The following is a 1118531-nucleotide window of genomic DNA, read 5'->3' on the forward strand; positions in this document are numbered from 1 at the left end:
CGCTGGTGCCCAAACCCACAGTGGCACAGTGCGTGAGAAGACTTCCAGAAGCACCCAAGGAGCGCGACACGCACAGGTAGCACCGCCGGCGCGGCGGCTACCTCACAGCTTCCCGCCTCCCGCCGCGCTCTTTTTAAAGCCTTCGGTGACGTCATGGCCGAAACGGGCGCCCATTAGACGCTCCGTTGCTCCGCCCCCGGCGGGTCTCTGGATGGGGGTTCGGGGGTGGCGCCGGCAGATGCAGGCCAGGCAGGGAGCGGCGCGGGGGGGTGGTAGTGCGCAGGCGCACAGTGGAGCGTGGTCGGGCCGCGGGCGGGAGGCAGGCAGCCGGCGGGGTGTGCGGCCGGCACTCCCATGAGCAGGCGCTGCCCGGCGGCCGCGGCCTCGCTGCTGCGGGGGCTTGTCGGCCCCGCTGTTCTCTGCCTGGGCAGGAGCATGAGCCTCTGCGGGGCGCCGGCCGCCTGCGCCGCGGGGCCTGCGGGTGCTGGCGGCGGCGGCGGCGCAGGGTTCTCCTCAGCGGTGCTGAGCCCGCCGTGGCTGCGGTTGCCTGAGGTGCCGGGCGCGGAGCCGCACCGGGCTAACGAGTTGCTGCTGCTGCTGCCGCCGGCCCCGCGCGGCCCGGCCCCGCCGCGGCAGCATCACGTCGTGTACTTCCCGGGAGACGTGCAGGTACGGCAGGGAGGGCTGCGGGCCGGAGCGGAGAAGCGGCACTGCTGGGGATCCCGCGGCGGGTGGTCAGAGCGGTGCCCTAGGGAAGGAAGCATCTCTGGGCGCTCGCTGCTCGTTACCGTTCCGTAAATGTAGCGGAAATGAGCCGTTCTTGAAGCCTGAAATGCATCAGCAATGGGAGGGGAGTTGTCTTCTGTAGCACTGCTTGAGACGGAGATTTCTGGCCGTGATGGCAATATCTGAAAAGGTGTCAAAGAGCATCAGAGGAAAGAAAGACAATGAAATCCTAAGATGACAAGTTCTCATCAGGTTTAGCACGGCGTCTTTGTGCAGGTGTGCAGATCATCCCAGGCACCATACTGCGGTATTTCATGGGCGCTGATGCTTCCTCAGTGTGTCCTGAAGGCACGTGTTGTCTCTGAGTTGACAAGCAAGAGACTCTGAAGTGCTCTCACTAAGCATGTGGTTGACCTCTGTAACATATGTACTCTGGAGAGTCAGCTCATCTCAACAAGTCATTACTGCTCAAAAGCAGGGGTTAGTGCCTTTTTGTTCTAGAGAAAAACCTTTCCTTTTCTATAAGGTAAATGTGCAAAACTTGGTAGATTTTCATTTTAAGGCTTGGGATGGCCTAAGAAAACCTTCTGATTTTCATTCCTGGGTATGGCTTTATCCATTAAGAAAAGAAATGAATTGGTATTCTCTGCCATTATGAATTCAGAAGTGAGGATCATTCATGGTCTGGGAGTTAATTTCTTTCCATTTATGCCCCATATGGATGTGAACAGTAAAAATTTCCTATAGATGAGTAAGAGGGATTTTTTTTTTTTCAATCTGTGTAAAAGAAAACATTACGAAGTCTTAAGTCTATTGTTTGTTATAATAAGATAATCGGTGTTCAGGTGGAGCTAATACAGCAAAATTATGTATTCTATGCCACAACAAGTTGAATAATACTTTAATCTCCTCTTGAAGCCATCAAAAATAATGAATACTTCCATGTGCTCATTTTTATTGTATCAATATCAGGGGTATTAAAAATGCATGGTAATAAATATTAAAGTAGAATAAGTAAATCTAAGTATGCCAGTTTCTTGGTCTGGAAGCCTAACAAGCGAGTGCCTCTCTAATGCACGTTTCTCTGTTAGTTGCAGTCCTTTCTTATGCATGTAAGTACACTGGACAGAGCTGAAGTATTTTCACAGTGTAGTAACATGTCTTGTATTCACTTTTTCAGAACTATCATGAAGTCATGTCTTGCCACCCAGAAAACTTTCAGTGGGAGCACTGGAGTTTTGAAAACGTTGCAACCATACTTGCTCGTCGGTTTCCTAATAGCTTCATTTGGGTTGTAAAATGTTCACGAATGCACCTGCACAAATTCAGTTGTTACGACAACTTCGTGGTGAGCAACATGTTTGGAGCACCAGAGCACAGTACTGACTTTGGAGCTTTCAAGCATCTCCATGCATTGCTAGTTAATGCATTCAGACTCTCTCAGAATATTCTGCTGTCCCAGAAAAGCATGCATGGTGTCAGCAAGGATGCAAAAATAGCTGCTTGTAAATCACAGCCGCAGTCTGTTCCTACAACAAATGGTGGCTCATCCACAGAAAGAGAGAGAGATTGTGAATGCTCTAATAATTCTGCTATGAACTTCATTGTACCATCTGCTGTAGGTGCAGCGTCATTTACTTTGATTGGCTTCAGTAAAGGTTGTGTGGTTTTGAACCAGCTACTTTATGAGCTGAAGGGAGCTAAAAAAGACAAGAATACAGATGCCTTCTTAAAAAACATAAAAGCAATTTACTGGTTGGATGGTGGTCACTCGGGAGGAAGCAATACTTGGGTTACTTACCCTGAAGTGCTGAAAGAACTTGCGGAGACAGGAGTTGAAATTCATGCTCATGTTACGCCATACCAAGTGTTTGACACAATGAGGTCATGGATTGGGAGAGAGCACGAGAAATTTGTACAGATACTTGAAGGATTTGGTGTAGAAGTAAATGATCAACTACATTTTGCTGATGATGCTCCCTCCTTAGATAACCATTTCAGAGTTCATGAAGTATTTTGAAACTTTATGTATCTGAATAGTATATTCATTGTAAAAGCACTTTTAACATTGTAAATGTTTTCACCTAGATTTGCAACTTTGTGCAGATGCTTTCTGAAGAGAATATTAGATCAGTCCTGTGTTGCTGATAGATACTATATAGAAATTTCAGTAGTTTAAAAGAGATGTTGGGACCCCATATCTACAACAGATGTTGTCATTTATTCCTAGAAAAAATGTTATAAAGAACTATCCTGTACATGGTTGGGGTTTTTTTTTTGTTAAATGTGAACATTTATTCTGAAGCTATTGGCAAAATTTTTAGTCTTGGATATCTAATGTCATATACTGCCTTTAATGGGAGTTTGCCGTACTCAAGACATTCAAATGTCAGGATACTTCAGTTTAGAGTATTAGTAGGGTTAAAAGCTTTGGTCTTTGTCAATAACAAATGTGAGGTTAGGTTTCTGGCTTAAGGAAAATTATAATTGTTAGAGCTTGTTAGAATCTTATATACTTTGGTGAAAACTTATAATTAGTTAATTAAATCTTCCAGTTTTGTAACATTTCTCCTAATTGAAAAAAGGTCATAAATATTTATCTTTGGAATAATAGTGCCAATCCATTTTAATTCCTTGTGTGTGCCTTCCCTTTTCTGTTGCTATAAAGCTCCATTAATTCATTGTATTTATGTTCTAGTGATAGCCAGGTCACCTGGAGGCTTGAAAATTTTGACATAGCTATGTTAAGTGACCAAGAATGCTGATGAGTGTGTAGCTTATTGCTGTTTCAACATACCTTGCTATTGCTTTGACTAACTTCTCAAAGGACCAGCAGTAATATCAGTATGTTCATGTGAAGAGGTGTCCTTATCCCTGCGTTGGACTGGTGAGGTTTTCCTTGCTAACTGTTGCACTGACGTTGATCTAAATCGAGCTGTAAGAACTTCACATATTGCAAGGTGCATAAAAAAATTTAGACTATGTTGACTGTAGCTGTTTCACAATGCCTTGGGTTTTTAAACTATTATCTCCTTTAAATGTACTGCATTAGTTGCTTCTAGAGCCATACAAAAATCTATTTTCACAGCCTAATTTTCACACAGGGAAAAAAACAAACCTCTAATTAAACACAAATCTGGACTAATCAGATACAAAAGATGCAGTCTAGTTCAGGCCCCAAACCTGCATGTTCTTTAGAAAGAATTACTGAAAGATGAACAAATAAACTAGTAGAACCTTTCTACTGTTTTTAAGTAACTTTCCATTTATCTACAAATAAATTTTATAATAACTCTTAAGGACAGCTGCAGCTATTAACAGTGAACAGCTTAAAATAGTTTTGGATATGCTGAAAGTATAGGAATACAAAACACTGTGAAGATTACACAAACTATTGTGGTTCGGTTACACAAAAAGGCATTTTATTCACTTTGCTCCTATGTTTGATGGCTTAGCAACCTCTTCCCCTGCTTCTTGCTTCCTGTGACTCTTACACTGTGGGAGGAAAGTCCCGGGTCATTTTTCTTCTATTGGCATCATTAAAACTTACAAGGTTCACTGGAGACAGTGTTTTCACAACTCTTGCAGAGGTTGAACACCTCTTTGTTCTGTATAGGAAATATGGGTCACCTCACAAAGTGTTTTAATAGGAAGCTTACCAATAGCTTGAAATATCTTTAATTATCCACTCATAAAATAAACTTAAAAAAAAATAATCCCCAGAACACACCCCTGATCTAGCTCCCCTCTCAAACTGGCCAGAATAACTTGGGTATGCTAAAACTTGCCCTGTCCAATAACAGTGCAGATCATAGACCAGTTTCTAAACAATTCTGTGCCAGCCAAAACAGCAGGAGTAGATTGATGCAAGCTTTTGGAATCAGCTATTAAAATATTGACATTTGTCTTCAGAAGTTTCTGGATGTCTGCCCTATGAGAATATTAACCTGTTTGATGGAGGCTGCTTACAATAACTGTTAAATAAGCTCAAGTGGTGTTGTATTAATTTGAAGAATAAGCACTTTGTTGTAGAACCTAATCTTGTTGTGAGATCTCATGTTGTGGAGGGAAAACTGACTGGTTGTTTTTCATTCTCTAAACAGTGGTAGTACTCTGTTGGAATGTGCCTCTGTCATTCACTACAAAGCATACTAATAATAACTTTTGCAGACAATGTAGAAAATAAACTACTTCTGATGGGTGAAACCACTTTGATGTGAATGCAAAGCCATTAAGGAATGTGCAGTTAAATTTCATGGATTAAGCTTTATCAGGTGTTATACAGACCTAGATTAAAAAAAAAAAAACGGATTTGTTAGCTTTTCTTCAAGGAAGAAAAGTGTTTGTGTGGCCAGCATCTGTAACTCTGCAACAACTTACTGGCATCTCATGTACATGGGAAAGCTGGCATGAAGTATCCATGTGTGTGAGCATTTCTATGTTAGGATGAAATGGTTCATTGTATATCCCTGTTTCTGAATGCTAACTGTAAAGGCAGTTTTTAGTAAGCTTAGATGTAAATACCTGAAGTTCAGTGAGTCTCATGCAGTGAGTCAACATACAGAGGTTTCGTTCAAGACATTTCTGGTTCTGAACAGAATGAGTGACATTACACAGTCCTTCATACAACCTAGTTTGTAATAGCTGGTATTCTTCATGCTACATACTTATTTCTTGTACAACAGACAAGACATTCTTAGATTTTGAGAAAAGCTAAAATGTTTTAAGCTGTGCCTGTTAAATTTCTTTAAAACAAGGCTTGATTCTGTGAAATTGTTCAGATTTCTATATGACTTAATTGATTTTATTTTGCGTGCATCTTAAATACTAGAAATTTTGGTAACAGTCATATCTAGGATTAATTTAATAGCATCTGTGTAAATGCTGCCACATAAATCAGTATTTGCCTCTTAATTCTGAAAGGTGATGAAGGGTCCAAGTCTTAACATATTGCTGAAAGGACCCATCTTTCCTGTCCTCATATTGGTAACATTCTGCTTCCTGCCTTATGTTAGCACAAGCACTTTATGGTGAGCTTACCATGTTCTAGCTTACTAAATTATTCTTGCTGATGGATATAACTAGCAGGAGTGGTGTGTAAACAGACATAAAAATTATTTTAAATAAGACTGCTAAGTCAATTTGGGAGTGAAAATGTTACAACTGTGGATATTCACAGCTAAAAGTGCTTGTTCATGATCATGCACTCAGATTTTCCCAACAGGTTCTTTTTGAGCTATTTGCAGAAAGAGAACGCCTGGTTTTTCTTCCCTCTTAGGTGCTTCTTTTGATGGTGTCTTTCCTAAGCTAACAATTCTTTCATCTCTGCAGATAAGTAATATTCGTTGTCTCGTACAGACTGAAAGTTGAAGCACCGAGGTTAAAGTATACCCATCCATTTACCTTGAATGCACATTTTAAATTACATGGGGTCTTACCAGTTAATACAAGAGAGAAGTTAAAGAACAGTAAAGATTCTGAGGTGTGTGCTGTGTTGTGAGCCACATTTTTAGGTACATCACTGGTCAGCAAAGTTCACAAACACAAGCTGTGCCTTGTGTCCCTGTGCAGTACAAGAGCCCATGTCTCAGACTTGCAATCCAGACAAGAGAGTGCTTCAAATCACCTTTGCAGTTACTTCTTCACAGTGTTTTTGATCTTACATTGAAATACAATTCATTTTTGTGTGGATGGTAGATTAAAAAGAAAAGTTTGCTTCTGGTGCTCACAACCTGATGAAAATTTAGACACATTTAAATACTGCTGATGGAGACCCTAAGACCAAAGCTGGCTTTCTGTTGGTCTTCTTGATCTCTTAATTCTGTTCAGATGAAAGGTGGCTGTTTTTAACTCAAATAAAATAACATGAAGTCGTTAAGCCAGTAACGCAAAATCATATAACACCTATGTGGCAGACAGGCACAGCTTCTCCCAGTGCCAGGCATACAGTTCCTAACTAAATTAATTCTATCAGTATTATCAGCATAATTCACTCTTCCCGCTGACAAAAAACACTTGCACAGGATTAGCTGTTCCACATCACTTCAGAAACCGTGGAAAACTGATTCAGGCAGTCATTCTGCATGTAATGTAGTGTGGGTTATAAAGTAGTTATGGCCTTGTTGTTGTTTCCTGCCATTAGGGCTTCATTATATGTTTCTAAGTGACTCAAGGAATGCCAAATTCTACTTAACCAAATGACCAGAAAAGCATCTGGCAAAACAAAAGGGAAAAATAAATCATCTGGTTTTTACTTCATGTGTATAAACATCACACATACTTGAAAAGGGGCAGAATGCCATCACTCTAAGATTCAGAATAAATATTCCTTCTTTCATCAAGTTTTCAGAGAGCACTTTCAGTCACAACTGTTAGTTTGCTTTGTTAAACTTGGCAATTCAGAGCTGAGTTGTTTCTAAAGAAAGCTCTGCTGCAAGACACAGAAAACAGTCAAGGGTCATAACAGTGCTGAAGTGCAAAACAAGGCTCTTTGTCTCTCCCACACCAGTTTACACTCTGAGCAATACTCCTAAGCTTTATCAGATAAATCTGTTGCATACCTTACATGCTGTCTGCATAGCCCTTCTTTCTGGTTCCCCATCATGAGAAATGCATTGATTTTGTGTGATTGAAGTTTTAAGAGATTCATGCACTGCTTGACAGCTGAAATATGTTTTCACAGCAAAAATTGTCCGTAACTATGATCTGTGTTATTATTGCAAGCAATAGCTTCTGAGCTTTTTTGTATGAACATAGCATCCCACATGGCGTTGCATGTTTTACATGGTTGAGCAGTTCTTTTAATGTTTTCAATCTGCTGTTAAAAATGTTGACTAGGAACAGATCTGGATCTGAGCAATTGGAAAGGAAGTAATCCACGCTTGTTTCTCTTGGGAATTGTCGCTTAAAAGAAATCATTACTCTCAGGAATTACCACACAGAGAGCTCAGAATCTGTCCCCACTCCTAGTGCCTGACCCAAAGGAAAACAAGAAATCTTAACATACAAGTGTACCACAAACTTAGATAACTGTCAGAACTGATCTAGTATTTCATCTGTCCTTCTAGAGCACTGGAATCTTTGGTTATTGAGTGACAGTAACAGAGACTCTCTTGTAAAAGTTACTGTCTCAGAATATCTATCTTCAACACCTGTGTTGTCTGCATGGAGACATCTAAGTCTCTGGCTTGGAAAGATAAGATACATTTTGGTCAGAGGAAAAAAGAATCATGAGCCAGGACAACTTCAGCTGAGGCCTCACTGCCCATAACAGGGAGTTGGAACTAGATGATCTTAAGGTCCTTTCCAACCCAAAGCATTATGTGATTCTATTATTCTCTCAAGGTTAGACATAAGCGGATTGCTCATACACTGACTGCTGTTCCATCAACTTTCCTTATTTATACATGAATGTTGAGGGGTGCTGAGAACACCAAGCTAGGACCTCTGTTTTGAGAATGGAGCATTAAGAAATGGCAGAATGAGGGATCAGTACAGTACTTCCCTGTACCAGCATTTTGAGAAACTGCCGGTGGTTAGAGATTAAAGGGACAGCTAGTTAGGCACAGTGCTGGAACACAGCTTTGTCTAGCCCTGGAGGCTCTCTGAGTCTCTCCATTCAGTCCTAACACACAAAGGATATGCTCTATACACCTCTGCAATTCAGATGGGGCCCTCAATATTACCAGTACAACAAAGCCAAGAGGCTTCCCCAGCCTAATAGGTTTTGTCGCAGCAGTATGCACAAACAGTCCTTGATTGGTTTAGAACAAAAATTTTGGGAGACCTATTTGTGATCCCAAATTTAAATTCTACCCTCAGAACATACAATGATGCCCATCTGAATCGCTTGGCTGGTTCCATTCAAGCCTATTCATTAAGATGGCCGGGTGCCCATTCACATGGTAGCAGACTATTTTCACTGTGTTGAACTGCCAAGAAGAGCAGGTTTAGAAGAATAATCTGCACAGTGTTGCAGTCTCCAGCTCTTCTGCAGAAAGATATTTTCCCCATCACTTTATTAACATACCGATTTAGTCTAAGAGCTGACAAGTTACAGTTCTCAAAAAACACTGCTAGAAATAACCAACTGACCTAAGTCAGATAACTGCTGCATGCCCCAAACAGCACAAGTTACATCAGAGGGATTTCAAAGGGATAATGGCTATCTTTTCTGTGATATGCCCATCTTTATTTCATAAGGCTTTTGTAAGCACCACAATCTGCTGAAAAGTAACCATCTACAATGCCTGTATAAAAGGCTCCATCTCTAAAGGTGTGATGCAACCCCTTCTCATATGATAACATAATGCATCTCAAATACTGCCCCAAGAGATTCTACATCTACTCCATAACTAGGAACTTAATTTCATATTTTAGCACTGTAGCTGTATGGATTTGTGGGCACATAAGATCCAAGTGTTTCACAGCTGCAGAAACAGCAATACTGCCCGACTGCAATGGGACAGTGACAGACAAGGTTTCCTGCATAATACGTTATTCAGCTAGGAAAGGAGTAAATCATTTTACCTTGAGGTCAAGCTGCTGCACAATTCCAAGTTTAGCCTTGCATGACTAGCTTCGCTTTTTTCCCCATGATCTCGCAGTTTCACCACAAGGGGGAGCAGAAACTCCCCGTTACTACGAGGTTATTACTCAAAGAAACCCTGACTTTCAAACAAACCACCACCAATTGGCTTTCTCAGACCTCCACAGAAACCACTCTGGCTTTCCTGAACTTTAGTAAGTGAGATAGCATTCAGGAAGACGTGCAGTTACTTCTAAGCATACATACTGTCAGCCCAGCCCAGATACCAAAACTGTCCTTAAGAAAAATGTAAGCAGAACGCTCTCTAGAGTTGTACGTTCAGCCACTGAAATACATGCCTACTTGTAGAAGACAGACCAACTCTAGGCCAAGCAGACTGTGCACGCACTGCACATGAGGCAAAATGAATTAAAAAGTCTACCAGATAAACTTTGTTATAGATGAATGTTTATCAACACAGTTTTTATTGGTCTTGCACAAAGCTTATGTATGTACATATGGACAATTTCCATATTAACATACGATTTTCTACTTTCCCAGGAGCTTGCTGAATTAAAATGTGTTTTATCCATAATCATTCCTGTAGGCTTTTTCTTGGATGCGTAACACCATTCTCCGAGCATAAAAATCCCTATATTCCTCAGGTAGTTCTTCAAGTGTTTTCAAAGCCCTGTCCAAGATCTGTATAGCTCTAGAGGCTGCAGTGGGATCTTTATTCCCGTAAGTGTCATTCTTATCATAACAATCAGCAGGAAGGTGCTTCCAAAAGACATTCAGGGCCACTCCAAATTCCTCAGAAATTACATTGTGGAACCACAAAGCTGTAGGAAGAAGAATGTCTAAAGTTAAAATAACTATCTGAAACTTCCAAGTGACTTGTAACAAGTGTCAGAATCACCCAAACTAGATCTTGCTGAGGAAAGCCTCAAATGCTGCATTTCTCGTTTATTTGTAAATAGTCATCCCTGAGTATATTGCATCATACCAAATTTAAGAAGTTCTTCAAGATATTCACATCAATCCATAACTTCACACAAAAGTAACAAGTGCTGAAGTATAAAGAAATACTCAAATATAAGCAAACCATAAGCATGTGTAGGATGAAAATAAGACATTTTCCCTGTACACTCATCTCTACTTTAAATGCAGATATCTTTTCATAGATTTAGTCCTTAACTTTGCACACATTGTCCAAGCAGTAACACAAACCACAAGTGTCAGACACATTACCCTATGAAACTATTTTTACTATGAGAAGATTAGCAACTTTCTACTATGGAAAGATTGGCAATTTGAATTCTGCTAATCTTTTCACAGTAAAGTCATGAGGCTTCTCAATTGAATCATCATGGCTGTGGTAAGGAAGCAAAGACAATTTTGCCTCATCAAGTACATTTTAAAAAGAAATATAATATGGTATATTTACCCTATTTCAATTTTAAGTTAAGAGACTGAATGCCGTGCTTATTGCAGTTTAGTTGATTGTATATGCTGAAGACCTAGAAAAGCTCATTCTGATAAATGAACACAAAGCTTCTCTCAGGTTCGGAAGAGGGGCTGCTTCTACGTTCTCCATAATAATCACATACATTTCTCAAAAAGCATCTTTTTTCAGTGATATACATTCCAGAATGCTGACAAAGCAAGCACCATTCTCTGGACTCAAAAATTCCTACTCTCCCCAGCCATTCTTAAGAGTGCTGCATGTGTTTTAAGTTTGAACCAGCACATTTACTAGCAAAACCAAACTCATATCTGCACTGCATAGAACAAAGCAGAACTGATGTACACTGACATAAGCAACACTGACATACCTTTTGCTAACTGTAATCCAAAGTTTCTTTAGAAACAATCGTAAATGGTAAGTTCAAAATTAAGTAACAAGTCTAAGACGAAGAATATACCTTAAAACTTCCAAAAGAGCTACTGCATTCTTGTTTACCATCCTGTTTATGTTGCCCAGATAACATGAAAAGCAACAGAATAAGTATCTGCCACAATCTCATAATGAGTCTAAATAAAAAATTAACAAGTAGGTGTAGTTCAATAAGAGTAATTGAGATGCCTTTTCCTGACCACCAGAATTTCATCATCTTAGCCCAGGAAGCAGCTTTGCATTTTCTGCTTGTCCAGAAAAATGATTAGGACTTGTCTATCCATCCACCAAAGGTGATCATAAATTCCTAGAAGGTCCAATAACTCTACCATCTGTAATCCTCATCAAATCATATGCCTCACTGTTCTGAAGTGCTACGGCTTTAGAAGAGCAGAAATGACACTTCACTCATTCTGCCATTAGAAAACTCAGGTCACTGAAATAATTTCAGACTTCACAAGTTGATTTTATAGTGCTACTCTATTAAGACACACATTCAGAAGCATACAGTGTAATCTTGAAGGAAGGTAAGCTTGTAGGTAGATAAAATAATACCTTTTATTAGGCTAATTAGTGCAGTTAGAAGAAGTCGACATGTTTTGCCAATGTCTTTAGATGCCCCTACCTATAACACCGACATGCTTTAGTAGTGTCTTACCATCCCTTGAAATGGGAAATTGCAAACAAAACTGTTTCAAAAAACACACTGCAGTCAGGATCTCTTTGTTACTTACCTGGAATAAATAACACATCTCCTGCTTCCAGGAAACATTGATAGCGCTTGGCTTTCACAAAAAGGGGATATTTCTCTAAGTCTGGGTTATCCACGTCTAGCACCTCCGACTTAGTGCCTAGGAAAGTTTTTACAAGCAATGAATAAACATTCCTACTCTTCCAACAGCAACAAAGCATTATCACATTGTTGGAAACGGCAGTTCCTGAATCAAATTTAATACTGGTTTATTTTTCTAACTCCTTTAAAAACCAGGGAAACCTGATGGCATTCCTCATTTACCAAAGAGACATGTTCTCCTGTTGTCTATATTTCCCCTGTAACACTAAAAGACACTTTCTCTGACATTTAAGATACCATTTTGAATCCAGACAGTACACTGTACTCCTCCAGAGTTAGGTACTGAAAACAGAACCAGGCAAAGCTGCTGTGCTCCTTTACAGTTTTTCTAACCACTATAATGGTTAGCTTTGACTAATGCAAAGAGGATCAGAGTTAGGGGACCCAATGACTTCTTTTACATCACGATGTCTGTTAGCGACTTCTTTTTTCTATAGTGCAACACTTGTGAGCTGGAAAGGCAACTTTGATCACCAGACTGTGAGCTAGATAGATATGACATGCATACCTGATAAATATAAATATGGTGCATCTCGAGGGCTATACAAAGCAACTCGTTTTTTCCCTGTTACTTGGATTAAGAAGTTATCCATGACCTGGAATAATCACAGTAAGAGAGATGTCAGCCAACAGTTGAAAATGAATACTTACGCTGCCACTAATCTAAAATACCAGCTTAGATGAGGGAATTATAAAAACTTTCACATGTTAGGAACTAGCTAAAAGAGCTTCCACACATAGTTGATCTAAAAACCTCAAGAATGTAAATTACTTTATCCCTCAGCTGCACATTCTTGACAATTAGTATATCTGGAAACACAATACTGCTTCCAACAACTTTGGGTTTTCCCTTAATTAGGAATTGAGATCTTTCATCTTAAAACACAAAGACATAGCATACTTTAGACATATAAACCTGCAAAATATCATACAAAGTATATCTGAGATTCCTTTCCTTTTCCAGTATTACCCCTATCTCATTTTGCTGACGTTCTATTGATAAAGGATTCTTTTTCATGATTATTTCAGATTTTCAACTGACCCAAAACAGTAAAAAAGAAGGGGAGGAGGAACAAAATCAAACATAATTTACAAGTATGGAATTAGACAAAAACCAGTAAGATATATGCCCACACAATACATCTATTTAAATTCACTGTACCACTGCATTGATTCATTTCTCTATTTAAAAATACGCGAGGCCTGTCATTAGCTGAATTTTGTTAGAGATTTGCACTTTGATATCTCAATCCATAATGCCATCGGTAACATTTAATGTTAAACACATGCTTTACCTACATCATAATGTGTCCATAGCTGTAACCCAGCTGAGCTGATGCGGAAGACACTAGAGAAAAACTGTTCCTTCTCAAAATACTCTGGAATCTGAACATCTTCTGCCAAAGCAGGAAACTGCTTTCTGATATCTGCAATATCCTGAAATAAAAAGGATACAACTCTTATAGAACCATATATGCACATTAAAATAAGGGAGCACTTCACTATCATTTCTCATTATATGAAACACGGGGCTACATCTTCAGCATTGGTGAATAGCTGAAAAGAGCAATGCTCTTTGGTGGTCACCCTTCCAGCCTTCACTTGGTCAACAATATTAGTAAGAACAGCCAGAGAGCTGCTTTGAGCCATGGCTGCTAGAAGTCACACTGAAGAAGCAAGAGATCATCAGAAATCCTTTTATATTAGTTTACAAGAAAAGCTAAAGAATGGGAGGTGAAGAATGTACTCTTCAGTCATCAGCCAAGCTCTTGTGTAACAGCAGCTATTTTAGACACTTAGGTTTAAATATTCTGACCTAAATCCAGTCAGAATCACAGGTGACCATAACCAAGTTGTATTTCTATACCACACAGCCAGAGGGTGACAGCGGGATTTTAAAAATACTCAAACTGTGACTTTACAGTACTAGAACTTTAATTTCAAATAACTCACCTTCCTAACATCTTCACCCACTGATCGCAAATAGTACTTTTCATCCTGAAGAGAACACAAAAAGAAAATTGGTTTGGTTTTAGAATAAGAATTAAAAACACATTAGAAAACTCTGTATTTTCTCATTAATGCAGGGCTTCATTAAATAAATAAATAAATAAATGGCATTTATAAATTCAGGTACTTTGTTGTACTGCCTTTACTCTACTGATCCCTGCTGTTCATTTCGAGAAATGGGAAAAATATGTTAACTGAGAGTAGAAGAGTAAAGTGGGGGGAGACTTGTCAACTGCTTCAGCATTGCTGTTACTGAACAGACTCAAAGCAAATGAAGACTGTAATTCAAGTTCTTCACAATACTGATGCAGGAAGCTATTTCAATTGGTTTCAAAACTTACAGCATACTACTTAGCATAAAAGGTAAAAAGCATATCTGCATTCAAAACTTGTTTGCTTCCTAATCACAGTTCTCTGAAAATCCCTCTATCCCTCTGATACATGAAGATAACCACAAAACCACTACTCACAAATTACATTACAATTAATCAGTATTTGTATTTTGATACCAAATGTAATCACATGCTAAAATATCTTCACAACATTTTCTTGCAAATGATACAGTTGTTATTCTAAAACAAGGTTTGATTTCTAACTTTTATGCTGGAATGTTTGCTCATGTAAGCAGTTTTTGTTAACAGAAACAGGATGTCTGAAGTTAACCATACTGTACACATACAAAACAACTTCTTATAAAAATACTTTTCCCCATACTTCTCTTGGCTCCAAGCCACACAAAACACTTAAATCTAAGATCAAGTGCTTTACTGGGGTAAGACTTTAATTTACAATTCATCATTTTCTCTTCCATATACTGGCAAAATAACCAACAGAAGAAACTGTGACACTAAGGAAATTACCTCAGAAAGAAAGTACTCCTTGTGGTTGACTTCAGCTGCTCTTCGTACAAATGTATCAAAAGGCAAAGTTCTGAAATACAAATATTTACATTTATACAATGAATCAATGAAACAACACATGGCCTATACATGTCAGGTTTAAAATCATAAGCTGAAGATTCAATATGCTGCTTTTTTTTTTTTTCCAATTTATTTAACAGGGTGACCATGGCAGAGGGGCTGGAACTAGATGATCTTAAGGTCCTTTCCAACCCTAACTACTCTATGATTCTGTGACTAATCAATGTTTGCAGTGGATGTTCAAAGAGTTCTACTGAGACAGAAATCTTACATTTACAAACCACTGCTTTAGTAAACTGTTCCCATGTATCCCAACAGAATTACCAATTTGCTGAGGCTGGAAAGCACCTCTGGAGACCCTCCAGGCCAACTGCATGAATTTATTAAACATAACTTCAGAAGATTCAAAAAGAAGCACTGGGCATTAGAGCCTGTCCCTCTGAAATCAATAGAAACATTACATATTTATTTAAATAATGTGAGCTTTCCAAATGATTACAGACTTTGGCATCAGTTGATAGCTGAATGGCAAACCAAGCACAAGCAGTAACAGGACATGTATTCATTGCTATGAATTCAATGTCAGGTTCATTTAAGTCACCATCTCACATTGTCACTGGATAATGAACAGACTGCACTTTAACATCGCATTTCAAGCAACCACCAAGTACTCAGGATTAAGAAGAAACTACACTTAAGCAAAATCTTTTGTGATTGTTTTGTGACCTGCAACTGACAGTACTTCGGACACTTCTTTACACACTTTAGACCTGTCTATAAAAGTCACATACATCAACTAAAGTTAGTGGAAAAACAAACAAAACCAAACCTCTGACTTCAGTTGAACTGTTACATCATGCCATTTACATTTGCTACTGAAGAAAGTGAGAACACAGCTCTACAACAGCTTAAATTGATGCATGCTGGTGCTGCCAGCCCTTGCTGTTTACCCTAATCATCCAATATTCTCCCTTATGCTAGCACTGGCACTTACCTGACCTGATGGTGAACCTGCTTGCAAAGCTAAACCAGCAGAAAACCATTCAGATTTCTGCAGCACATCACAACCTGACTAAATGAGCTCCAGAACCAACACAAAGACAGGGGTAGAAGCATACAACTTACTGCAGTACTACTCATGTGCATCAGTTTAAACTCATGGAACTACAGGTTAAGTCTTTAGTTTTTACTCTTTTATTTCTACTTATTCTCCCTTCATATTAGAATGAGGGGCTTGCTGTGGAAAGGGTCAAAGCTTCCTGATTTCAAGTGAAGTAGCCAAAACTTTATAACGAAGTACCATCACAGCACCTCTATACAACTGTCTACAAACCTGCTAAAATTAGTATGCCAGAGCAACTGTATGTGAATTCACAGTAAGAGGTATTATGAAAAGAAACAAAATAGAGCAGGGAAATAAAAATATGGTGATAAGGCAAAATCATTCAAGTATGAGCTAATCTAAAAGTCTCAAAACTTCTTTATGCAGTGAGCAGAATATAGCATAAGGTGGGTTTTTTGTCTCTGAAAAACAGGCTCCACCCATAGAGACTTGTAGCTTGTTTACACTTACAGCATATGCTTCTGCCTGCTTAATAGCTGACTGAACACATCTTGCTCCCACTTAAGGAAAACAAATGAGAAGCAACATAAAGGCATTTTCCCTTGAAGAACAACACAGTGACTGAGATTGGATGAACACTGAAAAAATGTTTTGGCAGCTACATGAGAGGAACTTCAGAGGAGATCAAGAGTTTATGTGACCCACAGCAAGATTAAAGAGCTGGAGAAACGTGTGGCATCCAGTAGTTCGAACACTCTGAGAACTGCACATGCTAACTTTGAAAGCAGCTTTGTTTTAATCAGTAACATCCCTCCTAGAGTGGAATAGCACACCTGCCATATGCCAGCATTCAAAGAGGTTCAGCCACATGATGAATCAGAAACTAGCACTACTCAGTAACATTGAAAACACACCGTATAACCAGAACAAAATAGCAGATCAGGGTACTCATAGAATCAATAGTAGCAAGGGGGGTTGGTTTGCTTTTCTTACCAATGCCGGATTATGCCAGGCTCAAATTTCCTACTAGAGTGCTCTGTCAAGATATCTTTATAACACTTCTTTGTGCCATTACTTTTAAGGCTCTGTTTGGCCCCTTCTTTCACCATTGTAGTATTTATCCAGGGTGTTGAGATGTTTGTGAAATGAAGAGGGGAAAGTCAAGCACAGCACTTTGATACATAATTTAAAGTTTTCACAAAGTATCTTCATGCTCTCACCCTCAGCTTCAAACAGACGCACTGTATGTCTGAAAGTCATAAGCATATGACTTTAAAATACAAGAGGCCTTGGAACAAAGTACCTATACACAAAGTTCTTACTGAGGAAATCCATCTGTGGCACTGCAGAAACATGAATCTTCACTTCTTTAGATCCTACGGCTTGGCTCAAGTAATCTACTGTCCATTTGGTTGTGCAAGCTCCCAGTTCCATCTCTTTCAGCACTACCGGCTTTCTCTAATGAACAAAAAACAAACAAAAAAACCCCAAAACAATGGTGAAATGATTGCAGCATCCATTGAAAACAAAAATCCAAAAAAAAAAAAAAAAATCAAAAAAACCCACAAACCAACAAAACCCACCCAGAATTAGTTTTTCAAACCAATTCACACAAACAACCCAGTTGAACACTGGGGCGCACTACAAAAAGTCCTAACTGATGTGCTCACACACAACCAGTGTGAATCAGAATGCTACATACTGAAACAAAAAGCAGCATATATAGTGGTGGTTTTTTTCCCCTCTATTTACTATATCCTCTTTCCTAGCACAAAAAGCAAGGAGAGGCAAGGACAATTTTAACACACACTTTGTGCTGAGGCCACTGAGGAATCTAGCTGGACTAAGGAATAGCTTTAGTCAGTCTAGCCCAAGCTTAGCAGAAAACAAACACAAGGGACCATACAGTTAAAAGCATAAAACCAGCTAGGTTGGAAAAGACGTTTAAGACCATCAAGTCCAATCTTTATCCTAGGACTGCCAAGACCACCACTAAACCACATCACTGAGGGCCTCATCTACACAGTTTCTGAACACTTCCAGGGATGGCGATTCCACCACTTCCCTGGGCAGCCTCTTCCAATGCCTGACCACCCTCTCTGTGAAGAATCCTTTTTTAACATCCAATCTAAAGCTGCCCTGGCACACCTTGAGGCCATCACCTCTTGTCCTATCACTTATTACCTGGGAGAGGAGACCGACCCCCACCTCACTATAACCTCCTTTCAGACAGTTGTAGGGAGTGATAAGGTCCCAATGAGCCTTCTCTTCTCCAGACTAAACACTCCCAGTTCCCTCAGCCACTCCTCACAAGACTTGTGCTCTAAGGTGTACAGCTATGGTAGTGTTCTACGCTCTTATTGAAAGAAGTTCTTTCCACCAAGGTTCCTTGACACTGACAACCACAAGCAAGTTTGAGGCAGCGCACACAGTAAGAATCGGGAAAAGACACCTCTGCTTTGAATTGGGATCTTGGAGAAGAAACAGGAAGCATGGGTAACAAAGCAACAAAACCGGCAATCACACCTTTTTCTAACTGCTGCTTAAGCCCACGGAGCGATCAGCTGTCGGCAGCTCAGAAGCGACCAGCCAGGCCGCTAAACTCACATTCAACCTAATGGCTCCTCAGGAAAACACGTAAACGCGAAGCCTGCGGTTTGCTGCACGAACTCCGCCCGGTGAAGGGCTGCCACAGGCAACGCCCCGTCCTTCCTCCCCTCCCTCCCGCACAGTCCGGGCCCGAGCCGCTCCCGCAGGCCCACAAGCCGCAGTCCGGGCCCGGGCAGTACCCGGGGGTAGATGTCGCTGAGGAACCGCTCCCGCGTCACGCCGCTCAGCCGCTCCACCGGCACCACCGCCTGCGCGGCCGCCTCCATGGCTGCTCCCGCGTCCGCCATCCGCGGCTCCCGCCCGGGAAGAAGAGCTCGCGCAGAAACGTTCCTAGTCTCCCTCCCCACATGTACCACTAGGCAAGGGCAGCAGAGCCGGCGGGTCCCGCCGTGACTCCATGTTCCTCTAGGCCAGCACGCTCGGAACCGCCGATCACCTCCAGAGGAAGCCCCACTGTGAGGGAACCGGCGGCGGCGGCGGCTCTTGTTTCCCGTGGAGCGGGAGTTCCGACCGGACGGGGGGGGGGGGGGGGAGGACACGGGACGGCAGCGGCCATCATGGCGCTGCGCGCGGCTACGGGCGGCTGCCGGTGGCTCGCGCGCGCGCTCGCGGCGCCGGCTCTGGCCCGCGTGCCGCCGCTGCCGCCGCCGCCGCCACCACCACCGCCTGCCGCCGCCGCCTCGGGCCTGCTCCTGGCCCGCGCCCGGTTCGCCAGCACCGCCGGACAGGGCCCGGCGGGCGAGGGTCCGCAGCGGCGGGTGGTGGTGGTGAGGATCACCAGCCCCTTCGCCTGGCTCCGCACTCGCTTCTATTACCTCCTCATCAGGCTCTACTTCGATCAGGAGTTCAGCATCGAGGAGTTCACGCGGGGGGCCAAGCAGGTGAGCGGCGGCTGGGCGCGGGGGAGCAGGAGGGCCTGCCCGCCTGCCTGAGGGGAAGAGGGCCCGATGGTCGTCGGAGGTGGCCGTGCCTCTGACTTTTCCTGTTTCCTTTCCCAGATTTCAGCGTTAAAATGGGCTGGTTGAGCCGTTCCCCGAAGTAGTACGAAGGAACGCGTTGTGCGGTGTTCAGAGAGTTTAAGGGGAAACATGGCTCCTTTTAGCTGGCTTCCCAAAATGACAACGCTTAGGCAGGTGTAGACTTGGTGCCACATGAGGAAAGGCTGAGAGAACTGGGGTTGTTCAGCCTTGAGAGAAGGAGGCTCCACGGAGAGCTTATCACCATGTTCCGGTATTTAAAGGGTAGCTACAAAGATGGAGATTCTCTTTTTATAAGGAGTCATATGGAAAAGATGAGGGGTAATGGGCATAAGTTACTCTTGGGGAGATTCCAAGTGGGCACATGAGGAAAAATTGTCACAATGCAAACAATGACCCATTGGAATCTCCCCAGGGAAGTGGTGGACTCCCTAGCGTTGGACACTTTTAAGATGCAGCTGCACACAGGGTGCTGGGACATCTACTCTAGGTCATGATTTGCATGGAAGGGTTGGACCAGATGATCCTTGAGGTCCCTTCCAACCTGGTACTCTATGAGTCTATGATAGATTTGTTTCTCAAAATTTACGAGCTCAGTAAGCATTGTCAACAGCGTGTGTCAAAGCGTAAGTAATCTCAAAGCTAATAACGTAAAACGTACAGTGTAACCTCTGTCAAGCTTCAATTATTGCATTTAGTGTTAAAGAACAAACAGAAAATGTTAGCTTGAAACAACACACCAGGGGGTAGGGCACAGAACATTAAAATGCTTGGGAACAATTCAAGAGAGACAAAAAACCCTACACCAAATTAGGTGCTATGCATGTAGAGTCACCTGGTTTACCTTGCCCTGGGTTGGTTTGTACTTGCTGTAGAGTCCTAAACACTGTGTCTGCATTTCAAATGTAGCCTTTTTAAATATATGGAGGCATTATTGTGTGTAAATGCTTGCGAAGTCAAGGAGGAAATGGGAATTTAGTTTCCTGAAGTTTAACGACTAAGCCAGGTTTATGAAGAAATTTTATAAAACTACAGGGTCTGTTTTGACTGAAACCAGGAGAAGAGGTGGGAAAAGGGGCAGGGGAAGAAAATGGTTACAGGGAAAGATATAGACTCTTTGAATTACCAAAAAGGATAAAACCAGCTTACATAGATTACTGTGTGTAATGCTTTTTTTTTTAAAGTTATGCATTCAGTTGCCTGTTATTAAAAGTTTTAATGCTTTAAATGAGGGACTGAAAAGAAATCTCATGTTATTTATCAGTTCACAGAATCACTCTTTTAATGCTACAGGGCTTCCATTTCAGTGGTGATGTACTCTGCAAACACTGAAATCTTAAGTCTTGGAATATTTGGGTAGCTTGTCATTTAATGATAGATCTGCCTGAAAAATAAGCCAACTTAATATTGTTTGTTCATCTCATTTTCTCTCTTCCTTCCTTTTTTCTTTTTGGTAGGCCTTTTCTGTTGTTTCAAAGCTGCTGTCTCAGCGTAAACTTGAGCTGCTGGATGAACTTGTATCAGCAGAGGTAAATGCTTTCTATCTCTCACTCTAGCAGTTGATTTTTCCATTATGAAGTAACATACATTTAGCCTGTCATTATCTACAAATACCGCCAGTTTGGTTTTATTAGGGAAAAACTGCATAATGCTGAACTAAGCAATTGTTTGTCCTGTAGCTTTTTTAATGTTTAATTTCAAGGCATCAAACTTAGGTTAAAGTTACTATATTAAAAAAAAATTAAAAATTCTTGCCATGGAGGGTAAGGACCTATTGCCAGAAAGATTGCTGGTGTACGAGAAAGGGTTGTAAGGCAGTGGATTCTGGATGGCTGATGGAATTACATACCTCTGTTGGTGCAGGCAGAGAGCTGACACTTTGCTCATCCATGCTGCACTAATCCATTCCTACCCCCAGGCAGATCATACAGCCATTTACTGGTTTCAACTGGAAGGCATCTGTCTTGTGTCATGGTCTCAGGGGTGTGGCTGGCCTGGCTAGTTAGACATCAGGGTTCTTTGTTCTGTGTTTTTATGAGTTTTTAATGGCTGAAGTTGTCTGGGCCTTCCCAGGGGATGGAGGTAGCAGATACATCATAGCTAGGAGAGAAGATACTTCAGACCTATGTCTGCCTTATTACTGGGTGTCAGCTTGGCCTGCCCTATTGCCACCCATGCCTTTGCAGCAAAATAATTTGGTGCTGTTGTACTGCATCCCCACTGGACAATCATACCTTCTCTCTCTGAGCAGATATAAAATGTGAGTTTGTTTACTACAGCTGGCTTGGAAAAGCATCTCCTCTTCTTCTGCTCATCCTAAATTCTTCCGGTGATCATGTTAACATCCATCTAGAGACCTAATGTAACCAGAGCATGTAATGGGTGAGGCTGTGATACCACACTTCTTTGTCGTTGCTTTGGCCAGTGAATTTTATACCTGCACAATGTACTAGAAATCAATGTCTTCTAGTGAAGATTGTCTCTTGCTTCCATGTGACCTGTGGATTTGTTTGTTATTCAGAAATAGCAATTCTGCTTAGGCTAAAAACTGAGTATGTGTTAAAAAGAAGTGCTGCGCAGTTTCATCCTTCCTTGTCACGTGTCCTTTTCAAAGTGTTTGAGGTGACGCCTGTATTCAGTTTGTGCACCACAGTCGTCTTCTACTTAACACAGCTGTGTAGGTCTTAGGATGCCCACATACTATGTCTGGGAATGTGGTATGGAACTTAAGTCCCAGAGCCATGATTTTCAGTCTTTCCTGATTTGCAAATGTCTAAAGTTTTTCTAATTGGAGTGTGGATCACAAAATGGCAAAGATGAACTTAGTGGTAATGGAACTGATTTGTGAAAGGTAATTAAGAAATTAATCGAAAGCTAAAGAATAAACACATAGTGAGAAATCAGCAGTGAGAAGGCAGAGTGTAAGCATGATTGTAGAACTGGTGTTTTCTGGGCGTACAGGCCTTGCAACTTCTGTTTTGACAGTACCTTTTCTAGACATTTTTAAAAAATACTTAGTTTTCATTGGTGTGAGCAGTAAAAGGATCTTCTTTAACATCACCAAATTAGGGTTTAGGAGTGCCCAAACTTCCCAGTGTTTTTTCACTTTTGTTGTTGTATATGTTACATGATGCAGCTCATTTTATTAACTGCAGTTGAAAGGATTGTTACTTCAATTTCCTAATGAAAAACTAAGTGACAGTTTTTCTGAATTTAGGTACTTCAGGTGCTGAAGGAAAAGATTTCTTTGCTCCCTGACAGCCACAGGGATGCTTTAGCAGCTGACATTGATTCAATCATGTACACAACAGAAGGAGATGTTCGCATTTACTATGATGATGATGGTATGTTTAGAATTCTAAACCATTTCAGCAATGGGCAGTCTTATTTACTGATTTTGCTACTAGTCAGGTATTCTTCTTACAGATGTGGTTTTGAGTACTGTTTCTCGTTCCTTGTGTTTCTGTTCGTAGTTCATCTATTTGCCCCATCCCTGGCAGTGTTCAAGGACAGACTGGATGGGGCTTTGAGCAGTCTGGTCAACTGGAAGTTGTCCTGTCCATGGCGTGGGGGTTGGAACTAGGTGATCTTTAAGGTCCCTTTCAACCCAAACCATTCTATGATTTTATATACAGCTCCTTGATTTCCTTTTAAATCAGAAACTGAGAGATTATTGCTAGTAAATCGTGGTACCATTTCGACTTCTGTTTAGGTTTTGCGTATTCCTCTTTTGTAATTTCAGATTTTTTATATTAGTCCTTAGCAATCTCAAACCACTTAAAACCAATTATTCTACTGTATGCAGAAAGCTGTTTGCTCCAGCAATGAAAATACATCTGCCAAGAAGAATAGTGAAGACTGAATAATGAAATAAATTTTGCTGCCCTCACTTCTGGTTTCATAGAATAGACTTTATTCTAGGACTTTTGAAGCTAGTGATGAGCTCAAATAATTTTTTCTTTGGGTTGAACTCCAGCATTAAGAACTCAGGTCACTATCAGAGACAGTAGAGTTAGTTTGTAAGTCTAACCATGGGTCTTCCAACGAGCATTTAAAATTGTTAGACCAGTGAAATTGTTTCCTTTTTTGGGACATAAGGTTTGGTTTTTTTTGTTTTTTTTTTTTTTTTTTTTTATTTCTCCTAGATTGCTCCCGAGTTTCAACTACTCTCATACTTCCGTAGTATCAGTAGTTGGTTTTGGACTTTGGTAACTAGCTTTTTTCACACGGTTTGATTATGTACAGTATCACATGATACTCATGATAAAATACATACCTTTCTACAGAGTACATTTTTATTGTTGTTAAACAGCATGTATATGGTTTTAATTAGCTTTATAATTTATTATTCTGTCATGCATTCTTTATGGCTGAAGTCAGCTGCCCTTCCAGGGTCTCACTACAATATATGCTAGGTAACAAATGGGAGTATTTGACCAATGAGAAACATAAGATCTTACCTTATGCTTTGATTTATTTCCAACAGGAAGAAAGTTTGTTAGCATCTTGATGTGTTTCTGGTATCTGAATGGTGCTAACCTACCTGACGAAGTACCAGGTGAAACCAAAGTTTTCCAGGTTGTGTTTGGAGATGAAAGTTCAAAAGAAAAAAAACATCTTTTAACAGCAAACTATGAGTAAGTTTACTTGTCCCTTTTTTTCTTCATGTGCATGGGCTAGCTGCATGGAAAGCAGTTCAGGAACTGAAAGCATTCACACTGTGCCAGTGTATAACTTGTTATGTTTTAATTTATCTTGATTCTAATCTAAGTTCTCATCCAGCTTTCCACTGCACCAATTTTTTTAAGTACCCCTTAAAGTCATTATGTTGTTACCTTGCTTCTGAGTTGACATTAGTGGGAACTCTATCAGGAAGAGCAGTAGTTGGAGCAGTGAATGAGGTTTCTGATCCTTTCCTATATCACTCCTACAGCTGTCAGGAAATAGGCCAGTATCAGTCCTTGTTTTCCATCTCTTAGAACACAGCTAAGAGCAATGCAATCAAGCCAAGCAGACGGGTGTGGTGCTGTTGACTTGTCATTTTCCACACGAAAGTCGGAACTGCAGTTAGTTGAAAAAGTAGCTCATGAAGAGAAATTTATTTAGCTAAATGCTTTCTGCAGAAAGTTAGCACAAGGCAACATCACCTGGTGTTCAGATAGTTCATACCACTCTGATCCAAGTACTCAAAGAACACATTACGTAGAGGAATTTTCATACGACTGCTTGTAAATAGTGTCTATGTTAGTGTACTGATGTTGGAGCAGTGCAGAAATACCTGCACAGCTGGCAAAAGGTACTGAAAATAACATTATTCAAAGTTGGGAGAAGTGAGGATTTTTGTGTGAGAAATGCAATATAATCAATGACTTTTACACCTATGTTTGAAATGGCGAGACGATGGGTCTAGTTGATGAGGAGCTCTGAAACAAAGGAAACATTCTGAGGACACCAGTGCTTTTTGCTTGGATGGATTTTTGTGGATCCATACCTTAGCTGAATTCAGAATCTTCCTTACATCTGGAGGCTTCTGAGGTTCTGTTAACTTCAAGAGTCTACTTAAAGCCCTAAATGTCTTCCTAATCCCTAGCAGAAATATCTTTGCAAATGTGTGTTTCTTCTGCTATTAACAGTGCCAACCTAAATTCAAATTAGCAAAGATCCTGCAGGCCTTGGAAACCTACTGTTAAGTATTTGGGTGTCTGGAGAAGACAGTTTCCAGTAGTGGATTTGCATGTAATTGCAAAGCACTGAGGTTATACTGCTTGTGTCGACAATGTGCAGGTTACTTGGAGCATGAGTATTCAGCTTGAAGTTCAGACCTATCTTTAGATGGCCAGCAATCAAAACTGACATGCTCAGGGACGGAGACATTATGACTACAAAAGGAAGAAGACTGTGTGAAAAGAGGGTTTCATTTTCCTAGTAACAACTGTGAGCTTCACTGCTACTGCTAGCTTGATCTTTGATGTATTTCTGAAGATAATTTACTTTTAAAGCATGGTTCAGTAAAAATGAAAATTTTCAGGTAGAATGCATAGCATGGGATTTCCCTTTACAATATAGTTGCCGTCCCATTAAATGAAAACCATTATTTAGAGATGAAGATCTGACACAAAGCCATATTCATAGTTCCTGCTATGAAAACTGAGTGCTTTTTTGATATCAGGGTCCTTACTATTGCTGCTTGGTGCTGCCTGTGGGATCTGAACCAAAATACTCTGAAGTCAGTGCGCTCTGTTTCTTACTGTAGAATTAATTTTGATACTCCGTTTTGGGGCATAAGTGTCAGAGTCTAAGGAGCTCTTACAGGAATAACTTTGAAGTAAAGTATTTCTTCACAATTTCTAGTTGGTATTAGTAGCTATTTAAGGATCAAGTAAATTTTAACAACTCTCCAGTTACTGTCTTTCCTTTTGCAGGTTCCAAAGGGAATTTACAGAAGGAGCAAAACCAGACTGGACAATTACACGGATTGAACATCCAAGGCTATTAGAATAAATGCCTTCTACAGTATTTTTGTGTACCACTGTAGATGTTCGGTCTCTCTTCCCCCCACCCTCCCTTCCCCTCGAAAAGAGGGATGAATTTTGTATGTTTCATTTCCCAAAATTGTTCCTGAAACTTACTCTATGCTACGGCATTACAATAAAGCCTTTTCCCTGGAGCACGCTAGTACAAGTTTAATTGGTACTGATGCTCATCCAAGGCATTTACACAGCAGAGTTTCACACAGGCCAGTATTACGGGTATGTTGACTTCTTACATTCTGAGAAGAAATGGTTCTACTTGAAGATAAACGACACTTTCCTGGCTGGTGGCCCCTCTGAGTTATTTTCCTATGTTTCTTTTTTCCCTAGGGACTGTACAATATGTAACTGAATAATATGCCAGATGAAATAGAGGTAGATGGACTTCTTAGATTGTCCAGCCTCAGCAGTTCATTTTGAGGTAATCTTGCTTTTGAATACATTTGAGATTAAAAAAGTTAGTGCCATTATCAGTATTTGGTATAGGACTGGAGTAAGAGAAAACTTCCAGCATTTCACCAGGAAGATGAATCAATCTGATACATATATTTTGAAAAATAAAAACAACATTCCTTTCAATTCAATAGCATACAGGCAAGCTTAGAGATTTAAGAAAGAAAAAGCAGTCAAAAACATGAATTTAAAAGAGCTACCTGATTGTGAAGCTAGGTAAAGTCCCCTGAAATGCTTGTTAAAGAAATGAGCAAATCATTAAATGTTGCAACTGAACTATTTCCCGATTCTCAGATTATCTCTGTTACTGGCACATTACAGATGAGGGTAACCTTAGTAGTTTTTACATGCAGGTCAACAGGAGATCATCATGACAGTTTCTTTTCTTCACTGTCTCAGCTTTGAAGATACAGCTAACTTCCTACCCAGGCATATTATAGAGATCTGTGCAGTGTTTGGAAAGCGTGAAGTATAGTTGCTGTGATTCACAGTAGTGATTGAAAGGTATAAATAAAATTTACATGGTTCAGCTCTTTTGATGCAGTGATTTGATGAGAAGAATGTTTTAACACTTATCAAAAAGGTTTTTTATGTCTAATCTTGGCAAAATAATTACGGTATTTTGTTCTGCCTTAGCAGCAGCCTGGCCTTATAATGGAGAGTTTGTGGTCTGTGCTCTGCACAAAGTTCAGTGATGACGGAGGTCCTCATCTTCAGGGGAGAAACAAAATGCTGTATTTAAAATTATATATAGCCATTTTGTAGGCAGTCAATCTGGAAAAGTTTGAGGCAAAGTGAAAGATATATATTATTCTGTGGGCCATTTGCTGGAGTGATGCTAGCAAGCCTGTCCAGTGTGGCCACTGAATGATGTGCTGCAAGAAGCTGCAATTGGATGTATTTATTTGACAACAGGAGAAACAAGCAGAACACTAGTGAAGTGTGTAGATGCACTTCTAGAAGAAGTCATTATTATGGAGCAAAAGAAGATAAAAGCCAGCAAAGCCATCTTTGTACTCAGGAGTGTCTGCTTTCACATTTAAGTAGTGGAAGTCTATCTAGAAATGCTGCTAAATTGTCATTTTTAATTTCGGTTACTTTAGTAGTACCTTTTCTGTTTGATAGATCTATCAAAGTGGGAGTCCGTCATGAGTGAGAAGGGATTACCCTTTTACTAGCTAGTGCTCCGTTTTTGGAAGCAAAGGCGGAGTAGACCCTTCTGTATAACTAATAATGAAAAATGTTTGTTTTGTTCACTGTAAAATTGTGGCTTGCTATGAACATGCTCCAAACCCACCCTGGAAGGAAGGGACAAATATGCATCTTAAAGAATCGAAGTCTACAGGAAGCTTTGACTCTATTTTACCTGCCATCTCTACATAAATTCTCTTTCATAAATCTGATCATCATAGCAATTAATGAGACCAAAGCGAAAGTCAGTGAAGGGCCTTTGTCATCTTATGGTATCCATGTTTTCTCTTGTGGAAATACTTGTCTTCCATGTTACTTGGTCAGGCAAAACAGGATTTTACAGTTTCTGTGTTGCTACTTCAAAGTATCTCCCCAAACTTCTTGTTATTTAAGATAAGAAATGTATTTAGTGTCTTCAAGCTAGTTTCTAGTGAGTACATTTCTATATCAAGTTTGTCCCAAATTCTCATGGAAAAAATGATGAATAAAGGGTTAAGTTTGCTTCATCTCGATCTAAGAAAAATATGGAGGAGAGCATAGTCTTGTAATTTGGGGATGGCCAGTGCTGCCATTCAAACACCTTATTCTGAAAACCATAATACTAACTTAAGTGTTACAGAATTTTTAAAGAACTAAAGGAAGTGTTCTATTAGAAACATCTTCACAATTTGGGAATAATAATGCTGAACAGGGAACAGTAGAACAATGTGGGGATCTCTGTCACAGCATGCTAGTGCTCCTGCTTTCTGTAGCTGATTTGTCTCAGACATCACCTTAGAAATCACAGTGTGTAAGGATTTGGGTGTGATTTATTTCCTTTTTGTCTCCTTGCCTGGCTTCCACTTCTGCTGCTTTAAGTCAAGGGGACAAGTACAGTTGTAATCATGGTGTAGTGGCTCTAAATCTGCATACATACCCATCTAAAATATTTGCAGTTTTAGCCCAATAATACTTAGTGTTACCAGGTTTGGTAGTGATTTTCAGGGTAGAATTCATCTCTATTAGGAACACTGACATTTCTAATTCATTTTACACAGAACGGTGAGGTCACCAAGTGTCTGGACTATGCTTAAAATGGAGATGGAGATTGAAAGTACCACATTCTTCTCCCTGGGGTGAAATTACATTTCTTTAGGTTCATGTGGAGTTTGGGAAGCCTTGATTTTATTTGTTCATCCAAAAGTATGGTCATGTTTACTAATTACTGACAGCTGCTTAGCACAATTTCAGTGCATGTGTCTGAATCTTGACAAGTACGGATTAAATCTGGCCAACAAAAACCTCCATGAATTTGCAAACCCCACTCACCAGTAGATGGCCCTGGTCACAAAGTTATTGTAGCTGGGAAGTGACTGGCATTGAGAGTGTAGAAGGAATAAAGAATGAAATGGTAGAGGCATTGATTCTTATTTAAGTGCTGTTTAGATCATTTAGCCTTGTCTTATTAAAAAGTCTTGATATTCTTAACTGACTCTCATCCTGAGTCAATGATAGTGTCTCATGTACTCACTGCAGTGCCTGCCCATTTTGAAGTGGCAGTTTAATAGCTGTCCTAATATGGGAAAGATGAGTTGTGCATGTGGGTTCACACAGGCATTGCTTCTTTTCTCTCCTGTCCCAGCCTTGTCTGATTAATTTAGGAGCCACATTCAACTTTCTCCAGGTTTTAAAGCATGTTCAAGCTTGACCTTACCTTCAGTTCAGGTTGTATTTAGTTAAATATTTTCAGGTCTTGTGACTGGAAAGCTGCTTAGTAGTGAAAGTCTTATTGTTTGTTCCAGTAGCGATCATATTCCTTCAAAACTCAACAAGTCCTGTGCTTCTCTTCCTAATTGCATGGTTAAACTCATTTCCTGCCCCATGTGCTTTATTGGCTGCAGGGGGGGCCTTTGAGATTCCTTATGTGCTGTAGTAACATGATGACTCCCAGCTTATGTGAGATGGGATACAAGTGTGTGTAGTAGGAAGTGTTTCTAGGTTCATTTCTTTCTTATAGACGGGTGTAACAGTTGATGAGGAAGTATTGGATGATGTGTGGGTACAAGAAGAGGTACTTAGCTGTTAAAGCAAGCGTTGCCTACACAGCTGTGGTTTTATTCTAAGGGAAAGGCAGCTGAGCTAAATGGAGCTGTACAGTGAGTACTGACTACAATAAGTCATAGGGGGTGTTTTTTTCATTGTCTTCTACTCCCCCCCCCCCCGGTTTTCCTTTCTCCCCATTGCTGATGTGCTTTTCTTTTGGGTTTTTACAGTCCTGCAAAATAGGGTGAATGTTGAGCAGGTCACTGTGTAAGCCTGCAGCATTGTTGAAAACACCCCCTTGTCAGAACTCTCTTACATTTATTTTGTTTGAATTCAGTGATGTATGCTTTTCCTAATATGAGGTTCTCCTATTGGAGTTGATGATGAAACTGGAAAATATCATGCATTTTAATGGGAGCAGACTGCAACTTTTTTGCTGCCTTTGAAGTTACTCCATCAGAAATAGAAGCAAGCTAAAATTAGACATGCTGTAGTTTCTCTTTTCTGCCATTTCCTCCCTCCTGTGCTGTCACAGAACAAGGCTTTTGGTAGTGAACTTGGTACTGTAGTGTTCATGATCTGTGAGGGAAAGGAGCAAGACAAGCAAAGCAAAGTGCATATGTAAGCAAGATCAGATCACAGTAGCATCAGGCTGTCAGGACAAGGTTGTCCATGTGGACAGATCTCTCTTTTTGACATTGGAAATCTTCTATCCCCAGTTTGCTACTGGTGCACGTGGCAGAGGAGATGGCATTTCATCAAGGATGCAGCCATTTGTCTTAAGGGCATGAAAGATTTGACACATATAGGGAAACAAGTGGTGATATGAATGTTCCTCTAAATTATCTTTTGCGGTTGACAGTAACCTCTTACATAACAAGCTATACTTCTCCTCTGATTTGTGTATGAGGGAACACTCAGAGTTTCCAAGATTCAAGCTGAAGTCCAACCTTAAATTCTGCAGAGATTTCGTAGTCTGACTGGGGAGGCATCAGAGAGGCTGCCCAGATAAAGCTGAGGTAAATCAGAGCAGCTACAAGTTGTCTCTGCCTTACACTAATTAGCAGCTGGCACATCCCTAGCAATCAGGAATGAAACAGGGGAGGGAGGGAAATGGCTTGAAAATCCCGCCCTTCTGAACTTTCTGGAACGGCTTGGCAAGTGCAGCAATTGTGACGTAAGTACCAGCTGCCAAGCGTGGAAACAAGTTTCAGTGGTACACAGATTAAGTGGCTAGTGGCCTTGCTAAAGCCCATGGGTCTGTTAGAACAGCCGTTTCTGAGCTTGCTGAAGTGTTACACTGCTTGAAGACCTTCATGCTTCTTATCTGCAGTACAGCCAGACAAGGTCATTACTTGTGATGTTATTTTTTGGTAATGTGTATCATTTTGTAAACTGAGAACTAATGAATGTAAATAATGGTTTGGGGGACTTCTTAATGTGCTTTCAGAGGGAACAGGGTTGAGGGACTGAAATACAAAGTGAAGAGCAAACTAATGAAAATGAATTTGTGTAATCCATAATGTGTCATGCAAGGCATTGACCATTAAACAGGTGAACTTGCTGGCTTGATAGGGGTGGAAATTAAGTCATGAAGAGGTCTACCTTGGATTGACAGCTTCCTGATGTCTCTCATTTTTTTTATGTTCAAAGTGTATGTATTAAAGTCTGTAATGAGCTTAGTCAGGCACTTTGTCCTTTTTAATTACCAGTGGGGTGACTGTCCATTAGGTCTACCTCAGGCTCAGCACCCTATAGCAGAACCTGCTGAGCTGTTAGCCTGTTCCCTAAATTTTTGTAATTAGTGTCATTAAGTCACCTTTTTTTCCTCTAAGAGGTATTTCTCATAAGGCAGAATAGTAGAGAAATCACTGATCTTGTGGATGCAGTTTGCACTGCCTGTTGGTATAGGTTAGGGTTCCTATTATTGATACGCAGACTTCTGTATGGACTTCTGCTGCAAAGTGGTTTTAGAAGGTGTCATTCCTGCTGTGGTAGTTCAATCTGTGCCTGTGAAAGTGTGGTGAAACCCAGTGGGGAGAGAATTAAACTGTGCAGTTTCACTCCTTCCGTAAGGTTCTAGGAGTATAGCAAAATTAGTACAAAAAAAGTGCATGTAAAGATGGTAGGTTTATTGTTGCTTGGATTATAAACTTGATTGTGTATCTACTTTAAAATTTCAGAAGCAAATTGACAAATCATATTTTGAGTCTGAATTATATCAGCCTTCAGATGCATTACAATTATAATAAAATCTTAGGTAGCCTGATTTCTACTATGAGTAAGGGAGGGCTTTTCCATTATTATTCACACTGCTCTAGTGGGTTTTGTTTGTATTTTGCTTTTGTACTTTCTCCTAAACGCCAGCAGTTAGTCAGGGCTGAAAATAAGTTTTCCATTGCTGAGAAATAGTATAGACATCTAAGAGAAAATAGAATTTTTTTATCTGGTCAGTCATTCTTCGTGCTGCATATTCTACTTCCAGATTCTGGCTTGGAAAGAAGTCTTTTTGAATGCCAGACTTGTGGCTCACTATCTTTCTCTGCAGTGGAGGCTGTTGTTTCTTTATGGAATCATCTGCATGTATTTTGCCCAGTTTTCTGCTAGTACAGTGTCCCCGGGTACAGCTTGTGCTTCAAGGTCTCCTGCAGTGTGCAATTTAATCTCTTGCTTTCATTTCACTGAAGTATACAATTTAATCTCTTGCTTTCATTTCGCTGAAGTATGTAGGTTTCAGCGAGGATAGCTGGGTGAAAGTTAGTGCCTGCATTATACTGGAGATCTGCTTAAGTGATCTAATGGCTCCTTCTGGTAAAATCTGTGAAATTATAAGAGCAGAAGTAGAGAGAGGAAGGGAATCAAAGCTGAATGGTAACGCAAGGTTCATATAAAGAGGAAGTGGTATGTATTCTGATGGCAGAGCAGGAGCTGTATCAGCCCTGAAATGGAAGTAAGTTTAGAAAAACTGAACAAAATAAAAACATTGTCAAGGCACCACCCCAGAACTCTTCAAGAAGCTCTCCCTTCCACTAGCCTATTGTCAACCTAAATAGGCAATAGAATTTGTCTTGATGATATGATAAAAGTAGACTAACATCTGTGTTATCAGGAGAAAACTAAGTCTAGAGGATGTACAGTGAGTTGTATCAGTTATGAGGGAAGTCTTCAGAAAACTTAAAATGTGAAGACTCCTCACATTCATTTGCAAGACCCCAGGTTGCTTCTCTTTAGCAGCAGTGACAGCCTATGAGAGTGATACATTCAGCCTGCAGTCAAATGGCCCTCTTGCTTATCTACTTATTTACTTTAACACAACCCTCTTCTTTCCTAACCTCCTTGCAGATCTAGCATTTGTACAGTAGCTAATTCAGAAGGTTAGCTGGTGATAATCATTCACAGATGCATTAATCTCATTGGAGTCTCAGAATCATTTGATTGTCTTCCTCAAAAACCTCAGTGTCTCCAATAGCTTAACCAGAGCAGAGCACACTGCTGCATGTGAGCCTGCTGTATTTATCTGGCATTGGAATAATTTCCTCTAATTTTGTATTTCTGTTTCTGTATTCTCAAGTTTGATTTGCAGGATCTTATTTCTCCTGTTAAACACAGTAGCAAAGAGTACTTGTAATTTCTCCCTAGCATTATTTCTGATACTGTGGGTGACCAGTAAGGATTTCTTTACTTGTTTTGCTCTTTTGTTGACACCTCACCACTATAGTCTCTTCTCACTTTGTTTTTAACCCTGTGCATTCCTAGTCTTTCTACTATATTCAGTATGCTCTTCCTTTCTTGCTCTGTTTGCTTTCTTTATGGTGCGTTAAGTTATGATTTCTTTCATCCTGTGCCCAGAAAAGAAGATAAAGTCTGCTTCAAAGACTATGCCCAAAGCTACCTAAAAAAAAAAGGGGGGGGGGGGGGGGGAGGAGGAGAGGAAGTTTGCTGATTCAAGCATTCAGAAAATGCCAGAGGAAGGCCAGCATTAGTTTCCTGTTCTCAGATTTTCGTGGGCTCTTATCTTGCTGCTGTCTGTCTGCTGCGACAGGCATAGCTGTGTCACTTGAAGTCAAGGCCTGCCTGGTTGCAAGCGATTCTGAAAACTGACCATAGCATGATGTCACAGTACGTGCTCCTTCCTGCACAGGTCTCTAGTAATATTCTTCTTATGTAAATCGATATCCTAACTCCCAATACTGTTTATTTGATATGTAAAATGTCTGTGTCCATTCAAGCACTAATCCAGCCGATTGAGCACAAAAGACGTAATTGTTTGCTTTAGCTTCTGTGCTGCTTTACTAAGAGAGTGCCTCTGTAACTTACGTTTATACAATCTGTCCTTATTACTAAAGTTTTTCTTGGGTTTTCACTAGACATCTTGAAGAACCCTCCCTGTACCATTCGGGTGTAGAATGAGCTATAAAGCGTGGAGGATTGTACAAGGATTGAATTAAATATGAAGTGTTGCTTGCTTCCTTCTTAGCTGGTTTGCTGGGCTTTGTGGTTTGTAGGAGCTGTTGTGGGGGAGGTTTGAATCGGTTTCTCATCTCCTTTAATTTCTTGTTTGCATTCACAACAGGCTGCCTGTTTTAGTAGTCTTCTATATTTCTCCCCAGTGGACTATATTTCCTGTTTTCTTCATGAACAGCACCGTATGTAATTGTTTTACCATTTTTGCTTTCTTCCTGAATGATCTGGGAGCTATTTTGGAGCTTTTATCCAGATATACATCTCTCTTGAAAGTGTGTCAGCTCTCCACATTCCCAAGCTGAAGAAGACTGTTTTGAAATCCACATATGCACTTTCACATGTTTCCTTTTTCCTTGCCCTCATTTCTGTGGCATTTCTTTATGAAGTCTTGATATTGTGCCTTTACTGACTCCACAGCAATTTGGAACACACAGGTATCTGAGGGAGGTGGCTTGAAGAGCTAACATCAGGTGTTATTAAACTGGTAGTCCTGATTATTGGTGAAGACCACATCTAGATACGTGGTCTTTGTGTGGGGTTTTATTGGGTTCTTGGTTTTTTGTTTGGGGTTTGGGGGTTTTGGGGGTCTTTTTGTTGTTGTTGGTTTGGAGTTATCTGTTTCCTTGTTTCTCAAGTGCTGCATCCAACATACTGTTTTGTAAAATAAATCAGTGAATACATTTGTAACTACTGTCGTCAGTGCCCTAAATACTTGAGGTGCTTTGTGCTTCATATTCACAGGGCTGACATTGCACATAATTAAAATCCTGACATTTCGGCATTAAATATTTTATTGAATCATATTTTATTCACATGCCTTTTCTCATTCAAGGTTCTCTGGTATGTATCAAATGCACGTTAGGCCTACAGTCTGCTGTAGCAGCTTAAGTATAGATTAATTTCTTATGCTCCTTAGTTTGTAAAACTGCTCGGGTTTTGAGTTTTGGCTTCCATGTTTTATACACTCTCTCTTCTGGTTTTTTTTTTTTCACCCAAGAAATTGTCCAGAAAGATTGTATTTTTGGTGGATATTTGGATGTCTGTCCCTAAATGCAGAGCAGATCAAAGATCCTAAATAGGAAACACTGCATATGTTCAGGGGATTTAAATGTAGCATGGTTATGGCTTGCTTAAACAGCTTTTTATAATTTCCATTCCATTATTCTCAATGCTTTATTCCATCCTAGTATTCTTAATTGTGATTTCCCCTAATGGAAACAAGAGCAACACCAAGTAAATGTGGACGGTAAGTCACTTAGGGAATACCGCAGTATTGTCCTGAGAAGATAGTACTGAGGAGAGATACAAATTTGTAATTCTTCCCATTTTGTTTCATCTTCCTGGACGAGAGCAAACTGTGCAGCATGAAATTTCTTCAGACAGTGTGTAAGCTACTGCACAAGTAATATTAGACTGGGATGAGCCTGCCAAAATTCTCAAGCCATGCACTGGAGAGCTGTGTGTGGGCATCCTTAGGCAGATTTTAAATAAAAGGCACCAGAGGAAGTACCCATGTGTCACAAGGTGTGAACACTTCAGAGGGTCAGAGACATATGTAAATGTATGTCATGCTGGCAAAATAATCCTGGTGTTTGAGGAGTTGTTTCCATTTTGCTCACCTTCCTAATGCGTAGTTCTCATGTGTAATGAGATTCCTAAAGAGCAACTGTCCTTTATGGTTGATACAGTGCTTCATATTTTCCAGAGTACATGGCTTTTTAACAAGCTCACAAACAGTGGTTCAACAGTGCAAACCCCTCAGTGTATTTGTAGTTAGGATAAGGTACAGAAGTCTAAGCTATATAAGCATTCCTAATAAGGTCCTGTGTACATACAGAAATGTTAATGTGTGTGTCCCCTATAAGCCAACCACTGTAACCAGTCTTTCTAAATCATCAAGACATGAAAAACCTGTTTTACACACAGCTTTCAGAGCATTTTATTTAATATATTGATTTACAGATGGCAGTGGGGGTGGATGCATGGAGGAGGTCTTGAATACCCAGGTTCATGTGCAGAGCTGTTGAGAGAATACAATTCTCCAGTCTCTTCCTAGTGCAGTCTCTGTCAGGTCACAATCTGCCTCCAGTATTTGTGCTTTTAAAGCATGAGTTTTGATTGTTTGAGGCATGATGGTTCTGTTTTACCAAGGCCTGAGTACCAAGCATTTTTCAGTGACTTAGTGAATGGTATTAAGCAGTTGTACTGCTGAAGTCAGCTCACAGAAGATGTGAGTCAAAATATATTCAGTCTTATAAATTACTCCCTTTGATTTCAGCATGCTTCAGAATAGGCTGTGATTCTGTAGGAAGCCTGGGCATTCAACAATATAAGGTGCTGCTGAGTGTACTAGCCCCAGTGCTACCAAATACTCCATACAAGTACCATTGTTTGCATAGTTTTACTGTAGCTTTTTAGATTTTGTGGATTTCTAGGAATTTTGGTTTTCTGGTTGGTTGGGGTTTTTCTGGTTTGGGGTGTTTTGGGTTTTTTTTTGTTCAGAATTACAACCAGAGTGCCTGTCACATTGCAGACTTTATAATTCCAGGTTTAGATTCCTTTTATAAATCCAAGCCTCTCTTTCCCAGTTTCAGTTTTCTTAAGAACTACTCGGAATGTGTTCTCGAGACTTACTGTGCACGTTGCTTTGTCACAGAATGGAAGCTATGACTTTCCTCTCCTCCTGAGTGCAGTTCAAAGACCAGCTTTGTGTGAAACCAGACCTGTTCTACCCTTGCATGGTCTTGAAGCAGTAAAATATGGTGTTATGTGGGAGACAGCCTGGGTACCCAGAGCAGCTGTATGCTGCTTTCCTCCAAGCAGCAGAGCTCTCTCCATGAATCAAATTACCCAGTGTTTGTGCTTCAGATACTTCCCTGACCTATATAACCGTCTAAAGCTTCCTGTTCTAATATTGATTTAAGACTTGAGTATCAGTGGCTTATTTTTCTACATTATAATTCTCTTTCCTATTTAACGTGGACCTCTGGGATATGCAGAGGGCCAAAGTCAGACCTTCCTGGCAGTCAGGATGGGGGTTAGAGGGGAGGCGTGTGCAGGCCATTGAAAAGAGGCAGAGCTTGAATTGCTGTGCAACACTTCTTTTTGGTGCAGCAATCAAACTGCGTGTTGTACTTCTTGCCAAAACAGAAGAAACACAGCTATCATTCTCTTGCAAGTTCCTTCCTGTGTTTGTTAGGTTACCTTAAAGCTTCATCTTATTTATAAGCCCTAACCCATCCTTCTCATGAACTGTTTCTGAATCACTAGAAAAAGAAAAGTAGAAGATAGATACTTCTTGCTTTGTGCAGCTCTGGTTAACAGCTGTACCTCTTAGGGAAAATAGACAGTAGTCATAAAATCTCACAATGCTCACTCTCATGAGTAAAGAGTACTACTGCAGCATACGCTGCTTCTCCCCAGGACCTCTTATGTGGCAGCAGTCAGCATAATGCCAAACAATTTAATTGTGGGCAAAGAAAGGTTTATTCCTATCCTTCCCCCCTCTTGGCTATCTATTCCAGCTCTTCTTTGCTGGTTTTAATTTAGAAAATGTTCTGGGCTCCCAAATGACTCAAAAGTCACTGGCTTCTTTGCTCATTTATCAGCCTAGTCCAGCAGCCATGAGCTTTTTGGAAGTGTAAGAAATCATTTATGTTCCGTTTCTGCATGTGATTGGCCCTGCAGTACTGGGTTGCAAGGTTGTGCCTTCTTTCAGCAGCAGTTCTCCCCTGTGAAGCCTTGTCTCTGCAGTTGAACCAGTGCTTGGGTGGCCCACTGTCCCCAGATGAAGCTTGTTATGTCAAATCATCTGTGTAGTTGTTGATGTCCTGGTATTACATACTAATCTTCCCCCTTAGATGGTGGTTGTTCTGATCCACCATTGCTGACCACAAGCAGTCAAAACTGAGGGTAGTGGCTTAATATTTGTAAAACTTTTTTGTAAACCAAACTGAACTCTGGTATCTGTTTGTTTTTGGTTTATTCTGGCTTTCTGAGGCTGTATGCTCATTAAAGGCATGCATTTTAAAGCTTTTCTCTGTGATGCTGAATAATAGGAGTGTGTATCGTCCAGTGTCACTGAGACTGTCACATGCTTGTAGGAAATAGCCGTTTAGGATCCATGTGAAGCACAGTAAGAAATCACAGGAGTTGATCACAGCACTTACCCACGCTTGCAGGTGGAAGCATACACAAGCATAAGCTAGTTGACCAGCCCTGCCCATGAAAACAAGAAAGGGTTTTATAGCTCTTTCTCATCTGTGTATTTGCATTTGAGATTCTCTTTTCATAAGTGGCATATACCTCACTTAAAGGAGGTGGTGGTGTTCTTGTCCAAACTGTACCTTGTAAGTCAAAGCCATTGCAATTCTACTAGCTATTGTCTCCTGAGGCTTAAAGCTTTCCTGGTAAATGTTTCCTGGTTAAGGGAGATTTTTAAAATACTATGAGATTACCCTGCATGTGTTCTTCAGTCCTTTTTAGGAAGGAAAAGCATGTCAAATCCTCCCAACACAGGAGAATTTGAATGCAGTAGGAACACTGACCACCTCTCAATATTCCCCTTCAATATATATATATATATTTAATGCATATAACTATTAGCAAACTCCCCACTACTTACTAAAACTGCATCTTCCATAAGGCCAAAGCTCATAATTGTCCCATGGGTATAAACAAGATCAGCACCTGACCATTACTTTTTCTGATAAGAAGCTCAGAGTGCAGGAGGATGTTCTTGTGAACTGCTCCTTAAAATGTTTGATATATGTGCCAGTGAATAAAAAGAATGCCTTCATATTTAAACTACCCAGTTTGTATTCCCCTATCTAGAACATTACAGACAATGTTTAGGAAATTTATTCTCACTAGCCAAAGAAGTAGGCTACACAAGGAAACTGGATCACTTTTTCCAATGAACAGAAAATCCTCTTGACCAGTTTAGTTCCTGCCCTAGATTAAAATCCTTATGGTTCACCTCTGCTCCTGTGTGTATAGACACTTAAGCACATCTGTGGAAGGCTGGAGGAATTAACAGGGATTCTGAAGCAACAAAGGGAATTTTTAAGAATAAATTCCTAACCCTCAGCCTGCCTGTTACCTGGAATTTGCTACCGCTTGTAGAGATTTGCTACCACTGAAAGAAGCAGGTCACAAGTTGAAAAATTGTTTATTTGGGATAGCTTAAGGTAACTGGATCAGCTTGTTAAGAGTGTTGTTATTGGTTAACACGACTGTTAGAAGATCTGGAAGGAGGTTATCTCGATGACTGGAAAGTTATCCTCTTGGCTGCCAGAGTAAGTTAATGTCCATATGTGGAGGTCATTGTGCCACTGTTTTAGTTAAAATTGTACTTTGAGTTGGTAAATCTGTTTGACTCCTCTCTTCAAAAGCCATCTTAATGTCTTCATTCCTTAAAAAAAGATCAAATAAAAAAAAACCCAAGCAAACAAACAAACAAAAACAAAAAAACCCACAACCAAACCCCAAACATAAAACCAAATCCACAACTCCTTTTTTTCTACGAGACGGTCACAGATTTTTTCTGGACTTTAATTTTAGCATTATTCATTTAAGATGCTTATGAGAATAATGTTGCAGTGAAACAGTGGATGAAAGGGTTGCTTTGAAGCCATCAGCCAGTTACAGTCCTAGGTTTTGTGATGCAAAGTTTCAAGCTATGTGTGGCCCAGACTCTCCTCTGACCTCTACCACCCAGGCCACCAGCTTGTCTAGTTTGTAATTGATAAACGGTGTCAGAACGGACGTAGTGTATCTCTCCTCCCTGAAGTGATTGTATTTCACATGGTGAGGCAGCAGGGCAAGGAATGGAGCAATGGTGTTTCAGAGAAACTGGCTTGAGTTAGGGGACCTTTCTTGGAAAAATAAATGAAGCATAGGGTATAATAAGCATAGCTCATTGAAAAGAAAGCTGCTTCCAAATGCTGCAAGGAGCAATGCAGCGTTAGTTGAGGCAGACATTTTTGCATGATTCTCCAAAATGACTACCTGTGATTAGACTGCATTGGCTCAGGCTGAAGAAGAAAGAGAATCTTGAAAGACAGTTAGAAAGTTTTTATTGTTTCTGTATGGGAAGCGTATGTTTTCCCTTAGCATCACAGTTGTATTCTGCGAGTCTGCATACATTAACTTGAATTGATGGTTTGGTAAGAATATGAAATGCTCCCTGGTGTTAGGATTTATCCACTCCCTGTCTTCTTCCAGGGAAATAAATTGCCTTTCTGGTAAACATTGTTCCTGGAGCTGGAAGCATCAGGGAAAAGAAGCTTGTGGGTGGGCCCTGAATCTGCAAAATACCTTTGTGCCACAAGTCTTAAAGATTCTACTTGCATTCTTGCTCAGAAGGGAAAAGGGACAAGGAAGAGCTCCCATAAGGATGAGGAAAATATCGCAGTGTAAAATATCTCTAAAATGACAAGACCTGGCAGTGAGACACTGAGCTATTTGCCCTTCATAATGTCACAATTAATTGCACAGAACTGTGATGTAAAGCTTAAGTCAATCCTTCTGCCAAGTTTTTTGCCTAAACTAGTGCTTTTGATGTTCCTGGTACAAGCTGTTGCTATGAATGCTGTACAAACAGTCACCCATCACTTAAGACCGAGGAGCACAATTGTCTCTAGTTACAGATGTGAACAATGATGCTGACATTATGGACTGTCCAATGCTAAGTTGTTTTGTTAATTTGCTTGCTTACTTGTATTACAAGTTCAGGGAAGTTAACTTCCTTGATAAATCCTTTCTTTGAATCAAGCAGAAGGCACCAGTACTGTCTTTGACTTGAAATTTAAAAAGTACTGAGCTCTGGATGAATGGATGTACCCATGACGTTTTCATTATTTTACATTAAAATGCAGGTGGTTTTCATTTAGACCAAAATAATCTTTGCTGTACCTTAGCGATAACTTTGGCCTTATGTATTTATGGAATGAGCCTGTAGTTAATTCATGCTGATGCTAGGAGAAAGTATGCAAGTACTGAAGGAGTTTAACTAAAAATAGGTAACGTAATTTGCTGGTTTTATAACCACCATCTTTTTCCAACACAGTGAAGAATCATCTTATGAACCTCTGATGTTTGATGATCACCATGTCAAATGCCTTGTCGGGTGAGTAAAGCAGAAGACTGAACTTTTTTGTACTACTTTCTTACTTTCTGCATATATTTCTATAGACGGAAAGTGTAACTTGGATGATATTTAAAGTTTAACTCTTTTTATGCATATCTGCTGATCAGTATGTGAAAATTAAGAGCAAAGCCTGGTTTATGGTTAAAGGACAATAAGTTGTTTCATTGTTCCCTTCCCACACCAGCCACTTTATGTTGCTTCCTTTATGCAAAGTTGTAGACACCCAGGAAACAGAAACACTATCATGTGCTTTATCAAGTGAGACACTGGAATCGGTTGCCCAGGGAGGTTGTGAGTGCTCCATCTCTGGCGGTGTTCAAGGCCAGGTTGGATGAAGCCTTGTGTGGGATGGTTTAGTGAGAGGTGTCCCTGCCCATGGCAGGGGGGTTGGAACTAGATGATCTTGAGGTCCTTTCCAACCCTAACTATTCTATGATTCTAAGTAACCTGTCACAGATGAAGGATAATTGTTAGTGATCTTGTTGCCATGAACAAATGGTTTTGTACTTGAACAGTGTTGATAATGCATTTATAGAAAACATATTTAATTCAGAAAGAATTCATAAGAAAAAAAATAACACTTTCTGCGTATTTTTGTTTTATTCCAAGTCATAGCTGTGGACATTTACAAAAGTTTTTATAAATTGCTGCAAACTAAAGCTTTTATTTTTTTTTTACAGAATTTGATGAGCATAATCTTAATTTGATCTTTGAAATATTTGGAATCACTAAACTTGATAGGGATTATTTCACCCTTATGTGAATAATATTAAATAATTTCCTAAGGCAATGCAACTGTTTAGGAAAGGAAGTGGTGTCTAATCCTAAAAATCGTGGGCAGAATTTAAGTTGGCAGACAGCTCTCAGTGCAGGTTGAAATGTTGCAAGGTCACAGTGTCCTTCCTGTGTAGCATTTGCTGAAAGAATAGTTCCTGGAATCCTTGATTATGGTGAGAAACATGAACTTCTTATCTGAAAGGCAGCATATGTGATGCCTTTAACATTATGTTTTGGAATTAGATCTTGATGAAAAGTCAGAAAGACCTGAAGACTCACCTTAAAAAAAGGTTTCATATACTTTCTTTTCCCTGATATTTGGTCAAATACATTTCAAAATGTCTCTAACTACAGCTCATATTTCCTTGTGAGTATGTGTTACAAATAAATTGGAAAGCTCAGCAACTAGGGAGAAGAGTAGGCTTAAATGATGACCAGGTACTTTTTCCCTTTCTCTGGGTTTATGTGGAAGAAATGTTATCTATTGCTCTGGACTTGTATACCTGACAGTGGCGTATAAGTGTTTCCTAGGAATCCTCTTCAGAGCTGCATGTTACACACCAGCCCTGCCGTATTCCCAAAACTTCACAAGCATCGAAATAACCTGTACTTCCACCGCTCTTTGAATATTAGTGAGGATTATAGTGGGCTAGTGCTTTTCCATCACAAGCCAGGGAGCAGTTCCAGAGGCAGGCTTTGAGAGGAGGCTCAGTGTATTGCCAGCAAGTTTGGAGCACATGGTGCCTCTTTAAAATCCCTTCTCGGAGAAGAACGATACTTAAAATAGACTCCTTTTCTGTAACACCATATGTAAGCTATTATCAATCAAAAGTTCTCCAAACTCATTGTTCTGCATTCTATAAAGGAAACCTTCTCAAGCAGCAGGGAGCCACCACCTCATGAAATGCAGAGGAAATGTGCTCAAAACAAGGAAGGAGTCCTACATTTTAAAACCCAGAGAAGGGTTTAGAGGCACAACTAAACAAGTGTCTTATGATTGTGTTTGTGTGTTTTATATCTCTATCAGTGTGGCTTTTAAAAATATAAAATCATACTATCTTATTCTGAAGAAGAAGGCTATCTTGTTCTGGGGGTTGTATTTTGCTGTGTCTTATAAGAAGCTAGACAGTGGCTTATTGAAGTCATAGTTAACCCTAGTAACTTAATAATATCTAAACTTTGCTGTTTGAGAGTAAAGCAAGCTTTTCTTTTTCAATATGAAAGCATACAGTTTATGATGCTCTTACTCTCCTTGTCTTCCACAGCTTGTCTGCATAGCGTAAGCAGCACAGAGAAGCTAGGCTGTTTGTTGGCAGTACCTCTTAGCCACCATCATTCAGAGTCTGGAGAGCAGTTCTGGTTTAACAAGTAGTGCTGGGCATGGGAGAGAGCTGATAATAGCAGCTGTGCTGCCAGCTGTATCTTGGGGAGTTTGGGAGCTTCAGAGGGTTCTTCAAGCCTCTATAACTATTGTTGCTGGAGGTTTTTTTCTTCATGGTTGTGTTTATTTCTGTCTTGGAGGTTGGCTGCAGAGGAAGCAATGTCAAAGGCGTCAGGTAGATTAGAACAGTCTTTCTATTGCAAAACCATCACTTATCTCTTGACAAAACTTGCAGTGTAAACAATTCTACTCAGGGAAATGGTAGCTGAATTGCAGGTCTAGACTTCAGGGGGAAAAAAGCAAGTGTTTCAGACCAGCATCCCTTCTTTCTGCTTTCAGTCCTGGCTTTTTTTTTTTTTGGAGGTAGGTAAATCCCTGATACATTAGTGTCCATTAGAGCTGTGTTGCTACAAGCGCATACCACATCCTTATGTGGCCTGTGGGCCCACAAGCGGGTAGAGCTTACACAAGGTAAGCATTTTGAAGTTACCAGGAGCAGTCTTTTCGGCAATACTGTTTCCTGAAAGGGTGCTCTGATGACCTCTTTGAGGTTTCTAGGACTAGGTTTCTAGGACAAGTACTAGTATTTGGGTGTATGTTGCATTTCATTTAATGGATGAATGATATTTTCTGCTAGGAGCACTAGGGCTTTTAGGAACCTTATCTCAACAGTGTGGGTTGCCTGGCCCATATTTATTCATTGGTATGATCTCTCTCTGTGTTGTGTACTGTGAAAATCAATAAAGAACAACAGAGAGGGTTTCTCTGCACCAAATAGTATGTCCTCAGACCCTCAGACTCTACACAGGTAGACCACACTGGGCAATACCTTCTTAAGACAGAAACGTGTACAAATACTCAGTTAAGCTTTTAGCTGTGAGACCTGAAATTGGACCTTACACAGTACGTGGTCACTGAATGAAGCTGATATTTACTTAGTATTTTTTTCAGATGTGCTCAAGCAGGGAAGTTACCTAAAGTCCAATTTTGTTCACCTGATTTTAAGTACCAAACCTGGCAAGGTGCTCTCAGAAAACTCAGTAGATATCTAAACAGCTTTCTGTGTCCAGGCCCCTGATCTGTGGGTGCAGCCCAGAATACGGTTGGCTTTCTGAGCTGCGAGCACACACTGAAGCCGGCTCATGTTCATTTTCTCATCGACCAGCACCCCCAAGTCCTTCTCTGCAGGGCCGCTCTGAATCTCTTCTCTGCCCAACCTGTAGCTGTGCCTGGGATTGCTCCGACCCAGGTGTAGGACCTTGCACTTGGCTTGGTTGAACTTCATGAGATTGGCATTGGCCTCCTCTCAAGTGTGTCGAGGTCCCTCTGGATGGCATCCCTTCCCTCCAGGGTATCAACCGGACCACACAGCTTGGTGTCATCGGCAAACTTGCTGAGGGCGCACTCAATCCCACTGTCCATGTCACCGACAAAGATGTTGAATAGGACTGGGCCCAACACCAATCCCCGAGGGACACCACTTGTTACTGGTTTCCAATTGGACACTGAGCTGTTGACCACAACTCTCTGTGTGCAGCCATCTAGCCAATACTTTATCCATCGGTGGTCCGTCCATCACATTCATGTCTCTTTCAGTTCTTAATAGATGACAACTGAGATTAGGTATATGTGAGTAATAGTAATCCAGGAAATATGCCTAATCCAAGAAGAGGGAGAGAGAGGTGTGAGGCGCTCTGTCTGAAGTAGTGTACAAAGAAGTTTCTGGCTGAACTCTGCCATACTTCCAATTCTATGTGCTGTAATGCAGCTGGGAATGGCATTTTAAAACTAAAATTCTGAGGTTTTTCAGGTTCACATCAGTGAGTGATTGATTTAATCGTGAGTCCGTAATAGTGAACTGAGAACTGAACAGAGTTCCACACTCTTCTTGCAGAATTTGATCAGTTAGTTGCAAATGAAAAACTAAATTCACTGTTGTGATGAATCGTGCTTTAAAGCCTTCGCTCTACCCCTTAAACCAACAACATTTCATTAGCTTTAGAAATGGTGAATAATCAAAATAACAAATTTGGTCAGTGGAGAGAGTCCACCATGAGAAAGCTAAAATGGGAAAATAATTTGAATCAAGGAAGTTCTTTAATACATTACTTTGGAAAGCAGCCCTGTTAAAAACATTGGATCAGATTCACAAATCAGAATGTTGCCTTTTTCAACAGAGCTGGATCTCTGCAAAGAAGAGCAGTGACAGCTTGGGAGTACCTGTTTTCTCTCAAACCCTATTAGTCTTTCAAACTCCACGGCATGCTTCACTTTATTGCAGACTTTCTTGAGTCCCTGCAGGATTTCACTAAATTAGTAATCCTCCCTACGGGGGATTTTCCTTTCTGATGTCTGTTATGAGCAGTTAAACAAAACAGGGGTTTGTAATGGGGGCTCAAGTCTGACAGTAGAGCACATTATATAGATGGGCTAGAATGAGGAAAGTACAAGCGTTCTGGATATGGTTCTGTCAATCCTGTTTGTAGTAACCGTACTGTAAACATTGGTGCATGTTAGCCGCACTGGCTGGTGTGGTTGTGGTAACTGCAGGAACCCGTGCTGCAGGCCTTGGGCAATGCTCTGTGGGCATACCCGGTGCTGGTGCCAAAACTTCGTGCAAAGAGCAGCCATGGTACAACCTGTATTTGGCAAATGTGCTCCCAGAACTAATCATCTTGATCCCAGAAACATCCAGGATACTGAGGAGAAGGCTTAGAATACTAGGCTGGAGCTGGAAGTTGTCCTATAAAGTTAGGAGATGTAGCTTTAGGCAATGCCAGGGACTGCATATGGTTGTTCAGGTGACAGCTTCCTCATTGGAGTTGCCAGACAAAAGCACGTACTTAGCTGAATCTGAAGCGACTACACAGCACATAAAAATAGAGATGGTAGCTATAGTAGAAGTCATAGGTTCAAACTGACTATCCCATTTTGGACAAAGCCAATATCCTGACTTTGTAATGTCTTATGTGGGTGATTTCCCCCTCCAAAGGCATAGTTTTCTATACTGGACAAAATTGTTTTATATATGTTGCTGGAAGCTTTTTGAATGCTTATCCTTAGTGTATATATTTTGGAGATATTTATTTGTTTGTTTTTTCCCCAACTGAAGCCTGAATTTGATGCAATACTCTCTATGCCAGGAATAGCTGATAATAGTTTTGCCATTTCTGTACCTTTCTCTTAGCCAAGACATTTAAGATTCCTACCAAACTTGCAATTACGGGGAAGAGGAGTGAGCAGAATAAGTGGTATTTCTAGAGAGATGCTGGATTTTAGCAGAAGTCCTACAAAGATTAAAGTTAACACATGTTTTTTGGATGTGTTCACTTACATGTAAACCTTTTGTTTGTTTAGTTCATTCAGAGTGTCTAGGTTTAGAATTGACTCATCCCTGTATTCAGTCACATGGCCACATACCCAGAACTTTGTTGTTTTGCTGAATACGTGGCTTGCCAGTATTGTTCCAACATTGTGTGGGCTTGTCTGCCCACATGTGCCTACAAAGCCAGCTGTTTGCAAACTTCGTGTCACACATCATGTTTAAGAAGTGTCCCATTTGGCACACCATGTCCACTCATGGCCATCTCTTTTTCCAGATGGATTGTAGCTCCTTCCAGTGGTGATCTCAGCTGCTATTTCTGTAGAGGAATAGTTAAAAGTGTTTGATGTGGCTTTAAGCTGTCTTTAGTACAATTTGTCCTACTTGAAGAAATTCCACATTTCCTTTTTTCTTTTTTTACTTCTCCTTTCAAGAGTGTTTCCAGGCAATTTGCGCCTCTTTCTATGCCTATTTATCCTGTAGAAATCACTGGTAGCACTGAGGAAAGCAATGAAGTTACACGATAAGAAGCTAGGAAGGATGAGAGTAAGGTCTTTACTGCGATGCATCCTCTTCTTGCCAAAACAACCTGTATAGGCATTGATTTTTCCCTGTGCCTTTCACTCTGATCCTACGAAGTGCTTTTGCTGCACTGGTAGTAAGTAAAATTCTTTGTGGATTGAGGTTGTGCATGGCCCCTGCATATCAGAAATATAAGCTAAACCAGTGCATGCTTAGTCCATCACAAACGTGAAGTAAAACGGCTTAGGTAAATCCACCATGAAGGCACTTGAGCAGAAAGTGATAATACCCAATTTATAGGCTGTAATTCTTTTACCACCATGGAAACATACTTTTAGTTTGCACAGAAACTGAAAATACTTCAGTCTTCAAAATATGAAGCATGGGAATGACATGGCTTGAGTTACGTAGCTGATGTTTGCTGTTTGTTACTGATTGTTTTTTTAATATGTGGAATTACGAGTAAGACATTAACTCAGACCCCTTATCCTTGCTCATCTGTGCAGGTTCAACCTTTTTTATTGCTGTTGATTTTGCTATTTTGTTGTTTGGTGGGTTTTTTTCTTTTTCTCTCAGGTATTATTTTTTCCCCAGGAGCATTTCAGCAAACTGTGCCCAGATAGATTTAGATCTTCTCTAAGGAGTGAGAAAAATGTCTAAAGCTGGCTGTACATACATACTCACTGTGACATTCAATTCATAGTAAAATGTGGACATTAATGATTTGAGAGAGTGGACAAAACAAAAAGGATGCCTCCTCTTTTCCAGTCCCTTCTTAAAAGCAGTACGATCCATCCATCATGGCTGTCCTGGGACTTCATAGCCAGGCATCCAGGCTGTAATTGCTGAAGATTTTGTGGCAAGAAGTCACAGCTATTTTTGTCACATAATCCTCAAGCCAGTCAGAATTTATTACTAGCTTTCCCTCATCCCTACTTCTCCACTCTAAATTAGAGCAGGTTTAAGGCTGGTTTCAAAGTACATTTGCTGCCCACCTATGGGCTGCATGTCTGGTTATGGTTGACTGGAACACTTCTGGACTTGACAGGAAATGCTTTGAGCTGAAGAGCATGGACTGTAAAGCCAGATCTAAAAGTATGTTGATAACTTTTGACTAAGGAGAAACTGTATGGAGGTTACCTGACTCTCCTGACAAGAGGTATCACTAACAAGGTCCCTATTGAGGTGAAAGCTAGAAATACCAATATAACTTGTAGCCTGCCAAATTAAGATTTCCTTGCCAAGTATACACATTTTTATGCATTTCAAAGGGGGCTGTGACTGGCTTTTTATATACACTGAAAATTCAAAGCAATTTTTTGGTTCATAAAAAATAATAAATAAAATGAAGCTGACAGCAATAGCCAAGAAGTGCATAATGCAGACTGGTTATCCAAACACACTCCTCCTAACTTACACCATATCCTTTTAGTCCTTTCCCAGAGCTTGTATGAATGGTTAAAGCAGGTTGTTAGAGGTCACTGGCACCCTAAGCTTTTTCGAAAAGACTAAAGTTGCAATTCTGTCATCAATTCTGTCATCAGGACTATTCATTGGAGTTGGCCATAGTAAGAGTGTCACTGCAGAACCAGCTTTGGACAGGCTTTCTTGATTCTTAGAGGAGATCCAAAGTAAGAGTGAGAGATTCTTAACTTTAAAGCAAAACAGACAAAAAGGACTCCTTTGGGTAAACCGAAATAATACCTGCTCTGAAGTGATTGATTCGGAATTGCTAGTAAGGCTAATTCTTGTGATTAAAATCAAAATCTGAGGAGTCCTGTCCAGTGTGTGAAAGGGAATAAACCCTTAAACTCAGGCTTGAGTCAGAAGTTAGGTTGTGAGCAGACAAGGTCTATGCTGGGATGTATCTGTCCCCAAAATGAGCTTTTGCTTGGGGAGTTACAATGAAGACAGTGACGGCAGCTGTGTGATCAGCAAACTCATTTTCGCTTCCCATCTGTTTGAATGTATTTCCATGGACAGGCAGTTATGCCTGTACAGTATAAATGAAATGTATCACCAGTAAGCACATGGCTGGAGTAATGTTCTGTACAATAAGGACAGTGAAAATAAATTCTGCTCAAGTCCTTGAAAGTATTATTAGATTTCTTCATCTTCTCTTCATCCCCACCCTTCCCAAATGCAGTCTGAGCAATTTCATGATGGTTTCCTTCATAAATAGTCTTATTCCTTTTTTTAATGCTTTCTGTTCATTAAGGTGATTCTATGACGTTCAGACGTAACCCTCACATTGTCAGAGAGCTGTATGGATCATTGTGGCAAGAATGTAAATGACTTGCAGATGCTTTACCGGACTGTAACCAAGCTTGGCCGTGTCAGTTTTAACATACACATGACAAAACCACATTGGCTCTGAACAGGACTCAGCATAATAAACTCTCTAGATTCTCCTTCTACATAAACATTTTTATGTGCTTGCTAATTAGAAACAGGAGCCTGTTTCTTTCAAAGTTCATGTGATAGCAATCAGGCCAAAGAATGAGGCACATGCAGTATCTGAATGGTTTTATGAGAATACTGTAAAGGATCTGAACTTTATTTTGGGGAAATATATATGTGCGAGTATGTATATGTGTGTGTATGCATACGCAAAACACATATGCAAAAGCTAAGAGAAGCATAACCAGTAAAGCTTCCTGGAATATTTCATGTGGTAGATTTACAGTTAATTCATTTCAGTATGTATTTCATGTGGCATATCATTGACCTTAAACTTAAGTGAATGTTTTCTTGCCCTTATGTCTTAATGTCTTTCAGCATGAGCAGATCTTGAAGCTGCTTTATGAATTGGCAACAGCACTGTGGTTTACTGAAATAAAAATACAAGAGCAATCTGTTATTAATTATATAAATCTCCACACAAACTCCTTCAGGTTGACTGTATTTAGGAGTATATATCGGTAACTTTTATCATAGAATCATAGAACCTTTTATAGCACTACTTCGTAATATGGCAATATTTGAATGTGAGTACTTAAATAGCTGTGGCTGATTTAACTCTGGACAAATGGCAAATAATTTCATTATTGATAATTTATTGACAGATAAACTGGCACAAGTAACTGCAACAGTCCAATTATCTAAGAATATTACTGAGAAAAATTACTCATCTGCTGTGCCAATCAATAAACAAATAAGATTCAAGTTTTCCTTTGATTATAAATCACCACAAACTGTAACTTTCTGTGCACTGATGCCATATGAACTGCAGACTGGTAGGTGGTACAGAAGCCAGGAAGAGGATGGACAGAAGGCAGATGGTAATAAAGAAAGCCTTCTCTTATGTCAGAGGGTGTGTTTACAAGTTGTAGTGACGACGGGGGCGATGAACAAGCAGAGATTTCATCTCCTTAGTAAGCCCATCTATTTGGGCTGTAATGTTACTGGAGAATAGTGGGAAATTCAGAGAAATGTTGACAATTGCCTAAGGTGGTTGAAGAAGCCAGAAATGTTGATGAATTACGCGCTAGTTGATGTGGACTGCTTCATGAAGAAGCAGCTTGGCTTAGTACATGTAGTTGAATCTGGTTCCCTCCAGTAACTCATCAGCATCTGCTTCAATCCCTATTGCTTTACATCTCCAATTTATACCACTTTAAGCTCTCCCAAAAGACCAGATTAATATTTTCTAGTCCAAGTTTCCCTTGCCACCTGAATCCCACTCCAGTAGAAACAAATCCTACTGCTTTTGTCCTGCTTTGTGTGAGTGCAGCAGCAATGTTAATCCCAGGTTTACTTTTCCATTTAACTTTTTTAATTCCTTTGTACCTGAAAGGATTGTGTGATTTTTCTTCACATCTGTACAATTCAAGCTCTTTTGTTTTTCAGGATATTACTCCTTGTACTTTGTAAGTCACCTCTGTGCTTCATCTAGATGATGTTAAAATAGCTGTTTGAAGTAGCTGCTTCAGTACACCCATGGGAGCTTCTTTCAGAATCTTGGTTTTCTGCACTGCACCCACCACTGATGTGGAAGGGATGACTGTCAGTTATGTGCCTTTCTCTTGACTATACTCATATATATGAAAAAACTGTGTATAAAGACAGCAGGCTCTTACCATGTTGCTGTTATTTGCAGACTGTCTTCCCCATATTGTTATTTCTCTTTAGAAAGAAAGTACTTCAAGTACCTTTTTCAAGTAATCTCCATGTTACTCAAACTTCCTGTGCAGTAGATTTGAACAATGGACACTGGACACCCTGACAGTTAAAATTACAAAAACTGGGTGATTCGTACAGGTGAAACCAGGACTACTTTTCTTTCTCTTTTTACACTGTGTAATTAAGAAATGCTGGCTGTGTTATCACAACTCAACTTAAGGTCTGGATTGTAGCATGTTTGTAGTATAAAGGCTTCAAAGTGACCTAGTTGTAAAGTTGAAGCTCTGGATCAGAAGATTCCAAGTTCAGTTTCTGCTCCTTCTGAAATTTTATGTGATCTTGGATAAAATGGTTTCCCTCCCTCCAGACAATAAGGACTGATCTGCTTTTCATCCAGTACTTTGTATGTGTGTGCACATGTGCTTAATTTCAAGCAACAACAGAGCACTTAAATGTGAACATGGCTTTATTGATACTGAACTGCTAAGATATCTATGTGTTTGTACAGTACCCTGCAGATGAAAAGCAGAGCATCATTTGGGACATCTAAATGCTGTGATGATACAAATAATGATGGTACAGTTTGCCATATGACAGAGGGAGCATCTGTACTCTGGCAGTGAAATCTGTTTTAGATAATTATCTGCATAGCAGATTGGGAAGAATTTCAATTAGCTACAACCCATAAATGAAAAAGCATGACACTTTGACAAGGAAACATTAATTTAGGAGGTTAATCTGCAGGGTGTATGTTGATTGTAATTTCAGAAGGAAACAAAAAGCTCAATACTTATACTGGAGTTTGTATGGTGTTAAGGTAATTAGGTTGAGGTATCTTTATTTTTAAAAGTCATTTAACAGCAAAAAAAAGTTAGCTCTACAAAAACTGCCTTACACTAAGGCTGCAATATCATTATTAGTCGTGTCAGTTCAGAAACTAATGCTGGATAGAAATCATTGGCCAGGAATCATAGAATAGTTAGGGTTGGAAAGGACCTTAAGATCATCCAGGTCCAACCCACCTGCTTTATATATTGTACTGGTGTTGAGACGCTGAACTATTACTGCTGTAGAGTTTGTAATTTTTTTTCTATCTTTAAAAAACATCAAGCTTTCTTTCCCTGTCAGTTTCTAGCTGTTGTTCCGCTGTTTTAAACAACATCCGTTCTGTGCAAACTATGAGATAAAGCATTTCCTGAAGTCTCTAGTTAAAGCTGCATTTTTTTTCTTGGATTGATTCTATTTGCTCTTTGTCCCTGGCCCTAGTGGGGAACTGGAGACACAGGTTCATATGTCTAATGTTAATGAACAAAGTAAAGCCTGTGTATCATGAGGGATTTTTTCTTATTCTACCTTCATAGTTGGAGCCAAAGAAATTGGATTGCACAAATACATGACCCTAGAATAGCGTGTATCCTTTTCTGCCTGTAGTGGTTTTTCTGAATCAAAATACTTACTTTTTTGTTAGTGTCTGTCTCTTGAGGAATAGAAAATGAACCTAGATTTTCTGAAATTAAATAGTGTTGTTTGCCCTTCCTTGGCTTTTACAGTGATTTACAGTATTGTCATTGCCTCAGGGTTGAAGCTGGAACACAGTTAAGGTTCAGACACGCAACTGAGTCACTGTACTAGTTTAGCCACAGCAGATGAAACAGAGCACAGACATCAGGTAAAAATCATGGGCCTAAAAATCAGTAGAAGTAATTTTAAATGTTTTTCTTCTTTGTTCTTGTTGATATGCTCATGACTTCTACTGCTCTTCAGCATGTGCATGGTTGTATCAGCTGTGGCAGTTACAGGATTGCACTCGGCCGCTTTTTCAGCATGTCTGTTTTCCATGCTGGATTGTTGTTGTCCAGGGCTGGTGTTTCTCTGCAATGCTGACCCTTGGTATGCCAGAATAGATGTTCTGCTACAGAGGGCACTAATGCAGCATTGGTAGGTTGCTTGCTCTTGACCTAATGGTGCACTTTGTTAGTGTCAGATGTTCATGAACCTCCTTTGAACTCTCTCACCAGAGAGAGCTCTCACATATGGGCTTCAGTCGTGGTTTGATTGCTACTTGCTGTAAGGCTTTCAAGGATCCATTCACCTTTCCTTCCCCTTTTTTTTTGTCTAGTCAGACTGAAAGTCATCACTTAGGCTCTGTCTCTCATTTGTACAGGCAGCAGTTGGGTTTACAGTGCAACTACATGGTGCCATGGTGACACTACTCTTTCAGGTCCCATTGGTGTATTCAGAAGCATGAGTGGTTTTGGATAGGCTCACCAAATGGTACTCACAGATATACACCCAGCTTGTGAACTATTCTCCCTAGGTCACTGTAGCTTGGATTCTCATTTGGCCCACAAACATGCTTCTCTTCCCTGATGCTAGACACCAGTCACGTTAAGGTAATATAAATGCTTTTCAGTGCAAGGTAGTCATTTATATCATTTGGTGTTAATTTTGGTATCCGCAGCAGAAATCCCTGTAGCCTAAAATTTACTTTCCACATTAAGAGTGCAGATAGGCAAAAGGAAATTAACATTTTGGTTGAACAACAGAGGACGTTAAATAGTTTTAGTCTGAGCCGAGCGAGTGCGTGAATACCTGCCTATGTGTGCTCAGTTCTTTCTTCATCTGCATCAAAGCACAGTCTCTTTCCGCAAAGCATCTGATTCACCAGACAGCCTTACAGGAGCTTAATTAGCAAAGGGGTGTGCAATGTGTGGCCATATTGGATTCATAAGGTGTTGGAAAAGGATTCAAATCTGTCCAGTGGAAAAACACATTGTAGCTCCCATCATTTCTCAGGTGAGACCTGGGTGAAAAAAGCCTTTCTGCTTTCTTTAGTGACCTGCATCACTGTGTGTCCAGTTTCTTCTTGTTAAATATAGAACACAGATTCTGCAAAGGCAATGTCTTTGTACTCAATCAGGATCCACCAAGACAGGCATGCTTTCCCCAGAAGAAATTCTCCAGGGTGACTTTGCAGGCCCAGAGGTGTGTGTGACTGGCATCTCCTGACATAGAGGAGAGGGGAGATGTGTGAGTACCAGGAGAAAGCATATTTTTGCTTTTCAGCATCATCTGTAAGATTTACCCTGACACTAAAAGAATGATAGTAAAGTGTGCATCAAATCCATAAACTCTAGCTTGAGACCTGAAAGCCTTTCCCCAAGATCCTTTTATAACCCTGAAATTAAATTAAAAATATTATATAAGTAAGACTGTAGAAGGACAACCTCCTTTGTGCTTCAAGGACCGGGTTGCTTGTTCCACCACAACTCCCTGAGCACCTCAGTCAGGCAGAAAGCCAGCAGGGTTCTGATGTGTTTTCAGCCAAGACTGAGGTGCATAATTCCAGTTTGAAGGGTACCTCACACTTTCAGCACTGAAAACACACAGTAGCAGGTGAAAATAAGCAAAATGACCTTTTCCCAGCCCTTCATGAAATGCCTCTGTGTTTCTCTTGCTTGTAGAACTGTGTATTTCATAAAATACAATTCCCTCTGTTAGATGTGTTAATGTGTTAGCAGGATCAAACTTTTATGGAATGTGATTCTGCTTATGCCAGCTGTCATACTGGCAGCAAGCTCTTCTGATACTGACATACCTACATCTCTGAGCAAGCAAAGCCAATGTGTTTTGTTACCACAGATAGCAAAGAAAACATTTTATCCTTTATTAATTCAATGAAATTCCATGAAGGTGAAGGGCAAGGTTAAAGTAAAAACTGAGTTGAAAGAAGAATTCAAGGGAGAAAGGAGGCTGGTGCCAAGAATGCTTAAATAATGTTTATCTGCCCCACTGTTTGTACCAAAATAACCTCTTCTTAAGCCAAGGGCTGTATTTGTTGCTTACCATTCAATTACTTACTCAGGGAAGCATTTAGTCCCACGTTTTATGTGTGCTGTGGCACAGTAATAGGGTTTGTGTACTACTGATAAATCAATGTGGAAATAGTATCCCGTCAAGAAAAGCTTTGAACTTCTCTCTTCCTTTGGGGAAAAAATGAGCAACTGAAGTAACAAATCTGGTTTCTATAGATTTCTACTTCATGATTTATGCAAACTTTGACTTTTTTACAGTTGCAAAATATCAGTAGACTTTCAACTGTGCTCTCTGATGTTGTAACAAAAGCTGTTCCCTCAGCCAGATGCTGAAGATACTGTCCTCTAGCTGCCTATTTTCTCTCACTTGTGAATTGCCCATTCCTCTGTCAACTTTGAAACCTGATAGTAAACTTGTAAGTTACACAGGAGGTGAGCCAACACACACAAAAAATTACTCCTACATTGGAACTATTACAGACCCACTTCCTTTGGGAACCAGCTGATTAACCCAAACCAGAGAGAACTCCTTGAGCTGCCAGGAGGTGCTTGGTAGCCGAAGGCTAAACTTTGTCACACGGCTTGGCAAATTGGTGTGCTCTCATACCAATTCAGTGACTGAGTCAGGTCAATCTTCTTGTTTGTCTGAAGGCCGGGCTGTGAGATGCGTGGTGGTGTATAGAAAAGACCTCTGTGTGTGTTGTCGAAATAGGGCCATGTCCTGTAATACAAATTCATCGGTAAAAAGGGCTATAAGAGAGCTTTGGACTGTGACAGGCCATTCTTCCAACCTTGTGGTGGGTGGACACATACTTCTATCATGGTTTGTAGTCATTTGCCTTTCTTATTCTCAAGAAGCTCCATTATCTCTCCAAGCATGATTTTTCAGAACTTCCCTACTGTTACTAGAAGATTTTGCTAATAATTAATAGACTTCTGAAAGCTGCACACTTCACTATTAGTTATATCCAAGTGAAAATCTGTTAGTCTCAGTGTCATAGAAGAATAAAGTATTAACTTATAAACTGTGTTTAATCCACTAAAACACACCATCCTAGCAGGGCACATACAGATTTTTCCCCTGTAGTGAGACCTGTGAAGTATCATCCAACTTTTGCTTCGCACTGCTGGTTCAGTGCCTCTGGGAGGGACTCTGGACCCAGGCTTTTCTGCCCACTTCTCTGTCAAGGTGAATCCTCTTATATGTCCTTCTTGCTGAATCCTGTTTCCCACTATATACTCATCCCTTTTTCTCTTGGCCCTACCAGCGCTTTCTGTCCTAGAGCTGTAACAAAACAAGTGTGCTAGTGATCGAGGTCTGACTGCACACTGTTTTAAAGACACTTGCAATGAGCACAGACAATCAGTTGTGAAAATGGCACAATAAAGGTCTTGCTGGTTTCTCTCATAGACAAGGTTATTCTGCTTGCTTTACCAAAACACGTCAGCTATGACTTCAGACAGGAAAGCTGAAAGAGTAACAAAATCTGTTATAAATATCTACTACAAACTCCACACAAATGTCTAAACCTGCAGGGCTGTTCCCTGTGCTAGAGATGTAGTACATAGGGATGCCAGTTCTCTGAATTTCCAGACCTGTTTCATATGTGAATAACCTGATTCACTATGGCAGAAATACATAAGAGAAATTTCCCTGCTAGCCCTGACAGGAACATGCATTCTGCTGGTGGAGGGGCATTGTTTTCAGTGGTCAGTGATAACTTCTCCTCAAAGTTGGTGGCTTGTACTCTTCCCTAAAGCTCAGATCAGGCTATTCTGTAAAGCCGAGAGAGTTTTTTGCTGCCTGCTGATGCATGTGTGAGTGCAGAAACACATACAGTTGAAGACCTTTACAAGTTGCCTGACGTTCTCTAGATGTTGTTCATCAACCTGGATATTATTCAATAATCTCTTATTCCCACATCTCTTTATGTATGGCAGTAGTCAGCATTCTTGTACTCAAGGTTGTCAGGGTTCTTGTACTCAAGCTGCTGCTCTTGTGATCTGCTGTGTCTCTGCACTGCTCTAGCGACCATCCTGTATTTGGGCCCTGCTTTGCTAAGAGCTACTTGTTAAGAAAGGGACTGTTGCGTAACAGGAAGTTGCTAGTATTTCCTGTCTTCTATTATCAATCATAGTAATTTAGTTGTTGCTATTTCGCATGTTGCTTAAATGTTACCTGGGAATGCCCTTTTTAAACACTAGCCTTTGGAAAATCTTGACATCCCTACCTATCTGTAAGTGTAAAACATACGGTTCTGGAGAAAAGCATGAATTAACATGGTAGAACAGGAACTGGAAGCCACAATGCCTAGGTGCTGTTACAAACTGCAATGGACTTGCCATGGATAGATCATTTTGCTTCTCAGGTGCTCTGTTTCCCTTTACTTTTTGTCTGTTTAGATCACTGTTTCTATGAGGAATGTGGTCCTATATCACATATGTTAGCTGACTTCTGCCTCTGCCAGAATGCAATTAAATAATACGTTTTAGTGTCTGCAAATAAGCCAGAGTTTCTGGGTGTTTAATGACACTCTTTCAGTGATAAATCTATAGATGTCAGAGAAAAGTAAACTTCAGTTAAGAGACTAGCCAGCAGTATCATTGCCCACTTGTCAGTCCATCATTCTTGCCTACATAGCTGCAAATGATACGAAGTGTTCTTACCACCGCCGCATCATTCAGAGTGAGTAAACACATGCCCTGGAAGAATAATTCTGGCCACTTGTTGTAATTGGAGGCCAGCTCACTGTAAGGTCATTTATTCAAAAGAGAGAGTTCTGGTACAGGTCTGTCCTACCTTGGCAGCTCAAAAAGTGGGACAAGTGAGTTCAGTGGCTTCTGAGCCAAATGTAGGACTACTAGAAATGAGTGCAATTCTGTTGAGACAAGTAGAGCCATAGACTTGTTACCATCTTTAATTAAACAGGCAGAGTTCATTATTACAGTGCAGTGGGGAGAAATCTGGACATTAAATAGGCTCAAGTTATTAACGGGTTAATGGCTTTTAAAAATGAAATTGCCATGTCATTAATTTGTATGTTACCTCAAGGTTACTGGGGTTTGAGGCAGGTGTTCTGTTCTGAGCAATAACCTACTTACGCCACTTTACACTGAAAATAAGACAACAGTGGTATCTGATATATGAACAATATGCTGGAGAGCAAGTGTATAGAAAGTGAATACAAAGTGTGAAAATGTAAATCAGGTGCCTGCCAAGCCAGGACATATGTGAAACAAATGTTAACGCAGTGGTGCTGACAGGTGTTAGCAGCAGCCGGAATGGGGGGTTTCTGCTAGTGCTTTCCATTTACATCTTTCTAGTAAGTGAATCCTGGCTTCTGTCCTTTTGTTTTTCTGTATAACAACAGGTAGGTAATGTGGTGGTGTGACTGGTTCTGGACTAGTGCAGGCTCCTCAAAGGGGTGGAAGGTCTTGCTTTCCTGCCTGCTTCTGGCTCCGTGTGTAGACTGTTCTCTGTGTGTCCTCAGTGGGTGCATCTCATTGTCTGATCATGCGGGCCTGAGGTACCCAACCCAGGCTGTGACTGAGGAGAGGTAGTCCTTTAGGGTCTTCCTCAGGAGCGTTTGCTGACAACTTCAATTCCCTGTCATTCCAAGAGGACTTTTCAGTGGGTTCAGTGTGATTTTCATCTCTCGGATCTTGTTCTGTGAAATGCAGGTTGTACAGCTATGTAACTTACAGCCAGTGGCAGACAGTGTCTTCTATTGTTTGTTGGGTTGTTACTTATCAGGCTGTTCTCTACCTTTCTGCTTGTTGCCCTCCAGTTCACCTGTTCAACTGAGCAAAAGCATTCCCTCATTTCAGTAGCTGGGTATAGCTCTAATAGACAGTTCATGTATTCAAAACCATAGTGCTGCCCTTTTTCTCATTTTAATTATTTACTGTAGCAGGCTGCAACCTTGTTTTATTTCCCTGAATTGCCAAAACCAAAATCAAAGCTGATTGACTCTTGGTATCCTTGTAACTCATCTTAAATGGCATTAATGTTCCATAGAGAGAGTTGACAGCATAAAGGAACACCTCATGAGCTCTTCGGGTGAAGAGTTGTGCCAGGTTTTGCCATGTGAGGATCTAACCCATTGTATGGCAATCTGTGTAGATGTATAGATGTACCATAAGGCCTGGTTCCTGTAAATGTATACACATGCATACTTGCTTTTTGGTGCCAACGCTCTGTGATTGTCTGTCCTCTTATTCAAAAGAATAACATTACAGAAAGTATTGCTGAATAAAGAGCTGTAAAAATCTGTGTTGAAAGGGGCAGCCAAGCTCTGTTTCCCCCAAAATTATAGGACCCAGCCAAGTCATCTAGAAATGCCCATGGCTGTTGTTAAATCTGTTGGTGATCCGATGGATAAGCACACACAGAGAGCTATGTATTCCATGCTTTTTATTATTCGCACTTTCCCACAACTTTTGTCCATGGGCATCAAACATCATGGTCTCAAGAGGCAGTTTAAATTGAGAGCAATGAGAAAAGGTTACTGTTAGTGCTGAAACAGAGTTGATTATGTTGTAGCGTGAACCAGATATTTCTTCTTGTGGCAAGACCCTTCCAGCTTCAGATTTAAAACCAGGCACTGATCCAGTCTTTCCAAAGCTTTTACTGACAGCTGGAATAGGCCTTCGGTGCTCACTGGCCCACTACCTGCTAAGTCCTTGGCTCCTCTGTTTTCTGGCATCTTCTACAGTAGATTAGAGGATATGAAAAAAAAAAAGCGCCTTGGCTTCTAGTTGCAATTTCACATATGGTAAAGTGAGCTCAGCACTTAGTTATGTGTTTTTTTCCTTCATCCTCCCTCCTGTTGACAATTCCAAGAGCATATATGGAAAATGGAAGCGGAAAATAGGAAAAATCGAAACAAGTAGTGGAGGTCTGACAGTATGGAGGTCTTGATACACGCATGATATGTCACACAGAAAAACCTCTTCAAACCAGCTCTGCAAAACTCGCAGAAGAAAATATGATGCATGGGGTTTTGAGTAAAAGGTGAAGAATCTGGAATGTTAATGCTCTGAGCTAAGTTGGAGGTATTTCTGCTGGCCTGATACAGAGGCAAAAGCATGAATGAGAAGGATTAAAACCTGTTAGTTAGCCAGCACTTGTTGAAAACAGACATTGAGTGAAGCACCAATAGAGCCAACAGAACAGGAAACATCTGTTATATTGGCATGGTCAGCATTGTAACCAAAAAGGACCCTACCTTGCAGACTTTACCAGGGCAGGCTGAAGGATTAATGTTGAACTATATAGTTAACATCTTAGCTGATTCCAACTTTTTGCATCAATGACAATCGTGTATTATTTTAAGCTTACCTTTGATGAACTAAAATGTATGTATTTGGTCCTGGATATTTGGCGGGATTTTTTAAGCTGTCCTCCTGATAGAGCACTGCTAAATGTCTTCCTCACTCATACATGCATTTGCAGTTCAGCTACTGAATTAAAATTCTAATTCTGTAGTCATGACCATTATGTTGAAACATTTATCTCCTCTTAAATGCAGTTTTCCTAAAGTCAGTAAATGTTTTCTTTTTAACTTAGAGAAAAAGCAGAATTGCTGCTAAAAGTCAGACACTAAATTTATAGAGATACATCAAAGTACAGTAACCACAGTGAATCCAAGTCCATCATCAGTTCCACTCTGTGGGATAATAATAGAAAGGAACTTGCTTGTTAAGACCATGTGCAGGTAGGATCAACAGATCACTTTACACAGGCTTACTGAGCAATTATCTCAGCTCAATATGTAATTACCACTCAACTCACAGCATCTGTCAGGACATGCATGGTTTTGACATAGCTTGTAGCAGACATCTGCCTTTGAGCCCACTCTCAATTTCCCTTCTTTCCATAACCACTGCTGATGCTTTAAACTACAAGATCATATTGCTGGAGCTAAATGTAACAAAATTATCATCAAGATGTGATTGGGAAGTATAAAATAACTTTTCAGGTGACAAACATTAAATGCTTCTTAACAAACATCTTTACTATGAATCTCTGTTTACGTGTTTAACTGTTAAATGATTAACCAGCAGTCTGTTTCAAAAACGTCTTTCAGTTTGGCTTGCTCCTACTGGTTTTCTAGTAATTGAGGGAAGTGCTCCTAGCCATTCTGTGAGGCTGACAGAAGAACAGACCCATGAGCTTTCAGAGATACAAGCAAGTTCCTGATAGCTGTAAATAAGAAATGTATTATAATGTTTTCACGTTAGGTTGTATTTAGAGTTCTAAATATATGCTGCTGTGGGCTCTGTGGGAGATGTGCTGCTGCTGTGCATCTCCCCAGGGATGCCAGCTATTCCAAGGTCATGCAGTGCTCTCAGTCCTGCTCTGCAGTGAGTTTTCCTCCCTGACAGACAGCGTCAGCACTCTGTCCACAGCAGGGCTCTGCATACACACTGGAGGGAGAGGTTTTATTTCTGCACTGTGCCATGTGGAGTTGTATGCTTTAATGCACCCTGGCATGTTGGCATTCAACAGACTTGTCTCAGACCATTATGGCTGATGCCTTACTCTTGAATGCAAAGATCAAACAGCCACGATTATCAGCTGGGCATTTTGAACAAGAGGGTGCTCAGCTCCTGATGGAACTTGAGACAGGTGATTTTGGATACACAAAAACACTCTCTTCAAGGAGGAAGGGAATTGGGTATCTGTGTAGCTGTGGTGGGGCTACTACTGCAGGGGTCTATCCAGCAGACGGCTTCCTCCTACACTGGTTGTTGTGGATGCAGGCACAGAACAACTGTGTATTGTCACTTTAGCATGTCCACCAAATGTCCTAGGAGTATGTGCCCCATATGACAGGAGCTGAGAGGGAAGGGACAGCCTTCTCAAAGCTTTTCTGGTAAGTCTGCTCCAGATATGGGACACTGGCTAGATACTGTGGCTGTAGTGGATTTGTGGTTGGGTCGAAATTAACCTTTAACCTCTACAAAAGAGTAGGGTAAAGGAAGCGAAAGCTTCTTGAACCGTAACTCACTTAATCTGAAATCAATACCTACATTTCCTGGAACTCCTTGGCAATGACGATGGGGTTTGGGTTTCTTGAAACTGAGTTCTCATCAGCCTCAATCCTTGCTTTTGCTGGAACAGTATTATGTAGGTGCATCCTGGGACCATGGCATCTTCCTAATGCAAAAATTAAATCACATTGATGCATTTTGAACCAACATTTTTGTTTGCGTGTTCCCAGTTGTTAGTATAGCATGGGAGTATGTGATGTGATTTTTATTGATTGTCAAGAGGAGGATGGGCTGAAGTCCAGTGATTTGTGAGAGTTCAGCATGACTTTTGTATACAAATGTCTTAAAATACAGGAATTGTTGTTCTTGAAGCTTTTGATAGCTGGAACTGCCTGAGATTGCCTTAATACTAAGTTTTGCCCACTTCTGCAGCAGAACAATGAACTCTTGTCTCTATTACCTAGCAAATGTCAGCTGTTTAAAACAACCAACATTAGCATCTAAGAATTGTGGAAGTTTTAGTAATTATTGTAGTTTCAGGTGGAAAAGCAAAATTTTGCTCTTGTCAATTGTTCTTTGAAATGAATGATATAATGGCTAATCGCTGGTGCTTCACTGAGTAGTTAAAAGAAGTGCTGGTACTGATAACACTAGAGGTGCATGACTTTTATTCTGGCCAAAGTGATTCAGTACCAAGTGCTATTTATTTTCCTGTTTTGAGAACTGTTGGTATGTTTGATGCATCAGATACCACATTGAAACCAGCAGGGAATTGTTAGGAATTTAATGGGTCACCCAGTAAGTTGCTGTTTCTGGAGGGACTTAATGATGCGTACAGGGTACGTACATACATACACACATAACAGGATAACATTTTTTGTTGCATAGGCATACAAAAGGTACCTGAGTTTTTGCAGTGTAAGTGGTACAACTTGGTGAAATGAGCCACTAGTGAAATGAGTTCTGAGAATCTATATAATTAAACTGCTGAAATATATAATTAAACTGCTGTAAAACCACGATGTTAAAGTAGTACGTACTTATTGTAATGGAGGATCTGTGAAGTTTCTGGGATAGAATCTAGCTACAAATTGCTGGTATTTTTTTAAACTCTTATACATAGTGGTTTTGTATTTGGAAATTTTCTTAGTTTGGGATTGATTGCAGCTTCCTTTAAAAAACTACAGTCTATTCTCTTGCTACAAGGCTACAAGGCTGTAGCCTTTTCACATTATCCAGTGGAAATTAAAATTAGTAAGCAAGATGATGATCTGAGACTGTTTTTCTTGCTATTAATGTACAGTAAGTTTTTGATATAACTAAACAATAAAGTGTTGGTTTATAATGTATCACAAAGTGCTTAAAGCTTTGTCATGAACTGCTTTATATGTGACCTGTGACTGATCTTCCATGGTGCAGGTCTCTGACATGGAAAAAGGTGTGGGGGAAAGAGATAGATCTTTCCTGGTCTGTGAGTGTGGATCTGTAGGAAAAGGCTGTGAAGACTACTGAAACCTTGAGTACTCAACTGCTCAACAAGTAGGGGAGAGGAGGATTCCTCATTCCAATACCCTGATACAAACTCATACAAAGCTTATTCAGGTTCATACACAGGGGAAAGAAACTGAATCATCAGTACACATACAGCAACATTTTATTGCCTTTAGGAACTGGATTTTGCCGCCTTTATCTGCCACCTAACCATAATAAATCCCAGGTTTCTGGTAGGTCAGTTCATGGACTAGGACACAGTCAAAGATATATGTGTACTCTAAATCTGGCCGCTAAATGTTTAACAGAGGTTTTAGATAAAAGGTAACGTATATGTAGTGAGGCTGCCTTGTTGAGTCACAGAACTGGAATAACAGGACCTTTTTGTCACTGTTCACTGAGCTGTTCATTTGCATGTGGAATTCATTTGCATGCTATTGACATTTGGGGAGAGTGCTGGGAAGCGTCTGGGAGGATCTACACTCGATGCAGAACAGATCTCTGGCTGCAGTTGGATGGGAACAAAATTAGCTTGTCCTGTGGGAAAAAAATGACAAACTTGGCTTCATAAAAATGTCTCTCAAATGTACACTTTTGTTTGGAAAGACGCAGCAATGCCGTGTAGCTAAGGCATAAGCCTTAGGTATTGGTAGGAATTGGTAGAAGAGTTTTACTGCAAATCGCTTTCTGGGCTGCATAGGTAACTTCCATCTTTGGGAAGTTCTTGGAGATTCACTTTTTCCATCTTCAAAACACTTTCCTGCTTTATTGAAGGGCTCTGTAGATCCTAAAGTTCTGTTCCTTACGGTGCTGACCTGGTTGATCTTGTATGAAACAGACTTTTTCAAAGGTAGCCTGTAAATGTTTTCTGAGGTTCCGAAATATGCCAGCTGCACAGTTGTCAGCAAAATGTTCCTTTGGATTAGTAAGTACAGGAGCCAGGAAAAGTTGCGTTGTGTTTACCAGGACCAAACAGCCTGGTGGAATGAGTATTCAAGGTAGTGAACCATGGCTGGAGTGATGCAAATGTGTGTGGACACTCAAAGCTGCTCTTCTGCTTGGAGTGAATGTTAATGACACTTCCGTGTCTCACAGTGGATTCATTCAGACATTAAGTCACTGGAAAAAATACTCTCTGAAAAACATGCACATGTTGCTGCTGACTCAAAACCTTGCAATAGCAGCATGGTTACAAAAAAAACCTAATTATTTTGTGATCTTAACAATCAACTGTTGCCAGAAAATACCCTGGACTCTGACTGACCTGGTCGTTTCAGTTTGTCCAGGATATTTAGCTTCCCTGTGGTTCAGTTAAAGACTAGCATCTGGGATGCCTATTGCATATAACAGAAGATGGCTTGGGGCAGTTGGTGAAGTTGGACTGAAGAGAGGATATTTATGTTAAATTACTGTATGGTGTAAATCATTCTTTTACAAAAATACTTTTCAAAGATGATAACGAGGTGATGGGAGTAATTTAATTTATTATTTCAGTAATAGCTTTAATTTCTAGCCTGGCACTGAAGCTGTGTACAACCTTAATTAGTGGAAGACTACTGTCTGAGCAAACAGAGCAGCACCTTTGGGGCTGCACCTGAGGTGATGTATTAGGACATTTTCAACGCAGTCAATTTACAGCAATTACAGTAAAAGTAATTGCTCAGCTTCTGCAGTTGTGGTGTGAGTGTTCTTGGCAGGGAATAGCCAGTTCTGGATTTCACGAGTCTTCCTATGTGATTTTGGTCAACTTTGATTTGATCTTTCTGTGCCTTGGGTACATCTGTTTGAGGCTGATCATTCTTCTAAATTTGTTGGTTAGGTTTTCTTTAAGGCTCTTATGTTCTTCTGGGCAAAGCTGTCTTCTTCCCACTCGCTGTGTGTATAGCAGCTGGCGCAGTATGTCCTCATAGGTGCTATTGTAATACAGAGCTGACTACTATTAATAATCGCGAAGAATTCCCATTCATGTGAGCAGGAGCTGAGCCTCAGTAAAGCCAGGGAAAAGGCTTGATAGGGTAAGGTGGAGGGTGCATTGGCCTCTTGGTGGTATCACCCAGAAAAGCATGAAGTGTCTGCTGCTTAAAGCAGAGTTGGCCACTCCAGTGTGTTTTTTCATGGGAGAAAGTTTCAGATTCATGATGAGCTTTAAGCTCTATATTTAGCACAGGCACCTGCTTCATTCACAGTGCATGTAGTAACTGTACAATGAGAGTTTAAGGGAGTTCAGTTTAGGGTAGGAGTGGGAGAGGAAGAAATGCATCTACTAAAAAATTCCTCTCTGCTTCTACAAAGATGCTGGCCACGTGACCAGGGGCTGGCATCTCCTGAATGGGGAGTACCTGCGTATGCCATAAAATGGTTTGGGTTGGAAGGGACCTTAAATCTCATCTAGTTCCAACCCCCCTGCCACAGGCAGGAACACCTTCCACTAGACCAGGTTGCCTAAAGCCTTGAACACTGCCAGGTATGGGGCAGCCACAACTCCTCTTGGGCAAACCTGTTCTAGTGCCTTGCCACCCATATATATATGACCTACCCTCCTACTAAGATGCTTCCTGCTAAGAAATTCATAGCAATACGCTTAAGCAAGGAACCGATAAAACTGTCACAAAACAGCGACTGCCATTTTCTCCTTGCAGGTTTTGTTGGTTTTAACATGTATGCATGCTCCTTATAGGCTTATTTTAAGCATGGGGACAATGCCCACCAGCTTACAAATCAGTTCAAACTTAAGCACTTATCAAGCTTGAAGATTGATTTGCAGCATAAACTGCTGCTATCTGAACACTGAAAGGAACATCAGTTTCCAGTTCTTCCAGTACTTCAGTGAGTACTGATAGGAACATGGATCCCTCAAGCCTGAGATAAGATAAAACTGTTATTAGGATGTGGATTACAAATTTTGTCTTTTGGGTTCTATTCTGTTAGATTTAAGCATATAAAGCCAGACCTTGGAAATGTCTGATTGGTGCTGATTTACGTCAGCTAAGGATCTGGTTCAGGGCACATGTTGGCATCCTAACTTGGACAAATTCAACTACAAAGCAGTTACTGTCAGTTCCGCGACAGCAGTTAGCGACTAACTTTGATTTTCACAGCACACTGTAACTGAAATATAGTTCACAGTTAACCCAAAGTCACTTCTGAAAAACTGTTTCAAAAGGGAGTTTACTTAAGTTTGGAAGATATTCAGGCACTTAGAAATGACAGGCAAATCCCTCATTGCTTTTGAAAATCCCATTTGGTGCTTACTCCTTATAGACTTCCACGGAAATTGAGCATGTTTGTGTTGTTTAAAAACCCCATGTGTACTTATATGCATCTTTACTTAGAATTCTGACTCTTGTCATTTTGGAAAGTGCCATCTGATTGCTAGCGTAACTGGAGAGTTGATTTGTGTTCCTGTCCTGGATTTCAGACACAGTCCTGTCTACAGGGTGTAGCTTACTCTTTCATTTAGCATGAATTTTGCCTTCTGGCAAATGCCAGTTGACTGATTTGTTATTAATTTTGCATATGCAATAATTATTCTTCTGTGTTTTAAGGTGTGCCAGCTGCATGGGACAGAAGGGATTTCTGTGCTTGGAACTAAAAGCATACAATGTGTTTACATACATACATGTTTTACAGATGCAGTTCCTATTGCATTGAGCAGATTTTCACAACACCAGTCTGACCTTTAGAGTGGGCAGCAATGTATTTAATGTGCTTATAATTTATCTGAAGGCTTCACTGATTTTTATTTTACCTTTTAATAGCAGACACATTTCCATTAAAAGGGATTCTGCCAAGAGCAATCCAAATCGCAGTTGAAAAGGAAAAGATGCAGAGACAAACACCTCATCCCCCTTCACTGTTCATAGGAAATCTGTATGAACTGTAATATCAGGTATCTGCCTATGCTGGCAGGTGATTTTTAGGATGAGAACCAGCCAGCTTGCACGTGTGAAAAGTGTTTCTCTTCTGAAGTGCAAATAAATACCTAGAAATGCATGGTAAATTTAACCTTATGAAGTGTTGGAAGTGAAGAAACTGACAGATTGTGCAAATCATCCAGCAAAACTAAGTTGGATTTGAGTAATTCAAGAAAGGTGCAGAGTAATTTGTTCATTGAGTGCTGGCAAGAAGCAGTAGGCATGGCTGTTTGTATTGCTGCAATGATACTCTGCGAAAATATGCAGCCAAGACGGGACAGACAACTGCAGCTGACACTGGCTGCTCAGTGGAAGAGCTCAGACGGGTTTTAGCCCTGTGGGTTTTTAGCTTCCTTACTGCAGTTCCAGACCTAGAGCTGCTTTGAGATAAGCAAAACTTCAATAGCTAATAGTCGCAAACACTGCAAATAGGAAGATATCGCTGATCTCCTTGCTAGCCTTTCTAACAGGGGAGGTCCAAAGGCCTTGGAGCAAAACATGAGTTACTGTGTCTGTGCCTGGGTCCCAGCAAATATTCATCCAGCTTATTATTCTTCTTAGCCTTCTGGCTAGGATTGCAATGTCTGTTCTTGCCTGTTCAATAGCTTATAGGTCTTTGCTGTGAGGACTTGCTATTAAATAGATCTGCGGAGCTCAGCTATGGCCTGTGGCCTTGCTTTGTCTTCCCTGTTCACTGAAACCCTTCAGTGACCCATCACAGTAGAGTACAGTAGGGGAGAACAAGGTGAACAAGGCAGGGAAAACACTGCTTTCCTGTATGTTCTCACGTCTTCTGTCATTTGCAGCTCTGGGATTTCCTAAACCAATGGTGTTACCCTTGTGGTAAGCTCTTGATGGAATCAGATAGTCATCCTAACAGTCTTCATGCCTTCGGGAAGCTGGGGATACGTGTAGTGATTAAGAACAGTATCTTTCACTAGCGTTCTCTCTGGACCTCAGTACACAGGTACACGTGGGGTTTAGAGGCTGACAGGAGCAAGCTTGAAGGTGAATTGTGTGAAGTGTCTGTGCGAGACTGCTGAGGACCAGAACTGTCTGTGGGAGCTGCCTCTGAAACAAAGGCTGATCTGCCGAGTGGTGCTGTGAGGACTGCAGTCATAACAGTTGTTGGCAGCAGAGTTTATAAACCTACACGTGGCACTGGGCAAGAAGCGGGCCGTGGTACATGAGACAGGAGGAGCCTGGGCAGACTTACGCTGTAGGCAAGCCAGAAGGCAGAAACCAGATGCTAGAGGGCCTGTTACCTGGATAGAAGACTTAAAAATGTGGCAGAGCCAATGGGCCCCATATCATGCAGCACTGCTGACTGAAATGAGTTATTTGGCTTCAGAGATGAGTAAGACTGTACAAATACAGAAAAATAGTGCTGGAAAAGAAATTCCTGCCAAATTCAAAATTAGCAACCGTGAGTGGCAATTGTTAGCAGATGTCAGGATTCTATTTGTTTGCTTGTTTTCTGGGATGTTTATAGGTTTCATTTTAATCTTTCTTTGTATGTCACTCTTTAAATTTTCTCATGTGAGATGCAGAGAATTTGTATACCAGCTCTTGGCAATGTTGAGACACCTGGGTGAGATCCTACATGACAAGGAAAACTCTGTACGTGTTTATTGCAGCTGTAGATCTTGTTTATTTACTGAGTGAAATGTTATCAAACAACTCGGGTGATAGGCGGAATAACCAGTCTACCCTCTCTGGGCTAGTTTTGACCATCATTGCCCACCTGGCTTCTTTGCAGAGCCTGCAGAGAAAATTAACATCCCTTCAAAACCTATGTAGCTGTCAGACAAGAAGCCTGGGCACTAGCAATGCAATGGCAAAACCATTCCCTCCCCTGAAAGAGAAGAGCAGGGACTTGCAACTTAAGGATGCCACTGAGCCTGAGTGGCTCAGTGCTCTGGAGCCATCCCATGAACTGGTGTCTGCAGTGCAATTGCCAGGCCTCTGGGTCTCTCCACATTTGCAAGGAAAGCATGAAGGGAAGAGGAAGACTGTAAAATTTTGCTTCCAACATGGTCCTTTCACTTGTGGCTGTTGACACTGTTCTTGGTCCAATGAACACGGCAGAAATCCATGCTAGCAGCTGTTTTCCCTATCAAAGCATTTTCTTTGGATGCGAGTGTCAGCTGGCTGAAAACTGTCTCCAACCGTTTGACTTTCCATGGTGGGGGTGTCACTTTTATCACCAATAAAATATGAGAACCTTTGGATGTGTTATTACCTGGCTTACTTACACATCCTGGTAAGATTCCCAACAGCTTCTCCTTTTTTGTGACTGTCAGCTTAATTTAAGTCTCCTATTTTTTTTTTGTGCAGGGAAATGAGCAATGCAAGCTGAAGGGTATATTTTCAATATGCTTCTTCCCCAAAAGGGCATACACTTTGTGTGCTGAGTGGGGGGAGATGAAATGGGATGGGACAAGATGGGACACAAACTTGCTTCTCTGCAGTTTCAAAGGAAACATGAAAACTTGTTCTCAGTTTATGTGCAACTTCCTTGTGTAGGCAGCTAGACCCTTGGCAAGGACTTAGTGTCCCTCACTTCAGGAGGCTTGAGAGTTTTCCTTGTTGACTCTGGTTTCATTCCATTTTAGAAACATATGGAAGAGGGGGGTAAAAAGAGTTCAACAGCCTGCTTCAAGAAAACAGCGAGGTGGACTGGAGAGGACAGTATGCTGAGAGGGCAGGGACATAGGTCCTGTCCCCATATCTGTCATTTGATGCCGAGATGAAGGCAAATCACTTTAGGTCTCCCTTCCATTTTATTCTCATGCTTTTTTTTTCTCCTTGCCTATTGAGCCTTTGAATGTACAGCACCTAACACAACAGGAACTAGAGATCTGGTTGGGGCTGCCATTACTGGTAGTCATTGCGACAGTGTCTCTGCAATGTGTCAGCTGAGAAACATCTGCTGTTCTTTACCCATTCCTATTTGGCAGTGGCAGCTTGTTTTTCTTACATATATTGTCTGATGAAAAAAAGTAAATTTTGATGATCTGGAAAGTTCTACAGTAGTGAACAGTTTGGCCAGCATCTGGATTCAAACAACTCTATTTAGCTTTCCTATGCTGGTTAAACTGTCCTTAGGTTTAACCTGTCACTCGTGCTTTTTGGCATCTTTGTTCTCTCCTGAATAAAAGGTGTTAGAAAAATCTCCTAGGTACAAAGGTGTTACCGAATATATACCCAGAAACACTCTCTGTTACAAGTACTGCCGTGTGTTTGACATTGCTGTGGAGTGTACGGAGAATGAGTGGTTATAGTAGAAGATATATAATCTTTCTAAAGCCTTTGCATGGAAAAACAATGCTGCTGCTTTTGGTGGGCATTGATGCAAAATGTTGGCATTAACATTTGAGAAATATCATCTTTTGTCTTAATAGGTGAAATTGAAACTCCAGGCAAGACAGCAGCAGATCTGTCAAAGACGTAACAAAGAGCTCACCTTCTGCTTTAAATCTTGTTGCAAAAAAGAAAATTGGATTTGAGGCTGCAGGCCACTGTCTGCAGCTATTGCTTATTCTGCCTATTTGGTGCTCTGATATCTTGCAGAGACTGGAAAGGAGTTACATATGTTTCAGTACACAGGTACTCAAAAGCCTGTCTTCCTTGCAGTGTGGCGTTCTCCCAGCCATAGGCAGAGGTGCCATTGCCTAGCCCTATTTGCACCTGCCTACAGAACAGCATCTTGCCTCTGTGCTGTCAGACTGCTCTGCTTAGTTGGCTCTGACGGTGTCTCCAGGGACTTTGTCCAAGGATTCAGCCTTAATTTGAATTTACCTCCACTCCCAGAAGCTAGGCTATGAGATTATTTTAGGAGTGTATACGTATGTGTGATAATTCTCATCTGTCTGCCTCAGCAGGGTCTGATAGACTGCTGTGCTCTTTGACATCATGAATTACAGCCACAATTGCATAAAGCCATCTACTAATTTTTTCCAGTGGTGACTTTTTTGTTCCAAAAGGTCATGGACTGCGCTGCTGCTCACTGTTTACTTAAAGAGAAAGAATGTAGTCACATATGTTCACATATATAAGCCATAACTGGTCTGATACTGTACTGTGTACATTGCTTTCCTTTAAATAACTGAAAACAGACTAGCATATGTAGCTTCAAAAGTTGAAGAAGAATGAAAAAGGAGGAAAACAATTGAGTGCATTTTGGAGGTTTTTTGGTTTGGTTGTTTTTTGTTTGTTTGGTTGGTTTTTTTTTGGGTGGTTTGGGGTGTTGTTTTTGGGGGGTTTTTTTGGATTTGTTTAGTTGGGGCTCTTTTAATCTTTTACCAAGTACTGTGGGTACTGTAAAGCAAATACATGTGTAACTTGTTTGAAGTTTCTGCCCAGCCAGGACATGGCTAACTGATAAAAGTGAAACCCTTTTGTAAATGTTTGGAAAGACAGTTACAGTAATGTGAGAACCCCTGGTACAGTATAACTGAAGCATTTCTGAACAGGGCAGGAATGGCTTTGTAAAATCCTGCTTTGGTGGTGATTTTTGAAGAAAATAGGTCAGGACTCTAGATTGTAGTCTTGTTGAGAAGCCTTTAGTGTGCCTTAAGATAACTTCAATACTTAGCTGAATGGCCTTTGTATCTTCCTGCCAAAGGAGGCATGGCTTTCAAATTAGAGTGAATCACACTAGTAGGTGATTTCTGAGGTCCGGTTATGACAGCTGAGTTCCAAAGGCTGAGAAGCACATTACGTTTCCAGCTATCCAACTCTCTCTCCAGGACTGTCAAGTAATTTGACTAGTACAGTTCCAGAGACCTGGCAGAAGCTTCTTTTCTGTAAAAACTTGCTAGAGTGATTGCTATAGCTTTTAGTTTAAATTGCAGAACATGAAAGGGATTGTGCAGAAAACATCAGGGTGTAGATAAGACACTGAGCTGAGATGTGGAGGAAAATAAGCCACAAAACACTGTAAAGGAGTACCATGGACTAAACACGGGAAGTAATATGGGAAGAAGATAGCCTGGTGTTGGTTTATCAGAGTCTGACCTGCATCCCAACCGTGGTTTAGTCCATGCATTATGTAACACTCGGGGGACTCAAATCATGCATCCCCAGGATCCATGTGGTTCTCGTTGAAGCTTCTGAAATGTCTGGTTCCTCTCCTGGTAATTCACAAGTGGTCTGCACATGCAGACCTTGCTGCTTACATCATGGTATTGTCATGTGAACTCTTTTTGTTTTGCTGTCAAAAGTACATGATTTCATCCTTAAAAATGAGGGTTACAGGAGCAAATAGGAGACCTAGTACAGGTCAGTAATTAATTTTCTATTTTTGTTTTTCCAAGGCTTGTAACTGTGCATTAAGATGTGCTAAGCATATGGATGTTGTTTTAAGTGTTTATACAGCATATCCATGACCATAGAAGTGTGCAAAAAAATTATGCACTTCACTAGGACATGTAGCCTGGCAGTGTAATGTACATTCCCTGCTAAATGTTTATCGCATCGTATCTGTGTTTGTTTAGATGCCTTCATGTGTGTTTTGAAGCTGTTGGGCTCCATTTGTGATTGTTTCCCTGATCAAATATTATGTGGTAGACAGGCAAACCAGCCCATTGGTGAAAGGCACTAAATAGAAATCAACACATTGATGTCCTCTGAGTACTCACCTTCTTCTAGATTGAAGGGTTGTGCTGTTGATAGTGAAATGATGGATAAGGACAGAGGATGATCAGTTAGAATTCAGTTGGAGTAACTGGTATGGCTTAAGAATGCTGTCTTTATAACTGACATTGTCATTTAATGATAAGCATAGAGTGTTGTCCATTGTTGGACTGGAAACTATGCAAAGAAGATTGCTATGGGATGTGCAGTGTCTTTCCTCTGTGGAGTAGCTGTGAACAGACTGAACTAAGACTATCATTGCTTCTTCTGAAGACCTGAGAACAGGATGTCTAACTAGCATGGTTAAAGCATACTTAAAAATAGCTGAGAAGAATGTGTCCTTCGGATAACTCTCAAAACTTGCTGAAGGACAGAGCGTTCTTTTACATACCAAGGCCCAAAGTAGTGAATTCCAAGGAGAATAATCTCTACCATAGCTGCTGCCACAGGTCTGTGCTGCCGGACTCTATCAGATACTTATTTTGTCCTTCTGATTTATGCACTGTGCTTTCCTCCTCCTGATTTTTGCACTGTGGTTTCCTCTGGTGTGTTTATTTTAAGTTGTCCATCACACTGAATGCCTTGTGACTAAGGAAAATAGGCTGAGGCTCCTTCAGAGCTCTTGGCTATGTCTCTAGTCATAAGGGAACTAATTGAAAAATTAGGCCCATTAAGCCTGAACTATTCTTTCTCTGACCCCAAGACTTTTCTTCTCCTCTGGATGCTGTGCTTGGGAGAAGTGTTCCTTTGCTGCTTTTTAAGGGATTTCAAGGAGGATTTCAAACCAAATACTTTAAAAATGAAACAAAAACTAAACCCCACACACGCAAAAGTTTCTCGCTCTCCTGTGAGTATTATGACAGTGAGTGTAGCAAGAAAAATATGTGTCCTTTTAGGGAAGTAAAAAAAGGAAGGCAAGAATCCATCTGAGCTTATAAGAGTATAGAAGGAATTTCTGCTTTGAAACAGGAGTAATTGTGCTGACAGAGGGAGGCTGACTTTATACCCAGCTAGCTATCATGTGATTGCATTACTCTACAAGATCTCCTTCACAACTGTATGCAATATGATGCTGCAAAATCAATCTGTTGGTTTCTGTATGTAGTGTACTTAATGGCATTAAAAAATGCAGATAATTTTGTGTGAAATAGGGAATAGTTTTAAGTTGGTAGAAAACTGAATGAAGCTTATGGTGTCATCCAAAGTCCACTGCATGCAATAGCATGATTTGTATCAGGCCTAAAGTAACTAACTTGAATTTACAAATGATCAATATGTTAATTTTCTTACTGACTTTCTAATGGAGTAGTAGATTTTTCCAATAATGCTGAAAAAGACTTCATTGTTTTACTCACAAGGGGGAAGGAAGAACCGTGGGTTACACATTGATTTTAGTATGCATAATGCTACATATTCATTTGACGTTACTAAACATTTTCCGTAGGAAAAGTGCGATTCACGTGCTTAGAAAGTAAGGCAATCTTGAAGATCATTTATCTGCTGCCAAATTTAAAGAAGAAATCCACAAACGTTGTTAGTGAAAAATGGTGGATGAAGAACATTTCAGAAGCATAACACTCCTATTCCACATCATGAGCTATAGTTGGAAAAGGCTGTTAAAACTAATCTGATTTCTGTGAATGTAAACCAGCCATCTCATGACAGATTTTCAATTGCAGTTTGTAATCTAGTTTTAGGCCCAGTTAAAAGACTGATTTAGTAGTAATGTAACCAAGGTTGCACCATATGTGTGTATGTAGTCACTAGATTCATAATAATCTGTGCTACATAATACAATATGGATTACTGTGAGTTTAGCAACTGTGAGGAATCTAGCTTAAAATAGAAGTACAAGCATTTCGATACTGTTTTGGACATGTGTATCTGTGACCTTTGCAACAGTTTTGCTGGAAGACAGTCAATTGTTCAGCTGCTGTAAATCTACCACATTCCAAAACCATCAGGGCATCTGCATTCTTTTGCACAAGCTGACACTCTCTCAGAGGATATTGTATTCTCTTATACTAATACTAATAGCAGAAGCATGTAAATAAATTTATTAAGGGGAGTAGACTCAGGAAAAAACTGTTGGATCCCAACCTGTAAAATTCACTTCAACTTAACTGGAAAAGAATAGATCATTGTTTTCTAAAATGGGTACTTAGCAATAGATTATGATATTCATATTTGGGCAACTCTGTGAAGGAAGGTGCTGAGAATGGAATTCTCCTACTCATGTTGGCAGTATTCCTACATATTCAGCATACTAATCTGCTAGGTTGAATAGAAAAATGAGTGCTTAACTTTCAAGAAGGCAAGAGCTGGGCGCTTTTAGTCAGTGTAACTCCTTAATTTAGTTTAGTTCATTCTTCTGACATCATAGGAACAACTGCTTACCATTTCCATTTGCTCAGACTTGAGGCTTGTAGAAAAGAGATGCTGGGAAGAAAGAATCTGCATAGGATTCAGTCCATGGAAACAGAAGCTAATTGTCCAGACGGTGCTGGGAGTGTTGGTGGTTATCAGCAGTCCACCCCTGCACTGGCCTCCATTTGTAAGCTGCAGGTCAGCACTGCATTTCCTTGTATCTCCCTTGGCTTGGTAGGGTTTCTGCATTACTCCTGTGTTCACACTATTGAGAAGTCATATGCTTTTCTCTGTGCTGTTCCATACTAACTAAATCCATTGATGCAGTGTAGGATCTGGCCAGTAGCATCAGAGCCACAGTTTGGTGATGTTTTACATAGTCATTTGGTCTGCGGTGTGACAGAAACTTTTATTCATTTGAAGAATAATAAGTACATTCTTCTACTTGAAGAGACCCTGCTTTTCCCTTCTGTATTCTTCCATCACCCCCTCCTTCTCAGCAGTTTTAGTGCCCTGGCATTACGATGTGAATAGCTTCAATCAGGGCTGTGGGAATCATGGAGCAGCAAGTCATTCAGGTATTGTGCTTTCTTTTTCTACTAGCATTAGTCGCAGTATAAAGTCATTTCACATTCACATGAAATAACATGTAATTCTACAAAAAATACCACATACCTTACACTACTCTAAATTGCAGCCTGTGAATCTGAGTCTTAATACCTGAAGCAAGAGTGGGGTTGGAATTTGAGAAGTGGTCAGCAGCGGATAGTTTGTTTGGCAGTGAAAGAAAAGTATTCCTGATTCTGTCATCAAAGGAAGAAGTTTTGTCTGTATAAGCAGCCCCTGAAGCCTTTTCAGTGGGATTCTGCGCTCTTTCGCTGTAGTAGAAGGCAGCAATATTTGGCCTTCCAATAGCAGACCTCAGCCAGGTGAAGAGCCCTATGACTTCTTCCAAAGCTGACTCCTTTACTAAAAACATTTGCCATGACCCTGTTTTCTGTTACAAAATCTCATTACCCAATAGGACTTTCAGAAAAGATCCCACTGAGCTACGGTTAGCCCACCCGTTGTGTCCTGGCCTGAGAGCACTGGTGGTTCAGTGAGCAGAGCAGCCAACTAAGAAATGCAAGACTTTCTGGTTTGAGTTTGATCTGTGTTGACATGCAGGATGTGCATGCCATAAAGCAACTCGCTAGTAAGCAGTTCTGCCAAAATATTCACGAACATCATGGTGTTCTCCCATCAGCCAGGTATGTAGTGAGTCCATCACTAGGAGCTGCAGCACATGGGAGAAAGGGAGAGGGACCCTTTGTGACAAAGTTGCTGTACGAGAAAATTGAAAGGTAAACTGGTTATGAAATTACGTGAGTTGTCTAGATATAAGATTAGCATAGTCTTTCAAACAGTATCATCTTTTCCATCTATAAGAGATTGCAATTATGAAATATGCTCATTTTGAATTATATATATATATTTATATATAAAATTAATTTTGTTCACATCATAAGTACCTCTCCAAGCTTATCTGCATATTCCATTATAATTCATAGTTTTCTACTAAGATAGCCCCAAACTAATCAGTGCTTTACAAGCTAATCAGCTCATACCATCACAAGAGGCATAATGCAAGTAATTATGCTTTAATTCAACTTCCAAACAAGGAGAAAAAATCAGATTGAACAAAAAGAGGCTTATCGTGAACTCATGAATTGATAATCATGATTAATGGAGGATCTCTAGGAGATGGGGTTCAGTCTCTTACCTGTGACCCTTGCATTGGGTTTCCTGTATGTCACATATGCATTCAAGTGAAAGGACAGACTGTTTCTCTAAAATGCTTAATTAGGATAGTGGATTCCCAGGTCCTGTTCTTTACTGTGTCCTCGACTCTGTAAATGTATGGACAGCCAGCCTCTCTGCCCAATATTTATATAGCAATCTGCAAGAAAAGATGAATAAAAGCATGAAATAGTTTTGCCAGAGAAGTTAACTTTTAGTAGGATTTTTTTTTTGTTTTGGTTTTTTTAGGAAAATGCTTTGAAAGTAAAGAGAAGTGGTAAAAGTTACTTAATTGTGTAAAAAATGGGCAGTATGGTGCTTACTCTATATCAGAAATCACAAACCAAATAAACCATTTTTCCCTGGAAAAAATGTATCAGTATCAAGGCAGAAGCTCCATTTTATTTAGCACAGGTATGATTTTTCTCTAACTTGCACACACTGGGCTACTTAGAAGGCATTCATTAGAACTTCTGTTGCATTAAAACTGGTGTTTGAGGAATAGGTGGATTAGACTTCACTTGTATATTTGCTTTGCCACTCTGCAGCAATAATGAATGGCTTAAAAAGGGTAAATCAGGATAAGACCTGGGCGCAAACAGTCTGTCAGCTCTGCAGTTTAACTTTCTTGGGAATGAAATTGAGATCTGGTATGCCAGAAGAGAGCACGGAACTGACAGTGCAAACAATGTTCTATTTCTCTGGACAGCGTGCAGTGTAATATTCGGGATTTTTTCCTGTGCCAAGAAATTCCGCATGATATTGGATTTTTAAATCTTATTATTTTTAGAATTTACTTATTCTCTAAACTGAAAGAAGAGAATTATAGTTATCCGATGAGACAGAAATACAGATGTTTTAAACCAGTTAAAATAAATATGTTCTTGTATAATATATAGTGTCTTTTGGCAGTGAGTTCCATCAGTTTAAGTCCCAGAGATTAACAGGATTTAAAAATCATTAAAGTGTAGATGTTGAAATTAACTGTTACATAAACTTTTAAAGATTAGCTTATATACTCCTGAACCTTGCAGCTGGAGGATATGAGAAGAAATCTCACTTTCATCAGGTCTCCAGTGAAACCAACAGCTCAGCTAACCAGACTAGAACCAGGAGAGCTTGGTTTCCAAGCTATGCTGTAAATGTCATTGTTGAAATTGGGTCACGGTAAAGAACTTCAGTGCTTGCATTTCAAGGACATGAGCTTAGTCAATGAGATATTTTAAAAGTCTTTCTGTATTTGTAATATTTTTCTTGCTTTTCTGGAGAATGACAAAATAACCAGAGAGTAATTTGGTTTCTTCGTTTATGTCTTAAGGTCTTATAATAGGCATATATGTAGGTAAAGTGTTCCTGAAACTGCGATATTGGATCTTGAAGGATTCTTGAACTGGCTGAAGATCCAGGCAGGTTCTGTTCTGCTTGTAGCAGTCTGGGCAGTTTAAGTGAATGCAAACATAGCAGTTACATCATTTTTCTTCAGAGAGTTTTTCTTTGCTTTGCGGGGGCTTTGTTTGTTTTTTGTTTTTTCAATACCAGGTAAGCTCTGGTTAAAGCACAGAATTAAAGTGCCTCATTCTCTAAGCAGCATCTGATCATAGCCAGCAGCTAAGTACCCACACAGCTGCTCCATCACTCACCTCACAGTGGGGAGAAAACAGGAAGAACAAAATCAAGAAAAATCTGGAGTTTTGATAAAAAAAGCTAAATAGGTGAAGAAAACGGGGGGGAATGACACGACACCGACATAAAAGTGAAGATCACATGCCACCTCCCACAGGCAGACCAATACCCAGGCAGTCTCTAAACAGCCACTTTGGAAGCAAACCCCCATCTTTTCCTTCCTCTACCCCAGTTTTTATTCTGAGGATGCATGGTATGGAATGTCCCTTTGGCCAGTCTGGGCCAGCTGTCCCAGCCGTGTCTCCTGCCAGCCTCTTGCCCACCCCTTAACCTCCTGGCTGTGGAGGGGTAGTGGGAAACAGAGAAGGCCTTGACAGTGCGAGCACAGCTCAGCAACAGCCACAACACTGCTGTGTTATCAGCGCTGTTGTAGCCACAGAACCAAAGCACAGCACCGCGTGGGCTGCTATGAAGAAAGTTAACTCCATCCCAGCCAGACCCAGCAGAGCCCCAAATCATGCTCCTTTTTAGTTTATATATCCTACTTTACAAATTCCAATTTCCCATTTTCTTTGGGATCATTTTCTTGCTGTAGGGACATCGAATACACTGTTTTCCTCGGGTGATTATCACATGTCATTGCTGCTGCAACTCCTTGGCCTGTTCACTTGTGTTACTATTTCTATACTGTTTCCCACTAGCACACTGGGGCCCATATTTTCTTACATTACTAGCAAAATCTGTCTTGCTTAGCCTGGCTTTCTTCTTGGTACATGTAATAGCTCTTCACAGGTTCTTCAAAACTCTTTATTTAGGGCCGGTAGAAAAAGCTAGTAGCACTCTTTGTTTTATTCTGTCAATCTCTCTCTCTATTAAATATCTCCAAGTGATCTCTGTTAAGACAGACATCTACCCCTGTCTTGGCAGATTGTGGGCTTGCAGGCACAGAGAACATGCTCACTCTATGCCAGTTGTCAAAGTCATCATGACAAGATTCTGGGGCAATGCTCCATCCCCATTACAGTTTATTACCAGGCAAGGTGTGTCTGGTTTTTAACCAAATTGCTGTGCATAATGCCTAGCTCTAGACTTCTGTATCACTGCATGTTTGCATATACTCTGTATATGCATTTGTGAGCAACTTAATTTTGCCTTCATTAGTTTATTTCTCCATGACTGGAACCCACTTAATTTCTTCAGGTTCTAAGGTTTAATAAATGTCTTTATTAAATCAACAGCCCACATCCATCGTTATCTTTGCGCAGTGATTCTTTCAGGATACCGGTTTGAGCAGCTGGATGCCAATTTCACTCCTTAATACACAGTGCTAAGAAGTCTTTATTTGCCTGTGGGAACAACCCCAACCTTGCATTGACCCTCTCATACCTATTACTCTGGCAAGGTCTTCTTGCCCATCTTCAGATATTCCTAGAACAGATGGCTGATTCCTTCTTTTCAGGTCAGTTATAATCTCCCCTACACTTTCTCTGCCTATCTTTTCGTATCTTTACATTAAAAACATTTATTATGTTTGGTTTTCACATGGAGTGAAATTAATCATACAATTTGCCCTGTTCACCTGCATTAGCTGAAAGATATTGCAAATTCTTGGATGTGCAGAAAGGAAGGCTTTTGATCTCTTTCCCTTTGCTTGGCATCTGTGGCTCAAGACTTTTGAGCTACTCCCTAGAGTTCTCTCTGAGAATAAAACATTTATGTTTGTTGCGAATTTCATTACCCTTGTAAGAAAATGAAACATTCCAGTACCTTTAAAATGTTTAAAATTCAAAACTGCTAGTGATATTATGCATGAGCTTTGTCGTGTCTGAAATGTGGGAGCTGCATTACAGAACAAACATCGATAAAGTTCCTATACCAAATCTAAGTGGAAAAATAATGTATGACAAGACAAAGATTGTTATGGAGGGATCATGACTCTTTGTCAGTGACGAGACTCTTGACTGGCAAATTAATGTAACTATATTAAATGGTAATGTATTCTTTTCTGATGGACTCAATGTAGCAGTGCTGTTCATACATGTACTTTTTGGGGCATACGTAAAATAGGTCACCAGTTTTTGTGAGAACTGCACAAAGAACTTGAGCCTGGGGAAACTGGGATAATAATGAAAGTGAAGAAAACGAGGTTTATGAGATAAAGCGAGGGAAAGGGACTTTTTAGTCTAAAAAAGAAAAAGCTGAGTGAAGATAAAAATGAGAATGGAAGAATTGTTCTAAGAGGAACAGTGATAAGTTGTCCTTCCACTGGACATGGGGAATTTCGTTTAATTTACAGAAAGGAAAACAGGAGTTTGATGTGAGGAAAGATTTTCTGACTATACAGGCTTTGAAATCCTGGAGTATTCAAAGAGGCTGAGAAACTTCCCTCAGCAGTGTTGGGACAGACACCTGCCAGGATAGGATGGGTCTGTTCTTATACTTGTGGCTATACCTGGAATACAGTGCTGAGTCTGTCTAGACTGTGTTAAGTCAGTTTAATGTATTTTCCCAGTGTTTCATATAAGAGAACTGACTGCCATGCACATGATTTCTGACTTCAGTTCCTATGCAGCAAACAGGAAATGTCTCTGCTTTGTGCAAATGGCAGAAGTGCCAGCTTTTGTTAAAATGAAACTGTCAGGACAGGGGTTTTGTGAAGTTCTCAGTTATACTGCTGTAAGTTGCTTTCATTGAAATCTCTGGGTAAAAGTGAGCTTGCTGAAAGCAGCTCTGTATTTGATTTACATCATTTGGCTTTTAAAATGATACATTTTTTGTATGCATTGCAAATGATTATGAAATATTTCTGCTCTGCATATGAGGAAAAGCCTAACCTGATACATTTGGCTCTTTCCCTGGAATTTGAGCATGTAATAATCATAATTTCCTTTTTTCCTTTAATTCTGTGTGTATATAATTTAGATTAATATAGAAAAGTATTTCTCCCCTTCATTTATCTTATACTCGGGACAATATTTTTCTGATTCATTTTACTGAGGGCTTTAAAAACATGCATTTTCCTATTTGCAGGAAGCTCTGAACCCCAGACTTCTTTTGGTGTTTCAAACCTGCATTCCAAGAAACAGTGCAAGAGATAAATATTCAATAATCATTATATATTTAGTGTTCAGGAATTTGGGATAAAATTCTCCCTTACTGAAGTCAGTTTTTTTTAAAGGGGTTAGATTTGATCCTTTCCTAGGATTGAACAGAAAGTAAGTTTTCCTTTTAAGCTTCATTTAACTTAGGCTGAAATATTATAATGCTTGCATAAAATCTTGTTAAAGTTCTTTTGAAGTTTGCAGAAATAGAATGAGTGAAGTTTCCGGCATCTGGCCTGCTCTTTTTCCAGTGTGTACCTTTGAGTAAAGACGGCTTTTGGAAACACCAAAAACCTAACACAGTTTAGGCTTACCTTCTTTCAAGCTCTGGCAGCCTCAGAGCAAAATCAGACAAGACCAAGAAAATGTCCTTCTCCTCCCACTGTCTCTCAAGCTTTAATCTTTCAGTTCTGCAAGGGGCTTAGGAGCCTGGCCTTGGTCACTATGGAGACTTTGGGATTTGTCACCCATATAAAGTGACACACTCCAGTGCTGTTTGGCATTTATCTTTTTCAAACCCTGAAAGATTAAAATCCTGATAATTTCCACCATGCCAGAAGAAATGTGCCCAAGATGCACTTTTCTGGAAGCTGGGAAAGTTCAGTGGAGAAGCCACACTCCATGCTTTCTCTCGTTACACTCCTTTTTTAACCATCAGTTACTGACTGCGATTCTGAGAGATGAGACACTGAGGTCAGACATGTGACCTGACTCTCTACCACTGATGGTACAAAGTTCAAGTGCTCTTTTCTGGCTGAAATGTCATTTTCGCAGCTGACAGGAGGTGAGTCTCTTCATCTTTAAATTCTAGAGATGAGCCTGCTTTACAAGGTACATAATATCTGAAAACCATGAGACTGACAAATACGCCTTTAGACCTGGTGGTGCAGATTGCCAGGTTGCCAGGTTACAGGTGGTGAAATCCAGGGGCACTAATGGCATTGGGCCCATTAGGTTTTCTCTCTTATATGTCTGATAGGAAAAGACTTCAATGTCTTAAAAAAAGTTCCCAGTTTTTGCACAGTTAATATTCCTAAGATATATGTTTTTCCAGACCTCATTTCTATAGTTATCCTTCTAATTATTGTTAAATGCAAACAGTCAGACACTGGCAGTAAATATAACTGTACTGAAAGTTTGTTTCAAGAACCCTCATAGAAACTTCTTGGTTCATTCAACAATCACATGAGCAGGTTGACTAGCAATAAATCACACTTTTTAAGTGACAGTTGAGTATCTTTTATTTGGAACGATATCTCATCAGGCAAGAGTAAAAGTTATCACAGCATTACATTTAAATGATACACAGAATGATTAATAATGGCTGAAATTTGTAGGTCCTTACTGGCTTTTTGATTCTGTGCTCTACTTTAATGGAAGTTTGCCTGAATAAACATCAAGTAACAACTGATTCTGAACCTCACAATGTGACCCAGTAATACTTACCACTTACGTTGTGCTCTAAACTGTCAGAGTTCTTCTGTGGGTCAAATCTTGAACACAAAGGGGCTATTGAAGTGAGCATGATTTGGTCAATTAACCTGTTAAATCTTTGTGTGCAAGGCAGTCGGAGGTCCGCTGTGGTTTTGGAGAGGGGTTACTCGGATCCAGCAATTTACAAGATGTTGAGAATCCCATAGAAGTTGTATCCAAGTAAGGGGCTAGCTGGACTCCTGCTCCTCATGGAATAAGAAATCATATGGTACTTTTTCAATTGGAAAAACATATTAACGTATCTGCTGCTCCAGCTGGAGAGAACAGTCATACTGATGTATGATAAATTGCATATATTACTTCTATCCATACCATTTGTGAAATATTGTTTTCCCCTCCAGTTGAAACCACAATGACACGTAGAAAGGGTTCTTTATAATGCACCATCCCTGCAGACTGGAGGAATATTAAGGACTAATTAAAAGCATAAGTCACCAAAGTTGATTACAATACAAACTAGGCCTGATTTCATGCAGGATTTATTAAAGGCAGCCAAGGTTGTAGTAGAGAGACAAAAAGGCTGAAGAGCTGCTATATTTAGATAAAAAACCCCCGTACACTTAAGCCAAGAATCCCACAGAGAAGAGATGAAGGGTCAAAGTGACAAAGGCAATAGGAAGCACAAACCAAGATGGGGGAATACTGTTGCTGCATTTCAATCACATTGAAGGCTTCTCTGAGGTGACTTACTGGAGCAAGCTAAGCAGGATTTGGTTAGAGTCAGTTATCTTGAATTGGCCAGCATGATGATTCTTTCTCCTGATGCTCCCACTCCGAATATAGCCTGTATTTATAGCTGCTGGAGGCTAGTTACTGTGAAAGCACTAGAGGTAGGGCAGCAGTGGGGAAATCATGCACATTGCTCAATACGGACCGGGACTGATGTTGACTGGGAAGAGAACTAAACTTTTCTGCCCAAATCAGGTGAAGAGATGTGCGGACACATCTTTTGTTTAAATTACAGCAGCAGACCTATTTTTCCCCTTCAAAAATTCAGCATGACATGATAGGGTTTGTTTTTAATAACCCTTTTGATATCCTTGCTGTGTTGTGGTTCTGAGCAATTACCATGCTGCTTTTCCCTTCATCCAAAGCTTTCTAGAGGCTGATAGCAGCTTCACATATTAATTCCTAGCACCATCCCTGCAGCCAGCTGTGTCATCACAATTGCTCAGCCATTCGACTCACTGTGGTTACTGGTTTGATGAATTACAATCAGGATTTTGATCTCAGAGCAGCTTTGCAATAGCAATGAATGCTGAGCATGACAAATGATATCTTCCTGAACCCACATTTGGCTAACCGTAAGAATTTCATCTTACTCAACCACTATGTAGCTTTCTATCTTGTTAATCACAACTCTTTGATGAGAGGATTGTAGCCAATTGTTGATGTCCCTGGAACAAGTACCAGAACTGCATTTTACTGTACTTTTAAGTCCGACCTTAGATTTTATTCTAAATCTGGTGTTTTCTCCCTTCATAGAGCCATTTTAGAAGAAATATGTATAGGCTTGTGTCTGTGTTGTGTTTTGTTGTTTTGGGCTTTGCTTTTGGAAATGCAGCTGTTGCTTTACATAATTTAGTTAAAATTAACAACTGATTCCTAGCCTGTTTCATTACAACTCACTGCTTCTGGGACTTGAGGTTTGACATTGCACGTAGTCAAGTTTGCAATCCTTAATTTACAGCTGTTACTTACAAAACACAACAGGTAGTTGGTAAGGTCCTCTTCATTATTCATTGACCTATACAATAGATGCAGATCTTTAATTTTTCATGGGGAAGATAGAACTTTGGGAATTCTGACACAATTTGAGAGCTATCAAATCTACAAAGTCTGGAGATCTCATAGGTGGCAAGGGTGAACCCTTTAAATACTGAAGCAAGATCTGTGCAGTAGAAAGTAACAATGAAGTTCTCCTGTTGTTCTCTGTGGACATTACCCATTGGTTTGAGAGCTCTCTTAGGCATGCCTCCTCTTCTTCAACTTTGTGCTTTCCTAACAAAAGAGCAGATTATGTGGATTACATTGGCAAAGCTACCATATTTCTTCAGGTAAGTACAAACTTACTCTGTTTAGAAAGTTATTAGCATTTCTGCTTGATATTTTTAGTCTGATTTTACGCGGTGTAGAAGACAGAAGGGAATGCTTTGAAACCCAGCTCAACAACTACAGCATTTATTTGGTCACATGGTATATTCTCTTCCGTGGCTCTTGAAGATTTTTTTCAACACGTGATGGTCACAAAGATGATCCATTATTTTTTGCTGTAGTTTATTCAGGCGTTTCAATTGTGCAGCTATACCATACAGCTTGTGGATTGTAGGGATCAAGGTGAAGTTTCTGAACTGTGCCTGCAAAACAATGTCAGCTGTTACTGTGACACTTACTACTGCCACAGCTAATAAGTGTTGGATGCGGCACGGGAGCTGTGGGAATGGCGGGGTCTGCATGTAAATTTTCCACTGTTGTTTCCAACACTGAATATCCAGTTTAGAGTTCAAGCGGAGTGATTTCTGCAACTATAAACAATGATGCATACCGAAAAGCTGTGCCTTTTTTTTCCGCATAAAAAACCTGTTCTACTTCAAAGGGTTTATTTAAAGCTGGGAATCAAATGGCATAGCTGTTGCAGCCTGCAGCTTAGCTCTGTCTCGCTTTCTTTCTGTGTCTTTCTCTGCCTCTGTTCCTGTGAGGAAATTAACTCTTACTTTGCTGTAGACAAAACACAGCTTATATAGTGTTTGTGACATAATGGGGGACCAGCTAAGTACTTTATTATTTTGTGGTCAGCTCAGCAGATGATGATAGGAGAGGTTTTACATGACAGCACAGGTTGTGCAGGCAACTATGTCTTCTGAGACCTGCATGAGCAAACGACATTGTTGGGTGGAGAAGACCATCTGGATCTTTCATGATGTTCACACACACACTGAATCTCTTCTCCAGGAGACTAAGACCTGCTGAATTCTGCTTCCCCTGCATCCTGTCTTCTCATCCTTCCATTCAGGTTGTTTTCCAGCCTGTTTGTGCCAGAGTTCAGTTTCACCAAGCCTTGCTCACCTGACTTCTCTATCTCCTCCTAATTGTTTCTACCCAGGAATGAATGATGGGAGAATTTGTATCAGTAGTTTTACTTGTGCAGCTTTAGTGAATGGGATTGGTGGAAGAATTTTTTTAATGTGAGAGAGAATCTTTAAATGTTTGACCTGTGTAGAGCTGGATAAAGAGCCTGACCCAGCTAGGAGGTGGTCGTTACTTGCTATTCGTCTGCAGCATTCTCTCCCTCTGCTCTTTATTCTTTAGAGGTGGACTGTGTGAAGTGTGTCGAGTAAATCAGGAAATGCAGTTCTGATGCCCCAGCAGCTGCCTCCTACACCAGTTGTCATGTTAATATTTCTAATCTATTGGGTATGCAGATCAGAAGTATAATCATGGCTGGCATGTTACATGGTCTTCACTACTCATTGCTGGTTTATACACTTTCCTGATGTACCTACTGTCATTTCATTGTACCATGCATGCTCTTTCTTCTCAAACATACATGTCCTGCAGGCAGCAGCAACATCCTGATCCATGCACTTGTTTGTGGGCAATAAAAGATGATGCAGGTAGTTTTGGGCACATTTTATCCCAGCAAATGCTTGTTCTGAGTTTTGTTTGCTGCTTCTTATCCATGTTGTACTGTAAACAGCACAATCAGCCTCTTAATGTTCAGTTAGCCTTATGAAAGGACAGCCTTTTGTTCCACCTTGCCTTTTCATTAAATTTCATATCAGATTGAGCTTTTAGGACACAATGCAAAATCTGGCCTCTAATTTCTGTTAAGATTCTGAATTTGGAAGTCAACTGGCAGTTCTGCTGAGGGACAATGGGGCAGAACAAAATGGTCTTTGCCTTGCTGTCATGGTAATGGCAGTGAAGTGCTGATAAGCAGCAATATGCGTCTATGTGAGTTAACTCCTTACATGTCCTTCTGGCATAGCGTTCTGGCATAGGATAATATTTTTCTTCTAAAATTCTGAAGCCAGCCTAAGGATTTTAATTAATAAAGAATTATATTTTCATATAATACAATGGGTTGCAAATGCAAAATGTTCATTACATTCTAGAAGATTTGGGAACCATGGCTACAGAAGTATTGCCTGAATTCTGTTACACACAGTAGGGCACTTGTACAAAGGATGACCCCAAAGTCGTGTTGGGGTTTTTAATTATGTGTGTGTATATATATACATATACATATATATGTTGCTTTTTCAGTTTTGTCTTCTGTTCTTGTAGTGTCAGCTCTGTTTTCTCTCAGCCCATGAGCTGTTCTTTCTGGTCTTTGACAGTAGTAAGCTGTATTTGTGCATTAAATCAAGAAATTGCCCATAGACAAGTTTTGTTCTTGTTTTAGCCAGAGTGCTGTTTTAAGTAGATTTAATTTAGGGTAACTTTCAACAGGTGTTATAAGGTGGAGTCCTGCTGGAGGGCTGCCTTCAGTCCTTGGTTCTCATAAAGCCTTCCTGTGCTGCCATGGGTGAGGCACTCGCTGAGCTGGGACTCCCTCCTTGTTAGACAGTGGTGCTGCTTTTCTAGTGCACAGAGGCATGGGGACACTTTCCTTTCGCTTCTGAGGAATTTGGATTCTACCATGTTGAGCTTCACTTGAGTCTTTTCATAGACAAATGAACCTGTGCTTTGCATCATTCTGAATTAAACCTTGTTACCTTGGTAATTTCTGAACCATGCTGCTGGTGTATTTTCTGTTATGATCATTATTCTCCTAAAGCACACTGATGATTGATCAAACCTTGTTACCCCTTGTTTTTTTGATATCTTTTAGTTTCATCTGTCATTATTATCTACTTTTTACTACTTTAATTCCCTGCATGCTGTGTAATAACACTGAAGCTGTAATCCTTGCATTTACTGTTTTTTTTCCAACTTGATTATATGTTTCTGCCTGTTGGCCAACCCTCTTTTCAAATACTGTCAGCCATGTCACTGTATCAACAACAATATCCTCTACTGCCAAACCTCCTGACTGCAGTAGTTAAAGTATGATTCAGATTTGCTGCTTCCATTATTTACAGTACTTCCCAGGCAAGTTTCATATTGAATTCCAGATTTTGAAACCATGCTCCAAAGCACTGAACATTTTTGCTCTTCTCTGTTTCCTCCTGGCGAGGATTATCTTATGCAGATGACTTTTTTTGAGTACCGTCCATATGCAAAGCCAGCCCTCGAGAGAAGTCCCTACTTTGCATCCTTCCGTTACACACATGCTTTCATTACACCAATGTAAGTGTCAGTTAAACTCCCACATATCTCCAGCAGTGGAATACTTGCTATCAACTTCAGTGCTTAAGGGAAATTGTCTTGATTTGTGTGATTAGTAAATGACATGGTGATCTTTACCTCAAGACTGTTGTTTGAATTAAGCCTGGCTTATTAGTAGCAGAAAGTAAATTACCATCTATAAACTCACCCAGCCCCTATGGAAATCTGTTGTAAATTACTCTTATTAGCAGAAAGAAGGAGAAGGGATGAAATACCATTTTGTACACTGCCTAGGACAGAACTCATATGTAGAAATTGGAATTGCCACGCTTGTTGTGGAATACAGGGTTTTTTTGTTCAGTGGTGTAGGAGAAAGGATTGTAAATAGTTTCTACTACGCTTCACACTGCAAAATTTGGAAGCAGATCTATATCTTTGTGTGTCAAGTTTCTTCATCTGCATCTGTTCTTAGCTCCCACATGAGATTGATCAGGCACTAGGATTGAATCCACTTTAGGGAAGTGGGACAAGGTTTAGTAAATAAATAAATAAATTAATAAAAAAGTCATGGTGTACAAATTAAACATTCTCACGGAGTTGCAGTGTTTGTATACCACATCTTCAAAGCTGGGGTAATTTGCTCACTGGACTATGACGCAGTATTGAGTTTACATGTGTTAGAGTTGCAGTGATGCAAAAGAGAAGGACTTTTTCACTAAATTTTGTTCTGTCAGTGTGTTTGCTTTACCATCAACACTGAGACGTGACCTTGGTGTCAAAAGAGCCAGCTCTCACAGCACCTCACTTATTTGTGCCTGGGAAGACTGAGCTATTGGTTATAAAATAGAGAGTGCAATGTTCAAAAGCTCTCATTTTGCTTATGAATCTGCAGATGTTCTGCTCACAGTATCAAGTCCAGAGAGGGCAGCAATCTGCTAGCGTGCTACCAGCTAATGGACATTCCCTGTTCTTTTATTGCTGGAGTTTTGGAGTGGACCAAGCCCTTTTGGAACATAAAGCAGTAAGGTGCTGGAGGCAGACTGTGCAGAAGGTTTTTGGGTCAGTTTTCCTTACAGGCAAGCAATGCAAGTAGCACTGTAGCTGTTTAGGTCATCCCTGCACTGAGGTTTTTCGCAGTCTAGCGTCAGGCACCTGACTGGTGATTATGTGGCTGAAGGCTCCTGTAGAGTCAGTGGGACGCCTATAGCTTCCCTGACAACACAGGCACTGAGGCTGCTGGCTTAGGCACTCGAGTTGGATGCCTTAAGCTAAATAGTGAGACTAGCCTCTCTAGCCCAGTGTCTAGTCCAACCACAGAACAGAAGTTTACCGTGGCTGTGAACTAAAGGATGTATCTCTTCAGCTGTTTCCTAGTGCTGAACGCATACCAGCATCCTGAATGCATGGTGGAACTGATCAAAAGGTAAGTATTAATACAGCTTCAGTGTCCAGGAACATTAAGTGTCCAGCTTCAACATCCTGGAACTGTAAGCTTCTATCAGAAACTCCTCCAGCCAACCACATCCTTTCTGGGGGGTTGGCTGGTGTCACTGAGAGCCATCTCTGTGTCTTTCCCCTCCTTTCTGGATGCCCCACAGGAGGAGGAAGGCCGTGGTCTCAAACAATCCTGTGTATTAAGTATAGAATATTTTTTCTTCCTATGCCTTTCCACAATTGATGACTCAAGAGCTTGTGCAAAAAAGGAACACTGAGGTGGGAGAACTAAAGATATGAAGCCTCATACGTTCATACGCTGCTACAGCCCAGACTCTGCTGCTGTGCAGTGTCCCTCTCTGCAGTCCTGGGAAACGCAGTGAGGAAGAGTATGAGGTTGCTCACCCTGTATGTTGCTTGAGCAAGAATGGGGACTGAAGTCAGAGTCAGAATCCCAGGACCTGATACATCATGGTGTATTGTTAGCTGTGTTTGTTTTGGGGGGGTGTTGATAATTTTTCTTCTAGGTTTTTGTCTCTCTATTTAATTATCCTTTTCATTACTGATTTCCTGACTTAATCTGAATGTGCATAAATCTCCACCATAGATTTATCATCTCTATAGAAAGCGCTTTCAGAGTGGTTGTGCAGCTTCCCAGAAAAGGGACACTGTTGGCAAATGAAGCTTTCAGATTCAACAATAAGCCTACTATTATGCTGATTTTTGCCAAGCTTTCCCTCACTTCTTTCCCATTTACTTACAAGAGTGAGCTCAAGGCTTCTTTTGGTTTGTTTTCGAGCTTTAGCCATTCTTAAGTGTTTACCACCCTGCTCAAGTCCCCTCACTCTGAAACATTAGGCCCCACAAGATACTGCTGCATTGCTTTTGGAATCAGAAAACACTCAGGTTCCTTTTTCCAACTGCATGTTTCATTGAAGGTTCTAAACAGCCTGTTTGCCAGTCTTTAAAAATAAGAATCTTTCTTGGAATATTGTACTTTGACTGTCACAGTCATTTGAGGACATTTTGTTTTTTAACCAAACGCAAGATCTCAGAGCAGCAGTTGAAATTATCTTCAACATAAATAATCTCATTGCAAAACAGAGTTTTGTTTATATAGTATGTAGTTTGCATGCCCATAACCATTCAATCAAATTCAGGCCTTGTCTGAGCAAACATAATGGCCATTAACTTACGTGCGAGTTGTGAATTATCCTTTCTGAATTTGACTTGTAGCTTTCAGAGCCAAAAAAAGCTGTCTTCCTTGACTCCTTTGCTTGGGATCACACATGTAAATGCAAGGGCTTTTTTGAGTATATTTCTGAACGTTGAATACAGCTTTCTGCCTATAACATGTGGCAAGACAGCCGCTTGAGGTTTTTGTTCTATCGTGACTGACTGTCAGAATCTCTACAGTTATTGTGAATCTTCTTTTCCTTCTTTCCGTGTTGATATTCTGTATAATGCTCTCTATGACTCCACACAAGTCCCCTGAAAGGACCTTCTGTCTTTGCTTGGCAGCTTTCTCCTAAGCCAAGCATGTAAACATCTATCTCCTGAAGACATACCCCTGTTAATCACTTATGGGGCTTCTCTTCGAACTTTTTCTGTTGACGTTGCAGTTTTTAACTGCAGTTAACAAAAGCCAGGATAAAATGTTATTATCAGTCCTTCTCCTGGCTTAAAAGAGCCATGTTACGTTTATGCCCCAGATTAGCAGCTGCTCTACAACATGAGCTATGTAATTTGCTGTTTTCCATATCTTCGCCCTCAGATCTGTTGCCAGACCACTGCGACTGTACCAGTTTATTTCCAAATTCCTGTGTTGAATCAATTTCCCCCGCTGGCAAGCCAGAAACAATTTCGTGCCAGGGGAATTTCAACTGATTTAATTTGTTGCCAATTAACAAACTTTTAATCACTGATTCTGGTACTGAAACCAACAAACAAATGCATGCTTAGAGCAACACACCTCAGCTCTCCTCCAGATGCCTCTCCTCCCTGCTCTGTGGGCTCCAGTCCTGTCACTACACGTGGCACCCAGTCCCTTTGGGGAGCCAATGGGCCTCACCAAATAGGTGAGGTGAGGCTTTGTAGCTAGTGCACTGGGCAGGACTTAGAAGACCTGTATTATTTCTGCAGCTGCGAAGTTCTCTGCACCATTTCTTTCTGTGCTGCTGTCTCTTATCTGTAGGGCATGAAAAAAAAGCAGTGACCTGCCTTGGGCAGTACTGTGAAACTGACTGCTGAGAAGCAGTCCAAGAGGACATGGTGTTACTGATGTAACTGAAGCCTGGGAGTCTGGCAGTCTTGTGGGAACAGTAGGTGTTTGAAAAAAGCAAGGAGATTAGAACAATTGCATAGGGCTGTATTTTATTACTTTGCCTTCAGTCGGTTTTTCTTCCATCCCTAGCCCCAGTAGCAATTAAGTGGCACCAGACATAACCTCATATCTGGGTGGCAGTGTGTTCTTTCCCTTCAGAAACAATGAATTTACAACGGTTGTGTTGTGACATCCCCCTGGATTACTGCAGCTCATTATCTCATGTTAGAGTATGACATGTCAGCTTTCAAGGTCCTTTTCAGGACAGGTCACCAGTTGCTGGAGCACCAATATCAACCAGACCTCAGTCAAAAAATCTTTACAGAAAACTGGGGGGGTGGGGTGTATTTTTAGCCCAGATCATTTCAATGGTCTGGTCTGCAGGGAACTTACACAAACTGAATAGAATAACAGATCACAGTGCACGGATGGAGGCGGGGAGGTTATGAGAGAGCAAGAAATCACTAAGGCACCTTTACTGCCAAAGTTACTGCATTGTGCAGCTACACCTGGGGTATCTCATAATATTTGTCATACACACTGAGTTTTGGAAATTCCTTTCTTCTCTGTGATCGCATCAGAAATACAACCATGGTTGTATAGGAAATGTTGTGTACTGAGGGTTTAATGCAAAATCCAAAGTCAGTGCTGTGACCAGGCCACCTCACTTCTAATACAAAGAATGCAAAGGTTCCAGCTGGGATGTGTAATTGTTGCTGATTATCACTTTACATTTATCAGTGAATAACCTCTGCAGAGGAACTGAACACTGCAACATGTGTTGGCCATAAGGTTCATACTGCTATTTGGCATAAACAGGAGATGAGAATTAAACTGCGGGCAGCTGGTGTCCTCTTTTTGGAAATGTAGGCTCACCATACAGCCAAATATACTTCAAGTCAACGTGGGTTTGCACATTTGCAGCAAAAATTAAGAAGCTGATGGAGTAGTGCTAAAACTCCTTCCATACCAATGGAGAATCTGTGCACCTTGTCTGGAGATCAGCTTCTAGATATTGGCCCTTTATTCCCAACAAAAACATTGGCAGATGTTGCATCATTCTCTGTATGAAGGGCTCCTGTTTCCTGAAGATTTGTTTGAGGCAGCCATTCACAATCCTCTCTGCAGAATATGCATGATCCTTTCTATGTTCCCATTCCAGCCTCTGCGTTCAGTTGCTGTGCATGGCATTTTCCTTGTGCCAGCTTTTGCATGCACCTGCAGGCTTCCCAAAGCTGTTATTCCTTCTCTATTTGTTTACAGCTCAGCCTAGTACTTAGTGTTTTCCTCACTTGTGTTTAGTACCTAGATAATTCACCCTCAAAACTGTCCAAATTACACCATTTCTCACCAACAGTGGTGGATAAAAAAGCCACAAACAGGAATTAATTTCAGTGTACAGAGGGTACAAGGAGTTTAGTGGAAAGTACATAAAAAGTAGACCACTTGATTTTTGTTTAGCCTTCTAAATAAATTTACAGTTCATCTTAAGCAATTGATGTTTTCAAAAGTCAAAAGTAAAGATACAGAATGAAGTTGCAGCTCAGGTTTTTCTTCCCACTACACTGTCACACAAAAACCTAAGCTATTTCTGGCTGTTCTTATTTTTAGATTGTTCTTCATATACCATCTACCGTCATTGAAATTAATGAGAAAATAAAAGGAGTGACCTTTGCCTGAGCACATACAGTTTATGCATGAGCTAAACAGCAGGATCCTTTTTCATTCTTCTTTTTCCCACATTCTCTTTCTCCCTGCTCTCCCCCAGCCAAATATAATTTGTAAAGCCTTTAAAGCCTTTCATCCTATGTGTTTCCACTGTGTTTCTTTAGAGGAGTCTCAGGTCCATGATTCACATCTATTCTCTTGTACCGAAAAGTCAGCAGCACCCTTGTTTTATGAATATAATGCACTGTTCTCTTGAACTTCAGAATCGTTTCCAGAACTCGCAAGCAAAATGCAGCTCAGGTTGTGGATTACACCAGCAATGCTATAAAGAGCACTCTCAGAACACAAATGTAAGTGCGGACATTCAAAGTTACATTGTTTAAGGCAAACCAACATTTACTGGAGATCTGAATAGTTTGGAAGACATGATTCCAAGTGAAATGTTAATTCTGAACCTGTGGCTTCACCATAACTTGACTATCTAATTCATGCCCAGCTTTCTGCAGTAGGTGGGTGAGTCCATTCAACAGATACTCATGCATAAAGCCACTGCAGCTGAATAGAGTAGAAACTGCCCAGCGAGGTTCACTTTGGCACCACCATCAGAGAGAACTGTGTGTCTATCACACCAAGGTGGTTCTCTTGCCCACCATGGGGAAATGCTGCCAGCTCTGCCTGGTTCGCAGTGTGGATTGGCTGTAGGCTTGGTGTAAATCTCACCTTGAGCTATTTTCCGTGCCGCAGTTTGTGAATGCTTGGTTGAAAACAATAAGAACCGAGTGGCTGAAGATGGAAGAAGTTAGTTTTCTGGCTGAAGGTGTGGAGTTCAGGTAGAGGTGCGTTATGACGAGAAGAGTTGTCTTTGCGCTAGCAGGAAAAGAGGTATGAAGTGATTTTGATGGGAAATGCTATGATTTTCCAGGCCTTATGGCTCTCAGAAATGAGAACTGACATGTTTGGTGAAGGGAAATGCTGACTGATGGTGTAAAACATCAATACCGATAGTAAATCCGGATTAAGCTGTGTAGGAAAATGTGCCGATTTCTTTAGTTCTATGTGTGTGGTTGTACCTCCACGTTCTCGTGTTTAAGTGGATAGGTATTTATTGCTCCTTTAGCTTTGTGTTAACTGTGCCTGTGTGTTTCCTTTGGCGCTTTTTTGGTCGTATTTTAAAACATCGATTACTGGAAATGTTATCGGTACGTTTTTATGTTCTGGTTGATTTGCCAAGAGTATTTGCAGGTAGGAAGGCTCATAGGTCAGCGATGATTTACGTTGCCTGTTTCCTCTTGCTTACTGAGGAGTTCTTGACCAGGTCTTTACATGAGCACTACTGCACGTCGCGGACACCCATCTGTATGTGGCAGGAGGGGCCCACACGAGCTGCGGTCCCGCTGCAGGGAACGCACGACAGGCGCTGCGCTGTCGGAGCCGTGCTTCGGGCAGCTCCCGGTCCCGGCCGTGCGCCTGCGGGCGGGGGGACGCGGCGGCGCCGCCGCCGCCCTTGCAGTGAGCGGGGTCCGCTGCGCCATTACTGAGGCGGGCCCGGGGCGGCGCGCGCGTGCAGGGGCGGGGCGGGGCGCCAGGCGTGTCCCCCCGAGCCGGCGGCAGCACCGGAGCCGCGGCTCGCAGGCGGTCGCCGCTCGCCGCCGGCCCGCAGCTTCGGTAGCGGCCTCGCTGCGGCCCGGCCGATACCTGGTAAGTGCACCGTTCTGCTCCCTCCTCGCTTCCTTTCTCCTTCTCTGTTCTCCAGCGGCACCTGCGCGGGCCCGCCGGGAGTTTCCTGCCGAGGGGTGCCGGGCGGGCGGGGCGGTTGCTGTGGTGCCGCGCGGCGCCCGCCCGCCCGCCCGCTGCTCTAACGCTTCGGGTCCCGGCGCCGCGGAGGGAGCCCCGCCTGGTGGCACGGGCACGGGCACGGCAGCGGGGCCGGCTCCGGCCGCTGGGGCTCCGGCCGCTGGGGCTCCGCCCGGCGTGCGCTGGGACCGGCTCCGCCAGCGCCCAGGAGCCGCTCGTCGCGGCTTCCCGGCGCTCCGCCAGCCCCCCGGCGCCGCCGGAGCCGAAACTGGGCTGCGGTGTGCGAGGCTATTCAGTAACAGCCGTGGTCATAAATGATTAACTGCGCGCCCGGGGAACGGGAGCCTGGGCTTTCCGGACGCAGCCGTTTATCCCTGCCTGTCTTGGCGGCCAGACGCGCTGAGCCAGCGGTACGTTTGTTCCTGAAATGCCGCCTTAGGTTTTTGCATGGGCTGTGAAACGCTGCCGCGAGTGCTGCCATACCACAAGGCAGGGACGAAGGTTGCTGTGCCCTAGTTGCTGTTTCTGCCCAAACCCAGCCGTTTTGAGGGTTTGTTTTGTCAGCGCGAAGGTGAAAGACCGCCGAGGTGATAAGGGAAGTTTGGGTTTGTGAGTATGTTCTTTAGTTCGGGATTTTTTTTTTCCCCTTGTGTGTGCGTACATGTGAGGTTTTTTCGGCATTCCTTTTTTACTGTGCATGAGACGTTTAATCATGAGGCGTGGAAATCTTTGATAAGCAGTGGCAGCTGGCATTATTCTTTTACTCTCAATTAGAATGCAATGCTTCCTTTGTTGAGCTGTAAACGAATAGTGTAGGCATCTTCCCCACCCTCAGCCTCATCATCCTGAGATGTGAATCACTTGTACCTGCAGATTTATTTTCTTGAGGAGAGCTGTGAGGCACCACAGAAAATCCATCTGTTTCATTCCAGGACATACTCCACTGGACTGCTTTAGCTGATTCCAGCTTGAAAAATACGCTTTAAGGCAACTAATGATCTTCTGTGGGAATTCTTTCCTATTAACGTTTAAATTCGGATTGCTGATTTCTGTGTGATTCATCTTTCTTCCATTTCTTTGAGCTTCTGATAGTCAGATTTTCCGAAATGTGATGCTTCAAGGAAGGTAAAATGCAAACTTTCTATGCAGCAAAAGACTGCTGCATACAGAATGTCAGGGTCAACTAGAAACGTCTTTGCACTGGCCATGAAAGAAATCCTGGGTGGTAACCTGTTGAATGCCACTAACTAGAGTCTTCAAGCTGCTGTGAGCAGGACACTGCGCCCTTGCCACAATTGTTTCTGTGAATGCGCTGAAACCGTGTGAATGCAGAGTAATTTCCAGGCCAGAACAGGTTGATGCATTTGCTGAGGTGCCATCACAACCTGCTGGAGCTGAACGCTGCTGCTCGACTGAGTGCTCTCCCACTAGTTGTGTTATGGGAGTTGAAGGAGTTTGGCCCTTCAGGAGAACAGCAGGATCTGTTAAATGTAATGAGACACTAATCAAGATAAGGTTTGTACTGTGTCAGGTGCTGTATAAACATGTAAGAAGGTAAGGTCACAACTCTAGGAAGTTTATGGTGTAAGAAAGTGTTACGATTAAGATGAAGTAAATTAAGTACCCTTCAAAATGTTCTCAGGGTTATCCTGAAGTGAAGGGTCTGTTTCCACAGTCTTTATGGTGTCTGAGAAGGAACATGTGCATAAGAGTTACTGTTTTGTCTGACATACTGTAATGAGCCTAAAAATTGAACACAACCATCTCCGACGTACTGTCTGTGTTGAGGGAAGTTTGGTTCTGAATCTAGATCAGTTATTCTTATTGAGTCCTTCTTGCTCGAAGAAATGGAAATGAGGCTATGTCAGGACGTCTTTCTGCCATTTTCCTGAATTTTAAGGAAATACCTGTCCAGTACTGAAATCAGTTTAGGCCTGTTTTGAAGAGAAAGCATGACAACATTCCAGTGGCCTTCAGTGTGGCCTTCATATCTTCTCTGAGTTTTCTTCTGGCAATGGTGGAAGCACCAAAGCTGTGCCTGTCAGCAGTTGTAGGCAACCTGTGTTTGGTATTAACTTCCCTAGGCTGTTATATTCATGTTCCTTTTCACCCACATGTGTTGCCTCTGTTGCCATTCTGGGAGCTGCTTTTCCTAGTATCTTCTCAGGGCCCATGTCTTAGAGGTCTTTAGTCACTGTTAAGTAATGTTAGTCATGCAGGAAAGAAAATCCTCAGTAATTTTCTCAAAACAATCTGGTGTGGTGCTTTACACATCTGAAGGAAAGGTCAAACTCCACTTTTCACTGCTCACTGGAGGATATAAGGAAAACTGTGTAACAATTTGGAGCAGAGGACCCAGGGACAGTAAGGCTTTGCATAAAGATCAAGGGAAGAAAAATAACTAATAGTTAAGTGTTAATTTTAGTTAACTTGTAAGTAAAGGGATTGTCTGTGTTACTCTGGAGAAATATGTCTCCTCTGTCTTCCGTGTTTTTCTGCACTGTTTCAGTCCTACGGTTTCTCTCTTTTCTACCTTTTCTTCCTTCTTCATGTGCTTCACCAGCTTTTTCACTTTTTTGTCCTTCGTGTACAAGAATGAATAGTGCTGAGATAGTTAACTTTGATAGCAAAGTGCCTTTATTTTAGTCTGAGCACCTTCCCTGCTTATAGTTGTTTGGAAGCAGCACTTTGTAGCATTATTATATCAAAGAATTTGGCTCTTCACTGGGATTAGCAAGTGGCTATGCAGTTCATGTCTCTTTACCCCGTTTGTTTCTGAGTCCCTTGACCTTCAAGAAGGTGGTGCAACACTTACGCCTCTGCATTTGCAAGATCTTTATAGTCCTGAGGACCCCTGGAGGACCGTATGTTCATGTTTTGCAGAGTTTGAGATGATGGGTGCCTAGTTACCTTGTATTACTTCCAATACGTATTTGAAAGAGGCATTGTGGGCAATTCCCACAGCAATGATTTTGGCCCTGGTAGTGCTTGTCTTGTAGCATGCTAAAGACCAGCTCCTTGGCAGATTAATTTGGTGGGGTGATCAGAAGAGCTAAATCCAACTCGTACCTTGACCAATGGTGTGTGCAAAATACATTGCTTTTATTTCAGGAGGAGTTGTGGCAGCACGAGGGATATAAATTCTGGGATGCAGAGAGAAGCTGGAGAGTGAAAACTGAATTTTTTTTACTTCAGTTTCACAGTCTGTGAGTGGAACAGACGGGTGATGTGGGCAAGTCTGACAGCTGTGACTTTTCTTTCTGGGTGGAAGTAGAGTAATTCCCTAGTTCTGCGTATGGATTAGAAGAAATCCGGTTTTGGTTATTAGCCCCCACTGTCTTTCCTGCTGAAAGTTTGTCCATGTGAAGCTTGTTTAGAAACTCCATAATGAAATCCTGTGTGCATATCCCTTTTTGGGTGTGTGAGTTTGTGTGTAAGACCTGAGAAATGAAACTGTGATTAGGGCAGTTGGAGAAGTAAAACATTTCTTCTGAGAACTTGTCAGCAGATGTAAGCTACTCTTTTTTTTTTTTTTTTCGCAAGAGATTTCAGAAGGAGACTTCAAAATTCAAGAGTCTGATGTTGGTTTCTGAATGTAAGAAATGACTTCTTGTTGACTAGGCCACTGTATACTTTATGGGCGATGGCTCTATTCTCATTTACTAAAGTCATTTTTAAGCAACAGTGACAGTGCTTTCACTTATTCTTCCAGTGCAATTATACTTTCACTGGCTCTCGTACCAAAAAAGTTTCTGAAGATTTTTTGTTTAGACAAGGCAAATAGTGCTGCAGACCCTAATTGGGGTTTTGGAATAAAGTCAAAACTCTGCATGTGTTTTAAACATCTTGTAAACAACAGTAATACAGAATCCCTCCCCATCTTTTTATAATGCGGATTAGAGACTAATGTAAAAGTATGCCTTGCATATACATAGCAGGAAAGGACTGCGGCATAACATTTCCAAAGCTTGCTCTTTTCTTGGTTTACTCCTAGCTGAAGGTATACAGTTTCTTCAAAAACCATGAATTACAAATGAATTTACAGTACTTTGTGACTCCTTGTCCTTTTCCTTCAGACAAAAGGCCCTTTCAATCCATTGTGGAACAGTCACTGATTTTCATGTGGTCATTCAAGAAAAGGATAGTGATTTGCCTTCATAATAGGCCTTTCAGTACTCTCTCTGGTGGTTTGTTGACAGAAAAAAATGCCTATGGCTGTGTACTGTGTCCAGTGTTTAAATCACTGTTGAATCTAATTTCCCAAGTGTTGAAAAGTTAAGAGTGCAAATGTCAAGGAAGCCTCACCTGTTTGTGAAGACCAGTGTGCTGCTGCTCAGAGTTGAGGACAGATTTTGCCCTCTGTAAACCGATACAGTTTTATGTTCACTGCTTGAAGGTCTGCTCTATTTATTTAATTAAGAAACCCAGTGTTTCTAGGAGCTGGGCTTCTAAGAGGGCTGATGCAATGTTATCTGTTTGTGCTGTGCATGGCCAAGATGACTAAGATTTCTTGAGAGGTGTCTTATCCTCGAAAGCTGTGGGTGTGTTTTGAGTTAGCATTAAAGAAGCTGCTAGCACTGTTGTGTTTACAGCACAGTCTCACTGTGGTGTTATCCTTCTGTGCTGGTAAGGCTAACCTGCCTGGCAGCATTCAAAATAAACACCCCACAGTCGGGGCAGGTAGGCTGGTGTTTGTTGTTCCAACGTTATGCAAAATCCATGCATGGATTTATGATGTTTGACCTTAATCTTTCTTGGAATAGTACCAAAAGATGTTTGTGGTATGAGACATTTCTGAATGATGGCAGATCTTCAGGATCCTGGTTGATTTTGTTAGAAACCTGTGCAGATCTTGAAGATTCAGTTCAGGAGTGTGTGTCTGAGTACTCTTTGTGGTATTTTGTGGCTTTTGTTGCTGAAGACTGATGCATGCTGACAGCTGATGGGGGTGGCAGATCAGGAGTTAAGGCTTTCTTGCTGGTTTAGGTGCAACTGCCAAGAAAGAGTATTTTGGTTCTGGATGACTCTAAACTCAAGCAGGTACTCGAATGGTCATTTCAGACTGAATCACTTTTAGTAGTATATAAAAACAGCTTTCAGTATGTACTGACCTACGCACACCTAATTCATGGCTTTCACTTCTGCACTATACTGAAACTATCCACTTACAGTGTTTCAATTACAGCGCTGTGTATGGTTTTCTGTGTAAAATTAAATGCAATAAAATTGCCTTGCATGTGCTCTCTGGGTGTGGTGGTACTTCTGGGTGGAAATGTTTCAGAGATTTGCGCTTTATGCTAATGTTGGAAAAACCTGCAAATCCCAAAATGTCATTACTGTGGGACTTCTTTCTGTGTCAATGCAGGGGAATAACTATCTTGTGCTGTAATACTAGCTTGCACAGATTTTGATTTAGTGATCTTTACAACTTGGTCTGAATGAAATGTTGCCTTTCCTGTCAGTTTGTTTTCCAGTAATAACTTAGTGCTGGCTAGAAATTGTTTTTGAGTTGGCTGGTTTTTAAGCTGCTGGCATGAAGTTGTGCTTTGGTGTTTAAGATCAGAGCTTGTGCTCCTTGTTATGAAGTTGATGAGGAGAGGGATGGTGTGGACATAGGCTGCTTGCACAGCACCCTTCTGTTCCTGCAGCTTCTGAGGTCTTCCATGTACTGCAGCCACTTTGTTACTAGAGTGAAAGAAGGAAACCTACTTCTCATTAAAATCATAAAAGAACTAGGGGGTTGCTTCCTCCACAATAGCCAAATTATGTTGTGTACAGATGCAGTGGGAGCCAGAAACGATTGGATGATTTCTTTGGCCAACAGAGAAGCAGCTGTTCCAAAAAAGATTCAGTCTATCTGAGGTCTATTTGCCAGTGGCGTCCTGAAGAGGTCTGCAGTGTGAGGCAAATAGAGATGAACTAGAGCAGCTGCTGTGTAAGAGTGTCGGGAGGCTTGTAGTAGCAAAGAGAATAGAACATGGTGGTTGGAAGGAGCCTTGGTGAGGGAGGAAGGTCAGGGAAAATTCCATGGGCTGGAAGGAGCTCTGGCAGTAGGAAGGCACCAGGTTTTTTCTTCGGTCTCTTTAGATACCCAAGTGTGAAGGGGAAGGCTTGTGAGGTGAGGGGTGGGGAAAGGGAGGAATTGCAGGGAATGTCTTTTCTGTGATGCTAATATAAGATCAGGGCTTCTCTGGCCCCATTGGGGTTTTCCTCAGGTTTGGCCATTTGGTTAAAGAACTGATCGAAATGGTGGGCTTGCTGCAGTTCATATGTTACTGATTTACAGCCATGTTCTGTTATGCACTTAACTTCCACTGAAATCCACAAGTACAGAGTGTGGGCCATTATCATTGCTTGTTTGTCACTCAAGGATAAAAAAAGTTCTTCCTTTATTATCTGTTCCTAAAACCACACACCTGTCTGATATCCATGCTCCTGTGCCTGGTTGGCTTACATATGCTGATTCTTTATCAAATTGCTGGTGGATTGGAAGTTTTGAGGAAGGCCAGAGAACATGGTTGGCATAGTCTATTGCAATAGCTGCTCTGACTTTTCAATGTGGTAATTATTATCTTATCCTAGAAGAAGTAAAATAAATATCCAAATGACGCTGATCTGGGGAAACATTGAGCTGAGCAGACAATCAGCTTTACATCAGAAGAACTCTGACTCTCAAGTGTTCATCTTTGTGTGAAAGGGGACTATAGAGAAAGTCACCATTTTTCTGGCGCATGCCGAAACATGAAATCCTCAACATTGGTGGAGTTGTGCTTTTGTGATACTGGTGTAAAATCAGTATCTTGCCTTATGTAATCCTTCTAACATTAAATTCTCCTTTTTGCTGTGTAGTTGTATTTTGCATTAAAAAGCCAAGAACATGGCATGAGACACAGCTGTGGAGCAGGCTGCAGCAGTGTGCTGCCTTTCAATCCGTTAGCCCTGTGTTTATGTAATGCTCAGTCCTGAAACTTCTGGCAATCCTGTTAGAAGGTTCTACAGAGTCTTTTGGGTTAAGTCTACAGAGTGTTTTGGGTTAAAGGGCACCCTATAATGTGAAGTGTTGTATTTTGTAGTAGAGGATAAGTCTACAAAACCAAGGAAGTTTTGAACAGGCATTTTGCAGTCTGGAAGGTCGCACTGCTGTTGCTTACTCCGTCAACAGATGTTAGCGTACAGAAAAGTAACCCATCACTCTTTATCAAGTGGTGTCAGTGCAGTGGACGGATTTAACATAGATGAACAAGATGAATTGAGGTTCCCATGTTAGCACGTTGATACGTTACACTGTATCCAATCCTGATTATTTTGCATATTACTGTATAGATTAGGAAAGGTTGAAAACATCTAATTGCCTTCCTGGTGTTGGATTTTCAGAGGTGTTGAGTGCAGAAAGTTTTAATTGGAATTGTGTGCAGTCAGGTCCTCTGAAAATCAGGCTGTAGGTGAATGGTGGTACCTTCCAAAGCATTTTAATGAGAATTGCTAAAGAGCAAAACCAGATTTATTAAGCTCTAGCAAGGGGCTTGTTAAATGAAAGAGGGATCATCTTACAATTGCAAGGTCTATTAAACTGCAAAAAGGTTACTCATTACCATTGGTGCATCATATTAAAGGAATGAAGCAGCGTAAATGCAATCATTAATTAAACTGAATAGCACACCTTTAAACTATCATTCCCTGTTTTAAGTGAATAACATCGTCTTCCTTTTGGAGAGCCACTCAGCCTTAAAATATTAATTTTCTGTAATTAAAAAAGAAAAACCTCAAGATGTCTGTTTATTGTCATAAGTAAGAGCAATTTTGTATCATGGTATGATGCTCATTCTGGGCTGAACTAGGCCTGGTAAGCTCTGCATCCTCACTGAGCTGCCTGCAATGTCAGAGTCTGGCTCTTCAGAAGCAGTTTAATAGAGGGAAATGGTCAAACACCATGATAGCAAGAGCTCTTTTTTTGCGGTGCCAAAAGACCTGGGCAAGGACAACTCATTTTGAAATCTTGGGCTGCAAGGCAGGAGCCTGGTGAAGGCACTTGGCCACATTTGTATGGGAGTGAGGCCCCTGCAGAGCTGCACTCTGCATGACAGTCTTGGGGAACTGCTGGAACTGCCGCCAGCTGGCAGCTGGGCTGGTTTGGGATGGCTGTTGCTGAGTATGCTGGTTTTGTTGGATTTTCGTCTTTAAACAGATTTGGTACCAGACTCCATAAAAGGCTTTGCCTTTCGCTAGTTTAGGATTTTTATGGGAGGGACCGCAGGGGCTGTTATGTGCTACATTTTTGGACATTTTCGGTTTACAGTACTAGCCATAGTAAAGAGCGTTTGGAAGGAATCTGCTGTTAACTGAAATGGAAAATATAGGGATACACAGGCTCTTGAACAGCAGATGGGCTCCTTAAGAAGCATGGCATAAATTATTAACTCTCTGGGTTAGTGCAAATGTAGAAAACTACCTGTTCATGGGTTAAAGTTTAAAAAACCCAACAAACCAACACCACTTCTCCCCTACCCCCAGGAAAAACCCAAATCACAAAAAAAACCCAACCATCACACACACACACTATACAAATGAACTGTGAGTAGTTAAAAGAAACATCCAGAGAGCAGTAAGATGGTGATGATGGGATGGGAATGTATCAGCCACTCATGCTCAGCATAGCTGAACTCTGCTACAGTTGATTTTTTGGGACATATGATACATTAAACCTCTCGTCACCAAAATGACAGAGAAAAAAAGCACCCATACAAAGAGTGCATCTTTCAGAGCTATTATAAAAATGGTTATGCAATTCTGTTTCTTATGCAGTATGTATGTAAAGAGTAGTGGCAAAGCAACACCTTGATCTCTGGAAGCTTGTCTGTTGCAGATAAATGTTAGTTCATTAATTTCTCTTGTGGCATTATTTCTGTGGAATTACTGTTCTACTAAGGAATTAATTTGTCAGTTTCTAAGTTTGTCTCTTGCGTAAAATATAAAAAACCACAAGTCTGAACAGTGCTCTGTTTTATTGGCTTCAGTAATATTTACTAAGCAACCTGGATTGCAGGTCCTGCTCACTTCTGGTTATGTTGCTTCCCTCATCCTGGCTCCCTTACTGGATCTTTACCTTAGTCAGATTTTGGGTGATTTGATTACTTTTTTTTGGGTTTTGCTTGCCTTTCTTTTCCCAGTGGCTATCTTATCCTCCCATGACAACATATTAGCCAAATTTAGGTCAAAGTAGTATCCTAAGGAGAGGCTGTTTCCAGAAGTCTTCCCCTACTTAAATGCCAGGCATGTAGGTATTTCTAGTGAACTGTTAGACTTTATATTCTAGTACCGGACTGCCTTCAGGCTTTTGAATTTAACATGTTATCTTTATTTTATGTAATAAATAATAACTACAGATTGATATATTTAGACTTACCTGAAGTTTGAAGGTTTTTCTTAAATTTCTGTGGTTGTTTTACTTAACAATAAGGCATCAGTGCTGAAGGAAGACCGTTGCGGTGGTTTGATGCTTGTCCCTTAGCAGCCTAATGTTGAGTATTGTGTTCTATAATACTTCAAGTTTCACATTTTTGCATTTGCAACATGTTTATTCTTGGGGGTGGGAATGGGCAGGTCACTTGTGTCAGCAGACTACTCTGAGTTTTTCCTTTATTCCTGCCCTGTGTTAGAAGTTCTGACAATGGTCATAGGGAATTGGATACAAAATTGGCCTCTGATAGAATGATGAGTGGCTGTTTTGCTTTTGTCTGCTACCCTTTATAAAATGTAAGAGATTAAAATAATTGCTTGCCTCTACCACCCCTACATGTAAAATGCCTTGCCCAGATAAAAAGTATATGTAACGCATTAAAAACTTTCTTAGAAAACAGTCATGTTTCTTCTCATGTTTTGAAGGTCTTCTACTCTAAATAGGAATTGAAATGAAAATTTTTCAAGTCTGCTTTTTTTTCTTTCCTTTTTTCTTTTTCCTTCTTTCTAAGCTCATTCCTGGAAATCGCATCATGTAGCGTGCACCTAACATCCCATTTCTGATCTAGTGGGTCTCATAGTCCTCTAGGTTTGTCAGTTCCCTAATCAGTTCCTGCTGTCAGGAAAGAGGAGTAACAGCAGTGGATTTCAGCTGTGCTTCAGGCAGACTTGAATGTGATAGCTCGCTGTTAGTATGATTTGTGTCAAGTGAGGCATTTCATTATATATAAGGTGTGAAAAGTTGTAATCATTTCACCCTTATTTTGTAACTTGGTAATTCTGCTTTTAATTTACAGCTTTTACCATGTGCTGTAGTCCTGTCGTACTCCAGGAGTTGCTTGTATGACTTCCCAAGTGTGTTGTCTTCAGTAATTAACCGGGAGCAGAGATGTACTAAGGTGGCTGAGATAAATTCTGTTTTATAACAGATTTTTAAACCTTTGTGTTACTACACATGTAGAAAGGTACCTGTTTGTGGATACAAGGTGGTCAGGCAGCGTGCATATTTGAAATCTGCATGTTAAGGTATTTGACACATGAAAGCTTCAGTTGTTCGTACTGAGGACTAGAGTTAAAAGGATGATGCTGAGTTGATTTTATGGGTGATGTGAGCAGAACCTATACCATGCAAGCAGATCTGTGGAAGTCAGGAGACTGTGGAAACACGACTGTAAAATGGCTGTAGTAATTTTTATTGTGCCCCTTCTCCCTTCAACTTAATCAGCAAAAATCTTGAGAAATAAAATGGAAAAACAACATCAATGCACTGTGAGCTTTCAAAGCTAAACCAGACAGAAACCTGATAGTTCACAAAGCAAAGGTTGTTTAGAGATGTTAGTTTGGCCATATTGCATGCACGTAATGTTTTCACTGCAGTTTTCTGTTAAGTGTAATGTTACTTTTTTTAGTGCATCATAAAATATGCAGTCTATGTCTTGTGGGCGAGTGGATATTACTGGAACCAGCTTTACTCTCAGTATCTCCAATGCACTTGGACCAGTGGTGCCAAGTCATACGATGGTTTCTGAGGCTCTGTCAGCAGTACACACGTTTGTTCTTAAGAAAGTAAATACAGACAGGAATTCTGCAAAAATGGTCCGTACAGAAGGTGCTATACCAATAAACTGAGGCAGACTGATTTCCTTAGCATAGAGCGTATCTGAGTTCACTGAACTCATTCCAGATTTGTACCAGCACTCACTTTTATCCAAACTCATTAGCAGGAAAGAAAACCAAGCTGTATTTTTGCTTTATTTTAGCCAAATTCCTTTGTAAGTAAATGAGTGACATAAGTGTTTCAGCTGAGGCCCAGGCCAAAGTATTTTAAATCATCAAAGAAATGCTGAGTTCCAGCATGAGAAGTTTGCTTCAAAACTTTGGGGGCTGTTTTGTTATTTGTATGTCATTCCCATGAAAAGGCTGCTTTGACGTACAAATGAGTGTTTCGTGGAACCTTCTGTCTGAGGCCTGTGAGAGCTCTGTATGCTTTCCTTTGTGATGTGAAATACCACATGGGAATGAGATCTCATTTATACTCATGACTGAGTCTGACCAAGATTCCCCTGGGTAATTTTGCTCCTCCTTCCTATTAAAACTTCAAAAGAGTCTAGAGTTATATTTACATTTGTAAATTGATTGTTATTCATTTTTGTTCATTATGATCCCATTCTTGGAATTTGTATGCAACAAGAAAAGAGGGTATTTCCCCATTCTAGATGATGAGAAAGAACGATTGTAGTTTTGTGTAAGAAGGAATGTATCTAATCCCAGGAGTTCTGTACTATAAAACATGCTTCATGTTGCGTTCAGCTCTTGTAGGAGCACCAGGAAGGAGAGAGGAGTGTGAAACTGTTCAGTCAGTAGCTGGCTGGGAGTTCCCTGTCCTCCTTGCCAGAGATTAGGCCAACTAGGATGGAATTTGGTGGAATCAGAATTGAGGATCCTGTGGCCGCTGCTGTTCTAGACCCTGAGTAAAGTGCTTGCTCAGCAAGCAGGATGCAGTTCTTGCTCTGACGAGGTGGTGCAGTGTGTGTATCACTCTGCTGAGCTACTTTCCAATAAGGATTCCTAGGAGATGCTGTCTTATTCTTTGGACTTCATGTCCACTTACATTGTGTAAAGGCAGACCCAGCGCTGTCATTATGATGTGATGTAGTGTTGATGGTAAGTTCTGCTTTTCACATTCGTGATGTTTTTTCACGTGCACACAGACAGTATCAGTAGGTAAGTCCCCTGAAGCCCCCTTATCTCTGTGTCCCAGTGTAACTTGGAGGGGACACCCTTAGAAGTCTCTTACTGGGGCTTTTTGATTTTAATACAACTATATTGTGTTGCTTTTGGTACTGCTGCCTTACCTGTGATATTAAGCTGCTGTAATGCTGTCTACGAAATTGCAGTGTAAACTCGAGATCCGCAGCCTTGATTATCCACCATACACTGATTATGTTCAGTAGATGTCCTTTGCCTCCTAAAATAGTCTCCCATCCAGTTAAAAGCATGAACTGTCCTTGAAAGGCTCTTGTAGCCGAGAGGCAGCAATGCACTCAGACGTATTTTGTCTGCCTGCTACTTATTTGGATAAGCAAATAATTTTAACTTTTTAAAAAAGCATAATTTACATTGATCTCTTTCTCAGAATATGATTATATATTGAAATGTGTATAAAAATACATACATTGGCTTTGTTACTAAGAAAATGTCTGTTTTGGGTTTGGAGCAGTTTAAAAAATTGCTTTATCAAGTTCTGAGAGAAAACCATTTGATGGACTTGAGGGCATAACTGATATCACTGGTGTGCAAAATATGAAGTATTGCTTCGTTCAGAAGCTTCTGTCTTTTGTTGGGAGGCTGAAGACATTACATGGAGGATGTACCAGTTTGAAAGCAGTAGTGATTGCACTTGAATTGAAAATTAGGTATTTGAGCTGCAAAATGCTTAGTTCTGATTTGCTAGAGATGAATGGGAGGACAGGTTTTGCCCAGAAAATGACGTTGTGGATAGTCTTTGCAAACTTAGTCACACTTTTTATGACTGCCATTTAGAGTTAAAAGGCAGCGTTCTGTCTAACATACTCAAATTTACGTGGGTCCACAGTGAATTTTCTAATAAATCTGTGGAGGCTATGTTGAACTTGTTAGCACTTACACTGTCTGAGGCACAGTATTTTTGAGTTCCCCAGCCTCAGTAAGAGGAAGCTTTCCTGGCAGATTGACCTTTAGCTGTGCAAAAATGACAACTAAAAACTCAGTGGAATCCAAGTGGCAGCAGAATTCATTTCAGAGGAGGCAGTTTTCACATGGAGGCATGGAGAGTCCACGCATCGTACAGAATCTTTTTCTCATTCTTTTTAGGATCTTGTGAGCCCCGAAGTGTACAAAAATGGAGATCTTGTAGCTCCTATAGGCGCTGAACATATCCTGGCTCATCAGGGTATCAGCAATTGTCTTAACCAGTGCTTTCCAGCTTTGTGGTGTTGCTTGGTTACCATCATTCCCACAACTCTCAAATAAAGCAAAGTGAATGTAAAAAAACCTGGTTTCTATTTATGGGCTAGGTTACTGTACAGATCCAAACAAAACAGAATTGTAAATCCTTTACAGCTTCTTTAATGATCATTTCTTTTCCTCAAGTATTCCACTTGGCTACTCACAAAGGCTTTCTATTTTAAATATGTTTTTTTAAGTACACTGGACTATTTCTAGGATTCTGCACAAACTCATTGCATTCAGAAGCTGGAATCCTGACTGGAAGCAAGGAATAACAAATAATGGCTTGTGTTGTCAGGCAGTCTTGCTAACTCCAGCTGGGATACTGCCTTTTCTGATATACTTTATGTGCGCCCTCCGTTCAGGGCAGGGAAAATGTTGCAAAGCTTAGTTTGGAATGTGTTTAGGAATATTTTCTTTAGTAATGGTAATAATGAGGAACTGTCTAACCATTTGGCTGAAGATCTCATGTCATCTCATGTCGTTTTGTGAATATATCCTAATGTAGCTTCGTAAATCCTCTCTTTCCCTTAGGGGGAATAATTTTGGCATGTGGGCTCAGGGAAAATTCTCCTTTTAAATCAAATTAGCAGATCTTGACAAAGTATACAGACACTCAGAAAACTGAATATAGCATAGATGTCTGGCTGGCTATTCTGTTGTCCTGCTCCACAAAGAATTCTGTAAAATGAAACATACAATTTTTCTTTATCACCTCCAGGTTGAAATGGATAGCTATTCTATTGGTTTGTCACAGTTGAATGTACATTTCTTTTCATGAAGTTAATTCCCCAAATAAGGCTTCTCTGGGAACATGTGGATGAGTTTCTTGGTGAATGGAGACCTTTCCATAAATCTACTAGGGTCATTAACAGTATATCTGGAGTTGGTTACTGAAACCATCTTACTGTTTCTGAGAGTGGAGAAACTTAAAATAAATGGAGATATCTGAGTCAGCCAGAGACTGAGGAAAAAATAAACATATCCAAGTAGAACATTCCCAGCTGTGGAAAAAACTATCCCCATCTATCAAAAGTATGGGAAGTGTAGGAAGCGGGCAACAGTTCTTGTAGGATGTAGAACTGCTAAGTGTGGCCTTCTGCTTATTGTCTGAGAGCTAGTGCTTTAGTGGGATCCACAACTCAGTCTTCTAACCATTTTGGGTTTCCAGTGGGTCCAGTTCTTCTGACAGCGGTCTTTTTAAGAGAGATTTCGCATCCGGTGTGTAACTGCGATGTTGAATTTTCAGTGTTATATGGCTCGTGCGTTACAGGTCCGTTCCAGCTTCAGTTCTGTCAATAGGAACTGGATTAGGCTCTTAATGCTATGGGAGGAAAATGTTGACTGGAATTAAGTTAGGAGGAATAACAGACTGAAATAATGACAGATCACTGTTGGGAATAAAGGTACTTACAGGCTTCTACATACGGACTTGTTTTAAAATATGTATCATCTATAAAGAGTCTGAGGCCCATCTTGATGCTTTTGCTCACAGCAAAGTTCCCACACAACCAGGAAGACCTTCATAGGCTAGAAGGACTGGATATTCAAGTCTTTTAAAATGTATAGATCATAGTAAACACCAGAGTTGGTTTGTTTTTTAAACCATGCTATTTCATGCTGGCTGAAACTGTGCCAGTGAAACTGGCTGAAAGTGGTGCCGGTGGTATGTCTGATTGCATTGCTGGCTCTCTGCTATGAGAACCTTCAGGAACAGTTTTTTCTCTTGACAAGAATACAAAGCATTTGCAGGTTTTCTTCCTCATTGCAGCTGTTCTTCATTTACTGTAGTTCCCTCCTGGACCAGTGTTGAACATGGATCCTCTCCTTTGCCCTACTGTGATATTATTATCCTATTAGTGTCACTGGACAGAAACCTGGCATAGGATGAGAGCTGGTCCAGTCCTGAAGCTTTTATTTGGTTGTTTCCCAGTCCTAAAGTCAACAGATTCTTTTGCTATAAAATCTTGGACAAATATCAGATTAGGGTGTTTTTAGTCAGGGAGCTTATGCTGTTTTATAATCTTATGCATCTTTTGTTGTAGTAAGAAATGTGTGTTGTAAATGTCAATATGAATTGTCTTCTGAAGGCTGGATGCTGCTGAGTATGCTTAACACTGCATTCCCTGGCTGGACTTAGAAACTGCAGTACAAAATGGAACATCGTGGGTTAGTTGGAAAGGCAGGCAGAGTGCAGCTTTGGAGGATGTTGTTATTAATTCACTGAATACTGAGATGCAAAAGAGGAATCTTGCAACTGTGTTGAAGTGTATCAGTGCCAGACAAGGAGCACCCATTATTTACTTTGACTACATCAGAGCTTAAAGTCTGTTGGGCATAAGATTGAGGCTAAATGTCTTAAGGTTTGACTATGTGTCAAAGACATGCAGGTTTGCTTTCCATGTGCTAAATAACTGCACTGGTGTTTGGGGAAGTGTGATTGACTCACTAGCCAGGCCAAAATAAAAAAATAAAACAGGTCCAGAAAAACCCAACTGCCAAAACCCTCAATGACATCTTACTTTTTGTGTGTGTGTATGTACCAGCAGACTCCAAATAGCCTCTACACTCAGTCGTGTCAGCATTCAATAGAAGATTCCCTGCCTTCTGTTGTTTCTCACACTGAATGTTCTATCAGTGGCCTCACCAGAGGAATATCCTGGAACGAAAAATAGCTGTAGTACATTGTATTGTCATGTTACCAGCATTTATCCCAATGTGGCATGCCTTTGATTCCAGCAATAAACCTAGCTTTTAATTTTTGGGAAAAGGGGAGAGGAGAGAAGAAAAAGTGAAGGAAAAAACTACACACACACAAAGTAAACACAAAACAAAACCAGAACAAATTATTATTAACATCAAAGGTTCATTAAATGTACATTAAATGTAGTAGTAACAGGTAGAGACTAATATTAGAGTTAACACTGAACACTGGACCCTGAAAGCTAGCAGAGTCGTCCACCTGTTATGGTAGTCTTTGAGCGTGTGAATCTGTTGTGTTGAGTTCAGTTTAATGTTCAGCCCTGCAATGTCACTCTGCTTGTATGCAGGCTGCTGCAGGTAGGATCTTGAGGCTTCTGCTTAAATATGGAGTTGTGGTGGATGACAGCCATGTTTTAAGTTGAGATTTTGATCTGGGACTGGAGGACATTAATTTACTGCTGGCTCCCACAAAGGTAGGAGCTGATTTAGGCACTTTCAAATAACTTTCAGTTAACTACAGTGCTAATCTTTGGCACTGGGCTATACTTAACACTGTATTTTGGACTCTGTTTAGGATATATACTGAGGAATGGAGGGATTGAGGGTTATGTTTACTGTTAGGATCTAGAAGGTTTATAGGTCTACAGTGGAATTAGCAGAGTGGCATATTTAGTATTTTGAGCTCTTCTGTGTGACAGGTGTATTGTGAAACTTTATGTTAAGGTTGGGGGTCAGGGTTAAGCATAAGAAGAGAAGTGGTCAAAGAGCTTGTTTTGCTTTTCCAAAGAGTATTCACACAGGATGAGGACTGCTGGTCAGAGTGTTACATACCTCATAGTATGCTTTGATTCTGCTCTTTAGATTCTTCAAGGCCTGCATCTTTACGAATAGCTGTTGTGATCTAGATTTAATTTTAGTATCCGGTTCTGGTGCTTTTATGTGTCATATCACATTAATACTAGGATTAGGGAACTGTTAAAAAAGGTCAGAGCTCAAGATGTGAAGGGATTTAAGTGTTTGGTATCTTCATGTGTTCTTCAGGGCTGGAGCACTGATTCCTGCTGCTTCTTTTGGCTTATGTTAGTTTTGGTGCAGTTGTTTGTCACTGAGCTCTGTTTGTCACTGAGCTCTGCTTCAGATATCACATCTGGTGATGTGATACTTGAAGCTCTGCTTCTTTTTGTATGCTGCAGTGGGGGACAATGTGTTGAAGGTTCTGAGAGGGCCTTTCATGTCACCTTCACATGTATGGCCTTCCTTGGCCATCGCTCTGCCACAGAGGGGGTATGGGCCACTGTTTTTGACGTCTGTGTAGAGCATGCTTTCCTGTTTCAGGGTTGTTGTTGTTTGAATCTAAAAAACACCTTGAGATTTAATCTTTCATTATGATGGGAGATTACCTTAAGCATTCGCAGATGTTAAGCAACAGTATTTTATTTGATAGTGAGGAGGTGAAATAAGTTTCCTTTTAAGTGTTGTACCTTTACTCCTGATTTCCATTCTGTTCTCTTGAGTCATTATTTCCTGCATAATGTTTTCTTTGATGATATGCTATGGAACATTGAGTAAGGACAAAATGGTGAGTAGGAAGGTAATCGAATTTATTGAGACATGTCCCATAAGAATTGATTTAATTTTTTTCAAGGTATTGCATCTTAGTCAGACTTCATAGATATGGTATTGTTTGGAAAGAACAAACCTTAACAGCATCCAATAAAACATATATGTATTTAATTTTACATAAGGTACATAGCTGTCCTATACAAGAATTGCAGTTCTAACTTGAATAATTTCATACCAGTGACCATATTTCATACCTGAGACCACATCAAGAAATGGGATTCTGAGATTACCTGTCACTTTGGTCTTCAATATTTCATGAAGTTCCAAGGACAAAAATTGTTAAAAGAACTCGCTGAGCTGGGGTGGGGGGGGTGGGGGGAGAAGATAATATGCATGATCTGATTTGTTCTGTTTTAATCCTAAATACTACATGCAGACTGCAGATGTTACTGGAAGGAGTCAGATGGCCGTATGTTGATGTAAGAAATGCTGTAACTATTAGCAATGTTGCTGTGTTTCTCTGTCTTAATTCGGGTGCTCACTGGACAGAAGGGATGCACGACATATCTCATTCTCCGCTCTTCCTTGTGCCCTTTTGAAGGGAATAAAAAGCTAAGTCTTCCCCTTCCTTGCTTGGAGAATAAAGCACTGGTGGGCTATAGAATCATAGAATAGTGAGGGTTGGAAAGGACCTCAAGATCATCTAGTTCCAACCCCCCTGCCACAGGCCGGGACACCTCACACTAAACCATCCCACCCAAGGCTTCATAACATAGGCCTCTTCCTGAGCTCTTGCTTAGGGTATTCTGACCAAAGGCAAGGAAGTGGCTATGCTTCCCTCACCAGGTTTCTAGCCACTCTATTCATCTCATGGATCTGTGCCTGATTGCTTCCAACTGCAGTAAATGCTTTTTAACACTGTGACATGTGCGAGTTCTTGTATTTCTTCATCGAAGCATCACATTTCAAATTGCTCCATTCATTCCTTTGATTTTGAACATAACTGTGACTCAGCAAGCCATGCAGAAATGTGTGTTTAGATTGCAGTGGATTTGGGGACCTAAGCTGTGAGAGGCTTTGTTGTGGGAGCCTTTGGTAGGTGAAGTGCTGCAGGGAACATCTGTCTCTTTCAGATGCAGAAGCACTTAAGAACTTTCTACCTTCCTTTAAAATAAAACCTGTGACTGACAGGACTTTTGCACTCCAAAGCTTGGCTTTGGCAAAGCAGGTAGTTTCAATGAGGATAAAATGAATTAAATAGGACAGCAGTCACACTCTTCTAGTCTGTTACAGAGTATTTCGTAATTCAGAAGGAAAAATAAGTTTGCAAAGAGAATCCAGTACAGGCTGATTCCAGCAGTCAGGATGACTCAAGTAGCAACTGGAAAGGAATAATTCCTGTCTGGCATGCATAGTTAAATCATAGACCAGTTCATGGCTGTCTTCTCCTTGTAACTGCAGAAGAGAGTACAAAACTGATCTATCACTCTCAGCCCCTCCACCACCCCCCCCCCCCCCCTTCTGCTGATGAAACCAGGAAATCTGTTTCCATTCATCCATTATGTCCATAAACAGGCACTCAGCTGTCCATGTGGTTGTGTATCTTTAATCTGGGGGAGAAGTCCTCTGAAAGTTGTATGTGAATCAGCAAAGGCCTTCTACTGTGGGCAAAGTGCTGGTGTCACTCTTGGCACTTCTCTTTATTTCAGCTGAGTTAGTATTCTTGAGATAATAGTGTTGCTTTACTGGAGAAAACCTCACTGAAACTGTACTGCTGTTGCTCAGAGGGATTTGATTAGTAACTGGTGAGTTTCTGTACCTTGTACATGTGGCCCTCTTGCATTAATGGGTAGAGAGGTTCACATTGCTTAGGTTTATCTTTCTGCACATCCCCATGTGCTGGCTGGTTTGAGTTTAAAGCGTTAGTTTTAAAAGTGTGTTTGTTTTAGCTGGGAGAATTGTATGTGGTCAGGAATGGGGCTAACAGCAAGGCTTAGTTAATTGCCTATGCTTGCATGGCAGTGAAGATAAGCCCTGTAAGAACTTACAAGGGCATCTATCAGCACCTCACATGTTGACCAGAGCAGCAAGGTGATGAGGGATGTTGTTTTGCACTGAAGTCTCCTGTAAGGAGAGAGCAGTAAAGTAAATCAAGAGTAAATTAACTGATTACTTTCTTTTTAACTTCTATCTGTTTTTGCAGGAGATAGAGTCTATTGGAGAAGATAGAATAAGAACAGAAACTGAAGTTGTTCACAGTGGTAAGATAGCTTTTAAATCTGTCTTTGCTAATCATTGTGACTGACATGTGACTGGGTAAGTTCAGAAACTTGTAAGTCACACTTGCAATCATAGCACCACATTCCACAGTGATCATGGGTGTGGGGGCCAGACAGAACGGACGGAAAAATGCAACAACTAGTAAAATGGTGCTTTCGGAATTCCTTACTGTGTAGCTTTTTCTTCTTTCAAAGACACAGATTAGTGGGTAAGCGCGTATCTGCTTTTGCATTGCACATCTGCGTGATGGGTAACAAATAGGAAGGTACTTTATTTGTAGGTCTGTCAGTTTGGGAACAAGAAGCCAGGAGTTTTGGGAGCTCCTTTCACCAGGGCAGTGGCGTCTATCTGAACATCTTGGAAGCTGCTTTGGTTCCCATTTTGCTTGCAGTCTTTTATCTTTCATCACTGCAGATACATTTCTTTCGTTTATCTTCTTTCTCTGTGTCACTAAGTTGACCAGCTCATAGTATATTGTCCTACTGCTTCTCTTCATCCTTTTTTAATTGTATGAACTGCTATAAAGATGTATCATGGTTTGCAGCTGAAAGTCCTGCTGAACTGGTATTCTGAAATCATCTCTCACTTAGTCCAAGGTGCTGTTCAGGTAGGAAAGGGCAGTTTCATAGTAATACAAAGAAATAAATTAGATAAACCTACAGAACACAAAACTGAGAAATGTGGTCTCTGCAATTGCCTCAGTTCAGAGATGGTCTGAACCAACTGCTTTTGTTCTGAAGAAAATACTTGTTTAAACATACCAAGTATTCCTTTTGCTGTTGTGTCTGAAAGTAGGTATTTTCTCTCTGTCCAGCATATTACAAAAGCATAAGTCTGTTTCAAACCCAAATCTAACAAGTGGGCTAATGACCTCATCATTCTGTGTAATTCTAGTGGGAATGACCATTTTTTCCAAATGTCTTCAAGGTTCTCCAGTTTTCTTGCAGCTTAGGACATCTGGATTGTGTTCCCTATGAACAGTTTCCTGAGAAATCTTCAGTGAATCGCTTAATGCCTCATTTTTAAATCTCTAAAATGAGATAACAGTACTTACTCCTGCACTTGAGCATGGGTGTCAAGATGATAAATAGGTTATGTATTGAGGTTCATAAAATACTCAGACTTTATGATAAACAGGCAGGGGGAGGACTCATTTGCACATTACTCACTGGTGGAGGGCACTTACACTGTTTAAGGGTTTCCTTTCTGCTTGAATTTTATTTTTTTTTTTTTTCATAGGGTTGCTACATGGCAAAATTCCAAAGCCTTTGGTAATGGGAGGCTTGCAGGGCAGGGAGTGGCTGGCTAGAATCAATCTGTTGGTGAATAGTTCAGTGTGCTGAACTCGGTAGTGTTTTTTACTGAAACAGTGTGTGACTTCCTCAAAGGAAAGAATAAAAAAAGATACGGATGCCCAAAGTAGTTCTTGCACATCTGCTGATCCCAAGTGTGGCCAAGTGCATGATGAAATATTACTTGTCTGGCTATGAGCTTTATTTACTACAGCTAAGTGAATCATCGGGTCAGTTCCTGACCAGACCTTGAGCTCTCAGAAACAGATGGCCTGCCTAGAGAGCAAGATACCTTGGAAGCATCTCCACCCTTGTCAGCACTGTTACACAGCACAGGGATTTCTCAGAAGAGCAGTGCTGGCGTTCAATGATTGCAGTGAAAAGAGGGTAGTTTTTCAGCTGTTCTTGGTCTTCCACATCAGAATAGTGTCTTGTGGCTCTGAAAATAAGGAAAGTGTTGCTGGCTTATTAGTGAAGATCCACATTTGTGAACCAGGTCATGTACTTGCAGGGGCAGTAGTAGGGAGGTCAATGAAGCCTTCTTGTTTTCCAGTTCTGTGAAACCTTCAGGTTGCTGTTAAAAGGTGGCTGGTACGTATGAATGTTCTTCCTGGAAATGAGGCCAAACTTCTAATCAACTCTGAAAATCTTTTTCCATAGGCTGTCTTGACCTCTCTACCCATCAGTAAAGTGACGTTAATAATAAATGCTTCCCCAGACTGGAGAGTTGTGCTGAAGATTACTCTCAGCTGAGATACTTGGATGTGAAGTGCCACACAAATACCTACAGAATTAATAGAATATTGTAGACAGTGAATCCTGGGGCAAGTTCTACATCAGAATCTGAGAACAGTGTCATACACCAATCTGGAGTGGGTTTTCTGTATGTGATGGGTTTACCCTGGCCAGCAGCCAGGCACCCACATAGCTCCTTGCTCACTCTCCTCACCAGCTCTCCACAGTGGGACAAAGGGAGAAAACAGGAAGGACAAAAATCAAGAAAAGACTTGAGTTTTGGGTGAAAAAAAAAAAACCCAAACCAACAAAAAAAAAAAAAACCCAAACAACACAAACAACACCACCACCACCACCACCACCCCCCCCAGTTAAATAAGTTAAGAAAATGGGGATGTGGGGGACATGGAAAGACAACACACACAAGTGAGGCAGAGGAGATCAAATACTATCTCTCACAGGCAGACCAATACCCAGGCAGTCTCTGAACAGCCACTTTGGAAGCAAACCCCCATCTTTTCCTTCCTCTACCCTAGCTTATATTCTATTTCTGAGGATGCATGGTATGGAATGTCCCTTTGGCCAGTCTGGGCCAGCTGTCCCAACCGTGTCCCCTGCCAGCCTTTTGCCCATCCTCAGCCTACTGGCTGCGGGAAGTAGTGGGAAGCAGAGAAGGCCTTGACAGTGCGAGCACAACTCAGCAATAGCCACAACACTGCTGTGTTGTCAGCGCTGTTGTAGCACAGCACCACATGGGCTACTGTGGAGAAAGTTAACTTCATCCCCTCCAGACTCAGTATGCTTACTTAATTTTTAATGTAGCACTAAACAAAGAATTATTAGAAGAACAAAATCCTGTTGTAAGATCATAAAAACGGTTTTCTTGATTAAAAACATTTTCTAGTATGTGCATATGTGACATTTTCATTAGTATCATGGGTACTTCTGAAGCAGTTCAAAAAGTATGTGCTGAAGCTCATTTTTCTCTGAAAAATGTCTCAAAAGATCTGTTTAAATTTAATGGAATGTCATGGAATTCAGTAGCACTTAAGTGCTTTTCTGAATAGGGGCGGTATGTCCAAGCTGACTGTCCTGCTGTCCTGCAAAATCAGTTCTGAAGAAAGGTCCAGTGTTCACACTGAGCAAATTATCTCAGAAGTGGGTAGTTCTGTAATTAACTATAGATGCATCTTGTTCATATAAATCTGAATTTTCTGCCTTCACTTTTGATCATGTATGCTGCTGTCAGTGAAGAAAAACTGGCAGCTGTGCGACATAGAGAGCTCAAGAAATAATTCAGATTAGATTTCAGTGATCGCTTTGATCAATATCAAAGTGTGAAACTGAAGGTTGAGCTTTTCACAGCATTTTCTGAGGAAATCATCAAGGTTAAAGGAGGCTCTTGAGATTCTTTATTTTTAGCAGCTTGGACTGCTGTGTTGTTACTGCTGGCCCCTTTTTATTCCACTTCTGTTAATGTTAAGAGGGATAAAGCATTTGTTCCTCATGGTGAAAACATTACAAATGCTTTGGTAAATGTATAGCAGAGTGACCAGTCTGAAAGTAAGACTTCGAAGTAGCCATCTTCAAATCTCTTACTGGATTTGTCAGTTGATGCTGTTCAGTTCCTGGAGCGATACGATGTGGGATTTGGTTGGTCACATGGTGAAACTGAAATTTCAATGTCTTCATAAAAGGGGGTATGTAATTTCTCATGACTTGTCAATATTGAAACACTGACTTGAATGAAGGCTTCCTTGAATGATGGGGAAGAGTGAAATGATAAAAAAATGTCCTACAGTGAAGGCAGGACAGAACTGCTCCTCTCTATTATGTTCTGAAATAGTTCATACTATAAGGGTTCCTAATCAGAGCAAATAGTTTTTCTTTGCCAGTGGTAGCTTGTGTTTTTGTCTTCTCTATGGAGCAGGCAGTAGGTTGGAAGACCTGTGCATATCTTTATCCTCAGCAGCAGAGGAGCAAACACCTTCTCTGAGGGTGGTAGGATGGAGTGTGTGTTCTGCTAGAATGGAGGACCAAGACAGTAATTTGTGCCCTGTCCAAAAGCAGGGTGTATGTGGGGATAAAGTGGTGAAAGAGTTCTTGTATTTTTCCTCCAACTGCATGGTTCAGGCAGTTTTAGAAAGAGCCAGAGCATTCCCTGCTTGCTGTGCTGTGATTGTGAGCAAGGTAGCTAGACTGTCCAGTCTCAGTTAATGAGCAGAACCCCTGGAAAAAATAATGATGGATAAAGTTCAGCTCTTGGAACAGCTCTACCTCTGTCAATATTATTGGGAACTTGCATAGGTTAAGGAAGACAGCCAGTGGGGCTGAGTCTCATCCTGTGTGAATTGCTTTTCACAGTCCTGTGCAAATTGCTTCTCATACATGGGTCTTTTTTTTTTCTTCTCTTTCTTCTTTCTTCCCACCTCCCCACCCGCTGTTAGAGAGGAGAGTCTAAATATTGAGCAGTTATAAAGCTAACTCTCTCCAGCCAAAATCCTTGGTTCTGTGGATGCCAGTGATAGAGCTCTGTTAACCACAGAGTCTGGTTGCAGCTCACATCTGCTGCATGCAGAGCCAGCCCTATGTGTTTTGGTATGTGGCTAAATGTGGATCTGTGGAGGTTCTGACTATGTGGTTCTACCTGCAGTAAGAAATTAGTGCGAGTGACTACCAGTGACTGACGCTCTGTGTGAATGAAGGTAACTTAGTGAGTGGCTTCATGAAAATATAGTCAGGCATTTAAAAGACTAGCTGTTCAGGAGTAATTACCTTTGCCTTTACTTTGCATGGCTCTTGAAGAGTGAAGGAAAGGCATAACTGATACAAGACCTGGTTTGGCAATAATTGCTAGTCAGCTCTTCTGCTTCTGACTTGACTGCACAAGCCACAGTAACTTCCTGCTTTGATAAGTTGAACTTCACTTATCCCAAGTTTTGCTGTGGGATCCAGAGAAGGATAACTGGCTCATAGGGAATTTGATTAGTTTTTTTGGAGAAGCCTTGTTCAGCAGATGTTTGAGAAATGTTTCAGTTATGATGAACTAACTCCACCCGCCCCATCAAAACCCCCGTTTGATTGGGAAATTCCTGGCCAGCCCAGTTTATTGTCTGCCAGTTCTTACTGCTTACAGGGTGGTTAGAGCAAACTGAGATCCTGAGCATTCAGCTTGCTTAGTGTGGTAACTGTTAACTGCCACTGTTTCTTCGATAGTGCCTGCATGCAATATATAGGACCTTGTAAATGCTATTGTAATGTCTCTAATAAACAGCAGTGGGAAGAGAAGTTAGGACAACTTTGAAGTTCTATACAAAACATGCTTTTTTGCGCACTTCTGGCGAGCTGACCCTGACCGGATGCCAGGTGCCCACCAAAGCTGCTTCATCGTTCCCTCTCCTTAACTGGAAAAGTGGAGAGGAAAAACAGCAAAAGGCCTGTGGGTCAGGGAGATCACTCAACAAAGCAAAGCAGACCAATCCAATCAGAGCAGGATATTGAGAAATAAACACTAAATCTTAAAACGCCATCCCCCCCACCCCTTCCTTCTTCATGAGCTTAACTTTAGTCCTGAATTCTCGATCTCCTTCCTGCCAGGCAGTGCAGGAGAATGGGGAACGGGGGTTATGGTCATTTCATCGCATGTTATCTGCCTCTTCAAGGGGAGGGCTCCTCATGCTCTTCCCCTGCTCCAGCATGGGGTTCATGCCATGGGAGATGGGTCCCTTCCATGGATGCAGTCCTTCAGGGGCAGGTTGCTTCATGGGGTCACAAGTCCTGCCAGCAAACCTGTCCCAGCATGGGCTTCTCTAAGCATGGGTCCACAGGTCCCCCCAAGAGCCTACTTCAGTGCAGGTTTCTTATGGGATCACAGTCTCCATTGGGCACCCACTTGCTGCGGCATGGGGTCCTCCATGGGCTGCAGGTGGATATCTGCTCCCCCATTAACATCCATGGGCTGCATGGGCACAGCCTGCCTCACCACAGTCTTCCCCAGGGGCTCCAGAGGAATCTCAGCTCTGGTACCTGGAGAACCTCCTCCCCTCCCTCTGCGCTGATCTTGAAGTGTGCAGAGCTGTTGCTCTCACGTATTCTTGCTGCTCTCTCCAGCTGCAATTGCTGCTGCTCTGTAGCTCTTTTGCTGCCTTAAATACGTTCTCATGGAGATGCTACCACCACTGCAGGTGGATTTGTCTTGGAGCCAGCTGGCATGGGTTCTGTTGGACACAAGGGAAGCTTCTAGCAGCTTCTCAACAAAAGCCACTCCTGTAGCCCCCCACTGCCGAAACCTTGCCACACAAATCCAATACAGCACTTATCTGAAATGTGCTGCTGTCCATTTTTGCCCAAGAAAAGTGGAATGCTGACAGTTTCAACAGGTAGGGCCTTGCTGGTAACTGCAAATGAGAGCTTAATTTGATGCTTTTGAACAATAGGTTCTGTGGAGGAAATGGTATGTTATTTCATCCTAGTAAGCTATGCTAAATATTCCTTTGCAGAAATTCCGGACAGATGCAAAGTAAAGGTCTGTCTAATGTGCCCACAGATTTTATCAGTTCATGGATTCTCGCATGGCAAAGATTGCCTCCAGTGAATGGGCAAAAACAGAGGAGCTGAGAAATGCCCAAGAGTTATGTATCTATGCTGTATAGTGTAACTGATCTTACCTGTCTTCAAAATAAAGCATACCTTATTCTCTTTAAAATGTTCCTCAACAGATGAACAAAATACCTTCTTTTTATTCCATTGATAAAATTACTCCATTTGTTGCCCATATGTTCATTCCCATGGCTAGTCAAACAGCTTTCTCTATCAGGATTGCCTTTGCCAAGTTAAGAAGTGTGTAATTTAATTTTTCCTTTTTGAAAGCCCCTTATGCCTGGCTAAACAAGGGCCTCAGTTCATGCGTATCAGGCAACGCTTCATGTGCTGCTGACCTTCAGAAGCAGGATTGTTTTCCAGTATTGTCTCCTGACTGTTGGGGTGGGTGTGGGAGGAGACTGGTTGAGGTGCCTTTGCGTATCTTTGGCAGTACACAGTCTGCATTGAGTGACTGTACTTTTACAGTTAATTTTGATGTGCCTGGGTAGCATGGGTTTCAGCTGAAAAGAATAATACATTTCCTTTTTGCTCTAAAAAAGTGCAGTTCAAAGTCCAGTAAATACTGTAGAAGACGCTTATTTCAATGTGTAATAGTAATCAGGTTGAAGGGCTGTCTGAACAATAAGTAATTATAGGTTAATTTGTTTATATGCTGCTGTTGTTGTTTCCAGGAATAGCTTTTGTTAACATAGAAAATCACCATTTTCCTTGGGAGTAGGAAGGTGGGGAAGGAGAAAGCATCTAGCGTTTGTTGTAAATCTGGGACTACCAAGAGGTCAGGGGTATTGTCTCCAGTGTAGTCTGTGACTCCCTATGGGTGCTCTTAACATGGGAATACTGCTGGGGCTGTGTCTGTTTATCATGGACGTACATCGGGTCATTTTCATAGAGGAACTTGTAAGCATTTATAAGAGTTTATGTGCATGCATTTTGTGTGTGTGTGTGTATATATAATAATATAGAATATTGTTCAAGGAAAACCTTGCATCTTCTTCAAAGGACCTATATGGGGTGACTTGGGCTTAGAAAATTAAAGGCTGCATTTAATTTTTAGTGTTCAGTTTTGGAATGTTCAGACTGCTCTGACACCTTTAGATCAAATACTTACCTTCAAGCATATGCATAAACTCAGTGAATCATAGAGTATGCTTACAAACACTTTGAACATACATTAGTCACTTGGGGCTAGCTGCATTTGGGCCTCCAGTTGAGTATCTGGTTTTATCAGTTTTCATCAAAGGCGCTTTATTTCAGGGAGCTCTTTCAGAGCTCTGGTAAAGTTCTTCCCCAGGCTCACCATAAACTTGCCAACTCGTCATCATGAGCATGGTGCTTCCCTGTGTGCTTGGCCAGTCCAGCTCTGCCAGCTGTGCTCAAAATGCCACTGTCCAGAGGCTTCTCCTCTATGTCTGCAGCCAGGGCTGGGTTGGGGCGGTGTTCTGCTGTTTTGTCCTGTGGGACTAGCAAGAAGCTGGTTCAAGTCCATGTAGCTCCTTGAACTGAAAAGGAGTTGCTCCAATCTGCGTTTGCTGGGAATCAGCCCTGTGCAGCTAGCAATGGTAAACTGGCTCTTCAGAGTTACTAAGTGTTGGAAAACTTAATAGAAAGAAGCCTGAAATGTGAATAGCTCCAGGACTTTCTTTGAACCTGATATTTATTCCAAGATTATGAGAATTTACTATGACAGTTACACTGTCCCAGGCTGCTGGTAGGAGTTTAATTCCTTGTGGTAATTTTATTTCTTAACATCTAAAGTGTAAATTTGAACTTCTCCTGACATTCACTTTTGTCCCTCTGCTCTTACCATTTAGAGAAACCACTGTGAATGAGGCAAGGTATACTTCTCCACTACATTGCTGTTAGCATTTGCATGCCATACGCTTCTAGCAGTCCACATTTGGGCAACTGCAGGAGCAAATTAACTGGCACTGTCTCTTGGCATGCTGTTCTGAGCTGAAATAGAAGCCAACATAAATGACTTGTAATGATTTGAGCACCTCGCAAGAATGACTTGGATGATAGTACCTAGTAGGTAAAAACCGAAAGTTAACCTTCTGTATTGTCTTTTGGTTTTGCAGGGAGTTCATGCAAATGTAGAATTTGAGTAGATAGTATTTGACTATTTCACTGTTCTTTATCAGTACATTTAGCAAAATTCCTTCAGTAGCTTGAGGAAGAGCAAGATGCTGATGTTTATCTTGGCAAGCACTGCTGTAGAAAGAGAATTTTCTCAGTCAGAAGCTTTCTTTCCATATTCTCCATTCTTCCTGCATACCAGAGAGGACCATTTTACTGATCGTGTAGCTGAATCCAGATACTCTGAATTGGGCTCAGCCCTACTAGTGAGATACATGTAGTAAATGCAGGAATTTTTGACATCATAAGTTTATGCTAAATCAGAGTGATGTTCCTCTAGGATGCCAGCCACCAGAACATAGGCTCTAGGTCCGCAGCAGTGATTCTGTGGCTGAATGGGGAGGGTATTAAAACCCCTGGGTGCAGTCCCTAGAGCGGAGAGCATTGGGAGCCAAGCAAGTTGCTACTTTATCCTGATCACCCACTGGTAGATGTGGTATTGATGGAGTGATGATTTTTGCCTTTGGACCTCTGGCGTGGGGAAGTGCCTTTGTTGGCTCTTTACTGGTTCCAGGAAACTAGTATATGGGTTTGAGGAGATGATAAAAATATTTAGAGGAATTCCCCTTTTCTTAAGAATGGCCCAGGTTTTAAAGCACGATTCTAATGTAGCAGAAGACTTGTTTGGAACATGTACCTAGATCTTCAGTGTTTGTAGGCTAGAGAGTCTTGTCACTGGGCTGCTGGCATGATTTTTTTCGGTCTCTTCTGTTTCAACTGTTTCATTTTGGTTAAATATCAGATGGATTTATAGGACAGGATTCCTCATTCTTTCTGAAGTTCTGATTTTAATGAATTGATGATTTCCTACTCTGAAATGAAAAATTGTTGGGAGATCTCCTGACTCATAATATTTCAGCATTTCAGTATTTTTGTAGTTCCGTATAGCTTCTTAATGTGGAGTAGAGTTTCGATGCTGCTGCTGAGTGTTTCCTTGTTAGGTAAAAGGGTGGTACAAATTGTATGGGTCAAAAAGAATGGGAAACACTGTAACCTCAGTTTTGAACTGAATGTGCGTTCAACCACTCGCATCCTTTCAGTGACATACTTGGTAATTATTCGGGTCAAATCAGATCATGTACCTCATCAAGGGCACAAAACCAAATGGATAGGGAGTTCAAACACATGATGAGATCTATACCAGCTGAGGTGGGAAACTTGGCTTCAGCTTTCTGGCACTCCGCTTCAAATGACAAGTTGTGCAGCTTTCAAGAGGGTCTGGCTTGAAATGTTTGGCTACTGATCAGTATGGTAAAGAGGTTGGAAGAAATTTTCAGAGGCCGTGCCTAAGTCACTTGGTTGTTCACTAGGAAACAGCTCTTGTATCATGTAAATACCCTTTCATGGAAAGACCTGGTATTGTGCAACAAGACTCCTAAGAATTTGACCTTTTTTGAATCCGAATTACTAGTTTAGTTTAAGAAACATACTGTTACATGTGTTTTGGGAATGTTTTTAAATGTTTAGAATGCTTTTTTTTTTTTTGATTACTTGATTTCAAATTTATTTTACTTACAGTATAATTGTTTCATAAAGCATTTTATTACATTCGTAGTTTCCAAACACTGAACTACTACTGAACTGTCTAGAATATGTTCTTAGAATTCCCCAAGTAAACTTTTAATATCCGGTCTTTAACAAAGACTTGATTAGCTTTTTTTACAGTGGAATATGACTTAACGAAATTTGAACGCCTCTTCATCCTTATTATCTCATCTGAACAAAGATGGAGGGTGGGAGATTCATCTGCCTTGCAGCTTATCTCTGGTTTTGCCAACAGCATGACATAATCTTTTCATTTTAACTCACAATATTATTAGAACTGACATGATTGAATTAAATGCAATTTAATACAAGTTTGTCAAATAGCAGAAAAGAGAAAGTGAGCAGTAATGAACTTCGCAGGTCTCAGGACTTGTAATTGCTTGCCCACCATGCAAAAAGATTGGGGATTGCTCATCCTAAATTCATTGTCACCCTGGAATAGTTAATGCCATCCTCTGGACTCAGTGATTGGATCGTAGTAGACCACACAAAATCAGTCTTGGATATTTGTATTATGTGTATTTTTAATGCAGAGATGCAGAATCTGAGGTAATGAATCAAAGATCCTTTTTATGGATGGGAGCCAAATAGCCATCAAAGGAAGCACTACTGCTCCCATCGCATGAAAGCAAATTGTTTACTAACCATGTTAAGTACAGAAGGTGACTGCTGGTGTAAGAATGTTTGTGTATTCCTATGGAGTATATGTATACCCTCATAAAAGGGTTGCTGGACAGGGGAAGTAAATGTTTTTTTCTAGTGAAACTTAAATGATGCTGTGATGAGTCTTTGTCAGACAGTAAAAAATGGGTGCATAAATATATATTTATATACACACACCATATTATATATCTTGGCTCATGGGTTATCACAGAACAACTCAGAAGAAATAGCACTTCCACGCATGCATGTGTGCCTGCCTGTATACATGTCAGCAGTCACAGAATATCTGCTTTGTACTGGTACCTGTTGTGGTACGGGTACTTGTTCTGCACAGAACATACATGTCCCTTTCTGTGGCCCAATTCTTCATTCCAGTAATTTGCTGTAATTAATGCAGAGCTGGCCTTTCTCTCTACTTAGCGGTGGGGTGGGTTTTTCTGTGTTTTTAGTTCTTTCTACAGAAAAAGAATTTCTATTGCTCAGATGCAGGATGGTGTTTAATGACCTAAATGAAAGCAACTGGTTTGAATCCTTCTCAGCCCAATGTATAGTCTGCAAAGTTAGCAGATTCTGATACTTGCACATCTCCGGGCTGGTAACTCTGGTAACTCACATGGTGTCTGTCAGTCACTTGGCACAAATGAACATCAGCTTAGTACAGTGACTGTCACTGATCACTTGGGGAAGCCGCACTGAAACTTGTGTTAAAGAAGAGCTTACCTTGGGTAGGACAGATCCAGCATTTGAAGACTGTACAACAAGAGAATTTGCAAGCAGCCTTTGCTGTAGTAATAAGGGTGTGTTGTGGACCAGTGATAGGAAAAAACAATCTTTTCTGATGTGTTAAGATATGGTCATAACGCTGAATACTTTTGAATTGTTTGGATGAAATAGTAATGGAGCTTGGGAAAGATGCCAGTCAAATAGTTTTTCCTCTGACCCTCTCTCAGACTGACCTTCATAAGGGTTGGAATGTCCCTTTGCAGAACTCTCACAGTGGAGGCAGCAGCACCAGGTGTTTAGAGGACCTGAGCATCCATCACAGCACATTGTGCTCTCTCCAGCATGAAAGCACAGAAGCCTGTTGTGCCTACATCTGTAGTGGCCTGGTTTTCCAAAGTGTTCTATCAGAGTGAGGTAGAGGACTTGTGGGTGCCTGACCATTCTGTTGTGACACTGGCTGGGTATCACAGTGTTACCGCGATAGCTGTTGCTTTCTCAGATTGTGATGTTAGTCATTCCAGAAATCACTGGGGAGGAGGTGGTAAGTCATGGGGGAGCATAAGCCTCTTTTCTGAAGGAATCCAGATCTACATGTGGAATCAGTGAGACGTTTTATCTCCTGCATCCTGTTTCCGGCTCTGCCGCCAGGAGGTTTCAGTCAGAGTGTGGTGACCATCAGGGGAATTGGACTGTGTTAGCTGAGCACAAGGGAGAATGCAGAGGCAACAGCTGCATTATGTGGTTCAAACAAGCATGACAGCGGGGTGGTAGTGGGTCTGGGCTCTGCAGATGGGGAATATTCTGGAATGTTTATGCATGCCTTTAAAGAGAAGGATACTGAAGGGCTCAGATATAATCAGACTTACCCAGAGGCGTTTAACTAGCTTGAAGTGGCAAATTTCAAACTTCTGAAAACCTGGAAATACAAAATGTTGGTGTGCCATTTCTGGATACAGGCTTTAAAAAGGCCATAAAACAGTACTGGAAAAATAGCAGTTTTGTATTAATTATACTTTACATTGTTTTTAGTAAGTATGTTTGTTTATAATGACACAAAAGGCTAAAAGGACAGCTTGGGAGGATGCTCAGTAATATGTCCTACATGCTTTTGATGCTGGTTATGTTTATGCTTTTTTTATCTTATGTATCCTTAGTCATTAGACTACAGCAAATAAGAAATTACACCCATTGCTAATCTGAAGACAGTGAAGATGTGTCTAAATCTCATGCTGTCTCTTGCAGCATTGCAATCACAATGGCAGGGTTTTGTGCACAGCTAATGGCACTAATTCTTGTAACTTACAATCATATGCGCTCTAATGTTTGGCCTTTGACCTCTTGAGGTTGTTTTTTCTTCTACTTTTTAAATGAAATCTGAAGATGAGAAGAATGCCTTTCAGAAATACTTGAGTTTTGGAATCACACTCTTGCACTTTTGTTAGTCTTTCTGATACAATAATGTTAACTTAAAACTGCATTAGAAAAGGTGCCTTCATCTGCAATTCTTTGGTAGCAGCTGTTTATAATAAAAGACAAAGTAAAATGTGGAATGGAGGATGTGTCTCTTGATTTTGCTGGTTTTGTATTTACCTCTGCAAGCAAAGCAGTGTAATATAATACATGTAGGTAATTAGGAATCCCATTTAAAAATGAGATTGAATTCTGTAGAGACAGTAGAAGTGCAGGCAATGAAAGCATAGTACAGGCTGCTGCAATCTCATTAGATACCGGCATGGCTTAACCCCAACTGGCAACTAAGCCCCATGCAGCCACTTGCTCGCTTCCCCCTGATGGGAGGGGGAAGAGAATTGGAAGTGTAAAAGTGAGAAGACTCATGGGTTGAGATAATGACAGTTTAATAGGTGAAGCAAAAGCTGTGTGCGCAAGCTAAAGCAAGCAATTCATTCACCACTTCCCATTGGCAGGCACCTCCAGGAAATCAGGGCTCCATCACACATAACAGTTACTTGGGAAGATAAACAGCATCACTCTGAATATCTGTCCCCCCAGCTCTTCCTTCCCCCAGTTTTATATGCTGAGCTGTGTCCCCTCCCAACTCCTTGTGCACCCCCAGCTTACTTGCTGTGGAGTGATGTGAGAAGCAGAAAAGGCCTTGACTCTGTGTAAGCACTGCTCAGCAGTAACTAAAACATCTCTGTGTTATCAACTCAGTTTCTCTCACACATCCAAAACACAGCCCCATACTGGCTGCTGTGAAGAAAAATAACTGTTCTAGCCAAAACCAGCAGAAATGCTCAACATTTATATGTTATTTTTTTTTTTAAATTGGCTCCAAAATTGTGATTGCTTTGTTCCACCCATACCTCGCATGCTAGCTCTTTGGAGCTGGGGGATTTTGACTGAACTGTTTGGAAATGAGTAAATGATCCTTAATTAAAAAGATCCACATTCTAGCACTGATCTACTTTATGAATGTATTTGGGTGACAAAATTGTAAACTCCAATTGCTCTGTTAGCAGTGAAAGCTTATTCAGTGACCTTGCTTGGTAGGGCTGATAAATGGATCCGTGGCCCTACCACCGGTAATTTTACTTCATGCTTTGTGGTGTTGTGCTGTCACTCAAAGCATCTGTAGTTATGGGATTGCCAGACTTGGGAGAGGAGGGCAGTGCAAAAGAGCCTGGCAGAGGGTTTTTAGGCAGTGCTGTGTGTAACTTTGAAAAGGTTAGTTGTGGGACATCTGAAAGAAATTAGCACAGGGTGCAGCAGGTGAATGCAGGAGCAGATAGGGACTAGAGAAGCATTGACAAGAGTCAAGTCAGTTAGACCTGGGGTTCCTGTTGTGCTGTCATGGATGGAGGCATTAAAGGAGACAGTTGCAGTGGGCAGATGAGCAAATATGTCATCTTTGGGGTGTAGGAGATTTCATCCATAGGCATACAGGTAGGAAACCCTTCCAACGCTGGATTATTCTGTGCTCTTTCATGGGGGATATTCTGTTCCACGTTTCTAAGGATAAATTGTATTCCAGATGTTGGAAATGGTGGAACAGGTGTCACGCAATCTCCTCCACTCTGACAGAGCTTACTGCTGAGGCATTTTCACACATCCTATCTTTCTGGCAACATTTATGTTTTCATAAACACCTCCCCTCTGTGTATTTTTGCTTTGTTGGAGAGGAGCACATTTCCTCTTCTTCTGATACTAAGTCTGAAAATGGAATGTGGCAGGTGGTCATTGATAGGGTTTGCGGGGGGGGGGGCACGGCACAGACTTGGTCTTGCGATTCTCTGATGCAGGCAATCCCAGCTGTGCAGAGTGTAGTGTAAAATGGAGTGTTTGTCAGCTTTACCTGAAGGCCTGTCTAGCTGGAAGGTGTCTGTCAGCCAAACAGCTCCAAAGGTGGTATTAGTGGAAAGGTGGCAGGTGTTCTTTGGAAGTTGAACACAGCAGCAGGGGGATTTCAGAGCTGTTTGAAGAGAGAAAAGAACCTTCTGTAAAGGCTGGGCGAGCAGCCATGTACTTAAGGCTGTGACAGGTGAGCTCTGGCATATTTTGCTGCAGTGCTTAAAGGCTGTTCTTAACTGTCCGCCTTGCTGCGTATTGCTGCTTGCAGTAAAGTCAGCAGGACAGAGTGTGTGCCAGCACCATGGCAGCCTTGGTTCAGTTTCATGTTAGCTTAAACCTGTATAGAATAATATGAACTGCTTCCTTTAGTAGAGGGGAGAACTAAGGTTGTGCCAAACTTAATCCAGTCTTCTCTGCAGTATTCCCTTGAATACTACAGAAACACTTCATTTTACAAGGCAAGTAAATGGGTATAACAGGTACAGAAATAACACCCTTCCATCAGTACTTGAAGTCAGGGTGTGGCAAGCAACTGAGAGCAATTTCCTATCCCAGGTAACATATTTGGAAATTGGTGTCAGAAATTAAGGACCCATTTATATAAAGGGTTCTTTAGTATGTCTTTCATTCCTTCTTTGTGGAAGTCCTCTTGGTGTGACATGCAGTGATATTTCAGGAAGCAGAAATACAAGCAAGAGATGTGGAGAAAGACAAAGCATGTAAACTGACATTCGAGCTGAGAACCTCTTGCATAGAGGATGTTTTGTATATTGTAAGTGTAGAAAGCCTGGAGCTAGAGCTTCTAAACTTCAGGGGGACTATTTTGTTCATAATTTTTTTCCTGTGCTATAATCTCTTGTTGCAGGATTAGAAATGAAGCGATTGTTCAATACAGAGATTAAAAATATCAGAGGAAAAATAACAATTAATCAGTTTGTGTTACAATAAGAAAATTAAATTGATTAGCTATTAAGTATAACTAAAGGATATTTTTAAGAATTAATGCTACACTGAGATTTTCCTTTTCATGTATCATTTGTATTTTATGTAACAAGCAGTGCTGGACTGAGTTATGTAAATGAGCAAGTGTTTTATGCAGGTTATTTCAATTATCTGTCCTTGAAGAAGGTGAATGAAAAATAGCACCAACTCAGTTTTAGCATCTTCATTTTGACAGCTGTAATATGCATATTAATGAAGAGTCTGAAGTGTAGAGGAATGAGTCCAATTGTAAAAGCTGGCATCCTCTTAGTTCTTGACCTTAGAAGGAAGAAGAAATAAAAAAAAGAGGAAGAAAGAGAGAAACCAAGGGTATGTTTTTGTGACTTGCCAAGTCTTCTTGAAACAGCTTCAGTTACAAGCCGGCTGGGTCAACACCACATTCATCAGTGGAAGACTATAATCATAGTAATACCTGGAGCGTTACAGCAAAGAAGAGACAAGTCAGATCTGGCAAAGCGTTGCATGGAGTTTCTATGTCTTGTTTTAAACTGAGTCAGAATGTTGCTACAAACAGTAAATTTGGCTAAGTGCTGTAGTAGGGTTTAATCAGTGAATTCAGTTTGAATTTGAAGAATTATTTAATATCTTTGAAGCAACATCAGTTGAGAGGTGTGGGGCTTTCACAAAGTATGGTTATTGGGATTAATTTGCTTCATACAAGATGCAGTTTTAAAATGTATGGTTTTGGTATAAAGTTAGTAAAATATCTGCTGAAAAAGCAGAACCTGAAGATTTCAGGTGGCAAGTATCTCTTCCTATTATTCATTGGGTTTTTTTTCTAGATACTTTTAAATAGACTTTTAAAGCCAGACGCATTTGTTAGCTATAATCTATATTGTACTTGTTTCTATGATGTGTGTTGGTTCCTCAAGAGCAGTTTTTTCCTTTATTTTGTTAATGTTGTTATAGGGTGTTGGATCAGATTTGGTATGCAAGAAGGCATGTCTGTAACATCACAGAAGCTGCTAGATAGTAGATAGGGCAAACTAGTCAAATTCCTAAACACAGGATTATTTATTAAAGAACAGTATCAGTCCAGCATGGTTCTGATGTCGCTATGTGGAAGGCATGCTTTTTTGAAAGGCAGTAAGGGAGATTAAGACTTATGGAGTAATCTTAGGGCTAAGTTTTCCAGTCTGCATGGGAAACGTGGTGACCTATATGTCGTGGTCTGTGCCCATTTGGCATGAGAAATAGCTGAGGGCAATAGACAAGAAGTACATAAAAAGTGTTACATAGGGACTACAGACTACAATAATTTTTCAATGCTTTCCTTTAGTTGTTGGAACACACTAAATATGGGAAATAGAGCTGCCCCAAAGTCATACTCTGTGTGATCTTCCTGCCTGCTCTGTCCAGACATTTTATAACTCTGATTTAGCTGTTGGGTGGGTTTGGCACAGAAACTAGTTTGAACTCTTTCATCCTTGATTTAAGGAGGGACAGGGAGGGGAACCTTCTGATCTGAGATAGGAGCAGACAGGAAGGCATTCAGAGTCACATTGTAGCCCAGTTGCCAGGAAGAAGGCTTATTGGGCAGAGTGGGATTCCAGCTCAGTGCCTTGACAGTGTGGTTGAGCCACTGACTAAAGACAGGTATGAGGTATGTGAGTTTTAATAGAGAGTTTCTTTTCATGGTAAAGTAAAATAGAGATGGAAGGAGGAACCTTATTCATTTCAAGCCCTTTTTTTAATAACTGGCAATAGAAAGGGTTTCTTTTTTTCTTCTGGCAGCTCATTTTCAATTGTTTCCATAATTCGGGGTCTGCTTTTTGTCAGACCAAAACTCAAAAATTCATTCCTTTTTCTTCTTCCTATCTTCTTTCTGCATTTGCCACAAAGTCACATTATTCTGAAAATGTGCTTTCTTGAATTTCATCTCTTCAATTAGAAAATGCATGCACATAAAAACTAATAACATTTAACTGCTATCAGTGGATACTGTGATAGAAGCGCTAGTTTCTGGAGTTGGAACTCCATTGAAGTGCTGTGTTTTAAAGCAGGAGTTAAGGGAGGATTGTTTAAGTGCATTAAAGAGATTTAGAAGAATTACGGAAACTCTCATATCAGCCCACATAGCAAAGGCTCTCAAGTGTGAACAAGGAGGAAGTGTTTCAATTTAAAAACTTGAACTAGATTTCATTCTCGTTTATGTATATCTGTGTCTTCTTATCAACGTACAATAGAGTTAAATTTGGTGACCAAACCAAGCTTTTATTCCATTTGACTTAGTCTTTGCTGTAATTCTTTGCGTGTGACTTAATTTTAAAACGTGAAGATTTCAAGCCTGTTCCTTACTGAAGCTGGTTTTGATGGAAGCAGGATTAAGCAACTGCACTCCCTTTTGTGTGTTAACTCTTCATTGTGCGTAGAGCTTCTCTCACCCAGCCACATAACTGGAAATAGAAAAGCATATTGTAGGATTTTTTAATCACATTGAAATTCCATTCATGTGCCCAAGTTTTCAGAGCAGACTTGGAGATTTAACTGTACGGACACTGTTTCAGTAGGAGCTGTATGGCTAAATCCTCTGAATTACTTTTGAGAAAACAAGAAAACCACCAAAACAACCACCACAACAAAGCCCCACAAACCCCACAAAACCAAACGAAACAAACAAGGAAGCAAAGGAAAAAACCCACCAAAACCACCAGCCATGCAGTACTCATCAGTCTAACCTCCTGGCACATTTAGTTGCCTTTTAAAGATGGGATCTTCAGACAAATTTCCTGGCAAAATTTAAGGTTGCTGGCGAATGAGGAAAAAGGAGCTGTTGAGTTCATCTGAGGTGTTCCTCCTCTTTAAAACCTCAAAGTAATCAAGTAATAGTGAATAGAGTCCAAGAGACATGGCTGGGAGAAGTATGATGCCTTTCTATCCAGATTCATATCTATGAGGCATTTTAGAAATGTGTTTACAGAACTAATCTGGGGAAAGTATGAAATTTGGACTAGCTTTGCTTTTTGGCAAGATTAAGCAGTGTTCATTAAGTGTTCTCATGTTTCTCTAATGCTTAGGGGTAAGCACACGCAATCAGTCTTTATAAGTATAGCTTTACTAGGTTGGGATAAAAACCTCCAATTTAATCTCTTTGGGTTTTTTCTCCTTTCACAGACAATATTCTCACCTGAAGAGAGATGGCAGAAATCAATTCCCCTGTAAATATCAAGGAAAAGGTAGGTTCAAGTCACAGTACAGTGCAAACCAAAATGATATTTGCATGCATATTTTATCCCTGCCCCGTCAGACACTGCTCACATACGTAACTTTAATATGCGTTGACTCTGTGCATAAAGTTAAGTACTCAAGCAGGTTTTGGTGAGATTAATATATTAATCTTGGTTGATGAGAAACACTTTTGCTTTTCTGTGAAGAGGCAATGTTTTTACCGACAGGCTTCTCCTATTCCTCTGTGATTCTTGTGCACGCTGATGCTGTGAAGAATTGCACTCTGTGGTGATTGCTGCTGTACAAAATACAACCTTTGGATAAACACATCCTTTAGAAAATGATTTTTCTGACCAAAAATGTTACACCTCTACTACTTAAAAGACAATTCCTAAAATTACAGGGTCTGAAACAGTAGATTTTTCTTTTTTTCCTTTTTTTTTCCTTCACCTATATGAGTAGCTTTGTATTCTATGTACTTACGTATGTCCTCTCCATGTCCTGGCTATTGCTAGAGCTTCACCACCGTATTAGGAGCAGTAAGGGACCTAAAGCTAATTAGTATACAAATATGAGGTAGGTCAGGAGATCTTCTGTGATTCTCAACAGGAAGGTTGTGAAGAGACAATTTAACCTTAAAATACTCCTCACCAACATAAGCAGGAAACCATAACGTCTCATAAAGAGCGAGAGAGAAGTGGGACTATAACACGATAGGGTTGTATTTTAAAATAAGCCAAGATTTTGAGAATTCACCTGAATTGTCTTTTGTCAGATGGGGTTTTGTTCTATTTCACGTTTGGTAAGAGGAAGGGAGCTTTTCATTTAGGTAGTCCAGAGAAGGCTAATGGGCTCCTTGATTTACAGCTTTATTAAGCCTAAGGTAGCATAATAAAGATGCAGTTTTTAAGGCAGTGTGATAAATGCTAAAGGCCAGAATGCAGCTCTGCCAGTGAGCCCAGGTTTGTTCAGGTGTCAGTGAAAATTTGATTAAGCCCATTCACTTCATGAAAGATGCACAAGTAGAAAGGATCAAGAAAAAAATAATTAATTAATTACCAAGATTAAATACCAGGAAAACACAGTGAGGGCAATGTGAAACTGAGAAATGTAGTCATCTTGCACTGTATCATAAGACCTTTCTGTGGCAGATTACACATTTTTTAGGGCAGTAGGAATGTGAAGGACTGTCTTCTCTCTAGGCCTGTTAATGGAAAGGGAAATAATAAAAATTTGTGTGATTCCTTGAATCGACTCTTTTCCTGAGCTAACAGAAAAACGGTTAGCAGAAAAAGATTTGCCTGCCTTCAATTTTGCAGTTCATAACTTCAGTTTTGCAGTTAGGTGGACTGATAACAAGGAAAAAAGATGCTATTTGGCCTGGGGAGTGTGTGCAAGGTACTGTAAATGTGACTTTCCAATCTGGAAAAGTTTAAAGAAATGATAGTTGACACAGCATGACAGGAAGAAGAAATAACCTTGAGGTCAGTACTCAGTTTTTTAGTTAACTTCCTGGTTTGCTTCTGAGTTCACAAATAATGAACTTTTGAGTTGGGTAATGTATTTCTCAGCACTAATCATGACTAGTAGTTAACAGACACTGCATTTGTTTTGTAAGAGTTGATAAGCCGTGGCAAGTACTGAGTCTGAAGCTAGGTTTCCTCAAGTTCCAGTTTCCTAATGACGTTTCCTGAGAGAACAGTCACAAATTATTAACCTGTCTACCAATACATGAATGAAGCTGCTGAGAAAACAGCATAGGAAGTGATGATTTATACTAAGTAGTTCAGGTGTGAATGAGTTCCTGTTTGAACTGTTGCGTCCATCTTTCACTGCTTACTCACTTTCTTTGCTTTCAGAAGGCAGCAGACTTTTTTTGCTTCATATCCGTGATAGGAATCAGTCCTCTACCTATTGTGCTGCGCAGGTGCCTGCTTTTTGAGTAGTTTTTATATGTTGTAAACTACTGAGTCTCTCATTGTGCTTGGGGACAGATGTGTCAACTTGAATCTGTATTTTGGTGATGAGTATATTCCTTAGTCCTCAATAACAGCACAGGGTTTAAAGTATTGAGTAGCATGATGGATTTTGCAACAGAAAGTAATGTCATCGCATTCTTTCCCCTAGTGCCAGAGTGCTGGAATGTAAATTAAAGTAAGTCTCAAATGCAGCTCAGTAAATCAATTGAAGTTTTACCGATTCACTGTGTAGCCTGATTTATTTTTTAATTATTAATTTAGTCAGTTTTCAAAGTGCAGGATTTTAAACAGCATCTGCTAGTTCAAGAATGAAGATCTGCAAAGGGACTTCATTCACACTAGATATCTGCTATTCCAAGTATGATATCTGCTGGGAGTATTTTAAAAATCAAATGTTTATAAGCGTATACATTTGAAGGCAGAAAAATAGTTGGATCAATATACTCTGTTACAAATAGTTCCTTTCTTTATTCTTGGATATAAGGAGGAAATTCTTTCCTGTTAGGGTGGTGAGGCACTGGAATGGGTTGCCCAGGGAGGTTGTGAGTGCTCCATCCCTGGCGGTGTTCAAGGCCAGGTTGGATGAAGCCTTGTGTGGGATGGTTTAGTGAGAGGTGTCCCTGCCCATGGCAGGGGGGTTGGAACTAGATGATCTTGAGGTCCTTTCCAACTCTAACTATTCTATGATTCTATGATTCTATGTATGTTCCATCAGTATTTAGTGCCACTAGATATCTATGTCAAGCAGCAATTAATATTTTATTGCAAAATCACTGGGTTTTGTTCTGGAAGATATAGGCTAATAACTTACTAAATAAAGGCTTAATGACTGAACAGCATAAATCTCATGAATTCTACATACATCAACTGAGAAGCTAGCATGCTCAGTTTGCCATTTCACTTGGACAAGCCTGTCTTGTTTTGAAATGACATTGTGATAGCAGAAGACCATTTGACATCTCGTATTTGGTTTACAGTATGGTGGCTCTTTTTGTCAGCAACAGTGTAACTCTAAAGCAAGTGTAGCTTTAGAACCCTCTGAGTAGTGTGCTAGAAGTACGAGGAAGGGGCTGAACAGATATGTCCTGCAGAGTTGGCTTTCATTATATTTGCACATAGACTGCTGAAATGTAAGGGCCTCATTTGTATGTTTGAAAAGCAGACTTATTTACAGTGTCCTGGTAAAAGACTCAAAATCAAATCCCTTTCTCACTTAAAAAACCAGCAGAGCAAGGTGCTGTATGGGACACCTGGTTTGCTGGTGACAGGCGGGATACACCAGTCCCAGAGAAGAAAAAGGGTTTTGGGGCAGGAGTTAGCAGGGCTTATTGACAGGGCTTTAAACTAGTTATGAAGGGGGGAGGGGATTTAACTGGGCCTGTTGGGGACAAGCCCAAGAGGAACATGCTAGGGATTGAAGGATGGCGGGCTAAGGAGGACTATCAATCTCTTGTTTCACTTGTGGGAAAGGATAGCTTTTTAGACCCTGTCCCGCAGGGGAAAAAGGGTACTAGGACTGGCTCCCTGAAATGCCTGTACACCAATGCACGCAGCATGGGATTCTGTGTGGTCATGCTACACAACCCTGAAGCAGCAAGTTTAGTGTTTACTTTTATCCACCTTTTGGGCATGAGTATTTCTGGGAAACAAAATGAAGATTTATAAATTTAGTTACTTTTGCTGAGCTCAGAAAAAATCCATTGCCGTCAACACAAATGTAAGCAGGCCTTGTTAAAGCAGCAGAATAGAATACAGTTCCTTCCCACTTCTTTCTCTTCTACCTCAGTGCTTGCAGATCATAATACATTTAAGACTTTGATCCTGCTAAGACCTGAACGAAGCCAAAGGAGCTGTACATCTGCACACAAATGCTTATTCTTGCAAGTTTCTGCTAAAGTAGAACACAAGTTTCCTCTTATATTGAACATTGTTTCTCTGACAAAAATGTAGTACACAGCCCATGAAGTTTTAGCGTAACGTTTGTTGTTTTGGTTTGTGGCTGGGTTTCTTTCTTGTTTTCTTTTTTTACTGGGCGGGGAGAGGAGGTTTTTTTCTTAAATGATGGCTTTTCCCCATGTTCTCTCCATGATCAGCCAGTCATTCAAGAATTAAGACCTCTGCCACTGTTTTAAGTGATGTGCATCTGAGAGAGACTTTCTGGGTATTATGCTCGCAGCCTCTGTAAGACCCTACTATGAATTTGAGTCATAAAAGAATGCTACTGTAGTGCTGATACTTGTGTAATTCATTCTTGGCATTTTAGCTGAAATAGATCATAAAGTCAATAGGTTAAACATTCTCCCGCCCCTACCCCCCGAGAGTTTTATATGAATGTTGGCCTGTGATGTCAGGAAGGCTAATGGAAGTTTCCATAGTTGGCAGAGGCTCCTGCAGCTGTGATACTCTGTGTGGGGAGCCAGGACTGTTCCGATTACCATATTTTCATGCATATAACCCACAGATTTTCCGGAATAACACAAATTCAGCACTTCTGCAGCCACAAGCTTCATTACATGCCTCCATAGCTAGTACAGGGAGTTTAACATCAGGATCTCTCTCAGAATAATTCCCTCTGCCCTGACCCTTGCAATAGTCTTCCCGCACTATGCCACTCTCCCTCTCGCCTCCGATTATATTAATGTCTGTGCCTGAAAATCCAGTGTAAGTAAGAACTTATTTTCTAGTATCAGGGTTTTCAGAAACTGGGTTTTACATAGTTTAAATCATATGGACACAAGTTCACTGGATTAAGGAATAAAATAGGCCAAATTCGTTGCCTTAAATCCAAAATAGTTACATAAAATTAATGGAGGTATTAATGCATTAACTTAGTGTAGCACCAGAAGAGGTGCTGAGATTCTGAATGAGAAGGCCTCCAAAGAAGCAATTGAAGTGAGGAATTCAAGCAGTGTGTTGTCTCCTTTAACAATTAGACCCTCTTAGTATAACAAGAGAAGAGTATCAGGCACTCCCCAGGGTAACCATTCAGCTCTGGCACAAGGTTTTGGGATTATTCCAAAGAAATATTGGGAGTCGCTATTAGGCCTCTTTCCCCGCCACCTCCCACCCTCCCACCCCCCTCCCAATTATTGTGTATCTGAACATGTTTGAACAAGTGAGATCTGTGTCAGCTGGAATTGGCAAAATACCCATTCAGATTAAGATCCTTCTCATGGGATTCTGTTAGGAGTGAAGTTTTGTTGAAGTTCTGAAAGGCTTGCTTTTTCATTTGCCATTTCAAGTGTCAGAGCTGTAGGAACAGATGGGCAGGTTTGTTCCATAAACTGCAAGAAGGAAACTTTATTAAGATGTGGCTTTGGGGGCTTCAGAGTTCTGTTTACATTATACCATTACTTAGCAATAGCATGCAAGGGCAGAGTAGGGTTCATAGTGGAAGGAATAGAATAGAATATAAATTTAAAATCACCCATTACAAAAGCAGGTAGCTTCCAATCTGTAATTTCACTAGGCTTTCTTAAAGTGGTCCTTTGCAGCTGTTCCTTGCCCGTGTGTTGAACTAGATGGACAAAGTTGATCAAGATGCACTTGTGTCACTTGATGAGCCATTTAACTTGGGTTAAGAATATTATAGATTCACGTCTGCAAGTGTCTGCTGTCATTACTCAAGCAGAAGAGTTCTTACTGAGCCAAACTTTTTAATATGTTCTTTCAGCATTCCTTAAACGTCTGGGTTTTCCATTTAATTAGTTTGCAAACTGGGGGGGGCAGGGGTGACATAATAAATCCATGATGACTGCCTAAAGTAGTTTACTGCAGCAAGTAAATTGTTTTGTGCTTCATGGGGATAAATAATCCAAAGGTATCAGTGTGATAAATGGGTCCTGTAGTGGAAAGAGACATGCAGACCTTATCAAAGCTGTTATTTTGCTCAAACAGGATGTTAACAACACCTGGTCAGTGTGTTGTGATGAACTGTTAGTGAAGTTTCTGGAAAATTTCTCTAACATAACAAATGGGCTCTTAATGGAGCAAAGTCAAATTGTATTTATGAAATACGTTTGTGTAGGATTTTTCAAAACCTCAAACAGTTTTCAAATGCATTTTCCTTCTTAATGTAACCAGGACATATGCTAATGTCCTAGATTACAGAAACCAGCAAGTTCTGCAGACAGCCCTCCTTGCCTGTTCCTCATGCAGGATTTGGGTCAGCTTGAGCCGGAGGTGTGTAATCTAGTTGAGCATGGTGTGCACTGCTACCTGTCGTCAGTTGCAGTGGGTATATACAATGTATATATGTGTACATAAAGATTTGCTACTGACATGCAGTAAAAATACAGTAGGAAAACGTCTGTGTATTTGTTGATAACCATACTTCTAAATGAATTTGGATCCTCACTTTAGAAAAACATGTTTATCTTAATGTTTAGTATAAAGGGAAGGTGGATCTGCATTTAGTGTTCCTAACCAAGCATAAGTAAGAATATTTCTAAGTGGCTATGGTAGTAACTTACTACAAGGGAATTAGAACAGCTGTGTTCAGGGGTTTCAGAACAGCCGTGAGCTTTCGGCGAAGAAGTTTAATTTGTCACTATGTCAGAGATATCTAAACAAATTCTCTGAACCCCGGATATGTTACTTACTCAGGAGAAACATCCTCTTTGAGATGATGCCAAGGGGGAGCAGATGGAGTAGAGCAGCAAACAGGCAGCAATTGATTTCATGTTGTTACGGTTGCCTGGGAACCATTTGGAATTTGACAGAGAACCTAAAGGACTCACAGGAATATACAGCAACATCAGCTTGATTCTGGGTGTGGAGTAGGTAATCTGCTGCCACAGTTTTCAGGCAGGCCATATTTCTTTTTGAGCTTGACTTCTCGGGAAGGTCTCATAAGACGAGTGTTCATAAGAACTTTGAGTAAGACACCATGAGACATTAGAATTTCAGTGCCCTCTCTTGTGTGCTGTGGTCCTCAGAATTAAACTGATTTTTTTTGTTTCAGGAGAGCCAAAAATTTGCCCCAAGTAAGATTGCCTATAGTTTCACGGTAATTCTCAGAAAAATACTCACTTATATCTGATCAGGTTTTGGGGATCTTCTTTTAGGGTAGAAACAGCTTATCTGAGAGGACTTGGAGCCTTTTTCAATTTTTATATCACTTCTGGGCAGACGTCAGCAATTTGTGTAAGAGACAGATAAAAACAACCTCATGACTGTGGAATTTTGGTCTTGATGAGATGCAACCCAGCTCAAATTGCAGCAGCTTTAACTGTGCTTGAGCAAGCATTTCAAGCTAACTCTGTGCTTAAGACTTCAGCTCAGAAAAGTGGTTAAAACTCTTCCAAACTTTGAACTAACTTTAGCCTTATCCAGAAGAGAGTAGGTAGGTCCGCTGGAATTAAATGCATGCTTAAAAAAGGTAGGTCTCTGCATAGTGAACGTGGGTTCTGCCTTCCATGTGCTTGAGTGTACACAGTTGTTTTTGAGATTACAGCTCTGTAGTTTAGATCTGTAATTGCTTTACAGTAGCTTTTGTAAGCTGAAATTCTGAGCAAGTTGTCTTAGTAGTAAAGAAATAAATGTGCTTTCCAGTCAGGCTACAGGAAGGAAAGCCCAGGAATTTAACTACTGTCAGTGACACTTTCTCAACTAATGCTAACAGTAACAGCACAACTAACTGTGGTTCGAAAGGTATGTTACTGAATTATCTTAGTGTCCCGGAATGCTTGTCCAGCATCCAAATGATGACAGAAGTTCACTGGGAATCTACACTGGATAAAGACGGGATGTTTCACAAAATCGTTAGAATAATTGACTTCCCTGTAGTCTGTCTGGTAATGTTCTTCCTATGATCAGGTTTCAGTGAGTAGGAAAAAACTGTTCTCCCACATACGCAGAAGTAAATCTAATAAAGTAGACTGCTGTGAGTTTGTTCTTGCAGACATCTAAGTATTAATGAAGAATCACTGTATGCTAGGGGATAGTTTGGCTCTTGTACTTTTTTCATCCTTTAGGATGTTAAATAATTTTTCAAAGGAATTGATTGATGAAGTTTTCATCATTAAGGTTATTCTAGATCCGTAACCTGTTGCTTACTTGTTGAGAAGATGGGTGTTCTTGGTAAGTTTGAGGACTGTAAGCTTAGAGAGATAAAGATGGGAATTAACCTCCTGCCCTGGTATCTCCCCCTATCACACCTTTAATAAAAATAACTTTATTGTTTTCTGGATTGCTCTCAAAACTGGAGACTTGTAAGCAGTTGAGGTATATAGTTGTACCAGCAAAAGGCCTGCTTTATCACATGAACTAGCAGGTGAACCAGAGAGGAGCCAGCATATGTAGGCTGTCTAGATCCAGCTCAAATGCAGCCCTTTTAATGTATCTCCCACTTGTCATATTTTCTGGAGCTTTGTAGCTCCATTCATCACAGTCTGTGATATGTCTCATAAGGCCTTCAGCTGTAGAAGTGCATTTGTTAAGTTTAGATGGTCAAGATGGTTGTCTACTCCTCCCTTTAGCTTTTCCTTTTGTATTGCTGTGTCCCTTTCCAGAAAATATGGGACATATTTTACATATGGGGATAGACATGAGCTTCAAGCATAGAAATCTATGCTTGTTTCTGAAACCAGGGTGGAAGGACTAAGAGGTGGATTATCGGGGACCTTGAAATTTGCATTTCTAGGCTAAGGCTGTCGCATGGCCTGGTCTCCCTCAACACACCTTGCCCTTCCCCAGATACACTGTCACATCACAATTTGAGAGTTGTAACCATTTGTCAGTAATTTCTGGATGTCCAGAAATGACTGACTTTTTTGATGTCCTCTGTACAATAATTGCAGTGTATTCTGGCTGCAAACATTATTCAAACAGTGCATATGTTGGAGATCTGGTGCCTGATACACGGATCTGTATGTCTTGGAAATTGAAAAAAATTGTGGTTACATTACTCCATTTTGTTCGTAAAAGTTTTTAAGGCAAAATATTTTATTTTGGAACAAAACCTTTTGGGATTTCTCCTCTGGAATTCTGGGTTTATATCTGCTTGTGTTATTTCTGAACAGAGTAGTACATGTATTTTATTTTTCTTAATATTAACATATCATTCTGGTCACAAATTTCATTTTTCATGGGTCTTATCCCATGTAAGTTACTGAAGAAACCTGGAAAGCAGAAACACAACTTGTAGATATTGTGGGTATCACAGCATACGTACACAAGAAAAGCCTATTAGAAAAGTGTGACGACTTCTGATTTAGTGTTCCCTGAGCCCTGGATGCTGTTCTTTGCAATCTGATGTTCTTTTCTGAGGAAAGTTTTTTCATGAAACTTCATGAGATAGAGAACTTCTGAATGGAAAGATAAACAAATGTATATTTTGTACAACAGTCAACAAAGGATATTGTTGGGGTTTGGCAGTAAAATTGTTGAGCTCTGCAGTACATTAATGTTGCCTAAATCGTATTTTTTACATAGTCCAACTAAAACAGGACTGTGTCCACAGTGTTGGTCATATGCATAATTTCCTTTCTGTGTATTGGCAAGTATTCTTCCTGAGATCATCATCTTGCTTTTTTTGGGTTATCTCCACAACTGTAATGTTCCCATAACCTTTTTGTATTTAATCATAGTACTAGTCATATGAAACACAGTTTAACTTTTAATTCTGGTTTTTCTATTAATCAGAAATTTCTTAACAAAGACCACACAGTGCAAACAGAAAGTCTGCAGTAGGTTCTGTAGGCTAAAACATAGTCTGCCTGGTCAAGTTCATGTGTCTCGGTGTTCTCCACCCCACAGATGTTCTTCTTAATGTCTTTGAGAAGTTTCCTAGCTGCAGTGTGTGGCATGTTGCCTCATCCATCCTGTGGTCTTGGCCTCACTTTGTTGTTTCCAGATGCTTCTTGAGGCTTTCAGACGTTTCATAGCAGAGAAGGACCTAGAAGCCTTATGATATTCACATGCTTATATTTAAAGATGGTTAGAATACACTAGATATTTCCTTTACTATTTTTCCTGTAAGCAGTTGCCACAAGGAGATTATGCAATTTTGAGTAGGCAGAGATGATCCACATGATTGTGAAAGAAGATGGGAGGTTTTTGTGAGAATATGAAGATGTAGTCCACATGGTAGAAACCTTTGGCATCTACCACCATAGAACATAAAATAGACTGCAGCTTGCAGCCTAATCTACCCTCGGGTCTTTGCCGACTTTTATTGTTCATATTTGTTGCAGCTAGCATGCCTGTGCCCACAATCAGATGAATAAAACTCCTTTTTCCAGGGCTTTCTCTGCACCTCTGGTTGATCTGGGTTAGTTTTCTCTTGAATGCTTGCAGCACACAGAGAGCTATACTCTCTACTTCCCTCCCCATGCACCCAAATCAGCTGAAGAGATAAGCTTGAGCACAGATTTTCTGGGTAGTTTCTGGCAACAACAGCCAGTTGACAGCCTAGCCTGTCTGAACTCCCAATAGTCACCTGTGTTTAGTAGAACCTCCAAAGCAACTAGTTGTTGAGTTGAAAACTAGCTTGTGAGCATAGGGCAGCAACATTAGACAAGTTATTAGATAGGCCTTTGGAAAAGGTCCTTGGGAAGTACAGAAGCCATTTAACTCCACTGCCCTCTATGCCTGTGGCCTGAGTTGTCCAAGGCTAGCCTTGCTACTTGAAATGTATTGTGGGCAGATGTGAAGCTTCAAAGACATGAGATGATGATAGGATGGCAAACAAACGGGGTAAATTGTACTAAGTAGACATACTAAAGTTCTGTGCTGACGTCAGAAAGTGACCTTTCTTTCAGAGTGAAAGAGATGAGCTAATGTGGAAAGCGTCCCCCAGAAAGTTTGATCCCACATGGATTTAGCTGAAGCAAGTATCAACTTTTTGTGGTGCTGAAGCAATGTCCAGCAGGTGTCATGAATCAGAGCTCTCAGTTGCTGAGCATTAACAGAGCTTGAAATGAGTCATGGCTTCTGTTAGTACATGGGACAGGGAAATACAGTGATTGAGGAGTGAGGTGTGCATACAACAGCAAAATAAGGTTCTTGATCATAAATCCAAGCACTTAAGTGTTCTGAGTCAGCTTCTGGTGCCTCCACTGATGGAGACTCCACAAAGGGAATCGGGAAAGATTGGTCTTCAGCATCTAAATGGTCAGCTAAGACAAGGTAGTGTGAATGTTCTCACCCTGTAACCCAGCCTAGTTCCCTGAAAGAGGTCTATCTTCAAGTATTATTTTTTCACAATTATTTTACAGTACAATAAAAAGGCCACCAGTACTTCACAATCAGAAATTAGCATGATGACACTGTAATGCAGTAAATAGAGTACACCCTAATCAAGGACGTGTCCCACAGAAAGAAGGCCATCCCACAGGGGTGCTGGATGACCATTTGCAGTGCAATAAATACACGGTGGACAGCTTGACACGGTACTCAAAAAGCTGATTTGGAACAGCTACATTGGTTTTGGCATTGATTCTCTTGTCTTTTCAGAGTACTACCTTGGCCTTTTGTTAGTTTTCCTAATTATATTTAAGTATTTTTATTTTGGTACTACCTAGTAAAGCTTGTCTATCATTAAAACAATATAGCACTTAAGTTTCATGTAACTATTTACTTTCAACTATGTTACATGGGCAAGAGAAAGTAAATCATCAACATGATTCCAGTAGGAACGTTTTATTTAAAGCATAGTGGGTTGAATTACCATTTGGTGTAAGTGGATACTGAAGACAATACAGCCGTAGCAAATGCTGTGAAATAGAAGCATGGTGTGCCAGAATCATGGGTGGGTGTAACACCTCATCCATCAGCAGTTTCCTGAAGGAAGCATTTGGCTTCCCGTGTCCTTTGTTCAGGATTTCGTTATACAAGCTTCCTGGTCACATATGTACGGAGCAGAAAACTGAAATTATGCCGAGCAGCCACTAGAGCTTTTAAAACTTACACTGTTTTGTCTTTAGCCCGTGACTGTTTTCATGCATATGACTGTTTTCTAGATGTCAAAAAGGCACTGATCGTAACTAATGTCGTAAGGCCATGCAATAGCCTTGTCAAAGTACTTGTGTACTCCGTAAGTTTGTATAGGCGATATGTCTTGTCAAGTTGCATGGGAGCAAATAGGACATTTAAGAAAAAAGCATAAGGTCGAATTCTGTCAGTTCGGATAAACTAGTTCTCCTGCTGTGATTGAGGTAGGAGTTGGTTCCAGTCTTACTGGCTACCAGTTCTGTGATTCGATCTCTTGAGGAAATTGTTTTCATTGTTTGCATGGGTCAGTTAAGGAGAGGATGGGTATTGTTTCATACAGATACATTGTTGTGTACCTGTCAGCATGTCATGTATAACATGCATATATATAACCATCTCCCGGCACAGAGGTACCTTGCTGTCTAAAAGAGTATGATGAACCCATGTGTTACTGTATTCCTGTTTTTTTCTTTCCAGATCAATGCAATCCGATCAGTTGTTCCAAACAAAAGCAATAATGAGATAGTTCTGGTGTTGCAGCAGTTTGATAACAATGTAGACAAGGCTGTTCAAGCTTTCATGGATGGTGAGTACAGCATACCTTTTTCACTAAGGCATGAGGAATTCAACTGCATGCTAAAGTATTCATTGTCTTTAGTGGCTTAAAAGTTGTTCTGATAAAATACTGATGGCTGTGACACTCTGAAAGCTCATTAGTTATAACTGATCCTTCTGTCTGCATCTTCTTCACAGTATGAGTATGACATGGCTGTTTATTTGTTCTGCCTAACTTTGCCATTTTTTGGTGCCATTCTTGTTGCAGACCTTTTTTTATTCTGCATTAAAGTTAATGCTTCTTAAAGTGAGTATGTCAGAATATGGTTCACTGTTGGAGATACATTAACTAATAAGAAGTTGGAGTAGTTCTGAAGCAGATAACCAGGCCTCTAAACGCCTGAACTTGACGCATATACTGACATTCAAACCTCAATCTGAATTTTGCAAATAGCCTTGACATTTATAATGGCTGAACCAAGACTCCATTGAAAGTTTGAGCCATTCTAAATCTGGATCTGCTTGTATTTTGCATTGTGAGACCATCTCTAATGAAAGGTCACTTGTGTTTAAATAACACTTCTGATAAATACATAATAGCAAGTATTTTGAACTTTCACCAAAGACTGTGGGAAACCCTTTGCAGGAATAACAACGTATCAGGAGCAGATCCTCTCACAATCTTTGTATCATGGGGCTGCTTAAAAGATACCAGAAGTTCAGTGGTTTTAAAAGCCCTGTTTATCTGACGTGATTTAAGCCCAGCTGGTAACTCAGAACCATGCAGCTGCTTGCTCAGTGCCCACTCCCTTCTTCCTTCCCCCACTCCCGGAGGGATGGGGGGAAGAACTGAAAGAATGTAACTCCCATGGGTTGAGATAAGAACAGTCCAGTAACTAAGGTATAACACAAATCACTGCTGCTGCCACCAATAATAATAATAATGATAAGGGAAATAACAAGGGAAGAGAATACAACCGCTCACCAACAGCCGACCAAGACCCAGTGCAACCCCAGCAGTGATCTAGCCCTTCCAGGTAACTGCCCCCAGTTTATATACTGGTCATGACGTGCTATGGTATGGAACACCCCTTTGGCTAGTTTGGGTCAGGTGTCCTGTCTCTGCTTCCTGCTGGCTTCCCCTCCTCCCTGGCAGAACATGAAACTCTTGGTCAGAGTAAACATTACTGAGCAACAACTAAAAACATCGGTGTTATCAGTGCTGTTTTCAGGCCGAAAGTCAAAAACACAGCACTGCACCAGCTACCAAGAAGGAGAAAAGTGACTGCTAACGCTGAACCCAGGACAGTATCTTAAAAAATGCCTCATAGTGTTGATGTGCCATCTCAAATTTGCTTACTTTGTATCTATTTTACTTGAGAATAGTTTTGGGTTTGGTTTGGATTAATTTACTAAAAAAATCAGACAGAAAGCATCATGATGTACTAGGAATTACCAATATGCAAAAGCAAATGTAAACAAACCAGACTATTCATAAATACATCAGAATTCTTCTATCCCATCTATATGATGCCTCTTGATTCAGGTGTATGCATCAGTCAGATTCTGCTGGAAAGAGGAGTTTGTTTCTTCACACACAGAGAAAGGAAAATGTGATGCATAAATTAATTTTGTTCTCCTGTAATATATGACTTGGGAAAAGTAGTAGAGGGGTTGCTCCCTAATCATTCGCTAAATTCCTTTCATGCAGTTTATTTTGTCTTAAATTACTGCTGCTCGCTTGAGTTGTTTCCAGTGATTCTTTTAAAGGGGAAGTGCTTTCATAGCCATGTGTTGTCATCCGCTAGGAAAAAGAAATAGGGCAAAAGCAAGTGCAAGAATGCAACAAAGTCGTGGAAGAAAGCAAGCTGTTGTAACCTGAGTTCAAATCATCTTTGAGCTTCAGCAGTTTATGATCACTGTGCCTTGAGTTCAGAAGTCTTTGCAAGTGAGCATTTGAAAACAGACAATATTTGTAACTGTCTGGAAATGGCATGAAAAGGTCATGTCCTTTCAGCTACCAATGTGGATAGAATGACTCTAGCACTTTTGAGTGCTTTTTCACATGAATGAAAAACATTGCTAAGATTGAAATACCACAATCGCAGAGAACGCATTGCTACAAGCAGTGAAAAACATGGGGATAGCCGCGCTGAGTGTAGAGGCTGCGCACCTCCATTCAGTGCTTCTCTCAGAGGAGCAGCATGCTGAACCAAGAAATGTTCAAATTTAGTTTCCTGAGATCGGCTCCTATCTTGCTTCTTATCTGGAGTGGTGTATAGGGGATATGTCTATGATAAATTTATTTCTGTATTTGAAATTTGAATTAAATAAAATAGTGGTTCAAATTTTTTATTTGCAGTGTTAGTTTTAACCTAATTAAACATAATCAGAAGGGCTGTTCAGCTGCTTTCTAGATCTAGTCAAGAAAATATACTGGTGGGTTTAAATGAGGGCTTTGGGACTTGCAGTTAGTGCATTTCCAACAAGAAGAAACTAGGGTTAGTTGGGTGAATCCCTAAAATAACCCTCACCCTGCATAGTATTTGCAGGGAATCTGAGGGAAGCAAAGCTAAGACAACACCAGCCAACACAAAAAGAGTGTTGGATGATACTGTGAAAACAGTTAACAAAGCTGTCAAGTAAAATCTCATATTTTCAGCAGCACAGAATAAAATGGGCAGCAAGTGTCTGGGTTTGTTTCTTCATAGTGAAACATGGTGTCTATTGAAAGACAGCATATCTCTAGGAGAGGGGATTGTATTTGTATGTACATTAGTATGTATCTGTGTAACTAAATATAGTTATATGTATAGTTACATGCTTAAGTTTTCTTAGCCTTTGGTCTGCACTATAATGGAAGCAAAATATGGCTTTGTTGGATTCATAGAATCATAGGATGGTTTGGGTTGGAAGGGACCTTAAAGACCATCTATTTCCAAACCCCCTGCCATGGACAGGGACACCTTCCACTAGACCTGGTTGATCAAAGCCCCATCCAGCCCGGCCTTGAACACTGCCAGGGATGGGGCAGCCACAGCTTCTGTGGGCAAACCAAGGTGCTGCCAGCACCTCAGCACCCTCACAGGGAAGACTTTTTTTTCCCAATATGTAATCTAAATTTACCTTAAATTCCATACGTGTGTTTTTCACAGTTCAACAGATTTGGCTTAGCACTTCTAATGTGCGTGGTAGACTTGCCAGATAATTTTGGATCTGTATTATTGTGAAAGAAAAATTATTTTGATGCATTTGAAAATCTCACGTCTTTGGCTGAATCCAAATTGATGATGGTTGTTTGAAAACAGGATTATTTCTTAATACTAATATTGTCAAGAGTTCACTGAAACGAGTGAGAAGAGTATGAGACCCATTTGGAAAGGATAATAAATATTTACTAGAATTATGCAGTGATGATAAAGTGATTCCTCAAGCAGAAGACCTTTAACTTGGTGGCAGTTAAAAGGGTTATTGTGGCAGATACTGCCATAGTAGTTTGAATGATGATTCAGACTGCATGATTACCGTTGTCCTGGGTTCAGCATTAGCAGTCATTTTCTCCTTCTTAGTAGCTGGTGCAGTGCTGTTTTTGACTTTCGGCCTGGAAACACCGATGTTTTTAGTTGTTGCTCAGTACACCAAAAGGGTGTTCCATACCACAGCACGTCATGACCAGTATATAAACTGGGGGCAGTTACCTGGAAGGGCTAGGTCACTGCTGGGGTTGCGCTGGGTCTCGGTCGGCTGTTGGTGAGCGGTTGTATTCTCTTCCCTTGTTATTTCCTTATCATTATTATTATTGGTGGCAGCAGTAGTGGTTTGTGTTATACCTTAGTTACTGGACTGTTCTTATCTCAACCCGTGGGAGTTACATTCTTTCAGTTCTTCTCCCCATCCCTCTGGGAACAGGGTGGGGAAGAAGGGAATGGGGAGTGAGTGAGTGGCTGCATGGTTCTGAGTTACCTTCTGGGTTTAAATCATGACACCGTGAGCATCTATTTTCAGCTTTAGAGTCCAGGAGAACAAAATGATGATAACTGGGTGCAAAAGAGTTTTCTTCTAGTATGGCAGCTAGCACTTGTCTAAAACAAGGCTCTGCTTGCTTTGTTCCATAGATTTCTCTAACCAGTTCATTAGGGCTGGCAGACAGAATTTCAAGTATACAAAATTGTAATAATTTTTCAAAATTCATTTTTATGTTCTTATGTCTTCTGACTATGACAGATGACACATAGGAAGTATATGATAAAAATGCCAGATTTTAAAACTGTGGGAAGCTCTAGAGTCAGGGTAGTCTATATATTTTACACAGTATTTATACTAGCATGCTGACATACTTCCCTTTTTCAGGCAAGAGATTCGAGTGTTAATTTTTCTAGGGCTTATGCTAGGGCTTTGAGTTAGACACCCACTTAATCACTTTGTGGAATGAAGACCATGAAAAGCAGTAGTGCCAGATAACCCATATAGCATAATCAAATAAAATGGTAACTAAAAAGGAGAAAGGCAGCAGTACCCACTTTGTGTTCTCCCCACATAAGCAAGTTCACAGCAACAACTGGAAATGCTGCCCAGGCTAGGAGAGCAGAAACTGCCCTTGAACACACTTGTTCTTTTTCATAGCTGGACTTTTCTTGAAATGTTTGATCTTCCCTTTCTCTAGGCAGCGCAGCTCAGGTTCTAAAGGAATGGAATATGACAGGGAAAAAGAAGGTAAGAACTTGCTCTTGAGATTAAAGGCATTCAGACCATTTATCAGCTGTCTGTAGTTGAATGTAGTGCTTTTATTTTGGCCAGTGCTCTGTCTGCCTTTGCTAACATGGGTGACTTCATTCACGCCTGTAGTAAGAAAACTTGAAAGCAAATGTATGTGTTATTTCTAATCCGTTCATCTGTTGTCTCTCCAGCCCAGTGTTCTGAGAGAATTTCTGGGACAGCAGATGTATATACATGTGTGTGAAACCCAGATCCTGGACAAGTCCAGAATGAATCCTAAAACAGACCATGTTCAGAAGCACTTAATAAGCAATTGTATCCTGGATAACCACAGCCAATTATAGTGCTAGGGATTTTGCTGACAAGTGTAAAAATAACATAAGCATAGGAGTCATCCATTTGGAGTCATGCATTAATGACAGCATCAAGTCAGATACTTCAAGTATATATTTGGGATGTGATCTTCATGCATATGTATCTCCAAGCCGGAGCTGTACCAGGAGGCTTTTCTGAGAGTCAGTGTCATGGAGGCTCCTTTTTAAGGTTGGGAGAGTTACAGTAGCAGTGGCCAACCCATGTCCTCTGTGATTACTTTCTACCTGATCAGAGTGATGCCTTAAGTATTTGTCTGTGTTACTGTGTGGATATCTCCTGAATGATTAAGAGCTGCTTGTCCTAAGTAACTGCAGTTTGAGCAGCTTCTTAGCAGTGGTTTTATTATCGTTTGCAATGCAAGTATTTTGTGTGGAGGGAAAGGGAAAACCAGTTTGGGACTCCAGGTTTTGTTTGAAACAGTTTATATGTTCAGCTGAATAGATGCACTGTGTTTGTATAGCACAGCACGGCCTGTAAATTGCATTACTCTGATGTCACTAGTATAGCATTTTAAAAGCATGGGCATTTTACTGATTGTATTTTGTGTTTATGAGTTGCACTGAGTGATGTCTCTGTTCTTGCACTATTTCTCCACTTAGAACAATAGGAGAAAAAGAAGCAAATTTAAACAGCACCCGGGCAATAAAGATCCTAAAACCAAGAATGGTGGACCCGAGAAGACATCTCATGAGCCCCAGGGAATATATGATTGTCATCTGAATGGGTGCTCCAAGGACAACTCTTGCAGGGCTTCTGCCAATCAGAAATGGGAAGGTGCTTCTCTTGAGAACAAAGGCTCAGGATTTGTAGACTCAGCACTGGTCTGTCCAGAAATCACAGGTCAGTTCATCTGGCACAAGACACCTTTAACTGGCAATAGCTAAGCTTACATAAAGAACATGGCATTTATATTGCCATGAAGCAGAATATAATAAAAACAATAAATTGGAGGGAGCTATTTATACAAAATAATGCACCTAGCTATTAAAGTCATGCAAGTAGATCTGTATCTGGGCACAATTCACCTTGCAGTATCTTCTCTTGCAAAATGTCTTTTTTTTCTCTTCTAGAGACAAAATGATCAAAAATATAATTAAAAGCCCAGCTGATACAGAATATTGCAGATATAAATATACAAGAATGCAGGGTTAGAAAATGGCTTGAGTATAAAACGTCTCCTCATCTGGAGCAAAGATATCAGGGTAGTATGAGCTTGAGGCATATCACAGGATTTCTTTATTACCTGGTTCAGACTAGTCCATTTATTTTTTTTCTCATCTCCTCCTAATAGGCTGGTGGCAGTAGATCTCCGCTGACTTTCTCTGACAGGGAAGGGCCTTTGCTTTGAGGGAAGGCAGTCTGATAGCCTCTTAGTACACACGTGTTTCTGCTAGGGTGTAGGTTCTGATTCTGGAACTCTGGGAGACAGTAATAAAGAAAGGTCTTTCCTACTGGGTTGTAGTAGGTACAGAGTTATGGTTATAGCAACATCAATGACAACAAACTTTCTTCTCTGGAGAAGAAACTATGTGAAAGCTTTCGCCTTCAAGTATCCTTTCATAAAGCTCGTATTTAATTGCTGTCAGTACTGGCAATGATTTTTCAGCTCTTCATATTTCAAACTTCTGACAGCCCTAGACTATTGTTGCTGCTAGTATTTTCTTCCTGTGTTTTAAGCAGTATGTAAGACTACATTAAAAAACTTCACTTGAAATCCATTTTTCCATGGTTGCAAATGCAGCTCTCAAACCTCGTTTTAAAGGAATGTGCCAAGTGGATAATTGTCCTGAAATGAATTCTCTGCTGCTTCCAGATAATTTTGGTGGTGCTAACCTCTGAAATGAAAACTCTGCAACCTGTATCAGCCAAATAGATAACGACTTACCAAGAAATTTTGTCCTTAGTATTTGGTGCCTTACAAAGTATCAGAGATACTCTTCCTGCCTGTGCCAAAGACTCACACTTAGTTTGGATAGGATATGCCATAAACCAGAAAATTCTGCATTTCCACAATACTAAATCATTTTTGGCACTTACTCTGCAAGACGTAAACGTTTGTGGTATAAATATATGTTATGTCAAGCTCTCATGTCAAACTTCTTAGAGTTGCTGGTTTTGAAATGATACATGTATGAATAAAGATACATAGACTGAATCTGTCCATGCATGGTGAAGAGTTCTTTCTAGGGAGTAACAGACCTGAACGTAAGAATACCTGTGCTTTTAGTGATCTTTATCTGCGGCATTGGTATTGAGTCCTTTCTTTTTCTCTTTGACATGATACAGTGAAGAGTTTTAGATACCAAAGGCAAAAAGTATTGCAGAATTTTAGTTTGTTTTTGCAAGTGACAATGAGGTATTACCACAGCTTTACAATGTTTATAGATGTTTACACATATTCCTTGTTTAAGAAACAATGGAAGAGGGGGATAAAAGTGAAAGAAAAAGGTGGAAAAAGAAAGGAAAGGTAATGGAGAGAGAGGAAAACCTGAAACTTTACTATTCAAGTTTTCCCTTGCATAGTAAAAGAAGTTCCTGGCAATTTGTTTAATACAGATAAGGAAAGAGCTGCTGCTTCAGTTTGAGTCTCACTGGATTCCTTGTCTTTACAGCCAGTATAATAGCTACTTTCTTAAGGTCAAAAGCCACCTATGTACATATTGCTAAATTTGTGCTGAAGTGCATGCTACTAAATAGAAGGGTGATCAGAATTCCTCAGGGGCCAGCAGCTCAGCCCTTGTGGTTTCTGAGCAAGTCACACACGCTTGGAGTTTGAAATGCTAAAGTCAGTCCAAGGTGCACCCGTTTTATATTGCTCCCTCTTGTGTTGTAATCTCCTTTGTTTTGTCCTTGTCTGTCTTGTTTGTTGTGGTTCCTTCCCTATCAAATTAATGTTACCGCAGTCATTTCACCATCACCTTCAGACAGCTCTCAGCTTAGAATGATCATTGTAAGGTGTCTGCTGACAAGGCCCTGTTCTTTCCTCCCCATGAGGAACATGAGATTGAAGCTTTGCTTATAGCAACTCACAGTCTGTGAGATAAGGTCTTTCTGAGTTCCTGGCTGCCTGGAAGGGACTTCAGGGACTAGAAGTGAGGATGCAGTGTGTCTGGTGTTTTTCCGTGAGGTGTCCCATGCTGGAAAATGACAGGGGAGAACATGTGGCTATTACTTTTAGTTCATATCTGCTTATTTCTTGCCATTATTCCATCTTTCTTTTTCTCAGAGGTGTACTTGGTCGTTGCTTTTTTGTGTTATGGTTTCCTACAGGGAGTTAATACCTGCTAAAGAAAATGAAGCACACAGTTCAAGGCTCTGGACAGCCAAATTACCTTATCATGGAGGGCCATGGGGAGTGTTTCACTTAGTTATGAGTCAGTTCAAGGGCTCTCCTCAGTATCTTGAAGGGGAAAAAGCCCTCAATAAAACAGATTTCTTAAAAATAATGACCATAACAAACTCTCCAACTTTCTTTCTTGTCCTTGACAACACAGGATCTGAAGGACTTAATGGCTGTGTGTTCTGTGCATGCCCTTGTACAGAAGGGTCATGAATGTGCTGAAAGAATATTTAATGCTGCCTTACCATGCTTTTTGCAGGCACTTGGGTAAAACCAGATACAAATCAAATACTGATTTCTTGCCTACTTTAAGTTGTTTTTCACATAGGATGATTTTCAGTGGATTCTTTGAACTTTCTGTTTGTATCTCAAGGGCTGTTTGGGTTTTTTTTCTTTCAGCCAAAGGATCCACAAGGTTCACTTTATTTAAAAGTTGTTAAATGGCAAGCTGTTACAGAAAGGATAAACCACTCATTTTGAAGATAGCAGCTCAGCAGATTTCAAAGCAAGTTTATTTGGGCTGCTGCCACTACAGGCAGGTCTGGTAATACTTGATGGCTAATACAGGGAAGGTCACACATTAGACTAGTGCTGAAATTCTAAGCTACCATCTACTGAACCCTGCAACAGTTTACTTGTAGATATTATTACCCAGAGGTTTGACTTCTCTTTCAAGTATTTGAGAGAGACAGAGTTTGTTATACATGTTGCTTAGCTGGCCCAAGTCTTCAGGGATTTGATGTAGGCTTTCTCAATCTATTTTCAATTGTATTGATTGTCCTCAATCAAATTTGAAAGTTCAATAGCAGCATACTAAGGTATTGTCTGCTAGGTGATATTGATCATTGCGCTTCGGGGTTTCACAATAGCTCATGTATCATTTGGAAGAAACAGTGTCAAAATATATTGCAGAGAAAAGATTTTAGAGTATAACCATTCTTCTAGATGACTGTCTTTAAGAAGCTGTCAGTTTGCCATTTGTCTTGGCAAGTATACCAAAGCTTCTAGTTAAATGCAGTAAATAACAATTTTGCACGATAACAATAAATTTCAAAAGGTCTTGAGGACAGTAGGCCTGGCCTTTCTCTGTAGTTTAGCTGATAGATTGTTTATTTCTATCTTTTGGAGCTATTTAGTAAGGGCAGTCTCAACTGACAGTGGCCTTACCTGTCAGTTTTCATAGTCATTCTTTGACTCCTTGGCCTTCTGTCATGATGCTGGTGTCTCGAATCCCTTTGGAGTCTTGGAAAGAGTAAACCATGTTGTCTTATGGCAACAAATGGGCTCAGGCATTATTTTAGCCCTCTCAAGCTGTTGAACCCAAGAGCCTAGTCTTAGATGTTGTTTCATTTCCTGCTTGGTCCTCTTAGCAACTGCTTTTGATAGAAAGCTGTAGTCAGGCAAGGTAAGTATTTCAGAGAGGAATGTTTAATTGGTGCTTTTAAAATGCTGGTAAAATGGTGAAAATTGTTTTGTGTGAGGTAGATACATACAAACAGACAGACAGATACCAATATTAATGTCTCATGCTTTTCATAGCAGACTTCCCCTCTAGTTCTGTTCTCTAATATTTGGGCAAAGATTACAATTATTATGTTATGAGGTATTTTTTCAGGTCAGCATGGAAGAGTTGATTTTTTTTTTCTAATGGGGTTTTGGGGGTTTTTTTTAGCTTGTTGAAACATAGCTGTGTTCAGATTAGTGTTTAGTAACCAAAACCTTTTGTTTCTGTTCTGTTAACTGCTTTTCAAGGTTCTGTAAAATGCCTGCCAGTGGGAGGTGGGGTGAAAATCCACAAAACAACTTGATTTTTCCATTGTATTCAGTAGTTCAGACTAAACAATATGTCTTCATAGCTTTCTTAATATTCTAACTCCCTGTTTTCTACCTTAATGCTTTCTTGCAGACAAGGAACAAGAACACCAGAGAGTATCCACAGAATTAAACCCAAAGACTATGAATGGAGTAGAACAGCATGAGTCTCCTCAGGCATCAGTTCAACTCCAGTGTAACCTAGTCAGGCCAAAGTCAAAATCTTCCTCAGTTAAATCACCCAATGCTACAACCCAGCTTGAAACAAAGACAGACGATTCAGTCAAAAAAAGAGGTAAATTGGGTCCCTGGTTGCTGTGTGCTGAGATGATCAGACAGTTGAGGCCTCAGGGGGCGAGGGGAAGCACCTATGTGAAGAAGAGATATGTTGGAAAGAGAGAGCAGAATCATACTCAGCATAACGAAAATGGATAGAACAATTTATAGTCTATTTATAGTGAATGAAATTAAAAATAAGTAATTTGAATCAATAGTGCTGTTCTAACACTCACTTGCTTTGGAGAATGCGTTTGAGCAGCGTGTTTAGAAACTGAAAAGCACCATGGAAGGACTGTGGAAAAGTTGGATTTTTGGACTTCAGTAGGCTAACCACTTTGTCCTAATGTGGGCAAATAACATGTTGAACTATTCCTACTCCCTCATTCAGAAAAACAAAAAACAGATTTCTGACTTTTATGCAATTTTTGTTTTCTATTTTAGGGCCAAACATTGAAAAATCAGTAAAAGACTTGCAGCGTTGCACTGTTTCTCTGACCAGATACCGTATGATGATTAAAGAGGAAGTGGATAATTCAGTGAAGAAGATTAAAGCTGCTTTTGCAGAATTACACAGCTGGTAGGTAAATCAGCTGGAGAGATCCATCAGCACTACCTGAGAAGAGGGGCTAATGAGGCCACTGGCATTGGTAGGGAGGGGTCACTGACACCCTGTGTGTTTGCAGCATTTTGGTTTCATCAAAACCCATGTGGTGCCCCTAAGTAACTCCTCACCAACCACAAAGTAATATATGCGTAAGTGTATATTTACATACATAAAAGGGGACAAAACTACAGTTCTTTGGGGAAAAAAAAGTATCTCATTATGTTGATTGGGGTTTTTTTTCCCCCAAGTGATCCATCTTGACTTAATTGTTTTGTATCAAGTTCAGTGGCAGCATATCTGATCTGAAGCTTTTCTAAAAATCCTGTCTATGGGGTTTTCTGGAGTCTCTTTACCTTCTTTAAATCTCTTCTTTCTATACTATTGCTTTGATCTTATCTTCTTTGGCAGACAGTCCTTTACTGTCTCTTCATTTTCCATTATCTCTGCTACTTATCCCACCATTCTTTGATTTTTCTTTCCCTCATAGTTTATTCCCCCATCCATCACTTCATTTCCAGTGTTCATCTCTAATCATTCTTCGTCTTCATTCTTTTATCTCTTCCTTTTTTCTAATTCTTTTCTATTATAATTTTGGTTATTCCTGATCCTCAGCGATGTCTACGCCCTTTGAAAATTTGTAGCTGAAGTAATTGCTGTAGTAGTGAGCTGTGTATTTTGAATACACTTGTCATAGAAAAATATTTTCTAGTTTGAGTTTTACTTGGCCTTTCATTAAGCATAGACGCTATATAAAACCCATGCATTATACAGCATTGCAGTAAACAAGGAAATCGTATTAAAATATATAGGATTTGGTTACAAATAACAGAAAAGTACAAAAACCTTTCACCCTTAATTCATCCATAATATTTGTCAGTATTTTTATGAGCATACTTTGTATTATGCGCATACTACAAAAGTGCTGTAGTATTAGCAGAATTTTAACTCTGGACTTCAGTGGTGCATTCGTTGTCTTCAGTGATGCATCTGAAGTGACTTCTGTGCCACTGGGGCTCCACTTCTGTATGGGCAGAAAGTTGAAGCACTACTGAGCTGATTAGCGGAAGATTCTGTTGCAGTGAGCCAGCAGTGCATCTGGCTGTCTAGCAGAGAGTCTTGTTTCTGTCTCTGTACTCCAATGAACATAGGCTGTGATCATCAGTTGTGCTAAACTCTATTGTTGTCAGGAGTGCTCTAGAGCCAGCATAGCGATGGTTGCTTACAAACTAAAGTGCAGTAATTATATTGTAATTATAGAAAAATTAAGTAAAATTCATCAGTCCCCCGCACCTTTTTATGGTAGTTCTCAGAGGTGGTTTTGAATGGCTTTATATAAAACATTTATGGTTTCTGTTAAGAAGGCTGTGACCTTTTCTCTGAGTAAACTCATAGCTTGGTCTCATTTGCTGTGTAGTTCTCACTATAATATTTTTTGTAACAGTGTTAAAAATACATAATGTCCCTTGTATCTAACCTTGTTTCCAGGCAGTCATGGTCAATTCAGTCTTTAAACAATAGTCACTCTGGGCATGGAACAGGTTTAAAACTCTTATTGTAATCTGAGACTGTGGGGTGAGGTGCTATATTACTAACTTCAAAACTGAAATTCGTCACTATTCAGGTTTTAACTTGAAAAACACTGAAGTTGCATTGCCTAATCTATAATATGTTCCTTAATAGGTGAGCTTAATAGGGGAAACGACAGAATGACCACAAAACAGGATGTAAATCTAGGTAGACTTTAAATGATGAAAAATAGCCCAGAAAACTTTTGAACATTCTTCATTTTAATTTTTTCTCCTACCAGCTTCAGGGCTTAAATTACTGGAATCTACAAGAAGCTCTAGAATGTAACAGACCTGAATATTCAGGCCTCGCAAAGCAATTTCATGCATGTTAATATTGCAACATAATATTGCAACAAGGACAGCATAATGTCAGGACATGTTTATGAAAATCTCAATGTGGGCTACATTGCTTTTGGCAGCTCATAACCTAATATTTACGGGTTTTTTTTCTTCAAATGAATAAAGAGAAAATTTGGTTTAAATACTAAAATAAATGACTTAACGTCTTCTTTGCTAAAATGAAAAACAAGTTTGAGATACATTATGTGACTTTGTGGCTTAAACTCTGAGAAAGGTGGGAAGAGCTGTCTTTAGTATCTCATTTATAAGAAGTTGCTGCCAACTGCTCTATATTAACTGGATTTGAGTAAAAAATCACCAGGGCCAGTGATGCATACAGCTTCAGAGCTCATAGAATCAAAAGATCACATTCCTGGGCTGAACAGTTCAGTTTGTGTTATTTACATGGCAGTTTCCTTGCTTCAGAGTTGAACAAAGCTTTAGTAGTGGCAGCAGGAGGATAGGGTAGCTAGGCATGCAGACTCTTGCATATTTATCACCCTCCTTGGGCACTGGAATTCCGCTGTGGCAGTCAGCTTGTTTATCCTGGGAAAAATTACAGAGTCATAGAAGCGTTTGGGTTGGAAGGGACCTTAAGATTTATCCAGTTCCAATCCACAGCTGAACTGTTGCTCCCAGGACGCTATGGAGTAACCAAACTGACAGTGATATCTGGTCGTCTTTGTGAGAGTGATCCCAAAGAATTTTGCAAGTTGTTCTTCCAGTTGCTGCTGGAGTGTGGATTGTTTGAGGTGTAAAACAGATAAATATACAACAGCAGCAAAGTGCTGTCTGTGGTCAGAACTGCAGTGAATGCTTGAATGGGATGAATACAGTAATCTAGATGGGAGCTTAACTGGTTCATGTTACACACAGCTGTCACCACCCAAGAGGTTTTAGCGCAGCTAAATGAAGTCGGAAGCTTTAATCTTGCATTGCAGCTGACTGCTGAGGCACATACTACTTTCTGTTGTTGCTCTTTGGTTTTCTTCCTTTGGGAGTAGTCTAAAAGACCCTTTTTGTATCCTTCTTTTTGCATTCACTGTCAAGATCAGAATCAAAACTGCATTTGAGGAGGCAGTAATCTTCTAGACTTCCTCGTAATCTTTTTTTTAATCTTTTCATGATTTTACCAATCACAGAAAGGACGAAGAAGTGAAAAGATAACATCATTTATCTTCCTCCTACCTCCAGATAGTATAGGAAACCATGATCATGGAGATAAATGAATAGCATGTGTGGCCTAAGATGTTCTGAAAGCTTCAGCAGAAAAAATCACAAGAACTTTCCCTTTTAAACAGCAGAAACTTCTGAGTGATGTTATCAGTAGAAGTCCATGTCTCTGTCTTGCTCAGTATTTCACAGCTTGTCCTAACCGATGAAGGGAAGTTACGCCTGAACGCTCTCAGTCAGCACTGTACTGCAATTTAAAAGTCACCTACCTGGCAAAACAGTGCATACCACTGCCCCACAATTTAAAAAAGGAGTGGTATAGAGCAGCATGCTGTGGACACCTGTAAATGCTTGGAAAAGAAAATACAAAGCTTGCTTCCAGTTTTAACATTTTAATGAAATGGGGCCAGAAAAAATCCCATAAAGATGTTTTTTTTAATAATGCTGCAGTGGGCTCACTTTCTCGTTCAGGAGTGTCCCAGTTGGAGTTCCTGCCAGCTGGAGTAATTCTCTGCATGCTCAGAACAAGTGATAACAACTTGCTTTTACACAATGCTTTTCGTGCCAGAAGTCACCAGAGCATTTTACAGGCCATGGGCTGGACCACACAAGGCACTTTGCCCTACTCTGTGAGAATTCTTTTGTAGTCTCATGTAGATTGTGCTTCTGGTACGATCTGGCACTCTCATCACCCCTGCTTGTGCAGGGCTTTCTATCACGTTGCTTTCCCCAAGGCTGTGAGAGCACAAGGCAGAGCAAGCTGAAGGGCACTGTTTCTCTGATGTGCATCTGAAAATTATGAGGAAGATTCTTCTAACAGTGCTTCTTGAGCCAGTATTTCTCCTCATTGCATCTTAGTTTGGTGTATGGTTCTCAGGAATACTTTTGCATAAGAACATAAGCTGCTCCACTTACTGCGTGATGTAAAACATGTCGGAGCATAGCTATGTCTCACAGTAGTGTAGAGCAAGAAAAAGAATAATACCAAATAGTGCTTAAGTTGCAGGAAAAGGTCAGAAAAGCTAGGTGAACTCTCCTCTCAATAGAGTGCGCTTGAGGCATTTGTTGCCAAGGTTAAAGCCCGTGCGATATAATTGTGCTCTCACTTTTCTACCAAGAGACTGAATAATAATCTTTGGGGTAAAAAGAGAGCCCCAGGAGTCTGAGTGAAATGTGTAGAGCACAAAAGAAGCCACAGTTCCCCATAACACCTCTTGCCAGAAAATCATTTTCACATACTGGGCATCCACACAGTCATATGGAGCACTAAAAGGAAACATCTGCCACTTGCCCATACAGTCTGCTTCCAACCACAAATGGAAAATAGTCTGTAGAAAATAGTAAGGCCAAGTTTAATTACACTGCACACAGAACTGGACCAAAGACAGAAAAGCTTCCTCTACTCTTTGCATCTCAAACACATCGGTATGTTTTATAAAGAGCATGAAAACCAACACATTTGATTTTTTGAATGAACAAAAAGCCCTTGAAAGCTGCACCATAGGCTGGATAACAAATTGCCTCTGACATAATACTGGGGAAATGGAGTTTGGTAATACCAACAGTTTTTAAATAGATTTTAATGTATGTTTTATATCTTTATATATTTTAATATATATTTTTATACATTTAGGGAACAACTGGAAAGCAAGTACTGTATGTTTTGGGAAGATAAAGCAGTTTTTCTATTCCTTTCTAAGTTAAAATCAAAGCAGAGGAAAAATGGGGGAAGAATGGGGGAAAATGGGTCATTTATAAGAACATAATTGTGTCTGTACTAACTCAGTGCTGGGCGATGAGCAATGTTGCCCGTGCTCACAGGCAGAGCAGTGAGTGAACACAGTTGTCCCTTTTCTGGGATCCTTACTTGGCAAACGGTAAAAGATGATGGTTTTCTGTTGCCCAGAGCCCAGAATCAGTGGCACCAGATGAAGAACTGCCTGTTTGTGTTAGTGATGTGGCAGTATAGAGCATGGACAGATGGCTGGAAAGGCCAGGGCTGGTATTGCTTTACACTGAACAGAGTTCCTGTGCTATTTCTTTGTGTTTCCAGGCACATTAGCTTTCTGTCTCTGTCTGCCAGCTGACCTGTGGTAGTCTTTATGCCTCTGAAGTATGGATTTCCAAATCCTCTTGCAGTTTGTTCTGATATTTGTTTGCCTGTCAGTCACGCAATGCAGTCTGTAACCTTGCCAGTGCAGAGAAGGCAAAAATGGTCTCCCAGGCATTTAGGCTTCCTTGAGCACAGGTGGGTTTTCAGGAGCCTTCAAAGACCAGTGCTTTCACCAAAGCCCCTGGACCCTGTTTCTACTGCCTGGGGGTCTGGGGGTCTGATCTAACAGCTCTGGCCTCAGGCTCGCTACTGCCTGCAGAGCTGTAGCACTGGGAGAGGGGCTTGTGCTTGCTCTCTTCTCATGACCTCCAGCAGTTTGGGATTACTCTTGCTGTGTATTGGCGGGGAGAACAGACAGAGCTCATGAAATTGGAGGAGTTGGGTTTCAGTGAGATACATCATGTCCCCCTTCTGGCCCCTTTGTCTTTTACAGTTACTTGTTTTATCCTTGTATTTTTTACTACACTTGTGAAGACAGATTACAGAGGCAAAATCCAAAGGTGGATTACGCTGTTTCTTAGCATGTTGTTCATACTTCATGGCTTCATGTCTCTCTCTTTCCTCCCAGCCATTCACAGGTATTTGTTGTCCTCAGTGAAACACAAGCACATGTAGTTTTTTTGGGTCTTGCAGGTAGATTGTTGCTTTTTGTGCATGTCATTGTGGATGTAAAGTGAATATATGCTTTTTGATCTCATCAGACTAAGGAGAAATCTAACTTATTAAACATATGTAGGAAGTAACTATCTCAACAAATTTCAACAGTTGTTAGCCCGAAGAGCCAGACTCTTACTTTCTTTGTGGCTACTTTCCAGGGTGCTTTTCAGAAAGTTACCTCTCCTCTATAGCAGGAGCCCAACAAGGACCACAGTTTTCTGCCTTGCCAGAGTGTATTTGGGCTAAAGTATATAAAACCAGTAAGATATTCTGGTACCGCAGTAGTCATATCAGCACTGAGGGTCAGATAGGAAATAAATACCTACACAAATTTATGTCAAAATGTGCAGAATGCTATTGAGCCATGGTGCAACTCGCATTTTGTTGTTAAAACTCTGCCAAATCCATAGGTATGATGCCTTCACTTCTAAATAAATAAAATTTGGAAGCATTCTTTCAGGAAAAGGCTTTCCATGTCAGTTTTCAGCTTAAACAAGTATTTATGATCAGGCAATAAACTTCTGTTTGCAAAGACATCTTAAAAATGCAAAGAAACCTTCAATTGCGATGGTTTTGCCAGGCCCCACTGTGCTAGCTGGCTGGTAAACAGAACATTAGTGAAGGTAGATGAAGAATAACACAAAATCACTTGAATAACTAAAAGCCTTTCAGTATTTTTACTTCTACCAGATGGTACACTGCAGAGGGAAGGATTTCAGTAAAACTGATTTATTCTGTCTTTTGTTTGTCTGCTTATTGTCAGACTGTATTTGTGGTCAGAATGAAAATTCATGTAATCTGGTTTGCTGTGTAAACATCTTGCGTATGCTAATACAGTGATCAAATAACTATTTCCAAGTGCCATGAACATTTAAATATTGTTGAGCTAATACTGGAAGAATATAATTTCCTGAAATATTGCAAAATATGTAATGTAACAACTGCTTTTCCTACAGGTTTATTAATGTAAGGAAAACCTGAAGTATCATTTCTCCAGTTACAATATAGCACAGCTGTTCCGTAATCCTATACTATCCTATAAATCCTGTTTAATCCTATAAAACTTCTAGTCACCTATTACAGGTGATGGGGCTTTATACTTAGGTTCTCAGCACATCATTGTAGCTCCTTGTGTTGAAAGTCTGACAGAGACAGTTCTCGTGTTTTGGATTCAGGTGGGTGATTTGTTGTGAAGTACACAGTTGGTTTAGTGGTTCTTACCAGTTGTCTTTTCACCCCACCTTTGGGTCAAATATGTTCATGCTAGAAGGGAAATGTGTACAGGAAATAAGGCAACAGTGATCTTGTCAGGACTATCCCATGAATTTGTATGTAATCTCAGGTCAAACAGAGCAGCAACAGTGACTACTGACATCCCTCAAACTTGCTTGAGTTTGGCAGCAGGCTGTTAACTAGCACAACTTTAAGGCGCTACTGGGGTCTGTACCAAAGCCCACTAACAGAAAAAGTTGCTGGAGAATGGTGTGTTGTTTGGGGGTTGTTTTGTTTTGAAGCCTAAACTGGCAGACTCTGGCCGTGTCCCACAAATAAGTCCCTAATGAAAAAAGGACTTGAATTGTAGCTCAGTGTTCTGGTGTCTCACCTGCTGAAGCAGACACCTGAGGATGACCATGAAAAAAAGGCTTTTATCCCCTTCCAGATGAAAAGCCCTGCTGCAGTTGTTCAGAACGCCACACCTAGCTGCTGACTGTGTCTTCCTCAGTCTCCAACATTGATTTCCACTGATAGATAAAGCTGGTTCAGGGCAGAACAAAGCTTATTAAACACCTCGAGGAGAAAATTGGCATTTTGGGGATTTTAAAAGGGTTTTGAAAGGACTCATTTGTATTACACTCTTAACAATAACCTCTGTGCCATGCAGCTGTGGCTTACATTTGTGATTTGTGTCAGCATGTGTGCCTCCATGTCAGCTTGGTCTCTTTATTTCCTCATCTTTTCAGACGCAATAGGTTTATCATTATCAGAAGGAAAGAAGATTCTGGTCATCTGGAACCCTTGTGACTCTCATCAGGAAAGCTGTAATTCAGCCAGCCTGGCGATTGAAGCAGCTTTTCTGAAGAGGCACTAATAACTTTAATCATTTTAGTGGGATTTTGAGGTATTGCAGCTGACTGAAAATTTCTTTTTCACTGTGCAAGCACCAAATTTCATGCAGTAAACTAGAGGAAGATTAATTGGTTTCCAGTAATGTCAGAACAAATTCAGAATTTGTTCTGAGTGTGAAACTATGAAATGAGGCAGCTGTCAGCATAATTTACCCCTGTCATTGCTGTGCTGGCAGCTCACTGCAGTTTGGCATTTGCAGCTCTTTTGCCATTGTATGCTAGTGTGAATTCTGCCAGCCTGCGTAAGTCCAAGGCACGAGTACTGTCCATTTGACCAGGAATACGACACTTACACTCTTGTCTTCAGAATCCATTCAACAAAATGAATCAAGAGCTGCTATCAATACTGCTGCATCTCATATCTCTACAGCACGAGCACTGGCTGTTCCCTGGCCCCATTTGCATGTTCTCCATGTTAAGCGTCTGCCTTGCTGCGTTCCTTCAACAAAATTGTCTCCTTCCTGAGCCCCATTTCAAATTTTCATCTGGTTATTAAAATCAAACAGCGCTGAGTCCTATGCTGCAAACTAAAGATACTCATCTGCGATGAACAATGATACAATGCTGATAGCTTGAGCTTGGTGCCTGAGTCCTGATCCTGAAAAAGTGAGGGGTAAGAGAAGAACAGAATCAGTCCTTTCAGAAGAGAGCTGTGGCAAAGGAAAACAGAAAAGAAAGAGGTATTTCTGTTTTGGCTTAACCATCGGTCATGGATTATATGACTTTCTTGATTCAGATCTGCCCTTGAGCCTGTTCAATGGGAGATGGGATTTGAGTCCCGGCATTTGTTCCAGTGTGTATTATAAATGTGTATTATAAATAAAAACCTGAACGTCTGTAGCAGAACTGACAAATATAGTACAGCAAGGGATCCGACAGACTGATGATGAGGGTGTGGATTCAGGTACATGCAGAGAGGGAAGTGGTGGAACCAAACTCAGCAGTTGTCGTAGGAGTCTCATGAGTCTCTCTTGAGTATGGAATATACTCAAGTGCTGATACAGGGAAGGAGAAGGGACAGCTGAAGCCTGATAGAATGTTAGTGCTAGGAGTACTCAGAGAAAATTGACAGTTCTATGACATCTGCAGAACCTCAGCTGAAGAAGCATCTTTGTGATCTTAACCCTGGCTCCTAACAGGGTCATAGAAGACCCAAGAGAAGCTGCATAACTAGAGAGGAAGCAATTAGCAGAATGTTCTCCTTGAGGTGTCTTTAGATCTGAAATGCACTCTGTTCCTTGCTCTGCTAGAGTCCAAATCTGGTGATACGTGAGTGCAGACAGTTCCAGTAGCATCCAGTATCCAGTTCTTCTCTACAGCACACCAGTGGCTGCAGGCTGGAGTGTACCAGGACACTAAGAAAGAAAATGCATTCCCAGGAGGTATTGCTGAGCCAAGCTTTGAGCAGTTTTCAGTGGTAGTCAATGATTGACACTGTGGTATGATCATAATCATCCTATTGAGCCTGAGTAGGGCATTATTCCAGAAAATACATTAAAACCAGTTAAACTTCTGCATTAAGAAGCTGTTCAGCTTAAGTGGCCTGAGCTTCAACTGAAAACAGTGAGATCTTAGCAGGAGCAAGAGACAAGATTTGAATTGTTGATTTTTCCATAGTGTTCTTGTCCTTTCCCCTATATCTGTTAGCATTTAGTTTTCTCTTTGTTTTGTCTTTTGCCCTTTTCTTATCCAGTTTTCCAGCTTGTTTTGTTACTTTCATTTGTTTCTAACTTTGCCAAGTTCCTCATGAAGAATTGGTCAGTTTTGCACTGAAGTTCTCTTATGTGACTAGAAAGGAATCAAATTGATTCCTACTCCATTTCCTAAATAATTGACCCTTAAGCAAACTAAGAAGAAAACAGCATTTCCTCGTGCTAGTTGGCCTATGACATTTCTAAAGAAATTTTAACTTACCCCATTATTCTGTGATAGTAGTTCTTGATTTCCAGGCTGAGAAATGTGCCTATACACTTCCAGATGAGAAATGAGTGTGTTTCTTTCCTTTTGTTGAGAGAGAGTTCCTTTTTTCAGCTGGTATAAGTTAGTACAGCTGCATGGCCTTCAGGGAAGGGCAACCTCATGAAGATCTGTCTGTTAAACTAGTCTCATGTTGACAGAGGCACCAAATGCTCTTTCTCTTGTTTCATTCTTCAGTTTTCTCAATATTAGTTTGTATCTACAAGGGAAGTAATCAGGTGCTTGTTCTTCAAATTCACCGGAGTCCTGGCATCTACTACTACAACATCCAAATGCTTTCCTGAAATGTTCATCAGAGACCACACAAAAACCTTAGGAGTGGAAAACTGTTTAGTAACAGATGAGATATAAAATATGACAAATACAGGACTGATGTGTTATCATCCTCATTCTGATGTTAAAAGTGGTTTTATTTGGCATCAAAATAAGATATTAGGGGCCAGGCAGTTTAGCAAGGATCTGTTGTTGGAGTGGGCAGAGAACAGCTGTGGAATGAACTGGGACTAAACACAGTACTGATGAGCTCTGCTGTTGTGAACTTGCTGCTTGAGTATTTTTGCAGCCAAAAGTTTATGCTTGTATAGCCTGTGTAGTACACTACAGAGGCGCTTTTGTGACAAGGACAGCTAAAGAGAAAACATGCAGACTCTCCAAATTTAGGAAAAAGTACTAAAGATCATTAAAATCTTGTATGTGTAGAGGGTAGAAACAGGTGAGAACTTAAAAGACTCATTTCAGCCACCTGCTGTGAAAACCAAGAAACTTTATTATACAATGTAGTTACAAAAGCTAACTGAAAACAGATTAATTCTGAAAAGCTATTGCTATTTAGATTAGCAAGATGGAATCATCACCTGCCTGTTCGGAGTCCAAGCTTAATGCTTATACCTGGAGAATATTCAGGGCCAACTGGAACAAGCGTGTCCTTTCACTCTAAATGTACGCCTCTTAACTGATTTGCTCTACCATAGAAAACCCTGATGGTTTATTTCCTCTGGTGTGTAGGTCACGCTAAACTGATCAGGCAGTCCAAAACAATGTTTTTAGTCTTGTTTATATGTATGAAACAGAAAAATGTGCTATGCTCAGTTTTATTGTATTGCTGCATGCTTTGCCATCACCCTACCTGCTTCTGTCCCTCTTGTTGGCTATTGGGAGGCAAGGTAAAGGTAGTAGCCTCTCCTCCAAGTGTTATGGTTGACTGGTAAAACCCAAGGGTAAAACTTTGCAGAACTTCTGTTGCAAACCTCCTGTTCGAGCTTGGTTAATTTATGGGAAGATTTCAAGGAAAATTGCATGGCACTTGAAGATATTCTGGCTGGTAAATTTCTGGTTAAGTCAGCTGTATATCTGCCATGTGTTTGCCAGACTGCATGCTCCCTAATCTTTCCCTGGTTTAGTTAACCCATCAGTCCTTCTCCCTTCTGTAAGTCTTCTATCTTTGATTGCTGCCCACTGAACTCTGTAGGATCCTTCTTTCTTTCCTAAGGGCATTCTGGACAAATGTTTTGTTCTTGAGTTTTCTGTAATGTCTTCCTTCTGATGAAAGCTAGTTCAAATACAGCTCGGTGTCTTCACTGGGTACAAAAGCTTATGTTTAAGGATTATTTTGGTGCAAAGGTTGAGAACTACACTCTTCCCTTGAGTGTGTGCCTGGCATTTACTCCTGATGTTTGACCTACTTTTTGCAATTTTTCCCCCAGCTGCTTGAGTTTACTCACTTATGCAAACATAAACATTAGCATTGGTGGTGTTTATTAAACGTGAACATGACTAAGAATAACCCAGTGAGGGGAAAATGGAGTGGCACACCAGAGCACTGTCCACTGGAGAGCATTCTGCAGTGGTGCTGTTTCACTGAACAATGTCTCTGGGTTGATGATGTGAACAATTTACTGCTGTCTGCTCTCAGTAGACCCAACTGATCAGTTAACACTCTGATAGCTTAAAAGCACTAGCTGTGATTGCACACTAGTGATTTGTGAAAGGGGAGTCACATGAGACCTTGGGGAAAGCCAGGTAAAAGTGGAACCTTACCTTCCCACTCCTGGAGAGAATTACGGGTGGGGGGCATGAAAACTGACCTCCGTTATGGAGCCATATTAATGCTTATTTACATCACAAACAATTTTCTTGTTACCCTGTCATATTTTGCAAGAATATCTCTATTTAAGGAAGAGAACTTTTTTCCACACAGCTCTCACTTTGTTTTGTTCTTAATATTGTGCCAAGAGTTAAGATGGATAAACCTGGGTGGATATTCTGCAGTGGAATATCTAGCTTAATTAGGAAACGAGCTGTTTAGTCATTTGAGGACTGCTGTGCCCAGGCAGTGCTGAAGAGGTAAAGCCAAGTGACTTGCTCATAAGAGCAGACACATGGAGAGGCCAGTGAGATGGTTATGTAAATCAGCATACAGTGATGATCACTAATTTCTTGTAGCCAGCTTGCCTTGCTGTTTCTTCAGTTTCCATTAAGTCATATTAACTTCAAAACTGCCCATAACTAAGGTCTGAAGACTTTGTGTAGTTATGTCTTGTGATACTGATGGAGTTCTAGCATCAATTAAATTACAGGTTTTTTCTTTTATTTTTATTTTCTAGCATCGTAGACAAAGAAGTGTCATTAATGGCAGAAATTGATAAAGTTAAAGAAGAAGCCAGTAAGTAAAAATATACACAGAGAACTTTTGGTATAGTCATGAAACATTTGTTTTGTTTGGCAGAAAATTGCACAGTGTGTAAGTTTGGTTAGCAGCTTCCCAGTGTCTTTCATATAAGTATTGTGCATCAAAATTTCAGGATTATGAAATTAAGATAAACCAAAGGTTCATCTGAAGTTAGATGTAAATTATTTATTATTAGTGACTGCTCCTTTTTTGTCCTCTGGCTTGTCAATTACTTTGTTTCTATTTCTTAATCACTGTTTGTTTGCTTATATTAGATATATGAGTTAGAATACTGAAACCTCCTGGGGAGTAAGTTACTGTGTGGCCTTGCATGGCTTTAAGGGATAGTGATCAAGCATATGTATTAGAACAACAAATAAATTTAAACCCCTCAGATGTTTACTGGAGCCTGTTTTCTTAACCATCTGTGGGAGCTGATCTGACTCTTGGCTTTCCTCTTGTCTCTGTTTTTTGCACAGGTAAGATATATTCTGGTTTGGGGGAGGAAAAAAAAAGAAAAGGCAAGATGAGCCATGTATCAGAATACCCCAATATTTGGCTTACGCGCCATCTGAGATACCGTATTTGTGTCCCAGTAATCCAGGGGATGTGTTTCTATAGAGTACTAAGCAAGAAACCAAAGACTAACTGAAGTATTATTAGAATGATACCTTGCCTGGCAGATGAAAATATCACTGATGTGTATGCATAGAATCCTTTAATTGATTTGTGAGTTTAAGGCCTTTCCAAGGAGGGTGACAGATACATGTAACATTCTTGAATGCTTCATTTGCATTTAGAACTGTCACTTAGCTCACAAATGTATACTAGTTAAATACTTGTTTAAAAAACATCTAAATCTGCCATTGCTAGGCAAGTGTCTTGCAATTGTGTATGTGTGGAAGCTAAAAGGTACAAGATTGCCAATAGTTTCAGTCTGGAATTTTGTATTCTAACTTTTCTAGTACTAACATTAAATAGATGTGGATTTAGAGGTCTCTGTTATTCTCGGGAGGAGTTGTGGATGGAAATACACCAGCAGTGTTTTGGTTATGTGCAGAGAACAGTAGCCGTAATCAGCTACAGAGCATCTGCTCACTCCCCAGGAAAACCAGTGGTAAAATTCCCATTAATATCAGCAGACATGAATTTAATCCCTAACTGCATTAACAAACATGTTCTGGAAATCACTGACCTGGGCTGATGGAATCCTAGAGCCCCATCATTAATTTTGGCCAGGTATAGTAGTAGTTTTTGTGGAAAGTAAACTTAATTCATATATAGAATCAGGCATGTGAAGTGCTGTGTTTACACGTGGCAGGGTCTGTTTCCCTGCTTTCATGCCAACTCCACATGTGACACTGAATGGCCCATGTGCCTGTCTAACAGTGTAGTTTCTGCTGTCTCAAGATTCGTAGGCTTATAAAGTGCCTTCACAGCCTTAGGCAGAAAGTTGTTTTAGGACTGTAATATGCTAACTGAGATTTACATTATTGTTTATTTTACATCTCTTTGCTGCACTGGAGGACTGTTTTACAGTGGGTAATCTTATTCTTACTGTCAATGCTAGGAAAATTCCAAACATGATAATTTCAAGGTTTTTTAGAACATTTTCTAAATGGTATTTGGCTGGCATCTCATGTGGAGATAAGTGACAGTATGAAATGACATTATCTGGTTTGGGCAGTCACTTCAGCAAAGGGGATGCTGACCTTGGGGGGAAACAATATTAGCATTACCTAAAATAAGCAATAAAGCAAAATTAATGAACAGAGGAAAACAGCTAACAATAAACTGTTCTTTTAATCTGATAAAAGTTTCTAAGACTTGTAGTAGACTGTATCCCACAAAATGAAATTAAAGTATCAGCTAGAGACATAGATACACATCTGTTGGTAGCCTAAGTAATAACGTAGGCATAGATTTATCAACAGGGCTAAAGGAACTGTAGCCACCCTCTGCCTTCCCTGCCCTGTGAGACACATGCTTCTCTATCGTATGGTTTGGTTGCTCGCACACAGCTGTACAGCCACAGCTCTGTCTCCCTGTGCCGGCACTAGAATAGGTTGTCCATAAAAATGGTAGATGCCCCATCCCAGGAAACATTCAAGGCCAGGCTGGATGTGGTTCTGAGCAACCTTATCTAGTTGAAGAGGTCCCTGCTTATTGCAGAGGGGTTGGACTAGGTGACCTCTGAAGATCCCTTCCAACCCAAACTATTCTATGATTCTATGATACTTTCAAAAGAAGGTGATTAAATAAATGATAATGGGTTGAGAAACAAACTCTCTGTGAAATATCATTAATTCTCACCTAAAAGAAATGGCATTAGAAAGTATGAGCTAGTTAGGTGACTTTCCAAGTCTGCTCTGGAAATCTGTGGCAAAAGAAGGCAAAGAATCCAGGGTCTTCACAGCTGTAACGGAGTCTGTGGTCTCAGGGTAGTTTACAACAACTACCACTCACCCTGGCTGTAGGCATAAGCTCTAGACAAAAGACTGCAATTGTTATTATTTTACATTTAGATGCTGTCTTTCCTCTCTGCCATAAGTGCTGATCCCAGCAGCCTTCAAAAAAATCCGTTGTTGCTTTTACATTAAGTCACCATGTAGGTAATAGCGTTTGCGTATATTAAATTTTCCACCAAAATTATAATGTCATATTATCCTGCATGTAAGTACACTGTTGCTTTGTGGCTCGTGATTTATCTTTTCCTATAAGAACGCAACTATTCACCCTTTCATTATACAAAATGCACAGGATAGGAAGTAGTGAATATTTAGTATTTTTCATAGAGACTGTTGGCCTTTGCAATGTTGCTTTGCTGTTGAAACAGCAACTATATATACTCTGTACTTAAAAGCAAAATTGCAATGCAGGTGATTTTAAAGTCAGCTATATATGAGCAGACCTTTTTTCAGAGGAACTGAAATGCTCCTATGTAAATAAATACAGTGTGTCTTCAGAAACAGGCTGTTGACTCAAGGTAATGCTGCTTTCCATGTCTCCATGGAAAGCTCCTTGATCTTGTGCTTAAAAATAAAGCACTGGAAAACATAAAACAATGCATCTCTGCCCTGTTTGAACACTGAAAGATTGGTTTTACTTTGATTTTCTGAGAACTATCCCATTTCCAGATCTTTTTTTACCATCAGGCAATTCAGTTAAATATGTTGATTGACTTAATCTGTGCAAGCAGCATATTGGAAGTCCAGTTGAAGTCAGAGATGTGTGTTTTCATCTCACTTGTAATGTACAGTGTTAATGCCCAAAGAGTAATGAATTACAATGCACTTTACCTTCCTGGCATTAATTATTGTCTCTTGGTATTTGGCAGTGGAAATCCTGACTGCTCGGCAGAAGAAAGCTGAGGAGCTGAAGAGACTGACAGACCTAGCCAGTCAGATGGCAGAAGCACAACTGTCTGAACTCAGGGCTGAAATTAAGGTCAGGCATTGACTTCTGCTTGGGTATTTCTTCACATAAATGCCAAGAAAGAGCTGTCATGTTGACATGCCCAGGCTCTTCATTCCTGCTATGGGCCAAAGGGTAACTAGTGAGTAGCTAGTGTTACATGGGAAAAGCAAAGCTTCTTAAAGCAGCGTAGCACCTCTGAGCAGTGTACAGCCACTGAGAAATGAAAGCTAGCCCTTCATAAGTGTAGCAGTGGAGAGTTTTGCTGTTTGTGTATCATTTATCAGACTCAGTTAACAAGTAAACACGTTAGCGTCAGCTTCAGTGATCAAACACATAAAGTCCATTGAAATGACCCACTTCCCAAGTGTGGCAGTGATCCACCCATCATTGGGCTGTGAGACATGTGATTTGGTAAGGATGGGAAAATACTTGGTTCTGCATAGAGATCCTGCGTATAGGGCAGGGAAAGAGTTTGCTGAGCCTTGAAGTGAACTTCAAGATAGAACTTAGGCAATCCCAAGCACAAATACAGGCTGAACGGAGATGGGATTGAGAACAACCCTGAGAAGTACTTGGGAGTGTTGGTTGACAAAAAGCTCAACTTAACCTGGCCGTGTGCACTCGCAGCCCAGAAACCAACCATGTCCCAGGCTGCATCAAAAGGAGCGTGAACAGCAAATCAAAAGAGGTGATCCTACCCCTCTACTCTGCTCTTTTGAGACCTCACCTGGAGTACTGCATCCAGCTTTTGGGGCCCCCATCACAAGAGGGACATGGACCTGTTCAAGCGAGTCTAGAGGAGGCCACAACAATGATCCGAGGGCTGGAGCATGTCATTTTTGGAGACAGGCTGAGAGAGCTGGGCTTGTTCAGCCTGGAGAAGGCTCAGGGCAGACCTGATAGCAGCCTTCCAATAGCTAAGGGGGACTTCTTACAAGGGCATGTAGGAATAGGACGAGGGGGAATGGCTTTAACCTGAAAGAGGGTAGGTTTAGATTAGATGATTAGATATTAGGAAGTTCTTTACTGTGAGGGTGGTGAGGCATGGGGACAAGTTGCTGAGAGAAGTTGTGGCTGCCCCATCCCTGGAACTGTTCAAGGCCAGGCTGGGCATGGGTTTCAGCAACTTGGTCTAGTGGAAGGTATCTCTGGAGATGGAAGGCAGATTGGACTAGATGATCTTTTAAGGTCCTTTCCAGCCCACACCGTTGTATGATTCTATGATTGGTTTTCTGTACCATCCATGTAGTCTTGCTCAGAATGCAAATCACTGTTAACTTGTCTGTATTTTTGCAGCACTTTGTGAGTGAGCGGAAATATGATGAAGAGCTGGGCAGGTCTGCACGATTTTCCTGTGATACAGAACAGCTGAAGACCCAAATTCAGCTCTGTGGAGAGAGTAAGTGCTGGTGATTTCTCCCACCAAAGTTCTCACAAGATAGTGTTCCACATACCTGTTCAGGAAATGCTGGCAGAAATAATGGCATGTGTACTGCCAGTGTGTGTGTGCAGCAAGCCTGACGTGAATGGTATGTCTGGATGCAGCAGTCTTGCTGATCGTTCGCAAGTCAGGTTTACAGTATGCAATATGTTAGACTCACTGTACATGTGCTGCACAGTCAGTCCATCTGCATGTGCACAGTGCCCTCTTTGTCAGAGATTTCTAGGCATTACTCGGAAGGAAAACAGTTTCAGGAAGAGAAATAATGTTTTCAAGCAGTTACTAGAAATAGAAAAAAGATAAAATATCCCACAGTCTGCCAGTGATCCTGTGAGTGCACAGCTGCACAACTGTCGACTTGAGGCATAACCAGTGTAACTCATTAAACCGTAAGAATTGCTTTTGCAGAACACTTTGAAGATCCACCTAACCCCGTATCGTGTCCCTCACTGAAGCCAACTCAGGATGTGTCAAAGGAAGGCATAAGCTTCCCAGTAATATATCTGATTGTTCGCAGTCACCTCATAGACCCTTATATCATACCCTGAAGCTTAAGAGACTGAAAATTCTACCAAGATTATCCTGTCTAATATAACCACAGCTGCTGTTGATAGAGCCACGGATGATTTTTTTTTACTCACTGAACTATTTTCCTAAATAACCTCCAGCTGCAGTTAATTCTGCAAGTTAATTATTTATACTTCATTTCAGTAAAGCATTACATAAGCATAGTTTGATGCAGACCTGTTGAAACCAGGTCAGTAAAGTCAAAAAACAGCTATTGCAGGGAAGCAGTGCAGTCTTACAGATGACTGACAGTGCACTGGCCTTCTGAAGAATTTAACTGTAATCTGCTCTTTGTGACCTTAGATAAGTAACTCATGCTGTTGGCATGTCTTTGATAAGAGCTGCTTGGTGCAAAGTGTATTTCAGTTTGGAGCATCACACAGTGAGGCCCATGCCCAGTGGTGGGATGTACCCTTTCTTTTTACATCTTTTCTGTTAAAGTACATATTTATGACATGCACCTGGGGTTTTTTTATGTGGCCTTCCATGTGCAGCAGTCTGGTTTAGACAGGAGACAGCAGTAGTATTCAGTGACATCTGCCCTTACTGAACTTAGGACAGAAAGTTCAGTTCTTCTGCAGATTGTTGCATTGTTTTTCTGAAGAGGACACCTAGTGGGAGAAATAGCAGATGTTGACGTAAGTGAGTAAGAGCCTCAAAAAACCTAACACATGATGTCAGTAGCTAAAATTATTCCGCATCTTTTTTTTTCTCTGCACTAAAAGTGGAAGAATAGAAGTACCTTTTAGATAGAAGGAGAAGTGTCTCACTGAAGTGAGCCTCTGGTTTGTCATCTGTGCCACAAGGAAATGGGAAAATTCCATAATCAGAAAAATCAGAACAGCAAATTAAGATCAAGAACTTACTTCAGTATCCTCAGAGTCCTCTTTGAGACTGTTTAGGGACCATTGCACAGAAGCAGGCAGCTAGAAAGTGCTTATGGAAATGCAGAGAGGTAGGAATCAAGTATTTGGTGCGCTTCACATCCAGACATGGTAGTGGCTAAAAAAACAGGCAGTCTCAAAATACTAAGAATTGGGAAGCAGGAACAAACAGAGCAGATGTGAGCAGTACTGATTCCTGATGGTGCTTACATTGCATTCAGTTCCAGTTTTTATAGATATACATGGTTCAGAAGAACCTTTGGTAACCACCTCCTTGAGAGGAATGAGCCTAGTTCTGACACTAGTTATCTGGCTTCATTATTTAAAGTAAGGCTGAAACTATACTACCAAAACGAACTGTAAGCAGGGCAGGAATAGAGCCTTGTGTTTAGATGTTGATCGTTTAACTGATAATATGGAATGCTTGGGTTTTTTATAGTTTCTCATCCAAAGAACAACTATTCCCCAAGAACACCATGTAGTTCGGTGCTGTCTTCAATGACCTCGCATGCAACAGCTGGCAAGCAGAATGCGCACACCCGGAAGTTCTCTAGTAATGCCAAGAACTCTGATAATAAACCAGCCAGCACTAAAGTACAAAGTCATCTTTCTCCCAATCCTACAGAAGCTGCTTCCCAAGGAATCCCAGCAAATAAGCAGGTAAGAAACAAGTTATGAACTAAACCAAATTACTCTTAAAAAATCAGAAAATAGGCGGCATTGACAATTGTTAATACAAAATCAAATACTGGTTTGCAGTTTGTATATTTAATGCCTAATTTTTGAAAATACGGCAGTATATATTTTCCAGCTTCCCTTTCAGTGCAATGTGAACATACAAGGTGGAAATACCAGAAATGCCATAGCAGCAAAGACCACTGTCTGGTTTTCAGAAGTGACTAGTAGCAGTTAATAAGTGTAAAAGAAAACCCATCCATAATACTTACTAATTGCCCTATGTGCTGTGATGGAGAAACATTTATTCCTGAAGCTTGACAAATGTTAAAGCATGATTATTAGATAGGCTTCAAAACTGGAATCCTGCCAGGTTTAAAAGCGTGTTATTTCAGAAGCTTTATAATACAGCTTTTAATACAGCTATTGTGGTATACTGGTAGCTGTTTCGTTATAAGAGCACCTTAGAATGTCCTTGTACTGTTGTGCTTAGGTAAAGCTGGCACTGAAGTGTCTCTGAATTTTGTCCCAGTAAGAATTTTAGGCTCAAGTAGGTGCTTGAAGGGAATCATAGGAGCATTACATAATGTCAGTGCATGTACGGAATCAGCTGCCCTTGCAGTCATGCAAGTAAAGCGATTCAGCCACTCCCACTAAGGATCAAAGCTTCCTCTGAGCAAGGTACCACAATGAACATCTCTCCCACCATGTGGATTTTTAACTTGACTTTAATTTACATGTGAATTTCTGTGCTTCCTGCTGTCTTACTGTAGTTTTTACACAATACTAGGAGAGGTATTTTTGTGATTTTGGAAAGAAACAGCATTAAGTTCTTCAATGCTTCTTAGCTGCTTGCTGTTGAGATGTCCAGTATTTCATTCCCTTCTCTGTATTCTCTTGAATCATGGCAGATTTTAATTTGGCATCAGTAGTGAATCTGCCCTCCACATTTTCAGGCTACTCAGATGTAGCATGTTACTCACAGTTCGGTTTTCAAGTGTTATAAATAGAGAGCTCTAGCAACAATCGAAACTGTATAGTGTTTTCCCTCTCCTAGTTATGCTGTAGATTTTATTCTGCAATTTTTGTTAATTCTGGTTGCTGTATTTCTTGTCCTGTTGGAAGGATTCAGATAACCTAAAAGTTATCGATTTCTTTCTGGATAGAACGGGCCTTCTAGCCAGAGACGAAGATTCAACCCACAGCACCAAAACATCCGGCTCAATGGATCTCTTAAGTCACAAGGTGCCAGTAATGAGGCAGATCAAAATAATATAAAGAGTGGTTCCAGGTCTGAACACAGAAGACAGCAGCATAACAGCTTCAGATCAAAAAACAAAGGAGCTACGAAAAATCAAGAGCAGTCTACAACTACAAGGACGACAGAGAATCCAGCACATTCAGAAAAGACCCGACGAAAGCATCATACACCAGACACCGCGGATCACAGGCCTTTCCAAGGCAGTGCTGGCAGGGCATCTCAATGCAATTTATGTCCTGCAAGGATGGAGGTCTCTACTGATAACACTGTTCTTTCAGTACCAGCTGTGACTTTGGTGGCTTAAAATGTCACCGTGATGGCAGGCAGAGAAATCTAATCTCTCCATTTTAGTTTCTTGCTCAAGATGCCTGTTGGTGAGGAAAATAAATCAGAATATAGTCATTTTAAATCTGTTGCTGCTTAAAACTTGTTGGTATTTTTATTATTTACTAATTATCAAAATTAATTCATACTTTCAGGGCTTTCCCCAATATGTTCACAGTTATTTTCTCATGACAGTATAGAATCTTATCAAAGCAGCGTTTACTACTTAGAAAAATGAAATCTAGATTGGAGAAATAAATCGGTAATGAAATTCATAATAGTGAAAACCTGTTGTAGATACGTGGTTATACCAGTCAACATTATTGGTTTTTTAGAGCAGCCTGTGTTAGAAGGATCCCAGGAAGTCTGTCTGCTGTGGTCTGCAATGAAATCAGATAATCTTGTAGAATTTTTCAGCAAATCTCTATACACCTCTTTCTTTCTGTGCGTGTATACACGTACATGCATGCACACTGTATACACAGAGTATTGGTATATACGAGAACATTTGAAAAAGCACTACATTTGATTTTAGCTTATTATTCCATAATCTGAAATCTTTAAATCCAAGTATAAATTGTATTAAATGTCTTACATATTGGTATTTTTCATTGACAAACTATTTTTATGAGGCTGAGGAAAATCACTCATTTCTTGAGTTTGGAATGTATATAGTCATGGCTATTCAGATGCACAACCCTGTTCTTCATCCTTATCAGCCACTTTTCTATGACTAGTTGGATTTATTTTTTTGCATATGAAAGCTGCAGGTCTTCTAGACTTGAATCCAAATTATTTTTCTATATTTTTGCTGTAGGAACCATCTGTCCATAACGAGAGCTATGACTAATAAATTTGTTACAGCAACATGCACCAGAACGTGGAGGTACATATTTGAGCAGATGCTACATCCGTCTGAGTTTTTTATTGAAATAAAAATCTTACTTAGTCTTAATGTTCTGATTCTGTATTTCAGAAAACCTGTTTCTTCAGAAAATTAAAATCTTCTTTCTAAAATGCTCTGGTGTTTGCTGCTTTGCAGTGTCTAACCTTTGTGATCTTATTCAAACGGTATTTGCTTAATACAACTGGTATCGGTGGGAGGCTTTCAGATGAGTTTGGATTAAGACCAGGCTTTTGCTTTTAGCTACATTCTAATACCACAAGTGCATGGAACAGAACCTTCACATGAGAGCCGCTCCATCCTGGACATACTTCTAATACAAGTTATTATTTAACACAGTAAGGTGCCAGAATCCAGACCTGGCATCAAGTGAACTAGTGGCCTAAGTGTCAGAGTGAGAAAGGTGTAAAAGGTCAGGACGGATCTCCCACTGAGGTCAGTAAGAGTGGGACACTTACGGACCATGGCAGAGGGCTGGAAGAACATGATCTTTAAGGTCCCTTCCAACCCAAACCATTCTGTGATCTTTATAAGTTTATTCCTGGGTTATTGTCTGCATAATTTCTGCTAGCTGAATGCATGCTTCTACCTTAGGACTGACTGGTCTATTTGTTCTCTGCGGCCCGTGAAAAATGGTCTCAAAGTGTAGAGTGAGGCACATTCCTTATGGGGGCTTATTAATTTATTTGATTATTTTTATTTCTCTTGGTATGTGTATACAGTTTTCCACCTGATTCTAAATGCAAATATCTTCATCTGGAAGAGTGGTGAAAAAGAAATAAACATGCATAGGTAAATGCTGGCTTTCTTAGCATTGTAAGCACTGCTTCTATCCTAGTTGATTACCTACCCTGCTTTAAAGCTGAATGTTTTTGAGTACACGGAACTGAAATTCCAGAATCTGTATGATGCACACCCATCAGATAGGCAGCTTTTCAAAATCTATCTTCTGCCTTACACTTTGACCTGTAACCTCACTTTAAGAGATGTAATCATGATTTCTGTGAAGATATTACACAGGAATTTCATTACATTGTCCTTGTATAATTTGTGAAATTTGTCTCTTCTTCTAACCCCTCCTAGGATAAGATAATCTAATGTATATATAATGATGCTTACTCCTTCCTTACAGCTTCTCCACTTGACAGGACTATTGAAAGTTATTTTATTCCATAAATCAGCTTCTCACAAGCAGGCTTCTGCCAGTAAATAAAATCTGTAACATAAGTCATAACTCAGCACAACAGGACCACCTTGCACTCTTCAGTCCTTTGATGTACTGGAGGCTCAGTACATGACAGACCCAGGACTAACAGGTGAGAGACAGCATTTTCCTTCAGGCTGTGATACAAACACACTTTTCTTTGAGAGATACAAGTGTGGGTTTGATTGGGTTGGGGAGTGGGCTGGTTCTGGGAACACTGCAATCCTTGCTCCCCAAGTGTGGGCTAGTATTGCAGTATATGTTTTAACAGCATTCCATGGCTGTGCCCTGAAGTGTAACTGTGTCAGAATGGCATCTCTTCATTTTCCATTTCTTGTGTCTCTAAATGCTTGGAATGAGATCTGCCAGTTTCCATGAGGTTTATTTTACTGTTCACAATACTTGTAATTAATCAGATGCTCTTGGGCCCATCTTCAGTAGAACTCTCTATCTGTCAATTACACAGCTAGCTACATGTGATACGGCTTTTAACAGAAGGATTTGTACAGGGGTCAGTGAAGGAATTAAAGGCAGGTCAAGGCTTGACTTTCAAGCTAGCCATCTTTTAAAACAGGATCCTCAATTTGCAAAGCAAATGCAGCTGTTTGGCATCACTCAAACACAAACATTGGAATTCTTACTGCACTTTGTACACTCTTTCAAAAGTGGAAGCACACCTTAAAGAGTAGCATTTTAAAGCAGATCTGTTTATCTTCTGTGTAAGATTAAACTCAGAGTAAGAGCAGAACTCAGCAAACTCTGAAGGACCAGATACACAGTTGGAAAATCAGAAAAAATAAGGTAACTTAAACAGCCATTTGGAAAAGATAGGTTATTTAGGCATGTTAGGGGGAAAAAAAGACAAAAAAGAGGTACCACACAGTGTGGTTGAAAATGTGACTGAAAGATGAACCTTGTAATTCTGGAAGAGAAACATTTTCTTGTAGTGCTTTCCTGGACACTGTTGTTGTATGGGAGCACCTGGTCTGAGCTTGTACAAGAGGCAGTTCTTACTGTGAGTAATGACTGGGCTGCATCAAGATCTTCTGACATCCTTCCTGTTCCACTTGTGACCACAGCAGAGGCACCACAGGATCCAGAGGTCTCAAGTTCCAGTACCACTACCAGTTACCCACGTGAGGATTAGAACAGAAACATGCTGGAAATTTGAGACAGTACAGCTGGTTTATTATGGAAAACTACTAAAGCTGTACTAAAATGATCATGTACGTTGTACCAGAGACTAGAATGAGTGAAGATACACATATATATATGTATGTGTGTAGGAAGGGGGTAACTTTGAAAAGGGCCAAATTCTGATCCAAACTGGGTACACTACATAGCTGATTATGTGATGCATGAATTTGAAAAGTAATTTTCAGCCAAGAATGATCAGTTCTGGTATAAACAGCTAGATGTTTTTTGGCATGAAGAAAATTCTGTAAGAAGAGGTATCCAAAAAGCTCAGAAAGCAGCAAAGGTCTCTAACGTTGGCCTTACTGTTTGTACTGCTTAACATCTTTTATTAAAAGCTGTTGCCCAAAATGAAATCTAGGGGTTTGTGGGGCTTTATTACCACAGAGTATTTATACGTTTTTACCACACGTTGACTCTGTAACTGCAGGTAAAGAACAGACAGTTTCACTGCCAAGTTTCTGATGGCACAACTGGCCTCCTGTTTCTATCATGCGAGAATCTGTCCTTCATGGATTGGGAAGAAGTAGATGAAATCTGCTTACTCCTGGGTAATGTTAGTATTTCTTTTTAGCCATAGTAAGATTTGAACTACATGTTTATTATCTAAGTGATTTAATGTAATTCTATTTTACGTCCACATTTTAAAAGGCTTTGGGTAGATAAGGGCAAAGCTATTTTTATAGTGAAAGTCACTACAAAGGTTAATGCTGCTCAGCTGTCATAAAACTCTTTCGTATCAGTCCATCAGTTAAGAGAAACTGGGCAAGATTCACAGGTATAAAAAACACACCAAAAGTACCTATTCTGATCGAAGTTACAAGGTCATGTTTGCACCTCATCCGATTAAAAATAAGGAAATAAAATCAAGTTCCTCAAAAAGTAATCTTGCTCTGCTTCCCCACTGCAGCCACTTTCCTGTTTCATCTCCTGAAAGTCAAGTGAGTTTTTTCTTTGCTTTTTTTTCTTTCTTTCAAACATAAGCCAGTATGTCTAGGGTAACGAGAAGACTCATTAAAGCAACTCTAATCAAATGATGCAAATGTTACTCAAAAAATACTCTGCTACCAGAATAATTAAATAACCACCAGGCTAGGGCAAACTCGGGAAGTCCTGTAGGATTTTTCTCAAAGCTTTTTTTGTCTTGTACACATGCAAAATTCCATACTTTTTGCAAGATGTAGCATGATACTGGATTTGATGATCTTTGTGAGCTTTAGTGCTGGTTGAACCCAGTGATCTTAAGGGTCTTGTCCAGCCTACGTGATTCAATGATTCTATGTTTATGGAAGCCTTGTAAATTCATCAAAAGTCGAAGAGGAAGGAGATCTGCTTAAGGAAGCATTGTAGAAAAGAGTTAAAGGTGCATGGTAAAGTGCTCAGCTGTTCAATAAGTACTGAAGTAGAAGTCCTACAGAAGGTAAGTATTAAAAACTGCTTTTTGGTCAGATTATTATGAAAAACAAGTATCACAAACTTGACATCAGTGATGAACTGCATGCTCAAAGAATAGGACATTATGTATCTTTCCATAATTTTTGCTTTGTCCTTCAGTGGAACCTTATTTTGTTGGGATAGGAGTAGCCTTGATATTGGTGCTCATTAGGTTTATTTTATAAGAAAAAGCACTAGCTTAAAGATTCTAAAGGTGAGCTGGTCTTCAGTATGCACACTGACAGCAGAAAAGCACAGTACTGTGCACCTCTGCAGTGACTTCTCTTCATGACAAAGTGTCTCCTTAAATCTATGTTAGTACATAAAAATTTGGGATTTTTACTTTTGCAAATGATGTTTCAAATCCTTGTGGTTAGGAGAAAAGCCTGAAAATGGATTCAAAATGATCTAGAGAATAAAACGTTTAAAGAATCCTTCTGTAACTGTACTAGTCTCAGGAATGTTAAGAATGTTGCATTTTGGCAAAGTGATAGGACTTCTCAGTGTGTAGGGACAGCTGTACTTACTGCAAGAAAATGCACTAGCAAAACCAACAAAAAACTTGAGCACCCAGCTGTAAGCGAGGAGGGGCACAAAACAAAGCCAAGGTTTCCTTCACCAATTTAAACAACTAAAAGGGCTTTTTAAAATCATCAGGCTGAATTCAGCTTTCCTCTGCTGATACAGCAACTCTTCAGTGTCATTACTCAAGATTCACCCTGGCACAAGGTGGTCTCCTCTTTCTCTGAGGGAAGTTCTTCTTCAGAGCAGGGCACCTCTGTTAACGGCTTGCTGCACAGAGTGGAGGTTGTCCCCTCCTCATTTGGAAGGACAGGGGAAGGCCAGCTGTAACTCAGACCTATGAGCTTCCCTGCACCTGCAGAAAACACACCCCACACTGGTGCAATATAAAATGTGAAGGCTGCACCAGCTGCCTGCAGCAGCCTCAGCCCAGTGGCAGATCACACCACATCAGGAGAGTAGTATGCATATGCCTCAGGTCTATGGGAAAAAAATGTCCGATTACTCCCTAGGCATGCTTCTTCCCTGCCTGAATTTTCTCACGGCAACAAGCCAAGGCGGTCCCTTTCATTGCTGTTACAATAGAGTGACTTATCCACATGGAAAATGCCAGTAAACGCATTCAATTTCTGGAATCTTCCCAGTACTCAGTATGTTGCACGCTTGTGGCAAACTTGTTCCTAATGAAAGCTATTGTTACCTATTTTTCCCCACTTTAAAGATACAAATTAAAGAAATCAACTAGTTAATGTTAACTGTAGTTGAAGTTAATAAAGAGATCTTCTTTTATGCTGTGCAAATACACCCTTCAGAAGGTCAGTTGTACTAGTACAACCTAACAAATACAAATGTGAGATACTGGAACATACGACTGCACTGTGTTTGAGAGGGTTTTTAATCCATTTTAATTCCTCCCTTTCCAACATCTAGAATATATTTAGAAGTAAAGCAGAAAATGCACTTCAGTGCTCACTTAAAAGAGTTTTTTCCTATGCTTCTCACAAACTTTTTCATCACAATTTTCTACCAGATCTTTGAATACATAACCACATGAGTTGATGATGATCCTCTTTGACCAGATGATGTAAAGCTATCCAATCTATCAGGCTGAGTCAAGCATTATCCATCCACTTTATCATTCTTAGACTTAACACTGTTTGCTAATACAGCTGGTTCGTTCATGTTTGGTACCATAGAAGTAGTAGGAGTTTCAACAGCAGCACTGTCCTGTTTGCTTGTTTCACTGGATATAGAAGAAGATGTCTGATACGGTGCCCCAAGAAAAAGGGGAGGTTGCTTCAGCTTTATTACACGGTTGCTTACGGGCTTCTTGGACACTGTGATCTTGAATGTCGCTTGATGTGGTGTCCCATTGTCAGCACTCTGCCTTTTGCAGGGTGCCTGGGAATTGCTGGGCACTGCTGGGCACGTTGTGGATACAGTTTCAGAAGCTACTCTGCACAGTGTCGCATTTTCAGTGTTGGGTCTTTTCAGAGTCACTGCAGAACACGAAACATGGCAAGCAGCTACCTTTAATGAGGCTGAATTCTTGACTTTGATATGGGTACTTGTTGAGGGACCTGAGAATCTAATTGGCTTGGGCCCCACTTTACATGGTAAATAGCCTTCCTCTTCAGTAAAGTTGATTAATCGTCTGTAAAACAAAGAAATTCAGTGAAAGAAACAAATTATGTACAGAAATTATTCTTTTTATAACACTGCTATTAGACAGCCAAATGCAACAGCCATTCACAAACCTGAAAGTGCTTTTAATTTCTGCATGTCACGGTATCATTTATGGTTCCCAACTGTTCATTGCTGCAAACAGTGACGAATACTACCATGATAAGTAATGTTACTTATGTAATATTTACAAGTATATTACACGCTAAAAACTGCAAGAGATACAGTGCACAAACAGCTGAGTGAAAATCAGTGAGAAAAAGTTGGAGGAGTTAAGAGAAAGAAAAGATTAAAAAGCTACAGATTCCATCAGATACAAAGTCCACTAAATACTGGTCTGATGTGGTGTAAGGTATTTACAAAAATGTAAGACCCACTTGCACATAAAGACAATATGTAGCATTCCACATTATGCAATTTGAGAAAATAAGAAAGATGCTGCTGCTTTCTTCCTCCCCCATTTCTTTTCAATGCAAATGATTATGGATAATCCTTCAAGAAAAAATGTTTATATACAAAACAAAGCACCTACATAAGAAAGCCTATGGAATCTCATGGCAACTCTAATTGGCAGCATTTTTTAAGTATTACATATACGCTGTTTCACAGTGTTGGCAAAGAAAAATGGACAGATACCTAGAAGATTTTAATTCCTCATGGAAATAATAAATGATGCCACAGAAATTCAGGTCATGCTAAAACAGCTGAACTGGATGTTAGAAAATCTGAAACCCAATGAAACAAAAACTAGACCAGGCCAAGTGTTGTGGTTTAAACAAAGTCACACAGCTCATTCACTCACTCCCCCCCTTCTTTCCCTCCCTCTACTCCTGGAGGGATGGAGAGGAGAATCGAAAAGAATGCAACTCCCATGGGTTGAGATAAGAACAGTTTAGTAACTAAGGTATAACACAAATCTACCACTAATGGTAATAATGATAAGGGAAATAACAAGGGAAGAGAATATGACACCTCAGCACCAGCTGACTGATAACTCACCCAGCCCAACCCAACCGAGCACCGACCGATACCTTGTCCAACCCTGCAGTGCCCTAGCCCTTCCTGGTAACTCTGTTACATCCTGGGCATGATGTGCTGTGGTATGGAATACCTCTTTGGCTAGTTTGGGTCAGGTGTCCTCTCTCTGCTTCCTCCCAGCTTCCCCTCCTCCCTGGCAGAGCATGAGGCTCAGAAAGTCCTTGGTCAGTCTAAAACATTTGAGCGGTAACTAAAAACATCAGTGTTATCAGTGCTGTTCCCAGGCCAAAAGTCAGAACACAGCACTGCACCAGCCACCAAGAAGGAGAAAAACGACTGCTACTGCTGAACCCAGGACACCAGGTCAGAGGGATGATCAGTAAATACCAATAATTTTTTGAGAGATGAAGAAGAAGGGGGGAAGGAAAGAACATGGAGAGCAATTTAAACTCAAATGCATTTAAAAATAAAAGCGTTCAAACTGTGGCTCTATTGCTGGCTCCTACATGGCGCAAAGCTACTAAAGCCCTGAAGTAGAAGAAAGAACGTGTGAATCCGATCTTATCTAGATTTTCAGCTGACAAAGAAAAGCTGTAATTTTAATTGACCTGATTGTTAGGAATGAAGAAGCATTTAGCTGGCAGGTCAGTACTGGAAACAGGCTATGAGGTGTGAGAGCCACTGAAGAACAGCTTAAAAGATACTCTACAAAAGCACATACTCTTCAGGGTACTTGCATTTTGGACTTTTAAAGATCTGTGAAATGTCACAGGGTTTAACAGAAAAGAATAAACAGTATCTGAGGGTAATATTTCTTCTCATTTCTCTTACAAAACTGTTACTTGGTGACACTGTTCAAACAGAAAGCCTGCAAATACCCCAGTACTTATTACAAGGATTCTGGGGAGTTCTTCCTCAGAGCCACAAGGTGAGAATGGATTCTCAATATCTGCACATTACAGACCAAAAGAACCACTAAAATGAAAAGGAAAGGTTAATAAATGTTCAAAGATTTTGTTCCCTAATAGTAGCAATGAGGTACAGGTAAAACAGAATCAGTAACTAGGTTCATTTACAGTATTTCAACAGTGTACAGTCTCATCAGGACCACTGCTGCACATCAGGAGTTTTAGCTGAAACCTAAACGCAGCATTTTGGGAGGGAAGAAATTGTGCTATATATCTGCTCTATTTTAAGCCACCTATGCAAATCAGTGTACCTTTTACAAACTGGAGGCATATGGTGCAAACTGGCTTCCAAAGGGCATTCTTCAAGAGTCCAACATTCTATCAGTTCCTGAGGTACTCTCCAGTAGCTGACACCTGCATTTTAAAGGGACATTCTATTGATTAGCTGAGGGAACAGTGTCATCTGTACATACACCTGACGAAATGAATGTATTTTATTATGTTTTATGTATTTCAGCTTTGAATCTCTGCTGACATGAGTGTTATATACAGCCAGCGTGGTTCCAGGGCTTCCACCAGAGTGCCCAATGCTAGCAGGCTGTCACCCTTTGCATGTGGTAGCTCTTACTACATCTATTCATTCATGTCAACTCATTCAAGTCACCTTGGAACAACCCTTAAGACCTTCTCCCCACTGTCCCCAGATAGCCACTACTATGGAATATTTTACATGTCACTTACTGAATGAGTGAAAACACATGCAGAATCTTTATTACAGTAGATTGGCAAATATTTTTATCTTTATATAAAAAAGTAATGCTACTGAGATACAAAAAAAAAAAAAAAAGAAAAAAGAAAGAAATAATACTCTACCTCTCCCATCCCAGGCATTGAAAGCATCCATCATCTTTCTTAAGTCAGGTACTGAATAATAGCTCCAGATGTATTGGATGTTATTTCCAGCTTCTCTAGAAATATTGTTTTACAGGTAATAGTGATGTGATAAATCTGGCTAAGTCCTTACAAATGTACACTGGTGAAATGCGTCTTTTTACCAAATCCTAACTATAGCAACTTAATAGTAAATGTTTTGTAAAGTAAATGTTACTTAAGTTTCATTCATACAAAAGGTTCCAAACAGCCATCCTCCTATGATCTGCATGCTTCTAAACACTGATTGCTAAAAATGGCTATTCATGAAAGAACAGATGTTCATAAAAGAATAATTACAGAATTAATGATGTAAAATTTACTCTTCTGCTTCTCAATCATTTATTCAAAGGGAAAACACAGGAGGAGGACAGATACCTGATGCTATGTTTTCACATACTCTTGGAATAAATATTTATGTTCCCAGCCTGAATTTAGGAAAATATGCATCTTAATTATAAAGATGAAACATCAAAAGCTCTATTGTAGTCATGTTTCAAAAGATAGACAGTGAAGCACACTAAGTGGGACTAAAAGAAAGGCAAACTGCTTCCAGACACTCGTAAGTACAGGTCTACCGATAACTTCTAATTACTGTCATAAAAATACATCAATAGTGTAGTAGAGAGATACATGTTCTAGACAGAATTAAAACCATTTTCCTTCATCTTCAGTTCCTTTTGGTGTTACATATTTCTTCCAGCTGCCTAAAAAGACCGTAAAATACAATTACATGAATCATGACCAACATTGTGAATACTTCTGCAACTTTTTCTGGATGGACATTCATTTACTGTATTTAGTGTAAATATCATCCTAAATTAAAAAGTAATTTTAAATGGTTGAGACATTTATAAAAAATGCCAAGTAAAACATAATAAGAACTTAAAGCAACAGCATGCTAGCCACCTTCTGTGGACTCTGAAATTCTTGTACTCCATGCTTAGTTGTTAATCTTTGTTTGTTTGTTTAATGTGACCACCGTACTGGGCAGCTGGTTTTGAAGCTGGAAAGAATCTGACTCCTTTCACAGATTTATAGTACATTAATGCTGTATTATGCTACAAAAATACTATTTAGATATTATGGGAGTGTTCATCCTCACTTCATACTGCTTTCGTGTGTTTGACAGTCATCTTACCTTTTGTAAATGCTTTTATGATTAATTTTTGTTCCCAGCTCCTTATTAATTGCATCAGTCCCATCAGCTTTTGTGGCATACACACCAATAATTTTACTTTCACAGCTTGCTCCAGAAGTGTTGAGATAGTGCAGGACCCAAACTGTGGGCTTGGTACAAACTAAATCGTAAGAGTCACAGAACTCTAACAAAGCCTGGGGAAAAAAAAGGAAGAAGAAAAAAGAAAATAAAAAAATACCAAATATTAATAAGAATACAATGGTTTTAGTTGAATAAGCTTTCATATTTAAGTTTTCTTAACTGACTGGTGAAATCTGTTGTGCTAATTAAGGAGGTGGTTTATCCAGAATAATGTCTGCAGTATTTCTCATCTGATGTTACAGAGAATATTGTAAAACTAGGAGAAAGTCGCAGAAATTAAAGGCATGGCAGATCCCTAATATGGAGAAAAACTTAAAGACCTGGAAGTATTTTATACTTTCCAAAAGGAAATGAGTAAGGGAGAATGTGAAATACGTGGAACAGTAGCTTACTAAGAGAACACAGATGACTGTCATGACTAACACAGACCTGGTAATATGAGTTAATTTCTGATCAGCAAATTAGAATTAGCTTTTAAGTTACAATACTTTAAAACAGACAAACCCTGGGGTTTTAAATAATACATTCACTTATTTCTTGTTCTAAAAAAATGGCAAAGTACATTTGTCTTTTGAGCTTCAGGATGAATTTGTAAAACTGAAAAAAGGCCAAACCCTCAAACATCCTGAAGGGATCAAATCTAATCACAAGTAAAATCTGAAGGCATACAGGGAGCTAAACAATGTTGTTCCTACTGCGCAAGTTCTCCAGCAGGCTTGCACGTAAATAGAGTCAATTTAAACTGTTGCTGTATTGCCATGATGGGAAAAGCTTAATTTAACATGTCCTTAACTACTATGACTGCATTATCAACTCTTAAGTTTCCTTAACCTAAACCTTTGAACTTACTGATGATTAAACATGGTAATTAGGAAGTGCTAATTTGCATATACTACAGTTTTAGTATCTGATGCTAACGAATGATGTGGATTAGAGAGTAGATCTTTAAAAATGCGAGAAATGTCAAGACCTTTTTAAGCTCTATATTGGACGTTAAGGAATACATCTCCATTTCATTGGCCAAATGGTCAGACAGACTGCATGGATAAGGAATGCCAAAATAATCTGCTTCCTCCTGCAGTGCAATTCGAGTTTGTTCATCTTCAGGAATCCGAACTTCTCCATGCAGATAATCCAAAAGGTATTTAAACAGTCTTCCATCTCGGTCAATTACACATGCTCCTGAAAACATACATTATTTGAAATACTGCTTCCAGCAAGAGAAGACAGACTACCAAATCATCAAGTAAAGCCTTTATATAAAGTCTCTGTACTAGTTTTACCTACTTAGGAGGAGTAAGTTTACTGTCTCTGTTCTTTTAAAACTACTATTTCGTTTCCCTGGAATATTTGTTATTTGAAGATAAGATTCTCAGTGCAGTAAACATTTCTTCGGAATTTCAATGAAATCACTGATCTGCATAGGACCATGCCAACATACAACCTCAGCTGTATTGCACTTCACTTAAAATGCTGAAATCTAATTCTGGATGCATTTCTAATTCTAACTGCAGATACATCTTTTCTTGCTATTGCAGAGTTTGGGGTTTTTTCCCAGTTTGGATCTAGGCAATTAAGAGAGTTAAAATTAGCATCAGCTCCAGCACACATCCAGTCCAACCTTCCCTGAATATTGCTCTTTTTCTCTCCTTTGCCTGCTAGGCTCAAGGACCACAACAGAAACTGACCAGACCACATGCAGCTGCATGCAGTAGGCTGTTTACTGTAACTGAAAGATGGCAGCAAAACTCTACCCAGAAAAATGTTAAACATTTCAGATATTTTAAACAGTCAAAAGCATACAAGGAATTACTGTATCTATCATATCTTTAAGCTGGATATATTTTGGCAGGATTTCCAAGTCACAAACAAGTGTGAAATCTGACCTATGAATAGTTTATTCAAGCTTTCCTAGTAAGCCATGGTAGTGAAAAATGCAATCTTTACCAGGTAAGGAAGTATTCTGAATCAAAGATTTGACCCGTATCTCCTTATGTAATGAACAGAGCAAGGTGTCTCTGGAGAATACAGGAGTTCATAAACTTCAGTTTCATCTATTTTCATATTCTTACTGAAGAAACACATTCCAAAGCCCCAGTTTGGTCTGGGACAAGGCACAGTAAGCACTGTACAAACATGAGTAGTGTTGGGGAATCCAGATTAATTGCCCCTAAATCACACACATTTAATCGTTTTACATCCTGGAATTAAAGAAGTCAACTGATGCTCAGCAGATTGGAAAAGAGATATACTATAAAATGCACAAGTATATACAAAAGCATGTATTTGCCACAGAGCTCCCTGATCAGAATCATATTTACAGCTTGAACATATTCACCTGACTCATCCACTTTTAGAGGAAAGCGTCCACTAAACATAGAAGCTAGCATTGAATCCTTAAAACGGCATAAAGACTCAAGCCTGGCTGTGTACAAACATCCCTGCACATTCAGTTGTAGAATACCCTGGCCACCTTCAGTCCTGTCCCCTTCCATTGCACTTGCAAATGATGATGTTAATTGTGAGCTATTCAAACCTGAAAGAGATAGAAACAAAAGAAAACCTAATGCCAGTTAAGACTGGAAGTGGATGAGCTCAGCCCTTAGATGTTTTTACACAGCAACATAGTAAATCAGCTTTGAAAACAGTTCAGGAGATATATTGGTGTAAATAGCCAAATATTCTACACCTTTACTATAAAAAACTATGGCATTTTACTTATCTAGGAAACACAAAGGTTGCTTCTGACACAAATGGGTAAGCAGAATTACATGGGCAGAATATGTGAGCAAAGCACTGCAAGGACATTCTGGGAAATCTTGCTTGGAGTATAGTTCACAGCACTGAACATGCAGTAATTCTGCACGAAAACCAACTTCTTTAAAATCCAACCTTTAATTAAGGCTGATTCAACTAGTTGTTGAAGCTGTCACATCATTAATGCCACGCTGCCAATAAATACTCGCGCCTGCACTGAGCTCCCTGCAGAGGGGGCCCCTGTAAGGGCAGAAAAGAATGGCGCAAGAAGCAAAAGAAAGTATTTAAAACTTTTTTTTATTTTTTTAAGTTTTTTTTGGGGGGACGGGTGATGTTTTGGTTTGTTGGTGGGTTTGGTTTCTTTTTGGGGGGTGGGGTAGAGCACCCCTTTAAGGGTTACTGACTTGCTAGGCGCCTTTCGCCCGGACATCTGCGTTGGCCCGACGCGCAATCCCCCGCTGTTGGGGCGCTGCTCAGCCAAAGCAGGGGGAAGCCCACCCCGCCCGTCCCTGAGGCGGTTACCTGCGCCACTGCCTTCCGCGGCAGGGCCGCCTTGCTGGGCCGCCGGAGAGGCCGCCGCGGCTCCGCAAAATGGCGGCTGGGCCGTAGGAAGGGCCGGGCCGGAGCCGAGCGGCGAGAGGAGAGGGGCTTCCCTGCCCGCGGCCTGAAGGGCCAGCCGGGTGTAGGGGCGCCCACGGGCCTGCTGGCCCTGCCTCCGCCGCTTTGCTCGGAGGGGTCCCTCAGGCACGGTGTCGGTGTCCCGTGAAATGAGGGTGACCCACGTAAAGCAGGCTACTCTGTAAGGTGGAAACCTTTCCTATTAATCTTACTATTTTTTATTTATTACAAGTAAATGTTTACTCGAGTGGGTCTGACCAGTTGCATTTCCTGTAGTTTCAATACTATCACAGCTTGAGCTATTCTAACCCATAGTGTTCCGTTTCACTTCACAGTGGTCTCAAACCCTTTCTGGTCAGCTCGGGCTGGGACAGCACCTTTGGCCGGAGGTGGAAGCCCAGACACGGGCAGTGGTTTCTCCCTCTGCTGTGCATCTCGAGTTGCTGCAGCACTGAGATGGGTGATACCAGAAGGGCGATGTGCTGGTGGTACATGCCCCAAGTTAAGATGGAAAAGTCTGCTATTGTTAAAATAGGGAGCAACGGCAGAAAAAAAGTAGCCTCAGGTCAGCTGGTGTTTTCTGGCCTACTTTGACATGACTGTTGGTCCCTTTGAGCAGACCAACTTGCCAGCTGCATGCCAGTAGCAGTCTCTTTAGTTCTAAGTGATACATACAAGTGCAGGCATTGTAGCTTCTAATTTGCTTTCCTGCTGCTTGCCTGTGAGACGTGGGAGCGGTTCTGCTGCAGACTGCTAGACTTTTTTCAGAGCAAACTCTTTATGCATTAAAACAGCACAGAAAAATGGAGTCGAGGTGCTTCACCCTAATACAGCCATTTCACAAAGACTTGCAGAAGCAGTGTCCGGTTAAATTGTCTTATGTCCAATGTATGGTTGCTTGCTCACCAAAATGCATGCACAAACAATGGAAAGGTAAATTAGATTCTCACTATGCTTTTGTCTCAGCCTCATTATGCCAAGTTTCTGTACAGGCGAGGCAGCCGTATTTCCTAAAAGTAAACTGCAAAAGAAAAAAACAACCCCAAACTAACAAAAAGTTTGGAATATTATGTGTAATTCCTGCTTAACTTTGTCATCAGAGAAAAATTTCTTTTTTGTCATATCCCTGTGGATACAACTGTCAAATAACAAGTAGTTTCTGCAAGCTTTCTGGAAGGCATAAGCTATTATATGTTTAGAAGATACAGTAAGAAGTAACTAAATCCCAAATGTCAGCAATATATTTTAATTGCTATCTGAGGTCCAATAAAAATCCAGTTATTTAGCTGTACCCTGCACATACAAGATTACCTATATTAAGTAGTTTATCTGTATTTACATAGCAAATTAGCTCAGTCATAGCTGTAATTCATGTTGATTTTCATCCTGTATTGTCCTGGGTTTTTACTCATTGACATTTTGTTACCACATTTAAGGTATTTAAAATTTCAACTGCAAGTTCATTTGCTGCAGGGTCAAATTAATGGATGAGTAACAGTCAGAGAACAGCTGCTGTTCTAGCTGTGCCGTTTGCTGTATTCTGGTCTGTTACTACATTTTGATTTTGAGAATATGTAAATATTTATAAGCTACTGTGGTTTCAGTTAATATTTAGAAGCATAGACTTGTAATTCAGACTTCAGTCGAGTGAAGGACATTGAAGGGAAGAGCCATCTGAATCATACTACATCTGGTATGATTTAGATGGCTCGTAAAAATGGAGAGGAGAATTTATTTGAAATTGTGTACTCTGAGTGAACACTTGCTACTTAGAACTAACTTTTTATCTTAATGCTGATTTGTATTGGTATGGCAGTTAAAGCTACAGTAAATGCTGAATATGCTCACTTTTTTAGCAACTAACCATGCTACAGCTGCAGAGCGTAAATGGCCTGCCAAGCACTGTGGCTGTCCCGTGCTCTCTGAACAGTTCTTGGCTAAGAATGTACCCAGAAGCCAGGTCTTTAATGCTTAATATCTAATTAATTAAATAGAGCACACAAGTTACAAGATGCCACTGAATGTGATACAGACTGGTAATTCATGGATGTTGGATTTACTATAACATAAGTAAAAATAGGTATAATAGATTTTTTTTGTGGAATAATGATGTCTGGTTTAGCTGTATCTTAGTAAGGATAAAATGTCTGTTGTCCCTACACTCTGCATAAACAGCAGTTGCAACTTAAATGTTGTCATTGTTGTCATGTTGCAATATGCTGTAAGTTTAACCTCCAATCTTTCTCACTGTAAAACATTCACTTAATGAAGTTGCAGCTTCCTGTGCTTATTTTCTCTTTATGTTAGTCAGTATCTGTACACAAAAAAATGCAGTATGTTTTGGACCTCAGATTTAACTATGTGAAATATTGTTACTATTCAAGGTCAGTACAGCATGTATTTGGTACAGAAGCATGCAGCAAAATAAGCCTGTGTGAGCAAACTGCCTTTTCAGCTGCATGTCCTTGGGAAGTGAACATGGGGACTTTGTTTTGTTTTTCACTAATTTCCAAAGGAAGCTGGGCTTCACACATTCTCTGTATATTTGTGTTTCAATTTGCTAATTTCAGTCAGATCTGACAGAGGGGAAGAGGTATTAAGAATGGATTTCCATTAAGCTTCTGCAAAAAAAGGGTGCGATTAGAGGAAGGTATGGTCTAAATACTATACTAAAGGAAAAACTGTAGGACAAGCTCAAGTCTTGTTGGACATCAGAGAATGTGCAGAGAGAGAAGCTGTTCTACATAATCTACCCAGCAGTGCTTTAGTAATAACTCATGCTTTACTAGACCCTACAAAATTAATTCTTCCACCAAGATTCTTCTCAGAGATGGGTTTGCAGGTATGTAGTAAGATAACAATTTCAGTACAACACTTCCCACATGGTTAGGGCTTTTGCAGCAGGTCTGTCTCTGCATGTCTGTCTTTCTTTGACTCCATCTCATTTCTGTTTATTTTAAAGACCAGTCATAGGATCCCAAATGCCCCAAAACCAGAATTCCGCTCTTAATACATGTCTAAGATATACAGTCTGTGGAACTTGGCAGTGCTTTAAGCTCTTCCCCATTTTGAGCAGCTGGCAATTAATTAGAGATTTTTACATGTGGAATGTTACAGCATGGGAGTTCCTCAGTGTAGCGTAGAGGAAAGTATGACCACAGGTGGAAACGCAGTAATTCACATATTGCTTTAAATTTATTGCCTGTAGTAGCGACATAAACATTAAATGGAAGCAAATTGGCAATTGCCCCTTCAGGACGTGGGACTGTAAAACTGGAGGAAATGAAAACTCACGATTGGCTCTGGAGGAAAACACTGCCTTCTGGAAAGAATAAGGAGGTAAAGCTTTATTTGATTGGTTTTCTATTTTTAAAGTTATGTAAGGTTATTTGCTCTTTTATTTGGCCAGACTTTTACAGTGGCTACAGTCTCTTCCAAGTTGCCTTGTAAGGGGAAATGTACCAAAGGCATATAAGGTGTGCTGGATCAAATCTGTGTTTTAAGAGGACTGCATAGAATAGAAGTACAGGGTTTGCAGCTTCAGGGCTACACTGGGAAACCATGCCATGTATCATATAATTAAAAAATATATATTAAAGAATATATATAAAGAATAATAAATTAAGGAAGAGAGACTCTCCAGATGCTGTTTGTAGCAGATTGTGAAAATCATAAGTTGATAAAGATACATTCTCAAATAATGCAACTGATGCTTATGTATGCTTCCTTCGATTTACTTTATAGCATATTGTAATGTTAGCATGTGGAAAGGTAAGATTTTAATGATGGTTACTGCATTATGGAACATAATGCTTCAAGTAAATTAAAACTCTTAACTCTCTTGAGATTTTCACAAACCCATTTACTATTAATCTGTGATTTCTGGATCAGTATTAAGAATTAATGTCCACCTGAACTAATGGGAGGACTGAGCCACTGGAAATGAATGTATGTGAAGGGAGTGTTAAAGAGCAAAGGCCTTTGGGCTCAGAACACATTTTGAGGAAAGGCATTTTATTAGACTAAAATACTTCCTTGCAATTCCCAGTCCTAATATTACCTGAACCAAACTAAAAGTGGGTTTGCTCACATTCTAACAGCAGAGACTCCTACCCTTACAAGTTGGTAAGTATGCAGGCAGCCTGCATACTTGCTATAATATATTGGTTTTTAAATTTAGCGCTGTTGTTTTCATAACTGTCTTGATGTCTGTCTATTCATTTTTTGTCATTTCATCCATTACTAATAGCTAAAGATCAGCCAGAAAGAAGTTTTACTTTCCACTGAGAAGGAATTACGTGGCTTTCTCCTTTTAACCTAAAGGAACTCTTTGAACTGAAAGCGTAATACTGTCAAAATCTGACAAGTGGACTATCTGTAGTTCCCTACTCCCTTCATCACAGCATACTGAGATTGATGCTGTGTTTATACAATTAATACTTAGTTTTTATTTTAACATTACTAGTGGTTGCTATTTAAAATGGTTTTGCAAAGACACGTAGTTGAAGAGTTACACACATCCCACTCCTTTGTAAAAAACACTGTAAGAACTGGAACCGTGGATTAAAGGTTAATAACTTAGCATATCCCATTTCTGACGAGAAATTACTGTAACCGTATGTATGTAAGAGTACCCATGAACTATTCTAACAGGGGCGATTTTGCATTTACGTGACAAAACCACTACAGCACGTTTCCTGTTTTATCAACAAAGCATCAGGAAAGGTGAATGCTGGTTGTGGTATAAATCCAGCGGTAGATACAGGCTGGGTTTGTATCCACCCTAGCTGTGCGTTTTACCCTCGAATTACGAAGCACGGTGTTGCTGCTTCTCGGGTAGTTTTGTCATCCTTTCCGGCTTTCCCGTGTGGTTTTATGAAGACGTTGTGCTGCGGCTTAATTCTGATCCACGCTCCATCCAACATGAGACGCGGGCACGGTCAGTTTGCAGGTGCAGGGCCGCGCTCTGTCCCCCCCGGCCTGACTGGGACACTCGGGGACTGTTTGCGCCCCGCCGGCCGCGAGGCCCCTCAGCCGCGGCTGCCGCCCAACGGCCGTTGGCGGGCGCGCAGCCGTTGCGGCGAGGCGAGAGGTGGCGCCCTCGCGCTGGGTCTCGCCTGTGGGGCCGGGAGGGAGCCGAGGGCCGGCGGGCGGCGGGAGCGGGCCCCGTTTGCCTCCTGTGCATGCCGTTTGCTTAAATTTGTAGCGATTTCAATGCGCTTTGTTTAAATGCGTCGAAGTCAAATTGCTCCTGACGAAGAACAAGCTGGTACGGTCGTATTGTGAAGTGATAGAACCTTGTGGTTTTTCCCTTTTAAGTGTAAACTCCAGTAGATAACTTGAGGGAATGGACAAGCTCAAAAATCCCTGATCCTTTTAGTCTTCGTGATTATTAAATATTTTGCCACTCTGTCATAATGTAACTTAAGTCTCGAGCAATTCATTAACCTGATTGAATTGACTGAACAGAGGTAAAGACTGAAGCAATTTTCTCAGCTTCAGAGATGACAAATCCTGGTAAGAGATAATGAAACTTAAATTTTTAAAGTGTGAGAAAGATCATGTGTTATTTGGATATTCCCTTTGACGATGTACAGGTTCATTCCGATGATGGATAAAAAAGTGAATGCTAAATCATCTATCAGTTTCACCTCGAATGCTGTTAAAGGACACGTGAAGAAGAGGGATGGAACATTACGAGCTGCAAAATGGAACGCTTCCTTAGCATCTAAAATTAAGACTAAGTTAATAAGTAAGTCCTATTAAAATAAAACCAAAGCCATCTACTGTGCTTAGAGTGTATGACTTCAAGAGGAATAGCAGTTGTATTTAACATGATCTGATGAATTCCTGCCTGTTAAAGATATTAATGTAGAGAATTTTAGGTGAGTCTGTTGTAAGTTGTTTATTTATCCAGTTCTCTGACCGTTTGATCATAGAATCACAGAACGGTTTGGTTGGAAGGGACCTTAAAGATAATCCAGTTCCAACCCCCTGCCACGGACAGGGACACCTTCCACAAACCAGGCTGCTCCAAGCCCTGTTCAACGTGGCCTTGAACACTGCCAGGGATGGGGCAGCCATAGCTTCTCTGGGCACCCTGTGCCAGTGCCTCAGCACCTTCACTGTAAAGATTTTCTTCCTAGTGTCTAATTTTCAGTGCTTGCTCTTTGGCACTTACTGTCTTGGTAATATGCAGTGTCACTGGGGGTAAAAAGTAAAATATGAGCAGGCAGGTTTTCATTAGGATAATGGAAGGTATATTTCTGATTTTAATATTTATTCTTTCTGTTGTCAAAACTCACATTTATGCTCAAAATGTTTAAACTTTCATTTGTAAAAGGCATATTTGGTTTTTAGAAATTTGAAAACATTTTTACACCTGTGAAACTATCAATTTTTAAACACTTTCTTCTAAAATAACCTTACTAAAAAAAATCCAGATTCAAGCAGAATCCTTGCATGAAATAAACTTGAACATGAAGCTGACAGAGTTGTCATCAGAATGACAGCTGGCAGAAACAGTTTTATGTTAGGAAGTACTATTGTTCCACCAAAACCTACAGATGAAAATGTCATTATACAGTGATAATTAATGCAGAGAGGGCCTGCACTGAAGCTGTTGAAAATAATTATTTTGTCTCCTTTAGATAACTCATCTGTGTTAAAAGTATCTTTAAAACAAAATAACAAAGCATTAGCTGTGGCTTTGAGCATGGAGAAAGAAAATTCTCGGAAGCTAAAGGATGAGAACATCCTTCTTCAGAAGGAAGTAGAAAAGCTCCAGCTTCATAATATCTTGCTTCGTCGAAAACTAAGTTGTTTGGTATGCTGCAAATAATGTGATTTAAACTTAGATCAGCTAAACCAAGCTTTTATCTTTTTTTTTTTTAACTTAATATTACTTCTTAAAATGGTGATTTAAAAAATATACACCTCAGATCTGTGAAGTTCTCTCATCTGGTAGCATTCATGTTTGATTATGCTTTCATGGAATTTTTTGGTACTTACTGTTTTGTCCATCAGTGTATATGGCTATCCATAGCTATTTTAGTGTCAGTGTCTCCTTTATATTTACTGGTATTGAGATGGTATTAAAAATGAGTTTGTGCTCAACTGAGTGTTAAAAATAATACAACATAGATTCACCTCTAGATCTTGTTTTAAGTCAGAAACCACTTAAAATATATCTATTTAAAATTGCTTTTTCTTTTACATGCAGAATACAGCTCTTATAGAAATAGAAGCATTTTTGAATTATAAGCTCTTAAATGCAATAGAAATAAGCAGTCTTTCTGAGGTAAGATGTTTTTCACACTATTACCATATTGAACTCACTCTTCAGGATAACACGTTCAAAGGATCTAAATTTGCGCCATGTTCAAAATATTTAAGTATTTTAAAACATTTACCACAGTGCCATAAAACTTGGGATGAAACCAGGGTCTAGTGAAATCAGAAATCAATAAAATTTTGCTGTTCCTTGCAGTAAAAAATTAGGATTTAATCTTGTTTACAAAGTATCTAAAAGTTAAATATCAGTTAGCCCTGATGAAGTCATGTGGTTAAAAAAAACAAAACCAAAGCATAGCACTTCAGTATGTAGCATTCTTCACCAATGAGCAAGCTACTTGCTTGCTTTGCTTAGTGCTGCAATTAATATGTTGTGTGTGGAAACTTCTCTAGAAAACATAATCCATGTTATTCCTTGTGTCATGGCAAAATTACAGTTGATTTTTAGAAAGATACTAATTTTATAGTCTGTTCTGCAGTTGTTTAGTGTTGCGCTGTGTTTCTATATGTATAATACAGTTTGTGTTAGTTACAGCTAAATTTTAAAAAAGTCTTTAGGTTGTTTGGCATGCAGGTAGGTTACAGGTTTTGATAAGTTTTGCTACAAAGTATTTTGTTTAAAATGACTCTCTGTGTCTGAATATCATGCGTCTCTCATGAGTACTTCCATTTTTTGGCCATTCTTTTTTTTTTTTCTCCTGTGAATATTACTGATACTTACAACATAGGAGAATATTCAACTGTTTCTGTTCCCCACTGTTCTTCTTTTGGTTCTTCAGAGTTATCTTCTGTCAGCTGGTCCAAGTAGCCCTACTGATGACCAGTTCAAGGGTACCTGTCAGTCTGCTAGGTAGGTAGTTGTATTAAATGCAGAAGTTGGTAAGTGACTGTGGGTTTTCTTTACAACTAATCTTTGTATATTGTCCTGAAAAATTTTGATGTAATGGGAAACAATTTCCAGTCTAATTCAGAAATTACTTATTTGCAACTTGGAATTTATATAGAAAATGGTAGACAAAACTTGTGTTTTAAACAGCTTGCTGTTTTCGTCATGGGATCTCACCAGCACAAAGCAGGATTCTCTACCATTAAAAGATATGCATTTGCCCCTGACTTAGAACCAGATTGCATAGTAGAGTTCTTCATTTTCTGCTTTTGTATTATAAAGGGAATGTTTTAAACGATTGAATGTTATGACATAAACTGTAATAAAATTCTTCAAAGTAAAATTTTCTCTTTTCAGATCTGTAGAATTGCCAGTGAAGCTTCCTTTAATTGCCACAGCTAATGCGAAACAGCAAGATAGACCTTCTGTGTGTGAATTACCAAATTCTCATAAGCGTACCACTATTTTGCCAAAGGAAATGCATTCAGATCAAGTCAAGTTTGCATTATCATTGCCTTCTTGTACAAATAATCAAAAGTTAATTGAAATAGACTCAGTGGAAACAACCATTGACAAAAATATATTTTTTAAAGGTATGTCGTATTTCTGTACAGGTGATTTATTTTTCAGAGCTCTCTGAGAATTAGCATTTAATAATTAATTACTTGAAGTGTGATACAGAAGGTATAGTAAGATTCTTAAACGGTAATAAACTAACAAAACATGGAATTCTCACCCAGAAGTAAAGGTGTGCTGACAGTCACTTGTAGAAGAATGTTCATTGAAATAACACAGCTGAAATGTACCAAAATTGATGTGAAGAGAATAAATTTAGTAAGATATCCAAAGATAAACTGTATTTGTTATAGAAAAATACCTTTTTATTTGCAGACAATTTCAAAAGTCCAACACTGGTAAAATATAAAGTTAGCTTTAGTTAATGAAATCTTTAAGGACCAACCACAGAATGTGTGTATTCAGTTAAAAAAAGTTTGTAATTTTCCATGCTTCTGGTCCAACTTTCAGTAATCTTGTTCTGATAACTATACTCCAGTCTTTCTTTTCCCAAGCTGCTAAAATTTTTCTCTTTGCAGAAAATCAATTACACACCGAACTAATCAGCGATAGTGCCCTCCTGACTCATGTCAAAAATACACAATCTCTAGAACAGCCTGAGGAGCTTACAAAACAACACGATGCTAGTTCATTGCCACTCAGTGGAAATGTGACTGAAAGGAAGAAAGATAAAGAACTTCATAAGTCAAAAACTAAACCTAATATAAGGGATTTTGATAAAAAATGTAGCTCAGATAATCTGCCTAACCATGGTATCAACAGCAGCAGCAACACTAATGATACAAATTTGCAGGAACGTTCAAGTGACTTGTCTCGTGTTACTCCTTCAGCTCTGAAATTTAACAATGGAAGTAGGACAGATTTTAAGAAGCTGATTTTGACTGATAAGATGAAGCGTGAAGAAACTGTTTATGGTGCAGATATGGAGCTGACCGCCAGCGATGCAGGAGAACTACTTGCAGTTACAGTGAAAGATAAAGATAAGTTACACCAAAATAAAAATTGTAATGCCAATTCTGATGGTAAAATATTAGCGAATTTCAGAAAAGTAAAATATTCTAAGAAGGATAAAGAGAAAATTAAAAGCAAGACTGAAGTCCATTCAGATTTGTATGCAGAAGAAAGGCACACAAGGGCTGACAACAGTGAAGTTTCAAAAACTACTGAGACACAAACTCAACTATTCCAAAATCAGACAGAACAGCTACCTGCAACAAATCCTGTAGGGGAGCCAAGTTTGCCAAATACCAGCAAAGACTGTCAAGCACATAATTGCCCAAGTGAAGCTCAATATACTCGGAGGACAGACCAAGCTAACTTAAAGAGTCCAAGAAAACAGGAGACAGATAAAGAAACTTGCCCAGAAGCATTTAAAGACATGGAAAGCAAAATACAAAAAGCAGTCTCAAACTCATCTATTAACCAGATTGCACCTGAAATTTACTGTGCTGAAAATTTACCATTCCAAGGTAACGTTTCTAATGTGTTGCCTTTACAGTTGGTTCTGCATGCAAATGAAAACCATAGCAGCCCAAAAATAAACAGGAAGACTTTTCAAACCCCTTCTAAAATCAACACAGCAAAATACTGTAGAAAGGAAAATGGGCAATGTGGAGAATATATTTCAAAAAAGTCTCAAACAGAAATAGACCAACATGACAGCAAAAGAAAACAAGACCAGAAGAACATCATAAAGTCAAAATACAACAACAAAAGAAGTTACAGCCAAAGTGAAGAAACTGAAAGTGACAGCATTCATGAAATTACTCAGAAAGCAGACCAAAAGCTTAGACAATTTTCGCCAGGCAGATTAAAGCGTACATTGGCAAAGGCTAGCCGAAAAGCCTTTATAATACCAAAAGAAAATCATACACAGTTCTCACTTTGTAAGAAAGAAAAATTAAAAAATCATTTGCATGCAGAGGCTGTTTGTGGAAATAAAATAACTGAAACTCCAAAAATGGAAGCAGCTTTAGTTACTCAGAATGGTGTAGCTATGAATACACAAGAAGATAAAGAGCTAGTTGATGGTGATGCTAATAAGTTAAAGAAAGTAGATTCCTCGTCAGCGGCACATAAACAGCCTCACATTAGTAATTCTCCTGATAATCGGGTAAAGTGCAAACAGAGGTTTAGTTCTGATGCTACTGAGACCAGACCAGAAATAAATTATTCCAAGCATCTTGATCAGGGGTCAGAGAATATCTTGGATGACCAGGAAGTCCCTCATGGGATAGATTCCTTTATGATCAAGTTAAAGGCCACAGCTCAAAAATCAGAAGTTTTTGAATTCTTACCTCTCAAGTGTTCTAGGAATATGCCATTAAATGTAGATAGCTTTTTCCAGGAAGGTCTTTCCAGTGTGGAGCTCCCAGTTCTTGATAACCACAGTGGTTCCATGAACTTCTCAATACTGAAAATCTCTGAAATCAGCGGGGAAGATGATCATAATAAAGCACTGGATGCTGGAAAAGCAGAACAAAAAATGGATCAAATTTCTAAAGAGACTCACAAAAAGACTCTGACACCTTGTCATGGTATGTGAATGGGTGAGAAAAAAAAGTAGCATTTTGAATTAGGCAGTGCCTGAAATAGTGGTAAGTTATCTTCTTTTAGTTCTGTCCTACTCTTACTGCTTGCTTAGAGTGAATAAAATAGGAGTTTAAAATGGTAGGACTGAAAATTACCAAAAATATTCATATTCTATATTAATTACCAGTCATTGTAGGAACTAATATCCTTGTTACTTTTCAGTATATGTCAAGATGACATTTAGTTGTGCAGATGTAAGTAGTCTACATTCTTGAAGAACGATTATAGTTAAGAGCATTTTTCAAAGAATGTGATGGAATTCAGAAAGGTTGAGATAGATGCAATAGATGGAGCTTTTGTACGAGGGAAATAAAAGTGAACTTTACACTCTTCCCTTCATAAACAGAGAACATAGCTGGACTTAAAGAGTTCATTTGTATTTCTTCAGAAACACTGCAACTCAACAGGAATTCTGAGATCTAATAAAAAGTACTTTAAGCAGGCTTTCTATAGAATCTACCCATGAGCAAACTCTAGTGAGACAACCTCTTTATTGAGGAAGATACATTGAGAAAAGAAACTTTAGTGTAGTCTGAATGATAGGTTTAGATTCTTCTGTAATACAACAAAATTACTGTAAATGAGCTAAAAGAATATATGTCTAAACATCTGTGCTAGAGTTTAAACATGCTTTAAAATGTAGCTTTGAAGTTTCCTGTCATGAGTGGTCTATTTTGTAAACATTTATTCCCAACAGGTTCCTGTTTACTTCATTGTCTCTTAAAATGTTCTGACACCTAGACTGTTTCCTGGCTCAAAATTAATAGTTTGAATCCCAGACTATCAAGCAAATACTGTCTTGGCTTCTTTTGAATACTAGGACACAATGGCCAAAAAAAATCTGCTGTTTTACATGACCACAGAATAGGAATACCGGCAGACTTAGACCGTTGTGCAAGGTATTAGTCCTGGTAATTTGTAGTTGCGTCTTCTCATCTTTGATTCCTTCTTTGGAAAGTAGAAGAAGGATCCCATAATTGTATTAGCTTTACAGATAAATTAGTAAACCCGTGTGATCAGCAGTACCAAAGACTGCTGTCATAAAAAGCAAGCCAGTCATTTGATCTTCATCCATTTAAGCATAGTTCAAAAACCAATTCATTTTTCATTCTGTATCCAGATCTGTATCTTGAAAGAAAAGAAAGCTAGGAAATGCCAGACTTTCTGATGGTGCCAGCTCTTCCGATCACTACCTTGATCTGTACTTAGAAATATACCGTGAAAGTCTCCTCTGATGAAAGCCTATATATAATTAGATCTATATGAACATAAATATTCATGCAGACATTCTGCTTTCCTAAATAATGCAGACTTACAGGTGTCTTAAAACTCTTAGTGCTTAAAAGAATCTGGACTGATGTCTAACCTTAAGCTTTAGGAAAAGCTTGGAGTAACAGTTTACTTTCACTTTAAAACCAGTACAAATCAAGATCTTAAAGCCAAACCTGGGAGGTTTTTCATGATCAGAGAGCCCTCTTGTTTGCACCAAATGAGCATTGCTTTTCTTTAACAAACTCCTTCAAAGACAGTGCTTTTTCTTTTGCCTTCATAGATCAGGTGGGACTTGCTGCAAGCTGCGCAAAGTCACCTTAATACGTCTCTCAGAAGTTAGCAGAAATACTCTGACTTGATGTCTCTGCTTAACACATTTCAGAAAACTATTGGTGAAATGATCAGTCTTACCCAGTGAGATATTTTACTTGATCTCAGTACAGAATTCTACTACAGGGTAGTACCCTGTAGTAGAATTCAGCTTTATCATCTTGACCATCAGTTAAGAGTGTGTATGCTAGGTTGGACAAAGCCTTTAGATGCTATAATAAAGTCTTCACTTTTTGACAGGTATGTAAATACACATTTTATTAGTGTGAAGATAAGCACAACAAAAAGTTCATCTATTATCCCATATGTCTGTGAATTTATTCTATGAGATAAATAGCATCCATTTGCTGCCACAGAGAATTTAAGGTAAAGCATTCAAACTTGAGAAGTGAAGAGTGTTTTAAATTTAGTTCCTTTGAAAAACTATATTCCAGACATTCTCATATGGATGCAGTAAATCTAAACCTTGACCTGTATCAGTGAGGAATGTACACTCTTGGAAGAACTTTTAAGGAATAAACAGATTATTTATTTCATCTTGGATTGCTGTCTGCATTAAATCTTAGTGTTTTTCAGAGACTATGATCAATAAATGGGTTAGAACTTTTTGAAATGCGGCTAACGAATAATTCCAATATAAGCATCTTTAGAGTAAGACCAGTAACCAAAGTACCTGAATTAATAAATACATTTTTAAATAAGTATGAATTAAAAGTGTACTCAGTTCTGGAAGTACTTAAAGTGAGGCATATACACATCTGTATTCACAGGGAGAAAGGTCTTGCAAGATGTTACAAATACAGGTATACGATCTCACACTTCTTCACCTAAACCCTGCAAAACCTTAGAAGAAAACTCAGCAGCACCATCTAGACGAACAAGAGCCAGTATTTGCTACAAAGAACCCAGACTAAACAGGTAGGTTTATGTAAATTAGAGCTTTTGTGCTTTTGGTTTTTTTGAGTACCTACCTATCTGAAATAAAGATTTGCTATTAAAACCCTCAAATAAACAGTTGAACTATTTCTTTCACATGTCTCTTTTGGAAAGTTTCTTCAGTGTTGATACAAAACATTACCTGTTAATGTGGCAGGATCTCCAAGTGCTAAAGTAAGACACCAACATATAAAATAGCATACAATGTAACATTTAAATATAGCATATAATATAACATTTGTTACTAGTAGTGAATAAGTGAATTCTTAATACATAATACATGATATAAACCCCTTTACAGGTGGATAATGTAAATGTTAAATGTAAGCTTGTACCACAATAATGTCCTTGTAATATTGTCAAGTGGCGAGATAATTTATGCACTAATAATATATAATGCAGTCGTTTTGCTTTAACTTGCTGTGTCTAATAGAAGAAATACTTTCAAATTTAAGATATTTTAATTCCATAATTAGTTACTTAACTCTAAGTGTTCTTAGTAAATTTAGTGGCACAGGATTTACAAGACTGTTAAAAGATAACACATAAATCTTGTAATAACTATTAAAATTTAAAACAGGATTTTAAAGCCAAGCTTCTATTAGGAAAACAAATATATTTGCATTTACGTGAATACGTCTAAATCCCAGTGGACCTTTAGGTTGATTATTTCTGAAAATGTTTTGAGAGTTTCTTGCCACTGAGTTGGTTGGGGGGTTTTATTTGCTTTGGTTGATTTGCTTTGGGGTTTTTGTTTAAGTAAAATATTAATTTAAGGGAAAATTAAGCTGTGTTTTGTGTGTATTAGCAGAATGCATATTCATGAAGTAAAGACAGTATTAATATTTCCCCATAATAGTGTTGAGACTGCAAGGATTACAGCAACTTTATGACAAAGGTTTAAAAGGAGCATGTCTTCCTTTTTTTTTTTTTGAAAAAATTAGCATATGTGCTTATACACACTCAAAATATTTTTGTTTACCTCTGTAAGGAAGCAATAAACTGCAGCAATGAGACTGAGGACAAATAGGAGCTGAAAGTAATGTAGGAAGTGTCTTTTCACTTTACTGCTGGCTTTTCAGAAATATTTATGCCATGCAGCTTGTACAAGAAATGCACAGGGATTGGAATTATGGTTTTATTTTACCAATTGAATTGATTACTAAATGCTGTAAGATTATGATGTTTATACAGTCTCCTGTTACAATGGTAAGGTTCTGTACTTCTGGAGAGAGTCAGTACCTAACAACAGAAAAAAAATGTGGTTGTCACTCAAGATTTTAGATTTCTGTCTCCTATTTATATTTGATTTTCAGGTATACTGTCCTGAATGGATGTTGTTAAGCTTTTGGTATAAATAATTTTTGAGTTTTTTCTTCTAGGGAATGGAGTTACAATTACATATTAATATGATACAGGACGCATAAAAAGACTACTATTTTTTAGCATTCATTTGGAAAATAGTTACTTGTGCCTTGCTATTTCAGACACATTTTCATAAATTTAATTTCTTTACTGTATCAAGCTTTCACTAAGAGTATTTACCTTTTGGAATTGGTATTATAATTGTAGTTACATAGGTGCTTCGTGATATTCATACATTGTCTTTTATTTCTTTTGTTTACAGCAAATTAAGGCGTGGGGATCAGTTTACAGATACACAATTTCTGAATTCTCCAGTCTATAAAGTAAAAAAAAGAAGCTTTAAAAGTAAATCCAAATTGATTTGAAGAAAAGCAAATTGCCTTTATGAACAATTCTTGTAAAATGGGGACAATTTTTGAACTATATATATGCTTAGCTGTATAGAGTGTTTGTTGTTCTTTGATTAGTGAGAGTCTTCAGGTATGGAATTTCCTGGAAAGGAGTCTATATAAGGGACACAGAATACTTTACTGAGGAAGGCAAACACAGGTTAGGCTTCACTCTATATTTTGCATTTCTGATCACTAGTTTATCATTCTGTTCAAAGGGTTTGCAGCACTTCTTAATTTGTGAGAACAGTGTATACGCTTGGATGAGAATCAAAAATAAATCAACTTTGGGAATTTTAGTGTGCGTTTTTCATACTTATCGTGAGTAAATGCTGGTTGGAACAGACACAAGCATCCCAAATTTTGATTAATCTACTGAAATAGTTGGAGACAGTCCCTTTTGGGGTGTGTGTTTGTGTTTGTGTTTGTGTGTGTTTGTGTGTGTGTGTGCACGTGCATGATAGATAGTTGACTTTTGGATTTGACAGAATCACACTGAAATTTGTATGAGGAAGTCTCATCTTGAGGCACAGCAGAGAGAAGTCTCGTGTCCAGAGTATGTGCTGGAGGCAGCAAGAAAGAAAAGAGCCCTGCAGTAGAAATGTTTATACTTTTTCCAAAGGCATTCACTGTTGAAACTTCCAGAGACCAGATTTTTGGTTGGCTATTCCTTCTGTGTGTTATGGTGCACTTCTTTCTAAGAGGTGTAATCTTAAAAATACCAAACCAAACTGTACTCTTTGTACTTCATTGTAGCTTCTATTGTACCCTGGGAAGCTGTTGGAGAAAATAGTTCTGGAAACTCTTTCCACATGTTAAAGGCAAGAAGGTGATTGGGAGTAGTTGGCATTGATTTACAAAGGGGAAATGATGCTTTATTAACCCATTAGTGTTCTGCTGTGAGAAAACTAGGTTGGTGGGTGAAAGCAGTAGATGTTGTCTCAACTTTAGTAAGGCTTTTGACATCGTCTCTGACAAAACTCCACAGACAAGTTGACAAAGTATCTGTTAGCTAAGTGCAATGTGAGTTGGATTGAAAACTGAACGAACCACTGGTCTCACAGGGTTGTGATCAGCAGCATCCAGTTTGTCTCCAGCTGGAGGCAAAACACTAGAGCTCCTTTGGGTTTCACATTGGGGCCAGTACTGTTTAATATAATCATTAACAACCTGTATAATGAAACAGAGTTCAGACTACACAGATTTGCAGTGGATACAAAAATGGGTGGAGTGGCTGAAACACTTGATGGTTCCAGTGCCATTCAAATGAACCTGGACAGCCTGGAGAAATGGGCCGAGAGGAATCTCATGAAATTCAACAAGGGGAACTGATGTCCTTCTCCTGTGAGATGCCAGAATTTCAGCTGCATATTTCGACAGAAAAAACAAGTGATACGTGGAAAGCTAGATACAGGTTTCAGGTGCATCCCTTCTACATGTAGGTCTTAAACTTTAACCATAAGCAGTAAAGGGGCACAAAAGCATTATTTACAGTTTTCTGTTGTGGGTTTTGTTTTGATTTTTTAAAAATGAGAATCTGTAGCTCCAAGGCAGTTTCGCAAAGATCCTGTATAGCATTCCATGTATGAATTTGGAGTTAAATATTCCACTAGCAAGGTAGTTTACAAAGGGGACCTTATTCCCTAAACAGAGCTTGTCTAGCTATGGTCACCAGTTCCAGAGACCATGCAAAGATTGTAAGTGTACAGCAGCAATGATAGCAAGAACCTCATGGCAAAAAGTATTCCACCAATATGGAAATTCAATGTTATTTAAAAAATAATTACAGAATATTTTTATACACTTTTTGTATTTTTTACCAAGTTTGTAGTTAATTGCTTGGGTTTTTTTAACTGAAATGTTTTTGCTAGCTTTCACTGTTTATCAGCATCACCAGCTGCGTCATTAGAAATGAAAAAGAAGTATCTCTTACCACTTGTGCTCCCTGTGCTGGCACTGCAGAAGCAAAACACAATGATTTTTAAAAAGCATTTGTTTTTCTCTGTTGGCCATGGTTTGAAAGCTAGAAATAGAAGCACATGCTTCATTTTCTCAGAAGAAAGAATCCCAGTCTTTTTCGAAATGGTCTTAATTATTTTCTCAGTGAAGGTCCTGTTATTCCATGCAGCTTCAGGTGTTACCAGCTAGGCTGCTACAGTGTTCCAAATAAAAGCATGTCATTTTCAATAAAAGTATAAGGCCTAGGCCTTTATGCCTTAGTTTCTTCTGTTCTGTTTAGTATACTTATCTTTCCAAGTAGCAAAGGATAAAGAAAATGACCTGAAGGTGTGCAAAGTTATTTTCAGTAACTCTGAAATCATGTTACTGTTGCTACTGCCCTTCTTCCCTTGTTTTCTCCATCCTTACTTGTTTTGTTGCTCAAATTGATGTTCTGTGCACAGAGAAAATTGACTTTGCTTTCTAGGATGCAGTTCTTTTAATTGTTCTGCAAAGTGGTTGCTTACTTTAGGTACTGCATGAATAATGAGACATTGCCTGTTGAATCTTTACCAAATGTGCTTTTTTTTTCTTACGGGATCGGTTGATATATTAGAAGCTTTTGCCAGGAGAAAGATGTAAAAACAGCTCAGTTGAGATAAAAATTAATTCGCAGCTGCCGCAGGGCTTAAGACTATTTTTCTGAGGATAAGGTAATTTGAACTTCTTTTTATCACTTCAAAGTTGCTTTTTCTCATATTCATTCAATAATTTTTTATTTTTACCCATTTTTTACATTTAATATTTTAGTTTACTACTACTAAAGACTTCAACTTTTTTAGAATTTGTAGGAAAGTGAATTTTATGTATTTAGATTAAACAGGAAAAGGAAAACATTTATGATCTTATACATCCTTGCTTGCACAAGTAGCCCTTACAAATGCTTGTAATACCTGGAAGTTACTGTGATTATTTTGTGAGTGCAGGTATATACAAAATTCCCACTGGGATCATCACCACTACATTGTTGGATTTTACAACAACTTAAAATTACCTTTGGAGATTTTATTTTTAGTGTCATAGCAGTTAACAACGCCCACGTTGCCGTTTTGCTCTGGAGGAACGAGCATGTCCTTTGGGAAAGCGCGAGGTTTGAATATACCTTAAAAGGATCCAGTATATAAAATGCCTGATCGGCTGTCGATGCAACTGACGAGTCAAGTTTCGAGGCACGGCCGCTCAGCCTCCGGCGGCGGGCGCGGTGCCGCTCGGGCCGCCCCTCTCCCGCCCCCCGCGGCCCTGGGCCGGCCCCGCCTGCTTCGGCTCGTCCAGCTGCGGCTGATTCGGTCCTGGGACGCGATGTCTGTTCGAGGAGTGGCTGCCGACGACCTGATTTTCTATGTGAATGGGAGGAAGGTAAGTGTTGCCCGAAAAGAGTGTGGAGAAAGGGAGGCTGTTGTTCCAGAAGTAACCCCGAAGAGCGTGGGCACGGATTTGGTTTCCTCAGACTTAACTGAATGCTCACACAAGCTTCCAGACGCACTCCTTCCCATCTCCTTGCTTGTAGGAAGTGAATCCACCCCCACATATTACTGTGCTCTTCTGCGTACAGCAAGTGCTGTTAGAAAGAGAGAAGCTGCAGAAAGGGGGAAGCAGCAGAAGAGGACAAACACGATTACACCATCCTGTTTTAGCTGGCTCTGCTGCGTTTGAGGGGAAAAATCACATCAAAAGGAAATGAATTTTCAGTTTGGTATCAAGCTTGGCTGGCAAGCAAACTAGTTTTTCATGTGTAAATGCCTGGCTTCTCATCTTCAATGGTATTGGAGAAGTATCAGATGGTATTAGAGTTTCAGATGCACAACAGAAAGTCAGCAAGACTCAGGTGCCAAAATATGGACGATTGGCCAACATACTGGTCAAGGATAATATTACAAGAATTAAACTGGCTGTTGATTCAACATAACTGGAATGGGCTAGCTGATTCTAAGCAATTCTAAGAATGTGGGGTTTTCTGTTGCTCTCTATTGCTAGTCTGTTAGGGCAAGTGAAAGTTTATATAAAGCTAGAAAACTGGATCCTGCTGATAGTCTTATAGGCTTCTCTAGTGTTCATCCCAGTAGACTTAAGTGTCAGGGACACTCTAAAAATCTGCAAAACATTGTTTATGCTATGCTGCCTCTATTGTAGCAAAGTTCTCCTGCATTTTTACTTCTAGTGTGGCCTCAATATGACCTTTCACTGAGCAGCAGTTATTTTTAGTAGTTGCAAGGTGCCCTGGCACTTCCTTTCTGGAAAACAAATCTGTCTGAGAAGAAATTTCTAGAAGGAGCTTAAACTGTTCCATGATCTTGCAATTAGTCTAGTTCTAAGAGAGGGAAGTAGAGAAGGATTCTCTCCTGGCTTTGTGGGAATATAGTCTGTGCCCTGTATTTTGAAAATCCTTGGTTTCTTTGTTAAACCTTGTTTTTCATTTCTTACTGCAGGTGATAGAGAAAAATGCTGATCCTGAACAAATGCTGTTATCTTACCTGCGAAGGAGACGTATCCTTTTCTTGTCTGTTCTCTTATTTGAAAGAAGCTTCAAATCATTCTTTTGAAAGCCTTATCAGAACAAAATTCTCAGAAGTTATAATTAAAGGTGATTTTCCAGGTTAAGGAAGTTGTGACTCCCTTGAGATTAAACAGCCATATTAAATTATGTGTCTTTCTTAAGCCAAATACTCTTCCTTGCACTGCTGTATTTTTAGCCTAGTTTCCTAAACAAAGTTATGTCATCAGGCATGATCCGTATGTGTGTACCTCTCCCCCTGTAAAGAAACCTAAGAACCTTTTGGCTGATATATGTACAGCTTGATAGAGTTGGAGTTCTGTAGAAGTCTCTCTTCCAGATGGATTAGGGTCTCAGCTGCCAAGTAGTCAGTTCATCATTAGTTAGTTCATGGAAGAGACAGGTGAGAAAAAGACTCGGTGCAAGAGATCTTGGGTTTTGGAGCATGAAGAGAAAGGACAGAAGAAATAGGGAATAAGTCATCTTCCTTTTGGTGGCTGTAGAACATAAAATTAGCTGTTTGTCAGTTCACAGCCTCAGACTGCCCATTGTTACAGATTCATAGAAATGAGTACTTCTCTCGTAAGTGTGATTTTTGAGATGGGAGGCAAGGTTAATATAACTATGAAGGGGCCCTGTGAGAAAAGAAGGGATATTGGTTTTAGTGTTCCACTGGAACTTCAGGAATATAGCTGTTTCGCCTATTGCAAGTTTGCTTCATATTTTCAATTGGGAAACTATTTATCACTTCCTCTTTCTATCCCAGCTGACTCCTCTTCCAACAGAAGTTGAAATAAAATTTTCTGTTTTCTTGAGACCAGGATTTTGGTCATGCCGTTCCTTGGATTCACTCTTACTTTCACTGAAAATATTAATCCAACATAGAAAGGAGTCTGATACATATGCAGTCATACCAAACCAATTCCGTGTTCCTTAGTTGTTCAGAAAAAAGGTGGCCTCAAGCTTTTGTGCAGAATAAAGACCAGAATGCAACCTGATTTATTTTTTTTTTTCCCTAATGACAGTGTTTTCAGTCCATCTTACAGGAACCAAGTATGGCTGTGGAGGAGGTGGCTGTGGTGCCTGCACGGTGATGATATCAACTTATGAGCCAGCTTCAAAGAAGATACAGTATCCTTAACAGAAAATTTGGAAACCCACACAATTTTATGGCTGTAGATACAATTTCCAGATATGAAACTGTATAAATAAATTTGTAGAATCTGTACTTAACAGTGAAAGAATCCAAAGGATCACTTTAATCCAAAAGAGACTTCTGTAAAAAAATACTGTTTATTCAGCTATGTTGCAAATTTGCTAATATATCATTCTCAAGTGCTTAATTTGCTCATATATGCTGATAGCTCCTGTGAGGAGTTTTCTTTTCAGGAGGTATACATTTAACACCCTGGTTACTGACGACTAGAATGTGGCATCTACCTGCATCTCTGTGTCATGGTTTAACCCCAGCTAGCAACTAGGTCTCACACAGCCACTCATTCACTCCCCCATGGTGGGAGAGGGGAGAGAGTTGGATAGTGAAAGTGAGAAAACTCCCTAGTTGAGATAAAGACAGTTTAATAGGTGAAGCAAAAGGTGTGTGCACAAGCAAAGTAAACCAAGGAATTAAATTCACTACTTCTCTTTGGTAGGCAGGTGTTCAGCCATTTCCAGGAAAGCAGGGCTCCATCACACATAGCAGTTCCTTGGGAAGACAGACACCATCACTCTGAGCTTACCCCCCTTCCCTCTCCCAGCTTTATATGCTGAGCTGTGTCCCCTCCCAACTCCTTGTGCACCCCCAGCCTACTAACTGGTGGGATGGGGTGAGAAGCAGAAAAGGCCTTGACTCTGTGTAAACACTGCTCATCAGTAACTAAAACATCTCTGCATTATCAAGTCAGTTTTTAGCACAAATCCAAAACATGACCGCCCATGGCTACTGTGAAAAAAGGTAATTCTATCCCAGACAAAACCAGCCATGTCATATGACTGGTGGGAAGACAGGGCAGGCAGAAGTTTGAGTCTTACCAGCCCTTTAACTCCATTCCTACAACCCACCCACAAAAAGGACTTTGATACTCGAGAGTTTCATTGAGTAAAAACTGGAATAAATTACTTCTAAATTGAGAAAACACTAGTCAAATTGTTAAACAGTAACATGTCATTGTCAGTTGAATATATTTTTAGGTGGGGAAAAAGTCAAAATGTTCCAGTTGTTCCTTTTGACAATTGTATTATATTGGAACTCAATGCGAATGAAAATGTTTACATTTATTCTAAGAGTTGAAATTGAAGCAGTCAGAATGACACTTGACCAGAAACATTTTAATTATAGTAAACCAAACCATTATATTGCTGATGCTGAAAAGCTTTGACAAATTTTCATTTTTAGTATATAGTTCCTATTCAGAATTATATTTATTTTATGTAAGAATTTCCTTTGATTCAGAAATTTTCTTATAAATATGCAGCAGTAATCCTTTACTACACCAGCCTTCCCTTCCTCATCATCCTGCTCCAAAATGCACTTAACAAGTTGCTTGTGAGCAGGAGAGACAAGAGGGCAATTAGAAAAGACTGAAGTATTCAGAAAATAGAAATTCTGCAGAACTCTCCTCACAGATGTGCGTTGCGTAGTGGGGACAAGAGACACAGCTAGTAAATGATCCCTTCCATAAAGCTTATTCTCTTCTCATTCCAAATGATGATAATGACTGCTTTGTAAGCATAGGCTATGTCTTGATTGACTGCAAAATAATATTCATGCATATTAAAATAAAATAATATTCATGTTATTTATTCTCCTTTATGTTTCAAAGACATTACTCAGCAAATGCATGTTTGCTTCCCATTTGCTGCTTGTATGGTGCAGCAGTGACCACAGTGGAAGGTGTTGGAAGTACAAAAACCAGGGTTCACCCAGTTCAGGTGAGAGTACGGTATCACTGTGTAAGAGTAATTGATTTCTTCCTTTGTATGGGCTGGCTTGAGTGGCAGTGCCTTTAGGGCATGGGAATTTCAGATGATGATTATTCTCCCTGCTAAATGATAACAGATGACAGCGCAAGTTTCTGATGGTTGGTTGATCAAGGCTGATGAGATATGCTTCATGGTGGATCTTCCCTGATCAAGCCTGATCAAATAGTATCTAAGAATTGTTGGGGCGGATCAGGCTTGTGTTCTGTTTGAGATAATGACACATCTTGGACAGTACCCCTTCAGCTGATGTTTTAGTATGAAGGCAAGAAAGAAGTCCATTGAAGGTTAATTAGCTTCTGTAGTGAGATATGCCTGGGCATCACACCCAAAATAATTATTTGAGATTGCTTAAGTTGTTTTATTTTAAAAGTCTGATTTACTATGAAGACTGCATTTGGTATGGTGTCATTTAGGAGTTCATTAGACTGGTGATGTACACCGGAAAGAGTGCTAGTTATGGTGTTTCATTTTAGGAGAGGCTTGCCAAGTGCCATGGCTCCCAATGTGGTTTCTGCTCCCCCGGAATGGTGATGTCCATATACACTTTGCTAAGAAACTATCCAGAACCAACACCAGAACAGATGGTTGCAGCACTGGCTGGTAAATATTGCCACTTTTTAATTTGTCCTCAAACCATTTTCTTCACATACTTTGTGTGAGTGCATGTCTGTATCAGTACATGTGCATGCGTTTATGTATGCACTTCATGCAAATAGTGCTCCCTAGCAGAGTTCCTGCTGGATACAGGACTTGTATTCCCTGTCATTCTTCAGGAAAATGAAGCATGGAGCTGTGGAGCATTTCAGGGACAGGTGTTCAAAACATCCCCATATATATCTTTTGAAGTGCTTTAAATCAGATGTGCAAAAATTATGTCATATTAGAGAAATAGTTGCATCTGAACATCTCTGAAATCCTGTTACATCTGGAGTTAAGAGTGTCATAAATCTCACAGGAGAGCCCTTTGGGGTAGGAGTAAAACAGTCAAGGTAGAGAGATGCTGACCATTTTCAGGAAGGGAAATAGTGAGCATTTATTGCAGAGTGCAGGTAAAATAGACTTCTGTCATGTGCTCTAGAGTCAAAGTGGAGCCAAAAGCATTTCCTGTTACTGTGAAATGAACTTAGGTGGAAGTATCATGCTAACTTCCTTCACTATTAGAAGTAAGTCAAGGGGAAGGAGAAAAACATTTTGACTGGATGAAGAATATTGTACAGTTTTCTTATTCTCCTACATACTAAGCTGTAGATGGGATTCCCTCTAGTGCAACTATCAAGTATGCCAAAGTCACCTTGAAACAGTAGCTTTTTTCCTCAGGGGCTGCAGGGTCCCAAGTCTTGTTACACTGATCTTTTTTATGTTTGGGAGAGCTAAGCTTCAAAACCACGAATCTCATAGAAAGACATTTTAAAGCTGTGTACTTTAGAACAAAGCTTTTTCTTACTCATTTCCTTGTTTTTTTAGGAAACTTGTGCCGCTGTACTGGGTATAGGCCAATCCTAGATGCCTGTAAAACATTCTGTAAGGTAAGAAGTAGTGATAATAGGAATACTAGATTGTGCCTATTAGTGCATATCTGTATATAAACCATCAAGATTTTCATCAAGATCATCTCTTTTCTCTGTTAAGAGATGTAGATCTGAGTAAGATTTATAGTGGCCTAACACATTACAAAAACTGATTAACACATGAACTTGGTGTCTAGCCTAGGTTATGAAGAGGAATCTGAAATAACTGTGTGTGTTTTCCTGTGGTTCAGGACTGGCATAAATGAAAGCAGAATTTGCATTAATGTTCTCAGTAATTTAACATGTAATGCAACATTTCAGAAACCTACAGTGAAAGATGAGAGAGTGAACAGTGAGTAAAAGAAATAATACAAGCCATCTATGTGTCTCACAAGGTCAATTGAATTTCACATAGTATGAATTATTTTGTATTAAGGACTTCAACATCTGATGATTTTAACTTGGTTTTGAATATTACTTCTTTAAAACACAATTCTTCCAATTTAGCTTATTATTAAACTTCATCTAGAATTTTATTGAAATAGAAAGAGACTTTTACTGGCTTAAGCAAACTTTAACTGATTGACATTCTAGGCAGTGTTTCACTAATGGAATATTCCTACTTTAGGAATCCATTTGTTGTCAAAGGAAAGCAAATGGAAAATGTTGCTGTGATCAGGAAGACGATTTGTTTGACAAGGAAGAGAAGGTAGGGTTTTAAGTATTTTACCTGTCCTATATAAATATAAAACTTAATAAAATATTGCTTGGCTTTTTTCTTGTAATTAAAGTAAATGCAGTACAGTCTGTTATTTAATCCTCTACTTTATTCACGTAATATTAGTTGTAAAATAAGATACATTATTGCTTGCAAGATATTTGGAGATATTTCAAAAAATTAAGGATTCTCTGTATATTTGTATGAGGTGGTGATGATGTGACAGGTAGTTGGTATAAGGTAGATTGGACCTCCAGAGCTGAGATTTGAGTAGTTCTTCATGAATATCATTAATCTCAGCTCTAATGAGATCACCTACAGTGATCATCATATTATGCAAGAAATCAGGACATATGTGAAATTGTCTGAAATCGCTGATCAGTGATGATCTGAATGTAAGCACCGATCTCTTAGGAATCTAACCACTGGCTTGAGTCTGAGGAACTATTTCAGTCTTAAAATCCAGAGTTATGATTGTAATTTTATATGAAACCTTTTACCCATACAAATATTTGACTTTGTTCTCAATTTTCTGTACTTAAGTCTTTCAGTTGCTTGCCTCTGCACTGTCATTTGTGTTAGCAGTGAACTTAGAGAAACTGTTACAAACATTTCCTTCACCTCAGCAGCTCCAAATGGTGCGTGGCAATTTAGCACCAAATCCAAATAATAATGGAATGACTACTTTTCTACTGACTTCAGTGGGCCCATCATGGTTTGGTGTTGGGGTTGCCTTATTTTTTTATTTATGGATTTAATGATGACAGCAAATTCTTTGCCTTTGCTTGTTTTCTTTCTCTTTAAGGTTTCCACCAGACTGTTTTCAGCAGATGAATTCCAGCCCTTAGATCCCACCCAGGAGCTTATATTTCCTCCAGAACTAATGGTAATTTTTGCTGCTTCTAAGCTATTATTTGACTCTGTCTTTTCCTTAGTAGTCCATAGTTCAGAACTTGTTCTGAAGTCCTATTTAGCAGTAATTCAGCAGAAAAAATGTCAAAGCATTTTAATATAAATCCTTTTTTTCCACTCAGTGATCTTACTGAATATTCACATTAAAAAATAATCATATTCAGGAAATGCAGTTGCAGAGTTATGTATTAGGTGAGAAGTCAAAGAAGTAACCTAAACTGGGTTTTCAGTGCAGCATCTGAAAATACAAATGCTTCTCAGCAAACTGAATAGCAGATACATTTTAACATTGGCAAAAAAAAAAAAAAAAAAAGCGTTTTCCCCATTTTGTTGCTGAATAGGTTTTTTTTGTCTTTTCTGTCAAAGTGTCAGCCTCAGGTAGCCACCCAGACTGGGGAGTGTTTAACCCCAGTGATTAAGTATGACAAAGGTATAACCAGCTGAAACAAGGGCACTGAAATGGAAAGTGTCAGGCATCCTTAATTATTGACAACAGTATTTGCCCTAGAAAAAACTAAAGCTATTTGCTTTGCATTATTATCTGTCTATAGATTCAAAGTAAAATTCTCTGTAAGTAGCTGGCAGCTTATGGAGAAAGGTTGATTAACTGTGGGACAGGGGTTCTTGACCATGTATTTGTACCACCACCAGTTCAGAAGCTATTTCCGAATGATCAGTGAACAGTGCTAGAACAGCCAGACATTCACATGCATGCTTAATCTAGAAGGGGGTGCCGCTTCTGGTGTCATTGGTTACCTCCAAGCAATCTAAGTGTGCAAACACCTCCCTAAGTATTTTTTGCCACTTTTATAATAATTTCCCCATCAGAGAATCTGAATAGATGTAGGAATCTACATTTTTGCTTGGGGGCTATTTATTATCAATCTGGATTATTAGCCCATTGTAATTAGTTGAAGTCATTTCGCTCATGTAGTCATGTAGTCTTGAAATTCACCACTGTGTAAAGAGTCAGCGTAACAGTCCTATTTCTGTCCAATTTTGAAGGATTAAGTAGAACTGACATTGTTTAAGAACCTCGTTTAACTTGAAGTCTAGTGTCTATTAGACCTTGCACCTATCTACATGTCTTAAATATTTAAATCTACCATATTTCCCCATCAGAGAATGGCTGAAAATCAACCAAAAAGAACTCTCTTTTTTCATGGCGAGCGAATGACATGGATTTCTCCTGTGAGCTTAGATGAATTACTGGATCTGAAAGTTGCCCATCCCAAAGCACCTCTTGTGGTTGGGAACACCAGTGTGGGTATGTATACAGCCAGAATTGCTCTTGCTACCATAGTTCCAGTGTGCCTGGGGGGTATGGGGCTGCATATATAGTTCTTTTTATATTTTCATTCCTAAGCTCACTCTTGACTAAGTTGGAGTTCGCATTATGGAAAATGTCTTTTGTCTAAGTCTATTCCTATCTGGCAGGCCCTGAGATGAAATTCAGAGGTGTGTTCCATCCAGTTGTTATTGCTCCTGCAAGGATCCCAGACCTGAATGTGGTGAAATGCACGGAAGATGGTCAGTAGACTCTTCTTTGTTCAGATGTAGGAGATTCTTACGCAGTAAGGCACAGTGCGTCATTCCGAAGTGATGAAGATGTGAAGCACTGTGCAACTTATTCCTAAGCTTGCTTGCTTCTTTCCCAGGTCAAGATGGCTGTGGCCACTGTCCCAATGCATGATACAGTTTTGTCTTCATGACACAGTGCAATACTGACCAGCAATATTATCTTGGGCCCCTATAGTCATAATAGTGCAAGGGTAATTATTCTCGTAATACTGGTTATGGTGCTAAATCATGCAATATTTGCTTTGTGATCTCTTTCCCACACTGTGCTATATAGCAGAGAAACACTAATACAGAACCACAGAGAGTTAGCAACATTGCATGCTTGTCTGCACTAGAAAAAGGGCTGCGATTAAACTGCATAGATAATCTTATTCTCAATCATATCAGCATTAATTATGGTAGATTAAAAATTTTGTACCTCAATTTATATATTTAAGAGAAGCACAGAGATTTGATTTTAGTTAAAGTTACGCTAGGTTTTAGTTTTTATGTAAATAAATTCTACTGAAATTAGGAAAAGCAACTAGAAATGGCTTTGAACTTACTACAATAGCCTGAATTAATAAAATATAAATAATATTGTGAAAGTTTATTGCCAAAATTTTAAGGAAAATGAATCTTTATATCTGATGTGAAGTGCCTGAAGACACTTTTTGCTTGTAGAGTATCTTTTTAATTTCAGATCAGTCACGCAGTTCAACTAAATTACTAGTTTGTTCTTAACTGAAGAGTACTTAGGAATTGGAAAGAAGCAGGGAGAATGCTTTACTGGGGTTTTAAATCTATAAATAAAACCTAGTTATGAAAAGGTGAGACTTGCTAGTTCTAATATGAGAGAGGCAGTTTAGTTTGTCAGACAGAAATAATATTTCTTCTCTTTAATCAGATTTAAATGGAAAAAATGATTATATTTTTGTTTTAAAGATTAAAAAACTAGTATTACTTTAAATGATTAATAAAAAGCCATTTAAAATTATGTATCTTTTGATTTATAATTTTTATTACATTCCAGTGTTCATTCAGAACATGCATACTTTACATGAAATGTGTTAATAATTTTGAATAGAAAGGTGTTGTTTACCTTTTTACAATACTGATATTTTTTAAAAGAATAAATTAAAAAAATATAACTACTTAAATAAATGCATATAGTTATCAGTTGTCTTCTAGTGGGAAAAAGAACACTGTATTCAGTGTTAGGACTATATGGGTTTTTTTGCAAAAGCTACCTACCCATACTGTAGGATAATATCTAGAATGTACATATGCAGAGCAAGATCAAATTATGATGAAAATCGTGGTTAAAAATAGGAAGAGCCTGTTGAAAGCATTTTGAAGCTGACTTGCCTTTGGGTGAAATGTCACCTAAGCATTTACTCAGTCAAAGTTGGTGCAAGATAAGCAGTTACAATGAGCAGCTGGAAGCAGAGAAAGGATTGCCCTTATAGTAGAATTGGTGAGCTATAAGTTCAATTTCATCATTTCATGAAATTTTATCCTCAGTCTCCTGTAATGAAAGGTCACAGTCCCTGTAATATGCAAAGGCCTCTCCCCTTATATCTACCTGTATTCTACATGAGCAGGCCTCCCTCTAGTCTGCTGGAACAGACCAGAATATAGCTTAAAACCTAGGCAATAAAACAATAAAACACTTTCATAATCTTTTGCTTACAGGTTTAACTCTGGGAGCTGCCTGCAGCCTCTCTGTAGTGAAAGATGTTTTGACAAATGCAATCTCAGAGCTCCCTGAAGAGAAGACAAAGGTTTTCTGTGCTGTCTTGAAACAACTAAGAACTCTGGGTGGAGAACAGATAAGAAATGTTGCTGTATGTTGTGTGTTACTTGCAGTAATGTTCGTAACAAATGTGAAATTGCTCCTGAGTGCATGTAAAACTTGCATTTTTATGTCTGTTGATAGCAGTGAATTTTTTATCAATACATCTTTTTTTGAGCTTCAATATATATAAATTTATATATTGTCTGCATGTTATATTGTTAGTTAACATAAAAATGTGAAGGTGATGGAGAAAGGCTACATAAATTTCTCTTTTTCAAGTCATTAGGTGGAAACGTCATAAGTAGAAAATCAACCTCAGACTTGAATCCTATTCTGGCAGCTAGCAATTGTATGCTCAGTCTGGTTTCAAGAGGTAAGAGGACATAGCCTCTCTCTTTAGTAGTGCTGGAGGTACAGGATCCTATTTCATGGGGAGAGGGGAAATAACAGGTGGGAATTTGTTAAAGAACCCTTTCCCCACTCATCTGCAAGAGAAGCAGTTTGCAAAAGAACATGTCAAAGCTTCTCATGTCAAAGGTAAGCATTCAGACCAATCAGATCACATGTACTTCTGTAGGCAGTGAATTACTATAAGCACTCCTAAAACCCCGCAATTTGAGTAGCTGTATATTACCACCCCACCCCCCTGGTATTTTTTGGTTTTTTGTAATTGATCCTTTGCTACTGGTTTAAAATCACCCTCTGGCCCTGATAAGATCTTTGGCTTTTTTTTCCTCACAGGTACTTCTGATACAGGCGTTCCTAGTCAAGCACCTTTTTCTATGTTCATTTCCACAGTTTCCTTTCATTGCTGTATATGCACTCCCCTCTACCTGTTCCTTTTCTTGTACTCCACATTACTAGTGATGAAACTGTTAGTAAACAGGAGCTATCTGGTATGATGGAATTGCATGCTCTCTCTTCCAAATGGCTTGTGTTCTCTTTGCCCTTGATCTAGACAGAGTGGATGTTGCCATGTCAGACTACCTAATACTCTGAAATATATGTTCTATAAGGGGTTATTTCTGAGCCAGGATTTATTGGAATAGATACTGAAAAACTTATGTTGTATGATTTGAATGAATTCTTCCTTCGTAGTTTGACACTGAGAGGAAAAATAGCTGTCAGACAGGTTATCTTTACCAAACAGTAGTCAGTGAAACACAGGAAAAGTGGCTTGTACAAGAAAAGGAGGTGCAGAAGCGCTATTAATTTTTAGCATTTATCTTAGATCACAGTGTAAGAGAAAATGCACCTTCTTAGGGTGTATTACTGCCCAGTCACAGGTGAGATTATAAAATAATCTTGATGTATGTAGACCAAGAACATTGTGGATGGAACTGCAAAAGCAAAACTCCAGAAACACCAGTGCTGCTATTCTTAACAATGGTATTTTTCAGATTCAAATTTTAGCAAAATGGAATTCCTTTACTAAAGTTTTGCTGTCACACTAGTTATATCTGAGAAATGCAATTTTAATGCTGAATTATATTCTAGGATGAACAGGTTACAGCGTCATCACATAACATGAAAAACATGAAGAAAATAATCTTGCTGTAAAGTTCATTGTTCATGAATGTGATTAACAATGTTCATTGGATGTGACAGGAGTATTTTAATACATGAACCTTTCAAAAATGACACAGAAAATTATCCTGTTATAGAAAGTCTTGTGATAGGTCAGGGCTACTGCAAGATAAATAGAAATAGTGTCTAGTAATAAGAAATCATTTGCTTAAGAGTGCATTGAACCCCTTAGGCAGCATGGGAAAAGTACAAAGGACACAGAAGACTAGTAAAAAATACACTTTGACTTCATCTGCCAAACACATGGTTAAATTCCACACTGGTGAGTCACTGAATTTCCTGTACAATGGTCATGCCTCTGTTCTTGCAGAACAATGATGCTACTTGGCAATTGTGCTACTACTACAGTTACAGTTCTACCAACAAAACTCTTTGGGCCAATTAATAGCATCAATTATATGCGTTAAAATACCACGTTTCTGGAAGGCTTGCTAGTTTAGCTGAGTAGTGGTATTGGCAAACCTGATGTAGCATAGAGGAATTTTAAGTATTCAATTGGCTTTTACAGATTCAGGTTCCTTGCAGAATGTTGTCCTCTTTCATTTTGAAAATTACATCTTTAATAGTACATATCATAGAATATCAAACATGATCACTTTTAGAATCTACCAAAAAGAGAAGGGAAAAGGCAACAGTGTTTATTCTCTTCTGGACTCCTAGAAATGTTCAAAATCTCAGAACAATGAAAACAAACACACAAAAAACCCCCCAAACACAACAATTACTTTTGTTTTTCAACTATTGCAGCAGTTCTCTCACATTCAGTTTCCTTCTGAATTATTTACATTTTAGAAAGAAAGGTAACAATGGCAGCAGCAGAGGAGATTTGGAACAGATTAACAGAAGTGGGGATGGGGTGACTGTGGCAGTATCAGAAGGGAGGATTATAGAGTGTGGATTGATTTCTGGGCACTTGCTTAGGACTGGTGTGATGAAACTCTGGAAGACGAAGCACTCATCTGTATTTATAGAGCATGCCACTAATAATTTGTTAGGAAAATTGCAGTTATTATCCATTCAGGGAGGCTGCAGGTATTAACAGGAGGAGTTAGAAGTCTGTGTGCGGGCTAAAGGTTATGATCTAGTGGCGATTACAGAGACATGGTGGGACAGTTCACATGACTGGAATGTGGTCATGGATGGCTATGTCCTTTTTAGGAAAGATAGGTCAGCAAAGCGAGGTGGTGGAGTTGCTCTTTACGTGAGAGAGCAACTAGAATGTATTGAGTTCTGTCCGGGGTCGGATGAGGAGCAAGTGGAATGTCTGTGGGTACGAATCAAGGGGCTGACTGGTACGGGTGATACAGTTGTGGGGGTCTATTACAGACCTCCTGATCAGGACGAAGGAGTTGATGAGGCTTTCTACAGGCAACTGGAAGTAGCCTCGCGACTACATGCCTTAGTCGTCGTGGGGGACTTTAATTACCCCGATATTTGCTGGAAGACTCACACAGCCAGTCATTCACAGTCTAGGAGGTTCCTCGAGTGCATTGATGATAATTTCTTAATGCAAATGGTGGACGTACCAACTAGGAGAGCAGCGCTGCTAGATTTAGTACTCGCCAACAAGGAGGGTTTGGTCGAAGTGGTGACGGTCAATGGCAGCCTTGGCTGCAGTGACCATGAGATGGTGGAGTTTAGGATCCTGTGTGGGAGGAATAGAATACCTAGCAAAGCCACAGTTCTGGATTTCCGAAGGGCCAACTTTGGCCTCTTCAGTCAACTGCTAAGGGAAGTCTCATGGGAAAGTGTACTAGGCGGTAAAGGGGCTCAAGATAGTTGGTTAGCATTCAAGGACCGCTTCTTCCAAGCTCAGGATCGGAGCGTCCCAATGAGTAGGAAGTCAAGTAAGGGATCTAGGAGACCGGCGTGGTTAAACAAGGAGCTGCTGGGCAAACTCAAGTGGAAAAGGAGAATCTATGGATTATGGAAGGAGGGGCTGGCCGCTTGGGAGGAATATAGGACAGTTGTTAGAGGATGTAGGGAGGCAATTAGGACAGCTAAGGCCTCCTTGGAACTCAATCTTGCTAGTCGGGTTAAAGACAATAGAAAGGGCTTCTTCAAATACATAGCAAATAAAACTAAAACAAGAGGCAATATAGGCCCACTGCTGAACGAAGTGGGTACCCTGGAGACAGAGGATATAAAGAAGGCAGAGGTGCTGAATGCCTTCTTTGCCTCTGTCTTTACTCCTGCAGACTCTCCCCGAGGGCCCCGGATTTCTATAGCCCCAGAAGGAGTCAGGACAAAGGAGGAGTTTGCTTTGGTAGATGAGGATTGGGTTAGGGATCAGCTATGCAAACTGGACATCTGTAAATCGATGGGTCCGGATGGAATGCACCCACGGGTGCTGAGGGAGCTGGCGGAGGTCATTGCTAGGCCACTTTCCATCATCTTTGGTAAGTCGTGGGAAACGGGCGAGGTGCCTGAGGATTGGCGGATGGCAAAGGTCACACCAATCTATAAGAAGGGCAAGAAGGAGGACCCGGGTAATTATAGACCGGTCAGCCTTACCTCCATCCCTGGAAAGGTGATGGAACAACTTATTCTTGACTCCATCACTAGGCATATCAAGGATGAGGGGGTCATTAAGAACAGCCAACATGGTTTTATGAGGGGGAAGTCATGTATGACCAACCTTATAGCCTTCTATGAGGAAGTGACTAGGTGGAGGGATGAAGGTAGAGCGGTAGATGTAGTTTTTCTTGATTTCAGTAAGGCATTTGATACTGTCTCCCACAGCATCCTCATAGATAAGCTAAGGAAGTGTGGGCTTGACGATCAAGTAGTGAGGTGGATCGAGAACTGGTTGAAAGGAAGAAGGCAGAGAGTTGTGGTCAATGGCGCAGAATCTAGCTGGAGGTCTGTGACTAGTGGAGTTCCTCAGGGGTCGGTGCTGGGACCGGTGCTGTTTAATATTTTCATCAATGACCTGGATGAGGGAACTGAGTGCACCCTCAGCAAGTTTGCTGATGACACAAAACTGGGAGGAGTGGCTGACACACCAGAGGACTGTGCTGCCATTCAGCGAGACCTGGACAGGCTGGAGAGTTGGGCGGGGAGAAACTTGATGAAATTTAACAAGGGCAAGTGTAGAGTCTTGCATCTGGGGAAGAACAACCCCATGTACCAGTACAGGTTGGGGGTTGACCTGCTGGAAAGTAGTGAACGAGAAAGGGACCTGGGGGTCCTGGTGGATAGGAGGATGACCATGAGCCAGCAATGTGCTCTTGTGGCCAAGAAGGCAAATGGCATCTTAGGGTGCATTAGAAAGGGAGTGGTTAGTAGGTCAAGAGAGGTTCTCCTCCCCCTCTACTCAGCCTTGGTGAGGCCGCATCTGGAATATTGCGTCCAGTTCTGGGCCCCTCTGTTCAAGAAGGACAGGGAATTGCTTGAAGGAGTCCAGCGCAGAGCCACAAAGATGATTAAGGGAGTGGAACATCTCCCTTATGAGGAGAGGCTGAGGGAGCTGGGTCTCTTTAGCTTGGAGAAGAGGAGACTGAGGGGTGACCTCATCAATGTTTACAAATATGTAAAGGGTAGGTGTCAGGATGATGGAGCTAGGCTTTTTTCAGTGATATCCAGTGATAGGACAAGGGGCAATGGGTGTAAACTGGACCATAGGAAGTTCCACGTTAACATCAGGAAGAACTTCTTTACTGTAAGAGTGACAGAGCACTGGAACAGGTTGCCCAGGGGGGTTGTGGAGTCTCCTACACTGGAGATATTCAAGGCCCGCCTGGACAAGTTCCTGTGTGATGTACTGTAGGTTACCCTGCTCTTGCAGGGGGGTTGGACTAGATGATCTTTTTAGGTCCCTTCCAACCCTTGGGATTCTGTGATTTCTTGCCAGTTAAAATATGATTGATACATGTTGATTGCACAATTGTACAGAGGTTTCTGATTTGGGATTATTTTTTTTTTTTTTTTTTTTAGGAAAAAGGCGACAGATTCCTTCAAGTGATATTTTTGCAGAAGGAGTTGGTAACAATACCATTACACCAGAAGAGGTCTTAGTCTCTGTCCATATTCCCCATTCTAAGAAGGTAAGGTACTAGTTTGTTTAGGTTTGATTTATACAGAGTTAAAGACTATTAAATAAAGAGCAGGTGGGGGCCTAATCCGTGTGTTTAAAGTAACACTATTACTGCTGACTTTCTGAATTCCCTTCATTTGACCGTGTCAGTGCCATACTATTTCCAAGTTTCAGTCAAAGTACATAATTTAGCAGGTAGCTGGTGATATATAAAGAGTGATATTCAGACTGAAGTTTACCCTAAAATGAGGAGGGCATCAAGCAAGTATAGCATTGTCATCTCTGGAGGATTTTTCTTAAAATAAGGTAATATTGGACATGTGTATTTGTCCTTCCATAAATGTGCTGAACCGAGTAACAGGATTTTAGAATTATGGGTCATGTTATCCAAGTACTGAAGTTTGGCAATCTTTGGAAGCCTCTAAGCTTTTGGTCGTGTCACAAATGCAGCTCCACTCCACAAGATCCCTGTCTTCCAGCTATCTACCATGAAAAAGTCTTCAATCATGTGAACTGTGTAGATGATGGAGGACTTGTATGGGCTCCTAGAAAATCAAAGATAGTAAAGCTACTGAAAGGTGAAGAAAAGGAAGTGTATGGTCTTGAATGCTCAGAAAGTTCAATTTGTGCTCTTCATTATTTATTCTCTTGCTTCACTTAGTGCAATAACAAATTCTACTTTCAGATATATATACATGTCTGCACTTCTGTCTGATCTTCCCTAGGGGGAGTATGTCTGTGCATTTCGACAAGCACCAAGACGGGAAAATGCTCTCCCAATAACCAACGCTGGGATGAGGGTGCTTTTTGAAGAAGGTACAGACATAATAAAGGATTTAAGCATTTTCTATGGAGGTGCTGCATCGACCACGGTCTGTGCAAAACAAACCTGTTCGGCACTTACTGGAAGGTACAATTTCTCTGCCTTCTCTGTATCTCTGAATGAAGAGACTTTGAGAGCTTGGATGTACTTCTTTAGAGCATGGAAGGCTTCTCTTGCCTGGTTGATACGTTGAAGTGAATGATCTGTTCAAGCCTTAACAATGACTTTTCAGAATGGTTGAACTTTGGAGTCTGCACATGGGTGCAACTCCACTCTGAAGTATTCAGATATGAGAGACGAGAGCTGTGAGATAGGTGAATGAGGCATACATAGTCAGTTGTGCACCTGGACCCAAGCAGTGGTAAATGATGCTGATTCCCATAAAATTGATAATCCCCTGGTATCAGTGTTCTTTAGTCCTTCAGTTTGGCTCCAATAGATACGATGTTTGAGAACCACACATGTGCCTGATAAACTTAGAAGCACAAGTCAAACCTTAGCCTTTTTAATATCTCTACGCCCACAAGATCATAATAATCTCTGGACTTAATCCCTGACATTCCCTCCCAGTTTGCACCATCTTTCCAAATTTTGGAAGAAAAAATTACAAATAATTCAAGCAGTAGAAAAACATTTATCTAAATGGAGCCCTGCTGAACTGTTTTACTATTTAATGTGCATCTATTTCAGGAGTTGAAGTCCTCATTATTTTTTGCTGCTCTGCATGATTAAATTTATTCTAGCAGATTTATGTTTTGATATCCAAGGTCGTGTGGAAAATTAACTGTGTTGAGATACTTCAAGGAGACAGCCATTCAGAAAATGTTGCAACTATCCATCACTAATCAGATTCTCTGAAGGCATCTATAGTTTACTTCAATATTGTTATCCACTTGTCTTCAAATATAGGACAGTATCTGCAGAATAGTAGGATTGTTAAATCAGCTTTAAAGCTGTAAGATGTTTTATTTATTTATTATAAAAACATTGGTATGGCAGTCAATTCCATAGACCTAAGGGACCTCACTTCAGTGAGGAACATTGACCAACACTTTTCAAAATTGCAGACCATTATTAAAATCAATATTTTGGCTTCATTGTGGGCAGGATTATGCCCATGGTCCGTGGTGCAAATGTATTACTGCAATTCGTAGTTATTTTTTTGAGTCCTGGTCTGACTGTATCTATTATTCTTCTTGACAGACACTGGAATGATCAAATGTTGGATGAAGCTTGCAGACTAATTCTGAAAGAAATTGCTATTCCAGGCTCAGCCAGTGCTGAAAAAGTAGACTATAAAAAAACTTTGATAGTCAGTTTCTTCTACAGATTTTTCCTGGAAGTGTTGCAGTCATTAAACACAATGGTAAATTAGTTCTCCATGTCTGCTTTTGTAGAAGCAAATGAAAGGGGTTTTTATTACCTGTTGGTGCTTGCAGTTTGTACAACGTGCTACATACTGTCTTTGGGTTTCAGATCTACAGAAGATGTAAGTGCTTAACTCCAGAGAGATGCTCATTTAACTTTCAGGTGCTCAGATATCTTTACCTTGGACATTAGGCTTTAAAAAAATTGAGCAACGTTAATGCAGCAATACATCAGTATTGAGCTGCAGGCCCAGAGAAAACATACATAAGTTCTTACTCCATCTGGCTGTACTTCAAATCATAAATAAACAGAATAGAAATAAAAGCTTTGGAAAGCAACTGCAGGTGTTAAACCAACCCTCCTTCTTGGATGGGTTGTTGACTGAGAGAGGAGGGCTCTAAAATTTCACTTCCCGACGCATTCTAGCTGTAATTTAGTTATTTTTGTCTTAAATCTGTTCCTATGAGAAAAAATACCACTTTTGCCTTTTTTTCTGAGTTACCTTGAGCTCTTTCCTAGGTAGTTTACTATTACCAGGAGTGGTTCAGTGCCAGTTTTGATCAGACCCCAGAATAAAGCTCTTCTGACTATCCCTGCATTATGTTGCTTACTTTCAACAAGCATATTTGCTGAATCCATTAGATTTTTAAATATTAATTACTGAAATGTCAAAATTCTACTCTGTTTTAAAATGGTTATTTTAGAGCCTTTATAGCTTTTCAGAGTCTTGAAGGAATTTCCTGTATAAAGAGTTTGTATTTAGTGATTTTGTTAGCTTTTTTAATTCGAATGTTCAAAATGTGAGTTTAAATAGTAGTTCACTTCCTTTTCAGGATCCTTGCCACTATCATGGCATACCTATGGAATATAGGAGTGTCCTACAAGATTTCAAAACCAAAATGCCCCAGAGTATCCAAATATACCAGGCAAGTGATTATTCTATGATTGTTCAGTGCTTTATAAGACTTGCTGAAAAGCATGGTTCAAGCATGACCCTTGCTGTAAAGCTCAGGTACAAATTTTCCAAAATAATGAAGGCAACAGGCTCTTAGTGGTTGATTTTAACTGTATCTCAATTAGAAAAATCTTGTATGTAAAAATAGACTCGTATTGGTGTACTCACTTCTTCTAAACAATTCTCAAAAGGTAAATATGCTGAACAAACTCCATTGTCGGACTGTTTAAATGTTGTATATTGCAGTGTGCAACTTGGTTGGGAAAAGAATAGAAGAAAATAAGATTGAAAAACCTAAGTCTGTAGCTATCACTCTAGTATTCTTGTCTCAAGATACACTTCAGATTTTAGAGGGCTCTTAGGGCTTACTGTAGATTTAGGAATAAAGATGGAGTTTGTGATGGCTCTGATCAAATTAACATATTCAAGGCGAAGTTAGCAGTAGAGGGCAGCAAAGAACACCTTTTGGATTTTCTGATCTCACCCTTGTGTCTCGATCAGGGTGGGAACTCCTACACAAGTAAAAATCTCTAGTTTTTGAAAACCTGAAGAAAATTTAAATGAAACATAAGTAAATATCTCTCTTTTTTCATTTTTACATATTATTTAGAATAACATTTTAGCTTTAAATACTAAATTTGTTCAAGTTGTTACCTTCAGCTTCCTTCAGAGCTATCATCAAAAGAAAGACACTGCAGACTAATGAAAGGGGCCAGGATAAAAGGAACTAGTTCTTTATGACTTTCAGTAATTTATTCCCCAACTGCAAAAAAGTGACTAAACAACAGAAATGGAAACAATTCTTTTTTACAGATCTGTTGGCATTGAGCAACAGAAATTTAGAAACCCAGGAAAATCTTTTTTCACTTTAAAATTTCTGACTTTTGCAAGTCTGTATCTTTTGTCTGGATTTCTTCATCTGAACATTATTAAACTTTTTAAATTGGAAGTGTGGGGGGAAGAATTTTAAATACCTGGTGATTCTGTTAGTAGAAAAGCTGAGATGATTCGTCTGAGGCAGCCATTTGAAGAATATTGGGCATTCAAGTAAACAATGTCTGTTCGTGGCCTTGGACTGACAGTGCAGGAAGTAGAAGTGTGTAGCTAGAACACTTGTATACTGGGAGCTGTGGAAGAAAAAAAGTTTTGAGTTGTGAGCAATTGACTAGTTCTAAATGTAGAAGAGGAAAAAGTTAGTGTGAACACTGACCCAGAAACTGGAAAAGTGTTCTGGAAGTTGGCAACAATTAGTTGGTGTGGCGGAATTAACTGGCAACACTGAAATAACCTTCAGGAAAGATTTAGCAAAACAATAAGACATGAAATGCATCCACAGGTGCAAGGAAATAAAATTGGGAAGGACATATTTAAGCAATTTCTCACTGATTTACACTGATCACTTATAGTCTTTCAGCAAGGAACACAAATCCTAGAAATTGCTGCAAACGGCTCACCATACAACACCAGGCGCTGGTAAAATACAGAGCAGAATCTTGCAATGATAATTCAGAAATTTATCAAAGCTTTGTAACACCAATCAGTAAGAGAGGAGGCTGTCCTTCTGAAAAAAAGAAGTGCTGTTTGTATCACTTTACGGTAAATATTTAAGGAAAAAATCCAAAGAGACAAACCTGTGCAAGGGGTTTGGAAGGCTCCTTAAGAGAAGAAATTGAAGAAATCCCCAGGAGCAGCAGGCAGGTCCTGCACCACATCTGTTTTCAATATTGAACCAGAAGTTGGTAATATGAACAGCTGTTCCCTCATCTGACTTCGATTGCTATAAGAATTAACATGACTATTCTTCTTTTAACTCTTTGGGGGAAACGGGGGGGGCTATATTTTTGACTGTACAGGACATAGAGCCAAATCAGTCTCCCCAGGATCCTGTAGGACGGCCCATTATGCACCAATCTGGAATTAAACATGCCACTGGTGAAGCAGTTTACGTTGATGACCTTCCTTCTGTGGATGGGGAGCTCTTCCTGGCTGTCGTCACTAGTTCCAGAGCTCATGCTAAGATTGTGTAAGTGTATCTGAAGTGTATCTGAGGAAAGCTCATATGAGACTATAGGAGAGGAAGATTGGAAAAAATGTCATCTTTAAAGAAAACTGTTTTCATTTATGGTTTTTTGGCTGCAGAGTTACACCTGTTCTAGCAGTTCGTTCAACATTCACCAAAATGAACACATCCAAGTTGTCTGCCCAGCATTCACACATGAAAACATATCCAGGTGGTCTGGTCAGAACTGATTGTGATGACAGAGAGGACTAGGGCTTCTAGCTATAGTCTGTGTCATACTTCCTAGCTTAATCTTAGGTTGGAGATAGTATGCTGGGTTTGGATCTGCATTTTTTGGTACCATCAAGGAGCTAACATTACCCACGTCTCTGAGTCAGTAGGATTTATTCACTCTTCTTTGTCTTCTGAAGTGGGTATCCAGAGAAGATTCCTTTAGATGTGGTGTGAGTGTGGTGACCTGCTAAAACGTGCCATTCTTACAGACCTTCTGCTGGTTTTTTTCTGATCCTTCTACACCCATACATTCCCATTTTCTCTTCATTTATACTGGTCTTACCATTTCTATTTTAATTCTTTACATGAACAGTTGGTTATTTGTACTTGTGTAGGCTGTGATGTCTTAGAAAGTTGCAATTGTAGCATCATAATTGTGCAGAGATTTTTATTATATCAATGCAGTTCAGCAGTCTAATGGGCCAGTTACTTCCCTATCACATCTAGAATATTTCCTAGAAATGAAGCAGGTTAGTAGAATTTTAAATTCTACTAAATTTTGACCTGCACTTCTTTGCATAGCAGAGAGAGAAGGAAAAGACATGTCTGAACCTATAAGCAGATCCCAGCAGCACAAGAAACATACATCTGTATTTGTTCTTTTCCTCTGTGCATTGCTTTGTAAAACTAGTGAATTACATTTCTCTCTTCCCATACCCCAATCAGATCTATAGATACCTCAGAGGCTTTAAAAGTACCAGGAGTGTTCGATATAATATCAGCTCATGATGTACCTGCTACAAATGAGTTCTACTATTCTGATGATCCAGAGATTGTATTTGCAAGAAGCAAGGTATAACTATAATATTTTTTTTTTAAACTTAATTTCTTCATTTTTACTATTTTTCTTCAGCCTTTTATAATGAAGTTTTACTTCGTATGTTTTATATTTTGCCTAGAGAAAAAATATATAAATCAGAAGAATACAGAGTAAATTTCACAGAACCATCTGTGTTGTTGGGACAGTGTGTTTCATTGCAAGTTAGGCTCCTGTTACCCATTTTTGAATACTGTATTTTCCTTGATTCCCCAGTTATACTGGTGCCTGTTATTTCTAAGAATTTATTTACTTCATGGATGATCTAAAAAATAAAAAAAGTCCTACATCAAAACAAAATTCTAAAAGGGAAACATGAACAGTGGTTACACAGAAGAAGAATATCAGCATCACGTATGGTAATCATTTGAATCCTCTATTCTATTAAGTGATGTGTATTTTACAGGTGATTTGTGTTGGTCAGATTGTCTGTGCTGTGGTTGCAGATTCAGATGTTCATTCTAAGCAAGCAGCTGCAAAAGTGAAGATAGAATATGAAGTGCTAGAACCAGTGATCTTAACAATTGAGGTACTAGTAATTTCGTTTCTCTTGCTTTTTTATTACTTATCTACTTAATTAGTGGAGGCAGCAGTTCACACTTTTCACTTGCTTTTTAAACATGATTTTCTAAGGGAAAAGGGTGAATATGAATATACAATTAACCAGTCTGTCCTCTATAAAAAAAATTTCAACCTTTCAGCTAATTTTGACCACTGGTGGTAGATAGGCAACAGTCTCAGAAGTATTAAGGTCCCACAGATTTCATAATCGCAAACATAAGTGTGTGAAAGAAGAGCTCTTCTAATGTTTTTGGTGAGGAAAGTCAGTGAGCATGCTGGTTGGTTGTAATTTTTTTGGTAGCTGTCCATGGGTCAATCAGTGTGTGTATATTGGCTGAATGATCAGCTCCTGATCATAGAATCATAGAATCAGTCATAGAATAGTTAGGGTTGGAAAGGACCTCAAGATCATCTAGTTCCCACCCCCCTGCCATGGGCAGGGACACCTCACACTAAACCATCCCACCCAAGGCTTCATCCAACCTGGCCTTGATCTGTATCATTTTTATCTGTTGTCCAGCTAGCAGGACAACAAAGTTAGGCTGGCGATATAGGAAGCATTGGGGGAATGTGAAGGGAAAGATGTTAAGGATATAGAACATATTAAAAATTCGCTGTGGGAGTTGTAGGGGAAATAGACTTCTGCTGGGTGTTAGATGTATAAGAGGGAAGAGCAGGTTGAATAAACTAAATGCATTTCCTTCAGAAACTGCTATCATCACTAGCACAAGGTATAGCAGGAAAGAATTGCTGGAACTGAATGTACAAATTTACAAAAAATGACAGTAAAGCAATGAAATACAGTTGTTCATTGAATCTTTACAATACTTTGAAAAACTATTTCTCTTTTTCTTCACTGCAGGAAGCTATAAAGCACAACTCATTCTTTGAGCCCAAAAGAAAACTAGAACAAGGGAATGTTGATCAGGCATTTGAAACTGTTGATAACATAATTGAAGGTAAACTGCAGAATCTACTTGGTGAGAAGTTGTCGCCAGTATTTGGGTTTGTCTGTCTGTTCAAGTCCCAGTTCTACCTTTTTTTCCATATAGCCACTGGGCCTGAGAAAAGTCACCTAGAAGAAATTGCAATTAAACTTAGTGGTCTTGTGGTCCTGCTACCGCATTCAAGCTTTCTGCATCCTCTGTCCTTGAAACAGAATCACAGAATAGTTAGGTTGGAACGGGGCATATACTCCAAACTCCTGCTTAAAGCAAGTCGTTAGATCAGGTTACTAAGGGCTATGTCCAGTCATGTTTTGAGTATCATCAGAGATGGAGATTCCACAACCTCTATAGGGACCTCTTCTAATGTTTGAGCACTTTCATGGTGTTTTGGTTTGTTGTTGGTTTTTTTTCTTATATCAATTTGGAATTGCTTGTATTGATTGCTTCCTATCCTTCCACCGTGCATCTCTGAGAACAGTCTGGCTTGGTCTTCTCTATACCCACCGATTATGTAGTTGTAGGTGTAGATCTCCCCTTAAAGCTTTTCTTCTTATGGACGAATAAATCCAGTTCTCTCAGCCTCTTCTCATACATTCTGGGGTTCAGCTCCCTGATGATCTTGGTAGCCACCTTCTTCACCCGATCCAGTGTGTCTATGCTTTGTTTAATTTACTTGTTTTGTTTAATGTTGACACCACATGTAGGCAATATTATTCTGCTCTTGTTATTCTTTTGTTATTCTGCTCTTATTATTCTCAGGTTATGTTGATGCCACTAGAAGAAGATCAATTTAATCCTTCAAGGAGTTTAATCTGGGGTTTTATTTTAGATGTTGCTCCTTCATAAAAGAATGTCAGATTTTACATGACTTACATGATGATGGGCTGTTAATTCTTCCCTGGTTCATTTCTTCTGTTTTTTTCTGTCAGTAACACTTGTGTTTTTCTTTTTGGATCAGGGGAGATTCATATTGGGGGGCAGGAACACTTCTACATGGAGACTCAGAGTGTGCTTGCTGTTCCAAAAGGAGAGGATAAAGAAATGGATGTGTATGTGTCAACACAGCATCCAGCATTTATTCAGGTAATACAGAGCATTCTCAGAGAAAGTGGTTGACCCTGTGGTGACAGAGCTTTCTAAGTTTGATTTACAGGTCCCTCTTAACAATTTAGAAGCAGTAGGAACATGAAATTGCACATCTGGATTATACAACAACTGCTGCTTTGAAGTACTGCTGTATCCTGATAAAGGATAAACACTTGACCACTACACTGTGAGGATAAGGAGGAAGTAAACATCTCTTATTTCCCTCTGATCAATGCTCCACTACTGTAGCCATTAAAAACTCTGTGGAGTGCTGAGGCACCTCCATCTCCCTCAGCTTTCTATTGAGGTGAGGACCAATCAACACCCTGTGAAGTCTGAGCCTGCTGTGGGGTTGATCAACTCTAATAGATGTAGGTGAGACTGCTGCTCCATATCGTAATGGAATAGTTTGGGTTTAAATGAACCTTTAAAGATCATCTAATCCAAACCCCTGCCATGGATAGGGTTATCTTTCACTACATCTCAAAGTTTCTGAAAGCCGTGTCCAACCTGACCTTGAACACTGCCAATGATGGGGCATCCACAACTTCTCTGGGCAACCCGTTGTGGTGTCTCACCACCTTCACTGTAAGAAATTTCTTCCTTATGTCCAGTTTAAATCTCCCCTCTTTCAGTTTCAGTTTCAGGCCTTTGTAAAAAGTCTTTGTTTCTTATAAGCCCCCTTTATATACTGAAAGGCCACAATAAGGTTTTACTGAAGCCTTCTCTTCTCCAATGTGAACAACTGCAACTCTCTCAGTCTTTCTTCACAGGAGAGATATTCCAGCTCTGTTTATAATTTTCATGATGGTAAATGTTGCAAGGCTTACATAGCATATAGTCTGCATAGCAATAGCTGTGGTGCAGGAAACTGATAGTATTTCAGACTCAGTACCGGCATTTGTGTTTAAAAACCGCTTCAGCTCCTTTTATCATTTCCATTGTTAGTAGTATATTGCCAATAGCCAAGAAGTGTGATGAACTTTGTGCTTGAGAAAATGATTTAAAGCAAGAACACTCCTGACACTAGCAGGCCATTAGACTGTTAAAAAGAAAATGGTTTTATTTGAATTAAAATTATTATCTTAGTAAGAAAAAGAATAAAAACTGTATTCTAATCCCTTTTTCTTATACCTAAAGCTTCTTACTGTTTAGGTAATGAAATCCAAGGGTATTATTCTTCACTTCTGTCCATGGCCCTTTCACAGACTCCAGGGTAGAGATTTTGGTATCTTTCTTGCTTTTTAACCTCAGGTAAAGAAAAAATCATTTACATATGATTAAAAAAAAATAAAAATGGAAAAGAAACATCTATGGAACCCTTTTCTAAGAAAAGGTTTTATAACCTCACTTTGAGGCTTAGTTGGAGTTGGCATGAAAGATTGAAACTATTTTTACAGGAGATGGTAGCTGCAAGTTTAGGTGTTCCAGCCAACAGGATCATGTGCCATGTTAAACGAGTTGGTGGAGCTTTTGGTGGGAAACTCCTGAAGTCTGGCCTACTGGCATCAGTTGCTGCAGTGGCAGCAAACAAGTAAGTGCAGTATGCGTGTATGGGGATATGAAGAGAAAATAGCGCGAACAAGTTTTACATTTTGGCTAAAATGCTTTCTGCTTACCCAAAGCTGCTAGCCAAAATGTCGTAAAATCTTGACTGTTCACATTTTGTAAGACTGTTAGTGCATTTACTTGTTTTGTTTCGTTAGACTACTTAATGTTAAGCAGCCCTAGCCTCAACTGAAGTATTGGGAATTGAAGAAATTGGTGTTAGCATAAGCTAGAAATATTCTTGAAATGATTGAGAATTTCAGAAGGACCAGTCCGTAACTGTTGAGGCTTTGTATGTAGATTCAAAGCGTGACATTAACCATCCAGATGTGAACTTCACTGGCACAGCAGGCTGCAGAGGGAAGAGTTCATGAGTGGAATTGCTTCTAAGAACAAATAGTTCTCATTCAGTCCCCAACATCTTTCAGTCAAAATTAGCTTAAATCTGTTAGGTTTTTTTGCTAATACTACCTGAATTTTTGCTAATACTACCTGAATTAGTCTAGGAACCTTAATAAAGCTCTGTTCCCCACCCTACAAATTTGGCCAGACAATACTGGCAATCAGCTGCCAGGGCATAACCTCTTCTATAAGCATAACTGACTTGCTGCAGAATGCACATCAAGCTACATCTTGTCTTAGCCAAAATGACCTTGTAATCTGAGTGATTAGTTCAATACATTTCTATTATTACTATTGCCATTGTTGTACAAACTGCTCTTGATTATTTTTGGCCTCGTTATCTATGTTTTGGATTAATCAGGCTATGCCAAAAATAATCTTTTATATAGTTTAAACAATTACTATTTTTTTATTGTTAGGACTTTATTTTACATCTTATGTCCATTTTTTCAAAAGTAACTTTTAAATGGTATTTGCATTTGTAGACTTATTTTTATTATTATCCATGTTTTGGTTTTATTCAAGGCACCCATTTTCAGTATGATTCTGAACAGCTAAGAAGCGATTATTTCTTGCTTAAAATGAAATGCTAAGTGCTGGTAGCTCACTTAACACAGTTCAGTCTTAACACTAAAATAACAATTTCTTGAGAAGAAGTTTGCACTGAGTTATGTTGGCTTTCAAGAGATGAAATTAAAATTCAGACAGTTGTAAATGCAAAAAATATGAACTCTGAACATAGATTTAAGCATAAGTTTAAGCCTATTAAATTTAACTTTAAATGCATGTTTATGTGCATGGCTAGATCTGGATACATGATACATGATGAATAGCTGTTTTGTTAACAACATCTCATTTTCACTGAAATTTGACTTTTTTTTTTATTTAGAACCAGCAAAGCAGTCCGCCTTATTCTAAGCCGAGGAGATGATATGTTAATCACTGGTGGCCGACATCCTTTTATTGGTAAATATAAAGTAAGTGCCTTAAGAATTCAGTGAAAAGATACCCGCTCATATTCTGTGATGAAGTATTTTAGTGTTACTGTGTAATGTGTCCTGTTAATAAAGATGAGTATAATCGGTTCAATTTTAAAACAAAACCAGCCAGGAAACTAGAAGATCATGTTGCTGTGCAGTCTTTTCTCTGCTTTTGCCTGTATCTCTGCAGGATTTTGTTTTGTTTTATTTTCTAGTCTCTTCATGTCCTTTTGCTCTTCTAGTTCTTTCTGTCTTTCCTTCTGGGAACAGGAAGCTAAACTAGCTGAGACTTCTCTAGAGGTTTATTTTAAACCATCCATATGGTTTGGTTCAGACAAAGGAGCAGCTAGTTTTTCACAGAAACAGTGTCATACAGGAAAACTCACCCTATGGAGGAAATTAATCTCTTTCCTGCTCATGCAGTGTCTTCAGTCATAACTACTCATTAGGACAATTTCTGCCTTCCTTTACATCTCTACTTGTCTTAGAAATTACGCATGCCAGCCACCATAAGAGGGTTCATCTCCAGGTTTTCCTCTAATTGATAAGCCTATCCTGCTTTGTCCGAAGAGGGACTCTGAACAAAGAAATCCCTGGGCTTACAATCTAAGTTCCTCACCCCTCACGCAACATTTCAGACCAATAGTAATATTAGTGTCGAGGGTCTTCCTGTTCTTCACTGGGTCCTTTCATTGTTTCTAGGCAGGCTGTTTCTTATCTCTAAGGTTGCAGCTTCTGCTGGTGATTGTAGCTTCCTTATCTCCTGGCTTGAGCCAGCTCTGAGGCCTTGTTTTATTTAACTAGTTTAAAAGTTCAACATATCTAGGTGGCAGTTCACAGCTTGCAGCCTAAGCCTTCAGCAAATTCAGCTATTAATGCTAAAGAAGTTACACTAAACAAGTTCTATGTAAATAGTATACCAAATAGCCCAACAACCTACATAGGTAAAGTAAGGGAGATTTTATAAGATGTTTCCCTAAAGCTGAAAACAAGACATAGCTCATGTTGAGAGTTCAGGAACCATTAGTGGCAACAGGTGAAAGAGAGATGTGAGAAAAAGATAACATTTCGTCAAAAATTAAAACTAATATACTCCATTAGCCAGACAGTATTCGTACAGTCAGAGTGGGATTTGACTTTATCTACTGTGAACACTCCTAGATGACACACTTATTAGCCATGTCAGGCAAGACACAGGAAGCTGCTGAGCTTCCCTGCTTCTTCCTTTCCCAGTGGACTGATGTTGCTTATTATGTGCTATATCTATAGAGGTGGGGAAGCCAATATCTTAGGAAGATACTTCCTTTGTCTCTCTCTCCTATGATTTCAGTGAATGCTGCCTGAAATTAATAGTGCAGTATAAGCCTAATTATGTGGGTTACATTCATTTTCAAAATATACAAGCACAGAAGAAATAAATGAATACTAAAATCTAAATAGGTTATTGTTGTTCCTTGTAGGTTGGCTTCATGAATGATGGTAGGATCAGAGCTGTGGATGTCAAATATTACATTAATGGAGGATGCACCCCTGATGAATCTGTCCTGGTAACAATTTTATAAGCTGACAAATCTTACGAAGGAATCATTAGTTGGAAAATTATGAAGGCTAAATTTGCTTGCACGTGTACTGTTAATCATATAGTCTTTTGATGTAGGGACTGTGGGTTGGAAAATCTACACCTAGTGGTGTAACTCGTTCTTATTCAGTGCAGTGAAGCGCTGTCATCCTTTTTGATATTTTCCCATGCATTCACTTCATGAATGGTTTTTCAGACTTATTTTTCCATGATTAACATGTCAGCTATCAATGTATTCCTTTTAAAATACACAGTACCTGTATCTGTGCCTCCATAGAGCTCTATGTCTACAAGGCTTGAAGACCTTTTTTAGCCTTCATAAAAATCATAGTGGTAGTTGTCTCTATGCATTTGTGTACTGGGTTTGCATTTATTGTGCTGTATACCTCAGTTCCTCACTTGTAGGTCTGCAAAGCAGAAAATGTTGCTTGCTTTAATATGAGTCACTAGCTATTTGTGTTTGTATGGTCTATTCTAGCTGTAGCTGAAATATTTATTGAGGTTACTACCCCTCATCTGCTTGTCACTGCTCCACTTACGGGTATGTTATGCACTCTGAAATCTGTCAGTGCTATTGCTGACTAACCAGGTTCTGAAAAATAACCTGGGTTAGAAAAAATCATTATTGAAAGCATGTACGTTAATGTGAATCACATATTGGAACCATCTGAAGATGAAGTTCTACAATGTTATAGTGAAGCTGGTGGACCTAGAACTGGGAGGCAGTGATAACTGAGTAACCTTTCCACCCAGCTCAGCTGCAGCTGGAATAGCGCATATGATAACAGCCTAATTCTCTAACATCACTCCTTAATTAATTACATTGATAGCTGTGTGCATCTCTTCCTATAGCATTAATAATTCAGTACTTTTAAAAGGAGAAATAAGTTTACTGGAAATTAAATTACAAGCTTTACAGAACTTAGTGTCCCCGTTTATTGTGGTCAGCGTGACTTATCCGTGTGTTCCCAAGACAGTATTTTGGGATTTGTTCTTTCTTTAGAGAGGACTTGACTTTATAGGAGCCTCACCCAGGAAAGCCAAGGTACTAGGTGCTCACTGTAATAAATACTGGTCTTCAGCATGAGGGTTGAATACCAGTAATCTATGCTTAACTTTGTTATTGTTCACTCAATTAATAATAAGTCTATGATTGCATCAAGATTAGAACAGACATTTCTGGGAAAATCATTGCAAGAGCTATGAGATGTATTATAATAATGCATTGTATTCACTCTGTTTTGTGAATGAATAGCTTTCTTATGACTAATTAGCTTCATACATGTACTTTCTCTGAAGTGCATTAAAGTTGTGGTCATAATTAAAAAAAAAAAACAAAAAACTTTTTTTTTCTTGTATTCAACAAATAACTTTTCGACTTGCATTTCCCAAGTGAGAAGGTAGCATTATATGACGTTATTCATATGCACAGTTATTAAAGCAAGGCTCTCTTCAGTTGTTTCTATGCAGAAATGTTTTAAAGTTTATTGTTTAAAGCTCAGTGGGAACAGTAGGAATACAGGCTTAAATTTACCATTCTGAGAAACCAACTTAACATTGGAGAGGTATTATGGCCTCTTCATGAAACATCAGAACTTTAAAAAAATTCTTTATTTATTTTGTACCGACTCCTAGAACCTAATCTGAGGTCTCTAATATAGGATTTTCCCTTTCTTGTGGTTTTGTGCAATGTGAAGTCTCTAAAAGAAAAATGGAAGAACCAGAAGACAATGTAGACTGCAGTACATATGCTTTCTGATGGAACTAAACCTTAACTGTGAATTTCCATAGGATGTGATAATTCAGAATGTTTTCATCAGATCCTTTCATAGTTCCTATTGCTTTAAATCTAATCTGCCTATTTTTAGTTCTATGTGTTTTTTGATATCAAAGTAGGAGCAAAATCAATCACAAAATGAAGTATGGGCTACATCCTTAACTAGTGACCAGCACTGAACTGCTAGTACACCAGCTGTGTTCTATGAATATAAAAAAAGAACTGAAAACTAATATGCTACATGAGAAATATGTTAATAAGGTCTGTACGTGTGTGTAAGAGTATTTTTACTATGAGTGATTGACAGAAACCCAATTTTAAAGCTAATTGTCTCAATTTAAGATCTAAAGAAGATTTAAATGTGAATTTGAAAGAAGCACTGTTCTGACGTTTTATAACTAGACCTGTTTGTCCCCTACCACAGGTAGCAGCAGTATCCTTATTAAAAATGGACAATGCATACAAGATTCCCCACTTGAGATGCTGGGCTTATGCCTGCAGAACAAACTTGCCGTCAAATACAGCATTTCGAGGGTTTGGTTTTCCCCAGTCAGCACTGGTGACAGAAACTTGGATAACAGGAGTTGCAGATAAAACTGGTTTATCACCAGAAAAGGTGAGAAAATGAAGGCATCTTCTCTCCTGAAATGAAGTCTACACAATTGGAAAGTTAAAACCCTTTAGACTAGCTTAACTGTTTGAACAAATCTTCCGTAAGTCAGACAAAATTTATGCTAAAATTACTATTTTTTTACCAATGTCTGGTTGTTGAATGAGCAGCATGTTCTTACAAACTGAACCAAACTGGTAATGTTCAAAAACCATGTGGTAATCTTCTTGTTGTCTAATAGTCCCCCCAAAAAGTCAGTCTGCCTTTAACTGGATTGTGTGATAGGTTTTAATTTTTTTATTTCAGATTAGGGAAATAAATATGTATAAGGAGAATGAGCAGACACACTTCAAACAAAAGCTCGATCCACAAAATTTAATACGGTGTTGGAATGAATGTATGGGGAAATCTGCATACTACAGTAGGAAAACAGCTGCCAATGAATTTAACAAACAAAACTACTGGAAGAAAAAAGGGATTGCCATTGTACCAATGAAGTTTCCGTTTGGACTAGGTGCACGTTATCTTTCACAGGTTAGTTTCTTTAAAGAATAATTAAGCTAAGCTTTTTATCCATAGAAGGTTACAGTTACTCTACCTTAGGATACAAACTGTCTTACATTTCAGGTCTGGATATCTGTGGTCCTCCTAAAGGTAGTTCCCTGAAGGCTACAGGAGCTTCTAGCTATCTTAAAGCTGCCATCAAAGTTGCTTGGCTTTCAGGATGCCAGGAGCTTGGACCCTGCCCAGTCCCATCTCTTGTGATGTGGCATTGGTATATATGAGTTGGACACCTTTATGAAAAGTTTTTGAGGAATGATGGCAAAGTGTCCAGTGAATAAGCACTGAGCTTATTCTTTCTGACCCGGAGGGTACTATGGGATATAGTTCTTAAAGATTTACTTTTTGATGTAATCAAAGATTAAACCTAAGGAAGGAGGACAGTAGTATTTTTGGTCTTCACATTATATTTTGTTTTAATGTTGGTGTATTCCACTGCTTCTGGAATAGGCAGCATTTTATAAATTGAAAATTAATTGACTGGCTTGTGTCATATCAAACTGGCTGTCTCTGTTCAAGTCACAGGGTCCTTGTAGTATAAAGGGCTATTTCCAACTGAGTCCAGAAGGAAAAATCTCATTCAAAACCTTACTGATGTGACTAATGTTACAGTCTGACCAACCTGTGCTGTTGAAAAACCTGTGTCCAAAGGCTTTCAAACATCAGTGAAAGAGAAAATGGAACTTGCAGCAATTTGCATGTACAGCCACTAGTGAGTGAGGTCCTGCAGCTAGTTTTGGAACCATTGAGATACTGTTGCCAGGTGTAGATTTATTTCAGGATTTAGCAACAGAAAAAGCAGACCTCCAAGGATTAGTATCTTTTCAAGTTCATTGTAGAGGAAGAGTAGGAACTAGCATTCCAAATTTTGTCTTCTATTCAAAAGCATTAAACAGATAAATTGAAATACATTTCAAAACTGTGTCTGTGTTTTTTGATTCATCAATTCATCACCATATACAACACATCTCTCACTAGTCTAATCTTGTTTTTATTTTTTTAGGCTTCTGCTCTGGTTCATATTTATACTGATGGGTCTGTACTTCTGACACATGGTGGAATTGAAATGGGGCAGGGTATTCATACAAAAATGATTCAGGTAATAAAGGATCCAAACAAATGTTACCTTGTGCTTTTTCTGTCATGCAGGTAAACAGTGTGAAGGTTTTCTTCTTGGTTAGTTAGTGTAACAGTAGGACAGTTTCTCTATGAGCATAGCCACTGCTCCTTTGCATTAAGAGAGTTAGAAAGCAAAAATACCTTCATTAAGAGTGACAGAAACAGCAGAAAGAAAATACAGATTGTTTGCTTTTTATTCTTCCAATGGTAAGAGTAGAGGCTTACTAAAAATTAGATTTTCAGGGGCTGATCCCATAAAAACCATGGTATAAAGAAGACAGCATTCAGATTAGTGTACAGTTGTATTTTAGTGTATGGTTGTATTTGTTTAATCTGTAAATACATTTATCAACTTTATGAAAGCTTGGAATTTGGACCTGCATAATTTGCCCTAAGTCATACAGGATATAAGCAGCAAAGTCAGGAACCAAATGTTGGATTCCAGAGTCTCAATGCAGAGTTGGAGTACAGGTGAAATCATTGCCCTTTCTTTATGTTTCTTTGTACTGACAAACTGATTTCAGCTGGAGGCTGGACGAGGACTTGCTGGTCCTGGTGTTATTTCCTGGTATTGCTGACCAGCAAGTACAAGGGAACTGAGTGTTTAGAATGTTTCTAAAACAGAGAAGAATATGTTGTTCTTCCTGAAACAGGTTGCTAGTCGGGAATTGAACATCCCCATGTCACGTATTCACTTCTGTGAAACGAGCACAACAACTGTTCCCAATGCATGTGCCTCAGCAGGATCTGCCGGGACAGATGTCAATGGCATGGCCGTGAAGGTAAAGAATAGTATTAGTTTAACAAAGCACCTTATCCCTCAGGGTATTTAATACCTGCCAAACTTCAAGCATTAGGGATCGTAGAAATCAAGTTTGAGATTGCCAGTAATACCACTGGAGACTGGCAAGACGAAACATGACTTGTGATTACAGTTTCTCAGTAATGGTACTTAGGTGTTTTCAGAATATGATCTGAGCTTTCCCCAGAAGGGCTATCTTTTACAAAATCCTTGTTTTACATAACAAACTAACTAGTCCTATGCAAATCTTTTTCCCTGTTCCTGTTCTAAATCTACTGAGTCATGCAGATTCCAGCCTTCGTAACTTAACCCTTTATAAGGGTTGTGTGTATGCAGTTAACATGACGCGTCCTATCATACTTTTTCAAACCAAGATAATCAGTATAAAGACTATACTAACTAGAACATATCTTGAATAGTACCAAACTGTGTTAATTTTGGGTTATATTCTCCTGACTTCTCTCCAGGATGCTTGCCAAACTCTTCTGAACCGCCTGCAGCCTATCATCAACAAGAACCCAAAAGGGACCTGGAATGAATGGGTAAGACGTGAATCCTACTAAATTTGTTTGTGTGCTTGCAGAAACTCTGATATGTGTATTGTAATCTATCAGTCTGCTCAGCCTAATAATCCTGAAGTTAAAAACTGTAGAAACAGGTTATTTCACAGAAATATGGAGTGTGGGTTCTTGGTTTAGTTATGTGGGAAAAAAATCCCCAGATTCTATCTAGTTGGAAAGGAGGGGAGGCTATCTGTGAAGACACATTTGTAGGCACAGAAGTTTTTAATATACAAAAATATCAGCTTGTGCAATAACACAGTGCACCCCAGCTTACCCTCAGACAAGCTGTTGCCAAAAGATTGACAGGAGGGTATATGTGCGCAGTGTCAGTTTTCTTACATGGCTGTGCTTTGTTTTTGCCAAATCAATAAAGAGAAGCCTTCTCAACTTCCTACCTCCATCTCTCTCCCATATACAGTATACTACAGAATTACATAAAAGGTAGCAGGAATCCTTGTTTCTGTTACTCTAATTAATATGTAATTACTTATAATATTAGTCACATTTGCAGTAGAGTGGTACAGAAATAGTGCTAAAGCTATTTACAGAAATGGCCCTTGTCTGGTGCCCACTTGAATAAAATTTTAGGACTAGAAACTGAATCTTCTTAACTAAAAGCTTTCTCCTATAGTAACAACTATTTTTGTGCAGATATGGCTGAGAATCTAGTACTGTGTATTGAGATGTTAAAAGAAAACCTGTTTGTTACGTTTTCTTGTCAATTGCTTGTTGTCTGTGGTTGTATGAAAAGGACATTTACAGATTCAGTACATCAGGGTGTTTCTTCTCAAGTGAGTAAATACTATAATGACTGTGAAGATGTAAGCTCTTGGCAGCAGTAATTCCTAGCAATAGCAAATAATGTTGGCATACATGTGCTAGCTTGGCAGCTGACAGCTACGTATGCAAAGATAATCTCCTCTAATGGATATCAAATTAATCAGACACACTGAAAATACTAGCACAAATAGCTTACCTAAGAAAAAATGTTAATATATGCAGAGAGGTAAGTTTCTATCTTGCAAAGTCAGTAAAATACAATTAATTAAAGATAATTTAAAAAACCCAAACACCTTTTTGACTTGTGAACTGAGTGAATCTAACTTGAGAATGACTGAAAAGGAATAGATTTGGGACCTCATACTGTCATTCTTACCAGTGGCAGAAGAGCACTGCAAAGAGCATTTCTCTTTCCAGCTGTCACTTTTGTGCAAATAAGTCATGCAGATCTCTTACTCAGTGACTTACCAACCAGCTCTGTTCAACTGACAGAGATGTGTTATTGTTGAACTTGAACAGAGCCCTTTCTGACTATGGCACTGCCAGTAATATTCTGCAAGAACGCCACTGTTGACTAGTCTATTCTTGTATTGCCAAAAGAATTCAGATTGCCCATCTAAAAGGAGTTTAGTTGTACAGTATTAGGCCCCATGTGCAGTTAAACATGCTTAACTCAGATGGTCTTCCTTTCTTTACAATTTGTTACAGTTTCTTTTATAAGTAAATATATCTAAATAAGTAAATAAATATAAATTAAGTAAATACATGCATGCTGTGTTCCTTCCGTTGTTCACCACAAACATTGCTATATGTTACAGATTAAAGAAGCTTTTGAACAGAGTGTGAGTCTTTCAGCTACTGGCTACTTTAGGTACTACATTTTTGTTTCTAAAAAACACCTAGGTTAGACTGGGACTGATTTAAGAGAAACTCATGGCAAATTAAAAAAAAAAAAAACCCACAAACAAACAAAACCCAAAAAGCTAAAACCAACAGCAACAACTTAACCAAGCAAAAAAGCACAACAAAACTCTCTCAGGAATTGGATGCTATGATTCAGCACTGACTGAAAGCTAGGGGGGGACTTAGCGCTCACATGAGACCTAGTTTTGGGGCCATTGTTTTGAGCTCTCTGCTTCTGGAGCCTCAGAAAATTCCCACCATGTATACTCTTAGATTTGGATTTATTCACAACAACATGCTAGGGTAGGACACAGTAATCTTAAACACAATTCCCACTGCTCTCTCTCAGTGCAAGTCTAGTGGCCCTTTCTCTTTGAATTCTTTCACAGTATGTGTAAGAACCAGAAAGGAAAAGTATCTCCAAAGCAAGGAACAGTCATAGTTTGCCATTGACATTAAATGGTGTCCAAAACAATCTGCAGTTCCATGAGCCTCAAATCCTGTATTAATCTAGTTCTTACCCAGTTATATTCTTCACATCCAAGAATCTCAAAGACAGCTGAGCCAGATGACATGTGGGAAGTTGAATATGTGGATTTTGTGTATCTTTTGTTCAGTACATGGTTCAGTGCTCTGAATTATACTATAATTGTTTTATGGAGTATAATTTTAAATATGCTCAACAAAGACATTTCAGTCACATATGGTCAGAAAATATGCCTTGGTCATGCAGCTCCCATAGTTCAGAGATACCACACTTCACTGTCCTCTTGTGTCTGCTGAATTTACCCATCAGTCCTGACTACTATAGTCTCCTCAGTAAGTCCCACTCTCTTCTAAGTAATTACACCTTTATTTCAATATTTCTGTTTTAACCCTCTCTCTCATTCTGTAGGCAGTTTCTGCAATTTTAACTGTTTAATTTCTCCCTTGTAAGTTATTCCTTCATAGGTCCTGACCAGTTTTTCTGCCTTTTTCTGAATTCCCTTAAATTCGTATTGTGTACTTGATTACCATGCCTTTATTAGTGTATTTCTGGGATTGTGCTGGTTATTGACTCTCCTGAATTGAAATAGCTTGCTTGTCTGCTATATTTTATATAAACACCAGATCCATCAAAGCTAAACTACTAGTGCTCTGTAGGATTTCATGGAACTTAACTGCTGGGGTCTGACCTTTTATTTAAGACTAAAAGTTAAAGTTATTTCAAACTTCTATATGCTCATCTGCTTTGTTATGATGCAAGCATTAATCTCCTTCCATCAGAGGTTACAATGAAAACATGGATTGGGAGAAAGGGGAAGGACAGCCATTCACGTATTTTCTTTATGGAGCTGCTTGTTCAGAGGTTGAAATTAACTGCCTAACAGGAGATCACAAGGTAAAGACTGAGTGTCATGGAAGTTTTGGAAATAATGTGAATGAGGTTTGTTTGTATCACTAAATGCTTCAACAGCCATTCAGGTTTTTTATTAGTAAGTAACCTGTCTTCACATTATGATATATTTGAAGTGTAAATGCAAATTACAGGTGGAGCAGAATGAAAGTTGTGCAGTGTTAAGAAGCTTTTGGCACATCTGTACTAATGTCACATGGGTTCACCTTTCAGGTTATGGCAGACATCTGACATTCTTTGCTTATTCTCTCACTTTTTGCCAGCAAACGAATTAACAGCAGAGCTAAATATTCTATTTCCAGGTTTTTGACCATTGAGACAGCTAAATGTTATAGATAACTGATCATATGCTCTCTATCTGTACTTATTTATATGGGGATTTCCTTGTGCAGTAGGAAAAATCTGGCAAGGCTGTCTAAACTTCTGATGAAGTTGGGGCAATCCTATTTTGCTTGTTGGGTGTTGGAAATTACTTTGAAATTATGTATATGGAGGGGCCTCTATTTTAGTGTCTATTATTCCAATGAATACTAGCTCTAACCCATATTATGTTCTAATGCTTCCACTCTATGCATCTCTCTCAGTAATATGCATTTGAATTTTATTGACAGAACCTCAGAACAGACATTGTTATGGACGTTGGATGCAGCATAAATCCAGCTGTGGATATAGGACAGGTATGTGCCAAGAAGTTCCTGCTGTCTTATTTCTTACACCAATAGCCTTATCTGAAATTAAGATTACCTCGTTAATTCAGAAAACGTTCATTTCTTACTAATGTTAAAAGTCATAGATCATATTAGAAAGTCCTTTACTTGTAGACTTGCCACATTTGAGTCTTTTTTTCCATCAGTGAAGCTTGAATTTTACCCATGGTGTCAACCTGTAATACTTCCTGTATGTATACATGCCCACTATTTGCTGAACTTAAATCCTGTTTGTGACCTACATTCTCCAGATTCTCCTGTCATTTGATCTGCCTTCCCCATTTATAGCCTGAAATTCATGAAGGTGTTTCCCTGCTATCACTTCATCATGAAAGCATTTGTCTCTGCCTGGTATGAAATAAAGGTGTGAAAGCTTTTCCCACCAAGGTAGCCCCAAAATTTTGAAGGCAAGCAGGAATGAAAACGATCTTTTAACAGCTAGTGATATAAATCAGTTCTTGACAAAATTTTACCCATTTTACCAAATATGAGAATGTAAATGCTATGTCTTTTCTTATTTAAAGATTGAAGGTGCCTTTGTTCAAGGCATTGGACTGTACACAATGGAAGAATTAAAGTATTCTCCAGAAGGAGTCCTCTATACTCGGGGTCCAGATCAGTATAAGATCCCTGCCGTTTGTGATATTCCAGAACAGTTTAGTGTTTCCCTGCTGTCATCTTCCCAAAATCCTTATGCCATCTATGCATCCAAGGTAAGAAAACCATTACAGGGCCGAATTCTTAGATCCCAGGACAGAGAAATTACTCTGACACAAAACATATGTAAGTTTTCATTTCCTCTTCTTTAGCATTTCAAACAGATATCCGTAGAATTGTTTTACTTATAATATTTAGGGTATAATATTGCAAGAAGGTATGATTCTTTCTTCATGCAGCATGCTTGGGGAAGATGTTTGGTTCTTGTACTTCGGCAAGGAGATAAGTAAGTTACAGTTGTAATATCCTACTCCAGCCCACATTAACATACCACAGCACTGAGAGGACTATGGAATAAGGGTAGATTTGACCTATCTTTGAGATAAGGAGCAAATGTGAATCTTATGTCAGAACCAGTGAAAGGATGTCAAGCCCACTGGGGTCAGTGGTGTTTGCGCACAGACAATTCTCATGAGTTCAGGCTTTGTTTCTTACTTGTATCTGTACCTGGATTTGGATTGTTTTAATTTTATCTGCTACTAATTCTAAATTTCAGTTTAGCAATGAGCAAAACAGATTCTAAAATCAATACCTAATGTTTGAATCAACATTTTTGGCTCCCAGGAAGCAGCTACTATCAGAAGACTTGGTGTGATCTAAGCTTGCTTCCACTAAATCTAAAATGAATTTACTTACTGAAGGTTGAAACTCTTTTTGAGTCACTGACTTTTAAGCTTTTTAGTTGATATTGACATGGCATGTACTCCTCTCATTTGCTCTAAACCTACACCTATTTGGCTTCTTTTTATTTCTTTTCAAGGGCATAGGTGAGGCAGGACTTTTCTTGGGATGCTCTGTGTTCTTTGCTTTGAGAGATGCAGTAACTAGTGCGAGGAATGAAAGAGGACTGAAGACGAGCTTTGTGCTGAATAGCCCTCTGACCGCTGAACAGATACGGGCAAGCTGCGCAGATGACTTCGCTGAGATGGTAATAGAAAGCTGAGGAAGGGTCTGTTCAAGTATGTCTGGGTAGAAGTGCATACTGCTTTTGGCACCCTTGAATGGTGGCGTGCCTAATGATGTCTCCAATTGGTCATGCTTTGCATACAGCAGTATTATATGGCTCCTTGTAGTTGAAATGTCTTGTACCAGGTCTCAGACAAATGACTCCAACAAATGCTATTCAAGCACTGTATTGGAATTCCCCTGGTTTGGTATAATGACTTTTTTGGGTTTTTTGTTTTGTTTTTTGTTTGTAATTTACAATTCCTCTTTCCCTGAAGCCCTCCTCCTTTCTTTGATGTGTCAAATCCCATTCAGGATTAAATAGCTCCTCTTACATGCAATGGATCAGCCTCCAAATGTCTTCAGTCTCTTTCCAGGTGCTTTTTCCCAGTGTCTTGCACTTTGGCAAGTCATTCTCTTACCTCATTCTTATACTCCTTGCTATGCCCAGGAGTCTTTGTGAAAAAAGTAATTAACTCAGAGCTAACAAAAGGATACAGAAGAAAAAACAGATGAGGCAGTACACTACTAATAATGCTATCCTTTATATTCTACGTTTTTTGAACTGTTCACTGTAGTCATATTCCCACTGCTATTACAATTCCATTTGTAAGCTTTTATTTAGCCTACGATATCTGTGAAGCAAGGTTCTTGTCAGCATATAAATCCCTACTGTGTCCCAAGCTTCTGAGGCTCTGCCATGGAAACTCTTGAGCTCTCACTCACAGATTACTTCCATAGTATTTCTGTGGTCGTGGTGCGGCATCACTGGCCCCAAATCAATAGGATCGTAGGCTTACTGTCGTCACAGGAGCTTATGGGTAATGAGGTCCAGCACTGCAGAGACCATGCTTCTCCATACCTGTTTGGCCCTGACACCAGTTATCACTGACCTTCTTTCTAGCCATCTTCTGTAGATATCTCCTGTAAAACACTGCTGAATGACTTGGAGGCCTGATAAGGGCAATATTGGGAGCTTGCTAGTCAAATAATACTAACAAGTAACTGTTCATTTTTGCTTGTTCTCTTAGATGGCAAACAACGAATCTGCTTCCTTCAGTCCTAAGGCCATATCTATGTGAATGGCAACCCAGAGAGCACAAGACGGGAATGGAACGGAATAGAATGGAAAACTGATTTACAGTCCTAGTACACACTAATCAACACACAGATAAATACATTATCTCATTTTCAGAATAGAATCAGCTACCAAAAAAAAAAAGCATATTACATCTTCTATCCTTATCTTCCTTTTCCATCTAGTATATTCATTACAATAATCTGCTTAAATTACTGCATTTAATTGCAAAAATACATCTCCTGCATGTAAGTCATACGTATTCAACAAGAAAGATTCCCTGAACAGCTCAGTTCAAATGCTGCAGGAGAAGAAAGTTAGGATGGAGTATAAAGGTATGTTAGATAACTTTCTGCCACTTAACTATACTTAACAACATAGTAGATAAATGATTTTTTTAGTGGCTTCAGCTGATTTCCTAATTTACATTTGAGTCTTGAAGAGAAGTGTGAGTGCAGGGATAATTTTTGAAGAATCAGTACCTTGTTTGTTGGATTCAGTCCCTTTTTGATCAGAAGTGATGCTCTGATTAGTAGTAAAGCTGCTTTAGATTCTTTTTGCACAGGTATCTTTGTGTTAAAAACATGGAAGAAACAAGTTAGTATTTTCTTTTTGCTACGCCAGGCAAATTGCTATGACTGACCTGCATATTCAGGATATCAATTTTATCCCAGAAGTTGGAAAGAGTCACTTAGTGACTCCACCAGAGCCTTTCTTTTTCTCCTGGAGAAAGCCAGAAGACTCCAAGCTGCTTTTCAAATGGGAAAACCCTCCTGGAGTTCAGTGTGCTTTGAATACGAGACTGGATGAACCTGCCTCTGGAAAGGACTCTTAAGCAGAGCTTAATCCTGTGCTGAAGACTATATTGAGCCACAAAAGTACAGTTAAGAGCTTTCTCCCACATTCAGTCACTCCTGTGATAAAGACAGAAAAAACGTAAAGGGATTAAAAGCTGATCTCCAGAGATCAGTCCTCTGATGCTGCCTCTGGTGCAGTAAGATTAGACCAAACTCAAGTAGTAGCAGGTGAAGAAAACACAAAAATACAAAGCAGCACCGTATTAAATGGTAATAAATTCTGGTGTTACTAAATTTGAGTATGTATATATTTGTAACCAAAGATGAGACCAAGAAATAAGATAGAATATATCAAAGTTAATATATTATGAAAGTTCTGGCCACAATATTCAGATTTCAGCATCAGAATCTTCTTGAAGTGCAAAGTTAAGACTTCAGTTCTGAATGCACACACGCACAAATACACAAATCTCCATGGTTTTGAAGTTGGAGCTTTGATCTGGGCTACATCATAACACAGAGAAAACACGTCACTTTTTTAGTGAGTTCTACAGAAGTTACCCAAAGTAGCACAAAAAAATTGCAGCAGGCTCTTTCACAAGAGAGTAGAAGTGAGAAAATAAGTAGTTTGTACATTCAGTGTGTGGTTTCAGTGAAACTCTGCATTAGCTATCCCTTGCTGAGAGTGGTGATTGCTTTTCCGGTTACTCATACATCAGAGTGAGCAAGAGCCATGAAAACTGCCAATTGTAATGAAAATAAATGTCTATAATTTGTTTGACATGTCAGCCTGTAGGCTGTTTTCATTTCACTGCTCCTCAGTTTTCCACAGACTATTTCCTCTTCTTGCCTTCCATCTCTTACGAATTGATACTGTATCTGTGACAGAAATCAGGTTAGTAGGTTAAACTGATTTTGCATTGGCTATTAAAATACAAAATTCTTATTGTTTCAATTTGTTTGTCTTTCTCTGTAAGCACTATGCATACGTGAAATTCAGCTGCTTAAGCATAGGTGTCTAGACCATTTTAGGTGTGATAGGGACAGCAGAGGCATAGGAAAGCACAGGACTGGAAGATACCACATAGCAACAGGAAGCCAAGCAGGTTATAGCAAGTAATCTGAAGTGTCATTAGAAGTGTGGTTTAAGCAGCTAGAGCCCTATTGGGTTTTAGTTCTTTTTCTTCACTTTCTTTGTATTACTTTGGCTTTTACACATTGTAAAAAAGGGCAATAAATCAAATTAAATGTGAATCCAGCTACCATAATTAGCTTTTCACATTTGAAACATTTTAGTTTCACTGCATGGGCTTTTTAATGTCAGTTCACAACCCCACGTATTGATAACAGCCCCCAAAAGTGGTTAAATCCCAGTATATGCTGAAGCAGAGAGCATATAGGTCTGCTGAACTGCGGGGGGAAGGTGCCTTGTCTGTTCTTCTCCTGTGTAGCTGTGCATCAGCACCGGTGCTGGTTAGTTCCACACAAATCAAATCTGGTAAAAATCATGGACCAACCCTTGCAGGCAATGATATCTCCCCACCTGCAGTGATGGGGTATTTGGACTCCAGAGATTCATCATGTTCCAGGCCTGTAGTTTTGTTTTCTGCGGTGCAGATCAGAAGTCTGCTTGTCAATATTTCTCAGTTACTATTAACAGATTCCTCCCTGCTTTTTTACAAGTGGGACTGTTGTCTAGTTGTCTCAGTAAAATCTGTGCATGTGGCAAACATGGGTTGTTGGGTTTTGGTGGGGGCTGAAACATAGTAAGTTACCTCCTGGCTTTTAGGTGTTTGAAAAGCTGCACGGAAGCTAGAAATATCAGCAATTAAACATCCTCACAGATTACACTGTGGCTACATGTGATATTGTGAAGTACCTTTTCTTAGACTCTACAGGTATTAAAGGAAGGGGTGGCATTAAATTTTTAATACTGCTTAAAATGTGCAGACTCACACATCTGCTAATCTAGGGGCTAGATTCACAGAAAGGTTACAGCTCTGAAGGCATCAACAAATGGGATGGCTGTTCACACACTGATGTGCACTGTATAGAAACACAAACTGGAAATGCTCAAGAAGAGCTTTTTCTACTCATTTTCTTAATGAAAGAAGTGTTTTTATAAGTACCCACCCTCAGCATTCCCATTCTGTGTGTGTGTAAGCTTAATCACCTAGCATAAATAGTGAGTCCTGGTTTTGAGGTATAATACTCTGAAAATCAGGTATTGGACTGCCAAAATCTAATACTAGGTCTGGTTGTTTCTCAGGCATTTGAACCTGCATTATTGTACCTACAATACATGTGGAATACTACAGCAGTGCTGCAGTCAGCAGGACCCATTAGGGCAGGACCTAGTGACTGACATTGCTTCAGTGCTTGCATCAGATAGGTCTCAGTTGTACATTAGGGACTAAACCACAAAAGAAGCAGCATATCTTTGCTGAGAATCATTTTCTTTCCTTCTGATGTGGAATAGTAAAAGATTTGGGACTGACTACTTTGTCCTACAAGCCTGCACTGACTAAATGGAATACAGAGACCTTTGCTGTGAAATGTAAAAAGGGTAAATAAGACATGTACATATACAAATGGAGACTTTTGAAATACATACGTAAGTCCCCTTCCAAAACAAAAAATAAGTACAGGCCAGCTGTAATAAAGCATTTAAAGATTAATGACCTTGTTTCCTGGACGTGCCTCCAGAGAAATGGAGAATCTAGAATCTCAAATCAGTGTATCTAGAGTATGGTCATATAATGGCACCACAGCAGTCTGGGTATAGAGCTGGCATAGCACAGAGGCAAACACAAGGAAATTTTAAATGTGTGTGTAGTAGTAATTTTGATTTTGTTAAAACTTGGTCAGTCTGCAGAAAAATGCTGTAGACAGTTCACGTGAGTAACAAGCTAAAATGAGAAGCATGCTCCACAGCTTAGCATCTGACATGCCACAGAAATGGGTAACGTTGCGTGTTCTGAGTTCTAGCTTCAGACGTTCCTATGTATTCTGAATTCATCAGTTACTGGATAATATAAGACACCCACGCCTGGCAGTTGTAGCTCGAGCCCAGAAGTCCCTCCTTAAAGTTAAGTGCTTTATCTCTTAGGTTACAGGATTAGAATTAGAGGGGTTCAAATTATTTCAGATCAGCCGAGAAGAGTTGGGTGTGGTGTAGGAGTAGAAAGTTTGGTGTGAACATGCATTAATTGCTGAGAAACAGCACACGTCACGCTGGCTCCTCCCCATCTACTTAATTTGATGCTTAGTCTGAAAATAAATTCTGCGAGACAAAGCAAACTCCGTTAACCTTTAGGAGCATATAGCATTTCATTCATTTTTCTTGGTAGATAAAGCTTTGTTTTTCAGACTTTAATGCAACAGCAATGGCTTGCCCCCAGCCATCAGATGAGCTTGTCTTTTTTGTGAATGGCAGGAAGGTAAGTATTTAATGGCTTTTTTTTTTTTTTTTTTTTTGACAGCAGTATTTTAATGTTTACTGTTCCTGTTCAGGAAAGATGTAATTCTGGAGCAACAGTTTATTCATAAATAATCATCTGTTGTCTTTGATCTTCCTTATAGCATCCTGCTCATCCTGCTTTCTACCACAGTTTTTACATAGTCTGAGTGGCTTTGTATTACCCATTATATCACAGAGTGTTGACTAAAACCTTATACTAGTATACTCCTAAAGTTGATGTAGTTGGACTAAATATATCTCTAATAGAAGAATATGCTGCTTACTAATATAGTTTCAGTAACTCACCAAAAGAAAATAAGTAGTTCTTTTTCTTCTATTTGTTACGCCAAAAGCTCACATTTCATCTTCTAAGACATTTTGTCACCTTTTCTTACTTTGCAGGTCAAGTGAATAAGAGTTCCTATTAACAAACGCATCACCTGTAACATATTATAAGCTGAAATGAAGGAATTTCCTTTGTTAAAAAACAACCAAACCTTTCTATGTATTTTTCTAGAGATATTTTTCAGTTGTCCTGTCAAGTTTTTTATACTCTAGAAAGAGGGTACTGTTTGTTTTTTTTTTTCTAACAGGTGAATCAAGGAAAAGTAATTCATTTTTTTCTGTCTGTTATGTTTTATCTGTCATTATACGTCAGCTGTGCTTAAAGGCATACACTGAAACCTTATTTCATTCTGCAGTTCCCAGTAAATTCCTGACTAATTCATGTTGTCTCACACCTGGTAAATTGGATCATGCTGTTGGTATAGCAGAACTATTGAGAGAAGCCCTGAGGTTCAGCCTCTTTTGATTGTGCAACTATGGGTCCTAAAAAATGTTTTCAAAGTTGCTTGTATTATGTTACCACCAAGAAGCTGAAACATGCTGATGATATAGCAACATTCTTGAGATAAGGCTAAAGCAAAGCCTGTGTAAGCTCCACTCATACATACTAAACTTCATTACCTTGAAAATACAGTTATGTATTTTCACTGCTCTTTTTATACTGTAATTTTCCTCTACTTTTATGCTGATGGGTCTCTGAAAATGAAGGGGTTAATATCAACTTCAAGGAGGTAAAAATACACAGAATTCTCACATGCACAAGTCTGTAGCTTCAAAATGAAGGGATTTGTGATTCGTGCTGACAAGAATCAACAAAGGATCTAGTCCAAATATGCTTTCCTTCCTGCTCTTGTCTATCCAGTGCTCACTCAGCCTCTTTTCCCTATTACTTCTATTATTTATCCAGAGATTGTGCTCAAGTGATAGGATCCTGTTGCTGAACAAACACACCACATTATGCCACAATCATTGTATTGCATCATCATCGTTAATCTTTGTGAGATGGTTATATTAGATCCCTCTGTAACCCATAATCTCTTTTTTTATTTCATAATGTAGGTAACAGAGAGGCAGGCAGACCCTGAAGAATTGCTGCTGTATTATCTGAGAAAGAAACATATCCTTTCTTTGAATTCTGCCTTTGAATTCTGTAATTATATAAATTACAGCAACTGCGGATTGAGATTCACTTTCCTTTGGGAACCAGTGTAAACAGAGCAATAAGTAGAAATAACACAGCTCACCTTGTACTTACTCTCAGCAGAGCAATTCAGTGCTGTATGTCCATTGTGTGTGTTAGTTACATGGATATAATATTCTAAAGTGGTGTAATTCTTCTAAATACTGGCCAAATCTTTTTTAAAGCTTCCCAAAGCATGAAAAATCTTTCAGTGCACTTGTGATGAAAAGAGTAGCCAAAGAAATCAATACAGAACTACTTCCATAGTAAATTATTTAGGCCTCAATCCTTCAAAGGAGTTTGCAAAAGCTTATTTTATTATCTTTATTTTCTATCATTTGAGACACTTCAGGGTGCTACCTGCTGTCAGGGTTCTATTGACTTCAGTGGCAATTATCTCTGCTAAGAAGTTGCCATGCAGGTTATATTGTTAAGGAAGTGTGTTTAGCTTTGCTGTTGAGAGCTTTCTATGCTGGAAGAAAACCAACATCAATCTAAGGATTAACTGTAGTGGAAAATAACTTATTAGCTGCAGCTTTTTTATTAGCTTGCACTGTACATTATCCAAGCATTCAGTGGAATTAGCATCTCTTTAACAGTCAAGCAGTGTGATAAGATTAGTTCTGTACTGATTACCAATGGGAATGCACCAGTGGATAAAATTACACTGGGTTTAAAGAAATCTAGAAACATGGTGAAATCAGATGAAAAACCATGTAGTAGCTAATCAAAATGGATGCAAGTGCATACACTCAGGAAGAGTAATAGGACTATGTATCGTTCTGAAAAGGAGCTAAAATGAAAGGAATGATAAATTCCACTGGACTGCAGGGCACTATGACATTGGGAGAAGGAGATTGTGATATGAGTGTGGAGCCTTTACAGAGGCGGGTAGTGGAAAGTCCTTCTATACAGAATTTAGGTGTGTGCACTTGGGTATTGTGCGCCATTTTAAATTACTATATCCCTTGGGTGTTCAGGAAACAGCACAGATAACATACTGAGATCTACTGGTACCATTCTACAAGTGCAAGATAGAGATAATTATGTTTAAGGATTAAGAAAGTATTATGAGTAAGACTTACAAGACTTATTGCTGTATCCGATTTACAGGGTCCTGATTTCAGTCTTTTGGGAATTTACCAGGTATTCACTGTAGAGATTGAAAAAGTCTATATTGGAAGTCTGCCTCATACCCATTTCACTATCTGTCCTTACCCTTCTCATCTCTTTATGTACTCTATTTTCGTCTGTTTGTACATGTTTTGTCTTCTGGAGCTATCTGATCAAAGATCCCTCAAATTCTGCACATGCACATAAAACAAGGGAGACTCAGAAGAGTATAAGGAAAAAATAACTTTTGAATCTTGTAGATTTTTTTTCTTTAACAGTTTCCTTTGCAGTCCGTCTCTCAGGTACAAAATACGGCTGTGGAGTAGGAGGATGTGGTGCCTGCACTGTGATGATATCCACATATGATCCAGTTGCCAAGCAGATACAGTATCCTCATGCTGTTATATGGAAATAGTAATTCGGTGTTTCGAGAAAACTGACATTCAATGGGAAATACTTGGTTTCTTCTCATTTGGATGGATTCTCTTTCTCCAGTCTTTGAAACAAAACAAAACCTCAACAACCCCCCCCCCAAACTTTCTGTTGAAATGTTTTAAAATTCTTCTGTTCTTTATGATTTGAGATTTCAGCAGCCCTTTTTTCGTCTGCCTCACCTGCCTCTTTTGTGCTTATTTGAGGATATCTCACTGTTAATAAGTCTTCACTAAATGCTTCATGTAATCATTGATAAAATCTCTATGGGTGTCAGCAGTAGACAGATTACATTGTAATTGTACAGTTTTGCCCATAGCGAAGTTAGGAGTTCTACTTTCTCTCCCTTCCTCCTAAAACTTTGTTCCATTAGAAATGCTATGCCTGACTTCATCACATCTGGCTCTAGACTTTGGGTTACAACAATATATATAGTACTTTTTCTTCTTTTTTTTTTTTACTTAACCTTCCACTTCTTTAATTAGAAAAGCTTATCACTTAATGCCTAAGCCCAGCGGTAGGAGTAAGATGTATACTCTCACAGTCCAAGTGTGGGATTTTGTATGCTTACATGTCCTTCTCCCCATGTCTTTATGCTCAATCTGAGTATTTCTGGATTAGCTGTACTATATATCATTTCCTTCCTCCTCCATAGACCCATGTGACAGAGCTATTTAACAAAATAGTTCTCCTTCACATCTCAAAGACATCATCCTGCCAACTCCTGCCTTCTCCCCATATGCTCCCTGCATAGTGTTGCTGTCACTACTGTGGAAGGGGTTGGAAGCATAAAAGCCAGGATTCATCCAATTCAGGTGAGTGTTAGCTGGACTATATAGGGCTGCAAGATGATGAGATTTTCCTGTCCTATGTCTGTAATGAAGTTGGGGTCTGTGAGAAGGTGCTGAGTCTGTGCAATACAGAGTCTCTGAAGGGATTCTAGAAACTGAATTTTGTCTAATCCTTTTAGATAAGCTGGTGTTTTTAGGAATTAATACAGCAATTGCTGGTTTGTGATTGGCCGTGTATGGAGCATGGAAGGAGCTCCTCCTAATGTACTACCATGCAGGCAGCACATCACAATCTCAACACGGGGCTAGCCAACCATATGTAGGATGCCAGCTTTCAGAAGGGGATTGGGAAGAACAAAGAGCATCAGTGAGTTTCATTTACTCACCAGCATGGCATCCGGCCATCCCACTGAGAACCACACACTGCATATGTTGTAGGAAGGGATGGGTGACCCCAGGTGGCAACCAGACTGACAGGTATTAGATTAAACACATTTTCTGTGTGCCAGAGATTTCCCTTGGATTAGACCAGCTGTTTAGTTCCTCCACTCTGGCTTTCCCTGAAAAGCACAGTTTGACCACATGGATTAAAGAATATTTTCTAAATTTCCTCTTTTTTTCCTGAGTATTATTTTCCAAAAGTCTTGACTGTTCTATGCTGAGGCTGTGGTCGAGGAGATGATCTGTGTTCTGTCATTCGTGGTTAGAAATATTTAAAGTATAATTGGTGTCTAAATTGAAAGTCTTGGGCTTTATTCTGTTCTCATAACCAAGGAATTAAGGTCATGAGGGTCTAAATTGGAGCAAGAATTATCCTTCAACTAGGTGATTGCTCTGAGCATATTCCTTATGAATGGTCATACTGGGATAGTCAAAATGCTGTTACTGGCCTACAACTGGTAGATGATGTAGAATCATAGAATGGGTTGGAAAGGATCATGTAGTTCCAACCCCCCTGCCATGGGCAGGGAAGCTTCACACTACACCATGTTGTTCAAGGCTCTGTCCAACCTGGCCTTGAACACTGCCACAGATGGAGCATTTACCACTTCTTTGGGCAACCCATTCCAGTGCCTTACCACCCTCACAGTAGAGAACTTCTTCCTTTTATCTAACCTCAGCTTCCCTTGTTTAAGTTTATACCTATTCCCTGTTGTCCTATTGCTACAATCCCTGAGGAAGATTCCCTTGCCGGCATCCTTGTAGGCCCCCTTCAGATACTGGAAGGCTGCAGTGAGGTCTCCACACAGCCTTCAGCCTTCTGTTCTCTGGGCTGAACAGCCCCAATTCTCTCAGACTGTCAGTTCATACGGGAGGTGCTCCAGTCCCCTGATCATCCTCGTGGCCCTCCTCTGGACTTGTTCCAACAGTTCCATGTCCTTTTTATGTTGAGGACACCAGAACTGCACACAGTACTCCAGGTGAGGTCTCACAAGAGCAGAGTAGAGGGGCAGAATCACCTCCTTCAACCTGCTGGTCACGCTGCTTTTGCTGCAGCCCAGTGTATGGTTGGCTTTCTGGGCTGCAAGCACACACTGAAGCTGGCTCATGTTAAGTTTCTCATTGACCAACACCCCCAAGTCCATCTCCACAGGTTTGCTCTGCATCAGTTCTCTGCCCAGCCTGTAGCTGTGTCTGGGATTGCCCTGACCCAGGTGTAGGACCTTGCACTTGGCATGGTTAAACTTCCTGAGGCTGGAATTTGCTACCTCTCAAGCGTGTCAAGGTCCCTCTGGGTGACATCCCTTCTCTCCAGCTATCAGCCAAACCACACAGCTTAGTGTCATCAGCGAACTTGCTGAAGGCACTGTCAATCCCACTGTCTATGTTGCCAACAAAGATGTTGAACAGGATCGGTCCCAACACCAGCCCCTGAGGTACACCACTTGTTACTGGTCTCCAGCTGAACATTGAGCCATTGACTGCAACTCTCTGCATGCAGCTATTCAGCCAATTCTTTATCCACTGGGTGGTCTACCCATCGCATTTATGTCTCTCTCAATTTAGAGACAAGACATACCTGAAGATGGCTATTCAGAAAGCCAGTGAAGCCGTATCCTGGATTCAGAGCCTTTGTTCTTTTTTGTTCTAGGAAAGGCTTGCCAAGTGCCATGGTTCCCAGTGCGGCTTCTGCACCCCTGGAATGGTTATGTCCATATATGCTTTACTGAGAAATCATGCCAAACCTTCTATGGAGCAGATAATTTCTGCTCTGGATGGTAGGTTTCAGACAATAAATTGTGAAAAGTATAATGAAGGGATAAATGTTTGATTGCCAAGGTCATAAGTATGATTTGACTCAGCTGTAAATGATGTTCCAAAGAGGTGTTTTGTCATAGCCCTGTTTGTTTAAAGACATCTCAAAATCGTAAAAAGGTGGTTCACACTGAAGAGTTCAAATGGGATACACAGTGGCATTTAGCACTGGCTAAGCATTTCTGAAAATTCCTGCGTTTAGAACAGCTTTTCTACACCAGCAGCCTCAATATAGAGCAAATGAGTACAGTGTTACAATGAATACAGGGAAAAAAATAAGTTCTCTTTTGTCTGCAATGTAAATACTCACCTGCCAGTAAGATGAAGTCCTTAATACAGGTTTCAACAGTTACAGAGAAATAGATTACATGATGTTTTAGCCCACTGAAATATTGACTGCTCTTCAAGCAAGATTTACTACAATAGGTTAAGTGACTTCAACTCACTTTCTAGTCACAAGTTTGCTAACACTCCTGTAGCTCCCAAACACTCCTGTAGCTCCCAAAATAATTGGTGTTTCCCACCACAAGATTTTGACTTCATGAGGGAAATGTTAGAAATTCCAGTAAAGAATTTACAGCTGCTGTTAATTGTATATGAAAACTATAATAGTGATGGATGGCAATAGATTTTTGTTTGTATGATAAAATCCAAAGACTGTAGTGATAGTACTAATCATAGTATTTACTTTTGTATACTTTTCATAATAATTTTTTACATACATTCATAGAAATAAGATTATTAAAAATAGCCTTTAAAACAAAAAAATTTAATCATACATTATAATCACTATTGAAGTAATATTTCTTATTTTTACAGATGTGATTTTGCCCATTTGAGAGTAGGGACATAGATTTCATCATTTCATATCTACAGGTTTGGTGCCAGACCATTCCCAATTATGCCAGTGCTCCCAAACATTGTTCTGGTTTCTTATGATTGATTATCATATGGTTTGTTTCAGGTAATTTGTGTCGCTGTACAGGATACCGGCCAATTATAGACAGCTGCATGTCTTTTGTTGGGGTAGGTCAATATTTTCAAATGTGTTTTCTATTTTGGGACAGTTGGTGGTACCTGAAAAGGCTGTTCCTCCTTGAAGTACCTACCGGGGATCTAGCTTCATTCAGAAATTATTTTTGGTTGAACCTTTGGAAAATCTACCTCTTTTAGTTTTTAAATGTGTTGAGCACTTAGAGCTGCCACTGGCTTTAGGTTTACATGTGCCCTTGCAATGCACTTATGGATCCTTCACATCAGTGCCAATGACTTAATTCAGGCACCAGTGAAATAATTTTGATTTCTTTCCATTTACTTTATGAATACTTGGGTACCCAAAGGGAACTAATTCCATGGGGCCCTATGGCTTAAGAGGTCTTCAAGTGACTGAACAAATCTGCTTTGGAACAGGAAGAATCAAAACTTTTACAAATAAATCACAAGGCTGCCTCATTGTTTTTATAAAGCAGGGTATGATTTCTTTAGGAGCCAACATGTTGCCAGCTCAGAGGTACTGGGCAGTGTTGCTTGGATAAGGAAGAATGTGTGTGCACATCTTCTACAGAAGGTCAAGTAAGTTACATTAGATTTTTTTTTTTTTTCATTATATCCAGTTTGCTTTTATAAGATTTGTAGAAAGGGACCATCTTGAACTATGGCAGCAGCTACTTTTGCCCTTGGGCATTTAGTCCAAGCTGAACTCCATGCTCTCTGCTCTTGGTGCTGCAGAAAGGTAGCACATCTGCATTGCTGTGTAGTCAGAATGTAGACAGATTTGACCTATTTTCCACTGAGAAAAGTGACATTTTTTCTGAGGTCTCTCATCCATACTCCATATTTCAGTGACAGGCAGTGACATTTTCCAGTGAGAGTGTGAATCTCAATATTATACATTTAAGTCTACTTTGTTTTGTGAGAAAGAAAATTGTTGATCAGAGACACCTTTCCTAAAAAAGCTGGTCTTGATGTGAAGTTGAACTCCCTTAACAAACAGAACTTCTGCAACCATCAGCATGGCTTATTTTTGTGTGCTTGAGACACCAACTCTGAATTTCTGAAGATGAGAAATAGGAAAAGCTATTCCCGTGCAATGTCAGTACTTGTAAAGCCTTTCAGAAGCGTTACTGTGTGTTAGTGTTTCCAAGATCTTCAGGGAAGAAGTGTCTCATTCTTCTGCATTCTACGGTAATTAATATATATTGGTATTGCTTCAAAATATACTCTGCATATGCACATTCTAAAATCACAAGTCACCTCATTTGTGTTTCTTCTGGCAAAGGTTCCACAATTATATGTAGAAGGGTACACATAAGGCCTTCAGAAAGGTCCTCCATTCCCTGTCTTTATCTTAGAACTTGTCTTCATCCACAGGCAAGAGGAGGCCGTAGTGCCCTAAAATACGACTCGGTCTTGCTTCATGATGAATTGAACTTGGATAAATTTGCTCTGATTGAAAATCTTTTAAGAATCCTCCAAAGTAAAATGTCTGTGATGATTGGAGGAAAAATTCTGTGGACAGTGAAAAACCTTAGAGCCCCAAGGAGTGTAACTGGATGTGTGTATATGTTTGTGCATGTGTGTATTGTCTCTGCCCCTTTAAGAACTGAAGATTGTTGGCCAGCTCCTGCCAAGGTTGTTTGAAGCATGAGTCTGGAAATGCAGCCAGTTATGAAACAGCACTTCTATTGGGTGTTCTCTTATTTGGCTTTCACTGGTTTGCATTCCTTGAGGTGGCTTTCATCCAAGTTAAACAGCTGGTGCCAGATTGTTGTGAAGAGCAAGGGAGACCCAGAAACTAGCGACTTCAACAGTCAGTCAGTAGATTAGGCCATCCAGAGCCAGATTTTATAGTTACCATAGCCACGACCTCTGTGCCCAGAGATAGTGACTGTCTGGGGAAGGGATGAGAGACTTCAGACTACGATGTGTCAATCTCTTTTCCTATTCAATATACTTGAGACCTGTTGCTGTCTGAAAATACATCAGTGAGGCAGAAAAGGCTAAACAGTGCTGGTAAACATGGCAGATCCAGATTCTCCCTTCAAGTTAGCTCCTGAGAGCCCAGAAGATGCCTAGCTTCACAAAAAGCTATGCAGAAAAAAAGACATCTGTAAACAAGTAGAAAAAGCTAATTTTTATAGTGTACTGTCAGCATTCAGCTCTTGCAGTGCTTATGAAAGGGTAGAGAGGCTCTCCTTAAGTCCAAGTCTTTCTGACCTGATGGACCTGCTGCATTATTTGTTGTCATGCCAAACTCTCTCTGTCAGAAAGCTCCTTAACAGACCCAGTTTATGAAGAGAACATGACTATACCATCCAGCACTGCATTTTCCTACAGTAGATATTTCACCCAATGTGGCTGCTATACGTTTGCTATGACCAGTTTCAGGAAATACTGCAAGATCTTTCTTGAGGCTTGATCTACTTCAAGCAAAGGCTTGGGAGTTATTAGTATGATAGTCTTCTGGCTTTAGAGTAGTTTGTGAATAGGTAGAACTAAACATTAAATATCAATGTGGGCATATTGAATTTTTGAATGCAACTCAACATGTAAAGTGTCAAAACTCAATGTCACCTATGGAAAGAATCTCATCTGTTGACAAAGACTTGCCACTGACTCGGAATATATACATTTTTCCCCCTTCCTCCTCTTCCCAAAATTTCTTTGCAGATTCATTCAGGTCTTTGCAATCCAGAAGAATTCCCATCCATGGATCCAACACAGGAGTTTATATTTCCTCCTGAACTAATGGTAGGCCTTACTGACATTTGTTATCGTGCAGGCATGACTGAGTTTCTGCAGATGTTGAAAATTTAATGTTTTTGTTACTCAGATAAACAGAAAAGATCAGTTTTAGTCAAACATAATGGGGCATTTTAATGCGGATAGTCTATATGTTGTCATTACTACAAATGGCTGATGTTTTCAAAAAAGAAATTGTTTGTCTCTCCAGAACCAAAACTGTGTTTCCAGATTTTCCCCAAAAGAACTCTTTAATTGGAACCATTTTATTTTGGACCGGTTGGCCTTCTTTGTGGAATACAGTATTTTCCTTGAAAGTTCCCAAATGGGCTTCTCCATCTTTTCTGTCTTGTAATTCTCTCCTGGATTCAAGTGACCACAGGACCCATTGTTTCCTTCCACCTGGTACATAGATGCTGGCAGCCTGAGACTGGACTTACATGTGGGAAATGCTGAAGGAGGGCAAAGGACCTGGAGAGGAAAGAAGAGGGTTTACTGAAGTAGTTATTGGATAGTCACAGAAGGACAGATGGAAACTTGAAAGGAGGAGGTGGAAAGTGCCCAGGATCTGCAGAGAAAGGCATGAGAATAGAGATGTGAAAATGGTAGTGCAGGATTTACCCAGACCAGACTAAGCAGACCGCAAGCAGGCAGGTCCAGGCTGGTTTTTTAATCCACTAATTTCAACAGCTTCTTACGAAATTCCTTGTTTGCACTCCTCTTGCAAATATCTGTGGGCACTTCTTGCTGCTGTTACACAACCACCTACCTCAGAGGCACAAAAGTTCATTTGAATTCAGGGAAAGCATGGCTTGGTTCTTTGATTTGTTACTGCATTACAGAACCCTATTTGCTTCTTTATAAACATTGGTTACAACTTACAGGTTCCTTCTTTAATGTTTGCTTTTCAAGACCGGAACATGCATAGTCAGGCATAAGCCCCTTTCTGAAATTGTGAAGTGGAAGGCAGGTTTGTCTTTCTGCTACTTGACCTGCCTTTGAGAGACTCATGCTTTAAGAATGCAGCTATTGCATAGCTGGTTTGCAACTTTTATACTTGCATTGAAGATCTTGGCTAAACTTCTGCTGGTCAGCCAGAAAGAAGGCACTGTCATCTGCTCTACGTGTTTAGACTGAGCTGCCAGGAGGAGTGAACTTTTCCAGGCTACACACGGTTTTTAACATGACCTTGATTGATTATGCTGAGCTTGTTCAAATCCCATTGGAATCTGTTTAAAGCTATCAGTAGATTTAAACAGGTTTGGCATCAGGCTCCATGTTGAGAAATTAAACTTGCTTGGTGGTTATGCTTTAAGTGTCTGGAGTACTAAAATAAAGCATGTGAAATGCAGCTGTGAAGATATCTAGGCAGTAATAGTAACAAATTCTTCTCTGACAGGAGGGGTGCCCACACCACTAAGATCATGACTGGTTCCACAGACACATAGCTCCTTTTTAGTGCTTCAGGCATGTCCTTAACCTAAAAGGCCAGTCCATAGTTGCAGCAGTTTTCTGGCTTGTCCACTGGTCTGTTCATTGCATTGTCTGCAAAGACAGGTGTTTCTCAGTGATGGCTTTTGCATTTTTAGAAATCATGGTTCCACATGGCACTTGTCAAACATGAAAAGAACATATATGGTATTCTCAGGGGAAAATAAGGATATGTTTACTTTTGTAAGAGAGGAGATGCCTGAAAAGCACTTTAATGAAACAAAAATGTAAATACCGATCAACTATCCCAAGGACATAGTAATTCTCAAAAGGTTAGACCTTGCAGACAAATTGGAAGTAGGTAGTTTAATTTTCAAAAGACATTTTACATACTGTAATTATTTTGGGTTTTGTAAAGTGGATACAAGAAATTATTTTGGTTTTAGTAAAGTGGATACAAGACACTCGGCAAATGGGGATGTGGTGATCGCCCTGACTAAGAGAATGGACTTCTTACATTCTATCACATATGCAGTGAGATTTTGGCATCCTCATTTCCCACAAAGTTCAGTCATATTGCTTTATTGTTTATGTCATATACAAAGGGAGTCTTTCAGGATCATCAGAGCAGGAGAAAGGAAAATGTAAGACCAATTGCCTCCTACCACTCATTTAGTCTGTCTCTTACCAAGTAATTTAGTTCATTCTTATCTGATTTTCTTGAGCAATAATACAGTTATGATAAAAGCTCAGAGTTGTACAGCACTACAGGAACCTCAGATGAAAAGTCTCATGAATGTCTCACTATCATGACACAGTGTCCTACTTAGCAATGTGGTGGTTTATATTTTTATTAGTCAAAATTACCAAATCTTTGTCATTTCCATCACAGAGAATGGCTCAAGAGCAGCAAAACAGAACTTTGGTTTTCCGTGGCAAGAGAACAACATGGATTTCTCCCCCTAGCCTGAAGGAGCTTCTGGAGCTGAAAGCCAAGTATCCAAAGGCACCCCTGGTTGTGGGGAACACCAGTGTGGGTATGGAAGATAAAAGATCTTTTGACCCAGGGATTACATTATGCAGTAGGCACATAATCTTGCATTTTATCTTCTGGGGATCCTAAAAAGGGTGTGGCATTTGTTTAGTAATACACTCCCATCGTGCAGTACTTGTCAAAGTATCAAAATGGCAAACGTCTAAAAACTTCAGGCTCTTTCACATGAACGAAAAGCTCTCTGTTGTCATCAGATCAGCCTCCAACAGCAGCCACTGCACAGTAAAGAGGACTACCATAGAAAGCCTGAGCTTTACAAGAAGAGAGGTCATGAGATAATCTAGTTACTAGATGTATAAATTAGTTTGGGTATAGTTTTTTTAAAGATCGCACAAGAAGAGAAAAAAGGAAGCACAAAAATTATGTAGCTCTTACAGAAAGGTGGAGTGAGTAGCTAGAAACATGGTGAAGCAGCTGTGAAATTGTGTAAATCTCTGAGGCCAGAGGTGAAATATGAATGCAGTATAGGAAAGGACCAGAAACCAGTTCAGAGGAGAAAGAAGCAAGAGTCAGGAAAGAGAATACTGGACTTAGGACTTCAGATCAGATCTTTGGCCTGAAAGAAGCAAATTAAGTGGGCCTTGTAAAAGCAGTAAAATGTGATATTCAAGATACTGCACAACATAAAATGTAAGACTTTGAAACTACTTGGTAACAGTGGTTTTGAAGTTTTCAGTCTCAGTGTCAAGGAATATGGTTAATTCTTAAACAGATCTCTGATCATACTATCATGCTTTGCCTTTTAGGACTCAAAAAAAATCACCATGGTACCTATTATCCAATCATTCTTCATCCTGTTAGGATTCCAGAGATGTATGTTGTGAGTAGCACAAATAATGGTAAGTCTCCAAGTTACCTCTACTGATGGTACAAGCAGTGATGGCTGAACTTGGGCTTTGTATTTTGACACCAGAAGCAGTTAGAACTATTGACTTTCATTCATGTTGAATGTTTTGATTTTTTTTTCACTAAGCCTTTTAACCAACATGTCAGCTTACCTGTGATCTGGACATGATGGGTAGTGACAAACCACTTATGAAACTATTCTGCAAGAATTTATTTGTTCAAATCTCAAATTTCTGTAGACAGCAAGCATAGGGGAAGGCCCTAAGACAGCCTTTTCTGTTTTATGTTTTCACCAGTCAACTTTTTATCACAACCATTAATCTCACAAAGTCCATAGAACATAGATTAGGCTAGAGCTAGTTTTTCAACACAAAATATTCAGGCATAAATTTCCAATTAAAAAAAATCACAAGATTTTCTTTGGAGCAACTGATCTGGGTTCTCAGCTAATAGAAGTTATCACAGATACAGTGACATCACATGGGCTGTACTAATCTGGTAGATGCATCAACTCCATGAGTGGAGGCACTACAGCTGTAGCAAAAGAATGAATGCAGCATGTTCCCCATGGAAAATCAAGCTGACATTTTGATACGATTTCTCTCCTAATGTTCTCCTGGCTCCATGATTCACAGCAATTGCTGAATTATAAATATTTTTAAATTATTATGCTAATATCAGTGCAACTCTGCATTTAAGTAGATCCATCAATAAAAGACTGCTCTAGAACATGGCCCTTTTGTTCAGAAAAAAACCCACTATACAACACTTGAAGACTTCTCTGCAGGCTTACTTCAGTGTTTACTGAAGTCCATAGTAGTGACTTCTCTGATACTACTGGAAGTGTGATCAACTGTTTGCAGCTTAGTCTTGGAAGATTCAAACAAGTCAGTCGTCCTTCATCTTAGTGAGTAAACTGCTGTTTGTTTCTTTGGGGATACACAGCACAGAAAAGGCGTGTGCATTGGTTTGTGCAAATATGCAATGTATATTCTTCAGGTATGTGTTTATACTAGGAACCATCACTAAATAAGCAAGTAATATTTGCATTTCTTATTGCATGTAATATAAAACACATTTTGGTGTTGTTTTTCTTTTTCATCCAGCTGACAAAATCTGTGCACAAAAAGCAAATCTTTAAAGGCCTTATCAGCTATATATTGTATTTATATTGTGGCCCTATGATTTCACTGTTTAAGTTCGTTTCATTTCAGGGCTAGTAATAGGAGCTGCCTGCTGCTTGGCCCAGCTCAGAGACATCCTGATGGAGGCAGTCACAAAACTTCCACAGCAGAAAACAAAAATCTACCAAGCTCTCTTGCAACACCTGAGAACTCTAGCTGGAGAACAGATCAGGAGCATGGCAGTATGTATTCAGCACTGACAGTAAATAAACCAACACTACAGACATACGTGTGTGAACGCCACTTACATATACATAGAGAAAATCTGTGTGAGGGTGGGATCATGCCTCACAAGGCTAAATAGTTAAAAACATCACAAAAGTTTTATGAAATAATTGGGAGTCCTACTTTAGTATATCAGGTTCAAATACGCAGAGAACTGTAACCAAAGAAACTCCTGCTATTCCTGCTCACTGGTTGAGCAGAGAACTGGAAGAGGTGAGCAAAGAAAAGAGGGGTTCTCTTATAAGGTACTGTACACCAATCATACTTTAGCTTGACTATCAACACATAGCTGTTTACCCATATTAAGCATCTCTGATCTTGTCACTGATTTTCCTTTAGAATTTCCTTCTATCAATACCTTGTATTTCTTCCTCCAACTAAAGGAATGGCCATCTCTTTGGGGGGCAGTGGGCAGAAAAGTAAATCTGGTCTCTCTCAACAGAGATGGTATGAGAAAGGACTTTTGAAGGAAAGAGTAAAGTAAATCACATTGAAAAGTACAAAGGTAGAAGTTCAGTTAAGGCTGAACAAAACAAATACAAGTTCTTCAAACAGGCTGTTAAGTGAATAAAACGGGATTATGATACAGATCCCTGTTACATGTAAAAAGGGCAAGCCTAAAAATAAACTAATTTTTTGTTAAAGTCTTTAGGAGGACACATTGTAAGCAGGGGATCAACATGGGACTTGAACCCAATCTTATCAGTTGGCAAATCTGTCCTCAACTTGGCATCAGAAGGTAAGCTTTGGACACCTTGCCAAATATCTTTGCCAGATGGGCAGAGTCCTGCAACAGAGAATATGGATATAGGTAACAATTTTCAAATGAAACACTACTGTGCATCTCCTTGATGAATCAGAATGGTACATTAGACAACATTATCTTGGTATTTGCCTGTCATTTTAACTGGCAAAAAGTGTCTGCCAGCAGGAAACAGTCTTTCTGTTTCACAAGGCAAAAGGAAACGTCTAGCAATCTCATGAAAGCAAGGTGAGCAGGCCTCACAGGTAGAAAATTCTCCTTTCTGCACTGCCTCTGGCTGTATTGCTCCATTTATCAGACAGGTTAGCTTTATCTTGTAACTCCACTACTGTTTGCGTTTATTGTTTATGTCTCTCTCATTTTAAGAAAAACTTCGATTCATTCTCTAGGGTAATGCATCTAGAAACTTCTCTAGTAGTCACTGGTACTTTTGTGCATATGTGTGTGTATGTATATACATAGGCATCATGTTTAAATAACACTTCAGTAATCAAGACCAAGCAAGTCCCATCCATGTCACATAGAATCTGTGGGTACTTTGGAAAATCTTGGCAACAGTTTCTGCCATCTTTGAAGTGAAGATATACAGGGCTGATTCTCCATCTCAATACAGTGCTTGATAATTTCTTGAAAGCTTATTGTGCTGTAATGATTTAATGATCTAAAAGCTTTTGAACAGAAACAGAATAGCCATATTTGAATTTAAATCACTTTTTTTCTGAATGTTATTGCACTTGTAAGATATACATTTTCTCGTATTTTATGTGGATCTTTAGTATTCATATAGAGAAATGTATTGCACTTAACGTATCATAAGATTAGCCTTTCCTCTCAAAGGCTAGATCCTGAATGGAATGGGCTGTACTAAGGCCATATTGCCCTTGATATATTCTTTTGCACAGATTCAATGAAATTTGAATCTGCAATGCAGAAATGTTTCCTTTCTGCTCGACATTCAATAATAGACTACAGTTTTCTCCAACAGATGGTGAAAGACAGATTCTTTTAAATGATCAGTTTCTTGCTGGCTGTGAGAATGCAGACATAAAGGCCAAGGAGGTCATTGTTTCTGTTCTCATCCCATACTCGCTCAAGGTAAGACCCTGATGTTTCAGAGGTTTCATTCAGATTTCACTGTAGTTACTAGGAATACTTTAATTATTTTCAGAAGGCATTGAAAAAACAGGTTACTACTGCTTTGGAAGTAGTTAAGAAAATTATAGCATCTCTCCATCACCTCTTCCACTTCTTCTACTTCTTTGGGCCTCTTACTATTTTTTTTCTACTCTTAAATTTGCACTCCTGCCCCTTCCAGACACAGAAATTTGGGCTGCCTGAATATTTTGAGGAAAAGTGTCATATTGTCACACAGTTTTCAGCAATAACGCTCATTTCTGGCCTCTTCTCACTAATTAGCAATTTACACTGAAGAGTCCTAAGCTGTCCTTGCAACTCCTGGCAAAATAAGGTCCTAATTACTGTGACCAAAGGTGGCAGTATGTGGTTTTAGGGTGCTAGGGGCAGAAGAAAGGGTGTCATTGTTACTGTGTTCTAAGATACCACTCTAGTGGATGTGAGGAAGAGTACGGGGCAAGTAGAGGAAGACCAAGCTACAAGCTAGTGTGTTGCGATTGAAGTCAGTGAGGGAGTGACCACAGGAGTCTGCCAACCTTGACATCAGAGGGTGTGTCCCCAGAATAGCTGCCTACTGCAATCCCACATACTAAACCCAGGTGGCCTCATGCTGGAAGAGTGCTTCTGTCCATGGCAGCAATGGCTGGTTTCCCATGAAAAAAGAGATTCCTGTGAGCTCAAAGCCTACAGAGGCATAATCTTGTTTTGGCAGCAGCAACAGTGCTTCTGCTGCCCCAAAACTTCAAGCTTTAGTGGTGATTTGAGAGACAAACAGCCTGGAAGAGAAAATTAAGGAGGAATGGGCTAGTTCCTTTCACAAAGTAAAAGAAGAAAGAAATCCCAACCTGCCTTGTCCAGTGACAAATTGTGCCACAGAACAAAGGCTATCACAGAGGGTATTTCAGAGTCTTAACTTTTAGAGAGAGAGAGTTGCATCGAAGAACAGCAGTAGTGGAGACAACAAAATGAACAGAAGGAAACATCACTGCTAGCAAACTCAGAAAGTCACTTCGAAGAGCAGGAAGATTATCTGTCAGCCATCTCATGGAATAACATGCGAGATTAAGCAGCCGCACCAGAGGAAATTAACACTGTTTTGGGAAGAGCCAGCTTCTGCCACTCACTTTTGTCCTGAATTGCCTTTTTTATTAACTGCTGACACAATGAAAAGGCACATGCACACTTTTTTTGCAAGACTTGTCAACAGAAAGTGCAGATGGAACCCTGGCTGTCAGTTTTCCCTCTTGCTCCTGTCAGCTGCTGGCATTTCTTTTTGGGTAGCTTGTTGTGAACATTGCTTCAATGAAGCAATCTAAATCCTGTTGAAAGGATTTTCCATCTCTGACAAGACCCACGGTAAAACATGTAATCCTGGGTTTTAGACTTGTCATGAGAATATCACATACTCATAGTAACAGATCGTATCTGCTAATCCCTACTTTAAAAGTTTTGTGGCAGTCTCAATCAAGTTTCTTTCTGGGGCTACAGTTCTTCAAAGGTCTCATCTGTGCCTGATCATGAAAGAAATTGCTATTATTTTTTCTTTTAAAATATGTGAATTTGTCCCCAGAACAAAACATTTCTGACAATAGAAACCCAGCTGCTTCTAGTGCCTCCCTCAGTAAATGTCATTACCATAGCATAAAATGTAAAATCCCTTGAATGTAAAACCTTCACAAAATAAGGTTCCTTAGCACAGTGGGCCCTCCATGCCCTGGAGAAGAAACCACGATTTTCTAAGCTGGAATTTCAGAGAACGTATCAGCCGTATATGAAGTGGTTTATACCAGGACTGCTCTCCCAGCACTCTGAAGTCATTAAACCACTGATAAAATTTAAAATTTGGCATGTTTTCTTACACGTAGATAACCTCAGATAATGTCCCCTCTTAGTATGTCTGTCTGTGATTAGCTTAATACTTCAAGACGAATAAAAAGTTTACCTGAACCAGTAATTGTAGCAAGTGTTTTTTAAAATGTTGCTTTATTTGGACAATGCTAAAAATCAGAATATAAGGAATAGTAGGTTTGTTTTCTTTCATTCAGTTTCTGCCATTGATGGAATTTTTCTTTCTTTTATTTTCCCCATTAGGATGACTTTATTTCAGCCTTCAGGCAGGCTGAAAGTCAGAAAAATGCTTTTTCCATAGTGAATTCTGGAATGAGAGTCCTCTTCAATCCAGGCACAGATACCATTGTAGATCTGAGTATTTTGTATGGAGGCATTGGCTCAACCACGATCAGTGCAAGAAAGTCCTGCAAGAAGCTCATAGGAAGGTATTGGATGTTGTAATGCATTTAAGCAAAGTGCAGGAGTCATGGTGTGATGCATGGGCTATGTTTGATTCTGCCATTGGAAATTCTGCCAGATGGAACCCATCATAGACTCTCACAATCTGTATTTGACCTGTCCTCCCTAAGAATAGGTTATTTCTTGATATAACTTCTGCTGATTCACTTATAACTTCCCACATACTTTACAATAGCTTTAACTGCCTGTTAATTTTGAAGAAGTGTGTGCTCATGTCAGTCTGTTTTTCTACCAGACAATGGAATGATCAGATGCTGAATGAAGCTTGCAGGCTGGTGCTGGAGGAAATTTTTCTCCCTCCATCAGCTCAGGGTGGAAAAGTGGAATATAGAAGAACTCTGCTTGTCAGCTTCCTTTTCAGATTTTACCTGGAAGTGTTACATGGTTTATATCAGATGGTAAGGATTGGACAAAAATTGTATACCCACATCAGCATACAGGCTGCAGGAAGACCCTGCTTTTTTGAAGATTAAGGGGTGTTGAGAGGGAAGAGTAAATGTGCTTACTTCAAAATATGTGAGGGGAAAACTTACATTTTAGAAATAAGTGGCTGCCAACGTTGCTCTGACCTTCCTTTCAGTATCCCTTCAGGTATGCTGAGCTCTCACAGGAGAGGTTGAGTGCTTTGGGATTGCTACAAAGTGGTGTTCCACAGGGTGTCCAAATCTATCAGGTGAGGTGTGTTTGTAGCTAGAACTGCCACAGACCCTCTGTTTTAATGAGTATTTTGCCCTTCTATCTCTTCACTCCAAAGCCTCTACTAACTGTAATGTGAAGCTGCTAGAACAGTTGACCCTCTGAGAAATCTTTAATATTTTTATAGATTTCCTGTCTTTCAGGGTGCAGGTGCACTCATTGCTCTCAAGGCGTTCTGCAGTATCAGGCTGTCCTGACACAAGCACACCTTCTGGCTATGCAAGAGCTCAGGAGAATTTAGTTTAACTGTCCGATATGCCTCAGTACAAATGGAATAACCTACTGCAGCATCTCTGTGACCGTTCAAGCCTTAAAGATTTATTTGAAAAGCCACAGTATGAAAGGTGGTTGCAAAAAAAGTTTTCTAAGTAGAAGATTTTTACTTTTTTAAAAAAATTAATTTTCATCAAGAATTTTCAACTGTTTTTTGTTGTTGCAAAATTGAAAAATTTTTAAAATCAAATTTTTCTTATCAGTTTTCCAACAGAAACTTTCAGGTGTCAGCCAAAAAATTGTCTTGTTTTCCTTTAAGAAATTCAGTAAAAGCCCAAACAAAACATAACTGTTGGAAGATTTTCAGGTTCCCTCATAACAGTTCACATTAACTTGAAACAGACGTTCAGCAATTCAACAACAGAGAGCTCCAAAGCTGTGTTATCACTAAGTGTGTCTGAAATGCTATCAATTCCAGGCTGTCTTTCAATTTAACTAGCAAACACATGGATTAAACCATTTTTTAGTCTTGTCAGTGCTGGCCAGAATATTAATTTACCTGTCTCTTAAGGGAGATAGGCAAGAAGGAATTAGAGTCATCACTGAATATAATTCTGAATTCTGATATGTTTTCTCCAAAGTAAACAATGTGAAATATGGTTGGTTAAAGCAGTGGTGATGCTGAGGTCTGTAAAAGTGTGGCTCGCACAAGAATGCTATCAGAAGCAGTATGGACCCAGCAAACAGACTAGCTGTAAGATCCAACAGATTTTAGTTCACCTTTGTCTGCTGTGGTTCCACTGCATGAACTAGTAATTTTGTCCCTTTTACCATTGTTTTTCTCAGTTTTCCCCCCTATTTATTTGGTGCAATATTTCTGCAGAAGAGACTACCATTACTAGAGATGTGAATGGTATCTAAAGCAGTATATTTCTCAGACCTTTGTCAGGGCACTGTGGTGCCAACATAGCACAAATTCTAAAACTGGAATTAGCCCTTTATAATGTGTCCCGTAAATATTTTCATGAATTCTAGATGATTTCCATATGGATTTTATGATCACAAAATATGCTCAGAAGATGTTTGAGTAAAGCTTTCTGTAATTACTGTTCTGGCTCGCAGATAATATGTTCTTATTCTGCAGGATGTTGACCCAGGACAGTCTCCACAAGATCCTGTGGGCCGTCCCATCATGCACCAGTCTGGTATTAAGCATGCCACTGGTGAAGCGGTTTACATTGATGACATTCGTCCAGTGGATGGAGAACTTTCACTGGCTGTGGTCACCAGTATTAAAGCCCATGCAAAGATTATGTAAGTAAGAAAAAACTATAAGCATGTAAATATGTTAACAAATGCTTTCTATTCTTATTGTCTGATACGACAGTATTATGACTTCTGTATTATAAATGAGGTAAGGATTTCTTTACTGCAAGCTTTAAATAGTGTTAGATATGGACAGAAGAGTCCATATTAATGCATTCATTCCTTTTAGTACAAAAAACGTAGAAAGAAAATATATTCTTAGATTTTGCATGTACTGGAGCTAGAATTTGAAAAGCTGTTCTATGCCATGCATACACAGATGCCTTCCGTTTATTTTTTCTCAACATGCTAATCAAGACTTTTACACTTTTTTCTGTATGTAGAGGTCTGTGGTGAGAATACCAAGTGGATTATGTTTATCTCCTGAAGTTCGCTGATTACTTTTACTAGAGATAATTGCACCATGTACTGTACTAATTTATTTGCATGTTCTACTTTCCAGATCAATTGATGCATCAGAAGCCCTTCAGGTGCCAGGAGTGGTTGATGTTGTGACGGCAAAAGATATTCCGGGGGAAAATGGCAAGGATGAGCAAGCATATGCGGAAGATAAGGTATTTCTTGCTTCTGGAGGAGTGTCTGGACCTTTTGCTTTAGTTATTTACAAAAAAGGAAAGTGAGTTTGCAAGTATCATCTTATTGCAATGAAATGAAATGAAGTGCAAGAGCTATTAATGCAGTGCCAGCCAGACTGGGCTGAACAGAATTACCATTCCCCAGTGAGAGAGAAAGAAAAAACTCCCTTAAATAACTTGGGATTGAAATAAGGCAGCCATGATTCCTTAAGGGCTGATAAACAAGTTATTGTAATGGATTCTGAGAAAGTATGAAATAGCTATGGCATTTGAGATTATTTCAAAGATGAAACAAATAAAATAAGAATTGCCCAGCTAGAACCAATATGAAATTAATTGCCAGGTTAAACACTAAAACATAGCAATGGGAGACAATACTGTTTCTTTTTGTTGAGCATCAACAGAGCTAAGAAATTTATAGGATCTATGCAGCCAGTGTGACTATACAGAATGTCCCAGGCCTCAGACTGTATCCATCACAAGTGACACTGTTGCAGGGTATTTGCAGTGGGACGGGCATAATTCCTAAAGCATTGCTCTTACATCTCTAGTCCTTCTTGTATGGGTTTCTTTAATTTCTGAGTATAGGCAAGGAAAAGCAGTCAGTGCCAGACAGGATGTTACTTGGCACAGTATCTGGCCAAGGATGAACACAGGGGAAATGTTCATGGCTACTAATGTCTCCAGGATTTCTAGTGCTAAAAATGTTGCAGCAGATGAAAGATGCTATTAGACTTCTCATCTAATGAAGGCAAGTCTGCACAGGGATAGTATTCTTAGAGAAACAGAATATAAAAGTGGCATTTGAGCAGAATCTATTTCCACAAAACACTCTCTGTACTGGAATTTAACCACTCTGTGTTTTTTAACATGGGTAATACATTGGTGTGTTGCAGGTGATTTGTGTTGGTCAGATAATCTGTGCTGTGGTTGCAGAGTCACTGACTCAGGCAAAGTGTGGGGCTGAGAAGGTGAAGATAGTGTATGAAGATCTGGAGCCAGTTCTGACCATTGAGGTAACAATCTGTCTCGTCTTCCATATCCGATAAAGGCCTTAAATTACCTCACTAGTTGTTTGCTTCCTACACAGAGCTTTGGCATCCTTTGGAATTTTCTTTTTTTCCTTCTATTTTGGTATGAGATACGACTTTATTGGTTCTGAAGTGCAAAAAGTTTATCAATTGAGTCCAAAGTTTTCATTTTGGAAACACAAAAAAAATCTTACTAGGTTCTTATTCATCCAGTATATCAGAGACTGGTCTTTTTAGATCTAGGACAAAATTGCTAAAGAATATGGTTACCCAGGGGGGTTGTGGAGTCTCCTACATTGGAGATATTCAAGGCCCGCCTGGACAAGTTCCTGTGTGATGTACTCTAGTTTACCCTGCTCTTGCAGGGGTTTGGACTAGATGATCTTTTGAGATCCCTTACAACCCTTGGGATTCTGTGATTCTGTGAATATTCAGAAAGTTTTAAGCGAGCAATTCCGTGCCTCCAGGAGCCAAATTCCCAGCAGGAATAGGTGAGTATAGAACTAAATTTGAGATCTTATATTTGCAGAAGTTCTAGAATCACACATCCTGCACCCAAGTTCTGAAAATTTTCAAGTCCGGCAGGTTTTGAGTAGCAAGCAGTCTGATTCTGAAATATTTTCAACAGCTCTGAATTCCATTAACAGACATGTAGTATTTCTAATCTGGGGGACGAAGAGAATTACATGAATTACAAAAAATCAAATAAACAGAAGCTCTCTGATGGTGGAATGACTCCCCTGGTCTTTCTAATGCTTTCTAATACAACTGCTTGTCTATCTGAAAAAGGATCATATGAAAGATTGTGCTATATAAAAATCATATGACTTTCTGATTTACAATTAACATTCTGTTTGTGGATGGGTTTTTTCTTGCTGCAGGATGCAATAAAACATAATTCATACATTACTGAAGAAAGGAAAATAGAAAAAGGAGATCTTGAGAAAGGATTCAAGTCTGCTGATGAAATCATAGAAGGTAGTTCATATATGTAGTGTATCAGGCAAGGGGAGGAGAGTTATGCTAGTCCAGAATCTATTTCCAGCTGGTCACTGGAAAAAACAAAACAAACAAAAACCCCTTTGTGGTTGATTTTTTCCCATTCACTGGGACTGGAGATAAAATGTTCACATTTAAATGAAATTTACTAACAACTGCTAGCTCACATTGACTAAACGTTATAGCTAAATAAGGCTTTGTTTATGGGTGTTGCCTAATTTAATTTATCCCATTTTAATCTGACTGCTTGATTTAGGGGTAATCCCAGAAACAAGGGGATCAGGGTAAACTCCTACAGTCAACAATTTTACCATCTTCAAATAGCAAATGTGATCCAGTTGTCCCAGAGTATATTCTCTGCATAAGTACCAGACCCATATTTAAGAAGTATCAATGAAGAATATTCCAGAAGCTCCTATTGTAGTTAGTTCTAGAATTTAACTGGCCTTATAATGCATTTTTCCTTATAACTAGTCTGAATCTCTCTTCCTGCAAAATGCAAAGGTTCACCCTAAACAAAGTCCTCACAGAGTCCTTATATTTTCCCCATAGATCACATCTGCTAACCTTTATCATTGTCACTGCTCAGTTTTCCATTATCTGTAACTTCACTGTATCTGACTTCACTGTGGTAGTACTTCAGATTAGCTTTCACCAATGCCAAGTGGCATCTCCCAGAAATTCCATATAACATTAGTAACACAGAATATGATTCGGGCTGTTGTGGTGTTATCAACTGGATATACAGTCAGATTGTGCTGCTCTGTAATCTCTGCTTTAGATCTTGTTCAATAGTGCTATCTAAAGTACTGGCACTTAACCCATAGTGAACTTCATGGCATTGACTTCAGGCCATTTTCCAGTGTAGAAAAAACACTTTCAAATCTCAATCTGTCCTTTAAAGGGCTTGCATCCCTTTCCAGTCTGATATTATTTGTAGTTTAATTATTAGCTATTAAAGCAACCATGGGGTAATATTAGTGCCAGGAATGACTTTTCTATGATTCTATGTGCATCTTCTTTGCAGCTTGACAGCCAGTCCTGCGAACTCCTTTCTGAGTGCAGTTTTCAACCAGTGGTATCCCTGATTTTATTTGGACTGTACTTCTAAATTTGTTTATAGGAGTAGTCTGTGGGACAGTGTAAAAGACTTACTAAAATTAAAATATATGATACCAAGGTCTGTTTCTCTTGACATTGCCTTGGCCAGTTTTAATACTTCCCCTAATTATCTTTTTCTAACACTTGAATGCAGTTCTGAGATTTGTTAGTGAATACCTTATAAATGCTTACACAACTCATGTGTCCTGTTCATGTCCTTTTCCAATTGTCCTCTCATGACATGTATTATCATACCTACTTTCTGCTATTATCATTCCCTAAATTTCTGCAGCTGAGTTTTTCTCTTCACTGAACACTAACTACACATGAATTAACACCTCCATGATCACAAGAGGGAATGTAGCAGACCCACCTGCCCCTTTGTCTTTTTCCAACATCAATTCTATCTAGTTTGAAAGAACGATCAGATTTATTTCAGTTCTTGGAGACCTTTGAGCATGGAGACTCTGCATTCTCCCCAGTCAATTTTTTCCAGTGCTTCACCAATCCTATCAGTAGAAGGACTGTCTTCATTGCTAACGATTTGCTGCAATGTAAGTAGTACTGTGCTTTTTGTTCTCTTTACTGTGAGTACGAAGCACAGACTGTACTTTTCCTCTTTGCAGGATTGATTTGAAGATTCATGCCTTCCTTCACTTTTATGGGCTGAGGCCCTTCAGTTCTGTCAGTCTCCTCTGCTCTCCTTTGGACTTTCTCCAACTGTTCCCATCATATGTCATGTCACCCTCTAGTGGCTTCAGTTCTGATTCCTACTACTTCTCCATGAACATGTATTTCAGGAATAACTGCTAGGGAAATACTGTCAGACCAAAGGATGGCATAAAGTTAAGGTTACACAGAGAATTTACAGAATTAGCTTTTACACTGTGCTAACAGATTTCCCTCTCTCTAAGGAAAATAGTACAAAAGTATAGTGTTGTGTAGAAATAGGTAGAAAAAATGTAGTAAGAGAAGGGCATACTGATAGAAAGAAGGTAAGAAAGGAAGAGGAAAGCTGTATTTTCCCTCACAGCATGATTCAGAAGAAGACATTTTAATCTTATTATAGTAGAAGAGATGTAACCTCCTAAAGAATTAAAAAGCACAAAATATTAAATTGATACTGATCTTCTCAGGGGTGGGGGGAGGGAAAGCTATACAGGGATTAGGTGATTGAATGTTTTCCTCTTTATTCATTATTTTTCTGTTTATTAAGAGGGAAATATTCAATCACCTAATCCTTGCATTTAAACCTAAGATATAAATAAATTAAAACAAACAAACATGCAGAACACAGAATAAAGTGAAACAAATGACAAAAAAAAGCTCAACTATTTTTCTCTATTTTTCTTCTGTGACAATTTTTTTCCATGCCATATATACATACATGTAAATGGGCAAATACAGGTTTCCTTACAGATCATTTGAAACCAAGCTTACATTTTCCTATAATTATATACATAACAGGTGAATTGCACACAGGAGGACAGGAACATTTTTACCTGGAAACAAATAGTGTGCTTGTTATTCCAAGGGTGGAGGATAAAGAAATGGACGTGTATGTGTCAACTCAGCATATAACAGATGTACAGGTAAATCAAAGTATTAATGATACTTGTTTCTTACCTTCCTAAATAACCTTAAAGCTCAACTATATGGCCAGGTCTTATGATCTTCCAAATTTAGATTAACTGATTTTGATGTTTTTATGAAAATAAATGGCCTGACTACTAATGATGAAGCTAGATGGAACTAGCTTTCTGCACAAGCAGGTCTTGTGCTATCTGTATTATCCAATGCAGTGCAGACATAAATGAGCAGTGTTACTATGGGATGAACAAAGGGTATCTTGGCTAGGTAATATGGTTGTAGTTTTCTCGTTGAAAAAAGACTAATTCTTTCTTAGATGTATTGGCCAAATCCTCCTAAAATCAGTGAAAACCTTCACTGCAATCCTGGTCAATCACATTTTGGCAGCAGTGAGTGTCTTCAGCTTTAGAAAGAATACTCAGACAAGTTGCATTGCTCATATGAGTAGTTACATTGATGATGATGGTGTTATAATTATGTGTAAATAATAATAAATGAATAAGTAAATAATAACAACATACAAATCATATGAAGTTAAGGAAAAAGAAAAGGTTAATAGGTCCTAGCTAACATCAGAATTGTAGGCCTGTAGAAAATAATAGCTTCAAAAAATGTATGTTAATTCCTACATGTTTCACTCTGTTCCATTCAGCTTGATATTTTAGTGGATGCTTTCTCTCCAGATACAGATGAAACTTGCAGTTCTAGAGATTATCATATCTGGCATTAGATAATCAAATTAGTTTATGGACCTATTTTTACATTTTTACTATTCTGTAAAGACCAGATTGTGCTTTCACCAGCATCTTTACCTATTTGAAATCTTTTGTTTCTTTCTTTCTTTCTATAGCAACTCTAGCTTTCTGCCCAGGATTCTTAAACCTGTTAGCTTTTAGTATATGGTTAGCCATAGAGAATAGGCATTTTTAATATACTTTGGGAGGTAACAATTCTCAGTAAAATCCTGGATATTTGCTTTTGCAGGAATTAGTGGCTTCAGCTTTAAACCTCCAGTCCAATAAAATTATGTGCCATGTGAAACGCGTTGGTGGAGCATTCGGTGGGAAGATTACTAAACCTTCACTCTTTGCTGTAGTTGCAGCAGTGGCAGCCAACAAGTAAGTTGGTTTCATCAAATGAATGATTTAACTAAAAATGAAAGATGACAAGACTGAATGAAAAAGGAACTTCAGTCCTGAACCCTACCTGGAGGTTTTCTTGATGACATCATCTTTTTTCATCTCTTTGGCAGTAAATCTTGGGTAGAGGCTTGAAAATTCTCTGGGCTTTTGGTAATAGTATTCACTTAGTATCTGAGAGCCAAAAAAAAAAGGCAAGGAGGCAGTTTCTCTCAGGGCTGAGCTGTACAAATCCCAAACAGTCAAGCTTTTCCCAAGCACAGTGGCTTGAATTTCACTCTAGATATTCAGTGAAAGGGGTTTTTTTATCCAGTACATAGTTGTGCTCACATGAGCCCTTTGTGCCACAGCTCTCCTTTACTCTGACTTACTTGCCATGTCCTGTGCATGCTTCATAGAACTTGCATCTCCCTGTTGAGAAGCTAAAGAGAAACTGCTGAAAAGGTCATTTTTTCTGCTTTGTTTTTGAAGGGAAAATCAAAACCAAATTAAAAATCTGCTGAAACAGCCTAAACTCAGGCATGGTGAAAGTTTAGTAAGTTTAACAAGTTTAATAAGAAACTAAAACATAGAATGGACTGATTTATTGCCACCACTAGGAGTTTGGCCATGTACGTGTAATGTTATTTGCAATCTGCATGCATAGGATATAAGAAAGGTGGATTTTTTTATGTTCACTTTAGGACCGGGCATCCAGTTCGTTTTGCCCTCGAAAGAAATACGGATATGTTAATCACTGGTGGGCGGCACCCTTTCTTTGGAAAATATAAAGTGAGTGAGAGAAGATATTTTGCTCAACTACTGGGTAATGGTTTATTCTGAGGCGAATCAGCATAATTTCATTGACTAACAAGAGGAAGTAAGAAACCAAATTCCTCCTCGTCTGAAATCCTAACTGAGCACCAACCTTGCCCCAGTCCCAAGAGCACCCTGACCTAAGAGCTACAAATCAAACCAACAGCTATCACCATATTCCTACAACCCAGGTGATGTCCAGAAAAAGCATGAACACCCATCCCTTTTCTTGAAAATACTGCTAACATCAGCCCTACCCCATGTAAATCAGAATTGAATACAAGCCACTTCTCAGATATGAAGCTAGCCCTGCAAGGCAACACAAGAATCAGCTGGTAGCAAAACTCTTTCTTTTGCCTTCTGAATTCTTACATTAAAGATAACTGGGTAAACAATGCCAGCACTGAAGTCAGCTTGGCAACTGCTAGTAGCAGGGGCAAAAATCTTCTCTTTGGTGTTGGTGTATGATTTAACAACACTAAAACCCTCCAGGACAGGGTTTAGAGTTCAATATGGTTTGGGTAAAGAAGGCTGAGGAATTGGTTTTCCAGTTCCAATAGCTCTTGCATGAGCTGTAGAGTTTGGCTGATTGTTTCTGTAACCCCAGCCCTAACCTTTCCTTTACTTAAATGCAGTAACTGCAAAAAACTGCACGAATTGCTTAACTACATTAAGCAAGAAACACTCTCCCCATCAGTCCCATCTTTTCTCCTATCCATGTAGGTATGCAGGATTTAGCCAGCAATAATATTCATTAATTCTTATCTTCCTATCCTTAATCCTGATGGAGCTGCATCAGTTTACATAATATAACAAGTTGGTTATTTTACAGTTTTCTATGATTGTTCCCCTTTAAATATTATTACATAAACTACTAAAAATACAAACCCATACATTACATAAAAAAAAAAAAAGAAATAATTGAAGAGGAAAGAACCAGAACTAGAATTCAATCAAATTTGGTAGTTATTTCTGAACATGTAATCTGAAAAATATATGCACCATTGGTTCATGTTCTTATGTTGTCTAGGTGATGAAATCATTGGGATGAAAGATGATTACAAAAGGGATACTCCATAAAGTAGAATAAACATAATAATAGTTAATATTTTCTTCAGTGATATCATCATCCTCTTTCTGGTCTCTGTTCATGCAGAAAACAGTGGTGAACAAGCTTTTCAGATTCTGAGTACAGACAATGTCTATGTAGAATAGCTTTGTGGATAGCTGAGGTATTCTGATGATTTGTAGGTTTTACGTGTATTTTACTCTTGGTTTGCATATTCAGATCCAAACTGATATCATCCTATAGGAAATCCATGCTGGTAATTTTTCTAGTTCACTAGAAAAAATGCTTTTGTGTTCTGTAGTCTGAACCTCAGGTGGTATTTGTTAACCAGCTAGCCTATTTATAAAGAGAAGTTTGAAATACAAGAGAGAAACGACCCCTAATGCATCAGTTGATATATTACAGGTTGGATTCATGAATGATGGTAGAATCATAGCTGCCGATTTTCAGTGCTATATAAATGGTGGCTGTACAAAAGACGAATCTGAATTGGTAAGTCCTTCTTCATTGATACCACTTACACTGACTGAACTGGTCACAGAAAGAACATAACAGCTCTTTGCCACAGTATCTTTTTATTAAGAACATACCTATTCTTGTTAAGTACAACTCCCATCGTCCTGAAGTAAAAATGCATCTGTGGCCCAGAGGTTGATTACAGAATATCATTAAGGGGGTACAATATTTCCTGTTAGGTGATACTGGACATAGAAAAATCAGATTTAAAAGTTCAATGAAGATAGAGAGACAGTAAGTTTTATTACGGAGCCTATTGTTGTAAAGTTACTCCTCCACTTCCCCAAAACTGAAGGTCTGATTTTCCCTCAGTAATTCTTCATGCTGTTGTAATTTCTTAAAGTTAAATGCAGTTTCTCTGATTCAAACACAGTTTCTTTACTTAAATTGCTGTAAAAAACAGCAGAACAACAGGTCTTCCAAGTATAGTTCTACTCTTCCTTGAAGTAATTATTTCTCTTTGGTGTCTTGAGTGTCTTTCACAAGTTTCACTGTCTTTTTAGAGGAAATTAAGCCATTTGAACAACTATAACCTCTTATTACAGGTGATTGAATACATTGTGTTGAAAGTGGACAATGCATATAATATCCCAAATCTCCGAGTCAGGGGCCATGCCTGCAAGACTAATTTGCCTTCTAACACTGCCTTCCGTGGATTTGGGTTTCCCCAAGCAGGTCTGTTTATGGAGACGTGTATTGTGGCTGTGGCAACCCAAACTGGCCTACCACATGAGAAGGTAAAAGAACTGAGACTGCCAAATAAAAAATGGGATAACAGAATTCTAGGACCGAGACTGGTGGAAGCTCCTTATGCTTAAGCCAGCTCTTGTAGAACCAGATCCGCCAACTTTACTTGGACTGAATGGTACTTTATGCAGCAGCTATGCATCCATGGAATACTACTTGATATAATACAGATAAAAGTGGAGAGAACAGGCCCACGATCTGTTGCAAAATGTTTGATGACTGCCATTAGTAGGATCAATTTCAGTCAAAACAGTATAATCTCAGGTACTATGTGACAAGTTTTAGGTCACTTTGTGTATGATCAGCTGTTACTTGCATCTCAGCATCTTGGAACTAGACTTTTCATTTTTTCTATCCATTTTTTAGCTTTAACTTCTGCTTTCACTAGTCTTATTTACAATTAGAGTTTACCAACCTTCTCTGCATTGAGCAGTCCTTGTGAACAGTTCCACTGTCACCACTTGAGTTCACAGGCATTTGACACAAGCAAAAATATCAGGCCAAGTGAGCAGGGATTTCCTTAGGGAAAGGGATACAGCATTATGTTTAATATAGATAAGTATTAATTATATTATTATTGCATTATATCATTATATGACATATCACTATGTATATAATATGTCAATATATTATACAGCCATATTTATTTTCAGCAATGTGTAAATTTGCTTGCTGTTTAGGTTAGGGAAATAAACATGTACAAAGGAGCTAGCCTAACATCCTTCAAAGAAGAGTTTAATGCAGAGAACCTGTGGAAATGTTGGGAAGAATGTTTGGGCAAGTCTGACTACTACAACCGAAAAGAAATGGTGGAAGAATTTAACACAAAAAATTACTGGAAAAAGAAGGGGATTGCCATCATTCCCATGAAGTTTTCTGCTGGATTTAATGCAACTTATTTTCATCAGGTAACCCCTTGGTAACAGTGCTTTTACAGTCCAAGGTCCCTACTTTTCTTTCAAAAAATAGAGGAAGCATAATCTCTACTGGAAGGAAAGAGGAAAGGATTCCAGCATGCTGGACTAGCATAAAATATCATCTACTGAAGTATGCTTTGTTTCACTTAGACACTCTCTCTTTCACTTAGTATCACTCTCTCTGGCTGATATCTTTATAAATGCTTACTCAGCATTAGATGGGACTTCGAGCAACCTGATTGTGTGAAAGATGTCCCTGGCCATGGCAGAAGGGGGTGGTCTAAATGATCTTCCTTTGGCTGAACTAGATCATCTTCCTTGCATTGAGGTCCCTTCCAACCCAAACCGTTCTATGATTTCATGAGTATTCACCCCACAAAAATGTGAATTTTTGATTCCCATCATGCTGTCTTTGTCCAGATAAAATCTAAGTAATTCACTGTAAAAATGTGGTACTTGGAATCTTCCATAATCTCATCCATAGCAAGAAAACCTATCACTCCTATAGATCAGATAGTACCATATATATATGATAGGTTAAGCTTTACCACTGGAAAATTTTATTGCTCAGGATGGTGATGTTTCTGGGAAAACTTTCCAGTTCTAATTATTTTTTTTAATTCATGCTTTGAACCAAAAATTCTTTCAAATGAGCTTCAGATTAAATGAACAAACATAGTCATTTGTTTACGAGTGTACAATGCATGGTTTGTATGTCAGTTGTTTATCCATTTCATGATTGTTTCTGTTCAAGTTTGTAGATTAAGAGCTCAGAGAAAGATTAATATATTTCATACAGCAATGCTGTCATGGTAAAAAACATTGAATCTAGGAATCAATTCATCTGATACAAAAGGTCAGAAAAAGGCATAAACCGGTAGTTACATTTCATCAAAACCTTCAAAAAAAAAAAGCTCAGGTATTGCACTGAGTTTCCAAAAAATCTAGATCTAAATCTTAGAGGATAGATTTATTGTCTAGTCTTGTCTCTGTCAGCTAAGACTCTAACTGGCATCAGCAAAATGTTAGCTGATTGCAAACATCACAAGTTGGCACCAAAGATGTTTGCATGACCATTATTTCTCAATGTAGAATTAATAACAAATAAAAAGATGTCCCGGGGGCACTGTATTTCACAACATCTCTCAGGCTCTGCTGCTTGCTTTCCGAGTGCTGGTAGCTGATTGCATTCTACAGTGAAATGTCTCTACAGAATTTCTAGTTTTCTTTCATATCCACTTGCTCCTTTATAATAGTGGATGGCTTGTACAGGATGATGTCTTTCATCACCGTCCACTGGAAAGTTACTTGTTGCTGATTTTACCATGAATGAAAGTTCATTATTTCCATTCCCATTTGATTCTTGCATTTCCCGTGTCTAAGATAGCTTTTTATTGGCACAAGGCTGCACCAAGATATGAACAGAAAGTGTATCAGGTTCTAAAATCATTCCCTTGACAGCCTGTAAGAGAAAATGTACGAGCAGTTGTGTCATCGCTCCATCAAAATTACACACTATGAACATCAGTTTATTATTACTCTGTATGAGTACATGCAAACAAAAAGGACTAGGACTAATCCCTCAGTTTCAGAAAAACAAAAGTACAACTCTGGTATTGTTTGTTCTAAAATTAAAGTTCTATAGGTGTTCATAGTGGATGTCTTGCCATCTGACAAAATGCTATAGATTCAAGGTTCAGATTCTGCTCTGTCCTCCTTTTTGTTGTGGATGAAGGAATAGTATCTATGGCTACACACACATTACAATTAGAGCCGGCATGTTCTTAATTCACCCAATTTCCCAAGAAGAAAAATATGCTTTTCTATTATTTAGACTAATTACTGTGATACCTGCAGAACTCCGTTGAATAGCTACTATCTCACTTACAGTCTCTTCTGTCTTAGAGCAGTCAAATTTGTTATTGTCAGAGTTCTGGAGAATTTCCACTCCCTTTTAACAATATACTGATTCTTGTTGATTATATCTATCTTTGCCTTGTTCTTTTTCTTATGCATCTTTGTTCAGTGAAGCAAGAAAATTACAGAGTTTCTGTGGCTTTTCTTTAGGCTGGAGCTCTTGTCCATATCTATATAGATGGGTCTGTGCTAGTCACTCATGGTGGAATTGAACTGGGACAAGGAATTCACACTAAGATGTTACAGGTGAGTTAGTTTGCATCTGAAGGCAAATAAAATATAAAGATAACTGAACCAAAAGGATGAAGAGCACTAAGAAGTTCAATAGGCAAATTCTATAGACATAATAAAGGTAAGTTTAATATTGGGTTGTTGCTTCTGAGTTACTGGTGAAGACAAAACTTAGGAAAAATACAAGTTATAAACAAAGCGATCTTCAAAGACCTGGAAAGATTAACATCTCTGTGGTAACATCGCTGTTATCAGGATAGCTAATGACCCAATGTTTGTTTGCAGAGGGAGTTAAAGTGATGAAAATTTAACTTTGTAGAGTGCCCAACACCAATAATAACATCAGTTAATTTTCATGCATTTCTGGTGCAGTGATAAACAAAACTATGTGCCAAATAGGTCATTCTGGAGCTAAAAGTAGGTCAATCCTTCAAAATGAGCTGAATGAACATCTGGATATTAGAACACTGTAAAAAACGATAAAGTGGGAACACAAGCTAACGAAGCATTTTCAAATGAAATTGAAAATAAAATATACAGATAAGATTTGAAACTCCATAGGAAACAGTGACTGTTTTTTGATTTTTAAGTTTTGCATATGTAGACAAAACCTGATTAGAGAGAACAATTAGAGGCAAAACGTGTAGTATTGCATGGTATTGTTTTATCTTCTGTTCTATTACTTGAACTTACTTATAAAATATTTATTTTACAGGATAATTGTTAAGGAAGACTTCTGTGTTTGTCCTAGACATAGTATTACTGTTGAATTAGGTCTTTTCTGCGTGCATGTATATAGAAAGAGAGATGAATGGCATGATGAATTCCTGACTTGAAATTGCATCTTCAAGTGGGACTGGCTATCTTTTTGTTTACTTTTACTACAGATTGTCAGTCGTGAACTGAAGATACCATTGTCATATATACACTTCTGTGAAACAAGCACAACAACTGTACCTAATGGCAAATACACAGCAGCATCAGTTGGAACAGAAATCAATGCAAGAGCAGTCCAGGTTAGACTTATTACCATTTTTTCACATAATCAGTGATTCTGTTGAATACTGAATGTCCCTCTGAGGATTCATAATTTTGTTTTGGTTTTGAGCAGCTTTCAGTTCTTTTATCGCAAAATAGAATCATAGAATAGTTAGGGTTGAAAAGGAACTTAAGGTCATCTAGTTCCACCCCCCCTGCCATGGGCAGGGACATCTCACACTAAACCATGTTACCCATGGCTCTGTCCAACCTGGCCTTGAACACCGCCAGGGATGGAGCATTCACAGCTTCCCTGGGCAACCCATTCCAGTGCCTCACCACCCTCACGGTAAAGAACTTCTTCCTTATATCCAATCTAAACTTCCCCTGTTTAAGATTTAACCCGTTACCCCTTGTCCTGTCACTACAGTCCCTAGTGAAGAGTTCCTCTCCAGCACGCTTACAGGCCCCCTTCAGATACTGAAGGCTGCTATGAGGTCTCCAGCAGACTTCTCTTCTCCAGGCTGAACAGCCCCAACTTTCTCAGCCTGTCCTCATACAAGAGGGCTCTTGATGATTTATTTTACATGCACAGTTTAAAACAAGGCAAATTACGGAACACTGTTAAAAAGGGTAATTTTTTTTCTGCTTTACTGTGTCAGATTTACAAAATGGGGATGGGGGGCTTAGGTTGCCAGTAGATAAATTTATGGATCTTTACTTTATTCTGTATTTACACACAATTTAAAGGAAAAAGTAGCATAAGGTATGTTTCAGGTATTTTTTTAATAATCAGACTGAAATGCCCTTATCCTCATAAATCATTTGGGACCAATTCTGCTTTAATTTATGTTGTAATAAATCATTCAAGCCAGTGGTTTTCTATCTAGCAAATCAAAATAGGAGGGGAATCAGGTCCTTTATCTGTTTTTGTTGATGGTTTCAGTGGTAGCCTAGTGTATGAATACTTCAGTTACGTTACAGAAGATGCCAATGCCACTCTTTTTTTGCTGCTTTCCAGTTGGCAGTTTGCAGAGTAAAGAAACTGTAGGTAAATGAACAGAGTTACAGCCCTCAGAATGAATTTAACAAACTAACTTCACTAAGAAAGAGCTTGTAGCGCTTTGGATACAGCAGAAAGATTTGAGTTTGTGGGTTGGTCAATGGTGCACAACTTTCTTCCCCCCTAGGATGCTTGTCAAATCCTTTGGAAGCGTCTGGACCCTATACGGAGAGACAATCCTAATGGCAAATGGGAAGACTGGGTAAATATGTCTCTGTTCCTTACTATTAAATTATGATAAACCCATGAGTGTACAATGAAAGCTGCCATTGCTCTGGAGAGAGGAAAGGGCCACCCTTCATGAAGTGAACCACATGAAAGAAGAGGAGGAGAAACAGTGTAAAAGCAAGTGGTGCAACACAGTGTCTGGTAAATCTGGCCAACTTTAGAGATTTTGCCGTGTCCCCCTTCTTAAAGATATGTTCAGGGAACAAGGGAATATAAAGTTTTAACTTAGGGCTCTTTTTTCTTTAAAATGTGGTTTTTAAAGTTTTTTCTTTAAATATGAAGTAAAGAATTCTTTATTTTCTCTCTGTAATAATGAGTATACCTTTTGCAGATCAGTGAAGCTCACAAGCAAAGCATCAGTCTTTCAGCTACTGGCTATTTCAAGTAAGGAAAGCCATTAGTTTGTTTTAATTTCTTGTCATCACAGGTGCTACTTTGTCAGTAAGTTTCAGGAAGGATAAAACTGTCCCCATTCAACCTTCTCAAGGCCACATCAGGTGCAGCACACAAACTGATAAGAAGCTGGACCAGAGACTGCAGTGTCAGAGAAATTCTTCTCTTCAACCCATATTGATTTTAGAAGCACTTTATATCTTTGGTTAGCTATTTTGACAGTTGATGCAGTCTTCTCCAAGGTCAATTATGGCAGGACAAAGGAGACCACAAGGAATTTCGTTCCATGGCCATCATGGCTTGCAATCCTCCTATGCTCCCAAATTATTCCATGCCACATACATTTAGCAGTGGTGCTAGTCTTTGACTACAGAGTTCCTATGAAAATAGTTAGTTTAGAGAGTTTATATCATGTCTCAACAGTGAGGACAATGCTAGAGGGTGGGTGTTGTCTTAATCAAATTCATCTAACCTGAGGGATGTTCTTACTTCCTCCAGAGGTTATGTTACAAACATGAACTGGGACACACAGAAAGGCCATGCGTTCCCGTATTTTCTCTTTGGAGTTGCATGTTCTGAAGTAGAAATTGACTGTTTGACAGGAGCCCACAAGGTAATGTCAAAAAATATACTGAACTTGAAGTTGGCTGAATTTCCCACCATCATTATATTTCCTGTGATAAGTTCCTCTACATAAGAAACTTCTGTTCAGGTGACTGTGCTTCCACACTCACAACAAAGCATAGGAGGTGGCTAAACATCAAACAATTAAGTTTCTATAGGAGAACAAGCAACAAAACCATTCTTGAATTCATGATCATCCTGTTACTTGCAGGATGTGCACAGCACATTCCAAGTTTCAGACAACCACCAAAAGTGCATTTAGGTAAGATGAACTCTCCACCAACACAAGCCTGTCTCTAGTAGCTTTCATATTTCAGAAAAAATCTATAATAGTTGTGGGTGAGACTATATATACTGTTTATGATCCCTTTGTTGTTGTGTATTTTAAATATAGGTCCGTAACACACCTTTTATTTGTTTAACAGAACATCAGAACAGACATTGTCATGGATGCGTGTTTTAGCATAAATCCAGCTATAGACATAGGACAGGTATGAACTTCCATAGTTTTGCTTTATATTAGATGTTAGTGAACATTTCTCTTTGTGCCTAAATGTTTGCTGTTATCAGCCAATTTAATAGCCACCAAAGGCTATGAGGCATTATCCATTAACACTCAAGGATGCTGGCTTGACAGATGTAATAGTAATTGCTTTTATTTGCAGCTATAACTAATACTAGGTTAAGTTTTCTACTTTTTGGTTGTCTTCTGAGAAGTAAAGAGAAAAGTAGATCCCACAGGCTTTGGAAAAGCCTTACAGGATTAGCATCCTGAATCTCCTTATGACTTTTTCCTGAAAAATTCACTCCAGAATTATTGACTGAGGGCTAAGTCTTAACCAGCAGCAGAGAACTGTTGGCTGTGTAATGGAAAAAGTTATTGAGGTGTTATAGCCACAGATTTGTATTAAGGATTCAACTGTCTGTATCTACAGACAAACTGAATAATGACAAAAGTCACTAATAATTTGTAAATAAGAAAGCAGTGGTGAACTCTAGAGTAAAAAATATTTGTCAGTTCTTTGCAGAATCAAAGGAAATGCTCCTAAAAATATGACCTACATTTAAAAACCCTTTTTTATCCAGCTTATTTACCCTATTAAAGGCTCATCCTCATATATTTGCCCTTTGCCTAAAAGATTATGTTCATTTTGTACATTCAAGGATTGCCAAATTCATCAAATTATTCTTTTTTAGCAGTTCAATTCTGTGTTCACCTTGCATCAGTGTTTACATCACCGCTGTCATAGCCCAGGTGTTTACTCAGCAGTTGTTCCTTCCTGCTTCAGGCTGGTTTGTTATTTCCTCTTCATATCCAGCTTACCATTTATTTGTGTATGTGATGTTTTTCTCTAGAATAAATTTCATTAGCTAACTGCAAATCTGTTTTAAGCAAATATCAGATTGAGCTGACTATTTATGTCAGAGTCCCTGGGCGAATGTCTCCACACTGGAATTCCCGTGGATTTGACTCAATTCTCTTTCGCAGTTATGCAAAAGCAAATCAGAGGTAACTGTACTAGCTATGGTGAGTTTAGCCAGGAATAACAAAGAGTAGAATGAGCTTGAGCCAATGGAAATATTTGTGTAAGTCAGATGGAGACAGCTTGGTCTTACTTTGGCCTATGTTGGCTTATTTTTACTTTTGGAAGGAAAGATATCAGTTCATGTGTAATCTTAAAAAGTCTAATTGTATGTATGCTTTTGTGTTTCAAAATGGCTGAGTAAGATGTAGAAGTTTACCTTTTTTTTCCTCTTTGCTCAGATTGAAGGGGCCTTCATTCAGGGAGTTGGTCTTTACACATTAGAAGAAATCTACTTTTCCCCAGAAGGAGAACAGCTAACTCTTGGCCCAGATACATATAAGATTCCTGCCATCTGTGACATTCCTGAGCAGTTCCGTGTCTATTTATTGCCAAATTCACGCAACTCAATTGCTATCTATTCTTCCAAGGTAAATGCACTGAATTTACCATTTGCAAGCACACCAGCTGATTCTGCTGCAAAACTGTAAGTGACTGCAGTGGATGGTAAACTTTTTTTTCCTCAGAAAAGATAATTCCAGTTTCAGCTATGGAACAAATTGTACTCAAATGGTAAAACACTGATGTTCTGAGGCTTTGGACTGATTTTCTTCCTATGATTTACTGGTATTACAGTAGCACTTAGAAACTAATAAAAGTTTTTTTGTACCTACCTGTTGTACTATATATCAAAAGTGAAAAAGTCCATCTTGAAGAGTTTAAACTGACTAGATAGGAGAAAGGATGAAAGAAGGCAATATTATGATCCTTTTTAAAGGCAGAGAAGTCATGAGACAGATTAAATGACTTTGTAGAATCTCACAGGAAACCTGTGACAGGTATGGGAATAGAGCCCAGTTCATCCATTAGCCATGGCAGAACACCATTCTTTCTGTTTTAAGGGTGCATCGTCCTCTGAGGAAACACTCAGTACTGGGACTGAGCTTTGTTCATAGATTCAAAATAAAAGCAAAAAAAAAGAGCACCTCAGACAGGGAACTAAAAGGGAGCATAGGCCTCAGGCTACTAAATGACAGGAATGCCCACTGTCTTACCTTTGAATCTAAAGCAGGTATTACAGAGTGTTGTGGTTTAACCCCAGCAGGCAGCTAAGCCACACGGCCACTTGCTCGCTTGCCCCCTGTGGGATGGGGGAGAGAACTGAAAGGGCAAAAGTGAGAAAACTCATGGGCTGAAATAAAGACACTTTAATAGGTGAAGTAAAAGCCACACATGCAAGCAAAGCAAAGTATGAAATGGAATTAATTCACCACTTCCCATCAGCAGGCAGATATTCAAACCATCTCCAGGACACCAGGGTTCTATCAACCGTAATGGTTACTTGGGAAAGCAAACAGCATCACTCCAAACATTCCCTCCCCTCTTCTTTTTTCCTCCCCCAGCTTTATATGCTAAGCATGATGTCATATGGTGTGGAATATCCCTTTGGTCAGTTGGGGTCAGCTGTCCTGGCTGTGTCCCCTCCCAACTCCTTGTGCACCCCCAGCCTACTCATTGGTGGGGTGGGGTGAGAAGCAGAAAAGGCCTTGACTCTGTGTAAGCACTGCTCAGCAGTAACTAAAACATCCCTGGATTATCAACTTGGTTTTCAGCACAAATCCAAAACACAGCTGAAATATGAGCTACTATGAAGAAAATTAGCTCTATCCCAGCCAAAATCAGTACACAAAGGAATAGAAATTTCCAGAAGATATTCCACGCCATATTCTTAAGGGCTTAGGTGGTGTAAATGAGTAAATAAACTCTTCCACATTAAGAAAATAGAGACAAAGAGCACATTTCTTATCAAAATTAGACAGCACAAACATGTAAGAGGGCCTAAGGCAGCAGTGGGAATGGGTGTCTTTCTTTCTTTCTTTGGTTCATCATACAGAACTAATTCCACTTGGATATAGAAAAGGTAGTTTATGTGAGAAGTCGTGAGTTTGTTTCATGACTTTAAAACATGAGCACTGAAGTCCCAGCAGGAAGCTTTGATACTGTAGCTGTATTGTGAATTTTAAAACTATCTACATCAGCCAAATCTTAGTCCTTGATGGTTTTCTGATTTGAAAGTTGTCAGAGATCCAAGGAAAGTTGTTGAATCCAAATATGATGGACATGTCCAGGTATGGAGCTGACGCTATTCACTGTATTTTCATAACTACAGCAGAGATGTGATAATCTCTACTGTCAGTTTCTAAAGCCAGTCTCTTCAGCTGTCTCTCTCCTCTGTCAGGGCATGGGAGAGGCTGGATTCTTCCTGGGCAGCTCAGTGTTCTTTGCAATACGAGATGCAGTGGCTGCTGCACGGAAGGAAAGAGGACTGTCCCTGGACTTCACATTGAACAGCCCCTTGACTGTTGAGCAAATTCGCATGGCCTGTGCTGATGTCTTTACTGAGATGGTAAGGTTATTTTCATTCCTTTCATGAGCTAGCGCCTCCATTCTCTTTAATCTGAATGAGCTGTGCACATAGACTAATCAGTGTGCAAAATCTCTTTTCTTCAACATACCACAGTTAGCAGAGCTTTGTACTTTATTTAACCAGTAGCACTTTGCTCAGCTATGTTGACAGAGTAACATGAACTGACAGTCTAGAACTAAGGAACCTATGCTATTTCCTCAGTGGTAATGTCTCCAATTTATATATCTCCTTTAATCTAAAAGCCCTTGAAAAGACTTTTCAGATTATAGTCTTCATATTTAGTGTCACTTTATTTGCATCTCTGTTAGAAATTATGATGATGTCTAGACACACAGTAGGTGTGCTCCATCATTTGTCCTATGCCTCCGGTCTAGACTGATTCCACTTTGAAGCACGTACCCCAGTTTCCTTCTTTTCTTCCTTGAAAACTAGGGAGATGCAAATACAGGCTGATATGCATCCATGTTTTCTTATAACATGGGGTTAGACACAGGCTGGGTGCACAAGAGCACTCCCAAATAAAACATTTTAGATTTACGTTTCTATGCAAACATCACCACTGACAGTGGCATAAACAGACTCTAGGGGTGCAAATTTAAGATATTCACTGTAAAGGCCTAAAATGTTTAGGTCCCAATTGCTTTATATAAGCTCATATTCTGTGTCATGATCTGAGTATTCCTAGAGCTGCTTGGGTGAACATATCCTCGATTTTAATAAAAAAGCAGAGGCTAGCAATGATTCTTCCCATTGTACAATTCATTTCCAGCTGGGTTTATGAGAGCCCTCCATCCTTCAGGCCATGCTCTCTCTTCTTTGTTTTGTGGAATGAATGGATGTTCAGGAGATGCTGAAATAATGGGGCCTAAGGAGGAGAATCGATTTTAGATATCCTGACCTTTTTCCTTTGGGAGCCTGGAAAACAGAAAACACCAGACCAAACTGACAAGGTCTATTAATTAAAGCTTTCAACTTAAAAAGACCCACTGACCTGAGCCTGAGCAACTGCATTGGAGCCTCGGCTGAGAATTTTTGTATGAAAAGGAACAAAAGTTGGGTCAGTATGTCTTCCAGTGGCAGCCAGCTAGAGACCCGCAGATCTCAACCTACCTGGAGGCTGGGATTGTGATTTCCACATCCATCCACTTCTGTTTCCTTCTGTGCAGGATATCCAGTGATGAAGTCTTTAACAGTGAAAGAACTTCTCATATTAATAAAAGTCATCACTGAGATCAAGAGCCTTTGTGGGCTAGGTGTTGTGCAAACAATTGGTAACAACTTAAATAAGGGTGAAGTTGTTACCCAGTCATTAGGAGTTGATGTTCTGACTCCAGGAATGCCCTCAGAAATGTAGGATCTCCTTGCAAACATCATTGGTTCCATGGCAACCATGTTGCATAATGGAACCTCATGTCAGTTCCTCTAATCTCAGCCTTTCAGGCCGTGAGCTCACTTGTGCTATGGACATACGCACTTAATTACCTGTTCAATTACAAGAATGCCACCGTTGACTAGAGGCAAGTTGATTGATTTCACAACCTTTTATAACACGATAAAGTGGGGATGTGTGTGCAGTGACATTTAAATGGCTGACAAAGACCATGCATTTGTAAATTACAGTAAGTTTTCTTTCCTCTTAGCAAAATGATGTTGTTTTCCTTAAATTTTCTTTCAGATTCCAAAAGATAAACCTGGAACCTATAAGCCATGGGCCATCAATATATCTTAATACTGCTTTCCTAAGTACCAAGCAACTAGGTGACTCCTTCAGCCACTTATTTACTGAAAGCTTTTCTGCAAGAAAGAACTGTAATACTTACACACACCCATACATATGTATCTGTCTTTGTAGAATGAGAACAAGCACCAGTTCTCTTGTCATGCCATGTAAGAGACCTCTCATTTTGAAACATACATTTCTTTCTAAATCAAATTGTGTTCCATGCTACACTGGAATAATTCTGGAGTTACCCCACAAACTTGCAAGAATTCACATGCAATTTTGAAAATAACCTGCAATGAAGAGCAGGTCACAAATAGTACCATTTTGCCACTTCTGCATCTAGTTTGAGATTCATAACTGTTGTTACCCACTCTTTCTGTTCTTCTGGTACTTGAAAATCCCAAAGATCAGAATTAGACACTGTACAAACTAGTGATGAGCAATATATCAATGTTACAGTAGAGAAGAAATGCCAGATGTTTTCTAGACGCTGCTGTATTATTATTACCACAGTGACCACAGAATACTGCAGCATAGCTCTTTGCTTCCTGGCAGCCCATCTCAGACCTGCTCCATACCACTAGTTCTCTCTGAACCACTATTGATTATGACCTCTCTCAGGGCTGGAATATAATCATTGCTAATCACTGCATTGTCAGCATTCACTCCTCTCCTTTGCTTTACCCACAATTTTGCTGCTTCTTTCCAGTAAAGCAGTGAAGAAGGACATAGCTGATGGCATCTGTAGGTAAGGAGAGGGCACAAGGTGAGGGAGGTATACTGGAGGTAGGAAGGGTTAAATAGCTGGACAGGTTCCAATACCACCTTTGAGTGAAGAAGTGAGGATTTCTGGGATAACATAAATTAGTAAGCAAAGAGATAGAGGGATAGACCACCATATCTGCAAAACCTCATAGTCTTCTTATCTAAAACATTCATTTTGAAATGGGGTTGCCCATTGCAGCCATCAGCAGCTATACATAACAAATGTGCAGCAGGTGTCTTAGATAAAAAGGTGGAGGGGAAAAGGGCTAAGAGGAAACAACAACAACAGAAGTTCATCATTAAAAATAGGTGTGTCAGCTCCCAGTTTAACTGTGCCAAACAACATTACCGGCATTCTTGCAGTCATTGCTTTAGAAAAGTTTAAAGTGATGCTGTGGCAGCTGTATGAATCTTGATGGAGCATTTCCCTGTGAGGAGAGGAGACTGAAAAGAAAGTGCAAAGATGTTTGAGAGGGGGAAAAGGAAATGGCTGAGCTGATCCAACCTATGTTTACATGCAAATTTATTCGACTTTAACATTTGGTAGGTCAAAGCAAGAAAATTAACAGTAAGAACACATTTAACGTCTTTGTGTACTCAAAACACTAGCATAAGAAATATCTGGAGATACTAACAGGTATTGCATTAGTTCAGATCCTGGACTCATTTACACGAACATAAATCTAGACTATTTTCATTTATTTTAAGGGTGAGATTTCAGGCTTAAATTGGCATGCTATAGAAGAAGTATGACCCTCAAGTAAATCGTATTTAACCAAAATCTGTAGCGGTGCAACAAGATTTTATTTCTTTACAAATAAAATAATATTACAAATAATGAAGAAATTGACAGGTTATGTTGGTAAAGGTTTCCTGTTCATTTCTCTTGGTAAATTGTGAGACTATAGCTAATGCGAAAAGCTCAGCTGGCAATACGCTTTTGCAGTTTTGGAATATCAAACACTTCGAGGAGCTGGCAGCAGGAACTATCATATCTTTGTGTTCTTTACCTTAAAATGCAATTTTCCTAACGTGATTTATCTTCTTGTCTTCTTATTTAACTGTAATTTAGAAAAATGCTCTCCTTTTAGAATGAGTACCAAAGAAATCAGTGCCTTGGATTTAGAATGAATGAACAAATACTAAGGTGAATAGCCTCCCTCTGAATGTGATCTCCTTTTCGGTATTTTTGAATGTGCTATTTTGGGGATTTCATTGAGCTGTTAAACAGGATTTGCTTAAATATGTCTTCAATAAAAGCAAACTTCTAAGACATAGCCCTACTATTTTGTGGCACTGTGATCTATAACCAATATTGTTTCAAGGAGAAAACAATAGTAAAAAAATGGTGTGAGATGAAATCTGGCTCCTACTGACAATAAGAATGGCTATTGTTTGAGCTTGAAGTTCAAAACATGTGACTTGGCAAGCCTGATGCTTTCCCATTAATCTGGTGCAGTAATGAATTTCATAGCAACAGACACACAGAAGTGGGGCTGTGAGCCTTGTGGGTCTTATGGACCGGTGACAGCAGGGGGGAGAACTGGGACTTAATAGGCTGAGTGTCTAAGGCCGGTTACCAGAGGGGTCCTTACTGTGTGTATGTGTATCTCTCCATGTATTTCCCAGTAATGGACCTTCATGCTAGTCAGTCAGAGAGGAAAACAGGACAAGGGCATGGGTGCTGTCTGTGTCTGTATGAGTGCAGTGTTTCTCTGTTAACCTGTGTGGCCCGCTGTATTTTTATCTACGTATGTTTTACATGTGTTTGCATGTTTGCTTGTTGAGAATACACACTCACCCTTGCTACTGGTTGGACCTTGGGGAATAGAGCTGCATCAGCCTCACCTCTAGTGTGCTGATGCAGCCCCTAACATATTCATCTAAAGAAATTGTATTTACTGCAATTGAGGCTCTCAGAAGCATGTAAGTCATCTTGTATGACTGAGATAGATAAATTTTATTGTATTTCCAGGTACAAGTACAATCACTCTAGCTCCAGAAAGGATGATGGTTTCATACATTTATGTGTCCCTACATAGAATCAATCATAGAATGGTTAGGGTTGGAAAGGACCTTAAGATCATCCAGTTCCAACCCCCCTGCCAAGGGCAGGGACACCTCACACTAAACCATGCCACCCAAGGCTCTGTCCAGCCTGGCCTTGAACACCGCCAGGGATGGAGCATTCACAACTTCCCTGGGTAACATGGCAAGCATAAGCGTACTTTTAAAGTGTTCAGGTTTTTATATACCCAGCATATATGTCTTGCAGAATGAACAACATATTAATTTTACTACTTCCAGTTTTACTCATTTTAACCTGTGAGGGTAGCATGCCTAAGTGAATGCTGGGATGGGTGATTGTGCGATGTCTGTAGTCCAGGCAAGAACAGACAGTGGAAGGTAAGCAGCCTCACTGGAGATACGGCATCCCTTTAAGATAATTGAGTAGGACAGCAGATAATCAACTGACTAAGACGGTAGGACCAGTTCTGCTTGAATCAAAGAATTTTGCAGATAAAAGCCAAGATTCTTCTTTTCCAGGTTTCAAGTGTAATCGCTTCTGCCTCTTGTAGGGATAGATAAGGAATACTTGTTTGCTTTCTTACATATAGATGTATTAGGGATAAGGTTTTCAAAGAATGTCTAACAAAAAAAACCTGACCTGAATTGGCACGTTCCCCTGTTTGCAAGTGGCCGATGCAGATTACTTGGAGCACTGTGTAAGAACACGGGCAGTTAACAATTCTCCTTGCTTTCTTCCAAAAACTACAGTTTAGCTGAGCGGTGCAATGACCTCCCTGCTAGGCCACACAAGACAAAAGATTCACAGCTGAGGAAGCAGGTTGTTGGGATAAAACAGAAATAGAGCTGGGGGTGACCTCCACTAAACGGTCATGGTCACACAGATGACCCCACTTTCCCCCACTGGAGCGGAATGACTCACTGTGTTTATATACCTGGTAAGTGGACATTTCAAGAGCTTTAGTCAAAGGAACATTACACTTCACACCTGGTGGAAATTTGGCACCTGTGTAACGGCTAGAGGGAAGCTTCTGACCTCTAGGTTAGCTTAGTGGTTTGCCTTTTGGGGGAGCAAAGAACAGAGTTGCAATTGCACCTCCCTGTCCTGTGTCAATGTGGAGAGGATGCTGCACGTTGCTATATTCTGGGTACAACTGGAGAAGTCTACCTGGTAGACATGTCCAGTTATGTGCTGCTCTGTCAGTTTGGCAATGAAAGGGTGGTCAGGCATTGGAACAGGCTGCCCAGTGAAGGGGGGAGTCGCCATCCCTGGAAGTGTTCACAAGCCATGAAGAGCCCCCCAGTGATATGGTTTAGTGGTGGTATTGGCAGTCCTGGGGTAATGGTGGGATCTGAAAGGCCTTTTCCAACCTGGATGATTCTACGAGAGGCTGAACATGGGCTCCGAGGAGGCAACTCCGTGGGAGCGGGGCTGAGCGCAGGAAGCAGTCATATTCAGGGTCCCGTGACGCCTTCCCTAGGGGCACGGGCCCTACCCGCCGCAGCTCCCGCCGCACACAGCGGGATGCCACCCACCGCAGGGCTCGAACGTGCCCGACACCCCTCACCGGACGGGCCAGTGGCCAGAGGGCAGCCGGCCCCAGCCTCCGGCCGGCGACGCACAGTGCGGCCGCCCCCTCGGGGCACCGCCTCCTGCCGCTAGGGGTCGCCTCGCCTCTCAGCTGGATTGGCCCACGCTCAGTGCCGGGCGGGGAAGCACCAGGCGGCTACTGGCGTGTGACGGTAAATCACGAGGGCGTGGGGGGTGGGCGCGCTCATTCCTGGAAAGGGGGGGGGGGGTCGAAAGGAGAGCTCCCCTAATGGGGAAGGGGAGCGCCCCGGGGAGATGAGCGGTGGATGCCGGCAGGGCCGCAGCGCGGAGCAGGCGGCGCTGGAGAAGCCCAGCCTGACCCTGTCCCTTTTCCCTCCAACCCCTCTGGTGGAGCGGGATAGTCCGTCCCGGGCGGGGCGGAGTGCGGCCCTCCCCTCTTCCTCTCGCGTTGGTTCCGCTTGCAGAGCTCTCGTCCCTGCTGCCGCCTCCCTCCGCCGCTGCTCGCGCCCGTCTCCGCTCCGGGCCGCTTGGGCGTTTTCTCTCTGCCTTAAAGTCGGTGAGGAGATGGGCCGGGACGGGGCGGCCGCGGGGGCAGCCAGGGGGAGGAGCGGCCGGCTGCGGCCACACGAGGCCAGGCCGGCTGGAGCGGTTCCCGGGCGGAGGTGGAGACGGAGAGGGGGGGACTTGGTCTCCATCTTCCCCCGCCCGGGCAGCGGAGCGCGGCGGCAGCAAAGCCTCCGCGCGGTGCGGTGCGGCGGCGATGAGGGGGCGACGCCGTCGCCGCAGCGGGCTCCGCGCACGTCCCACCAACGCCCTGCCGCCGCCTCCGCATGGGGAGGCCCGGGCCGGGGGCCCGCGCCTGCCCGCCAGCGGCGTGTGCTGCGGGGAAAATGGAGGTCGGCCGCAGCCAGGGAAGGGAAGGAAGGAAGGGAGGGAGGGAGGAGGAGGAGGAGGAGCGGCGCGGGGGGCAGGGCCGCCTGCACGCTCCCGGGGCGGGCTGGCCCCCGCGGTGCGCGTCCTGAGGGGTGTTGTGCTTCCTTGCAGGGTGTCTTTTATGAATAATCAAAAGCCGCAGAAGCCGACGCTATCAGGGCAGCGTTTTAAAACTAGAAAGAGAGGTAAGCGATCGGTGCATGCTGCTGTCGGTGCTCGTGGCACGTGGTCCCCCATGAAAAGCCCTTTTCTGACCACAAACCAGTGCTTTTGCAGAGTTCCTCTCCGAAGTCTTTTAAAGGAGCCCACACTAAGTACCCAGCGTTGGTGCTAACTCTGGGTGCTGGAATGTTCTCTGAACTCGTAAAAAATACTTGGCAATAAGAGCTGCAGCTGAATTTGCTGTGATAACCTTGGCTTAAGGAACACTGGGTGTAGAACTGCACTGTGTTTAGCCTGAAAGCAGAAGCGTCCAGTACCCCCAAGTTACAGGGCAACTCCAGCACAGGCTTGTTGCAGGCTAGTGTGTATGTCTAAGGAGCATCTAACCTGGTAAGGATTTCAGTGTTACCCACTGGATAGAAGTTACATTGTCCCCTTAATGCTATAAGAATACCTGGTTTGAATTAAAAAAACAAACCCACAACCTCCCAACACACACAATAAATCAAACCCAAAACCCACCCACAAAACACAACAACTGAAACCCCACAAACACTCCCCCCACCACCAGCAAGCACGAACCCTCAGAGTGTGGGATGTGCAAGTGTCTATATCTGTATGTGCAGTTGTTCCCATGAGAAGCATCGATGACTGAAGAGGTGTGATGAGAAATTTAGGATTTGGTGGTAGGTTTCTTAAGCCTAAAGAGGAAGCGGGGCAGCTCTTAGAGTTTGTTTAGCACTGTTTTACTAATATACTAGCAGTGTTCTAGCTCAAACTGACACCATTAAGGATACAGAATTCAGCTATATTACTGAATCAGTAATTAAGTTGTCAGACAGAAGTCCAGGTTGACTTAAAGAACCTATTCTTATGTTGAAGTAAAAGCCCCTTGAGAAGCTGTTGCAGTGTGTCGAGCAGATGAAATGCTAGCATCCTGAGGTTCTGTCTCTCTTTAAGTATTTAACCATAGTTTGGCTTCCAAGCAGCTCTGCAGTAACAGCCTCATGGATCTGTCCTGGAAAAGTAACAGATCCACTATTTCCAGACTTCTACCCATCTGTTCCCAATGTGTTGATACTTGCATTGAGTGTAAGGACACTAGTCTGCCCCTTACAGGAAGGTTGCTAACAGATGCTAACAAAACTGGCTGAGCTGTTACAGACAGCACTCACGATGCGAAACTCAGTTCTGTTTCTTTGGAAGCATATGGTTTGCACAGGCTAAGGACAGATAGGTAAGCAGAGTTAAAGACCTCTTCCATTTCAGGCAGACGTGATTATTACGAACAACTGTTGTTCTTAGTGAAAGTACAGTAAGAATTCAATTAGAGGTAACTAAGGAGTGGTTTAGCTTTTTAGTCAAGCTTGACTAAATAGCGGGCTGAAAGCAGCAAAACTTCTTACTGCTATATTGGCCTTTGAAATTCACTTTAGGCTACACTGTTAAGTCACTATTTGTGCCAGTTAATACCAGTTGTCAGGCTTGTCAGTGCAAGTTTGGTTTTGTTTGGCTTTTTTGGGATGGTGTGGGGCTTTTGTGTTTTGGTTTGGTTTTTTTTTTTAATAAGATAGAAATGACAAACTTAACAAACCCCAAGCAGTGGTGTGTGTGGCAACTTCATTTCAATGCTTTGTTCTTACAGATGAAAAAGAGAGGTTTGACCCTACTCAGTTCCAAGACTGTATTATTCAAGGTTTAACTGAAACTGGCACTGACTTGGAGGCAGTAGCAAAGTTTCTTGATGCTTCTGGTGCAAAACTTGACTATCGTCGCTATGCAGAAACGCTTTTTGACATCCTGGTGGCTGGTGGAATGCTGGGTAAGTTCCTTTGATGGGGCTGCTCTCAGCCTTTGTTCTCTTGACTCTACAAAAGCTCGCTTTTCCTTTCAGTGTAAAAACTCTGCTAGAGCCCATTGAGTGTGTAGGGGCAGGGTTTAAGCTATCTGCAGTAACTATTTGACCATGTTAGTGACTGGCTAAGCAATTGGATTACTGTAAAAGTACCCTGTATACCCTACCTGCCACAGTTTGGCTTTCTTCTAAGTGCGGACTGTAAGAAACTTAGTCTAAATGAAAATATATTAGATCTTATTTTTTTTCCTACCAGGATTGGATCTTGATTCTCTGGTCGAGTTCATTTTTGATTTGAGATGGATGAATGCTGGTTTCAGTTGTGTGGTCTGTGATTGCAAGGTGAAAGGAGTTGCCCTGAAAGATTCCGATGTGATCCTGTGCTTTGTTATTTTGGAAAGTGGCTTTGTTTGCAGAAGAATCTGATGTGCGTAGTCTTGGAAATGCTATTACAAATTGTTTGATGTTGACAGCAGTGAGGCCATGGGCTGTAGCAGATGTCAGGGAGTGGGAAATGAGGGGGTGGTCAAGTCAGCAGAAAACAGGGAACCAAGGAAGTGAAATGTGATGACAGAAAGTCTTGTAAACTTTCGTGCACAATGCATGTAAAGATCAAAGAGCGGGGTAGATGCTCACCAAACAGGTAAGAAGCAGGTGAAGCTAAATGAGGTGTAAAAGTATTTTTTTTTAATAAAAGGGGTACTTTAGATTTAGACATTCCCTACTTGATTAATACTGTTCAGTGAGAAGGGGTTCAGATGTCAGGGACCCATTTAAAATACCGACTGTGAAGAGGACCCCTTATGTTGTCTGTCAAGACTAGAAAAGGTCTGCCCCTGGTTTTAGCATTTGTTATGCAATAATGGGGCAGGGGAGGACTTACATGGGAATTTCAGCAGTTATAGATTTTCAGTAATGTAACAAAAATGGCTCAAATTATCTAAATGCCTAGGGGAGGAGAGGAAATACCTGATTCTGAGCCACAGATGGACAGTGGATGGCAGTTCTGCAGTGGGGGTGGCTGGTTTGGGAGGATGCATCTGTTGCGTGTTGGGGACAGCTTCACACTGATACTTGCAGAAATGTCAGGAGAGTTGCTCAAACGCTGAAAAGCAAGGCTTTTGAAGTGGTTTAACTTTATGTGCCTAAGTATCCCAAAGCTTATCCCAAACAGTGTTACACAGACTGAAGTTACTGTGACATTCTTGTTAGCAAGAGGCTCTTTTGCTGATGTTACAGAAGGTGGTAGCATGAGTAGGTAAACTTGTCTGCCACATGGAGCATCACTACTTGAAACTGTTAATGTACAGATTGTTACAGTTTGTGGGTTTACATTCAAGAGTTAACCAGTGCATGCTGTGTTAGAAAGTGTTCCTCTGAGGAATGAAGCTGGAGGCAGGGGGGAATGCATTGCTGCATTAATGGTGGTATTGGGGTCCTTAACTCTTCTGTAACAAGTAGCTAAGTAAACTAGGTTTAATCTTTAGTCATGTAAGGCTGAAATGAAAACTGGCATCCTGTTGCCTCACCACCTTTTAATGTTATTACTGTTAATGCTCCATGTTTAAGTCATGTGTCTGACTAAAACATAACTGAAGGATCTCCCTTATATGTAGGATGGCATAGAAATTGGTAATGAGGTATTCTAGCACTGGAGTTGGTGGCTTGAATACACCCTAGTTACTGAGGCAGCCTGGCTACCAATCAAGTGCCTGTATTAAACTGAAGAGGAATGGTGAAGAAGCATCTTCTTATAGGAGCTATAAAGCTGAAGTGCCTTGCAAGACTAAAGAGGGGTGCAGAATTTTAACATCTTGTGTTCCCTCTCCTGTTGTGACTTACTTTTGTTATTTGAAAGACACTTGGTTACAAAGCAGCACTACTATAGCAGACACTAAAAATGGCTAGGATTAAGCCATTTTAGTGGTTTCCTTTAAGGGAAGAGGAGCTCATGTGGTCATGTTAAGTAACCATATGAAAACAAGATGTGTTGCCAATCCATTTAGCAGTAGGGGGTCAGAATATTTAAATGGACATACATAAGCTACTGATTTTAAAGTTCCACTACAGCAGTGGAGTCTGCAGTGATCCAGTCATTCAGTTCATGAAAGGACAACGCCTTGCATGTTAAGGGTATTGAAACTCTTACTGTGGGGAACTGCTGGGTACTCTCACTGGCCAGTAATACCACTAACACAGAAAATCTTCTTTAGCCCCAGGTGGTACCCTGGCAGATGACATGACACGCACAAACGTCTGTGTATTTGCTGCACAGGAAGACCTAGAAACCATGCAAGCATTTGCTCAGGTTAGTTCTGTAACAAGCACAATTTAACTTATACTGTTCAGTGGTCAAAAAGGAAATGTTTGTGTAGTTAAAAGTTTAGGTAAAAATAATGCATGGCTTTAAGAAGCTTGCTGGAAGAGGTAGAGTAGCACTGTTCTATGCTAACAGTGCTCTAGAGAATTTGGACCAACTTTACTGAGCTTGGTTTTTCCTTTTCCATTTTTTTGTTCTCCTTTTTTTCTTAATTTCAATTAAATGATAGTCCAGAGCAAAAAGTAATACTTGCTGTATCTTCCTAGGTTTTTAACAAGCTAATCAGGCGTTACAAGTACCTGGAGAAAGGCTTTGAAGATGAAGTCAAAAAGGTATGGAGTAGGTCCTTAACAGCAAACAGATAAACCTTTGAATTCTGGTAGTTAATCACTCTACAGAAGAGTTGTATCATACAATGGATTATTAAAATAGAATACTTTTAAGTTGTTAATGGAACAGCTAGCTTGCATGACTAGTGGAGAAGACTAACAGTGAATTAATTAGTGATTCTGCTAGTTGAATAGCTTGGTTGAAACAAAAGTGTCTAATATGGAGGCAGTAGTCAAGGTTTAGTGAGAGATGGTAGTTCTATGGCAACTCTTCTTATTTCCTCTTGCAGTTGCTGCTGTTCCTGAAAGGGTTCTCAGAGTCTGAGCGGAACAAACTGGCCATGCTGACAGGTATTCTGCTTGCCAACGGGACGCTTAATGCATCAATTCTCAACAGTCTCTACAATGAGAACTTGGTTAAAGAAGGTAAGTGTTGCTCAACTCTTACTTTAGGGAAGGATGGTGGGAGATAGAACCATGACAAGTTAAGCAGAAACTGCAGTGCCAGTACACCCTTGCAGCTCACTAGCTTCATCTGGTGATAGATTTACTAAAGGATTAGGAAAGGTAAATATGCTGCCTCACAACATGGAAGGTCTTGCTAAGTCTGTTCAGAAGGCTTGTGTGTAGAATTTCCCTGTGTGACGCTGGGGTTGCCATCACTGCTGTTGCCCAGCAAGGTAGTCCTGTATTTTGGAGGGGGACCTTTCAGGATGCAGAAGGTGTGTTCTTTCTTTAGGTTCCTTCATAAATTACAGCAAGGAGAGTTAAGTTTAGTATAGGGAAGTCTCTGTGATGCTGAGTGGTAAGAAGTCCAGTGTGCCAGAGACTGCAGTACCCTTGGGCAGAGGTGCTGTGGACTGTGCTGGGTCTGCCTCTGAGTACAGAGGCTACTGCTTCAGGCAGGGCTCTGACAGACTAGGTGCCCTGTACTCTCAGGCTTTTTGATTCCCTTTGTTTCTAATGTCAATAGTAACAGTACTACTCCTATTGCACAGGTGTTTCTGCAGCTTTTGCAGTCAAGCTGTTCAAATCATGGATAAATGAGAAAGATATTAACGCAGTGGCTGTCAGTCTTCGTAAAGTCAACATGGATAACAGGCTGATGGTGAGTACCGCTGAAATTACTGAGTTACTACTTAAGCCAGTTTAGTGACTAGCATTTACCAGCAAAGCACCCAACGCGCACTTACTTTGTGAAAGAGTTGTTGTAAACTTTGTTTTCAGGAACTCTTCCCAGCCAACAAACAAAGTGTTGAACACTTTTCCAAGTACTTCACTGAAGCAGGACTGAAGGAACTTTCCGAGTATGTTCGGAACCAGCAGAGCATAGGAGCTCGGAAAGAGCTGCAGAAAGAACTTCAGGAGCAGATGTCTCGGGGAGATCCGTTCAAGGATGTAAGTATTGGCTGTAGTCAAGGTGGGATGCTTTCTGTGTAATTTTTTTCCTGTAGGAACTTAGGTCAAATTTTCTGAAACACAGCAGCATTTAGCACTAATCTGAAGGTACGTGCCTAACTATATATTGGACTTGGCGTTCACTAAGAATGAAAATCTGGACCAGGGTGCTTTGGTACTAGCTTTGTGGTCTTTCCTTAATGTCCTGAATCTTGCCATATGACCAAAGGGCTGTGTTTGGTTCTGAAGGCTTTTGTGTAACATTTAGAACAGAAGTTTTAATTTAGCTTAGTGTCATACATGGCCTATGTGCTGACTCTTTCATTCTGACAGATAATCTTGTACGTGAAGGAGGAGATGAAGAAAAACAACATCTCAGAACAGACTGTGGTAGCCATAATCTGGTCAAGTGTAATGAGCACAGTGGAATGGAACAAAAAGGAGGAGCTGGTAGCAGAGCAAGCCATTAAGCACTTGAAGGTATTGCAACTGAAGTGTGGACTCTAGCACCTGTTGGGTAGAGCTGCATGAAATCAATCTAGTTTGGCAATAAATGTGAAGTGTTTCATGTGTGCCAATCTGTCATTCCTCTTGCAGCAATACAGCCCTCTACTTGCTGCCTTTACTACCCAAGGTCAGTCAGAGCTGACTCTTCTGTTGAAGATTCAGGAGTATTGTTATGACAATATTCATTTCATGAAGGCCTTCCAGAAAATAGTGGTGCTCTTCTATAAAGGTAAATTCTGTGGGTTTTTTGGGGGGAGGGTGGTTTTGGCTTTTTTTTATAGCTTGTATTTGCAGAATGCTTCAGTCCTGATAAGATGTTCGGGGAAGATCAGTGCCACAGCATTGCACTTCACGAGCTGAAGAATTTTCTGTCTTCTTTTTCAAAGATGGAACAGTAAAATGCGAAGGTGGATGTGACTGTCCTTGTCTAGAGGAGTACTTCCCCATGTGCCAAGGATGCTGCTTGTCTACTAGATGTTAAGAGTTGTGGTAGATCAAATTTAGATTTTTAAGGGTCTTTGTCACCTTTAAGTTAGGGAAGGATACACGATAAATGTATTCTTAGCTTTTTGTCCGAACACTGACTGTGAACAGCTAGAGATGAAGACCACCGAGGTGTTCTGGGGTGTTTGATGCCGTTAAGAGGTGTTACTAAAAACCAGACTGTGCACCTGTGGAAACACCAAAGGAATATGAAGAAAGTTGTTTTTAAACTGAAAATTGTATTTGTAAAATTTAAGAATTTGCATCTGTTCTTAGCTGTTGACTGAAGTTTTTCTTAGTGTTATCCCAAATAGCTATGAAATACTCCAGACTGGTAGTGATAGTGCGCTCCTCAGTTCAGTGCTTGGGAAACCCCCAGTGCAGCCAGTGTGAAACATAAGGTTCTCAGAATTTAAACCAGGAGGCACTCCTGGCACAAGTGTATCCAGGCATAGTCCGTCCCTAGGTATGGATTCTGATCCTTCTAGGGGAGGAAGCAGAGGCTGCCAAGTGAGGCTTCTCAGCAGCTGCTGTTGAGTGGTCTGCTGTATTAATGTTGCTCTTGCACCTATTACAGCTGAAGTTCTGAGTGAAGAACCCATCCTCAAGTGGTATAAAGATGCACATCTTGCAAAAGGAAAGAGCGTTTTTCTGGAACAAATGAAAAAGTTTGTCGAATGGCTCAAGAATGCTGAAGAAGGTAACCAGCAGCTTAGCTCACAAGTAGAGCTTGTTCATGTTGGGAACCTTAGTGCACTAATGCTTGTTTGTGAGGTGGGGTGGTTAATTGTCCCTCGGAGATGAGGTGTGTCCCCTGGTACTGGCTGAGAAAGCTTACCAGCGCAATCCATGTGGATCCAATAGCAGCTGTTACGCAGGGCAGCAGCTGGACGTGGCAGCTGACCTGTGGGTAGCCTGTTGACAAGATCTCTCTGTTCCAGAGTCGGAATCTGAAGCTGAAGAGGGTGACTGACCTGTGAAACTCTGTCCTTGGCAAAGCAAACGGGAGCTGTAGATAAGTGTCATGTCTCATGTGTCCTTCTGATTCCTACATCCTACCTCCCTGTATCAAGCATGATATAAGGGCTCTCATGGCAATTTCTTTTAACTGTTTTCTATAGTTATTGAGATACTGGATTTAGTTTTTAAAACCATGTTCTAAGTAGCTTACAGGAGCTGTTACAGATTTGACTCTAACCTGCATTTGTCCTTTCAGTTCTGTTCTACCTCCTGTATTTTCTACTGTAATGATGTAATTTAAGGCCTTCCACAATGAAATCCATTTTACTTTTTGGGTTTTCTGTCTATATTTTGAGTACACATGATTATGGTGAATGAGATTTACGCCAGTTCTGTTTGCAAATGAACTTGACAGAAGCCTCTGAAGCCAGGAGGCTGTGGCTGGTGTGGTAACTCAGTGTGCCATGTCAGCCTGCACCATGTGAGCCAGATACCCTATTCACTGGCAGTCGTCCAACTCCCCAAGGACTTTGTCACCTCTTCCCTATGTTCCAGCATAAAGCATTCCAGCTGCTGGGTGAGGCAGCTGCCCCCCTCCTGGGAGGGAGCTCAGTGTCCTCCCTGGAGAGAAGCTGTTACCATGGCAGTGAAGGGTAGTGCTGCAGGGGTACGATGAGTGGCATCTCTGAACCTGCTGCCTCTCACAGCTGGTGGCCTACCCAGCTGATGGGTAGCACAGCCTGAGAGGGGTCTGGCTACCTTACAGGTGGGCAGCAGCTCCTGGGGGAGCCTTGCTGAGGCTCCCACGGCAGTCCAAGCAATACTGTTCCCCATGCAGCCACCCAACAGCTTTCTTGAGCCAGCCAAGGGAGCAGCTTGCTTGAACTGCTGTGTAAATGCAGAAGTGCTGGAAGGTAAGGCAGAGAAAACTCTGTCCCCTCCCACTGAAGTTTAGTGATTGATTGTTTTATGTTGGCATTTGACATGTTAAACCAAACAGCTTATCTGCTCCGTGAAACTTTGCATTCTTAATGGAATTTCTCAGGACAGCTCATAATTCAAGAAAAATACTTGGTTAAAGAGTGAAGTCTGTACTGGTGTAAGCTAATAATGAGCATTAACTGAAATACTGGTAACCAGAGTACACCTATTATAAATAAAATGAAATGAAAAAAATGACCCCAAGGATCACTGCTATTTCATTCAGTAACTACAGTAATCTTCTTCCTTACTTTGTAACTCTTTTTTTGAAACAAATAAAGGCCACCCTTACACTTAATGTCAAGGGCTGCAGTTACCTACATGTTAAAAGTGTGAGTGTCCATGATCGTTATTCACTGAGGAAATGCAGCCAGGTTCACCATTTTTCTTTGAATAAGTTTTATTCCAGCAGCTGGATTCAACTGGAATATCCAAAAAGTCCTAGTATAAATCCACAAAAAATAGACTTTTGCAAAACAATTGTTCATGATTTAGCGCAAGTATTTACACTGTGTCTTTGCTGGAAAACCTCTCTCGGCATCCTCATCTGCAGGAGATCATGACCTTTTTTTCCTGTTCCAGTGGGAAGAAGAAAGGATGTTTCAGCGCTGCTTCAAGTGTAAAGCGTGCGGCAGGGTCGTACTCCAGCATCTTCCCAGTCAGATCAAAGAGGTTTCTGTGCGCAGCATTGCTGTAGGTCCTATATTCCTTCAGGAAGAAAATGTCAGAAAACGGGGATTTTAATCCTAAAATTGCACCAAAAGTTCCTCTCCCCAAAAGAATTTCCCTTTGTCTCCTTACCAGCAGCGGCTTACAGAGCTTCAAGAAGCGCTGACCTGCATGAGTGTTTTCATTTCAGGCCAGCTGGGTCCGAGTGAAATACCTGCGTTTCCTTAAATAGTTAGTCCTTAGACCACAGTTTGTTATTCAGAGATCCTGGTTTATCCCTTCACTAGAAGTTTACTGGCATGTAAGTTCAAGGCTTGTTAACAGAGCAAGAGGAGGAACCTGAGTTTATGAAACCTCCTGTTAAACTGCTATTAAACCAGAGCTCAAAATACCTGTATTTATTAATCTCTAGCAATCCAGGTACGGAAAAATATCCTTACCTGCTGTTCTGTACCATGTGCCTTGGCAAAGGCCCCAGTCCTCGCTCCATCACTGCCAGGTGTTCTTTGCTGTTATAGGCCTGGAGGGAAATCAAGGTGGACATTTTTGTTCGGTGTTAGAAGGTGTTGCCAGGAACCACCCACTAACCTTACTTTGATTTTAACAGTACCCTGCACCCCATAATCAATTTCAAGTGAAGGAGAAAAGAGAGTCTGTAGGCATCTGATTCCTCCAATAGGTTACAGGGATCTGGATGGAGGTTTTTTCCCTTGACCCTTTTTTCATTCTCCCTTGTCCATAAAGGTCAGGTTTTGGCAATGCTGTCAGGATGACAGAATTTGGGTACTGAGTAGTATTTGCTGATGAAGCTGTATCTTGCTAGTGTGGCTTGGAAATTACAAGTATTAACAGGGTAATCCTCTTGTGTCAAGCTGCTTGTAGGAGTCTTCCATTGAGAAGAGTCTTTGTTCCTACAGCCTCTATTCTCTTCTGCTTGGTGTAACAGAGAAATGCAGTTTCATTTCTGAAGCCATTCCCTGCAGTCCCCACCTCCCTGTAGTGTATTTTCACCTAGCTGAGCAGCATTACTCATGCTGCATCGTTTTGAGGTTCACAGTTACCTACCAGAAAGAGAGTATTTCCAATGTCATATTCCATGAGAATGGAACCTGTGCTCCAGACATCACAAGGCTGTGACTATCCCAGTCCTCTGAAAAGATTCAGAAGGTTCATGTTCTTACCTGATCACAGTATACAGTGCAGCAGCTCAAGCAGGACATGCGCCACATCTAAAGCACGCTTCAATAACATAGAGTAAGTCTGAGGTGGATCTTTCACCTAACAGGCTTCTACTGACCTAGAATAACCTCTGGAGCTGTGAATGGACTAGTATTCACGACAGGGCTGCGGTACTCATCTTCATATGTTGCATTCCCAAAGTCTGCAACTTCATGTCTGGAATTTTTAGCTGATGGTCATCGTGTGTCTGAAATGAAACACAATGGGATGCAAGTGGGCAAATGAACCCAGACGGTGGGGGGAGGCGGGGAGAAGACAGCAACTTACCAGTTTGGGGTTATACTCTGCTGTGTCGTCAGACCTCACAAATAAAATGTTTTCTGGATTCAGGTCTGTATGCGTCAGCTTTCTAAACGCAAGATAACCAATACAGTTAGCACATTTCACAGAAAGTTAACAGATGCAGCAAAAAAGAAACACATTCACAGTTCACAGGCTGGCAAAGCTGGTATGTCACCTACCTGATGGGCTCCACACTCAGTGGCTGAAAGCTGAGCCCCAGTAGCTCAAAAACAATGCAGATATGTCCATGTACTCAAGCCACTCCAGCATCTGGACACACTGAGTACAAAAGCAGGAAAACGCATGAGTTGCAGCAGGAGAGTGTGTAATGAGATAGAGATGCCCTATGTTATAGAAGGTGACGGCACAGGAATCTCAAAGCAGAACAAAGTGCAGGTGGCTTTGCGTACTTACTATGTATTGCTGGGATCTTATGCATTTAAATGTTACAGTACCCTTACTTCTGCACAAGCCACTTCAGAGTACGTAGTCAATATGTCTGTTTTCACAGCAACGTCTGCCACCCCTGAAAAGGTAAGTTTTAACAGTTGGTAGAACAATGAGGAGTTTCAAGTTGGAACGAGGTGATCTTTAAGGTCCCTCCCAACCCAAACCATTTCCATGATTCTTGGATGAAATTCAGTAATTATCACCATATGCGTTGTTTATGGCAATAACAGCTTTATCAGAAAAGCTATTTTCTTTAAGTACATACTGACTTAATATAACCAGGGCTCATCTGTGCGCAAACACAACTAAAATCTGATCTTTCAGTCATGCAAACATACTTGATATATCTGTGTTATTCTTAAAGGCCCCATTTACTTCCCCTTTGTATTTATAGATGCTGGGCTACTACTGGGGAAACTTCCACATCTTGCAGCCTAACAGGACCATCAGTCAAAAATGACACACCACCTCCTGTTGTTTTAGTAGTGAAAAAATAACTGAGGGGTCAAGTGCCTTCTACAGCCGCTAGAAAGACAATCTAGTTTCATACTCTGCACACAGCAAAACTGCCATCAGACACAAAACAGATTCTTGATTTACAAGATGCTCACTGCTAGACCCCAGATCCGAGACCTTATTACACAGACCTGGGGTGGGCAGTGCAGGCCCCAGGACTGCCCTGGAATGGGGCTTCAGCTTCATCCTATATCTTCCACGTCACCTCCCCATGCCAGCCCTTGACTGCTCTCAAGCTGGAGCACCCATGACCTCATCCCCCAGTGCTGCACAACCCTCCTGTCAAGGCGCTGGGTTTAGCATGATGTACTAACAGACACCAGTGTTTGGGAACTGCAGCAGCAGCCTGAAGTACACATGGAGCAGCAAACAAGGAAGCAACCTAGGATGATCAGAAAGCACTTCATGAACTACAGTGCGAGCAGGAAAAAATTACTTGTATTAAATACTTACTCTTCGTGATCAATAATGCATTCCACGACTCTTCCATAAGCACCTTCGCCCAAAATAGCAACAACCTCATCTGTAAAGAAAAGAACTCTCACTCACAGAACTCCTGAAATTACTCAGCTATTAAAAAACCCCGACCCAACAAACCAAATAATACAAGCAAACAAAAGTAACAAAAAGAGTACGTGCTACCACTGAGGCTATTATAGACGCCTTCCTTCAAACTGTAAATACCTAGTTTGAGAGATGGTAGCGGACAATTCTCTTCAAGGCACATTCACAGGGATCTCATAGGTTCATCAACTTCTTTTACTATTGTTTGGGGAGAGGGATTAAGTCGTACAGAAAAAGAACAATCCCCACCCTCAAACAACACAACTTAAGGCAGAAAGAAAAGACTGCCAAAGCTGCCTCACATCGTATGCTAAAAGAACTTACTCTATCTGAGAAGTTAATAACCTTTGACAAATAGCCTATACCTCTTGCACTGACTGCATCTCCTCTGACAGATAGGTGGCTGTTCTCATCCTCCTCTGCACTCCTGGCTGTTCCGCTTCGAGGACGCATCTGGAACAGCACCAGGATTGTCCAGAAAAATACATAAACCCGCAAGATTAACCCATGCTTCCTCTGCTGCTTACAACTACTGCACACACAACAGTCCCAGCCACCCCTCTCACCTCCCCGTACCTTACTGCAGCCCTCTCTCCACCAGCAGAGCTAACCAAGCATTATGTCAGAAATTGGGTCCTCCAAACCCGCATCAAACAATGAAACATCTCATGTGCAATCGCATGCAGGTGGAAAAAGAGCATTTGAGGATAAAACAGTCCAGAAACATTACAACAGCCTATTCACATCAGTTCCCTAAAGCCCAATGATTTTTTTAATCTGGGAAGGGCTAAACCTGAAACAATTCTACCTCTGATAAATGACCCTCCTCACTCTTTGTATTGTTTTTATTTCCCCAACTGACCCTGTGCGATCAACACATAGCATGTACATGAGACATGCAACTTTGTCACTCTCCATAGATAACGCACAGTTAGTTTTTGCCTGTTGCTCTCCAGCTGGTCTAAGCACTGCTCCCAACGTGACAGACTTCTGACACAAACTTTACCTACTGTTTTCTGAATGCCAGCAAAGGCCAGAGACAATCTGGACATCTCAGTCCTACTGTAAGACTGCTGTGTTAATGGACTTACTTTTTCTATGCCTGGGTAGATTTATTTTGACAGAGCTCACTTTGTGGCTCTAGTGTTTGTGAGAAAAGACCAGACCGATGGGAGTAAACAGGAGTTTATAAAGCACAAGTCAACAACAACAAAAACAGCCCATCTGCAACGTTTTTGTTATTTAAAGGATTAGACACATCACAAAAGTCCAAATGGCTGGTGACACAACAGCCAACAGTCCAAGAACAAAACTGTATGACATACACAGCAACTGCCAGAGAGCCACACATTTCCACAGCTGGGCTACTGCCTGCTCTCCATCTTGCTTGCTCTTCAACAAGCGCAAAGGACCAGCCCCACCATTCATTTTCCTGTTGTATTCCAGGTTCTCAGAGAGAACCTGAGAGAGTTTCAGAGCCACAAACAGGAAAACAGACATAACAGAATTTTGAGAAGTTAGTATGCAATCCTGTCCCATAAAATCACTCTCCTTTCAACACACAGCCTTACAGAAAGAAAGGATCTAAATTTATCTTCCAGAGAGCCAACTGCTTGGTGTTCCTGCATTTCACACATTCAGTAAAACAGCCGCCTTCTTGTGGAGGGGAAAAAAAAAAAACAACCAAAAAACCAAAAAAAGAGACCTGAAATGGTTTCCAGTTCAGTGCTAGATGTCAGCATTTTAAATTATTGGTTCCTTTCCACCACAGGCAAGTTTCCAGCATGTCTTTCCTTCTGCATGACGGTACTGTCAGTCAAACATGCAGTTGCATGCTTCTGTCCACTTCCTATTACCACTGGTTATATGGAAGAAAGAGCACAGAGCTAAAATAATTAAATCCTTTGCCTGACTGACTGAAGCATTATAGTAAAATGTATTAAGTCAGGAGCAAGGGCTAGGAGCTTTAAGCAGCACTCCATAAGCCACACAGAAACTTTGTCCCAGATACAGAGTACTGACTAACTCTGCTCATTCCTACCTCAGTAACCTGCACCCGGCATGCCTTTGCCTTTCTCCTGCAAGTCGTTTCTCCTCTTTATTTTAGGAGGCAAAGTCTCAAATGAGAAATAGTGGTCTGAAGCAGACTGCAAGTCAGCTGCGCCTGGACCTCTCAAGGATTACAAGGCATATATATGAGAATGGACTTTGCCAAGTGATGCTGTCTGGGGCCAAAGTGGATCTGGGAGAAGACCAGAACGGCAGGAGCTGGATTCAGGAACTCTATGTACTATCCCCTGGCCATGCACAGTTGGAACTACAAATATACCCTCTCCCCTCTACATATTATACAGTCAGAGTGAACCCCTGTGGAAATTAAGTTGATTTTTTCCTGCTTTACAAAAACAAAGTGATGCCAAAATGCGCTATTTAAATCTACAAAAGGAAGAGTAGAACACGGCTTTTCCCAGTATGCCCAAGGTGCAGGACTGCCTTTTTGATGTCTACAAATCTTTCACTTTTCCCTGCTTAAGTCAGTTTATTCTTTCTGTGCTGCCCTGAACACAGAATCAGCAATATATACACACACCCCCACATATGTATACATGCATTTTGTTTTTCTTCCTTACCACTCAATAGTCCAAGTATCTCAGTACCTTCTTGTGGAATTATCCGAGTCCAACAAGATTTGGTCTCAAAGACCAAACAACAGCTCTCTCATTTGTTCAACATCATCTTGGCCACAGGTATCTTTTATGATTTTAGGTGTATCTGGATATTTTTGATTAGGAGCCTGACCACAGCCTTTTTGTCACTACTCTTCTGTTGTGCTTACCCCATTGCTTGTGCAATAAAGTGATGTAAAACAAGCTACAGTAAACCCATGGTTACCTAGTTTCGATCAACAGCTGTGTAAAGATGCAAACACTTACTCTTTCATACCAAAAGCATTGTGCCAGAGGCAAAAATGACTCGTTCCAATCCGCACTTTGGGGAGGCTGAAGAGGTTACCATTTCAACGCAGCAAGACAAGAGCAAGCACTTCTCTAAACACAGTCTTTAATCCCCTAGGAGAGACAGGTTTCACCTATCTACGTCACTGCTCTCACCTAGGGGAAAAAAGTGTCTCTTACTCACTTTTCTAAACACCAACAAAGGAAGGAAGGCTAGAATTTACAAGAGGAAGGGTCAAAAAACCATTAGCATGAAATTGTAGCAAAGGACACTGTTTCAACACAGTGTCACCAAGAAAATTAAGGCAGAAAGATATTTGCAAAAAAAAAAAAATCTTTTCACATCTTTATTTTACCAGTAGAAAAAGCAGTGTTTAAAAATCAAAATCCTGGAAGATACTCTTGGAAAACTGGCTTCCAAAACACCAGATTCCTCTGTGATAACACTTAAACAACATCACAGCTCCTGAAGATCCTGTGTTTAATGAGCAAAGGTATGATCCATCTCAGGTAACCTTTTTGAAAGATACTTTAAACCCCATAATCCAGCAGCCAATCTGATCCGTCCCTACGGAATGTGTCGAGGCACGCTGCAGCTACAGAGCAAAAGGGTTGGCATGAATTGTAATGTCTTTAATGCGAACATCATTAAGAGGTCTGTAGGTTTTCTCATTCACAGGCAGCTTCTCCAGCTCATCCAGGGTCTCCAAGCCATCAATAACTCTGGAAAAAAAGCAGAAGTGCCAGGAATCACCTTCTACTAATGATTTACATTTCATAATTGAGATATCTCAAAGCACTTTACAGTTAAGTGTCACAGGGCAAGGACTTCAGAAGCAAATGATACAAGTAACACAGCCAATACATTATGTATGGCACATAACGTCTCTTGAAAGGAAATGGTAAGCACCCATGACAGATTCTATACAAATAATTCCCACTGACCTGACAATATCATCATATTTTATACCAAGCATAGCCATGTAAAGACCCTGGCTGCACTTCCTGGTAAGCACGACTGACCTATCATAGTATAGGCTTAAACAGAGCGAGACACTGGCCATACCAAACCTCACTGTGACTTCCTAAAATCCTATGGCTCGAAAATCAACTTCCAAATGTGAGATTATCACTTCTAACCTTATGAGTCAAAGACAAGATTGGACAGAATCGTTACCAACTGTGTAAATCTAATGACTCAAATAGGTTTATGCCTTCAGATTTCCTGCTCCGGCTGCAGAAGTGTCAAGAGAGATTGCTCTAATATACCTCTTATTTTTTTTGTCTAAAAAGCTCTGGTAAATCTCGGCAGATTTTATCTGCCCAGTAACGAATGGGTAGAAAACATGTGCTGTTCACAGTTCAATTCAGTCAGATGCATCACCTCTTTGAATCTAAGACACTGGACTGTGGACCAACAGGGACACATATGCTGTTCCTCTGGTACTGCAACTGGGGCAGGACTATTTTGAAGTGCCACTGGCAGTTCATCTGGCAAAGTTCATCTGTCAGAGCTGCTACTCTTTCATAAAAAAGAGGTCTAAAAAAACCTACGTTCAATCACACTTCTAAACAAACTCAGAAATTTAAAGAAAAAGCAACACTTAAATGTCAATAAACATGGGGTGGAAAGTATGTTTTCACATTTCAGTAGTTTCCTTTAAATATTTAACTCCATTTAATAAAAGGCAACTTTTTCCTCAGCAGATTCACTTGTACACTAGAGAGTTTTAACAACCGAAGAAAAGACATTACCACGATTCCGAGGTAGAAAAAGCAGTATCTGAAAGACTCAAGCAGTTGCTTTAAGGATGATATAGTACCAGTAGTGTCTATTAGCATGAGAATGTTTTAAAATAATGATGCACCTTAACCTCACCTGAGTCTACATACTGTCAGTTCCATAAATCTTAATCTGACCAACAGGAAGTTCCACCTAAACAGAATCATTACCATGTCACTACCACACCCACCCCCAGATCCAGTCCCAGATCAGAGTCTTGCTTCTGGGTAAACTCTGCAACTGTGTATTGGGTTCTTCTGAACCTGGCTTAAAATAAGCCTGCATCTGTATGGGCAGGGATTAAAAGGCATGCTGGAGTAACTCCCTCTGTGCGTGTGCATGTGTGTGCGTGTGTGTGTGGGTCAGGGGGAAGCTCCATTCCTGAGGGAATTTTTAATAATACACCTCTTTCCACTGAATTGCCTACTACTAAGAAAAAGGGGACAGCATTTTGTAGCAATGAATTCTGCTGACAGTGAAAGAGCATACATTTAAATATACACATCCAATAGTTTAAAGATTTTAGAACCAGAAGCTTCCAACTTTGCATTGCATGTACCCTGAAATACTCAGATCCATCACAGATCACTATAGTGAGGAGGCACACAGTTGGGTCACTTACTTGCCAAACACAGTGTACTTCATGTCAAGGTGCGGTTGCTTGCCATAAGTGATGAAGAACTGCGATCCATTGGTATTCGGACCACTGTTTGCCATCGAAACCACTCCACGGACACTGTGCTGAAAGGGGAAAAAACTTAACATGAAACAAGCCTTGCTTTCACAGATGCGTAATGTGTACAAAGTGCTCTGTGAATTAGGACTCTGCCTCAATACCATCATTAAAACTGTATCCTGGTTGCTAAGATATTCCATCACAGTCCACATTTAGCTCCTCAAACTCTCTTACAAAGAAAAATTACTTCCTTGCCTTCAGTGTATGAAAAATACCTTGTCACAAGTATTTGTCTTTCTTCTTCTGTTTTCAGTGATGAAAACCCTCAAACCTAACTTGCCAAGTACAGAAGTGCCTGTTCCTAGTTTTATAACAAGCTTTCTGTCCCTCTATTGCAGGATTAGACTTTGCTTTACAATTACAAAAGAAGCATTTAATACAGCACAACACAATGCTGACCATTCTCCAACCCGTAAAGAAAATTTGGATGAAAACATAACTGCATATTGACAGCACAGAAATACCTTTAGGTATTCACTGAATTCATCTTCAAACTTCTTGCCCCAGATGCTGTTACCTCCTTTCCCAGTGCCTGACAAAGAAGCACCAAAAGAGATTACTGCATATTCAGACTGAAAATTACATAAATTATGTACTATTCTTTCACATTTTACAACAAAGACTTTAGCCTGTAATTTGTTTGAGGAAGATCCTGGATTCTCATGTCTTGATACAGAGCAGAGAAAAAACACAGAAGGAACACACATTCCGTAGCAGAACAAAGCACTGATGTAGCCTCAAATTTAATTCAGTATTATTACAAACAGACACACACTTGAATCAGGTTTTCTTCCAAACAGTTGACACTCTCTAGGACATTTTCCCCAAATGCTTTACGGGCAGCATAGCCTTTTGAGAAGAAACACAAGAAACCACAGTAGCAACTGCTACCTGTTCAACAGCTGGCAAGTCAGAACCATCACACTGAGTGGAAACACCTGGATCAACTAAAGTCTGTAGAATGCTTTGCTGCTGCACCATTATTTAGAACTAGTGTCACAGCTGCTCTTTCCCATTTCTGGCTCACCACAGAAAGCTAATCACATCAGAAATACCTCCATCAACAATACAGTATTCTTATATTTTAATTTATTGATGGTTTTGTTTTTATATATATAGTTACAAGGATATTTTTTTTAACTTACATTTTCTTTTTATGTATCTTTTTCTATGGAGAGAACCGGACAGAAGAATTTACCTAATGGATCCCCGGTCTGAACCATGAAGCCCTTTATATTCCGGTGAAATACACATCCATTGTAGTAGTTACTAGCACAAAGAGCCAGGAAATTCTAAAGAAATGAAACAAATTCTATTAATAAACAATACAGAAATAGTATCCTCTTACTAAAACGACAGCATTGACCAGAGCAGGACCAACCCTTTTGCTCTGCTTTGCACTGTGACCACACAAATTCCACACACCATTGTCACAGAATAGTCATCAATGAATTATAGCTGATACGCTCTTTTGACAATGTCACAGATCAGAGCATTTAACAAAATACCTGACAGCAGAAGGTTGCCTGACTTGAGGAACAAACAAGCAGCCCCAGACATGCTCAGAAGTATCACTTTCATCCAACATGTTTATTTTGTAAATCTAATTTTGTAATCAATAACTTCATGCCTCAGCTTTGTTAGTTAGTTAAAAAAAAAAATTATTTCAATCTAAGGTTAAGTTTATCGCAGAAAGCAAAACCAGGGGCCTCTGACAAACCAGGAAGCAGTTCTCACTTTTAAAGTATCACCTAATCTGTGTGAGTGCAAGCAAACCCAGGGAAACTGGGAATCCCAGGCGACATGCCGTACTTCCTGTTAAGGACAAAGGGCGCTTTAGGAGATGCTGGAACTTGGAGAACAGGGCCCCTTAGCTAAACCTTATCTGGTGAGAAACAGCCAGCAGAACTCTAGGCAGTGGGACACAGTGCACAGTTCCAAAAGTGGAACAGGCACTGTACCAGCTTAAAACACTATGGGCTGCAACTAGATGATCTTTAAGGTCCTTTCCAACCCTAACCATCCTATGATTCTATTGCAGTATCTGAAAAGATGAACTGCAAAAGCCACTTGTCCTCTTTTACAGTCTTCGCTATTTCTACTTCTTTGCTTCAGCACCAGGCAATCCTGCTCCTGTAACTTACTTCGCAAGTCTTTGGTGTACGCTCACAGAACAGTTCCACTTTAATATCTCCTACATCAGTATGCAGCGTGACAGCCTGAGCAAAAGGCAGAAAAGAATAATTAAATCAGCAATGAAACACTAACAGACTCAGTTTCATTTCCCAGTCCCACCAAGAACACAACCAAGTTCCCACTGTGAATAACCACTGTCTCAGGATTTGGCCGCAGGCAAGGCTAGTGTCACAAAACTTCCACCTTTCCAGGGAAATCACCAGAAAGCAGTTGGCCTCATTTAGTTTCAGGACAAATCAAGTTTGCCATCCTAATGCAGAAGCTGTGTTTTACACCGTTACACTCCAGAGATAGAGTGTGTGTTTGCGAACTGGACCTACCCCGTCACTCAATTGCCAAGCTGAAGAATCAAAACACACAGTCTTATCTTTATTTCCTGATTTGCTCAACTTTAAAAAGCCTGCAAGTGCAGAAGGTTACACATGCTCAAGCAGGAATATGTGCCTGCAACCCAAATAACACTCCTGTGATACAACAAGCCCAACTAGATTACCAAATATTAGCCAAAGCGGGATTAAAATGTAGGATCTTAGAACCAAAATGTAATTATTTTTTATACTGATGTAAACTGACCTATTTTCCTTTTCACACTATCTTGTTACAAACCTGAAATGAAAACCTAAACTTTTGGTTAGAAATTCAGAGTAAGCATCAGAGTAAAACGTGTTGTGGTTTAAACCCAACCACAAACCTCTTTTACTCACTCCCCCCCTTCTTGCCCTCCCCCTGCTTCTGGAGGGACGGAGAGGAGAATCAAAAAGAATGCCAACTCCCATGGGTTGAGATAAGAACAGCCCAGTAACTAAGGTATAACACAAATCACTGCTGCTACCACCAATAATAATAGTGCTAAAGGAAATAACAAGAGGAAAGAATACAACACCTCAACACCAGCCGACCAATAACTCACCCCACTCCCCCCAGCCAAGCACTGACCGATACCTCCTCCAACCCTGCAGTCCCTCTACCCCCTCCAGGTCACTCCAAGTTACATCCTGGGCATGACATGCTATGGTATGGAATACCTCTTTGGCTAGTTTGGACCAGGTGTCCTGTCTCTGCTTCCTCCCAGCCTCCCCTCCTCCCTGGCAGAGCATGAGGCTCAGAAAGTCCTTGGCCAGACCAAACATTCGAGCAGCAACTGAAAACATCGGCGTTATCAGCACTGTTCCAAGGCCAAAAGATCAAAACACAGCACTGTACTAGCTCCTAAGGAGAAAAATGACTGCTGCTGCTCAACCCAGGACAACGTGCAATTCTCTGAGATGCAGAGTAGCTACTCACTGTCCAAGAGATGACTGTTTCAGTAAGAAAGAGAATATAAAAGAGTGTAGTTGTTCTCACCATGTCTGCTCACCAAACAGCACAGGTAGATTTGCATACAGCAATTTCCTGCCAAGAAAACACAGAAAATTTGTTAGGGTTTTCTCCACCTTTTCCCAGCTATATTGGATGTAAAATACCTGTGTGGTTCTATGATTTTACAGCACACAGTTTTACATTCAAGCAACTCTGCAGATAAATGTTCTACATTACGCAAGTGTGCAGCACGTAACTAGAATTCTATTTATTTTCGCTCTACACTATCTTGTGGTGTACGACGAGAAAGTAGTAGAACAAATTCGCTTAAAGAAAGGGGATGGGGGGCAAACCCCACGCTTTCCTAAGATGCATGCTTATAGCAAGCAATCACAGCTGTCTCAAAGATGAGGGTTTTCTGACGGTCTGAATTGAACAGCTAAAAGCCACATGCCGGTCCCTAAAACAGAAGTGTGATTTGGAGCCGCCTCCCGACAGCTGTGCGTGCCTGCAACAGACAAGCAGCTGCATACAAGCACAGCATCAAACTTTTCGTTGCCTCAGCAAGATTTCCAAAGCAAGCACTTAGAATTCTGCTAGCAAAACAGTAGTTGTGCACGAACCAGCACCTCCACACGCTGGTTTCCTCCCCGTACTCTGCCCTCCCTGCCTGGCCGCAGGCTTGGCAAGGCCTCTCTCTCACCGAAGCCGGGAGACCCGCCAGCAGCGGCCTCGGGCCCTGCCTCCTTCAGCTTCACTCTTCACCCCTCACTCCGTTCTCCCTTCGCCCCACCCGCCGCTCCATCGCCAAGACATAGGGCTCGGCCCCTCCACAGCCGAGCGACTCTCTCTCGGAAGGCTGCGGAGCGTCCGCAATCGCCACCGCAGAGCGGCCACCCGCTCGGCCCTCCGCCGCCGCTTCACCCTCGCCCTGCCATACGGAGGCCTAGCACAAACCTGCCGAGGCTGGACCCCAGCCAGGCGCCCTATCGCCGGGAAGCGCCTCCCCTCACGCATGCAGGAGCACTCCGGCCGCACCTCGCCCAGGGCACAGTGCTGCTAAGAGGCTGCCCCTAACCCCGCCAGAGCGGCGGAAGCGCAGGGCTCCACAGCGCAGCCCCGGCACTCCTGCGCTTCGAGACGAGGGCGGAGCGTCGCGGCGGCAGTTACAGGAAGCGGGGCCGCCGTTCTTCCGTCGCAGCATCAACGTTCGTGGCGCTGCGATTGCTGCTGGTTTTACTCCCCTCTACAGATTGCTGCATGCTGCTGCCTGGGGCGCAGCTGCTTCACCGTCCTCTGCGCTGCATCCGTGCTTTGGGCCACCTGCCCTCACGCTCCCTCATGGATGCCGGTGAGCTGGTTTCAGCCCTGAATGATTTTGCATCCCTCTCTCTGGCTGAAAGCTGGGACAATGTGGGCTTGCTGGTGGAACCGAGTCCTCCCCACGTTGTGAACACCCTCTTCCTCACTAACGATCTCACCGAGGAAGTGATGGAAGAGGCAGTGCAGAAGAAGGCAGACCTTATTCTGTCTTACCACCCTCCTGTATTCACACCACTCAAGCGAGTAACGTGGAAGACCTGGAAGGAACGGCTAGTTGTCCGAGCCCTGGAGCACAGAATTGGGATTTACTCTCCGCATACAGCATACGATGCCATACCTCACGGAGTCAATGACTGGCTAGCAAAGGGACTTGGTGAGATTCTGTTAAACAAACAAACAAAAAGGTTAACATTATTAATCAGTATATGCTATTGTATATTGGGCTTTTCCTCAGTTTCCTTTCTTCCAGTTTTTACAAGTATGCTTTGGAGAGGGTGTTTTTTTTCTTCCTCTAGGAATCTTGAGTTCTTTTGAGTATCCCTAGTATACAGAAGAGAGCTTGGTGAGGAAAACCAAACACAAACACTAGAGAAGCTTTTCAGATGCGTGACTGTACTACTAAATGTTGTCAGAACTAGTGCAGAGTATTGTTCATCTTGGTTGCAAAGTTTACACCACTGACTCTAAATCACCACCATGAATTTGTAAAGGGCAAGATCTCATTGTTTGCAAAGGTCTTAGGGTATCTGAAATTCTTTTAGATTTTTATTCTGTATCGAGGTTCATAAATGAAAACATTTCTGACCTTTCCAGCCTGAATTTCAAACCATTTGTACTGTTCTTAGGATAAAATGGATGGCCTTAAAAATGAATGAATTCTATATCGCAGCAGCTGCTTTGCACTTAAAATAGATTGTGTCTAATGGAGACAACCAGGCAGGAAGTCCTCAGCTCTGATCAGGGAAAATGGATGCCTGTGCAAAACTCGCACCTTTTTGTTATATCTCTTTATCGTATGTGCTAGGTGGGTACCAGGATACTTGGCCAGCTTTCTAAGGCAGCAGTCTTGTACTGTTTTCCCAGGTGCCTGTACTTCCATTCCACTGCGTCCATCAACTGCGCCAAGCTGTCCAGCTGAGGGTACTCACCGGATAGAATTCTGCACAGACAACACTGAGCATCTAGACACAGTGCTGTCCAAAATCAAAGATATCCAAGAGATCTCATGTCTCACTACTCTCCCTGCCAGGTATCTGCTTCACTCTCTAATGTTGTATTCTTTCTGCTGTTTGAAAGAGTAAGTTGCTGGAATTGTATTTTACTGTCGTAATCTCTTTGCTCCTTTGTGCTTTGCTGCTATTCTTTTTCAGCAACAGATCTAGAAACTTAAGGGATAATGATCCCTTTCTGATCAATCTATGTTCTACTAGATGATAACAGTGACTCAGTGTAGCATCACATAGGTTAGAGCTGGTAAAGATGAGCATTAACAAGAAATTTGAAGAGGACAGTTGAGTTAAATTTCCACATCTGTTTCTTCCATGAGAGTAGACTAGACTGGGCTAGGCTATTACAATGCTTTCTTGTTTCATTTCTCTGTGGTAGAATAGCCACGGGGATAGAGCAGCTTTGGTTTAAATTAATATGAAGCTGAAATTCTGTCTAGTTTCTTAGAATGCACCAACCATCTCTTTCCTCAGGGTTGAAGGTGAGGAGCAAATAAGAGTCAGTTTGAACTGCTCTCAGAAAGCACTGTTGAAGGTGATGGCATTATTGTCCCAGAACAGCCTTTATGAGAGGACCGAGATTCTCTTATTACAAAAGGTAACAAATTAAATGTATTGCTTCCAGTGAATGTACTACTTGCATGCACTGAGTGCTCTAAACACTGAAATCTACTAGTCAGTAGTATCATAGGTTTCCTATGCTGTCCCGTCAGTGCTCTGAAATACCGGTCTGTGGGGGTTTGAACCCACACACATTTTCCAGAGCAATGAAAATAGCTGTGTGTGGCCTACACTAAAGCTAGTTCAGTTCCATATCTGGTGTAGTTAGTAAGTTACATTCGAGAACACTACATACAAACTTCTAGGCATTCCTGAGTGCCCAAGATACTCATCTGTGGACAACATGGAAAGTGATGGGTACTTCGGGTGTCACCTTTCTTACAGTAATTTTCATTTCTTTTCAGCCTCTGCTTCCTCATACTGGAATGGGACGTCTGTGCACACTGAGCGAGCCAGTGTCCTTGTTGGACATAACTGAGCGTATCAAAAGCCACCTAAAATTACCGCACATCCGCTTAGCCATGGGAATGGGCAAGACCCTAGGTAAACAGGCCTGCAAGTAAGACTGTCCATTAGCACTAGTGCTCCAGCAAGATAGAGTGTGAGCATGAGTGTGTGAAGTACTGCTGCCTTGGATAGTTTCACTTCCAGGTAGTATGAAGCACTGTTAAAAGACAAGAAACAGCATTTTAGTAGTTATGTGACACAATCACACAAGAAGAATTTCATCTGTGTGTTTTACTTGGAAGTTGTAGATTATGCTGGATGTCACTGTGAAGAAGGGACAGCACAAGTTGAATATGAGACATCCTTTATAATTATTTGTGAAATGACTAAGGTTCACCCCCCCCCCCCCCCCCCGCCCCAGGATGTCAGACACACATGTGTACCATTTCATTGTACTCTCCCTTCTGTGAATGTTAAATTTCAAAGCACCTTAAAATAATAAGGCGCTTCATGGTACCCTTGTGAACACTTAACCATCCACACTTTGATGAAATAGTGGCAAAGAAGGTGAACTATCCTAGCTCAAACAGTGGGTCACTAGTAAACATGGAGCAAGCATGCTCATATCCCAATTACCTATCCAAATTTCCAAGAAGCACAGCTGTTAGAATTTGTGAGAGCAAATTTATTGAGAACTCTTTGTAACTTATAGGAGAGAAGTCTTATTAGAAGACTCTTATACTATCAGTTGCATTAAAACCCCTCTGAACTATTTTGAAGCCTCATTATGGTGTGGATTTGTAGTGGTGTGACCACTACAATTAAATTCCCTGGCTTTGTCACACATCTAATAGCTTGGAATCATCAATCATAGCAAATGGGCAAATTTTTAATGGCATGGAGCAGCTCTCAGTCTGCACTGAGTCTTTTGAGAGCTAGAAGTTAGAAAACAGTTATCTCAGAGGCAAAATCCTTCCTTAGTGGCATCATTAGTTGGAAAACTAATGATGGTGGAACATGAGAGTCCTGGAAAAGGGTACCAGGCTATTAAAGGGTTCAGAAATCTCACTAAATACCACCTCAGTAGGAGAGAACTAGCCAGCAGCCAGCTTTCATGCTGTAGTTTTCCACAAACTTTCCTACCCCTTGAAAGAAAAAAGAAAATCTACACATCTATTTAGCACACAGGATTTTGCTGTGATATCAGAGATGTTAGAGGCCTATGACTCTTTCAAACTGACAGATGTGTCTCTTTCTCCAACAAATTTACTTTGACCCTAAAAGCAAGGTATAATTATTGCGAAACAATCAATAGCAATACTGATGTGAAAGCTGGACAGAAGGACACAGTTAATCTGTGACACCTTTATATCCTGCAGAATCACCAGTGAAGAAAACTGCTCTGTGTGCTGGTTCTGGGAGCAGTGTCCTGAAGGGAGTGGAAGCTGACCTCTATCTCACAGGTAAAAGATTATGTTTGTTACCTTTATAGTCACTAGAAGAGAAGAAAGGAAAAAAGAGTTGACTGGCTGTTGAAAGATTTGGACATAATTGCCTGTAATAATTGAGAAACCGTTATTGAAATGATAAAAGAATAACATTAAAGTAGAAATAATGTGGATCAGATGGCTGTGAGGTGTAGTGATGGTTATTTAAATTAAAACATTGCCATGCACACATTACTTCAACACAGAATCAGTGTTGATGGCAATCTGCTGCAACTTTCAGTGTTTCTCCTTTGGCAAGATACAAAGTATTTCCTCAGTTCTTTACAGAATTCTCTAATGGAAAATGGAATATAATGTAGTCTACAGTCTTGCAAAGGAACCACATAGTGTATCTGACCAAAGGGACATGTAGTCCATTATCCTCTTTTCCAGCTGTTGGATAGCTACTCCTTACACCTTGCTCAACAATGTGAAGTCTGCTTTGCACTCTTCAGTACTTAGTTTAAGCAAGTTCTTTGGTAAGGCATGCTCCATTTCCCCCTTAACACACATCTCTGGAGAGCTAACCCTCAGACTTCTTCACAAGGCTTCCCAATTGCTCTGCTTGCATCACAGCAACCCAGATGTCATTCAGACAGTCCACTTTCCAAATGACTCTGTATACCCAAATGGCAGAATCTGTTCAAAGAGAGGAAGGACTTTCTGTTGTTGTCTCACTTGTATGTGGGGATGTCAGCTGAAAGTCCTTCAAGGGGCACTAAAGCAGGAGTGTTCTGTGTTCTTACACTGAGCAGATGGTGTTGCATTCCCCCCTATGGGCTATATCCCCAGTTACATTTTCCCAGCTCCTAGCTAAGATTCTGTATACATTGCAAAGAACTGGTTACCTAAACTGTACTGTTAGTGACGTACATGGCATTTCTTCCTCCAAATGGCAGGAGAGATGTCCCACCATGATGTTCTGGATGCAGTCGCCAATGGGATAAGTGTTATTCTGTGTGAGCACAGCAACACTGAGCGAGGCTTCTTGACAGAGCTGCGTGACATGCTAGCTATCCACCTACAGAACAAAGTCAACATAATTGTGTCTGAGAAAGATAGAGATCCCCTCAAGGTGGTATAAGGAAAAAAAAAAAAACAACAAAGGAGAGAATTCAGTCAAGAGTTTCATGGTATCTTGCAGAGACCAATCCAACTGTAAGCTTAATTAAGATGCTCTGAATTGGTTCAGTACAGAATGATCGTATTATATGTTCCCTTAGAGTCTGAGATATATTTTGTCATCTGTCAAATAAATGCTTGGTTTGGACTACAGAAGACTGATTTTAATTACTGGGATCAATTAGTGGGCTGCATTTAAATAAATTTACTGTTACTGCATAGTCTAATTAGATAAATTTTGTAACAAGATACTCAAGGATTGGTTTAAGTGTAATAGAAAAACCTGACTTGTCTCTAGTTTTAAGCTTACACAGCAGTTCTACCCTACTGCAGTTATGTCAGATCACGTCAGTACAAGTCACTAATATTTTAGCTAATAAATCTGATTGATAGTAATTAATGAAAGGGTATGGATCACCCATTTGCATTAGCAGTTTTATGAAGGCACCAGTCACATACAAATATAGAACACAATTTGCGTATTTGGTACTAGTATTCAATTGCACAGTCTACCGTAAATGCAGATTTAAGGCTTTTTAACAGAGGGACTCTCAATTGAAAAACTTTGGAAGGTTAAAACTCAAATTCCTTAACAAAGATGTAAATTAATGTAATGTGGTTTTGTTACTTTCTTTTAAAAATAGTTTCTATAACTATGGCTCTTAATTACAGCATTACTAAAACTGAACAAGTAGTGTTTTCACCGCTGATAAGCTTGGGTTTTATTTTGTAAGTTGGGGTTCTTGTTGTGGTCTATTTGTTCAGGTTCTTTTAAGAAAGAAAATCTCCCAAGTGCATACCTTACCATCTCTGGATTACGTGCTTACCACAGGAGTATTTAAACAAAATGAAAATATTTCCATTGCAAGTTTGTAAAAATCTTGGTACCATCTTTTGGTTAATAAAACTGGCTCATCAAGCTGCATCTTTACTGCATAATTTTGTGTGCACTGTTCCACTTAAGTGTAAGTGGGACAAAGATGACTCCAGTATGATCTGAAGCTACTGAGGCTATATAAAGGCTGTTACTCTTATCAATACTAGGGAAACCTCTCACTAAGTGGAGGAAGTGGAAAGAAATTTCTTCTTTCCCAAGTAAAGGACTGCAGAAGTGATCTCTCCAAATCCAGCAGTTCTGTATTGTTACAGAAGACATTCAAATGCTATTACCTTAATACATACACAAAATTCGAGACAAAAAAATAATACATAGGTGGGGTAATTGTCCAGAAACATAATAAAATCAGGATAAAATACTTTGGAACACAAAGCTCACATGAATTAATTCACAGTAATTTTCTTTAGCTTGCATGCTTGTGACATGGAATCAGCAGCAGCCAAAAAAACCAATTCAAATTCCATCTTCTCTTAGCAGATGTGTGGTATCTCCTACAGGCCAAAAGGAGGGCTGCATGGACATCTGGTAGTCTACCAAAACTGCTAGCAGGGAACTCTAAATTCAGGATGATTTAGTGTTTCATTAAAGTTCACATGTAGGAAACTAGATATAATTGCACTGAAAATGCACCACAGTATTACTATCTGCAGACACATCAGGTGGCATCTTCCATATGTACTCATAAATCTCTGAGTTTCATAGGAACTATGGAGAGTCAAAGGACTGCATGGTTTCCCGCCTTGTGTCCCTGTCCCCCCTCCCCAGGAACACATCTCTTTGAGTGGCAGACTTCTTGTTCTTGAACTGTACATTTGGTCTCGGACATTGGGTAAGACACAGTGTTTTGATCCCAGTTGCAGTGATTCTGATGGTGGCCTAAGTAGTGACAGGCAGGATCTGATGCATTTTGCAGAGTTTTGGAACTGCAGCCTGTAAAATGCAAGTGCAACCCAAAGAAGACATCCACTGGGAAATGTTCTGGGGAGGAAGCCAGATAGTACTGCTGGTATGTGCCAGTTTTCGCCATCAGACTCTCCAGCAATGCTAATTAGGTCATATGTTTGAAGAATCAAATTTTCAGTCAGACAAGGAGATACCCTGTTTTCAATACACACAGAAGTCGGGCTGTAAAACCTATCTGTTGCTTCTGTCAGTAAGGGGTAGACCAGGTAACAATGTTACTCCATATGATAGAATCATAGAAAATATGTTTCCGTTCTTTTCAAAAGCTATATACTGATTTTAAAAGGTAATAACATTCTTTTTAATTTTGGTACCTTATAAAAACCAACATAAGGTATTTTTACTGATTGGCTTGAATTCTGCATAAGGATTGGAAGAGGTATTTGACATAATAATGCAAATGAGGCTTTCACAAAACTGCTACAAGTATCGCTATCTTCCAATAACATACAAAGATTGTGGAAGACAAGACAAGCTAATGAAAATTAGTAAAGTACTTTATTTGAACTATTACAACACTGAGCTGTAACACAGCTACCAAATATGAGACATACAATAAGTCCCTGAAGTCTGTCTGGCAGACTTCAGCTGATGGAACTATAGGGCTCACTCCCACATACCTGAGAAAAAAAGTGAAGGAAAGCTGTCAAACTTCAGCAGTCTCCCAGCCTCTGAGGGCTTAAAAAAAGGGAGAGTTTATAAGTGGCACTTAAGGCCTTCTCCAGGATCAGAAGACTCTCCTGATACAAAAAAAAAAAAAAAAAACATATATACAATCAAGCTTAAAAAAAAAAAAAAAATCAACAGAAAAACTTCATAGCCTCTTCCTATTCCTGGATTTAAACTTGGAAAGCAGATGAAAGAAGCTGGATCCTCTCACCCTCCCCAAGAGGCAATGACGCAAGTCCATGACAGTTTTGATTATCTTGGGTTTGGGGAAAGTCCTTCAGTTCTATTGCCAAAATTCAGTAAGTTACTCACAGTGTGTCCCAATCCCGCTAGTCTTTCATGCAGTCAAGGCAGGATCTCTTAGCATTATAAATCCTGGCTTCTTCATACACTGGAAGCTAGTCTTGTCCAACTGGTAAAGGAGTACTGGAAAGCATTCAGTTGAGAAAAGTTGCACCACTGCTACAGACTAAAGCTCTGAGCTTCTAGAGATTTGCACTTCCCAAGTAAACTGCTCCAATCAAACCCTCATGGCTGGTGAGGTAAGAGCAGAAGGCACAGTCTTACCAAGTTTGTTTTTCTGGCTGTAAGGGTGGCTGCATAGATATGAAGAAGGCATCACCTGAACTAAGAGACAACCCAGACAAATCTAACTACAGAGCAAGAGATGTCTCGCTTACAAAAGTCAACATTTCAAACTACCTGAAGTAGTATAACAATGAGCATAATTCATTACAATTATTACATTTCAGTAAGTAGTCCAGCAGCCTTTGGGGTTGGAGGGAGAGAGATCTGAGCACAGGTCCCTCTCCAGCAGCCCTCAAGAGCAATTGCCATAGACGCTTTGAGAACAGAGAGACGTTACACATCTTCATCCTCTTTCTCTAAGAAGTCAGTCAAGGTACTGTCATCTACAGGAATTAGTAAGTATTCCACACCATCAGCTCCCTGAGAACAGACATACACATTCTGTTAACACCGGTGCACAATGCAATGCAAGCCACTAGGCTGCACTGCAGTGCCAATGTTTATTTGCAGTCTGGGTGAGAGCTGGCCAGCACTCAGGAGGACTACGTTGCTAAAAACCAGGAATACTTCACTCGAGCAGCATTGGAAATATGCAAATACTGAGAAAAGTCAGTATATACAAAATCTTCTGGTGGGCTATGCTAGTCTGACACTACACAGCCCCTCAACACTGTGTTCCCATATCTAGAACTACTATACTGCCTCGTTATTAGGACTAGCTTGCATTCTTCCCTCATGCAAATACACGTTAACTATTGGAAGCAGATTATCAGGCTCCAGAGTCTATTACTTCTCAAGGTTTTCAGGAAGAAGAGACCTGTAGGTTGCTGAGTAACCAAAGCATGCTGTATTTTTACAGCTCCCTATCCATGTAAAGGGTGTTGATGAATTGGGAGACATGGAAAGAGCTGCATTACAGAATGTCAGCACTTTGCTGGTTACTAGATGCTTCAAATAGCACAGTCTCACTGCAAGCTGCAGAGTGGTGTCTTAGGGATACTTAGGTGGCAGAATATCCAGAATTATCTTTTTTCCTAACTTACCCGCTTGGTCCGGATGAGCTTGTGGTCCCTGAATTCTGTCAGCTGTGCCCTGAGTGTCAGGTCGCTGTTCACAAGGAAAGCCTCCCGACACTGCTGGTAGAAGTCTTGGAAAGACAGTCCTGGAGATATAAAAAGGCAAGAACAAGAAAATGAAGTGGTAAGATTCACAGATTTTTTTGCATAACAACGTATAGTTTCCTCCTACAAATCTTGCTTTGGCTTAGAATGCACTGGCTACAGTAACATCACTTCTTTCAAGTACACAGCCAACCTAATATTTCAGTAATCAGTGGAAAACAGATAAATTAACGTTTCAGTCACCCCGTTTGCCTAATGGCATTTTAGTAGCACTTTAAATGCACTTCCCAACAAGGTTAATCTCTCTTAATTTCCAACTCTTCTATCTTACTTCCAACTTTCTTTACTATTAACATGTTATTCATATCCCCTGCAGCACCTATTAGAGACAGTGACAGAATATTCCACATGTACCTAGAAAGCAGGGACACATGAGAACTCATATAGCAGCACCTGAACAGAATCTCCTGCCTTTCCCTCATCCTTTATGTGCTAGTTAAGCAAATTCATATTCTTCCTTTATTTTAATGCTTTAACTTCAGAGTCCCCCATGAATTGTCTCGTGCACGTCTAAACATAAAAGCAGACAGCAGTAAGAGGAGGTCCTTCAGAACCAGCCAGTCTATTGATTTCCTGTCATTCAGACACAGGACGACTAGAAAGAGTCTATGCCACTGAGTCTCACTGAGCCAGCAGTTACAGCATTTCTGTTGCTGGTGACATACACTGCATATCAAAAGCCAGTGCTACTATGACTGAGCTGGCAATGGCAACACCGAAACAGGTAAGAAGAGGTGGGTACATACCTGGATAAGATGGGTTGTCTTTGTTCTCCAGCTGGTACTGAGCAAGCAATCTGAATATTCCCCTAAAAGAAAGGAGGAAAGGGGAAAATCAAAAGGAAAAAAACCCCAACCCAAAACCCAAACCCAAACAAAACCAACAAGCACAACTCTCCCCCGGCCCCGTCAGAAAATATTAACTTATTTTTCCATCAAGTACAAAGTCCTGGTTATGGATCCTGACACTGGACAAGGCTTGCTATCCAAACAGTGTTCATTTAAAATAACCAATCAATTAGAATTCAGTCCTACTATCTTCATCTTGAACACTGCTGTCAGAAAACAGGGACTGCCTCCTGACAATTACAGATCAGCATAACCTAGCAAGAACTGGATCCTCAGCAAGCTCTACTGTGAAGTGTAACAGTGTCTTACCTGGCATTGAGAGTGAGACTGCGCAGGACATGTGTTAGGGAGCTCAAAGCCAAAGATCCAGATTGCTGTACTAAAAGAGAGTTCTCATAAGATGTTTCTTCCACATATGGACTAAATGTCGTCGTCTCATACCAAAGCCAGTTGTAGAGGCTTAGTTTTGCCTGATCCCACACTAGACAGAAAAAAAAGAGCAGACTGAATTCAGAGATTTAGCTTTTCTAAGATGTTAAATAAGCAAGTTCTACTGTAGGATTGAGAAAACAATGTATCCTTCTGAAATTCACTGTACATACACCCAGATATTAGCAGTTCGTGCAAGAAAAATTCTCTGCAACAAAACATCTGCATACATCCTTTTTTCATACCAGCTTCAAGATGATCAAAGGGCTGGAGCACCTCTCCTATGAAGACAGGCTGAGAGAGCTGGGCTTGTTCAGCCTGGACATGAGAAGGCTCCAGGGACACCTTATAGCAGCCTTCCAGTATGTAAAAGGGGCCTACAAGAAACCTGGAGAGGGACTTTTTACAAGGGCATGTAGTGACAGTACATGGGGTAATGGCTTTAAACTGACAGAGGGGAGATTTAGATTAGGTATTAGGAAATTCTTTACTGTGAGGGTGGTGAGGCGCTGGCACAGGTTGCACAGAGACGCTGTGGCTGGCCCATCCCTGGCAGTGTTCAAGGCCAGGCTGGATGGGGTTTTAAGCGACCTGGTCTAGTGGAAGGTGTCCCTGCCTATGGCAGGGGCTTGGAACTGGATGATCTTCAAGGTCCTTTCCAACCCAAACCATTCTGTGATTCTATGACTGTACTATATATTCTATCATCATACATTCTATGTACATACATCATACATGCTATGACATACTGTCAATCCTTCCAGAGTCAGCAGTGTGCAAAGAATTTCTGGCTGACAAACAAAATTGTTCACATGCAATGACAGACATAACATCCAATCTCCATTTCAGTAAGTCCCCAAATCAGAGGGTGCCAGAAGCTTGAAGTCTGTTTGTATATTATTAACAGTGACTGGTAATTCTTAGTATCTTCCTATAGTTTTGATTCAATACACCCACAGTTCCAAGTGGGTCTTCCAGCTGCTACCACCATACAAACATATGTCACCAGATCATTTTACACATCAACAGTAATACATGAGCTTATGAAACAGGCTTGGCAGCTGCAAAAACACAGATCCTTCTCTCTTTGCTACATCAGGCCAAAGGAGACTTACTGAGAGGAGCATTGATGTGATCAACAGAGGCAATGAGGTAAATGCTAGGCATAGAGGATAACTGCGCAAGGATCTGCTGACTTCTTTCTCCTCTCAACATCTGGCTGTCCAGGTTATGAATGAGTACATAGAGCTCTAAAGATGAATCTGCAAGATCAGAAAAAACAGCAAAGAACCAATAAACGAAATTGCACACTAAGTGGTTTCCTATTTCCAGTGTAGCCTGGGATAAGTCTATTCCATCAGGCTCCATATTCATTACTCCAGTATTAAATCACTTTCCTTGTACAGCTTGCTTTGATCTCTATCCCACACTTGATGTTTTTGAGCACTTAAAATTTCTCAGTTCAGTGTATCGCAGTTTTTATCACACCTACCTTTTCTTTTTGCAGTTTAAGCTCTTCTCTTTAAGCTTAAACTGCAAAATCCACTTTCCACTTGCTTGTGGCTTTTACCAGAAATTGTCTGTTTAGCTATGACTTTTAGTCCTGCAATTCAAGGTCATTCAAATATGTTTTTGGATGGAAGTCTAAGCAGAGTTTGTTCAACTCCTTTTGAGTTACATGACTGGGACTTTTACCATCCTCCTCACACAATGCAAATGCATTTTCTATTCAGGCTTGGATCCAAAGCATACAGACCTCATTGGAAATCTTGCCCCCTAAGCCCTCAAAGGAAGTTACAAAGACTTAGCTTAGATAATGCAAATGGTAGAAGTTAAAATTTCCAGCTTGCCTGTTGCTGTGGTACTTATCCCTGGGAACAGCTGTTTTCTGAGTCCAGAAACAATTCTGGAACAGTAGCCAGCTTTTGTGCAAATGAATACATAACTCAGCTGCCAATGGAAGTTGAAAGTTCCTCAGACTCACAGTCAGATAAGCTATAGTGTACTACACAAGATTGATTTATGTAGATTCAGGTGGGTACCACCATTAACCAGTGTTTTTCACTTAGTTCCACCTGAAATGCTCATAAGGTAATGATGGAAATCAGAATGTAAATACTTAAACACCCACACCATGCACAATTCAGATCCCATAGCAATTTGTGTATGTATACCTAAGCAGTGAAACAGACATTCAAAACGAATTCACCAAGCATTCTGCGTGGCAGTACCAGTTTCATCTGGCTTTTGAACCCAATGCTTGTTCGACACTTCTGGCCTTTATTTCATCTTAATGCCAGCATTTGCATATATTAAATTTAAATGAATAAACCATGCACATTAAAGCCTTAATCCAGCCTATACTGAAATTTATCGGAAGACCCTCAGGCCATGTTTTTCCAGAGGAGCTCAAAGGACTTGATATCCGTCAGCAACCATCACTGCAAATTGCAAGTTCTTTGTTCCGTTGATTTCAGCAAGATTTGTATCATGTCCTCAAGCAGCCACTAAGAACCATCTTTCCTCACGTAGCTAGAGTTTACCTATCCTGTCTTCTACCAGCAAACACATGGCTACAGAGGCATTATGTAAATAAGGCACAAATGCACTGTGCTAAATGCAAGGGAGGTGATAATTTCAGTTTATTATTATCATTTATGGTTCCTCCATAGGGTTGAGGAGCCTCTGTCTTGTTAGAATGCTTGTGCCTTCCTCCTTCCCTTTCTAGAGAATTTAATGTGTGAAACACTGGATAAAGTATGCTTGGTATCATGTACACTTATATTCCTGGTGCATACGTGTTTTCATGTACATGGCAGAAATTATAAGCAAGAATGTATGCTAGCTATAAGAAACTGTGACTGCATGCATGAAAGCTATGAAGGAAGAAAACATCCAGGTTCTCCTAACAGTAAGTGGACTCTAACATTTTTACGTATAAGGTTAGTTGTTTTACCTTCTTTAAACCTTTCAATGATGAAGTCAAGTTGGTCAAGGGGGCTGCGGAATGTCCCTATATGGTCCAGTACCTCCTCTGTGATGGAGTTGAGAATCTGAAAAAGGAAACAACAGTTCCTTCTGGAGGGCTGTGGCACTGAAGGACCTAGTGCAGAAAATCTGAAACTGAGCCCCTGACTGTCCTAGAGGGAGGTAACTGGATTTTTGCCATCAAATCCCCCAAACAGTCAACATATACCAAAAATTTCTACCCATTTTCAAAACAGTGACATAAAGTACGGCTTTAGACTAATAAATATTTATTAATGAGTATCCTGTTAGTCCCATCTATTAATGATGGGAGTTAATGCAGTTCCTTGGAAAATGCATGGGCCGATTTCTTTAAACTCTCAAAAGAGAGATAGGAACTGTTCTTTATGCAAGAGTCTTCTGTTACAGGATGCAGCAGGTTTCCTTAACATTTTACACTGAAGAAGTTCAGAAGTATCTGTAACACAGGATGGTCAGATAAACCCACACGCTTTTCACACACTTACAGATCTCACAGTGATGCTGGGAAAGTATCCATTAACCACAAGGTGAACAGAATCCTGGAGCAGGGAGGTACGAAACTTCTCTAACAAATCACGCTTGGAGCCCAGTCCATAAAGCACGATATTGAAACCCAAGCTGAAGAAATGTGAGCAAATACACTGCATTAAAAAAGTACAAGTCCCTCTTTAGGTTCATACATTCATTAAGCAAAATGATCCACTGCAGTCTTGCCTTTCAAAATATCGTATTTCATCAACTTGTCATGGTTTAACCTCAGCAAATGAGTATGAAGCAGCCACTCACACCCCCTGCCATGGGATGGGGAGGAGAACTGGAGAAAAAGTTAACACCCTATGGGTTGAGGTAATAACAGTTTAATCATTGAAATAAAGTAAAATATAACAATAAAAATTAATAGAGAGAGGAGAATAAAACAAACAAACCCTAAATGATGCACAATACAATTGCTCACCACCCACTGACCAATGCCTAGCCAGTCCTCAAGGAGCAAACAGCCCTCCCTGGCCAACTCCCCACAGCTTATATATTGAGCATAAAATTCTACAGTATGAAATACCCCTTTGGCCAGTATGGGTCAAGTGACCCTGCCAGCTTCTTGTGCCCCTCCTCACTGGCAGAGCACGAGAGACTGAAAAGCCCTTGATCAGGGTAAGCATTACTTAGCAACAACTAAAACACTGGTGTTACGTTAATCAGCATAATTCTCATATTAGAGTTAAAACATAGCACTGCACCAGCTAGTAGGAAGAAAATTATCTTTCCCCCAGCAGAAACCAGGACACAGCTCCAGGCTTGCCTTCATTCACCCCTCCCCAGTGATTATATTCAATGCTTACCATGAGTCACAGAAATTACTAGAAGATAAGCAAGTCTTCATAGGGGTTTTCTACTCTCATCCACAAGCACAATTTCAAAGCAAAATTAAACAGTTCTCATATCCCTTTCTTATCCTAACTGTTCCACAGAGAAAAAGGCAGGTAAGCATAAAGAGAACATGCTAGGGAATCACAAAGCTTTGTTTATTTTTGAGAAGCAGGAAATCTATCATCTTAATAATATCAATCTATCATAAATCAGAAAGAAGAGTATCAGGACTAGAAAGAAGTGTATCCGGTCACTCAAACAGCATTGGGCAAAGGTAATGTGTTCAACAACTGTTAGTGACTTCAGTATCATCTATGGATTTGTTCCTTCTGCCCTGCCACATACATCTCTAACCATTTGTCCAGATCACCAAGCCAGAGAACTCCTCCTCTTGCAGCTCTCCAACTTTCAAAGCTAATTTATTTTTCATATGCTCTGTTACTCCCCATGGACCACAAATTTATGTTCCATCCACTCTCCTGCAAAGCTTCGAAGAGGCTTTCTCCTCACCAACATCTGCTCGTGACTCAGAACTTCAGATATGGTGGCCTGCCTTCTCAAAGGTGCTTCAGCATCTTACAGATCTCTACAGTTCCCATTCGCTTTCCTGGATGCTTGGTCTTTTCTCCTTCCCACAAAGATACACACAAAGCCAGATAAAAATTATACTGCTAATGTTTCTAACAGCATTAAGGTTTCTTCATGCCTAGATCCTTAGGTACTGTAGGCATTCAAAGGTAACTGCTACACCACTGGGGATAGACACACACCGAAGAAACTGATGATGGGTGACCAACTACCAATCACACTACTGTAAGCAAAACTGACTGTCACAAAGGACACTAGTCACATCATTCATGTTCCTGGTTTACTCATTATTCATGTTCCCCGTTTGTGAACGCCCTCTTATCTTGGTCTACAGAGGCACAGACCAACTTGCCAGACAGAATGCAACCTCATGTCACTTCAGACATTCAGTTCAAGGAGTTAGTCAGAAATGATTTGGTTTACAGGAAACACTCTACTAAATCGATGCCACCTAATTTTAAATTCAAGCAAACAATCAAAGAAAAAAAGTTGCACCACAACTCATCCACAGAATGCTGCTGACATGAGGGTAAGTTTACTGGTAGTGCCTGTTTATGAGGCTTCTTCAGTGATTCTCACTGGATACTTACTGTAATTGCAGCATCCACTTGGAAAACAGGGATTCATGTAGCTGGTTTAGCTCTTTGATTTCAGCAGCATAGGCAGGGGGAGCTTTCTTCAAAAGGTCATGCAGTGTTTGCTGTGTTGAGAAAGAGGCAAGATGACAGTCAGTCAAAGCTGAGAAAAAACAAGACATACCTGGGCTCCTTACAAATACCCCTCTAGTATGCTCTCTAGCTAGGAAGGAGAATATTGTTCATTGACAGTGCACTCAATACATGTTGGTTTGGGGTTCACACCCCACACCCCCCCCCAGGAAGACCCCTCTAAGCACAGTTTTGCTATTGGAGAAACAAAGCAGATAACAAAGTTGTTTAATGGGAAACAGCAGCCAGACTAGGACTAGAACTGGTATCAAACTGTGTTTTAGCTCTTCCTACTGAGTATGGGAAAACCGCTACTGAAATAATGGACAACACTCAGAGCTTACACAGAACCAAGTGCTGTACCAGGAAGACACCAACATCACAACCCTGCTCACAGGAGCAAGGGCTCCAATCAACATGCTTAGCAGTGGTTCAGGTGTTTGTCCCTACAAGACAATGCTCACAAACGTCATCTTAAAAAATAAAGAAATCATTTGCAACTGACAGCCAATCATAGAAAAAGTATCATTTCAAAAGCATAAAGAATCAAAGGATTAATTCAGCTTTAAAGGTATGCTGGGATGTTGATGTTTCAACAGCATAGTATCATGACAAACGGCATCAAATCTACACTGGCCTCCCTTCCTCTTCAATTTTAACAGTTTTGCTTTCCACTCCCTTTCAGTAGAAGATAGTTTACTCTGGAAAGAACACAGAGACAGCTGCAATGTATCAGACAAACATATAGCACTGACAGAACTGCTAAGCTTCCAGTTTCTTCAGAGACAGCAGTAGATTTAATACTGAAAACCTTGATTTCCTTCCAAGGCTGTTACGAAAGAATCCAGATGTTTCTCTGGATAACAGTTCCAGACAACAACAGACATCAGGCAACCTGCATATATGCCATCTTTTAAAACACAGATGGATGCAAAAAGCAGTCACAGACACAAGAGCTCCGAGTATTTTATATACTTCCCTGGCACCTGTCCTTGTGTACCTATCTCTGTAGGGTACAGCTGCTTACTTTGAACTGTCTTGTAAAAGCTGCATATGGAAAATAATACAGTAATTCAATCACCACAATTAGACCATTCCTATCTCCTAGAAATTGGAAGGGGACAGAATGCATTTCACAAACTAGGTGACAACATTTAGAGCTCTCCTAGTCCTGCACGTGGCTTGACTCAATAATGCTCAGATAAAAAGTGCTCTCTCCATTTCTTCTACACATAAAGAGTCAATACAGCTTGTAACTTCCCTAAGCACTTCACTAACAAAAATGCTTTTGTTAATGGTGCAAATTTTTAGGGCAGGCCTCTGCAACTCTGCTTCTCCCTCTTCTCCTCCTCAAAAAACAGATTTTAACTTGTTCTGGTGTCGTGGTATAAGCCCAGCCAGTAACTGCAGCTTTCAACTATTTGCTCACTTGCAAGTGCATTCTCTCTGCATTTTCAATACTATTTCAGGTTCAAACAGCTGGGCCCTGTCCCTGCTCAGAGCAGCAGAGGAGACATAATGCTTAAAATGCTACCTAAATCAGTGTTACCACCAACAATGTAATCAGCAGAAATAAAGTGAAAACAGCAATACCAGGAAATTTGGATGAGGGAAATATTCAAAGAAAGCAAAAGCTCCAAGAATTGTGGGATTCACTATAAAGTATACCTGACTCAATCTTCTTCTCCGCAACTTCTGCAAAGTTCGGTCTGAAGTGAGCACTTTGGAACTACTGTGAGCTTCAAAGTATTCCTCCACCAGGTTGCTCTAAAAAAAGGATGGCAAGATCAGCCACACTTCTGCTGTCAAGTTACTCCTCTCCCTTTGCACCCACAAACACATTTGAAGATGGCCAATATGAAACACTGAGCAAGGATGAACAGAAAGCCAGCAGATATTTGCAAAAATGGTTTCTACAGTAGCATTCTGCCAAAGCCAACAGTCAGATGGTTCTTTCCTGAAGACACAAGGGAGATTCTGAGAGAACAGAACACTAAGCCAAAAAGTAGTATGTGTTTCTTTTGGTGCTATAGAAGTCGCCTTCTTCATCATTTCTCAGTACAGGGTCTCCTGCTTTGCGGACATCATAGAACTTCTCCTTCTGGAGCTACTAAGGATAGAGACTGGATTAGCCCACAGGCTCTCATGATGCCTGTCCAACAGGCATTGCTCAGAAGTACAGCAAAAGCCAGTCCAGCTGGTTACATTTGAAATGAGTCTAGCAGTTCCTCCCTACAGTTAGGTGTGGTCACCCACAGCTTATTGTCACTAAACATTCCTTGGTGTCTGCTGGCTTAGGGGTATATTTTCTGTACACTCACCATCTTGTCCTCCCTATTTTTTTTGGCTAGGGTGTTGCCGGGAGGAGGCGTAGATGCTGCCTTTATTTTTTCTGGGGTCTTCTGATGTGATGAAACAGTGTTGTCTTCTTTTTGGTCTTCCTCATCCTCCTCCTCTGAGCAGGAAGAAGAATATTCACTCTCACTTTCTAAATAGGGAACTGGAGCTAGAGCATAAATTTACAGTTAAAAGCTAGCAACGACTTCTTAAACAGAACAGATTTTGCATCATCTTGCTCACTCACACACATTCTCTAGATGTTTTTCAAGCATATGACGCTTAAACATATTTCACATAAAATTAAAATAAATGCTTAAGAGGACTGCAAACATACACAGTCATTTCTTTCCCAGTTCTAGGCTTACAATTTATTGTTTAGTAAAGCTTGCTCCTTGATACCCATTAAGAAGTATAATCCTACCATAAAAAGTTACTAAAAATGGACATTGGAAGTCCCTATTTCTCTTAGCATCTCATGTCAGTTTTCCCAAATGCCAACCATGCAAGCTGAGTGCAAAAAAGGTTTTGTAAAAGACCTCTGTTAGCAGTGTTGATTGAAGAGCGCAGGCAGAATGTGGCTCAGTCTTGGTCTCTCAACACAAAAGAAGAACTAGAAACATCCCACACTAAACTCTCCTCTACATTCATTCTGAGCATACATAACCAACCAGACATGCAAAATACTTCACCATGAATGTTCCAGCCATCATCAAAAAAGTTTTATAACTTGGTTAAAGTAATTGCTAGATAACTGCATTAACCAAGAAACTGGGCAAGTGTCAGCATAGGTGAGTTACTGAGAGTTTTGTCTCTTTTGATCATGTTACTGAAGTACAGTGATTTGGTGCTTCTAACCCCCCTCAACCCTTACCTAAGCAGCAATCTGTGGAAGGGAAAAGGTCTACACAGATTTCCTTAAGGACATTTCTACACTCTCTGCAGGATGAATCAGATTTTTACTACAGGAGAAACACTCTCCTCTGAACACAGTGCCTCACTGTGGGACTGACTGCAAAGGTTGCTCTTTACCTGTTAGCCTCCTCCTGAGTCTGTAAGGTGTGGTAGATACAAATTCTTTCTTCTTATTCTGTAAGAGCAAAGAAAAAACATGCATTAGAAGAAGAAAAATATACCTCCTCAAAACAGCCCTCTGCCAAGAAAGGAGTAGAATCTGGTTATACTTTCAAGTTATTTCAGTCCACTGGGAAAACAGAGGCAGTAAGTATGGAGAGTTCTTTTTTTGCCATTCAGAGCTAGAGGAGGGGCAGGATCAGGTTCCAAAAAGGGCTTAATTCTTTCAACTAATGTCCTGAGATGGAAGGTAGAAAACCATGAAATCTGCAAATAAGATGGCAACCTTGGCCCCTCAGGAAGAGTCAAACTGAAGCAATGACAAACTGGCAATGCTTTGGCTCCCCAAATGAGTCGTCTTCCACTTCACACTGTCCACTCAAAGTCATTGGGAAGTCCACTATGAAAACAACTACAAGAATGACAGAAGACCACTTAGAATACTAAGCCCAGAAGCACAGCGAAGGGAACCCAAGCTGCCTGGGTTTATCAAGCTGTAGTGGCACACCTTCCTTACATAAGTTTAAAGCATATGTCTAACTCAGGCACCAGATCAAGTCTGCAATACTTAGGAAACACTTTTGTTAATCTTGTCAAGGTGGATATCGGATCATCAAGGAATGAATGCCATCCCAAAACAGCATCTCTTACAGGCCTATCTCATCCTGGAACTTTATACCAGAAAAGTTGTGCACACATTTCTAGTATGATGCTATACCATTTTAGAAAGCCAAGTGTTTCACAGCACCCTACTCATAACCACCACAACTGGCAATTCTGGACTGTATCTCTCTGTAGCATCACAAAAGACAACATCAACTTACATCTCCTCTCATTATCACAATTTATTTTTTATAAAACAATGCTAAAGAAACTCAGCAACACCACACTTCCTGAATTCCTGTTCTAATGCCATTCCTTATAATTAAGGCTGTTTCTTCCTTTGATGAAAAATTGGAAAGTTAAGAGTTTAAGTGGTTGTCTAACATCCTCATTAGTGTGGTGCAAGGAAATTGGCTCCACCCATGCTAATCAAGCTGTCAAACCCACTATTTGCCCACTGACACTAAATTCCGTAATCCCGATTAATGGTAACTCTGGTTCTCACTTGATTTCTCCTGCCCGGATGGATTAGGAGAGACATTTGTACTGTCCTTCCTTTCCAGAACTGTAGTAATTGGCCAGTTCAAGTTGCAAAATGTAAAAAAAAAAAAAAAAAACCAACAAACAAAACAACCCAAAACCAAACCAACACAACACAAAAAGCCAAAACAAAACAAAAAAAAACCCAAAAAAGGTAGAGTCATAACTCACCCTCTCCTGCACTCTGCTTGAGCGTTCTGCAAAGCAAGAAACAGCATTGTTCAGAATACTGGGTATTTTCAACAGTGGCACAAGAAGGTCCATTAGAAAAATAGACATTCACTATTCAAAGATACACTGTGCCAGAATATCAGCTTCATGGGTGGTTAATCCTGTGAGGGAAGCTTCTAGGTCCTCACAGGTAGGCAAAGAGAGAACAAAGACAGTCAATGTTATTACCACAAAAGTCAGCTTTTAATTCTGGTCACAGCTTTGGGAAGCCATCAGCAGGAGGGAAAAAGCTGAAAAATGAGCTAATGTCCTTTCCCTGACCACATCAGACTCAATTTCTGAGCACAAAGTAATATGCTCTTGCCAGCTCACCTGCACTGACTTTTCCTACCTATATTTCTCCCTGCAGCATTGGGTGCTTGAATATTACATAATAAAACATGAATTTATACATGTACACCCACACAATCCTACCATTTCGGTGCTCAACACATCAGCCCAGCTTGTAACTCTCTTAACTACAAGCATTTCTGTTGAACACAGAGGAAATTATCAAGTGTTACAGCAACAGAAAAGTTCCTGTTTTCTCTACATCACCAAGACAGAATAAAAGATCTGACACCCAGGTGAGCCCGAGGCCACGCATACCGAGCAGTTCAGTATACAATGCTGAGCTGACAAGAATACTCAAGCATGACAGAAGCTGGCACTCAAGCATCCACTCTACTACCCAAACAGAAACATAATCCCCATCCGCTCAGCTTCAGTTCCGCAAAGCATCACAGAACTTACGGCTGCTTTGAGGGGCTTTGGCTGTCTTATCAGGGCACTTGGAGTGATCAGGTGCAACACTCTGTCCTGGTGTCTGGGCTAATTCAGAGGCTGTAGGAAATAGGGGGAAGGGAAGAAGTTTCACATCGGGTACAAAACTCCCAGCTCTGGCTAGTCAGCCACGAATACAAGCCAGCCATACACCTGAAACACTCTGTAAGTATTAATTTCTTAGCTACGTCAGAAAGCGCACCAGATACTTCCACCTTTTTTTTTTTTCTAACCTTAATGGTGCATGTAATCCTTAAAGATTTTTCAAAGACTGAACTCCTCAGTTAATTCATTTTAAAAGTATAGCTGCGGCAATGGCAAAGTACACTTAACTCCCTGGGAGACCACAAGTCTTCAAATCAGAACAATGAGCTCATGCTCACTAAGTCCTTTAAAACTGCTGAACTGGATTTAGTAAAGCATCAGGTATAGCAAACACATCAGTTCCCTAGGATGTGGGTTCTTGTATCCTACCAACCTCTTTTTACTACTTAATGGCAAAAGCAGAAGTTGAATCACTGATCTGGAAATGGAAGGCCCCCATATCCTGCTATCAGTCTCTCAAAAAAACTAGCTTTCCATTGTACGACTTGCTTCAGTTTCCAAAGAGGAAGCACCAGTGAAACCTACCCTGCAGGAGGGTAGAAACACACAACTTCCCAAGACACAGCAAAAGGCAAGAGGAGAAGTAAGGAGTTACAGACACCACTTTCTACATGCTGATACAGATGGATGACCCCTCTTCCCTGGATCACCCTCCATAGGATCTATTGGTAGCTGTGACAGCCAAACACTAATGAGGTTCAGATGGTGTTGGGCACACATACTGGCAGCTGGGCTCAAGCATCTTCTTTGAAATAGGACAGTCCACCCTCTCCGTATTGCCACTTTCTACTTGCTTCTCCTGAGTCCACAGTCAGTTTAGCAAGCACACTCAGACACTCTGAGAAATCCACTGACACAAAAAACTAATACTCCATTCTTTTTGACTCTTTGCTACATGATGAGTTACTCTCATAACCCTCTAAGTTAAACAAATAAAATGTCTGCCATCCTTAGTCTGCGTGTAAGTGCCATTCCGACGGCATTAAGAAACTTCTACTTTTCCTTCTGTTTTCCTCACCAGACCATTGCTTTGCCTTAGCCCTGTGCTTTTGTTTCTGAGGAAGACTGATTCAGAGCCAGATAAAAGCTACTGAAATACTACAAAGTATTTCAATACATTTTGAATAAATAGGAGAGACAAATCATAGAATACACACACAAAAAAAAAAAAAATCACAGCCAGAGCAAGAATGAAAGAAGAAGAAAACATACCCAGCTCTGCCAATCTGCTGGAGCGTTTGGGAGTCTTGAACGAGTAAACTTCACCACCACTTACACTTGAGCCATTTCCTACTGGATCTGTGAAAACGAATGTTACTTGTAGCTATTTAAAAAGCAGTGGTGTATTCCCAACCCAAGCAGATGGAATGCAACATTTTACTATTTGGCTCAAAGGACTCTTTATATTGCAGGTGTTATGAATCAGTAGCACAACAAAATCCTAGAATTATTATCCTCTCTTCTACCTGTTACCACAAGCACAGAGCTGGTCAGGCCCCAAAGGCAATTTCCTCAACACTGTGCAACTCTGACATTAGAAGAATCTCCTGAAGTCACAGCTGTGTTAGGTTTGCCCTGCTAATACCTTGAGCACATATTCCAAGAGCAGCAACATAGTCCTTCTCTTCTAGGATCTCCTGAGGTTCATCATCTGAGATATTCTCAAGCTTCTTCACAAATCTCTTCACGCTGACTGATGGCTGAGCCTTGTCCTTCCGCAGTTTAATGCCTAGGATTGCAACAAAAGCTTTAGCTTCCTATTATTTTATTACTTCTATTGCCATAGCATGCACTTACCCCATTTAGAGACCATATTTTGCAAATCACTAAAAAAATACAACACTGAAAAGATGTCCTGGTAAAAGAACAGCTGGTCTGTGCCCTTGTGGTCAGCTGGCTCTACAGCCATCAGGCCCTCCTTTACCACAGCAGCTCACCCCGACAAGTCCATGAGGACAAGATGCCCATTTCAACACACACCATCTTCCACAGTTTGGAAGAGAAATAACAGGGACTCACACGCAGAAGTATCAAAGTGCATGCAAACAGGATGGTATCTGGCATCCCCCATCTTCCCTTGCAAAGGGGAACAAGTGGAGAGGAACTGGCCTATAGGCTGTCAGTACACTCATGTGAGAATTTAGGCTGAGACCTCTGGAGACCATCTATTTGACCTTCTGCTCAAAGCAGGACCAACAGCAAACTCAAGATATGGGTGCCCTGTGCCTTGCACAACCAAGTTTAAGCATCTCCAGAGAGGTCCCAAACCTTAAAAGTAAATAAAACTGCAGCAAAAGACTCTCTTCGCAACCATCTCAAACCTCATTCCGATTTGATTCTCTACGTGTTTAACCACCTCAGGGGTTGGGAAGTTAGGCTGTTTGTACGCCCTCTCCCAGGGCATTACACACACGTGTAATGAGTTCGGGCGCTAGTACCGAGAGCAAATATCTACGCCACCTCCACCTGAAGGCACTTCTCATGGTGCCGCAGCTGCCCCTTTCCATGTGCCGGAGTGGGGACAGAAATGAACCGCAGACAAGGCAGTGAGACGAGAAGGATGCTGAAGGCCTCATCCTGCCGTGCAGCCCGCCAGAGGCGCTCACCCACCCCGCGTATTGGAGAAGGGCTCCCTTCCCAGCTCGCAGGGCCGAGGGAGCAGCGGGCAGCGCTGTACCTGCGTCGTCAGCAATGTGCTTCAGCACCTCCTCGTCGGGCACGAACTTCACCTCCAGGGCGACGCCACCCTTCCCGGAGAGCCGCCTCATGGCGGGCACCCTGCAAGCACCCACGGGCCAGTCACGTGGCGCCCGCCCAGCCCCGCCGCCAGGGGCGGGCACTGCCACAACGCGAGCACGGTAGCGCGCCGCAAGGCCGGTCAGAACTAACACACACCCCTGCCGCCCGCTCCCCGTGCCGCCGCCGCCGCGGGCTCCCGGCCACCCCCTGACGGAGGCAGCAGGAGGCGGAGGCGGATTCACGTGTCAGACAACGAGCGAAAACACCCGCCTCCCTGAGGGTGAGCGGGGCGGGCGCTAAGCACCGCCCCTGCACCTTGACTGACCTGAGTCTCCACCAATCAGCGACCTTCTGCCCTGCCGCCACCGCCCGCCGGCGGCCGCGGAGAGGGCGGGACTTCCGCTACCAGCGATGCGGGCAGCCGCACCCGGGGGACAGGGGTTGCCGTGGCGACGCGAAGCCGCCCGGACAGAGCTCTCCTCACGGCCCGGGCCCGGCCTCTCGCTGCTTTAGACGCAGGCACCCGGGGGCGAGTTAACTCACACGCAGCCCCCAGCGGCTGCCTCCCGTTCCCGGCCCGTGCACCGGCGTGGCGGTGGGTGCCTGAACTGTGAAACCGTGCACATGTACCCTGCGTTACACACCGCCCACAACCTGAGCCCCAAACCAAATCCTAAAACAACCAACCAAAAAACGAACCAAGACCCTAAAAAACCCCAAACATTAAAAAAAAAAAACCCTAACCCTCGCACAAAAAAACAACCCCCCCCCAACCAACCCAAAAATCAAAACCAACCAACCACCAAATTAAAAACACCCACAATTCACAAGGTCTCCATTTCTATTCGGAAACAGCACAATATTTATTTAACATCTTTATATATTTATATATATATAACTTTTTTTTCTGCATTGCAGACTGTGTCAAGTTTTATACATCTCTATTTACAACGATTTAAAATAATTATATTTCATCTCTGGCAGGTATTTACAAAGTCAATAGTAACTACATTTCACATTTCAACAAGTCAACAGCATTAACCAGCTCAGTAAGACAGTTAAGATAATGGCTTAACATGCACCAATAACATGATCTTCGATACGTGCCATCTTCAGGTCTAAGAACGAAGATTTTTGCCTGGTCCCAGGTTAAAGGACAGCATACAGCAGAGGTCACGGTTTATTAGAAACCTGTTTGGTTTAGTCCTTCACCAGTACCGAATCTCGAATGTCTGGGGGTTGTACCAGCACACAGGGCTGTCCTGGCAAAGAGGGGCTCCCACCACCAATCCACAGCTCTTCGCCCCACCTCTATGCTACAAGAAGTGGGCTACTTGGTGCTTACGCTCCTTCTATGACAGAGATAAGATTACATAATGCTAAAGTAGTAAAAATCCTCAGAAACCTTAGTTTGGAGAAACAAACCTGGTGTGACAGAAAGAAGTAAGAAAATAATCTTTTAACCCTTGCAGAATGTTTCTCTTTTTGCTAGTAAAACTGACAGCATAGCCTGTATTCATACAAGGATGAAAACAGATCAAAAGGTTCATTGCAAAGTACAGGAATTACAAATTTAAAAAAATGCAGCATGGGGTACGGCAATTTAGTTGTTGGGTTGGGGTTTTTTTTATAGCAAAAAAAAGCTACCATAGTAAATCTAAAACCTATTGAGGATATCTGATTTAATTATTAAAAATCTTTACTAGCTTTCTCCTGGAATCTTTGATATGGAAAAAATGTTAAATGGCTCAATTCTGTTTAATCATACGGTGTTTTTCCATAAATAACCAGCTCGCAACATCCAACCCAAAAGTATTCACTACCTGCAAGAAAAGAATAAGAAGTCTTTTTCAAAGGAATCACTGAACACTGACACACAGAAACACACAGACATACCCCAGTACTAGGAATCTATTAATACTCTGACATGTTGGTTTATCCTGAGTGATTGTTAACTCACATCTACTGTATACTTGAAGCCACAAAGCTTTTACTAGTTGCATTTTTCATAAACTATTGGCATGAAAGTCTAGCACAACAACAACAACTGCCTAAACAGAAAGAACAGTGTCAATAGCCAGTATTTCTGTCACTCCCAAGTCATCCTTATTTTAGAACAGAAGGTAAAAGGTTGCTTCATTCAGCCTTTTTTTTCTGCTTTGTGATCAGTTCTGGGGAGGATGAGGATTCAAACATGCAGGATCCCCTAGCAATTTGTAAGGGGGTTTCTATGACAAATCCCCCCGACCATTTTACCCTCTAAAACCAAAAACCTGTGTGAATTCTGTATCACATTTTAATAAGTGATTAATCATCTTGTCAAGTGTTGAAATTTAAATTGCTTTAAAGAATTCTATCAGAATGCAAAGATACTCCACTCTAAACTGCTTACATTTTATCAACTGTGAAACACCAGGAGCTCACAACCAAGTAATTGGTTAATAAAACTTGATCTCATCACTGCTCATCATGCACAAGCTAAAATATAGGGCAAGGTTTTACTGTACAGACACAAGAGTTTACTATACATCTGTTCCCATCAACAGCTCCTCACAGGACTAGCTTAATAATTCTTTATGATAGGAGGGGTAACTTATGGACCCATTTTAAGGTCATTTGGTCCCTCAGCTACTACTTTTGGTAAAATCTGAAAAACACAGTAAGGAAAAAAAAAAAAAAGAAACCAGGGGAGGAGCATAGCCCAGAGAAAAGTAAATAAAAGAATGGTAGAAAAAAAAAAAAAAAGCATATTTTTTTTCATTAAATCTTAAATACAGACAAGTCATATGGGACAGATTTTTACTAATTCCATTTCTGGAAGCTGTAAGGTACCCTTAAGACAGCTTGCTTCTGAAATTTTAATGTCACAGGCCCTGACACTTGCAAACTTACTAGGCAAGTTAACTGAAACAGCTAGCTGTTATGTTTCAAAATGTTGTTCCAAGATGAGTTTAATTTTAAATAAAATGTCATACTGACTTCGTGGAAATCCTCGTACATATCAGTCTTGCAAAATCCACTTACTGCTTGTTTTCAGGAACTACTGAAAAACCAAGTTGCTCACAGCTCTCCATCACTTGCCACTACTGTGCAAGAGGCGAATGAGTATTTTGGCTCTTCAGCTGGTCACAACATGCAAATTTTGACAGACTGATAACACGCATTTGCTAACATAACACACATGTCATAATGTGCCACCCTGAATTACCTACAGAAAAGCTTTCCACAGCAAAGTTTATCTGAGTGCAGTGAGAAAACAAACTAAAAAATAATGAAGAGATTAAGGCCCATATGCTAGAAACAAACAACATTTAGAGGATCTGGCTTCTTTGCTTACCATGTTTGGAAAGAAGTGATATTTTGCAACTTTAGTCCTGCAATTATCCTAAACAAGAAATTTAAATAAACAAATAAATAAAAAGGAGCATGTTTACTCTTCTGACGCAAACTATTCCTATGATGTAAACGGTTGTTACAAATGAGACCTAGCTAATGATTTTAGTGCTATATTGAATATGCCAAGGTAGCAATATCTTTGGCAATAAGAGAATTGCAGAATTTAAGAATGGGATTATTAAATTTACTAACATCAGAACCATCTTTGTTTTGTGTGCAGTACATACATTTCATCCAAACACGTTCCATTGTATTTTCCACACCTCCTCCAGGATTATCAGTACAGCACCCAGTCTTCTTGATTTTTGTGATTTTACTCAAAAAGTTGTTCTTGGTTCTCACTGAATCTTTAAATGAATTAAAATTTGTAAGCCAAGATAAACAAAAAAATTCTGGTTTGTGACCAAAGTTAAAATGCTGAACACTTAAAAGAGATAGCCATTGGTTCACAATAAAATAGGACAAGTTTAAACTCTTAGGTTAAAATACAGCCATAGCATAGAATTATCTATTTCAAAATTTTTTCTTTTCAAAATATAATTCTCTGAGCATGTTATACATTAAATATTGAGGAAAATTTCCCTGGAGCTAAAATTTTCCAAGAACACTAATAATCTTCATTAAAGAAGTAAAACAAGCCACACAGCATCTGGAGACAAAAAAGGGGTTAGAGTTGGGGTCACCTTACTACAGCGTAGCTTTACCACCATTAATATGCAGGTTTCCCCTTTAATCTTGAAAAATATGTTCATATTTACATACAGTATACACACAGTTGAGGCAATTGATTGTCAACACGTGACAAATGTATGTACCTACCCACACACAAGTAAACCTCACATGGTGAGAAAAAACCCTGTCCCAGTAAACTCCAGTATTCGTAAGTAGTGCAAACAAATGTTTCGTCAGAGAAGAATTTTTTTCACTATTTTGATGTTAAAACAGGTAATTTTAATTATGTTAAAGCTAGCAGGAGTATGTTGGAAATGTAGCGTTTAAAACCAACACACTTGCAAGCTACAAATGCTAGATCTAATGCTTACTGGCTGCAGCATGATGTTCAGCATTGCACAATGACGTATGCTGTTAATAAACTTTTCCAAACTCACATCAGAAAGGGTGTTCAAAGAAATCTGCATTTAAAATGGACAGTGACATACAAAGTCTCCAAATGAAAACTAAAAGCATAATACAGCAATTTAAACTGTCATCTTGCAACATTCATTTTAACAGGCATTTTTACTTCATCACTTTGCTGCCTGCAGGATGAAAAAATGGTGCATTATTCATCCAAAAAGCTGCTCACAATAAGCCCCTGAAAAAGATAATCAAGATGGATTTATCAATCCCAACATTTCGTATTTTCTTAAACTTATAAAGCTCAACGAAAAATATGTTGCAAAAATGGCAGCACAATATGATGTGGTAAAAAGTGTACCAAAGAATAATTCATTTATGCCTACTTAAATGTATATACACATCAAGTTTTATAGTACCCACACTTCCCCACCTAAGAATTACATGTATATGCATGGATGTGCACATACACAGGGAAAAATCATACTGTTCTGCTTTCTAACCCGTTACTAATGCTGCAGTTGCACTGAAAAGCTGCAGAATCTAAATCTAGTGCCTCATGTAAAGTACCAAATGTTCTAAACCGAGACACAGCAGAGTGAATTCAGGATTGAGATTTAAGTCTAAATATTTGTCACAGCTGTCAGAAAATTTAAGTATGTTTTGTACTCTGTTTAGTACTTAGCACATATAATCAGAAAGCCAGCAGATTATTCCCTCAACCCATATCCCAGATATTTCTGATTTTATTTCTGCCACAGTACTTTGAAGTGTACTGAACTTCAGCACGTAAGTTTCGCCTCGATCTTAATGCACCTTGGCATAGTTTGAGACACTTCTAGAAGCACTAACAATAAACATGATACACAGCACTACCAAAGCCTATTACTACAGCTGGTTTGTAGATACTAGTGATGAGTAATTTTCTAAGATAGACTTTGAACAGCACTTGTCTGAAAAATGACAAAACAAGCTCCCACAACTGAATCATTGCACTAAAAGGGTAATTTTCAGAAGCTGTAGATGTAGCACATCAGAAACTTTTTTTTTTTTTTTTTTTACACAGGGATAAATTTGAACTCTTTAAAAAACCTTATATAGGACTGGTTTATATACAGGACAACAAACCAAAATACAATGGATGAAATAACAAAAGGCACATCATCAAAATCAGAACTGTAAAAGTATTTCAAAAGGTAGTCTGACTTAAGTTTTGAGCAATTTAAATTTATGCATGCACGTTTGACTTCGCTATCTGAAGTCACCGAGTTGTCTCACTTTCCTGAAACAGGTTAATAGTGTGGGATCCCACAAACAAGAATATTTTTAACAAGTTGTAAAATTTGGCCCAACGTAATTTTTTTTTTAAGTGTCTAAAACTTCTGAAGGAATGCTTTTAATAGCAAATGTAGAAAATAGAGAACCTTGCTAATGAACAATTCTATGCTTTAAAATAACTATTAAAAAATTAGCTGACACTCTTGAACTCTCTTTTTCTAAAAGACTTAAGCAAATTACTTGGTCCTTCTTAATCTACAGTGATAACTCTTCAATAGAATTTCCTTTATTATGGTCTTTACAAAATAGTCTTGTACAGCCACGACTTACCAACTGTCTCCACTTGTAAAACTTTATAAAATAAAGAACAGTTTAATCATATATAGCTTTTGACATTTTATCGTAACTCTGCCTTAGTTCCTGTGGTGGTCCTTCAAGATTAATTTAGAAATAGTATGATTTCTGATGATTATTCTATTTACTTTTTAAACAAATTTCTGCATGTCAAGATGCCATTTAATTCACTATAGAATGTAAGATATGAGGACTAGTCTGCTAAAGTGATTTGTTGATCCACAAAAAAACCCTTCAAATATTTAAATGAGTTTTAATGTAAATTTGAAAAAAAGAAAAATTTCTCCTGAAATAAAAGCAAGAAACCACCCAAACCTAAAACCATCTACCACCAATGCAACATCATATCATTGTCCTGAATTTCTCAAAGACTATCAAATATAGCCTACTATTTATAACTGCTTCTGGTTATCCTTCACAGTGATAGTGAAACCAAAGTGCCCATGTAAAGATCATAACTCTTTCCTGTGGGTTTACAGCTTGTCAACTTCCAGGATATCATACATATCTAAAGCATAGAGGACGAACTTTTCCCTTTTCTAATAATTAAAAAAAAAAAAAAAAAAAAATTGAGAGAAAATAACAAACATTCTCCTGTATAACCAGAAATGTGCTTCTAAGCAGTGTTCTTTCGCATAAGTGCCAGCCAGTGCCCATACACCAGTCATATACATTCAAGGCTTGGCTCAGTGGCACGAGTTCTGAATTTTCTAGAGGAGGGCCAATCCACTAAAATAAGTTAAAAGACCTCAATAGGTTATATATACCAAGGCAATGAAGCGCGATCCTTCTGGGGGAAAAAAGGACTGTCAGTACCCCTTTGCACAAATGGTGTTTCTAGAAAAGCATTTCACATTGAAGCTTCAGTATTTCTAGCAAACTATTGTCTCTATCCCTGAGACAGCCCCTTAAGAGTATGGTCTGTCTGGACTGCAGGATTCTTCAAATGACTCCATGACTGATTTCAGGGACACTGAGAAAGCAGCTGTATGAGGGGCCAGGGGTGTCCAACAGCCATGATACCATAGAAAGCAGCCTGAGAAATACTCTTTACCCGAATACACCTTTCAATTCAGTGATCAGCACCTCACAAGAACAACAAAAATGGAGCAGAGCTAGCCATTAGTTCCTGGGAAAATAGTGTTTCCTTCCCACTTACAAACCAAATTGATTTAACAGCATGGTGGTGTCTAAATTTTAGTCTGTATGCAGAATGACCCTGTATCCTGGAGGGGAAGACATGTAACATGACAAATGGCTACAACGCCATTAGAACTGCATTGTAACCTATATTATCTACTAAGAATCCTCTCTTTGAGGGAAACAACCTGTTAATACATGTCTCAGTTGCTGAACATCAAAAGCTTCTGGGATGAGAGACTGGGGCAGGCAAGAAACAACTACCCTTACTTTAATGAAAAAAGTGCTGTAGGCAGCCAGGAGCAGCAATGACAATCCCCTCCCCAGAATTGATTGCACAGACTCAGAGAGGTCCAAAGTCACACTAGAATCTCTGAGGCACTCCTGGTTCTGAGAAAGAAAAGTCATGATCCAGTAGTCTTTGCAGTACTGTAGACTGAGAAAACAAACCCGTTTCTATTTCTTAACAAAGCCAAAGCATCATTCTCATAGGGATCACATTCACCATTTCCGCCGGTGTCTCCAGTCTCACAGTGTTGAAATGGGACTGATCAGCCTACGATGGATTGCACATCACCCAAGGAGAAAGGAAGGCATGGAAAAAGGCATACAGTACATTATATACTGCTTCACAACCATGTTTACAAGGGGTGGGGGCGGGAGGGGAGGATGAAGGTGAGGGAAGAATTATTGCTGTTTCAGTAATACAGTATGATAGCTAAACCAAATCAAACAAGATCACAACAGTCAGTATTTTCACACTGCAGGATGATGGTTCACGTTTTGCCTAAGGATGAACTTGCCTGGGGATTAAGGGGAAAGTGGGAGTCCTAATGAAGGGAGTCAAAGTTACACCTGGGATATCAGCTGCATATTGAAACTTGGAGATCGAGACTGCTTGGTTAGGGGAGCTCCTGGGGGAAGGAGATCTTTACCTTCCCCAGCTTGGCCTAGTCGGTCCTCCTGTAGGCTGATAGTTGAAAACCGATTGGTGTTGCCAGCTGCTAGATTGGTAATACCCTCTGTACCAGCTCCAACACTGGAGCCTGCTTGACTGCCATTCACGTAGTCAAATGATTTACTGGAAGAAGCACTGGCGGTCCTGATCAGGCTCAAACTGTTAGCTTTTGGCACCACCTGCCCAGCAGGCAGGCTGAGGTGTTTCTTCGTAGGTGTCATCTCAATTATATCTGCACCAAGGTCAGTGGATTGGTGCATGTACTGCTTCCAAGCTACTGGATCGCGAGGACTCTCGTTGGATTTTGCTGCAGAAGAGGTTTCTTTATCCTTAGCAGAATGGCCACTTGCTGTTTTCCTTAAGCTGCCCTTCTGGGATACAGTTGATATGGGTTTGGTCCCAACTGGCTGGCTGCTGAGTGAAGCTCCTGATGAAAATCCTTCATCAGCATCATTAAGGTTCACGGATTCCTCTCTTCCATTCACACCTTCAGTATCTATTAAGAAAAAAAGAACAACCAAAAAAATCCCAAAACAATCAGAACAAAGAGTAAGCATTCAAGTTATATGAGGACAAAGATGCACAAAGAATGTCCAAACAAACCTCATTTGCTAATCCACCTGGTTTTCACTTGCTTAAAAATTTCTGATTTGCAGCCAGTAATTTTCCTGTCATGTTTACCATAATAACGGAATCTAACAGTAAGTAGTCCCTGAGCTTGGTTTGCCTTTCCTCTACATCACTTTTAGCAGTCAGAACATCTCCTGAACTTTGTCTGTAAATAAAAATTAGGCCCCATTTGGCTAATCCGTTTTAGTTCTGTTTGCAGATGCTGGTGCCTATTCCCCTCCTGCATGTGTTTACAAGGAAAAAAAAAAAATTAGGTTCCTTCCTAGGCCAGCAACCACATTCACAAGGCTTCTGTTGTCTGTAGTTGGCGTATTAAATAACGTGACTATACTTTCTGTTGGAGATTAACCTAATTCCTAGTTCTCCCTCCTCCACAGCTCAATCCTCCCTGCATTTCCAGCAATCCTAGCACAATGCTTCTACCATATTTGCTTTTGTCTCAGCATCTGGATTTTCCAGAGGGAAAAAACACCTCAACAACCAACCATTGTATTAAGAGAAATTTAATCTCAAACATTTTGTGTTGTAGAAGAAGTACTATGGTTTTGACTGGTATCTCAAAGGAAAAAGAAAAAGGCCTGACAAACTTCTTTCTTAAATCCTTGTTTTCAGGCCTGTAACATTATTAGGACAACTTAGTTTTTCTTTTTTTTAATCTTATTTCAATCCTTCTTCTAAGCTCCAAGTACTCATAGAGTTATTGTTTCAGTAGGAAACTGAACAGCATTCAAATTTCACAACTGGAAATAGAGTTTGAGGTTTTGCTCCACATATCTTGTTTTAGTGAAAAAAAGCCAAACTTTAACCATGTTAGTAAAACAGGACACATTCAGGCTACAAGAATTTTGCTTTTCTTTATATAAAGCTACAGAGCTTGATTATGTGCAAGAAATCTGCAAAGCCTATGGATCTGTCCAAGCTAAAGCCATTGTACTGGCAGTTTGCTCAACTCAGCTTGCCACCAAGCAAACATGTTTAAATCTCTTTTGTGGAAAGGGGAAAAAGTGGTGGCAAGGATGTACGAGAATCCAACACTTGAGTGGAAGCTCATCCTTTCAAGCTAATTGTTAGCAGAGTGGTAAGAAACATTTTACATCATGGCAAGCAATGCAGACATAAAGCTTTCACTGTTATTGCCGCCTCTATGTAGCGGAAGCATAGCCTGATCCAACTTTATATTCTGAAGTGTAAATCAAGATAATTCAAAAGGAGGTTTTATTATTCTGTTTTAAACTAACTTACTTCTTTTCAGGAAACAAAAGAAGCAATGTGAGCTTATTATGTAGTTTTTATGTAGTTCTATTTTGACTCATTAGCCTCCCTGAAACAGAAAGGTCGTTCTGCTGACTGCAGTTCATGTTACTGCAGTCTTTCTTCCTTGGTAAAGCCTTAGAAAAAGAAGTTTCTCATGTTTCAAGGGCTATTATTAAAATGAAGGTGTGTTACTTACTTTAACTTGCTATAACTATATCTAAAACATGTTTACCCCCCCCCCCTTCCTTCCCAGCCTATTTGGTCAAACTAGGCCTTCATCTTCTCATTGAGACATTAGTATATTTTCTTACATTAGACAGTGACATATTTTATTCATAATCCACCACATCTCCATCCCCCACCCCAACCTTCCCACACATAATCAAAAATGCTAATAAAAATACGACAGAATTGGAACATACTGAAAGCAAGAGCACTTTTCCAATAAACCAACATTCATGTTTCCTTTCATGCAAAGCTGGATGAAAGCGTGTTTGGTTACAGGCAGCAACAGCAGCAGCTGAAGTCCCCTCTCAAGCCCAAAAAGTTTCTCCAGACAATATGCCTAAGGTTTTATTATTACAAGTACACCAGTCATCTTCAAAGTTTATGTTAAAACATTGCTAACAGGATGCTAAACCAGACAATCCTATTCAGGGACAGTGAAGCAGAATAGTCACACTGAAAAAATGGCATTTATCCACAGAATTTAAAGACATGACTGAGAGGGGCTGTTGCAAGCTTTTGGATGCTGCAACTATACAGAGGCCCAAGCAGCTCAGCAGTGCTCGAAAATGAAGAAGGTAGAGAAGACAACATGCAAGAGAATTTCTGTCTAGTCAGGTCCACATACCTACAGAAGTTCTCAGTGGGATTGAAGTAATTCAGCAAACACATACTCTTTTCCCAATACATGTTATTTTTCCTCTAAAAACTGCCCTCAGAAACAATAAAAAAAAATGTTTGAGTCCTTACTTACTCTGTTAGGAGGGGAAAACAGGATGAAGTAATAAATTTCACTTCTTCCTCTTCCCCCTTTCCCCCCCAATAGACCAATAAGACAATTAAAAAAGAAAACAAAACCTAAACCCCTATGTTTTCCAAGAACTCTTCTATAGGTCAGAAGAGATACAGTGCAACCTGACATAAATCATATCAATTGCACTACAGTGTGATTCAGGACTCTCACTGTTCCTTATCAGAGTAAGTCTGTCCCCAGATAATTCTTTATTGATGCCTGTACATAATTAATCCTGTAGATGTAGATACAGCATTCTCCACTGATCCAAAATAGTGCACATAACCACAGCTGCTACCAACCAGAAGCAGAATACTTCGTAAGACATTATTGAGTCATTTTGGTACCTTCTGTCTTTTTCTATTTATTGGGTCAAAACACTGATCTGAAGAAGGGGTTTATATAGCTTTTTAAAATAACTTTTACTGTTTATTTTTGCTATACCTGAAGGCTAAAAAGTCATGAGAAATGATTAGTCTCCCATTATGTTGTTTGATATCAAAATGACATTTATGAGAGGGAATTTGCTAGCTGATTTTTTCTGTGAAATCAGCATCAGTAAAATAATAGACCACTATATATACACACACAATTCTATGCTGATAATCAAACGGAACTTCATTCATTGGTCTTCTCCCAGATGCCATCAACTGGCAGAACTCAGTTCTCCCAAGCATGTACTTATACACTGCTAATGTTACAGAAGGGTATTCAATCCACTTCTACTGAAATAAAGTATGTGGAATGATGCTTATCCAGCAACATGCCAAATCATATAGATGTCCATCATACAGAAGGCCACATCTTTATCAACTTCTTTCCCACTTCCTGTCTCTCCCAGAAGGTTCTCTGCAGCTGAAGACTTCTCTATATCCTTCAGGGCATGCACATGCAAAGTTTAGTAAAATGGAATAAAACCAAGTGAACAAGAGAATTTAGAAGACAGGACTCATTTACTGAGCATGCTCAAATTAGCTATGCACCAAGGAGTGGATTATAAATTTGCACTAAACACTCTTATGCAACTATCTCCTAAAGAAGCACAACGCCTTTATTGTTTGATAGCAGCTCTAAGGGCAAGGATTCTGTGGTAACACTACATTAGATCTCCAAATTCTCCAGATGATTGTTTCCAGAAGAACAAGTCTGAAACCTATGTAAGCCATATCTAAACGTGCACACAAATCTCATTTATAATCAACCAATATGCTTAAAGAGGCTGCAAATAACAAAGGAATGTTCAGATGGAAAAGAAGACTTAGGAGAACAGTTGAAAGTATGTTTAGTTAAATTTAAAAGAAATTAATTCTCATCTCTGAGGAGAAATCATGATTCAAACTCAATACTCAAACCCACATCCTTTATGGAGTAAAGATAAGAAAATTAATAGATAAACTCAAGAAAAATTCTGCCAGCTACTCTATCTGCTATTCTTGACTGCAAAGCAGACAAATGAAGTCCTATAGCATTTGTATGGCCAGCATAATTGAGAATGAAAGCAATATTTGTTTCTAAAGTCTTTAAAAATATGACAACCTGTTTTCTTCTTGAAAACACAAACTCTTTTTTGATACTTTCTTTTAAAGCAATCAGCTCATTCATGTGTATGTATGAATTTTCAATTAAAGGATGACTGGCAAGTAAAAACATCAGCAGTTGTATATCTGTCTCAGAAGGGTCTGACTTTCAACTGGAACAGAAGTTTTGTTCTTGGAAATTTAAGAATTGCAGATTAACAAGACACTACTGTAACCAAGTTGTAGCCAAATCCATTTATACTCTATACTATTTTTCATCTGGTGCATTTTTACCTTCTGAGTATTAAATTAAACATGCTCAGTAATAGAAAGTTTCCAAGCAAACCCAAAGCTCTTGGTTATTACCCATCTTTTTGTTTTTGCCATGCCAAGCAGTCTTTCACCACACAGATGCAAGCCCCAGGCCAGCCCACATGATAACAAAAGATAGTACCTGACCTGATGTTAGGTATATAGGGGATGCGTGTATTGCAAAGAGAAGCTAATACACCCTGGGATAGCGGAAACACACACTAGAATGGAAAGAAGTTCTGCTTGGGGATAGGGAGCCAGGATCCTCCTCCAGCAACTGCCTCACTGACTTCTGCCTCCTCATCTCTGTCCTACCCTCTGTTGTGGCTGTTGCCAAGGTGGGCTCCGGGAAGCCATGCTCAGGGGTCCTGCGCATCAGCACCTCCCCCTCTTGCTCACGTTTGATCCCTACGTCTGTGGAGCCGTGTTGGATCGGTGAGCCAGGTATGCTTGAGTCAGCCTCGTTTGAGAAGTCAAAGCCATCTGGGATTCAACATATAACATTTTAGTGCTTTTCTATTCCTTTCTTGGTGTTCCAACCCAGGCAGGGAAAATAGAAGATTTATGTGGACAAGGAACAAACAAAACACTATCCATGCTTAGTCAGAAGTTGTGAGAACATCCACAGAGAGGGACAGGTGGGCTATACTGCAGACCAGAGACTAGCAAATGAATATAATGGCAACTACAGTGAAGACAAACATAACCCAGCGTTCTGAGAACAGAAGACAGCTACTTGTCCTGGACATCGTGGTTCAACTGAAGACCTCAGGTCATCAAATCCTTTTGCATATGATACAGGGAAAAAAAAAAATCACCCCAACAAACAAAAAGCAAACCAAACAAAAACCAGAGTACCACAGGAAAACACATAATCTTGATATGCAGACTTCACCCTCAGTTTATGTTTAGGTTATTCTACCTTTTACCTTCATGCAGCTTTTTTTAATGTTTTACAGATGCAGCAACAAAGCTTTATGACAAAATGATTTCAAAGCAAGCTTTTTGCTACACCTACAATGAAGATGGCATTGCATCAAGGTAAATATTACTATGTATTTATTATTTTTCTTTATATAGTCAGGCATGCTTCATATGACAAAGTACTCACTGAGGAAAAATAAGGACTTATTCTAAGCTATCCACAGCTATTTTATGACATGGCCCCTTGCTAAATTGGGCCACATAACAGTAGGATTGTGATGTCCCGCTTTTCCCTTTTCCACTGCCTTCAGTAGCTTTAGGTATCTGGAACCCTGTCAAGGTCTGGATAATACCATTCATTCCCTGAAGTATTTATGATGGGAGGCATTTGAGTTTTAGTGTGGATTAAAGAAAGAACTCAAATTCTAAGCCAAACTCTACCCTACAATTTTATGCCATGTTACATGGAGGAAAAAAAAGAAGCCTTATTGAACATTTTCCAGCTTCTCCATTTTCTCACCTACCTCATGGGTTATCACCAAATCAATAAACAAAACAAACACCCCAGATGTTCCATGTTCATGCAGGGCTCTGAAGATGTAAAATATTATACATTGTTATGGAGTATCACTTTTCAAAAACAAACAAAAAACCCCAACCAACTGTTTTGCAAACATCCAAAGAAGCCAGATTACAGTGATGATGATGGATACAGTATGCTACAGTATTTGCTCTTGGCAGAGAGAGCTCACCTTCTCTTCTCCAGCGATGACGACGGATAGAAGCTGTTGTAATAGCAGTCCGAGAAATCCTCGGCACTGTTGGAGTAACTTCTACTTTCAGTACCTTCTGGCCTTCCTGCGATGCATCAGGAGCATCAAAGGGCAGTGAGTTCTTCATGGCATTTGCAACCTAAGATAGAAGTAAAATGCTGTACTACTACTGTTCTTGATTTCACTAATGGCAATATTAGATTTCTTGTTGGATACTAAAAGGGGAACAACCAAGAATTGTTAATTATGCCAGATCCCCTCAGATGAATGGCCTCATCCCCAAGATTCAATCACAACAGATAATTACACTGAAAAGCTCATCGTAAGCCTATTCCCAAAAATATAGCTGAATTTTCTTTGAGGTGATTTATTTCATTCCACATTTGCCATCTGTGTTGACAGAAGTAGCAATCTACCTAGAAGGGTCTCCATCCAAAAGAGACTGCAAAATGACAAGGAAAATAACATTTATGTTTTATGACAGGAACGTCATAAAATTAAGTCAAAGGCCAAGCCAATGTAAACAACATATGGCCTTGTGCATGGCATGGGGACAGGGGCATTTTCCACTCCCCTTACTCCATATTCCCCCTGCAAAAAAAAAACTAAGCAAGGGGATTAGACTGCAGGTATTTGCAAAATTCAAATAAATAAATAAATAAATAGATTTCAACCTGAGCAATGAGCATCAAATCAATAAAATGCATTCAGCTCTATTAGATCAAATTTTTATTGTAACAGGCTATTATAATGTCAGAAGTTTTGTTTTGCAGCTTTGAGGAGGACAAACGACTCTTTTGGCTCTCATGTTTTAACTACTACTTTAAATCTTCCATAAAATGCCAGTGTGGGATTAAAATTTTACTCTAAGAAAATGAAAAGGCAACTTTAAGTTTCCTCGTTTACAAGTAAATTGTTCAAAAAGTGAACTTATGCACCAGCTGCTGAAAAGCAAGCTGGGTCTCTATGGCATGTGCAGTATTCAACGATAATGAAGTTGCTGCAGACAAAGTAGGATTTAGAACCTAAAAAAAAGTGAAACCACCTTGTTTTTCCAAAATCTTTTTGACTTTATACATCCAAGCAGCAATAAAAGTATTAGACACATTTTAAACTTAACATCACGTTAATATCATTCATAGATCTCTTATGTTTCACAGACATCTGACTTCCTACATGTTCTTTACTCCCCCTCTAATGAAGACAGTATATAAAATAAGAGCGTCTGAGACATCTAGACTAAAAATAAAACAACTATGGAAAATGTAACTTGCTAATCTCTATAAAATCCTACCTAGCAACAGCTCCCACTGTAATTTGGGCAGGCTATTCTCTCCACTACAGCTTATAAGCAGTATGAAAAGCAACTTTATGTTGCCTCCTAATAGATTTTCTCTTGTATCACCAAAAAAAGAAAAGAAAAAAATTGATTTTGCAACTTGAGAAAACAGAGTTCACTATATGGCAAGAGAAACACATTTATTTAAACACATGTGGTCTACATGTCTTAAATCCGTGTAGTCTACTTGTTAGCTCAAGGCATGTAAACCACATTTTAAGATGCAGATAAAACTATAAATTTGACTGTTCTGTCAATGTAAATGAGATACAATCTCCTTTAGAAAATGCATCTTTGCAAAATACTCCATTTTTCTGACAATGCATACATACCTTTTTCTTCCTTTTAGACTATGTTCTTTTTCTTAGAACACACATTTTTTTAATTGTTTAAAAATTTATGGGTAGCTGATGAAGTATTATCCACTGTTTAGCATGTTATTACAACTAGGAATTTCCTAGTTTTATGCTGTAAGCAACATTTGCATGTGTTACCATCAACCTAGTAACAAAATTAATGCACTTTTAAACATCATTACTGTTTTGCTGATATTCTGAGGCTGCCGGGGCCTTGGAAATGTTAAGGACATCCAACAAATTCCTTGAAATCCCAAAGCCTACAGATACCAAATCTGATTAACTAAGTCATTTTTCATTACCATTCGCAAAAACACAAACTGAGAAACGCACTAAACCACTAGAACAGACCCTATTGGCAGAAATTTGTGTTGTGAAGATCTCTGATAACATTTAATAAAAAGACTGTACCAATGCATATGGCACGCATGCCATAAAGATGTTTATTCACATTATAATAAAGTAAAAGTGGCTTTCCTAAAAGTTGTAACAGGCAAACCACTCATCAACCATGAGAAGAAATTAAACTCTTTCAACCAGCAAAACCACACATTGCATGATATTAATTAAATCAAAAACTTTTCACTTCCTGTGAGTTGGAATGGTAGCCATATATCTGATTTTGATCTCCAGATGCTGTTGTGATGCTGTAACTAACCATTAAACATCTCCTCCACTGCCTTCCTGTCTGACTTCTAGCCAGCACAAAAGATTATTGCCATCATCACAAAAATGCTTCTTAGCGTTCTGCCTTCCACTTGTCCAACACTAATTTGCCCTTTGCTAGCCAATTTTCTCAGCCTCGACATCTGTTTGTGAACTGCTCTTCTATTCACACATAGGCTTTTTTCCATGCCATCCTCTTGAACTGGTACAAACTGATTTCACCCTATCCTAGACCACATTAAAGACTTCAGAAACTCATTTCTGCTTTACTGAACCACAACAGATCAACAGTATACACTGATTTGCCTTCCCATCTTCTACTCGCTAGAATTACACCCTCTTTTCAATAAGTAACCTTCTCAATAAGCAGAATTAAAATCTACAAGTTAGTAGCAAAAAGCTTCTGCAACAGGATCAGAAAAGAGGCAGTACTTCTGCTTGTTGAACCTTTTGTACTTCTGGGGACTGAGGAGAACCATACAGAGACAAAAATCAGCACAACAGTAGAACAATCTAAACCTGTTTGAATGAGTCATGGCTCTTCTCTGACAGAAAAAAACAAAACTGTTTTCCTTCAGGATGTGATAACTTGCTCACTGTGTCTAATCCAGCACTGAAAGGTAGAAAAACAAACACACACCACAATTCAGACTTGGCAAGCCAAGTTCTGCAAGTATTGATGACAAAAGAGGGATGGTTTCAGGCCAGGCATCCACTCTTGCCTTTCAGAAATGAGCTCTAATGAAAACCACATCCAACAAAAGCAGTAAATACCTCAATAAAATACACTAGATAAAGGTTCTGACACAACAGGGACTTGCTGACCATGCTTCATGTGTACCAGGCTAAGAAAACCTGTGTGTCTCTGCACTCAAGATGGAGATTTCCATCTGAAACAAGTGCAGAAATCTTGCTTTCAAAGGAAAAGATTGACTGGAACTGAGCTAGTCCCCAGGTCCAAGCGACATTGGTAGTACTATTGAGTCTTGGTGACTCATTGAGGTGATTAGGATGCCTAATGACTATGAAACCAATAACCAGTGATGATTAACAGCAATACAAGGGAAAGGCTTTTTCTTGGGAAAAATATTATTTCCTGCCCTTTCTAGTGCACCTCTGGGTAACAGTGAAAGAAGACCACTCTTACATTACAGCTTTTTAACTCCATTAGAGATATTTCATAGCTTTCTGATGCTATTTCAGAACCTGTTCTGTTTTTTTGTTGGGGTTTTTGTGTTTCTTTTTTTAATTCCACAAACCTGAACTATTTAAATAAAGAGTATAGATACAGTATATTGTCAAAAATCTTCCTCCAAGAGACATATCCAAACACAGAGGCTGTGATAGTTCTCATTGCAATAATGACTAATAGTATTCCCATTTATTATATGTAATTATATAAACAGCTTCAGCATAGATACCTAAAAATAATCCTAACATAGGGATTTGCCTGAATATTAAATGAACTTCAAAGAATTTGCTGCTGTTAGGAAATCCTAGGCAGAGGCAGAACTAGAAACTTCTCTGGGAAGCTGCACAGATAATATTCTATTTGGTGCCCACAGTTCTATGTTTAACATACAGAATTTTATAATGCTGCTAATTTTTACACATCTCCTGGAGAATGCAGTGAGGTGAAAGGACTGCAACATTTTAAAACGTCAAATTCCTTGAATATAGCATGAGACCAAGGACATGCAGGTCACTTTTTTTTTAACTGACAATTTCTTAAAGCTGCTTCTAAAAAATTGCAATAAACAAGATAGGAAGGAAGGCAGTGATCAGAGTATTAAGAAGAAAACCCCATAGATGTGTGTGTACATGGATGCACGAAAAAACTGGTAACTGGGAAAAGGGGAAAAATTGATATCATGACATCACCAACACCAGGTAATGGGATAGAGAAGCAATAGAGGCAATAGCTTTGGAAAAACTTACAGATATTCTAGAAGATTCTTACAATTAGAAGTAATCTCTAAGGACAAACTGCTTAGAAATGAACAATGAGGTCTGAAAACTGTCATATCATCAAGTTCCAGATCCTCCTACACACCTTTTAAAGGCAGTAGTTCGACTGGGTGGCCCAATTCAGCAGGTTCAATATTTAAATTAGAACTTTCAGTCTGATGGAGTGATGAGTCACTTCCAAAAGGAACCAACTATTGTAATAATTCAATGGATACCAAGCATTTAAAATGCAGCAGTGTCAGAAAGCTTGTAGGTACATTTTACAGCCAATATTAACTCATCAAGAGAATAATTTTATGCAATTTATTGCAGAAGAGAGGTATCTCAGATGGCCACATTAAAAGACTTTTCCCAATCCACTCCTTTCTTAGTTATGTAAAAGCAGTAAAATTTTACTGCTGTTACTTCAGAGGAGCACTAAAGTCTTCTAACCACAATTCTGATGCAGCAACTGAGACAATACTCTATTTTACTTTATTCTGTTTAACTTTCCCTCTTATTTTGATCCTCATTTCTACACCTGACAAAAAATGAAGTCTCTCACTTCTTCCTGTCAACCTTCTCATCCTTCCAAATCACATTCACCTGCATCCAGCCCAGTTTCACCTCTGTCCCCATTTCATTTCTCTTTTTATGATCAGAATAGCAAACATAGTGGAAACTGACAAAACCCCAATCAATCAGATGAACTCCATTCTATTTCTGCTCCTCCAAAGAAGGTAAAGATTAAGACCTATCCTGCTTTTGCTTTCTTTACTATATTACTAGTTAACCCACACAGTGTATTCTCAGCCCCCGGTGAAGGTCCAGAAGCAAAGAAAACACCTTTTTTGTAACCTATGTCCTATGACACACAACCATTTGGTTAAGCTTCTTTGAATTTCTCATTGGTAGCTTATGCCAAAACAACATACATTTTGATCCCACTGTAATACATTAGAAAATCCTAGCTTTCTGCATCAGTGAGTCCTAGGAGATCCCAACACCCTAGCTTATTACTCAAGCAGAAAAATCATGGTATAAATAGCTACATTGAAAACACCAGCTGTTAACAACCACTTGTATTTGGGACTGCAGTAAATGGCCACAAATGCTTTCATTACCAATCCACTTCAGAAACACATCCTTGCTCCTCTTTATCACGGCCATAAATTGAAATGCATTGTTTCTTACCAGCAGAGGCTGTGAGTAGAGTTCAAGCTGTGCTCTGTAAATTATGTCCTCCAATACCTCCTGGCCAAGATCCCACTGACCATTATATCTAAAAAGTAAAGAAAACTATTTATCTTATGAACTCAAACTTGTCTTTTTTCTGCCAAAATGCAGCACTTCAATTATTTGCTTATGTAGAAAGTTCATCAACTGTATGTATACCCCAACCCCTGCACTTCTTTTAAAAGGATAGGCAAAACATTTTTTATTAATTTCATTGGTATAACAAAAAAGCTGTTCCTTGTCACCTCCAAACAAGACCAAGGTGATGCCATAATCAGGACAAACTTAAAGAATTAAAAAGAAAAAAAATCATGGGGTCAAGATGTGAAGGTTAACGCTACTTAGCAGAACTGAATTTCCACCAGAAATGGATTTTGCTACCTTAGAAACTACTGACATTCAAGAGGTCTGCACTTCATCAGGTTATCTTGGCATCCAAGCTCATTACACTTGTGAACAGAAGATGTCTGGTAGTAAAAGAAACTTGTGAAAAGATGAAGCCAGAAGCCTAACTCTCCTCAGCACCTACTGCTGGCTCACATCACCTAATTCAGTGCTGACAGACATGTTCGAATTATCAGCTGACTGAGTAAGCAAGTAATGGGAAACACATTAACTGAGTTATAAACTTGCACTGTGAGTTTAACAATTTTATTTTTCCAATCATAAACCAAATAGCATTTAACTTTTAATTCATATGAAACCAGACATTTCTCTTTATACAAAATACCCATCCACTTACATGGCGTAATAAACACCTGTGAGCAGCTGCACCATGAAGTCAGGGTCTAACACCACTCTACTACAGTGCTCTTTCCAGCGTTTCTCATGCTGCCGTGGAAATCCACTCACACACAGCCTGAAAAAACACACCATTGTAACAAAATGTTAACCCCACAAAGACTACAAATGTCCACATCATAGAGATTCTAGTTAATTTTTCAAATTCATTTTTCAAAATGTAAGTACAAAACACAAAACATTCCTATGTTGCTCTCCCAACAATTAAAGCAGTTTTGTAACAGTGCCTTGAGATCTAGTGTGCTGGTAATTCAGCATTACTCCCATCTAGCCACTAACTCCATCTGTTTTCTTCAAATCATACCAGCTTCTAAGGAATGAGGGTAGAAAGATGCCAGCCATCAAGTAAGAGACTGTCCCAAAAATTTAGTAACCAAACCCAACTTTCTTTAAAGCAAAGATTTCAGTGGTACAGAAGAGAAATATGTCATCTCCCATATAAATTGTGATGCTAATATGCAATCACCTGTTACCTAAAGCTGAATAACACAGATACTGTATTCTTGATACTGTACTGAGAACTGCTCTCAGCTGACTTACAAAAAACTACTTCTGACTCTTGAAAAAAAGGCCTGCCTTCCCATATACTGCACAGCACTGAGTCTCTGTAAAAAAACAATAATTTATTCATAACTTTGATATCTGAATCTTCATCATCGAAGCAACACATGCCAACTATTACATAATAACCACTGCACTGCTTCAAAAACGACAACAAAAAAAATCCCAAGCCTATACAAGTTGTGTCTCTTCTCTACTCAAGGAGGGGACCTAATTTTCCTATGCAGGAAAATTCAACATATTTGGCAAATTTAGTGTAGCCTCAGCTCAAAATGATGGAAGCATACCAAGAATTCACCCATTCCCATCAGAAATCATGGGAAAGAAAACAGACTATAATCTTAACTGGGTATGTGCGTTACTACAGAATGTACTTTGTTAGAAACTAGTCTGATCTTTCTTGATAAAAAAAACCAACTGCATGTAATGCTTTTCTTTCATGGCAGTACTGTGCTGAAACAAACAAGCTCAATCAAAACACATTTCAAGAGATTTTTCTGTTTGGGGGTAGCAGGAGAGAGAATTTATATAATTTTAGTAAAAAATGCTGGTAAAAAAAGCACATGAGAATATCAGATATAATTGAGCTTTTTTCAGAACAAAAAGCAGGGATCTTTGCCAACCAGATGCTTCTAAGACTATTCAAGTAAAAGGTTATATAAAGGGCATGTATAAGAGATTGAGAAATCACAGTACTGAATTCTCTAGGAAGTGGAATGTTGTTATCAGAGAAAAAGAAAAAAAAGGAAAAAAGTAAAACCACCACACACAAAACCCCAAACAAACCACTAAAACCCAGAACACCATACAGGCATTCTGTATATATCATCCTCAGAAACAAGAAACTAGTATTTGGGAAACAATGTAAGAAACTGGTGGTATTCCTCACAGTGATCATACTGAAAAATGGTTGAAAGCTATGTAAATCCAAAAAATGAAAATCAGCCCGAGTTGCTTCAAATAATTTTCCCCAAAATTGCCTTTTTTCCTTTACAAATAACAAAGTTACGTAACTAGAATGAAAGCCCATGCAGCAGTAAGATGCTCCATATGTTTTAACTGTATGCAAATGCAAGCACAGCTTCAAATTTATCATTAAGTTGCAAGACTGACCAAGAGTTAAATATTTTACATTATTAAGTGCAACAAAAATTAACTCTTTTTTTTGCTGGATGAATATTTAGAAGTCTAGATGCACCCTGCAAACAACTATTTGAAAGGCAAGTGTCTCACCTGGAACCCATCCTACAGAGTGACTGGTAAGAAGAGGCAGGCATATATACAATAGCAGAATTGTAGCACAGCATAAGAAAGCTCAGCACCTCAAACCTGAAAAGAGACAAGAGCAAAACCTTGCATGGTTTAAGTCTTAATACAACATCAGAATTTAACACAAAAATGGTACAACTTAGTCTCAAAAAATATCCTACAGGAAATAGTGTCAGGAGTAAACACACAGACTTTGCAATCCTCTTTCACTATAATTCACTACCTTGAAACAGGCTATTAAAGGTTCAGTATTAAAGTCTTAAAAATTACTGTTACTGAAAACCATTAGCATATGGAGGAGCTATGGAGGAAATGGCATATAGCATAATATTTGGACAAAGTTAGAGCTGAACAAGTCGGCAATGCATTCAAAATTATTTTATTAGTTTTCCCACAGCTGGCTTTAAACAAAGGTACAGTTAGCTATCATACAACAGCAGGGCAATTTTTCTCATCCCTAGTTCTATCTATCCACTTTGCTCCATCCCCCTTTTCCTGTGGAAAAAGCAATCACAGCCTCAGAGCCAAAGCTGAATTTTGTTATACTTCCAGGAAAATCTGAGTTTGCAGACATAAAGCAAAGATATTCCTGGCAGACACAGAAATAACAGGGAAGTTACTCTCTTCTAAATTAACTAGTAGAAAAACACAGAAAGTTGGAATAAACAATAAAAATCCTGTACCTCAAGATTACTAGGACTGTTCCTAGATTTATTTCCAAGCACTTAATGCTGAGAAAAGGACTCAGCAGATATATATTTGGTCTTCATGTTTAATGACTTGTTGTCTGCCTAGTGAAGGACCTCTAATGTCAGAACACACCCACCTACCGGTTCTGTGCTGTGAAGGTTTCTCTTTGAGGATGAAGATCACTGTAAACTACCCTGATGAGATCATGCTGACATAGAGCTCCTTCAGTTAAAGCCATGGATCCAATAGTAGAGGGCTAGTAGTAGGTGAAGGGAGAAGGATGGGAGAAGGGAGAAATCAAGTTGTAAGTAAAAGGCCCCCAAAAACATTAGAACTTCTAAACACCCAAGCCAAAAGACTCATTTGTCTTGTGACCTTTAAAAATGAAGATGATTCCAGAATACAGTGTATCTAAAAACATTACCTGATTTCATTATTATAAACAGCTTCCATGCTTACAGCAGGTGAGAGCAATTTTCAACTTTGATTCACATATCCATTTGTAAATTTGTCATAATTGCATAGACTTCTCATGTAGCAACAATAGAGAAAGAAAAAAAATGACTCCGAGTTCATACTTCTTGTATTACTACTTTTATACTAACACATAAGAGGCAAAAATACAGTTGCAACTAAACACAACTAAAATCTGTTCAAAATAGGCACTGTCAGAGATTCTTCAACATTTATGTTTTCTTCTACTAATGCTACTGAATTAGATTACACTAATTGCAAGATACTGACACTGAAAACTTACTGCAACAAGATGCATCTAAAATGGCCTGTTGCATCAAATGGATCCAGTTTTCATTCCTCTAATAGATCCAATTCTAATTTACTACAACAGCTTTCTTACCTCATGATATATTGAGGGTTTAGATAATGAAGGGATGGTGAAAGATAAAACTTTGTTATTTCCATCTTTGTCAGCAATTTCCTGCATTAAAAAACAAAACCAAAAGCCAAACAGAAGTAAGGAGATAGGACTTGAAATAATTTTCAAAAAATAATTTTCAAGCCATTTAACAAGTAAAATAGGTGTACTGATCTGGTAAGACTCTTAATACACACCCCAAGGTCTATGAATGCTTGCAGAATACAAGCAAATTTACATATACATTTTGTAAGTGAGAAAGACATCTACCACAGACTTTTGCAGAATCAGTCTGCAACACCTAATAAAACCAGCACTGCCCCATGACCAGTGTGACTTCATCAAAACCAAAAAAAGAACAAAAAGCTTTCCTAGACTACCTTTACATTATAATATTTATTTAGAATAGAATTGGACGGTAGAGCAAGGATAAACTTTAAGCCCAACAGATATGGGCAAATGAGGGCTGATGAATCACTTGCTGACAATGCAAGTACCTCATAATAAATGCATCACCGACAAAAGGTGAAATCAAGGGGACTGGTAAAGTTTCTTCAGGCATTCTGTCCATAAGAAATACACAGAATGTTTTCCCAAAAGGCTTTCAAAACTGGTCAGATTTTCTAGTTGCTAGGCTACTATATAAGCAAACGCAGCAGTTTTTAAAGCAAACATACTAAGAGCAATTACGTAAGACTATACCAAAAAGGAGTCTAAAATCCTGCCTTTTCACTTTGTACAGATTTCCAAACAATGAGCTGTACTCGTTCCAGTTTATGTGCAAACTTAGTCCAAGGTAGCACAATACTTGTAGCAGGCTTTAAGGATCAGAATGCCAGGACAGCTGATAGAATTTAGCAGAACCCAAAAGATTTATCTTTATCTTCCACTTTCTAAATATTAAGAAAATAACTTCCCTCTTTCAGTCTCAGTGTACATGCAGAAAAATACCAACAACTTCAGGAAAAAAAATTAAAACAGTGGGAGCCACTGTTGATTTTGAAGTCTTTCTCTTCCTGAATCTCAAGAGAATCAAGAAATTACTGCATTTCAAAAAATATGAATCACCAACAGGACTTTTATAGGAACTGCAAAAGGACCTTTGAGAAAAGGGCTGACAAAGATAAAAGTGCTACTTCAACCCAGTAAACAGTACTAAAAAAATCAGCAAGCAGTTTCCAGTATTTTTTTTCTATCTGAATAAATCTAAGTTAACTGGATCTTCCAGTTAGAGCTGATGTACAGGCACATTAAAAAAAAAAACATTAAGAATCACAGTTTGACTGTTCTGTGTCTCATGGTATGTAGAAATATAAAACAGCTTAAAGGAGGGGTTTACTTGGAGTGCCTTAGGGAGTAAACCCTACCTAGTAGAGGGAAGAGTGATGTTTCAGTATAATATGTTTTTAAGTCCTGGAACACAGAAATTCCCATTAGAGAATGCCTATCTTGGCAGTATTCCTAAATTTATCTAACAGCCTCATAACACTGTAACAATAAACATTTTCAGGCTAAGGTAAGGATATAAAAAATTACTTTAACAGCCAAATGTTACCATCTACAGTTACATTAACTTATTCTTGGAATATCTTATTTGTACCACTCAAGACAACTATCTACATCAAGTGTACACATGCATGTATCTAAGCACTAGCATGCAGAGGAGTTTCAGCTTCAAATTATGCTTAAAAGAACATACTCAGAGTAAGAGGGGGGATGGAGGGAAGTGGCACATGAAAATTGACCAAGCATATTGGCCTGATGATCATCTCCATAGAAAGCTGCATTTTTTCCACATTAAGGAGGGCTACTTAATTTCCTTATCAAACAGAAGTATGAGGTCAATAAAGTTCATGAGATGATCCTTTTCAGTTAAAATATCTGTCCCCAAAAGATTACCGTAAAAAGTAATAAAAAAAGCCTTTGCAAACATGTTCTTACTAAACCTTCATTACATGGTGCTTTTCTGCAGATTAAACATGCTTTCACGTAAGTGTATTATAATTTTAAATGTATTGTTTCACTAATTTACTTAATTCCTAGTGGTCAGTGACGCAAAACCTCAGATCAAAGTTTGCCTCACGCATTTCCACTCATCTCACTTACCAAGTTGTAAATGCCAAGCAGCAGTGCTTCAATGCAACCATTACTCTGCCTATCCCTGCTGGCAGTAAGACGCAAATATACCCAGATCAATTCTGGCAAAAACTGCAGTGTGAATCTCTTGAGCCGAACTTCAGAACTACGGTACAGTTCAAACAGCTGGTGGCAAACAGGCTCCAGGAGCTGTGGAAAGGCAAAAAGGCTAATGACTTTACTGTTAGGCTTCTCTAACAAGGGAGAATGAAACAGCAAATATAGGGGCTATATCATATAGCTACTGCAGCCAGTAAAAAAGATGCTCCTTGATAACAAGTGAATGAACCAAAATGATATCTGTGTTCCTTTAAAGAAAATCTGTAAGGACAGACCCAAGGGGCACTGGTATGCAGTACTGGGAAATGTGGTCTTACTACAAACACTACAATCTTGTGCTTTGAGAACATTATTCCTCAGTATGAGACTTATTTTGCATACATGTACTAATTTAAGACCTGTGACAGACACGCAGCTTGGACTATGTGCACCCCAAAACTTTCACGGTGCTGTTGTAATGTTTCTAAAAGTACAAAGGTTAAAGATTAGCTGGTTTCAATACAAGAATCAAATAAGGCCCTTATCAAGTCAGTATGATATAAACACATGAAAATCCCTGCTATTGTAAGAGTCTATAATGACAAACTATTAGTTAAGCATCCAATAAAACATGGCGGGGGGGGGGGGGGAGGGAATTCAACATCCAGAAAGATTGGGGCATCCATGTAACCTAAAGCATCTATGTTAATATAGAAGAATTACATAGAAAATAGAGGCCAGAATCTCAACCAAGTGTTCTTTATAACCATATATGCTTTATGCAGCTCTCATATACATATACAGAATCACAGAACAGTTAGGGTTGGAAAGGACCTCTAGATCATCTAGTTCCAAACCCTTCTGCCACAGGCAGGGACACCACACACTAGACCGTGTCATCCAAGACTCTACCCAACATGGACTTGAACACCACCAGGAATGGAGTATTTATCACTTCTCTGGGCAACTTGTTCCAGTGCCTTACCATGTTAATATTAAAATTCAATTACATACATAAATTTTTTAGAGCAATGCTCTCTCCCTAATTTGTCTATTCATCAAAATCTTAGTAACCAGAATTTCCTGTAGAATTCACTGTCACTCTTCTGTTATGCTGTACGAAGATGTACTTCTGCAGTGTGTTGTGAACCATCCATCCCCTCAGAAAAAAAACACTTCGAAGAAGTCAGACAGACTTTTTTTCAGATGATTAGTTTCAATGTTTGGTATACGTGCAATGCCGTAGATCTGTATGACTGTGCAACTTCACATACACATATTTAGACTTACATATTTTACTCTTGCATGTTACACATACAAAACAATCTGACAGAATTTTCTATCAAAATAGCTGCCTTAACAGAGCATCACCCAGGAAAGGGTGAATGCATTAGGTCTGTTTCTAACACACAGTACTCTCGTCAGTGAAGCATGCCCTTTTTAAACCACTGATTACATAAGCCGTAACATGACATCTACATAGACAGATCTCCTATTATACAAGGCTCTGGGTATAAGTACCTTGTGTAACAAGGCTTCCGATTAACAGCCTAGTTACTCTTAGCTAGAAGCCTGCTTTTACAACTGAAGCAATGGAAGACTCACACATGAGAGGGAGGGAAGAAAGGTGACATTGACAATGTTGTACAGAATGAGAGAAGTCCAGTCATCTGGAGCACAACATTTTTTCACAAGCCATGTATGTAAGATACCTTTCCACTCAATTTTTGTTTTGGGATCTACATTAAATTAGAAGCCCATAAATTCTTCATTGCAATCATTTTAGTAAAATGATGCTAGGGCTTTCTCTATCAAGTAGAGCATGTATTATTTTATCTAGTATATTTATTCCAGCATTTCATACCTACATAGCACTTAATGTTCAAGAGATGCATAAGTATATTCTTTCTTTATATTTACTTAGTAGAAACTCCTATCTGGAAGTGATACTATTAAAACCATCTGTTGCAGTAAATGTTCAAATCCTCAGAGACAGAACTTTATCTTTCTTTTATGAAAGGCCCAGCACATTTTAGATGTTCAAATAAAAAAAAAAAATGGTTAATGAATAATTCAGAGATCACTGAATGCATTTGTAGGTTTTCTTTTAAAGAAAATAAAAGCAAGAAGCTACTTTAAAGAAGTAGAAACCTATGGAAATAATAGACACAAAAATATTCGCAAGGAGATAACAGGTGCAAGAAAAGCTAAACAAATATTACCAGAAACCAGATATAGACAGCAGCATTGCTATAAATGGTGCTTCTACTAGATTAGTGATGACAGCAGCCCAAAGCTGTTTCCTTTTGAAGTTAGCCAGTAAAAACAGTGGAAGAGAATAATCTACTTTTGCTAAAGTCAGATGAGACTCAACCAGAGCAGTTACTGAGTTTATTCTATGTTCTTTCAAACAAAGATTTTATAATTTTTTTTTTTATTTTTTTTTTATAAAAATAGTGCACTCATACTGCCTATAAAGATACAAGCAATATCCAGTCACCGGTGCTGCAAGTATGTAAATACTTCTCATTTCTCACAGTAGTCATATTAGTTGTGCACAAGGTTTAACAACTGCAAATTACTTAGATGAAAACCTGAAAGTTGTTTGTAGCAACTACTATAGCACTTTTGGTACATTCGGAGCTTCACAAGAAAAAGCTGCCATCATAAAAATGCTACAAAGGAAATATTTTCAAAGGCACAAACACCCAAGTTTTTCTTATCAAAGTATAGTATGCTCATCTCCCACCTGGAAACACAAAACTTGACACTGTAAGAAAGAACAAATGTTTTCCTTGCATCCTAGTTACCTGGCTTTTCAGAGAACCAGCCTCTTCCAATTAATTCTCTGAATGTAAATATTGAGAAGACACTGGATAAACAGAGGAAATGGAGCTTCTGTCACCAGAGTGGGTGTATACATGAACTATACATGAACTAGCACACACTTTTTTAACCACAGAGATCTTTCAATCCAAAGTCAAAGGAAACCGAGTAGTAGCACAGCAGTCAGTCAAAGAATCACAAGTAAAATGTCTCTTACAACTGTACCCCTAATGAATAGCTTCAGTTTGGTTTAATTTGCAAGTTTGCCATATTTTAAGAGCCATCACTTGAAGTTAAATATAATGTATTACAAAATGCACAATAAAGATTTGAAATGCTTGCCTTTCTGATTAATTCAACAGTGGTAGAAAATAATGGGCTCATTTTAGGCGTAACTATAACATAGTAGGTGAAATTAGTTATTATTTGAAGAGTACGGGACCAGGGAAGTGCCTGGCATTGCAAAAGTGATCCCATTTTGTTTCAAGACTGTTTTCCAAGTTAAATTTAAATAACCCCACATGAATATTAAACGCTTAAATTACAGTACTTCATTAACTTAAAATCCATACAGCATTTATGTCTACAATCATAAAGCAACTCCAAAAATTTAAAGTATCTGAAAAAAAGCCAACAACCCAGTACTTCAAAAGTACTTTACTTTAAAATGTAAATGTTATGCAAAAATCAATACATTAATCAGTTAAATAAGCTGTTTATGGGCAAGATCACGCTCTACTCTTTATGTAACTTTCTGTTTCAGTCAGTATCTTCTCCATATTCAAAAAAGTCAGGGAATTTCCTAAAACGTTAACTGTAACAACTGTACTGAACTTGACTGTATGCTTGCTTCCATTTGATAGCTCTCAAACTGGTAGACATCTGTCAAAAAAGACAAACACCTTGGTCACATGTTTTGGTTCCTAAGCAGTCTGGTTCCATGTTAAATTAATAATACTAGTCCTAAAACAAAATTGGGTGACTGCAGAAAAATTCATGTTTGCTGTAAACAATATGCCCCTTCCAGAAAATTTAAAAAAAATTGGGTCCTTTATGATTAAGTTGTACTGAAGAAATTACTTATCCAACAAGTTTAAGAATCCACTAAGTACATTTTTAGTATAGTCTATGCATAAGTTTCATGTTCATAAGGAATCAGTTATCCTTCTAACAAAAATGCCCTATAATCCGTATTTAAAAAAAACACCTCACTTAAAGCCAAATATTGCCACAGAATTACACAAAATAGTGAATTTATTGCTGTTATACTCCTTATACACAAATAAATTTGGAAGAGGTGCAACAAAGAAATAATTCCTTAACAAGCAGAACCTCAAATTTATCACCTGTGAGTCTAGGATTGCTTATCTTACACCTGATACCAGAACCAGGCCCAAACAACAACAGCAGTTCCAAAGAGCAATACATGAAAAGCAGTGTGCAATACCCTTAGGCTACTGTTCCACCCTTAAGATACTTTTTTTGCAAGTCTGGGTGGGTTTTTTTTCCATCATTAAAAAAAAAAATGAATCAGATGCTTATTCTCAAAGCAAACAAAAGCTTTTACATTTTCAGAAGTATACACACACAATTATACATATATACACCAAAAGACAACAGGAACAATAGTGACTTCAGGTTGGAAAGAGAGTAACGGTGGCTTCAATACCAAGAAAAAGGTCACAATGCAAGTTATTTGTACCACTGAAATGAAGTTGACAGCTATGAAGCTTGCTGGTTTGTTGTTTTTTTTTTTTTTTTTTTTTTTTTATATCGCATGAGCATTATGCAATCTCCTTTAAGCTCAATCAAGCATTCAGCTTCCAAAAGCAGCCAAGCAGTGCTTAGAAAAAATAAAGAACTTCCTTACTATGTACACTTGCCATTTAATTTACAAATATACAGATCACAGATGATAAATATTTTGAAGCATTTTATCTGAAGTAGTTTACATAGCAGAGAACAGCATACTTGCACAATTTTTGCAGAAGTTATATTTCACACAATTTCCCAGAAATGTTCATAGCAGAAACCAATGGAACAGAAAGCTCAGTTTAATGCCATTTGCAAAATGAATTACATACAAGGGTAAGCTAAATTTTCATTGTGTATATTTATATTTTGGGGCCCTGGTTCTGCTCTTGTTTACAGCAGTGTAAAACCAAATTACACAAACATGATACTATGATAAGCAAAAGATGATCTGGTTATTTTAATAGGATTTGATAAATTCATTCCATCTTCCGTTGTAATAAGCCACCAGGTGAAAGCACACAGATCTTACCGAGTTTCACTGTAAGGCCTACTTTTCTCTGTTATGACTGAAAGGCATTTTATGGGAGAAAAAAAAATAAACCTCACGCCAAATCAAGTGTAACTGTCAGCTGCGCAAGTAAAATCTAGCAGACAGCATAAACTCTATTTCTGGGAGCAGATGAGGTTCTGTCTTACCAGAAAGTCATTAAAGTAACTGTCAAAAACCAAGTAAAAAGAGGAGTGATACCTGTGTTAGACTACATTAGGAAGAATTGAAGAATCTTATTCTCCATCTCCATTTCTCAATTACTCTAATTTTAGTTTCAGAGCTGAAGATATAAGAATGTGAACAAAAAATATTTTTTAATGTCTCATACCTCATTATTTGGGTCTTGAATGACCTTATAAAGAGCTGGTACCAGTGGTTTTTTTCGGTGCAATGTAGCTGCATAGCTGGAAATTTGTGTTTCAGGTAACGCCTGAAGAAAAAAAAAATACTGTTACCCAGATAAATCAATGCTTCCAAGCTTTAAAGATCTCCACAATGGATTTAGTCTCATCCCAATATTCAGAAGAAGTTCCTTAAGTTCAGTAAATGTTCATTCAGCACAAGTTCTTCTCCACACAAACAGAAATTGGGGGCGCACACCAACTTTCAGAGTTAAATCCAAAAGCAGTTTCACATTTAAATTTCACAAAAGCATTAGCACCAGCTTAATATACACACTCTCCTTCTTTATATGCTGTATTTAAAAGGCACTTTTCAAAGTCTTTATCAAATCAACCTGAATTATTTAAGAGGTGTGGATAATCTAGAATGTGCATGGACAGCTTCAAGTCCCACCACGCAACCACATCTCTTGATTTTGCATCGTTGGCACCTCAGCAAATTTCCAACGGCATGTAATGACTTACTATGTGTCATCAATAAATAAGAATTAGTATTTCTTCACATTAAGAGATTAATTTCGTATCAGTCATGAAACAGTTTTCTTGTTTATGCATTACCCTGTATTTCATTGAGTAATTATCAATATGCAAGACATCTAAAAATACTTTACATTCTTCATGAAAACATAATTAATTTTATATAGACCACATAAAAAACAAAACAAAAGGAAAAAAAAAACACACCAAAAAACAAACCAAAACAAAAAACCAGCAGCCAAATATTTTTCTTTAATATTTTTTAAACACCAAACATTTCTACTGATTTTAGTTTTGGGTTGGTTTTTTTTTTTTGGTTGGTTGTGTGGGTTGTTTTTTTTTAATAGAAAAGTTGCTCAATTAGAAATTTGGGCAAGGTCATCCAGCTGTTAGTTAAATTCTATCAGCTTGATCTCTACAGAAATATATGCTTTTAAAACAGCCACATAGTTACAGCAGCAATCTGCTCTACAATAATAAACAATACAAATAAACTTGTCTATTATGTACCAGCTGATTAATTTACATAGACCTTTCCATGGTTTAAGCATCGTAAGTTGAAAAAGCAAGATATTTAAAGTGTTACTTAATGGATATTAAGAAAACAAAAACAAAAAACAGTGTTCAGTGGCATAAAGTCAATGCTGTAACTATCATTCATCTCAGCTGACCTTGAATTCTGACAGCCATTCTTCCACGACACCTCGTTCTGATCCCAGCATTTTCTTACTACTTTTGCTTTTCTCTTACCTTTTGAACAGAAAAAAAGAAATTAAATAAAGAGTTCTAGCAGCAAAACTTAGTTTTGTAAAATCCTACCCCAATGAAAAGTTGCTAACATTATTTCCAACAGAATTATATAACATTAAACAGGAAAAGCTGCATTTTGGACAACTGGCCCCATTTTCTAACAATGATTCAACTCGTCAAGAGTTTTAGTCAAAAGTACTGCACATTAATGGGGGAGGAAGAAAAAGAAGGATTGAGTGCTTCAGGCCAAAATGTACATTATTTAAGACAAGCACATTAATCCCATTCTTGCTTCCTTGCCAAATATAGTACAGGCATCACTGGACACTTTTGCTTGATGTTTAAATAAGTCTAAACAACAACAGTCATTTTATCTTTCTGCTTGTTTTGAGAAACGGTTGACAATGCCTGGAAGTCAGTAGGGTCCCAGAAAATTTTCATCTTAGGAAGTGAAATGAAGCTATAGCCTAAACCTAGAAACTGAAATATAACAGTGACCTGAAAAGGAATAAATTGAGGAGAAAGTAAAATATAAGATCAGTTTGAAGCCATACTAGACATATGAAGTGGTGATTCTGACTTCAGGTTTCATCAAAAGTTTATTTTTGACAGGACCTGATGGTTAACAGCTGCCTGAACAGAAACAAGAGAAAATCCCTGAAGGGACACTGCATTTTAAGAGATACTATGGTATACTACTGGTGGTGATATTGCTATATAACAATAACATGCCACAAAGCTGTCACACAGTCATACATCTCTGCTATAGTCTTCCTAAAAATTACAAATGTCCATCAGCTTCAAAGCCTGCATCTTTTAATAAATATTTTTTCCTTCAATACAAATTTTTCTGACATTCCTAACCTGAGATAGGGAAAAGAAACATTTCTATAGCCATATAACAAGATGAAGACTGCTATAATCATCTTTAATTCCATAAACATTTGTTTATCAACTTCATACAAGTAACGTAAAGAACATATTAAGTGCTACTATTTGCAGAATTTATTGTAAAATTTATAGGAAAAAGGCAGGTAAACATGAAGTGAATTATTTACTTTCTACAATTTTCTTTCAAATTGTAATCTGAAAATTTAGGCTCAAGCAAAAATTACTAGCTTGATATAAAAGTTACATCATGGAAGTCCTATGATAAATGGCCTTTAAATAGCCAAGACTACATGACTGGTATCACCTGTTCTGGTCTCAGAACATACATGCTTTGATTTTTTAAAAGATTTGTATTTAAAAATAGATAGGCATTCAGTAAATGGAAAATGAAGTAAGATATAAAAAAAATTATTAGAAGCTGCAAGTTCAATGTTAACGACCTTGTATGAACAGGGCTACATGTAGCATCTCACATGGCCCTTGACAGCAAGTCATTCAGAGAACACAAACTCCTATGGGTAAGGAACTGCCTCAGATTACTAAAGCATCCTTACCTATCCTGAAAGATATCAAATTCAGAAATAACATTAATTTAAATTCAAGTGACACTTGGGGGACTTACTACAGCAGAAGTGCTGAGAAATCATTCTATAAAATAACACCACACAACTAAACAGATTTCTGCAAACAAAGGTTTCCCAAGACATCCTTTTCAATAGATAGGGAAACAGATACAAATCATTAAAATGAGGCAAGAATTTAATTTCATTTAAACCACACAGGACATGGTACAGAAGAAGCTGAGATTTAGTTCATTTTGCTTGGGGGAAAAAAAAATTCTACATAAAGTACAACATTCAATTTTACCTCTTTAAAGAAGTCAGTTTTCTAAAGGAGGAAGAGGAGGAGGAATGCAGCAGTTTTTCAACCTGGGATGCATTTGTCAAGTCTTCAAGTACTGCCTGTTTTCTGAAAGGTAAAAAGAAACTCTGATGATCACAAATAAGGAGAAATATAGTAAAGCAACAATAATGAATATATTTTTTAATCTTAAAAATTGAAGTTCATCAAATCCATTAAAGCGTATGTGCGTCCATCTGTAACAAAGAAAGTTGCGGTAAAAAAAAAGAAAAAACAAAACACAAAACAAAAAACCAAACAACAAAAAAACCCCACCAACAAAAAAAACAACAAACAAACAAACAATAAAACCGCCCATCATTTCAGCAGGAAGGAGAAATTGCCTTCACCTAAAAAGACAACTGTCACCTATGTGGAAAACCCATTTGTGGTGCACAGTACTACAAGCACACTAGAAAGGAAAACTGAAGCACTAGGTCTAACAAAGAACAGTGCAAGAAAGATTAAAGAGTAATACTTTTATAAAACACAAGTTGAACCAATACCCTGACTTTGGAGAAGAAATACCTCTTAACTGGAATATATTAAAGACAGTTCCTTACTATCATTTTCTTAGTACCTATTCCTTACAAAACCACAATTTCAATGTCATTGCAAAAATCATGTATTACGCTAAAGAGTTCACCTTTCACTGAACAACTCCCTCATGCTGAGCATGAGGTAAACACACAAATGACCCCACTCTAGGTAGATTAGAGGATTTCAGTATATGGAGACCTGTAATAGGAAACTGAAGTACATGAACAATTGGTGTATTCCATTCCATACAGCTTATTCAATTGATTACTTTTCTAAATTACTAAAAGGCTCCCCCTGCTAATTAGAGGTAGGTTAACAGAAGGTACCATCCTTTTCAGGCTACACCGTGACTGCTTTTATCACAAGATGGTATACACAAACCAATGTCCTCTATGAATTTTCAAAAATCAACTGTTGTTTTTTGATTTTGTGTTTGGTTTGGGGGTTTTTTAAAGATTTCTGCAAGGAACTGCATTAAGAGTTCTGAATTAAAGTGAAATTGTCATCTTCTTTTCCTGGCAATATTTGAGAGGTTTGAAAAAACCAAACAAATTTCTACCCTATAGGCACACTATAGCTAATTACCTACAGATTTTTAAACATGCAGAGGAGACCTGAAAGACAAATATATATGTATCTATTTAACTTAATTATCAGTTGTTTCCTGTTAATTATCAGGCACGCATCTTCAAGACAGATTATCAGGTCCATAAAAGTTGATTCAGGACTTCTAGAAACTTCCCAAGTTTTACAACAGGCTAGAAAAAACCTTTACCTGCAGACATGATGCCTGTATACACCATTCTCTAGAAATGTCATGGGGTCCCATCTAGCTCTAAGTTATCACACTTGCTAATCAGAGGTTCAGTTGTACTTAACCTGCTATCCCTAGTGTCAAAACCAAAGATACAGATCCTGGAAGTTCACCAGGCAGGCCTTCCCAGAGCTGCATTAAGTTAGACATCATTTTTACCTGGGTAGGAACTTGAGTTACTTTAGCCCCAAAACAAGAATCACAGTTACATACCAGCGAATCAGACATGGGAATTTCTACTTCTATACAAAAGGATTAAGCATAAGTAGACGTGCACAGATCCATTTGGAGAATCAGGCTGTAACAGTTCAAAATTTTTCATTAACTTGTCAGTTTGCTTACAAACCAAATCCACAGGTTTTCTAGAACTAAATTTAAGAAGATAATTAAAAAAACATATTTTACATTGCATCACAAATGGGATGTGGGTCAAGCTATTTTAACGTGGAGAACAGTAAATTACTGTCCTTAAATCAGAGGCAAACATCAGATGTAACTCACAGCCAAAAATTCCCCAGTGATTACTTCAGCTTGGAAGATCCTGTTCAAACCTGGAGGCAAGTAGCTGCTCTCCTCCAGCACTATATCAACTTCAGAGATTTCATCAAGTACGTATGAAATTGACTATTTCCTTGGAGAAACCTTCCAAGGGGGAATTAAAATTATGCTTAAAAACAAACTAACCAAAAATCAACGACAAAAAAATCCCGTCAAAACACAGATCCCCCTTTTTTTTATGCTCTATGAAAAACGGTACGTATGAAACTATAGCACAGCTCCAACAAAAGCAAAACATGTATTTGATAAACCTATACCAAATACTATTGCATATTTTAAGTAGCAGCAAGTATTCTTTGCCCTATAGCGTTACAATTCAGACTGCAAGGAAAACACTAAGCAGGCTAACTTGCAGAAATAAGTAAACACACAAGGCTATCAAGAAACATACGCATCAGGCCAGTAAAAATGCAGTAGTTTGGAGTAAGAGAATACTACAAGTAAGTAAAATCAATGAATTAAATTAGCAATTCTCCTGAGTCAGGATTAAACTTGGTGTATCTGAAGAAATTACAAAACCAAAAAGAGTCGCCGGAATGATTCAAATGCTTTACTGCAAACTCTGCAGAGATCCCAGTGTTCCTAATATGTTGTCAAAAATGTCAAGTATCATAATAGCATAACATCTAATCTACCTAAGAAATTAACTCCTCCTGCAGAAGTCTACTAAGCCTTAGAAGAAGTCCACATACAGCTGTCTGTCAAACAATTCAACTCACATCAAGTTAAAAACTGAACCTGCGCTGCAATTTAGGTGCAGTCTAGTATCATAGTTAAGTCCATCTAGGGGTTAGCAACCATGAAAAAGGAAAAGTTGACCTTCCCCAGTAATTCACATAATTCTCTCTCAATGTCTGTGCCATGCATTGACTTTCAAGCAAGCCCTGTTTGGGAACTTCTTCCAATGTAAGTGAGCTTCAGAACCAAAGCCGTACCGGCTGCCTAGGAAATCAGCACCTTGAAAACAACTGCTGAAGCACAGAGCTTATTCTACGCCTTTTAAGAACAATGCCAGAAACAAAACCCAATGTACAGTGTCTTCTTACATGCAAGACAGTAAGATTTTAACAGATCTACTTTGGAAAAGCGGAAGAATTTTTAATGTTATAAGTGATAACCTCCAACGTATGCAAAGGATTAGAACACAGGGCAACTTCCACAGGAATCTGGAGCTTGTTCATCTCTGAAGGACACTGTATAGTGCTTTTCGTGTATTTGTTAGGAGAATGGAGAAAAGAGCTTTACACAATAGACATCTATTGTAGAAGTGTATTGGGTCACCCCTACTGTACAATCTATCCATTTTGAGTCAATGGCTCACTTCCACATGCAGCTTTATGTGGCTGCTCCTATAAATACAGCCAGCTGTTCTGATGCTTACAAAATGCTTTTGATGAGGTATACATTAAATACCAACAATATGAACTATATTCCAGGAGGAAAAGCATCTTATCTATGTGTCAGTCGTGCACCACATTTATTGAAAAAAAATATAAATACAACCTATTCATTTCTCCAATGCTGCATTTGCAGCCTTCTTGGAAGACTTTTGCAGATGTTAAAGCTTGCTTTGCTCATGTGGCTTGAAAGGAAACAGGCAGATAGTTCTGCTGTATCAATACAAACACAGTTCACACCTAGGCCAGCTAGGATTGCTCTGCCAGTTCTGTTTCAGGACAAACCATCTCTCCCTTTCATATCATCTGCCTGGATATTAAAAACATTTTTAACGACTTGCACAAACACTCAAGATAGTCAGGATATAGTCAAGATTTACAGCACACTAACTGCACGGATCCCCCATATGAACATTTAACAAAGGCACAGTGAGCATCTTAGCACAGTGCCCAGTGGCTGTGCACACCCTCCAAGTGCTGTCCCATTCTGCCCCAGCAGACTGTACTCTAGGATTCTCACTGTACAGCACACCTTGTGCTTACATTCACCCCCTGGTTTGCTGTGCCTTGAGGTGGGGGGGAGGTAGGGGACCCAAAAAAAATCAAGCACCATGTGTCTCTAAAATAAACTGGTCAGCTGCATTAAATTCTGTGCATATTTATTCAAAGTACAATCCACCTGAACTAAGAGTACTAGATTTCATTTCCATAGTGTTCCTGTCTCTCCCAAAGCAAACAAAACACAGGGAATATAAGATTTCTCGTGTTGATTTTTAAAAGATTAGATTTTTTTCCTATTATGGCTCAAAAATTCTTATAATATGTAGGACCCATAATATCTAAGCAGAAACTTAAGTTATCAGAAACAGTAATAATTAAATATACTAAAAATTATTTTCGCTATGGACTGATAAAGATCCCTTGAACACCAAACAAGCAAACAAGTTCAAACTCATGCTAAAGCATTTTTCAGGTGGAAACACAGTCACTCAATGTTAAAATCAAATATAAAATTCAATTACTGAAAAGCTTCCCCCAAAAAAGCGCTGAAAGCTATAACTTCAAAGTTTTTTCCTGAACTTATTTATTTGGTATGAAGTGGCAGAATGTAAGACATAAAGCTGTTAAATCACTGTACCTGGAATCTTCATGCTTAAAATTAAAGCTGCAATACTGTTCTCAAAGGAAGTCAGCCTTGCATTATGCATCTGCCAATTACAGCTGAAATCTAAACAGAATCTTACCAAGCAAAAGCACTCTCCTAGTTCACGCTATGCACACAAACCATAGAATCAATCAGTGAGGTTAGAAGAGACAAGCATTGAGTCCAATAATTAACCTAACACTGCCAAGTCCACCATAAGCACATATCCCTAAGTGCCACATCTACAGGTCTCTTAAATACCTTTAGGGATGATGACTCAACCACTTCCCTGGGCAGCCTGTTCCAAAGCTTGACAACCCTTTTGGTGAAGAAATTTTTCATAATACCCAATCTAAACCTCCCCTGGAGCAACTGCAGGCCATTTCCTCTTGTCCTATCACTTGTTACTTGGGAGAAAAGACCAATATCCAGCCTACTACAACTTCCTTTGAAGTAGATGTAAGCAGTGATAAGTGCTCCCTCCACTGAGCCTTCTTTTCTCCAGACTAAACAACCCCAGTTCCCTCAGCCACTCCTCACAAGACCTGTGCTCTAGGCCCTTCGTCATCTTCATTGCCCTTCTCTGGGCATGCTTGAGCATCTCAATGTCTCTTGTAGTGACAGGCCAACCTGAATGGAGTATTTGAGATGCAGCTTCATCACTGCTGAGTACAGGGGGACAATCACTTTCTCAGTCCTGCTGGCCACACTATTGTTGATACAGGCCAGGATGCTGCTGGCCTTGGCTGCATGGGCACAAGCTGGCTCATGTTCAATGGCCATCAGTCAGCACACCCCCAGGTCCTTTGCTGAAGAGCAGCTTTCCAGCCACTCTTCCCCAAGCCTGTAGCATTGCATGCGATGGGATTGTTGTGCATACTTACTCTGAACTAAACCTACATTCAATACTTTGATCCAGAATGTTCTTATTTCAGTAAGAAAAGCACCTTTATTTAATGTAATTAATACTCTGGGAAAGACAACTTGAGATAAGGTGGTCAGAACTACATAGGAAACATTCTTCCCCACCACACACACACTTTAACAAGACAAATGAACTCTGGAGAAAGGAACCCAGGCAACATGCTTACAAACACAGATGAACAAATGAACAAACAAGCAAACAAACAAGAGCAAAACCCCCCAATTTTAATTTCTGCTGATGAGCTATTCCCTAGTGCAGAGGTTTAAAAGACAGAATGGAAAAAACCTGGGTATTACACTCAACAACTTAATGAAAACATTTGCTCAGGAACGTGTCAGCATCCAGAAAAGAAATTAAGATGTTTGACCACACAGAAGTACAAAGTAAATCTGAAAACATTTTAGTAGAGCATATAAAACTGATAACATGCTCTTACTTGAAATACTGGCCTACATTTGACTCAAGCAACCTAAAACCAAAAAGTACGTATAAGGTAGAAAAGTGGTTAAAAGGCAGTTAATGACAAAGAAAATGAAAAGCAACTTCTAAACTGGATATGGGAATAATTTTAAAAATTCAAAGAAAAACAAAAACAAAACTCCATGTCTTAGAAGGACAAGTAATTAAGCAGTAGAGAAGGTAGAATGGATTTTTTTGTAACACAGTAATACAAACTAAAACATTTAAATGTAGCAAGGTAGAAACTTTGAGACTGCCAACAGTATACTGTTTCTCATACTGAGTAGAATTCATTATCATAAAATATCATGAGGGAAGAAAGACTAGATTCTAGATATACATAGTTCTAGATAAAACATGGTTTTACATAATTACTTCTTCTGCAGAACAAGAAAACTGACAGAAAACTTACTGGTGTAACCTAGCACTTAATTGACATGCTTTACAAAAAGCTTCTCCTAGAAGCATATCTGTCCTTAATTGCTCAGTATATAGGCAGATACAGCTTCATCTGGCTACAGTCAAGTTACATACTAGGCCACATATTAAACAGCCAAGGTACGGTCTGATTGCCACAATGGAGAATTGGTTGACTCCTAGGCTAATCTGATCCCAAGAGAAAATAAGATCAGCCTCAGGAATATTTGATTTTCGTAGATTACCTCTTGTACTTACTTAAAAGTACAATGTATTATATTATATAGTTCTTAAAATAAACATACCCCGTCTATCCATTTATATAAACATACTCTTCTATCACAATCAGACTTAATAAACAATTATATAAGCTGACATTTTGGTAAGGACATTAGAAAAGAAATAAATTTTTTTAAAAAAATAATAATCTGAACTACAACTGCAACTTGGTGTTAGAAACACATACAAACAATCTGCCAGAACTCCCATGGTCATACAGCTCCACAACATAGAGAAACAAACTTCTACAAAGTGCAAAGCTGACAAAAGAAGAAACAAAACATCTGAACAGTTATTAATTTCAATCATCAGCTCAAGCACTCTCTTTAATAAAAAAAGAGTGCTTTTCCAACTCCAGTTCTTACGTAATTTATTTGCAAGCTTAAGCAGACAGACATGCATTCCAACTTTGAAATATAAACGCTGACATATTCTATATGTGGGATTTAGTTGCCAGCCTCATTAGAAAAGCCTTAGTCATGCAAAACAACTTGGATAAGACATTTCTTCCCAGCCAACTCTGACTCACTAGTAATAATCAGCCTAAAAACCCTTTCTTTTTGGGTATCAGTAACAAAGTCATGTGAAAACTATGAGAGAAAGCCTTACCACACTGAAGTCAAAGATGATTGACAATATTTCTGTAAACTTTCACAGTACCACACTTGCACAATGAGCTCCATTTCTGACCAGAAAGGTTACATCTATATCAGCTGCTGGGAGAAAAAAAAAGGGGGGTAAAAAGACAACCCATCTGTTCCAAAAAGCCTCCTGTAAGTAATTTTTAACCCTAAATTACCTTCTGTGCCTTTTCAAGCACCAGGAAGCTCAGCGGTCAAACCGCCTATCTTTCTACAATTACTACAGTGAAACTGTGCTTCACAGGTACAAAATTGCTGAAGACAAACAGGGCAATGTGACTGAAGAAACAACACTGAAAATAAACACTTTGATAAAGAGTTTTAAAAATTATTTTAAAGCTGATGTTTTCATTGTATTGTACAGAGTAGTTGTAGAAAGCTAGGGAAGTCAGGTGACTAGAGAAAAATTTAAGTCCTGTTTGCATCACAGTCTAAGAACCTGAATAAAACCAATTGTACACTTGTAGCGAAGCCCCCTCTTAGGAGTTCATGCAATGAATGAAGCAGAAAAGGGAAGAGTTAAGATAATCAAGAATGCAGAAGGAGACATTTATCTTCTGTGTATGAAGAAAGTACTTCTCTACTTTACTTACAGGATTTGGGAAATCATAATAAAGAAATTATCCTGCAGCCTTAAATACAGCAAGACACATGTCAATTATCCTATTATAGAGACATTCAAAATATATATATACACACATACAGACACATACGTTAGCCACAGAAATGTTACCTTATTCTCTCAGCACCAGTTTCCTTAGAAACAACTTCATGTAGTCATCCTACACTAAACCTAAAACATTCTCTTGTCAGGATCCTGTGTGATAACCCATCCTACGCTAAACAATACAGCCTTATCCTCCCTTTGCATCTGTTCATATGCAATAATTCTTCCTATGCTAGTTTGTTTGCAGCTCATGAATTTCTTTACTTATGAAAACATTGCCATGTAAATTACTTTCCGTGTAACCCTACCGCTCCCAAACACCTTCTTGGTTCACAGTTTTGGTTCATGAAGTAAATTAAATCTAGAAACACTTAACTAAAGATAGAAAATGCATAGTAAAAATGGCAGGGGGTGGGGAGGAGAAATCTAACAGCAAACTAACACTTCCAAAACCACAGTTAAGGGACACACAGTGCTAAGTACTAAAAATGAACAGTCACGACCTAGGAGAAATCTTGAAACAGAATTTCTGTGGGAACACAACAAAACTCAAACACAAAACAAAATAAATCAACAGAAAAACCCACACCACCAAAGCCCCCTCAACACGCACTGTAGAACAGGACTGCAAACATGCTGAGAAAGATCACTGTCTTGCCTGCAAAGGGAAGAAATACTTGCAGAAATTATTGTAGGAATACAAACTCTAGATTCTAAGCAGCTTCCCATATCTGAGCTGTAAAACCATCACTTGATAGAAATAAATGTCTTATGACAATAGACATGAAAAGTGAAGTCCTCTATCAACTCCAGACTAATAAAATACCAATACCTATTTCTCACTGCAGTATCTACTACCAACTGTAATTCACACAAACTGGCATTTAGGCTACATATTCATTAATTTATTTACATAACCTCCTTTCTTCTACCCTAAATATTCCCAAAGAGATCTAACCTACAGGATTCTCTGCTGAAAGTAACAAAATCCGTCATTCTAGTTTTCCCAACTTCTAGATGATAAAGCCTTCAGCTCTAGGAGGTACAGTGGAAGTAAAGGAAGCTGAGGTGACCAATTTCCCCCACCATACACTTAAACATCCACAAACTCTTAAATGAGTGGAATCTTCAAATTTATCTTAATTTATTTCAATTATAGATAAAACTGTCATATTTCTGATTTTTTAAAATGATACAGTAAGAATAGGAAGTTCCAACATTAACTTCCACCAGAGTTAAAGATTCATGAGCATTACAACATATTCCTTTTATTGCACAATGCCATAAACTTCATACATGTGACTTAGATTAATCATTCACATGTAAGATGTATGGCTTTCAAGGATAAAATAAATTCTACTTCCAATTGTTACTTCACAGGAAACAACTTTTCTTCTTCCATTTCATACATCAGCATTATTTCAGTGTCAATCATTTTCAGTCTCACACTTGTTTTCTGAAAGTTAGAAAATGATTAAAACTGCAAAGAACAATCTCACAAAATGAAAACCACTTTTATTTTGCATTGAGATTAGACAGATCATATAAGTCAGTACTTCCACACATAAGAAATGAAGCATGTTCCTGACCATTTTACGTCTGTACAAAACAATCCATTAAGTGCTATCTTCACATCAACGATCCACAGCTGACCCAACTGATTAAGGTGACTGTGGTATAAAAATTGATGTTTATGACCAAACCTTCTAATTTCACTAGGATTCCTCCAGATGACAAAATTACATGGCCCTTGTTGGACTCTCTCCTTTTCACAGCAAACAGGCAAAGAAACTGCCTCTAAAGAAAGTGCAAACCTTTTTAATCACCTTATTAGAAGCCCGCACAATATGACGAAACTCAGCTTACAATAATTGGCATTCTCTGGCCTATCACATGGAAATATGATACCTTTTTGTGAAATAGCTGTATGAGAATTAAAACAGTAGTAAATGTAAACTAGTGCAACAGGTACACCAGTCTTCCCTTTTGTCTTGGTATGAGTTTAATAATTAATCTTCACTGTTGAATAGTTAAACATAATGCATATTGTTTACACAGTCATTGTTCTTCTACTGTTAAACCAGTACTAGAACAGAATAGACTGACCAGCTGTAAGGAAGGACTAATTAATATTTTAGTGTGAAGCAAATTTTTTATATATCGTTTAAATCGTGAAGAGCACTAAATTAGTACCAAATTGGATGAGGGGAGTGTTTGTGTTTTGTGGTGGTTTTTTAATCTGAAACTTAAAGTCTTACTTCTGGTACAAAACTTCGCTTACAAACTTTTTAGGAACATAATGTAAACCCACCACAAAAAACTTAAATGAACACTTTATGCACCCTGTTAAGTAACAGTTTCCACAATACTTTTCATTTATCTAAGATATAGATTACTATTAAAAAATGAAAGTATTAAAAAAAAATTCACATGCAAACAAACAAAACACACCAAAAAAACCAAAACAAAACCCCACAACCCACAGAAAAAAGCAGCCTTCCACAGGTACACACTTGATGACTTCTATTGAAATGCACAGCCCTATTTCTCCCTCCTTAACACTGGGGAAACCAGACCAAGAGCAAGATATTAAATGCATACTACTATTTTCATGTATATTTTCTACTCACATAGCCTGAACAAAACTTACAGTTTTTTGTCAAATACTGCCCTAATGTACATTCAGAAAGCAGAAGTGTTTCAAGAGTACAAAAAATTACAGCTTTAACAGGCATTGAAAATCCATGGAGCTAGCTTCATGTGTACCATTCCTCAAGTTTGTTTGGTGTGGAGGGAGGAAGGGAATTTATTTATACATGGTCCATTTTAAAATGTTTTGGGTTTTCAGACATATTTTCTTGCACTCAAACAAAACAATAGCAGAAATTCTTACTAAGGACTTGATGTTCCAAACTTCAGCCATTTTTACATAACCTCACCCATACACAGAGAACTCTGGGGTTTTGTTTATACTACTAAATAGTTTTCCTGCTAAAAAACAAATTTCAAAAGCAGTTGGCAGGACAGTGTTTTTCCTTCCCTCAAGTCTCCTAATTAAATTTACCTTTGGAAAAAGACTGGAGATGGCCTTATATGCAACCATATCAAGGAGCTATACTGCTTTTTGCAACATTAATCTTCCTTGACAGATTTTATATATTACATCTACTTGAAACAGAAATACATCCACATGAAATATACTAAATGGTTTCTTTATTCTTTTACAGGTACGTGTCACTGCCCAACTATATAACATGTATAATCTAGTACTTTATTAATTATATTGGTAATACAGCAAAATCAGTTCATTCTCTTTAAAATACATCATCAAAAATTTTTAATCAAAGCCTGAGTTTAATTAAACAGCCTGTTAAGTGTCACTTTTCTGCTTCCCTATGCAATTGTGCTGATAGAAAGCAGCAGCATTTATCAAAGTTCAAGCACCAGGCACCTGAAATTCTTAGATTACACAATTTTGTTGGAAGAAATATAGTCATCTAACATTCTTCATGCAGCATGCTTCACAAAACACATGCAGCCTTTCAAGGGCAACTTAGAAGGTTTAGAACTACTGAAGTCACTGGAAAGCAGACAGTGGATCTGCAGAGAGCGCATTAAGTAACTTATCAAGAAGTAGGGTTGATCAGGTATCAAGCCAAAACAAACAAGCAAACAAAAAAGAACCCACCCAACCCATGACCACAGCAACAAAACCCCACCAACCTAAAACCAACCTATACAGTCCACGAGACTACTTCAGTATGTGAGAAAACAGTTCTGAACAAAATACAAATCCAGACCTAACACCCTGGTACTGGCAATTAAGTACATGTTTGCAAATTAAGATGATTATGTAATAATTATCCCTTATCAGTGAGCAGCAGGAGTTTCATGCTTGTGAGGAAATCCTCATACTTTTGCCTCATCTGCCAGCTACCCAGTCAGCACATAGAAAAGACTTTTGCAACAATATTTTAGAACTGATTAGGAAACAAAATTGCTGTTACATTTAAATAATTCAAACCAAGAAATAAGATTGTAACTTCAAACATTCGCCTGCCATAAAAAAGTAAATGCTAATAAAAACCTTTTTTCATAGGTGGGCTGCATATGAATAAACATGCAGAATTTATTTACAGCAACATTATACATTTCAGAAAGGTGAAGTCTACATTCACAGAGACAGAGAGATAATCATCACAATCCATTCAAAGCATTACTAAATACTTTGCATTTAGTATAAATCCAGCACACATTACTAAAGCAGAATGCCCAAATAGTTCATAGAAATAGCTATAACTACCAATGGAATTTTGCATAAAGCCAGTACATGTAGAAAAAAAAATTATTTTGTCTATCAGAAGCTACACATTGGAATATGAATTTGAAATACTCCAAAACTTGGTACAGCTTAAAACTTTTAAATAGTGAATAAGGTTAACTAATTAGCATGTTAACGTCCATCTAAGATGTTTCCTCCTCTCTCTCAAAGACTGAAACTTTACTAAGAAAGTAAGTTATCAAATACAGTCTCTGGTACGTTACAATCCATGGGAGTATTATTAGTAGAGAAGGGCAGTTGACCACTACCACACCCTCACACACGTTCACCAGCCAAATGTGGTAAAATCCTTACAAAACATTTCAGAAAAATGACAAGCAGCCACACTGAAGAAACTCTTTCCTAACAGCTAGGAAAAACCAAACCAAACCAGCCCTCTTGAACAACAGATTATTTTAAAGCTTTCTGTATTTATTAGATGAAATTTACATCTACAGGCACCCTGCTCTTCATGTAAATTTCCTTGAACTTCCTTCTACCCTTCTTACATTGAGCCCAGTGTCCCGTCTTTAGCACAGACCAGTATCTGCATGTCTGAGAAAACGAGGCACAGAAAAAATGAAAAAAAACAACCTTTGAACATTTGGTTAATTATATATTGCAAAATAAAGGGACACACACACACACAAAACACCCTGTGACAATCAGCAAAATAGCTGATTACACAATTTCAGAAGCATCAATGCCAATTAGTATACTGGCCACTGACCCCTAACTCAGTCTGGAATCCATCCACAGACTTTAACCCGATTACAACTTTGTGCACAACAAATGTGAAATCCCACTGTTGCACATTTACTTTCCTGCCTTAGCAGCATGCACTTCAATCAATTTAAATATTGAAGTAGTTAGGGGGAGAAGGTAAAATTACAAAGTTATTGTATAAGCATTATTATGGACTCCACTAGAGCATCTCCAACCATTTTCCTAAAAAATCCAGCATTTAAGTTTGAGCAAACTTGGCAATTTAAAAACTAGACAGAAGATACTAACACTTTAATTTCAATTAAAAGAATAAAATAGAGCAGTAGGTTTAGTTTTGCCATATTAAGTGCAAAAATTAACTACTAAAAGCCATAGTAGAGCTGTAGCTAACTGAAAGGATTTAACCTATAGAAAGTTAAAAAAGCAAAGCATGCATTCTTTCAAAGAGTTTAGTGCAGTAATTCCTGGAGCAAAAGATACATGTGTATAACACAACTGCCATCTGAATGATTTAAATATCCACATGCCTCAAAAATATTTTTCTATGGCTGAAGAGACTGTAACAATCCAACAGTTTCTTTTCAGTATATACAAAGAATGACTGCTTTTCACCACTGATGCAGAAAAGGTATCCATTCTGTGATGGCAGCAGTTATTCTCACTACAATTCATAACACAATTAACACCTGCATGTGGTATGGGCATGTGAAAGGGCATCTCAGTTATTTCTGCAGCCGGCCCTTTGGAGACTCAAGGCCAAAAGGCCATGCCTAAACTCTTCACATTCCAGCAAGCAGCTGGGTAAACAGTCAGGTCAAATGTTTTTAAAATTTTTATTCACTGCTCAAAGTTCAAACACTCATCATGGAGAGGAGAGAGAAAATCGTGCTCTCCTCCCCCCAGACAAACAAAAAACAACCTAGGAAGTTCTCTTACTCCACAGATAAGCAGACTTCTCAAACTCACCTGGTATTTACATTAACCTGGGTGAAGGCAAAGTTGAAGAGTCACAGCACATGAAACAAGCCTTGGCATATGCACAGACTTAAGCAAACGGAAAAGGTAGCAGCATGCTAGTAGCCATCCTGTTCACTGGAGAATCATGAACTGCATGTGGCAGTGATGATTTAAAGGAAGGGTTGCTGTCAAACAATGTCTATGAAAATAAACAACACAGAAATACAGCTTATGAATGCTTAGTTTAAATTAGTTGTGTATTTTAGGTATTTCTTTTCTACATTCATTCATTCGCCAGCCCAGAATTCCCATCCCTATTTGTATTTCCATACATAACACTTAACTGTTTAAGAGATTTCACTACTTTGACATGGTAAGATTTGCACTGCAATCTGCTGCAGTTCATTAACATGAATTAAGCTATCAGAATGGCTCACATGAAGTCTGACAAAACCAGCATCTCTTTCTGGCAATCTTCCTCAGAAATTACCACAAATACGGTTTAATAAATTCTAGAAACTTGTAACTTCTAGAAACATTGGGATACTACTATTTGAAACTATTGCACAGATGCAACATTGAAGAGAGACCATGAGGTATTGTGGTTTGTCAGTTACATAATTATCAAACACAATGGACATGCACTTAATTGAGAAGCAGCTCTGGAAGCTCAGCAGTTTTGTCTAAAGCCTGTTCTATGCTAAGAACAAGAAACAAGCAGCTTACGGGGAAAAAAATAATACATGCACATAAGGAGCTAGTCATTTTTGCATTCCACGTCTAAACCCCCCTTGCTCTCCTGTGTGTCCATATTTAGCTCGCGTCTCTATGCTCGAGCTCAACTGAACATCTTTAAAAAAAGCAATGGAAAGTTCTCTACTGTTACACACAGAGAAATATGAGCTTTCGCTAGGATAAATCCCTCGCCAGCATGCCTTACATATCTATGTAAAAGGGCACCTTACTGCTACTTAACGAACTCCTCAATCACTACTTGTGTAAGTTCGTTACAGTAAATGGACTTCAATCATCTATCCTGCTGCTGTTATTAAAATATTAAAGAGTCTAAAAATATATTACCACCCCCTCTTACTCTTAAACTACCACTGTTGTACAAAGACTACCAAGACCAGGTTCCAACTATAAACACATGCATTAGCTATATCCGCTAAGTTCAGTTTTACATCTTTCAGCATAGCAATGCGTTTCCAACAGAAGCCTGGGAAAAAAAAAAAAAAAAAAAAAAAAAAATCACACTTTAACCTTTATTCTGAAGAAATAAATACAATTTGACTTTTAACTGTGCCAGAAGCATGAAGAATTTTCATTTGTAAAATTTGGAGAGTGAGTATCCACACCTGTCAAGTTATCTGACATCTTACATTAAGTTATGTACAGATAACGAAGACCAGTACAACCACCATTCTAAGCAGGGGGCTTTCTTGTAAATTACTATTTTTTTTAATTACTATGTGTGTTTCCACCCATAAAGCATGAGCAACAACAGTCATATGCAGAAGCAACATATATTATTTAAAAAAAAAAAAAGTATGTTCCTAACCGGCAGTAATAAAGCAATATTAAAACTCAGAAGTTGAGCATTTAGATTTTTCTTCTTTGCCCTACTCTGATGGAATGCACTAGGATGCTTGCTAAATTTGTCACTCCATACCCTTCATAACTAACTTTACAAAAAAGCCTCCTACTTTCTAAAACATGTCTCAGCTAAAAGGTTATTGACCTTCCTATGTTCAGCCATCATGATGCTGCTACCACATTGTCTAAAGCAGGTGATGAAACTACCAGAGTAGCTTACACATGGGATACACTGGTCGTAAGGTATCAGATTTTCACAAAGTTAATGTTTAAAAAGTATTTGAAAAACAAATAAGAATTTCTAGCTAATTTGCTGTCACATGCAGGAAGTATCCTATTTAAGACACATCTTCAAAATCTTGTGCTTAGGGTATTCAGGAAAGTTGCTGAAATAACTATAATGAGCTTCAGATTTTTTTCTAAATCAACTTTTCTACCTTATGGCCCTATTCCAAATCAGAACACAGTCAGGCATGCAGAGGGGCTGCTCTCCAGCCTCTCCTAAAGCTTAAGATACTCATAAACCTAAAGGAGACAGCAAGGACGTAGCAGAAAATAAGAAGAGGAGATGGAAAGAAGAAACAGACACCAGAATTCTCAGAAATACGGTGACAAATATCAGAAATAACCACATTATAATATTATCTGAATAAAAAGGAAATAAATGAAGCTAAGATGGATGAAAAAAACCACCAAAGAACACTCAAGCAGATTTTACATATATTTCACTTCCTTATCTCCCAACCCAGTATCTTCTCAGCTGAACGGCCATGAAAAATAAGATCATTCTTTTAAACTGTTTCACTGTATTTCCAGATAGATATAGATGCAGAATAATTCCCTCAGCCCAAATACGGCTCAAGGCATGGCAAAAGAGGGGAGGAAGACCATAAATATAATGACATTTCAAAGTTCATAAACTACTAAACGTAGGGAATGAAAATATGAAAAGATCCCAGAATTATAAACATTGCCACGTATGAATCAGCAAACCAGTCACGTAGCCTTCACAAATGTCCATGTCACACATTTCACTTAAATATAATTCAGAGGAAAAGGTGTAACTATTTAAAGAACTCATGAACCATACATCACGCAGACAATCTGTATTCTAACAGACCTAACCAATTCAGTTTTCTGAAAAATCACAGTAATAAAATAAAAACATTGTAAGATTAGCTAAATTATGGAGATAACACGCAACAACAGAGTTAGCATTTCTGAACTGCAGAATTCACGGTTAGTCAAACCACCTATGGAACTTACACAATATAAAATTACATATTGTTAATTACTCTGTAGGAAAAAAAGAAAAAACTAACGAAACCACAAAAATACCCCAACAAATAAGCAAAACAAACAACCACAGAATACGCAGAAAGAATGAATTCATGGGAGAGTTTTAACAGGTTTGAAGTGCTCCAGCCATCTCCATCAGGTCCTATGCTGAAACAGCATTACGCAGCCAGGGAACTTTCCACTAATGCTATTCAATACTGAGAGAAAATAAATAATTTAATAAATAGTCTACCTGCCATTGTTATTCACCTGATGTTTTATTTCACTACCCTAGTGCGATCTCCTTCCAAATATCTCTGGCTTTCTTATTTTCACACAACAGAAAGTTAATAAATTTGAGCCATAAAATCCATATTGCCTTACAGAATCACATCAGGAGGTCAAGGTGGCAGATCTGACATAGGCAGTGGGCAGCAGAGGCAAGCTGGACTGCCTGCAGAAGAGCAAAACACAATCAAGGAAAGACCAAAAAGGTGACTTGCCAATGACAGTTCTGTCTTTTACAAATCATCTGAATTATGGTTATCTATCTCAATAATATTTTATTAGTAATCACAAGTGATTCTCCCATTAATATTTTCAAATATAATCCATAGTATGAGAAACACATGATTTCAGAGAAAACAGTATCTCATGGTGACAGTAATGGTGCTGTGGAGTTCAGCCTAATCCTTCATGAGGGTACATGAGATGCAAATTACTCTACAGTGGCACTAAATTAAAATATGCAGATTAGCTTAAAAGTTTTTATTAGACAAATATGATCCATGACCACATAATTTATTTTTCTTCAAACATTATAAATGAACATAAATGTCACATAACAAACGTGTAGCACACAATTTCTATCTTCTTTGGCTCTAAGGAAATCAGAACATTAAAAAGTTTGTGGCCAAATTCATAACATTTGACAGAAAAATATAACACTAACAGAAGAATGACTAATGGCCACGCAGCAATTTTCCTTACAATACAAAAATTTTACCATTATTGATAACCTGCAGCATGTGTTGGAACAGCTTGCAAACTGGGTATTACTTTACCCAGCCCCCAGTCATGGTTTGTATGTTCTCTTTTCTGTAGGATTGCTGGCAAAAGAGAATTGTGGTTTACAGTATGGTTTTACTATGTAACTATATTTTATTTCATCAGAAGTGCCCTTTACCTCTTGACCTTATATTTCAAGTTTAGGAACTGAAGTCTGAATTCTACACAAAAAAAGGAGAGCAATAAGTGACTCCATAAATCTCTCCTGTGACTAAAGTTAAAAGACATTTTAAATTATTAATCTTCTTATTAAAAGCATGAATTATCCAAGCCAAAGTGCAGAGAGAAAAATTCAACCAACTTGCTGTTTTACTTACTATTAGTTATACAAACAAACTTGGAGTACTTTCTTACTCTCAAAGAACCCTATCTGGGCACATACTGAAATATAAGAAATTCAGCTTAAACACAAGAATAAAATTATTTAGCATGAGGTATTTAACCACTGAAACAAGTCACCCAGAGAGGTCATGAAGTCTCTGGCTTTGGAGATACTCAAAATCCAACTGGACAGTGCCCCGAGGAACCTGTCCTAGCTGGCCCTGCTGTGAGCAAAGAGGCTGAACTACTTGATCACCAGAGGTCCCTTTAAACCTCAACCATCCTGAAATTCCATCTTTTAAAATCTCTGCTTCTGCCAAAGAAGACAACAGAAGAAAGGTTCAGGAAAAAATAAAACAAGGAATTATTCAGACAGTACCTGACACCTGCAAACCTTTTTTAAAGGCATCATCTCTCTTTTATAGTTGCCTTTACAGCCTACATGAAAAGTCTGAACAATTTGTACAACTCAGATGTTACTGTTTCCTTAGGCACAACTCTGCATAAAATTTTATCTACTTCAAGTAAGTAACTGCGAAGTAAACACTGTGGAACACAGCATTAAGTAACTCAAGAATTACTTCTCACAATTCTATTTGCAAATGACAATAACTGACTGAAGTCAAACTGTACTACTGATGACTGCCCCTGCTCAGATCAATTTCCCCCCAAAAGAGCCATGGGACTTCTTACATGACCATTTCTATGGCACTAATGTCCTTCCTAAAGAGTCAGCTAGGGAAGCATCCAGCTTCACTTCCTGATACTAGTTTGTATCTTAACATAAGGGAATAAGCATAAAGACAATGGAACCTAAAATTATTTTCTTGCCCAGACAAGTGTTTGAGTGAACACATTACCACAATCTTTAAAGATTCCAAACTCATATCAAACTGCCTGGGAAAGAACCAAACAGTTCTGCCCCTCCTTATACAAAAAATAGGGAGTATCATATGAAGTTCTCTCACACAACAGGTTCAAATCGGAATAGAAGAATGACTTATTCACACAGCACAGTAAGTATGGTGCCTATTGCCAGAAACAACGGTAGATGAAAAATTCACGCACAACTTAAAAGGGTTTAAAAATTATGCATATCCACGGAATAAAAATCTATACAAAACATCATCCCCACTGACAGACTGGGAGGGGTGACCTAAGGCATGACCCTACACGCTTGCCTAGAAAGAAAGCGTAAGAATAAAGCACTGACTGTCAAATACTGTTTAGCTGTGGAGACAAGCAGAACTTGAAATGATAGTCCTGTCACATACCAGGATCCCAGAGCTTTAACCTTCAAGAGAGAACAGCAGATTAGTCCAGTATGGCTGCTCCTGTGAAGAATGTTCTTCGAAGACTGTTGCGCCAGCACATTACTTTTCCAAAAGAGAGGTGAAACAGCAGTTTGAGATTGTGATAGAAACCATAAAATATTTAGCTCTCTAATGCCAAAGCAGAAAACAATTTGCCTCCCCACTTTTCATAGTTTTTTTTAAAACATCCAAAGAAACAAAGGTGGACTAAAGAAAGATCTTTTTCATCATTATTGTAATTAAAGCAGGACTGACCATTTCATTCAACTGACAGAAGGCTTCCAATGACTTACAAATTACTACTAATACAAATCCAGAGAAAGTAATGTGAAATTTCAGGCAAAAAAGATACAGTGGTTCAAATACATATCAGGACATGGGGGGGGGGGGGGGGGGCAGGGGGACGATACATGATGACAAAACACCACACACACAAACAAAACCCTACCCAAACTCACAAAAAGGCCAAAGAACCCCACAACCCTTTTTTGTCATCCCCAAACTGAAAATACTTCGAGTCACTGTCAGTCACACAGCTCTCTACTCCAGAAAACAATCATGAAGAGCATACCACTAAATACAGCTCAGTGCTAGAGAGAACATTATATGCACAGGCAGAAAAGAACAGAACCCATATGTATCTCACAAAGTGTAATCCAGAACACATATCAACACAAATTTCTGGAAACATGGGCTTTTGAAAGCTATTAAAGAAAGACCTGCCATCTTCCTTTAACCTAGAACATAAGCAGGAATCCCAGCTAATCATAGCTGGACACATGCTAACATAACTGTATTCTAGAACACTTAATCTTTTTGGTAATTGTCCCCTCCATGAATAGTACAAAAAAAAAAAAAAAAAGGCAACTGACTAAATCACAAAAAGTACTGATTATTTGTACAGGGAGTCCAAATGACCTTCCCTTCCTAAAGGTCATACAGCATTTTCTGCACAAGATGAAAATTCCTTTTCTTTATGTTAATTCCTTACACATACTATTAATTTCTTCAGGTTGACACTGTAATTATGGTGAAATTTCCTCTTGAAAACAGACTGTAGCAGGACTGTAACCCCCTTGAAATTATGCAGACTCACTTATTTGGTAAGAATACAACTTCAAAAAAGCTACCTATATTCCCAAAACGTCACATCCTTCATCTTTGCAATCTTATTTTTAAAAGAAAAGAGTATGGTCCATGCTGAAAGAAGAGGAAATTCAACAAGCAAAACATTAAGCAACCTCAAGCAATCTATCAACTGCACACAGTTTTTCCTATGAAGAGTTTTTACCTACTTGGATAGGGGGAAACAGCTACCAGAAACCTGGTTAAACCTTGAAAATGATAGCATATTTGAAGACAAATCTGACTGAATGCACTCCTCTGCTACAATTCTGCTTAGCCACAATAGGTCACACAAAGTCAGTGTTCTGCGATAAGAACTGAATACTATGTTGATAGACTCAGCAATACCCGTCAAGTATGGATTCATGCATAAATAATCAAGTCAAGCTTCCAAGCTCCACAAAGAAAACAAAACAAACAAACAAATCACAGATAAACCCAGGACTTTGTATTTTTCATTCAAAATATAAAACCAAAGTGCCTGGCATCCAACATGTCTATGAGTCATTGGAAATTTTTCTCTGAGAAAAATACTAACATTCCTCAGCAACGCTGGACTTTGAACACATACCCATTAACTTTCAGCTACACTAAGTAACAATACTTTGCAGGTATCTGACAGAACTTCATCCCTTATAAAACAGAGATTTAGGCACCTCACGAATAAAAAGCCCTCCTGCAATTCCACCCCACCCAATTACAGAAAAACAAATGTCGCTCCTCTCATTCTGACACTGCATCTGCAGAGATGAGACTGCTCTGAATCTTGTAGACTTTATCTTGCAGTGAAAACCATTCAATGGTGAAACCAGACAGAGGGAGTCTGGATTAAACAGATGGCACCCTATTCAGAACAGTTTCACTGTTAATAACATTATAATGGCATTCCCCTTTGGAACTCTTCTCATGCATTCCCAGTATCCCTATAAAAAAAACAAACCCTGAAACCTAGAAGCTTTACATCAGGATATTAAAAGAAAGAAAAAAAGGCACAACAGCCTATTCTAAAATTCAGCCAGCATAATCTATAGTGTTTATTCTTGTCCTTATTAAGAGCATCAGAAATTAAGATAACAGAGTTTGCATTTTGCTCTAAAGAAACAGCATTATTGATTCATCAACAATTGATGAATAATTTCAGCCTTTTAAAGTCACTGAGTAGTGAACTTCGAACAGCTTCTTTTCAGAAGAAAGGGTCTGTGTACTTAACCTTGGGGAAGATAAAAAATAACTGAATTATCCCGATACCAATACAAACCACACTTCACAATTACACAGGCACAGCATGCAAAATGCCGAGCTCCCCAGAGACAGGTGCCGAACGGAACCAAGCGACCTTCTCGTTCAAGAAGCAGCCGTCAGGAGAATTCTTAACTTCCACTTACCTTTCAGTGCAGTCCCAGGATCTCAGGACGTCTCCCTGCTTCTCCTACGGAAACAAAGAGCGATGCTCTTTTAAGATGTATCCACTGAACACCACGAGAGTGCTCCTTATGCCGGGGCTTGCGAGCACCTCCGATCTCCCCAAAACTTCTTACCCTGACGAGGCGCACCCCGAGGGCGGGCGGGCGGGCAGGCAGGCAGCGTGAGGGCACTGCCCCGGGCCCCGCGGCCGTTCCACCGCCCTCCGCTGTCAGCGCCGGGGGCGAGCGGGCCCGGGGCTTACATAACCGCCGGGCGGGGGTATGCTCCCCCCGCCGCCTGAGGGGAGAGGGAGGGGAGAGGGGAGGCCGAGAGCGGCGCCCCGGCGAGTGGCGATAGCGGGAGATGGGGGCGGGGGGAAACGGCGGCTCGCGCCCCCGCACGCACAGACCCCGCGGGCTTCCGTCTCTGCCTGCGCAGCCGGCAGCGACCGGCGGGCAACGGCAAACGAAGAGCAAGCAAGGTAGAGGGGCGCCTTGGTGCTGGTGCCGGCCCAGGCCCCGCCGCCCGCCGTCAACACCACCACACCACCCCCAACGGCTTCGGGACCGACTCCCTCACCCTCTTATTCTTCTTCTTTCTTCTCCTCCCCTGCCGCTGCCACCACCACCTCCAGCCACTGCCAACCCCGCAACTCAACAATACACCCGCCCATTGGGCCGCTCCCGCCCCCAACAAACCCCGCACTGATTGGCCGCTCTCTCCTCCATGTCTGTCTCCCTCCCCCTCTCGCCCAGCTCCTGAGCAACGCTCTTGTGCGGGACCTGCCTCGTTGAGCCGCGACGGGAGCGCTGCCAGCAGCAGAGGGGACAGCAAGAGCTCCGCTGCCTTCGCCAGGACATAGGAGGAAGCGGAACGGAAGCTGCCCGGAACCCTCGTGGCTGGTTACGCTTCCTGTAGCGGCCGGTCCTCTCACCGGCTTCCGCTTCCGGGTGACGGCTGCGTTCTGAAGGAGGGTCACAGAGCGGACAGGTACCCAGGGCCCGCCGGTGAGAGGGGCAGGGGGCGGGCCCGGGTGCCCTCTGGGATCTGCCCGCGGCCTGACCTCCTCGAGGGTGTGAGAGTGTGTGTGCGTGAGCGAGAGGGGAGGGGAGGGGAAGGGAAGGGCTGATGGCGGCGATGTCAGCTGCCCCGGGCGCCGTTAGACGGGCACCCTCCCCGTCCGGGCTACCAGGCCTCCGCGCTGGCACACTGTGCCCATCGCGGGGCGCCCTTTCGGCCCCGGTGGTGGCGGTGGTGGCAGAGGGTGCCCCCCCGGTGTTGCAGTGCAGCCTGTGCCCTCTGGTGCGCATGCGCGGATTCCCCCCCCCCCCCCCGGCCTTTTCGCTGGTGGTGTCTGGCGTTTAATGCGGTGGGAACGTCTCGAGTGATGTCTGTATTAGGGCTCGTCTTCAGGTTTCCTCCTGCAAGAGAATCCTCGCTGTTTGTCTCCATCGATTGGTGTCTTCAAGAGTTACAGGCTTTAAAGCTGTGTTCTCTGCACCATTACCTTCCAATCAATTCTTGCAAAAAATTAAGGACACTGAATCTGTTCTTTGCTACCAAGTATGTGTTAAAATGGCAAAGAAACCGACTCAAAGCGTCTCAGGTGCTTTGTGAAAATAAAGATTTAAAAGCCGTTATTTTCTTACAGTCCTTCATGATCACACTGAAAATGTTTTCCTTCCCATTTGCCTTGATCTCATTTTTAATAAGAACCTTAATATTTTCATAGTTCTCTCAAAGGTATACCTAAATAAAGCATGTACTTCCCAGCCTCATGAAATGCCTGGTAAGGTATCCTTGCCCTTAATTGCCACATATGTTTGACTAAATTGGAGGCAACTTAACAGGAACAGAGGAGCCAAGTCTTTGTTTTTCTTATGTTTTTCTTCAGAGCCTGGTGATCATAGCTCTGCCATACTCAAACTGGGTATTTCCAAACTGAACTCTGAGCTTTCTGATGTACTCTAGAAAGTCTGCAACTTGATGGGCCCTGGTGTTGCTAAAAAGCATTCACAGACACCAGAAACAGTAACTTTTCTGACACTTTTCTGGCAAGGACAATTTACAGATCTGCTTCATGAATGTAATGGTAGTGGTGACTTACAACACAGTAATACTGAAGCCTGCAGAGTTTGCTTTATTGTGCTTAATCATGAACTTCTGAAATGCAGCACAAAGTCTCTTAGCTCTCTGTTCTACACTGCACTGTGTACAGTGCAGAAGATGCTTTGTATGCAGTGTGAGTTGCTTTGGAATACTTCTTGTAACCTCCCTGGTTTTCCTGTAAAGCGTATTGTTCTTTACAGGTGTGTGAAAGTAATCTGTTATTGTCCAAGACATAAAAAAAATCTTTTCTTGTAGGTATGGGGCATGGAAATGAACATGGCCATGGCCACGGCCACAGCAAAATTGAACTCCCTGACTACAGGCAATGGAAGATAGAGGGTACTCCACTAGAGAAGGTCCAGGAACAGCTAGCTAAGCGGGGTCTTAGGGATCCATGGGCTCGGTAAGTGCAAGAGCCTCACAATTTTAATGTCATGTTGTAGTATCAACTGGACTGGGTCAGTGCAGATTATTCTTTACTAAAAATACTGAAAATGTGTCTAGAATACATTAGTCAGCACTTCAGTTAAGTTTTTATTTACTTTGTTGCATGGAGGTCACACCTTGCATCACCATCACCAGCCTCATTTTGCAAGGCACCCTTCCACTTTGTGATATTTCATGATGATACAGGCACAATGACCTCCTCCACCAAAATATGTAAGTAGTATTAGATCTTGCACACATGAGTAAGTCTATACCTTTTCAGCAAGTTGTGTGCTCAGATCTTGTTGAAGTTGATGTAATGTATGTTGCCTGTATTTTCTGTGGGAGTACAAGCAGTATTAGTTTTCATCCTTTTCTTCCTTTGCTTCAGGCAAAATTGTTGTAGGCTTATTCACTTTTTTTAAAAAACGAACAGTTTAACATCATATATCTAGTGTAAATTAATCTGACTTTCAGTGCATAGACCTCCAAGTTCACAAAGGGCTGCAAAACAGCAAAACGGAAAAGAGCTTGTGTAGTATTTGTTGCCCCTCCTAGATAAAAAAATTAATTAATGCTTCTCTGGTAAAAGAAGGGAATTGAGCCAATTACATGAAGAGCTGAAATAAGGAACAAAGTCAAACTCTCAAAGCATGAGATGATTCCTCCTGAACTTTTCAAATTCTATGTAAAGTAATATTCCAGTTCCATAGGACAAGTATTGTGCCAATCTTCCTTAACAAAGGAGAAATTAAAGTATGAAGTTATTTACTTCAGTAATCTAGAAAAAGATTGCATTATTAATATCTTGCAGTAGAAGTCTTGAAAACGTAACCCTCTCTAGGGTTCCCTTTTTTGGTATATTAAATTCCTTTTAACAGGGGATCAGCTTTCCACCTTTGTAGCAAATACACATTAATGTACATATTCAATATAGAATAAACTGTGTGAAAGATGTCGTATTTGGAAACCTAAGCCTGTAATTAGTACCCTGTATTAGCATCTAAAAGCCTTCATCCCCAGTCACAGAAGCCATTTGCACAAGGGGTTATTTATGAACATAAATATTTGACCCTTGTTTAAAAAAATCTGTATCTTCTCCTGAAGTGATGGTTCTGACTTTACTGCTTGTTTTTGTGCAAATGTTTTTTTCCTTTTCTTAAGGACTTTTGACTCCTTAAGAGACAAACTGTGCTTATCTCTATAGATTACACTGGTTATGCTACACATTAATACTTACAGGCAGTTATAGTAGTGACCAACATTTCAGTAACTACAGGTTGAAAACAGTAAGGCAAAACAGTGTAAGGTTCAAATAGTTTGTAGTTTAGTAGTCAAATACACTTTTTCCTTTTTTTTTTCTCCTAAAGTTTTAGTAGGCTTTTCTGATACCAATATAGTTCAGTGTTGTATTGTAAAACACAAAGTGCCTTCCCATTAGGATGTTGTCTATGACTTGGAAAAATAGTCCCTTTTAAGATTTAACTATGCCAGATACCATCTAGTACAGCGACTAACCTTTGCAGTCATTCCATCCCATGCCTGAGCTAGCAGGTTCTGATTTTCTTTCAAACAAGACTAAAAAGAGAATAGAATTATGGGGAGCTTACTACAATTATGTTGTTTGCTGCCATTACTTGTGTCTCAAATTATATGCATAAAGGGTTATAGTTAATAACATGTATTTTACATGTGGTGACTCCTGTTACTTAAATGATATTTAAGTGATAGAAATGTTACAGTCTCGGTGTGTATCTAGTTGAAATACCTTAATCTTTTCTTTTTTTCTTTCCCCGGTACAAAGATTCTTGTTAATGTTTATCACAATGGCTCCACTGATCTTACTCTTTTGATTTTATTTTTCTTTTAGTAATGAAGCCTGGAGATACATGGGTGGCTTTGCAAAACCTGTCACCTTAACAGAAGTCTTTACTAGGGGACTTAAGTGGGGTTTTGCAGCCTTCGTCATTGCTCTTGGTATTGAATATACTCTGTTTCCTCCAAAGAAGAATGGGGGCCATCACTGAAGATCAAATATGACAACTTAATTAGCTGAAACGTATATAAGCATGCGTCTCACTCTGTACTTATGCATATTAAAGACTATCACAGCGAAAAACGTGTTTCTTTGATTTTATTATATTTTTATGGAAGGATCAAAAAACACTGCTGGAGCAATTTACCTGACTTCAGTCAGGAGAAAAAAGGCCAAGACATACATATGCTTTTGGGTTTTCTGTACCATCCTTTAAAGAACAGAGCAAACTATCAGGCCAGCTCTTCTAAGCCCTGCAAATGTTTATTAAATGAAATTGAGAAGCATGTTGCTATTAAGAGGAAAAACTGTACTATATTAGTTACAGGTTTAATAATGATTATTTCCTAGTAAGTGGTAATGAATGAGTTATCATTTCTTAAAAGTATAATTTGTTACTGTCGTGGTTTAAGTCCAGCCACACAGTCTCTCTCTCATTCCCCCCTTCCTCCCTTCCCCGCTCCTGGAGGGATGGGGAGGAGAATCGAAAGAATGTAACTCCCACGGGTTGAGGTAAGAACAGTCCAGTAAATAAGGTATAACACAAACCACTGCTGCTACCACCAATAATGATAAGGGAAGAGAATACAACCACTCACCACCCGCCGACTGATACCCAGCCCGAAAGAGCAGCGAATCTAGCCCTTCCAGGTAACTTCCCCCACTTCTACATCCTGGGCATGACATGCTGTGGTATGGAATACTTCTTTGGCTAGTTTGTGTCAGGTGTCCTGTCTCTGCTTCCTCCTGGCTTCCGCTCCTCCTTGGCAGAGCATGAGACTCAGAAAGTCCTTGGTCAGACTAAACATTACTTAGCAACAACTAAAAACATCAGTGTCCCAGGCTGAAAGTCAAAACCACAGCACTGCACCAGCTACTAAGGAGAAAAATGCTGCTACTGTACCCATGACAGTTACTATTAACTCCTGTGCCTCTAAGTAAAAAGAGCCATTACCTTTAGCTGTAAAAAGTACCTGAAACTACTTCAATATATATGAAAATACTAAAGCTTATACTTAATCCTGTTGAAGAATTGGCAGCCACTATGCATCAAAATAATCTGCTATGTAATATCCAAAAATTATATTGCTACCACAATGCCACATTCACAAAACAGAGTAGAATGTAGTAGTAACTTGTTTCAAATTTCCTATTTTTTTCCTTAAATTATCTAGCAGCTTTTGGAGTACTTTAAAAATGCCTGAAATGGGGACTATAGTAGAAAAGGGCCTGTTTACAGTGTATGTCCTCTGCAGCAGTACAAATTAGAATTGGCTAAATATCCTATTGTAAATGTTGTTATGCCATTACTAATATAAGCTAAGGAGGACGTACTATGTATTTTTTCAATCCCAACAGCAGCCTGTCAGTGTCACTAAATAGAAAAGCACAATTAGACAAACAAGCGAGAATCTAAATGCCACTACTCAATTACCATAGTGTACTTCCGTGGTGAAGAAACTCTTGAAGTTATGTCACAAACTGCAGGTTTACGTATGATTTGAAAGTCCTACCAAACATAGCTAGAGTACTTGGGGTGGGGTGGGTTAATATATATAATTTTGCTCAGGAAGGCTGTGTGTGAATACGTAACAGGGCTTTATTTTTAGAGCCAATCAACATCTGTTACTGCGGGAGTGCAACTGCCCTGTTCGGTGGAATTTGTCACATCTGACATTGCTCCAGGCACTGTTCATAGGGCAGGCTTGCCTAATTCTTTCTCAAGAATCCCTATCCAATTGTATCATTCAATAAAAAAAAAAAATAAAATATCAAGAACCTACTGGTTAAGGTCCATTGCACAAAATATTTGTCCTTTAGGCAGCCCCACCCAGGATATGCATTTTCAAAGGCTAGCATTCACTGTTTGTTTTCTGTCTGACCCCAAGCCTAAACAACTGAAGATAACTGAATTTTAGATAGCTGTTCAGAAAAACAGATGTGGAGGATTTGTGCTGCTCACTTCAGCTGCTCTTTATAATTTGAATTTGACATGCAGTACTTGCATGCTGACTGGCTGCTCCCACACCCCAACTCTGTTTCAGCTGTTGCAGAAGCTTAAGACTTAAAAAAAAAAATTAGAAAACCTTTAAGCTGTAGTTGCCCCCATTTAGTTTCCTGTTAGGCAAGTTTGCTTTCGTGGTCTTCTTTATGAATACTTTTCATTGGATTTTGTTTGTTTGTTCGTTCTGCATCAAATTCTTCAGAGTCTAACGTAAAATTGCTGTAAGTTCCTATGAAATTAGTCTGTCTAAATAGTACAAGCCTGCCACTTCACTGATGTAGCAGCTCAGACACTAGCTGAAGAGACATTCATTCATTATTGTGTTGTCAAGCACTAGCAGATGAACACAGGTATGAAGTTACTGTAATCATATTTTCAGCTTACAGAACCTTAGCATGTTGCATAGCTTATTGAGATCGGTTTGGCTGCTGTGTAAACTAATGCACTCCTCAATAATTTTTGAAAACAAGATCATTCTATCAAGGCTACTGTATATGAAGAAAGTTAAGACTATCAAAATCTTACGTCTTCTAATTTCAGCTGCAGTTTCCAGAAAATTTACATGCAAGCAAGAAAACTCAATCTAATTTCCATAGATGCTCTGCTTTAAAGATTCTTCTTCTGTAAGGAAGATTGTGAGAATAAGCCTTATCAGCATTCTATATAAGCATTATATTGGGCATATTCACAGTTAAACAGATCAGTTTAGGCAAAATTCACAAATTTATTAATGAAGGTGCTTACCATTCACTGGTTTAGTAGCCAGATGGCAACCACTGCCTTAGTTTATGATAAATACATTTTGCCAGTATTGTAGAATATAAATGTCTCATTAATTATACATACAATATTGAAAATTTTTTACTTCACAGGTATTTTAACACTAATCCTGCCTGGGGATGGAGTATTTCCTGTGTATTAAAATAATAGTACCAAATCTGTCTTCACTGTAACCATAGCAATTACTATCTTTACATTGAAACAGCCTTTCTACCAGCACAGATATTTTATAGTGCAAAGAAAAGGGCCACAAACAGCAGTGGAACCTGCAGGTGAGGAACATACATGACTGTAACACCACAATCAGGAAGTTCTTTCTGTATCTTAAGTTCTGAAAACCGAACTGATGATGCTTCATTTTCTAAAATGCAGGTAGAAATCCCATCTCCATCGGTAGTCAAAGACCTGTTTCTGTTCACCTGCAAAGATACTTGTGATTTATCTATTGTTTTTGCTAATGCTACCTTTAATACTTACATCATTAGCATAATCTTCCAAATTTGTATATTACAGAGAAATAGCAAAATTATTCCAATACAGTAGTGACTACATTGCAGTATAAACTGGATGTCTCTGGAATTCCTATTTCAGGGCTTAACCATTCTCATCATGAAAGGCAGTTGCAGTTTAAATAGCAAACTGTAACTGTGCATTCGATATTAACCTGCCTTTAAATCTCCCCTGAAAACCTTCCTACAAAAATCTTTGTTGAGCTCTAAAACTACAAGCTTCTACCCCACAATTACATCTTTCCCAGATTAGTATTTATTAGCTAAGACTATTTACATCAATGCAAGTGCATTTTCTACATGCAGCTAGGAGTGTACGCCTCAAGGGGGTTTACATGGAACATACTCAGGACTCATGCTTGTCTTCCAATTAAGCTTACTGATTTCATCTTGAGTATCAAATCATGTATTGGTAGGACATGTATGACAGGGAACTGATTTTACAGGTGCTCTATACATTCTTTATTCTCATTTGTAAGCCAAATGGAAATCTGAAATCTGGAAGTCACATAATCCTTTTACCGTTGTTCCAATGGAAAATAAAAACCCTTTACAACAGTCTCTTCCCTTAGTGAGTCTTTTAATAATTAAAGCAACACCAACACGTAACAAGAAAAACTAGTGACACCGTTTATATACACATGGAATGCACTCACCCTGACCATACCAAGTCTGATTTTGAAATATACAGCATAAAAATTCATAATTTGAGGCATTATTAAAATTCGTTTTGTTCTATACAACTAGAAGAATCTACAAAATTAAACAGATCAAACCTATTATGAAGGCGTATCAAGATTGACATGTCCAAAACAGAGATTTATAAGCAACACTCTCTAAATCAAAACATATAGCACCATCTCTTCCCAATCACATCTAACTTTACTGGTATGCTCTATGTTTTACATTGTATTTGTTTACAGTTTCAGTTTACATGAGAACTTACACATGAAGCCAACGCAGTACTTCAGCTTTGAAACAGGGGTACAATGATAACGCTTGTATACAATTCATAAACACTGCCTATAAATATGAAAATCATGAAAACTGTGTAATAAGCATATGACATTTAGATAAATTAAGGAGTAAATGACAACGTAAATGACAGTATACTGATCACTTAAGGAGTGGCTGTGTTAGATTGCTGTATCATTCATTCAACCATTTATTCAGGTTGCCCAAAGAAGTGATAAATGCTCCACCCCTGGCAGTGCTCTAGGCCAGACTGGACAGAGCCATGGGTGACATGGTCTAGTGTGAGGTGTCCCTGCCCATGGCAGGGGGTTGGAACTGGTTGATCTTGAGGTCCTTTCCAACCCAAACCATTCTATTTTAGAGAAAAACAAAACTAACCAACCAACCAACCAAAAAAAATCTTCCATAAGCCTGCAACTATACCATCTGCTTCTATTAGACTTAACAAGTCTTCAACATGTTTGTATAAAATAGATCCAAGGAGGAAGTGTACATATTGATTCACAGTAGTATCTGGTTTCCAAATGAATCATCACCTATCCAATGCTACATCTTAATAGCAAGGATAATGCAATGCCCTTCAATGACTAATATTAAAGTGAGAGACTGACCACACAATTTCTGTAAGAATTCCGCTCTTTTTCTTTCTCAGAACAAAAAGCAGTCGCTTAGCACATGATCAAATCCTAGTGTAGGTGATTACTTTCTGCCCATTTTCCCTGCAGTTCCAAGGACAGAGTCTGCACAAGTGTGCAATCCCATAGTACTGCGATTCCACTGCCGTATTTTTAGCAGCACCAACGGTAAAATACCGTTTTATAAATGCTTTCAAATCCACTGAGGTGGAAGTTATCTAATTTTACCTCACAGGGAGGTGAATTTTGTCAGTTTCAGCAGATAAAATAGCCCACAAATTCAGATTTTAAGCCTCTAAGACAGCAACTCCAGTCACAATACCAGCATACCAGACTAAGTCACTTCATGCGAATTGCTGGTTTATACCAAGGGGCATCACAACACCCAGTTTACAGGGATACGGCATTACTTAAAATTTACTGAAGACATAAATAAATGGGAAGCACACAACTTTCCCGCACCCGTACGATATTACCCTACGAACGAACTCCAAACATGCGCCAAGTAAGCGCTTTCTTGTTTAAAAACTCTCGCGAGAACACATATCCACACTTACCCCAACTACTCGCTGAAAACCGATACCTACTGGAGCTGGTAAAAAAAGCTTTCGTTTTCTCTCATGCTAGCAGCCGTATAAAACGCCTCGTCTCATAAACGTCTGCATGCACACTGAACTCACGACCACACTACTGCCAAGCCGTTCTCCTCACAGATACTCGGAAGCCATTTTCTGCGACTGCGACAGCGACATGGAAAAGCGCCGCGCTCGCGCGGGACGAGACGTGTCTCCTGCCAATTTTGTGCTCGGCGGCGGGTTTGCCTTCTCTGACTTCTGAGGTAGAATAGAAATCAAAACCGAAAGCATAGTACCTAACGGCCGGAATCACGATGAAATTCTAAGGGTTAGTGAACGTGGCTCGGCAGATGTATAACGATCGGCGGCTAAAGCCCCTTCCCTTATCCCTTGGCGAGATCTCTGCCTTAAACAGTGCTGCCGTCTGCGCTGAGAGGCGGCTCAGGTCCCTCCAGCAGTCGGAAGAGGTACGAACCAAAAACTCTGCCTCTCAATGCGTAGACAAGCGAAACTTAAAACCACGCCTGGTGCTGGGGCAGCCAGTTGGTTATTCTGCCAGCACCGCCCCCTTTTGCTTCTCCCTGCTCCCAATGCCGGACCTGCTGTAGAAGAAACTTCCCCGGCGCGTCTGGGTGCGTTTTACCTTCCCCTCTTCTTTTCCCTCACACTAACATGTGCTCCCACTGTAGGTGTCCTAACACACTGTAGTTCGCAATGGGGTAGTTTTTTCCAGTCCTCTTCCGCACCGGGAGCGGGCTTAGCCGGCTTCGGGGAGACCATTCTCGTAAGGCGACGCCGCTGGTCCGCCTGAGCCATTTTCTGTTGCGGATTGAGTTCCCTCTTGCGTAATTTTTCCAAGTGTAATAGAAGGTTGCGTGGAACTCTTTCTTTTTTTTTTTTTTTCTTTTTTTTTCCTGTGAAAACACCCTACGGGAAAATAAATTTTAGTTTGCATGGGGGTTTTTTTGATGAGGAAGACTGGGGTGTTAAACTAGTGCGTCTCTAAATAGAAATCAGTGTGGTCGCTACTTGTCTACGCTGAGAGCAAAATATTTAAGCCTAATACAGAAATTAGAGAATTACTGCAGGATTTCCCTGTTTTCCCTAAGTATCTCGTAAGAAATTATTTTACAGAGAAATGTGGAAATTGTGGAGCATGCTCCGAACAATTTAACACATTGAAAAATGCCAGATGATACAGACTCAAAATGTAGTCACCTTTGTGTCACTGCAGTACCTCTTACCTCTTCAAATAAATCCGAAGATTGGAAGCACAGCTAGTGCTTCCCGTAGCAAAGTAAGCTCCTTCCTAGGGGCTTTCGCATGAGCTCATCTTGGTAAAACAAAGACAATTGCCAGACCGGAACCACACCCACGAATGTTATATCCTGTTTTTGCTGCTGCAGAGCTAGATGTGAAATTCTCAAGGAACAAATGCTGCCAGAAATTACAGACTCATTGCTGACCATATTTAATGTGAGGTATTCCCCTGCTTCTCTTGGAAAGACCTTCCCTCTTAATACTTCTCTGGCTTGGATCATTGCATTGGTATTTGTGTATTGCACAGCATTTATGTTGCAGTCATGAAAACAGCAAACAGTAATACTGATTGAGGCTTGTACATGCATACCGCTCTCCACTTGTTAATATCAGCAGGGAGTTAACTGAAGCCTTGTGTGGTCTTGTGCGTGAAGCTTTAGTGTGTTACTTCCTGGAGGAGGGAGGAGGAAATTCATCCCTGACTTTGGTTGTATTCTGTAAGGCCTGGGGAGTAGTGTGAAATAGTAAAAGAAATATAATAAGCATATATACATAATAAGTATATTTATATATATATAATAAGTATAATCAATTTTACTAGCTTCACAGAAGCTAATGAACATACCGATATTTTTCTGCCTGTTTTCATGTGGAATGGAAATGATTTGTGGTCTGAGGAGGAAATAGGCTTGTTAATATTCTCGCGTATTTACCTTAAAATGTTTCTTCTTGTGAACGTTTACAGTGTAATACCCAGGCTCAAAAGTCAGTGCAGACTTAAAGTCTAATGCTTGTGACAAAGGTGTTTTCTTGGACAGTATGTGAAAAATCAGTCAGCTTTAAAATCTTACATGTTGGAGAGTGTCATACATGTCAGGAAAGTCTGAAAGTTAACCAGAAGCTTGTATTTAAGTGCACTTTGGAACTATCTCATTGAGCTGGTTTTTCTCCGACATCTTTTGTGGGCAGGAGGACAGATGGGTCACCCCAGAGTCAGTGGCTTCCTTACCAGAGACCCTAAGACTATTTCCTAGAAGAGCTCTTCCTCTGTGAAAATTTTGGGTGACAGTAAATTCTCCCTTCACCAGCCATTTTCCCTCAGTGTGCCAGAGGTTTTCCTGGTTCTTTGAATACAAGAGAAATAGAGATTTGGTTGTTGCTGCTCCATGTGTAGGCCTGCCCCCATTTATACTCACATGATCTTGCAGTATCCTTTTACAGTGGTGGTATTATTAGACTTCAGGTATTCAGGATGATTGTGGATTTCATATAAATCAAGAATGTAAATGAGAATGCGTAGTACTTTAGGTTTCTTTTTTCAACCCTCTTCCTGCTCCAGAAGCTTTACATTGAAATCTTTACTCAATACATGAAACACTGAACTAGAGAGGAAAATCCTGTGTGTTTTCTTGCAGCAGACTACATGACATGAGTACACAGACTATTGGTACATTTTTCTTTCCTGTTTACTCTCTGAGCAAAGTCAGGTGGATGTATAGAGTTACTTTTCATTTAAACAGCATTGGAATTAAAAAAAGGCTTGTAGATGAGTTTCATTCTTTTTGATGTACAGACATAGTATGTGACATTGTTGATTGTCACTCACAGAATGTGTAATGAAAGGCTGAAAATGCTTAACAGTGCTATCCAGGTGCTAGAATCTTTCAGTGTATTAGGCTTTGAAGTCAAACTGTTTTGGGGTTTTTTTGCCTTTCAGAATGGTTTAGACAGGACTGTGCATTATAGTGACTCAGCTGCTTGGAATGAGTAGGATTTGTCTTCATATTGCTCATTTCATTTTTCCCCATGTAGGTAATGGGGACCAGAGAAGGTTAGATAGAATTTCCGTAGTTGGTGGCAGTGGAAATTGAGCATAGCACTCTCCTTATTATGTTAATCACAAGGGTGGGGTTTTTCCTAGGTTTGAATTTTAATTTCTGTTTTCAGTATGGTGAAACATGAATGTCACATGAAAAGCAGTCTGTGGCTTATCTATGCTTTCAGAGTTTGCCATTTTGTGTACATAAGGTTGATTTTTTTTCTTTGTGTGGCTCTTGAATCTTTTTGAACATGGGGGAATCCTTAAAACCCTACTAATTAATTCAGATTGGAATCACTTTAAATGATGCTAATAAGAAAGAAAATTCACACATTCCTGAACTTACTCATAATTTGTTAAAGTATTACATGTTAGACTGTTAATATTTCTTTTTATTTTGACTGCATTTAAAGCAAAGCATGTGCATGATCTGAAGAGGGCCTATGAGGATGGTGGGAAGGGGCTCTTCACTAGGGATGGTAGTGGTAGGAGAAGGGGTAATGGGTTCAAACTTAAACAGGGGAAGTTTAGATTAAATATAAGGAAGAAGTTATTTACTGTGAGGGTGGTGAGGCACTGGAATGGGTTGCCCAGGGAAGTTGTGAATGCTCCATCCTTGGCAGTGTTCAAGGCTGAGCTGGACAGAGCATTGGGTGACATGATTTAGTGCAAGGTGTTCCTGCGCATGGCAGGGGGGTTGGAACTTGATGATCTTAAGGTCCTTTCCAACCCTAACTATTCTATGATTCTGTGATGGCAGTGGTTTGCCTACAATGTGTGGTTAAACTACCTCTTAGCTCCCAGAACTCTTCCTGAAAAATGCCTTGAGACTTTTAGGGAGAAAAGGTGGTAGAGAGGTGGATGGTTGCTGGGAAGAAGTCAGAGCTTTAGACTTAAATGGCTGTGGAACTTAACTAATTTCCAGAAGTGCTTGAAATATCACTCATCAGCAAGCTGATGATCTTTCACTTCCTATGGAATTTTCAGAGTTGTACAAAGGTTTCACTTTTAAAATAACTTCCTTTTCTTTTTCTTTCTGATTAGTATGACCAAATACTTTTTGTTCTGCAATGAACAGCTGGGAGAACCCCTAGAGAACAGGAGGCCTGTGTAGACTGTTGGTATTTTAGTTGTAAGTGAAATATATCTGCTAGGAGAGTTAACTGTGAACTTGTGCTGCAGATCACTAATTTAGTACATTTTAACTCCCTTCCACAGAACTGCTTATGTGAAAATGAATCAAGTTAAAAATGAACACCAGAGAAGTGCTGTGGTAGAGTGTGCTTCATGTCATGTTGGCTTTCTGTTTGAAAAAACAGTAGGCTGGCAATTTTAAAGGGACAGCAACAAAGTGATGACCAGGTGCCAGGTGCCAGCTGCCCTTATTCACCAGATTGAACAAGAATTGGATGAAGAAGAAGAAGAGATGATGGTTTTCCTGTGCCGAGACCTTGCTCCTGACTTGGCCAATGCTGACCTTAGAGAGCTTTTGGTGGCTTTGAATGAGAGGGAGAAATTGTCTTTGCTTGGCTTGTCTGAGTTGTTGTATAGAGTTAAGAGGTTTGACTTGCTGAGGAGGATCTTGAAGACTGAGAAGGCAACAGTGGAAGCTGACCTTTCCAGGAGTCTCAGACTTGTCTCTGATTACAGGTACTATATCTATTTCAGATATCAAGGGTACTCTATTTTGTTCAAAATGTGTGTGGATTGTTTTGGAGTTTGGGGGGGTGTATGTGTTTTCTTGTTTATTTTTTAAAATAGGTCTTGAAAGAAAAGCAGGAAAGGGCATTATATCTAGAGTTATAGTGAAAAGAACATGTCAAGTGTAGTCCCTAAAATAAAGCTTGGTAGCTTCTTTCAAGTCATTGCATTGAAGCATCTATCTTTAAGAAATTTGTTTGTTTAATAAAACCAGCAATATTTGTACGGTTCTAGATCACCAGATAGAAATGATGCGTTAGAAGAACATCGTTAGTTAGAAATACTTTCTTTTCTAGTTTGCTTTGGTCACATAGCCTTGTAGTACAGCTTTTCTCAGGGGACGTGTCTCTTACTACATTTTACTCTCTAGTTTTAAGAGGCTTAAATTAAGAAGCTCCAGTTATTTTCTTTGAGAGGCTTCAGGAAAAATTACATACAGGGATTTTCCTGTATTAACTTCTCACTGAAATAAAACCCCTGTAGCTACAAGCTCTAAAAGTTCAAATGTGTTCTGTTGCCTCATTCTTTCACTTCATCCCTATTGAAATATTAAGAAGACTTTTGTTTTCCTGGCAGCAGATTTTACACAGTCAGTCTGAGTAATGGCAGGTGCTGATTAGCAGGAGGTAGGGATTTTAAAATTGAATCTTGAAGCAGGGTTGGCTTTTTCCTGTTTAATTGGAAATGGTACGTTAAGATTGGAACATGGGAGATGTTGGGTAGTTGGGCAAGGGTGGGATCTTGCAGAAGGCTCATCCTTCAGAAATCTGTCAACTTTATTCCAGGATACTAATGGTGGAGATTAACGAGAATCTGGAAAAAGAAGAAGTGGGTTCTCTTATTTTTCTACTTAGAGATTATGCACCTCGTATGAAAATGGCAAAAGATAAGGTACGTTTTTCTGGTGGTCTTCTCTAGGGCAAGAGAAGACCAGCAAAGGAGAGGTTAAAGTGTAAAGAGAAGTAGCTAGACAACAAAGCGGTAGTGAGGCTGTGAGGAGCAGACAGAAGTCAGGAAGTGGAGCAGTAGTGGCTTCTATTTCAGTTTTTGGTTTTCAATTCAAAGAAAGATGCATGAGAAACAGTAAGAGGGAACAGTGAAGACTTGCTGTAGTGAATATTGTTAGCATGAACCTCACATGCAGAAGGCATTTGAAAAAGTCTTTCTTTAGTGTTACTGATCAGTAAGTTTATATAGGAAGGATCTCAGACCAATAATCATATGAAATGTATCTTGAATTACAAGGTCACTTTTTAGGTTCATGCTCTGCTTCACTTAGAAAAGAACAGTTTTATTTTAATTAGACCTTTTTTTGTACATTTGTGTTCTGAATATTTAAGTGCTCTGAGAAAGCAGAGATTCAGGAGAGAGGGTTCAGAAAACTTGACAACAGTGCATAGAAGACTGCATATTTCTATCTTCTTCCTTTGTGGTTTCTTTTCCTTTTTCTCCCTTTATCCAAAGAAGAAGAGGTCCTGCAAATTCACCAAAGCTTTTCTTACCTCTTGCTTTGTGGCATGTGAGGTCACATTACAAGTCATCCTTATAGCAAGGTAATGCAAACCCATTTCCTCAAAAAGAATTTTTTTTTTTTTTTTTTGAGAATATGACTTTCTAGCTTCCATTACTCTTATGGTAATACCAAGAATTCTTATACCTTCCAGATAATTTTCTTAGTGTTTCAGAAGGTAATGTCACTAGTTCTTGAATATACAACCTATATGAACTCCACATGTTATTGTCTGACTTGTTTTGTTATTTACTGATAGAGAACAAATTACTGATATGGCAGTTTAGGTTTCTCTTGCTCTTCTAGAGTTTCCTAGCTCTTGTGATTGACCTGGAGAAACTAAATTTGGTAGCTCCTGATCAACTGGATCTGATAGAAAATTGTTTTCGAAGCATTCACAGGATAGACCTGATTAAGAAGATTCAGAAGTACAAACATGAAGGTAAGATCCTATTTTCCACTGGTTACTCTTGATAGCAAGGATCAGATGTGTTCTTACTGAAGACAAAATTACGAGTTACAAGTCAGAGTATTTGCATGCTTCATGGATTTAGGTTCGTAAAACAAGTTTGTATATTATGGTGTATTTCTCTGTATGTTTCTGTTTTCAGGTGTAATATATTCTGTTCATTCTCAACCAGTTTATGTCAATGCACTTCAGGCATCTCTCCCTAATCTCAGTCTGATTGATCCTCCTTATCATTCAGGGGTAAGTATACACAGACAGATCTTTCCTAAATATTGCCAGACATTGAAAGGGGATTCATCTCTGCAGAGGCTAAGGAATTGCTAGGAACAAAAACACTGCTTACTTTCTCTTACTCCTGTTACTTGGTGAGTTTAGGGTCTAATATAAATCTTCTGACTAAAATAGGTCCCCTTTAAAGAGCTTCTGTGAATTTTTTCTTATTAGTTGGAGATGAAAAATATTGCATCTTGAGAAAGTTTTTCTACTATTCTAGGGAGTGAAAAGTTTTGGTTTGACTGTTTTTTGCAGAACATATTACTCTTTGTACTTCTGGATTTTGCAGGAAAAGTAGTATTTTAATTTATGAAGCTCAGGGAGAACTTTTCAGATTTATTTTTTTTAATTTGGTTTTAATCTTATTTTAAGAAATTTAATCTTGGTATGTGGAAAGTCATCAAATCCTGTTGCATATAATATTATTTATATTTGGGTTAGGTCTGATATTGTGATAGTGTGACCTTACTTAAAGTATTTAGCCTTGCTGAATGAATTTGATGAGATTATTTCTGTCATGTGTTCAGTAAATATGTATGTATAAAGCTCACATACAAGACACCAGTGATGCAATCTGTCTGATTGCATCTGATGCAATCAAGGACATAGCACCTTTGTTTTCTGGAGTACTTAATAGGAAAGAGTTTGCATTAACTTTCCATATTAAGATAATATTGCTATTATTTCCTTTCTAATTCAGTGAAAGTTCCTCCTTGCTGCTCTATAGGAAACAAAATTCATATCTTCAGAGGATGTTTTTTGTTTGTTTTCCTATGTTAGGGAACAAGCTTTTCCTCACTATTCATGTCAAGTTGGTTTGGTTTTTTTTCTGAGGAGGAACGGTTTGGGGTTTTTTTGCTTGTTAGTTTGTAATTATAATTAGCTGATACATGTGAATCTAAAATATGCAATGTTTTCATTGAGGAAAAAAAATACTTTTGTGTTATATTTTGGAACATTCTTGAACAAGAGGGGAAAAAGATACCTTTTTCTTCATTTTAGATCCAGAATGTGAACAAAGAAAAATCAAAAAATGGACAAAGTCTTATTCTGGGTAAGACCATTATATCTGAGTTTTGATACTCTAAAAAATCAAAAGATGAATTTAATTGTATCAATAGGACTGTTGTTTGGTAGTTGTGGTTTTGTCTAATACAGTTGATAACACCAGCAGCAGAGAGTATTTGGGACCTCTGAAAACTGAGGTCCCAAATACTCAATACCCAAATAACTCAAATACTGAAAATTTGCTCTTGTATTTGCTTTTGTTGGGGTTTAAGCCCAGCCGGTTAACTCAGAACCACACAGCTGCTCTCTCACTCCCCCTTCTTTTTCTTCTTCCACTGCCCGTGGATGGGGAGGAGAACTGAAAGAATGTTATTCCCACAGGTTGAGATAAGAGCAGTCCAGTAACTAAGGTATAACACAAACCCACTACTGCTACCACCAGTAATAATAATGATAAGGGAAATGACAAGGGGAGAGAACACAATTGCTCACTAGCCACCCACCGATACCCAGCCCAACCCGAGCAGCCATCTGGCCTTCTGGGTAACTCCCCCCAGTTTATATACTGGGCATGATATGCCATGGTATGGAATACCCCTTTGGCTAGTTTGGGTCAGGTGTCCTGTTTCTGCTTCCTCCCGGCTTCCCTTCCTCCCTGGCAGAGCTTAAGACTGAGAAAGTCCTTGATCAGAGTAAACATTACTTAGCAACAACTAAAAATGTGGGTGTGTTATCAGCATTGCTCTCAAGCTAAAGTCAAAACCACAGCACTGCACCAGCTACTAAGAAGGAGAAAAATGACTGCTACTGCTGAACCCAGGACAGCTTTGCTTGTTGTGCTAGATTTTAAAACTTCATTTAAATTGTTGGGGGCTTCCACTTTCATAGCTTTTAAGCAGAATAAATAGTTTATTAGTAAAATCATGGAAGAGGTTGACCAGCCAACTCTGGAAGGTCATGTAGTGCAGCTGTGCAATTGAAGTCTCAAGTAGAAACTTTCTGTGTCAATTCAGTGGTGAACTCTCCACCAGGCCAGCCAAGAAGTTGTCCAGTGAGTATCAGGTTCTTACCATCTGTGTTGTGTTCTTTATGGAAATGCGAAGTTCCTCTCAAATACGGTGATTTTTAGAAGAGCAGTTGGCTGATTTATCTCAGTGGAGGAGAGATTGTTTGTTTATTGTAGTTGTAAGCAATATAGAATGCAATCCAGGTAACATTTTAGAAGTGAAAACTTTGGGGTTTTCTTAGCTTCAGTCGCATACATAGAAACTGAGAAGTCCAGATGAGTGAGAACTAGGTAGGTTTCTCTTCAGCTGATCTGGTGTCAAAGATATGTCACTGGTTCCTATGTACTGAGATTACTTATGTATGTTTCACCTGCAGCAGAACCAGTCCACATGTCCATTCAGGAATCAGGACCAGCATCATATGAGGTATGTGCTTGTGCGTATGTTTGCATGTAAATATAATAAAATTGTCAGCAGGTATTTACCTTAGTTTTCTTTCTGTTTCATTTTGAGATTTCCTTTTAATTGCCTGCAAACAGAACAATGTGTACACCCATATCTTCCTCAGCCTTAAACAGGTTCTGTGACTTGCTTTTGCAGGATATAGTTTTAATATAAAATATTTGCTGCTACTTAAGAAGCAGGAGTGTGCAAAATGCACGTACATATGATGTGCACACAGAACTTGCATATTTATTAGTGGAAGCTAAGTCAAAACTTGTTGGAAGTCAGACCTCTTGCCATCTGTATTAGAAATTACAGGGCTTCTTTGCAGGCAGTAAATTTTGTTCCTTATTCTCTCCCTGCCCATTGCTCTCAAGGTGGAAGACTGACATACTTTGGGTATTAATGATAAGAATGAATGACTGCTATTTCCACTACCTCCCCTGTAGGCCAGGAACCAGGGAATTACCTATAGCAATAGTATTGTAATTTTTCAAGGGAAAAGGTACTGTGGTATTGTCATTACAGATTATTTAGAAACAAGGAGATTGTTCCACTAAATAAGGAAATAAATGTTTTTCTAATAAGCAGTGCTTGCTTGCACACCTGAAGAGCACAAAAGTTCTCTACATTTATTGTTTTGGCAATACGAAGCTTATAGTTCACATCTAAATAGCAGTTACAGTTAAAGAAATTAATTTGGAAGTACTATAGAAGGGTCATTGCTGTCATAGTCCAGGTCTTTAAAAAGTCTCTCCACCCCATATAGCTGCTTTTTTTAGTCTTTGTTTTAGGATCATTGTGGTAGTAAGATTTGATAACACAAGGGTGCAAAGATTAAGCCTGTACTAGAAATGGGGGGGGGAATCATTAGCCTATGTTTCCTGATTTTTTTATTGTTGTGTAGATGGGACATACTGCACCCCAGTAGATAGACTTCTGCTAGCTACTTGTGGAAAAACAACAATGTAATTGAATAGACCTGAGGTTGTGAAATACCAGAGAAGAATCAAGTCTGTAAGTTGAGAGTGACATACTAAGAACTTGTCCTTCACATTCCTCAGGTGTTTGATGATAAGTACAGAATGCAAAGTCAGCCTCTAGGAATATGCCTGATAATAGACTGTATTGGGAACAACACAGGTAAGTCTGTGGAATCTGAAGTTCTTTATCTTCATAATCTCAGATAATTAGAGCAATTTAGTATAAATAATATGGTGTACGTTTGCCAGCCAGGCTAGAGTAATATTGTCCTAGTTGGCTACTCTGTCAATTGTAGTAAGTCTTCTAAAGCAGAGTTGGAAGGCCCAACCTGAAGTTAAAGCAAACTATCCTAATTATTGCAGACAATGTTTGTTTGGTTTTTGGCACAGAATGTCTGAATGAAAGAACTTGTAAGGAAGAGAGACTGAATTTTAGGAGGGAGAAAAAGGATGTTCAGAGACCAACAGAATAGTTAAGATACAGTCATACAGCGGGTTATTGGCAGAGATGGTAAAGGCAGTGTTTTCAATCAGTTAACAAAACCAGAACTGTGGATCTGAAGTGTAACCATACTGGACACTACAGATTTTGAATAGCTGAGGGCACATGATTTATTATTAATAATGCATCTATGCTTCTGTCACATCTTGCACAGTTTAACTGAAAGTGTCACCACAGCTCTACAGGAATTTTCTTCCTTCCCTCTTGATTTAGTTAAAAAAACCCCAACCAACCAACGCAAAACAAAACAAAAAATACCCCCCAGAAAAGCCCAACAATTTGCATGTAAAATTCAGGATAGTCAGTGCTATGGTTAAAATGTGGGTTTTTCCTGATTACCTTTATATAAACTAAAAAGTATATGTTTGCATAAGCAAAAAAGACCCACTCTCTAATAATTGTAAAATATGAGGCTAAAGTAAAAATTAAGAGACTACTTGCTGTCAGTTGTGTAATAAGCTAGGAGATGTTGGGGAAGAAGAGTCAGTGTATCTTTTTCTAGTAACTAATGGTCCAGCAGATAGACCAACTTAAAATTACTGATGTAGTCTTTGAGGAGCTGTGTATACAGAGCACAGATACAGAAAGTAAAATTTTTATGTTTGATGATCATAAATTATATAAAACAAGACAATTTGTCATTAGGATAACAGGAATTTATTCATAATCCTGCAATTAATGAAAACGAGGGACAGGGAAGACACTTCAGTCACTTACATGAAACTGGGAAGCAGCCTTGGCATCTGATTTCGGTATGTCCTACCAAGTACATCAATCAGCTCTGGCCAAAAAGAAAAAAAGAAAAAGAACAAGGATGCAATTGCTGAATGCAAAGAATCTGAAACACTTCTTCACTTCTGTTGTCAACAAAAAAAAGTCTGACTTTGGCCAATAGGAAACTACAACAAAGACAACCTGCCAAAGACTGAAAAACTTGGGGGGAAGGAGAGCAGCTCTTGAGATCAAACATTCTGCACTGTCCTGTTGCCTGCTTCTTTACTTTCCTGTTTTTCTCTCTTCTATGGTAGCTTTAGAGAACAAACAGCCCTGTTGATGCAAGAAAGATATATAGCCTTAATCTGAAAGGTAGCGCAATAGTCTGCTCCAATACCAAAATAGTTACTTATTACTTGTAATTCTGTTTCTTAAAAGCAAATGCAAAAAAGATTGCTGGGGAAATACACATGTGGGGAGTTAAAGAAAACACGAGGTGTAGAAATAGTGTTGTTTACAAAAAAACCTTCTGTAAAGTTAATTGTCTCTAACAGCATATGAGCTTGTGCTGACCTGATTTATTGAACAAAAATGTTTTACTATGCCAGGTCTTATTTTTTTTTTTTTTTTTTTTTAATTGAACAAAGTACAAAAGCAGGTAAGGTATGTACATTGGAGAAAACAGGAACCACTACGTCAGTTTGTAGTCATGGATACATAAATTTAGACCTATTCTTCCTTAGGAGGCACAGATCTTTTGCACAGGCACTATACTGTGCAGACCCCTTTGTCATGGTAACTGCTACTAAATACAAAGATTGCTTAAAATAAAAATTAAAAAAACCCCACTGCATGTGATCTTCATGAGCTCATACTGTCATTTCAGTACTTGTGCAAGAACAGAAAGTGTAAGCGTGACAGAGGAAGTCTGCTGACTGGAGAGGACAAAAATAGATCACGTTTAGTGTCTGGCATGTCATATACACTAGCAAATCATGGCGCTGCTGCTGTTGTGCCAAAACCACCCAAAGCAAGTCTTAATGTGCCTCAGTCTCCATGCATTTTCTGCAGTGGATGCAGAAGCAGTTAAACCACTATATGTGTCAGATGTTTAATGTCACCAGTGCATCATCAGCATTTTAATGTGATACAAAGCAAGACTTTCACTTAAATAAATTACTATGCTAGTGAAATTCAGGAGAGACAGGACATACACCATTGCTTAAAGGAGCTTGTTAGAAAGGCATTCACTACTGTGTAGAGTTGTGCAACACTACTTCTGAAGTCTGAAAATAGAAGAGAAAGAGAAGTGGGCAAGGAGAATGTTAAGAATTCTATCTATGGTATGCATTAGAGTCTGTAGCTATCCCAAGATTCAGTCTGAGAAAGTTGAACCAGTAATAGATCCTGCATGTTCAAGAATTCCAGCAGTTGAAAATGTTCAGTGTAAATAATGTAGTGTTCAATATGTGCTGATAGAATTCAAACTGCAATGCCCATTCTGTTTTGTAAATAGCTGCTTTTGACTTTTCCACTTGGAAGCCAGTTTTTACCCTTACCTTGTAAACAGTCAAGGGGAGGAAACTATAAATTTTGTATGTAGAGTGGAAATGCTCCAAAGTCAGTTTAAGTTTGTTGGGAGATGGTTACTGTTGAAGAAACAGATGCTTTCTGATCTGAAGCTGCAGCATGTACCTTTTATCTTGCCTTAAAGTAAAATTGCAGTATCCAAAACTTACCGTGGATAATTTCTGATTCATTGTTAAGCAAAGGTATCAGCTCTAAGATTATTTGGTTTAATTTTTTTTTTATTATGACACTTAAGAGTGTGTCAGGAAAAGCGCTCTCGTTGCTGTAACTTTTTGCGTATGTACTACTGCCCTCTAAGGATGAAATCCTTCATCGAGTATATAACTGTTCAACAGTATTAATACTGAATCTTCCACCTGAATTTTGAAGAGGATTTTTAATTGCCTAAAATAGAGGGGATTTTCCTTTCTAATTCCAAATAAAAAAATCCAGATTTTTTTTAATTATTTAACAAAATTTAATCAAACCAACAGAACTGTAATGAAACTCTCTGGTTCCAGTTTAGCACCTTGCTATAGTATAGTTTGTATTTTGCTGAGGAAAGTTACAAGTTGTGTTCCTTGTTTTCACTATGGGCATGTGTGACAGTACAACTTCAGGTTTGCTGCCAGTTACTTCTGAAAGAGCCTCTGATAATTTGGGATTGTTGAACTTTTGAAGTCCAGGAACAGCCCAGCTTCCTGTGGCTGTAAGGCATTTTGCATAAACATGGCACTTGATGTTTCTTGTCATATCAGAAACTCTGCATGCCTTATTCTGAATGTAACGATACTACAGGTATCCTAGTAGTGTCCTGCAGTTCTCTGAGCACTTAAAAAATGCCAGTGATTTTAACCATAATGTACCTGGTTTCACTCCCATAATTAATAAACATCCTTAGTAGTTATTCAGAGCATAGAACATTTTCCTGCTGCACAAATACAGTTAAATCTTGATTTTGGCTATCTACAGTTTAATTTCTAATACAATTGAAGGGGTTCATTGTTCAGCTTTTTTTTTTTTTGGTCCCTGAAAATGCCCTTCCTTCGCAGTTCAGACTCCAGTGTCCATTCTCCACCTGGAACTCACCACTTAAAGTTCATTTTATATAACAGGAAGTATAACTGACTGCAGCAGGTTCCTTTTTGACTGATGAAAGGGAGCCTGTGCAGTTCTATAGATCTATAATAACCACTCCGAGTAATTTTGATAAGTTAAAAGGTGAAACACACTTCCCATGTTACCCAGATCACTCCTTATCATTTCTAGAATGTTGTGTTTGAAGCATTTTCTAATGTCTTCTCTTGTCTGATATTTTAAGTGCTAGGAACTTGGGATACTGGCTCTAAGTTAAAGTGTGCAAGTGCCTCTGGAATTTGGAACAGATCACATGCCACATACTAGTGTCTTTGCTGTCACAAAGTACATAAACAAAGACAACATGCATATAGCACTATAAGTATGTAATGTAATCAACATCAAGTGCTCCTGATTTTTTTTATTATTTTTGGGAAATAAATTATTTGCAATAGTGAAATACTGTAAATACTTGAGATTGAGTCTTGATGTGCTGTGATGCAAGATTACATCTTGCTTTTTTCAGATATGCTGGAAAAGACCTTCAGATGCTTAGGCTATGACGTTCATTGTCACAAATACTTAAATGTGAAGAACATGAATCAAACACTGATTGAAGTTGCAAGGTTGCAAAAGCATAGAAACTGTGACAGCTTCATTTGCGTATTGGTCAGCCGTGGAAATTCTAAGAGCATCTTCTGTACGGACCATACTTTTTCTGGATTCCCTTTGGAACAAGTAAAGGTATACTTCAGAGCAGACTCATGTCCTGAACTCATAGGAAAACCGAAGCTTTTTTTTATTCAGAACTACATTGTGCCAGACAATGAGCAAGAATGTACTAGTTTGTTGGAAGTAGATGGGAATAATGAGAACTTCTTAGCTAATGCAGAAACCCCATGGAAAGTCACTATTCCCCAAGTAGCAGACATCTTCTGGAGTCACTGCAAGGTGAATGTGTCTACACTAGAAAAATCTTCAAATTCATCTTCATATTATCTGCGTTGCCTGGCTGAGCTACTCTGCAGTCCTCATAAAAGGTAAATTAAAGAGGAAAATATCAACCTTTTCCTATGACAGCCTGCTGCCCTACAGAAAGAGAAACCTGAAGTTTCATTCTGTCTGATCCTGAAAAGTGTCCTTTGTTATGCTGTGTCATAAGTTAAAAGACAGCTATACCTGATCCTGGAACAATGACATAGGAAGGTTTTTCAAGGTATTTATGGCATTAACATTTGGTACCTTTTTACAAAGGGTAAAACCTTGTAATGAAATCACAGATCATCATATTAGCATAACCAATATCACAACAATGATTTGGGTTGTAACAGATGGTCTCCAAAATCCATATTCAACCTTGGGTTTTAGAGGTGTAACCTCTGCAAAGACTGACATTTGAAACTTTCCTCTTGCTAAGTCTGAAGTTGTGTTCTCACTTGTGGATTCTTAAATGATGTCTTACTTCATTCTTTTAATAGAAAGCTTTTACTTTTGTTGCTGCAGGAAGCTCTCTATATTGGATATCCATACGGAACTGAACAGAAGAGTCTATGAATGGAATAAGACTGCTGACCCAAGCCAACAATATTCACTTCTGCTCCAGCACACACTGAGGAAGAAACTTTATCTTTCTGCCACTTAACTGCTGTTGGAAAGTATATCTCTGAGCTGGCTAATGAGAAACACGATCCAGACAGTCCTCACACATGTTCTTACTTTATGCATTGTTACTGCATGTATATCTAAAGTGCCTGTTGCTTCCAACGCCAGAGATTCAGAAGCATTTCAGTGTGTTAAGGCACTAGATTTATATTCTAATACAGAAGGTTCTTAAAGCTTGGAGGAGAATGGTGGCTATCATTTAGCACTGCCACAGATCTTTCAACATGTACAACAGGTAAACAGGTTGGAAAGAGCTCTAAACTGTAGATCTGTTGGTTTCCCAGGGTTTTGTGTATTGTTTCACTTTTTTAGCATACCTATTAGCAGTGCACTGATCTAGGTTCTTCTGTTAATGCTTAAAACAAATACAAGCCAGTGCAGGCTGCTGAAAAGCACTGGGTACTCTCCACAGCACCTAATAATGGAAAACACGTTGGGAAAGAATCCTTACCCAGCAATGCCAGTTCTTCATTAACAAGTTCTGGCTTGCATGCCTCCACAGGCTAGCATAACAGAAGAAGAGAGGTGGTCTTTAAAATAATTTGTATTCCATCCTCTTGCTGCATTAAAGGTGATTCACTGAGGACTGCTGTCAGTACTATCCACAGCACACAAGGGTTCTGTTCTGTGTTAATAAATGATATGGTCTGCCATGTTGTGGGCCAACTATGTTTTTTGCTGATGCAGAAATGAGTTTATATATGGCAGGGCTTTACAGTAATCTACCACACCGTTAAAAAATGCGGGATTTCGGCAGGAATTGTGGAAGCTGAAACATGATTCACACTTGTTGACCAGGTGTAGTTGTAAAAGTCCACTTTATTATATTTGAACCTGTGTTGTGTGCAGCCACTTGCTCTTACAAGTGAATTAAACACCACACCCTCACTGCTTTTGCTCATGAAAAAGGGTATGTCTTTATTCATTGATTCTTTATTATTTTTTTTTTCCTCCAAGTTGCTCTTCTGAAAAAGGCATGAGTGAAAACTATAAATACAGAATTTTTTCTCCAGTGGAGCAGATGCCTGACACAAGTTAGTTAACCTGCTTGTTATATAACCTCAATGAGCTGTATTAAAACTTAATTTCACCGAATTTATGGCTTTCTCTTTCCTCCTAAAGTAGACCATTTGCCAACTTTTAATACTCCTAATGCAGTGTCTTGTCCAGGAAAAAAAAATAAGGGCCTTGGCATGCCTTGTTTGGTTTCTTGTGTAGTCACACCATACATCCTTCTGGCATGTGTTTCATGTCAGCAGAAAGGGGGTTTTGCTAATGCGGGATATACTAGTTCCTTGAGCAAATAATACTGCAGAAAGATTCTTTTTAGCTAGTCGCTACATTTTATTTGAGCAGAAAGCAAGTGTGCTTTTGTATATAACTTCACCACCAATACTTTTAACTGTAGACCAAGTCTATCAGGCAGCTAGCTTATTGATAGAATATGTTGTACATTGTATACTATCAGTATATGTTAGTATATTGAGAGTAATTAGGAGTGCTTGGCCCGTAAATTTACTCCAATAACAGTGAATTTTTTTTATTCCTCGATATTATGTTGTACTTAGATGTTGGCTTTACATAGAATCATGTCAGTTTTATCAGCTTTTTCTTTTTTAAACCATGTTTCTTAAGTTTCGTTCATGAAAAAAAAAAATAAACCAACCCACAAATGCATTTTCAAGTAGCCACTATAATTGAAATAAAAAATCTTTTTTTATGTGGCAAAGAGTAGATATCAAAGTTTAAAAAATGCTTAGAAGCCCTTCCTTATTATGCGATGTAGAGCCAGATTAAGAGCATACGAGGAGAAACCCACTGAACAGATTTTACCTTACAATCTTTTAACTATCCACATAAAATGTTACTATTAACATATATATTATATTAATGTACTATTTTGTACTATATATGAAGTACATATGTTATTATGATTAAATATTCAGCTCTTTTGTATTTTATTTGCATGTTAACTCTAGGAAGTTACAAAGTTGTGAGGAAAAGAAATTTTTGCACAATTTAGAAAAGTAACTCACCTGTATTGCAAGCCTATATATTCCATACTTTTCTTTTTCCACTTACTAAGCTATAGTGTCCTCTTTAAAAAAGTTTCCTTATACTTTTATTACAGCTTTGAATTGGGAAATGTAGCCAAAAAATTCATGTTATCAATGTGTTATTTGTGTAACTGAAATTTTATGTAGGCACAGGCATAGGAGGAGAAACAGGAAAGAATTTTTTGGAAAATTCAGACATTCTCTAAAAGCTTGTTCCCTATGAACATTAAAGCAAAAATATTAAATCCGATTTCATTATGTTTTAGGTGTGGAAATAAATGCATCATAGTGGGGCAGGAAGAGAGGTCAGGTCTTTCTTCCATTTTACTGTTTTCTAAGGGCCCATTGAACTGGTCTTTTTCTTAAACTGGTGCCATCTTGCTTCTGGCTTTAAAAATACCTGTGTCTTAAAACTGCGTTCGTATGTATTCCACACACTAAAGTAGAGAACTTACTGCACTGCATCAACAGAACGGTCTATATTATATGTGATAGGTAAAAAAAATAACATTAATTTCTAACCCTAAATATTCAATAACTCATTATCTTAGAATAACGAACAAATTCATTTTGAAACTATACCTTGCTAATTTTTCATGGGGTAAGATAAGGATTATAAAATGACAGATTTGGACTCTTAGAAGTTACTTCCTGGAGTGGCTGGCAAATGAAGCTAATGGTGAAACAAGTATTTCCTGTGATTGTAGAAATAAGATAGGATTCCTAATTACTATATGTATCAATGTGATGTTAATAAATGTGATGTCTTTCATAAATTAACTTCACTTATTCCTATTTCCCTTACTAGCTTTTGCATAAGATGAGCACTTCTGCTGCATTGTAGACAACCAAAAGCAGGGAGAATGGAACAAAGAGGAGGCAGAGAGATGAGGGAAAGAAATACAGAAATTTCAATTGGGAACAAGAAGGGGAATGGCAGGGAGAACCAGGAGAAGAACAAATAGGGAAAAGAAGATTTGGAGGAGAAATACAGCATCAGTCCTGGAAGGAGAAAGAAGAAAACAGGAGATAAGGGAGAAAGTAAGAACAATAGAAGCTGTCCTTAAAGGATCTAATGATGTGGTGGGCTTTGTGGATTGGTGGTGGTTTTTTTGAGTGTCACTAAATACAACTATTTACTTAAAATATTAACAATAGGGTATATTCTGTTTCTGACAGTTTTGTGACTATGTAGCTTTGGGGGTTATGAAGTGTACATGTTCTTCACCTTAGTGCATGACCCCTTCCTTAAGAAATGACAATGAAAGGCTGTTTTGAAAACTGTAGAGGCTCCAATAAACAACCCTTACAGTGAAAAGGGGAGTCTCTTTGTGTCTGGCTGCTTGGGTTAGAAGTGGTCACAGCCTTCTTAATGATGAAAGAGTTGTGGGGACATGTCATGTATTGCACACCATTCATGGATATCAGATCCTCATTTTCTACACTGATGTCTTGACCCTCGTTAGGTTTTTAAACCACAGTTTACTCATTCTGTGATCATTCCTCTAAGCAGTATTTATTGCCTTACACCGTTTTGAAGGGTAGTGTGTGGGTAGATTGATTCCCTGTACTTGCTGCATAATGAAAAGTAATGCTGAAGTCAGTATTTAGTAACATACAGGAATTTTGTGATGCCAGTTGTCTCACTCCACCAGAATTAAGTTGCCTGATTTTTTTTCAGCCACCTGCATTGACCTGACTGAGCCATAAATCGAGTTTACTTTGTAGTGAGTGTTACACTGTGTCTTAACAATGGTTGCCAACTCATTATCCAGAAAAGAAGTTATGTTCAAGAGGAAGTTACAATGCTAAGAAATGTAGAAGGAGCATGCTATGTGTCTGGTCTCCCCTTTCAACTCTGCATAAGACGTAACAGTGACTCCTGTTACAGAGACATGAGTCAGAGATGTTTTTTGTAACAGTTTCTGAGAATTCTTTTCTGATATCCAGAGTTTTAAATTTCTGACGTGCAGGATGATGTTGCTGAGAAGCACCACCATCCGTGCAGATGATCTGTATATCTGACTATGTTCCTTTTAAACTGCATCTCCTCTACTGAGTTACTTTCCTGTGGCGGTTTTGGAGAAATTTCAGCTTCTGTATTAGAATTCTGAAATAGATATTGCAAGTCTTTAAGGAATTCTGGTTTTGTGAATTGTGCTTTTCTGGTTTTGCCACATTTTAAAATCTTTGAGAGTGTATTGTGTTTTGTAGAAACCTCATAGCAGCCTTCCAGTATCTGAAGGGGGGCTATAGGGATGCTGGGGATGGACTCTTCATAAGGGACTGTAGTGAACAGGACAAGGGGTAACAGGTTCAAACTTAAACAGGGGAAGTTTAGTTTGGATATAAGGAAGTTCTTTACTGTGGGGGTGGTGAGGCACTGGAATGGGTTGCCCAGGGAAGCTGTGAATGCTCCATCCCTGGCAGTGCTCAAGGCCAGGTTGGACAGAGCCTTGGGTGACATGGTTTAGCGTGAGGTGTCCCTGCCCATGGCAGGGGGGTTGGAACTAGATGATCTTAAGGTCCTTTCCAACCCTAACTATTCTATGATTCTATGATCATAAATGTGATCTGAATCGGTGCCATTACTAAAACAGCACGATTTAGAAAAACTGGTGCTGTTACTACCAAATTATAAATGCTGTATTTCAAGCCGAGTTTCTGAAGAAAATTTCTGCATGCAAGTCAGACTAGTTGTCCCTGTCTCTTAGGTCACAGTACAACTCTTGAAGTTCTTGGTCGACTCATCTTGTCGACCTCTACAGCTCGTTAAGTTTGGCTGTGAATGAGCTGACTGAATAAAGGACAGCAAGCCTTTTATTTTAAACAGACAACTCGGGCATTGTTGATGTGTTGGACAGGAACTCTTTGGCAAAAGCAAGGACACTCCATTACTCTTCTGACTCCATTGACCCGAGAGTATGGCGGGATATAGATGACTCGGGAGATGGTGAAAGCTCCGAGGAGCCAGCTACACAGCGCTCCTCACCTTCTTCCTCCTCCCTTTACTCTGCAGCAGGGCTGTGGAGGAGACACACCCGCATAAAAACAGCACTGAAGACCTATCACACACGCAGTAGTCTCAAGCCGCCTGTCAGTGAAAAAAACTCCGCTAGAAACGGGGTTTTGTCGGTTGTTTTGGGGTTTTTTTTTTTTTTTGGGGGGGGGGGGGGGGAGTTGTGCCACGTAGCCTGCTTTAAAATGGCTTGACGGCGAAAGCGAAGGCGTTGCTGGTTTCGCCCCGGAAGCGTTGTCCGTGGCTATTTTTCAGACTACCCTGACGAAGTTTCTCGGACGGGGGGCGGGCGGGCAGCTCGCAATCCCTGACGCCGAATGCTCCGAGGGGCCCGTCTGGTTGCCCGTGAGCGGGAGGGAGGCAGAGGGAGCTCGGCCATCCGCCGCAGCGGTGTGTAACCCTCCGCGGACGCGCTCCCAACTCCTTTCCCAGATGGATTCTGTCCCACTTCCTCCCCCACCCCGCCGCCTCCACGGGATTCCGCCTCCGTCTTCCACAGCCCCGGGTTGGTGGCGCGGACAATCCTGGTTTCGGCAGGGCGCAGGGCTCAGCGCCGCTCCGCAGGGGGTGTCGGGATCATGACTCAGCACTTCGGTATGCACCGCCGACAGGCCGGGGAATAAACTGGGAAGTGCTGAGCGCCGCCCTTAGAGTAGTTGCTGGGGGAGAGGACGGTGTCTGTCGAAATTCACGTAGGAGGTAAGAAAGGGGGGACTGAAGTGGAGAGGGAAGGAAGGAAGTTTTCAGCTCCCGTAATCCGAAGCCAAAAACTTGCCACTTCCGTCCGGTATTGCGTGTCTGCCTCTGGGCTGCCCGCGGGGACGTAGCCGAATGCTCCCCTTGGTTGTGGGGCTGGGCTTCAGCATTCCTTGTGCCCCTTAGTTTTTGTTTTCGGGTTGTTTTTTGGTTTGGTTTGGGTTTTTTTTAGTATATTCTGAGATCTTTTTGCCTGGGAGTGCACCAGTCGGTCAAACTTTAAACAAAAAAAAAAAAAAAATAGTAACGCTCAGAATCCTTATTACTTATTTTATGTGATTTTCTTTCCTGGGTATATTGCGAAACATGAATTGGAAATGCTGATCCATCATTTTTCTGTGTGTTAGTGTTCTGTCTGCTGATGTCCTCCTAGCTCTACCTGTAAATACTAGGGTGAGCCGCGGCAAGCCTAGGGAGCAGGTAGGTCTTGGGCCCTGTGTGTGTTAGTACTTAGCATCAAGTTGTTTTACTGGAATAGGGGTTGATTGATTGTTTCTTCGCTTTAGGACTCTCTCGTCGGTTTGTTTGGTTTTTTACCGTGTGTTTTACAAATGCATGAATTGGTAGAGAGTTCTAAGAACGGTGTAATAGTAAGCTGAGCGGGGGATGTGCAGGGGAGTGAGCACTGTTTCTTTTCGTTGTGGTGCTGGGAGAGAGGGCCAGCCCAGCCTGCCCTCAGCACAGAGCTGGGGAAGAGAGGTTACAGACAGCTAGGAAACGCAACACATGTACAGAGGGTATTCCAGTGTTTGGAATGAAAATCTCTTGCCAAGAATGGCAGCAACACAGACTTGAAAACTCTTTTAAAGGAATTAGAATCATTGACTCATAGAATAGTTAGAGTTGGAAAGGACCTTAAGATCAAGTTCCAACCCACCTGCCATGGGCAGGGACATCTCATATTAAACTATGTCACCCAAGGCACTCTGCAACCCTGCCTTGAACACCACCAGGGATGGAGCATTCACAGCTTCCCTGGGCAACCCATTCCAGTGCCTCACCACCCTTACAGTAAAGAACTTCTTCCTTATATCCAGTCTAAACTTCCTCTGTTTAAGTTTGAACCTGTTACCCCTTGTCCTGTCGCTGCAGTCCCTAATGAAGAGTCCCTCCCCAGCATCCCTATAGGCCCCCTTCAGATACTGGAAGGCTGCTATTAGGTCTCCACGCAGCCTTCTCTTCTCCAGGCTGAACAGCCCCAACTTTCTCAGCCTATCCTCATACGGGAGGTGCTCCAGTCCCCTGATCATCCTCGTGGCCCTCTTCTGGACTTGTTCCAACAGTTCCATGTCCTTTTTATGTTGAGGACACCAGAACTGCACACAATACTCCAGGTGAGATCTCACAAGAGCAGAGTAGAGGCACAGGATCACCTTCTTCGACCTGCTGGTCACGCTCCTTTTGATGCAGCCCAGGATACGGTTGGCTTTCTGGGCTGTGAGTGCTCACTGAAGCCGGCTCATGATCATTTTCTCATCGACCAGCACCCCCAAGTCCTTCTCCGCAGGACTGCTCTGAATCTCTTCTTTGCCCAGTCTGTAGCTGTGCCTGGGATTGCTCCGACCCAGGTGTAGGACCTTGCACTTGTCATGGTTAAACTTCATAAACTTCATCAGCCCACCTCACAAGTGTGTCAGGGTCCCTCTGGATGGCATCCCTTCCCTTCCAGTGTATCAACCAAACCACACAGCTTGGTGTTTAGTGCTGAATCTTGCTTCAGTTTGATTTGACAATGAAATTACTATTAAATTACAATGAAACTTGCCCCTGTTTTCTTAAAACAATTTTTTTTTTTTTTTTTACTCAACTGAAGTAATTTACTCTAAATTGTCATTGTCATGTACAATGACAAAGCCCAGCCGGTAACTCAGAGCCACGCAGCCGCTTGCTCACTCCTCCCCTTCTTTCTCCCCGCACTCTGGGAGGGATGGGGAGGAGAATGGAAAGAATGTAACTCGCACAGGTTGAGATAAGAGCAGTCCAGTAGCTAAGGTATAACCCAAACCACTGCTGCTACCACCAATAATAATGATGATAAGGGAAATAACAAGGGCAGAGAATGCAATTGCTCAGCACCTGCTGACTGATACCCACCCCGACAAGAGCAGCTATGTGGGCCTTCCAGGCAACTCACCCCGGTTTATATACTAGGCATGACGTTCTATGGTATGGTATACCCCTTTGGCTAGTTTGGGTCAGATGTCCTGTCTCTCCCAGTTCCTGTGCCCCACCTCACTAGCAGAGCATGAGACTGAAAAAGCCCTTGGTCAGAGTAAACATTATTTAACACACCAATGTTTTTAGTTGTTGCTAAACAACTGTTTTAAGGCTAAAGTTGAAAACATAACACTGCACCAGCTATGAAGAAGGAGAAAAATGGCTGCTGCAGCTGAACCCAGGACAGTCATAATTCAGTTTGAACCTGGATTATATAGGCTTGTTCAGTCAAGAATCAATACAACTTAAGTTATTCTACTAAATGTAGTTCGTTAAAGCATGTCGATAGGGTTTTGAAGTAGCTTTTAGCTAAACAAATTTAAAGTCTGATTTACTGTGAAGTTACATAATTTCTGATTATAGCTAACAGGCTGAGATCTGAGCCTTTTTGATAGCAGCTTAAGTAAAGAGGGTGTAACTACGCATGGGATTTCATATGAGTAGAGAAGGAATGTGAAGAACAATTATTGAGCTATGGGAGACCAAGTACAGGAAAAAGCAGTCTATCATTTTTTTGGTGCAGAGGCTCTTGACTTGTGACTTGGGGACTGTTGCATTCTTGTATTCAGAGGCATATAGAAAATACAATCCCTGAGTCCATATGCCCAATTATGAAAAAAGGTTTAACAGAACCAAGGAATCCTAAAACTGAGTGCTGAATGCTGTGAGGTTTTTGTTCACGTACTTATAAGGGAGTCTTTACAGTATTCCTATGCCAAATGTGAAATACTGTCTGGTAGCAGGATATGACTGGGAGTATTAGGATGCTCCGCAGCTTCATGGTGTAGAGCCTTCCTGGGTGTTAGCCTTGTAACAGAGAAGCGCCTCCTGGCTACAGCCAGAGAAGAATGAGCCCTTGGACTGCAGATCAAGGAATAAGTGTGAACCACTGTGCTCTCTCCACTAAGAGCTGTAATAAGTAACTGCAAGGATTCTTTCCACCTACAATGGAAAGAAGCAAAGATATAAACATGGGAGATGTCTGAAGGAAACAATAGAACCTAGGGACCTCTTGAGGTCATGTAGCCCAGCTTTCTGCTTGGAGCAGGGCTGACTTCAAATTTAGAGCTGGGTTGTTCAAAGACCAAATCTGGTCTTTGTCGTTGTCTTGTGTTTGGAGAAGGAAATAAGTTTCAAATTTATTTAAAAGGGAACTCCCCTTCTGCAGAGAATTTCATCCAAACTGGTGTTGGTTGAAATCTTATTACAAGGATTATTATATTGAAGATTCTAATATTACTAGCATTTGCTTTCTGCTTTCTGTTAGGGTTACAGTTGGTTCCAGCAACATGGATGATGTCAACTTGAAGTTCCATCAGCAGCTTCTGTTCATTGATGAAAGTCTGGTGGCTGAAGATGTAGCAGCTTTAAAATTTCTCTGTACTGACTTTCTCCCCTTCAGAAAACTAGAAGGGGTGAAGTCAGCAGTGGACATCTTTGAGCTTCTCATGGCTGAAGAATATCTGAATGAGAAAGATACTTTCCTACTAGCTGAACTATTATACACAATTAAATGTCATTCCTTGCTCAAGAAACTTGGTTATACCAAGGAGAAAGTGCAGGAATGTCTGCATGAGAAGGGAAGAGTGTCTCCTTACAGGTAAGCTTGCAGTGGGATTCCGCTCTCTCCATTACTTCCATCTATGCCACACTTTCCCCTTTCTGGCAGGAAATAAGAGTTTAAATACAGAAACAATTAATTTTTACAGAACTTGTTTCAAATGGCCATGTCCCCAGCACAACTGCGTAGCTGGAACTTTAGAACCCACCAAATACTATTCAGTATTTCTCAGTTCCACAGACCCCTGACCATACAAGAGCTTATTTCTACTTCCTTTACATTGGCAGCATTTCACTGTTCCAGAAGGACATTTTCAGAGATACTGAAACCAATCAGAAAAAGCACAGAATGAACGATGAAAAGAAGGTGGACTTCCAACCCCAAAGGCGGGGCAGTAGCTTCATACTGACAAAATCCTAAGTACAGTTCAATGAAGTAAAATCTGCTTGTACACGTGCACAGCCACTTCCATGTGTGCACCCACCTCCCTGGGCACCAGAAGAAAACTTCTACCTGTACCTACACCTCCCACAGCAGCACTTAACTTTTAGAATTTCCAAAATAGATGAGAATTTCCAAAATTCTCAGGTAGCTTTTAGTTTCTATACCATCTTCTGTTCTGCTTTTATCTTACTGGATCTCTGTTACAGGCAGATGCTCTATGAATTGTCAGAGAACATTACCAATGACATGTTGAAGGATATCATATTCCTCCTGAAAAACTGTCTTCCAAAGCGACGGATAACTCTGGTATGTGAAGAGAGACAAATATGTATATGGTGAGAACGGAAGAAGCGGGGAGGTAATAGGAGGAAAAGGATGAAGAGAAAAGTATTTGGTGGAATAGGGCATAATCTGCAGCAAGGCTGGTCAATATTTATAGGGTTAGCAATGAGGATTCTGTTGACAGATAAGTATGGAATTTGGTGGTTTGTGCCAAGGTCAGTCACTGACAGCCCACAGATTATAAAAGGGTGGCAAATCAAATCTTCACCTGACGTGAGCCATTTGCAAAGGAGATTCATGTCTGTATGTCTTTGGTACCATTTCACAGCAATGAAGCCTTCTTAAAGCCAAGAGTCATTAAAATGGTTTGGGTGAATCAGTTTTAACAAGACCATATCAAATAATAACACAGCCAGTAGCTTTCCATGGAGCAATATTTCGACCTTCCACAGTGATGTAAAACTGACCCTTTGGGCATTGTTTGTAGGAAGCAAAGCACATACTAATGTAGGCTTTGAGTTCTAAGGAGCAATAACCATATTCTGTATTTTGTTCTCTCTTTTTGGCTGTCAGTCTGCTCTGGAATTGCTGATTTTATTGGAAAAACAGAGCCTTTTAACTGAGAACAATGTACAGATACTGGAGGAAATCTGTGTGCATGTTTCACCCAATCTTCTGGAAAGAGTAAACTGCTACAAAAGGGCAAAAGGTGAGAAATTCAGAGTTGGGAAGTACATTTACTAAAATGCAGGAAGCACTAGAAGGGCTTGGGCAACTGAACCTCAAGATCCTATGTTTGGATTGCTGGAACAGGAGCTAGAGAGGGATCACACATCTTCATGAACAAATTTGTCTTAACAGTCTCTAGCCTGTTTTACTTCCTACTTGAATTCCAGTAGGGACATACTGGCATATCTGAGGCCCCATAGAGCACTCCAGAACATACAGAACAGGCTGGAAAACTGAAAATCTATTTATAGTTCTGTTGCACTTCTCCATTTCCCTATGAATAGTATTGAAATGATCTAAGAATATACACTATGACAAGGCAGTTGCCTGCTAATAAGATAGTGAAGCAAACTGTGTGCATGTATATTTGAAGTGGTAGGCTCTGTTATTAAATGTGATATGTATTATCAGGGATTATACTGCAGTTTGTAATATTCCTTCATTTAGCATCCTGAAGTGACTATAAGCATACTGGGGAAAATGTTCTATTTATTTAAGCACTGGGAAGCAAGTTCCAGGAAATACAAAGCTACTTGCACCCCAATAAGTACAACAGCACTGAGTGTTTTGTGAGTTCTATTCCCACATGCTTTCTGAGCATGTTTCGAAGTTGCTTTCTATTTTAATATATCTCTCAGTAAGCATTGGTACACATTTGCCTAATGTGCAGATTCATACTTGTTTAACTAGAAGGCACTTGTCTTCTCTCTTTTTGTCTCTTTCTGCTCTTAGTGTCTCTGCCTCAGCAGGAGAGCACTCTGCCCATTGAGGAAATTTCACTGTCTCACACTGGAGGCATCAAAGTATTCCCTTTCTCAGAGGTACACTGCAGTAAATACTGCAAGCTTGGGTTTTAGTGGTTTAAGGGGTTGGCATTTTTTTTTTTTTTTTTTTTCCCTAATTTTGAAACCATACAGGCTGTGGTTTTGTTAAATCTTCTTACTTGGTTTAGGAACGGAAAAAGCATATTTTTCACCATGTAAGAAATACAGTTGCATATAATATCAAATAGTGGAAGCCAAAAATACTATTGGTCATGTGCAGCTTGGGGGGGAAAATGATGTTAGAAAGAGAGATGAGTGAGAGCAAAAGCTAGATGGGGCCTTCTAGAGAATGGGTTAGTCAGTTGGTGCTGTGTCGTGATTTAACCCCAGCTGGCAGCTAAGTACCACACAGCCACTTGTTCCCTCCTCTCCCCCTTGCCTTGTGGGATGGGGAGGAGAATCAGAAAAAGGTAAAACCAATTGGTTGAGATAAGAACAGTTTAATAATTGAAATAAATTAAAATAACAATAATAACAGGAAAAAGACAGAGGAATAAAACCCGAAGAAAAACTACTGATGCACACAATATGATTGCTCACCACCTGCTGACTGATGCCTAGCCGGTTCATGATAAAGAACTCCCCAGCTGACTCTCCCCAGTTTATATACTGAAGTTGGTGTTCTAGGATAGGGAATACTCCTTTGGCTGGTCCAGGTCAGCTATGCTGGCAGGGCTCCCTCCCAGCTTCTTGTGTCCCATCCTACTGGAAGAGCATGGGAATCTGAGAAGTCCTTGACTTAGGGTCAGCATTACTATTCACAGTTTTTCAGTGTACCAGTCCTTAATCAGTTAAACCGTTCTTGCAGCATGAGGAATCACACTGGGAAACTTACCAGGGCCATAACTGACCTCTTTTTTGGGGAAAAGGAGAGGAAAGGAGGGGGTGTCAGTCCAGCTGTGGATGAGGAAAACCAGTGATCTTTCTAAGGATACCTCCCAGCAGTGAAGTTCTAGTAGGCAAGAGCTGAGGAAAGTGAGCTATTTCATATTAGAAGGGTTTGCATTACTTCTGCTTTGAGCTGTATTTGCTCTACATGTCCCCGGGGTTTGGGGAAGCCTTCATGCACGGCACTTGGCACAGTAAGAAAATGAATGTAGTTTTATTAAGGAAGCGCAGATTTAAAAGAGTTTTAAAAGAATGAGTATTTGCATAATCCTGATGATTCTGTTTGACTTGTCTTTCAAATGATGAGAGCTCAAACATTTTTTTCCATGCTGTATAATAAACCATTGACACTTTACTGTTAGAAGATGTTTCTACTTAGAACAATTTATAGAATTCTATGAACTCTGTAGTTTTACAAAATTCACTATCCAAGAGAATTGTTATAGGACCATGTTAGGACCTTTATTTTGTTTATAGTGACTGCATATACCTAGAGTGTGAGGATCATTTGGAAGTGAAAGAAAATTCTTTGCTGTTTCCCTTTATCCTTCAGGAAGAAAAATAGTTATTTCCAGCTTTGTTAGATTTGCTGTAATTGGAAAGTCTTTTGCAATTTTGTTATTAAATGCTTTACTGTTCTTAGGAATTCAGTATTTTTCCTGCTCTCTACTTCAAAAGCTTTGTATTAAGCCTATTTTGCTAAGATTTCGATGAAAACTTCTTACATATAATAATGGTTTTTAACATGATATTCCCCGTATTCAAAATACAGGAGACCTCAATCAAGTCTACCGGTTCTAATATCAATGGTAAGAATTTCTGAAAGTATGTTTCATTTTTATTTTCTTTGCTTAATGTTGCATCCCTTTAATTTCTCTGGGAAATTTCTAGCATTTGGATAAATGCTTACCCTGCTGTCTCCTTGGAAGGCTGTTTTGCTTCGTGCACATGCAGATTTGAAGGATTTCAGTTCTTACATAAAAGAGGCAAGAGAAAATTGGCAAATCCTTTGTATTTTGCCAGTCACTTACTAGAAACAAATGTCTTTTTTGGAAAGTGAAATAGCGGCTGGTCTGATTAGAAGCAAAGAGGTTATTTCGTTCCTGAAAACAAAAATGAAATTTTTTGTTTAAATATCCCTGGGAGGACAAGAGAATGGGACACTCCGATAGTTCATAAAACTGTGATGTTAATTTTTTGGGTGCAGGTCTTCACCTCTAACTGTTTTTGCTGTGTAGATTGTTACGTTGATGAGCTTGGGACTGTTGCATGTTAAAGATGGAGGGTTTTGAATGCATTAACTAGTGTATGAATTGTACAAAAGGAGACAAGCATTTTAGGGCATTCAGAAGGAGAAGTAAATGCAGCAGCAATAAATAAAATTACATTTTTGGATCAGCTCTCTGAAAAGATTCTGTACAAATAACAGTGATTTGTTTGCATTCATCTTTGTGACTCCAAATCAACTAGACCAGCTGCAAAGTGTAGCAGTACGACATCTGTCAACTCTTGCCCTCTTTCAAGCTGTGTCAATGCAGCCTTGCTCTGAAAGTCAGTCTGAGAGTTGGTATCAGTGATTCGGGAACAAAACAGAAGCAAGCAGATCTCTAGTGGGAGCTTCAGTAGTAACACTGCAGATCCTTCTTACAAGACAGTTTATTTCTAAGCTGATTTCCAAATGAAAAATTAATTTGAATGGCTCAGAGTCTATCCTTATACCATGGATGGTTTTGTTCCACAATGCCAAATAGAAACATCGTCTTTGTCACAAAAATAATATATATAATAAAAATAACTGGAGACATATTCAGATTAGGTCCTTTGGACATGATGACGCTGTCTTGTATGGAGGAATTATTCTTTCCAATGAAACAGTATTTCAGATTAAAAAAACCCCAGTATGATAGCTAAACGCCTTTTTGCTACATCCACCAATACTGGATTTCTCTTCATAAATACCTGTGCTGGTTTGGTTTGATGGGTTTGTGGGTTTTTTTCTAGATACCAAAGAAGCATGTCTTACCCAAGGCTTCTCTGAAATGAAGCTGGAGCCACCTGGAGGACTCAGCAATGCAGAAAATGAATCCAAGGTTTGAGACAATCTCTTAAATCCTTCTCTTTTTGAATACCTGTGTGTGTGAGGTCTAGGTGTGTACATGACATTGATCATGCAAGGACATGTGAGATGTCTGCGTGTCTCATGAAGTTTTTTGAATTGTCTGGTCAACTGGAATGTTTTAGAGAATATTTTAACCTTGGAAACCAGAAACTTACCAATATTGGAAGGTGTGGTGGAGGCAAACCAGGCATAATACCTTTGACATTATCCAGACATTAGTGCACCTGCTTATCTTCCTGCTACAGGCAAAACATTGGCATTTTCTTAAGTGGTGCGTTTTGGAGATGGCAGCAGAATGTGCAAGACAAAAACGTAGTTTCACAGTTCTCTTTCTAAATCTGGCTTAGAAAAAGCTTCAGAGCATCTTGAAGTTAAGTCCCAAGGGGTAGGATACAAAGACCTTGTGAGAAGAATAAGAGAAGGCAAGAGTTTTTAGTAAGCTACTGCAGGCTTCTAACAATCTTCCTCAGTAAAACATAGGCCTTGGTACAGCAGAAAATACCTCTTTTGTGAGATCCCTTCTTAGAAGCCTTGTGTATACACTCGTTAACCTTGCACAGCAGTGTACCCACTGAATTCTCACTCTGGCTTTTTTCTCTGGCATGGATATTGAAGAAGCAGGTTGCTGTGGTGGTTTATAGCCATTTAATTTTTTGAAGTTCTGTGCTATAACCTATCTTTTCATCAACTGCTTTTTAGACTTCTGTAGCAAAGGTACTTGTTGCTGCTGTTGCAGGAGCTTGGAGTGCTGCATTCTTCATTCTGTTCTACTAAAATGCACAAAAGCAGGTGTGCGTTTTTCTTTAGTGAGCAGAAAGGAGCTGGAGTGGTGAAAGTTTTTGATTTCAGTCTGAGGTTGAGCTTGAGGAGATAGTGATGGTCACTGAAGTTCTGGTGACTTTTCAGTTTCTAAAATGTTCTTTCTTAAGAGCGAGAAGTGGCTTTTTAAGTCTTAGCAAAACTGGTAGCGTAGCAGGTTTATGCACTTGTGAGATCTCTGTTCTGCTTGTACGCCTTTCCAGTGGATCAGTGTGAGCCACCATCTCCACATATTCATCGCTGCTTTTGGAAAAACAACTCAGATGTCTAACGTTGTACAGGGTCATTGTGAACCCTCTGCCATCTGACATTAAAATATCGTCATGACCTTGGAAACAGTTGGGGACTTCTGTCCCCATCACCAGTTCAGATTGCGGAGGCTGGCTGCTGGATCCTTCCCTTTCCATACAGATGACAAACCCACCTGCCAAACCCTTCCAATGCACTTTGATAGTATGGGGACAGAGCGTGCTTGAGGTTTCACCCACGTCTTTTCACACAAGGACGCATCATTGAGTTGCAGCTTTTCAAAAGTAGCGCACAGTTTTAGGTGCCTCTAAGTTCTGGATGCCAATTTTGAGGCGTATTAAGGAAACAGGAGTAAGTTGAATAAATTAATTGAGGCTGTAAGCTTTTTTTCCTCTCCTTTCTACAGAAGATGAAAAGCTACAAAATGGATGGACCACACAGAGGACTTTGTCTTGTTATTAATAATGTTAAATTCGATAAGTCTCTTAGTGAAAGGAAGGGTTCTTTCAAAGATGCTGGTAAGTTACTGAATGAGATTTTTGGAAGATGAGTGTCTGTTTTGCCACGCGAGTTGATTGTCAAATATTGCTCTGTTTTTTTATTGTCTGTATTTTAATTAATATTCTTACAGAGTAAAATGTTTGATATAAGTTAATTTGTCATTTGTGTATCCTAGGGGAGAAAGGGTTAAAGGAAAAGTAGCTACAGTTTCTGATGCAGTTGGATCATTCTTGAATAATTTTGAGTATCTCTTTACTTACCCTTTATAACTATAATAAACTAAAGCCATCGTTCTACATCATATAATGCAAAATTCCATAATGAAGCAACTCTGTGCCTACTTTTTATTTTATTCTGTTCCTTTATTTATCTATTGTGTATGAAACTCTAATACTAGCTTCACTAAGCTTGCAACTGGAAAGTAATGATGTGAGGAAGGTTTTGAAAGATCTGAACTGAAACTCTGGTGGAGGGATGCCTCATATTTTCCGGTGTCATTTGTTAGCTCACTTAGTATGTCATTATACACTGTAAAATGTCATTATATTTTCTGAAACTTTTCCAGAAAAGCCCAGGAACTCTGAGCTGATGCCATTTTTTTTTTTATTCCAGTTAACCTTTAGTTATATATATATATATATATATATATATATATATATATATATATATAACCTTTAGTATCAACTAAAGGTTAACTGGAATAAAAAAATATGGCATATATATATACATATGTATATACTATAGAATAGTATAATATGTATATGTATATACTATAGAATAGTATAATAGTATAATATGTATAGTATAAGGATGAATCTGCAGAAGGTGTAAGGTCTTTCCTGGTTCAGCTTAGTTTGCATAGTGACTTTATAAAATTGTTTACTAGTGCCTCAGTTTTTCCTTTTGTCTTTGTTTTAAATTGCAGAGGAACTGGAGCGAGTATTCACATGGCTTGGTCTGGATGTGAGGACTTACACAGATCTGACATCTCAGAAGATTAAAGAACTCCTGCAAACTTGGCAGCAGTTACAAGATCACAAAGACAGCGACTGTTTTATATGTTGTATCCTGTCTCATGGAGAGTCAGGAGCGGTCTATGGGAAAGATGAGGAACTTGTATCGATCCGCACAATCATGTCCTACTTCACTGCAACACGGTGTCCACAGCTGGCAGAAAAACCCAAACTCTTCTTTATCCAAGCATGCCAGGGTAAAGAGATACAGTGTGCTGTCCCTGTTAAAACTGATGCACGAATTCCAGACTCATCTTCCATGCAAGAGAGCTTTTCTCCTTCTGAAAGTATTCCTGAAGAGGCTGATTTCCTCCTAGGCATGGCCACAATTGACGGATATGTCTCCTTCCGGCATATTCAACAGGGTGCTTGGTATATTCAGGCCCTGTGCAGCAAGCTACAGCTGTTGGTACCAAGGTAAATACTTTGCTTAGGTCTTCACCAATTACTGCTACAGGCAAAACAGACTCAGCTTAAGTGAAATGAGATCTGATGTATTACCAATCAGATCAGAATTGGATACTGAGAAATTGAAACAGATCTTAATCCCTCCCCTCTCCCTTCTCCCTGGGCTTACCTTCACTCCTGAATTCTCTACCTCCTGTCCTGCAGCAGTGCAGGGGGATGGAGAATGGGGAATGCAGTCAGTTCGTCTTTTTTCTGCTGCTCCTTCTCCCTCAAGTTGAAGCCTCGTCACACTCTTCCTCTGATCCAATGTGGGGTCCCTCTCACAGGAGACAGTCCTCCACAAACTTCTCCAGTGTGAGTCCTTCCCACAGGCTGCAGTTCTACAGTAACTGTTCCAGCATAGGTCCCTTCCATGGGTGCAGTCCTTCAGGAGCAGACTGCTCCAGTGTGGGTCCCCCATGGCATCACAGTTCCTGCCAGCAAACCTGCTCCAGCCTGGGCTCCTCTGAACATGGGTCCACAGGTCCTGCCAGGAGCCTGCTCCAGTGCAGGCTTCCCATGGAAACAGTCTCCCTTTGGCACCCACCTGCTTCGGCATGGGGTCCTCCATGGGCTGCAGGTGGATATCTGCTCCCCCATTAATCAACATGGGCTGCATGGGCACAGCCTGCCTCACCACAGTCTTCCCCAGGGGCTGCAGAGGAATCTCGGCTCTGGTGCCTGGAGAGCCTCCTCCCCTCCCTCTGTGCTGATCTTGAAGTGTGCAGAGCTGTTGCTCTCACGTATTCTTGCTGCTCTCTCCAGCTGCAATTGCTGCTGCTCTGTAGCTCTTTCCACTTCTTAAATACATTCTCATGGAGATGCTACCACCATTGCAGGTGGGTCTGTCTTGGAGCCAGCTGGCACTGGTTCTGTTGGACACAGGGGAAGCTTCTAGCAGCTTCTCGCAGAAGCCACCCTTGTAGCTACTCCTCCCTTCCCACTGCCACATAAATGCAGTAAAATATTAACCCTGCTAGTGCCATAGAGATAATTTGAGGGATGTGAAGTTTATTGTAAAATCTCTAAGCCTCCTATCTTTAAGGCAGAAACATCTGTTTCTTGAGTGGGTTTAGGTAAAAACATTACATTATTTTTCTTGAATGGTTAAATCAAGCAAGACAGGAAGAAAAGGACTTTTTTTTAAATATGGCTCAAGGGAGAAGAGAAAGTTGGAGGAAAGGATCTGGTTTTTGTGTTTTAAATGTTTGTACTGTGTCTTCTAGGTGATCTGGGAGGTGTTCAATAGAATGCCAACTGCTTGTTAATAACTATTTTTTGTTTTTCCGTTTGCTCTCCTTATATCTGTAGGGGTGAAGATATTTTGTCGATTCTTACAGAAGTTAATGAAGATGTGGCCAGACGTGTTGACCGCTTAGGCACAAAGAAGCAGATGCCCCTGCCAGCATATACCTTAACAAGAAAACTTATATTCCCAATACCTAGAAACCCTCCTCCTTCACAGCAACATGGAGGCTTTTGATGTACATCCTTTTATCAGCGCATTTCACTTCAATGTAATTCACCACACAACCTGTTTTAAGGCAGGTATCCAGAATCCTGAGGAACTTTAGCTTCAAGGCAAAGTGTCATCATTTGTTTTCCATCCTGGGAAACTGGAGGAGACACAATTAAAACAATCCATGTGCTAGCTAATCACAACATCTATATATTCAGTGTTATCAGGGCTGGAGAAGCATGCTTCTGTCATGTTAAATGTTTTTGTACCTGCAAAGATTACAGATACAAAAGTCGTTTTTTTCTGACAGCAGGAGGGTTGGAGATAGCCTTCCGTATCTAGTCCAAGATCGTTAACAGTCTGGTTTAGGCTCATTGTGTTTTAGTTTGCAGGCTGTCAGTTTTAAATCCCACCTTTAACCACCACTAGGTATGTTCACAGAGAAAGACAAAAGTGGGAAGGAAGAGGAGAAATCTTAATTAGTAAGTGGAAAAGGACTTTCATCTTAATTTAAATTATGTTTAACTTAATGGAGAACTAGTTAAGTACTGAGATCAGTAATCTGTTCCATGATGCACACTGGTACCACCTAATGGCTAATTCAAACCTGGTGTACCAGGACATCTTTCCAAAACTGATTTAAGCCAAGATGCTGCATAGTATTTCCTTTGTGAAACCTTGTGAACTGTCATTTGCCCATCACTTCTTGAAGAAGATTTAGGGTAGAAGATTTTCACACTATGAAATACGACATTCAGTAGTGTATCTGTATAGGTTTATCAAATTGATTAACTTTCTTAAGCATTAAATTTTCTGATTATCATTTCTTGTTTCAAGATATAAAATGCAGCCCCATGAGAAACAGAGCTCTTTGCTTAAGTTTCTAATAGAGCATTTTGTGAGTTAACTGAAATTTGTCACACTTTTTTGTTACGAGTATTTCTTATGTATGCATGTGCCCTTCCTGTTTGTTACTGCATTAAATTCATACTTCTTTTTGAGAGCTTAGAGAGGTAAAAATAATGTACTGAGGTAAGCCTTATCTTTGTTTCGCACTGGCCCCTGCACTTTTGGGGACTGCTGTAGTCTTTGGGTTTTAAATACCTCATGGTTTAAGCTGAAGTGAAACTTCAGCAGAACACTGGTTGTTGTAGATGATTAATGGCCGTAAGTTAGGGCGAAGATTTGAAAGAGGGCTGCCTAGTGCTGTTGAATGCAATTTTTAGCTTGCACTCTTCAGGATTTTTAGGAGAGGAGTTTTGCATCATACACAGCATTGAAATGCAGCCAGTTGCCAAAACATAATGGTCATTTCTTAATCATGATGGTGTGTGACCCATCACATTTGGAGTCTTGTGATCTGCCACGCTTGAAGTCACGTCTGTGCCACAAAACAGAAAACGGTTGTCCTGGGTTTACCAGGAGCCGTTTTGCTCCTTCTTAGTAACTGGTGCAAGCTCTGCGTTTTGACTTCCAGCCTGGGCAGAGAGCTGATAACACCGATTGGTTTTAATTGTTGTTAAGTAATGTTTATTCTGGCCAAGGACTTTGTGAGTCTCATGCTCTGCTGGGGACGAGGGGAGGCCGGGAGGAAGCAGAGACAGGACACCTGACCCAAACTAGCCAAAGAGATATTCCATACCACAGCACGTCATGCCCAGGGAGGAAACTGGGAGTTACCCAGAAGGGCACGGTCTCTCTTCGGGGGGGTTGAACTCGTTCGGCGGTGGTATCATATTCTCTTGTTATTTTCTCTTATCAATATTATCATTGGTGGTAGCAGCGGTGATTTGTGTTATACCTTAGTTACTGGGCTGTTCTTATCTCAACCCGAGGGAGTTACATTCTCTCGATTCTCCTCCCCATCCCTGCGGGAGCGGGGGGTGGGGGGTGTGAGTAGACGAGCTGTGTGGATCGGTTTAAACCACGTCAATGGTTTACCTTTTAGTAGAATTTATAACATACTGTAGTAGAACCACAAAGTTTCTGGCTCAAAATTACTGCTCGTACCTGGTGCACTCTTGTATGTTTGCGTGACAGCGGAATTTTTATCGCTACAGAGTAAACATGGTAATTTTGACCTTGTCTTGTGGGTTCTTCTTTCATTTTTAAGTTTGGTGGACAGAAAACATCATAGTTTTGTCTTGCTTTCTCTGTAGAGACTTCTGTGTGGGGTAATCTCAAGTGTAATCACATGTAAGTAAAGGCAGTCAGAAGAGTCTAAGCTGACTCCAGCCTCGAGTTCCCTGGGGAGAGGGATCCACCACCTGTGAAATAGGAAAGACTGGTAAAGTCTCCCTCACTGATAAAATTTGTTCAAACACAGTTTACACTACCGTGATTTATATTTACTATTCAGTGTGAATATTTTGGTTGGGTGTGCTGAGAGTTGTGTTTGCATGGCAGCACACTGTAATACTTGGGGTGTGCAGCGGTACTCCGTCAGCACAAGCCCAAAGGTGGGGTAAGCTTATCGCTGTAATTGCAGCTGCCATTCAGCAATGTTGTTGGGTGTTTCTGCGTGATCTCCTGTGGTGTATTTTAAGGTAGCAGTTTGAAAGTCTTGGGCTAAGTGGGTGGATATTAATTGTTCCTTGCTATCCGCAATATACAACTTCGGTGTTGCTGCGTAATGCAGATTACGTAGCTGTGTAATCTGTGGTAATGTAGAGCTGTGCCAGAAAGAAATCAGCCCCAAACAAACAAACAAACAAACAGAAGCGGTTGGTTTTCTTTTCTACAGAAGCATATGCACTTGTGCGTGCTCTCCACCTACAGAATTAAAGAAGGGTTGTGACTTGTGCAAGCCTTGTTCAGACAGATACAAGTGGAACTAGTGTAAAAGTCTGTTTGTGAAGTTTGTGTCTTGGGTCGATCATGATCTTAAAGTGGGGTTTGTTACATTTTCGAGTCTCTGGTATCCAGTCCCTCCTGACTCAGTTTTTGTGCAGGAGTTGTCTATCCTGCCTTGTGCCAGTAGAGGCCACAGTCACTACAGTAGTTGAGTAGTCAAGTAGCCTTAGCATTTTGCTTCCTCGAGACCAGCCTTTCTGGGAGAGATGAATTTTTGACAAGCTGCTTCACAAGGAATAGTTTAGGTCACTGAGACACTTCCAGAGGAAGTTGGAGGGACAAAACTTGGATGCAGGAGAGCTGAGGAAAATTGGAGAGACCAAGTTAACCAAAGGACAGGAACATTTTGGGGAAGGGTGAGAGAGGAAGAAGTGAAACAGAAAAGAGAATGAGGAAGAGCAGTGCCAGAAGGGCTGGTCCTTGAAACTGAAGCATGACGGGAGAAACTTACATCTAGAAAGAGCCAATTTGGGCTTGGTTTTGTCTGAAAATACTTTTCACAGTGCTGATTCTCAGCATGCTTTGTCTGTAAAACTGAAACTGGAGTCTTAGTTAAGACAGAGGAACTGATGCAGGGAGAGAGACGCTGAGGCATGGGATGACACGGAAACAGAGCCGTTTTGGACCTGAAGATCAGATAGTGCCCCTCTGCACTGCTTCCACCCTTTGGATGAAAGGACAACTCCTGGAGTGAAATAAGTCACACGTTTTCTGACCTGTTACTCGCACATGCTTTTTGGAAGGAATTTGCCCACCTCATCGTATTGAAGGGTATGTTACAATGTTGAGTTTGTAAAGATGGATGGATGGAAATCAATGAATGATTTGTTTTTCCTTGCAAAATTTTAACAGATTTTGGCTCTCCTAGCTGTGTCTTTTCACAATGCTGACTTCACAAGCCTCAGTGTCTGGTAGCCATACTGATTGCTAATCATATATTTCCTGCTGCAAGGAAAATAGTGGTGGCCAGCAGGTCATACTTGGAACCTTATCATTGGAGGCAGAGCTCTATACTTCAGAGAGGGTGAAAATGCCAAAAGTTAATTATTACCACTTAAATTCACTTTAAATGGAGAAGTATGTCAATAATTTCAAAGGAATGTTTAGCCTTCCAGTTCCCTGTATTCACTGCCACTGAATTTGGTACTAATATTTGACTTTTTCATAATTTAGGAAATAATCATCCAAGAAAGTGCAGCCTGTCCTCCCATGTAAGTGATGTGAAATTAGTAGTAGTAGTAGTATTAAACAGTTTGCTTGTTGTGTCTTTAATTTAGTAGAGTGGGAGAGAAAGAAAAATAGGCATGTTAAAAATAGGGTGAGTTGGAGAGGGACTTCAGAGACAGGAGGTAAGTAATGGGCTTAACTTGTGACACAGCAGGACATTGGCAATGAGATACTTTTTTAATTGGGAGATAAAACTGATTCACTCTTTCCTGTCCTCTAATTCGAGTTTAGGTATGGGAGCAATTGTTACTGTGCTATTCTGTATGCTAGAAAGCCCAGGCTATGTTGCTTGGTGTGTTCCCTTAAAAAAAAAAAAGCAAAAGTTGATGATTTATGGCTTGTTTATCATTTTTTCTCATCAGCACTGTAAAAACTTCCTGAAACTGGAACCAGGATAGGTGGAGTAGGAAACTGCTGCATTAACGACCTCTTTTTACTTTGTTACAACATACTTTTTGCAAGTCATGTGACAACATAGACCATAGTACAAACTTCAGTTCTTTTCCTGGAATTCTATAGAGACTCTGGCACTGTCACTTTTTTTGGAGGTCTTCCACTAGTTCTCCAGCCTGTCCTCCCATGTAAGTGATGTGAAATTATTAGTAGCATTAGTATTAAACAGTTTGCTTGTTGTGTCTTAAATTCAGTACAGTGGGAGAAAAAGAAGCAATTGAACATTGTTTTAGTGTGTTCCCTATATTTACAGACAGCCTTAAATAGAGAGTGTAGGTGTCACATCTGTTCTAATTGTGGTGATTCTGTGGTTTGAAACAGCCTTTGAGAAATAAAAGTGAAAACTCCCTTTACCAGGAAGACTTACTTTTTATAAGCACATACCTTGTATCTTAAACAAAACAAATGATTTATGTGAGAAAGAAGATCATTTCATAACTAGGTACCAAAAAAGTATTCTTTTTTCCTGTGTGGGTATAGAAATAATACAGTCAGATCTGAGATCATTGAATTGTGAGGTTAAGCACATATGATTCATTATGGTCCTAGTGGTTTTGTGGCGATACAGGTTGAATGGTATGGATTCTAGTCTGTTTAAATGTTAGATTGAATGAAGTGAAAGGAAACAGTATTTGGGGGCAGAGCATGAATCACATGTGTTATCACAAGGCAAATGTTTTGCTATTTTATCAGATTTCTGAAGGACAGAGGTTTAAGATTCAGTTCTGTGTTCACTCTTGCTAACAGAATGCTGTCCTGTATTTTATTTGAATATTAGAAACTGAGAGCTGGCAACTGAGTTTGATTTGATGCAGGTAATCCAAAGCAGAAAGAGGTGCTTTAGCTGTGCTGACCAAGGTCAGGCACAGTATATAAAGAAAGGAGAAGCCAGATAGCTTAGAAGACTTACTCACGTGGACTGTTAGGCTTGTTATGATGTAAAACCTTTACCTCTGTTATGGGGTAAAACCTGGCAGTCTCATTTACCACGTACTCTGTATTTGAGGCTGGCAAGTGGCTCTTGCTCCCAAACAGGATCAAACCCCAAAAAACCCAACCAAAACTAAAACAGCAGCTAAGCATCAAACCTATGATAGCAAGACTGAAGTACTTTTGACTGCATGTTATTATTTTAGGCTTTTCTAAATTATGTGAGACCTTTTATAATCTTATTGCACTACTCCTACTGACAAATCAACTTCTGTTTGTGTTTAGATCCAAATCTTGATGTGAAATGGGTACGAACTTCTACAAACTCCTTTTTGACATTTCTGAGGCTTTGGTCACAGATGACCTTGCGGCTATGAAGTTCCTCAGCGTGGAGCACATCCCCATGAGGAGGCTGGAAGCCATCCAGGAGCCCAAGGCCTTCTTGAGAGAGCTGCAGGAGAAAGGCATGATCAAAGAGGGGGACCTGTCCTTCCTGAAGGAGCTACTCTACCGGATCAATCGGATCGACCTCCTGGAAACCCAGCTGGGCTCTAGCCGACAGGAGATGGGGAGGGAGCTTCAGATCCCAGGCAGGGCAAAGGTGTCAGCCTACAGGTAAGTGGAGAAGTATTAAAGCTTTGCATGCAAAACGTACAACAGTTCTGTTGTGTACTGTATGGTTTCCTGTCTGTGCTGCTGCTTTATGAATATCCCAGCAGAATTGTATTTATTGTCACACCACTATGTGCCATTGTGTGTTTTACATTTTGCAGTTCACATGTGTAATTGTGGTGTTTACTTCTCATAACTTCCATAATTAGGCTTTTTCTATTTTTTATTGCCAGGCAACTGCTATATGGAATTGCAGAGGACTTGACTCCAGAAGATGTAAAGTGCGTGAAGTTCCTGCTCCGAAAACGAATACCCAACAGCAGACTCCAGGATAATGCTGTATGCAAAGTGTTCTTGCTTAAGTGATCTCGCTAAGTTTCTTGAAAGGCTAGTTCAAGAGTTTGCAAGGTCTTGTAAAATCTGTTGTTGAAACAACTGTGATGCTAGCTGATAGGTGCTGTGTAAAAGAATGAACCCTTTTTTCCTCATTGTATTTTTTCTCTGCCCTTTTTGCTTTCTGTTTCCTGTTTTCCCACCATCACCTGTCTCCCTGATCTTTTCTTCTTGCAAAATCCATCATTCTCTTCCTTTCGTCTTTGCTTGGCGTTTATAAGACGTGCATCTGCTGTATCTAGGAAGAATGATGTTTGCTGGAGGAAAAACAATGTTTTGGAGACAGAAAATCAAGTTTTAATGTGAGTTCAGCCGTACATTTTTGTGTGTCACTGGGTACATTTGCTTCTCTATTGTAATTTGGAGTAACAGCATTTTTTAACTCCCCCACAAAAGTATGAAGAGATCTGATGAGTTTGTTTAATACTAGTATTGCAAATAACGATCAGTGTTATAAAAATGCAACCTTAGTGATGTTTTTCTTTGGTTGCATTTCATCCCACCCCTTTAATGAGGTTTGAAGGGGAAATAAACCCCAGTCTTTAGCTGGTCAGTCTCTGGGAATGATGATGTTATCTTCTGCTTTGTCCAGAAGTGCCTGATACTGCAGTTAATGATGGTCACTGCATGAGTTTGGGTTATGTGTGTTTGTTTTACCAGTCAATGTTGAAGGTCTTACTGGAAATGGAAAGAAAAGTGTTCATTAAAGAAGATGACCTGTCAATGCTGAAAGATATATTAAAGGGATTTAGAGCTGACATAACAAAAAGAATTGTTACTTTTGAAGAACAACAAAAAGGTAAATTATTTAACCTGTTATTTAAGAGTAGATCTAGTGTCTGTGTGTGCGCATCTGTGTGTGTGTGTGTGTGCGATTCTTGTAGCTTCATCCTTGGCAGCTTAGGAGTCCAGAGGCAAGAGAGAGACCTTACAGTATCCTAGTATAGGCAGAGTGGCTCTTGGTACCTGAGGTTCTTGAAGTTTTCTGCTGCTTTATAACTATTAGCCGGCGTGTAACCATTAACTTTCTGTACTAGATGTGAGATTTCAAAGACTTAAGTATATCTGGGCTGTTGCAGCTGAGGTGGTGACTTCTCACACTACAAGTAGGTCTTTCCTTTTGGGGAAACGGGATGTGTCAACCAACAACAGCTGAGACCTACTAAATTTTTCCTCAGAACCGCCTTTCTGATAACTCAGGTCACGTGTTTCCTTAGACACATCAGTGCAGAGATACCAGCAGGTTTCCCCAGCATGTCTTTGCACTGCTGACATGAGCTTGTGTCTGTAAAAGAGCAGAAGAAAACTGCCAAGCCCTTTGTCAGGAGAACGTATTTTTAGTCTTGATATTATTATTTTGTCCCTCTTGATAAGCAGAAAAAGAGCATGTCTTATAGATCTTGATGCCCTGACAATTAAATTCCATTTAAACACATATGTGTAACTTGTAAAAGGGAAAAAAAAAAATGTTTCCTTTGTTTCAAAGTCATTGGTTTGTTTTCTTCACTTACTTCAGACACTTGTGTTCAAAGAAATGTTTTGTTGCTTTGAGATCTTCTGTTATACTGGTTCTGCATCTTTGGTGTGTCAACCCAAACAGTAGAGCTCTCTGGAGACAAGACAATGGCATCAGAAGTAAACGAACTAGCTGTAGTGTATCACCACAAAAATGCGTCTCCTCTTTTACTTACATATCCCATAATAGAGATGGTAGCGAATAGCTTGCCTAGGGTGCTTACTGACATTCAGTCCTTTATTCTCTGGATCTTGCTACCAGTAAAAGAGCAGAGAAGAACACAGTTCTGCAGAGCTCCAATAACAAGCAGTCTGTGAAACTGGAACCCTGCTTGGCCCACCTCTACAAAATAATGGTGACTCAATGGTGTGGGAACCATTCTCCAGCTCACTCCTTGTAGTATTTTTTTTTAGTGATGAAATATGCACAGTGGAAGAGTTACGGTTTTAGACCTAAAATGTTCTGTTTATCTTCTCCCTTTGAGGAAATGGTTCTAAGGACAAACTCCACTATCCAGTGCCTGCATCTGTGCATCCAGAAAGACAAACAGCAGAGAGTGAGACACGACACCTGGTGAGAAATACCTCAAGGTTTCCTTTAAAGTATTTATCCATGTTCTGGGAGGGGGGAATATAAGTTCTTAAGACTAAGCAGGTGGAAGAGCTGAAAGCTAGGGATTCTGGCTTCATATGGAGGTCTTGTTACAATTCCTCATTTCAAAACAAGACCTTGTTCCTTTTTGAGGACTTGGCTGTCAGCAACCTTTTAGGCTAGAAATGAAGGAGTAGCTGTTGTTTGAAGAAAACTGACCTTAAGAATAATGGAGACTGGGACATTGAAGTCCTGGTCAGGATACTCTTGGACAGATGGGAAGGGAACAACAGGATCTGCTACTTCATTAGAAAAAACCCACCAGGACTCTCAGGGGGAATGGTAACGTGCAGGAACTTTTCTTCCCCACATGTAAACTTACCTTTCTGGATACTTGCTTTCTCCCATGCCAAAATCATATCCTAACCACAAAGTGAAAGGAAAGGGAGGATTCAGAAAGACAAAGCAGATTTCTCTCTCCTCTGGCTAGCTTTTATTTTTAGGCTTGTCTTTTCTTGTATCTTGGCCCTCATGAATTCTTTTGTGCTTGGACATGAAGAGCCAACAATCTGTGTATAGCATGTTTTTCTTTTCGATGCTTGGCACTGCTTTCTTACCCGCTTTCTTTGTTTCTACAGTCTGTGGAATCATATAAAATGAAAAATAACCCTCATGGTTACTGTGTGATTCTTAACAACTACATTTTTCAAAATGCGTGTGAAATCAGACAAGGAACAATTGAAGATGGAGGTAAATACTTTTTTAATCCAGTTACTGGTTTGTTTGGTCTTCTCCTCTGGTAATTCTCCGACAGAATTATCTAAGCTTTCCTGTGAAGAAGAATCATGTCCACTGAGTTCCTTTGTCTCCAGAGTAACTGGAGTGACAGTCACTGTAGAAATCAGAAATGTGCCACTTGCAACAGTTCAGCTGATGGCTTAAAAGAAGAACTGTTTTCTGTTCTAGGTAAGAAGCATCATCCAAACACTGAAGGAGGCATTACTATTCCGCCTTTTCACTTTCTGGTTGTTTTTAATTCTTAGTTATTATGGAGTTAAGTTTTTAAGTCCTTAAATTCTCTTTAATGCTCAAATGCTACTGCTTTATAATTTTCTTTAAAGCCTGGCTTCTTGCAAGAGTCACTTTTAAAATAAACAAAAGTTTATCTTAAAGTAAAATCTGTTTCATGAAAGCACACATCACTGGTATTTGAACTCCAGCCAGCCTGTCTACAAGCTGCTTGCTTCCCAGCTACTTTCTCACTACCCACACAACCATTTAGTCTACATTTGATGATAAGTGTGCATAGCATTTGTTAGAGGGTTACTCTCCCTTCCTTCTTGCTGCATTGAACATTCTCACAGGATGAGGGACCTACTTCACTTAAGATTGCAGAATTTGTCATTCTAAAGAGTTATCTCTTTAACTTGCTAGGTGTTGTTCTTAAGCATCTGAGATTATTAGGCAATGTACAGTTAAAGCTTGCTTTAACATTGTAAACTTTACTAGTTTTTGCCAATTAGATAATCTGAAACCGGTGGGGTGGGGGGGTGTTAGATAGTGTGATGCTTAACCCAGTTGTGTTAAAAACCAGGCATTTGGGTTTTTCTAATCAGATTTGGCAGGCTAAGAGTCAGGTGAATTTACTGCTGGGATGTGAACACCTGCTAATACCTGATTATCACACAAACACTGATGTTTCAGCATTTTCATTGTCACTGTTTAACAAGTGCCTTTTGGCTTTTTTTCCTAGAGGCTGTGAAGAGGGTCTTTGAGTGGCTTCAGTTTGAGACAGTTGAGCATATGGATCTAGAAGCAAAGCAAATATATGAGAAAGTTAAAACGTACAGTGAAAAGGATCATAGTAACATGGACTGTTTCGCTTGCTTCATTTTTTCCCATGGTGAAAAAGACAAAATAAAAGGCGTTGATGATCAGTTTGTAAATATTAAAGATTTAGTCTCCTGCTTTAGTGGATCCAATTGCCCTTCTCTTGCTGGCAAACCCAAGCTGTTTTTCATCCAGGCTTGCCAAGGCTCTGTAGATCACCCACCTGTCACAGTAAAAGAAGACTTTCATGGCCGTCTTGAGATGGATGCTACCCCTCTGATTTCCATTCCTGATGAGGCTGATATTCTGGTTGGCACAGCTACAGTGGAACACTACAAGTGCTATCGCTGTACAAACACTGGAAGTGTTTATATACAATGCCTCTGTGAAAAGATGAAGTTGCTTTGCCCACAGTAAGTACTGTTTTTAATCCATGTACATTTGGGGTGCTGCAGGCATACATTCATAAGCGTGCTGTGCTGAAACAGCAGTGTTTTGCATTTGTGCTATATAATGCTTTTCACCTGCAGTAATTGTTCTGGAACTAGGCATTGCTATTCTTCTAGAGATGAACCAAAGCATAAGTGAATTCCCCTGGTTCACCTGTGAAAAAATCTGGGTGTAATGTTGGAACACTGCCTACAGACAAGTGTGTGTATGTGTGTGCATGTGTTTTAACATTTTTTGACTGATGATTTTTCTTCCAGTGAAACCTGATGGGAGGCAAATTTGTTGAGTGATTACAGACGAAAACAAAAAAAATCGGTGTTCTTTAGTCATGACTTTCATTGTTGCCTCCTTCCTGTCCCCATCATAAACTCAATTCAGAAAATAGAATTTCTCTTCAGACATCACTTTCTCCCGAAGAGGGCATGTAGAATTTAGTAGAATGCATAGGGCTGAGTCTGTCTCACCTTAGTGTGCTCTTCCGACTGTAACCAAAGCAGGGGACTGTATTTGCTGGTAAAGCGATGCTACATGGAGGATACTTTTATTCCCCCAAACACATTGAAATCAGTGATTACACATTAGAGTGTGCAGTTTCAGGACAGGCAGGGTGAGAGGAAAATATTAGCCTTCCCTGAGATAGCATTTTATTGGACCAAACATAGATCAGCCTCTTGGCTTAGCTGCAGTACCATGTATTTCAATGTAATGTTTCTTCATTTTTGTTCAAGTGGCAAGGATCTCCTCACCATCCTGACAGAAGTGAGCAAGGAAGTGGGAAGAAAAGATCTAAATGGATGGAAGCAGATGCCAAAGATAACATCAACCCTACGGAAGCAATTGATCTTCCAAATTCCATAATGTCAGTCAGTCAAAATGGAGAAAAATAAGAATACACTCAGTTAGGAATCGCATCTGGAATAGGCTTTCATGGGGAAAGGAATCTGCAAGTGAAATTATCCTGATCTGTGTATTTGGCCCCAGTCATTCAAGGGGCCATTGGATCTAAATTTTCCAATTCCCATGTTTAATCAGTCTCCTGAAACCTGGATCTGCAGCAGTTTGGGAAGGCCACAGAGGAGTACAAATCTGACTTTCTGTCCTGCATAGCAGTGGAGTCTGTTCAATCTGCACTTCAAAGGAGGAAGCACCTGCAAGTGTAATGACTTTTTTAGGAGTTATTAGATGCAACAGAAGTCCTGTTTCTGTCCAAATTGTTGTAAGTCCCTGAAATCTGCAGAAAAGAACAGATGGATTCAGAATGCTGATCCTTTCCCAGGGAGCATGTGCAAGATTGTAACTGACTTAGCCACAGGTGAATCATTGGCTGTCTCTGGAAGCTGTGTAATTTTTCATGGAAAATAACATGCTTGTCCAGAAGGATCAAAGAAAGAAGAGATGATGATGATAATACGAGTTTGGTTCTTTTCCTCCAAGTATTTGGTTTCCCTTGCTTTTAATTTACTTGGCTAAACAGCACTGCTGTTTAGGTTTTTTAATAGTAAGAGTTCTTGACTGTGTTTTCTCTCAGAGGGGACAGTCTGGTTTGAATAGCTGTTAACTTCTGTAAGGAAGGTCCCACTCCACTGCAGAATTACAGAATTACAGAATCACAGAATAGTGTGGGTTGGAAGGGACATTCAAAGGTCATCTAAACCAGTAAGCAGGGACATCTTCAACTAGACCAGGTTGCCCAGAACCACATCCAGCCTGGCCTTGAATGCCTTCAGGGATGGGGCATCCACCACCTCTCTGGGCAGCCTGTGCCAGGGTTTTACCACCCTCATTGTAAATAATTACTTCCTCACATCCAGCCTGAATCTCCCCTTTTTTTGTTTAAAACCATTACCCTTCATCCTATTGCAACAGGCCCTGCTGAAACGTCTCGCCTCATCTTTCTTATAGGCTCCTATTAAGCCACAATAAGGTCTCCCTGAAATGTTCTCCAGGCTAAACTACCACACCTCTTTCAGCCTTTCCTCATAGGAGAGCTGCTGCAGCCCTCTGTTCATTTTTGTGTCTCTTTTCTGGACCCTCTCCAATAGGTCTGTATCTTTCCTGTACTGAGGACTTCAGAGTTGGATGCAGTACTCCAGGTGGGGTCTCACCAGAGCAGAGCAGCAGAATTAGGTCCACTGCTCTGAGATGCCTTCTCCCCCTGGCAACTGACTCTAGCTCCTGTGGACTGTTGTTTCTGTTGTAATAAATACTGTTGGTTTTCACATTGCCTTTGTTTGTGGTGTGTTTCTCTTTGGGATGAGTTGACTGAGAGACAGTCAGCATGGCAAACACTTCTATGTCAGCAGAAGTATTTATTTTGCTTATGTTGAAGTATTCAATGGCAGCCACCCTAAGGGGTAGTATATTGATATCCCTTCATTAGCAGCTGGAGAGATGGTTGGAAAGTATAAGTTCAGCACTTTCTGATAATGGCAGCTGATGCCAGTGAGGCTATTCTCATCTTGCAGGTGGTGTATGGGAGCTGTATGGGATTCTAATGGCTGTATCCCTTTTGAGTTTATAATGTGATAAAGGATGATTTGAGACACTTTGTAATTTCTGCCTTTTTTTTTTAGTTTGTTTTTTTTTTTTTAAATCCATGTGTACCCATAAAGCAGGAGGTTTTGGTTTCTGTTTAATCCTGCTTGTGTTCTTGAGGTGAAACTGGTTTTTTCCTAATTCCACACAATCTGTTGGCAGTTGCATTTTGCTCCCCTTATCCCTTCTCATCTTCCAAGTAAAAGGGAGAATGCCTGTTCCTAGAATCACAGCTCTGCTCACACAGGTTTCATCAATAATAATGCTTTTATCTATGTAAAAGAGATTGCCATTTGTGCCAAGAGTTACCAGAAGTTGTTGCCAGGTATGATATAGTTCCGTGGCTGACATTTGATTAACCATTTAGGAAATGTGACAACAATTCATTTACATTTTTATAACATTTTCATAAATGAGACCTTGGTATGAAGTTAGCAATTAGATTCGTAAATGTTGTTTTATGATAAGGAAATACAGCTTAAATGAAATAACTCTTTCCTCTAGGAGAAACTTACTGGAAGGTGGCAGCTGTTCCAGTAGTGGAGTTGTGAATCTACAGCATTTCTGTTTTTTCCTATTTCTCTGTTTAAGAGTTCAATACTCTCAGGCCAAGTTCTTTCAGATATTCCACTTGAGGAGGAACTGGATGTCAAATTTACTTATTTGGTGCTACATGAGATTTTGATTTAGCAGAGTGATCCAGCAGCATACTGAAATCTTAACACAAGCATAATTTAGCAATTGTAATACACAGTTGAATCACAATACAAATATGATTCTTATTACCCATCTCTCTCTGCTCACCATGATGGCATGGGAGTTTGTTTTACCTGTTAAAATCAGGCCACTTCCATAGCTAACATTATTGCCTGCTGATGAAGACCTACTAGAAGGGAGATAAAACCCTGCTGAAATCTTCTAAAGGACTGCAGGAAGTAACCATACTGTGAATTTATATGTAGCTCATGCAGTGGTCAAGAAAGGAGAAAACACATTTTCATTTTTATGGTTTTCAGCAAAAGTAGGTTCACTCACACCTGTGGCTGATATGTTCCTGCATGGATTTGTGGCCCTCCCACAGAACTGAGAGTTAAGAAGGAAGTTGGATCTGCAGTTTTCTGACTTTCCTCTGTAGCACAACTTGGAGAACAGTGATGGGCATCGCCTTTCCTCTCTGAAGGCTCTCAGCTACAGTTACTTTGCCTGTCCTCCCTTTCCTTCAAGTCCTGGCTGGAAAACCAAATGCTGCAGCAAAACAATCCTGGCACTTAATCCTGTGTTTTGTTTTCAGCCAGCAGAAGCACTGCCACCAAAAAGTAGAGTCAGAAGATTGGTAGGAAAGTGACGTTGGTGAGTTGAAGTCCTGCAGGTTTAAGCTGAAAGCAGGCAAAATCAGAGTGATGCTGTTTGAAAAGGCAAATTCTTAGAAGACTTTTCAGAAGGACTGTTGGGTGCAGAAGCAGAAATAATGTTTTCAGTGGCATGAATCTCTGCCCAGTCATTTGTATCTTGCTACCTACTTGTTCAGTTTAACATCAGTTTCCAGAGAGCTATGCGCACCCACTTAGCATGGGAAGTTGGTAATTCTCTCCATGGTAATGTGTTTAGGGTGAGTTGTTAACGTGCTGCTCTTGGGATGGCTTAGTGGTGTATGTCAGGAGCCTGCCTGTGTTCAGGTTACTGCTGGCCTCTCCCATCACAGGGGCTGCTGGAACTATGTGTTTTCCCACTGTCTATATAAAGGTTCACTCTTAGTTCTCAAAGTGGTGTGACATTCAGGTACTGTGGAACTTTGGTTAGTTGAAATATTGGCTATGTCTGTGGTCTGTAATATTTCCTGCAGGAAATCTTGAAGGCCAGGGAGAAGTGGAAAGACAATACACACCATTTAGGAGATCAAGCTATGCTAGCTGTTGGGTGTTTAGCCCTTGATGTTTACCCTTTTTATTCTGATCCCTAATAAGACTGGCACATCCTCACGGAAGTCATTCAGATCTGCCTCTTTTCACTGGAGATACATCAGGTTGTGAACAGAGAATGGCATGTTTAATCTGCAACAGCTTCTGGTCAATGTGCTAAAAAATGCAGTTTAGGTCTTTGGGAATTCCCGGTGACTAATTTTGCTTCCTTTCTGTAACTGTGCCTTTGCTTGTTACTGTGTCTGTTCTGGTTTTGACAGCCACAGGAATTCCCCAGGTCTCCAATCTGGTTGACTTTGTGGGTGCCAACTGTATTACATTTCTAGGTAGGTGTAACATCATTATGGATGTGTCTTCTGGGCTTGGCTTAGACCTTTTATTATTAGTTTTATATCTGTGCAACTGCTTTGTGTTTAGGCTTTATTTGCCCAGGTACATGAGTGCACGGAGAAGGATCTGTACCTCCTGCAGCCTATTGACTAGGGAGAACTTGTTTTAACTTGTCTTCAGGGCATGTTAGCTCCTGTAAAGTAAGTCAGGTCAGTGGCGTTACAAGCTTCTCCCCGCTATTGAAAGGGCAATGAATTGCGCCTTTAGACCAGGGAGAGGCGCTTGCAGGAAAAGCGTGCGCCGAAGCGAGAGCTTGAGAGGTTCGGTTTTCCCGAGAACGGAGCCCGGAAGAGTCAGCGCTCCGTAAGCGTGAGCGGCGGGGGAAGGCGGGGCTAACCCGCGCCCGGGAGAAGCCTCTCTGCCAGCGCGCAGCCTCCAAGCTAAGCTACGGGGAGTTCCGCTCTCGCTATTTGACGTTCCGAATGGAGAAGAACCGCTGCGCCCGAGCACCGCCTCCTGCCCGCCCCATCCCGGCGGGCAGCGGAAGAGGCCTCGCCCCTGGCGGCGGGCTGGGCCGTGCGCCGCCATGGAGTTGCCGAGGCGGCGGCTGCTGATGGTCATCGAGGAGCTGGGCGAGGGCGACCTGGCGGCTCTCAAGTTCCTCAGCCGGGGACACATTCCCATGAGGAAGCTGGAAGCCATCCAGAAGGCACAGGACTTCTTCGAAGCTTTGCAGGAAAAAGGCATGATTGAGGAGGAGAACCTTTTCTTCCTGAAGGAGCTGCTCTATCGGATCCGTCGGATCGACGTCCTGGAATCCCGCCTGGGCACCAGCCGACAGGAGATGGAGAGGGAGCTCCAGATCCCAGGCCGGGCAAAAGTGTCACCCTACAGGTGAGTGAGCGGTGGCCCGGCGCCGGGCTGAGCTTCCCTTGGCAGCGCCCTCTGGGACCGGCTGCCCTGCGGTGCGGTCGGCGTGCCGGCACGAACGCCAGGCTGAGGTTCGGAAACAAGCACGCATCTTCCAGGGGAAAGCAGGTACAAGCCGTGCGGAAAGTTGACGTTTCTGCCCCGTAAAAGGCGGAAAACTAAAGCTGCACCTTTCTGAAATACTGAACAGCCCCAGAGGCCTCCTTCCCTGCGCGGGGGCACCCCTGGCTGGGTGCGAGTCTGGTCGCGACTCCAGAACGTTTCAGCGTGGTTTTGATATTAGGAAAACTGAGATCTTTATAACTGCAGGTGAAAATGGTTTGGTTTCAGGCTGTCCCGGGAGCCACGTCCCCCATTTTAAGAGAGAGACGTCTGTGTTTGGGAGGAAGACAGAAGTGAAAGGTTAAAGGGGTTGGATAGCACGGAGTTAAATTGTGCTAAGGGTCAATCTTAGGAACAGGATGAAACTGTGTCCTCCGCTTCTCTTCCTAGATACCTGCTCTTTCAACTGTCAGAAGACATCACCGAACATGAGCTGAAGTCTTTCAAGTTTCTTCTGGGGCAAGAACTACCAAAATGCAGGCTAATCCCTAAGGCTGTAAGAATCCTTTAACACTCTCTCCTTCCTGCTCCCTCTATATAAAATCAGTGTTATAATCCATAGATGGATTTGGGTTGCTGTGAGGGGAATGAGCATCACTTTTCTTGTGGTGTCTCTCTTATGATGAAAACACCGTAAGAGAAGGGTGCACCTGGAAAGGGATTATTGGCTCTCTGGTGCATATGGGACTTGCCTGTGCTAGTGTTCTGTGTAGCTTTTGCAGCAGTGTCAAGGCCTGGAGAGCATGGGCAAGCACTGTGCCAGGCACAGCAGCCTTCACGTCCAAGCACCACAAAGGGCTTGAGGGGATTCAGTGGCTTTGATCAGTGGAAGACGAGCATCTTCGCTCATCTTGCCCAACTGATTTTCTTCTGGCTGCTTTTTAAGCCATTCTCAGACACAGAAAATCAGTCACTGTGGCTGTTACTTTGTGCTTTTATTCTTTTTGTTTCCAAATTCAGAAAATACAGATCTAAATAACAGATCCTTACCAAGGCTAAGGCCCGAAAGCTTGGAGTTTACAAGCAGCCTTGTGGGCAGTCAGCTGCTCTTATACTATCTCAGTCTGCACTTCTGACTCACGGGTCTTTTGTTCTGTCTAATGAAACTCTTGTAGCATTTTCCCTCTTTTCTTAGAGGAGAGATTGTAACTATCTAGTGATAGCTGTTCTGGTAGATCCTTGGGTGACCACTGTGCTCTGCCACTCACTGTTTGGCAAGAGCTCCTGTCCCTTGGGTCCCCTTTTTCTTCAGAGCAATCTCTACACCATACTCTACACCACTTTTGCCATTGCTCAAGATGGTTGCTGCAGTACATTAAAGCTTAGGTGCACACGCACATGCTGCCACTTCCCTCACAGTGCAGGATGGATGTGCCCTAAGAGCGAACTGCTTTTCTGATTACCCAGACAATGCTTGACGTTTTCACTGAGATGGAGAAGAAGGGGATTTTGGGAGAAGACAACCTAAGTGTCCTGAAGAGTCTCTGTGCAGAAATTGACATCAGCCTGTTGAAGACAATTGAAGAGTATGAATTAAAATTTGGTAAAACAAAAGGCCTCTTTCCCATAGTTATTCTTGCAGTGACTCATGGGTATCACACAGGACTAATAATGAATGCTTTTCAGGTGAAGAAGAGATGATTGTCACAGAGGCACAGAGGGGCAGCATGGGAGGCACTGAAGGTAACTGAAACTCTCAGAAAATTTCATGTTTACATTTTTTGCTCTTCAGCTTTTGGACTACACTGGCATCTTCTTTACACAGGTGCCTTCTCTCTCTAAAACCTGATGAGCATCCACTTATTAACTGACCACAATACATTTTACTCCCTTTTAATTGATAGTCTAGTGGTTTATAGCTAACAAGAATACTTGTTCAAACACAATTCAGTTTTCAGAGAAAACTTTTACCCTGGGAGGTACTTGGGAGGACAGAGAATAGGAACAGAGCTTCTCTTCTACCTCTAGCCCTACATTTTGTACTTAAAACTTTTTTGTCTGTGTTCAGCCCATGCCAGATACCTGGCGTCATCTGTGGCACCTGATTCTCCCGACAAACAGAATGAATCTTCCCAGGTAAGCCAGTTGGTTTGTTGGAAACATAATTTTGTCTTAGAAGTGATGGTCCCTCTAGGAGGTGAGCAGTTATTATTAGCCCAGCTGTTAAAAGCACTGTCTAGAAAAACACACCACTCTGTAACAGCCTTTATTGTGAAGCTGAGTCGCAGGCAGTGGCTGCTGCAGTGTTAAAACTTGAGAAACATTCACAAGGACAGTAGGACAGGCTGAGTTCATTATACCAGGAAATACATAGCTGGCAGATGGCTGAGCATGGAAAAGTGGGTGAGTGCAGCACCCATGTGGGCTGAGCATGATTGTGGGGCTGAGGGGTGCTGTCATGCTGTGCAGAAACTCACAAAGGCAGTGGGGCAGTGCACTGACAGATCCTGGGAGCAAAGCTGTATAGGGAGGCCTACCTACAGAAAGAGCCAGCTGGCTTTCTCTTTACCCCGCTGTGCCATCAGCAAGGGCAGAAAAGTACCTGGAGGAGACTGCAGTGGTTTTCACTACTGGGCATTCTTTTCAACAGGTTCAAGCTTACAAAATGACCAGCCGACCCCGGGGAGTGTGCCTCATCCTGAATAATCACAGTTTTGCAAAAGCCAGGGAAAGAGCACCAGAACTGAAAGACATGAATGATCGGACTGGGACAGACGTTGACGCAGGTATAGTGAACATTAAATATAAGTCTGCATATCTTCAAAAATAGGAACCTCATTTCTTTTTCGGTATTAAAGGTCTGAATTTCAGTCTTTATCCTAGGATACTTTTGTTGTAGAGGCTGAGTCAGCTCTGTTGCCTGTGCTGACAAAACTTAATCAATTTGTCAAGCTTTTACTGACTGACTCAGAAAAATTCACTAGCATTTTGCAGTTGTACTGAGTTTATTGCAGTCTTAAGCAGCAACCTCAGGCTGGACTTTACAAGCTAGTCTACCTTTGGATCAGCCTTACGCGTACTACCTCTAAAATTCATAGAATCACAAACAGTTTGGCTGCTGAACCAGAACTGGGGGTTAGTGGTCAAAGAAGGAGGATGTTGGAATTTAGTGACTTTTACCTTGCTGTTCAGGGGCCTTGATTGTAGTAGGCTGTCCTGCTGCAGCATAGCTCGTTGCAGGTCCTAGGGCTAAGAGATGAATGTATTTGCACTAACCGTGGCAGGAGAGAAAAGCCATCAAGGAACTGGTTGAAACTGCGGGTTAATTCAAGATTCAGAGTGCAAAGTTTCTCCTCTTGAGAGAAGGGACTAGCTGTAACATGGGTGGGGGAAAGACATACAGCTTGTTTAATAGTTCATATAGAACTTTTCAGACAGTAAGAGGCAAGATTGGGAAGAAGCCTTTTAATGAGAGTTGGGGGAAGGCACTAGAAGTGTGATTAGTAGATTACTAGATTATTTTCAGAGCAGGAGTGCAGCTACCTGAATAGTGGTGTCGCAGGATTTCAAGAAAAGGTTTATCTCTAGAAATGCAATTTGCAATCCCAGAGTCCAACTTTCATATAACGAAATGGCTCCAATTCCCTTTCTGTTCACTTTACAGGGGCTCTGAAGAGAGTCTTTAGCAAACTTCATTTTACAATAGCAGAATATAGAGATCTCACTGCAGAAGAAATCCGTAAGACTGTGAACATCTACCGCTGCAAAGACCACAAGGACAAAGACTGTTTCGTTTGCTGTATCCTGTCTCATGGGAAAAAAGGCATGATATATGGTGTTGATGGGCAGGAAGTACCTATCCGGGAACTAACCACTTCCTTCACTGGGCAGAATTGCTGCTCGCTTGCTGGAAAACCAAAAGTCTTTTTTGTTCAGGCCTGCCAAGGTGATGCTTGCCAGGAAGGTGTGAACATAGAAACAGATTCTAAAGAGCCAGATGATTCTGTAGAAACAGATGCAAGATTTCAGCTCGAGTGCATCCCCACAGAGGCAGACTTCCTCTTGGGCATGGCTACCCTGCAAGATTACGTTTCCTACAGAAGCCCATACCACGGGACCTGGTACATCCAGGCATTGTGCCACCACTTGGAGCACAGCTGTCCTCGGTAAGTGTTTCCATAGACTTTTGCACAACACCTGGATTTTCCTTATGAATGACAGGAGTTGATTTGGATGCAGGGGGAGATGATTATGCAGTGGGAACACTCTGCTCAAAGTAAAAACAGTAACGTAGGACAGAGCAACACCATGCAGATAGTTCAAAGCAGCTTTGCTAGCTGCTTTGAAGCCTGTTTAGAACAGGAGCCATTAGCACTTGTGTAGATCGATTAAAATGAGAATGTGGTAATTTTTCTGATGTTAACTGCCTCCTACTACAAAACATACTTCTGTTCTTGCAGAGGCGAAGATATTCTCACTATCCTGACAGCAGTGAATCAGGAGGTGAGCAAAAAGACGTGCCAGCCAAATTCAAGGAAGCAGATGCCACAACCCACTTTCACATTGAGAAAAAGGCTCATTTTTCCTGTCAACTGAATGGGAGGGAATTGCACGGCAGAGGGAGCGGAAGCATCCTGGAATTGGCTGTTACCAGCCAAGAATTTGGTAAAAACATCAGATCACCAGTGTCAGCTCTTACCACAAGAGCCAATGTTTTTATTCAAAGTACAGCCTTAAGAAGTTTTTATTATTATGTATCACACTTTATACTTGAACCTCTCAGAGCTAGGCTCCAAGTTGGGGGTCACTAGCTCAGTTCCTTTTTCAGCTGTACCACATTACTGTAGCTTTAGTAAGGTATCTTTCCAATGCAGATTTCAAAAAAAACTGTTACGAAGCTTTGTATTTTGTATGCCTGACTTTTGCAAAATAAAGGGGAGAACACTGGAAATTTTATAGGATATTATCAAGTTACATCAGCGTGTTTTGTTACTTTTTCTCACAACTTAAAATCATTCATTTCTGGTGGCTTGGTACAGCTCAAGGAAAATTTATGCACTTGTCCTCCAGCATCCTCAGCAGGATGTGGCCGTGACCTGCAGAAATAAGGGCAGAGAGATTATAGACTATGAGACTGATTAGAACCTTAGGAAGTGGCAGATGCAGCAAGCACTTGCAGGAACAGGTAAATCTCTGCCTCCAAATTCTAGGACTAATTTTCCAAGACTGTTAATGATACTCTTCTAGGGATTCATTGTGAAACCATTGAGAGTTGTGCAGAAGCAAGGACAGCTCATGTACAGAAATTTGTCTGTTCCTTGGATAGGATCAGAAATGTGCAATCCAAGTGAAAGAAAACATTTTTTTTTCCTAAATATTGAGAAAAACCTAAGCAAACAAGCATATTACTCCTTGGGCAGGATTATCAATGTAACCTGCTTTCCTGTGGGTTTTCTTCCTTGATCCCTTCTCTCCACACTATTCAGCAGTTTACCTCCTACACATCACCTGTGTCCATCAGCAGCTTCCAGTTCTGCAGATATGTCCTGGGCTCCCTTCCTGTCACACTGAGGATCCAGCTGGGAATCAGGCAGAGCACAAGTACCAAACTTTCACAGTTCCCTTTCCCTTACAGGCAGAGGCTGGGCCTTCTTTGGTCTGCATTGTTGACAAAGCTTGAGGCAAAAGACTGTGAACTGAGAGGTGTCTGATTGACAGCATGCTCACATAGACAACTTTTCCCTAGGTATCACAAAGAAAAAGATACAGCAAATACAAATAGGTAATTAAAAAGCCCCACGTATGCAAGCAAAGCAAAACAAGGAATTCATTCACCACCTCCCAGTGGCAGGCAGGTGTTCAGCCATCTCCAGGACACCAGGCTTCCATCACCTGTAACGGTTACGTGGGAAGACAAACCCTAGAACTTTGAATGTCCCCCCACTTTGTTTTTACTCCCCAGCTTTATATGCTGAGCATGACATAGAATCATAGGTTGGAAAAGACCTTTGAGATCAATGCAATAGATCATACAGCATGCGATAGCCCTTTGGTCAGCTGTCCCACCTTTGTCCACTCCCAACTCCTTGTGCACCCCCAGCCTACTTCACTGGTGGGGTGAGAAGCAGAAAAGGCCTTGACTGTGTAAGCAGTGCTCAGCAATAAGGAAAACATCTGTGTGTTATCAACTCTGAGACCACACCAGCTACTGTGAAGAAAATCAACTATTCCAGCTAAAACCAGTACATGGGATTTCCATCTTTACAATTAAATTGGAAATTTCTGCTAAAAGCACAACTTCTCTTGGGGTATCTAGACACTGAGAGCTCAACTGCAAGTGTTTCAGCTATTTTTCAAGGGGAGACTCCACAGCCCATACAAAAGACCTTATTTGTAGTCACTTCTCACTTGTATAAATTGCTATTTAAAGGCCCTTACTCCTGGGAGACTGTCAAAAGTATTTCTTTTAGCAGTGTCACCAACTGAAAGGAAAACCAGAAGGGAATTCAAGGCACTTCCAAGTCTCATTTGTGCAGAATCACTCCAGAATGTTTTGGAATTGCTAAAGTCCCATTGACTTAGGTGGCTTAATAAACCTGTTTTCTCAGGAAGCTCTTCTTTGCACCTTTATCGGGTACAGCTGAGCTTTTGTGGTTCTAGCTCTTCTCCTGCATCTTCAAAGGGGTTACAACTCTCTTTGCTACACAGAAAGTGCTGGACAAGAAGTGAGGAAAAAAAGCCCACTCCAAACTTTTACATTCTCACACAGTGTGTACATGCTTACAGAGTGACAGCCAACTGTACTCCTCAGGCTCAGGCTTTTCAGGACAGCTGAAATCTCCCGAGTTCAGCAGGAACTTGGACACTGATGTTAATTTTCTTTTCATATGCACCATGAACAGCTTTGATGAGAGAGAGCACATAGCCAGAAATCCCAAATCTACCAATATTGAACCTTCCTCTGGTGCCATGTAGCTGCCCATGGCTATAAGGCTTCTCCACTGTGGGGCACACTTCCATAACGTCAGTTGATCAAGTTGGTAACACAGGCCTTTGTCCTGAGGACATGCAAATACAACTGTAAACACATTAAGTTCTCATGTGCATAAGTACAGTGAATACTAGGAAACAGTGTAAATAAGTAAGTTGCCTATTTGCTAGTGAGGGAAACTTGGTCAACATCTCTTGCAACCCAGCTCTGGATGGGTGTTCCAGCTCGCAGCTTGATCCTGCCTGACCATTTATAGATGTGACAATTACAGAGAACAGTGGGAAGAGAATGTTTCCTCAAAGTGTCCAACTCATAAGCCTCAGTTAAGAAAAGCTTCACAACTGAAAAGTCTACTTCAGTCCGACAAGAGCACAGGACCTTCCTCTTCTCATGTCAGACAAGTAAGTAAATACAGGATATTTATCATGGAATTAACAGTGATTCTTGGTTCTTTGAGATATCATGCACATAGATGACTACAGCAACCACTAATTCAAATAACCTGTTAACTGTAAATCAATGTTGTTCCCATTCTGTACCACTGAAGAAACTGAGTGTTTTGGGGAAAATGATCACAACCTTCCAGCCTGAAATGGGAGCGCAGGGGCTTGTGCTTGCAGGTGGTAGGCACAGCCTCAGGCTGACATGACTGGCAAGAACTTGGCACCTCTGTGCCAAGAGAACTTCAATGAGACCTACACAGAGTGAGTAATCTTCAAGGGTAAGTAGGCTGGCTTCAATCTCTACCCCCATTTTATTACAAACATAGATGGCTGACATCAGCTATTCAGATGGAAAAACAACATTAGTGTTATCTATAATACCAAAGGAACGTATTATCTGCTGTAAAATAACAGGAGAAAAAAACCCTCAAAACACCACCCACCCACACAAAACCCCAAAGTACCAGCAAACATGAATACGTTCATTAAAGGCTCACATTCAAAATACTCTGCCTAGAGTCTGATGAGCTATTCTTCATTTGTGAAGTTATTCATTCTCAAGTAACAGGCTTTTCAAACTGCAGCAGAAGGTACTCTCTAAGTGTTCTGTTCTAGCTTTATGAATCACACCTTTACTGCACAGACCACAGCTTGCACTGCACATCTGTCACCTGTAACTGCTTAGGTACAAACAACAGCAAACAGCCCAGAACAGCCTGATCAAGCTTGTCATCTATTTCTCAGCTTTTTACAGCCACCACTTGTGCAGATACCAATTCACTAAGCACATGTACAACAATCATTAATGTTTAGCCCCCCCAAAAAAAGACCTAGTTTTAAGTTTATTATAGAATACTGCAGTATAGAAGATAACATCTAGAACAAACCACACAAGATGACCAATATACTGAAAAATGGCATGTTATACATGTTTATTACCAAATTTATATTCCACTATGAAACAACAGTAAGTGCAAAAAGTAGATGGAAAAAATACCATGAAGTTTTCGAGCTGTTCAAACATTGTGTGTAATCCCTTCATGTAACAGCCAAATGAGGCTCAAACCCAGTATTCTTCCCTCTCTGCTGCTGTTTGACTCCGGTAGACTTTTAACTTTGACCACAAGTACTCTGAGCATGCAGGCATCACTGAATTTATCAAAACCAGTGAAACTAGAAAGCTTTAAATTTGTGCTTGGTTTAAGCCAATCTGAATAAAGGTAAATACTACAAGAATTTCCTTTTGTCTCTTGAAACTTTCACAAAGGTAACTCCTTTCTTTCTAGTATCTGTTTTTGTCTCAGACCTGCAAGGTAACAGACCCTTTAGAAATGCAGTTCTCCATTCCTTCTAATTCTACCTCCCACTGAACGAAATCACACTTGTGCAGAGTATCAGCTATCTTAGTCATGCAATTTTGTCTCCTCTCGTAGGGGAAGCAACGGAAGGCAATCAGTTCCTAGAATGACAGCAACTTTTACTATGTTCTCAGGAACATTCATGTTATTCAAAAAAGTTTATATTCTAGGTTGTGGTGCAAAGCAGTAAACTTGGAAGAAGTACCAATTTTCCCTGCTTGTGCAAGCTAGGCAAGATGTCCCCCTGCTCATTGCAGGGTGGTTGAATTAGCCTTTGAAGGTCCCTTCCAACCCAGACCATGACTCTACGTACAAAATGCACGTGACCATCCAAAGGTATGAACACATGACAGAATTTCAACAGCACTGCACTGCAGCATCAACCAAATGGATAAGCACACAAACACAATGGTATACAAATTCTTCCATTTTCTTCTTCCCTTGTGTAACGTAGCTGATGATACATGATCCTATAGCAAACAAACATACTTCTCGACAACTCCATAGTATTGTTTGAACTGAACCAGTTGATATTGTTTGGCTATGGAATATGGAAATGTCCCAGAGAGAAACATGCATTAAATTGTTGTGCTTTTAGGTTAATGTTAAATGAAACCTGGTCTGCCAAAGGAATTCTGATTTAGCTGGTTTGCTACTTCTGCTGATAACACACAAAATGATCCAATGGCTAGAGCCATCTAATGAAGCTGGTTAGAAACACAGTATAATACCTTCAAGATATTTTCTGTAACTTACATATACTCCTATAATATACACACATAAAATGGACATACTTTTGACACACAATACACCTCCCTGTTGATACCACCCTATCTAATCTTGTTAACTCATTCCTGTTGTTTCCCTAGAGTTACAAACACACCACAGACATACTTGTCATGGTTCATGGGAGAGAAAAATTGCCTCCCCCGCCTCCTTTCGCTCTTAACTCCTTTACCCAGGCAAGACCCCATGCATAGCTAAGTACATACAAACATAAATACTTACATGAAGAAATTAAATATATTTCATTTAAAAAACAGAATTAACCCGTATATAGCATTTTAAATAAAATTCATCTTTTATAAGAGTAAAATTTTGCTTAGAGAGCAAAAGGCAACTCCAGGAGTTCCTGAATATTTCTGTGCGCTGCTGACAGACAAGTTTTTGCTAAGAATTCCTGTGCGAGTTTGAAGTGGTTACTCCTTTTCCTTTTAAAAAAAGGCTGTTGTATCAAAAGAGTCATCACAAGATCTATAGAACTGTGAAAGCAGAAAGGCCACATAACCTGGTTTATAGGAAATTCGTAAAGAAGCTTTCTTTTCCACCCTACTCCACTCAGCCCTGCAACAACAAGGGTGCCTGTTTTGGTGGATGTGGCTGGCTTACAGCAAATGTAGATCAGTGTAATTATACTGATGCTTCACACCACACCCTCACACAGGTACCAGCTATGTCCCACACATACTGTAACAAGCAAGGTAAATTTTGACCATTTTACCTAAATTGTATGGAAACTTTAAGTTAGACTATAAATCTATTGTAGATTATTCAGAACCCTGGACAGGAAGGAATCAAAAAAGCAGCAGGGCAGTAACAGTTCACTGGTTACAATTCAGAGATCAGATTTCCAAAATGGACTTCTCCTTTGACATGGAAGGTCTGCCTCAGCTTTGCTCAGAAACAGGTTCAGAACCACTCTCTATCATCAAAACACAGGATTTCAATGTAGACAAAATCGATGTTCATTAGAAAGAATGCTAGCCTTCATCTTCCTGTTTCTAAATCTAAAATAGTACATTTTGCTTTGAATGAAATATTTTAAACAAAATCCTGCCTAACATCAGAAATAAGTGAACAAAAAAGGCATGAAGTTTACTGCAGAACTCTCAAATACATGTAATGTCTACCTGTCAAGAGAAGAGTCAGGATACTGAATTTCCAACACTTGTCTTACAGTAAATGCTCTCTGCTTATGTAAAATAAAAGAAGCCCTGAATCAAGCTCCAAGGTTTTATATCCTTTTGCAACACTGAAATGTGCCTGAGAATTTTTTGTGTGCACGCAAAAATGCCCTCATTTAAAAAGATGCACAGCACACTTTGGAAAGATCGCTTAGCTTGAAGGTTTCATTCTAATACATACTTTCTTATTTCTTAGTCCTTATTCATTGCACCTTCCTCTGTGTGCTCTGGAAAGAAATCAACTTCTGTTAATACCTCACTAGTACAATTTCACTCTTTCAAAATGTAAATCCTGGCCACCAGTTTCTGTGTTTGTAAACAGAAGTATCGTTTTCTTACACAGAGCTATGGGTTCCCTCCTGGCTTCTCCAAGTGGAGAGTTTGAAAGAGCACAGCTTCTGAAATGGAAAAGACAATAAAAGAAATAAAATCCCAAGTTTTCGTATTTGTTTTCTACAGAGAGGAACTTGGACCAATAACGCTGGTCAGACCGACTGCTATCTTAAAGTTACATTTAAATGATACAACCTGACTAAAATACTATGGCCATATGGTGGGGAAACAAAAAAACATAGCACAGCACCTGTAAGACAGATCTTACACATACAGTTTAGAAAGTCAGAACACTGACAATGTCTACAGTAGTCTTTATATTTGTTTAAGCTAAGACAGACGCTGAAGGTGGCCTCAAAACTAAGCTTTGGTTTCTTCTTCCTTATTTTCCACAGAAGCCTTCTTCCTCAAACCCAAACAATGTTCTTTTAGTCCTCAACCCCAACACTTCTCTCTCCAACATCTTTCACATGCACATGCCTTCCCCAACTCTTCTGTAACACATCTAATGATGCCTGTACTGGATGTTTTTCCCTCATATATTATTTACTATGCTAGAAGTCAGTAATTTTTCAGACCAGTCAGTCCTCCTTTAGGATATCCATTTTTGATGACTGTGTGCAAACTGGAGCTCCCAATGCTCCAATCATGGCTGGAAGACTCTGGTTTCTTCTCAGTCCTGCCATTAAGTTAGTACCTGCATTTAAAAACACAGCTGAGTCCTGCCTCCGCAAGCTAACCTCTGGCTCCTGATTGTTCCTGCAGTCCTGTGTTTCAGGGGGCTTGATCACCCTGGCAATACCCAGCCTCTTCAGCCTGTCTACCAGGTTCATCTTCTGCTGGCCTACATCTGGAGCATTACGGGAGGGCTTCAGGCCATACATTTCTTGCAAGAATGTTTCTGCTGGTCGAGAAGCCAGGAAATTTTCTGAGTGATGCACCCGAGGCTCAAACAGTGGAGGGGAGGGACAAGGTGAACACAAGGGAGAATTTGGTGGAGTAGAAGGAATGGGGAGAGTTCGAGGGGGCTGAAGCAAAGGCAATTTTTCTAACATGGGGCTATCATAAACCTTGGCAGAGATGCCTCGTTCTTGCAGAAGTTTAGCCAGACTTCTTGTGCTGCTGAAAGTAGTGGTTGAGTCTCTTCTGTTGGTGAGAAATTCTCCAATACTAAGCCTGTAAGAAATGGTTGGAGTGCTCACTACTGGGTTTCCAATACTGCTGCCACTGCTTCCAAGTGAAAATGGGGTTACCACGGAGCTGAAATAAAATAAGAATGAAACAGAGAAGATGCACATTAGACACCTTTATACCTGCTCTGGTCTGTGTTTGCCTTTTAGTATACAGAAGGCTTGAGAAAAACTAAACTACTGCTGTTAACTGTGACAGTTTCAGTTTTAGTAGATTCCGTATTATTGTTCTGCAAAATACTTAGAAGATAGGCTGACAAAGAGGTTTTGGTCTAAGTACCAATGAATTTACTTGCTGTGGTCAAAAGGTAATATACTGTATTAGACAAAGTACCAACAGAGATGTCCAGTAATAACTTAGTTTAAAAAAAGAAAAAAAAAGACAGAATTGGAAAGGATTCAATTTCAAGCTTCTCATTTTTATTACAACTACCTGTATGAGTAACATCCGCTATGTTGCCTAGCTGCCTTGGTATCTTTTAAAACCCGTCCACATATCAAAAGCCAGAAACAATTGTTTAAGCCTATGCAGTGACATTGAGGATAGCAGCAGTCATCATACCTGGGAGTAACTTGAGTGACATCAGATGGGTGAAGGATCCTGCAGGTAGTAAAGGTAAATGTAGAATTTGTGGAAGACAAACACTTCCCTGGATTTGAGGCTGCAATGTGGAGAATTTACATTCATTGAGGGTAAAAATACAGATAGGAACGAATCAAAGCAAAGTTTAAGATAATGTTATCATCACTGCTATTTTTTTTGTTTAATAAAGAACAAAGACAGCAAAGACAGCACTGTCACAAGGTCAAATGCTTTCCATTGAGAAGAAAACACTACAAAATAAAAAGAGGAAGACACACTAACCATGCTTCTTACCAGTGAGTGGTGCTGCTGCTGAAGTAATAGGTGGGAGGAAAATCCCTGCCACTGGCTTTGCCACTGTACATTTCTTTTCCTCTGGGACAGACTGCTGCACTTGAAATGTTATACCTCCTCCTTCCTCATCATCTTCCTCCAAGTCAGAGATGTGGTGCACAGCATCATCAGACAAAGGGGTAAAACCTTTTGTAACAACACCTGGTCTTGGGTCAAGAATGGTGCCTAGGTTGGGTCGAGCAAGCTGCTGCCAATGAAAAAGGGTCTGAGATCCTGGTGAGGCAAAAGAGAAAAGTCTCAGAGAGCCATTACCCACTACTGTATTGAGTTACAAGAATTCACAGAATCATAGAATAGTTAGGGTTGGAAAGGACCTTAAGATCATCAAGTTCCAACCCCTTGCCAAGGGCAGGGACACCTCACACTACACCATGTTGCTCAAGGCTCTGTCCAACCTGGCCTTGAACACTGCCAGGGATGGAGCATTCACAACTTCCCTGGGCAACCCATTCCAGTGCCTCACCACTCTCACAGTAAAGAACTTCTTCCTTATATCTAACCTGAACTTCCCTTGTTAAGTTTAAACCCGTTACCCCTTGTCCTGTCACTACAGTCCCTGACGAAGAGACCCTCTCCAGCATCCTTGTAGGCCCCCTTCAGATACTGGAAGGCTGCTCTGAGGTCTCCACAGAGTCATCTCTTCTCCACGCTGAACAGCCCCAACTTTCTCAGCTTGTCAATTCATACAGGAGGTGCTCCAGCCCCCTGATCATCCTTGTGGCCCCTCTTGTGGACTTGCTCCAACAGCTCCATGTCCTTCTATTGAGGATATCAGAACGGCACACAGCGCTCCAAGCGAATTCATGATCAGAACAGCTCCAGCAAACTGGTGTCAACACTGTGGTACACATGACACACTTGGACGGCAGTGCCAAGAAAAAGCCCAACATTTAGCACCATGTAAAAAAGCCAAGTAGAAAGTGATATGATGAGCTAGTTGGCAAGTAGCCTACCATATACTACTACTTCCTCTTACTGCATATCATACCTAGCTATACACACACCAATGACTTAGTTGGCAAAATAATATAAAATCCTTGTCTGCTGATGAGAGAAGGAAAACCATCATCTTACCTTCAATGGGTTTGACAATTTGCAGTTTTTCTGGTAGGAGAACACACAGGTTATTGGAGCTGGCAGAGAGATCAGTGACTTCTGAGTTTGTGCCCAAGGAAAAACAGCTTTCTGTGGGTGTGCTACAGCCACTAGTCCCTTCTTTCTGATCAGCCAGCAAATGCATTTTTCGCTCCCATTGCTCCTCAAAGAACTGCTTTTCACTCAGATAGTTCTGACGACGGAGGGAGAGCCTGTGCAGAGCTGTGACTAAGTCACTGTCTCCAGGGATTCCCGGCTGGCCAGGATTACGAGTGTCTCTGTGAGAAACGTCAAATAATAATAGATATTAAGACCATTAAATTAACTATTTCTCTCCTGCACAGCAAAGTTCCACTCTGGATTTAGTTTTGAATCGGTTAGTTTAGAAAGAAGATAATGGGCTGTGTTTCCTACTTCAAATTCTTCTCAGAGCTGCTCCTCTGGGTCACCCGTGCATGGCTCTCCAAGTGGTGTACGCCAGACTGAAAGGGCTTTGCTGTCATAACAGCACTTGACCTATTAGATCCAGGGATTGGCAATGGGGCAGGAAAGGAAGAGGAACGGCCACGAGTGACATTAGCAACCCTGACAGTGTCAAATACTCGTTTCTGTTGATCCCTGCAGAAAAGACAAGCAAACAAATGTGGTTTTCATATTAATTTTTTTAAAGATATAAATAAAGAAAAAGCTCTGAAAACCAGAGTTTCTAAGTCTACAGAGACCTGACTAAAAAGATTTAAGCCCAGAAAAACAGGATTGACTAAGACATTCATGTTTTCAGTACCATTATTCTATTAAATATCAGAATTACCACTTAGTCTGACCTGAAAGACCTGGACCTCTATAGATAACCACTTGAGCACAGATTTTAATTTCTACATTCTGTCAGAAGCATATATATAATTTATTACTTCTTGCTCAGAAGTAAGAGGTTTTCAGGGCTTTGGAAATTGTTCTCACTCTTTCACCTATAATTTCATTTACCTGAAAGTTTTTCTAAAAGTATTAAAAAGGATAAAACTAGCACTGTGCCTCAGAGAATTTGCATCAAAAATCTCACAAATTAAAGAATGAAAAAAACATCCTTTCAGCAAATTCCCAACTTCCTCATAGAATCAAATAAGAACAGTAGAAACCAAAGTTTTAAAGATCACCAAATACTATAAAGCTTTTTTTAAGTAAAAAAAATTATTATAGAGGGAATATTCACTTCTATAGATTTCCTGAGATCAGTTTCATCTTACTTAATACAAGCATACGGAAAATATTGAAACAGTACAAAGATTTGAAAACATACTTTTGCTTGGAGAGAACAGATTCATCACCCTGACTCAATTCCTTCCGCATTGTCCCTTCGATTTCTGCTGCAAGAGAATCCTAGAGAAAAACGGAAACCAGAAGAGTTTATGAACTAGACTGAAGTCTTCCTCCTAACTATTTCAGCATAAAATTCCTCTAAAAAATACTCTCAAAAAATCTCCATTTGTATCACTGATATCAGCATGTTTGGACAATCTTTTGGTCTCTGAAGGAAGGACTTGGGGGTAGTTATTCACCATAACTATACCTATGTATTACCAGCATGGATTCAGTTCTCATTAGCAACATCTCATAGAATCATAGAATAGTTATGGTTGGAAAGGACCTCAAGATCATCTAGTTCCAACCCCCCTGCCATGGGCAGGGACACCTCACACTAAACCATCCCACACAAGGCTTCATCCAACCTGGCCTTGAACACTGCCAGGGATGGAGCACTCACGACCTCCCTGGGCAACCGATTCCAGTGTCTCACCACCCTAACAGGAAAGAATTTCCTCCTTATACCCAATCTAAACTTCCCCTGTTTAAGTTTTAACCCATTACCCCTTGTCCTGTCACTACAGTCCCTGACGAAGAGTCCCTCCCCAGCATCCCTGTAGGCCCCCTTCAGATACTGGAAGGCTGCTATTAGGTCCCCACGCAGCCTTCTCTTCTCCAGGATGAACAGCCCCAACTTCCTCAACCTATCTTCCTACGGGAGGTGCTCCAGTCCCCTGATCATCCTCGTGGCCCTCCTCTGGACTTGTTCCAACAGTTCCATGTCCTTTTTATGTTGAGGACACCAGAACTGCACACAATGCTCCAGGTGAGGTCTCACAAGAGCAGAGTAGAGGGGCAGGATCACCTCCTTTGACCTGCTGGTCACGCTTCTTTTGATGCAGCCCAGGATACGGTTGGCTTTCTGGGCTGCGAGTGCTCACTGAAGCCGGCTCATGTTCATTTTCTCATCGACCAACACCCCCAAGTCCTTCTCCGCAGGGCCGCTCTGAATCTCTTCTTTGCCCAGTCTGTAGCTGTGCCTGGGATTGCTCCGACCCAGGTGTAGGACCTTGCACTTGTCGTGGCTGAACTTCATAAGGTCGGCATCAGCCCACCTTACAAGCGTGTCAAGGTCCCTCTGGATGGCATCCCTTCCCTCCAGCATATCAACCTCTCATTCTCTTGGTACTCTTTTTGTTGATTTCTTAAGATAAGCTACAAGTGTAAGAGCACTGCTTAACCTGAGCACTAGCTATAGCACATGCCAATTCCCTTATTTAACAGAAAAGGCATACAAAAAGGAAAAATAATTTTAATATCACAATGTGTAAAGTGAATGGTTAGTTTACCCAACACCTACAATTAAAAAACCATTGCCTACTACTGCTGCAGCTCCTGTAATGGCTGTTTTACTCATATAGTTGTATGCTACTACAGGCCATATGTGCATGCAATACTAGCGGTATTTATTACCACAAGAAATGCTCCACATGACTGGGGGTGGCAGAGACAAGCAACAGATCTGGCTCTGCTACGTAGCAGCTTCACTTCTTCCTGTGATTCATGCAACATTCCTAGACACTCCGCATTCCGATCTTGCAACTCATGGAGCTGAAAGAGAAGAGAGACCATTACGTGATGCCAAAAACCTTTGAAAAAAAAAAAAAAAAAGGCAGAGTGAAACTTAATTAACTCCTATAGAAACCTGTAACAACTGATTCAACACCATAATACATTTCCAACTGCACATGCCAACATCTGGCATGGACAATAGTTAGCATAGCACCCACACCAATTTTAATGGTGAAGCATGAAGTCCAGATTAAGACCCGAAAGAGGAAAAAGTATCAGAAAAAAACCTCACAAAACTCTGCAGATGCAAAAGAAGCAAAAAAAGAGAACTTTCTTAAAATCTAATGAGCTACAGTATTGTTGATATAATCAGTAATATTAATATACTAAAATGCTCTTTTTCTCATAAGTACTACGAATTTTAAGACCAGCCTACTTGGAACAAATTCCTTGCATTTCATTTTCCTTTGAACTACAAAAGTATTTGTGTAGACTTATATAATTATTCTTTTCTGCCAATCATATGACTCCAACCACAATGAAAAATGAAAAGCCTATAATGAAAAAACAGTGGTTTCCATTCTCTCTTAGTTTTCTTCTTCTTGTATCCTATTCCAAACATTTATGTAAACATGTGTATATATAAGCCTTAAGTACCTCTGCTGTGAGCTGTCTCTGAGCATCTTTGGAAGCTTGTAAGTGAAGTTTCAGCTCCTCCTTTTCAATCACATGCTGAAAGCACAAAGAGGTGCTCATCATTTTCTCAGTCAATTTCCCCCAGTTGACCTTCTGCCACACTTTATTGCCACTCTCTTGCAGTGTAACCCCTTGGCTTGCAAGTCAAGTTTTACCTGCTGTAAGCACTGGTGTGCACACACACACAAACGCACAAACACTCTTCATCAGAATTCCCTTACTTCTTTGAGCTTATGTTGGAGATCAACGATCTGAGACAAGAGGGATGAGATCTCTTCCTGGTAGCGAACCAACTCCTCACTCTTCTCTGATAACTCCTCTGTTATTCTACAGATTTGAGCATTTGTTTGCCCTTCAAAACATAAAAGTAATTTAATAGAGAGCTTTTCCTAACATATGATAAAACCACAAACCAAATACAAAACCCAGAAAAGATCAGTGAAAGTAAACAACAATCTGCAACGTAACCAATAATCTAGGAAATCAATTCTTATGTACTATTCTTATAGTACATAAGAATAGGTGTCTTTGAACATCCATAAAGAAAAGTTAAACGGTGAGAAGGAGAAAGAGAGGTAACTTCAAATGCAGGTGTAACATATTAAGAGCTATGTAGAACCCGAAATACACATCACAAGTATATGAAATGACCATAACAAAATCCAAGGTAAGGTGCTATAAACAATGTCAAGTTACACACTGGCTCATGACAAGGCCAGATTTGGAATATGCTGAAGAAGTCAGCCTTTGAATTGATCTTGTTATTAACTACCATTTCCTGTAAGCAAAGGCATTTTGTCAGACCATTAGCTCTTGATTCTGGTCACTATCTATTCCCCAAAGACCTACTGCATACAATTTTCCATTTCCTTCTTGCTTTGAGCAAGCACTTCATCAAATGATACGACAAAGCAACTCAAAAAGGCAAAATATTTTTATGCAGTTAGTTTGGCTTGTACACTTGCCCTGGAAGTATATCAAAATCATATTCATTTTGACCAATCTTGCATAAAGGTGATACCACAAATTTAGTGGTTATTGTATGTCACATGTTTACTGCAGAACAAGATCCTGCCCATGGACCTGTGGACATATAAGCTCATAGTCAAATACCTTTCTCCTGAAGATACAGATTTTGACTAGACATATTTCAAGAGAAGATTGTTTCTGTGAGTCAAAAGTACCTAGGATGCCCATATGTGCTACAGAATTAGACAAAACAAAAATCACAGATATTCTCATAGGAGAGCTTGTATGAAATTTGCAAAGGACATATACTTTCTCAGAGGGACAAATAACAACCGAGTATGGATCAATTCATAGTATTTTATGGTCATCTGGAACAAGAAAAATCAAGCAGCAACTCAGTCTTCTTTATGGTGGTTGTACAGAAAAAAAATATCTTAAAATATAAGCTTAAGGTTATGCACAAAGGAAGGCGCACACATCCAATGACTACAGATAAAAAAATTGTACCACCAGGTTACACAATCACCACACAAGAAGGATTGTTTCTTATTGTTTCAGAATACTTAAAAGGCATTTGTGTAAGAGCAGCTGAAATTCTTTGCAAATAAGTACTCCCCACAGGACATACGGGCAAGTGTTCTAGAAAACTTAAAGCACTCATCAATTTAAATGCTTTGGTTCACAATATGTATTTAAAAAATAAACTAATGTGTTTATAGATATACAGTAATTTAGAATGAGCATTTAAGAGTCTGTGCACTGATACATTTCGGCGTCAACTGTGCAAAATGCTCTATTCAAGAAGTGTATTTTGTTGATTTTCCAGTGTCTGTAGTCTTCTGTTTAGGAGTCTAATGGACATTAAATACCGTGTTCATTTTCTCTCTCTAAACACAGTACACATACCTTGAGTTGGATGTCAAGTGTGAAACTTGATGAAATATAGAAACAATTTTGCACTTGGCTAAAGAGCAAAACTTGAATAATTGGCATAAATTACAGTGATAACTACAACGCTGTAGGCACTAGGTATTTAGAATACCATTTTGGCATTGCAAGATACAGCCTGGATACTCACGCAGCTCTTTGACACAGTCGTTGACTAGCTGCTGTTCCTTCTCTTCATATGTAATGGTTTCTGTCTTCAGATGGCAAGCCTTCAAGAAAATAATTGGTATTCCAGTTTCAGTTTAGCTATACATATATTAATGTTATAATTTCTTATTTCTAAAATTCTTGAAAGTGAAGAGTCTCCCCTCTATCATTTCTATGAATCTGGACCTGACCCATGTCCTTGAATCACATGGGTCTTTTGCATGAAAGACAGACAAGATGAACAAAACTTGACCTCTTGCTTCTAATACAAAAGATGTTGCAAAAACATGTAATTTGGTAGGGAAAGTAAACCAATACACAGTAATCAGAGTAAGCAACTGAATTTGCTTCAAAACTTTTTAAGGCAAAAAATCTTGAAAACTGAATAATGTTAGCCATATCCTTTATGGCATTGAAAAGATCTCAGTAGAACAGCTTTTCTCCATATTCCCCAAATAGTCTATTTAGATTGTAAATTTTCTGGGCCAGAGACTGAGTATCACAACAGGTCTAAATAACATCGAGCATACTACAACCCCCACTTCCTTTTCAGTTGTGAAGATGATGGGAGGTTTAGATTGGATATTAGGAAAAACTTCTTCACAGAGAGGATGACCGGGTATTGGAACAGGCTGCCCAGGGAAGTGGTGGAATTACTGTCCCTGAAGGTGTTCACAAACTGCGCAGATGAGGCCCTCAGCGATACGGTTTACTGGTGGTATTGGCAGTCCTGGGGTAATGGTTGGACTTGATGATTTTAAAGGTCTTTTCCAGCCCAGCTAATTCTATGATTTTATGATTCTATAATGATACTGTTCAGGTAAGTCTTCTCTATTCAGGACTGTTTACCATTAACTCATCAAAACACTTAGTAAATGGGTTTAAAGATTATCCAAGCAAGTAGAAGTACAGTTACACAAATGGAGACAAATACACTTCTTTACATAATGCTACCACATGAAAAAAAAAAAAAAAAACGGCTATTTGAAGTCAGTGAAAGTTATGTTGTATCACAGAATTATAGCAGTCTCTTTTCAACTCCAGCTGTTGGTTCCATGACTTTCATAGCTATTATTTTGTCTGGCCATTTAGTCTGTATCCTTCAAAAGGCACAGTGCCTGTATTTATGTTTTATACACAAGACAGACCAATTAAAATAGAGACTAATCATATCGACAAAACCAAGTTTTTAAAAGAATATGAGTAGAACCTTATTAACCCTTATAATTGAATGACTGACAAAAACGTAAAGGCAACACAGTGGAATTCCCAAAATACTACTAATCACAATTTATAGCAAAACAGGTTGCACAAGCTTAAGGGCCTAATAGGTCCATATACTTTTGCTGGGTGCTTACACATGTTAACATATTCTTTCACATACCATAAGGGCATTAAGGAAGGACTACTACAGGACTCTGGAGGTAATGAGGAGTAGTGAAGAAAACAGAAGGATGTAGGGGTGGAAGGAAAGTGTTTGGATATGATTTGTGTACAGAGATACAAGATAGTTATACGTGTCAAGAAAAACTCAGATGCTGGATTTTTTAACCATCCTGATCTATTTCATAGCCAGCATAGAATCATAGAATCATAGAATAGTTAGGGTTGGAAAGAACCTTAAGATCATCTAGTTCCAACCCCCATGCCATGGGCAGGGACACCTCACACTAAACCAAGTCACCCAAGGCTCTGTCCAGCCTGGCCATGAACACTGCCAGGGATGGAGCATTCACAGCTTCCCTGGGCAGCCCATTCCAGTGCCTCACCACTCTCACAGTAAAGAACTTCTTCCTTATATCGAGTCTAAACTTCCCCTGTTTAAGTTTGAACCCCTTACCCCTTGTCCTATCACTACAGTTCCTAATGAAGAGTCCCTCCCCAGCATCCTTATAGGCCCCCTTCAGGTACTGGAAGGCTGCTATGAGGTCTCCACGCAGCCTTCTCTTCTCCAGGCTGAACAGCCCCAACTTTCTCAGCCTGTCTTCATATGGGAGGTGCTCCAGTCCCCTGATCATCCTCGTGGCCCTCCTCTGGACTTGTTCCAACAGTTCCATGTCCTTTTTATGTTGAGGACACCAGAACTGCACACAATACTCCAGGTGAGATCTCACAAGAGCAGAGTAGAGGCACAGGATCACCTTCTTCGACCTGTTGGTCATGCTTCTTTTGATGCAGCCCAGGATATGGTTGGCTTTCTGGGCTGCCAGTGCACACTGAAGCTCGCTCATGTTCATTTTCTCATCGACCAACACCCCCACGTCCTTCCCTGCAGGGCTGCTCTGAATCTCTTCTCTGACCAACCTGTAGCTGTGCCTGGGATTGCTCCAACCCAGGTGTAGACCCAGCATAGATGATATACACTGTAAGTATGACATACCTTTGATCGGAGAGCAAGGTTCTCCTCTTCCAGCTCTTTGAGTTTATCTTGCAAGACATCCAGCTGCAGCAGATCATGTGGTACATTGAAAGACTCATTGAAACGAAGTGGTGTGGAACAGCTGGAATCTGTTTCACTCTCCTCAGAAGCAATAGAAACTATACGAAGCAGGTCATCCTTCTTTGACAGTTCATGCTGCAGCTGGTTAACCTATGATAAAAGAAGATCACCAGCATGTGAAATATACTTTAGCTACACAATATTGCAGTGTATTAATTATGCAGCCTCTTGGAACACCATTGCTTCAGTCTAAAATGCGATTAAAAATAACTCACAGGTCATGATCAATTTATTTCTATTTGCACACAAGATTGAGCCTCTATTTATTTTATAAGAAGTTCACAAAATCGTAAGTTTAACATTGTAAGGAAGATTGAAAATTCAAGGTAACACAAAAATGGACAACAAAACCTACTTTTTTAATAATTTACTTCAAAATGATTTTCCAGCTGCATTAATACATGTTTACATTTTAACATACTATCATTTTGATTATGACCATTCTTCTGAACTGTAACTTCCTGTATGTTTTACAAGTATGTTTTTATTACCAGCATACTGTTTCATACAACCAGCTGAACTGATTTCATTGTACTTAGACTATATCTGTTGACCCCACTGTTAAAAAACTCGGAATACTTTATGATTTGTCAACTATTAAATTCTTTTTTAAGAAAGAAAAACTAAGAAAAGATTAGATCAAGAATCTGTGCTTGAAGAGATGGAGTAAAGACCTTGAGCAGAATTCAGTTTTTGTTACATTTCATTTACCTATTTATTCTTGGTGTAAGCATCCCATTAAGACAGCTCATTTTCTGGCTGTTTCTTGTCCTATGAAGTTGTTATGTAGCAGGTCATATCAGATACCAGCTACTTATTTTGACTTAGATTATTAGATTCTTAGTTTAATGGTAGGATATCTGACTGATGGTCAAAACAACCACTTTGAAAATGCAATCCTGCTGTAGATATATCATAATAATACCTAACATTCTCATAATTCCTCAGTAAGTACAATATGTAGTCTTCATAGTCAGTTCTTGGACTAAAAAAGCTGATTGAACAATGACAATTAGGAAAATGACATCTAAGCATACTTCCATAGTTCGAGAGCTGCAATCACCTGCTGTCACAATGTCTTACCATCATTAATTAAAAAAAAAAAAAAGAAAAAAAGAAAAAAAAATAATAAAAGGAGTGGGGGAGGGAAAAAAATCACTCACTCGATCTAGAGTTTGCCCTAACTGTTCTTCTAGTGCTTCATTCTGTTCCGTCAGCAGGTGGTTTCGCTTAAGGAGGGCTTGTCCAATTCGAGCTGCCAGTTCCAGGTCCCGATCTTTCTGCTCACAAAATGAGAACTGATGTCTACTTTTGATCAGATAAGGTTTATATTCAGAGTAGTTTTAGATTTTTCTAGCTGTTGTCTAATGAATCACCACTCTGAGATCCCCCTTCACTCTCAAATGGATAAACATTGTTAAAACAATTACTAATGCTTCATTATTTGGATCCTGAACATATGCATAACTGTGTTTCTTAATGCAGCACATTCTCTTCCACAATCACGTCCAGTACCAGGGTGAGGGGAAAGTGCCAAACCTCGTGAGAGTTTTGTTTTTTGTCCTGAGTACTGGAGATGTTATATGGGCTCTGTTAAATCATATGAAGAAGCAACGTTAATTTAGGCCTGTAGTCTTTCAAGTGACACTTTCTCGAGAACAGGCTGCTCAACTTGAATAACGATGACACGGTAGAAGCAAAGGAGCAACAGGAAAGCAGAAGAAAGCTATTTCTTTCTTACACTCACTGTCTCCATGAGTGACCATAGTTTTGCTGATTTTTATTTAAATGGGCAGCTTCTCACTACCTATGTGTTTGATAAGCAGCTCCTGAAGATAACTGAACCAAAATTTCCAGTAGCTGAAAAAGCCCTTCCTCAAGTACATGTCCTCAAATATGTTAACATTGCATTACAGAGACGAGCATACCTCAGCTAACAGATGTTTGACCATGTCAGCATCAGAGTAGGCTTTCTGCTCCACATTATCTGTGCCAAGAATTGAGAAGAGAGAAACATACTTACTCAAGTAGCTTAAGTACAAGAGGACTGCTGGGGAGGGAGAGTTAAAACTCAGAGGATGATGTTTACATACAAACACAGTAGTTACTTAGTTAATTAAGCTAACAGAGGCTATGAAAATGAATCTTAACTTCAGAAATATGCAAAAATACTCATTTGGGAGACTGATACAATGAAGTATTGAACATTTACAGCTTTCAGCAATATTACCTAAAACTTGAGGTACTCGCATATCCTTCAGATTTAGGAAAAGGAGAAATATCTCTTAAGATCAACTTTTTGAATACAGCTAAACTATTAAATCATCAAACCTGCTGTGGAAGAGGGAAGGGTGTATTGGAGCATACCCAAATATAGCTGAATACACCTGCAGACTTTACCCTTGAAACAAAACTTACATTAGCTTGTGTGACATCTATACATGAGAAGAATGGAGACCCCAGAGACTAATCATGAAAATGTATTTATTAAATGCTTAATCATCTTGGAAACAGCTTAAAAGAAATGGGAAAATGTATGCCTGCATTTTAGAGGTAGCTGTAAATCCTATCTTACTGATAAGAGTGACTGACATTAGAAGAGTTTGTAAAACTATTAAAGAACTCAGAACAAGTAGGATTTGAAAAGCAGGACTAAGTGAAAAACAACCAAAGCATGAAGAATTTGTGACAACTCTGAGCAAAACACAGTGCTGAAACACAAAGCACTGGTCTGCTCTAGTTTTTGTCCTGAGAAATAGAAGATGCTAGTAAAGGAGAAATCTTAATTACCTTGTGCAAATTTGTGAGATCCAGCCAAGGAGGAGGAAGGAAGTTCAATAAGAGCTAGAGTGACAGAAAATGAAAGATACAGGAGGGGGGAAAGAAAAAGAGGAGAAAGAATTAAAATGTAAGGAAATATGTGATTTTTTTGCAGGCATCCACCACCACAAAAAAATAAATGCATGTGCAAACACAGTTTTTATACTAGTAAATCTTTCTTAGAACTTTTAAAGAACAATTTAAACACGATTCCATTCAGAAGCAGAATTATACATCTCACTTGCAGGTGATGGATGCTTGCCTGTCCTTGTCTAAGTCCAAGAGAAATCTGCTATTTTTGCTTTATGGAATCAAGATCATGAAAGTAAAGAAGGCAACAATATAAGTTTAACAAATACAGAGTATCTGCTTCCACTGAAGGTCTAAGTTAAGTTTTGAAACTAATTCCATCATCACTGCACTGCAAAATGAGATCACTATGGATTGGTCTAAATCTATTTCTGAAGATTTCTTGACTCTTCTACCTTGTTTAAATCTGATTCATACTCTGAATACATAGTACTACTGGCTCACAGCTTTTGTCTGTTCTTGTTGAGAACTGCATGCTTAGTTATAAGATAGTGAAGTGCCAAGCTGAAATGCACATTAAATTTCTTTACAGATGTTATGAGCCATGTATGTCCTTTATATACATAATATCTATAATTAACCTTTTAAAACATAACACTAAGGGGCTATGCTAGGAACAAAACCAAGTTGTGTTTCAGCATACGAAGAAACTGTCTCGCAGTCTTTAAAGACAGTAGAACAGAAAGAACAATGTAGAAGAAAAAGGTTTACTTTATTCTTTCACTAAGGTTTTAACACAAAAATAACTCATACTAACAAAACAAACACTTTCTATCAATCAGATCAGTAGACATAAAAACCCAACACATGCTGTTCAGCTATTTAGGAGCTCTGAACTTACAGCAGGGTCACTCAGTAGTTGTATTTCTAAGCAGGGCAAAAATAGAAACTCTGCACAAAATTTAAAGTACTCCTCTATGAGTAGAATAATGTGCATTTGGGTAGTCACTTTAACTGTACCGCTTGGTTGCTGATACTGGTTGCCGAGAGGGGACTCCAAACTCATCTGGCTTACTAGTATTAGGAAAATTCACTGCAAATACATAAGTTTCAGCTATTACAGGCAGAATATTATAGCCAGTTCTCCTACAGCAACTGTTTCCACTAAATGATTTCAAGTTAAAAGTATCTATTCAGTGCTAAGTCACCTTAATACAGATTTACACACAAGGTTCCTCAGGTAGGTAGGTTCCTAAAATTCAAAGCAAATATATTTACTCTGATAAATGAAATCACAGAACTAACAGCTTCAAAACTTAGCTCTATATATACACAACCTTTGTTATTTTCTCACAGTACAGGATCAAAATTATACATAGTTTGTTATAATTCTCTCTTGTGAACACGCACACATGCAATCTCTCTTCACTCACCTTGCCAAGTGAAAGCTGCAAGCAACTCTTCATTTTGCTTAATATTCTTATTCTTTTCTGCCATGTCCCTTTATTCACACACACAGTAGTTCTAAAGACAGATGTTTTGTAATTCAGGGCTTCTTACGCTACCACAGTTAAAGTAGAATATATTCTTCCACCTCACTGAAAACACTGTCAATAGGAACTCAACTTGTCATTGGATAAACCTTCTAATAGGCAGCAGGAGTCATAAAAAGAGGAGGAGCTCAAGTACAGTAACTCTTGTGTTGTTGGTGGTGGTGGTTTCTATTTTTCTTTTGGATGTCAGCTACAAATTCCCTCAAATCATGAGTTTAACATTCTCTTTAGGAAAGTTATAAAAATGTTTCCATACCAATATGGTCAGGGGCAGAGATACACATAAAAGCCCCAAGTTATGCCTCAAGAGTATGATTGTCACATTTATTCCCTAACATTTCATCTAACAAGCTATTCAGCAATGATTATAACTACATCTTGATTCATACCTGTATTTGTCTGGGATCTTCCCAGTATCTCCCTGTAAGCTAATATGATGATTACTACATTTATTCTCTTTGGACAATTTCTAGGAGACACATAAGCCATATTTATCTTCAGTTTATATGACTCAGCAGTTATGACAGTGTTCTTAAATGATACAATTAGTTCTGTATGTAATGCCTAACTTAATTGCAGTTATTGTGACAGCTCATTTATGATAATGTCAATAAAGCATTTATGGCAACTGGTCAAAAAACTCTCACTAACAATTTACTATTTCCACAGGACATTTTCTATAGTTAAAAAGAACTTCTTACTAGGTGAAAGAGAAAGCACCACTTTTTGTAGTACCTTGACTGCCAAAAAATACATGACTGTTTTCATCAAAACATTGTTAATAAAACCCCTCCACTGCATTTGGAAATGCAGGCTCACACTGCCTGAAGGTCCTTCTCTCAGAGCTCTGTGCTTCATCACACTTGAATGGCAAGTATTGACCAGAGAGAGAGAGCTTCAGCAGAGCCACATTTGATGTAAAGTTCCTTCCAGCACTGGCAGACTCAGATCCCACCTCTTTATAATTAAAACTTAGAGGCAAGTACACACCCCACTGCCTAAGCAACTGCTTCCAGTGAGCAACTAAAAGAATCATTTATGCTTTCAATATTATTATCAGACTGAATAGTAACCATTAAGCAGCCTTCCAAATACTTTCCACAGTTAAAAAAAAAGAGTTCCAAGCCTGCAAGTTCAACGGGTAACAAGATTGCTTTAAATTGTCAAATACTGCATTCTTAGGAGACAGTATTTTATTTACTCACTTGCTATATACCCTGGGTAGAGGCTTAAAGCACAACTGACAACACTTTTCAGAGGTGGCATGTACAAGGAAGATGTAACCATTACAGTTGTCTACAAATACCAAGGTTGTATATAAATACAAAGTTGACTCTCCCAAGTAGTTTGTTCTAACAGTTCCAATACATGGTGGAAACAGGACTTCCCTATTTCTTTAAAGTGGCTGTAATGCATTCATCTGTTTCCACAGGAAAACACTTGAAACTACAGGCAGGTAAGTGTTCAATTCTTTTGGTAGCTTTCTATACATTTGATTTTTAATAAATTAAAGGTTTCTTGAGGCGAGTGGAAATCTGCCTGTTTTCTTCCTTATGATCTGCTAGGTTTAAGGATAAGTTAAGTATTTCCAAAACTGGAAGGCAGTGATCAACACTGATCTAGTATCCACCTATTTGGCATTCACACCATTTCTGTCTCCAGAAGAAACAATCATTAAAAGCATTTCAAAAGCAACACTGACAAAAAACATTCAGGGCAAACATAATCAAAAGTATCACAGCCTCACTAATGTTCCTGAAAACAGAGCTGCTCCATACTCCACATTTCTTGTAATGCATCTAATCTATTGTAATTCTAGGTTCCTGCCCCTTTTTCACTGTCACATGTTTCCACTCTTATTTCTGTGTGAAATCTAATGATCAGGCAGTCTGTAGGACATGCTAGGTCAGTCCTTAGAATTGCACTTCTGAACTACAAGCACTTCCCCTGAACTCAGCTTTTTCTTCCACCTGTCTAAAGCTTTCTGGATTTGACCACTATAATATTAATAATATTTATTTCATATATAGATTTTTTTCATCAATATTTGTTGAAAAACATAGCCTAGGCCCAGATATACTCACTCATGTAATGGAAGGGCTCCTCATCACGAACTGGAGAAGAGATTTCAGGAAGATTGCTGTGACAGACAGGGGACTGAATCCAGTCTTGATTTTCATACAGATACAGAGAGTCCACTCGTAATTTATAATCTGGCAGCTGTTCTTCTAGCATGCTCACCAACTCTACCTCAGGAAGATCCTCACTGGAGCAGACATCTGAAAGTGAATAAATGCCAGTAACAGTACATTTCTATTAAAAATGACATATATTTACTATTGCTATAGTTGTATACATTCTGTACACAGTAAAATAGTTTCTAAACCTTCAGTAAATTTGAGAATAATTATTCTATACAAGACAAACTACCAAAATACTTATCAAATCAGAATTTGATTTACACAGTAAAATTTGCAAGTTCGTCATTCCCAACTGACTCCACAACTTCCTGGAAAGCTGGTTTAGCCACTATCCCCTCTGACTTCTTTAATATGATGTATGGAATAAGTTTCCATTTCTAGCCTTTCCTCTTCATTGAGCTAAACTACAGAACTACATTCTACCATTATTGATTTTGTAAGGTTTCATTGGCTTTGGCATAGTTACACTTCCCTTTTCTGAAGGAAATTCAGTTTTTTGTTCTTCTGCTTATTTTTTTGTTTGGCAATGAACATAGGTGTAAATAATCTTAAAGCAACTACAAAAAATGAACAGAATAATGCCTTGAAATCAGAGAACAAATATAAAAATCCATTATTATGATACAGAATCACGCTCCGAGAAACATGATACTTAAAATCCAGGAAAGGAAGTTTACCACTTCCTGTGTCAAACTCCCTCCTTAATCCTTTCACAATTATTGGGGGAAAACCGCACCAAAACAAAATACAAAGAAACATTAATTCTAAGTTGCTAAAATACTGCATATTGAAGGTATACAATGATTTTCTTTCCAACATTTCCACTAAAGATGAACACTATCTTCAGTAACTTTCAATGGAAAAATGCCAGTGTTAATTACTGACACTGAGAATTTTTACAAACAACATTTTACAATGGAAGCCGATTTTACAAGCTAGTTAAAAGGACTCACCATTTTTGTTCATTTGCTGTATCAGAGAAGCAATACAAAGAATGTGAAACTTAAGACTGTTTTCAGGTTGGTGTTCTGTAACATACTAGATACATTCATGCTTTGTAACAGTAATTCTTCAACTTACCAGAGATGCTCTCCAAGCCCCTGTGATCAAAATTCATGAGTCCTTTCTTCACAGTTCACTTCTTTGGAAATAGCATTCTACAGTCAGATTGTGCACTGTCCCTTTATTGCTTTGGTAGAAAGATGGCTTTGGTCTAAATACAGAGTAAATGAGAGCCATCAAGCCACTGAGACACTTAACAAATCCGACATCAGCTCACTTCTGTAGACTGGTTCATACTCCAGATCGATTGCTATTTAAGAACATGCTTATTTCATCTTGGCTACAACTGATCAGAAGTATCTATAGTATATTTCATGTAAGCTTCACAAACTTCTCAGCTCAGCCATCATCTAGAAATAAAACAAAGAGAATGCCAAACTTTTAACAGATATCGCTCTTTCAAACGAGATAGGTAAATTAATGTCTCAGTCTGAATCTCCTCCCTGTACTATCACCCTAAGAACATTAATTTCCAGTTTACACATTACACGTAAAATGTAGCATTAAAGATATGTCTTTTCCCTGCAGATATAGCACGTCACCTTCAGTGCACACTCTGTCAATTACCTGTTTGTCTATACCATTCCTCCTCTTCCATGTAATAGTGTATGACAGGCTCATTCACTGAAATGAGACATTTCCCTTTTACTGTAAAGCACAGCAGCTTCATCTAAATGGATTTTTTCTTCAGGCTACTTACTACATTTATTTAAAGCAATGGATTCTAAAGGCAGGATTTCAAAACCATCATTCTTAGCATTCTGATTGTTAAAAAAAAGCCCTCAAAAACTAAACATTTTATAGTACTGTTTGCTTTTATCTCTTCCCCTTTATAAGTCTGTTAATTAGAAATTGGATCTATCAAACATTTACTTTGTGGATCATGACAAAATTTGTGTTTCCTGTTCAGCAGGGTCTCTTTTAAGCCAGAAATTAAGCTACCATGACTAACTGAGATAACCTATTAGAACAGTTTAATAAAGTAATAATTCTTCTGTTCCCTTGTCAAGACTGGTCAATCACCTTCCATGTAAAATACCAGAGTAGTCCTAGATGACCAAAAACTATAAAATGGAAGAGAACTAAAGTCTCATTTTTCCTTTTCCTACATTCAGTAAATACAAAATGATCTTGAAATCTTACATCAATTACAAACTTGCTCAAGATCTCCCATCACCAAGCACAACAATCAGAGGTTCATCTCCCTGTCTGTGGCAACCCCTCATTTGACAATTTTAAAATAAACAGTGCAGGAGCTTTTTTAAGAAAGCCTAGAGCCTGCCAGTTTATCCGCTTGTAGACTTTGGCCAGAGACCAAAAAAGAACTTTATTAAGATCAGCTCATACTTATGAGCTTTATCTTCTTGTTTCATCATTTATTTCTTTATATTTATATTATAATTTATTTACCAGTTTTAATTATTATCCATATATAGACAATTATTAAAACCAGTAAGACTGAGACTTCAGAAACATCTGCTGCCTGAATGCACAGCTGCTTCCAACATTAGTTTGTGATTTTTTTTGAGGGTGTTTTTTAAATGGATTACTGAAAAGCATTAACTGCACCCACACCCTTCTAAACCAACTCAATACAGCAGAATACACTTATGAAGACTGCTGCAAATCTACACAACTAAGATGATGTTATCATGTAATAAAAAGAGTCACTGTATAGCAAGACAAAATTCAGCAGCACAGGACAGTTTCTTCAGAACTCTGAATCTTTTTTGTTTGAGTTTTAATAATGTAAAAATGCATGTTACATCTTCTCAGGATTGGATTTAATCTCTCTTCTCAGTATTGCAAAGCAGAAACAGTATTTATTGCGGGTCAATCACAGTTCAGCCAGAGGGGAAAAAAAAAGGAAGATAAAATAATTTGGCTCAAAGTTTTCTAGAGCATCAGGCCAACACGGAGCTATTGAACTGAAAGGGCAACCTCATTTGTAAAACCTTGGAGAAACTTGCAAGATAAGCAAACACCATAAAAGTTAATGCTCACATTTCCAATGCTTCTCACAGCTTTAGTTTAGTATGCTGTGGGGCAACTATTTCTCTTGAAATTCAACCAGCTAATGCAATGCGCAGTACCACCCTGAAAGTGACTCCATGACCCTTTTATTCTGCAGCTATAAAACCATTTCCTACGTGCAGATTTCTCCTGCAAGTTACAACTATAATTAAATACATTTGGATAAAACCCATAAAATTTACAACATGGCTTTAAAATACATGACCGTGCTATAAAAAAATAGTCTAGAAATTAAAACTATTAAATCATGCAGAAAGACACATCCAAAACAGAAACCAGAAAACTTCCTAAGGTATTTTTTTTTAAACTTGATTTATAAAGATGTCAACTGTCAATTTACTATATTTGCACAGATGTACTTAGCAGTTTTGTACCCCTACTCACTTGCATGCCAATTTCCCATTGACATTTAAGTTTTTTACAGATTAATTGAACATATTAAAAACAAGGGTAATTCAAACACTGGAGAATGGCCTATATGCAGGAGTGGTGTTCTCAGGTGGCTTTCTTCAGGGAAAGCTCAAGAGAAATGGAAATATCAAACAACATTTTACCTATCTCGATCTGCATATTTCTCTGCTCTCTAAATTAAATTTTATTCCACGATTTATTCCACGATTCCAAGTTAATTTTCTTCCTAGTAGCTGGTGTGGTGCTGTGTTTTGGCTTTAGTATGAGAATAATGCTGATAACACACCAACGTTTTAGTTGTTAACTAGTGCTTATCAAGGATCAAGGACTTTTCAGTCTCCCATACTCTGTCAATGAGGAGGGGCACAAGAAGCTGAAAGGGAGCACAGTCAGAACTGAGATAGCCAGAGAGATATTCCATACCATAGAAACCATGGTCAGTATATTGGTCAGTATATAAACTAGGGGGAGCTGGCTGGGGGGGGCCTGGCTGCCGCTGGGCACTGGCTGGGCATCAGTCAGGAGGTGGTGAGCAATTGTATTGTGCATCACTTGAGGTTGTGTTGGTTTGGGGTTTTTTCTCTCTTGGGGTGGGCAGAGTTCATTCCTTCTTCTCTCCTGCTCTCTATTTCCTACTATTATTATTGGTTCTATTTATTAAACTATTCTTATCTCAACCCATGGGCATTTACACTTTTTCCGACTCTCCTCCCCATCCCACTTGGAATGTGCTTGGGGGTGAGTGAGTGGCATGTGATACTTAGTTGCTGGCTGGGCTTAAACCACAAGGACATTTCAATTATCATGTGGCTTGAAACAGTAAGCTAAAACCAGGAGTACCTATAGCTTGCTTAAGAAAAAGATCTCTTGTAGAAGTGAGAATTAGTCCCTGGCCTTTTGCATTTGCCCCACAGAATCCAAGCTGCTCTGAATTTTGCTAGATCGTCAGTGCATGGAAAATGAAACAGAAACACAAAAAGAAAGGCAATGCTGGAGCCTCTTCATACCAAGAAGTACTTTTTAAACTGTGGAGGGCTACCACTTACGACCCAAGCAATATTCTTACTGTTCACCCATGGTATAACAAGACCTGACAAATCTCCCAATGAAAACTGTACAAAAATTAAAGCATAACCAACAAAGAAAAAAAAAATAGGGCTGGAAAAACATGTTAAAAGCATTACCAGGAATACACATCAATTGTCTACTAACTTGTAAGGTATCACAGCGTATCGGTTAGAAAAACTAAAAGAATAGGAAACACATACTCCATTAAACCACTGATAGTTCAATGTATGGTTTGATCTTAGTAGCAAAGAGACAAAAATAAGTTCTCCTGACCACATGACAGGAGATTTTATTAATTTTTCCTTCAGTGACTCAGAAGATCTCAGCCAAGATTAACTTGCAAAGGCAACATTGAGTAAAGCCTTAGAGAAGCTGAAATGGCTCTAAGACCTTAAAAAATATTGCCTCATCTTTATAATTACCTCTTTGAACAATTCAAGTTGTGCCAATTTATTTCAGACTACTGTTCAGAAGACGTTCTACCTCTAGAGAGCTCTAATTCGAATTTGAATTATCAGAAAGGTGAAATGAGTTGCTTTTACAACTGGAAACTGTAGACAAACAAATGTATGCATTAACTTCTTTGTGCATAAAAAGTTAAAAAATTATCCAAAATATTGGCATCTATACTGAGGACATCAAAACTCAAACATAAATATCCTGTTATTTCTCCTGTTTTCCATTTGTTGAGAGCAGCAACATGAGTTGACTTCTCACAAGTACATGGAAAGACTACACTAGATTTGCTTCTCTGTACAATTACAGGGTGCAAGACATCAGGCCACAGCCAACACAAATTACCAAAAGCAAAGAAGATTCTAACTTATGATTAAGAGAGAAGGCACCATTCATTTTCCAAAAGGAGGCCAATTGAATGAGTCAATTTTCCTGAGATGCCGAATTTTACTTCTATGTAAATAAGCAAGAAAAAAAAAAAGTATCAACCATTACCACAGTACTTTTTTATTACTACAATTGAATGATGTCAAGCCAGCTAATAACAATAAACATATTTTGCATTTCAAGGTTAATAAAACATTTCTGCTCTCACGGCAAACATGACCATGCTGAGTTGTTGCCAAAACATTCCTGTGACTAGTGCTCAGAAGCAGAGGCCAAATCCTTCAATACTATATTGTATGAGATGAAGGACAAAGGACTATATACCAAAACCAAATATATGTGAACACAAACTTTGTCTATCACAATTAACACTTTTTGTGTGCTTCAGACCTATTATTTTCAGCCATTACTATCCCTAAAGAAACCCACTTAGTGCTTGAGTTTCTCTCATGTAAGGAAAAAAAAAAAATACATCACTTAAAAGAGTATGCCAATACAATCCTTATAACAAGTGTAATAATCATAAGCAAACCTGCAACACCTTCAATAGGATGGTATAAGAAAGGAACTGTAAGAAAACAAAACAAAAATGAAGCCACAAACACTTCTTAGAGGATGATGAATATCAAGGGCATCATAAAGCTGGCCACAAAGATTCCCTCATCCTATTTATCCAGAGTTATGCCAAGCCAGACTCACTTTTTCCTTGGCGGTCATTTCCAATAACCCATACTTTCCGTAAGTGGCAAAACTACCTGTTAAGTACATGTATATATGCTTTATGTGTATATGTACACTGTTGAATACCACTGCTTGATGGTTAAGACTTTTTAAGTCCTACATGCTTGGAGGTTGTTTACAATATCCTTAGTACACAGTGTAAAAATAGCATATGCTTAATTGAAGTCTAACTTTGAAACTATGAAGGCTACCTACATGAAATACCCGTATCAAGTTTTATTAATTCCCAATTCTATTTCATAAATGCACACTCATAACACTGCTACAGGTATACATGATTTCTTTCAGGTAGAATTTTTTCTTCTGGAGAAAAAGCACCTGCAACAAATGATGTATACATATAGTAATGTTACAATCACAGGGGAACCAACCTTTTGTTGTTTTTTTGTTTGGTTTGTTTTTTTTTTGTTTGGTTTTTTTTTTAGAAAATAAAGAACTGTCATTAATTGAGCATTTGTTGGCCAGAGTGTACAAAAAAGTAATATATACTCTTGAGGCAAGTGGTATGCTATTATTTCATTATAAAGGTTGTTAGAAGCTTCTTTTAAAAGTCAAAGCTTGTTCTCTATATAGTTGAAGTAGACTAAAATAACATTTAAGCTAACTGAAATCATTAATACTTCCAGTCGATGCATAGCTGAATTCACCCAAGGAAGTAGTTTAAGTTTCTTAAAACACACCCCAGGTAGTGCCCAGTCTTTTAACAGTTACAATTCTTACTTATTAAAATAAACCAGAAAGATCTCAGTCATGAGGGTATCACTACCAATCTAACTAGATAAAAGGATCTGTCATTTCTTTTGAAACCAACTCTGTGAAGATGCTACTTTTGTATCTTCTTGCAAAAATAATCAACAAGTTATATTTATCATTCCTGAAAGATTCCTACTACACAAGATTAATTCAAGCCCATTATTAGAGGCAAACCACCATCAAAAAGTCTGTGATTTTCCAACACTCTACTCATTAAGCCACATTTTCAGATACTCATAATAGAAACCTGATACACTGATTACTGGTCTCTAATAGGCGACACCACCACCAGAGCTCACAAATTTCATGTATTCGACTTACCCCCAGTACAGCTTCAGTGTAAATGTAATTAGAGAAGCCTATCTATTTTTACTCAGGAATACATCTTTTAAAAGCTAACAAGTATCTGAAGAAAACCTAAAATGCATAATGTTGTGCGAAAAGTTATTTACCATTTGCATCAGACTCTTGCAGTCAGTCAACAGTAACTCTGAAACACAGCCAAAACCCAAACACATATGTAACAGCTCACAACCGAAGACTGCATTAAAAAAAAAAAAAACAACCAACAAAAACCACCAAGGATGCAACACCACATAGGGCTTTTTCACTATGACAGTTGACAGAATAAAAGACATTTATTGATAGTCTTATTACAGTTTAATCAGCTGATCCGAATCTAACAATGGGATTAAAAAGCTGACAGAAGCCAACATCTCCTTGCCCTCAAATCCATATGTAAGCAGGACCACAACTAAAATGTCATCAATCTTTGCCTCCTAAGAGAGGTAACAGAATCCTGCAAGGACAGCCCATACGGCCATGGGTACTCCCAAGGCAGGAAGGAACTCCGTAGCTCGCTGAAGGTCACGCCGCCACCGCGCCTGCAGCCACAGCCATCACGCGCAGCCAAAGCCTAGCATCTGACTCCTATGTAAGCACACATATTGAACACATAAAGCTTAATGTACTACCAGTCTACGTTAAAACCGTGGAAAGACCTCAATCAGCTGCAACACACGAACGGAACAAGAATTCTTTATGCCGGCACGGCGCAGCCGATCTCCCCCGGGGAACGTGGGAGGTGCCGCGGCCCAGCTGGGAAGGGCCCCGAGGGAGAGCGGCTGAAGGACGCAGCACCAAAGAGGTTAACACGTGTGGCAGAGAGGAGGCAGTACGCTACCTCACCCCTGGTGCTACAGAGCTACCCGCCGAGCACCTCTTACCCGCCCCGCGCTTCCTCCGGCGTTCCTCCTCCGCGACGCTGCCCGAGGCCGACGGGCGATAGCCCCGCATGTAATAAATCAGCGACTGAGGAAGGACGCCGATGGCTTCCGCCCGGCTCCAGCCCCCGAACTACAGCCCCCAGCTCACCGCGCGGAGCCGAGGGGCCGCCCGCCGGCGCAATCGACGAGCCCCACAATGCGCCGGGCCGCTTGGCGCTGGCGGCTGGGATACCCCCAGCGGCTCAGCAGGGGCGGGGAACGGGGCGGGCTTCTAGGCTGGCGGATCGGCTCGGCGGGCCCGCCGGCCGCTGACCCCAACATCAGGCTGCGGCGGGTAGGAGCGGGCCCTGCCTCCCTGCAGGGCCTCCCGGGAACGCCAGGGTTCCGGGCAAGCCGCGCCTTCAGCACGGCGACAGGAGAAGCCCGGCGGGCTGGGGAGTGGGGAGCGGAGCACGCCCAGCTCGAGAGCCGCCTGAGGGGAGCGGCGGCGGATCCCGATCCCGGCAGCAGCGGGAGAGAGCGGGGAGGCGGAGGCAACGTTAAACGGCCGCCTGGCGAAGGAGGAGGGGATTCGCCGAGGAGTGCGGGTGTAACGGAGCAATGAGGAGCTTTGCTGGGAGAGCCGCGGGGAGTCGGCCTCTCGCGTTCCGTTACTTCTGTCACGGACGGATCATCTAACTCGAGATGCACGATCGAGAGCTGTCTCCGTTGCTCCAGACACTTAAATAGACTTGAGCTGCCCGGCGTCAGCAGAACCGGAGTAACGTGCGTTCGCGGTACGTGGGCTTTGGGCTCCAGAGCCTCCGCGCTCCCCCGGCTCACAGGCATGTTTTTCGGGTTTTCTTTTTCCCCTGTATCGCTCACTGTATCTGAAGCTTTGGCCAAGCTGGGATGAATGTGCGAGTTCAGCTGTGCAATACCGTCACTATCCGCAGGACAAAACACCAAAAAGCCTTTCTGTACTCAGAAAGAAAAATGTGGAAATGGGGAAAAGATTTATGTAGGGACATGATCCAAAACCGCATTAAAAATGGAAGCAATGTTAAACTAGATAAGAAAAATAAAAATCTTACATTTGTAATGTGACTTGAACAATTGTAGAACATGGGTGATTCCGTTGGCTGGCGATACACCTTTAAACAAATTCTACTATGATTTGATGTAGTTTATATAGTTATTATGACACTATTCTTCACCTTAGCTTTTGTGGTTTTATATTCCAAGAAACAGAATAAATTATCTTGTATAATGGAATGAGGTATCTCTTTCCAGGTAGCAGAAGGATGCTGCAGCCATTACAGTGCTGGACAGTATCTTGAAGCACCTGTATTTATTCTTTTCTTGTACTCTGCCACACTTCCTTAGTGAAGTTGGGTAAGGCAAGCCCTGATCCTCTGAAGGTGCTCAGTACTTATTAAGGATCTCCTTTTGTCTCCATTTGTTATCTTTAATAAGGAATTACAGTGTTTCTTCACTTCAAACAGGTTTTCAGGGTAAAATATTAAGGATTAGGAGTGGCTGGGATATTTGGCAGTGGATGGGAGCTTGTTAGCTTTTAAAAATGTTGCCTTGATTACATAGCGTACATAAATGTGAGATATAATCAAGCTTAGCTCCTTGATAAACAAAATGATCAGTTTCTGATATAATACTTCACCTTTTGAAAGTTAACTTTCAAGCAATAATTGCATATTAACGTGGAACTTTATGACTTACGTCAGCCACCAGATAGAATCCATCAAGGAAGACTTGCTTGTAGCTAAAGTAGATTAACTAGTCTTTTCTATGCTTCAGAAGACTTGATACGCTTATTAGACGTAGTCATTCTCTCTCTCCTTACTGTTCAAACTTTCAAAGCATCAGACATAAAGTCTGTTGGAGGACTTTGAGAGTGGCTACTCTGATATGTTAAGGGTGTTCGAATGCTGATTCTGTACCCTAGGTAGAGTGATAATTATCAGAGTTGGTTCCCCTCTTTTTTTTCTTTTTCCCTTTTTTTTCCTTTTTACTCAAGTCCCTTACAATAGTATTTCCTCTCTCACTTGTGAAATGTAAAGTGCAGTTGCTTCTGGGTAGGTTTTTCTTTTGTGAGCTAGTTCAGCTGCACAGAGCTGAGCCGAGATCTGGCTAGCACAACTGTGCTCCTTTAAAACAACAAATAATTATTTCTTTTCCTATAAACTGACAGCAGTTCATTATTCCATACAGTTTTACTTTTTGCACTTACGCAGTTAACTTGCAATTAAATTGTCTGTTCAGAAGTGGTAATAACACCTCTAAACTCATGAATCAAAAAAGGAAAACTTGAGTTTGAATGTATGTTGCATATCCTCAGAATGGAGTTTGAAATCTATATGCTGCTCAACAGAAGCGGGCTTTCCCAGAGCTGTAGTTTTGGGGGGTTTTGTGTGTGTGTGTTAACCAAGCAGAATGCCTCACAATGCCCCTGATTAGGGACATTTATCACAGGTTTATATACAATTTTACATTGCTACTTATTTTTTTCTAGGATAAATGGGTGTATATGTCTTTTCCCCTGATCTAAAGTGGTTCCATGTCTTGTTTGGTAAGTTCGTATTTAAAAACCTTTAGCTCTTGTACCTTGTTACCCAGTCATACCTTAATGTGAAAAAGTTCTGGTGAAATGCCGTGCTTGAGGGGATTTCCACAGTACTGTGGTATTTAAACATTGTAGTATCAACTTTTGCCGAAGGAGACTGTTCAGTATCTCTCCTCTCTAGATCTGCCATGTATGTGTTCTGCGATGTTTTTTAACCTCTTGCTTGACTGATTTGTAGCAGAAAGCTTTCTGAACTCCTGTTTATAGGGTTACTTTTTGATGTTTTCCCATGGCTGTGTTTAATAAATTGCAGCGACTCCAGTAACATTCACTTATTTCTGTTCTTAAGGACTGCTCCTGTATTCTACGTACACCAGTTGAATCGATCAGACCAGAAGAGCTATCTGAGAGCAGCATCGATGAATGCCTGGTAAGGAGAAACCAGGAACATTAACTGGCAGCATTAAATATGAAGCTGGTGCATATTAAAAATAATCTTATTAGAGGTACTTCTTAAAATGTTAATAGCAAAAGTAACCAGAGTACTTAGGGACTTTCACTCTGGAAGAAGACTATAGGTAACAAAGTATTACTCTCAATCTTGTACGAGTTTAAAAACAAACACACGCAAAACAAGTAGTTCATAAAACTGTGTCTCAGTGTAATGGTAGAAGCAACAGCTTGTATGTTACGACTTGAAGACTTGATCTTAGCATTTTAATTACTGATATTTCTGCGTTAACATGTAAATGTTTAAAATTACATAGTCATTTTGAGAACTGTTTTTCCTCATTTTCAGGCTGATTCTGATCTAGCCTGGATTCCCCCATCTACAGGAAGGAATGAAATGGTATTTTGCTCTTCTAATGTCTCTCACTATGAACTCCAGCTGCAAATAGGTAAAATAAGCATACCTTAAAATATTTCTTGTGCCTGCAGATGCATGCTCTCAGTAGGTTATTGCTAACTGCAGTAAATATGAAGTTGGAAAATGTATTATCAGCCGACTAGAACTATTCTTGTGTCTCTTTAGTTGAGAAAAGTGCAGAATATTTCTCATGTTTGCAATCCCTATTTTAAGATATTGATAAAAATCAGTAAATACCTGTTTTTTTTCTCTTGATGTTTGTGCATGTCAGTTTTCTAAATCTGTATTATGTGGACAATAAATACAGCATTAAGTAACATCATGTCCTGTCACTTGGCTGCCCAAGGTGATTGTCCTAAGGATGGCTGCCCCCAATGCTACCGTGCATGCATATGTTTATGTGAATATGCATGCTAAAAGTGCTGTTCCTTTAGATGTATAATTGATACCAAAAAGTGTTTCAACACCCTTAAGTTGTTGTAAGAATAGCAGAGCCATGCTTTAATTTTGCTGGATATATTCTGCTGCAACTGCATAAGTTCTCAACATTCTTAAAGAAAAGGCAATGCTGCTACCAACTGCAGTTTTAGAAATATAAATTTTTCTCTAAATAAGAAGGAAATTGTGGTGGATTATTATATTTTCCAATGTTAAGGTAGCCACTTCTGGTTTCAGGAAGGAGGTTCAACAACTTAACTTCAATCTACCTTGCACGGCATACGCCTACAGGCATGCAAGTTGCTGTAAGGATCACAGACCTAGAAAATTGCTCTGAAGAGCATTTGAAAGCCTTACAGGTAAAGCAACATTTCTGCACAAGTCTGGTGAAGACAGTGATGAAATTATGAGATTACTAAACAGATGTAGCCTTTGTGTTTGTACTAGCTCATTTCAGTCAAGTTTTTCCTCCAAAGGAGTAGAATATAAACACAAGGCATGTGTAAATTTGAGAGTAGCTTTCTGAAGAAAACAGCTGACAAGTGTTTTAGAAATACTTCTGTAATCGTACAACCTTTTCTTTGAAACATGTTCTGTACTCTGTATTTACACTAAAATTTTGGACTATGAGCAAAACTAGATTTACTTCAGACAAATGCAATTATAGGCAAGTTATTTACATTTCTATTGCAGGCTATGTACATCACCTGCAACTTTGTATAAATTCACACAGGGAACAGTTCTTTCTACTGATTACTGATGTAGTTAATGCTCTTAAGACTGTTGTCTTGTGGTTAACACATCCACTTTCATTTAATTCCATAGAATGAAGTGGTTTTATCCCACTTTTTCCAGCATCCCAATGTAATGACGCTTTGGACAGTGTTTACAGCTGGTAGTTGGCTTTGGGTCATCTCCCCATTCATGGCCTATGGTAAGAACTGTTAACTGCAATTTTGGAATAGTAAAAAAAGTGGATACAGTTTTGGCCACATGGTCCATGACAGGTTTTTCTTCAAGCATCTCCAGTCTTGTAGAAAGCAAGCTTTCTCAAACCATTTTTTAGAGAAGTCTTCTGTACAAAATCTTCTTTCCTGGTGAAGACTGGTATTTGAACTGCATTAAATTGCACTTAGTCCTAACACCCACCACATGAAGAATGGTAATTGGGAAACTTATTTGACTTTATACAACTTTGGATTTTGCCAACAGAAAACTTGTCTAGATTGAATACAGGTTTGATGATGACTGGAATGTGATCTTTGCCTGATGGATGCATGTAACTGTTCTTGATGTCCCACAGTCAAAGCAACAATGAGAATGCCACTCTTGATGAATGTGTACAATGAAGCAAGCACAAAGGAGTAATTTAACAAGACTTGTTAGGCTTAGCTAGCTTTTTTCACTTTCAGGTTCAGCTAGACACCTGCTGAAGACTTATTTTCCTGAAGGAATGAGTGAAGCTTTGATAGGGAACATTCTGTTTGGTGCAATCAGAGGATTAAATTACATGCACCAGAATGGCTACATTCACAGGTAGGAGAATGTCAATAGGTAAGAATCAGATTACAGCCTCAAGTTTATTAAGAATTTAGATTTGCTTCAAAACTCATTTTCAGCTAGTGTTGTCTCCTTCCTTTTTCTATATACCTTCTTACATCAGACAGTGCAGAACCATTTTTTTTCTTTTTTCAATAATAGAGCAGAACCAAGTTTGTAGAAGCTTAGCAAGAACAGTATTCATACATTACTTAAAGCCAGTTGCTACAGGGATTATACATCTGTTTGGCTTTGTCTCTTTGAAGCAGAAGAGAATCAGAGTTGTAGAAAGGGTTTCCTTACTTTACACCCTTTGCAGGGAAAGAGGGCTCTTTCTTCTGGCTGCCTTTCCTCCCTCCTCTTACCCCTCCAATCTCTGCTCTTTCTTAGGGCTGTATTAAAAAGACAACTCATACTGAGTGAAGAACTTCCAGGAAAATAATCTGCTAAATAGAGCTGCACACTAACATCTTATTATAAGTTCATGAAATATGAAAGCCTTTCTACTCTAGTAATGCTTTGAGTAATTCCTATAACTAAAATTTACCACTTTATGTTACAGGAATATTAAAGCTAGCCACATTCTGATTTCAGGGGATGGGCTGGTTTCTCTCTCTGGCTTAAACAACCTCTACAGTTTAGTCAACAATGGACAAAAGTCAAAGGTGGTATATGATTTCCCCCAGTTTAGTACATCTGTGCTTCCTTGGCTGAGTCCTGAACTACTGAGACAGGTTAGTATAAATTACACTTAATTTTTCAGTCTGTCCTGTAGATAATCCCATATAGATAACAGGGTATTAGAATCTTGCCTTGAAACAGACACTTGTATTTTTGTCAGCAATGCTCAATGGCATTAGTGATCGAGTAGAGGTCTCTTTCTCTCACAGGATTTATCTGGGTATAACATGAAGTCTGACATTTACAGTGTAGGAATTACAGCATGTGAATTAGCCAATGGACATGTTCCATTTCAAGATATGCCTCGCACTCAGGTATGATACTAAATTCTATTTCTGCTTCAAAACACTGAGCTTTTTTTTTACTTACTCATAGAAACCAGTACTATTCCTGCTGAAATGGTGGCTGGTTTTTGTTACTTCAAGTACACATGCTTCTTTTTAGATCAAATAATTCCTTCCATTACTGGAGTTTCACATCTTAACCTGAATAGGTCTGGATAGCTTTTGAACTCTTGTACTGCTATTCCTTTCTACTAGATGCTGCTGCAAAAGCTGAAAGGTCCCACATACTGTCCTTGGGATATAAATACATTTCCCCGTGGGGAATCCAGGATAAAGAATTCCCGGTCAGGTATTGATTCTGGAATTGGTGAGAGCATGACACGCACAATGACCAGTGAAAGACTACAAATTCCCTTTTCCAAAACGTTTTCACCTGCTTTCCACAACTTGGTACAACTTTGCTTGCAACAGGACCCTGAGAAAAGGTAACATTCTGGTGAAAACTAATTTTCTGTTATTTCAATCTAAGACACACAGCCCACAACTTAGGATGCAGTAGTTAGCTGAATACTGTTCAAGTCAGAATTTCAGACCAGAAGGTACTACGCAAAACACTACACTTACCTTTGGTTTTGTAATTTAAGAATTACCTTGTCTGTTAAAGGAACCATGCTTTTAAAGTTGTTTGACTCCTAAATTTCTTGTAATATAAGTGTACTCTGTAACAAGTAGAATTAATTTTTAAACACGTACTTTGTCCAAGAAGAAAACAGAAATCTGAAGTATATGTTTTCCGTACCATGTCTCTTCTGAATGAGGCATTAAAGCCTTTTGAAATAATTTCTTTAGTAGTGTTTTCACTACAAATTGAGGCATAGAATGTTGGAATCCTGTGCTGCTTTTCTCACGCTTCACAGTTGTCTTGGGGATGAAAATACACAGGGCTTAAATTGATCTGTGAGACTGGCCCATTTTCCAGAAGCAGAATTTACTTTCAAAAACATAATTATATTGTTCATTTTATGATCCAGGCCATCAGCAAGCAGTTTGCTTTCGCATACGTTCTTCAGACAGGTGAGTTTACTATATTTTGTTAAATGACATAGCTATAGCCTAAATAAGCCACAAAATACTAAGAGTTGGATTACAAAAAAATTAAGTTAGCTGGAGCCAAAAACCATCCTGTAACAGTGTATCTGCTTCAGACTACTTTTTTTTTTCTTAAAATGGTATTTGGTAGAGTATAGCAAGCATAAGTGATCTATTTCCCCTTTGATAAAGTTGGTTTAACTGAAGACAGTCTAACTAATAATGGTTAATATTCTTAATTTAAAGCCAAAAAACTGCATAGCCATTGTAATTAGTCTTCAAAGACTAATTCAGCTTACTCTAGAGTGAAGAAAACTAAAACCCTCATCCTATTATTTTCAGTATTGTAATATGCAAGAACATGGCTGTGATTTTCACATGCTTTTAATGAAGCCAGATGCAAGGTTATGTAGACTTTTATGTGCAGTCTTGTTTTAACTTTTCTTCTTTCTAGATAAAAGAACAAACACAGAATTCACTACTGTCTCTATTACCACCTCCTATTCAAAATAACAGATCAGAGTTCTTGGCACTGCCCTCAACAACAGTTGGGACTGAACTTGGACATATTACTGCAAATCAAGATGATACAGACTGGGACTTCTAAATAAATACCAAACAATCATACCTCTCCTGTGCTTCAAAGAAGGAAAATGTGATTTTTATTTGCTGCTTTAGTTTGTATGGTTAAGATACAGTAAGACGAGATGTACTTGAAAATGCCATTGAAGTGGCCCTATTTCATTAACTATTTTGTTGGCATAATGAAATGTAGCATGCCTCACTTTCTGACCATAAGGAAAACTGTATGTAGAGAATAGCTGAATGCTTATCTACCTTTCAGAATATTTCCTAAGAGAGTTCCTGCTGTAATCATACTGTGTGCTGTATTTTCAGCTCATATTGCTGCACTCCATGTGCCTTTCTGAATTCAGGCTTGGGTTTTGCCTGTGACCTTGCTTAATCTGTCTTTTCATTATCACCCAAATTATTTTAGTGAAGAGAAATCTTCCAAGTCTAAATTTGAAACTGCACAAATTAGTTGCTTATGCAGATAAATGTTTCTCTTTTCATACATCCAAAACGCATTTTTCTCATTTGATGTGCTGTCATACTTGCCAGAAGTTAGCTATGCATAATATTTCATGCAGTTTTAATACTGTGTGTTTCCCAAGAAGTTAAGGTACTTGAAAATGTGACTCATACTCTTGCATTTGTCTACATTCTTAGTACAAGTTTGTGGGTTTGCATCTCCATTTATTGTTGTGTCATTTTAGCAGTTAATCTGAGGATCTCTTACTATGCAATAAAAGTCTCAAGTTATAACAGTACGGGTTAAGTTTGAAAAAACACATTAAAAAATCTAAAGTTATTGTACATATTTTTATTTATACTGTATTCCTGTTCACCAGGACTTACCAGAACCTAGTACTGTTTTCTTAAAAGAACAGGCAACATGCATTAAACTTCACTGCACTGCTGCTGGCAAGCAAAAGCTTAAATTCCCATGGATGGATTCACCCATAACAAAAACCTAATAAACCTCCTTAGGATCCTAGTGAACTTCTCTGTTTTAAGTCAGATGAAAAACTGTCTTTCTCCCTACAATTCAGTAAGTTGTCATCTCTTATATTGTACCAGGCAATTCAAGCTGTGTTTTAGCAAGTTGGGTCCCAAGCCACTAGTACTTTACTGATACAAGTTATGTCCGTAGGAAAAAAAAAAGTATAAATAGCTATCAAATGTCTGTATTTTATATTTTCAACATAAACAGCATTTCATATTAAGTCTTCCATAGCTGAGCCAGTCTGCAACAAGCCTTGAGAATACTGCTGTTTTGTCAGGAGCTTTACTACAAAGCCTTGAAGACCAAATGACTGAAATACAAGCCTGAGACCGACAGAAAATTCTAAATGACTACATTAAAGTATTAACAAAAAAGTTGATTCTACTCATTATGCTGTGAAGAGAGAGCTCTATATTTCAAATCTTAATATGTGAAACTTCAGATTAAAAAACTTTCAATTAACTTACCTTGTCTCCATTTATTTCTGTAATTCTTGTACTTCTGTTTTCTCCATAGTCTTGTCATAATAACAGCTGCTGTTGCTGCAGGTAGGAAGTTTCATATTTATGTATGTCAATCATTAGGTAAGAAAATAGTTGTCTAAACTAGAAACTTACCCTGATCATAAAAATATTATTTACTCTGAGAGAAGATAGTATTTTGACATGGACCCCACATTCTTAATTCTTAACCACTACAAATTCCAAGTATTTTCAAATCAAATACATTATGGAGCATCTGCAAGTAACTTTTGACTAACAGCACATGTAAAAACTGAGTCAAATATGTGAGAATACACAAGAAGTTGTATGTATTTTGATTACATACTTCTGAATAAACATTAATACTTTTTTGAAGAAAAATTGCAGAAAATTTCAGGCAGCTTAACTGTTAGTATGTGCAAGCTTTTCTTGAAACAACAGTGCCCTGCACTCTATATAAATGAACTTGGATGTAACAAAATCATTGTAAATTCACTTAAACAACTAGGTGTTCCAGTGGAGTTACTTTGCTGGTGTCTCTCTGGGGGGGGGGGGGAGCAGGGAAATACCTCTAAATACCTGTCCAGCTCCTGTACTGACATAACTTTCAAGAAGAAAATGAAACCATTTTGTAAGTTAAAAAGCTCACAAGTCCTTCCTGTTAGAACTATTCTTTTCAACAACTTCATTATTGTCAAACAAAAGCAATTAAGAGGCACTGTAACTTATAGTAATTCTTAAAATAACCAGAAATACTTGAAACCTAGGACATGGAATATGTTTGCTTCTGGTCTGCTCATTAACTTTCTATCAAAGAATAATGCAAAATAAGAAATAATTAACATTAAAAACCACACATAATCATATTGTTAAGGAAGTTTCAATTACCTCTGAAAAAAAGTTCTTGGAAACAGCTATTTGTTGTGCTTTGCCCAAGACGGCCTCCAACCATCACAGTACCCACCAGTCCTTTTCCATTTGTGAACAGCAAATCTAGCCAGGCATCTCCCCTAGGTAGGTTACACACCAGTTGGGTCAAGAAGTTACCTTCCACACCCTCTGTTGTGGTTTAAGTCCAGTCAGTAACTCAGAACCACATAGTTGCTCTCTCACTCCCCCCCCCACCCCGTCCTCCCCCCTGCTCCCCGAGGGATGGGGAGGAAAATTGAAAAAATGTAACTCCCACGGGCTGAGATAAGAACAGTCCAGTAACTAAGGTATAACACAAACCACTACTGCTACCACCAGTAATAATAATGATAAGGGAAATAGCAAGGGAAGAGAATACAACAGCTCACCACCCACCGACTGATACCCAGCCCGCCCGGAGCAGTGATCTAACCCTTCCGGGTAACTCCCCTAGTTTATATACTGGGCATGACGTGCTGTGGTATGGAATACCTCTTTCGTTGGTCTGGGTCAGGTGTCCTGTCTCTGTTTCCTCCTGGCTTCCCCTCCTCCCTGGCAGAGCTTGAGACTGAGAAAGTCCTTGATCAGAGTAAACATTACTTAGCAACTGAAAACATGGGTGCGTTACCAGCGTTGCTCTCAAGCTAAAGTCAAAAACACAGCACTGCACCAGCTACTAAGAAGGAGAAAAATGACTGCTACTGCTGAACCCAGGACACTCTCCAAGAACATTTATACATTTACAAAGTCTCACAGCCACTGAAACAGAAATTTATAGGTTTGTTACTTTGCAATACAAAAACAACACAACACAAAGGGTTGTTTGGGGGTTTTTTTGCTGCCACATTTTTTCTTTTTTCTTTTTTTTTCCTAGAATTTAACACTACATAAAACAATGAAATACCTGTAACAATAGAAACTTAATTAACATCCTGAATATATACTCAATATGTTGAGTTCTTACTGTCTTGCTCTGATATCGCAGCAGTCTGTGAATGAATGGACGAACACAGGAAAAAGTGTGATTTACTCAATCAACTTCAGCTGCTGTATGAACTACTCACTTTATAAAGTCTCAGTGCAATAAATAACCATTGAAGAGATAATAACAGTTTTCCCCACTCAATACTATTAAAGAACAAAAGTAAATAAATAAATAAATATGAGTTCTACCTTGCCTCTTCTGTTCCTCCACTTTTTCCCCACCCTCCTCAAGTGCTATGAAAACAGTTTTTAACCTAGGGAATGGCTAAAATCACAGGAAAGCATCTGAAAATCATTGTTCCAAATGTCTCTGACAAAAGGCAAGATACCTAAGTAGGTGACTTACATACCCTGTCTTTAATGCTAGTAAGTAGCTTTGCTAAAGTATATTAGGTTATCTAACAAACATCTAAACCAAGATAGCTGTAATGACCTGTCCTGATGGCTCTGTTCTGGATGTATGAATTAAAACTAAAATTTGGAGATACCACACCACACATCCATGCACACAGACCTCAAAAGACTAAGAACCATACTATGAAATGTTGCAATTTGCTGTAACAGACCAAGAAAGACTTACTGATTTTAAAAAGAAAGCACTGAAAAATTGAGGTGGTCTACTAATAACCAGCTAGCAGAATAACATGTAGTATTTAGCATAATTAAACCTATCCAGAAACTTGAGATAGATAAAGGAAATAAAGGTTTAAATGGGTTCCTGTGGAAACTTCCATAATTCCCAAATGAAAACTCCATAAATTGATTACATAAATGCATGTTACTTATCCAAAAGTCCCAAAAAATTCCTGAAAAATTACTAAAAAGGTTCATATGAAATTAGCTGCATTTGAGTGGTGGTTTCATTTTTAGGTATGATTACCGCATATGCCATTAACTTCTGGATTTACCCACAAATCCAGGTTTCATGGAATCTATATGTGTCTTGTCATGAAATCTACCTGCAATAGAGTGGACCACTAATAGAAGCTAAAATCTCACCTAATAGTCTTGACAGGGCTTTCAAAACTTAGGTTATGGCAAAGCAAACTGACACACTAGTAATAAAGAAGGAATAGTACATAAAAAATTCCCAGGAAAGAACTCTGTGAACCTTCAGAGGGGTTGCTTTCACTCACTGTAGCTATTATACTGTAGTTAATGTTGACTAACAACATTAGAAAAAATACACTTGAAAATATTTTCATTTTTTTAAAATACTACATACTTTTTCTTTCCCACACTTTTACATCTCTGAAATGCAAGAGGATCTTGTTATTCTGATAGCAAAACCACATTTTCCATCAAAATAATTTTTTTCTTGCAATGGTCTGGTCTTTTTGAATAATCCATTAGTTTATCACATCAATTAATTCTGATTAAGATTGCACAGTGTGCAACTCCTTATTTTGTCAATGACCAAAGCCAGAAAAGCTATATAACACCTGTAACCAATGTGAGAACACATTTAATATTGGTTAACACATTAAAGTGAAAGATGTAATAAAGACATTGCAAGAACATTACTATTATTATCACTGCTACCATAATGACTACTAATGACTCTATTATTTTTCTTCATCACAACCTGGGAATATTATCTTGCCAAGTGAGATTTCCAAATAAGATTTTCCTTACCATCTCACTTTTCTTTGGAAGGGCATTCTGGATTCCCATGCCATTTTGCAGCGTCACAGTTTCCAGTAATAAATCTTGGAATATTTCTCCAAGAAACTCACCCTTTTTATTCACTCTTTTATTAAGATTGATTTCCATTTGCTCTGCTTGAATGTTTTGATTCTCAAACTTCAAGCTGATATTATTTCCTGTAAATCCTTCTAGTTCTCATATGTTTGATGTGGTCAACTAAAAGCAAAATATACTTACAGGCAAATTTCCTTTTGCCCATGTCAAATCTAGAAAGCCACTTGTAGGTAAGTTTTCTCTGAAAGCTTTCATGGTTTGAGGTAGCTGTTGTTCTGCAGTAGCTGATGGAGCAATCACAGACATTCTTAAATGCTTTGTTTGGCCCGCTATCATGTTCTTTTTCTTGCTTTGCTTTCTGCTTCAAGTTTTCCTTACTCTAGAAGAACACAGATGATTTTGAATCCCTGACCCCAAGCATACGATGTTGAAAGAGCTGGTTCAGCATACTTCCATGTTTTTTCTTTACAGTATCACTACATTTTCTCAAATTAGCTTGTTTTTCCTTCTTAAATTGTATATTTGTAAATATTCATCCCAGATGTTAATGGCACTTCATGGCACATTTCCTAGAAGCCTTACTACATCACTTGTCTTTTGACTTCCACTCAGGATTTCTTGATGACTTTTTCCTCATGCTCAGCTTGTTGAAAGACGCATTTTGGAAAGGAGAGCCATGCCATTCGGTGGTATTCTGCTTGAATAATGGCATCACAAACATTTAAAAACAGAAGAATTTACTGGTTTAGATATTTCTTCTTGCTCTTTCACAATGAGACTTTTAACAATTCCAGAATCTTTTACTGATGGTGCTATTTCATTTTTTTGCCATTTCTTTTTTCCGAAGTGGTTGTTGGTGGGATTTTTTTCCAGGTTTTTTCTGGTGGGTTTGGTTGGTTGTTGTTTTTTTTCTCTGGGGTGTTGCTTGTTTGTTTTCCCCAAGAGTACATTAAACTATTTGGTTTTCACTGTGTAGGGTAACACAGTGGTGTGGAAACTTATCCACAAGATGGGTTTTTTTCCTTGTCTCTATCTGTCTGAGGGCCTGCCTGTACCAACCTGAAAAGCCAGGCCTTCTTCCATTTTATTGGGTACAGTACAGGAAACTGCCATAGCTAGGGAAGACTTTTTAAGGGTTTTTAAGTTTGAATAAAAATTATATTAATTTTAAATACAGAATTAAAGCAAACAGTTTTGTTCGTGTGTGGGCATATATGGGATTTTTTCTCTTTTTGACTGAGTTTCCTGTTTTGATTACAGCTACTTACATAGGCATGCATTGGCTGCCATTACCGAGTGAAGTGGGATAGGAGAGCCAGAGAAATCCAGCTCTGAACCCATGACAAAAGAAATCTTTGCATCCTCAGATGCAAAGGCAGGGATGGAAACCAGTCTGTTAAGCAGCAGGCTTCCCTCCTTGCTTCCTTTCCACAGGGAACGACACCCAGTAAGAGGAGAGAAGGGCCGTTCCTGGGAGCAGCAGCGCAGGATAACGCTGCTCTTTTCCCCTCGATCCCCCTGAAGGATCTCTTCCGCTCGGCGCCCTCCCGTTTGAGGCGGAGGGATTGCAGCGACGGGCGGCAGAAGGCAGCGAGACGCGGGGGTCGGGGCAGCGCTGACAACCGCGCCGCTGGCCTCAGGCAGAGACTGAGATGGCGGCTCCGCCACCGGCCCCAACGGCCGTTGTGCGCTGCGCGCGCGTGAGGCGCCCCCTGCCGACACAGAGTGAGGGGGCGGAAGGCAGCGGCTCCTGGCTGAGGTGAAGGGCAGCGGAGTACGAGATGGCCACGCTGGATCGGTAGATAAATGGACCGGGAAAGGGACGACAACACGCCGCTTGTCCCCGACGGACGGGATCAGGGAGAAAACATCCCCCAAAGCACCTGTCCGAGAATCAGCAGCCGGCGGGGCAACGGACCTCTCCCAGGTGGGAGCTCTCCTCCCTGCCCTCCGTGAGGAGAGGAGCAGCCCTGCGGACACGGAACATCGTTAACACCCAGGAGAAAAAAAGAGACTGAGTCTTTAAATGTCTGTGGGCTTACAGACCAGTTTCGAGCACTGCTACACTGAGGAATGGATCAGTACTTTCCACACCACTATGAGGAGAAAGGAGGAGAAAGGTAAGGTTTAGCGCTATCTAAACACCTGATGATTTATTCTATTCTCCTAAAGCCTTCAGTCGTTTATGTAAATTCTGCAAATATGTAAGCAAATAATCCTGACCTAACCATAATCCTCCTGAAGTTTACTTCAGCAATATGAAAAAAAACCCACAACTTTAAAAGACACTTTTCAAATTCATGCCACCTGGCTTCATACTGGCAAAGCTGAGTTAAGAGAATAACAATTAGAATTCAAACCCAATTTCAAATGACTGCATTTTCAAAAGCAAATTAAGAATAATTTTGCTTCAAAGGGAGTCCAGAGCTGTCGTGTCCAACCACTGCTCAGGCTGCATAGGCATGATGCTGAATTTGAAGCAGGAAAGTCAAAATGTAACCCAGAAGAAACTACGTTAATATCTGTCAAGGTTTAGAAGAAGAATTGCCTTGTTTTTGGTAGATAATGACTCAACAAAGGCCAAAGGGCCACAGAAGAAGAGGAGAACGTCCTTTGATCAAGGATGTGTATCTTGTAAGCAAGAAGTTGGCAATGAAACTAACTTTTAAGATGTCCTTGAAGTGAACTACCTTCATTACAATGCGAAAACTCCCATCCACAGGTCAAAAAGACCCCTGCGCAACTGAAGACCCCTCCTCTGAGTGATTAGAAGGAATGACAAAGAAAACATGGTATGTAGATTACTGAGCAGTCATTATAACTAGGAATGTACAAAGAAGCAGGCACTACATGTACTTGACTTGCAGAAATGCACCAGGGAGCACCCCGCAAGGGTCTAGACCCTCTAAACAGACTGAAGAGTGTGTTCTGAGAGTTCTTTCAAACAGGCAACAGGGCTCAGTCCACCCAAGTCTGGAAATGCTTCAGTGATGGGGCTCCCACAGACAGTCCTTATGTGTCTCCCTCCTGCCCTGTCAAAACTCCTATGGCAGCTAATGGCAATTTCCCTGATGCTGCCTGTGACCATTTCCACTCATCCTTTCACTGTGCAGCTTCAGAAGAGTCTGACTCATATCATCTCTGTAATCACTCATAAAGTTGGTTAAAGACAGCAATCACTTTGCCCTCTTAATATTCTTTTTAGGCTAAACAAATCCCATTCACTGATGAAATACACTTTCCTTGCTAGTTTTCATGAGTTTACAGTACCATTTCTAATTGTCTAAAACACTAGTACAGCAGCAGGAATCTGATGAAGAGAAAGCAAAGGCATTATTTACAACACTGCCACAAATAAATTAAAACCAGTTTCCCATAATCACCTCTTCAGAGCTTGTATATTATGCATAATGTTAGCACTGGCAGAAAAAATTAGATGGGACTGATTTGTTTTAAACACATTAAGCATTTGGAAACAGGACAAAGAAGTACAATAATCTCTAGCTAGTTTAAAGCAATTGTTTAATTGTTTCATATACTTAAAACCAATAAATTGGCACTAACATCTTTGTAGTTTTTTCATTAACACAAATACTGCATTAAAAACAATGGTAGGGAAATGCACAAAGGCATTTCAGTTAAGGCTTCTGCAGATATTAGATGTTTAATTACAGAGCATGCATTTTGTAAACTTGTTTAAAACCTCCCAAATAACTGGACAAAAAACTCTGTTAAACTCATATTCCATTGTGAGGCCCAAAGGAATGAAAAGTACTTTTAAAAATAGATAATTAACCATCAAATTGCTTATTAAGTCTGATTTTAAATGGCAACCTCAAACCTCATACATTTAAAAATACATATACTTGGACCCTCCCCAAAAGATACACTGGAAAAGCAAGGCAGGTTTGAAATATTGATCCCGTTAAGTTCATTAACTTAATCCCTGCTCGATCATCTAAACAAACTACTGTATTTCACAGTGAGCATTAATCTGGCTCTTGGCTAGCATCGCTTTGTCCAAGGGATACTTGGAAGGCCCATTTCTAGTAATCATGTCAGCAATGATATTATTCAAGTTTTTTCTGCACTGATGTGATGACTTAGCACAGTTTTGCCTGAGCTCCATTACTTTATGGGCAGAATTAGACTTTTTATCATGCCAAGATGACAGAAATATCAAGCAGCAAAGAAAAGCCATAGGACAATACTGTATATCAAACACATCTGGAGAAAGTGTTGTGGCAACTTACATGGCGGCACTAAGTAGTGCCTCTTCCCCCATCTCTTACAGCTAATCATGTCAGGAACCTCCAGTGCAACACCCTGAATCTCTCCGTTTTAATGTACAATGCAGTGCCAGCCACAATCTAGCTCTACAGTTTCCCAAAAATACTCAAGAGCTGTAAAAATTTACAGAAAAAGGTTAAATGCTCCTTTCTACAACAAAGAGAATGGCCCAGAACACAGCCAATAGCTGTGAAACAGCTTTTAACTCTGGTAGAATTCCACCCCCACCCCCCCCCCCCCACTTCAAGATTACCACAGCATTTAAAAAATATTATCAACAGTGAATTTTTTAATTAAGATACCTGTATGGGTGTAACAGAATTCAAGTCCTCAATAAGGCAGCAGCTTGCCCTAGTTGCTCATGTTCCAACCTTGTTCTAAAGCGACTCTGGAAACAGCACAGAAAGTTACTGGAGCTTTAACATTCCTTTTCAAGTCCTTGATCTGGCTACTCCTAACTTCACTACTAGAAAGTATAGCTATTCCACAGGAAACTTTGTAGCTTTTTTGTGACAATGGCACACCCTTTACCACCATACTTAGACATACACATAAAAAAACCCTGCCAACAATGCAAGATGAATGCATATTAAATAACATATAAAAACAGCTTTGGGGCTTTAGGTAGTACTTTCTTGAGAAACTGATTTCAAACTAGCTCTTGTCTATGTCTACTGAGGAGATTGTTTCATCCTGCAATATATCTGTATTTATTTACATCTGCAGTACTTTCATTTTGCCACTTTTATATAAAAAGAATGTTGGCTATCATAATCAGAAAGCACCAACTGCACTACTACTGCACCACTACATAGAAGGTGGGTTGCTGCAGAGTTTTTGTTTTGCTTTAGAAAGCATTTTTTAAATAATTTTAGGAGTTTCCCATTCCATCCTAACAGAGAACAACAAAAACCCTTTCGAGGAAAAATCAGTCTCCATCAAAATACATAGAAGTAGGAACAGTTCTAACATCTGTGAAATCCAAATTTCTTTGGAAAGTGCAGTGAATGACACTAGTGCTCTTACCGTACCAGAGAAGGAGAAACCAGAACACTATTCCTGTGAACTGTGGCTTTGTAATAGTCATGTGTCCTGGCTGTCAAGAAATGACAGCGCCTACATATATCCTGTTGGCAACCCAAAACCACCCTGCTTGATTAAAAGATGTTATATAGGTATTAATTAACTGACCAAACTGTTGCAACATTTAACTTCTCTTTCTTGTATCTACATCAATTTGAAAAAAACTTATTATCATCAAGATCTTTCATCAAGAGAACTAAATGAAGAAAAATAAGTGTCCTCTTTTAAGGAATTATTAAACTAAATTCCTGATGATCCAATCTCTTATTCTAGCAAATACTTGTAATTACAGCTAAACCTAGGTTATTTTATGCTTACTGACACTGGGACGTTTATGCTTACTGTTTTGCTATAATCTTCCTTAGACTACATTCTTTGTAAGATTTGTTTTAATCTCTAGAGAATATTTACCAAAACAGGTAAGGTAACTGCTATCAGCATTAGTAACAAAAGCAAGTTATTGAAGACTGTACAGCAGCCAAAAAAAGCACTGAGCACCTGATCTTCTCCATCCATCTAGTTTCTTTGGCTATACAGGTAGCAGTATTTACAAAATCACCTTGACATTACATTACATTAGAGATAATCTACTTTGTAAAATAAAAAGCAAAAGTATAAAAGTCTTCAATCCCATTTGGAACTTGTAGCATACATAAAAACACCAAAATTAAATATATACAATATAAAAATACATTTTTCTTCTTTATGAAAGTTATCATACATGGCTATAATACACAACATGTTGAGCCATCAGTCACAGCTACAACATTTTCAGATGCTTGTTCCACACTATGGCTGGACTCTGGGTAAGCTATCTCCCTGAGGAAATTCCTTGATTTCAGCATGAAACATCAGTTCTAAAAGAGAAAGAAAAGAATCAGGTTTTCTTTCTGAAGTTTCACCTCAATATGATTTCATTATTCCTGAAAAGTGCTCTGGCATTCCCCCAAGCCTCCTGCTTTTATTCCCAATCATAATATCAGCAACTCGGCAACGGCAAGGGCTGAGTCTGTCTACTAAGTTTTGAGTGTGTCAGACTCAAGGGAAGATTTCTGTTCAGAGACTCATTCATTTATGGATATATCTGCTCTGTGTATCACAGGGTAATTTAGTAGCATAGAACCTGGCATAGAAAGAATCATGAATGATGATGCTCACAACTAGCTGTCATCATAGCAGCTCAGCCATGGAAGACAGCCTAAGGTCTGAGTGAAGAGGTGCAGCAGAGGAATTCGGCTAGGCACACAAGTAGCTGATGTGGTAGCCCTTGTGGAGCTCTTTGCTGCTAGCTTAGTTTTCTCTTATCTGGGCTCCCTTACGTATCTATACTGCACCCTCAGCATTCTTGTACTTTCTGTCTTGCTAACAGCACATTCAGCGTACAGACCAGGATGTGTTTGCCAGCATCTTGTCAACATGGTAAAGTTACATGATCTGTACAAGCAACTATGTGGTATACCCCTTCAAGTTTGAGAGTCTTGTGTTTTTTTGCTACTCATCCCTAGTAGACTAAAGTCTGCAGTTTCCTTTCTCTACCTGGGATACGTCCTAATAGAATTTCTCTCAAAATTTCTGAAGCAGGTTTTCTAATCTTAGTAGGCACACGTAAATATCAAGCCAGAGTTAAATACTGCTAACGGGCTTCCTTGAATAAGTCTTTATTATTTAAAGAATGGATTTTAAATTCTATTTAAGCTTCTATTATAAATTTCACTCTCAAACATTGTAAAGGCTGCCACCTAGCTGTTGTTTGGGTTTGTTTGTTTTTTTTAACTCATTGAGTTATCAGAAATAAGCAGATTAACTGGGGCCAGCTGCAATACAGAGATCTGTACATTAAAATGCTAAAGTAGTCTGAAGAAGCATGTTGGATTTTGCTTTGTAAAGTTGCTAGGAGATGCCTGCTTTACCTCAGCCACAAGATTTCTCAGAACTAGTCTTGAGCAGCAAACACAGAGCACAGCAGACAGAATCAACAACATTTTGCCAATTAATGTTTCCTACCTTCACTGTGGTCTAGCTCTGGTCGGTAAGACAAGAAGATCCAACTTGTCCCAACTAGAATAGACACTACCAGATTCACCACAACCCATGGCTGAACAATTTCTTGCTCTGCACCTGCCGTCCTGGAAAAAGCACAACAACCCATCAGTCAGCAGTTCGCTGGTACACAGGTTACAATATTAATTTCAATTGAGTATCATAAAACCAAGCTTGCTAAGCCAGATGTGAAAACAGAACTACTTGTACCATAGACGACTTGGTGGGGGGGAGGAGGTAAAACAAAATTATTTGTACTACTTGTAGAGACAAAGACAGGAGTCAGCTAAGAAACCCCATCTCATAGCGAATGTCCTGCTTGTAGACTTCAAAAGTAAATTCCTTTCCTTCCCAAGACACATAAATAAAAATCAAAATGCAAGGTGGAATTTTACTGTGGTGAAAGACACTGCAAAATGTCATCAGTCAATCTTATTTTTAAGCACTTCATGAGGGATGAAGGCAAGTGAACAGCAAGTCAGTAAAGTCTGTCTGGAAGCCAGTACAAGGACTTGTGTACAGGTGTTGTGGGGTGTATGAGGTAAGAAGGTTATGATTTCAGTTATCTGACAGTTCTATTACAGTCGTAACAGCAGGTTGTGTTTTTTCTGCTGGAATCTGGGCTAATAAACAACTCAGCAAATATTTATAGAAGCCCTTACCAAAAAAACCCCCAAAACCAAAAACACAACAAAAAAACGCAAACCCCTTTAACTCCCTAAACCCCAAATTCCCCTCTAACCAGCAAATCTTCGTGTATCTACTTCCAAAAGTAATAGTTTTGGATGGGATCTCCTGAGACAATGCTTTGTATTTAATACCAGATGTGTCTGCTAAACCCATAAACATACCACTTTTTCATAATACCATGACATTTGTTTCTTGGACAGATTAGATTATCACCTTCAAAAAGTGTTGACTCTCTACAGAATGTCCTGGCCCTGAATACAAAAGGGTTACCTCAGTAGGGTCGCATTTCTTCAGCAAAATAGATTGCTAAGGTTCTTGCTGGATGACATTTTCAGCATTATTCCACCAGGCTCTTGTTTGAGGTACAGATTTGCAACCAACATGATTGAACACATCCTTGAGCCCTCTTTTTTCAGTGAAATTATCAAAGATTCAGTGCAAGCTCAGGCAAAGGCAGGTTTAGTAATGAAATCCTTCATTAATACTTCCCCATGTATGTTGTATAACCTTTTCAGTCCACGAGTTTGACTAAGGTTCCTAAGTGAGCTGTGTTATAATTTACATAAGTGATTGCTTAAGTTTCCTACCAGATGCTGCCATTTTCTGAAGGTGGTGTGTAGAGGTTAATTCTGTCACACGTCATCTGCTGGCTTAAGGATAAGATAAGAGCAGCAAAGTACACTGGAAGAAATGGAATTAGTAGTATCAGATATAAACCCCTAAAATGCTGATTCATTGTGACAATTATCACAACATTTTCTTTTCTTTCACTCCACTGCTTCCAATGATAGTATCCTTTAACTCATTCTCTCTTCTTCAACATTCCCCCAGCCCACCAAAATCTGGTTTTTGCACTTTTGCAAGCCATCAGCTATGTCAAAGGTGGCACCTTGTGATTCTGTTTTCTGCTAGGTCTGTGTTCCCTATTCAGAGGTGGGAACTCTCACAAATAGCCCCACTAATGCTACTGTTGCAAATGCTTTAAAAAAGTATGTAGCAAAGTGTTCGTAGCCTTTGAATGCTATTTTTAATTACTGAGCAAATTCCTTATTCTAAAGCAGAAAATAACCAGGAAGATTTCACTGAAAACAGTATGTAGAATTTTTGCATTTAGCATCCTTTCTGGACAACTAACTATCTGCTACAAAATACTTACAGAAAGAGGCTACTGCTGCTGGGTCTAGGGTAAGAAAGCCCCTCAGTGCAACTGATGCTTTTGCCAAATCAATCCTGATAAGAAAAACAAAAAATCATTAATACAACCTGGTAAGATAATAATATTGTTCTTCTAACTATACTATTGTTCTTTTGCTTTTTGCAAGATACCTTTTTCTGCCTCTGTTACAGTGCCTTAACATACAACTGTACCCCACACATGGCAATGGTTCTCTTTATGCCAAATCCAAGAAAGATCGAAACCAAGGAGGATGTTCCATGAGACTTGTAGCTTTCACACTGCAGTCCCTTCTGGAACAGGGAGAACGCACAGAGGTCTGTCCCCTCTCTAATCCTACCGTTCGTTTCAATGTCCCTACCACCAACTGAGTTATGCTAACACAACTGCTCACCATGAGCAGTTATGAATAACTTGGGCCTCTTCCCTGCCACCACTCTAGGCAAAAAAAAGTCAGTTTTGTCCACAGCACCAATTTCTTCCCTGGCTTACCATGCTGCCATGAAAACTATCTGTAACTAAAAGAAACATCTATGAAAATACTCTGTGGTTGCTCCTCTTTCTGTTCATTCCCACTCTTTAGCTGTAACACAGAAACCCCAGCTAAGGTAGGAAAACTGTTTACACAGCTATATTGCAAAACTGATTGGGGAATGGATTCACATGAAAACTAACCCAATAGGACCATGAGTTTTTCTGCACCCCTTTCCCCCACAAAAAATAAATAGGTCAGCTCTTCCATCTGGTTCAGTTCATGATCACACAAACAGCACCAGCACACAGAAGCAAGGCTGCAGGCAACGGCAGAAATGAGTGACAAAGGTCTGAGTGCACAAGTACATCCTTTATCTGTATAGCCAGCCATGTGTAAAATCTGTCTTTAAGTATATCACAATGTGCCATAGGAAGTAGAAAAACCCCCATATTGCACAGAAATTGCATAACCCTTTCAAATACAAACATATTTCACCTGTCAAAGGCTGAGACTGTACTGATAGACAGCAACAAATAGAACAAACTTTGAGCTGGGTATGCTAGTGTCTTATACTGCTCGAGCAGGTTAGAAACTGTGGAAAGCTGATTTCCTGCCAAAATGTAGATAACAATGATGTTCCACACAGCGTAGCCAGCAAGGAAGCCATGGGTAAAGAGTCCAATCACCCTGAATGGAGAAAAGAACATCAGAAAAGTTTAACATCTTGAATTAATGAGGAAATACAGACAGAAAAGGCCTGTGAATCCATCTGTTCAACCCTGCTGCTGTGACAGGATCCCAGCCTTTCACAGGTTGTTTCTGAGTGTTTTTTTCTGATCTAATTCTAAAAATTCTAAGCAGCAGGCCTTCTGCTTCCTCTCTTGACAGACAATACCAGAACCTGAGCACTTTACAAACAAGCCCAAGATGTTTTGCCTGATCCTGTCACCACTCCATTACTGCTATTGCTTTCACTTGCTGCCTGTACCTTTCCATGACTGCTGCCCCCTACACTTAAACAATGCTCTTAAACTTGTCCTCAGGGTAGTCTTTTTATGATTTTCTTAGCTAAGAAAAAGCTGAGAATGAAGTGCAGGCTTCAGATAAGATATACCAGAGAAGAAAATGGCTGTACTCTTCCTATTCTGTATCACAACACAACCACATATTCATAATAAAAAAATGGCTATTGGGTGCAAGCTTATGCCCCAGTCCAATTTCATTACTCCTTCTTTCTGACCAACTAGGATTTTTCTTTGAAACTGTATGAATTCAGGTATTTTTATTCTGGTCATACAGCTGATGGGCAAATCTCATTTTGTAACGCACTTTTCCACGGGTCTCTAACATTTTTGTTATCTAATCAATCTCTTGCTATTAGGATTTTGTCCGAATCTCTGAAATACGATTTTGTAAGTTATTATTTTTATAAGTTGCATTGTGATGTCTACACTAGAAACAGATATTCTTGACAACAAATACCAAAAGCTACAGGAAAGATAAACTCTATATCTTTTACATCCCAAACCATCATTTATTAGGAATATCCAAAAGAAACAAAAGATACATCATAATGATAAAGAAAAGGTGTGTTCAGGGATAAAAGGAGGAAAAAAACCCACCCAGACCAACCCCACAAAAAAACCCAAAGCTGATTTCTGCTTATTTACCCCAAAACATTTATCCTTCACCTGAAACTTCGGTGCACTGAGAGGGCAACATCTCTGGTAGTCCATGAAGCCTTCACATCCATAAGTACATTGATATTTTCAGTGGTTTTAATCAATTCTGCACGGTCAGCTGCCTGAAAACGCCCTGAAAGGATGAGGAAATTAGTTTTATAGAGAGTATTGTTACCTTCCATCATAATTTCTACATTGTTATTAGTGTTAAAAGCCATAAGCATAAGTTCCCTCAGAAAATTTCTTCTCACTTCCTGCCCTTTACCAGCTTACATTCACACTGGGATGCCTCTGTTGGTGTGACGCACCCTGGTGGGTCAGTCTATCTGGGAATGTGCAAATCACTTCAGGTAATTATTCACTGTTATCTGGTACAAAAAACCCCAACCAACCAGCAAAATCCAAACCATGAAAATCCAACCAAAAAAAATTTCACTTGAAAGACTTTTTTGCAATTCAGCAAATGATACTTTCTTCTCAAGGTACTGAGACAGGATGAGGTCAAACAAGCTCAGCTGGGTACTATTATCAGTCTTTTTCACCCACACCATGGAATTAAAAAATTCATGCCAGCACAGCATTCACTGTTGAAAAATTATCATGTATATTTATTTCCAAATATTTTTTGTTCTGGAAAGCTTTCTTAAAAATACTTCCCAAACCTGCAGTATTTGGTTTTAAATACAGTAATTTTTCCTTTAATTGCAAGATTGTCCTTATATTACTTAAATCACAAGATGTACTTACGATTTTTTTCAACAAACACTTTGCTCACAGGCTGGCTAACTCCAGTGGGAGCAGCAAACACAGGCTGCTGATCAGGGCTCCTGCTGTGCTCATCTTCAATGATGTCTTCCTCCTCCACTTCCAGCTCATTGGAACAATGCATTTCAGCTGGTCGAGGTTTCCTATCATCACAGAACATACAATGGGGTAGAGAAAGAATTACGAAGTAAAACATAAAACCTGAGGGCTCCTATGAACACAGCTACCTTGACTTTTAAGAACTGATCAGGCTATTGACTTGTGTAATATTACCCCCATTTATAATTTTAAGGACTAAATGTCTCATGGAGTTAGTTAACTAAACCCATAAACCTAATCCTTGATTATGGGTTGGGTTTTTTTTTTCTCTCTTTTCAAATAGCTTCCTGTGTCAAAACAATAAGGTGGGAAGAAATACATATAAAGAGATTAATAACTAGGAAAAGAAAAACCAATACAAACTAAATACAAAGCCAAGAAAGCTGATGTTTTTTGTGGAAAGGTGACTAAAATCACTAAAGTGATTAAGTTTCTCATAAAATTAAGAAAAAGATGGTAAGAATGAACAAAAGCAGATGCACATTTGAATTTTTTCATGTACATGACTGAATATTAGGCTAATATAAATTTATTCAGACCTTTAATGCATCCAGGTATTCATAAAACAAAGTAAGATCTTAACCCTGCAAAGAACTGCACACATGCTAGTTATTGCACAGGCTGAATGGTAATACGGGCTTCAAGATTTTACATTTTGTAATGTGAGAATGTAAAATACTACTCAGCCACTTTTCACTATCACAATTATTCCAAATTATGAGCTATACTGGTTTTGTCTCACTTTGCTCTCTTTCTCTGTCTGCGGTTCACTGTTTCTTCAGTTTCAGGGACATCCATGCCATTTCCATTCTGAAACAGGGATGCAACATTTTGCTGGGTAAAAGAGGTCTCAGAATCTGAAGATTTAAAATAAATCACATGACAGTTTCATAGCTTTCATAAAATTGGAAATACGTTCACTTACTTATGTAAATATTTATTATATAAAAACAGTAGGGAAAAAGTGATCTATTGAGCTTTGAATAATATAAAGGATCTACGTTATCACTTCCAAAACTGTAATTTGTAGTTGCCACATTGCCATGATTTTCACAAGGGGATGGAATCTAAAATCAGAAACTGAAACTCTATCATTCACTTAGAGATTGCTTTCAGCTGTTGTAAGCACAAAAGCACATGAAATGTTTTAAGCCAAAATACAAGGTGGCCAATGATATTTGTGTTACCAAAGTTTGTTCAGTGCTTTTTTCCACTCTACAATTCTTTCACATACCAACAGGTACTTTCTTCTTCTTGCGTTTCTTCTGAGGAGGGACATCCTGAGGTTCAGGAGTTAGGGGCTCACTGCTTTCGGACTGTCGACGAACTGCTGCTTGGACAATGCCATCTGAAACCCAGATGAAAAGAATCAGCAATCTTAATTCAGAGCCGCTGAGAAACAGGCAAAAAAAACCTGTCTTTTGCTGCATTGTGCAGGACATCCATATTTGCCTGGCTTACAGCTAAGATGAAAATGTATTTGCTTGGAAAAATAACAGTTCGGAAGCAAATGTGATAAGAATATACAAAGGTGATAGTTGACAACCCTCCTTTCACCCTGACAGTTTCATGCCCAGGAGAAAATTTGAGTATCCAAGAAATAGCCAAATTCCCATTTGGACATAGAACAGAGGACCAATTGAAAGGAATCTACCATGGGAAAGAACTATACCTCTATGTTTTTCCTTTCTACATACAAAGATCACAATGCAAAGGACATGAAAATATTAAAAAATATCACAAGATGATTCACATGGACACATGCTAAAACAAAACAGTGGCATATCAAAGGGAAATTAAAATGCTAAACATATGCTGGAGGGAAGGGATGCCATCCAAAGGGACCTTGACACGCTTGTAAGGTGGGCTGATGCCAACCTTATGAAGTTCAACCACGACAAGTGCAAGGTCGTACACCTGGGTCAGAGCAATCCCAGGCACAGCTACAGACTGGGCAAAGAAGAGATTCAGAGCGGACCTGCAGAGAAGGACTTGGGGGTGCTGGTCAATGAGAAAATGAACATAAGCCGGCAGTGTGCGCTTGCAGCCCAGAAAGCCAACCGTATCCTGGGCTGCATCAAAAGGAACGTGACCAGCAGGTCGAAAGACATGATCCTGCCCCTCTACTCTGCTCTCGTGAGACCTCACCTGGAGTATTGTGTGCAGTTCTGGTGTCCTCAACATAAAAAGGACATGGAGCTCCTGGAACAAGTCCAGAGGAGGGCCACGAGAATGATCAGGGGACTGGAGCACCTCCCATATGAAGACAGGCTGAGGAAGTTGGGGCTGTTCAGCCTGGAGAAGAGAAGGCTGCGTGGGGACCTAATAGCAGTCTTCCAGTATCTGAAGGGGGCCTACAGGGATGCTGGGGAGGGACTCTTCGTCAGGGACTGTAGTGACAGGACAAGAGGTAATGGGTTAAAACTTAAACAGGGGAAGTTTAGATTGGATATAAGGAGGAAATTCTTTCCTGTTAGGGTGGTGAGACACTGGAATCAGTTGCCCAGGGAGGTTGTGAGTGCTCCATCCCTGGTGGTGTTCAAGGCCAGGTTGGATGAAGCCTTGTGTGGGATGGTTTAGTGTGAGGTGGCAGGGGGGTTGAAACTAGATGATCTTGAGGTCCTTTCCAACCCTAACTATTCTATGATTCTATACACCACAAGAATAAAGGAGGAGCAGAAAAAAAACAACACTGAAGAATGTTTACCCCAGTCAGAGAGAGGAACTACAATTCTTTGGAGGAACTACATTTCTGTGAGAGGTTAACATAAATTCATCAAATATTCTAGCAGCAGTGGCATCAGTCTGCATGATTATTGGTAGAAAGACAAAAAGACTTCTCAATTTTACATCACATCTGCTTTTTTTATAGCTCAAGTATTTCAGGTTTTATGACAACTGAATCTGTTTTCACTTCAAGCATGTTTTCCTACCTTTCATAAAGCTTTGCTGTGCTAAAATGCAAAATTAACATGCAAGGTAATGGCCAAAGCCAAGACATTCTTCACACCATCATTCAGCTCACTGAAAACAATAGTAAACAGATTTGCTCCTTGGGAAGCCATGCCAGCAGCAGCTCTACTTGTTGTGTTTAAAGCTCTTTCAGTGACATCTCAATTCTACGCTCTTTTACACAAATAAATGAGGTTTACTCAGCAAGCCATCATAGGGACCCAAGTCAACTGATTTACCGAAATCCACTAGATTCTATCACCCCATTCTGCTTTATCAAAATAGATCTGGCTTGTAGTTTTGGTTAAAACAATATGTTTGTTCTGCAGATCTGCTTCTTGTAAAAATACAAACCCCTAGTACCAGTCATCTTTTAGGCTCTTAACTTTTCAATGATAATGAGATGCTTAACTTGTGAATTTACTTAGCCAAGGACTGAAATTGAGCCAATTTGTTAAATGAGTTTTATCTTAGTTCATTCAGAAATTCAAGCACTTAACACATTCAACACAATAAGGAGCTTACAGCTGGAGATGACTATTTAATGAAGTGTCCAAGGATACAGGACCCAAAAGGCTCTGGGACAACTTAGGATAATTTTCTTTAGAAAGTTAAAAAAAACAGGAATAAAGGAACTCTTTCAGTTCAGTACCAAGACATGCTGTATTGGCAGTACTGGGAATGGATCTAGAGAGAAAAAGCAGAAGATGGACAAGTTAGTTCAGTCAGCACCACAGACTGGTTTTAAAATGACAGCACTTTCGAGAAAAAGACTGCAGTCATTCAACATAAAATAAATTGTAATAAATTAACTGAGAATACTACTCAAAAATGCAGCACAAGAAACCATGAAACCCGTGTATCTGTCAGGAGCTTGGCTACCACACAGGTCTCACTCTGGATTACACGCAGAGTTTTCAGTCTTAGCAGGACCTTACCTAATGGAGTCTTTCCTTTAGGTTTCTTTTTTTTGGGACGACTGAGTGGAATTTCATCTGCAGAAGATAAAATAAAATTGTAAGTTCACAGTGTGGAGAAACCTCAATTTCCTTTTTATAACAGCCATTCTATTGCCAGTTAAGAAAGGAGTTCCTCTTTACAGGTGAAGACATCCCTCACCTTTTACAGGTAAAAAGACAATCCACCAGTTCAAACAAACAGGAGTACAGAGGATAGCAGGAAAGCAGGATAAGAAATCCGTCTTACATGCAACAGAGGCTAAATACACACGTGTACACATGTTAAGTGAAAAACCTAAATACCCTGAATAATGTTCTGAAGAATAAACTTCTTGTTTAGAGCATAGTGACATTTCAGTTACCTTAATTCAGTCTGGAAATAGCAAACAGCAAAGAGAACAAAGAAAAGCAACAGACAGTTCTAGCAATCACAGGTATCCATGCAGTTTAAATAACCAATCAGGAAAGGTGTAAGGCTCTACCTTTAAAGAGAGGATGAAGTGACAACAAAAGAAACTATTAATGTTTATAATTCTCTTTCATGCCAGGATAACTCACCTTGGTTTCCACTTCACATTTAAGGAGAAAAGGTGTTGGAGAGCAGTGTAAAAGGAACAAAGATGAGAAGAAAGTTAATTTGCAATCAATTACAATTCATAACAGTGCAATTCACACTGCTGCTTTTGTGATTAATTTCCTTATCCTTGATATGTGCAGTTGTGTACAACACGGTTAAGGGTACGAGGCAACCAAGACTCAACACTTTGTTCATGGGTATGCACCATTTCTTGATTGACAACTGTGGATCAGATTAAAAGCTTTAATGACCTGGCTAATTAAAACTTGTCTTACTGCCTGACATGTAACCAACAAAAGTTATGACACATTTGAGCACATACATTACTAAAAAGACTGTATCTTTATGTCATCAATCATGAATATCACATTTGCTTTTAGGTACTCTGAAGGAATTTTGAAGTACCATGTCATAAAAGCTATATAACTGCTGTGCCTCCCACACACAAAAAAAACCCACCAAATTTTTCCCTATACTATGTCTAACTAGTAGACACCTATACCCCTATTTAAAAATATCTAATTTCAGAAATTCCTGTTCTGAAGCTCCTGTGATGCAAAGAAACTAAAAGACATGACACAAAACAAAGAGGGAGGGAAGATTAAAAGGAACATCAATAGAACTAAAGTAGAGGTTAATAAAACTGAAGTAGTTACTTGTCTGAAACTTTTGAAAGGGTTCATCTCTCAGAGTATTAAAGCTGAGGTAATACTGTAAAATTTCCCGGCCTCTATAAAGCTTTAAAATGCTTTGTATTCCTTGTACAGGGCTCTGGGACAACAAATTAGCAAGAAAAGCAATTATTTTAAAAGCCATTATGACTACTCAGATGTTTGTTGAAATTATTCCTCTTAAATTCATTACTTTTATAAACACTGCGATACAGAGCCATGATCAATTCTACAGAATGAACTGCTTTTACCTTGGCACTGGAGGGAGGGCACGAGGTGGGCACTTAAAAACAAAAGAGAGGCAAAAGTTAACTTCTGTCAATGCGAAACCAGCTCTGATAAAACAGCTATTTCCAGATACAGTCAGAAAACACTAAGTATGCTTTGCTTTGTACACCTCTTAAATAGCTAGAGAGTATGGATGGGGGTGTTACATAAAAGTAATATGTAAAAGAAGCAGGAATAACATACTATTGCGAGGAGTTCTGATGGGCAGTACATTAGGGACACATACCTAACAGCTGTGTGTGAGGCACAGCTTGCATTTGAATTTCACTTGAATGATTTTTACTTTTCATGCAAGGTATTGCTTTTCTTGGGAAAGCTTGTTAGTCATTCTATTTAAATACCAAAATACCACAATAATTTACGCATTCAAAGTACTTGCATGCTAAACAGCATGAACTGAGTATTTTCTATTGGTGAAGTTGTAAACCCAGAACAGTAAAAACAATAAAAGGAAATAAGCTTATTTATGAAAAAAACTTTCAAATATCATAAAAACATTAATTTTCATGTAATCTTGAAAATAGTTACCAGCAGGTCAAACACAACTAAAATCTAAAAATACGTATCTCCTGTCAACAACCTGAAACTGAGCTCTTGCACTTTCTCTCATCTAGGAAAACAGTTTACTTTCAGATTTTGTATTCTATCATTATATTGAAAAAGGATGCATGAATATTACTATGCTTCAAAAATTCAGTTGATATCATAAAAAAAAAAAGGCTGTCAGACTGGTAAGACTCAAGGATCTCCGAACTTACCACTTGTTTCTTTCCCATATCATTTGAAGCTGTTCCCTGAAAGAGGCACTGTGAACCGGTCTATACTCCCTCACGCTGCTAACGCTGAACCTCAGCTAATTCTGAACTAAAAATAAGCTTCTAGCAGCCAGGATTAGCTGGACATGACCTTCCTGCCTGTGGGTTAGGGCCCAGTACTATTCCCCTCTGAAACAGCAGTTTGTTCTGCGGTAGCAAATGTTAATTGCACTGAAAAATCTGTAACTCTGTGTGCTGGTACAGGATCCACCTAGGTTTGTTCGTCCAAAACGAATGAGACACCTCGTGCAAGGAAGGGTTTGCAGGATTAGGCCTCAAATCTTTCACCTGGATTTTGACCATGCTGCACTGACAGCAAGTGCTGTTTTATGCAAGAGCACCCCCTGCGCAGCATCCAGCAAGCTGTCCAGCAGCAGTGGTCATACCATACTGGTGCACCATAAGGGATAAAGGTCAGAGTTTATTACTTTTATTGTTTCCTACACTCCTGTGGCAGTAATTATTAAATGATTAGGATAGCTGGTATTTAAAAAAAAATCTGAAACCCTCTAAAAACAAACAAAAAATCCCTAACCCCAAAACCTTTTATACTAGCATTCATTGCCTGCACAGTATTATGCGTTCTGTAGTACCTCTTTTGTTACCTTCTACAAAACAATTGTAAAGTGAAATAATTTCTGTACTGTATATTCCTTGCTACAAACAAAATCACATGCAAGCAGGCAGTGGTGACTCCTCATCTGTCCATCTCTATGGGTGTCCCCAGCTATGCTATACAGGTCTCAGCTTTGCTGTCTTAATTTTTAGTTTCACAGAGGCTGAAGGAACTTACTCCAAGCTCTATTGAAAGGGTGAGCGTGGGCACAGGTTTCCAAGGACATTTTGTCACTGACAGAAGAGCTGCTGAGCGTTAACATAGTCATGGCATCCCTGAGGCCAAGAGACTTACATAAACCAGAGAGCTGTTGCCTCAGTGAACCCGTGTTTGTGCATATAAGCCAGGCCCCAGGATGGTGGGATTCACTTGGGAATTCTGACTCAGGAGCAAAGACCCAATCTGCTCAATCTCCAAGGTGTTCATTCAGGGATGCTGAGCAGAAAACGCCTTCACTCTTAAGCACGCCTCGACGGAACAGCAGCAAGCACATGTATTTATTCCCTCAAGTACAGCGAGGAAAGCTGTCACCAAGAGACCTAGGAGGGGGCACTTGTACACGAACTCTAACATTTAAAAACACCTGTCTTCATAGAGCTAAAGCTTTGCAGCAGTATCTTCTTACGAGAACTGTACGTGGATGAAAATATAAAAAACAATGAGGCAATGCTTGCACCCCCAGCATAGGATGAGCCGAAACGTGGCACCCTGTGGCCGGCTACCCCCCCGTCCCGCGGGTAGCGGCCGTCCGGGCTCCGCCTGCGCTGCCAGGGGGCCCCGCTGTCGCGTTCGGCTTCAGTTCCGTCTCCCCGGCAGCAGCGGCTGCCGCCGACAGCCCCGGAACGACTCTTCAGCAACAGCACTCGAGACGGACCAGCCTCTCGCTGCAGCCCCCAGTGCTCACAGCCAGCCACACCTGGCTGCAGCTCCCCAGCGCCGGCACTGCCGTGATCACTGGCGCTTTCCCTCCCGCTCCCCACCCGGCCCTCTCCAGAGGCGGTCCCGCCGGCCCGCTGCGTGCAAGGTATTCCCCGCCCGCCCCGTCCCCGCCGCGCCCTCACCCCGCCGGAACCCTCCCGCGGCGCCGCCATGCCGCGCCCGCCGCCGGTCTCCTAGGCACCGCGAGGAGGAGCCGGGGCTCGCTTCCGCCCCGCCCCGGGGCTGCGGGGTGGGCAGGCTGATGCTGCGTCCGCCCCTCGAGCGTGGGGCAGACCCAGCCTCCCACTGTAAGCTGAGTTTGCGTTCGATTTGGCGGCTTCTTCAGCCGGAGCCTGCCGGGAGATCGTCGTCCCTCGGGCGAGTAAAATCAAATACACGTTAGTGGGAAAACAAGATTTCCAGCCTCCTTGAGGGTGTAGCACAGACAGTTTGCAACTAAGTAATCATAATTAAAAAAAAAAAAAAGGGAAAAAAGTAGAAAAGAAACGTGATAAAGTTTTCTTCTAGGGGAAAGGGACATGAAGCAAATGCAACTTAAATAAGAACATATTTTAATAGTGAAAGCAGATTCATCTGTAAGCAAACACATGAGTAGATAAATGTTGGAATACATCGCCGAAAGGGGGAGCTGCTCATGGATCAGCAGCACGGAGCTGGCAGCAGTCTCACCCCTGTATCTGTACTTATCCCACACCCTACTCTCCAATTTTACCTCTAAACAAGGCCTGACTAGAACAAGCAAGCATGGTGGTAGCTGCACTGTTTAGCTTTGAATAACCTTTCTCGACTTTTTAAATTGCTTTTCTTAATATTCCTCCAAGGTGAGGTCGGCAAACCAAATAATCATCTGTGTTCCTTAGGGAGCAAGACAGCTGTGAAGAGAGTGAAGAACTTGTTTGGCACAAAAGTAGTGCACCATGTGATGAAGAGAACATGCCACAGTGAAGCAAACCAATAGGAAAAGGAGCTGCTGGCTCTATTTCCCGCTTTGGTAAGTCCATGTTCTGTCAGCTGTCAGTATGTACTCACGTTGATGGAGCAAAAGAAAAGACAAGCTACAGGTAGTGTGAAAATAACGTTTCTAGAGTATTTTTTATTGTGACCACAGCATTCTGCTCCTGTCTTAAAAAGGATAAACAACAAACCAGTAACTTCATCAATAACACTCTGCTCCAAGACAGCATGCTAGAAGGAGCATGCTCTGGCCTGAATATTGACTGAATATTGCTTGTCAGTAAGGCTTCCAGGATGTACAGCTATCACAGTACTAGAGCAACCATACTAAAAAGGAAAGGACTTTACTGTAGTTATGTACAAGTAAATTATGCAGATACATGCAACAAAATAGATTTTTATTTATTCTTATAATTGAGCACTCAACATTTCATTTTTTGTACAAAAGTGGATGCAACTGTAACAAAAAGCTGAAGAGCTACACAGAACATAGTATGATTATACTGCCTGTAGCAGCTTCTTTCCTAATCCTTTTCCAAATCCCTTGCATACAAAGATAAATTCTTGCAATCCTGACATTAGGATTATTCTTGAAGTAAAACATAAGCTGTAATCTTTCTGAAGCTGCCTGCTGCTCAGAATTAGGGTTGAGTGTTTGAGCATATCCATATTGCAGGGACCCACTGGGGCTCATCCTGTGCACGATGGACTGCAGACAGCAGTTGCGCAGATGCTTCTTGTAAATTATCATTCACAATCACTTGATCAAAGAACTGACCAAACTGAGCTTCCATTTTCTTAGCTGAATCTTCCATCTCCTGTAAATCTTCTTCCTGCAAGACACAGAATAAGTCTATAAAACTTTTGTGTAAAGTTAGTGTTGTGTAAAGAAACGTACCTGCATGGCATCTGCAGAAAAATGTGAGCTATGTAAACCGGAGGTGAATAGATATTCAAGGCGAGGTTGGATGGGGCTTTGAGCAATCCAGTCTAGTGGGAGGTGTCCCTGCCCATGGCAGGGGGTAGGAATAGATTATCTTTAAGGTCCTTTCCAACCCAAACCATTCTATGATTCTATGATTAAGATAGGACCAGTGTACTCCATTTAATTTACAGTTTGCTATAGTAATGTATGCCTGTGCCACAGCCTGTACCAAGTCTTTGAAACAGACCTAACTGCCACATCCTTCCCAAGGAGGTACCTTGTGTCTCAGTATGCTCCATTTGGCCCAGGAAGGTTATTCTATTAATGAGCACTGGCAGAGGACATTAGGAGCTTGACAGCCAAGCCACTAACACTTGTGTTCTCATTCCACATTTTAGTTCATTTCCCCATTGTTCATGTTTCTTTGACAGAAGAATCATGATTCATTTGTATATATAGTGTATATAGACTGTGGTCTCCAAAATTTTAAGATGCTAAACTTGATTATGATTTGCGTAGGAACAGTTGTGACAATGCACATTGTAAATACAAGAAAAGCATTTTCTACCAGCAGGATTTGTGGGTTTTCTATAAAACTTAACACAGAATTGATACAGATATTGTCATTAAACATGTGAAATAGCAATACATTCATGTAACTATATGAAGATATTCAATTACATTACTGAATGAGGTACATTCCTGGATCTGCAGTGCAAACAGTAAATGTGTATTGACTCAAATCTTGTCACAAGACAACTAAAACAAAAGTATACAAAATCATTGAATGAACTAGATTGGAAAAGACCTTTAAAGATCATCAAGTCCAACCATTACCCTATCACTGCCAAGACCACCATTAAACCATACCACTGAGGGCCTCACCTACATGGTTTTTAAACACTTCCAAGGGTAGTTTGATTTTTGGCACATAGGGACTGCCTGTTCCTGCACCTTAAGGATTTCATTCTTCACGAGCGTCCAGCCTTCCTGGACCCCTTTGTCCATCAGTAATGTTTCCCAAGGAATTCTGCCAACCAGCATCCTAAACAGGCGAAAGTCTAGCCTCCTCTCTAATAAGATTTTGAAGCAAAATGCCTCAATCCCCTAGGTAAAAATTACAACCCTTCCACTTCAAAAGCAGATCTGGAGGGGGAAGAAATCCCAACAAGTAAACAGGAAAATACAAGAACAGCTTAGATTTGATCTAAAAGACACACAATTTTTTTTTTTTAAGAATTAACATAGTAGACTATATTATGTTCTAAACACAGAATCCCAGAATAATAAGCAGTCACTTTTATTCCCAAATCTCACTTTGAATTTCATGTTCACATAATAATCCGTAATGATCCTGGCATTTTTACGAGTCTGCCTCATGCAGCTTATGCTGGATGGCTTGATGAATATGATGTAGGGCTTTAATTCATGGGTCCGGGCTACTTGTATGCCCTGCAAATTAAGAGTAAAAAGAAGCTGAAGTATTTCAAGTGCATTCATCTCGGTTTCACTCCCATAAAAAGCCAGTTGTTTACAACATGCTGTTATCTCCAGACCTAGCAGTAATCTTTTTCAGGTACACCTACTTTAAAGTGACCTCACTAATAATCCCTGGACCAGATGTTGTTAAGCAACTGTAGCATTCCAATCACTTAATTCCGCTTGGGAACATTATTAGGAGATGCTTTCAACTCCAGTGAATGACTGGACATTGTCATTAACAGATCTCTGCAATCAACAACATTAGAGATTAATCTGAAATCTGGGTTTTTTGTTTTTTTTTTTAACTACTGGGAGTTACCTTTGGAAAAGGTACACATTTAGTGCTCCACACAGGAGGAAAGCATCTTGCTTTAAGCAAATATGAAAACTCATTTCTGTACCCTTCCACCTGATAATGCAGCTGCTGACTTATAAACAAAAGAACTATAATGATGTGCACATACTGTAGTACCCACCTCTCAAAACCCATACAAAGAATAATCTATTACTAATAAGCACCATGTGCTAGTGAGAAAACACGACAAAGCAACTAATACTGTTCCATTAGCTCAAGAATGTACAGAGAATTATTCTTCCTTCCAGGAGACAGGAACTCTAAATTCCCTGCCCCTTTACAACTCACCTGTGGTTCTAAATCTATGACACAGATCTTCCCTTCATCAAGGACTGTTCGCACTGCATCAATACTGGTACCATACAGGTACCCTTTGTACTCCCCATATTCCAGCATTCTGCAATAACGGTAAGAAAGAAAGAAAATTAAAGAGCGCTTTAGTCTCAAAAAGGTTCCATTTAAGGGTGAAATCTTCAGATGTAATCCAGTGATCAAGACAATGAGCATAAAACATAATAAACACTGACGAACAGCCTCTGCCTTTGTTCTTCCCTGCTACACTGGCACAAAATCAGAACTGCTACAGTCTGACATCTCCAAAGCATGCATTTCAAAGAATCACAGAAGTTAGGGTTAGAAAGGATCTTAAGATCATCAAGTTCCAACCCCCATGCCATGGGCAGGGACACCTCACACTAAACCAAGATCATCCTTGTGGCCCTCCTCTGGACTTGTTCCAACAGCTCCATGTCCTTTTTATGTTGAGGACACCAGAACTGTATACAATACTCCAGGTGAGATCTCACAAGAGCAGAGTAGAGGGGCAGGATCACCTCCTTCGACCTGCTGGTCACGCTCCTTTTGATGCACCCCAGGATACGGTTGGCCTTCTGGGCTGCAAGTGCTCACTGAAGCCGGCTCATGTTCATTTTCTCATCGACCAACACCCCCCAAAAGTCCTTCTCCGCAGGGCTGCTCTGAATCTGTTCTCTGCCCAACCTGTAGCTGTGCCTGGGATTGCTCAGACCCAGGTGTAAGACCTTGCACTTGGCATGGTTAAACTTCATTTGGCATCTGCCCACATTACAAGCGTGTCAAGGTCCCTCTGGATGGCATCCCTTCCCTCCAGTGTATCAACCGAACCACACAGCTTGGCGTCATCGGCAAACTTGCTGAGGGCGCACTCAATCCCACTGTCCATGTCACCGACAAAGATGTTGAACAAGACTGGTCCCAACACAGATCCCTGAGGAACACCACTTGCTACTGGTCTCCAGCCAGACACTGAGCCATTGACCACAACACTCTGCATGTGGCCATCCAGCCAGTTCTTTATGCACCAAGTAGTCCACCTGTCAAATTGATCTCTCTCTAATTTAGAGACAAGGATGTCATGCAGGACAGAATTTTTTACTTCTTGTAAAAGAATTTACAATTTCTTACTTCTTGTTACAAATTATGTAGAGGTTGTGATTCTAATGATAAAATGCTTACTTATATAGTACAAATAACTTCATAAATCAGAAGATCTCAAAGCACTTTATGCAGTTTAAGAAGTGTAGGTGAGCTGGTCTGTCTTTGGGGACTTATTGATGTACAGAAAAGGAGGAGACACTGTTGAAAGTCTAGCCCTTACAGTTCGGCTGCTTCAGATGTCATTACTGCAGGGATTCTGCAATGTAGTTATAGATCAGGAGCAGGTCTGACTCACTGCTCAGTTTTAGAAAGCAGTTTGGGTTCCAGAAGGGTTAAACCTCGTAACTTACAAGCACAACAAATGCGTTCAGGACTGGAGATCCCACTTTGTTTCAAAAGGATTCTGAGATTAATTGCAGAGGAACTTATTTGTAACTAACAAATACAGTTTTTGAAGCAATGGGCTCCAGTAGTTTGACCTAAATTTACACCAAACATACATAGTAAGTACAAGTGGAGAAGCCCAGACTTCAAACCTAACTACAAAACTGTCTTGTCCTGGATCGTGTTACATTTTAGGTAGCAAAACTGTAATTCATCTTTCCTATTTACCTGTGGCTATACACCATGTTTTCAAAAGTTTCCTTTGATACATAGTGATATTCACGACCATTCATTTCATAACTCTTCTGGACACGAGTGGTGTCTGAAGGGAGATAAACACAAAAGATTAACTGCAAGTAAATTGTTGTAATTTTAAAAGTGAAAATGAGACAACTTTCATGATAGAGTGTAAATCAGTACTTTCATAAGTAATAAAATGGGTTCTTTACACTTACTAATCCAGAGCAAAAGCCTTGTCTGCTCTACTGATTGCCCAGTGGCAACCTTGAAAATTAGCAGAGCACATCTGTATTGCTTGGAATAGAAGAGTGGTTTAATCCAAATATCTGATTGAAACCAATCAAGAACCGCTTTGGAACTGATTGAACAACTGTTTTTACTCCTCTGATGTAAAACTGATTAAAGTTGATTCAGAAGCATCCCATACATCTTCCTACACTTGTATGTACCCTGTAACTAGGATCTTAAGCACAAAAGAATTACTGATTTTTCAAACAGCTTCAGATTCATACATTTCCTGTTTGGTTATCCAAATCACAAGAACCAAATAAGCACAGGTAGACACCATTTCAGTTATTACGTCAGAAATTAAGCTGTTTAAGTCTCATCTGAGACTAGAAGGCTAATAAGTAAAGCTGTAAAGCCTATTAAGCACCAACTTCTGTTTCCTTCATTCTCATATCTGATCGCTTAAACACTATGAACTTACAGTATACCTAAGAAACACTTTTAAATCTAGGAAAAGCAAACAGCAATATTAAACAAAATCATGCAGATAATTTACTGTTACATAAAGCTGTAAGGATTTCAGGAGCTATAATTTGAAAATACCTATGTCTGATTGGCCAAAATAAGGACAAAGATAGTATATTAAACTAACCCTTATAAAACAAAATTACACTGGCTTGCAGCAGAGTTGAAAAAACAGCAAAAAGTGTATGAATACACAAAAGCAACAGGAAGGTATGTGACACTTCCTAATCACATTTGAAGGAGATAGCAGGGGAGGGAGGAAGAACATTACATACGAGGTATGGCACTTGAAAACTCTCGTGGGTTACTTGCAATAAGCCTTCGCCTTAGCTCGTTCACACCAACTCCTGCAGGACCTGAAAAGTTGGAGAGCAGCTGATTACTGACAGAGGCACTTTTTGCATGCACCTCCCTTATTTCATAACACATTGCTTGCACACAGATGAAATGTAAATTTCCCCCAAATGTACCAGAAGTGACTGAAGTATTTTGATTGATTCAGCATACAAATCACTTCCCAACAACAGTCATACCCAGAATGCAGCTCAGCAACACTATTTTAAAGAAAAAAATTTACTATCTAATACTTCCAGACTTTGAAAAGACAATGGATTTGCCTTTACCCAGTTTGCTTTGTCAGGATCATTGAACACTGCAAAATAACAGCTTCCTTTCAGACACTATCATTAAACACTACTTGAGAGCCTGCAACCCACTCAATACAGTATTCCCTGTAGCAACCATTATTAAAGACATCTTTTTACCCTTTTCTACTGCCCATGATTGAGATTTTTCTAGTCTCCAATTTTAAACATTCTTCTTACCACTGCCATATTCATGCACTTAACGCTGGTTGTAGAACTGCCTCCATGTAACCACGTTTTCTAGTAAGTTACAAATTTCTGTACGAGTTCCAGCTGAATCTAAAACCAAACTATATCCCAAATATAACCCATTATCAACCATCATTCATAACTGTATGGTTTCTTCTAAGGACTTTTTAAAACATTAATTATCTCGAGCAAAGAAGATGATATGTACATTAACTTTAAAATCAATAACAGAGTCAAATTACAGACACTCATTCTTGAAATGCTGCTTTGAGAACTACCAGCACAGTCTGCAATCACTGCAGTCAGCAGCAGAAACCTCAGTGGATCAGACCATGACTGATGGTTTCCTCCCCTCTGTTACAGGTTGTGAAATTTGCATAAGTAATTAACCTCTTACCCACTAGTATAATTAGTCTGTTCCGGTCTGCTGGGTGCCGCTGGTACCTAACCACTTCTTCATATGGAGCTGCAAGTGCACTGTAACAGCTGCTGGGGCACCGAGTGTAACATGACTGCTGGTTGGTCCGTGATTTCCTGCGACACAGGCGCATACTTCTGCGGAAACCAGCTGTAATGGACAAAGACATCAGTACTGGAAAATAAATCCAAGATGCAGGCAACTAGTTCTTCAGTCTAGAGTGTCTCTAACCTACACAACATACTGCTTTTTTGAGCTTTCTGCAGGGTGACAGTGGGTATCATTGCTGCACTTGGTATGTCAGCTTGGTAGAACTTCTGAGCATGAAAAGACAGCTGAAGAGGAGGTCAGGTCTCACTGAAAATCATTTGAAAATTAGCCCAGAATTGGAGACCCTCCATAGGATCCCCAAAAAAAGCCAAAGGAAAAGTTTCTGGCCATGTAAAGCATCACGAGGGAACAGGTCAACTGTTTTTTGATGGTGTAGCTGGTTACTCTCCTAAAGCAAATCTGCAACATTTGTTCCAGCTTCCAGAATGAATCCAAATATTTTAAAGGCCATTATGGTTTAGGAACATGGATAGGTTTGCTGCTTCACCTTAGCATCCAACTCTGAAAACCTCACTTTTAGGTCTAGTTTTCTAATGGAAGACCCCATGATTATTCTCAGTGACAGCAAAATTAATCAAGAAGTACAGAAAATCTCAATAGCCAGTCAAGTTAAAATAGTGGTGCCCAGGTCTTAGTAGAAGACTAACAGGAAGAAAGATTTAAATGGAGAGAACAGGCATTAGTAGGAGGAAAGAGACCTGAAGTTTGGAAAGCAGAGTAAGTAGAATTCAATTCAGTAAGGTTTTAGATGAAATAAAGAACAAAGCACTTAACTTCAGACAAGCACTTAATTTAGGTCAAGTCCCAGACATCTTACTTATCTTTAGTCAATGCATACCAATAAAAACTCGTTGACCAAATTCACCAAATTCTTCCTCCTCTAGAATACAAAGAACAAATACTCATGAAATAGTAATAATAAAGAACAGTAAAAGCTAAAGAGCTGGATGGCTAGCAATCCTTGATGATCCCAAATGGAAAACAGTGTTTCAGTAAACATATGGAAGTACCATGAGTAATTGAATAAAAAAATCAATAATAATGAAAAAAAGGCACAATACTCCATAATGTAAAATATTCAAATATTTCACATGACCAAAGACCAACTGAAAGCACCAATATTTCTGTAAGTCAAAAATTAAACTTAGAAAATCTTGGTATTTTCTAAATTATATTGGAAACACTTTTTTTGATTTTTTTTTAAATAGTTATAGAAGAAAAAAGACCTCCATAGAATTTAAGCTTTTTGGGTGACCCCTAGCTTATAGGATTTCTTTAGTTGTAACATTACAATTGCCAACAAACCAGTAGCTCAAAATCAGAAATAACTTATAACTGTTTCTGACCAATCGCATGCATCTGCTCAGATCTTTCAGGCAGAATTAATTTTATTATGCCCTTTTAAACTTCTTTGGATCAGTGGTATCTGTGCTCCACCACCCCAAACTAATCTCCTTCTTCCAATTCTTTTTGCTCCCATTCTCATGCTGCTCTTTGTGAAGGCTTAACCATTCAGGTGAGCATTCTAAATCTCTATATGTACTTTTTAAAAAAATTTGATCTCTCTTAGAAGGCTCAAAAATACAAATTTCCCAATAAATCAATGATTTAACAGTCAGAAACTAATTTATAAAGGTGATTGGTCACAAATAACTACAGAAAAAAATTGGCATCAGCAGGGTTAAGATTTCTTTTAAAAAAGAACTCCTAATTTTTGCCTAATCATGCATGGAATTGTCCAAGCTTTTTATTCCATTTAGGGCTTGTTAAAGCAATAATAAGATACAGAAGGCATAGACACAGCTTTAAAGGCAGTAATTGTTCCAAGGCAGGAACATTAATTTGCAAAATAGGAAATGTTTCATCTTTTAGCACTAGATTCTTTGATTAATAGTTATCGCATAAAGCATACAGGTGTTAAAATCAGATATATATTAGTTACTCTTCTTTCACATCTCTACACTCTTTGCTACTTGCGCCTTTAAAAATGTAGGTTTATTTCTAGATGTACTAACAACTCCTTGTTTCTGACTGTAGGAAAACTACTTGGCAGAATACTGCTTGTTCAGGGCAAAGTTCAGAGTACTGTTCAGCTGACGTATGCCTGCATTATTTCTATCTTGAGGTCTTTTGAGCCACCATTCAGACTCTGAGCATTTCTGCTTTAACTGCTCTCTGCTCTATGGCATGGAGTGCAGTATGGAATCCTGCAGGGAACAAGCAATAAACACATAAATTATAAGAGATTACTGCTTAGAGAAGACAGGGAGAAAAGAGTTACTATTACCTTCTTTAAGCTCCTCTGCACATTGAAATAGAGACAGACATCAATTAGTTTTGAGAAGACACTCAATATGAAGATTAAAAAAAAAAAAAAAAATCAACCAGCATCATCCAAGGTATTTAGGAAATTCAGGAAACAGGTATGCAAGCTTTAAATCTAAAATATGCCTGATCGAGCATGAATTCTCAGTTTCCAAAGAAGAGACTCAGCTACAGCATCTTTGTCAGTATTGTACTTGCAAAATACATCACACAGATATTCAACTAATGTTTAAAGCAAAATACAGGATAGCAAACATTTGCACCTTTGTTCCTCTGACTGACTGGATACAGAGAGCTGACTCAGCACTGAAGATTTAATAGGATTTGCAAGAGTAATCCCCAAGTGCAGTTATCGGAAACATTCTAGCCTGTAAATAAAAGGCTGCCCTCTAGACCTGCTGGTTGTCTTAAAAGCTTTGGGCATTGCTTGAAAGGTGAAAGAGAACCAGCCACATGTGGTAAGAGGAGAAGATCTGACTAGCAAGTAGGAACCTTGTGGAGAAGAGCAAGTGTAAGGTGGAATGACATTTTCTCCACAATGTACCAAACAGGAAGTTTAGCAGTAGTAGATTTAGCTTAGCGGGGAAATGATTTATTTTAGAATACTTAATTTTTGCAGAACTCTGAATATGGTGTAAACAGGTAGCTGTACCCTAAAATAACTCCAAAAAACCTACCAACCAACCAACTAAATCCCCCCCCCCAAAAAAAAAACCAAAACAAAAAACCAACCACATTTGTTTTCTAACCAAACAGCTTGGTTAAAACAAAAAAAGACACTGATTGATTGTATGTCATATATGAATCATTCCTCCTATAAAAGCATTTCTTTTTCTTGTATGCCAGTCATGCACACAATCAGGAGTCCAGAACAGCTCTCCTCTTTACCTTAAGGTAATGGAGGCCTGAATCCCCAGTGCCTGTAGGAGTTGATGTAGTTATCCAATTACCTGCTGACATCAGCGCAGCTCCTGCTGTCACAGCTTGAATGAGTATAACTGATCAGGATTTGATAAACAGATCTAATACTGATGCATGAGAAGAAACTCTCTTGTGGGTAACAAGACAAAAACCTTATTACTTGAAATAATCAGAGAGCACAAGGATGATTTTAAGGCAACAAAATTTTATATAATGGCTTTGCAAGCCAGAACAACTTCTAAAGCAAAAACGGAATTCTGTTTTCTGTCACCTGCTTGTTTTTAAGATACTTGTCTGTGGGCACCCTTCTCACAGCACAACAATAGCAAGGAATTTGGAGGTAGGTCAGAGGCACTTACCAGACTCAAAAGTTTCTTCATCTTGTTTCGTAATCCAGATTGCAAAGATATTAAAATAAATTCAAAATTTAGTTCTTAGTACAGAGTTTCAGAATAAAATTAAATTTCCAGCTCCTGTCACAGTCTCATACATATTTTTCCTCTTTCCTCCACATTGAGGTGGCAAAATACAGCTCACCATACTTGAATTAACTGTCTGGTCCCTCTCCACCAAGTCCTACAGGATCACATCCCTCCATGAGAGCTTGCTGAATTACCTCAGGGTAAGGAAGAATGAGCTCTGCTGCTTTAGGGAGCCAGCCAAGCTAACAGTTATCACATATTCTATTTACACATAAAATTCTTGCTCAGAAAAAAAAAAAAAAAAGTCTCCCAACATCAGTTTCTTGACAGTTAATTGAGTGGGCTCTCCAAGACTACAATCATCTGTGGCAAAAACTGTGGTAACATGACAGCCACGGTCCAAAACCTGAATCACAGAGGTCAGATCTCATTCAGGGAGATATTTTTGGGGTGGTCCCTCTTTTAGCACAGCATTTTGCTATAAGGACTGTACATTAGAACTGCAAATAGCTTATTTTTATACACTAATACAGGATGAGGTTTCAATGTAAGAAAAAAAAAGCATTTTCTACCAGTAAGTTCACTAGGAGAATGAGTGTTTTTATGTGGGAAACAAAACAAGGCTTTAACTAGCTACTATCTTAAAGCAAACAGAATAATCTCAAGTGAATTCAGTTACCTGTTTCCACACACTTCTCATCTATCTGCATGTCATCCTCTACAACACAAGATAAAAAGTAATCTTAATCAGAAAAACACTGGGGAGGAAAAAAAACAAAACCTTACAGGTCTTACAAGACTGAACTCAGACATCAGAAAAAACCCTTGAAACTCAGATCAGCTTTAGACTTCTTTAAATATTTTTACTGTTAACTCCAACTTACTGATGTGCAAAAGGCTCTTCTAAAACTAGCGCTCTGAAGGGCTTGCAGCAGAGAGATAAACGTCTAGCTGGAATTCTTCCTTTGAAGTAATAAAAGGTTTAACATGGCTATTGCTGTTTACCCTGTAAATATCTATTTAAGTATTATCATGTCAGAATACAATTTTCCACTCCCTTCCTTCTCTCCTGTAGCTTTAAAAAGTGCGCATCTTTCCAGTCTGCTTCACTCAAGGAAGGAGTTTTGCTTAGTTGTTTTTATCATGATTTTTACAAGGAAGAAAAGGAAAAGATTGATTCAGCTCCTTCTCCATCCCGGAATCACATCAATTCACATCCCTGAAATGCAATCTCATGAGCTCATAATACTGCACTGTTTGTGTGTTCTGTTCTTGCGTGCCCCTCCAGATAGGCCCAAATACAAGCTGTTTTACAGGGTAACTGTCAGGGCATCTGTCAACCATACTCTGCCCATATATATCCTTTAAAGAAAAACTCTCTCAGAACTGCTCAGGTCAGCTGCTGAAGATGGGAAAATGAGGGAGAGGAAAAGAGAGAGAGGAAATGTAGTCTTTGCTTCCTCTGAGCAACCCATCCAAACTTCCAGCTCCCTACCAGATAATGCATAGCTTAAGTTTCCACTTTAAGACAACATAAGCTTCTACTATTTCAAGTGAAAAAATGCTTGATTTCAATTATGCTAAGCACACAAAATGCCAAGAAGTTGTGTTTCATTTGCATGTACTGCCTGTTTGAAAACTTTTGAAAAAGCCTGTAAACCATGTGCTATACTGATTCCAGGTACACAAATGCACTGATGATTTCCTACCTTCTTCCACAGTGCTTACTGCCCACAGCATATCCATTGAAGCAGTTAAATGCAATAAAATTACAGTGAAAGAGAGACCCAGCTCTAATGAACAAAGCAATCAATGCAAGAAGAATCCTAGGCAATGAAACACACTCCATCTGGGAGTTATCACAAGAGAATTAATCTTATCCTATTATAAAGGACCATAGAACAAAATGGGGAGAGAGAAAACAGGAAGAACATTCTTATTCTGGCAATAATTTGTCATGTTTACAGAAAGTTATAGTTGGCAGAGGATAACGTTTCTGGATTGTCAGCATGAATAAACTCATGGGCATCAGAGCTTATTTTACACCTCAAGGAAAAAAAGTTCTATCTTTCTCTCAGTAGTTCTGGTAACAAAGAAACATTCTAAACATGTTGCATGGCACCTTCCAATGAAGAAGTTTTAACTGTGTCCCTGGAAAGCCAGGCTAGTACACATGTCACCTCAAGACTCGCATCCAATTCTGAGAGAACTGGCTCTCCTAGAGAGCACCTAGATCTTACAGGAGTTGAATTCATAACTTCTCTCAGTCAGATCCCAAGTACAACCACAACAACCAAGTACAAGCCACAACAACCTCCACCATCAGTACTTCAGGTGTAACTACCATTAAGTATTCATTTTCCTGGAGATAATTAACACACTTCTGAGGTGACAACACAGGTCCAGAAACAATGTCTTTGAATTAAACTGGATTGTATGAGCTTCTGTTTCAGTATCCCTGGAAATCAATACTTATTATTTCCTACTCTACCATTCAAGTAACATTTCACTCACACATTGATGATTTCAGACAGAGATGGGGCTGGAAAGGCTGAGACCACCAGAATTCTCGCTGCTTCCTGCATAGAAATAACTTATTGCAGTTAAAGAAACAAAACATTCCACAAGCACGTTATACTTCTTTCTGATTCACTGCTTAAACATAAGATCAGTTGATACTGAGCTGACAGAAGACAGTGAGAATGGAAATATTATTATCAGTGGTCTAGCCCACTGCAAAGCCCAGAAAGAAAGTCAGTATGCTACCAGAATGATTTAAAGGCAATTTCCAAATCAACAGCCCACAAGTATTTACAATATCTTGAGTTTATATATAAGGACAGGAAGATAAACCATACTGTGGTCCAGACTCCTGGAAGTAGAAGAGTGTGCTACTGCTATGGACAGTACTGCTACTGCTATGGACATTAGTATCACTGCCTCTGTTACTATACAGAACCTCTTGTAGCCTCAATCAGAACCTAGTTTCATTTCAGCATTCATTATACAGACCATAGCTAGGTTTACATATAGTACAAAATGAAGCCTATAATCTACAATTGTGGGGTCTTGTGTTTTCCTTAGAACAGACAGGACATATGGCTAGAGTATCATACTGAAAGTATGTTACAGCAGCTTAGGCACTCTAGTTCAGAAAGCATGTAACACAAAAATAATGGTCTCTCTAGGCAGAAAATAATAGTCAAGGGATCCCTATTCTTCCTTGAGCATATTTTTTTTGCTTGTGTTTGGTGGGTTTGGTTTGGGGTTCCCTCTCCCCCCTCCCCCATTCTTTTAATCGGGTCCAGTAAGTTTTGACCAAAGCTGCTACACTCCTATTAGATGTCTTAGCAACTAGCATAGAGATTAGGTAACTGCTGTGCACTTCTTAGGCATCAGTTTAACATAAGGTGCTTCCAAAAGCTTGTTGTCACATAGGTACTCTTAAAGGAAGGAGAGCAAGAAGTCAGAGAAGAGGAAGAGGAAATATGTGTGTCAGATGCCACTGAATCATACTGCTAAATAACTTACAAAAAATTTTAAGTAGCAAAGTCTGAACACCAGGCTAATTTTTAAACTGGGACTCAGAAAAATTACAACTTCTTTACCTTTTAAGAAGATGATTTGAGGGTATAAGTCCAGCACAGGCACTGAGATCTGAAACTTTCCTTGCTTGCCACCAGAAAACATCATTCTGGTCCACAATCTGAAGTATTTCACCCTTCTTAAAAGGCAAACCTGCATCAGCACATGGTATGGCAGGATCTTGCAAGGGCCAGTAATCTGCCATTGCTCGCACATAGAGCTGGTGAAGAAATTATACAAGAATGACTGGAAGCCTTGTTTAGAACAGAGGGAACATGAGCTTTATAATCACAGGATAAGATATTGACATGTCAATTCATGATTATTCATGTTTTAAAAACCAGATCAGACCCCAAACCTTGTCTGTTCATCAAAGAAAAAAAAAAAAAAAATCATTCTCATACATTGTAAAAAGAATTGACATTCAACCTGTAGATCACACTGAAAATGGCTTCATGACCTTTAATACAACTACATTTCCGCTTACTACCTTTACTGTTTCAGCAACAGCATATTGATGCCAGCTGAGAGGTCACCATAAAGGCAAGTAACACTTCAAACACTGCAGTAAACTTCTAATCAACACATTGCTTTTTATCACACCTTTGGATGTTATTGGGGTAACTGCAGTAACAATCCGGAAAAAAGAATGTCTCTTACTGTTGTTTGGTTGCTGACAGGCCGGTCAGAAACAGGAATTAATTTGAACATAATTGTCCCCTGAGACAGGGCCTAAATGATTAGAAAAGGAGTAAAACATGACTAGTATTCAGTACAAATAACCAAACATTGGCAACATGAGCTTAACACAGCATGGCTTTGTAGTTACTATAATGTCTGTATTACAAATAAAATTTAGGTAGACAGAGTCTATGTGACAACACTGTTTTTTCAAAGGAAACTCAAGAATGACACTTCAATGTCTTACTTAGTATTTTTAATTCAATGAGATACATTTTTATTATAAATAATATTATATAATTTAAATGTTATTTCATATTCAACTTTTCTACTGAAATCTAATTTAAATTAGCAGTACGATCTGATTAGACAGTTGATGTAAAGGGGGGAAGAGAAAAAAGTTAAATATCCCAGTAGAGTTTGTACGTCTTACGCCTGGAAATAGTACAACCAAGGAAATAACACATAGATTTGATACTGATTACATATAGCAATACCTTACTGACTAGCACTAACACTTCACAGTGAAAAGCCCTCAAAGGCCATGAGCAAAATGACAAGTAACAGTGACAGCTCGACAGACTTCATGTGACTTTTGACAACAGTAATTACCACTGCCCTTTTTTGCAAGGTAAGTGATGTAGCTTGCAAGCTCATTTACTCTACTTTAGTGCATTTTATAACGTGGACTCTTATAACAGCAGCACCTTTCCACTACTTTCTTGTGAAATATTAAGTGGGTGGAGCTTCTGGAAAAAATATGGATCAGTGAAGTCTGAATAAAATCAGTATTTTTCCCAGAAGCTGCAGACAGAATGGTCACATGCACAAACCAAAACAAGGGTTAGATTTAGTTCTGGTGTCCTGTATTCTGATTCTAATGAGTAGTTGTGAACTTCGTCCACAGTAAGGAAACAATCTGAATTTTCTGTTAAACATTTCAGACTTTCTCCTCTAAGAGCACATGTGTGTGCATGTGTGTGTAAAAGAACAGCATACAGTTAAGGTACAAAGTAGAAAAAGATTCAATACCAGAATATTGATAACTTGCTCAGGCTCAAGTCCCTCAACAGGAACTCCATTTACTTCCACCAGTTTGTCTCCAGCATACAGCAACCCTACAGTGAAAAAAGGATGAAAGCAGCAGCAATTTTATCACGGCATGGATTATCTTGGGTAGGGAAGGCAGGAACAAACGGATGTACCACAGGTTTGGAAATCAGCATTACAAGTTCCCATGCACCAGGTAGGCAGGAAGGTATTCTGGATTTAAGCTACATTGCCCCTGGATAGGACTACAGGCTCCGGTGGGTCACAAGGAGCTTGCATGCTTCAGTGTTCTTATTTCCTCCCACCTCCTCCATACAACATGTTTACAACCTATTGATAAATTGCCTTAAAAGTAGCATCAACATTTTAGTACACCTCAATTTCCCAAAGTAATCTCTAGACCTATTCCAGCTAACCCCATTATATTAATAGACCATAAGACTTGGAATCAGACCCTTAAAATTTCTAGGTGCACTGGAAAGCTTTGGGACTACTCTCTGCCCTTACAAAGTCTTCACAACATTATTTACTTTTATATTTGCCTTCAGCTCAATTAAAACATTAATCAAACTAGGAACTCGATCAGCTATTGCTTAGGCAATAGCTAAAAGGAACTATTTTATAATGATTACAGTTCAGTTTTACTTCTGGTGTTTTACATTTTAGTTACATAAAATTTCCCAAGGAACATGGAACACATTCAATTCTAGGATGACAAAGTAGTAACACTTCTAAGAAAATTCCTTGGGAGATTGCTTAGCAACTAATACTGCCAAAGTATTTAGTAGACTAGTGACAAAAGTATTACTATGTATTCCTTAAGGCCCATTATCTTATAGAATCAGACTACTCATGTTTTCCATTTATCCATTAGGGAATGATCTGCTGGTATTCATACTACACTGCAACTGGGGATATTCCTGATCAGTATCTGGACATATGTATCCAGGTATTGGTGCCAAGAATACACAATGAAACTGGATTCATACTTCAACTTAGTCTGAAGCATAACGCATTCATATGAAAGTTAATGAATGAAGCCAAGTTGCTGCAACGTGTCACTATTTACAGTGCTGTCCAATGTACACATCTTGCTCTATAATGCAAGGCTAATTATAGAAGCTAAGCTATTATCTTCAGATATCTTATTTCAAGTTAAACTGTTTGTATCACTGTTTCAAAATACACATACCACTTCTGTCTGCTAGTCCACCATGGATCACACGGGCAACTGTTATGTCACCTGTTATCTCATGGCGTTTTATGGTGGCACCCTGGCAAATAAAAACAAAGAAAAACACACTCATCACTGAGGAACCCCAGGAAGTTTCCTTTCATATCACAAGTTAAATCTTTGCTATGACAAAAAGGCACTAAAAGATATAGCCTCCTTAATACCACACAGATCTAGTGATAATGTATCATTATTAGCACTAAGTCTTTCAACATTTTCAACTTTCATCATAAGAAGATGGCCACATTGACTGGAAGAAATCTTTTCTATTTCAAATGTTATAGCTATCTTTTCCTAAAACAGATTAGTTAAGCTATGCAATGTTACACTTTTAAAAACACAAATGATTTCTACAGCACCTTTCAGAGTCTTTCTTCCTTCCCTATTTTGGCCAAGGGAACAGCTCTTAATCTAATTTGCATATTCATTATATGAGACAAACATCTGCCAAATGTTCAAGTGCCTAGTGGACAAGGCACTGAGCAGGGCTAGATGGTTTCCTAAGGTCCCTTCCAACCTCAACAATTCTTGTGATTCCATAAGAACTGGAAAAGAGCGCACGCAATCTCTGTGACATTCCTGGAAAGAAACCAATGTGCATATGCTGCATTATAAGTGCTTGTGTGAGTTTAAATAATTTGTCAGACATCAGAAAGCTCCCTCACCAGAGGCTGGTTGTTTTTCACTAAGCAGACGATCCTCATGGCTTCCTCATTTTCAGGTATGTTGTCTGGCAGTGGTGGAAGGGTTGGTTCAAAATCTTTCTGAGCTACAGTATCATGAGCAGAGAGCAAGGCCTGTGACAAAACCAAACCAACCAACCAATAAACCCATTAGCAAAGATCATAAAACAGAACAGCTTTAAATAGTAACTGGTCAGAAAACAGAGATCAGCGAGTAAGTTCCTGTGTGAACACAGATCTCTTTCACATGTTGTCATTTTCTTTCAAACTGTGAGCTTTAGGAACTGTTCCTCTCAGCTTCTTCTGGAAAAACTTGTAAAAGATGAAATGTTTCTGTTTGGAGCTCTAGGGAAAAGAATGCAGGTTTTGCAATTACAAGGAAAATTCGGTTTTATATTTCTGCATCAACTGCTTAGAATTTAACTGTGTAAAGAAACATCTCTCTAAAACATAGCCCTTAAATAAATTGCAACCCACTGCAGTTATTTCAGATACAGAGTCCATATCTGATTTCACAAGTAGGTTAGCTCATGAGTAGAAAACTATATGTCTTCTGGCTCCTGTGCTGATTCTTGTGAACAGCTGGCCATCTGTTTCAATTCCCACAGCAGACAGCTCTGGGAGCAAACTTCTTTCCTTATGCAGGACTTGCCTTTAAGTGTGGAGCACGCAGTAGTCGCCTTAGCTCTTTGATCTCACCAGACTGAGGGGCTTCACGCAGTAGCTCTACCACCTGATAAATATAAGAGAGAAAGCACAGACACTGGTTCTGGAGAACAATTAATTTAGAAAGATGTAAACTGAATTCGGAAGAAAATGTATGAGGAGAGTGCTGAGCCCCCCAGGCTAAGTGACTCTGAGCATATCCATACAGTTTGCTCTAGAACTGGACAATACAGTAACAGCTGCACAATACTCCTGCTTGCACACAGGCTTAATTTAGTTCAGGCGCTGTGTCATGCACTCCAATTGATTTTTTTTCTCCCATACCTCAGTTGATTTCATCACTGGTGTCAGTTTCTCTACTTAGTCATTAGCTTTCCCACTAATACAGAAATTTAAGAATTAATCAGCTATTATGATTAGAAAAATCAAAAAAGCTTTTCAGAATCCTCACGTCAAACTGCTTGATTGTAGCCATAACACTGAACCACACAGGTACATAGCAATTAAAATACATAGGCAGTGGTTAAAACAATTTATGTGTTCACCACACTGGCAGGGTTCATGCAGTCTGGTAAGCATGGCTGTACACACTTCTCATTCCCTCCTCTCAACACAGTTAGAGTTATTGGTAGATTGACAAAAGTGCAAAGAGGGAATCTTTCAAGTTTATATAGTGTACTCAGACCCGAGACAAAAAACAAATGCCAGAACACTTATTTGCAGCTAAGTTGACTAATTTGATATGAGTAACTAAAGCAATACATTCTGTATACACCATCTTACCTCACGATTCAATGTGTGTGCCTGCAGCGTGACAGGAACTGGTCTTTTTCCGAGATAATGTTGGAGGCATTCATAAATCTATTGTATGCCATGATAGACAAGACAATGCAATGATGATATGGTCTCTTCACAGGATTATATAGAAAAATACAACATACACATATTTCTAGGAATTTCCCAGTCCAAAGAGCTTGCATCTTAACCCTCAACATTCAGTGCATCTGGAATTGAGCCTATAACTCATTGTCTTTCTATATTATTACCCAGTTAGCCAGTTATGTTGGAGTTTTGAATTTTCCAATGAGAAAAGCTCATTACACGGCAACAGCCCAACAGTGTTATTTCTGTAGCTTGCTTCCTCTATTTGCAAGCATGGTTAACAAAGTAAATTTAACTTTAAACAAAATAAACAGCTGTATTTAAAATGGCTTTATGGAGTTTCGTATCCACTGCAAGTTTTATTTTTTTTAAATGTAAAAAAATTCAAAATCCTTGTTACAGAAAAAGCAGAACTTGTTCAGAATTTGTCTTAGGGATACAATTCTGCTCCATAGATATAATAGAGTTTTGGTTGGTGTTTGTAACAACATAAAATCTTAACTATACATCAGATCAGAGTGAGCAAAGCGGAAAAATGTAATTTCACAAGCGTCCATGCCAACAAGTGGGATGTACAGCCATACAAAGATATAAGAAAAGACAGCTGAGCAGTGCTCCCCTGGCCTCAATACGGACACGTAAAGTGGAAGAGCTTGAATGCCCAGGACATTATGAAAAAGAATATTTATTTTTTTCTTTAAAGCAAAAGTGGTTTTGTTCACCTTGAGTACTGATGTTAGGGCCGATGTTAGGACTACCTGCACTTAGTGTAAACAAACATTTATTGTCTTGATATGGCAAAATTAAGTAACTATGCCCCAGAGATTGTTCTCCAGGAAGCCTTTGCCTTCATAGCTGAATATTACTTTACCTTTAAAAGTGCTTGCAGCCAGCGAGATCTGAGCAGGTCATATAACATGCCAACGCCATTGACATCTCTTTTACAGAGCAAACTCAGTTCTTGTAGCACTAGAGTCAGAACATGAGATACACCTGAGCCCAAGAAACAGAAAAGCGCAAGACACTTCAGTATAAACAGAAGACCAACCAAAGCCAAACAGTGACCAGGCCTTTGAAAAGCACCTTTCCTCCATGTATACCTCCAAGAAATATACTAGTTTCTTGTCTGCCTTGCTTGTTTCCTGCTATCAACTCTATTGCATAAGCTTTATTTTATTATTTTTTTAACCAGCAGGGTTAGGTCCATACTAGCAATTCTTAACTGACCCGTGAGAAAATACACAGGGGGAATCTCACATATATCAGTCTGACTTCAAGACTGTACCTCATACTGAGAGGAGGTAAATATAAAAAGTTGCTTGTTCATTTTATAGGCTTTTCTACTGGGTGATTGACTCTTTGGGCCAGGGACTATCTGTTTTTCTCCACTCTCTGAAAATGCAGACATTCTGTAGAATATCACTAATGAGGATGCAAATTCCATCCAAATACATACCACTGTCACAGATACCCACAACACATCCCAAGAAAGGGCAAGAACCCTTCTTGTAATTAGAAGCAGCACTTGATCTGTTAGGAACAGTATCCTAATACAGCAGAAAACAAAAAAAATCCAGTGTTTTCCTAAAAATCTCAAAGAGGCAGAAGCTAAGAGGTGACAAATAGATAATACGTAACAGCCAGGCCTAGATACAAACTGGATTTTTGTGAGTGCACAAAATTTAATTTTCCCTCAGAAATGACAACAGATCATTTCTGATATGTGACACTTCCCCAGAAACAATGCTTACAACAGCAGTGATAAAACAGCACACCAAATACTAGAAGTCTGATTTATCAAGCTATAAGGGTTCTTAAAGAGACCGTAGGAGCTGGATGCTTGACTCCCAAATGCATGTCAATGGAAAGTAAGTTCTCAACTCTTGTGTATTTTGCTAAGCATAAGCTGTTTCTCTGCTTTTTAGTACCAAAGTAATCATACAATACCAATATAACTGGAGACTTGATATTTATTTTTTTACTACATTAAAGTTGGCATGTTTCAATGAGTAATACCGTAATACAAAAAAAAAAATGTTGGCATAAAACCAAGACTAGGAGCTTCTAAAGGTACATCGGCCAAAGTCAAAATAATGATTTCCTAAAGCTCATCCCAGCAGCCCCAGGGTAGCTGAGTACTCTCTACTGCAGACAATATCAGCTGCTGTCATCTAGTTGCTACAGCTAACCTAAACACGGAAGCCCTTTTTATTTCTCTACTGAGCACAATTTTTATAGCCATTGACAGTTAACTGTGTCCTGAATCTGCTCTAGGCCTTGATGTAACCAATACTTATGTGAGATCTATCTTCAACTTTAGTTTCACTGAGGTATTTTCCTTGCGCATGAATTAATACAGGTATTTGCCTGCTAAGTTTCTGCAGATGGGACTTTCACCTCAATCATCAGGCAGAACTATCCAAACTGGGAAAGCCTGGAAATACACCTCATTATCAGGAGCCATCTGGTTCTGGAAAGCAGACATCTAAGCACTTATAAAAATCAAACTCAGTGAAACCTGATTGTGTGCCCCACAGGGAAATATCTCCCAAAACCGTTTTCTTAAAAAGATTCTTTTCTACAGAAACCACCTGCCTTTAGTGAAGACACTTAAAATATTTACCTTATTACTGGCTGCCTCTTTTTGAAATTACTTGTATTAATTATCTCCTCAAATGCTATTCCTACCTCAAGCTGGGCTCAAATAGACCAAGATGTTACAGACAAAAGCACAGAAGATTTCCTTAATCAAAAAAGGAAAAAAGTCCCCTCTTGTTATTCTGGGTCATTCTTGATAGAGCTGCAGAGACCCTTGACTTTGTAAGCCAGAAACAAATGCCAGGTATCCTCTTCTGTCACTCTCCAGATTAACTGCGTACCACCACTAAACATCAAGAATAATTACAATTATGAAGTAGCAATACTTCTAGACATGTTCATCTCTCTCATGACTTAATGGAAGAAGAGTTAGAGACCAAGGAATAAAACTTTTTGTCATTTATCTTTCTCTTTGAAAGAGATGCAGAAGTTATGAGTACCGTTATCTTGACCGCAGACTGTTGGCGCCTCCATCTTTCCCTTTATTCAAGGAGATTCCACCCACTTCTTTGAGTACTGCATTCACACCAAGCAGGATTCACAAAGACAGATGCTGAACTAGAGAAAAGAGTACACTCGTATCAGAATTCTGTCAGGTACTTTAGATTGATAAGAAAACAAAATTTAAAAGAAGGGGGCCAACCACTCATTGAAGTGCTCAACATGTTGCAAGCATGAATTAGATGCACGAGTCCCATCTGTAACTTCAGTTACCGACCAACATCCAAAATGCAGACAGACAAACTTCAGTTGCAATACATTTTATTTCCTTCATGGAATTGCCCTTGGGTTGCTTCATTAAGCAATCTGAAATAACAAATAATTTGATACATCTTCTGTTCCAGCTTTTTACGAGCACTACCTTGGAAAGTTGTGATGTTTTAGACTTTTAAAGCCTCTTTTACATCAATATAGCTTGGAAAATAATACTTGAGAACATATTACATTTAATTCTTCTTGTTATTGACTCTATTAAAGACTCCGGAGTTTCTACTGAACTGCCATTGAGCAAAGACCCAATTTTGAAAAATAAAAATAAAAATAAAAAATAGGGATCCCCATTTTTGTCACTGTTAGGAATTAGAGTCTTTGAAGGATTTATTGCACAAAGATTTTCTCACAGTGAATTAAAACACAAAAAAAACCCCAAAACCCAAATAAAACCCTGCACACCTTACCTTACTGGTATCATCATCTCAGGCAATTTATAATTGGTTGCTGCTTTTTAAGAGATGGAGTTAAAGAAGCTATTTGCTAATCTAACACAACCCTCTTATATTTTCTGTCATTGTAAAGAACAGCGTATACTACCTTATTTTGGTCTTTAAATTTTCAAATAGGAATTTTTAAGTAAAATAGGAAGCCAACACTTATGCTAATTAATGTGTAGCCATTTTGCACTGAACTTTTTGCATGTAAAAAATAAGCTTTTTAAATTTTCTTCCAAATTTCTTCCCTCTCTTAAAATTCTGTGATAACGTATCACTAACCCACAATGCTCCCTTAGACTAAAAATGGGGGAAGCTCTCCAATCTACTGTTAATAGGAAACAGCACAGTACAAGATGACTTCAGAAAATCCTCAGGACTCTTCTTGGCAAACAAGTACGGAAATTTCCCAGGGAACACTGTATGCTGTATTTATATCCCAAAGCATCAGGAATCTGTACATCAAAACTTTGAATTACTTCAGCATCTTCACTACATCCTAGTTGATCTAATTTCAAATCACAGTTGATAAAGGTTGAACGATATTGTCATGACTACCACTATTGTAAGATGATTCTTAATGAGTTAAGTATTTAAACTGGTCAAGAGATCATCAAGAGATGATTCAGAGTACAAGTTAAAAACCAGTAACATCAGCTGTCTGAGCACCTCAGCCAACAGCAAACCACAGCGTGACACTGTACGCACAAGGAATGTCTTACCAAATTCTGTTAAATAGAGAGTAGTTTATGTCCTGGATTAGTAAAGCAAAAAGGCAGCCATTTTCATCGAGATTGTTCCGTGTTCAGAAAACATCAAAGGTATGAGCAGGAAAAGTATTATCTTGATCTGCTTATAAAAGCAGAAGGCATTACTGTCACTTTTACTGAACTACTTAATACTTATTTTTAGAACATGCTTCCTCTGTTAAATAGTAAAACTGCTTTCAAAAGGCAACGGAAATTAAGGGAGGACAAAAGACCTCTAAAAGTTCTGAAATCATGATTCAAACATTTTATTACTGAGTTTTGATAGTTCATCTCAAGCTACCTCTATAGGTTACTCACTGATACATCTTACTGAAATTCTAATCCAAAAATTGCTTTTAAAATTATAATTTCCTCTTTCAAAGACTAACAGAAATACAGTTTGATCCTCCCCCCAATACCCAGTGCTGCAGGGTTTTGAGCTGCAATTGTTTTTGTGGTTTTTGTTTTTCAATAGTCTGAGTTCTTTTCCTTTAAGAGTTCGCCTTTCCCTTTGTTAAGCTTAGTTGATCTGCCTAATGATGGATTTAACAAAGCAGGCCATGTAAATCTAGTCACAAATACCTGTTTCTTAATTACCAAAGACATTAGCGATAGGACAGAAATCTTTACTGTGGGATGGTATAGACACGGAAAGAGGAATCCCTGTGTTGCAAAGTACATTCAGCACAGCAGTGCTCCTGGTTTTCACTAAATAAGAGCAATATGAAAACACAAGTAAACCTCCGTTTAGGTGATCTCGGTTTGTGTCCCCCCACTTTTTGGAACCTAAAAGTCTATAGCTTCAGATTCAGTTGCAGAAGCATTTACAAAGAGAGAGTACTCAATAGGCAAGTTATATCCTAAAATGAAACTTTGACAGCTTATCCCATAACCTACATTTCAGAAAACCCATTTCCTATTATTTTACTAATTGTAAAGCTTCTCTTTTATAAACTATGCTCTTTTCAGATTTTTCAAGCAGACAAACCCTGCTGACATATGTTAGTTCCCATGTATAACAGCTGTTTGTTTTGCTTTTACATAGTCTACACAGACATCCAATGGCATACTCCTAATTCAAAATCCTCAATACAATTTTGTGGAAAAGAACATTTGAAAACAAAAGAAAAGAGCACATTCAAAGATTTCAGATGTACCATAAAGGAGCCAGCTCCTGAACTATGTTTTATTTCACACACTGAAAGTCCAGATTTTTTAAATCTCACCATACACATGCCTCGAAAAAGCCCCCTCCTCCTTCCCCACCCATCCCCTCCCCCCCAAAAAAGGGGGAATAAATGCGTAAAATCCCTGTTATAATATAGCTGGGTTTTCTGGCACAACTTCCCTAACCCTCGCTCAGTTTGTTTGACCAGCTCACATCTAAAAATATATTCTGGTTGTCAACTGTGATCAGCTTTGCTTATTACTATGCATCTGTTAGCAGATGCATGATTTTACAGCAGTTGGCCCATTCAAAGCATCTACAACTTTTATCCATAAATATACTTGGCCGCCCATAATGCCCTAATCACATCACGCTTACAGTAACTTCCCGTTCAAAGCTCAGTCCTCTCCAGAATAAACCTCCAGTTATTTCAAGTCTAGATCTGGCTTTTCCTGCGTTTTGTCTTATTTACCTTCGAAGCATCAGACTGCGTGCCCTTTTTAAGTAGGTTGGGACCCTGCAAACACATATAGGGAAACATGTGAGACAATAAATATTTCCAAAAGCTTTTTAAGTTTAACTAGTTAAAAGAAAGTTGAAGACCCCCAAACTCAAAACAGGCAAAACCCCTCAATTTCTTTTTTTTTTAATAGAAGTCTCCTCAGATACATACCAAAACCTGTCTTTCATTTTGAGATAACTGTAGTGAAATTACCATAACCTTAAAACCTGCTTTGCTGAAGTAGTGTGCCTACCAAACCGTCACATCACCATATTGACAATTAGCATTGCTTATATTCTATAACAAAACGGGGAAGTTGAAAGAAGAGATTAAAAAACCCAACCCCCAACCATCTCCAGAATAGTCATAAGAATTTATTAAGGTCCCTTTCAGCCTTTGGGAGCTGGATCATTCTTCTTGGCTAGGACAGATGTTGCACAGCAGTGACTCAGAATGGGAGGGAACTAAACCAAAGCAAGCAAGTTACCCTGTTGCTGTCAGAGTATTCTACATTCTTACCAAACATTTTTAAATGCACCACTAAGAATCATCCTCCAACAAAAGCCGTAATTCCTGGAAATACTAAAATACTTCCTATTCTGCTGAAATACTAACAATAATGTTACTCTTTTAAAATGCTTGTGAAATTAATTCACCCCCCCACCCCCCCCCAGAGCCTCATGGCTTCTGGTATTCACTACTACTACTGCTTCCATTGAGAACAGATGAGGGATTAACATGAGTGTATTCAGAAGTTTTAGACACAGTTTGTTTTGAAGGCTGACTTTGGATCACCAAGAAAAACTGGGAAAGCTACTGAATGCTAATTGATTGCTTTTTGGGGTGAAATCCTCAGATATAGCCATCAGAGAGCTGCTACGGTCAACGATAAACAGAGTTAGCCTTCTATCCATTGCTGCCTTTTTAAGCTACAGAGTTTATACTCACACTGACAGCAGCATCATTTAAGCATCAAAATCTGTCAAGTCCTAAACAACACAGCTCACCTCATTCATAAATTAATAGCTGTTTCACATTTTCACTTAACAAAAGGAAAGCAGCTTCCAACTGTGAAGCCTGGTTTCAACAGCTGTCAGTAGCTAGAGATGATGAATAAGTCATTACCAGAATATTCTACTTCAGTGCAGTTCTTTAGAAACAGACCTACTAAATTGCTTGCTTAAGGGGAAAGGCCAGAGTTCAAAAACTTGGTACTACTACTGTAGCTGCATTTCGTAAGTCTTACATCTACACAGATAAGGCCAGAGCTCAGGGTCTTCTCATCCCAGGGATCTAAATAAATTAGATGGAAGTTCTTACTAACAGGCTTACCTGACTAACCTCCCAGCTGGTGTAAGAATCTTCTCATTCACATGTATTGCATGCAATTACAGATGCTCATTAATAGAAAGCATTCCTCTGCCCATTACTAAGGACAGACTAGGATATCCATGCTAAGCACACCAGAATTTAGAGTCAAAAAGGAGACCATCACCAGCCCAAATCTGGGCTACAGGACTTACTTGCTTCAGCAGCAGAAAATGAAATTCCTTGACCCTATTTGTCAGACAAACCAGGTCTTACTGATACAAGGCTAGAGTTGCAAGAGAACCCAAGCCCTGCTTTTAATACAGTTCTCGGAATTCTCTTTAAATGGACAATTTTGCCTATTGTCAAGCCTCTAAAGGGAATACTACCAGAGAACCTGACATTCAGAACATCAAAGCCCCCTGCTCCTAACAGCTTTTTCAGTTAATATGCTTGAGAAGGTTATTGAGCACTTTTAACAAGGAAAGCTACTTGTGTCTTTAAATTTGTCAAAATTAATTAGCTGGCATATCGAAGACTGCAAATCAGCTTCAGGGTAGGGAACACTGAGAAAGCTTTTGTTGCAAATAAGCCACTATAGGTCGGCTGAGTAGGCAGAAACAGCAGTAAGAGACATTCAGCATCTCAAATGACATGCTCTATTCAAGACTTTTTTGTTCCACATTATATTAATTAGGCTTTCCTCACCACTGAAGTCTGTCAAATACTTCTAGTCAGTGTAAATAAACTACCCTGCTTTTAGTACACTTTTTTGAGACCTTAAAGCATTTTAACTAAAAGATCAACCCAACCCTAAATATTACTGGAATAAATTGACACATTTCAAGTAAAGGCAGAGAACTGTCCTTGGAAGCCTTATCTTGACCCAAGAACCACTTACTGTCTGAGGTGGCACAAGTTAAAAAGCCTGAATAAATTTTATGTTCATGTAAGACATTCTGTGAGGTTTAGATAATCACACCTGCATACGTAAGGCTGCTTATGGAACAGTTTGTGCTGTTACTCTTTGTAATCAGATATAGTCAGCAATGATATATTCTGCCTCCCTCTAATCCAAAAGCTTACAGCTCCAGCAGTAGTGCAAGTACCTTGTTTACACAGAGGTAAATGCTACTAAAACATCACTTCCTAAAGGAACAGTGCATTGAGAGAAGAGCTGGGGTGCAGCACACTGTAGTCTTTTAACACAGTCAGCTTCACTTCCAGCTGTTTACTGCCAACAGCTTGGGCTTACTAAAAGACCCCGAACAAACCAACCAACCACCACCTGACATCAATACCACACCAATACAGTCATACTAAATCAACTTAGAAGTACTTTACTAAGTAGTTCAAAGAAAGGATTGTTTTACAGTCCCACACCAGGCACGTATCATGCCTCTACATTAACTCTTAACATACCAGAACAGGTAGCTCCCTAAACTGCTTCTAAAACCAAATACAGTTAGGAAGCAAAACTATTTACAGCAAAATAGCCAGCAATGTTATAGCACCTGGCATTCCAGTCAGAACTCTGTCAAGATTAGGAGTGAGGAAAAACTTTGCTTTTGAGCTCCTACTCCCCATTCATACATCTAATATTTAGCTAATAGTAATTAAACAGATAACACAAGTTTAATAAGCTTTGCTGTAGCTACAAGAAGAAACTAATTTCACAGATGCATGGGGGAAATGCATCTGTGCAGTACAACAGTTTCAGTACATCACATATTTTCTTACCTGCAACCACCACAGAAAGCACCAGCTCCTGCAGAATTTCCAGAGGGAAAGAGTATTTGCTGGATGTCAGTAGAGAAGTAACCTCACTGCCCTAGCTAATCTATGGACATCCTCTCCTTTCTAATCCGCAGAAACCTAACCTTAGAACTACTCATTACCAGGGAGAAGAGAACAAATCCCCTTAACCCTTTTCTTGCATAAAAAGCCTAAACTTGTCTCTTACTTAAGTACTTTCTTATCCTCAGCAACTTTCCCAGTCAATAGGGCACTCATCTTCTAGGCTCTGTCTTCAGCTACAATGCCTGCAGTTACTATGAGAATCTGTAATACTGTAACATTGCTCTTCTGTTGCTGGTTACAGGAGTCCTGCTGCAGCAATAAGAAATATCCAGCTTTCAATTTCAGGGGGAAAAAAAAGGGGGGGGGGGGGAGGAAGATGTGAGAAAAAGGTTATTTACTATGAAGCAATACAGGTGAAGTCCTCCAGGTTAACTCATTTCCTTGTCAGCCATAGAAATACACAAATCAAAGCTGGTCTGCACTGATTTCCTAATGCATCACAGCCCACATAGGCTGTAAAGTGGAATCTGTGTCAGAAGCACATTTAATCCTAGGATTCTCTTCAGCTAGTAACTGAGCTATGTATCAGAAAGACCAAAAATAATCCAGGCCAGGCTGTCTGCTTCCATTAATCAGCAAGCTAAATTCACATGTGATACCACTACTTTTTATGAGAGATTGTGCATGTATATGTGTGTGTACATATATATATATATATGTAAAGGCAGATGCATTCTTGGTTTTTTAGTTCTCAACTTTGCATCACAGTGAATGAAGTTAAACATTTTAAGTTGCTACATACTCATATACACAAAGGCAGGAATATAACAGAAAAAACTTCCCATCTCTACTTACATTCTCAGTTTAAAGCACAGATTCAATGTGGGAGTAAGATCATATGAAACAAAGGTTTTCATACCTTAAAGCTGAAAACTAAAATGCTTCCTTTCTTCTGAGACATCTGAAGACAACAAACACTAACACTGAACTGTTACAAGGGAGAAAACAACCCGAGCAAACGTTTTTAATGATTACACTCTACAACAGGTGAAATAAATCCTGAATTTGGATCCTTGCAGGTCAAAGTTATTGCCATTGATTTACTCAGCTGTTCAGCACAGCTCCGTTTCAAAGAGCAGTTCCTTTCTTACAGGTTTCTGTTCAGTGTTCACTACATTGTATTCCGAGATACGACTGCACAGAAAGGCCGCACCTAGCACAAAATATTAAGTGTTCAAATCCTGCCTTATACTTCATTGTACTCTCTACCCTTATTTGTGTATCCTTCCCAATGAACTTTTTATACCTTCCCTTTTATTCATACTATTACTTATCTCCCCTCAAATTATTCAGTATTAATTAAGCTAACAAAAATTGTTTGCAAACAGGAAGTCTATTATCTCTATATTGTGTTATCACTATAGTCTGTTCCAAGAATAACAATAGTTTTAAATGCCATCTTGCCAGAATTACTCTTTTCTCTGATAAAACTAAAACTCATTTCAGAAAGACTAATCATTTTTACTTTATTATGAAAATCGCTACATTACAGTCACTGTTCAAAACAGTATTTTAACACTATGGTTTCTTTCCATTTAAGTGCCAATACACAAGCCATGATTACTGTTTCAAAAATATGATTAGCATTATCTATGGTAGTTTGACATAACTTAAGCCATTAGAAGGTTCTATAATCTGTTCCTCCCTCCCCCTTTTTTGAATCAGCCATGGTAAAGAACAGCACCTACAATACCCAAGTTACCCGCTAGTGTTATTGGTATAAATAAAGTTAACCATAAACCACAGAAATACACAGACACACAAAAATCCCCCCAGGAAATGATTTGTTCTCTACATGTTCAAAAATGCAACAAGGTCAGCTTTTTTCACTTTGACACATAAGTTAACAGGCAAAAGTCTCAAACCTAATCCATAGTCAGCTTGTTCAAGAGCACATTCCCATTCCTGTGCCACATAGACTTTCAGAGAAAGCTTCTGTCCTCTGGCCTCAGGATAATGAAACTGATCAGTACAGATTTCAAGTATTTAATTCAGTGCCAAAATTTGAAGTGGTCAGTGCATTTTATTTATTTCACAAACAGAAAGAATAGTGAATGAGTGTATATTTATAACTCCAGTAAACAGGAAAGTCCTTAACAGTGTGATTATTACCACAACAGCACATTAATACTGAATTCAGCAATGCTGTTCCACAGAGATGCCTCAAACCCTTTATAGCCAAATGCACTATAGGTTACCCGTTATAAATACTAACATACTTCTATTTTTGAAATAAACAAACATAATAGCTTAATTCAGGGAGACCAAATGGTTCTGTGGTGCAATTAATTCTCTTCAAACGTCTCTGTTATCAAATCAGGAATAATAAATACAATCCCACTGCTTTGGAAGCCATGCAGTCCAGACTTTCACATGTACTCTATGTAGACACCATGCCTTTTTGCAGCATTAGACTTAAAAGGAGTAAATAATCTTTCTGTTAGAATAGGAAATTATTTCTTCTTGGCAGGTATTGACAAACCAAGTCTCTAGCTTCATCAACACTTCACAGACAGATAGCCTCTGGCTGCAGTTTTCCAATCTTAAAACTGAAAGTTCAGAAGAAACAATTGAGTGTTTTCATCTGTAACAACAGAATGTAACAATACTTTTTAACTGCCATTTCAGGGAAGAAAAGTGGGTAGTACTGAAGTTCCGCCAAGTAGATTATGCCACAGAGCCAGATCATAAATGATGGTCTAGGTAAGTTTTTCATGTTGAATCTGGTAGTAACATGCCTGAATTAAAACAAAGTTCAGTTTAGTGTATATAGGAGTTCTCAGCAAGCTGATAAAGCATCATACATTAAAAGGTTAACTTTTTTTTTTTCTATCCAAGAGAACAGAGGGCTAGGCTTTCTACAAACAGTGATGATGCACTGACATTCAAGAACTGAAAACCTTACAATATGTAAACCAGCAAAAAGAACAACAGGAGATTTTAAGTTACAAATTGTGTCCAACTCCTAACAAAGCAAGATAGCATGATTTGGGACTCTACTTTCACAGCTTCCTGCTTTGCTAAGATGATGTACACTTTCTTGCACACATATCTTTGGCCTTTCACAGAAGGCACCCAAAAAGCACATATTTTCTTACAGGACAAGGGTGCAGGGATTAAGTGTTTCAAAGCCCTCACACTGAAAAGCAAAGGTTTCCATCACCTAGATAAATACCCTGACCTGCTGCTGATAGCCAGTCACTCCTTAATGCAGCTCCCAATATGCACTGGGGCAGCTATGACCAGAAACCTAACATAAATGCCTCAGACAACACTTGCACTCATGGAAAATAGATCCTGCTTCTAAATTTTAACTAACCCAAACCTCCCCTTTTTGCAGCCCTTTAAAAATATCAGGCATGAAAGAAAACCAAAACCTCTGCACCCAACTATTTCCAATTTGTACAGAGAGAAAACATAATCATGTTCACCTGGCAGCTCATCTTAAGATTTTAATTTAACTTTCAGATTAACAGCCTCCCTCCCAAAAAGCAGTACTTCATCTCAATTTTTATAAAAGGAGTAAGGTTTGTTAAGTTGCAGGGAAACAACAAGCTCCAGGTGAGCATTCACAACAGTCAACAGCCACCACTACATCTGACTAAAGTACATCTACAGAGTGCACCACTTTATTAGCAGAACCTTCAATTGTTAGGTTATACTAAGCTCCAAGTTAAGCTTCCCTGCTCATCCTAGCTAAAAAATTCAATAAAAATGTCAAAGAAGTTACAACCTAATGTTCACACAACTGTCCTTTGTTCCACACAACATCACTGTTCACAGCTGACTAATTTGCAAAGAAAGCTTTTAATAACTCCAACTAATTTTCATACCTTCAAGGTAGTAAACATGATGCCTTGCTCCCCGTGCTGCAGATAAGGATCCATCAGGTCTTCGATTAAGTGTACCTCAGACCCCAAATTCCTTATCCTGCCATGTGGAGGAGAGGAAAAGAGACTAGTCGAACAAGAGACACCACTATAATGTTTTTACTTTTCACACATGGCATAGTGCAAAAGCCATGCTCTTCCCTAACCTCATTGTGGAGTCACGATTGTTTCGCAGTCAACTCTTCAACATTTTTCCAGGCCAAAGCAAAGCACCAAAATGGAAATTCTATTAAGTTACATAAAGCTAGCAATTAGTCCTAGGACAAGAAGCAGGAGTGGTTTATATACAAGTACTCACACTGCCTATGCTCAGCTAATGACAGATACCACGCTTAGTGCCTACCTGGCTCGTAGTACCACATAGAGAAAAACAGGAAATAAGTCATCCATGGACCACAGAAAATCTTCCTGAAGAGTCTCCAGTACATTCTGAGAGATCTCTTCAAAAGTCTGCTGGATCACCTTCAACTTGTCAGCTGGGGTGAATGTGGTACTATTTGGAAAGCAAAAGCAAAGCAGGATAACAGTAAGAAGTTACCTATCTGCATTTAAATTAGGAAGACAATTTGCTAGCTACCGTGTTTTAAAACAATGGTAAAGAAGGGAAAAGCCTTTTCTAAACCTGTTTTTAATTCCTACTTAAATTCTTACAGCAGAATTCCTTATGCCAGCTAACAGACATAAGAAGACTCCCCAGGCACTGGTCATTTTGCCATAACTGTTTACAAGTTTACATGTATATTTGATTAGACATCCTTATACTTTTGACTCTAAGTGGTGTCCTATGGACACATCTCAGTCACATTTATGAGGCTATTCATCATTGCCCTTTGGGAGAATTTGCTAACATTTGCAGTAGGAACTAAAACATCTTGGTGACCCCTCTTACAAAGGTGAAGAGAGAAAAGGTGATGGGTAAAGGATCAAGTCAACTAGACTAGATACTAGCATAGCAGGAGCAGTAAAACATTAAAAGACAAATGTCAGAGAATTACCTGATTTGCTGTAAACATTCAACTGCAGAGGCAAAGCAGGCATCTTTTGTATTTGATGACACCTGTGTAATCATGAGAAGATAATATCATGCAGGTTTCACAACTGTTCTGTTCAGCAGCAGAAGAAAAGCAGAGTATCATATAACACTGAATAAAAGACACTTTTCCTTCCAGTTTTCCAGTGCAAGGAAAGGTGAATGTGCCTGGACACTGAAATCACCCAGGAAATCTGCCTATGTATAATCTTTATGAGTGTTATTCACACTCAGAAAAGCCTGTACTGAATTCATTGGTTTATTAAGGTTTGGGTATCTTCCAGGTCAATTGAGACTGAGTATCACTAAATCTTAATGGTTAACAGTCAAGAGGCAACCATAAGACTGGAACATTTGAAACCTAGAAAAGTCATACCAGTAAATAATCAAAGGTTAGGAGCAACCAGAATATAACAAATACAGATATAAGCTTTTATATGCAACTGAACCTAAAGTCTTTCTGAATGGAGCAGGTAGAGAATGGTTGCCAAGAGATCTAGCGGAATTCACAGAAATATGGAAACTGGACAGAAGAGAGAAGCAGATAAACGTGATGTCTTGGTTAAAAACATCCTGTTTAATTCAATGAATAACCCAGCAAGTCAGGTAAATGGCTACAGAGAGCATCATATACTGCATAATTTAGAGAAGACAGATGCCACATAGTACTTCACAAGTAGAGGGGCTCTGCTCTATAACCAAAAATAGAGTAAGTGTGAAGAATTCAGGCAGCTGATAAGAATCTCACCCAGTACCTAAAACTATAGAAGATCTGAAGTAACTCAATAAATGTGTTAATGCTGGATTTTGTAACGTTTTAATTCTGAATGAAGGTTTGCATCATGTTTTCTCAGGTGAATCTTCATGTTTTGGGGAAAAGGGGACTTGTCTTGCTGGGAACCCTTAGCCTCGGGGTGGGCTTCAGCAGCAGCTGTGGTCATTATTACAAACCACATTCTATCAAGCAATATCAGCTCATCTGTGTGCAGCCAGCTACTATGATGAAAGCCAGGCTTCCAATTATTATAGACTTTCCACAAGCCACAGCTACAAATAGGGAAGAGGTGATCTGATAGCAGGAGTACCAAAATGACTAAGGAAGTTTCAAATAAAAACATAGGAATTATACACAGACATGATTGAATGTATACTGTAAACACTGAAATTGTTCAAGGTTATGATTATTAAGCCACCCTCACTGCAGCACAGACGGAGTACTACAGTAAGACCTGTGTTCAGTCACTTTCGGCAAGATAATGATTTAGGATAAAAACCTTACAATTCTTCTCCTAATCATAAAGTACATAATGGTATAACTCCCTCTATCAAGCAGCTTGAAAATTCCCTTCTAGACTTTTATTCTCACAGTTGCATAATTGGAGACCAAACAAATGTCTTCCTGAAACAGAATTCATCACAGACAGTAACTGACAAAGCTGGACTGACAGCTATTGAAGACATCACTAATATAGATTTTAAGTAGCAGACATTTTAAGGAAACAAGATAGCATCTCTTTAGCAAAAGGCTTGATCAGAAGTCCTTTGACTGCTTCCTCATGATCTCAGTTTTTTGAAAGAAACACTGGGCAAAGGTCAGTGAACATACCTTTTTACTCTCTCCAAGGATGGACACTGTTCCTGGCCAGAATTTCCTGCAAGAAACCCAACAGTCAATTCAGAGAGCATATTCTTACAGCATTTTTCACCTTAGGAAAATGAGGTCATCATGTTCTTTTAGGAGGTACACCAGCCCTTTCTATAGGATCAACTACATCTAGCACAAATAGCTGGAGAATAGCCTAATTTGAAAGACTCACTCTGGTTTTGTACCAATGCCAACCTTCCCCACCCAATATCTCTTCTTTTTGGAAGAGGGAAGTTTTGATTCCCCCTCTCAACCATACTAATTAGGCTTGAAAATATGTTTAGATGCATTTTAATCAAAGAAAAGCAATTTCAACCTTTATCTGAAGCGTTTATCTAGTTACACACCATAATATTTTTATAAGTTCTGTTTTTTGTTGAAGCATACTCACGCTTGCACTCCAAGAAAACTCAGAAGAGCCATATCAGTTTGTTTGTTTAGACGTAAAACACATTCCCAGTAAGTATCTTCCTCACGCTCGTTGTCTAAGGCATACAACATAAATAGAGGAGGGTACAGTCGTGGCAGTAATACAGGGAGCAGCAACCCAAAACTGGTTACCACATAGCTATTAAAAGAAGAAGAAAACAAGTAAAAGGGAGGTTTGAAGAGTAAGACATTTAAAAAAAAGATCTATAAAAATTTAATGAAAAAACAAACCCACTGGAACAAATCTTTCATTTAATATGAGCCTATTCTACTAGGTGTATGAATAATACATACAAATCCATCAAATAGTATCTGTGCTAAGAAATACTTTGAAGTAACTTTCCTTTACAGTACAGACACAGCTAGATAAGGGCAAGGAGACTAGTTGTGGTGCAGCATTTTTGTGGCTTATGTGTTTTAAACAGAACACTGGCTTTCTTCCTTGTATAATGTATAATATAAGAGATTCAGAGCGGCCCTGCGGAGAAGGACTTGGGGGTGCTGGTTGATGAGAAAATGAACATGAGCCGGCTTCAGTGTGTGCTCGCAGCCCAGAAAGCCAACCATATCCTGGGCTGCATCAAAAGGAGCGTGACCAGCAGGTCCAAGGAGGTGATCCTGCCCCTCTACTCTGCTCTTGTGAGACCTCACCTGGAGCATTGTCTGCAGTTCTGGTGTCCTCAACATAAAAAGGACATGGAACTGCTGGAACAAGTCCAGAGGAGGGCCACGAGGATGATCAGGGGACTGGAGCACCTCCCGTATGAAGACAGGCTGAGGAAGTTGGGGCTGTTCAGCCTGGAGAAGAGAAGGCTGCATGGGGACCTCATAGCAGCCTTCCAGTATCTGAAGGGGGCCTATAGGGATGCTGGGGAGGGACTCTTCATCAGGGACTGTAGTGACAGGACAAGGGGTAATGGGTTCAAACTTAAACAGGGGAAGTTTAGATTGGATATAAGGAGGAAATTCTTTCCTGTTAGGGTGGTGAGGCACTGGAATCGGTTGCCCAGGGAGGTGACGATCAAGTAGTGAGGTGGATCGAGAACTGGTTGAGAGGAAGAAGGCAGAGAGTTGTGGTCAATGGCGCAGAATCTAGCTGGAGGTCTGTGACTAGTGGAGTTCCTCAGGGGTCGGTGCTGGGACCGGTGCTGTTTAATATTTTCATCAATGACCTGGATGAGGGAACTGAGTGCACCCTCAGCAAGTTTGCTGATGACACAAAACTGGGAGGAGTGGCTGACACACCAGAGGACTGTGCTGCCATTCAGCGAGACCTGGACAGGCTGGAGAGTTGGGCGGGGAGAAACTTGATGAAATTTAACAAGGGCAAGTGTAGAGTCTTGCATCTGGGGAAGAACAACCCCATGTACCAGTACAGGTTGGGGGTTGACCTGCTGGAAAGTAGAGAAGGGGAAAGGGACCTGGGGGTCCTGGTGGATAGGAGGATGACCATGAGCCAGCAATGTGCTCTTGCGGCCAAGAAGGCAAATGGCATCTTAGGGTGCATTAGAAAGGGAGTGGTTAGTAGGTCAAGAGAGGTTCTCCTCCCCCTCTACTCAGCCTTGGTGAGGCCGCATCTGGAATATTGCGTCCAGTTCTGGGCCCCTCAGTTCAAGAAGGACAGGGAATTGCTTGAAGGAGTCCAGCGCAGAGCCACAAAGATGATTAAGGGAGTGGAACATCTCCCTTATGAGGAGAGGCTGAGGGAGCTGGGTCTCTTTAGCTTGTAGAAGAGGAGACTGAGGGGTGACCTCATCAATGTTTACAAATATGTAAAGGGTAGGTGTCAGGATGATGGAGCTAGGCTTTTTTCAGTGATATCCAGTGATAGGACAAGGGGCAATGGGTGTAAACTGGAGCATAGGAAGTTCCACGTTAACATCAGGAAGAACTTCTTTACTGTAAGAGTGACAGAACACTGGAACAGGTTGCCCAGGGGGGTTGTGGAGTCTCCTACACTGGAGATATTCAAGGCCCGCCTGGACAAGTTCCTGTGTGATGTACTGTAGGTTACCCTGCTCTTGCAGGGGGGTTGGACTAGATGATCTTTTGAGGTCCCTTCCAACCCTTGGGATTCTGTGATTCTGTGATTCTGTTGTGAGTGCTCCATCCCTGGCAGTGTTCAAGGCCAGGTTGGATGAAGCCTTGTGTGGGATGGTTTAGTGTGAGGTGTCCCTGCCCATGGCAGGGGGGTTGGAACTAGATGATCTTGAGGTCCTTTCCAACCCTAACTATCCTATGATTCTATGATTCTATTCTATGTAAAAGCTGAATACTATATTATAGTTCAACTTTTGTGTGTATCTTCATGCTAATCATTTATCTCCCATCCTGCTGGCAGATAACTTGACCTTCAAAGCACAAGCTGGAAAATAACCTAAACCCCATTCAGTTCCCCGACCTAGCTTCACACACTTGCAGTCCAGCCTTCATGAAGTCAGCAGTAGCTTGGCACCATGCTGTAATCCTAACAGGGAAAGCTGAACTCACAGTGCCTACTAATACCACCTGCACTCATTGGAGTCATTGAAGCCTCTCTCAAGGCCATCTCTACCAATCCCTCTTCCTTGTTTTGACCACACCTGAGGCTGCTGTGGACAGGACAACGATGGATTCAAGAGTGAGCAAAATGTGACCAGCTATTTGCAATGCAGTATATGTGCACTGGACCCGCATTATCACCAGTACTTGTATCCAGCACAGTCTGCAGAAGCCCAGGCCCAAGCCTTATCTTGTTTACCCACAACAGACAAAAGCAAGTTTGGGCTTAAGTTAAGAACGATTGCATGGAACAAGGATGAGATTCTTATTGCAGCCATCACATGGAAGTCTGCCTATCAGGATATGTCATCAGAACCAAAGGAAAACAAAAAAAAGAACCTGCTTATATCCATCAGTTAAACATGTGCTTATCTTTCTTCCCCTACCCAAGGAAAAAGAAAAAAACCAACCCACCCCAGAAATAAAATGATGCCTTCGTTAGGGTTTTCCTGGGGGGTTTCTTTTTTTTGTCCCCTCCACATACCCTGGCTCAGGAGATTCTGATCTCGAGTCAGATTTTCCACTGCAAAATGATCGCCTCCCTTTTGTCTCTGTCGCCACAAATGGAATTGTGCTGCCCTCTTCCGGAAGATCAGGGAACAAGAACCTAAATGGCAATACACAGATCAGCATAGGATTTCATTTTAGGAAGTTTCCACCAATCACAGAATTAAAAGGCAAGATTGGAGAGAAGCAGCTGAAATAATACATGGTGGACTAAGACAGCATAGCTAACAGATGTACAGTACTATCTACCTGGAAGTAAAACACGGCAGGCCAACCCCCTCTGATGTCAAAGATACCTTTCCTACCTTGACATCATTACATCATTTCCCTCCTGACAATGCTTCCAGTAGTTAACAATTTGGAGTATTTCTGCTTTCAGATTGGCAGGGCCCAAATAAAGCTGTAATTGCTCTCAAAAATCTAAGCAAACACTCCATAAGAACACTGTTCACCCACATTTGTAAGAACTTTAATGGAATACACTGAGTCCTCATCCTTGCTATTCCGTACCCTTTGTCTTTTCACAGCATGGGTATCCCAAGATACCAAATTGGAAATCCACATTCAAGACAAGCTTCTCACAGCAACATCTGAAGTACAATGCAAGAGATGTAATATACTGTGGTAGAGATATTAATTTTTATTTTTTAAAAGAATATTGAAGACTCCAAAAGCCAAAAAAAAGTTAAGGGAATATAAGCAACCCTCAAAACAGAGTCAGATATTGGCATACTTGGCCTGCACAAACACTAGACAGTTTCAGTCTACGAGACATCTAATTCAACAGAAGTTCAACCAGAAAATAAGAGTCTCATTACCTAACCAGTTGGAAGATGCGTTTGAGGTAGGACTTTATCTCTCTTACAGCCTCCTGCAGTAATCGCCGATTAGCTCCCACTCCAACATAGGTCATTCTGTAGACAGCTACCAGTGTTTCCACCAGCTTACCCAATGGATGGAGAGGAGTATCACAAGCCTGAGATGAAAGATATTAATTGGCCAGTCAGATAGGTCAATGCAGGTTATTAAGTTCATGTATGACCTACATACAGCTCATAGAGGAAGTCAAGACAGTACAAAATCTTAACACTGCTACTTGGACCAGTCATCTGTCCAGTACTATTAAAATTAACATGCCATAAATAGCAAGTATTTCAAGATGCTTTGCTGGGATGCAATGTATAATTGAACCAGTAACTGAGCAGAAACTGACTTGAAGGCAGTATCCATTAGGTATACTGTGATTTTAGTTGTGGATTTTAATTCAATAAACTAGGAAGTTATGAGCAAACATGAATGAATACAACATGGATTACAAGAGCAAACCTGGAAGGACTTGAGGAAAGCTATTACAAAGTCTTTTACAACGTGAGCTTAACATCATTCCTTAGCAACAAGCTATATGTGCATTTGGTAGTCACAATACCTTTATCAAATACTTTTTTATATTTTCGTATTTTTCCAGGGTGAAGGCACCAATGTGTTGTGGAATGAACTCCAGACTTTCCAGTGTCTGAGTATGTGAACGGCTCAATATTTCTGGGCTGCAGTTATAAAAAGGACAAAGACATTGTACAGCTTGAGACATACAGTAGGGAAAAAAAAGCCTTGAACTTAACAACTGAACCAATTCTTAACATCAGCAAGTCCCTGAAAGGGTTTATAGGACAGAGTATTAAGAGTTCTGATTTTGTTTAAGATTCGTTGTTGTTTTAACAGGATTTTTACAGTTAAGAGTTTCTAGTCTAAAGTAGAGTATGATTTCAGTTTCTCTCTCAATACTTTGTCTCACTGACTCTATTCTCCAGGAACAAACCTGTCTTTGTGTTGCCGCCGGTTGGTGGTCAGGGCCACCGCAATGTTGTCCCAAGCTTTCCATCTGTCCCCCTGGCCCGGGCTCTCACAACCAAGCTGGTTCCAGCATTCTTCAAATACTGCCTTCCATTTTTCATCAGGAGGCACTGCCAGAATCCCAAGTTTCCGCCTAATGAAAAGGCCAGTTAAGTCTGTTAAAAATTGGGTTGTCACGAAACAACACATTCAACTATGAAAACCACCTATGGCTAACATCAATTTAATATTTCATACTATTTTACCAAAGCTGATATACTTAACAGTCTCTACTGTGAACCAAAGTTTATCACTAAGAATAAACCTAGAGCCTATTTAATCAATGTGTTGACTTTCAACACCTTTACAAAAAGCTATACTTAATTTTTTTTCCTTCCTAACACACACTAATCCATATAGCATTATGATGTTATAAGATTAAAACATTTTTAATACCTATGTGTGGGAACAGCTTTGAACCTTTTTACATTAGAGAAGTCAGTCTAACTCTTTTTTGTAGTCTTCCAGGAAATGGTCTGGCTGAACACAGAAGGACTGGTTTGATTTCCCACAAAATAGGAGATACTGCACTTGACTGGGCTGATCTTCACTGGTATTCATTCAGAAAGCTCAGACACATACATATAGCAAGGACACATTGCAAATATGTCCCAGATATCTCACTATCCTGGAATGTACAAATAGCATAGCTACAGAGATGAATAACAAGGAGAGATAAATGGCTTCTGCCCCTAAAGCAGTATCTACAGGTGATGTTGGGTGACATGTGAGGAATGTGCTAGTAGAGAGTAAAACTAGCTCAGGCATCTTTTCATTGACAGCCAACACTCAAGAGATCCTATATAACCAAAAGAAAACCATGTTCTCCCTACATATATACCTATTTCTCTCAATACAGGTATCTGAGACATATAATGAAATTTAGGGCTTTGAAAAGCTTCCTTAAAGCAAATAAATGCTGTCAGGGTTAACACTTCCATCTTGGTTTAAATCAAGGGTCCTTTAATATTTTTTCCACCATGTCTGAGATAAGGACTAGCACCACTGGCATTTCCCCACACTTCTCCAATTTCACAGAGCAGAAAGAGTAGGCTCTGAAGCCTTTTCACAAATTATACCAGAAGATTTTTCAACTTCAAGAGAGCCTGAAAAGGGCAGATGAAACCCTTATTTCATGAGCAATCTTCACAAATATGTACATACATTTATTCATAGACTCCCTACTGCAGTAAAAAGCAGACAGCTGCTAAGGTTGCAAGTGTTCTGTTCAGCAGGGAGGCCTGCTTAACTTTGCATCCTGTTGTAGGTGTCAGCACTGTCAAAAGAAATTACCAGTGAATGCTTCAGGAAGCACACTGAGAAGTAATCCATGTAAAAACATTAGGGTTGTGTCTCCAATTTTAATCTGAAATTTCAGATTATGCTTCACAGATATTGAGTCCTGTACAATTACTTCTATTGCAAACCAGTATATAGTGCCACCAGGTAGCAGTAACACTAAATTTACATATATTTCTTCTATTTAAAGATCTCAGTTATGACTTAAATAAAACAAAAATGATTCTTTCCCAGGGATAATTAAGCAAATTGACCTAATGCAGTTGCTGTAAATATGGTTATAGGAACACTTCTAAAAACTATGTTTGCCAGGGTGTTAAAATGCTCTTTTGCAGTTCAGTTGATCTCTACTATTACCTTATGCATTATTTGGAAGAGGTGTAGTTGCTAATTCTACCCAATGTGCACCCACTGCCATCATTGACATACTAAATTAATTACCAAGAGAATAATTGGCAGAAGGCAGAGAGGCTGTGATTGACTTAATCACTCAAATATAACTTAGTTTTTCTCAGTGCCTCAGAAGTCAGCAGCACCTGTGAACTCAGGTTCTAACAGGCAGTTCAGATAGAAATTAACACAATCATTAATCCGAGGCAGCTACAGGACAACAGCAGCATGTTTGCTATCCTGTAATTTCATGCTGCTACTTCCATATTCAAGTAGTAATTAAAGAAAGAACAGCTATTAAAACCAAAGATTTTGCTCTTATTTTATTTCCTAAGCAGGAGGAAAGACAGATGGAAAAGGAAAAACATTTCAAAATCTGTTTCTCTGGGAAAAAAATATTTTTAGTCGGCCTTTGAAAAGACAGTAATTACGTTCCAGAGTATTACTGAACCATAAGAAGTTATTTCTTACTCAACACTCACAATGCTTTAGGTTTGTCCTTCTCATTCTCATACAAGCTAGGTTTGAAGTAGGTTCCTGTGATTTTTATCCCAGATCCCCACTCTCCACTGAAGAGACCCTCAATATAGTCTCCATTTGGCAAGGTCAGAGTTCCCTTGAGAGAAGATAATAAAAAAATTAACTGAAATCCATCAGGAACCAAATTTAGAGCAAAGTAACCTTCCCCCGCATCCCGATGACAACAGTTTATGAGTAACAACTGTAACACCAACCTTTCCACTCAGAGTCCAGTTATCTGAAAATTCCCCCTCATAGATTGTATCATCCTCAGAAAGCAGAATTCCAGTCCCCTGTGTAAAGAGAATCAGAGGGCACAAAGCAGTAATTACAACAGGCAGCCTGACTGCAGATCTAAAGATCCACTGAAAAACCTGTCGCTAATTCTTAGCAAATATTTTTTTTTACATTGAAGTTTCTGAAGTAGTCCTGGATAAAACAGAGCAGAGATTATAAAGCCAGTTTAAAAAGCCAGGAAAACAGGTGGTTAGAGGAACAGAAGGTGCACACAGCCTAGCATACACTCATCTACCCCAGGAAGTGACCACGCTCAGAGAAGTCACTATGGCACAGATGGGTGTTCAACTCACCATCATTTTGTTCATGCTGAAGGCTCCTTCATAATATAGTCCAAACTGAGTAACCACAACACCGTTGCCTTGGCAAACATCATCTTGCCACATTCCCATATACTTTTCTCCTCTGAAATAAAATGAAGTAGGAAGAATAGTCTTAGTAGCACATTTATATCCTTTCTTTGGCTTTAATGCAGTATTTGACCATTACAGAAACCACTAGAGAAGAGTAATACAGCACTTGCTTCGGATCTGTCAATCTAGTTTCACTAGCTTCATGGAAATAAAGACCCTTTGACAGAAGCAAACTATAATGAACTTCCTTTCCCAATACACTTTCAAATTACTCACATCCAACCAAACTCTTCCTGATGATCTGAAACAATGCTGAAGCCCCATTAAGCCCAATTCCTATCCAAAGGAACCTAAGCAGTAGCTACAGCACACAAGAAAGACTGAAACTTACTAGATAAAGCTGGACCAGGTCAGCTAAGATTTAAGTTGCATATGAAATGGGATCTTACGCTTCATCAGGCATCTGCCTGATGTATTTAACAGTTACTTTGAAAAGATGCAAGCAGCTTACTTTAGGCATTCTTTTTACCAAAGCTTTTGATTTCTTCACCTAAACTCAGACAACTCAATTTGAGAATAATAAATGAAAGAAACCAAGCTGTTCCACTTGGGGGATAGGAGGTAGACCTACAAAGTCATACATGAAATATTAGAGTGCAAAAATTGAAAGGAAACAATTTTGTAGAAAGTTTCTGCAGAACAGCCTAACAAAGGCCATGCCACAATATTAAACAATTCAAGACTGCTCACGAGTAAATACCAGCTTCTTTCAGACTACTATTTAAAATACCCTGCTTATTACACAACATTTTCCTCCTAATACCCAGAAAAATTATGGTCATTGTAAAGAGAGCAAGCCCAGCCGTTTATCTGAATTCAGGGGTATCTTCCAGGTAATTGGACCCATAACCTTGCAGAATGCTGGCCTGAGTCATCATGCCAGCAACAGGGGTCTCTGCTGCATGAAGGCTTCCTGAAGAGACAGATGCAGCAGCATACTCAGTTACCAATGGAAATGTAGGAGTAGAAATCCCACTTGCTCAAATGACTGCTTTGTAACAATGGCAGCAGGTCATAAGAGTGTCTGAAGCTTATTCCTTATTTGTATGGGCTAAAGAAATGAAGAAAATGAATCTTTAAGCCACAAACATGCACATAATCTTTACTGAGACCACGAAGAAAACTATTAGGACGGCAGCTTGCTCATATTTGAGTAACTCTGGAATAGAAAGCAAATGCCACACTCTCCCTCAGCCTGAACTGCCACTTACAAATTCTGGAGGTGAGAGGAGTTCTGTGAGAAAAGCTGCCATCTCTTCAGTTTGTTCTAGGTAACTAAATGACTAAAAGTTATGTGGAGACATCTTGATACTAGCGTGTAAGAACACCACTGAGCAAGACTACATGCAAAACTGTCATCAGGAAATACCTAGATATATTACAACAGCTCTGTTTCAGGAAAATACCCACATACACACACCCGCACACCTCCTTCACCTCCAGACTTTCTACTATTCTGCTTTTTAAGTGGGCACTCAGTTCAGTTAAGCCAAAGCCAGTTTTCTTGTGCTCTCAAAGATGTCTTTTCAGGGAAAAAAAAACAACCCAGCATTAAATTAGTGACTAAAAAAACCCAAATTATATTGATCTATATGAATCTATGCTCAGACAGCATTCGTTTAGTGCACACGTTTAGTGCCATTCTATTTCCGAGACCATTATTTCACTAATTTGCCCTGACATAAAGTACCTTCTCTCCACTACACTGACAGAGTAAGTCAGTGGAGACCTTGAGTACAAGCATTACACAATCCTGTATGCTGGATCACCAACAGCCCAGTCTTACAGGCCTGAGACTGAAGAATACTCCTCACATGACAGAAAACTTCCAGCACTTGCACAAAATGCCTTTATAAGATACCATATTCAGTCCTAGTTTTCAGGCAGGAGTATGATAGGAAAGCAAGGCAGAAAAAAACAAAGCAAAACAACACCCCCCACCCCCTGCATTTACTCCAGCAGCAGCACCAAAAAGCAGTCTCTAGACCTGTTTTTTTAGGTCATCAACCCAGAAAGCTTAATATAAATGAAAAATAATAAAGACAACATACACTACTACTGCAACTAACAGATCAAATCCTTTCCTACTCTTTTTGCAAGTGCACATCATACTTGTCTCAAGAATTTGTGGAACTGAAGCATTACCTTGTAATATCATCAAAAACTCCATAACCACTCTTCTTATCCATTGTCCACTGCCCAATGAACATACTGGGAGAGGAAGAGGTCAGCTTCCCGCTGCGTAGCAGACCGTGCCCATGACGCATGTTATCCTGAAAGCACCCTTCATACACCTCACCAGTCGCATAGCTATAATGAAAAACAGAGTAAGAAAGATTCTTATAATCTGCTTCTGTTGTGAGGCTTTGGTTTGGTTGGTTGGGTTTTCTGGGTTGGTTTTTTTTTTTGGTTGGGTTATTTTTGGGGTGGGGTGGGTTTGTTGTATTTTTTTTTATATACATATATAGATGCGCGTGTGTGTGCGTGTTTTTCCCCCAAAACAAATCGACTCTCTTATTTCTTTTGAATTCCACTGCAGACACAGCAAGTAGGAACTCTAGTAAAAGTATATTTGGGATTAAAGTGAACCTTTAATACAAGTCTTTCGATGCTTTGTTGTTTTAAAGCCACTCTCTGCACTACAGGCAAGACCATTAGAGGTTATATTTCTCTTAGAAGAAAGTTTCCTCTATTTTTGAAAGGTGATAGCAACATTAGAGTAGGTATTTAGATATTAATAACAGAACACTGTACAAGTAGGCATTGTGAGCAATCTGCCAAAAGCAAAGCAGAAAATAAGCCAACCTAACTATATTCACCAGCCTGAAATGTAACAAAGCTACCTGCAGAAGCTTGGTAAGCCATGCTCCAGAGCATCAGCCCTGCTCTCCCCCTCTGCAATGACAGCAGCACAAGTGCTACATGTTACCTGTAGACTCCATGCCCACACATTTTGCCTTCCTTCCAGTACCCCACATAATGGTCATCCTTATTCAAGGCTTTGTTTGGCACTTGGTATTCACCATACCTGTCAACACAGAGAAATGGAACATAAGCAGTTATAATTGCTAGCACACTTCATTAAAAACAGGAGCTGATGCATATCACAGACTTATTCTAAAATCAGAATGCTTTCTGTAATTTTTAGCCCTTCTCTTCAACTACAGCAATTACTTTTTTTTTTTTAAAGGGAAAGCAGGAATTCCAGCATCACTAGATCCATTTAGTCTGTACAGCTTTTCTCCTGTTTGACTGTGGCACGTTGCACGTATTCCCCTCTCTCTCAGCTTTTTGAAGGCCACAAGTCTTCTCAGACCCTAAGACTGCTTCTACCTTTGTTGTCTTCTTCAGGTCCTGATAATTTAAACACAGCTTGATTCCAGAGAAAGATGAAAATATACACTGCTATATGTTAAATGTTAAAAAAAAAAAAAAAGGATGCTAACTTCCAATTATGTTCAAACAGTGGCACAGAATTGTTCACAAATTTAATATGCCTAAGAATGAGATTTATTTATTGACTGTAATCTCTGAGGAGATTAAAATCCAGTTATGAAGGTTCTCCTGAATGCATATCTATCCTGAACAAGACATTACTAAGTGTTGAGACTATAGCATGCATGCTGAAACACGAATATATTTGATAATTCTAGCAATTACAGCTAAATACCAATCATTTCTTCCTGGTGGGGATTTGTTTGCGATATTTCCATCTCCAACAACCCTAAAATCACAAGGTTTAGTTGTAACTCACTATTATTTACAAATTACCAAAGCTGTTTTTTAGTTTGACATTATACCAATAGCTGTAGTGCATTTTAAATAGCTGTCTGCAGCCAGACCACATTTCCATTTCCCCTCCACCTCAATACTCTGAAAGTATGTCTGGAAGCCAATAGGACTCCACATACATTTTTACCCTGCCCACAAGATTCATATAAAAATGCCTTTGCAAGAAGTTAACCTCTTTGCCTCAATAGTACTTTAAGCAGATTCTTAGCAATGAAATCCATAGATTGTTTTAAAGCTGTGTAATAGATTAAGTTACTTTCAAGGGGTCTTATTTGTTTCACTAGGTAACTTGGAAAACATCTATAACTTCTGTTCATCCTGCTTTCAGACTCCCTATACTAGTGACCTTAATCATCAGGATCACATACTCTCATTAGGTGTTTTTTCAGCACCTAAACCCTGAAGTCTCAATTCAAGATTTTGTTGTCTCCTTCCTAAATTATTAAACCCTTGCCCTACCAGAAATACAGCAAGGAAAGCATTAAAGAAGATGCACCACCACAGGGTATGAAAAGCCTTGCATTTTCTAAATGGATTAAAAAACAAAATAAAAAATAAACCCCCAAAACCATTACTTTTGAAAGAACATTGCAACACAAAGTTAACAGTTACCTATACAGCAGAAAGTTGATGGCAGACTTCTCAATTGGCTTCCTCTGCTTAGGAGTTTACACCCACCCACCCATTCTTTTCCTCAGCTGCTTTATCATTTCCTTCCTCCATCTTACAGCAGATTACCCCAATTAGTTTCAGTTTTTATGAACAAACATGATTTTTAATCACACAAGTAGAGTCTGTTGTGAAGACAACTAGCATACCTCTGGGTGAGAGATTATCTATATATCAACATACAGATAGATCTTATTAACTAAGGGTTATTTGTGTTAACATGATTCAGTGCAAAAACTTTTGATTTTGAGGTTTTGATTATTTCCTACTACAAAAGGTGTTCCTTGCCCTCTGGCTCCACAAGTAGTGAGAGGATCTTACCCATCCTCCAGCCCAGCCCGGAAAGTCCCAGAGTACATTCTTCCATCTGCCCACTTTAGGATCCCCCTGGAAAAAAAAAAATAGGGCCATACAGATATATAAGATAATCGGTCTGCTTCACACTTCCCAAATAACTTCTGTGAGTGAGCCTATTTATTAATATAGCAACCACCTCATTTTGTTTTCAGCTGTTACATTCTAATACCTTTACCTGCCATGGGGTTTCCCTGAAAGCCATCTCCCATCATAAACAGCATCCTTAAATCGAGGGTCCTTATAGAAAGTGTATTTGGCACTGCGAGAAACAGGAGGCTCCTGTCTTGGCACATTCCCACCAGCTCCACATAGAATTAAGTCAGAAGTCCCTCTAAGGGCCTGATCCACTGCTTGGCTTATTGCCCTCAGCCACTTGGTCTGAAACAGAAAGCGTTTCATCACAGGATTTAGCCAACATCTGTCTTTGTATTGATCACCTTTACAGCAACTGCAGTAATCTCCTTTGCACTCCTCCGTACAGTGTTGTAAATTGGAGCACTGCTACAGTCAAGCATGGCATACAGTCACCCTGCATACCAAGCTCTAGGAAGACTTTGTTCTTGGTGAATACTTAAGCAATACATTTCTCCATTTGGTTTCACGGTAGGAAATTAAAAATAATCACTCGTATCACTGAAGGTGCACAAAATTTGTAGCTATTCCCACCTTTTCCTGTGGTGTTGAAGGAACAAGAACAAGCTGTTCTTCTGGTGTTGTAATCTTCAATCCGTTCCTACATGGGGTGGGGGGATAGAGTGAAGTATTTTAATCTAGTGAAATTTTGCGCAGAAAAAAGCCAGTTTTCTTACAGCATGAATACTGTATCTTCCCTCTCCCTCCCCAGCTAGCATTCACTTCAATATTAAAGTCAGTTGTGAAAACAAGCAGCAGGCAAGGCTACTCACTTCCCTCTTGACTACATTTTTCTTTCTGATGTTTATACAACTAAGTTGTTGGGTTTTTTTAAGACACAGAAATACAGTAAGTTTTCTGAAATAAGACAGAGAGGAAGACATAACTGCATTCAGCCTACAATAACTGCCTACAAACCACTCATCCTCCCTCCCAAGATATCTGACTTTCAGCATCACAAGCAAGAATACTCACACATTACCAGCTTCTTCTGAAAGAGCTTCTACCCACAGCGTGGACAAGGGAAAAATATGGTGCGTTGAGAACTGCAGGCAAGGAGAAGGAGAATGGAAACTGCACTGGGTATTGACCCATTATCCCTGCCCCATACTTTTTTGAACAGTTATTTTACTTTGAGGACTGTGGAAAACCGTGCATTACAGGCTCCTTACATGTACCTTGCTCCAAGAAAAAGACAATAGAAACTATGCCAGCTACAGGGCAACAGCAATCAAACATTAAAGAAATAGTGCATAATTTCAAATTTTTTTGTAAACATGAAAAAAAAAAAAATATCGCTTTTAAGTGTTCAAGCAACATTACAGTGAACAGTGCAAAAACTTGTCTTTGCTGTATGAAAAATGTGTCATGTAATTTGAAACAGAGAAAAAGTTTTGTTCCTGGCTATAAGCTGGCTTACCTGAGCATGTACCAAAGCATCGTTAAAGAGGATGAACCAGTTTACAGAGAATCTGCCCGCATGCTGCAGGGACAAGCCACGATTGCTGCTTTCACAGATTAAGCGACGCTCTGGCTTTCGCAAGGAATCCTACAGACAGGGTTAAAAATAAATGTACAGCAGCTTACTTCTCACTGACTATGACTTAAGGTCAGTGATATTTGTCTTACATAGTAAAGGCCCAGCCTTTTTAAAGCAACATGACCACAGCAACACAAATTAGAAAAATGAGAAGTGCAACTGGAACAGCAGCATCAGTAACAGACACAGCAAGAGGTTCAAGCTGCTAATGGACTTGCAGTTGTCACTGTACCGTCATTTTCCCAGGAAAGGTCTTCCAGAAGCCAAGTGTGTATTCTGCTTCTTTCCTTTTTCTGTTAAGATGGACAGCAAGGCTCTCATAACAAGAGCTAGAATCTTGCAGCTTCTGGTATTCTGGAGATGCCTGTAGAGCACAACAAAGTAAGATGGACCTGAGACAGTTTCTAGATACCTGTACCAACAGCACTAACCAAACTGCAGTGCAACTGCTCATTTTATTAAATGAGCACCAAATGTACGACAGCTGGTGTGGTTAATAAAGTAATGGTGGAGGGTAAGTTATTTTCTTGGTCACATGTTCTGTTGCTGGGAGATTTTAAAACTCACAGAAGTGCCATTAATGTTAAGAGGAGAATGATTAATATACAATTACATGATCTACCTTCTTGCAGCTTAACAAGCTGCAGCAGAAGTAGGGCTAATAATCACAGGAGTAATACTTCAAATTACCATATTGGGATAAATGTACAAGTAGTTATTGTTCCTCTTTAGTCACCTCTTATTTCAAACTAATGCAATTATACACATCTAAATGGGTGGTAAAAGTCTACCTAACATATATGTGGTATTTTTAGTAAAGCATTACAGCCAAGGGCAGCTACAGTAAAAATGCCAGATGGAACTGAAAAGCAACAGGCAAACATCAAAACAATATATTTGCAATTAGGCTCAGGCACACAAGTTCTGGCAGGGTAACAAGCATCTACCTGTCGTGTGATCTGTGCAGGTGTGGTGTAAGACTGCACAAATAAACGTGCACCATCTTCCCTAAAGCAAACACAAGCTGAGGCAGCTTCTCTGAGGACTAAGCTATTTTTAATTACCTGGTGTTTACTTCACACAGTTACTTCCGAGCCCTAAGTTTCATGTGTGTATTTATTCAGATCTAGATAACAAAGCCAGCTTACCACTTCAAAGCATGTGGCAAGCTTTAGCAGCGTTCTAGCATAACTATGAAGTCGTCCAAACGGCATGAAAAACAGAGCATTCAGAACTTCCACTAGCTGAAGGTTTTCCTCATTCTTCTCAGACAGTTTCTGTAACAGCTCCTGGTTTTTACTCAAGAAGTCTCTAAATGATGGGAGCATTGGAGAACAGAGGGAGGAGACAAGGAAAAAAAAAAAAAAAAAAAGACAGCAAGACATTAGTGATGTTTTGTGTAAAGAAGCCCAGAACGCCCCTTTCTGTATTTTCACAGATCAATACAAATTATAAGGGCAAATGCATGCCGTTTATTAATCCATTCCCAATTTAGTTTTGGAAGTACAGCAATACAGACATGTAGCTCTTTCATAACAACTCCAACACAGAACTTTGCTTCTACTCTCATATGCTCAGTCATTGAACCAGTTGAAGAAAGTTGATCAAGTTGCCTGACTTGGAAAGTAACTGATTGCCTTTTTCCACTTTAACACTTGATTAGTGAAAGTGCTAACAAGTGGAATGACTTCCCCATTATTAAGACTAGTAAGTTTCTAACACTGCTGATTCATACAAGGCCTGAAAGCATCTTAACTTGATTCCAGTGCAGTTCCCTAAATATACTGAAATAACCTCTTCCCCACCCCTGCTGTTCAAGGCAACTGACCAGTTTTCCCCCTAACTAGAAAAATTGCATTCTACCTCAAAGAAAGGCAGGAAATCTGTTCAATCCTCAGTCTGATTTCCAAGGGGGAGAACTAATTTAGTTCAGAGAAGAAGATGGAAATGATTCTGAAGACATTAACACACAAAACCAGGATTTCTGCATTAAGAGGAAAACAAAGCTACTTTTCCCTCTCCTTCACCCTATCCGTGTGCACACATGTGCTAGCACATATGACACATCTGCATTAAGGTGCATTTCACCTGGGAGGCTTTTAAACCATAAGCTGCAAGAATCAGGTGAGACTAAGAAAGCAGGCCCCAGGGACAGTGAAACAGATCAGAGAGTTGCACAGCAGGGTCCCTAAGAATTCTACATAATTAGCAAGATGCCATTTCACACATCAAAATAACGTCTATTTTCTAGGTCTGCTAATGATATTTAAGAACTCTACTGTTCAACAAACATTAAGAATAAAATCTTCTTTGGAGAGAAGACCGTATTTCTTAGTTTTAAGTTTAACCACCTGGATGGCTTGCATTTTTAAAGTGCTTTGAGACCCTCACATGGAGGTGTCTCTGTCAAAGTGTCAAATAATAATTTAACCACAACACTCACCTACCCTTTCAGAGCACATGCTCAAAAACCTGCCAACAATGGAGACTGCTACTGAAGCTAGCACTTTTTTTAAGGTCGGGACTACTTCTGATGCTTTCATGTAACACCCATGAAATTCACAGAATATCCATAAAATACAGGCTGACATCATTAGGCACTAACTTAAGACAGTATTGCTCAAGAAGGGGACAAGGGGAAATTAGCAAAGATATTTTTGACTTCCCTTTGCAAGCAAGAGGAGAAAACTTCCAAGACATCTCCTCCCTGACGTTTCAGACCACAGTAAAAGTGCTGTTCACTTGAGACCCTGGTTGCATTAGGGAAAGCTGTGACACCTGACAGCAACAACTGATGTGATGAATGCACTATGAGTAATTTCAGCATGCACAATTTTTTACTTATAAATAAGCTTATACTTGAACTAAGAGTTCCTGTAAGCCACCCTAAAAGTCTTGACCAATGCAAAGAGATCCTCAGTGTGTCTCTGCAGTGGGATTTGGTATTTTCAGCTTTGGTCCTCAGGTGCAGAAGTTTCTTTATGTAAGTAGCTTCTAATACCATCATTTATACTACATTTGAAGTGTTCCATAAATAGCTGGAATACATTTACTCCCACATTACAGAATATAGGACGGAAGGAAGGAAAGCCAGCAATTCTTCAGACAAGTTAAAAATACCCTCATTACATCATTACAACTTCTTCACAGCACTAGAGTGAAAGAAAGATGCAGCATCATTGTTTCCTAGAGAAAAACAATACTGAACTGAGAAAAAAGCTTTATGATCTATAAACTTCAACTATACTGTCACAGGCCTTAAGGTGCAATTTCTTCCTTAACATGTAAGAGCATCCATGTGTAAAATAAAATAAAGCAACCTTGAGGGGCAGAGAAGACACACATGCAGGAACGTTATTTTTGCATCACTTTAAAGCACTTCCATAAACTTTAAGAATTCAAATGGAAGTAAATCCACATTATCTACCCTTCCTAGTTCTTAAACGAGAGGTTGTTGTTCTGTATTTTCCTGACAGCAACATTTTGAAAGAATAAAATGCTAACAAACACTGAACAGATGATGAAAATATAACCTCAAGACTAAGCTCTCAAGAATCATTATCTGAAATGTATTAACATTTTTTCCAAGGAATTTATAATAATCTGTGGCTTTTTCCTCCTTTCTCCACCTTCAAGATAAAGTAAGCAAACTCACTTAGCACCATTTTAACCTAAATTTTTATCACATTTGAGAGGAAGTAACTCTTTCTTCATCTGATAGAGAAGGAATTAGTGTACTCAAGAAAGCCGAGACCAAGCCTCTGCATGTTCATTACACACACAATTCTTTAAAGTACAGATCAAAAATTCCTGAAAAGGGTAAAGGTTTGCTTACATTGCTGGCTTCGCAAGGAGCGTAAATCCTCCCATTACGAGGAAGTTTGTTACTGAAGTACAATACCTAAAATTGGGAAGAGCTTCAGTTACAAAATAAGAACTTCTCTGGAAATTGCAACTGCTGTAATTTCCAACAGTTTACCTGTGAGAGCTGTAATACTTTTTACTACAACTAATCTAAGTACTTGTGAAAATATTAAACAATGAAACAATGCTACTGGAACACTTAGGATTCACTTTCCACTTGGAGCATAGAACACGCATTCCTATTCCACATTACTGCTGCCTTTAGCACAACGCATAGATGTCAGGGCAGAAGAATCATCCTTCTGGGAGACAGTTTTTTAGTTAATTACTACTGAAATGTATTTTGTAGCCCCAATAAACCCCCAAAGGTAGCTTTACTTAGTAGCCTAGCCATAGTAACCCTACTACATTATATTACAAGATCCTTACTATTAAGTAATGAACATGTCACCTTTTTACAGGTACGTAACAGCAACCAAAGATGAGTTTGTATGTAGAGTTTTACATTAGGGAAGCTGAAGCTGTCCAATGTCCAACTCCACTGGCAAAGACTTTGAAATACATAGCTCACCACAAAATTAATTGGTTTGTGTAAAACTCTCCATAGCAAGAATACAATTTGCACAAGTTATGTAACTTTTCTTACAATCTACTTTCCCCTAACTTGTGGTCAGTAGATTAAGCCTGCAGAGACTCAAGGTGAGAGGGAATTGGATACTTGCTCAGTGTAACTATCCAAAAAGAGACTGGAATGCTTCAGGATGGCCAAGCTCCTGGCTTCTTTTACTCCATGAAGAAAGCTACTTAAAGAAGCTCCATGTTGACCAATGAGATAGCACAACTTGCTGAACCTGCTTGCCATTTCCTGCAACAACTGGATTGTATTTGCATTGCCCAGATTATCTGCAACAGACCAGAAAGCAATTTCTCTTACCTTACGAAAGAGCAGCACCCATTAATAAAGAAAATTACCACAAGGTGCTGTTTAGATGTTTTATCAGCAATTTCACCTCATGGCTACATTATCCAGAACTAGGAATTTAACAATTTTAGACTGAATACAGCAAAAAATAGTTACATTTCAGGTGAAATAGTCAGGAAAGTACAAATGCTAATAACATATTGCAGATGTCATAATGCAGCTGTATTTCACTAGTTCATCCAAATAAGGGTGAAGAGCAAGACCTTGATTTATAAAGCTTTATCTAAAATATATATAATTACTTTTAAATTCTGCATAAAGCAATCTGTTGTGGAACATAGGGGAAATAATAGAAAATATTAAAAGAAGTTCTTACCTAAACCTAAAAGAGGTCTAAGAACCTGAGATTTGATCTCACTCAGTTTGAAATAAAACCTTCTCTCAGTAGAAGCCAACTCATGCAAACTGGCAATATATCCCATTACGTTTTTGTCTACTAAGACCAGACAGTTGTCACCACCAGCTATCACATTGCTTATGTACCCTATCTGAAAGATGAAAAACAGAAAAGAAAAAAACACCAGCTGAAATATTTTTTGTGTACACTCCAATTTAAAAGCAGGGTGGTGCAGAATAAAGCATATCTTTAGGCGCACTAAGTGATAGTAAGTATTAATTACCTACAGTGACAAACAATCCATTCAATACTGGCTTGATACAAGAATGACAAAAGTAGAAGAAATATTTGTGAGACAATCAATGCTGTTTATTTCCTGGTACTGACAGATCCTAAAAGACAACAGACCATCTTTCAAGGTGACTCATACGACAGTAACATGTTTAAGAGAGAGTGACCTTAAATTCAGCCACTGTAAGAACTGCCATATACATCATGCTTATACCAAAAATGATATTAAATAATATTACTATAGCAGCTATTTCTCCTATTAATTACAAAGTGAGAATAACAAGACTTTAGTATTATGACTGCACCCTGACCTATAAGTCCTTTCTGGACCTGGAAAGACATTAATTTATTGATAAAAGTATCAATAAACTGGACTAATACTAATAACTAGACCAACATCAGAAGTAGTATTTGTACAGGTATTAGTAGTTTATTTGCTTTCCACATTATTTGGGAGGAAAATTCTTCTCTACAGCCAGCACAAGTGCCACTGATGCACTGTGGCTCCTCAGTAATTCTGGTTCACATGCAATACCATACAGTAATTCAGTGTTTGGGCTCTACTTTTAATTTCTTTGTTAGATACAGGATTCCTTTGAAACACTAAGCACGTGCATACACATGAACCCAGACTCTAAATCCCCACCCCCTCCTCAAAATCCCTATCCAACTGCTATTCTGCTCCACGTAGGGAAGTAGCAATGAGACCCAGAAGAAGAGCTGAGACAGAGCTGATTCTACCCTCCTGATCTCCTTTTTGTTACCTTAAACTCAGGTCAATCTGAAATCATATAAACAACTTGAAAGAGGATGTGCAGTCAGAGTACGCACTCCCCTATCATGCCAACTTCAAAGCAGGATACAAGCTTCAGCTTGATGAAGAAAATAGCATAGGGGCACCTTCTCTCTCCCATAAACATTCAAACGCACATGTTGGTGCCTTTGCTTAGTTCCCCCTATACACCCATGAGAAAGGGAGGGGGAGGGAAAGAGAAGGTACCAAACTCAGGGGGACCTTCTGCCCACTCACAAACAAGATGTGCAGCAAGCAGAACGGAATAGAGCAGACAGTACCTTCAATCATTTGATGAACAACACGAAAATGAAGAGCAATAACACTGACTATTCTATGATTCTATGAAGAACAAACAAACAAACAACCAGGATGCACTTTTGCAGCATGCGCACATGGAAGGAAATTGAATAGACACACTGGAAACACTTCCCTGCCCCTCAAACAGAAGGGAAGACCAAGAAAGAGGCAGGGAAGAAAACAATAGTGATTAAGCTTCCTCTCTGCCCTCGGTACACTGTGCTCCTAATTTGACTACTAGGAAGCGGTTACATGACACCATTAAAGTTTATTGAACAACCAGCTCTGTGCCATTTCCAAAAAGCATCAGTATGATTTGCACTAAACTTAGAGGAAATACTACTTACCTTACTACAGGATAGCAACAAAGCTGGACTCTTAGTACAGCTGTTTTCATACAAGCTATTTTCTGTTGTTGTCTCCTGACCACTGTAATATAATCCAGGTTGGAAATCTTCTTCATCTGCTACGAAGAGGGAATAATCTAGTCCTGCTGCTGTAGTCCAAACACCATTGCCACACATCTGAAATTCATGAGGAAGGAAAAGCTATTAGAAATAACCACCCAAAGCTGGAAGGAGGGAAGAGTATTTAGCTCTTCTAGCCACACATGCACACAACACACCAGCCAAGAAAAAGTACTGCAATAGCTGGTGATTTTTCAACTTCAGAATCTCATAACAAATACACTTCCTGTATGTATACTGAAAATTGTCTTTCTTTCCACTCTTCTTTCTAATGGCTGAATTGCCTTTAAATTATAACTCAGTTTTATTTTCAAATGGGCATCAGGTGAGTTTGATTAAAGTTGGGACACTATTCTCCCCTCTACATGTAACTGAGACATCAATAAATCCGGGAGACAGTTATTATGCTGTACCTTAATCTACATAAGGCCTAAGCAGGAAAACTCTGCAGCTAGTTTTCCACTAAGACAAGCACCATAAAACATAGGCAAAGGTCTGGTCTAACCCCAGAATTTTATTTAGCTATTCACTCAATGTGATCTAAAGTTCAAAACAAACAGAATACCTACTGCCAAAACCAGGCCTGGAAATACAGAAACGAACAAAAAAATATAGGCATGGCCTAGCAAAGTTAAAAAATGCTAGAAGCAATTGCTTATAATAAAACCTGTGTTCCAAAGTATTTAAAAGTTTCAGCACTACAACACTGGTATTAGAGAAACCGAACACAATGTAGAAGTGACATTTGATAAGATACAACCAATCACATTTCTCAGTTTTAGAACTTCAAGGTGGTCAAAAACCAGTGGAAGTCTGGGTAAAATATTTCTTGGGTAGATTTTTCACAAGCTCATCTAGGATCTTTTTCACAGTATAAGCACACGGATCCATAAACAAGGTCATCTTATAGAAATTACTTTGCACTCAACCTGTCCAACAGACCCTCAACTGAAAGAAAAATGCAGAGAACAGGAAGTACCTTTGCTAGACGAGGGACTGTTGTCGGGGAGTTCAAGTGACCAAGCTGGCCAGAGGTATTACTGCCCCATGAATACACCTGTAAGAAACACAGCTAAACATCAGAATGCAAGTTTGTATACAGGGACAAATACTGAATTGTAGTAGTGTAACACATCAAGTGTACACACATGCACAAGTCAAGGGTATAAGACTCACCTACCAAGAAACACTTCCCTAATCTCCACTATCTTCCTATATTTTCAAACTGTCTTCTCACATTCAGAAATGGAATGTGCCTAATCAAGTCATGTCAATCTTTAAACATAATGTTGATGGTACATGCAGAACGCTGGCATTACTAGAATTAAAATTCCACACTGCTTCCAAGTTGCCTCGCACAAATGGGAACAAGAGTTTAGAAGCAAAACTCAAAAAACTTAAGAAACACCAAATGTGACAGTTATGTCATAAATAAGGAATAAATGCTAACAAGCACTTGTACCTGAGATTTGGCAGTGAGTGCTAAGGAATGATGGCCACCAGCAGAGAGGTGAATCACTTCTTTACCATCTAGGCTTTTCACGCATAATGGCTGGAGCCTGTCAATCCCCAGAACCCATGGGGGATGGTGGGAGGGAGATGAAAAAAAAAAAAAATCATCAAATGCATTCTTAACACAGAAATAAATTCCAAGTTTTATTTCTTCCCAAAACAAATCAGAGAAAACACATATACATGGAGTATTTTGTCAATAAACTAGCTTGGTCAAGAAGCTCATGAAGAACACAAGTTGATGATAAACCTTATCTTAATTTGAACAAAGTCAAAATATCACCAAACTCCTAGAGATTACAGGGGAAAAGTCATAACTGATTGACATGCAGTAACAAGAGAGTAACAAAACGTGTTACTTAGAGGAACTTAGGTCACAAGATTCAAAAGAACAAGGACACAATGCAAGGCAGCTGACCAAATTTGAGAATTTGAGAAAGTTTGAGAGTAAAAATTTTCTAGTGACATACAGAATGAAAGGAAAAAACCCTAAACATTAACCAAAGAAATCTCACCTTGGTAGAACATCGCCATGCCCTAGCTGTCCTTCCTTCCCCTTTCCCCAGCTCCACACCTCCGTTCTTAGAGAGGGTAAAAGAGCATCAGCCTCACCACTGTAGGTTGGAGTCAGAGCTACAGTCCTCATTTTTGCCCGCCCTACCTTCCGTAAGAGCCTAGGAGAAACTGAAAACAGGCCAAGAGATAGAAAAATTGCTCATCATTTTAGGTAAATGTATCATTCAGACTGTGTGTTACACAATAATAGCACTATTTGAGAACTGATCAAGACTTCTTAAGGAGATCTTAATTAAGATTGCGAGCAAAGGCTGCCATGCAAGAAGATCAGTTACAGATAAACAGAGATAACTTGCATGTTAAAAGTAGACAGATCCCAACTAATTTTTACCAGCTATTAAAGGGTAACAGGCATATGAGAACTATGCAGTTTTACCGAAGCAAATGAACCAAAACAAACTGTATGTCAAAAAAGTATGTTTTGAAAGAAAACATATCCTTGCAGTTCTGAATAATTCCTAAAATCTCCCCTCAGATCCAAGATCAATATAGAACTAAACCATGTACCCATTCGGAGCAATTAACGCTAGAATCTATGAGGCAAGAAGGTCATTAACTTTGAAGTTTGGCAGTGGGAATTGGAATATTTCTGGGTCCCTGGCTCAAAACCAGCTCAGTGTATTAGGGATTAGAGGCCATACAGATTTTTATCTGCTATCCAACCTATATGAAAGAGTTTGCTGCCATTTTGCAATAAGATGCCCAGACTACCACAATGTACCTCCTTTACCTTACTTTACTAAGAACATTCGTAAGCCTGCTGTGCTTCTGGTTTTCTTAGCATGCAGTATCTGCTAGCCTTCATTCCCTCTGCTGCTTCCAAGTCCTAAGGTATATTTTATAATTCAGACACCTTTGCTAGATAATTAGAGTTGCATTCAATCAATGTTTCATTTTCAGTTAAACCTCCACATTATTATAACTTTTCCAGCTGGCCTTCCCCAACATGCTTTTTTACCTTGTGACAACAAGCCAGGCAGGGAAAGCCTTCGACTTCCTCCTTCAGATTCCTCCTCTCTAATATCTACTAAACTGGAACTCTTCTTCCCCTGCATGGATTCCTGTCTGACTTGCTCTTCTCGACTGTCTTTCAGAGCTTCAGGCCCTGGGGAACCACCGCCAGACTGAGATCCTGATTCACTTGAAGGTGTGCCATAGAAGTTCATTACTTTCTTCAGAGACAGTGCTCCTGCTTCATATGTAGCGGCTACTCTCACCCCAACTGCTGATGCACAAGAGGCCACCAAGCTGTTCAAGGCAGATGTGCTGGTACCTGGAGGACCAGGGATACAAGCACTGAGTTGTTCTTCTTGTGAAGGCTAAAACCAAAGAAAAAATTAAAGACTATCACACCAGACAGCACATAACAGTAGGAGGATGATATACATATTCACTACTCAAACTACATGCTATACTGAACAGACATTATAAGAAAGTTTTTTATACTTAGGCATACATCTATTCCTCAGAATCATATTTTTTTTAAGGTAGGACCAAGCACCATTTTTACACAGTCTGAGCTTTATCTGCTGCACTTGCCCAGTACAAACTCATCCATAAGAGACTGTGGGTCTGTCTGTTTGGTTTCTTTAAACACACAAAGAAATCTTTCCAAACAAATATGAAAAGATAAAGAGGGATTTCATTTTAGGCTTATTACCAACTTCTTCACCACCAATTAAAGTGCATCAGTGAGCATGCTGTATTTACAGAGAGTTAAGTTCTCTCTTCAATATGTTAACGGGAAAACAGTGATTCATGGATTCGTTTTTCAAGGTCTATCTAAGACCTTGTGGGGCCTATGTGTCCTCTTACACTACTGTTGTATCCATATAAAGGTTGGTCAGTAATCATCAAGTCACACTAGAAACAAACTAACTGAAGGCAATTTTAAGTACCAGCATATGGTTACCTATAATAGCAATCAATTTATCCACCAAATACAGAAATAATGTACAAGACTGTGTGCCAAATAGTTTGAATGTTAAAACAAAGGCAGCATAGACCCATTTTCCCACCTAATACGTGGTGTGAAGTAATATTAATATTCCATCTCATTTTATTCTACAAGAAGGAAGACAATCTTTGACTTTTTTTTTTGTGAAAGGTTAGGCTAGAGAATTGGGCTTGGTCCTGTTTACTAGCATTTAATTCCTATTTATAAAAGGCATGCCTAGCAATACAGAAGAGCAAACTCAATATGTGTAGGAAAGCAAAGAGAAACAGAGGATTTTTACTAACGTTGAATCATTACATTAGCCCTCAGCTCTGCTCTTCACACATATGCTCAACTCTGTCAAGATTCATCAAATCAATTCCAAGCTTATTCCTGGAACTGTACAAGGGAAACAGTACTCTGGAAGTATTCCAGGGACAAGGAATTGAGAAAGGGAGCATGAAACTGTGCACTTCAGTCATTTCCTAATGGCAGGAGCTCACCCAGGAGTCTGAGGGGCCCGCAACTGCTAGAATACATTTTATTAGCAAAAGGCAAAAGGCAGGAAAGCTGTGCTCACACAATGTTTATTTCTCTGAAATAAATTTATCTCAGAATAGGAACACGTAGCTTGCTGAATCACCAAATTACTGGACAGTTTGTTTTGGTTTTAATACTATTACTCTTTTTCCAATTAGGGTTGATAACAAAAATCAACTATTTATTAGGCACTGTAAAACTTATCTCCCAGAACCATTGTGAAAAACTTCTTACTGTAACTATTAAGAAAAATGAAGAAATTGATGTCTACACCATACTTTGTATGACAAAAGACACTTTCAGAATTCTGCTATGAACTTTGCATCCTGGGCCACAGAGTGGCAGGTTTCCTTACAGACATTACCTTTACCATACGCCACCCAGCAGGACAGTACTTGTAACAGGACTGCCAGACTGCACTGCAAGATTTTGGATTGTTTTCTGTCCAACAGCTTTGGAGTTTTATCTTCTTCCTCTCGTCCCAAATATTTTTTTTTTTTTTTCAAAAAAGCAGGAAACGTAGTATTTTGGCAGAGACCTTGTCATGAAGGTTCAAGAACCAGGAACCAAGAATGAACCTAAGCATTTTCTGATGCTTATTAAGAAATTACTACTTTACTGTTCTGCTATTGCATACAAATAGCATCATTGAACCATCTTCCGTAACACACAGAGTAGTACTTCTGTATTTCCCATCCCTGTTTATGAGTCTATGCCACCCTTACATGATTAACATCAGAAGGCTTTTGGTCAACACTAACATTACCTTCACTATCTTCTCTTGCAATCTACAATTTTTAACTGATTGAGCAATTAGATTTGTAAGGGATTCATTCCATGTTTAGAAAATAAAGTTTTACCTTAAAGGTAAGTTAGACAACTACCAGCTTACTGCTGGTTTCCCACTCACAACTGCGAAACCCACGCATTGCAAACCAGCTAGAAAATGGGAAATTGGTTTACATGGCTCTGGTACTGTGAACCAGAGGAAGAAGAGAGACTACAGCACAGTCAAAGCTGCCCACATTAAAGCCTTACAAGTGAACGTGGATGGAGGACAAAAAAAAAAAAAAAATCTTCTGCTCAAAAGCTGAGAATGCTCACTGATAAGAAACACCCTGAAACTACAAGAACACCAGGGCTATACTAAACTAACAGAATGTTTCATTTGTGAAGAGTAACACTGTCACTTATGCAAGAATTGCAGCAAAGTTAGAGCTAGTTACTAGGTACCAACCTGCTCAGGTTCCGGGCAGATGTTTTTCTCCGGGCTCTCACTTAATGAGCGATCTGATAAACTGATTAAGTACTCTTTCACTCCTTTTTTCTCTGGCAACAGAATACTTCCAGGACTAGAAATTACACTGTCTTCCTGTCCACCGTCACTGGAAAACACACTTGCTCCATCAGCTCCTAAAGCAACAACCGTATGTTCTTCCACAAGTGGTTTCTGACAGTCTTCACTTTGGCTACCTGATACACTTTTTCCTTCCAGGGTCTCCAGTGAGGGACAGAAGGCATGACTTTCTGGTCGGTTATCAGACAGTGCTACGCCCAGTGGGCAACAGTGACTATCTGAAATGATTACATGATCTTCCTTGTCCGTCATCGTAATGAGGAGTTGGCTGCAATGATTGCACCTCTCTGGGATAGGCTTCATTTCCTGCACAGGAAGACATTGTACCAGAGCCAGACTGTGGTAGGCTCCACAGGCAATCTGGAGCACAACGCGCCCTGCCAGGTGCTCTACCTTCTGTGGCTTTGTCACTGGGAAAGTTGTTGTTATGAGGCCGAGCTGGCAGCCACTCCCCCAGGCCCATATCTCTCTGCTTAGTGATAGTGCCAGTGTGTGCTCCTCTCCACATGCTAGCTGCAAAATCCTTACTGATAACAGAGGACTGGTTTCAGAATCAGAAATACTGATGGGTTGTGGCTCTGGTATACATGGTTGATTAGCAACTGCACACTGGCCAGCAGAATTGTTCCCCCACATGTACACCACACCACTTTCTGTTACAGCTCCATTATGGAAGCTGCCAGCTGCCACTGTAATAATATGGTGCCCAAGCAAAGTATTTTCTAAGATAGGATTATGAGCACATGACTCCTCCGGTCCTGGTCTCCAGGGCAGTTTTCCAAAGCTGTAGACCTCTCCACCTGGGAGAAACAAAATCAAAGAACAACCTAGCATGAGTCTAATGAAATTAAAACAAAACTAAGATTTGAAGGGAAATTTACATAGATACCAATTTTTAGCTTACTCTAGACTCAGTGAAACTATTGCTATTGATCTATGAAGACTGCTGGCTGCTCTCTGCTATTGCCACTGTTACGTTCTATACCTCATAGTTAACATTACCCTGTGCACCCATGCATTGTTGAACAAAGTAATGCTTTTCTGCTAAAAATTTTACTGTACCCAAGTGTATTTATTGTTTCTATTTTAAGAACATACAACCATGCTCGAAGGGCATGACAAAATGCAGAGCTTATCCCTCCATGCAGTGGATCTAGCATTACCAAATTGTATTGTTTGCAACCGTACAGTAAAATAGCATTGTTCTATCAGGTGGAAGTGGTGGTGGGGTGTGTATATATGTATCTTGCCACCGTTTTGATGTTATACTGCAGCCTCTCCAAAATACCATTAGCATTATCTGAAAAGATTGGAGCAATGCCAGTTTAAGTTACTTTGCTAAGAAATCTATTTTTGAAATGAACAGTTGTTTCCACAGTGATAGAAAAAATTGTAAATCATATCCACAAACATGGGGCAAGAACATACACTGCAAAAGAAATATGTTTTACAAAAGCCTCTGGAGTTCCATAACTCCAGTAGAGAAGAGGTGCTTAAGGCAGACTCACCAATAACTTGGATTCTGTCCCTCAAAACCAGAGAAAATTCAAAGAAACTACCAACTTAGTCTTTACAACTCTATGCCCAATGATAAGTACAAGGACTGAGCTATGCAAACACTTAAAGGGACTGGCTTTTAGAAATACTTGGATTCAGAGTGCCAAGCTGCTCACAGACCAAGACTCACACTATTCATCTACTAGCTACAAGTTTTTCCAGAAGCACACAGAAACAAGAGCTCTTACACATCAAGAGGACCTCTTCCTGTACTGTCTTTTTTGAATAAAGACATCACGAGCCGCACCGTTTTGAATTAACACTATTCAGATTACATTACTATCTTTAAACAGGAAATCCAGAGACACTGTTCAAAAAAAAAAAAAAAAGAGCACAAAAGAAGACACTACTCTCCACAGTTTTAAGTAGCTTGTAACTCAGGAGGAAATACTGGCAAAGGTGAAAATCTAACCTTTTAAAAGTTGCACATGAGACACAGAATGAAAAAGTCTAAAATAGGAAAACTTGACAATAACTAAAACTTGTTATTGCCCAAAATCTTTACAATTAAGATGATTATTACCTTCTGTTAGAAGTAACCCATGATGTATCCCAAGGGCTGCCTGTAATACAGTCTTTCCACCGAGGCCCAGAAGCCTTTCTGGAGTTACAGAGCAGGAACCAGCCTTCCAAACATAGACCAGGCCTCTCTCTTTGGCTCCTTCTGCCTCTTCTGAGCTACAAAAAGATTGGGGGAAATACAAAATCCACTTGAAGTTTTCCATAGTTCAGTAATGCATGTTTTGCTTTCCACATGTGTAAGAAAGGCTTAATAGTTTAGGCATTAGTTTTAATTTCAGAAAGCCAACATATCTCACTTGCAGTTCAGTAATCTTAATTTAAATGTTATTTAAATGAAAAACAAATACCTTCTATTTGAAATCATTAGGTTTCTTTTTCATTTGTACTTTACTGCCTGAAAAACAGCTGATCTTGTCACTAGTAAACTTAAAGATATGTTTATTCACTACTGATACATATTATATTACTCACAGCTTTATATTATATATTCTACTTGTTGCTCATACTAAGGAGAACAAACTAATACACAGTTCTGACATTGTATGCCAAAGGAGACTGTTTTATCAGTTCCACCCACATGCAAGCTACTCTGTTCCTATCTGAACAATGAGATTTATAATGTTAACTCTTCCTGTGTTAGAAAGCAGAACAAACATTTGTGGTTTATTAGGTTTTATTTACGTTTCCGCTGGGGTTTTTTTCCTCTTTTACTTCAGAGTAGGTTTCTTTGATTCAAATAAGCCAGTTATTCAAATTAATTCAACACAGGAAAAAAAAAAGACCCTGAAAATGTATGGAAATATCTGGGCTTGCAGGAATGACTAGAACTATCCAAAGCTGGTTTAACACTTCAACACACTCTGGTTTGAATGCTCAATCAGCAACTTCTCCCATTCAGCACAAAGAAATTCCTCAAAACTTTGAAAACAACCACATGGTTTTAACAATTTGTGGTATCACTGGATTTAAACAAACACAAAAAGTCAGTTTAAACATCAGCATACACTGACAGCATGTCAAGTTAAATTAAGAGTTTTCCTTGAATTTCTTTAAGCCTTATATAAAACAGACTTATTCACCCTGCAGGAAAAAGTAGGTTTAGCTCCTTATTTACCAATAGTCAAGTCATTTACTCCCCACATAAACCAGTTCTTGCAGCTTTGCGTGAACTTGTGAAGATAAATACATAAGGCAGTGAGAAAAGCTTTGACAGAATGGCAATCTTTGTCTAGAAGAAAGGGCACAAATAAACACTGAAACTGAAGCAAACCCAGGAAAAGCTAGTCTGATAGGCTGCACTGTAGACAACTTATGCAAGTAGCACATTCAAAAGCCATAAGGCCCTACTTGTGGGGAACACGGCAAAGAAGCTGCGCCAGCAGACCTGAACGACAGCATGAACATCCTGACCCTCATCAGCTGCAAACCGTGGGAGTCAAGAGGAATGGAAGTTAAAACACCGAGATAATCTCCGAGAACTGTAGATATTGAAACAAAGAAGTTACTGAAGACAAAGATGTAATGTTGTACCCGGGACTTTCCCAGGAGCTAATGAAAGTATCCAATGTGGACTGGGGGACAAAACAATGTGTGTTCACGGAAAATGGAAAGTAATAATGTAGCAGAAAGTGGTAACAGAAAAATGTGCTTATACAGCTGAGAACAAGTAAGTTGGCTCAAGCAAAGGCCCGTGAACAATGTGATTGGTTGAGAAAAGCATATGATGTTGTGAAAAGTAACGAAAAGAAACTAACCCATACTAACAATTACTAACCGCTAGGCAGGGGTCTATAAAAGCCCTGTAAGCTCGCTCAATAAACGATTTCAGCTGCACCACAATTGGAGTCCGTGCCTTCATTACCACACCTCCTCATGCAGGCAACTGAGTTTTTGAAACTGAAACTGTTGTGGCGCATGGGATGAACAATCTTTCACAATCTGCCTTTTCACAATCTGCCTCTGAAACTTTCAAGATGAGAATAACTATGAGAGGGGAATGACCTCTCTTAGCTCCTGTGCCCTTCCCCAGGGAAAAAATAAAAATGAAAAAAGAGAGAAAGGTAACAGTCAAGAACTCTTCTAAAATTCAGATGGGTCATTTAACCCAAACATCACACATGCTATTAAAATGCAGAGTCCATCTCGTGTTTTAAATACCTCAGACTTGTGCCTAGAATAGAAGTAAATTAAAAAGGAACCAACTGAATAATATATAGGCCAGAAGAAAAGTTAGAAAAATCCAACATCATAATTAGGCCATTTACCTAAAATCAAAATGTGGATTTTATTCAGATGGGCAAAGCACACCAAAGAACACAACACTGTATCAAAGCTTTTTCCATCAACATACTGTGCATTAAAGTCAGTATAAAACCTCATATTTGGGCTTTTATCTACGTAAAAGACCTTCAGGGAACACTGTAAGACAAATTTGGACATTGCCATACCAGGATCTATTACAAGACACTAATTTTCCATCCCAAAACATATGACCTCTGTCACGTATCTTGAGAGGAAGAAACAAGGAGCAAAAGTATAGTCTGCTGCAGGGCTACTGATCCAGAATAAAAATTCACGGGTTCAGATAAGATTTAACCAGAGAACTTTACGTTCAAGATCTTAGCCTATGGCTATTCCTCCACAAGTTAACAACAACCAACTTAAATTGCTGTTGTAATAAGTTGAGTGTTTCAGACATAACTGAAACTAGAGCTAAGTTACTCCTCTTCCCTTCAGTTTAAGTTCTATAAAGAGTAAGCTGACATCACTTAATTCTACAGAATGATTGTAAGTTGTCATATTTCAGGCAGTCTCTGTGGCTTCACCTGGCTGTTTGTTCTCACCTTCTTTCCTGTGAGTCCATCTGTCAGTGGCAGCACTCCATCACCACCAAATCATTGCTCTTTCAAAGGGAACAATGTAATTCCTATGAACTGCAAAACATAATAAACCAGCCATTTAATTGCAAATCATATTAAGCCTAAAAAACCACAAAACCCATACCACCACTGAAAAAAACCCCAACCACAAAAAATCCCCAAGAAGCAAAGCTTTAGATCCTTTGTTAAATAAGCACTTCTACAACGGTAGGATGGTTGAAATATTTAGTTCACTCACACTGAGTTGGCAGACAAAAGCTAAACAGCCAGACTTGTCCTACCTACTCATCTCACAATAGGTCTATTGTAAGAACAGACTGAACAAAACCTAGTTCAAAGGCAGAAATTAACATTAATCTCTCTGTAAGTCTCACAACACCATTCAGGAAACATCAAATTGATCCACTTTCAGACTAAGATAAAATTCTATGCTTAAGCTAAATTTATAAGGTAAACTGATTTGCATGAGCAGAAAATGGTTAAGAGTTGAACTCATAATCGTATTCCCAGCCAAAGCACATATAACCATTAGAACGTACAGTTCTATTAAAGCCTGTGCAGAAAGCCCATTAAGAGTTCAAAACATTTCTTCCTGCAAGCAGGTTGCAGAGTATCTGTGAAGATAAGACAAGACCACGGAAGCTTTTTATTATCTTTTGTGTAACAAAACAAAGCTACAGTTAATCTTTGTCTCTTACATTCTGTTTGGCATTTTAATATTGAAAGAATTGCAATTTTCCTTGATCTAGTGCCTTACTAGATGAAGTATTAAAACTTTTAGTTACATTAACACATGTAATTACTCAAAATAAATTCTTTTGACCTTTTGCTTTATTATAGGTGCTGTCTAATCACCACTGTAACAAAAGCAGAAAATAAATTATTTAACATAATGGCCTTTTAAGGCAATACATCTCCATGAAAACATCCAGCATGAGTAGCTTGAAGCTTTTGCATACAGAAAATAGAAAGAAAACATGGCCAGTCTTGATTAAAAGACACAATACATGCAAACCTGCAACGTGCATACAGAAGTTTCAGTCTGCTTGGAAACAGCAATCTTCAAGTTGATAAATAACTGAAGTAGCAGAAATCCCAACACTTTCACTAGACTGCTCTGAATAAGAAATTACCAAGCAGACCTTTATAAGCAGAAACAGCAACATATCATGCCAGGTGTTTCCAGTTTTCCAAACAGAGCACTAAAAATAATGGATTTGGGCTTCAGGGCTGGCAAAGAACATGCCACAAAAAGACAGAGACACAAACCTATGAAATCAAATTAAAAGTAGTTAAAGTAGTTACTGTGATAAGCCATATGCACCTTGATCTGACAATAATTCAGAGCATACTTTCTAGGAAAGAACGCCACACTTGTCACCAGAAAGATACTGCTTTCAAGCCATTTCTGTCTCTCCTTTCTCATCCCCCACAACTGTAAAAGTTAACTTTAAAAATATTAACAGAGGAAGCCTCACAAATACAAGCAAACTGTCATGCAATACTTCAGTAACGGAGGTGCTGACAAAACATCAAAGGAAAATGGAAGTGCATTTCGGAACTCTCTGATGTGTTCTCGCTCAGAGTACAGCACATTTGGGGATTTATTTTTTTTGCTTGCTCAAAATCACCTAACCCTACAATTCATTCTCTTGAAATGCTGGCACTTCTCTGTGAAGGATATTAGCTTCACGTAAAAATATCCAATGGATTGGTGAATCAGACAGAGATGGGAGCTTTGATAAAGTATCAACAGTTGTATCATTTGTATCATATATACTTATTTAAAAACAGGGAACTGAGGCTTAAAATTTCTGCCTTCTATAATTTGGGGAGGGTTCAACTGCACAAAAACTTACTGTAATTCTCATGAAAGCTTCTGATTATAACAAAGTTAAATATTCATTAGTTAAAGAGGGAGGGGGGCATCTTCCATCCCAACACTCCCAGTCAGTTGCCAGCACCTATAATACACGCTCGGAGCAATGTAGAGGTATTTCAGCCACTTCAGCCAATGAGCCGGCTTCATTTGGAACAAACGCCCGTAGCATGGGGAACAAATGAGGAATTACGAGATGTGTGCATATCTATGGGGGTATGATATAATAGGCATTACAGAAACATGGTGGGATGGCTCCTGTGATTGGAGTGTTGGAATGGAAGCTTACAGGCTCTTTAGAAAAGACAGGCCCAGCAGACAGAGAGTGGGAGTTGCTATTTATATCAGGGATAGGCTGGAGAGTATGGAACTGTCTGGGGACTGGTGATCAGTCAACAGAGAGTTAGTTTGTGGGTCAGGGTTAAAGGGAGAACAGCTATGGGGGACATTACTGTGAGGATCTGTTATGGATCGCCTGATCAAGAGGACTCTGTGGATGAAGTGCTCTATAGAAAGATAGGAACAGCCTCACGCTTGCAAGCCCTTGTCCTCATGGGGGACTTAAACCACCCTGACATCTGTTGGAGTGATGGTACGGCCTGGCACAAGCAATCCAGGAGGTTCCTCAATTGCGTGGAAGACAACTTGCTTCTGCAAGTAATAGAGGAGCCGACAAGGAGAGGTGCCATGCTTGACCTTGTGCTCACCAACAATGAAGGGCTGGTGGGAAAAATGACGCTCCAGGGCAGCCTTGGTTGCAGCAATCATGAAATGGTGGAGTTCCAGATCCCCATGACAGTGAGAAGAATGTGCAGCAAGCTCACTGCTCTGGACTTCAGGAGAGCAGACACTGGCCTCTTCAGGAGCCTGCTTAGTAAAGTTTCATGGGATAGAGCCCTAGAGGGCAGGGGGGCCCAAGACCGCTAATTGATATTTAGGGATCACCTCCTACAGGCTCAGGAGTGTTACATCCCAACTAGAAAGAAGTGCAGCAGGAGGGCCAGGAGACCTTGGATGGATGAGGAGCTGCTGAGGAAACTTAGAAGGAAAAAAGAGGCTTATAAAAGGTGGAAGCAAGGACAGGCGGCTTGGGAAGAATACAGGGATGTTGTCGGGGAAGCTAGGGACCAGGTTAGGAAGGCTAACGCCCAGTTAGAATTAAACTTGGCTAGGGATGTGAAAGATAACAGGAAGGGATTCTATACATACATTGCGAATAAAAGACAGTCTAGGGACAACATAGGCCCTCTCCGGAAGCTATCAGCAGAACTGGCTACACAGGATTTGGAGAAGGCTGAGGTTCTGAATGACTTCTTAGCCTCAGCCTTCACTGGCAAAGGCTCTGACGACACCATCCAAGTCTTGGAAGGCAGACGCAGGGACTATGAGAATGAAGACCTTGGGCCCACTGTAGGAGAGGATCTGGTTCAAGACCATCTTAAGAACCTGAACATGCACAAATCCATGGCACCTGATAAAATCCATCCGCAGGTCCTGAAGGAGCTGGCAAATGAAGTTGCTAAGCCACTGGCCATCATATTTGAAAAATCATGGCAGTCAGGTGAAGTTCCCGACAACTGGAAAAAGGGAAATATAACCCCCATTTTCAAGAAGGGGAAAATGGATGATCCAGGGAATTACAGACCAGTCAGTCTCACCTCTGTGCCTGGCAAAATCTTGGAGCAGATTGTCCTGGAAGGCATGCTGAGGCACATGAAAAACAACAAGGTGCTTGGTGACAGCCAGCTTCACTAAGGGGAAATCCTGCCTGACCAACTTGATGGCCTTCTGTGAGGGGGCTATGGAACTGATGGACAGGGGTAGAGCAGTTGATGTCATCTACCTGGACTTCTGCAAAGCATTTGACACTGTCCCACACAACATCCTTGTCTCTAAATCGGAGAGATGTCAATTTGACAGGTGGACCACTCGGTGGATAAAGAACTGGCTGGATGGCTGCACACAAAGAGTTGCAGTCAATAGCTCAATGTCCAGCTGGAGACCAGCAATGAGTGGTGTCCCTCAGGGATTGGTGTTGGGACTGGTCTTGTTCAACATCTTTGTCAGCGACATGGACAGTGGGATTGAGTGCGCCCTCAGCAAGTTTGCTGATGACACCAAGCTGTGTGGTTCGGTTGATACACTGGAGGGAAGGAATGCCATGCAGAGGGACCTTGACACGCTTGTGAGGTGGGCAGATGCCAACCTTATGAAGTTCAACCATGACAAGTGCAAGGTCCTACACCTGGGTCGGAGCAATCCCAGGCACAGCTACAGGTCGGGCAAAGAAAAGATTCAGAGCAGCTCTGTGGAGAAGGACTTGGGGGTGCTGGTCGATGAGAAAATGAACATGAGCCGGCTACAGTGTGTGCTCGCAGCCCAGAAAGCCAACCATATCCTGGGCTGCATCAAAAGGAACGTGACCAGCAGGTCAAAGGAGGTGATCCTGCCTCTCTACTCTACTCTTGTAAATCCTCACCTGGAGTACTGTGTGCAGTTCTGGTGTCCTCAACATAAAAAGGACATGGAACTGTTGGAACAAGTCCAGAGGAGGGCCACGAGGATGATCAGGGGACTGGAACACCTCCCGTATGAAGACAGGCTGAGGAAGTTGGGGCTGTTCAGCCTGGAGAAGAGAAGGCTGTGTGGGGACCCCATAGCAGCCTTCCAGTATCTGAAGGGGGGTGCTACAGGGATGCTAGGGAGGGACTCTTTGTCAGGGACTGTAGTGACAGGACAAGGGGTAACAGGTTCAAACTTAAACAGGGGAAGTTTAGATTGGATATAAGGAAGTTCTTTACTGTGAGGGTGGTGAGGCACTGGAATGGGTTGCCCAGGGAAGCTGAGAATACTCCATCCCTGGCGGTCTTCAAGGCCAGTATGGACAGAGCCTTGGATGACATGGTTTAGTGTGAGGTGTAACTGCCCATGTCAGGGGGGTTGGAACTTGATGATCTTAAGGTCCTTTCCAACCCTAACTATTCTATGATTCTATGATTCTATGAAAGTTATTTAAAGTTAAAGCCAAGCATTTGATAAGCTGTTTTGCACGATCTCCCTTCAAGTCCCAATTGAAAATGTTTGTCCCTAATGCTATTTTCTTTCCACAAATGAGACACCTTGAAGACATTTATAAACAATTTTCAAGATCAGCGCAAGTTTTCATTCACTCCTAGGAGAGTGCAACATTATTCCCATTTCACAGCTAATACGAAATACAAAGCATTTGGTCACAGCCTCAAACTGAGTAATTACAAAGTTTCTTCCTCCCAGTAGGAATACACAATTTTCCTTGCAGGTTCACATCTATCTACTAGTATATTGTAGCATTACGCATACATTACTTCTTTTCTACTAAGACTACCTGAACTGTTAGGAGGCTGAATAGTCACACAAGGGCCAGGCACAATAAATCATTGCCATGGTACAGAAGATGGGTATGACATCAGCACCTGCACTGCTGTGCCAATACATTCACTTTCTAAATTTTTGCTTTACGCTACAAGAGGAAAAAAGCAGACTGCCAAATAATGCCAAATTATTAAGTGGATTTGTGCTACAGACAGATGGTCACAGCATGACACTGAGGTCGTAGTTCCCACTTACAGAGCAGAATGTGAATTCAAGTTCTCCAGAAACCAAACACTACCACACCATTAATAACTGCTATGGCAGGGAATGAGGTGGAGTAAACATGGTTTTCATTACTATGGTACTGCGTCCTTCACTGTCAGTGACCACTCTTTAATAAGCATCCTGGGTATAAAAGTCGTATTGCATTCAGTGCTGAACAGGAATAACTGGTATGCCCCTGACTTTCAGAAATACTAGAACTCCCATCAGCCTTACATACTTATTTGCCTGCTATAGTTAACAAATACAAGTACTTCTACAGCTTTCAGACATGTTTACAAACATTTTTTTATAGATTTGTTGCATCTTATTCAGCGATAACTTACACCATGAAGACTGTAAGTTTGTTATACAAGGTTATCTACTCAGGTTCTGAAGGAGGTTACCCCCAAGCTTCGTAATTCAACCACAGTTGTCAGCATCAGCCTTATCTACATATGTATCATTTATCATTGCTAACAGTAGTTCACATGTAATGTGTTACCACTCCAAGAAGCCCTTGTGATTTCGTCAGCACCAACTAAACAACCGCTATTTTTAATGCTATGTGATTAAGATCTGCTCAGAACAAAACAAAACAACTTGCTACTAAAAGACAGCTGCAATCCCTTCAGATATGGGCTCAAAGCTTTTAATGCTGGTTCCAGTGAATGAGGGATGGTAGCAAACAAGATACAACAGTAAAGGGCTGTGTATGTGTGTGTGTGTGTGTGTGTAGGAATACAACAAAGGGCCAAGTATCAGCTAAAAGAACACAGCTCAAAACTGCTATAGCACAGAATTAATAATTTAAAGTTTACCAAACTCGTAAAAGACTAAAAAAATTTCTGAATATCCCTTTCTCCTCTTTCCTTTTGAAATGACACCTTCTTAATTCAGCACAGGTTCAGGTGCTCCCCCTTCTCTAAACAGTTAACTCCACAGAAGCTTAAGGAAGGTAAGTACAGCAAATTCTCGTAAGTTGCTGCACTACTACAGCAGTGATGAACTACCAATTCTCTATGACTACTCTAGTTGCTCCTCAGCGTCTCACCACAGTACTTTTTGTGCTGAAAGAAGAGGTCTGTGAGTGACAGCGTGCTATGTCATCTGTACATCATATTGCACCCACGCCAGTACCATCCTTCAACAGACTCTGAAAGTTGAAACAGTATTTACAACCAGATCATGCAAAGAGAAAGGGCTCTGAAACAAAACCGTAATGTGATAAAGGGCATACTGTTTAAAGTATGTCTTAAAAACTCCCATCAAGAGGGAGGAGTCCTTTAGGAACCTACATAAACGTCAACATCCCTGCTCCATCAGCCTCCAAGAGTTAGATAGTCAGCACGTTCAGTCAGAGCTCTTGAGCCTCTTCCTCAGTAACTCACGGCCAGTCCCATACTGAGCAGGGGCCTGCTCCCTCAGCAGCAGCGCACCGCACCACCTCCCGCCTACAGCCCAGGTGCGGCAGCCGCAGGGAGCGCCAGGCCGGCCCTCTGCGCTCCGGCCAGGCGCGTTCCCACCACACCGCCGCGCTCCCCGCGTTCCCCCAGCGGAGGAGCCCTCCCCCCCCGCCGCTCCTCGTACCCCTCCACACTTCCCCCACCTGTTGCCCTGCAGCCAGGACGGCGCCGGCCCCGCCGGAGCGGCTCCCCGGGGACAGGGGCGAGGACGCGGCGCCACAGGCAGGGGCCGAGCGGCAGGGAGCCGCTGAGGGGGCGCGCGCGGCTAACGGCCGCTTTGGGGGGCGGCAGGAAAACGACACCCCCTGCACACACGTACATACACACACATACAACACCCCCCCCCCCCGCCCCGCACAGGTCGGCGCCCCACGTGATTCAATCTCCACTCCCCCCCGGCACCTCGCGCGGCTCCCTGCCTGCCCGCCCGCCCGCCCGCCCGCCCGCCTGCGGCCTCCTCACCGGGCACAGCGCTCGGTCCCGCCGCCGGGTCCCGAGGCGCGGCTGAGCTGATTCACGCGGGGGCCCGGGAGGAGCGTCCGCCGAGCAGGGGGGTGGATCCCGGCGTCGCCCCGCGCGCGCAGCGGCGCTGAGTAAAGAGGCCGCAGGGCGCAGGCGGGATACGGCCGCCGCCACGACGGGTCCCGGCCCGGGACAAAATAGTCTGAGAGCGAGACCCACCGAACCGCGGCAGCTCGGTCAGGCGGCGGTGGTGGTGGTGTTGGTGTTGACAGCACCCTGGGAGTGGTAAACGGCAGAGGCGTGAGGCTGGTTGTGCAACACCAGCGTTACCATGCTGGCCCCAAGAGTCACCTGAACATGTATTTCAAACTGTATGGGGCACGAATAAAGAACAAAGCTGTAACCTACACAGGAAGCCTGACCAATATCCGGTAATATCCTCCCATGCTCCATAAACCCTCTGACTTCAGCTACTGATTTGAATGGGAGCAGGCCTGCACCACAGTTTGCTGACCCAGAGTCCTCCTACAGGACAAGCCTTACTAAACAGTTACTTACCTGTATATGTAGGTGTACATTAGATGTCTACACGTGTATGTACAAATTGTGCACACGTGCACGCCTATATATGTTTATCCGTACTATATAAACACCTATATGTGCATATACATACTATTATATATATACACCTATATGTGTATGTACATACTGTTATATATACACCTGTATGTGTATATACATACCACATACATGTGTTTCTACTTTAAAAAGCTCTGCAAAATATATTTTTTATGTTATGCCTGTACTTGGAAAACAATTTCTTACATTGCCTGAAGCTTTCCTTTAAAAACCACGGTTCTGATGACAGGTAAAGGCTCTCCTTTATAAACTCTTTATGTTTTCTATGGATAACTGTTAAACATTTCTATCAGAGTGTTTCATCTGCTAAGTGGAATGAATACTCCATTTCGTTTTAGCTTTTTTCAATAGGCAGAACCACCAGCTATTACCCCGCTTTCTTCATTTACCAGCTCTTGCTAGCTGGCAAAAGTTGCATGACTTTTCTTCCTAACAGAGTGATACTCCTCTCCTCCCTAACACAAAATGTAGCTAAAATCAAAACGAACAATCTTCATATGAATTAATATGTAGTAAATATTTTTATATTGTCTACTTTTTGTACTTTTTTTCTCTTTACATTCCTTTAAAAGGCAAGAATTGCTTAGGCTTAGATGTATTTTAAAAGTCTATTTGCATAAATATGGTCATACAATTAAAAGCATTTTCCAGAATAAGAAACTCTGTGCAAATATGCATCAGTTTGTTACTGAGTTCATTGCATCTAGACAGCCTTTATAATGCCTGAAGAGCACAACCAAATTACTACTGTATTTTGATGGCTCAAACAATACACGGAAAATAAATAGAAGGCTGAGTTCATGATGATAGATATTTAGCAAATTATGGCTAACTGGGAAGTGAAAAAGAAAATCATGTGAAATAAACCAAGCCTTCCAGGTATGTTAGCCCCTTCTTGCCGTGCAAAGGCTGGGTAGTTTGGTTGCAATGAGACACAGAAATTGTTCCTGCCTTCCCAGGAGATCGTTGCTTAAAAATACATCCTTTTGCTCAAGGAAAGAGCTTTATTCTTAGGCACCAAAACTGTGAAGCAAAGGAGAGAATTCACATCATGCGTACAAATGAAAATTGAAGGACCTAAGGGGTTGGCATAAAAATTCTGTGGTATGATGCCTGCTCCCTCACTCCTCGCTAGCATTTTCTCAGTGTGGGTTGGGTGTTAGTCCAAGGAAGCTGCACAGCAAGTCCTACTCATGGGGGACTGAAAGAAAGGGACTTCTGCCTGTCCACATCCAGTGTAAACTGCTATGTGTTGCCTGCTTAGCACATAATTGATGAAATCTCTTTGAGGCTGGATTAATCCATTTGGTCTGGCTATTTTGACAAGCCTGTTTTCTACCAGCTGAAACTCATTGCATCCCTTAGACAAGTGATCCGACAGGGACAGACAGCTCCTGAAGCTGACATTGCCACCACATCATGGTTAAGAACATAAATACCAATGCAAGGTCAATGCACAGCTCCTGGAGAAACCACAGCTCAGCCACACTGCTCAGATAGCTCAACTCAAAGCCTAATGGCTAAATCCTAAAGCCTAGAACAGTAACTGCTACAGACATGGAAGGAAGTCAAGGTCTGTTCCTGTACGAAACCTATCACTTCATTACCTAACATATTACACTGAGAGTTGCTTAAGTGAAATAAATTTGAAAGCACAGAAAGTTCGAATTTACTGCTTATTTCTCCATCTTTAGGTATAAAAAACGTTGGCTGTTTATGGAGCGCACATGCCAAATGAGCTGAAATCAATAGAGCTACTCCAGGGGTGAATCTGGCTCACTGAGTGTTGGACTTCCAAAGAAAAACTGCAGAAATCACAAGACTGCTTGAGGCAGAGACCTCATACAAGTCATATGAACTCTTATTACAGCCAGAGGGACGAGGAGGAGCAAAGGAGAGAAAAACAGGTACATTTGAACTGAAACAGGACAACATGGGAGGCCTGTTGTGTGTAAGTGCTGTCAGAACAGGAGGCTGCAGCTGCTGTTCAGAGAGAAGGGGCTCCCAATATATCCCAGGCCTTCAACACAGAGAAGCAGTGTCTACAGCAGAGGTATTTAATATCATACAGTGATAATTCTGCATTGAGATACAATAAGCCTGGGTTCTTCTGCTTGTGGGACTGCAATACATTCACATTTGCATGTAACCAGACAGCATCGAACTTTGCAGCTTCAGGTTTAGGAAGTTACTGAAGGAGGACTCTGTGCCTTAGATGACAATAAATGCCTTTGATGTGATGAACAGGGAGAAGATGGCACTCCAGCAAGTTCTATGCCAGTGAGAGATTGTAGAACAGGGAGGGAGCCAACAATCTACTGTTCTGGAAGAGGCAGCATGCCATAGATTACAAATCCTGTTATATTTGAGTCAAATGATAATGCAGGCACCCAGCCAATGTGACTGCTCAGGAGGAGCTTGCAGCTTGCCTGCCATTCATTACTACTATTTTTATAGTTGTATTGTTCATGGCGCTGTTATGCTGTATGGGCCAAATTAACACACTGGGTAAATTAGAACAGTGCAGAGAGGAGGGTGTTAAGGAAGAAAAGAAGGCATAAATTTAGATTTCCTAAAATTTCACTCCTGCATTTGGTTTTTAGTCTGTGCCTTAACAGATTGCTATGTAGAGATGAATAAATCAAGGGTAAGAAAGAATAACACACATTTGGAATGTTACTGGTAGAAGTGTCCTCTGTAATTAAGGCAGTCTTATCTTTGTTCTCAGGGTGATCGCTACCATTTGCTAAGACAGGAACATACAGATAGTTGTTTCCCTTACAAACGGAGCTGAGAAACTGTACTGGAGATCTGTGACTGGTGGACAGGGAGATGAAAATGATGTGCAGTGCTCAAAGCCAGTGCAGTCAAGGAGAAAGGAAACACATCAGTAACATGGTGGGTTGCCAGTGGTACAATTTGCCTTCTTTTCCTATGCCAACTGTTGGATGTAACCAGTGCACCCCTTCCTCTACCCTTGCCTCAGCCCCAGCAGCTTCACACCCTCCGGAGCTGGAGGTCCAGGACGCCTTGAGTCACACTGATCCTTTCCAGGAGCAGGATGTTGTGGAGAGCTTCAAATGGGTGAGTGTGCAGCATGCATAGAGCCAGACAGGAGATATTTCACCCTATGATTACCCCAGCTATCGATTTCATTACTGAATGACGTGCTAGTAGCTTCTTGTTCTACCCAGCAATCTAAAACACATATCAATTTCTTCATGAAACAGAGACCGGCCATGCCCTTTGGAGCTGCCACATCCTATGTACATCTAGAGAAGCTGTGTGAAGGATCCTGTGCAACTGTGTACAAAGGGATCAGCAGGTAAGCAAGGACCACTGGTGCCATTATTGCCTTCCCAGTGTCTGTTGAAAACACCTGTTATGGGAGATAAAGGCAAATTGAAAGTCCAGCTTTGCCTTTAATGAGGATACTCACAAAGCTCTATCGGAATTTCTTTGGGAACTCCTCCACTATAGCCATTTGGTTCCACAAAGACACTGTGCTCCACAGCAGCATGCTGGAAGATTGTCTGGCTGCACTAAGGGGGGAATGAGTATTTTCCTTTAAATGAGGAATCCCCACATGACAGAAAAGCTGGGGATAAGGCCATGCTGCCGTCATGTAGGGCAGAAAAACTGTGAGAGGGCAGAGTGGGAACACTGCCCAAAGCCATGCTATAACAATACCCAGTCAGCAGAATGATGCTACTCTAGCTGGGCAGGCTGGCTCCTGTTCCGCTGCTAATGAGGACAAGATGGAGGTGGTTTGTAATTCCCTTCTGAGCGTGACCTGGGTGGGAGAGTGAGCCCTAGAAATTTTGCTTGGGTAAGTAAGTGTGGAGCACTTAGGGGGAGACCGTTAACGTTGTTATGCCAAGCACCACTCTGCCCTGACAGGATCAATGGCCAGTTGGTGGTGCTGAAAGTGATCTGGCTGGAGGCAGAGGAGGAGGTACCCTTTACAGCCATTCAGGAAAGCAAGGCAGGAAGAGCTGCTTCAAACATGGGTGAAGAGAGAAGGGCATCATTGTGCTGGCTGTAGCCAGAGCCTGTCCTTTCTAGCAGTGTAGGGGCCTTCTTACACCTCTTGCCTGCTCTGTAGTTGCTTCATCGTTCCCACATCTGTACACTAGCTCTGCATGGCAGTTTTTGCTGCTGTTGTATTGGGCAGCTGTGGACTAGAAGTGCCCTTTGTACCAGGGTCTCTTCTTGCTGTTACCACAAACAATCTGGCCGATACCTGAAGCATCCAGGTCTGATCCCAGTCTGAAGAGAAATGCTCTCAATAAAACTGGTGTTTAATAACAGCTATCATTTCAGCTGCGTGAGAAATTATTTCTATCTGTCAACTTTGTAGAGCACTGGCAAAATGTCTGCAGCTCTCTCAATTTCTTTGAGAAAGAAATACTTTTGTTTAAGTGCTTGACTTTGGCTTAACATATTTACATGTCCCCACAGACCAAGTTTATAAACTGCCTGGCTGATTAAGGCTTCTATTTTTGTCTGCTCTACCATCCCAAGAGGATCATAATCTGATTTCTTCCTTACACAGAAACATGCAACCTTTGTGCCAGTCTGTTGTCTGGTGTTAGTGACAGCCATCGATGTAAGAGGTCACATGTATTTTGTTTTTTATGTGTTATTGCAGTTCAAAACTAGGGCTGGGATAGAGAGTCTGGGACGAGATGTGCCAGCTTTCACAGAGCAGTCATAATACAGAAGGACTCTCATACCAGTCAGCTGAGAATAACAAGAGGGGTCAGTGGATGCACTCCATGTTTATAGCAGTGTAATTAAGATAAGAAAGTTTACAAAGTCCTTAGTCCAATTCTGGGAAGACAGAGAGATACCTAAATTCGCCTATTTACAGAATGGCTTGTGTTACAGTTTCCTATACACTCATTTGCTGTGGTGCTTTTGCTCTGTATTTACACAGCACACCAGTAAAATAAGCCTTAAAAGTTTTATCTACATAGAGCTAATGATGCTCTAAAGATCAGCACCCCTTTAACATGCTCTACTGGACAGGCTGAGAGCCTTAACTTCATTCATTATGGGAGAAAACCAGGGTGATCCTATGAAAGGTCTACTTTAAGTAGATCTTTTGTGTACTGCTGAGCCTTGCAGCATCTGACACCTCAAATTTACAATGTAAGTCAGTAGGGCAAACAAAGCACAAGATTTATTAACGCGGTGCATTCTGTGCTACCCTGGAGGAATGGTACTCCTGTGACAAAAAGCAGCTTCACCCCAGGAAGTCCCACAGAGACAAAATGCCTTTAGAGCTCAGTTCTGGCTGTAGCACCTGACACCCCAGCAGGGGGTTGTAGAAGCAACCAAGTGAGGAGCAGTTCCCAGCGGCCTGATTCAGGCACAGGGGCTAAATTCTCCATTTTACTGTGAACCCTCTGTGCTGCTCCGCTGGAGCAACAGCTCTGATCATATGGGGGTTTTTGAGGTATTGCGGAGCCAGGTTAGCAGCCCTTTTCCGCAGCAGATGGGATCTAGACAGAGTATCTTTATTGGGTTCATAAGCAATTAGATGCAATGCAGAGCGTGTTTAATGTTCATGCTGCTGTGCACTGGAAACGTACTGGTGGCAGCTAAATGAAATAGCATCAGTACTAGAGGCAGTTTAGCTGCAGCAGCAGCACCAAGCTCTGTACAAGAACTAATTTACAATCTGTGCTGTTTCCAGTCGTTGTGCTGAATCAGGCATCCCCTGCTGCTCAGCAGACTCAGTGCTGACATATGCTTAGGCCACAGCTGTGGAATACAGTATATCTGGCTGTAGGGCTTTAAGGACCAGGTGAAATTGTTATGGTCACAAAACACAAAGTGCTAATCCAGTATGAATTTGCTTTGCCAGCATGAAATTCTGTAACTATCTTCTGCAGATTGTTTGAAAAACAAAAAGCAGCTTTTATCCAGGACCAAACCTCATTTGGCCTCCCACAGCCAGCCCAAGCTCTGTATTGTGTGCTTCGCTAATTCAGCAGAAATGAGATTGGATGCCCATGCCTTGTCTGAATGAAATTTGTAGCACTGAGTGGTCTGGCTGTAAACTGACTTGGTTTCAATCAGCCGGGAAAAGTGAGCCTGGAGCAATTCTGAGGCTGTTCGGCTATTCTGCTATGTAGAAGCTGAAATCTGGAGCCAAGACCCCTGTTTTTGCTGAGCTTTGGGGCTTCTGTCTGTGCACAGTTTTGGTGTAAGAGCCAGGTCATATTTTTCAGCAGTACCAGGGATCAACAGGCAGAATTATGCCAGTTCCACTCCTTCCCCACGTCTTCTCTGTGCAGAGCTATGGCAACAACTGTCTCAAACCTATGGTAGCAAATACTGAAGCTGGGAATGCTCTCCACCCATAAAGACTATGTTTGAGACTTTCTGCTGAGAAGCTGCCTTCATGAAAGAGTTGGCTGGAGCCTGCACTACCATCACAAACGTAACACAACGCTGAAAGGCTCAGAAGGCTGTAGCTTTTGTCTTGGCATCAGTCAGTGCTCTGTGGCCTGCATGGCAGCAGAGACTCTTCCATGTGCTGCCACTTCCATCACCACACCCGAGATATGATGAGACTTGGCAAAGACATGTCAGCATGTTAAGGACCACGGCCACACAGCTGCAATGATGCTTTTAGATCGTTAGGCTGAAAGAAAAAAAGTGTGCCAAAGTTGTATAAATACAAACATGTTACTGTTCACTCGGTAACTTCATCATCTCTGCTCTTTGAGTTTTAAATGGGAGAAAGTAACCAATATGCTTTCTCTAAGCTAAAAGCACAGAGCTAGACTCAGAATTCAGCTTAGTATCTACAGTAATTTCTTTTGCCACATTTCTACACCTTGATATTGTGAAACTGGAAACTGATAAAAACTCAGCTTTCCCCAGAAGTCTCCCAGAGGCCCAGCTGAGGGCATGTGCCAGGAGGCAGATGGAAGAAGGATGAGAAGCTCAATGACAGGCTGGAGGCTGCTGCATTCTGTCTCTAGGAGCTCCCAGAGCCATCCTCTTGGCATTTGCCTTGAAGAAATTCCTTCTCCTCAGCTGAGAAGCTGACAGCTGGGAACTTCAAGCTGCTATTTCTGACAGAGCAGGAGCCCACCTCTGGGAGAAGGACAGGTTCCTGCCAAGCCTGGAGCACTGATGCTTGCTTCTCTAAGGAGCTGTTCCATCCTCCTCCAGACTCAGTAGTTGCTGCTTTTCACAGACCTGCCAATTCTGGACTATTTCTCCCCAGTTTCTTATTCTCATTGCCTTGCTGTGTGCACCTTCTCCTTCCATTTCCAGCAGCAGTGATTAAATTGATCTTCCTTTTGTGTTTTTCCAGCTTCTCTTCTCAAGCATTTGAAACATGCCAATGTTGTACTGCTTCACGACATTATCCAGACCAAGAAGACACTTACATTTGTCTTTGAGTACATGGTGAGTTGTTTTTCTAGCTTCCTGTGGAGCTAGTTGTGGTAGTTAGATTCTGAAGACTAAAGAACTGAGCCCATTTATAATAAAAGCAGCAAAGTGTTTATTGCATTACATACATACTGACCCCACTATGCAGCACGTAAGGACACCGAGATTGGAGCTTTTCCCCAGAGATTTCAGGAGGGATTTGGCTGAGTCAGGTCGGCAGGCGCAGCTCTTAAGCAGGTGTCCCCACAGAGGCGATGTTGTCCTTGATGCTGCGGCTATCTCATGGACTCTGGGGCTCTCCGTCTTTTATCCCTGAAGGACTGCCCCGTTGTTCCAGCACGTGTGGCTAACATGTGCCAGGAGAACCATCTGCCCTGTCCCTCTCTAGGGGCCACTTTGCACATGCCCAATTATGCTCTGGGGGGCTGCTCCTCAATTCAAGGGTCGTTACTTCATCTTTCATGGTCTTCCTCTCTCGCCCTTTGGCCAGCCCTTTCAGTGGTTTCCACAGAGTTGCATACCTCAGCATAAAAGCTTCGACATGGTGCACTTAGTCCTTCTGTTACGTACACAGTTCCTCCCTTCTGTTTCACTTGCCATTTCAAAATTTCCTCATAGTCGTTTGTGTGGTGAACTCGTGTCTGCATTACGAGCCAAAAGGAAAATTCACTCTTACGGCCTCCTAACACACTAGTACTGTTAAGTCGCTACATAATGAATTTACTGCATTATGAAATATCTATAGAGACAAATTGTAATCCTTTAGTGCAATGATTGATATTGTTTCCTGATCTCTTGCTTTCCAGTCACACAGCCTTACTCTTTTCTTTCTGTGTATGACAGCTGTATGCAAAAATGATTCCACACCTTGTCTTCACTAGGGTGGCAGACACTATTTACCTCATTTCTGTCTTGACAACACAATAAAACTACTGTTCCTGAGCCACAGTAAGGACAGGAAATAATGATACATCCCAGTTGGGGTCAAATTTGGCACTGACCCCAGTGGCTCACCATGACCCAGCTGCGGCTTGCTCTCATGGGGAGAGCAGGATGCTAATAAAAAAAGTTCTCTGCATGAATCTTGCTACTCCTGTTGCTTTTTCTGATAGCTGTCAACCATATCATAAGGAAAATACAGAGGCTATGTCTTTTTCCTGAAGCTTTATGATTAATTATGGTACAAGCATGAATCCTCTTAACTATCAGCTTCAGTTCATAAACTGCTAGCATGAGATAACATCAGCCAGGTCTCTGATTTGACCCAGCACTCAAGCACATCCTTGTGTCCTTATCAGATCAGATGTTCACCAAGGTGAAAGAGATGCCTTTATAATGGTTGCATATTTTTTCCATTCACAGAAGAGGCATTATTGGTAGAAACATTTCACACAAGTAGCTTTGCCTCAAGTTCTCCTATTTAGTGCACAGACCTAGCACAGTACGTGGGCCAGCATCCTGGAGGACTTCATTCGTGCAATGTTATGGTGAGTTCCTTTGAATACTCATAGCCCTTGAAGCATGAGGAAATGTTATTTTCTACTGTGTATAGTCATTGTAAATTACTTACTGGTATTTATTTGTTCCATGGAAGACAAAAAGTTTAGAGAAAATCTGCCTTCCATAAAGATTTAACAACCTCCCTGTCAGTCTCCAAAGCCTTTTTTTGATTAGTCCCTCTTCTCATTTTCTGAGCCTGCAAGAGGACATGCAGCTTTTGTGAACAATGACATCTTGTGGCAGGGAAATCTGCCTCTACACAAATTTGTATCCTCTTACCATTAAAATACATTATTCATCTCTTCTTAAAACCTTTCAAATCTCACTCTCTCCTCATTGGGAACTCGCTGCATATTTATGGTCTTATGGTCACATAAATCCCTTTTGTTTCTACTACAGCTTTTTGTAATTGGTTGCCTGAACCTGAGCACAGCTGAAGATGTAACCTTACTTTATCGAGTGATTTTGTAATAGTCTCCTACTCTCTTTTGTATGCATGTTCACATTTAATTAACTTCCAGGATTGTTGCTGCACACTGACTTGAAGTTTCAGTGCAGATGTCCTCAGTGAATGCCTGGGTCCTTTTCCTGAGCAGTTTCAGTTAATATATCTTACAGCTGTCAACAATAACTTTGTAACTTATCAAACTGCCTATTCATCTGACTTTGTCAGATCTCTCTGAAGTTCCCCAACTGTCACTTCTTATCACAGCTAATCTAAATACTTCTGTCATCTCCAAATGTTGCCACCTTGTTCACATCTGTTTCCAGATAGTTGTTAAGCAGCGCCAATCCTAAAGAAGTTTCTTGGGGCCTCTGATTTTAAACATCCTTAAAGCTCAGATATGTCCAAGATGCAGTGTTACAGTTTTGGCACAGATCTCAAGGGTTCTGCTACCAGACAGACTTCTAAAGCACATGGGGTACATGGCTGTAACATGTACTCATGGGCATTTCTGTGAGTAAATACTAGCCAGCTGCTCTGCTTTCGTGTCTGAAATCCTCATTGTCAGCAGGAACAGAACTGCAAAATTATTTACTCCTCCTTTAGGAGGGTCAACTGGCTTGCGCCATTTTTGCTGGCAAATGTTTGTTTTTTCTCTGATTCTTATTGACTATGTTGCAAGTATTCAGAATATTACAGGGTCTCTGTTCTGGTACAAAAATGACCTATGGGTGTCACTGTTTTTCCTCCACTTCAGATTAAACTTCTGGTGAAAAATCTCTCTTCTCTAGTGCAGTCTAATTACTTTTGCTGTGTTTTGTTTCCATCCACTGTCCCACTGCATACATTGTTTCAGCTCGACTTATTTTACCCCAGGCTTATTGATGCTGCCATGGTGGTGGGAGTTGGATGTTTATTTACTGCTTGTTTTTCTGCTTGCTTGCTCCATTCATGATATCTTATTTGCTACATCTGCTCAAATCAGGTCCTTGTGTTTTCTCCCAGCTTGAAGGTAACAGCTCACACTGTCAAGTAGGTCTGCTCCCTGGTCCAGTTTACCCTGGGCAGAGCTGGTGTGTGCCGCGGCCGCTGCGCACCCTCTGCTGGTGTCGGCGGGCTCAGGTGGGCAAAACTTGCCAGCTCTGTAAACTCTCATTGTGCTCAGCTGTATGCCTTTGTCCTGAAAGCGGAAATCAGTCTCTCCTGTTGTGAAAGCCGAGATTGCTCCTGCAATCAATAGTCCGCTTCTAAAGAAAAGTTACATTTCCAAAATGCGCACTTAGGGACTGCAATGTAACTGCCCTCCTGGCCAAATATTGCCCTCTGAAACTCTCAGAAAGCTGCAGGGCAGTCATACTCACTGCAGTTTTCTCTTCCTCAGCCACCTCATCTGGGGATTTTTACTGGTTTCTTACTTGCTTTGTCTCTGCTTTGTTCCAGGAGTTCTCCTAAAGTTCAGAGTTAATGTATCGATGCAAAGTCACACAAAATCATTTCAGTTTTTTGTTGGCTTTTCCTAGCTTTTCATGTTCCAGCTTTTGCGTGGCCTGGCTTGCATCCACCAACAACACATTCTTCACCGTGATCTGAAACCCCAGAACTTGCTCATCAGTTGCCTTGGTGAGCTTAAATTAGCAGGCTTTGGTGAGTCACTGTTTGGATACTGCTAATATATCTGCTCGGACCAAAGCTACAGTGTGCATATAGATCTGTATCCACAGCCAGTTAGGCACAGAAGCATAACCTCTTACTAAACTTCAGGAAACTATTTCTGTGGTCAGTCCAGCCTTTCTTGTGTTTATTCTGATGGGTGCAGGGAGTAACCTCATTTGAGACAGAGCAATTACTGCCACATAAAATTGTTTCAAGGGAATTGAGAATCAACCCCTCTCTGTTCAGAAAATTAGGTAACGTGTACAGTCCACAGCAATGTGCTGAACCAAAAGGCTTTCTTGGCATTGGTTTGGGATGGCTGCTTCAGTCACAAATGCTAGAGCCCTGTAAAACACAACATATTGCTCGATCTGATTTGCCCCAGAGGTATATTCCAGACACACTTTGTAAACTGCATTGGGATTGCTTGTGTTTAAACATCCAAGAGAAAATAATGTCTTGTTTTGAATTATCATCATCTATGTGTTGTAAGGCAGAAGGATTGTCCTAACAGAGCAGTCTTCTTTATTTTGTTGCAGGCCTTGCTCTTGCTATGTCCATCCCCACACAGACATACTCCTCTGAAGTGGCAGCACTCTGGTACTGTCCTCCTGATGTGTTACTTGGAGCTACAGATTCTGATCTAGATATCTGGTACTGACCAATTTTAAAACATCTGGAGTCCCTTGGGAAAAACCATCTTTACCTGAATTAAATTAAGTCAACCAAGTTACAGTAGACACAGTTGTAACTAGAGAAATTACCACCTATTAAAACGTGAGCAGTGGGGAGTTTTATACATAGAAGCTTTTGGGAATGATGTCACTACATCTCAGCCATGGATTTATATGAACACCATCTGATAATATTTATGAGCTATGCACATCTAATTTGGTAACATTTATGAAGCAATTTCAGGTTTTGCAACCAAACACCTTCGCTCAATGCACTTAGTGTTTTGTATCTATATGGTTGGCTCAGTCAGTGGTAGCTCTCTGCAGCAATGGCTTTGTGAAGAAACAATGGATCTGCAACTGCCCCAGCAGCTTTGGCCTTGGTAAACAAAACAAAAAAAAGTGGCATTAAAGGCTTTCTGAATGGGTCTGGAGATAGAAAGGTATCCACTATTTTCATTATTTCTGCGATACTTTTGTCCTTCTTCTCAAAGAACATGTCTCAGATGCACTCTGCATTTCATACAGGGAAAGAGCTGTGTTCTATTAAAGCCTTGTCACCTTACAAGCTGTATCCCAAAATCTTAATATGACTGGGAAACACAGGAAATGAGCTGCATGTTTGCCGAGCTGAAGGGAGAGGGGTCTCTGAGAGCAGACAGAAAGCAGGAGAGGATGAGGACGTCATAGGGGTCACAGTGGTCTTTTGGGCTGGTCTGGTTGTTTAGTTAGCCCTTCTGGCTCACTTCTGCACCAGCCTGAGTCTGCTTCCAGCAGCAGTCCTGACTTACACATAGAAAACATGCAGCTCATGAAGTTGCAGGGAACCACCCATTTTCTGCACAGTTTTACGTCTGTAGATAGTATTGCTGCTTCACCGTTTCTTCAGACCAGTTAAATTTCTGTCTGTGCCTATCACACTGGGACTTTTCTTAACTGCTCTGCAGAGTCAGAGGCTGGGAAAGGGTAGGAGTAGATCAAGCTTAAAAATGCGCAAGAAGAGGGCTGGGTAAGCTTACAAACTGCAAAGCTCCAGGTCCCCTCAGGCTGTATTCCCCTCGAGAGATCTGCGGCTTACTGGAGACTCTGATGGCCTAAGTCTGGAGGGCAGTTCAAGGAAACAGGAGTTTTTAGTTTGTTCACTTCCCTGGGCCTGGTGCTAATTTAATTGCTTTAAGATTTCTCCAAGGAGGAAAACCTTGCTAAATTCTAATGGCTTCCAGCTGCTAAGCCAGTCTAAATAGTCCTGTCTTCTCTCCCCCACTACCTGTCACCTCTCCCCTCCAGACAGTCTCTCAGGAATGTCTGCCGAGTTTAAAGAAGATGCCTGGATAGCAGATTGGAGGGTTTGTATTAGACAGATGCTGGTGCAAGCCTGTTGTGTTTTTTTTCCTGAAAGTTGACCCCTGTCCAAAGCCCTGGCTATGCACAGAAAGCCTGGCATTTCTGCCTGTGCAAAACCGACTTGTAACTCTGCTCGAGTATAATGAATAGCAACGGAAGAGTGGTATACAAAGATCCCATCCAGCACTCTGACCAGCTCCAACAGCACAGTACTTCGAGTCCCACTGAACTACATTCACACTATAGGCACCATTGTATATAACGCCTCCTTATAGTAACAACATTCAAAGTGTTTTCCCTAAAGAAAGATGTCACGCTGAGAGAATAGAGAGTACTTCAGTGAGCTCTATTCAGTAACTTCCTCTAACAAGAGTCATTTATTATCTTGATGTACACTGCATTTAAGTTCAAGTTTTGTCTATTTGGAAATAATGTGAATTCACACAGATGTTACTTGTCTATTGGGAAGAAAGGAAAAAAAAAAAAGCCCTATGTCTTTTGGATGCTGCAATTTGCATGAAGGCAGATCAGAATGCCCTTGGTAATGGCACGAGACAGTGGGTGTTAAAGCCATGGTTTAAAGAAACCAATTATAACAAAATAAAATATTATGGCAATTCATGCATAGTGTGCTCGAGCAGCAATACTGTCAGTGGGAGGCACATGGCAAGTGAATGAGGCCTTGAATAGATGAAGAAAGAGATATAGAAGGAGATTCACTCGCTCTTGGCCTAACTAGAAAAGCTGCTTTAATCTCCCTGTATCTTTTTTCACTCTCTTTCTCCCTCACTATCTCTTCGGGACTTTGGAAGATTCAATTAAGGGATTTCAGGGAGACTAGCATTTCATAATGTTTCAGGGAGATTACACTGCATATCAGAAAGACTTCTCTGGGTTTTTTATAACACCAAGTGTTTTATGCATGAGCTGCACTGGTAGCTGCTAGCATCATGAGAGCCTTAAGTTGTGTCGTCTTTTCAGTCAGGCTTTCCTTGTATGATCTTCCATTAAAAAAACAAAACAAAACCAAACCAATAATCACGGGAATCTTCCCAGGTAGAATAGAAGATTCATGTAGAATAGAAGTTCCTGTGGAGTCATTTAATGTGGGTCTGCAAGCCCACTACAGCCTTTCCCCCAGTCTGGTTCTCATTGTCCCACTAATCCAACCTGGGAGATAGATGCTAGGGGCTTCACTCTACAGACCATGCTTGGTGAGGAACACAAGAAAGGATTTCTGGTTAAATATGTAATTGCAATCCCCCAGTGCCAGCAAAACGGTGGAGAGGGAACTCTGGGATACTGCAGAGATACCTTAGGTCTTAATCCTGATGAAATCGTCTCTCCACTACGTAATGCAGCACTGCAGACTGAGGAGTAAGTGCAGTGCTCAAACCCGCCTCAGGGACTGCAGGCAGATGCAATCGTGCTGTCTGAACCAGCTCTGGTTTTGCTCACTAACTGTTCCTATAACCAGTTATACCTCTCTTATTGCTTTAGTAGTCACTGTCTTGGTTCATGTGTGTATCTGGCACATGCTGAAACATCAGGCCTAGGCCTCTTCCCAAAAGACCCCTCCCTCTGCCTTAGCCCTTCACAAGGCAGCTATATGGGACTGAGACCTTTGAGGAACTTATAGACTGGAAGGGATAAGAGTACCTCAGAAATTAGTATCAGAGGGGAAAGAAGGAAAAGGGCAAAAACCAAAACACTAGGTCTAAATCTTTATAAATATTTAAAAGTAAATGTTTCTGAATTATCCTCATTAACAGCAGGATCCTCATAATGCTCTCAGAGCAGTAACTGTAAATCCTGTATCTCAGAAGAAAAGTTGAAGCCTCTACTGAAAGGCTAATATGATGACTAGCACTAGTTTCCAAAGTCCTACTTCAACAGGTAGACAAAAATACCTAGGGAAAGGGGGAGGTGCCCACACATCTGTTGTTCTAGCTACTTCTGGCTTTTATTTTTTTAAAAATAAAGAAAAGTGTATTTCATCTGGAAACAAACGAGAGAGAAACAGTGATGATTGCCACTGATGAATCAATGCAGCACCAAGCAGGCATTAAAGGCAGCTGGTCAGCTGAGTCTCGCTAAAGGAAACAAGAAGCCTTTCCAGCAGTTGTGGTTGTGCTGATAGTTTTGTCTTTATTAGAGACACTGAGGTTTAAAGGCTTCCAGAGATAACGAGAATAAACCAGGAATACAACGTAGAGTTCTACCAGAAGGTGCACTCATAACAGCCCACAAGTTGTACCTCTCCTCAAATTCACAGCTTGCCCATTAGTGAAAAGACTGTTTCATTAGATCTGAACTTTTGGACTCTGCTCACGGGTAATCCTTAGCAAATGCTAGCTACATCTAGGAAAATAAGACTTCTGCTGTTGCCAGTTTAATGCTGTTTCTAGCTAGGATATCAGAACCCAAACTGTGGGGAACATCAGGATCATTTGGTCCAAAAACTCAGAGCTGATTCTCTTCTACAAATCAAGAATACCTAAATTGCTTTGACCACATGCAATTAAACTTGTGCAATAGAATCAGTGGATTACAGCAGCCCTGTAGTTGCAAAATAGGGTGAGCAATTTGGGCACATACATCAGCTGGGAAAAAAACCCAGAGGGTTGGTATGACACTGGTCCCAGTAGAATCAATCTGTGGGCTCCAGAATAATATCTAGTGATACGTAGTGCTATGAAACACAAAAACCCCCTATATTGCAAAAGCTGTGGGTTAAGTTCCATGGTGCCTGCATCCTGAAAAAGCATTAGACAAGCAAGCAGCCGAGCTCACAGGACCCAAGGTTAGGAGGTTAGGATATAGGAAACCAAGGCAAAGTGCAGCAGAGATGTTTGTGAAAACAGCATTAGATATGGATCTGCAAATAGGCTTGGCATCACCTGATGCACAAGCATGACTAAAATATGGCAGATGAGTCACATGTCAGGCTCTCGAGTGACCACAGCCAGGTAGGAAAAAGCATCTACAGTAGTACAAAAACAAGGTGCAAGGTGTAACACAGCAGTACAGATGACAAGAAGAGTTTAACCAGTTGTTGCTTAGCGGTGAAAAGAATACTCTCAGAGCCTGTTAGTCAAAGCTGGGTTTTCAGTATTTGAGCTTAAAGGACCCAAATTTGCTATAACCAAAGAAGATTAATACTGAAACCTGAAAAATTGAGATGGGGCATAGTGAAAAGATGGGAGACACAGAAAAGGTCTGGGAAAAAAAAGATGAAAAGGTAAATGAGCAGAATTCTACACCATACAATAAGATATGGAAATACTTGCAAAAGGTAAGCCTACCCTGACCACAACTACCTCATCATTATTGCCAATAGGACTAATTCACCTAAATATAATCAAGCATTTTTTGCAGGATTTAGTGTTTTCTTTAAGCTGGCTGGTTTGCTCTGGCACAAGTGCAGAGTAGGGGATGACATGAGCTTAAGAATACTTTAACTTGATGTTGTTACCAAGTTCTTTATACAATGAAATGTTGCCTTCAGTTTTCCAGTGAAAAGCTAATTTCTCCTGAAGGAAAAATCATTCTAGTGGGTAGTGCCTTTGGGTTCTTTCTGCTTCTAATGTGCTCTTCAAGCTCATAAAGTGTGCAATACTTCCCTGTTTATCTTTCCTACTGTTATCACTGATTTTGCAGCTTTTTCTCATGTAAAAAACCTAGTATTCCACAGACTTCTGCCACAACCAGCTTTTTGGATGGGTTTGTAACAGGATAAATTAAAAGACTGGAAACAAATTGTTTGGTCCTGGAAAAACCAAAACCAAACCATTGTTTAGTGGATTTATTTTCCAAGGATATCACATGTCTTGTCTTGCTGGTGAAGGGGGTGTGTGTGTGAGTTCGTGGATGGTGCTGATGAGAAAAAGGAGATGGCAACTGACTTGTATGGAACTTTGGCTGCTTTACTCTTTTCTATAATCCTGGAGGGATGTGAATGTGACATACCTCTGGTCTGCTCCCATGCTATTTGACTTGTCAGCTTTTTAATTCAAGTGTTTCAATCTGTACGACTTGGATGAGGTTAACAATACTACATACAACTTGAGCAGACGCCAGTTGCAAGTGCTTAGAACAGTGTTGAGGGAGGTATAAGATGTCCCTTCCCAAAGGAATCCTTCCTGACTTCCCACAGGCTGTAGGGATTTTAAGAATGCTACATCTTGCCTACCACCGTGCTGTAGAAGTGTATTAGTCTTCACTGAAGCCTGTATTTATGTATACACAGACACCCCGCGTCCGGCCTTGCTTCACACACACGTGCCCTCACACACTCCCACTAGATGACATGAGGTGGACTTTACCTACACATCAGACTGGCACCTTTCAGGCTTGAGCTACAATATGTATAAGGTTTACAGCTTCTATCAGGATTTCTGCGTTTACAAGTCAGGATTTTTAAATTTCCATTCCAACAATTGCCTACCTTCATCTCTCCCCTTCCCATCCCAACAATCATACAATGTATGTCATGCATGTGAATGAGCTAATACCTTGTTTTGCTTGCAGGAGTGCAGGCTCTGTATTTGTTGAAATGATCCAAGGCCAGCCAATATTTGCAGGAACTTCTGGTACTCATGAACAGCTGCTGAAGATCTGGAAGGTGAGTAAAATATACCCTGAAATGGGAGAGAAAAAGAATCTGCTGCTCCAGCTCCCTACTTAATTTTGAAGTCCTAAGATAGGTGCCGTGAATAGCAGAAATAGTTTGGTCCAATCTGCCAAGTTCATAGCAGATTTTGTAACCCATTTTATATTTGGCAACTTTCTCACAGACACACGAGTAAATCAAATGACTTTCCTTTGATGTTTGTCATCTCATCAAAAATTTAAAGCCAATTAAAGCGACATCAAATTGAAGAAGGCATAAAAGGTGTGCAGGTACTGCAAATTCTATTCCTTCTTGTTAAAGCTGTTACTTACTGTAGGATACAGCACACCATATTCTCACAAAAGAGCTCTAATACTGCTCTTAAACTGCCTTGAAAATGGCAAAACCCTGAGGTTTTTCAGAAATCCTTAACTTGGAACATTTTGTATCATTCAGTTTATGGTGCAGCCCTGGAGACTGCTTTGGCATAATGGAAAGTGTGAAATTACTTTATAAAGGCAGCAGTGAGTGAGAGCAGACAGATTCAGGAGCCTCTTAAGCCCTTTTTCTGCTGGGGAAACTGAAACACAGAGCCATGTCCTTAGTGCAGTTTGGTAGAATTGAAGCAGTTCCGAGCACTAGTGGATTCTGTATGTTCCTTCATTGCTGACCCTGTTACTGACTTAACAGGAAGTTCAACCTATACATTCCTCTTGGGTTGTGCTGTAGGTGTCTGCCCTTTCACATGTCCTCCTAAGGAGTTATTTTTCTGCACAGTGTTTCCCAAACATGGTTTTTCAAAGAAAACAGAAAACTGTGAGAAAGGACTTTATAGCCTCAAGTCTGTGTAAGTCAGACTTTTCCTTCTTAATCCCTTCACCCAGAAACACTCCTGCCCGGTTTTCCTCTCTGCTTTCAGCTAGAATGCGATAAAAAGTCAGACAGGTGGGACCAGTTCTTAGGCTTGACTTCAGTCCGTTTAAATAAATGCTGAATTTCTCTTTTGTAAAGAAAAATCCCAGAGTTACTGAAGGGGAAAAAAATCTATACATGACCAATTAATAGAGTTCAAAGCCAGGGCAGAGCTGAGTTTCCCAGAGTGTAAATGAAGGGTATCCTTCCACTTACAGCTCTGAAATCTCTGGATACATTTCCTGTGGTTTTGCAGTTGGAGGGTTATAGCCCTATCGTCATTTCTCTGGTATTATAACTAATACCGTGATTAATAGGATTTGTGCTATAGAAGGCAAAAACCCCAAACTTATTTAAAAATCATGAGGAAGATTTAAGAGCCATGAAATAATTAGTGCCATTCACAGAAGGTTTTCTGTTATTATACAGCCTGGAATGAGGCTCTGTGTTAGGCCAAGATTTCAAAGCTCCTTAGAGGCTTTCGATGCTTAACTTGAGATATTTTGCCGAGTCTGAGGTTCAGAATGGGGATTCCTACTGTTTTCTAATAGTCAGTTCCTTTCATGTACTAATAATGGAGGCACCCTGCACTGACTTAGACTGTCTGCATTTGTGTGCATGAGTCTGTATCACCCAGCATGCTTATCCCCATGTAGGACTCGTGGTTCAGACACTGTGTAGATATATGGCTGGAAAATTCCCATTCTATGAATTGTGTTTGTTCTGTTGAATCATCAGGACTAATTGCAATTTCACCAATATTTCTTCTAGAAGCAAGTACCAGCTTAAGCAGTCTTCATGGCTGCTCATTCCTGCTCCTGTGTCACCTCTCACATGTGGGGCTACATGAACTGGGGAACCTGTAACTTGGTTTTCTCCCTGGATTACTCTAAACAAGAACAATTTACTTATACAGTTCATTTATCTAAAGCAGTTGACGTCATCTACCTGGACTTGTGCAAAGCGTTTGACACTGTTCCACACGACATCCTTCTCTCTAAATTGGAGAGATATCAATTTGATGGATGGACCACTCGGTGGATAAAGAACTGGCTGGATGGCCGCACACAAAGAGTTGTGGTCAATGGCTCGATGTCCAGCTGGAGACCGGCAACGAGTGGCGTCCCTCAGGGATTGGTGTTGGGACCGGTCTTGTTTAACATCTTCGTCGCTGACATGGACAGTGGGATTGAGTGCGCCCTCAGCAAGTTTGCCGATGACACCAAGCTGTGTGGTCCGGTTGATACGCTGGAGGGAAGGGATGCCATCCAGAGGGACCTTGACACGCTTGTGAGGTGGGCTGATGCCAACCTTATGAAGTTCAACCACGACAAGTGCAGGGTCCTACACCTGGGTCGGAGCAATCCCAGGCACGGTTACAGACTGGGCAAAGAGATTCAGAGCGGCCCTGCAGAGAAGGACTTGGGGGTGCTGGTCGATGAGAAAATGAACATGAGCCGGCTTCAGTGTGTGCTCGCAGCCCAGAAAGCCAACCGTATCCTGGGGTGCATCAAAAGAAGCGTGACCAGCAGGTCGAAGGAGGTGATCCTGCCCCTCTACTCTGCTCTTGTGAGACCTCACCTGGAGCATTGTGTGCAGTTCTGGTGTCCTCAACATAAAAAGGACATGGAACTGTTGGAACAAGTCCAGAGGAGGGCCACGAGGATGATCAGGGGACTGGAGCACCTCCCGTAGGAAACAGGCTGAGGAAGTTGGGGCTTTTCAGCCTGGAGAAGAGAAGGCTGCGTGGAGACCTCATAGCAGCCTTCCAGTACTTGAAGGGGGCCTACAGGGATGCTGGGGAGGGACTCTTTGTCAGGGACTGTAGTGACAGGACAAGGGGTAACGGGTTAAAGCTTAAACAGGGGAAGTTTAGATTGGATATAAGGAGGAAATTCTTTCCTGTTAGGGTGGTGAGGCACTGGAATGGGTTGCCCAGGGAGGCTGTGAGTGCTCCATCCCTGGCAGTGTTCAAGGCCAGGTTGGATGAAGCCTTGTGTTGGATGGTTTAGTGAGAGGTGTCCCTGTCCATGGCAGGGGGAGTTGGAACTAGATGATCTTGAGGTCCCTTCCAACCCTAACCATTCTATGATTCTATGATTCTATGATCTGGCTGCCTAAGCACTAGTACTCATGAAGGGATGACAGATGACACAGGAGCAGAGGTAAATGGGAAGGGGACAAAGACAAAGGAACTACTGAGGCTGGCAGTGCTAGTTATGGAAGTATGGCCCGAGGGGATACAGACTGCAGTGTCTCCAGTTCTGCCATGGCATGGAGAGTAAACAAACCTGACAAACTTAAGATCCATCGTTCACATTTCAAGAGATCAGGCATAGGGTTTGCATTCCAAACCCCCATCTTATTGATTAACATTGTGCTGAGGACCTCATGTGGGCTGGATTAGGCTGCGGCATACCGGCAGCATGCTTCTGGGGCTCAACCAAACATGTGACAAGTGACAAATGAATGGCTACAAGGCTTCTCTACGTAAAGCATGAAATATAACTTCCCAACGAAAGTGAGCAAAATCAGATAGGTTGATTCCTTTAGGTGGTTCATCACAAGAGAAACAAGCAGTTAGAGGGTAAAGAGAGGACAATGATTTACACCAGTTTAAGGTGCTTGCTGAAACACAGGCATTGTAGATACAGCCCTGGCTGCAACTATGCTTCTTCTAAAGTGAACTCGACTGAGCTGCACCAAGACCTTTCACTCTAGTAAAAAGTGCGTGCATGGAGGAGCATGGCAGATGAGCAAGTACAGAGGAACTGTTTTGCTTAGTCTAATGGCATGGACCAGAGAGTTAACAGCTAGATTTAGGGTAGATACACAACAGATAAAACCATCCCCAGAGTATAATTAATTTCAATTAAATAAATACAACTCATATTCTGATTTGGCAAGGATTCTCACCAAAGGTCTAGGGGGAAAAGAGAATAGGAAAAAAAAATCACCTGCCCCATTATCTTGGAAATTAAAAAACAGATTCAAATTCATGGGTTGGAATAGCATCTTTTGTAAAGAAAAGACTTGGAAAATATAAATACATATTCATATAGCACTCAGTGATTGGTGCTCTGAATGGTTTCATACCTCAACTCAGCAAAATGTAGGTGTTTGTTGAAAACTTTATACATAAAGTACAAGATGCATGAATAACTGTTTTCTTAAATTCTTCACTAAGAGAGAGAGAGGCAGAGTGCTGAGCTGATGCTGAAAAGTATGATTTCACTATGTCGTGAACTTCCCCAGCTCCCTCTGGTGCCTTTAGGACTGATGCCTGACGGTTCACAAGATACCATGAAGAACAAGGGCCCGGATGTATGCCGGGATGGAACTTCAGAACACACACCTGGATTTTCAATACAGAATATTTTAGAGGTTTTGCTGGGACTTCCCAGAAAGATACCAGGATAGCAAAAGGGAGCAAATTCTGGAGTGAAGATCAAATTCTAATTCCCTCTTTCCTGTGGGCGCTCAAGAGTTTGCTTTGCGCAGAACTGCCCTACTTACATGATGCACACACCAGTCAAGAATGCAGCCTTATCCAGACCTGTCAAATTACCCCCAGTGCAAGCCACCTTCCAATATCCTGACACGGCTGAGCCCCGCAGACCACCATGCTGATCTGTGCCAACTGTGAGATAAAGTCCCTGCTTGTGGCTGTCTTCTCCAGGTAGCTGTAATTGTCCTCACAGCTGTTTCCCAACAGTGAGTGAGAAAAGCAATCAGCTGCCAGATGCATAACAACTGCAACAACCAGGCTTTGTATTTCTTCCTTCTTTAATGATGCTTGTTTTCTTGCAATCTTATCACAAGTTTCTATGAGGCCAGTATCATATATCTCAGCTTTCATTTTAAGGAAAATAACTGTCTATCATATGCAAAGTGTAACTAATGTGAGAGAAATCTAATGTTGGAGAAGAGAAACCAAATAAAAACCTCAGACATTTTTTCATGTTACAATTTCACTGGTTTTTAAGTAAATCTGATAATATTGTGGGTTGTCTGAATGGTAAGCTTTGAATGCTTGGAGTGAGCAGAACTGATTTATAATACCATATCACATGCTGTGAACTCTTCTGAAATATATGGCTTTACCACTTTAGCACAACTCATCCATATCAATAGGCACAACACACTTTGCATGTGGTAAGTAATAATAATAACAACACTAAACATCCACAACTACAGCCATCACAGAAATCCAGATATGCTCGATCTCACACATTCCAGCAACTAAAATAAGGTTGAAGGAGGCTTTATTGGCCCAGACTTTGCTCCATGAGGACCTATTTCTGAAGCCCACAATTCACAGTAAAGGCCAAAAAGACTGCAGAAGCTCTGGACCCTTCAGGATGAGACACTGGACTGCTTTGTACCACCTGGTGTAGACCTGCATGCCACCTCTTTTGTCATCTCAAAATGGCAGGGGTTTCCATCAGCTCACAGCCTGTGCTGCTGCTGAGCATATTGGCTGCTGCCAGTGCAAGCGGGCAGAATAAGTCCCCACTGCAGGTCTGGTGCAGGACACCTTCAGCAGTGACCCATGGGCTGGCAAACACATGCAGAAGTAACCTGGCAGTGAAGATGCGTGCACCTTCACTGATGTTTACAGCAGCAATAACATTCCATCTCAGCAGGGCCTTTTCTGCTACAAAATCAAGAGCTAAAATGTCCATGTCCTTTATGTGCTGGGCAGCGTGAATCTGTGCTGGATTTACAGGAAAGGAGAGTCTCTCTCCATTGAAACTGATTTCTCCAGCTCCACACAAAAGCAGAGTACTGGCAAATAAAGGTTATTGTTCTTCCTACTCTCTTTCTCCTTTTGCATAGGTGTTGGGGGTCCTGACTGAGGACACCTGGCAAGGACTTTCCAAGGTCCTCAACTATAACCCAGGTAGGATTTAATTCACAAGAATGCCAACTTTATCTCTGAGCCACTCACTAGCCACTTAATTTTTGGGTCAGTAATCCTCATTAGGAAAATTCCTGTGCTTCAGTGTTATTAAATCCCTTGAGCTGATTTATGATAGTGGTGTTGTAGGACCCACAACAATACTTGCGTTGGCCTAGTATACAAGCAAAGGTACCTGTGTGGCAAAGTTGCCTCACTGAGCGCTGGGTGTATCTTAGGCTGATGGAAGATTTCATTGCTGCAAGTGCTGACAATGTCGATATTCTCTGCTCCTCAGTGCAAAGGACCAGTGTCTCCTGGTACAGATTGAGGAAACTAACAGGTGCCTGGAGACACAGTTTATCTGAATTCTCCTTATTTTTATGTAGATTGGTTTGGGGGCCTTTAAACCTCAGTTTTAAAGGTCACTATCCCTAATTTTGATGTGGGTAAGGTAAGAAATCTGTGTGATTTATAAAGCTGGCTTCTTTTATTTCCACATGGGCTGGTAGAGAAGTCTGTGTCCTGGACTTCAAAGGGCCAGTTGTCTCTTATTTTGATGTGGGCAGGTTGAGAAGTATGCTTTGAAAAGCCAGCTCTCTCTCTCCCTTTCTCTCCCCTCTCCCTCTCTCTCTCCCTTTCTCTCTTTTTGTTTAATGTTTTCTCTTGGGAAAATATATTCAAGTGTCAGTGAGGGGGAAATGATGAGCAGTGATTCTTAGTCTCTCAGCAGGATCATTCTGCAAGAGAAATATAAAAGTGAAATATTAAATACCCTAGAATGTAAAATCCACCCATCTACAATCTAGCCATTCTCTCTCACTCGTACCCTAAGAGAGTGGTGGGGGGAGCCTGTCTATCTGGATGGGGGGGAGGGGAAGAGGAGGGTGAGAGGAGGAGGGAGAAGACGTGCTTTGAGCAAGAGGTTTACAGGTTTAGTAGAGCATAGTAACATCTTTTCAAAGAAGTGGGTGTTGCTCTGTGACCCAGTTGAAGATGCCCCTCCTTTGATTCTGGTGCATGAACACTAAACAGCCCCCATTTTCACATGGTAGCCACGATTGGCTGAACAATAACCTGGTCTCACAGTCGAAAGGAGTGGAATCCTTCACACAATTAGCTGAGACACATTAATCAAACCAGCGTGAAATGGGAATGTGTCGCTGTCCACAGCAAGTTTAATTTGGATAGGGAGCAAGCACAGAACAGACAGCTGGAGGAAGCACTTTCTCCTCTAAGTTGTTGAAGGCTTGGCTGGGTATAGTGTACAAGTTGGGAAGGCCAGTCTGGTAGGGAGGAATTGCTCATGTGTGGGATAAATGATCACAAAGAATTTTTTCTATGCCAGTCATCTGCTCATACTAGGCTAAAAACTCAGTGATGATGATTAGGTATCTCAGTGCTATATAGAGGGACAACCTAAAAGTTAAAGCATTAAGGCTACATAAGCAAAGAAACGAATACAGACAACAGAGAATGTGTAAGTGCCCAGAACTGCCCTGAATGGCACCTCCTGCTTAGCTCTATTTTGTCTGAATAGCAGTGCTGGCTGCTGCTGTGGAGGGTGCCCATGGAAGGACTGGGAGGGAGAGGACAGGCGCCTAGGCAGCATGGAAACAGCTCCAGTAAAGACAAGTCTAGTCATCTTCAGCATTTTTCAAATCTGAGTTAGAATCATAGAATAGTTAGGGTTGGAAAGGACCTTAAGATCTAGTTCCAACCCTCCTGCCGTGGGCAGGGACACCTTACTGCCAGGGATGGAGCATTCACAACTTCCTTGGGCAGCTGATTCCAGTGCCTCACCACCCTTACAGTAAAGAGTTTCTTCCTTATATCCAATCTAAACTTCCCCTGTTTAAGTTTTAACCCATTACCCCTTGTCCTGTCACTGCAGTCCCTAATGAAGAGTCCCTCCCCAGCATCCCTGTAGCACCCCCCTTCAGGTACTGGAAGGCTGCTATGGGGTCCCCACACAGCCTTCTCTTCTCCAGGCTGAACAGCCCCAACTTCCTCAGCCTGTCTTCATACGGGAGGTGCTCCAGTCCCCTGATCATCCTCGTGGCCCTCCTCTGGACTTGTTCCAGCAGTTCCATGTCCTTTTTATGTTGAGGACACCAGAACTGCACACAGTACTCCAGGTGAGGTCTCACGAGAGCAGAGTAGAGGGGCAGGATCACCTCCTTCAACCTGCTGGTCACGCTCCTTTTGATGCAGCCCAGGATATGGTTGGCTTTCTGGGCTGCGAGCACATGCTGTAGCCGGTTCATGTTCATTTTCTCATTGACCAGCACCCCCAAGTCCTTCTCCACAGGGCTGCTCTGAATCTCTTCTCTGCCCAACCTGTAGCTGTGCCTGGGATTGCTCCGACCCAGGTGTAGGACCTTGCCCTTGGCATGCCTTTCAGGCTTGATAGAAAGTTTCCCTAATGGACTCCAGCAGGGCAGAACTGACCCATGCTGTGCTGTAAACCTGTGATGCTGGTGCCTTTTTGTGGCTGAATCAGACAGAAATGCAGGAGTCAGAGGACGCCTTCCTGTAGGAACATCCCACCATGCTAGCAAACACATGGGAGAGGGATGTTGAGCCAGTGTTTTGGGCAGTAGGTGCTCCAGCTGGAGAAGCAACATCCCTTTCCTCTCCTCAGAGCCTGCCTAAGGGCTGCTCCAGCCACATACTGGAACCAAGCACTTGGCTCACACCTGGATTTATACAAACCAGTCTGGACAGAAGAAAGTTAGTCATAGAAGGTTGGTCTAGTCGTGAACAAAATCAAGTCATTTTTTGATGGGGCTGTTGGTAAGAAGGCAAATAAGTCTCTTTGTTTAAAGCTATTTGGCATTCACATGCTCCTGTGCACTTCCCCTCTCCTCCCTGAGGCACAGGTACTGTTTCCCGCTCCAGGACACGCTCAGCCCTTGTGGAAGCTGTGGAGTCTGCCTGAGAAAACCTCTCTCGAGATTGTTTCCAGCCCAGCTGTGGGAATCTGAGCGCCTGGGATGGTTCAGATAAGCAAACAAACTTTGGAGCCTTCCCCAATCTGATGGCTTGAATGCTTTCAGCTAGTCCTATTGATGTTCGCTGTGAGCGCAGGCAGCAAACAAACAAACAGGTTCCCGCCCGCGGCAAGGAACGAACATGGGCAAAACAAAGCACCGAGGTGTGATCCCATTCTCATTGAAGTTGATGGCAAAACTCCCACTGGATTCAGCACCGTAGGCTCAGCCCCAGACTGAGGTTGTTCCTGGAAGGGTTCCTGGACCAGGTGGGTTAGTAGGAATCTTTGAAATGAAAGCTGGAAACCTTTAGATGTTTTCCTGTCACTCCTGTGGGTTTGAGCACATCCTGCTCAGAGCCTGAAGAGGAGATACAGCATGGGTTGTGGGCTCTGTGCGCCAGGCACACGCCAGGCAACTGGAGGAAGAGCAGTTCCCCTGCCCCTTCTGTGGGCAACTGGCAAGGGGTGAAATGTGCAAGGGAGCATTTGACCTCCCTATGTCCCTGTGCCTTCTTGCACAAAGGAGTTTAGAAATGGGGCTCATGCCTGTTGCCTACAGTTTGCCAGTCTCAACCTACGCCTGTCCCCAGGTGAACAGGAAGGATGGGTGAGCAACTCTTCAGCCAACAGTTTGCGATCTTGCTTCCTCCCTGCAGGAGTGACACTTGGGGTAGGGAATTACGTGCAGCCATAGGGCCTGAAAGCATGGATTTACCTCAGCCCTGTCTTGAGAACCAGTTCCTGCAAAACATGAAGGCTTGGGAGAGCTCCTGCCCCATGCCTCAGCATACTCGCTGGCCCTCGTCCTGGCTCCCCAGGCTCAGGAGCCCTGCCCATAGCGACAAGGCTTTGCCCTGTGTTTGTTCATTTGTTCTGTTCCCCTCATTTTGCTTCCCCTGAAAGAGGCAGTTGTAGCTCTGTTAACACTATTTTTGAAAGCTCTCATGCTGTGTGAGCTCAAATCCTTGCATTAATCTACTGCTGTGTTCATTTCACTGCACTGAAAAGCAGTGAGTTTAAATCCCCTCTAAACACCATTGGTGACACCAGAAGGCCAGTGTTTTGATCCAGCCCCATTAATGGTTACAAGTTTGAATCTAGACAGCAGGGGTCAAGGGCAGGAAAGGATTAGGAATCACAGCCCATGACATTAAGCTAGTGCTTTTGCCAAACTGGGAATATTGGAGCACTCAATGTACCAAGTTAGTTTTTGTTTCCTTTTTCTGACATTTGGATTCCACAGAGTGGGGAACACTGTGTATTTCTTTATAACATGATGAACTCACTATGAGTGAGCTTTGCTCCTTGATTTATCACATGGGCTGACTAATAAGTTTACTATGCCACGTAGCATCATATCACTTAGCAGCCACAGGTTTTACACTGGCCTTTTTCAGATGCAGCGATGACTTAAATCAAGCCTGGTTGTTTTCTTTTCACATATCTGCAGGCTTTGCTATGCTGAATAAGATTTAGAAGCTTTCCAGAATCAACATCTGCTCCCGAGTAGTATCTGTTGCGTTTCCAAAATGTCACCAGCAGATGGAGACAACGAGCAGCAGGCTCTGAAAAGCAAACTTCAAATGACATTTTTGAGAATGCAGATGAGGTCTGCACTCGGAGTGCTTATTTTTTATCTCACTTTTTATGCTGATGCTTCATTTAACAAATGGGATGGTTGGAAACTGAATTCTAAAACGATGAAATTTTTATTGTCATCATAAACTGCATGTGGCTTTGATCCTAAAGGGAAGAACAGCAGTGTAACCAAGGTGTTGGCTACACTGTAGGGAAACTTCCTATCTGTCTGGCAGTGGGCACAGGCTGCAGTTTCCAGCCTGCCACACAGGCAGAGCTCTGCTTCTGTCCTGCAGCCACAGAGATTTCACTAATGAGAGAAATTTTCTTTCTGAGCCTGCAACCCCAGTGCCTTCATCCGGCAGTGCTTGGCATCCTCTTTCTCTCTCTTCATCAATTAGGAAAGTTTAACTTCTGTCCTCTGGCTTGCTTGCCTCATTATCAGTTCATTAGCCACTTCCACCTGCGTTTTCATATGGGGAGGTATTTCCTTATTAGCACACACTGCCTTGCATAGAGATAGAGGGCAACAAACCCAAGTGCTACCTTTCAGGTCTACTCTTATTGTTAAAAAAGCCAATCAATCAGCCCTACACAATCCCATCATTTTATGTCTATATCATCACTGTGAGACAAATAATTCAGTAGTTCATCCACATTTTTGAATTATATCTAAATATTCTTCATCTCTTTCCTTTAAGGAGTAGCTCTTTACATTGGTTTACAATTTTAGATTGGTCATAATCTTACAGCAGGGAAAAATTTACTGTTCTGTTCTTACCCTGTTCAACACAAAGGGGCCTCAGCATTCTCTAAGGGCTTGTCTATATGGGGTCAGTCAGGAGATTAATCTGAACTGATTTAAAGTGGATTAGTTAACTACATTAAATCCTTGAGTAGAGACATACTGTTTTCTTACCCATGTCTTGCATTTATAATCAAAGCTCTGTCTACTCAAAGTGGCAAGTTTGGCAGTCCTCACTCAAGCAGAATTCTCCACTGAGAGATGTGTTTGGACAGGGATAGCAGCAGTTGGCTCACTGGCTCGTACAGTACCCCTTGTAGATAATTATTAATCTCCTTGTTACATAAATGGTAAATTTAAGTCAAGAGGCTTGCTTGAGACAGCAAAGACTCTAATTCAGGTATTCCTCCCAGCTCCCAGTAAGCAAACTGATGTTCCTATTTGTAACATAAAGAAAATCCTATTTCCTCTTTGGAATGTTAATCCGGGAAATACACTCCACAAAACCAGTGACATTTCACTTAGATATCACTGAAATGTTTTGCCCTGCTGTTCTCAACTGAACGTGCACTTTTTAACTTTAATGTTAAACTCATTAAAGAACATTAATGTTAAAAGATTTCAGTAGAGTTAAAGTACAACCTTGACATTTTTATTAAATATTAAAGGAAATTGATATATTGTCATGGAAGGTTTCCATCTCACAAATCAGAATTTTCTGGCAGAAAGTCACAACATCTGAAAGTTTCTGGCCAGCTCTGTGAAGGGGTAAAAAATTCTACCTCATATAAAAAACATCTTATGCTTTTCCAAACCATTTTTTTTAAATTGTTTTTCTTCTATTTTGCCTGGAAACTTTACATCTCTACTCAATAGGGACGATTTATTTCTACACTTTTATTACAGTCAAGGGGCAAAATGAAGGAAAGAGGATCCAGAGAAAATGTTATTAGTGATACAAGATGAATGTTCTGCCAGAGTTAATCTTCGTGACTGATTTGGGAAGGGGCTATTCAAGATACTAATATATAACTTCTAGATACTGCAATAATTTCAGTGCTCTGGCACCTAAACTGTCATGAATCTCATCCTAGGTTATATTGCCATTTACTGCTTTAGCAATTACCTTAGTATTTGGGTGTAGGAGAACACTTCAGTTGTGAACTGTTACTTACCCTGTGATAGACAGGTTTAAAAACCTGCTTGCCTGGCTTAATGGTGAAAGATTGCTGCTGGAAAGGTTAAGTGCTGGAAGTTCAGTCATTTGCAACTTTAACAAACTGTGCATCAAGTCAGACACTGAGTGACTGAGCCCCTGGTCCTGGCACTCTTGAAATGGCCATGCAGCTGAAGGCAGAGGGTACCCCTGCTTTGCCCACAGCCAGCAACTTCTGTCCCTGAATGATGTGGCGGATGCTTCTGGGCAGGAAGGATGGGCAGATGCTCTCCGATGGTGCAGCATAAGCCCCAGCCAAGCACCAAATCTACTGGCAACAGACCAGTGGCGCTTGCCTTCTGGTGGTCTTGCTGCCACGGGGAATGCTTGTCTGGGCTGGGCTGGGCTGGAAGAGAGGTTGACACCATCCTTCCTGCTCAAGCACTGTCAGAAATGGTACTCAGGAAAATGTTGCTGGTAGAAATTACAGCCTTTCTGATGCAACAATATGTCTTTGTTCATCTCTAAGGGGAAATCTTCCAGGCTTAAGCCATTCATTCCTACCTAAGCCTGAGAAAACTCATGCTTTATAAGAAAACATTTGAAGAATGTATTTGTCTACATTTTCCACAATGTTTAGAAGTGTGTCCTTGAAAAATGGCAACAACAACACAGCCTTCCCAAAACTGCAAACCCCGCAAAGTTCCAATCTGGTAGAGATGTTTGAATCAGTAAGTACGAAGCCTGTATGAAGAAGGTTAATTTGATAATAAACAACAAACTTAGTGAGGGATTGACAGCAAGAGAAGTGGACAAAAGAGTGGGACCCAAGTGTCTTTGCTCTGTCCCCACTCTTTTTGCCAAAGCCCCATGTGTGCACAGGGCAATACATGAAGCTCAGCAGCTGCTTGATAAGCCAAGACAATTGCTGGTGATTCAGGCCTGCAAACCTCTCTCTGCTTCCTTCATGTGAAGGCTTTAGGGACTGATACTGCTTTTATTGAAGCCAAATCTAAGATTCACACAGCAGCAGAAGGGGGCCCAAGGCCTATATTCACAGACATATGAAAGGAAAGGGTTACAGAACTGGAACAGCCTTATTAACATCAATGCTGGTACTCAAGTCCTATAGGAATAATGTATATTTATAAATACTAAGATGACAGATTCTATAGGTCCCTTTGAAATTCTGAGCACAAGTTCTTCGAAAAGGCTCAAAGAATGGTTTGTGGCTTGATTTTCATTTAATTCTGATTGTATATTACACTTTCTAGAACTGGCTGCTTCCAGGAGACCTCAGAAGCTCCAAGTCATCTGTGACAGGTAAGCTACCTGTAACGGCAATGTCAAAACCACCTCTGGGTTTATTTGTTTCTTTATGCAATCATTTAACTTGAAACAAGCTCTTTTGGCAAGCTCAGGAAGAGCTGGGTGGCTCTGTAGTAACAAGCAGATCTAATGTCAGTTAAGCAACTGATTTTGAGAGATCACGGTGCAGGTAGGCACATAGTGGGTTTATTATGCTCTGAGGAGTAGTGATTATTCTCAGATAAGCAGTAATTCAATGACATTACGAGCAGCTTTTTTCAGGGCACAGTTCAGTCCAGAGGGTCATACTTTCACAAGCCTTCTTGACAGGACTGAAGACAGACTTTGCACTGTCCCAGTTTTCATTTCTGGAAACAGATTGTAGGGATGTTGCTCAAAAGTCGTAAGGAAGATGTGCTAGGATGGCATTTTCACAAGACAATGAAATAATCTTATGATTAGTTAGGAGGGGAAAAAAAATCACTTCTCAGAGGACAAAAGCTGTGAGGCTGCGGCCATGATTACATACCTCGGCTTGACCAGGCACACCAACATCACCCAATCACTCCCTTGTGTGCTAAAAGAGGGAATATTTTTCAAGCTTGTATATGTGCACATACACGCACATATACATGATGTATATATGTATCAGTGAAACAAATATCTGATCAGGCAAAGCACCCTATCCTAGCTCAGAGAGTCAACAAAATCAAATCCCCTCCCAATGCTAATTTAGAGGCATACAACAGCCTTTATAGATGCCTAGGAAAAGACTAGACAGAACTGTGTTCTCAAGATTGTGTTCATGCACAGGTCAAGAATCAAAAATTCTTTGAGGATGTAACCACATTTTTCGTGATTGCTGTTTATTATCTTTTCAGCTCCTTGCTTGGGATCCAGCCCTCTGCTTGGAGGGAAGTGTGCTGGCCTGCAGAGCTGGGTTTCCCAGACACTGTTCTGAATGGCTGAAGAAACATCCTGCAGTTTTCAGCAAAGCACAGGTTGCTAAAATGCCTGCCGTTATCACACACATCTTCAGAAACACACCTTGATAACACAGGTCCTGGAACAGAATGAATCCTCTCTCAGGAATGAATCCTCTCTCAGCCTGAACAAAGAAATACTATATTCCTTGCAAGTCTGCTGTGTTACACTTCTGGGTTTTGGCCATAATCCCCTGACAGGCCCCATTACATCCCCATACTGACAGGCTCTCCTCTGCAGCAGAGCTCTGGGCTGCATGTGGGCCAGCTCCAGCTCTGCATTACAGAGTCCTTACACCACTATGACTGAACGGCTGCCTTGGCATGCTCAGCTCTTGAGAAGGAAAGAACTGCTTCATACAGACCAATCAGCCATGACTCTCCATGGCCAGCTAAGAAATCAAAAGGGAGCTCTGCGCAGAGCTCAGCCACCACCAAGAAGCCTTGAGCCGTGGTGGGAAGCACTGAACCATGTTGCTGCCCAGTGTTGGGAGCCTGAAGCAACAGGACAGAAGGGGCAGAGGGTCTCCAGTAACAGCCTACAGTGATGTACATCCAGTGATGTGCAGCTCTAGCAAGCAGCCTCTGGCTGTATGCTTTGGCTCGCTGTCCAGACCCTGCTCCCCAAGGCAGCAGGGGCTTGAACTGTTTTGATGGAGGCAAGAATTCAGCAGTTACATACAACAGTGAGGCCAGGTAGCTTTTATAATTCTGTTTCTCAGGATCTCTCTGTGCTTTTTCCCTTCCTTTTGTTTTACATTTTATCTCCTCAAAACAGAAATGTCAGCATGTCAAGTGTGCTGTGTAGGGAGGGGGAGTGCTGGGGGATCCCATTGCCTGATGTCGCTTGGAGGGGAAGCACCAGTGGGGGCCAAGGGAGGAAGCACAACAGGCCATGCTCTGATGGGCCTCCTGATGCTGAAACGTGATCAGAACAAACAAACAAAGTAAGAGCTGTAAAACTAAATGACTATTTTTATTCGTTTCCTTGTTGGTTTGTTTTCTCTCTTCCACTTCCTTGTCCCCAGCTGTGTGCTCCTCTAGAAAGCAGCCACTTGGCACTGGTATTACTGGGCACGGAGCATGTATGTATTACATCTATTTTAAGCACTCATCCTGAGAAACAGATTCATCTCCATGAATCCCAACGTATTTTAAAGCCAGCTGCATGGCTGGTACTAGGGAAGAAAGAGGGGAAATAGCATTTTCTTTATTTTTTTCTTAGTTTCGACCTCTGGTCTGTTCACTGGGCCAGTTAGGTTGTTTTGTGCACTTGCACTGTTGCTCTAAATTGGTAACACCAACCTCAAATATTCCAGTTATGATACGTAAAATATAATCTGCTCAGCAGCATTTTCCCTTTTCCTTACAACTTGCTTTTCACAAAATAACCATTTATTTTCAAAATTCCTCAAAAGCATGAGTATGTGCTGAAATCCTGCATCCATATACTCCAGTATAACCAAACTCACACAGAAAAGTAAATGTCCTGGAAAACTATATAGCTGGGGTCGGTTTATCCTGCTCCCCTATGTCACTCCACTATCTGTCTTAGGATCTGAGAAGGGCTGGGTCAAATTCTGGTTCCAGCTTTCTGACTTATGCTCACCTCCTATCCTATTTTTTTTATCCTGTTTTCCTAGGCTGAGCAAGGTGCAAGCAGTGGAGGATTTGGCCTCCAGGATGCTTAAAGCCTTCCCCAGAGGCCGGATCTCTGCAAAAGATGCACTTGTTCATGGTTTCTTCAGCCTCTTCAGCTCTATCAGGTTCCTGCTGGTAAGTTAACTCAGTTCCATCTCACTAATAGCTACTTCACATGCAATTTATTGTGAGTTTCTTGTTACTTTGAAAATCTTTGCCATTCACCTGGGCATCTGCCTGCCCTCCCTCCCCAGTCCTGTATGCTGCAAAGTTGATATCCCAGTGCAAATTTGTCAGCTTCTTTTTCTGTTTTCTTCCACTTGACCACTGCTTTAATACTAGAAGGGGACATGGATGGGCTGCCGCTGTGGTACATTTAGAAAGTGGAGGTGTATATGATTTCACAGCTCATTTCTTCCCCATTTTGTAACCCTAGGGGCCCAGAGCTTTCCCTTGGGCTCGTTCACACTGTATATTCAGAGTAACTCACATGCTGGTCACACTCCTGATGTCCTGAATTCCCAGCTGCTCAGCATGATGTGCTAGCCCCAATTCCCTTGGACTGCTCCTCCTGCTCCCTTTTGATGTTCAGAGACAACAGCTGTTCCTCATACCCTGTTGCACCAGTCCTCCCTCAGTTTTACCTGCTTTATTTTCTTCTTCCCTTGCTCTCTTTCAAGCACACAGCTGCATACACACAGGTCTGCCTCTCCTGCCCAGAGCTGATAATAAATACAGGGTCTCTCAAGCTACAGGTTCTGGTCCTCACTAGGAAAAGCCCCCTCTTACTGGGCAACAGGCCAGAGAGCACTCGCATTCCCTGTTTCCTCCTAGGCACCCACTACACTAGTTAGTTTGGTGTGGTTTTTTAAGACAGGAGCAATTAAGAAGCCTTCTTGGAGTGTGTTGTCAAGCTATTTGAAAACCTAATTTCTGGCTCCTGTGACACATCCCAAGTGAAGGAGCAGCAAGCTAGCATCTCTCCCAAACCGCTGCCCTTCAGAAGGTGCTCTGTGTGTGTATGTGCACGAGTGAGAGACATCTGCATTCCTTTTCTGTTCACCCAGCCACAGAGCACAAATCTACTTTGACACTTTTAGAAAAATGAAAAGATGGAATCTCGCAGGAGCCTGCCTGTGCCACGGGGGGAGGAGGGGAGCACGCACAGCAGGAGGGAAGTTGACTTTTCTTTATACATATAGGGTTTTTTCCATGCAGAGTTTAAATTATGCCTGATAAAAGGAGTTTCGTGGATGTTTCAGTTCTTTCAAACCCTCCTGGCTTCCTCCCAATTAAATGAGGTTTGTCAAAGCCACAGGGCTCTGCTGCTGCCGGAGAGGCGGACAAGCACTTCCCGCAGTGACATCTCCAATCCCCAAGGGAGAAGATGAAAGTGTCAGTGCCAAGAGAGAGAGAGAGCGTGTGGAAAAAAACAGGTACAGAGACAGACAGTGTGAGAGAAAGGGAGAGAGTGAGGAGAAATAGAAGGAATGAGAAAACAGATTGGCATAATGTGTCAATCTCTCCAACACGCTGGCAGAGAGGGGATAGATTTATTTCACCTGGCTTTATGCACCATCCCATATTTATTATCCCCCACATTGCGGCAAGAAGTACCTTGTGGATAGGAAACTGCATGGCGTTATCATAGCAACCAATGTGTTGGGAGCAGAATCAAAGTGCACAGGGCTGAAAAAAGGTACAGTATGATCATGCAAGACCATATTCATGAGTGACTCATTAAGCCTGTAAAAATTAGGCAATTCTGAATAATTCTCCATGTAGCCATCCCTATTGCCATAATCGTTTAAGACATGGGTTCTCTTCTGTCACTTTGGCATCAGGCTGCTTTGGAATTACACTGTATCACTTTAAAATTCTTGTTGCTATGATAACACAGTGCAGATTTTATGTATATTCTGTCCCCACTTTGTTCTGGAGGATGCTGGCTATTAGTCCCCATCCTCTGAAGGAGAAAGTTAATGCAGAAGGGCAAAGAATGAGCTGGAGATGAAAGGTAAAGGAAGAGGGGGTTGATCCCAAGGTGCGTGAGAGAGTAAGAAGGAAACAACATTAGGAAAAATAGAAGGCTCCTGTAAGAAAATATTTTCTATTTTTATGTAATAATTTTATCCGTAACTGATCTTTTTATAAGTTGCTAGGACAAGCTGGATGCTAGGGGATGTTTTTCAAAGGTCTATTCCTAGGAAAAAAATAATTGGAGAAATCAGTGTTTCAATAAGTACCTCTCCAAATGTCATATTTCTGAATACTGAGGGGAATGCTAATGGATAGAAGCTGGGTACTGCCCCTGGGAAGGCCGAGAGGGAGCACGAGGCTCTTTGCTTCCCGGTGGTCAGCTCCTGCTGAGGGGAACAGGTTGCTGTTGCTTATGCTAAAGCTCATATGCTTGTATGTTGCTTACAGCCCATCATGTAAGAGAAGAAGACTCTTTGTGCCCTTAGTGGGGCTGGCCCTCAGAGGGGCCTCTCTTAGAGCTGCTCGCTCTTGTGCCTCTGGTGCCAGAAAAGGCTGGTAAGGCCCAGGTTAAAACTCTAGTCACCATTTTGGTGGCCTTAATTCTGCACATGCCAGCAGTACCTCTGGATATAGCAACAGAGGACAGGAGCGGGGGAATTGCTATCTTCCTTACACTGTGACTAGTAGCCTGAAGGGTGGCAGCGATGACCTTTCGTAAAACTGGAGCATTTGCTGTCAGCCAGTCCTGAGACAATTATCTTTGTGTAGTGCAGCCCTACACTACAACAGCTCTGATAAAACTTCAGTCTAACCCTTTGCCACCTGCTAAAGCAGAATGTTTTCTGTCCAATTAATCACTCCTGGAAGAAAGACGAGATCCTTGAATCAAGAAAGCATGAGCCATGCTCTCAACTCAGTGTCAGTCCTGAAGTGCAAAGGGCATTCTGAGAAGGTATCTCACTGCTGTCAGACAAGTCTGACACAGTAACAATTGCAGCTTATTATTGTTACTTATAGATTTGGTTTATTTTCCTTCTCTTTTGCCCACAAATGCTTCAGAGTAGACTTGCGAGTAGGGAGGGTGAGCAGTGGGATTTGGGGTTAGCAGCAGTGTGCTTCCAAGAAAACACTGCAAGAGCTCTGACCGAACAACACAGGCACATTGGCCAGGGAGGCCTGAGCTGGCTTCTCAGATCCTATCCCCACTGGACCGATGTCCAGGCTCAGGACTGACCTTTCTCACAGTTCAGGAGATATTTGACTCTGGGCATACTATTGGCTTAGCAGCTAGTCATCAAGCAAGGCCACCTTGTGCTCTGCGAGGAGGATAGTGTGTTGCACGGGTGCGATCCTGGCTTTGACTAGGAGGGACCTGCTGCTTTTTTGGGTATGATTGGTCTCTGTTACCTGCTCCCAGCAATTCAAAACCAGTGTGCCAGGTGGTGATGTGATAGCACTGTAGCCTTTCTCCTGAAACAGCCCGCTATTCAGCTTTTCAGAGGCAGGAGGAGGGAGGCTTGGTGCTGACAGAGCACTGTTGTTTTCATGCCTGTTGCATCTAAACTAATACAAAGCAAGCATAGGCAATGAGGAGGTTAAGGCTGTAAGCCATTGCTTTCTAAAAATCCTACTACTGCTGGAATTAGGCAGCGCTGGTAGGTGTTACCACAGGGCACATCTAAGGAAAAGCTGACTTTCATGGACACCTTGTTTGGGTTGGCTGGTTTGCCTAGGTTTTCCTACATAGCTAAAAAGTTTATATAGTCACTTAAATATTTTTTCCTCTATGCTTTGCCACCTCTGTATACAGCAAATGGATATCCTTCACTGTAAATCAGATACGGACACCTAGAAAGAGTAGTTCGCACAAGATGCATGCATCTGTGTCTTAATAAGGGAATAAACCACAGTTGGTGTTGAGCAGCAAATCAGCTGTCACTCCTGACCCAGAAGCAGACTTTTCTGTCAAGTGATAAAGCAAATCTTCACTTAACTCAGGAAAAACACCCTTCGCTTCACCTGGCCTGATCTCCACAGTGGTAGAAGGTCTGCTTAAGTACTGACAGGACACTGAGGTTTTGTATTCTGTCATTAAGCCACCACCCTGGGAAAGATGCATTGCAACATCACAGCAGATGTGCGCCAAGGGCACAGGCCTCTGGAGATGTTGTCCTGTTCAAGCTCATCCCTGGGCACTGGCCTGGAGCAAACCATGCTGGGCCCTGTATAGAAGCACAGGGTGAAAGGGAAGATGGGAAAAGAAGGAAGGTTTCCTTTGCTCACTACCCAGCTCATGCTCTTGCAAAAGCACAACTGGCACAAAGTTCGGCCCACATGACTTGTGGAAACAAAGTCCTACAGACATGGATCGAATACTCTGACTCCCATTGATCTCAGGCCAGAGGATCTCTATAAAGGTCTTATTGTTCAGGGAGATGAGCTGCTCTTCGGAGGGAGTGCTGTTAATACCCTCATGGAGGCAGATGCAATTGCATCAGAGGTTAGCAGATGTTTTTCTGTATTTTGTCTAATTGCAAGTTATAACTGTGGTTTCTATAACTTCCATTTTCCCTTTAACTCTCTTAAATGCTAATCTGAGAAGATTTAGTTGTCTTGTTTGCTGTGAAAGACATCCAGACTGGAGCTCTCATGTAGCTGTTTCCCATCCTCAGGTGCACTTCCGCCTTCACCCAGTTATCAGCAGAAAAGAGCAAATGGGGATGTAGTGATCAGATTTCTAAGGCACAAAAGTTAAAGCTAAGTTTGAGATTATGACAGCAAGCAACCATGAGCCTAGGAACTCAATTAGCCTGAAAGACAACTATCTCATTATCTTTCCTAAAATGATATAAATACATAAGAATATAAAAATTTAAAATAAACTCTCTATTGACTGTCTAGATGACTGAATTTCACTGCTCAATTTCTTTAAACACCCACTTTAGTATTTATTTATTCTAAGCGTGAAGCAGCTACGATAATTAGACTGTCAGATTTGGTAAGTTAATGAGGAGTCACTGGAGTGGAAGGTTTTGCATTTGTGAGATTGCTGAAGGAGAGAAGCTCCGTGCCTTCGCTCTATCTCTTTTTTCTTTCTCTTTTTTTTCCCCCTCCACTGGGTGGGAAGGAGAGAGCTTGGCAGTGTGTAGATCCATTTGAATCCTTTTGATTAGCGGGTTGCATTCCTACCACTGTTCTACCAAATAGTGTTTTGCTGGTTGCTCCAAGAAAAAGGAAAACAAAAAACCCACATGGATGAGATTTCTAGAGAAGGATGCCTAGATTAAAGCAATCATTTCCCCAGAAAAGCAGAAGGAATGGAGCTGTGAGAAATAGGATCCTGAATGAGTTTATATTGTGGTTAATGTCACGGGAGAGCATTAGGAAAGTAGCACAGTGAAGGAGAAGGATCATTTTGTAGCTTTCTCTTTAACCTGCCTTTTCTGCAGGACAATCAGTGCTCAAAGTTCCTGGAGTGAGACTGCAACCTCAAATCTGTGACCTTTTTGTTTCTTACCGAAAAGGCCATCTCTCACAAGGTTCAAGCAAGTTTTGGTAGAAAGCAGAGATGATTAAATAACTCTTGGGTAAGCATGTAGCTGCCATTGCCAAAGCTGCTGCCATTATCCTTGGTGCATGAATTCCTTTGTATATTGAAGGTGGGAAAACAGAACTGATACCCAGGGCTGGATGACCACATCCCAGGCTGAGGACAAAGTGGGAAATCTTACATTCAGAGATCAGCGAGCCAATGGCCCACAATGCTTGGCGGTATCATGGGGGGTTTGGGTTTGTTTCATCATACTCCCAAGACTCAGATGGATACCTCCCCTGATGCCTCCCCAGTCAAAATATTGCTTCATTTCTCCATTGCTTAAACTGACCAATTGTTTTGTTTGCCTTTGTCCTTGTCTAGTGAGTTCACATTTTATAGCTTATTTGTTTTGATTTCACACACAGTGGAACCTGAGCAGAGCTAGGCAAAATCTCTTTAGCTCATTAACATCCTTGGTTTTAATTAGTCATCATTTTAATACGACATACCTCAAAAAAATGGTTCAGCATCAACATTTTTCATCTCCTGCTACAGAAAGAGCAAAAGATCACTTAAAGTCATTCTTATTGAAAGAAATGACTGAAATAATTATTGACATTATTGACAGAAATACCGTTTTGTTATATCCTATCTCTTTGTTTACTTTGTGCATTTGTTAACAGCATGTGTCCAGTCAGTGTCACTGCCTGGGACTGTGCTTGCAGGGCAGACCTGGAAACTGATCTTGAGGCCAAATTAGCTTGACTGTCCAATTTTCTGCCAAGCTAAGAGGCGACCTAAGCTGTGCTAACAAGGCAAACCTCAGCTATCTGTCTGTGCTTTCACATGCATGTAGATGCACCTGCTACAGGATCAGGTCCCAGCGCTCAGTGCCTGGTCTCACAGCCTCTTTCTACCCCATCTGCCCTCATCACATAGACAACAGCAGGCAGACAGGACAGCCTCCAGTCCTTTCAAGAAGGACCTGACACTGCCAGCCCTGTGACCAGACTGGGTTTTGGAGGCAGCCTGAATACATTCCCTGCTCACCTGCTCAAGTGCAGACAGGGCAGCTGTTCCCTCTCTGTGATCACAGAGGAAATAATCCTGCCAAAAAGCTGGTTGTCAGTTCCACTAAGGCTTCTGGAACAACTCACTTGAGGAGGGCACTCATTCTTCAGTTCAGTGAATCTGGATTTGACCAGTTTTAACTGATTTTGAGAGTATTTCACAAATACTCAATTTAAAATACTGAAAGCGTGAAAAGAGTAGGAGATACTCTTATTAAACATTTTCTTTTTTTTAATATTAACATGGCCTGAAAATGATTTTGTCCGTTTTTTATGCTGCTTAAAAAAGGTACTAAACAAGCTTCAATGTCAATTCAAGTCTTCTTCTGCACTTCATTACAGGAAAACATTCTATAAGTGATGGTGTTCACGTTATTAATTCTCTTCTTATAAAAGGCATCTGGATTCAGACATAAGCAAGGTTATAAATGAAACAGTAATTTTTTTGTCATTTTAATAGGCTACCAATGGAAAGCAGGGGGTTCTGTCTGCTTTTTCGAATCTAATCAGAGGTAGATAGGCATCTAAAGCACAACAGCCTCATGCTGGCACATGAGGGAATGGAATTTCCTGGGAACATAATGAAACTGGCCAGCCTTCCTTCATTGGCCAACCTGAGTTAAGTTACAAAAATAGACAAAGCCAAAAAACTAAACATACCAGGCTCCGTCAGGAATCCATGGGCCCTGAGCAACAGAGAAAGGAACAAAACATTGTCACAGTTTCCTCCCTGTTCTCCTGGTTTCAGGAAGGAAAGAGAGTGCCAGGTGTCTATCCCAGGGTGACACACAGTCCATGCCAACACTCCATCCATTTTCTATGCTATTCCACCTCTTTCCCTCTGCCTGTTGAGGAGGAACGTATGGATTGTTGGAATCTGTTTCCATTCTCATGCTGCCTCTGAAAATGCAGATAAAAAATGCGGTGCCTCTTACATGTATGAGCTACTGCACTGGCCAAGTGTAGGTGAATCTACAGGAAGATTCGAGCTTGTTTAGACTGTTAATAAGCAAAGTAACTGAAGGCACTAGCCCTGCAGAATATTTGTAATTAGGATTTATTTTTCCTTTTGATTCAGGACTTAGGCCATGGATTTTTATCCTCACAAAATTCTATTGCAACAGGGCAGATTCTAGCCTCCTTACAGCAAGGATCTTTGAAATAATTCTTAATATTGACAAAATGAAACAAAACCTTTGTGAGTACACACGAAAGAAAAGGACAGAGTTTGCTTAGGGAGAAGGGAGTATTTTTTTAAATCACCTTTCAGTAGAAGAGAATTAAATTGTGCAGATGTCCTGCCTTTTGTTTTTCAGAAAGCAATGTCAGAAAGATTGACTTGGCAACGAAGATGTAACAGCACAGTCTGGACACTAGACTTGCAGAATAAACTCAATGATGTGACACTTAATAGAGAGATCCCTGGTCCAGAAGATCGATGTACAAACAGGACAGATGGGGACTGACAATTGAAAGAATGTAGAGGCTGATCCAAGGCTTACAGAGACCTGTCATTCCTGGGGTTTGCCTACAATCTCCTTCAACAAAAGAGCTCCTGAGGGAAGGAGGGGATTAGTCAGAAGTTGAGTGAAGTCTCCAGGGAAGATGGTTTCTTGGATAAAGTTGTCAACAAAGGAATTGTTGAAGACTATTTGTTATAATTTCCTAGAGGGAGCTTCTGCCATTACTAACAGGATTACCAGCATACTGGTTCCACACCAGCAGAGCATTAGGCATGTGCATTGCAGACTGGTTGCTTAGAGCTGAATTCGGGGGTCTTCTTATACTGGGTCCCAAATGTGTGCAGGTGTTGATGAACAGAGGGGAGATGGCTAAGAATTCAGATGCAGCCAAACACAGGCCATTTTTTGTCCAACTGTTGCAGAAAGTTCTAGCTCATTAATGAGTTACCAGAGTGATTTCCTCTCCTTGATCTCAGGTCTGCTGAGGGATTATGAGAAGGAAAGCTAATCTGAGGTTAGTGCTGATCAGGACACATGGGGAAATCAGAGAGCTCTTCCCCAACTACAGTTACTGTGAAATTTCTTACAGCATTCTTCCTGGAGGAATTAGGAAAGCAAGCGATTTACTGTGTTCAAGTGCTAGTTGGCTTGGTTTCAGATATCTGGGATACTTTTTCTGGGCTCTGGGACATCAGAAACCAGAAGCCTTGGTGTAACCTCACAGCAGATCTCTGAAGAAGAGGAAGGCAAAGATAAATCATTAAGGTGCAGGCATGCAGACTTTCTTGAATACTTCTTATTCATCTGAGTAATGTCACTGGCATGACTGGGAGAACTTCTCTGAGCAAGAATTATGCAGATCATTGAGGCATTGGAACAAATCAGTCATGGAGCTATGGGGAAACACCAGGTAAATAGGTGGCAGCCATAGAAAGAGCTGGAAGGTGTCATTTCAGTGTAAGGGAGCTACATTTCCAGACCCACTCAAGTCCATTTCTTGCTAATCAAACACTACAGATCTGGGCACACTTTTGTGTTCTCCTTTGCCCTTGCTATAGACATTATTTCAGGAACATATAAATTAGATACATAAAATAGCACATGGATTATCTGCAGGCACTGCTCAGTGAAGAGAACAAGAGGTATTCCTTGTGTTATGTGACAGTCCTTAAAGTTCTCTGCCTTGATAAGAAGGAGAGCTATATCCCCAAGTCTTTCCACGTCTGGATTGTGTGGACCCAGATCTCCCAAACATCAGCCACTGTCAAAGTGAGTGTGAATGCCTGACCTCCCTTTGCAATACTGAACAGAAATCTGTCTCAGTATTAGGACCTTCTGCCTCTAATTTGCTCTGCAACGAATCTGGAATAATATTACAGTGACCTCACAGCAGTCTAAGCAAGATCAGGCCAGAATGTCCTATAGAGTTCTACTTAGGCATGTGTTTCTTTGTAAGCCTCCCATGTGCAGGTTTATTTGTGGAGAGAAGGGCATTTGGAACCTTTTTAAAAGAAAACCAGGAATTCTTAAGCACACTGGCACTGGCTGCTGCATTGCAAAAGATTCTAAGAACTGGTACAATAAAGAAGCTTTTCTAAAGTGGCTGCCTGTCTATGTAGGTAGAAGATAGCTCTCCACTTCTGAGTTATGGTGCATTGTCATACATGGGTTCAGAAAGGCTGTAAGTGATGCCCAAGTTGGGATGGGGTATTCGGTGTTCCTTTAGCACTCTTGGAGATGGCTGGGCAGTGAAGAAGCAGGATCTCTAATGGCTGCCAAGCGCTGGATGTCTGCTCATAATTGGGAGCCACTAAATGCTTGAGGTATATTAAATTAAAGGATTAGTTATGCACAGACAGTAAGGGATCTAATGATGAGATCTGAATCACTTTCAATCCAGACCACCAGTTATAAATGTCTTCTGTCCTGCAGCAGAAGAGAGAATGGCTTTGCTCTTTCACATAGCTGTACCCCATATTCCAAATTTCTTACACTAAACTGCCAAAGAGTCAAATGTTATATTCTAGCTCTGTTACATGGAAGGGCAGAAAGCCAAAAAGACCCTGGCAAAAGGATGTCCTGCAACCCAACACTCTTCTGTTCATTAAATCAGCACTGGAGGCCCAATGCCTTAAATATGCCAGATCAGAGAGAGAAATTGCCCTAGAACCACTACTCCCCCAAACTAACAGGAGCACTATTCACATCAGTAGTACTTAGTACATTTTCCATCCCCTGGCCTGCACAATCTCAAGGGCAACAAATGGACGTAGTGTTGTAATGAGTGAAGAAGACCAGGTAAAAAGAAACATCTGAATTCATGTACCAAATCTGTGCCACCCAAAAAGGCGGTCCCGCTTCCCTCATTTACCTCTGTGCTTCAAGCTTTGCAGTCTTTCCCTCTTGCTCTCTGGCACTTTTCTAAGCCCTTGATGAACTGATCTTACTCACTAAACAGGTAGAAAGCTGTTAATTCTTTTGCTGAGTTAGTTTTTCGTTGCTTTACTGAGCTGAATCAGATTATGAAGGGGTCAGAGAAGTATCAGACTTCATGCATGGCTGAGCGTGGAATGGGAAAGGAGGAGCAGGAAAAAGCCATGATGATCAGGCTCCTTTATCTCCAGCCTGCTCACATCTAGCTCATGTGGGTGGTCATCCCCTGTCACATCTGGATGTTTGATGTTCTGTTTTGAGGTAATAACTGAACGGGTTCTAGCAAGTAAGTGCTCAGTACTGCTGTTGTGTATGTGGGCCCATTGCAAATCGAGGTGTTTGCTGTTGAAGACCTCACAAAAAAATCCCAGACATTGGCAAAGAGGTGCAGGACTGACCTTTCCTTTTTTGCAGAAAACTTTCTCTTGGCAGAGGTAGTATGCGCTGGTAAAGTAGGTGAGAGTCTATGAAGTGCATGTAAATGGAGATCATTGTCCTCCAGGGTCATCTTCTCACCACCTAATAAAAAATTAAAAACAACTCTGAGATTTTGGAGAAATCCTTTAGCATCCCTTTTTATGTGAAGAGAGTTTAACAGCAGACTTAAATATTTGCTGTAAAAACATCTTGAAGTAAATGAAACAACCTCTTTCCCAGGCCAAGATTCTGTTTTACTTCAGCCCAGACCAACTTTGTCAGCCAAATCATATATCCCCAAGAGAAAAAAAAACCCCACAAGAGCTTTAATACTTGCAAACCATGCCAGTAACAGTGCAAGTGGTCAATGCTCTTTAAAGGGGTGGGGGGGAAGCTCCAGGAAAATCCCCCTCACAAGCTAGACCTGCATTTGGGGAGGCCAGATGAAAGCCCTGATGTGGGTCATGTGACAGGTGTCACTTCAGTAATGATATTGGGGCAGAGATAAAAGCCCCCGCCGGTGGGTCACGTGGCAGCGCTTCATTACAGGCACAGCAGGGGGGCCCCGAGCCTCAATGCCTTTATTTTGGGGTGGGTTTTTTTATTATTTTTTAATTTATTTTTTTTTATTCTGTGATAATGAGAAAATGTTTAAACTTCCATCCCTGTGTTTAAACACTTCTCCGTGCTGACAGCAGCGGGAGATCCCTTGATCAGCTGTCAGATGGGAAAGTGCAATTCCTCTGGAAAGTAAACAGCGTGTTTGCCGGTTGGAAATCAGTTTCTGTTTGTTGGGACCGCGAGTCGTGCCACAGCATCTGATAGCCGGGGAGTGGGGAACAGGAAACGGGCCGAGAAATGGGGTTTAGGCTCTGCCGCTGATAACAGGAGCTTCAAATCTTTGACACTTCGCTATTGTTATCGTAAGGAAAAAACCCCACCACTTATGGATTGCTTATGAAACTTTTCAAGCAGCAGCTCAGTGTTGGTGTGGGTATGTGGGACCTTCTACAGGAAGCATGTTAATAAAAACATTCCCAGGAGGAAACTGGTGTGGATGCACATGGGGGTGAAGGCGGCCAGATCTCATTCCTGGTTTTAAAGAAAAAAAGAAAGTCTCCTTATGATTATATAAGAAAACATTTCATGGCTCTGATGTCACACACGCTTGGGGAACGCACTGGGAGTTTCAGGTGAGATGAGGAAGGCAAACGTGTTCACAGGGTCATGCAAGAGCTCAACCCCATCCTGGGGAGGGCAGGGCCTGGCTGTTAGGCTCTCCCTCTGAAGTATCCTGGAACCCAGCTAAGTTCACTTTAAATACTAACCACAGTTTTTTTCTCTTCCTATTAGGCAAATACCTTCTCAAAGTCAATTCCCATAGAGAAAAAGAGATACATATATAATGCACATAATTTTAATTAAAATTAAGGTTTGAATGTGTATATGCAGAGGCACACACAGCATTATTTCTATGCAGACATAGACAACATCTTGTATGCAGAATCAACAAATCAACCTGATTTCAACACTGGGAAAGTTAATTACTCAGAGCAAGGCTTGGATCATGTATTAGATATTTCCAGCAATTATGTTACATGGAGTCCTTGTAGTCTCCCAGCAAATGCTTTCCTCTGCTGGCTGCATTGCAGCCTTCTCCCTCTTCCTAAAGATCCCCATTAAAAGCTTCCTGCCTATTACACTTCATAAAGCCTTGGCTCATTAAAAGTAAAGTTTTGATGCCCAGTTGGTAACTCAATTGCACCAGGAAGGCCCTAGAGCTGAGGCTTTGGTTTCAGGTACCCACTCCGGAGCAAGACTAGGCTCTGGGGAAGCAGCTGCTGCCCTCCCACCCAGCAATCAGGTGCAGGGCCCGACCATCAGCAAAAATGAGCCCAAGAGAAAAGATCAGATCAGAATCTGGCCCTTTGTTAGCAGTCATTAAAAAACATTGCAGTTTTAATAGGAGCTTATTCAATTAGCAGACTAACAGGCTCCATCAGATAAGCTGGGGATTTCCCTGGGAATCTGAGTCACACACTGCTGAAGCAGCTCTGCACCCTGTGGTTAACCCTCTCTGTGCACAACCAGAATGAAAGGATCAAATCCCAGAAGGTTTATTTCTGGATTCTTAGGGAAAATGATAAGCCCTCCACTGCTACCCTGGTGCCAGCGCTGAGTGTGAGTCACACATGCTGGAGGAACCCCGGAGGATCATGGCACCAAACTGGAGCTGCTGCAGACAGGAGAATTGCCTGATCTCCGACAAACACGCTGACATTTGGCAGCCTGACAGCTTCACAGTCCCATAAGAGGCTTCCTAATTAGAGCCTGGGTGAGAAATAATCCACAACTGGAAGTTTGTCTCTAGCTTCCTTGCTGTACTTTTTCCCCCCTCCCTTTTTGTGCTTTTTCTCCCTTTTCAGTGTTTTCTCTCACACATTCTCAATACATCCCCTCCCCGCGGGCGGAAGCCGTTTGAAACACCAAGCAGGAGGAAGGGTCATTTTGGCCTGTCCTCTTAGCTCAGAACAGCTCCCAGCAAAAGCACCTCTCTAGCATTCCAGCATTGCCCTTGAAGGAGAGGGGAGATAAGGCAGGGAAAAGGACAGTGCATGGTGAAGTTTGTAATGAGGCTAAGTACAACTGGTCTGGAAGAAAACCAAACCAGTCCCATTCATTCCTAGTTAAACAAGTAGGGCAAAAATACTGCTCCCAGCAGCAGGAGAATGGGGACTCCGGGTCTGCATCCAGCTGTGAGTGTTGATTTCCTCTACAGCAAGCTGGCTTCAAACAGCACATCATGACATCCTGAGTCTTTTAGCTGGAGCCGGGGCCTGAATTTAGCATAGTACAGTACCGTGCTGGATGTAAGGTGAAATATATTTTTTAGAGTTATGTACTGTTACAAAGCCAGATCTTTTAAAGCTAAATCATATTCATCATTTACCCCATCACATGCATAGTCTCTTAATAGTTCCAGAAAAGGTCTGCATATTCAATAACCTCTGAATTTGAGATTTTATCAACTAGCAACATCTGCTAAGACAAGCATAACTCTTTTACTGTGTTTATTTCCTAGAGGGTTAATTGTTGTTAGTGGGATTGATTGTTCTCTATTTAATACCCCAAAGTCTTTTTCCAGGGTAATGAGACAGGTAGCAAAGCTCTTCAAAGACAATAGCCATTGTATACTCTTCAAACAATAGCCATTGTATACACTGCATATAGATACAAACATCAGAACCCACTTTATGTTAGAGGGTTGTTTCCTTTCACCATCCTCCTTGGTGAATACCATATTCTCTGGATAGCCACCAGAAACAGGCAGAAACTCGAGATTCTCCATTTTTGGCCATACATGACATTAGAGAGCTCTGTATGCTACCGCCATCATCAGGACCCCAGATGATGACATGGGGCCAGTGCTTACAGATCATTAGCTCACTCCAAAGCAAAAAGATCTCATTCAAAACATGCAGCTGAAGCTTTTTCCAGGACAACTGCATTTATCGATATACTGAATGATCTCCATCCCTTTAGAGTTCAATATGAGTCTTATCTGGGTCCTTGGGAAGTGCACTTTTTTTGAGGTTTCACTTTGGGGGCTTCATTAAGATTGCTGGCACCCACGTGTTTCTTGTGCTGCAGATGTCTCTGTATTATGCAGCTATGAGAAAAAACTGTGGACCTACACCTCTGCACTGGGGAGAATGACCCTGCATTAGGACTGGAAAGGACTGTAACATCATCCTCATTTGTAATGCCTGTACTGCTAAAATACTGAGGCTGAGAAGACTGTTTATTGAACTGGTATTTCCAACAAACAGATGTCTGTGATGTAAGTAGAGCTGCTCCCTAAGGTTCTAATATTAACAAATTCCCTAAATAGATAGTAGCTGTGTGTTTTCTACCATGCCTCTCTGCAAAATGGAGTATGGATTAGTACACACTATCTATAGAGCCCAACCCACCCACTTGCTTGGAGCACCCCTGAAGATGAGGGAGATGTAACCACATCCGTAGGCAGACACCACCTCCAGGGTCCATGTAGCATCATACAAAAAATCTGCCTTTCAGCACAGTAGAAACCTCACAAAAATTAGAGGTTGTTCTGGACCTAGAATATATGGCTCCATCCCTGCCCTGATTTTTTACATGATAAATGAGTATAGAGAAGAAGGAGGAGAGCATAGATGTGGGAAAAGCTCTCCAGGACTGACTGGGGAGAAGATGAGGCAGAGCTGGTTCTACATGATTCATTCCTCAGGTAGCTACATACCCTGTCACTGCAAAGTGAGTACAAAGGTCAGAAGAGCAGCATTTTCCACACACATGCATGTTTGATATGAACCCTCTTAAAATCCAGGTGAACCAGATGCTATGAACAGGAACTGTACCACAGGAGAAGAGAAAAAACATGGTTTCTTTTCAATTAAACTCAATTTTTTTCGGGGTTTAGAATTTCATCATTTAAATCCATTTTAGACTAAGTCTTAGAAATAGCAGTTGGCAGCCTGGAGGAATTAATTGGTTTATTGTTTTATTCTGAGGGATTAACTCAAGTTGATAGATTCAGAGCAGTTTTTAAGTTTGTTGGTTTCAGATGTTTAAGAAGAAATTTAAAATAAACAAACAAAATCCAGTTGAAAATTTGGCAAAGGCTGAATCCTTCGGGCAAAATTTTCCCAGGAGAAGCACAGATCTCTGATAAGCAGCAGAGGAGATGCTGTATTTCACAGCTGCAATGCAGATCTGTGGCCTCTCCAGAGACTCCCACACACTAAGCAGGGATTTCTTTAGTTTAAATGCCAGATCTGCTCTGGTCCCAGTGAAACTCCAGAGGGGCATTAACTAGGAAAATGGGACACATTTAATCCACTTTATCACTAATGCAAAGAATAGTCTCAATATTTGCGAAAATCAAACCCATGCGTTATGAAAGGTCCTTCCTTATCTTGAGTAGATAACTGCTCTCCAGCTTCCCCTAGGCGGTTGGGCCATTGTTTGTCTGTAACACCTCTATTTATGATAGATGTCTGTGATGAAGCAAGCATGGCTCAGGACAATGGCCTGGCTGGGCACTTCCCTGAAGGATGTTCTGGAAAGTTTAGTTTGGTGACTGAGGCTGGAAGTGCCACAGGTGCCAAAGGAAAACAGCAGCTCTGAGCAACATGGTTTGACTTCAGCTTCAACCTTCTCATATGGCTGTTGCATTTTCTTTGCTGAACCTTCTCTGCTAGTGAAATCTCAGGCCATTTGAGGTTTTGATTGTATTTAAAATAAAAAGGATGACAAGATTTTACACCACTCAACTAGGCTTTTATCACCAGAGAGTACTGACAGCGACCACTATCCCCATTCCCAGTGAAGCCTGGGAACGGTTCTTGTGAGCTAAACACAGTGCTGTTGCACAGACAAGTAAGTAGTCATGCTGATGCTTGGTGGGCTGTGGGCTAGGCTGCACAAACTTGCATCCTGCTGTTGGTGAAAAGCTGCAAGAAAAATCACACCATGCTTTTCTGGGTAGGTGCTGAAGACTTCTCATGTGATTAAATGTCTTTTTTATACAAAACCCTCTCAGAAGCCATTCAGCTGGACACAGACCTGAAAGATTCCTTTCAGTTGAAAGAAGATTGTCTGCAACAGACTTGGGAGCAGGGATGCTGACCATCTGACCACTGGGGATCCTGTGCAGAGAGGAGACAAGCTTGGAGACAGCTGTGAAGCCTTAAGCTTGGGACCATGTTTGAGCATTCTGTGAGCAGAACAATGAGGCTGCCTTGGGGGCTGAGTGACTGAAGAGGCAACCTGAGAAATGCAAACTTATTGAAGGTGATAGAATCCCAGGAAAGCTGCTCCCCGGCCAGCACAGAAGGGACTGTTATTGTCTAGGTGTGATGAATGAAGGCAGACAGGTTGCTAGCAGTCCTCGTGTTTTTAGGAAGCTGCTTATATGTGCCAGGCTGCACCACAGACCCTGACAGGGAAGATTCTACTTGATTTAGTATATGTGAGTTAAAAATGGCCAGGGCTGGACACTTCATGCCAGACAGCCCCTGAAGCAGCTGCAGAGGAGATGTCCCTGAAGGGGCTGCCCTGGGGCTCTGGCCTGGGAGGAAATGGCTCCTGAATATGACCCCCTCTTGTTCTGTCCCTTCACTGCTATGGGGAGTTCCCCTCTGTCTGCAGAGCGAGGGAGGGAGAGCAGAGCCTCATCCCACAGATTTCCACCCACCTCCCCTGGGGCTCTGGATAACGTTTTTAAGGGAAGTGGAGTAGAGAAGCTTGTCCCCAGTCGTGGGTGCCTCTGGGCAATGCCCATTCCAGTGAGGAGTGCAGCACTTCTGCAAGCCGCATGCCCTGCAGAAGGAACAGACATCATTCCCTTTGGTGGTACCTGGGGTCTCTGCTTCCTTCAGGCAGACCCTGCAGCTGACACTGAGAGGAAAGACAAGCCTTGGGCAGATGTTTGAACCCCCCCGCATCATCACCACATTTACCAAGCATCCAAAGCGCTTCCAAGGGTCTGAACATATCTTCCATTGCTAGTACGATTAGAGCTCTAATGAGATTTGAAGCACACCATTTCTTCCAAACAATGGTGCTATCTCATTCTAACCCATTTAGATGATAATCTGCTCTACCACATATTAATATTTTCATGTTAATGTAGATCCTTTTATCCCTGTAGCTTAGCACTGGGTTCTGATTTATTAATAGTTGGCTCCCTCTGGACCAGGGGAGCAGGATGCTACATTGTGATGAGCTTAAAAACTCACTGTTCCCCATTAGTAAATCACAGACTAGCACTTCAGATTTGCAGAGAGAATTGGGTTGACTTTCCCTCGTTCCTTGAAGCACCTTAGTCCTGTTGTGCAAAACTCCCTGCTAACAATCTTTCTTAAACGAGTCAAGTGCTCTAATACGTGTTTAGCCCACACAGCTGAACCTTTAACAGCATTTCAGGGAGCAAGGGCAAAAGCAGAGTTAACAGATTTCATTGGCTTCTCCCATCAAATGAAGCCTGGGCTCTTTTCTGGAGGCACAGCGATATAACATCCAGCCAAATTAATGTATTTATTATTTTAGAAGAAGTCATGTTTTTTTAATGTCTCCTGGTTTGAAGGAAGGGTTGAAAGTAAGGGCAGCCTATTTGCATTGTGAATAAAGTTATCTGCCTCCTCCACCCCTCTCACCCCCCCCCCGGAATATGCAGAAATAAATGCCTCCTAATGAACCCTGGGGGCTGAAGCTTTGATATGGATCTTGCCGGGGGTATAGTGGTCAGGGAGAAGCTCTGCCAGACTGAAGCCCAGCATGGTGTGGGGGGTAGGCAGTCTTCCTCACCGTGCCAGAGAAGGGAAATTGGATTATCTTGCTAGCAGTTGGTGTTTTTCTGTCTGCAAGAACTTACAGATGAGAGGCCCCAGTTGGGAAGTTGAATTCAGTCCTCTCAAACAGTAATTTTTTTTCCTCATCTAAATAAAAGACATGATCCCATCCAAGTTCTGGGAACTTTCTTCTCTGGTGCTGGCCGGGTGCAGGGCAGGTGGGTAGAGAAGCAAAACTGCAGGATTTGAATTTAAGTTTGGTGCCTGCTGAAAGCATTGAGTATGTGTGGCCATGTGTTTGTAAACACAGATCACTCTTTGAATGTGACATCTGGCTTTCAAGGAGCTCCCACAGCAGGCAGAACCACAGCAGTACACACTTCAGTTCCCTCAGACAAATCCATTGTAGGACACTGTTTTGCAGTTTACAGCACACCAAACAAGCTCAAAACCCAACAAACGCAGCTGAAGCCCCTTAGCAGAGAAAATCTGGTTAAATGGGTTTCTTTCTGGGAACAAATTGTTTAATAAAAAGAACACCCTGGCAGTGGGAAAGTTTTCTGCGTTGCCAAGAGGTTCCATAAAAAGACCATTTTATAGCATCAATCCATTCCCTATAGAAGCCAGAGGATCACATGGTGCCTGGGGAGCAGCAGCACAGAGATGAAATACAGCAGCCATTAACAGGAAGGACACACAGCATCCAGGGTAGCTGTACTCACTCCCCAGGCAGTGGCTGGTATGGGACAGTGCTGTGCAGATTCCACTGGTTAAGGCCAGACCAAGCATCTCTTCCTAACATCTTCCTAACAAGGCAATAGCAGGATGTGCCAAGGAAGGAGCAAAAGGAATTGCCAGATTTTTTTTCCTCTCCCACAGAAGGACAGAAAAGCAATGGTCCTGCAAGAGTTAGGTTAGGCAGGAAGGAACCAAGATGTTAAGTGCTGCTGTTTTTCAGTATAAGGATGCTGTACTAGGAAGTTTCACAAGGTTCCAGCATCCTAATGCATCAGTGCAGTAGCAGCACTTTGGGATGATTTGCCCTGATTACTCAAGAATTTCTGTAGCTTTTTTGAGAGAGGCATTTGTCCCCCCTTCCCCTTCTGTGCAAGCTGCAGGCCAGCCCTGATGCCAAAGGGAGCTCTGGGCAGGCTCTAAAACTGTGGTTGCATTTTTGACAACAAGGCTGCTTACAGCGGTTGAAGTAGTCCTGCTCTTCTTCTACTCCCTGTTTCCTCACTGCCCATACTCCGCACTATCAGCTGTGCCAGCGTGCTGCCTGTGTAGCATGCAGTGAATGAGACCAGAGAACTCATCCAGCTAAACAACAACCCGAGGAAACAAAACATGTTTATTTTTCAGCTGGGTTGGTTCCTGCTCTGGGTCACTGCACAGCAGGGAGACTCAGGGATGAGAGCAACTGCTGAGGATGGGATCTGTAAGCTGTCAGCAGTGAAGGTCTCACCACCCCCCCTTTCTACCCCTCTACATGGTGGTTTAGACTTCATTTTCTGTAAGGTCTTTACTTTCACCCCAAGTTTAAATTTATCTGCAGAGTTACGTACGATCCAACCTACAACCAGAGCTTGAGACGCTTCCTATTTCACAGAGTAGCCTTGGAATGTCAGGCTACATCTCACAGCGTGGCTTGCTACAAGGATTCTCAGGATCCCAATAAAATATTTAAAAATCTTTTGGAAGTTTGCACTAAGTGACCTTCAAAGGTCCCTTCCAACCTAAACCATTCCCTTATTCTATCTCCTGCAAATAGTCTTGTCTGTGTATGTGCCACCCTCTAGAACAACCGAGTGCTAGATGGTGGCACAGGAAAAACAGAGCTGCATTATTAGCATGCTGCGCACTCCATACTTAGTTCTTTCCTTCTCAGCATGTTTTCTTGTTACAGGGATGCAGCTATTCTGCCCCCAGCTCTGAGATCAGTGACTTTTAGGGAGGCAGCGTGGGGCTGTGCCCCGTGCTCCACTGCAGGCTGAAAACACACCCAGCAAACCTCAGGAGGCAGCCTCTTGCTGGGCTGCACGAGGCTTGTCTGCCTTGTACTGCAAGCGGGCTAGTTTTAGCACCAACTGCTTCAGTACCAAAAGGTGTCATGGAATTTTAATGACCACAGATGGTCACAGCTTCTGGTTTATGTCTCATCTGAGCCCTCCGCCCCCAAAACACCACCACAGTAGCACCGTGCTCCTCTCATGACAGGCTGGGGAGAGGGTGGACTCAGATGAGCGAGTGCTGCCAGTTCCACGCCTCTGCTACCTGCTGCTCAGCCTGGATTTTCCTTACCTAATACAGAAGGTGCTAACTATATGTAAATATGATGGAGTCAGGCAACTGTAGGTGAATGTCGAGTAAAATACTTTTGATCCACCTCCTCTCAAACATTCCAAATCCATGTCCTCGGGGTCTTTGAGACATATTAGCTGAAGCACCTTGTTTTTGTAGTGGATGATTAGATTCCCACATTTTTCCACAGGCAAAGGAAACATGCCCAGATATAGTTCATAGCAACAGTGCAAATTCATCGTAAGTACTGGCCAGATGCTGGCAAGAAGAGACTGAAGAAAAGCGCATGCTGTTTTCTCATTTCAGTATGTAGGAAAATGGATCCTCCTATCCAGCTGTGAGTCTTTCCAGAATACACCCCAGAGTACAGCTGATGGATGTGCCTCCCACAGCCCGTAGGGTTTGATGCTGTTCCAGGCTTGCTTCATGGGGAGTATTCCATTCAAAATAATTACCAACTTGAATGGAGTGAGTACCAATCTATGCAAAACCCACTTTGGTTGCTGCCTGGGAATAGATTACAAAGCACATTTGGCTATTGTGTGCATGCTTGTAAATTTTAAAGTGCTGGGTGACATCTCTGAGTCTGCAGAGCATCAGAGGATCTTGAGAGCACTAATGAAATGTGGAACCCAAATCTTTCTACTTCCTCCCACAGGAGTCCCAGACTGTATTCGGTAAATGTCACCACAGCTTCAGGAACTCCTAATAAATCTTACACTAGCTTCAGATTAGGGGAACCCACACAGGAAAAACCTGCTCCCAAATTCTCATCTCATCTCTCATCTTGATTACAGTAATTTCTTCTTGTGGTCTTTCTCTGACATCCATAATGCTCTACCTCCAGTCCAAGCAGATCAGAGTAGTGCAGATCCGACTCACACAACATTGCCACCACGTTGCTCCCTCTCAGGCCCTCCACTGTGGCACCCTTTCCATCACACCATACAGCAGGGTCTTCAGGCTCCTCTCTATCTCTGCTCTTTTTCACTCACCCACCAGATCTTCTGTTACACTGCCAATAGATGCAGCTCCCACTTCGCTCCTTCAGTGCTAGTTGCTTATTTTCCTCACTGGCCTGCATTTCCAGCAACTCCTTCCCATTTCCAACTGCAGTGCCTCCCCTCAGCACTGGCCTGCCTCTGAAAATCTGCACAATACCTCCTCATTCAGACCCCTCCTGGATACCAGTATCCTTTGCAGTGGCCATAATAATCTGCCAAATTAGTCCCAGGCTTCTGTACTTCCCTTCTCCGTAGGTTTTCCTTAAAGGAAGTCCGACATTGGCTTTTGAGGTGCATCTCAGTTTTAAAGGCCCTGAAGGCAGATGAGACAACCCTATGTGTACTTTAAGCCCACAACAGACTTACTGAAGACACAGTAGGTTAGAAAAATCCCCTCTGTGCCCCAGACATTCAGCCAGCTGAGGTGCAAGTATGGATTCCCCACATGTGACTGAGGTCTGCAGGCTGGGCCACAGAGTTTTAAGATTTAAGCTGCGGTTTGATTACAAAGTAAATCTGACTTTGTGGTTCCCAGCATTAGATCAAAACCTCCAAAGCCATATGACATGTAGCATGGATCCAGCATAAATTCATTCCACCAAGTTAAATGCATTTAGAAAATTTAGACAAGTCAGTTTTATATGGCAAAGTGCTGCAGTAGACTGGGTACAGTCTGCCTATGGCATCCTGCTTGCCTGCCAAATCAGGTATAAACTGTCCACCACAACCAGCCCAAAGCTGACGTAACAGCATGAAGTTGCATAAACTCGGTGGTGTGTGCTTGAGCTAGTCTGACAGAAACGCAATTGTGTGTAAGGACTGATCCAGGTTAAATGGGGACTGCTGGGAGATCCATCAGTGCCCAGATCTATAGTGCTGGTGAAACTTGGGCCTTCAGAGTATTGTGGGGTTCTTCTTCCAGGGCAAGGGAAGATTTTCTGTGTTTGGAGCTGCATGGTTAATCCTGCTGCAAAAACTGAAGCAAATGATTTTGTATGGGGTGTAGGCAACTCTGGGACTCCAGCAAGGATACTGTTAACACTGCCAAATCTCTTTCTGAGATGAAAACTCTTTGTAGACAAAGACTGCCTGCTCTAAAGCACATCACATATTGTGAGTGAAACTGTGCTGCCTGTAAAAGAAACATGTTGGTAACCAGTCACAAATACAGCCAAGGGTGAGAGTAAAACAGCCCTGCATCAAGAAACAAGTAAAGGCAGCTAGAAGGGATGCATTCTAAGAGTGGGAAGGCAGGCGAGATAGGGTGCCTGGAGCAAGGGGCATCAGGATGGGGTGGGCAGCCAACAGAATGGGGTACCCAGGAGGGATGGGGGCTCCTTCCTCCATTCTCTGCAGCCTGCGAGAGGGCTGCAGAGCTGCGGAGCTGCAGAGGCAGCACTTTAGGCTGCAGGGAAGGGAAGGGGTTAACGGGATTCAGATACCCCCCCCCCCTGTTGAACTCATTGATTCATTTTCTCTGTTCCTATTTCTTTCTCTCACTTTCTTCTTCTCTCTCTTGCAGACTGATTAAAAACTCTTTGAGTTTGAAGGTTTTTGTGTCAAAACAGCTCAGCTGCCAGCTGGGTGCCAAGCAGTGAATATTCATGGTATTTAAATGTGACGGTGTGGTGGGGGCTAAAGGACGGGCTAGTTAGCTCTTTTTAGATGGAGATTAGCTGCCTCTTTGCTCCTAATCACCACTGTTGTTGAAATATTACAGCTTCTGTTACAACTATTAATGTCCTAAATGAAGTACAGGCTCCTCTGAATAACATCAAACGCAAAATGGTCACTTCCAATTTCATCCTGTTTCTCTCCTTGTTGCTAATGTATGTTTTCATTTTTAACTGGAATCCTGCCTTGGTACCAGACGTTCAGCTTTAAGCCCTGCAGGAGGAGAGGAACTAGCCTGGCTGGAGGGAGCTGCTGAGAGCTGAAGGAGCATTTGCCTCTGGGTCACTGGTTCGAAAGAGGTCAGTTGCTGGCCAGAGGTTGTTATTTACCTCAGGAGGATGGCGGCTGCTTGGGGTCAGGAGTGGGTACCCCACTGTAAGTCAATCCTACATGGACAAGCTTTCAGAATCTGCTACTCTAGGTCAAGCCCCTGTTACCAGCACAGGATGGAGGCAAGTAAGTTATTTTCTTGCACCTAGCAAGGGCCCAGGCAAGTGTGAGCTGAGGCCCACCACCAGCGATGTGCAGGAAAGCACAGTGCCCCATTGCTCTCTGGGCTGGTATTCGCCAGGGGCAAAATGAGAACCACAGCTCTGGGTTCCACCAGAAGCATTATAAATGGTGAGGTAAGCTGACAGGCTCCTGTTTGAGCTTTCTTTGCTCAGATAAAACTCCCACTGAAGTGAGAGGCTGGATAAAATCCGTGACAGGGCGGTGTGAGTTGGTCCTTTCACGGCAATATCTGGAGGGAAGCCTGACGGAAAATACTTTGCAGCAAAAACTGCCCAGATGTCCTATGTGTGTTTGGCCATTTGGAACCTCTCTGCATTCATCCACAAGAACTGCCCGCCTTTACCCGAGAGCATGCCTGGCAGTGTGACGAAGAGGAGGGAAAACCCATGTGTGGTCCTTAGGCTCTGGAAAGAAATAGCAGAGCAGAACACCAGGCTATTGATTTCATGTTTGCTTTAAAAACAACCTAAGTGCATTCCTGGAGCAAGGCTGGTCTGGAAGCCTAAATAAAATAATATTCTTCAGCCTTGAAAACTGACACTAGACTTCAATGACTGCTTTAAAGCCCTGTCCCCCAGACTAAGACCTGCACATTTCCTAAGCTCTTGTCTACACACAAAAATGGTGCTACTTTAACTAGATCAGTGTAGCTAAAGCAATACATCTCTCCCCTCTTTTATCCCTTGCTCCTTCCTTGTGTGAAAACTGCTAAAATGCACCCTTATTTTGACAAAACCTTCCTTATTAGAGAAAAATGTGTTTTTACCAATATGAGGTTTATTAGCAGCAGCACGTCTACGTAGGACTAGTGATTAGTAGGACCAGCATTACTGGTTTGGTAGCAAAAGATCACATCCATGAACAGCACGCTTAAACTGTCTCAGAGGGATGCACAGAGCAAACCTATAGAAAAGGCAAGCAGAAGAGGTCTGATGCATCTTCCCGCTGACAGTACTGATGTGCTGCACTCCAGAGAGCACAAATATTCCCATCTGAGATAGTCTGGGACTTCTCAGGCTCTCACAAGGCAGCACAGTATGTGGATAAAATGTGTGTACTTTATTTATAATGGACAGGCAACACCGCAGAATTCAGACCTTCCACAGCATAAGCAGATCAACAGAAACTGCACCTTAGCTAAGTTCACTAGAAAACAAAAAAAAACCCTAACAACTAAACAGAAACCGGAATGCATTCATAGATACAAATAGCAGAATTGAGCACTGCTCTGTTAGAAATGCTAGTTTCCATGGATGGTATCAGAAATATGTGGGCCTGGCCCTTTAAAATTCTTGCCTCTCCAGAATTGCATTGGTTAACAGGGCTCCTGAAGAAAAAGGCAAAAAAAAACTATATAGGATATACATCTATTCCCTTCTGGCAGAAAATCAGGACTATAGATTTCAACAGATTGCATTTGATATTCAAGATGCTTGTGGGCAACGCAGTTATACAGGAAATCAACATGAGTTTTCCTTGGTACCTTTGTAAAGGCAGGCTTGTTTTAATAATAATAACAACATTATCATCATCAACAACAATGATGATAATATCATCAGACTCCTAACTTTCATTTTGATACTCTCAGGATTTTCCTGCATCAACCCCATTCACACTCAGGCTGAACAACTTCTCAATGTTCTAAATGCTGTATTTAAAGCTTCACCAATTCTAATATTCTCAGTAATAATACAAAAGCCCTCAGGTGTCTTATCTATTGAAGTTAGGATGACCTGAATTGCATTAGATTTTCCCTTGAACAGTGATTGTTTCATTCTTTCTAAGTAAATCAGATGGTACTTAGTACATACTTCTGGAGGAAGAAAAACAAAAGACAGATGGATGTGGCTCCCAGCAGGCAGCAGTTTGAAAACATGGCACCAAATACATCAATAGTCCCAGTCTGTTCTTTGACATATTGGAGTGCCTCTTGGCTTCCTCAGATGATTTTCTTCAAAAGTGTTCAGCCCTGATAAATTCTGAGCTCCAAAGTTGTATGAAATGGGAATATCCTAAACGCAGCCATAGCTGAAACTGCGAAGTGGCATAGCTGTATAGCCAGAAAACCAAGAACCCCCCTAATGCTCTAATGCTTGTGAAAATCAGTGTGCAGGCACTGTTAGCCAGCAAAAGCAAAGGCAGCAGCAGCTTCGCAAAGTTCTTCTGGAGCAGCCCCTCCTTGCTGTGGGGTTGGGAGCCCCACACTGAGAGGCTGGGCAACATAACAGAGCTGTGGGTGTCCAGAGCTCTCTGTGTCCAAAAGGAGCAGGTATGTTGCGAGCCTGTTAGCTGAGCTGCAGCAGGACAGAAAACAGGGGAACAGCTCTCCAGGCCAAATGGAGACTTGTCAAACGAGCACACATTTCAAGGGTAGACAGTGCATCACATTCCAGCATTCCTGCTAGTTAGTCATGAATCAGAAACAAAAATTATAACCTACGGTGGCAGAGCATGGGCTATGAAATTCCTAACACCTTTCCTTTCTGACACCAGTGATCACAGAGAAAAAACATCTAACTCTTTGATCAGCTGTCCTGCCTCTCACCAGCCCCACAGGAAGAAAGGACACGGAACAGTAGGCACTACTTCTCTTGGTGTCTGAAGCCATCCTCTTTCCTTCATAACTCCACTCTCTTAATGGAGGATTGTTTATGCTGTTAAGAAATAACGATTTTCCGGCTACTGATTATGAGTAGAATGAACTGAACAGGCACATCCACCTCTTCCTTTCACTACTGCCATGTAATCTCATCTCTCCCCACTTTCTAGTTCACCCAGACCTCACTAGTGAAGTTGCCTTCCTCTGCTTCATTATGAGTGTCACATCTTTCCTCTCTCCCGTCCATCTGTCCTTACTCTTCCAGACTTCAACTGCTGACCCCACGCCCCATTCAGTGCCTTCCCCTTCCCGATCCCTAGCTCCCTTTGTGTCCTTTCAGCAATTCTGTCTTTATCATGCTGATCTCTCCCCCTCAGCCCAGTCGCCCACTTGCAAGCCACAAAGACTTCCCAGCTCCTCGAGGGGCACCACTTTCTAAAGCAATCCCTTCTCATCATCAGTATCTCTCCTTTATCATGTGCCTTTTTTGTGTTTCACCTGCCTGAACTGATAGGTGCAGACAAGTTTGCAGGCCAACGTCCAAATTTGAAACGATTGATAATGAAGATTTTCATGCATGGATGTACAACTGACCTTCACAATTATGAAGCTGTGTCAGGTCCTCACTCCTCATTGTTCAGGTAACCCAGCCAAAAAGAGTCTCTCCTGGCCTTTCTGGCTAGAAGGTAGATGTCTTTTCTTTCTGTACCAGGTACCTGCCATCCACACTTCAAGCTCCCCGGGCTGTTGCCTGAAGCAAAACCCAGCTCACCTGCAAGAACTCATGCCTCTGACCTCATGGGGAGTGTGGTGTTCCTGCACTGGCCAAGCTGACATGGGTTCTGAGGAATACCTCAAGATTAATCTCATTAAGTCCTATTTGATTTAGATCTTGCTATCTGTGAGACAATCTCCTTTCTTTTCCAACATTCCTAAGTAAAAACCGTTTGGGTAGCTGTTAACAACTTTTGGGCTACTTTCCCATCTGACTGATACAATTTAAAACAAGGACTGAGAGCACCTGATACTGGAAAGTCTTCCATCAGAAAAGCTAGAAGTAACCAATCTCCTGCTACTAATAAGCGCAGACTGAGAATGGTTAGTAAAAATACAAGCACTGGTCTCCTTTCCCCACAGCTCAAAGCATCCAGTTGCTTACATCCCTGCTAATCCTGGCATTATGCCTTCTCCATGTGCACCTCCAGTGTCCCTGCATCCAAAGATGTTATTCCAAAGTGACCTACTTTCCATGCACTAATTTTTAGTTATTTACATTTACAATCAGAAGATAGAGGTTACACAAATGAATGTTTCCAATCGTTCACCACCACCATGGTTTTATTTTCTTGCCTTAATCACCCTGTGTATATCTCCTGCTGGCTGTCTGGCACACACCCCAGCAGATCACAGTCCGAGGTAAATGCTTCCTCAGTTACAGCTTACCTGAGAAACTTGAAAGGCCTTTTTTAGATCAGAGCACATAAACCCCACACTTTTGTCTTGTCCATTCACTGAAACAAACAAGGGTACACCTCACCTCCAGAAGCCCATCTGGGTAGCCAGTGACAGAAGTGACAGACCTCCCCAACAACTGTTTGCTTGCTGGCTCTGCTCATGTCTGCCCTTCTCTGTGCATGAACCCTCAAGCCTGGCCCTTCCCACCAAGCCAGTGTCCAGTTGGAGAATGATTCTCCATTATCACTTTCCTCTTGCTCGCTCTTTCTGTTGGTCAGATGTCCATTTGGTCACTTACTATTTCCATGTTTTAGCAGAGATGGTTATGTCTTGTTATGGTTTTGCTCATTAAAATGTAGATCCATCTGCAAGTGGGGGGCAGTTAACTTCTCAAGGCACTGCCTAACTAGTGATCTGTCAAGCAGCATCAAGCACAAGGAATGAATTGAACACAGGGTATGGGTTCTTTTCACAAAGCTAAAGACCATCTCTTCTCCAGGAAAGCAATGTCTCCACATGTCCTCTCTGCTAGCTGGACCCACAGTCGGGCTTTGCAAGAGGGAGCTCTGAGTAAAGCAGCCCTGCTAGCAAGAGGAAGCACTTTTTAAATGGCACAGTCCCTTACAGCAGACCCAGCTTCAGGATCTAAACCCCAGATAGGATTAATTACCCAGCAAGCAGCTTGTTAGAAGCTATGTTGGCAGGCAGATAAGGGGGACTGTAATGGAATCAGCCAATTAACCAGCCGATGGTGCTGAACTAAATGTGACCCCATCCTTAATTGTGGTTGTTTCTCAGCCGTTTTCTCATCACATTGGGTGTTTGGGAGAAGGGAGAGAGAGAGGGCTTATCCAGGTGCTTCATTTATTTTAGCTCACAAACAGGCATCACGGGATATAAACTTCATGACAATTACATGGCAGAGCTTTGAATCTTATTACACCTACTCTTCCTGAAAGAGATGGGAGATGAAAGTCCTGGAAAAGCAGAAAAGAAGGCCTCCTCACACTCTTCAGCAGCATAAACAGCCGTCCAATATAATGAAGCCTTCTTAATGTAGTTTACCTGAAGGTAATTTTTCTATGTGAGTGGTGTGAGAGGAATTCCTCTCACTCTATCTGCTACATGGTCTGTGGCCCATCTGCACCATGCAGAACAGAGCCGGCACTCTCACAGGAAGCTGACATGAAAAGCTCAGGATGGCCTCAAGCTACAGCTGTGGATCTGGCTCCAGACTTCCCTTCAGTTCAGAGGTGTTTGAATCTTAGTCCCTTGCAGAGCTTTTGAGCCAGATGGAAAATCCAGGAATGAGTTTCCTTAAAGTTCAAGAGGGTTCAAGAGGTTTTGCTTTAAATCTCTCTCTGGGGATGACCTAAAGCAGTCAGTGATGCAGAACAAAGATCTACCTTCTTGTGGCTGCTACCCTAAAGGAAATGGTTGGACAATTCTTTGTTAGGAATTAATCTCACATGCTCCTGAACAGCTAACCTTTCCCTGGAGTAGGATTGTGATGAAAGAGCATCAGTCACAAGAACGAGTACATTAATTGTGAAGTGTGTCTTTGCTTCTTGGAGGACATGGAATCTGCACTGATCCAGCCACAAACAGACCTGTAATACAGCCTCTGCCACACCTGCCTTGGACTTAAAGCCCATCTTCTTCTGCATCCTATCTGGCAGTAACCGATACCTGCCTTGGACTTAAAGCCCATCTTCTTCTGAATACTATCTGGCAGTAGCCAATGTGGCAGCTTAAAGCAAACACAGGATAGGTACAGGATGTAGATTCCCCCAGGTTTCTGCAATCTAAAACATAGAAACTTCCTGAACTGAATGTATCTGCATCCCTGAGCTTAGCATCTCTTTTTAGACTTTACTTTTCCAAACCCTTTGAACTCATCTATAATCATGTCACTGACTTGCATCCTGTGCCAATGAGTTCCAGATTTGGCCATGCATTGATGAAAAAGCAATTCTTTTCACTTTCCTTTTAAACTTTTGCCTGATAACTTTGTTTCCTGAGCCCTAGCTCCCATGCTGTGGTAAACAGTGAATAATCATTCCTTTCTCATGTGTTCACACACATCATGACTTGATGGATGTCTAGCATAACCCCCTTGGCATTACCTTTATAAGCTGAAGAGCCTGGTTAGCTTCCCTTTGTAAGGGAATCATTTCATACCTGTTGCTTCACTGCTTGTCACTCCTGACCCATGGCTCTTCCAAATTTCACCTTGTGGCTTCTCCCAGCTCTGCCCCTGCCTCTCACTCCCAGCCAGAGCCCCCTGTCACACTGCAGGACTCCTGCCAGCACTGCCACACTTCTTATTCCACTACATCCTCTCTGGGGAACCAAGACTGCAGGCAGCATTCAAGAAACATATGCACCATGGATTTATACAGCAGTATAATGATGTTTTCTGTTTTGCTGCCAGTTCCTTTCCCAACTATCCCCTCCCCCAGCTCCAGTTTGACTGATGCTGCACAGTTTTCCTCCCAAGGATGGCTCCAGGTCTCCCTTCTGGGTGGCAATAGCTAACGTATGTATGCATCCACTTATCACTGTTTTTCCTCACATTATTTCTACGTTTATCAACATGGAATTTCATCTGCCATTCTATCACCCACTCACTCTGTATCCTGCAGCTCTTTGTGCATTACAGCTTATTACAGCAATCTCATGGAAAAACAAGCTCATTACAGTAGAGAAACTCACGCCTTATTCCAGTGGCTGAGGGGCTGCCTGTGTTGGAGGTGGTGCTGGCTGCTTGAATTTCTTCCCAGCTATTAACAGAGGGCCCAGTGTGCACTCCCATCCCCTACCCAGAGGGGCAGGACTGATTGAGGCTCCTTCATCAGCCAAAAGGGCAAAGGATCACATGCACAACACACCATTATTTCCCTACTGCTGGCAACTTTCTCCCAGCAGACTGCTAGTGGAAGTCACCTACCCACATTCTCCTCCAATGTTACCCTTTCCCAGCACCACTGCCTCCCAATAGAGGCCAAGAGATCAGCTGAAGCAAGACCCTTCCCAGCACAGCTTGAACGTGTACGCTAAGGTCCAACTGGAGCAAGGGGAAGGGAAGTGCTCTGGGCAAGGCTATCAATATCTGTCAAAGCAGGGAGGTAAAAAACAGAACAGGGAAACCCAAAACCTTGCTGCAGCAGCTACCTGGATCCATTACCACAGAAGGGATAAGGGCCAAGGATGTTTTTCCCAGCTGGGCATGCCATGCAAAAACACTTCCCCTCGCTTCTCCCCAAAGGAGACTTGTTGGTGTGATAACCTGAGGACCTAATATTACTGTCAACCTTGGTTTATAATTTTATTTCATTATTCCTGGTTATAGGCTGTTATAGCCACTTAAATTGTTCTCTTCCCTTGTGGAACTCACACCTGGCAAGCACATGGACACTTACAATCTTGTTTTCTCAGGCCCCTTGTTATCTATGCAGCTTTTTTTCCATCCCTCTCACCAATCAGCCCCTCCAGTCCTACGGTACATATCGATGCCTCTCCCTGAATCCTCACGGATTTATCTATGCCTTTCTGCTGTGATGAAGCCCAGAACTGAATGCAGTATATTTTGCTTGGAATTTCATCAGGCATTAAGAGGATTCAGTGCTTCTCTCAGCTGTGATTCTGTGCCTTTCCATACATAGATAAGAATCTTGTTAACTACTTGCTTTTGCTACCATAACATACAGTAGTCACACATGATATTCAATTTGCTGCCTGCTATTACATTCCCGTCTCTTTTAGCATAAAGGCTTTTCACATCCCTCTTCCACTAAATCACTATGGGCCAGCTGACCTAAATGGAGTTGACTGATTTGCACTGGTAAAGATGTTCGCCTTTTGTCTGATGTAAACCCTCTTTAGGCTAGCCAGCCTTCTTCAGTCCAGGTCAAATCTCACATCACCTCTTGCTCATATTGCTGATCTTTGCAGTTTCTGGGGGATTTTTCTCCAAGAGAACAGTCATAACTCTTCTCTGATATCATGTGTGCATTTCCACACACACAGCCCACGAGATGACCGAGTACTGTGCACCTTTAGATACTTTCCCCTTAGAATATTGCATCTCATTTCCAACTGTGTATACATGGTCTATAGATGGTATACTGCCAGTCAGCAGTCCAGGCATGAGAATTCCTTTCCAGAATGACTGGAAATGTGTAGTTCAAAAAAAGCTGTGCCTCATTTTCCACTTCTCTACTTCTGGTTTCAGTGGCAGCCAGGCCAGCATGCAGGTAGAGCCACAGCAAGGCCTGGCAGAGCTGCTGGGGAGCCCACAGCTGCCTGTGTCACAGCCTTCCAGGGTTTCAGACTCATACCAAACCGCAGCACTACCTCCTACCAAGCCCTTCCAGAGCTACCTCCTACAGTCCACATGCATTTGCCAGCTGCCCAAAGTGTTGCACAAGGGTTGTCAGGATTTAGACCAAGATAACAAGGCTGATTTTGGCCTGAGTGTCCTTACCAGGAATGGGAGGGTTCAGGGAAATGGGAGACTTGTCTCATTGTGTTGCTGACTGCCTCTTTGTTACCATTCATCCCACAAAGGATGGGATGTTACCAGGGTCTTTTCTTGTTCTTTGGAGAGCAGGCATTCACTGGGGCAGGGAAAAGTTTGGTAAAGCCTCCTAGCCACACAATACAATAACCAGACTGAGAGCTGGCTGCAGTATGAAAGAATAAGGGGGGGGGGAGGACAGAGGTGGCAAGTATCTAGCAAAAAGAGAGTCCTCCCCAGAGCGTATCAATAGCTAAAGATGTGCTTCCCCCTCTATATTAAGCAAACACCCTATCCTGTTCATTGGGTCCATGCTGTCAAACACCCTGTGCAGATTTAACAAAGCACAAGGGTTCTGGGAGTGCTGGACAGGCAGAGGAGTCAGAAGAATCAGCAACCTGCAGTGATAGCAGGGCAGGACTGAGAGCCCTCGCAGGGTCCCTGCAGGCTCTTCCTTCTAAAAATGAAGGTTGAAAGTATCACAGTCACTGCTTGCACAGTTCCTGGGGGGAATGTCAGCTGGCTTTGCAGTGAAAGACCTAAGGCAGGCAAAACGTACTTCTTCAGGTCTACTCTTTACATTTTCAGCGTAGCAATGTTCAAAAGCAAGTAGGTAAGTCCATATGGATGGGTTTGCAATGCTAAGTCTGGGGTTTTGTGAACAATTTAAGACAGAATAAGGCAGCACAAGTGGGGATAAAGATGCCTTTACACAGTTGTACATTCCCTGATCAGTTCCTAAGCTGCCAGGAGCTTTCTTGGTCTTTGCTGAGAGTTAGGACCAGAAGGAATTGATCTCATACATTTCTGGCCTGCTGAAGCCTCCACAAGCTCTTGTAAACTGAGTAGCACCTCAGCTACACTTACTATACTGGCAATATCCAGAGCAAGTCAGCTGTATGTGCTTACCAGGGAATTCCAGAGATTCCTGTTTATAGCAACATTCAAATCCCCTTAACAACAATTAGCACAGATAAGACGGGTAGTGTGGGACAATAGATTTCCTCCATAGATTTCATTTATCCTCTGCAAAAAGCCTGGTAGACTTTCACACCTCAGTCTACCTCTTTAGTCTGTTCTCACCATTCGTACAAAGACAGGGCACACTGTTCCTGCTGTTTGCAGCAGCTGGGGGAGGGCCCCAGCAGCCTATGCCAAGAAGCTGTTTCAGGATCCAGACACATCTGTGGCTTTACAGGAAGGCAGGCAAGCCCATCTGGAGGGTACCTGGTGCCAGTTCAGTATGGAACACTGTGTGTCTCAAACACCTGAGATGTCACTTACCAGCTCAAATTTAGTCAAAAAATGATAAAAGGGAATTTTGTCCTTGTATAGTTGATGCAGGATCGGGTATTACATTATTTTCCAAATCTCCTCCTCCTTCCCTGCATCCAACAGAGGCTAGCACCATATGCTGTGCAATTCAACTACCTAGGCAGGAATCATTTGGGCTCCCTCCTGATGCAGACAAAAGTTGTGCAGCCTCGGGAGGCTACAGGAGAGAAGAGATCTGGCATTAAAGGTACAGCCATGTTCTTAAACTAAGCACCTACATGCTGTGCAGCTGCACTGGGCAGCTTCCTGATGTCCCCACTGTGTGTGATTGCTTGGTACTGATGAGGGGCTTCATCCCCTTCATGATCTGGCTCCTGCCCCCCAGGGGTTTAGGAGAACATATTTGAAAAGCCCTCCCGGGAGCTCACTGAAGCTCTCTGTTTACACAGCAGATTGGTAGCTTCTCGTTTGAAGTCAGGATTTAAGCTGTTCTTTCTAATTACAGAGAGACTCTGAAACCTGAGAGATCTCTGCTGCTGAAGCCTAAGCACATGAGGAAAAAAACCCCAGTTGCATAGGTAGGACAATACTACATCCAAACCCTGGAGCTTGCTTTAAAGAGAAAGCCCCTGCAGCAAAATAGGACATATGCTGTTATTCGTCCCCCATAGTCTCTTTTCATCACACTATTTTCTGCACATCACCTCTGTTCCTTGCAAGTTTTCACCAACCCTCAAGGACGTTTGTTCCACTATGCCTACTACAGAGGATGGGGGTAGTAGAAAATATCTGAATCCCAGTGAACTTCCCTAGACAGATGAATGAAAGCCAGGATGTTTCCATTCTCTCCAAACTGACAGCTGCCAAGGGATATAACTACATTAACAAATTATACATTGAAGCTCATTTGAACTGAGCAGCCACTAATGTTTCCATTAGGAGAATAAAAGGGAATATAATACCACCCCATTTCAGAAAGGCAGTTACAGCTTTTAGACGATTCTTTAGTAGCTCTTTTCTTTCTAAGAGCCGGAAAGCACTGCCCCAGTGCCCCAGTTCCTGTGGAGGTCCTGAGCCTGCCTGGAGCTTCCAGACACTGCTGTGAGCCCTGTAAGATGGGACACTACCTCAACTCCTTTGCCATCAGTGGCAAGTGTGATGTTTTGGCAGTTGACAGAGGAGGCAGGAGGTGGAGGCAAGGTGAGAAAAGACTTTGGGAACTTTCCCAGCACATCACAAATAGTCCTCCAGCAGCTCAAACCCACAGCTGACTGGTTCCCACTTCACCTTGGGTGTGTAAGCCTAGCGGGGAATACATTAAACAGAAGGTGGAAAGTAGCATGTTTGAAACAAGCTGAAGCACATGGGTCTAATCACAAGCTGGAAGCCAGGGCAGTCCTTCCCTCACCTGAGACTCCTTTGCCATAAAGAGCCGCTCTGTTGGCTGAGGGCCGTGCCTGTCCCCTTGGCTCACTCTGGACTGAAAGGCTAGCACTTCAGTAATCAGATTAAGAGCCTCAAACAACAGCTGTGTTTGTTCTCTGAATTAAAGGCAGAATAATTATAAATGTTTGCTTTTCTGCAAATTAAAAGACTGCTTCTGCTCCTCCTGATTTCCAATTTGTTCCCTCTATAAACACATTGCAGTATTAACAGCAATGAGCTATTGCTGCTCAGATCACACTGATCTGTGCAGACTTCATAACATTTATAATCTCCTATCTGAAAATTACTTATGGGAAGGGGGCCATAAATCCCATTGAGAGTGAATTCCTTCCAGTGTTATCCACTGTTCAAATGGATATAGGCTGAATAATTAGACCTGATTAATTAAAAGCTGCAGGGAGAGACTAATGTAGCTCTTCACTGAACACCCCCCAAGAATTCTGCATTACTTTAAAAGACACAACCCCGCAGTGTCCCAGCTTTGCTGGACCAAGTGACACCAGAGTGGAATACCTGTGACCTGTGTCACGGCGGCCATGCTCCTTTTGCCCTGCAGAACAAACACAGCTATCCTCACACCCCCCTGCTAGTGCAACCTCTTGGCACAGGGTCTTCTACCCAATCTGAGGGACTCCTTGCACATATAGCAACATGTTACAACTTCAGTGCTTCTTTTCTAGGGAGCTTCTAACCAAAAATTATTACATTAGCAACAAAAAGTTATCACAGGAGCTTATGTTCAATGCCCTGTGACAAAGAGGAATGCAATCCCTCTTTGAAGGTAACTAAGTTGTGGCTGACCCAGGGATCCAATCCAGATCCCATGGTGGACGCAGCCGCAACACCATCTTCCTGCCACTGGTGCAGTTTGGGACATGTGTCTGCTGCAGAGAAAACACCACACAAGTATGATGGTATTTATGTGGCTGAAGCAAGGTGTGATGTTGAGATTTTGATGCAAATTTTCTGCCCAAAATTCCCAGTTTCAATGCCATTTGAGCACCCAAAACCTCAGTAAAACAAGACAGTGCCAAAAACAGCTTCTGCAGGCAAAATAACTAATCATACTTATTTTGATGGGAAGCAAATGTAATTGCTCTCATTCTCACGCTCAGGATATTACTTACTTCCATTAATCACTCTCCCCTGTTTTTCTTTCACCCACTGGACCAAATCTCAGTCAAATCTCCCATGGGTGTTCAATGACTTGGCAACAACTTCAGGAGCTGAGCCCTTCAGGATTTGATATTAGGAGCAGAAATTACCACTGTGAAATCAGAGACAGTTTTCACACACGTGGTGGGAGGAGAGGAGCACAGGCAGAAAGCAGCTTTACCAAATCTGCAGTGTAAGTAAGTCGTTCTCCTGTTTCTAAGTTAAAATTGCTGGCTTTCCAGCTTGGATATTAAACATGGAGCAACAGAGCAGCGTGGAGCAGCAAGACAGCTGTGGTGATGAATTTCTGTTCCTTTGTTAAGGGGGGGATACAGACTCTGAAGGGAAACAGTGATTAAGGAAAGCAGGGAAGACAGAGGGGAGAAAAAAGCAGTGGATGTTTCTGGTGCTGAGGCAACTGCTCATACTGAAGTTAACAGTGTGAATTTTATTTCAGAAGGAAAAGCAAAATCACACCCACTTATAGTACGTACACGCTTCACCACAGCCACCTTCTCTCTTGCAGTGGGTCCCTGTGTGTCCACACAGGGACTGTACCGGAGCTGGTGGACCCTGCTGCAGAGAAGAGATAGCACTGACAGTGTTGATATTGGGCAGCTTCTCCATGGGCTCCAGCATCACACACCATAGTACAATAATTTCTGCTGGAGTAAAAGAGGCTTGTTCCCTTGCTAGGGACTTCTCTACTTCCCATTTTATATCTGCATATATATGTATTTATATTTATATATACACACATATATATAGCCCTTGTTCTTCAATCTCCAGCGAGTCTTTCCTTAAAATACCAGGCAGAAGCAACAGCTGATTATTCTGCTGCACTTAACCAGAAAAGAGCAATCAAAATGACCCCTCAAGCTCTTTGGGTTTCCCTGGGGTTATTTTTTTAACTATCCACAACAGAAGACAATCCCCTTTATTAAAGTTCAAGCACAGCCAGTGTCAACACTTCTGTTGGAGTAGCACCTGTGTCTCATCCCTCGCTAGCTCAGCTGTAGCTCACTGAGAGCTCCTGGGTGTGAGCCATCTGTATTTACTCCTGGTGTTAAACAGGATAAATCAGTGCAGTTACACTATGGTGAAATCCCCAAAGCTAATGATTTTCATGTTCCTTGGGATTACTGACTGAAATCTACAGTTTAGTAATGCCCTCTGCGACTCTTGCATGTTTAAAATCTCCTAAAACCAGTTCCAGCCTCTCTCTGCTGTCATGCAGAGAGACAGATTTGTCTTCAGACAAATCTGAAGAGGCCACCAAATTAGAGAATGGAGGAGTACACATAATGCATTGGTTTGGCAATCACATGCGTTAAGAAGTTCCTACCCCTCTATTTTTGCTGCTTTTTCCCAGGCCATGTTGCAGAGCCCTGCCTCCTCAGTTGTGCCAGAACAGAAAAGTTCATCAGCCACGATACAAATCAGGCACAGAATGATCCTTCAGTTGTTTTTCCACACTGAGGTGTGTAGTGGAGATGAAAGTGACTTTTTCCTTTGGGATAATACAGTTTTCCTACACTACACCAAACTAATAAAAAAATTTAAATCCACTGATTTATTTGAAACTGTTCTTATGTCTAGAGGGTAGGAAAGACAGGCAGTCCATCAGAAATGCCAGCTACACAGTCAGTTACAGTCTTCTTTGGGTAAGGACTCCAGAGCTGAATTCCCAGTCTTGGATGACTTACCCCAACATCTGGTTTCACCCAAACCTGCCATAAATAGAGTAGTAGCCCCTTAAAATGATAAACCAAATGCAAAGGGTCAGGCTTAAGCTCCTTGGGACCCTAATGGTGATGGGTTTTATTGTACAAACTAAAAGCCAGAGGACGACTTGCCTGACTCCAGTGCCAGGCAGGTGTCCTCAAGCTCTGTGAGTGTTTATAATCCTCATGTGCTGTGACCAGGGCCAGCCTCTCCCTCTCAGGCACTTCAGAAGGGAGCCATGGGCTGGATGGCAAGTGCAGGTCAGACAGAGCTGCTGTTCCCCAGGCAATCTCAAAACAAGTGTGAGGAACAGCATGGACTTGAGAGGTGGTGAAGAAATGCCAATTCTGCACAGTATGAATGGGTTCGTGAGAAGGGGGCTATATAAACTCTAAAAAAAGTCACCTGCAGTTGAGGGAAAGGTAAAGCTACGTCAGAACTGAAGGACAGAGAACTGATGGTCAGATCAAACAGAAGCAGAGGAGAAGTACTGCACTCCCCCCTGAGAAAGCCTAAGGCAAGAGAATATGTTGAGGACAGGCCTGCTTTGCAGAAGTGTGCAGAACAGTATTAGAATCCTTGTCTTTATAACCGTGTTCAGGGTACAAAAAGTCGATATAGTAAAATACAGTCATAGTATTTGTACTGTTAAAGTTCACGGACGGTGCAAACTGGGCAATCTGGAGATTGTTGACTGTCCCTTATATTCTACAATGGGTCCTAGGAAAGAAATTTCTCGAGCAGGAAAATCCGGGGTCACCAGCAGGAACATGAAGAACTGTGCCATTTTCCAATGGTGATAATAAAGAGTTGAGTTTTACAGGCACTGAATTTTGTCACAGTAAAACCCAAGCAGCCTTGTAAAATGAAAATGAGTCACGTAGCTGTGTGCTATGTGCTTGGTGAAAAAGGGACTCCAGTTATCAGTGTGGGGGAAGGGAAGCCATAGTTACTCTATTCTCCTGCTGTGTTTGCTTCAAAGTCCAGGGCACATGATGAGTTGATCTTTTCCTATTTAATGACTCTGAATTTCCCTCTCTAATGCTGTAACCAGCCTCCTTGCAGGGGCAGTCTGTTTCCAGCTCAGCTGTTTGTCAGTTTGTTCTTCCAAGGCTTGCAGTGAAGGGCCCCCAATCTGTTGGAGGCACAGAGTTGTATAGATGTTTTTGCAGTCATTACAGGGACAACAGGGCCCTGCCACCCAGCTTTCTGGCTCGTCAGCTTCCACTAGGTCTGTCACTCTCTACTGACCAAAACCAGAGCTTTGGGAGGGGAAAGCATGGAGACTATACTGAGCCTATTCTTTTGGAGTAAGAGAGCATATGGAGCACTGACAGAAGGAAGTGGAGGGGGATGAGTAACCCTAATATGGGGGGAAATAGAGGGAGACGCGTAAACATTGTACAAAGAGCTGTAATGTGCTAAAAACCTCAGTGAGATGTCCTGAAACAGGTATCACCACTTTTTATACCAAAGGGACCCAAAGACAAGCCAGGTTGACACCAGGGTACAGATGTCTGTGTGTGGACCCAGAAAGGGAAGGTGAGCCCTTTCTGGCAAGTGTGTGATGCAGATGATAAAGATGATGTGCTGCCATAAAGACGGGTAAGTGCCACAGGCTCCAGGGCACACAGTGCTTTCATGCACAAGTACACCTCTTCAGCTTTGTTGCAGATCTATGCAAACACCTTAAACACCTCCAGTTAGGTAAACCTCTGATTCTCCTCTCTGAGGAGTAGACAGGGCTAAGGTCCCAGTAACATGGCTGTAACCTAGTCTGGGAATCTTAGGTTCGCCTCCTTCACAAATGCTGGAGAAGCTTTCCAGCATAGTGCAAAAAACCTGTGCTCTTCAAATGCCAAATGGAAAAATGTTAGGAACTTTTTAATGAGTTTCCATACAACAGCAGAAAAACACCCTGATTGTAAGTATTCTTGTGAATCATCTGCAGTCACCTGCAATCCCTGTGCTGTGCCCCTACGCAGGTATAACCCGTCTGTGCAAGAAGATGTAAGAAGAAAGCAGTGCCCAAGTGTGAAGTTGTGCCAGGACAAAGCCTCCAACACCAGAACTGGCCCTCCAGGGTCCCCTGTGCTGAGGGTTGGGCTGAGAGGTGCTGGGATACAGGGACCAGGCAAGGCTGAAGCACAGCAGAGAGCAGGGTGGCTTTCAGAACCCACAGGAGAGAGGCTGAGGCAAACTAAGGCAAACCATGAATTAAGGTAATGCATCTTGAAGGTGCTTTCCGGAAGCAGCTATCAACAATAAAGCTGCTGAGGATAAGGGGGATTTGAGTGTAATTTGCAACACTAAAGTAAGGCTAAACCTAGCATCCTGGATCTGCACACCTGGGGCTTGTGGAGGTTGATGGGATCAGCTCATGCAGAAATAATTGCTTTCTAACTCTCCTCTTTTCAGGGGTGAGCTTTTCTGCCTCTCTGAAACTGTATAGAAATTCTCATCAGCAACAACGGTATCAGGATTAACACTGCAACATATCTGAGTCCCTGGATCTCATTGTGCTAAACATGACTCTGCCTCTTCAGCACGTTGGTTGCTCAGCACACTCGGCATAAACAATTGGCATTGGTGGAGTGTCACAGTGGGGCACCTTGTTATTGCTCATCAAATATCAGCAGCTTCCACTGTGTGCTGCAGAAACGGGGAGAAAAGTGTCTCATCTCATCCAGTTCTTGTGTGTGATTGTATCAGCATTTTTCTGAGATGCAGTTAGCTGGGTTCTAGTACAAAACTGTCACTCCACCTTTGAACAGATGATAGTAACATTTCACCTACCCCCAACGAAAGAGGCACTTGCTAGAGATTAAATCATAAACCCTGTCACCCTCAGACAGTTTTAAAGTGCATGAAGTAATAAACCCCTCATTTCTCTGGCAGTAAACAGCATGGCAATTAGCACAGAAAATTCTCCCTGAAATACTTCTTGTAAATGCCTGGGACCTCTGCTCAGTCTAAAAACCATAACACTGACAGACAAAACGACCAAGGACATTCCAACTACACCTTCCCACCCTCTCCACAGTCTTCCCTACAGATATGGGAGTTGGGAGAAGAGCTCTGGGGCCTTCCCATAGAGGCCCTTCACAGCATTCTGTGCCCCAAGGAGAGAACAAGCCTCCCAAGAGCTATCAACGGATGAAGACCCCTTTAATTTTGCTGAGGCAAGTGCACTGCTCTGCTAGCTCCTAGCCATGCTACAAGTGCTGCACTGATTTTTCCATCAGCCAGATAAATCAACGCCAACAACAGGCTTAGCCCACTGCTTCCCACTGCCCCTGGCTCTGACAGCACAGCACAGGCACAGCACACTCTGTTTCCCCTCACCGTGCACATGGAGCACTGGATAGTATCGAGTTCCTATTTCCTTTGGTTTTATTCTTTTCAGTGATTTTTTTTTTTCAGTTTTCCTTTCTTTTTTTCAGCCTGAACCTATGCTAGACTTCATGCTTGACATGGAATTACCATTGGGTGTTTCTCCATGTTACCTTGACATGAGCTACATTATCTTGGCGGATTATTTCTTCTACCTTTAATATTTCCAAATCCCAGTATCATTGTCAGCTGCTGAACGTACACCATGCTTAATGGCTTCAGAGCGAGACAGGAGATAAGCTTCTAAACATGGGTTTAGAAGTCACCTGGAAAAATGAGTAGCTATTTTACAGACCAGTCTGAGCTTCTCTAAGTCCATCGACTTTTGCCTTCTCACTAAAAATAGACAAAGAATTGAAAAGAACTAGCAGTAGTGACTGGGCTTATAAAGCAAATTCCAGATTCTAGAAGCAGGCTTGCTGTGCTGGAACAATTGAGAGCTCTCCAAACTAGAAAATACATCAGCAACATGTATGAAGGGTCAGGGTCCTGGCAATTCCACTGCCACATGGCATCTAAATCCCTTCCCCTCCAGATACAGAACCTGTGGTTCAGCCCAAGGGTGCTAAGGGAGCTGAGAAAATAATCAGCAAGACAAGGCTGGCTCCCAGACATCCCTCTGAGAAGATGAGAATCAATTAGATGGATAGCGGGTGCTGTAAGGATCTGCTGCAGACAAAAAGAGAGAAGGCTACACTACACACAGTCTCAGTAGTAAAGTGCTGTCAAGGAAAATGGTTTCCCCTCTTCTCATCTGCTACTCCCTACTTTTATTCCTGCTCATTTCCCAGCTCATCTTTTCACATCTAGCCATAGATAGCCCTCAGGCTACCTGCCAGCAGACCATTCTCATTCACAAGGAGCTAAAGAGAAGGCACAAAGCCAGCCAGTCAGAGGCATATTAACCAGGCCTCACAGGCAGCAAGTCCCTTTCTACTCTCAGAGTCCATTCAGGGCATGGATTCTTGCTATGCAGAGAAGGACCTTGGATATTTCAAAGCAGAAAAGGCATCTGTGCTTCCTTTTGTGTGAGGATTTAAGCACCAGTTACATGTTTGTCCCAGAAGATTTAGTCAACAAGAGCTTTAGTGAACAAAGAAACACAAGCCAACCTGGACTGGAATGGGGCTGGAAGGAAAGCAGATCAGGTTTCCAAGGCAGTTATGTAGGAAGCCATCATTAGATGCTGCAAAGTGCTCTCAGAGTTTCTGCTGGAGCTGAACTCAATATAAATGCCAGCTGTTCCATCAGTTTCAATAAGATGCTTGTCAGGCCCTTTGAGAGCAAACCATAAATTGGCACCAGTTCTCCCTTCCTGAAAGCAGCTGATGCTCTTTTTCTCTTCTATCAATGCAGGTTCTCACTTTCTGATGAATGTTGGGCTGGTTGCAGTACTGCAATGGCAACTGGTCGGTAGGAAAAACCTAACGAGAGACAAAATAGGAAACCTTGCTTCCCACACTGACACGAACAAACAAGTTGCTGAAATTCAGGACTCCCAGAAATTCACTTGGTGCTCAGCTTTCAAGATGCTACAGTGGGTGCAATTCCCTCTGCCATGCAACAATACTTAACAGTAGCATTGAGGGCACTGAAGATGAGAAGGTGCCATCAGCAAACTAGCCAACCAAAACTGGTTGGTTTTGAGCGTCCTTTCCAGGACACTTAGGCTATACTGTCTTTGTTATACATGTCATGGAGTGGTCCTGGTCCTTGCTAAGTAGGGCAGGCTGCTTGAACAGTGCAGAGCTTCCATGATCTACAGTTTGTTTGATTTGCATGCTGAGAGAAATGCCTGGTACCGAAGTCTGGGGTAAAACTAATGTGTATGCAGTGCATCTGTTTGAGGTTGAGAGGCTGGAGGGTAACAGTATGAATGCACCAAGCGATGCAGGACATGGACAGGTAAAAGCAATGTTCTTTGTTCGAGCTGCAGAAGCACGGGGACAGATGCCCAGCCACACTCCAGCTCCCCTGTGGCACAGAAAGTTAGAAATGCAGGCAGATATCCACTCCTGGGGAGAAAATTTGAAGATGGTGCACTGTAGTAGTGGCTCTAATGCAGTGTTTGACACTGGCAAGAATTGCCGTGGAGCTGAGGAGAAAGAAGGATACATAAGGTAGAAGGAACCAAGCTAAATAGCCCTTGTGAAATCCAACTATTCCTGGCTTCGTTAGAACAGCTTTTTAGACCTGGCTGGGGTAAGGAGTGGTTTATAGAGTCATCCTGAGACTGTTAAATGACACTAGGATTCAGTAAAATGCTGCAAACAGAAGCCCTGCCTGTGAAATCTCTCAGCTTCCAATTAGGATGACTCTGAGTTCCTTCCCTGGGGCATTCTCATTGCAGTCCCCATCACAGCTTTTGTGACAGCCTTTCCACACAGTCTCAGGGATTTAGGCACTGGCTGTATTATGGGCCTGTTAATTCCTGTGACTTTTGAAAATCTCAACCACCATGCACATTTGCAGTGTTCATACAGCACTGAAAGACACAAATTATACAGACAAATTAGTTACATATACAAGTGATAGTTGATGTTTCAGCCAAGAGGATGGGGCAGTCTGGGTTAGAAAGGCCTCTGAAGAAGACCCTCACACCAATTTACATCCTTTCTCTGCACAGTTACAGAAGCCTTTGAATTTCATGAGGGAGCTATTTCCCCTCACAAGGCTCTGAGTTTCACAGTTCACAGTGGGTGTTCATCCAGTGTTCACTGATTTGGACAGAAAGGTGCATGAAATGGATCAGCCTTCAAGCCAAAGTGCCTAGTAAGGACTGAGTAATTAATAGCTATTTAATAATGTAATTTAAGGCTATTTTGATTTCAAAGCAGTTTTGCCACAACGTAGTTTAGAAGCCACTAACTCATGTTTGTTAATCTCTTAATATGAGCAGGCCTCAAAATCCTTTGCATAAAAAGCTTTGTGCTGGTCCTGAGCTCCTGGCTTTCTCAGGGAGCATGTCTGCTGCTGAGCCTTGCACCAGGGAAGGAGAACTCAGAAGTGTAACTCAGCAGAGTGCCAAGTGACACAGCCAGAGGAAAGCAGGTCACCGATAGGCACGAAGCAACTCGTATGCAAGCTGGCAGGGCCCAGCTGCTGTGCCAGCTGCTGAACTCCTCACTTCCCTCCCTCTGCCTCCCACACACTGCACTGACAAGGGCTGCATTGCTGAGCCTAACACTTCATTCTCTGCTTTGAAAGTCCAGTCTAATTGAGTGACAAAGTCATTCTGCCTTGCATCTCAGCAGAGGGTTTCACTCTAAAGACCCTTTCATCTTCTGACCTTCTCTTCTCTGCCCTTCCTGAAGTCTGGCTAGCCCAAGGCCCAAAAGGGCACATGAAGGGGCAGCTGAACCTTTCCAGAGGCACATCATTTGCTCTCTCAGACTGAGCCCTGCCAGTGCAGTTGGTACTTAGGGAAAGCATCTGGTTGGGAATCAGGAGAGGGAGTTACCAGCATAGCCAGGCTCTCTAGGAAGAGCCCAACCCCTCCACAAACACAATACCATGCAAGAGCCATCGCTATCCTGCTCACGGCACTCTCCATCAAAGAACAAACTCCTCGTGTTCATAGGCAGGCTCTGGGTTACTGCCACTTTGACCAGTGCTGTTCCCCGAAGGCTAAAAAATTAGGATTAGGGCTCTCTTGCACAAACACTGCAAAAAACATGACCCAGCAAAGTACCTACACTTGCCTACTTCCAGACTGAACATAGTGTTAGACAATGGTAGAACAAAAAGTGGAGATGGGAAGGATAAGGCTTTCAGGAATCAGATAATGTTACTCAGACTGGACATACTGATGAGTGTTACATGAATCACTCGTCCGATTGCCCTGTTCTGGTAAGGCAACTTCTTAGAAGCAAAAGGAGTAGTAAAAGTTAAAAAAGAATTAAAAAATGTAGAACCATCATGAAGAATTTAAATATGGGGAATCTAGCATGGTCCTTATGTATATCACTCCCTGAATTTAGTATTAATGCCAATCTTGCCAGAAGAACAGTAGATCTATCCCTCTTGCACTGCTTTGCTTTCACAGACTTCGTCATTTTATCATTCCTATCACCTCTGCAGAATTCTCCCTGCAGTCCTGCGGTCCCTTTTTCCGTATGCTCACATGGAAGAGAGACAAAAAGCAGAATTGTATAGCCATCATGATTCCAGCATTGGGTGCCCAAGCGTTATCACCTTAAAAGGCATGTGTTTTCCTTCCTATTTCCTTCTTATTCTGCCCGAATATGCTCTCCTTCCTCTCACAATCCCCTATCCTTATCAGTTTAGGAGAGTAAACCAGTCCTGTGGTTGCCCACACCAAAGCACAAATAAGCTATCTCTGAGACACTTCCCAGTTGGGCTGCCACTGATTCAGTATGTGGTGTTTCTCCTCCACAGCACACAGATAACCTCAATAAGTGTTTGTTTCCTTTTAAAGAACTGACAAAATGCCCTGTTAAAATTCTCATGCCAATGTAGGTGATTCCTCTCAGCCTTTCTGAAATTCCCCTGCTATCTAAAACTGATGCTTTCTTTCTCCACCTCTACCCTAACCACCGCAATCCACCCTGCAGATCATTCATCCTCCAACACAGTCCCATCTGTTCTGCTACCTTTCCAGAGAAGGAGAGGTAAACAGTTGCTTAGGCAGTGTATAGCACACATTGCAAGAGTAAAGGCCCAGTGTTTACTGTGCTTGTGAACAGCTCAGCACTTCAGCTTCTCCATACAGGAAGAAGAGGCTGGTGCCGTGTTTCTTTCTATGCTCAACACAGATGTCAATATGTCAATATTATCATACTATTACAACCTGCAAGATGTTCCCAAAAGGGAAGGCTGGACCAGCCCAATCTCAGCTATTAGACATGATTATGAACTACAGTAAACACCATGTTAATTCCACACCAAAAGTGGCTTCATTTCCATGGAAAACATTACAGATTTTACCCATTGCAAATCTCTATGAAGAAAATCATGCACTAAAGGTAACTATACATTGTAATATGTCTATATATTTGTCTTATGCAGCACTATATTCATTGTCTAATAGGTATGTACGCATATATACATATTTATATACAATAATAAATATTAGAGAAATAACCAGCCAGTGTACAGAAATTACTTTTCTCTTGCATTGGAGCTAATTATCATCAGGTGAAAAGCAAGGATTCTTTTTATTAGTTTATACACTTCTGGAATGTGGATTTTAGTCTAAGAAGCAATGGCAGGCTCTGTTCTGAGGCTATAAGGGCTACTTTGCTCCTCATACTTCATTCTGTGTAAGCATCCAGAAAAGAAACCATCTGGTCTGAAAGATGGCTATGCTATCAATTATCTGTGAGGATGCACTTTCAAGGGAAATTATATCCTTTCAAGCTTTGGCTAGTTTGTTTAGTCAACTTTACCAGTGGAGAATTTTCTTTCAGGTGCTTTAAGCGTGTAAAATTTCAAGACTGAATATTTGTGAAATAACAAAGTTAAAAAGGTCAAACAGGAAAGTGAAAGGCAAGCTGGCTCTGGACTCTACTATCAATGACATACATTGTTCTGCCAGAAATCACTAACTGGGAGGTATTCAAATCCCTGGGTAAGTATAGAGACAATGGCACAGAGAAAGAGATGTCACCTGATAAGTTGAAGGAATGCAGAAGCCAACAGTGCAGATGGGGGGGACTAACAGGAAAAGTAGAAATAAGAATTCTACTCCTACATACACCACAGAAAACTGGTCATCCATGAAGAGCACAAGTGCCAGTACAGCCTATTGGTGTAGCAGCCTAGAAACAGCTCCTCTCTCCAAAACAGGGCCAGTCTTGGCTCTGGCATCTACAATCACAGCTGAGTGATGTCAGGGAAAAGAATACTGCACCTATGGTATTGACTGCTGATGTCTTGACATTTCTCTTACCCTCTTCTGAAGGCTGTGATAAGAGGCTGTGATGGACCAGCACAGCTGGGCTAGGTAACACTATCAGAAAAACTTAGAATTTGAGATCCAGAGTCAGGTTTGCATGATCTCCAGGGTGCCATACCCACCTGTTGGAAACTTCCCATTATTGTCATATGCCACAGGCAATATAGTGGTATCTGCGTCTGTTAGCAGAGTAAATAAAGCATCTTGGCCTGAAGGCAGAAGGATGAGAAGTGTTCAGCTGAGAGGAAATGACCAGTTCTCAACATGCGCTTCTGATCTCTCACAAGGTCTGCCTGGGTCAAGTCCATTTCTCAGTTTACGCTTGGGCCTCCCATTTAATGTTTAGCTGCTTGATTTTATATCTTTATAAAACACTGTTGTGAGAGTAATTCCCTGAACAGAAAGCTGTTGTATTCTTTTCAAATACAGTTAGAATATACCTTTTCAAACTTACAGTCATTCCGATCTCTTTTTGGTTGCTTGAGTTTTGTGGGGGTTTTCTGCCACCATGCAGCACAGTCTTCAAAACATATTGATAGCCAAATGCTTCAATTTGACATAAGTAACCCGATTTTTAGCTAATATTTGCATTCTCACACTCCACACATCTAAGGCATTCCACTAAAACTGACTGACAGTACTGTCATCTTCTTCATCACCAACTGGATTAGTCAACTGTAGCTCAGCTACTCCAAAGAAGAGTGAAAAGCAAGAGTAAATATCAGTCGCAAGCACTTAATGGAGACAGGAAACTAATAACTACCTCTAATTAGTGATACATGTTTATGCCCGCAGCTATTAGTTACAACCATTTCTCATTTTTGCGTCCTGGAAGAACAGTACTGCTGCCATCACCTTGCAGAAGTCCTGAGCAGGACAATTGCAGCTTGAGAAACCCTCTTAAACTGTCTACACTCTACCAGAAAGTTTTGCTTGAGTCCTTGCTGCAGAGCATACACATCTCTGTGTACCAGTGTGAACCATTGACCCCATCCAGAACTTGCAAGTACGAAAGACAGGTTCTGCCTGATGATCTCTTTCTCTGAATGTAGACAGATACCTTACCTCAGAATTAATCCCAGAATATGGAAGTATGTGTGTTTTTAGGGCTGTGAAGCAAAACCACTGCAGCACCTAACCTAAGATGCTGATCTCATGCGAGTTTACTCACCAAGCTCTAAATTATTCAAAGAATCATGAAGTCTTATCTGTGTGTTAGCAAGCTTTATGCTGGATCAGGTACTTTTGATTCATCCACTCTGCCTTTACATGAATCAGGTATCACTTCTCCAGATTAAATCAGGGGAAAATATCACCAGTTCAGTTGGGTGACATGGCTCATTTGGATCAAATGTGTACTTTTAGGTATGAGGTGAGCAAACCAGCAACAGCAAACCCCACTACATTCCCACCCTTTGCCCCCTCAATGTCCTCAGAGTTTGTTCCCAAAGACTGAGATGTGGTCATTGTTCGTGCTCACCTAGAGACTGTCCCGTGAGTTTTACTGCCATTCTGCCACTGTTCACCAGCAGCCATCAAACACAGGTCTGTTTGTGTTGATCAGCTTGAATGTATCCTCCCCTGCCTCAAGTCTCCCATTTGTTAACTGTATGCAGCATCTCTCACTCAAAGTCTTCAACCAGTACATCAGATCTGGTCCATACAGCACCTGCACTGACCTTCACAGCATGACAAGATGTGGTATACAAGGCTGGCAGGAACTACAGTATCTTACTTCCGCTCTGACACCAATCTTATGATCACCTTGCGGAACCCATGTCATCCTCCTCGCCTAGTTTTCCCAGGTGTAAGATATGGATAATAATGTTCTTTGAAGTCTATCCAGATCCTTTGTTAAAGGACAAAGATTTAAAAACATTATTCTTGACTGCACACTCTTCAGGACACAAATTGCGTCCTTGGCATGGGAAATCCTCTAGCACACCACGAGTGCTAACACTGCCCCAAAGAGAAAACAACAAAACTCTGCATCAGCTTATCACTACAGGCACTGGAAAAATACACTATGGTTGCTGATATACTCTTGGATTCTGGCAAGTCTGTGTGTTATTTCTGAACGCAATCGCAAATTGCTTTGAGTTCAAAGAATCATTCAGCACTGCTCAGGGTTATCTAGGAGGCAAACCAACCTCCGGCTGTATCACCCCGTGTCCTTGGGAATATTTCTCTGGTTTGATCTGAAGCTGAGTGGATCGTGAAGACACACAGCTGGGTTTCTGGACATCATCTAGTACTATACATGCTCCAATCAATGTATTTTACTTGCCAGGGAGAGTTTTACTTTTCTTATTAGGAAGACTGAATTGATGTAGCGGGTGTTTACATTGGCTCTCTGCAATCATTTCTTTGTTTTCCTCCCTTCACTTAATGATCATACATTATTTGTACTAAAGCAGCTATGGCCAAAGCAGCATACACAGCTCCAACTCAGAACAGGAGGGTCCTTCTTATGTCACTGCTGTCAACTTGGGACAAAAACAGCGATGAATAGGAAAAAATAAATAAATCTTTTGTTTTCAAAGCTAAATAGCCAAAAGTGCAGCTAGAAAAGTTCCATAAAGGTTTAGCTTTCAGCAACACATAGCGGAAACAAAGCTGATTCCTCCTCTTGCTGTGCCCCCTGACCTCAGAGTTTTATATGTCACTGCCTAGAAGGCCTCTAGTCACGGCAGCCTCTGTGCATGGCTTTCCCAGGACTTTCAGGGTTTTCCTCGGGGGATGCTTGAGTGGGGGAAAAAAGGGCTTTAGCACCAGCCTTCGATTTAAAATAGCAGGGGGAGTTTACTGATTAATATTCATGAGAAGGAAACAGTCTGCTTTTTGTTACCGCAGCCGTTTCCCATGCAAGGTGGGTTGAGAGGGAGGAATACATTAAGGAACATATCCTACTGTCACAAGTACCACCACCTTTAGAGATACAGAAAATCAGGAGCCTAAGCACTGCTCAGATGGTAAATATTTAACAGGGAAAGGAACTTGCCTCCTCTTTCTGCCTGTATATATTAAACTCATTATTTCATTTTAACAAGGGAACTGTGTTTTCTTGCACTCTCTACCTCCACCCCTGCCCCTCGCTTAAACTCTGGGCCTAAGTGGATAGTTCACAACATAAATCCCATCCACCACTAACACAACTGAATGAGTTTCCCTGTAAGGTTGTTTTTTAAAGTCACTGCTAGTTCTTTAGTGGGAAATGTTACTTCTATTCACTGGGGCACAGGGAAGAGCAGGACTGTCTCCTTTGCACTTATACTAGAAAATTTCTGGGACAACCCAGCTGAAATCTGTGATTCTCATAGCCATCTAAAGCTGGCATATGGAAAAAGAACAAATGAGGCAAAGTTTTTCAAATGCAGGTGCTGATCTGGGGTGCCTCTGAGTTGCAGGCATTCAGCTCAAAATGTCCTGTCTCTCACATACAGAAGCACAAAGCATGTTTCCCCACCTCAGCTTCCTCAGTCCTTCTGTCATCCCCATCTGCACCTGAGTTCAGGGATCCCAGAGCCAGGGGTGATTTCTGAAAATTATAGCGAAGGGTCCAAAGCCTTTCCTGTGACGATAAGCAGGGACTCCTCAATTTCTGTGGACTCACTGGAGAAATATACCAGCTCACTTGGCAAAGTCAGATATTATTTACTAAATCCTTCCTGATAAGAGGTTGTAAGAGCTGTGGTACACCTCCATTTCTGATATCAGAAGTGGATTTGGGGAGGAGCTGATAAACCTCTCTGACAACAATTTGTGTTCACAGTCACGACCCTATAACAGCAAGGTAGGAGCAAAGTAGCTGAGTGGGCACCTGAGAGAATTGCCATTTGGCATCTTCTTCTGCGCTAAGTGAAACAAACTGTGCTGGCACAACCACACTTCAGCTGACACAACTGCACTGAGTGACTGAGCACCATAGCTCAGTCCTGGGGAGTCCTGGGATCTTGAAGACAAAATGGGCCTTGTGAGCTCATACATTTAAAAATGTTGATTCAAGCGGATCATGAACAGACTACAGCAGTGCATGACTGAGACCACATCTGGATGCCAAGACAGCATCATCCTGACTGTCACATTTTCTTCTTAACCTCCACAGAACAAAAGAGCATCAGTGGATCAAAAATGGCAAAGAGCATGGCCTGTGTAGGGGCCCACCTCCCACAGAGACCAACAACAGTTATGCTCTGAGAGCCAGGTTAGTTCTGCCATGAGCTGCTGGCAGAGCCTGGGGTCAGGGTAGGGCTGGATGATCTGTGATCCCAGTTCAGCCTCACTGTTTTGACAGATGTCCTTAAGACTAAGTGCAGTTAAATGGATCGGTACAGCCAGTTGCACCTGGGAGTGGGAGAGATGGGGGAAGGAAGGAGGGAGAGAAGAGAGAAATGACCAGTTTCACCCTTGGCAGCTGTCCCTGCCCCAGAGGCCCTGCACTAGTGCAATATCCCTGTTTCAATCCCTCATCAAGATCCATTTAGAAAGTTTCACCAGAGGAAATATTTTGGGTTTGCACTTTTACAAAGATAAAACCACGAGGTAATTGTATCAACAGAAGTAGTTTTGCTTGCATAGCATCTGTTCCCTGGGAACTGAAACATGTCACATTGGCGAAGGATATCTGCTACCATGAGAAGCTTCATTTCCACTGCTTGGGTAGCAAAACTGCTCTAGTAGTGCAGATAAAGCAAATGACGAGGCCCTGAGTTTCTTGCTGAAACCAGAGGAGCAAGGTTAGGATTTGGTTTAAGGATGGCATGAAGCATGAGTAGGCATTGTGTGGATATGAGTAGGTTTTATCATCACACCAGCCAAGGCTAAGAAGAAAGGCAGTTTCTGAACATGGCTGTGGAGAGGAGTGTATTGTGCCCCTCACACCATCTCCCTGACCTTGGCTGCAGCATGCTCCCAGCCTGAGCAGAGGACGCTTTGCTGAAGCTCTGGCTTTGAAGAACTGCACCGGACTCTGAGATGATTCTGAATGCAGAGTGTGACCCATTTTAAACAGGTAGGTCAAGAAAACCTCCACCTCTCTGCCTTTAGGGACCTCTTTCAGAATACAGAGGACTTACCTTGAAAATGTTTCCCATACTGTTTGATGTTGTGGAACTGTCAGTGGGAATACTGAAAGGATTAGATGCCTGGGTGGCTTATTGATTTGTTCTAGCTTTATGAAATTGGCTAAAGTTCATTCAGAAGTCTTCCTTCCCCACTCTCAAATACTTATTCTGAATGCTGCTTTGAGAGGGGCAAATCAGGAAAAAAAGGAAGGGAACTTGAAAGTTGAAAAACTTATCTAAAGAAACCTGTGATGTGAAAATGGACTTCATTAAAAGTATATATTATTTATATCACCAACACAGTCTTCTGGGTTCAATATTTCTTGCTACTTAAGCTCTGGGAAAAGTTGAGTTTGTGCATGCGTGATGTTTCTAACGACCACAAGCGCACATATGTGAGTGTGCTGTGTACAGAGGGAAAGGGATCTGGAGAGAATAAGAGAGTTTGCCACAGACAGTAATTTTTCTTTTGCCGGTGAAAAACAGAAAAGAAAACTTAGACCATTGGCCCTTTTCGTGAGTAAGAAAGTTGAGAATTACATTCTTGGTAACCTATACCCATGAAGTAACGACAGAGAAATTAAATGGCTGAGGTCACACAAGACCAGTCCAGACCTTTTCCCCTTCCCACAGCTGCAAGCTTAGACACCAGGGGAGATTTCCAAGGAGCTTTTCAAATTAAAGTAGAAGCTGTGAAAATGGCCACTGCTCTGCAGCAGAATGGACCCCAGGATTTCACAGGGGCTGGGTATGAACAGCTCAGTTCTGGCTAAAGGAGCACGGGGAAAGAAGAGAGGCATCACTGGTGCCGTCAGGTCCCAGGTGCTCTCCCAGTACAGGTGGGCCCTGCTGCCAAACGGGTTTGGGTCAGGCTGGGGAAAACTGAAGATGGGGGGGATAAGGCATAAGTATCTCCTTGGATCTAATTCCAGATTTTTCCATTCTGATGCAATCCAGAGATAACTGTTGAAAGAATTACATCTGTCAGAACAGGTGGGAGACCTGAATTTGATCCTTCTTATTGTTTCCCCTATTGCTGAAACAGAAATCCTTTTCCATGTTACTAACCCTGATGATACTTCCATTATGGTCTCATTGAGAGAGCAGGAGAGATATGGAGATTATTTTTTTTTTTTCCCAAAAAAACCCTTTCTCCACTGCCTCTTCTTAAGAAAAACACCACAGATTTCATCTGTTACTTAATTTTCCTCTGCAAAGCAGTAGATAAACCAGCTTATTTCACCTCAGCAGATCATTTAAAGGCACAAGTAGGTTAAAATTGATAATGCCTCCTGCTGTCTAATTCTGGATATATTTTTAAGATGCATTTGTGTTTGAATGAGATCCTTTCTTGAAAAAAATCATTAATTGAAGCTGTCTGGCTTTGTCGTCCTGCCCTCCCACACCCCGCTACAATGAATCAGTAAATTGTAACAAGAGAATCTGGCTAAACAAGTTCCTAATTCAAACGCCATCTTATGGACAAAGAAGTCTTTGAAAATAGTATCCGTCATCTGGCTCCTTGCGATGGAGCGGAAAGTTGTTTTTCTGCTGTTCGTGGAATTCATCTCTCCCTTCAGCGCCGTCAAACGTTGAGTGAGGTGCAGTATGAGAAAGCAGAGTTCAGGGAGAGGAGAGGGAAGGGGGAGGCCTCTGTCAGAGGAGCCCACAGCAAGCAATTTCCTGCCAATTAACACACAGCTACCGATAATATTTCTCCCAAGAATAGAGTTCAGATAAGGAGAAATTTCATACAGGTTGATCCCAGGTTACTGATACAGCCTCCTTTCCTAAGGTCCAGTTGTCTTCTCGCTGATGTGATCAGCTTCGGCATGAGCAGCACGGGGTCTGAGAGCTTGCACTCGCCAGCCTTGCTTTGATCACAGAAATCAGATGATTGGCAGAAGAGTCCCACTTCCTACCAGGAGGAAATTTCAACAGCCGGCTCCAAAGTTGAGCACACAACTTGTCACGTCTGTATTTGTGTGATTCCTTGCAAGTCTCGTTTGCACTTTCTGTTGTGAAGTTCACTCTACAGCACTACAAGTGGATGTGAAGTGGATTCAGAGCCAAGCACTGTGCTACCCACGGTAATAAACTAAGCAAATAAAATAATCCCAATGGCCAGTAATCCATAAAACTAATTTAAAATTAATGTTTCCAAATTAAAATTCAAATTTCCATTAATGTTCTTATAAAGAAACTTACTCCTGGTGTGTGTGGCATTTTCAGGTTTTGTTGCTTTTCCTTCTTAGATGTTGGAGTACCTGTGAGTAACAGAGCACAGGGAATAGAATAAAAGAAGTTTGTTCTAAGTATAAATGCATAGGGCATTTTGTGCGAGGAGACCGGATCCTTTTTCTTTACTCTCCTGCATCTTGTAGCTTCTTTGAGAAGGCTGGTGGGAAGAGGTTAAAGGTTACCTAGAGCTGCCAGTAAGAGTGAAAAATGGTGGATAGTGCCCCTGTTCTTGACTGTGAGTTCCTTTATTTCCTTTTGTTATGGCAATACCTTCCCAGGGAAGGCCTGAATGTTGCAAATTAGTGTTCCAACTTATCTTTCTAATTACCTCTTCAGGTGTAACAGTGAGCCAACTGCTTGCATGAACAAAAGAAACCGCTCTGTAGCGTCTGTGTATTGGCATCTGCCACAAAACTTTTTTAGGTTTGTCAAGCATCTGGCTAGTTATTAAACAGAAACAAGGATTTCCCCCCTTTTCCTGGGGAGGTAATGATCTTTCCCTGACAACTGCAGCCCCATACAAGTAATTCTGGGAAGAAGTATCATCTTATATCAATATTTCTGAGAGCATCACAATTAGGAGAACATTTGATCAAATCAAATTAATGAGCTGAGCTTGAAGAAGCAAGAATTGTGCACTGCTAAAAATGAGAGAGGAAGAACCAAATCCCTGAATGCAGGGCTAGAGAGGCTGACTTCTGCCAGAGCTCTGTCAACAAGAGCTGCAGCTTTTATCTTCCACCACATGCTTCTTGGGTACAAAGGAAAACTCCCTCTGATGGGAAAGGATGATGACTTTGGTGACCATGCATGAAAGAAGTCTTGGGAGAAAGAAGTCTCTCTTCAATCCTTGTGTTTGTTCAGAACAGAAACCTTAAATGAATTCCCAGGAATGCTGTCATCTGTTGTGTGTTCAGGCTGCCTTCAAGCATGTGACTCTTCCTGGGAAAGAGGGTGCTGCCATGGAAGACTCCTTCCAGGTGAAAAAAGCTGTGGTGCTCTGCAAGAATTGTCACCAACAAAGAACTGAGACTCAAAAGATGAGACAGAGATAATAGACCATTGCTTAGGACTTTATACGTAATCATAAACAGTACAGCTTAAGCAGGATACCAAACCCATCCTGACAGATGATGGTGGACCTCTAGCTAGGAAAGAGAGATTAGGTTAACCCAACCTGACCTAAGCAAGCTGATAAATCAGGCAGGCACATGAACTAAGGCATGACAATCTGATTCAAAGTCCCTCGTGGTGGAAAAATCTCTTACAGACCACCATCAAAGCAGACAGAACTCTTACTAACACACACAGAGAAATACATGTTTACATGGGATTTGTGGCCAGATAAGGTCCTTGTCAAGCTATACACTAGTATGGAGTGTGAGCTGCAGTGAGGTGAAAAAGCTCAGTGCACTGAACACAACAGGGCTGTCTTGGACACATGGCTCTAAGCAGAATCTGAACGGTTGGGTATCTGGATCTAGCTAAAACTGTCAACTCCTTAAAAATTAGGCCTCAAGCTTTTATGTGAATCTGGCCATGACAGTGAATGAATTTTCATCTTCAATACAACAGGAAAATCCTGTCACCGGGGAACTGTTTTCAGAAATATAAAACCTGCAATGGTTTGTCAAAAACCCCACCAGGATCCCCAGATTTATTTTTTTTATGTTCCAGTGTGTGTGTCGATGTCATTATGTAGGTTCTGAGCAGCAGTGAAGTCTTGAAGCAAACACGAATCTCCTGAGCATTCCCACTTAGTGAAAATCGGTTTGCTTTGCAGAGTGGTTTTGATGTGCATCAGCTCAATTGCTCCAAGAAGATGCTAAGCCAGAACTGATTTGGATGCAACCTAGTGAGCTCCAGTCCATAATGGAGACCTGAAAGTCTGAGTCAATACATGGTCCTTTGCGGAGTTTCAAGACACATCCTTGGTGGGAACATTTGGTTCAAGCAACCAGACCACCTAGTCTAAAGCAAAACTCCCAAACAGCCAACAGGTTAGATGTAGGGGTCTTGGCACCAAGCAGCCTCAATGTACTGAGCCATCCATGCTGTAGTAAATTACTTTAGGCATGGCCTAACTGACTTAAAAGACGTCAAGTGTTTACTATTCCCTAATGAAGAGCTGCAGATCTGTGATTCCAGCTCATAGTAAATTATTACAGCCAAACTATACCAAATAAATCAATGTTTATGCCAAGTGAAGGGAAAAGTACAGCAGATTAGGCACCCATTAGAGATTAATATCCAAGCCATACACTGAACAAAGAACAGATGCAATACGAGTTTCCACTTAAACCCCCAAGATTCTGGTCATATTATGACAACAGCTAATGCATTCTTAGTGGCTTTTCATGCTTAGCTAAGCCTGAATGATGTTATTAAAATTAAAGTTTCCTTGTGTATTTTCTTTCTGATTGATAGTTGAACATTATCATCTTGCCACGGAATAAGAAGAAAAAGTGAAATTCAAAGTATTTTCAAAAGGTGATTTCAGAATTACCCACAGAGAACTCTTTGATGGGTGCTGGTGTTGTGCCATCAGAAATAATTCAGACACCAGATTAGATCATTTCAAGTCTATGATCAGACAAAGCAGTTGTTCTTCCTCCCTTTCACAATTCAGACTTAAAAAAGTGACTTGTCAATGTCAGGCTTTACAGATGAAAAGTGAAGCCCTCTTCACCAGAGACAGAACTGTTCTAGGAGGCAGAGAACTTTTTTCCAATTACTATTACACATATGGGTTAATAAAGACATCCTAGAAAATTCTGATGGCTTCAGGTATCAGTAGTATCTAATACAAAATACTGTAAACATTTCTTCAGCTAATATTTCATCATACACTGGCTGTTTTGTGTGGTTTATACAGTTCAAGCATATACGTTCACATCATGTGAACAGAGCTGATGCCCACACTGGGTATTTACTTTCCTATTTTATGTATGGGATTGTTCCACTTGCTAAAAGATAAATTCTACAGAAAATGACCTATATTTACTGCATTATTATACAGCATGCTGGTTTTAGAAAGCTGGAACACTGCATACTATAGGCAGAGGTATGTATACATTTATATTATAGATTTCAGCAGCTAAATTTCAGTGACAGAGAGCAATACAATGGCAGCCAGGGAAGAGTCCTGTTAAAAGTGCATTACTTGAAGGGTAAAAAAATAACCCTACTTTCTCTCTCAGTTTCAGGGAGTGAGGAACATGGTCCTATTAAGCTCCATACAGTCAGTTAATTTATGTGAGACTCTGTGTCTAGGTACTCAAGAGCCTGTCCGTCTTTGGTGCAGAAAAGCTGTATGTCCAGCTGATTTCCACAAGCACAGCAGGGACTTTGTACATAGTGGAATCCCCCAGTGACCAGCAAGACTATGTGAAAATGAAATTCTGGGGACCATATTGTGACTTTTACACCAGGGGCTGCCCTCCCCACAAAATGCAGTTAAGGCAGGTAAGTTCCTAATACAAATTTTACATAAAGATGAGAGGAATTTTGGTCTTGCTATGTTCCAATTCCATACGCTTCTGTAAGAGGGTGGGGACCTGCCTCAGCACTTTGATTGTCTGATTGGAAAGCAATCTGCAGTGAACCGCTCCTCCACCTCTCCCTGCCACAGTTACCTTCACCCTGCTCACAGAGGAGAAAAGCTGAGAAACAAAAGGCCCTATTTCCATTGTCTTAATGCAATTACTGAGTAACAGGTTCATGATCCGAGAAGAGCCATCTGCCAGGGAAGAAAGACAGAGGGTGAGTGCATGAGGCAGGTACAGAATGATGCCAGCCAAAATTCCAACAGAAAGTAATGTTTACATCTGAACAGAGCTGCACAGGGAGCGGAAGTGACATAGCGGTAGAATCCTCTTCCAGCCAGGTCATTAACTATATCTTGAAGTATGATTTTTGCCTGTCTTTGAGGGACTAAGGCATTGCATGTCTCTCTGCCATGTTGCCATTGGAGGTGTCCAGGTCAGAAGCCCCTTTTCAGCACTCTGGCAGGGGGGATGCAGGACACCCCAGCTCTCCTCACCCCAGCTCTGGGCAGCAGCCACAAAGCCAGGCCCTCCTTTTCTGGATGGCAAACCTCTAGGTACTCATGGAAGTTACTGTGTTTGTTCACAGTCCCAGCAGCAATCTGTATTTCTAATGTGGCAGAGTAGCGACTTCCACAGCCTTTTAAAACAGGAAATTCTTCTCTGGCATATTTCCTGGTAGTTTTTTAATCTGGGTGAGTTTGTATATCACTGCTTATATGAGGGGAGACAAACCATGAGCAGAGAATTCCAGCCCTTGGAAGGTATTTACCCCTTCCGGTTAGCAGCTAGGGCTTTGGGGAGACTGTATTGATGCTCTGTCTCCAGGCAGCCAAGTTGTTTGTGTGGGGCTCCAGGGTGCCTACAGAAAGGGAGTTAACTGGTAATGTTGGAGGTTTTGTTTTCTTTTGTTCAATCTGCAATTTGAACAGCAGCTCTGTAGCACAGTCTGATCTCCTTCAGTGCCTTCTGAGAGGCCACCAGCCCAAACCTGGAGGCAAGGACAAGTGACAGCTTTTTGGTTTGTGCACCCTTCTTATTTTGGGAAGCAGGAGAGCAGGGTGGTTGGCCTGATGCAATTTCCTTGCTACTTGGCATGGATCCTATTCAGTAAGATAATTCAGGTAGTCCCACACACATATCATGAAGCTAGAATGAACACAAATAAATGGAACTGCTATGCACAGATTTGCTGTTAAGCAAATGATTTTAGGAGATTATAAACTGGGAAAGAAGAGAATCTGGAGTGGAAAAAGTACTTCAAACATTGATCCTGCAGAGAACTTCACACTAATTACTTTTGACGAACGCTGAGAATGAAAGGCTGCATCAATACACTAACATTACTCACAACAAAGTGTGGTTTTAGACTGCCATATCATTCATCATCTGCCTGATCTCTCTGCATCTTGCAGACATCCAGCAGACAGATCAGAGCAAGGCTAACACGTCTGGGTTTAATTGGACATGCCCTCTTCTGCCCACAGATTTTGTCTGGAAGGAAGGGAGAATCTGAGGACTTTCTTTACTTTTGTGGGGGATTTCTGGCAGTCCAGTGGCCCAGCTGGAAGTACCATGCAATTGCAACCCGTATGTTACTCAGTGTCCAGAACCCCCAGGCATTTCCACTGATTCTGCACAGATCAGCTGCAGAGAGTTTGCAGCAAGCCCAACACTTCCCACAAGTGTCAGGGGGGCTTGTGGTGCATGTTGGAATCAGCTGTGAAGCCATGGCAGAGTAAATTCAACATTTCCCAAAGCACTGGATTTGTGGTGCACATGTAGACCATCTGTGCAATGCAGATGATCTTCTGGCATCACCTTATTGTGTTTTCTCTCAACAATATCTTTGCCAGCGTTCTGCAGGAAAACATATTGCAGCTATGGACTAGAAAAGGAGCCCAAGGAAACAGATCTGATACGAACCCTGACCACCATTTCTGTTTTAATTAGGAATAAGTTGTTGAATTTGCCTCCCCAAAGCTAAGATGCTAATCTATGCAGACCCAGAAGTGCTACGAGCTGCAGTCTAAAGATCCCACGCTGGCACTATGCAAGCAAGCTGTTGGTATGAAGGCTGCAAAATATATCCTTCTGGGAATGTGTTTGGGAGGGGTAGGGGATATTCAGCTGCTGTATATGAACAGAAAGAAAAGGTTACTAAGTTTTACTTTTGTTAGAGAGTAAAATGCAGCAGAATCTGATTTCTGGTGGACATCAGGATAAAAAGAAAGATGCAACTAAACCTTTCTAGCCCCTTGCTTCTGAAATAACTCAAAAAAACTATTTAAAGAGAGAAGGAACTGCTGTACTTTTAATCATCACCAGCAGGTCTTTAACCTTACAGGAAATAGAAAAGGAAGGACAGATTGTAAAATATCCAGACAGACTAAAGGTCATTCTTCTTTCCCTTGGGATGAAACATTGCATCTTGCCTTAAGGACAAATATGCATCTACTATATACATGCTGTCACACAGAACATCCACATCTCTTCACTGTCACTCGATAGTGGCACACCAAGTTTACATTTGAAAATAGAGATAGGCATGGCAGTGGTGAGCAAGCGATGCGATATACAAAGGGAAAACCCAAGACACTTCCCCACAACGACAGAAGGATTGACCCAACCAGATATATTTAGTAGCTGTGTACTAAAATTACGTACTTTACATCAAGAAGTTAATTTTGTGGAGGCTGAGTTGGGAGGTAGGAATTCAGTCTGATGAAGCAGTCCAGAGCAGAAGATGCTTCTTAGAAGGGCTCAACAGCTCTTCATGGGTTTTGGGCAGCTCACAAAGCCTGTGGGACACACAACAACAGCACAGGGCTGACCAGCCTGGCTGGGATGGCCACTGGAGGCTGAGGGGCAACCAAACATGTGTCACCCTTTTTCACTGGGGTAAAACACCTTGGCTGAAAGACAGCTGGACACATTTCTTCACATACAGAGAATTTCCTTAGGTTCTTGCAGTCATTTTGCAGCATCGATCCTAATCCCTGCAAGGGGACGCTGTCTGACAGCATGGCTGCAGAGCTACCATTGTTGATAATTGGCACGTTAAAATGAGACCTTTTTCCTCTTGGAAGCCTGAGGGCCAACAGGGGGTGGGGGTACTCAGAGCCCAGTGTTCATTCCCTCAGGATTCCATCAGTGCAGAAGGCACCACTTCACTGAGCACTCTATATAGGACTGTTGGCATCTGCCTGCCCTTCCCAGGTGACTGTGACATTCAGGGAACCAGAAGGGCTCCCACTTCTCATAGCCAGAAGCACAGAAAGGGGAGAATTTCATCTCCAGCTCTTTGCCTCCAGAAGGAGAGTGGAGATGGGTCTTCAAACAATAAACCATTGCTGTTAATGGGAAGGCAGAAGGGGAGCTGTGGGCAGAAAGGAAGAGGTTGAACACATGGGTGGCTCTTGCTGCAGCGTTTCAGGATCTGCCACTTACTCTTACATGCTGGTAATCTCCTTAAGCAGCAGGAAACAAAGAATACTCTATAAAGCTTCTCTTAAATGGGACATTATCAACAAACTTACTCTTTGATAATAACATCTAAAGGCAAATTACAAGAAATAATGATTCAGAACCATTAAATGATCAAAACCAGTCAAGTGTGTTGTGCTCCCTGTTGTGCAGCCAACTTTCACCCCCTCCATGCCAAGCCCTGTGCAGAGGTGTGAGTGGAAGTAGGCAGAAGCAGGTCACACCACACTGGCTTCCCACGCTTGCCTGAAAAATACTTGAAATCCTTGGGCCCTGCCTTGCCTTAACCACCCAACATATGAACATTTCAAAACATAAATTGTCAGTAATGCCCTTGTCCGAGGCTGGAATCTGGTCTTTGCTGTTGCCATGGACAAAGTGCCAGGACTCACCTGCATGCTCCAGAAAAAGGGAGCCACCTAGGAGAGATGCTGAAAAAGGGCAAATTGGGCAGCTGAGCACAGGGACAGATGCCTTGTCAGGGTGTGAATATCCCATACTCACTACTCTCTATCCCAGCACATCCCCCACTGTGCAGCTATGCTCCTTTCCACAAAAGGCATCCACCATCAGGGCAGTTGTGTCAGGGAGTTTGGAGACAGCTTTTCAGGTGAGTCCTAACATCTGGGGAGAATGGCAAATGCCATTCAATACCTCACTGTTACAGAGTGGAGAGGATAGCTCCCTACTCCTGTAGTTTCTCTCCTGCAGGGTTTACAGCTTAGGTAGGTTCCTCTTCTACTGGCCGAGAGGCCTGAACTGCTCACTGAGGGCTTTCAGGGAGGGAGAGCACATGTATGGGCTGGGATGGGAGGATGAGGCTGGGAGAGCAGATGGAGGCAGTGGGACTTCTGTTCTAGCAGCATTGTGGTGCTGGGGTTGCACCCTCCCTGGGAGTCACAGGCTCAGGGGATATGGGGATGGTGGCCAGTGCCTGTCACTTTTGAAGGCTGGTGCCATTGTCCCGGAGGGGGCCTTTGCCAAGGATTGGCACCGAAATTGTTAACAGTCCCTTAGAGGAAAGCAAGCTGGGGGGTTCACATCTTGAGGAGGCTGGGCTTTCAGCAGCCACACCGCAAAGGGTGGGGGACAAATCCCTTCAGAGAGAGACTGAATTGCAGTGGTGCTGGACAGCTTGAGCTGCAGAGGGGCTGGAGGAATCTGTCACTGCTCCACACCCTGCAAATCCTTTGCTAATTGCTTTATTGCCATTATTCGTGGAGATAAAGGAAAAGGATTAATTAACTAAGAGAGAAGAGCACACATCTCCCTTGATGGGCTTCATTAATTGATATGGGAGGGAGAAAAATCAATTAACAAATTCCTTTGTCTTCCTGATCAGTCTGGAAACAGAGCTGTGGTGGTTTTTTTGGGGGGTGATTGTGAACGGTAAGATCCAGCCTGCTCCCCCAGCCCACTGCAACTCATTCACTGAGCAGTGCGCAGCTTACACCACTCCACCGTGGTGGTGTAAAGGCTGGGCTTTGCAGGTATTTTGCAATTCTATGACAACAGGCAGAAACATAACAGTGTCAGTGAGGTGAAGTTTCTGAGCACCAACTCTCTTTAAAATGATACTTCACTCTTCGCAGAAAGCTGCTTGATTGTGGCAAGAAAAATACATCTCTAAGAATAGCTGTAATACGGACACTGTTGTCCCCTGACACTGTAGGACAGCACATGATTTTCTGTGATGTCCGAGAAAGAGCAAAAGAAGCGGAATGGACAAGAATACCACGTACTGCCTGTACTTGTATCATTCCTCTGCCTTCTTGAGCCTTTACACAAATTCCAAGCTAGACCCAGACACAGGAATTTACCCAAGATTCCTTTCGTGTGGCATATTAGTTGAAGGAAATGAATGGTCCCCCGGGATAAGGCCTCAGAGGAAAGGAAGTGTTTGATGAATGAGGTTAGAAAGGTCTCAGTGTAGCTGTGTCATGCCTCGGTAAGGGCTTCTCCAGACAAGAATGATAGTGGTTTTCACTGCTTACACAAACAAGGGAGGATATTCAGCATCTGTGTCGCACTGTATAAAAAACAAACAACCAACAACAACCATGAAAAAGCCAACTTGCCCTATTTCTACAGCTTCATCCAAAGCAATTGGAGTAAACCAGATGTACTATATTCAATTGTTTAAGCACTATAAATCATTACTTTGTCTTAAAAACACAGATGGGGGGAGAGTTGTAGTTATCAACTGGGAATTACACAATTTGAATCTGATGTCTTGGGCAGCAATTCGTAAGTTTTTGCTGTCACTGTCTCCCAGGGACGAAATTAGTGAATAAAGCAGAAAAAGAGAGCAAAGGCACTGAAAGAGAGAGAAAAAACTGCAAAAGAGGGACAGAGCAAGCTAATAAATAAAACAAGAGCCTGAAGGGAAGAGCTGCTTTGTCAGAATATAAATATTTCCCTTCTCCTTTTATCTTTAATGTGGTGCAAGGAGCTTATTAAGGGGAAGTGCAGCTCTGTCCCTGGAGTCCATCCACATAACCATGTAGGGAGCTCGGTCCAACACAACCAATGCAGCCACGCACATATAAACTCTTCTCTGCTGGAAACAAATGTGATGTACCAAGTAATAAAAGTGTAAGTGGGAACCCACAGTGGTCATTACAACTCTTATCTTGCTGGCCCTGCTCCTGCTTTACATTAATGGCTGGGGAGCTCTGCTCTCCTCTGGTCTCAGCTGCAGCCTGGGCTGAACAAACCCTGTCCTCCTGGTGCTGCAGTGGCTCTTTTGCAGAAAGAACCGATGTGGCAGTTTACAACAAAGCCAAATTTGGGTTTTGATGAATAAAAACAGGGACTGCGTCCGAGTGCGTGTAAAGAGGAAAGAAATGCATAGTGCACAGTGTGGTAAAGAGACCACGCTGTGCACTAAGTGCTGAGGAAAAAAGCCCTTCCTTCTAACCAGGGCTCCCCAACGACCAGGCTAGGTCTTGCCTTCCCCCTGGTGCCATGCCAAGGCCTGTGCACAGAGAAGCATGAAGCAGGGCTCTATACTAGTGCTTCCTGTCTCTCAGAGATCTGGTTTCCAATAATGACTTGGTTCCCCTTCCCAGCACTGGCACCAGCACCCCTTTGCTGGCCCTTCAAGATGTTCGACCATATGGCTGCACAAAGCTGTGCCATCAGTCAAAGCCTCCAAGTCAGGAAGAGGACTGTTTCAAGTTGCTGCCGCAGGATCCTTTCCCACTATTTCCCTTGCCTGAGCTGTCACAGATACAGGTGTCAACCTGGCCCCTTTACTGCCTTGCTTTTTTAATCTGCCTTTAAAAAGAGAAGGAAAAAAGAAAAAGAGAGCAAAAAAGAAGAGCTTTGCATTTCCTCTACTCAGGCCTTAAATTGGAAAAATGAAGGGAATTCATTGGTGGTGTTTGCTGATCCCTCCACCCCTACTGTTGCACCACTGTTGCCCTTTGAGCATGACAAAATGAGCTCCCCAGGCTTGATTATGCAAGCCACTAATTCCTCCTCCAGTCAAGGGGGTGCTTGGGCTTGGAGGTAGCTATACAATTTGGGTTTACTCAGCTTTTGGGTTTGCTTCTGTTTATAGAGAGAAACACTTGGCATTTCTGCATTAAAAATGGACCTGATTTTTCTTTTAACTGTATGCTCATGAATAGGAAGAGAGTGTCACATACCCTCTTCCTATTCATGAAAGTATCTTTTTTCAAGTGTTTTTCAGAGAAAAAAATATTGGGATGATGTACATTTTGGGTTTTCCCCCATGGTGCTCCCACATGAGCTCCTATCCCAATTGTCATTTTTTTCCATCATGTTTGAAAAAGAGATTACTTCCAATCCTACCAGTAAATTGAATTTTCTTGGTGTTTTCAACAAACAATTCTTTTCAAGAGGGATTTTGATAGTGGAAAAAATGCGTACTTTGAGATCACTATTTTTCAAGATGGACAAAAGCTGGCCCTGTTAGGAAACAAGCCCTCAGACCCTAGGGAATTCATCTAGCAAAATACCACTTGTGCTGGCTTCCAGCTGCCTGGCTTCAGTTGCAGCTCACAAGCATCTTCATTGGGGTGGACCTCTGAAGAAGCTCAGAAGCAGCTTGGGTCCTTAGGTCTCCTCCCCACCCGTGGCCCTGGTGGTGGGCGCCCAGAGTCTGAGAGCATCTTAAAGGGAGAGAGGCAGTCTCACTTTAAAAAATCAGCAGAAAAAAACCCCACAAAACCTGAAACAAACAGCTTTAAGATATGCTTTTTTAGATTTCTAATGTTTTAAGCACAGCTCCTTAGAAATACTTGAAAACAGAACCTTTCTCTTCAAAATCATTGAGAAAATTTGGAAGCTGCTGAGTAGCTATTACTCAGCTGCTCAGGTTGCTTCAGAGAGCCCAGATTCACCCTATCTGTATAATATCTAGGGACCAACGCCTATAGGCTTTACTCACAAAGAGCTGACCCTTGTGGTCAGGGAGAGTGTTGAGTCACAGACACAGATGAAAATCAGATGGCTGCGGCAGCTCCCACCGCCTCGCCCTGCCCTGCTGCTCTCCCACAAGCAGCTGCCCCTCACATAAGGATCTCTGGGCCAAAAGCAAAGAGGCTCCAGGCATCACCTCAGTTTGGAGCCCAAGTGGGGAAGTAAGCCAGGGCAAAGTTTGAACTGCTCTAACATAGTGGGCTACACAACGGCAGCGCTGAGATGGCTTGGATCCGAGTCCAGATGTCCTTGCCCTGGAGGCAGCGATCCCTGGCACAGGGCAGGGGAATGAGCTGGGGACATTCACCACTTCAGCTGTCCCACTTCCCACAGGCTGTTTCATGAGTCAACACCCTCCTCTACCACGAGAATCTGCATGAATAAGATCTCACTGGGCAGAAAATGCCTGTACTGCTGTGTCTAGGAAATCACCAAGGACCACACTGCACTTGGTTCATAACAACAACACATTTTCAGAGGCTTATTGCCTCCCTAACCAGGGGCCATTGGCATGATGCTGGCTTCACCCAGCGATGGGGCTGTAATTCAAATTCAGGTAAAAGCAATTTAAAGCATCTCACAGACACCTGTGGATCACCGACCTTAAAATAACACTATCAATGTCTGTTTGCAATTTCCAGGATCACCACTTCTCCACCATTACAAACACACCATGTGGTGCAGTTTCTAAGATGCTACCGGAGGACCTGGGGTTTTTTTGCTCAGAAAATCGTTGTTTTAATTAGGTCATTTTCCTATATTATCATCATCATCCCCCCCCCCCCCCCCCCGCCACCTGCAACAGCCTTTACGAAAATAAACCACTAGGAGCCCAGCGAAGACACCGGCATTAACATCTCTACTTGTGCAATTGCACTTTAATAGTTATCAGCAGCTGGAATTTCAGTTTTCACACCCCAGGCTAAACCCTGCACCTACAGCAGCACGGGGCTGGGAGGCAGGGTCAAACAGAGGAATGCCACCTACTGCATTCCCAGCATCACTTCCTACACCGCAAGTCTGGCTGTGACGCTCACTCCTCGCCGCACCGGTGAGACCAGCCCCTGCCTGACTTGTACAACTCCCCTGAGCACGCCGCAGCCTCACTGAGCCCAGTGCAGGCTGCTCGCTCACATCAGAGAGAGAACAGCATCCTGCCAACGTTTATGATTTCCTTCAAAATCAGGCTTTTTGTCTAGGAGTGAGCTCTGCTCCAGGCAAAACACTCAAACCTGTTTGTAAACACTCCGGAGCAGCACAAGATTTGAACACTTTGGACTCCTACAATATTTATGTTTTCAGAGATGTTTTGTATTTTTGTAATTATAAAACACTGTTGCTTTTTAAAATGGCTGGTGGATACTCCATTACATTGGATTGTGAACATGAGCAAGTTCATCACTAAAAGCACGGCTTTACTCTACACATGTAGCAGCTAACAAAAATAAGGCTTTATGACTAGCTATAAGGTCAGTAAGTTGTAATCCTCTCACACCAACAACATGGTTCAACAAAAGTCCTACAGCAAACTGCATCCAGTTGCACTTGTGTAAGCAAAGCAATGAGAGTTAAAATTTGAGCTTGGATGCTGTACGTCTCCCCTTGAGGTGCTGAGAGTTTTCAGTTATCTCTAAACTCAAAGGGATGATCTGTGGAAGCAAGGAGAGCAGGACCTGCTATTTTTAGAAGTCAGGAGTGAAACAATCTACCACATCAAGCACATAAGAATTTGGCAGCAAATTGGGATTTGAGAGCTCTGAGTATCTTCCCCAAACTGAGCCTGCGGATTACAAAAGATCATAACCATGTCTGAAGTCACAAACATTTCCTCAGCATTTTAAACCCTTAAAAATGAAAAGAATTAAATACAAATATACACACATTCACTAAAATAACCTGTTCTGAGGTCTAGCAAAGAAAAATTGTAACTGTGGCCCAGGCAGACGTAGGGGCTGCAAACGCCATGCAGTATTAGACTGAATGTAGAGCAGAATTACAGATGTTACTTCGAATTTCCCAGCTTTGGTAGGTGCAAACCAGACATACAATGTTATTTCTTTTCAGCCCATATGAGAAAACGTTACATGCAGCGGAAATCTATTTCAGACAGCAGTGTTTCTTTAGCAGAATGGGATTTCTCTGATGCTTTGCTTTGCTCCATATGCTTTTAATTATTGCTCAATTCAAACAGCTATTTCTGCATTGACTTGCAGGAATCTCAGAAGGCACCTTCTACGTAGGCAAGAAGCATAGCCCATAAATAATTTCAAAAAGTATTAAAGAGGGGAAGCTTCATAGCTTTTCATTCCAATCTGACTATGTGGTATTTAAATAAACCTCTGTGGCTTTCCAGTAACATAGTAGGAACTCCCAGGTGGCAGGGCTGGGGGAAGAGAGGGAGGAGAGCACTAAACATACTAATGAACATGTAATTAAGAAAATGGGCTCTCATTCCCTTCAGAGACTCCATGAGGAGGGAGCTTATTTGAAGTGCTGCTTTCTGGTTCCCCTCCCTCCATGGAAGGAAATCAGCTTAATATCTCCAGCGCCATGCAGAGTACCAGCTCCAAGAGAGTCCAGTCAATGCAGACTGACACTGATGTAGACCATGGTTTAGGAAGAACTGGTTAAATAAAGGCAGAAGAGAGATGTGATGCTGGTCCACAGACTCCGTGAACTCAGTTTCTCAGGAGAGCTGTCTATAGGCACTGGCATTAGGTTTCTGCCCCTTTTCCTTAACAGTAGTGCTTTATTGGAATGCATTTTGGGTCACCGCTGCCTGGGGGCTGTCCTGGAAAGGGAAATTCTCCATGGAGCAGCATCAGCCATCTCCAGGGCTTGGAGGGACGCAGCAGACAGTATCCCTGCACAGCAAACCTTCACATGGCCTCAAGCAGGGAACCACTTCAGCATCTCCAGGGCATGACTGGGACCAAAGGAAGAAACAATTCTGTTGAACAGTTTAATTGTAATTGTGGAAGACAAGGGTTAATTTGTGCGAGCCTGTCAGGAAGAAGGAAAATAAAAGTAATTAAAATGTTTGTTTCTCTTTCCAATCCAATTTTGGAAGTGGAGTTGGTTAAGGAAATTTCACCCTAAACATAGGATGGTAGCGGTGATTGGTAATTTAAGCATTCATGGGAGGAGGAGAGAGGATTTTGTAAACAGGGGCTTAGGAATTCCTTAGCATCTTCAGACATCTGGCAGGTTCTGTATTGAATAACAGCTCTTCTTCCCTTGTTTTCAAAGCTTTGGAAACAACATATTTCTGGAGGCTACACTCATCTTTAGTGAGTCTTAATCAAGCAAAGACAAACCATTTGTTCGAACATCAGGCAGTGGCTTCCTGCCAGTATGATTGTTAGATGGCAGAACCATGTCCTAAGAGAGATGGCAACAGTCCCATTATTCAAGGCATTCTAAATTAGATTAATTACACCACTAGCATATGTAATAGCAGGGACTTAATGATATAGGGAATCTTTCCCGTCTCTTATTTTGGGCCAAATCCGGTTCTTTTTCCTACATAAACAGAGCTTGAGGCTTTGATGAGTATCCTGCTCTGTTTCCACTGAAACAAGTGAAACCTTACCCATCAACTCAAACAGGACAAGTGCAAGCCTTCAGTCTGTTCATTAAAGAGGATTTAAAATATCATCTCAAATAGATGAGTCTATAGAAAAAACTAAAACAAGGTTGGGCATAAATGACAAAAGACATAGCACAATGCGTTTCACCACTGCATCCCTCACAATCACAGGGCATCAACAGGAGAGTGATCAGAGCAACCACTCACTATATCTGCACCAACCCTGGTGCTGGAAACAAAACAGAAGTATATTCATTCGTAAGTATAGTGGCCCCATCTGCAATATGATGGGAAATTTATGCACAAACTTGAGAAACCTGGCTGGTTTTTATTAAATTGCTACATACCTCAGTCAGTCTTACACTGCTAGAGCTGCATACAGAAATGCTCCAGGAGAAGAGATTGAAGGCACACTAACGGCAGCTACACAAAGGGGACAGCTATATCAAGTTGGCTGGCTGAAGGAAGGACAACTAGCTTCTTTTGGCTTTTCTGCAGACAGCTGGGCTTTGTAATTGTGCAGCTCCTTCAGGAGGGACCTAGAGATCAGGTGTTAGCACTTGTCATTGGCCTCAGAAACTCAAAGGAGATTTATGGAAAGGGGAATCACACAGAAGGAACAGTAGTCATTGAAATCTGGAGGAAAAGGTATGTCTGAGAGTCTAGATGAGGTCAAGGATCCATAGTGCAGAAGAGAGGCTGGAGGTCTATAGTTCTGAGAAGGTGAGTTTGGACCACAAAAAGACACTAGCCAAATTCCCGAAAAACATTCCACAATGGTGAGAGCAAGCAGAGAAATGTATATCGATTTCTGTTTGGATCTGTAATACTTTTAAGCTTATAAAGCATTATTAATGCTGTTGTTTGCTAGAGACTTTTGCAGTCTTATGAGTCATTTTCACAGGCACTGGGAGAAGCTCAGAATAAGCTGGAGCACCCACAAGGCTGAGACTCCTGCAGCATTTGAGAGAAGGTGGCCAGGGGCAGAGAGAAGGGAGCCTGAGGCAGCTCCACCCCAAACAGTTTTCCCTGTGGTGCTGCCCAGACTAATCCATCGCATATCCAACTGTACATGCAATTCGCTACAACAGCCCTGGAAGAGTCCAAGCACCCAGAATGATCACAGGGTCTGGCTGATAATACTGCTATCAGCAGAGAATTTGTCTTGCTAAAAAACCCACCTCACTTAAGGAAGTGTAATAGGGAGGAATTGCCTGCATTTTATACTAAACATCCTCTGCAACCCTAAAAATGTGAGAAAGCAGACTGAATTCACTTTAAAGAAATGGGGGAATTCAAAGTGCCATGCAAGGGTTAAAATGTAACTGATGTCCTCACTGAACTGCTGAGTAGGGATGAGCAGATCAGCTCCAGGTTTTGTTTTCTTATTCATGGATCTAGGAGATGAAAGCAATCATCAGCCTGATAGCCCATCTTTGTGAATGTTTCCTAATGTTTTCCCCAATTTGATCATAAATGTGGAAGGCAGTGCTGCTTCCCTGTATCCTTTGGGATACTACTTCATAAGCTAATAATTACCTTACCAATTCATGATGCAACCAGCTTTTACCTCTTTCACTGTGGGAAACCACATCCCCTCCAGCAGCATCCCCTTCCTTTTGTCACCTGTGCCCTCCCCATATGCTCTTTTCAAGCAGTTTCTTATGTCTTCAATCTAATTTCAAATTATGGCTCCATGATGGTGGGCAGGGGCTTGCCTTCCCCACTCCCTGCCTGTGAAATACCAGGCTCCCCCTCCTCATTACAGAAAGACTAGATTTCTTCAGTGAGCTCAGACAAGACACAAGTTAATCTATCGGACTGATAGAAATGCAAGCAGATATAATACTGTGAGCTTACTTTATTTCTAATTATGCAAATAATTATGTAAAATAGGCAAATGTATCATTTCCCCCCAGGCTCCTGGCACTTCCCCACTAAGCTTTAGGGAGTGCAAATTTTGATATTCTTAGCTCAATAGCCTGCCTGATCATGTAAGTCTACATGTGAGTATGCTTCAAAATGATGAGGTTAAAAGTGTCATGGAAGTTATTCACCAAATGTAACTGGGACAAACCTCACAGATGAGGCAGTGGCACTGGGGCACTAGTGACAGAACTGGTTAGCAGGGCAGCTAGTGAGGCCCATCAAGTTTCTGGTGGAAGGAGAAGGGGGAAGCAATGGTCTTTGTTCTTCTGAGGGAAAAGAGGACTGGAAGCCGTGCAATAGGTAATGTGAAAATGCTCACCCTCGGGCACCCAAAATAAGTGGTGGGGTGGGGAGGGGGTGTTTTGTTTTGATTTCCTTCCCCCCATGGGAAGAGTTTTCTATCAGATGGGATAGGAAACAAGGGAAAATATATTGGCCCAATTTAAGGAGGCTTTAAAACAGCAGGAAAAGACATTATGTAGAAATGCTGCTCCTCACTCTGACTTAGCTTGGAAGTTGAACGGGATTTATTTTTAAATGTGTATAAAGACAGATAATTGTTTATTCCTAACAATTCCTCCCTAGGAAGCCAGGACTTTGCTTGCAAAGGTTTCTTGCTGACAAACCATGCAGATGCTTAGAACACTGGTGGTTAGGAGACTTCTAGAGAAAACCTTTTGAACTGCTGTGTGGTGGCAATAGACAATTTCTCGGATGCTGCCAAGTCCGGCGCAGCACGTTTGTTCTGGGTGGCTGATAACCTGGCTAACGCTGCCTGATGAGAATCCCTCATTTCCCTGCTGCGGGGAAATTTAAGTAATTTTGCAGGCTAACGCTTGTGAATTTAGATTGAGGTAAAAACAGGAGACAGCACAAGTTTGCTGCCTTTCAAAGCATTGGCTGATGGTGCTCATGGAGTTTCTGGATGCTTCGGGATACCCGGCATTTTGGGGCTCTTTGTAATTACCCCTTGAAAGCTGTCGGGATGTCCTAGACTGACTTAGGAGCCTGGGACTGTCTTAGGTGACAATCTGCTGTTTTGAGCCTGCCACTGCCTCTCTCAGTGATTGTATCCTATCTCCCAGTGGGTCTAAATAGGAAAAAAAAAAAAACCCCTTTTGGTATTTGGTAACATGCCCAAGCGACTTTTTTTCTCCATCTTAGTAAATCCTGTTGCACATTCCTGCCATATGGGATGGCCTAGCAGCACCATTACATGCAAAGTTTACTCTCTTCTCATATTCTTAAGAAACAATCTAGGATATAGCTTTTCTTCCTTCTTCGTTCCTGCCTTCTTTCTTTTTCCCTTTTGCTTCACTCCAATTATACATTATGTTCATGATAAGTATAATGGAGTCACACAGCTTTTATAGCACATACCAGAGCTCCCAGTCATCTCTGTTTGTACCGTGGTTTGGATGAATGACTCTAACAAATGGGACCAGTAGGAAACAGGGAGAACGACTGATGCCATCTGCCCTGTCTTGTAAATAAATACCCGGTCAAAGTCTTGCCACTTGATTTGACATTCCTTACTCTGAATAGTTTCTGTCACTGTCTCCCTATTGCTGAAAGATAGTTTCTTGCAATACAATTTTACTAGCTCTGCACTTGTCTCTTTACATGCAGAAAGCAGAACTAGCAATGCATGGGGCAGAAAGTTTGCAGTTGCTTTACTTTCTCTGCATTGTCATTGCCTGCCAGTGAAACATCTCCTTTCATCCAGTGCTTTTCATAGTGAATATCACAAAATGCTTTGCAGATGAAGTCAGCCATATAAGCCAAAGTGAAAAATAGAGGCTTTAAGGTGATTATAACAGATAGGTGACTGAACAGCTCACAGAGTGCTATAGAAAGATGGCATGGAAAGGAAAAAAAAGGAAAAGAAAAGACTGGAAAGAATATATTTTTTAAGGTTACTAAAGCCAAGGAACAAACAACAGAGTAGACAAGTTTGTGTAACTTTTTACCATGGGAGGTTATTTAGGTGAAGAGTATCTCAAAAACCTGCTTAGTCACTAGGTGCAGAAAAGTAAGGAATTTAGATGATAGGCCTTAACAAACAAAAACCCTGAAGCTCCTCTAAGGTACACGTAAATAGCTGTAACTGAGAATGAAGACAAGACCTAGGTTTTTGTTCCAGAAGCAACTGCTGCAGCCACAAGCACCTAGTCCTGCTCGTACATATTTTTGAGAGCACAGTATTATTTTTAAAAACACGTCCACTTTTAGAGGAGTACATTTATTTCAGTAAGCTCGCTTCTGTCAACTTCTCTCAACAAATGTAACAAAAGCTGCAGCTCCATGTCTAACTGGCACGAGGACACATTGTTCATGGGCAGGAGAGGATATGGGAAACATTTGTCCAACAATTGCTGTTGTGGTTCCCTGAGCCAAACGCTGCTCTCTTGAACTGCCCTGGAGAATGTACAGATTGGTGTATTTGCTTAGCTGCTAATAGGAGCACAGTCCCGAGGAGCAAAACTAAGAATTTGAATAATATGGTTCAGGGGATGTCTATCCTCAAAGGGAGGGATGGGGTATATTGAATAATACTTGGCCGACGCCTTTCTTTGACCACAGGCTCTGGTAGGCCAATGTGAAGGAAAAGCAGGCCTTGTTGCAGGCTTTTGTTGAGCACATACTTTCTCTGTGTATGTTCCAGAAGCTGGATGGTTCCAGCAACCCTTATTTCAGTGGTGCACCTCAAAACACAGCTATGCTGCAAAACCTACACTTCTGTCCTTGGCAAATACACGCTGGCCTACGTCTGTTCAGCATCAGCCAGCAGCTGGTAGCAGCCCTCTCCCAACCTCTGCCATTTTCTCTCTTGTAGGCAGGCTGGGCACTTCCACAGAGGAACTGCTGCTTTTTTTACAGTCTTTTTCGAGTGTCTTAACGGGTTGCAGCAGTGCAGATGGGGATTTAAAATTTCTCCTCTCTGCTTAGGTAACACTGGACGTTTCAAAAAAAGCCGCCTTCCCCCAGCTAAAGCTTAGATCTGCATGAATAAAGCGTTTATTCTGCCAGCAGAAAGCAACGGTCATGCTGCGATAACAAATCAAACCCCCCACGCTGGGGGAGGTGATGGCGCGCAGACATGCAACGCAATCCCGACAGCGAAATCGGCTCCTTCTGCAAACGCACCCGGGCGCTGGGGCCTTTTTTATTTTCCCTTTTATTTTTCCCCCGTTCTTTTTCAATAACCGCGGGCACAGGCAGCTGTTTGCGTTTTCAAAGCCCGCTCAGAAAGCAGCCAGTTAATTTTAGTTTGCTCGGGCCACCCTGAGCGAGCTGGCTACGTCCCCCCTCCCTTCCCTTCCCTTCCCGGCTCTGCCCTGCGGCACGGGGAGGGAGGGTTGAATGGGGGCCCGAGGGGCCCCGGGGCAGCTCCTCCTCCTCACTCCCCCGCCCCGCCCCGCCGGGAATGGGAAAAAGTTGGGAACAACTTTTCCCCCCTTCGAAGGCTCGGGCTCCTCCTCCCTAACCCGCCCCCGCACGCTCGCCCCGCCCCCTGCGCTGCGATTGGCGGGCGGGCACGGCGAGGCCCCGCCCCCGGCGGGGTTTGTGAATGGGGCCGGGGGCAGGGGCGGGGCTCCGCGGCGCGCCCGCACGTATATGTGTCTTTTTTTTTGTGCCGGCGCGGCCGCGGGCCGGGAGCTGCGGTGCGGGCGGAGCCGAGCGGAGCCAGGCGGGAGATAGCACGGCCGCCCCGGACGCACAGCCCGCAGCGGCACCCATCGGGAGCGGAGCCCAGCCGAGCCGCGGGGAGGATCGCGCAGTAATTGGATTTTAAAAGTTACTTAAGCCCCGCAGTAAAATACACGGCTCATCCGGGCGCGGTAGTAATCCGGTTAGCCGTAATCTAAATCCCCGGCGCCGGGGCCGCGGAGCCGAGCGGGGAGCAGCGCCTCAGCCTCGCCGCCGTCACCGCGGGACCCTGCGCGGAGCTGGTCAGAGCCGTCGCCGGGCTTAGAGCGCGTTTCCCAGTCGGCTTCACCAGCGGGAGCAGCTCCGGAAACTTTCTCCGGGGGACGCTCCGGTGCGCTGCGAAGAGTCGACCCACCGGAGCCCAGCAACAAAGTCGCGGAGGTACGGCGCGGAGCAGCGCTCCTCTCGCCGCTGCGGAAGGGGGCCCGCCGCCGCCCTCCGGGCGCTGATGCCCTTGGGGTCTCGCGTCGCCCGGCTCTGAAGGACTCCCCGAGGTTCCCCGGGCCATCCGCTGCCCCGGCGATGCGGACTGGAGTAGGCGGCGGAGCGGCAGCCGCCGGCTGCCCTTTTCTGGGGCTGGCCGCGCTGCTGGCCGCCCTGCTGTGGACCCCTGCAAGCGCGGCGGCGCAACAGTACCACGGCGAGAAGGGCATCTCCGTGCCGGACCACGGCTTCTGCCAACCCATCTCCATCCCGCTCTGCACGGATATCGCCTACAACCAGACCATCCTGCCCAACCTGCTGGGCCACACCAACCAGGAGGACGCGGGGTTGGAGGTGCACCAGTTCTACCCGCTGGTCAAGGTGCAGTGCTCGGCCGAGCTCAAGTTTTTCCTCTGCTCCATGTACGCGCCGGTGTGCACCGTGCTGGAGCAGGCCATCCCGCCCTGCCGCTCTCTCTGCGAGCGGGCCCGCCAGGGGTGCGAGGCCCTCATGAACAAATTCGGCTTCCAGTGGCCAGAGCGGCTCCGCTGCGAGAACTTCCCCGTCCACGGCGCGGGCGAGATCTGCGTGGGGCAGAACACGTCGGACGCGCCGCCGGGGTCTGGCGGCGCGGCGGGCCGGGGGGCCACTGCCCACCCCACGGCTGGCTACCTTCCCGACTTCCTCACCCCGCCACAGCCCCCCTCCGGCTTCTCCTTTTCCTGCCCACGGCAGCTCAAAGTGCCCTCTTACTTGGGCTACCGGTTCCTAGGGGAGCGGGACTGCGGGGCCCCCTGCGAGCCGGCCCGACCCAACGGGCTCATGTACTTCAAGGAGGCAGAGGTGCGATTTGCCCGACTGTGGGTAGGTGTGTGGTCTGTGCTCTGCTGCGCCTCCACCCTCTTCACCGTGCTCACCTACCTGGTGGACATGCGCCGTTTCAGCTATCCGGAGCGGCCCATCATCTTCCTCTCGGGCTGCTACTTCATGGTAGCTGTGGCCTATGCTGCAGGCTTCTTGCTGGAAGAGCGGGTGGTGTGTCTGGAGCGCTTCTCTGAGGACGGCTACCGCACTGTGGCCCAAGGCACCAAGAAAGAAGGCTGCACCATCCTCTTCATGATCCTCTACTTCTTTGGCATGGCCAGCTCCATCTGGTGGGTCATCCTGTCTCTCACCTGGTTCCTGGCTGCTGGCATGAAATGGGGCCATGAGGCCATTGAGGCCAACTCCCAGTATTTCCATCTGGCTGCCTGGGCTGTGCCCGCTGTCAAAACCATCACCATCTTGGCCATGGGGCAGGTGGATGGGGATGTACTCAGTGGAGTGTGTTATGTAGGTATCTACAGTGTGGACTCGCTGCGGGGCTTTGTGCTGGCACCCTTGTTTGTATACCTCTTCATTGGCACTTCCTTCTTGCTTGCTGGCTTTGTGTCCTTGTTTCGCATCCGCACCATCATGAAGCATGATGGCACCAAGACGGAGAAACTGGAGAAGCTGATGGTGCGCATTGGTGTCTTCAGTGTCCTGTACACTGTGCCTGCCACCATTGTCCTGGCATGTTACTTTTATGAGCAGGCTTTCCGTGGCACTTGGGAGAAGACATGGCTCCTCCAGACCTGCAAAAGCTATGCTGTGCCCTGTCCCAGCCATTTTGCCCCTATGAGCCCAGACTTCACGGTCTTCATGATCAAGTACCTCATGACCATGATTGTTGGGATCACGACTGGCTTCTGGATCTGGTCTGGCAAAACCCTTCAGTCCTGGCGGCGCTTCTACCACAGACTCAGTACTGGCAGCAAAGGCGAGACGGCAGTATGAGACCCCCCCAATCCCCTCACACACGCATGCACACACAGAGGAGGCGGCAATGGCTCCCTGAAGAGGGAGGAAGGGAGGCTTGTCCAAACTTTTTCTTCCTCCCAGAGGGTTTGAAACAAACAAAAATCTTTGCAGAAAGGCTCAGATGGACTGTGTCCAATGGTGCTTATGCCCAGCTAAGTGGAAGAGCACAGAAAAAGAGGCCACTGGTAGGATGGGAGAGTCCTTCGTGCTCAAGAAGTCCCCTTGTGCTACCCCTGTGTAGGGGGAAAAAACCCAGCCTTACTTAAAACATCCTTGGACATGCGGGAGGGGAAGCCAAATTCGTTCAGCTGCCCCTGCCGAGAAGCAGCCAAACCATCTCTGAATTGCTGGGGTCAAACTGCGGTGTGGGCCGGGTAACCCTGGCTCGAGCCTGAGCTTGCTGCCTGCTTGGCTCCTTCCAGCTCGGCGGAGCCACCACGTGAGTACCGCACAGCCTGCTACGGCCCGGTGGGGTGCCTCTGCTCTGTCAGTTCCTTTTTACCTCAGTTATACCTCTTGTAATTGTTTTAAAGTGAAAATTCGGCCCTCAGTCCGTTGTTCTTGCTGCTGTGGGGAAGGAGGGAGTTGCTATTCCACACCCTGAAAAGAAATGACTTGTTGCTTTTCAGCAGAAGGCTTTTCCCCCTTGCCTTTGTTCTAGGAGACAAAGGGGGAAACAAAAGTGTTTTCTATGTAGAAAGGCATAAGCATGGGATCGTTTTTTATGGGCAAACTAACAAAAAGAAGTCGTTGAGGTTCACTCTTGGATGTGAGAAGCTCACAGAAATAAACATTCCTTTTATGAAAAAAGGAGGCGGCAGGATGTTTCCCTGCCGTTCGATGTGGGTCTCTTTTCTAAGCTGAAGGAAACGCAAGACTTAGAGGGCAAGAAGAGTGTAACCAAGAGCACCTGCCAAAACAAGAGCCATTAAAATATGTAACATAAAGATACCAGTTTGCTCTTTCCTTCCCATAAACCTGCTTTCTCTCCCGCTTTGCAGCGGGCTCGCTGCAGGTAAAGTCAACACACAGATGGCTTCCGGGGACGGGAGGAACAGTTTTGGCTCACGATGGACCCTGTGCCTGCTCCTCAGGTTCCCTGAGCTGCGCGGCTGTGACTCCTGGCACAGGAGGGGGCTGAGGTTTAGAAACAAGCAGTTGCTGCGAGTGAGGAGCCTTCTAATTTCAACTAAAATACAGCTGGTTCAGTTTCCAGGGCTCACCTCTCGGAAGGAAAGACATTAAAAAATCAACCATCGGATGCTTCGTTTTCTTTTTGAAATGTGACAGATTTTTCTATTCTGAAATTTGTATGTTGCCTTGTTCCTATTTTATTTTTTGCATACTCCTTTCACCTTTATACTCACTGAAGGGTTGTTTTTATAAGTATATGTTTGTGTGTGTATATTCTTGCCTAAGGACAAAATAAGACATTCTGGATTTTTAGCAAGTCTCTGCCCTATAGCTGCTCTTCACTTTCTTTGGCGGAAGGAAAAGTGTCGAATGAAATTTGAAAGAGAAAACCTGTTCAGGGTGAGGGGCAGACTGCTGCTGTCTGAGGGCATACCAGTAGTCTGGGCATGAGGAATGGGCCCATCAGCCAAATCCTTTGGTAGATCTGATTTCAGACTTGCAGAGCTTGGGTTTTTGTCTTTTATCATGTGCACGTGGAAGAAAAACAAATGCGTAAGACAAGTGCAGTATGTATATTTTGTAAATCTCATTTTTGTAAGAAAATATGTATTTATGTTTTTACTTGATTTTTTTTTTTTTGAAGGTCTGTATGAGGCCCTGCTTCATCCCGTGTACAGATCACTAAATAAATAATTTTTAATACAAGGGCTCTGATGAAGTTCTTTCCATCTTTGACCACTCATAGAAGTGGTTATAGAAGGAGGGAAGGGGGGCAGCTCTGTGAGTGGTGTCTCTCCTCCTGCTTTGTTGTGGGAGATGCAAGGGACTTTTGGGTGAATGCACTGAGCAGAAACTCAGCTGTGATTAGAAACTGGCCCCTCACAGCAGGAGACTGCATTTTCAGACCATTTCAAATGTTTGCCCTTGTGTGAGATACTTGCATCCTCACCAAGTTTTCCTTCCAGGCTCTACTGCTTGCTGAAGGTGAGCTGATAAACCAGTTTCCTTATCTGGAAAATAAGGATAATGCTCTCTTCCCATTCCAAAAGAACTTTGAGGGTGAGAACCAGAGGGTGCTATAAGTGCTGTAAATTAAATCCTCATTTCGATGGGTGGGGTGTTTTAGGGAAACACTCAGGAGTAGGTCCTTTTCAATAGCTTTCAAATGGCAGGGTTTTGAACTGGCTGTTTTCTCCCCCAGCACCTTTGCTATCTCAAATTTTGTTCAGGTGAATTTTACTTTAATCTTAATAGCTAGCCCGAAGCCTACATTCTTTCTTATCACAGTCATCTGAAAGCTGATAGCTTCAATGGAATGGTCTATTTTACTTCGGGTTTCTTGTGTTGTTTTTTTTTTTTTTTTTAACTGAAATGAATGTTTAGAACTCAAGCTGTGTTGCTACAATCATGGAAAGTGCCCCAGCAAACATAATTTTACACCTATTAAAGGATGGTAGTTTCCAGCTTTTCTCTCACAATAATTTCAGCCTAGTTATTTGGTTCATCACCCTTCCTTTGCCTTAAACTACGCCTATACTAAAATTTAAGTTACAGAACAGAGATGGAGCCAAATGCCATCATGGTAGCTGTGGTTGCACTGCAATGTTGTCTCATTTACTGAACACAGTGTGCAATAGTTGCACTTCCAGGGCACTATTTTATTTGGACGTTGCTGTCAAACACAACCTTTCACATTGACAGCACATGAGCTACTGATTCAAGTTCTTTTCAGAGCTAGCACCATTCATGCTGACTAGAAAAGCCACATCTTTTATTTAAAAACACTCTAGTTGCTCCCCAGAATCACTCGTCAAGTTTCCTTTCTGAAAAGGCCTTTGCTCTCCTGCAAGTCAGGCTGCTTCAAACTGCTCCATGACATGCGCTTGCTGATCATTGCTATGGGGGGTTTCATTCCACTCACTTAGGAAACCTGAACCTTTTTATAAACATTTCCTTCCATTAATCCATCAGTGTTGGCTGGAGTGATGGAACGGCTGGAACAGTTCGTGCTCTGAAGGACCGGGAACCGATGGGAGCAGCGGTGTGACTGACATCCCTGTACTGGGCAGCCACACCTGCATCACTAAACATGCAATTAATCCTTAATACATCATGGACAGCTAAGCCCACAGCGCACGCAAGCAGCCTGTCCCGCTGCTCTTCTGTCCACTCAGCACCCATCACTGCTAGCTGAATGAGAAGCTCCATTTAGGTGTGAGCACTACTCTTTTGTCCATATGTGGAAAAAATTAGACTTCTTTTTGTTCATGAGACATTCATATCTGAAAGGAAATGTGTCTGTTTCCACCAGAAACAACTAAAGCTGAATGCTTTTATTTCAGTATTTCCTATTAGGTACTTCTGGATTTCAAGTCACTCATGCAAAACTATCAAAACCCTGGGATTTGAGTTGGGTTTTCAAATTTGAGATTGGAGGTGAAATTCGATGCTGCTGCTGCTGTAAAGTAGAAGCAACTGCTACTCACTTTTAAGCAGATGTGACTTGCATTGAATTTGCTCACAGTGGAAACAATTTGGAGAATTTCAAGTAGTGATAGTGTCTGGCCTTCTGGAATAAAAATCTCTATCACCATTATGATAACAAAGTGGTAGCTAAGTCTCAGAATGGAGTACAACTGAAAAAATCTCTTTCTGAAGCTGGCTGGAGAAAAAGGAGGGAAAATAAACCTGTATTAACCTTTGCTAACCACTGCAAAACAATTTTGTTTTCACTAATGTTTAAGTCCACTTTCAGTTAACAGTTTTTTAAGTCTAAGAAGTTTCCTGCCCTTCACCTTTGGCTCTTGTCTATGCAGCATTTTTAGTTTACAAGGTACTGGCAAGTAATAGTTATCATTCATCAAGATCTTTCTATGTTTACACCATATACTACATTTTCAGGAGAAACACATAGACACTGGTTCTTCAGTTTCAGAGACATTTACGCTACTTTCTAGAAGAAAGTAATATTATTTCAGGCAAGCTAAACAGGAAGCTTTAACAGTTCCAGAGTTCACCAATAGCAGCAACTGAAGGTTTGCCTCCGCAGAAGAAAGTGCTTTTATAATACATCAGTGTTTGTTTGGGTTTATTTTTGGTGGAATACCCACACCAGCTATTGAATGTTTTTGTCTACGTACTTCACCCACAACCAATAGCTTTGCATGCAAGTAAAAACCACACATCTCTGTGTTCACCAGCTGGCAACAGTAAACATTACTTATAATTTCACATGGGTTTAGAAACCAAATTGCTAGCTTGGATCTTAAATAGTCTTTTTTTTTTCCTGCATCCCATTCTCACTTCCTTCCAGACTTTGCAGGTACTGTGCATACACCCTGCTCTCCATACGTGCTTTCTACTCCTGTTGATTTTTAAAGCCGTGAATCCAGCTGAAAGAAATTTAGTCTGTTGCTTGGAAAGGAAGAGACAGCTCTGAATCTTCAGCATTGTTCATGACTGTTCACTGACATAGACTATTGCCAAGTCTATATAAACCGGGGTAATTGTTTCATGCCAACATGAGTGTGTGGTTTTGGCAGCTACAACACTGCACAGGAAAATATAGGATTGGGAGAATATATATAGCACATGGCAAGTTCCCAAATGCCCCACTTAGAACCAACACATTTTGAGTAAAATGATGCCCAAACGTAAAACTGAAATATGTCCGTCAGAGTTTAACGCTGCTCAGACAACCAGTTTGCACCACTGTGAGACGAGAATGTGGGGAAGGTTTTGACGCTGTTTAAACCTGAGGTCGAAGGTTGCTTGGCTCAGGCGGCTGGGCCCTGCTTGTCTCAAAACCAGATCAGTGGAAGTAAAGCGCAGCACTTTCTCCTAATCTAGGTAAAGACTGGGTTCAAGCACAGCTTTACCACAGCAGCAGCAAGATAGGATTTGATTGAATGATGCACAATGAGGACAGGCCCAAACAGGGTCATGAGTGCGTACTCCTCTACGTTGCTTGCTTCTCTCTGTGTAGACGGCCTAACCATGCTGGGAAACTATGGGGCTGGGATAAATGAGAATATGGATAAAAAGCAGAAATAAGCAGGGCCTAGAGCACATTTTAAAATAACAATTGTAAATTGAGGGATCACTTAGCCATATTAGTCAGGAAATCCTGCTAGCAACAACTTGTCCATTTTGGCTTCCCCAGCTGTGCTACAACTCAGGTTGGTTATATGCAACCCTTTGCTTAAGCATGTTACTCTTACAAATACACAGGGGAAATCAGTGTGTGCCACCCAGAGGAGTAGCCTATATGAGTAGGCTTTGGCTGCACAGGTCTTGGAAATTAACCCCATCATGTGGCCGCCAAGGTAGCCATACCATTGCTATTAAGAGTAGGATCTCAAAGGCCAGGATGACAACCAGAAAGACAAAAAAAAAAAAGAGGTCCAGTTCTCCCCTATCTCCAGCTTTACCAGAGGCACTGGGAATTCTAGCATTGTTCTCAAACCAATCTGCAGGAAGGCAATGCCGTTCTCAGGGCAGGCAAGAAGTAAGATTATTCCCAGCGTGTTGTTATTTTCCTCAGGCTAATACAACGAGGGCCTGGAGAACAAACTTGTAGTGGATGGGGAATTCTGTCAGGAGTTGTAGCAGGAGAAAAATATGTTATCTGGCTTAGATGGACACAAAAGGGTGTTCTAGCAAGTAGACACTAATCTAGGATTTGGAAGACAAGTGCTTGATTACCTGCACTGTCCCAGATGATGGACAGATCACCTACAGCCAAACTTTCAGCATTATTCAAATGCAGGCAGGTACATGGAAAGCACTTTCATAAGTGCTTAAATTCCCAGATGCATGCCCTGATAATTGACTGGAAAATCCCATCTCTGTCTCTAATTCCTTGTCAATAAAATTGGAACAGGGGCATTGCCCTATATTATAGGAATGTTGTGAGAATAAATACTCTCAAAATCAGAAGAAAGTAAATACAACACTAATAGGGTTTGTACCAATATCTCTGTCAGATCTTTGTTCCATAGTGTACTGGGGGGCTCCCTGCCCACAGCAGGGGGTTGGAACTAGATAATCTTAAGATTCCTTCCAACCCAAACCATTCTATGATTCTATGATGCTATGTTTTGCAAGTAGGTCCCATTCTGGATAAAGCCACATTAAGAACACCAGCTAGAATAAATTATTTGTATGTTTTCCAATAGCTTATCTAAAACCAGGCAAACCTTAGCGCATGCTTTCACAGGAGTACCACTCTAGTCAGGGCTCAAATCTAAAGTGTGAGAGGGTATAAAGACACAAGTTAGGTAATTAGAAGATTACATTGAACTGGGCATGCATGAAAATCAACAACTGTCAACTGCAGTCAAACAGAATGGACTTGTATTATATTGGTGCTTAGGTACAGCAGAGATAAGGAGCTGGACCCATCTATGTTGGTGCTATAGTGTGCTTAGCTCTTGCAGTACTACTCAATCTCTCTTTTTCTCTATGTTACAAGCATGGTTATTATCAACAGGCTCCATGACACCTCTGCTGATCCTCTTTAAATCATTTCAGCTCACTTGAGCTTGCAGCAAGCAGGGTCTAAATGATAATAGTAGGCCTAAGGCAGTTATCCAAGTTTTCATCCAAGCCCTTAGCAGCGAAAAGCCACCTTTCCTGCTATGTTTTCACTTCATCTTAGTTTCTCAACAGTATTTTTCTGTTACCATAACCTCCAACAGCATTTTTCTCTTTACTAAAGATGGTCAAGTAGAAGGATTTGTTGGCTGGACATTTTCCTGCCTCAACAGCAGAGAACAGCATGAGACTACTTCTTTCACCAATGAAATATGGAGGCATCTAAGCTGACTGGGGCAATCGTTTGTATGCTGCCAGCCTTTCCTGTGGCAGACATCTGCACCCGTTCACCTTCACCACACATCAGGTTTTCATTGCTAAATAAAGTAAACCAACAAACCAAAAAGAATTCCTAAATGCATCAAAGCATGCTCTAAGTTATAGCAGCCCCCCTCAAACAAACAAAAATGTAACTTATGGAAGACAGTCCAAAGGATCTACTTCCAAAAATATTTACCTAAAGCACAAATCAGATCAGTTGCCTGACATGGTTTCCTTCCACAAATATTCCATACGTGTATACGTGTGTGTGCATGTAGCGTGAGTGCACGCTAGTGTAACAGCTACAAGTTACAACTATAGGTAAATCTCTTACCAAAAACAAAGCGAAGAGAGAAAATCAAAAGGCCCTTGCCCAGTGCAGCTCTCTGCTAATTAAACACTGGTGTTAATTGCACTAATGTGCCTGGACCCTGTTCCCTGTGTTTGTTGTGGTGCCTGCACGAGCTCTGGATCGCTCAGAACTTTCACATTCCCACAGAAAATGAAACCGTCTATAAAAGGAATGAAAGGCTGTGATATGTATATATATCTATAGGGCTATTTTTAAAGAAAAGATTTTTTGTGTGTGTGCTAGTTCAAAGCTAGCTTTGATTATCTAAAGCAAAAGTCAGTCTTTAAAAAGGGTCAAAAATAAATGTAAAGATGGAATCTTTTCTTATTTAATCCATGATGAAAAGAGCATTTCTTATTTGCAATACTCCTGCCTCTCAATGTTTAGGTTATCTTATTTTATCTTTAATTAAGGTCGAAATGTAAAAGTTTCAGGCAGCATTTCCCGTCCTTCCTTTACGAGATGTGCAAAGCAGCATTCCATCGGGGCCAACAGCCAGTAAAAGGGATGTCATTTGACACCCTTACACAACTATGCATACCGTGCTGGAACGGAGAGAGCGGGATTATGCGAGTGGATAGAAAGCCCTTCTAGAGAGAGGATTTATTCACATTGTTTTTCTTTACACATTCTGCTCGCTGAAGATAGTAAATCAGCTACTGGACTTGCAGAAACAACTCTCATGATGGCTAAAGAATTTAGGCACAAAGTAGATGAAGGCAAAGATCTAGCCTCTCTAGAGCAGCTCATAGCAACCACGGGAAGAGACTGACAGGCACCCACGTCCGCAGGGGCTAAACAGTGCCTATGCCTGAACCGTATTCCTCTTCTAAGGCATAAGAGGTGGGCTGGGTTTCCAGAGCCCAGGCCAAATCCCACAGTAACCTTCTGCTTTTATGGTAGGCTAAACCGAAACCCCGGATCTGCATGTTACAAGATGCCAAAGACTGTACTTTACAGTTGCTGTAAGACAGAAACAGTCTTTTCTGGTAAGAAATCCCTTATCTGCAAAGATTAATTAATTGGTGAATAGTTTTGCTTTGTTGTGAAGGCACAGAGCTTTGTATCACTGCCCACAGACAGGGATCTCGCTTTCTGCCTTTGAGATTCCTTCAGGCTTTTGCCATTTGACTAACAGAGTCGACATCCACTAACAGAACAAACACTTTAACTCCATGTCTCACATTTTCCTCAAGTAAAGATCTTACAGCACAGAATTCTGAATCAAATCTTAATCAAAACCTCTAAGCACGAGATCTGAAAGTAAATGTTTCTCCGAAAACAATCTCGAGAGACAGCAATTTCACTTGAATGACTCCTCCATTTTGCTATCGATTTTCTGTAAAATTAACTTTATTAACAACATGTCCTCTGGTCAACATGTCGCCACTGCCCTCAAACTTAATGCATTACTTGAACACAGACATTAAAGGAGTTACATACATAGAAACGAGCCTGTGAAGGACTGTGTCACAATAAAAGTTATTTTCACAAGCTCCACCCCTCAGCATCACCCCTGGCCGCATCTTATTTAGCTGGTGAAGTTCTTTGTAGCAATACCAGCCCATTTTATTTGTCCATAAATGTAATTCTTCACAGACAATGACATTTTTATTAGTAAATGAGAAACAGTGTGTGCCAGCAGAGAGGGCTCTGACTCAGACAGGGCTGACTAGGGGTCAGGAGACTGTCATACTGTTCCCAAACTTGCCCATGGTCTGCAAATCCTTCCAATCATCCTTACCTCCATCTGTTTTTTGGCCCTTCTCTAAATAGGATCGTGCTTTATGTGACAAAAAACGTCTCTATTATCCCCATGTATGTGGTGGTACTGTTCCCATCTTGCTGGAGCCCTGATCTTGACGGGGGCCTCTCAAATTTGGCACAATGCAAGAGGTTCCAATTAAAAATAATTGATCATTAAGAGGCAGAGAATGGTAAAGAGTGAGCTGGTGCTTTACTTTCTGTCAGGAAATAGTCAAACACTTGTGGCAAAGTAGAGAAGTGTGATGACACCGAATCTTCCCAAAGAAATGAAAGTGGGAATTGTCACTCATCACCTTTTGGGCTTTTGTGTAACATGCGTAAGGAATGTTCCTGTCTCTGAAGAGTCTCTGTGGACTCTTCAGATGATGGGATTTAGTGTCACATGCCCTCTTCTGCCTGTCTTTTTTTGGTTGTTGTACAAAGTGTTGCCATGTGGGGTCTGTGTGATAGCACATACTGCAAAGTATCTCCAGCTGAGTGGGATCAGTGCTGGCCACTCGGATTGTCAGTTGGCTGACTATTCCTTAAAAATGAAAACCAGACACTGAGGAAACTATCTTGTTCATAAAAGGAAAATATTTATCTGCAATGAAAAAAACCAGCCCCCAGCCCCAGAAGTAACTGGCTGGGTATTTCATTAAATGATCACTACTGAAGTGATTAAATAATTAGGCAGCAGAGCAAGGAGGAAGCCCACTACTTCCCCCACAGCTCCAAAATATGGGTTTGAATTAAGCAAAATAATTTCCCAGTTCACTCTGAACTGCTTCAATTGAAAAAAAAAAGGGGGGGGGGGAAGGAAGTCTGAATGTTTTGTTTAAATTCTTCTTAAATGAAGCAACTCTGAGTTTGAATTTGAAATGCACCCAAAAAGAGTGAAAAACATTAAGCAACCTTATAAGGTTCAGCTGGAATTAAGGGGCAGACTAAGGGATGGACCAAGGTTTAAGACTGAGAGGTGAAGGCAGGAAGCTGAGCTTTTAGAACCATGGGCAGTTTAAGAGAGATGGAAAAATCAGTTTGGCCTACAGCTTGCCTCATATCACTGATAAAGTCTAACCTACTTCACCTGCACCATGCAGACCTGGTAATGAAGGAAATAAGGCAGCAGATAGAACATTTTGCTGAATGACATTAGAAATCGCATATAGGGAAAAGTATTTATGGAGAGCAGAGAAAGAAAGGAGCAATAAAAATAACTGAGACCAAGACAGAAGAGGTATATGGGCATAGCCACAGCTACACATATATTTGCCTTTGTTGGGTTTCAGGCTGGCCAGAAGGAAAACAACTCCAGTACAAAGGCATGCTTCAGTGCCTGCTCAGCTCATGCTAACCGTGCCTGCCTGCTGGCTAATGCCATGGGCTGGCTTGTAGACTGGGCTGGCTACAAGCCAGCCATCCTGGGGCCTGTGCAAGGTGAATGCATGACTGCTTGCCCCAGTCCAGCCAGCTGTTACTCTGGGATCCCTCACACTGCCTTATTAACAGGACATACATAGCAAAGTACTGCCTCTCTCACCCAGTAAGTGTTGTGAATTGCTCAGGCTGCAAAGTAGCACCTAGTCATACATAGCTGCAGTAGCATCTCCAATCTATGCTGACTGTAAACTGCTGTGATCAATGTGATAACATATTATATTCCTCCCATAAACTTTCAAAAGTACAAATTTTTCTGACAAAGAAATTCATTAAGGCTGCCGGAGCATGGAGTGCCTTTCTAGAATGTCAGTCCTAGCTATTCCCTTGGAAACCAGTAAACAAAGAGTTAAGGTATGAGCAAACACAACCTTAACTGTGCTGTTTGAGCAATGCCCCAATATGGCCATAACACACTGAGCCTGTGCTATCTCAAAGGCAGAGTGTAAACGTTTGGGGAATAGGGCACATGACCACAGGACAGTCTGAAGCCTTCTCTTTGCAAGGGAAACTGGTCTGTGGGGAGGCTGCCAGGGACTGGGGGCAGTGGTGGGCTGACACCCACTTTGTCCAAGAGACAGCTGATCTCTTCCTCAGGACTAACACATAGTCATTTTACAACCCTTGTCCTCGCAGAATACCGCAGGACATCACTTCACCCTCCAGCACTGAGCCTGCTCACCATCCTGCCAGCACCATTGTGCATTTCTGGTAGTACCCTGGGGAGGAAGAGCTCTAGGTGTTGCTATGATCACAATTCACAAAGTCAGCACCAAAAGGAGCCACACTACTGATACTGAAGCACCCACATGAACAGAGGAGGCAGGGAAAGAGGCAAGCCATCTTTCAGAAGGACAAAGCCTTTCTCATGCCCAGCAGTTTTCTTGTATCACAGCCACAAAGCAAACAAGTACTCCAGCTTCTCCAGCTGGAGCAGAACAGCTCCCACAGCTGACCTGCACAATCCACCCTGGTGAGGGCATGGGGAGGGTTATTCAGGCCTTGCTTTTGAAAAGGTTTGTGGTTTACCACATTTGCCAAGATGGAAAGGTGTAAGATGCTAACAGACAACTTTGCTGCTGTGTCAGTTAAGGCATGGCTAGAAGAGGAGAGAGTGTGCAGTCTCTGCTATAGCACAAATGCTGCCCTGAAATGTGTGGCCACAGAGAACCCTGCTCAAACACTCTTTACCATGGCAGGGGTACACTCAGAAGTGGTGTGCTGTCCCTCTTCTCCATTTATTTCTCATTCTCTGCTCCCTAGGAAACTGAGAATCACATTAGCATCTCCCTCTTTTTTGTCCTACTTTGAATGCTGAGTAGCTAGCACCCATTATTCTGTGACAATGTCCCATCTTACTGACATGTCTTGAATATGTACATTTTTATACTGCTTTAATAGTGCTATTTTAAACTTTAAAGCCTGTCACTTGTCCCCAGGAAAGTCAGATGGAAAATAATGCTATTCTCTTATTTTTCTGGTCTTCACTTCCAAAGTAGCAGTCCCTACAGCAAGCCTCTGTCCTCCTGCGGGTTAGAATATCTGTAGCCAGTCTGCACAGCACTGTCCTGTGACTACAACTGAAGGCAAATCCTAGCATTGCAATTACAAAACACCTGTAGCATGTGAGGGCTTGTTCTGTGATCACTTACAACCCCTTGATTTGGATTTTTGGCTGAGCAATGAATGCAGTATCAAGTGAGAGATAAACACAGACATTGAAGACTACAAAGCTAAACACTATTTATGGCTGTTCCTACCTTCGTATGGACACAGTATGTACTAGTGTGTCATGGTACACTAGTACAAGATCAAGAGGTGGACCACAACACTGAGTTTTGAATCCAGACCTCCTCCAGTCCCCGAGGCCCACAGTCCAGTCTCTGAAAACAGGCACATTCCTACAGTTTGGGCTTTCCCAGATTATCTCATAAGGGGGAGAAATTTCCCATTACCATATACAAAGAACCAAAATGCGGAAGCTGTCCTACAGCAAGCTGACAACAGCATCCTCATGCCCCTTAGAAATACTTTTCTGACTCAGGGGTGAGCTGCAGATCGTATACACAATCCCAAGTTCTGGGTGCAAAACTCAGTCAACTGGCTCAGGAAATTGGGCTAAGGCCTGTTCTGCTTGACAAAGAAAAGCCCTATGGTAGAGCTGGCTAGCGATAACCAACATGACCTGTCTGCATTTCATGTATAAGAAAAAAGGCTAGGGAAGACTGCACCTGCCTAGACTGCTGTCCTTTCTAGTGATAACCACTGCATTTTCATCAGAGAATTTGTCACCAGCAAATTAAGAGTTAACCAGGATGGAGGGAAGAACATATTTCTTATTTGTCTCCTCATGCAGTTAAAAGAAATCCTCTTAGATTCAGGTGTAAATGTCCCTTCTCTTGACCTACAAGGTATTTGCCATACTGTCTGTCTCCAGGGTTAAAAATCTCCCTGGCAGTAAGAGCTTCTGTAAACACTCCCACTTTATCTGCAGAGAGTGAGAATCCCAGCAGTACTAGAAAGAGATATAAATGGAAACTGTTAAAAAAAATCATTTAAAATATCATGCGGCACATGCTAAGAGTAACAGTGATTTCTGGCAAGAATTAATTAAACTAGATGAAACGCTTCTGATATGATTTGTGCTATCAGATCATTTAATTGGTGCTGGCTTTTAGTTCATCTTAACAAGCTTCTGTGAGGGTGAAAAAGAAATAATTGTTTATTTAAATGGCAATAATTTGGGTTTCTTTAATTGATTCCTAGTGTGAAAGCATCGATTCCCGCTGTTTGCTAAAATACTGGGTGGAAAAGTTCCAGCATGATGTCCAATTCCGGAGGGCAGAGTCCATTCCCCACTGTAGCCTCCCATCTGCAATCTAGCCTGCTTCAGCCCTGTCATTTCTCTTGCCTTGTCTGTATACTGCTGAGCACTGAGGCAGGGCCTAGCTACTCTCAAGTGCTGGTGGGCTTATTAAGTATTCCTATGCGAAGCTGATGATGTGCTCATAAATAATATTGGTGGGACTGAAATCTGTTTTCTTTCCAGCAGGCTGGGTATTCAGAAAAGGAAAAGTTTTTGAAATAAAAGAAAAAATCAGACACCCAAAGAGTGTCTAAAAGGGAAGAGGTTTTAGACAATAGAAAACCTTTCTTAAAAAATCAAAACATTTTTTCTATCACTCAATTCAATTCACCAATCCTTGCCCAAGGACAGGGAGGAAATTGATTTTGCTTCATTATCAGGATACAGTGTAGAAATGTCACTGAGCCTACAAAGACACATATTAACAGTTTCAAAAGTGGGGCTGGTTGCTCCTGTTTCTGCTGACCCCTAATTTGTTGGGTGCCAGTTAGTAAAAATGTCATAGAATTCCTGCTGGGTAAAAGATGGTACAGGACTAAGGCATGCAAAAAAGCCAAAGGAACTCCCAACCCCCCAAAACACAAGCAAAACAAACAAACATAAAAGACATTTCTTCAGTTTGAAACTCCATGGAAGCATATTGCAGATTTATGCCTAACCCAGTGCTGAATTACGGGTCACTGCTGTAAGACCAGAACTCCTTACGTCACTTAATCTAATGAGGTCTATGAGAGAAGAAAAAAGGCCCAGTTTGTAAGATCTGAGGGGCTGAGACCTTATCTGCACACTTTCCTGTAAAGCTCCAGGTGCACTGTGAGATCTATATCATCAGTTCCATGCTAAAAACTATGCTGTTTAAAACAAAACAATCAAAGGCTGAAAAGCAAAGCTCTCAAATATCATGAAGCAGCAAAGCAAAGTTTGCCTAATGTAACCTTCCTTCAGCCTCCGGGTTGTGTGGTATAATATACTGTTTCAGTCTCTGACCAGGTACTGCCCCCACATTCATTTTTTTGGCAAGAGCCCCTGCTTCTCTCCAGGCACGGGACTGACAGTGCTGTGCATACAAAGCAGCTCTTCAATATTCTTTTTAATCTCAGCTCTTCAGCGTGGGGCGCCGGCTTCATCTACTACAAACTGTCGCAACTCTGCATGAACAATGATACTTTTCCATTCTGTGCTGGTTTTTCTTTGCTGTTCAGCTCCAGAGCCCCAAAAGCTTTGCACTAGTTAACACATCTATTCCCAAAACGTCCCTGTGAGGTGAGGAAATATTATCCCTAATTTAGAGAGTAAGATTGAGTTACTTTCTAAAGAAAAGTCAGAAAGAGGCAGGAAAAGCAACCAGATCTCTGGAGTCCCAATCAACCACCTAAATCATCATTTTTACAACAGGCCTCTGGCCTTTATTCACACCACAGAACTTCTGCTAGAGGTTAGGCAGCAGTGCCAGAGACATAGCCCCATTCACTGACATAACATAAATCTACTACCATGACTCGAGACCAATATATTATATGACCCTGCTCTAGGTTTACTTGGGGTGAAATTCAGTCCTATGCAAAGGGCCAGCATTTACATCTTTTCTCAACGGTTTGCAGTTCTGTGTGTGCCTCACGCTTACCCTCTGATCCTTCTCTGGAAAGAAAGAAGTCATGCTGCTGATCCGCTAGACACAGTGATCACGTGATCAGCGGCACATGTGTACAAGACTATGATTAGAAGGGGCAGAGTGAAGGTTACACTGGCCTTTTGAAAGCTCTTTGGTAATCTAAAAAGTAGCAAGTTAAATAATAACACAAACCCTACATTCGAAGTCCTTTTACTCAACTAATTAAGGAACAAAATAATCTCCACCTTTCAGCCAAGGTCTGTGTAGCAGGAGTGTGTTCTGTACACTTGAATACCTTTGACCTGCAAATGAAGAACCTTTTATCTTCTTTAAATGGATGTCTTACCAAGTGAAAGAAAGGCCTCAGATTTTTTCGCAGAGGTGCCTGCTCAGTTATGTGAAGGAGAAGACTGATACAGCATACGGGTCTCATTCCTTCTGCACTTTGCCAAGTTTATGTATTTTCATCTATCCGTCTGCACGGCCAGTGAAGCTTGTGAAAACCCTTAAGCAGTGGAAGTTCCCTGTCCCTGTATGTCCACAGGTGATTTCCAGAACTTTATTGTTCCACAGTTCATGGCAAAGCAGCAGGCAAATAAAGAATGTTTTCCAAAATCATAATTGAACCAAATTAGATATGAGATCCACTGGAGCAGTGACATCTTCCAGTCTCCCTGCTAAAGTCACATTTTCATTGCCTGCTTTGAGGCTCATCAATCAGTCCAAAGGTCAAGATTGCAGTGCAGCAGAAAAAGTATAACTCCTCACACACATGCATGCACATGCACTTCCCTGGTCTTTGGAAACATTCCAGGAGACGGGAAGCAACAACACCCACCCCACCCCCCAGCCTCCAAAGCAAATTTACCAAATCAGATATTTAATGTTGAAAACAGGTTGCTTTTATAGTTCTAGTACCTGCCATGGTCTCCTTTTTTTTCTGAATAGGTATTAATAAGTTGTAATAAATTTAATGAACAGTTAACAAGAGACTGAAGAAAACAGACCTACCATGTTCAGAATGCCATTCTTTGTTGCTGTCATTTCTAATTTCAGCGTTTGAATTTCTTCATTTAAAATATGCTTTATGTTTTGAAAATATGCATAGGCTTTTCAGGGTGGCTTTTAGCAATGCAGCTACAAAGCATCTCTCATATATTAAGGATTTATTTTTGTAAGAGCCTTCTGAATAAAAGAAGACTTATTCCCACTTGGCAAGTTGTGCAGCTATTGTACCCTACTGATCCCATAGCTGTGGCTGTACGATGTCACTACATTCCAGTCCCTTGCCTGTATTCCTGTGGTGTCTGGGAGAACCAGGGTGTTCAGGATTGCAGAAGGTTGCAGCAGTGTTGATGCAGGCAGCAAATGCTGCAGCCCAAACAAAGTTTCTGCAGCTGGCCTGAGACAGTGAATTAGACACTTGGAAGTTAAGAAGCTGGGCTTCTCCTCTGTTTGGGCAAAACTTAGTTTTGCTGGCCTATCAAAAGGGGCTAGTGTCAGCCTAATGCTGAGCTCACAAAGCACCTAGAAACAATCACAGAAAACAACCTCAGGAAGTCTGTTACTGAAAAGGCCCCGTGCAGGCTCAGGAACCCACCGAGCTAATTGTTAGAGGTGCAGAGTGAATTTTAGAGAAGATTCACCCCAGGTTTGCCTCTCTCCTATTGCTCCTCCTTGGCATCGCCTATTAGCCAGTGTTACAGCCTGACTACAGGCTTAGGTGTGTCACCCTTTGATTCAAATCACTGTAGCTCTGCTCTTACACCATTAAGTTACGCCAGGACATTTCAGCCTCAAGAAAAGGCCAGGGCAGAGAACAAGAGCTGGGACCTGAGCTTTGCTAAGTTGCACTTGCTGCTCCAGCTGCCCTAAAAAGACAAGGGTTCAACGGCAGCTGGGCTCTACCCTGCTTACTCTGCTCTGCCCTGGCAGCAGCAGCTACCAAGGCAGCTTCCCTGGGCTCTCCCACAGCCAAAAGATTCGCCACAGCTTCACTTCTGGTTTGGCTGCCCTTGATAATTGCCTATTTGCCTATACCCAAACCTTCCCAAGGCCACACAGAGGTGGAGGCTACACCCAAATTCCAAGTCTCAATATAGTAGCTTAACCACGAGACCGTCCTCCCTGTCTTCTTTCTCAGGCACATATTGCTTCAGTGTCTATGCCAAATACAGCATAGTGTCTCACAAGACAAGGTTTCCTTCTCCCCTCTCCCCAGCTTCAAAGGGATATGTTCACTTACTGTTTTAAAACAAGGGGTAGCTCAAGGAAAAGCTCTATGAGGGAACTACAGTTTACCTTAAAACCTAACCAAAGCAGGCACAAATTCAGTCTCTGGAAAGGTATTTCATGACTACAGCCATACTGCTGAAGTTGTTACATACTATCCAGCCCACATTCTTAAATCCATGTTCCCTCTCCTGCCTAATAGCACGGAGATATGAAAAGGAGAGGGTTGTCTGGCCTGTGTACTTTGCCTGGTAAACAAGTACCAGCATAGTACAGAGATTACAATGCACACAACACACTGTCTGTCGTTGTGTTTACACTCACCTACATCTCTGCTCTAGCTGCATCATTCCTGTGGAGTGCAACAGTCTCTGGTGGCTACAGAGCATCCTCCAAGATAATCTCCAAACCTAGCAAAATAAGGGAAGAAATTCTGTCAGCTACTGAATCAATGAGAGCTTCAGTAATTCAAAAGGATAACATTTCTAACAGCAGAAGCACAATGCAGGGTGGGTTAATGCCCAAGCTTACTGATCTGTACCCCAGATTCTGCCAGATGCAGGCAGGCATGATTGCTAGAGGCTTTCTCAACTTTTATGCAAACTCTGAACCTCCAGAAATCCCAACATATGTAACTCTTGAGGAGGCTTAATGTGAATTCTTTGCTCCCATTGTTCTCCTGTTCACATGTTGGGAGACTTCTTCCTGCTTCCTCCTTGTCAGTGGAGACAGCTTCAACAATATGGATTTTATTGTACACCCCCTACATCCCACTTCTGCCCCTTGTCAATAGCACAGAGGCCCAAATGCCATCTCAGCTGCGAAGAGGAAATGACTATTCACAAGGCACAAAGGTTTATGGATTTCTGCCTAACAAAAGATTATTTCTAAGCAGACTCTTCGTGTACTGACGCCTCATCTCTTCTAGGAGGAAAGCAGACAGCCCCCAGTGTGTCCAGCACCACCAAGTGAGAGCACTCTTCAGGGCAGGTGTACTGTGCAAGGTAGCCTCTTAATCTTCTCACATGCACAAGCGCTATTTTTCATACCAGCTGCATCTTAAACACTCAGTTAAGATGGTGATTAGTGGTGGTGGTAGGGTGTCACAGTGGGAGCTTTCTTAAGAAGAAAAGGCTTTGATTGAGCCAATGAAAGCTGTTGCCAGGGAACCAGATGCCATGAACACACCACTCCAGCAGAGCAAGAATACAAACCATGTGAGTGCTGGACTGAGCTTTAAATGCATTTGCTGGTTGAGGCCTGAACACACCATTAACTCTTTCAGTACTCAAAAGAGTTTACACAATGAACGGGGAAGATGAGAATCTGATACAAACACAGAGGAGCAAAATGATATCTCCCAATATCTCTCTATTACACCCTGTTGATCCAAAAGAAAAACAAGCTGGAGGAAACTTTTGACCTTCGGTTTTTGACTGACAATGAAGGCTTGTTTGTTTTGTAAAGTATGTAAGGAAACTTCTCTTCAAAGTAACAGTTTTACACTAATGTGAAAAGGAATCAGATAAGTGCTCAGATAACCCTATAAAAGTATTGAGCTTGTTTTTAGGGGTTGTTACACATGAGGTTTGATGTGCACAAAGTGTTCATCGGTCAGTTGCTCTTCAAGAGGAACAGAATAGCTTAGATTCCATTTTTCCCAGATCTGAGCTGGTTTCCAACACAAATGTTACCGATTTGAATTTTATCTGATCAGTTGCCAATTTGTTTCAAAGTTAACTTTCCACTCTGATTACTAAACAGCCTTGTACTCCACCGACAGAGCATTTTTTTCCTAATGTAAATTCCACAGTGCTCTGCAACCCTACCAGTAAAACGCAGCTAAAGCTCTAATTAAAAATCATGCCTGCCATATGTCAATTCATAAGAACTAAAATTAAACTAACAAGGGGCTGTAACCAAAACTTTTTTTGAACACAAGAGCCTGCCTACTCCATTTTGAAGCTGTAACATGTGGAAGCCTGGGTAATTCGTGCAGGACAATAACTAGCCCCAAACATTTTCATCTTTGGGCTTCCCATTCAAATCCAGCACAGGTTCCTAAGTACAAAAAGCTACTCCTACTCCGTAGCCTGAGTGAAAGCCCCTCCATTCCTGTGTAGTCAGCCCTGTGCTTTGATTCCGCGGAGTTGGTAACAGTGTTGAGCAAGTAACATGTTGCTGGCAATATTACACCGAACTCCCCCTGTCACTCTCCATTTCAGCCTTTTTATATCCTGTGGTAATGCCAGCCATCTATTGAGCTACGAGTTGGGGTTCAGTGTACTCCTGCCTTTTTATGCCTCTCCCACAGTGCAGAAGGCCTGGGGGGAAAGGACATAGCAATACCATTATAATGCTTAAGTGGCCATAAAGTCCCAGTGTGAGTCCTAACAATCTGAACATAAGGGACAATAAAAATTGGGCCCCTCAAATTTATTCTAGGGGATTGGCAAGTGTGGGTGTAGTGCAAAGCTGATTTAAAATTTTCACACAAACTCCTGTGCCAGTTCCTGCCCAGCTTGCTGATGATGGAGAAATTGGTTCCTGAGTACCCACTGGCCATCCAACCAAACGTAGTGCCTCACTGTCAAAATGACACCATTCTTCCCCCCGCCCAGAGCCTCTTGGAGTCCCATATAACATGGTTGTATTGCATAGGTGAATGCTGGCAGAACACACACACAGAGCAAATTACAGTGCTGAAAAAGGTACTGCACACTCATACAGAGCACTTCTGTCTCCCTAGATTCTACAGCAATTTACTTGATGGTCCAGGGGCCTGCTGTGGGCTTGGCCCTGGGAGCCTGCATTAGGTCCCGTGTTGCTGTGAAGAGGGGCTGCCTGCCTGCTTATAATTTAACTTCTGGGTTTAATCTGCAGATATGCAAGCCAGGCTTATTGCAGTTGTTCCCACTGCAGAGCCCCTATCTCAGGCAAGACACAAATGCCTCTTTACAAAAATTCTCACATAACCCCCAATAAAACAGGGAAAAACAACACTGGAGCTCAGTTTAGGTTAGTAACGAGTAAGTGAAGAACTGGAAGAGATTTCTACAGGCATTGCAGAGTTATCTAAACACAACTTTGGCAATGCATGAGGGCTAACAGCCCAGTTTTCTAACCAGTTCCATACAAAATCTCTTAACAATCAAAACCAGTCAGTGTCTGCACTTTGTATTTTGAGCCTAAAACATACACACAGCTAGATACTGCACAGTGGCAAAGGAAGACATTCTGGTGTGCTGGCTTAGTGGGACATCAGAATGAAAGTGTCACTTACTGAACAAACATGAATCTGTGGCATGTCAGTGACCTCTGCAGAACTCCTGTCAAAGATCCCGCACAGATGTGGTCCTGTTCAGTTTGCAAGAGCAAACAGAACTGCAGTACAAGATGGTATTGTTACACAGGCTAATAATCCAGTCTGCACTACAAATACCTGCAGATGTACTGAAGTTAACCATCCTGGAGAGTAATACTTAACACTGGCTATTGCTGTCCCCCTCCTGCAATGTGTTGCTCAGCTCCTTGCCAAAGACAATCACCCCAAGGCATATGTATTCCTTACACGCACTCACACTCATGCTGCTTTGTTAGAGGAACTTAATTGAATTTACAAACTGGAGCCTTCAAGAAATATGAAGTGCAAGATGTAATTACTTCATTTACAAAATGTATTTCCCTCCTTTCCACATGCATAAGGATATAACTCTCAGTTGACATAATTCCATGTTCTCCCCACACCAAGGATCCAAACGTCAGTGCAAAGATTACTCCTGCTCCAGGACAAAAGTGACAGTGGCCTATAGGACACTAAGACATCATTTGTTGCAGCAAGCAGAAGATGCAAAGCTAGTGACGCAGAAGAGAGTGGGGAAAAAATGAGAGCTTCCTGGACTGAGAGAACTGAATGTTGCCCTGACAACTGGACTCTGTCCCCAGATATGACATAGAGTGCCTGTGCTCAATCCACAGGCTCTACACCAGGTCCACAGCCCTCTGACCAATCTCTACATGTCCATCCCCACACTCCCCTGCAACCCATATCCTCTTCAGTTTTGTCCCCACTCATTTCTCAGTCCTTCCTTTTCCTCCATGCCCAGCCTCCCCAGTGTTCCTTATGTCTTCTTCCTCTCCTTGGCACTAGCAATAGATTTTCCATTTCCTTCCTCAGACCCTACTCTTGTTTCCTTTGCTCAAATTGTTTCCTCCTTTGCTCTCAGGCCCACCTACATTCAGGTCAGCATCTGGTCCTACTTTGAGTTACCTTGTTATTTTTTTCCCAAGCAAACCTCTCATTACAATCACTGTCTTAATGAGACATACTCTGATACTCACTGAAAATGCATGTTTTCCATAGCTGTTCCATACCTACAGATTTATTATTTCAATTATACATTATTCTGAATTTACACACATCTGTTTTAGTAGCATTTAAAACAGATCTGATGCAGCACAAATGCTGGATTTTTGGTTGTAAAATACATATCCTTCTAAGATATAAACTAGCAGTACTCACTTATACAACTGACAATTATTAAAAGCGATTGCTGTTACAGCCTCTTCTCACAACATTAATGAAATGTAATTAAGCACTGCTTAATAACTATGTGGCACAGTTGGAGAAGAATTGCTAAAGAAATGCAAAGCAGAGAATCAGTGACAGGCTTTGGAAGTAAATTTAGATTGGTATTCTCACCTAAGTCTCTATTTTGTTAATTTATGTTTGGTTCAATTCATTATAAAGTCATGAAGAGCAATCATGCTCAGATGAAACTTATCCTAAGCTGGGGAGAATTTGGAATGGTTCTGCCAGTACAGGCTCATTTCTATTGCTATTCTGTTGTGGAAAGTGTCATTTTTGCCAGCTGAAGAAAGCAGCTTCTCTGTTTGAAGACATATTTGTTTTGTACATTTTCTATTGCTGTTTGTATATGGTAAAGCACTTTGAGCACATGTAGAATGAAAGACACTGTATAAAATAAAGTTAAAAGTTGTAGTGCTGTAGTATGTTGTAAGTCTTTGTACATGGCAGCAGGGGGCACTTCCACAAGATGATGCTGAAACGCAGTTGACAGACTGTCGTAGTTTGAAGGCCAGGCAGAAGCGCTTGCAGTGTATTCACATGCCACTTATAAAAGCAGAGCATGTTTGCACTCTGAACAACTCTCTGCCCCTTTTGTTCCTACTAAGAATTCCCAAAGCAAGATAAGTAGCTTAGTGAGAAAATTAAAGAAAGAGAAACTTTTTCCTTTGTACGAAGTATATAAAGGGTGAAGAAATGCACACCTGAGCACTGAAGGAAATAAATATCTGAATAAGTCCTCCCATCACAGTGCTGGCGTAGGGGTTAAAGAACAGGAACTCCATCACAGGAGCTGGGAATGCAACTAAGAGGCTGAGACTCTCACTTTCCTTTGCAGTTACCTAGGAAGCCCTTAGGGATTAAATATTTTCCATTTCAGAATGTTAACTAATGTTTAAATAATACTTTTAATGACAATTATTTTAAAATATCTTCTTTTCAATGAAAATCAAAATGTGATAATGAATGGCCTAACATTATAAGAGAGATACATGTCTGCTGTAGCTAAGACTGGAGCATCTTAACATTATTGTTTGGGAAGCCAAAACACACACACAAAAAAATGGAATTCTGGAGGGAAAAATCATTGTATCTGTGTTGTTCAATGTCAGATGAATTGGTAAACCTGCTAGTTCTAGGATTTGTGTATGGCTTTTTTAAGCCACATCTGTTATACCGATTTAAAATAACACTTTGTTTGAATAGCACATTCCATCAGAGTTTCGCAGCTGTGAAAAGAACAGGCTCATTTATACAATGCACTGCAGCTTTGTGATGAAAAGTGAATACATTAGAGCCACAGTCAAAGACAGAGCTTTCTCCTGTGAGTTCACAACAGCAGCACTCTGCACAGTGGCCCTAACCTGATCATATTTTGATTCAGCTACACAGAAAAACTTAAGCCTGAAGGATCAAAACTTCCCTCCCAGGTTCAGCACTGCAGTTCCACTGGAGTCAGAGAGGCTAAGAAGGAAGCATCAGCTTTGTGTATTTTTCATCCTGCCTTGAGGTGGATTTTGAATCTCTGCTGTACCTCCTGTAAGAATCATGATAGTTCACCCTGTTATGCATTGCTATAGGAGCAGTTATGCTAAAAATGTAACTTTTGGTCATTGCGATCCAGAATATGACACCCTAACCTTACATCAAAGAAAGTGTATGAACACCCCAATTACAAGGATCATTTCTTTGAAACCACTTCTTTATTAGTTGCATTCAAGAAAGCAGAGTTTCCCTAGAGAAATACTGTATATTTCTATTATAGTTTTCTCCCAAGTGGCTGAAGACAACTGATCTATCAGAGTCCTCATTCAAGACACACTAATAGAAAACAGTTCTAAAGCCTGTTTTATCTACATCTTTTCTAGGGCAGACATTCCCCTAATCTCTGCGTGCATGGGGACGCATCTCAGGCTGAGATGGACTTGCCCAGCTAAAATAGCATAATTTGCTTGAGACGTGTGTCTGTTGTTGCCTTTCCTACAGCAAAACTTGCTAGAAATTCTGAGGGAAACACCAGGTTTTTTAAAGAGTCCCCATATTTTACATTTTACAGCAACTCTCTTCACTGTGAAATTAATCTCCTCTCTGCTGCTGATGACTTAAGGGCTCATGTGAGGAAGAGTAAAATTTCTTGAGCTATATGAAGAGCCAGATTTATGTATTCACAGAAAATACAGTATAAGAGAACTGTGGACCAATTGGAATGCTACAGTAACCCAGTGATTATCTCTTTAAGTGTAGCAACTACCTGACCCACCTGAGGCCAGGGCTGTGTTCCTGTTCATGGTGCACCCCCCCTTTCTAAAGAGATCAATTATACAAAGAGAAAAGGCAAATGGAAAAACATTTTAAGCAGAAACATAACAAGCTACAATTGCCTTTTATTCCTAAGACATTTAATCCCTGTACTAGTGCATGTCAAATCCATTCATTTCACAACTAAGAAAAAAAAGCAAATGTTTCACAATAATATTGGTCATACATGAGATGCAACAAACCAACACAAGTACTCCAGTCTGTGACCCACAGTCTTGAGGAGCCACTGTGATACAACCCACATTGAATACACGTGTGAATATGATGGCTTTAGCATGCAGTCTTGTCAACAGACATCTTAGTCACATCTCTTAGCCCTACTATGTTACTATGCATAACACCTCTTGTGTGTAGAACACTTGCGTTTTATGTGGTCAGGACTGCCCCTGTAGATCTAACTGGATCTGAGAAGTGCCCTAACTATAGGAAGTACCCTAAAAGCACATATTTTTCCAATTTCTGTATTCCATAGCCCACCAGACACACTGGACCCCCTGGGAAAAATGTGAAGTATCCCTGAAGCACTTCCAAATGGTCATCCTTTGTAATTCTGTAAATGCAGAAGACTGGGCCAGGGCTGTTCCACCTGCTCCTCAGCACTGCAGACAAAACAGACTGATTGCAGGGCTGAAGGGCAACTGTGGCTGTGGGAAGAAGAGATGCAACGGAAAAGAGCATTACTGGCAAGAGGGGGAAGAAAAAGCTCTGTAGACATAGTCTTGCTGCTCCTGCTGTCACTTGGATAAAAGGAGGGATAAAAGCCACAACTGCCACTCTCAAGTAAGACTCCAGCACCGTGGCAGCAGCAGCAGCAGCCTGGCATTACACGGGTTTGCTTTTAGGCAAAGCATGCTGCATGCTCACAGTCACTGCCCAACACATCTGCTGCCCTAAACAAATGCTTACCCTACCTTTGCCTAGGGCAGGACTTGTCTGGACCTAATCCATAAAACCCTCTTGCATTCAAGAAGCCATCAGTTAAAGTCACCACTGAAGTAAAGTGTTGCCAGATTAAAAGTGGACAAAATCTTGATGATTAATTCACAGCCTGAATTTACTGTTGTAGGTGGTCTATTGGAGAACACCATGGCTCAGGTCCTAGCTGTGCTGTATAGTAATTCTTAGGAACAGACAACAGAACTTCATTTGATAAATTTGCTGATGACAGCAGATAAAGCCACAATGGTGAAAGCATGTAAGGATAGAATAATTTCCTGTGTAGTTAGTAAGCCACAAATTGACAAACTCCAAATTGATTAAGGGTTTTTATTTGCTTTTTCCTCTCCAATACCTAACCCACTTTTTTCCATCTCTGTCTGTGGATCATTTTAACTGGAAGTCTCATGAAATTTACTTCCATTTTAGCAAAACTTCAAATGCAAGGCACATCATGAAGGACTGCTTGGGTTTGCCTCTTCCAGAAACCTACACTACAAGAATGGGTGCACTGGTTTTGTACTCTGAGAATCTAGCTGAACCTTCATGGAAAAAGGGAGGCAGAATGGGCCTGCAGGGCCACAGGGATAGAAGAAAACCACAGATCAAGTTGCATGCCCTCTAAGACTTGACAAAAGCCATCTTGGCATATGGAGGATAGCAGGTAGGAACCAACAGATTACACAAGGCCCCTGGCTCTGTTCCTCTAGAGCCACAGCAACACCCCCAAAAAGACTGCTGCTGTTCACTGATGTTAACAAGCTGCTAATAAACCTAATACTCAAACATTCTTTAGCATCATCTTTCCATTTTTCCTTTGAAAGTTATCAGCTATAGTTCATTTGTCATGATTAAATTTGTACCTGTTCTTGAGGTTTTAAATGGTGCCAATATGGTCTCTGTGCCTTCACAAAGGGGGGCTTATTTCTCAATCACATTGCTGTATGGAGAGTTGCTTTCTTTGAAGCCTGCATGGAGACAGAATTTGGCTCTCATAAAGTCTACTGGAATTTTGCCATGAGCATCAATAGAGCCAGTTCATGTGCGGATTTTGTTTCTATGAACCCTGACAAGGAACAAACCTTCTCGCCTTCAACTGAAGTGGAAAAAGTTTTCATGCTAACTAGCCAAGGGTTTTTTTTTTTTCCCTTTGGATTGGAAAGGAAAGTGTCAGCCATCTTAACATGATACTTATCATACTGGCTCCCATATTTCTCAAGTAATGATATAATATTCAAAGCAATTACATAATAGCATTTTGTATTCTGCATAACTCATTGCTATTAAAACTAATAAGCTACACCCATGCCAATGACATGATTTTTTTTTCTGCAGTGCAGCAACTCCACTTCAAAAAACAAAAGCTAAAAGCACAATGAGGCTTTTTAAGAGGATGAGACTTATCCAGCAATCTCTGATGGTGTGAGATATTGTAGAGCTGCTACTGACATTTGTCTGGGAAGACTGCTTAACTCATTCTTGGCTCCACCATCAGTGATGTAATGAGTTCATCCCAAAATTGTGGCAAGAATTTTTTTCCAACATCCTACATCTTGATCTGTGTTATATATACACCCAGTGATACGCTCACAGATGTCTATGACAGTAAATTTTCATATTAAGCAAGCCCATGCTGTGCCACTTTCCTGATGACACAGGATATTAGTAAGTTAAGATGAATATCAAGTAGCAAGAATCCTTATCCAGCACCATATATTTTCATACTCTGACAAATGCTTAAATACTTCTTGCTTTATGAGCCAGAGCTGACCAGACAGTTTAAAAACCAACCACAGGTTGGATTTTCTACTAACCATTTATTCGTATTTGTTCATTTTGCTTTACTATGACTTTGTCTCCACTCTAAATGGCAGAGACACAAAGGTTTGACACCAGGCTATGTTGTGCTAACAGTGCCTACAGGACATAACAACCACAAAAATCTTTTCTCATCATCTGCACTCTTCTTCATAGGTAGAGGCCAGAGTGAGGGTACCGACATGGGTTGATGGAGATTATACAGCTTATGAATATTGCAGCAGGCCTGATAGCGAACTGTGCCCAGTTTCTCACAACGGAAAGAGTCATGCACAAATATGACTTGATGCTACCTTTGTAGTTCCTTGATCCTGGAATTAAGAGACTTAATCATCCCCAGCACAACTAACTTTGCTGCTGCTTAGCAGTCTCACGATAGTTAAGGCAGCTCAGGATTTTGGCAGTGTCTTAACATCTCTAACTAAATCTTTTATTATTTGGGAAGGAAACTAGACAGCTCCTATCTTGACTTTGTAGCGCTTTGCTCTGGGGTTTCCAAACACAGAATGTATCCCTTAGGAATTAACCAACCCTGGAGACTATGTAATAGGATGAATTTAACTAGACCTGTAGTTTCTTATTCTTGAATTAAGTTAAAAGCAGCAGGATAGAGGCAAGGACCTGCTTCACAATGATTTGTTAGAGTCAACATTTCCTTGTTAAAGCATCTCTGGATACAAAATTGCAGTCTTAAGATTTAAATGAGGTGTGAGTTGACACTATCCAAATACATTTTGGAAGTGCACCCTGCAAGTCTAGGAGAGCATGGAGGAAAAAGCAGAGATACTGCCTTGCAGAGTCTGCCAGCAGAAGAAGCTGACAGACCTACCACCAGACTGAGACTGCCAGACCTGATGTTCAGAACCACTCTCAAGCCCAGCTAGTCATCAGCAGCTGCAGGTGCTCTGAAGAAAAACCCTCTCTCCACACAGAGTAGACGTTTCCTGAAAACAGCACGAGAAGGAGGAATTCAACTTTAAATTGGGAAATAAACTACAACATAACTATTTTCCCTCAAGTCTGTGGCACAGCATCTTAACAACCTGTGGTCACAGCCCCCAGGGCACTCTTGGTGAGCTATCTATCCACACTACTACTTATTCTATTTTGCTCAAGAATATTAACATAGTCTCGAGATTCTGGAAGAGGAAAACAGTTCATAGCATTCGCAAGCTGTGTGCCTGCATATATATGTGCGTGTGTATAGGCTGTACTGGTGGAGATCTGAGATTTTTTCTTCCTCTTATATATGTTAACTGAAATTAACTGATTTATTGAAAGTCACACAGAGCAGGGCATAAAAACACTGGGCTGGCACTCAGAAAACTTGGGTTTAACTAAATGATCACCACCACTGAAATACAGAAAAAGCAGAGCTTTTGACAAACAACTGCATCAATTGTGCAGGAGATCTGACAGCAGACAGCAGGTCTGTGATAAATCTGGCAAAACTAATTAGAAGTTAGCAGACAACTCTGCAGCAGAAGGATCTGGCTTTGTCTTAATCCTATGACATGCTGTTACTGTGACAGCTCACAAGAAGCAGCTCTGCTACCATCTTTGGCAACCCTGGTAACCTTACCCCAAAAAGGATCAGCCCAAAAGGTTTTTCAAAATTCATGAAATCCATGATAAAACAGATTATTATTAGGTATCAATTCTTGAACAAGACTGAGATTGACTTTGGCACAAAAAGGGTAAATGGTCCCCCAAGGTCTAAAGCTAACTTCAGAAGCAGTATACAAGTGGTTACTGTCCTCAAGAGCATGGCCTCCCTGCTGAAGTTTGTCAATAATTAAACAATCTATCTGTTCAGTGGTAACTAGACCAATATGACCACTGGATATTATGCTCTCGCTCTCTCTCACATGCATACCCAAGCCATCAACTGGCAGCAGTGTTTAGTTATTAATGTGACAAGACTGGAAACAGCGCTTTTGAGACCACCGACTTGCATACTATTTTTTAAAGCTGTCTTTCTTTTCTGGCTTATTTCTCAGTAGCCTACAAGGTGTTTATAAAATGATTCATGCACAAAGCAGTTAACTACAAAATACTCAAGAATAAAAGTGGAAAGCTCCATTTATTTTTATTTTTTTATTTTTAGGAACTACATCTTGCAAAATCAGTTGAAAGCTTTGATGGCTGCCTCATGGATGTTCTTATTTCTTGAAAACACCAGCTTATTATCTAAGCTCCAGAAATATCCAAAGACCTCATCCATATTGTGTAAAGCACTGTACAATCCTGTCTTCTAAGAGTTTATACATGAAATTGCAATCATGAGAAATGCAAACGCATATGCCAAAGCTTAATGTTATTTGTAGGTAAAACATTAGGAGGAGCCTAGACTATTTCAGCACTACCACAACCACATAGCTTAGGGTGAACAGCAAGAGCAATGTTTAAATCACAGGAAGCAATCTGGCTAGTCGTAATGATCTCAGATACCAAATATTCTGCACAAAATACTTTGTTTCCCAGCAACCCTCGAACTGCTGTTAAAATCTTAATCCTACAGCTTTACACATGATATGAAAATTTGACCTTTTGTACAAGTGCATACTAATAACAACAGCTGAATTATTTGAAAGGTACAATAAAACTCAAAGCTATTCATAGTCATAAATTAATATTTTTCAAGTTATTAATTAAGAGCATTTTAGCAAGCATGCCTGTGCCCTGCATGGGCATGAATGACGGTGCACACATATACACAAATGCTTTTCAGTTCTAGCATTTGTGTGAGCCTTGAGCTAGCTCTATCATGTCTCGCATAGTAACGATATCTGCAGAGATAAAGAGTGAACCTTTACAAAGGCAGACTTTAATCAGTCTTCTAATCAGAGTCTGAACTAATGAAGAAGATCTTAGTGCAATCGAGATAGCTCTTGCTTAACTGCATCTGACATTTTGGAATAGATTAGGTTCTAATGGTCTACGGCAGAGCTTTCTCTTTAGGAACCTTGGGATGTCATTAATAAATATTGGCCATCATATAGGGACTCCACACCTCTTCAGTCGAGACAAAACATCTTATAGGAAATCACTGCCTACTGTGTTGTGAACCGCATCAGGGAAGCTAGGCAACATCCATCAAAGATTAAAAGAGCAGAAAACGAACACTGCTGTGACCAAACACTTGAAATCATGTGCTGACTGCCACAAACAATTAGAATTCAGCAGGGGTATTCTCAGGCATTCACAAATCATGACTGCAGGAGACCTCAGGAAATGGGGCCACGATTAACCCATCCTGCTGTCCCCAGCCATAACAACAGGCTGCTATGGGGAAGAAGCTGCAAGCTTTCTCTTCATAAGGCAGACATTTTTCTGAATTCTCAACTTCTGATCAGGATGTAAAAACTAGTCTGTTATACAGAGAGATCACAGAGCAGGAAATATGAGCTTAATTCTCTGGGCTTTGAGCAAAAGGAAGATCTGTGTTAGGGTTCTCATTTGGCAGCAAGGCGAAACACTCAGAGGCTGCAGGCCTGAGGTCTCCGAGAAAGGCAGCTGCTCTTGCTCCCCAGTGTCTAGTGACAATCTCAATACATCTTTGCAGAGCACCAACAGGCTGTATTTGTTAGAACGCATCTTGTCCTTACGTAAGGAGCAGACTACTACAGGAAGACAAGTTGGACATTACATTTACTGATTCTGGGTGGATAAAGAAAGGAGAATGGAAAACTCTTCAGAGCACCAGAGCATGTGAAAAATAGTACAAACTGTAGGATAAAATTTCTAGGTTTTAATAATATGGGCTCACAGAAAAAAAAACAAGGCCAAGCTTTTTAAGGTGTTATGTTAGACACACAAGAACTGTAGAAAAGCTCTTTATTTTTTTACTACTTTTTATCTTAAAAATGGGTCAGTTGAACTTAGTCCTATATTCTTGAATCTGCAGCAAGATACCCTGAGGTAGCCTGAGAAGTGAATATTTGAAAAGGATTTTCACCAAAAAGCCCAAAAGGGCTGGCGGGCTAGCACAGCCCCACTGCGTTTTGAGTACCTGCCCTGGCTCTTGCCTGTACTTGGACACCACAAGTTCTAGTGCTCCATCAAGACATCTCTCCCATTACTTCTTTACAACTTCATATAGGCCCTCCTGCACTGCTTCAGTATCTGTAGCTGGCTGTGGAGCTGTGCAAAAGGAAGAAGTTCTGATGAGCCTTTAGAAGCCTTTTTTAATGTAAGTTTAGGTTTCCCAATATTCTCACATGCAGGCACATCTGCTGGCAAAGACATGCTGACTGACTCCAGCTTGAGCTGAGAACGCCCAGTACCTTAAAAGCAAGTCTTGCACATTTTAAGAGGGCTCTCAGGGCTGGAGAGGCTCAAAAGCCAAAAACACTGTTGATGTCAGTGTAAGTTTTCTACTGCATGGTATCAACCTGTTGTTGGCAATGGCTCTTGCTAGAAAAATTGGTTGAATGCTGAGGAGAAATATATACAGATATGTAGGCAAAGAATAATTAAATGCAGTAACTGGCTGCAGTGCAAAGGAAAATGGACAGGCTTCAACATGCCCCCTGTACTGTGAAGCACTTGGGCAAGTACAGGGTGGCCTGTTTTGAGAACTGCCAACAAATACATTCTATGAATCTACACAAACTAGAAGATGACTAACTGGCAGACACGATTATAGTTTTATAGAATTTGTAGTTTATGGAGATAACTACTGTTTAGAGCTGTTATTCCTACACTTCATTTATTTTTCTTCTAGGAGAGCATTTGATTTTCCATTTATGCCCTTTCAGTTCTTTACATGCTTGCTCACTGGGATGTAGGGGTCCCAGATCTTTCCAGCCCATGAAAAGCAACAGGTCTTCCAAGGTTAGTCCTTCAGGAGCCACAGGAGTGACAGGAAAGACGTTCACCCTAATCAGAGAACAAGTATGACACATTGCAGGGTGCTTGAGATAAGGCAGCAAAACCTCATTAACTTACTTTCAGTTCTTACACTGCACAGCACTGTGACTTGCTCAGATCATTAGCAACACACTGGGCAGAGGCAGAGCCTGGGATGAGGGCCAAAAACAGAGGAGGTGGCTAAAATGAGAATAGACTAAAAAGGTAACTGACCTTGATCATACTTCTCAAATTCTTACTGCTTACCTATAGGCATCTTCATAAGCACATTCTGAGTTGCTGATTAGGGCCCATTAACCCATCAGTAGCAGAGAGACAGGACAGACACTGCCACTGAAGTCCTCCCACATGTATTGCTGCTGTGGAAGGCTCACAAAGGAACACAAAAGGGAGGTATGGCACCCATATCCTCATTTCCTAAACAAACCTGATAACCAGGTTAATCAACAGATTTGCCCAGGCTATTTGTCCAACAGGTTCCTCTTAAGACTCTCTTGAATCTGGCATAATAGACAGGCTGCACTATGCAGGTCAGTGGCATTTAAAGTAAATTAAAATATAATTAAAACTACGTTCAGATTTATTTTATATATATACACTTAAGAATAATGCAGATGTTTCTGAAGTTACTAAGGAGGGGTGGGGGGAGTGTTAAAAAAAAATATATATCTATTGCATCAGATAGAGGGAGTTAGAAGAGCAAAATAAGCATTCATGCCCACGTTCTTTCCTAGCTGAGTAGAAGGAACATAGAGTAAACATTCTTCTCAGGTAGGAGAGTCACAGTATCTGGAGTCCAAACCAGCTTCCATTCAAGTCAGTGAATAGATACCAGCAGACAGAGTTTAGCCAGACCTCAGTTTATTCTTAACATCAATATACAAAGTGATAGTACTGCATAATTGAGCCTGGTAAGTTAATAATTTTACTGCATGTGATATAGGAAAGGGTCACAAATTATAAGGGTTTCCAATTCATAAGCTTCCATGTTCTTCAAACTTACCCAATGAAGACACATTAATACAGAAGAATTCGTGTTCTGAACAAATACGTGTTCTCCAGATTTAGCATATCAATTTAGCACATCAAAGCTATAGCAGATTGCCACAAAGGCTGGGTATATAACAAAGTGGTAAACTTCCAGGCTATTCAGATACATTATTTTGTTTGGAGACAGCCTCCAACTGGAACTTCCCTTTGTATCAATTCCCCAGTTCAGTATCTAAACCGGTTTTTGTTAAATTGTTCAATCTGTATGCATTCGTGTAATTTCAACTCCAATGACACAGCCAAGCATGAACAACTCTGCAACAGATACATTTCTGCTGTTAATGGGAGTAATCAGAATAGTTTTAAAGTGTTTTGAATGAAAACTAAAGAGCTGTATTAAGTATATTCATTTTTTCATATTGTTTAATAAAATGCTGCTGTTCAGTCTATTGAGATTTTTTTTTCTTTTTCTTCCTTTCATATTTTTAGCAGCAAACTGAAAAATGAAAAAGTGGAGGGATTACAGTTTATTCCCTTTCAAAGTCTGAGGGACTGGAATAGACAGCTCTTCAGAGTTGCATTCATCCCCCAGCAATCTGTAAACACATCCACTTATTTATACATTAACAACCTGTTCTCCTCTCCCACACAATCATTTCTTATCAGTTATTGCCAACTTGCCTAACATTTTCTGCTCTGCCCTAAGACATACATTTCCTTACTTGCAATCTATCTATTCCAGAGCGTAACAGGAATCCACTGCTGCCTCAGGAATATTCCAGAATTTATGGGAGGACATTACAGGACTGTATGCTGTTCCTGAAAAATATCACTTTCTGCTTGTACCACTATCTTCTGCAATGAACTAAGCCAAAAAAATCCACTTACATGTTGCTCAAAAACCTTCAAACAGAAAACATGATCTAAATCTATAAAATCATGAAGGGCATGGAGGAAATGAATACGCAGTTTATTTGCCACTTCTCTAACACATGAAAATGTTGGGGACATTATACATTATCATTAGGAGGATGGGAGACATTTCTTCACACTGTGCAGGTTAGCTGTGGAACTCATTGCTACAACATACAGATCCCTGAAATGCATGATTAAAAGAAGTAATTGACATATCTATGGAAGAAAAAACAAAACCATAATGGAGGACTATTAAACCTACAGACCCGCTCAGCTGCTGCTTGCCAAGCACTGGAAGAATATAGTAGGAAAGTAGTTAATATATTTCTCTCAATCTCATTCCCTCCTAAGCACCCATTACTGATCACAGAGAGACAAACTGCTGGGCTGAAAGGACCTCCGGTCTGCCCTAAGCAAGGCCATTCTTACCCAAGCAGATGCCCTAGTCCTAGCTCAGGCTGGGTTTCACTTCTCTGAAGCTGACCTGCAGCACAGCACAAAACTGCTCAAATTCAGAGCCCGTTCCAAGCCAAGGATTTCTTATATGCTGCTGTTGAAGTAATGGAAAGGCCATATAAACTAGGTGTGAGGAAAATTCCTGGTACAATGTGCCTCTCCCTACATCTGCCTCAGGCTTTTAAAACTCATTTCCATAGTAATTTCCTTCTCGACTTGACATTGCTTTGCTCCTAGTTCAATGAATACCTCCCCTGTTTGGTGAAATTCCTGCTAGGATACAGGATGTGAACGCTTAATACAGTTTGCATTCAAATTATGTTTCTATGCCTTCTTCAGGATACATAGTTTTAAATTCCAAAGTACTGGTCAACACCTTAAAGAAAAACAAAATTGCTGAAGCAAAACACCATTTCCTGGAATACAGCATGAATTCCTAATTAGATTATAACTTAACCTGTGCCCATGAACATTAAGATAGTAAACAAGGAGCTTTACATGCACTGCTCAAGTATCAAATCTCAACTGCTGTCCTTGCATGCAGACTGCTGAAGCCCAGTCCTATCAACTTCTTAATGAAGTCATAAAGCAGTATAATTCAGTTGTCACTGGATGCACAGGGATAAATAGAGATTCTTGCAGCTAACTCCACAGCCTATCACCTTACAAGGCAGCATGGCTGTCCCAGTGCTGGACAGGCATGTAAACCCACAACATTTCAACCTAAAAACTAAGACTTGCTCTGATCTTTCATGGATACTGCACTTCTGCTTCAGACCTCACAAACTTCTTTCTTGTAGGACAGAATTATTTATCTCTAAAGGAGCCTGAGGACCAAAAAAAGCTTGTAGAAAACTATGGAAACCAAGCACTCTAGGTAGAAGCAAATAGGAAACTTTAAACTTATTCCCTCTCTTTCCTCCTCTAGCCATACAGTCTTTCTCCCTTTTTGCCTGCTGTGGCAGTCATTTGATTCATGGAAGAGCTGATTCAGCTCACTAAATCAGCAGAAAAACATCCAAGCCAAGAAACAAACATGTGAATAGAACCTGAACTTATAAAAAAAAAAAAAAGAATTACATATATATCCTTCTATAAAATATCATTTTGATTGGAAACTGGGTTTTGCAATAAACATAACTTCTTGAGAGTGTCTGCTTTCTGCAGAACATTTCAGGTTGTAAAAAAATTGAAGAGTACCTTCAAGTCAAATGACAGAAATTCAAAGAAAACATGGAAATTGGCCCCAGAAGGGATGAAACAGCAAATCGCACACTGTTCTGACCACTGCTCCTGTAAAAGTTCTCCTTTGCTCCTAGAGCACATGGCTGAAAGGTGTTCAGGTCACAAAGACTGCTATGGCAGAGCACAGACACAGGAATGAGTAGAACTATATAGAAAATCCAAGGGACATTGGAACTCTAAACAAACTCATAGAGGGCTTTGTTAGGAACATTACTATCAACATCTCTCATCTTCTGAGTGAGAAATCCCATTATATCTTCTATGGAAAACATTTCCCTGAAAGAAACCAATCCTATAATTTTAAGAAAAATGTATCATTTTCCATGCAACATAGCAGGCATATTTGTCCTGAACTTGATAGATTCCTGAAGAATGACAAGGCTTATAAACATGTAGCATACAAAAAAACATAAATTTGATGGCCACTGCTGTCACTGTTAGCTGTGACAACAGAGCTCAGGGAATCTCTCGAGTATACATGACCTAATGGTTATGGCTGTGTGTGGCAATGCTCCACAGGAAGGAAGCACTGTTGCAATGTAACATAATTAAATGCATCATGAGGAAACATTCCTCCCTCCACAGACACATCTGGAGTGCAGTGTCTTTTTCCATGGTGTATTCAGTGGCAGGGTAAGTCTCCCAGTTGGAAGCACTGACCTGGTTTTCTCTGCCATTCTTCTTTATGCCATCTCCCATTTGTTCATAGCTAAACAAGAGTATGCTAAGAGCCAGGATGTTAATGTAAAAGGACTTAATGAAAATAGCTTTTCTCCTCTACTCCATCTGCCACAGACTCAGAACAAGATGTAATAATGGAGGAAAATAGAAAGGTCAGGGTTTTCTGGGTATTTGTATATTTGGTTTTGGGGGATTTGGGGATTCTTTTTGATGCTTTTGTAGTTAGAATAGCTTATAAGATGGTTTCATAGCCTAAGCGTGACACATAAAATGTGCGCAACTGAGACAAACCAGTGATGCATCTGGTCCAGGATCTGCTCTCTGACAGTGGGTAGTATTGGACACTTCCCAGGAAGGGGCCCAAAAATGAACAAATAAAGAAATTATGAGTGTTTAGTTAGTGGACAGCCTGTCCTTGAGGAAAAAGTCATTTTTGAAAACCACTGGTTCAAGACCGGCCTCTGACCTCAGAGGCTCCCAGAATTAAAACGTATAACAAATAAGTAGATGAGTTGGGTTTTTTTAAAAAGTTGTAATTCTCCAAGTACTTCATGTTTTGAAAATAAGGAGAAAGAAAAAGTACATACTACTATTACTTTATTGCTGCAGACAGCAGGAAGATGCTGGAAAGACGGTGTAGGGGTATTTGTAAGTCCAAAACTAGGACTGATCTAGGCACCTGGGATAATGATGTTTGAAATACAATAGTAGCAAGTGGTGTGACTAGAAATATGCCAAGGAAAAGCACTTAAAGCCCCACCCCATGCTATGAAGATGAGCAGGGTTGTTCCATGACATCGTTATAGTGCTGTAACTGGGCTGTATGTCTAAGGATATATTCTTGTTAGAACATGATAAGGTCCCAGCCATACTACATATTTTAATCATGCTGTAATTGCATCAGGGGACAACAGTAGGATAACCAGGTCCTGAGATGCAGACGTATTTGAGGTGGAGTCAGAGAGCAAGAGAATATCCAGGAGTAGAAAAGACAGCACAGTTGAAGTGCCTTAGGGGAAACGATTCATGTCTGCCAGAATGTCAGAATAAAATGGGGCTTGTATAGAAATCCCGTGATAGGTTTGTCAGTGCAGCAGTTTGATGAGTTTACTTGCAAATATAAACTCATTAAAACTTGCTCTGGTTAAAAATCGACCAAATACTATGCCTTGCAGTGGAAGCAAAAGAAGTATGCCTTATGAGAACAGAGGAGTGATGAGACTTTCTAAAGACTGTATCAGAGACTTTTGACTTTTCTTATTATAGTATTCCTCCCGAGAAACCCATGTTTTGATAGCTGGCTACTCCCGTAAACGCCCTGGATCATCCATTTTATCTTCCCTTTACCCAAAAGGCTGTTCCTACTATAAAATGGTGCCATGCTCTTCAGGAAGCTCTCTCTACAGCAAACAGTGCTGCAGAAGGGAGACAAATCAAATAATATAGCTGTGCTTAGAAAGGAAAAGAGAAAAAGGAAAAAGAAAAAAGAAGGATACAAAGGTAAGCATTTGTGATATATCGGCTAACAAGGCAACCCTTTGGAATTGGTAGAAATTCTTCACATGCTGGATCAGGCCAAACATGCTTAGTTTTATGGCGCTGAGAGTTTGACAGTGAATAAAGTCAGCTTTATTCACTGTCATCTCTGTTGACCAGCTATTCATTAACTGCCCTTCTTTATGTATTTATCCTCACTCTAATAGCCAAAGGTTACATTATTTATCAGGTTGAGATAAAAGCCAGATCTCAGGGTTCAATAAGAATTATAAATACAGCTAATACACGACCAAACTGCAGCCTTGAGAATCATATCCAAGTTTCGAAACATCAAGCAGGAAGGAGTAACAACAACTGATTAGCCCTTTTACAAAATGTATACTATAAAGCTACACAAATAATTAAATCCAAGTAGTTTTTTCTTCAATGTTAAAAGTGCAAAAGTGCATATATAGGATGCAGGATGACAGAGAATACGTCAGCAGGAGCTGAAGCATAACCATGATCCAGAAGCAACTGCTAATTTGGAAAGCACCAAGCTCCTATGCAGGAAAGCACGCCAATGTGAAGCTGTTTTTTAACACAGAATATAATTTCTACCCTTTCCCTACAAGTCCATGATTGACCATGGACTGAGATTGAATTCTAGGGCAACTGGCCTCTTGGTCAACCTAATACTGCCACTACTGTGGTGCTAAAAGGTATTTACCTGGATTTTAAAAGAATACAATAAAAAAGATCTTTGTTGTACTAAAATTTCTTTGAATAAGTCTACAAAGCAAGAAATAAAGATGACAGATTGTTCAGGGCACTTGACATCTTGGGTTTATATTTTAGAACATATACCAGAAACACTGAAGTTACCTACACTCAGAAGAGCCACCCCAGGTTTAAACACTCCCTAAGAAACATCTGAAATACAGTGAAACCCCAAAGGACCTCCTCGTTATGCCTTCACTTATTCAGATGCTGACCCAGCTGAAAACCAAGACTCAGAAAAGTATTGCTATAGAGAAGTAAACTACATGCAAACCATCTTGAGAGGTATCTAGCTTATGACTGGGAGAAAGGGATTGTTCCTACCCTGAACTGCATCCAAGCAGTGTCAGCTTTTGCACTCTAAATCTGAAGGCATTTCAGAGCAGGTGCCTTAAATTGCTCATGTCCAAAGGTGTGTCAAAGCTCCTTCCTCAGCTGTCCATGTAAAAATAGGGTAGAGTCTCTCCCTGTATTGGGCAAACTTTAAAAAAAATCGTATCAGATAAACCACCCCAATTTCAGACTGCTTAGCCAAAGCTTGTCTGAATGAGCCAGGTCTCTTTGGCAAGTAAAAACTGGGCTTGGATGTCTTGCTACACCCTCTCTTGAAGCAATCAGCCACTTCCAAAAGTTTTGCCCGTTCCTGCACTGCATATGAGGATAGCCATCTTAAAGCAGGTAAAAGCAGCATCTGGGAGAACCCAGAAACCGAAAGCAGTTACTCAAAATTATGAGCTCTCATACTATATACCAGAATTCCACTGAAATACTGGATAGGAAACAGAAAGACAATTCCTTAAACTGAGGAGCAGAGGGATAAAAAAATATAAAAAATCCAGCCTGTGGCCAGAGCTGCACTTCCTTTGCATTGGTTGGAGCAGTGTGCAGCCACCTTTATCTCAAATGCCAAGGTGTGGCTGATGTAGCTAGCACGCCCTGACATGCAATACACATCTAGATTTGAGCATTTGCTTATCAGATGAAAATAGAGCACTGCTTGCTGGGACCCGTAGTCTCTGAGGGCCATATCTCTTTATAAAAAGACAGAGGGCCACAGGGCACATCACAGAACTCTGCAGATTGCATACGGCCCTCCCACGGTTAGTTTGCAACATCACACACTGCCAGAAGATAGATCAGATTTGGAAACTGGGCTGCCAAGGCAACAAAGACTGAAAATATTGCAAAGACAGATTTCTCAGCTTAGGCTGAACAGAGGAAGAAAATACCTGAGATAAGCAGGTCCTCCAACAGGTTCATTGCACACTTATCCATTTCCCCCCCTCCACATATTAACAAAGAAATAGCCATGTATTTCATTGCAATCAGCATTGACACAGAACAAAATAGAAGGGTGGGGAAATACCTTTGCTCCCTCAAAAACCAAACCAAGTTTTAATAGCCATCTGGTCATCTCCTCCTTTCACAACAGTTTAACATCACCAATCCAGAACACTGGAGACGTGTGTGCTGGTCCTCTGGGTCATATATGCATCTCAGCTCCTGTTTCTCCAAGTAAACAGGCCCATGACTCCAGGTCAACAACTAGCAGTATTATGTTTGGGGCTTGGTTTTTTGTTGTTTTTTTTTTTAAAAACAAATCTTTTAAGAGTTAAATTACATTTTATATTGACAGTATGACAGATCTGGTTGTCACATTACCTGTGATGGCATGCGGCTTTTTACTTGTTTTGCAAAGAAGAAAAAAGAAATACCTAGGGAAAGTTTAGCTTAAAGCTGTTTCTCAGCAGTCACTGTTTAATGCTTAAATGCTTTTCACTTTAAAATGCAAAATTTGGAAAATATTCCTCTTGTCACTTGCTGAAAATGTGAAGACTTTCCCCAGTATACCTGGCATTAATGTGACTCTTGAACCACAGATGTCATACAAAAAAAACCCATAAAATTGGGAGTTTGCAAACTGGAACAGTACAAGAGAGTTTTTGCATGTATACTACAGTCCTACCTTTCCCTTTAAGTTAATCTCCTGCCCTCCTCAGTTTCCCCACTTCTGCTTGTGCTTTCACAGAGTTCTACAACTAGAAGGGAGCATTAAGAGCCAGTTGCTCTGCCTGTATCTGTAACACATGCTAGTGATCAACACTAAAAGTTTCAGTTTCCACTTGTGCTTTTCCTTCTCTGTATCATGACTGTCATCCTCACATGCCTATCTGCTCAGGCAGGCTTGTCACCTGAGACGAATATATGCGATTTGGCTAATGACATCCACTCCTAGAAAAAGTGTACCAGATCAACAAAAAGAAAATTCACAGCTGCTTTCTGAAACATTCTGACATATTAGGAGAAAAGGAAGGTCCAGAAAACATGATAAAAATAGTGTAGTATAACACACGTTATCACCTTCAACAGCATAGTCAATGAATTTATCATGTCACTTAAGAAAACTAGCAGAAAGAAATTATTAAATAGGTGATCAGAGAATGGTTTGGGTTGGAAAGGACCTCAAGATCATCAAGTTACAACCTCCCTGCTATGGGCAGGGACACCTCACACTAGACCATGTCGCTCAAGGCCCAATCCAATCCGACCTCAGTAACTGCAAGGGATGGAGGGAGCATTTACCACTTCTTTGGGCAACCTGTGCCAGCGCCTTACCACCCTCACAGCAAAGAACTTCTCATCACCCCTCAATAACTGCAAGTGTCAGATATACATCTAGGAATAAAAATTAGAGGCACTATCCTTACTACTTTTGGGCTGGATTACATGTATATATAATTCCTGATCAACATTCTATGAGTTGCATTCATTCACTACTATGAAAAATTTCAGTCCCGTTAACAGATGCCTCCAATTTAAGTAAATGTCTATTACTACTTAATTATTATGATTAATAGTTGAGAGAAGAGGAAAAATCTGTGTGGAGAAACCCACCACGCAATGAGATCAGAATAGTCACCTCTATGTCACATAGGAAACACATGCAATTTTCTCCCCAGTTTTTAACATTAGAAACGCTATAGCAAACATTAGCATGTGCTCCTAATTTGGCTCTAGCCTGGTAGGTTATCAAAGTTGGCAGTTGCCAGTTCAGCATTGCACAAGGGTCAGCAATTAAGTTGTATTTGTCAGGTTCCCGTTATCAACAAAAATGTAAAGATGCCACTCAAGAGTTATTGTGCATTCTGACTTTGCCAAGTCCAGTCTCCTCAAAATAAACACAAAGGAACAACAGGAACACTTGTAAATTATTTCTTCCAAGAACCTGATTAAGACAATGAGTCACAAAAACACTGACCAGTATCTCCATTTCATTTACCTTCCTTACTCCAGGAGTTCTTTGTTATGCATCCAAGCCAGAGACCAGCAGCCATGAGAACTTGCTGGCTTCCTCCCTGTATGATCTCATTTCTGGGCCACAAAGTACAGCTAAGCAGCACCAGATGGCCATTGGAGGCTATCCAGACACACATCAAGGTAGTTTCACCCAATCCCAAACAGGCAATCAAGAGTTTGCTCTGGAGGTGAGGAAGCTAGAAGGGTGAATGCTAGCATGAAGGGCCTCTACAAGAAAGGCCACTCAGCCTACATCCAAAAAAGACTGCCTTTGCTTGATGTTACAACTTCATTTCAGTTATAGAACTAACAAGTTCCTATCTACTCACAGTTAATCTCACCCCTCAGCAAATGGCACCTGGTTGTGAGCACACTAGATAGCCCAAAATAACTTCTGATTGAAATACACCTGAACTGTGTTTTACATCTACAATTTTGCACCGTTCAGATGACAGCAAAGTTTGAATACCATCTCTGCTGCAGCATTAGTTAGTGCCATCATTTTAAAAGGCTCAAGAAAAGTATATATAATTGTAATGCTCTCAAATATTTGTTGAACTGTGGCCATTTGTGATGAGATGTGGAAGACAATGCACATGCTTTTAACACTGTACTCTACAAAAATCTTTCTGCTTTTTTAACTGAAAACAGTTTCACTAGCAAAAATGTGCAAACTGAGCAGGAACTCAGCCAGAAGAGCAAGAGCTCTCTCTCCTAATGCTCTGTATGTGCTCTATTGAATGGCATAGCATCCCTCAGCATCACAACCACACCAAATTTATAGCTTTAAGGAAAGACAAATTACAAGCAAAACTATTTACAGCATTCAAGTTAAGTCGTTCAAGGCTATCTCAAGCATATTTGTGCTGCTGTGCAGCTATTTATGTGACTGAAATGCACACAGAATTTCTAGAAAAAGGTTTTCAAATTAAGGGATGAAGCCTATTCATCAATACATCATAATTAAAACTTTTTCTATAGCAAATAAGTTGTTTCTGGAAACAAAACCTTGATTCAGAATATCCATACAAGAACAGAAGGTGCGGTTGTGCCCCTAATACTTCCCGAGTATGAAGGACAGTAAGGCAGAAATTGTTTTCTATAATCTGGTGATCAACATTAAAAATTCAGTACTCAACAGTGCACACAGTTACCCAGTGGAATATAAGACAGAACAGTTATTTCTAAGACCAAAGGAAAAAAATTGTGTCTATTATAATTTCTCAAAATGATACTATAAAAATGCTTTTCTACATGCCCCTATAAATCCAGTAGCATACCCATTACTTCAATTTTGCAGCAGAATCCTATGATTTATACTTCTGTTTAAAAAACACTAATTTAATTTCTTTTAAATTACTACAATTGCTCATCTTTTCCGAGTGGTAATTGTAAAAAAACAACACCTGAATATGCCTGCAAAAATAAAGATTAATTAGATTGCTAAGAATAAATATTACCAGTGTGGAAATCACATGTTACTTTACATATTTATTTATTTCTAAAGGCTTTCTTTGCATTATTGGCTTTTGTTTTTCCTGTTTAGTTGCATACCTATTTTATTCAGCATTTCATTGTTTTCCCTATTATACCTCTTCTGCTGAAGATGGTGAGCTATGTACCCAAAACAACAGCCCAGCATTAGGTCTCCTGTCACCTATAGATGTAAATGTCTGGTGTGTCAGGAGAACAGGGCCAGTGCTAAAGCTCGCAGCAGCAGCAATGTCCTTCCAGACAGTACTTCCAAGACTAACCCTGTAGGGACTGCACACAGTGCCCTCCTGGAAGAGCAAGAAGGTATATCACTGCTGTTTGTTCTATGAAAGGAATCTCTAATTACTGCTTTTGTTTAAGCCATGGAGACTAATGTGATATTTTTAGTAGGAGTCCTGGGAATTCTAGGAACCTTTTTTATTTCTTGTGTGCAGAGCGAACGGGGGTTGGGGATTTCTTTCTCTAAGTTCACATGTATCAGATGCTAATGAAAAAGCAGGAAAATCAAGAGGAATAGATCTCCTTTATATACCTTATATATACACATCTTTATATACTCCAATATTCCCTTCAGCACAGAAGTAGTAAGACAATACAGACATGGGTTTGGGTTTTCCCCTCTTTACAAGGGAAGGATGTCACAGCCCTCAGCTTCAGCTCAGAGCTGGAGCCCTCCCTGCGCAAACCCAAATGCACCAGACCTGCCTGATGGACAGATCACACTGCATTTTGCACAGAGTGAGCCCATGAACAGGCCCAGTTACAAGCCATCATGCACCAGGTAAAGTACCTGGCACTTTCGGCATGGAATCATAAGTATTGCGTGAGAAGCAGGAAGCCTGGAAGCCAGCAAGACTTTCATCCACATAATAGGTGAAAGCAGGGCTGGTGAAAGCTGCCACATTCACTGCAAACCACGTAAAACTCTGGCACAGAGCTGACTGCACTTCCAACGCTCAATATGCAGGGCTTGGCAAATCTTGGCAAGAAAGTTAATAACTCACTGAGGAAAAGCAACAGAAAAAAAAAGAAAGAAAGATCAGTAGTAAAACTAAACTCCAAAGATTTTCCATAAGAAAATTATAGGCAGAAAAGCCACCACATTCAGTGCAACAGGGCAGGTGTTTCCCTGTAAAATACATGCTCTTGTCAATTGACAGGTTTGGATTCCAGGCCAGGCTCACCTGCAAAAACAACGGTCAGTTAGTACCCATCCCAGAAGCTACATGTACCAGACAGAGAGAAAAGAAATACACTCCACTTAGAAAGTTTAGGGAAGTGGCAGAAAGGCATGGAAAAACCAAATAAAGGATCTTATTTTGCAGACCACTTTTCATTTGTATATTTTCAGGAATTGCACACCTTTGCATCATGGATGAAAATACCCTGGTACATCAGCTTTGGAACTGAGCACCAAAATTGTGATGCAGAGATGCATTTTGGTTGTCTTTGCTAAAAAGACCAAATGCCAACAGCAACAGAAAACAACCCCTACATTTGAAATCACCTATCAAACTCAATTTACTTTCATGCTACAGATCACCCAGCCCTTTTCAGCCTCATCATTATCTGATTTACCAGATGACAATGTAAACCATTATTTTAAGTGTCTCTAAGCAGGTGAGAATCCTGCCCCTAAAAAGTTTCTCCTTTGATGATACAGATCACTTACAATGTTTGTATTATGTTTTCAAGAGTGTTATAACAGTACTTCACTAGGCAGCTGCATCATCATTTCTGATGAAGTACTTTGTCATTATCGGAGTCTGTCTATAATTTGGACATTCCTGTTCCATTCAATTTCAACCCAAATGAGCGTGAACACAGACAACCCTAAGATTACTTTTGATTTTACATAGGTCTCAAATTTTGGAGAGTTTTAAAAAACTGAAGAACAGGACCCAAACAACATTTTTCTCACCAAGACAGTGTCCCTTCTATTCATTCAGACACTTCTGCTAACCTCTGCACAGCAAGCTCACTTGTCCAGACAACAGGAAAGATCACAGCACAGCCATGGAGGGCTTGGGAATGTTGTATGCTAATGAGTGTCAAAGCTGCCTTGCAATTTGCCAACTGTAAACCATGTGTTCCTTTCCCTTGCAGAAAGACTCAAAAAAGGAAGAGGTAACTAGTTTGTAATCTGCTCAGGTATTTCTGCTATGTGCCTCAGCTAGCCAGTGCAAACAATCTTCTGACAGGCAAGTTCTGCTGTCTCCAAAAAAGAGTTGCTTTAAGGGAAAGGAGCAGGTCTTGTTTGTGGTAAGGGTCATCACATACATAAAACAATGTCCAAGAGTAACAAATGCAAACAACAAAACAAATAGAACTTGTGTCTGCAAGAACTTATTTGCTATAAGAAGTGGGAAGGATGTATGTTATGATTCACTGACGTACAATACAGCCAGCGATTACCGATGCAGTAATGTAGTCCATGCAGTTTGGTTTGAGGAAACTTTAAGAGGGAGATTACTGCAGAAGTGTGTAGCTGCATCATTAGACATGTGCACCAGATCAGCTGACCAAACTCCACTTTGGTTAGGACAGCCCACATAAACTGCAGTTCACACGCCTGTGAGCATTCTGGACCTTCCCTAGAGCACAGAGACAGCATCAAGCCAGAAACTCCTCAGCACTTCAATCACTCCTCTGTCTCTTAATGCCCTTTGCAAAAGCCAGGGCATGTTCAAACTGCTGCTGCACTGCAGCTCTACCCTGTGAAGCTGCAGGCAAGCAGGCAGAGGTGAGGCAACCCTGCCCTAGAGGGTATCAATCAACTCCTCATCAATGTATAAAGACAGCAATTAAAAAAAAAAAAAAAGAAAACAAAACAAAAAAGAAAAAAGCTAAAAAAATATTCTCCCGTTCTTTGCTTTCCTGATATTTTGTATTATCCTGTTACTGCACTGACACATTCTCTGCGCTGCCTCCTTTCATTGGTAGAAAGATTTGCTCTGAGTTGTAACAGCCCAAGCCAGGGCAAGTCACAACACAGCCAGCTGCCAGCAAATGGTATGTTTTCTCTAACCATACATTTTTCAAACTTGATGTGGTACTTGATCTGGTACCTGAACATCAACTGTCACGTTCATTTGTCTTGTCTCACATGCAGTAGCAAAGGTCAAATCATGCCTCCAGTTACACCCATACTACTCCACAGAGTTCATAGCCCCCTCTCCAAATGATAGAGGGCAAAAACTCAGTTGGGGTAGGGGAAACAGCGTAGTGCAACAAGCTGTTCTTTGTTACTTTCTTGGGCAACATGCAAAGCTGGCAGTCAGAAAGCCTATGTTAACGAAGTTTCTTACAAGACCATTTACTAATTTTGCACTGACTCAAACAAAATTCTACAGTTGGTGAAAGTCAATGTTTCCACAACTCACACATAATTTTTGTACATTCTTATATATTGCCTGGGTATATACGTATGTAAAGGATCAACTTTGCTTAGCTTTTAATATTCCGTAATAGAAGGGAAATGCTTCTGCCCTTGCAGCACCGACTTGAGGTTTTTGCCTCCCAGTCTCGCTTTAGATTCCTGACTCCTCATACAGGGAAGTGGTGTTAAGTGAATGAGTATTGCCTTCCTTGTGGTCTGCTTTAGAGAACTTAACCTTCACCTCCAGAAAAAGGATATCCTCATGAAGAATTGCTCTCCTAGAGCCTCTTCCAATGGGTTTCAGAAGCAAAGAACAACTGTACATCTCCAGTATTTGATACCAGGGCCTTCTGCAAGCTACAAGCCAGTAACTCAGTTAAACACAGGGCACTTTTCCTCATACAGTGAAGCATCTTTTAAAGCCTTTAGATTCCTTTAAAGGAAAGGAGTTCAGAGTAAAAGCAGAGATGCTCTCTTCACCCTAAGCATGAGAAAGCATCTCAGCTCATTCCTGTTGCATAGATAAAGTCAAGCACATGACTGGGAAACGCACTGGTAGCCTCACCCAAGCTTATTAGCACACAGTCAGCCTTCCTCTAGGTTGCATTGGATGAGAACATACACTGCAATTTTATTCAGGGGAAAGAACTCCAGCTCAGATCAAAATATACGCATTTTGTTGTGAAATGCCATGTTCCAAGTTAAAACTGCATTACCAAAAAGACCAAGCTTCATTAAGGTAGCCTAGAAACAGCAACAAAACCCCAAGAAACCTCCCAGCAATACTTATTTAGTAGAACGCCTGTGAAAACCATTCATTTTAAGAAGGGACTATGTAAAGTTTCAAACAATTCTCTTAAGCAAACAGGGAAAATAATTTCAGCACAGTGTTAAAGGTGTCCCCTTTGGAAAGAAACATCACATGCACGATGCTTTAAAAACATGTGAATGTAAACTGCATTAGCTACTTCTTCTAAAAATAAAGCTTCAGGGATAGTTATTCACCAAGTAGTAGCTCTGCTAGCATTTAAACCATTTTGAACCATTACTGAAACAGAAGATGCCTGGTCTTTGTTAAAATTACTAAGGATTAATGTTATTTTGCAGACAGCATTAGTGCTGCAGGATATTGATTGAGGCTATCAAAAAAGAAACAAATCTTTGGTCACAGAAATAAAGATTTCCTGCAAGAACTTAGATATTTTTAAACCATAGCAATGAACTATAACAGGGTGTACATTATTAAGCTACTGGGATATAATCCCAAGTAGAAAACCTACTCTGGACTGCAGAGGGTTAGATCCTTGATGCTCTGAAAAGCAAGAATAAAAAGCAACACATCTTCTCTGATCACCTGTTAAAGACATCTTTAATAATTACATTAAACTGTAACTTGCACATTTTCAAGTCTTATGCACACATACATAGTGACAGTGGGCCAGGTGAAGCATCCTTCCAAGAGGAGGAGAAGCAATCCTGAGGAAAACATTAAGACAAAGAGACAGGTCAGCAGTATTCATGGATTTTCTCCAACTGTCCTTTACAGACATCACTGCAATATGGAAACAAATTTCTCAAAGGCTTTTTAACAAATAAATTTGAGGGCCTTTTCCCAGGAACAGGTCCTTATCCAACAAAAACCATCAGTGATCTATGCCAAAGCATGAACACATTTCAGCTTTGTAAGAATCTATTCTAGATTTTTCTCCATCTTTACTTTCAGAGAATCAGTTTTAGGCATTGAAAAAATTACAAGCCACTAAACACAACATTCTACTAATTTCCAGTTATCAGTTATAAACATCATTCCTTTAAGTTCTATAGCAGCCAAGAACCCCTGTAGGCATATCAGGCTTTCAAGAACTCAAATCCTAAACAAGGAAATAATTTTGGTATGTTTATTTGCTAACTTACGTTTTTAAATGCTAGAAGTTACATTTCAGATCTTTCCCCAAAACTACCCGAGGTATATCAATAAATAACAAAGATGGAAAACTGCATTCCCATAATAAATTAAAATCCAGAACTTTAAGGTGAATATTTAATGATGTGAAACTACAAAATAACTGACTGGAATACTTTAAGAGCTGTGTATAGCTTACACATTTTCTCCTTCATTATCAGATTCTTCTAGAAAGCAGTCTTTGTTCTGAGAGAGAAAATTAATGCTTATTATACTATTTGTCAATTAAACCATATTTTAAACCCCAGTAATTAATGAAAACTAAGAATACATGAGGATAAGACAGTCTCCAGTACATCTGCCCTTGAACTCTGCAATAAAAAAATTAACATTAATTACACTTTTTCTTTCCACAAATCCTTATTACCTGGTTGCCAATTTCACATGCTGTTCAAATTGTCTTACTCCTGCAATACTTTTTAAGCACAGTTATAAAAAACCCACAAGTATTTTCACCAGGAGCAGAGAAGTTAAACATTACAAGCTCAGGAACAATAGATTAGGCAACATTTAAATTCTTATTTTTTCATCAGACTATATATTCTTTAAATCTAAGTGATGGTGATTACTGAAAATTATTTTCCTTCTAGCAGTTACCACTAACTCAACACACATCTTTCATTCCAAGTTAACATAGGCACTGCAACCAAAGACAATGAAAAACCTCCAAGCTCTGCTGTGAGACTGTCCACCAGTAAATTTGTTTCACTAATCTTAATTCCTAGGGCAAAATCCTGGCCTCGGTGAATTCAATGGTAAAACTCCACTGGTGCAGGAAGGCAAAGAGTTTTTGAATAGCCCATGGAAGACCTGTTGAAGCCAGTTACCTCTGCACCAGCTCCTCTTTGAAATGTGCTTTCCTTGAGCAACATTTACCCCAGCTAATACTCACTTCTTTAGGGAAGTGAAATAGTTTAGCTGTTATGGCTGTTTCTGGAGAGTTAGTCCTCTCAACAGCCATGTGTTAGCAATCAATTTGCACATACTCCCTTCAGACTACCCTGATGGCCATATTAGAGTCTAGCACCTAAACACCACAGGATGACACTACACATCTGTGACACATTTTTTTTTCAGAGCTCTTGCTTCATCTAAGCAGATTTTCCCTGCAAACAAGTGCCTGCTCTTACTTGATCTCTCCTCTTACCTACATTTCAGAGGAGAGTTCTCTCACTGTCCATATACCATCATACTTTCCCCAGTCCCCAGAGGTGAGGCATGCCAGTCATCACAGCTTACCTTCCTGTCTTGTTTGTCCACAGATCTCAGCCACATTGCACCATGGTTAGCTGTTCAGTACTGCATGGAAGGTGAGTCTTTGGCGTGGGGAGGGGGCTTGCCGCGCCCTATTTGGCAACAAGAAGCCACTCAGGATTCGAAGATATCTGCAAAAGCAAGAACATTTCCATTACTGAAAAAGCTCCTTAAAAAATAAAATCCTCTCTTGTGATGGTCCCAACATTGAAGGGTCCTCAATGCCACGCTCTAGAAGTTAAGGAGAGTGGACAGATAGTTCTTCCTGACTTCAGATACTACATCTGTTACCTTTTTAGGATGACACCCATCCCCAAGACAACAATTTAATATTTGAAATTATGTGCTTATAGTTTACACATGTGAAGGCAGAAAGGAATCTGACTTTCATGTCAAACTACATCAAAACCAGTGATGTTGACTATTAACATTTATGTCAGTATTCCAAATGAGGGAGAGAAATCCTAATGTTTTTGTCAAGGAATCACAGACTAAGCTAGAGTCAACAGTTTAAAACAACTGGCTTGCTGGTTTTCTTCCAAGACTTTCTTCCAAGCTGGAATAAGAAAGCCTTGGCAATTTTGTTTTTTAGTATTCAGAAACAGACTCTACTGAAGAACAGTAGAAGCTTTTTTCCATTCTAACCAAGAGATTCACAAGGGATTTATGAAGATTTTCTTAAAAACAAGGAAGAGTCATCAGGTCACAGATACCAAGTTGCCCTCTTATTGCAAAAAATGTAAATGTTACTGGTCTACAAGAACATCAAGAGTTTCCTTGTTGTACTACATATAAGGCAAGGTCTTTATATTTATTGTTACAGGACAATCAACTACAGGGTCTTCTAGTATTTCAGAGCAAAAGCACATGAAATTTTTAGCAGCCATTCTCTGGAGGAAAGTTTCAAGGTGACTGGAACAGTCCTTTATATGGATAAAAATATGCTTATAATTAGAACAGACTTCTTATATGATCATTTTGCATTTCTTATTCATGTTAGCAGATTGCAGAAAAGATATAGGTACTTGAAAATACACAAACTATAACTGATGTTATTTTAATTCTGTATTATAAAAAAACAACCTACATCATCCTATTTAGAACTAGAAAGCTACACTGCCTCCTTTTTGAAAGCCTTTTCAGCTATGGTGAGCTATTCAGTGGTAAACAGGTAAAACCACACACAAAGTTCACTAGTTATTCCCAAGTTTTACAGCAGCACTTGAAGATTATCACACAAGATGCATCAAATGAAGTTATGCAAGAATTTGAGAAATGAGTAGGTGTCAGATGAAAGTGGTAAGTGCAAACTCTGGTTTGTGAACTGTCAAATTAATACTGGTCATCTAGAGTTCTAAGTAATTTCTACAGGAGTTTGTGGCTGTGACCCTGCTCTTATGGCAGACAGTACTCTAACTATGGACGCTACCTAAGTACACTCAGGCAGCTGGAGGCAGCTGCTTTCCCTCAGCTGATAATCAAATCTCCCAGCTGAGTCTCCCCAAAGAGAAACACAGAAGATGCACCCTATCCCCACATCACCTGCATACATAGGAGGGAAGGTGCAGACCCTCCACAGAGTTCCGATACGCTGTTTTTGTTTCATCAATGTGAAAACAGCTGGACCCTGCCCAGCCTCATACTTAAGCCTACTACCATATAACCGCCTCTGCTTCATTAAAGCAGCCTAAGGTCTATGTGGACCCTATCCTGTGCTTGGGTACTATTTCCATATGATTAGGTTTGTGTAGCTGGGAACTGGCACTATTTATGCTGACCCCTATCTAGGAGAGAGAAAACAGATGTTCTGTTTCTGGGGCTGTTAGTCTAGCTTGCTTGCTTGCTCCATTTGGAGTTTCGGGGTTTTGTTTTAAACAATAGTGCTGTTAAAGCTTACTCTATAGGCAGAGACATAGACAAAACTATATCAACCCCTATCAAGATGCTCTCAATTTCATTGCAGGAAGCTTTGAACTGCCTTTTGAAACCAGAGTATATTCTCACAGATATTCACATGAAACCTCTTTGACTGAAGAATTTAGTAATAAGGTGCAAGTCATATTTTCTTACAAAATTCAGTATGAGGTAATATATGTAACTTTTATGGGAAAACATAAGCATAAATTGCATTAAGTGGGTAGGTAATTAGTAGACCTGGAGAAGGGCTTGCAGGCCCCAAACCTTATCTGTCCTCCCTCTGCCCAGTTATGTTAGTCAGTCTAATAAGAGAAACTGCTTCTTCCTACAAATTTTCCCTTGCAGAAACTTGGACCTGTCTTTTTTCTAGAATGTTCTGGTCATACTCCCCACATACAACCCTTTGTGGTTTGTGCAGATATCCAGATCAAGCCCTACCTTGTCACGTTAAGGAGAAAATGAAATTTTCAGTCAACTTGCAATAATTAGCAGTCCTGAAGACATGGGATACAATGGCCACTGAGTCTCACCTGGGGAAGCAGGTTTTTTTCTAAGAAGACTTGTGGATCAGCATCTAGCCAGATTAAACAGAAGAAGAAATGAAGGATACTGGGCAGGAAAACAGAGGTTAAGGTAGGGGTTTAAATAGGAATGCTTACACTGGAACTTGTGCATGATCTTACACAAGGGTTAGAAGATGGAAACCTGCCTAAATTACAGTGGAGGATAAAAAAGGGGACAGTGTCAATAGTCGCTATTTAGGCTACTTCCCTTCCTTGCCTTGGGCTTGTTTAACAAACTTGCAATTTAAAATCAAAACAAAACAAAACAAAACAAAACAAGCACAATATAATGAAACTTTTGAAATCAAGTGCATGAAACACCCCAGTTTTGCTGCAAGCCTTCTGATATTATCATGCTAAGCATAGGACAGAATTCTCAGGCTGTGAAGGGCATCTTTCTGCTCTCACTGTTTTGCTGTGTCCTTCCATGGGGCCTCACTCAATCTCTTAGTTTACTAAATTAAAGGCAACAGTGTAACTAGTAACAGCAGCAAGATTATTCCGATCAGCCACTGTTCAGTCCAGGTCCTCAGTAAGGTGTTACCGGCAAGGCTGCAAAACCTGACATCACAACCTGGAGTATTGGTAGCCTCAACACTTTTATTGTATAAAGAGATACAAACAAGAAAGCCTCATGTCTGAGTTGGCAACCTCAAACTTGGGAGCAATGGTAGAAAAAGAAAGAAGTTTCAAGAGAAGTATCTCAGAAAAGTAGTGATTTCTCTCCCCACACAGTTCACCTGCTTCAATTATTATTACTCTGAACTGCGGAACTTTCTAACAAAGCAAATAACTGAGTTACAGCAGAAGGGTGGGGGACTTATTTATTTATGCATTTATTTTTTATTACAGGAAGTCCCTGGAATGTAGGCCAGGCAGTCGCTTCAATCTAACAAAACTCTGGTGCACAAACAGCCACTGAAAAAGTTTTCAGGATTTATGAAAGCAGCTGTCTTCTACAAGAGTTAGATAACAACAAAGAGGAGACCATCCCCAATGCAGCAGCAGGGAAACATGGTTGGGGACACTGTCACTCCAGCTTAATGCTTAAGTCTGCTACTCTGCCATCAAAAATTAGTGACTGCAGTCGTAACCACTATCCTGGACCTGCATATTGCACAAAGTTGTCCATAAAATTACTCATGTGCATAAGTAGTCTCGCATGGTTCAGTGGGTTTCATTACATAAGTGTTAGCCGGGGTCTTAGGTCAGGATACTGCATTCCTTAAACCAGACGGATTCCCACTGAAGTGATTAGGAGTGCTTCATTTGCCAAACAGAAAGAATTCCACAGGTATTTGCTTGAAGTGTGATACAAATTTACTTTGGCCACTTTTCCACCTTACTTTAATATTTGCAGGAAAAAAACCTATTTGAGTGCCCGAGTATTACTGACCAAAGCAAATTTCAGCCTTCACTTCAATTCACAGGTACTAGCACCAGCAGTTTGTGTATGCAGCTACTACCACACACATTAGTTATCTGACCAAATCGTAGTGAAGCAACAATTCAAATTTCTGTCTCTCACACACATTTACTGATTTCTGAGAGCATGTGAGATTTTTGTTAATGCCTATGCACACACATCTTGCTGTTTTGCAGCTGAAAGGGGGGCTACATTCAGTGCCAGAGAAATCATTTGATTCTAGCAGTGAGCAAGAGCTGCAACAGTGAAAAGCAGTAAATTAAGCAGACATCTTGCCAAATCAGCAACACAGGATTGAACCTTCGTGCTGTTCACTACAAATGGATCTACTGGATTATGGGTCATTAGTTCAACCACTTTTAACAAGTACAACCAAATAGGTATATTATTAAACATTTATCTTCAGGGGCAGATTTACTGGAGAAGATAAGGAGTTTGTGGAGACTCTCCATTAGCACTGCCTATTTCAGCATGCATTCCTGTTCTAAGCACCTTTCATTCATAAAAATATCTCAGGAACCCAAAGCATCCTACCGGTGTCTGCCTTTACATGCTGGTGGCTGCACCCTGGCACTCTCCAGACACTGACCGGGTATTTCTAATACACATTATTTAGTAACCTCTTGCTGTTTTCCCACTCCATGCTGTCAAGACAACAGGTACAAGCTCTTTTGAAAAAATACAAACAATAAGCTGAATTTCCTGATATTCGGTCAGTCCCTAAGGACATGAGCTTGCTTCTAACAACAACATACCCAGCGGTTTTTGTTTGAAAACCAGACCAATTATTTAGAAATGTAATTTCTGCCTATTCAGGGTTTATTTAACTCTTACAGGGGGCGTCCACGTCTGACCCCTGCCTTTTTCCGAGCCTCCCACTGGCTAGAGCAGGAAGGCATAAGGCGAGGAACAGGACCTGCCTGCGGGTTCCAGGCATGACTTAGGAAAAACATAGACAAAGAAAGTCTCCCAGATCTTTTGCAGGTCTTAATCGCGGGTCTCGCATAGGCTCCCCAACTAATCAGTAACACAATGGAACAAACAAAAGTGGCAGAAAGCGATCTCCGTTAACAAGAATGGTCTGTCAGGGCGAGGACAGAAAGAACATTAGACAAGAAACGAACAATTTACCACTTGGCTGTAGAGGGGAATGGATCTTACTAACTGCAGCTGAAATCATCACTGACTTACTAAGAAAAAGGGGAATTAGACACACAAAAGCAGTCTCTCTCTTTTCCCCCAGAGGTCAGTTCGGGTTCTTACAAATTTGTACCTTGGCTCATGTGCAATTCAGAAGTAAGGAAATAATTAAGCAGGAGGAGAGTGCAGTTTTCACAATCCCGGCCAATTGTCTCAGCCCCTGCAGACACTAACATTCGCATTGCTACAGTTTACACTCTTCCATATTTGTGGTTTCCCTACAGGAAATAAGAAATATTCAAATTTTCATTTAAAGGTCACATTCCAGAAGAAAATAATCATGGGAGGAAGGATGGGTTGGGAGGCCTTTTGTTAGAAGTTCCAAGCCAGGAGGTTGCAGTTAAAGGCAGAGTGTAGTTAGCTACCTTTGCTTACCCTTATTTTGATGGTTTTGTCATTGCCCTGAATGAAGGCTTTATCTTGGATTTAAAAGCTGTATTAGTCTTTCTGGATTTGAAGCTATGAAAGAAGGAAGAAGCTTACTATAATATTCTCAAATTATTTGATTATTCTTAGTCAAGAACTGGAAAATTGGACGATAAACAAATTGATGTGTACAACAACAAATCTCATTCTACCATAACCCATACAAGAATTACAACATCAACAGCTACTTTTGTTACAAAATAATTGTGACAACCAGGTCAAACTGAGCACCCATGACTACATGTCTAATCTCTAGAGAGCCAAACTCAGTCCTGACTTTAAGAAGGCAGGACCAAGAACCTGAAGTAGCCTTGTCTTTCAAGAGTGGGTCTCAGGTCTTTTCATAGACCTTTAAATAGGTCAAAACTCACACAAGCTACACTGTTACTCCATTCCAAAAGTCTCAGACCTATTTTTAAATAGTCACAGAATTAGCCAGCACATATTAGCCAGCCTTGTGATATGAGGGATAGCTACCTGAAAAAGAGAGCAAACCAAACCAAAACGCAATACCTCAGAATCAACTCTTGAAATTCCCAAAAAGGTAGCATATTTCACTGCTGAAAAGTGCATTTTCATGGAAGGGTGTTGTCTCTGTTATCAACTGCCATGCCCTTACTAGCTCTTAAAAGCAGAGCAAATGTTAGGAAAGGTTTTATGACTGGATGGGGAAAGGCAGGAGACAGACTATTAAAAAAGGTATGGGAAGGAGTTAGCACAGAGCCAAAACAATCTTGCAGCTGCATTACATTATCCCAGTGGGAAGTTGCCAGGCTGGCAGCAAAGTTAAGCTCTATACTCATGAAAGTGAAGCACTGATACCACCAGCTACAACTTGCATTAAATGAGCTTCCCAGACCTCAGTGCCAATCCAGCTCAGTCCTGATCTGCAACAATTTTGCTGTTCCAGCTCTGGGCCTGTTTTATACAAACACTGCCTGAAGTCAGTCTGAACAAACTACACATCCAAACCATTTGGTGATTCACTATTAAGCTTCTTTCAAATCATCACGACAAATAGTGTGGATTGTTGTAAGAAACAGCTAGCAGATAGGTACTCTGCAGTCTGCAAGCTGCTACTCATCCCATCACAATCTGATCAGAACACTTCAAAATCTGTAACCCCAAAGAACTCCTGTGTTATTCAGGCTAATTGTTTTATAGTACCACAAATGTACACAGCACTTTCTAAAATACAAAATAGAGACATTATCTTTTTAAGTCAGGAGAGTTTGCATTAACCCAAGATAACAGCTTGGAAAGGGAATTTATAGAAATAACTGTGGTAAGAAAACACATCTTGGAAAAGTTTCATAAAGCAAAGCAGGATCAAGAAGCAGTACAATGGATAAATATCAAAAGTATAGGCTTTGCACAGGGTAAGAGATGGCAGAAATCCTGAAACTTTTCATGTCCTTGTCCACATGACAGAGGCTTAGCGTGCCAACTGAATACTTGCTTTCACCTACAACTGGATCACCAGTCACCACAGACCTTTCAATGCTGTCTAAAACCTGCTGCTTCCAGAGACTGTCAGAATGCATAGAGACCTTCTGTGCTGATGTAAAAGTGAAGCCATAACGCAAACAGTAGTGTGGAACCACAGAAACACAACCAACCTACTTTCAGTTCTTTACTGTTTCACAGGGATGCAGGCTATGTTGCTAGTTTACAGTTGTATGGCTCCTCCAGGTTACACAAGCTCTCAGGGAGGAACAGATGTCACAATAGTAAAGATTTCTGTGCCATTTCATTCAAAGCATTTTATAAACGTTAACAAAAACAAACCCTGAGCTATAAAAGCCAATTACAGATGGGATCACCTCACTAGCAAAATGCAGCTGCCTCTGCCCTGCAAAATTGCAGCTAATGGTTCACAGCAACGTTACAACACCATCCAAAGACAAGAAAAGAACTGGCTATCAGGCCACATTCAGGAGTTATCTTTTAATATTTGCAGTTATGAGAACTATTTCTGACAATATTTTAGATATTAAATAGCATTCATTGTAGATCATGGCTCTGAAATTCTTCTGGTCATCTTCACAGAAAACTATAGTCTTTGGAGGCAGCTGTCCAAAAGAAAGGACAACCTCAGAACTTTAGAAACACAGAGACAGTCTGGTTGAGTTTCGCATATGCCATTTGGGTGTGCTATTTACTGTGCAGTCATATACCTTTATGACCAACTGAACTTGCCAACTGAAGAAAAGAGAGGCTTTTGGTTATAATAACCAAACAGCAAAACCAACACACACAGAGCACAGATGGTTATTTTTTTCCGGTAACTAGTGGGCTGGATAACACATTTCCAACTAGCAGAGCAACTAGGATAAAACAGCTCTCATGAGATAAGAGGTTATACTCAAGAAACTGTACAAACCTTCTGTTCATTGCCCATGTCTTGACCAGACAGTGGCACTTACACCCAGACAGAAATCAGTTCCTTCACAGACAGCTGTGAAGCTTTATCAGCTTTATCTGAATGCTCAGATAAAGATGTAGAACAATGATAGACAAACATACCAAAGTTGGAAAGAGGTAATACCTCAGTGCTTAATTTCCAAACTAAAGTTTTGCTAGCTTGAGCCATATTAGAAATGCCAGAAATTTACCTTTTGTTTGTTTAAAACCAACAGTCTACCTTATGCTGAGAGGAGCATAACTAAAGACCTTATGCAAGGGATTTTACAGTTTGAGGACACAATAAAACTTCCATAAACACAAGTCTGCTCTTATAGATCTTACTGTAGAAGCAGTGTTGAAGATGACAGTCAGAAATCTTCAAACCCACAGTCTGATACAAGTTTAGAGAAATGGTAAAGCTGCCTTAGGTCCTCTGCCTCCACTGTGTCTTCCCACAAACACATAACACTATCATGCAGTTGCAGAGTTGCATCTGCCACCAGAACAATAATACTTAGCACTTTCAGAATACAAAGAACAATACAAAAGCCAGTTTATGTAGTCTAAACATACGGTTAATATTCCTGTAGGGAAAAAGAAGTCCAAATTGATGAATACATTTTCTAAATTCCTTGCATTGACCCACTAGTGCTGTTCTTGGTATTTCTGATCTTTGACCAGTCTAGTATATAGGCTAGATTTAACACATCAGCGTTGGTAAGCTAATAATTTCTTTGGTTATAGCTTCACACTGTCTCCAGATTTGAGTAGGTATTTAATCACACTGGCCTACATTAAATATTTTTTTTCCACAGCCCCTTAAAATATAAAAACGGGGCTTTGTTTTGATTAGATTACTCCGAAGTACAGTTCCATGGAAGTGGATCCATTTTGTAAACACAGAAGACGTGGAGTTCCTTCACACTAGTTTCCTGTGATATGTTGAATCTACTGCCCTTTAAGGGTCAAATGCTAATACATTTCTTTATTAAACATACTCACTATGGTCCTCTGGATTACACCTTCCCGACTTGAGCTCTATCCTCTCTTCCAACAGAAAATCCCCACAAAGATGCAGAATTATGTAAACAAATTATTTTAAGATTGTTCTTAAGAACAAATAGGGAACATTAATTTGCAGACAAAGAAAGCTCCCAGTTGTTTTGCTATATTTTCATCTTTCCCTCAACAACTTTAGCATTTACAATAGACACTAGTCTATTTTCTTTTGCTAGGTTCCATATGGATGCACAGATTCTGTCTCAGAAGTATCCAGGCAAAATGCAGTAGCGCTGGGGGGAGAATTTGTTGGAAAAATGCCATCTGTATTTGTGGAGCGCTATAAAGGATGATATCACCAATCTGATACACTGTAGGTCAACTCTTCCTTTCTTTAGTGTTCACTTTTCAGCAACTGAAATCACCAGACATGAAGTCAATAGATATTTAAACTGTTTAAATAGCACCAAGGATAAAGGTCATGCCTCTGATGTGATTTATCTTCACAGGAACCCACCCAAATCTTGCAAACCACTGCCTTGGAGATAGGAGATTCTGGGGGTTGTATAGATAAGAGGCTGGTATATTCAAACTAGAGATAGCTTTTTCCAGAGTGTTTAAATAGTTTAGCCCAAGGTCTTAGGTAAAAACAAACAAACAAACAAAAAAGCCACCAAAGTGATATACTCAGGAAAAAGATGTGGAGAGTTGTTCTCCCCTGTGCTAGTTGAGAGGCTGGTATTCTCCCAGGCCTGTCATAGTAAAGGAAATCAGCAGGCAGGTCTTCCAGCTGCTGCTGCTGCACCATACTCCTCGTTCGTTTCTAGGGTGAGAATAATTCTTTGGTGTCCTCGTAGTTTCTCCCGGCCTAAAAATGTAGGAGACAGCTTACCCCTCTGCAAACCTCAAGTGTAGTTCAGTGAGCAAGGCTGAAACAAAGTAGCAAACTGGATCACTCAGTCAAAGGTCAGTCAAACATGAGAACTGATGCCAGTGAGAAAAGGGAGAAGGGAAAGCACATGGTTTCCCCCAAACATCTTGGGAAACCAGTTCTTAAAGAGGCAGCAAAAATAGGCAACTCTAGCACCGTCACTGCACAGCCACATGCAAACATCTCAGAAAATTACTTGGGAAGTAATAAAAAAAGTGGTGAAATCAGACAGAGGAAGGGGAGTATCTCCCTGACTTTCTGTGCACACTAGTAGACACATGTGAAAAACAACTGTTCATGTGACTTTAAAAAGTTTTGACCACTTTTGTGAATTCTTCCACCAAAAAAAAAAAAAAAAATCATATTTGTCTCCAGTTTACTGTACAGAACAGAACTCTAGCTTGTGTAACAGACAGCAACAGCACAAGTAAAAAATTCAACCTGAGGCCAGCCCTGTTCAGCAACCAGGGAAGAGGAAGAGAGCTAATTAAAACCATGTTCTCCAAAATCAGAAGTGGTTAGTTGCACATACCAGATAGAACATAGTATCTGTCCAAGCTGCCTGGCCTCAAAACAGAGAAGGGAGCAGGGGAGGTGAATGTAGTTACAATAAAAGACAGTCTAAAGGAACAAGTGATTTGAGAGCTACTAGAATCACAGGTATTTGTGCATGGGTGAAGAGGAGACGTGGAGCTAAGGTAGATATGAAGTGCACATTCATGCCATCCTGGCACAGATAAACCTGATGATATAATTGGTAGCTTTGCCTGTTTTCTTTGAGATCAGCGTCTCAGTAATTCATTAAGTTCTCTTCACCAGTCAGGCCAGACAAGGAGGATTTCACATTACTTAACCACAGGCATAAACCTGCAAAGGGGCATTTTGCATCTCAGAGACTACCTTGCAGGAGAGAGTAGCAGGTATCTTTCAAGAACAAACATGGGGACCATTACTCTTCAGTTTTAAAATTTTCCCTGCATTGCCCAAACCTCTGTAGACTGCAGCAACTATCATTTTTGCTTCTACATCAGTCAGAAAGCTCTTGAATCATTAACATGGGAATATCAGCATTGCCATTACTCCCAGACATTTCTTTCTTCACTTCCCAATGTTTTCTCTGTGTTATCTGTCATTACCTTGTTTTCATATTTTCTTTTTCATTAAAGATTATTATTCAAGGGAGGAAATGCAGCACAGTCTGAGAATTCATTCAGCATGAATGGAGACACACGCATTTGGTGTAGCGACTTAAACAGAGGATTAGGATCCAGGCTGTTTGTAAGAGATAGCCTGACAGTCTCCTTCTTGGTCTTTGTGCAAGTCATTTAAGGTCAAATACTTTTTTGCCTTCCCACAGCCAAAAGTTCAGTTGGGGGTCAATTTCTTTGGACAGAAGAAAGGGTTACCCCAGTAACATTGATGCTCCAACTTGTATGTAGTTACAGTGTCCTTGTGTGAAGGGCTTATCCTCACAACAGTTGCAGCGCTGGAGCTCAAATATTTTGTGATCACATCAGTGCATAGCATGGCTTTACAAACACCAAAGGCAGGGACAAGCTGTGTACACTACATCATCTGGTCAAGGTAAAATTTGACTTGGATGAGAGCCTACTCCCAGCATGACTGAAATAAAGAACATGCTTTTTTCCCCAATCATGCTCTAGCTGCAAACTTGTGTGTTTGCAAACATCACACAAAGCAGTTCCCAACAATAACTAGTGCTGACTGGCTCACCACAGTCATCCCATGAAGGCAAGTCGCCGTGGTCAATATCCAGTCAGATTTCATCTCATGGCATTGGAATTAAGGAAGAATTCCCACAGAATGGGACTCTGCAATGAACAATGTTTGTGGACTCCAGCTACAGTCCCCCATGAGAACCCCAGACTTCCCACCAGCTTGCTACATCTTTACACACGAGACAGACAGAGCAATGCTTCTTTCAGCCTGCTTTAGTTCTCCAACTAGATAGAATAGTTTTAATTTGCTTGACAAAGGAGCTGGGAAAAAATACAGTAATTCACTTCAGCATTAATGTGTTTATGCTTCTTTTTCTATCACACACAAGAGCAGAGCCAAACAAAGCAGACAGTTCTCAGGAAATGAGCTAGTTAAAAGTAAGTTATGTGAAATTTAGTCTAATTCATGTGGTACCATTTTTTTGTGCCTGGACCTACAGCTAATTTCTCCCTCGTTTTACCCTAGGAAACAGGAGCAGTGTTGCTGAATTCAGAGAGACAAAGTCAGGATTGTCTCTCTCTGGAAGCTTCAGATTATGCAGGATAAACAAACTTCAATTGGACTTTGGTTCTCTGCTGCATTCCTATGACATACCATGGATACCTGAAGCAGAACAGCAAGGTAACATCAAGTCTGTGAAAGGTGTAAGACTCACAATCAGTTCCTACCATTTATATGCAAGATAGAACATTTTCAGAGCAATAGGGGTAAAAGAATTTTCTCAGTAAGATTAACAGATCAAGTATGGATTAGACTGAATTAGTCCCCTTTTCCCCCTCAGATATTAGCTGAACTTTTCAGGTTAAGAAAAAAGCAAACAACCAACAAAACAACAATCCAGCTTCCAAAGCTTCTCCAACAGTCAGGTTTCTCTATCCAAATTTTCTTGAGAAGAATTCTAAGCAAACTGAGGGTTGTCCCAGTACCTTACACTTTCAGTTCACAGTTTCAAAACATGGAAAATGTCAGAGCAGCCACAAAAAAAACCCAAACAAAACCAGGGCAATTCCTACCTGTCCTCCCTCCCTTATTGCTTCTCCTTATTCTCACTCTGATGCTACATTGCCTCTTCCATGTATGCCAGCAAAAGCTTTGAATGGATTTGAGCTTGAAACTGACCAGGTCAAAAAAGAGAATATTAGTAAACCTCAAAGCAGCTCATTGAAAAGTCACACAAGCCTTTGGCCAGGCTCAAATACATAGTATTTTAGTAAGTGTCAGCTGTAAAATATTGATGAAATAGCTGTCAGTTATACTGAAACTCCCTACATACCCAAAGCTCTATTGAGAACTGAAATACAGGGACTTTTGAAAACATACTATTTTTCTCCCTTCAAAAAAAAAAAAAAAAAGTAAGCAGAATCATTGTTGTCACCTCCATGGACAAAGGCAGAATCCTACTAAACATTACCCTTCACAGTAGTTGACAGGAGGAAGTCTGGGTACAAGTTTGGAGAGCATTGGCTGTCCGACATTCACTCACCACACAGGCATTAAGCAGAATGTGATTTACTTCACTTTCAAAGCTGAATGAACTGCCACAGAGAAAGGCACCATTACTGGGTGCTAAAAATATCCAAACACAGGGGGAGCACAGAGCATTTGGTGCGTTGTAAATTCATATTCCAACATATTGCACACTAACTTTCCTGTACAGACAAGCCCTTAGACTAATAGGCACCTGGGAGTCTTCAAGTCTGAGTGCCCAATAAATAAAAAGGTTATTTTACATTTTTTTTATTGGTGCTCTGGAACCAAGCTCTGATGTCCCTACTCAGACAATACTTCCATTGAAATCAAGTCTTGGTCTATTATTAAATACCATTTCTTTTACAGCTGCAAGCTTTCCAGGTTAGAGAATAGCAATTTCATATCAAGCCAAAGCACTTATCTCAGTCCAAAGGGGGTTGTACGGGTATTTATTTTGATTTTATATAGGTACCCAGATACTACTGCATTCAACAGACTTGCACTGATGCCTAGTGAAATAACTCCCCTCTCAGCTACCAATTCCCAACTCAAACTCAAAACAAAAATCCAAATTCAAATCTAATATAATCTTAAAATCTGATCCACATTCAGACTTCTTTGGAACTAAGAAGTTTGAAAATCATTAACACAGTCTTCAGTTCTGGTTTCCCAAGCTTTATAATCATAATGGACTCTTTAGAGCAGAAAACGGTGTATGTTTGAAAGCTCTACTGCACCGAGTTCACATAGCTTTGATCCTCAAGTTATTTTGAGCTGCTCCAACCAGCCACTGCAGCAATCTCCCATACTGACAGAGAAGGCTTGAGTAGAGTCTACTGAAGTCGGTGAAATACCACTAGAGATTAAGTTAACTCACTGCTAGAAGTTCACAACCCAATTTATCAATTCCCCAATCACAGCAAGCTTCCTGTTTCAGGTAACCTGGCCACTCATAGCCAGGCACTACTACGAATTATTTGCAATTATGTGGATCTGCGAGGAAGTGACTGTAGAGGTGAGCCCTAGGCTGACAAAACAGACCTGGCCAGTATTTGCTTGTTAGCTCTATCTGTAAGAAGCTACTCAGATTCTGACACAAGAACATGCTTCCCCCCTTGAGGTACCCAGCCAGCACATGAAGAAAACAATCACATCAATGATATTTTAACTTCCTTCGTGCTACACTTTCTGCTCTTTTAGAATGATGGGTCAATGACAAATACTTTCCTTCTAGGCAGACCACTCACATACAGTGGTGGTCATGGAAAGTTTGACAGCTTTATCTTCTTTCTCAGCTACTTACAGCTGTGACTCCATTACTTTGAAGTCAGCTTGGATTTGCCTGTAATGAAGTGCAGACATCAGTGACTCAGGCTTAGTGTGTCACCTGCATTTGTTATCTTGCAGCAGACAATTTAATCAATTACACTTTTTTTGTCTAGGCACAAGAACAAGACGAAAATGCTGATCAGCATTTCACAGGGTTGTTTCTTTGCTGTTTGCAGGCCATTTAACATCTGATAGACCATATAAAAAGGTCTTCCCAGGGGCTTAGAGTGTTTGGGTTGTTCTTTTTATAGTGTAGAAGGTCATTAATGAGCAAGCGAAAGCAGTGTGGAAATAGCTAGACAAGTCTTGTTGAGTTAATAAGAAACTATCATTCTGCTTCAGTACTTTCTCATTAAGCCTAGCAATGCTTGGTCTAAGGAGACTGATGGTACAAATCTATTTTAATGCTCAATTTAATTCTCAAGATTTAAGTCAGGGCAAGTTTACCCCTCCTTTTGTTTTGTTCTGTTTTTTTTTTTTTGGTTGGTTTTTTTTTTTTTTTTTTTTTTTTCCTTTCATTGCTTTTTCAATTCAGGAATTTCTGAGGAAAAACACAACATTCATTTTTAGAGATCAGCTCAAAAGCTGAAATTCAGATACTTAAAAACAAAAGAGCTAGATGCACCTTGACTTCCTGAACAGAAGTCCTCCTGGTCTTATAGAAGAAGTCTATAAAGCTAGTCACCATATTATCATACTTGGCATGTTTTCCTGGACTAGAGTCTTACGAAAGCTTTGTTGTTGTGTCACACAGAAAGTAACTCCCCACTGCTTAAATAAGAGCAAGCCACAGAGACCACCTTTAACAGTCTTAAGCACAAAGACAATGAATACAGAAAGGTACTTCTTGCTAAGAACTGCATTACAAGAAAATCTTTATTAACTCTTCAGCTACTACCCCACACGCCACTTAAGTTTGGTGCTTCTGACCAGAATCTTAACTGAGTTCATTTGCCTTTGTTCTTGCCAGGTATCATCCCACAGAGGACCAGTTACCTGTTTTTCAGAGATTTTGTGGCAAGATCCAAGTACTTTCTCTTATGCAGCTTTTACTGCTGTACTTACTATTCCAAGCAAATGACTTAGTATAGCTCAGCATCATACAGATCACAAGGAAATGCAGCTCAAATGCTTAAACTAATGCAACATTGACCTCCATGTCACACTGATGTTCTCATCAGCCTTGTCACACAATTCATTTAAGTGAAGATATGGAGTAAAACATAACATCCTTGTAGTCCAGTTGCAGAAGCTTGGCCCCTGCAGTGTCAGTCTCTATGAGCCATCACCCCGGGTCATGCACAGAAAGCCACAGTGGCACTGAGGCAACATTTGCTAACTTGGAACTATTGTCAGGCATACGGAAGTCCAAGAGAAGAGGGAAGGAACAGATTAGAGCGAAGTTCAACAAAGGAAACTGATGAAAAAGAACCACATGTTCCCTTTTGTACTTTACATGTACAAAATCTTCATGTGTGCATTCAGGCCAAAACTGTTAACACTGAGCAATACCAGTTCTCTCCTGCTGTTTTTAACACTAAAGAAAACAGTGCAGTGCATTAGTGAGGGAGTTTCATTCTCTTATCTGTTATTCTCCAGCATTTGTTAGCTAAACCTCTTAACTCTCCTGGTTACCTATTGCTCACACCAGGGAAGTTCCTAAAGCACACCTTTTCACACAGCATGGGTTTCATCTCATAGTTGATTTCTCTTTTCTGAGCTCTACACATAAAGAATTTCTTGTTAGTAAGCCAGTAACGACTGCACATCCCAGCTCTGAAAACTCCCTCTAGAGCTGTTTCCACAGAACTCATTTTTATGTTAGTTTCTTTTCCTTTTCTTCTCCTTACAACAACCCTCCAAAAAGTCCCTAGATCTTTCAAGGCAAAGTAGTACTTCCTGCGGTGCAGATACTGTGGTAAGAAGCTGAAGTTGCTGAGGGTTTGAAATTTCGAATCATTAAGGTCATACAAAGGTGAAAAGCATTTAAAGGACTGAAAAAGAGGTGAGAAAGATAAGATGCATCCCACCATACCAAAAATATTGCAGGATTACAGTAATGTAAACAAATGGGTTTCATTATAGGCCATACTGTTTTTGTAGGATACTTCAGAAACCCACTGATCTGAGATAACTTGAGATAAACCTCCCATTATTGTAATTCCACAAGTGCTTCCCACTATCATTCATTGTTGCAGAAACAGCACAAGACAACTGCAAAGTCTTTTTCCCTCCCAAGTAAGCTTTTTGCCAGCTGAGCCCTGGCAGCTTTCTCAGTACTAGCACTCTTGACATTAGTGCAGCTGCCAGGGAAGAGAAGGAAGACTTCAGTTAAATTTATAGTACATGCCCCCCGCTACCTTAAAGCAAAATTAAGGCTAGTGTTGGAATCATGCTTAGCATTACCACAGTCTTCTCTGTGAAGACATAATGGACAATAGCATAAGAGCAAAGAAGCAGCAGCATGGACTGGTGGAACTTGGAAGTACATACTAGGAAATGATGGCTTTATAGTCAGAAAAAGAGATTTTTTTTTAACTGCATTTTTTTGATGAGGGAGAAGGGAGCAGCAAGGCAGCAGAAATAACATTGCCACTAAGACCAGTAAGAGCTAAACATGGAGAGTATCAAGTATGCATTCTTTAATTATCTTTCTATGACATATAGTAATTCAAGCTTACCACAATATGAAATAATAAAAAATAAGCCTGTAAGAAACAGTAGTGAGAATTCACACAAGGCTTAAGAGCTTCTGAAGGATCAAACAGAAATGAAAAAAAAACCAAACAAAACCCCCCCCAAAAAAGAAAAAGAAAAGAACAGTCTCAAGATGTTTCCCTTTTTTTGAGTTGTCATTGGAAAAAAGATATTTAAAGACTTCTCTCCATTCTGATATTTTTATTGCATAGCCTGCATCATGGAAGTTTGGCTTTTCTTAGTATATACTGCTGACTCTAGATACCTAATGTAGATCTCCTAAATTCAGCATTTCCTACTTAAAGAAGGAATCTGTTTGGCAAAAGGTGATTTCCTTGCTCTTCTACCTGTACTTCACTGTGAGATACATCAGCAAAACTCTTCTTGCTGCCATTGCTGCTTCCCTCTTGCTGTCTCATCAGGGCTGGCCTGAGGTCATACAGGGCTCTACATGCCAGCATCACATACAAGCTGATAGCTAACTCCTTCCTCAATTATGATTAAGTCAGTATAATCAGCCAGCATGGGGGAACTATGCAGGCGTTGCCTCCTTTCTGGAGACAGAAAGATACTGGAGCTTTTCTACCCCAGGCAAGAAATGAGAAGTGTGAGATATGATTAGTGATGAAATTCAGAACCACGCAAAACTTGCCTGGTTTCAGATTCCATTACCCCCACACTGGAAAGGCTTGGCAACGTAAGAGATCCTCCTCTAATTAAGGACACATCAAGAATTCCCAAAGTTTCCAGCACTGAAGTTGCAACTTCAGTAAAGTCTTAGGTTGAGATTTGTTCAAGCTCTGAAGTACTACAGAGTTTTGCTCATGGGCCAAGAAGCTGCCAAGCAACTACACATGCCCCAACAAAAGTAAATAGACCCATTTCAGCTTTGCAAATGGTCAGGGTAACAGAACAGCTGGGAATGCCATGTTCCTTCTTGGGCTTGCAGTATTGGTTTTACAGTCAGACTGGCGCACACTCTCAGAAATAAGCTTAGAACAGGATGACAGCAACTCCTCCACATGAAGAATGCATCATTTTCAACAGTGCTGATAATACTATAAGCCTCAACAGCAAGAGAGACTTGCTGTTACATTGAATTTGATCCCCAATGAATTTGATGTAAGGTCTGAGACTTGTGATTACATATTGAGGTGGGATTCCCACCTCCCTCAACTCTTTCCTGACCAATATCACATGGCACATGAGATTGTCCTCACTATAAGCTGAGACAAGCTCTGCACATACCCTATGTAAGTTATTAAAGGCTATACATGGAAGGAAGCATAAAAAAGCAGAAGCACTGACTGCTAGGTGATCCTTATGCAACTCTGCCCAGATCTGGGGGGATTGGGAGGGAGGAATGGCAGCTTCAGGAGAGGAAAATCCTTCTCTACAAGATTTCTTTTATCGGCTTAAAAATTTCTGAGAGGTTTTACAGTAACACACATCAGTGTCGTGCCCTGTCAGCAAATCTCACCATCCATATGGCTTTTCACACATCTTTGAAACAATGGCTCTCTCTACTGGTGCCTTAACATCCTATGCCACAGAAAAGCACTGAACACCCACAGCAGAAGGGCTTAATTTTTGTAAGGAAAATCCTGCTCCTTCCTCTCCAGGCCTAAGGTTCATTCTTTTCGCAGGTGTTCCCTAAGTACTGTCCTTACATATACATTGGAAAGATAATTCTCCTACTGCTAAAGAATTGCTCACTTCTACAGTACAATCTCTAGCACTTTCAAGCTAATGCTAGTAATAAAGCTGTCTCCCGGGGCTTTGTCAGGAGGAGAGATAGATCACTGGTTACAGAGCCTCTAACCTTTTTATTATTATTAATATTTTCAATTTTTATTATTAATTTACCTAGGAGTGAAGTCTGATAACTGACAGCGCCATTGTCGATCCAGCAGCTTCAGTCTGGCACATAGGTCTCCTGCAAACTTTTAGTTTAATTTATAAAAAACAATCCCTCTACTACTGCTGCTTGATACAGGGCTTCAGAAGACCTTCTACCTATCTTATCATCTGAATGCCCAATAACAGTTCAAAGATTTGTAAGTACAGCTGAACCTCAAATTTTCAAAACAATCCCTCTACTACTGCTGCTTGATACAGGGCTTCAGAAGACCTTCTACCTATCTTATCATCTGAATGCCCAATAACAGTTCAAAGATTTGTAAGTACAGCTGAACCTCAAATTTTCAATTCTAAAATACCACCTAAAACCACCCAAAAAAGTGGAAAACTTAGTTGTTCCCCCACCTGCACTGATTTTTGCCTTTAGAAAGCCTTTAAACTTAACCTGTTTGGAGAGTTATTTTGGGTTTTGCTTTGTCCCTCAATTCCCAACTAACTGGAGCATGTAACTACTAGTTCTTATTTAATCCTTATTAAGACATATTATTCTTTTTTTCCCCACCCTATAAGTTGAGAAAGAATACAGAAATCTGTTACTCATACCAGAAGAGACTACAGCATCAAGTTCCAAATTTCTCTTGAAGGAGTTAAACATAACCACTTCCTGCCTCTCTCCTTGCCTCCCACCCCCCCGACACCCCCCCCCCCCCCCAGCATCAAATTTAGAACTAAAGCTATTCTCTCATCCTATGGTTTGGCCACTTATTTACTGAGACCAGTGTCACTGCACAGCTGAACACCAAACAGCTGCAGCACAGATGTTCAGCAAGGAAAATTACTGTGCACAAATCTGAACCTGGCCTAACCTGACCAAGAGTCGATCTTCACTTTTACAGATCCAGACAAGCAAATGGATGGAAAACCTGAATGCAGTATTGTACAAATGGAAACCTGCCTTGACCATACAACAAAGTTTAGTAAAGAGATGCAAATAAGTTTACACAGAAACAGCAGGTTTTTAAATTTTAGCTTTAATTTCTGACAGACTCAGACTAGGTTTCCACTTTCTTTCTATTTCAGTCAGGCATTTTAATTGTGTTATTGTCTATGACATTGTCTAGCATAGTGAAGCATCAGAGTGGAATTTCTCAGCAATCATACCCCAACAATAGATGCCTCTAAGAGGCATATTCATAGCAAGAAAAGACCATCATTGCCTCCTATTTAGACAGTCCGAAACAGATCCCTTGTCAGACTCCTCAGATTAAGACCTTTGACTGCTACAGAGACCTCTTACAACTAAGACTGAATAAAAATAAAAGGCTACACAAAGTTTACTGCTGAGGTGTAAATCAATTCATTCAAATTAAACACATAACCATGCTCTCCAGTTGTCAGACTCTAGAGGTAAACTAACAAGTCAAATAGAAAAGGTATGCCAGAAACAAGCTGGATAGTGACACTGCAGGAAACTTGATCAGGTGAAGTTTGACAGGCTTCCTGCTACTTGGATGACACGAGACAACTATAAATTAGTCTAAAATAGGCAGTTAAACCAGGTTTATGACCTCTCTGTGTAGTGAGGTGATGCTAAGTACCAGAGATGCTGGAAACAAGGGGAGAAATGAAGAATGGGGTTGATTGAAGACTGGGATTGTAAATTAGTAACTTCAAGGATCTCAGACTTTGTCAGCAACTACAGAGATAAGGAAATGGCTAAGAACTGACCAGAACCAGCCTGGTGGTTACTAACATGACAACGATCCTGAAATTAAGTGATAAAGAGGAAGACGATGAAGAAATAACCACTAGGGGTCCCAAAGCCCACTAGCACATTTTAGTGCGCATGCGGGAGGAATTCTAGAAGTACGATATAATGTATACGTAACTCGATGAATATGTATGTAATCTAATGAATATGTAAGTTTAAGGATAATATAATCACAGCCTGGTTAATGCTCGGATGAGACACGTTAGGAGGAGCTATCCCCCATGTCTCCCTGCACTGTAATAAAGAATACCTGCTCGTTAACAAACTTTGTTGGTGAGTTCCTGGAGACTTCTCCAAATCAGATAACATAATTAAACACAGATTGTTCTCTATAACTCCCTATATTGGTCTGGACAAATCCTTCTGCATTTATTTACAGTAGGTGCCCATGGAGCAGGTCTTCAGTGGAATTTATGCCAAATGGTCTCAAAGCAGAATCAGTTTTTAAGCCAAAACGAAAATAAACCTAAAATATCCAACTAGGATTTTTTTTTTTTTGGCCTTCAATCTCACCTAAAATAAGTTGTTTTATACAGAACCTGTGTTCAGCCAAATGTAATAGTTATTACTTTCCATGCTCAGAATGAACATTTGTCTTTACCCCTCATCCCCCATTACTCTGATATTGTGCCAACAACAATGCCCCATAGAGCCACAGAATCACTTAGGTTGGAAAAGTCCCTGAAGATCGAGTCCAACCACTAAGATAACAACTGAGTCCACCACAAAACTATGTTCCTAAGTGGCACATCTAAGTGCCATGATAGTGCTCACTTTTATACAAAATCCTTACGTTCAGACCACACCTCTCAATCAACTTCCTGCTCTAGACCAATCTACACCAAGAAGCAAAATGAAGCCTCTTGTTTTTAATTTAATTATGCTGTTGATTTACAAATGTACCTTTTAGAGTCATATTCAGAAAATACAATCCAAACAAGACTTCACAGAACATTCATACAGAACTTAATAAAATGTGAAATGTCATTATTGGTAGCCTGATCTTCAGAGAAACTGAGCACTTGTTGCTGCTAAAGTCACTGGAAGCTACGGATTCACATCACTCCTAAAATAAAAATCAGACCACAAGTTTCTAGAATACCTCAGGATCTTTAAATGACAGGTGTTACAGAAATTGAACTTTAATTAATAAAACATTTACCATTATTAAATATGCAAGGCAGCTGCAAATGAGTCTTTGGATCTTCACTGCAGCATGGGAAAGAATGGGACTCACTTTCCTCAGTAATGAGAAGACAAGTGATCTCCAAGGAGAGTGGCAGCTATCTGCTAGGGCCATTAGAGTTTTGCAAGCTGTTCATTACATAGAACTTACAAATTATGCTGAAGTTTCAGGGCTTACAGATGTGCAAAACATGGTGAGAGGTTAAGGCAAGAGTGAAACCAAGCCTCAAGATTTTTCTTCACTTTCCCAAACTTTGCATGGCCTTTTTTTGTGTGTTTTTGTTTGTTTCTTTGGTGGTTTGGTTTTGTTTTTTGTTTTTTTTTTTTTTGTTTAGATTTTTGTTGTTGTTTTTTTTTTTTACTGGAATGGAATATAAGATTTGATTTTGAATTTTATTGTTGTTCTCTCCCATCTCACGACTCTTAAAAGACAGGATATAGAGCCTGAATCTCGATCAAGAGTTCTGAGATCTCCCAGCCATCCAGAAATGCAGGAGGAGACATCTGGAGTAAACCTAAGTAACTCTGAGAAGCAGCATGCAAGAGAAGAGACTTTACAACAAACAGAGGAGGGTGTTGGGGGGGGATGCTGGGGGGGAGGGGAGGGGATAGTGAGGAAGGAAAAAAAATAAAAAACAAAAAAACAAAAGCCCAAAACAAAAGAGTTAGCAGCAGCTTTGATATTGTAAGCCCTATGGCAGCAAAACTTCCCGCCCCTTTCTCCTGGAATGTCTTTGACTATATGTTAAAAGACTGGTTTCAATCATGGTTCAGACACCAAGTGCAATGCAGTAAGCACTGTCTGGCTTGCGGTACAGATTCTGTCTGCTTCATACCATTAGGATAAAGTTAAGGTGGCAAAATAATTCATTTGCAGATGAACTTGTATATAGCCAGCTGCTAAGTGGCATGTATGTACACATAAGTACAGACACTACTGATTAATGCTAGAACACCATTCTTCCTTATAACACCTTATAATACCTCCATAGGGTCAGCAGAACTGAAAAACTACAGCAGGAGTAGCAGAGGACAAGTTCCGGCTCAAAGCATGGTCTGAGATTCCATCTATTTTCCTCCACTGGTCCAACAACTTGTCTTAGCATAAAGTGAAATAGGAGGGTTCCAGTACACAGCAGACAGCCAATCTAGTATTAATAAGAACTATAGTCGCAGTTACATCAACAACAGATAACAGACAAAACAAAAACCCCAATAATCCGCATAAAGCAAATGGCAACTCTTTATGCAACCAACAGATACTGGTTTAGATTTCAGCACAAATCCTAAACTGTAATTTATAGAGGAAAACAGTTTCCTTTATCTTCTCCTCAGCTATTCATCATCAATGAGTACACAGAGCAACTTGAAATTGTCTCCATGTCTCAGATAGGGCTTAATGCAGAATTTTTAGATCCAGTAGCACAGGAATACATTTCATTTGGGGTGCTCATGTAACAGTGGATGCAGCAGTTATGGTTAAGTCCTAGTGTGCAAATCCTGAAGAGGTATGAATATTCTCTTATCAGCAACTCCTGTGAGGAAATTAACAAATTGGCACAACAATTCCAGCATTTGCTGTTTGCTACAAGATGAACTGATACCATTTATCACTGTATATCATACGCATGTACACTTCGATGCTATTTTTCTAGGATGTGGGAGCTGCAGACACTAAAAGAAAAGCATCAGACTGAAGTTGTCAAAGGTGGATCCAGCATCCAAAAATGCAGAAAAAGAACAGAAAATAAAAACTGGGAACACCACAGTGTAGAATAGGCTATAGGTAAGGTTAACAACAAAAAGCAGGTCTTTCAGCATAATTTTATACATCACTATGTGTGCCTTTCTAGTTATTTCAGCGGAAGATCTAGCAAGGGTATATAAAGGACTAGCATATTACAGACAATTTCTTCAAAAGACCATAAAAGAGGGTCCAGACAACTTTATTTTTGTGCTTTTGCCTGGTAGTTGCTTGCAGCATGAAAGACCAGGGAAAATTCTTGTATTTAGGGATTATTTTGTAGTTTTTATGAGGTGTAATCATCAACTGTTACTGAAACTAATTTCATGATTACTAAGTCTGAAACAAGACATATCAAGCACTACTAATAGAAACATGTTAACTACACTTAGAGTAAGAGTTTTCTTTTTAATCTGCATCAGAATTCAAGGATTACAAAACATGTTAACAAGCAGACCTGGTAGTTAGACTTCTTTCCTCTCTAGATTGCACCTGTAAAGCAGAAAATCCCCAAGTACATCTACTAGAGCATGCACTCACAGTAAATGTGGTTCGAGGTTATTTAGGCACGTCTCTGCATTAGGGTGGTACCTCAAAACTACCTTTGGTTGGGTGGATTTTGTTGGGCCTTACACTGCAGGCAGCAGACTTTGACAGAACAAAAACATGCGTGAAGTTCACCCGCAGGCCAGAGGCAGCAGAAAGCTCACAACTCACACGTCTCCTATTGCAGCTTCCCTCTGGTGGGTATCATGGCCTTTTACTCTTTATCCACAGAAGAGACTAAGTTTAGTGTGAGCATTTAATCTAGACAGGTAGCTAAGAGCACCAGCCTTTAGGAAAGCAGTCAGAGCAGCAGTATATCAATAAGGACAAGATGATTTATTATAGGTTAACTAGCTGTATGCATTAAAGTATTAACGTTTTCCTTTTTTTTTTCTGTCTGCAGTTCACTACAGTCCTGCTCATGCATTTGTTGCACCTTTTTGACCATAACAATGAAGATTCAAAATTAGATTCTTGATGTGTTTGATTAACTCAGGTGGAGCAGGAAACATAATAGAGGCAGAAAGACCAAGAATAAGTTTCAAGAGCCAACAAATTGTATCACACAGAAATTTTCTTACCTAGAATAAGATTTAGATGAAAACACAACACTTTGATTCTATTTGTGATTTGTTCTGACACTTCCCCCACCACAAAAATTACATAAATTCAAAACCAAACACATTAACAGAAAGAACAGATTTTCCTCTAGACTGAAAGATTTGTACTCTGAATGAACAATCACCACAGTACCAACGGCATCCAAAAGGAGATCACCCAACGTATTATTTTGACATGTATTTGGCCATGTTCGGTTTGGAAAGCTGTGTTTTTCCAGGAAAACCAGAAGAGCACCACGGGAAGAAAAGGACCTATGTAAAGAAGGCAAAAGGCAGAGCAAGGCAACCAGAAGCCAACAGGAAAAGAGGGCAGCTGGTGAGGCAAATGGCAGCAGCCATCCCACCCGCACTCCTCACAGAGAAGGAGCAGCTCACCCTGACAACCAGCCCCATGCAGACAACTGTGGCCTTCCCTTCTCTCAGGCCACTTGCCTTCAATGGTCACTTCAGTAAGCGGCACCCACACAGCAGCAGGCGGGAGGGAGCAGTGGGGCTGTGGAGGTGACAAATGGTGCTTGCGAACGTGGGCAGGGATATGTGCTGAAGCAAATCCCGTGCAACGGGGACACAAAAATGAGAACGAAGACTTACCCAGCGTGTCCTTACCTGACACTGCAGCAAGGCAGTCCTGCTGCAAGCCCTCCACAAGATGGCTGCTGCCTCAGGGTGTCTGTGCCTCTCACTGAGGGAGAGCCAGGCCCCTCTCCTCACAGGTGCTTCCCCAGCCCCACATACCCCTCAGCACACTCCATCACCACAGGCTTCCCCTCAGAGGGGCAGCACAAGGGGCTCCGATCCCCAGCCAGCTCTCACTCTTCTGGTCCCACAGCCTCACAGGAGGCACCTCCCCACATGAAGTCTGGCCCCTTTGGCTGCCCCACACCAGACCCATCTCCTCAGCAGCCCAAGCTCATTTTCCACCCCAAGCACAGGTGTAGCTGAGCTCAGGTCACCCCCACGTTAATTCATCCTCATTAGTAAGAGGCTTGGTTTTGTTTTGTTTTTGTTTACCTGAGCATCATCCACATAGGCAGGTTTGGGATGAAGCCATCACTCTTGGAGTCTTTCTGGCAGGTCGATGTGACAGGAGAGAGGAGAGGAGCTGCTCCCACCAGCAGGTGTTGCAGCAGGCCAGGGCAGCGCATGGCTGAGGGTGACTGGAGCCACACGTGAGCCCAAGCTGGCCCCCACTCCAACACCCAACCAGCCCGCTCTCTGATCCTACCCAAGGGCATGTCTTCCACATGCTGGTTTCTCACCTCGCATGAGGTGAGGTATCAACCTCCTCCTCAAGCCAGGCAGACTCAAAGGTGTCCTTCTTACCTACCATTAAGTGGAGCTTCTGCTCAGGAAGCACCAGCAGACATGGAGCTAGACATGGAGCCCAGCCAGGCTCCCATACACACTGTCAGTACTTCACCTTTTCCAGTCCTTCGTTAAGGCGGCTTTCGCTCACATAGCTGATCCGTGGTTGTTCTCACTGTGCCTCCGTGCATGGCTGCCCCTTTCCTTGGCCGGAGGGTATCTCCTGTCTGTGCAGGGAGGCACAGTGCAGCGGGTGCTGAGGGGCTGAGCCCCAGGCCGTGAGGCCTGCAAAGCCGCCATTCCCAGAGCAGTCCCGGAGGAAACCTGGAGCAAGCAGCTCTCCCTGATGCCTTCCTTTAAAGGGACAGCACAGACCAAGGTAAAAAGGTCTCGCGTTTAAGATAAGCCAGGCTGGCATCCCAAACCCCCGCAGTTCCTGGAAAACTACTCCTCAGTTCGAGTTTAGAACTGGAGAAATACAGACCGTGTGTAGCCTCCCCATTTCACCATAGGGATCCTCTAGCTGACCCATCAGCTACTAGGCTTTCAAGGCCTTCTTTGAGTTTACCTGTTTCCTCAAAGCGGTCACTTTTCGGGACTAGATGACAACCCCTGTGCCTGCCCCTTCATGTGTTACAACTTCAAAATACTTAGGAAAAATACAAGGGAAAATATGAAGCTGGCAGAGGCTTGGAAAATACAGCTTAGGTAGAAACATATTGGGACACTAAATACGAGGAAGTTAAGAATCATCAGATATCACAAAGGTCAATGCCTACTGGAAAAAAAGTAGTAAAACATTTACTATAGAGAAAACAGGCACTATTGGCCAAAGTGACAGGAAAAATCCCACGTAAGTCAAATCTACCTTAATAAGTACATAAGGCATATCTCTTTCAAGAATTTTAAACCTCAGATAATAGCAGGTAAATCATCATTCACAGAATGTCAACTCTAAGTGCATTATGAATTATATTCTTGTTCAGATTCCTCCTGGAAAACGGCAAGAAGATAAATCTGCACAGGAAAAACTAAGAGCAGAAAAGGCAGAAGGGTGATGGCTACAAGAAGAAAGAACAAGAACAGAAATAAAGAAAGAGAGCAGGAACAAATGGAAAAAGTGAAGGCAGATCTGGAAAAGGTACAAAGAAGCACTGTGGAGATGTGGTTAGTGAGAATAATGTTTTCATTTTAGACAGGAACATTTGAATGGAATCATGACACAGAACTACTGCAATCCTTGTTTTGCTTTTTGTCAGCCACCCATATGCATCCAAACGCATCAATGTTCCAGCATGAAGAAACAGATATAACACAAAGCGTTTTCTAATATAATAGAAGACTAGTAACACATAAGAGTATGAAGGAGCCAGCAAACTGATCCAGTACCCTCAGGCAAATTCCAAACTAGAGGATAACATTACAGACCTTTTCATCTGAAACATGTGCAAACATAAAGTTCTATCTTTCAGCAGCATATTAGATTTTTCCTACCTTTAATGTTGTGTGTATGTCCACTAATGTAACAATTCTTTTTAACTGTCATTCATTTATCATTACTCTGAATTTTGAGACTGCCCTAAAATTACAATTTCCAAGTTATTAATAAAAAAATCAGTATTGACAATAAATTAAAGTCATTAAACAAATTCAGTTTTTCAACCAATTGCACCTAGCTTGTAGGCAGTTCATGCAGACAACATTCTGCTTTTTCCATACAGCACCAAAACCACTACTGCGCATTTTCCCTGACAAAAACCTCAGCACGGTAACAACTGCATAGTTATAAAGACACCTCATAGTGATGTATGCTATTCCTTAATGATATAAGAATTTTATACTAAAAAAAAAAAAAATAATAAAATGCAGTAAGAGCACTTCTGCTCTTTACCTCTGCTGACATAGCTTTAGGGGAAAAAATAACCACCACTAAATACTTCAGGCAAAGCACTGGGAAACCCATCAGTATCAGCAACAAGCTCCGGTGTAACATAATTATCACATTTCTATTCACCTTTTGAAATGTTTTGCTTACACAAAACAGCACATTCTGACATTATTTCATCGCTTTGCTTCTATACTTTTTCAGCAAGAATTGCATTTACTGGGAGGAACAGCGACCTCCTTCGGTGTTTTAAGAGCTGCAGCCTACCGGGAAATGACTGAACAGGTTTTAGTACAGTAATTTGTAGAAGTGGCATGCTTTAATCAGATGGTTGAAAGAAAGGATAAATCTGACTTAAATATTTTTTGAGATTAGTGCCATGCCCTGCTTAACTTGATTTCAGGAAAAGCAAGTAGGCATTCAAGTCAAACTGCTGGTCTGGGAACCCTGAGTTACAGTTTGGAAATTAAACAGCACTTCATGGAGCAGAACTTAGTTTGATTTTCCATAACTTCTAGTTCCCAAAATAAGGAGAATATTCCTTTGCTTCATGAACCTACTCGACTTTCTTTCATGTTCCTTACTCTCAGTGTGAACTCTCCAGCAAAAATAGCCCATTTTGACCTCCATTCTGTTTACATCTAAATCTCAGCCAAGGCTTTCCACTGGCTCCTTCCTTGTTGTAGCCTAGGTTCTCATTCCGGGTTTGTGTTCTTGTTCCACAAAGATGCATTCTGATTTTTTTCTTCCAGCTCCTGTTCTCAGAACTTTTCTAGCTGACTCTGCTCTTCTCCATCCTCTGCCTCCACATCCCTGTTTCACATAAACTACCTACCTGTATCCCATAGTCCTCATGTCCTTCTCAAAAACACGCATGTAAAAATTATAATTCAGGTTTTCAACCCCTTACAGACAATGTGAAGGAAAGTAGACAGTTGGGGGTTAGGTGTTTTTAATACTAACTCGCAGAACCAACCAGACACATGAAATACCACTAACCAGCACCTATTCTCTCTTTAGTCTAATTTCTCTCTCCTTTCTTTGGTAATCTGCTTAGCTCTTTGGGCTAGAACCTGCTCTTCGTCTGGCAAGAACGTTCAGCAAACCCAAGGTTGCTATAGCAATTAATAATAATTTATGTTTTAGTTTACAGAAACTAGAACAAGAGTGGAGGCGCCAGGAACAGGAGGCAGCAGTCACAATTAAAGAAAGCAGCACAGGAATGTATTTGGCAGCAGCAGAGGATTGTAACAGAAAAGCTTCTGCAGTTCCAGAAGAGACAACTAAAGGAACAAGGAGCAGGTAGTCTAAAGAAAGGCTAAAGTTTATTTTAGCTGCAGATAATTCATGTGAATGGATGATTTCTGGTAAAGACATAGACTGTGTGTCTGCCTTGGAATTCCTGTGACATCAACTCCCAGACTTGTAGTACCTCAGTTGCTTCTCCTCTATTAAATAGATATGGTAACAGTCCCCTTTTCCAGAGACCCTGCAACCTGAAGAAGAGAAATTCAACAGCCTAGCTGTGATTGCAACTAAACAAGACGCTAGCAATAACATCCATGCTACACCTGTTCATTTCTTGATGTTTTTGTTACATACCTTTTCTGAGAACCCAAGTTCCAGTAGCTACACAGCTGGGGGGCAGGAGAGAGAGAAGATACTGTACTTCTAACAAATAGTTGCACAAAAAGACTTGAAAACCTAAATGACAAACAGATTTTTAAAACTCTAATTACAATTTAAGATAAACTCATGCATTTGAGACAAAACTTGTAACATCAGTATTGTAATAGTAATTTCTTTCTATTGGTAATTGATGAAAAAAAATTTTCCTAAATAGGAAGTACGTGAGCAACTAATAGTTGTTGGTGATCTGTTTCTAAGAGGCAGAAAAACACAGAAGAGTGCCTGGAGTATGAAAGAAGAAACCGGTAGAAGACAAGATACGAGGCTGAGGAGTAAATAAAGAGGAAGATGCTGGACTGACTCTAGAGGAAGCCAAACAACAAGCACAGGTTTTAATCAGGTATCTAGCTATTAATCAGAGTGAAGTTATTTTTTTCTCAGTAATAATACACGTTTAACACCCAGTGCCTGCCTATACAAAACACTCTGTAGTTAGGAGTTCTATCAGTGCAGTTAACATTGAAGAGTAGCACTGGTGCCTCAGCAGTTAGTTGCCTTCAATTCAAACTCCAAGACATAATGCAGTTCTTCTGCTATTTAACCAGTTTTACAATGTTTCCCAAAATTCCATCAGCAATTCACATATATCCCATCTGTGTTTTTTTACTACTTTAGCTTTTAACATCCAATTACACTACAGAAAGAAGCCCAACTAGATTTCCCCACATACCTGAAACTATGATTACTTTTACACAGTCCATCACAGCAGATTCCAGCATAGCATGCCTCCAGGACTCACTCCTACCAGCACCTCAGAACACAGGACCCAGGAGCCTGCATACCACATACTAAAACATTGCAAAGAGCATAAAAGACCTTCTTAAAGGAAGCCTTCTGAAAAGGTCTTACAGAACTTCTAAAAGGAACAGACCTTCTTAAAGGAACACAGGACGCAGGAGTCTGCATACCACATACTAAAACATTGCAAAGAGCATAACAGACCTTCTTAAAGGAAGCCTAGATCAATTTGTGAGCCACAAAACACTACCAGGGATAAGAGGATATGTAGGTACCTACAGCTGAGCACTAGCAACTATCTCCTGCTTGCTGTTATGGCAGGAGAACAAGCTGCCCCAAATGCATAAGCCAACATCCTCTTCCCCAGCCCATTCCAAACATTGCTTAAAGCCAAGCCCTGGGGGAAGTCCAGCCTCCCTGCCTCAGAAGGCACTGTATACATTGTGGCAAAGTCAAAGAAACCAGAGGTGAACCAGTGATAAGACCACCCAGTGTGTAGCTTTCAAGACAAAGTGCCAGCTTTCTGAACCAGGAAGGAAGCCTGTCCTGCGTCCACAATCTGCTTTTAAACCGTTTACAGGCAAAGAACAGATCTAGAACAACCTCTGCAGTTCCAACTAGCACTACTAATAGAAGCTACCAGAGTAGAACACACTCAAGATGCTCTTCACCTACCATGGGTGCTTTATTATTTTCAGCTGCTTGAAAAGCTAGGCCTGAAAACTACGAAAGAATAAATGAATGCCTGGAATGGGTCATTGCAGTGAGCTCTTTCAACTGCAGACTAACTCAAGATACCAACTGGATTCAAGGGAGGAACAACATTCCTTTTCAGGATACGTGCTATTCCCATTCAGAAAGCCGTTTTCCCCAGACTACACCAGTCGTCTGTGCATATATCCTATCGACCACAAGTAAAAGCAAGCATTCATGTTTTATGAGCCAGTAGAAGTAAATCTAGACAGAGCTAGAGGTGCCACAGTACAAATTCCTTGGTCTATTTTGTGCTGAGAGGAAATAATGCATCTATCAATTTATAAGAGATATAAAGACCTCAGTGCTGACTTTTGGGAGAATTCTCCAAACCAAGAAACTGAAATAAACATACCACTGTTTAAGTAAAAGGCTAGATTTCAGATTCAACAATAAGACAACAACAGAGAAACTACAAGGAAATTTTCTTCCTTGCAAAGTAGGTTTATTTTCTGCTTCTTTAATGTTATCTAACATAAGAAAGTGTAACATTGTAGATTCAGTTCATATTGCAGTTCCTGTAGAGAGTCTCCTGTGGTGAAATCAATTTTTGCAGTCTTTAAATTGAAGCTGAACTTCATCAAATTAAGTATGCATTAAGTTCTGATTCTAAAAGCAAAACCCAAACTGGTTTACATTACTTCCAACTTGCACAATTCCTACAGTCCTCTGTATTAATTACTCTCAGAAGCTGATTTTCTCATTTAAGAAAGTTTACGCAAATAGCAATTAAGAAGTGCATACCAAAGATGTATAGATCAGGACAGACATTTTTGCATTGTATTCTTAAAACTAGCTTCAATTTAAAGTAGGAAAAGCTAAAAAGTAGCATACAGTTATAGTGCTTCTGAAATAACACATGGGTAGTCAAAATTTGTGACAGACTGAGTTTTAGCATCATCTGACACCCTAACTGAAGTTCAAATCCTGACAATTCACACATTTAATTTCAAAATCTTTAGTTGATGACCATGTAGACATATTTATACTTAAAAGAATACAGAAATCCTTTAAACATAGCAGCTTTAAGAAAATCTGTTGAGACTGATAATTTTGTAAAGCACTTATCAATACAGCTTTTATATGCCACTGTACTCAATACTAAAAATACCAATTTCAAAATTAGAACTAAAATACTAGCTTCCACCTTCCACCGCATAACTGACTCAGTGAAGATGGTTTCATTCTCCCACCATTTTTCTTAAACACTTAAAACCACCCATGAACAGCTGAGCTCAGTTCTTCCAATATGTAGGCAAGCATGTAAACAAATTGCAGGAGAAAAAGAATCTTTTCTGGTTTTCTCCAACATATGAAGGCTAACCTGACTTGCCGGCATGCTTCAAAGCTAAGAGTGATTTAGAAATTCTACTCTTCTCAGAAAGAAATCTTTAAAAAGTAGTAGATCTTCCAGAGAAATGAAGAAAACTCAAGTCTGTCTTGAGTTCAAAACTCAGGTTTAAATGTACAACTTCCAAAAATGATATTCCTTAAGAAAGGTACTAGTGCATCTGTGTAGCACATGTATCTTCTCATTTTACATGAAACTCTCAATACTAACCTTTCAGGCAGAGTAGAGTTTTCCTCTTATTACTGTTCCATCAAGTTATAACAATGCAGACATTGCTCTAGACCAGCAGCTCCATTGAGGCACTAGCTTCATGTCTGAGGCTTCACAAGTCTGAGAAAGAGGTCAAATCAGTTTGTCACGGGTACCTTATCCACTCTATAGAGAGATGTATTTTAGGACAAGGTTACAAAGAATTCTTTGCCTTGAGCTTCAATCTCTGCAGGAAACCCTCCTCCATAGTCTCAAGAGAACCAAGTGCAGTGCTTCAACTAGAAAGCTGATATAAATGAGCATATTAAAACAGATTTGGAATAGGAAAGCGAACAGTAAGAAGCAAAGACAGTTGGTGCAGGAACTAGAGTACAAGCATCACACCCATGGGATCTGGACTCAGTTCTCAGCTCCACCTTCAGCTTCCAGAGTGACCCAAGTAAGCTACCATCCCCAGAGCCTCAGACCCCAACTTGCTGAAGGGCAATAATGGGAATTTGTTTACCAAGAGCATTATACAAATTAAAATTAGAAGATGAACTGATAGGAATCAGTTTTATTTCTGGTATTCTGAAGCAAATGTACTTACGATTCTAAAAGAATACTGGAAAAAAGGGCAAAGAAGCCATGTTGTTCTACATCCCAGGAGAAATCCCTCTTCCCCCTAAGAATTGAATTACATCAAATACTTCAATAAAACCCCATATTCTGATATTTTGTAAACAAAAATTTTAATCTTTAAAAAAATTGCTTAGTGCAACTATGTGTACAAAAGTATTACTAAATCAGAAAGAGGACACAAACCACAAGCATGAAAGAAAATGCATTTCTAGCTTTACAGCAAAAGGTGATCATTCAAAATATGCAATTTCTTCCAAGTATGCCAGCACTAAAATGCATCTTTAAATGAAGCTGGAATTCATAGTGAACTTGGTTTACCAAGCCATACATGAATCCTATTTATCTGCAGAGAAGCTGAAGCAGGGGCAGTGCAGAAGTCTTCTCCCCACACTCTGCCCACAACCTTCCATCTCAGCTTTCATAACCAGTAACATGTTCTCAAACTGACCATTTAGAACCTGCAACTAGCCAGAACATGAAATCGACCCTCATGATGCCTGATGAACTATAACTTTTCCTTGTCATCCATCATAGACATAATGGTACCATGATCATATGAAATGTAGACATTAAAAACCATCTTCGTATTTCCTTCCAAGCTGCATTTTCACTTTAACTTTAGTGCATGAAGTTCTATGTAGCTGTATGTGAATATTCTCTAACAAGAAAAACACACAGGTAGTCTCAAATAGTCACCTGCAAACCAAGCAGATCAAGTATTTCACTGGGGCAACCAGAAAAAAGTTATTGGGCTGTTGGTTTTTTTTTTTTTAAATGAGGTATATTTAAAGGGCACATTTTTTCCCTGGTTTCAGCATATAGTTACTGGAAAAGCATGCCCTAATTATACCTTCCTATCATTTGGCTCGTTTCCAAACACTTGAAAAGAAAATACAAGTTGTTTATAAAATTGTTTTTCTTGTTTATTTTAAATGAAGCTGGTACAGACAATGTCCATTCAAAACCCACGTCCCAGGCCAAAAGGTACAAACAAGAGTGTCAAAGTAACACCGGTTGTCTGCTGTGAACATTCCTGCACGAATACCTGCGTGTACTAATTGCTATATGAAGTTAAAATGCTTCTGGGCTCTTCTGGTAAGATTTAAGAATCATTAGGGTTTTCAATTTTATGTCTTCAGCAAAGCCATCTCTGGAGCAAGGTACAGATGACAACAGTTCTAGCTTTTCCATTTCCAACTTGGTAATCTTCATTGGGCCATCAGCACAATTTAAGCAAAATAGCTCTGAGTTATGGATACACAATTTCTCCACAGTTTAGTTCTCTGAAAAACTTCATCTCGCACTGAAAGTTATAGTCCAGGAGTGAAACAGTCACACATCAAAACTTCAGGGCAGATACAGAAGTCATTAAGAACACTCGCCCACCTGGCAGATCTTACAGCCTTCGTGCCTGAAATGCACGAACCTAGTGAACATACAAATGCATGTGTGTACGTGTATTTCTAAAGGGGAGGGCAGAAGGGAAGAGGGGAGCAAGGCTGCAGCTGGATCACAGAAGTTCAGCACAATGAAAACAGAAACAATAGTGTATAATGAGCACGAGAATTCAAAATACCAGACGCTTGAAAATAAACTCCCAGAGATGGGGTGCCAGTTTCAATTCAGTGTTGAACACCACATTACAAAAGAACTATTATTTAAAAATAAAAAAGGATTAAGGGGGAAGAAAACAAACAGAAGGATCTAAATTGTTGAGTGACCCCCCGTCTGTTCCTGATAAACTTCAATCACATCTTCCTCCTCCATCCCCAGCTGTAGGAACAGAAAAAAACAGTATATAATTGTTATAAATCTGGTGTACTGAATTCAGAGCAGGTCCTAGACAAGTTATACAACGGTTTGTTCCTCTGTTCCATCATAATTCAAAGGGGTTAAAAAAATTTCAGTCGCCATCTCACTAGGCAACACTCACAATTTTAGTCCTTTTCCTTCAGCCTTGTATCAGTCGAAGAAAAACCCTCATAATGAAGTCAAAATCCACTTGTGGAGCAGTACACATCAGCCTGGAAGTGGCTAGCTTTACCTTTCCCTAAACCCCTTCTTCTCAGGCAACAGATGCACAGGAACATAACCATCATCACAGTGAATGCATGAGCTGTACAGCCACATGAATTATATATAGCACACCACTAGCTCAACAAAACAGCTAAGACCTACAGTTTGCAACTCAAAGCCTGGTTATGACTGCTCTCTTGAAGAGAGTGACTTGTTCAATTTCATGGTACACAAGTTTGATTTTTCAGGAGGTCATTATTATAAGCCTTTCTTCCTGCTTTGTCATAACAATTGGTGGCAGTCACTAGACAGCAGAAGTAATCAGTTTTCTGTTTATTTACACTTTGATCTAATAAATGTGAATTAAATACATATTTATTCCAAAGTCACACTGAAGTTCTAGCTCAACAACTGGGAAATTCCCTGAAGTCTTTTTTCCTTTCTCTCTGATAAGCAGTGACTATACCCCCCCATTCTGAGACAAGATTACACATGAAGGTCTAACCAATCTTTTGTACTGACCTTATTAAAGATCCTAGGTTAGACGAATATAGTCAGAGTATATTTGACTAAATACAGTCAACAAAGTTGGCTATATTTAAAGAAACACTTTAATTCTGGTTAACAGTCTAGCAGAACAGAGCAACTAACCAGTTTGGTATTTAGTTCCTCCAGGGAACTATGTAGCACTTATTCTAGGAAGAAACTCACCTCCTTGGGGGTATGATTATCAGTAATTCTCTGACCCTCGAAAAGGAACCTGAGTGAATTCATTGGAACACCCTAAAAAAAGGAACAGATGTACAAGAAAAAAGAACAAAACTTACTGAAACTTGTATGGATTTACAAGAAAAACATTTTTAATAAAAGCAACCCATGTGAAAGTCAAAAAAAGAAAGTGTTAGTTCCTGTTACACAGAGAGCTCAGCTATTCTGTTGCAACCACGTAAACTAGAAAGTGACTCAGGGAGCATCATTGTGCTGAAAAATGTGTTTATTCCAAAGTCTCACTGGAGTTCTATCTCAACAACTTGGAATTTTACTTGGCTTCCCCCCACCATCTTTGTTTATTTATAATTACACCCTCCTTTCCAAGACATCATACATGAAGGCCCAGTCTTTTCTGAACTGCACATCAGCCGTATTAAAGATGCTAAGACAAGAGGGGGAACATGACGTTTACTTCATGAACCCCTATCCTTGCATTCCCAATCTTTTATCACCACAGAAAGGAATAGAAACCTCTGCCATTATCAGTTCTGCAAAAACTCTACACTGGGAACAAGAAAGAGCAGAGCTGAGAGAGAGAAAAAGGAACGAGATTCAAACAAGGAGAAAGGAGCATCCCAACCGTAAATCAACTTGGTGCATGTCTGTGGTACAGTGTGCCTGTGTTACGGCACAATACCATACTTCATCTCAACAGAAGAGGCAAACACATCTTTTTCTTCTCTTTCAGGTTGTGAACAAAACAAATGCAAGTGGAATATGACCAGTCTTGTGCATCAGTTAGATTTCAGGAGCACTGCTTGCAAATAACTAGACAGAAAAACTCACAGGAAAGAATAGCTCTTCACACTGTTTCAACATTCCCCTCTGGCCATGTTCATGGTTCCTTTACCAGAGAAAGGCTATTCCACACCAAAAACCATACTGACTACTCATGAAGGAAATCACAGACTCTCCAGAACTCAGAACAGAGATAGATACACCTGTGCTCATTCGAACAATTATTTCTTCCTTAAAAAAGAATTCCACATAAGCATATTCATCAGTCAGTGAGACTACTGCATTCATTATTTCCAAGAACATACTTCAAGTTTGCAAGTTTTTCAAGTTAATCACAATTTTAATCATTTAGATTCGGCTACAAAGATACTTGGTGTTTAATCCTTTCTTTCCTCCTATTTCAAGAACACAGAATAAATAACCCAGTCTACAAAAGACTTCAACTGAAAAGTTCAACATGATTTAAGGTATTAAGAAAAATCCCAAAATATTAGTTTTTAAGCCACACAAGGCATCTATCCCCAAAGCTGGAGGTAAACTAGGCCAGGGCTCCTGGAAATAGCAGCAGTGAATCCACAATATCTCCGCTGAATCTGGAGATCTAATTTTGTTCCATAACAGTAGTTACTATTTACCTACATTCACAATTAATGTTGCAGATTCCTTTAATTTCAGGCATAACAGCTAGTGTTAATCAATTACCATATCAATGGATGTAACACTGCCTAAAGCAGCTCTCATCCTGAACTGCAGTATTCTACAGCTTTAGGGGAATTTCACATGGAGATGGGAGATTTTACAGGAAATACAAATGCATGCCCAGGCATTTTAAAACGTAACTTCTGCATGTTCTGAACAGCCACCACATGTTTTCAAACAGTAACTTACAACAAAATTCACAACTATCTTAAATAGAAATACCTTTACTTGTCAGCAGAAATGAGGAGACCCACTGTATTTGTACTGCCAGATACCTTTTTTTTTTCCTGGTAACTAGACAATAGCTTGACTGTCTCAACAAATGTCTTTATTTGAAAGAACAGTGAGAAAAGTAAAGCTAAAGTGCTTGGCTTTTTAATTCTCTTTTAAAGACAGTGGCATTGTTTCACAAACCTGTCTTTGACAGTATGATTCTTTGAGTTTCTTGAGGTGTGTTGTCATTTTCACCTTGAAGTGAATTTCACTGCTGTCCTAAGAACAGGAAAGAACAAAGTTATTCTCTTTGTAGTAATTGCTTATTTTATCGATGCTGATTTTAAGACTTCCATTAAGAAAAACTTATGTAAAATTAACACAAAATGCAGCTTAACTATCATTATGTATACCTCAGTACATCATAACATGAACCTCCAGGATGACTTATCAGTCACTAAATTCATCATACACTTCCACAGAAAGCTCCATTTTAAAACAGATGGCATAGTATAGCCTTAGGCTCACTGTGGAGGTTTTTGATTTACAAGTATAAAAAAACATTTATGGTTCAGTCTGTGCTTCCATCTTTACCCAGCTGATGTACTTATGAAACACAAACATACATATGCAGGGGACTTCTGCTCGAAGATTCCAAAATAGACAAGTTAAAGCTTGCACCTCAAAATACATACAAAAACTCATTGAATTAGAGTAATTACCTAGAAGTTAGGATGGAGGCAGTCTTGGCAACACACCATTAACCTAAGGAGAAATCTTAGGTCTCATTCTATAGTCCTTCCTGCCAGCTATAAGATACGAATAACTACAACTGTGAAAATGGCTACAGATAAAACACTCTGCAAGACATTCTGTGCAAAAAGCATGTGGATCACATTCAGCTTTTGAATGTGTTCTCATTGCTGATTAAAGCAGCAACAGGTAAGCTAGTTTGAGTTAGTCTTATTTGAAGTCATCTGTCCCCAGTAAAAATAGCACAGCAATCATGCTAATACTCCAACAAACAATACTGAGTCATCTAAGCTACAAGGGTTCTTTGCACAGGAGGACTTCTGTCCAAAAAGGATCTCAGCATTCACATTCCAACACAACATGAATTCAGATTTATAATCCACCATTATCATCTGCCAGCATCAAACAGAATCCCCTTCCTATCCCTGTCCAAGAAAGTTGACCTCATGCTTAGTGTACTCCATGAACTCTGAAGGCCTTAGTTTATCAATTTTGCAACATGTTTCATTCATACCCTTAGATAAATTAATCCCTCAATGTATCAGGTCCCCTTGTTGTAAGACTGGGATCAGATTGACCAAATCCTGAGTTGTAAGGATAAATTACTCAAGCTTTAAGAAAACAAAACATCACAAACCCAAACAAACAAAACAACAAAAAACCCCACAAAACAACCAAACTATCACAGAGAGTATACTAACACATCTTACTGGCAATTGATCAGTAGTTTACAGCGGTGGAGGATCCACAATGAACTGAAAATACCAACTTTCATTTGTTCATTTTTACAATACAAAACCTCATACCTCCAACAAATATCAACAAGTAATTATGTAAAAACTCACCTGCCCAATGACTTTGAGTTTAATGTATTCCCCTTCTTTCTTATCTCCCAAGTCCTCAGCTGAAGGTTTTGCTTCCTGAAGGAAAAACATTAAAAAAAAAAAAAATCAATTCAACACTTTGTTATTTTCACAGGACAGTATGACAGCTGTCATCCTCTTTATTAGTCAGACTATGGAAGGCACCTTCTTCCTTTCTTTCTCTGTGTGAAAATAATTGCATCATAGTATTATGAAAAGGCTACCCCGTCTGTGAAGTTTGTTTAATGGCGGAAGAGAAACACTGTGAAGAACATAAGAGATGCGAAAATGATAAGCATGGTCTTATACCACTAACTCCTAGTCAACAAGCAGACAGCAAAAAAGAAATACAGGAAGTGTACCAAGAAGGTCAGATATTTGACAGATAAAAGAACACCACAAGGAGACTAAGCATTTGTGACACCCTGTCAGTGTAAAGAGAGTGAACCAAACAAACATTTTTCAGTCTATTGCACCAACAGCAGCCACTACTTTAAAAAGGATGGTCTGTCACCATCTTTTCTATGGCAACACAACAACATTAAGTAATAGCTTCCTTCCAGCACGTTTGTTTTAAGAACACAATTCTTTAAAGTTGCAGTTCTAAGAACTATAGTGTTTTGATATCTTTTCAGGATAAAAATTGTACAGACAAGTTTGATTCACTTGCTGCACTGAGCACTACAGCCCAGCAAAATGGTTTAAGTGTTCTGCAAGACATGAATCAAGGACAAAGTTTTTGTGTCAGCTGCTGATAGATAAGTGAGAGATCAGGCACTACTAACCCCATCCCTTGCCTGTCACTACATATTCTGGATCAGGCCTCAGTTATGTTCCACTGCAGCACAAAGGAATTTTACACAGACACTGCCTCAGGTCCAGATGGTGCTCGATGAAATCTTGTGAAGTAATCAGAAACAAGGATACCCTGCTGATCATGCTTCAAATCTTCCTGTATATCTTCCTGCTTAACACAGTAGACAAAACAAGCAAAACACATGTAAGTTTTCCCAGCCCTAAAGGTGCTGTTTGCTGAGTATACAGAAATATCCTTTGTTTGGTTGAACTTTAGGATCAAGCACCAAAACCACATACTAGCCTTCTGTATTAAGTCCCTCCATATATGTCTCTATCTCTGTATTAAAATCGCAGACAGGTCTTTCCAAGATTCCCTTTCCCCCTTAAAGAAGTTAAACATGCCCAACTCCTTCGAATGTTAAAAAAGGTTCAGGGAATGGCAAAGAAGCAAAGCCTGCAAACACCTTCCTTATCTGTATCAGTATCCATCTGGAGAAAAGAACGAGAGAGGAGCCTGCTATTTGTATCAGTTTGACTCGCTGCCTCAAGCCAGATCCATTCAGTTTCTGCAATGACAAAAAGGATGACCCAGAGGCTCTAGTATGGATAACCCCAGTTTCAATACTATTGTTGTTTGGTTTTTTTTTTTTTTTTAAATACCTACCTGGCACAACATGGACTACTGGAACTGATTCATCACCCTTTAAGCTCAAATCCAACAACTGACCTCAAGCTTTCAGGAAACCAAACACACTCAGGTCTCCAAGCAAGTCACTTTTGAAGTGTGAAAGGAGTCATCCACAGCACAGCAGCTGTGCTGCCCACCAAAGTTTTCCCTTTCTAACGTAACTAAACTCTAACCTCGTGGGCTTATTTGCAGGAATAAAATACACAGTAGTTTCCACTCCTGACTAAAAAGAGAAACAAAACCAAGAATCTGCATCTTTTTCTTATATCTTGCACAAACAGCAGTTTGAATTTTTATATGCAGGACTGGCAGCCCCTAGGAACTGGGGAGATTCAAATATCTATAGATCTGAAGTCTGTAACTTCAAAACTATCTCCCGCTTTGCTATCACTGAAAGAACTTGTAAGAACATCCTGTCCCTTTACATGACATTTCAGATCACTTAGTTTACTTTGTATAAAAATCAAGTTGCATAATAACATATTATCTCATGAGTAGAGGCATTTGTAGCAGTTGATAGAGTTCTGTGCATTGTAACAGATCTACCTACCGAGCTTTCCAAAATAAATCTTGTACAAGATATTACAAATCATCATAGCTAATATGACAGTGCCTCTGGCCAGCATGAGTGGAAAGCAATGACTCATAAGACGTTTGATTCCTACCCGCAGGGAAGGAGGGCTCTAGTACTAAACATGCATAGGGGAAGGAGCAAACAGTAGAAAAAAGCAAAGGGATCTGGAGTTTTGAAACTTAACACCATAAAGATGCTTGTTTAAAGCCCCAGCAACCTCTCACCCATGAAATAGGAGCAAACAGAGCTGTAATTTCAAGAGAAGATCAAATCAATGTTGACAATCCCAATAACCGAAACCTTAAAAAAAAAAAAAAAGCCAAAATATTTGAAATTGGAACAGAACAAGACCCAGCAAGTCTGAAACAGCTCCCTGCATTTTGTCAGTGAGCTATACTGTGCCAATTCAATGCCAAATGGTAAAGCCAGCACAAAAACACTTAAGAACAAAGAAAGCAAGGAGATTGCAGAGTTACTAAACTACAAGCATTCACTAACAAAATCCTGGATCAGCAATCCGCAAGCAAAGCCTCCAGACTGACATGCACTGTGAAGAAAACTGGTGAAAAAAACTGGTATTTAGGGTATCACATGAAACAGTACATGAGAAAAAGGACTATCATACAAACAGGAATACCACAGTACCCCAAGTTCTAACTTTTCATTAGATGCTTTAAGTTTTAAAGGCTCCATATTCCACAGTTTTCCTAAATAGCACAAAATGAGGCTCCTAGTACTCTCACATTTATATACCAACATGAAATTCATGACCCTAAAAAGCACATCTTGAATGAAACACACTGGTATTGCTACTGAAACTAATGAAGCCACGAAACAAATACTGTAAGGTAGTATATTGCAAATTTCCTCCTCCAATTTTCTGAGGTGCTCAAACTATAACGTCCAAACCTGAAAAAAACCCCACCCTGTACTCAGCACACTTTAGATAAGCTTTTAAAAAAATAAACAACAAAACCAAAATTACTAGAGGAACAGGACTGCAACACATTTAACACAGTAAACACAGCTACATTTGCTATAGGCCTGGAAAAGTGCATACAAACTACAGCATTGCTTATTAGTAGTGCATTGACAGATAAAAATACTATCATCTAGATTCAATTACATCAAAACCAGCTAGAGAGCCTTGAATGGAGGGGGAAAACTGTTCTTTTTGTTGCTAGTAAGATCCCATGAAGAATACAGGTATTTTCTTTTTTTTTTTTTGTTTTAAGTCTGCCATTCTTTCAAGTATTTTTCCTTACCATAGAAGTTAATTTCCTATCGGAAACAAGGTAACTAAATCAAGCACGCTTCCTTATTTATACTGAAAAGCAAACCAAAAATTGTCATAACTGGTGACAAATTATGTCTTCTTATTCCAGGGCCAAAAAGATACCCCTGTGAGCATTACACAATTTTTGGTAATCAAATTATTCCCATAAGATTGATGAACAGAGGAATGAGATTTATAGTGCTACGTTACCCTATGTTACACTATTACTTGAGCACCTGTTTAGCTGTTGTTGTACAGTGTCCCAGAAGTGAATGACATAACATTTAGCTTCTCTATTAGAAAAGTAAAGACATCAGGGTCCTTAATAAAATCCCTTGAAGATCTGTATCCAAAAAGGTTATCACATACACTGGATTTTACATTCTTCAAGCAGTCCCAAAGAACAAGTATGTATGTATGTGTTTTGAACTTGCCTGGAGAAGGAATTACCTAATGAAAGCTGCTATGTGTTAAAACACGCCTTAGTTCACAACTGCAGACAGCTACAGAGCGGGTCACATGAAGATCAGTCTATAAAATCAAGTTCAGAATTTGCTTTCTTTTTTTACGCAGCTATTTTCACAGATTCCACTAACTGGAAACGTGTCCTAATGGGTGCAGGCAGCAGCTGTGCTCCTCGCTGCACTCTCACAGGCAGACATAGGCAGCAGCACAAGCCTCACCAGTTGCATTGTGCTTGAAAGCTGGGGGCGGGGAGAAAGACCACCAGCATATACGGCAATGGTTTCTATTCACCGGTCGTAATGTATCACGGCTATTCCTCAAAACAGACACTACGTACTAAGCTTAGCCTGGTCTCTTCATACTTTTCATTTCCTGGCTGGCAACGGTACTATTCCTGACTTGACAGCACTACAAGAAAGACTTGTAGATACTGACATTTTTTCCGAAGTCAAACCGTCATTACAAAGTTAGAAAACACTGCCACATGAAGGCAATATAAAAATAAAGCAAAACAGAACACAGATTAAAAACGCAGCGATGTTTTTATTTCCCACCAGCAGGTCACATAGCCTACAGCAATAGTTGTAAGCAACCGACTGTACGCATGCCATGCCAAACAAGCCGGGAACTTGCAGTACAAGGAACTATTTAAGTCCCTGTTGAGAAGTCAGAATTGACAGGAACATAATGATATACAAGGATTGAAGGCAGGACACTCTTGGTGAAGGGCAGCGTGTTTAATCCAGGGAAGCAACGCTGAGCTAAGTACGCCTGGGTTTTCCTCCCCTCCTTTTGCATTCCTAGGGCAAAGAGAGGACCTGGAGGTCTCGCCTAACCCGCACAATGCCCGCTCCGGGGCAAGAGCATCCTACAACGCAGCTGGGGGACGGAAAACGAAACGAAACAAATGTTGTGCAACACAGCTCACCCCTCGCTGCACTCCCGGGTTTCCAGGGCCGGGACTGCCCCGGCGGCGATCCCGGCCTGGAGCCCTGCGAAGCCGCCCGAGCTCCGGCCGGACGCCAGCCCCGGCCCCGAGTATCCCCCTCCTGGAGCCCGCCCCGGGCTCCTCGCGAAGCGCCCGGAACGAAAAGGGGGACTAAAGCACAGGGGGGAGGGGTGGCGGGCTGCAGGCAGAGTTTGGCCGAGGCTGGAGCTCGGCACCCCCCTGCACACACACTCCCCGAGGGCAACATTCCTCCCGGCGCCCCCCGGGCGGCCGCGGCTCCGCTCGCCCCAGGGCGTCCTTCACAGAGCGCGGGGCCAGGCTGGGGCTGCCCCGCTACAGCTGGGGAAGGGGAGTGCGGGAGCGCAGGCAGCTCCACCCGCACCCCCGAATCTGCGGGGCCTGCCGCCGCCGCCGCGCCACCTCCCCGCGCCCAGCAGCAGCTACCCCGGTGCCCCGGCGATCCGGCGGCGGGGGCCGGCGGCACTCGTACCTGGTCCGACATGGCTCAGCCCCGTTACGTGCTGCAGGCTCGGCTGGGCCACGGCAAGCGCTCTGCTCCTTTCTCTGCCCGCAGCGCAAACACAGGCCGCGGCGCGGGCGGGATTTCCGGTGAGCCTGAGCTCACTTCCCTTCCTGTGCGGCTCGGCTCGGCTCGCCCGCTCCGCCCAGCGGAGCCAGTCCGGCTTCCCCTCGCCGAGCCCCGACACCGGGCGCCGGGGGTGCCGCTTCCCCAGGCGGAGGTGAGGAAATGCAGCCGGAGGCCCCGCGGCCAGGCCCGACACCGGCGCCCTACAAGGGCCCGGCCGCGGAAATGCACTGCCCCAAAGTGAAGAAGATAGGGTTGTTGTAAGCCCCGCTCGTTACAGCCGGTCGAACGACTGGAAATACGGGTCTGCACGGCCCTTCTGTCCTGCCTCGGAGAAGCCCAGTCACATAAGCTTCGTGACGAGAGCAGAGCTGCGGCAAAAGTCACTGTCATTACACCTGCCTGTAATGGCTTGCTAAGGTTTTTACTAGAGGATACATTTAACAACAAACCTCCCTTTTCTGTTTATGCACGGGTTTTATTTTTTTTTTTAATCACTGCAGCGATTAAGCAAATATACATGGAGGCAGTTGCACAAACCTCTAGCGATACATCACTGCTAAAGTAGGTCCTACTTTAATTGGCGCAGCACAGCTAGGTAGAGGTGTCCAGGTTAAACCACAACAAAAGGTTTGCACAAGAAGCAACACCTACACCTTAAAAAGATTACATTTAGACCTAAAGCTGTTTGGATTGCAGTGTGTAACACCCCTCTGCTACAGCTCAGGCAACTCCTGCATGGATCACTTCTGGAGTAAGTGTATGCTTTAAGTGGCTCAGAAATAGAAAAAACACTCTTGAGAATAATAACAATATTACTATAAAAATAAATGGATCAACAGAAGTTAGCCCCACTGAAACAGGAGATTCTTACCTGGATGCTACCGGGTAAGGTTTTTACCTTACAAGCTACCTTTGGGGAAAGAAACCTCTCTAGGAAGAGCACATCCACCTCTACAAAGCCTCTAACAGCGTGTGCTATGCTCCTTTGCAACAACACCTAACACCAAAGCAGCTGAGCTCTCTGCCTGTATTGCTGCATTTCACTAGCTGACAGTTACACCAAGGGACGCACAGTGAAACTGCACAGTACCTAAATTCATAGGAATCAGTTTTAATCACAACTGTTAAAACAACTCAGAATTAACAAGGAAAGGGGAAAAAAAAGAAAAGCAACAAAACTTGAAGAGAACCAGAACAGATGCTATGCAAAGCTGCAGAATATTAAAGACAATCTTTCTCAGGCAAGTCTTAGGAGGCAGGAAAGCCAAATATCTTCATACCATGCCAAGTTCACAGTAACAGCTCACAAAGCACCAAAATAAGCCATTGAAAGGCTATGCAGCAACACATGATGCTAAAGAACAGAAAGCAACAAATACTTACTCTGTCTTAACCATCACAAAAGAAAACAGTTTTAAGAGCAGAGAGTAGCCGTACAGCAATAACTCTGAAGTATCAGACTCTGGTACAAAATCCTAGTGTAATTCTTTGTTTTACCAATTTTTGTAAGCTGACACATAAATTGGAATGCACTTATCTATACCTGTACATCTGCATACACACCAAATAACAGTATCACCACCTCTCTTTACTCCTTTCTTAAGCTACTAGTTGCGGATGCATTACTTTTTCAAGATACAAGCTAGATTTGTACAGCATTTACAAAGCTGGGTTCCATCCAGCCCACAAAAGCTATGGGGGGTACATCAAAAAAACTCCCACTTCTTGTCTTTGACAACCCAAACCTCAACACACAGCATACTTAAAATCTAAAACACAATAAAAATAATGCTTTATTAACAAGACTAAACATACCTTTCACATGCTTTTCTACCCAAAGCCACCCTTACCGCTGCAGTCACCATCAAGACTACTTTCCCTCATCTTAATTCTAAGGTGCTTTATAACTTCTCTAATTTCCTCATCTGCAACTAATCTCAGTGACCTGAAGCCAATTTAGTTCACCTCTGCTTCTTCAAGTTGCAGCCAGCTGCATATATGGTTTAGGAGCCAAGAGCTATTAGTAGTTTTCTCAAAACTACTGCCTTGTGTAGTCTGTGCAAAACCTCTCCAGCCCATCAAAACTAAATTTCTTATAAAACTGGATTTTAAGAACAATTTACAATCTCATAATCTAAGCATATTAGCTTGAGACCACATCGTGCTGGCAAACATGGTGGCTACAGTGTTCTAAGTCAGATAGTAATTAAGATTAAAATTTGCTCCTTGCAGTAGCAGTATCCCCTTTAAGACAGCAGAATCAGTACTTTAAAGCAAAGGGGAACCTGGAAGCTCTCTTTCTAGTTGAACATCATTTATTAGGCAATATTACTGGTTTTAGAACTTCAAAAAATTGTTACATTATCTAAAGCACCAAAGTCTTTCTTTAAAAAAAGAAAAAAATCTTAAGAATGATGTGAATGCCCAGATTTCTCTGACTATTGGCTTATTCCTTTCATGAGAAGCAGGAGAGGAAACGAAGGCGTGCTGACTCATACGGCTGGTTGCATAAAATGCAGCAATGAATGTCTGATATAAATCTAGCCCAAGCATTAGCTTGGAGCCTCTCAATGCAGGCAGGAAAAACTCTTTATTGTCAGTGCAGGTAACCTTCCATGTGAAGTGGGAATTTATAATGGCAAAGGCTTTTCACCTGTACCCTGCTGGCATGCAGCTTTTTCAGCTATTTAGTAGGGCCCATATCCAGGCGCAGAAGTGGGTCAGAGGCAGCAGCACACACAAAGATGCTTTTCGCCAGGCCAGTAGGTGGCACAAATGGATAGCTTCGGACACCACTGGCTTCTGCCTTCCCCACACAGCCATGTCTCTGTCCTGGGAGCACTGCTGCGCAGTGGGGAAATAAGTAAGCTTTAAAACTCCTTGTTTAAATGCATGTAATTTGGCACTTCTCTTAAAGAAGCAAGGCTTTTAAATGCACACAACTGTTATTTACACGCAATGAATTCTTCATGGAAAAAAGTTGTGTATGTATAAAGAACTGCAGACAAGGCCTTGGGAATAAGCCTGAAGGAAGAGAGCAGCGCAGGCAAGAGATCCCCCGGTCCGTGGAGAGGAACGGGAGTGCCGGCTGAACCCCGGCACCGCAGCGGGGTTCACTCGGGAAACCCAGTCTGTCGCTATGGGCACCCGAGCCCTAGGTCACAGGCCCTTTTCTACCCCAGCGGCCATCCCCACCACCTGCTACTGAACTGGCAATGCCCGACAGGCGCCGGGCAGAGCCGGCTGCTGCTGAGGACGCAGGAGCTGATGAACGGCTGCTGCAGGTACACTCAGTACGCAGCGGCCGGGGGGCACCTCACAGGGGCGGGCTAACCCGGAGCCCCCGCACACCGGGCAGCCTCCCGAACGCTTACAGGGGGACTTTTTGCATCAGGCGACTCGCACCTTCACCAGCGCTGCCGGTAACAACACCTAACGGCCGCAGCACAGGCCCCGCGCCCGCCGGTAACGACAGTATGAGGGCCGGCACCACAAACCCACCCTCACCCCGCCCCGCCACGTGGCTCGCGAGAGCGCGCGGGGAAGGCGGCCCCTCCATTTCCACCGCTCGCTTCCGCTGGCGCTCACTTCCTCTTCCGGCGCACGCGCGCGCTTCACCGGGGGTCCCGGCCACGGGCGCACGTGGCTGCCTTAATTCCCCCCCCCCCCCCCCCCCCCCCAACCCCTCCACCGCCCCCGGGCCCGGTTGCCGCCGGTATGTTGGTGCTGTTCGAGACTGCCGCTGGCTACGCCATCTTCAAGGTGAGGCGCGGAGGGCAGGCCGGGTGCCGTGCCTCTCGCCCGGCTGCGGGCCTCAGCGCGGCGTGGTGGTGGTGGTGGGGGGAAGCTGTGAAGTTGGAGTGAGGGTACGGAGGGGAGCGTGCGGGACTCGCGGGGGAAGCGCTGTCGGGGCGAGTGCCACAGCGCCTGGCCGCTCCTCAGGGAGTTTCCCCGCGCGGAGGCCTCGTGTGGTCCTTCTGAGGCCGAGGAGGAGCAGGGAGGCCGTGTTGTGACGGAGGTGTGGGGAAGGGGCTGTGCTAGAGCCTGGAAGGGCTTGTGGGGAGGAAGGAGAGGAGGAGGGTTTGCTCCCTTGCTCTCAGTGGTTCTGCCAGGCATCACCTATGGCCCTCGTTGCCTTCCACCCGTAGGGGTGGGTTGGGTATAGGAGGGTGTGCACTCGCGCCCCTTTGTGACTCTGGTGGTATCCCGGTTAGGGCATGGATGCAGCACTGTCTGCATGGCTGTTGTTCTAGCAGAAGCTACGGGATGCGGGAAGGGACGTGTGGAAGACAGGCGACACGTTTCCAAAAGGTGTGGAGGTGTCTTGGCCTGAATACGTTTCCAAAAGCGGGTCTCATCGGCTGGCTGAGTGTGTGTGCAGGTATGGTGTGTGGTGAGGCTTCCCTTGCCCAGCCGGGAGGAATAGACCACTTCATGGGGCCCTGACGGCCTCTTGGTGAGGTGGCTCAAAGGCTGCCCTTTGACGGTGGTTTGGGCAAGTCTAGAGTGGCTGCAGTGCCATGCTCCCCTCTGGCCTGTTCTCTTGCTCTCTTGTTTGAGTGTTGATGCTTGTACAGTTCCACTGTCTTGTTCATAGAGTCTGATCATAACATTTGTATTTCTCCCCACCAGCTTAGTCTTTTTTTCTGGGTTTAGCTTGTGTGAACACAAGTGCAAGTGCAGAGAGAGCAAGGCTGGTTTCTTTTGCCCTAGCCTGCTGCAGAACTACTCCTGGCCTGCTCTACAGAGCACTATATTTACTTCATCTGCCCTGAAACCTTTCCTCTTCATTGAGGTGCAGCAGTGCAGTTCAGACAGGGAGGATTTCAAGATGTAAGCCACAGGGAGAAGATAAATGATTCTAGAAGCAGACAGGACTTGTTCTGTCCCCTCGTCCTACCCAGTACCTGGGGAACATACATCAGTCTCTGATTTTGTTCTCTGGGTGTTCACACTGACTAATATCCTGCACCTTCCAAGTTACCGAACACCAATAAACCGAACGCCAAGAAACAAAACCCCTCTTGAGTAGGCTGCAGTGAGCCAGGGCCATTTAACTTTTTAGAGGAGCCAGGACGGGGCTGAAAATAACCCGTGTTTTGCCTTCTGAAAGCAGCGTAGGCATAAGGCAAAGGTAGGAGGGGCGTGAAGGGAGCTGAAGCAGTGTGGCTGCAGCCGCGCTGCCACCCTCCGCTGCCGGTGCCGCGGGCTGGGGCGTGGGTCTGGCTGTGATGTGTGCGCAGAGCGGCTAGGGGGCACCAGCCACCAAGGAGCGGTGTTAGAGGCTGGCTCTAAGCGCTTACACCCTCCGAAAGACAGGGGACTGTCTGCGAATGGTGTCTGGGGTGGAATGGGACAGAGGTGAAAGCTGTCTGCTGGAACAGAGCAGAAGTAGTTTGTTATTCAAGTACGTTTTGAGACGAGGCAAACTGGTTTTCAGTGCTTGTGTTTGCAGCTGCTGAAGCCAGATGTGGCAAGCCACGGTGCACATCTGCAGAGCAAGGCTATCAGTCACATTGCTTTCCTTTCCCAGGTGTAGTAGGTGTTCAGCTGCAAACTAATGTCATTGTTGCAGTTGTATGTTCATTCTGTATCCAAATAGTCTCTGCAGATTTTAGCTTTTCCTTTTAAAGCAGTTTCTGCAGATTATCCCTGCTGGTTCTTCTGGGGGGCAGGGAGGGCTGGTTGTGTTTTTGTTTGGTTGTTTTTTAGATGACGATTGGGCAGAATTTGTGCTTCTGAATTTTGGGAGACAGTCATGGTCACCTGCTTCCCTTTTCAGCAGTGCCTACAGATATCCATTGCCATCACAGCTGTACTCTGTGCCTTTGTGATCAAGAACTGTTCTCTGCAGGCTTTGTAGCTCTTGGGTATTCCCTTGTAAGTGCTGCTCCCAGCAGAGGAGCAAACAGTCTAAATAGTAAGGGCAAATGGGTCATAGCTAAATTCGAGATCTTGGAAGATGTCTCTCCAATGAGTCTTGCAGGACACAGAATACCCATAGATGTGGAATTTCTATATACTAATCTTGATTTAACAGCTTGTGTGCCTTTATTTTTCTGTGTGTACCTGTGTCTTTTCATTGGGGCTGAAAATTCTGTAAGCCTTGGGCTAGAAAAGATGACCTGGGGGAAAGCATCAACAGGCTGAGGAAAGGAAGAGTTGCTCCAAGGTTTTTATGTGTCTCAGAGTCCTGTGGGAAACGAGCTACAACGTTTATTTGCTCAGCTACTGATTGAGTTTAAAAAGGACAACCTCCTTTGACTGGAGTTCAAAAATCTGCAAGGGAACAAAAATCTCACAGTCCCAAGAATGAGTTCTGCACTGCAGGGAGTCACATTGCAGTTGTGTTGCATTTGCGTTGTGTGGACAAAACCACAAGGTTTTGAGTGTAAAGAACACGATGTTATAAAGATCTCAACTGTATTGTCCCCCTGAGCACTTTTCTAGGAATTTGCTGTACAATCTGCAGGGGTTTTTTAAGTGTATGTGGGCTGTAGGGGTATAGTTGTTGATCTTGCACTGTTTAAAAACAGAGGGGGATCCCCTGGGTACAGAAATGGGATTAAGCCATTGCTGCTTCTTAGGTAATACTTGGCCCAGTTGACGAGCAAGCTGTGGTGAGAAGTCTTTATAGAGATGTTCTCTTTCTTCCTTGGGTTAGCTCAGATTAATGAAAATAACTTGTGGGATCATTCTTTCTTATTAGGTGTCCCAGACATGTTTGTGTTTTCCCAAAGTAGTGGCAGGATTGGTTTTGGGTCACTGGGGTTGTGAATGAGTCCTTTAGAGGAGGTGAAGCAAGTCCGGTTTTGATAAACAGGGAGGGGGTTTTGTCTTAATGTGCAGGTTCAGAAGGATCCAGCCATTATTGAGCAACTTCTGTAATTCAGTTGAAAGTAAAAACACTGTAATACTGTGTGTATATTAGTAGGGTAAAGCTGCTGTGAGAAAATAATGAAACTAGAGATCACCAAAACAGAGTTTGGCAACTTGTTCAGTATTATCTTCCTGTGGTTTGATACACTGTAAATCAGGTCTTCTCTGCTAGAATGCAGGGTTGAAAGCTGAGCAGAAATGCTTTAAATATAAACTTTTTTTTTCCTTCTACAGGTTCTGAATGAGAAGAAGCTTCAAGAAGTTGACAGCTTATGGAAAGAATTTGAAACTCCTGAAAAAGCAAACAAAATGTGAGTAGTTTTATGTAGGAATAGCAGCCTGGCTTTCAGAAGGACATGGATGTCTGTAGTTACGTGTGTTTGAGGTTCAGGAAGAAGTATTGATTTTATTTTTCAGTATTGTTGAACCTAAAAGCTGTGAACAGTGATAATGTTCAGAGAAACTTAAAAAGAAATATCAGAGCGAAAGAAATAATTCCCTTTTTCATTGCAGTGTAATTAAGCTGCTGAAGTCGTTAGCATGTGTCACTGAAGCAAAAGATTGAATGATATTTTAAGGAGATCTGGGTGCTTTGACAAGAACGTCCAAGTAATGCTGGAGCTGGCTGAAATAGCAGGGTTTTGTGCTCACAGGATATCCTTAAAAAGAAGTTTAATCCATCTGAAACCAATAGCATGTGAATCAGTGAGAGTTGGAGTTAGTGCTGTGCCTGTGCCGTCATTGAGTGTTAGCATCAGTGCGTAACTGCACAGGGGTTGCAGTGTCCACTGGCTAAGCTGGCCTTTCTAGCAAATGGCCCTAAAGCTGGGGACAACTGTGGATTCTTTCGAAGTCTGTCTGGGGTGTTTTTACTGGAAGATTTATAACCAGCTTTGGTTATAATTGATACCTTTGAACAAGCTATGCCTTTTGGTTTTATCCTGTTCTCTAACAATATTAAGAGAAGAGGCCAGAATGTCCCACATTTACCTGTTTGTAGTGTTGTTAATCTTGTCTTGGAAACATCTTGGCCACTTGCTAGACAGGATGTGGCTCTTAATGGATCTCTGCTCTGATCAAAGTAATTGATTTCTCCTGCCTTTCTGAAAAGGCTCTGTGTAAGCCTGAAGCTTCTGTTGGGCTCTGTGAATGCTTAACTCAAGCATTTAGCTTTATTTGTGACCTTGCTTCTTTTGCAGATACTTGACTCCTAAAGAGCAGTGGTTAATCAGAACTGGATTAGTCAAATGCCTGTCCCTGACAAGGAATTTACTGGATTGAGATAGCTTCTTAACTGTAATTCTAGCTATCAACACCACAGACTATGTGAGGGGGAGAGGGAAGCTGGGCGCAAAGATCTGACAGTGTGGTTAAAACACTGTGCGTATCATTTTTGGCTCTGGTCAGCAGTAGGGCATGGAAGAATTTTTGTTGTTTGTTTTAAGCTCTCAGAACTTGTATTCTAACATCTAATTATAGGGGAGTATTTGAGGATTCATTGGTTCAGTTTTAAAGTCTTTGAAGATGCATGTTAAATCTGAGCTGTGCAGGCTATGCATTCCACAGAGGCAGAAGGTTTCCTTTTGAAGATGAGTGGGAAGATGCTATCATCAGTCAGTCAGCAGTGACACCTAGTTAATCAGGGTGCAGTGTTGAAATTTAAATGGTTGATGTCTGTCTTCAAATATGAACTACAAAGCAGATAGGGGACTAGGTTTTCTGATTATGCTGGTCCTAGATGTATTAGATCAAAATCATTTTTTCTTTTCTAAATAAAATTTGTGGGACCCAGCTAAAAACTCACATCAGGCTCAAACTTAATCAGCAGGTTTAGTGCTCTTCCTTCTTTTTGAGGATAGGGATATTGGTCTCTGCTCTCTCGCAGACTTAGGGAGAAGAGAATAACTATAATGTCAGAGTAAAATGGTTCTAGCATCTAGTTTACACTTGTTCACACACTTGTGTGTGATTTTTCTTCTGTAGAGTGAAGCTGAAACACTTTGAAAAATTTCAGGACACAACAGAAGCACTTGCTGGTAAGTGAGTAGCACCATTCTTAAAAATATAAAGAAATAATCTCTGTCATGCATTAGTTCACTCATTACTTACCTCTGTCTCTGCTGTTTCTTTGCTTAGTTTTTGAATTAGATTTTTCACTCAACCTGTTTTGTTGTTTTACGAGGTCATCCATCCAGTCTATGGTACAGTAGAGATGTAATGAAGTCTTAATTTTTTCCTACCATGCTTATTTCCCAAGCAGCTCGCTAATAAGCACCATGTAGAAGGTTTTAACTGATGTATGTAGCCTGTTGTCAATGATGTATTCTTGTTGAAGATGAATATAACTGATTTTAGTCAACATTTCGTCACTACCACTGAGACAACAGATGCATATCAGAGTACATATATTGTTACAACTGCCCTTGTTTTATGGGCACATATGGTGCCTGTGTTTTTCAGCCTAAAAAAATGCCTGTATTAGACTTAAAAGAAATCCAGAAGTTTAAACAAAATAGCCTTATATTCAGTAATTTTACTGATTCAACCCTTACATGCTTAATGCTGTGGACTAGTTTGAACATAAATTATTAAAGTTTTAGCTAATAATTCAGAAATGGTGGACTTACTGCTGAATGTGCTGTATGACATTAGTAGGTAGATGTTCCAGGTCCCATTTATGACTGGAGAATGGATCCTTCATATTCTTCTTAGTTTGGAGACAGTGCCATCATACATAAGATGCAAGTGAAACAACTGAGGTTGAAGCTGCTTTATATTCCTTCTTTGGCGTGGCATACATTTTGGATTAAGTTGCTAGTGCATAGGTTTGAATTAAGATCATATATAGTTCAGCTGATTTAAAACAAAACATACTCATACCCAAGAAATCCCAACCAAACGACTACCACAAAACCCCACCAAACCCACAGCCAAACAACAATAAAAAATCTTCCCCCCAATAAATAAATAGAAATAAAACCAAAAGAACAAAACCCCGACAAAAGCTACTACTACTTTGTTTCAGGTTTACTTATGTGTGAAATGGGAAAGATTATACAGAGTACCTATGTCACATTTATTTTGAGAGGATGACTGTGTATGTGGTTGTCTTAAGTGGGTTAGGAGCTACTGGCCAGCTTGAAAGGTGGAAACTTATCTTCATTTTAGGAGGATTGAAAGGGAACTTGGCACAGCACTTTGATTTTAACCTTACATTTCATTACGGTTTTGGAAATAAAAAATCTCTGGCTTCTGCTCTGTGATGAAGGTGTTGCATCAATCACACAAGTTCACTGGAGCACAGAGCTGACCCACAAAGAGAGTTTAATGCCTGCTTAAAATATTGTGTGGGATTTTAAAGCTTTTACAGATCTATTAATACTTGAGAATGAAGAAGGTCCTTTAAAAATTCTTCACTCTACATGCTCTCTTAAAAGGGTGAGTGCCTACTGAGTGCCCAGTCTGTGTTTGGCATCAGTCTTTATTGGGCTTTAGATAGTACGCTATTGTCATCATCAGATGCAGATAAGCCATTCCTCAATTTAGGATATCGTGGTTACTGACTAAGGGACCCGGAAAATGGTTGGTTAATTAAATTATACATAAAATGTTCCCATATAACCTTGCCTTTGAAAATGTTAAACATGTATCTAAAGCATATGGCATACTGTTAGTAGCGATCCTTAAACAAAATTGACAGAAATAGAACTGAAACCACATGGAGAAAGGAGAGGCAACTAGGAGAAGGGGTTTTGATTTGGGCCTCCAAAGGAGCGAGTATATAATTATCTTCAATTTTAGCCACTGCATGCTGAAGCAGTATCACAGCTCAGACTAGAGCTACTGTGGGCAGTTAAAATAAAAATATCAAGTTAGGAGTACTATTTTTACAGGTTTTAGAAGGGGATAGAAACTGCATCTTTGGTCTTTTTGTTTTATACAGCATCCACAGCTCTTGTAGAAGGCAAGCTCAGCAAGAACTTGAAGAAAATTCTCAAGAAGATAGTGGCAAAAGATGCCCACGAACAGTTGGCTGTAGCAGATGCCAAACTTGGAGGTGTCATAAAGGTGATAACTGATTTTGCCATTCTTTCTTGAGTCTTGTGCTACTAGGATCTTATAGTCAGGTTCCAGAGATTTTGCAATTATTAGCAATGGGTTACGCTTCCAATGCTGTGTTTGTGGAAGATACCTAATTCTTACGATCAAATGTGTACTGCATGTATATTTGAGAAGACATCATCTTGAGTACACAAGTGAATGCTGCAGTAGAAATGCACTGAGGTGTTCAGGTTTGCTTGATTTCTCTTAAATATTGATTAGAAATCCAGTAGATTAAAACATTAATTTCTCTGAGGATCCCATCCAGAAAAAGAGGGGGAGAGGAACCAAACGAAAAACCAGTCAGGGAGATACTTTATTTGTCACTAACGGAGGCAGCAATAGTGGGGTGATGATTTACTGTCTTGTTGGGAGGGAGCATGCATTGTTCTGCCTTCCTTGGTCTACGAGCAGTTGTGCACATACTTCAGTCGTTGTCTGCCAGAGGAAGGAATAAGTACAGTAGAGATGGACTGCTTTCTCCAATGTCTCCTGGGTGTCAAATACCAGGATCCCACCTCATGTCTGGCTGCTCCATGTTCCAGTGATACTTATTCTGACAGCCTTCTCATGGTGTCTTAGGAAACTGGTGTAGGTACAAAATGAGGAGGATTTAATGTTCAAGTGAATAATACCAAGGACTCTGAACTAACTATTTAGTTTTATTATTTGAAAAAGATCCAAAGCCCCCAACCCTCTACCTCTGAATTTTTTCTCTGTGGCCAAACTGTTTCTAGTAAACTGCAATATCTTGACTCTTCAGTTCCAGTATACATAGCACATTGTTTATAAGGAATTGTTACTGTGTGGGGAACTGGAGCTATCGCTACCTTGAGCATCAAAGATGACAAACTGTTGTGTGATCACAGGACTGAAGTGGGAAAATCAGGTATAATGAGATAAGGCTTCTCGAAGAAGGGCTTAGAGGAATTTCACTGTTGTGCCTGACTTTGGACCATTGATTAGGGTGGTGAGACACTGGAATCGGTTGCCCAGGGAGGTTGTGAGTGCTCCATCCCTGGCGGTGTTCAAGGCCAGGTTGGATGAAGCCTTGTGTGGGATGGTTTAGTGAGAGGTGTCCCTGTCCGTGGCAGGGGGGTTGGAACTAGATGATCTTGAGGTCCTTTCCAACCGTAACTATTCTATGATTCTATGATTTCCATTCTGCAGGACAAGCTGAATTTGAGTTGTATACACAGCCCTATGGTTACAGAGCTCATGAGAGGAATTCGGTCACAGATTGAAGGGCTTATTACAGGCCTCCCTTCTCGAGAGATGGCAGCTATGTGTCTCGGCCTGGCACACAGGTGAGTTTCTAGAACAGCTCTATTTTGCTGCATGTCTGCCCTGCTCCTGTGACCTTGGCTATGCTGCGTTGCTTCAAATGTCTTCTAGGTATGTGACATGGTCTCATACTCTAAGTCAAGACACATTTGTATCTGAAATCTTTTCTTATAAAGGAAGGGTTTTCCATTTTGCACCCACCCTTTAGGGAAAGGCTTCATTTTTGCCCTAAGTTGGAGTTGATAGCTTTCCTTTGCATGTTATATACTTCAGAATTTGGTTTGAAGTAGCTCTGTAGCAGTCAGGTGGGTCATTTAAAACTCCATTGCCATCAAGAGACAAGGTGAAGACCATGATTTGCTGGTTTATGCCAGAATAAATAACCATATAATACATAATGTAGATGTTAAAAGGCAGAGTTTGTCTTCCCACCTTGCTATCTCTGCTTTGTTTCAGTGGAGCAGTAGTTACATACAAAGTTGTTGGGTCAGCACAGGGCCAAGCATTCATTCATGAGCTTTAATCCATACTGTGACCTGAGCTTGTCCTGTCCATGAGCCATTGACAAGTTGTAGAGCTACTTTGCTATAGCTAATTCCTTAAAAATAGATGTGTGTTTGCTTAGAAGATGGACATTAATATTGAAAGTGGACTTTGAAGATGCAAATCCTTATTGAAATCAAATGTCTTTTACTGTAGCATACTGAGAAATTTTAAATGTACATTAAACAGATGGTAATGGACTTTCTCAGACAGTGAGAATCTGCTCCAAGAAGTTTATTCTATTGCTTCACATTAGTGTATTTGATATTTGGTGCTGGGTAGGTACAGTTTTGTGGATTGCCTCCAGCCGCTGCACAACTGGAAGTGCTGTTGACAAATACTTTTTGTGGGGAATCATGCAGAAAGAAGCCAACAGCCAATTTCCTGCCACAGCACTCGTGTTCAGCCTGCTGCACGTGGTACAGAGAGCCTTAACTTTCCCTTTCACCCTGGTCATGGAATATGTGCATGTACGCATGTTGGAGCTGTTGTGAAGCTTTTGTCACTGTGGCTTCTGGCCACAGCTGGGAGCAGTCAGTGGCATAAAACTGAGCTGTATGAATGAATGTATGAACAGCTATATTCATGTAAAATAGGAACAGGTGGGACATATACTGCAGCAGGATGTCAGGATGATGATGAAACTTTATTTATGTCTCCTCAGCCTTTCCCGATACAAGTTGAAATTCAGCCCAGACAAAGTAGATACCATGATTATCCAGGCAATTTGTAAGTATATTTAGAGCTTAAATTATTAATGTGTTTGGCTTCGTATAGCTGACTTCTTACATTGGTTACAGAAAAGTATTGCTATCAGTTTCCTTCTAGCATGTTTCAGTAAATGGGGTATTGATGTGTTTTCTGAATATGGTTTTCCACAAGCAGGAAGATTTTTAGGGTGATACAGTAAACTACCAGCCAACCACTTAATCTTAGCATAGAGGTCAGCTGAAATACAGGTGGTGCTGGTTTGGTCCTCTGAAGGCTTCACTTTCCAACATGCCTCCCTCCTGAGTAATGCTGGGAGAGAATGGCCCCACAGGACAGGATTTTCTGACCTTTCATTTTGGTGGTATCTTGTGTTGAGGACAATGTATAAATAGGCTCTTACATTAGGTATGTAAAACACAGTGTGTAATGCTGCATTCCATCTCCTTACTTTCTTAATGGAAAACAGACTGAAACTGTAAATACAGCTAAGAAAGCTCATTCCTCATCTTTCCTTGAAGATACCCACGTTGTAATCGGCATGCTTGCTGTGAAACAGTGGTGAGGAATCCTTGTTTGGAATATTAATTCCCAGACTGTAGTCAATGATGGAACATAGTTAAGCTGAAATTAATGATTTAATTCAATTCCTTCGTCACTACCACTGAGACAACAGATGGGAATGTTGGTATTGCGTTAGTGGGAAATATGTTAGCCTCAGGGCTCTGTAGCAATATATGCTGTGGGTGTTGGGTCCTACGTTGCAAATTGGTTGTGTCTGGTAAATGGTGAGCCTATTGGATTTGTGTTGGGTATATTTATTAGAAAGTCACCTAAAGGGCTTAATACAATCTTTTACATCAAGTTATTGAATGCAATATCAGGTTTTCAACATTAAAGCATTTTTCCGTAGTTTATTAGATGGCTAAGTTCTACATCAGTGTTGTGTGTAGATCTTTGGCTGAATGAGAGGCTGATTCCCTTCCAGGGGAATGTGCTTTGCAGCTGTTAAAGGAGTCTATCTAAGGCAGTCCCAGTGATGAAACATTCAGTTCACTGTCATGGGAATTCTAATATTTCTATATAATTGTGCCTGGGATTATGCAGTTCTCTGAAAAGTAAAGACTTCTCATGTACTGCAATCTTTATGGGATAAAATACTTCAGTTTGTCTCCCTTCATGCTATTTAAATTTGTTGATTTGAGAGTTTTCTGTTTTCAGATGACCTTTCTTGAACAAAAAAGTACATTCTTCTTTCTTTTAGCACTTCTTGATGACTTGGACAAAGAACTGAATAACTACATCATGCGCTGTAGGGAATGGTATGGTTGGCACTTCCCTGAACTGGGCAAAATCATCACAGATAACCTAACATACTGTAAATGTGTGCGGAAAGTTGGTGAGTAGTAAGGAGACGTGAGCCTGGAGAACATTGCATGTTAGTATGCAGTGCGTTAATAGCATTGATTTGTAGACCAGCAACTCATTCATGCAGCTAGTCATGACCCTGTATTTCTTTAATAATGAAACTTGCAGTCCAGGGAGAGGCCTATGGTTTTAGGGAGCTTTTTTCTCCAATTGTAGGAAAAATTACATATGCTTGGGTAGTGGTAAATGACTGCTTGCTTCCTGGAATTCTTCCTTTGTAAACTTGTGACTGAAGATTTTGCAGCAAGCAGGTACTGAAAAGGTGAAGTGCAGTGTTAACAGAGTAAGGGCTTTTTTTTCCAGCATCAAATTTAATATTTCCAAGCATTCTTATCTAGTATAAACATAAAGTCAGAACACTGACATGTATTTTGGGAGTTTGAAATAGGATGATGGCAGACTTGACTCGCTGTTTTTATTTTGGCCTTTTATCTTCATCTGTTTGTGCTTTTTTTCTTACTAGTTCGTATTGCCCCCAGCACAAACATGCTTTCATCTGTCCCCCACAGGAGACAGAAGCAATTTCGCCTCCTCTGATGTTTCTGACATCCTACCAGAGGAGATCGAAGAGGATGTGAAGGCTGCCGCTGAGATTTCCATGGGGACAGAAGTATCAGAAGAAGACATAAACAATATAATCCATCTCTGTGATCAGGTGTGTACAAATGGGTGAATAGCAATAGGAACTCCAGCCAGATCGGAGCCTCCTCTACCGGGCAGAGATTTTCCCAGAGCATTGTTAACACACTTGTGATGGCAGTGATGATTCTTATATTGTTGCATTCCTGATGTACAGACATGAGGGTGCACAGTCACTACCTCATCTGAGCCATCTCAAACTGCTGATGTCTGCACAAAGTCTTCTGAAAGTGGCAGTCTTGCTTTTGGGGGGAATTGTGTCATCATTGTGCTTTTAAGTCATTGAGATAATGGTAGTGTATAGTCCCTCTTTAATCTGTCACTTTTGAAGCCAGGTGATAAACCCTGCGTTAAAAGTGGAGCACAGAGGCTCAAGAAGAATTAGGAGCTCTATCCTGCTTTCATCTTGTTTGTGTGTGAACTCCCTTTGACTTTAGTTGTGCCAGTCGGATCCCTTTGTGACTTTACCAGGGAGTGGCAGGCTTAGAAGTTCCTGTTCTTGGTCTAGACTGGGCTGCTTTTTTTTTATGTGCATTCTAATTGTGTGTATTTGTATGGAACGAGTAAAGAGCATTTATCCCATTTCAAGAGAATGGTGGCAAAGATTTATGTGAAAACTGAATGTTCCAGGGTTTTGTCCTAAAGAAAATGTCCTTACTAAGTATTTTTGTTCTGCCTCACTGTCTTTGGCATGTTGTCAGCTCCTTTATCAGGAGCTTTGCTGAGAAAATAAGTTGCATAAGAGAATAAGCAATACAGATCCAGTATACTCTGTGGATGAAACCCTGCTCTGGGAGTATGCCCTATATAAAGCTTTATGTAACTCTGGCTCTTGGTTGGCTGTTTGCACTTTGAAAGTCTCCTCTGGAATTCCAAGCACTTCCTCATTTCAGTATATTTATATTGATATTTGCTGGTCAGCTAATGCTGATTCCTGTAACCAAGCTCTGTCTGTGCCAGGTGATTGAAATCTCTGAGTATCGGACACAGCTATATGACTACCTGAAGAACAGGATGATGGCCATTGCTCCTAATCTCACAGTGATGGTGGGTGAGCTGGTTGGAGCAAGACTAATTGCTCATGCAGGTGGGTTACACTAATCACTTAAATAAATAAAGTAAAGCTTAGATTACTTCATTAGGGGCTTTCACCAAGAAGCTGGGCAGCTAAAAGCATTGTGCAATCTTTTGGTAAAGAGGGGAAGAAAGCTCTTGAGGAATCTGAAGATACCAGCATGAGCTTGGTAGTAGTCTGTGATGACAAAGTTCTTAGTTGGCCTGAATTCTTTTTGGAATATGAGGGCAACTTAAGTCACTACCTCTTCTGAGACGCATACTGAGCCTCCTGCTGATAGTCCAGTCACTTCTGAGGTGAAATGCTGACAAACTGTCATTGGACTTCTATAGTCAGACCAGCTCAAGGTAGCAGCCTTATTTCAGTTATCTATGCTGCAGCTCTGTGATGATTTGTTCTTGCTGCTAGACTGTCAGGCACTACTCAAGTGGAATATGCTTTATTGAGTCAGCCTTCTTTCCTGTTGCTGAAATCAAACCAAGACAGTTAGTTAAAGCATGAAAGACTGAAATGGCTTACATGTCCTTCAGGAAATGAATGTGAAGCAGCTTTTATAGAAATAGATGGCTCTAAGCTTCCTGCTTTTGAATTGTGCAGGAATCTAGCGTCCTGCTTCTCTAGCTGCTCCTCTGACAAATTACTGTTGCTGTGTTACCTCCTTCTAGGTTCCCTTTTGAATCTGGCAAAACATCCAGCTTCAACAGTTCAGTTACTGGGCGCTGAGAAGGCACTCTTCAGAGCACTGAAGACTAAACGGGACACACCTAAATTTGGCCTTATCTATCATGCTTCCCTAGTGGGACAAACCAATATCAAAAACAAAGGAAAGGTCAGTTGCAGAATTGTTTGTCAGCTTGGCTTTTTCCAGAGCATGGACATCTGTTGATGAGATGGCTTGAACTTCAGACTGAGGCTCTTGCTTTACTGTGTTGCTTCGTGGTTATGTGGAAAATACCACAAATCTCTGGATGTCATTCGTTCCTGTTCAAAAGAGCAAATGGGATTGTCCATCTGAGTAATAGCAGATGTGTTCTTGCAGATTTATGATATAACACTGGCTTTCTCAAGGGGTATGTTACTATTTTCTTCTACAGAATAGTAAGCTAAGCTGTTGCAGGCTTTAGTCTTGTTTGAAAATCAGACTGTTGGATTAAAGCTAGTAACTTTTGTGGCTTGCTTTTAAAGCTTATAAAGACTTTCATAATGCAGGTGGATGCATATGTGTTTGAACTGTGAAGTAACCTATCCAGTTAGAAATTACACCTCAAACTAACCTACACCTCAACCTAAAGGTTGGGGTCAAGTGGGATATGTATAACTAACTTGCTGTCTCAGATGTTTCCCTCTATTTATCAAGAAAATAAGGTGTTACTTTAACAGCATTTCAGTTTTGAAAGAATGATGTACTAATTATTTTTTTGGACTAAACACTGTTAGTAAATGGTTACTTTGTTCTTCTGTTTGTGGGTATGGTTTCCAGATCAGAGTGAATCATTGCCTTATGTTTAGTCTTAGCATTTAACGTTCTTTTTGCCTTTTCCAGATTTCTCGAATGCTGGCAGCTAAGACTGCCTTGACTATTCGTTATGATGCCTTGGGAGAGAATACCAGTGCTGAAATGGGAGCTGAGAACAGACTAAAAGTAGAGACGAGGATGAGGCTTTTGGAAGAGAGAGGGGTAAGTCTAGCAGAGGGCTGCATGAAGCTGATATTCTTGTATGATATGAATTTTCCTATGCGCTGCTGAGTCTCTTCCTTTCACTCAGCTGTGTAATCTAGTGTCACTCTTATGTTGTAGCTTCTCCCAACATTGGCTGGAGTAGTAGGGTTTGTAAACCAGCTGTATTCATTTATTTGTATATCAGCTTTTCTTGTTTACATGCCTATTTGCATTTACATTATATTGAAAAGTCTTGGTTTTGAACAAGATGATCAAGATCATACCTTTACATTCTACTACATCTCTATAGATACTTTTATCACTTCACAGCTGCTTTCTCTTCACCTTAGAAGAAAATACGTTTAGGTTTTCACCTCCTCACATTTTCCACCATGGTTCCATAAAATCTGAATGCTGGTGATGCTTAGCTACAGGCAGAGCTTCTTAAGACTAAGGCAAGATGTTATTCTGCAAGTTGCTGCATTGCCCTCCCATAACCTAGTGCATATCCTGGCTGCACACCTGTTGCTCCATCTCTTGCCATTCACTCAGCATGCTGGGAGAACATAGGGTTCACTTTGCTCTTTTAGGTGGCACGCCTGGTGCATATGATCTTGTAAATGGTGCCTGGGTTCAACTTTCCAAGCTAGAAAGTGTGATACTAACGCTGTAGTACTGGCATCACTAGAACAAAAAACAGAGGAATCCAGAAAAACCTGCCTGCTCCTCCTTGAACATTTCATGGGAGGTGATACTTCCCATCGAAACACAGTCAGGGAGACATGTTAATACCAAAACACAAACTGAACACCTGAAAAGTGCAAGTTTAATTCAAATCCAGTATGGGGCTTGTACTGTGGTTTTAGGGTTGGCTTTATGCCAGGCGTAGGGTGATACCTGCCCTAACATGCAGTTATCCTTGCAAAAAAAAGGAAGTGTGCACAAATTCAAGCTCATCTTGGGATTTTTAGAGGTGTGATGTTGTAGGTCAAGTGCCTGTGGTATGTTCGATCCAGTACTAGATGCCCTTTACTTGAATTGGGCTCTTGAGGAGCAGTATTAGAAAGGCACATGCCTTTCTCACCCCAGTTACTTCCCTGTCTCTATTCTGCTCCCAGGCATAAGACTCATACAGGTACACAAGAGCCTGACTAATAGTATATGTCTATGAATTTTCAGTTCCTTTCAAGAGCTGTAGAACTTGTGTTGGGAATTGTTTTCATTATGAGTAATTTGTTTTTCACTTCTAAATTTTTCTTGTAGATAAGAAGAATAAGTGGCACTGGAAAAGCCTTGGCCAGGGCAGACAAGTATCAGAACAAGAGGTGAATAGTTTTCCTTTCAGCTTGGCTGTGTAAAAATAACTCCAGGTTTTTATTTCTGAGAAGCTTTTAGGTTGTGGCCTGTGCTGACTTAAGATCCAGAGAGCATTTTCTGTGCTCTGAAAAACTGATCACAAGTTCTGTTGCTAACGGGAATTTCTGTTTTCCCACATTTTGCAGTTGTGGTAAAGCCATTAAACTGGAGAAACAGTTATGATTTTCTAATAGTAAATTACTGACATCATCAGATAGCAAGTATGCTTAGATGCTGTCAGCATCACCCCAAAAAGCCGAATAGTTTGGGGAGTAAATATGCAGCAGCTTTATTTAATGCAAGTCTGGATAAATTAAATTTGAGAAAATCAGAGTTTGAATTAGTTTCTGACATGGAAGCTGTCCTAGAGACCTACTGAGTCCTCTTACTCTTAAAAAGAAAAATAATGAAATGTTTGAGTGAAGCTTCGTCTTCTTATTTAGATCTTGTCTGTAATAAGTATCTTGAGTAATAGATAGGGCCTGTACTCTGGACACTGTTAAAGCAGTTTCTGGTGCCCAAAGTGACACAGTAAATTGCAACTGGAACAGCTGAACATCTAAGGATTTGAACTGGGTAGTATTAGTCTGAGCTGTGACATCTGGGTTTTTTGCTTAATTTGGTTTTGGGCTTCTTGCTTAGCTTGTCCTGCTCATTTTGCTGAAGCTTTGGTGTAGAGAGGGCAAGTGCTTGCCAAAACCAGGGCTAGTTTCAGAACTAGGTGCTAATTCTGGAAAAATAGCACTGCTGCACCCATCTGCAGTCCCCAAACATCTTTCTCATGCCCAGCTGTAACTTCAGTTTCCATATGCTAGGCATTTCCAAGTGGCGATGGCTGTGATTTCTGGAGCAGCTTTTGACAAGAGTGTAAGTGAAGCATCAGGGCGTGTAAAGAGGCAGTAGCTTAGGGAGGAGGGTGTTGAGGAGACAACATACATGCTGGGTTTTGACCTCTTGAAATGAGGAGTCATGAATTCCTGCCAGGACATGTTTCTAGTGTTAGAAGTGCCTTGCAAACGTGTCTAGGCTTGGGGGAGAGAGACTGAAGATAATTTCTGGCTGTTTGGCTTAGTCTGGCTGCCTGAAAGGGAAGCTAACTCAGTCCCTGTCAAATTGTCCTTATAGTACAAACATGGCAGTGCTACTGCTTTATGGAGATATTTGAAGAGCTAAACTTGTGTTTTAAGGAGATTGGCAAGAATGTCTTAGTCTTGTTTGGAACTATGGATCCTGTATAAAGTAGCTACTGGAAGTAGTATTTCAGAAGTTAATTGCCAGGTAGTTTTTAGAAATGAGCTTGAAGTGAAGCATTTCAGTATGCTTTCCAGAAAACATTTGGGAAAGTACATTTTACCCATCTTTGGTGTATTTATTCACTGGGGTTTCATTTATTCAATTATTTATTAGCAGCAGTATTTTGACAATGATAAGGGAGCTAGGGGGCTTTTGCTTGGCTGTTTGCAAAAAGCTGTGTAATCAATATCTGTAAAGCTATGTGCGGTGTTAATACCCCTAAGAATAGTTTCTGATGCTTAAGGGATGAATTGATGGTACTGTCTGCTAGCATCACTACATGCTTCCCAGTCTAGTCACCAGCCTCAGCTGCTTTTGTAACCTCTGCAAGGCAGCTACTTCAGATTCATACTTCAGAGAAGTTTAGGTGTTCAGTATGTGGCTAGAGAGGGAATAGTTCAGGCTTACTGATTTAAAACTCATTTTTCCTTCAGTAGGAATTCTGAATGAGAAAATAAGTGTTTCATAGCTGTTAGATAGGGACATAGCTGTCCCTGAAAAGGGCCAGCCAAAGAGCACTGGCTTTCAGGGTGGCTGGTTCTTTGCAGCCTCCAGAAGAGCTGGGACTGAACAAAGGAGCATACAGTATTGGAGAAGAGGCAGTTTCAGACAGAGATTAGTTATTTGAATATCCTATAAAGTCAGTGATACAAGTGATACAGAGATGAGCCATAGCATCACCCTGCCTTGTGCATTGTGCCCTGTGAATGTAATGGTGGAGATTCAGAGCAGAAAATACAAAAGTAAAGCTATTTCTAATCCTGTATGCATATTACCCTTAGGGTATGCTTATATGGACTTAAAAAATTGTGGGGGGACCTATGTGCTTGTGACCATACAGCTGTGTTAGAAAGGCTTTCATCAGCAGAGATCAGTCCACTGGGTAGTTCAAGTGTTCTGTAGAACCTTGAACAGATACAAACCAGAAGCAAACTCTTACTTACCAGGTCTCTTCTTTTCAGATCAGTAGCACTTCATGGGGTATCTCCTCTAGTAATGATTACAGATGAACCATTGATGTATTGGAGAAATAACCTCACTACCTGTAGATTCTTTTTGTTAGCTGAGCAAGACTGATTTGGTAGTATTCTCAGGAAGTTGTATTGGAAAGGTTATGTTCAACTGCAGGGTCTTACCTGGGGTCTAGCTCTTCTTTTTGTTACTTAAACTAACTTGTTTTCTCATTACAGTGAAATAAAAGTATTTGACCCATCTGGTGACTCTACACTTCCTGCTGTTTCAAAGAAACGCAAAATTCAGGAGGTAGAAGAACAGGACACAGAGGTTGCTGTGAAAGCAAAGAAGTTCAAACCAGATACGAAAGGTTAGTTCTTGCGTCTGTGCTGCTGGTGTGTTGCCGTGTGTATCGTGCAGTGGGGCTTAACCTTACAGCCAGCCTGGTTATTCTTCTTCAGTATGAGTACGTAAAAAAGAAAACGGTAATTCTTTGTGGACTGATAACATACTGCAGTCATTTTACTTAAAATATCTGGTTTTAGACAGTGTAAGCATTGAAGAACGTTTGAAAACAAAACTCATTCTTGCAGAATTTCTTGCTCAGCAGGTTCATGTTTAGTGGGCCTCAGAGTCTTGAATTAAAAAAACCCACACACTTCCCTGTACAAGCAGAACTTGCCCAATTTTCTTTAAAGAATACTGGTTTATTCTGTATAGAAATGTTTTCTGGCATGTTTCAACATACAAACATCTAATGTCAGAATTGGATGTGAAATGACACTTGGAAATTTCAGTCTGGATTTACACAGCACACGAACAATTGTTATTCTCTGGAGAGCTAGAACTGAACTATGGCCACAGTTGTTCCTTCCTTCTGTGGTAAGTTAGTGTGTGGACAAAGATTCTGGACTGTGACTTAAATAATCTGGTTTTATACTATGCCTCATTTTAAGGAACATTCTCTCCCTTCTCTCCAGAGTGCACTCAGCACCTCTAAATGGCTGGCCTAATACTTCCTATGGTAGTGGAGTACACAGTGTGTAACTTGGGGGAGGTGGGAGATGACTTCTGTGAGACCGTGAACCAGATCTGGGGTGAGCTAACTACCTGTGTCTGCAGCAGGTAGGGGGGCTGTTGGAGTCTCCCTTTTCTGCCCTTCTTTGTGCTGCTGTGTTCAGAGTATCATAGAATAGTTAAGGTTGGAAAGGACCTTCAAATCATCAAGTTCCAACCCCTTGCCATGGGCAGTGACACCTCACACTAAACCGTGCCACCTAAGGCTCTGTCCAACCTGGCCTTGAGCACTGCCAGGGACGGAGCATTCACGGCTTCCCTGGGCAGCCCATTCCAGTGCCTCACCACCCTCACAGTAAAGAACTTCCTCCTTACATCTAACTTACATCAAAGTGTAGTTATGCTGATTATGTACCTCTTCATGCTCAGCTGATGCTGAAGTGTGATCTTTCCAACCACTGGTTCCATGGTGTCTGTATACATGATGGAGCAACTTGTAGCTGCTCCATCATCAGCTAAATTTAGCTGAGAATTAAACTGAAGGGAAAATCCTTGGTGTTACGAAGCTGAGATCTGTGCCCTTATTTGTTCTCTTATACTTGTCATAATGAGATGGGGACATGAGTGAGTACTTTGGAGGCTTGAACTTTGCCTGTTTGCTTTTTGGAGAATGTGGGTGTTCTCAAAGTCACTGCTTTTGATATCCTTTTGAACTAATTTCCCTTAGTATAGTTTCAGAATTGTCCCCTTGGGCTTCCATTGCATTATCAAAGCAAGTGTGTTGGCATCTCATGGGTATGAGCCCCTCGCAGGTGAAATGTTACACTGATCACCATCCTATGTCTTACAGAGCGAGGTGGATATTTCTGTTTATAGATCTATTTTTCAACCACCTTGTGCTTGCTTCTCTTGCTTTATTGAGCATTGATACCTCCTGGTGTAGGGGTTGGGTGGAGCTTAGCAGGTTATCCTTGAGGTGCCAAAAATTGTTTGAGCAGTAGACTGTTCATATCAACTGGGTCCTTTTATTTGGATACTTGAGCATTAGAACTGTGCCAGTTGCTTCAGACTATGGAAGAATTGTTTTCAGAGACCTTAACTTATCTCCTGTCACCTGTAAGCAGAATTAATCCCTTCAGCCTGTCCTACTGTACCCTTTAAAATAAATACCCTGCCCCTAATTCCTGCGATTCTTGTGTTTGGACACCCAGCAAAGTGCGTGGATATCACTTGCTATACACACCACGACCTTGGTCTTTACTAGTATGGTTTGTATGACTGCACTGTGCACTGGAGGGGGGGTGTGGTGGTGGTCTGAAAAGTTTGAGTGGTTCAGTAGGTTCCATAATACACAGAAGAGTGCAGAGGAAGTCCCAGCATTAAGATTTATGTTGTGTGTCACTTGAATATGCATGAGCCTTTAATTTCTGGTGTTCTTGGCTCTATGCTTTTTGGTGCAGTGCTCTATTAAGCTTTTCCCTGGTCAGAGATTTCACATCCAGGCATAGTGTTGTGAAAGAAGTCTCTGCTCTCTCCTACCCCATACAGTTTGTGCAGCTGCATGATAAATGGGGGTTGTGGAAAAGCAGTCCAGAAAGAAGAAAAAAAAAAAAAAAAGGAGTTCTTTAGCCAGATCGATTTTGATCCCTTTTGTATTACAAGAGGAAGGTAAAGGACAGGAGTAAGCTGGGAAGCTGCCACTGAAAAGTGATTTGTCAAACTATTGCTTTGATATTTGTTGTAAAGGGGGACAATGTTTTGAATTGTGCTAACCTGAAATGTAGATGTTACTGTAGGATGAGATGTGTAACATTTTCTTTAGTCCCAGTTTGGGGTGCATGCGTGGCAGTACTTTGGGTAGGAAAATGGTGAGGCATGACTTCAAACCACTTTAGCTTTTTACACCTAAAAAGAAACAGAGTGGAAGGATAGTGCCTGAAACAAGTTATAATCCACTTAAGGAGTTGTCTGTTAAAACCTGTTTTGATGGGTGGGGAAGAGAACACGACAGGTATTTTTGTGACTACAGTCTTTGAAGATGAATGTGGTTAGACAGAATGCATGCCACCAAAAGGGCTAGCCAGTGCCCCCAGTGAAGCATTCAGCTTGCATTTAAGCATCAGGATATAGTAGCAGCTAGTCACTTGGGAAGGTCTCTCTTAAAGAGAGAAATACCATCCTAAATGAAGCGAGTGAGCCCTGCAAGACACAAAGCCTTAAATGACAGCAACATCATGAGACGGCATCTTTATTGGTAAGCAATGTGACTTGATTCTGTGCATGCAGAGCATCATCCAGAGGAGGGGAGAGTACATGAGGCTGGTGTGGAAAAGCTTACAGAAAACTGGTAGAAAATGGGTGCGTGAAACCCACTGGTGATCTCCAGCACTGCACGGGGCCGTCACTCAAACTGCTTCTCTTGGTGCTACTTTCTGTGCCTCAGTGCATGATAGTAAGAGCTGTTGTCTTTCTTGTCAGCTGCTGTGTATCACAAAGAAACCCCACTGGGCTTGAGTGACTTAGAAGTGTTGCACCCAGGGGGAAAAGACCAGCACCCCTGGAGCCTTTATCCTCATTCTGCCTAGGTACAAATACGTGAAGCCTTGTGATGAGCTTCGCTGGAAAGCAGCAACTGAAATCTGCAGGAAGGCATCTGCTACTGGCTGTGAGAAGTGGCAGTGCCTATGAGTGACTGCACAGTGCATCATCTGCGGTTGTAAATTGTGACAGGTTCCACTGCCTGGTGTGTCAGACTTGATGACATGTAGAGTTATAACAAGAAGTTATTTTTCCAAGGTTACCACCCAGCACTTTCCTTGAAAACACACATCTTACCCATCCAGCTGGGTGAAAATGTATCACATAGCACAATACGATGCGTGTGCTCCTGTGCTATCTTGTGGCTTATTTTTCAGCTACTTTATATTTCCCTGTCTCATACATAGGGAGGGGAGAATACTTCTACAGGCGTTTTGAATGCCTTTGCTTGCACACTGTTCGCTGTGAATGATGTGTATGGCAGGATCCACTTAGAATTCTATTTGCCAGTTCCTTTATGTCGAAGCCTTTGCTGTTTTGCTTCTGGCATGGTTTTTTAATGTCAGAAAGCTGCCTGTGTTAGCTGGCTGTGTTTTCCTGTAGACATGTCTAGAAATTTTTTATCCTGAAGCCAATTTTTTTTGTCTAAAGCTTATGTTAGAGGCAAAGATTGAAGTGCATTTTTTTTTTTTGACTCATATAATCCTGCTGCTGCCTCAAGGAACTCAACTTGTGACAAAGTACAATCAGGATGTTAGGAGGTTGTGTGTTTGGGGGGTTGTATAATTGCACTGGCTTTGTTGTGTTCTTGTAAGTGGTGAGTGAGTGTGCTTCAGAAGCAACTTGATTCAGTTTTTCGGGGGGAGTACAGTGAGAAAATCACTTCCGGAGTACACACCACAAACACAGCGTCTTGGTTTTATAGCTACTGAAGGACACTGGTTGCTATGTCATGAACTCACTCATGAGTACTACACACTGAGAAACTTGGTATCCAGCACTGACTCAGCTGTGCAAATAACTCTAACTTGGGTATGCTCCACTAACAGCCTGGCTTCTGCATAGGCTGTCAGCCTGGTAATCATTCCTGCTTGGTTTCTTTACCTAGAGATTCCAAAGACTGTGGTGTGTATTCTAGAAAATGAGTGGTAAATCATAGTGCCTTTAGCACTGTAATTAGATAGCCCAGCTGGAGACAAATAGTCCTGTAATATAAGAGTGCATTAGTAAATCTTTCCTTGGGTTAATGTTCCTCTCGGCTTATATAAATAATTCAATTCCTGTCTTCCAGGACAGGAAAGAGTTTCTGCTTTTGCATTAAATGCTTTATGTTTGCTCAGCATTAAGAGATCTTTGTGTTTGCCAGTCTAAACAGTAAAGAAAAATGCTCTGCTTCTTAGCCCATTTCCAGCATCAAGATAGGGAAATAAGTTGTGAACAAGCTACTGCTGGCTGATCATACTTCTGACATGGGGTTTTGAGTCCTTCCACTGCTCTTGTGATGCTCATGAGTATACTTGCCAAACTGTGGACAGTCTTTTTTCAGATGGAGCACTAAATGTAATTTGACAGACAAATGAAAACATGTAAGCTTGTTTAAAACTTGAGAGCAGCATATAGGACTGGTGTTTGTAACCAGGAGATGTGAATAGTGCTGTTTGAACATTGTCACTTGTGTCTTAGGTAGCTACGCGTTTTGATTATAGCAGGGAGTGGTCATGCAGGAAAGGGCAAAGAGGAGGGAAAGCAATTGTATACAGATGTAAAGATGGGGCAGTGTGTATTCAGTATTTTGCCTTCTTACTATGATCACTGCGTCCTCTCATGTTTTGCCTTTTACCACTCTTAATAACTGACAACCTGCCTTTAATTTTTCTTCCTTCTGTGGGACAGAAGAGAGAACGGTAGAAGATGGTGAACCTGTCAAAAAGAAGAAAAAGAAAAAGGATAAGGAGAAGCAAGCTGAAGAGGAGGAGCTACTGAATGAGGAACACCCCACCAGCCCCACTGTTGAGGTAAGGCAGAATCGCACAGCTACCTGATCCCTTACGGGAATGGATTCTCTCCAAAACATATGGAGTGAGGGGGGAGCAGTGTTTTTATCTGTATAACCCATGGTATGCAAGGACAGTTTTAATCTAGTAACTATTTTATGATACCCATCATTGTAATGTCCAGAAGATTTGCATTACGAAATAAGGTCTGGGAAATTTGTGACTAATGCCTCCATGTTTCCCCACCTTTCCTTTACTCGCCCCCAGCTTTAGTCTGCTCTCTTTCTACACTTTTTCTCCTCGGGAGGGTGTCCCCTGGTGCCCATCCACAGGCATCTGTCTAGTGTTTAGGACTTGCAGTGAGCAGAGGCCGTACTTGACGAACTCATGAAGCATCATTTGGCTTCTGGCAACAGCAGAGTGGATGGGCCAAGCCAAACTGGTTGCTCAGTTTTGAAATCCTGTTCTTAACATGGGGTTTAATTTTCTCCCCATTGTTTAGCACAGCTATGCTGCCTGGCTGCAGTGCTGAGCTGCCAGCAGTGTAGCAGAGAGCACAGCTGCCCTTGACCACTGGCCCCACCGTGCTGTAAACATCAAGTGCATGTAGCAATAGAGGAAAGGGGGCATCTCTTGGGTCGTGCTTTGCTGAGTATGGCAGCTACTGTGATGCTTTGAGCATGAGCTCTGTTGCCTAGCTACTTGTGTTGCTTTGCTTTTCCATTATGCTCTGTTCATAGCAACGTTTGTTTGCAGAATACAGAGAAAAAGAAGAAGAAAAAGAAGAAGATGAAAGACGAGGATGAAGACTGATGAGGAACAGGGAGGAACATTGGCCCTTGGACAGCTGATTCAGAGTAGCATTTTGTGACCATTTGTTTAGCCTCTTGCTGAAAACTAACTTTGCTGTGTTGCAAGAGGGCAGTGAGATGGATTGGACAGCCATCTTCTGCCCTGGAACAGGATACCCTGCTGTCTCTGCTACTTCGGAGGATGGCTGGTTTTATTTTGCGGTTTCCTTTGTTGAAAAGCTCACAGTAGATCCTCTTTTCATATGCAGTCTCCACTGATAAGGAATAAAAACATTTTTTATGGAGATTTTATGCCTTTGTCTTGTTTGTTGGTTTTCTAACCATTGTCAGGAGTATTTATAAGATTTATTATTTTAAATGAATATTAAGCGAAGAAAAATCCACAGTGTGAAAATGTTCTGTTCTCTTTAGAATTCTCTAAAGAATTCAAAGGGTGGAATATTCTCAAGTTCTGCATAAAATTGGTACAAATATCTCTGCATCATCTACAGTATCAATGCATCAAACATGCACTGAACAGCTGAGCTGCATTACTGAGTCTGTTGCAGTTCTCCTGAGAAAGGCTTTTATAATCATTTTTCAAACAGAATTTGGTTTTGCTGTGCTGACTGACAAGATTCAGATCCGTGTTTAGAACTAACATCAGTTGGCTGCCAAATTCCTTCTGTGGTGATAGTGGCAACTTCCTTCACTTGATTAAAAAATAGTTAAAAATGCCCAGGGCAAAATGACTTCGTCAATTATCTGATAATGAAGATGAGAAGACAACTCTGTTTATTTCATTTGCCACTTCTGCCATTCTCTGTAGGGGATACATGTGCACTGAAGAAGCATCTTATAATCAAGACGCTAAAGTGCTGCAAGCTTTATTGTGGAAAAGGAAACCATTTTTGACTATGCTTATCACTCCCTATTAATGCATAAAAGTATTCTTTTTCTAGGTGTGGTGGTAAACTATTACCTGAACAAAGTAGCACTGTCCTTATCTGGATAACATTTGATAACTCTGCAGCCAATGTAGCTGGTGCTTTTCTGTGGGATACAATTCATTGACCAGCTCTGTGGCTTACTTACCTGTTAGGGTAAGTGGATATACCAGATCCCTAACAAACTTGGTAACATGTTTATTGATGCAGTTCTACCAGTATCAAGAACATAAACTGCATGGTGTTTTCTTTGTTTGTTTGTTCCCACTCAGGAAGGTGGCAGTGAGTTTAACAGCTTAATTGAAAGGTCGGTCAAGGAGTATCATAAACAGCTTATTGGGACTGTGCTGCCGTATTGCAATCATCTCTTGTCCTAAGTGCTACCTATGGATCCTTATGTTGCGCTGTCTGCAGTCATTGGTTATTTATGATGCAGAGTTCTGGATTGCCTGGGATTACTGAGACCTTTCCAGTTTATCTGCTTTTTGCTAGACAAGTAAGATGAATTTAAGCTGAAATGTTTAAGTGGACAGCAAAGGTATTAAAAATTATTCAGAATGAGATGGAAGACTTGGTTATTAATGCCTCTAGTTTTTTATTGTAAACACATTTTCAGGCAGAAATCCATATAGACATGAAGGTTCAGTTTCCCCTGAACTATTACTGTAGTTGCTTCCTCTGAAGTATCAGATAAATTATGGATGTGCTGCTCAGAAAATGTCCTATATAATTTACCCTAATCAGAAAATTTGTATGAGTATTAGTTGCTTAGTAAGTCTAATCAGTGGGATCGAAATGGAGGCAAATTATCTTTTGCTTATTCCTTCGATAACACAGGAATGAGATTTACCTCTTACATAGCACATTTTAGTGGTTTTATGATTGCAAGCCAATGTCCAGTGCAGGCCAGTTTCCATCTTGCAAGGCAGACCGTTGGAGCTTGGTCATGAAGCAGCATGTTTTTGCCTCTCCTGCTGCTCTGGTGTTGGGAGCATTGATTTCAATACCAAATTAACTGGAACTTCTACTTTATTCTCTTTTAACACTTCCGAAATGCTGTGTAGGTCCTTGGTTTTGCTGAATGAAACTCCTTTGAAGAAAAAACCCACAGTATGTGTGACCCAGAAGTACTGGGTGGAGGAAGGGAAGCAAGTTTTGAGCTTTTCAGTTCTGGATAGATCATGCAATGAACCTGCCACTACTTCTGTTAAGTAGCTAAGGAAGTAAGTACTCTGGGTTCTGGTTTGAACTATTAAACTCCTCTTTTTCAAAACAGTAAGCTGCATATCCCAAAGGGCTCCTGCTGAAACATTGGTAAGTGCGTACAACTTGAGTGCTAACTATGATCAGTGAAAATTAGCAGTGGTGATAGACTGCAGTGATCGTAAGCCAGGGTCACTACATTTCAAGTTGCTTATCAGTTCAAGCAGATAAGACTGGTTTGCTCCATGGTTTTCCACAAAGGTCTGGGCATTCATGTACAATCTTGCACCTATAATAATAAAACCTGCAGGTATAGTTGGGAAAGCCTAGAACCTCTTTGCACAGAGGGGTGGTGGTTCTTACCTAAGAAGCAGGACAGGCCTTTAACTGGGACTTGAGCCTTTTGATCTTTTTACTGTAGTGTAAATCCTGAAGCTTGCACAGTATTTCTTGTAAGAAATAATTGTGCAACAAGGCATTTATGTAGAGTCTGTAGTATTGGTCACTAATCTTCATGAGGGAGTTAATCCGTCAAAAAATGGGTCCTGTTTTGTCTGCTGATAGAGCAAAACTAAACAAAACTCCAAAACTAATGCTTAACTAATGATTAAGTGTACATGCTTTGAGTTTCTTGAATACAGAAAGAACAGGTAGCCAGACTGATGGCACTTCAAGCAAAACTGTGAGTTCTATGGAACAGAAGAATCCAAACCAGAATCAGTGCAGGTTACTCTAAAAAGAAGCTAACAATGAAAAATACCTTAGGAACTAGGGCTAATCCTGTAACAGGGTGAATGAAGGTGTTTCAAATGGATGGTTGGCAGTTTGAAAGCATCTTGCACAGGTTCCATGGGCACTTAACCCCTTTGTCCTCAGGTCCTGCCATCCACATGGGCTGTGCTCAGTTTGCTTTTGAAAGCCTAGTCCCATGTTGATCTGGAGCTGGAGGGGGACAGCCTTCCTTCACAGCCCATGGTAATGCCTTATCGGCAGCCAACAGTCCCTTTGGCTGTGCAGTTACAGATGCTACCAGGTAAAGGGCATCTCTCCTGGGGAAGGGTTCCTCGCAGGGAAGGGGCTTCATGCAGCCTGGCCTTCTGGGAGCTGCCAGGTGCTGATATACTGACAGTGCAGCTATTCTGGGCTGGTGACAGCCCTTTGTGTTCCCACTGAGTCCGACTGGCTCGTGGGCTGAGGTCATGGGGGTCTCCTACATGCTTCTCTCCCTGTCCACATTGACCCCAAAGGAAAGCTGCTTCGGCTTGTGTCTGCAGAATCCAAGTGACAGAGTGCCTAGAAGGTCCAAGTGGTTTGGGGTTTGGTTTTTGGGTGGGTTTTGGTTTAGGTTTTTGGTGGTTTGGTGTTTGTTAGTTTTTTTGACTTTTCTGCTTCCTTTTTTCCCAATTTGGAATTGAGGAGTATGTACTGTGCCCCTTTCCCTGCCCTGCAGGAAGGGCATCAGCAAGCACCAGAGCTGCTCACTGTCTGCTCCTGCTGGGCGCTTTCTCACTGGAGAGACATCATCTGTCTTGTTTAGTAGCTACTTTGCACTGTGAAAGCTGTTGTCAGGAAAATTGGTGTTTTCTTCAGGCTAAGACTGTAATCTCCTGGGAAAAGATGTTTGGGGGTTTTTCTTTGCTACCTGGGGAATTTGTCTGGTTGTTCCCTGTGCATGAGGATTTGTTTGCATGGGAGTGTTAGGGCATGGCTGACTCAAGCAGTCCCTTACCCCAGTGCCTACTGGACATGGATGTGCACTTCCTTACAGCTATCTCCCACTGCCCACAGGCATCCTGCTTGCTCCTACCATCCATAAACTGTTCCTCCCACCCACCGACACCCTGTGTCTGCGCAGCAGCTCTTGTTTGGCATCAGAAGCCAAGTTGTAGGACCCTGTTTTTCCCCACCACAGGGAATAGGTCAGGCACTGCCCCTTCTGCTCCAGAGATGAGCTCCCCAGAGCTATCCTGGGATTTCGTGTGCCCCTGCAGTGAGAGCTGCTGCTCAGGCTGAGGTGGACACAAGGGAGGTAACTGCTCGGGGGTCATGGAGGCTGCCTGCTGGGGAGGGACAGAGTCCCTGCTGTTTTCAGGTAAGGCCTCCAGCTTGCCCATGGCTCTGGAGCTGTTTCTGCACATGGAAAATCTCACGCGTTGGCTTCCTGCTGTCTGCACCGCATCCTGGTGCCTGCGCGCCCCTGCAGAGAGGCTGCGCTTTCTCTGGAAGAAATACTGGGTTTATTACAGACGATAGCTCGGCGGCAGCAGCTTCCTGCCCTGCCCGGGGAGGAGCGCAGAGCCGTGCTGTCTTCTGGAGCAGCTTGAAATTGTGCTCTCCATGGCCAGGCTCAGAGGCTGTGCCTCTGCAGCCCTCCCCGGCAGTCAGCCTTGCCCCCATGGAGCTGGTGATGCCTGAGCATCGCAGTGCTCCGTGCTAGAGCACTGCCAAGCACTCCATCCGTGCTGATGCTCACGCTTAATTAACCCCTGTTAGAAATCCAGGAGCTTCTGCAGGGAGTGCCTCTCCTCCATGGTGTGCCCTAGCTCTGAGCTTGCATCCTTTGCCGTATTGCTTAAGGAAAATGTTATTCCTCTCACAGCAGTGAGCACCTCTCTGTTCAATAACCGTGTTTTCAGTAGTGTTAATGTATGATAGAAAGATTTTCTTATGTTCGATTTTTCATCACAGTTTCTGGCTAATGGAAGCAGCAATTTTGTCTCTACAGACCTCGAGCAAAATACAATGAGGGACTGACGCTGATGCGCTGCTGCAGAATAAGCTACCCTGGAGAGAAAGTGCTGGGATGGAGAAGTGGGAGAGCTGGGTTGACAGCAGGGAAGCCAAGATGGGCTCTAGATCCAAGGAAATGAGGTAGAAAAGCTGTTGTTTGGATCACAGCCCATTGGGTTTGCCACTTTTAATCTCTGATCTCCATTCTCCCCCTCTTAAAATGTGAGATAATGCCTCCCAAATCCCATAAGTGTGCAGGGCTCTTGTTATCGCATTATTTATGAAGCACTGTAAGAGCTCTAAATAGGATGTGATGTAGAAGTGTTGTGAAGAAGAGGAAGGAAACCTGTTTGACAGTACAATGGCTGCAAGCGAGGTTGTCTTAAGTCCACGATGAAATCTCTCTTGATAAAGCTGCAGCCAGTCTCAGGGCAGCCACGTTAAATTCTTGCTTCTTGAAGAAGGGATGGAAGCCAGCTGTGCCAAAACACAAAACACTTCCTTTTGCACAGCAGCAAAAGAAGGGGTTTGCTGTTCTAGTGGTGTAAAAGCACGCTTAAAAATGAACTGCTTAAAACTGGGGTGGCACTGGGCAGGTGGGGACAGCACCAAACCCTGAGCTCAGGCTTTATTGCTGCTCTCTGCTGTGGTATCAACCAAGCCATGCAAAATGGGACGCAGGCTGTTATTTATGCAGCTGTGAACGTTAATACCGTAATGCTGGAGACAGATAAATGCAATATAATTGCCAGTTACTCAATCAGTGCATTGCGACATGCTGAAGCAATAGTGGGCAGCGCTGTGGCAAGGGAGCGCGGTTCTTCCCCGTGGCCAGCCTGCCCGCAGCCTGGGAACAGCAGCACAAGGTAAAACCCATTCTCCATGGTTTTGCTCCATTGGCAGGTGTGGGAAAGGAGGTGTGAGCGGGCTGGGAACACCAATGGAGCTCCTGTGCCACGTGCAGCGCATGAGGCTCTGAAGCTCTGCACCAGGGTGTCGAGCGCTTCCCTGTGTGACCCCTATGCAGGAGCCCCTCGTGCTTCTCAAATCCAGCTAAGGTTTCTGAAGCAGGACTGACGTAGGGCCTAAACCACACACGGCCTCCCCAGGAGGCAGTTTCAGCTGTGGGGATTGGTGCAGTCAGCTTTCATTTCCTCTTGCTGCACGACAGCGCATCCATGCAAATAGTGGTATCCATCTAAATAGTGATACCCATTCATTTTAACCCCAGGGGGTATAGTAAGTATCTTTAGGATGTGGTAGTTGAACAAAATAACTAAAGATGGGGAAACCGTCGCCAGCGTGTCCTGGACATGTGACTGTCACAGGTAGAGAGAATGTAAAAATAGAAATCCAAGTTCCAGGATGTGCTGTAGCATCTTTTACAAACGTCATCCACAGCACATGAAAACAAGAAGCCTTTGGCTAGACGCTTGTTTCCTACTGCTGAATGCCAGGAGTTACTGCTCCTGTACCTTTCTGGAGACTTTCTGGCTGGGGAATGTTCTCTTTCCAAAGGAAATCCTTTTAACTTTCAGCAGTTCAAGACTCTAATTGGGTGAAATAATAGCTTGGCACTTCCCCAAGCAATATGATTTTTATCTTTTTTGTTGTCTGCAAAAGTCTGGCTTGTTCCAATCCTATGAGTCACGGAGGGAATATGGGTGTCAGACCGCCCCGGTACCCAGGGGTGGGCTTCTAGTGAGATGGGCAGGGGGTCCTCAGTCAGAGGTGACTAAGGGGGTCTGAGGCATCCTCCACAGAGCTGGGGTAGTGCTACCTGCCCCTCTCTGACCTGTGCCAGGGCTGCGGGTGTCTTGTTGCTGATGTGCATGTTTCTAGGCATCTTTGTTCTCATTGAGTTATTCAAAGGGGTTTTTTTTTGTTGGCTACTGCTCTGGTTTCTCCAGGTGACTCATCTTACAGTAATTATGGATTCGTGCTTTGTCCTTACCAAATGCTAACTATGCATCAGCTTCAACGAGCATATATTCAGATGTTTGCAGCAGAGGCTTAGATTTTGATGGTTTATTTAGCCCAGAAATAAGCCTGATAGAGTAAACACTGGAGCTTTGAACCTCTCACGGTTTTGTTTCTGTGTGGTGGATTAAACAAACTGAGGTATCCAGCACAAGTCTCTCTTCCTTGTCCTGGATAAAAAGACCTCAGGTGCAAAGCAGCAGCCATGGCTTTCCCTGCAGGCACCATGCCTTCCCCAGGTCCCTGGGGCTGCACAGCCACCAGCACGTGGCTCTGGTACAGGAGGGGTCCCTCTGGCCAGGCTCTGCTGCTGCTGTGCTTGAGGTTGGGTGCGTGCCAGGGACCACAGCCCTCCATCCGTGTGAGGATGCGGCACTGGTTGTACATCACACAAACAGAGCGCAGCAGGAAGAAGCTGGTGAATGATCTCGTCTCAGGTCTTGTCTGGGTTTGAGTTTATTACCAGGTGGTTGAATACAAACAGGACTGCGCCAGCCCCAAACCTGCAGTTTTTCCCTATGCTCTCAGTGGGGCTTCTGTTGGGCTGCAGGTGCTGGTGTTAGCCACCAGGTCATGAAGAACCAGGGCAATGCATGGTGCATTGCTGCTTCCCACCTCCCCATGGAAAATCCATGGAAAGTCCTCACTGTCAAACTGGGGGCTCCATCTTCCCATTGTGTTGGCTTGGGGCAATGGGGAAAGGGCCAGAAGCAGGAGGAGATATGCAAACCAGGAAACTGCATCCATAAAATACCTTAAGGACAGGGGATGCACAGGGCTGGGCTGTGCGGAACTAGCTTGAGCTAAACTGTGAAACCAGGATTTCCCCTTGAATCCTTGCTTGAAGCAAGGCTTACAAGAAGCAAAACCTCATGGGACATGAGTGCAGACATGTCTGTGATGCACTGGGTTAGTGAGCAGCAGGGCCTCATGGCGGCTAGCCTGGCTGTGCTGTACTTTACCTGCTGCCTCTCTGGCAGGAACAGCATTTAACTGTCCTGCAAACTGTGCCACCAGAGGATTTTCCTCCTGCTGCCACTGTGAAATAGCCACCAGGTCAGCAGCCTGTGCCTGCCTGGAGAGCGCCTTATTGCCAAGGTCCCTGGTGTCAGCCCCAGCACTGCCTGCCCAGGGAGGCTGCAGAGTGGTGCAAGCGAGTTGGATGAAGAGCTTCCTAAGGCAGGGCATGAAGATGCTGTTCAAGTGGTGCTGTTCGTGTTTGTGTTACTGTGCCCTTCCCTGACGAGGAGCTCTTTGTCTCCTGTGTGCTGCTTCCCTTGGGGCATTTTTTTTTCCTTCTCCTTTTACCATCTTTACAGTTTGTTTTCCTTCCTGCATCTGCGCGGCTGCCTCCAACAAAGCCCTGGCAGACAATCTTATCTTGAAGCACAACCAGTCCCACTCCTTTCACTGCAGTATCTCGTCTGCTCCAGCGCCTGGTGGGGAGTGTGGGCACCCCCACGCACTCCTGCCTGCTGATGCCAGCAGCTTTGCCCTCTGGCAGGGGCACAGCCGCAGCCCGGCAGGGAGGGCAGGAGCTCAGCTGTGGAAAGGCGCTCGGAGAGGTTCGTGCTGTACTTGCCGCTTCTGGGAGGCATGCTATTAATTAAATGGGTAGGAGAGACGACCGAGTCTATTTTTTCTCCCTCGGCTTATTCACTTGATTTGAAAGGCCTTTTATCTGTTGCCTTCCCCTGAGTTTGTGGGTTTAGAGTTTTGGTGATCAAAATAGTTCTGCTCCGGAGCATCTGGGGGAAAGGGCCTCACACCTATTTCGGGAGAAAAGGGTTTAAAACCCCGCAGGGGAAGACAGATTGGGAACTTTCATTGCTTCTGCCTTGAAGCAGATATTCCTGATACCAAAAGCACCTGAAACTATAGAAGACGGCGCAGATACAAACAGCACCAAAGTTAATTACAGATGCGAACCATTCCTTTGCCTCACCGCGCCCTGCACACCAGGAAATGCCTCCTCTCCTGCAGAAAGCGGAAAGCGATGCTCTGTCCTGACCAGGGCCGTCTGGAAGCCTCACAGTGTGGCTTTGTTTATGCTGCTGGGGCAGGAGGGTGAACTTAGCTTGTAAAAGCTTCACCCCTCTTGAAAAGTCTGTAGGAAACTGAGTTACTGGGCACGGCATTTCAGATGGATCCAACTCCTGAGGATCAGTGGTGCCCTTTCTGTTCACTCTGAAAAGCACTCCGTAAATGGCCTCCCTGAGACTCTGGTGATAGGCAAATGCTGAAGATGATTTGTTTTGTAATGAGGGTTAGAGCCTTGTTCAGTAACCAGCCATCTGTTGTACCAGATTGTTTACCCTTGGCTTCTGAAGTCCAACTGATGCCCATCATTTTATCAACAAAAAGGGCCAGGAAGACCACTTCAGTCTAATGCTGGGCCTAAAGCACAGAGCTGAACCATAAGTACTCCTTTATACTAAATGTCTTCTGATGCCCTAGGTTTGGATTTTCTTTTTCCTTTGTTGGTGCCTCCAGCCCTTTCTAACTGGCACTTCCTGGAGCTTCCTGATGATACCCAACAACAGGCAGCAAGAGGAGGTGCTTCTATTGCGAACCACGCAGCATTCCCTGGTGAGGGGTTTGCACAAGGTTTCCCTGGATGCCAGTGGAGGTGCATCTTCCAACGCTCGTGGTGGTGTGGTGAGTCACAATTACAGGCACCAAAGCCTGTGACAATATAACAGCACAGTCCAAATGTACCTGTGCAATCTGACAGTACAATCTAGGGTACCATCTAAAAGTAACTCCAGGCATTAAGGAAGAAAAAGCGAGTGTTATATCTCATGCTGTGTGAGCAAAAAAGTTACAGTGGCTTTACAGGTAGCAGGTTCTGGGGTTTGCCTGGCTCCTGGTATGCACATTTTTAGGGTTTATTTTCCTTTATTTTAGCATAAAGCTTAGAAAATGCTGATAAAAGCTAAAACACTGATTTAATCGTGTGAGCCTCCAGGCTGTCAGAAGTATCAGCTAGCATGAAGCTTGCAATAAATCAGTGGAGCTCACAACTCTGATCCTTGGCAGTGGAACAACTACCATTTACTGAGGTCAGAACTATGAAAAAGAGCTCTGAATGCATTTTTAACCTAAAACAAAAAAAATGAACTGAATGTAGCATAACAGAATCTGTGCTCGTTGTGTTTCTTTCATTTCTCAATCAAATTTGCTCAATGCGCAACTTAAACATCTGGGTTTCCTTTGGCTGTCAGCTGCTGGTTACCATCCCCTCGTGAAACCCTGACCTTTACAAATGGCTGCAATGAGCTGTTTTGCCTACCCATAGTTGTGTTTCGTGCCTGCGAATGACACAGGTCTTACTTCTTTCTCTTTTGTCAGTGCACGGTCTCTGTGCTGTTAGTTGTATGGCAGAAAGCTTAGGCAATGCTGCCCTGCTGGCCCAGTTCCCTGGAAAGAGCCATTCCCTGTCACCACCTTCCCCTAAATTAATGAAGTCAGGTGAAGAGTGGTGCCTCTTTCCAGAGGGTGGATGAGATCCTGCCAGTCTGCTTTGAAATGCAGAGCACCCCGAGCCACCAAACCCAGCGTGGTTTCCCTGCTAAGAATGGCATTTAAAGCCGAGGTCCCAGCATGTTAAGAGGATTCAATGTCCGCTCCCCTCTGCAGCAACCCACCAGCGGTCCCAGGGGATTCTGCAGTTGCAGAGCATGTAGGAGCCCACATTGACTCCTGTGGAGCCTGCATCGGCCGCCCGTGCTTTGTGCTGGGGCAGGGTCGTGTATGGTTTTGGCTAGACTTGTTCTGCAAAGTAGAAATGAGCGTCGTTACTCTGAAAACTAGCACTCCGGCACTGGATCTGACACAGCTCCGTCATTGCATCATATGGACATGCTTTAGAAATACCCTTCAGCTGAGCTGCGTGAATCATTGTAAGATGATGCCTACAGGAAAGAGAAGTGTGCTTGGTGATGTCTTCTGACAACTACGTCTCTAAGATGGACAAAGAAGTCTGGGTGCTCTCTAAGCTATTTTTGGCTTTGCGGTTTACATAGAGAACACAGTTTTGTTTGTCTTTCAAAGACCACACATAAAAAGTGATATTATGCCTTATACAAAGGAGGATGTTTTTCCCATGAAGAATCCAGTATTCCCCCTGGGAATAACTCCCTTAAGCCATGCTTGTGATGCCCTGATGTGAGACGGTGACCCCCATGAGGTGAGCGCCAGCGTGCCCGCAGGGCCACTTGTGCCACTGTCCCTGTGAAGGGATGCGAGGCAGTGGGTGCCAGAGACCCTTGCCTATCTTGGGTGTCCCTGCATGGAGGGGATGTGCTTCCTGCGCACCCGTGGGCTGGAGGAGACCGTCTGGCTCTGCACCTACCCGCCACACAGACTGCACATCTTGGTCTTTTCCATTTACGTGGGGATTAGTCACATCAGGGCTCGGATGTTGCAACTCTGATGGTGTAATCCTGCCATGTCTTTGGTAACTCAGAGTCTTCCTGAGACAAGACAGGAAAGATGTGAAAAGCAGAAACAACTATAGGGGTGAGTGTTGAAGTCCCTCCGGATGAATTCATGAATTCAAGAATAGAAATGGTGCAGAGGTGATTTTCCTGTTTGACCTATCATTACAGACCACTTTCAACTGAATTTCACGATAAATATTTAATATTTATTATGCAATTTCTTCTTGACATGAACTCTCCAGGGACACACAGTCCTAATACAGCAAAAAAGCACATTTCTGAAAGAAAGTTCAGCTACTCCTGCTCTGGTTCAATGTACTTATTTTAATCTTTCCACTTTTCCATAATCTATTTGCACTAGTTCGGATGCTGCAGAGACCCTGGGTTTGCTTTGGCTGGTGATCCAGCCGACCTGGGATGTCACTCTGGCAGCAACCCACTGTAGTCCTAGGAACAAGCTGCTGAAGGGAGCCTGTGGGGACTGTGGCCACTATGATTAGTGACAAACATGACATGAAATGAGCTGCCAGCACTGGGGACATCCCAGCCCTGCACCACAGTCCTCTTGGGCAAAGAAGGAAGTGGTGAGGCGCGTACCTGGCTGTAAGCAGACCGTGAGGGTTCATGCAAACCCATGGCTCAGACCCATCACCATCAATCCAAGGCGTAATTCCTGCCCTGAGGTGGCTTGGTTTGACCTCTTTTGGGTCAAGCACTAAAATCACGGCTGAAATCATCTTTCTCACGCTGCGCAGGCTACCAAAGATACAGCACACTTTAACCTGGTTTGTTCTGTTGGCATCACGTCCTGCGTTCAGTATGTCTCTTAAAACACATCAGACATGGTTCTGGGGGGATTTCCCTTCAGCCTTCACAGCATCCATTTCTTATAGTGCTGCTATTGCACTATGGGGGGAAAAAAGGTGTTTTGCCTAAATATTTGTGGAACCCCTTGTGCCTCCTTCTTTAGCGCTGATAGGGGCTGGACTGCAGAACTGAACAGGGGGAGAAACACGAGGGGTAAAGGTCTGTGTGAGTGCCGAGCACTGTTGAAGGTGCTGGTGGGCAGAGGGGAGGAGGGTGAGAATCCTGCCAGGTTGAGAGATGCTTCTGAAGGCTGCGCTTTCATCTGATATGATTTCATAAAGCTAACATTTAAGGGTCAGATGATGCGATATGCTGCCTTCAGACGCTGCATACACAAGCCCAGCCCACTGCCGAGACAAAAGTGGCTTTAAGCCCTGTCTATCCATGTATCTGATCCATCTGTTTGCCTTTTGCCAGCTGGCATAAAAGGTTCTTTTATCTCAAACTATTTCCAGCTATTTCTCCTTTCAGAAACTCCGAAGTGTTTGCATGACTTGAAAGAGCTATTTCCAGTACTTTTGGCTGGGCAGCATTGTAGCTTCAGATTTTACGACAGGTATTTGAGCACGTTCCCTTGCTTTTGGAAGGGCTGTTACAGCAGGTCATCCTTCATAGGAAGGGTTTGTCTCCTGCTCAGAATAGTCATCATTTTCTCATGTCATTTTCGATACCTCTTTGCTGCAGCATCGCAGCGTGGCTGCATCGCTTTGGGGCTTGCTGGGGCCTGGGCTTTGCAGATGCTCCATTTGAAACTGCGCAGAGGCCTCTAGGTGTGAAGCCTATTGCTGCTGCTAGGCTTAGTAATGCTCAGGGAATGGGATGAAGCTTCCAGTGCTGGAGCGAGGATCCTTCCACTGTTCTTGTGTGCCTGCCACTGAGACACCGGTTGGTTTTAATCCAGATCAGTTACTTTGAAAAGACATTTTTGTTGCTGTTCAGCCCAGACATACCAAAGAGCATTGCAGCTGTGCAAAGGAGAAGGGGTTTAGGTAGCAGTGCTGCTCCTGCAGCACTGGAGTGAGCAGCACATGGTGGGCAGTGATGATTGTGACATTTGCTCATGGCAGTACCCAAGCTACTGTGCATTCAGTTTTTCAGGAGTAGCTTTGATATGTCTCAGTGTAAGGAACTGTGCTATGGATCGTATCTCACTTGTTTCAGGGAGCTTTGAATAACATCTGCTTTCCTTCACACCGAACAGCCAATGTTCCTGCTTCCCTGAATAGCAGTCACATAAGGCAGCAAACCCTGAAGACTGGCCTGTGCCTCACAGTTACACTGTACAGATGGACAGTGGCATGAAGCGGAGAAATCCAGCTACCTGCTGGAGAAGCGTTTGATGCAAAGTCAAGGCTATTGCCTGCTGTGTGTTGCCAGCTAGCTTAAAAAGACAGTCTTTGGCCTGTTTTGTTTGCTTTTTCCCCTTCTTTTTTTAAGACGTAGCAATTTGTGGCCAAATCACAGAGTCTCGAGGGAGCGTTCTGGCTGAAGAAGTGACTTCAGAATTTGGCCTAGCATAACTTTCAGATAAAAGCTTTTAAGTAATCACTAATTCACAGTCGCAGTTGCTTTGGCTTCTCTCATTATCATTCTTAAGTTATTTTTTTCATGCTGGGAGCTGGATTTTCCTGGCACTGCATCTGTTTTCAGCAATGTATACACCACAACTGCTGACAACTAGGAGTTGGATCCCATGTTCCTCGACCCTGGCTGTAGCTTGTTTTTTCTGGCACCACTTTAAAGTCTCCCATCTGCACTTGTCTCCTGATGACCAGCGGCGGTCCTTCAGCTGCGTGAGAAATGCCTGATGTTATCCTGTTGTTCTCGCACTCCTCCGGACCCGTTCCTCGCGCTGTGAGCACAGTCCTGCGCCTGTTCCTAGATAGAGCCTTATCGGGGCCAGCCATGGCAGCACTCCCGTCCCCCTCCAGTTCTCCCCTGTGGTTACTGGAGGCCGTTAGTTCTGTGTGGTTTACCATGGTAGAAACAGCGTTCTGCTGCTTCTCTTGTTTTCCAGTCCTCTTTGCTCGCCTATAAAATACACCCGTCTCCCCTGACCTCTCTTCCAGCCGATCACCTCTGCACCCTTCAGTGCTGAGAGCTGCAGGGAGAGCTTCGTGTCCCTTCACCTGCCTCTTGTCTCCGCTGGGGTATTTCTGTCCAAGCCCCACATCCAGCTTACTCACAAGGTGCTGCTGTTATTAGCAGCATTTTGAATGAGTGCAGCTGTTTCATGCTTAGCTTCCTTCTGACTTGGCTTACCAGGAGTACGACTTCTTAAGGAATGTGTGCTGGTTGGCAGCAAGAAGATGTCCTTGCTCAGCTGGGAAGCTGGATATTTCTCTGAGCTTTCTCTATGGTTTAATGTGTGCACGGTGTACTTGACAGATTAACAGTACGCTCGCTCTTCCCCCACTGCTTGTCTGGGTTTGTTTATTTTCGTTATTCCTGTTATATGCAGTTTCGTTTGTTATTTTTGGTTTTGTTTTCCAGGCCTCTTTCCTTTCCTTGCTTTTGCTCAGCTTAAAGGAATCCTTTTTTGGGTTTTTTGAGCTTTCTTGGTATTTGAGGGGGGGAAACTGCTATTACTGCGGAGCGTTTCATGCCTCTTTATCGTGCCGCACCAGACAGGGCATGCAGGAGCCTGCGTGTGCATGTTCCTTCCCTGTCCTCCTTCAGGTGTCAACTTACTTTCATCTTCCTACACCTCCCAGGAAGTGCTGGAGCTTCACCTGGCCCTCGGGATTTCCACTGCCTCGGTACCACAGCTGACATGATGCAGCAGTCTTCAGCCATCCCACATTCTGCTGTCATCCGCTGGCCACCACCACCAGGAAAGCAACGTTACCACAGGCTGGGAAATTAGTGGGAATGACTCCCTCCTGGAGCCCTGCTCCCCCCGGCAGCAGCACTGGTGGCTGGGCACGTAGTCCTCCCTCAGCCGGGAGGGGAGCAGTGTTCCAGCCTGGCTACATTTCGTGGAAAGCCATTTTTCAGCTGATATCCTTTCCTGCCTGCCGGTGCCCTGCTGGTTTCCATGGTATTCGTGGTTGTGCAGGGGTGGCAATTTCAGCATCCTGGCAGCCTTCCAGGATGCCTCTCCATAAAACCCTGTGCAGTTTCAAATGTATATATATATATATTTCTTATTTTCCCTTCATCCCACAGAGCTGCTGCGTGCTTTTAAGCAGTTAATCTATTTCACCCTTCGCTTATCTCACAGGCACAGTGTGAGGTTGTGCCCGTCCTTGCTGGCAACTTGCTTTGAGTTCCTCTGATGAAAGGTTTGCTGTAAAGGCAAAGACTGATCGTAGCCATGCGATCACTCTGATTGCCAGGGGATGGTACAGTGCATCCTACTGATAGAATTAACAAAGTCCCAATGACAGCAAGATGATTCTTGGAGCTCAACTTAAATGGGATGGTATCTCCATTCACTTCCATCCTGCTGTATAAGGACTCCTTCCACGTTCTCATCCACCCTCCGAGAGCTGCTGTGCCCAGTCACTGGCGGTGTGTTCCCAGCCCAGCCACACATCTGTAATGGCAGGGCAGGAAAGCATGGGGAAATCCTTCTGGTTACAGACAAGGCCCAATTCCTGTCAGTCCTCTGTTGTTTAAGAAAACATAAAACCAAAGCAGGGCTTTGCTCTAAGCAACGGCTGGAGTGAGCCAAGCACACATCTGCTCTCAGCTTCACGCAGGCTTTCATAATGCTCTCTAGCCATAATAGTCTCATTTTTTGGGAGCGAGTCATTGCTGCTCTTCGGGTTGACTGAACTCTGATCAGGCTTGGACCTCTGCGCACCAGTGTGAAAAAACACCTCACGGCCGAGCTGTGGGAGGCCAGAGGAGCTGAGCAGAGGGGCTGCTATGTTTGGGTATGCACAGAGCAGCCTCTGTTCCACTTAATTTGGGAAGCGTGATTAAATGGTGGCCTTCTCGGCTAAAGATGCAGGTGCTCTGTGGGCTCCATTTCATCCAAGGGTAAGATCCATTTGGCAACACAGGCTAATACCAGATTGAAAGCTTCCATTGCTGAGATGGGGTTAATGGCCCCAAGTTGAAGGCGGATGCTCCTTGGTGAGCTAAAGGGAAAGGGCCTGCAAATGGCAATGCTTATTAACTATCTGTACATGTAGAAACCACGGGAGGAGATAATACAGTAGCAACAGCTGCCCCTGGAATCATTTGTGCGTATGTTTGGCTCCAAAGCTTTCTGCCCAGCTGGCTGGAGGTCACTGCGAGTGCTGATAAGTATTTGCCAAACACCAAAAAGAAGACAGGACAAGGTCAAAAACTCTTCTGGTAGCAAGGCAGAGTGTGATTAAGAAACACCACTATCTCCTGAATGGGGGTGAGAGACTTCATCAACAAAACACGCAGAGGAGGTCTGAACACTTGCGGCGGGCAGGAGCAATCTGCTTGACAGCTTTTGGCTAAGCTAGGAGAAACAGGGGACTTGTTTTTAACTCCTGAGCTGAGGAACATCTGCCAGCTTGCCCCCAGGGACCTGCTCCTGCAGGCAGGCATTGAGAAACTTCTGAGCCTTTTCCAGTTGCATGAGTGCAGTGATGTCAATGTGGCCAGCCATGGGAGTCTTCTGTGCCCCACACAAAGCTGCTGCCACCCCCCTGTCCCCTCACTGTGTCTGTATCTGTTGGGACTGGGACAAAGGAGCAAGGCAGCTGTGGGGTGGAGGGAGGTGAAGCCCAGCTCTGCCTCTGCAGCAGTTGCAGGTGCTTGCACTTGGCAGTCTGGATTTTGGGGGCGTTTGAAGCAGGGCTTCATGGTCAGCAGCCCTCTGCCCAGCTCTGCCCCGTGCTGCTGGGTGGGCAGGGAGCCCTGGCCCAGCGCTGCGCCATTCAGGGGTGCGACCAAGTGGCTGGGAGGGCTTAGAGGTGCTCATGTTTTCTGCGTGCTGGGGTGGCCAAAGGCAGCGTGTGCCCTGTGAGCCCACACCTTGCCCAAGGACTGTGCACATGGATATGACGCTGGGGGGGAAGCTGAGGGAGAACTGAGGGCTCATTCACCCTTAGGGGTGAAGGTGAGCCCGAAACCATTGCAAGGGGGCTAAGTTTAGAGGAGGGGAGGATGGGGTCTGCTTCAATGGGGTTCATGGGACGCTGGAGCGGGGATTGCTCGGTGGCCAGAGAGAGTTGGGGGATGACTGACAGGGCTGCCAGCAGGTCACATCTGCATGCTGTCCTCCCTACTGCTTTCTCCATCCTACACCTCTGTGGCATGCCCTGTCTTCAGCCCTTCCAGGCAGATAGGTGTGATGACAGCCTCATATCCCAGGTCATTTGAAAGGTCTACTGTTTACTATTGCTACCCTGACTTCCCTTGGCAGGCACAGGCGGGAGATCCCCCGGGGAGGACTCCCAGGCAGGCAGACCAGCGCCTTCTTGTTAAGGCAAAATTGTGGGATTCCTGCTCTACTCCCATTTGCTTATATCTCTGATGAGAGCACTGGTGGGGACAGTGTCTCACGGCAACTCTACTACTGTACAAATACCTACCTCCCAGTAAAATGATAACCCACAGGGAGGTTTGGTCACAGATATTAAAGGTCTGAGTTTAGCATCCTCCTTTTTATTAAGCAGTAAATGCGATTTCCGACTTGCTTAACCCTCTCCTGTAACTTCTGACCTCCTCCTTTCCCTCCCTAGCTCCTCTCTTTCCTACCTACAACTTTCCTCCTCCTTCTGTGCCACATTTACTTCTGTGCCTGTGCTTCTGCCTGCCCTCACTTCACGCCCCTTCCACTGCGAATGTGAGAGCTTCAGCAGCGTTATGGGGGCAGAGGTACAGGGGGATGGTTTTTCCTTTGCTGAACCCAGGTCACTTTCGCTAAGTGAAACCTCTCCGACGATGAGGGGATGGTTCAAGTTAATGAATACAAAAGTGAAAGTGAAAACAATGTTAGAGAGGAGAAGCCCTGCTCAGATGCTGATTTTACAGAGCTCAGTGAGGGGCGGGGGAAAGGAAGGGAGGGGAAAAGCAACATGCAAAACATGGCAAGTATTTTGTGTCAAAAGGGGGGGGGGGGTGAAAGGGAAAAATTCCTTGAGACTTATGAAACATAAAGTACCTCACGTGGCATTTCCTTCTGCGCGATTGTCCCTCCTGCTCTGGGTGAATTTTCATCTGCAGAAGAACTACAAACACTTTGCTGTGGAAACAAAGGGCAATTTTTCCTTCAGCAGTCTCTGCCACTTGTCTGTCCATTCTTGTTTTATGTCTGCGCCTTTGAATGTAAAACTTCAAGCAGAGATTGTTTCACAGAGGCCGAGGGCTGTCTGTGCCCCCCAAGCCACATACGCAAGGCTTGCACAGCCCATTTTGTGCTCTGGTAATGGCTTCTTGCAGCCTGGTTCTCATTTGCGAATCAAAGCTTTTTAGACCTCTGCAATTTCAAATGACCATAGCTCGTGTGGGGTGAAGGGAGCAACTGTGCCCTCAATGCTTACTACGTGCCTGAGCAGCTCAGTATTACTGCCAGCGGCTGGGGTTGGTGGTCTGGTCTGAATCACTTCAACGAGAGGATTTCTGATGATGTTACGGGGAAGCAGCTAGCTGGGTTTATGTTTCCAAATGGATCCATGAGAGGCAAGCAGGCCGTGCAGAGATACTGACTCATTTCTTGTTCTAAAGGAACATTTTTCACAGACAGAAATAAGTTTCAGAATCGTCAGGCACCAGATGTCATGTTAGAGGCAGAAGTATAAGGGATAGAAATCTCCTGTTTGGTTAGGAAAAGGTAATAATTTTATCTTTCTCCAGGTGGTGTTCCTGAAGCTGGATCCATGCAGGAGAAGACTGCTGGGCAGGCACACTCTGAGCAGCACCTTCCTCTGGGAGCAATGGCTCCGAGAGAGGTCAGACCTCTGCCATCGTGCCTGCAGTGGCAGCAAGCCCGAAGTTAAAAGATGCTTCAGGTCTAACTCTCTTCCCACTGTTTCTTGCCTTTGCAAGAGAAGACAGAAGCTGAAGAAGCTCTGCTGTTTGGTTCATATTTGATGCATCCTCTCTCATTGTAAAGGGGAACTTGGTAAGAAGCCTGAACAAAGCTTTTCCCTTGACACTGCTGTTGACTCCTTGAAAAGGAAATAGAAACCAAGGAGCCAGGTAACAGCAAAGGCTGAGGGTTGCACTGCCCCTGCTGAAAGACATGAAGAGAAAGGGATATGTGCCCTGTTCTGCTGAATGACTGCCCAAAGCAGCAACCTCAGAGGAGAAACACGGCTGCAAAGGAGCTGCCAAAAAAAGAATGAAAAAAGGTAGGAGACAAATGCAACCCTGACTGTGCCCTTGTCCCCACCAGCCATGCAGGCTTGGCAGGCAGCAACAAAGATGTCAGAGCCATTCAAGGTATACGATGTGTTCTCAGGGGAGTGGAGTAACACTGAGGCTTCACACCTCCAAGGCCTGGTGTCACCCAGGGGCAAATGGTGCCACTGCTGCCACCACTCAGGATGTTTTGGGGAGCAGTTAAATGTGTGGCTGGTTGGCCACTAGAATTTGTCTTTTAAAATAACAAGTAACGCCTGCATTTTGTAGACACTGCTTCTCTCCTTTAGATGAACATCTGGCATTTGTCACACTGGTGTGAAGTTCAAGGATGGTTAGCAATGAGCACACACAGAGGCTGCTTCCTCCAGACCTCCACCATGGCAAACTGAGTGCAGATCCACCAAGGCATTATCAGAGGCTTTCATTTTGTTCTCATTTTTATTAGCTTCCTGCTAGAAGTATTGAGCCAATTGGAGAAGTATTTTTAGGTCTAATCATCTGTGAGAAATTAAAGAACAGAGAGAAAAAGGTGGCTTTGAAAACCAACCAGGCTTGCCCTGCCAATGAGCTCGTGAAGTGAGTGATTAAAAAATACCCCAAACAACAACAGGGTAAAAAAAAACCCATCCAAAAACAGAAGGAAAAAGGAAGGTATGAGTAGGAGGAGAGTGTTGGCGATTCTAGGAGCTCTGTTCCCAGCCGCCTGTCGTGAGTGTGAGAAGGCTCAGGTAGCTCTCAGGAATGAAACCCTGCAGGTCTGTGCGATGACATACCCCTCTGCCATGGACCAGAAGATGATTCCAACACAGTTCATTACATTTCTATTTCTGACTAAGTCCATTGTTGGATTTAATGAATAAGTGATGTTTTGAGCTGATAAACACCCTGCAGCAAATTTCCCATTTTATGTAGTGATGAACAAGCCAAAAGACTCAGGCAAGCTGTAAGTGGCCTTTAACATATGATTTCAGACTTAATTCAAAGTGGGAGGTGATCCTCAGAGCTAGCTTGAAAGTTTCTCTCACCTCCACCCCCAAAATGCAGATAAGGTTTTCACAGACTAAGCAGTGTTATCTCTAAAACAAGACGGTGACTGCTACAAATGTGGTTGGTAGTTCATTATCACAGGGAAATATCATGTATTATGAAATGTAAAAATGTCTGTTAACTATTTCACTGCAAACCCTTTTAGATACAAAAGATTCCCTTTGTGTGTTTATCTCACAGTATTCACCTTACTCTTCCTGCTCCCTGAGAAGGCCAGGTTGGATAGGGCTTTGGGTAGCAACCTGGTCTAGTGGAAGGTGTCCCTGCCAACAGCAGTGGGGTTGGAACCAGATGGTCTTTAAGGTCCCATCCAACCGCAAATGTTCTGTGATTCTATGAGTACTGAATGCTTATCTGTCCCACACTCACCTGCTTCCATTTCCAGGCTTGACCCTCACATCTTTGATCATGCAATTATGGGCTTCCCATAGGAAACCACTCACTATACCAAAAGCAGGAAATGTGATACCGGCGCCAAAGAGAAGAAGTTTAATATCAAAACAAATCTATCCAGGGACTGCCACAAAAACAGTGCGTTTAATTTTTGCATTAAATGAATTAAAAGTCTCCCATCAAAAGGTAAACAGCTGCCACAAAACTTCTCCTTTGATATAGCATAAGCATGTCAAGGACTATCATCACTTCATTGCAAAGTATGGTTCACCTTGCAGTAGACTACACAGCAACATGGCAGAATTAGAAAATCCCAGGTCTGAAAACACTTACTAGCTCATACTCACAAACGCTGATTTTTTTCAAAGGCTTGACAGTTGTGCTCTTTTCTGTGCTTCAGAGACAAAGAAAAATGAAGTGATAACAGCCCTCAGATGGACTTTTATGAGTCTAAAGGCCAAAACTAATGTCTGGCTCAGATTATTTAACTGGACTAAAGGAGAAAAGAATTCCCTCTGAGCAGGGAATTCAATTTACTGTTTCCTTAAGGCTGTTGGTAGAAATGGGAGCGTGAGAGCTTGCTCTGGTATGTGATGCCACAGGAGGTTTTCCCAGTCTTGCATGTTGGCAGGGCAGACTGACCTGACGCCGTAGATAGTGCTTTTCCTGCCTGTCAGAAAGAGCAGAAAGGAATTGACTTTCCAGCACAAAGGACTCTTCGCCTTCAGTCACAGTTTGGTGTCTCTTTGTCCTTCTTTTGCAGAATCTGTGTTCCCAAGATGAAACCAAGCCCTGGAAAAGGACCAGAAACTGACAGTAATTTAGACAAGGTGAAAGTGATGGTGGTGGGTTGGGGGAAGGCTCTGAAGGGCAGGGTGTCTTTCCCTATTCCCAAGGAAACATGTCCATACTGAAGAAAGGTACTTCTGGGTGCAGATTGCTTCCAAAGTCCCTGGAGGATTTCCCATCTTTCTTCCTGTGTACCATGTACCCACTTCCCTGTAACTATGGTCTTTCCACAGCCACCCTCACTATCCTGACCTCTTAACTCCAAGGGGACTTACAGGGGTGTGTTAATGTCTCTGTGCAACACTCCAGATTGGACACTGATGGGAAAATCTATATAAAATAAGTAACTGAATACTTCCGAGGGTAACGACATCTGCGTGTGATTACTTGTTTGGCTGCACTGGCTGAAGCGTTAGCTGCTAACTCAGCAGACTATAAGTAGACAGGATTGTCTTTTCTGTTCGTTCTGGCTGCAGTTCAGGTTGTTAATAATAATCTAGAGAGCTATATAAGGCTTGGATGCTGGCTATCAGAAACCACCTTTCTCTCCATGCGCTGTTACAGGAGGCGAGATTGGGGAGATGATCTTGCTGACAGTTCCCTAATTTAGCAATGAGTGGCAAGCATTTGCAATAGAGACCTGTATCAAATCCATTATTTATTAAGCTGTTACTTAAGATACAGAATGGGTGCATTTATTTGTAGGAAAGTCTGCAAACATCTTGATTGCTGCTCTAACATATGTTTATGCATCAGAGTTAATGCTATGGAGATGCTTTGTTTTTAAACTGGGAGCAAAATATCCCCTAAAAGCTAAACATTGGGCCACGTTATTATCCTCTTTCCCCAGTGCTTGTGAGAGCACTGGGAGAACACTCTGGCCAAGCTGATGGGCAGCCAAATATAATTTATGGCTTGTTTTAAACTGATTTGTTAACTTCATGAAAGGCCCTGTCAAAAAGAGCAGTCCCCTGAGCCCTAACGATGATAATAGCTATATTGCATCAGTGCTGAAAAACTCTCGGATAACAGTGAACCTATCCTGAGAAATCTTCTTAAAGTGCCTGAACATTGCATTTTCTAACAAGAAACAGGGCTAAAGCTATCGTTTGGTAGTTCATTTTTGTCGTCTTCATCCTTTGTTGATCTTATTTTCCACTCACTGGAATGCTCTCTTGGAAGCATGAAAAGAGTTTTCCATATTCCAGCTAATTAAAAATAAAAATGCATATTGTTTAGAGGAGATGCTAACGAGAATATCTTTAATTTCACTTATGTACAGAGTTGAATTTGCAAGTGGTATCAACATGTTTGCGTCTGCATCAGCATGACTGACAGCAGGAAACATCTCAGATGCCTATCAGCCTTATTTCTCATCTCAGTGTCTCGCTTAGGCACATTGTATGCTGAATGTGGCTGTGTTGTTCCAAGCTCCCTCATGCAAGAGCAAGACACATGTTCCCTGACATGGACTTGGTGCACACCAGACTCACATCTTGGGTGCTTGCACTACCATACCCCAGCTCTTCTGCCACTGTCCTCCTTGCCCCTGTCCCATGACTGCCCTCCTGGCCCAGCCTTGCCCCTGCCTGGCTGCAACAACAGGTAACACAGCTGCAAAAGAGCATCAACTCTGTAAAGTCTTCTCTCTTCATTCTACTATTAACAGTTTTGTCTTCATTGAGTTCAGTTTTGTTGTTTCACTGGATGAAGTTCTTCCTGGTGGAAGTGCAGTGCTTCAGCCAGAATATTTTCTTTTAAAATTTGGTAATAGAATCATAGAATAGTTTGCATTGGAAAGGACCTTAAGATCATGTAGTTCCAACCTGAATCCTATGGGCAGGGCCACCTCTCACTAAACCGTGTCACCCAAGGCTCTGTCCAGCCTGGCCTTGAACACTGACAGAGATGGAACATTCATGACTTCCCTGGGCAACCCATTCCAGTGCCTCACCACTTTCACAGTAAAGAACTTCTTCCTTGTATCTAATCTAAACTTCCCCTGGTTAAGTTGAAACCCACTACCTCTTGTCCCATTGCTACAATTTGTGATGGAGAGTCCTTCTCCAGCATCCTTGTAGGCCTACAGTCCCTTATATTACAGGTTTTCTCATCTCTCCCCTACCCTTACCTGAACCCATACCACATTTACTCTAGTGCAGCCCTGCAAGTTCTCATGATCCTGAGTATTTTTCTTACTTGAAATAGTCTTACTTGACACTGCTAAATATTAGGCTAGTGAAATCCTAGCTTACAGATAAAACAATATGACAGAAAGAATTATAAACATGTTCTTGTCCAAGCACATAACAATGACTGAGTCTGAATGTGACAGTTTAGATGTCTGGTTTCCTCCCACCACCGTGGGAAAAGGAAGCTGCTTCTGTGCTTAGACAGCAGCGATTACTTCCTACATCTGTGTGGTGAAGTGGGGGTCAGCCCCTCCTCGGCCCTGCAGCTCCAGAGAAACAGGGGTGCAGCAGCTCCGGCTCTGCAACCTGGCACCTACGTGTGTCCAGGGGCCCTTTGCAGACACGCACTGGCCCTTGAAGGCTTTCAGTTACAAAGCTCAAAATAGGTTAGGGAAGGAGGAGAAAGTCTTGCAAACTGCTGGGACTGCAAGACTGGGAGATCAGCTCAAGCTCGGGCAAAGCAAATCCACAGCCCTATGGCCTTCACAAGGGTGTTTTCTTTATCAGGGTCTGTGTTTTTGTGAAACTGAGGGGAAATAATTGTATAAGAATGGCATGTCCTGTTCCTCCTTTCTAGGAAAGCACAGAACAAAAATACAATCCAGTTTGCAGACAGAGAGAAAAAACAACAACAACCCAACTATGTATTTTAAGGCAGAATTTCTGTTTTGTACAATTTCTTGTGGAGAAGAACTCCCCGTATTAACAAACGAGCCAAAACTAGAACCATTAAAACAAGTGAGACTTCTGTCATTTACTTCAGGCTTAGCAGGTTTTGATACACGTCATAAACAATTACAGTAATTTTCTTTTACCATCTAAACAGTGAAAGTGCTGTGCAACCCACACAGTTAGGTTCTTGTTTTCTGTGAGCAAAGTCGATCTCGCTTCCTTTCTTGGTAGGTACAGCTGGGCAGAAACTGCATAGTTCGGTGTCTTTGCTGAACCAGAAAAGAACACTGGACTTTGGGCCCACAAAATTTCTCAGTGTTGGGGTTTTTTTTCCTCTCTTGGAGGTAAACTATTGTTTGTTGTTCATTGTGCTTATTTTTTCTCTTTTAAAGGTTTTTTCTTGACCGTTTGCATTCCACAAACAACAGGAAGGATACTGTGGTTAACATGTGGTTGCAGTGCTGGAAAGGGGCAACACAATCTCAGATTCTATTTTTTATTGTCTCTCACCAATAACCACACTAGATCTGCACAGACTGGATGTAAAGATATCGTAACAAACTTTTAAAGCATGTTTATAACAATCGGCCACATAAACTCAGCTTGACCCCAGGAATGTCAAACTGTGTCTCCAGGCAAAGCATCATAATGATAAAAACCTATTAGAATTTAATAATTCTATTGATGCAAGAATCACATTCCATCTATTTCACCTGTTATGGCTTGTAAAGAGGAATAGAGTTATGCAGAAACCTTTTATTATCATTAAAATCCTAACTCAAGATTTGCAACTACACCATTTTATGTAGTGGCTTTTAATATTCTGAGGAGTGGAACTGGGTTTTTGGATTTGTATTCCTTGTACCCCACTCTTGAAAATGGTGTGGGAATTCAGGCACAGGGAAGCATTTCCCATAACCGACCCTTCAGAGAAGGCCAAATAGGAAGGTACCTTCTTGCGTGCAGGATGTTGTTAAGAAGCTTTTTCTACGCTACACCCAGTAAAACTTGTTTGAAAGAGCCTTGCTAGGCCAGAACATCAGACGCTGCATACCAGTCACAGCTCTTCAATCAGCCAGTCAGCTGCTAGCCTCAAGTCTTTGGTCCTGTGCAACATAGCAAAGGTTAAAGCATAGGAACTGCTCAGCAGGGTAACTGTTTTGAAATCGTAAAATCTCTTTAAGAAGCAGATTTGCTTGGGAGAGTCAAGCAGAGCTGTATGAGCTGGGGAGACTTGTCTGGGTGCAGTGAGGAGCAGGCATTATTGCCAGTGCTTGTAGTGGAGCTCAGAAGGGATGGTGCCAGCAGGGCCAGTCAGGACGGGGCTTGGAACAACCTGGTCTAGTGGAAGCTGTCCATGCCTGTAGCACGGGGCTGGAAGTAGGAGATTTTCAAAGGTCCCTTCCAGCCCGAACCGTTCTGTGATCACTTGGGGGAGCAGACAAGGCAGCAGCTTTGGGGTTTCTGAAACGACGGCCATGGTGTTCAAAGGAGATGCAGTCTCAGGGCCTGCAAGGAACTGTTGGGGTTTCTTTTCTGCCTTTTTTTTTGTTGTCGAAGGCGTGTTTGTGACCCTGGAGCTCACAGTTCCCTGCTGACGGGCTCAGACGTCTATCCCGCAGGCTGCCCAGGGGTGGCCGCCCGCGGCCTTCCCGGGAAGGGCTATCGGGCGCGTTCACTCGTGCCAGGCGAGGGGAGGCCAGGCCTATCTCATCAAGCCACCCCTCGCCTTCAGCTCTCCTGCTCGTGCCGGTGCCCTCTGCCTCACCGACACCGGCCCGGCCCAGCAGGCCGCGGCCCGCCGCTCCCTCCCACAACATGGCGGGTCGGCTCAGGTCGCCCCACCGCCTTCCCCCCCCCAGCCCTTCTGTCCACGAGGGCCCCTCTCTACCTACCTGGAGGCCCACCTCTATGGTCAGGGGCGCGGCGGCACGGGGCGGGAGCTGCCCGGCCCCTCCGTGTGACGGTGGTGCCGGGGCGGGGCCTGCCCGGCGGGGGCGCGGCGGGCCGGGCTGGCGCTGGGACCGGCTCCGCTTTGTGTCTGGAGCCGGCGGGGCCGCGGGTGCTGGTGGGGCGGGCCGGCGGGAGGGGGCGGCGGCAGCAGCGGCAGCGGACCTCCGGCCCTCGGCGCCCGCCCGCAGCCGGCGGCGGGCAGGGGAAGGAGGCGGAGCGGCGCGGAGCTGGCAGCGCGGAGGGGCTGAGCCTTTCCTCGGGCGAGCGGAGACTCGAGGGGTTAGAGGAGGCCGGGCTAGGCCGGGGGGCTGCCCGGCGCTGTGGATACTCGGGGAGGGAGGCGGAGGAGCGGGAGCGCCGTCCCCCGGCGCGGGGAAGGGCCTGGGCCGCGCTCTCGCCCGCGGAGGGCGGCCGGGTGCTCCTCGCAGCTGGAGCCGCCGAGGAGGGGCCTCGCTGCCGTAGCCCCGCGTTCCGGGCCCCACCTCTGCCGGGGTGGCCGGCGGTGGCGTCGCTTCTGTGGCCCCGGGGCGCGCGGTGGAGCCCGCCCGGCGCGGGAGGCAGATGGGCCGGGATGCAGCCGCGGCGCTCGCCGTGAGAGCGGAGCCGATCGCGCCTCGCCTCGGAGGGACTGAGGGGATCGCCGCCACCTCCCCGGGAGCGTGAGGCAGCGAGCAGGGGCGGCGAGAAGGCAGAGACCTTTAACGGCATGGGACGCGGCTTTGCCGTGAGCCTGCGGTGACCGTGCCCCGGCCGGACGGCGGGGGCTGCGCTGACTGACATTGCTGTAGACGCGGGCTCGCGTCTGGATATGTTTCCTCCTCAACCGGGCTGTTTCTTCGATATCGTGAAGCTGCGTGGGAAATAAGCCTGATTCCCAGCTCGGTCGGGAGCGTGCCGCCGTTCCCCGGCGGGGGGACATGCCTCGGGGCTGCGGGGCAGGAGCAGGCGCTTCCCCTGCGTCCGCGGAGCCGTGCCGACTCCCCAGGCATGAAGGCAGGCGGGTGTAATGGAGTAAGAGCGAAGACGGCTCCTCTCATCTGCCATTTGCCTTTCCAGACGGGATTGTGAACCGAGAGAGTTGAGGAAGGCTGTGCGAAAGAGGGAGGAAATTCCTCTCGTCGGGGTCCCTCCCCCCTTTTCTTTCATTTCTTTTATTTTTTTCCCTCGTCCTGCCTCGAACCTCGGCTTCCCCAGGTATGACTGCCTCACTGCAGCACCTTGTGCTGGTGCTCCTGCTCTCCAGTGCCACCCTGCTGCTCAGCACTGCGGCTGGTAAGTAGCCAGTGGGTGTAACGAACTGGCCATTTTGGCAGAGGCAGATGGGGGTGGGGTCGGCTGGTGTTCGGGCGCATCTGGGTCTCCTTAAAAAGTGGTGTGCGTCTATTCCAGCCCGATAAAGTTTTTGAAATCCCGATATATGTTAAGCGTCCCGGGGAATAAAACCTGCTTTATTGTGTAAATGACCCGCATTCAAGACGTATGCTTTGCCTAAATCTGCATCTCTTGTCTAAGAAGTTATTTCAATTTTGGAAAAATGTATAATCTTTTTGTTTTGCATACCTCGCCCTTTGTAAGGTAATGCGGGAATTTTTAATATATATTTTAATCGTCAGCAGAACTGTGCCCGTTTCGCTGTGGGATCTTTGGGCACAGCCATTTTTAATTTTATCAGCATCGGTGCTTTTAGGGGCCTGAAACATGTGCTGCAGTTTTACACCATTTCCTTTTCTTGGAAGAGGGATCTGAAGCAGAAATGTGGGTATTCCTATCACAATTATAGAACAGTAATACAAGACTCCGTTGAGGAATGTTGAAAGGTCTTGAAGAGTATTCTTTTTCTAAAAAAGAAGTTGGAAGCGTGTGTGTTAAGAGCGTCCTTATTCATATTTTTGGACACTCTAGCCTATTTTTAATTTTGCTCGGAAGCTCAGTGTCAGCTATGTAGGATGTTTGGCCGTGATACTGCAGGAGAGATGTGTATTTGTCTGGCATCCTTTGGTTTTCTGTCATGGTGACAAGATTAGCATGTTGGAGCCTTCCGAGTGTTACCCAGCTTTGTTAGGCACTAATTCCTCTTTAAAGTGTGAATTTCCCAGCAGTTTTGGAAGACTCTTAGTGCTTTCTTGCCTTTTTACTAATCGGGATCTAATTTTCAGTGCTTGCCCTTTTTTTTAGTGTTATTTTGGTAATCTAATGTGCATAATTCATAAATGAATCTTTGTAAGAAAATTGCTGCATCTTGCTAAGATGACCCACCACGCTGATGGCAGTTTCCACGTTACATTTCAGTGAGGTCTTAAACTGGAATTATTTGTCAAAGTTGAAGATACTTGCTGTCATTATTAGGAAAATCCTGTAAATTATACATGTTTAGTCAGTTTCTTCATCACTCTGACTGGATAGTTCCTGATTTTCTTGCTTTGCTTTTTAAGAGGTTTCTTTCAGGAAGATATTTAAATGAAAAGATCGATGCTGCCTATATCATCCTGACCTTTGACTGCCATTATTTTAGACGGATGTCTGCAGCGTCTCTCTGTGGTAGTTTCTGAGGAGTGGTTTCTTTTTTTTTTTTTCCTTTCCTTTTTTTTTCCTTTTTTTCCTGGAGGAAGGGACTTCTGAAGGTCAAAAATCTCATTATTAAAGCACATATTAATTAAAATGCTCAATATCTCACCTCTTCTTTCAGATATTATTTTTAACAAGTGTAGGCTTTGTTTCCCCTTTGTGAAAAGTCCAGTGAGTTGTTGATTTTCTGCCCTGATGGAAAAGGGTTCCTGAAGGAGCAAGTATGGATTTGAACCAGGCCAAGGGCTGGGCAGGTGTGGTATGAGCCCATTTGCACGATTTTGCCAATTCACCTCAATCCTGACCTGGCAACAGTATTCCTGGTGCTTCAGTTCTGGTTTTCCCTTGTTAAAAGGGTATTAATGATGCCAGCTTGTTTGGTTGTTTTGTGAATAGGAATGTAATTTCCCACTATGATTTATTTCTTAATTGTGAAATTTTAACAGTCCACATGTTAAAAAACCTTGCTCATAATCCTCTGTAAAAGTAATTACACGAATTATTTAAGCTTTAGTTAAAGTAACTAATGGTTAATTTTAAGTTTACACTGTATTTCAGAAAAAAATATGTCTGTACATGGGGAAGCTACACTAATGTGTAATTCTGCCCTTTTATGTTCATGAAAGAGCCAACACTCTTTCTTCTCTTCCCCTCCCCCAGAGTATGAACTGTATGCTCCCATCAGAGTGAAAATGCTGCCTTTGTAGCTTTGAAACCCCCTATCAATTCTTACTTCTGATTAGTGAATGGATACTGTATCTCAGCAGTGTATAGAACTGAGTGTTTATACATGCAAAATCATGACATCAGAGGGGAAAGTATTTTCATAACAGGTTTGTAAGTTTCTGTCTGGAGGAGAATATCCGGACCTCCCTGGGGAGAGCTCCACAAAGACCTGGGCTTATTATGGGCAGGAAAGGAAAGATGGTGACAAAAAAAATCTGAACAGTGAGGTGTAGATGACAGTTTGACTCATAATCTGGAACGGAAAAGAAGAAAGAAGGTGGTTCTTCCTTCACATTTGCAATTGAAGATACAATGAAGAACTAGCTCTGGATTCAGAATTATTTGCTGATTATTAAGGGGGAAGTATTATTGGCTTCCTCCATAAAATCCAGATCTTAACAAGTATCTGGTAGCTCTGTACTTAGGTCATATATTAGCTCTTGTAAAGAGAAACACTACAGTAAGAATATTTTACCAATACTAATTTTAGGTAAAAATTTGAGGGGGTAAAAAAATTATGTTGGGGAAAAAAATGGTGTGTGCTACTTTGTTCTTTATTTTTCAAATTACTTGAAATACCTCTTTCTAGGTATTCCTTTTAGAGCTATGAGACATATTTACGTGCCCTTATATTTTAGAGGATTCAGATTAATTCAGTGTTGCTTGTGTACCTGAAGCGGTGGCTGGTGAACCTTTCAGCTGTTCCCCAGTATTGCTAAAGAATTTTGTTTGGGTGTTTGTGTAGACCTGATATTAAAGATGCAATCTTTCCCTGTTTCACTTGATTGCCTTGTGTGATATGCAGTACTAAACCACTTTTCCTTCTTTATACATACCCAGGGTAGACAGCATTCCATTGTCTAATGTGTAAATTGTTTGCGGAAAGTATGAAGGGAAAATTAAAGCCAACAGAATATGCTTTTATGCTTGGGAATCTTTTCATAAGTCTCTATCTGTGTGGTTCAGCAGGGCCTCAAGATTTTCGGTGTTAATGGAATTGGATAGAGGTTGAAGGGTTTTTTTTTTTTTAAATGATATTTTAATTATTAATTAAAATGAGTGAACTGAAGCATCTTTATCCAATTCTGTCTTGCCACTTAAAGTTACTTTCGTATCTCAAGATAATTCATTTGAAATATGAATTGTGTGACATAAGGAAAAAGCTCCTTTGGCTATTCAAGTAGGATTTTCTAGTTCACTGTTTTGAATTAGTAATTGACTTTTTGTATCTTGCATATTAAATAGGGTTGTTGGTTGTTTTTTTTTTTTTTTTTTAACCTATCTGCACCCCAGTTTCTGCTTCTCATTCAGATGTAATCTAAAATTTAAACTTGTTTTTCTGTTTGATTTGGGAGCTGTCTCAGAAATAGTAGCCTAGCAGATGGAAACAGACTGTTTGCTTGAGGAGCACGACTGGTATGCTTAATGGATAACCACACATACAAGTGCAGCCTGTATGCCAGACTAGGGCTTCGTTAACTCTATGGCTGTGTAAAGAAATAGTGTGGCTCTGCAAGCACAGGATTCTGCACAGAGCCATTTATCCCACTGAGAAGAGCCTTTTTTCCATTAGGTAAACTAGCCTGTATGAACCTCTCTGATATTTCATCTAAGCTGCTTCCAGTTTCCAAGCAAACCTCAGTACTTCTGTACTGCACTGTGCAGTGTAGGCACAGCCTGTGAGGAAATGGCAGCTACAATCATCCAATGACTAAGGAGCCCAAATTTCAAGCCCTAAGACATGGCATAGATACCTCGCTTCAGTATGAATGGCTTCACCCTCAAAAGAATCAAGGTTGGCTAAATTGTCAGCCTATCCTTCTCTGATGAAGGAAGGCAAAATGCACTTCACTTTGGACAAAAAGGGAAGCATAGCTGTGTTTCTTATAATTCTTATGGTGAACTTTGTACAAAGTGGTTGGTTTGATAACATCTCTCTAGCATGTATTATGAGCTCTAAAAAACGTTCTGTTGACCATTACACCATTGTGCCCCCGCCTTTTTATGTTCCTAAAGTATTTTTCAGTAGTCTGTATAGTCGGTGCCATTGTTTGCTTGGCAGATACCACCTTCCCCTGCTTTTCTCCCCAGAGGGATGAGAATGTTGGTACGTTAGGTTTCTGCAGAAATGTTTTATTGCTACCAATAGAGTGCATGGCTTACTGTCACTGGAGCTATATTGTGTTTTGGACTCAGTCTGGCTGCGCCATGAATATGTGCTGTCATTTTCAGAGCAGAATCTAATTTTCCCAGCCAGGGTTGTAAATGATGTGTAAAGTTTCATTTGGAACAAAGTGTTTATGCCCTGAATAAAACAGCCTTGGTGTTGGGTATGACTGGCATCTGTGCATAGCTTACAAGCAGTTTTAAGCATTTATTAAGCTTGTAGACTTGGTGGAACTGCTCACTGCTTGAATTTGAATTAGAAATAAGTGAAATGGAAGAGCTGTTCTCCAAACACAAATGTTCCAGTACTCAAACTGATTTTTGTGGGGTCCTTTTTTCCTGGTTGATACTGTTCTGGGTTTGTTTTTTTCTTTCTCTGAACCATGAATTCACAAAAGTGTAAGGCTGGAAGTGATTTCTGTTTCCTCCATGGTCTGGTTGCGTAAGTATAGATAACAGTGTTTGCCTAATATCTCTAAAATCTCCAGTGAAGAGGTATTTCGCAGTCTGTCTAGGTAGCCTGTCCTGTTACAGTGCTTAATGATCATGTTTTTCATAATACAACAGTAGTAGGTTTTTTCCCCTTCTATTCTAATGCAAGATTGTTTAAGATACACCTAAATTAATACGTGGCAATGCATCTGGACACATAGTGTGGAGTACACACCAGACACTTGACAGGGAACATCAGTCTGATAAGCTTGTGTGTTGAAGCCTAGTGTCTCAAACTTGACTACAGGAATTTGCAGTGGGAAGCTTGAGGTGATGATCAATGCTTTAAAATGAAACTTTTGCAATTTAAAAACTTGTGCTCTTCCTAAAATTTTGATTACTGATGGTACCCTCCTGCTGGTGGTTACAGAGCTGGAAGCTGGTCTGAGCAGCCGGAGTGGAGTCTGATACGTGAGGTTGGTCTGGGTGTGTGACCAGGAGGAAGAAAGGCTAGCAAGACAGGAGAGATTGGAAAGGATGAAGGATTCAATCTGGTTTGCAGTGGGATGAAAACCAAGGCATGTTAGACAGCCAGACAGAGATAGTGTGTTAACTTCATCAGACTTCTTTGCAGTTACGTGGTGGAATGAAGTTTTTGTGCTGGGGGAGAGAAAGAAAGAATAGTTGTGGGTAGCAGTTTTGGAGGTTTTTGTGTCCTGTCTTGTGAGAATGAATGAGACCTCTACTCACTTAGATAAGGCCTTTATTCTCCTTGTTTTCCTTCAGTCTCCTGAGTTTGGAAACCACAGGGTGTTTGGGTAGTGCTGGCATTTTATTCCAAGTCATCTTTCTTGGGTTTGCAGCAAAATCACATTTTTTATTTTCAAGTGTCTACCCTCTGCAGCTTTCAGTACTTCATGTTTTTTCTTTTGTTTCTTATTTCTGTGAGAGAGGAAGGGAAAAAATAGGCACTTTGGACACAGAAGACTGTCATTGCCATCTGTGAACCCTTCCATCTCCACCATTAACTTTTGAATCTGCTGGCCAAGTTCTGCCATATATGAAAGATGCTATCTTTCACATCTCTCCAGAGATTAATTTGCTACTGTTTTCATGCAAATTAGGAACTGAATAGAGGAGACCATTTCAAGGTAGAGGTTTCCCAAGGAGGAAACAGAGCAGAACTCAACCCAGGTAATTCCGTTTGCTTAGAAGTGGCTGCCCAGTCAGGGTAAGGATCCTGGCAAGCATGCTGGTGCATACACTGTTCTGGACAAAGCACAGTGTACTTAGTCTTCTGTTCACTTTGCGTGCCGCAAGGGATTTGGGGGAGAATTGGGCATCCCTTTTGTGCGATGGGTGGGAGTTGGGTAAGAAGTATGGGAGAAGGGGCACGTTTATAGGCAATAGTCTGCTGCTTGTGGGACAACTTGTGTTTCTGAGATGAGGTAGTGGGCAGTCTTTTAAACTGAACTTCCGAAACAATGCGCAAATCACTTTACTGGATGGCTGTCATCCATTTATAACTTCACAGTGTGTATGAGTAACTTGCAGTTTATGGTATGCGTTGTTTTTTACACTGTCAAAACTGGATTTAATTGACTCTCCTGGTATAAACTTACTTTAATTCAGATATCCCACACATTAAAGTTCCTTATGATCTTTTTTCAATGGTGGTGTAGCATACACTTTTCCTGTGGTCCCTTTGACGGTTTTGTTACATACTGTATTTGCTTGAATCTGTGAGGTGCATTAAAATAATTTTATTATTTGTGTTAAGCAGTACTAGTGGAAAGACAACCTTCTGGGTTGGAGTAAATGGCATACAGTGACACAGCTAGTGGTATAGTGACCCTCTGAGCTTCCGTACTGTTACCAGCAAGCGGGTTAGGTAGCTGCACAGCAGCTTACTATTACATTTAGCCAAAAGCTGATACTCCATTTATACTCCTTGTTCTGCTATATATACTTTTTCTATTTTGAGTAGTAAGCAGAATGGGTGTGAGAAAATATGGGTAAGAGGCTTTTTTTTTTTGGGATGCTTGTAAGTATAGTATGTCATATATGTTAATTGGGCTCCTTAAGTTATACATTAGAGAATGCAGTACTTAATATCAAAGTATCGGGTGTTGGCAGTGTCATCTGCAGCTCATCATTCATGGCATGAAGTACATTTCCCTCTGCATAAGTCGCAAAGGTCAGGTTCACCTGATGTGAGAAGCGTTAACGTAGTTCAGTGACAAGAACGACTAAACATTCTACTGCTCTTGCTTTTGCCTTATCAGACTTAGTCTGGCTTGGTTTCTGTTAAAAGTGAAATGATTTATTTCTGCAACCAGAGGGCATGGGTACAAATATTTGGAGCAAAACTCCTAGACCATCCTTATATTGGAGAACCTTACTTAGGTGTTTCAAGAACTGAAACTAATCCACAATCCGTTGCTATTCTGAAATTTGTTAGGACTTGACAAACATCTGAAGAAAAATAATGGGTCGTGTTACTGTTCCAGCTATTTTCTATAGTAATGATTATATTAAATGATCTTACAGGGGTCTGTTTAGTTGTCCACTTCTAAAAGATGTTTGCCTTTGTTAGTCATGGTGTGGTTCTGTTGTAGTTAGTTTGTTTCTTGATCTGCTTGAAAATGAATCCTTCCTTCTGATGCTACCCTTCAGAGAGAAGTCAATGAATCTGTTGGGGGCTTTGTGTTCCTGTGCCTTCGAAGTTGCAAAAATCTTTATGTGGTCATGCTATACAGTTGAACTTCGCCAGTCCTTTTGTTTGTTTAAAACCTAAACAGTAGATGTTATTTTTCCAAATTTATTTGCAGACAAGGGAACTTCTTAACTGAAGATTAGGTAGGTTTGTGATCACCAGTTATTAAATATAAATTGTCGTTAGATTTAGCTGTCTGATATATGATATGTAGAGCCAGTATAGTAATCTGAAGAAAACTAAGACTGTAGTAGGAAAATTATAGCACCTATCTTCTTAGTTAGACTGTGGTGCTGCCATATATATGCAAAGCAGGCACTTAGCCCAAGAACAATCTTTCTGTATGAAAATAATTTCAGTTGCAATCGGAGAAGGATAAAAGGAACCTTGTAATGAAGTTTGTCTGGATGCCACCACGGTGTCAGTGTCTTATGTTTGCATGTTTAAAGTTCTTTGCCTTTATTTCTAGCTGTAATGGCCTAGGTCTGGGAGCTGCAGCCGGAGCAGCTGCCGTGATTGAAATAGCCACACAGGCTTGGGCTGTGCCAGCTGTAACAGGAGACAAGTGCTGGGTCCAGGGCACACACTCCTGTCTCGCAGGGCTTGCTGCTGGTATTCGAGTAGGACTCGGCTGAGAAGTGGAAGAACTTGTTCCAGCCTTCTGCGCTATTCTTACTCTGCTTTGCAGGCTGGGATGAATGACTCAGTGAATCTAAATGAGTGAAAAAAAGATGTGGAAACAGTAGGGTAAATCATTCCTCATGCCCACTGTAGCAGTGTTTGGATCTCTCTCTAAACTTTTTTTATATAGAACATAATGCAAATCCCTAACTCTAGTGTGTGTCGCATAGATACAGTGAAGATGACTTGTGATACATATGTGTGTATGTGTACATGTGTGAGCATACCAATCTGCTTCACTGTTAAAACCTAATATTTTAATATTAGCAAATCAGCTGTTTGCTTGGTTTTCTCAATTTCCAAGAAGTCCTTATAAACAGCTTATTTTGTGTGACTGGTAAACTTTATACTTATTAATTACACCCAGATTCTACCAGAACCTGTTAAATAATTTCTCTTTTAGTTATACAAAGATGAATCTGGCCTAATTAAATTTTAGTTAAATTTAGTCTGTAGTAGTTAATGCTGTTGCAGCAGAACACAATTATTTGGCCAGAGTTGTTTAACATTGTTTTAGCTAAGAATTTAAAATCTAGACAATGTTTTTTTCCTGAATTTTTTCAGTACAAACTTAGAAGTATCTTAAATGGCAAATAGAGAGACTTTCTTTGCTTTTATTGTTTCCTGTCAGAGAAGTAGTACCATTAATGAAGCTGTCAGCAAATTTAGCTTCCCTTATTTTAAGAAGTAGTGGAATAGAATGTTTGTGTGCAAAACAAAGGAAACCCTAATTACTATTTTACTTATCTGTATGCAGACTATGTAACACTACTTAAAATTGAAGATGTGGCCTTTGGACACAGGAATATGCAGTCCACATGTGACACAACATAGTAAACGAATTAAAAATGGGGAGAAAGTGTTTGAAATAAGGAAGAATAGTGATACAATAATAATATAATAACTCAAATCCATGGTTTCACTTTGAGAGTGCTAGAATTCTGTTTTTAACTCCCTTTCCCATGTGCAGAAGAGAAAAAAAAAAGGCTGTCCAAAGACACTTGAATAATAACTCATGCTACAGTATATGAGATTGGCAAGCATATTCTGAGCATAAGTCACTTCACTGAGGAAATCTAGAGGAGTTTAAGAGGGAATGCAGTAAAAGGGATGTCAGATTGGGTCCTGCTGAGGAATGGAAGGGTTAAATGTGAAAGCAGCTATTCAGATGTCATGTACTTTGAAGCAGTCATCAAAACAAAGTCCTTAATCTTGAAGCAAGCGTATGTCTGCAAAAGGAGGCAGATACTGTCAAAGTGATATCATGGACAACAACTTGATTTTCTCAACTGGCTTTAGAAGGGTGGGAGAAGGGTTAGTAACAAAAGAGCTGAGCTGAGAACATAATAAGGTATGCAGAGGAATAAAGAATGGGCTTTTAACACAGTGTAAGCAAAACTGTGAAAAGGGTTGGTGATCCAATAATCAGGGAAGAAGAGAGGCAGAAAAGTCAAAAAGCACCATGATTTGTTGAGATTCTTATTAAAATTGGGGAGCCAGTTGAGAAGAAGTGTGAATTATGTGTAGCACACAGAGCAATGTGTATGACACTTACTTCTTCTTTATGTTCTGATAAAGAAGGAAGCTTGCACTAGCGGAGAAAGCATCTGGAATTGCCAGTAAATCCAGAATATGTCCCCAGGAATTGTGTCTGAACTGCGTGGTGCATAGCTAGTATCTATCAAAATAGCAGCACAGATTTGCGCTCAAACTTCTGGGAGTGTTAGGAAACCAATGAAAACTAAAATTTTAACTTAAAAAAATCACGTGGCTAATAATGCAGAACTTTACTCAGTGTATTTTCATACAAAGAACCTGAATACTCCACAGTTGTACTAAGAATTTGTGAAGAATCAGTGCTTTTTATGACTTCATCTCCTTGCATTTGGTTAGGATTAATCTTCCATAAAATTGTTATTAAATATTTGTGATAATCAGTGCAATGTCTTAGGTAATGCTTAGTGTAAGTGATTGAATGGCTATGGAGTTTTACAAATAGTACTTAAGTGTTAACGTTGCTTTACTGCTAACAAGAAGAGATACAGCTCCTCTTTGCTGGCAGGCTTCATGTATTTGTCGTGTATATCGCATCTTTTCTGCCAACTTCAAATCTTAAAATGTAGTTAAGCCCATGTTTTTCAGACACCAGGGGTTGACGTACATTTAATGACGCTGTTATATATCACTTCCAGTCTTCCTGCAATATGTTCATGCATATAATGCAAAATAAAAACCAAACAAAAGACATCAACAGCCTTTAGCCAGGCTTCTAATTAAAGTTAAACAAGATAATTCTAAATACTGAACTTCTTACTGTCTCAGCTAACTTGTTTCCTGTATCTGACTACTGAGGGGAAAATGAAAATTTATGTGAATGTTCTGTATTTAAATGGAAATTTACACAAGTCACTTTTCCCTTTCTGTGCTGACATGATGCCAGTTATGAGCCTCTCAGTGTTGCTTTTCTCACATATTTTTGTCTACATGCTGTAAGTTTAAAACCAGAATCAGTTTGGGACAATGAAGTTCAGTGCAGTTCTATTTTCAAATGCTTATTATACAAGATACTGGTGAAATCTCACCACCTTTTTTAGTATCCCAGTGTTTGGAGTACTTTATTCATTTGTACGGATTTATAGTTTGGGCGTTTTAGTGAGACTCTCAGGAAACACAGAGAAGTAAACCTATTGCAATGTCCCTGCTTCTGCCGACAAAGCTAGACATCCTGGCTGGATGTTTACCAGTGTTATTACAGGACAAGATATTTGTGTCTTGATTCTTTTCCTAGATTTGCCCATCCTTCTCTACCCTTGGTTTTATTACTCTATATAGGATGGTTAGAATAAGGATGTAATGAATTTACCTTTATGTTACCGACATGTGCTTTCAACATGTAATTGCAACCAGTTAAAAATAATCTAGGAATGCCATATACAAACTGTTATTACTTCTAGCTGAAATGTATAATAACAAATTAGGATGACGTATGCGATGGAATCTGATAGTAAATTCCTTTGTGGCAATTACATAAAGCAGTTAGTTTCAGCTCTTAATTGATAACACCGGGGCTTGCTTCACTTCACTTCCGTGAGGTGTGGGAATACAAGGTGCAGAGGTAACTGCATTCCATCAAGTTTCAGTCTAGACAGGCACTAGAGCATCATTCATCCTGTACCAAACAAGGAAGGCTAATCACCTTCTTAAAAGTGACCTTGCAGCTAAAGAATGTGCTGTGGTGGGCACACGGAAAGGCAAGTCAAGAGCTCGATGCCATCGCCAGCACTAGTTTCTAGAGCTAAGGGTCCTGACTTGCCAGGATGCTAGCTGGATTGCAGAATGTTGATTTCTTCTCATTTCATGGGGGAGTTGGTTTTTGAAAGGAATTGTTTAATGAAGTGCTGTGAAGTTAATGAAGGAAAAGCTTGTTATCTGGTTGAGGTGGGAGGAAGTTTGAAGTACACTTTTATAGCTATAAGTATTAGGAAACACTATTAGAGACTCCTCTCCCTCCTTTAATTGAAGAGCAGTAGAGTGAGCTTTGATTTTACAAATGACATTTCCAAGGAAAGGGCTTATTTATTTTCTTTTTAGGGGGATGTGTCACTTCTGGGACATACAAAAATTGAAAGATAAAGTGTGATGCAGCACAAGATGGGCCCAGTTTAATTAGTTCTGAGGGATTTGTTAGCTTGATTTCTCTGTAGACACTACCAGCATTAGGTGAGGAGGACTGCCAAGGGGAAGAATTGTGGAGCTATTGAAGAAAGCGTGGAAAAGTATTTTCAAGTTTCCTTGGGGATGTGAGAACAAGCAGTGAGTGGCAGATGCCCCTGATAGCACAGGAGGCACAAGCAGTGAGATGCATCTTGACAGTTTGAGGATAAATGTTAAGAACTCATGAACAAAGAGATGTAAAGGAACAGGATCAGTTCAGATAGAAACTTAATAGTCTGTCAACTGCTTTGCTTTGGTTGCCTGTGTGCATGCTTCTAACCTGCAATAAGTGTAAGATAGCTTTTGGAAAGAAGTTGGGAGCGTGCACATGCAATGTTGCTGCAATATAACTAAAGTAAATTCCCGCTGTAATTTCAGGTTTTATCTTACCTGGCTTTGTGGACTCTGTTCCTTCTCCCTTACCAGTTGTTCTGCTTGAGCAGGAGAGGATAGTCCTTCCACAGTTTAAGATCCAAGTGGATCTTAGAGAAGGGAAGCCTCAAGTACAGTTTTTAGTAGAGGATGAGCATGATTCTTTAGTTTCGTTTTCACTACCAAAGCCAGAATTACGTAAAAAAAGAGCATTAAAAACAAACATGAAATGAATCATATAAAATAAAAAAATTCATTATTATATGTATCTTACATATCTGACCTTAATTCAGCTGCTCTGTGCATAATTTTGACAGTTCTCAAAGTATTTTTCTCTGCAGGATCTCTGCCTCATTTGTGGAAAAAGCGATAATTTCAAGTTCTTGCAGAGCATAGACCTTTGCAGTTGCGGATTTTCCTGCTTCTCTCTTCCCCTTGGATGCTGTATCTCCTAATTCGGAAGTGGTTCTTCATGTGTGCTTTTTTCATGATGTTCTCTCTTCTTCATTTTTATTTATTCCCCTTATTCCAGTGATCATAAAAATATATTTTTAGTTCCATTTTAACACTGCTGTTTTAGCACATTTCTTCGTTTTAATGAAATGAGTTGTATCATGTTACTAAAGAGAGATCTTTGATAAGTGCTCAGATCAACTGGGATGCATAAAGGAAGTGCAGAAGACTGAAGTTTATTCTTCCCTAAAGGAATGCTTAGCTTTCCGGACTCTTCTGACACACTCTAGAAGTGGGGCCCTTTTATTTGGCGGCCTTTGTTGTCTTGCAGAACACAAACTCTGAGAATCGTGATTGACAGATGACAGATCTTCTGTGAATGTATTACCGTTTCTGGGGAAAATGAGGTGGGGTGAGATTAGAGGCAGCAAAGGACAGTTGCTGCATACATAAACTTGGCTCAGTATAGCCCATGAGAGGTGGCTCATCTACTGAACTCCTTTTAGACGTGCATGAGCTTGAGTGAATAATTGAGGAAGTGATTTTAGATACATATTTAAATAATGCTTTCTGAAGAATCATATGAAGTTTTGGTTAGGGTTAGGGGAGGGGGACAATTAGGGTAAAATTGTGCGAAAATTGGGCTATTCCAAGTCTTTGGGGAATATACAGGTTCCATGCCACAGATTTCCTAACTATTTCTCTTACAGTGAATTTTATTAGAGGCCCCAGGACTTCTCAAAGGCAAGCTGGTAATACATTTTTTTCACTATGTGTAGAAGAAAACCAGAATTATTCTCAGCATTGTCAACTACTGTATGGCAGGGAAGTGGGGGTGTGACAGTTCAAAACCAAAATTGACAGGTCCTCTTGGGAGAGCCGTATCTAGTTATTAGTGTGATAGCAGATATCTTTTCCTTGTAGTTCTGCTAGCATTATTTTGAATTCTCATCTTAGTGTTTAGAGTTGTATTGTGCAAGACTGATGAGATCAGGCTTTGGAAGTTAGCTTAGAATGGCTGTAGCCTTTGCTTGCTCTGCCCTTCCTATCCTTCCGGTTTTTATTCACCAAATGTATACAAATGTGAATACAAAGACTGTCCTCATCTCAAATGTCTCCGTCTGAGGAAAAAAGAGTTCCTCTTTCCTATCCCATACCTGGCATATGGTAGCGTTTATCCAGTTCTGCTAAGGAGTGCAGAGTGTTTCTTTTAGCATATGATAATAAACCTCTCATAGCTTTAAAATAAAAAGAATTAAGCTGGAGTCAGAATTAACTAGGTCTTCAGCAGTGATACTTCTAGAGAGAAGCTCTTAAGTTTCTCTAATGATCCACCAAATACTTGCATTTGGTCATCAGGGGCTGACAAATCATACAGTGCTGTCTGTCTCCACAGATTTCTGTACTTGAGTTAAATTGTTTCAAGTGCAAATGATCACACCAAGTAGCAGTGCTTAAGCAGCACAATCAAAATAAGTTTATGCCAGAGCTACATCCTGTTTGTGCTTACTTGTCTAAGCATCAGCAGCATTAAGCACCAGCAGCTTAAATCTGGATGCCCCCACTGGGCTGCTGGTTCGTGTTCAGGGCCTTACCTAACTCAGGCTTGCTATTTCTGTGTGGAACAGAAGTAGATGCATTCGAAGGTAAAGTTGCCTGCTACCCTTCAGGGCAGAAGTTCGTTTGGAAGCAGTATTCAGCTTTTGCTTTGAACCTGTGAAAGTATTGAAGACAGTGCATTGTTGCAAGCAGCAAGTCCAGATACTTTGTAGAAGGAGATGAGGGAAAAGGAAATAGCAGTTAGGGCTGCTACATAAGGTGAAGAAAGGAAATGGGAGCCTCCCTCAAGTGCAGCCACTAAGCAAAATAGTTAAAAATAGCTGCTTTTCCCTTCTAAGCAATTATCTAAGTTGCCATAAATGTTGTTGATTCCTGGGAGCTGGAGACAAGTCTCATTCCTTGGATTTTCTGTTGAGGCACCAGTTGTGTTTTGAGAACTTGTGCTGCGCAAACCGCTGCTTGTTGAAGTACGAATGTTTAAAAGAGAATATCACTGGGGCCTAACTGTGATTGTAATGAAAAGCAGCAGAGTAGTTACAAACTACATAGACAGTGGATGGAAGGAGGACCATAGTGAAATGATGTATTTTGCTGCTGTTAGCTTGCCACCAGCAAAGAGGTGACGTGCTAACTGGCTCCTGCTCCGTTGTTACCCACTTCACTGTTTCAGGTTTCTTTCATTGTGATCCCAAACTGATGCTTTGCAAATGAAAGCTGGTTATGATTGCGTAGTGCTTAAAAGTTGTGAAAAGTGGTGATTTTATTGCAAAACACAGTTATTAGATATACCAATTTTTGAATGGAATTTTGTTTTCAGAAGGTTTAGAAATGCATTTGTTGATTTCTTACCAATGTTAACTGCTCTGTTTCAGTTTTATACAAATAGTTTCAACGAAAAAACATTTTCATTTGAAATATATTTTGGAGTGGTTTACCTTGCATTTTACTTCACTGCGCTTTGAATCATGCTTAGTTAAACTGATTTGTTTTATCATCATTCCTGACCTCTCAATTTCTTTGACTTGTTACCCCAAGCAGGTCACAGATTCCAAATGTCGGTTCTTTTGTACCATCCACTAATCCTTTTTGTCTGTTTGATTGAGCTTCTCCTGTGAAGTTTAATAAACAGCTAAGACAGCTGAGCAAGTGACTAATAGGTTTTTTTAGTAGTGTGTACAATTGCCCAACTATGTGAATGCATTTTAATGATTCAGCAAAAATGTGGTGCTTATTTGGTAGGTACAAGGAAGATGTTCCTTATTTAAGATGAAAGTGAATTTCTAATCTTATGATGCACCTATATTTAAATGAGCAAATCCCAGTGTCTGTACTCTGAAATGCTTGCACTGCATTTCTTAGACGCAGCAGTAGACTAGAACATTCCCTGTGTAACCTTTTCGTTTGACAGTGAGTATCCTTGTTTTTTTATTGCAAGAAGTAGCAAAGTGTAGGGGCACGAGCACATTGCTGAAATCTCATTACTGTTATTTCCATTTTTCATCTTTGTGATTTTCCTGTGTGTGTTTTCACTTTTTTTTTTCTTCTCTCTCCTGTCAAATGTTCTCCAAGTGCCTGTTCTGCCTGTGCAGGAGAAAAGTAATTTGAGCCTTAGCATTATCCAGCTATGTTGCTGGAATGTTTTGCTGTCTGATACTAGTATATGTAAAATTACTTGCAGCTCTGCCTAGCCTGTAGATTTTTAAGAAACTCTTAGACAAAGGACATTTAAAGAAGTATGTGAAACTCTAAGAGTGTTTGGTGAATTTTGAACTACACATACTCTGATGAAACTTCAAGGTAATTGTAGCTACTTTTTTCTTGTCATCAACTGATTTCCATTCCCTTCCTATTTGTAACAGCCATTATTTTTGCTAACAGTGACCTTTGTAAGTTTTCTTAAGGCTCATTTTGTATGAGAGAAGGGGGAGCAGGGTGATTTTGGTCTTAAAATTAGTGACATTGGAATTAGGAGACAACTTTTTAACCCATCTTTAGACAGCTGGAATTTTTAGCTTAAATTCCAAAAAGGAGGATGTAGTTGTCCAAGATTACGCTATTGCCATATTAAAACCATTATGAATAGACTATGAACACTGAACTATAGTTCTTTTACTGTGGGAGAAATTTGCTAATTAGGTGCAGATTTCAAACTGTATTAATGAAAAAGTACAGTAGAATTAAAAGTACTGCCATCTGTTGCATACAAATGAATAGTGGATAAAGATGGAAGAATGTATGTTATAGTATTGGTCCATAGATGAAGGCAGATGTGTAACAAAAGGTTATTTCAATAATTTACTGCTTTGAAGCATAAGAAGTGTGCAAGAATGCTGATAATGTAATTGGAGATAAGCTTTTTTCCTTCCTAATTTTCCTCTGTGGATGAATGCTGAAGATCTAGGCACTGGACTAGTGTGAAGAAAGTTCTCCTCACAAGAACTATGCAATAATGACCTCTTTAAGCATATGAAACAACCCCCAAACACCAAGTTTGAGTTAGTTGCTGGAAAAAGTTGAACAGAGAGGGATTGTTTTCTGTCTTAAGTCCTTGTAAATTTCTTACTAAATCTAAGTAGTTAACTTTTGATGGTAGCCATAATTACCTGTCTCTGCCATAGTATGAGCATGTTCCTTCTTTCAGCACTGTTTTCCTTGTATATAGTTTTTGTTTGGTATGAAACACAAGAATCTGCAGAGACCCATTTAGAGAGTCACAGGATGGTTGCGGTCAGAAGGGACCTCTGGAGATCATCTAGTCCAACCCCCTTGCTAAAGCAGGTTCACCTAGAGCAGGTTGCACAGGATTGTGTCCAGGCACGTTATGAGGATCTCTGGAGAAAGGAGTATCCACAACTGCTCTGGCCAGCCTGTCCCAGTGTGCCATCAGCTTCAAAGTAAAGAAGTTTTTCCTCGTATTCAGATGGGACTTCCTGTGTTTAAGTTTGTGCTCATTGCCCCTTATCCTGTCTTTGGGCACCACTGAAAAGAGCTTGCGCCTTCCTCTTGGCACCCGCCCTTTACATATTTGACCCGCTGGTCACACTCTTCCTAATGCAGCCCATTGGCCTTCTTGGCCTCAAGGGCACATGGCTGGCTCATGGACAACTTGTTGTCTTCCAGGACCCCCAGGTTCTTTTCTGCAGAGCTGCTTTCCAGCAGGTCAACCTCTAAGCTGTACTGGTGTGTGGCGTTATTCCTCCTCAGGTGCAGCTCCCTACCTACACTTGCCTTTGAACTTCTTTAGGTTCCTCTCTGCAATTTACTTAATAAAATTGTATCTTACCATTTTTGTTTCTTGATGTAATTCGCTAGATACTGCTGAGTCCAAATGTAAGCTAGCTGTTGAAGTAGCTGAATTGTCTCTTGAAATCAGACATTTGAAGCATTGGGATCACTGCTCAGTTAAATATTCAGACTCCATGTGGTCCTTTCTCATGTGAAACATTAAGGCTTGCCAGGGTTGGTCACTTTCTTGATAAAACATCTGTAAGCTTTTGTTTCCTTTAAAACAAATAATTCCCTGCTAGTGCTATCCTCACGGATGCTCCAGAATAATAGGATTTTTTTAGTCGTTGTTATTCTGAGTGCCAGATAAGAAGCAGGGAATATATCCTGGTGAGATGGGACTGTGTTATCTACTAATTTTTCTGATGAGGAATTGAGGCACAAAGTATGGCTCACCTCAGATTGTCTTTGATTGTCTTTGGTGAAATACTGCTTGAGTTCTGCCATTCCAGGCTTATCTTGTAGCCAGTGCATAATTCTTGTGTCCCCAGTTCTGTCCAAATTAGTTCATCCTATGGGATAAGAAGTTATTTTAGTTTCAATTTGGAAATTACTGCTTGTCTTGTTGGGAAGTTGTTTGGTTCCACAAATGTGCACAGCTAGAAACTATAGAGCCTGTACATGTTTGCAAAGACTTTTCTCCCCTTAAGTGTTGCACCTTCTTCCATAATGCTGATTCTCCTTATACCACATTTCGTATCAGTTCTTTGGATGAATTAGAGGAGCATTTAATGATCTTAACATTTTGAGATTTGAGTCCGAGGATTAACAGGAAAGAGATGACCAAGAGTTCTAAGAAGAGAGGAAAAACTGAGAAATCAGACTTACAGGCTATCTTGCATCCAGGTAGCCTGGTGAGAGCTCTCACAAGCTGCCTGCAATGAGGATATGGAAGCAAGTAATTCCAAAGAAAAAAAAAAATAAAAACCTAAAACCTTTTATATATTGAATACAAGATACCATTTAGAAAAAAATCTCTTGCTGCATGCTTTGAACCTAGCAGTTTATTTCCTACTGTTTTTTTGATGCAGTAATATTTTGTCCTAAGCACAACATTGTGACCAGAATCACAGAATAAATTCCAGGGACCTAGAGGGTGAAAGAAGTTAAAAAAAGGCAAGCTGGTTCTACAGAGCAGAGTTACTCTTTAGTATAGGCGTTTATATACTTTTATATATGTATAATATATATAAAAGAATATATAAAAATATATACATATATATTTATTTATATATATAAAGATACATATTCTTTAGCATAGGCATTTCCAATCTCTCTTTTCTCTGTTTTTTTAGTTGCATCTTTTCTATGGCATTTGATCTTTCCATTTGGTTTTGATCTCCTTTGCTTTGTCACTTCTCTGAGCAGTGGCACCACTGCTACTTTCTCCACTGGCCTATGTTCTGTCTTCTCTCTGCTTTTCACATACTCTTAATATGTTGGTTTCTTCCTGTTTTGTGTGCTTCCCTGGCACGAGCAGGGAGCTTAGGAAGGAGTCGTGCTTTTAGTTCCAGTTCTACCAGAGTAGGTGCTTAGTGCTGGAGGAAGAGCTGAAGGTAAGGTAACTTCAGCTCACTCATGAAGCAGCTGAGGACATTTTTACCTGCCTATGGAAGCAGCATGTGCGAGAACCCAGTGTCCCTAGGGAGACTATAGAGCATGTCCAGTGCTGCTGGTCTGTGAAAAATTGAGTTTCCAAACTAGCAGCCTCCTGTGAAGTTTTTCAGAGGCCTTTAATTTTGGTACTTTGTCAAGAAAATGAGCAATCCTCCCTCTATTCCCCTTCCACTTCCCCAGAAGAAAAAAAGAGCTAGCCGCAAACCAACCAAGAGCCACACCCGTGGTAGAGGCAGCTCGTCTGCCACTTCTTAAATTCAGCTTCTTCCAGTTTTAGAACTTGTCAACAGAATACTTTCAAAAAGTATTTTAATACGGACTCGCAAGCTATTTTTTTTTAGTCTTATTCTCAGGCGTGACAGCAGCATTTTAGCAGACTCTGTTTTCCACTTCTGTGTAAAATAGTAGAACACTTGCTGCATAAAATCTGTGTCCACACTGATAGTTTGGGAAATGTCTTAAGCAACCAAAAATAGAGTTCTTCTGAGATGTGTCAGATCCTTAATTACAGGCAGAATTCCAGGCTTGCTTATAATAAATGTAATTATTCCCTCCCCTCTCAATTTAAATTAGAAGTAAGTAAATATAAATAACATCAACCCAACTGTCCCTCAGTGCTGCCCTTAATTGGCTAACATTGAAAAGATGGTTAGCAGTGCAATTAGTTGAGAAGAAGTCCTAAAACTTGAATTTCAGGTTATATATATGAACATACTGAGCTGAAATAATGTGAAGATAAACTAGAACACGAATACTTGTGGTGATGGTCAGTTTAGCAAAACCAAATCATGATAAAAGGTGAATGACAAATCATACCTGGCGTGTTAATGCAAATATGTATAACCTATATGATGTGAATTGCCATCAGGTCTTCCAGTGTTTTGCAATTTTGATGAAAACTTTTCTTCTGCTTGAATTTGTTTTGTAACATTTTTAATAAATTTTCTAAAAATCCCAAACAAATCCAAAACAATGCTTGGTAAAATAATTTCTTGGCATTTGCAGGGAGAGATCTGTAACTCCTGGCAAAAATCTTTTTGAAGATAAGCAAGCAGTCTGTTGTCTAATGATAGAGAATTCACATCGCTGCTGTTCTGCAACTTGTCCCCACTCCTGATTCTTCTCAAAGAAGTCACTTGGCTGTGCCTGCTCTGTCTTGCTTTCTGTTCTGTAAGCAGAAGGACATGTATTTAGGGAGGTGTTTGTAATGGATCGATTCACAAGTTATACGTATTTGTGCAGAGCATAAACTTCTTCAGAGCCGCACGTGCTCTGTGAGTTTTGCTTGCAAATAACAGAACCTTACATCCCAGTGAAGAAGGATTTTGCATTCTCTCTCTGGGACCGCTCCAGTGACACAAACCATATTTGTGTACAGGCATGTACAGGAGGAGTAAAAGTTTGTCATGATTCCTTTTGTGAAGACAGTTTTTAATGGCTTACGCAGGTGAAGGTGTGCAGTTGGCTGGTGTGGATGAGGTACCTCCTTGCCCCTCCGTATTTTTAAGAGCCTGCATGTGGCTGTTTAGTTTTCCAAGAGGTTTGATGTTTCTTAACTGACTTCTTAATTGACTTCTCTGGGCATGGGACATGATGACTCTTGGAAGGAATATGGGAGACTGGCTCAAAGACATGGGGGAGAATCATTGTGGAGTGTCCCCTCCCCTTGCTTTATTGGTGTACTCCATTTGAAGCTTACAGTAGCTGTGTTGAAGTATTTACCCTTCTTGCAGGGGAGTTTCATCCCCATCTTGATGAAACATATTTGGGGGTTCCTGCAGCAAGCAGAGACCTGCTCGAGGCCTGCCAGACCCTGCCTATGGGCCACTGACAGGCTTTGGCTGCTGGGAGAATTCTGGTAAGTGGATATTTTGACACTCATGTTTTATATTCCCTGATATTGCAGTTCCAGTCACTGCTTATGATGAAATCATGTAACCAGTAAATTATTTACAGAAGCAGGGCTAGATTGGCAGAGGTGCCCTCATTGTGAAGTGAAAGCTCCCTAAAGCATCGAAACAATAGAGAGCAGAATTGGAGCAGAATTTAAATGAAGTAAAGATTTTGTGGCAGCCAGCCAGAAGGCCAGATTGGGTTTTCTTTAGTGCTGGCTGGGTTTGTCTTCATAATCTGATAATGAAGCCCTGGAAGCTTGTAGAGCTTTCTGCTTTTGTCTATAAGGTGACTAAAATATGTGATTGTTATAGCATCTTCTAATAATTGCTGCTATGGTTTTGCATATCAAGAACTTGGAAGACATTCACACATTCTTTTTAGTAATATTAGCAAGGCTGGGAGGCAAGGTCACTTCAAGTCAAGCTCCTTCAGAAACTGGTATGCTGACCACTCTTCACATGGCTGAAATAATATATTTGAAACAACTACACCAACAAAACTACAGTCTTGCCTCTCTGCCTCCAAACCTGTTCCCACCCTCCACACCCTGGGCAGAAACCTTACTGAGAACAGACTTTTTAGGAGATTAAAAAGTTGCGTTGTGACTCTCATGCGTGGATTACATAGGCCTCCCAAGATCCCTGTTCAGTCCATATCCTCATCTGAACAGAACATGAGGCAGAGGTAGCTAGCTGTCTTAGATTGGTATAAGGGAGAAACCCAGCAGAAGAAACAACTGTATTTTAAGGGAAATTACAGAAGAACCTCAATTTCAGTATCTCATGTATTCTTGCTGCTTTCAAATATTCAGTTACCAGCAACTTCAATTTGTTATCCAGTATTATCTGTACTGGCTTTAGGTACCTCTTTAAAAACAGTCTGTGGAAGAAGTTTCTAGGTGTGCAGTTGAAGCTAACTTAGAGATCAAATGTTTAATAGTATTTATTACTCTACCTTACTTGTCTGTTTTTACAGGTTTACAGAGATCATGGGTATGATATACTTTCAGAAGTTTTGTGGATCTGAGAGAAATTAATTTTGAAGGTAGCTCCCCCCTTTCCTTCCTTAGAATGGCTACTGAATCCTGCTAACAAACTCTTCCGAACATCTCTATAAACAGTATGGATAATATATAGTATAGTATATATACAGATAGTATATATAAATTCTATAAACAGTAATAGGTATCTTGCCTTGTTTTCTAAGCCTTAACTGTTTAGTGTGGTTTCTTCATGATTGCATTAATGCAAGCCATTATTCGACACAAAACAGTTGGCTTCAGAGCTAATATATATGCCACTGAAAGAATATTTTTTTCTGACTTGTCATGGCTTATATTTTAGGTAAGACTAGATAGTAAATTTTTGAACAATTCTTTGTAACTTATTCTTCTGTGAATGAATTAACTTTGTCATACTTAACAGCTGCATCAGAGCAGTGTTCATTGAATATACAGAATAGTCCATCGTAGCTAGAAAATACTTTAAATCCTCACAGCTACAGATAGTCATCTGGTGAGACACAACTTCTGCATTTCAGTGGCTGAGAAATGTAATCTCTGTTTCTGATGCTCTCGTAGAAGATAGGGCAAAGTGAAAACTTCAGGACTGGTATGTAAACTAGGCAGCTAACTGGAAGCAAAGGTTATTTGTTACCATTCATACCATTTTTGTTTTAGTGAGCAGTTTGGGCTGGTAGAACGCGTTCATTCTTATCTTGCGAATCAAGCAGCTCATGAGATAGTGTGTTACTCTATTCTGATATGCAATTCTAGCTGCACTTCTTTTAGGTAGATCAGTTCTATCCAGAAATATGTCTCTCTACCCCCCCCCCCTTTATTTTTCCTCATTTCAGGGCAAATAGAAGTAATTTATCTATGGATATGTATTTAATGTGGATTTAAATATGTAACCATGAATATAGGCCTTGATTTTGCACAGGATTGATTTTATTTTTATCAGGAGATGTCTGCAAGTAATGATAGCTGAGATTTGGTCAGTAGGTGCCTTTTGAGGTATTGAGAGGCAGAAGAGTACTTACAGTTCTTTTCTTACTTGTCCCCAGTTATTTGTTGCATTCTGGCAAGGGTCTTCAGGAACCAGAAAAGAGAATGCAGTTCCCGGAGCTGATGATTTAGTTATCCTTCTACAGCAGTAATCCATTAGGAGATCTGTCTCTCCTAGCTTCTTTCCTTCTCATAGCTATGTATTCCTTTCTCTCGCTTGTACTCATCTGGAACCCCTCATTAAGCAGCTTTAGGTCACTAACCTGGCAGAAACTTTAAGTTGTGTGTTCGTGGGGCTACTGACCTAGTTTTCTGCCAGACTGGTGAGTTACAGCAGCTCGTGGGCGCTCCTGCTGTGGGTCAGCTCCAGCTCTTGTTAAATAGTGAGAGTGTGCAGTGCTTTTGTACCCTGCTTTGAAATATTCCTTGTTACTGGCAGTTATTCTGAGAGAGAAATTCAGATCTGCCTGCTCACTGTATTTATTCAGGAGCTTTGGGGCTGTTAGATGTTGAAACAGTATCTGTGCATGCACTTGGATTCTGCAAAGTGGCTCAGTTCCTTAATAACACACATCTATATACTATTTTAGGTTTAAAGAGCCTGTGACTTTTCCTTCTGCTGCAGAATGTGCTGTATTTTTTCTTTCATGTTCTTGTACCAAAGTTTCATAGCTGCCTATATAAACCCCTTAAAATATGCATCAGACTGATGGACGTAACTTTTATCTGTTTGTAAAGCGTGATTCTTCTGGATATGAGGTGAATGATTGTAACTATGTAGAGTATTATGTTATAAATGAACACTTCAAATGTGAAACTTAGTTTAGAATCTTGTAAAATAGTTCAGTATTTGTGATGTGCAAAATAGCTTACAAGGTGTAAGCAGATGAAAGAAATGCATAGTGTGCAAGATCCAGGGGATTAGTTAAGTTCATAAGGTACAAATGTTTAAGGCTTAAAGAAAAAAGTGCCTCAGCTGCTCTGCATTTTTCCTGTAACAGCAAATCTTCAAATCTGAATTTCCTTCATCTGCAGTTATAGTCATCTGCCTTCCAAGGTGAAGTATCCGCCTGCTTATCTTTTCATGTTTTAATAACCATTTACGTTAGGTAGATTGAAAAGATGTTCTGGGTGATCAAACCCCTTTTTATCTTTCATTATTGCCAAGTTCATTCTCATAAAACTAAGGTCATTTTTGTTATGATACAGTGCAATTGTCTTGGTAATCTGTCTTTATACATCAGCTCTGTTTGAAACTCTCCCTCTCTGCATTGCTTTAACCTTATCTTAGAGGAAGACCTGAGATGTTTGCATTGGACTACAGCACAAGTAGTCTTGGATTTCATGGCTTGCATATTAAGGAAAGGCAAGTCTGATTATTGCTAACACTTGAAATTCCAAAGTCCACTGGTATTTGTCCAGGTCATTAGGAATGGAGTTACTCAAGGTCAGCACAAAGGAGGAAGTAACAGATTTACTGCTAAGAAATGGCTCGGAAATATCTGTGCGAAGTAATTACACCAGGAAACTGTATGAGAGTAGGAAGTCTGAAAAGGCCAAAAACTAGTGAGTTACAAGACTTGGGGAGAATCCAGGCACCTGTGACTAGCAGGGCCCATCACTGGTTTTTTTTCTCTTCAGCTTGAATAATTGTTGTCCAACAATCCGGATCTAGTTTTAGGTATTTTGGTGTGGGTTTTATTTCCCCCCCACAAATTTTCGTTTTCAATCACATAATTATGGTAAATTTCTGCACTTTTTACTTGGCTTTTAGGGGTTTCTAGAGGCTTGTCAGAGATGAGTGTAAAATGGTTTTCAGGAGGGAAATCACATTGCAAGTAAATAATCCTATTAAATTTTAATGCAGAGTGTATGGGTGTCTAATTTCTGTGGGACAGCTTCTATCATTCATAGTTACTGAAATAATGAATGTTTTCTCTGTAGTTTATTTGAAGGGATCTTCAGAGAACCTCTTTGCATATTCTGTCAAAATATATGCAAATTGACTACCCATAAGTCCATTCACTGAGCTATCAAAAATGTATTAAAGCACTTCAAAAGAATTGAGCCAAGTGAAGGGTTTTTTTTGTCCTGAAGTGCTATCAGTAACCTAGCAGACTCTTCCTATTTCTCCTTTCTTAAAGAGATTTGGAATGTCTTCATCTATTGTTTAGAGGTACTTGGAAATAGGTTGATGTGAAATAGGTGGTGTTGCCTTTCAGCTCCACAGAGGTCGAAGAATGAAATGCTGTGGAATTTACTCTGCGAAGGTTTAGTAATTTTACTTTTCTTTGTACCATTCTGTACTGTAATCAGCACAAAGGTTGCAGTTTAAACGTCTATAAAATTCCGATAAAATGAACTGTGACAAGTAAGTGAATGATTTTAAGAATAACTTCCCCATGAAAAAGTTCTTGATTTTAATTCTTGGGAATGTGGATGGTATCACACAGTGGGATACTGAAACAACCAGCTGACAGTGACAATTCACTCTGGTCTCTAACGCTCCTCCCGTCAGCGTTTGGTGAGCATGGGTTTCTATTTCAGTGATCTGACCGCTGACTCCACAGTATTGGTTTCTTTGCATTTGTAGAATTGTTAGCATGTTTGATCTGCTTTTGAAGGAAGCACTTAGCCTAGGGTGGCAATTGAAGTGGATTTAAACCTTGACCTGCCAGGAACCACCTTTCTTGACTTCCACCTGCCTTCAGCGTGCCCTGCTAGCCGGTCGGCCTCACCTCTCCCCTTGTGGCACCAGTGCTTCGGTGTGTAGTGAGGCCCTTCGGAGATCTGAATATTCAAAACTAACCTTCCCCTGCTCCCCCAGTTTGCTTTTCCCCCAAATTGTCTCTCTGAATCGATTCCCTGTGCAGTTTCATGAGTGTCGGCGCTGGTTCAAGAGAAAAGGCAATAAGTAAGGGAGGGGAAAAGCTGAAATGGTGCTAATCCTACTTCAGTTTGGTTTAAGAGGCAGTGTAATGGCCTCAGGAGAGAAAGAGAGAATTATTCCTGGATTACTGAATAACAGGGTTGTCTAGAGTTATTGAGCAGCTGATGAGAAAAACTCTTTGTCTAACCACAAGTGGTCCATGGAGCACTAGAGAGTCAGTAGTTCAGAACTGATGTGTAAAAACCATATTAAACAATTTAAAATGGCATTGCCTCAATTAAAAGCTTGGCTTGAGGGTGGATGTTTTGGGAACTTGATGTCTAAAGAGAGATTTTCTTTATTTTGTATCCTCTCCTCCTTGGTAGTTTCCTTGATTTATAGGAGAAGGAGGCTTGTTTAGGGCACTGTATTGTGCTTTTCGGTGAGCTTTGGGACAAGGAAAAAGGAACTGAATAGGTTTGAGCTGGTTGTGTGTGATATACTGGCTTAAGAACTTTTGAATTTCTGGAGTGTTTTTTTTTTTTTTTAATTTTAATAAACTCTGTTTCTGTCACTGGGTAAATAGCAAGTGGTGTGAAAGGCATCCCTATTGGTTTTTCTTGGTTTTTACCCTGTCGCTTTATTTTAAAAGACCCATTTCCATTGCTTTGTGATGCTTCCCAGCCCTTCTCTTTTGTTTCATGTAGGCCTCCCTAGAATGCTTATATGCTAATCCCTGGCAGCAGGAGGGTAAAGGCTTTTTAAACTTTTCAGTTTTCTGAGCCTTTGGTTACTTAAGATAATAAGAAAATGTAAATAATAAAGGTATGTAAATGATGTGCATAATTATTTGCTAAGAAGTATACTGCAGATATAAAGTGACTATTAGACTACTAATAATAAAGTGGGAGAGAGTAAAAGATAGGAGGAGGCATTGAAACAACAAACTTGCAGAGCTCTGTCAGACTGTTTCTAGCTCTACTGAATTGTATTTGATGTCTTTTAAAGTGTTAGGTGATGAAAAAAGCTAATATTGTTGCTGTTCTAAAAAGCTGTTTGTTTATATCAAATGGTCAGTTCAATTTTATATAAGCTTATACTTAACCTATTTATAATCTAAAGATTTCCTGCTGGAGAAGATCGCTCTGACTCTTATTTTTTTTCCCTTCCCTCCCCCACCCCCCTTCATCTGTTGCTCCTTTTTGGATTATTTGGTAAAGTGATAGCTGCCTTATGGGCACAAGCTGTTACTCTGCGGTTTTGCATCATGTTTGGATAAGCTGTAAGCATTACATGGAGAAGAATGTGCAAGTAATATCTTAAAACCCTGAGATTTTAAGAAAGTCATTTGCATTTACAAAGAAAATAAGGGACTAATACAGACTTACTTGATTTTTAGAGATACTGGTGTGAGATAGGAAAAAAGTGAAGGAAATAAAGGCTATTGTCTTATCACTGTATTTATGATCTATTGCAAACTTGCCTAAATACCAGGTTCAAAATCATAATTCCTTGGGGCACATACAATGGAAAATTAACAAATCCTTAATGTTAAGCACAAAGGTAAGGATATGCTTATGTTCTGCTGAATACTTGTCTTGAATGTTAAGCCGAACTAAGACGTTTATCTTGTGTTCACAAAAAATGGCTGGGATTTGCATAAAGTCAGATTTTCTTGGCGCTTAATTGCGCCTGTATAAAGTAATGCTTTATAATGGACTTTTATACAGTTGGAGAAGTATTTTTTTTAATGTGACATGGTAAACACATGTTTTTGGTAGTGAATTACAGACATTTTTAACAGCAGCTTACATATACTAAGGCAATAATTGTCTATTGCAACCCTAGAAAAAGATGTCAATCTTTTCAAGATAGAAGGAGGTCATTGCTAGCAAAATGTTTTATTGTTGTTGTTTTTAATGCAAGCTATTTCATGCCATTACTTTCCTGAAAAGAGCATTGATTAATGAAATTAAAGGGTATTGATTTGCATTTAAAATTTTAGATTGCTTGACATCCATGTTTGCAGTTTAGTTGGATAGAGCCCATTTCTGCTTTTCTATGAAAGTTGTGATTTGCTACAGTTGATTTCTTTTTCAAGATGGTGATACGCATGTGCAGGATAAAACAGGATGATAAAAATGAGAAATACTCTATGCATATCTGTGGAAGAAAACTTCTAGAGATTTTTCCACACAAAATACTGTAATCTCGGAGAGTCCTGAGCTGTTGATGTTCAGAAAACTGTACTGGAAAATATTATATGTTTGTGTGTCTTAACATCTGAAACTGGTCAGTATTGGAAGTCATCCAAAAAACGTATGCAGTGTAAGTATAGGGTTTCAAAAATACTCTGTTACTGGCACCAAGTGAATAGCTGGAGGGAAACTAATATAACAGCCTGACACCTTTTCGTACCCTGAGCAGTCAGCTAGCTGAAATGCCTTTTAACCAGTGGGATAATCCTTGTAAATTATGTGTGTTGGGTCACTGGGAAAAACCTTCTGTCTCCTACTGAAAATATAGGTCTTCTGATTATTTTGCCCATACTTTAGGAATGCTGAGCCATCAGTGCTGCACATTTTCCCTGTCTGCTTCCTGTTAAACATTACACGACGGATTCATGCTACAAGAGAGCGGTGATACAAATAAATAAGTGCAATTTTCAAAAGCACACAGTTGCCTTGTAAAGAATGAAGACATGGAAGGTGAATGGTCTTAACCTCAAGCCTCAACCGCTGCGGTTCTTCGGTGTGTTGTCACGTAGGCACGGGGTGCCATCCTGCCTGCAGTGGGGGAGGTCCAGTTTCCTCACAGCTCCTTCGCTCTGCTGCTGCTGATCCTGCTGCTTTTCTGCTTCATTACCCTGATGTGGGCATTGTTGATGCCTTTTCACTCTCAGTCCCTCAGTCTGATTCAAAGGCTACTTCAGTGTATCTAAAGGAAAAGGTCTTTCACCTCCTTCTCTCTCAAAATATAGCCTGCATAGCAAATATTCAGTGGTGTGATTATGGAACTGTGTTCAGCTGCACCATTACAAAGGCAGATTTAAATGAAATCCAGACTAAAATTTTAGTCCAGTTTGGTGAGAAAATGATAAATGGGATAACAGGTTTTTCGTGGTAGCAGCTTGTTAAATTAAAGGTTGCTGGATATTGTTAAGAAGAGCTAACATTTCCGTCTCCTCCATGCTGTTAATTATGCAGAATCAGTGTCTCTTCTCAGATATCCTTACATACAAATCCTTATTTTTGCATTTCATAGGCGTTAGTTTGTATATATTTAATAATCTAAAATAAACCAAGTGAGATTATGATGTTAGTGCAAACCTTTTCTTCAGTACTGTGTGGTGAGTTGCTAATTCAATTTAAAATTAGTGACATATAATAAGCTAAATCATTAGTGATATCTAATATGCTAGAACCACATAAATGTGGTTTTACATTTCAGCTGATAGCAGTGTTATGCACAAACTGAAATATAATTTATGATTAACGTAGGAATGGATTGTCACAGCAATGGAACCTAGACAGTGCTTTACAACTTTTGGGTGGATGGAGTTTTTATCTGCTGCCTTCCCGTGTTGTTTCTCTCAAACCCTTTGCCGTCCCTTCTTGTACCCGTATTCACGCTCCTTTGTTCGCTGGTTGGATTTCCCACACCCTGTTTGTGCTGTTACTGCTGTTTTTAATTAAATGTTTTGCCGTTGCAAAAATTACCCAAATGCAGTGCTTCACTTGAGAACGTGCTATGAAATGCCTTTCATAAGAAGAAAAGTTGTCTTGCCAAGTGTCAGTTGGGAGAAATCTGCATCCCTCTTCCATCTCTCCCAGCAGTGGGGAGACATTGGGCTTTATCTAGAGCATTTATTATGACTCCACTTCGTGCTTGTAAAAGCTCATTCACATCTTTTATTAGGTACAGTCTCTCGCTGTATTTATGTAATAACAATGTGAAACACATGAATCTGGTTCCCTTGTTCAGCTGTACATGATCAGGCAGTAACCCTCTCCCTTACCTTTGGGAAAGGCTTGCTCCATTTGGACAGGGCTTGCCTGGGTGGAGAGAGCAAGTGCCAGTCTTAACCTAGGATTTGCTTGGTATGTTCATTAGATATTCCAAACAGAATGTCTTTTAATGTAAGCTTTGAAGAGTAAGTGCCTTTGCTAAATACAGTATACTTACTGCACATATATAATTTATCTGTGTAAAACAAATCTTGGGCTGAGAACTGCTTTCAACATGGGATGGCAGAGGGAAATGCCGGTGGTAAAGGGAGTAAACTTCTTACATGTTAGTTTTGAACTTGGACAGTGCTGGCATTGAGCCCGAGGAGATGGGATTCTTTGTTAGTTCATTGCTGTTAATTTGCTAAACTTAAACTTTTCAGGTGGAACTTGGCTGCCAGTGGGATCTGAATGTATGGTTTCATTCAGGGTATCTCCTGTGTGCAAGTGATCTTTTGAAAGGAAATGTTTTAGGCCTTGTTAGCAAGGATTTAGGTTATACCCTGTAATGTGATAGTAGGTCAAACTCAAATTACAATTTTAATAATGTTTGCAACTTAATGTAGAGAAAAGTGATACTTTTTATTCAAAAAAATAACCCTCTAACCCAAACAGGAAAAGGTCATGCCATAACTAAATGAGAAAGAGCACTTTCTGTGTGTAGTTAATTATATTCTGTCTTTTTTAGCTTGAAGCTGAATGTAGAGCAGCTGGGAAGCAGAGATACTGTTGTCTATTGTATACTTAGATTGTAGTCAGTCAGAAAAGGAAATCATGCAAAATACACGTGTGAAGCATGAAAATTATTGTAATTTAAAAAACGTGGCAGAATGAGTGGTCATTACATTCTCAAGCAAATTATATCAAGTGGTGTCACTGATGTGTTACTGTGGTATTTCTTTAGTTGAGAACTTTGGTACTTGTTCAGAGGAAGAATCTCCTACTGTGTTGTGGAACTTGGTTCCTGTCATAGTGATTTTTCTTACCAGTGATGCTTAGAAAAGAAATCAGAATTTAACTACTACTAATATATAGATACATAGATTAATTTCCAAATATTAAATATGTAGCTGGATTTCTAACAGTTTAAATTAGAAGGGATAAGGGCTTCTTTTGAATCAAATGTTAGCTGACATTGAATGGCACTATATGTAAACTTAGTTAATTATTGTAGTGTTTTAGCACTTGCTTTTCTTGAGGAAGAGCCGAAGTGATATTGGATTAGCTGGGATATACGATATTCCGGAATGCCTGTTTGCCTCTTTATTTTGGGAGTAAAAGCTGTGCTGTCAGGCGCAGCTTTGCCCGCTTTTCTTGTCTATTTGATGAAGGCTGTTTGCGGTGCTGGAGAGGCGTCTGCAGTGCCAGGGAGTTGCCAGGACCTCATTAAGTGAAGCTTGGACCAGAGCCAGGCATTCAGGGCAGGGTAGCCTCAGCGTTTTCTCTTGCAGCAAAAAGAAGCAGTTCAGAAAGGGAGGGGAAGAAAGAAAAGGCTGCTTCACCCATCAACTGCTGTGTTTTATATTGCTAAAGGGGTTAGCTAAGTTCTTGGAAATAAACTTTAGGCCCTAACTTCTGCTGGCTGTTGTAAAAGTTGAATGTGTTCCCTCCTGTCCCTCTCTTCTCTCCTTTGCGTGAGACACAGTAACAGTAACAGGATGTTCAAAGGTCTTTCCGTACTCTTGGTAAAAGTGACTGCTCTTGAGCCGTATTCTAAATCAAATGAGAAATAATCTATGTTAGAGATGTAAACATTGCCACCTCAGAAAAATATGCAGTAGTTTTCACGTTTCTTCTGTTTTGTGAACTGTGAATTATTTCCTAAAAAGAAATATTTCAGTCCATTCATTTTCTTAAACTAGAAATTATTGAAATAATTTCTATAAGGCATAAAGCTGTCTTTTGACTAACATTGAAAGTATAGTCTTTATATCAGTTATAGCAAAAACTTCAAGTAATTTGTCACTTTTCTGGAATGCTCAGTAACTGAGGCAGCGGTGTTCCAGGAGATGAAAAAAGAACTTCAGAACCTTTCTGAAGTGAAGTTCTGCTAGCCAGAAGGATTTTCGGCTCTGTTGCCAATTTTTCCTTCTGCATTTACTCTGTGATTTTTGAACCGGGTAAGATGTAAGAGTTTGTAAAAAAGCACAGTAGGTCTGAGAAGAACCAATATAAAAAGCTTTTCATTTAAGTGCTACCTGGCTGAATGTTTTCAACAACTAAGATGCGAAACTGTGCCCTATCTAAGACAACCCAGCATAATTTAGTGCAGCTGAGCCATTGTAATGTGAATTGGTTTCAGCAACGGATTGGATGAGTGGGTTGCATGGATGTGTCTGGATCTGTCTCTTCTTTCTCTTGTATTTTACCCAAAAGTGCCCAAAAAGCTTGCAGGGCGGGTGGTAGAGGGAAGCATGAAAATGAGTTACAACCTGCTGCCAGCCGGGGCTGTCAGCTGTGAGAGGTACTGTTTGCTCATGTTAGCCGACTTGTTTTGCAGATTTGCAAAACCAACTCTTTTCCAGACTTTTCTTCAGAAATTACACTCTCCTCATCAGTTTAACAGTTTATTTAGGAAAGTGATGGCATTCTTAGCACAGCTGGGGAAACCTCTTCTACCTGAGAAATAAATGGTGGCTTTTGTTGGTGGTTGTACTGGGTATCTGGCAAAATTTATACAGTGCTGCTCTCTGTTTTGAGACCAGAATCTGATAATGAGTCAGAATATTCATAAAACCAGCACATGGCCCCTCAGACTCCCCAGGACTTGCGATTTCAGCAAAACCCCTTTGTGGAGATGCGGTAGGCAGACTGTCATGCAATTTACCGGTTGAGGCCTGTAGTTAGCTTTTTGTATAGCAGGGAGTATGTTTTGAAGGTATTTGTTACTGTTTTTTCAGACGCTGGGCTTATTTAAGCTCATGGAAATGCCATTGAATGAGATAAATTGTAGTGAAGGAGACTATATGGTGAAACACTGCTGTTTGTACAGCTGCAGATCAGCTAATAGGGACATAAAGAAGCAGGCCAGAATGGGGATCTGAATAGTCCTATATTGTCTGAAAACTGCCCGCATCCTTAGTTAGCTGGGCTGACTAAGAAGGAGGGAGGCAGCCTGTCCCATGCTATGCTGTTAATCACTTTCTTGGGAGCAGGGCAAAGCAAGCAGCAGTACTGCTGAGTGGTTACAGTTAGCTTTTAAAACAACAATTTGTTTTACAATGCAGATAAATTGCCTGTGTTGTCTGAAAGAAAATGTGCTTCTTGTTTGCTTTTTCAAAGGGATTTAGGATTACTGTAAGGATTGCACAAACTGATGTTGAGTCAGTGCAATGGTACTGACTTTTGCTTGTATGTCTTAGGAATATGGGGAGAAAGAAGAGAAGAGAGGGATGAACACAGTCTAGTCTAGGCTGGCACATCTCTTTGGTAGTTTAGAAGGTTGTAGCTTTCCTTAACATGATGTAAATCATGCTGCAAGTCCTCAGCCATTTTTTGTGACCTGGGGACCTCATGCTGGTGCTGCATGCCATCTTTATACCTAAAAGTAGCTGAGACGGTTAGAAGGAGGTACTTTCATTAAATTTCATTAAAGCACTTTGTGCTTTTTTCCCAAAATATCCACAAGTGAGAAATTATTTCCTTGAACATAGGAAATAAATACTTAAACATAGGAAATAAAAATAAGTTTAGATGGCCCAAAAAGAAAAAAGTTTTAAAGATTTTGTATAATTACGAGCTGAATCATCCCTAGTTAAAGTTAGGCAGACACATATATGTGGCATTTTTCTGTGCCTTGATGGCATGCCAGAACTGTGTAATCAAATTTGCATGTCTGGATTTGCATTTAGTAACTAAAGCTCTGTGTATATAATTTAGAAAATAATTTTTGTTTAGATACTCTAATCTTAAACCATTAGATAATGGTTGAAAAAACGCTTCTTGATGTTCTTGGTCTCTTAGTTGCTTGCAGGTTAAATATTGGTACTGCTTGAACTTTTTCTCAGACCTGAACTTCGTATCATAGGACATCCATTGGAAATTGCAGACACTCGCTCACTCACGATGTTTAAAAATGAAAAATTACTATTTGAGAAAAATGATTCTAAGTTCCTTCTTACACATTTTTCAAATGACAGTGGCAGATTAAACCTTTTTCTTGCACTTTTCCCCACTAGTGACTGTCAGATTCCTCCCTGCAATAGATGGACTTCATAGGGACTCCAGATAATTGGCAGCTGAGGTTATGTTGACTGTTAAGATCCAGAGCTCTAGAAGGGAAATAAAGATGTGCGTTCTAACTGGTACTTTTCCAGTATGACCTGGACAGTGCTAATTAATAACTTGGCCTGTGTTTCCCTCCATTATTTATTTTCTTTTCAGAAAGAGAATTCATACTGTCCCCATTTTCCTGTTCTTGAATTCTTCGAGAGGTGTGCCAAAGAAGCACGAGTATTTGGGGTCAGCTAGGAGATGGTTTTTATTCCACTCATAAGATCCGAGCCATCTGTCAGCTATAGCAGAAACTTGCGATGAGAACTAGAGACAGCATTCTTCGATGTATTGGTATTTGTTTTCATTTTTGTGGATTGGAGGACAAAGGGCTGAATTTCCAGGGCGTAACAATGTTACTAGTACGTAACCATAGTGCTATTCGAAAATCAAGGCTTGCAAGAATCCTCTAAATGCTGACTTCTGTACTGCCATGAGCAATGGTAAACTGCTTGTCTTTCCTTGCACAACACTCGTTCAGGTCAGGAAGGTGCAATAAACATTGGAAGTTTACCTTGGAATTGAGGAATGGCTTCTGCAAACTCAGTCACGGATTAGACAAGAGCTGGATGAATGTCTTCTTAATTATTTTTCAGAGTAGGGGCAAAGCCAGAGAATTTATCAGGAGTTTTCACTGTGTTTTCTTCCATGTGTTTTTGGCAGTGGGAATACAGTGCAGAACTGATGCATTTTGATGGAATATTAATTTTTCCTTGACTATTATAATAGCAGTTATAATTCGTAGTGGCACTGAAATGACCTTGTGGTTGTTCTTGCTTCCACAATGCTGAATTTCATGCCAAACAGTGGAACCAATGAAAAAATTCCCAATGATCTGTCACACATCCCTGGTTTGCTGTTTAAAAGCTATAAACCAATGTGATATCTTTATTCCAGTCTTTATTCCAGTCCTGTGTCTTTTCCAGGTTGATAGACAGCAGGTATAGTGAAATGTTACAAAATACTCTGGATGTGTAGTGTGTGGAAGAGCTGGGCTACTAGAGAAATCTGTGGAGGGTGGAATTCTGGCTCTGCTGTATTATGTGGCAAAACTACCACTGACTTTAATGAGGTCAACCCTTGGGTTGTAAAGGGACTTGAATAAATACCTTGCGTAATTCTTTCCTTGTTCTAGTGATATTTCCCGGGCGTTTGGATGCAGATGTCAAGACATTGATTGTTTTATTTGTTTTCAGAACTGCAAAAATAGGTGAATTTATCCTGAGTCTGTGTGGTCTTTTCAAGAGCAAATTCTGTGGCAGATGTCCCTGCTAGTCTTTGGAGGCTTTGTAGGAGAGAGAGGCTCCTTGTAAAAAGCAAGATAGACATGGCATTTTGTTCCATCTGGAATCTGAGTGTGTTGCATCAAGGAAGCTTCAAGAGCTGCAGTTGCTATAGTGATGCTTGCAGTGATGTTTTTCAGTACTTATTTGCTTTGAACACATACAAAAAGTAAAGCTTAAGAAAATAAAAATTGACAGCCTCAGAATCATTTAGCTTTAAATGGTGGCTTGTGTGGACTCTTTTAAATCAATTTATGCATATGAAGAAAACTGAATAAAATGTAAAGAATGTCTGTTCTGTTCATCCTACTGCCAAGAGTAAGTTTCGGTTTTTAATAGACAAGATTCTTGATTTTTAAGATGCTGCTTATGTCAGCGTATGCTTCAGCAGAAGGCGATGGGGGTTTGAATGTGTAGATCCCATAGGATTCCATTGTTTATAATGCTTTATAAGCAGACGCTGCTGTGAGAAGCTTATGTCTGATTTTAGATTAAAACACAGCAAGACACTGCATGTTGCACTGCTTCCTCCCCTGTTCCACTGCAACTGGTCTTGGTTGGGAAGCCAGTTGGCTCTGCTGAAGAGGAGGAGAAGGGACCTCCACAGTGTTTCTCAGCTTCTGCTCTGACATCATCTCTGACTCTAATGCTGCTATTTGGCACTTGACTGGAATTTAACAACTTCAGTACAATTTAAGTAAAGTGTAAATAGTTACATGTGTGTACTAAGAAGTTATAGAAGTGAGAAATGTGGATTAGATCTGGTGATGGGACAAGCTCTGGCAGAATTGGAAGCGTCATGCTTGCCAGACGTCCTCTGAGAGCAGCTGTGCTGGTATTAAGTAGGAGGCTCTTTTAAGTAATCTTTTCTTTCAGTTGTAAAATCTCTTGTGTCTAATAAGCACCTCTTCTTTCCATTGGAGCCGTTCTGGTGTCTCTGGCCTTTACCCAGCATGCTTTCATTGAACTCTTAAGAAATTAGTATCCACGAGGTCTTTTCTGTCAAGTTTGGTTGGAAATAGCAAGTGGGAAGTGTTTTATGAGCTTTTTGCTCTCCTGCTGTCTGGTGTCTCTGGGTTATAGAGCAGACCTCGTTAAGAAGAGGACTGCCAAATTTTTGGGCAGGTTAGAAACAAACCAATACAGGAGGAATCTCCACTGCCGTCGTTCTTGCTCCAGTGCTGTGCCCATCTGCTGGTTAATGCACATGGGCCTGAGCTCTTCTGGTTTTCTTCATGGGTTTGGCTAGCAGGGGTCACCAACAAGGGTCTTCTTGTGTGCTTGTGCCAGTCCTATTACTGTAGCCCTGCAAGGTCTCTCGAATGTCCTCACCTTCTTTCCTCCTAACTCTGGAGTTACACAACTGTTATCCCATGAATTATTTTCCCTGGATAAGGACTTTGAGAGGCACTTTGTAGTAATAGGCAAGATGACAGTAACAAGGGTAGTTTTCATCTTTCTTAATATTTTTGATACACACTTGGATGCAAGCATGAGTTGGTTCCTGTCTCAGTTTGTTTATAGTCAGAATAAAGACACAGTGTAATGACTTGGGTCAAGTAATGCCAACATGTGGAGGTCAGGTCAGAGAATGAAGAATGCCAAAGAAGCAACGGAGCTGCATATCCCATCAACATAGTGTGCATGTGTTAGTGTGGGGGTTTCACTGGTATATTTTGAATGGTTAAAGAAAGGGGAACTGATTTCTTCACTGTGGACTTAACACTGGGGTTGAGATTAATTTCAGGCTAAATGTGGATGCAGAGAGTGACGGTGTGACCTGGCAGCTGCTCATAGGAATGGTGCTGTACATACAGAGTGACCTAGAAAAAGGTGTATTGGTGCTTATGGGAGAAACTGGCATCTGCTGTCAAATGCATCATGGGGGAATCAGGCAAGGAAGTGATAAGCAGATTGAAAAAAATCAGTGGGAGACTGCTGTAGGACTTTGAAAGGCAAGATGGGAAATACAATGAAGTTAAGTATTAAGGGGAGAAATACTAAGACAGAGAACCTTACTGTTTGAGGGGTGCAAAAGGGACATCAAAGGGAGCATAAAAATCACCTCTGCACTGGAGGTAACCTACCTATGTCTTTAAATGTTTTTGGGCAGATTCTGTACTCACTGATTCAGTAGCTTTCTAAGTTCAAATACTATCATTATAATGATGGTATTTTACGAGTAAACTCAGTGTTATTCAGAGATTGCTGAATTTCGTCATACTTGTCTGTGTTTTTCAGTTATAGTAATTTTGCAAAGCCTGTGAACATTCATTTCATGTTAACATTCTGTAATGTTGAAGATAGACTCAAACCTGATTTTCATATAGAAAAAACCAGTTCTTTTTGTTTAGGACTTTATTTACATTTTTCCTTTGCTTCCTTATTTGGCTTTGTGTTGAATTGAAAGAACTTCAGCTGAAGGGAATGGTGGCTGTCTGCTGAAAGACTTACTTCAGACATAGAGAAATCAATGAATGATTTCTCTACTCATTGGGCAGAGAAAGCTTAGTCATGACTGAATTAAATTCCTCTTTTCTTCATTGCTGGAACGCTACTTTCCATTTGCAACTGGTGATCACTGGCTTGCTGTCACTGATGGGAACAGTTGCACGTTTTTCCTGTTGGAGTTTATTCATTTGCCTTTGCTATTACCCTACAAAGAAAACCTGGCGTGGATTTTTGTTTTCTTATTTTGTGTTCTGTTCTCCCTACATAGAAGAGACTTGCATACCTGCTAACATTTTCATTATTTTACTTTCAAATTTGCATTGATACCTGTGTCATACATCCTTATGTATGATATGTATATCATGTACATCCATATGTATGATATGTATAAATGCTCTCCGGGAGCATTTATATCGTACTAGTTAGAGGTGGGGGTGGGGACAGGAGAAAGGATTAATGAAGTAGACCATGAGCTGCTTTTTCACTTCCATTGTGAAGTCCAACTGATTCTGGTTTTGGGAGCATCATCACTTTAATGTCTGTTAGTGTTTTCTGGTCCCTGAATAATACAGTGACTGGGTAACATTAAAACCCACATCAGTCAAAGTATTTCCTGTTTTCTTGTCCTCATAGTCCTTGGCAACCTGCAACTATAATTTAGAAAAAACAAGATGTAATGGAAAATAAAGCTTTTAAAAATAAAGAAGCCAAAGACGGTGTGGATGAGCTTGGGTGTAGGGCTTCTCAGCAATCGTTAGTTGGGTTAATGGATAGGGAGGAGAATTTCAAGAGCTTTTATATAGGGGTAAAAAAAGCTTGCAAATCTGAGAGGTTTACCTTTCAGTGTTATGGGATAGAGACAGCAAGCAAGATTTGGAGAGTAACCATATTGTAAACGAAGAAGCTGAGGATAAAACTATAGTAAGCTTCTTTTCTTTAACAGCTCTGCCTCATTCAGACACAGCATTTGAAAACTGTGAATGGCTGTTGTTTCATCTTCTACAGAGGATGTTCAAAGACCTTTAAATCCCTGGAAGGTGAGGGAAAGAAGGCAAACTAGACAAGAAGCAAATAGGGGAGGAATAATGTATCTAATCTAAAAGCTTTCTGGAAAGCCATGTTTTGAATAACCGGTGCATATTTATGCTTCTGTACTTACCCCTAGGCAGTTGGTCCTCTCTTGAGTGGCTGTAAAATTCTGATTTTGGCTTCCTCTTAGAGAGGCCATATCAATAGCTAGAAACTACAATCAAGATGATCCTGTTTTTCTTCCTGTACAGGAATCCTAGGCTTCAACATATAATTCCAAATGACGTAGACCAAGCCAGTGTTAGTCAAACCAAACCATATGCAGCAAAAAATGCCACGTCCATGCTTCTTATAAGGAGATACAGCCTCTACTCTGTCTGCTGAAATTACTTCTTTTGCCAGCTACCAGAGGGGTGACCTCAATTGCTTACTAGTCTTGGGTTTGCTTCAGCATCATCTGAAAGGAGTGGTTTTACCAGATGAATGAATCACTACTATTATTTCCTTCCACATCTGAGTTTTCTTTCTAGTTAATAAATCTTGAATTTCCTTTATCATATATCAAGTTAGAGTGATGTAAATGTTCTCCCATTACCAGTAGTGCAGCTTGTAAAGGTATTGAAAGAAGACAATGCTGAAGTATTAGTAGATGCTAGTAGAAAACGAAAGATGTTTCCTGGTTTCTTTTTTTGTTAGCAGTGCTGTGAACACTTCACTATCTTGTTAAATGATGGGTTCTGCTCCTTTCCTGTTTGGTAGTAGCTCAGTCTCCAGTCAGAGCAATAATTCTTTCTCATAGTCTTAAGAAGGAAAGTGTTTGGGAAAAACAAATGATTTGAACACTTTTTATTATTAAAAACACTGCTTTTATTGAGGCCTACTGGAAGTTTATCTTTTGTGAATTCTTCTACACGTGAACTGGAAAACTATTTGAAAATATTTTTAATACAAACCTGTAACTTCCAAATTGTTCAATTTTTCTTTTTCCGTGGTTTTATCTAGCATCTGATAAGATGTGAATTTTGGCATGGGTTTAATTTCAGTAAGACTTGGCGAGATGACCAAAAAGTCAAACCTTCGCTGCTCAGTATCCTTAGCTCTGAGTGGCAGGCAGTCTTCTGTAATTCTCTTCACTTCTTCATTTCATCAGCTTTTACTGTAAATGTAGTTTATAACTCAAGATTTTCTAAAACTTAATAATGTGATTTATATTCTAAGTTTCTTAATTTTTCTTTGTTTCATAAATAAAATGAGTTAATATATTATCCTGCTATACCCTTCTCTCTGGCAACAATGGAGTATTCCTGAAAGCACTTTCCAAGTAAGCTAGCTGTCTACAGTCTATGATAATCAGCTGTAATGGCACATAGGCAGCTGGTTTGCTAATCCTTTGATTGCAGTATTAGTTTGTCTCAGAGCCTGAAAACCTGTCTGATCCTGTAAACGTGTTTAGTGAATATTGCAGAATAAATCATATCTTGCCTTAAGACTCTAAAACACATATTCATGTTATGAGTTGTGTATTTTCACTGTGCTCCTGGGTTTTTCCCTTTCCTGATATCTGTGTTTATGTTAAAAGAAGAAGCCCACATGCCTGTTCTAAAACTGTTTAGCAAAAAAAAAATTGAACTTAAATTCATTTAACATTGGCAGGATTTGTCTTCTAATCATCAGAAATTGTTCTTATCTGGCTTATCACCATGTCAAGTAATTCAGGCACGGATCAGGATCTCTTATTTAGGGAAAGATTGCAAGTAAGATTTGCCCTATACAAATCTATTTAAAAGAATGGGAAACTTACTTTTTATGTATGTGTATTGTGTCTAAAATATCCAATATACTGTACAACGCTGTATTTTTAACAGAAACATAACTTTGTTAATACATGTGCAAGCATGAGTTTTTCTGTGTTAAAATCTAATTTTCATGAAATAGAGCCAGTTTGCTAGAAAGTAAGTACATGAATTAATAAACCTGATCTGAATTCCTTTCATTTGCTGTTTAAATGTTTACTGCAAGTTATTTTACTTTCTATTGCTTCTAGTTGAAATTGGAGAGATTTACTTTATTTAGTTCATAAATGATACTGTTTCAGCTACAACTGAGAATGTTCCTTGATCATAAGGGTATTTTTTTCTCCAGACACCTAAACCAGCTAGCTACTATTTCTTCAGTGTCCCTATAATAAATGTACGTAACACTTTGTGCTTTTGAAAGACAAGGTATTTCAAAAAAGGTGAAAGCGTAGCAGAAAAAGCCTTTTTACTAGTAAATTCTGCCATTGTGAAGCCTCTAATTTTTTTTCTTTGTTGGATGAGATTTGTCTTTGTTCCTTCCTTATTGTTCCCAAATGTCAAGATGCTATTTGTGCTTATTTCCTGCCATTGAAGCATGTCTGATTCAGAAAAATGTGTGAACTCAAAATTATGAGAGTAAAGTGTACAGGGGGAAGCCCCCTGCACAGTCTGGTTCCGTGCTTACCGCTGAAACAGCTGGTTTGTGGATTAGGCTTGCTAGTGACGCGAAGAACTTGATGTTTTATGCTCATACTACCTGTTTTGTCTTGTGAGATGTTTTAACCTGTGCTACCTGGCATATATGTATTGGGCGAGGAGTTAAGATGTCTTGCAAGCATAATTGTAGTCATCATCTTCACTTGTGTGATGCAAAATGTTAAGCAAGTTGATTACAGTCTTTGCTTTGAGTGTCTATATTTTGGGAGTGCCCTTTTCCATGTTCCTGTCATTAACATCAACAAAGATAATTAAAAACAATCTTGTACTGTTTAAAATTACTTATTTTTTTTGTTTCCTTGTCCCCAGAAGTTTGTTTCTTTGGTGTGACGTAGTGTACTTCAGGACATGAAAGCCAGTCGTTGAGACAAGTGTGTTCAGTAATCTGGGCTTGTCTGCATGTACTAACCATACCCTTTTTAACTGCATAAGTTTAGAAACCAGAAATTAATGAAGAGCTTGTCTTGACTAGACTCTGATTTTTCTGGCTATACAAAGTTTGCAGAAGTTAGGTTGTATCAGCTTCTTAGCTGATGAAGTTAGTTTTGGTGCAGCAAATATTTAAATGGGAAAGAATGCATGGAGAAAAAGGTATGAATTGATTTTTAAATAGTCTTATGCTTTGCCCATAAATTTCTAACCATTTAAAGCACTGTACTACCAAGAAATATATGAACAGCGACCTCTGTTCAGTGGGCTGATAGCCTTGAAGTCTAGCAGAAGTCAACATTTTCTGGTTTTGCTCAGTTCAACAAACATCCATAAATACCTTTAGCTCACAATTCTTTCCATACTTTCTTTCTGTTATAGAACACAGTGTAGGAGTGTTTGAAGTAGGTCACAAGTTCTTGCAGCAGCAGCCAATCTCTTACTAGTCCTTGATAATACTCTGTCCTTTGCATGAATTGGCTTTTACCTTGCATTGGCTAAATTAAGGTGCCTAGGGAGCTGTCGTGTTGACTGTGCTCTTGACTCAAGATGACGATGGTTTCTGGGATATTATGGCATACCATTAAATACCTTGATGATATGGAGTTAAAATGGTTTTTGAACTTAAACATATTCTTTGAGGCATTCTGAAAAGGCGAGAGGCCCAACACCCTCATGAAGTGTGTCAGGGTGGAAGCTAGTTCCTGCCTTTTGCTCCTTTTGTCATTTTTTTCAGAGTTTAAGGTTCCAGAGCCAAATAAATTATGCTTCTGCAGGCAGTCAAAAGATAATATAATGTATATTACTGATGGTAAAACATGATTATGATTTTGGAACTTAATTTCCTTGCAGCTTCAGATCACAGAATGTTTGCCAGTTTTCAAACGTTTCAGTGTATTGTCAGTAGTGTAAGCTTCCTAAAAATGTTTATGGAAACAATTTTTGTAATATACTATAAAAGACAGGCTGTATGGGTGCTATCTTTCCTGAAATCTAAGCTACTGAAGAGTTTTCAAGAAAACATACACAGTAGAAATGGTATCCGTGCTTGCTAGAAAAGGGAGTGTGTTACATGAGTTAGGGGAATATCCAGTAACAGACATTTTTCAAGGGAATCTAAAGTAGGCTCTGAAATAACAAATTTTGCTCTGGGAAGTTTGTTACATCTGAGTTTGGGGGAGAAATACCACATCACTAATTTGCTTTACTGTTGCTTTTGCTGCAGTTTCCTGTGTTATTCCATGCAGATACTTCACTTTGACAGCCCAGATAAACAAAAGCCAGACGCTTATACCCAGAGAAAAAGGTCCCTGAACTCCAGTCTAGGGCAAAGATAAAGAATTTGGGCTTTTCCAGTTCTGTGAATAGACACTGGCCTCTGGAAAAGATTATGTGTGACTAAGGCTGTGATGACTTCTGTTCTGACATAATTGCTAAACAGTAACATGAACATCCTTATTTTTCTCTGAATGGAGATGCAGTTAAGGAAGTGAATAAAAAAAGGCTATTGGAAAAATGCTAGGTTTGTTTAAATCCTGCCGTATGCATATTCATGCTTTCACAAGGTTAAATGTAGGCTTGGATTTTTCCAGGAGACCTGTTGAAGTTGAATGTCCAAAATCCCAACGAGTCAGTGAAAGCCAGTTCTTTCTTTTCTTATGTTTTATCAGAAATCTGGGCTTAAATGACCTTTAGCTTGAGTTGGAGTAATAGTTAAATAAAGTGGAAGATGTACTTTTAAAGCTGGCTTGCAAATTAATTTTTGTGGCAAATGTATAATTTTCTTTTGCCCAACATCTTGAGTCTGTGAGTAGATTCTTTCTCATCTGATTCAACTATGTGTAAAGACTGGAATTCCTGTTTGCTCATGGGGTCAAATACCAATCATTTCGTCTTGAGACAAGCAGACGGTGCAAACTGGACAGTGATTTGAAGCTGCAGAGATGCTTTCTGCCATGTAAATACGCTCAGGAAATACTCTCCTTTACTAAAATAGTAGAAGCTCTAAGGTTACTGCACAAACCAAGCATTTGGAGTTGAGAGTAGATGGGTTCTATACTTTGTATTCCGCTAGCATATTTAGGTTAGATTCTCCCTTAAGTAAGCGTTAAACATATTCCATGCTTTGACACTTTCATGATATTTAATGGTTTAATAATTTAAGTTTTATGCTAATTTACTTCTGGTTTCCAGTATTGCACTTCACAGCTTTTTCAGAAGACTCTTTAAGTATGCTTGGACCTTTGCATTTCCACAGAGGGCATGCTGACTGGATTTTCCTTTGATAGGGAATGTGAAGGTTTTGGAAATGGCTGTAAATTGAAGTCTGATGACAAAGATGGGCACTTCAGCGCCATCAAAGTGAATGTTAAAATACCATGACATTTTACTGTTTTTACAACATTAAACCCCCCTTAAACTGCTGTAATCTGTTGCTGCAAAGCCTTTCACTGTTTCTCAAGTGAAAAGTTGCATGATAAAATGTCTTCAGTCTTGCGTAATCGTTGAACTAAGATAATGTTATCATTTTTTAACAAACCAGAGCAGGGTTTTCACTGCTAGTAAGTGATATATTTAGAAATTTCATAATGGACAGATTGATAACCTTCTTCTACTCCCTGTTTGTTACACACAGTTTGTAAAATGCTGTATTGTTAAAAATCAATGGTAACTTAGCATAGGGGAAAAAGATGGAAAGAAGAAACCTGCTGAGCTAGACAGACTTACACAATAAAAACAAATGTCATTTTGGACATTCTGGAGGAAATCTTGTAAGGCAGGAGAAGCTCTGATTAAGGGCCAAAGTAGAGGTAGTCAAAGGTCAGCTTGTTAGGGCTCTAATTGAGGCTTCAGGACACTTGGCTTTAATTCTGTAGTTTGTCCTTCTCTGACCCTGGCTTAGTCATTGGGATATACCCTCATTACAGATTCAGCTTGAACCTTTTCCCTTATCAGCTGAAAAATGCTTTATCCTCTTCATGTAAACCATGAACCAGTATTAACTCTGCTGGTTTGAATTTGCTTGAAATTCTTGAATTTTGTGTGGGCAGGTTTAATGCCAGAACAAAGATGTTGCTAGCTGTCTTGCCACTACATCTTGTGCTCTGCTCTTGATTCTGGGGTAATGCGTGACTCTGATGAGGCTTGCACAGTGAGGTGGTCTGGTTATCCTCAGAAACATTTAGAAGGTTGTGGAAGTCAGGCAGTGACATGGTTGACGGGTGATAAGCTCAGGTATTTTTGCATAAAATCTGACAGTGTTTGGGGACTACGTAATTTGTCAGCTGCTAGCAGTAAATCTCTGCCATTCTGCTGCATTCTTGCATGGCTCCTCTCTCCTAAGATGGGCTCTTCTAAAGTAGTGCTTCCTTTGCACGTAAATTTGGGGGAAAGGAGAACAAGGCCTTCATTAAAGAACTGGAGTTGACTGTTTACTTTATGGCCATTCCATACCTCTCTATTTATATTAATTCCAAGTTTTAAATTCCTGGTGTGGTGGATGATTTGGGCAGGGGCATATAACACTATTGCCTGTGAGGGGGCCATGTGTTGGTGGCCCTATGGCACTGAGGCTGTGCTGAGAGGGTCACCACATCCAAAGTGGGCCCAAGAGGAGGCCACGGACCGTGTACCACGGTGGTGCAAGGCAGCAATGCCTGGGTGGGAAGTGTCAGCCTCATGCACAACATGTGCGATACAACACAGCTACTATGTGATCTAGTTCTGTTTTATTCATTTAGTGCTAACAGAGCACTGGTACTTCAGAATGAAGCTGAAACACCAACATTCCAAAGTACTGTTGAAGAATACACAACAGGAAAAGGTGGGTGTCTTTGTCACTGTTGGGTAGTGTTTATCAGTAGACAGCAGTGTGTTAGAAAGGGAGTAAGGAGATAAAAGAGATTTCAGATTTACTTGCTTCCTTAAAGAAAAAAACTCAAGTCTATCCATGTACAGAAAAAAAAAAAGACACTTAAATTTTCAAGTCTCATGCTGTTTTGATAGAGAGGGTTCTTGTAATGACTATAAAGTATTTAGTCAGCTGCATGTGCAGTCAGTCACTTTGAAATGGGTATCAATACTGAAAATCATTTTAGTTTTGGCACTAGTTCTAAATCAAAGCCTGGGTCTGTGTCATTGTCAGCTTTTGAAACTGTGATGTTACACAGCAAAAGCAGACAAAGCCAAAATCTTCATCAATGAAGGCTAAGGACATGCAGTACTGTGAACAGATTATTCCAGACTTTCATACTGGGTGTAAACTGTAAGGGGTTTATTGTCAAAATATATTTTGCAGTATATCTAGAGGAACATGATATGTCTTAAAATGTAGGAGTTGTTTAATGATCGTGGGATGAAATAAACAACTTTTTATTAGAAGGAAATGAAGGCTTGTGATCACAGATGTAAATTCCTGAAGCATTTTTCTTTACATTCTTCCTGCCTTCCTGGACATTCGCACTGTATTCTGTCGTGCAAATTTCCATTCCTTCTTATCCATGTCTTTATTAATTTAGTGGTTGAGTTTGTGGAGCCCACCTGGAGGACTTCAAGCATAGGAGTTTGCTGTAAAGCAATAGGTTGTGCAGTCTGCCTGACTAAGGGTTCCGCGGCTGTGCGTTGCACTGTGCTTCTCCTGACTCCTTGCTCAAAAGGTCTCATAGCCGTTTCTGGTTGGTTGGTTTAGACCTTCAAGCTCTCATCCTTAAGCTGACAATATATTTCTCTTCCTGACCAGTCAGTGCAGATCTCTGCTGTGCAGTTTTTGGTCAAACACACTAGAAAGCAGAGTACTAGAAGTGTAAATACTTGGAAGATTATCAGCAGTTTAGCTTTTTCCTCCCACTGTTAGTATTCATTTGGTCTGTCTGTAAAAGAATGACTTTCAAAAGACGCCTGTTTGTGATACATGTTTATGTAAGTGTATAGGCATTTAGAAATTTTTGTAATTAAAGCCTATGAGGAGAAGATGAAAAAAGCAGCAGAGTGCTTGCAAAGTGACAATTTCTTCAAGATTCTGTTTCTCTGTGCATCACACCAGAATTTGGCTATTAGTAGTTGAAAGGCTATACTCAAAGGAGCCTCCTGATGTTCATTACTTCAATCGCCTTCCTTTTAAGAGTTTGCATTATGAAGACACGTGCTATCTCACAACCCTGCCTCGAGGGTGATGATGTTTCCCTGTATTGTGTAAATAAAAGAACTCCACAGAGAGCTGACAAGGCCAAAAGAAAACAGGTTTTGTGTCTATGGCTCTTCCGATGAAAATCTCACTAATTGAAAGGACAAGTTACAGGTAGAAAAACCTTGAATCTTTTAAAAAAACTCAGTTGCAGCCTAATGAGGTTCCCAGTTAAGTGTATGGGGCCTGGATTTAAAGAAATCCCATTACAGGCAAACAAATGCTCAGGAACCTCTTTCATTTCTTGCTTTTTTTTTCTCAAGTCTTCACCTCTGTGGTCCTGAAGGCAGTTGGATATAATTACAAACATGGTACCTATGGATGTGGTCTGTGATACTAGCAAGTCTGTTCTTGTAGGTTATGTGCAAGTTTGTCTTCTGACTTATCTCGGATTCTTTTATTCATGAATATTGTGCCACAAAGGTACTGCCTGGCAGTAATCGTAAAGTCGCAAATGTTTATTTGCTTATTATTTTTAATTCCAAGAATTAGAATAATTCTTTGTAGCATTTGAGTAACATTTGAGTCCCTTTTCCTTCCATTTCCCCTCCCTTTGCACTTGATGCAAGTTCCGTGTACTGCATTGAATAGATGTACGGTCAGGAAGCTTCGATTAAGTACTAATGGAACTGACTTCCTATGCTATTAATGAAAACATGACTCACGTTCTAAGGATTTGCAGTTGGATTCCTGTAACTTCTGTTATTTCTGTTGTAATTGTTTTCTGTAATTATGTTTTCCTAGAACACAAAGTGATCATTAGAGACCTGGTATGTAAAAAGCAGTAACAGTGTATTCATTTGTTTAAACCCATCCTAGTATGGATGAATTGTATGTTCATAGCACACAAGATTTCTGAGCTCTAAATGAATATGTAATTTTCTTTCCATCTTTTCTGTCCAGAAATATCTTCAGTGGAGAATGAAGGCAAATACTCATATAGTAAACATATCTCAGGGTGGCTTCTGTAGCGAACCACTAAACACATCTACAATTCAGGTATCTGTGTGAATCGCTTCTCTGTTCCTGAGCAGTTGGAAATAGCAGAAGGGTTACAGGGAGAAAATATCGATAACATCGTTCAAGTGTTTTTCTTGTAGTAACTTGTTTTTTCAGCTTTTTTGTTGACGGTAGAACTGCTAAATGCCAGGATTGTAATTGTATCAAAACCTGAGCTATATGCCAACAGGAAATTCCTGAGGTCCTTGGGCTTTTTCTTGAGGCTGCGTAGTGGCATGGGGATGAACTCCATGCCCCCCAGAGCACTGCAGCAGTAAGAGTAAGGCACAGGATGGACTTGGGAAGCTACGGGCAGTTCCCAGTTCCTTTATGATTTCAGGAAAGTAATTTAATGTAGTCTGTTTCCCCATCCTCCTTTTGGGATATGACATTAAGGTTTCACAACCTGCTTCAAGCTAAGTTAATGTGCGTGTGGTGATCGGACACACCAGTAATGGCAGCCAAGCAGGAAAGCTAAGAATGTTTAATGTTTGTTAGATTACTTCCTGAAGCACCCACACTCAATTGTGATGCTGCTCATGTATTAAGCGTATTTTTGAAACTGGAAAGTAAAGTGTATTTTTATATAAATATAGGTATAAAATGAGGTGAGTTCAATAGACTTCATGTTGTAGATGAGGCACTTAGTGCCATATGTTAGTGGTGGCCTTGGCAGTGCTGGGGTAAGAGTTGGATTGGATGATCTTAAAGGTCTTTTCCAACCTGGTTGATTCTATGATTCTGTGATTCTACATTTTTCTGGTTTACGATAGAGAAGTGAAGAGCTTGCCCCACTCCTGCTGTTTTTTCCACTGGTAGAACTTCCGGGAGTGGTACCTTCCCTTCTTGCGTTTGTTGGAAATCTCTGCTGGATGAGAGGACAGAAGTTTGAGTTAATTTCATTAGGTTTTTATTGAATTATTTTGACATAGTTTCTCTGGTACACAAGTTCAAGAGGAATGGAAAATAGACATTTCATTATAAGACCTTCATGATTTGTTTACTTTTTGTCCTTTTCAGTGTCAGCCTGTCTGTTCCTACTACAGCTGTCTGTAGTAGCAAACTTTTCAGTGGTGTGTGGCATGTAAGCCTTCAATTGCTATTTGCTTGTTTCAACATCTTTCTCGCAGTCTTTCATTAAAGGTGAACTGGAAAAGACCTGAATGTATAATCAGTTCTATGTCATGAACAAATATAGTTCATTATGAAATTTACCTTATAAAGGTAATAAAAGTACCAAAAGTCCTTCTCGTATGTTGTGAAAGAAATAATAAAGAGATGTTTTCCAGTTTTGGAGGTAGCCTTTAATGTGACTTTCTCCTTTTCATAGTCATAATTTTCATACTTCTAAAATTACACTTCTGTCACACAGTGATTTAATCAGATAATTGCATTTAAGTGCAGTAAACTCTCCAGAGCTGTCCCCACCTCACTCCACCAAAAACACATCATCATTGCTCATTTGATTCAACAGACTTAGTCTTTGGGGGAATACATGCATCTTTGGCAGGGTTTTTTCTGTTTGTTGTGCTTTAGACCTTATGACGAGAGTTATTATAGACTTGCACATCTGTAGAGAAACTGCAGTCCAAATTAATTTTAATGATTTCACTGCAGTTGTTTTTTGTGATGCTTAACTTGTGCAGGAATAATGAGACGGATAGCTTGGAAGGGCATGTAAAAGAGTTGAAACAATGTGATTTCTTTTAGGAAGAGTAGGGCTCTGAAAGTACTTCAGTCTTGCAGCAGATGTCCTGTGAAACCTGTGCTGCCACTTGTTTTGGTGCTAGGTTTTGGTTTTGTTGGTATGCTGGGGCATTTCATGTCTGGGCAAATACACTGAATAGCTTGATCAGGAAATGGCTTCTGCATTTTCACAGTTTGAATTTGAACTGCTGGTGCATCTTGAGTCTGTGAAATCTGTAAGGAAGGGACTGCTACTCAGTGACCTCTTCATGGGTCCTTAATATCTGGGGAGCACTGTCTGCAGGGGCTTTGCCCGTCATTTTTCTGACATGAGTAATAAATGAATATATCAAATGGATCAGCTCAAGAGCCTCAGTTTTCATAGGATAAATAAGTTGTGTATTTTAATTGCTCCTGTTCTTTAATAAAGGTCTTAACATTAAGGAATTTCCTTGGGTTGGATCTATTTGAACTGCAGGCAAACAAGAGAATCCAGTAGTTCCAGTCTTACCCTACTATTTCGTCTGTCTTGGAGATAAAAAATAGCATGTAGCCCAACTGAGGAATATATTTTTTCTGTCTAATTCCTACATGTTGAGTGTCTTGAGACCTCTGTCCTGCAGGAATCGCAGAATAGTTGAGGTTGGGAGGGACCTCTAGAGGTCATCTTGTTCAAGCCTCTGCTCAGGCTGGGTCATGTGGAGCCAGTTGCCCAGGCCCATGTCCAGATGGCTTAAAGGATGGAGGTTTTGGAAGAAGCAGCTTTGGAACTGGTTCCAGCAAAGTTACTGTAGAGAGCGTTAGTAGCTGCCCTTGTACATCACAGATGCAGAGGTCCCAAGGGACAGGTAGATGTATTTCAGCTCTTAATGCACCATCGTAGCTGTTAGCTCCCACGATGACTGAAAACGGACTTAAGAGGTCATCCATGAGAAGCACATGTAAATGTAAATGAGCAACTGTATTTTGCGTGAAGGATAAGATTTCTGTTAGAATAGGTAACATTTGGAGCAGTCACCCCAGCACTTCAGTGTGTTTTTGTGGTAGTATCTGTTTCTTTTGGGGAAGGTTTAGGGTATACTCATCTATGCTGGAGGTTGCTTTCAAGGCCTGACTTAGAAGTATCCCAATGCTACAAGCTTTTACAGCTGATTAGTTTCCGCTGCCTGGAAGAAGGGAACCTAACTGCCAGATTCCCAGAGCAGGAATGTGCCAAAGTCATGCAAAGAAATTGAAGCAGCTCATCTATTCTGTTGTTCTTCAAGAGAGTTTCTGGACGTCTGAATGCCCTGCCCAATTTTCTTCGGCATTACAGCTTCAACAATGAACCTACAGAAGCCATAGAGAAAAATAAAGTAGCTTTTGTTACGTGTCCCCTGTTCTCCAGATGTTCCATGCCATCAGGCAAGGGGCAGGGGTCAGCGGCGTATTGCAGTGGGTACTGCTCCCACAGGGGTTGTACTACTCTAAGTTATAATCGAAGCAGGAATGTGCAGTGATCAGCATGAAAACTCTAGTTGTTGGGTGAGTAACCTTTATATTTTGTTGGAAAAGTTTCCCACTGAGATCATCTGACATTAAATTGTGGCAAATTAACTTGCATTTTTATTAGTTTGCTAGAAAACTGATACAGACAGGCACTCAGGTGGCGAACAGTGGCTGTTGTACTTTTCTCATGTTGGACCCTTCCTCTCCTCTACAGGTATTCTTATAGGGCAACACATGTTTTTACATCAGAAGAGCCTTTGGTAGCAACTGCTATTTTCTGTAGTGTATGGTTGGACAGCAGCTAGCACAAGTTAACTTCTCTTTTTTGAAGTGTCTGCTGCGTGTTCTTGCCTCCTAACCTTGATCCTAAGCGATTTATAGAAAGGTGAGGAGACCAGAAAAGTAGGCAGTTAAAGCTATCTGTGACTCTGGAGCACAGATGTGTTACTTGTAACTGCATTGCTGAGAAGAGAGCAGGAACAAGAGGTTTCTTTGCTTTTTCTTCTGTTAATTCAGAGATTAAAAGACTTTTATGTATTAACTGATTGAGGTATTATGAAATTAGACTTTCCTGGAATTGCTTTTTAATTTATTCTTCTTTTTTAACCGCAGTTTTTTGATAAGGAAACCAGATCTGTGTGGTTGTTCTCTAAATTCTGGACTTCTTAAATTAATTTTCACAATAAAGGGCTTATCTTGCAGCAGTTCGAGCATTCTGTAAACAACCAACATCTCAGATGACCTTAGTCCCACTCAGCTATCACACACAACTGATTTAAACCCCTTCGTAATGTCCCTAAGAGAAGATATGTTGTATTTCACAAGGCCGTGTAATTCTGTCCCGTTCTCTCTTGAAAATTTCCGTTCTGTGATAATTTTTTTCTCCTTTTGATTTTCAAAAAGTTAGTCAGCTCCAGTCCCCTTACGGCACTGGAGTACTGTCCTTTCATACATTGTTTCTTGGCCAGTCCCATGTCATGGAGCAGAGAATGCAGGACAGATGCTTCACGCCTGGCATACTCAGCTGTTCCTGAGAATAAAACTACTACGTGCGACTGGCAAGTACTGCTTGAGGCAGCATATGCTAGCTGTTAATGTGTGACCTTTTTGTCCTCAGTAACTCAACTAACTGTATTCATTTAGAAAGAAAAAAATTATATACGAAATTTAGGTAACTGAGTTTCTGAACATCAGGCCACTGCTTTATAATAAATGTATTTATCACTTCAAAACTCTAGCTCCAGATGTAAAGTGTTAATTGTACACTGACTAGTGTGCAGAGAGGTTTGTGAGTAGGTAGCATGGACTGCTGGCCAGGTTACTGGAGTACATGGAACAGCAAGTGATTGAATAACAGTGGCTTAAGAAGTTCCTGTCTCCTCAGCTGTGAGTTTTACCACCACTGAGCTGATACACAGCTCAACTGATCACACATATACCCTAGCTAGGTTATGCTATTTTAATTACTGCTTCCACAGAATAAACTGGGGGTAACTGACAGACTGCTTTTCTGGATGCTGCAGCTATCTATGGTTGTCTTGGCATGAAAGAATTATGAATTTTGACTCCTTAATGAAGTGAGACATTTACCTGAGTCTCTTGGTTTGTCTTTCTGTTGCCCAATCACTGTGCAGGTGACACAGTGAAACAGCATTTTTTTCAGTAAGTCTGCCTTTCTGAAAGATGGCTTCTTTGGGGGCAGTGCTGCAGAATGATCAAATAGATAAATCTCCTTGAGAGGAGGTATTTTATACACAGACCATACCTTACCATACCTTTAATAATTTACAATTACGTATGCTATAGTTTTAAGTTCAAAATCTGCTTTCGCAAAAGGCCAGTCTATTCCACCTTGCATCTTTTTGTTACCAGTGCTTTTATGGGAGTTAAAGAACCGGATTAAATCTAGTTGCTGAAATACAGAATACAAGTTCTTACTGTGGCTGGAGCTATACTACTGGATAATACTTACTAAATGCCTAGCTTTCCATGCATTTTATAAAATCATTCAAGGGAAGAATGAAGATATTCTGTACCAATGTAGGATTTATTTATCTTGGACTTGATGCCTTTCTGAAGAATTTCTTGTTTGAATGTGTTTACTCTTCCTAAAGAAAAGCTGACAGAGGCATATTGGCATGTGTGAGTCCTTTCATTGAAGTGATACGAACAAAAATGTGTAACCATGTAGGTAAAAGATAGGAAATTTGTGAAGTGCACTGATTAAATATTCTTGTACAAATCAGAATATTTTTGGGGGTGGTTTTGGTTTTGTTTAAAAAAAAAAAGCAACAGTTTTTTGAGATGATAATGTGTATTTATTTTTGTACTCCCTTTGTATGTTTTGTGATGTTCTTGCTGGATGTTCCACAGGGAGACTTTACATGGGAGCATTGTTCCTGTTTACAGGCAGTGTTTCCCGGAACTGATGGTCAGTTGTATGGGTTTTACTCTGCTGTTAGTGTTTCTGTTGGTGGCCATTAATGAAGTTGTGTGAAAGAGCTCAAACTGATAGGTTGAAGATGTAGAAAAAAGAGATGGGTCAACAGAAAGAGAGTGGAAAACCCCTCTGAATTAGGTAGGCATGGGGTTGCATGGCAGTCTGAGAAAGATCATCTTGGTTTAGGATCTGGAAACAATTAAAGCATTTGGTTGCTGAGTAAACCAGGTAACAGTTGCTTAACTTACGCTTGAGAACAAATGATGCAGACTGCAGTGAAATTTTTATGCTTCACCTGTGAACTTCAAACACTTGCGCATTCATTTTGAAAGATTTGCTAAAGTTTGGGGTTTTTTGTCCTCTTTATGAAAGTAACTTCAGGATAGACCTTATTTTTATTTCTGACTGTTGGAGTACAGATTAAAGAATGGATACGTGTAATTCAGGGTGATTTTGAATATGTATTCTCAGAAGAGCTTATTCATACTTTTATTAAGGTTAATATTTTATGCAGAAAATCGCTGACAAGAAATATGTTCCTTTCTTTGTCTAAAGCTACGCAGAGTGAGGAGCGGCTGTGTGCATTTAAGGACCCTTATCAGCAGGACCATGGAATAAGTGAGAGCCGAATCTCCCAGGAAAATGGCACAATTTTGTGTATGAAAGGTAGTACCTGCTATGGACTTTGGGAAAAAACACGAGAAGGAGACATACATCTTGTAAAACAAGGTATGTAACATTTCAGTGTAAGTGCAGTAGCTTTGCTGGTCTTTTCACTTGTTTGTGATCTAGCCAGCTGATATAAAGATGCATAGCTGCAAAACTAGACATTTTGCTTGTGCCTTGTACAAATGCATAATTTTAAACTTCCCGTTTAGCAATTTTAAATATGAACACACAGTTTGTTTGAAATAAATGCCTTCTAAAACAGATCAATCCACTGTTGAGTCAAAACCACTCAAGTTGCCTGCTACTTAGGCTGTCCAGAGGAGGATGGCTTTCTGGACTATATCTCAGTATATGTATTGATTTAATGATAAATTTAGAAATGTGTCTCATTAGAGTAAAAATGTGTATTCAGATTGATTGGATGTTGGTTTGCAAAGGAAATTGCAGCTATAGCACAAACTGTCACATGTCAATTCACTACTGTTCTGCAGGGAGGGGTGAAAGGTCTTGCCTTCAAAAACAGATTTTGATTGCCATTCTCAGGGACTCTGTTCTTGGTTACTTGGATAAGAGTTAGTGTAGTATGAGGCTTAATGAAAACTGGTTTTTACCAGTGCAAAGATCCTATGCAATTGTACTCATTATTGTTGTTCCTTGTTTAATCTGTTGAAAGAAGCAGTATGACTGCTCACCTCTGCCCCCATGCTGCCTCTTTTCCTTCCAGGCGTTTGTGCATAAATGATGCTTAACTGCCATTGACCATACTTGGGAAGAAACAATTGCTGCAGGAGTAGAGCCTGCATCAACCAAGAAATAAGTTGTGATCCTGTAGAAGAGTCCAGTGATGCTGACAATGAGGAAGGGCAGAGTTTTCAGAAATTACGCAAGAAGCACCAAACTATAGATGCATTCTTGTGGCTTAACTTTAAGGGGGGAGCTAGGTCACAATTTCATCTGGACTGTGGGCCAGAAGCTGGTAGTATTGTCTGCGGCATCAGATAAATGGGGAATGGCATGCTTCTGCTTAAGAGACTTAAGAATTCAGGTTTTGACCTATTGAGGCTGACAGCTGGACACCTTTGATACTGACTTCAGTACTGCCCTTAGTTCTTCTCCTTCGCTGTGGTGAACTGTGAAACAAATTCTTCAGGTTTTGGTTTAAAAGGTGGTAGTGAAGTCAGACAAGCAAATTATAACAGTTTTCACCCCACTCTAACATTTAATTAAATAATGGATGGATTTCTAGAGGTGTGTTTAATTGTCCATGCAACAGGATTAATTTTATGCCTCCTCTAAAAAGAATTCTTTAATGTGCCTTTTTTTGCAGGTTGCTGGTCTCATATAGGAGACCCACAAGAGTGTCACTTTGAGGAGTGTATAGTTACAACCACCCCTTCCTTGATTCAGAATGGAACGTACCGCTTCTGCTGCTGCAGTACAGACTTGTGTAATGTCAACTTCACAGAAAATTTTCCACCTCCTGACCCTACTGATACAACACCTTACAGTAAGTCAGACGTTTCCATCGCTGTCATTTCTTGATTTAAATATTTTAGAGAAAGATCCTTCTTTCATGGTACTTTAAAATGTGAAGCGTGCCTTTTTTCATTTCTATGCAATGGAAATGGCAAACAGAACAGAGCTTTTTCCATATGAAGTTTATCACATTTATATATTCCACAGTGCTCTGCAAAGACCAAGTGAAATGCTTACAGAAGAATTATTTGTATAGGCAGCTACTGAATGCAGATTACATTTTCCAGAATGGTCTCTAATCTTGGGTGCTTGGTATTTGGATGCCCAATTTTAGAAGCCTGTGGGGATATTCAAAAGGATTCAGACTTGTGTTAAAAAACAGGCCAGTAAGTTCATTAACATTATGGTACCTTTGAAAAATCTGGCCTGTCTATTCAGTCATGCTTCACAGATAGCTCTGAGCGGTGGAACCGGTCTTAATATCAGGCTGTTGAGATTCTCTCCAACAGTCTTACAGTGCTTTGAAATCTGACTTCTTTCTTTTGCATATCTCTGATAGAGATTAACTTTGGTATAAAATTCACAGAGCACTAGTTTGAGCAATGTAGTTTTCTTCCAGATAAGATTATCTGCTAAATTATGTACCATAAAATCAACTTGGCAAATGGATCCAAATCAAGGGATCACATCCCTTAAACTCCTATAACAGAAGCAAGATCGTGACTAGCAGACACACTGTTATGCTGTGTTTAGAACCTGTAAAGAAGCTGCGTTAGCGGCCTAATCTAAACATTTGGATAGCCTTCTTGAAATAAAAATTGTGAAAGAAATTGAATAAAGACAGGTATGTAAATGGAGGTGCAGTTGTTTCTGTATGGTGAGAGTTCTTTATCAATGGAAAGTGTGTTGTGAAATGAAGATGTCTGTAATTTGATAGTGGCTATAGCTATAGGATGCAGAAAGAACAGTTTGTGTTTAGGAATGATATTATTTGAATTAACTTTAACATAGTGAAGATACTGGTGCTTTCAAAAACTGCTGTAGGATGGAGTCCTTGTAAGCAATTTTAGTCAAAATGAGGGCTTGGCATTCTAGAAAGAAGAAAACAAAAGAAAGCAACCTTTTACTGGGGAAGTGTGTACATATAAATGGGTAAAGAAAGTTGATAAGAAATGGTGCCTTTTGGCTGATAGTATTATTTGTAGAACCAGTAAATAATCACCACTTGGAGTCGGTGCCTGAGCTCAGCACTGTGCAGTGCAGAACAGACTCTACTTGGTAATACTCATCTGGTCCCCAAATGTGACTGGAGTTAGTGTGTGCAGGGAATTTAGGCAAGAGGGGAAAAAAGGTGTAAAGAAAATTCTGTGTCCCTTTTTATTTCCTCAAAATAGGAAGCCAAAGTTCCCACAAAATGGCTTCTGCTCATGCTTCTCCAAGGGCTGAAATTACAAGCTGAATTAATTCAGTTATTGGCTGATAAGATCTTCAAATGATTTTTAAGTGGAATTTTTAATACTGAAAGATCTAACTTGACTTGCAAAGTGGTGGGGGAAATTAAACTTGTAACATAGTCCTTAATTCACCCAGCTGTAATTGAGTGCTGCTGCATACATTTCTACTGACTCAAAACTGTTCTGTGTTATTGTGTCTCCTTCCATTTTCATAATACACAAATTTGGCTTTAGGCACAAGCATAAGCAAAGTAGGTTGCTGCCTAGCACAGTTGTCTGTCTGCTTTGACTAGGTTGAGAGATGGAGATTGGCCATTCCAGCAGCAAGCATGGCCTCATTTACCACTCTGGTGTTTTATTTGTAAAGCTTTACTGCTGCTGCGTTTGACAGATGAGGCTGCTCCTGGCAGTGTACATGCTGTACATATGCAGGACTTGCAGAGGCAGAGGAAGTTCTAGGAAGCTGGAAGGGTGAAAAGAGGGAGGCACACAGGCCCCTGCAACATTGCTGGCCCCTGTTCCAGGCACTGGAATCTCCATGGTCCCTTTCGACTCCTTCAGAACCCATTTTGGTACTGTAAGGTTTAGTTTTGCCATCTCAACATTAAGGACAGAATTCCTGCTTTGGCAAATGTTGGGAAGCTTTGAATTACCTGTAGATGCCTTACTTGAGCACACTTCCAGTCTTTCTGTTAAGGTTGTCAGAATGCTTTAAGGACGCTAGTAAGTTTAGCTGTACAGGCTGTGTCAATCGATATTACTGTATCTCTTAGATTATTAAATATATTATTAATTAGATTATAAATACGTATTTTCTGAATGGCAAAGTAAGGCACATGGCCTCCTAGAATTGTATGTATGATCCTGTAGATTTCAAAGCAGGTTTATGGTTGGTTATGTGAAACCTGATGAATTCAGCCAACAGGTAACTAAGCTTTTGTAAAGGTTTCTCTGCTGATTTGCAGTAAAACAACCCAGAATAAAAGTTCCTGGAACAACAATTGGAAACGGGGCTGTATTTTAAAAACTAACAGACCCTGAGCACACTGCTGATGAACCCGGTCAATTTAAACTTAATTCTTGAGGAAAATTGTAAGTGTTCTTTTAAAAGTATTTCCTTGCAGCTTTATAAAGGATCTGTAGAAACAGCAAAACACTGTCTGGCCTCTTGCGCTAAATCCATCTGGAAAAATAATGGAGGAGTAAACAAAGGATTTTATACGGTCTTTTGGTTGTGTGTAGGACAGTTAACAGTGATGTATTGAAAGATGTAGCTAGACTAGAAACGATTCAAAAAGAATAAAAGTAGGTTAATTAAGATCTTAATACATTTTAGATATAAGAAATTGTTGTCATAAAATACAGCAATTATTCTCTTTAATGTTATGCTGAATTTTTATGTCATTATTGTCTTCCAGGGTGTCAAAACATGCTTAGCTCAAAACCATATTTGTGTAGAATGGAGTATATTTTGGTTAAGTTCATATTTGGTCAGGGCATGAATATAAGAAATCCATCCTATCTTGTAATAAAACTTCATAAAAATGAAAAATAAAATGAAAGACAAAGAGGCTCTTAAAAACATGGATTTGATCCTTACTGCTTCTTAATGTGCAGCTGGTAATTTAAAGCAATCATATATCTGAGTAGTCATAATATTCTTCTATCTTAAAGATAATTGCAGCAGATTTAAGTAGTTTTTGGTTGCTAGTCCCTCCAGCTAGAATTTTGCAAATGTTGTAGGATGGGGCATATTCTAAAACCCACAGGCTGGAGGTATTAAAAATGCAAAGATTCAGATAGCTTGTTTCCTGATGCCAGGAGAAGTAGAGGTTGGAGAATGGTGTTTATTTCTGATCTGAAGTTTTGCCCGTGGAGTTTGGAGCTACTGAAATGTGGAAGTTAAAACAGCCTCTCATTCTCAACCTAACCTTGCCCTTCTGGTGAAAAATGTACTTTGTTATGCTTTGCTAATCACTCGTGGATGGATTAATTGTTTGTCCATCTTCTGTTTTCATGAAAAAAAGAAAAAGAGGAAAAATTAATCTTAACTTCAGCCAGGATGTGTATATACCCCTTAACCCAAGCTAAAAAGGGCCAACTATGGCTTCGTGGGTAAACATTTTGAGATGCCAGGGATGGAGCATCTGCCACTTCTCTGGGCAACATGTTCCAGAGCTTTGCCACCCTCACAGTAAAGAACTTATATCTAACCTGAACTTCCCCTGTTTCAGTTTAAACCCATTGCCCCTTGGTCTGTCACTACAGTCTCTGAAGAGTCCCTCTCCAGCATCCTTGTAGGCCCCCTTCAGATGTTGGAAAGCTGTGTTCAAGGACAGGTTGGACAGACGTTGGGCAACAAAGTCTATGGTGAGGCAACCTTGCCCATGACAGGGTGGCTGGAACTTGATGATCTTAAGGTCCTTTCCAGCCCAAACCATTCTGTGATTCTGTGTGTGTTTACTCTACTAGCTTGGTCAAATACTTATTTTGAGACTTAATAAATATCTGCCTCTTACATCTACAAAATGCTTCGTAAATTCTGAGACTGTGAAGACAGATTCATTAGTTCTACAATCACTCATAATGGCCATTTAAATAGAATTTAAGTAGCTAAACAGGTAAATGATCTCCCTTGTTGGTTGGTCATAGAGAGATTGCTGTAATGAAACATGCGTGTTAAAATAACATCAAGATGAAAGCAACAAAGCCATTTTTAATTATTTTTTTTCCTCCAGGCTGCATTCCTGGCACTGCAAATAAATTAATCTTGTAGCAACTGAGTGTTGAGAATATATTTTTGTGTGACAGGTGATGTATTTGCATGATATATGGAAAAAATCCCTGGCAGCAACAGTTGAGCATTACTGGGTAAAATGGTGTAGGGTTTTCTCCTCTGAGCAACAAATGATGACTGCAATTTTTAGAGGATTTAGGGAACTTATATTAAATAAGTGCACTGAGGTTTGGATATAAAGAAACTGCTTCATACAACAGAGGAAGTTGGTTTTCTTTATTCTAAAACACTGATAGGTGGGTTTATCTTTCAGTGTGTCATCCAGGCCACTGTTTTACAATGTATGTAAAGCACTGGTTTATCTTTCAGTGTATCATCCTGGCCTTTCTTTGCCAGCCTTCTTGCTGTGTGTATAAAATAGGTCTATAAAAGTCTGTCTTTAAGTGCTCACTGAATTCTGTGGAAACTTTGAGGAAAGCTACCATTAAAAAAGAAAAAAAGGGGGGTAATTATTCATATATGTGGCTGAGTCAGGTTAATTAAGGTTGTAATACACAGTTTTCATTTAACTATTGCTTCTGAGAGGCAGCAGTTAAGATTCATGTTGTTGTGGGCACATGGCCCAATCTAACTCCCACTGAAGTTGAATGAGATCATGTCAGGCTAATTTTGGAAGGTTGTAACCCTGCTCTCACTCTCAGTTGTTATCTTGAACTGCTTTTTTCCGGAGAGCAGCATCCAGTATTAAGTTATAATTGAAATGCATTTACTTCAGCTGGGTTCTGCTTGGAGTACCTCATCAGCCCCGGGGTTGAGCTAGTCCTTCATTTCTGGTCTGCCTAAGCTAAGAAAATGCTAGGTAAATAAGCATTTTCCCTTACTTGCACTACATTTTTTTTTTCAGGTGATTTTGATACATAGCAAAGGGGAAATTACAAACCTTTGCAAGGTGGCAGATCTGTCTTGAAAGATGGAGGCAGGGCTGATCCACACAAGGGTTATTATAACTCCTACCCTTGAAATGAAAGGGAGTCAGTCAGGCACATCTTCTCTTCAGTGAAGAAATAAGGCATTATATGTCATTAATGTACCATAACTCTATTACCATGCAGGGGAGGAAATACTGAGACAGTTCTTGCAACCAAGGAAAGGTAATAGTATTGCGAGTTAATGTAGGGAAGAAAAAAGCAGATATGAAAATTGTTGCAGGGAGCAAACAAAGTATTAAAGCAATTGGCATAGAAGGTTATATAGAAACTCAAGTGATGAAAGCCTTAGTTTCTGTAGAATTAGTGGAAGGGTTTGCAAGTCACCCAACTAGTAGTGGTTGTTGAGTAACTTCAGTTCAGTGATGCTCATTAGAAATAGATCTGTCAAAAGCAGAATCTCTTAAAAGATTGTTGGTAGCAGCACTTAATGTCTTAACTTCTAAGACATCATAGTCTCCTGAGATTAAACTTGCATCTTTATTGAATTTAAAAGTAAAGCTTTGATGTGCACTTGGAGTCTGAATATTAAATGTTAGCTGGGAAGGCAAAGCCTCCTTGGACAGAAAAATGGACATGTACATTTTTCTCTTACAGAAACATTTAATCAGGAAGGTGAAATTGGAATGTTTTACTTGAACTGAGATTGAAATGTTCTGGAAGTGTTTGGAAATGTTTTCAAATTTTTTATGCACCAAACCCACAAAATGCTAAAAACTGGGTTAAATAAAATAATAACAAACATGTTTATTTGAAAAAGGAGAAACATTTCAAATAACATTTTCACCAAAATAAACCTTGGGGTTTTATTAGTACATTCGCTGTTGCTTTGTCAAACTGCTGTTCGAATGCACTTGGTAGGAGAGGTGTACAAGGTAACTGCAGAGCTGTGCCAGGAGAGATTAGTACTGTGTTATAACCCAGAGGTCTGAGAACAAGGGCCTTTGCAAAGTTCTGTCAAAAATCTATTGGAATTTGAAAAAGAGCTTTTTGGATGCAAGGGGGGGAATTTTGCCTTTATCTTGACATTGCAGTAGTGTGTTTGTGAAGTACTAGAGCTATAACTACTCTTTGTTTCAGAGGGCTAAAAATATTTTAGAGTCCTTAGGGATCTCAATTCTTAAAGTAGATGTGAACATAACTTTTAGCTTATTTGATAAAATTGTATGATCTGCATCTTTGTCATCTCTTAAGTGTCCTTCATACTTCTAGTACTACACAGCAAATATTTGAGTTGAAGGTCTAGAATGAAGACAGGAAACATCCGTATTCTGAAATATAATAAGTGATTTTTTCCACCTTCAGTAATAGCAAAACCATGCATTTTAAGCCAACTAATATCTGTAAATAGGTGATTTGCAGTTCTTGAGGCGCTAATTTGCATCTCTGCTGGCAGTCAGTTGCTTATAGGTAGTATGTTTTATGCACTTCTGAAAGGATAATGATCTGCAAATATCTTGGGGTAATACAAACATAGTAAATATATTTTTTTCCATTTACTGGGAATGCTGAGTATTTTCTGATTTTCATATTGTTGTATAATAAATTCAGTGCATAATTAGCAGACGTCTGTTCTGACAGTGCACAATATGGCTTTATCGTGAAGCCTGTATAGACACAAGGCAAAAGTAGATCGGCTCATAAGAATGGGTCTTTTTGAGAATGCATTAGTGGAAAATTGGGCTGTAAATAAAAAAAAGTAGTAGATAAGGAATTGTTTTGCCTCATCTCAAGGCAAAATGGAGACAGATGGATGCTATACTTTCTTTGTCTTTACTCACATGTTGCAATATGTAGTGTATAAAGTATACAATATCAACATTATTCTAGACAAATCCGACACTGCTATTTGACAACTCCAAATCTGAGAGGATAGGTAGGAGCTGTCTGGAAGGGAGATTGACATAGCAATATACTTTCTGGGGACATTCTAAATCAACAGGCTTTCTGATGTAGAAGTAGCAATAGGCTTCTAATAACTCTTCCACACACACCAAAACTTTAATACTAGGTGCTTGAAATCTTAACACTTCAGAATGAGTTAAGACTACACCACCATGGAAGCATTTCTCCTTTGAAGACTTGCAAATGTGGCTAGGTAACTCTCCTCAACAAAGTATACGGACTGAATTAGCCAAGATACTGTACATTGTAGTCATTACCAAGTAGATTTGAATGCTCTTTATGCTCGTGCATGTGCTACTTGTCTCTCGTTTATTTCCATGTCGCCCTCTCCCTTTTGTCAGGCTAAAGGCTTCCTGCTGTGAGGAGGAGTGGTGAAAATGGCTGTGCTCAGAGTCCTCCATTGCTGCAGCCCCTGTCAGAGGGCATTAGCTTCAAAATGCTACAGCTGCATCTTCCCAGGCAGCCTGGAGGTTGCTGGGGAAGCTGCTCCTCACAATCTCCTTTCTCCTGCAGTGTTACTCTAATAGCATTCCTCGTATTTGATTTTTAGCATGGCTCTACTCTGGTTTTCTTTAACAATGTTGAAGTGAATGGAGTTAAGATGAGAAAGAACAAGAAGTCTGCACAGTTTGGTTATAAAGCACTGCTAGGTGCTGCCAGCTACTACTAATAAATTTCCCCCCATCATTGATTTTTGTCTGTCCCTGGTACAGTAGTGGTGAGAACAGTCTTTGTCCACAGACTATTGATATAGTAAGAGGCAGGCTAGGGACTGGAACTCTGAAGTACAGAACAGAAGATTGCTTATAAATCCTGGGTCTGATATTGGTTGTTCAGTACTACTAACCTAATCTGTGCAGAATAGTGTTTAGATCATGGAAAACCTGTCAAGTCTTTCTTGCTCCTTAATTAGACATTTTCAGTAAGCCCCATTTGTTTCTGTCCTGCGTGCTAAGCTTGCTGACAAAAATCTAATCCTATATTATGGTTTTGCCCAATACATTTTACCCCTTTGATTTTTGGAACAGATACAATTTAGGAAGAAAGCTTTAGCTTCTTGGCATCTGACATACACTTAGAATAGCCTCCTGTTAGCCCAGCTGCTTTGCAGTCTTACCCAAGTTGCATCCATAGCTCAGCACAATGGAACTCAGCCTTCTCAGAGGAGACTGGAAGTCCAGACAGACGATTAAATTAAAAGATGTTGGCTCTTCAGAGCTGGTCATTAATCACGGCTCCTTTTTGAGCCTTTTTCAGTAAAATTTTTTTCTTTGTCTGGAAAATAATTGTGATCCTGAAAATCCAATACATTACTTAACATTGATTTGTGGCTCCTTCCTTTATGCTATAGCATACAGTGCGTTTTCAGACAGGACTGTCCGGAGATACACCACCAATCGTATTTCAATCTGGCACAATCTTAGTAGCTATAGGTAAATAAAGTGATTGGGTTTTAGCAATGTGAGAGGTTGTTTCTAAGGACACTTGAATTAGATTTAGGCAAAGTGTTTGAACAGCTGGAATAATGTCAGTTAGATGTCAGGTAGCTCCTGCAGAGGCTGTGGGCAGAGATAGCCACATTTCCCCCCAGGCCAGGGAACAGGAGCTGCTGGGCAGCACCATGTCAGTCCGGCTGCTGGGTCAGGTCTGGGATGCAGGTGCTGAAGTCAAAGGCTGAACTCAAGGACTGTATACGTGCACTAAATGATTGTTCTTTATGTGATTTGATTTCTTTTTATTGCTTTTACAACTGTACTGTTGGAATATCTTCTGTTGGGAGTATAGAAAAGGTTAGGAGCTCTACTTTATATAAGCTCTAGTTTGTCTCTTTCTTCCCATATATCAGACAAAATATCTGCGTGTGGATGGATACTGGGGATCAGGGTTTTAAATTTGTTTTGCTTACAAGGAAAGACTTACATCTTTTTTTATTAATATAGTGAATGGCAAATTCAGGTAAGTGCCTCAGGTGTTTGAACTGTGAACCTGTGACTAACGCTGTAATTCTGAATGTGAAGTTTCATAACTAGGCATCTAGATTCAGACATGTGTCATCCTTGAGTATAGACGTCTCCATTATTTCTGAAGAACTGAGCTGTCAGGGCTGTTTTGAAATCATAGCGATCTGAGGTGATCTTTTGGCTTTATGGCTAACAGAAACCATGTGCTTAAAAGCAAAGACTTCATAGGGCATCCAGGAGACCAATGCAGATAGTAAAGCATCCCCTCAGTGTTCTCCTGATCCTGTAACTCCTGATTATACATCAGTTGCAGGTGTTTTTTCAAGGCTGTCGTGTTCAAGACCAAATAACTTCTGTTACTGCTGTCCAAATAGGAGAGGATGATAGCGTATTCACTAAAAGCTCAATGAAGATTCCCATGGATATAATTGTACTATTGAAAGACCTTCAAGCAAACAGAGATTCCAGTTGGTACCGAAAGTCTGTTTATGTTTGTGTTGATTATAAGAGTTTCCTGTTGTTTCGAGGGCAGATAAGGGTGAGGAAAATTCCTGAAAGTCTTGTAATGAGATTTGTAACTACTGCTGTATGCTTGTACTGAGTCACATTGCAGTTTTGTTTTCTTTCTATGATAGGTTTGGGAAGGTTCCTTCTTTATGTACCGACATAGCTGCTGTTAATGTATACCATTCATTATTACTATTTTTACTGGGTTGTATTTAATAAATAAAATGAACAGTAGTGTGTTGCTATGGATACTAATACGTAAGCATTGGAGTTGGGAGACTAAGTGTTGTCTGTTTTTGTGTGTGACAGCGACTTTCCCTTGTTGCAGTTCACATTAGGACTGAATTTGTGATGGGAAATCTGACTTTTCATGCCACCTTTTAGGAATCTGCAGAAGGTTTTTTTTTGAGGTGTGTGTGTATATACATATCTTTAAGCTTCTGTGCTTTCAGTATCAGAATAGGTTTGGATCTTTCTAATTACTGAGTGTCATCAGATTTATGTGGATAGTCCATGCATTTCTTTCTCAGAAGTCAGGTTTTACTATCAGTTTTTTATTTTGGATGCTAAGATATTTATTTTCTTAACACAGTTAAAAATTTGAAAGAAATCAGTATATTCATTAGCCTTAAAATCTAACTTATAAAGTTGTGCCTTATTTCAGTTAATTTGTATCATGTGTTTCTGTACAAAATTAATTAATGGAAGAACATTTGCTATGTCTAAAGAGGAGAAGTTAGAAATTCAGTCTCTAAGGGCAAGGAAAGATATTGCAAGAGGCAAGTGTGAAGACTTTCTATTGTCTTAGCTTTTTTCCTTGTGCCTTAGCTTTTTTTCCTTCTTATAGAAGTAGAAAGTGATTTTTGACATTTTCTGAGAGGTCTGAGGAAGGACTTCTTTTTCTTCAACACCTGATACCAAATTGCATTGAGACTGAATAGGAGTTTATGATTCAGTTCTTTTAAATTCCTTCGAAGGTTCCAGTGTGGTGGATTCAGTGTTGCAGCACTACAAGTTTATGCATTTATTTTGAAGTTTGAGCCCACAAAATAGTGCATGTATGTTTCTTGGTACTGGGCCAGTTATTTCCTAGAAGTTCTTGAAGTATCTATAGATGACATTAGACAGCTTTTGACTTTGGCCTGGAGTTTTGCCTTCCTTTCAACTGGTGGCATGAAGCTTGTTTAGAAACCACTTGCAGGCTTGTAAATACTTTCCTAGAACAGCAAAAAATTCCTTGGTCCAGACATTCACATTGACTTTAAAACTATATATACTTTGAGCAAGGTTAAGGTATCCATGCATCCTATATAAAAGCGCTTCTCACTGTTGTAACACTTGGATAGGAAATATGTTGGAGCTGTAGCAGTGAAAGGGTTTGCTTTGACGTTTTTTCCCCCTATGCCAAATCAAACTATTTATCTTTGAGTGATGGTTCAGAGCCCTCTCTATGGATCTTTTCACAAACTGGAGGCATGTATGTGAGAATACATGGCTGGTATGTACTCTAGACAGCTGGACCAGCTATATGGAGCCACCAAGATCATTGTTGCTTTGCTGTGGTCCTATTTCTACTGTTGAAGCATGAACTCACATTAAAGAAGTGGTGTGGGATGCAGAAATAGAACTTTAAACCCCAATGAATTAGTACAGATGTAATAAAGCACAAGTAAAGGTTTTATATAGATATCCATTTGACATGAGAGTTTAAAAAACCCCAAACATGACAACACACACAACCCCAAAAGAAACAAAACCCCCAAACTACCCCCCCAACAAAAAAAAAAACCCAGACAAAATAACCTCTGGGATGGAGAAAATACCCACTTTCACACCAATATGAACTCCTGAAAGGCAGACATCTAAACTGCAGCAAATGTAAATTGGTTATATTCTACCTGCTGTTCTGTTTTCCTCCATTTCTGTTCTCTGAGGATATTATTGCAGCGAGTAAGACAAAATGGGTGATGCTAACCGAGGCACAGTGAATTACACTTAGCAACAATCTTCCTTTGAATGCATGTCCAGACACTGCTGCTTTGCAGTGCTTTGGGAAAGCAGAGAAAACTTGGTGAAAGCTTATTGTGAAATAAAGCATGGAAGCCACCAGAAGTGGTAGATGAATAGTGATAGGGGAAATATATGGGAAATATTTAAACTGGGCTTTGAAAATTTTGAAAATTTTAATGATCCTGAAGAATAACTTGAGCTTCTCTGCCCCCGTCAGCACTATCAGCAGATCAGTCACCCACTTGTTAGCTGTGCAGATGAAACCAGAAGCATCCACCACCACAAGTAGGTATGGGTGAGCGGAGAACTGTACACACCTATGTTAAACACTCCCAGCTGCGGAGCCATTCATAGCATCTTTGGAGCAAACTAAGTGTGTGTGGGTGAAATAGATACAGACTGTAACCCAAAGCATTACACATCCCCTGAGTGCTGTGCCAGGAGCTCTGGGACGGGTGCTGTCCACAGGCATCGCAGCTCATGCAAACAGTGCTTGTACAGGGACACTCACAATGAGAGGGCACTGAGGAAGATGTGGGCTAACCCTGCTCAGCTTTGGATGGTTAAATAGGAGATGAGTTCCGTCCAGCACTAAGAGAATAGTTAGTATCTAATAGCAGGGGGAGAGAGTGCATCAAGGGAAAGGTTTTAAACTAACTTGAGATCTCAGCTGTATAGCTCAGGTACGCTACCATTAGTTTTCCTGGTTTTATGTAGTTAAATGAGTTTTTTTTAATTTTTATCATTTTATTACAACAGAAAATGTCAAGCTTTACTGCAGGGAGAAAGCTTTTACAATAGTCTTGGAGTGTTAGGTATCTGTTATGACGACAAGAATAATTAAACTTTGCTAATGGGGAAAACTCCTAAACTGTGAATCCTTAATTTCACTGAATATTCCAGAAAAGACCAAATGAAGTAACGTACCAAATATATCACTCTGAATAGCTTCTCCCCTCTGCTGAACTTGACTACACTGAGCCAGTGTGTAATACAATCTGCAGAAGACTGCAGAGTAGGGAGTGGAGGTGAGCACATTTAGTAAGAGTCTGGCTGTGTGGTCACCATGTTATGTTTGCTGTGGAACAGAAGTTTCCTATAGTATGGAGGAGTGCAGTGCTAAATATTTAATTAGCTGAGCTGAAATGTCACCTTAAATGTTCATCAAAAGACATGTTCATTTAATGTGTGCGTGCTTACCTGCTAACTTGTGAGTTGGAAGGTGAGCATAAGCTGGTACATTTGGAGATGTATAGCAGGCTGTTTAAGAATTGAAGTGATTGCTTTTAGTCATTTACACTTTCTGCTTGAGCAGGACCTGCTGAATAGCCTAGCATGTTCAGTGCCACAGTGGTGCCTGAAGCATGTCATGAATTTCTTCACTGCTTTAATGTATTTGTAATCATTGTAATGGATTATGTCAGTAGCAGTGTCTTATTCCCAAAAGTGCCATTGGCACAATGCTGTTATGATGGAGTCTTTGAACTGAGATTGGAAAGCAGGCTTCTCCATTCACTCTAGATTATTATTAAATGAAATAGTGACCAGCTAGGTGCTGCCAGCTTCAGGTTTTTTCTTCTGGAGAAGCAAATACATACTTGCAAATGCCTTTTGAAATTTGAGTATCTGTGTACAGCTGTAGTGTAGCTATATTCTGTTTGGTGCAAATGTGCTCAAGGAATTAACAACTTGCTGCATTATTGCAGTGAACTGGGCCCCTGACAGACCTTTCCTGGATTTGAAATCTTGCAGAAAAGGGAAGTTTAGGAATAAAAATAGAAAGTGTATTTTGTAATCATCATAGAAATCAGAACACCTGGATTTCCTTTTTGAAAGGGCAGACTGGGAAACAGAGCTCTTGTCTGAAACAACAGTGGGATGGTACCTGCTCAGAGGCATAACTGATGTGATTACCTGCCAATTGTTAGAAGGGGTAAGCAGAGAAAAGAAACAAAAGGATTAATCATAGTGCAGCTGAAAGAGTTGATTGAATCTTCCCTTTCAAATGGCAATTACAGATCCTCATTTTTGTCCTGATTATGCATTTTCACTTTAATAGAGCTTATAGAATTGCCTGTTCTTAAATCTGATGATTTCTTTTAAGAGTAGTGTGAGAATGATGGGCAAAAAAAAATTCAGAAGACTTGTAATGGGAGCGACTTAAATTTTAGGTGACCAAAGATGTACCGAAAGTGAGCAAGTTTCACAGTGTCTTTGCTGAAATCTAAACTGGCTTTGATGGTGTCCAGCTGGGAACCAGAAGAGTAATTTGGAAGCAGTGGCTATGACTGCTTGTATTTTGTGATGTGTTAAAGCAGGAACACCTGTCAGGAAGGAGTCAGCCTCAAGTTTAATTTCACTTTGTTGTTTCACAAAAAAGATTTCTATTTGTTTAATGGAACTTGAGGTTTTTGCCATTCATTTAACAGGATTTCATGGTACGCTCAGCCTCTGAGTAAATCAGACGGACAGAAGCCTTTTTTGTATTCATTTTGTAAAAGGCTGCTTTTCCCATTCGAAGTTCTATATAGTATTTGTGTAAATAAGTGCCCTGTGAAGAAACCAATCTCAGTCTTACAGTTTAATTGTACAGTGTCATTAAAACAGCTGGAACCAGTACTCAGGGCTGTGACAATTTCAGGGATTGATTGAAGAAAATTCTTAATTACATTGAAAATACAGTTACAGAAACTGTGTCATCGAATATGCCAAAGTTTTATTCAATCTGTGAACTTAATCTGGCAATCACACAGATTCCGGCATCGTTAGCAAATCAATTCCATGGGATTATGAAACATGTCCCCGTGACCTGTTCAGATTTGTGTTGCAATATTTATTCCTGGTTTGAAACAAGTTTGTTACTGTAGGGCAGACAGAACGTGTTAGACAAGTGAAGTCAGCTGTATTTCTCGTATACCCACGGTGTAACGCAAACTGATAGCTTTGATACCAGCCTTCGTACTTGATTGATGTATATTTGTTTTGGCAGGGGTGCTGCCTTAGATATCGTCCTTCCTCCCCTCCCATGGTCTCCCCCGTTGGCTTTCATGCACAATTCCCTGCTCAGCATAACCGCAGTTGTGCAGCACAGCTGTCAGGGCACCGCTGGGCTGGAACAGGCCCCTGGGAGTAGGAGGCGAGGGATGCTGGAGCTGGCACTCTTGTGCTACAAGAAATGAACATCAAACGATGTCTGCATTTCATCTGAAATCAAGCACTTAGATCTGTAGAAGGATTTTGCATAAGTGCAAACTAAGGATTACTATTTATCATTATTGCCTTTTTCATCTTCATGTTATTTTAAAATAATCAGAATAACCTTTGAAGTTAGGGAAGGTGCTGTTTTTCCCATTATATAATGCCTAACATAAAGCACAAAGAAACAAAATAACCTACCTAAAATCAGGCTACTCTGTATCAGAGCCAGAAACAGAACACAAGTTTGTTTTATATTTCAAGTTCTGCAAAACTTTTCTTTAGGAAAAAAAAAATCACGTATCTAACATATGTGCTTGTGTGCCTTCATACAAGATGCTGTTGTCTGCTTGATGAAGGTCACTCCAGCTGATGCCTTGGAAACAGAAGCTGCGTGTCAGTGGAGACTTCTTGATCTTGCTGGGGTTCTCCTGAGGTTAAAGCCTTTCTCCTCACCTGGCCATTCTCACTGTTTCAGCTTCCACCCTGCTGAGGGCTGGCCATGCCTTTGTCTCCAGACTGCTCTGTTGGGCTTATCAGGTTTCCACAGCCTTTTCTGTCCTTAATTTCCTTCTCCTTAGCGATGTCCCTGAATATCTGTATCTTGTATCTGGGAAGTATTTATGAGCAGGAGGTTCTTCCAGCCCAGAAACCAGCTCAGTCTGCATTTAAGCAAGGATAGGGATAGAGGAAAAACCCCCTTTCTCTAAGGTCTCTCAGGAAGAAAAGATGGCTTTCAGCAGGAGCCAGGAGTGGTTCAGCTGCTCCACTGACTTCCTCTGCTCACTGTCATAGATACACAGGGGGTTGCAGCAGAGGGAGAGCAGTGTCTTCAGTGATGGCACTTTGCTGGATGGGGGGAGTGAGAAAGACCAAGAGACATTGATGCTGACTGAATCTGGAGGAAAAGGAGGGAAGATACTATTCACTGTGTTCCTGAGCTGGCCCCGAGTTCCAGCTGTTTCATCACTCAGTTCCTTCTAACAATAATTTTGTCTGAGAAATACCTGGTAAGATGTTAGAGGGTGGAGAAATGTAAGGATTATTGTTATCTTAAAGTTATGAAAGTGTTTTAAAATATTCCTGAAGCCCTAAAAAGAAAATCTGGTAGAAGATAGAAATTATATGGCCATGTAGAGAAGATGATTGGGAAATATGGGAGGGCATGAGGGAGGATTAATGGGAAAAGGGGACATGTACTGCATGTACTTTCATGTTAGACTTTGTCCTTCTAAACTGTGGTAGGAAGAGCTAGAGCAGATGCAGACCTTTTGGAATATCACGGGTGTTATTTGAATTGGCATTAGCCAGACAAACACAATCTTTAGTAACCATGAATGTTTCTAAAATGTCAGAGAGGTTTAGCTCAGAGCTCTGTCGCACATGCCTTTGGGTTTAAAATTAAAAACCTTTTACATACAAGAATGTGCGTTATACTGCGTTGTACCGAAAGTGTAGAAGAACATTCTTCAGTTAAAGAAGTAGGAGGAGCTAAGTTTTAATACTAAAGTATTTGCTGCACTCAAGGATTACACTTGAGGATTATAGTATTAAGCTGATTTGGGACATTAGATCTGAAGGACTGGGACATAAACCGCAAGTGTAATGAAAAGTTTTGCCAGAACTCATTCTTACCCTGTTTGTCTTGGTCTTGGGTTTTTGCTTGAACAGGTTAGCTGCCTAAGTTTGCGCTAAAATTTGGCTTTTGTTGCATGGTTAGGGAAATGACTTGGAAATAAACACCCTATATAATCATGTCCATTAAACCAGTTAATTTTTCGTCATCTGTTGCTGAGGTTGATAGGAAAAAACTACTCCTGACCCTCAGTCAGAGGTGTGCAGCTTCATTGAGAGGACATCATTCCTCAGTGTCCCTGAACACAGGAGCAGGCAGCACAGAGCCTGGGGTCAGGAGCAGCATTGTGCCTCTGTGCCGCAGCTGGCTCCAATGGCTGTAAGCAGAGACACCCGGAGCTCCTTCAGGGTGCACCCAGCAAGCGCCTGCTGGGACAGGCCCAGCCGCCCCATGCTGCTTGAGCTTGGCTCAGCCTTCCCCCCGAAGAAACTGCTGGCAAGGAGGGGACGTGTGTTTGCAGGAGTGAGAGGAACACCACCGGTTGGTAGACAACATCGCTGGGCTTCAGAGCTCTTGAAGACACAAAGAAATGCATGTGGGATCAGAGCTGCCTTTTCTAAAGGATTTGAGAGCTTGGGAGGAAGTGTGTGTGTGGGGGGGTTGTTTGGTCACCTGGGTGAAAATAGGCATTTCGGTCTTTTGATGTCATCTTTTGGCTCTATTATTTGTGCCAGGGAACATTACAAACATGAACTATTTAGCTATTGAACCTGTTGGATTTAAAATAGCTTAAAATAGCTTTAAAGAGACTTTGTCAAGTAATCCCTCACCCCCAAGCCCCCCAGTTGCAGCACATGCATTTTTTTGATCCAGTGTGTTTACAGAGGCTGGAAGAATGCCGTTATGTTAAAGTCAGTGTTACTGTTTCGTTTGGTAAGGAGGAAGTCCCTTTTGTCCAAGACCAGTATAAATGGGATAATGTAAATGGGAGGGTTTTTTCAGCTTTTTTTATTAAGAAACATTTTTTCTGACTATTTTATTTCAGGATATAAGATGTCACCCATATGTGGTTAAGTGCTCAAATTAGATTTCCATTAAGCTTGAAGGCAAGGTTTAGGTGTTCTAAAATGCAGTTTGCCTGTAGGAGCAGGGAGTTTATCTCTGTAGTAACCAAGTATTTATTGGTATGTAGGAAACTTCAGGAAGATAATCTAAATTGGGTTTTGGTTTTGAATTGCTGTTCATTTTATATCATGATTATAAGGGTCTATTCAGTAGTGTTAGAAATGACACTGAAGATATTGAAACACACAAGAAATAGCAGAAGGAGAAATTGTGTTGGGTTTTTATCAGCTGAGGAATTATTCGAGTACAAATGTGACAAGCTGCTAATTCACCTCTCTGTATCTAGTCATCAAAGAAGGAGCCGTTGGGGATTGCACAACCCAGTTCTCTGCCAAAGAAATTGCCACATATGTTTAATTTTTAAGTTTCATGTATCAGTGCAGCCTTCAGTTTTCAAAACAAACAAAAAAGGCAAAGCCAGCCTGGCTCTGGATCAAGTGTCTGATGGCAGCTGGTACCCCAAAGGAGGACAGGGGTTTCACAAGGGATTCCACCCCTTGGACCACCTGGCTGCAGGGGCAGAAGGAGCCCTTCTCTTCAAGACAAAGCCCAGAAAGCTCAAATCCAAACTGCATTTTCTGGCAGCAGATTTGAAAGAGAGATCTGCCCCCTGACGCTCTGCCATCACGAGTGACTGACTCCTGGCTGTAGTAGGATTCCTCTGGAGCATGTTATGGAAAACAAATTTTACAGGCCAAGCTGCATGATGTTTTAAGGCATTCTCTGAGGAGGCAGCCAGGATGGATCTGTGCTGCATCGTTGCCAGGTCATGATGTTACCGCAAGTCTCATGAGAGTCTGGTGCTGTCTTACAGCCCAGGTTCCATACAGCAATGTGATTATGTGAAAAATGAGTTAGAAATTTGGCTCTGCTGATGTGTTGAAAGACATGAAAAGAGGTGTCATAAAGTTCATGACAATACATATGTAATATTTTATATTAAAAAGTTTAAATCAGTCAAATATGATTGTGCTAAATGCAAAGTGGAAACATTGGTGACTGTTTAAATTTCTTCAAATAACAGTATGATTGGAACTAAATGCAATTTTTCTGCTTCATCTAAGCCAATAGACTAGGAACTGGGGATTTGCTTTTAAGTCCAGGGAAAACATCCGTTTTCAGTTATGAGAGAAAATTGCCTTAGGGTTACTGGTCGGTAGGATTATTTTGTAAATGAATGTTGCACCATCTCCCACAAAAAATACAGTTCCCATTGTGCTTTTCGTCTGCCCAAGCACCGGGTGCTCAGTCCTCTTCCATAGAAGAATTTCTTGCTAAATGCACTGTAGATTCAGGTGCCTTCAAAAATTGTGTGTGAAATAGTGTTCCTTACCTGAACTTTGGTTTAATTATTGAAGGTGCTCACGTTGATACATATCAGGTATTTACATTTGATACTATCTTGTTACAAAATGTGCATATCGATTTTTTTAATTTCGTTAGTAATTTCTCAAGCGCTTACAGAAGACTCAGCCTCACTTGAAATGGACAGGCTCATAAATCAGAATTAGGATAATAGTTGTTTTGAAACACACACCTATAAAAGCTGAGCTGAACAGCAAAAACAGTTTAGGCAATGCTGGTTTTTTGTTTCATTGTTCTCAACCTATGCATAGGTTTAATGGAACTTATAATTCATTATAAAGGTCTATAGAATATAACTGTAAAGAATTCAAACTGTGTAGTTGCAGCTTAACTAGGACTGTGGGTTTAAATGCACTTGGTTAAATTGGTGTAGAGAGCTGTCTGATTGGGATTCTTGTTTGCATATATGAAAGTCCATAACCTATCTCTATGGTATCTAGAAGGCTACTAACATATTTCTCATTACAAGTTCTCTGGTTTGGTGGTTTTTTTCTTTGACATTTTCTCCCCTGCACTGAATGAATTTAAGATTTACATTGAGTGGTTTGAGTTATTTTGGTATAGTGTTTGTATTGGAGGCTTTCTTGTCACTGGCTCTAGTGTGATGAAGACCGAACTGTCTTACTGCAGGACATTGGATCAGGAATGAGGCAGCAGTCAGTTGGTTGGAAAGAAATGTTGATCACTGTCCAGGGAAGAAGAGAAAAAAGACCTGATGAGGTGTTTTGGTTTTGTTGGAATGTGCTGCTAGAATGCAGTAAGGGTTGAGGGCTTATTTTACACTTCGTGGGATATGCCTAGGACATGTTTGATACAAGCTATGTGGAGACAGAACAGATAAACAGATTGTGACTGAGATCTGTGGGCTCTTGGAAAAGATGGCGAATTGTATGTATTTTCCAAGGACTGAGATCTTATTGCTGGCATGAAAGTCGTGCAGGGCCACTGTGAAAAGAAATGCGACTTTAAACACAAGTAGAATGAATTATACTTGAAAAGTCTCTTTTCCAATCTGCAGAGCATATTTGCAGTCATCTGCAGCTGAAGGCCATATTGCCCCCACACTTCAGCCTTCCATCTCACGCTGTGCTGGTGGTGAGTGAACTGTATGGTTTTCCTCATCCTTCTGATCTTATCCTCAGTATCATTGAGATTCCTTAATGGAAAAGCAACTTCTGCAACAGATTGGCAACGAACATATTGAATCTATCACATCAAAGAAATAGTTGTAGAATGGCGTGAAGACTCTGCTTCTTTTTAAAGCTGATCTGTATGGGCAGATCTTTGAACCCTCTGTAATTTTACTGACTTTGATCAGAGTCCATACAGCTGTAGTTGTTTTGAAGAATCAGATGGTGCTGTTGTGCTGTGAAGGTTAAAGGATGGTGTTAAAGGATGGTCCTTGCCATACTTGTTGAAGACTAACATTGCTACTTGGCTATGTGGCAATTTAAATAAATACTAATATTTTTGGTCCCTATCAGCTGTAAGACCACTTGGTCTCTGGTATATTGGTACCAGGAATTCTGTGGGAACATGGGTAATTACTTTTAAAATTGATTTTCATTATATAGAATAATTGTATGTTTCTCTAAAATGTTGTTATATAATGCTTATGTAAACTTAAATACACACATGGGTTTTGTAGAATTATTTACTACTGTGTGACAGATACATACACAGCTGTGAGTCATTTACATGAAGAGTAGGCAGATTACTGAAAACAGAATGAAAAGCTTTAATAGCAATATAGAGATCTGGTAGAAATTTGTGTCAAATGTCCTTTATTATATGATCCCTCCCATATAAATACATAGCATTGAAACAACATTTCAAAGCCTAAGGTTTCATATTCAAACATTTGAAGATCAGAAGGAAACAACATAATTGCTTGCGCAGTTTTCAGGCCACCTCCTTGTGTGTGTTTGTGTTGTGATATGGCCTTTAATTACACAATCAAATTTTTCCCTATGGGATTCCTAGTTTTTCAGCATGACTGACACTCCCTGCCTTTTTTTATGGCTGTCTTCAGATGTTGCATCATAACAGTGACCTCTGCAGTTTCCCAGGGGGCTCTTTGGCCATCGTCATATAGCACGTTTGATACAGTGGTGAAGAAGAGTTTTCAGGACAGCTTTCATCTGCTATAAGGAGACTTGCCTTCCTTCTCAGTTCCTATTCCGTTCACTTCATAGCTTGTAATTTTAGTAATAGTATTGGGGCAACACTCTGCTGAACGGTGAATTAGGAAATGTGAAAACTCTGCATGGGTTCCTCGCAGTTCATCAACCAGGCTGGAATATTTTAGTGTCACAGCACTTTGGTGCTGGAACTGGCACAAGTAGCTCTGGTAGTGGAGGGTTTGTTGATGCTTTCTTTGGAGTCGTCCCAGACAGGACATACATTAGGGTGGAGGGAGCTAAGGGGTCCACAGGTTTCATTGTATTTGCAGGTGGGAAAGGAAGATACAGGAATCACGCATCCTCTTTCAGGCTCCCAGGGAGTTGTTCTGTATGTTTACAGACCCCTTTTCCATTGACCATTGTTACTTGGCTTTGCCTCAGTTTTCTTTGATTTCTCAAAATGTTCTTTGGTAATAGGATAAATGCTGATGTTTAAGTACGGAAACAAGGAGCATACAGAAGAGGATTTCACTTTTGAAAGTTAAATCACAGAGAAATAAAAGAAGCTTTTTCAAGCATAGGTGCAGATTGGAATACTTTTGCATTAATTAATATCACAAGCTTAATGTTTATAATGGGAAACTTAATTTGAAGGGAAAATATTATTCCTCCTGATGCCATTACCACTGTCAGTGTTCTTCGTTCTCTGTCATTCCTGGGGAAGGTTAGGAAGGCAGCAGTAGACAACCTCTATTTGTGGCAAATGGAAGCTTAATTTAAAAAGATAGAATTTATCGAAGACATTGTATAAGTGTTTGGAAACCAAAGGCAGTGATGCCTGAGAAAGCAGAGAGAAATCTCCCTGTGGTAGAAGTACCTGCAGGGAGTATCTGAAGTGTAGGGCTGGGTTCAGCCGGATGCCTCACTTCTAACCAAGTACTAGAAGCAATCCCCTTCACAGTCTGCTCTGAAATATGTTCTCAATTATTTGTGTGTACCTTTGACAAAATTCTCTCCATATACAGGAGCTGTTGTACTCAGGGTTTTGGGAGCCAAAACCAAGCTCATTATTGGTGGTGAGCTCAGGATGCTTCTGGGGATGGTGGCTTGTTGGTTACCAACTGCTCCCCAGCCAGGAGGTCATCTCTGGTCTAATGAGACGCGCTTTGTTTCTTTTTCTTATAGTAGAATAAAAGGAAAAGGCAAAAAGACTGTTACGCTATCTGCTGTGATGCTTCTTTGTGCTAGGATCAGTGGACTTGAGGAAAATGTTGACTAGTATCAGAATTACTGGCAGAAATGTTTCAAGGTAAAGTGTGTGCATGCTAGGTGCCTTTTAAATGGCATCCTCACACTGCTGCTTGAAAAGTTGCTAGCCCTGTAAGCAGTGCTCTTCCTTTCCCATCCAAGTGAGATAAGAGGTTGGCTCTTGCGATGTTTTGGGCCTTACAACAGTTTCTGTTGGTTTTAGTTTTTTGTTTTGGTAGATTTTGGTTTTAAATCAGGGAGCCTAAGTGGAAGTTGGGAATAAAAACCTCACATATAAATAGCAGTGAAACAAGCAACTACACTAACCGTTGCTTTCAGTTAAAGGAACTTACACTTGAGGAAGCTTTGCTGATATCTTCTGTGTACAAGAGAAGGTAGAATTTGGCTCAGCAGTCAACTCCTTAATAGTCGGATTTTCTAGAGTCTGTAGCTAATTCTGCTCAGCATATGCTTTTGCTTTTTTAATGCTGTACATTGGTTATGGAATAGTAGTGAGATACCAGTGTTCCTTGTCTGAAATTCGAAGCCAGTGTTGGACAGTTTGGGTTTTGTTCAGTTTGTATTTGTCACTAAATAAATACCCAAATATTGGTAATGATCTCGAAAACTCAAATGAGCTTGTTGAATAGTAGTTGTGCATGTTTGAAGTCAGTTTGTAATACGACATGAAAGAATACTGAAGCTGTAGAGTAGGTGTCTTGTCATTGTAAATAAACATCAAAAGCAGAGTCCACTGCTTTGGGGATGGGGTTGTTAAGAGTTTCAGATCAACAAAGTCTTCCTTCAGAAAATGTTGTTTGTGCTCTGTGGTGTGCCTGGAGCTACTGATAGGAAGTGTAATCTCAAATTTTCATATTAATTACCTAATCTTCAGGGGTCACGGTTGTTGGAGGCAGCACTAGAAGTTCGTGCAAGAAAACATGGAAAGAAATGTGTATACATACGTTTTATACATGCTTATTTTTAAAATGCCCCACATAAAGGTCAGTAATTTCTTCTGTTGACCCATACTGATGTGCCTTTGGGTGAGTTAAAATGCATCTCCAAATAATACCAAGAGAATACAGGTTATGTGCTTATGTATATAGAAGATATGTATTATTTTACTTAAAAGGAGATGAAAGAGGAAATGTTAACTTCTGCATATGCCTTGAGAGGTCTATCTAGTTTTGGCTTTGCTAGCATTTCTCATCTAGGGGTTTAAAGGCAAGTTAGCAGCTGGTGTAAAAGGCTAAAGATTAAATGTATCCAAAGAAAGAGATGGTTTGAAAAGATTAATAATTAAGAGTCTCGTTCAGCTTTGGAAGGTTTTATAACTGGGTCTTTTAAGTGCCATGTCCTTTTTGTTCTATTTAAGAAAGATTGATAATCTGACAACATCAAAAGTTGTCAATTATACAAAACATAAGGGGCATATATAAATTATACTTTTTGTAGGGTTTTGGGGGCCATCTGGGCTTTTTGTCATTGTGTTTGTTTCATGCGTTTCTTTTTATGTACATTTTTAAGTAAAAGATACGGAAAATGAGTAGCCATCATATGCAGCATTTTAGCCACTCATTGTTCTGAGCTGCGCATTACCACTCCATAGGGATGTTCAGTTACCCTTATGAAGAAATCTGTCTTTATTCTTACATTTCTAAGTGTTGCTCAACAACCTGACAGTAGTAACTCACACTGTAGGACTGATTTGGCTATTGGTATGTTAACATTAATGTCAAATCTTCATAAGAATTTGGAATTTGCTCAAGAAAAGTCAATGTAAGATTTGTTAAGAAACAACTTTGCTTAAAAAAACAAAAACAGTCTTTTCTGTGGAAGGCCAGGGAAGTTGTCTGAGGTTACCTGGTGGCTGCACAGCTCCCACTTAAAGGGAGAAAGCCTCCTGAGGGATTGATCCATCAAGGAACAAGAAGCAACCATGCTGTTTCTCTGCATATTTTTCTGCTGCTGATCAGCACAAAAAGTTGTTAGTTGGAGATTTTCTAGTAGCTCTCCAGCCTGCATAATGCTACCATTCACAAGCTTCTAACAGGAGAAAGAGCAAGTGTGCCAATGCAGCCAGAGCTGCTAAATAGTCCCTTGCTCAAGATGCCCTTGCCCTGGGCCATCATAGGAGTGGAGGAACAGCAGAATCCTGTTCCAGGGGAGAGGAGCGCCCTCATGATGAAGGCATGTTGTTAACCTTTTAATTGTAGGAAGAATTAAGTAGAGCAGTCAAACTTAGGCATTAGATAGCATTTGGCAAACAGTGGTGGAAATGGTTACTGTATAATTAGCAGTGGGAAGGCTGTAAATGGCTGCACCCTAGTTGCGTGGTCAAAGAAAATACAGCTGAGGTTACAGCAAGAAGCTCAGCCCCTCAAAACCTGCATTTTCTTCATACATGCCACTATCTTGAACTGATGAAAGACCCACCACGTGTAATGTGTTTTAGAAGATAAGCCAATAAAATGTAAATTCCATTGATAAAAACATTAAAGTAAAAATTAGGATTTCTCTGCCAGCAGTTGTTCGGATTCTTACACTTGTGCAATATTTCATATAGCTTTGTATGACGTAAGTTTCCTTTGTGATATTGTGGGGTTTAATATGTATGTGTGTGTATGTTTTGAATTCATCATTTAGATGAGAACTGTAACGTGTTTTTTTTAATCGCCTTGCAGTAGGAGTCACAATGCTTACTCCACAGTGCAGTACTCTATGACAACAGCTTATTTTCTCAGTGAAACTTAATTTACCAGACCCAGTAGTGATGGTATTTCTTTTGATGGAACAAATTTAAATATGATGGTGCCATGATTATCACAAGCTCCCTCTTACTTAAATCAGTTTATCAAGTATGAGCTGCGTGTTATTTTTGCTGGGTGATTTTTCAGATACCTCTATCACTGAAACTTCCCCTGGTATTTGTTTTACCAGCTTTTTATTATTTCTTCTTACCATTATGGCTATGTAAAAATGGAAGTTGTTTTCTTTTAAATTTGCTTTCTCTTCTTATCTGGTTCTCTTGTGTCTGTCCACACTGGGAATTGGGATAAATGAATCATGTTTAATTCCTTCTAAATGCAGTTCAAGCAAAGCGAATTTGTCAGTTTATTCAGGTAGCGTAGACTGGGAAAAATGGTGTTGCAGACTTACCTAAAAATTTGCCCGATGTTTAAGCCTTGTGTGCATTTTCTGTTTTGTGGTTTTAGCATAGTTAGGTCTCATTAAAGTCTTTTAAGAAGTACTTTCAGCAATATATAAGACAAGTTTAAACATAGATCCCAAACTTGGTTTTGAAGCCAAAGTAAATGAGTCTTGTAGTGCCACATTCCAGTGATTCTGACATCAGAGGAGTATCTGCAGTAATCCATTTTTATATTAAAGTGGCTGGATTTTTATATGCTTGCACGAAGCAAGGCTGGGGTCTGACATAGAATCAGAGTGGTTTGAGTTGGAAGGGACCTTAAAGATCATCTAGTTCTGGAGAAGCATGGAGAGAAGCATTCAAGACACTAACAAGTTTTTCCATGAAAACTTTTTCCCCCTCTGGGGAATAAAAAAAAGATAACTGAAGATACTTACATTTTGACAAAAATCAAATGTTATTTTTAAAAAGGCTCAATAAAACTAGTGATTTTGTTTAGTGTTTTATTGTTGTTTCAGGATTCCTGACACTCTGCTGCAGTCGAGATACCTCTGTATTTTTGTGAATTAAGGAGTGAGAATTATGCTAAGATTGAGCACTGACCCAAAACAAAACCCCAAAGTATTTCGAAATGTTTATACAAATGGATTATTTGCCTAATAAATGTTGTAGGTATTTGAATACAAAATGTTCAATTTTCGTCACATTTGCAGCATTAGCAGCAAACTTTCTTGAGATTTTTCGTTCTGGGGAAAATAATAATTAAAAAACTCCTTGTAAGGGCTACAAACCTGATTCATACCAGGAAACTGGATTCAGGCACTGATTGCAGAGCCAGGACTGCATCAACTTGGCCTTGTATAGCTGGGCTGAACTTGGCCAGCTAGAAAGAAGATTCACTTTCTGCTGTTGGTGCTTCTCTCTATGGTGGCAAGGGAAGGCTGGGAAAAGCTGCCAATGAATGTGTGCTCAGCTGTGTTTGAGCTGATAGCTCTTTTGCCATCCTTAGATTTTAAGAGGAAATAGTTTAGTGCAGTCTCTTACAGTCCAGAGTACAAGTCCCCTCTCCCCATTGCTGTAATAACAGTTACATGTTTTGTAGTGCTGATTCTTTCAAATTTACAATTAAAGAGTCTTGTTTTCTTTCAGATTCTTCTCATTCTTTTCATCGAGATGAGACTATAGTTATTGCCCTTGCATCTGTGTCTGTACTGGCTGTTTTGATTGCTGCTCTGTTCTTTGGATACAGGATGCTTGCAGGTAGGGTTTGGCTTTCCTTTGATTATTCCTTTTTTTAATTGTTCTTTTGACTATTTCTCAAAGCTATACTTACGTCTTGTGCTCTCCCGAGACCCTATGGTATGCTTGTACATAATGCTTCCCTTTCTCCTCTCTCACGCTTCATGGTGATATCCCATTCGTTTGGTGATATGGAGAGATTTATCATTTCTTCACTGGCATTTTGGAAGCCATTTTTCTTCAGAAAGACCTCTGCTCCACACAGCTTAAGTGAGGTTGTAAACATGCTTTAGAGTTAATTTCCAGTGACATTCAATTATCAAAATTGTTGCATAGCAGATAGCCTTAAGTTTATAGCTGTTGGCACCTTCACTGCTGCCTTTACAGACTCTGAGAAGATTTTACAGGATTCCCTTTTACATGTTATGTCCTTGCCTAAAATGTGTATTTCTTCCAAGTCCCAGGTAAGTTGTATTGTTTTCACTTCTAGCATGGCAAAGAAAGGAAACTGTCTGATTCTCTCCCCATGCCCTTCCACAGGAGACCGTAAACAAGGTTTGCACAGTATGAATATGATGGAGGCAGCAGCATCAGAGCCCTCATTGGATCTGGATAATCTAAAGTTGTTGGAGGTAAATGTTCAATTCTGTTATTTAATCTTCATTTTTATTCAGTGTAACACTATTGGTCATAACCACTTCCCAGATACAGTTATGGAAATAAATGCATCAGTCAGTACTCCTATAATGTTTTCTTCTAAATCACATTTGAAAGATGAAATTAAAATACAAAAGAAAAAGAAAGGTTACCACAGTTACATTTTGTCTGCTTTTGCTGGTAATTTTTTTGGTATTGGCTAGAACATGTTCTACCTTGAGAAGAAAATACTGAACACTGGGAGGTAATGGAGGGAATTGGAATGTGCAGTATTTCAGCATTGCATCAAAAGATCAATCTTTTTGTTTGACACAGATGGCTTTAAGTACAGTATCCTACCACAGTCACTTGAAATGCTTTAGTAACACTACTGGAATATAGAATTTACTGCAGGTAGGCAGTATATTGCAGTAGTGGTGCGTTTATGTATAGTCATTCTTCACAGTAGGGTACTCTCTATCTCCATGGCAACTAGAGGCCATCTAGAACTTTCTACTCAGCTTGGTGTGAGATGTATCATTGTACAACAGCAAAATGTTATGCTCTCAATTGGTATGCTTGATAGAACTTACAGAATGTTTAAAAGCTTTTAGCCAGAAAATTAATCAGTAAAATGACTGAGAGAGATTCAGAATATGGTACTTTCCTTTGCCCATTAGAAATCACACCTGGAGATGCAGACTGCAAGCATGCATTGTGGTCTGGGCTGCAGACTAATCAGCAAAGAAGCTTGGGTGCCTTGGGCCATCAGAAAAGTACTTGAGGCAGAGTTCAGAAGAGTATAACAATACCTGTTGTAAATGTGTGCAAAGCCCCAGGTGAAATCACTCATGCTGGTATGCAGTCTTGGAAAAAGTGGCAACTTTGTTGGTGGAAAGATCTGCTGAGATCTCCTGTCCTCTTAAATCCAAAGGAGCTGATTCCTCACCCCCAGTCATAGGGTGTTGCAGAACAAATTGTCTTAACCTGTCCTTGCCTTTTCACATCTCTGTGGGTTTGTACGTTGAAGTGACTCGCTGCTGCTTTGCAATCCACTGACATGGAAGGATTGAAAAAATGGAAAGTCTGTCTGTTAAAGTATGCTTTCCTGTTGAAAACTTTCCCATTGGACAATTTTATCATCCTTAGAAATATTACTTCCATAATTCCTGCTGATATCCATTCCTCTTCCATTTTAAGTATTTAAAAAAGTAAAAAGATACTGGTCCATGAAGTCCTTACAGTTTCATGTCTAGGTTTTCCTGAACATTATTTGAATCAAATAGGTGCTTAAATTCTTATGTAGTTAGAATTTCTGGAGCTTCAGAAACTAGGATTCTTCTGAAGGTGGTCCTACATTTTGGTTTAGAGAAGAGATTGCATCTTTCTTCAGTTGCTATGGAGACAGGAAAGGCCATTCTGTGAAGACTGTCTAACATAGTGGGGGCTAGAATAAGGATTCACAGGTAGTAAAAAACTAATTATTCCTGTCTTTTAAAAACTCTTTACCTCTTTTCGTATCTGTTTTCACTATAAAAGCATATACTTTTATTACTAACCTAAAAGGTACACCTTACAAAGCTATCCTAAACATAAAATGTTCAGCTTAATGTCTGTGATCTCTGCAGTTAATTAAAATTGATCATGTAAAAGCTATAAATGTAAGCAAAAGTTTAAGAAGAGAATTAGCAGCACAAAACACATGGATTTTATTGATTCTGTTTATAAAACTGTTGAATAGCTTATGTATGATTTATTCACTGGGTATTCAGACTACAGATCAATTTAGTAAGATCTAAGTTGACCTGTGCTGATGCTTCCAGTTCCAAAATAGCTTTTATGACAGTAATCCCATTCTAGTTTTCAATACACAACATTCACTCTACTCACTGTCGTTTCTAGTGTATGTCAGTATAAAAGTTGGTGTACAGTCTTTTTAGAGTGAAAACTTGAGGTTTGTCTTCATTTGTTGTTTAGTGAATTACTTGTTTACATCTGTTTGCAGTTGATTGGCCGGGGGCGGTATGGAGCGGTGTACAAAGGTTCCCTAGATGAACGTCCAGTTGCTGTCAAAGTCTTTTCTTTTGCCAATCGTCAGAACTTTGTCAATGAGAGAAACATTTACAGGATTCCACTGATGGAACATGACAACATCGCCCGCTTCATTGTGGGGGATGAGAGATTCACTGCAGATGGCCGCATGGAATATTTATTGGTGATGGAATATTACCCCAATGTAAGTGCTTCAAAGAAATCAATTGGATTGGTTTAGATTCCTAAGAATAGCCATATAAAAAGGATGTACTTTAGTATTTGCCAGTGCTTTTCATTGCTGCTTCTTGCACAGTAATGTAAAAATAATCCATACAAATTACAATTTTAATGAACCTTAGGGTGGTTTATTGTAATACCCTTGAAGATTTCCCAGTTAGTTCAATCAAATGTCGTCTTACAAAATCTTAGCTTTAGTATTTGCTCTTGGTTATGGTGCAGGTTTCTTCAGTCAACTGTGCAATATTCAGGTATAGAATCTGAAGAGTTATTTTTACTTAAACATTATTTAATTTAAAACTTTTTAATATTAAGACATTATATCTCTGTTATGGTAGCTACGGTCTCTGTAGCTACTGAGTAAGTGGTGGGGTTTTTTTTTTACAACGAAACACAATGGATTGTTGTCAGACTAGCTTGTGGCACTGTAAATCCTGTTGTCTTTTTATCCTGTTATCTTCCTTAAAGCTTTCTGTGGCATACCATATTTATTTAGCTGTAGGACACATCCTAAGAAGGCAGCCTTACTTTCCATAACCATATCTTCATGAACCATATGTTCAGATCTCCTTAGCTACCTGAATGCTTACATCCCGCAAATTCATGGATTTGAGTTCTTAACACTCTGTGTGTGTGTGCACAAATAGAAACAAAAATGCTTTAAAAAAGTCTAGCATAAATGTGAATTGCTTTCATGAAAAATCATGAAATGTAATGTATATGGGTGTTATGTGTATGAAAAAGCAAATAATTTGTCTTGTATATGGGAAGAACTTTAACTGTTCAGTTAAAGAATTTTGGTCTCAAGTAAGGGAACTCATATTGTATTTCGTCCAGTGTGTAAAGGTGATGGCTGAAGCCTGATTTGTTATGAGGACAGTAGGACAAAACCTACTTATTCAAATAGCAAAAAGAGCAGAACAGTAATAAATAGCAGTAATACCAGCCAGTCTTAGGCTCTAAGTATGTGCTTGTGTTGAAAGTTAAATGCATAAGCGTATATAAATATCTAAATATGTATGCAAATTTAAGGCAACATAGCACTTCACAAATATATGAAGAGTACCTTAACTGAAACTTCTAAATGAGAACACACTTGGATCATGGCAGCTTGTAAGAGATGGGCATCTGCAGAGAGACTGCAGAAACTGGAAATGACCATAGAAGCAGCTCAGTTTTGCAAAAGCACACCAGTACCGGCCTGCTCTGGCAGAATAGGCTTATTGTCAACTAATTGAGTTAAGTGAAATCAAGTGTGTATTCCACTCCTGGGAGGGCATAGCATGACTGTCTTAACAGGTGATCTGGTTTTGCTGTTTGCTTGAACGAAAGGGGTTTCAGCTGAAATGTAATTTGATTGCAAATTGTGTCTTGTTGCTTATATAAACAGGATACGTTAATGATCTGATCACATGCACAGATGAGGCTTCTGACATCATATTATCAGATTCTTTCTCAATGTGGTACTAAGAACAGCAAGATTAGTCTAAAATCAATCCACCAGTGGCTTGGAAGTCATTGGAAGAAGTTCACAGCAGGTGTAATTAATGCACAGTGTGATCTTTAATTCAGGGAGCAGATGTTCTGCTGTATGTGGCACTGACAGCAGAGAAGGAAGCCTGCTGTGGCAGCACTACTAAAAAGGAATTGCGCTGTTCAAACTGGAGCCATAAATCTTGTTTCAAGAAAGAGTAACCCATACAAGATGTGCAGGTGAAATACTCCCCATGCAAAGCATCATTCTCCCTTGAAATACATTCCTTCTTAGAAATAGGAACACACAAGCCTGTACATTTTCACACAGAAAATTGTTTGTGGTGTTGCCTTGTTGAAAGCAAAACAAATAGGTTGGACCCAAATTGTGTTATTATCCAAACATATCTTGAGACCAAAAAAAGTTCGTGAGCAAGTAGTAAAAGAAAATATATATGTATTTATCAGGCAGCATGCTGTTCTGATAGTACTCTGAGGTGTAGCAGGTGAATAAGCAGAGAGAGTAAGTTGCAAGGAATGACATAGTAGGAAATACGTAATGGCCACAGAATTGTCCCCCCAGTAGTCAGACATTCATGTCTTTTTAGAACAGCAGAAAAATTGTTGTAAAACACATAGAATCTTATGACTGTTAAAACCATCAGTTGTATCAAAGGTTATAATCAGAACACATGTCCCCAGTTTAACATGTAACTCATGACTCTGACAAGAATAATCTTAATTGTAGATGTGTGTCTCTAAATCTTGAATACAGCTTTTCCTGATAGTCATATTGAACTTCACCAAAAGCATAAAATCACAGCCCTCAGTTAGCTTAAAAATACCTGGTGGCTAGCAAGCTCTGCAGCAGAAAGATCTTGAAGTTGGTTTGACATCATCATTCAGTGAGTGATTGCCAGTCACACTATGACAACAGTTCTGTGGCCTCTCAGAATGGGCTAGAATCTCAGCCCACTAAGCCGAGAAAATCTGTTACTGCACCTAAGTTGCTGGCAGTGAGAGGCTAATAAAAGTGTTTATATTTCTTAAGAAGCTTTAAACAATAAGGATAAAAAAAGTATAATTCCTTATTTCTAGGTGGATTTTCAGGGTTTTTTTAATTACCAAAACCTCTTTGAGATTTATGTAACAGCATTTTAAACAGTGAAAAAAACGCTCATGTAAACCTGTATGAGTGACATTTGTTCTGTGTTTTCACCGAGGAGGTTACCTGTCTGTGAGTTCCTTGTTCTGCACAGGCTAAGTCTGCAAAGCTGTAACTTCGGTCATTTCATTAAGGAGTGTTATGAACTTGGTTTTAGTCTTAGCATTGAATTAAAATGTCTAATGCCTTGATCACTTTAAATTCTGGTATTCGTGTGCCTCCATCTGAACTGTGCATGTGTTACACACCTGAATGTCACCTCCAAGTGGCACACACCAGACTTTACATTTGTAAACCAAATGTTACATAGCTAATTTTTTAATAGTGGTTTTAGTTGTAGCTATGGCAATGTTATACATTGGTGCATCTTTAAGCTTACAGGTTTAAACAGGCAAAACCAGGGTAGTGTGTAGTTATAAATGTATTGTACTATGTATGTAGAGTCAACTGGATGGCTTGTTCTTCATGAATGGTGATTTAGTTTGTTTAAACTGAGTATATTGTCATTGGGGACTATGTGCATAAAAACTGCTCAAAGGCATTGTAGGTGACAGGATCTGGCTCTTGTTTCAAATACCGCTATTGACACATGTCCTTCTGGTTTTCTTGGAGAGTCCACCACGAATTACTAAAAAATCCCCCATTTTCCACATTTAACTTCTTTTTCAAGGAAAAGGGGAACATGACATTCTTTTCCTGTTCTTCAGTGTCTCCTATTCTGAAATGCCTGTGAGTTGTCAGGGTTTTTTGATGCAAAAATAGTTTATAGCAGGGAAGATACCAGTGAGAGATGTTGAGTATTCTATAAGTGCTATTGGTTTAAAGGCCACTGTGTAATAATTCAGTCTGTTACGTCTGCAGTGAACTACTTCTCCTGTTCATTAGGAGTTTTTCAGAACAACAAATTAAGTGCATGCTTTGCTTTGGGTTTGTAATTAATATTGCTATTCCTAAAGGCAATCCCTGTTATTTGTGATAAATTTTCTGTTCTACTTTAGGTAAACCAAATGGTAGCACTAGCAATTAATGAAACTTTGGTCCTGTCTTGTGTTTTAGAACATCCTGTTAAACACAGAAGCAGTTGCAGGATTACACCTTACAGGAGCAATGGATAAAACTGATTCTCATAAAGATTCTGAGTTATTAAACTGGACAATGTTTCTAATCCTTTGTTCTGGGTATTTTTAGGGTTCTTTGTGCAAATATCTGAGTCTCCACACAAGTGACTGGGTGAGCTCTTGTCGTCTGGCACACTCTATAACTAGAGGCTTGGCATACCTGCACACGGAGCTACCTCGAGGAGGTAAGGCCAGGAAGGCTGCCAAGATGTTCAAGATACTCTTTTTTTCTATCAGGTAGTAGGTGCCTGCATTTCTTTTATTCTCTGTTACAGTGTGGTGAGTAGGGGATGATGAATGCAAATAGAGATCACTCAGAACTTCTGATATGTTCGTTCCTTCTGAACAGTCCTATGTTGTGGTCTCTGTCTATGATGCTTGTATGAAAACATGGAGTAAGAGCTAGCAGAGCCCTAGAGAAAGGCAAGAGAAGGAGGCAGAGTTGTGCAGTGCTGCTGTATCATGGCAACAGATTACTGAAGACCTGAAGCGCTGGATGTCTGTCTAGCAGAGAGCAAACAGATGGGGTGTTCTGTTTGTGTCTGCAGTTCAGACGCATATCACCAAAGCAATTTTTAGTTTGTGTATGAACTATATATATATACACAAAGAGAAATAATTAAATCTTCCAACTCCACTGTAGTTTATCACGTCTTGATTTTTGTCTAAGGGTGTGGGCCTAGTCTTTGCTGTGTACGAACAATACTGCTGGACTCTTAGTGTTTTATTAGAGCACTGGATGTGACAGTGTATTGATTTATACCTTGATTTCTCTGCTTGCATGCTTTAGCCAGCATTTCAGCAGCTGAAGTATCATGATTATAAAGCAGATATACTGAGATCTGTGATGTATCAGGCTGCGGAATATGGCCTGGCACTGAAGCATTAGCTTCTTGGCAGTAAATAAAAAGATGATGTCATTAATTCTACATGAAGGTGCTAATGTTTGGATTAAAACCCCAAACTATATATCTCAAATGTTAAGCATCAACTCTAGCAAAGAATGACAACGGAAGAGGCTGTTAAATGTGCAATGTGAGAGCACCTAACTCAGTATTCCCAGGTGCCACTGAAACTGGAGCTATCATCTTAACTTCATCATTTTAAAATGAGCAGACAGGTGTGTCTGTTAGCAGCCAGAAAACGTGTAAATCTTCCATCTTAAAGAAGAGACAGCCATAGGCTGGTCTGTCAATGCTAGGAGGGAACTCATAGAGTAGAATAAATTCCACAGTAAAACTGGTTCTATACTGCTGGCTGCTTTACCAAGAAAATAAGTTGCATATAAACTAGGAACAACTGAGATTATTCTTTGGAAAAGATCAGATCCCTTGCAAGATGAATATGTTCAGCCTCTCTGGAATAATACTGTCTTAAGTATCTTCTGAATAGGTGCCAATTCTAATCATAATGTAAATAGTTGGAGCTCTATTTGACACAGGAGTGTGGATATGAGAGAGAGCATTTGGAATGGCTGTCAGGGCTGTGGCAGCAGGTCTGTATTCAAGTACACAATGTCTCCCTGCCAGAATCATGCTGAAATATCCCTTGGAAAGAAGTTTCTTGGCAAACACTAAAACTGTATATAGCATTAGCCTAATATATTGTATAGCTACAGTGAAACCCTGAATGCCAGTCAGTTTTCTATAGCTAGCATGCTGTGGAGCTCATTATAAAGAAGCAGAAATGTTAGCTTTCTAAAAGATAAGTTGATTTTCTATTTATAATAGCTTAGTAGACATAATGAGGTGTTCTCATTTTGCCAAACAGTAGAACTGCACAAATAGTAACAAGCACTTCCGTATGTCCAAATAGACCATTACAAGCCTGCAATATCTCATCGTGACTTGAACAGCCGTAATGTCCTGGTAAAGAATGATGGAACATGTGTAATTAGCGATTTTGGGCTCTCCATGAAGCTGACTGGAAACAGACTGGTACGCCCAGGTGAGGAAGATAATGCAGCCATTAGTGAGGTAAGTACAAATGAGGATAAAGAAAGACAAATTATAGTAACATTGAGAAATAGTTGGTTTTGTTGTTACAAGGTGAATGTTAAGGTGGTACTATTACAGTAAGGAGAAATAGTTGCAATATGAGTAAGAAGTGGCTAAAACCTTGATAGGAAGAATCTGGTTTTATTCTCAGAACAGTCAAAGCCAAACCTAGCATTTTGAAAGCTGATAGACTGTCAGTCATCCCTGGAGGCTGAAGGTTTCTGTGTGAGATACAAAAAGATGCAAGGTAGGTTTGGTTGCCATATTGTTTGCAGTGATATGGTACAGGTCCCTTCAGTCTTGTACTGGAAGTATTAACTGAAGACCAAACATTCTTTGGTGGTTTTGGTGTTAATGTTTCTGAGATGGTGACATACACTGCGTTTTACATCCTGCAGCCATTTCTCTGTGTGTCATCTGCAGTTTTCTGGACCTGGGAGAGTAAGTGCATGTAGAAAGATATGGACCAACTGGGAAAGAACAGCGACAATATAACAGGGAGTACTTGAAAGAGGAGCTTCTGGGAAAAGATGAAAGAATGAGGGTTGTTTAGGGAAGTAAAGACAAGAGACAGATCTTCAAATATGTAAACGGCTGCTATGAGAAAGGAATAAACTATTTGCATTCAGTGTGGATAGGACAAGAGGTGATGGCATTATGTTGTAGAAGGAAAAAATCAGGTTAGCTAATCTTTCTAATCTATAGGAGGCAGCCAAGGTCTGGAATGGACTGCTGAGGTAGGCTATATAGAATTTGCATCATTTTATGAATATAAGGAACAGATTGGGGAAGCATCTGCTAGGAGTGGGTTAGAATAGATTCTGGGCAGAAAGAAGAAACTGATTTCTTAGGCTTTTAGGATGTGGTGATTCAGAGAGTGGGGGTTTTGTAGTTTTCTTATTGTATAAGCATAAATACACTGACACCGGAATATAGGCTACGGAAATACAGTGAGACTGTTTTAAACAAATAGCAGTTCAGCGTATTTGTTGGTTTTGTGCTTTTAGAGAAAACACTTCATTTCATTCAAAGAATGTGTTTTGCAGTGCTAATCACCTTCCCTTAGAAAGCAGGTGCTACATTAACAATACTTAATGCACAGGTCCTCTTTATAGATCTCCCCTTACTGAACAAAGAAACAGGGAAACCACTGTTTGAAATGCAGGGATATGGAATAGTCCTGTGACAAAATACTGTCCTACAAGTACTGATGAGTGATTGCTCTAATTTAACATATGTCATAGTGGAAATGAATAGGTATACTGCAAGGCTTTTAGTAGCTTTTGACCATGGAAGATGTAGGGGAGAGCCTTGCTGACAGTCCAGGGATAAAGAGAGTAAATTCCTTTGTTCAGCAGCATCCTCTTCCATTATGATCCATACCCCAGTGTTAACAGAGTAATTTCAGGGAAAAGAAACATTTCTGTTATATCATATTACTGAAGAGAACATCGAGTAAGGGACAGAATTGTTTTGGTACATGCAAAAAAGTGATAGTGTAGGAGAAGGGACTTATTATGACTCGGCTCCTGATAAGAGTCTAGAAACTGGGGACATCGATTAGAAGAGAACTGCATTTTCTTTGTGTGTAGAAACTATCAAAAAAGTAGGATATTTAAAAAATAGAAATCCCAATAATAAATTGAATTTGGAAATTGCTTCCTGATTCAGAGTTTTCATTTTCTGTTTTTCCAGGTTGGTACAATCCGCTATATGGCCCCAGAAGTTCTCGAAGGAGCAGTGAACTTGAGGGATTGTGAATCTGCATTGAAACAAGTAGATATGTATGCTCTAGGCCTTATCTACTGGGAGATATTTATGAGATGTACAGACCTCTTCCCAGGTAACTAAATGAAATGGAAAACCGTGCAGTACTAGAAAGTGGTACTGGCAACCACAGCTACTCCCTAGCCATGGCATTCTAAAGTGAAGAAGGGAAATAAGGTTCTCAGTTGTTTTTGCAATTAAGTCGGTGCCATCTAGCGTTCAAGATGGTTGTTGTCGATACAGTGTAATTGAGTGTGGAGCATGGTTCATGCTCAAAAGACTTCAGATTCCCTGTTTAAGCAGTTTGCAGGCCTCATGGTAAGTATAATTTGAACATTATTATCACGCGTTTACAAACACTGAGAGTTGGGCTTATGGCAAGGGCAGTACTTCCTGCTCTTGAAACTGATAAAAGTGCCTGAAGTGTCTTTCAGACTTCCCTCAGGAAAGAATAGATGGGAAAGTGCTGTGATTTAATGTAGCCTTTAGTCAGTCATACTTTTATTTATGCTAGTGACATTGAAAACTCAGGGAAATCCTGCATACCTGTAACATAAAAGAAGAGGAAGTAGTCTTTTAAAATGTAACACGAGATTGTATCACAAACCACCACCTTCTTCCCAAGATAGAGCATATAGAACTAGTTTGACATGCAGCGTTCTCTCTGTAGTAAAACAGCTGCAGTTTGTGTGCACAGATCTTTAATCTCACTGGGCTTCCTCTGAAATGAAGAACATTAATACAGTCAGTAGTGACATTGCACAGAAATTAGGTGTCATCTGCAGGCTCTGAGACATTCTGAATGTGCCACTCAACCAGCAAAGTTTGGAGATGTTATCCTTGGAGACATTGCTGAACAATGCTTAATTCTTGCAGTTAAATCAGCTGGGTTTTTTTGAAGTTAGACTTTGAGGGAAAGTGGAGAACATCTCAATAGACAACAACTTTGATACTGGGTTTCATCACCTGAAAGCCCTTGCTCTGCCTTTTATCAGTGATTTTTTTTCTTCCTTTCTTTTGCTAACAGGGGAATCTGTGCCAGAGTACCAGATGGCTTTCCAGACAGAAGTCGGAAACCATCCCACTTTTGAAGATATGCAAGTCTTGGTGTCTAGAGAGAAGCAAAGACCAAAATTCCCAGAAGCATGGAAGGAGAACAGCCTGGTGAGATAGAATCTTTTCAAAGAAACAATTATTGGGGTGTAGTAATTTCTTAAAAGCAATTTTAAAATACCTTCTTTCTTTTGAATTATTGTTAGTAATTACGGATTGGGAGCTGCGTGTGTCTGGACCTAGTGGATATTCAATTCTGTTTTAGAAAAGCGACTCACATGAAAGCTACATTTCTTTTAAGGAAAAATACTTTGGTTATTATCGGCTACTGAAGTGTGATACACGAACAACAACTTGTTATATTAATTGTTAGACAGTGTCTGTAGTATTATACACGAAGTGCCCATATGTACTCTGTATGCTGGATGAGAAACATAAAAGCATTTTCTGCCTTTGACATCTTATAAACTAAGAACACCCTAAATTAGTTGGCAAAAAATGTAAATATCCTCTTCCAGAACTAAAGTCTATACACACTGTAATACTTTCTCTGAAGTTGTATAATCCTCAGAGTTTGCAGAGGCTACAGCTTCTAGCAGTCATTTCATTATAACTACATTAGGAATTTTATATGGCTTCACTTGATCTGCAATTTTTCTTTTCAAGACTGTAAACGTAGCAATGTTGTTTTGCATTAGTATAGCTGTGGCTTAGAGCCCTGCTTGCTGCTGCAGGCCAACAAGTTATGGCAAGTCAGAACTCTGGTAAGAGTCTGTGTGCTTGCTTTCATCTGCAGCAAAGGTGAGGTAATGCGAATGCTCTTGGGGGGAGGGGGGTGCTTGTCTTTTATTAAAAGCAAAATGAAATGCAAAACAGTTACTACTGAGTTCCACCTGATACATGGTAACTTGTTTAAGCTAAATTAGTTGGATCGCGAGTATGAAAACAATATAGTTGACTCTTACTTTAAATGATACTTTTATTTATTCCCTTACTGAAATTACACCCTTCAGTCTTCAGAGACTTTGCTAGTTGATAAGTATGTAGCTACTGTGCAGATAATGGGGAGCCTAAGGCCTCATCTGTGCTGGTACTTGTAAATATGTATGAAACACATTTCAGAGAGGAGCATAGCCTCCAGTATTAGCACTGGTGTAAAACATGTTGTAACTGAGTTGGGAGCTTCATAGAGGAGTTCTTTCATGACACAGTTTTGGCCAGCTGATCTCAGTGAGGGGAAGAAAGAAAAAACAATCCACACCCAAACTCTATGGGAAATCAAGCAGCAACTGTTTTAACTGTGGCCATGTTGGCAAATGCAGTGTTGGAAGAACCAAGCTCGACAGCTGGTTTTGAAGACAGTTATGACTAAAACAGTTCAAGGAGGTCTGTTTTGTTTTGCAGACTACCATTTTCAATGTTAATTATGGCCTAACAAGCTGATAGACTCCAGCACTATTGGATGATCCCCACATTTAAGCTGTCTCGCACATTCTTTGTGTTGTCACTGATGTTTCTGCAAAAATTAAACATAATAATTAGTGATGAGGATAATAAGTTCAGCTCTAAGGGTGGACCTGCATCATTGCTTTAAGGGAAAATAAGAACGAATAAGCAATCCATAGGTCTGTTATATGCATCAAGCAACCTACTCCACCCCGTACAGATCTGGGATAACATCTGAATGAGCCCTCTAGGAGAGATAATGTAGAAAACTAAGCTTCAAGTAGCCTCACCCTGGACCCAAGTCCTACCCTCCTGTATCTAATGCATGGGATAAAAAGCTTCTGTCCATTATTTAAAGCTCTGCTCTCTGTTATAATTTCTGTTGGATTATAACACTTTCGTGCAGATTTGTCTATTGGAGAAATTTACTTGTCCTTTTCATTTGAGAAATAAAAATCAATGGTTTATTTTGTAGGTCACATAATTAAGGCACTCAAAAGATGTAGAATCCTAAATTTATGATTACCTATGCAGTCTCAATTTGCTTCCTGAACATATGTGTTATGATACAGACCCTGATTAGCAGTATTGTTTTTCACAGTAGACATCGCCAATCTAAGCAGATGATGTGCATAAAATAATTCAAGGGCTATAAACTGAGTTGAGATGTTAGCAACATTCTTCTCTCATCTGCCAGAGCCAGAGCAGGGCCCAAGCTTGACTTCAAAGGTCAGGACTGAAGGATATTAATAGAAGAAAAGAATAATGCAGATTTCCTGTGCCTTCTATCTTTTTTGAGTGCTAAAACTTCTAAATAGTACGTTTTAGAATGGATCTGTTTGAATCTGAAATTAATAGAAAACACGTTACTGTGGTGAATGTGAAGCTCTAGAACTCGACTTCTGTTAACTGTCTGTACAGTTATCACTGTGCTCCTTTCATGATTCTTAAAACATCAAAAGGAAAGGGTCTGTTAGAAGAGAGACAATATTAAATTGAGCACTGGCTAAGTTTACTGCCTGTGAAACCTGTAGGGGAGAGGGGGCAAGAGGGGAGATTAGGGTGTTCATTAGGTACATCATAACTGTAACTAAATGAACTTCTGAAAGCCAAATGAAGGCTTCTTATTCTGGGGGAAAAAATGGATTCAGTACACTATCCTGCCATTGACCCTGAGAATGCTTTTAGACTTACGTTCCTCAGCTAGGAGGGGTGTAATTGCTTAGGCCTTCCTTTACGTGCTGTGGGAAGGGAGATAAAAGGTTTGCTTGTGTGGGAGCTCATCCCCACCTGTGCAACCATAGCTGCATCACTAAGCAGCAGTGACTTGCCAGATGTAGGCGATGCCAGGAGCCTGCTCTGTGGGTTAGGAGCTCTTGGCTAGTATGCAGAGCTAGTCCTGGCTTTCACTGCCAGAAGTGAACAAGGCAGTTCTGGCACAGAAGCAGTCAGCAGGACCCACTGAATGCCTTAGTGCCCAGCTGGGACTGTGCACAGTCATTGGTGCTGGAGAGGTTAAAGCTTGGCTGTAAATGTGAGATGTTCTGGCAGATCATATCCTATTCCTGGGCCACAGACTGGCAGCAGGGGCCAATAAATCTCTGCCTGTTTTTTGTACTCCGGATGCAGTGGAAGCAGAAGTGTTCAGTGCTCGTAATTTCAGTTGTCTCCTCTCCAGGTCTCTGACCATATGGCAGCGCATTTTGGAGGTCTTGAGCTCTAATTCTGACTGCACCATTCACCCCACAGTGTGATCCTAGGAATGTGTGTTTGTGTTTCTCCATCTGTAAAAGAAGGGCAGCAATAATCTTCTCCCATAGCACAGACAAATTCACTGATATTTATGAGGCATTTGGATGTTACAGTAGTGAACAGAAGAAAAGCATGATGAAATGGGCAAGGCTGTGTTATTTTCATATACAGTGCAGCGAAGCAAGGCAGGGACCATTAGCTGAATTGTGGGGATAACAATTTCCAGAGTATCATCAATCCTTAGTACACAGCTTTCATACATCAGGGAGAGTGAGCTGAGCATGAATACACCAGAGAGGGCTGGCTGCAGGTTGTATGGACACTGGTGAATGTAGCTTTTCCCAAGTAATTGTCTTCCCAGTTGGTGTGTGTGTGAGGTATGATAATAGTCCTGCGTATTGCTGATACTAAGGTAAATTAGTTTCGGTTAAAATTGTGTATATTCTGTTTCTCACCAGGTTGTGACTATTTTTATGTGTACAGAATGCTGTCATAAAGAAATAAATTAGAAGCACAGTATGAAGGGAAAATAATTTAAGATAAAGGGGTTTTATTTGTTTCTTGGCAGGCTGTGAGGTCGCTTAAAGAAACAATTGAAGACTGTTGGGATCAAGATGCTGAAGCTCGACTAACAGCCCAGTGTGCTGAGGAGAGAATGGCAGAACTCATGATGATTTGGGAGAGAAATAAATCAGTCAGTCCAACTGTCAACCCTATGTCAACTGCCATGCAGAATGAGCGGTAAGAAGAGAAAACATTTGGTTTTAGTCAGCAGCAAATGCCAATGCAGTGCTCAGCTCAGCTCCAGAAAGGAATCTAGAGCTAGCCTGGTGTTCCTGCAAGCATGAAGTGGGGGTGTTATGTGAGCTAGTCTACGTATGGGTATTGTATGACGTGATCCTGATTGCTTGTGTTCATAAGATCTCCTATGTGTCCTCAGAATTAAGACACCTTTTATGCAAACAACTGTACTTTTCACAGAGGGGCCTTTTAAACTGGACTTAGGCAAACTGTCTAGACAGGCTTGCAAAGTTATGAAGTGACTGAATTCTCTTTAAGGACTCTTGCTAAATGATGCATAAAACTGCTGTTTAAAGTGTCCTACTGAAAACTAAATTTGCAGGCAATCTGAGCTCAGGAAATCACTGAGTCTCAAGCCTGCAGCTTTTCAATTAAAGAGCTGTGGGGCCATCATTTAAGTCATCATTATTCTGACCCCAGGGAGAGAAGTGCTGTGCATTCTCTGCGTATATATGATCCAGAGGGAGTGAAAATTTGCAGAACTGGCATTTGTGTTTAACAGTATGCCCTGGAGATCTGGATTTGAGAGCAATGTTGCTGTATATAGCAGAATTTATTGTCTTAAAAAATCTTGCAAATGGTAGAATACCTCAGTTGTTGAAATAGTAGATTATTCATGGATTAGGACCTTGTGACTTTTTCCCAGCATCAGTTTCTCCATCTTGTATGTTTAATTCTGGTTGTCCTCCTTCAGCATTGCTTCTCTGCAGCTAGAGCAGTACCTTAGCAGTGAACTGGACAAATAGCGTACTGGACAAATAGAAGAAAATTACTGTTAGCCAGCTTAGTTGTATAAACACCATCCATGACCAAAATAGCTGTCCTAGTAAAACCTATTTTCTGCTACCCAGGATTTTTTGAAGAAGTTACTGAAAGATCTCAGTTTATACTGTATCTGTCCTTAGTTTATGCATGGAAAGAAACAGACATCCAGCTCTCTTAAATGAGAGGCTTTGTCATATGAGGTGATTTTTACGTATATGATCTTACTGTCACTTATTTTTTTCTTAAAGGAATCTGTCACATCATAGACGTGTATCAAAGATAAGGCCGTATCCAGATTACTCTTCCTCTTCCTACATTGAAGATTCAATCCACCACACTGACAGCATAGTGAAGAACATTTCTTCTGAACATTCAATGTCCACTACACCGTTGACTTCAGGGGAGAAGAACAGAAACTCCATTAACTATGAGCGGCAGCAAGCGCAAGCTCGCATCCCTAGTCCTGAGACAAGTGTCACTAGTTTGTCCACCAACACAACCACCACCAACACAACTGGCCTCACTCCTAGCACCGGCATGACCACCATATCCGAAATGCCTTATTCGGATGAAACAAACTTACATACCACAAATGTCATGCAGCCGGGTGGGCCCACCCCTGTTTGTCTGCAGCTAACAGAGGAGGACTTAGAGACAAATAAATTGGATCCAAAAGAAGTGGATAAGAACCTGAAAGAAAGCTCTGATGAGAATCTGATGGAACATTCGCTTAAGCAGTTTAGCGGGCCAGATCCACTCAGCAGCACTAGTTCTAGCTTGCTTTATCCACTGATAAAACTTGCAGTAGAGGTGACAGGACAACAGGACTTCACACAAGCTGGCAATGGTCAAGCATGTTTGATTCCAGATGTCCCATCTGCTCAGGTGTATCCTCTACCCAAGCAACAGAACCTTCCGAAGAGGCCTACAAGCCTCCCCCTGAACACCAAAAATTCAACAAAGGAGCCACGGTTAAAATTTGGTGGCAAGCACAAATCAAACTTGAAGCAAGTGGAAACAGGCGTTGCCAAGATGAACACTATCAACGCTGCAGAACCTCATGTTGTGACAGTTACCATGAATGGAGTGGCTGGGAGAAGCCACGGCATAAACTCTCATGCTGGCACAACCCAGTATGCCAATGGCACGGTGCCATCTGGCCAGACCACCAGTTCGGTAGCACAAAGGGCCCAGGAAATGCTCCAGAACCAGTTCAGTGGAGAGGATAGTCGGCTGAATATTAATTCAAGCCCTGATGAGCATGAACCCTTGTTGAGGCGGGAGCAGCAAGTTGGCCATGACGAAGGTGTTCTGGACCGCCTAGTAGACAGGAGAGAGCGACCACTGGATACTGGCAGAACAAATGCCAACAACAACAACAGTAACCCATGTCCAGTGCAAGACGCAGCTACAGTCAGTATCCAGAATGTAGTGAGAAATCCTGGGCAGACCCAGACTAGAAGAGCACAGAGGCCTAATTCGCTGGATCTATCAGCCACAAGTAGTTTGGATAGCAGTAGTATGCAGTGTAAGTGCCTGCAGGACAGTTTCCCTGACACTTTTTTACTTAATAGCTACATCTGTCTGGTTGAATAGAAAACACTTCTGCCTCTGCTGTCCCTCCTCAAAGCATACTCACTAAATCCCATAGAAATTTAATTTCTATCAGCACAGTTTCCATCTCCTTGACACAGTCCTGTTTCCATCAACTCCAGCACATGTTAGGTCACTCTCTTCCTTCCACATGCATGAAATAAATCTGTCTCTTTATAACCTGTCTACTCTGACTGGGAAGAGAGTAATTTCTAACTTTCATTATTCCTTGCAAGGCACCTGCCTTGGCAGCTGCAGAGTATATTGAAAAAGCTTCCTATTTCTTCCTTCAGGGGCACATTATCTCTCTTTTCCTTATTTCTCCTCATTCTCTTAAGAGTAGCTGGCTCTAAGGTACAGTGATTAAAATAGTTTATTATAGTACCTACTTACATGCTTCATTACTTTTAAAGCAACTGATTTGACTGTATTAGCCTAGCCTAGACAGAGGGTCAGGCGTTCTCTGCTTGGCTCCAACAATTTTATCAATCCTTCATTAGTTCACCATGTACATATTAAAAATTAATCAAAGTAGTTAGAATCGATTTTAATAGACTCCTTCAGAATAACTGCCTTAAGAGTTTTATGGTCAAAGATCTAAGTGGTTACAATGGGGCCCTCCTTTTTGCAGTGAGAATGTAACTATCTAGTTCTAGTTTAATTAGGTGCATCCTCCGAGTTTGACCTTGGGCCTGTGGGAGCTGTTGGAAAGGCCTCCTAGTGTGCATTTTTAAGTGATTTATTTCCAGAATGCACTGCAGACTTGCAAACCTCTGACTGTGTTTAGGCAGATGCTGTGATACTACTGAAATGCTCTGGGGGGCCAGGCAAGTTCGGAAAGGAAAGGTTTAGAAGGAAACCAGAACAAACCTTTCAAGAAACGTAGTTGAATATTCAGCAGTGAAATGTTTAAGCCTTCCTTTTAAGTAGGAAACCTTAATTTTTGTCTTAAGTTGTTGAACTGACATCTGATTGAGGTAAAGAAAACAGATCATTGCAGTAACTTTGTTTGATTGAGGGTTATGTGAAGTAAAAGCGGGTTTTAACAATCAGATTTATACTGCTAAAATTTTATCATGATTGAAGTTAAGTTTTGCAACCTAGCATACCAAATCCTGACATGATCTTAACAGAGAATGGACCATTTTGTCTTCAGGTAAAATGCTTTGCCAGGTGAAGTAGGATATGGGGACCTTTGGTTTGGTTATACTATTAAAAGTTTAGTCTTTGCCATCCTGTCGTAGCGACATCTTTTTGTACCTCCCATTACAGGTAATATAAGATACTATGATTGCAAAAGCCCCTCAAATGTCAAATGCTGATTCTGCTGTTTGATGCCAATGTGCAGTCAAGGTAACACAAATTACTTCAGTGAAGTAATTTCTGACAGAGAACAGAATCTGACCCCTTGTTTCAGTGGCAGCTACTGTAGGTGATGTACATATCACGCCTCTGCCACCCGGTTGCTTTTGTTCGTGATAAGATTTTGTTCTGTTGTTCTGTTCTGCATGAGTAACAACCCTGAGCTCTCCAGTCGGATCTTCCTTGTAATGCTGTTTTCTACTCTGTTCTTGTTTTCTGTTTGGGTTTTCTTTTATTTCTATCTCTTCCCTTCAGTAGGTGACTCCTCGCAGGACGGCAAATCGGGCTCAGGAGAAAAGATCAAGAAACGTGTGAAAACCCCATACTCCCTGAAGCGGTGGCGTCCTTCCACGTGGGTCATCTCCACCGAGCCGCTGCACTGCGAGGTCAACAACAATGGCAGCGACCAGGCTGTCCACTCCAAATCCAGCACTGCCGTTTACCTTGCAGAAGGAGGCACTGCCACCACAATGGTATCTAAGGACGCAGGGGTGAACTGCCTGTGAAATACTTCAGAAGCCGGCAAATGACCTTTTTTTTGCATTATTTGAAACAACCATGCGGAAGACATTTTAATAAACTGCTTTCTCCTCCTGTCAGCAGCCCCCTCCCAAGGACTCGCTTTAAATAGATTTCAGCTATGCAGGAAATTTTTAGCTTATGCTTCCATATATTATTTTTTTTTTTTTGGTTGTTGTTTTTTATTTTTTTGGAACATTTTTTGCACTTTTGATTTCGCCTTGCTCGACTTCAGTCTGTCTGTCCCGACCACGGAATATATATATGTGTGTATCAAATGTGGTCGCAAAATATTTTTTTAAGAAAAAAAGTAACGAAAAAAAGTATTGCTGATAATCAGTTTGGACCAGTTTCTTACGGTCACTAAGATCCTAAGCAGACTATAAGACAGGTTTGACTGCAGTGGTGTCTTGTTTAACCATGTTTTGATTTCTGTGCACAAGCTAGTCTGTATATTTCTATGTTACAAAGTGTATTCTCTTTTGAGCCCCGTTTTTCTTGTGTCATGTTGAAATGTGCAATAGTCTATAGTTCACAGTATGCTTTACTGAAGAGTGTGTTTCTAAAACTGCCACATGTTCCCCTTTTTGTATTTGTTCATTTTTCCCTGACAGTTGAGCAGTCGGCCGGTCATGACAGTGAACTTTGCACACCGTAGCCAGCCTGAAGCAGCTGGCTGTATCACATTGTGCTCTGAGGTGACAATGCATGAATTTTCCCCAACTCAAAAGGGCTTTTAAAAAGAAACAAAAGAAGAAAAATCTGGGCTCAGTAGCATTCCTTCGATCCTTCCAGGTCAAAATGTGTTCCCTTTATAGTAGTAGGTGCCAGCCTGTGAAGTTCTCAATAACAAAACCTTGAACAAATGTAAGGAAACTGTCAGCCATTTTTTCCATTTTATCTTGTGTGCGGTTTCACCCCCTGTATTTATGTAGAACCTGATTTAGATCACTGATGTGTACATCGAAAAATACATTGTATTCAGAAATCCTAATAACTGTCATACCGAAAAGCTCTAGTGAAGGCAGGTTGCGAGCGGATGATGTATTTTGTTTACAAAGAGGAAAAATCATGAATCATATTTGGCACAGAAGAATTCTGCGGTGAGTCACAAATCTTTCCTGATTTACCTCCTGACAGACAGTCTGGGGTAAAATCAGCCCCATTACTTATGCAGGTAGGTGCAGCCTAATTGACTGTTGTTGCTGAGTTGAGTTAAACTTGTCCTCCCTTCCAAGTTCTTAGAACCCCCAGTTCATCTTCTTAAAATGTGTTGCACGCTTTTAGAACTCATGGCTCTGAGCGCTTGCGAGGGAGGGTTGGTGTTTCTTCCCTCTGCTTAGACCCTTCTTTCAGCTGTATGCACATCGATTTTTAGGTGTCAGTGAACATGAATGTGAAGTCTATTGAGGTAAATTGTTTTTCCACCATCTCAAGTAAATCTTACCCCTTTTTCAGAATGATTGTTTTCACTCTCTTCTGAAAGAAATCTGATTTCCTCATTGGTCAGGACTTCCTTCCACCTCAGAAATATTCTTTCTGATAGAGAACATTTCAGTAAGATCTGCTTTGATGAAAAAGACGTAACACATGTCAGTCTTGGGTACTGAGTGAAGTTTTACCACTTGATCTGAAAACCGATGCTGTTCAAAGAAAGAAAATCTATTCAGTCAGCCTGCCAAAGTCCTGTGGCAGGATACTGGCAGCAAACAATTGCCTCCCCCAGCCTGTCTCCTTTCAGCTGACTGAAACAGATGCTCTGTGCTTTCAAGCTCATTTGTTTCCTTGCTGTTACATTATTTTTTCCCTGGAGGTAAACTTTGCCAGCCTTGTTCTTCTATATCTGATGATACAACAAGTATAATATATGCCTCGATATATCTGATTCTTGCTGTTTCCCCAAATCCTTTGTTTATGCTTGATTGCTATGATTTTCTCTTGTAATGTTTCTTAGATGCTCCTAGACATCTCCAAGAGATAATTCTATAAATCCATACTTCGATTAAGTGTAGCTGTAGAAATACAAGCCATGACACGCATTACGGGCTCCCTGTGCTCCTGAAGCACCAGTTCAAGTAGTACCTTTCGTCTCTGAGGCGTAATTCTGTTATCCATCTGTATAAATACAGAGTCCTATCTCCTCTCTTCAAAAATCCAGCCTTTCTCTGGTTTTACTTTTAATTCATTCCCTGGCTCCCCATCTGCTGCAATCTCACATCCCAGATGTTGAAAACCTGCCAGTTGCTCAGCTGGGCTTCAAGACCTGAATCATGATTTTTGGCATTCTGTTCAGAATGCTGGCTGTGATTTTCTTCTCTTTGGCCTTCTTTGAGTATCCGGTTGAAGTACGGTATGTTGTTCTCTGATGATCGTTGTATCATGCATATTGAAGATTCTTCACTCCTTTCGCAATGACTTTTTGCTTTGCCTTGCATGTATCATCCATCAGCATTTCAGAATGTGGGCCGAGAAGTGTATTTAGTACACTTAGCTAACTTGCAACACTCTGAGGCAGAAAAGTGATTTTCTCTGACTACTACTTCATTTTGCTAGGACAGATCTGCACCAGTCTTCTTCTAGCCTTCCTTTTCAGGCCCGTCCTTTGCAAGAAATCCAACTTTATGCTCGATGCAATCAAAATAATTTTAATACCACATGAAAATGTTCTGCAGTTTTCCCTTAAACACTCTTAAAGCAAACATAATAGTTTTTATTCCTTTATCTATTTCTGCCACTTGCTGGAGGGTCTCTGGGATGAGTTATAATTAGTAGAAAGTATTGGCTTTGTAATCTACCATGGATAAATATAATCTGTAACATGATAGAAATACGTATTTTATCACAAAATACCAAACTGAGAAAAACTACTTTTAAAGGTCAGTCAAAACAAGCTCTTAAGTAGGTACCAAAATACTGTGATTCTGCACAACTAGACGAGATCGGATTAGCAGTTTGGTTTTAATGCTCAATATAGCAATGCCCTTTTTTTGTGCTCACAGCATATAATCCACAGATACTTTCTCTGTAAATTAAATGATACTGAATTGTATCTCATGCCATGAGGAATCATCCTTAACCAAACAAAATACATGTAAGAGAGACTTCTACAGACCAGACATGTGAACACTTGGTAAATGTAATCAGGGGAGATAAATATGTTTTATTTCTTTGTGGTTTTGGTTTTTTTGGTTTTGTTTTTAAGAGAAAAGGATAATGATGAAAGTTGATAATTTTCTATCAATTTCTCATGTATATTGCAGACAATATAGCAAAATGAAAATAGAATGATAGTGTAAATACCTATGAATTGTGCCACTGTCAAATAGGCAACAGTAGAATATTTGCTATGGTAATTTATAATGTATAATTCAAGTAAAATGTTAGAGCAAACATTTGTGATGTTTGTATATATAAGCCAAAATCTTACTGGTTTTAGGAAACGATGTGCTAGTAGAAGCCAGAAGAGTTATTAGGTTAATGCATTGCCTCTTTTTCTGTTCCCTGTAATAGAGGTCCTCATCAACATAACATGGTTTCTAGAATGTGAATTATAACCATTTGAACAGACATGCCTCATAGTCAGATATACTTTCTTCCAAAATTGATGCTTGTAAGTCAGACTGTCTGTCACACTTTCCCTGAATTCCCTTATAATGCTCCACAGCTTCATGTGCTAAGCAATTCTTATTAACAATGCCTCTCTTGAAACTCCAAGATTAAATTGCACACCTAAAAGTAAAGGAGTTCCTAATTTAAAAACCAGTTGATATTGTCATCTTTAGAATATTCTCAGAAACAAAGAACATTTCTGGTTTGCTTTTTTACTGCTGTTCATTTGTCCTGTTTCCATATAAAATCACCCCATTTTCAGATGCAACACAGTTTCACTATTTTCAATGCACCAGGGACAAAAAAAACAAAACCCAAACCAAACAACAATACCCCCCACCTTATAAATGCATTTAGAAAGTACGTATCTTCCCACCTGTCAACCTTCTCTAAAAGAAATCTTTAATCTTACCTGCCTCAGAAATAAGAAAAAGGAAGTTCTGTATTTGTATGGAATAGATTATTGGGCCAAGTGTAGTAATAATGAATTGTTCCTAAAAAATCTATACATATACAATTGTATATGCCATAGTTTCAGTGTTCAGTGCTTTCTGCTCCAGTATTCCTTTTTTACATGTTAAAAAAGTAGTCTGCTAATATAACATTGCTACATCTATGTTGAGATTTCAGGAAAATATTCAGCAGTTCATGGAAATTACGGATTATGGAAAGTTCAGGCCTAATTAGGGAGAGTTTAAAAATTCACGTATTTAGTCAATACAGGACAAATTAGTTATGCTGTGGTTTTTACTTGTATAAAAATGATGGCAGTTCCCATTGTGGAAGCAGGCTGGTTTAAGGTCATAAAAGCTATAACTGCTGAGCACAGTAGCATACACATGACCTGATGTCTAATGGGAAAACTGGGGGCATCTCAGCAAAGAAAACTGAAACAGGCCTGATTAGCCTATGACAGTTGGATCATAGACTGGACAACTTCATATTCTGCATAAATCTGAATTACGTGAATTTTTCTCTTTGGTCTCCCACTATCCATATTAACAGATATTGACCTCCTTGTTTAAATGTTCTTACTACATTTTGTTCAACTTTAAGCCTTTCTTCAGTGAAAAAGCTATACGTACTGCCGTTGCAACCAAATACATATTTTTAATGTAAACTGTGTATGTATTTAGATGCATATGTATGCTGTGCATAAATTCCAGGATCAAATTCTGAGTTACAGCATCAGATGGTAGCATTGGGAACAAGTATGATGTTCTTTCTCATGTGCCATTTTTTAATTGCCTTTAGTGCATCAGAGTAAGATTGGGATCAGATTGTGTGCCATACAGTCCAGTGGTGCAAGATCTCCCATGACAGACTTGTCATTGGTGATTTAGGTTGAATGGATTTATGAGAGAGAGATGGGAATGCACATGACAAACTTTATCTGAAGCTGAGTAATTCAAGGTACCTCTCTTAGAGATCAAAGGGTAACTCAAACTTCTTAATACATGCTCATTTTTACGAGTTTTTTTAATGTAGTAGAGATAGTTACGTGTGGTTGCCATTTAAACATAGTATTTTAGTCCAGTAAACCCAATTACATTTTAGGCTTCTATATTGTCATATAAAACTGTAGCTGTAGAAACACATCACTTTTTTGATATCCCCCCCCCGCCTCCAGTAGGTTCAGTTTTGATGTGAAGTAGTAACAAGTCAGATTTCTCATTTTGAGGTTTCTTCTGTACTGACTAAACTGGTAGCAGAGCTTCTGCTTCTGCAGAGGGCACATTTAGGCACTCCAGTGAATCACAATGGGAGTTATGTTTGGTGCAAGTGTGGCTGAGGAAATCAACACCTAGGCCCCTGGCGCTTGAGCCGAGCACTGTTGAAATCAAAGAAGAGGCTGCCATTGACTGCTGGCAGTGGTTTTAAGAATATCTTGCGAGGATTAGCCCTGGGAAAGCTGAAACGGAATGTTGGGACCACATGGGTGATGTTTTGAGGGGAGTGAGCTGATGCTTGGGTCAGGCTGGGTCAGTACCAGTGTGGCTGTGGTTCTTGTCAAGAAGGGGAACTGCACCAGTGGGAGTGGAAGGTTTCAAGATAAATCCCTACCTACCTTTAATATTGATCCGGGCTTCATGCAGGTCTGATTTGGTGACTGCCGCGGTGCATTACCAGTCTGAATTACTTTTTATGGCCATTCCTATTTATTTCACTGTGGTTTAATATACATATGTGCATAATAAGCAGGAGCTAGTGAGAGTTACGTTAACTTATAATGTAATTGTCAGATATTTTAAAAAGCCTGTTGATGAGAAGTAGTGTAAATCTGCAAGTCGTTCAGTTGGTTAACGTCAACGCAAAAATCATGTTTCAACAGACGCGGTAACTCACAGTAAGGAAGGACTTCTTCCATGTTCTTGTAGGCTTCTGCAGATAGATTACAGAAGCATACATCTATCAGGGGCATAGTATCTTGCCTGGTAACTATTTTAAAGCAGAAATAATTAGCCTTTATAACTTCCTTGTTCCAAGGTCTCCCAAAAGTAGCCCAAGTTTTGTAGCCGATCCACTTGTTTTTAAGACAGAGCGGAAATGTGAGGTTTATTTGTAGAGCACTTGATTCACTTTTTTTGTGCTTCAGAACTGTATCATGAAGTATCCCACTTCGGTCTTGCTTATTCAAAGGGAAAGAATAGAGTTCATGTTTCTGTAAAACATCACAAGACAAGGAAACAGAGACAAGTCCAACGCAGAGCTGACTTTCCTTTGTCACTTTTGTATTTCCTGACTGGTGACTCTTCTCTCTCCTTCACACTGTTGAAACGTATTTAAAATGGTTTGTATGTAATGTTTCTTGTCTGCTTTTTGTCTCTAGAGGAAAGTGTGCTCTATTCACATTTATATAAGCTGGAATCATATTTTACAGTTGCTGTTGATTATTTCCCCCCCAGACGCAGTATAAGAGGAAAATGAACATGGCAAGGACTGATTTCTAGGGTTTGGTCTTCTGTAAAAGCTGAAATAAGGAGCTGTAAACCTGCCATTTTCCTTGTGAAAGACTGTAAAGAAAGCATTACTTTCTGAGCGAGCTTTTCTGGGGAAGAGGGGGAGAAACCCTAGAATACGGAGTCTCATCAGAACCCTTTTGTTAACGGGTATTTTTGGTTTTCTCTCAAATGGCTGAGAAAATATCATGTATGAATTTATAAATAATTGCTTTCAGTTATTTCTTTTGTATAAGCTGCCCAATACCCTTGCTATGCTGTATAAGTTGTGTTTCATGGAACAGTGTGAGTATGAAATAAAAAAAGCTAATTTTGGGGTTTTAAATCATCTGTGGATGCCACTATGAAAGCTGACATTGTTAAAGCCACTACAGAGTTTTCTATGAATACTTGTAAGAATTGCTTTGTTATATATAAACCTAAATAAAGAGATTGTATTGATACAGAGACATTGGATAAGAACATTTAAAAGGCTATTCTTTAGGTCTAAAAGAAAAGGCTTGCTGTAAAATGGTGCATTATTCCATTTATTAAAGATCATATTAATGACAAAAAGCACGTTCTCTTGTGGGTTTTTCATGGTATTATCTGTTATAGAAATGCTGCCAGGAAGGGGAGGAAAGCCCCTGTTGCAGCTGTGTTTTGTTGGTTAAGGATAAGGAGCTGCTTCATTACCAAGGGCTGAATAGGACCTTGGGACACCTTTGGCATGTGACAGATCACACACTGCTTTGTTGTCGGAAAATAGCGTGGAATAATTAGGGCTTGTTGCTACATTAATGCGGTGCCTCTGACTGCTTTTTACCCATTTTCACCAGTCAGCCAGTTAAGATGCTTGTTACTGGCACCTAAATGCAGCGTGGTAGGTGTTTCAAAGCAGTAGGCCGTCCATGGCCTCTTGTCATACATTGTCTGTCTGCTAAGTGTTTAAATGCAGAAAAACAAAAGGAAGAAGAAAACTAAGAAAGAAAACAGGAGGAAAAGGCATTAAATTGAACACTTTTTCACTTTTGGTTGGGCTGCACTTGGATTTATGGCAACCCGGCATGTGGGAGGACACAGCAGGCAACAACCCTTGCAGGTGGCACGAGGATTAAAATAGCAACCCCTATCCTTCCCACACAAAGTACTGCGGTCTTTTCCCTCCCCATGAGGAGACAACGTCACAGCCTTCTTACAAGCAGGAGCTTCCTCAGCCCGGAGCTGGTGTCCCATCCAACGCAACTAGAAGAGATGTAGGTCCACCTGCAAATTTCCCCCCCTGACCCAGGAGCTTACCTGCTCTGCCCTCCCGAAGGTAAGGTGCTGGGAACAGACAGGCCTTTTCTCCACTGCAGCCTCTTTTGTTTTGCTTCCTGGTGTTTTCCAGTGAAGAGTTCTTCCTCTAGGTTCCCTTCTTCCAGTCGTGCCTGCGGGGAGCTTCAAGGTGAGTCATTAACTGGAATCACCCCCGTATAAATGGTAGATGTGCTGTACCTGTACACAGGTGATGCTGTTCGATTGGTCTCATCTTTCTCATCTCCTGTGTGACCACTGGTAAGTGTGAGGGAGTTAGCGTTCCATGGCCTGATGGGTGCCAAGGCAGGCACCAGGATGCTGAGGCTTTAGGGCATGGATGCTTATCTATATGAAGAACAGAGGGAAATGAATACAAAATGGCCCTTGGAACTATCACCCCCACTCACTAAGTTACCTTCGCTCTCTAAACAGCACCAAGCACTGTGCTGTGGGTTCCCACTGGTTCCAGCACTTTCCATTATGCACAGATTGGTTGGACACGTCCTGCATCTCAGTTGCTTCATGGTTTGTATCTCCTTCTTTCTTAATTCCTGTTAATTTATTATCTCTATGAACACGGATCAATTTTGCAAGCAAATAAGAAAGTGGTGCAAGTGTTAGACCTCCGTGGCCAAAGAACTACCTCCAAAATGCAAAGAAAGAAGGGAGACAGAATGTGAATCTTCATTTCTTGCTGGCATTAATAAGGAGGAAGCAAGAAACTGAGGCAAATTGTGTCTGGTCGAGCATCTGCCTGTATGGTGAATCACCTCGGCCCCACGAATGAATCTGGCTACAGGGAAGGAACACAAGCCTCCCTTCCCCTGTGAGCAGGAGGCAGACTCCACGCTCCAGGGTGGATCTGCAGCTACTTTGGGGGTTTCTGGACCGGAGCTCAGGACAGTTACTGACAAGGAGCAGGTCCCTCCCTGACAGAGCTCTGTGCTGGCCTGCAGTGGCTTGCTGTTGGCTGGAGATGGCTGAGCAGCACCAGCTCACAGGAAAGAGACACTGGGTAGCCAGGTCTGATTCCCTACGTGTGGGGCTTTAAGGATGGGCCTACAAAGCTCTTTGTACGCAGAGATCTGTGATCCCAGTGGGATTCAAAGACCTTTGAAGTCCTCCCAGGAACAGCCCCAAGGAAGTCGGATTTCCCACGAGGTGGTAGCCAGGGACACCAGGAGCGCTGGGAACCACAGAAAGCTCTCGTTTCCCTGCGGCACAACAGGCCCGTTCACCTCCTGCTGCCCTGCCCTGCGCGGCAGCTCTGCCTCCAGCAGGGCAGGGAGGGATGCTGACCCGATCAACGCAGGAGCACCAGGAGCTGTGCCCATTCCACCTTCACCAGTGCCCGGGATGGAGGGGCTGCCGCTGCCAAGGAAGCTGAGAAGGAACTGGGGGGCACCCCTGACTAAAGAAGTAGATGTGTCCCCCACCCAGCAATTACCTCTCCATCGACAGCAAGAGCAGCCAAGTCCTGCCCTACCCAGCAGATGTGGCTGAGTTGTGTCCTCAGGGCATCTGGGAAGCCTTGACTCAGCTCTGCGTTAACACAGTGTTACCGATGAGCTTTACTGATGTACTTTGTACCGGGTGCGTGAGCTACTTGGGCATAAGAAACAGTCTCCTCATAGGTTTCCCTGTGTGACCTCACATTCTCACCTCGGCCAGCTCTCTCCTGCAGAAGTAACAGCCACTTGTATTCGGCTTTCGCTTTGCTAATGGGAAATGAAAGTAAACCAACAATAATTATATTCCTCTTTGTTCCAGAGCAGTGATGCAGCTGCAGAACGCACTTTGTGGAACGCAGCCACGTCAGTCTTCCATTTGTTTCCATTCAGGGCTTTTTCCCCCATTTACTTCTTGCTAATTCTGATGTTATGGAAATTCTCCACGTGCAGGAGATTATAGACATCTGCTCACTGCCATGACCCAAAGCGCATTCTGTTGGGTAAGGAGGTTAATTTTCCACAGACAGGAAAACTCGGCTATACCAAAACGTTTCAATCTGTATAAATTCATCTCTGCGTGTTAGTCTGAAAGGCTGTAATTGTCCATCCAACAGGGAGCAGAAATGTCCTGATTCCTAGAATTTAAAGGGCACACTCGGGTCTTCTGCTTTTATGCCAGGGGATCCTCTTCTTTCAGCTCACAGCACCTCAGGAGAAGTCTGTGGGAAGTCCACAAGTGGTGATCTGAGCTGAAGCCGTGCTGTGGGGACCACTCATGCCCCTTTTACAAAGACAGCAAATAATGCTGCCTGAGGACAGCTGGGCTGTGCGGGATGATGTAAGGAAAGCACGTTGGTATTTACTGTGCAGCATCTGAGCAAATGGCATTTCTAGATGGGGCACTTGCATGGGCACTGGGAAAATGGTACGGATGCAAATACTGAGAAAGGTTGGAAATGCGTGATGCAGGCACATTTCGATTCCTGATGGGAAGGACAGGAGTTTCCCAAGGCCTTCTGTCACGTTGCAAGCACCTTTTGAGAATGAGGATGTACACCCACCACAGAGCAGGCATGGTTTGGGCATGATGGGCAGCGTCTCAAATGCATGAGGTGGATCTGGGGGAAGAGGAAAGATCACGGAGGAAGGAAAGGTAGGGATATTTGTTTCAGGCATCAGCAACACAGTAGGACTCGGTACTTGCCTTTGGCCTGATTTCTTTGTTGCTCGTGTAGGGCATTGTGATAAAGAGGGTACAGAGGTGGTACAGCTCATTTTACTGGTGCCACTGCTTGCATCAGGCCTGCAAGCAGCTCCTGAGAATGGCATGGGCTTTTTTGCTTTCCCCTTTCATTTAGTGCAGCCTTTGTTTGTGAGAAGTTCGTGCCATAGGCGATCGCATTTCCCAGTCGGAATGACCAGAAATATGGTTTCCATAAGGTACTTTTATGCACATGGAACTGTGTGTGTAAGAAGTGAGGTTAGTTTGTGCTCTGCTCCTGGTTTTGTTCCTGATGGCTGTTAGCCTGTATTTTTTCAGTGACTGGCATTTTACCAGTCTGCTGTAATATATTTGTATATTTTTGATTATATATAATTATACCTGTTTTCCCAATTTCTTTCTCTCCTTCTCCATCTACCTCCCCCTTCCCCTTTCCTCTTACTGGAAAGGCAACAATTGAGCCCTGCAGATGTGTTGTAACGAGTAGCTTCTTGCACCTCCAGGTCCCTGGATCGGTGAAAAACTCAGATCTGACACAAATCACTGTGGCGGGTTGGAGGTCTGACTCTAGCGCATGAGGTCAGTGTTGCTGCTGCACCCATTCCTTTCCCTGGTGCAGCCGAGGTGTATACAGGTGGCCAGAGAACCTCCTGCAGCAGGAGGGCCTTACTGGATCTCCACTGAGGTGGAAAGAATTCACTGGGAACGTGCATTTCTGTTGCTATGCCAGGAGGTTTCTTGCAGGATCATTAAAAACTCTGAATCAGGCCTCAGAAAGAGCCAGTTTAAAATCACTATTAAGCGGGATAATTTTATTTATTGTTTGCTTCTGGAAAACCAGAATGCAACTAAATCATGTGTTTGAGCTTCCCCCTGTGATCACGAGCGATAGAAATGTGCATTTAAGACATGGGCAAGCAGGAGATCCCATGAACTGAGACCGAAAGTGAAACACGAAGCACTTGAGCCAAACAGAAGCAAGCAGAAGGATCAGGTGGGCTTGACGTGGGCACTGTGTTAACTGTAGCAGAGCACCCAGTCACAGGAGGTACTCAAGGCTTCTCCTGTTGCAAACCAGCAGTGGCCAACAAGCTGCAGGCTTGGGAAGCCTTTCCCTATTACAGTTTGGGGACCTAGGATTAACTGGTCTCTGCTCCGAGGATAAGAGACAACCTGCAGGCTCACTGCTGTGAATCAGCAGCCTAGCTGTGCCAGCCACGACTGCTGGAGGTGTCTGCACACCCCTGCTGAGCAGTGTGAGCCTGACACCCTGCCTGAGCATTGTGTGAGGCCAGGGCTGCTAACAGAAGTGGGGCTTAGGGTTTTGCCCAGCCTTGCTTTCTTCATCTCAGAGATGACATCCACTCTCACAGTGATGGCTCTCCAGCTATCCTGGAGGCAAAGTCAGGCTGAACACAAGATGCAGTGCACGAGGACAGGATGAGACACACTGATGTCTGGTTGAGATGTAACCAAACTAGTTAAAAGCTCCCTTGGTGCCCATGGCTGAATGCAACAAGGATTCAGAACACTGCTTGATCGGTTCTAAGTAGATGATTTCCCAAATCAGAGCATCCCTTGCTCCCACTTCATCACACGCTCTGCTAAAGTTAATTAGTTTAACTCCAGGGCTAGTACATGTATGGGGAGAGAGAAGCAAAATCATTTTGTCACTGCTTCTCAGTAGCCATTGTGCTCATGGCCATTGGAATGGCCATGAATAAGCCATGCCAATATGCTTTTCGCAATCTCTTTAGCTTTTCTAAATGTTATAAACGGAAGCAGAACAAGATTTTAGGCCTGAATCAGAATGAGCAAACCCTCTTCTTTCCTCTCTTAGGTGAAAAGTGTCTACAGTTCTGTGCCTATTCATCACATATACAGGATGTTTATCATCCTATAATATGACCGTAAAATCCACGTTATTAAAATTGATGATGTCAATAACTGAAATAAATCTTTTACAGCATATAATTCCATGTGACTCTATGATTATACTTACAGGACAGAAATTGTGCTGGTGGCTTGTGGGAGCATTCAGTGTTCAATGCTTGTAGATCAAGAGCTTCCTTCTGTAGTTTGAACACATTCTTCTTCTCTGAGACTAGAAGTACAGAAATACGTTACCTCTCTATACACAACAAGAATAAAGACAAATCTCTGTATTACATTTGCAAGCTCTGGAAATACGTGCTAAAAATATTAAGGTTTTGGGAGATAATCTTAAAGAAAAATTGCTTGCTTCCTAAAAGGAAGGGAAGTTTTCTTGTTAGAGGGTAGGAACTGCATGCAAATTATCATCCAGCATCTTTCTTGCAGGATACCTTGGGGAGGCTAAACTGTCTCAATGAACTCAGCCACCTCTCTCAACATTACCAAACCCACAGATTCGGAAACGTGATGGACAACATGGCTTTTCTGCTGCTCTTCCTCTTCCCTCAGCAGAACCCAGTAACAGCTGCAGTCACTCTCATCTGCTGAACCACACATGACTCCAGTTGCCCCTCTCCTTCAGTAGCTGGACACTCACAAGGTTGTTGCTTAGTGTTGCTGCTGTCATTTAACCTGTGTTCAGAAAACTGGTCTGTATATGTGGGAAATCATCATCATAGAATAGTTAGGGCTGGAAAGGACCTTAGGATCATCAAGTTCCACCCCCCCTGCCATGGGCAGGGACACCTCATGTCACAAGTAGGTGAATTTAGCACTGTCTTCTAAAGAAATTAACCTTGTACTTCTCCCAGGTAATTCTGTTCGCCATGAACACGTGCCGGAAACATCTCTCAAGCCTGCAGGTAAGTGTTGCATTGAGGAACTGTGCTGGTTTGTCAGAAATGTGTTATCTTAATGCTAGTGAGGCACGGAAGCCTCAGGATGTTATTTATATGACTTCTCTTAAAGGTTGTACTTCATGAAATGTAGCAGGAGCGCGTTTTGCTTTAAGTTGTCTTTTGCTTATCACATGTAGTTTGATTTATGGCCAAGGTCCCATCTGTTGTTTTTTATTGTTTCAACCTTAATACCTTATTTCAATCTGCTTGCCTGCTCAAATCCCGCCAGATATTCTGGAATATTAACTAGGATCTTACAGGTTTTGTGTGAAGCGAATTCCTTTATGTTTGTCCTGTTTCTCACATGTCCCCCGCTGATGTTGAACACCCCCATAAACAAGCAAAACAAACTACCTCTCTGCAGGGGAGAGATAAGAAATGCAATGAAATATCCTGGGGCATAATCTAATGTTTAGATTAGACTCCCAGAACCTCTAGTCTTTCAACCTTCAGTGTTGCATGCAACAACCGTAGGTAAAAACCCCAAAACAATCCGGGGCAGTATAAAAGCTTCTTTACCTGTGCTGCTTTGCATTGATTTAATTTTGGAGTAAGACATGAACACATTTGAAGCTACTTGGATCACAGTCATTTTCCATCAGATTTGCTATTATCACCGTTACTTTTAACAGTACATTTTCATATGTACTACTATGAGCAGTGAGCAGTTCTACTCATTAACTTCCAGTGCTTCAGTACAACAAAACTCCATAAGTGTTCATTGTTTTGATATCTGTACAGTAGAATGTGGGCCTGTGAACCTGGCTAAATCTCTTCAAGCTTGTTTCTCTGCTTTTCATTCAGGTTCACTATTTTGACCACTTCCCTGACTTGTTTACATCCCTATTTTGAGCAGGTTGCACATTTCTTCGTGCAGCTCTGTGTGGTTTGTCAGTCAGCCTTTGAGTGCACTCTTGATGTGTTTCTAATATTTGGATTTATTTGTTTGTATACTCAGCTTTTACTACACACCATATTTTAGGAAAGAACCAACCCCTTGCATGTAAGGGGACGTTTGCAGTTCCTAATCTCCCAACAAGGACTATGTTGCAAAGCAGTATACTTTGGCAGGCCCTGGGTTTAGGTGCTGAGTGCCTTCAGGTCAGTGGGAGGTGGGAATGCTTATCACCTTCTGTGGTGGCACTTCAGCGTGGTAGGTGAGCACCCCAGTGACTGTGCAGCCCCAGTGGGTCAATGGAGCTGGAGATGCAGAGACAGATCCTGGCTGTAGGAAATGTGTTGTTCAGAGTTGGCCTGGACAGCGTTTGGCAAAGTCTGAAGGTAGTAAGGAACTTGACAGCTCAAACAAAACCCAGAGCTTGGGAGGTGTGGATTACAAGGAGAGTCTGGGGGGGATCTGGATCCAAGTTATTTGGGACTGGGGTTTTGATTTAGGTTAATTTGGGTTTGGGGGGGGTGTGGTTTTTTTTAAAGTAAAAAGTTTCAAAACTATTTTCAAGTAACTCATAATCCTCCTTTAGTTGTCTCCATTACTTCTGTAAGGTGTAGGAGTAAGATCTTGTTGTAACACATTTGTAACAGTTCAAACAAATTAACATATGAAGTACATTAGGTCTGAGTACATGACTTTACATGTTGAACTTTCACATCTAGAGCAGTGTACGTAAATGCTTTGCTTTTTATTGTCATAACAACTGTGTGGAGCAGTGCCACTTTTGCAGTGTGACAATAACGTGGGAAGTACTATAATTGTCACAGATATCTTCTGCATTCAAAGTCGTGACTTGGCTCCGTAACATGCATCATGCAAATAAACCTGAATCAATACCTTTCATTTTTGGCCTCTTCAAAACAGTAACAGGAATCAGAATGCGTTCGGAATATTTGATGCCATAAACATATATTTATGGCACAGTATTTCTGGGGAGGATAAACTGTCCAAGGGATGAAAGCCCGCTGAGCAACTGTGCTGGCACTGGCAGCGCGTGCTGTCACAGCAGGAAGAACTGCAGAGAGGATTGCATCTTCTGCTCTCCACTGGGGATTGCAGCAATGCTACATAGGTTAGCCTGCTGTAGGATAACTGTGGGCAGTCCTGGGCTGCTGTCACGGTGTAACTCAGCAGGCAGCTGAGCACCACACAGCCGCTCGTTCAGTCACACCTCCCCCCCCAGTGGGGTAGAGACAATCAGAAGGGGAAAAAAGTAAAATCTGTGGGTTGAGACCAAGGCAGTTTAATAGGATGTAAAAGGAAGAGGAAATAGTAATAATGATATCAATAACTACCACCATTATGCACAAGCTTGCTCACCACCTGCTGGCTGATGCCCACCCCATTCCCAAGAGGCAGACTGTCCCAGGTCACTTCATAGAGGGCTTACCTCTATCCTGTACCGTCCTATAATTTGGAATATGCATTCTCCAAAACCCCACTCCACCTAAGAAAGCTTGTGTTTCCATTTTGCTAATTTGTAGAGAGGGAATGACCAAATCCCTTCGCCTCCACTGCTGACAGCATGTAGCCCATGCTGTTTTCTGCCTCTCAGCCATTCCTGGTGAGCAGAGCACTCTCCCAGGTATTTCAGTAATCAAGTGGACTATCTGGGATTTTGATGCTTTGCCACATTGTACCACCAGTGCTTGTGACGGCTACAAGGAAAGAACTGGGATGTGGTGCTGTGTGTGTAATTTATAAGGGAACTTCAGTAAATTGCACACTTAGGAAAGAGCTACAATAATGATCTGCCAGACTTCTGGTGCCTTCCCTTGACATCACCACTTTCAGGGGCAGCCCAAGGTCATTCTCAAGTCTAGGCACAGCCTCTTGTAGCCGGTTGTGGTTGACCCGTCCTTCTATGCTACAGGCCGTATTACTGCTATTTAGAGTACCTGCGGGCAAGCATAAAATGCATTTGTCCTGTTCTTTTTTGCCAGTCTGGCTTCTCACAAAAGGCTCTTGACTCTGACAGGAGCTTTAACCTTAAAGGCCTGAGGCAGGCCCATGTGCAGGCATCCTTCAGAAGGGCACATACATAGTCTTGCTTTTCAGGCTTGTTAAACTTGTGAGCCACCAGGCTGGAGCTCTTCAAAGGGGAAGAGGGGGCTTTTTAAGCGAAGCAGACTTCCATCAGAAACAGCGAAGGAGAACAGAAGAGAGAAAAAAACCAACCCCAAGTGTAACCAAGCTGAAGAAAGAACACTATGTAATTTGTTTGTATCATAGCAATGGTATTCAATTGCAACATGCAACTCATAGAGCAATATTGAAGGACATAAGTTTGGTACCTCAGAACAGGCACTTGCAGTATAGAGAGAGGATTTATGGACTTCTTCATGTCTTGGAGGTGCCAAAGTGTATCTACTTTGTATCTAAATAACCCAAACACATAACTCGAGCCTGCTTCATGCGTGTATTCCCTTCCCTAGGGCATAAATCAGGTTAAGAGGATGTCACAGCTAGCAAGTGCTCTGAAGAGATTGCGGTGAAGACGCGACTAATCTAACTGAGAAAGGGTAAACACAGCAGCTGAGGGGAGAAGTCTGCCTGGATATTACCCGTGCATCCGCTGCCATCATCAGTCACGCCAAGCTGGTGGCAAAGCGATTGGACGAGCCGCTGCTGAGCCGCCGTCCCCTCCTGCCGCGCGTTCGGAGATAACAGCGATCGAGCCGCCCTGCTCTAACGCAGCCCCGGGACGGGCCCGCCGACGCGGGGGGGGCCGCCGCCGCCCACGTGACGGCGGACACCTGGCCCCTGCCCGGCGCTGCGGCGGGACGCGAGGGCCGGTCCGGCGGCCCGTCCGTCAGGGCCCGTGCCGGCCCGGGGTCAGGACCGCGGCCCCGCTCGCCCCCGGCCCGGGCCGGGGTGGGGGGGGGGGGTTCCCCTCAGCCGGGAGCTCCCCGGTGGGCGGCTGCCGCCGGGCCGCGCTCGCGCGCGTCCCCCCACGCCGCGCGGCGGCACGTGCCGGGAGCGGCGCGCGGCCCCGCCGGCAGCCGCGCGCGAACGCGCGCGCGCCGCTTTAAGCGCTGCCCCTCCCCTTCCCTCCCGGCGCAGGCTCGGCCACTCAGGAGCGCGCCCCGCAGCCAATGGGCGCGCCGTAGCTGCGCGAGCCGAGGGGCGGCGCGCCCAATGGGAGGGCGCAGGGGGCGGGGCGGGGCGGCCGGGGCACTATTGTTGATGAGGCGAGCGGAGGCGCCGGAGGCAGCGCGGGTCGCCCGGGGCTGGGGCACGGCGGCGCGGACGAGTGGGCACCGCGATCGGCACCGCCTGAGGCGTCGGGACCCCGCGAGGAGCTGCCGGCGCCCGGCGCCGGCGCCGGCCCCTGCCCTCCCCGCCAGCGGCCGTCTCCCGCGAGCCCCGGCTCCCCGCGGACCATGTCCCACCAGCGCGTGAGGCGCGGCGGCTCCCCTACCCCGGCCACCTCCCTGGCGGGGGGAGGCGCGGCGGCGGCGGGCGGTGGAGCCGGAGCGAGCGGTCGCCTCCAGCCCATGCGGGCCACGGTGCCCTTCCAGCTCAAGCAGCAGCAGCAGCAGCAGCAGCAGCAACATGGCAGCCCCACGAGGAGCGGCGGCGCGAGCGCCCCGGGCGGGGGTCTCCCACGCGCGGCGCCGGCCTCGCGCAGCATCAGCCCCACGCGCGCGGCGCCCACCGGCGGCGGCGGGCGCGGCGGCCCCGCCATGGCCACGCAGACGCCGGGGGGAGGGGGCGGCGGCGCCGCCGCCTCAGCCGCCGCCGCCGCCGCCGCCTCCTCGCGGGGCAGCCCCACGCGTGCCGGCGGAGCGCGGGGGAGCCCCCCGCGGCCCCACCACCTCCCGCCGCCGCCGCCTCCCCCGCTGCCGCCGCTGGGCTGCGGGCTCTCGCCGTGCTCCTCTCCCGTGCCTCCGCTGCCCGAGGGCAGCGCCGCAGCGGCGGGCAGGGTCCGGCACCGGCGGCACTCGCCGGAGCAAGGCAGGAGCTCCCCGGAGAGGAAGAGCCCCAGCTCCCCCGTCTGCAAAGGTGAGCGCTGCCGCCGGCCGCACCGCACCGCGCCGCGCACCTGCTGCCGCCCGGCGTTACTGGCGGGGAGCGGACCCGTACCTGAGGGGATTGGGGGGGGGGGGTGCACGGCCAGACCGCTACGGGGTTGCGGGAGGAGCGGCAGCGGGCGCTCCCCGGGCGGCTCGGCGTGGCCGGGTTCGGGGAGCGCGTCGAGGGGTGGTAGAGCTGGGATCGGCGGCACCCTCCGCTCCTGCTGTCGGGAGGAGAGGCAGGGACCCAGGGGCCCTGCCCGGGCTTGTGCCCGTTCCGATCCTTCTGTGGCTGGCGGCGGCACTTGCGGAGTGTGTATGCATTGAAGGGCTTGTCGCTTTTGTTGCTGCTTCCTGGTTGTTAGAAGAGGGAACGGAGAAAGCCAAGCGTGCCATGTGGGGAGCTGTAGCTGTTGCTGTAGCCCTTCCGCAGGTACTGCCAAAGGTTTCCAGATGAAAGGCAGTCAGCGGTGTCGATGTGCATCAGGTACTTCGGTACAAGCTTAAGGTGTATCTGGTGTTTGGGGGCTGTTGTGAAGCCTTCACATCTTCATCCCTTTCTGTGCATCTTGTCCCAGATGGTGTGTGATTTCTATCTAGTGTTCGCAAGCTTGTGATTAGTAAACCAGTAGCCCTGTAGGTATTGCACACAGATACAGGGAAAAAGTGCTCGTTATCTCTCTGAGTAGTTACTTTCAACATGAACCCCCTGTAGAAGGATGTGTGAACTTAAGTGATGACAAGCTTGTGCTACATCAGGGGTAGAAAATAGTGTGGGAATGGCATGCATTTTGTAGCAAACTGCTTTTTTAATGGTCTTGAGCAATTAAAACATACTTTCTGGGAATGCTGAAATGTAAGCAACATTTGGCTTCTGGTTGAGGATAAAAGAGGCTTACGTATGTCCTTGTTCTTCTTGGGGTAGAAGTTTATTCAAAAACGCTTGAGTGAGGCTTTGTGTTCGTATCTTCAAATCCGGAAAAATCTGTGACTTCTGAGATGCCAAAGGTTATAGCTGCTCTTTTATAGAATTGCATGCGATAACTTGCTCAATGAAGTTGACTAATGTACAGAAGTGTATATGCAGAAATATAGGACCAACATGATTCCCTTCAACACTTCTGCTTCTCCTAATGTTACTCACCCTTCTAGAATAATGATTATAACCAGACTGCCACCATATCGGCTTTCTTTCTCTTTTGTTCTATCCTGGCTCTTGAAGAATGATGCTGCCCAATTAGACAGTCATAATCAATTGGTATAGTACATAGCACTTATGCTAATACCTGTGTAACTTAATTTTTATCTTTTTTTTTTTTTTTTTAATTCGGACATACCCCTTCAAGATTACCATATGACTGCTTGCCTGCAGTATAAGAGAGCAGTGTCACAAAGGTGTTTATGTTCTGAATTAGATTTTCTGCTTTCTGGATAAGAGTAACATGGCTTTTTTTAAGGTTATATTCCCGAGCCTTTGGATTAAGGAATGAGTGTATCCTTTGTTTGAGATTCTTGTTAATCAGTAATCTGAAAGAGTTTATACACATAACACGATCCTGTCTTCTTCCTGTGATTTGCCCAAGGTGCAGTCTCCTGGCCCGGAGAATGAGGAACAGGATGGCTAGCCTTGAAATCGAAACCTGTTTGTAAAGCCATGTGTCAACCCTTTAGGGTGGAAAAATTGCACTGTCTTCAGATCATTGTGTAGAAGTCTCTTGAAACCATGCTACCTTCCTTATTGGATCTAAGCATTCACTTGTAGAAAGAATCTAGTCACTTGGTTACTGTGTTAAAGTAACTCCACCAGCTTTTTACCAGATGTATGAAAACAGAATTGCTTTCTGAACAGTACTTGTAATGGCTCAGAATGCAAATTAAACCTTGTTTAATATTGCTTAGCTTTTGTCTTGTGTAGTCCAGTACTTGATAGAGACTGAATTAACTTCAGGTTTTTCTTCACCTAGGTAAGAAAACTTACTGGTAGCTGAGAACATGGTAGTTGCTAATGAGGCCACGGTTGTGAAGCCATGCAGGGCACTTCAGGGTATCAGTCAGAATCTACTGCAGAATAACTTGGATTTTCCTGTTTCTTGTTTTCAGATAATGATGGCTTTTGTTCATTTCTGCAGCTGCAGCCATAGCTTTTTTTAGATTAAAATGAACCTTGAGGTTAGACAAATGATAGCTGTTTCTGAACTGCAGTACTGGTTCTGTAAGTTTAGACTCCACGTTTTCCAGATTTTCTTTCCTTGAAATAGTTGAATAGTTTTGAATGTAGTTTTCATCAATGTACTTAACACTACTTGACACAAGCTGAGAACCCCAACTTGTGAATTTACAGATGTGACTTATTATCTTGGTTTTGAGTTTTCTGGTGGTGGAGTTTTCTTGGGGTGTGGTTTTTTGTTGGGTTTGTTTGGGGTTTTCCCGGTTTGTTTTCTGAAGTCAATTGCAGTTAAATGTTGGACATACTTAATTTTCCATTGATGATGGCATAATTACAAACTGAAGATTCCATGGTACAATTTCTGAATTTCTGGGCTTTTCTTGCTGCTTCCCTCCTAAATATGACCAAGAGCCTAGGTTTTCCTGCTACCGAGTTTTCATCTTTTACTTTCCCTCCCTGCAGTCTCTAGCACTTATTTCACAGACTTCAGCTTCTACTTGCATGTTCAAATGCTCTGTCCTTTCCATCACTGATATGGCCTCGTTTCTGCCGTGTGAGGTCTGTCCTGCAGTCTCCAGTTTTGTTTCAGTTTTCACATATGCCTCTTTAGGCATATGTAATGCCACCCCTGTTAGAGGATATTGCTTTGATCTACTAGTAGATTGTTGCAAAATGAGATAAATATGTAAGCTGTACCTTTATTGTTGCTTTTGTCTTGGTTTATTTACTGAGTAAAGATCAAATGTGATCTTGTTATTTGCGTTCTTATATAAAACATCCTCTTGGAAGAATTCAACTGTTCAGTTCCAAAAAAATGTTATAATGCACCAGGCTGTGTAAACAAGAAGGTCCAGACCAGAGCCATAGCAGTTGTTTATTGACCCTTTCAGGTGCCTTGAGATTGTGAAAGATTTCTCTGCTGGGTGTTGAACTTTATGGTATATTCCTGTTCACTGAATTGAACACTTAAACTCACTCTGAAAATTAAGGAGAAAATCAGTTAGTTTTATCCGAAACTACTTTGGCCTTTAAGGTAATATTAAAGTCTACTTGTGTGAAAGGAAATGATGACAATTGTTATAACAGTATATTGGAAAGCCTTAAAGAGTTCAGATGTGAACCTTTCCTTGACGTAGGGAGAAGGAATGGAGCTCTATTATACTCTTAAATTTCACTGTAGATTTTTTTTTTATTTGAAGAATTTGATGATTGACACAATAATAGCTGCAGTCCTGTCAACACTAATTACCAAGGTTTTGCAGTAGTTATTAAAGATGATACTGTAGGATAAGAGAGCACAGGCTTTGTGTACCATTACATGCCTGCTTTGTGGACCATTACATGCCTGCTTTGCTTACCTAAGCTGTTTCACAAATGGTAGGTGTAAAGAAAGTGAATTCAATTTTGCAGCATCATACTTTTAATTTTCTTGTGGCCAACACTTCAGGGGAGTTTATTTGGATTAAAAGTGTTTTCATTCACTAGAATTAAGTAACTTGAACATCTTGGGCTTTCTGAGGTTTGGTTTTGTAAAACAACATTGATTCAGTCGTTCTCCTACCGTGGGATCATTTTGAACTACTAGAATAAAAGTGTGAGTAGTTCTTTTACATTTATGCGAAGATAACAGCTAACATTGTTGTCCAAAGGGAATGTACACAGTTGTGCTCTTTGTCTGTGCTCAATACTGTCCAAGCCTGTTGAGTACTTTCAAGGAAACGTAAAAACTAGGTGAAGTCGCTGAGATCAGTTGTGTGTGTATGAGTTTTTGCGAAAAGACAGCTGTGTATGGGAAAGATCCCATGAATGTCATTTCTCTGGAAAAAGGGTGACCAAAACAGAACAGAAAGGTCATCCTATGCCTAGATGCCAGAGAAGCTAGTTGGGTCTCACTGTTTCTCACTTTCTTGGATATCCTACCTGTATAGAAAATCGGAAATCAGTCAGGGAATTTTGTGAGGTCAGTTGTGTCCTATGCTTTTTCAGTGGCTCTTTCTGCGCTTGCTAGTTTTGTTTGGTTTTCTTATGTTGTGTGTTAAAATGTTTCTACAGAGCTTTTATTTTCCGTTCTCAAAACTTCTATTTCAAATGCAGTAGAGCTGCAAGATCAATCTTCAAGATACACTTCAGCTGCAATCCTTATTTTGCAGTTTTAACAGCCGTTCTGAACTTTTCCTGAAAAAAATGAAAGGTGAATTTTCAGTGTTTTGTGTTTTAGGACTTTCTTATGTGTGATATCTTCCCATTTTTTATTTACCCTTCCTTTCTTGTATATATAGCAACTTTCTTCTGTGGGGCATCCACTTCAAAGGTATGTGTTCTCACACTGTGATTTCCAGTTGTAGTTGTAGGACTTGTATGTTAAGACCTGCCTAAGCCAGTGCTTACTTTCTTACCCTTCAGTGCTTTCTTACTTACCCTTCAGGTAGTTACTCATAAGCATCTGTATTTGTTCCGTTTTGCTCTTCAGTCACATTGTTAGCCTGCCTTAACTTAGGTTGCCTTTGAAGATGCCTGACTTGACAATTGCAGTACTTGTGTGTGATACCAGTTTACCTGTAGCAACCTCAGTTTGGTCAGTTGTACTGCAGTGACTCTTGAAGACATGGTAACTTGGCTGTTATGGGCTTGGTTGGTTTGTGTTGTGTATTTTCTGTTCATGTTTTGTGTTGTTGTTTTCCTTTGTTTAAAGCTGGATTGCAGTAAGACTTTGTTTCTGAATAGACTTAGAGTAGTGGCGGATGTATAGGAGGGTTGATATTTATCACAAATATTGGTTTAAAGAGATAATCGGGCCAATTAAAACAGATCTAATATTCAAGAAGCATCGATTTGATGAAACAGCTCCATTGTTTTTCATCAGCCACAGCTGTTGTAACTGTTATCTCTATGGAGGCAGATCTCTTGTTATGTAGGTCACATCAAGGAAAAAAAAGCAGCTGAACGTTTGCTTCAAGTATTGTGGAGGAAAGTGCAATGAAAACATTGTGTGTGTTCCCATTGAAAATTTCCTCTTGAAAGAGCAAGAGAAATTATGTAGTAGACTTTTTCACAGTTTGTATTAAGACATGTTGTGAAGGTGGAAGAATAAGTAAAAACATACCCGAACTAGTTTGAAAACAGAATTCCTTGAAGGAATTTTTAAGTCAGAATAAAGAGAGAATATTTGCAGGCTTTGTGCCTTGAAAAGAGCAGCTTCCCTTGAACTTAAATAGTAAACAGGCTCTTCAGTTTTCATTCTGTCTGTTTGCCCAGCAAAATATTGTTTCCACTTCTTTTTTTCTTGTGGAGGAGGGGAGAGGGTGATAGTTTCTGCCACTTCAGTTTTGAAGCTGTCTGCTACGGTGCCTTTGCAGATAATGTGACTGACTACGTACACTTCCTGATTTTGTAATTTTCTTCTTTCACATCCCTTCTGTTTCCCCTTGGTAAAAAGAGAGAAGCTTCTTAAAGATGGAGAATAATAATTGAGAAGAAACACTAATAGGGAGAGCATGGCAGCTATTTCTGAGACAAATAACATGTTTGATGTAACTTTGAAAGCAAGTGTAATTTTTAAGGAATGACATTTTGATACAGACAGAAATCTTCTGGTGCAAACAGACCCTTCAGTGTACTGGATGGTGCTGGCAGTAGTAGTCAGGGAATTTCTTTGATACAAGGGTCTTAAGAGCATGGGAATTTATAAACTGCACTTTGCTGCTATTCCCTGAGAGCAGATGTGCTGTGAGCTCAATAGTAAGGTTTTACCATTGTTGGTACTAGTAGAAATATTAAACCAGCTGAGGTTTCTGGACTGCTTTATATGAATGTAGCTGATTAGAGTGCAAATAATTATTTCTGTCTAATTGAATTGAAATATTTTCCACAATATTAATGTGTACATTTCTAGTGCAAAACTTGCATAAGGATATTTAATATAGAATGTCACTAGACTTGCTTTTGAAAGACTGGTGTTTATGAGGCTACGGTGTTGTCCACTAAACAGCTGAAATCTATGCCTAAGAAGTATATTTATTTATCTTTGTTTATCTTTAGTAGATTGAAATAACTTAGAAATTGATTTCTGGACATCTGATGGTAGTATTTCTGTTTTCTGACTGCCATCAGACACTAATCAAACATAGCTTCTTTTGCCCCTAAATGTGTTAATGTAGAATACAAATTGCTACGTTGTTTATACTTCCAGGGCAGAATTCATCTGAAGGCCCAGTCAGGAAAGACGTATGACTGAGTTTTTCCAGTGCCCTTGTAAAGCTTTCATTCGATTTCTGTGTCATCTGTGTGTTCTAGCTGTTTGGTTTAGGCCTTTTGTGTTTGCTGTAGGTAAGATTAATATACAATTCTTTTGGGTATGATTTTGTGGGGAGTAGATTAAGTGGTAGTATAGATCATTGTGATCTCTGAATTTGTATTCTACACCTTGAATAACTAGTAACAAAGAATGTGTAACCATATATGTGCATCTAAACCCAGAGTCTTTCCTGTTTGTCAGTCTCTTTAATTTAACAAACCCCAATTACTATTTTGAGGAACCTTTCTTCACAGTGTTTACACTTACTAGCCTACAGCATTGTCTTTCACTGCCACTGGAACATATCATTGACAGATGGGATAGATGCAGATTTTTGTTTTCACCCATATTCTTTTTTCTTGTGTTACTTCCTGTGCTTGTTATATTTAACCTTATTCAGTAGGGGTTCTTAATAGTATATAAATCGTTCTGAAGAGAGAAATCTATGTAAACACAAAAACCGAGGTGCTGCAAAAGGCGTAGTGTGTAAAATGTGAATGTAGCTACCAAGTTGCATGTAAAGGGAGGAGTTGTCTTGATTATCTTATAAGATATAAATCATTACTTCATCAAAGTTGACTCCTGGATCTTAGGGTAGATCCATGACTCCTTATATATTCATAATCTCTTTATGAATCACTGTATGATATATATATCTCCTGGGTGGTTAATAAGACATGTCAGCATCCCTTGAATTAAGGTAGGTAAAGGGCTAATGGGACAATTCTAAACTTGGCATTAAATGGAAAAAGTTCAGCACAGATTTTCTTTGTTAGCTTTTATATATGAGGAAACTTTAAATATTTTTATTTCTTCCAAGCCTTCATCATTTAATAATCCAGTAACTTTTGCACCTTTAAGGGAAGAAATGGTGGTGTATGAGTACAGTGCAACATTTGAGACATAAGAATGTTCTTAAGGAAACCATAAAAACACATTTAATTGCTTATTAAAACTGAATAAAGCCTGGAAAAGCAAACTTAATTCCTACATTAAAAGTGTCTTGTTGTATACTTAATAACATAGTTCTGGTTTGATATGATTTATTGTAGGCAATTAATAAAGTTCTCTGTCTTGCTTGCTTTCTAATCAAGTGTTCTTATTCTAGCTGACAAATCAAGACCACCTTCATCAAGCCCTTCCAATAATATTCGCCGGACTTCCTCACTGGATACGCTTGCTGCTCCATACCTTGCTGGACAGTGGCCTCGTGATAATCATGGACAAGCTGCTCCATGTATGAGAGACAAAGCCACACAGGTAGGACAGATTTTTGTCTCCTGAGTATTTAAATGTGAAGACAGGATTTAAATGTGAGGAGCTTTTTCGTTGAAAACATTCACTTTAGCTTTCTTGCTTGCAAGTTCCCATTCACTTTCTAATTGCAGGGATCCTACTTTTGCTATTATGAGTGTGAAGAAAAGGTGTGAACTGTAGTATCTGTTAAGAGTTCCACTTTCTCCGTAACTCAGAAAACCCTTAGTGTATTGCACATCTGTTTTCTCATTGTTCTTGCAGCGTGCAGTACACTGGGTTGCACTGCTGTTAAGGACTATTTAGTTTAAATTTATACGAGGGAACTTAGGTACTCCTTGTATAAATGTCTGTCTTAAAATGCAATGAAAAAGCCTTCTGCAGTGCCTGTATGAAAAGTATTGTAGCCTTTTCTGTGGTAGACTGCTCATCCTCTTGAAGGATGTAAAAGGCTTTAAATGTTCACCTGGGATATATGCACCGAGTGTAGAATTATACACTGAAGAGCTGCCTCATTGAACAGTGAATAATGTTGAAATTTAGCTCAACTGGAAAATATTAATAAAGTACATGTTTTTGCCAATAAACTTCATTGACTTGACTAAATTTCATAAGCTTTTAGCAGTTTGGTCCTATGCCACCTGTGAAGAGTGGACTACAAACAAGTGAATGAAATTAGTGTTACAAGAGTTATACACTTACCATGATAGTTGTTTTATCATTCCTGTTAAAGGGTGCTGTTGTTACATAGTATCCTACTGTATGCAGAAGTAATTGAAGATAGATTTTTCCATAAAATATCCCGGTTTTTCCCTTCTTCTCTGAATGCAGTCGGGCAGTGGAATTCTCGAACTTATAAAGAAAGAGCCAAACACAGCAGATTATAAATTCCTGTTCTTAAGGCCTGGTTTCAACAACAGGTCTTCAGTTCCAAAGACCACAACCACGAAATAACTGACAGCATGTAGGACCTGCTGGAGTTTGAGCCTGCTTTAAGTTTGGTAACAGTAACAAAAATGTATCCATGTAGGTTACAGAGTATCTACTCATGTGTAGGCAGTTGAGCATCTGTCTTCCGTGTTGGTTGGTACTGCATGGCTTTCTCAAGATCCACAACATTTTGTGGGAAGGACCACAATTCAAAGAGCAGATCAGTAGAAAAAAAAGGTGTTTTGTAGGGAAATATGCTCCTGTGGGTAAGGTGGAAATAGAAACTGGTGAAGAAAGGAGAGCTGAGGAACAAGTTTTCTGTGCAGGAAATTTAGTTGGAAAAGTAGATAGAAAATGAGATGGAAAAGGTAAGCAAATCATAGTAAAAGGAGAAGGATGATGATATACAAGGAGTTGCTGCTCCTGCTAAGCTATTAAAAGTCATCATTAAAGTCCAGAACTAAACCGGTGTGGGTGACTTAGCTATTTATTTTCATGTTTGATTTCTTAGGTTAATACTTTTTCAAAATAACTAAATTTCTATAGTACTGCCAAAGTACTTGCTATATTCAGTTGATGTCTTTCATCTTAATTTCGGTTTAATCTGAGTTAACCTGTGTATTCTCCAGCAAGATTAGATAACATCCTTTTTTGGCTTACATTTTTTGTGGTTTTTTTCCTCCAATTCTGACACATCTGGCTGTTATTGTAGTGGGGTTTCCTTAAATAAAGGGAAACATGTTCCTAGATGTTAATGGGAAGACTGTAAAGGGCATTGAATATTTCTTCAAAATGAGTATGTTTAGTGGTGCTTGAGGTTAATATACTGCTGAGGGAAATCCAATTATCTGTTTGCCCTTTCTGAATTAAAATTTATCACACCAGTAGAAAATTTTGGGGTACAGACATATATATGTACATCCAAATCTTGTATTGATATGACACTGATGAGACATTGTTGTTTTTAATCTTTCCGGTGTGCTTAAGCAACCATTTTTGCTAAGGACAAGTTGAAAATGTGATTTGAAACAGTTAGTTTCTCAAAGTAGTATAGGCTCTCCATTTTTATTGTTTCATGTACTGAATATGTGGTGTTTGAATTACAAGATATTCTGTCTCCAGTGTGTAATTTCAGATTTCACCAAGTCTGATGTGAATTGGGTGTGTTGAGATTTCAAAAATTAAGGGTGAATCTACTAAGAAATAAAAAAATTCAAAGTTGTGAGTAAGCAGGGTATCTTGATTTCCGTGGGTTTATGACATAGTGAGTAGAGTCATCCAGGAAGCAGTTTGGGAAGAGACAGCAATTCGTGACACACTTTGGCTTGCCAGCTTTCGTAGAGATGCCCACAGGTCATAGCTGAGAGGTGCGTAGGAGATCCCAGGTCACACAGGCTTCTGTGTATCAGACTCCTGCTTCAACTGATTATTTTGATGAATCCTGTCTATAAAACCAGACAAAATTATGTACATTCAAGATGTTTGTTGGATGATGAGTAAGTGTATTACTGAGAGTCCTAGGGTATGGCTAGATTTCTTACATACAGATACTGGTTTGAGTAACTGGTGTTTGTAATCTTTTGTCTTTTTCCCTTTGAATCAAAGCTGTTTGGCTTTGCCTGTGGCTGTTTGAAATATAGCTAATGTTATAATACAGGTTAAAATGAGATAGTTGCTTTCTTCTTTTTTTTTTTTTTAATTCCTAAAGAAACACTTTATTTCAACTGCAAAGTTTTTGCCTCTAAGCCTTTTTTTTTTTTTTTGTTAAGTGTTCTACTGTCTGTGATAAATTAAGCTCATTTTCCTTTGTAGTTCTAGAACATGAAGAAGGATGTTGTAAATGGTAACAACTAATAAGCAAGTAGCAGTACTGTGAGAACCCAGAGAAATAGAACCTCTTTGTCTATTGGTAATTGGGTCTGTTTCTTGAAAACAAGTATTACAAGCAAAATATGGGGAATAAATAGGAGGAGACTTGCTAAAATAGTATTACATTAATGTCTTGATGTAAAGATTTCCTGTAATACAGTGTCTTATATCTACTCTTGCTCCATAAAGATTTGTTTGTTTTGTGGATGAGCATCAAAGCAACCTTAAATTCTTTAAGATTAATCAGATATTAATTTATGGAATCTTAAGTCAAAGTCTTGAATATAAATTAAATGCAAACACTGATTAGGGTGTAATTAGATTCCTGTAGGCAAGTATAATGGTTATGCTGACTTGGGTAGTTAGAATTAGTTGCTAAAACTTACTGTTCCAGGAGCGAGAGGATAGGATGACTCCAGATTGACATTTGAGAATTGTTGAGACCAAGATTGATACATAGGAATGGTGATTATCAATTATTCTATTTTATGATGAAAAAGAGTGAGTGCTTTTCCAGCAAAATAGGTTCTAATGGTTTATAATACTGTTATCAAGTAGAAATTTCAAAGCAACCCTACAAACTTTGTTATTCAGATTTGTCCTAGTTAGTTTTTGGAGTGATGAAGATGAAGAATTACTGATAGTGGAGGTTTTGCCAATATGAAGACAATGGGAGTTGCAGCCTCTGTGTTTGGAGTTACACATCCATTTTCCTTGCAAAATGGTGGTTAATACCCCATCGTCAAGGGCTTTGCAAGTTTCTGTGTTCTGAGTACAGACGGAGTAAGGTCTTCTCGTGGTTTGCAAGCTGTTAGTCTCAAATATAGGAAAAACTGTTGCACACTGTAGATGTGAAAGTTTTGAGGCAAAGTTCCTGTCTGTAGGAGAAAGTGAGTTATCAGTGACTTTTAAGGATGGGTTAGCTAGATGACTGCTATATGATAAGAACTGCTCTGTGGCAATAATGGAAGAGTAAATCCTTATCAATTCACTATATAAGCTGCTTCCAGAAATCCTTCCCCCTGCTTCGTTAGGTATATTTCCTGTGACTGAAGGAAGATCCCTGGTAGATGTTATCCTTATTCTTAGAGCCTTTACAGTTCACCGCTTTTGAGGGTGCTTCTGGACATGGTTAGGTGGGAATACAAACTGTCCACAGAGCATGCAGTGTTATCACAGCTTGCCTGTGTGTTTTGTTACCTTAAGTAAATACAGTTTGTCTTAATGATACCTTGTATTTCCCTGAACTTTTCTATGGCAGTATGTTTACAAGTTTCTTTGTTAAATGTGAATAACTTTGTTGGTTTAGTGAAACCGGCTTAATATTACCTGTGCTGCTTTCTGTTTGGCCTAAGACAACTAGGAATCTGAAGCCTTTTGAGGCATTAATAAACTAATTTACTGCTTTGCAGTAGCTCTACTGATTCTTATATGTCTTGCCTGCCTTTTTTCTCATTCTTCTGACACGAACATGACTTTGAAGCTGTACTGGTGCAGGTTTTCACAATGTTTACACCAAGGTATCCTTGCTAACATTTCTGTCAGAAACAACAAGTTCAGCATCTGTGCAGGAAATAAAATGAACTGTCTCCCTCAAATACAGCACTGTCATACTGGTTCTTCAGAGCTTTACAGCAGCTTGTGGTACATCTGGCTGTTAATATTGCCTTATGCTCAATAATTTGGAAGGGAATCTAGCACATTCCTGTATTAGAGTATGTCTGACAGTTGAGGTGTTTCTCTGTGTGTGGTTTTTGATGATTTTATTTTGTTTTAAAATGACAAAGTTTCACTCAACTTTGTAATATTTTACTTGTCAGAAAGGCTTCTAGTCAGTAACAACTTTCCACTCACAGTTCTCAATCTAGAAAATCTTGACACTGTTCTCCTAATTTGTCTCAAAGTAATTCTGCCCGAAAGTAAGAATTCCTTTTTTTTTTTTTTTTTTAATTAATCCTGTAATCTTCTTGCTGCAGACAGAAAGTGCCTGGGCTGAAGAATATTTGGAAAAGAAGAGAAGCTCACACAAACGTTCAGCATCATGGGGCAGCAATGGTCAACTCAAGGAGGTCAGAAATGCTATTATTTGAGAATATATTTGGATTTTTTTTTTTTTACTGGTATACACTGTTACTGTGAATTTTCAGGAATCACGAATATTGTACTGCTTTGTTTTATTTTATAGACTGTGGGCTTGGTAAAAATATGGAATTGATGTTCATTTGGTATTGATTTTTGTATGATAACGCAGGACTACTGAGATTTTTCATGTGAATGAGTGGGAAAGAAAAGAGTCAAATGCACGTGACTTTCTTCATTAAAGGAAATACAGCAGTGACCAAACTACTGTCAAACTCTGTGTATTTTAAGTTTTCATTAAACCTCCAGAGGCATCTTCTGGGCTTCAGCTGAACTGGCGGCTAGTTTAAGTTCACAATAACTTGAGTCTAATTTAGTGCTGGCAATAATTACGTACATTGCGGTAGTAAAGAATTTTAACAAAGTGATGGAATAAGTTGATGTGACTGTGTTCCTGAATATATCTGGTGAAATCTAACGTAAATTTTTCCTTTATTAGATTGCAAAATTGCGTCAACAATTGCAGAGAAGCAAACACAGCAGTAGGCATCATCGTGATAAGGAAAGACAGTCTCCATTTCATGGTAACCATGCAGCCATTAACCACAGCCAGGTAAGGCTTTGCACTTTTTAGATATATTGGGTAGCTAATGCTGGTTTTAATTCCTTTCAAGGTTATTATTTGTCTTAAAAGGAACTTAAAAATCCCATATACTGCTAAATACGTTGTAGCTATGGGTGAATTCTATAAAATAGATCCGTTTCCTTTGACTTCCTTGAGTGTATGGGGTTCTGGATCTTTTTGTTACTTGGCAGGGTTGGCTTTGAACTCCCACTTTGAAAGAGTTTCAGATAGATCCCTCTTTTAATGTGCATTCTGCAGCCCCTACAAAAGGATGACAGATAAGTTTAATCAAAACCTATTGATTATCTTTCTCATCACGCATTGCTGTAATGATTATAAATTTGCATGTAGAATATGTCACGGAGCAAACTGGTAGTAAAATCATACACTCAAATAAAATTGTAGCTTTTGCTGATCACATTTTGTGTCTTGACAATAGTACTTATCTAATCCTATGACAAACTGATTTGGAGAGCTTACCTGACAAAAGGCCATTCAATGGGATTTGTATGTACTGTATTAATAGTGTTTATACTCTTGATGGCTTCATTCAGCCTATGTAAAATTATATTTTTTTCCCATCATTTGTTATGCCTTGAGACTTTGAGTAGTAATTGCTTGAATTGTGATGGTTAGGCCATCGCGTGTTCTGTGTGTAGCTTTAGTTTAGTCTTAAGACTGTTAATGAGGTCAGGTTCAGAGAGAGGTAATATTTTTAGCTCATTTGATAGCAGGTCAAAAGAAATTATGGGCTTTTAGACACACACATCCTTTTTCAGTTTGTTACTAGTTTTAATTCTGTATTATTAGAACGATTTAGGATTTTTTTTAGAATTACATCTTTTGACACAATTTAGAAGTTACTCCTCAAAACTCTTTAAATCTTCAAACAGAAACTGTTTGTTCCTCTTTCCGTGAAGCAGAAGATCAGTTTGAACTTGAAACAGGCTGTGTAGGACAAATTCCTACATTTTCATCATTTTATTGAAGTACAGGTGCAGTGTAGCTTGCTGCTTATCTTAGTGACTGCTGTATCTCAAGTCAGAACAGTCCAAAACAATAAAAGATGAAAGACAAATAAATGAACCTACCCCTTTCTATATTTTTGTTTGTTTTGTTTTTCACTAGGTTTATGAAAATTGCTGAGACACCTTATAAAAAAAGGTCAAAATACTTGATGCAGGTATTTCAATCAAATTTGTAGAACTTGTTTGAAGATTTGTTCTGTACTTGTGGGCAGTTGAGGCATTTCAACCAGAAAAATGGCATACTAAGGAACTTTTGTTATTAGCCCTTAAGTACACTGGAGAATTACATGCAGTCTAACAGGTTTGGCTTGGTATTCTACAAACCTTTAGATTTCTGAACACTAAGCTATTGTCACTCTAATAGATAATCTTAGTGGGGTTTAATTTTGAAAATGAACATTGGTGCTACTACTCTGTCTACTATGGGGTATGTATACTACCCGAAGTAATGTATGTGAATATTTTTCTTGCATCTTAATTGTTTTATTATGCCTATGAAATTTTACTTGTTGTATGGAGGTCTTTTGCATTCTGCCAAATTTTAGAGTATGTGAATAAAATATTGCACAAGAGATAATTAGGTTTTGGTCTTGTGAAACAGACTATAAAACACAAACTGAGGCAAAGCAGCTTTTCCAGCATTGTGTTACAAACCAAACCGTTGTTTTTTCTTGGCAAATTTTGTGCCAGCTGTGTTGAGCTACTTGTGAAAGGGGGGAAGTTACAGAAAGCTTCAAAAAGAGTAAGTGAAGGGTTTAGATTAATGGCATTTAGAGTCTGCTTTTTAAGTCAGAATGAAAATCTAACTGTAGGCATCAAGGGCAAAGTTCCTAGGCTTTCTCATTCTTTTCTAGGGAACTGCTAAACTAGGATTTCTGGCAGCATCTCAGTTCCTTCATGATTCGTGGAAGGACTGTGTGGAAACACTTGCAGTTAGTGATTAGAATATTTAGAATTTTTTTTACATTCCCAACTTGAAGGGAACTTGTAGTTGTTGACACTAGAGGGTCATAGAAAGATTTCTGAGTTCAAGGAGCCTGATTCTTGACAAGGCTGAGAAAATGTGTTAGGAAATCGCCTTGGTGATCCCTTCACAGAGACCAGGTAAACTCTATTTAACAGTTTGGAAATGGCTTACTCTTCTAGCTGAAACTGAATGAAGCAATTCCAGTGGATTTATTTCCTGCTTTCTTCCCTACTGATAAACACTTAAGCTTTGCCATCATTCTGGAGTTTTACCAAAATTTTTTGCAGTGATTCTTGCCACTCAAGCCTCCAACTGATAGTTGTGCTTCTTTCCCCTCTCTTTTTTGTTTAAAGGAACACAATCTCTGTAGAATAGGCTTGTTAGCTGTTCCTGTCCCTCTCCTGAGAATCAGGAAACCAAGTCCTTGCTGCTGACTACATAAAAATGTAGTCTGAAAAAATTCCAGAGCAATTGAATGGCTTTTTTTTTTTTTTTGGTATGTATTTTCATGATGCTAGAAATGCTCCATTCTGCCTCTCTTTATAAGAAGCAGGATGTGCAGAAAGGTCATAGGCCCCTTAGGTGATCTTGGGATGCTTCTGAGAATGTTGGTGTTTAAATTAATTGCATTATTCTAAATCTGTAAATAGGAATCAAGCCCATGGGATTTTCCTTTATTCTCAGTGTTAATGTAATGGAGAAACTAAAATTGAGACCAGTGCCAAGGAAAAAACGTATTAGGTCTTTCAAAACCTTTTTTGTCCTCAATGCACTTGGCTGATGTTCTGCTACTATTTGACATTATGAACCATCAAGCTCCTCCTTTTCATTTTCCTGGGAAGAATGTATACTTAATGTAAATTGATTAATTGCTGATCCTAAGCAACCACTAATACTGAGACCAACTGCATGCAGTGTGGGTTATTTTCCTTTGTGCCACTATTGCCTGTTTACATAAGTAGGGCATTTCATTTTTTAAGAGAAATTGCCATGATGCATTCGACCTTGAGATGGTTTGATGTTAATAACCAAAAGCATCAAAAGATCTTGGATTCTGTTTAAAGTTCCATTGCTATTGAAAAAATTAGAAGAGCTAGAGCATTTTCCTAAAATACCTGTGAACATGCCTGCAAGTTTGAGGACTCTTAACGGTCCTACACCAACACTCAATGACAGTGTGTTATTATGTGGGCACTGTAATTACTATCCTGTGTTTGGCACTGTGCTTCACTTTGCATGTTCCCAAATACACAGATAAGTAGTCTGATTCCTGTATGTCAGGAATCAGCTCCATGCAGACCTCCGTGAAGGCAGTATTTCTGAAGGGAGGGTCTCTGTTTGAGGCCGGTTGTTCCACCCCTGTAATGGTACCTCCTTTCCTTTCCACCCCCACCACTCCGGATTAGCAAGTCATCCTCAGTCATGTACAGAATATGATTTCTCTTGGAAGTGAAACATGCTGTATTGAGCCATAATGAACTCTATTGAAGCACCTTGTGCTTTTTCTACTTTGAGTTCTTCAAACAGTACTGTGATTTTAGGAATTGGGTAGGCAATCATATTTAAAAGGTGGAGAACTTCCCCATTTTGCTAAGGGCTGCTGAAGCCTTAGACAAGCATCATTGTTTTCTACTTTTTAACAAGTACAGTTTGTTCTAAGAATACGTATATTTAATAACTGGGTTCATAAACAGTCTTTATGAGTGCCTAGGCTTGTGCTGATATACTTGTATTATGACCGGATATTGACCTGTATTAGCTTCCTGGCTTGTTGATCCAAAGCCTTGTTTGTAGCTGAATGGTTTCTCAGAATTCTGTGCTCATCTCCAGTTGCTTGTTTTCTCTTATTCATCTTTGGGTAAGACATGTGAAAGTGTTTTTAAGTTTGGCCATGATGAGAATGTTCAGGTTTTGTAGACATGAACAGTCACAAGCATTTCCTGAACAGAAGCTTTTGCGGTCCTTGTGCAAGCCTCTTTGTCAATAGCTATCTTAATGTGTCAGTGAAGCAAAACTAATACGATTTATAAGTTTTGCCACTTCAGTAAGTGTAAACATAGTCTGCATTATGATCTGCACTTAGAATTCTCTCGTTTACATTGATCTTTCGAAGGCAGTTTTTCTGCTAGACAGATTTTCCATGGTTTTTGAGAATTTGAATGCAAAGTCACAATGCTTTGATGCCTGACTGTGCATGGTCTTGGTACTTAGAGGGGAAAAAACAGCCAAACAAGTAAGTGAGACAATAAAAATAATAATTAAAGGAAACAAAGCAAACAAAACAAAACCCCAACAAACAGCAAACGCATCACTTTGAAGACCAGCTGATAATGCTAGTGTCCTTCAATCAGCAGAGGAGATGTTCTCAATCACAGCACATTAGGCCATAGAGTCTAGGAGTTTTACATAGGAGTTCTACTGTGACTTTTAAGTGTCATGCTGTTCCTCAAGTTGAACTCAATGTTTGCAGGACATGTTCTATTATCTACAGTAGTACTCAACAAGAGTCTGTATTGAACTTAAGGGCAGAATTTTCTAATGTTCTGATAGCATGGCTTTCTAATGGTGGGGGGAAGATGCTAATGGAGAAGGGAAATCTCAAGAAGTTGTGGTGTACAAAAGGGGCTTTGGAAAACTTCAGTAATGTGTTTTCTGAGAATGTAGTTTTCATGCACACTTGGAAACACTGGATGTTTAAAATGTTCTGTGTATTAACATTTGGGTTTTTATTATTTCTGTGGAAGTCTTCCTGAATTGTCTTGTTAACCTTATATATATAGTTGCTGTGTTGGTCTTCATTTCTAGCATAATGCAATCTTGCATTTGTGGAATACTTTTCCTTCTGCATGTGTCTGTTGCTGTAAATGACAGCAGACTTCCATTAAAATATGTTTTAAATGAAATTACAAGTGGTAAATCCAACAGTGAAGGAACTGAAATTGTGGTATGGCTCATTTCAGGAGGAATGTGAATGTATTTTAAAGGCTTCAGAATTACTTATATTTGAATGTTTCTGTTAAATTTTTACTTGTCAAATGTTGTTGAGCTGGAGGCAGACCATATCAAGGGACATCTTGAAACTAGATTGTCGAAAGCTTTTCCTGCTAGAAATTAGATTTGAAACAAGGAAGCTCTGTTTCTTTCATTAAGGCATCCATTTTAACACAATCACTATAGTTTCACGTAAATCCTTGATATTGAGGTGTAGATGTGTTTTGTTTAAAGGTTCACTTTTAAGCAGAATTAGTGTTTTGTAAATAAATCTATATTGCTTTCTCACTGGTTTCTCAGGCTCCCATCCCAAAGAGTGCTCTTGTTCCTGTGATACCTATTGCCAAATCAACAGGATCGCGATTCCGAAACAGTGTGGAAGGACTGAATCAGGAGATTGAGATAATAATTAAGGAGACAGGAGACAAAGAGGAACAACTTGTTGTATGTATCTGCCACCATATTTGTTTTCTATTATTTTGGTTTTGCTCTGAGTTGTTTCAGTTACAAGCTTCGTTTTGCACAGTTTTTTAGTGCAATTTGCCTGGAATTCATTTTGCTTTCTTTAATAAAGGTAGTTGAAAAGTCTCTTGGAAAGCATAATGAAGAGTTGAATCTGAACCTTTTCTGCTGTGATTACTGTGATGTAATTAGTTTTCCAGTAAAATAAGAAATCTCAGTAAAACAAGACAAGACAACTGGTCTGTTTTGGGAGTTCTTGTAGTAACTTTTTCTTCTTTTTGCCCATGGTGAGCTACCCCCATCCCAGTTGAGGCGTAACTTGCCCGTTTTTAAATTTTAATTTTATTTTTAGTAGTTGTTTTTAGAGGTAAATTTAGAGTATCAGAAATACAGGCCATGAAGATGATTAAGGGACTGGAACATCTTTCATATGAGAAAAGGCTGAGAGAGCTGGGACTGTTCAGCCTTGAGAAGAGAAAGCTCAGGGACGGTCTGATGTGCAGGATGGAAGAGGAGGGAGCTGGGCTCTTCTCAGTAGTGCTGAAGAGGGCAAGAGGCAGTGGGCATAAATTAACATGAAATTCCATCTGAACACTGGAAAAACACCTTTCTTTCTTTCTTTATCCCCCAAACCCTCAGATGTTTGAGGGTGCTCAGAACTGGAGCAAGTTGCTCAGAGAGGTTGTGGAATCACAGTCTCTGGAGGTGCTCAAAACTTGGCTGAACACAGTCTTGGACAGACTGCTCTAGCTGAGTCTGCTTGAGCCGGGGTGTTGGATTAGGTGATTATCAAAAGGTCTCTTCCAACCTCAGCAATTCTGTGAAAGCTTGAAAACTTGCCCTTAGTTTCCAAACCTGACTTATTTTCTGTTGGAGTCTTGTGTAATGAATGAAATTTTCTACTTCAAACAGCTTTATGAAACCTGAAAAACCCCTCAGCATTACTGTATTTAAAGAAATTGCTAACCAGGCAAGAGCCAGGCATCTGATTCATTTTATTTTTTACCAGCCTCAAGATATTCCAGATGGGCACCGTGCACCACCTCCGCTTGTTCAACGTAGTAGCAGTACTCGCAGCATTGATACCCAAACTCCTGGGGGAGCAGACAGGGGTAGTAACAACAGCAGCCGCTCCCAGTCAGTATCTCCAACCTCATTTCTTACCATCTCTACTGAAGGCAGTGAAGAAAGTCCATGTTCTACAGATGATCTTCTTGCTGATTCCAGAGATAAAGGTACTGCATAACTAAAAATTTAACCATGCTAAACTGCAACTTGTTGCGATGTGCACGAGCACGTCATAGAAGAAGGGGTTTGTTTCCCACATCCATGGAGAAATGGCTCCAGATACTGTGTGTGCACATGTGTCTAGTGGTCTGTAATTGAAGCTGGATAGATGTAACTGAGGAATGTGTGCTTCCCAAACAAGTTTTTGTCTTTAAATAGTGGATTCAAGTACTTTAAGCAAGCTGGAGAAGCCCAAGTGTACAGCAAAAGGTGGAACAGCAAAGTAGACTAGTACTGTTGCTCGTGTCAGGTATTCTTCATGATCTCAGACAAAATGGGCAATCTTCTAGGACTTCATACATGCACCCGTAAAAGTTCAGCTGTTTGCGGTGTTTTTTGATTATTCTTTTATCAGAAGTATTCTGAGTTAATCTAGAAAAATTTTATAATTCAACATAAACTTGTTCTGGTTTTTAAGGAATACGGCTTCTGCCCATTTCTTTTGGCTGGATTGTGACAGCACAGGACCATAGATTCACGTTCGAAGTTACAAAATAGAAGGGTCTAGGAATAAACAGAGATTGAAGAGGAGCCTGAAAATAGTATTAGGAGAAATGGATAGGAGTAAAGAGCTTGAGATAGTAAACCTTATTTGCAAATAAACTTGGAGGCAAATGAAAACGTTTCTTAATTTTATATTGTTGGTAATGAAGTGGTTTCAGTTTTGGGGGGTGTTTAAAGATTGGGGTTATTGGAGTTTTTTATAGTGTGACACATTAAAGTAACGAGAAATTCTTTACCTGCAGAGAATGGGAATAATTCTCCCTTGCCAAAATATGCTACCTCACCAAAACCCAACAACAGCTACATGTTCAAGCGTGAACCTCCGGAGGGCTGTGAAAAGGTTAAAGTGTTTGAGGAAAGCTTGTAAGTTGATCTTTACTAAATAAGAAATATTCAGTGTTACCCATTGGTTTATTGATTTTGTGTTGGAGCAAAATCATTAGTCCAGTTACTAATACCATGCTAACAGCCAGATCTCTGTTTTGTGTGACTATATAGTGGCATGTATGAGTGTATTTTATTGCTGGATTCTTTTTTTAAATTGGCATATTGAGAGACATTTTAAACCAGCATAACTTGAGAGGATTGTCTCTTACCTGGTAGATAGTGGGGGAGGAACTCAAATAATCACATGTGATAAGAAGCTGTAACACAGGTGTATCAGCTAATACGTCATGACTTGACAGGCACATTGTAATCTAGACTCTGAAGACCTTATTCTTTTCAGCTATGTCTGTGTAGCTGTGAAACCTCTAGTGACAGATGGGTAAATTTGACCCGAAGTATTTGATGCTTTGTTTATTGTGAAAATGCCAACTTTTTTCATTTGGAAATATTCTGGGGACTTTATGTTTTATTCTTATTTTCAGTGGAGGTTTTATACCCTTGTGTTAGTTGTATGCAGGACTCTTAACCTGTAATTAAAAACTTCATCACACAGGAAGCATAATTTGTTTATAATACTCTTATATTATTTCAGCAATTCCTAGTTCTGCTTATTCTAGTGTAAGGAGTAATTTAAAAAATTATATGTGGCTTGTATTTTCCATCTCTGATTGCTGAAAATGTATTCTGAGAGTTCTTTAGGATCTCTTCCTAGCAATATAGGAAGGGTTACAGTAACTTAAGTTAGACTGTGTAAGCTACGTTTCCAACAGATAGAATAGTCTCCACTTGCTCCAGGAACATACTTTATTGTAACTTGACTTGCATTTGCATTTCTTTTCGGATGTCCTTGCTGCGTAACTGTAGGACTGGTCTGCTGTACAATGAAACAGGCTTCGACAGAACTCTTTACGTAGATGCTGCTGATGAATCCTTTTCACATCTGGCACTTGCATTCCACATGTACATGGAATACATGAGTGTAACTATTTAATCCTCAGCCTTTGCTTAACATTATTTGTTTGGAGCTTTTAGGATTTTCATTTGGGGGGAAAAAATTACAAACGGATTTTTGGCTTTTCTGGATACTCAGAATTGCCTAACATGGAAACATACCCTATTTCACAAGCATAATTACTTTTCAGAGTAGAAGTATCTTCTACAAGAGTATACTGAAAGGTCAGCTTACTTGGCCCAGTTAGAATGAAGATAGAAGTCCATTCAGCTATCTAACATACACATGGAAGGGAATGGGAGGTTATAGGCTAAAGGACAGTGCTGGCAACAAGAGAAAAATGGGTATAAATTTCTGATGGCTTTCTCCAGCAGTGAAGAGAGGCTTTGGAACAGATTCCCATTGTTTCGTCTTAAAGAGTTGGACTAGTTTAGTAGATTTACATTGCATCATTTGAGATACACAGAGGGCATTCTTGTGCTATCCATAATGTCTTTCAGCTGTCTTTCATAAAGCATGAGTTGGTTGAAATATATGTTGAGATGGCAAAACTGCAAGTTAGGATCTAAATATGTGTTCCACGCTTCCTTCCGTGTTTACAGGTACTTAATCATAAATGCCATTTTGAGAATACTACGTTTTATTCCTTGCACTGAGTTTTTAAGGAAAAGGGTCTTTTACAGAGATTCAGGCCGCACTCAGGTGAACATGCAATGGAGGGCGAAGTACAGGGAAGAGAATCCCACTATGATCATGAACAGCTCCAAGATGTGCAATATTAGAAACGTTGCTATGCCAGCTTTCTCTCACAAGGGTTGGTGTATAAAGAGTGTCGGGGTGGGGCAGAGTGTGTTGGGTCGTGAAAGCTTCTGGAGAGCACGATCAAGAATGCTTTCTCATATATTGGATATGCCAGTACATGGACAGGGTTTGTGATCTGCAACATGAACTTAGTGTCTTCCTTGGATTAGGAGACAGCCTGCCCTAATAATGTGTTGTTTATCTTTTAGTATGTGTAAAGAAGCAGTTTAAACCACCTCACTGTTTGCCACGTGGTACAAGTGTCATTAAGGCATTACCGAGTGGGTGAAATACTTCAAGTTTAACTATCAGCTTGTCTCCACTGGTGTCTTCAGCCATACATGCTTGCCATTGACAGGATTTGGTGGTTCAATGTGATTTTAAAGCTACTATGTGTATTTTATTTCTAGGCCAAAGCCATTGCATGAAATTCCAGCCTTCTACTGCCCTGACAAGAACAAAGTGAATTTCATTCCTAAAAGTGGCTCTGCTTTCTGTCTTGTCAGCATCCTCAAGCCACTTCTTCCAACACAGGATCTCACACTTAAGGGCACCACACACAGCCTGACTGTCTCCTCCAGCATGACACCCAGTTTGTTACAGCCCATTTCTATGGCCTCCTTGTCTACAAACACAGATCAAGACAGGATCTCTCGTGGAACAAGTACAGTAATACCACAGACCTCTATACTCCAGCAATCCGGACCTATTGAGGAAGCTGAAGGATAGATTTAGATTGTCTTGACATTTCTCTGGGCAACTACTGGGAAAAAATTGGAACCAGTTAACTGGACCTTGCTGATCACACTAGTTGCATTGTTTTAACAATTTATGGCACTGTCATTATTGGACTCTTTGTATAATTGGTAGTTTGGTAGCACATTGAGAAGTTCAGGAGGACGCAGCAGCTGATACTCTGTTGCACTTTCCTCTTAACGAAGACTCCGGTTCTGTTTCTCTCCTACTTTTTTAAACACTGGTGAAAACAAAGACGGTCATACTCCTTTGCCATTTAAAGGACCAGTTGTTGTGATGCTGTGTGTCCTTTGACTTTTTTCCCACTGAAACAAAAATCTCAAGACCAATCAGCTGATCCCGTTTACCATTGTAATATGCAGAGGGAGGGGCAATCAGATGGTTTTGCAAGATGTCTTTTGTATGAAAATGTGTATTTTGTAAAAATAATTGCCTTTTCTGGTGCGTAGCAGGTGGCGTTTAGAAGACGCTTTCCTGGTGATGATCCCCCCCACCCCATTTTATTTTGGGTTTTGGATTTTTTTTGTAGGGAAGGTTCTTTTTTTACTCGGCTGTTTTGCAGCTGCTGGGACCAAAGGATTGCTGAAGTATTTCAGCAGTCTCAAATTATGTGACCTTGCTGAACAGCCTCAGCCCTAAACTAAATAAGATAATATGCCTGAAACTTTTGAAACAGAATAGTATTCAAAAAGCAGTGTTAGTATATATAGTGTACATTTTTTTGATATTGGAAGTTTGCTTTTCAGGTAAGTCACATTCTTAAAACTCCTTCCTTCACGGAATTCCCACCAATGTTCGTTTACTGGCTGGAAAATTGCATTGTAAAGCACTTGCCCCAGTGTTGTTCTATTTGTCCATAATATTTTTGTGCAGGGGTGGGGAAAATAATGTTATCCTCTTACTCAGTATTGTTTCTTGCAGAAGATATGCCACTTGCCTCTTAGAGGCTTGCTTGGCTATTTACAGAGTTAGTCAGCCTGAATCATTAATCACTCTTGGCACAAATTTGCTCTGACATGACTCATCACTGTATTATAAACCTTGGCTACATAATACTGAAATATCTGTGCATGGTTTCCTCCCTGTTGTCATAGTGGTGTTTTGTGTGTCTGTTGAAGTTGATGGTTTGTCAGGCATGGTATCTGTTACACAGAAATTTACAGCAGCAGATACATTCTCCCTTTTTGACCAGCAACTTGGGCTGGCACGTAAAACAGAGGATCTTTTTAATACATGGTCTGTCCTGATATATAGCAGTTTATGATTCCTTTGAAATTGAAATGAAAGATGAAAATGGATGGAAAGGCAATTGTAAATGGAAACTTCAGGAAAAATACAATACAGATATGCAAAAAAACCTGCAGTGACCTGACTACCAGTGTTGTATCAACTTATAAAACAAGTTTACCTTGTACCTTTTTTACACAGTTAGATTCAGTAACTTCAAAGTAAGTGTCATCGTGGACAGTCTCTGGGTCTGAATATTGGTCTGTTACACATGAGCAGTTCTGACCATCTTGCATACGCATAGCTTCCATGGATCATTTGCATACTCTGGTCCACTCATAACTGCATCTGTTTAAAGATGGTACTGTAAATACAAAATTTGATTCAGTGCTTACTTTGCTAAATTTGGTTACGGACATTTCACTTGGGAGAAAAAAACCAAAACAGACTGCATACCTGTGCACATAAGTTGTGGGTTTTGATGCACACTTCCTGTTCCTTTAAATTCTACATCAACAGTTATGACAGCAATATGCTTTACTCAGCAAGTAAATCACACTAGATGGTATACTGAATCCTTGTTTAAAATGCTGCAAAAAATTCATTAAACAAAAAATGTACCAGAAAGTGTTGAAATATGAGACACGTTGAACTAGCAAGCAAGCAGAATTTGGTTTACTATCTATCTATCCACCGAAATAGACAGGACTGTGCAGATGGGACTGAAGAACTCTGTTTTGAAGTAGCAGCTCTGATTTATATTGAAGAAGTAGTTGAGGGGCAGAGTTCTAAAATAAGTGGCTTTGTGCATCAGATTTGGCCAGTTGATAATTCTTTCTATGCTTGGTGGATATTAATTAGTTTATTCTGAAACAGTTGCAGTGCAATTTGAAGTCTAAAGTTTACTGCTTTAGATAGGTTTTTGTTTTTGTTGTTTTTCAAACCTGGTGTGACTGGATTCATGGAAGATCAGATCATTCAGGTGAAGGAAGTACTTGTAAGTGTTTTCTGTTTCTGTAACAGTAGCATGTAAAGAGCTTCTCTGTCAATACCACACTGCCTAGTGCTTTATCAGGAGATCTTAACTGAATGGTTAAGAACCAAAGGGCTAAAGTTAACAAACAGTCTTTACTACAGCCTTGAGGCTTAACTGACTTCACCAAAACTGCATTCCGATGTTTGTTTTCATCACAGAGTGACTCTCCAAATAGCAGTGGGCTTTCATACCCTAGGACTTTGTTTTGCACCTCTTGTAGTACTTGAGCATCTCTTTGGTAGTTTATGTTATATGTTATTGGACAATGTACTGTACAAGTTAGTGAGCTGCTCTGATAAAAAACAAGCATGAGTGTGTGAGGTTTTTGCTTTTTATAAGAACTGCATGCGGGACAACATCCAGTCTCTTTTTATATGCAGGACAACTCCACCATTGTTGTGGCAGCTCTACTTTACTATGAATCCTTACTAAAGACTCAGAATTAAGAAAATATGACAGCTCTTGTTCCAAGACCAGCTTTTACATGTGTGCATACAAAAATTAGCCTTAAACTTTTTATGTGCTGTCTTGTGCCATAGCAGAGCTGTTAGATATATTAAATCAATTTCAAAATAGATTTGAGAGTGCATGGAGCTTTTTAAAAGTTCTTCTATTTATAGAGTGGGATATTCTGGTTTTGGGGTGCTTGACCCATGCATTACTCGAGCACAGTTTTACTGGAAGTTCAAGTCCTTTTGACATACTTTAAATCCTAACTATGCATAGACCTAGTCAGTTCCTTGATTGCCTACTTTGTAGCGTAAGAAAAATTAGAGGTCTATTTTTATGCACAACTTGACACACTTGATATTCTTGTTTTCGTGGTATTTCACACTTCTAGCCACACTTAAAGGCTGGTGGCGCTGCTTAGTAACGCTGACAGTTGATTTGGAGATGTACTGGATGGTGTTCCTCCAGCTGTAAATCCTACATAAGTCACAAGGAGGGAGGTATTATTGTAATGAAGGTCTGTGGTGGCAGCTATGGCTATTGATATCCTTTTTTAAAACACTCAAGGCACAAGGGAAGAGAACTTTGTTCAAGTTTGACCTGCTTCAGCTGTTCTCGTCTTGCTTGGTGCCATACTCCTATAGCAACAAATATAAGTGCTTGGAAAAGTAACAGATAATGCTTGAGTATATATATCTTGGAAAGAGGTTCTTATTTGCACATACATATCCCAAGTGAGGAAAAAAAGGGAGTGAAAATTAAATACTGCATACTGTGTAAGTAAATGATTGCTACGTTTGACTTATGTAAAGCAATAGCAGCTCTTAAAAGGTGTATTTAGTCTCAGGGCTATTTTTTTGGTTTGTTCTAAAATATTATGGAATTCAGAATCTGTTAGAAAACACTGAAGCTGAGTCTTTTGGGAAGAGAAAAAAGTCGTACCCATTAACCTTTCTTCTGCCTCAGGCTAACCTCTTGTTGCTTATTGGGTTTTATAGAATTCAGTGGTACAGCAATAATTCCTGGCTGAAGTACTATGTTCTGTCCCTGCCATCTCTGAAATGCTGATGTATTTACAGTAACTCACTGCCAGTGATGTCCATGTTTCCTTGCTGAGTATCTGACAGCTTTTCTGTGAAACTGGGAAGGTAAAAGAAAATGCATGGAGAGTCACCAGAGACAAGCAGTTACAAAGATCAGTGCTGCAGGGTGGCTTCTTGATTTCCATTTGACTCAATGTGCCCACGCACACATACAGTCTGTGTAGATATGCTGCTTTTATCTTTATGGCTTGAGGCAGGACTGGTGTTTGTAAAGATCTACCTTTGTGTTTTTTTATGGGCAGACTTGCAGACTTGTTCTCATCCAGAACTGATGTGTGCTTGTGTGTACCTCCAGAGCAAATCTTGTGTGTCATTCTTACTTGTTCTCATGAATATGATCTGCAAAAAGGACCCTGGACATAAAAGAATCAGACACTTGAGGAGTTCAGGACTGTGCTTTCTCTTTATAACTCCATAATTTAAGTGTGTGCACTTCATCAAATGTCACAGCTTAAAGATGTTGTGGCTTAGACCAACACCCTTAGAGGCTGGCATGTATTAAAATAAAAATGTTGGCTCTTAGAAAAGGTAGTAGAAGACGTATCTTTCCTAACCCAGGGAGGTGAAAAGCACTGTGGAGGAGCTAGTTTCATTAGGATCAAAGAGTTCTTACAGAATTGCTTTTCTAAGCCTGGGTGTGCAGGAGAACAGAATGACCACTTACTGCGAGATGTACCTGTATATTTTCTTGACATGAGTTTGTGAGTGTTAAGCAACTCTGAAAATCAGTTCTGCTCTTAACATTTTGGTCATACAGAGAATGACCCAGATGCATTGTTTTGAAACTGTTACTTTGCGTGTTACGTGGAGAGAGAATGTTAACTCTTCACAAGTGTTTTGTGAAATTCCAGTCCTGTGCCCTAACTAAACTGCAACAGTCTTTTTCTGAATGCTCCAAATGTAAATGGAGTCCTGTTACTGCTTGCTTGATTTCATTGCATGTCATCAGTAAATGCTTAAGGTATGGTCTTTGTTTAATAGTTCTTCATTGGGATTTGTATTTGACTACAGAGACTTCTGTATCATTGATAGATCTGTCTGAATTGCAGACGAGGACTTGGCCTGATAACACTGCAAATTAACATCTCTTACACAAATTCCTTTTGAAACAACTCTCTTGGGAAGATCTAGTAAGCTAAAAAACAATAGATAAAAACCTTCCTGGTTCCTCGTCCACCCTAATTCTCAATGTACTGATAGTTAAAGAGGAATATTGCTTGGCTTTATTCTAAATTATTTCATTTCTTGAAATGTGCAATTTTTGAGGGTAGCAGTCAAGGGGTGTCCAAAACTGCCATTAGATTTGCCTTTGTATGAAATCGGCTGATATGTTTTACTCTATTACACTGTGATAACTTGTGGAGGTGTTCTTGCATATGTTGTACTCATAGGTTACTTGTTGCATGTAAGGCGATTCTTGTAAGCAAGAGGAGTTCCAGGGGTGTTCTGCAAAAAGGACCTATTCTGAGGTGATGTACACTGGTGTAGAACTGGAGCAGCTCCACTAATTTCAATGGAATTCTTGATTTACACTAGTCTCTTTGCTATGTGTAGTTATGCCAGTACTATTTTGCACAATGTTATTTTGAATCTTGAGTTCTGACTTGTGAACTGTTTCTGCTGCAAACAGTGAACCTTTTACAAATTGCAATAGCGGAATGTTTTTGGGATGATTTTTTTATTTTATTTTTTTTTCCCTAAAATAAAAATTTATCACTTCAAACAATGGGCTAATCTTGGATTTATTTTTAATAGGGAGCGGGTTTATGTGCTTGAAGGTTTGCCTGAGGATTTACCCTGGGGGCAGTAGGTGTTTAGTTAAAAAATGTGCTTTTAACCCTTGCAGAGGAAATTCATTGGAGTGAGGATCTCTGATTAATTCCTATTCCTCTGGCACATCCTCATAATAGTCCTGAGAATCTGCCTTTCCCCTTCTTCATCTGCAGTAGGATTGGTCAGTTCCTGAGCACTTTACAATTCCACCGCTTAAGGGAAGATGCTCCAAGTCCTGGATTTCAGGGACAGAAGGATATGCAGCATGTGTTCTCCTGGGAGTGACACTATGGGAGCAGGACTGAAAAAAAAAAAGACCTGGATTTCTGCTGGTAGGTTCATACTGTTATTCCATACCTGGGAAGGTACTTACGTGTTTTGTTGAAATACTCTCATATTTGTCACGTTTCTGTTCTCTCAAAATGAACTTCTTTCTTCATGAGCAGAACTAGGTAAATTGTGTGGTTTTGGATTTCTTGCTAACTCTTGTATTAAATTTAGTATGTCTAAAAGGCTTGGAGCAGTTTTCCTTCTGGGAAATCATTGTCATCTCTATTTTGTTCTAGAATAACAGAGAGGTAGAAGGTTTCCCTTCTCAGGAAACCTTCTTTCTTCCTTGAGGAACTGAAGGATTACCGGTGTGTGCCCCTCAAGGCAAGGCTGTGGCCTTGTTTTTTATTGTCAATGGAAAAGTTTGGGCCAATACATGCAACAGCAGCATCGGGTTCCCAGGAATATGCATTTTACAGCTGGCGTCCATGGGTAAATTCATGCTTAGCTCTTGGTTAAAATGGAAGGGAGGAATTAACAGCTGTTGAAGTCTGGAGAAGAAGAGTCTTTTCTGTATATGATGCTTTATCACATTTTATTCCTTCTTTCATCTGTGTGGTTGTCTGTGGATGTTTTCCTGTCTCCAGGTGAACAGGACCTGATTCATTACTGAGCAGGCTATGGCTATTCTCCATTAAACTGTTTCTTCACCACTATTTACAAATCCAGTCTTTGAGGTTTCATGCCTGTAAGGATGGTTTTACTGTAAATACATCTGGTGTTTAAATTCTTTTCACACCTTGCATAACATACAGGTAAACTGTAAGATATGTTCAGAAGCTGATGAAGATAACCTATGAAGACACAAAATTGAGTAACTGTGGTGAGCAATGATGGTCCTCCAATTCTTGACTCTCTGTTTTCATTGTGAGAAGTTATGTTCCTCAGGTAAATGGCTGCTCATTTTCTTTCTTCAGATTGTGAGACAAACAACCAGGCAGGACACTGGCTAGGAGAATCTCTCAGGTATCGAGATTTTTTCTTAGAGTTAGGTCTGACTGCATAGCTAATTGGTATAGAAGTTGTAAGCCAAGGCTGCATGTGTTTTTTCCTATCTGCTTATTGTCCTCTTGCCTCCTCTTGGCTCTCCGCTCAGCATTTGGAAGTTGTGTACGTTGGTCATCCCACCCAGACTTTGAAACTTGTGGAATGTTAGTGTCTTAACGTATTCCTTCTGCATGCTGCAGTTACAGAAGCACTGTTCAGTGCCAGACATATACTGGTAAGTGCTGTGTATGGTGGCCTTAAAGTTAGAATAACCTCTGTGCTTAATTACAAGTTAGGGTAGAACTTGTACTGGCCAAATTAACAACAAGGTTACTTCCTGCCCTGGCACAAATATTTTGCTTGGCTTTTGCAGATTCAGGATTTTGATTGTGTCTTAAAACTATTCTTCTATAGTTAAGAATTCATAGAAGCGCTGCTCAGCTGCAAGACATATTCAGGTGCTCTGTAGGGTAGATGGAGAGCTTCAGCAGAATTTGGTGTACAATTTGCGGATAAAATTACCTGTAATTGCTGCAGTGAATACAGTTCACATCAGCTGGGAAACTATGAACTAGGCTGAGCAGTCAGATAATTACAAGTTACTCCTTTCTTGAGATGAAGTTTTTGTTTCCATTTTCTGCTTAGTTTGCTTTAAAAAAGAAAAAGTAAAAAAAGAAAGAAAAGCCTAGACCATTTTCAACCTTTTCTGAGCTGCAGGTGTTTTATCCCTTGTTAGGAGCTTGCTTAACTGCATATTCCTGCAGTATGTGTGGAACAATTCCCTGTCCCCACACAAAAAGCGATCTTTTCATAATGACTTAATTCAAGTTGTAAGCCATGTGTTCAGCCCATAAAATTGACCTTCAGGTTTTTGGAAGTCTGTGAAGTTCCAACAGATTTCTTCAAATAAAACTGCAAGGGGTGTCCTTGCCCTGAGGAGTAGGATGAATGGCAGCATTTTTCTTTAGGTGTGTTACAGCTGCCATCCCAAATCACCGATATCCATCCACAGCATAAGCCAACTACATGGAAAATGGCAGGTCACTTAGTTCAGGAGTCATAATACAGGGTGTTTCTTACCTTAAACTGCAGTCTCTGGACACCATTGAATGCAGTATTCAAAGACCATAGTTTCACAAATGTGTCTTCAGTACCGTTGCTTGTTTAAACCGGTATCACATATGTACCTGTTCTTTGCTTCCACAGCATCCTTCAGTTGTGTTATACATCTCCCTTCAGAGCCACAACCTGAGTTAAAATAGCCTTTAAAACCCACTGCTGTGCAGTTAGAACTGACAGGATCTGAAATGCAAGAGCAGGTAGAGTCTGCACAAACTGAAAGAAATGTTCAAACTATGTCCTGTAGCGTAATTCTCCATGGTGTAAGGCTTACTGAAACCCACAGGGCATTGATGCTATGTTTTGTGCTGTAAGAAGTTAATTGCTAGTTAAGGCAACTTGACCAACATCATCTTGTAGTAGGTAAATTCATACAAGGGCTACATCCTGGCGTGATTGGGATTGGTTTTGTGTGTGTTTCTTTGGAAATATCAAGGATTTAACCATTAGCTCATTTTTGCACACTGCATCTATATTTCTAACTGCAGTAGGAACAGTGCAGAACCTGTGCTTGGGCTCATGTTTACTGCCAAAAGCAGGTCCTGTGAAATTGCAGATAGCCAGCAGAACAATTCTAAAGCTTTCAAAGTGCAGTTAAAAATGAAAAGGCCTGGCTTCCTCAGGGTTGGGAAACGATACCATCATCCAATCAACTTTTATGTCCCAAATACAGTTTTGCTGTCTCAGAAGTGTGAGTCCAAAGCATGTGATTTCTTGAAGATAAAACAATTAAAAAGTCTGTTGTATGCCCTGGAGTATTTTCCTGGAACTGGTATTTGCGTGGTAACCCCAGGGATTTTATTTTTAGAAGACCATGGAATAAGAGGAAATTAAGTAGATCTGGTTGTCCCCCTGCTTTTATTTCCCTCTGTGATGTGTCAGAAAACAAATCTTCTCTGCATTGAACTGCTTAATAAGCTTTCAAATAGCTCCAAAATGTCCCAAACCCTAGGTGTTAGAGACTGATTTTTTTCTCTTAAAGTTTATAGTAGGATCCTTTAATGCTGTTCCTGGAACTTCAGTGTCCACCACCCTGCCAGATGGTAGTGTATGTTTGGAGCAGGATTGTAAGCATTCTTTATAATGGTAAATGAAATTAGTCTGTTTGCAAGACCACTGTAACAAAATACCATGAATATTTGCCTGCTGGATAATTCTGTAAACACTGGGTGATTCAGCTGCTGAATATCCAGTGGAAGCTGGGAATTGAAAGGATCTCCAAGTCTGCAGAAAGACCAAACCGTGTTGGTACAGCTTCAGTCATATTCTCAGCAGAATAAAACATCATAGAAAAAAACCCAGATGAAGTGATGTTTTTGTTAAATCTATTAAGGCCTTCTTAAATCACATGCTCAAATTGACCCCAGGTTATTTCTGTAGGGAAACAAAATAATAACTGAAGTTATTATCTTGTGTCTCAACAAATCAGAAATGCTGGCCTAACTTGAACTGATGGTTACATGCAATGAAGGGGGAGATTGTGTTGCTTTGCAACTTGAATGCAACTTGAAGTGTGTTAGAGATCATCTAGAATTAAGGACTTGCTGAAGTGGAAACTGTTGGTGTTTCTTACCAAAAGCTATTTCATAATCCAGTATAGAATGTAATCTGCTTAAACCTTTTCTCCCTCCCTCAGCCTAAGTCCCATAACATGAGGCTGAGTACAGCCATTGTCAATACTGTGTGATAAGAGTGCTTATGTTACTTTTTCCTTTTCTCTTACTGGTACGTTTTCTGGCACTAGTGGAACTTAAAGTATGTAAAATATAGAACATGCAGTATTAACTGCATCAGGTATTATCCTTTTCTGATTTTTGTGTAGTGCTGGACATTAAATATTTCACATTTAAAACCATCCTCTACAAGACCTACAATTGTTGTAAGGATTACAGATGCTTCTTTTTGCTTTTGGCTAAGTACTGATACAGATGTAAGGAACGCTAGGTCTGTATTTGTTGCATGCAAGACAATCTCACCTAAACTTTGAGATGATCTTTTTCAGTGAATTTACTGGAAAGTCTACAAGAATTCAATCCAAAGGACAATTTCTGACTCTTGTTTTATAATAGTCTAGAAAAAGCAACCTGGACAGCTATTTTTAAACATATGTTTGTAGACTGTGCATTCAAGTTACAAAGTTCTGAACCTGACAGATTCTTGGGAAGTGGTGGAAAAGGTGCAGTTCTGTTCCTGGAGAAGAGGGTGGTCCACACACAGTTATTGCCTGTTAGCATTAGTCGGTAGAGGAATCAAAGGTGTTGGGAGTGCAGAGGCCCATGTCTGGCTCTCAGGTTATGTGGTGACTGAGTAGCTTCCCCATCTGAAGCAACTGAGTTTACCTCTAAATAATTTGACCTGTTTCTCAGCATGCACTCCACTGAATGGAGCAAGTATTGCTGTGCTGTATCATGACAATGTAGATTCGACCCTGGTAACACTGCAGTAATTTTTGGCCAGATCATTCTGCTGTGAATCTTGCTGTTTTCAGTGGAAATAAGACCCAGTCTTTCCTACTGAAAATAGTTGTGGACCTGTGATGTTTAGCAGATACTGAATCCTGGCATTTTCTGCACTGTGAAGATAGGAAACCAGGGGAACTGGCTGTGCTTTCTGATCGTGTAACTGACTCCTGGGATGGATGCCTAACTTGAACACTTAAAAAATGTATTTTCACTTTGCTTGGATGGTCTTTCCAATGCTGAGAGAATCAGAGCTTACTATGGGATGCAGATTCTTGGAGAATTATCAGGATATCTTGAGAATTGACTACTTCTCCTATTTTTTTCAGTTTGCTAGTTCCTAATACATAACAGAATTTTACTTCTCCTCCTCTACTTCTGTAGCTGTCTTTTCTCTTGCAAAACCTAACAGTGTGAAAGTAGGGCAGTAGGATGTAATGTCTTTATGTATAAACTTCTTCAGATAACTGTAGTATAACCTACTTTCAAGAAGAAAAATTAATTTTCTATAAGGAATGAAGTTTTCATTTGGTTCTTACTGCAATTCAGATGGCATCTTTTAAATGAGTACATGTTCTCATTTGGAAGTTCAGGGTCTTTAGAAATGTTTTCATGCTTTGGAGTAACTGATCCTGCAAGTGGTGTGGAACCAGCATTTTGGTCACTATGCGGAGGACAGGGTGAAGTTTTTGCTCTCTGTAGCTGTACTGGGACATTTTAAGCCATAGTTGGTTTGATTCATCCTACCATTGGGTGTGACTGTAAGGCATTAGCCAGCTGTTCCTCTCTTTTGGAGAAGATGGCCACACATGTGCCTCTGGGAAGCATTTGAAAATGTACGCTAGCATCTTGGTTGTGCAACTCGAGAGTTTGGCAGGTTGAAATACCCCCTCCTCCTCCTGCAGCGCTTTGTGTGGAAAATGTTAATGGTGTTAACATGTTTCAGTACACAGCAGTTGGGGTTTTCTGAACCATCTGAGCTACAGGTGGGAAATGGGGATTTATGTTGTACTTCTTGGTGCTATGTTAACCCTAAGGTGTTTATTAAGGCTGATCTCATGGAAAAGCTGCTACATCTACCCTCTCTTCTGAAGAACAGTAATAAGCAATGTCAAAAACTAATTTGGAATACAGATGCTAAATGCATTTTTCCTGGTTTTTTTTTTCTTTCCTTTTTGATGGGCCTAAAAGCTGAGAACCACCAGGCTGGTTTACCTGCCCATCGGGGTTTTGATTGAACTCCTGTTTCCTGAACTTCTGGAGTAGCTCCAGAAATAGAAATAGGCCTGATCTGAAAAAAACACTGCTGGAAGAGCTGAAAATTAAAGCCAGCAGGCCCGAACAAATTACCAAACAAATGTGTATGCATGGGGTGGGCAAAACCCATCAGTATTTGTTAAATAATCGTATAAAAGTTAGATGACAAAGGATTTGCAGTATTGTTTAAATGTTACATCATTCTTGCAAAAATGGGGCGTTATATTGCGGAACGCTCCTTTAAAAAGGATAACGAGAGATTTGACTTTGGGTCTCTATTGTTTGTAATATCCTCTTTCAGCATGAAAATATTTTCCGTTCCCATCAGTTTTGTCGGTTTTTTCCCTTGGCAAACTTGAATATTTTTCCTGAACTTTAGCTAGAACGAAAAATCATTATTTTTGTTGGCTTGCAGATGTTGTAGCTTCCCCTCCAGTAGGGCTGGCAGATGTATTTTTAGAGATGTTGTACCAACGTGTATCTTACACAGTTACTCGGTGAAAGTAGGTTAGACGAGCCCACAGAAAAGGTTTAGTTTGGGGCTCACTTGCAAGGTTGGAGAGTGACAGAGAATATAGCTCTTTGTATGTGAGAATATGCAGTAAGTTCTACTCCCTTGTTGCACAGCTATCTGCTTAGAGCTCTTGGCTCTCACCATCTCCTTCTAATCCAGCTCCAAAGGGACTACTTCTGACATTCCAAACTGCTGAGCAGCTTTCCGACAGCTGCCATTGAAATCAGAATAAAAACAAAACTGTTTTCTTTGCCTTCTTCAAGCCAATTTCCTGTGTGTGCCAACTCTACCCGGTTGCTCCATTGTGGATGTTGGGGTGGTCACCTCTGATGTGCAGCTGTTCCCTAAAGAAGACAATCAAAGACAGAGTTGGAGTTGTACTTTAGGAGAGAATGAACAGATCACGGGCTTTGCAGTCCTAAGGCCTGGAGACATGAGCCTCTGCCTGTAGAAGGAACTGCTTGGCATTTCTGGTGAGGTGGTCCAAGATACACATCAATCATTCTTTACCACATCACCATGGTGCTGGACCTTACCCTGTGGTATTCAGGCCTATAGAAATACTATCTTAGGTGCCTTTCAAATGTTTAATGCCTTAAGTTTTCAACTTCTCTGTTCCTGGTAATTAAGCAGGTACAAGATCAAGCACCCTATAAAATTTGTGTTTCCTAAAAGAAATTTTAAAGAAAACACTTGATAATGAGGTTGCTGCTTCTCTGCATCCGTGAGTATTTCCATCCATTTGGTCTGCCTTACAGTAGATACAACAGTCTGGCCACACCTTTTGCAAAGATCTTGCTTGACTTTAGCTTCTCTGTCCTCTGTTTGTTTTGGCAGCTTGGCCTGAAGGACCTTTTCGGTATAGAGGGCCTGATGCTTCTCCCTCTTTTCTCTGCCTCACTGGTGTGGAAACAGCTTGTACCGTGGAGGAGCTCTTTGCTCAGGGAAAGGAGATTACTACTATGAAGGTATTTAACCGGTTGTATTTAAATTTGGTAGATACAAATGAAGGAACATGTCATTGTTTACGCATGTGACATAATGCTACCAGGAACACTGAGATCTAAAACTTGTGCTGTGGAAGAAGGAGATACTTTCACTGTTATACCTAAGGTGTCAAAGAAGAAAAATGAAAGACTTCATATTGAAGGAAAAGATTAGAAATTAGCAAATGGTCTTTTTTTAGGTTGGTTTGTTTTTCTTTAAGAATTCTGGGAAGCAGCTATTTCCTTCCTAATAAAACATGTACAGAATGTTTATGATTCTTCTGGGCCAGCTTAGTTTTTGTGCTTACTTATGGGTACTTCTGGAAATGTCATCTTTATTCTCTGAGTTTTAAAGGAGACTTCTGTAATAGGTAGAAAAAAACTATTTCTTGAAGAGTAACTGCATTGACCTATTGTTCCATCTCTCTAATTTATCGATTTGTACAGTGCAAGCTGTGTAATAATCATGTTCTCTCAAATATCTGCTTGTGAAAATAGTTTCAGTAATGTGTTTAGAAACTGTTGCAGAAATTCTGGTTATACTTCATAACGCTGGGACTGTTTATATTTCCTCAGGAAGATGATGATATGCCAAAACTTTGGTCACACTTAACAAGAAGATTCCATTTCTAAGTTACAATGCTGTATAAGCCATTTACTAATTTCATCAGGGGTTTTTAGTCTATAAAAATACTCTTTTATGGATGGAATTTTAATACACACTCTGGCCAAAGAGACTTAAAAAGGGAAAAAGTGAGGGAGGAGGATGATAAATATTTTGTACTTCAGTATAGATTGGCACATAAGCATGGGGAATGACCTTGAATGAGCTGAATGCATTTCAGCTGTTTAAATATAGATTAAAGGATCATTCTCCTGTCCTGAAACTTTGCATCTGTAAGAAAGTCATTGTCTTAGTATGAAAGAAATTTACCTCCTGTGCAGCACAACATGGATGGAAGTCCACAGGCTGTTCAAGGACTTTGGACATGAGCTGTTTTGCAGAAACACGGAAAGGTTACTAAGAGAGAAAATGAAGTCCTTGAACAGATTTAAGGCTGGCTGCTCTGTGCATTGTTGTTGGGCTGTCTGGTTCTGCAGTGTGTGTATCTCAGTTGGCTTCCTTTTTGATTCACTGTAAGAAAATAAACCAAGAAGTATGAGATCTCAAACTTGAAAACCACAATCCAACCTTACAGCCACTTCTTCCCAAAGCTTCATATATTCTAAAACTGGAAAACTCGCCACTGAGCATGCGGATCCTGCGTCCAAATACTTGTGTATGTGATTTGTTTGGATAGGAGGGTAATTGAAAGATTTAAGGGTGAACGAGCACAGAATATTTTACTTGCTTGGAGGAAGATAAGGAATTAGGATTCAGCCTTTCCTTACGGTGCTTTCCAGAAGGCAGAATTCTTCAGATTTTATTTTTTCAGTTGAAAAGAAATTCTTAAATGCTTAGTTACATTTGGTCTCTTTCATTGAAAAAGATGGGTGAATTGTACAAGACTGCTGTTCAGGAGTAGTCATTCCAGAAGACAGACGGGCAAAGGCAGCAAGTCCATACCTACCATGGTAAATTGCATGTTTGGTCATGGGAGACTGGGGAAGGTGGGTGAGCAGAAGTGATCTGGCAGATACCCAATAGACAGCCAGGGAATGTGACAGCAGGTTACCGTGATTGCCTTAAGGCAGGTTCGCCTTCTGACAGGCCCTTTTTCAGCTTCTCAAATTCAGACTTGGTAACCCTTATTTCCATCTGTATCTAAACCCATGAAAAGTGGGAGATGCAACAGCAAAAGGAAATCAGTCTTTGTCATTACACAGTATACTACCTGCAGTAGTTTCTGAGTAGAGAATCTATAAATTCAAACATAAAAATCTGTAGGACTGGGAATATACTCTGTTGTGAGGCTTTTTACATACTGATATAGTAAGGTGATTGTGTCTGTCCCAGAGCAACTGAACATCTACTGGAGAAGAGTGTGGAGATAGACTAGTCTTTATAACCTCTTCACTTCCTAGAAGTGAAACCGTACTGAAGGTATGCAGGTCATCTTGTACAGTAACCTGGCAGTAGGCATGCAATTTTAACTTTCGTTTTGCTTTGCCAAATTTTAACTCTGTGCACTTTGCACATGGCTGCGGTGTTATCCCAGAGAGTGTTTCAGGCAGAAAATGGAGTTCAGTTTTCCTTCACCCCTTTGTTTGCTCAGAAAAAGCACTTAAAAGAGCAACTACTGGAGACAGAAGATGGAGAGACTTTACAAAGGGAAGTATCTGCATGCATGGCTCCTCTTATGGTGACTTGTTCATGGTACTGAGGATATTCTTCTGTTTTAATAACAAATACAGAAAACAACAGGGTTTGTTCTCCAGGTGGGGAGAGGAGTCTTTTGGTTTTGTTTTGTTTGCTGAGCCCACTCATGAGATACAATAGTTATCAGTACCTAAAAAATGTACTAAGATGACATGCCTTTGCTTCCACTTAACTCATGGTTGTATTTGTTGGCAGATAGTGATTTGTCCAATGTAGACAGTGCATGTGTGGATGAGTGAAAGCTGAATTGTTGAATTCCCCATATTGCTCGCAGTTGTCAGGATACAGCTTCTGGGATTCATTTTTCAGCCACAGTGATGCTCTCCTTTATTCCATGCAAGCTTCCTCCACAGCGTATCAGGCATTGTAGATTTATGGCTGAATATTGGTGTTTTTCGCCCCGGGCAAGATAAGGGACATATCTGACAGTTAAAAGAAGAACAAATAGTAAAATATGCAGAAAGCCAAGTGACCAGAATGTTTTGGGGAAACACGAGAGAAGTGGACTGACTGTAACTACAGCATGGTTAGAATTAAGACTTTAGCCTTCAAGTTTATCAGCATTCACACCACAGTCTGCCCCTCACTGCCTGCTTACCACATGGCAAGAACAAAAATAAATGCTCAGCTAAAAGATGGTACATAAAGTTGGCTTTCTTCCATTCTATGCCCTCAAGTGTAGAGGTAACAGAATGCATGTTCTGTGAATGCAGCCCTGTATTGACAGCAATAACAGGAACCTGTTTGAATGCTCATGGCCAACAGTGCATTTGAGCATTGCAAACACACACTTAGGTGATGCCCATTTTTTTAGTTGGAATTCCCAGCATTCTGTATAGATAGAATTAAAATGTCATAGACTAATAATGACTCTCCCACTCTTGCCAGCCATCAGTAGGCAAGGGGGTGAAGGATCTGGTTTTGATAGCAAGGTGTGTGTCTACCCGTCCAACAGTAGCATTGAACTCACCTTCAATCTGATGACTAAAGATGTCCAATAATAGCTTGAGTGTGTAACAACAGCTATTGCTTATTGCAGCCTGGGCACTTTGGCAGTAAGATCCCTCTGACAGAACCGTACAGAGCTTTGCCAAGTGTTAGTGTATCAGGCTGATGTTTTGGATTTGGTACATCTGTGTGGATGAGCTTATATTAGCATTCAGTCTGAGGTGGTTGTGTAGCCCAATCTGAACAGGAGAAGGATGTGTGGAAAGGAAATAGAGCAGGCACATAGCTTGAACTGTCTCAAATAATGGGGGAGAGGTGAGTAGAGTTCCCTTTAATCATCAACACCTGCTAGCTTGTACTTTACATATATCAGAGTTTAGGAAAGTGGTTTTCTTTTAGGACTTAAAATGGCTTTTGCTTTTGACATATGACCCTCCCAATATCTCTGCACCATATACACGTGTTCTCTGAATCATAGCTCAACTGAACTAACAGTGTGGCTTGAATTGAGTGAATAGGGACTATTTAAAAAACAAGTTTGAAACCTCTTCTGGGCTGAAGAAAAGGAAGTCCTTCCCTTGACATCTGTCCTTTCTCCAGCTTCGCTTGCCTTTTGCTCTGCCTGAAACACAGATAAGAGCCCGAGCTTATTTTCTCCCTCAGATACAGCTATAAAGAAAAGTAATTCAAAAATAAGATGTGTGGCAATTCCAATTTATTGACTATTTTTATCATGAGTACTCTGGGGGTGGCAGAACAAGCACATTGTTCAAACTGGTAAGATGCATAAAAAGAGCTTCAGGTTTTGACAGCATTTGCAGTTAGATGTGGTGTGCGTGGGGTTAGGGGAGGAATTAGTTAAAAACCGAGTCACTGATGTCCGTGTCAGACTTCAGGTGGAACAATGGTGAAATGATGCGTGTTGGGAAGAAAAAGTGGGTAAGGGTATAATGGCTAATAATAGGCATGCTAGAAAGGAAGGTGAATGTGAATATTTTACTGTATTATTAAATCGAGGGGTTTTTTTGCTGGTTTTCTACTTTGTCTTTATTTGAACTCTGGGGCTTAAGAAGGCAGTCCCAGCAATGTGGCTTTTCCAGGAGTTTTAAAAAGGGGCATTTTTCTGTTCTTGAGATTTATGGAAGCTTAGAAAAAATTCTATTATCTGTGAGAGAGATATACACTAATAACTCAAAGTTGAAAATGAAGAGGAGGGAGCCTGTGCCTGTGGGTTTTGTGCATATATTCGTGAGCACTTTGAAAGAATTCTGAATGTTGAATACTCCGGAAATGCTCGTTACAAACAGCAGAGCATTTTGAAAGGCTGTGCAGTCCTAATGCAGTTCTAAAGATCAATTTCCAAGGCACTTCCGATAAATGCTCTTAATGTATCTGTGTAATACTGATTTTGCTGTCTCAAGGATTGGTGTGGGTTTGGCTTGGTTTTGGTTGTTTTTAAAGGATCAAGGAATAAAGGTGCAATGGAGGGGGAACTTCTTTTCCATAAACTGGCTACCTCATAGTCTGGTTAGGCTGTGTGACTTATAATGAACAGCACACCTGCAATTGTACATGGTTATGCCAACGTTAGAATTTGTAATGGGAAAGACACACATTTTTTAGTATGTAGTGCCATTGAAGTTTTCAAGGGTCATAAAATTCTTCCTTCATTGCAATTACAGCTTCATAGGTGCTGCAAAGTCTTGTTAGGTTGAATAGTTAATAAAGGACTTGGTTTTCTTCTTTTTGTGAAACTGCAGCAATGTCTCTTTGCATGAAATCTCAAACCTAATCTCACAGTGGTCAATCTGAAGCAGTGATTGCCTGTTTTAATGTATTAATATAATCTAAATATTTTAATGCATCCTGCTGTTACAGACTATACAAATATCTATAAGTAAATAGAGAGACTGATTATATATCCCTAATGTTACATGTTCGGTATTTATTTCAATATGTAAGAATGCTAAAAAGAAGGACAAAAGGAAAAGCAGCCTCAAGCTAGAATAAACATCTTACTACATATGGTACCATAAAGTCCCTATCAGTATACCTCAGTATTCCACTACTCAGTAGTAGGTATCTGTGCAGGCCATCTGAACAGAACAAAAAAGCCCAGCTGATTCATTATTTTGTGGGCAGAATAAGTTAAATTATAATATTATATAAGCATATACATAGACAATATGAAATAAAAATTGCAACATTTTATATTTAACTGAATTCTTTTGTCTTGGAGGAATCAAGCTTCCCAGCAGCAAAAGGAAAACTGCAAGTTACGTTGAACAGAGTTCTTTCTTTTTAGAGGTCATTAGGGTATTTCTATTGAGAAATAGAGAAGGTCTTGTTTCAGTATGGTGTTTCACTGGGCAAAATAGGCAGAATCACATTCAAAAACTCAACCAGACTTCAACTTGACATAAGCAGATGACGTTTCTGTGTGAAACAAGAGTTGAACTTGACTGCTGACACATGCTGAGTGTATACTTGTAGAGAATTGATGAAATTCAATCAGGACAGAAGTCAAGCACACAAAGAGTTGGTGGTTCAAGCTATTTATGCCTTTCATCAAAAGTAATTAGGAACGCAGACACAGAGGGAGTATTAACTTCTGGGGAGTGGGTAGTGGCTTAAGCTCCAGGGGTGCAGACATCCCACTGTGCTTGTAGACTATGGGTGATGGTTCTTTACAGAGTGCTGCAGTCAGTGTAGGAGAGATGTTGGCAACCAGGGCTTCTGCTTATCACTTGGAGCACCAGCTGGGCTTCCTTTCACCTTACCCCTGCTCTTCAGGTGCTCAATAATTCTAAAGGTGTGGGGGGAAAACTAATAGCAGAGACATTTGCAGAATAAATGTGAATGACAAGAAGGTGTGCCAAAGGTAAATACTGCCTGATGTAATGGCCCTAGTGTTACAGTGCAGTCAGTAATGCATGTGGGAAGAGAAATACTGTGGCAATGCTCTAGGCTTCTGGGGTGTCTGGTACATCAAGGCATGTTAAAAGGGTCAAAACGTGATGTATTTAAAAGGGGAGAGACTTTTACCTCCTTGATCCTGATGCTCTTGTGAGGAATGAGAAACTAGATACTGCTCTTACAAAACATGGAGTGGGTGGCAAAATAAGGAGAGTGAATGGAGAGAAGATACTGCTGCAAAGCTAAACAGAAAAGCTTATGGCTCTCTCCAACTTTTTTACAGTAGCAGCCCTACAAACTGCTGTGTCGTAAATTATAAGAAGTAGTTAGAGAAGGCCAGGAGAAAACAGTGAAAGCAGTACTTGAGCCAGCTAAAGCAAAATCATCAGCTTCAAATGTGCCTGCTGAGATATTAGAGATACAATTCGGGCATCTCAAAATGGAAAATACTTTTCAGTTGCTGCACTACACTGCAGCAAGGTGGGAAAAGATTAGAAGCAGAGATTTCTTTCATTCCAACAGACTTCTCTGGTACGTAGTCTAATATTATTGTTCTTGAGAATGATCTGCTCAGAATCTTGTATCTCATAATCCTGTCTATGTCTAGCAAGCGATATTATAGATACTGCAGAGATTCAGAATGGTGCATGGGTTGTAAACTGCTCTCCTTACAAAAACGATGGCTTCTTTTAAACATGGCACTCTGAGCTTGTACGTTTATATTGCAGCAGACGAGTGGCTTTTAAAACTGAAATAGGGAACTATAGTCTCTTCACCTTATCTTTGGTGGGTTCATGCTGGATTCTGTGGTGCCAGTATCTTGGGCAACATTTTTTGTACTAAACATCTGCTGTTTTGATTCCTCTGTTTAAATAGATTAGATTAGAAGGGGGAGAAAACCCATCTTCTCCTCCCCCTCACCATTCTGCTCCAAAGCTTAGTTACTATGAAGACAAATCATATGTTTCCTTCCCGCAAAAGCTTCGCTGACACACAGTACTCGATTTTTTGGAAGCTGGTACTGACTCAGTTTTCAGCTACATCGAGGTACAAGATCTAATTATTGCAAATTACATTCAGACAGGCTGCATGTAAGCTCCTCTGTAAATCTTTATTAAACCCACTGATTTTTATAGGCTTTGTTGTCTTAACTGACAATGCTCAGGAATTAGAGCAGTATAACTGAAACCAGAATCTGATCAAGTCTGAGCTCTTTGGATCTAGGAAAGTGTTTGTTTAGCATTTTAACTGCAGGAGATAACTGTTGGCCATAGTACAGTTTTCTGAGAAGCAGCAGAGGCTATCTATTGAGAGTCTCTGTATGCCCTAAAAACCTAAAGGCAAAACCTTATTATGTGATTCATTGTTCTTTTAAATGCTATGTGTATATTAACAATACTGCTTGCATGGTGATGGGAGAAAGATCTCTTGTAATCTCTTGTCTAGTCCTTAATCTCAAGTGTAGATCAAGAACTATACTCTATCCTTGCTCCAAGTATTAAAACCTTACTGCCAGCAAATCCCGACACCTCATCCTGTGCACAAAGTCCATCAAAATAAAGAACTACCAATCTAGGGTCTGCTGAAATCTGTCACCTGAGAGAGACCACTGTTGGGAGTGGAAGAGTCAGAGATCGCTTGTGATCTTACTGCCACAAAGATTCTGGTCCCTGATGGAACTCGGTGAATTTCTGTCAGATTTTGTTTTTATGATACTTACTTTTTAAGATCAAAAAGAGTTCCCAAATTTCCATGAATTTTCAAAGATTAAGGCTAAAGTTGATGCAAAACCTGAGAAAAGGTGGGAGAGAGGGAAAGAATGCGAGAGGGGAAAATCTGTGCTTTTTAAATTGGAAAACAAGTTACTGTAGTTGCATTGACAGGGGACATTAGAAAGAGATGTGTGTGGTGAATCCAAACCATATCATAGTAGGAACAACTCTTCCCACTAATGCACACCCATGCCACGCCTTCCAGACTTTGGTTCAAAGTATGTGTTTCAGCAGATGCCTCTGGGTCTCCACATCCACAGCTTCAGGCTTAGGATCACACAAATGAAGGATTCATGTCACACAGTAGCCTTTAATGCTGCAAAAATACTTTACAAACCAGGAGTGTAGATTATTTATAGTCACCCTCCTGATCCCTGAACAAGCCCTCTATGACAGAAAGAATTCTCCATCTGGCTGGTGGATTCAATGGTAACACCTTGGTTAATGCAGTAACCTCAAAACTGCTAGGCTGTTCTACCAAATATTGTGTTCAGGGATGTGTGTGCTATGTATTGATTTATACTGACACTGCTTATGATCCTTAGGTTTCTCTCTGATTCGGCACCCAGCTCTGCATCAGCTGTTGCCACACACTCATCTTCGCTCTTTGGTGAGCTTGTTTCAATTTCCAATGTTTCTTCTGTATTTTATCAAGCCCTGGCCGACGTTCTGACACGTCTTGTGTGCATTTATCCATGACATAGCTCTGTGCATGCATATGTGCGTGTGTGTGTGTGTGTAACAAACTCAAGTGTTTCTCAGCAGCTAGGATACAGAGTGAAAGGAGAGCTGTTAGGGCAGTGAGCATTTCCTGAATGCTCTTCCAAGTGACCTCAGCCATCTTGCGCGTGCAGTTTACAGCAGCTATAGTCTGACTAAAGATCAGGACTTCCTTACTCTAGAGACTATAGATGATAGCAAGTGTGATGAGGGGGACCCTTTTGCATGAATAGTATAGATTATTGGGATATTTTGCTGTAATTGGAATATTTCTCCGCACAGCTTTTTGTGAATTCTGGTTTGCATTCAGAGATCATTTCAAACATTTAAAGATGTTCACTTGCTTAACCCACAAGCTGAAAGTCTCAGTAGCAATCACGAAGCACTTGTTTTGATGTTTGCCTAGTTTTACAGAGTTTAAATGCACACTAAGATCTCTGTTGATCGCAGGCTCCTGGTTGCCCAATGGAATAAACTGCAGAGCTATGCAAAGCTGGCATTTTGAAGCTTGGAAAATGAATATTGTAATTGGTACAGAACTGACATTTCTGTGGTCTCAGTTGTGTTTTCAGCATTCCACACGGAGCGTATCTTCATGTGGATGGCTTGGTAGACTCATCCAGACTGAACAGCTGTCTTTCCTACACCAGGCCCAGCCAGCTTCTCACTGGCAGCTGAAAAGCCACTCATTTCATGCCATTTACAGGACAATTTACATTGGTTTTCATGACAATTAATTTTAACCCAAGTTTTGCCCCTAATTTGAGATCTCTGCCAATGTGCCTATGTTGAAAAAAAAAGATCAGTGATTCTAATTCGGTTGGGCTTTATCAGCATATGAATTGCAGCATAAGTTGTTGGTCTCCAACACAGTCGCCTGTGCAGCTCATTGTATCTCTGTGCTTTCCTCACCTGAGCTGGAGTCACCTGCAAGGGAATTTGTTACTAAACTAGCGACGTAGCCATCCTGTTTGCTTGGATGTTGGGCTAGAAATTGAAGATAAGTTATAGTTCTGCCCATCAGAACAGGATCTTCAGCCTTGCTCCCCGAAAAGCTGTCTTCCTCAGCCATTTAACTATCACACAGAGGTGCAGCAGGGATGGCATGGCAGGACAGCCTGCCACAATTACATACACAAAGCTCATTTTAAACTTCTTATCAGTTTATTTTCATTAACAAGAAACCTTACCACCAGGCTAAGGGCTGTATGTTGACAGGAATAGGCAGAGCAGCACTGGCTGGAGATGGGCATCCTTGTCCTACACTCATAGAAAATGCAGCCTAAGAAGCCCATGGTGTCTCCGGTCAGCCTGTCCTCTCCTGCATGCTCTGTCTGTGCCTCCAGAGCATCCAGTGCACTCCTCAGCAGCTCACACCCAGACAAGATGGTCCAGCAGCAAAGGATCTAACTGTGGAGCGAGTATCTGAGGTGAGTTTGGGGGTCTCAAAGCTGTGACCAGCATGTGGGCTGAGGCTGCCATCTGCAGCACTCTGGGTGAGCCAACAGGACCTTCCCTGGTGAGTGTCTGCATGGTCTGTGGAAAAGGTGCTGAGCTGGCGGTTGATAACATGGTCAATGGCATTACCCGTATGTGCTAATTTAGGCTGTGTGTCACTTCCACTGGAACATTGGCAGTTTCCTTCCCCCTCCCCTTGTTTTCAGTCCAATTCCCCAGTTGGGGGAGGCTGAGAAATTAAAGATTAAAAGACTAACCAGAATGCCAGCAAGAAATAAAACCCAGTGCTCTGCCAGGGCTGCCTGTAGGAATGCGGTGGCAGTCGTCCAGAAGCAAAGATGAAAGTCTCAAAGCAAGAAGAAAGCTGAAAGAACCAGCTGGGGAAAAGCAAACACGTGAACAGAAAACGCGAGTGTGACACTAAACTAAGGACCAAGCAGGTGAACGCTTGTCTTTAACGCTTTTAACGCATGTCTTAATGCATGATGTTGTTTGAACTGTATTTAGAGGCAGCACATGTGCGCTAGTGAAGCTAACAGTTCATGGCAGGTGTCAGTGGAGAATGAAAAGATGAAACAGAACAAAGTACTGCACAATCTCTCAAAACCAACCCCTGCTGCCCCCCGTCCCCATTGATACAACAAATAAGCATGCAGTAGTTGACTACTGCGTTTGTTCCCCTCACCTATAGCATCATTTTGATGTTTAAGGAAAACTAACTGTGGTACATAAAAGTTCCTTGCTGCTCTATATTATGCTACTAGGGCACTAAACATATGCAGAAATGGTGGGTTGTTTCTTGGGGAAGTATTTTTGTAAGTAGAATCACCATCAGCACCCTGCTTCTGGAAGACTTTTGCTTTTGACTCAGGTCTTGTGCAATTTTAAAATCAACTCATGCTGGCCATTGCAATTTCACATCATTACTTTAAAGGAAAGAACTGCATGTTTGGAGGAAAACAAATGTTCTCATTGAAATGCTTGAATTAAGAATAGAGATTTTCCAAAGAACTGTCAGCCAAATCTGAAAAGTATTTCTGTGGGTTCCAGTATAGCTTGTAGACAGTGATAACATGGATGTCTTCCAAAAATATGTTGTACTTATGCTGGTATTGCTTCATAATGTCAATATAGTTTAATTAGTTGCTGCTTTCTGTGTCTGACACAGTACTTTTCCAAATAAGAGAACCCCAAGTGAGAGGAAGGTGTAAAAACCCTCCTTCTTCTTAACTGTGGTTTACCAAAACCTCTCTGGATACACTCTGTAGTTACTACAGGTGACTAGTGTAGTAGATCTAATAGATTCAGTGTTTGAAACCATTAATGCCAGCAGGGATTTCGTATAGGTCTACACTAATCTTTCTAAGCTAAACTGACAGTCCAAGTGACATGGCCTTTTTAAAAACTACTTTTTAAGTCTTTCTGGGAAGGCAAGAAAACCACATGAAGGTTACCTTTAGGCACACGCATGGAAGAGAACCCACTTATTTTTGTCACCTAATTTGGCTGGAGATGCTTCACAGCTCTCTGACTGTAAAATACCACAGTAATTCTAAAAGCTGTGCTCAAGCATAACGTATCTGGAAGAAAAACTGTAATAAAATGAGTGCTTCTTATAATACACAAAATAGCTCGAGACTTAAAGGGGTCACTGGGAGTCTTGAAATGAAGGAGTTTTCCAAACTTCCTTCCTTGCTTTCCATTAAAAACATCTCCAACCTTCACTTCATTAAGACCTGCAACAGTCAGGTATACTGCATTAAGGATTACCTAAAGAGGCTATTAGTCACTTCTGTTTTCCTACTACAAGGTTTTTAAACTTTTATGAATATGAGGCCAGTGATTGCTAGACCAGACTAGTGTATCCACAAATGAGCTTGTGAAAGTACATGCATCAATAAGGGTGGGGATGAAGGAATGCTGCATGTTCTAGCACATACTAAATTTGTGCTCAAAAAATGCTTCGTGTTTTTGATAGGTTTACAAAACAGAATAGTTATTCACACCGCATTTGCAAGTTCCAGTTTGTGGAGTAAACAGAAGGCCATGTTTTAAAGGAATAAAGTTTAAGTAAGAAAAAACCCTAATTTCTGTATTAAGGTATGAATAGTGTTTATTGCTTTAGAAAGGATGAAGCACATACACTAAGAACATGCACCTGGATATTAAGATGATGGCAAGACAACTAATTCCTTGTAAGGAGCATTAGTAAATAAAGCTTAGTCTCTTAGTTGCAGCATCTGACATGCAGATCCTTCCATTGTATGCTTGCTGTTTTCACCATACATTTGCTGTTCTGTTATTTCCTAAGCTGCCTGCTCAGAACCTGTCCATGCTGGTCAGAATTTTGACTCTTCCAAGAAAAATTATTAACTCTGCAAACTGCATTTGACTTGATTGTGCTGTACATGTCTTACACTTACTAAAAGCTTTTGCTTCGCACTGTTAAAAACACGGATGAGCTGGTTTAACATCACATATATGGCATCTAACAAACTGCAGTAAGAGCTTTTTTCATTTAAATGCTGAAGTAAAAGCAAGCTGACCAGCAGATAAAATGAGCCTGTTTGGATAGTTCTTACCCTCTATCAACATAAAAACTATTGCAACTTTTTGTATCCATTCTATGAACAAATTATTTTTCTTCTGCCTTCTCTACGTGATGCTCCATTTGTTTCTATACATATAAAATAATGTATAGCCCTAACTTATGAGCAACAAAAGAAGTATGGAATATTTCATCTGCCAGTAAATCTGTCAAGTTCCTTTATATCAAACCATTTGCACTGCAAACATACTAAGTTTTCATTCAAGAAGAAAACCTGGGATCACCAATTAAGGACCTAATCGTAAGGACTGCCAACAGCTGCAGTGAAAGTAGAACTAATTCTGACGTTTACCTGAAGTGAGGCACTAGGAATGAACCGTAGATAAAAGCTTTATTTTTTCTTTCCAGGGCAACGAAGGTAAACTAAAAAATAATAACATAATCCAGTGAGTAATTTCTCTGTAAGTAGCAGGAGCAGCTTACTCTTTATTAAAAGGGCTATACAAATAGCCATCAAAAGGGAGGAAACGCTGTTTTCTTTATTTCACGCTAATCACCTTTGTAACTGCTTGTGGCCATTTTTCTGTGATAGGTATAGGTAACCAATAAAAAACAGGAACAGTGCTCTGAGCAACAAGAAGCTCCTCTCTTCAGAGAGAACAAATGCTGCAAGAATCTTTTCATCTTTTTTCAAGTATTCTGGCTGTTGACCTTCATGCTCCAACATCAGAGGCTGTAGTTGGGTATCTGTAGCAATAGAGTTTGTTGTCTGCACCTCCACTCAATAGCAGCTGATGAGGGGAAAACTGTGATTAGTAGCAGAACTAAACAAAATACCTACATCCAAGTTGAGGATTTGTTTTCTTTCCTTTGAAGGCAGAAATAATGAAGTATTAATGCATGACTAAAACCCTGATTCAAAGTGCATAAGCAACTTTGTATCTTACCCTCTTCCTAAATTAGAAGCAAAGCTTTTGCAGGAAAATTTGTAAAGCTTTTACTGAGAACAGGAGCCACAACGAGAAACTAGAGCATTAACAAAATGCTTTTCTCTTGTTTTATACATGTGTGTACCATGACAAATAGTGAAACAGCTTGTTATATAGTTTCCCCCTTTCTATGTGCACTGCCATATCCCAGCTGTCAGTTTGTGCTGCTGCCTTAGTCTCCATGGCAGCAAACAGTACCTTGGAACTTGTATTTTCTCAGCAAGGTGTGGTGCTGTTCTCATGTCTCTCCTTGTTTGGAATTCAGTGTAACTCCCATTTAATCCTACAGATCTTAACCTCCCAGCCTCTTCCTTTACACAGTAGCATGGGGAAGTGCTGCAGCATGTATGACAGTAACACCCATTTATCAACCCAGTATCAACCACAGCATAACTAAAACTTCCTGTTCTCTTCCATCTTTAAGCATAAAACAGTTCACAACCACTTGCAGCCCCCTTCCTAACCACCATGCGTGTAAAGTGAGCAATCTGCTCTTCAGATTCTTACCCCTCCTTCTGTCCAGTCCACACACAAAACCTTGTCTTCATGAGCAGCCAAGTCATACAGAGGAGCTTTGCAGCTGGTAAAAGACAAGTATTTACAGTCACTCATTTGAAGTTACATGAGCAATCACAGAAAACAAAATTGGTCCCTGGTAGAAATACTATCAAACAGATGTGGTCTAGCAGTTACAAACACTTTCAGAGAGTACAGCTATCTTCCATCTGCAATGTTTTCTCTGCTTTCTCCAGGGCTGATCACATTGCTGTTAACCTCCACTATATCCCCCAAAGAGAAAAGCCACAACATTTTTCACTTGCTTGCAAACTTGAGACTGAAGTTTAATCAATCTGCTTGTCAGGAACAGTTTATTATATAGTTTCCTTCTTCCACATGTGGATGCTGTTCGACTGTGTGCATTTTTCAGAAAAGCCATTTATGTCTTCTGAATGCAAACTATTTCATTGCTTAGAAATTCGTAATGAAAGGTCTAAAAAGAGTATTAAGTGAAACTTCACACCATTAGGCAAAAATACATGCTTCAGAGAATGTATTTTGTTCCTTAAAATAGAGGAATGGTTAGCAGACCATCTACTGTTCCTAATCCTAGTAGCAATGTTATGGTTGCTGCCTCCTCATGTCAATCAATGCTACTGTTAATGCCAGGTAAGTCTCATACAGCCCTCTCAGATGTTAAGCCATGGATCCTTGGGTAAACTACAAGTATTTTTCTTCCTTTTGACTCCTAAAACCTAGAGGATTTTCACAAATGCCACAGACGTTTCCAATGAATGTCTCGGACTGCTTTTGCTATCTCATTACATTAACTGACCCCCTAAGCTTGAATGCCATGTTTATTTTACCTCCTTGTGTCCCAGAGCTTCACAATGTTGTCCAGAGAACCAGAGATCAGCTGGTGCTCATGGGTAGGTGACCACTTCACAGATGTCACCCAGCCTGTGTGAGATGTCAGAGACAGCAGAACCAAGGAGCCATCTGAACAGAATAAAAGGAAAAAAAGACATCGGTAGCTGCCAGCCGAAACCAGCACTTTCAAGATGCATCAAACTTCAGTGAGAAAAGCAGTCAGCAGCATACTTGTGTTCAAGGTAAGTTTTTTTCCACCAGTAATTTTAACTTAAAAAATCAAAGTGAGCCTTAAAGAAAGCAAACAAAACCAAAAGCCACACAAGTTCAGGGGAGGGGACAGAGACAACAAACCCAAGCAACTCTTAATGTGTGTTGTCTTGTCACTAAACTCTCTTTTCAAAGATCTTTTGGGAAAAAAACCCAACCAACAAAACATGATTTTATTGTCAACATATAAGAAGATTACATTTATAGAAGCTAAACAAGAAAACGTATCTATGAAATATATCTGGTAGGCTTAGTCATAAGTCACCCGCAGTCCTGTCAGACATGGCACTGCTACATTGGAACAAAGTGACTGTTTCAATTTAATGATGGTCTGACCAACTTAGGGGGAAAAAAGGGAATCCTAAGCTGAGTTTTCTAAATTATCAGGTGAGAAATCAAAACTGATTTTGTACCAGATTACAGAAAATAGACGTTAACTTTGTATTCAACAAAAGCCCCCAAATGACTTGTTTCAAGCAGAGGGAGCAGGACAGACTGTGAGATGCCTCTTAATAGGAAGAAGTTCTGATTTTGAAAAAACACCTTTGAGAACATGCATGTTTTAGCTCACCTTTGCTGCGAGGGTCCCATAGTCTAATGTGTCTGTCAGTGCTCCCGGATGCCAGGCGACGACACAGCGGTGAGTAGGAGACAGAATTAAACACTTTGTTTCCTGTCTGTCAGAAAAGAAAACAGTAACTCTAAGAGAGGAGCCACTACCTGGCACAACTGTTCTCTTTGTGCTGGACTTAGCTGAACCTGCAGATAAAGTGTCATGATCTCACCAGGGTTGATTTGAGATCTCCTGTCTCAGCGTCCCAGAGTTTAATGGTGTGGTCCCATGACGCACTGCAGATTTCTTCAGCATCTATCCACAGCACAGAGGAGACAGCTTCTGTGTGGCCCGAGAGTGTTGCCAAGGGAGTCTGGGATTAAAAGGTAAAAGGAGATTAGACTTGAATATCCTCAAAAAAAAAAATCTATTCTTTCAACAGCAATATATGTTTGATCAGCCTGAGATATAACACCAGAAGCTTTTAGTCACTCTTAACAAAGAGAGATTACTTCATATGGCCACACTAAAACAAAGTTCTGGTCAAAACCTACCCTTGTTAGTCCCAACTGTTCTGTTTTCTGCTTCTTCCGTGGTCTGTTAGCCGCTTCTTCCATTTCATCCTCTTCATCTGTAGGTACTGTGACAGAAGACAGTCAGACTTGATCTAGAGGTTTCTGAATTGCATTTCCATGTAAGTACCAAAGTAAACCCCCAGATTTACAGTACCTAACCTGTCTATGATTCATTAGTATTTTAACCTTACACCTCTGATCAGGTCAGTATTATCTCCATTTTGACTGAGAGGAAAATGAATACAAATTAAGTGATGCTCTCCAAGTCACGCAGTTTTAAAATTAAGTTGCAATGAATTTTTAAGGCCCCCTTTACTCCTGGAAAATTCTAGAGTCAGTCAGGTGTGATAATACAGGCTTTTCTTTTAGATACAATACCTACATATACATTCTGAAAGAGTATGACTTGGAACAGTGAAAGAAAGCATTCAGGTAAAGGATTAGTCTCCATTTCTAGAAAAGACCTGGTCATCTTACTGTCCTCCATGTTATGGTGACAATAATAAACAGGAAAATAACCCGTAAACTTTGGATGTATAAGAAATCTATACTCAAACCTGCACATTTACATGAATCCATTAAAAATACATGAAAAATGACTGTGTTCTGAATAAAATAAACATCAGCACACAGCTGATACCGTGTCTAAAGCTGTGTTACCAACCCAACCAGGAATTTGGTATAGTGATGTATAGCCTTACCAAAAAAAGTTCTAGCATGCTTTTAATATTACAGACTTGACTTTTCTTAAAGAAAGAAGTATTTGGATATCCATCTTTCAGGTTGTTTTAAGAGCCAAGAATCCCATCTTACACTTATCTTACCTGCAGACCAGATCTTTAACATTTTGTCCCAGGATCCACTGCAGAACTGTATGAAAGAAAACATTTATTAAAAGCTGACCCAGACAGACATTGTAAGCCATACGAAATACACTCTCCGCTTCAAAAATTAACCAATGGGCTATAGCACGTAAGGAACAGCACAGAGCTCCTCAAAAAAACCCAAGTGTTTGGCATTGATCAAACCATTCTTTTTTCCTCCTTTGCAGGAAAAATATGTACAAAAAGAAAAAAAGTCTTTATTTCCTTCAGCACTAAAAGGTTTTCTTTTAATCTGACACTGACTCAAGCTGAGAGCAGTAACTCCAGCTCTGGCGTGCGTGCTCTTAACCTGCTGAACCCCCTGATAAAGAGAAAGAACCTCTTGTACCACCTGCTTTTTCTGAGTACAGACTGAAGATGTTTTTCCCCACCAAAACAACTGTGAAAACTTAGGCCAAATTTGAAAATACTTCATTATAACACAAAATTCATGTGTGTTAAAAGGAAATATAGGAAATAAAAGGAAAATAACCATTCAACTTCACTCACAGAAGTCAAAAGCAGCAGTATAATGGCTTGTACATCTAAGTCACCTCAATTTTTTTGTGATATTAGAGGTTAAGCACATCACTGAAAAATGGCCTGGCACTGATATAGCACTCTTTTGATCTTCAGTAACCACCATTTATGACAAGACTAGAAACTTAGTGTGTCAGTCACAACAACATGATTAGTAGTACAAAAATAACATGATGACTTTTGTCCCTGTGAAGGGACAAAAAGATGGCTTTTGAGATATGAGCTGTTGACATTCCAGAAGACAAACGTTTCTTTCCAGGAGTCACTCACTTTAGTTCTTGTGCAATCAACAGCTATAGAGTCTACACTCCCAGCATGTCCCCTGCAGCAGTGAAGGGCTTTCACTTTGTTTTTCTCCACGTTCCACTCCCACAGCAGCACAGTTTGGTCCATAGAAGCACTGAGTAATAGGCATGATAAGCTATCTGAGGAAGACAAAAAAAGTCATGCTTGCACCCAACTCAGCTTTCCAAAGTCATTACAGTTTATGTGCAATTATTCTAGTCCAAGAAAAAACAGCAGATGTAAACAGAGATACGTGTGAGTTTCTATCATGTTACCCTGCAAGTACAATAAACATACATACCAAGATTTGCTAATGATGTCTGCAAGATGGATAGACAACGTATATGTTGAACTAACTGTATTAGTGTTAGTATAAACTAGCTTATTACTGTTAAAAGACTGTTTTAGCTCATGAATGAATTTCTACCATCACTGGCAGGCATAGGAATAATTGTAGCATTTACATTTTTAAATATCCATGGTTGAGGAATGCTGACATTTCTCCCTCAATAATCAAACTATTACTACTCCCCTAATATATATATACTGACCTTGCTTTACCCATGCCACATCCTTCACGACTTCTGTATGCCCAGCTATTGTCATGATAGACTTTCCTTCCAAAGACCAGATTCGAGCAGTCTGATCATAGCAGCCAGTTAATATCCTACAGGATATGAAACATTGTGTTTAACAATGTTTTTATGGAAAAACAACCAAACAAACCCCAAACAAAAAACCCTTAACCAGAAACTTAAAAAATAACAGTGTAATAACTGCTTAGGCTTAAAATCACTTATGTAATTTGAAACAAAATTCCTGGTGTATTACTAGAGGATATCAAAACATTTTCAAACCATTACTTAATATAGGAACATTTTCTAGTTAATTGGAAAATGAATGAGGAAAATACAGTAGAAAAGGACAATTATTGTGGCTTGGTTGTTTGTTTTTTTTTTTTTTTAAGAAAAGCTCTGCATAAAGGTACGCTATTATATTTGTTGCTAATTAATGTCACATTTGAAGTCAAGGTTTTAAGCTAAAAAAAGAGCTAAGGAATGCTTGCTGTCCTTTCAAGTGAAAGAACAATAAACAGCATTTGTATTAACAGTATCACGCTCAGTGACTCTATAGCTTTTTTCTACTTGCATTAAAGTCACTGTCAGCATAAAGCATTAAAACTGAACTGCTTACAAAAGCAAGCAGCTGACTGACTTGACAGGTTAAAACAACTAAACCAAACAGAACAAACTGGGGGGGAGAAAAGATATTAAAGAGACAGAATAAGTCTTCATTTGACACCACAGTGTCCTCTGCACACAACCGGAATAAGCAAGACAAAACTCAGAATGGGCTTAGTGCAGTACCATTCTTCAGTAGCTTGAATAGAACTGATCCAGTCATCGTGGAAGATGCATTCCTCTGGCTGAGGGGCCATGTATTTCTCCACATACTCTATTTCCACCACTTCTTCCTGTGCTCACAGAAAAAATACACTTATTTAGTATGGGGGTGTTTTTTTTACTTTGACTCAATAGCAGCAATATTTGACTCTAACATGGTGAAAATATACAAGATTATTGGGTAAAGATCTTGGTATCCAAATCCTTTGCTACATTAGTGGAATTACAGTCTTTCGAAAAGTATCTATATTGTTTTCTGTATTTTTATCAAAGCACTATTAATAGCAAGCTGGAAGCAAATACAAGTAATTTCTCAGGTTCCTCTTCTTCTGTATTTACCCACATAAAACTGGTGTCTACAATATTTCATAGTATTTTCTAAAGCTAATACTAACCTCTCTCATTATCCCCAATGCAACTAATGGAACAGGAGACAAAAATATACTAGTGATGAACTGAATAAGACAAGAATTTCCCCTCTGAACTGTATATAGACAACGGTTTGGATAATTATGTTCCTTGCACTGCTCATACTCTCTAATCATTCTGCTCTCCAGAATGGATTTTAAATACAGGGAAGTTGGAAAAGGAGTAAAACTGAGCAAGGAAACCTACCTAGTCAGGATGACAGTGTAATACCTAAATCAGACTGAAGTAAACTGGCCAAGTCTGCTCTATTGTCCAAAATGGGGAGAAACTGAATGACTTACTGTGGAGATATTTTCCATTTCCATGTGCGTGACCAGTGGCATTCGCAAGAACTGCCCATTGATAAGGAAGTCGAATTCCACATATTTGTGATCCGCTGAAACACATTAGGAAAAACAATCCATGTTCAGGTGTCAGCACTCACCAGACACCATCCAGAACAGCACCACTTTTTAAATCCTTTTCTCTGTAGCTAACCAAACCACAGCAGTGCTTCACCACTGTTCCGTACAGAGCTTGCCACTGCTAGCTCACATCTTTATCACTGCTAGCTAGAGCCCTGTATTTGAGGCAGCAGAAATTTTGGTCCATATTTCTCCCTCTGTAATAGCACAGTTGACAAAGGCCCCATATTTCAACAAAAGCATTGCTTTGTGCACTAGTTTTCCAGGTTGCTTGCAATTTCATGAGTTAAAAGCAACTATCAGAAGTCTCAGCAGTTCGAGATACAGTTAGTCTACTTTGTCACGGAAAATGGGATTTCTTAACATTGCATAGGTGTCTTTTCCCCCAAAATCTTTCAAGTCAGTCCGGCCCATGTCAGCTGGCATTGACAGAATGGTGGAGCTCTTCTCAAAGGCTTTCCTAACAACTAAATCTTTGCTTTCTTTCATTAGTTTTGCAGGGTTTGGAGAATTCTTCCATTCCCATCTGCTGGGGCAGCTTGGTCTGTGGTGCTGGGCAAACGCTAGCCCAGTTTTTCTCTTTTTTTTCATCTACCTGATGAGTTCAAAGTGTGCTTTACTCCGGGTAGCCAGAACAGGAGCGGCCTGCGGGTAGCCGGGTGCTGCTTCTGGCTCTGACAGCACGTTTCCTTGGCCGGGCCTGCCCTGAGCCGTCTCGCTTCCAGCCTCATGCACTACAAAGGGTCGTGCTCAGCCCGACTCGCCCGGCGCAGAGGGCAGCGGGCGGCTTGAGGCAGAGCCGCCGCCTGTGCCCGCTGGCGGGGCATGCGGTCAGAAACAGGGGCACCAAGTGGAACTTATCACCCCGCGGCAGAGCAGGCCCTAGGCCAGACCCGGTCCCGGTACCTACCGCTGCCGGCCGCCAGCAGCTTGTTGATGAGCTGGCTGAGGTCTGTGGTCTCGGAGGCCGCAGGCACCGAGAAGGGCACATCCTCCACCGCGTACCTGCGGGCACACAGCGCCGTTACAGCCTCTGCGTCGCTCCCGCCCCAAACCCACCGCGCACCCCCCCCCAGGCCCAGGCGGGCGCCCGCTCACCTGCGGTTCTCGGTGCGAAACCGCGCCGTGAGCTGCGCCATGATGCTGCGGCCGACCACGTGCCGCGATTAGCCCCGCCCACCCCCGGGGCACCGCCTCCCGCCCGCCTGCCGGCAGCGCTCCGGCTCCGCAGAGGCTCTTTCCCCCGGCCCGGCGGACCCGGCCCCGCTCCGCCGCCGCCGCCGCCGGCAGTGTGCGCAGCGGGCTCCGCGGCGGCGGGTGGCCACGGAGACTACAGCACCCAGCATGCCTCGCGCGGCCCCTTCCCGGCGCCCCCTCGTCCCTGCCGCCTAGAGAGCGCGCTTGCGCGGAGGGGCGGTGCGCAGTGCATGGCGGTGGCTGCCGGAGCGGAGCGGAGGTTGGGTATACACCTTTGGGGCGTTCCGCTGCTCCCCGCGGAGCCGGTGGCGGAGGGACCTACTGGGCTTCGACAGCGCTCTGCCCTTGGGGCGGCGGTGGTGGGTGGGGGGACTGTCGCCGCTGTGGGAGAGATGGGAGGGATGGGGCTGATGGTGTGGGGTGCCCCCGGCTCCCCTCAGGAGGAGGCTGAGGAGCGCTTTCCCTTAGGCACTCGCAGGCCCTTGCGCCGCTGTAGCTGGGGCTCCCTCCGGCGCTGTGCGGGGCAGGGCAGCGCAGCCCAGCCCGTCGTACCGGCTGTGTGGCGGTGAGCAGTTCCCTGCGGCGCTGCTGGAGCCGGGAGTGTGAGCGTTCGCTTGCTGCTGGTGTCGTCTGGGTGTCGGTTGTGTTTCTTTGCATGCAAAGTGGCGCATCTGGACTTTAAAAGAAGCTGTAAGGGAATTAGGTCTTTGGAGAGAAGGCTGCTTGTGTGACTACCTGCTGTGTGCTTGGTTTACATGCGCACTTCCTCTGCTTTTCCGATAGATGTGTGTGGTCTCTCAGGGAGCAGTTGAGCTTTCCCTGTGTGGTGACTCTGGTTGGGGCAGCTTGTTAGAGCAGGCAGCTGTTTTGTGGGACTTTGAAATCTCATCTGTTTCGTAAGTGTAATTAAAAGGTCTAACGTGGTCAGCATGTTTGACACAGTTGCATTTTCCAGGTACTTGTGTTAACTGCACAAAACCAGCTGGGGAAACCTTTTAGGCAGGAGTCCCCAGACCTTCTGTGCATTCTTAACCCTATCTGCCTGCTCTTCCATGACAGGGAGAAGCTAAGTCTCAAACCTGGTACAAGTTAATATAAAGCTAAGTGTAACTCGTTTACTATCACTATGCCCTGATTTCCTTCCTGTTAAGTTTTACTGTAGTCCATGGCCTTCATAATGATGGTAGAGATACATCATCAGAGATAGTTTTTTCAGAGAGAGCGTTTAATTGTTGTGAGCAATGCAGCTATCATAAATCATTACAAAAAACCTCTAAGCATTTAATGGAAATCCCAAGAAAGATTGTTGGTCAGGCATTATACTGTACATATTTCCTGTCAAAAAGTATAAAATAAAACTGGAATGGGGAATATTGCTGTCAGAGCTGCTGAAAACATGAACTTGCACTGTCAAGCTCTAATTTCCTTTTGGTTTTAACAGGTATGCATTGAAGACTTGAAGCTTGAAAACTGTTAAGAGAATTGCCTCCTTCCTGTCCAGATAGGTATTCCTAGGTAGGCACTTATTATCATAACAGACTTACCTGGTTTCCACAGTTTAGGTTTCTTCTTATTACTAACATCTTCCAATGTTGACTTGGTGTTAAAATAATTAGTTCTGTGATTTCAAAAGGCTGCACTTCCCTGTGGGATCTGAATGCAGTTTGACTTTATGATGAGGCCTCATAACTGAGGGAAGATAGAAGCAGGCATTCATAGAAGGCCTTACAATTATGTCAGTCAAAACTGGTGTATTTTTAGGGACTAGCGCTTGTAGTTTGTAGGTATAGGCATTACATAGAATAAAGGATTGGAGGCAAGAAAATGGAGATCATATACGTTGCCTTAAGGCAGAGCAGAGGCGTGACTGGTCAATGATAAGATTTTAAAGTAATGTCAGCTTGACTTTTCTGTTAGTGTCTTTGAAAGTTTATATATTGAGAATCAGTATGAGGGCTTCTGCATTACAGAGGAGATTGCCAACTGTTACGAGAAAAGCTCACCTCAGAGCAAGAAATCCTGCTCCTGCTGACAGTTCCTGATGTTACACAAGTTGTGTCTGTGGATACCAGTCAGTGAAGACCTAGCATATGCAAGAGGTGCCCCTGGCTTTGACAGCTGTGTTATCATGGCAATTCTTGATGGCTAAATAAATGGAGATCTTCCTGCCTCCTGTGTTTTGCTAAATGATCTTGAACTATCAGCCAGTTTGTCTGTGGAATTGAACCACAGATGGTAATTGTAAGCTAGATTGCAGTGCATGTTTGCTGTCTTGAAGATCCTACATAAAATGCTCATAATGGTTAATTCCATTTGCCTGTGCTTGCTGTTTCTGTGGTTGCTTACTCTCTTTATAGAGTTGAACCAAGGATAGCAATAGCCATAGTTTTCCCTTTATTTTGAGCAGAGTGCTTCCCAAAGGGAGGCAGAGCAAACGAAGTGGTGCTATAGCATTAAAATGTGCTAACTGGGTTGGAAACTGCCTTGGAGTGGTAGACTTCATAGAGGGCAGCCTGTAGAGTGGTTTGGGTTAAGGCTAAAGCTGAGGCATAGAGAGCTGTCTGATGTGTGCTCTGAGGATACAGCTATGTTCTACACTAATATTAAACTCCCATATTTCCCTTCAGCCCATTGTTAAACATGGGATATGATGGTGTTACACTGGAAATTTTTGTGGCACTTATATAAAGAGAATATGAAAAGAAGAGCTACTTGTATGTGTGTTGTTTACTCATTCATGACAAAATATCCACACGTATTTATGTATACAGAATTTAACTGTCTTGTTTGGGGAATCTGTTAGCAATATTTATACAGTTATTTAATTCATTACCTATGTATTTACTTTTAAGTATCTGTAAAAGTATATTTCTTCAGGACAAATATATCTTTTTGCTTGGGGTTGCACAGCACTTGAGTTAATGAAACCTGGATGGTTAAACCATGGAGTTCATTGTGCAGGGTGATGTATGTGCCTGGTTAGAGCAGTGGTCAGACAACATCACAGGCAAAAAAGTACCACAGGGATTTTTTTTAAACACGAAAATAAAACTTCAGCTATTTCTGGGCTGCTTGTGAGAGGAAGCTGGATAAATATCACTGTATATTTGCCCTACTGCTGTAATCTTTCCCCTGAGCTTTATTATTAACCAGTGTTAGATACAGGACATTGGGCTGTTGGTCTGTCCCAGTACAGCCATCCTTGGGTTCTGTAACCGGATTCCAGCACGCTTAAGGGTACATGCCATTGGTATCTCTGGAACAAACCTCTTCAGTTTATCTTGGAGAACTAAATGTGCTGATTTGGCAAAACTGACACATCTTCTTGAAATCTTTTAACTGAGGGAAAATGGTTGGGTGATGATGAAATCTAGCTTTCTGCCTTTTTTCATATGCTGCTAACATGCTTCAGACACTTTAACTGAAACAGCTCAGAATTGTTCTCAGATCCAAAGCTTTTGATTGGTGAGCATGAGGTAACTTCATTTGGAACTTGGAGTGTCATCACTTGAAAAGCGAATGGAAAAATAAATCTGCTTTAGATTAAAGTATTTAGTGTATTGAGCATATGAGCAGCTTAATTTCTCAATGTTGTTTGTATCAGCAGGATGCTTTATTCAGCTTCAAAAGCCAAGGAGATGTAGATTAACTTTGCCTGTGGTCCTTTGTATCTTTGCAGAGCAAGATAAGTTTGTCTTTCAAGGGTTGTAGTTCTTTTCAAGTGACTTTCTAGCCTTTTACATTCACCTTATTAAAGTTGTAAACAGTTAAAATATCACAGCCAAGAAGGTCCATTTCAGGACCCCTTCTATGTGGTGTAGTGAAGAAGATAAAGCTGGTGGGAGCCATGTGCTAATATAATGCTGCCTGTCTTTAAAATAACTACTGAAGGGAAAAACCCTGAACACCTTTCTCCCTCCCTCACCCCAAACTGCAGGACTTAAGTTTCTTTATTCAGTTTGGCATATCATGCATGTAGTCTAGTATATATGTACTGTAGTAACATAGGGGCCAACTTAATTTGCCATTTTTGTCTCATTGCTTGTGAATATGTGGGATTGGTCACTCCTTTAAAGAGTGTACTGTCTGAGTGTCCTGTGGATGTAGCAATTCACTGTCCAAAATTCTCTCTTTGCTTGATGGTTTATAGTGGGCAGCCGAGGTCCTTGAAGTAGTGCCTTTTTGTGTTTCATCACACGATTAATGCCAAATTTTATTTAGTATATCTGGTGGTTTTCCTGCCTAAAGCTTACTGCTGTAGACTAACAATATTAATTTAATTTAGATGTTGTTTTATAACACTTTAACACAAACAATCTATTTCAAGATGGCTGCATGACAGATATGGGTAACAAATCCTCTGTTGATTATGGAAGTAGACAAGTAATATTTTATAGAGCAGTGATGGCATATCTTTAAATACTGAGTGTTCTCTAGATGTGTATGGTTGTTGAATACTTGTGGATATATTAGGTTTAATCATGAATGTGTATGTGTGTTTTGTATCTGTGTGTGCAAAGACAAGTCTAGCAAATTCTTCAACAAGGGGCTAAACTATACTCCTAGAGCAACACATGGACAGTTTTCTGCAGTGAGTAATAAAGTGATAAACAGGCAGGGATTTCTTGAGGGATTTGCTGTTAGCTTGCAACAGTGTTAGAACATGTAAGACTAAGTTTGTAAGACAAAAGAAAATCCTGCAGCAGTGTCTTGGTTGAGGCTGAAGTACAGAAGGCTGAAATAAACTTTCGTAACTTTCAGGTCACCTTGTAATGGAAGAAAATGGAGCTGACCGTGACATTGCTATGGAAGGATCTAATGATTTGTTCATAGGCAACTGTAATGGTACAGGAGAGTCAGAAACAAAGGATCAGGTTTTTCAGGTGAGGTATGAATGTCCTGTCTTTGTAGATGCTTTCTTTACATCCTCTCTAATGAACCTGCAGTATGTTATTTCATCAAAGTGTTTTTTTCACTGCCTTTATAGTAGTACATTGTGTCTTTTAAAAAGTGCAAAAATTCCTTCTCTTGGGTTCTTGCGCCATTTGGTTTTGAACTGATGAATATCCAGATGTTGCATGTAATGACAACCTTTAGTAATTGTATTAATGGAACCTGTTACAGTGCTGAAGAAATATGTTTTATTGTGTTAGAAAAATCCTTTAATAATAGAATACTTAATGATGTGCCTTGGAGTACGAGGGGTTCAGAATCTGATGTTTTTCCTTCCCAAAGCTTCCTCCTGTAGACTAACAATATATATGTTGTTTTATAACCCTTTAAAACAGATGTAATTTACTTCAAGATGGCTGCATGACAGATTTGGCTAATGAATTGAAAATTGGGTTAAATTGCTTAGTGACCAAATCTCGCAAATAATCCAGACACAGGATGTCTGTGTAGGTATTGGGGAAGGGGAGTATTTAATGTATTTATTATCAAATATCACCAGATACTTCTAGTCAGAGAGATTTCTGTGCATAAATGTTCTGCATTACTTAAGCTAAGACAAAATATGATTCAGGTAGTGGTTCAGTATCACACTTATGGTCTCTGCACAGTGTCTTTAACATAACCAGTGCAATTTTTTGCTGCTTTTCTGGTGGAGTTTACAATAGGCAGGTTTAGCACAGAAGATTTATTCTTGCAGGATTTTTAGGTTATTCGGCTCAGGTCTGACTTCAATATTAAATTTGGAAACATTCTTCCCCACTCTTTGGATTTACAGTTTACAAATTTTTGTAGCAGAAATGTCAGTTGATTGTGTGATTGCTGCAAGAGATACCACAAACTGCACTCCTCTTTGCATCGACCAAATGACAGCCTGACACGTTATACACATGGGCTGCCTTTTTGCAGTTATTTTTACATGTTCAATATTTGTGTTGTCAGAATTTAAACAAGACATTTGTGCTTAAAGTTTAAATTTAATCAAAAAGGGATGTGCTTTAAGACCTTGATTCTGCAAGCTTGGGGAGAATAAGCTCTGAGTACATAGTTTTTGAGACTTGCAAAATCTGATTCTTGGTCTTGTGCTATATAGTTCTTGGCCTTGAATTGGAGGGTTTGAGTTGCTTATGTTTATTCTGTGGCAAAGAATTAATGAGACTTATAGAAATTTTTGTTTTCATAGCTAAATACATGTATGTAAAGGTGAAGTGGAATAGTGTCTAGGACTTCTTTTGAAGTCAAATCAGGTTGATAGGTATTTGACAGTTTTAGTATAAGTTCTTTCAGATTCTGGGTAGATATGATGGTTTTAGGGAACAGATTTTGGTCACAAGGGATTTTCTTTCCCTTTAATAGAGAGGGTTTGTTCTAGGAAGCAGAAACATGAATATATTTTCATCAGGAAATGGAAAGCAAAAATAGAGCTGTAGTGTTAGCTGGTAGCCTCTTGATCAGAAGGACGAGAGCTCCCTCCGAGTATACAATACAGCACACTGGTTTTAAATGTTTTTCTTTCTTTTTTTTTTTTCTTTAATAGAAATTGCTACTCAAGATTAAAGTACATTTTACTGTTTTTCCTCTGTGAAAGCATTTAACCTGCATGGATTCCAGGGATCCATTGTTTGGACAGAGTGACTCTCCTCCAGTCTTGCCCATCACAGTACGCCTCTTGGGCTCTCCATCATCAGCTGTGCCTGCGCAGCCACCCCAGCCTCTCTCCACAGAGGACTCTCACCTGGTGGACCAAGCTGGGCAGCCTCTCTATGAGCTGCAGCCCCTCGGAGGGCCCACTGCACCGATGGTGAGTGTCTGCAAAGAGGTCAGGTGTGACAGGCAAGGATGCTCTTTGAAAAACTCTTTTACAAGGTGCTTGTTTGTTGTAGCAAAAGCTGATTCAGACTTTAGCAAGGAGGTGAAACTTTTCAGTGATTCAGTTCATGCTGCAGTTGTTCTTCCTCAGGTAGGCAAATCCTGTTTCCAGCCATTACTAATTTTATTAAACAGCTTACGTCTTTTGTCATTATCAGCCTGGATGTTACTGTGTGATGAGATCTCATACTTCTACCACTGCTGCTTTACCTATGTTCCCTGAAATAAGTGTGTCTGTGTTTTCTGGGTGGGGATTATAACATTAGCAGCAAGCTAACCCATATGTCTCTCCTTACCTCCCACCCACCTGCAATTAATGCGCTTAAAACATTGCTTTGTAATTCTTAACGCTTACTTTGTGAAAAGGTAACTCTAGCCTAGAAGGCTTGGTTGGCATGTGTTGTGCTGTCACTAAAAACTTTTCAACTGTTTAAAGTGTAAGAAATTAAAACAAGATGATATTTTATGTTATTGTAGGTTTTATAACATTGTTGGGAACAAGTCTTTGGTAATTATGGAAAAATATACCATAAAGAGTTGTACAAGTTTTCCAGAATTCTAGGAGAATTTTTGATTTATTTTTAAAGTCCTGGAGCTTTTCTACTATCACTTTTTGCATAGAGTTCAGTTTCTTAGGAGTAAAGGTCAACATTTGATATATTGTGATTAATTCTGCTAGTCCAGAATGGGGTCACAGTGAATCCAACCATGAACGGCTTTCAGGTTTTTGATAGCTTTAATAATAGTGTGTAAGATTCAAATTAAAGTGTAATCCATTGTAGAATCCACTGAGGGTGTGTTTGGGTTTTGGTTTTTTTGTTTTTGTTTTTTTTTTTTTTTTTGCTTGTGTTTTTTTTTGGGTTTTTTGTGGGTTTTTTTGTTGTTGTTGTTTTTTCCCTTTAATTAATTAAAGAGCTATTTTAAAAGAGGGTAAGTAATGTTAAGAAATGGACAGTAAATAGGCAGGGGTTTTATTATATAAAATCATGTTAATTTATATGTCATAATTGCAACCAAAATATTTCCTGTTCTGGTAATAACCAAACCCAGTTTTGCTGCTTGATGATTGCCATACAAACTAATGCTATTCATACTTTTGTGTGATTGCCTTACAGATGATTGTTGCCAGCCAGTCAGAAAATGGACAGGTGCTGCATGTCATCCCTACTGCCCAGCCAGGAATGGCCCAAGTGATTATTCCTCAAGGTCAACTTTTGGATGTGACCAGCACACAGGGTGAGTTTAACCTGTGGGACTTGAGAGTGTGTGTTCCTGTGACTAAGCATATCCTGCATCATGTCTTTTTAAGCATCTTGTTTGTATGTGTTTCCTTTCCTCATCAGTTAAAAGACAAACATACATACTTACTAAATTTGCTTTCTGATTATGAATCTGGCACCCCGCACACCACATTTTCTGTTTGGCAAAAGCCTTATGAAGTAAAAGCTGTTATGCTCTCTTTAGATATATGGTGGATAGATTGAGATATCAAGCACAAACTGCTTCTTGCCTCCTTTACCATTGATAAGGATGTTTGTGCCAAGTCAGACAGCTGTACTATCAGTTTCAAATCTCCACTGTTTAGTTAATCTTGAGTGAAGTAGTTAATGCAGGTAGAAGAATTAATGTTATTCTGGTCTGTTCCAGATATCACTGGTGATGATGCATCTTTTGCAAAGACAGGAATGAAGTTCCTAGGTAGAAATTCAGTTCCCGTTGAAGAAAATGAGATGTAACTTTAACTTTATTGCTAAGTTTATTCCCCTCAGTGTGTTGTCACACTTTAAGTATGTGGCGAGATGCATAACTAGAATCACAAATTTTAAGCTTCTCCCTAGAAAAGGGACATACTGAAATCTGAAAGCATTGATTATTTATCTGCAAGCCTTGCTGGGTGGCAAAATGCTGTGTACTGGTTTCCATTCACATAATAAGATTAAGAACTAGATTGTCACATTTTGTTAAACTTTCCAAGGTTTTAGGGGGGAGTTTAACTGTCTTTGCATTTTCTGTATGAAGTCCTCAAAATCTGAGAAAATTCTCCATATCTGAGGACTAGTTAAGTGCTTCTGTGCAATGAGAGCTCAAAGGTAAGACTCAAGTCCTGATGATGGGTGGACATTAAAGAATTCAGATTAAAGTCATGATCCAGCCCTTTTCACTGGCAGTTGGAATATGGTTTCATGACCTTGCATTGAAAGGCTTGCTCCTAACCTAATGCTCATCTTTTTCTTCCTCTCCACATGCTCTTACAGAGGGGTAAGACCACTGTTTAGTTAGTGTTGTCTTGCGTGACTTTAAGCTGACAGTGAGCCTTTAGTTACTACAGAATTGCTGCTACTTTTTGTAGGCAGTAAAAGGCAATGATGAATAGTATTTTTGTATTGCGATCTTTTGTCTTAAACACTTTTCCCTCTTCACAAGTAGCTCAGTTTTGTGGTATTTGAATATATGTTCTGCAGGGGGGTTTGTTTTTCTCAAGACTTGCTGTGTAAAACTCTTTGAAGTTATTTGATCTTAGAAAGACAGACAAGAAGGCTTGTTAGTGATATACTATGGAGATTAAAGGGGAAAGAAAATGGACTGCTGGCCCTTGAGTTTCGCTTGCCTGCACATGGTGGTAATGCATGCAATACCATCGGGCTTCAGAGTAGACTGTAGTGTCTTAAGGGCATGTCTGTGTAGAGGAACCAGTGCTCTGAGCTTTGAACCAGTGTGGTGTTTATGCAAGGTGCACACTTACAAATCTCCCAGCACAAGCTTTCTAGTCGAGTGATTTCTGTATTTAGACAGTAATTTATCGCTGTCTCTTAGGATGGGGGGGGAAAGCTTTCATAGTAGAGGGACAAAAAACGAGAGCTCCTATTTCATTATGTTGAGACCAAAGTATCAAATGCCTGCTTTTACAGTTTTGCATTATGTTTTTGTTTAGCTATATATACAGGCTTTATTCTAACAGTATTTTTTGGCTTACACATTGCTCCCTGTTATGAAGAAAGGCTAAAACATTTGTTCCAACAGCATGTAAGATTCAATTACAAGAGGCCTATTTTACTTGTTTAGGCCTTCTTTCAAAGTAAAAAGCAGTGTTGTAATCTCCTTTTTTCTTATTTCAAAAGCAATCACTGTGTGATTTGTGGCTGAACAAAATAGTTGTGCAGTCCTATAAGGATTTGTGGGAATGTAAAGCAGAGTAATGTACACATTCTTCAGATTATTTGCTTGGTTGTGGAAGGTTTCATTAGCAGTAACGTGATTTGTCCTTGAGGATAAACAACCTTATCAAGTGTATCTCTGTATGTGTGCTTAGAGTTTAAGTATTGATTCACAACTGTTAAGCTACCTTATCATCTAGAGATCTTATTTCATATGTCAAAATGCTTGCTCTTCCAACACAAAGTTTAATCATAGCTTGTTATTTCCTCATTCTGAGTTCAGTTATTAACCAGGAGGCTGTTTTATTTTTGTAAAGATGTTTCAGAGGGGAAGTGTGGTGATGGGAACTTGCAGACTGTAGTGGTGGCTGCTATAGCAGACAGTGGAAGCAGTTACATTCTACATCCACAGGCATCTCTCACTGTATCGAAAAAAACAACCACCAGGTAGGTCAGGAGGTAAAATGATGAACAGTATTTCTGATCCACTGCTAGTAGTGCTTTTGCTTTCTTGCACTTTGTTTTTGCAATGGTTATCACAAAATGACCTTAGAATAGAGGTTGTGAACCCTCAGTGCTAGTGAGTGATTTGTAGCTGTGTTTGCAGGCAGCTTTTGTATGTGCCAGAGCACTGGAAAAGTCACTTAAGGGACCTCTATTCCAGAGGTAGGTGGATATATTCTGACCAGAGCAGTAGATGTGCACTTAAAATAACAGTGCAAATTTTTGAAATTACTTCAAAGAGACGCTGATACTGCCAACCAGGAGTTGAAAGTGATTACATGGGTTGAGATAAGAATAGTCAAGTAACAGAGGTACAAAACAAAACTACTACTACTACTACCACCAATAATGATAGGGGAAATAACAGGGGGAGAGAATATGAAACTAAAAGGGGAAAAGGAAAAGAAAACAATAAACACAAGTGATGTTTGTAAACAATACAATTGCTCACCACCACTGACTGAAACCCAGCCTGACCCAAGCAGCCATCTGGGCCTTCCAGATAAGTCCCCCCAGTTACATACTGTCCGTGATGTGCTGTGGTATGGAATACCACTTTGGCTAGTTTGGGTCAGGTGTCCTGTCTCTGCTTCTTCCTGGCTTCCCATGCGCCTCCTCATTGGCAGAGCATGAGACTAAAAGTCCTTGATCAGGGTAAGCATTACTTAGCAACAACTGAAAACGTCAGTGTTACCAGCATTGTTCTCAGACTGAAGTCGAAAACACAGTACTGCACCATCTACAAAGAAGAAGAAAAATAACTTGCAGCTGAACCCAGGACAACATAGTGCACTGATTCGCTGTTACCTGCTGTTTGGACTGAATGGTTGCTTTCTTGTATGTCAGTGTAGACTTTTACTACATGTTTTTGTTTTTCAGGGTAGTGGAAGATCCCTTTCCCATCCCTCTCCAGCTATTGCCACCAAATACACCTGCATGGGCACGCCGTCTCAGGAGCTGTGAGGTAGGCTGCAAAGAATTCTGACTTGGTGTTTTATCATCTGGCTCTAAGATGCTGATCCTGTTCCATGAAGAGAATAATTGACAGTTGTAGAAGCTGCGTTCAAGCTTCCTGATACTATGAAATATTACTGGTACTAGCTGGTACTGCCAGCACATTTAAACATATAAAATGCCATGGAATCCCTTCCTTTTTGGGGAATGCTAGAATAACTGACCGTCAACAGCTCCTGAAGCATAAAACTATGCTTCTGAAATCTTGATGCTGTGCAGTGCTGGGAAAAGCCATTGTTGGTCGTGTTAGAGTTCACTTGTGAGTTACAGTGTAAGCTCTGCTGTCTTCTGCTGAGCAAATTGGTTTTTGTTGCCCTTAGTGATCCACTGAGAATAAAATGGCCTAAGTCTGCAAGTGTTTGTATTAGTTTGTGTTGTCATACAGAAGTCAAAATCTGTGACTCACCAGGATCAAATCTGAGACTTAGAGCTCCTTAATATCAATGTTTTACTAAGGATTTCTGTTTTAGATCTTCTCAAGGTTGGTTGGTTTGTTTGGGGTTGGTTTTTGATTTTTTGTTTTTGTACCAGTGTGGTTACCTGTGCTTGCTTTCTCTTTTGTTACAATGTGATCTGTCTTTATTCCCTGTGGTGGCTTTTGACCCAAACAGAACTCTTGGCATATTGTTAGATGTCCGGAGAACTGTTCTGACAAATGGGATGTTATCAATTGCTGAAATGCATCATAAATCACTTAAAAGGAAGGGAAAGGAGATGGGAAGATTCTTGAGAGGTCACCTGCCCCTTCCTCCTGCCACCAGGCTCTTCCTGATAGATGTTTATTTTACTTTCTCTTAATATTTTTTAAAGGAAAACTCATGCTTTCTCTAGCTGATTCAACTCTGTAGATACCCCTACCATTTGAGGTTTTTCCTGTTGGGTTGGCCACCGGTAACTCAAAATTACAGTTGCGGCGACTTTAATTTCTTTCTGTAAAATTTAATTTCTTTCTGTAACCACTTAGAAATATTTTTAAAATAAGAATATTTTAAAAATTAGCCATATATAATTTTTTTATATATCTATAGACCTTTTATTTCATACAATATATACATCCCAGAGAGCTGGCCAGTACTGTTCTCCAAAGGGCAGTAGCTCCTTTGGCAGTTAGTACTGCAGGCAGAGAGCAGTAAAAAAGCTGCAGCTGTTCAGAGTTAGCACTAAGCTCTATGTTTGGTATTGATTTGCTGACTGCCTTGAAATCTTCGGCTCACACTTGCCATGCCTACGGTCTAATGCCTCTGGTATCTTGCTGCTGTAGCTCACTCGAGGAAAACTGCAGTCTTGGTGTGTGTACTTTAGTGTAAGCTTTTATGTACCCTTGCTGAGATGAGGCCAGGGGAGAGGGAAGGAATTGCCTCTCTTTTTTGCTTGAAGTTTCACTGGAGTTAAAGGATTGGAGAGTATCCGATTACCTCAAGGTAATTAAATTGCTAATAAAAAGTGGATTTAAAAAAAATAGTTATTTTCTATAACCTACTTAGTTTTCAATGGCCTGATCTTTTGCATTTCTAGCATGTATCAGCATACTGACGTAGTGTCATTAAAAACTACATTAATTAATATCAACTGTACAAAGCTAAGTTCATTTATTTTTCTGGAGCAGATGGTCTCATTTGTCCATTTGTTCCTGCTTTGGAAGCCCCTAGAGAGCAGGGATCTTACGTGCTGTATGATTTTCTTCTCCTCCTACTCCCCTCCCACCAATTTTAGGAAAATGATCTAGCACAGAAGTAAAGCCAGAATAGGAGCCAGTGCCTTAGCTGTTATCACAACAGTTTTATCAGTCTTGTCATCTCCCTAGGGTAAGGTCAATAACCTATCTATAGTGACAGGTATAAGATATGGAAAGAAAAAATGCTGGTCATGCATTATTCCCTGTGTGGAGTGGTACTGTAATCCCTCTTGTGAAAGGTGCCATCCCAGGTTTCTGTAAAGAAGGTACTTCTGGTACTTCTCGGGCTGCTTTGTTGCTTCTGTTTTTTTCAGATCAAGTTTTGGCAGAAATATTATTTATAATTTCTGGCTGAACAGTTGCCAACTTCTCTTCCTCACCACAGCTGTGGGAGTGCGCCTATAGGTGTAGTAGCTGGAGCAGTATGCTTGCAGCAGTGCTGTGAGCTGCTGAAGAGCAAGCAACTGATATCTCAGAATGACTCATGCATCCGGTGCATACATAATCCTCTGCTTTTGGGCTTAACCTAACCTCAACACTGTGCTGGCCCAGCTCATTCACAAGGTGCTTGTCTGTTCTTTGTTGACTTTAGCTCTTGCTAACAACAAACATTATGTTTTACTTAGGTAAAAGGCAGGTTTTATAAAGTTGTCCCTAAAGTATTTGTGTAATAATAGTCTTGGAGAGACACTGTTGCTGCTTTTGCTGTCAGTATTAAACAACAGGCTGCTCTGTCATTGAAGGTGGCAAAATAGACCATCAGTTTAGTCCTCATTCACCATGCATTTGTCTTAACAGATACTCTGCAAGACAGCTAGCAGACTACTCTAGTGTTACTCCCAGCTTCTTGTCAGCCTGAGCTGCATATGAACAGAAGTGAGCATGGCATTAAGAACTCTGAAAAGCTCTCCTCTCTCCCAGTGCTTTCTCTGCTTGCTGATGGGCTCTGGTAGATCAGCACTGAACCAGCTGTGATGGCTCCAAGTAGCTGAACAGCTGTCACAGGGGATGCTGCGAAGTCAGCAAGTTGTGCTTTTTTTGTTGTGTTTTGGGTTTGTTTGGGGTTTTTACTTTGAGTCAAGTTAGATGCTGTTTTTCTGGAGTTGTATGCAGCTTGGCAGAATTCACTGAAACTATCATCAGTCTGCACAAGGTAAATCTGGTATGCTGTGTTTCTGTGGAATGTTGAGAACTGAGAGTGCGTTGAAGACTGGAGGAGCTGTTCTGTGACGCATTCAATTTGAAGTTACTGCAGTAAGCGGGTGAGGCAATTACTGGTGGTATAAGCAGATGGATTCTGCTCCAGCTCAGTGCAGTGTGTGTGCTGAAGTAGATGCATAGGCAATTTGTAGTGCTTGAGCAATTCTTAGTGAGTCAAGTGAAAAGGTTTGTCTAAGACAAACTTGTCTAGGAGCAACTGGAGTATGTGTTGGGGGAAACAACAGGAGTGAAGTTGTCCTGTGGAAATCAGACAGGGTCAGTAACTGTAATCTTCTCAGGGGTTCTTGGTGTATTTAGGGTCTTGGAGAGCTGACAAACCTCCTGACCTCAGGGGGGACTGCTCTGGTGTTAGATCCTGTGGTAAATCTATTTGTAAAGGATAATAGTGTGGGGAAAAATATGATGACATGCCAAAAATCTGGGCCTGTGTCCTCACCTGCCAGGGTCCCTGACTGCTTTTGTTTTCTTGTGCAATGTTCAGCAGTCATCTGGGTGAATAATCCTATTATTTCACCTCCTTTCCATGCAGAAAATTGGGGACTCATACCGCGGCTATTGTGTGAGCGAGACAGAATTAGAGAGTGTTCTAACGCTACACAAGCAGCAAACACAAAGTGTGTGGGGGACGCGCCAGTCTCCAAGCCCAGCCAAACCTGCCACACGGTTGATGTGGAAATCTCAGTATGTCCCATATGATGGGATCCCCTTTGTCAATGCAGGTAACTAACTTTTATTCTAATAATTGCTTTCAAAATTTCAACATGGGGTGCCAACTGGCCATAAAGAAGGGTCTTTATGGTGTTCCTTAGTGCTGGTGAAGTCAAGGCGTAAACATACAAAAAGAGCAGCTTGAGCTCTTTGGTGACACAGTCAGGAGGAGCTTGTTTCCTTGAAACTGCAGGGTTATGTTTTGCTGTGATTATTTCCTTTTGTTCTTGAGAAATAAATTAGTGAAGTACTATTTGATGGGAGTTTTTGTGATGATATCTTTAGGTGGAGGTCCCATCTCTGCTATCAGGATGTGAAAGTTCTCGTAAGGTTAAGAGCTTATTTGAGTAGTCTTGCCTAACTTGGAGGTCCTTTGAAGAGTTTGTTCCATGCGAGCCAATGAACTGTTTAAATGGCACCCCTTGAAAAAAAGAAAAACAAATGTAAAAGAATAAAATAAACATCAGCATACCTCAGCAGACAGATTTTGGGGTTTAAAATGAATGTGCAGATTCCATAGGTTGGGAATTGCATATTTAGCTCGTGCAATGCATATGTGAAATTACAAAGAGTTCATGCAGATATCAAATGACCAGGTTTTAATTGTTCCATAGAGATCATCAATAACTGGAATGTAGGTTATGTGCATGTGTTTCAGTTTGGTTTTCTTGCTTGGTTGGGTTTTTTTTTTTTTTCTGAAAATAACTGAAAAAGTGAAATGATAGCACCAGTTTTAAAGCTTCAACCATAAACTGAGGTATAAGAAAGCTAAGAACAAATCCAAGCCAACTTACACTTCTATTTTTTCCCCAAAATACTTTTGAGGCATCTTTAGCTTCCTGTTAGATCTGCCTGGCAGATGAGTTTTCCCACAGTAAGATATTTAGAGCAAAAACACGCATTGGTTTATTTTTTTCCTTTAAAGTTCTAGACTGATAGAGATTGAATTTATTAAACTAATATTTTTTTGCTTTGCTCAGACCCCCAGAGAGAGGTAACGTATATATCTGATGTGTTGTGTTTCCAATACGTTTAGGTTTAGTTAATAACTCTTCTATGAAAAGCATTCATAAAAATCCTTTCCACCTGAAAAGCAGAGGCAGTAAATATGATGTACTGAACAGCAGTTTAAATCCCAGGTAACTGAATTCTAAACTGTGCAGGACAAAAGCATTGTTCTCGAGGAATTTATCCCTTTTGCATAAGTGCTACCAGTCTGTAATACCTGCCCTGCTGTGCTTCAGCTGTGGGAAAATACAGAGAAGCTGAGTAGCTCCCTATAGTGTGAAACAGGCAGTAATCATCAAAATCTTTATTGTTAATAACTATTTTGTGTAGTTGCTACTTTTGTAAAACAAGGACCCCATCAAATTTTTTGAGATTTGTATTAGCAAGAATGAAATTAAAGCTCTGTAGTGGTTTAAGCCCAGCCAGCAGCTGCTTACTTGCTTTCCCCCATCCCCAGTGGGATGGGGAGGAGAATCTGAAAAAAGGTAAAAACCCATGGGTTGAAATAAGAATAGTTGAGTAACTAAAATAAAAGTTAATCATTTTTTAAAATGAAATAGCAAGGGAGAGAGGAAGGAATAAACCCCATGCCCTGAAAAAACATCAACTGATGCATGGTACAACTGCTCGCTCATCACCCGCTGACCAATGCCCAGCCAGTCCCTGAGCAGTCATCAGTGCCTCCTGGAAGGTCCCCCTGTTTATATACTGGGCATGATGCTCTGTGGTATGGAATATCCCTTTGGCTAGTTTGGGTCAACTGTCCTGCCTGTGCTCCCTCCCAGCTTCTTGGGCCCCCTCCTTAGTGGCAGATCCTGAAAAGTCCTTGATTAGGGTAAGCATTACTTAGCACCAACTAAAACAAGGGTGTTTTATCAGTGTTGTTCTCAAGACTAAAGCCTAAAGAGCTCTGTACCAGCTACTCGGTAGAAAATTAGCTCTCCCAGCTGAAACCAGGACAGCTGGACAGCTGTTGAAATCTTTTCAATTGTAGATCTTCAATTTTAAGTTTCTTTTTAAAAATGAAACAAGATATGTTTGTTATACGTAATTCTCTTAATTTAACTTTAGTTGCATTGTTTTATTGATTTTTTTTTTATTTTTGTTTTTATTTTTTAATGTCAGTCTAAAACAATAAATCATTGGATATCTTACGGAAACATATTATGTTGCTGTTGTGATACTTTAAAAGGTTTTGGTTGTATCACATGGTATAGGCAGCTCCTTGCCTGCGCACTGGAATATACGAATTATAACCAAAGATGACTGAACATGATGTGGAAGAAATTTGGAAGAAGTTCCTTTCTTGATCACTTCAGTGCTGTGCCTGTTAACCTTTTGTTAGAGGTCTGACTGGATGAAGTCACTTGCTTCAAGTTTGTAGCTCAGCAGTATTTGTTTAAGCCTGCCTGATTTTTTTTTTGTGTGTGTATGCCACACTGAAACAGTGTTATTTGGCAGATAAGGTAGGTCAGACTTGCAGCTAAGAATTGCTAGGCAGCATGGCCTGAAATATCGATGTAAGACAAGAGGCTGGAAATAACTGCTGAATTTTTGTTGTGGTTTAACTCCAGCCAGCAGCTAAGCACCACACAGCCACTCACCCACCCCTGCTGGCATGGGGAAGAGAATTGGAAGGGTAAAAGTGAGAAAACTTGTGGGTTGAGATAAAGACAGTTTAATAGGTGAAGCAAAAGCTGTGTGCACAAGCAAAGCAAAACAAGGAATTCATTCACCACTTCCCATGGTCAGGCAGGCGTTCAGCCATCTCCAGGAACTCAGGGCTCCATCACACATAACAGTTACTTGGGAGGACAAACCTGGAATATCCACCTGCTTCTTACTCCAGCTATAAACAGTATATCACACTGTGCATGATGTCATATGGTGTGAAATATCCCTTTGGTCATTGGGGGTCAGCTGTCCCAGCTGAGTCTCCTCCCAGCTCCTTATGCACCCCCTGCCTGCTCACTGGTGGGGTGAGGAGCAGAAAAGGCCTTGACTCTGTGTTGAGCACTGCCCAGCAGTAACTAAAGCATTCCTGTGTTATCAACTTTGTTTTCAGCACAAATCCAAAACATAGCCCCATACTGGCTATGTTGAAGAAAATTAACTCCATTCCAGCCAAAACCAGTACACCTTTGACTTCAGCTGTGGATTTTCTTGGTTATTTTGGGGATTCTGCTTCTGTTATGTTTGTTACCAGCATTGTGCTACTTTGATAACTTGCAAGACTGTTCATCCTGTATTGGTGTTCAGCAGGGCAGAATCCAATATTTACCATCATACATGCTGCAGGAGTGTTGTGAGGTGTAGTAAGGTTGGGAAATGCTTTGAAAAATGGTCTGTGTCCTTTTCATGCTGTGAGAGTAGCATTTGTACTGTATTTGAATGCTTTCTACACTTGAGTGCTCTGCCTTCTGAAGAGTCTGATGGTAAACAAATAACTGTTTTGTAACTCTCATCTTTTATTTAGTGTTGTTTTGCTGTAATAACTTCAGTGGTTGTTTGAATAAATGGAGCGCATTACTTTCTGTTCCCAGGAAGCAGAGCCATTGTAATGGAGTGCCAATATGGGCCAAGGAGGAAAGGGTTCCAGCCCAAAAAAGCTGGTGAGCAGGAAGGCACCTCTTGCCATCTGTACAAAGCCACTTGTCCAGCAAGGTAAGAATTGTCTATAAAGCTGAAAGGGCAGCTTGGCATCCTAAAAAAGTATTCTTTCTGTGAGCCTTGGCAGAGTACTGTATGGGGGTGGTAGCTGATAAGCACTATAGCTCTTAGCTTTGTCTCCTTTAACTTGAGGTTGATACTCATTTAGAGGGAAGAAGGAAGTGAATAAGGCTCTTGTGAGACCTCACTTGGAGTACTGTGTGCAGTTCTGGTGTCCTCAACATCAAAAGGACATGGAACTGTTGGAACAAGTCCAGAGGAGGGCCACGAGGATGATCAGGGGACTGGAGCACCGCCCGTATGAAGACAGGCTGAGGAAGTTGGGGCTGTTCAGCCTGGAGAAGAGAAGGCTGCGTGGAGACCTCATAGCAGCCTTCCAGTATCTGAAGGGGGCCTGTAGGGATGCTGGGGAGGGACTCTTCATCAGGGACTGTAGTGACAGGACAAGAGGTAACGGGTTCAAACTTAAATAGGGGAAGTTTAGATTGGATATAAGGAAGAAGTTCTTTACTGTGAGGGTGGTGAGGCACTGGAATGGGTTGCCCAGGGAGCTTGTGAATGCTCCATCTCTAGCAGTGTTCAAGGTCAGGTTGGATGAAGCCTTGTGGGGGATGGTTTAGTGTGAGGTGTCCCTGCCTATGGCAGGGGGGTTGCAACTAGATGATCTTGAGGTCCTTTCCAACCCTAACTATTCTATGATTCTATGATTCTAAGGCTGAGATTTGATAGGTTGGCTGGATGCAAAGTAGCAGTACATCAGGATATGATGCACAAGTGTGAATTGTTATCTACCTGGATGTAGTTACTGTGGTGTCCTTTAGTGACCATTTTTAGTTTAAAACTTTATAGTCTGTTATTTTTCATTCAGGCTTTTAATTATGCTTGTATCAATAATCCTTAGATTTAGAATAGATGTCCTATTTTCTGAAGGAGTTACAGTTCTTCCTGTTCACTGAGGACTTTCTCCTTATCCAACACTAAGTTTTTTTTGCCTTATTCTTGGGCATCCTCCTAGGTGCTTGTTCAGTTCTTACTGACCTAAGAGTGCATTTACCTGACCAGTTGCATCTAGGTGTGTGTGTGCTCAATTCTGGCTTCGGGCTGGCTGAAGCCTCTTCAGAAATGGTGTTATACTGAGGGACAGAATGTTTTTGTTGAGGTACCAAGTCATTCTGGCTGAGTGGCTTCCAGACAGCCACAAGTGTTTTTGTCTGCATCCATCTGCATCAGTCTCTGTTGATGTGTGCTTAACAATTCTACAGTTCTCTTTGGGATTCCTCACACCCTGCAACACTGTTTGAACTTTCCCTATACTAATATCTGATATGAAGCAGGTGGGGTTTTGCCTCCTCCCCTTAAGGACAAGTGTATTGAAGGAGAATTATTTTTTTTTATCCTCACCCCGGAAGGATCTATATTAAAAAGGTTCAGAAGTTTCCGGAATACAGGGTTCCTACTGACCCTAAAATTGACAAGAAAATCATAAGAATGGAGCAGGAGAAAGCATTCAACATGCTGAAGAAGAACTTGATAGATGCTGGTGGTGTCCTCAGGTAAAACTTCCTTTTTTCTTTTTTTTTTTTTTTCTCCTTTCTCTTGACAAATGAATCAAAAAAGAGCAGTAATTTGCTTGGTTTCCTTTATTCCTTTATTTTTTTTTTAGTCATTTTATTAAGGCTCTTGCTTAATATCAATAGGAAAAAAAAAATCCCACAATGTCAATAAGACTTCTGTGGCTCTGGAGTATTAATTCGGGAAATGTCTTGAGCACCAAGCTGTGAAACTTCAGCAGATGTTTTCATGCAAGGAATAGTTAGAAATGATTGTATTATCTGGGGAATTGAGCTGGTTTATTTTGCATTGACAGGTGTGAGAAGACTGAGCACTAAAATGCAGTTATCTTCCAGCTCAGGGGCTGTAAAATCTTAAGGCATTCTACTTAGGTTGATTCTGATTGTCAGACTGTTCCCCCAAGAGACTTTGTTTTTTTGCCTTTGCTTGAGAATTATGTGTAGAAACTCTTTCCTTCTTGCCAGGTGGTATGTACAGTTACCCACTCAGCAAGCCCACCAATATCATGAAATGGAAACTTCTTGCCTCCCTTCTTCACCCTCCCAGTTTTCTGTGCCTTCTCCTGAGGAGGAGGAGGAAGTTGTTAGAGATGAGAACTGTATTCTGCCTTCCCGACTTCATCCTCAAGTAGCAGACAAGATTCGAGAACTGGTGTCTCAGGGAATAGAGCAGGTCTATGCAGTGAGGAAGCAACTGAGGTACAGAACTTCCTGTCATGTTCTCAGCCTGTAGTGCTATATCTACTTCTGCATTTGATTAATCTGGTTTGCAGCTAAAGGGCAGTGCTGATGCATTACTGAATATATTTCCCATATGTCATGAGAACCGATTTTTCCCAGCTTTTGTCTTTTTCCGTTTCATTATAAGTAGCTGCTAAGAGCTGTTGTCATTTTTAAAGTTAGTTGAATAAATTGGGGGTTTTTAGTTCCCTACGCTGTAGCAGATGAACTGAGTCAGAAGATCATCTAGCTTGCTCTTGTCTTCTCATTAGAACAAGGGGAGGGAAGGGTAGGAGTCTCTATAACAGAGGGAGATAATACAGTGTATTTTATATATGCATATTTTAATGTCCTTTAACATGTGACAGAAAGTATGTGGAAAGAGAGTTATTCAAGCCTGACGAAGTGCCAGAAAGACATAACCTGTCCTTCTTCCCCACTGTGAATGACATCAAGAACCACATTCATGAAGTGCAGAAGTCCCTCAGGAACGGCGAGATGGTGTATAATTCAGAAAGCATCCCAGCAACAGTATGTTGGCCTTTGTGGTTTTTTTAGTTTTCCAGTTAAATACTGGAAATTGTATTTTAATTTTTACCACTTAGCTGTATTTAATCCAAAATTCTCTATGACTTTCTTTCCAGCAGCAGTATTTTCAGTGGAATCTCTGGCTGAACAAGATTGGATTAAATATTAATAAAACCATCTGATCTTATTCAGTATTTATCTCATCAGCATTAGATTGCTATTAGTTGATTGACAAATTATACAATACCACCACTTCATGGTGCTGCATGAGCTGGAAACCACATGGTGTAGAGAAATTGGCACGTCAGAAAAATCTTATTCATGGCTTTGTCATTGTTTTGGAGAAGTTACTTTTCCATATCTGAAAAATGGGGATGAAGTATGTCTCGGGTGTGGTCTTAAATTAAGGCTTGCACAACATTTTGAATACATAGATATTGATAAAGGCACTTAGAGCAAGTGAAGTAAGCATGAAGTAGATACTTCAGAATGGTTGCTAACTCTAATGTGGTGTTCCTTAGTTTTTCTTCCACCTGTTGAGTGATAAAGGATACATAGTGATCCTAGTTTTCCCAGTTAGGAAGCTGACTACTAAGGAATTGCTGGTTTAAAATCAGCTTTGACAAACTGTACTGTTAAATGATATTGTGTCATCAGTCTTTTCCCTCTCCCTACACTGCTCTTGGTCCAGGTGAGTGAGTGATCCTTGTTTGACTGTTTTCTGTTTTAAAGTCTTTGAACTGTCATAAGCAGACTCTAGCCTTCCTGGTACAGTGTAAGTTAAAATATCTTTTACAGGTTGGGGCTTTTTTAAGGGGTTGGTTGGTTGGGTTTTTCTGTAAACCAGGAGCTTCCAAGTTGCTGCATAGTTACAAGAAAATTAATGTAGTTTCAGGCTGTTTTCCTACGGGTCCTGTTGAGCCTGTGTTCCTGTAGTAGACAAACTTGCACCCTTTCTGAGAACTGAGATCCTTTTCCTTTCAGCTGCAGTGGACCACAGACAGTGGGAATGTTCTCACAGAAACAGTGACTGTTACATTTGCCTCGCCACCTTCAGATGGTAGGACTGCATTAATAACTTTGCTGTCTCCAAATGTGATCTGTTTCATTAGTTATATCACAGAAGTTCAGTTTCCTTCCAGTGAGGTTGCTGCTGTGTTCTGCTGCTCAGCTGAACTTAAGAAGGGTTATTTTGGTGTATCTATTTTAGCATACTTTTTTTTTTTTAACTATGTGACCACATAGGTCAAAAAATACATGTAATGTGATGGGGTTGCCAGAAGTATGAAAACTATAATCTTGGCTTTTGTCTAGCATCCTAAAGCAACTGAAGATTTTAATGGGATGGTTATTTAGAAACAACATTTTACCTTGGATAAAGGTGCTAATAACACCAGTGTGAAGATAATTAAATTGCTACTGAACAGATGCATCTGTCAGGACACACAATACCCAGGACTCATCTGGGTACTTGAGTTCCTTGATGGTTTGTGTTTCACATGTGCCAAACTATCTTGATAAAAAGCACTTGAATGCATATTGGGATTCCTGCTTCTTACAGTCATTAGCTTGAGTTCTGCTGCTAGGATCAGGTCCTGAAAAATGAACATGATATTTCTGTTGTGAGGATTGAGAGCACTCTTTTCTATTTTTCCTTAATACTTAGAAATAGAAATAGAAACGTGTGTTTAGTGGCAGCAGGGCTGTGAGAGATGTTTCTTCAGTTCTTTACATGGTGTAATGTCGTTATTAATGCGTGAAGCCAAAGTAGCATCTCTTCCCAGCAATTAACCTTCTTCCCACTCTGCATCAAAACCAGAACATAGTGTAGATTTCTATAGAAACTTAGGTTTATGCATTCATGGTTGAAGGTCTAGTTATTTTGAAGATGCTAGTTACACTATTGTCCTTTGTTGAAAGTGGGTTCCTACTACTATTATTTTGACTTCAAAATATGTACTAAACCAGTTCCACTTGCTAGCTAGTGTAGTTAGGATTACATGTGGGCTGAGATGCTCCATTGGATCATGGTGGCTGATAATAAAATTATATTATTCTGCCGTTTTCCTCAGTTTTCAAGGACATTTTTTTCTAGTATGACACCAAAAGAACTTTCTGCATGTTTGTGGATGCTTTCCCCATCCCTCAATTAACAGGTTGTATATGCAACTGGTAAGAAATGACCACAACTTAACACTTATGAAAAGTTAGCTACATTTGTAACTCTTGAGAATAAGATCAGCCAATCCAAGGGGAGAATGAGCCTTGCAAAAGAAGAGAGCATGCCTAAGCCAGCTTTGTGGCTTGGACACAATCCAAGGAGTAACTGAGCCTGGGCAAGACCAAAAGGTTACTTGCTGTGAGGAAGAGGAGCCACTAGCTTTCATTCCCACGACCCTCTATGACCACCACCAAAAAGCACTGTGCATGCGCAGTGGGAGGAGCTTATGGAAATACTAAATACCATACAAAGTGGGGACAGGTTATGAATATGTATAGGCGATCTCAGGAATATGTAACCACAATGCTATATATGTTTGGAGGACTGGCGGCTGCAGCGCACATGACTTTGGTGGGATACCCCTGTGCCGCCCAGCACTGAATAAACATACCTACTTTACAGCTCTAATTGGCTGACTGTTTATAAAGTCCTTTCTCCCAATGTCACTGTCACTTCCTGACCTGTTTCTTATCTTTGTTGTAGCAGGAAATATAACCCCCCAGAGGTTTAGTTCACTTGTGTGACTTCTCCTAAATGACTTGGTGAACCTGATTTACCTGATTTATGTGCCAGTGTTTGGGCTTTGTCTTGGGATTTATTTTTTTTAACTCTTATTTTGGCTGTTGCTTCAATGGATCAATTTGAATTGAAAGGCATCATGCATGCTTGGTGCTCTTAGGGTAAGAATTTTGTTATTGACAACTGTCAGAGGGCAAAAGTTTTTAAGCTCAGTTTGAATAGTGTCCCTCTTTCTTAAGAAAGCCCAGTTTAGGAAAAAAGGAATCTGCAGTATGAGCAGACCTACTGTGCTTAAGCTTGCATGTCTGTGTTAGTCTTTGCATTACTGCACTTTTATGGAAAGACACAGAATAGTTGTGCCTTCAACAGCTGTGATAGAGCTCAGCAGGGATGCTTTTTAGTATGTTTGGATACTGGAGAAGATTCAGGAAGATCAATTCTTGCTTTCTTTGTCTTTCACAGCCTATCAAATATGTAAGCGTCCATCTAGTGAATTTTAGAGGAAGCTAGAGAATCGGATTTGTTTCCCTTTCTGCACATGTGCACCAAGTCAGTAAATACAAGCAGCTAATCTAATTCCAGCATATCTTGTCTCCCCTTATATATGTGGGTATGTGTTTGTACACATTGCAAACACATGTTTATAACTGTATTACAAGTCTAAGCAAAAAAATAAGCCTGACTGAGAAATTGAACTCTTGTTAATGTATATGAAGTGGTAACAAGGGAAAACAGTGCTGGCTTTTCAAACTACTGCTTGTTTATGTTGGGGTTTTGTTTGTGGGGCTTTTTGTGGGGTTTGTGGTTTGGTTTTGGTTTGTTTGGGGGTTTTTTATTTCAACTTGTGCTGACTGGAGACAAATTTATTGTTTATGAAATCAAATGATAACAGAACTAAACCTAGCTGTTTGTTGTCTTGTTGAGCAGAACTCCCTATCTTCATGAGGTACAGCTTTCTCTATTCTAGGTCTAAGATCAACTGTAATTGTCAAATTTGTGTGCTCCCTTTTACATCTTTTACGAAGTATAATGACAAGTGGGCTAAAGTACCTATTATGTTTGTTTGTTCAATTCTGGCATTCATACTGAAAGCCCAAGCAGGGTAAGGAGCGGGTAGATTAGGAGTTGAACTATTACCTTTATTCCTAGACATGTTGGTGTAGAATACAACCCAAGAAAAGAACTGCCATCTTTTCCTACATGTGAATGTTCACAAATGCATATGGAGTCTTGAATATTCCCATATGCGTATGGGGCTTCTGTGTAGTATTAAAAAGAGCCTAAATATTAGAAGTGGTTGTATTGAAGGAGAATAGTAGAGTATGTCTTATAGTCAGTTATGATAAGGAGTTAGAGTTTGCAAATCAATATGTATGTTGAAAAATGTATCTCCATTCACTTAGATTGCTGGAAACTTCTGTATGAATTCCTGTTACAAAGCTTTTTGCAGTTGGCCATTCTCATTTTTTTCCATTCACCAAGCTAATCTACATGCTCAGGGCAAGCTCGTCTTTTACAGTTACAACAGTGAAAATGAAATAAAAGGCTAAACAATGTCTGCTTGTGTCTGGATAAATCGGAACCAAAATGTTCTAGATAAATCAAACAGAAAATGGAATTGATTCCATAGGAAGTTTTCTTGCAGAAATTGCTGCAAGTGAATCTCAATTTTTACAAGTCATCAGGAAATGAAGTCTGTCCTTCTTGCATTAAAGAATTTTGAGGATATAGTGTAATCTGTAGGCTTGAAAGACTTCCAGATAAATGGACTTTTGGTGTGATACTGTATAGAAATTGCCTTAATTCCACAGACATTTGGAAGGGAGTGGTGAGACTTACAGCATTTCCTGTGTAGATTTTTATTTTCAGAGACAACCCTTTCTTTTTTTTATGCCTGTATATTAGAGCCCTTACTGAGGTGTGCGTATTGTCAAATCGATTGTTGCTTTGATAGTAAACTGTCAGCTTTTATGTTATAACTAGAAATTCAAAGCACAGCGTAGGGTGCAGTTACTTTGCTCTTGAAAATGGATATGTCAGTGCTTCTGTTTTACTGTCACCAGGTACATACAATCTTCCTACAGTATTGTCGTTTTCTCATATACAGCTTTTTTAATTTAGCATCTAAGTTCTTATGCAAAGAAAACAGCATTTATGTATATATGTTTCTTTTATATGTCTATATTGAGATTGAAGGGGTTTGTTCAGTTTGCAAAGGAGACTTTTAAATGGGAAGAAATCTGTCATAACTGTCTGCCTCCTCTCTGTTGCACTGTAGGGAGCTCAGCAGGGGAGTCACTTGTCACCAAAGCAGAAGCCAACCAGAGTGGGGAGTGCTTGCTACCAGAAACAGCTCAGCTATTGTCTTCCCTCTCTTCACTTCAGCCCAAGATATTTGCACAACTTCAGGTACAGTCAAGTTGTTTGCAGAACGTCGAACGTTCTGCACTAGGAAGGCAAGCTGAGAACACCAAGTTCCGTCTCAGCTAATGAACCCAAACACTGGCTGGGTAATGTGGATTTTGAAATAGCTGTCAACTCTTTTATTTGGCCTCTTTTGCGTGTCACATTTAGCATATAGTTGTGGTGCAGGGAGACCCCATTATCATCTTTTGACACTTTGAAATTAGTTAGGGTCTCTTGAAGGCAAATTTGAAGGCAAATCAAAGATGATGAAGGTAGTGGGCTTCTGCCTCTAGCCAAGCACCGATGTTTTCTACATCGTCCAGCCATTTAATAACAAAAATGCTGCAAAACTGAGGGGAGATAAGTCAGTCTTATTCCTTTTAAATCCTTCTACAGCCTCTTAAAATACGTTAAAATCTTAAAACTGCTCGCGGCTCAGATCTGTAAACTTCCAGTTTGAAAGGCTGATGAAGACTGGGGATAAGAATGTTGGGCTAAAAGAGCTGCTTCTAAAGCTCATCTCCCTTTAAAGGTGGCTCTCTTCTTTTTGAAAACATTACCTTTATGCTTCCTGGACCCTAGTGAAATGTGTGTCCCCTTCCCTAGACATACAGTCTGCAGTAAGGTGCTGGGGTTTTTATCAGTATGCTTTTAGTACCTACCTCTTGTGTGAATGGGCAGTACTGGGAAATGATTGGAAACAAAATCAATCTGAAATTAGAGCTTTATGGCTGTAAGTAGTCTTCTAAGAGGCTTCTGGATACCATTGTTCTAATTGTTTTCTAATACAACTTCAGCCTAGGGTTGCTGGGATTGACTGTTGAAAAGAGATTATGTACTATGCAGTTCCAGCATTGCAAATTAAATGTCATTAAATGCAAACTTCTGCTGTAAATACTGGTATGTTAGTTCTGCCTTCTCTTTCACAGGGATTACAGCTGCAGTCAACTTTTAACTCCACAAATGGATCAACAGCCCTAATAGCTGTAAATAACCATTCTCCTCCCAGCCCTGCAAGTCTCCTAGATTCCACAGGGAGTGCAGTAACCAACCATCCTCTATTACTTAGTCAGGGACACAGTCTGCAAGCAGGTGCTGGCCTAACACAGCATAGCACTACTACCTCTGCTTTTGGGACTCCACCTGGCCTTGATCAGAGTCTGGTCACCATGAGCCAGTTGATAGCACTTGGAGGGGTGGATGACTCCAGAAGCCTAGGAGGAGGAGTCCATCAGATTCTCCTGGGAGATGTACAGACTATTCCAGTGCGGATTGTGGACAGCCATCCAGCACTTGGTAAGTTGCAGTCTTGCCAATAATATGTAAATATAGAAAATAAAATAGATTTTCTTCTGTGTGTCTTGAAGAAAGAAATGTGTTGATACTGGGGAACTCCTGCATAGACTTCTTTCAGCTGATTTGAATTAATTTCTACTGTGAAAACAGGAGTGGGGAAGGGTAAGAGAAGGAACAAAACCAAACCAAAACCTAGGTTTTGCTATAAAAAGGTGACTTTATTAAACTATGCATTACTTAATTTGACCAAATAACCACTTATTCAATGAACACAATTTTTTTGCCAAATGATACCCATTTAGTTAAAATGATCTTCAAAATTTTTTTGAAAAGAAAAGTAAGAATAGAAAATAACCAATATTGAATCTAGTTAGAACTTTTCGGAAGGGCATGTGAGGGGTTTGATTACTTCTTTCTTTGCACCATCTTAGAGGATTTCTGAATTACTTTATTTACTAAACTTTTGCTAGGATTCTGAAGTCATCAATATGCTTTAGAAGTGATCAGTTGGAGTTGTAATTTATTGGAATTTCAGGCTTCTGTTTGAAAATACTCTTTAAAAAATAACACAATAAATATTATAAATAACTTTTTATCAAAATAGAAGGCTCCTTAAAATCATTGTTAAATATACAGTCTTTGGAGTCTCAGCTATGGAACCTGATGGAGAATGGAAGCTTGCATTCTTAAAGAAGGATTTCTGATTCTTGGTGAAGAAAACCTATTAGATACAGAGCATATATAGATCATTGCAACATATCCTTTTGACTATCTAGAGAGTCTAAATGCTAGCTTTGTTATTTCTTTTTATCTTGTCATCTATGAGTTCTAAAAAGATGACTCTTGAGTAGTTTTGCAGGAACATCCAGGTAAAGATGTACTAGATCATAGCCTGCACCTTCCTAATGCCATAGGTGTAACTATTTCCATGTGCCCTGGTGACTTTTGCATGTCAGTAAAACTGAATTTGTACTAAATTCTCCAATGGAAATACAAGACTACATGAAGAAATGAAAAGGAGATAAAGGGTATATGTGGGAATATACTGAAATTCATACATGTTAAAGTAATATTGGGGTATTTTACTGTGGTAGTATTGTCAAAGTTAAATATAAGGGATTTTCTGCCTGCTGTGTACTCAAATGTGTAACTGTTAGGGTTTTTATTACCCTTTTTTAATTGAATTTGACCTCTCTGAAAAATTCTGGTTTTATTCAGGGTAAAACAAGGTCAAGAGAGGTTATCAAATGCACCTTCTCCATTCAGTTGTTTAACCCTTTTGTTCAATCTTGATGTTGATGTTGATGCCTCTCAAAAATTTTTTTGTAACTGATGAGTGTAGTAAGTGCATTTTAAGTAACACTGGTTTACATAAAGAGAAATGTAGTCAAATATAAGATTATATATAACTGCAAGGACTAAACTGACCGTTCCTTTGGGGTTTTCTTTTTCTGCTCAAGGTTTCAGTCATCACGGAAATTTTGAGAATATTGGTGCCATTAATAAGTTATGTTGTAGAGGAGTTGCCTATAAAATGAACACATACTGTGTACACTTGAATTTAACAGTTCAGTCACAGCGCATTTCAAGGGGTTTTTTTCTCCTGTGTGTATGCATTACATTTAACACACATGTGGGCTTGGTTGAAATTATCCTGTATGTTGTAGACTTTCTCTTGTCCAGGTGCTAACTTAAGAATAAGCTATTTGCAGCTGGGAATTTACATGCGGTCACTGTAGTGGCCAGTCATGCCTGAAATGTAAGTCACTGAGTTAGTTTTCCATTCCTCCTTTCCCCTAGAAATGAAAAAAATAACCAAATAGAACCAAGTAAGCGGGTTGCTTTATCTTTCCGTTGGAAAGAGGAAAGATATGTTGCCTGAGCATAATTTTATATCTCAAAACATACTATTTTTTTATGTCTTTATAGAAAATGTTTTAAATATTCTCACTCAAGGGAGCTGTTACTGCAGTAAATTCGTATCAACTTGCCATGTCTTGTAGCACAGTAGGTCAAACTAAACAGCAGTTAAATTTAGTTTGACCTACTGTTTGACCATGAAGCAGTTAACTTCACGGATGCCTTACCTATTAGCTTGGGTTCCCGAAATACTTTTCTTTTAAAAGAAAAGTAGCTGAAGCTTATCAGTGGAGTTTGAACTTCAATGTTTGATTATTTTTTGTTTTGTTTTGTTTTTAAGCTGAAGAAAATGCAGAGGGAGTTGTCTGTGTGAGCCAAGTTAAACAGGAGCCAAGAGAAAAAGTATTGTCTGTGGAGCCAGATAAAATCAGAGGCTGCCATAGTTCCTCACCTGTTTAAATCTGTGAAGGCTGGAAGAATTTTTCTAGTCGGAGAACTCCACATGGAAGGTGCTCTCAAAGTAATGCCATTCTTTTTAAATTGTATTGTGACATTCAGACTAGGCATATTTTTACAGTAGTTCTGACAGCTCTTTTGATTTATGACTGTGGCTCATTGCCAATGCCAGGTCATTCAGTTGCCCTGTGGAACAGCACCTCTCTCTTCTGTTTCAAGCTTTTGAGTAATTGGATGTTATCCAAATGGCCTGTTTTGGTCAACATTTCTGAAGGTCTTCCACAATTTAATTCCTTAGCTTTAGAATATGGATCACAGTGCTGGGTTTACTTTTCTCCTTGAGACTCTCAACTGTTACGGCACTGCAGAGACCATAGATTCTGCCAGCTCCAAGACCACAGAATCCAGCAGGACGGTGTATCTATACAGTAGTGGTTTTGGGACAAAATGAAGGTCCAAGATGCTAAATTTCGAAGTGATGAAGGACATAGATGCTTAAGCAAATGCAACTTTGACCTGATCACAATGTTAATGGTGTGAAGATCAAGGAGAGGAGAAAGGTGAGATTGCTAGGTGAATATAAAGTGGTATGATGAGGAAAAGTGTGTGAATTGTAATGGTGCATGTTTTCAACTTTGACATCTTTGCACTTATGTTCTGGCTTTATATTTGCACTTATGTTCTGGCTTTATAATCAGTTTCATTGCTGCATGCAGCATTTGCAGTGGTACTGTATTAGCAGTTGGTCATAACTAAATGCAGGAATCTTGTCTCATGGAAAATGATGCTTATCTACCTTTTGCTTTATGTACTTAACGCTGTTAGTTCAGATAAATGATTTAACCTGCTGGCACTCATAATGTAGGGTTTATGGATACATTTCTAACAAAGAAAGGCCCAAGAAAACAAAGCAAAGTAGTATAAATTCAAGCAATATATGCAAGTGTGCTGTCACTGTAGTGTTCAGAAAACAAATTCATCTTTTACAACGGTGGCAGGTCCTAAGACTGGAGTGGTCCCTAATACTTTAAATATTACCAGGGATCTTTATAAAAATTAATATGATAAGGAAATCTCTTTTAGCAATACTTAAGCCAAAGCCATAGTAAGTGACAAGCATTGAGTTGTGTAATGTGTGAGAGACTTGTTTCTTTAAGAAAAAAAAATTTACACATAACTAGGTAGGAATCCATTGAAAAAATTAAATGAAACTGATGCCAACATAGGTATCGAATTAAACAATGGGATTGTTTACTTTAGATGTTGAATTCTTAGAGCAATATTCAGAGTGTTTGTATACAGCAATATCAGCAGTTCTGTTACTGCTTCCTACTAAATGGTTGAGATTTTGTTCAGAAATTTAAATTCTTTTTTTCTTCTTTGCATGCTGCAGAAGAATGCAGCCTGAGGATTTAGCAATAAAAGTAAATAAACCAAAACACACATGCAAAAAAATGTGAAAAAGTCTGAACAAGATTGATCCATTTATGTAGAGATAAGATGTTAGAAGCATTATGTGACATAAATTGTTAAGTTTATTAACATACATCAAGCATTATCTAAATAGTAGCAATTTTGTTTTGAGTATTGAAAGCTAAACCTTTCAAAAGTTTCCCATTGAACTGGGTGCATCATCTGTTAGGTGAGTGCTATATCTTAGTCTTACCTTAACATATATTAACTTCTGTGAGGTTAACTAACACTGTTAATGCTGTTCATTTAAAGCTAATATATATTGGTTAGCTTAAATTAGAATTTTCCCACAGGGTCATGTTCTTATTAAATAAGAGTCAGTATTTTATGATGCAAGTACATAGAGAATCTCCAGTTCTTTGGAGTCTTTCATATTTTGTTTCTGCACTGACTTGCTTTGTGGTATTTCTGGGTACGTAAAATCCCACAAGGTTCACACTTTTGTTAGTTTTATAGTTGTTGTTGATTGTGAAAATATGTCCAAAATGGATGTTCTCTGCTGCAGTCATAGCTCTGGAGCACACAGGCAGCAGTCGCCTTTTCTTTCCCAACTTGGTAACAATGTACCAGAATGGGTACCTGCTTCTATGCTACTGTATTCAGTGACTCCCTCACCTTTGTATTTTCTTAGAGTTTAAACTAATGCGTTCCAAATTATATTCCTCTCTCTCAATAATACTGATTTTTTTTTTTTTGTAATCATTCTTCATTTTTGACAACACTTAATCCCAAAATAATGAATTACAGCTAAAGATTATCAGCAAGAGGTTATTTCAGTTTTAGTTCTCTTCAAAGCAGACAATAGATTAGTGGTTGGACTAGAAGCTTAATGAAAGAGAAGTTTCATTTTCATCAGTTCTTAGTTCCCTCATTAACGTGTCTGTTCTTTAACAGTCACTATCCATGCCAGCACAGGATGAGCTACAGTCTCATCCTGTGCTGAACAATATTCCTGATGGTACTTTTATTTTTGGTTTAATGCTCACAGCTGGAGGAAATACTCTTTTAGAACATCTTGAATTGCAGGCTGTGAAATTAATTTTATAATCTACCCTGATTTGCACAGTACCCTGAAAACAATAGAACAAAAAGTTGGGAGAAATTTAAAGCAGCAGTACAGAATTAGTTGCTTTTAAAAGCTGGGGATGAGAGTTGCTATTCTGTTCATTGTGCAAAGTTGAAATGCTTCTTCAGGCGATACTCAGATTTTTGTTTTCTTTTCCATTTTCACAGCAGTTCAGTTCTTTGTCTTCCAAATACATATTCCAGTTTATTAGTGTGTTGATGCTTAATTTAGTGTAACCTTTCCTCTTTAAATATGTTTACATTTGCTTTGTGCATGTTGCTAATGAAGGAATATGAACTCATCGTCCATATCCAGTCTCTAATTAAGCTTAACACCTGTGTTCACTAAAGTCCACCTAAATTTTACAGAAAAGAATCTTATGTGTATTAAAAAAGCCACAAGTAAGCAATAATGCTGCCAGATCAACTAAATTTGTTTGAATCAAATACGTAAGGTTGATTTTTTCAGAGAAAGCTGTGTAGCTTGGTGCAAAGTAGTTGATTATTATTGTGGTGGAATTGTAGGTGTTTTTCTGATGTTTACTTTGTTTTCTTGTGGTTATGTTCAAATGTTTATTTTGCAAGCCTAGAAGTCGTGAACTCCTGAGTACTGTAAATGAACAAACTCTTCTCCAATTTATCTTCATTGTTGGTTACCCGTAACAGTTGGCTCAGTTGGCTTTACAAGAAGGGCTGTGCTTATGTATGTGCACACAATAATAATTTTTTTGCTAAAATGTACCGAATACATAAAAAGGCACACGTCCATAGCTCTTGTTCAAGGCTGGTAGCCTCTTGGATGGAAACCAGTAGTGTTAATGAGTCCTTTTTGTGGTATAAAGATTGTTGCAATTTGTACAAAATTTAGAGAGGAATATATCTGTGTATGTATGTGTATATATTTATATAGTAACCTAATGTATAATATTTCTGTTCAAATGTAAACTACTTTTTCTTTTAAAGTAATGGTCTATGTTGTGGTTATGGGGGCCCATGGGGAGAAATGCAAGAGCTACGTCAGGGCAGTGGTTTCTGGGAATGAAGGAGAACAAGTAGGACAACACCAGGGAGACCAAACAGAAGTTCCTGAAGGTGTGTGAAAAGCGAGGGTTCTGTGGGGAAGGGCTGGAGGTGGGCTGTGCTTTGGGGGTTCTGGGGGCCCCGGAAGGCGGTTGTGAGCACATTGCAAAGGCTCAGTGCAGCTCCTTAGGCTATGCCAGCAGTGCATAGGGTGAGTTCATGGTAGGAATTTAAAGGAATGGAAGAGTCCTGCCCCCAAAACCCACAAAGCTGCTTGAATTTTGATGAGTGCCAGAGGCAGGTAAATGATTTCCCATAGTCTGAGATGCCCATTCTTATCTTCTAATATGAAGAAAAAAATGCCTCTTGGAGCTTCAGCCCCGCAGCATAGACTCTTTTCCTTTACATGTTACTACAGAAAATATACCTTTTCTTCTCAACTGAATTAGCTTGCTGCTGTCATCCCTCTGGCTGCAGCTCTACCTGACTCAAGCATGGACCACCCAGGTCTCTTTTCCTTCACGCTTGGTAGGGCTTCCACCCAAGCCCTATGCCGTCAGGCCCTCTGATTCTCTGTGTTTCACTGTTGCGCTGTTGGAGCTGCTAGTGAGTTCACAAGTAAATAGTGGTGACATTTGCTCCTGTCAGTTTTTCTTCCTGTCTCCCCAAGATCCTAAGTGCATATGTTCCTTTTAATTGGATTAAGTATTTTCCTTGCTTTGGGTCTTACCATCCTTACCTGTATGAATATCAGGCAGCCACATTTCACAGGACACTCTTTACATTCACAGCAGCTGAAAAAAATTGAGAAAACAATGAGAAAATTGTAGCTGCTGACAGGTCTTAAGACTTCGTATTGAGAAACTGGCCTCTTTCCTTTCACATTTGAGTGTCTGATTCTGGCTGTGGATAGTAGCTGGCTGTTGACTTGTCTGTCTGTTGGCAAACTCGCAATTTGCTGCCTTAATCCTATTCTAACAGATACATTCTCAGAAGATTAGGCAGGAATAATCTTTTCTATTAGGGACAGAAAGTGTGATACAGTTGAGGATGGTGCTGTGAAAAGTTACTGCTCTTTGTGGATCTCTGGTGAGAAATTTCTCCTTGAACTGCCCTTCCTTTCTGAACAAAGCTTTCATAGGAATCAGCTTCAGAGCCTATCCCATCAGTAACGGTTATCTTCTCCCAGCAACAGTGCACTTCATTAATGATGAAACAAGCATTGTGTAAAACAGGCTGTGTTGATATTTTTTTTTTTTTTTTTTAGGTCAGAAGCTACCCAGCAAGTCTTTCCAACAAGCAACAACTAAGGTATGATCTGGGGGGAGAAACCAGGGAAGGCAAAAATCTCATCACGTGACAGGAGCGCATGTGTATTTAGGGTTTCTTTTGCAATGTAAGCTGTTCCACCCTAGTATCTCAGTGCATTTCTAATGCACGTGACAAATGACATGTTTATTTTCTGAAGGGATTGGACGTGTTTTCTAGAGAGTCTTCACAGGAGTGATCATAAACAGTACTTGGCTGTATCATAGAAAGTATTAGTGGGTGTTTGACATCTAGGACCCCACACTGTTCTAGTACAGAAGGGGCTTTAAAAGCATTGGAAAGCTTTCTGAGGACAAATACTGAATGTTCTTGTCCTAAGGAGTCTTCCCTGCATGGAAGAATAGGAGTATTAAATGCTGTGGGAGTAATTCTCATCAGTGGTCTAATAGCCTCTGCTAGATAGAAGAAACATTGCAATAAGGCACATGTATGATAATCTCTTTATTGAAAAAGTTACCTTTGGTTGCTTAATAGTTTTAAGTTACATATGCATATGAGATTGTATGTATCTGAAGGGGAAAAAAATAGAGAAAATGGAGATATGAATATAGTTGTTTATTTGTAGTTCTTTAGTTTTAATTACACTTAACTGTGGTTAAATGATGCAGATATTTTAGGGCACATGCAATCAGATCTTTCAATATGGGTAATTGGAATTCATGTTTTTACTACAACCATCCTTAGCTCTCTGCAGTGCAGCTCAGTTGGTCATTTGGCATGTATTTGGCTTCTGCAAATGAGTCTGCCTGCTTAAACAAGAGCATGCTGTTCTAAGCAAATTAAATTTCTCCCTCTTCCTAATCTTTTTTTCTAATAGAGATTGATAAGGTTTATAGGAGAATGAAAATCTGTCCATAGAGTACTGATTTCATAAGAATTGATTTCTGGGTCATCAGTACAAAGGAATGAGAGAGCAAAAGCATACATGCTATTGGATGTTCAATTTGGTCATTTTTCTGATGTACTTGGATTTCTACAGCAGGGCAGTGTCAAAACAGCATCAGCTACCACTAAAATACTGTTAAAACTTCAGCTTTGTCATTTGGTTAAATATGATAGTTCAGTGGCTCCCAGGAAGAGCAGACACTTGCTCCTGCTCTTTGTAGAATAGTCTTTCTCTCTAGACGCTATTTAAAATGTAATTAGGCATGGCAATCAAATGGCAGTAGGAGAGCCAGAAACAGAGATGTGTGTGTTGGCAGATCAGTGGGAGAGGGAGTTCAGTCCCGGTGTCCTCATTCCAGACTAACTTTCTCTGTGCTAGTCCTGAATGCACCCTTTGAGAAACAGTGATGGTTTGTCTTTGTGTTCTGACATAGCTGTTCTCTCTGCTTGTCCACTTATGAAGTTGTACAAGCCTCCAAGGGACATGGAGATCATGAACAAGGTATGTAAGATCTTATGGGAGGACCTGCAGGAACAGAATGAAGGAGATTAAAGGCTGATGACATGACTTCAATAGAGCCCACATTCTTTGGTGGGAGAAAGAGGATTTTTCAATAACGAATTAAAGTAAATCTTTTTAGAAGTATTAGGCTTATTGATCTGCCTGATGAGATGCCTAGTGTTTAGACAGATCTCAATGAGTGTGTACCAAAATATTAATGAAGGCTTATCCATGCATTACCATCTTTGCATGTTATACTGAAATTGTAGGCCAGTGCTGCCTCCTGTTTGTGTTGTCTCTGTGTATTTTCTTAAAGTAAATGAAAGCTTGTTTTATTAGGGGAAAAAAACCCAACAGTGGAGAGTTTTTGTCTGAAGTTCTTTCAGATATTCTTTCTGCAGAGTAAGCTTTAAGTTAAAGTGGATGATGATGTATTTCTGCAGAAATTCCTCATGAAGAAATACCACAAAATACAAGGGTAGAAGTATGTACTAATAACCTAAATCAACGAAAGCTTTTTCCAATTTATTTTTCTTTTTATCCAGAACAGGAATCATTCCAAACTGTCTTCCAAAACCCACCATGTTCAGAGTCTGAAAGGTTTGGCCCTTTTCTTCCTTCGTAGGTGATTCCATCTGTGCTGCAAATCACTGTGTTGAGGGTCTTCCACAAAAAAAGAAAAGCAATTATAGAACCAGACTCATAACAGGGGAAGGAGTGGGGGTACGAACAGGGATGACACCAGGATCCTTACCACCTCTCCCCTTACATGAGGGCACTTCCTTTTCATTTGCGTGATCTGACCTGGTTACTTGGCAGGGTGTCAGTAACAATATTTGCAAACCATAGTTTGTTTCTAAATGTGTTGCATCGAGGCTAGATGGTCAGCAGTGGGAGGAAAACAAATCCCAGCTTCTCCCTCTTCCCTCCTTCCCCCCCTCACCTTTTGCTGTTAAACTGTTCTTGCAAATTGGCTACAAGTTTGGCCTAAGGATTATCTTCTATCCTAGATCTAAGTGTGCAGTGTTTAATTCCTAAAGGACCACTGCTGAAAGTTCAGTTGTGCTTTGTCAGGTCACTGTTCTGTTAGACATAAAAGTAACTTTTTCTCACAGATATTTCTCTTAAAGCTAAAATTAAATAGGAGAGAGAATTGGAAATTAATTATTTATGTTTCTTACAGATGACACTCGAGTTTTCTGAAATGTTGCAGGTGTTTCCTTCTTGGCTTCCACTTTTAGCTCTTAGTTCACTGTGTGTTGGATGTTTTCTTAGGATTACTTACCTCTGAGGGTACTCCAAATAACTGGCAAGAAACCAGAGCCAAGAACAGAAGAGGAAGTGGAGTTGTAAAAAGCTGCTTGCAGGAGATAGAAAGCTCTCAAAGTTTACAGCTCAAGATTGCAGTTTTTTTTTCTGGCTGAAGTGGTTCACTTTAAATGGTAAACGTTTTTTTAATATATAACTTTTTATTGTTGATTTTGATGTTATTTGTGCTCTGAGCTCACTTCTAATAAAGGCTAGAATGCTAATTGCATATATTTGCTTGTATCTTCAGTGCACTAGTTATCTTCTGAATGCAAACTGGTGTAACATCTCCATGTTCTTGGCTGTTGTTGAAGTTGTTTTCACATCTGAGGCTTTTTGTACATGGAAGGATATGGAGAAATTGGGAACCTTTGTGACCTTCTTGCTTCTGATGAGAACAGATGATCTGTGGAAAGAGGGCTTTGCCAGTTTTAAATCAATGTTTTCACAATAATTCAATGGGTGCATAGGTTTTTCATGGCAGGTTCTAGTGCATGTCTCAGTTTCAGCATAATACAAGCTATAAAATTACCTCTCCCTGGCCTTCCCATTTGTTCTTTTTATTTTTGGAATGGGGGATTTGTTTGAACGTGTTCTCATCTACCACTTTTCTGCCTTTCTCCCATTGCCTTTTTTCCATGAAGAGTAGCACAGAAACAAAAATTTCTCCCTAAAACACTGTTCTATCTTCCTGTTTCCCATGTTTGGGGATAAATTTCCTCTCAGCTGTTTTGTACTGGAGGTTGATTCCTTGCATGACTGAAATATAGGATGATGTTATGTTTTCTTGATGTTATACTGGGGTGAGCTCCCCTGCACACTTTGCTCCAGAAGTTCTTTCAGAAAGCACCTGCCACAGGTTCTGCTCTGGTATCTGTGTCCCATCACAGGCCAGCACAACTACAGAGCTGCAGTGATGGTAATAGTGTCTTGCACTGTGTGTACCATAAAATTACCAGTATGAGCAACTGTCCTTCACCCCTTTCTATTGTTTTGAATCTATATCAGTCTGTGGGTCTAGCCCATTGTGCACCCCAAAACCGACTCTTTGGGTACAACTTGAAGGGAAGCACAGGGGAGGGTCAGGAAGTTTTCCATCTCCAGCTTTTATGTTATGCTTCTGTTTTGGTTGTGGGTGGCCCTGTACAGGACACAGCTGGTTCCAGTCAGCTCTGCAATGGTCACACTGCCAGACACATCTGAGCTCATCCATTAATCTGGTGGCACCTCTGTGAAAGCATGTTAAAGAAAGGACAAAATGCTGCATGATAGAGAGGAGTGAGGAAGAAAATGAGAGAAACAGTCCTCTGAACACCAAGGTCTGAGAAGAAGGAGAGGGAGGAATTGCTTCAGGTGCTGGAGCAGGTATTTCCCTGCAGTCCACAGAGGACCCCATGCTGGTGCAGATAGAGATATCCTGAAGAAACTGCAGTTCATGGAGAGGAGCCATGAAGGAGCAGGTTCATGCTGAAGGATTGCAGCCTGTGGAGCAGACCTGTGGGAAAGAGGGGAAAAGTGTGAGGAGGATAGAGTGATACAAAGGAGCTGTTACAGACTGATTGCAACCCCCTCTTGCCTGTGCTGCTTCAGGCTGGGGGAAGTAGAGCAGTTGGGCATTGAAGGTGTGAAGTTGAGTCTGGGGAAAGAGAGGAGCATGAGGGGAATGGCTGGTTTAATTTGTATTTGTTTCTCATTAATTTTATCTATTTGAAATGGCAATAAATTAATTTTCCTCACATCAAGTACTATCTGCTTTGGCAGTTTCTTACAGATGTTAAGAATGCAGCATCTTCATGACATTATATCTAGCTGTGTTCCAGAAGGAGGCAAAGTTTGGGGGGGGGGAGTTGCATCTTTGGTGAAAGTACTGTTAATCTTGGAGAAAATAAATAAGTAGAGTTTGGAAATAAGACATATTCCTGTGCTTTTCAGGGTTTATTTTCCTGAATGAGAAGGGAACTTCCTTTAGAAGGTAAGTTTTGTATGTGGGTTCTTAGGCCACCTACCAAAAATACCTGGCACTGGCCGCTAAGGGTGTATAGACAGAGTACTTGGTGATATGGCACACTGGAATACAAAACTGATGGATAGCTTCATACCATTAGCTAAACTAATCTTTAATTTCTTCCCCTTTCTCTACATCTTGCTATGGAAGGAAGATTGTCTTTTAAAAGGAACATGATTGTCTATGGATGACACAAAGCTATTTGCAGTGGATGAAGAAGACTTTTTTGATTGTAGATTAGATGAACTTCAGAAAGGCTTGCACTGTCATAACTTCATCAAGTAACTTCTTCCAATGACATCACTCGCTTCTGATTACTATTATGCAGTAGATTACACGATAAGCTTTCCTGGCTATGTCAAGATAATAGAAAAAAATGTGTTCTCTTGAAAAAGAGAATTTCTATGAAAGGAAAAGGAATTCCCCATTTTGCAGCTCTTGGGGACAGCCGTGCTTGCTTAGCCACCAGCTGCTCTGGAAGAATACATGATAATCCACTTTCCCTGGCACCAAAAAGTCCTTTTCACTGAAGTACTCCATAAATTTGTGAAGTTGGATCAGGCAAAGTGAATTTGGCTTTATTTATTTATTTATTTATTTTTAAAAGGCAGACAAACTACCCTGGAACAAAACTGTAACTCTAAAAAGATCAATATTTTCATAGTGCATTGTGATTTTATTCAGCTAATGACAAGAAAGTGTCTCCATTCCTTTTATTTCAGACCTGTGAACTTCTTTGCAAAATGATCTAAGATCACTAGTGAGATTAGCTAGTAACTGCAAACTGGAAAAGTTTCACTATGGAGAGGGGGTAACAAAAGGTACCATAAAGTCAGCCAGCATAATTTATCGTTAGTAAGGTAAGATCTTTCAAACATTAACCACAAGGTAATAGTTTTGGCGGTATGCTGGCATTTATTCACATATTGCATACAAAAATAGTAATTACGAGCTGTGTCATACTTTTACTTACTGTTCAGCTGCTTTGTGTACCCTGTGTGGGGTCTTTTATCCAATCTCATATGCAGAGTAAGTTAAAGTAAGTTAATGGTTAACACAGAGCATAATACACAAGTTCTTCGTGGCAAGCTTTGTATTTCATATATTTTCTAACATAAAGTGTTTGAATACTTTTGTTAATTATCAGAAGATATTTGAGAGAAACTTAAGTTCTGTACTCTTTGTTTTGCTTTTGGAATTGATAAATTCCATTTCTTTGAGAGCAGTTATTAGCAATAAAGTGACTATTTTCACGTGACATAAAGGTTCCTGACTGCAGCAGAAATGGGTTCAGTTAGGGAAACTGGAGTCATATTCTATTTTGAGTGGCTGGAATTTCTGAAGAGGCACTGGAGTCCACCTCTGCATTCACAGAAACATCGCCTTTGGGGCATAATGTTAGAAAGATCAGCAAGGTTTCCAGTGAGGTTTGACTGGCATTGTACCCCAGTACAGTATTCTGTGAGACAGTGATGCTTCCTGCTTTGTTATGAGATGCCTAAAATATTGTGCGTTTGTGATGTAGTGTCTTGCTGCTGATGTGCCAGCAGGGTGATGCAAAGAAGAGAGTCCACAATCAATGTTTTGTTTAAACCCAAACAGAAGCAATAGCAGGCACATTTTTTTTCCTGTGGGTGCCTGTCTTGAGATATTTGAGGAGTAAAAAAACGGTTTGTTGGTTGTTTATCACAAAGAAAACGTGCAGCAAAAGTAAGTCCTGCTTTTGAAGAGCCCATAGAACATGTCGTTAAATCCTGGAGCATGAACTAAGCTGGCATTGTGGACCTGAGTATGCTCTTGCGACAAATCTCCAAAACCCTCTCAGCAGCACTCGCACAAGTTTGTTCCTGTTAACCGCGACCATGGAAAGAGGTATCTAGTAAAGCCACTCAGTGAGTTAAAGTTCATTTTTAGTGTTGTTTACCACAAGCCAGTATAAATGGGTTGCATGAGAAAGCAGTTTAAAAGTACTACAGTCAAAAATTGAAACTCCTTTTTTTTTTTTTTTTTTTTTTTTAAGTAGAATTTGGCAAAGTAAACCTGTGTTCAAATTTGTAGTTCTAATTTGTCATTTTTCATTAGAAGGGAGACAGGGGAAATAATATTTGCCTGACTGTTGCTACTTTCTTATGCCTGTCAGCCCTCCAGGACTGCTGCTGTGAACTTGAGTGTAAATACTGGGTTTTTTTCCCCAGTGGTAATTTACTTTTCATTATGATAAGGAATTGTGTCTTATGTCCTCAACCATTTTCACCTGGGTTTACTTCTGTGGAAAACACCTTTCAGATGAAATATTGAGAGGCTTTTTGAGATTCCAAGATACTTTCACATTTTTACATCCATCAAATACAACTAGGAGTAAAACTGGATAAAATTTATCCCTCTTTCAACTGGTAAGTCACACAGCTGATAAGTTGTGTGACATAATTGCTATGATATTTAAAGTATGTTGATTGATTACAGCTGTAGTAAATGCTGTAGTAATAAAATTTATGCTTCCAGGTATTTGGGAGATTGATACTATTGAAACATAACTAGAACCATAGCACTGTGTTCTGAACATTGCCAGGGTAAGCTGACTTAAAGTTTTGAGTGAAACATGGAATAGGAAGTAGATATTTCTGGCTAAGGTATTGATCAGTCTCAAGGGTTGTTTTTGTAGCACTGAGCTTAAAGGTAAGTAATCAAACCATAAGGACATGCTCTTCCATTATATTACATCTCTTGAGAAATTTTGACACCTACTTACACTTGCAACAGGTTAATGCTAGAGAAATGTCTGTCTGGAGCTTTAGTGATATTCCAGAAGCTTAACGATCCTGTAAAAAGTGATGCTATGGAAAGGGAGATAGCTTGAAAGAGGTGTTTAGTGGAGATTTTCCTGGACTATGTATCCAGGTAAACTACTTCTGAAGAAGTCTTGTGCAACAGGAATACAGTACCGGAATTTTCCTGGGTTTAGATGGGAATCTGTCCGTGACCTTAGCTGAGCTTGGGCCACTCAACCTGTGGAGGCCCCCTCCAGTGTAATTCCTTTCAGCCAGTCTGTGTATAATATAGAAAACAATCTGTATGTGTATGGAGTGCACTAGGAAGATGGACAGAGTTGCTGTAACTTCTGATTATTCCACATCTTTATCCTCTCCTTAATGCAAAAGTCATTTATTGTAGAGTATAAATTGCAAGGAGTGTGCTGTATTGTGCAAGATACCTTGATGTAGGTTTTAGGGGTTTCCATTTTATTTGACCCAATTTTGTGCCTGGGCAATTAACACAGGTACTTAGAGCAGCAAAAACACCAATCTGATCTCGCCCGCTTTCATCTGTTGTGAATTTAGGTTCTGCTGTAATAGGTAAATATGATCATTTTCATTCTACAATGCTTGTCCTTTGGCAGAAAAGTATTCTATTTATTAGGTTCTGAATACATGCTTAACATGTCTAGAAATAGGTCAGATTATTGCTTCAAATCCAAGCAACTGGTAATGATCTAGAAATCTGCTTACCTCTGTGATGACAGTCTTGTTTTAGGTTGATGCCCAGAAGTAGTAATGCCTGAGAACAGAAGCTAGCATTAGCTGATACAGCTTTCTTTAAAGTTTCCCTTCTAAAGCCAACTTCCTGAAGTGCTTTAAAGCATTCTAATAGGAAATGTGAGGAAGTTTTTCTTGCTGCATTCATTCTCAGGGTGATAAAGGTACACACACAACAGTATGGGTGCTACAAAGATGATAAATTTAAGAGTTCTTCCATTCTTTCTGAAAAAGGGACTTCCAATTAAAAAATTCAGTGATTTAAAGTGGAGAAAAAAGAAGTCATTCTTTCCAAATACACTGTTAATCTGCAAAGGACATGTCCACAAAGTAGTACTTAGGTTAGATGTTATTTAAAATGGTAATTTAGAATATCTGTAGTTACATTGCTGTTTTAATGTTGGAGTGACGTAACCTTTTACATAGAGAGTACCACCATGGACTCATGAGATAAAGAATAACAGGATATTCTCCGGGGATCTGGGGAGGGTATCATCCCTTGCACTTCATCTGGAAATAGTCTGTAACTGGCAACTTTCAGTGAGTTTGACTGAATAGCCCAGCAATCCCATTGATTTGTGCCAGAAAGGAGTGTTAACATTGACTTAAACCAGTAGGATGAAAAGTACCATTCTTTGGGGGATTTTAACATATATTTTATCCTTATTTTTCTATATTTACATTCTCTCGACTTGGTGTTTTAATATTTTGTGTGATGAAAGCAGGTAAGGTTTTGGTTTTTTTGGGTGGTGGGTTCTTATTGCTAATTTCTATCTCAAAGTTATAATCCCTATTTATGACATTATCACTTCTACAGGGACAAGCAGTATCGTACAGGATTAGAGAATTAGCACAGTGAGGCATCCAAAACCATTTCTGCTGGCTTTCATTAGATTTTTTGTTTGGTTTGAGTATCAGCAGATAACTGACTTCATAATAATTATAGGGCCTTTAGAAGGTCTATGCCCTGCTGAAACATTTATCATCTGCAGGGTCATGCAAAAGAGAGGCTGAAGGTGCTGCTGTTTAGAAAACAATAGCTACAGTGCTACACATTGAGACACAGCAAGTTTAGGAAGTAGCTATACTTCTGAAGGCTGCAAAAAGACTGAAGTTTGTGTATGTACAGCCTCACAGAGTGCACACGTGTAACTATGTATCGTTTTATCAGACATTGATGATAGCTTGCTATAAACTGTTGGCACAAAGCCATTTTCAGTCATGCTGTAAAAAGCAAATAGCTTGCTTTCATGTGATAGCTTGATGAGACAAGAACCTTAAAACTCTTTATAGTATGTACAGCTGCTTTACAAAGACAGTCATTTAAAAATATGTATTTCCTGAAGTATTAACTAACGTGCTTCTGTGTTGAAAGAACTTTAAACGTTTAGCATGGCTGTCTGTTACCTTGAACTGCTGCTTCTGTGTTGATCAGGCAGCCCCTGAAATCTGCAGTCTAAGTTAGTCACATACTCAGCAAATAGGAGTTTTTACCTTTGAGTAGAATATAGAATCCAAGCTGACATGCATTATAGACGAATTTGGGAGCTTTTTCTAATTTAAATGTTTAACTTTGAGAAATGTTAGTAAAATCAGGAATGGCTGTGGTCAATGACAGTCTTACTTCAGTGAGTGTAAAGTCAGATCTATGAAGGGGTCTGAATGGTTTGTGAATCAGTAACTCTGCTCCTTTCTCCCTCCAAATCAAAAGGATGTTTTCAGCTTCTATCAGATGGTGTCCAGACATTGCTTTGTTCTGCAAACAGATCACAAAAGAGGGATTGCAGTGGGGTGGCCCATGCAGTCATAGGCAGAGAAAAGACGGTGCATGTGAGACATCAGGAAAAGCAACAATGAATGAAGGAGAGGCATTGCTGAAGTTGTAAATGTAGATGAGCACTAAGCAATACCAACAGGCACCACTTCTTCTGGAGCATTTGCACTGCTGGGATTGTGCTTACCTAAGCCTGGCCTGACCACATCAGCTTGTTTCCCTGCACTTCACCCTTTGTGCCTTTTCCCCCTGCCCTGGCATAGGGAGGTAAGGCAGGAGGACACTTGCTCCTCTTTCACTGTCCCTGCTCAGCACTCTCCTTTCCCTAAGAACATGCACAACAGGCTTGCCATGTTTGTGGGTCATTGGAACAATCTGAACACAAGTGCATGAAGATAAAGCACATCAGACTGTATGAAAGAAGAAGCAGAGGTTCTGCTGCTCCCTTCATATAGTCTTATTTTGTAACTTGCAGCATGGAATGAAGTCTGTGGTCCTTCCAGCAAGATTGCACCAGTTTGATAGAGACAGATTACTCTTGCACATCCTCTTCAAAACTGAAACTTTGTAGTGAGTTTAATAGATACCTTGATCTTTCTGGAATATTGGCAGCATGAAGGAATCCTCTCACTGATGGACATGTTATGTATGTCAAGGACAGGGCTTTGATATCAAGCAGACACTAGTGCAGAGGAGTCATTAGGAAGTGTCACAAACAACTGAAATCTGCAAAGCCTAGAAAAGTTCTTGTCCTGGGTTCAGCTGTTTGGCTTTCTCCTAAACAGGGGAGAAGGAGCTCTCTCTTTTAACTACTGAGCGTTACTGTAAAGGTTGTTGCTTTTACATATTACTTTGGCTTGCAATTTTGTCCAGTGACTATGTGCAGCTGCAGATCTAGAACTGCTGCAGGCCAGGAGTTTTGCCTCATTCTGTTTCATGCTCTTTGCCCTCTCTGTGTTTTGGAAGAATTGCTCTGCCACAGAGAGAGGCTGCTTGAGCCCCTGGTACAGTACAAACAGTGCAGACAGTAGAGCAGAGATACACAGGCTTCAGCACGTGTTTGTGTTTGTCACCTTCCACCTCTAAAACCACTCCCAGATGCCACCAAAAAATGGTGTTTGCTACATCTCAATCTGGGAAAGAGATGTCATGCAACACACTCTTAGGTCTTTAGCTGTAAGATCTAAACCCTAGGGGGGGGGGGGTTCATACGCATAATTCACTCATGAGACACCATTTAGATTTTACTCCTGGGTAAGAGGAGCTCTTGCACAACCAAAAGAATCCTCTGTTTTGCTCCCAAATGCTGTAAAATGGAAGTAATGACTAGAGGAAGAGTTTTTAAAAACCCAACATGAACATTGAGATACCCTAAAGGATTATTTTACACACACCACCCCACCTGCAGTTATCTAAGTTCATTATTTTCTGTTATCTCCTTTTTACCTCCTTGGTGACAATGCTCCTTTTTGCAGTGAGCACAGTAGTGTCTCTCCATAGAAATCTTCATGTCCAGAATCATCAACTTGACAGCTTGCACTGTTTCCTGTGAAAGCTGATGCCCAGGGCAGGCTTCTGCAATTTGTACCCGTGTTTCACGGATGAGGATATAAAATAAGGTCCAGCCTTTTCTTGTCCTATGGACACGTTTGCCTCCTAATTCTTAAGGTGCCAGTGTTTAGGTATGTGTACACAACTAAATTCAAGGATTTTTGTTTTCTTTTACCAAAACAAAGAAAAGGGGCAGAATTCCCTCATCTTACTGAAACGTCCTTACATTTGTTCTTTGTTCCTTTAGGATGGTAAGGGTACCAACTGCATTAATCTTTTTAGATACTAGAGGGAGCTCATGGCTTGAGCACTCAGAGTGAAACATGGTATCTTGGACAATTCTTGAGGAAACACAGATGGGAACTAAAGTGGCACTGATGACTGTAATGTACCTTTTTCCATCACTGGCAAAATTGGAAGAGCTGAGTTTGTCCGCTTTAGGAAATTACACATGGCTTTCAGAGACACTCAGATAATTAAATGCTACAGCTGCAGTTTCTTCTGTATCCGAGCACCTGTCATGGCTGGATTTATCTTCACAACTTCCTTAAAGGAAATAAGCCCTCTCATATCCCTGTTATTACATGCAGGACTGTAACACTGGAAGCACTCACGAGAGCGCAGCTTTCAGACTATACCTGCCATAATGAATTCAGTTGTGCATCAGTCTTGCACATAGGCATGAAAGCATCACATAGTGGTCTTGAGAAGTCCCGATGTACTGCTTTTCTGTGCTCAGCCAGCTCCTTGAGGCACAAAGGCAGACCTGTCACAGTACCTTCTTGCCCGATCTAGTAATACTTCAGCTGGGAGAGGCTGCTGGGTGGACACAGCTAAGGGGTGTGCTTCCTAAGTCTCTCTGTGTTGTGCCCTCTCCCCAGTCACAGAGCTGGAGGGAGGCCACAGGGCTGAGCTGAGTGGCCACTGTCTCAGGGTGTGGAGGAGCTGACAGCAGATGTCTTCTGTGCATTCCCATGAGGTACATATTCAGCTCAGTGGGTTTGAGACTGTGAAAGGCAAATGCATCTTGGACTTGTTAAGGTAATCTCTGAGGCAATGAAGGCTGTGCCAGCCTGATGGACCTAAGGCATCCCAGAAGCACCTCAACAAGATGAACAGCCAGCAGCAGGCTGTAAAGAAGGCTGTTTCTCACTTGGCCGGAGCTGAGGAACACCTCACCAGGTTTCCACAGAGAGAATTAGCCGGAACAGAAGATTTTGAAAGGAAGCTGGCAGGATTTGTGCCCTAGAAGGGCCCTAATATGAGAAGGAAATGTAGAAAAAGCATAAGCAGCATTACAGTATTGCTGTGTGCAGGGGCTGGATGGTGAAGGACGAGAGTGCATGCACATGCAGACAGATGCACTCTGTGTGTGTGTGTATGCACAAAGAAATAATCCAAGGGGAATTTTCCAAGGCACCCAGGAGGAGACTTGAAAGCACAAGGCAGCATCCTGAAACATGTTGGCTAACTCTTTTGCCACCTCCCTCATGGTGTTTTTTTGCACTAGGGATCTATCACTGTAAGGGAGCAATTGAGAGCAGATCAGCCATCAGGTCTTTGCAGGTTAAAGCACAGCCACACTTGGAATGGGCTAGCTTAAATATCTCAGCTAAGGTAACTTTGCATAGAACAGTGATTTAGTTCTAGACATGTGAACTTCTAATCCTAGTGAGCACTACCTGTGTCCTGTTTAATTACATCTTAACAAATCCTTATTCCTTTAGAAGTAGCTCAGCTGTCACTGTGATGCTCAGTGAGGTTACTGAAAGCGTCAGCACCATGGTTAGTAAGTGGGCAATCATATTCCTCCAGAGCCTGAGGCAAAGCAAAATCCAGTGCTCTGCTAAGTTTTGGGAACCAGGGCTCTGTGTTTGTGCAGGGGCAGATCTGCCCGGGAGAGGGCAGCGATGCACAGGTGCACACTCCGGCAAGGGTTCTGGTGGCTTGCATAAACACAGATTTCTAATAGCCATCTCCTGCACATACAGCTGAACTGTTCTTCTAACTTAGTTTATTCTAAGCGTGAAGTGTTTAATGCAAGATAAACAAGTGCCATACCACTGGATGGAAGTGTGAGGCTGCTCTGACCCTTTCCAGTTCAGGGGTGAGAAATGTTCAGTGTCATTTTTCTCCCTTTTTCCACATCAGGAAAGAGGGAGCTGTGTCCTTCTGAGGGGCCTTGGGGTGCTGTCAGGCCAGCATCAATGTAACTGGAAGCCTTTAGTCTGCTCTTCACTGTAAGGGCCAGAGTGGGGAAAGTACAATGCATCAGATAGGGAAGGCATCGCAGCATGTTGACTTCGTAGGTGCCTGGGTTTTTAGAGATACCTGGGCTTAAGTACTACAGTTTCCTCGACATTAAGTACTGATCACTAGTATGGTTAAGAGCTCAGTCTAGCTTGTGGAATAAAAGGTACCAGGGTACACCTGGGTGCAGAGGGCTGAAGTTTTTCTTCTCAGTATCTTGTAATGCAATTGCATAAAGCTAGATTACTTGGGCTTTACTCTTAAAGGATGCAGTAAGTACCAAATGATGCTGTTACCTGCTTTATTGTAGGTGACACTGTAAAGAATCCTCAGGCTAAGGTGGTCATGTTCCTTTATCATGTAAGTAGTTTATCTCCATGAACAGCAATGGCATTGCTTTTATTCAGCTGTATTTCCTGTAAGCACTGTCAGCCTTTTTTTATCCTCTTCTTTTTATTTGTACCCTAACAATAGAAGTTGAAATTGAAAAGACTGAGACTATTATAGTTCACTGAGTTTTCCTTCATACAGGATTTACAAAATGGTTGATCTTGTTCTTGTGTGAATTCTGAACATGAGTACAATGATGGGTACAGGGAGTAAAGAGGATTTTGCCTCCCAGGACAGTATTTGTATAGGATTTTCAGGCTATGGAGAAAGTATACCTGTGGGTCACATTTATGCCTTTCCTTCTAGTACCTTAGAGAAAAAGAGCCTTGGGGCTGCTCTAACTCTTATCTAACTACAGCTGTACCTGAATGGCTACAGCACCAGACGGAGTTCTCACGAATGCAGCAGCAATGACATCTTGCTTCTTTTCTTCCTCTGCTACTTGCTAATTGAATTAGCTTTAAGATGAAGAGCCACTCAGTGTAGAGTGCCGAGGCAGACACTGAAGGTCTGGATGTAATTTCTGAGGAGAAAACAAGAGCAAGTTTCTAGCATCAACAACTAGCAACAGCCAGTTGTTAGAGACATTTTTAGAGACAGGTTACATCTGTGAAAGCTCTGGCACCTGAGACTTCTTCTAGATGGAATCAGTTTCATGTCTCTCTGTGCAAACCTTTCCAGGGGTGCTGGGACTGGAAGTCATTGTTGTATAACATCTGTTCACCGATCTCACTCCAGCTTCAGTATTTTCTTCCTGCAGTATTTGTTGCCCAGCAAGGAGCTCACGTAGGCTGCATCTTTATTGCAGGGAAGCAGTGCCTTTGGGAGATCCCTGAGGTGGCTGGGGGCTGCACAAAGTTGTGCTGCTGTGTCGAGGGACTGGCCTAGGCTTTGGGTGCTAAGTGGGTGAGTACTCCTCTGCTGTCCCACTCTTCTTGGTTAGAAGAATGGCCAGCAGGAATGAAAAGCAGAGGGAACACACAGCAAGTGCCAGTCAAGGGCATTAGAGAGTAAGGTTTTTTGCTAAGCTGGCAAAGCAAGACCTATTTCATAAAGAAGAGCTGAAAGGATACGAAGACAAAACAGGGAATTTACATTGAACTAAACTGCGATGTGCTTGCAGATTAATATTTGCTTCCTGTTCTGTATTTTCATATGCCTATTGCTTGCAGTAGCTTGCAAGTATACACAAATTGTTTTCTGGAAAGGAATCGTTTACTTCTCTTTACTCCTGTTCATTTTCCCCTTGATTTCGTAGCACATGCAATTTAAAAAATTGCTCAAATCTACATTAATGAACTCAAACACAATTCAGGGCATGATCCAGAACTGCAAAGCCAATGCAGATCTGTTCATTGTCTTAGTGGGCTTCAGATGGGATCTCAGTTTAATTAAAGTGTGACAGGACAACAGCAGTAGAGTGAAGCAGAGCAGACTTGATACCAAAAAATAAGGGGAAACTAGGGAGAAAATATCCCTGTACTGAAATATACATGTTAAAGAGCAAATCTAAATAGAACTGACTTGATGAGGTCCAATGTAGTGACCCCGTGTTGCCTGCAGGAACTACGCCTGAGGGAGAATAGACTGGACAAAGAGTTGCTGACAAGGTGATGGTTCTCAGGCTGAAACTTCAATTCCAAGACTTTACTCGCGGTGTTCCTATCTCTCTCTTTCACACTAAATGCCTTACCTTCAAGAGCAATATTCTGGCTGAAGTTTCAAGAAACAGTCCAACCAGCCTCTCATCGCTCATCCTACCTCTATCACTGCTGCAAGCTCTCCTCCCTTCTATCACAGGACCATTTGGCTGCCATGCACAAGCTGCTCATGAAGTTTTCCTTTATGTGGGATCTCAAAACTCCCCGTATCTCTGTTTGCCTTTCCCATGCTGCAGTTGCTTTTGTCTTTTTCTGTCGTACCTGTATCTTATAAGCTATGAATTAACTTCCTTTTTTCTTTTTTGTTGATGACTCCATTCATTTCCCCTCGCTTTGGATGGTAACAAGATCTCAATTCTCTCTTTTGAGTCACTCTTTTGATTTTGTTCAAATATTATCTTCATTTGCAACAAATCTGACTGTATTATCTGCTAGTGGTGAAGAAAGATGACATTTAAAAACACTTATAAAGCAAAACCCGCATCAATCAGATGCCAGATCATGTGGGCCTAAGTGACACATTGCTTTACGCATCGGTGTATTAACTTCCTTGCTTAAACTGCAAAATCCATAGGCAAAGGCAGTTCCTCTGTATATGTTTAATGCTTATTATTCTAAAAAGAAAAGGAGAATATGAATAGAAACTGTGATTAACATGAAGTTAATCTGAAGTCCTGCTGAAAACAGGACTGATTTTCTCTTTTAGGAGTGTGATCCTCCAGACATTTCAAAAGAGGGAGGAGAAATACCGCTAATCTTGGAACACTGCAGTAAGACTGGAGCAAGAACAGTATCCACTTCCTAGCTCTGTCATGGCAAGAATGACCTCAGGTATTGTTATTTAATTTCCCTGTGACTTAGCTCTCTTTACTTGCAAGGTGGTTCTGAGATGTTTTGATCCCATAGAGATGAGTCAGAGAAGCATCTATGAAAAGTTTCTTTTGTTACAAAAGATGCAGTTACTGGTGAAATGTTGAAAGGAAAAGGCCAAAATCATGAAAACTTCAAAAGTAGCAAGCCCTCAGGAAACAAAGGGTGAAATCTTATGGAGTCTGTGTCTTCAAACCAGAGCCTTGTGGCTTAAACAGTGGGGAGTTTCCACATATCTTTCTTCTTGAGATAAACCTTTAGCACAGGGACATTTGCCTAAATGGAGAGGGCTGGGTGGGTTCCTATACAAGGAAGTTTGTCATTCCATGCTGCGGCTGAATAAAACCATTACTCATAACAAAAGATGCAGCACTGACATTGAGTGGCTGCCCAGTTCTTGAGACCACTGTCATGTGCAGGTACACAGGCACTGTTTTGTCTCTGTGGTCTGTGGGCTCATTGTAGAGTACAACCCTCTGTGAGGTGTGTATCATTTGAAAGTGAGGTAGAATAGCACAATGTCCAGGGCTTGGCTATAGTGAAAGACCTGCACAAACGCAGGGGAATAATTTCCTTCTACTGTTCTTTAGTTTTCTCATTGGCTAAAAATAAGTCTAGCAATTCTCAACCTTGTATCCACAACACCTTGAATACTGTAGGTATATCGTTCATTATTCACATGTGCGTGTATCGTTACAGTTCACCGTTTGAATGCTGTCTTTTGCAGAGACCTTCTGAGACCTCTTGTCCACATTTCACTGTTTAAGGGACCAGTGTGCATGTGACCCTGTAACATTGTAAACTGCCTCTGAAGTTTGTCCCTTACAACTGGTGTTTGAAGATGGGAACAGTCTAAGGGCCCTCAGAAGAATTTTAGCTCCATCCTCCTGGAAGTGGCTCTGAAGGGTCTCAGAAAAGTGACCACTGCCAGAAGGCAGGAGACATTGGCCTGTGCTTGATCCCAGCCTACCTTCTCCAGTGCTATGGGTAGCAGAGGCTGCTCTGGTTCTGCATTCCCAGCAGCATCTCCCAGTCACAGCTGCTGGATAAAGGACAGCAGCCCCAGGTTTTGCTTCGAGAAGTTAATCTGCACTGTCGTCCCTCATTACTGCCACTCAGCGCCGTTGTGTCCAGCCATGAAGGGTCACAAGATGACATGAGAGAGGTCGGGCAGGGGGAGAGCATAAAAGGGCCTAGCAAGCACCGGGAAATATGGAAAGGCTAAAAAGAGAACAGCTACCCAAGCGATGCTCCCGGCGGCTCGCTGGGGATGGGGCTGAAAGCGGCTGGGTTCACACTAAGTTTTCCCGGAGGTCACTCTGCAATATGGTAACTCCCAGCTCTGCTGTCAGTGCTCATAAAGGCAGCTCTCCTCACAGGGAGTGGGGGGGGAAGGGAAGGAGGTTTGTTTAGAAGCATTAGTGTGCCCCTCCCCCGGCCCCATTAGCGGCCCTTATTAAACCAACACAGACAAAGAGCAAAGATGCCCTCGTTAATGGAGAGTCTCCGATAATTACTCTGCTCTGCCGCTTCTTTTGGGGCCTGAATGGCCTTTGAATAATGTTTCTCTTGCTGTGGTTGCAGACAATACCCTCGCAGACCGCTTTAAGCGGTGCCAATCCCATTAGCAGAAGAATAGCAGAGCTTTCTGGTTGCGCGGGTGTGTGCGCGCTCGGGGAGGGCGGCGGGCTCGCAGTGGGAACGGGGCTGCGCTGCCCACCGCTTCCCTCGCCTCTCTTGCCCTCCACGGCCCGAGAAAGCAAAGCAGGGAAATGCTGGGCGAAGCTCCATCCCTGCAACAATCTCCCTATTTAAGCAGGTCCCGAGCCTGGGGCTTTGAGAGAGCCGCTCTGCCCCTCGCTGCAGGAGCGCGGAGTCGGGCTCGTCTGCTCGCCAAAAGGAAAGGATGGGAAGAGCAGGGAGGTAGGAGCCCCGCAGGACTGAAGAAAATGAGTGCCTTCAGCCTTTCCTGGGGTTCCCCAGGCACAGCTCTCCTCCTACACTCACACAAGACACCAAAGGGGACAGAGGCCCAAGAGTCTCCAAAATCAGACTCAGGCCGTGCTGCTGCTTTACCATACAGAGGAGATTAGGTGATGGTCATCCCTCTTCATCCAGCTGATTACAGAGCAAGGAAACGGCTATACTGGCCAATCTTGGGAGGGTTAATTTTGTGCTGCACACCCCAAGCAGGAAGCTAATTAGTGTGTTCAATAGGTAGCTATCAACCAAACTTGGAGGAGTTGGAATAACTCTACCTGAGCCTTTCTCTTTGATCTCCCCTTCTGCATGATAAGTGAAAATAGTGTATAGCTGGGCTGGCTGCGGTGTTTAATTTAATCATCTGATGATATTTATTTTCACAAACATGAACTCAAGGAACAATTATCGGCAAAGCTTCATCTTGTGCTGAACGTGCCAGTTAACAGCCTTTCTGTGAGGTAATAGCTTCCATGTAGGGAGTCAGTAATTAAAACGTGTGAAAAAAGGCTCCTTCTTCAGAGGCAGCGGGGAAAGACAGCGGGTCTAACGCTCAGCTGGTGTGAACTGGCAAGCTTGTCAATGGCCACAATAAATGGGCATTGCTCCTTCCATATTATGCCAGCAAAGGATGAGCCCAAAGGGCTCTTGAGAATTTTCCCAGTTTGAGCAAGATATTTGGATTCTTATCACAGGATAATTCTTGGGAATGCATGGTACAATTATCTGGTCTTTGGGAGGTGATTCTGCAGTACTCGTGGGAGATGTTCAGATCTGAAGAACACTTGGTCCTGCAAGCTCTTCCACAAGGAGAGCAGCTAAGTTTCTAGTGTTAACAGACAGAGCCATTTTCTCCCTCTTTCTGTGTTAACTCTCTAAACTTGCAGAATCATAATCTAAAAGCCCAGATAAAGCTGACATTTGAGACGTTCCAAGTAGGAGGAAGATGACTTCCTTTATGTCTTCATCGTGTAGATGTACAGGGCACAATTTGTTTAGTCGTCCAGTTAACCACCAGATGGCTCTAAGCACTCTGCTCAGTTTTGGGCCACATGGTGGTGGTTGATGAGCAAGGTGTGCAAAGCTGGAAGTCAAGCTCTATGGAAGGTTCTGTTGGATAGCCACCACCATGTCTTTAACCAGTATATCTTTAACCAGTACATCATGAAGCAGCTCATGATTTCATGTTGGAGGAAGGTAATATGTTTCAATTATGAAAATTGCAAAATCTGGAGGTTGCATTTTTAAATATATATGTACATATACATATATATATATAGTAATAACAATTTTTGTCCAAGGTTACTATTCCTTCAGAATTAGTGTGTTATCCTGCAGCTTTTAAGGATAATGTTGGTCATTTATGCTCTTCCACTGGCACACAGACTGCAGGAAGATAAATCTCTACCAGACTAGAGGAAGAAAATGTAGATTCACCTGTTCTCCGATTCTGTTGTTTTAAGCTGTGGTAGAGGGATATGTGATGGATCACAGATATAAAATGTGATTTAGGAAGGGGATGGCATCTTTTCCTTCAGTCAATAAAAAGATGACAGTTGTTTAAAAAATAATTCTCAGATAGAATTTCAAACTTGAACCTAAACTGTTCCCTAGCAGCCAGTGTAAGAAAGGTGCATGTTAACTGCATTTTGCCTAGGAAATGGAAAGCATTGCCCACCCCAGTACATTTGCAAAGGGTTTCCAGAAGGTAGGAACAGAGTTAAGAATATGTAGAGCTGGGAAATATGCTCCTCAGGGAGCTGAGAAGGACAAAATATCAGACTAGTGTCAGTCTCTTTATGTGTTCCTTCTCTTTCTTCGGGGAGCACAGTGTTTCCTAGATCCTACAGTGCACCAGGCAGTGCTGTGAGAATGGAGCAGGGGGGAGCTTGGTGCTGGCTGGCCTCAGGGAAGCATCTGGCAGGGCATGAAGCCCTGGCAGGAGGTGCCTTTCCCATCTCCTGCACAGCAAAGTGCTGGGGACTGTACAACACGAACCATTGTAAGTGCCTGAATGTGTTTGGCAAATGGGGTCCTGAGGGGCCTCGTGGGACATGCTTGGGCTGTAGGGAAAAGAGGGGGCAGAAATAGTGCCTGGCTGCACTGAATGCCTGGGACTTGACTTGGCTGCTAAGACAACTGAGATTGGTTTGGGTTCATGGCATATGGTTACTGTCCTGCTGGATTTAAGGCTGCCAAGTGTCTCTGGGAGTCTTGTCTTTGAGGCCCCTCTGCTGTCTTCCCTTAAAAAGAAACGCCATCTATGTCCTCCTGCAGTCTGAAATCACTTTTTCCGCTACAGGTAGAAAATGATGGCCACTTCCCAGAAAGCTATTTAAGTATAATGTAATGTTAAATACAGGCAATTTCTCTTCAATACAGCAGTGAGATCAGAGGAAGGGATGGATTTTACACTTCTCTTTGAGCTCAGCCCACACTGCCTACCTGCTCTGCTCCGCTGACATTCGTGTCCCCACAGGTGATGGACCAGCGTGCCCTGTGCCTCCTGCATGAGTATGCTTGGCCTAGAAGGGGACTTGTACTTATAGCTGGCAGAGAGGCAACATCCTGAAGCATTGTCAGACCCAGGAGACCCAGAGATCTTCTTTACTTCTGAGGAGCCCAAGAGATAAATGGCTCAGTACCATTCAAGGAAAGGCTGGATGGCAATAAATAACATGGCAACTGATGGTACTGCCTCGTCCTTGAGGGCTCGCAGTGCAAACAGTTGAATTAGAATTAAAAGATCAATCTTTGACTGTTACCCAGTGAAGAAGCCATTCATCTTTAGGAGCAGGACTGAGATGTATGGTGCTCAAGTAATACATTATTTGTAAAGGCCAAGATTAATTAGTTTTCAGTTGGATAACCAGGTATTTTCTTCTGCCAAAGGCTCTCATTCCTCCTTGCTGTCACTGAACTGAGATAACCTGTACGAACGCCACTTTATTAATTGTGCCAGTCACGTTTTGCAGTCTACATGAACTGGTTGGTGTGTG

The 1118531-nt window shown here is 40.7% G+C and overlaps 30 protein-coding genes, 8 long non-coding RNA genes and 4 other non-coding genes across 111 annotated transcripts; 26 read left to right on the forward strand and 16 right to left on the reverse strand.

The window, feature by feature from the left end:
* The first annotated feature begins 253 nt into the window (after positions 1 to 253).
* C3H2orf69 (chromosome 3 C2orf69 homolog) lies at positions 254 to 9848 on the forward strand. The gene is made up of 2 exons (XM_065670005.1): positions 254 to 669; positions 1907 to 9848. The coding sequence occupies exons 1-2, from the start codon at positions 355 to 357 to the stop codon at positions 2744 to 2746; spliced, it is 1155 nt and encodes a 384-aa protein (XP_065526077.1). The 5' UTR covers positions 254 to 354; the 3' UTR covers positions 2747 to 9848.
* On the reverse strand, positions 9705 to 19090 carry TYW5 (tRNA-yW synthesizing protein 5). The gene is made up of 8 exons (XM_065670006.1): positions 18786 to 19090; positions 17300 to 17454; positions 14874 to 14943; positions 13957 to 14001; positions 13303 to 13440; positions 12512 to 12599; positions 11885 to 12001; positions 9705 to 10095 (listed from the first exon to the last, which is right to left on the reverse strand). The coding sequence occupies exons 1-8, from the start codon at positions 18891 to 18893 to the stop codon at positions 9839 to 9841; spliced, it is 978 nt and encodes a 325-aa protein (XP_065526078.1). The 5' UTR covers positions 18894 to 19090; the 3' UTR covers positions 9705 to 9838.
* A 62-nt stretch (positions 19091 to 19152) lies between these two features.
* MAIP1 (matrix AAA peptidase interacting protein 1) lies at positions 19153 to 26250 on the forward strand. Its single transcript, XM_065670011.1, has 5 exons — positions 19153 to 19487; positions 21041 to 21112; positions 22801 to 22927; positions 24070 to 24220; positions 26006 to 26250. The coding sequence occupies exons 1-5, from the start codon at positions 19164 to 19166 to the stop codon at positions 26082 to 26084; spliced, it is 753 nt and encodes a 250-aa protein (XP_065526083.1). The 5' UTR covers positions 19153 to 19163; the 3' UTR covers positions 26085 to 26250.
* SPATS2L (spermatogenesis associated serine rich 2 like) lies at positions 26245 to 181188 on the forward strand. Of its 4 annotated transcripts, XM_065670008.1 has the most exons (15): positions 26245 to 26332; positions 26444 to 26534; positions 41313 to 41372; positions 116137 to 116194; positions 135335 to 135396; positions 147778 to 147886; positions 152519 to 152568; positions 153546 to 153786; positions 158193 to 158393; positions 158819 to 158954; positions 171538 to 171596; positions 174940 to 175049; positions 176316 to 176418; positions 178351 to 178571; positions 179753 to 181188. In XM_065670008.1, exons 5-15 carry the CDS (start codon positions 135358 to 135360, stop codon positions 180149 to 180151), a joined length of 1668 nt encoding a protein of 555 aa, XP_065526080.1. In that variant the 5' UTR covers positions 26245 to 26332; positions 26444 to 26534; positions 41313 to 41372; positions 116137 to 116194; positions 135335 to 135357; the 3' UTR covers positions 180152 to 181188. The 4 variants fall into 4 exon arrangements, with proteins under 4 accessions (XP_065526080.1, XP_065526079.1, XP_065526082.1 ...); XM_065670007.1 differs by lacking the exons at positions 26245 to 26332; positions 26444 to 26534; positions 41313 to 41372 and adding an exon at positions 96020 to 96128; XM_065670009.1 differs by lacking the exons at positions 26245 to 26332; positions 26444 to 26534; positions 41313 to 41372 and adding an exon at positions 96449 to 96634.
* Positions 181189 to 186345: 5157 nt separating this feature from the next.
* KCTD18 (potassium channel tetramerization domain containing 18) lies at positions 186346 to 194705 on the reverse strand. Its single transcript, XM_065672743.1, has 7 exons — positions 194490 to 194705; positions 193549 to 193746; positions 192181 to 192392; positions 191070 to 191263; positions 189872 to 189966; positions 189310 to 189412; positions 186346 to 187083 (listed from the first exon to the last, which is right to left on the reverse strand). The coding sequence occupies exons 2-7, from the start codon at positions 193703 to 193705 to the stop codon at positions 186549 to 186551; spliced, it is 1296 nt and encodes a 431-aa protein (XP_065528815.1). The 5' UTR covers positions 193706 to 193746; positions 194490 to 194705; the 3' UTR covers positions 186346 to 186548.
* Positions 194706 to 197799: 3094 nt separating this feature from the next.
* LOC136011076 (uncharacterized) lies at positions 197800 to 201293 on the forward strand. The gene is made up of 3 exons (XR_010611188.1): positions 197800 to 197924; positions 200183 to 200337; positions 201236 to 201293. It is a non-coding gene; the product is annotated as an uncharacterized LOC136011076 (long non-coding RNA).
* Positions 201294 to 201300: 7 nt separating this feature from the next.
* On the forward strand, positions 201301 to 210523 carry SGO2 (shugoshin 2). The gene is made up of 7 exons (XM_065670602.1): positions 201301 to 201411; positions 201808 to 201885; positions 202658 to 202728; positions 203122 to 203357; positions 203859 to 205877; positions 208305 to 208452; positions 210098 to 210523. Exons 1-7 carry the CDS (start codon positions 201301 to 201303, stop codon positions 210198 to 210200), a joined length of 2766 nt encoding a protein of 921 aa, XP_065526674.1. The 3' UTR covers positions 210201 to 210523.
* A 2856-nt stretch (positions 210524 to 213379) lies between these two features.
* Positions 213380 to 256883, forward strand: LOC136009777 (aldehyde oxidase-like). Of its 4 annotated transcripts, XR_010610644.1 has the most exons (36): positions 213380 to 213578; positions 214649 to 214706; positions 215748 to 215844; positions 217536 to 217644; positions 218169 to 218295; positions 219160 to 219221; positions 219832 to 219912; positions 220727 to 220807; positions 221956 to 222100; positions 222271 to 222363; positions 224089 to 224240; positions 224471 to 224564; positions 229715 to 229824; positions 230540 to 230724; positions 231841 to 232003; positions 232839 to 232931; positions 234814 to 234983; positions 235920 to 236046; positions 236477 to 236599; positions 237494 to 237590; positions 238537 to 238661; positions 240065 to 240198; positions 241504 to 241591; positions 243055 to 243141; positions 245375 to 245566; positions 245867 to 246094; positions 247125 to 247220; positions 247894 to 248022; positions 248510 to 248584; positions 250204 to 250256; positions 251555 to 251669; positions 252296 to 252361; positions 252916 to 253104; positions 253869 to 254036; positions 255085 to 255466; positions 255756 to 256883. XR_010610644.1 is itself a non-coding variant. In XM_065670013.1 (35 exons), the coding sequence occupies exons 1-35, from the start codon at positions 213522 to 213524 to the stop codon at positions 255133 to 255135; spliced, it is 4020 nt and encodes a 1339-aa protein (XP_065526085.1). In that variant the 5' UTR covers positions 213380 to 213521; the 3' UTR covers positions 255136 to 256883. The 4 variants fall into 4 exon arrangements, 3 of the variants coding, with proteins under 3 accessions (XP_065526085.1, XP_065526086.1, XP_065526087.1); XM_065670013.1 differs by having other exon boundaries at positions 255085 to 256883; XM_065670014.1 differs by lacking the exons at positions 213380 to 213578; positions 214649 to 214706 and adding an exon at positions 214736 to 214803 and having other exon boundaries at positions 215739 to 215844; positions 255085 to 256883.
* A 2431-nt stretch (positions 256884 to 259314) lies between these two features.
* On the forward strand, positions 259315 to 304036 carry LOC136011077 (aldehyde oxidase 2-like). Of its 2 annotated transcripts, none has more exons than XM_065672744.1 (35): positions 259315 to 259368; positions 260793 to 260850; positions 262317 to 262413; positions 263165 to 263273; positions 265342 to 265468; positions 266470 to 266531; positions 266991 to 267077; positions 269175 to 269255; positions 271570 to 271714; positions 272478 to 272570; positions 273792 to 273943; positions 274632 to 274725; positions 275735 to 275844; positions 277975 to 278159; positions 278429 to 278611; positions 278785 to 278866; positions 280247 to 280416; positions 280871 to 280982; positions 281900 to 282019; positions 282916 to 283012; positions 285602 to 285726; positions 286709 to 286842; positions 287547 to 287634; positions 289133 to 289219; positions 289789 to 289980; positions 290671 to 290898; positions 292975 to 293070; positions 293943 to 294071; positions 295224 to 295298; positions 295656 to 295708; positions 296216 to 296330; positions 296767 to 296832; positions 298107 to 298295; positions 300104 to 300271; positions 301968 to 304036. In XM_065672744.1, exons 1-35 carry the CDS (start codon positions 259315 to 259317, stop codon positions 302019 to 302021), a joined length of 4017 nt encoding a protein of 1338 aa, XP_065528816.1. In that variant the 3' UTR covers positions 302022 to 304036. The 2 variants fall into 2 exon arrangements, with proteins under 2 accessions (XP_065528816.1, XP_065528817.1); XM_065672745.1 differs by having other exon boundaries at positions 278429 to 278591; positions 278774 to 278866.
* Positions 304037 to 306788: 2752 nt separating this feature from the next.
* On the forward strand, positions 306789 to 316586 carry BZW1 (basic leucine zipper and W2 domains 1). 2 transcript variants are annotated; one of them, XM_065670016.1, is made up of 12 exons: positions 306789 to 306916; positions 307405 to 307478; positions 309101 to 309277; positions 311524 to 311618; positions 311897 to 311962; positions 312250 to 312385; positions 312958 to 313067; positions 313187 to 313357; positions 313691 to 313837; positions 313955 to 314093; positions 314925 to 315047; positions 315289 to 316586. In XM_065670016.1, the coding sequence occupies exons 2-12, from the start codon at positions 307415 to 307417 to the stop codon at positions 315318 to 315320; spliced, it is 1260 nt and encodes a 419-aa protein (XP_065526088.1). In that variant the 5' UTR covers positions 306789 to 306916; positions 307405 to 307414; the 3' UTR covers positions 315321 to 316586. The 2 variants fall into 2 exon arrangements, with proteins under 2 accessions (XP_065526088.1, XP_065526089.1); XM_065670017.1 differs by lacking the exons at positions 306789 to 306916; positions 307405 to 307478 and having other exon boundaries at positions 309107 to 309277; positions 311524 to 311529.
* Positions 316587 to 323296: 6710 nt separating this feature from the next.
* On the reverse strand, positions 323297 to 330142 carry PPIL3 (peptidylprolyl isomerase like 3). 2 transcript variants are annotated; one of them, XM_065670019.1, is made up of 7 exons: positions 329934 to 330142; positions 329022 to 329069; positions 327626 to 327700; positions 326680 to 326773; positions 325946 to 326013; positions 325368 to 325486; positions 323297 to 323685 (listed from the first exon to the last, which is right to left on the reverse strand). In XM_065670019.1, exons 2-7 carry the CDS (start codon positions 329022 to 329024, stop codon positions 323559 to 323561), a joined length of 486 nt encoding a protein of 161 aa, XP_065526091.1. In that variant the 5' UTR covers positions 329025 to 329069; positions 329934 to 330142; the 3' UTR covers positions 323297 to 323558. The 2 variants fall into 2 exon arrangements, with proteins under 2 accessions (XP_065526091.1, XP_065526092.1); XM_065670020.1 differs by lacking the exon at positions 329934 to 330142 and adding an exon at positions 329680 to 329698.
* Positions 330024 to 336067, forward strand: NIF3L1 (NGG1 interacting factor 3 like 1). The gene is made up of 6 exons (XM_065670018.1): positions 330024 to 330672; positions 331383 to 331548; positions 332000 to 332123; positions 332491 to 332629; positions 333913 to 333996; positions 334920 to 336067. Exons 1-6 carry the CDS (start codon positions 330237 to 330239, stop codon positions 335102 to 335104), a joined length of 1134 nt encoding a protein of 377 aa, XP_065526090.1. The 5' UTR covers positions 330024 to 330236; the 3' UTR covers positions 335105 to 336067.
* On the reverse strand, positions 333198 to 335084 carry LOC136009781 (uncharacterized). Its single transcript, XR_010610645.1, has 2 exons — positions 334869 to 335084; positions 333198 to 334028 (listed from the first exon to the last, which is right to left on the reverse strand). It is a non-coding gene; the product is annotated as an uncharacterized LOC136009781 (long non-coding RNA).
* Positions 336068 to 337482: 1415 nt separating the features above from the next.
* HYCC2 (hyccin PI4KA lipid kinase complex subunit 2) lies at positions 337483 to 412844 on the reverse strand. 20 transcript variants are annotated; one of them, XM_065670039.1, is made up of 30 exons: positions 411901 to 412368; positions 411748 to 411791; positions 409199 to 409300; positions 406920 to 406989; positions 403671 to 403860; positions 389784 to 389885; positions 387947 to 388025; positions 386726 to 386827; positions 381198 to 381377; positions 379074 to 379154; positions 378358 to 378473; positions 377492 to 377587; positions 375639 to 375755; positions 374855 to 374942; positions 369332 to 369491; positions 353568 to 353711; positions 353195 to 353281; positions 351848 to 351937; positions 351056 to 351081; positions 349700 to 349757; positions 348652 to 348836; positions 347999 to 348097; positions 346214 to 346323; positions 344153 to 344285; positions 343615 to 343711; positions 341774 to 341920; positions 340539 to 340710; positions 340128 to 340189; positions 339244 to 339362; positions 337754 to 338620 (listed from the first exon to the last, which is right to left on the reverse strand). In XM_065670039.1, exons 7-30 carry the CDS (start codon positions 387995 to 387997, stop codon positions 338534 to 338536), a joined length of 2607 nt encoding a protein of 868 aa, XP_065526111.1. In that variant the 5' UTR covers positions 387998 to 388025; positions 389784 to 389885; positions 403671 to 403860; positions 406920 to 406989; positions 409199 to 409300; positions 411748 to 411791; positions 411901 to 412368; the 3' UTR covers positions 337754 to 338533. The 20 variants fall into 20 exon arrangements, 18 of the variants coding, with proteins under 18 accessions (XP_065526111.1, XP_065526109.1, XP_065526098.1 ...); XR_010610647.1 differs by lacking the exons at positions 337754 to 338620; positions 339244 to 339362; positions 340128 to 340189; ... (10 more) ...; positions 353195 to 353281; positions 353568 to 353711 and adding exons at positions 355560 to 356544; positions 358059 to 363420; positions 367971 to 368138 and having other exon boundaries at positions 412346 to 412397; XM_065670026.1 differs by lacking the exons at positions 337754 to 338620; positions 339244 to 339362; positions 340128 to 340189; ... (10 more) ...; positions 353195 to 353281; positions 353568 to 353711 and adding exons at positions 355560 to 363420; positions 367971 to 368138; positions 396959 to 397062 and having other exon boundaries at positions 412346 to 412397.
* NDUFB3 (NADH:ubiquinone oxidoreductase subunit B3) lies at positions 412525 to 416420 on the forward strand. Of its 2 annotated transcripts, none has more exons than XM_065670041.1 (3): positions 412525 to 412773; positions 414131 to 414278; positions 416172 to 416420. In XM_065670041.1, exons 2-3 carry the CDS (start codon positions 414133 to 414135, stop codon positions 416326 to 416328), a joined length of 303 nt encoding a protein of 100 aa, XP_065526113.1. In that variant the 5' UTR covers positions 412525 to 412773; positions 414131 to 414132; the 3' UTR covers positions 416329 to 416420. The 2 variants fall into 2 exon arrangements, with proteins under 2 accessions (XP_065526113.1, XP_065526112.1); XM_065670040.1 differs by having other exon boundaries at positions 412530 to 412756.
* A 3771-nt stretch (positions 416421 to 420191) lies between these two features.
* Positions 420192 to 423125, reverse strand: LOC136009789 (uncharacterized). The gene is made up of 2 exons (XR_010610650.1): positions 423060 to 423125; positions 420192 to 422742 (listed from the first exon to the last, which is right to left on the reverse strand). It is a non-coding gene; the product is annotated as an uncharacterized LOC136009789 (long non-coding RNA).
* CFLAR (CASP8 and FADD like apoptosis regulator) lies at positions 421832 to 440795 on the forward strand. Of its 5 annotated transcripts, XR_010610649.1 has the most exons (11): positions 422324 to 422447; positions 426113 to 426544; positions 427381 to 427486; positions 428412 to 428547; positions 428717 to 428814; positions 429850 to 429901; positions 431239 to 431288; positions 432371 to 432449; positions 436678 to 437191; positions 437655 to 438048; positions 440679 to 440795. XR_010610649.1 is itself a non-coding variant. In XM_065670044.1 (10 exons), the coding sequence occupies exons 2-10, from the start codon at positions 426249 to 426251 to the stop codon at positions 437791 to 437793; spliced, it is 1470 nt and encodes a 489-aa protein (XP_065526116.1). In that variant the 5' UTR covers positions 421832 to 422282; positions 426113 to 426248; the 3' UTR covers positions 437794 to 440650. The 5 variants fall into 5 exon arrangements, 4 of the variants coding, with proteins under 4 accessions (XP_065526116.1, XP_065526118.1, XP_065526115.1 ...); XM_065670044.1 differs by lacking the exons at positions 422324 to 422447; positions 440679 to 440795 and adding an exon at positions 421832 to 422282 and having other exon boundaries at positions 437655 to 440650; XM_065670046.1 differs by lacking the exons at positions 422324 to 422447; positions 440679 to 440795 and adding an exon at positions 421832 to 422078 and having other exon boundaries at positions 437655 to 440650.
* CASP10 (caspase 10) lies at positions 440796 to 459277 on the forward strand. The gene is made up of 11 exons (XM_065670051.1): positions 440796 to 440911; positions 446986 to 446992; positions 447138 to 447462; positions 448074 to 448173; positions 448723 to 448858; positions 449611 to 449699; positions 451363 to 451399; positions 452592 to 452680; positions 454184 to 454295; positions 455204 to 455708; positions 457050 to 459277. The coding sequence occupies exons 1-11, from the start codon at positions 440804 to 440806 to the stop codon at positions 457219 to 457221; spliced, it is 1680 nt and encodes a 559-aa protein (XP_065526123.1). The 5' UTR covers positions 440796 to 440803; the 3' UTR covers positions 457222 to 459277.
* LOC136009787 (caspase-8-like) lies at positions 459276 to 470276 on the forward strand. Of its 4 annotated transcripts, none has more exons than XM_065670048.1 (10): positions 459404 to 459484; positions 460626 to 460821; positions 461640 to 461858; positions 462946 to 463275; positions 463506 to 463611; positions 464326 to 464464; positions 465666 to 465754; positions 466411 to 466522; positions 467526 to 468015; positions 468781 to 470276. In XM_065670048.1, the coding sequence occupies exons 4-10, from the start codon at positions 462965 to 462967 to the stop codon at positions 468908 to 468910; spliced, it is 1377 nt and encodes a 458-aa protein (XP_065526120.1). In that variant the 5' UTR covers positions 459404 to 459484; positions 460626 to 460821; positions 461640 to 461858; positions 462946 to 462964; the 3' UTR covers positions 468911 to 470276. The 4 variants fall into 4 exon arrangements, with proteins under 4 accessions (XP_065526122.1, XP_065526121.1, XP_065526120.1 ...); XM_065670047.1 differs by adding an exon at positions 461224 to 461261 and having other exon boundaries at positions 459478 to 460821; XM_065670049.1 differs by having other exon boundaries at positions 459277 to 460821; positions 461797 to 461858.
* A 3073-nt stretch (positions 470277 to 473349) lies between these two features.
* LOC136009791 (caspase-8-like) lies at positions 473350 to 478782 on the forward strand. The gene is made up of 8 exons (XM_065670056.1): positions 473350 to 473730; positions 474259 to 474364; positions 475276 to 475411; positions 475495 to 475551; positions 475877 to 475944; positions 476459 to 476594; positions 477473 to 477974; positions 478269 to 478782. The coding sequence occupies exons 1-8, from the start codon at positions 473423 to 473425 to the stop codon at positions 478402 to 478404; spliced, it is 1449 nt and encodes a 482-aa protein (XP_065526128.1). The 5' UTR covers positions 473350 to 473422; the 3' UTR covers positions 478405 to 478782.
* A 3365-nt stretch (positions 478783 to 482147) lies between these two features.
* TRAK2 (trafficking kinesin protein 2) lies at positions 482148 to 511257 on the reverse strand. 3 transcript variants are annotated; one of them, XM_065670053.1, is made up of 16 exons: positions 510996 to 511257; positions 503938 to 504269; positions 502741 to 502935; positions 498182 to 498240; positions 497417 to 497533; positions 496134 to 496343; positions 493737 to 493815; positions 491911 to 492041; positions 491651 to 491725; positions 490895 to 491032; positions 489417 to 489496; positions 488534 to 488737; positions 488099 to 488397; positions 486965 to 487237; positions 486650 to 486749; positions 482148 to 486157 (listed from the first exon to the last, which is right to left on the reverse strand). In XM_065670053.1, the coding sequence occupies exons 2-16, from the start codon at positions 503972 to 503974 to the stop codon at positions 485479 to 485481; spliced, it is 2676 nt and encodes an 891-aa protein (XP_065526125.1). In that variant the 5' UTR covers positions 503975 to 504269; positions 510996 to 511257; the 3' UTR covers positions 482148 to 485478. The 3 variants fall into 3 exon arrangements, with proteins under 3 accessions (XP_065526125.1, XP_065526127.1, XP_065526126.1); XM_065670055.1 differs by lacking the exons at positions 502741 to 502935; positions 503938 to 504269; positions 510996 to 511257 and adding an exon at positions 500537 to 500555; XM_065670054.1 differs by lacking the exons at positions 502741 to 502935; positions 503938 to 504269; positions 510996 to 511257 and adding an exon at positions 499044 to 499221.
* A 6-nt stretch (positions 511258 to 511263) lies between these two features.
* STRADB (STE20 related adaptor beta) lies at positions 511264 to 520483 on the forward strand. 4 transcript variants are annotated; one of them, XM_065670058.1, is made up of 12 exons: positions 511264 to 511819; positions 513505 to 513561; positions 513905 to 513985; positions 514355 to 514454; positions 515099 to 515220; positions 515687 to 515795; positions 516274 to 516397; positions 516963 to 517134; positions 517291 to 517395; positions 517621 to 517850; positions 518397 to 518439; positions 518909 to 520483. In XM_065670058.1, exons 2-12 carry the CDS (start codon positions 513550 to 513552, stop codon positions 519059 to 519061), a joined length of 1251 nt encoding a protein of 416 aa, XP_065526130.1. In that variant the 5' UTR covers positions 511264 to 511819; positions 513505 to 513549; the 3' UTR covers positions 519062 to 520483. The 4 variants fall into 4 exon arrangements, with proteins under 4 accessions (XP_065526130.1, XP_065526131.1, XP_065526129.1 ...); XM_065670059.1 differs by having other exon boundaries at positions 511264 to 511771; positions 515717 to 515795; XM_065670057.1 differs by having other exon boundaries at positions 511265 to 511771.
* Positions 520484 to 528635: 8152 nt separating this feature from the next.
* TMEM237 (transmembrane protein 237) lies at positions 528636 to 544423 on the reverse strand. The gene is made up of 13 exons (XM_065670062.1): positions 544335 to 544423; positions 541806 to 541837; positions 540865 to 540875; positions 540286 to 540342; positions 537630 to 537743; positions 537138 to 537252; positions 536279 to 536439; positions 535541 to 535664; positions 534345 to 534536; positions 533357 to 533430; positions 532788 to 532881; positions 531475 to 531596; positions 528636 to 530327 (listed from the first exon to the last, which is right to left on the reverse strand). Exons 1-13 carry the CDS (start codon positions 544362 to 544364, stop codon positions 530260 to 530262), a joined length of 1194 nt encoding a protein of 397 aa, XP_065526134.1. The 5' UTR covers positions 544365 to 544423; the 3' UTR covers positions 528636 to 530259.
* Positions 544424 to 545285: 862 nt separating this feature from the next.
* On the reverse strand, positions 545286 to 574918 carry MPP4 (MAGUK p55 scaffold protein 4). Of its 4 annotated transcripts, XM_065670066.1 has the most exons (21): positions 567571 to 567625; positions 565404 to 565525; positions 564434 to 564511; positions 563637 to 563717; positions 562967 to 563098; positions 562260 to 562341; positions 561050 to 561135; positions 559997 to 560068; positions 559360 to 559556; positions 558266 to 558330; positions 557461 to 557478; positions 556431 to 556469; positions 555689 to 555709; positions 554371 to 554385; positions 552922 to 552963; positions 551952 to 552122; positions 550997 to 551077; positions 549957 to 550050; positions 548217 to 548325; positions 547409 to 547543; positions 545286 to 545999 (listed from the first exon to the last, which is right to left on the reverse strand). In XM_065670066.1, exons 1-21 carry the CDS (start codon positions 567602 to 567604, stop codon positions 545808 to 545810), a joined length of 1866 nt encoding a protein of 621 aa, XP_065526138.1. In that variant the 5' UTR covers positions 567605 to 567625; the 3' UTR covers positions 545286 to 545807. The 4 variants fall into 4 exon arrangements, with proteins under 4 accessions (XP_065526138.1, XP_065526136.1, XP_065526135.1 ...); XM_065670064.1 differs by lacking the exons at positions 552922 to 552963; positions 554371 to 554385; positions 555689 to 555709; ... (1 more) ...; positions 557461 to 557478; positions 558266 to 558330 and adding exons at positions 570728 to 570772; positions 574785 to 574918 and having other exon boundaries at positions 551952 to 552109; positions 565404 to 565501; positions 567571 to 567688; XM_065670063.1 differs by lacking the exons at positions 552922 to 552963; positions 554371 to 554385; positions 555689 to 555709; ... (1 more) ...; positions 557461 to 557478; positions 558266 to 558330 and adding exons at positions 570728 to 570772; positions 574785 to 574918 and having other exon boundaries at positions 551952 to 552109; positions 567571 to 567688.
* A 447-nt stretch (positions 574919 to 575365) lies between these two features.
* Positions 575366 to 620765, reverse strand: ALS2 (alsin Rho guanine nucleotide exchange factor ALS2). Of its 2 annotated transcripts, none has more exons than XM_065670067.1 (34): positions 620598 to 620765; positions 613143 to 613232; positions 610301 to 610455; positions 608101 to 609020; positions 605346 to 605706; positions 604327 to 604495; positions 603762 to 603858; positions 603279 to 603356; positions 602180 to 602356; positions 600428 to 600599; positions 599852 to 600032; positions 599101 to 599166; positions 596414 to 596576; positions 595498 to 595629; positions 595146 to 595274; positions 594701 to 594771; positions 594260 to 594326; positions 593769 to 593971; positions 593558 to 593623; positions 591705 to 591803; positions 590921 to 591085; positions 588656 to 588767; positions 588281 to 588358; positions 588029 to 588162; positions 585784 to 585951; positions 585394 to 585511; positions 584786 to 584943; positions 583945 to 584067; positions 580882 to 581058; positions 580452 to 580497; positions 578811 to 578872; positions 578159 to 578308; positions 577759 to 577855; positions 575366 to 576663 (listed from the first exon to the last, which is right to left on the reverse strand). In XM_065670067.1, the coding sequence occupies exons 2-34, from the start codon at positions 613160 to 613162 to the stop codon at positions 576625 to 576627; spliced, it is 4953 nt and encodes a 1650-aa protein (XP_065526139.1). In that variant the 5' UTR covers positions 613163 to 613232; positions 620598 to 620765; the 3' UTR covers positions 575366 to 576624. The 2 variants fall into 2 exon arrangements, with proteins under 2 accessions (XP_065526139.1, XP_065526140.1); XM_065670068.1 differs by lacking the exon at positions 620598 to 620765 and adding an exon at positions 620279 to 620343.
* A 2404-nt stretch (positions 620766 to 623169) lies between these two features.
* On the forward strand, positions 623170 to 660637 carry CDK15 (cyclin dependent kinase 15). Its single transcript, XM_065672746.1, is given in 14 exon segments — positions 623170 to 623289; positions 623503 to 623505; positions 624467 to 624561; positions 625137 to 625216; positions 628573 to 628667; positions 630077 to 630139; positions 632118 to 632241; positions 632790 to 632904; positions 638799 to 638892; positions 644632 to 644695; positions 652441 to 652489; positions 655101 to 655201; positions 655204 to 655233; positions 660528 to 660637. Coding segments are annotated over 14 exon segments (1143 nt in total).
* On the reverse strand, positions 645358 to 750177 carry LOC136011080 (uncharacterized). Its single transcript, XR_010611189.1, has 3 exons — positions 750147 to 750177; positions 665978 to 666098; positions 645358 to 645432 (listed from the first exon to the last, which is right to left on the reverse strand). It is a non-coding gene; the product is annotated as an uncharacterized LOC136011080 (long non-coding RNA).
* FZD7 (frizzled class receptor 7) lies at positions 730208 to 734425 on the forward strand. Its single transcript, XM_065670070.1, has 2 exons — positions 730208 to 733023; positions 733586 to 734425. Exon 1 carries the CDS (start codon positions 730842 to 730844, stop codon positions 732558 to 732560), a length of 1719 nt encoding a protein of 572 aa, XP_065526142.1. The 5' UTR covers positions 730208 to 730841; the 3' UTR covers positions 732561 to 733023; positions 733586 to 734425.
* A 66388-nt stretch (positions 750178 to 816565) lies between the features above and the next one.
* SUMO1 (small ubiquitin like modifier 1) lies at positions 816566 to 827097 on the reverse strand. Its single transcript, XM_065670072.1, has 5 exons — positions 826961 to 827097; positions 821703 to 821777; positions 820306 to 820383; positions 818395 to 818466; positions 816566 to 817440 (listed from the first exon to the last, which is right to left on the reverse strand). The coding sequence occupies exons 1-5, from the start codon at positions 826970 to 826972 to the stop codon at positions 817372 to 817374; spliced, it is 306 nt and encodes a 101-aa protein (XP_065526144.1). The 5' UTR covers positions 826973 to 827097; the 3' UTR covers positions 816566 to 817371.
* A 3618-nt stretch (positions 827098 to 830715) lies between these two features.
* On the forward strand, positions 830716 to 855624 carry NOP58 (NOP58 ribonucleoprotein). Its single transcript, XM_065670073.1, has 15 exons — positions 830716 to 830821; positions 834173 to 834249; positions 835922 to 835974; positions 837882 to 838006; positions 839210 to 839346; positions 840531 to 840595; positions 841839 to 841973; positions 842512 to 842657; positions 843602 to 843728; positions 844382 to 844545; positions 845260 to 845394; positions 846640 to 846701; positions 849216 to 849349; positions 854428 to 854549; positions 855285 to 855624. Exons 1-15 carry the CDS (start codon positions 830777 to 830779, stop codon positions 855339 to 855341), a joined length of 1584 nt encoding a protein of 527 aa, XP_065526145.1. The 5' UTR covers positions 830716 to 830776; the 3' UTR covers positions 855342 to 855624.
* On the forward strand, positions 836243 to 836329 carry LOC136012424 (small nucleolar RNA SNORD70). Its single transcript, XR_010611723.1, has one exon. It is a non-coding gene; the product is annotated as a small nucleolar RNA SNORD70 (small nucleolar RNA).
* Positions 841167 to 841254, forward strand: LOC136012425 (small nucleolar RNA SNORD70). The gene has a single exon (XR_010611724.1). It is a non-coding gene; the product is annotated as a small nucleolar RNA SNORD70 (small nucleolar RNA).
* On the forward strand, positions 842754 to 842837 carry LOC136012435 (small nucleolar RNA SNORD11B). Its single transcript, XR_010611733.1, has one exon. It is a non-coding gene; the product is annotated as a small nucleolar RNA SNORD11B (small nucleolar RNA).
* On the forward strand, positions 843889 to 843974 carry LOC136012434 (small nucleolar RNA SNORD11). Its single transcript, XR_010611732.1, has one exon. It is a non-coding gene; the product is annotated as a small nucleolar RNA SNORD11 (small nucleolar RNA).
* Positions 855625 to 861023: 5399 nt separating the features above from the next.
* LOC136009802 (uncharacterized) lies at positions 861024 to 878624 on the forward strand. Its single transcript, XR_010610656.1, has 4 exons — positions 861024 to 861065; positions 874275 to 874771; positions 876988 to 877054; positions 878296 to 878624. It is a non-coding gene; the product is annotated as an uncharacterized LOC136009802 (long non-coding RNA).
* Positions 876350 to 881736, reverse strand: LOC136009800 (uncharacterized). Of its 2 annotated transcripts, none has more exons than XR_010610652.1 (2): positions 880932 to 881736; positions 876350 to 876894 (listed from the first exon to the last, which is right to left on the reverse strand). It is a non-coding gene; the product is annotated as an uncharacterized LOC136009800 (long non-coding RNA). The 2 variants fall into 2 exon arrangements; XR_010610651.1 differs by having other exon boundaries at positions 876350 to 877016.
* Positions 881737 to 881801: 65 nt separating this feature from the next.
* BMPR2 (bone morphogenetic protein receptor type 2) lies at positions 881802 to 992238 on the forward strand. Its single transcript, XM_065670074.1, has 13 exons — positions 881802 to 883102; positions 937222 to 937395; positions 938663 to 938842; positions 965307 to 965417; positions 965937 to 966028; positions 968038 to 968268; positions 972130 to 972244; positions 973875 to 974035; positions 975752 to 975899; positions 976851 to 976987; positions 980643 to 980815; positions 981889 to 983168; positions 984851 to 992238. Exons 1-13 carry the CDS (start codon positions 883027 to 883029, stop codon positions 985099 to 985101), a joined length of 3129 nt encoding a protein of 1042 aa, XP_065526146.1. The 5' UTR covers positions 881802 to 883026; the 3' UTR covers positions 985102 to 992238.
* LOC136011081 (uncharacterized) lies at positions 900822 to 906241 on the reverse strand. The gene is made up of 3 exons (XR_010611191.1): positions 906054 to 906241; positions 902934 to 903285; positions 900822 to 901012 (listed from the first exon to the last, which is right to left on the reverse strand). It is a non-coding gene; the product is annotated as an uncharacterized LOC136011081 (long non-coding RNA).
* On the reverse strand, positions 992190 to 1002246 carry LOC136009801 (uncharacterized). Of its 3 annotated transcripts, none has more exons than XR_010610654.1 (3): positions 1001982 to 1002246; positions 997637 to 997738; positions 992190 to 993306 (listed from the first exon to the last, which is right to left on the reverse strand). It is a non-coding gene; the product is annotated as an uncharacterized LOC136009801 (long non-coding RNA). The 3 variants fall into 3 exon arrangements; XR_010610655.1 differs by having other exon boundaries at positions 1001712 to 1002246; XR_010610653.1 differs by lacking the exon at positions 1001982 to 1002246 and having other exon boundaries at positions 997637 to 1001701.
* A 353-nt stretch (positions 1002247 to 1002599) lies between these two features.
* Positions 1002600 to 1032328, forward strand: FAM117B (family with sequence similarity 117 member B). The gene is made up of 8 exons (XM_065670076.1): positions 1002600 to 1003422; positions 1011003 to 1011154; positions 1015924 to 1016016; positions 1016526 to 1016639; positions 1021938 to 1022081; positions 1023109 to 1023334; positions 1024133 to 1024253; positions 1026441 to 1032328. The coding sequence occupies exons 1-8, from the start codon at positions 1002801 to 1002803 to the stop codon at positions 1026757 to 1026759; spliced, it is 1791 nt and encodes a 596-aa protein (XP_065526148.1). The 5' UTR covers positions 1002600 to 1002800; the 3' UTR covers positions 1026760 to 1032328.
* Positions 1032329 to 1053081: 20753 nt separating this feature from the next.
* WDR12 (WD repeat domain 12) lies at positions 1053082 to 1061594 on the reverse strand. The gene is made up of 13 exons (XM_065670095.1): positions 1061487 to 1061594; positions 1061299 to 1061393; positions 1060266 to 1060360; positions 1059520 to 1059626; positions 1058704 to 1058819; positions 1058138 to 1058292; positions 1057289 to 1057334; positions 1056444 to 1056529; positions 1056122 to 1056262; positions 1055908 to 1056013; positions 1055063 to 1055195; positions 1054206 to 1054278; positions 1053082 to 1053500 (listed from the first exon to the last, which is right to left on the reverse strand). Exons 1-13 carry the CDS (start codon positions 1061525 to 1061527, stop codon positions 1053423 to 1053425), a joined length of 1272 nt encoding a protein of 423 aa, XP_065526167.1. The 5' UTR covers positions 1061528 to 1061594; the 3' UTR covers positions 1053082 to 1053422.
* On the forward strand, positions 1061579 to 1101260 carry CARF (calcium responsive transcription factor). Of its 22 annotated transcripts, none has more exons than XR_010610659.1 (20): positions 1061582 to 1061844; positions 1063027 to 1063100; positions 1066347 to 1066468; positions 1068124 to 1068336; positions 1069520 to 1069640; positions 1071877 to 1072006; positions 1072943 to 1073027; positions 1076503 to 1076692; positions 1080233 to 1080353; positions 1081769 to 1081912; positions 1082396 to 1082629; positions 1083019 to 1083181; positions 1084163 to 1084238; positions 1088197 to 1088327; positions 1089254 to 1089620; positions 1091821 to 1092000; positions 1092235 to 1092496; positions 1095438 to 1095566; positions 1096762 to 1096805; positions 1098143 to 1098181. XR_010610659.1 is itself a non-coding variant. In XM_065670078.1 (20 exons), the coding sequence occupies exons 3-19, from the start codon at positions 1066358 to 1066360 to the stop codon at positions 1099632 to 1099634; spliced, it is 2373 nt and encodes a 790-aa protein (XP_065526150.1). In that variant the 5' UTR covers positions 1061582 to 1061844; positions 1063027 to 1063100; positions 1066347 to 1066357; the 3' UTR covers positions 1099635 to 1099652; positions 1099769 to 1101260. The 22 variants fall into 22 exon arrangements, 16 of the variants coding, with proteins under 16 accessions (XP_065526159.1, XP_065526157.1, XP_065526158.1 ...); XM_065670078.1 differs by lacking the exons at positions 1091821 to 1092000; positions 1092235 to 1092496; positions 1095438 to 1095566 and adding exons at positions 1098756 to 1098810; positions 1099486 to 1099652; positions 1099769 to 1101260 and having other exon boundaries at positions 1098172 to 1098210; XM_065670077.1 differs by lacking the exons at positions 1091821 to 1092000; positions 1092235 to 1092496; positions 1095438 to 1095566 and adding exons at positions 1098756 to 1098810; positions 1099486 to 1099652; positions 1100668 to 1101260 and having other exon boundaries at positions 1061584 to 1061844; positions 1098172 to 1098210.
* The last annotated feature ends 17271 nt before the right edge of the window (positions 1101261 to 1118531 follow it).

Source organism: Lathamus discolor, chromosome 3 (genome assembly GCF_037157495.1).
Source record: "Lathamus discolor isolate bLatDis1 chromosome 3, bLatDis1.hap1, whole genome shotgun sequence".
NCBI lineage: Eukaryota > Metazoa > Chordata > Aves > Psittaciformes > Psittacidae > Lathamus > Lathamus discolor.

What these genes read in the sequence shown, in the direction of transcription:
- PPIL3 (XM_065670019.1), bottom strand. An exon ending in TCAGACCGGGGATCCATTAG is followed by an intron (nt 326,014 to 326,679) that starts GTAAATTCTTCT and finishes CTTCTTTGTCAG; the next exon opens with GCACTGGGAAAGGAGGTAAC. An exon ending in AAGTACACTGTGTTTGGCAA is followed by an intron (nt 323,686 to 325,367) that starts GTAAGTGACCCA and finishes CTTTTTTTCCAG; the next exon opens with AGTTATTGATGGCTTGGAGA.
- MPP4 (XM_065670066.1), bottom strand. Translation starts at nt 567,604, where the DNA reads ATGGAGGCGCCAACAGTCTGCGGTCAAGATAACG. An exon ending in TGAAAAACAACCAGCCTCTG is followed by an intron (nt 562,342 to 562,966) that starts GTGAGGGAGCTT and finishes TTTATTTGCCAG; the next exon opens with GGTGCCACCATAAAACGCCA. An exon ending in ATGTGAACATGAAATTCAAA is followed by an intron (nt 546,000 to 547,408) that starts GTGAGATTTGGG and finishes TGTGTCTTGCAG; the next exon opens with GAAGAAGATTTACAGGAGAT.
- MAIP1 (XM_065670011.1), top strand. Translation starts at nt 19,164, where the DNA reads ATGGCGCTGCGCGCGGCTACGGGCGGCTGCCGGTGGCTCGCGCGCGCG. An exon ending in TCACGCGGGGGGCCAAGCAG is followed by an intron (nt 19,488 to 21,040) that starts GTGAGCGGCGGC and finishes TCTTTTTGGTAG; the next exon opens with GCCTTTTCTGTTGTTTCAAA. An exon ending in CTTTTAACAGCAAACTATGA is followed by an intron (nt 24,221 to 26,005) that starts GTAAGTTTACTT and finishes TTCCTTTTGCAG; the next exon opens with GTTCCAAAGGGAATTTACAG.
- SPATS2L (XM_065670008.1), top strand. Translation starts at nt 135,358, where the DNA reads ATGGCAGAAATCAATTCCCCTGTAAATATCAAGGAAAAG. An exon ending in CGATTCAGTCAAAAAAAGAG is followed by an intron (nt 158,394 to 158,818) that starts GTAAATTGGGTC and finishes TTTCTATTTTAG; the next exon opens with GGCCAAACATTGAAAAATCA. An exon ending in AATTCAGCTCTGTGGAGAGA is followed by an intron (nt 176,419 to 178,350) that starts GTAAGTGCTGGT and finishes GGTTTTTTATAG; the next exon opens with TTTCTCATCCAAAGAACAAC.
- BMPR2 (XM_065670074.1), top strand. Translation starts at nt 883,027, where the DNA reads ATGACTGCCTCACTGCAGCACCTTGTGCTGGTGCTCCTGCTCTCCAGT. An exon ending in GCTGCTCAGCACTGCGGCTG is followed by an intron (nt 883,103 to 937,221) that starts GTAAGTAGCCAG and finishes CTTTGTCTAAAG; the next exon opens with CTACGCAGAGTGAGGAGCGG. An exon ending in ATGTACAGACCTCTTCCCAG is followed by an intron (nt 975,900 to 976,850) that starts GTAACTAAATGA and finishes TTTTGCTAACAG; the next exon opens with GGGAATCTGTGCCAGAGTAC.
- HYCC2 (XM_065670039.1), bottom strand. Translation starts at nt 387,997, where the DNA reads ATGCTGGGATCAGAACGAGGTGTCGTGGAAGAATGGCTGTCAGAATTC. An exon ending in ACCTTCACAGCACAGAACCG is followed by an intron (nt 377,588 to 378,357) that starts GTAGGTGGGTGT and finishes GTCTCTTTTCAG; the next exon opens with GTTTGAGGTGCTGAGCTTTC. An exon ending in GGAGAAGAAGATTGAGTCAG is followed by an intron (nt 346,324 to 347,998) that starts GTATACTTTATA and finishes TTCTCAACACAG; the next exon opens with CAAACACTGCATGACCTTTT.
- LOC136009777 (XM_065670013.1), top strand. Translation starts at nt 213,522, where the DNA reads ATGTCTGTTCGAGGAGTGGCTGCCGACGACCTGATTTTCTATGTGAAT. An exon ending in GGTTGGGAACACCAGTGTGG is followed by an intron (nt 222,101 to 222,270) that starts GTATGTATACAG and finishes CCTATCTGGCAG; the next exon opens with GCCCTGAGATGAAATTCAGA. An exon ending in CTTTTATTGGTAAATATAAA is followed by an intron (nt 241,592 to 243,054) that starts GTAAGTGCCTTA and finishes TGTTCCTTGTAG; the next exon opens with GTTGGCTTCATGAATGATGG.
- CASP10 (XM_065670051.1), top strand. Translation starts at nt 440,804, where the DNA reads ATGGCAGGGAGAACCAGGAGAAGAACAAATAGGGAAAAGAAGATTTGG. An exon ending in GGAAGAGTGTCTCCTTACAG is followed by an intron (nt 447,463 to 448,073) that starts GTAAGCTTGCAG and finishes TCTCTGTTACAG; the next exon opens with GCAGATGCTCTATGAATTGT. An exon ending in ATGCAGAAAATGAATCCAAG is followed by an intron (nt 452,681 to 454,183) that starts GTTTGAGACAAT and finishes TCCTTTCTACAG; the next exon opens with AAGATGAAAAGCTACAAAAT.
- TMEM237 (XM_065670062.1), bottom strand. Translation starts at nt 544,364, where the DNA reads ATGGCGGCGCCGCGGGAGGGTTCCGGCGGG. An exon ending in TCAGAAAATGGCAGCATCTG is followed by an intron (nt 531,597 to 532,787) that starts GTAGGAAACTTA and finishes TGCTTTTTCCAG; the next exon opens with GACGGCAGGTGCAGAGCAAG. An exon ending in AGAGCTAGACCACAGTGAAG is followed by an intron (nt 530,328 to 531,474) that starts GTAGGAAACATT and finishes TTTCTCTTTTAG; the next exon opens with AACTGATGTTTCATGCTGAA.
- SUMO1 (XM_065670072.1), bottom strand. An exon ending in AATCATACTGTCAAAGACAG is followed by an intron (nt 818,467 to 820,305) that starts GTTTGTGAAACA and finishes TCCTTTTTTTAG; the next exon opens with GGTGTTCCAATGAATTCACT. An exon ending in ATAATCATACCCCCAAGGAG is followed by an intron (nt 817,441 to 818,394) that starts GTGAGTTTCTTC and finishes CTGTTCCTACAG; the next exon opens with CTGGGGATGGAGGAGGAAGA.
- NIF3L1 (XM_065670018.1), top strand. Translation starts at nt 330,237, where the DNA reads ATGCTGCTGCCTGGGGCGCAGCTGCTTCACCGTCCTCTGCGCTGCATC. An exon ending in CTCACTACTCTCCCTGCCAG is followed by an intron (nt 331,549 to 331,999) that starts GTATCTGCTTCA and finishes CTCTTTCCTCAG; the next exon opens with GGTTGAAGGTGAGGAGCAAA. An exon ending in AGATTCTCTTATTACAAAAG is followed by an intron (nt 332,124 to 332,490) that starts GTAACAAATTAA and finishes ATTTCTTTTCAG; the next exon opens with CCTCTGCTTCCTCATACTGG.
- FAM117B (XM_065670076.1), top strand. Translation starts at nt 1,002,801, where the DNA reads ATGTCCCACCAGCGCGTGAGGCGCGGCGGCTCCCCTACCCCGGCCACC. An exon ending in GCAATGGTCAACTCAAGGAG is followed by an intron (nt 1,016,017 to 1,016,525) that starts GTCAGAAATGCT and finishes TTCCTTTATTAG; the next exon opens with ATTGCAAAATTGCGTCAACA. An exon ending in TGCTGATTCCAGAGATAAAG is followed by an intron (nt 1,023,335 to 1,024,132) that starts GTACTGCATAAC and finishes CTTTACCTGCAG; the next exon opens with AGAATGGGAATAATTCTCCC.
- ALS2 (XM_065670067.1), bottom strand. Translation starts at nt 613,162, where the DNA reads ATGGACTCACAGGAAAGAAG. An exon ending in ATGGACTCACAGGAAAGAAG is followed by an intron (nt 610,456 to 613,142) that starts GTGAGAACAAAC and finishes ATCTTTTTGTAG; the next exon opens with CTCAGAAGAGGCAGAAGGAG. An exon ending in AAGGACAAACCTAAAGCATT is followed by an intron (nt 585,952 to 588,028) that starts GTGAGTGTTGAG and finishes CCTTTTCATTAG; the next exon opens with GCGGAAACTTGGGATTCTGG.
- NDUFB3 (XM_065670041.1), top strand. Translation starts at nt 414,133, where the DNA reads ATGGGGCATGGAAATGAACATGGCCATGGCCACGGCCACAGCAAAATT. An exon ending in CTTAGGGATCCATGGGCTCG is followed by an intron (nt 414,279 to 416,171) that starts GTAAGTGCAAGA and finishes TTTTTCTTTTAG; the next exon opens with TAATGAAGCCTGGAGATACA.
- WDR12 (XM_065670095.1), bottom strand. Translation starts at nt 1,061,527, where the DNA reads ATGGCGCAGCTCACGGCGCGGTTTCGCACCGAGAACCGCAG. An exon ending in ATTCAAGCTACTGAAGAATG is followed by an intron (nt 1,058,820 to 1,059,519) that starts GTACTGCACTAA and finishes CATATCCTGTAG; the next exon opens with GATATTAACTGGCTGCTATG. An exon ending in ATGGGACCCTCGCAGCAAAG is followed by an intron (nt 1,055,196 to 1,055,907) that starts GTGAGCTAAAAC and finishes TATTCTGTTCAG; the next exon opens with ATGGCTCCTTGGTTCTGCTG.
- BZW1 (XM_065670016.1), top strand. Translation starts at nt 307,415, where the DNA reads ATGAATAATCAAAAGCCGCAGAAGCCGACGCTATCAGGGCAGCGTTTT. An exon ending in GGGGAGATCCGTTCAAGGAT is followed by an intron (nt 313,358 to 313,690) that starts GTAAGTATTGGC and finishes TCATTCTGACAG; the next exon opens with ATAATCTTGTACGTGAAGGA. An exon ending in AGTGGTGCTCTTCTATAAAG is followed by an intron (nt 314,094 to 314,924) that starts GTAAATTCTGTG and finishes CACCTATTACAG; the next exon opens with CTGAAGTTCTGAGTGAAGAA.
- CFLAR (XM_065670044.1), top strand. Translation starts at nt 426,249, where the DNA reads ATGACCAGGTGCCAGGTGCCAGCTGCCCTTATTCACCAGATTGAACAA. An exon ending in ATCCTCCTTATCATTCAGGG is followed by an intron (nt 428,815 to 429,849) that starts GTAAGTATACAC and finishes TCTTCATTTTAG; the next exon opens with ATCCAGAATGTGAACAAAGA. An exon ending in CAGGACCAGCATCATATGAG is followed by an intron (nt 431,289 to 432,370) that starts GTATGTGCTTGT and finishes CACATTCCTCAG; the next exon opens with GTGTTTGATGATAAGTACAG.
- CARF (XM_065670078.1), top strand. Translation starts at nt 1,066,358, where the DNA reads ATGGAAGAAAATGGAGCTGACCGTGACATTGCTATGGAAGGATCTAAT. An exon ending in GATGCTGGTGGTGTCCTCAG is followed by an intron (nt 1,081,913 to 1,082,395) that starts GTAAAACTTCCT and finishes CCTTCTTGCCAG; the next exon opens with GTGGTATGTACAGTTACCCA. An exon ending in GCAGTGAGGAAGCAACTGAG is followed by an intron (nt 1,082,630 to 1,083,018) that starts GTACAGAACTTC and finishes AACATGTGACAG; the next exon opens with AAAGTATGTGGAAAGAGAGT.
- LOC136009791 (XM_065670056.1), top strand. Translation starts at nt 473,423, where the DNA reads ATGGAGTTGCCGAGGCGGCGGCTGCTGATGGTCATCGAGGAGCTGGGC. An exon ending in GCAAAAGTGTCACCCTACAG is followed by an intron (nt 473,731 to 474,258) that starts GTGAGTGAGCGG and finishes TTCTCTTCCTAG; the next exon opens with ATACCTGCTCTTTCAACTGT. An exon ending in CAGCATGGGAGGCACTGAAG is followed by an intron (nt 475,552 to 475,876) that starts GTAACTGAAACT and finishes GTCTGTGTTCAG; the next exon opens with CCCATGCCAGATACCTGGCG.
- TRAK2 (XM_065670053.1), bottom strand. Translation starts at nt 503,974, where the DNA reads ATGAATTTTGATCACAGGGGCTTGGAGAGCATCTCTG. An exon ending in AGCAGCAGCACCACTCACTG is followed by an intron (nt 486,750 to 486,964) that starts GTAAGAAGCATG and finishes TCCACATTGCAG; the next exon opens with CCTCAAATCCAGGGAAGTGT. An exon ending in GTCACTCAAGTTACTCCCAG is followed by an intron (nt 486,158 to 486,649) that starts GTATGATGACTG and finishes ATTTTATTTCAG; the next exon opens with CTCCGTGGTAACCCCATTTT.
- STRADB (XM_065670058.1), top strand. An exon ending in CTCCCCATTCATGGCCTATG is followed by an intron (nt 515,796 to 516,273) that starts GTAAGAACTGTT and finishes TTTCACTTTCAG; the next exon opens with GTTCAGCTAGACACCTGCTG. An exon ending in GTCCTGAACTACTGAGACAG is followed by an intron (nt 517,135 to 517,290) that starts GTTAGTATAAAT and finishes TTTCTCTCACAG; the next exon opens with GATTTATCTGGGTATAACAT.
- FZD7 (XM_065670070.1), top strand. Translation starts at nt 730,842, where the DNA reads ATGCGGACTGGAGTAGGCGGCGGAGCGGCAGCCGCCGGCTGCCCTTTT.
- NOP58 (XM_065670073.1), top strand. Translation starts at nt 830,777, where the DNA reads ATGTTGGTGCTGTTCGAGACTGCCGCTGGCTACGCCATCTTCAAG. An exon ending in CTGGCTACGCCATCTTCAAG is followed by an intron (nt 830,822 to 834,172) that starts GTGAGGCGCGGA and finishes TTCCTTCTACAG; the next exon opens with GTTCTGAATGAGAAGAAGCT. An exon ending in CCACCAGCCCCACTGTTGAG is followed by an intron (nt 854,550 to 855,284) that starts GTAAGGCAGAAT and finishes GTTTGTTTGCAG; the next exon opens with AATACAGAGAAAAAGAAGAA.
- TYW5 (XM_065670006.1), bottom strand. Translation starts at nt 18,893, where the DNA reads ATGGCGGACGCGGGAGCAGCCATGGAGGCGGCCGCGCAGGCGGTGGTG. An exon ending in TCAGCGACATCTACCCCCGG is followed by an intron (nt 17,455 to 18,785) that starts GTACTGCCCGGG and finishes TTTGTTCATTAG; the next exon opens with AGAAAGCCGGTAGTGCTGAA. An exon ending in AGGAGTACTTTCTTTCTGAG is followed by an intron (nt 14,002 to 14,873) that starts GTAATTTCCTTA and finishes TGTTCTCTTCAG; the next exon opens with GATGAAAAGTACTATTTGCG.
- SGO2 (XM_065670602.1), top strand. Translation starts at nt 201,301, where the DNA reads ATGGAGAAAGAAAATTCTCGGAAGCTAAAGGATGAGAACATCCTTCTT. An exon ending in GGTACCTGTCAGTCTGCTAG is followed by an intron (nt 202,729 to 203,121) that starts GTAGGTAGTTGT and finishes TTCTCTTTTCAG; the next exon opens with ATCTGTAGAATTGCCAGTGA. An exon ending in CAAAAATATATTTTTTAAAG is followed by an intron (nt 203,358 to 203,858) that starts GTATGTCGTATT and finishes TTCTCTTTGCAG; the next exon opens with AAAATCAATTACACACCGAA.
- LOC136009787 (XM_065670050.1), top strand. Translation starts at nt 462,965, where the DNA reads ATGGGTACGAACTTCTACAAACTCCTTTTTGACATTTCTGAGGCTTTG. An exon ending in TTTTGAAGAACAACAAAAAG is followed by an intron (nt 464,465 to 465,665) that starts GTAAATTATTTA and finishes TCTCCCTTTGAG; the next exon opens with GAAATGGTTCTAAGGACAAA. An exon ending in ATGAAGTTGCTTTGCCCACA is followed by an intron (nt 468,016 to 468,780) that starts GTAAGTACTGTT and finishes TTTTTGTTCAAG; the next exon opens with TGGCAAGGATCTCCTCACCA.
- C3H2orf69 (XM_065670005.1), top strand. Translation starts at nt 355, where the DNA reads ATGAGCAGGCGCTGCCCGGCGGCCGCGGCCTCGCTGCTGCGGGGGCTT. An exon ending in ACTTCCCGGGAGACGTGCAG is followed by an intron (nt 670 to 1,906) that starts GTACGGCAGGGA and finishes TCACTTTTTCAG; the next exon opens with AACTATCATGAAGTCATGTC.
- LOC136011077 (XM_065672744.1), top strand. Translation starts at nt 259,315, where the DNA reads ATGGCTTGCCCCCAGCCATCAGATGAGCTTGTCTTTTTTGTGAATGGC. An exon ending in GTAAGGATTGGACAAAAATT is followed by an intron (nt 278,612 to 278,784) that starts GTATACCCACAT and finishes GTATCCCTTCAG; the next exon opens with GTATGCTGAGCTCTCACAGG. An exon ending in AGCATATAACAGATGTACAG is followed by an intron (nt 285,727 to 286,708) that starts GTAAATCAAAGT and finishes TTGCTTTTGCAG; the next exon opens with GAATTAGTGGCTTCAGCTTT.
- KCTD18 (XM_065672743.1), bottom strand. Translation starts at nt 193,705, where the DNA reads ATGGAAGGGGACAGGACTGAAGGTGGCCAGGGTATTCTACAACTGAAT. An exon ending in TCTAAAAGTGGATGAGTCAG is followed by an intron (nt 192,393 to 193,548) that starts GTGAATATGTTC and finishes GTATGTTTTCAG; the next exon opens with GAGCATGTGTAATTGACCGA. An exon ending in CATAAAAGCATTTACAAAAG is followed by an intron (nt 189,967 to 191,069) that starts GTAAGATGACTG and finishes CAATATTTCTAG; the next exon opens with AGAAGCTGGAAATAACATCC.